The 958,963-nt window shown below is 44.1% G+C and overlaps 3 protein-coding genes, 3 long non-coding RNA genes, 1 other non-coding gene and 1 pseudogene across 20 annotated transcripts; 3 read left to right on the top strand and 5 right to left on the bottom strand.

The window, feature by feature from the left end:
• Positions 1–305,577: 305,577 nt before the first annotated feature.
• LOC138430420 (uncharacterized) lies at positions 305,578–307,915 on the bottom strand. The gene is made up of 2 exons (XR_011253162.1): positions 306,680–307,915; positions 305,578–306,258 (listed from the first exon to the last, which is right to left on the bottom strand). It is a non-coding gene; the product is annotated as an uncharacterized lncRNA (long non-coding RNA).
• Positions 307,916–314,116: 6,201 nt separating this feature from the next.
• LOC138430428 (protein C1orf43 homolog) lies at positions 314,117–316,782 on the bottom strand. 2 transcript variants are annotated; one of them, XM_069572636.1, is made up of 2 exons: positions 315,161–315,393; positions 314,117–315,058 (listed from the first exon to the last, which is right to left on the bottom strand). In XM_069572636.1, the coding sequence occupies exons 1-2, from the start codon at positions 315,224–315,226 to the stop codon at positions 314,465–314,467; spliced, it is 660 nt and encodes a 219-aa protein (XP_069428737.1). In that variant the 5' UTR covers positions 315,227–315,393; the 3' UTR covers positions 314,117–314,464. The 2 variants fall into 2 exon arrangements, with proteins under 2 accessions (XP_069428737.1, XP_069428736.1); XM_069572635.1 differs by having other exon boundaries at positions 314,117–316,782.
• Positions 316,783–330,701: 13,919 nt separating this feature from the next.
• Positions 330,702–819,659, bottom strand: DISC1 (DISC1 scaffold protein). 10 transcript variants are annotated; one of them, XM_069572613.1, is made up of 15 exons: positions 819,526–819,659; positions 818,981–819,031; positions 677,866–678,842; positions 665,808–665,877; positions 618,315–618,462; positions 603,175–603,304; positions 599,303–599,529; positions 573,260–573,314; positions 568,264–568,366; positions 554,784–554,972; positions 426,170–426,230; positions 364,103–364,376; positions 344,284–344,400; positions 335,566–335,724; positions 330,702–333,277 (listed from the first exon to the last, which is right to left on the bottom strand). In XM_069572613.1, exons 2-14 carry the CDS (start codon positions 818,988–818,990, stop codon positions 335,584–335,586), a joined length of 2,502 nt encoding a protein of 833 aa, XP_069428714.1. In that variant the 5' UTR covers positions 818,991–819,031; positions 819,526–819,659; the 3' UTR covers positions 330,702–333,277; positions 335,566–335,583. The 10 variants fall into 10 exon arrangements, 8 of the variants coding, with proteins under 8 accessions (XP_069428714.1, XP_069428716.1, XP_069428715.1 ...); XM_069572615.1 differs by having other exon boundaries at positions 819,533–819,655; XM_069572614.1 differs by lacking the exon at positions 819,526–819,659 and adding an exon at positions 819,162–819,343.
• On the top strand, positions 711,502–711,913 carry LOC138430443 (small ribosomal subunit protein eS24-like; annotated as a pseudogene).
• Positions 778,504–778,577, top strand: LOC138430654 (small nucleolar RNA SNORD65). The gene has a single exon (XR_011253335.1). It is a non-coding gene; the product is annotated as a small nucleolar RNA SNORD65 (small nucleolar RNA).
• LOC138430419 (uncharacterized) lies at positions 806,088–811,876 on the bottom strand. Its single transcript, XR_011253161.1, has 3 exons — positions 811,140–811,876; positions 810,780–811,056; positions 806,088–807,356 (listed from the first exon to the last, which is right to left on the bottom strand). It is a non-coding gene; the product is annotated as an uncharacterized lncRNA (long non-coding RNA).
• Positions 819,660–840,800: 21,141 nt separating the features above from the next.
• TSNAX (translin associated factor X) lies at positions 840,801–875,510 on the bottom strand. Of its 4 annotated transcripts, XR_011253157.1 has the most exons (7): positions 874,888–875,510; positions 874,346–874,450; positions 871,148–871,262; positions 863,976–864,106; positions 846,155–846,282; positions 843,353–843,517; positions 840,801–842,462 (listed from the first exon to the last, which is right to left on the bottom strand). XR_011253157.1 is itself a non-coding variant. In XM_069572607.1 (6 exons), the coding sequence occupies exons 1-6, from the start codon at positions 874,901–874,903 to the stop codon at positions 842,085–842,087; spliced, it is 873 nt and encodes a 290-aa protein (XP_069428708.1). In that variant the 5' UTR covers positions 874,904–875,108; the 3' UTR covers positions 840,801–842,084. The 4 variants fall into 4 exon arrangements, 3 of the variants coding, with proteins under 3 accessions (XP_069428708.1, XP_069428710.1, XP_069428711.1); XM_069572607.1 differs by lacking the exon at positions 843,353–843,517 and having other exon boundaries at positions 874,888–875,108; XM_069572609.1 differs by lacking the exon at positions 843,353–843,517 and having other exon boundaries at positions 874,693–875,024.
• Positions 875,382–885,399, top strand: LOC138430417 (uncharacterized). The gene is made up of 3 exons (XR_011253158.1): positions 875,382–875,501; positions 877,183–877,238; positions 883,151–885,399. It is a non-coding gene; the product is annotated as an uncharacterized lncRNA (long non-coding RNA).
• The last annotated feature ends 73,564 nt before the right edge of the window (positions 885,400–958,963 follow it).

Raw genomic sequence — 958,963 nt, 5'->3', positions numbered from 1 at the left:
CTCTTCCTGCCTTCAATCTTTTCCAGCATCAGGGTCTTTTCGAATCAGTCAGTTCTTTGCATCTGGTGGCCAAAATATTGGAGTTTCAGCTTCAGCATCAGTCCTTCCAATGAATATTCAGGACTGATTTCCTTTAGAATGGACTGGTTGGATCTCCTTGCAGTCCAAGGGACTCTCAAGAGTCTTCTCCAACACCACGGTTCAAAAGCATCAATTCTTTGGCACTCAACTTTCTTTATAGTCCAACTCTCACATCCATACCCTGACTGCCAATAATAAGACTTACACAAAAGCTTAAGCCCAAAGAAAGTCTTCTAATGAATTTTATAAAAGGTTTAAATGAGCATCACTTCCAAAAGTGACATTCTGACATTTTAACTTTTAAGATTCAGGAACTGTTACTTAAAATATATATATTTTTTAAGTTCCCTCTAGTTCATCTTAATATTAGAAAATTCAACTATTCAATTATCAGACTCTGAAACATACCACCCTCTGTTTTCCATCCCTAATATCCGACCTACCGAAAATTTGCAGAGCAGCTTGGTTTTTCACAAGTGCAGATAAAATCATCAACCCCTTTGACATGCAAATACCATTTGGCCGCTTATTAGAGAACAGGATTAAGGGTTAGACTATCCATGTCTTGGCCATCAGCATCCATCAATCAGTCCGATGAGTGCTGATGTAAAGGAACTTTTGTTGTTTCAATATCAGCTCCTCCCCTAGCCTTTCCCTGTGCATTGAAATGGGGAGGAAGGCCATGTACAGAAGGGGATTCGGAGTCATAGCCTTTCAGTAAATCCTCTGCCTCGCCTAAATTGGTGCTGGCTTGGAGAAAATGGCTGTAAATACACATCTGCAGCTGGAGATGTCAGCCGCTGGCAGAGCTTCTCCATCGTTGTGCAGAGCGTCAGTGGGGCCTGGGCATCTGGATCCTCGCCTCTCTTCCCCATGACCGTAATCATCGATCGCAAACCAAGTGGGATCTCGCTGAATGCTCCATTAAACCGGAATAATTAAACATGGCAGTCATGGACTCTTCTAGGATCCGATTAAACACCTTGCAGAAGTCATTACTGAACCCCATCTGGGCTGCGGGCTTGCCAAACAGCAGGCTAAAACCCACAATTCCCGTTGCCATGAATAGGGAATTCTGAGACTGGGCTTTTTGTATCCCTGTAAATTAAGCCCTTGAGAACTCAGCACTGTTCAGGGGGAAAAGGGACCCTCTCTGACAGCAGAGCTCAGGGGTCTGAGGGTTTAACTCCTCAACTCCTTCTTGAATCTTTTTTATCACTACTATGACTATTCAAAGACCACCATTCAGTCAACATCACCCTAAAACCATTTCATCTCTTGAGTTGCTGAGCTCTAAATAGAAGGAGGCATGGTGGTAACCTAGTTAAAGAGAATAGCATATGGGGGACATGCTGCTTATACTAACTTCATTGTGGAGATGAACTCTGAAATCCAGTGTTTCTTCCTAACTGAACAGGTTCTTGTTCTATTCTTTCAAAGCAGGAGCCTCTTAAGAGATTTGTCCTGAAATGTAAAATTTAACTAAATTTGGCTACCTTAATGGTCTGGTGTCTCATTGTCTGTATGAGGATTATTCCTGTCATTGACACTGATTTCCAAATGAGAAATTATGTTGTTTAAATGTTTTCTAATAATGTAGCCATGTGCAGAAAGATGCCTAAAAAAATCCCACCTTCACGCGTTCAAAGAACAGCTTGGGTGAATGAGCTTAGTTCTACCATATAAATACATCACATTAATGGATGCTAACATCTAACTTCTAGATGCACATTTTATTTATAAAAATATTTGCCGATATATATGACCATTTTCAATACCTTGTTTGGAAATCTTGACACTGCCAGGCCTTTTGCGATAACCATTGCCTCTTACAGAAACCTGTTACCTTTATTCTTCTCTGAGATTTCATCATGCATGGCCTTGTCTCCTCTTGAGTTATGCGCTGTGATGAATTGTATCATAAAGGAAAAGGATAGGGCTGGGACAAGGGTTGGCAAGGCTGTGGAGACCCTGGAACCCTGGTGCATAGTTGATGGGAATGTAAAGTGTTGCAGCCACTATGGAAAACTGAATGAGGGTTCCTCAGAAAATTAAACAGAGATACCATGTGATCCAGCAACTCCACTCTGGTCACTACTCCCCGAAAATGGAAAGCAGCAACTCGGATATTTACAGATTCATGTTCACAGTAGCCCAGATTCACCGGAACCAAAAGGAGGAAGCAATCCAAGTGCCCATTGATGGGTGAAGGGATAAACAATGCGGTTTATACCAACTAAGGAACTTTATTCAACCTAAAAAATGAATGACTTTCTGGCGCAGGGTACAGCATGGATGAACCTGAGGACATCACACTAAATGAAATAAGCCAGAAAAAAAAGGACAACCTCCACCTACAGGAGGTACCCAGAGTAGTTAGGTTCATAGACACAGAAAGTAGCATGATGGTTGCCAGAGGCTGGGGGAGGAGAACGAGGTGTTGCTCATGGACATGGACTTTCGCTTTGGGAAGGTGTGGATAACGGACGGTAGTGATTGCACAGAATGTGAATGCGTTCAGTACCAATGCACTCAGCACTTTATAATGGTGAAAATGGCCAAGTTGATGTGTAATTCATCACAATTAAGAAGAAATTGTTTATTAAAAAGTTGGGAGTGGGAACCGGAATGAGTTCGTTTGTGGGGACTTGAGATGGACAAGTATAGAGACACCAGAAAGTTCCATCTTACCTCAAAGGCTTGTTGGAACAAATGCAAGGAAATATGCCACCACCAATGTGCTCTCCGGATGTCAGAGAGCAGCCAGACTTTGATCGATGGCCATCTATTCAGACAGACGTCATTCCAAGAAGCTGAGTTCTGGAGGCCCGCAGGAGAAGCAATGGGGGAAGAAGCCCTCTCTCCAAAGAGTGATTAATTTGGTAATTAATGCAAAGCAGAGGAAGAGCGATTCTGAAATGTTTGCTCCAGGCCCTAAATTTTCACAGTTAGCTCGGCAGTTGTAGCATCTGGTAGGACAGAGAGATTGGATGAGCTAAAGGGTGAGATCAGATGCCAGGGCAGCAGGGAAAGGACTAAAGATGAATAGCTTCAGGGGTGCTTGAGGATTCTCAAGCCTGGAAGCCATGCTTCAAAGGAAGGAAAAACAAAGAGAAGGCCCTGGTACTGATTGGAAGGAAGAGGCCTAGAGCTCGAAGGGACCAACCCCTTCACTTTATATAAAAAAGGACTCTGTGCTGGATGGATGGACTGAGGGCTGGGAAGCCAGGCAAGGCCAGGTGTGTAACACGGTCTGCGATAAGGTGGTTCTTCAGTCACAGGGAAGGAAGTGCTGTGTTTGTGAATTTCATACACTGTTTGCGTTCTGGGTAAGGATACCTGTACCCAAGATTTTTTAAATATCATTTTCATTTATTTATTTGGGTGCGCTGGGTTTCAGCTGTAGCACGAGGGACCTTTGATCTTCACTGTGGCATGTGGTTTATCTTTTAGTTGCACCTCGAGAACTCTGCCTTGTGGCATGTGGGATCTAGTTCCCTACCAGAGATGGAATCCAGGCCCCTGCATTTGGGAGTGCAGAGTCGTAGCCACTGGACCACCAGGGAAGTCCCGGTACCCAAGATTTGATTAATGTCAGTCAAGTTAGAACAAGACCGAGAAGTGAAACTAAGGAAGCATCACTGGATACCTTTGAGATGAGGAATCTTTGTGTGAGCCCTAATATTTCAACACTGCCTGAAATCATAAACTCTACTGTATTGAACCTGCTGATAGCCTGGCTCCCACAGTAATTTCCTCCCTGGCCATTGAATCCTTGAGCAAAATCAAGGCACAGCTGCAGAGCAGGTCAGATTCAAGACTCCAAGGCCACACGTCACCACTGCAGAGGTGCTAGGAGGACTGACCAGTTTCTCGTTCCTCAAAAAGGAGAAATATACAGCCCAGCCCTGCACCCAAGCTGACGGAGTCCATCCAGAAAGGCAGGTGGACGGCAAATGTGCTCGTGGAGGGCACGGGGTCAGGGCTCCCCACTTCCACTCAGAACCTCTGGGGCTTCCTATTGATCCGTCATGGCGCCTTTACCTGGAGAGGTCATGGTTGGCCAGTGCCTTCGGCAGTTATCAAAGGGCTAGTCAGGTGGTCTTTGTTTTCACAGAACTGCTGTGGGCAGTTAGAGGCCTTGGGAGCTGGGAAACAACCCTTTGTGCCCTTGGCTATTACATAAGCAGAGGACAGAGTTTTAACATGCACGCCCCCAAATTCTGCTTCCTTTCTGCTCGCCAGTCTTGGCAGGAAGAGGAAGAGTGCTGAGTGTTCACATGCCCTTGGCTGACCCCTCTGCTTAGAGTGTGACTCAGCTCTGCAGTTAAGAGGTAAATTCTCTTAAATAGTTGCCCGGACAGGATACGTCACCCCACAGTGTCTCACCCCGCTGTCCTTCACCAGGAACACCCCCCACGCTGGGTTCCGGAGAAGGGGCAGAGCCTGCCTGAGAAGGCGGAGACTGTCAGTGAGTTCTTATTCAAGACGTTCCCTGCAGGGACTTCCCTGGTGATCCAGTGGCTAAGAATCCGCCTGCCAATGCAGGGGACGTGGGTTCAACCCCTGGTCCGGGAACTAAGATCCCATATGACGAGGAGCAACGAAGCCCACGCTCCACAACTAGAATTTGAGCTCTAGAACCCTCCACCAGCAACTACTGGGCTCACACGCCGCAACTACTGATGCTTTGCATTCTAGAGCCTGTGCTTCACAACTATTATGGTAAGAAGCCTGAGCACCGCAATGAGAAAAATGCCGTGTGCAGAGACAAAAAGCCCTTGTGCCACAATGAAGAGTGACTGCAGCCAAAATACTAATTTAAAAAAAAAAAAGGAGAGAGAGAGAGAGATGCTCTCTGCCCATTTTCCGCCTGCAGGAACCAGGTGGCCACAGTCTGTGCTTTTTAAGGGGGATCGCTGGGGGCATCCCTGGTGGCTCAGTGGTAAAGAGTCTGCCTGCCAATGCAGGAGACCCAGGTTCAATCCCTGATCCAGGATGATCCCACATGTCGAGGAGCTTCTAAGCTCATGTGCTTCAGCTGTTGAGCCAGCGCTCTGGAGCTGAGGAGCCACTGCTGAGCCCGCGTGCCCTGGAGGCTGTGCTCTGCAAGAGAGGGCGCCGCAGTGAGAAGCCTGCAAACCTCTAGCAGAGAGCAGCCTCTCACCACTAGAGAAAAGCTCACGCTGTAGTGCAGACCGAGCGCAGTCAAAAATAAAAAATAATTTAAAAAAAAGGGATAGTTGGGTCAAATTTCTCAAATATCAGGAAACCCTGGAAGAACCATCTCATATCAGGACCTTTTTTCCTTAGCAGAATCTAGGATCTAGATAATTTATGGATAATATTCTCATGTACGATGTTAGTACTTTGGGGAGTTTTGTCCTGTAAACGGATAATCAACGGATCACCTCCCACTGACACATAACTCCTAACCACCCCCAATGACATGCTCTTTCTTTGCCCAGCCCCTTCCTCCCCTGACCCAGACTATTTGCACTATCTGCTGTGGGGCAGACACCAGGGTGGGCGTTGAGCAGACAGCCTGAGTCTCCAAGGGAAAGATGCTGTGGGAAAGATGACTTTATGACCAGACAACACAATTTGCTGTGGAGTCTGTAACAACACAAGGACCAACCAAGCAATATGGGGTGGGGGGTGGGCGGACAGGGGAAGGGCTGCTAGGAGGATGGTCCCAGGACCACACCCCACAACTCATCCGGTCTTCATTCCATCTCCCACTTGTTGCTGAGAGAAGCACAGTGATAGACTCTCTTCCCAGGCATCATAAGAAAACATCTTACACCCTGGGCACCAGAAATTAAATTTGAGGTTAACTTCACAAAGTCCTTTTTTCCCCATTTTGACAATTTCTTTGTCAAAGAGAATGATCAAGGATATTTAAAGTAATAGAATCAACATTTTTTTTGAGGTCCTCAAAGTTGAGAATTCTTGAAATCATCCTATGACATGACATAATTCAACTGTTTTAGATCATTTCTGTCCTCCAGACCCATATGGTTGGCAATACATAGAAGAATGTACCAAAATATCATTGACAGTCTTTAAGAAATAAATAAAAAAGCATGAGTGATACTTAGGATAAAAATCAATCTTGCAGCAATTATTTTTAGAAAAGAAAGAAAATGCATCTTATATACCAGTGCTGTCCAATAGGAATACATACATATATTTTTAATTGAAGTGTAGTTGCTGTAAAGTCACTTTCTTTTCCTGCCAGTGTGCACCACTATGATGGACTATTTTCTCAGTTCAAACCCACAAACACCTATATAGGGGATGGCTGCTTTCAAGCTGGGCAGTGCTGGTGGAAACTGCATGCTCAGGCAGACAGTGTGAACCAGCTCGTGTGTGTGTTCGTGTGTGTGTATGTTGTCTTCCGAGACTTGATGGGCATCAGTGGCAGAAACCCAATGGGATAACAGAAGAAGGCAGGACCTACCATGGAGTTGGGAACTCCCAGGCAGCCCAGGTGCCCAGGGTGAAGGAGCCACATTACTGCCCCGATGGCAGGTGAGACTCACCTGGGCCACCCCAGAGCATCAGCTCTAAGCAGCGGCAGCCCCTTCCTGGTCTGGGTCACTCAGGGACAGATTAGAAGAAGGAGGCTGAGCCTGGAAGGAGGCACAGGGAAGTCCCAGATGGCTGACTGGTCATCCGTCTCTGCATAGAAAACTTAGGACATGGAAGGAGACCTGGCTCCTAGGTCTCAGCTCCAGGCTCCCCTCGAATCTCACCAGGGCAGAGTGTGCTGGGGCACCCTGGGCTGTGAACAGAGCTGCAAAGAGACCTAATAATGCATTTTCCCAGTGAGGGCCAACTCATTTTAAGGAATGCCAGCCTGTCTCCCGTGCCAAAGTAAACTCCTGCAGTGAAAGCATTTCCCACCCTCCTCCCAAGTTTTACATTTTTAAACCTGGCAAAACAAAAGCGATCTGAGCTTGTGCCTGGCTCCAGCAGATGTCCAGAACTGGTTTCCCTGGGCGGGAGTCCCTGCAGGGACCCAGGAACAACCTGCAGGCTGTTTCCTGTTTGTGCTGCTTCACACAAGACTGCTGCCTAACCTCCACACTGCTGGGGATTGCTCCAACCAGATCAGCCCCATGCCCCGCGCTGCAGCTCAGCCAGCTCTTCTGCAGGGGAGGTTTCCAAGCTTCTCCCACGGAATTGCATGAAAGATGGAGACAACATTGTCAGCACATGGTGAGTCCGTGCTCAGGTGAACGGCAGAGCGGGTATCTGGATGTTGGGAGGCACTGAGATGGACTTCCCTTCTTGAGTCTGGGATCCTGGTTTCCCCCTCCGGATGAGATCTAACATGTCAGCTAGGCTGGGTGCAAAGTACACTTGGCTTTGGGGTCAAAGCTCCAGATTTTGGAAGGAGAACAGGAAGCAGGGGTCTGGAGCAGGTCGAGGCTTGACCAGGGCTTGCTGCTCGCACAGCCAGCAGGGACCCTTCCAGGAACCCTGCTGTGGGGCCAGGTGAAAAGCCACCTGTGGTTAAAGGGAGCACAGGAGCTCTGGTTGGTGGGGATGGGAACCAGCAGGCCTGGACCACTTTCCTCTCCTTCTCCTACCTCAGTCTGTCTGCTGGGGGCTAGAAACCCGGACCACAGTGCCTGTGCAGTGGACTGTACCTCTGAGGGGCTAAGAATTCTCCAGGCAAGAATACTGGAGTGGGTTGCCATACCCTTCACCAGGGGATCTTCCCAACCCAGGGACAGGTTGGGAAGACACCAGGGAAGCCCACCCAGGTGGCGCTGGTGGTAAAGAACCTGCCTGCCAAAGCAGGAGATGTAAGAGGTGTGGGTTCCCTCTCTGGGTCGGGAAGATCCCCTGGAGGAGAGCATGGCAACCCGCTCCAGTATTCTTACCTGGAAAATCCCATGAACAGAGGAGCCTGGCTGGCTACCATCCATGGGGTCCCAAAGTGTTAGTCGTGACTGAAGTGATTTAGCACGTATGCAGGAAGCAGGTAAGAGGTGAGATGGGGCAGGAGCGCGTAGCCGGAGGGGGGATGGCCTTTGTGCGTGTGGGCCTTGGTTGGGTGCACACAGGACGGCCTTTGCTTCCTGGGGAGTTGTCACCCACTGCGAAGGCCACACCTGGGCGTGCCTGCTGCTCCTTTGAAATTGTGAGTTCTGACACCCCGTTCTGGCCACAGCCTCCAGGCTTTGCCTCCGTGTCTCTCTGCCATCCTGAGACCCCTTCACCTGCTCCCTTCCTGCCCATCTTCCTCCTCTGCCATCCCGGAAGGCAAGCAGTCCTGCTCCTCCCAGGCTCTCTCCCAGTCTCTTCCTCCTCTCTTAAGGGCACTGTCCATCCCTGCCTCCCTCTCATATTCCCACCCTCTTTTTCGCTACAGTCTCCTTCCACGAAGCTTGCAGATGTCACTTGCCTTCTCTTCTCTTGAAAAACCCCTTTGCTAACAGCTTCCTTTCTTCTCTCCTTGTCTGACCTGTGTTTGATGACAAGGGGTTCTCCCCACTTGTCTGCAGGTTCACCCGAGATGCCCCAGAATCGACCTCCATGTCCACTGCTGCCCTCCATCCTGACGGCTCTCGTGAGGGCCACCAGTGGTGGCCAAAACAGATAGCCATTTCATCTTCCCAAGTAGAGTCACCTTTCACTACAGATTTTCCACATGCCAGCCACTGGCACAGGGCGATTCAGTAGCTTCTCAGGGTTTCCAGACCTTTCCCAGGAGACTGGCCATGGTGTTTGGCTAATCACTGCTGCCCCACTGCCTTCCCTTCAGGCTCCCCTGGCCAGTCCTGCAGGAGCCATCCCCGCTCCATCCTACTCCTACCGGCCTTGGTGGTTTCAAAGCCTATGAACCACCCTCTGCTTGCGAGGGCTCACTGGCTCCTCTCACCTGGAACAGAATCTTTGCTCATTGTGCCTCCTTCTCTACGTCAATTCCCTCTCCAAGCTTGAGATTCCCCAACCAGGCATCTGCTCTTCTATGTCAATTAGGATGCTTTCAATTATAATTAACAGAAACCCAATTCTAACAGACTTGAACCCTAGGGGAATTTCTGGCTCACAGAACAGGGAATCAAGGTTGAACAGGCTTCTGAAGGGCTTTCATCTAGTGGCACAGGCATGCTCCCCAGGCCCTGGCTCCTGTCTGTGTGTCTGTCTAGCTCCGCAGGTCCACCTCCTTGTAACACTGACTCTTCTGCTGCTGCCAGGGTAGCTACCCCAGCCTCCCAGGGCGACCTGTTTTTTTCCTTGCTTCCAGAAAGAAAGAGAGAAGGAGACTCAGAAGGAGAAAGAGAAGGAAAAGTCACATGTCAGCACCAAGGATTCAGCAAGACTCAGAAGGTTCACTTCAGCTGGGCAACCTGGGGCTGCATCCTCATCTCAGAGCTCATCACAGCAGGCAGGGTTGAGTTAAGACTTTCAGAGCCCACTAGAACTGACACAGAACCCAGCTGGCCAGAGCCAACTTCCAGCAAAGCCCATGAAGCCTAGGGAAGGAGTGACTATCCAGGCTTGAGTCAGAGAACAGTCTTGCAGGGAGGAGAGAGTCATCACTAGGCATCATCACCGACCCCCACCACCTCCCCAGACAGCTCCTGCCCTGCATCCCCATCTCCATCTCAGTGGGTGATGGCGTCCGCCTCATACCCAGGCCGGGAGTCTGGGAGTCAGCCTAGGTCACCCTGCCTCTTCACTGGCTATATCTAATCCATCATCAAGATACACTTCAAAGGGGTTGCTGCTGATTTAAAGTCCCGACCCAGAAAATGTGTCCTCGAGTTTCCGTACTCTCTCCCAAGCAACACTGTTGCTACTGCCTACCTGGAATTTGGCACCTAACTCCTGAGTGGTCCCCTGGGCTCTCCCCACTCTGTCCTCCACGTGACCCCAATATCATGCTGCAGGAAGGAGGGTATTGTGAGACATCCTTCTTGCCTTGCCCAGCTCTTAGTGCTGTGCTTAGTTGCTCAGTCATGTCCGACTCTTTGCAACCCCATGAACTGTAGCCCATGGGGATTCTCCAGGCAAGAATACTGGAGTGGGTTGCCATGCCCTCCTCCAGGGGATCTTCCCAACCCAGGGGTCAAACCCAGGTCTCCTACATTTCAGGCAGATTCTTTACCTTCTTAGGCACCATGGAAGCCCAAGAATACTGGAGTGGGTAGCCTATCCCTTCTTTGGGGTAATCTTCCCACCCCAGGAATCACACTGGGGTCTCCTGCATTACAGTGGATTCTTTACCAGCTGAGCCACCAGGCAAGCCCCCGGCCCCTGGGCTTCAGCATGAAACCCAGCCTCCCAGCCCTGAATTTTCTGGCCAGCACCTCTGTGCCCACCTGCATCCTTACACACCCACTGGCTTCTTAGACCCACCACACCATCTGGCTTCTACCTCATTCAGGTGTCTCCTCCCGTCTTCTCTGCCTAATGGTCTCACGCTCTTCCTTCAAATCCACACCCAGGAACAACTTTGCTTGTGAGTTCCCCTGATGCGTTCCTCTCTAGACACCTCCAGTCACATGCCCTTCTTGATTTCACTGCCTTTGAGCCATCATATGGACCATGATGATGTCACTCACCTGCCTGACCCACCTAAAAAAGAGACATCAAATGAATGGACTCATCTTGTCAATTACTCTCTTAATCATCATTCATTCAACAGACACTTAGTAAGTGCCTCCCGCTCACTTGACAGCACTTTTCTTTAATCCCTTACATCGTCTGACCCAGAGTAGGTGCCTAGCTCACATCTGTTGCTCCAAAAACTGAGATTATAGGATGCCCACAGGGGAGCTTTGTGGGCTGCCGTCTATGGGGTCGCACAGAGTCGGACACGACGGAAGCGACTTAGCAGCAGCAGCAGCATCACATCAGCGCATGCTAAAATGTGTCCTGGGTGTCGCTTTGCGTTGCTGCTGCTGCCAGGAGGACACTTGAATTCCGAGAACAGTGCATGTTCGCCCCTGGGCTCCTTCAGCACGGGTCTCTTCTGAGGGGCCGCACCACAGGGCACCGACCATGTGTGCTGTCTATGCACGCTCAGTCGCTGCAGTCGTGTCCGACTCTGTGACCCTGTGGCCTGTAGCCCGCCAGGATTCTCTCACCATGGGAGTCTCCAGGCAAGAACACTGGAGTGGGTTGCCATTTCCTTCTCCAGGGGATCTTCCCGACTCAGGGATCTAACCCACATCTCTTATGCTTCCTGCATTGGCAGGCGGGTTGTTTACTACGAGCACCCCCTGGGAAGCCCATGGCACCATACTGCCTGAGTTCAAATCCAGGATACTGACACTTACGAGCTGTGTGACCTTGAACCAGCCACATGGCTTCATTGAGCCTCAGTTTCCCCACATATGAAAGAAGGATGGAGACTTCCCTGGTGGTCCAGAGGTTAAGAATCTGCCTTGCCATGCAGGGGATGCAGGTTTGATCCCTGGTCAGGGAATTAAAATCCCACCTGCCATGGAGCAACTAAGCCTGCAAGCTACCACCACTGAGCTTGCGTGCCACAACTCAAGACTGCACTGCAATGAAAGATCACCCACAGCACAACAAAGAGCCCACCCGCGGCAACCAAGGCCCGATGCAGCCAAATGAGCAAATAAATAAAAAGAAGGACGGTAATATTGGGTTCAGCCAACGAACAAGCGCAGACAAGCAAAGCACTTAGAAAAGTTTCTGTCACATAAGGAACCACTCAATAAAAGCTAGCTCTAAATATCATGACACAGCCCTTCCAGATGGAGAGCCCCTGCCCCATCCTCTGTCCTGATTCCTATACTCCTGCCTGGCATATGCCAGGGGCCTGGCAAATGCACATTGACAGTGACAGCACACTCGGCCATCACACTTATCAGATTGTATTTTCACGTGCCACTGTCTGCAACTGGCACATGAGTTTCTTATTCAAATGGTTGCTTGTTTCTTAGCATCCAGTCACCAGGTATCAGGTGCTCGGTGGATGCCTGTGGGAAGGATCAAGGAAGCTGGAGTCCGACTCAGAATGGCCACAGAAAGTGCGTGACATCCCAGCTGAGACCCCTTGAGCCCCTGGAGTTCTGGTACTATCAGTTATACAGTTCCTTGCCGGCCTCCTTTGTGAGACTGAATGCAGAGTCTGGAGCCACTGCAGGTAAGCAGATCCCAATGGCTGTATCCTCAAAAAATGAGAGGATCTGAAATGGGGAGTGACAAGCCAGCCTGTGCCAGACACAGGGCAGCCCTCCAGGCTCACAGCTAGTGCAGGCCCTATGTGTCTGTGTGTGAAGAGGAGACCAGTAGGCCAGGCATTGCTGGGCTTCACATCAAGTGCTCAGCACATCAGAGGATGACAGAGTATAAGACAAGGGACAGAGACCTGGTTACAAAGGAAGCTTAGGATAAAAGGGAATCCTACCTGGGAATGCTTAGCTTGTGTAGGGATGCTCCAGGAACATATAATTGCCACATTCTAGGCTATTACAGCTCTTCACCAGTGTGGGAAGACAGCAAATGGGCCAAGATGGCATGTTCAGGCTCTTGCCCCACATTTTATAAATAATGACTATGTAACAGCTGAGACATCCTGGAATGTGAAGTCAAGTGGGCCTTAGGAAACATCGCTACGAACAAAGCTAGTGGAGGTGATGGAATTCCAGTTGAGCTATTTCAAATCCTAAAAGATGATGCTGTGAAAGTGCTGCACTCAATATGCTAGCAAATTTGGAAAACTCAGCAGTGGCCACAGGACTAGAAAAGGTCGGTTTTCATTCCAATCCCAAAGAAAGGCAATGCCAAAGAATGTTGAAACTACTGCACAATTGCACTCATCTCACATGCTAGTAAAGTAATGCTCAAAATTCTCCAAGCCAGGCTTCAGCAATACATGAACCATTCACTTCCAGATATTCAAGCTGGTTTTAGGAAAGGCAGAGGAACCAGAGATCAAATTGCCAACAACTTCTGGATGATCCAAAAAACAAGAAAATTCCAAAATAGCATCTACTTCTGCTTTAGTGACTATGCCAAAGTCTGACTGTGTGGATCACAAGAAACTGTGGAAAAATCTGAAAGAGATGGGAATACCAGACCACCTGACCTGCCTCTTGAGAAACCTGTATGCAGGCCAGGAAGTGACAGTTGGAACTGGACATGGAACAACAAACTGTTTCCAAATCAGGAAAGGAGTACGTCAAGGCTGTATATTGTCACCCTGCTTATTTAATTTATATGCAGAGTACATCATGAGAAATGCTGGGCTGGATGAAACACAAGCTGGAATCAAGATTGCCGGGAGAAATATCAATAACCTCAGATAAGCAGATGACACCACCCTTATGGCAGAAAGTAAACAAGAACTAAAAAGCTTCTTGATGAAAGTGAAAGAGGAGAGTGAAAAAGTTGGCATAAAACTCAACATTTAGAAAACAAAGATCATGACACTTGGTCCCATCACTTCATGGCAAATAGATGGGGAAACAGTGGAAACAACGTCAGACTTAATTTTTTTGGGCTCCAAAATCGCTGCAGATGGTGACTGCAGCCATGAAATTAAAAGACACGTACTCCTTGGAAGGAAAGTTATGACCAACCTAGATAGCATGTTCAAAAGCAGAGACATTACTTTGCCAAGAAATGTCCGTCTAGTCAAGGCTCTGGTTTTTCCTGTGGTCATGTATGGATGTGAGAGTTGGACTGTGAAGAAAGCTGAGCGCCGAAGAATTGATGCTTTTAAACTGCGGTGTTGGAGAAGACTCCTGAGAGTCCCTTGGACTGCAAGGAGGTCCAACCAGTCCATTCTAAAGGAGATCAGTCCTGGGTGTTCATTGCTGAAGCTGAGACTCCAGTACTTTGGCCACCTCATGCGAAGAGCTGACTCAGTGGAAAAGACTCTGAAGCTGGGAGGGATTGGGGGCAGGAGGAGAAGGGGACGACAGAGGATGAGATGGCTGGATGGCATCAGAGTGAACTCTGAGAGTTGGTGATGGACAGGGAGGCCTGGCATGCTGCAGTTCATGGGGTCGCAAAGAGTCGGACAAGACTGAGCAACGGAAATGAACTGAACTGAACTGAACTGAACTACTCTATATAAAACAGATAAACAATGGGGATGTACTATATAGCACAGCTACTCAATATTTTATAATAACTTAGGATGAAAAAAACCTGAAAAAATATGTATGCATGTGTTAAATACATATATATGTGTGTGTGTGTGTATATATATGTATACATACAATTTGAATTATTTTGCTGTATACCTAAAACTATAACATTATAAATCAACTATACTTTAACAACAACAAAATATATATTGAAAAAATGGAAAGTCAAGATTTCCACGTCTGGGATCTGAGACCAAAAGGAAAAAAAAGGAGATGGCTGAAAATATTATCGGGATAAGTTCTATGCATATTCTATAATGTATAAATGTTGGTATTTAGAATATATAATGGAGAAGGCAATGGCACCCCACTCCAGTACTCCTGCCTGGAAAATCTCATGGACGGAGGAGCCTGATGCACTGCAGTCCATGGGGTCGCTAAGAGTTGGACACAACTGAGCGACTTCCCTTTCACTTTTCACTTTCATGCATTGGAGAAGGAACACTCCAGTGTTCTTGGCTGGAGAATCCCAGGGACAGCGGAGCCTGGTGGGCTGCATAGTCCAGACTGTGGGGTCGCGTAGAGTCGGACGTGACTGAAGCGACTTAGCAGCAGCAGCAGCAGCAGAATATGGAAAGAACTCCGGCAAATTAGCCAGGGAAGAACATAACTAGAATAGAAAACCAGGCAACGTACCTGAGTGGGCAAGTCACAGCTGGGGAAACCCTAACTAACAAGGATATAAAGAGGTTCTCAGCCTCGCCAGTGATCAGAGCCAGACAAATGGAAATCACAGAGAAATACAAATCATCCATGCTGGCTCAAAAGCTGGGTGGTAGGAATTGGTTATGAGGGACAACCGGGGTCCTTGTGCACAGTGGGCTGGAGTGGGGCCTGCTGTGGCCCCTGGGGAAGCAGCCAGGCAGTGGGCATCTGCTGAAATGGAGCAGGGAAATAGCATTGTTTGCGTGTGTGCTAAGTTGCTTCAGCTGTGCCTAACTCTGCAACTCCATGGACTGAAGCCCACCAGGCTCCTCTGTCCATGGGATTCTTCTGGCAAGAATACTGGAGTGGGTTGCCTTTTTTTCCTCCAGGGAATCTTCCCGACCCAGGGCTCAAACCCGCATCTCTTATGTCTCCTGCATTGCCAGGCAGATTCTTTACCACTAGTGCCACTTGAGAGGCCCATACTATACAGGCTCAAAAAAAAGTATGCACATTTGTGTACAAGGGAACATGTCCAAGGAAAGTCATCATGGTGCTGCTTGTGACAGTAACATTTTTGGCAGCTTTGGTGTCTATCACTAGGAAAAGAGAAGGTCAGGCCTGATGCTGTTCACATGGGACATCCCTGGCAGCAACCAGAGGGCATCAACTAGGTCCGCAGGACCAAGAATCGGTCCTCAAAGGCACAAGAGTGAGTGCAGAACAGAGGAAAAAGGAAGGGCATTATAGCACAATACCACCTGGATAAAATTTGCAATAAATAGTAGAAAATGACTAAGGATTTTTGTACGCTTGTTCGCAGATATAAATGAGAATCTCCCTGGTGGTCCAGTGGTTAAGACTCTGTGCTTCCAATGCAGGGGCCATGGGTTTGATCCCTGATTGGGGAACTAAGATCCCAAAAGCTGTATGGTGCAGCCAGGAGTTTGTTTTGTTTTGTTTTGTTTTAAGTATCAATTAACGAGGAGAGAATGGATTGGATGGACCTCTGTGACTCTCGTGAAGGTGGATGCAAAGTGCAGATGGGAGATGGAGGTGAATGAAAATAAAAGGCCAACAAAGGGTTTTCCATGATGGAGTCAGCCTTGAACTTAGGAGTGTGATGACACAGTCCTGGCCTAATAAATTCTGTTCTTCCCTGGCTGATCAGGGCCAGAGACGGGTGCTTACCAGGGCCATCTTTCTAAGCAGGCCCGGGGCACCGTGGAAATGTAGAGCTCCTTGTCCAAACAGCAGGGAGACAGTACTGTTGACACTAAAATGGAAAGGTGTTCTTCTCTATTCTCTCCTTCTCTCGCTACCTGCCATGTTGTTTTGTATTCATTATGTAGAATCATGCCCTTGGAAACAGGAATATTCCCTGGGTGAGTGCAGACCCTTAGAGGCTCCTGGGGTCTCCACTCTGGGGCTCAGCTGGGCCAGACACAGTGAGGGACCCTGGGCCAGCTCTCAGCAGCTCCTAAGGAACTACAGACTCAAAAACCAAGACACGCTTGGTACCTGGATCAGGGCGAGCAAGGGGCTCACCTTCATGGCCCCCTGCTGTCACGACCGCCCAGCCTGGCATTCCCCAGTGCTGCACTCAGATCGCCACTGTGGGAGGGTGGCAGTGGTTGCTGAGGGAGGCCCAGGGGAGGCCGGCTGGGATCTGAGATGCAGGGTGTGAGGGGGGTCCGGCATCTGAGGACCTCTCCAAGGAACACTCGACCTGCAGCCAAACCATGCATGGGACAGGCTTCGTTCATACCCCAAAGACTTCATTTATATAACACGAATTAAAAACTTAGTTATTAAGAATTTTCAAGCAATGACCACAGAGTAATAAACCTCTGTGCCATTCATGGTTGCATAGCCATAGAGCTGACCTTAACACACACCACAACCAATGGATTTCCTCCTCAGGATCAAACTCTGAATCTCACTGCAATGCCCTGGGCACTTCCTTGCCTCCTGCAAGCCAGTTGATACATTTAGGGAAGTTTGCAAGATGGTTGTTACACCATCAGGGGCTTGAGATGGGCCGTAATGGGAGCATCTACATCATGCATGGATAAATCAGGGCTTTGCATTTCTAGGAAAGCTGGTTTTCCAGAACATTCTGAGCGTTCTTCCAAATTTTCTTCCCTCCATACAGCCATCCTAAATAAACATCATGATGAAGTTGGAGGGACTGCAGCTTAAGATACAGCCCCTTCTCCCTCTTTGATCCCAGGAGGAGAGGGATGGTAGAGTCACCACTGTCAGTGGGAGGCTCCCCAAGCTCAAATTCTAGGGCTAATTTGTCCCACCCAAGGTGCCCCCTTGGCCTGAGTCCTTCATTTTACAAGCAGGAAGCTGGAAGCAGATGAATGAGTGATTCATCCAAGTGATGCCCAGTAAACATCAGAATTCGGCTGACCTCTCAATGGGCTCATCAGAGTCACAGTTTCATGACATATAAAAACACGTTGTTGTTGTTGAGTAGCTAAGTCATGTCCAACTCTTTGTGACCCTATGGACTGCAGCACTCCAGGCTTCCCTGTCCTTCACTACCTCCTGGTGTTTGCTCAGACTCATATCCATTGAATCTGTGATGCCATCTAACTATCTCATTCTCTGTCAATTGTTTGCCAGTTTTATTTCAATTCCATGGTGGAATGATCATATTGTTGGATATGTTTGGTTAACAATATAAATCATTAAAGTGAATTTTATCTGTCCCTTTTCGTGTTTAATGTGCGTGCTAGAAAGTTTTAACTGGCGTAGCTGGCTTGCATCCTGTTTCTATTGGAGAGGTTAGTCTACAGATTACACAGGCCCATGGACCCAATAGGACCCGTTTGTGTGTGTGTGTGTGTGTGTGTGTGTGCGCACATGCGCACAGAGGTGCATGGATGTGTGTGTCCACCTGCTCGGTGCAGGGATGTGAAGAGCAGGGTACTTCCCCTGCACCCTGCTGAGAGAGGCAGCCCTCTTCAGTCCTCCAATGTCCAAGAAAAGCTGATAACCAGCTATTTACTGAGTCTCCCTCTCATCCCATAAAGCTGATGGTGCCCACAGAGTCCAGGCTCCCGGGGTCTGCCACGGGTCCTCCCCCCTTCACCTCTGCCTGCATCTCTCTACACCCCCTTTCTCATCCAACCCCCTCCCAAAATCATGCTACTATTTTGTTCTGCATCTTTTCTGGTTCGAAGACATTTAACTAGGTTCAAATTTTCACAGCCTGGACTCCTGTCTGCTGGTCAATGGCAAGTTAGCCCCAGCTTAGCCCAGGATTGCATGCAGGGTGAACTTCCTGGGGAATCACATAGCAACTGGAATCTTGGCTCCATAAAACTGTTTGACAGCTGCCCCGAGGGCTCTTCCCAGTGTAACCCTGTGAATCAGAATACTGGCTCCGGGTTCCTTCTCCATTGTCCACCCCACTGCACAAACCGGACCCGTTGCTATTTGTTCTGCAAAGTGAGTCCCTGGGTAAATCTTGGAACCATGCTGTTACCCAGGACCAGCCCTAGCTGGGGGCACAGGGTGGTGCGGGAGGAGGAGGGAGCGTGAGCACTGTCTGCCCTCCGTCACTCAGCTCTGTGCGGAGCTGGAGCCCAGGCAGCTCTGAGAGCTGTGCACACGGCCCAGCAAGCTCCTTCACTTCCGGCTGAGCTTCTGTCTTCAGGCCCCAGTCCGTGGGCACTGGCCGTGGCCTTGGAGAGGCAATGGGTGCCCTCCTGACACAGCAGGGCTGGAAAAGTCTGCCTTTGTAATCCTGGGCTGTGAACCACTAGTGATGGGAGAACTTCCAGAGGCCATTTGCTTGATCATGCGTTTGCTAACACTCATAAAATTATATCACTTCCACTCAGATGATCTTTCTTTGCTGCAAAATTGTTTTAAGGGTAGAGATTGTGTCTTATTTATCACTGGAACCTCAGTGCCTAGCATTATGCTAAATGTTCAAGAAAAGGTTTATTGTGAACTGAAAAAATGATGGTATATGGGAAAAGGAAAAAAAAAAGAAATATTTGGGTTTGGCATAAAAACTGAGTTTCAATTCTGCTGTATATCTTTAGAGAAATCAGTTACCCTCTCTGAGCAGTTGGGTTTCCCTGGTGGCTCAGATGGTAAAGAATCTGCCTGCAATGCTAGAGACCTGGCTTCGAGCCCTGGGTCAGTGAGATGCCCTGGAGAAAGGAATGGCAAACCACTCAAGTATTCTTGCCTGGAGAATCCCAAGGACAGAGAAACCTGGTGGGCCACTGTTCCTGGAGTGGCAAAGGAGTTGGACGCAACTGAGTGACTAACACTTTCTCTGAGTTGTTGGTCCCTCAATGGAATAGTGAGTATAGTAACAGGAAATGCATCGTCCTGCGGGGGAGCTTAAATGATAAGCTGTCTTTAAGACATCCGACAAGCAGTAGGCGCTCATTGAGTAGAACTTCCCAACAGGCTCAGGTGTGTGGCTAGAGTCTCTTACGATTATCACATTATCATTCTTTTTTGTGTGTGTTGGAGGGCGGGGGTGGTCAGTCCCCCAACTCAGTCCCTTTCCATCTGGCTGGGAGGACCACTGAATCCCCAGGGAAGCTCAAGGCCAGATGGAAGTGGTGAGAATTCTCAAGCCTTCTCTTCCGAGGCCTGGGCTGGATATTTCAGAGGACATAGAGGCAGCTAGTTCATGAGCGTGCTGGGCAGGTAAGGCTTATGCATAAGTAACTGGAGGCTTTAGCATGAGAGGCAGAGGGGTCATAGCTCAGAATTTGAGCCCTTCAGGAGGCCCCTTAGGATGGGACATTTAGGGAGGGACTCCTGCCCAGCACAGGTCTTCGAGGCCCCTTCTCACTCTGAGGTTTCTGACTTGTACCCTAGGAGACATCTGTGTGTGTCTTGGGGTGGAAGCAGGGGCAGAGGCGACGCCTCGGGGAATGTCCTCTGGTGGACACACCTACTCCCAAGGCTGCCCCTGGCCTCTGAGGCATCTTGGTATGAATTAGGAAGGGTGTCCCTCGGGAAGGCCCTTCTTCAGATCAGACTCACAGTGAGGCCCGAAGCACCAGGGCTGGATTCCAGGGCCCTCTCACCATAGTCCCAAACTGCATCACACACGGTGGGAGGGTCAGTCTGCGTCCCGGACGCCAGCATAGTGGTCAGTTCTGTCCACAGGCAGGGTTTAGCCCGCCCACATGGCCCCGGCGTCCATCCTCAGGCCCCGGTGACCATTCCTGACTCCAAGCCTTGGCCTCTGGCTTTGGACCCTGACCTTAACTGTTGGTTCTCACTTGACCGTGCCAGCTCCTCTGTGGGCCCTGGCCTGTCCCCTATTCTCTCTCCTGACCCTGCCTCCCATCTTGGATCCTCTGGGTGATAGAACCAGCTCTTCTGTGATTCGACCTGTGTGCCCTCGAGTCATGGACGGCACCCCTCTGATCCAAGGATTGACATGGGGCTAGATCGGCTGCAACGCCATCTGTGTAAGGACTCGACTGATGTGGCAGGGGCCTTCCCTCCCTTACCCCTGGTCTCCACTGTGGCTCCACTTCCTGTCCGCTGCGTGCAGTTCTGACCTCTGACATTTGCAGGCCGGGCAGCACCTTCCTAATCTGGCAGGTGCTGCTGCTGCTGCTGGAGGCCATTTTTATGCCTGGCATTAGAATGACACAGTTGAAACCACCAGTGGCTGATACTAAAAGAAAGCAGGATTGACAGAGGGCACTCTGTAACCTAATGAGAGCGAAACTGCCGCGTGGGGTCTTGAAGAAAGTCACCGCCCAGCCGTGTCCTGGCAGGAGGGCAGGCTCCCGTCTGCAGGGTTAACAAGGGGATGTGTGCATGCAGCCGTGGGATGCTCACGCATCTGTGGCCATGGACAGGGGCAGCCCCAAGTCCTGCACAGACTGATCCCACTGCATTTTTAGACCTTTGCTGGTCTCAGGGCAAAAAAAGCTAAACCTGCAGCATCACATCCCCTCTCTGCCAGCTACTGGTGTGTTCTCTGGGCCTCAGTTTCCAGATCACTAAATTGGGATAATAATCATCTAATTCACAGAAACACTATGGGAACTGAGAGGATATATTTTGGTGCTCTGAACAGCATCATGTGTTAGTAGCTCAGTCGTGCCCGACTCTTTGCAACCCCATGGACTGCAGCCCACCAGGCTCCTCAGTCCATAGGATTTTCCAGGCAAGGATACTGGAGTGGTTTGCCATTTCCTTCTCCAACATAGGAGAACAGCATAATAGGGAAGAACAAATCTGACTCCAACTTGTTGCTACAAGTTAAGAATGTTGCCTACAGCCTGAATATGGAGGATAGCTCATCCTCAAGTCTCTGATCTTTAAAGGTATAATACTTTTCCATTTAAAATTTTATTTAGTTTTTAATTTTTGGTTGTGCTGAGTCTTCACTGCTGTGCACCGGCTTTCTCTAGTTTTGGAAAGCGGCGGCAATTCTCTTGGGGTTCTGAGCTTCTCATTGCGTGACTTCTCTTGCTGCAGAGCATGGGCTCTAGGCATGAAGGCCTCAGTAGTTGCAGCCCGAGGCCTCAGCAGTTGCAGTACATAGGGTTACTCATCCTGCGGCATGTGGCATCTTCCCAGACCAGGGATAGAACCCGTGTTTCCCCTGCATTGGCAGGCAGACTCCCAACCACTGGACCACCAGGGAACTCCTACTTTTCTGTTTATATAGCGATAAAGAGTTGCTGAACAGAGAACATCATTTGTCTTGTTGGGGGTTTATAGAAACATCATGACCTGATTTACACTGACAGCTGCAAGAACAAACGATTCGACATCTCAAAGTTTGCAACAAACAACCAGACTTCCTCTCCTTTGGGTGTAAAAGAAATCTGAATTCTAACTCAGGTAGGATGATTCTTTGGGAGACTAGCCCACCATCTTCTCAGTCTGCTGACCTTTCAAATAAAGTGTCTATTCCTTGCCCCAACAACTCATCTCTTGATTAATAAGTCTGTCATGCACCAAGCAGTCTGAGCCTGGACTTGATAACTACAGAAAGTATTACCTGTTTCCTCCTGGAGTTAGTTCTGGCCCCGTGACTAAACTCTGGTTGATGAGACACAAGTGGAAAGATGGAGGATGTGGGAGGAAGAGGCCCTTCTTCCCACCTGGAGCACATGCTCAGATGGATGAGCAAAGAGTTGAAGTGGGACCCCCACTGTCTGCACAACCACCAGGATTCCTTATCATGGGAGGGTTTTTGGAGCTTATTTAGGTCTTTCTGTCACCCTGATCAATTCTATAAGTGATATTCAAGTAGGCAGTGCGAGACCAGGAAAAAAGAACCTGTGTGCTGACAGAGAAGACTGAAGATGGAATGAGGAAGGCAAGATCTGCCTACTTGTGCAAGGGCTGGCCCCATGAAAACATCCTGCTTTCACATCCTTATACCTTTTTTGCACAGAGTGGCCAATTGCAAGATCTCCTTGTACTGGGAGGAGCTCTCCCTACCAGGATCCTGGAGTCTCTGGGCTGCTGGCCTCACACACCTGGCTATTGTCTCTGCACTGATGTTTTCAACTTAGGTCTGAATTTGGCAATAAGGAGTCATGATCTGAGCCACAGTCAGCTCCTGGTCTTATTTTTGCTGACTGTATAGAGCTTCTCCATCTTTGGCTGCAAAGAATATAATCAATCTGATCTTGCTGTTGACCATCTGGTGATGTCCATGTGTAGAGTCTTCTCTTGCGTTGTTGGAAGAGAGTGTTTGCTATGACCAGTGTGTTCTCTTGGCAAAACTCTATTCACCTGTGCTCTGCTTCATTCTGTACTCCAAGACCAAATTTGCCTGTTACTCCAGGTGATTCTTGACTTTCTACTTTTGCATTCCAGTCCCCTATAATGAAAAGGACATCTTTTTGGGGTGTTAGTTCTAGAAGGTCTTGTAGGTCTTCACAGAACCATTCAACTTCAGCTTCTTCAGCATTACTGGTCGGGGCAGACTTGGATTACTGTGATATTGAATGGTTTGCCTTGGAAAAGAACAGAGATCATTCTGTCGTTTTTGAGATTGCATCCAAGTACTGCTTTCGGATTCTTTTGTTGACTGTGATGGCTACTCGATTTCTTCTAAGGGATTCTTGCCCAGAGTACTTGATATAATGGTCAACTGAGTTAAATTCACCCAAGCTGGATTTAGAAAAGGCAGAGGAACCACAGGTCAAATTGCCAACATCTGTTGGATCATTGAAAAAACAAGAGAGTTCCAGAAAAACATCTACTTCTGCTTCATTGACTATGCCAAAGTCTTTGATTGTGTGGATCACAACAAACTCTGGAAAATTCTTAAGAGATGGGAATACAAGACCACCTGACCTGACCTGCCTCTTGAGAAATCTGTCTGCAGGGCAAGAAGCAACAGTTAGAACTGGACATGGAACAACAGACTGGTTCCAAATCAGGAAAGAATTACATCAAGGCTGTATATTGTCACCCTGCTTATTTACCTTATATACAGAATACATCATGAGAAACGCTGGGCAGGATAAAGCACGAGCTGGAATCAAGATTGCCGGGAGAAATATCAATAACCTCAGATATACAGATATCACCACTCTTATGGCAGAAAGTGAAGAAGAACTAAAAAGCCTCTTAATGAAAGTGAAAGAGGAGAGTGGAAAAGCTGGCTTAAAACTCAACATTCAGAAAACTAATATCATGGCATCTGGTCCCATCACTTCAGCAAATAGATGGAGAAACAATGGAAACAGTGAGAGACTTTATCTTTGTGGGCTCCAAAATCATTCCAGATGGTGACTGCAGCCATGAAATTAAAACATGCTTGCTCCTTGGAAGAAAAGCTATGACCAGCCTAGACTAACCCATATCAATAAGCAAAGACATTAATTTGCCAACAAAGGTCCATCTAGTCAAAGCTATGGTTTTTCCAGTAGTCATGTATGGATGTAAGAGTTGGAGTATAAAGAAAGCTGAGCACTGAAGAATTGATGCTTTTAAACTGTGATGTAGGAGAAGACTCTTGAGAGTCCCTTGGACTACAAGGAGATCCAACCAGTCCATCCTAAAGGAAATCAGTCCTGAATCTTCATTGGAAGGACTGATGCTGAAGCTGAAACTCTAATCCTTTGGCCACCTGATGTGAAGAACTGACTCACTGGAAAAGACCCTAGGAAAAGACCCATTGTAAAAGATGCTGGGAAAGATTGAAGGCAGGAGGAGAAGGGGATGACAGGATAAGATGGTTGGATGGCATCCCTGACTCGATGGACATGAATTTGAGTAAACTCTGGGAGCTGATGATCAACAGGGAAGCCTGGCATGCTGCAGTCCATGAAGTCACAAAGAGTCGAATACGACTGAGCAACTGACCTGAACTGGTGTTTTCATCTTCAGGTAACTTGCAAAATCCCTGCATGAGCTGCTCATCACCATTGCTGGGCCTTCTAGACGAAGGGAAGCGGGTTTGGGGGAACAGACATGCAGCATGGCTTCGGTAACATTGTTCCTCCTGAGAATGGTGTCTTGGGTTGCAAATGCTGACCTGAAAACCCCATGGTAGAACTGGACCTTTGTGAGATGGAAATTGCTAAAATAATGGGTGTTTCACTGCGCTTCATGCTGGCCTTCTCTGTAGAGTGCTGGGACTGTGTACACCACAAACATGTCTGCCAGAGTTCCCTGAAGACACATGACCTCCATGGCATGTTCTGAGTCGACTGGCTCTGAAGGGGGAGGTTTTATTCCAAACTTTCTCTGCCCTCCCCTCTGAAAGCCACACTTGGGGAGTGTGATAAAGGGTACTTCTTTGGACGGTGGGAATAGCTATGATTCTGGGACATCTCGGTCTGAGAAATCACATATTGCAATCAGTCCCCAGAGTTTTCTTTCTTGGAATGTGTGAAATCAGCCTTGAAGAGGGTTCTTGAAGATACACATGTTAAATGATGAAATCTGCACAGGACTGAGCTATGTACAATCAACTGCAAGAAGCTGAAAGGCTATTATGCCGAAGAGTGTGGTCTGTGGCCTAATTAGATGTATCATTGTACCTAAACAAGGACCACATCCTTCAGAACATGGTCAGGACAGGTATAGAAAGTCAGAAAATGCAAAGTCATAGAGACAGATGTTGGCAGTGCCCATCTGAGCACTATCAGAGAGCATGCTCAACTGGGTGAAGGCAAGTCTCAGCTGGGTGTATCCTTATTTTCTTATTTTGCATACTCACTGAGCTTCTAGAGACAGATGCTAAACAACAAGCTCAAACAAGGCAGGGGTAATATGTACAACTTATCCATAGTAGGCAATGTTAGGGCAATAAATTTACTGACTCTATTAAACATTCAAATCATTCACAAACATATATAAGAAGATTATATACTATATCAATCATGCCTTTTTATTCTATTATTCTATAATCTTAGCTTTGCTCTCGTGGGGCCTTAGTAACCCTGGATGGAGTGCTTTTCCATCCTCTCCCAGGGTTTAACTCATTTCTAAGGAAGATGATCAAGATGGTCGATAGTCAGTTTTCAATACTGAAATCAGATAGATTATATTCTTTGCAGCCAAAGATGGAGAAGCTCTATACAGCCAACAAAAACAAGACTGGGAGCTGACTATGGCTCAGATCATGAATTGCTTATTGCCAAATTCAGACTTAAATTGAAGAAAGTAGGGAAAACTGCTAGACCATTCAGGTATGACCTAAATCAAATCCCTTATGACTATACAGCGGAAGTGAGAAATAGATTCAAGGAATTAGATCTGATAGACAGAGTGCCTGAAGAACTATGGATGGAGGTTTGTGACATTGCACAGGAGACAGGGATCAAGGCCATCCCCAAGAAAAAGAAATGCAAAAAAGCAAAATGGCTGTCTGAGGAGGCCTTAAAAATAGCTGTGAAAAGAAGAGAAATGAAAAGCAAAGGAAAAAAGGAAAGATAAAAGCATCTGAATGCAGAGTTCCAAAGAATAGCAAGGAGAGATTAAGAAAGCCTTCCTCAGTGATCAGTGCAAAGAAATAAAGGAAAACAATAGAATGGGACAGACTAGAGATCTCTTTAAGAAAATTAGAGATACCAAGGGAACATTTCATGCAAAGATGGGCTCAATAAAGTACAGAAATGGTATGGACTGAACAGAAGCAGAAGATATTAAGAAGAGGTGGCAAGAATACACAGAAGAACTGTACAAAAAAGATCTTCATGACCCAGATAATCACGATGGCTCACCTAGAGCAGACATCCTGAAATGCAAGTCAAGGGGGCCTTAGGAAGCATCACTACGAACAAAGCTAGTGGAGGTGATGGAATTCCAGTTGAGCTATTTCAAATCCTAAAAGACGATGCTGTGAAAGTGCTGCACTCAATATGCCAACAAATTTGGAAAACTCAGCAGGGGCCACAGGACTGGAAAAGGTCCATTTTCATTCCAGTCCCAAAGAAAGGCAATGCCAAAGAATGCTCAAACTACTGCACAATTGCACTCATCTCATACTAGCAGAGTGATGCCCAAAATTCTCCAAACAGGCTTCAACAGTACATGAACCATGAAATTCCAGATGTCCAAGCTAGATTTAGAAAAGATAGAGGATCAAATTGCCAACATCTGTTGGATTATCAAAAAAGCAAGAGAGTTCCAGAAATACATCTATTTCTGCTTTATTGACTATGCCAAAGCCTTTGATTGTGTGGATCACAATAAACTGTGGAAAATTCTTAAAGAAATGGGAATACAAGACCACCTGACCTGTCTCTTGAGAAATCTGTATGCAGGTCAGGAAGCAACAGTTGGAACTGGACATGGAAAAACAGACTGGTTCCAAATCAGGAAAGAAGTACGTCAAGGCTGTATATTGTCACCTTGCTTATTTACCTTACATGCAGAACACATCATGAGAAACGCCAGGCTGGATGAAGCACAAGCTGCCGGGGAAAATATCAATAACCTCAAATATGCAGATGACACCACTCTTACGGCAGAAAGTGAAGAAAACGAAAAAGCCTCTTGATGAAAGTGAAAGAGGAAAGTGAAAAAGCTGGCTTAAAACTCAACATTCAGAAAACGAAGATCATGGCATCTGGTCCCATCCCTTCATGGCAAATAGGTGGGGAAACAGTGGAAACAGTAACAGACATTATTTTTCTGGGCTCCAAAATCACTGCAGATGGTGACTGCAGCCATGAAATTAAAAGATGCTCGCTCCTTGGAAGAAAAGCTATGACCAACCTAGATAGCATATCAATAAGCAGAGACATTACTTTGTCAACAAAGGTCCATCTAGTCAAAGCTATAGTTTTTCCAGTAGTCATGTATGGATGTGAGAGTTGGAGTATAAAGAAAGCTGAGCACTGAAGAATTGATGCTTTAGAACTGTGGTGTTGGAGAAGACTCTTGAGAGTCCCTTGGCCTGCAAGGAGATCCAACCGTTCCATCCTAAAGGAAATCAGTCCCAAATCTTCATTGGAAGGACTGATGCTGAAGCTGAAACTCTAATCCTTTGGCCACCTGATGTGAAGAACTGACTCATTTGAAAAGACCCTGATGCTGGGAAAGATTGAAGGTGGGAGGAGGAGGGGTCGACAGAGGATGAGATGGTTGGATGGCATCGCTGACTCAATGGACATGAGTTTGAATAAACTCCAGGAGTTGGCGATGGACAGGGAGGCCTGGTGTGCTGCAGTCCATGGGTTAACAAAGCGTCAAACACCACTGAGAGACTGAACTGAACTGAACTGAACTGAGGCAAGATGAACAACTCACCTGGAAATGTACCTTTCGTTTCAATGAATCTAGAGCCCACGTCCCAACCACCTTCTCTATTAGGCTGTAACCCTAACCGTATCCATCTGCCCTAATCATCCCAGGGCCAGAGGGCCAGGCACAGACAACTAGGGCAGCCCCTCTGCCCCAGAAACTGCTGAGAATTAGCAAACTAGCCAAATCTGAGGTGCTGACCCTGCCTCACCTGTTCCTTCCCATGGAAATCACTTTAAGCCTCTTGCTCCCATTTCCCCTGTTCCCTTTGCCTCCTGACCAGCCCTGGTCTTTCTCTCCATGTCATGCTGTGGCTCCTGTTTCTAGGGATCTGTGAGCTCTGTACTCACAGTTTTTATCACTTCTTCCTTCATTCCTTCATGAGAGGCATTTTTCTCTGTGTGTGCTATCATACCTGTTTGTATATATATACTCTATTCTCACCAAATATCATTTTCATATTTCACTTCTCATATAGCTTGCCCACAGGGAGAGAAAAGTGTTAGCAGGCAGACCAGCGTGAACATCTGGTCTACCTGACAGTTCACTTTCTCATTCTAAAATTAAAAACAGACATTCTGGTTGTATACTTAATTTTCTAGTGAGTTTTGTGAGAATGAGTACACCTACCCAGACCAAATGCTTCTCAGACCCTAAAGGAACAAGATGGAGGTCACAGTGAGCATGGTGATTAATTCCCTAAACCCAAAGCTACTTTGAGAAAACAGATCTGCATGGTCATCTGCCCGCCTCAATAACATCCATGCTGCCTGGGTGTGGCCTTTCCTCTACACCCTGTTCTGAGCCGGTTGATGTATAAAAGCCAGCACCATTCTTGTTGGCCCAATCACATGTCCAGAAATACATATGCTTACTAAGAGCCCTGCCTGCGGTCAGCCTCTTGGACCTGTAAATCGCTCTGGTGGTTGTTGTTTAATCTCTAAGTTACAGTGTCTGACTCAATGTAACCCCATGGACTGTAACCTGCCAGTGTCCTCTGCCCATAGGATTTCCCAGGCAAGAATACTAGAGGGGGTTGCTGGTTTCTTCTCCAGGGCATCTTCCTGACCCAGGGCCCACAACTCCTACTTGGCAGGTGGGTTCTTTACCGCTGAGTCACTTGGGAAACCAAGTTGCTCTGGGTGAAACATCAAATGAAAGGAAGTCTGAGCAATGAGGAAAACCTTAGACTTGTGAAGTCATCTGAATGGTGGTTCCAGAGAGGAGCAGTGAGGACCAGACAGCCCAGCCAGGACAGGAGTGGACCAGCCTTCCTCCCCATCCTTGTCTCAGCCGCAGGCCCTTTGTTTCCTGGCCACTGGGTCAAGGTCAATCCCAGAGCCAGAGGCAAATGTGCCCTACCCAGCTGCCTGGAAACACCTCCCCCCACCCTCTCCTGGGCTGTTTCTGAAGTGCATCTAAACTGAAGCCTCCAAACAGAAGCTGCTTTGTTTCTGTGATGCTGTCACTGAAGAACAGTGTTGGAGCCACTGAGCAGCTTCATGCAGCATCAGAGGACAGGCAGCTCTCCAAGTAATCAAGGGAGGGAGCCCTCTGCCCTGCACAACCTGGCCCTCAATTCAGTTCAGTCCCTCTGTCCTGTCTGACTCTTTGCGACCCTATGGACTGCAGCACGTCAGGTTTCCCTGTCTATCACCAACTCTTGGAGATTGCTCAAACTCATGTCCATTGAGTCAGTGATCCCATTCAACTATCTCATCCTCTGTCATCCCCTTCTCCTGCCTTCAATCTTTCCCAGCATCGGGGTCTTTTCCAGTGAGTCAGTTCTTTGCATAAAGGTGGCCAAAGCGTTGAAGCTTCAGCTTCAGCATCAGTCCTTCCAATGAATATTCAGGACTGATTTCCTTTAGCATTGACTGGTTTGATCTACTTGCTGTTCAAGGGACTCTCAACAGTCTTCTCTAACACTACAGTTCCAAAGCACAGCCCTCCCCCATCTGTGGGCAGGTTTCCATCATCACTCCTCCTTTTGCTGGCTGGTAGCCTTGGGAACCACCCTTCCGAGTCTCAGGGGCCCTTGTGAAGCTGGGCTATGGCAAAGACCGCTGGGGCCCAGGGCTCCAGGTCTGTTTGTGCACAAATAAAGACCCAGCCACTGAGAAGCTGCTCATCTCACAATGGGGCTGCCAGAGCCTGGGTGGGAATGAACAGAGATTTCTCTGGGCCAAGGACCTTCTGAACAAATAATTAACAGGATGGGTGGGGGCTAAGGGTGCAGGGGGACAGGAGGAAGCATGACAGCTCATCTAAGCCTTGGAGGCCAGTCCCAGTTAACATCCCGAGGGAAGAAAACAGACATGCCCAAGGCAAGCCTGCAAGTCTGAGTCCCCCGCCTGGGGATCCCTGTTAGTTATTGTAAATACAAAATACTGGACACACCCAGGTAGGATCTGCATCAGCCTTAGGCAGCTCTAAGATCTCTGAGACAGGCTGTGTCAACTACCCTTCATTTGTGGGCTTGGATGAGATGAGAGAGGAGCAGTGTGGTACAAACTGAACGGTCTGGAATCCAGGGGCCTGCCCCTGCCCCCTCTGTCCCTCTGCCCTGCCTTGGAGAGCTTTGGGCTCACCCTACAGGCATGCAGCTCCAAGGACCACCCTCATATTGGGCTGCAGCTCTGAGCAGATGGGTTTTGATCAGCTGTTTTTGAAGGTGTCACTATTCATTATCAAAGTCGTGCTCTCAGGCATCAGGATTCCTACACTGGGTTCTAATTAGAAATCGGTCCCGCTGACGCTGTCACAGAACCACCACCTACTCCCCCCAGGAGGCCTGAGAGCCCAGAAAGTCATCCCATGGACAAATTACAACCAACAAAGAGGAGAGGGAGGAGGAGAGTGTAATAAAATGGGAGCTTCGCAGAAACATGGTGGCTGGATTTCGAAACAGTCTCATTTCCCCCAAACGCCAAAGAGAAACATATTTACTCGAGACGTGTTATTCACAAAATGATTGTTTGCATTTTGATTGTTCCGCATTTATAAACCAGTGAAGAATTATACTATCTGCTGGAATCTCAGTGAGCTAGGGTTTGCTCTTCAGCAATACAGTAAAAGCTGCCCACAGAATTCTAGATAGAATTACTACAGACTTCAACTTAGACCTCTTTTTTCCATTTAGAATTTTGGCATCTGTATTTGGAGGTTTCCCAAGCATCTCTTACATATTGGGGCCCACACTGAATTTATGAGACATCCACACTCTTACTGTTCTTTGACTCAATAAACATGACTCACCCCTCTCCCTCCCCTTCCAATCACAAAGTCCTCCACCTTCAAAATTTACTTAAAATCTACTGAATTTGACGTTGTTCCAACTCTACTGTCCCTCCTACTCCCCACCCGCCTGCTCCTAGTAGCTCTCGTCTGGTGATCCAGGGTACCTCCCACCTGCCCTTCTCCTGCCCACTCTGCCTTCTCTCTAATTTACTCTGCTCAGCAGATAGGGTGAGCTTGTAAAAATAAAACAAATACAGCCACTCCATTGCCTGCTTGGGGTGTGGCAGCAGCCCTCCCCGTTCCTCTGGCTGTGCCCCGTTAGCTTTGCCGGCAGCCTCCCCGCCCCCCACCTCCCTCTCACTCGCTAACCTCCAGGCAGACTGGCCCCTTCCTCCTGCCTCAAGTTGGTCAAACTCCCGCTGCTTCTGGGCCTGCGCAGGCTCCTCTCTGTCCCAAGAGGCCTCGCTTCCCACTGTAAATTATCCTGCCTGCTACTGTCCACCAGGACTTCCCTGGAGGCTCAGACGGTAAAGCATCTGCCTGCAGCTCGGGAGACCTGGGTTCAATCCTTGGGTTGGGAAGATGCCCTGCAGAAGGAAATGGCAACCCACTCCAGTACTGTTGCCTGGAAAAGTCCATGGACAGAGGAGCCTTGTAGGCTACAGTCCATGGGGTCGCAAAGAGTCGGACACGACTGAGTGACCTCACTCCACTGTCCTTAACCTGGGCCCCACTTCCTGAGAAGAGACGTTCTGATCACCCTGACCCAGCTGGTCCCTCTCTGCTACCATCTCCCAGTTCCTAGTTTCTCTTTCACAGTTCTTTCATCCTGTGAATGAGATGTACAGTTCTTTTTCTTTTCTTTTTTTGACGTATACTCAATTTACAACGTTTCTGGTCTACAGCAAAGTGATTCAGTTTCACACACACATAAACATATATGCACTTTTTCAGATTCCTTTTCATTACAGGTTATTACAAGACATTGAGTGATATTCCCTGTGCTGTGTCCATTTTATATATACAAGTGTGCACCTGTCAATCCCAAAGACCTAATTTATCTCCCCCTCCCCGAGGCCTGCTGTGCTGCAGGCTGTGGGATCGCAAAGTGTCGGACACGACCGGGCGACTGGAAAGCATTCCCCGTTGGTAACCGTAAGTTTGATTTCAAGATCTGTGAGTCTGCTTCTGCTTCGCAACAAAGTTCATTTGTACCATCTTTGGAGTTTTTATTTATGTAGTATTTTTGGCTGTGCTGAGTCTTCGCTGCTGAGTGTGGGCTTCGTCTAGTTGAAGTGAGTGGGGGCCACTCTCCAGCGGCAGGCCGTGGCCTTCTGTTTGCAGTGGTTAATCTTGTTGCGGAGCGCACGTCCTAGGTGTCGGGCTTCAGTAGTTGTGGCGTATGGGCTTAGCTGCCCTGTGGCATGTGGGATCTTCCGGGATCAGGAATGGAAAAAGTGTCCACTGCTTTGGCAGGCAGATTCTTAACCGCTGGACCACCAAGGACGTCTTGCATCTTTTTTCTATTAGATTCCACATATAAGTGACATCATATGGTATTTGTCTTCTCTGTCTGACTCACTTCACTTAGTTTGATAATCTCTAGGACCATCCATGTTGCTGCAAATGGCATTATTTTATTCTTGTCATGGCTGAGTAGTATCTCATCTTCTTTATCCATCCCTCTGTTGGTAGACATTGTGCAGTTTTCTTTCTAACACCCTTCTCTTCATGAGGGCAGAGATATGTTCCTCGGTCAAACTGTGTGCCTGGTGCCTGCCACAGTACTGGCCACATACTGCTGTGCTGTGCTTCGTAGCTCAGGCATGTCCGATTGTTTGCGACCCCATGGACTGTAGCCCACCCAGCTCCTCTGTCCATGGGGATTCTCCAGGCAAGAATTCTGGAGTGGCTTGCCATGCCCTCCTCCAGGGGATCTTTCTGACCCAGGAATCAAACCAGTGTTTCCTACTTTGCAGGTGGATTCTTTACCAGCTCAGCTACCAGGGAAGCCACGAAGTAGACGTGCAGTAAATATTTGCTGAATGAATGATTGTATGCCTGTGGGAATTAATGAATTCCAGTTCAGCAACTAGGCCAACAGTCCACCAAGTGGACTGAGTGTCAGGATAAAGGGGTGTAAGAACTGCCTAGACAGAAGGGGTGCTTTTCTTCACTGATTTCACACTGATTTGTGGAAATAGAACTTTCAGGCACATGCTCCTACAAAGTCTTCCAAGAACGGACGGTCATAACTCTCAGGAGTTGGCGTGACTCCCACAAAGAACATAGAGTAGAAGGCTGGCGGGCGTACAGAAGGAGGGTTCAGAGTCAGTATCAGGACTCTAGTCCTGGTCAGTGTTGCTTTAAACTGAGATTAGCTGCAGCAAGGAGCCCCTCCCCTCCCGCCCCCCCTCCCTCCCCAAACATTCTGGCAGACACAAATGTGAGGAAGGTCACGTAGGGGACCCTAGGGAGGAAGCTGGGTTATTCTGAGTGCCCTTTCAATCCAAGACTCTATCGTGTGGACTGATCCAGCCCTTTTCTAACAATGGCCTTCCTCCCAGAGACTCTGAGCCCAGGCTGCCCACAGCTCTTGCTGCCTGCCTCTCTCTTGCTTCCTTACTGCTCAGATGAAGAGCAATTTCTGGGACCTACTGAGGCCCAGTTCCTAAGCTGGTCTGAGACAGCCAGATCTTTCACTTCTGATTTAGAATTCGGATATCAAAGGCTGAAGTCACGGTGCTTATCTGAAATAAATGGTTATTATGGGCTTCTGAAAGCAGAAGAAGCCCACTGATTGATTGAGAGAAAGAGAGAGTCAGACAGATGGATGGACAGAGAGAAGGCAGGAAGAAGGAAAGATGGAAAGAAGAAGGAATATTTGGTCCTTCAGAAGTGTTAAGAGCTGTGTGTGTGTGTGTGTGTGTGTGTGTGTGTGTGTGTGTGTGTGTAAGAGACAGAGAGACAGAGAGGAGAGGAAGGGGTGGGGAAGGCCCAGTTGTTCCCAACTCCTCACCTTCGTATTCCAGTTTTATTCTGTATGTGGCCCAGATATAATTTTGCATTTTGTATGTTGAAGTGTGAAATGAAAGCTTGAGAGTTTTTCTGTTCTTTGCCATCAGTTTCCTAACCAAGATGGTCTACGTATGTCATGGGTCTAAGGCCTCGCTTAGATTTCTGGTGATACTGCCTGAGTCTACCTTAGACGCAGCTGATGCTATCGGATGGGATGGCTGCCCTGCTTTCTCTTGCTAATCCATGTGTCCTCTGGAGCAGGGGCTGAAGGGCAGGTGGGAAGGGTCAACAGCACCCCCATCCCCCTGTCCGCAATTTCCTCTTTGGTACGTGTGTGTCCAGTTTCCCACAGCGGATACAGCTAGAGAAAAGCAAAGCGAGCACTCTCTCCAGCCTCCAGGCACCCCATTGTGGGCCATCTCCTGGGTCATGCCATCAGACACAGCTTACTGTCAAAGATAAGCCTACTGTCTCGCAGTCTGACCTACAACCAGATGTGTTTACTCTGGAAGGTGTCGGTTAAAGCAAAATTGCTAAACCTGTGTATTTTATCAGATTGGAGGTAGCTTCGAGTCACAAAGTCTAGAGCTGGCAAGGTTCTCTTGTCTGCCTCTGTCAAGGTGAAGGTAGATTGAGGCAGCAGCCACAGATGCTTCTATGGATTCATAGAGTAGGAGAACTGTAAAGAAACTGAAAATTGATCTAAACTGTGTCCCTTATTAAGCAGTTGAAATAAATTAAATTATACATAAATATAGCTTCATTGAAAACAAGTAAAAATAAGAGAAACTTTTCCTTATATCACATGCCCCACAGTAGTTGTGTTAAACACTGCAAATCATTTTGTATATTTACCTAGTTATTTTATATAAATGGAATCTTTCCATGCTTATTGTTTTGAGATTTGCTTTTCATTCCTTAAGAATTTATCTTAGATGTCTTTCCATTCAGTATACATTACTCTAACAATTGCAAAATATTCCATGGTAGGGATGTACCTTAGTTTATGCAATAATTCCCCAGCAATATAGTCCTTTAGTTTGTTTCCAATATTTTATTATTATGAACAGTGTTGCAATTTTATTTACTTATAATTTTGTGCATCTGCACAAGCATTTTTTCAAGGCTAGATTTTTAAATTGGAACTACCATGATGGCATAAATAAAAAATGAGATATATATGGCCAAATTGTGATCCCTCAAAGATTAACAATTTATCTCCTAGGAATATTGAATGAGAGTGAACATTTTATCACCAAAATTAGGTATTTCCAGTCTTTTTAATTTTTGCCAATCACACAAGTAAAAAAAAATTGTTGTTTATATTAACTTCTATGCATACATTTCAGGTGTTTATTGGCCTTATAAACAAATAATATATATATAATTATATATAGTATAAATTTATGTTAGTTAATTATCTGCTCTTATCTTTTCTAAAATTTATTTCTATTTATTGATTTGTAAGAACTCTTTCTCTATATTATTCATTAAATATTTGTCCATTGCCATATTTTTAATAGTCTTGCTTATTTTTAAAATTTTTCTCATTTTTTGTCATAAATTGTTTAATTTCCAAGTATTCAGAATTGCTTGCCTTTTTCTTTAGAACACTCAGTTCTATGTCTTGTTTAGAAAGGCCTTCTACATGACAAATTCTTTGCCTATTTTTTAAACACTTGTGTATCATTTTGTCCATTTACCTCTAAACTCATTTGGAATTTGTTTTTATATTGATACTGTGAGCATAGTATCTAACTTTATTCTTCTTTCACAGGCCACTTTCTTTGCATAATTTACTGAATAATTAATAAAATAATTTCATTATTTCACCACTGATTTGGAGTGCAAATTTTATCACATATTGAGTTTATGGCATATTTCTTGCCTCTTTTTTCATCCATTGATTTCTTGTTCTAATTAGCTAGTCTAGGCTATTAACATTCTGAGTTTCTTCTGGGCTATGTCTGTTTCTTCTATAATGGTTTTTGTTGAGATACAATTCACATACTGCATAACTCACCCATTCCAAGTGTGCGATTTAATGACCTTTAGTATCATCATGTGTGCTTAGTCTCTCAGTCGCGTCCGAGTCTTTGCAACCCCTGGACTGCAGTCCGCAGGCTCCTCTCTCCATGGCATTCTTCAGGCAGGAATACTGGAGTGGGTAGCCATGCCCTTCTCCCGGTGATCTTTCTGACCCAGGAATCTAACCTGGGTTTCCGGCATTGTAGGCAGATACTCTAATATCCGAGCCAGCTATCATAAGCTTGTGCAATTCTCAGCAGAATTAATTTTAGAACATTTTCATTACCCCCCCAAATTCCCACACTGATAACAATCACTCTCCATTTCCCCTGAGCTCCCCAGTCCTAGGCAGTAATTGTTTTGCTTTCTGCCTCCATAGATTTGCCTGCTCTGGGCATTTCATAGAAAAGAAATCATACAATTCAAGGTCTTTTATGCCTCTTTTTTCACTTAGTATAACATTTTTAATTCTCACCCATATCATACACAGCATGCGTCAGTACTGCATTTTTCTTCTTTTAACTTCATTTCATCACCAAATAATATTGCATGATATGAATATACCACATGCTATTTAACCATTCATCAGTTGATGAAATGCTGCGGTTATTTCCAGATTTGGCTATTATGAATATGCTGTGTGCTTAGTTGCTCACTTGTGTCCGACTCTTTGCAACCCCATGGCTGTAACCCACCAGGCTCCTCTGTCCATAGGGATTTTCCAGGCAAAAATACCTGAATGGGTTGCCACGCCCTCCTCCAGGGTATCTTCCCAACCCAGGGATCAGACTCAGGTCTCCCACACTGCAGGCCAATTCTGTACCATCTGAGCCACCAGGGAAGCCCAAGAATACTGGAGTGGGTAGCCTATCCCTTCTCCAGGGGAACTTCCTGACTCAGGAATCAAACCAGGGTCTCCTGCATTGCAGGCAGATTCTTTACCAGCTGAATACTGCTGCTAATTTAAATTTTATTATTTTTTTAACACCAAAAACATTTTGTATTGGGGTACAACTGATTAACAATGTTGTGATAGTTTCAGGTGAGCAGCAAAGGGGCTCAGCCATACATATACATGTATTTTCATTTTTTCTTGAGTATATTACTAAAAGTGAAATTTCTGAGTCATATGGTAATGCCATATTTAACCTTTTTGAGGCACTTCCAGACTGTTTTTCTTTAGCACTGTACCATTATCTCCAAGTGACATGGGGGTAAAGAATCTGCCACCCAGTGCAGGAGATGCAGGAGACTTGAGTTTGATCCTTGGGTCAGGAAGATCCCCTGGAGGAGAAAATGGTAACCCACTCCAGCGTCAGACATAACTGCACACTCACCCAAGCACAGTTTTACCGTTCTACCGGTAGCGTATGAGGCTCCCATTCCTTCACATCCTGGCCAGCATTTGCTGTGGTCTTTTTCATCAGAGACGTTCTCGTGGTCATGAAGTAGTATCTCACATGGCTTTGACTTGGGCTAATGCTGTTGAGCATCTTCCCATGTGCTGATTGAATGGATGGCAGAGCACACATTGGCTGAAAGAAGACACACCCAGCAGACTGGAGACGCACAGCCGAGACGCGTGGTGACTTTCATAACTGTCTGACAATAGCAGCATTTACATGTGCTTGAAAAAAAAATAATGACATCTATTTCCAAGTCAGGCTAGTTCTTAGTCTTCAAGGTCATAATATATTTGTGGGCCTTTGTAGATACTCTGTGATCTAAATAATTGAAAATATTGACTTAAATCATTTGATTCATTTTTACTTCCTATTCCTTCCCTCTCAATTTGCAGAGAAGAACTAGGATTCTGGTTTTGCAGCAGCAACTTGCCCATGACACTGGATTATCCAGGAAGAAAGACGTGGCCAATGTTAGAATTAAAAAATTTTTTTGGCCATTTAATGTCTTACATATACTTACAAGATCAATACACTTGTCCAGTCCAGCAAACTTCAAGTGAGTAGTTTCACCATTTTGGAACTATATTTTTAAGATCAACACTGCAAATAACTTGATAAAGGAGGTGGCATTCACTAAAATTAATTTTCGGGTATACTTATAAACTACCCATTTATGTCATTAACTGTTCTTCATCCAAGGGTTTTTTTCCCTCTTCTTTTGTATTAGAATACAGTTTACAGCCATCTGTGGATAGTTGCTGAGGGTTAATCCCCCTTAATACTTTGCAAATTCTCTTACACAAACACTAGGTGCCCAGGGCAAAGAGTTGGCACCTCAATATGAGGGTGCCGAGTGCTGAAGGCTTGGTGGGCATTTAGGCAGGTCTCTTCCCAGCACTGGTCTTTCTTTTCCCACCAGAAGAGAGTCTCTATCCTAGCTGACACTGAGTCACCTCATGACCACAGTGATAAATTTCTACTGCCTCAGATTGCTGAGTTTGGCAAATCTCTTCAACACAGTAACAGTTGCTAAGCATCTTGCCCAGCTGTGGCCTTTTTTTTTTTTTTTTTTGCTTCTGGAGCAATACAGTGGGCATTATTCATCCCTTAGAAAAAGGCTATTAAAACATCCCACAAGACAGTCAATTACATGAAGCAGGTGCCTGCAGGAGAAGACTAAACATTCCACAGCCAAATATGATGATCTGCTACTAACGCCTGTTTCCTGAAAGCGTAATTTATTTCTCATCTCTCAATTAAAGTGAAGCTTTGAGCAAAAAGTGATGTTATCCTGGCTGGGCTTAGTGTTCCAATCCCAGGGATGTTACTCTCACTTTCTCTGCTGAGTTTGGTTGGGGCAATTTTAGTAATTAACCATAAAATTCTTCTCAAAGTCTCAATTATCATATAGCTTTTTAGTATTTTACCTCCAAGATTTAACATCATAGACAGAGATGCTAGGAGGAATTCTAAGATCATGTAGCAAAAAGATTTGCTAAAGAGAGTAAAACTGGAGTCAGGCATCTCTGTCTGGTTGAGTCTGAAATGTTCCCCATTACCTATTTATCATATTTGTCTTCCAGACAAGATGATATTCATTGGGAACCCTGTCTACCTTTTGCACCCCTGGCAGACATTGTTAATCCATCACAGATTTCTCTATTGTCATAGAATCCTTCTCTCCATTTAGGCCCAGACAGCCACTATAAATTGGTCAAATCTGTCATGCTCTGTGAAACTTATATGCTTTGGGGGACATACATTCTTTTGTTTTTTGATGGAAGTATTCTAGGTGTTAAAAAAAAGTGTAAAACCACTGTTCTATTAAAATTCTCTTATTTTAGACATTAAAAAGAAATCTCAGGTCAAGAACACACAAGTTTATGGCCAGAATAAAAATTTGAGCTATGGCCTCAGACTAGGACATTTTATCTTGCCTCTTGTCTGAAGCCTCACTACATCTTTATGGTTGTCTACAAATGATTATCTCTTTGGAATGATCTGCCCAGTGCATAGAATGCTTTTACCTGCATGGACAGTTGGCCCTCCACATCCAAAGCCTCCACATCAGTGGGCTTAGCCAACATGGATTAAAAACATTGAAAAAAAATTCCAGAAAGTTTCAAAGAGCAAAACTTGAATTTGCAGCATGCTGGCAACTATTTACATAGTGTTCACATTGTGTTTTTCAACTACTTACATAGCATTTATACTGTAACCCAGAGGGGATTTAAAGACTACAAGAGGATGTCCATAGGTTATACACAAATACTGCAACATGCTATATAAAGAATTTGAGCATCTGCAGATTTAACTTATATCCAGAGTATATCATGAGAAACACTGGGCTGGAAGAAGCACAAGCTGGAATCAAGATTGCTGGGAGAAATATCAGTAACCTCAGTTATGCAGATAACACTTCCCTGGTGGCTCAGACAGTAAAGCGTCTGTCTACAATGTGGGAGACCCTGGTTTGATCCTTGGGTTGGGAAGAGCCCCTGGAGAAGGAAGTGGAAATCCACTCCAGGACTATTACCAGGGAAATCCCATGGACAGAGGAGCCTGGTAGGCTACAGTCCATGGGGTAGCAAAGAGTTGGACATGACTGAGCGACTTCATTATACACTATATCCACCCTTATGGCAGAAAGTGAAGAGGAACTAAAAAGCTTCTTGATGAAAGTGAAAGAGGAGAGTGAAAAAGTTGGCTTTAAAACTCAACATTCAGAAAACGAAGATCATGGCATCCGGTCCCATCACTTCATGGGAAATAGGTGGGAAACAGTGGGAACAGTGTCAGACGTTATTTTTCTGGGCTCCAAAATCACTGCAGATGATGATTGCAGCCATGAAATTAAAAGACGGTTACTCCTTGGAAGGAAAGTTATGACCAACCTAGATAGCATATTCAAAAGCAGAGACATTACTTTGCCAAGAAAGGTCCATCTAGTCAAGGCTATGGTTTTTCCAGTGGTCATGTATGGATATGAGAGTTGGACTGTGAAGAAAGCTGAGCACCAAAGAATTGATGCTTTTGAACTGTGGTGTTGGCGAAGACTCTTGAGAGTCCCTTGGACTGCAAGGAGATCCAACCAGTCCATTCTGAAGGAGATCAGCCCTGGGATTTCTTTGGAAGGAATGATGCTAAAGCTGAAACTCCAGTACTTTGGCCACCTCATGCGAACAGTTGACTCATTGGAAAAGATTCTGATGCTGGGAGGGATTGGGGGCAGGAGGAGAACGGGACGACAGACGATGAGATGGCTGGATGGCATCACTGACTCAATGGACGCGAGTCTGAATGAACTCCAGGAGTTGGTGATGGACAGGGAGGCCTGGCATGCTGCGATTCATGGGGTCGCAAAGAGTCAGACACGACTGAGTGACTGCACTGAACTGAGATTTGGGGATCCATGAAAGAATCCCTTGCAGAGTCCAGGGGTCAACTGCGAATGGCTCATCTTTGACTAAGAGTGGTCAGTGACACAGCTAACGGTGGTTCTCCTCTTGCAGCTCCACCAGTTCAGGACGCACATTTGGTACCACAGCCCTCACACCCAGCTGACAAGAGGAAGGCGTGGTGGGGGAGTGGAGAGAAGGAGGGGACGACCTCACTGAACGTGGTATGTCCAGTATTGTACATGTGTTGCTTCACCAGACTCTGACATAACTCCGACAGAAACTGAATGACCGCACGGGGAGACCAATATCCCATTTAATAGAGAAGGGAACACGTGGTCATACAAAGAAACATGCCTAAGATCACATAGCTAGTAAGACCTTTGTCTAGATTTAAACCCCAAATGATTACCGCAAAGCCTGTGCTTTTGCAAATTTAAGTAACGTACAAATTTGCTTTCAGAAAAATAATTTACCGTAGTTTTGAGTATAAACTCACGAATCTCCTGGTTTCTGTAGAGCCCAACTTGAGAAACCCCACATAGGAAGTGACATGCTATTAGCTGGTAGGGCAAAATAGGAAAGCAGTTAGGAGCTACTAGCTCTGAGGTCAAATGGCCACCTGCGTCCAGCTCCAGCTTACCTCGGGGCAGGGCACATAGCATCTCTGTGCCTGTTTCCTTCTCTGTGAAAAGCAAGTGACAATAGCCATCCTGCAGGGTTTCTGTGAAGATAAAACCAGCACCTACATTGAAAGTTACGAAGAAAGATGCCTAGTGTGCTGTGCTGGGCTTAGTCGTGCTCGACTCTTTGCGACCCCATGGACTGTAGCCCACCAGGCTCTCCTGTCCATGGTGATTCTCCAGGTCAGAATACTGGAGTGGGTTGCCATGCCCTCCTCCAGGGGGTCAGGTTTGTCTTTTTTTTTTTTTTTTTTTTTTTACCATCTGAGCCACCAGGAAAGCCCAAGAACACTGGGGTGTGTAGCCTATCCCTTCTTTGGGGAATCTTCCTGACCCAGGAATCGAACTTGGGTCTCCTGCACTGCAGGTGGATTCTTTACCAGCTGAGCTACCAGGGAGGCCCATCTAGTGTACCATTAGGGAAACAAATGTGTGCAGTGCAAATGTCTACCTGGGACCAAATGAAGCACAGAAACCAGGCTGGAGTCATGAGCTGATGATCAGAAAGCACATAGGGATTGCTGTTAATAGTATTAGGGAAATGGTTACACAATTTAAAAAAAAGTAAAGTATGGGAGAATTGTGACAAATGAGACAGTCTCAAGCATTCTGCTTGATTCTGATTGCTGAGAACATATCTTCCTAGCCTAATTTGAGAAATATTGCAAAGAATTTATTTGTTAAAATATTGAGCTAAACTTAGCTCCCACCCATTAAACAGGAGGCTTGCACAATTCACATCCCCCTGCTTATGACTGTGAAAGAATTCTGAAGAGACAAGTTCAGCCCTAGAAATGAGGCTAGTCTGCAACAAACAAAAGCATAGAACTCTAACTAGTGAGCTGATTGTGAAATGTGGCCTATTTGCAGACATGGGCTCAAGCCCAGCATTGACAGAATCCAGAGCCTGAGGGAAAGGTCTGGATCTTAGGACACTCACACCAGTCATGGTGTTGGATGCAGACTCCAAGTTCCTTGCCCCTCTCTCAGTCCTGGATCCTGGAGTCTACCTGCAAGTTTTCCAGTTCTTTGTCACCCAAGAGATACAGAAAATTTTATGTTATGCCAGCTCTATGGCTCTGATTGGAAGCAGAAACCATTTCACATACAATTGATAATTATACAGCAAAGAAAAAATGCAAGAGGCAGGATAGTGGGCACTCAGTTACCCAGTGACCAGCATCATTGGCCTCTTCTTCAGCACTCAGCCATCTCGGTTCATACTTATTTCAAAGTGCACTTGCATCTAGAAAACAGTTTGAGAGCATCAGGAATTTTCGCAGGAATAAGCAGCTTGCTGATGGCAGTGGGCAGAGTTGGAGAAAGTTTTGAGCACACAATAGCGTGTGGAAATCAATGAGGTGGAAATGAAAGCTTCCCCATCATTTCAATCGGGTCATTCCATTCACTGAACTAGCTGGTCATGATGTAGGAAGGACCCCAGAAAATACACCAGTGCAATTGGTATTTGAGAAGGTGTGATACAAACAGCTAACATCATCCCCCAAGGCTAAGGCCAAATACTTGTTTCTAACAGCCAGGAATAAAGGGCATGGCTCTTTACATCTTCCCTCACAAGTCGAGGGTTATTTGCCTCCTCTGCCTTCCCTACAAGGCCTCTTGTTAAAAATTCAGGAATGATGCCAGCTACCAAGGTAGACAGATCTGGAGCAGATGACAAATAAAGTAATCTAGCACTATTACACACTGCAGACATGCTGCTTCTAGGCTACTTTATGGCTCATTTTCAAAGCATCATCCATATCCAAAAAAGGGAAAGGTGGTTCTTATGTCTAGGGTAGTTACAATGGTATGCAGTGAATGGGGTTCCTGTGACAAAGCAATCAACTTTTCCATGGTTGGCAGGTGAGTAAATTGGGTTTTACTAGGAGTTATTAAATATGGTTTTTGACTGATTTACTACCTTCTGGGTTTCCATGGGAGTCAAGCATATAAATACAGCCGGCCAGCAGCGTTAATCTTTTGCTCTTAATTCATTGTCATTTCCAAAGTGCAGACAGACAGGGAGCAGCCATGATGATGAGACGGAGATGCGGAATGTTGGGGCTGCCCCTTTAACACAGACCAGAGCATCTGTGGGCGGCAGGCGTCGCCCCAGCTCTTGCAGTCATAGCAGAGCTGGTCCAGTCTTCCTCTTATCGAGATGCACAGTGGTGCAGGGCTTCCCTAGACGGGGACATCCTGGGATCTTCTGGCTGACCCCTGCATCGGCGGTCCCCACTCTGGGCCCTTGTACTCCCTGCCCCCTGAAAAGTCTGTGCTGACGTTTCAGCCCAGTTGTCCCGATAAGACGGCCCCATGCCTGTGTTAGGGAGGTTTACTCTCCTTCTTCTGGTCAGGCCACCATGCCCTTTCCCCTCGGCAGCCCTCCCATCTCCAACTTTCCTTCCTCATCTCTGCAGAAAGACCAATGCCAGGAGTAAGATAAAATTAGAGCTGATGTTTCATCCACTCTTGATCCCAACTGACCTTCAGCTCTCTTTGCCACGGTTGCTGTAAGAACCTGAGCTGCACTGTCCCACCGTGGCTGGGCCATTCCCCTATCTGACTCAGGCCCCCAGACATCTGACACCCAAGCCCTGCCCTCTGGAGCTCAGGGCCAGGCAGCAGCAACCCCTTAAACCTCCACTTCCTGTTGGACATTCCTCTATCATCCAGTTAAAGCAGATCCGGCCCTGTCCCAAGGACCAAAGGTGCAAGTGTTCCTCTGTCTTCCCCCACAATCACTCATGTCATCAGCCCCAGAGACGACACACATACTTCATCCAATGTCCTTGTCCCTGATAAAGATCTTGTAATGAATATTTTCCAATAAACAGTCATGGAAAAGAAGTCAGTGGTCGGTTGAAAGGACAAAGTAGATGTCTCATGGCTGGAATTTGTTTAATTAGTTTTAATAATAATAATAATAATAATAATAATAATTAGAATTGTGCCAAGCACTTTACCTTTATATTTATTCCTTCTAAAAGCAAGATGGCTGCTGTTATCAGGCCTGTTTAACAGACGAGGGAATAAAAGCACAGAGAGGCTGAAGACCTTGCCCAGGATCACCTGGCGGGTCCACGGCAGAGCTGTTTCGGACCGCAGGCAAGCCAACTTCAAAGTTCATAACCATGTGTTAGGAGGGTCACAAGTGTAACACTTCATGGATATTCACAGCCGTGGATTTTTCTGTCTTCTCCATGAATGAAACCTCCTGAGAGCAGGGACTTCAGAGGATACTTGTTCACGGTACCACTTGCTGACTCAGCCCCACCCACGGGGCTACTGCCTGAACGCCTGCAGGTGGAGCTGCTCCCTGGGTTTGGGCCAACAAGAGCCCGGCCCAGGGCCCTGCAGGAGCCAGCCATGCCCTCTCCAGGGCCTCAGACCAGCTTGCGGGCCCCGGCTCCAGGCCTCTTGCCTGGGCCACTGGTTTAAGTAAGTGTTCGCCTTCCCCTGCATCCTCAGTGCTTGGTCCCCTCTCACAACCATTCTGGCACCAGAACACCTGTGTCTGCAAACCAATCGGTCAGCCTAATGATCGGACTCCCTCATCCCCCAGACCCAGTGGCCCCCTTTTGAGACAGGCTGGGACTTGGAACCTGGAATCCTTTGCTGCCTGGTTGCACCTGGACAAACATCTCCTTGAGCTACAACAATACAAAGCAACTATATGGGACTAAAGACAGCTGAGTGTGCACACAGTTGAGACAAATTGTGGACAAGATACAAAAAGACTGAAAATCAGCTGCACTTCTGAGAGCTGGGAGCCAAAGCAAGGTACTGAGCATGCCCCCTGCACACAGCGCCACCAAAGGGGTGGGCAAACCACCAAGCTACCCCTCTGGCCTGACCCCTGGACACACCCCTACCCTCACTGCATACAAGGAATCAGCTGGCCTCTCCCCTCAGCAAGCCAGCCAGGGAACCTGCTGTTTGTTCTCGTTCCCTGCTGCTGTGATAAAGCCTTGCTTGAATTTCTTGTCTAGCCTCTGATAAATTTCTATCAATTAAGGAAGCTGGTAACACTTTTCTGAAAGTCCCAAATGCTCTCCTCCTGGAAAGGTCCATATTTGCCCATGAACCTCGTTCTGGATTGTCCTTGAGTTATTGTTGTTGTTATTAATATTATTGCAGCGAATGAATTACCCTGTGAGACAGACTCTATTATCATTTTAATTTTATCAAGGAGAAATCTGGGGGTTTGGAGCGGTTAAGTAAATTACCCCAGGTCACAAATGTGGCACGTAGCAGTGGTGGGGTTCAAATCCAGGCAGTCTGGCTCCAAAGCCACTACTCTGCTTCTCGAATCTTCATTATTAGGTGATAGACCAAGGGTTCCCTACTAAAGAATGATCAACCACCCCCACTGCCCCAAGAGGTTCTCCAGAAGCCTTACCCAACACCTACCCAAACTTAGCCAGTGCTTGGGTCTGGGTGGGGTAGGGACCTCCAACCTGCCGTGGATCCAGGGCAGCTCCATGACTGTCTGGCCCCTGCCACCGGGTGGCCTCTTTGCCCTGAGGCCAGCTGATGGTTTAACTTTGTTTCCTCCATAGCATTTGATATCTGGTACGTGCTGAAGAAATTTCGTTGAGTGGAGGGAAAGTTACTTGTTGTAAAACAAACTTTGGAAAGGTGAAAGCATGACTAAGTACTTTTCTCACTCCTAGTAAGAGAAAAAGTGAGAAAAACTATTTAAGCAAACTGAGAGAAAGTTGGAAGAATATGGGAAAAAGACAAAAAGCATAAAGAAACCCCATAAATCACAGCAGCATTATTTTTACCTACTTTGTCCTTCTTTTGTCCTTGGCACCAAACAATTGATCATTCCTGTTTCATGCTTAGTGTTCAAAAATAGCACCTGGCCCAAAGTTTGAATGGGAGATGGTTTAGAAAGAATAGCAAAGTACTGAACCATCTGAAAATTCCCAGCTTTTCTGCAGTGGCCCCGCCCTCATCCCCACCTGGCGCCACTGCCCTGCACTGATAGAAATAGACAAGAGTAACAAAAGTGGGGACTTCCCTCGTGGCTCAGTGGTAAAGACTCCACCTCTCAGTGCAGGAGATGCAGCTTCGATCCCTGGATCGGGAAGATCCCCTGGAGGAGAAAACGGCAACCCACTCTAGTAGTCATGCCTGAGAAATCCCATGGAGCCTGGCTGGTTACTGTTCATGGGATCACAAAGGGTCAGACACGACTTAGTCACTAAACAGCAACAATAACAACCACAGAAGTGCGAGGGCACATTGTTCTGATATTTGGTGAGAAAGCTGAGTGTGGGTTAGTGTCTGTTTCACTTTCCTCTATTTCTGTCCTGCACAAGGCACCGTAGCCAGAAAACCGAGGACCAGATTCCCGCTCTGTTGTAGTGTGTGTGTGTGTGTGTGTGTGTGTGTGCGCGCGCGTGCGCATGCGCGTGTGTGTGTGTGTGTGTGTGTGTATGGCAGTGAGTAGGTGGTGGTGTCAGCTGCTCTCAGTGCTGAGCTGAGGGAAGGGAAGGAGAAGGTGGCAACACAGGCGTGGCACTGAAAAGCCAAATACTTTGAGAAGAAAGTCTTTGTGAGTAATGCCCATGGTACAACACCCACCTCACACCCAAGTCTTTTCAGAAACTCATCAAATGACTATAGATGCTTAGCTTTTCATTTGGAAATGAGCACTTGGAAAGCATTCTCCAAATTAGATGCTTTAAAATCTATCCCCAGAGCCTTATTGATACCATTGTGTGTGCATGCTAAGTCACTTCTGCTGCTACTGCTGCTGCTAAGTCACTTCAGTCGTGTCCGACTCTTTGAGACCCTATGGACCATAGCCCACCAGGCTCCTCTGTCCATGGAATTCTCCAGGTGAGAATACTGGAGGGGGTTTCCATGCCCTCCTCCAGGGGATCTTCCTGACCCAGAGATCAAACCCACATCTCTCATGTCTCTTGCACTAGCAGGAAGGTTCTTTTTACCACTAGAGTCAACTGGGAAGCCCACTGATACTATTAATCTGTACTAAATCAAAGAAAGGATTGGTTTTCCCTTGGAAAGGAAACTTCCCTATCAATAAGCAATTAAGCTCCACTTATAATTTATAGTTTCAAATAGAAGACTCTGATTTTAAGATTACCTCTGTGGTTCTTTTTAAGATATATTTATATTATTTCAGGCATTCTAATGGCATGAATGCCTATGTCCTCCCAAAGTTTATATGTTGAAATCCTAATGCACAGTGTGAAGAAATTAGAGGTGGGGGTTTTAGAGGCAGTCATGTCCCTGAGGTGGGGCCTTCAAGAGTGGGATTAGTGCCCTTATAAAACAGACCCAGAGAGCTCCCTAGCCACTTCTACCCTGTGAGGGCACAGTGAGAACTCAGCTGTCTACGAACCAGGAAGCAAGGTCTCACCAGACATGGAATTTGCCAGAGACTTGATCTTGGACTTCCCAGCCTTCAGAAATGTAAGAAACAAATTTCTGTCATGTATAAACAGAATATATTATAGCATTCTGTTACAGCAGCCCAGACTAAGGCAGGCATCCACTGAGGGAACCAGGAAGATGAATCCCAGGGAGAGTGCTATCAGGATGCCTGGCATCTTGAGAACTTTGGAACCAAAGACTGAGGTCCTGAGTCATCAGTCAAGTAGGCTACAGAGGTCAACTCAGTCATGGAGCAGAAAAGTGGCGCTTTCAGAAGGCTGTGGGTAGCAAGTGAGTTAGATCTGAGGGAAGTCTGAGTCAGTGCCACCAGCCCAATCCGCAGACTCTCAAGCTAAGCAAGCCCTCCTGAGACCACGGGACCTTTTCCCTCCCAGGACTCTGGTGGCTCCACTCCTTACTCTTAGGCTGTGGCACTTTGCTCTATGCTCCAGGCCACCTCTTATTTTACCATTTGCTCTTTGCACCCATGCCTGTATCACTCATATTTTCCAGTGATCACATAAAGTACAAGAGAATCCAAACAGTCTCCAAGGCATAGCTTTTCGCCCATGTAGGTGGGTTGGTGGAGTGGACACAGATGCCTAAACTTCCCAATTCCTGCTCCAGTCCACTCACTTCTTGCCAAACAGGTGTCATTGTCATGGCATCTCATCCTTCCTTGGCGTGAATCCCATTTTCTGTTGTCCATTGATGCCGAAAGGCAGGAGTTAGATGGGCCTAATGCCAGAGCTGCTCATTGCAAAGCACCGACCAAAGTTTTATGAGACAAGTGAAAGTCACTCAATCATGTCTGACTCTTTGTGACCCTGTGGACTATACAGTCCATGGAATTCTCTAGACTAGAATGTTGGTGTGGGTAGCCTTTCCCTTCTCCAGGGAATCTTCCCAACTAAGGGATCAAACACAGGTTTCCTGCACTGCAGGTAGCTTCTTTACCACTGAACCACAAGGGAAGCCCAAGAATACTGGATTGGGTAGCCTATCCCTTCTCCGGTGGGTCTTCCTGACCCCGGAATTTAACTGGGGTCTCCTGCATTGAAGGCAGATTCTTTACCAGCTGAGCTACCAGGGAAGCCCTTTTATGCTGCCAAGGCCTGTCGAATTCACCCACAGAAACAAAATCATCAGACTGGAGGTGGTGAAACCCAGTCATTGATCCTCAGCCAGGCCTTGAGAACGCACTTTCTGTGCCTGGTGCTTTTCTGCATAGGAATCGATACCAGATCCCTGGTCGTTCCGACGATAAGTGCAGGAGACCCAGGTTTGACCCCTGGGTTGGAACGATCCCCTAGAGAAGAAAATGGCAACCCAGTCTAGTATTCTTACCTGGAAAATCCCATGGGCAGAGGAGACTGACAGGCTACAGGCCATGGGGTTGCAAAGAGTCGAATACAACTGAGCAACTAACACTTTGATTTTCGTTCAGCACAAGGAGAGATTTTAATTCAGCTGCGTTTGGCCCGTGTAAACAATTACTCAGTTTTAGAGTCCAAGATTCTCTTATGAAGACAGGATTAACATTTTAAAGATTGCCTCCTCTCTCCCCTTATTCTTTGATTATGAAGGATTTATTGCTAGGAGATGGCAAGCACAAACTAGAGGAAACAAAGTAAGGGTTGATGGTGCCGGGTCACTGCCACTGATGCTGGCCTCCAGGGACTGCCCGGCTAGAAGCCAATTTACACTCTGAAAGCTCAGAGAAACTTAAACTCTGCCAGGTGAGAAGTTAAAAGTGGGAAGAAATGCAGAACACTGTGTGTACTGTGTAAGGGGGCCTAGCTCCCTGCGCTTTAATTAGAGTTAGAAGATGTCCTCTCCCCTTATCCCCCTTTGCAAAGTATGGCCCCATGCCCTGTCTCTCCACTTGCAAAGCAGGCCATCTATAAGACCAGATAATAAGCCATGGCAGTAAAGAGCTAACTATCTTAGATTCATGATTCACATAATCTGCCCCGGCCACAGAGTCTAGTCCATCAACAAGTTCATTTTCTTCCCACGTAAGCACAAACTTCTAGTCTTTTCTGATTGCTGCTAATTGCCCTTCAGATTATATGTATAGATTTCTTCCTAGTTTTTTCCCAGCAGTATTAGCATTCTACAGGTGCCAAAGTAGCTCAGAAAGTATAAAACTACTGCCTCAAGGCAGCAGTCCATAAGGGCAGAGAATAGATGTCTTCCTTAAGACCAGTAAACAGAGACTGAAGCTTGTCTGTCTCCATGCACACAAGACTCTAAAGTGCTTCTCAGCACTGAGGGTATTTGTCCAGTAGCCATTACCAAGACTTAACATGAAAAGTGCCCTGTATAATTTACAAAGTCCTGGGTGGACATCTATTATCTGTCCATCCACCACCTTCTGATTCTACTACTCCATCTTCTGGGATTTTTCTAACCTCATCTCCTCCATGAGGTTCCTGTAGGAAAACCCATGTTTCACAGACCATGTCCCCCTGCCTGCAATTGATTGAGTGAGGGTTGGTCAGCTGACCTTAGGGGAGCCAAACAGAGTCCTTCCTTGTAATTCTGGGGAGCAGAGTCAATTCTCTGTTGGTAAAACAATAGATGTGAAAGTTGGGGTTGTCACTGACTTTGGGTTCTAACATACGCAGGAAATTAATCTCTCGGGAAATCTCCAGACAGGCAAAGAGTAAAGAGAAAGTTCTGGGAGCATTTCAGCCCCTGGTTCTAGGAGCTCTTGGGTGTAGCTCTCCTGTCTTCATTCAGTTACAGTGAGTGAGATCTTCCAGCATTCTTTTAAAAATTCCCCATTTTGCCTAAAAATGGAAGTTTTGCATTTTGAAACCAAAATAGCTTTGATGGTGTCTCATTTTAGTCTCCCAACAGTCCTGTCCAGCATGTATTAATTTTGGAAATAATAAACACAAGGCCCAGAGAGGTCAAGTTTGCATGGAAAGTCATGTAGCTCGTACAAGGCAAAAGCAAGACCAAACCTGGTCTAGACATTTCAGGCCCAGTGTTTCTCTCTTTCCTTCCAGCTGTGTCCCGAGAAGCCCTCTGCCTGCTGCCTGCAGCGCAATGCCCTTGGTTCTCCCATCCTTGGCAGCCTATAGGCTTGGACAGCAGTGCCTCTGAGAGCAGTGCAATATAAAAGGAGGCTCTATTCCCTCAGCATGCTCTCCCGTCAGCCTCATTTGCAAGGTTCTCTCCAGCTCCTGCCACCGTCACTTAGATTTCCATTCATCAGCTCAGCTGCAGATGGTGTCATCCGCTGGGATGTTGCTGGTTATTAACTATCTCCAGTATTCTCACCTGGGAACATGCACCAGCTGACTTAGACTTTGGATGAATTATACATCCACCCAGCACCATTTCTCGGGGCCAGATCTTTCCCAAGACCCCATAGATGCAGGCCCATTCCAGTGCCCATGTACCCTGACTTGGGGCTTCTAATTCGACTGGAAGTTCTCTGTGTTGTCCTCTCTTCCAAAGAAACTGCAGGCTTGTCCAAGGAGAGCTGATGCCGGTAGCTACCTGGGCTCCAGCTGTTTGGGCACAGCCTGTCTTGCCCTGCAGCCCCTCCCATCTGTCCAGGCCACTCCCATCTTCCCTGGTCCCTCCTGCTGCTCTGGGCCCCTTCAACCTGTCCTGGCCTCTCCTGTCTACCTTGGCCCTTTGCGCCCTCCAAGGAGTGACAATCACATCAGCAGCCAGGGAACAACACAGCTTTGCCCTCATCACAGCTCATTAGGAACTGAAGAGAAACACCTTGGAAATGGTGGCTTTGAGGGATCAAGTCTGAACCTGTAGGCCATGAGCCCATTAGAAAGAGCCTGTCCTATCCTTGGCTCCTCACTCTCTTTCCTCTTTCTTTCTGGTTGGGAATCTGGCTGAGACCCAGGAAGGGGCTGGCCAGACTCGCTATTTCTGGCCTGTGAAGGCCAGGAATTAGGACTAGTATGGTTCAGCCGAGGGGAATGAAAATTAGGATATTTTGTGGATACTTTTTCTCTTTTTCAAAGCTCTACGCTGGGAGAGAAACAAGGATTAACCATACGCTTTCAAGCAAAGAAGATCATTTTGTAAAAGAAAAAAAAAAAAACCCCATGTAGTTACTCTTTCTCTGTTTTACTTTCTCTATGGAGATCCTCTTTCTTGATCCTCTATACATCCACACTGGTGAAGCAGTATGACTTCAGTTGTCCAAGTGTGTCCTCCAGGACTTACCTCCAGAGCGAGTCAGCAGTGAAGGAGGAGAAGCCATGCCCCTCAGTCAAGGCCTCTGGCCCATTTGTAAATGTGCCTGGCAGCCTTCAAACACAGGTCTAGGCCACATGTCCAGCCCACCAGTAAGATGATTGTCCTTTCTTTGGACACAATCTCAAGTGTTCCCTCATAGTCATACAGTTCCACAAGTTATAATTGTCCATCAGATAACTTGTTAGGGAAATTAAAATGGAGGCAGTCTTGTTCAGGCTTCAGAAGTAGGAAAGCAGGCCTCTGAGCAACTTCTGACCTTGCCTGGACCCTACCTGGAAGACATGCCTGCCTGCAAGCACACCAGTTGTTACCAGCAAGTCAAGCAGCGCCTTAGACACGAAAGAGAGTGGGTCCTGGAATCTCTTAAGCTCCCTAGGTCCTGCCCAGTGCCCCGGGGTTTAAGAAGTCTTATGATTCACACGGTGAAGCAAGAAGCATTGTAAAAGTTAAAACCAGAGCTGCACTTTTGCAGGTAAACTGATGATGATACCACTCTGAAGCCTGGAATTATAAGCAGGAGCCCCCTAAACTGCGATTTGAAGTCTCACTTGTGAGACGGATGCACCACCCAGGACCCTTTCCCAGCTGGGACTCCAGGTTGCTGTCATTCTGGCCTTTGCAGCAATGTTCAAGTTTGGAGGTAAGTTGGCACAGTTTGGTGTTGCGTACACTGTTACTTCTGTCTATTTCTATTTCTTTTCTTTTAATGACTGTATATGGAAATTAAGTCAAATAATCTTCTTTTGTTGAAATTGCTTGTTTGTGTGTTATGAGTGGTTTCCTTTGTTAATGAATCCTTTCAACCTAAAAGGAAAGCTAAACTTTCGAAAAAAAACAGAGCTGAGCCTTGAATTCTAGCTCTACCCAAAAGGAACTGAAGCACCAGCTGGTGCCAAAATACAGCTTAAAATGACAAAGTCACGCTGCTTCAAGACAGGACGTCCAGAAGACAGAACACCATATTTCATGGTGATATTTGGAGAAAGGAGATCATTCACAGCCCTGTGATCTTCAGGAAGTCCAAGAACCAAAGACCCATGTTCTTTGGTTCAAACAAAGGACAGTCACTGTTCTGAGCAGCTTCCAAAGGTCCCACCGAGCTCTCCTTTCATAGCTCTTAGGGTATCAGAGATGTGACTTCCCCTCCAAACTTCCATCTTAGACATTCCTGGAAGAATGATCTGAGCCCAAACTGCTAATGTTTGCACGCCCCTCACTTAGATAATGCACAGTCAAACCTCAGTCGCATGGAAATACGAAATAGGGAGATTAGGCAAGCAGTTTGTTACAAGAAGGCTACAAGTCAGAAGCAGCAATAATGATACTAGTTAAACTTACTGAGTGCTCACTTTATGCCTTACGACTTCCCTGGTGGCTCAGACAGTAAAGCGTCTGCCTACCATGCGGGAGACCCGGGTCCAATCCGTGGGTAGGGAAGATCTCCTGGAGAAGGAGATGGCAACTCACTCCAGTATTCTTCCCTGGAAAATCCCATGGACGAGGCAGCCTGGTGGGCTACAAATCCAAGGGGTCGCAAAGAGTCGGACACGACTGAGCGATTTCACTTTCACTTTATGCCAGGCTATCTATTGTGCCAAGCAGTTAACATGCAGAATTTATGTAGTCTTCTCTGTAACTGTATAAGGTAAGTACTATTACCATTTACAAATTGCAGGCAAGGAATTAGACGGCAGGTTTGAAATTGGATTTGTTTTGTAGAAAACAAATTCTTAAAGTTGAGTTTCAAATAAGTATGATACTCAATGGGTACTGAAAGAAGCAAAGTCAAGTGAATTTTGAGTCAAGACTACATACCCTGGGAGTTTCAAAGGAGGAACAGACAGGAGGTCTGCCCTTAGAACACACAACTCTGGGGATTAACTATGCAGACCCTTTTAGAAGAGTCCTGTAGACAGATTTCATTGATTTAAAAAGAATTTGTGTAGATATTTATCCAGGCCCTGCTCAGTGTTTGCTTCTCAGTTATAGATATTAAAACAGACAGAAAATAAGTCAAAGCCTTCAAGGCAGCCCATAATTAAGTTCTGCAATGGGTGATACAGAGCATGGGTGTGCGTGGAGAGACGCATAGTGCGTGATGCCAGAGAAGCCTAGAGGGGGATGTGGGAGGAGAATGGACTTCCTTCAGGCCCTAATAGATGGACAGGAGGTGAGGACCAGGATGCTCAGAGACAGGGAGTAGAAACGTCATGCAAAGATGCAGGGAGGTGGGAAAGGACCCTACCAGAGCATGGAGAGGGTGACACTGAGCTGGAAGTGGGTGGTTAGGGAGGCCGGGACTGAGGAGGGACTGCCTCTGTCACTCCCCAGCACCCAACTTCCACATTCCTCTAGAAATAAATACAGGAGAAAGACAGCTGGTCAATATCAAGTAGTCAGGCAGGCAGGCTCTGCCTCCTGACATGGTTTCTTTGGAGCATTTCCTTCAGGGCTGTGACTAGATGAGACTAATACCAGCTCCCTCCATCTTTGCAAGGAACAGCTGATCCCTTAAAGAGATGAATTGGAATTCTCTTGCTTCTTGGAAAGAAACTTGGTTGAAAGGTATAGTTGAAAGAAGGAGGAAGAGAGGCTAGAATAAGAATCAACCCAAACAAGCAACACACACATAATAATTTCAAACATTAAAATACTGAGAGAAAGTTGCAAGCTCCTTCAGGTCAGTTCAGTTGCTCAGTTGTGTCTGACTCTTTGCAACCCCATGGACTGCAGCATGCCAGGCCTCCCTTTCCATCACCAACTGCTAGAATTTACTAGAACTCATGTCCATTGAATCAGTGATGCCATCCAACCATCTCATCCTCTGTCATTTCCTTCTCCTCCTGCCTTCAACCTTTCCCAGCATCAGGGTCTTTTCAAATGAGTCAGTTCTTCGCAGCAGGTGGCCAAAGTATTGGAGTTTCAGCTTCAACATCAGTCCTTCCAGTGAATATTCAGGACTGATTTCCTTTAGGATGGACTGGTTGGATCTCCTTGCAGTCCAAGGGACTCACAAGAGTCTTCTCCAACACCACAGTTCAAAAGCATCAATTCTTCAGCACTCAGCTTTCTATATAGTCCAACTCTCATATCCATACATGACTACTGGAAAAACCATGGCCTTAGCTAGAGGCTAGTCATATTTATTTGCTTATCTCGCCTGTGCTGGGTCTTCACTGCTGCTGGTAGGTTTCTCCTGGTTGTGGCAAGTGGGGCTACTCTTTGCTGCAGTGTGCAGGCTCCTCCTCACAGTGGCTTCTCTCACGTGGAGCACCAGCTCTTGGTAAGAGGCTCAGCAGTTGCAGCATGTGGGCTCAGTAGTTGTGGCACATGGGTGCAGTTGCACCCTGGCATGTGGGACCTTCCCAGACCAGAAATTGAACCTGTGTCCCCAGCATTGGCAGGCAGACCCTTTTCCACTGGAGCACAGGGAAGTCCTAGTCATATTGATTTTTAATGATGCCTTCTGCCCACACCAGCTGCCCTGCTGATGCCTTGATATCTAATACATCCGCCCTGCCTCATTTCTACTGTAGACTAGTACAGGATGTATCTACTACATCCTGGCATCACGCAGACTTCGATTAGGAACTCAGAAAGGAGGAAACAGTCATACCTGAGAGAGTGGCCCACATCACACAGGTCATTTCTCTGACACTGCCCTGCTTTGCCCACTACTGCATGCTGAGGGGAGCCACTGAGTGCTCCAGACACCTCCCATTCAAGAGATGCGTCTCTTGTGTTGAGTCACACCCCAGGAGGGGTGGGACTGCGGGAGCACTTGGTGTGTTCTGGGCAGTCAGGTGACTGGGGACAAGGACCAGAGGTAAAAGTGGGCAGAAAGCCAAGTGGGGTGGCTGCGTACATTCCACTAGAGAAAGAAAGGTGCCCCTGGATATCAGGGGGAGGCCAGGGGGAGAGGAAGTCAGCACACTGATGACATCTGTAAACCACTCAAGTGGGACCCTGCCCACTCCCCCTCAAATCCTGTAATTTGCGGGGTACAGTTATTACTGGGACAATGGATGGGTTTGGAGACAGCTTCTTAGTATAATCCCCACGAAGAGTATCTGAAGACTGGAGAGACAGAAGCTGGGCACATAGGAAGTGAGTCACTTTTGGTTTTAGGGAGACTTTTGTTTCCTGGGAATATTATCAATAAATATGTATATTCGTTTCTAGGGGAATCTGCAGAGCTTCGCAGACATCTTATAGGATGATTCACAACTTGTGTCAGAGAAATGTGCACCAAACTGATATTCTGAGTCAAATTTTATATTAGAGATGCTGGGGTTATAAAAATTTATGAGGAAATACGTGACAAAACAAAGAGACAGGCTCATACTTTCTGTGTCTCTGTCTAATATGATTGCCTCAATGAGTGTTTTTACATTATGTTTTAAATTTCATAAACATTCTCTTTCACATAAAAGCACGTGTATATATATATATACGCATACACTCAGACCCTTGTACACACATATACTTCTTGGGCTTTCCTGAGAGTAGCACCTTTTGTTAGAGGCACATCATTTCCTGTTTGTGTATCATTTCATGATAGAGACAGTGGGGAAAAACAAATAGTGTGTAGTGTTCGTTTCAAGTACAATATCTTCTTAAAGGTCATGTGTAAGCACAGCTTTTATAAATCTCTTCACATTTTCAATTGACTTGTAGATTTAGCTACTTAAGGATGGCTTTCCTGAAATACATAACACCTCTTAATTACCAATTGGATAAGCTCTTACCTCTGTATGCTGAAATAATCAAAGAGGGAGGCTGTGCCATCCCTGGAGCTGGAAGAGTCTGATGGCTCTCCTTGCCCCTCCCCTAGGTCTCCCCAGCTTCTCAGGCTTTTCCCCCACTGGGGGTGTCTCGACATCCCTGGGGAAAGGAATAAACAAGCGTGGGCTCCAGAAGGCTGATGCTCAGTGTGAACACTTCCTGCTGCTGAGCTGGAATGAGTACCTGTTAACTGGCTGTAGATTTGGGGCTGTGGAGCCAGATTTACCAATCTACACATCCCCTGGGACAAACGTGGCAAGGGAAGCAAGAAGGTGCTGATCCCACCAGGGGACGCCTCACCTCACCGGCTCACCCCACCAACACCAACACCTCCAGCTGGGAGGGCAGTGTGAACTCTTGGCGTGGGATCCACACAAAGAAACCTGCTCAGCTGCTGCGCACCCCGCCTTCTCTTTGTGTGACACTGCTGCAAAGGTTTGTTCCCTTAAAAACAAAGGAATCTGGGGGAGAAGTTTCTACTTTAAAGTCCCAGCTCAACCACATGGACTACCATCATAGGATATATATAACATGACAAGGCTTCCCTGAAACTCTTCTTGGACTTTTTAAAAAAATTCAAATGTATCTATCGTCTTGCTGCTTTCCAAACAAGCCTTGAGACAAGCATTCCTACTCTTAGCATCTTAAAATACATCATGATGAGATATAGATCTTACTTTGCTCACCTGACACATTACCCAGGTGACAGGCCTTCTCCTCTGGAGCATCTCAGATCAGAGATGCTTTCAGTGACTTGCTCTAAAGGTTGAAGGCACAGGGTACAATGCCTCTTGTCTGCAAACCCCTCCCTGGATAGTTAAAACTTACCTGCTAACCTTGCCCATCCTAGGAGCACCCCCTTGATCACTGGGTCAACAGAAGGCACTTCTCTGAGAAGCCCCAGAAGGAAGGACAGAGAAGTAGGGGGCTGAGCATGGCCAGCGCCTTGCCCTGCCTCCCAGCGTGCTATGAGTTCACTCCCAGGACACCCTGACGAGAGAAGTGTGTATAGCCTCCCCCAACACCCACCCACCAAGGAGAAGCCGCTCCAAAGAGGCGAGCGACTTGGCCAGGGTCATGGCTGTGATCCCAGAACTGGAGCCGGCTGGGCACCTTCACTGACCCTCACTGGTCCTCTGGCATGGGGAGGCTTCCTGGACTCCAGGTCCTGCCTCGGGCAGTTCCTCTCTCCACCCAGAGATGCATTTAGCTATGATCTGACAAGGCTTCCAGCAATATCGTCAGCAGAGACAAGAGCAGGCCCGGCTCTCCTTTCCGTCCATGAGCATGTGGGCAGAGCAGGGCAGGGCTTCAGCTGTCCTTTTGTCAGGCAAGTCGAGCATGTTAGAGGCTTCTCCCCAATTAAGCTTGGCTCAGAGTCAAGGGGAAGCACTCACCCTTTCTTAGAGCCCATCCTCAAAGGCCCGAGGCCCAGAACACATTGCTCATCTTTCCCTGGGTGGGCGGACTTCAGAGATGTGGGCCTGGAGCCCAGTGCGAAGCGTGTGTGTGACTGCAGCAGGGAGGATCAGACCAGCAGGGCAGGCTCCAGCCCAGAGGGATGGATGGAGGAGGGACACAGGGGCCAGGAGGAGGACGGGGGTCTAGAGGGGAGAAGAAGTACAGGCAGGGTTAGAGGGTGGAGAGGAGAGGGGAGGGGGAGAAGAAGGGGAAGGGGGCGGAGAACAAGATCCAGAGCAAGCACCTGAGAAGTGGCCAGGAAGAAAGGATCGGGAAGACAGATGCCCTGGCCACTCGCGGGGGTGGTGACACTTCCGGGAGAACAAATTTGGAACAGCCTGCCCTCTGTTCCTACATCATCATTCCCTCTTCCCTTTGCCGTTTTTAATTCTGTTCCAAGGAAAGGTACCAGCTCTGTTCAGAGTAGACTGGGTCACACAAACTCTCCGAGGGAAAGAGAAAGATACACCCGTCAGACCTCAGCTTAGCTTCTGGGTAGAAAACAGACCATCTGTTCCCAGTTTTGCTGTGCCCTGCTGAGTCAGGGTCTGTGCTCAGAGTGCCCGTGGATTAGTGATTAGGTTTTTAAGAGCTTGTAAAGTTTTTTCTTTCACCCTGACCAGCAAAGCGTGAGTCAAAAGAAACCTGCCTAATGGTCCCCTCCTTTTTCCTGACCTCCCCCTTTCCATCTTAACAAGCCTCAGGGGACTGAGGTTCTTTCCTCTGGGAACTGCCTCTTGCCTGCCCCACCCCACCCCCAACCCTGCACATTGAAACGTTCTCCCTTCCTCTGTCATTTGCATCTTAATGTTCTGAACCTACAATCAAGAAGCCTTGTGTGAAAAATAAAGAGGGAGTTAGAGAAATCTGGGCTAATTCTTAACCTTGATGAATTATACCTAACTATAGAAGCTTCGTGATGAGGCTTTGGAAAAGATACCGAAATCAGTTTACCACCCAGAAAGGTGCCAGATAGAAGCAGAAACGGAGTCCTGATGTCTTTAGCCACAGTGGAGACGTTACAGTGTGTGTGTGTCTGTGTGTGTGTGTGTGTGTGTGTGTGTGTTGGGGGGTGGGGATTATAAAACCCTGCCTGATACAGAATCTTTGTTTCAGATTTGGGTTTGGGTTGGATTTGTGTGTGTGTGCATGTGTGTGTTGCAAAAGCAAGAGATTTTATTGGGAAATGGCGCCCAGACAGAGAGCAGGAGGGTAAGGGAACCCGGGAGAACTGCTCTGTTACATGGCTCTCAGTCTCGGGTTTTATGGTGATGGCATTAGTTTCCAGGTTGTCTTTAGCCAATCATTCCGACTCAGAGTTCTTCCTGGTGGTGCATGTCTTGTTCAGCCAAGATGGATGCTAGCGAGAAGCGTTCTGGGAGGTGGTTGTAAGGTATAGTTCGGGCCCAGGCAGAAAAAAGAAAGATTACCTCAACAGAAGTCAGTCAGTTCAGTTCAGTCGCTCAGTCGTGTCCGACTCTCCGTGACCCCATGAATCGCAGCACGCCAGGCCTCCCTGTCCATCACCATTTCCCGGAGTTCACTCAGACTCACATCCATCGAGTCCGTGATGCCATCCAGTCATCTCATCCTGGGTCGTCCCCTTCTCCTCCCGCCCCCAATCCCTCCCAGCATCAGAATCTTTTCCAATGAGTCAACTCTTCTCATGAGGTGTCCAAAGTACTGGAGCTTCAGCTTTAGCATCATTCCTTCCAAAGAAATCCCAGGGCTGATCTCCTTCAGAATGGACTGGGTGGATCTCCTTGCAGTCCAAGGGACCCTCAAGAGTCTTCTCCAACACCACAGTTCAAAAGCATCAATTCTTTGGCACTCAGCCTTCTTCACGGTCCAACTCTCACATCCACACATGACCACAGGAAAAACCATAGCCTTGACTAGATGGACCTTAGTCGGCAAAGTAATGTCTCTGCTTTGGAATATGCTATCTAGGTTGGTCATAACTTTTCTTCCAAGGAGTAAGTGTCTTTTAATTTCATGGCTGCAGTTACCATCTGCAGTGATTTTGGAGCCCAAAAAGATAAAGTCTGACACTGTTTCCACTGTTTCCCATCTATTTCCCATGAAGCGAGGGGACCAGATGCCATGATCTTCATTTTCTGAATGTTGAGCTTTAAGCCAACTTTTTCGCTCTCCTCTTTCACTTTCAATCAAGAGGCTTTTTAGCTCCTCTTCACTTTCTGCCATAAGAAGTAGGTTACCTTTATTCAGGCAAGGAGGGGCGACAGTCGGCCTAATGACCAGGTTGAGTTCGGAGAGGGATCAGGCGGCTCCATATTTATAGGGAGGTTTGTGGAAGCGATAAGGGAAACATTAATCAAGCGGGATGTTTTGGGTATTCTTTAGTTGAGATGGCATGTGTAGTTGGGCAGGGGGTGATAAGTCTTTTGGGCTCATGTAGCTGATGGAAGGTTTCTGGACAGGGAGTGGTAAGTCCCAGATAGATGCAACTGGCCTGGAGCATCAGAGTGGGACCTAAAGTTCTGTTTCGTTTTCTCCAAAGTTAGATGATTCAGCAAGGGCCTTTGAGACTGTTGTTTTCTTTCTAGGCCCAAAGACTCCTTCAGTGGTCCAATATGTGGTGTCTCCTTGTGACCTTTCCCGAACTTCTCCAGTTGGTGGTAGCTTATTAGCTCTATGTTCCTTACCAGGACATAAAACATAAAACAACTCATGCAAATGGTTACTATGCCTGGCCAAGGTGGGCAGTCTCAGTCAGTGTGCTTCCCCTAACATGTGCAGCAAAGTTTTATTAAAGTATAAAAAGGACAGAGAAAGCTTCTGACAAAGATATCAGAAAGGGGAAAGAAAGTGCCCTCATTGCTAGTCTTATTAAGGCCTTGTATATTTTTATCAGACCCATTCCCACAACATACATCTTAAATTAATAAGATTAGAACTAACAAGAGAAAGGTCTTACCAAACCCTCAGATAATGAACTCCTTATTGCCAACTTCTGACTGAAATTGAAGAAAGCAGGGAAAACCACTAGACCATTCCAGTATGACATAAATCAAATCCCTTACGATTATACAATAGAAGTGACAAGTAGATTCAAGTTATTAGACCTGATAGAGTGCCTGAAGAACTATGGATGGAGGTTCGTGACATTGCACAGGAGGCAGTGATCAAGACCATCGCAAAGAAAAAAAATCCAAAAAGTCAAAATAGTTGCCTGAGGAGGACTTACAAACAGCTGAGAAAAGAAGAGAAGCTAAAGGCAAAGAAGAAAAGGAAAGGTATATGCATTTGAATGCAGAGTTCTAAAGAAGAGCAAGGAGAGATAAGAAAGCCTTTCTCAGTGATCAATGCAAAGAAATAGAGGAAAACAATAGAATGGGAAAGACTAGAGATCTCCAAGAAAATCAGAGATATCAAGTGAAACTTTCATGCAAAACGATGGGCACAATAAAGGACAGAAACAATATGGATCTAACAGGAGCAGAAAATATTAAGAAGAGGTGGCAAGAATACACGGAAGAACTATACAAAGAAGATCTTCATGACCTAGATAACCATGATGGTGTGATCACTCACCTAGAGCCAGACATCTGGAATGCAAAGTCAAGTGGGCCTTAGGAAGCATCACTACGAACAAAGCTAGTGGAGGTGATGGAATTCCAGTTGAGCTATTTCAAATCCTAAAAGATGATGCTGTGAAAGTGCTGCACTCAATATGCCAGCAGATTTGGAAAACTCAGCAGGGGCCACAGGACTGGAAAAGGTCAGTTTTCATTTCAATCCCCAAGAAAGGCAATGACAAAGAATGCTCAAACTACCACACAATTGCACCCACCTCAGTAAAGTGCAGTTCAGTTCAGTCACTCAGGCGTGTCTGACTATTTGTAAACCATGGACTTTAGCACGCCAGACTTCACTGTCCTTCACCAAGTCCCGAAGCCTACTCAAACTCATGTCCATTGAGTCGGTGATGCCATCCAACCATCCCATCCTCTGTTGTCCCCTTCTCCTCCTGCCCTCAATCTTTCCCAGCATCGGGGTCTTTTCCAATGAGTCAGTTCTTCACATCAGGTGGCCAAAATATTGGAGTTTCAGCTTCAACATCAGTCCCTCCAATGAATACCCAGGACTGATCTCCTTTAGGATGGACTGGTTGGATCTCCTTGCAGTCCAAGGGACTCTCAAGAGTCTTCTCCAGACCACAGTTCAAAAGCATCAATTCTTCGGCACTCAGCTTTCTTTATAGTTCAACTCTCACATTCATACATGACTACTGGAGAAACCACAGCTTTGACTAGATGGACCTTTGTTGGCAAAATAATGTCTCTGCTTTTTAATATGCTGTCTAGGTTGGTCATAACTTTCCTGCCAAGGAGTAAGCATCTTTCAATTTCATGGCTGCAATCACCATCTGCAGTGATTTTTGGAGCCCCCCAAAATAAAATCTGACACTGTTTCCACATCTATTTGCCAGAAGTGATGGGACCAGATGCCATGATCTGACTTTTCTGAATGTTGAGCTCTAAGCCAACATTTTCACTTTCCTCTTTCACTTTCATCAAGAGGTTCTTTAGTTCTTCACTTTCTACCATAAGCGTGGTGTCATCTGCATATCTGAGGTTATTGATATTTCTCCCGGCCATCTTGATTTCAGCTTGTGCTTCATCCAGCCCAGCATTTTGGTTGATGTACTCTGTATGTAAGTTAAATAAGCAGGGTGACAATATATAGCCTTGACGTACTCCTTTACCTATTTGGAACTAGCCTGTTGTTCCATGTCCAGTTCTAAGTGTTGCTTCTTGACCTGCACACAGATTTCTCAGGAGGCAGATCAGGTGGTCTGGTATTCCCATCCATTGAAGAATTTACCCCAGTTTGTTGTGATCCACACAGTCAAAGGCTTTGGCTTAGTCAATACAGCAGAAGTAGATGTTTTCTGGAACTCTCTTGCTTTTTTGGTGATCCAGCAGATGTTGGGAGTTTGATCTCTGGTTCCTTTGCCTTTTCTAAAGCCAGTTTGAACATCTGGAAGTTCACAGCTCACTTTGAAGCCTGGCTTGGAGAGTTTTGAGCATCACTTTGCTAGTGGCAGCTGCATGGTACTGGAGCAGCGAGCAGCTGAGAGGAGATTCCCCCATGTCCAAGGTCAGGAGCCCTGGCTGTGCTTTGCTGAACTGGCCATGAGGAGATACCCCAGGTCCAAGGTTAGAGAAACCCCAGTAATATGGTAGGTGCTGGAGCAGCTGGGCAGAGATACCCCATGTCCTATGTCAAAGAATAAGCACCAGCAAGATGGTAGGAGGGGCAAATTTGTGTTTAGAATCAAACCCCATTCAAACCAGAGACACTCAGAGGGCTCAAACAAACATTGTATGCACCAGGGACCAGGGACCCCACAGAGACTGAGACAGAAATGTGTCTGAGCATCTCCTGTGGAGCTAAGGGTCAGCAGTGGAGTGCCGCAGGGACAGGGGCTCTGGGTGCAGCAGACTTGGGTATGGCATAAGCCCTCTTGGAGAAGGTCGCCACTAACCCCACCATAGTGCTACCAGAACTTACACAGGACTGGGAAACAGACTCTTGGAGGGCACAAACAGAACCTGTGTGCACCAGGACCCAGGGGAAAGAAGCAGTGAACCCACGAGAGACTGACCCAGACTTGTCTGGGAGTGTCCAGGAGTCTCCAGCGGAGGCGTGGGTTGGTGGAGGCCTACTGCAGGGTTGAGGGCACTGAGTGTAGCAGAACACGCATGGGACCTTTTGAAGGAGATTGCCTTTATATTAATTATCTCCACCATAGTTTAGCCCCAGGTAAATAGCAGGGAGGGAACCCAGCTCCACCCATCAACAGAAAATTGGATTAAAGATTTACCAAGCATGGCCCTGCCCATCAGAACAAGATCCAGTTTCCCCTTCATTCAGTCTCTTTCATCAGGAAGCTTCCATAAGCTTCTTATGGATGTCTTCTCCATCAGAGAGCAGACAGACTGAAAACCACAATCACAGAAAAATAACCAATCTAATCACATCGACCAGTCAGCCTTGTCTAACTCGATGAAACTATGAGCCAAGCAGTGTAGGCCACCCAAGACGGATGGGTCATGGTGGAGAGTTCTGACAAAACGTGGTCCACCAGAGAAAAGAATGGCAAACCACTTCAGTATTCTTGCCTTGAGAACCCCATGAACAGTATGAAAAGGCAAAAAGATAGGACACTGAAAGATGAACTACCCAGGTTGGTAGGTGCCCAATATGCTGCTGGAGATCAATGGAGAAATAACTCCAGAAAGAATGAAGAGATGGAGCCAAAGCAAAACCAACAGCCAGTTATGGATGGAACTGGTGATGGAAGAAAGGCCCAATGCTATAAAGAGCAATATTGCATAGGAACCCGGAATGTTAAATCCATGAATCAAGGCAAATTGGAAGTGGCCAAACAGGAGATGGCAAGAGTGAATGTCGACATTCTAGGAATCAGCAAACTAAAATGGACTGGAATGGATGAATTTAACTCAGATGACCATTAAATCTATACTGTGGGCAAGAATCCCTTAGAATAAATGGAGTAGTCATCATAGTCAACAAAAGAGTCTGAAATGCAGTACTTGGATGCAATCTCAAAAATGACAGAATGATCTCTGTTTGTTTCCAAGGCAAACAATTCAATATCATGGTGATCCAAGTCTATACCCTGACCAATACTGCTGAACAAGCTGAAGCTGAATGATGCTATGAAGACCTACAAGACCTTCTAGAAATAACACCCCCAAAATGTGTCTTTTTCATTATAGGGGACTGGAAAGCAAAAGTAGGAAGTCAAGAAACACCTGGAGTAACAGGCAAATTTGGCCTTGGAGTACAAAATGAAGCAGGGCAAGGAATAATAGAGTTTTGCCAAGAGAACACACTGGTCATAGCAAACACCCTCTTCCAACAACACAAGAAAAGACTCTACACATGGACATCACCAGATGGTCAATAGTAAGATCAGATGATCATTCTTTGCAGCCAAAGATGAAGAAGCTCTATACAGTCAGCAAAAACAAGACCAGGAGCTGACTGTGGCTCAGATCATGAACTCCTTATTGCCAAATTCAGGCTTAACTTGAAGAAAATAGGGAAAACCACTAGAACATTCAGGTATTCAAATCCCTTATGATTTAAACCCCTTACAGTTATACAGTGGAAGTAAGAAATAGATTTAAGGGGCTAGAGCTGATAGACAGAATACCTGATGAACTATGGACAGAAGTTCATGACATTGTACAGGAGACAGAGATCAAGACCATCCCCAAGAAAAAGAAATGCAAAAGAGCAAAATGGCTGTCTGAGGAGGCCTTACAAATAGCTATGAAAAGAAGAGAAGTGAAAAGCAAAGGACAAAAGGAAAGATATACCAATCTGAATGCAGAGTTCCAAAGAATAGCAAGAAGAGATAAGAAAGCCTTCCTCAGTGATCAGTGCAAAGAACTAGAGGAAGACAATAGAATGGGAAAGATTAGAGATCTCTTCAAGAATATTAGAGATACCAAAGGAACATTTCATGCAAAGATGGGCACAATAAAGGACAGAAATCATATGGACATAACAGAAGCAGAAGATATTAAGAAGTGGTGTCAAGAATACACAGAAGAAGGAAAAAAAAAGAATACACAGAACTGTACAAAAAAGATCTTCATGACTGAGATAATCGCAGTGGTGTGATCACTTGCCTAGAGCCAGACATCCTGGAATGCAAAGTCAAGGGGGCTTTAGGAAGCATCATTTGAACAAAACTAGTGGAGATGATGGGATTCCGGGGGTGCTATTTCAAATCCTAAAAGATGATGCTGTGAAAGTGCTGCACTCAATATGCCAGCAAATTTGGAAAACTCAGCAGGGGCCACAGGACTGGAAAAGTTCAGTTTTCATTTCAATCCCAAAGAAAGGCAATGCCAAATTTGCTCAAATTACCGCACAATTGCACTCATTTCACACACTAGTAAATAATGCTCAAATATTCTCCAAGCCAGGCTTCAGCAATACGTGAACCGTGAACTTCCAGATGTTCAAGTTGGTTTTAGAAAAGGCCGAGGAACCAAAGATCAAGTTGCCAGCTTCCACTGGATCACTGAAAAGCAGGAGAGTTCCAGAAAATAATCTATTTATGCTTTATTGACTATGCCAAAGTCTTTGACTATGTGGACCACAATAAAGTGTGGAAAATTCTGAAAGAGATGGGAATACCAAACCACCTGAGCTGCCTCCTGAGGAATCTGTAAACAGGTCAGAAAACAACAGTTTGAACTGGACATGAAACAACAGACTGGTTCCAAATATAAAAATTATTACATCAAGGCTGTATATTGTCACCCTGCATATATGCAGAGTACATCATGAGAAACGCTGGGCTGGATGAAGCACAAACTGGAATCAAGATTGCCGGGAGAAATATCAATAACCTCAGATATGCAGATGACACCACCCTTATGGCAGAAAGTGAAGAGGAAATAAAAAGCCTCTTGATGAAAGTGAAAGAGGAGAGTGAAAAAGTTGGCCTAAAGCTCAACATTCAGAAAATGAAGATCATGGCATCTGGTCCCAGCTGTTCATGGCAAATAGATGGGGAAACAACAGAAACAGGGTCAGACTTTATTTTGAGGGGCTCCAAAAATCACTGCAGATGTTGACTGCAGGTATGAATTTAAAAGATGCTTACTCCTTGGAAGAAAACTTATGAGCAACCTAGACAGCATATTAAAAAGCAGAGACATTACTTTGTCAACAAAGGTCCATCTAGTCAAGGCTATGGCTTTTCCAGTGGTCATGTATGGATGTGAGAGTTGGACTATAAAGAAAGCTGAAGAATTGATGCTTTTGAACTGTGGTGTTGGAGAAGACTCTTGAGAGTCCCTTGGACAGCAAGGAGATCCAACAATTTCATCCTAAAAGAAATTAGATGTTAATCTTCATTGGAAGGACCGATGCTAAAGCTGAAACTCCAATAATCTGGCCACCTAATGTGAAGAATTGACTCATTTGAAAAGACCCTGATGCTGTGGAAGATTGAAGTCAGAAAGAGATGGGGACAACAGAGGATGAGATGGTTGGATGGGATCACTAACTCAATGGACATGAGTTTGAGTAAGCTCCGGGAGTTGGTGATGGACCGGGAGGCCTGGTGTGCTGCAGTCCATGGGGTCACAAAGAGTCAGACATGACTGAGCCACTGAACTGACTGAACCAGACCCACTCCCGCAACACGTCTTAATACCGAAAGATTAGTCAGAAGTTCTTGTTAAGGAGAGACATGTCCTGGAGCAAGATACATTGTTAAACTGACAAAGACAAAGTGCTGTAGGAAAAAAAAAAAAAAACAAAACACGTTTATTCTTTGATCCTCCTTGAGAGCTTCAGATCCCTTTCTCCTCCACAAGAGCCCTGGACCTCTTCCACCTTGAGGGCCCTGGACTCCTTATCAACCTACCTAACAATTTCCTCTCTCATTCTCCCCTTTTTCTTGTAGGAGAATTATGTTGCCAAGGGAAAGGGGTGGCATTTTTATTCCATAATTACTTCCTGCTGTTGAGGGGCATTGTCCCTAAATTGTTGAGGAAACATATTCTCCTAACCCTCATATTGAGGGTCTGTGATCCAGGGGCCCCAAGTAATAGTCGGAGGAAGCTGTGGCACTTGTGAGAGCTTGGATAGCTGATTGTAATCTAAAAGCTTTCACAGTTGGTGATGGACAGGGAAGCCTGGCATGCTGCAGTCCATGGGGTCGCAAAGAGTTGGACATGACTGAACAACTGAACTGAGTTCAAGATTCATGAATAATAAATGAGACTGTGGTTACAGATGTAAGGCAGATGTGGGCTTCCCTGGTGGCTCAGAAGGAAAAGCATATGCCCACAATACAGGAGACCTGGGTTCAATCCCTGGGTCGGGAAGATCCCCTGGAGAAGGAAATGGAAACCCACTCCAGTACTCTTGCCTGGAAAATTCCATGGGTGGAGGAGCCTGGTAGGCTCCAGTCTCAGATTGCAAAGAGTCACATATGATTGAGCAACTTCACTTCTCATGTATGGCAGAATAGTCATTAAACCAAGTTAAAACATAACCAAAATTGAAAGTCACATTATGTCTATAGTTAAGGTACAATGTGTTATATCAGTCCATATTAGATGTCATCAGATCAAGAAGAGGCATCACATATGATTGTTGTTGGTGAAGGTATTTGCAGAGTCGAAGAAAGTATTTTTCTTGAAGTGGAGAAATCTACCATGCAAAGCCTTCAACTGATGAGGAGGTTGAAAAGCTGAAAGCTGAGTCCCATAGTTAGTTAATTCTAAGGATTCATTTACTTTCTCTGGAAGGAAAGTTCAGTTCAGTTCAGTTGCTCAGTCGTGTCTGACTCTTTGCGACCCCCGGAACCTCAGCATGCCAGGCCTCCCTGTCTATCACCAACTCCTGGAGTCCACCAAAACCAATGTCCATTGAGTCGGTAATGCCATCCAACCATCTCATTCTCTGTCATCCCCTTCTCCTCCTGCCCTCAATCTTTCCCAGCATCAGGGTCTTTTCAAATGAGTCAGCTCTTCACATCAGGTGGCCAAAGTATTGGAGTTTCAGCTTCAACATCAGTCCCTCCAATGAATACCCAGGACTGATCTCCTTTAAGATGGACTGGTTGGATCTTCTTGCAGTCCAAGGGACTCTCAAGAGTCTTCTCCAACACCACAGTTTGAAAGCATCAATTCTTCGGTGCTCAGCTTTCTTTATATTTCTACTCTCATATCCATACATGACCACTGGAAAAACCATAGCCTTGACTAGGTGGACCTTTGTTGACAAAGTAATGTCTCTGCTTTTTAATATGCTATCTAGGTTGGTCATAACTTTCCTTTCAAGGAGTAAGCATCTTTTAATTTCTTGGCTGCAGATTGGTAGGGTTTAAGTTTCCACAAACTCTAAGTTTAGTTATTGGTCCCTCCAGTAACAGCTATTGATATTTAAGAAGTTGACTATCTGATTGACTCATTTAGAAATTTCGTACAATAACGTATAAGGATGAGACACCACGGGATGTAAAGGAACCACAGCCTCATTTATTATTCATAAATCTTGAACTCAGTTCGGTTGCTCAGTCGTGTCTGACTCTTTGCGACCCCATGGACTGCAACACGCCAGGCCTCCCTGTCCATCACCAACTCCCAGAGTTTACTCAGATTCATGTCCATTGAGTTGGTGATGCCATCCAGCCATCTCATCCTCTGTCATCCCCTTCTTTTCCAGTCACAATCTTTTCCAGCATCAGGGTATTTTCCAATGAATCATTTGTTCGCATCAGGTGGCCAAAGTATTGGAGTTTCAGCTTCAGCATCAGTCCTTCCAATGAAGTTCAGGACTGATTTCCTTTAGGATGAACTGGTTGGATCTCCTTGCTGTCCAAGGGACTCTCAAGAGTCTTCTCCAACACCACAGTTTGAAAGCATCAATTCTTCAGCGCTCAGCTTTCTTTATAGTTCTACTCTCATATCCATACATGACCACTGGAAAAACCATAGCCTTGATTAGGTGGACCTTTGTTGACAAAGTAATGTCTCTGCTTTTTAATATGCTGTCTAGGTTGGTCATAATATTTCTTCCAAGGAACAAGCGTCTTTTAATTTCATGCCTGCAGTCAACATCTGCAGCGATTTTTGGAGCCCCCCAAAATAAAGTCTGTCACTGTTACTATTGTTTCCCCATCTATTTTCCATGAAGTGATGGGACCAGATGCCATGATCTTAGTTGTCTGAATGCTGAGTTTTAAGCCAAATTTTTCACTTTTCTCTTTCAGTTTCATCAAGAGGCTCTTTAGTTTGTTTTCACTTTCTGCCATAAGGGTGGTATCATCTACATATCTGAGATTATTGATATTTCTCCTGGAAATCTTGATTCCAGCTTGTGCTTCCTCCAGCCCAGCATTTCTCATGATGTACTCTGCATATAAGTTAAATATACAGCCTTGATGTACTCCTTTCCCAATTTGGAAACAATCTTTTATTCCATGTCCAGTTCTAACTTTGCTTCTTGACCTGCAAGAACTTGAACAAGTTTCCATTTATCATTTGACTTTTTCACACCCAAAATAGGAGTGCAGTATGGACTGTTACAGGGAATTAATAGTTCTTCTTCCTTTAAATTTTCAATGATAGGCTTTAACCCTTCCTTAACCTCAGGCTTCAGTGAGTACTGCTTTTGATTAGGAAATAGATGAGGGTCTTCGAGCTTGATAATGACAGGAACAGCATTTTGTGCACAACCCACAGTTTTTCCATCAGCCCGCAGTCTAGGATTTACATTTTGTTCAGTTATAAAGAGTGGGCTCTATAGTCATGAAAAAAGAGGCCTGGACCTTGCTCAGTACATCCCTCCCCGGAATGGGTAAGGGAGACACTGGCGCAATTAGAAACTCATGAGAAAGCAGCACAGAGTCTCAGTTGCAGCTTAAAGGATGACTGAATTAGTAGCATTTCGCTCATCCAAGCAGCCCCAACATTGTAGTGGATTGGGAGGAAAGCAGACCAGGGACTTCAGTTAGCACAGAGAAAGTTGCCCCCAGTGTCCAAAAGGAAATCGACTGATTGGTCCTTACAGTTATTAATACCTGGGGTTCCTCAGGTGTAACTAGAATGGTAGCTTGTGTGGGGACCCCTGGGCACCTTCTGTCCTGAGGGTTGGCTTTTTATACCTGCTGTGTGAACACTGAAAAACCTCACATTCATTCACCCATCCTCTGAGTACCCACTGTGTGTGAGGCCCGGACCCTCCCCAGTGATTTGTTCCTGGACATCACATCCAGTTCAGCCAGGCGTCACCTCTGCCTTCAGGGTCATCCGCTGGTCATCCCAGGTCTTCCCAGCCTCTGGCACTGTGCTCTACTGGAGCCACCATACCTGATGGCCGTCACCACCTGTGACTGGAGCCCCTGTGTCTAATGGCCGTCACCACTTGTCTTGGGAGCCACAGCCCATCCTCCGCGAGCAAAGGGCTTTGCAGGCTCCCCTCTCAGTTGGGCCGCTTGGCTTCTGCCAGCCCCAACGGACCCTAGCCTGCAGCCAGGACTGCCCTGGAGCCCACACCGTGCCACAGCTGCCGGAGGGCATAGTCAGTCCTGGTGACTCTGGGGAAGACATCTGTCTTCTTTGATTTTTTTCTCTGTAAGAAGGGTCCCCAAGTTGTACTTGTGTCCTGATGTTTTATTTTTTTGGTGGGGATGGGGGGTGGGTGGATTTGGATTTGTTCCCATCTATTAATATTATTAACTTCCCAGCTCTCAGGCTTTGGGGTGGCGGCCAAGTGGAGAGCCCTGCAGTCCTCAGAACTGCCCCTCTCCTCCTCTCCTGAAGTATGGGTTCCCTGCTGGGCCCAGCTCCTCTTATCTTTCTTCTCCCCTTAAAATGAGATCTTTCCACTATAAATAGACACAGGGCTTGTCCCCCAGTTCACTGGTTCAGCAATTTCAAGGTTTGTTCAAGGACAAGAATGTCTTTGAAAACCCCCTTCCTCCAGCTGCAGAGGGGGCCCTGCTGGCTTTAGAAGCAGAGAGGCCCTCGTAGCCAAGGTCAGGCATGATCAGTTGGTAGCTAGAATCACCGTGGACCAGGTTTGGCTGCCCTCCCTCCCAAAATAGGCCTCTCTGGCCTTACACCTTGTATTTAATGGCTGATTTGTTTTGAACTGCTTTGAAAACAAATCCTGGACATGGGCCACCTGCATGACTCTGTTTCATTCCTCAGATGAAAGGATGGAGCACAGCCTCGTTAGATGATGCAACACTCTGAGGGGAGACACTTGGGACAGGCAGTCTCCAAAGCTCTAAGTGTAGACCGTCTTCCAAGCAGAGCTGCCAGACTTCACAAAGACAAAACCAATGCAGAACTCCCAATTGAATTTGAATTTCAGATAAACTGATGATTTGAGTATACTGCTGCTTTTAGTCGTTTTCTTGTATCTGACTCTTTGCAACCCCATGGACCATAGCCCACCAGGTTCCTCGGTCCATGGGATTCTCCAGGCAAAATACTACAATGGGCTGCCACTGGCTTCTCCAACTTTTGTATGAAAGTTTCTGTATGAGTATGTCCCAAATTTTGCATGGAACATACTTATATTAACATTAAATATGTTGTTGTGTGTCTGAAATTCGAATCTGGGCATCCAAAATCCACGTGGCAACACTTCTGCCAAGGACAAGTCTTATTCTCCCATCTCTTGATAAAATCACCATCTTCCACTGAGTTTTACTTCTGCATGTTATGAAACCAATGAACTTTAGGAGATGAATTTTGCTTTTTAAAATTGGAGAAAGAGGGATTTCTTCGGCATTCCAGTGGTTAGAACTCAGCTCTTCCACTTCAGGGAGTACGGGTTCAATCTCTGGTCAGGGAACTAAGATCCTGCATGCCACATGGCATGGCCAAAAAATAAATAAATTAGGAGAAATAAAAGCCACATGTGTTTAATGTTGTTGTTTAGCTGGTAAGTCATGCCAGACTCTGTGACCCCAGGCTCCTCTGTCTGTGGGATTCTCCAGGCAAGAATACAGGAGTGGGTTACCATTTCCTCCTCCAGGGATCTTCCTGACCCAGGGATTGAACCTGTGCTTCCTGCCTTGGCAGGTGATTCTTTAGCACTGAGCCGACAGTGAAGACCCATGTTTTTGATACTGATGTATAAATTTTCCCTTTGACTTTTTTAACCCCTGGAAGTATCTTTTGGCCTGTCCTTCCCACCCACCCCTCCATCTCTCCTGGGTCTGGCAATAGAATCAGTTTCCAGGAAGGAACTAGCAATGAACTTGATTCTCCTCCACCCAGAGGTATTCAAAGAGAGGAAATACTCACGCTGGCAAGAGCGCATCTTCACCATCAGAGAGAAGTCAGTGTATCGGGTCTAAGCCCACTGTTCCAACATCTCTAGTCAGAGATCCCCCCCAGCACATGAAGCTTTGACTTGGGAACAGACGGGGTTGTTGTTGTCTGGTCAAACTTCCCTAGATTCAGACTTGTTAATGACAGTCTTCCATTGAGTGGAACAAGTCTCCAGGGACTAGGGATGTGTCAGCCTCACCAGCTGGCACAGGCTGTCAGTCCCTGGGAGCTCACTCCTGTTGGAGAAGACACCCACACATAGCCTGGTCGAACCCAGGCCCATCCCTGAAGCATACCTCTTGCTGGCCCAATGGGAGATACTGCTGATTTGAAAACAGGGACCCCACAGCAAGATGCGCACTAAATGCGCTCTGACAGCGCTCCCAGCAGGGGCGTCAGCCTTCCAGAGTGGCACACATGAGATGCAGGAGGTCATCTCTGCAGCTTCTTGGAGGAGTGGCTTTAGAAGGACCACGAGATGCTCTGACCACCTGCATCACTTGATCCTGCCTTCCTGCCTGGGGTTCCCTGTGCCCTGAGGTGTTCAGCACGCTCACATCTCCCCCAGGTGTCTGCAGTGATCCTAGCTCTGCCACATTGCTGGGCAAGCTGAGCAAATCCTCCCTCAATTCATTTTCTGTTGGAGCTCTGATCCCCCCTGGAGTCCCTGCAGGGAGAGGGTGGCTGAGAGGCTGAGAGCCCTCCGCCCTGGTCCAGGGGTCCTGCCCATTCCCACTCAACACCTGTGTTGGCCCTGAGTTGCCCAGAGACGGCAGAGGGGGGCATCTGACAATTTCCCTGTTGCCAGGCAGAGGTGGTCAGCGCAACAGACCCTTCACTCAGACTATTCATCCACCCTCAGGCTTCTTCCACAAGATTGCTCCTCTTTTAGTATCTATTAAGCGTTTACTCCTTGAAGAAAAGTTATGACCAACCTAGACAGCATATTCAAAAGCAGAGACATTACTTTGCCGACTAAGGTCTGTCTAGTCAAGGCTATGGTTTTTCCAGTAGTCATGTATGGATGTGAGAGTTGGACTGTGAAGAAGGCTGAGCGCTGAAGAATTGATGCATTTGAACTGTGGTGTTGGAGAAGACTCTTGAGAGTCCCTTGGACTGCAAGGAGATCCAACCAGTCCATTCTGAAGGAGATCAGCCCTGGGATTTCTTTGAAAGGAATGATGCTAAAGCTGAAACTCCAGTACTTTGGCCACCTCATGCAAGAGTTGACTCACTGGAAAAGACTCTGATGCTGGGAGGGATTGGGGGCAGGAGGAGAAGGAGACGACAGAGGATGAGATGGCTAGATGACATCACTGACTCAATGGACGTGAGTCTAAATGAACTCCGGGAGATGGTGATGGACAGGGAGGTCTGGCATGCTGTGATTCATAGGGTCGCAAAGAGTCGGACACGACTGAGTGACTGAACTGAACTGAAGCGTTTACTAGGGCTTCCCTTGTGACTCAGTGGAAAAGAACCCACCTATGATGCAGGAGACGCAGGAGACACGAGTTCAATCCCTGGGTCAGGAAATTCCCCTGGAGGAGGGCATGGCAACCCACTCTAGTATTCTTGCCCGAGAGTCCCATGGACAGAGAAGACTGCCAGGCTACAGTCCATAGGGTCACAAAGAGTCAGACGTGACTTAGTGACTGAGCATGTACACAAGCATTTACTATCCTCTCTCAGTGCTGTTTGGAATGACCTAGACCTTTGCCACAAATGGCTATAGACAGACCCTTTTAGAAAGGCTGCACAGGCATGTGGTCCTGCTGATTTGGGCCTGAGGTGTTGCTTAGTGCATCCCTCTTAGGCCAGATACAGTCCTGGACCTAATAAGGTTAATAGCCTCATGTCTATTTGTGACCATAGGGATGAAGAGAAGGTCATGTCCCCCAGGACCAGAGAGGAGAGCCTTCCCAGTTCTGTGGATGGAGTCAAGTCTGCAACAGGTCTGCTAATCCCCACCCTAGCCTGATTCTCATAGACTGGAGATATTTTCTGCATTTGATTGACTAGGCTGACATTTACAAGCCAAATGATAAATCTTATCTCAATTGGACTCTTATGACTGGAAAACGCCCCCCGTAAGCTCTGGGGGTATATTTGCAGAAGTGAGTACAATGAAGAAAAAGAGATGAACATCCTCACGTGAGCCTGATTTACTGAACTGCGGGTTCAGGTAATGGCCTTGTGTTATCTGCAGGAGCGCTTCCCTGGGGTGATGGTTAAGCCACCTGAACCATCTTCCCCAAGTGGTCCATGAGACACAGCTGACTGCTGAGATGCACACTCCTCCCAGGGGATGTGGGACTCACGGGAACCTGTTAGACTCCAGTCCTGGCCCGATAGAAGTGTGGGCAGGGCAGGCAGCTTACTGACCAGGACAGCATCTCTCTGATATGTCTGTACCATCTACCTACACCTTGTTTCTAGGCTGAGAGATAGTCAGCTCTGGGGCGCTGAGGGGGACTAGCACACACGCTTCTTTAGGTCACTCTAAGTCATTGAGCCCAAAGATGGGCCACACATGGTGCAGATACTGAGCTGAACTATTTCTGAAGGATTCAGGGCCACACCCTTAGCAATGTGCAGAAATACAGAGGGCAGGGGGATTTGGAGCAGCCAGTCACAAACACTTGTATTTTTGTTTTCTTGCAATGCGTATTACTGAGGATCCTGGAAAATTTGACCCAGAGAGCAGTGAGTCTGGGCACCTTGAAGGGGGCCGGCCACAGTTCAGCATCAGAGCTGTGTACTGAGCAAGGGCTTGGAGAACCAGGGGGAGTGAGGGGGTGGTGGGAAAAACACACATTATCTGTGTCTTATTAACTTTCTTGATGATAAATTTATACCTTTTACTTTTAGATTGTCAGAAGAAAAAAAAAAACCCACAAAACCCAAGCCCAGATAGATCTAAGATTTATTATTTGCAATTTACACAGTTGAGTTCATGTACTTTGAGGACTTCTGTCCTCTTTCTGACAGTTAAAAGTGTTCTCCCCTTGGAAATTTGGAAGGGCAGATCCTCTGTCCTCCAGGCAGTAATTGGAAGCACAGAATGTAATTGGAAGCACATTATATAATTGGGTGGAGAAAGCAACTCTTCCCGGAAGCAAAAGCCTACTTTGAACGTTGGACGGTGTAGGGGCCTTTTGTGTCCTGCCTGACTATATTTCCAGAGAGCTGGAAAGGCTGGCCCCCCATGTCTCCTGTAGCGTTTATTTAATGGAACCCCCAAATTCCATCATTCTGTATGCTCCCCGTCGTCCCTTGCGTTGTGGCAGGGTCCTTTCTAACATGCACATACTTCTGGGACGCCCAATACAATTCTGCATTTGGAGAGAACGTTTCTGCCTGCATTACCACCTTCAGACTCTTCTTTCTCAGATGGCATCTGCAGAACAAAACCAGAAAACTATGGATTGCTACTGGTGTTCTTTAACTTCACCATCATGAGTGAGTTTGGCAGGTCATTCTGCCTTGTTGCCCTGGTGACCTTTCCCTGCTTTCTCTGCTTTATCCCATGCAGGTACCCGGGCACAAACTCATGCAGCAGCACTGTGCCAGACAAGTGATTAATGGGCATTCTTGTCTTGTGAGTAAGTGTGTGTGAGTGTTCAGTTGCTCAGCTGTGTCCTACTCTTGTGACCACATGGACTGTGGCCTGCCAGGCTTCTCTGTCCTTGGAATTTCCAAGGCAAGAATACTGGAGCAGGTTGCCATTTCCTACTTTAGAGGATCTTCCCAACCAAGGGATTGAACCTGCATCTCTTGTGTCTTTTGCATTGAAGATGGATTCTTTACCATTGAGTCACCAAGGAAGCCCCTCGTGAGTAAGTGAATTAGGTTAAAGACAAAAAGGAAGTGGCACCAGCCCAGTGCAACAATATCCATGCTATGGTGATTTCCAGCGTAATTCCACTATGGGTTGAATTTTGTCTACCAAAAATGATATGTTGAAATATATATTAACCCCCAGCACCTGAGAAGGTCACCTTGTTTGGAAATAGGATTGCTGCAGATGTAATTGGTTAAGATAAGTCATACCAGAGTAGGGTGGGCCCATAATCTAACCTAACTGGCATCCTTATAAAAAGGAAAAATTTAGACATAGAGACTCACACACAGCGAAATTGCCTTATGAATGTGAAGATGGCCATGGGCAAGCTGAGGAGAGGGGTCCTGGCAGACCCTTCCCTCACAGCCCTTGGAAGGAACCAGCCCTGCAGATACCCTGATCTTGAACTTCCCGGACTGTGAGCCTTCCAGACTAACAGTGCACTTGGTTGCAGCAGCTCCAGCAAATGCACCTGACTTCTAAGCCTTAGTTGCTCTGTGACTTCACAGGCTAAGGGCTTCCCTAATAGCTCAGTTGGTAAAGAATCTGCCTGCAATGCAGGAGACCTACTTTGATCCCTGGGTTGGGAAGATCCGCTGGAGAAGGGATAGGCTACCCACTCCAGTATTCTTGGGCTTCCCTTGTGGCTCAGCTGGTAAAGAATCTATCTGCAATGCAGGAGACCTGGGTCCATTTCCCTGGGTTGGGAAGATTGCCTGGGGAAGGGAAGAGCTACTCACTCCAGTATTCTGGCCTGGAGAATTCCATGAACTCGATAGTCCATGGGGTCAAAAAGAGTCAGGCCTGACTGAGTGACTTTCACTTTCCATTCACTTTCTTTCACAGGTTCTTCTGTGAAAACTGAGCACTGTTGAAATTAAGTTGATGATTTTCAGGAGGAACATGACTAAAAAGGTGAATAAAACAAATAAAAGACAGCTCAAGCGATTGTTCCAGAGCGCAGGTCTGCAGGAGCAGAACATTGCCTGGCCTCAGAGTGGGGCTGCAGGCACCAGTCTGCTAGTGAGGTGAATTTGTGAGAGCCTTTTGGAGCCTCAAAATGTTGAATTTTTTTCCCTCTTTTTTAAAAATTGAAGTATAGCTGATTTACAATAGTGTGTTAATTTTCAAGTATACAGCAAAGTAATTCAGTTATACATTATATATATATATGTGTATATATACATCTGTTATTTCTCAGATTCTTTTCCATTATAGGACCTTGTTGGTTATCTATTTTATATATAGTAATGTGCATATTTTAATACCAAACTCCTTACTTATTCCCCTTCTTTCCCCTTTGGTAACTAAAAGTCTGTTCTCTATGTCTGTGAGTCTGTTTCTGTTTTATAAAAAAGTTCATTTGTACCATTTTTTTTTTTAGATTACACATAAAGCAATATCACGTGGCATTTATCCTTCTCTTTCTAACTTACTTACTATTACAATCTCTAGTTCCATCCACGCTGCTATAAATGGCATTACTTTGTTTTTTCTTTTTTTGGCTAAGTTATATTTCATTATATATATATATATATATATGTGTGTGTGTGTGTGTGTGTGTGTGTGTGTGTGTGTGCGTGTGTGTGTGTAGATATATACACACCACTCATCTGTCTATGGACATTTAGGTCAATTTTTAAAATTTTGTAAAATAGAGTTAAAATATTCCAAAACACAGACTTGTAAAACTTACATGTTTTTACAGACTGTCAAGTGCTAACAGGGCTTCTTATGTGGCACTAGTGCTGAGAACCCGCCTGTCAGTGCAGGAGACGTGAGAGGTGTGGGTTCGATCCCTGGGTCAGGAAGATCCCCAGGAAGAGGACATGGCTACCCACTCCAGTATCTTTGCCTGGGAATCACAAGGACAGAGGAGCCTGGTGGGCTACAGTCCAGGGAAGTCGAGAATTGGACATGACTGAAACGCCTTAGCTTGCATGTACGCACTAAGAATGTACAGAGAGTTTTCCTCATCCTCTTTCTACACCTGGAGGGTAGAGTTTGGCCTAGACCGCCCAGGAGACCGTGGTTCTTTCCTGTGAAGTGTCAGAGCGCACATCTGAACCTGGTGTTAACACTCAGGCTCTCAACTCTCTCCCTGTCCCCAAATCCTTGAGTGAAAGGGTCATTAACTAATTTTCTATAAATTAGTTAGTTCAGCTTAAAGTCACCTTACACCAGAGGATCTTATTTTTGACCATGTGTCAGAGTCCTCTGGGCTTGTGACAGCCCCCCCCTAAAGCTGGGTCCATTCACAGGGTTTCTGATTCATGAGGTATGAATGTGGCCCCAGGATCTGCATTTCTAACAAGTCCTCAAAGATGCTCAGGCCACAGTCTGAGAATCATCATCTTGGTCTGACACTACCAGATTTTTTTTTTTTTTGCAAAGTTTTCTTATTATTATCACAATCATTATTATCATTCTAGCATTTTCCAAACGTGTATGACATAAACAATCTTCATTGACCCTTAAAAAACCAGACAGTAGGAGGAAGTATTTGCAAAAAAATGGATTAACACTGGAAAGCTCTTTATTGTTTTCCATGAAACTTCTTCAGCACCCCAGAACAGACATTGAGAAGAGCTTGGCTTCTCCTTATTGGTCCTGCAGTTCCCTGGAAGGCCGATGAGATGGGCCTCCAACTCCTGCCTCTGGGCCAAGGATACTGCTGGACTCTGCCCTCCTGGGAATGGCCAGACAATGTCTGAAGTCCTGCCGGTCCAAGGCTTTCCTGATTTTTTTCCTTGCTAGGATGGTATGGGAGTTAGGGTAGAGATGTGTCCAAGTGTGCATGAATTCCAAATGAAACGAGTTATTTAAAAGTTCTAAATGTTGGGAATGATCCTGTTTGTACAGTGAAATCTTCCTCTCCTTCTACGTCTAAAGGGGCTGCTGGCCCTGTCAAGTGCTGGGTACAGGGTGGCAGTACTATATAGACACAGATGTAGTTATATATATGGATAAAACAGTATCAGTGTAAGACAGTTATATATGTAATGTAGTTCTATATAACGCCCATATATGTGTATATTAATGTACACACACATATATATGCATATACACACATATATATAATGCCTTTATGTATACACACACACGCACACACACACACACATATATTTGCATTTTTGGAGAACTCATTGTTTTAGGTCCCTAGATATCCCATTATTACCTGTGCCTGGCTTCTCTGGAACTTACTTTCTGGGTGGTTATTAAATGCTGGGATGCAGTTCATCTTCATCTGTTGTTCCTGGTTAACCCCCAGGCCAGTCTTCAGCATAAATAAGACACTATCTCTGATGAAACTGTGCCTTGTCTCATTTCAAATGCCCACCATCCCAGAGGAGCTGGTCTTCAGTCCTGGCTCCCAGATGGCTCAGGTTATTTTCCAGGAATAGGGGATTAATTTAACCTCATGCTGTTCTTTAAAAAACTTAAACTAGAGCTACCATAGGACCCTGTGTATATCCAGAGAAAAACATGATCTGAAGGGATACACGCACCCCCATGCTCACTGCAGCACTGTTTACAAGAGCCAAGACATGGAGGGAAGCTAAATGTCCATAGACAGAGGGATAGATAAAGAAGAGGTACGTATATACAATGGAATATTACTCAGCCATTGAAAAGAATGAAATAATGCCATTCACAGCAACATGGACGGACCTGGAGAGTGTCACACTGAGTGAAGCAAGTCAGAGAAGGAGAAAGATCGTGCGACATCCCTTACACCTGGAATCTAAAAAGAAATGATACAAAAGAACTCACCTACAAAACAGAAAGAGACCCACAGACTTAGAAAGTGAACTTATGGTTGCTTGGGGGATGGGATAGTTAGGGACTTTGGGGTGGTCATGTAAAACACTGCTGTATTCAAGACGGCTAACCAACAAGGACCTTTGCATAGCTCATGGAACTCTGCTCAATGTTACATTCCAACCTGGATGCGAGAGGGGTTTGGGGGAGAATGGATACATGTGTATGTATGGCTGAGTCCCTTCACTGTTCACTTGAAAATACCACACCGTCGTCAATTGGATATACCCCCACTACAAAATGAAAAGTTTAAAGTCTAAAAAAAAAAAATAAGAAAAATTCAACCTCAGGCTCCGTAGAGATGTGGCTATGAGGGACCCCTCTTCATCCAAGTGTTATCTGCTACAGCAATTCCAGAGGCATCATGAGATAAAGGTGTAATTATTTCAAGGCTACATTTCAAAGTCCTGTAAACAGATAGTAAAGTACAGTGTACAGGATGAAAGGAGGCGTTTTCTCTTAAGAAGGGTTATAGACTGAGTGGATGCTGACAGCCATGTGCCCCTGTCTTTATCCCTCAGTGACAGCTGGGGGCCTCCTACTCCTACCAGCCTTTCATGGACCACCAGGAACAGGGGAGATTAAGAAAGGGAGATGAAGGGAAGTTGTAACAGAAAGAATGACCTCAGTAGAAGAGTCTCACACAAGAAGAGGGCACGAGGGACACAGCCTCTGAAAGGCTGCTTATCTTTCTGATTTCACTTCATCGCACACAAAGTCCAGGTGAATGTGTCCCTCTGATGTCTAGTTGCTTCTGTACCTGTGTCACTTTCCCAACTGAGGGTCCACTTGGCAAAACAGCTGGATGCCCTGGACGCAGGAGAGGACTTTGACTCAGAAGCAGTCTTTCCTTTCCCTGTAGGCAGAGAGTTACTGAATCCATTCTTAGCAGAGGACTGGATACCAGCTGCCCCTTCTCATGCATACAATTTCCCACTCTCTCCTTCTAGACTCCCGTGTATGGTGGACTTTGTGCTTGCTAGGGAAACAAAATAAATAGCCTTATTTAGGCTTCAGAGACAAAGCAGAGCAGGCCTCTGACTTTGCTTTCACCTGCCTGGACGCTGTCCTGATGGTGAGTGACCGCAAGACTTGCAGCACCATAGATAAGATGGCCGCCAAATCTTGAGACTGTTGAGCCCCAGGAGGGGGGTTGGCCAATCAAGCCCCAGACTTAACAACATTCCAAGTTGTATGCATTAACATGAAACCAGAGCTGCTATTTCCTCACAGATTGATGAAGATATCAGTTTGCCTCTGTCTTGGGATTACAGGCAGGAACTCAAGTTGCAATCTTTGAAGTCTCACCCATGGAGCCGATGAGCTGCTTCGGACCTTTTCCCCACTGGGACTCCGGACGTGCTGTGATCTGGGACTTCCCAGTGCTGTTGAGTCTTGATGCTGGTCAAAACCCAGTTGGTGATGCATTCTCTGTTGCTTCTCTTTCTCTTTTCTTTTAATGTTAGTGTATTGAAAGCAAGCTAGATAATTCAATGTTGGTGACTAATTTTGTTAACAAATCCTTTGAACCCAAGATGAAAGTGAAAACTTTCAGCAAAATAGGACTTTACAAATTTTATTAAATAGGCTTAGTTTTGGTTAAAAAGTGTGTGTTTCTATGGGAAGGAAATTTGTACCTAGTTTTGCTCTTCAGAGCCATGAGAATAAGAAGACTCCCACCTCACTACCCCACTCCAATGGCCCCTCCTCTGTTGACACAGCTTCTGGTTCCTGTTCAGTCTCATCTTCTCCAGGCAAACATCTCTAGTAGTTTCAATCTTTCCTTCTTCGTCAGTATCAAGAGGGTTTTTTACCACCCTGAGCACTATTTTCTACCAGGGCATTAAAGAGGTGCATTTTCCAAAGTCATACTTAAGACCCTAAACCCAGAGTCACACGTTATGCTCCTGATGTGGACACACCAGCCCAGAGTGAGCCCGTGTTGGCAGTGGTACATCGGTGCAGGCTGAAATCTCACTGGGTGTGCCCTTGGGAAGGCAAGGGAAAGTTCATCAGGGGTCATGCTGAGCCCCTTGTCCTCTCCTGCTCTTTGTATTTTTTTCATGATGTTCAGTCGGACGTTGGCCACAAGAGGGGACATGAGGGAGGGGTGCAGACAACAAAAGTTATTATACTCAGATCTGTGCTGTAAGCAGGCTACGGGGGTGAGAGTGAGCAAGAAAGCAGGCATACCCAAGCAGATGGGGAGCTGAGAAAGTGAGGACCCGTGGGCAAGTGGGGGCAGGATGGAGAGTACAGCCACAGGCGTGAGGGCATTTCACTACTGTGTTTGAATGTAAACACTAGGTCACTGTTAGGGGAGGGTAAGAAGGGGAACTTGTGACAGGCACCAGCCGTGTCACCCGAGTGCACCCAGTCATCTGGGTGGGATGCTCCGAGCCTGTTTGTGGGGCTGTTGAGGCATCAGAAAATATGAAGTTTGGGAATTTACAACACCCTAACCCAAGGTTGATGCCACCAAAGTGTTGCATTCAATATGTCAGCAAATCTGTAAGACCCAAGAGTGGCCACAGGACTAGAAAAGGGCAGTCCTCATCCCAATTCCCAAGAAGGGTAGCATTGAAGAATGTTCTAACCATCAGACAGTTGCACTCATCTCCCATGCTGGTAAGGTCATGTTTAAAATCTTGCATGCTAGGCTTCAACAGTATGTGAGCCAAGAGCTTTCAGATGTCCAAGCTGGGTTTAGAAAAGGCAGAGGAACCAGAGATCAAATTGCCAATACTTGCTGGATCATAGATAAAGCAAGAAAATTCCGGAAAAACATTTACCTCTGTTTCATTGGCTATGCTGAAGCCTCTTGTGGATCATAACAAACTGTGGAAAGCTCTTAAAGAGATGGAAATACGAGACCCCCTTACCTGTCTCCTGAGAAACCTGTATATGGGTCAAGAAGCAACAGTTAGAACCCTGTATGGAGCGGCTGATTGGTTCAAGATTGAGAAAGGAGTGCGACCGGGTGGTCTGCTGTCTATGACCTGTTCGTTTAACCTGTATGCTGAGCACATCATGAGAAATGCTGGCTGGGTGAGTTGCTGGGTGAGTTATAAGCTGGAATCAAGAAAGGTGGAAGAAACATCAGCAACCTCAGATATGCCGATGATACCACCCTAATGGCAGAAAACGAAGAGGGACTAATGAGCCTCCCGATGAGGGTACAGGAGGAGACTGAAAGAGCTGGATTAAAACTAAATATCAAAAAAACAAAAACAAAGATCATGGTAGCTGGCCCATTACTTCATGGCAAATAGAAGGAGAAAAGGTGGGAGCAGTGAGAGATTTCCTCTTCTTGGCTCTGTAATCACTGCGGATGGTGACTGCAGCCATGAAATCAGAAGATGATTGCTTCTTTGCAGGAAAACTATGACGGACCTAGGCAGTGTGTTGAAAAGCAGAGACGTCATTCTGCCAACAAACGTCCATATAATCAAGGCTGTGGTCTTCCCAGTGGTCACGTACAGTTATGAGAGCAGGACCATAAAGAAGGCAGAAGGCCAAAGAATTGATGCCTTTGAACTGTGGTGTTGGAGAAGACTCCTGAGAGTCCCTGGGACTGCAAGGAGATCAAACCAGTCAATTGTAAGGGAAATCAACCCTGAATACTCATTGGAAGAACTGATGTTGAAGCTGAAGCTCCAGTATTTTGGTCATCTGATGGTTAACAGCCTACTGACTACAAAAGTCTCTGATGCTGAGAAAGATTGAGGGCAAAAGGAGACGAGGACGTCAGAGGATGAAATGGCTTGATAGCATCACTGACACAATGGACATGAACTTGGGCAAACTTCGGGAGATGGTGAGGGACAGGGAGGCCTGGCATGCTGCAGTCCATGGGGGTCACAAAAAGTTGGACACGACTGGGTGACTGAACAAATAAACCTAAGTTTACACCATGAGCCTGCTGGGGCATCTCTTCCAACTCTAGGCGCATGGTGTCAAGATTTTCTAGATATTTCAGGGTGGGGTGTGTGGCATGCATGTCAGCTTAACTAGGTCTTGTTGCCCATTGACTTGACAGGTAGCTGGACCTGCCTGATTTTCCAGCCCTGGGATGCAAGCAAAGGCTTGATTTACCTGGGCCAGAATGCTTTGTAAAGAATTTGTCTCCAAATTCCTTTAAAGGTCATTGTTATAGGCTTGGCCTAAGTAGTCAAGAGCCATGTTACTGTCATAAGGAGAGCTGCCAGCAAAAAAAAAAACACATTCCAATAGCCATTCAGAGGCAGGGACAGAGGAAAGAAACATCAGGCTCCCAAAGGAATTGAGGTGATAAAATTTCAGTGTCTAGGGACTTCCCTGGTGGTCCAGGGGCTAGGACTCTGCACTGCCAATGAAGACAACTCTGGTTTGATCCCTGGTCAGGGAGCTAGATCCCGCAGGTCACAAATAAAAATCCCACATGCCGCAATGAAGAGCAAAGATGCCGCTTGTCACAACTAATACCCAGCACAGCTAAATAAATGAACAAAAATACAATTACTTAATTAATAAAAAAAAAAAAAGATTCCGTGTCTGGAATTCATTTCTCTTTAAATTTCACACTGTCAAATGCTCACCATCATCAGGAAGGCTGAATTAACTCATTGCATTTTTCCAGGGTTCTCTTTATCTCTATCTCCATTCAACCAAGATTTGAAGAAGAATGATATGAAAGAGAAGCATTTTATTTCTGACAGAGAAGCTTGTATATCCGGCTCCTTTGGGTGAAGATACAATTCAACAGCTAATCTCCATTAATTGTGTAACTAATTCTATAGTTTGCTTTGTACAAGTCACTTTATTTTTGCGGGCTGGTTTCTCAGCTGTAAAATAAAACCGTTAAACTGAAACAATTCTAGGCTCCCCTTTAGCTCTTGGGTGTCAGGCATGTTCTCGGGCCCCATGGTTTGAGTTTCTGTGGGCCACTGTCACAGATGTTGGAAGACCCTAGCCCCTCTGTCTGTACTTGCTCCCGTGTGGGGAGGGCCTGGGTCCCCACCTCTTTTCCCTGTCACTACAATGACTTTAACTGGAGGGATTAATTACAGAGCATAACCCTTCAGTTACTCTGGTCGCAGGGACCTACTTGAAGGTCATTGGTCATTGCTGGGGGTCAGGAAATGAACACCTGCCCTACGCACGGTTCATAGCTCTTCCTCCTTCAGTGAATGGAGGACCTAACACAGGCCGGCCGTGGCAGACAGTCACACAGAGATTGCACTTTGTGTGTGCTTTCTGTTTGGCCTGGCTGGGCCGGGATTTCCCCAGAGGTGACGGTCACACTGCTCGGTTCCACGCACCGTATCTGCCCCCTTCCAGGGGCTCCAAGTCCAAGAAGATTCTGCAAATGCTTCTTCTCTGGTTCACCTGCCTGATGGCCTCAGAAGTTTCTCTGAGTGCCAAGGACCACCGGAACGGCAAGGACAGAGAAAGAGACAAAGGCCCTGGGGTGGGGGTGGCTGAGCTGTGGGTCCTGCAGCTGGCTTAGTGCTCTGGTGATATTAGGATGTCACGGGGCCTTAGCCAGCCTCCCCTGGGACCTTCCATATGAACACCAACATGTGTGTGGTGGGGCCATGGTATATGAGCCCATCACTTGATATTTCTGTGGAAATCACAGAGTTTATTTTTATTTTCAGGAGAAGCGTGATGAAGAATGCTCAGATGGTTGACCCCAAAGCCACTTTCAATTACTCTCCTATTAGGTTTTCTGCCATAGATTCACTTTTAATACATTATAATTCTGTGAATATGGATTATCCGCAAATGGTAAACTACAAACAGTGTTCCGTAGCCCGCCTACATTGGGATCTTCTGGATGTTCGTTAAAAAGCAGATTTCAGTTCCCAATCTTCGGCCTTTGGAACTGGAATGTTTAAGGTCCTGGCACAGAAATCTGTATTTAGAAACTCCCCTGTGATGTTTACACCGTCAAGTTTGAGAATCGAGACTCATTAACATTTCTATGTGGCCCCCCATTATTGACTTTGTGAATAATGAAGGATCTACTCTGCCGGGAATGCAATGAGCTTATCACATAAAAAGCCTTTTAAACAGATGAATCATAAAAACTCTTCTTCTCAAAGCCCCCAAATGGAGGATAAACTGACTTTTTGAAAACATTTATTATGTGGATTCCTTCATCACTAGCCATTGGTTGAGAATCACTTTAACTGGTCCTTCTTTTGGGTCCCTCAAATTTCTTGATCAAGCCAGCCCCACTCACCTCCTAAATCTGAAGTTTGTAGCAGCTGGGGGTGTTGGGGCGCCCGTCGGGGTGAGGGTGCTGGAGACGTGCGCATGTAGTAAAGGGGCCAGTCGGCAGCTGGGCGTGGCCTGCAGAATCCCAGCTGGAAAGGCGGGGACAGGAGACTGCAGTGGGAGGAGGGCTGTCTAGCTGGGAAGCACTGGTCATTCCCCACCCCAGTATCGCTCTTTTATTCTGCTGCCAAACCCAAGGGTGACCAGGTGAGGAATCTGATACAAACTTGAGTTTTTTGAGGTCAAAGATGATTTCCATCAGATAGGTCTCTTGTGGGGAAAAGAACAAACAGACAAACAAAAAACAGCTGCTGAATTTTGTGCCTCATCCATCTGACGAATCAATCACAATGGAATCTGAAGTTTGAGGCCAAGGAGTTAGCATTTTGTCTTTTTATAGTTGATAGACAGTGACCCTTGCCAAGACTCCCAGGCACATGAAGGTAATACCACAACCCATTAAATTTATTATGGGACTGGGAGGTGGCAAAACTGCCCATAGGGTCAAAGCCTCATAAAGAAGAACAGAGCTCTGCTTTAGGTCTGAAATCCCACACAATGTCAGCACCGCGTCGGAGGCCGGGAGGTTAGGAGGTTGCTTTGAAATCCAGAACTGCTAAGTAAACCAGCCTGTTCATATCTTTCTGTGTTCTTTCTTGCTTCTGAGGAGGGTTCTGAACAATTCATAGTGTAGGTCGGGGTTGCAGAGGATCTTAGCTGGGCTGTATTCAACCATGTGTCCTTTCCAGCAGAAGCTTTGGTGTTCAGTATGTAAGAGAAGAGACAGAAATTGCCCCTAGCTGGGCTGAAATAGCAGTGAGAGGTCAGAAGAGCTGGGAGAAGGGTGCTAGGCTTCACCAGTTTAGGGATCAGTCCTAGTACCTCCAGGTTCCTAAGCCAGTTTGTGCCCAGGGTTTGTGCCTAGCCCCCATCACTGTATGCATCATCTTTTGGGAGTGGCCTATAGGAGGGAAGGAGCAGAGAGAGCTGTCCTCTTGCACAACACCCCTGCCACCCGTCAGGGACAAGGTCCTCCCTCAACTCTTCTGTCTTATCATCCTCAGGACAGAGAAATCTTCAAACTGGGGCCACCATCAGGTTTGTTGGTGCCAGCAGGGCAAGGAAGAGCTTCCTTTCAGACAGGGGATTAATCTCAGCTCTTCAGTCTGAGATGAAGAAAAAGAAAAAATAAAACAGGCCCGTCATCCTCTGCTGGGCCCTCAGTGCATCAGAGTTGCAGCAGGAGTTTGACCTTCCCCAGCTGACTCGCCCATGACCCGACTTGGCAGGCCCCCTGCCCTGCCCGCTGTCTCTCACTTGTCGCTAGGTGAGCCTGGCCACTGTCAGTTCATGAGGTTCCTGTGGAAACAGGTGCTCATGACTCCCCAGTCTGTCAAAAATCTGAAGAGCCGGGGGCAAAATTTGCTTCATGCAGACTGCTATTTAGAGGGTGTGATGGAGCCTTCTCGGCAGAGTGTGTGTCCAGAGAGGGCTGTTCCCCAGACTCCCATGAGCTGTTAGCAGACACCTGCTCCTTGCGTATTAGTAACTCAGAGTGGCCAGTTTCACTTTTTTTTAACTTGTTATTCTGTGGTGGGGTATAGCTGATAAACAATGTTGTGATAGTTTCAGGTGAACAGCCAAGGGACTCAGCCATACATATACATGTATCCATTCTCCCCCAAACTCCCGGATGGCTGGGTTTAAAATTGGGTCTGCAGTGGGGTAAAGTTTGTGCCTTTCCTCTGCACAAAACCACTGAGTTCATTCTCAAACCTTCTCCTTTTATGAATCTAGGAACGAATCCAGGAAAGAGCTGCTATGGGGATGAAACAAGGAAGGGATCAAATGAGCTCGCCCTTTTCCTAATAGACCCACACCAGCCTTGGTCCTTGTTCTCTAGTAAATTACCATTATGAATATTTTACCACATGCAAATGAGAAGCCTGTGTCATCTGATTCATTTAAAATCTGTAGCCCAGAGATCAGAAGATCCTTCCCAATCAAACCACTTGGTGTAAAGCAAGGGGAGGGCTTCCCAGGTGGTGTTAGTGGTAAAGAACCCATTTGACAAGGCAGAGGATTAAGAGAGGAGGGTTTGATCCCTGGGTCGACGAAGATCCCCTGGAGGAGGGCATAGCAACCCACTCCAATATTCTTACCTGGAGAATCCCATAGACAGAAAAGCCTGGCAGGCCACAGTCCATAGGCTCACAAGGAGTCAGACACGACTGAAGCGATTTAGCACAACACAGCACAGCAAGGGAAGCAGCTGGGATTTGGTAACATTTTTTTCCTTTGCACTCAAACATTGAATGCTTTGCCTGTGAGACGGAGAAAGCCTCAGTGCCCTTGGAATCTGAGGTATAGGACATGGTTTTGCACTGCATCCATCTGGATGTCAAGTTGCACCCAAATCTTCTTAGCAGTTAGCAACTCTGGCCTCACTGAACTACAGTGTGCAAGCTCCAAGCCCTCCAACCACTCGGATCTGCCTTCCGACCAGAGCAGGCTCTGGGGGCCCTTCTAGTTAGACGGGCTCCCACCCAGCCCCAACTTTGCTGACTTCCAGTCTGCTCTCCCACAATCTGTACACTGAGGCTGACCCTCCACGCACCCCCGGACCACCCTGGAGTTGAAAGGCTGGAGAAAGATGGCAAAATGCACGTATTCCCCTCAACAAAGGACTGCTGAACTCCTCACTCCCTCGCCATCTCTGATCCACCCCCCATCAGTGCCCTCAAGCCCACCCCAGTCAGAGCTCTTCCCCAATGACCCCCTCCCATCCGCCAGGGTCATCACCCCTGCCGCTGGTCTTCAAGAGCTGACTCCGTCTCCCATTTATGGTCTCTCCATCCTCTGACCTCAGTCCTTTTCTGTGTAAATCTCTCTGCCCATTTGCTTTTGAGTCTCAAAGTCTCAAAAGTACTCTCCCTTTATGAAGGTAGTGACTTTATGCAAAGGTTTTTCAGTAAATGGAATCCTTTTATTTTTTTTAAACAGAATTTTCCACAGAGTCCAATTTGTGAAGCAGATAAAAGGAGACTTTCCCTGGCTTGACCTCACCTCACCTGTGCACCTCTTCTTTTCACAAAATCTTGAGTCTCTTACATGTCATTGATTCTTTTCCATTATGTCTCAGCTTTTTAAAAGCACCTAAGTAGTCATGTATGGATGTGAGAGTTGGACTGTGAAGAAGGCTGAGCGCCAAAGAATTGATGCTTTTGAACTGTGGTGTTGGAGAAGACTCCTGAGAGTCCCTTGGACTGCAAGGAGATCCAACCAGTCCATTCTAAAGGAGATCAGCCCTGGGATTTCTTTGGAAGGAATGATGCTAAAGCTGAAGCTCCAGTACCCTGGCCACCTCATGCGAAGAGTTGACTCATTGGAAAAGACTCTGATGCTGGGAGGGATTGCGGGCAGGAGGAGAAGGGGATGACAGAGGATGAGATGGCTGGACGGCATCACTGACTCGATGGACATGAGTCTGAGTGAACTCCGGGAGTTGGTGATGGACAGGGAGGCCTGGCGTGCTGCGATTCATGGGGTCGCAAAGAGTCGGACACGACTGAGGGACTGAACTGAACTGAACTGAAGTAAGAAATAAACTCATCTTTGGCCCTCCTGATCACTGTAGCTTCCATTTAATTTTTATCAGTTCTTTTAATGCATTTCTCAGAGAGGTCATTTATATGTACACTACCATGGCTCCACTCAGGGTCTGTGGGTGGTGAAATGTGGCCCAAAGTTCCTCCCATCCCTATCTAAATGCCTCTTTGCAACGTGACTACCATGATTATTTATGTGACCTTGCCATTCTTCCCATTTCCCTAAATCTGGGCATGGCAGTGTGGCTTTAGCCCATGGTACATAAACAAGTGTGATGTGATCCACAATCAGAGGCTTGGAAAGTGCTTGTGCACTGGGGCTTTGCCTCTTTTTCTGCTAGAAACCCTTGCCTCCACATGAATAAGACCAAGAAAACCTGAAGAACAACGAGAGACATGGAGTTCAGCTGGCACCAATGGACAGCCAGCCCTTCTGGCCAGATATTCAAGTCAGTCATCTTAGACAAAGCACCAGCCAGCTCCAAGGCTGACTGCAGAGCTGCTCAGGGAACCACAGACTTGGGAACAATAGTAAGAATGTTAAATCTTTATATTTGGGGCAAAGTGTTACACAGCAAAAACTAACTGATACACCCGCAATGACTGGGTTTATATCAATATCATCCTCGTGCTCAGTTGCTAAGTCTTGTCCAGCTCTTTGCAACCCAGTGTACTATAGCCCCAGGCTCCTTAGTCTATGGAATTCTCCAGGCAAGAAGACTGGAGTGGGCTGCCATTTCCTCCTCCAGGGTATCTTCTTGATCCAGGGAATGAACCTGAGTCTCCTGACTGGCAGGCAGATTCTTTACACTGAGCCACCAGGAAATTCCGCCCCTATCAATATAGGGACTTATCGTTTTTTGCCTCAATATCTCTGTCCCATTTGAGGTCACCTGCTTTGCTGGAGGTCTTTAAAATGGATGCATATAGGGTGTTCAGGTATCACATTGCTTCAAGTAAGAGTTAAGTGTCTCCTGAGAGATCTTAATTTACATAGGTAACTCTGTTGACATGGCAGTTAAAACAAACAAACAAAAAAGACAGGGTAATTCAGGAAAATGGTCTTAGAATATGATTTCTGTGCCTGCTTTTCAGTTGTGGACAAACCTTGATATCAGCAGTGACTCAGTAGTGGACAATAAGCCCAGCCGATCAATGGTTTATAATTGCAAATTAGACCCTACCTATTCGCATTAGTCAGGGTTCTACAGAGAAACAGAACCAATAGTGTGTGGTGTGCGCGCGTGTGTGTGTGTGTGTGCATGTGTGTGTATAGACAGAGAGTAATTTATCTTAAGAGAACGACTCATGCAATTTTGAGGGCTGATATGTCCAAAATCTGGAGAGCAGGTGGACAGGCTAGAGATCCAGGGAGGAGTTCAGGCTGTCATTCACGTTCATAAGGCTATCTGGAGGCATAATTCCCTGTTCCTCAGGGGATCTTAGTCTTTTTTCTACTATGGCTTCCACTGATCTGGTGAGGCCCCCCATATTATGGAAGGCAATCTGCTTTACTCAAAGCCCACTGATTTAAGTGTAAATCACATCTAAGATGCCTTCACCAAAACATCTGCCATGATGTTTGACCAAATATCTGTTTACTGTGGCCCAGTCAAGTTGACACAGAAGATTAATCATCTCACTAATCCTGTTGCTGACTGACTCCCCAGACAAAGTCATCATGCCTAAGAAAGTCACTGTTGTCCTTGACCATATAGAACTGTCTAGACTAAGAGGCTGGATACAGCAGATTTCTGCATGGCTATGATCTGGACCGTGTGCATTGTTTATGACTAATGGATCATACCAAACATTCCCTCCATTTGCTTCCCTCCTTAATTTTTACTGATGAATTCTGGAGGAGGGAAGCTATGCATCTGAGTAGTCATCTAAATGAATAGAAATTTAGGAAATGAAAAATACACGGAATTCCACTTTGACAGAATAGTATTAGGGACTGCAGGGGTGGAGTTTCCACTTTTTTTTTTTTTAATTTGGTTGGAATTACAATGATGTGACCAAAGAGTAGTAAATGTGTCAAAGATAGAAAGTGTGATTTCACAATCCTTTGTTTACAGGCTTTAAAAGTCTTTGTCAGTTTATGCAAAAAGCTTCTGAAAGTAGAAGGATTAAAGCCACAGGATATAAAGCTGGGACCAAACAAATGAATGTGGTTAATAACAGATATGGAGGCTCTCAAGGATATTAACATAAATAAAAATTCATCATGAGAAATAATTACATTCCCCATTTTGGCCCACCCTCTAATTCTCCTGGGCATGGGAAAATAATGGGAAGGTTAACATATTTCTCACATTTCTAAGCATGTTATTATTTCTTGCTTACACAAAAATTACATAAAAGCAATCACTTGGAATCTGAGAGTGGATGACATATACTAGACTCGGATAAAAGCTTAACCAAAATAGAAAAGCAATCTGGTATTGCTGACAATATTGTCACAAAAACGTTACATTTTATGAAGGGGATTTCTCGGAATTCAATAACAACATGTTTAGCAGTTAAATTGAGTCATTTGCATATAGTGGCAAAGTGAAAATGCAATAATCTCATTTTTGCTGCCTAATAGGATTTCCTGGGGCTGGATTGCTGGGGACACACTCATCGCCTTGCTTTCTGCCCATCATATCCTTCCCTCCATGTTTTTTCCTCTCCATCAAGCTTTTTCTCTCTTTTTGCTCTACCTTTATTTGCATTCTTCTTCTCCATCCCACACTCTCTTTGTTTCTCCCTTTTCTATCAGTTTCTTATTCACTAAAAGTGACCCCCACTGACTGCTATTAACCCATTCCTGGGTATGAACAGAGAAAATGAATCATCATTTCTCATCTCTCTTCTTATGCAAACTTTTCCCGCCAAGTCTGGCTTATTACTGCTATTATTATTGTTTCTATCCTGGCAACGTTTTCTAGACCAGGTCAAAAGAATTGCTGGACTTGACTGTTCACTAGAAGATGCAGATAAAATCCCACAAAATCTGGAAAAGGAGGATTATATGCTTATTGAAGGTATGCGTGTGTGTATGTATACAAACATTCACAAATGTTTTGATTCTTTCTTTCTTTTCCGTATAAATTATTTGGATAAACTTTAAGCCATCAGGACCAGAAAGGCATGGTGATTAAGAGGGAGGGCTCTGACATTAGATTTAGACGCACACATTTGGGGGTTTTCACTTGGAGTCTCTTTGAGATTCTGAGGCTACATGTGAGTCAGACACTGATGGTGACCCCTAGTCCTTGTCATCTGCTCGCCCAAGTTCCTGCTGGGGTGTCCATTGCTCTTCCACCAGAGGCTCTCCAAGGTAAGTGCCTCTTTGGACATGGAACTTAGGGAGAACCTGGGAGCCACTGCCCTGTGATCTCAGGTTTGCCCTTCCTTCTGGGAGCTTGCTGTGCTTCTGGAGGCAGTGTGGGCACCCGTCGTTCCATCACGCACCTGTCTCACTCCTCCTCCCCAGTCCTGGGAAATTCTCTGTCTCTTTCTCTCTCCCCTTCTTTTCTTTTACATCAAGTGCCTCTTTGCCTCTAACTTCTTCCAAGTCCCTCTGCTTCTTTCAGCCAAGCCCTGGCTCTCTTCTACTGCCTCTGGGAATCCTTCTTCTCCTCTGAGCTTGCCCAGGACATCTCACAGGCACATTTCCCTGAAGCAATGGCGTGCAGGACTTTCTTCCATTTGAATGGCTTGGGGAGGAGAGCAGCCAATGTGCAATGGGGAAAAAAGAGAAAATATAGGAGGAAAAACTTTCAAATTAATTTCAAAACATTGTCTAGCTGCATAAAAATTACACATTAGGATTTATTTTTCACCTTGCTGAAACTGAACACTTTTTAATAACTTTTCTCAGCCCTACCTTACGTGCTTTCATTCTTGAGACAATCTCATCTGTGACTTGGCCATCTCCCAGTTTCCTCATATTTCTCTTCTAAGACCTTTCTCCATAGTTCGTTTGAACTGCTAACACAGAGCACCATGGACCAGGTGGCTTAGAAACAACACAAATTTATTTCTCACAGATGCAAAAGCTGGGAAGTCCAAGGTCAAAGTACTAGCAGTCTAGTATCTGGTGAGAAGCCACTTCCTGATTCATGGACAGCCAGCTTCTCACTGGGCGCTCACAGGAGAGCAGAAAGCCAGCTTTCATATCTCTTCTTAGAAGGTAACTGCTCTGTTTTGTGAGGGCCCTGCCCTTATGATCTAATCATTTTCAAAAGCCCCTACCTCGTAATATTATCACATAGGAGGTCAGGATTTTTTTATTAAAATATAGTTGGTTTACAATGTTATGTTCATTTCTGCTGTACATCACAGTGATTCAGATACACACACATACACACGTTCTTTTTGGGGCTTCCCTGGTGGCTCAGCGGTAAAGAATCTCCTTGCAATGCAGGAGGTATGGGCTCTATCGCTGAGTCGGGAAGATGCTTGGAGAAGGCAATGGCAACCCACTCCAGTATTCTTGCCTGGAATATCCCATGGACAGAGGAGCCTTGCAGGTTACAGTCCATGGGGTCACAAAGAGTTGGACACGACTTAGCAAGTAAACCACCACCATGGCATTCTTTTTTATATATAGTTATATATGTATTTTATATATTTATATATATATATTCTTTCTCATATTATGTTCCATATGGTTTATCAAAGGATATTGAATATACTGCGGTGTTGAAGAAGACTCTTGAGGTCCCTCGGGCTGCAAGGAGATCAAACCAGTCAATCCTAAAAGAAATCAGTCCTGAATATTCATTGGGAGGACTGATGCTGAAGCTGAAGCCCCAGTACTTTGGTCACCTGATGCAAAGAACTGACTCATTTGAAAAGACCCTGATGCTGGGAAAGATTGAAGGCAGGAGGAGAAGGGGACGAGAGAGGATGAGATGGTTGCATGGCATCACTGACTCAATGGACATGAGTTTGAGCAGCTCTGGAGATTGGTGATGGACAGGGAAGCCTGGAGTGCTGCAGTCCACGGGGTCACAAAGAGTCGCACACGACAGAGGGACTGAACTGAACTGAACTGATTGAATATAATTTCATGGGGATTAGACCATTCAGGTATGACCTAAATCAAATCCCTTATGATTATACAGTGGAAGTGAGAAATAGATTGAAGGGCCTAGATCTGATAGATAGAGTGCCTGATGAACTATGAAGTGAGGTTCGTGACATTGTACAGGAGACAGGGATCAAGACCATCCCCATGGAAAAGAAATGCAAAAAAGCAAAATGGCTGTCTGGGGAGGCCTTACAAATAGCTGTGAAAAAGAGAGAGGCAAAAAGCAAAGGAGAAAAGGAAAGATATAAGCATCTGAATGCAGAGTTCCAAAGAATAGCAAGAACAGATAAAAAAGCCTCCTTCAGTGATCAATGCAAAGAAATAGAGGAACACAACAGAATGGGAAAGACTAGAGATCTCTTCAAGAAAATTAGAGATACCAAGGGAACATTTCATGGAACGATGGGCTTGATAAAGGACAGAAATGGTCTGGACCTAGCAGAAGCAGAAGATACTAAAAAGAGGTGGCAAGAATACACGGAAGAACTGTACAAAAAAGATCTTCAAGACCAAGATAATCATGATGATGTGATCACTAATCTAGAGCCAGACATCCTGGAATATGAAGTCAAGTGGGCCTTAAAAAGCATCACTATGAACAAAGCTAGTGGAGGTGATGGAATTCCGGTTGAGCTATTTCAAATCCTCAAAGATGATGCTGTGAAAGTGCTGCACTCAATATGCCAGCAAATTTGGAAAACTCAGCAGTGGCCAGAGGACTGGAAAAGGTCACTTTTCATTCCAATCCCAAAGAAAGACAATGCCAAAGAATGCTCAAACTATTGCACAATTGCACTCATCTCACATGCTAGTAAAGTAATGCTCAAAATTCTCCAAGCCAGGCTTCAGCAATACTTGAACCATGAATTTCCTGATGTTCAAGCTGGTTTTAGAAAAGGCAGAGGAACCAGAGATCAAATTGCCAACATCCGCTGGATTATGGAAAAAGCAAGAGAGTTCCAGAAAAACATCTATTTCTGCTTTATTGACTATGCCAAAGCCTTTGACTGTGTGGATCACAATAAACTGTGGAAAATTCTGAAAGAGATGGGAATACCAGAACACCTGACCTGCCTCTTGAGAAATCTGTATGCAGGTCAGGAAGCCACAGTTAGAACTGGACATGGAACAACAGACTGGTTCCAAATAGGAAAAGGAGTACATCAAGGCTGTATATTGTCACCCTGCTTATTTAACTTCTATGCAGAGTACATCATGAGAAATGCTGGACTGGAAGAAACACAAGCTGGAATCAAGATTGCCGGGAGAAATATCAATAACCTCAGATATGCAGATGACACCACCCTTATGGCAGAAAGTGAAGAGGAACTAAAAAGCCTCTTGATGAAAGTGAAAGTAGAGAGTGAAAAAGTTGGCTTAAAGCTCAACATTCACAAAACGAAGATCATGGCATCCGGTCCCATCACTTCATGGGAAATAGATGGGGAAACAGTGGAAACAGTGTCAGACTTTATTCTTTTGGGCTCGAAAATCACCACTGATGGTGACTGCAGCCATGAAATTAATAGACGCTTACTCCTTGGAAGGAAAGTCATGATCAACCTAGATAGCATATTCAAAAGCAGGGACATTACTTTGCCGACTAAGGTCCATCTAGTCAAGGCTATGGTTTTTCCTGTGGTCATGTATGGATGTGAGAGTTGGACTGTGAAGAAGGCTGAGCGCCGAAGAATTGATGCTTTTCAACTGTTGTGTTGGAGAAGACTCTTGAGAGTCCCCTAGACTGCAAGGAGATCCAACCAGTCCATTCTGAAGGAGATCAACCCTGGGATTGCTTTGGAAGGAATGATGCTGAAGCTGAAACTCCAGTACTTTGGCCACCTCATGTGAAGAGCTGACTCATTGGAAAAGACTCTGATGCTGGGAGGAATTGGGGGCAGGAGGAGTAGGGGATGACCGAGGATGGGATGGCTAGATGGCATCACTGACTCCATGGATGTGAGTCTGAGTGAACTCCGGGAGTTGGTGATGGACAGGGAGGCCTGGCGTGCTGCGATTCATGGGGTTGCAAAGAGTCGGACACGACTGAGCGACTGAACTGAACTGAACTGAACAGAACTGAGGGTTTAAAATATAAATTCTGAGTGGCCACAAAGTTTCAGTCTATAGCATCACTTGTTACCTTGTTTGGTTCCTTCTTGATGTAATAATGTTGACTGAGTGATTACCATGCGTCAGCCCTGGGTCTACATTGGTCAGATGAAGTTGTCCCTCTGGCCCCCTTGATTGTTCCCTCTCTAGCCTTGTGTTATAATAATTTCTACAGCTAATAGTAGTACAAGTACAAATTACAAGTTTAGCAAACTCTCCCAGTACACTAGGTCTTAAATTCATCTTTGTAGTTTCCAGAGCACACAAGTAGGAATACAATAAATATTTGATGAATTAATAAATGATAAATGATAATGCTATAAGACATTCAAATCAATTTGTAGTGATAAAATTTTATCAAAATATTACTAAAAACACTATGTTTGCTGTTAATAGTTTCATACCTGGGGATGAAATACAGCTCAAGGTCTCTGAAGTTAATTAGCAAGTGAAAAGTGAATATTCGTCACTCAGTAATGTCCAACTCTTTTTGATCCCATGGACTGTAGCCCAACAGGCTTCTCTGTCCATGGGATTCTCTAGGCAAGAACACTGGAGGGGGTTGCCATTCCCTTCTAAGGGGAACTTCCTGACCCAGGGCTTGAATCCAGTTCTCTTGCATTGCAGGCAGATTCTTTACTGTCTGAGCCACTAAGGAAGTCCCACTCGCTAGTGAACTAGTACAAATTTCATTAGAGGAAAGAGACAGGTATGGATGACACCCAGCAAACACATTGCTGCTGCTGCTGCTAAGTCGCTTCAGTCGTGTCCGACTCTGTGCGACCCCATAGACGGCAGCCCACCAGGCTCCCCCGTCCCTGGGATTCTCCAGGCAAGAACACTGGAGTGGGTTGCCATTTCCTTCTCCAATGCATGAGAGTGAAAAGTGAAAGTGAAGTCACTCAGTCATGCCTGACTCTTAGCGACCCCATGGACTGCAGCCTACCAGGCTCCTCTGTCCATGGGATTTTCCAGGCAAAAGCACTGGAGTGGGTTGCTATTGCCTTCTCTGCAGCACGCACATTACCTTGCCCTACTTTTCCTCCTGAAAATTCACTGATTATTTGTGTGTGTGTGTGTGATTTGTTTTGGGGAAGGTTTAGCTCTCCTGACCCAAAGCCGTTCCTAGTATTGATTCAGCGGTGCATGCTGATGCCTGTCTTCTCCTTATCGAGCCACAGGCTGATGTTTGAGATTTCATTGTCAGAAAGGACTTCGTCCTGTAAAGCTTTGATCTGTGTTAAATGAAAATACTCATTGAGTGGAGCACAAGGTGAGAACCAGGGCTCTGGAGGGAAAAGTTTTCAAAGAGAATGTTCACGTTTATAGAAACTTTCTTTGGGGGGCTTCCCAGGTGGTGCTAAGTGAAAGAGGAGAATGAAAAAGCTGGCTTACAACTCAACATGCAAGAAATAAAGGTCATGGCATCCAGTCCCATCACTTCATGGCAAATAGATGGGGAAACAATGGAAACAGTGACAGACTTTATTTTCTTGGGCTCCAAAATAACCGCAGATGGTGACTGCAACCATGAAATTAAAAGATGCTTGCTCCTTGGAAGAAAAGCTATGACCAATCTAGACAATGTATTAAAAAGCAGAGACAAAGTCCCTAGCCAAAGCTATGGTTTTTCCAGTAGTCATGAATGGTTGTGAGAGTTGGACCATAAAGAAGCCTGAGTACTGATGGGTTGATGCTTTTGAACTGTGGTGCTGGAGACGACTCGAGAGTCCCTTAGACACCAAGGAGATCAAACCAGTTAATCCTAAAGGAATCAGTCCTGAATCTTCATTGGAAGGACTGTTGCTGAAGCTGAAGCTGTCATACTTTGGCCACCTGATGTGAAGAGTCGACTCACTGGAAAAGACCCTGATGCTGGGAAAGATTGAGGGCAGGAGGAGAAGCGGGTACCAGAGGACAAGATGGTTGAATGCCATCAAAGACTCAGTAGACATGAGTTTAAGCAAACTCCAGGAGATGGTGAAGGGCAGGGAAGCCTGGTGTGCTGCAGTCCACGGGGTTGCAAAGAGTCAGACACGACGGAGCCACTGAACAACAACAACCACATCCAGGTGGCGCTAGTGGTAAATAGCCCACTTGCCAATGCAGGAGACAGAAGAGACGTGGGTTTGATTCCTGGGCTGGGAAGATCCCCTGTAGGAGGGCCTGGCAACCCACTCCAGTATTCTTGAAGGAGAATCCCCAAGGACAGAGGAGTCTGGTAGGCTACAGTCCATAGGGTTGTGAAGAGTTGGACATGACTAAAGCAACTTAGCACACACTTCCTTTGGGAGTTTAACTGAGTCTTCCTTAGAAGGCTGAGATGTTTGGTGGAGAGATGCTTTACCAAAAAAAGCCATTCTAACTGAACTTAACTGGACATTAAAATACTTGTTTTTCAATTTGTGTCTGTGAATAGAGTTCTAAAAAAATTGTCCTAAAGAATTAGAGAGCTTGAAAAAGTTACAATAACCAGTTTCTGTTTTTAGAATTGAATTTTGCAGCAGGTTCCCTATTTCTGGCTAATCAGTTTTGGCTTATTAAACTCAAATTTCTTTGCATCTTCCCCCAAATAGATTTTTTTCTTCCTGGCATTCTATGTGCATAGGAAACTTTCAGGGTTTCTGTTCCTTTGACATTTATGGATATGAGGGCATTAAAAGAAAATTGACTGGTTTTTCCTCCACCTCATCTTCCTTTGACTTGTTTGCTCCTATTTCCATTCCATTTATTATTGATAGAGTGTTTATTTTCAGAACTTTGGTGCATTTTATAAAACCAATCCACAGCTCTTGTTCCTGAACAGAAGGAAGGTGGCAGTTGCTATTAAACCAGTGGCCACTCACTTTTCCTTGGGTACCACAGCCTGTGTGCTCTTGGTGTCTCTGGGATATGGGGTAGGGCATGGTCTCCTGAGGGGTTGGAACAGGGGGTGGTCCCCTTGAGTGCCAGGCTAGAGGGTGGTCTCCAGTCATTCAAGGTGACTCACCAACCCTGAGAGTGGTGCCATTTCCAGGGTCACAACCTTCTCCGGTTGACTTGAGGGCATTTGATCACATCTCCTGGGAACCCTTACTTTGCAAGCTCTTTTGTTTCCTTGAAGAAAGGTCTGGCAGCTTGCCCTGTCTAGGCCCTGGAGAACTGGAAAGAAGTTTCTATTTTCCTCTAAGTGGGTAATGAACAAAGAGTAACAAAATCACTCACTGGGAACAGACAGGATGTCCCAAACCATTCATGCCTACAGATTTTCAGTAATGCTTGCTGTCCCACCCACATGGCTGCCTTCCCAACAGTTAGTAGGGGTGACTGCCTGACAGGCAAAGGCATAAATGTGCCCTGGTGCCCCGGCTCTGCGCCCCCACTGTGGTGGTCTGGAGTGACTGAGGGCTCGGGCTCCTTCCTCATGGACAAGAGATCTGAGGGTCTCCCTGGGAATCTTAGCGGCCAGGCACCTCCCACTTCCCTCGGGTTAGAGGCCCCTGCCCCACCACCCAGCTGCTTTGCCCTTTGGCCCATGCTGCTGCTGTTGCTGCTGCTAAGTCGCTTCAGTTGTGTCTGACTCTGTGTGACCCCATAGACAGCATGAGGTCAATACAAATAGTCCTCCCTCCCATGCCCGCCCCTGCAGTGGCACCTGGAAACTCCCTTCCTTGGGCTGACCGCCAAATGGCCTGCTGGACTGCCTGGCCACCAAGTGGGAGCAAACACAGGATGCTGTTTTTGTTCTCAGGAGACCAAGTTCACAATCACGGCACAGAGTGTGGGAAGGGAGGTGGGGGTGCCTCCCTCCTATCTGGCCATCAAATGTCTTCTCCGTGGGAGTATCATTTCCCAAATAGGAGTCAAGGAACTGAGCCTGGGCACTAGGGTCCTACTGGGACCTCTGAATGAGAGAACCAGCCCTGGGAGATGTCAGGAAGTGTGTTTGGTTCAAGGAGATGCTGAGGCCCACAGGCTCAGCTTGCCTTAGGCCTGTGCCCTCGGGGCGAGACAGGCAACACCCAAGAGCCCCAGTTCAGTTCAGTTTAGTTGCTCAGTCCTGTCCAACTCTTTGCGACCCCATGAATCGCAGCACTCCAGGCCTACCTGTCCATCACCATCTCCCAGAGTTCAATCAGACTCACGTCCATCGAGTCCGTGATGCCATCCAGCCATCTCATCCTGAGTCGTCCTCTTCTCCTCCTGCCCTCAATCTCTCCCAGCATCAGAGACTTTTCCAATGAGTCAACTCTTCGCATGAGGTGGCCAAAGTACTGGAGCTTCAGCTTTAGCATCATTCCTTCCAAAGAAATCCCAGGGTTGATCTCCTTCAGAATGGACTGGTTGGATCTCCTTGCAGTCCAAGGGACCCTCAAGAGTCTTCTCCACACCACAGTTCAAAACCATCAATTCTTTGGCACTCAGCCTTCTTCACAGTCCAACTCTCACATCCATACATGACCACAGGAAAAACCATAGCCTTGACTAGACGGACCTTAGTCAGCAAAGTAATGTCTCTGCTTTGGAATATGCTATCTAGGTTGGTCATAACTTTTCTTCCAAAGAGTAAGCGTCTTTTAATTTCATGGCTGCAGTCACCATCTGCAGTGATTTTGGAGCCCAAAAAAATAAAGTCTGACACTGTTTCTACTGTTTCCCCATCTATTTCCCATGAAGTGATGGGACCAGATGCCATGATCTTCGTTTTGTGAATGTTGGGCTTTAAGCCAACTTTTTCACTCTCCACTTTGACTTTCATCAAGAGGCTTTTTAGCTCCTCTTCACTGTCTGCCATAAGAGTGGTGTCATCTGCATATCTGAGGTTATTGATATTTCTCCCAGCAATCTTGATTCCAGCTTGTGCTTCTTCCAGTCCAGCATTTCTCATGATGTACTCTGCATATAAGTTAAATAAGCAGGGTGACAATATACAGCCTTGATGTACTCCTTTTCCTATTTGGAACCAGTCTGTTGTTCCATGTCCAGTTCTAACTGTGGCTTCCTGACCTGCATACAGATTTCTCAAGAGGCAGGTTAGGTGGTCTGGTATTCCCATCTCTTTCAGAATTTTCCACAGTTTATTGTGATCCACACAGTCAAAGGCTTTGGCATAGTCAAGAAATCAGAAATAGATGTTTTAGAAATAGCTCCAGTGGAATTCCATCACCTCCACTAGCTTTGTTTATAGTGATGCTTTCTAAGGCCCACTTGACTTCACATTCCAAGATGTCTGGCTCTAGATTAGTGATCACATCATCATGATTATCTTGGTCTTGAAGATCTTTTTTGTACAGTTCTTCCGTGTATTCTTGCCACCTCTGCTTAATATCTTCTGCTTCTGTTAGGTCCAGACCATTTCTGTCTTTTATCAAGCCCATCTTTGCATGAAATGTTCCCTTGGTATCTCTAATTTTCTTGAAGAGATCTCTAGTCTTTCCCATTCTGTTCTTTTCCTCTATTTCTTTGCATTGATCACTGAAGAAGGCTTTCTTATCTCTTCTAGCTATTCTTTGGAACTCTGCATTCAGATGCTTATATCTTTCCTTTTCTCCTTTGCTTTTGGCCTCTTTTCTTTTCGCAGCTATTTGTAAGGCCTCCTCAGACAGCCATTTTGCTTTTTTGCATTTCTTTACCATGGGGATGGTCTTGATCCCTGTCTCCTGTACAATGTCATGAACCTCAGTGCATAGTTCATCAGACACTCTATTAGATCTAGACCCTTAAATCTATTTCTCACTTCCACTGTATAATCATAAGGGATTTGATTTAGGTCATACCTGAATGGTCTAGCGGTTTTCCCTACTTTCTTCAATTTAGGTCTGAATTTGGCAATAAGGAGTTCATGATCTGAGTCACAGTCAGCTCCTGGTCTTGTTTTTGTTGACTGTATAGAGCTTCTCCATCTTTGGCTGCAAACAATATAATCAATCTGATTTTGGTGTTGACCATCTGGTGATGTCCACGTGTAGAGTCTTCTTTTGTGTTGTTAGAAGAGGGTGTTTGCTATGACCAGTGCATTTTCTTGGCAAAACTCTATTAGTCTTTGCCCTGCTTCATTCTGCATTCCAAGGCCAAATTTGCCTGTTACTGCAGGTGTTTCTTGACTTCCTACTTTTGCATTCCAGTCCCCTATAATGAAAAGGACATCTTTTTTGGGTGTTAGTTCTAAAAGATCTATAGGTCTTCATAAAACCATTCAACTTCAGTTTCTCCAGCATTATTGGTTGGGGCATAGACTTGGATAACTGTGATATTGAATGGTTTGCCTTGGAGACGAACAGAGATGATTCTGTCATTTTTGAGATTGCATCCAAGTACTGCATTTTGGACTCTTTTGTTGACCATGATGGCTACTCCATTTCTTCTGGGGGATTCCTGCCTTCAGTAGTAGATGTAATGGTCATCTGAGTTAAAGTCACCCATTCCAGTCCATTTTAGTTCGCTGATTCCTAGAATGTCGACGTTCACCCTTGCCATCTCTTGTTTGACCACTTCCAATTTGCCTTGAGTCATGGACCTGACATTCCAGGTTCCTATGCAATATTGCTGTTTACAGCATCGGATCTTGCTTCTATCACCAGTCACATCCACAACTGGGTATTGTTTTTGCTTTGGGTCCATCCCTTCATTCTTTCTGGGGTTATTTCTCCATTGATCTCCAGAAGCATATTGGGCACCTAATGACCTGGGGAGTTAGTCTTTTGGTATCCTATCATTTTGCCTTTTCCTACTGTTCATGGGTTTCTCAAGGCAAGAATACTGAAGTGGCTTGCCATTCCCTTCTCCAGTGGACCACATTCTGTCAGACCTCTCCACTATGACCCACCCGTCTTGGGTGGCCCCACGGGCATGGCTTGGTTTCATTGAGTTAGACAAGGCTGTGGTCCTAGTGTGATTAGACTGACTAGTTTTCTGTGAGCATGGTTTCAGTGTGTCTGCCCGCTGATGCCCTCTTGCAACACCTCCCATCTTACTTGGGTTTCTCTTACCTTGGGCGTGGGGTATCTCTTCACGGCTGCTCCAGCAAAGCACTGCCCCTGTTCCTTACCTTGGACGAGGGGTATCTCCTTACCACTACTGTTCCTGACCTTCAACGTGGGATAGCTCCTCTAGGCCCTCCTGTGCCTGCTCAGCCACCACTCCTCGGGTTGCTCCTCCCTGGCCTCGGGCATGGGTGGCTCCTCCCAGCTGCCGCCCCTGGCCTCAGGCTCCGGGTGGCTTCTCAAGGTCACCGCCCCTGGCCTCGGGCATGGGTGGCTCCTCCTGGCCGCTGCCCTGACCTTGGACGCGGGGTGTCTTCTCCCGGCTACCCCTGACGTGGGGTAGCTCCTCTCAGCCGTGCTTAGGCTAAGTGAGCTTGCAGCTGCCCAGCACCAAGACTGGGAAATCCCCGACAACACAAACAGGCACACCTGGAAATGAATTCTCATTGGTAGCCGGCTCAGTGAGAGGTGAAACTCACCTGGGAAAAAGTTTTCAAGATATCTGCTAGAAGAGAAAGTCAAGGAAGCTTCTAGAACACTGGGGCTGAAGGGGAGAATCAGGCAGGGCCCAGCCTCAGGTCCAGATGAAGATTTTTGGTCAATATTCTAGGGTTTATTTATTTATTTATCTTATTTATGTTTGGCTATATTAGGTCTCCATTGCAGCACGCGTGTTTTCTCTCGCTGTGGCCAGTGTGGCCTAATCTCTAGCTTGCACGCCTGGGCTTCTCATTGCATTGACTCCTCTTGCTGCAGAGCACAGGCGCTAGAGTATGGGCTCAGCAGTTCTGATATCAGCCTTAGTTGCCCCATGGCATGCGGGATCTTCACGGACCAGGGATGGAACCTGCGTCCTTCGCACTGGCAGGTGGATTCTCAACCACTGGACCACCAGGGAAATTCCCTAGGATTTATTTTTGACCCTGATTGACTTCATCCAGAAGCAGCAAGCTAGTTGGCAGGAGATGGGCATGGGGGTGGGGTACAGGGCTGGAGAGCTACCAGCCCACTTGCCCTCTCCGGTTATTGGACTAGGGGAAATTCAGCTTCATCCTTCCCCCAACAAGTCTGTATAGAGCACCTCTGTGTGCTGGGTTCACTGAGGGAATGAAAAAGTGAAAGGACATAAAGTCCCTGACCCAGAGGGTTTACTCTCTGGGAGAGGAAAGACAATAAACAGGTAACAAATAAATAAAACACTTTAGAGAGCAAGGCACATCCTGAGGAGCTTGAAGAGAGCAGGTTGTGGGGCAGAGCCATGTGTGGGTGGCTTTTGAGGACACCAGGTGATGATGAGAAGGTGCCAGGTACACAGGGGCCTGAGGAAGAGCATCAGGAAGAGGGAGGAACAAGTTCAAAGGCCCAATTCAGAACTAGGGGGCACAGACCAAGCCTCCCCTCTCTCCTCATCTACACAGTGGCTTCACCAAGCTTCCAAGAAAGAGCCAAGCACATTATGGGCTGTCAGGCGTAAGTCCTTGAGCTTGGCTGACAGCACAGTCCAGGCAAGGACCTAACCTCTGGTGGCTTTTGATTTCGACAGCACAGACCACCTCCGACTCCCCACTGCTATTTCAGCCCAGTTCCCCACGCGCCCCTCCTGCACAAACCTCCCTGTGTCCTCTTCTCACCAGCTCATTAGGTTAAGAGACCTCACAAGGGGCTGCCTGCACGGAGCTCCCTGAGCACAGAGTGATGTGAATGGGTGTGTGTGTGTGTTCACCCTGGTTGACTTTCTGTTCTGAGCATATATCATACTAATGCACAGGACATCTTTGGGATCCTGACTTCTAGAAAACCATGGAATCATGAACTGAAGAAATCCTCAGAAATCCTTTGGCCCCGGCCCCCGTTTTGTAACAGATCAGCTACTAAGCATGAGCATCATTCCCGCATTTAAAGGTCTCCTTGAACAGTATCCCAGATCCCTGGACTGATGTCCTCCTAGGCTCTGTTCGCCTTCTGAGCAGGAAGCTCTTCCTTTCGCTGATGCGCCCTCCTCCTGCACGTCATCCCTGTTTCTGGTCCCTGTGGGAAGAGCATGGCTAGGCTTCCTTAAGATGCTTTTCTCCAGCTGAACAACCCCAACTTAATCTTCCTGGGGGGCTCTAAGGAGCAGTGGGAGGAGGTGCCCATAGTTCTAGCTGCAGAGATGGGAGCCAGAGAGGCAACTCACTGAGCCCTGCTGTCATCTCCTCAGGTCACACGGGTTCGGCCTTTGTAAACAAGTCAGAACAGCAGGCAGTGCTCATCCAGCTGTACCTCTGGGCTGGGCTCGTGGCAAGTGTCATTTCATGCCCACTGCTGTCGTGCAGTGGGCACTGTGGCTCCCACTCAGCCAGTGAGTGAGCTGACATTGGAAAAGAAAGCATGATTTTCCCAGGACTCATCCTGCAGCTGAAACTTGAACTCAGCTTTGATGCCTAAGTCAATTGCCATAATGTAACATTTTAAAATCATGATGAGCTATTTAGAAAGAGCTTCCCTACTCCTCCTCCCTCCCTCTGCCTTCCCAATCCTGTATATTGAGCAACTTTTGATAAGGAGGGCTTCCCTAGTGGCTCAGATGGTAAAAAATCTACCTGAAATTCAGGAGACACAGGTTTGATCACTGGGTTGGAAAGATCCCCTGGAAAAAGGGGATGGCTACCCACTCCAGTATTCTTGCCCAGAGAATTCCATGGACAGAGGAGGTTGGTGAGCTACAGTCCATAGGGTCACAAAGAGTCGGACACGACTGGACAACTAACATTTTTGATAAGGAGGGAAGTGTAAATTTCACCCAAGTATAAAATTTAAGTATGAAGAGAAATAACTCCAGAATAAGGAGAATTGCTACCATTGACAGAGAATCTCTTTAGGGCCAAGCCCTTTATCTTTAGTTTGTCATTTAGTATTCATAATGTCCTTGCAAGATAGACATTGCTGCCCCCAGAGTAAAGACAAGGAAATCAAGGATCCTATTGGTTAAGTAACTTGCCAAGTTGAAGGGCTGTCATGGTAACTCTGGAGGGTCTGCCTTTGAAATTCTCCATCTCGACATATATTGACTCTGAAGGTCAATTCAGATGGAAATGGGGGGCCCAACCCCATTCTGCAATCATAGACCATATGGTACAAGTCCAGCTGATAAAGTCTTGCTCATCGTGCATCAGCCATACACATAAAGGGGAGAAAAAAGTCAGGACTTGACTTTTTCTGGCAGTGCAGACTGCAAATAAAAGGAACAAGAGGAATCACAGCTTTCAACCTCTGCCTCCTCCCTGAAAGTTAAGAAACAAGATCTGTAATCGAGCCAGGGAACTTGCTATTTGACGTTGGCATTACATATGCAGCCTAACCCTACCACACAGAGAGCTGAAAGTCTGGCTTGAATCCTGGTTCTGACACTGACTGTACAAGCATGAGTAAGTTGTATCACTTCACTGAGCTCTAGTTTCCTCTTGGATGAGACTGATGTAATGCTAATATCATGCCACCCTATTAAGTATGTCATATTATTGCGTAATGGGCTTCCCAAGTGGCGCTAGTGGTGAAGAACACGCCTGTCAAGTAGAGAGATGAGGGTTTGATCCCTGGGTCGGGAAGATACCCAGAGGAGGGCATGGCAACCTGCTCCAGTATTCTTGCCTGGAGAATCATATGGACAGAGGAGCCTGGCAAGCCACATTCTATACAGTTGCAAAGAGTCGGACGTGATTGAGGCAACTTAGCACACACTCACATTATTGTATAATAATAATACATAATGTTATCTGCCTTGACTGCCTCACAGGTTATTATGAAGATCGAATAAAGTCACACATGTGAAAACATTAAAAGCTTTAAACAGATGTATGACTATGAGGCTGGTGATGACTGCCGTTTGGAGACTTGTCACAGCTTCGGTCCCACTGTTGCCACTCCCAGAAGACAGCCCCAAGAGCCTGTGAAATCAAGGCAGTTTTCTCTGGAATCTCAGCAGAGTTGGGAAGAAGGCCCCAGACAGCAAACATTGTCAAGAGTAGGGCCTGAAATGGGACCCATGTGTTGCATGGCCTGGAGCGGTTCTGGATCAACTGCCCTTTGAAGTTAAGTGCATCTTCTCGTTAGATATCTACTGTGTGGGCACTTTGGATGGTTTCTAATGCATCTGCCCTCAGTCAAAATCAAACACTAATCAAATAATTTATTCCACTTGGGGCTTGGCCTTCTTTTTGTTTTTCCTATTCCCTCTTTCCCACCTCCCCCACATTTTTCCTTCCACACGTTGGTCCATCTGTTTAGACAGGATGTGCCTGGCAGTCAGGGAGTGCATTTATTTCAGCTTTCTGGCACAAGTGCCTGGAGCCATGAGAGAAGGTGAAAACGGTCAGGTCCAGAATAGACTGCAGGGATCGCCTTTGACACCATAGCCGTAACTTACCTGTTGTGTGTGTGACATTGTGCTTTGCAGACTGGTCGCAGATGGACCTTGGGTATAGACATGCATGTTCCTGCTACAGAGAACAGTGACAGTCTTGGAGCCAGAGAGACCTGGGCTACAATCCTGTCCTGCCGCAGACCAGCTGTGTGACTTAGTTGCTTGACTTAGTCACAGTGTGACTTAGTTACTCCTCTCTGGGTGAGGAAAGCAGGCTTGTCTGGTTGATAACAGTGAGACCTGAAACGCAAAGAGCCTGGTGGCCACTGCTTCTCAAAGACACTTGCCTTTTAAGCCCATTCAAACGATGCTGCTCTTGGACCGTCTGAGTGGACCTTCTGTGCCTCTATACTTCTGATGAAGTCAGCTATGACCTATCACACTCGTGGATGAACACGTAGCAGGGATTGGATGCAGGCATCGGCAGACTTGCATGGCAGGCATAGGTTTGGAGGGTGATCTGAAGAGATTTTCCCACTTCCCCACAAACCTCTTCTGTGACGAATGTGAAGGAGCACTTCGCCGGCCGGCCAGCGCTTGGCAGTTGTGGAAGGACAGCTTTCAGAGGGTGGGTGGGACTGGCCGGGGACCAGGGGGTGGGTGGGGCGTGACTGGCGGTGTGCAGGCCGAGACCACCACATAGTACAAGGGAGGAGGGGTGGGTCCCCGCCCTCCCAGCCCTAGAGGCCAGCAAGAGCTTTGCAGAATGTGCGGATCGGTCATCACTGCTGCTAACTCTCGTTTAGTCCATGCTTACTGCTGCTGTAACTCAGCCCTGTTGGGAGGGCAGTTTGGGGCTTTCTTTTTATTTTTGAGAAGAGGACTTTTGCTTTGCTCCTTCTTAAGCGCTCTATTCCTTTATTCCGTCCCCACTCCCTGGATGCTCCAGCCCCAGGGGAGTATTTTAACCCCAAGCCCCGGCACCTGCCCATCTGGGAGGTAAGTGCCCTGCCTGCCTGAGGCTTTGATCTGAAGATTGGTGGACAACCTGCTGCAGCTTCCCTTTTTCTTCCTTGATTCTTTTCCAACACCAGGTTTTCTGTCCACTCCAGTTTAATCTCATTGAAACCAAGTCCTGCCTTCAGGGTGTCCTCCTGGGGGAAGCACAGAACCAGAACGTGGGCAGTCCTGGAAGGACTCGCTTCCCTCCCCTTGATCACCTGTGCCTTCTTTCTGAGGCTCAGCCACAGCCGTGCTGTGCAAAACACAGACTGCTCTATAAGCACCATTCAGCAAGCTGGTGTTCTGCTCCGCTGGGCCTTAGCTGCAAAGGATGGGAGGAGAAACACCCGGGAAGCTACAAAGATCACTCAGTCTTCTTCTCTAATGTGATCGTTTCCCGCTTATTGCTGAGGCAGCCTCAGTACACTGTTGACTAAGTGAAACAATATGTTGATGTGGTGTGTTGACTCTGATTTGCACCCACCTAAGGGACTGCAAGGAAATCCAACCAGTCCATCTTAAAGGAAGTAAGTCCTAAATATTCGTTGGAAAGACTGATTCTGAAGCTGAAACTCCAATACTTTGGCCGCCTGATGCAAAGAACTGACTCATTTGAAAAAACCCTAATTCTGGGAAAGAATGAAGGTGGGAGGAGAAGGGAACAACAGAGGATGAGATGGTTGGATGGCATCACTGACTCGATGGACTCGAGTTTGGGTAAGCCTCAGGAGCTGGTGATGGACAGGGAGGCCTGGCGTGCTGCATTTCATGGGGTCACAAAGAGTTGGACATGACTGAACGACTGAATTGAACTGAAGGAACTAGTTTGAGGAAGAGGCAGATGGTATTTCATTCTTTCTCTTTGGAAGGAATGTGGCCAAACTTTACAGTACAACACAGAGGGACAAAACAAGGAGCATCAAAACCCTTTAGAGACTGTTGCAATCACTCAGGCTAGAGATCATGGCATCTGAACTGAAGAACCCAAGGTGAAGAAAGAGATAATAGATGGATCAGAGTAATGTTTAAGAAGCAGGATCCCGTAGTTCTGTGACTGAAAGGCAGTGGGAGATGAAGGCCCTGGAGGGAAGGATGTGTGTGTTAGTCACTCAGCCATGTCTGACTCTTCGTGACTCCATGGGCTTTAACCTGCCAGGATCCTCTTCCATGGGATTCTCCAGGCAAGAAGACTGGAGTGGTTTGCCATTCCCTTCTCCAGGGGATCTACGCAATACAAGGATCTAACTCGGGTCTCCTGCACTGCAGACAGATTCTTTCCTGTCTGAGGCACCGAGGAATAACATGGAGGAAAGGATAGTGGTGCCTTTTTGAGATAAGAGACATTCAAGTGGAAAGCTCCATACAGGGATCTGTTCTGTTTGAGATGGCTGTGAGACACAGAGTTGGGAAATGCATGGTTGACAGACAGTTTCGAAAGCCCCAGAGAAGTCTGGGCTAGAAGTCTGGGAGTGTGTGTGTGTGTGTGTGTGTGTGTGTGTGTGTCTGTGTGTGTGTGTGTGTCTGTGTGTGTGTGTCTGTGTATTTGCATGCTCAGTTGTGTCCGACTCTTTGTGACCCCATGGACTGTAGTTGGCCAGGCTCCTCTGTCTGTGGGATTCTCCAGGCAAGAATAGAGGAGTGGGTTGCCATTTCCTTCTCCAGAGATCTGGGAGACTTCCCCACAAAGACCATGAAAAAGTGGTCATAGTTAAACCCACCTGGAGGAATATGCCCTCTATGAGCTGGGAGGAGAGGTGAGGGGAGATGAGATGAAGACAGGGGTGTGCTGAGGCAGAAATAGAAGGAATAAGTGACGAAATGACTAATGATAAACATCCAACAAAAAAAGATGGGAATAAATTCAGAGTTTAGTAATAATTAGTGCTTAGGGCAAGTTTGGTGTGTAAATATGTTTTCTCTACAACAGCTTTATGTTGATCTCATAATATTTGCATCAGTAACTGTCATCGGAGTTTTGTTTATTTTGTGTAGATATTTTAATAAGGGGGCATCTGAGAAATCCACATGATGCTAGGTGACTGGCTTCTACTTCAGATGTGCCAGCTTGAAGTCTGGATTGACTTGCACGCTCTTGCCCTCCCTGGTAGCCACAGGTATCCTAGGGAGAACCTAGGTGGGGCTTGGGAAACGAGTCCGAAAAATCTGCCTTGTCTCAGTGACTCCTCGTGTTCCCTGCCTCTCTCCTCTCTCACTGCAACGACTTCTGAGTGTCCGGGTCTCTAAATGCCTGACCTCCGTGGAGGACACCTAGCACATACAGGTGTGCTTGGAGAGCTCATGCACAATCAGGCTTGGCAGGTACACAGGGCATGTGTGGGAAAGTGACTCAGTGAGGACGAAATGGTAGCAGGAGCCAGGACTTAAAAGGTGGCAAACAAAACGCTTTATGCGCTAGAGAGACACGGCTTAGACGTGTGCTTAGCAAGATAACTCAGGGGATTTCCCTGGTGGTCCAGCAATTCAGACTCTGTGCTCCTAGTGAAGGGGGCCTGGATTCAATCCCTGGTCAGGGAATTAGATTCTGCATGCCATAACTAAGACTCAGATCAGCCAAAAAAAAAAAAAAAAAGATACCTCAAGTCATAGAGTGGAGGATGAATTGTTGAGATGTGAGACGGAGGGAGGAGCCCTAATCAGAAAGATGTTAAACAATCCAGTACCAGAGAGTGAGAGCCGTATTAGAATCGGGGCAGTGGTAAGGAAACCAGTTTATTAGGATCTAGAACGTGGATTCCAGCCATGTAGGAGTTACAGTGACGGAATGGGTACCTGACTGACTTGCATAATAAGGATAACAGAATTGTTGGAGAGTGTTCCTGCTGAAGTCATTCATTGAATGTAACACCCTTACCTTAAAAAAAATGGAAAAATAATAACTATAATTTCTAATATTTGTGTCTACACTTAGAAAGGATTTTCCTCTGTTGTGTGCCCTTGCCTTTCTCCTACTCTCCATGAAAGCTGCCGTCATCATAGGTTATTTCTGCAGCCATTGCCCAGCCTCAGCAAACTCACTTTCCATCCCATGTAACCCAGCAATGGGTCTTAGACTCCTGACTTTGGGAAGAGTCACACATACTTTATTGGTGGTGATGAGGCCAATACAACAGAAAACCAATGGAGTGCTTCCTAGTTCCTACCATTATTTTTGTAGAATGTGCAATAAGTTCACGCTGCTTAAATGCAGCAGTGAGATGCTTCATGACTGACAGCCTCAGCAATGCTCCCCATGCTCCACACAGGTGCTCTGGAGGACATTCTCATCTGAATACCCAAAGGCTGTTACAAAATTCATGTTTTATTGCCTCTTTTTGTCTAGGCTAACAGTCAAATAGATGTGACGAAATCGTATCTCTGACTCTCTGTCTCTCCTGTCTCCTCTCAGCAGATGGGTCTGGACAAGTGTGACTCAGGGCACACAGTCATCTCAGAGGCAGTTTGTAAAGTCACAGCTGACGTGCAGTCTCCTGTCCAGCACACGCGTCATTTTATCTGCTCTTTCAAACAACCCTCAAGGTTAAGTAGGGCGAGTTATTTCTGTTATTCCTGTTATTCCTCAGACTTAAAACTGAGGCCCAGTGTCAAACAACTGTACTGTTAATAGTGCCTGGAGTGGATTGGGGGTTGGGCAGAAAGATTTAGTTCTAGACATGCTGAGATTGAGGTGCTTTTCCAGATGAAGACAGCAGATAGGCAAATAAATATTGGTATAAAGCTCAGGATGTAGACTGTGATGGAAGATACAGAATCAGGAATTACCAGTTTATTAGGATAGTTATGCAGAAAGATAGGAGCAAACACTTTGAAATGAGATGATTTACCAAACTTGGGTTTTCATCTAAAGTAGAGATAGAAAACAGGTGACCTATAGGTCAATTTCACCATATAGATATGGCTTTAGGGATGGAACTAGGACAGGCTGTAAAAATTGAGAATCACCACATAGACACTTGATTTCCAGCACTTCCTTTAAACGTAGTAACTGTAGCATCCCAGGGTCCGTGGTCTCACTCCTTGACAACATCAAGGAGTCGAGATGCCTTCATTCCCTTTAGACAGGTCATTCTCTTCCGGTTTGCCACAGGCCCCACTACTCCTCATTGTATTCTTGACTTACATCATTAATTGACCTTTCTCCTCTACCACCTTTTGAGCTTGTGACCATCATCAATTTGGCCAGATTGACCAACATCTGGCTAAGTTCCTTCCTACAGTATATGCCAAAACCAGGCAGCTTCAGAGACACATCTCCAACTGAAGAAACCTTCAGAAATGACTCAAACCCTTCAGTATCCTCATCTGACCCTTGGGAAAACTGCCTTAGTACTGCAATGATCTCAGTTTTATAGCTTATCTCTCTTACCAGGCTCAGAGCTCTATGAGAGAGGTACTACACCAATCACACCTCGACGTGTCCAGTATTAACAGGGCGCCCCACACAGAGCAGACATTCAAAGCCGCTGTAGGTCATTGTTCAGTCACTAAACTCTGTCCAGCTCTTTCTGACCCCATGAACTGAACCACGCCAGGATTCCCTGTCCTTCACTCTCTCCCAGAGCTAGCTCAAACTCATGTCCATTGAGTCGGTGATGCCATCCAACCATCTCATTCTCTGCCACCTCTTTCTCCTCCTTCCCCCAGTCTTTTCTGGCATCACAGTCTTCTCCAATGAGTCAGTTCTTCTCATAAAATGGCCAAAGTATTGGAGCTTCATGTTGAGCATCAGTCTTCCAATGAATATTCAGGGTTGATTTCCTTTAGAATTGACTGATTTGAACTCCTTGCTGTCCAAGGGACTCTAAAGAAACTGCTGATGTGTAAAATCAGTGTCTTCAATTCACAGTTGACAAACTCACCTAAACTCATTTCTCCTCAAAGAGCCCAATTGACCTACCTCCTAATTGGAAAGCCATCTTTCCAGCCAAGTGTGTAGAGTCCTGAGGGGTTCTTACAACCTTCCAGCTTGCTCTGTGGAACCTCCAGAAGTCACTCATGGACCACAGCAGACTTGAAGTTAGAATACTCTGCCTATTGGGTACCAGGGTAACCTCAGGATAACTGATTAAAAGTGTCAGAGATCGCTTCTGATGCCTTTGAGAAAGGAAAGAATTCAGTTCAACAAATATTTACTGGGGGCCGACCATGCTCTGGGGACAATTGGCCTAGGGTTACAGCAGCGCAGAAACAATAGACAGAGTCGTGGAAAAACCTAACTGCAGAATCAGGAATGCTACAAAAGCAAAACCGCAAAGGACATTTGATGTAGTTGAGAGTGTTTCCCCTGGGAAGCCCCGTTAGGAGAATTGATACTTAGTTTAAAGGTGAGTAGGAGATAGCTAGTGAAGGGTATGGAGGATGTGGAAGAAAAGGATTCCTGGCCGAGGGAGCAGTGTGTACAAATGCCTCACATCAGGGACATATTATTGGAGGAACTGAAAGAATCTCAATATAACAACAGTAAAAGCGTGAGAACGAGAGGAAGGCAGAAGCCAGATCGATGATCATGGGAACCATGAGGAATGCCCTGGGTTTCATTGTGAGAACTCTGCGTTCTGAAAGGGTTTTAAGCAAAGGGGGTGGGGACACTGTCAGATATTAATCTTTAAAATAGCTTTCTGATGGCTGTGAGAAAAATAGATCGGAGAATCATGGGCCCTAGGTTGTTAGAATCAACCCTTCCAATGAAAGCACTCAAAAACGTTAGATAAATATAAATAGATCTTAAATGGCATCAAAAATCTGGCAAGATAATAAAGAATTATCAAGCCAAGCTTTGAGATGAAGCAAGATAAACAGAGCTTCAAACCACTTTTGCCCTGAGGCAATTTATCAGCCCAAGGGGGCTTGAAACTTGATTTTGATGCCCTCACAGAGGAGACCAGATAGAATTTAAAACTCAGAACTTCAGAATGAAGGAGGTTTTCTCAGACAAGCTCCTCGTGAAAGCAGAGCCAGGGCAGCTCTAAGGTGATTTAAGAGGTGCAGGCCCAGGCCAGTGAAAGTGAGGAAAGTGAGATAAGAAAAGGCACATTCCATGTTGGTTACAGCATCATAACGAGCTGGTACTAGGCACAGCTGGCTACACAGAAGATGTGTTTAGGTAGTATGTGGGACTCCTGGAAAGGGTCATGAGAATGACCCACTTCTTGGAATTGTCCAAGTAAAAGAGAAATTTACCTGTGTGCCTTCTTCCCATCCTCTATTACAAGGAGGGTCAAGTCTCGTCTCATCAGGAAGAAACATCCTACACATCTGGGCTGCATCTGTCCTTCAGAGGCCAACCAGAAAACAATCCTGCCCTTTGCACGTGGTGGTCATGCAGATTCAACAGAGAGGACAGCCCAGAGTGGATAGAATGCTAACTGAGAGGGAAGGAAGAGGAGCTGCGATTATAAGAAAGTGCACTAAAGTGCTGTCCAATGCTGGAATCTAACAGAGGAATCTCCTCCCATAAAACCAAGAACCCAAAATGCTACATAACTAGGATCAGGGTGAGCCAACATCTCCTGCACTACCACAGCGTGTATGTGTGTGCTCAGTTGCTTCAGTTGTGTTGATTCTTTGTGACCCCATGGACTGTAGCCCGCCAGGTTCCTCTGTCCATGGGATTCTCCAGGCAAGAATACTGGAGTGTGTTGTCATGCCCTCCTCTAGGGGATCTTCTCGACCCAGGGATCCAACTCACATCCCTTATGTTTCCTGCATTGGGAGGCAGGTTCTTAACCACTACTGACAGCTGCCTGCACCCAAAGCCTAAAGGAAAGCATCCTTGGCACTGAGCAAAGCCGGAACCAACAACATAAGTCTTTGGGAAGTTGTAGCTATAAGCCATCCTTCTTGTGTATTCCCAAACCCTAATCATACCATGTATGTTATCTCCAAACCCTCAAGCTGTGATTTTAATTTAAAATACTTTTAGACAAATAAAGAGACTTGGCAACTGGCAAAGAAAATGCAAACTCCTTTTGAAGAAAGGTGCTTTTATTTGATATCCACGGATTTCAAATGTAGTTTTCCATAAAACTGAGCAGCTTACAATAACAAGTGACTATATATCATGAGACTCAACAGAAACAGATGAATAAAGATTTCGTATAATAGAACAATGCAAGTTATAGAAACTCTAAAGCAACCACATTTAACACAGTGAAAGAAAAGCTTTAAAATATATGGAAGAAATAAGGAAATTTTTGAAAAGACTTAACAGGACTAAAATGATAGAGCTTTCAGGAAAATTTTAATAATTGAAAGTTTAAGAACAATAGATGTGTATAAAAACATATTAAACCCAGATAAAGAGAAGTTTTGTATACTGAAAGTTAGAATAAATTAGCCAGAGTTCAGCACACAGACACACACACACACAAAGTAAGATTTTTCTTTAATGAGAAGATAAGAAATAAGGAGAAAAGAGAAGGTCTAACATACATCAACTCAGACTTCCAGAAGGAAAAGTGAGAGAAAATAGGGCCCAAAATCTATATTTATGAAAATAACATCTGAGGACTTCCCAGAACTGGTTAAAGACACCAGCCCACAAATTCAAGTATGCCAGTTAATTTCCAGCAAGACAAATAAAAGGAAAGACAATCGTAGGCACATTTTCATGGAAATGCAGAATCCCAAAATATAGAGGATCTCAAAAGCAGCCAGCAAAAAAAGCATTATTTTCAAAGGAATCATAATAAATCAGATTTATACCTGATTTATACCAGAAGTCATAAATGACTTTTCGACTGTTACAATGAAAGACAGAAAACAATGGGATTATATCTTCAATGTGCTGAAAGAAAAGTGAAAGTCACTCAGTCATCTCCGATTCTTTCAGACCCCGGGGACTATACAGTCCATGGGATTCTCCAGGCCAGAATACTGGGGTGGGTAGCTGTTGCCTTCTCCAGGGGATCTTCCCAACCCAGGGATCAAACACAGGTCTCCCACATTGCAGGTAGATTCTTTACCAGCTGAGCCACAAGGGAGGCCTTGTACTGAAAGAAGCATCTTATAATTCTATACAATACATTTTGTTAAAAATAGCAAAGTAACGACAGATAAGCAGAAATTGGGTTTGCCACCCATGGACACTCACTAAGAAAATCCTAAAAGATACATCCTAGTTAGAAGGTCTGTAATAGGAGAGAATGAAAAGCAAATAAAATGTAAATATATAGGTAGCCCAAAAAGGCTGAGAAGTGGAGATTAGAGGAAGGGAAAGAATCTTTGGGGAAGAAATGGTGGTTCTGAGAACAGAAAGATGGTGGAGTATTTTATTTTGTTTTGGAGGCAGTATTTTACAGGTGGCTATTGGACCTAAGTAAACCCTAAGGAATAAGGAAGATAACCAATCAACTGTAAAGAGGAAGCTACCTTGCAAGTGGGTTTTTTTTCTTTAGATAGATTCCTGCCTCTGCTGTTTTTTCAATAATTTTGTCACACTTTACAGACTTTCCCTAGCCATTAAACTAGTCATTCCTAAAGGAAACTACCCTGAATATTCATTGGAAGGATTGATGCTAAGCTGAAGCTCCAGTACTTTGGCCACCCGATGCAAAGAGCTGACTTGTGGGAAAAGACCCTGATGCTGGGAAAGATGGAGGGTAGGAGGAGAAAGGGGGCAACAGAGGAGGAGATGGTTGGATGGCATCACTGACTCAATGGACATGAGTTTGAGCAAAATCTGGAAAATAGTAAAGGACAGGGAAACCCAGTGTGCTGCAATCCTTGGGGACATGAAGACTGAGACACAACTCAGAGCTGAATAACAACAAAAACAACAGCAAGCATTCTTTGGAGATGTTTGGTCAATGTCTTGGGTGTGTGATGGGGGAGGAGAAATATTGGCTGAAATATTTGCTCAGTTGGCTTAACTTCCGGCTTCATTTTACTAGGGAAAAAAAAAAAAAATCATGTGCATCTTAGTGCCGCAGCCCACAGCAGGAGGCCTGGTGCCCAAGGACTGGCTGAAACTTACCATCAGTCTCATATCCCAGCATGGAGGGTGGAAGGAAAGCATCAGCACATCAGCCTTATGTTGCGATGGTTGCTGTTGGCAGCCTCTCATCCCAGATTTTACGTGTTTCAGCTCATGCTTGGGAGGTCAGTGAAGAGCAAAAGGAAGGTGAAGGATTTGCATCTACCAAACAAACCTTCTGCTTGAGTTTGGGTCAACTTCTAGCTACTTCTCTCTGGGTGAAGCTGAATTATTGGAAGATGTTCAGCTCTGATCCAGTGGATCCTCAAGAAACCCTGAGAGGGGATGGCTCTATCCCAGACTTTTGTGGTGCTTTGATTTTAATGATGCTGTCTCCAAATCACGGGTCTCTTAAATAGAAAAAGTGACTAGAAAAAGTGGCTCCTTGTAAATTTTTTTTCAGTGACGGGGGAGATAAAGAGTGAAGAAACACAGAAGGGAAGGGTTAGGGAATAGGCATGTAAGCAACTGCAGAACAGAGCTGAGGCTGCCTGCAAGAGAAACTTAGATTAATTAGCAAAGAAAAGGGGAACAGTTTGGAAGTGGAGGGATTAATTCTGTTTGGGAAGATAAAAGAAGAAAGGGCAGCAAGCTTAGGAGGTTAGTTCCTCTCAAACTGAGTATATGCCAGTAACACTAAGCTGACTGTCAGAAAGAAGCAGCTTTGGCTGGGGAATGGGCAAAATGGGTAAAGAGGGTCAAAAGGCATATATCCCCAGTTATAAAATGAGTAGATGCTGGAGATGTAGTGTGCAGCATGGCAACTATAGTTAATAATACTATGTTGTATTTTGAGAGTTACCAAGAGAATAGATCCTAAAAGCTGTCATCATAAGAAAAATTTTGAAACTATTGTGAGAATATTTCACAATACATGCAAATATCAAGTCATAATGTTGTACATCTGAAACAAATACAATGTTATATGTCAATTATATCTCAATAAAAAAGAAAAAAGAAGACAATAGTTCTTTTTAATATTAACATGCATGTGCAAAATTTATCAAAAATAGTTTTGTCTATAAGCATTTTGCCCACCAAGAGGGTTCTCTCTTAACACACATGCATGGAACAATGGGCATTTGTATTACATATTCTACGTGCTAAGATTACAATGCAAATTTCTATATAAACTATGTTGAAGTTCAAATGTGGGGAGAGATAGTATCCTCCAAGTGAGTGAAGAAAATACAGCAGAGATTCAGTATGAGCCATTTCTTAATTAAATGATCAGCAATTAAGTGACTCACAAAGATGCAAATGAAAAGTAAAATGATTTGTGTACATAAACTGCATCTCTAACCAACCAATACAATATTGTAAAGTAAATAATAATAAAATGAGTTAAAAAATAATAATAATACAAAGCAACAACATCTCACCTTCCCCTTAGAGTGAAAGAGTGTTTTGCTTTAGTGGCAGCTACACTTATAAGTCCATTTAATTTGTCTCCTTTTGCCAGCTGCCTCAGTTCATATATTGCAGCCTCCATAAATCCTTTCAGAAACTCTTAAAGCGTTTGTGATCCTGACCATGGGATATGCTTGCACATTCAAATTTAAGACACTTTCTCAAGCATCCCGAAGGAAGGGCCTTAAGGTAAGAGAAAGCAATGAGTCAAAATCTGGTTTTATTTTAATCTTTTTTTTTTTTTGGTATTGTGAAGGAGGATTTATTTATTGTAGAAGCAAAAGCATTCGGACACATTGAAGAAAAATGGTGGATAGGATAAGCCTGACCTGTTTCTGATTGATGGAAGCCTGATTGATGGAATTTGAGCTAATAAGTTTAGCATAAAAACAAAGTCCTCTGAATTTTGAAGGCCACCCATGAGCTTGACTATTGCTGCTGTTCAGTTGCTAAGTCATGTCCGACTGTTTGTGATGCACGGGCTGCGGCACACCGGGCTTCCCTGTCCTCCACTATCTCCCAGAGTTTGCTCAAGTTCATGTCCATTGAATCAGTGAGGCTATCTAGCCATCTCATCCTCTGTTGCCCTCTTCTCCCTTTGCCTTCAGTCTTTCCCAGCATCAGGGTCTTTTCCAGTGAGTCGGCTCTTTGCATCAGGTGGCCAAAAAGTATTGGAGCTTCAGCTTCAGCACCAGTCCTTCCAATGAATATTCAGGGTGGATTTCCTTTAGGATGGACTAGTTTGGTCTCTGAATTTCAAAGGCTACTTGTTAGCTGGACTATCAGGACCATAATGCAAGTTGAAAGAAAATGAGCTCATATTTCTATGTATTTTCTCTAATAAAAGTACCCTCAGTTTGAAGGAGAGGAGGGAAGGGGATGGCTGTGCACCAGCACTCATAGCTAGGCCGCCCTGAACGCTGAGATTAAGATTCCAAGAAGGGCAGAAAGACAATGGGCTGAATTTAAATTGAGTAAATCATTCTCTAATTTGGTTCTCTTGCAGTAATGTAAGATGTTATGATGCCTTTTCACCTTGTGGTTAAGTCAAATGAGTGCCAAACTCAATAAAAAGGACACTGCTCTATGTTTGAGTTGCCTTGAGATATTTCTTAGGTCTTTTTTTTACTTTCAGTTTTACTGAGATATAATCCACACACAGCACTAGGCAAGCTTAAGGTATGTGGCAAAATGTCCTTACTTACCTACATTGTGAAATGATCATCACAGTAAGCTTCAGTTCAGTTCACTCGCTCAGTTGTGTCCGACTATTTGCAACCCCATGAATCGCAGCACGCCAGACCTCCCTGTCCATCACCAACTCCCGGAGTTTAACCAAACTCATGTCCATCGAGTCAGTGATGCCATCCAGCCATCTCATCCTCTGTCGTCCCCTTCTCTTCCTGCCCCCAATCCCTCCCAGCATCAGGGACTTCTCCAATGAGTCAACTCTTCACATAAGGTGACCAAATATTGGAGTTTCAGCTTCAGCCATCAGTCCTTCCAGTGAACACCCAGGACTGATCTCCTTTAGAATGGACTGGTTGGATCTCCTTACAGTCCAAGGGACTCTCAAGAGTCTTCTCCAACACCACAGTACTAAAGCATCAATTCTCCAGCGCTCAGCTTTCTTCACAGTCCAACTCTCACATCCATACATGACTACAGGAAAAACCATAGCCTTGACTAGATGGACCTTTATTGGCAAAGTAATGTCTCTGCTTTTGAATATGCTATCTAGGTTGGTCATAACTTTCCTTCCAAGGAGTAAGTGTCTTTTAATTTCATGGCTGCAATCACCATCTCCAGTGATTTTGGACTCCCAAAAAATAGTCAGCCACTGTTTCCCCATCTATTTCCCATGAAGTGATAGGACCAGATGCCATGATCTTCGTTTTGTGAATGTTGAGCTTTAAGCCAAATTTTCACTCTCCTCTTTCACTTTGATCAAGAGGCTTTTTAGCTCCTCTTCACTTTCTGCCATAAGGGTGGTATCATCTGCATATCTGAGGTTATTGAGATTTCTCCTGGCAATCTTGATTCCAGCTTGTGCTTCTTCCAGTCCAGCGTTTCTCATGATGTATTCTGCATAGAAGTTAAATAAGCAGGGTGACAATATACAGCCTTGACGTACTCCTTTTCCTATTTGGAACCAGTCTGTTGTTCCATGTTCTGTTCTAACTGTTGCTTCCTGACCTGCATACAGGTTTCTCAGGAGGCAGGTCAGGTGGTCTGGTATTCCCATCTCTTTCAGACTTTTCCACAGTTTATTGTGATCCATACAGTCAAAGGCTTTGGCATTGTCAATAAAGCAGAAATAGATATTTTTCTGGAACTCTCTTGCTCTTTTGATGATCCAGCAGATGTTGGCAATTTGATCTCTGGTTGCTCTGCCTTTTCTAAAACCAGCTTGAACATCTGGAATTTCACTGTTCACATATTGCTGAAGCCTGGCTTAGAGAATTTTGAGCGTTACTTTACTAGCGTTTGAGATGACTGCAATTGTGTGGTTGTTTGAGCATTCTTTGGCATTGCCTTTCTTAGGGATTGGAATGAAAACTGACCTTTTCCAGTCCTCTGGCCACTGCTGAGTTTTCAAAATTTGCTGGCATATTGGGTGCAGCACTTTCACAGCATCATCTTTCAGGATCTGAAATAGCTCCACTGGAATGCCATCACCTCCACTAGCTTTGTTCATAGTGATGCTTTCTAAGTCCGATAAGCTTAATTAACATCTATTTCCATTTCTATATACACAAAACAAGAGAAAAGAATACAGATATTATACTATACGTTGAAATCCAAAAGTGTAACGTCTCTTGCTTTCTTCTTCAGCACTGCTTTGGCTATTCAAAGCTTTTTTTTTTTTTTTTTTTCAATTCAGTACAAACTTTAAGATTATTTTTTCTACTTCTGTAAAAATGTCATTGGAATCTTAATAGGGATTGTATTGAATCTATAGATGGCTTTGAATAGTATGGACATTTTAACAATATTAATCTTTCCAGTCCATAAACATGGTATCTTTCTGCTTATTTCTGTCTTTTCTTTCTTGCATAAATATCTTGTAGTTTTCAATGCGGAGATTTTCCCCTGCCTTGATTAAGTTTATTCCTAAATGATTTATTGTTTTTGATGCTATTATAAATAGGATTGTTCTCATTATTTCCATTTCAGATAACTTATATTGGAGTATAGAAAGGCTACTAATTTTTATATGTTAATTGTGTATGCTGAAACTTTACTGAGTTTGTTGATTAGATCTGACTGTTAGTTAATGGAGTCTTTCATATTTTCTGTATATACAAAATCATGTCATTGGAAAATAGAGACAATTTCACTTCTTTTCCAGTTCTGATTTCTTTTATTTCTTTTTCTTATCTGATTATTCTGGCTAGAACTTCCAGTACAATCTTGAATAACACTGTTGAGAATGGACTATCTTGTTTTATTCCAAGGAATAAAAGCCTTCAGCCTTTCACCATTGAGTAGAATGTTAGTGGTCATATATGGCCCCTTTGACATATATTTCATACATGGCCTTTATTGCTTTGACATACATTCTTTCCATACCTAATATGCTAAATGTTATTTTTTTAAATCACAAATGGATATCAAATGCTGTCAAATCCTTTTCTGCATCTTTAGAGACCATCCTGTGATTTTTACTTTCATTATTTTAACGTTATATATCACATTTATTGACTTGAGTGTGTTGAACCATCCTTGCATCCCAGGGATAAATCCCACTTGATCATGGTGAATGATCCTTTTAATGTGCCACTGAATTTGGTTTGTCAGTATTTTATTGAGTTTTTGGCACTATATTCTTCAGGAATATTGTTCTACAGTTTTCTTATAGTGTTTTTATTTGGCTTTGATGTCAGGGTCTTGGAAAATGAGTTTGGAAGTGTTTCTTGTGTCATTTTGAAATCCACATGAACCCATCTGAACAAAGTGACAGCAGCAAGCTAGGAAGTGCGGTGCTAACACAGCAGCACAAGGGAGGATGACCGAGCCTGCCTTCTGCCTTCTCCCACTTACCTAGGGGTTGACGCACGCGTCTCTGAACCAGCCGCGCACAGAGACAGAGAGAGCACCGTAGTGATTAGGGACTCAGGCTTTGAGTCTAACAGAGCTGCTTTCAGTTCTGGTTACACTACTAAGCAGCAAGTGACTGGCATGACTTTTTAAAGTGCAGTCATACATGAGCAGAGCTTAGCAGACAGAGTGCCTGGCGCACAGAGTGGGGAATGAAAATAAGGCGAGGCAGGCATGCTCTCTGTAACTAGGGTCACAGTGCAGACATTGGTGTTCATTTTACACATTTACACATGCGTGCCAAACTTGACAATGTGTGCCACGAGGTGTGTGGGAGGTTCTGAAAAGGGGGTTGGGGAGAACTTTCATGCATATCACGGTGCAGGGGCCCACATGGCACAGTCCTTTTCAACTAGACGATTGTCCAGAGGTCAATCACATGGATGTGAGGTTTACAGGATGGACCTGGCCGCTGACCTCACCCAGTCCCTGGGTGGAGCCAAGGTCTGTGCACACCCTCCACCTTCCTTTGGAAGAAGAGGGCTTGTTTTTCCAACAGAAAGTGCAAGCCATCTTCAGTCTGGCTGGAGCTACCCTTCGACAACTAAAAGTCCAAAGATTGAGACCTTTAAAGGTAGCATCTCATGGTTTAAAAGCCTGCGGCACTGAGGGCATTTTCTCACTCAGTCATTCTCATACCATGGAAATGCTGAAGAAGACGATTATATAAATGTTCTCCTAGTTAAATTGGACTTGAGGCTGTGGGACTCTTACCAAGTGCAGAGCGTCCTCCTTTTCATCACCCACAGTCTCTAGCCATTCTCAGCAAATTTAAGTAAACACTGAAGAGTCATCCTGAGGAGAGCTGCTCAGAAAGTTTTATTAGTTTGGATGGATTTTTCCTTTCTTACTTTTTTGGGCTTTGTTTTTGTTGTTAAAAATTGAACACATATTTCCTGTCCTGATGTAGTCTTGTTATTTTCCACTGGGCAATAAAAGAGAACCTCTTGCAATGCACATGTTGCTTGAATGATCTGTTTTCCAATGATTTAAACACTTGATCATCAGAAATCCAAGGTCCAATGACTCTGCAGTTGTCTTATCAGGGTACAACTGTACCCAGTCACCTTGGGTCTCTGGGCCTCAGTTTCTGGATCTGTAAAATGGAATCAGAATTATACTCTCCTTGCTTTCACTTCTACAGAAAGTGTTAAACAGGGATTTAAAGATTATCTTTCGTGAGCTGTTTGGAGACTGGGGCTGCAGAAATGCAATCAACTGTTACCATTTCTTCTGAGGAATTTAGGTTTGAAGATTCCTAATTCATCTTTACCAAATGCCTGCAAGGCATATAAACAAGAGCGTCACTCAGGGAGAGAGCCTCAGCTTGATTTTTAGTTTGAAATTTAGGAAGATGCTCGTGCCACATGGAGGAGAGGTAGGCATTTGTGACTGCAGTGTCTTGTAGGTCCTCCTGGAACTGGAGAGGAGGGTGTGGATGGTGCTGAACTAAAGCTAGAACCATCCCATCCCTGTTTGTTCCATGACTGTTTGTATCGAGCAGGGGGTCAGTCCTCTTTCCTACCAGTCCCCCATTGGTTCTCTTCCTGCTCCATGGACTACCTTTTGAGTCTCTGTCATGGGATCCCCTCCCACAGAGTTCTGACTCCAGATGCTTTCCTCACTGGTATCTCAAAGCTTAATGCCACTTTGTCTTATACAGAGACAGCGGGAAATGGAATATGATGTTAGAACACACAGCTGAGATAGATTCATAGGCTGTTAGAGGAACCAGCCGAGTTTAAGACTCTGGGTCACACAAATGGACTTCCCAGGTGGCACTAGTAGTGAAGAACCTTCCTGCCAATACAGGAGATGCAAGAGACGTGGGTTCGATCCCTGGGTTGGGAAGATCCCCTGGAGGAGGGCACTGTAAGCCACCCCAGTATTCTTGCCTGGAGAATCCCGTGGGCAGAGGAGCCTGGCGGGCTGCAGTCCGTGGAGGCGCAGAGTTGGGCACGACTGAAGCGGCTTTTTGCATGCGTGCACGTCACACAAATAGTTAGAGGTGGCTCGCAGGCCCGACCGTGGTTTCTGGTGCCTAACTTGCTTCTGTTGCTCCCATCTACCTTGATCAGAAGTGACATTCAGGTTGCTGATTGGTGGTGATTTAGTTGCTAGGTCGTGTCTGACTCTTTGCGACCACATGGACTGTGGCCCGCCAGGCTCCTCTGTCCATGGGATTTCTGAGGCAAGAATACTGGAGTGGGTTGCCATGTCCTTCTCCAGGGGATCTTCCTGACACAGGGATCAAACCCATGTCTTCTGCACCACAAGCAGACTCTTGACCACAGAGCCATCAGGGAAGCCCCAGGCTGCCGATTATGTAGTCTCAAATCTGACATCCTGAGGGGTGCTGGGAGCTGCTCTTTGCTAAGAATTGGCAGTGACCAGGGAAGAGCAAGTCACATTTCAGCACGGTGGTGAGACCTGAGCCGGGCCGGCAGTGAGTGCCAGACAGGGGACCATGTCACGCCAACTAACTGGGGTCAGCCCTGGGCTCACCATCCCAGCAAAGAGCAAGCACTTCAGAATGCCAGCTGGGGCAACATGCACTGACTGGTGGACACGTGCTTCATGTTAGCAAGAGGAAACTCCTGCAGGCTTGAAGATGGATGGAACACCCATGCTTATGTCCTTCATGTATGGAGATCCTGTCCCTCCTGGATTTCACCTCCATTGATTAAACCCCACTCGTACCTCACAGCTCATCCACTCACATTCCCTTCATGCAGCTCTGTCATCTACCCGATCCAACTCCTTACCCTTCTCGATTGTGGTGATGGTGTCGACTCAGTCATCTGTGGCTCTTGTGACCCATGGACTGTAGCCCGCCAGATTCCTCTGTCCATGGGATTCTCCAGGCAAGAATACGGGAGGGGGTTTGCCTCCAGTATTCTCCTTCTCCAGGAGAAGAGGACCCTCCTCCAGGGGATCTTCCCAACCCAGGGATCAAGCCAGCATCTTCTACGTCTCCTGCATTGGCCGAGTGCCTCCTGGGAAGCCCCCCGGGGCCCCACACCACCCTGGGAATTTAAAACATCCAGATTTCTTGTGCATGCTTGGTTGCTTAGTCATGTCCAACTCTTTGGAACCCCTTGGACTGTAGCCTGCCCGACTCCTCTGTCCATGGGATTCTCCAGGCAAGAGTACTGGAGTGGGTTGCCATTTCCTTCACAGGGGCTCTTTCTGACCCAGGGATCGAACCCATATCTCTGGCAGGTGAATTCTTAACCTTTTGTCATCTGGCCTCCCCGCTGCCCCGAAAATGAAAGCCCAGCTGTTAATCATTCTTCTCTTTCAGGAAAATGCTTCTTTTCAAGAAGCTCTCCTTTTATTTCTGATTTCTTGTCATCAGGACAGAACAAAGCGGCTCCTCTAGCTGGCAGACAGAGACAAATGCTCTCTCCCTGCCTCTTTCCATCGCATCCTCAGCTCACTCTGATGCTTTTGGTCCTCACCTTTCAGGCCTTGGTTCATTTTCCATTTTTAAAATGACCTCCCCCAAGGAGACTCCTTTTATGTCTTCTCTCAGATGGGAGTCGGGGAATCCTTAGAGGGTCACTGGGGTGTAGACGGCAGGAAGTGGCCCCACCGTGCTTGGCAGTTATCACCTCCCTTTCGTCCTGCTTCCTGCGGGAGGGCATTTCTGAGTCATGAATAATGGATGCGGCGACTGAGCCTGCATTTCGGGCTGATTAGCATGCACCTTGTCAGAAATTGCTTTTCCCAGCGCCATGGAGGCCGATTTGCCAACTCTGCTTTCCCAGGTGTGCAGTGGGGGCAGGGGTGAGGGGCTGGGGGGGGGGGGACACTTTGATGTTGGTTTTGCATTCTTTCTTTCCATCTCTTGCTGTCCCCTTGTCTCCTCCCGTTGTGGCTGCCTGCCTCATTCTGCTGTCATTTCCTCTGGGGAGTCTTTCTTTTTGTCTAAGCTTTTCTTTCTTTTTTTCCTCTCTAGTCTCCTTATCTTTGAAGAGATTTTAATCTGTCTTGGTGATGTAGAACTTTTTTTTTTTTCATTCAGAAAATGCTAATGATGGAAATTATTAAGACTTTTCCTGTCCTGTTTTTGTTTGGTTGTTTTCCTCATTCTGGATTCCTTTTTCTGTCTTTATGAACTCTTCCTTCTGGAGTTCTAGAGATACGTAGAGTCACCTTCTTATTCATAGTGCTTTTTCCTTAGTCACATGGTTTCTAATCAATAAATCCCTTTCTGCCAGAAAATGCTATGCCTTATCCAGACTTGAAAGAAATGCCCAAATCTGAGCCTACAGTGCAGTCTTACAATTCAACGTAACTAACAGGGAGGCCTGGCGTGCTGCAATTCATGGGGTCTCAAAGAGTTGGATACGACTGAGCGACTGAACTGAGCTGAACACTTCACAGGCTGCCATCGCTTATCTCCAAGATTTAGATGAACCGGATTCTAACACTAGCTATGCTTCTGATTAGTTATGTCACCTGTGAAGTGTGACATAACTCCTCAGCACATGACATAGTTACGTCATCTGTGAAAATAAAGCAGATTTTTCAGGTCTGTTTCCTTATCTTCAAAATGTCAGGGGCTGGATTAAATAATTGCCCCAGGTGGCTCAGATGGTAAAGAATCTGCCTGCAGTGCAGGAGACCTGGGTTCGATCCCTGGGTCAGGAAGATCCCCTGGAGAAGGGAATGGTTACCCACTCCGGTATTCCTGCCTGGAGAATCCCACAGAGAGAGGAGCCTGGCCGGCTTACAGTCCACAGGGTCGCAAAAAAGTCAGACACGATGTGAAACTGAGCCACTTTCAGTTCACCTCAAGTTCTCTTAGTATTTCAAACTGCTAATTTCCTGTTGTTTCTTGGCATTGTAGTACTTTAAAAATTTTTTGTGTTGTTGAAGTATAGTTGATTTACTATACTGTGTTAATCTTTGCTGTATGGCAATGTGATTCAGTTATACATATGTGTGTGTGTGTGTGTGTGTGTGTGTGCACGCATACCACGATTAGTCGTGTCTGACTCTTTGCGACCCTATGGACTGTAGCCGGCCTAACCGTGGTGCAAAACTCTCCTGAGAGCAGCCTTGGTACCAACCAGCATGCAGGTCCAAAGGGATCTAGAAAGCCTTATCAAGGAATTTTCTCAGGGAAAGACAGCTCCTTTCCCAAGAGGAATTCTGGTGCCAGCTATTTGGATCATAAAATGTTGCCAACTTGTTACATAAAAGTAAGAGCTAATGTTGTTTACAGCTCTTTGGTTTTTTTTTCTTTTATCCCCCATTTTGAGCCTCTTCCCAGTGAAGTAGGTTGATCAAACAAATGAGAAAAACTTCAGACAGAAGACCTTATTAATCAAAGAAGTTATGGGAACTCCCACCTAACTTGTAGGTTAGAGGGGTAAGCCTCAGACAGAGGGCTCTGATGCTCTACTGCAGTTAAAGCAAGACCATCAAAGCGATTGCTCTAAATGATCTTCCTGGGCCTTGTCTGATTTTCTGTAAGTCAGACTGTGACTCTTTGTGTAGGTCAAGAGTTGGCAAGCTTTCAAGGGCAGAGCCTTACAAGTAAGTCTGATCTGAACCCCACAAGTCTATGATGGGGAGCCCACAATGAAAGTTGACCCTGGGTGATCAGACAGAGGTCTCCAAAGTGCAGAAGAGCCTGACAGTGGCCCTCTCCTAAAGAGATGCTCTGCCTTCCTTAGCACTGAAGGCTGGATGTTCATCACAGACATCACATGGGCTCTGCGTATACTCATCCCCTGGTGCATTAATTTCCTAGGGCTGCTGTAACAGAAACCCACAAATGAGAGGCTTCAAACATCAGAAGTTTATTCTTACATAGTTCTAGAGATTAGAATTCTGAAATCAAAATGTTGGCAGGGCCACACTCGTTCTGAAGGCTCTAGGGGCGAATCTTTCCTTATCTTCTCCTCGTGTCTGGTGGTTGTCAGCATCCGTGGTATTCCCTGGCACTGGCAGTCACTCCCTTCTTCATCTCATGGCCTTCTTCTGTCTGTCGCCTCTGTATCTCCAAATTGTCTTCTCTTTATAAGGACACCAGCCATTGGATTTACAGTCTACTTTAATCTAGAATGACCTCATCTTTTTACTTACATTGCAAAGACCCTATTCCCAAACAAAGTCTCCTTCAGAGGGTCCCAGGTGGACATGCATTTTGGGGACACCGTTCAGCCCAGTAGAGTGGGTATTTATCTGTGTAGGTATATAGGGTAGCAATATCAAAAATGAATTCAGAAGTCTCCGGATTTTACATTTTAATGAGGAACTCTTGTCTTGGGACTGGTTTTCCTAAATAGCATTTAAGAGTCTACATCTACTGACTCTCTGGGCATCAAGCCAGGCTTATCCTCTTAGGGTTTGAATTTGGCCTGAATTATTAACTCCAAACATTTACATTTGGCTTAGGAAAGAAATATCTCTTACTCAGCAACACTGAGACAAGGTTATTAACCTCAATATTAGATTTAAATTTTAGTGGGGCTTCCAAAGAAGTTCTAGAAGGTTGGAAGGCAACATTCCATTTTTCTCCTATCAAATACCCACAGGGAGTTTGCTTACATTTAATTTTTATTACAAAAGCAGAAGCAATGAAATATGCTATGCTAACCACATGTTACTAACCACAGTCAATAAAAAACTTTTATTCTGTAAAACTTAAATTCTATGAACATATGTCATGGTATGAAGTGAATATGAGAAAAATGTTTACAAATAATCACTTGCTAAACTTCCTTTCTCCGAATGTATCAACCAAAATCATGGCTGAAACCTGAAAAATGGGGAGACTCAACTTGAGCCCCTACAATCCTCAGGGACTCCCATGCTGTCTTTTTTAGCTCTCTGTGGGGATATTCTGCTTTTCCTTGTCTTTTTCTTTGCTCTTATGTTATTTCTCACTCCATCCCTACCCCTCTGAGCGTTTGAAGAGGTGAGGAGGAGAGTCTGTCTTTACTGAACCTCAAGTGTTCTGTCCTCTCCTGAGAAATTCATAGCTTTGAATAGTCAGAAGGATCCAGATGTTGGACGAAGCACAGGCTATAACTTCCCTTTCTCCTCGACACGTATTAAAAAAACCTTTTTTTAAAATGTATTTATAAGCACATGAAAAAAAAAAAACAGAAAAGACAAGAAACAAAGCAGTCACTTTAAATGACAGAGGCAGAAGGAACCTCACAATTGTGAGTATGGGTTGCCCCATATTCATAACAGGGACCAGGTCTGGAGCACGGCACACACATAGGGCAGCAGATGGGTCTCTATACCAGCAGGCGTCATCCGGGAGAGGCTGGGGGTCACAACTATTAATATATGCCCACCCTTTGTCTGGGCCTGGCAGCAAACCACTCCCATGTGTCTGGGCTGGAGCCCAACTTCTGGGTGTGGGAACCCAGACACCCAGTCCTGCCAGAGCCCAGGCTGAAGCCACAGTGAGAATAAGATCATCTCTCCAGAAACCCTCAGACCCTACATGAGTAAAGAAGAGGCCCCTGGAAGAAGTAGAGCAGCGTGAAAGACAGGCAGGAAGTGCCCACAAGGACCAGCTTACAACTGAAGGAAGTATGGTTGCGTTTTCAGGGAGGAGAGAGTGAAAAACAGTTCCCCTGGGAATGACTGGTTGCAGAAAAAATAAGTTAGAAAGTTTGGAAATGAGGTATAGAATTACTGAACAAAAACCCAAGAGGTGAGCAGAAGCTGAGTACAGCTCAAGAGTGAATTTATGAAAGAAAGGTGAAACTGAAGGAAGCTTCTAGAATGGATCACACAGAAGCAAAGACTGAGAAGACAGGCTAAGGGGCGTGCAGGGCTAATCTAGAAATCCCCATATTTATCTGCTGAGTTCTCAAGATGGAAGACAGAGAGGATCTTTGAGGGGCAACATTTGAAGAGTGTTGCCTGGAAGTTTTCCAGAAAAGAGAGAGGCCTGAGGCCTTAGAAAAAACATACCTCACAATGTGCTAAGTAGAATACATGTTTTCAAAAATCCATACTTTGACACATTTTAGTATAAGTTTGGGACATAAAAGGGTAGAGAAAAATTCTTAAAGTCTATGAGAGCAAGAAAGAGATGGTTACATGTACTCACACAAAACTCATAAAATTTCCTCCAGACATGCAAATTTAGAGAGTAAACAGTCCCTTTGCCTCAAAGTTGGATCTTTCAGGGAAACATTTTGCAATTTTAACTATCATCTTTCTTAGTTTCTGGGTCTCAGTGGGAGCAAGGGGCCACCAGCCAATTCTAGGACTTTGCTTCTCTGTGAATTGCTTGCTCATGTGTTAGACCCCTGCCTCCCTTTCCCCACCAACCTCAGGAGACAACACATTGCTCTGTTCAGGGTTTCAGTCCCGGAGGTCATCTTCTGAAACTGGGCAAATAAACAAATAAATATTTCTTGAATCAGTTTTATTAAAAACTTTCCCCCTCCAAATTCCCAAGACCTTTCTCTTCCCTTTTCTGTCTTATGGAGATGCTTGAGTATATTTTTGAAGAAAATCTTCTCCCAAAAAGCATTTTTGGAAAGGTTTCCTCTTACTTTTTCTTGCTTTTTCTCCCCATAGCATAGTATGGCACAACTCAAGTAAACGCAAATTTAATAATATTTAAGTAAAGATTTAAAATGTTTTTTTCTTCTCTAATTCTATGAACATTTGTCATAATTGTTATATCTAAAATGATGAAAAAAATAAAAAATAAAATAAAATGATGGATGTGTTATTAGAGAAATAAAAAAAATTTTCAAAACATGAAACAAACAAGATTTTATGTACAATACTGAGGGGTGTTGTGCAATACTTAGGGAAACTTTCAAGGAGACAAACTTTGTAATGAGACCATTGGGTATATTTGTTTCATCTTCCAACAATGGACTGGGTTCAGGAAAGCAGTAGTAATGTGAATCAGCAAAAGCAATGACTTCCTAAGCTCAGCTATTTAAAGAGTCCCTTCCTCCACTGTATCACACTTCTTGGGATCCATGAGGCAACATCATGGATGAGTGATCATGGTCTTGGGGAGGTCACTCTGGGAGGAACCAGGATCCGGTATCCACAGATATTCTCCAACCTCAACACGCTCCTCCTGGCTGATGTCCAGGTGGTACTATTTCCCCCGTAGCTGGCAGGGGTGTCTGGCAGACCTGCTGGGAAGCCCTACAGAGTTTTTGGATGGTGGCTGGAGGAACTCATTCATGCCCAGAGGGACGTTGTTCAGCAGGAACAAAGCATCCAGACACAAACTCTGCAAGGTGACAATTCTGTTATCGAATAAACAGATGGTTTTACGTGCAGCCTCATGCCTGCCTTACATTGGGTGCCCTACAAATACTTGCGGAATAAGTTCTTCAGTCAGTGACGTTAGGGCAAGTATCAGGGAGTGAGAACCTCCAAGCTGTCAACTGGAAACCAACATGCACAACATGGGAGCTGTACGTTTTATCTGGAGCAAAGTGAGGACTCTAATCTGGAGACAGCACTTCGGACAGCTCTGAGCAACTGCTCCAAAGAGGTAGTGGGAAAGGTCCATGCCATATATGAGTCTAGTGAAACGGGGTGCCTATAGTCACACATACGTTTTGGCAGTCTTGCTGCTAGTCACGAGGAGCAGATGCCACTATTACTGAGTTTAGGGCTTTTCTGGATATGAGAACATGCAATAATCCGGTTCATAAAATCTTCTCCTGAAAACATCTAACTATCTAAAGACCTACTCTGCCAGTTTTTCCCCGAGCACTGAGTGCCTCATTCCTGATCTTCACCCTGAACTCCTTCCAGGGGGTGTTGAAGGCCAGGAGCTTCAGCACTGATGACTGGATACTTATAGAAGTAGATGGCAAGCATCCATCCATAGTTGGCAAAGTCTAACTGAAGAGCATATTTGGGCAACAGTCTCTGAGTCATTGGAAAAATACAGCAGGTGTGGCAACGTGATGCTGGGGTTAGAAAGAGATTCTTCCCATTTTAACAGACGTTCCCACTGTGCTGCCATATTGAGGGAACCAAAGGCTGGAGGGTCCCTACAGAAGAGTTCCAGCAGAGCATCGGTTGGCACCTTCAGTGCCCTTCAGTTTCCAACAGCAGTGAAGGCAGCAAAGGGCCTTCATGGGCATTGGACATCTTAGCAGTAGCGGTCATTACAAGGAGCAGGAGGAGAAGAAAACTTGGGAACTATGACCATCATCACCTGGGAAGTGAGATGCTATGACTACAGGCAGACATGACCTATTGGTTGGGACTTCCATATCTGATTAGTCCTGGAGAGAAGGAGTGCATATCAGTCAGAGTTCAAGTGCATGAAAGTGAAAATATCTTAGCTACTTTCAGCGCAAAAAGTATTCCGTATTAGACAGAAAACAACACAATTCTGTAAAGCAATTATCCTTCAATTAAAAAATAAATAAATTAAAAAAGAAGTCTATAGAATCCTTGGGAGATTTAAAAAGTAGGATGGCTCCCAGAAAAACAAAACCAAATTGGCCCACGGGAAAAAATGAATACCTCTGCTAAAGAAGTGGGGATCAAGAGACCAGCACTGAAGCAGCAGGGTTCAAGAACATGTCACCTGTTGCTGCCTAGCAGTTGGGAACCACAGTGTCTTTTCTGCACCCCTGGAGCAGGTGGCTGAGCCCTGGGTGTTGAGTCAGGCAGCCCAGTATTACCAGGACTGCCACTCCCAGGAGCTGTGGCTAAAATCACAGACAGGTAGTTCCTACCTTACCTCCGCCTTCCAAATCATGAGAGCTCATCATAATGAACTATCCAGGCCCTTGCATGCAGAGTCTGTAAAGTGGATATTCTGTCTTTCCAGCCCACATCATTCAGGAAGACATACAAAAGGTAAGATAGAAGGGACACTGTGCTGCTGGGGTACTAGGCATGGACGTGAATTTTAAATTATAGAATAGATGGGGGTAAAAACAGGAACATCTAAGGTGTTAATTTATTAACTGCTTAGTATTGCAGACTGCGTCTTTTTTTAGACTCTATGGTGTGAGCTATGAATGTGGAGATGGTACCTGCTTTACAAGAGTGTTTTGAAGATTTGTTAATTTACTGAGATGAAAAAGTGAAAAGTACAACTATTATGCAAGGACAATAATTTGAAGTGAGAAAAAAAGCCCTCTTTCCTCTAATGAGTCAGAAATAAATCCTACTGAGCAAACTGACAAGAACCTCTAGGAGTTTAGCAGCAGTTAGGACTTGGCATTTACGATGATGAACATTCCCAGTAAAATGTGAGTACTTGCCCCCAACTTCCACCATCCAGGAAGATTTAATTAACTTTTAGCAACATCTCTGATGTACAGCCCCAGTCTGCTCCTTTGTCTGACAGCTGGCATCAACCCCTGTCATGACCTGGAGAAAGGAACCATGAACCCCTAGATCACCCCCAGTGGAGAGTCTGCTCTGGATGTCCGCTAAGAACCATCCCTCCTCCAAATCCATCCCCATTCAAACGCTCCTACTTCTGAGGTTGCTCTGAACTGCCACCCTCCAGTCCCCACCTCTATCCCTAGCCAAAAGCAGCTATCAGCTATTGAATTGTCTCAAGGTTTCTACAGAGAGAAATGTTTAATTATGTTAATTTACTAATATAACGAATTACTCTCTCAGTTTTAGGATAGCTATGACACAGCCCTGAACACCAATCTTAGAATTCATCTCTAGCAGGATTTTATATGTTAAAAATGTGCTTAAAATAAGGGGGAAAGGGAGGAAGAGGGGAGAAAAGGAGAGAATAAGAAAGACAAAAGAGGAAAAGAGCTTGATTCAGTTCTTATGCTTTTTATTTAAAGACATGTCAGCCCAGAGTGGGAAGCAGAGCGAGCCTGTTTGGACAGATTTAGTTTAGATTTACCATGGGGAGCTCGCTCTACCGGACACATCTTGATTCAGAGCCAGTTTCTCTGCCATCAGTCACAGCTTGGTTTACCCTCGGCTTTTGGGGTTGAACTGGAGCACCGTCCTCTGCTCTGATCACAAAGGATCAGTGAAAATAAGAGTGAAGTGCATCCCTACTGAGCCCAGGGCTGGGGTTGCCAGGGTCTCGAGCCCAAACCATTCCCAGTAGACACCACAGCCCCCCCCTCCCCAGTCTCATTTATGAAACTGTCCCTGGGGTTTTATACAAACGATCAGCTTGGCTAGTGGGGCAGAATGTCCCAGAGCCTGATCTATGCGTGGGGCTGCCGGTTCAAGACAGCAGAGTAGCAGGACATACGTTCATCTCCTCCTGGGAGAGCCCAAAATCGCAACTAGCTATTAAGCAACCACTGACAGAAGGCTGCTGGAACCCACCAGAAGAAGATACCACACATCCAAAGAAGAAGAGGTAGTGAGATGGCACGTTTGAGGGGTGCAATCACGATAAAATCAAATCCTATACCCACCGGGTGGGTGACCCACAGACTGGAGAACAATACCAAAGAGGTTCTCCCACTTTTGTGAAGGTTCTGAACCCCATGTCAGGCTTCCCAGCCTGAGGATCCAGCAAAGGGACTGGGAATCCCCAGGGAATCTGACATTGAAGGCCAGCGGGATTTGATTACAAAGCTTTTCACAGGATTGGGGAAACAGAGACTCCAGTCTTGGAAGACACAGAGGCTGATCTGTGTGTGGAAGAGAACCTGGAGGGATGTGATGGCCACCTCCTCCCACAAACCCTGAAAATTTGACTGGGTTTAGCTCTTTACGCAGTGGGGCTCCATCCTGGGTAATTTTGAAGGCACTTTCCTCGTGCAGAACAGTTTTGCTGACCAGCCCACCTTCCTAACAACAGCATGAAGCACCTCAATAGCACTTTGTGGTGCAGTGTTTTTCCCTATTTTCATTTTACTTGCAAGCACACTGATTTGGAGAGGCGGTGAGTCATTCAACAGAAGTCCTGCCACCCATCAGTTGCTGAGTGTGGTTCTGCCATTCAGTGATTCAGCCCTACAACAGAGCAGATGCAGCGGCATGAGCCCAGCATGAGGCCAGGGAAACAGACAGACCAAAGGCAGGTGCCCCGCAGGGGGACAGAAAACACTTTCTTGTCTGTTTTGCCAGGGATGGCAGACGTATCACATGTGAGTGTGTTTTGTTATCCTCCACTGAAAGTTTTCCAGATATTTACTATAGGAGAGACAATACTGGCCTTTATCCCATCACAAAATGAGGCTGATATGGTGGTATGGAAAGTCAGCATCATTTAGAACCTCACAGCGAATGGTCAAAGGCAAGTCCAGCTGCATGCAGCCTGTCTTTCTGCTGCAAGACATGGGGAGGTAGTTTCACCTCCCTGAGCCCCGGTTTCCTCATCATTAGAAATACTCCCACATAGCGTTAAGAAGCAGTGGGATAGTGTTTACGAAGTATCTTAAACAGTAAAGCTGTATTGTTGTTCAGTCGCAAAGTCCTGTCTAACTCCTGAAGTGCATGACGTGACTCTTGAAGTGACCCCATGAAGTGCAGCACACCAGGCTTTCCTGTCCTTCACCGTCTCCCAGCATTTGTGCAAATTCATGTCCATTGAGTCAATGATGCCATCCAACCATCTCATCCTCTGTCACCTCCATCTCTCCTAGCCCTCAATCTTCCCCAGCATCAGGGTCTTTTCCAATGATCTGGCTCTTTGCATCAGGTGGCCAAAATATTGGAGCTTCAGCTTCAGCATCAATCCTTCCAGTGAATATTCAGGGTTGATTTCCTTGAGGACTGACTGGTTATAAAACTATAAATAGTTGTTACTCTTAAACTGGTTCAGAAAAAGAGCAAAAGTCACCCAAACAGACATTTCAGTGACTGTGAAAATCCAACACGAAATCATTAAATTTTCTCCTAGTGATACCCCTGAACTTTAAGGAAATTGTAAAGATAACATCGTGGCATTGAAGAGAGGGTGTTATTGATTCAAACAACAGGCCCTTCCCCCACAGCACTGTTTAACTCTGAGTAAGTCTTGTTCTGTGAAATGGCCAGAGTTTTTACACAGGCTTATAGGGCAGTCACCTGTGCTTAGTGTTACCTGTGTTCAAGGAAGCCTGCTCTGAACGCCAAGGATGTCATGTGGGAAACTCCACTTTGCTGTTTCATGGTTCTTCTTTATTTTGACACGTAAGCCTGCATTCAGTTTCCTAGGTGTTTCCCTCTCTCAGACTAGCTGGTGTGTGTGTTCTGTTGCTTCCAGGTGAGGCCCTTGTCCCCTGGGGCCCCATCTCCCAGGATCAATGCAATTGTAGGTGTCCTTTTTTTAGCTGATTTTTAAATTTTAATTAATTAACGAATTATGGCTGTGCTGGGTCTTCATCGTTGCACTCCAGCTTTTTCCAGTTGTGGCAAGTAGGGGCTACTCTGTTGCTCCGCGAGGGCTTCTCACTGAAGTGGCTTCTTCTTGCTGTGGACTATGGGCTCTGGGTGAGTGGGCTTCAGTAGTTGTGGTATATGAGCTAAATTGCTCCAAGGCATGTGGGATCTTCTCTGACCAGGGGTCAAACCTGTGTCTCCTGCACTGGCAGGCAGATTCTTAACCACTGGACCCCCAGGGAAGTCCAGAGAGTAATCATCTTGATGACAGCATCCAGGGGCTCTTGCTCTGCAAACTCAGAGCCTGGCTTTGCTGACATCGCAGTCATGGAGATTCTTCTCCTGATGCTCACTTCAGTCGTGTTGACTCTTTGTGACCCTATGGATGGTAGCCTGCCAGGCTCCTCTGACCAAGAGATTCTCCAGGCAAAAGACTACTGGAGTGGGCTACCAAGCCCTCCTCTAGGGGATCTACCCCACCCAGGGATTGAACCTGCATCTCTCGCATCTTTTATGCCTCCTGTATTGGCAGGCAGGATCTTTACCACTAGCGCCACCTGGGAAGCCCCAATTGTTCTCCTAGTTCTTTGCAACTTCTCTCCCATTAGAGCAAAGGAGTGATGAGATTAAAAAAACAGGGAAAATAGGCTTCTGATGGATGGATGATAGATGAGGATGGAAACCAGTGCTTACGTGCAAGCAGCCCAGCCCATTAGAGCACCCCTACCTCAGCTTTCCTTGAAGCAGTGAATATTATTCAAACTCAGAGGTCACTGCCCATCCAGGAAAGCAAATAGGACTTTTAATACGAACATTTCCTGCCTCAGCTGGAGACTTTTCTGTTTTATTTTATTTTCCTCTGGACATAAAACAGGAAGTGGAACTCAAAAATGCACAAGACGTTCAGGCAAATAACAGATCCAACTTCAGCCTCCGTCATGCTGAATTCTCTTATTCCTATGCTTAGATCAAATGTTAGAGACCACTTCAATTTCTGTTGGAGAGATTCTGTCGTCTGAGCCATATTGGTCTGAAACAGCACCCTTTCCAAGAGCCCATGCGTTTCATCAACAGGTACCCACTAGATACTCCTTCTAGCTTCTGCTTAACAGATGGAGAAAGATTACTTACCCTAAAGGATACCTAACTTCACTGAGAGGTATGAAGGTCACTGAGTATGGGTATGAAATTATATCAAGGCCATAAAGAAGGCTGAGTGCTGAAGAATTGATGCTTTCAAACTGTGATGCTGGAAGAGACTCTTGAGAGCCCCTTGACCCCAAGGAAATCAAACCAGTCAATCCTAAAGGAAATTAACCCTGAATTTTCATTGGAAGGACTGATGCTGAAGCTGAAGCTCCAATATTTTGGCCCCTTGATGTGAAGAGCCAACTCATTGAAAAGAGTTTGGAAAGCATCTTTCCCTGATGCTGGGAAAGATTGAGGATAGGAGGAGAAGGGGACAACAGAGGATGAGATGGTTGGATGGCATCATGGACTCAATGGACATAAGTTTGAGCCAATTCCAGAATATAGTGAAGGACAGGGAAGCCTGGTGTGCTGCAGTCCATGAGGCTGCAAAGAGTAGGACACAACTTAGCAACTGAACAACAACAAGCACCAAGTCTGGCTTTAAAAACCAGAGAATCAGAAGATTCTCAATCAGACTGTGTGGCCACTATCGCGTATGAAATGCCTATTATAGTCGAGGTCCTGCAGAGACTGTCAAGAAGATGAATTAAGTCCCTTCAAGGATTTACCATCTTGTTAAAGAATCAGCAGACTCACTCGCATCGGATCCTCTCAATATCCTCTTGTATTAATTAGTGTTGCAAGAACTGAATCCATTCTAGGTTGGTTAAGCAGAAAAAGGTATTTAGGAACAGATACCAAAAGACTCATGGAATTTCACAAGATTTGAACTTGGAGTTTTCACACTCTTCCTAGCAGGTTACTCCAACAGAGACCCTGAGTAGCCACTTTTGAACACAAATCAAGGTCACCTTGTGGTGACCCACGAGGTGGTCCACGAGGACCTCTGTCCTACAGTCTCTGAAATCATGGGACCACTCTGCTATACTCTATTACCTTGTCAGGAAATGACATGTTCCTTCTCTTTTAAATGGATGCCAGATTAGCCAAGTGCAAGTCAGGCTGAACCTCAGATGTGAAGGAGAGAGGAAAGATTTCACTAACATTGAAGATTTTAGGCTAAGCACTAAGATTAGGAAAGCACTAAAATTAAAGAACTCCTTATTGCAAAATTCATTCTTAAATTGGAGAAACTAAGGAAAGCCACTAGGCCATTCAGGTATGACCCAAATCAAATCCTTTATGATTACACAGTGGAAGTAACAAATAGATTCAAGGTATTAGATCTGATAGACAGAGTGCCTGATGGACTATGGACAGAGGTTCACGACACTGTACAGGAGGCAAGGATCACGACCATCCCCAAGGAAAACAAATGCAAAAAGACAAAATAGTTGTTTGAGGAGGCCTTACAAATAGCAGAGAAAAGAAGAGAAGCTAAAGGCAAAGGAGAGAAGGAAAGATATACCCATCTGAATGCAGAGTTCCAAAGAATAGCAAGGAGAGATAAGAAAGCCTTCTTCAGTGTGAAAAAATAGAGGAAAACAATAAAATGGGAAAGTCTAGAGATCTCTTCAAGAAAATTAGAGATACCAAAGGAACATTTCATGCAAAGATGGGCACAGTAAAGGACAGAAATGGTATGGACCTAACAGAAGCAGAGAGATTAAGAAAAGGTGGCCAGAATACACAGAGAACTATACCAAAAAGATCTTAATGACCCAGACAACCACAATGGTGTGATCACTCACCCAGAGCCAGTCAATTCCAAGGAAAATCAACCTGAATATTCATTGGAAGGACTGATGTTGAAGCTGAAGCTCCAGTTTTTTTGGACACCTGATATGAAGAACTGACTCACTGGAAAAGCCCCTGATGTTGGGAAATATTGAGGGCAGGAGGAGAAGGGGACGACAGAGGATGAGATGGTTGGATGGCATCACTGACTCAATGGACATGAGTTTGCACAAACGCTGGGAGATAGTGAAGGACAGGGAAGCCTGGTGTGCTGCAGTCCATGGGGTGGCAAAGAGTCAGACATGGCTGAGGGAATGAATACCAATAATATTCTCAGCACAGCAGGGCCCAAGAAGGAAAATCTTGTTAACCAGTCAAAAGAAGAAGGTCTCCCTCTTTATGAGGGGGCTTCATCTTGGGGAGGCTCCACACTGTTACCTTCTCAGCCCAGTTTTGAACTGAGGAGGTTCAAACATATTCTTTGGTCAAGCATATTTTTTCAATATGTTTGACTTATTTAGGTGAAACATATTTTTTCCAAGATAGAGGCAAACTGGACAGAGAAACATGAGACTGGCTGTCCCTGAGTGAGTGATCCTATGTTTTCTTTAAATGACCATTCAGGATCTCAGGTATAGTTTGAATGACTCTTCAACTGATTTCATTCATCTTTTTTTTTTCCAATAAGAGAGAAGCTGTAGCTTATAATCACTCAGCCTTTATGCGATTTGGTTTCTCCTGTCTGATAGTGAGGCCAGAGTATGTTTTCTTATTTTCCACCCACTTTCTTGGCCTCTCAAATTCTGCCTTCACGATGGAAAGCCCAGTGATCTCAGGTGCACAAGAATATTCATGCTGTGTTGTAGAAGGACCAGGGGGAGCTAATTTGGTGATCCTGTGTGTACATCAGAGGCAGAGCTGGACTGGCAGCCAGGCCCTGAGCCTTCAGGGTACTTCTCCCTCTTGGTGCTCAGTGCAGCTGCTTTGCTGCAAGAGAAAATGAGAAGATGCCTGTTCAGTCTGGGCTGGTCAGACTAACCCTGCTCTGCTGCTCCTTCACATGAAGCATGATGGGATGGAAAAGATGCTCCAGAAACTCAGCCCTCCATCTTCATTAGGGTCCTCATCCATTCATCTCTTACCTGCCTGCCAGACACTGGAATAAAGAGGGGAAATGCAAAAATGCTGAAGCTTGTGGAAGAGGAGCTTGACCTGCAGGCAAAGTGCTTGTTCATGTGCTGAGTCACTTCAGTCGTGTCCAACTCTGTGCGACCCAATGGACAGTAGCCTGCAGGCTCCTCTGTCCGTAGGATTCTCCAGGCAAGAATACTAGAGTGAGTGGCCGCGCCCTCCTCTAGAGGCTCGTCTCAACACAGGGATCTAACCCACATTTCTTAGGTCTCCTGCATTGGCAGATGGGTTTTTTACTACTAGCACCGCCTGGGAAACCCATGTGGACGTGTTTGGTGGTAATGAAAGGGCAAAGCCATCGCAACCTTCTAGGTAAAAATAATAAAATAAAAAAGAATGAAAAGACCCCAAACAGAAACCTGTTGCCTTTCTCCAAAACAGTTTTGATCATTCTCCTTCCAATTGCCCACCCCTCACTAACAGACAGACTCTCACAGGCTCTCACACATACCTCCTGTCCACCACTGGGCTCAGAATTTCACAGGGACAGGGATGGGGCAGGGAAGGAGGAAGAAGAAGAGAAAAGAAGGAGACAAAGCCTCTCCTCAGCTTCGTGTAGGGCTCACAACCCTGCAGGAGGGGAGACACCGTTGCACCCACGCCACCCCACCCCTCCTCTTGCTTCTCCCTTCTCGCACTCAAAAGTGCTTCTGACCCGGGAAGAACCACAGACCCCCTGCCTTCACCTCAGCTTACACGAGACCGTGTCACACTGTTCCTGAAAGGTGTGGGCTGTGCTACTCGCCACCCAAAAGCCAATAAACAGGCCTGGTTGGTAGAAAGGAGCGTTTGCTTTATTTCATGCCAGCAACTGGTGGGGAAGGTGAGCATCTGTCCAAAGGCCACCCCCACCCCCCCTCCCTGCCCCCACCACTGCTGGCGACCAGTGGGGCAGGAGCTTTTATAGACAAAACGAGGCACCACATGCAGAAACAGCACAGTCAGCTCTGACAGTCAGTCAGCTTCAAGGTGATCGTTGGTGGGCTGGCCATCGTCATCTTCATTGTTTTAGGCACAATTAATCTTCAGTTCGGAGAAGGCGATGGCACCCCACTCCAGTACTCTTGCCTGGAAAATCCCATGGGCGGAGGAGCCTGGTGAGCTGCAGTCCATGGGGTCGCGAAGAGTCAGACACGACTGAGCGACTTCACTTTCACTTTTCCCTTTCATGCACTGGAGAAGGAAATGGCAACCCACCCCAGTGTTCTTGCCTGGAGAATCCCAGGGGCGGGGGAGCCTGGTGGGCTGCTGTCTATGGGGTCGCACAGAGCTGGACACGCCTGAAGCGATGTAGCAGCAGCAGCAATCTTCAGTTCAGGGGTCTGTTTGTTCCCATTTCGGTGAGGCCAGTTCTCAGAATTGTGGCAGCTTATGTCGGTATGACAAAGCCTTTGGCTGTGCGGATCACAACAAACTGTGGAAAATTCTTAAAGAGATGGGAATACCAGACCACCTGACCTGTCTCCTGAGAATGTATGCAGGTAAAGAAGTAACAGTTGGAACCAAACATGGAACAACAGACAGGTTCCAAATTGGGAAAGGAGCACATCAAGGCTGTATATTGTCACCCTGCTTATTTAACTTATATATAGAGTACATCATGTGAAATGTCAGGTTGGATGAACCGCAAGCTGGAATCAAGATTTCCAGGAGAAATATCAACAACCTCAGTTACGCAGATGACACCATCCTTATGGCAGAAAGTGAAGAGGAACTGAAAGTGAAAGATAAGAGTGAAAAAGTTGGCTTAAAACTCAACATTCAAAAAAAGAAGATCATGGCATCCAGTTCCATCACTTCATGGCAAATATATGGGGAAACAATGGAAACAATGACAGACTTCATTTTGGGGGCTCCAAAATCACTGCTGATGGTGACTGCAGCTTGCTCCTTGGAAGAAAAGCTGTGACAAACCTAGACAACATATTAAAAAGAAGAGACATTACTTTGCTGACAAAGGTCCATCTAGTCGAAGCTATGGTTTTGCCAATAGTCATGTATGGTTGTGAGAGCTGGACCGTAAAGAAAGCTGAGCACTGAAGAATTGGTGTTTCTGAACTGTGGTGTTGGAGAAGACTCTTGAGAGTCTCTGGGACTGCAAGGAGATCCAACCAGTCAATCCTAAAGGAAATTAGTCCTGAATATTCATTAGAAGGACTGATGCTGAAGCTGAAGCTCCAATAGTTTGGCCACCTGATGGGAAGAGCTGATTCATTGGAAAAGACCCTGATGCTGGGAAAAATTGAAGGCTGGGAAAAGAGAAGGGGATGACAGAGGATGAGATGGTTGGATGGCACCGCCGACTCAATGGACATGAGTTTGAGCAAGCTCCAGGAGTTGTTGGTGGACAGAGAAGCCTGGTGTGCTGCAATTCATGGGGCTGCAAAGATTCGGACATGACTGAGTGGCTGAAGTGAACTGATGTCATAGCTACAGTGCGGTCATCATGTAGTTAGCTTCTTTTACTTGGTGTTTCAGTATCTATAAGTCAGCTCACAGGATATGGCTCAGAATATTATCTGTAGCCCTTGAGAAAGAACTAGAGCATGGACTGATTAACTATGCTTAATGAGTACATTATTACTTGGTCTCCTTTGACTTTTCCTTTGTTTTCCATTGTTCTAATTTTTCTGATTAAACTTACTCTTTGACTAAACTTTTCCACAGACCACAGGCAGGCTGAGGATATGGGGGTGTGTGCAGTAAAGACCACGGGGTCCTGCTCCATTTTAACACGCCCCACCCCAGGCTGCTGGCAGGGACATCTTCTTCTCCCATTGCCCTAAAGCTGGAGCTTCCTTGTAAGTGGCTAGAAGAGTAACTGGTGCAAAAGAGATTCCTGGATTTGACGTGCTGTCCTTGTCTCCTCATAGTTCCCCTTTGGGGACATTATCCCATCTGAGGTTATACTAGAAGAACAAGTCAGGAAAAAACATGGAGAGGGAAGTCTCTAGTCACCCAGAAATGCTTGCTAATGTTACCCCAATGGTCCCCAGCTAAGTGCACGTGCATTCAGGGATCTCTACCATGATTTCTAAAGCAGGCCTGCCCCAAACCCTTGAATCCACGTGGGTGATGCGGAGGGACTCTGGGCAGGCCTTTCAGCTGCTATCTGCCTGATTCTGAAGGGTATGTGTCTGGCCGTGAGGGAGAAATGAAGACTGGGAATATCCAGTTTGTATAAAGTATCCCCATTTTCTGATTCTAGACCTTGCCCATTCTTGCCCTCTTTACATCAAGAAATCGACGTCTTTCCCATCTCATCCTGGTTGCTAGGAAAAGGACTTGTGGGATCATTTACCTGCTGGGTCCTTTCTCCCAGACTTTGGCCTTTGTGCAGGTGAAGCGTGCATGTTCTTTGTCTTGGCCACAATCCCCAGAAGCTGGACATCCTGAGGCAGACAAGAGGCAGTTCTTTGGGACAGACTAGAGGTACAGGTTGTTTGGAATAGAGAGAGAAGCATGGGTTGTTTGGAGAAGAGGGTTGAGAAAAGGAAGGAAGGGAACAGAGGGGGGAATCTGTGTGTATAGGCTACAGTCCAACCCAAGAAAGCAGCCCCCTGCCTTCTATCCCAGGATTAAACTGCAACGAAATAATTGTGACTATAAAAGTATTCAGTTCTCCTTTCCTCCTTCACTACTTCCCGGGACACAATTTACCTGTGATTTCTAATATGTGATTTTACGTATTTGAAGGAAACATTCTTTAGAGTTCAAAATCTTAATCGTACATAGATTTCATCTTACAGTTTTCCTCCTAGACTTGAAAGTAAAAATTCATGGCATTAATTTCTATATTATGTAGAAAACAGTCTGTCCCATAAGAGCAATATCAGGCTATCATTTTAAAAATAAACTTACTGCCTACTTCAAAATCAATACACAGTTTTTGAAAGCACTTAATATGTTGGCGATATCTCCAACCTTTCCTTCATTGTCTTAAATATCTGCTTGGTTGTCTCCCTGCAGACATCCACTAAATATATGGTTTATTTTGGGTAACTGATTATAGGAAACTTTTTCATATATCCACCAAATGGCATGTTTAATCACATCTTCTTTTCAACTTTAAAGAACCAAATAATTTCCTTATCTTGACATGATTTATCATTTGAGCACGAGCCAGAGACCTCAGAGGAGGTTATCTATGGCTCCTACACATGAAGGGCCCTTATCAAGCAAGCAAAGTTTACAATCGCAGCAAGAGCATAGAAGGAAAACAAATGGTCTGGTCAATAGTTCTCCATGTGAGACTTTTTCAAAGGATCTTATCTAGAAGCCTTTTTCCAAAAAGCTCACAGCAGATGAGATTTTTCATTAACTGCAGAGCTATGTGATGGGTGTAATGTTTTGAATGCTTTTCTCTTTTCACTGGCTATCAGCTAAGACTCTTATTTTATTTCTTTTTGGATATAAGTTAAAATTTTCTCCCATGACCTCCAAGCCTTTGCTGCTCAAGACTTTTTCTCATTACTGATGGTTTTGATTAGAAACTGAAAAACTGTGATGAAAAAGTCACCTTCTCTACCTTCCTTCCTGCTTCCCTGGCATTTGATGACCAGCCAGAGGGTATCCCACACACAGTCTTTTCCCTATGGGGAAACTGATGTGGAAAGATTCCACGAAGGATCTGTTAGTGGAGGCATAGCATTGACCAGAAGCAAGGCTAGCAGAACATGGTGCCCTGAGAGTAGCTAGATTTTTCTTTGCATAGAAAAGTAAATTTCAAATAATCTAATATCTTTCATGTACAGTTTCACTGTCAAGGCACCCAGGAAAGGAGTTAAATTCAGTTTCAATCAAAATGTTAAGAACTTTTATTAATATTTAAACTGTGGTACAACCTAGATTTAGAAAAGTGCAAAAATTATACATTCAGAGCTTGCTGGATTACTACAAAGTAAAGACAGCCGTGTGACCACTTCCTAGTTCAATAAATTGAAAGCTACTGAACCCCAGAAAGACCCTTACTCTCCTTCCCAAAATTATACTATACTCCTTCCACTACTCTGATCTCTAACACAAGAGGTTGTCTGTTTTTGAGCTTTGTATAAATGGATTGGGCTTCCCTTGTACCTTGGATGGTAAAGAGCCTGCTTGCAGTGCAGGAGACCCAGGTTTGATCCCTGAGTCAAGAAGGTCCCCTGGAGAAGGAAATGGCAGCCCACTCCAGTGTTCCTGCCTGGATAATCCATGGGCAGGGGAGCCTGGTAGACTACCGTCCATGGGGTGGCAAAGAGTTGGACATGACTGAGTGACTAACACACACATGAATGGATCATATGGTATGTATTTTCTTGTGTCTTCTATGGCTCAATACATTTGCAACTTTTATCCAAATTGTTGCATGAAACAGTTCAATCATTTTAGTTGCTGTGTGGTATTCCATCCTATTGATGTACCAAGTTTATCCATTCTACCACTGCTAAGTATCTGGATTGCTTGCAGTTTTGGGTGATTATGAACAGTGCTGCTGTGAATATTCTTGTACATATTTCTTGCAGGTAGGTATTTAGGAGTGCAGCAGCCAGAATACAAGGTGTGTATATGTAGTGTATACTGTCAACGTTTACTAAAACGGTTAACCAAAATACACCAATATGTACTAATAGACTCTGGATTTCTATGAGAGGTCCTATTGTCCCATAGGTTTGTCAGTTCTTAACATTTTCAGATTTAAATTTTGGCCCTTCTGGGAATTCCCTGGTGGTCCAGTGGTTAGGACTCAAAGCTTCCGCTGCAGTGAGTAGTGGTTCTATCCCTGGCCGGCAAACTAAGATCCCACATGCTGTTTGGCATGGCCAAAAAATAAAATGAATAAATAAATAAATGTTAGCCTGTCTAGTGAGTGTGGTGGTTACCATTGTGGTTTAAGTGTTCTTGATTGCTAATGAAATTGAGCACCTCTTCATACATCTTGTGGACATTTAGATACCATTTTTTGCAGTGCCTGTCCAAACGTCTTGCCCATTTTGCAGAAGAGCATCTGACACTTTCTTTGTGATTTATATATTCTTTACATACTCTGGAATATGCATTTTTTTCAGACAAATGTGTTGCGTATGTCTTTTTCCTCTTACATCTTGATATTTTAAATGGCCTTAATAGTATATCTGATGGGCAGTTTTTAATTTTCATCTAGCCTAATTTATCAGACAAATAGCTATTAAAGTAAAAATTGTTTGTAGAGACAGAAATAATACATCATGAAAAAATGTTCAACAAACAAAATATTCGGTTTCCCAATTTGTTGCAACTAATAATGTAATTTCAAAAGATGAAAAGGAAAAAAGAAAACAAAAAAACAAAAGCAGAATTAAAAGGGAACTTTAGAAAACCTATAGCCTTTTCCCAGTAACTGTACTGAAACACAAAAACTCACTGTGCACTGCTTGTAAGAGACACAATTTAGATATAACCATACTGAAAGGGACTTTTGCGAATCCCCTGGGCAGCCAGCAAATCAAACCAGTCCATCCTAAAGGAAATCAACCCTGAATATTCATTGGAAGGACTGATGCTGAAGCTGAAGCTCCAGTACTTTGGCCACTTGATGCAAAGAGCTGATACACTGGAAAAGACTAATGCTGGGAAAGATTGAGGGCAGGAGGAGAAGGGGATGACAGAGGATGAGACGGTTGGATGGCATGATTGACTCAATTGATAAAAGTCTGAGCAAACTCTGAGAGATAGTGAAGGACAGGAAAGCCTTGCATGCTGCAGTGCACGGGATCTCAAAGAGTAGGACACGACCGAGCGGCTGAGCAACAACAAGTGAAAGTTTAAAAATAAAAGGATGAAAAAGGTATATAATTCAAACACTAATCCAAAGAAAGCTGGATTTTAAATATTGAATCAGTCTGGCAATCCAGAGATAAAATCCAACTTGTCATGGTACATTTTCTTTTTTACAAATTAATGTATTCAATTCACTAAAGTTTTGTTAAAGTTTTTCTTTTTAATCTATGTTTAGGAGAGATATCTGTCTATAATTTTTTTTTCTTGTAATTATTTTGTTAGGTTTTAGTATCAGGACAACATTAATCTTACAAAATAGCAGGGAGAGTTTTATTCCTCTTTAATTTTTTAGAAAATTTTATGATACATTGGTAATATTACTTTCTTAAATATTTAGCAGAATTCACCAGTGATAGCATCTGGGCCTGGAGTTTTCTTTGTGGGAAGTTTTTAACCAATAATCAGTTTATTTAACAGATAAAGAGGCAGGCTAGCTATTGTTCTTTGGGTGGGATTTGATAGTTTGTGGCTTTTATAAAATGTGTCTGCTTCATCTAAATTATGAATATTATCAATGTAAAATATTTTATAATAGTATTGATTATAATTTCCTGTCTGTAGGGTCTGTAGGGATAGTCTTTTTTTTTTCTTTCTGCAATTGGCAATCTGTGCTTTCTATCTCTCTTCCCTATCAGTCTAAAGAAATTATCGATTTTATTTTCTGATTCTTTCAAAGAACTAGATTTTGCATTAATTGTTTTATCTATTATTTTCTGCTTCTTTTACTGATTTATGCTTTTGTTCTATATATAACTAGAAATTAAGAATTCTACTACTTTGTTATTTGTTCAGTATGGAAAACCTAACTCTTGTGATTTCTTATAGATCATGGGAGACACAAAATTTAGTGCAAAGTCTCAACATCATCAATTGGAGAATGAAAATTTCACTTAACAAAGGAAATGAGTAACACATCATCATAATTTATAATTTGATCTGCTGATGTGATAAGTTAATATATACAGTGCTATTAGGTTTAGTTAACTTAAAACATACATATCACTTTTTAATCTCCCTAAAACTTTACAAAGTAATATCATTTTTCCTATTTTATGGACAAGAAAGAGAAAAATCAGACCAGTTTATAATGTGTCCTCACCAATCACACATTAGAAAGGAGCAGATTGAGTTGTGAACCAGTGCTCTTAAATACTATTTTTTACCACTTATAAACCAAAATCACTTGCGGTCTAAGGTAACCCAAACAATTAAGGGACTCTGTTCTTTTCAAGCCTGTATGACAGCACATCTGCTAACAACATGGTTACTGAATATTTTAAGCCCCGTGTTGAGACCTACCACTCAGAATAATAGATCCCTTTCGAAATATTACTGCTCATTGATAATGCTTCTGGTCACCCAAGAGCTCTGATGGAAACGCAGGAGATTCGTGATGTTCTCGTGTCTGCTGACACAGCCTCTGTCCTGCAGCCCATGGATCAAGGACTAATCTCAGCTTTCAAGTCTTTCACTTAAGAAATGCATTTCATGAGGCTGCCATACATAGTGATTCTTCTGATTAATGTGGGCAAAGTAAATTAAAAATATTCTGGAAAGGATTCACCATCCTAGAGCTATTAAGAACATTCTCAATTCATGGGAAGAGGCAAAAATATCAATATTAACGGGAGTTTGGAAGAAATTGATCCCAGCCCTCATGGATGACTTTGAGGGGTTCAAGGCTTCAGTAGAGGAGGTAACTGTGGCTGTCGTGGAAACAGCAAGAGAAGTAGGCGTGGAGCTTTAAGGTGTCACTGAATTCTCAAAATCTTGGGATGAAAATTGAATAGGTGAGGAGTTGCTTCATATGGGTGAGCCAAGAAAGAGGTTTCTTGAGATGGAATCTACTCCTGGTGAAGATGATATGATGATTGTTGAAATGACAGCAAAGGATTCAGAATATGACATAAACTTAGTTGATTTGAGAGGATTGACTCTAATTTTGAAAGAAGTTCTACAGTTAGTAAAACACTATAAAAAGCATTGCATTATAGATAAACTCTTGATCATCTGAGACACCAGGGAAGCCCCACTTTCGCTTTTCACTTTCTACTGTGGGTAAAACACTATCAAAAAGCAATGCGTACTACAGAGAAATTGTGAAAAAAAGCTTTAATAGGTGTAGCAAGCTTTACTGTTGTCTTACTTTAAGGAATCATTATAGTCACCCCAGTCTTCAGCAACCACCACCCTAATTAGTTAGCAGCCATCAATATTGAGGCAAGGTCTTCCATCAGCAAAAAGATTATGACTCACCAAAGTCTCAGTTGGTAGTAAGCATTTTTTGTAGCAATAAGTACTTCTAAAAAATTATGTACCTTTTTTAGACATAATGCCATTGGACTACAGAATAGTATAAGCACAACATTTATATGCACTGCAAAGCCAAAAATTCATGTAACAAATTTTATTACAGTGTTCACTTTATTGGGATGGTCTGGAACCAAACCCACAACATCCCCAAGGGAAGCTTGAATATCTTAAAAGTTTCATCAGAAGAAAAAGAAAAAAAAAACAAAAAACTGTAATTTTGTATGGTGATGAGTGTTAATTAAACTCATTTTAGTGACCATCTGTCAGCATATACAAATATTGAATCATGATGTATACCTGCAACTAACATTATGTTGTAAGACTATTATACCTCAATTTAAAAAACAGTTCTTCTCTCTTCTATAACTACATCAGGCTTTCCCCTCCTCTCAGATATATCACTACGTTTTCCTTTTTGTTCTTCACCTGGTAGCCACCAGAAGCTATTTCTAGGTAAGATATCTTGGCATGTCTTCTTTTTCAAACTGTGTTAAAATAATCCTCAATTCAATTTTTTAACAAATTGTTGAAAATCTTTTGGACCAGTTAAAACATACTTATTGACAAATTTCTCTTACTGGTTTACTTTTGAAATTTAAATTGAGTTGAACTGGATTATGATACAAATAAATCTAGTAATGTAATAGTCCATTTTCTATTCTTCGACTTTCTCCATTGACTTTAATATGTGCATATATACAGCATTATGTGTAATATAACATGTATTGCATGTATGCCGCTGCTGCTTAATTGCTCAGTCATGTCTGACTCTTTGTGGCCCCATGGACTGTAGCTGCCCAGGCTCCTCTGTCCATGGGGATTCTCCAGGCAAGAATGCTGGAGTGGGTGCCCTGCCCTCCTCCAGGGGATCTTCCCAACCCAGGTCTCCTGCACTGCAGGCAGGTTTTTTACCTTCTGAGCCACCAGGGAAGCCCAAGAATACTGGCGTGGGTAGCTTATCCCTTCTCCAGGGAATCTTCTTGACCAAGGAATCGAACCAGGGTCTCTTGCATTACAGGTGGATTCTTTACCAGCTGAGCTACCAGGGAAGCCCCATCATGTATGTGTGTGTGTGTGTGTGTGTGTGTGTGTGTGTGTGTGTATAAAATCAAATATATATATATATATATATATATCAATTTGAGAATACATATTTTTGGTAACTAAGAATATATCTACAGTCTTTGTTTTTTAATCTCCAAGGATTAGTGGATCCAGGACAGAAGATGGAAGACATCTTAGTTATTTATTGTAATTTTATCTACTGTTTGTTATTTTGTATTTTCTTTATACCTGGATAACTATGTGGCCTGAAAATCTTTACTTTACATTGAAGATGATAATCTGATTTCTATGCATTGGGGAGATTTAAAATGCCTGTGTTCTGTGCTTGGTCACTCAGTCCTCTCCAACTCTTTGCGACCCCATGGACTGTAGCCTACCAGGCTCCTATGTCCATGGGATTCTCCTGGCAACAATACTGGAGTGGATCCCATGCCCTCCTCCAGGGAATCTTCTCCACCCAGGGATAGAACCCATGTCTCCTACACTGCAGGCAAATTCTTTGCCTTCTGAGCCACCAGGGAAGCCCATGAATACTGGAGTGGGTAGCCTATCACTTCTCCAGGGTATCTTCTCAACCCAGGAATCGAACTGGGGTCGCTTGCATTGCAGGTGGGTTCTTCACCAGCTGAGCTACCAGGGAAGCCCTCAAAATGTCTACCCCACCCCGCTACCTATTGATTGTGTTCCTGTGTTGAATATGTATGTTAGATGGTCTTTCCCTGTGCCAAGACTCGCCTGGGGAAACGGGACTTAGGAGGAGGTGGGTCTCCTGCATTGCAGGCAGACGCTTTACTGTCTGAGCCACCAGGGAATCCCAGGAATGCAGTAGCTGTGTGAAATTCAGGGATTTAACCTCTTAAGCTACCAAATACACCCTCCATTCCTACATAAGCCTTTTAGCTCTGACACAGCCCAGTGTTTCCTTGTTTGGTCTCTGGTCTGTATTAACCCCTGTCATCACCCCTCTCCCACAGGCGATTCTGCGAAGGGCCCTGGGCCGTCTTTGCATCTCGGCTGCAAGGAGGACACTGCCCCCAGCCTCTAAAGCTGGCAGGTCAAATACGAGAACCACAGAGACTCGGTTACTCCTCCAGGGAAGAGGTTTCTCATGATGTCAGGCACAGCTGCCTCCCAGAAGCCCTTGTAAACAGTCAACCCATTTTGTTATATTAGTCCTGCCACAGCGCTGAGGATGTGCCAGGGGTACAATCGCATCTGACAGAATGCAGCTGCTAGAACACTCGGTCTGGCAGTTTTAAGAAGGGACTCTCCCGATTAAAACCCTCCTTCTCGGGACAGCCTCTAAGATGCCACCTACATGCTCTGCCTGAGGGAGTCCCCAAGCGTCTATCCATCCTCCTTTTCCCTTCCTTTGTTAGCTGTGAAGAAAGAGCCAAGATGAGTGAGTCAGATGCAGAGAGAAATTATCACATGTATCAGCGTGTGTACCTTTCTGAGAACAAACATAAGAAAAATTAACCTGTTGTTTGGCTATGCAAGTTATATTATTAATCAGTTCCCTACAATGTGTTTTAGCTAAAAAGTAATAACTCATCATTAGGGTGCTACCCGAGGGTATTAAGCTACCATGGAAACAGCCTGTAATATGAGACAATCTTTCATTTTCCCTCAGAGGTAGCATTTCATCAGATGCCTTAACAGAACATTCAGCATTTGGACAGAAAAAGAAATAAATTTTTGCATCTATACTTACATGTATGGGTGTATATATATATACTGTCAGAGGGGGATATCTATATCTATATTTCTAAATCTATATCTATATGGCACAGTTAACAAGCTTTCTCTAATAAAGCATCTGCCCATCAGATGCCTTTCTCTAGGCAAGCTCCTCTGTATCCTGTCTTCCTACAGCAAAGGGACAATCCTCAAATGTCTGCCTTACCAAGTATGTTAGTCATTCAGTCATGTCTGACTCTTTGAGACCTTATGGACTGTAGCCTGTCAGGCTCCTCTGTCCATGGGATTCTCCAGGCAAGAATGCTGGAGTGGGTTGCCATGCCCTCCTCCAGGGGATCTCCCTGACCCAGGGGTCAAATCTGGATCTCCTGTATTGCAGGCAGATTCTTACCATTTGAGCCATCAGGGAAGCCCTCTTCACCACTCTCGTAAAATGATTGATGATTAAGACTAGCTCCACACCCAAGAACCCAACAGATGGAGGCTCGCCCCAATTTAAAATGGAAGGGAATGCGGAAGATGCAGGTCCCTCCCTGCCTCTGACCCTCTGGCATTTGGCAGCAGGAGCCCCAGATGGGTTGGCAGCTGGCGCCTGCGACTAAGGTGTGGGCAGTGTGGTGTGAGCAGGGTAGTGTCTTGCTCAGAGGCAGTGAACACAGAGCAGCACAGAGGTGGAGCTGATGGAAGCCCCATGATTCCATACAAGAGATTCATGAATTCAGGGTCTCCTTCAAGATATTATCTTCTTGGTGATTCCCTGGTCAAGGGAGCAAAAACCGGATTTGCTAACCCACTTTGCAAGAGCTAACCTCAAGAAATTCTAGGCATTGTAGCAATAAAACCAATATTGTAGCAATAAAACCAATATTGTCAGACTTCCAGCAGGCAGCTGGCAGAGTAGGAAAAAGGTCTCCCTCGTCTCTCAAATAATGCATTCATCTACGTAATCTTGAGCTTGAAATAGATGGATTCAAAATCTTCAATCAAAAAACATAAATGTCGGCAATCAGGTTCTTTCCCTGTGTGATGATACCCCGAGGGGTCAACGTGATCAACCTCATTGTACTAGCTTGTGTGCTTAGGCACTCAGTCATGTCCGATTCTGTGAGACCCTTTGGACTGTAGCCCGCCAGGTTCATCTGTCCATGGAATTTTTCTGGCAAGAATACTGGAGTGGGTTGCCATTTCCTCCTCCAAGGGAAGGGATCTTCCGGACCCAGGGACTGAACCCTCATCTCCTGTGTCTCCTGCATTGCTGGCAGATTTGTTAACGCTGAGCCATCATGGAAAACCCCATCATAGTAGTTTAAGTAATCACAAGTGTTGAGCAGTGACCTCAGAATCAAAAGTTTGGATATTTTATTCCAACCCCAATCAATTGTCCCCAGAACAGGGACAGATGCGTGTCCATGTCTCAAGGCTTTAGCCTTAGATATAGTCTGTGACGATCGTTTATAAGCTGCCCAGCGCAAAGTCCTCGCTCCCTTTCTTTGAAGCCCCCGTATATCTGATCACTAGTATTCATTTGGCCTTCATCAAATGTGCCGCCACTGTGACAGTGGGCGGAGGTGCAGGGGGAGACTGAGTGGTCAGAGAAAATCTCTCTAAAGAAATGAATTTTTGAACAGAGCCTAAAAAAAGAGTCAGCAGGGCAAAAAGTATTTCAGGAAGATATTCTGTTCTCTCTTTAGAGAGAAGATCTCTCTAAAGAGATCCCCCTCTTATCAGGGGGAGCAGAAAGGCAAAGGTTTTGAGGTGGGGGTAATCTCAGTTCCCAAGGAAACAAAGTCAGCGTGGCTAGAGGGAGGTGGGTAAGGGAAAGAGTGAAATGCGGGCCTGCTTGTACAGGGCCCTGGGGTCTTCCATCAGTGGCCTGGATTTGTTCTAAATGGAAGCATTTGGGGGGAGAGGTTATTAGGTAAGAGAAAGGCTGATCTGATTTACATTTCTTTAAGGTCTCATTAAATGCTGGAAGTGACCCCTGCTCAGGACTCACTGCCATCCTCTCTTAGATCCCTTGCACATTATCTCTGCTTCGTAAGTCCTGGCCATAGCAAGTGGTCAGCATGTCCTAGAGACAGAAACCAAGGTCAGCTGCAGAATTAAAAAGCACCACTTCTATCCATGGCTTGTTGCATTGCCAAGATAATGAAACAGTAATACATAGGACTGATGTTGAAGCTGAAACTCCAATACTTTGGCCACCTGATGTGGAGAGCTGACTCATTTGAAAAGACTCTGATGCTGGAAAAGATTGAGGGCAGGAGGAGAAGGGGACGACAGAGGATAAGATGGCTGGATGGCATCACTGACACAATGGGCATGGGTTTGGGTGGACTCCGGGAGTTGGTGATGGACAGGGAGGCCTGGCATGCTGCAGTTCATGGGGTCACAAAGAGTAGGACATGACTGAGCAACTGAACTGAATACATAGTATATATCTTACAGAAGAAAACTACCTCAGCCTTCCTTTTTAAACTTTTTTCTTAATTTTGAACTTAAAGAAACATTTCTGCTACAATTACCAATGCTTTTTTCTTCTTAATATAAGTACGTTATAATTAAGAAAGTATATCAAACATAAAAAGACATTAGATCAAAACATGCATGCCATCTGAGCTTACTTGGAATGGAAACAATTTTAATTGATGCAATTTGCAGCCATTTAAATATTTCATATTTGGTTATTAACACTGCAGGGAGAGAGCGGGTCTTCATGCTGATAGATCAACAGAAAAGGAAACGCTAGCTTTGTAACTTTCATTTTCTCAAGCCTAATTTGCCTTGGAGTTCACCGGGACTTGTGTAGGTTAGTGAACACCCTTAAAGAGCAGAGGACGCAAAAATGATTTTTCATATTTAAACCAAACTATTAGCATCAGGAAAGAGCTAGAGCTTTGTTAAGGTAAAGGCCGCTTCTGTCTTAGAACTGTGTGAAAAATCTTTCCAATAGAGTCCCGACGATTAGTGCTTGGATTTTATGATACGCACCATAGGAGATGTGGGTGAATATATTCAATCAGCTGTTTAATTAGAGGACCCCAACCAGCAAAGAGAGGGCTTGTTGAGCTAAGCATTTTATGATTTCATTTTCTTGTTTCCAGCTCACAGTGGAGTCTGTGGTGCTTTCTGATTTGCATCTGTCTAAATTTTGCCTTTGGGGAATAAGAGAGAAAGGTAGACGAGGAATAAAGGAGGAGGGAAAAATGAATTGCTTTTTCACAGCCACTATGGATGACTGTTTTTTTTTAATAGTTCAGACAAGAGCGGGAGAGGTTCTGGATTGATACTGGGCAGCACTTTCTGTGTGCCACAAACAGTCCGGAGGGCTGTGGGGTCTTCCTGGGCAATCTTGACAGTGCCTCTCTCCCTCTCTCTCTACATGGAAAAGTTAAAGATCAGGAAGTGGACAAGAAGACCATTCGGACTCGTTATATAGGAATTTTCAAAAAACCCCCATGTAGAAATAGTATTTGCCAGGCCTGCAAAATTTGCTTGAGCCCCATGTCCATTTATCTTTTCTTACAGCCCCTTTCTCACTAGGAGGAAACGCAAGCAGCTGCCTGCAACAGAAGCAGACAGAACTTCCTTATAAACACACATCCTCATCAGAGCAGGAATGAAGCGGAGAGCTAAGTGGGTAGCTCTGTCTTTCTCATTAGGTCCTGTGCCTATAAGCGCTTTTGTCCCGTGGTTGTCCAGGTCATTGGATCCTCAAAGATCTAACATCTAGTTTGTTCTAGCCCCAACTGGTCAGGGCAGAGAAAAGCTCCTAGCATAGCTAAGCCACTGCTCACGACTTCTGCCTAGAATCCCAGCGGACTTGGAGCCCCAGGCATTCTGCAGAAATGATATTCTCAATGCCTTTCTTCCAAATCCCATGGCTGAAGGTTTCCGGGGAGAAGTCAGGAGAAATACTTTGGGTTTTCTAGTAGAAGACAGTAGTTGTATCTGGAACAAAAATGAAAAGATAGTCTATGGAAGATAGTTTCTTTCACCAGCTCAGTGAATCCCCAAGAAAGCAAGCAGACACCCCCACACCCCACCTTAATGTTTTCCAGTTTGCTCATAAGCCAAGGGCACTGTTACATCTAATTCCAGCCCCTCTCCTGGTATTCACTCCAGTTTACGCAGTTAAGCAATGGTTGAAACTTTGGGGGATAAGCCGTCCATCACTGGTGCCAGAGATGATGCAGGCCAGCTTTGAGCATAGGAGGTTGACAGAACCTGTGCCTGGGGAGGTGCCCTACATGTTCCATTCCTACATCTGGACTTCTTTCGAGGAATAGTTGGAGGTTGTAATTTACTAAAGTTTTTCCCCTCAATATCTTATTCAATTAAAGCTCTAAGGACATTATTTTTACTTTTTAAATAGTAAACTCTTTCCCGCTTATTTCACACACACAATTTCCTATATGTTATTTTTCCACCTCTATTTAGGGAATATATGAAAATTCTCATTTTATCTTAGTAAATGTGCTGAACTGGAGTCATTATTATTATTATTTTTATTTATTTATTTATTTTTTGGAGCTACCTAGAATCACTCCAAATGTTGTGGAATGCTCTCAAAGGGGAGTGTCTAGATGTCGCAGGTGGGACTTTTAGGGACTACCTGGTCTCATGACACTCCCCCACCCCCCTCTCCTGCCAACTCACACACACACAAATTCACACATCAGGGACGACCAGAGCCTGGACTTTTACAGGATCATTGCTGGAGGGCAAGTGAAAAAAGAACCAGAGTTATTGGATGGTGGCTTGTTAGGTAACCCCAAGGGGTAAACATTAGACTAAGAACCTTCTCTACGGCTGAAGGTACTTATCGAACACTTCCTGACTTTTATCTAGACCCAGTGTGTGTGTGTGTGTGTGTGTGTGTGTGTGCACGTGCACACGCGCCTAGTCACTCAGTCATGTCCAACTCCTGGCGACCCCATGGACTGTAGCACACCAGGCTCCTCTGTCCATGGGAATCTCCAGGGGAAAATACTGGAGTGGGTTGCCATTTTCTCCAGGGGATCTTCCCGACCCAGGGGTCAAACCTGTGTCTCCTATGTCTCCTGCCTTGCAGGCAGATTTTTTTTACCCGCTGAGCACTGGGGAAGCCCCTCCTCTATAGTATTTTGCTCCAAAGCCAGGATAAAGAAGCAAGTAAGTTCTCTGTATTCCTGGAAACTCTGTCCCTCCTGTGGTTTGGGGTTTGACGAGATGGGCCATTGCCAGAGACTCTCACAGCTTACGCTCATCTTCCGGTTTAAGTCAGTTCCCTTTACCCTGACCCGACGAGATGGTAGCAGGTAGATGGCACTGTGCTGGTGAGAGACTCAGAGAAGACCCTTGCATTGAGTGATCCTATGCAAGTCTGGGACATGATAAAAAGCGGCAGCTCACTCCAGTGTTCTTGCCTGGAAAATTCCATGGGTAGAGGAACCTGGCGAGCTGTAGCCCATGGGATGCAAAGAGTCAGACATGACTGAGCACAAGATACAGGAGGGGGAGGGAGGGGCTATGAAATAATAGAAGGCATAATCAGTCGTGTATCTTATTTCATCCTCATGCGTTGCCTGTGACATCACTGCACACCATTATACAGATAAAGAAAAGGAGAAGCAGAGAATCTAACCCTCCCAAGGTCATATGCCTATGAAGTTTCAGAAGTGATCTGAATCTGGGTCTATCTGATCAGCACTTAAGTTCATCACCTCTGAGTCACTGAGCTACGCGCCTGATGGGCCTGAATAGAGGAAGGTGACCTCTGAGGGAATCCACCCAGAGCTCTGGGTGGAGGGTTCTGGAAGTTGCCTTAATCAGGATAGGTTATGACATTCCTTGGTAACAAACTCTCAAGAGCTTACTACAACTAAAGTTTATTTTTGGTTTGTGCAAAGTTAGATGCCAGCCAGGTGACTCTCCAGGGGATCTGTCTGTGATGATCTATCTGGTGTTTCTGTCATCTCAGCCTGCAGCCTCCCACTCTGGGAAAAAGAAGAAACACAGAAAACTCACACCTACTCTCGACTGTCTCCGGAAATGACTCGCTTCACTTCTGCTCAGAGTCCACGGGTGTGACTAATTACACGGCCCCGCACAGCTGTCAGGAGTGATGGCAAGTGTTCTGATGTGCCCAGCAAGATGAGCAGGAAAGGACGGGGTGACCGCTAGCAAGTCTGCTCCCTCCTGCTCAGCTTGGAGTGGCCTGGGGGCTGGGAGACACCGGGGCTGCTCCCTTTCCTCCTTTTCTGGGTCACAGATACACTCAGTCACTGTTGCCAAGGAGCACACTCGCTCTCAGCACCTTATGGGTACCAGCCAAGTGAAACTGGGAGTTAACCTAATAATCTAAATAATAAAGACCAAAGATTTGATACTTTCACTGACACAATCAGAGAATTGAGGCAAAGTAGTAAACATTCCGGAGAAGGCAATGGCACCCCACTCCAGCACTCTTGCCTGGAAAATCCCATGGATGGAGGAGCCTGGTAGGCTGCAGTCCATGGGGTTGCTAAGAGTCGGACACGACTGAGCGACTTCACTTTCACTTTTCACTTTCATGCATTGGAGAAGGAAATGGCAACCCACTCCAGTGTTCTTGCCTGGAGAATCCCGGGGATGGTGGAGCCTGGTGGGCTGCCATCTATGGGGTCACACAGAGTCGGACACGACTGAAGCGACTTAGCAGCAGCAGCAGCAGCAGCAGCGGTAAACATTCAGTTTCCTGGATTACTACTTAAATTAGATGCTTCTCTTAACTAGTATAGCCTGGCCTCTCCATCAGCCAAAATAGTTCACCTATTTAGTCAGCCCCCCGAGACCACCCACTCTGGTACCAGACACTAGGGCTGCAAGCTGGATTGGATATGGATGTTGTGTCCGTGGCCCTTGCCATATACTGGAGAAGATATGATGAATACACAAAGCGCTACCAACAAGGAGGCCGTGAGCAGTACCAGGAGGTCCAGCTGTAACAGGATGGCTGTCCTGGACGTGCTGGTCTAGGTGGCATGCCCACAGCTGATTGGACCAGGGGTGGAGACCTGACCTGAACGCTGCAAGTGCTGTGAATCACAGCCCAGCTAGAAAAGAGGAGCAGGGCCAGGGAGAAGGTGCCCTTGGCAGTCTGGAATTCGGAACCTCAGAGATGGGCTAGCAGGAGGGCATGCCCAGGGGAGCTGGAATCACCACTGTGTTCCACGGGCACCTGGAAGTTAGAAGCCGGGAGCAAGGGCTAGAGGCTGCGAGAGAAGCAGACACTACAAGAGAGATCTGCTTCCCCCTGAAATTCAGCAAATGCCCCTCGGTTTTTGTTCCCAAGGGACAAACCGTCCTGCTGTCTGCTTTCCTGGAAGAGCACAACACAAAGGTTATGAGCCCAGGCTCTGAGGTCGGACAGGTCCAAGTTCACATCTCAGCTTGGCACAGTGCTGGCTGTGACTGTACTCGCCTGACCTGTCTATGCCTCTGGCCCCTCATCAGTAAAATCATCACACAGCCTGTGACGATTAAACATGGCACATAGAAAGCAGTACCAGGCTGTTTCCAGCATCGCTGTCATTTCCATGCGCTTTCCCATCACCCCACATCTGTGTTTGTAAAAACATGCCCTCCTCCCCCGGCTCTCTTCTGGGGGGAACTGAAGGAGTCTTTGCGTCTTGTGACCCAAAGATCCTCAAGCAGCCCTTTGGTTTGGGTTGAAAGAGTTTCTGAGGAGGCTGGGTTGCAGGGGGATCTGAGTTTCACATTCAGGTCCTGATCTTACCAGTTGTGGATATTTTTGTAAATTCTTAAGCTTTTCATGAGTTAGAGCACCAGGTAGATAGGTGATCTGAAAGATTTCTTCCAGGTTTAGCATTCTATGATGCTAAACAAACTTCCGTTAGTATATTATCTCTGTTACATGCTAAAAAAGACTTCTTACAGGGATATTTTGAAAACCCAGCAGTGTAAGGAGTAACGAGACCATTATAGAGCCCTGAATCATTTACAAATAATCTTATATATGTTTGATTACATCGAACTGAGGTTCAACAACTCTACAAAGGAAGAAAGATACTCTTCTCATCTTAATTTTCCTGATCAAAAAAACAAGGGTTCACACAATGTCTGTGATGTTTCAAAAGTCACAGGTTAAGATGTAACAAATTATTAGCTTAAAATCCCAGTTTTCTGATTCCTAGATGTACCCACTCACATAGGCTCGGCTCTCCTGCCTCCTAGTCTGCAAACTCAGAGTGTGGCTGAGGCCCTGGGGCTACGAGATGGGCAGAAAGAGTGGGCAGTGCTTTGGGGGCTTCAGTATGCCAATAGAGGTGCTGTTTTTTTTTTTTTTTAATATTTATTTATTTGATGCATCAGGTCGAAGAAATAACTTGCAACATGCCAGGTCTTCACTGCGTCCTGCAGGACCTTTCCTGGGGGAGCAGGGCTCTCTGGTTGTGGCGCGTTGCCTCAGTAGTTGTGGAGCTTGGGCTCCAGAGCACACGGGCTCAGCAACTGTGGCTTAGTTGCTCCGTGGAATATGGGATCTGAGTTCCCTGACCAGAAATCAAACTCGAGTCCCCTGCAGTGGAAGCGTGGTGTCTTAACCTCTGGGCTTCCAAGGAAGCCCCTAGACACACTGTTAATGGGGATTTCATGCACAATGAAGAGTCACATGGAAGAGGGCATCTACTTTTTTGGTTGGGGGAGTGTTCCTCTTCAGCCACGCAAGGAAAGCCTATTCCATCTGTTTGCAGAAAGACCAGGCAGAGAACGGCAGGGGAGGGGAGGAATGGGGGAAGGAAGAAGAAGGGGAAAGGTGGAGTGGGGGAGGGGAGCAGAGGAGGCAACTGGGGTGAACAAAAAAAACCCCAAAAAAACCCAGGATGTAGCCACGATGGCTGGTTAATGTTCCACAACTGTCTTCCAAAAAGCAACACTCACACACACACTGGCCCTGATACCTAGCATCTGCTCATCTCTGTTGCAAGAGCACTCTCGCCATGGCCAAGTCCAAACCAGCACTCTGCCGTCACTGACTCTGGAGCTGGGCAGAGACGGACGGGGGCACAGGTCACACAGCCCCGCCGCACAGGGACCACTGCCCCGCAGGACACGGACAACAGCAAAATGAGGAAAGGAAGAATTTTGAGCATTTGATGTGGCCTTTTAATATAGTTCATTAATTGTGAGTTTATGTGAGTCTGTCTTTAATCAAGGCTGTGTTGAACAACAGGCTCACAAAATCCCTGCAAATTTAATGTTCCCCTCTCACAAGCTGATGAATGCCGTCCCCAGCCCAGCAGCAGGGCAAGATATGTGTCTCCATCCTTGCTGCGACAGGCACAGAGTCAGTCCTTGCCTCTTCCTGTCCAGCCGCAGCGGCGGGATTAATGAAGTGGCAGTTACAGAGATAAGACCCTATCCATCCTCCTCCCCGCCCACCCATGCCCCCTCCACCCCCCTGAGTTGTTATGGAAAAGAAAGGGCAGTTTTCCATTGATCTTTGCCTTCCTGGTGTAGGTTCAAACACCCAACATGGGGTTCAGCTTCTCTAACCGCTGATACCGGGTTTATTTTGATACCTGGAGCAGAAGGCAGCTTCTCTCAGGCACTAGATGCTGAGAATACACTTCTGGTCTTGTCTGGTTGGAATCATGCAGACCTCGTGAATATAGGCTTATAAATTTTACAGCACCCATGAAATATCGCTCTTGGAGTAAAAACATTACAGAGATGGTTAAACCAGACCCCTAATTCCCTCAAGCACTCTTTGTATAGCTATTAATCTCAGTATCAGAAACAACTTACAGTCATAATAGCCATCTCTTTGCCAGCATATGCATACATAAACAAAACCAGCATAGAAGAGAAGGTATTTAGACACGATTAAAGCAACTGATTCCTATGCACACTTAGGACACAAAACATAGGTGACTCAAAAATTATTACCTTTTGTATAGTTTTCACTTCACTAAATTTTGGAAATAGTCTTTTGAAAGCAGCAATCACAGATTCCCCAAAGGAAAAAGCATTGCAGTCGGTTGGCTAAAATGAGTATTCTGAGAATCTCTTTTAAGTGCCAGAAGGCACAGCCCTCCAGGACGTTTGTGGGCCTTGGGGAGTTCATGTACTGCTGCTAAATAAAACATAAAATGTTATAGTATGTATATTCTACTGTCTACATTGTTTCTTCCATATAAAAGTTTATTGATACCTTCAGGGACTCAGACAAATGTTTCAAAAGCTCACATTCCACTGTCTGTGCAGGAAATCAGCTATATTTGAAAGCTCCTAATGTTCTCAATATTGGTTTATTGGGCCGTAGATTCTCCTATTTCTATTTGGGGACATACGAATAATTTCACAACCTAGTATATGAGTCAGGTTATAGTGACACCATCATTTTAAAAAATGAGATGTTGCAGTGCCTAGCACTGGCCTTGCAAATAGCAAGTATCCAATCAGAGTTTGCAAGAGGGGAGGCAGGAGGGAGGGAGGGAAGAGGGCCAGAGAGACACAGTTGTCTGAGAAAAGGCTGGTTCATTGGCGTTCTTTGTTTCCCCTCCATGTATCCCTCAGAGTCCAAGCCCCAAGATTGTTTCCGTCTTTTTTGAAATCCAGTATGACAGTCAAGGTCATAGCCCACGGAGGCTCTGTCTGTACATCGATTCATTCTGGAACCATATGCCACTCCTGGAAGAAAACCAGCCTTTGCATTATGCCCATGCTTGGGCTTCCGTATATTTTGATTTAGAGCTGATGAGCTGAGCAGGAAAAACCTTCCATTTCCTGTCCATGTGCTTGCCCTGTGGCTACATAGGTGTTTAGATGTTCTAATTCCATCTTCCAAAACAGGAGAGGTCTCCCCTCTTACTCGTCTCTGAGACTTCTCACTCCCTGCAACCCCATAAGGCTCTCTTACTATGATGCCCATTCTAGTGACTATTCCACAAAGTTGTGTATCATTCTGATACACGTCAGCGGCACTCTTGCAGCTCACTAGTTGGGTGACTTTGAGCAAATTTCTTAAGCTCTCTGAATCTTGTTTTCATTATATTCCACCTTTGAGGAGTTTTGTGAGGAGTAAATGAGATAATATTTATGAAGTGTTTAACCCAGTTCCTGGTATTTGTTGTTTTTCAAGAAAGTCAGCTGTTATTATGACGGTGGTAATTAAAAAAAAAATTAAATATACTCATAGAAAATTGAGTGCAGCTATGAAATCAGCACCCCATATTAAGATATATAGTACTATTAACACTCCAGGGGACCCCTTCCCTTCCTAGTCACTAACTACCCCTTCCCAAGAGAAATCATTATTCTTCCCTTCAGTATCATGGATTAATTTCTGAACTTTATGAAAATAGAATCAAACTGTGTGTTCTTTCTTTACTCAGTACTGTTTGTAAGACACGTCCAGATGGACGCCTGTAGTTGAAGTTTGTTCATTCTCAGTGCCATACACTATTTTATGGTATGATCGACAATGATTTATTTATCCCTCCTATTCCATGGACACTTAGATTGCTTACAGTTTTGAAATATCACTTTGTTCTGCCGAGAAGACCTCGTATGTGCATCTTAGGGAACATGTATAACACGTATACTGAGAGGAGAAATGCCTAGGTCACTGGGCCATTCAATGGGCTGTTAATGGCCATTATTAAAAAGTCTATAAATAACAAATGCTGGAGAGGATGTGGAGACAGGAACTCTCCCATGCAATTAGTGGGAATATAAATTGGTACAGACACTGAAAACAGTATGGAGGTTCTTCAAAAACTAAGCAGAGAGTTGCCATAGGCTCCAGCAATCCCACTCCTAGGGATCTATCTGGAGAAAACTATAATTCAAAAAGATACATGTACACCTATGTTTACAGCAGCACTATTTACAATAGCCAAGATGTGGAGCAACCTAGACGCCCATCAGTGGATGAATGGATAAAGGAGGTGTGATGCGTTTATACGGTGGAATACTACTCAGCCATAAAAAGAAAGAAACAATGCCAGCTGCAGCAATATGGTTGGACCCAGAGGTTATCACACTAGAAGTGAGTCGGAAAGAGAAAGATGAATATCTATGATGTCACTTATATGTGGAACCTAAAATATGATGCAAATGAACTTGTTTACAAACTAGAAACAAGCTCACGGACAGGGGAGGGTGGAGTGGGAGCTTGGGATCAACAGATACAAACTTCTATATATAGATTAACAGTCAGCAGGATCCTGCTGTGTAGACAAGGAACTATATTCAGCATCCTGTAATAAACTGTAATGGGAGGGAATACGAAAAGGGATGTGTGTGTGTGCGCTCAGTTACTTGGTCGTCTCTGGCTCTTTGTGACACTGTGGGCTGTGCCCCTCTGTCCGTCGGATTATCCCAGCAAGAATACTGAAGCAGGTTGCCATGCGCTCCTCCGGGGGATCTTCCTGACCCAGGGGTTGGATCTGTGTCTCCTGCAGCTCCTGCATTGGCACGTGGATTCGTTACCACTGAGCCACCTGGGAAGCTACATTTATAGAATAACTGAATCACTTCGCTGTATAACAGAAACTAACATTGTACAACAATCATATTTCAATTAAAAGTTAAAGAGTAATGTGCGGTTACTATTTGCGGGCAGAAAACATGTTCCATTTCTCATGCAGCCATCACTTCCAACAAGGATATTGAGCAATTATAAATTGATCCAGATACCAGAAAGAAATGTATATTTCAGAAGCTAAGGGAAGAATCATTTCAAAATGGTTTGACTAGAAAATAAAACATTTTCTTAATCACAAAGTGAATGCTTTACTCTGAAGCCACTTTATCTTTTGGAGATAATTTTATTTATTTTTGGCTGTGCTGGGCCTTGTTGCTGCTCTGACTGTTTTCCAGTTGCGGCAAGCGGGGGCTCCTCTCTAGCTGGACTGCATGTGCTTCTCATGGGGGAGGCTTCTCTTGCCGCGGAGCCTGGGCTCTAGGGCACGCAGACTTCATAGCTGCGGCTCCCGGGCTCTAGGGCACAGGCTCAGGAGTTGTGGAGCACAAGCTTAGTTGCCCCAAGGCATGAGGGATCCTCCTAGCTCAGGGATCAAACCCACGCCTCTTACCTTGGCAGGTGGACTCTTTACCACTGCACCACCTGGGAAGCCCTCTGAAGCCACTTTAGAGGATGAAGTAGGAAAGGGTGCAGTAAGACCGGGGAGCCCAATGTGACATCCTCGCCTCTTTGTAAATAAAGTTTTACTGGAACACAGCCACACCTATTCAACTGAGCCTATGGTTGCTTTTGTGCTTCAGCCGTAGAGCTAAGCATTGTAATGGAGATAATGCAAGCCACAAAGACTAAATTATTTACTATCTGGCTATTTAAAGAAAATGTTTGCTGAAGCCTGAAGGAAAGAATATTTAAAGGGAGGACGAAGATAATCCTAAGCTTTCCTGATGTCCTGGACCATGTCCTCAATTCTATCCACACAGACTTTTCCTCACTGTGACAGAAGTAGTCCCTGCCACCATAGACCAGAGGTGATCTCTAGGTCGTGGGGAGCCTTTCCTTTGTCCAAAGGTCTTACAATGACCATATGTCTTTGATCGAACAAAGCAGTTAAATAGGATCAAAATACTGTTCTAGGAAAGAACACAGCGCCTAAAATATGGCAGGTAGAAAAAAGGTAGCTGGCGAGTCAAGAAGGTGCAGGAAAACGAGAATGAGAGGTCCCTTTTGACCAGGTGCCTCCATCCTCACTCAAGGGAGCGGGCAGCATGGTCCAGGGGCACAGGTGGCCCATCTGCAGGTGGCATGCCCATCAGGGAGAGGGTCAGACTGTCTCAGGTCTGTGACATCAGCATTTCAAATCATCCAACCCTCCCCAGCTCCTCAGAGTCCACACTCAAGAGGAAAAATTCTGATTTTAATTTGGTTTCCCTGTAAGTTTGCCTAGAGGGATAGAATAAACTGAAAACCAAACTCGAGTCTCCAATCTGCTTGATGGTTTTCTCATTATGAACGAAGAAATCGATGCTCTGTTTTCTACAAAGTCATTGCATATTCTAATGCGCGCGTTTGTCCCTGTTTAACATTCAGTGAGATCGGGGTTAAAACAGAACAAACAAAACACATACCCACTTTCTTCTGGACTAAACTAACCTGATTAATTTGCATGTGTGTGTGTGTGTTTGTGCACATGCTTAAGAAATGAGGCGTCATTGCCATCAGCTTATATAGAAACCGTTTACTCTTCCACGCCATCATGCTCTTTCTCTCCTTCTGTCTAGTGAATTTAAATCTTAAACAATCACCTTATCAAAAACTTAAGTTTCTAAGTTGTACTGTAACCAAAATACATGCTCACTGCATTGGCCATTGCCATTTCTTCTGACTAGCATGGTGAAAGGACAGCCTCTAGTCATAAGGTTCCAAATCTAGGCTCTGGTAGTATTGTTACGAAATTGATGGGCTGGACCTGCGCTGAGGTCCTAGCCCGGGTGGAGACCCCTTGTCTCCATCAGGAAGTTTCTTTTCCTGATCATATTCCTGCAGCCAATGATGAAACCAATCCTGAGGCTGGAGCAGGACAAGCTTGTCAACATCCAAAGAATAGAGAAGGGGGAACCTAGGTCACAAATCAACTTCTCAACTAAATTTGGGTGGAGACACCAAATATATAGGAGGGTCGAGGTAAAATGGAGGGAACTGAAAAAAGTGGGAGGAATATTCATGACTTACCCAGCAATCAGGATGTGGACCTGGAACTGATGCAGTTCCTCTTTTCAGTCCTTGTATGGGTTTTTCCGGCTGTTGTCTTGGCAGATATCAACTGTCACAGCAGTGGTGAATGTGTCATTTAATATGCTAATATATTATAATTAGCATATAATGAGGTTCAGAAGTCTGCTGGAAGTTGTCTTCCACCATCTTGAACCTAGTTGGTTCTGACCAGTTCTTGGTTAACTGTATCTTCTTTACAGCTTTTTCCTGAAACTTGTATGAGAGTCATTGGTTTCCAGTCATGGGAAGGACAGTGCTATGATTCTGCGGCAACAAGCTTGGTATCAGTATCACATAGCCCTTTTTACCTCTGGAATATATCTTGGGTATAAGTTAGGCACAGGAAAGAAAAAACAAAGTTTATTGTTTCTCACAGCTTATTAGTGAAAATGCCTTCTGTACTTTTCTAAAGAGGGTCACCTGAGTCCAGGTGTTGACATATAACTTCTTGTTCACGTGAATCACTCAGGTCCTTCAGCAGGGATTCAGGTGCCCGTGGCTTCCCGACGCTGCGCTATCTGGGGAGGGACGGAGGATGCGCCAGAGGCGGAGGAAGATGTTAAGCAAGGGTTTGGTCTCACCTGGAGCCTGTCACCAGCCTGATTCCATGAGGCGCTCTGGAGTAGAAACTGCGCCGTAAACCTGGTCCCACCTTAAGCAAGGGGGTCAGCCTCCTGTGCCCTGAGCCTCCATTGGTCCATTGTCTCCTGCGGGACCTTTTTTTGGAGAAGGGACAGCTTTGAGCCATTAGCAAGCAAAGGTCAGAGCGGATGTGGGGTGAACACAGCAAACAGATGAATATGCATGGGGCAGAAACAGCTTCCCCTGCAAAGGGGTGCCACAATCTACCCAAGTCAATGTGGGCCGACGTTTCGCTAGTAACATTTTGGAGGTCATACTTTCAGACTATCTTGGACTACAAAATAGAGACCAGCAACAGCAAAAGTGCATTATCTCTGCGAGGCTTTTGTTCGCTTATTTTAATTTTATATTGACGTATACTTGATTTATACTTCAATACAAAATTAAGGGCTTCCTAGGTGAGGCTAGTGTTAAAGAACTCGCCTGCTAGGAGATGTAAGAGACACGATTTCAATCCTTGGGTCAGGAAGATCCTCTGGAGGAGGGTGGGCACCTCACTCCAGTATTCTTGCTTGGAGAATCCTGTGGTCAGAGAAGTCCAGTGATATACAAAGAGACATGACTGACGTGTCTTAACATGCATATATATCCCATATTTGTTCCATTATGGTTTATCATAAGATACTGAATATAGTTCCCTGCGGTATACAGTTGGACCTTGTTGTTTATCCATCCTATATATAAAAACTTGCTTCTAGCAGAACTGAGAACTAATTGGCCACAACCTGGATTGTATCTTCCAGAATGGAAAGAGACGTCTTTCAGGAAAGCAATATATAAGTATGTACCTATATGTGTGTGTATGTAAAAGCAAATTCAAAGCCAGAGAAATATCTCTCCTTAGCCATATTTAAATTTCTTAATATAAATTTCCCTGTTTTTCCATAAAATGTGGCTTTTGTAGACATGAGAACTTTTGACATCTAAGATACTGTACTGAAAAGGAATTAGGAGACATTAAATTTTACTTTGATTCTACTATTCAATATTGGGAGACATTATTGAAGACAGGAAGCCTGGCCCAAAGCCTACTCTTATTACTATTAAGAGACTATTTTCTCTCTTGGAGGGTCCTTGAGAATCATACATGAGAAGAGGCTTTTGAGAGGCTTTTAAAAAATCAGAAAATGTATCCAAAAATGAGTTATTAATAACTCAGGAGTGCCAATTAGTCCCATGTCAAATCTGTGTTGGGTGACAAGCCTTTCCTCCTGAGAGCCACCCAACCCCTGACGGCTGAGCCGTCTCCCAGCCGCCCAGCCTCCGCCTCCAGGGAAGGGCTTAGGTTCCATGCGAAGGTTCTGCCTCGTTTGACTGAATGCTCGTTAAGTGACATTCTCTTCGTTCTGAAAGATCCTACCTGTGTAAACTCAATAGAAGAGAAAAAGGCAGGGTCTCCAACAGGATCTTTCCAAAAGTTGGCCAGGAATTGAAAAGCTGAGATTGAAAGAGTGAAACAGAATTCTCTTGGGAAACCCTGAAAGCTCAGAAAATATTCTAATCCAGCTCTCCATTAGCAAAATGGCAAATGCAGAAGGTACTCCTTGTGGGGCAATTCCAGTAATAATCTTGCTTTATTTCTTTCAAATACATTAATGAGGGTTGCTTGGACGGCTGCCTTGGCCCCTAGTTCTAAATTAAGAAATTACCCACAGAGTTCTCCAGCCCACACCTACTCCATTCCACCCTGAATAACTCAAAGAGAAAAGACAGTTATAGTCATCAGACTCTGATCTTTTATCTTAAAAAAATATGTTCTGGAGGGTAAGATAATCACAAATGTGAATATGTATATATACTTAAATATGCTCAGTGGGTGGAGCTGTTTTTAGCTTTCATGGACAGCGATTTCCTTTGAGATGGAGAAAAAAAATCACATTTGAGTTTTCTGGTAGAGACGACAGTCACTCTGTCTCCAAAGTGGGTCCCTAGAGAAGGAGGGGAGTCCAGCATCATGCTTGCTTCCTCCCCCATCCCTCCTACCAAAGCTAAGCCTGACCATCAGGTACACAGGGGTTCCTAGTCTGCTTAAAAACACAAAACCACCTCTAGTCACAGATGTGTGACAGCTTCGTAAGGAGAGGGGCTTGTGCCCACCTGCTGTACTTCGTTTCAGAACCGGACCCAGGGCTTTCATTGAAAAGACAAAACCTGACTAACTTTTCATCTGTGAGCCTTATTGCATCAAATGCCACCCAGACTGCAAATGTTTCCCTTGAGTAGGGAGCAAAACCAAGGGAGGAGGCTTCCATCCCAGAAATGCCATCTCCATCTGGGAAGGAGGGAGGTCACTGGCAGGCCATTCAGAATGGCAGGGGTGCGGGGTCAGGCCAGGAAGGCAGATTTCTTAAATGGCTTTAGACCCCAGACTCCTGGTGAAGCCGCTGCTTAAGAACCCCAGAGGGAGCACAGCCATCATCCTGCATCAGTCCTAAGACAAATGACTCAATAAGGAATTCAAGCTCTTAGGAAATCAGTGGGGTTCAAGTGAAAATTCAAATGAGACAAATGGAGGGAGGGGTGTTAAAAATAGTTTTTGACATGAAAAAGCTAACCAGGAACCAAGAGACTGAAATGACGGGCACCAGGCTCACATAGAAGCCACCTCCTACTGAGCGTGTAGAATCTGGAATCATAGGACTGGGAACAGTGTGCCCTGGAGTTTACAGAGATCCTCTGGTTAATGGAACTGGCTACAGCAGGTCCAAAGGAAAAGACAGGGCATTCAGAGCAACTGTAACCCTTTCTTTCCGATTTCACTGTTTCCACCTTAGTCTCCACCACTCTCTCCCATATGAATTATTAAAACCACCTGCAAATGGACGTCCCTGCCTCTAATCTGTCTTGTTCCCTCCCTTCCTCCTCATCCCGTCCCTCCTTCCATCTACTCACTCATGACTCATTCCACATACATTATTGAGCTACTACGTATCAGGCATCACATTTACTAAAATCATCTACATCTATTGTAGATCAAGCATTATTCTAGGTCCTGGGAAATAACTTGGATTGGAATTCTTAGTGCCAACATTTTAGTAAGGGAGAAAGACTATAAACAAGATAAAGAAAAAAGATATAGACTGTGTAGGATGATGATAAGTGAAATAAGGGAAGGATATAACGCAGGATACATACACAGGAGAGAGAAGGACAGGCGGGCAGCCTGGTGTGCTGCAGGCCATGCGGTTGCAGAGCTGGACAGGACTGAGCAACTGAACAGCAGCAATAGTACAGAATGAGGTCAGATTGATTATGCAAGTTGGTACAGGCACACTGCCTAGATCGTGGATGGATGTCCTCTGTGCGAGGACATGGCTTGGCCTGTGTGCCCAGCTCAGCTCGCTTACTCTGGGGATGGGGCCCAGGGGACTGGGACCCAGCAAGGGGAATGGGGAGTGGACTTCAGAACCTGCCCGCCCCTCCATCCCCACCACGACGCAGCAGTTATCAGATGGACGGTGCGCGGGGGAACATGCGGGTGCCCAGGCTTGTGTGATTCTGTGCAATGAGGCCAAGGCAGCCCTCCTGGGGAGGTGGCATCACGTGGTGACCGGAAAGAGTGAGGGGGCAGGAAGGGGTAGGTGTAGGTCCTGAGCGGGGAGCCTGCCAGGAGGGGTGCAGAAGGGAGAGGGGGAAATACGAGGGGAAGGGCACGTAGGGGTCTGGGCCACGAGAGGACACCTGGCCTGACTGGCTGTGCCAGGGGCTCTCTGGCTGCAAACTGGGGGGGGGCACCCAGCAAGGTGCAGATCAATACAGGTGCTATCATCCAAGCACGAGGCAAGCCACTGCGGGACTGCTCTCATTCCTCTTCTGCTGAGGCCAGCATACTCTTACAGAAAACTAATCTGATTTGAGTCTTGGTGTAAAAAAAAAAAAGGCCTGCACTGGCTCCAGAGTGCCTGTCAAATGACGTCTCCTGATGGGATAATGAGCTTCCAGCTCAGCCACATGGCCTGGCCTCTTTCCCCCACCTCAACTCCCTCCTTGACCACCCACCCCCCCCCCCCACCACCCCTACTCTTCCCACACTCTAGCTCAAAGTTCTCAAACAGATGGACCGAAGGCCACCTCTGGAATCCTTGATGTCTCGCTGACAGGTTAGGTTCAACAGCTGTAGTACCTGGGACCTGGCTTGGACGCATCAGGAAACAGCTGTGATGGGGAGAGAAAGAAACATTGCAAAGAGGAGAAGGTGGGATGCAGGGATAAGTGGAGAGAGAGGCTGGGAAGGGGAAAGCTGGCCAAAACTGTGAGGAGCTGGGGGGTGGGGCTCTGGATGGGTACAACAGCAGCCACTGCAGTTGGCCTGACAGTGCTTTTTAAAAATTGGTTGCCAAGAATTAAGGAGGCTTCCCTGATGTCTCAGCAGGTAAAGAATTCACCTGCAGTGCAAGAGCTGCAGGAGACGTGGGTCTGATCCCTGGGTCAGGAAGGCCCCCTGGAAGAGGAAATGGCAAGCCATTCCAGTATTCTTGCTGGGAAATTGCATGAACGGAGGAGCCTGGAGAGCTACAGTCACAAGGAGTCAGAAATGACTGAGCATGCACCACGACGGCCAATGATTAAAATTCAGGAAATCTGGAAAATCTGCAGCACTGACATCTTTCGGAAGTTCACAGATGCACCCGCTCTGACCTGCTTTCCTGCACGGTGACATTAGCTGTCCCCTCCACACAGGCCTCTGCTTGGAAATTTCCTCTCTGGCCTCCTTCACTCTCTCACCTTGCCCGACACACACAGCACCCAGCACCACCCACTTGTTTGTGTGCCCTCATGTCTTGCATCTTTGGAAACTCTGCCCCACCTGGGAATGTACCTGGGGCTCCCACCTGGCAATGTGGTCTGAACGTGTGCTCCATACCCACACCCTGCCCAAGTTCTTATGTTGAAACCTTGATGCTAGTGCTGAGGTCCTGAGGGTAGAGCTCTCACAAATAGATTTAGTATCTTGTAAAAGAGGCCCCCAGAACTCCCAGCCCCTTCTGCCGTATGAGGACACAGAGAGGATGAGATGGCTGGGGCCAGGAAGAGGGTCATCCCTCAGTCCTGCTGGGGCCTTGATCTGGGGCTTCCAGCCTCTGGAACTGTGAGGAATCAATTTCTGTAGTTTATAAACTTCCCAACTGGAGGTAGTTCATTACAACTGCTGGAAGGGGCTAAGACACCGAGCAAAATACATATTCTTTAAGACTGTGCTCAAAGACCTTCTCCTTGGGGGCACCTCCTGGGACACACTTATGGAACTGACTCCTCCTCTGGAAACCCTTCTGAAAGGTCTGTGAGAGCCTGAGGCACAGCTGTGTCCTATCCGCATTTGAGCATCTAGTTTCTAGCACAGCATCTGACTCCTTGCGGGGACACCATGACTAACCGTTTAGCTGAAACTGACATAAATTAGGTGAATAAAAAGCTTACAGACTTACAAAATTTACAGTATCTCATTGGAAAGAGACTCGAGTTGCCAGACGTTTTCTAGATTTAGAAATAAGGGAATTCAGCCCGCTTCCATCATCCTCGTTTTCCCCCAGGTGAGCCGGTGGCCCCCAACACCAGACAGTTCAGCCAGCAGGTGGCCCATACAAGTGAGTGAAAACATTCCTGGGATTGAAGAGCTGCCCAGTTCCGATCAACATGTACGTTTGGTTTTGCTTCAACTCAGTGTACCCACTGTCTCTATAATGTCCATCCAGGGGCACTGAGGGAATGGGCATCGAGTGGAGGGGTGGAGGTGAACTTGAGAGGGAGACGTAAGAGTCCCAGCACCAGCCAGGGACACAGCCACACGATGCTTCGGTTGCAGCAAGTGGCCTCAAAACTGTAGGAGAGGGTGGGCAGGGCGGTGAAAGATACATCTCACACGAGGATAGGGAGGCTGACCCGGCCGGTGGTCAGACCACACATGCTTTACAGACAGTGAGACACCGCCAACTGTGCAGTAATTGATCTACGATCACCATTCACTGTTTCAGTGTTGTGTGAGCCTTTAATCCCTTAAGTGGGTACGCATTTTTCATATTCAAAGGTGAACTACAAACAGAGCAGTTGAAGATGAATGTATCGGAGGATCACATCACTGCTCTAATACGTATTTATAGTTTGCTATTGGCAAAAGCTCTCTGTATGCTCATTTGTCACCACAACAGCCCTGCTTAGAGCAGAAAAGGTAATGCAATTTGCTCAAGGTCCCATGACTAAGATGTCGCTGGTTTGAACTCCTGTCTTATGACCCCAGGGTTGGCTATCTTTTCATGGTGCTCACCACATGTACTGGGGCAGATCTAAAGTGGGCAGGCAGGGCATCCGGGAGTGGCTGGAGCAGTCACTATGCTTCCTGCCTGCCTCTGTGCTCCTTGGGCCCTGCTAACAATTGGCACAAGGCTGGTGCTGGCTGGCAGGCCCTTTGTCCAGCTCTGCCATCTGGCATCAGGCCCTTCCTGCTCACCAGCCTCTCTTCTGCCTGGGTGCCTGTGCCTGCTGCTCCTGTCTGGCAGGACCTGAGTGGCAGAGGGTAGGCTGCAAGGTCCTGGTCATTGGCTTCCGGTGAGGTTGCAGTGAATCAATCCTCCTGGAAGTCTGTTCTCCTCAGCCTTTGGCCCAAGGCTCCCATAGTCTGTTGCCAACTCCTGCCACCATTGATGAAATGGGCTCCTGCTGCCCAGAGAAAAAAAGTCTGGGGCTTCAGTCCTTTCTGTGTTCAGCATCCTGTCCTGGAAACCCTGCTTGACCCATACATGCCCTGTGCTATTCTGGAGTTCATTCTGGAAAGCAGGGCTGTGTTAGCAGAGAGGTCTTTCCTGAGCATGCATCCAATCCTATACATGTAAATGGCCATCTAAATTCCAAGGACTCTACCTAAGATCTTCAAAACCCCTTGGAAATCTCATTTCCCAGATTTTCTTTTTCGCTTTTTGGTTAACCTATTGCTTGTTACAACTGTTATCCACTGCCTCAGGCAACCGAGATACTAAAAAATTGCCTCTGATTGTTTTTAACAAATGCTCCCACCCTCACTCCCACCCTGGGAAAAACTGCGCTAGGCAAACCAAGTCAGGTCAAATAGAAACAGTCTTCCAGAGAACTACAAGACAGGCCAAATAATAACATTTACCTGGGAATGAAACTTTAAGCTTTGCTTAATTCTTCATTACTTTCAGGAGAAAATGCAAGTTCAATAACAGACTATGCAAATTCTTTTAGAATCTTATCTCTGCCCAAATCTCCAGCTGCATCTGCTAACAAGCTATTCACTTAATCTCTAAACTTCTCCCCCTTCCTCGCCACTGCCCCACCCCTCACCCCCACCTCCACCCCCACCCCCGCCAGCAGCTGCCTGGTTTCTGGTTTTCACCCAACTTCGGGCTTTTGGTTTCAACACTATTGTGGAGCCCTGCAGAGGCAATGGGATAAGGACAACTTAAAGTGACACAAAGCTGTTCTTATTGAGATCTAGCAGTTTTCCCTGAAAAATGCTTCCTGGATTGTTGCAAGTGTTTAGTTAAGTTTGATACTTCTGAAAATGGTCATTTCTTACCATTTTTTTTTTCCAGTGTTCTCATTGAGCTTATGGAGAAGAGAGTTTTCAGAGGACCTTACTTTGCCATTTTCACTGATATCCAAACTAAGCCTGAAAGAGTGAGTAGAGGAAAAGCTTATTAATGCAGAAATGATAGCTTGGGCAAAGAAAAAAGATGGGAGAAACAGTTGACATATTGCAGCGGAGCTGCAAGCAAGATGGTCTTAGTGGAGCATAAAGCCGTGACTAAAGAATGGAAGGAAAAAGGCTGAGGAAGAAGGCAGTGGCCTGTGTGCTACATTAACAGATATTTAAACTTCTTTTCCCCCCGTCAGCAGTTTTACTCCCAGACCCAATTTCAAATCTCAGCTACTACAGGAACACCGACATAGCCACTCAGGCCCATGAGTTTTGAATTCGCTGATACTAGTAACCTTCTTCCACCACCTAAACATTGTTTTCCTACTGTCCATACTTCTATTTAATTATATTTTAAATCTTCCAAATGCATTCTTCACTGATCCTAGCTAACAATCTTAATTGCAGCTCTTCTTCACCTTATAACTGTAAAAGCTAATACAGTGTCTGGGACATTATAGGAGCTCAGTACATAAGGGTAAAGAGAAGGAACTTTTTAAGAGATAACAATCTGTCCTGAAAGACTTTTGCTTGTTTTAAACTGGGTTCCTTGGAAAAACAGATTCTGCCTAGGGATTTGCATAAAAGGAGTTTACTGGGGAGTATCCTTCATTTGGGTGGTTCTGGGGAACTGAGGAAAGCAGAACTGTGGAGAGGGAAGAACTGATCCCCAGTGCGGTCACAAGAGGCCCCAGCCAATCCTCGGGGACCTAGATGAACTTTCAGCGTAGTCCTGCCTTGGAACCATGGGTTCAGTGTTTTATGCCCTCCTGATCAAGCAGTGTCTTGGGAGGAGGCATGACCTTGGCGAAACAGTCTGGCCATCAGCCTCCAGCTGCCCAACAGATCAGGAGGGGGATGAGCACCTCGGTCCTTGCGAGAGATGTGGGCACCGCAACGTTCGTGACACTGCTCAGTCCTGACATGGTCTGGCCCACAGTGCTGCGTCAGCGCTGGCTCCCCTAAAGGAGGCGTGAACGGAGTCAAAGCCTGCGGTCACACCATTCGACTTCCGCTGAGGCTCCTTCCCGCTGACTGCATTGCTCAGGTCAGGCTTTATCTTCTCTCAAAGGGTTTCTCCTCCCATGGCAAGTGGTATTCCTTCTTAAACGCTGAGCAAGTGGCAGATATGCTGAGATAACACAGGCACAGGCTCAGAGCTGCATGAACTATGACCAGAAAAGAGATACCTAGCTACGACTGCCTGCAAGGGCAGCCACACTGCGCTTCCTCCTCCTCAGTCACTCAGGATCTCCCACATCATTGCTGGAAGAGTACAGAAGAGGTCTAGAGGCATCACTACAGTACTGAGAAACTGATCAACCGTTTTGAGATAGTTGGACCCTGATAAGGATTTTGCATGAGGTAGATGCTTGGATTCCTTTTCCTGACAGTGGTCAGTGAGAAATCATAGTGGAAGAAAATGATGTCAGTCTTTATCCTGTATCAAACTGTACATGGCTTAGTGACTTTTGAGGAAGAAAAAAAATTAGTCCATAATGGTAGATTACTCTGAGTGCCGTAGAGAAATCTGAGAGTCAGAGGTGTAAAGGATTCTTGAGTGATATAATTCCAACCTCGACTTTCGAGCAAATGGCTTCTCAAAGAGGGAGCTGGAGAGGAAAACTATAGTCTGAAAAAGCGTATTGTGCTTTGTCCCCATAAGGTTTTATACAAAATTCTTTTCTGTTGCAGATACGCCAAAAATAGCTTGAGGGAGTGTTTTAGGAGGATGAAGTTTGGGGAAAAAATTTTAAAAAAACAGCTGAGAACTAGCTTTCAGGAAAATGGCTGTTTGATGTCAAAATTACTTGTCAGAAGTTTATATCTCTAACAGCTATATTTGGCTTAAAATTACACACTTTTTTTTTTTACACAAAGCCTTAAGTGAAGGGATGGAGTTACCCCCTGCTAGAAATGAGAGTTCCAACCACTGATGGGGGGAACCTCTGAAAACTAAGGAAGACAAAATGATAACAGACTCCGAAGAATGTTTGAAGCTTGCTCTCAAGTTAAAATCACCGGGATTTTTGGACAGCTTTCATTGGATATGAATGTATCACTGGAGAAGATGACGACTTGTCATGTCTGAGACTCCAGTGATGTCCAAGCTTTCCCTTCAGGCCTAGAGTAAAGAGTTGAACAAATATCGCCTTTCAGAAGGACAGGCTGGTTCCCCCAGGTAGGTAAGGAGATAGTATCACCATCCTTCCTCAGACAGTGATCTGATGTTTCTGTGATCCAGTTAGTTTCACCCAGGATATCAGTTGCTCTGACTGACAGCCCCAACAATGCCAGAGCTCACATTCCTGTGAGCTGCGTGGTGAAGGCAATCTGCAGATGAAAGCAAATTTACTCAAATTTCAGCAGCAGCATTTCTCAAGGTTTGTCAGATTAGAATAGGAATATAGTCTGTTTCTGTGGTGTCAGCAGCAGCAAGAAGTGTGGCTTTTAGGAGCAATTAATGGTCTATAGGTTAATGCTTTGCTTATGGAAAAGGAATACTAAAATGACTTCCATTATTGTTTATTTATTCAATGAATATCAATATAATATACATATAATAGTTATACATTACATATATTAAATTTATATAAACTATATATATATATATAGAATATATGTAAAATCTCTTAATAAAATGTTTCTCCACTTACGAAATGCTTCTTGTTAATTTTTGGAAAAACTACCCAAATGAGTTTAATGCTACAAAACGCACATTAAGATATTCATAACCAACTTTAATATCCCAGGTTTTCTTTCCAAAAGGTGGGCTAATAAGTTGCCAGGTTCATGTCAGGGCATTTATAGCCTGCAGTCCCCGACCTGTTCTTGCATGGCCTGTGTACATTTTGCAATGGTTGAAGAAAAACCAAGGAACAATATTAGTTCATGACATAAGACAACTGTCTGAAATGCAACTCTCAGCTTCCATACATACAGTTTTATTGGACACAGCCACACCATTTCTTTACAGATTATCTTTGTCTGCCTTCCTGTTGAAAGAACAGAGCTGAGCAGTTGTAACACAGACCATTACAGCTCAAAAGCCAAAGTAACTTACTCTGACTCTACAGAAAACAAATTGTCAACCCTGGCTTAGAACATTTCTCTATTTGTTGCTAGCTGTTTTAGGTAGGGATGATTGACAGTTAGGCTTCCCAGGCGCCACAAGTGGTAAAGAATCTGCCTGCCAGTGCTGGAGATAGAAGAGACGTGGTTTCAATCCCTGGGTTGGGAAGATGCCCTGGAGAAGAAAATGGCAAACCACTCCAGTTTTCTTGCCTGGAGAATCCCCATGGACAGAGGGGCCCGGTGGGTTACAGACCATGGGGTTGCAAAGAGTTGGACACAACTGAAGTCGCTCAGTCATGTCAGACTCTTTGTAACCCCATGAATCGCAGCACGCCAGGCTTCCCTGTCCATCACCAACTCCCAGAGTTCACTCAGACTCACGTCCATCGAGTCCGTGATGCCATCCAGCCATCTCATCCTCGGTCGTCCCCTTCTCCTCCTGCCCCCAAGCCCTCCCAGCATCAGAGTCTTTTCCAATGAGTCAACTCTTCGCATGAGGTGGCCAAAGTATTGGAGTTTCAGCTTTAGCATCATTCCTTCCAAAGAAATCCCAGGGCTGATCTCCTTCAGAATGGACTGGTTGGATCTCCTTGCAGTCCAAGGGACGAGCGACTGAACTGAACTGAAGTGACTTAGCATGCATGCGCAAAGGACGGTTAGGTTACTGCTCTGCTAGAGATGAGAGGGTTGCAGTCGCAGAGATCTTGCACAGTGGCCCCTGGAGAGTACCTCTATTAATATAACTCAGGTCTACCTAACTCCACACAACACACATCTGCGGGTAAATAGCACTTTGCTGATTACATTTTACTTTTTTAAAATCATTGTTTAATTTTTAAAAATTGGTTAATTTCATTTTTGGTTGCGCTGAGTCTTTGTCGCTGAGTGGGCTTTCTCTGCTTGCAGCCAGGAGGGGCTGTTCTTCAGCTGCGGTGCGTGGGCTTCTCAATGCCTTGGTTTCTGTAGTTGCAGAGAACAGGTTCTAGACATACAGGCTTCCGTAGCTACAGTACACATTCTCAGCAGTTGTGACACATGGGCTTAGTTGCCCTGCAGCATGTAGAAAGCAAAGAAATAGAGAAAAGCAGGAGAATGGGAAAGACTATGATCTTTTCAAGAAAATTAGCAATATCAAGGGAACATTTCATCAAAGATGGGCACAATAAAGGACAAAAATGATATGGACCTAACAGAAGCAGAAGGTATTAAACCATGATGGTGTGGTCACTCAGCTAGAGCCAGACATCCTGGAGTGTGAAGTTAAGTGGGCCCTAGAAGGCACTACTGCAAACTAAGCTAGTGGAAGTGATGGAATTCCAGCTGAGCTATTTCAAATCCTAGAAGGTGATACTATTAAAGTGCTGCACTCAATGTACCAGCAAATTTGGAAAACTCAGCAGTGGCCACAGGACTGGAAAAGGTCAAATTTCATTCCAATCCCAAAGAAGTGAAATGCCAAAGAATGCTCACACTACCACACAACTGCATTCATTTCACATGCTAGCAAGGTAATATTCAAAATCCTTTAAGCTAGGCTTCAATAGTAAGTGAATCGAAAACTTCTGGATGTACAAGCTGGATATAGCAAAGGCCAAGGAACCATAGATCAAATTGCCAACATCCATTGGATCATTGAAAAGGCAAGGGAATTCCAGAAAAGCATCTATTTCTGTTTCCTTAACTATGCTAAAGTCTTTGACTGTGTGGATTGCAGCAAACTGTGGAACGTTCTTAAAACTGTGGGAATACCAGACCACCTTACCTGCCTCCTGAGAAACCTGTATGTAGGTCAAGAAGCAACAGTAAGAACCAAACATGAAAAAGCAGATTGGCTCAAAATTAGAAAAGGGTTACGACAAGGCTGTATATTATCACCCTGCTTATTTAACTTCCATACAGAGTACATAGTGGGAAATGCTGAGCTGGATGGATCACAAGCTGGAATCAAGGTTGCCAGGGAAAATATCAATAACCTCAGATATGCAGAAGACACAACCCAAATGGCAGAAATCAAAGAGGAACTAAAGAGCCTCATGATGAATGTGAAAGAGGAGAGTGAAAAGGTTGGCATAGAATTCAACATTAAAAAAATGAAGATTATGGCATCCAGTCCCATCACTTCATGGCAAATAGATGGGAAAAAATGGAAACAGTGACAGACTTTATTTTATTGGGCTCCAAAATCACTGTGGATGGTGACTGCAGACTTGAAATTAAAAGACACTTGCTCCTTGGAAGAAAAGCTATGACAAACCTAGGCAGTGTATTAAAAAGCAGAGACATCACTTTGCCAACAAAGGTCCATATCGTCAAAGCAATGACTTTTCCAATAATCATGTACGGTTGGGAGAGTCGGACCATAAAGAAGGCTAAGCTTTGAGGAACTGATGCTTTCAATTTGTGGTTCTGGAAAAGACTCTTGAGAGTCCCTTGGACAGCAACGAGATCAAACCAGTTAATCCTAAAGGAAATCAACGCTGAATATTCATTGGAAGGACTGATGCTGAAGCTGAAGCTCCAATACTATGGCTACCTGATGCGAAGAGCCAACTCATTGGAAAAAATCCCTGATGCTGGGAAAGATTGAGGGCAGGAGAAGAAGGGGTTAACAGAGGATGAGATGGTTGGATGGCATCATCAACTCAATGAACATGAGTTTGAGCAAACTCTGGGAGATGGTGAAGGACAGAGAAGCCTGGTGTGCTGCAGTCCATGGGATCACGAAAAGTCTGATATGACTGAGTAACTGAATAACAACATGTGGAATCTCCCCAGGCCTGGAATCAAACCCATATCCCTTACATTAGCAGGTGGATTCTTATCCATTGTGCCACCAGGGAAGTCCTGTTAATCACAGTTAATCATGCTGTTTATAACAAAAACTGTTGAATTCTCTTGAGAAGACTCCTCACCACAATTGTTTTTTTAGGACAATTGGAAGACTCCTCACCACAATTGTTTTTTTAGGACAATTGGAATAGTATATAACAGATTTGTTTAAAGAAATATTATAACTACTATCAGCAGAAAAAAAATGCTTTCTTCTAAAGGTTAAAAATTATCCTTCAAATCATAAGTTAGTTGTAGAAAACAAAACAAGAAATGATGCTAACTGTAGTGTTCCATTTAAATGTAAGATATTGTTGGGCCTGACAGACAGGGAAGGCCTTCAGTTAATGGAAAGGGCACGAATGATTTTATCACATAAACCTGAGAAAGGCACAAACCCTTACATGACAAAATTAAAATGTATCTTATTTTTCATTTTAACTCTGTAACGTTTAGTGGGAAGGAGATTACTGGAAGGAGGAGGGACAAAGGCCCTCAACCAGGGCAAGGAACTGTCAAAGAGCAAATGAAAGAGTTCTTTTAATGCTTTAAAAAAAATACTCACTTAAATATAGTCAAATGGTGAATTCAGTTGAACTTTTTATTTTGAGAACACTAGATTTATATCCGGTTGTAAGAAATAATACAGAAAGATCATATGTATTCTTCACCCATTTTCCCCAAATGGATGTTTTTTAGTCGCTAAGTCATGTCCGACTCTTTTGCTACCCCATGGACTGTAGCCTGCCAGGCTCCTCTGTTCATGGAATTTCCCAGGCAAGAATACTGGGGTGGGTCGCCGCTTCCTTCTCCAGGGGTTCTTCCCAACCCAAGGATCAAACCCACATCTCCTGCCCTGTTCCCCAATGATAACATCTTACAAAGCCATAGAATATCACAACTAGGGTATTAATATTAGCACAGTTGGCTACTCTTATTCAGATTTCCCATTTTACTTGCACGTGTGTGTTTCTATGTAGCTTTATCACATGTAGGCTTGTGTGTCTAGCACCGTAGGCAAGTTGCCGCATGGCTCCCTCCCGTTGCCTGGTTATAATCACACCTACCATTGATCATATACATCTTTCTACCACCCTATCACCCACATCCCTAACCCGTGACAAACACTATCCTGGTCTCCATTTCTAGAATTTTGTCATGTAAAGAACGTTATATTAGTGGCATCACGCAGTGTGTAACCTTGTGAGATTGTTTTTTGTCACTCAGCATCCTTCTCTGGAGATTCAGCCACATTGTTGTGTATATCCATAGCTCTCTCTTTTTAACTGTTGAGTAGTATTCACGACTGAGCGACCTCACTTTCGCTTTTCACTTTCATGCACTGGAGAAGGAAATGGCAACCCACTCCAGTGTTCTTGCCTGGAGGATCCCGTCTATGGGGTCGCACAGAGTCGGACACGATTGAAGTGACTTAGCAGCAGCAGCAGTATCAGCTAGTATGGGTTTTTAACTTTTTATTTTAAGTTGGAGTATAGTTGACTTACAGCATTGTGTTAGTTTCAGGTGTACAGCAAAGTGATTAATTTAAAGATATATGCATATCTATTCTGTTCTATGCATATATATACGTATATCTATCCTGTTTCAAATTCTTTTCCCATTTAGGCCATTACAGTATAGCAAGTGGCGTTCCCTATGCTTGCTATGCAGTAGGTCCTTGTCCACTATCTATTCTGTGTATAGTAGTGTATATATGTTAATCCCAAACTCCTGATTTACACCCTCCCGCACACACACCACTTTTCCCCTTTGGTAACCAAGTTTGTTTTCTAAGTCTGTGAGTCTATTATTGTTTTGTAAATAAGTCCACTTGTATATTGTTTTTAGATTTCATATATAAGGGGTATCATACGACACTTATCTTCCTCTGACTTACTTCACTTAGTGTGATAGTCTCCATCCACGCTGCTGCAAATGGCACCATCTCATTCTTCTCTATGGCTCAGGAGTATTCCTTGGTCTCTGTGGACCACATCTTCTTTATCCATTCATCTGTTGATGGACATTTAGGTTGCTTCCGTGTCTTGACTATTGCAAATAGTGCTGCAAGGAACATTGGGGTGCATGTATATTTTCAAATTATGGTTTTCTTCCGCTAAATGCCCCAAAATGGGATTGCTGGATCATATGGTAGCTCTGTTTTTAAAATCCACTCCCCTAATCTCTGTTCTTTTTTTTGTTTACTTTTTCATTTCCTTTTAACATAATTATTGATGGAACTGACACGTCATCATTTATTTCCTCTAAAGCTCATTTTTCTGTTTCTCTTTGCTAAAGCTCTTGTATGCTTTGGATATTTTGAAGGATTTCATTTTGCTCCATTTATAGTGTCTTTAAGTCTCACTGTTTGTGTGGTTTCCTTAGAGGCGTCTCTGGATGTTATAATATGCGTGTGTAGCCAGTGTCTGCTAGTCTACTGGTGTCAGGACTTCATCACTCTGAGTGAAGGACAAGAATCCTACTTCTAGTAAGGCACATTTACCTACCCCTCTTTTAATATCATTGCTGTTAGTATCAGATGGTGTTAGAATGTTTGCTTCAGTCATCACAAACGGTTTGAAAGCTCAAGAGAAGGATAGTCCGGTGTATGCCCCCCATTTGCGTCCTTTTCATTGTTTTTTCTTCCTTCCTCATGCTCCAAGATTTCTTCTTTCACCGCTTCTCGTGTTTGACGAACTTTCGTTAGCCATTGTCTGATCAGTTCAGTTCAGTTCAGTCTCTCAGTCGTGTCTGACTCTTTGTGACCCCAAGAACCGCAGCACTCCAGGCCTCCCTGTCCATCACCAACTCCCGGAGTCCACCCAAACCCATGTCCATTGAGTCGGTGATGCCATCCAACTATCTCATCCTCTGTCGTCCCCTTCTCCTCCTGCCCTCAATCTTTCCCAGCATCAGGGTCTTTTCCAATGAGTCAGCTCTTTGCATCAGATGGCCAGAGTCAGCTCTTCGCATCAGGTGGCCAAAGTATTGGAGTTTCAGCTTAAATATTGCCCAATATTGGGTAACTAACAAATTCTTTCCATTTTCTTTCATTTGAGAATATATTTATTTTCCATTTATTCCTGAAGAATAGTTTGACCAGATATAGAATTTTTGCTTCATTACTTGGAATGAAGTTTGTCCCCACAGTTTCAGATGGGAAATTCACTGTCTCTTGAACTGATCTCCTTCTATGGGCTTGCGTTTTTTCTCTCTGGATGCTTTCAAGGCTTATTTTCCTTGTCAGAATTTTAATTACGATGTGTCCCCCCAGTGGATATCTCTGGGTTTGTCATATTTGGGGTTTTACCAGCTTCTTGATTCTTCAGGTTCACACTTTTCACCAAATTGAAAAGTTTTCTTTAAAAACTATTATCTGTGAATACTTTTTCACTCACACCACTCTCTCTTCTCTCTTCCTAGGAAACCGGTGATACGCATGTTGACTTTTCCCTTTTGTCCCACATGTTCCTGGGAATCTGTTTACTTTCTTTTTTCCAGTTTATTTTCTCTCTGTTGTTCAGATTGAATAAACACTATTGGTCTGTCCTCAAATACAGTAATCCCATCTTCCCTCACCTCTACTGTTGAGTCTGTCCAATGAGTTCTAAAAACCTCTTACTCTATTTTTCAGTTGTGCAATTTACATGTTTTTTTTAATATAGGCGGCACTAGTAGTAAAGAATCTGCCTGCAATGCAGGAGACCTGAGTTCGATCCCTGGGTTGGGAAGATCCCCTGGAGAAGGGAATGGCAACCCACTCCAGTGTTCTTGCCTGGAGAATTTCATGGACAGAGGAGCCTGGTGGGCTCCAGTCCATGGAGTTGCAAAGAGTCAGGCACGACTGAGTGACTAACACTTTCACTTTTCACCTTCTATTTCTTCACTGAGACGTCTTTTTTTTTTTTTTTTTCATTTGTTTCAAGAGAATTTGCAATTGCTGTGGAAGCATTTTTATGATAGCTGCCCTAAAATCCTTACTGGATAATCCCAACGTCTGATTCACCTTGCTGTTGGTATCTGTTGATTGGCTTTTCTCAATCAAGTTGTGATTTCCTGGTTTTTATTTTGATGGGTGATTTTTTATTGTATCCGTGTCATTTTGGCTATTATGTTAGGAGATTCTGAGTCCTATTGAAACATTTCATTTTAGGATGCAGTCACCCTGTGTAAGTTTAGCACACAATTTCTGACCTATTTCATAGGCTGTGATGCATTTTGGTTTGAGATGGCTCCCACTTTTCCCTGCTGTTACTACTTGAGGCTATAAGGAGCTTCCCCAACAGCAATCCATTTGGTGTCTCTGGGTAGGGGAATGGATTTTCTGTTCCCAGATTCCAGCCAAGATGAAGAATTCTACCAACTAACTCAGGTGAGCCTAGCAGCATCAGGAGGTAGGATCCACCGAGGGCCCAGGGACTACAAGCACCAAGGGAAAGAGCTCTCCCTTTCTGCTGGTCTCACCCAGAGACATCAGACAGCTAGGCATCATCAGCCAGGGCTTCTCACACAACAGAAGCCTCATCCAGAAAGTGCTTGTTGTCTCTATAAGCTTCAGACTTCCCTTCAAATGCACAGCCGTGGGATCCAGTGCACACCAACAGTCCAGGAAGTGTTCCCTTCCCCCAGAAGCCTAGCCCCCTGGATGTAAATTGAAGGTAAAGTTTTTGAAAAGATAAACTCTCAGCTCTCTTGCATGATCTCCTTCAAATTCATATAGAAGCTTAGAAAATATACAAGATTCGACTTGAACTACTTCTACTTTGCCCACTGAGTCATTCAAATTCTTTCCCTTTTCTCTCTTTGTCTGCCCCAGGTCCCTGCCCTGATCATTTATTTCTAAATGCTTGCCTGCCCTCCTCCACAAGTGCTTGCTTCCTTCCCCTCACAATGGTCCCCGAAGAACGATGCCCAATCTTCTGGTTGTCTCAGAGACCATTACCTCCGTGGCTCTCTTCTGCTCGGTCCCCCTAAGGTCTCAGCAGTTGGGAGAAGCTGACTCTTGCTGCTTCCCTCCCTCTCAGCCTGGTCTTGTGTGGCATATGGGTTTGGTCCCACTCACAACTTACCTCCTTGGACCTTTCCTATGTGGGGTCTCTGACAGTGTGACATGGCGGCTTCAAGTCCCAGCTCAATCACTTAGCACCTGAGAGATCTCAGGCAGGCCACTTAACTCTGCCAACTCCAGTTTCTTCATCCAAAAAGGTGTATATGATTACATACTGCTAGATTTAAGATGGGTTACCAACAAGGACCTACTGGGGCACAAAAGACTATTTTGAGTGTGATTCAGTGCAGGGGAATCTCTGTGGGCAGTGGGCACAGCACAGGGAACTCTGCTCAATCCTATGTAACAACATAAAAAGGAAAAGAATGTGAAAAAGAATAGACAGATGTATATGTATAACTGAATCACTTTGCTGTACACCTGAAATTAACACAACATTGTTAAGAAACTGTGCTCCAATATAAAATTGAAAATTAAAAAATATAAACAATTAATAATTTTAAAAAGAGCACATATGAATAGCATATACCTATAGGGCTGCTGTGAAAATTCAATAATCAACTACGTAAATGTTACTTACTATTATCATCACTCTCTCCTCTAGCTAGTTGTCTCATCATCTTCTTTACAGCCTAGTCTGGTCTGCATATAGTCTCATAAGGTGTCCAGAACCTCTTTCACCTTCCTTGGTAATACCACAATTATCATCCTCAATTTCAGCTCAATTTTGGATCTCCCTCCTCTAAGAATAAATCTTCTACACAGCAAACAGGGAGTAGTCATTTTAGCTGCGAGCCTTATTCATATTTTTAAGACATTGGTCAGACTTGTACTCTCTGAGCTGCTCAGATTTGGAGACAAAGGCTGTACCCAGGCTTATCTATGCTTCTCAGTTCCCTAGCAGTGGTCCGAGGTACCCGGTGGCGCGTCCTCACAGTCTTAGCTTCACAGCATATTCGCCAGTAGTCTTTTGTTATATCCCGATTAGACGGCCTAGTCAATAGTCAGGATGGATCACACGGGGGACTCTCTAGTGTGTAACTGTGTGACTGTATGATGGGATTGGGAAGCAAAAGAGGAATACTGTCCGCAGTGAGGAGTCCCATCAGAAGAGTCTATCATTCCAAGTAAACGAAACAAACCCATCTTAAGCTGGTTCCTAGCGTCCGAAATTCCAGGCACTTTGCCAGAAATCTTTACGGATCAAAGTGAAGTAGGGAAATTTAATAAAGCCACAACCTCAGGTGTGATTATTCTCAAAGTACTGTATTCACATCAGTTCAGCAGAATTTCTCCTTTAGGCCACAGTGTTTCAAAAATTTAGGTCTTTAGTCAGGGAGATAATATTTTTTTGGCAGCCTATCAGTTCTTTTCGTTTTTAGGTGTATTTTTTCTGCAGCCGTGCCAGACCAAGAATGTTAACAGGCCATCAGATTAACTTGGATTTCGTAAAATGTGAATAAAGTGGTGGCGGGCTGTGGCACGTTTGCCAGCGGGCAGCTGTTAAGCAGGTTGAGAAAAGATTTGAATAAGGCAGGGACTCACTCTGCAATGAAATTACAGGAATTTGCTCTGCCGGAGCTGTGATTCATGCAGAGATCTGAGAGGCAAGCTAAAGACTAATGAAACTGCCTTTCTTTAAGCTCCAACCTAAGGAGCTAACAAGCCCTCTTCGCTTTGCTGATGATGTCAGAATTTTTCCAGCTCTCATCACAGAGGTGTCTGTGATGACTGTGTCTAGAATATTCCATGTTGATGGAGAACCTTCATTTTCCATGTATCCACATGGCGATAGCATATGTACATGCCCCTTAGGGACTTTTAATAGCAATAAACTGCAAAGACTTCCTTAGGCCCTTGCTGGAGGAATTGCTACCAGGAAGTGCTGTAGCTTAACTGAGGTGCCCTGTGGGACTCCACACTTGTTGGCAGAATCGCCAAGTTCCAAGACTACTGTCTCAATCCGGAAGACACAGCACTTAGCAGTCAAGAGGGCCCAACACTTTTGATATTAAAGGACAAATTTATTGGCTTACATTGGATAGATCAGTTTAGGACCTGATATTGGCCATTTACCTGAGACATCACTGATTTTTCAGGTGGGATACCCAAGAGACAGATAAAATTATGGATCAAAATTGGTAGTGTGTACAAAAGATGAAAAATGCTTGGAAATTGCTGAAGGATATTTGTTCCACCCAGAATTCTCCGAGACACACTGTGTCACCGTTATCCACTGACGCCACCATCTTTCTTGTCATATTGCTTTCTTATTTTTCTATTTTATTTAAGTATAAATAAATAGTTGCATTTTCTGCCCCTTTAATTGTTTTCATGGGTTTGTGTGTGTGTGTGTGTTGTTGTTGTTGTTGTTTTATTTTTATTTACTTATTTTTTTTTAGGCCATGCCATGTGGCATGCAGGATCTTAGTTCCCTGACCAGGAATGGAACCCACGCCTCCTACGGTGGAAGCACGGAGTCCTATTATTATTATCAGCAGTATTATTATTATTATGCTATTATTATTAGCAGTATTATTATCTCCTAAGCTCAAAGTCTGGGTATTACTCAGTTTTGTGTCCCTCGTACTTAAAACAGAGTAAACACTCACTAAAGGCTTACTGAATACATACTAGATTAAAACAAGAAGCTTTTGTTTTTGACCTTGAACAGTAAGTCAGTTTTAGGCAGTGAAATTATTCTGTATGATGCTATAATGGTGGACACATGGCATTATGGCCCATAGAACATACAACTGCCAGTGTGTACCCTAATGTAAACTATGGCCTCTTCATGTTAAAGATGTTTTAGCATAGGTTCACCTGTTGTAACCAATGTCCCACTCTGGGTGGTGTTGATAATAGGGAAAGCTGTGCGGGTGGTGTAAGGGAAGAGTAGGTATATGCGAATGCTCTGTACTTCTCACTCAATTTTTCTTTGAAATTAAACTGCTCTAAAAATAAAGCATATTTAAGAAAATGAGTTGGATTTCAACATGATGTGATATTGAATGAAGTTATTCAAAGCAGAAAAAACAGCAGAAGTAAAAATATTGAGGTGGCGGTCCCAGGTGGTGTGGGGGATTGGAAGTATGGTCTCTGGAAAATCAGCGACAATTCTGTTTGGTTTGAGAAAACTCTACACATAAAGCAAACATAAAAGAAATAAGAACAAAAAATAATTGAAAGAGAGTGAGGGTCTTATATAACAAATAAAAAGTTTCAACTTAATTAAGTAGGCAATGGGAAGCCACAAAAAGTATCTTGGGTTGTCTTGGTGAGGATTAAAGATGCAGCTAAATCAAGGTCAAATGATCAAGTTCCTTAATCCCTTCTATTAGAGATCTCCAAGTGGACACAATCAGTTCCCTCCCCCACAAACAATAGAAGTATCCCAAATGCAGGTGCCTGGAGTCACAGTGACTTGTGACTCTGCACCAGATGTTTTCAAAAGGAAATCTTATCTTGACTACATCCTGTGTCTATCTATTACCTTCTCCCACTTTTCAATAAAGACAATACTCATCTAAGATCTCCTGCCCGAGGCAGACCATGAGAACAAAGGAAGAAGAAGGGATTTGGTTAGAGCAGGTGGGGCAGGGGCAAATGGCATAATGCCCAGGAGAGCACAAAACGCACTCCCCTAAAAAGTTCCCAAAGCCCACCCTGCAGATCCCACTGCAGGGAAGTGTAGGAGGGTATAGCCTCCTGAAGTCAGCGATGAGAGGCGCTCACGCTGTGTAGACAGCCTTTACCTGGGAGGAGAACTCTGACCCCACTGTGCTGCGATTATGGGAAACAGCAGCTCCATCTGTGGGAGCGCTGCTGACATGGACCATGACGGGCACGATTCCCCCCGGGTAGGATCCTCTTACTGGGCTTCTGGGAAAGCCTACGTTATGGAGAATCGCTCCTGACGGGAGAAATACCAGTGATGGTGTGTTGGGATGGTCTGGAATACTGAGATGCTAGGAAAGAAAGTTAATGGTGTGTAACACTGATCCAGAAGCACAAAGGAAAGATGGTGAAGGAAATCAGATGTTGGGTCAGTAGGTGACGGGTGACTGACAGCTCCCCCCACAGCTTCCCCCGGGACGGCTGCTTTCTCTCTCCGGGATTCTAGCAGTTGTGGGGACCAGCAGGAAGAGAAGGAGAGGTTAGGACAAAGTTTACCAGGTCATGAAGAGTCCTGAGGAGACCAAAGTTTGACATGATGTTAATATAATGGCTAAGATATAAGGAGATCTAAAGGCCAATTCTAATTCTAAGGGCTTTACCTGGACCACATCTTCACACTTCACAAATGCTTCAAGGCAGATGTCAATGTTAAGTCCCTTTTAGAGATGAGGGCATGAGGTTAAGGAACTCACTGATTTTACAAAGTAAGTAAATGGTGGACTCTGCCTCCAAAAATCATGCCATACTGCCAATTTATGCCACACTGCCCATAAGTCATGCCAATTTATTCATACTGCTTGGGAAAGAGGTGGGAGGAAAAGAAAGGATGGAAACATGGAGAAACCTAGGTTGTCTTCAGTTCAGTCTCTCAGTCGTGTCCTACTCTTTGGGATCTCATGGACTGCAGCACGCCAGGCCTCCCTGTCCATCACCAACTCCCGGAGTTTACTCACTCATGTCCATCGAGTTGGTGATGCCATCCACTCATCTCATCCTCTGCTGTCCCCTTCTCTTCTTGCCTCCAATCTTTCCCAGCACTGCGGTCTTTTCAAATGCGTCAGGTGGCCAGAGTATTGGAGTTTCAGCCTCAACAGCAGTCCTTCCAATGAATATTCAGGACTGATTTCCTTTAGGATGGACAGGTTGGATTTCCTTGCAGTCCAACAGACTCTCAAGAGTTTTCTCCAACACCACCGTTCAAAAGAATCAGTTCTTCGGTGCTCAGCTTTCTTTATAGTCCAATTCTCTTATCCATATGTGACTAGTGGAAAAGCCATAGCCTTGACTAGTTGGACCTTTGTTGGCTAAGTAATGTCTCTATTTTTTAATATGCTGTCTAGGTTAGTCATAACTTTTCTTCCAAGGAGCAAATGTCTTTTAATTTCATGGCTGCAATCACCATCTGCAGTGATTTTGGAGCCCTAGAAAATAAAATCTGTCACTGTTTCCACTGTTTCCCCATCTATTTTCCATGAAGTGATGGGACCAGATGCCATGCCCTTAGCCCTTGCACTTAGGAGGTAGAATTCACAATGGATTCTCATCTCAGGTGGGCAGCCAGCCAGAATAAGGATGGGGAACGTGGCAGAGCACCAGGTATGGCTCACAAGGAGAAGAGCTGAGATGAGTCACAAGCAGACGGGTTCACAGAGCTGGACACCTGCGGCTGCTGTCATCTCCCACCCTCTGCCAGGACCACGTGTCCTGGAAAGAAACATGGAACCCGGAAGATGCAAAGCCTGGCTTGCCTCTCCCAAGAATAGCACAGAGCGTGCTCCATCTTGAAGCAGCATAGTTCCCTTGCTACATCCTAAGGCTGCCCGGGTCTGGGCATTGGAACCCCATTTTTGTAGGGGAGTCCTGATTGAGAAACTGCCATCTTTTCAAGTGTTAGGACCATTAGGGATATTCATTTAAGGAAAAACCAACATTTCGAAGCTGATAGGGCCCAGCAGAGTTGTGGAAGGAGGTATTCCACACAATGATGTCTGAGCATCACCGAGATGTGGCTGGGGAGCAGGTGAAGCCTCTTCTGAAGATTTAGACGAAATCAGCTCAAAGCCCCCTTCAATCCCCCACAGAGACCTGCTTGCCTTCCTATGATTCGTGTGACTTCTCCGGAATTTTCCTCCGCAGACACCTCTGGCCCTGGAAGCGTGTCTCCCCTGAGTGCCAACCATCCCCTTTGTGTCATTTAGCTCATACCCTGGTGTCAGCAAGAGTATGGAGCTTTCCTAGATCCTTTCCTGGATTCAAAGGCCTCAGGCAGTGCCTTCGTGTGGAAAGTGAATTCACCCAGTAGGGTTTCAGGAGCCACAACGTAAGGAATTTAAAATGAAACACTAGGGACTTCCCTTGTGGTCCCGCGGTTAAAGCTCCCCTCTTCCATGGAAGGGCGCTTGGGTTTCATTCCTGGTCAGGGAACTAAGATCCTGCATGCCCCACAGAGTACCCATAAAGACCTTAAAACTTTTTAAAAATAAAATGAAACACTGGGCCTCAGGAGGCTGAACACAGCTTAGCTAGCCATCTCTGCCACCTCCAGTGCCTCCTGGCCCTCTCCAGGGCCCCCTTCCTTTTGGCAACATTCACAGTTCTGCCTGGACCCCAGACCCTCTTTGTGGCTTCGAGGACTCGGATCCGCTTGAGCTTGGAATTGGCTGCTCATGAGGTAAGGATGGAGTTTCCAAACCAGCCGCCTCCTCCTTCTCAGGCTGGGACTGAGAATCTGGAGAAGTCACTTCTTTCCCAGTAGCTTGAGACGGATAAAACTTTCTGTCTCTCAGAGCCTTAAGCCCCATTGGAAACCCATCTAATCATGAGCAGAGCAGCTCAGAAAGGGGACTGAGGCAGGGCCAGGAATGTGGAGCCCACCTCCCGGCTCCACCCCGACAAGCTGGGTCACCTTGAACTAGTTACTACCCCTTAGACCCTCTGCTGAGGAACGCAGATCACACGAGGTGATGCGGGGAGTTGTTACGGGTATAATGTGACATGTTTCACATGACTAACTCTGTGCTCACATTGCGAGGGCAGTCATAGATGCTAGAGATCCTTTATTAATTCTTCAGTGACTGCATAGCATAGACACCTATTAGGTGTTAGTTACCCTCGTAAGATCATGTTAGGGCTGAAAAGAGGCATAGCAGTGTATTGATGTTGGGTAGACCACAGTGAATATAGAACAGTTCTTTCTCTTCAGTGTCCCTCCACTTCATTTAAAAGGTCTCCAAAATAAAACAAGAAATGCCTTCCATGGAAGGGCTCCAAGGCAAGATAGGTGCCCTCATCTCCCCATCAGGCCAGCAAGTTAAGTGAGTTCTTCTGTGACTAGTAGTGACTCTGTGTCCAAGGATCACAGTCACGTGAATATTTGTGAACAGTTTATTCAAAGGAAACACAGTCCAGGACACAAGGAGGATGAGGGGAAACATGGGGGTCTCCCGCCTTCTACTCTCTCCTCCCTGCTCCCACCCTGATATTTCTTTCCTTCACAAAGTCTTGCTTTTTGGTTAAGCCACAACGCTGCCAGTTTCCTAACCAAGAGTCCTGACTGTGAAACTTCAAACCAGTTCAGAAGCCAAATGAGAATCCGACGGGCTTTGATTCTGTCAGATCTAGGCCTCAGCCTGGCTGGTGAGGAGGGGCTAGGACCTGTCTAGCTGGGCCAGCAGGCACCCCCGGGCAGGGAGATGGCGGGAGGAGAGGCAGGCAGGCTGCGGGCTCCAGACCAGAGGTTCCGCTGGGGTCTCCCCCGGAGGGGTCGCCTCAGTGACAGGATCAGTCAGCGGACAAGAGGTAGCTCCGCTGCCCCTCCCTGACAGGAAGTCTCAGAAACCAGGAGGATAAACTCCCAGCTTTGGGAAACAAAGGCAGGAGCAGATTTTCAAGAAATAAGCTCGGGAATAGGAAAAAAAAAAGTGAGAGAGACCCACTTGCTCGAGTCCCAGGATGGGGCTTGGTCATGGAGATGGGAGCGGAGTCATTGGCTGAACTAAGACCAGGTCAGAACAGGCCTTTCTAGAGGCAAAACAGAGGTGGGGTGTGTCACCCAAATCTCAGAGCCCCTCCGGCCCCCGGGCACACACAGTTTTAGAGGGCCACAGAAGCAGGATGTCTGGGTGGTTCCAGGACACACCCACCACATCTCTCAGCCCCTGCAGGGGTGGAACTGCCGCAGACCCAAACCCAGAAGTGTCTGTGACCTGCCCGTCACCTCTAATTGTGACGAGCAGGCCGAGAAGGCGCCCATGTGCGACGGTTGGTTGCAGGTATGGGGTCCCGATTTGCAGCTAGAAAGGCAGGGGCCACGTGCATCCTACCCTTCTCCTGCTCCAGTTAGAGAAGCAAAGGGATCATAACCTGAACTGTGGACATAGAAACTAGACGTTTGAACTGGTCTCTCGTTCTAGCCTAGCTCTTGAGGACAGGGAGAACAGAATGGCTCTCCCCGCTCCTCCGAGTGCGACCGTGGAAAGTGCCATCGGCATCACCAGGGCCCTGGACTGAACTGGAAGCTCCGGGATTGGGAGGGCGTGATGAGAGGGATTTAACGCTCCTCTGCCCCCCAGGACTGGGGGGCTCTGCCTGGGGAGCAGGTAAGCTGAGCCGCGGTCCAGGTGTGGGTCTCCGTCTTCTGCTCATCCTTCCAGGCTGGGGCCGCACAGAGGCAAGTGCCCTGCTGAGAGTGGGTATTCTGAATTTTGTTTCCTGCTCCAGCTGCCAAGTGTGCGCCATCCCAGGGAGCCTGTGAAGCTCTCACCTCAAGCTCTTCCCCCCAGAAAGAAGGGAAGCAGTTACCGCCCTTTAGGTCTGCATGAAGTGGAGCTCACAAAATATTTCGCCTAGATTCGCCCACTTAAGGGAGAAGCATAGGAATAAACGCTGTTGTTGCCACTTCCACCCACTCTCCAGCTCACGTCCTACTTGAGGAAGGATGCTGGAGCTACGAATGGGGTCACTGAAGCAGGAACACAGATGGCAGTTGAGGAAAGGGAAGTGACTCTGCTATTTCCTCTCTCAAGCAACTTAAATGAGCCTTGAGAGAAGCATGTGGGTGACTTGAGTGTAATCCCGTGTCTCGTCCCTGCGTCCCAAGGTGGTCCTGATAAACACACTGGGTGAAAGAGGAAGGAGTTGGGTCAGAATCTCATGACTATACAGGTAAGATGTAGGTTATAAGGCTAACTGTCCCACCCCATCCAGGGTCCCTGGACACGAGAAATGTTCCTGCCAGCTAATCTCCAAGGGGATTTATTGGAGCCAGGAAGAGGCTCACAGAACCCACGGGCAGGGCACAAGCAGAGCTGGCATCTGGGGACTGGAGACCAGAGGTTTCCTGCCCACATTCTCCAGGGCTGCTCCACCATTTCTGCATACTACCACGCCTCTCTTCTCTCTGTTTCTCCTCCTTCCTCGACATGTGGGTCAGACACGGCTCAGTGTTAAATCACCTCTTATTTCAAGATCACAGAGGGAATTCTGAGTGTCTTCTGGCCCTGATTCCAAATTCAGGGAAAGAAGATGCAGTAGGTCCATCTTAGTGGAGGTAGGGGGTGTGGAGTCCAGCTGGCGGCGACAGGTTCCCTTTTCCCTCTGTCCACCTGGCTGGGCTGCAAAGGGCTCCCTGAACAGGGCAGCGGTGGGTTCTGTGAGGAGGGGAGAAGCAGTTAGAGGCGGCACCTGCTGGGAAAGTGCACGCTGTCTCCCCGTCATTCACGTCGGGAAGTGACTCTCAGGGGAGCCCACTCGGGCCCGGGTTGTCCCAGCACACTCCACAGAGGGCCCTTCACTACAGGACTCACAGATGTCAGGACCGTTCGTAGAATCCAGTGTCTTGTCATATCCCTCTTTCCTGCATCCCGCCCCTGTCCCATAGGACTGATGGGCTACTCCAAGATCCTTTGCGTGGTCAGAAGGAAGGTCTGTACCTTTTTTTATGCGCAATGATTTTTCAGAGTTATAGCAAGCAGCTCTAGTACAAAGGTTTATCAGCCATCCTTTCCCATTTTATGCTTATAAATATATATTGATCTGCATGCATGCTCAGTCGTGTCTGACTCTTTGTGACCCTATGGACTACAGCTTGCCAGGCTCCTCTGTCCGTAGATTTCCTCAGGCAAGAACACCGGAGTAGGTTGCTGTGTCCTCCTCCAGGGGATCTTCCTGACCTGGAGATCAAACCCATGTCTTGAATCTCCTGCAGTGGCAGGTGGATTCTTTACCACTAGCGCCACCTTCCTCAGTGATCAATGCAAAGAAATAGAGGAAAACAATACAATGGAAAAGACTAGAGTTCTCTTCAAGAAAATTAGAGATACCAAGGGAACATTTAAAGCAAAAATGGGCTCAATTAATGGCAGAAATGGTATGGACCTAACAGAAGCAGAAGATATTAAGAAGACGTGGCAAGAATACACAGAACTGTACAAAAAGGATCTTCACAGGCCAGATAATCACGATGGTGTGATCACTCACCTAGAGCCACTCATCCTGGAATGTGAAGTCAAGTGGGCCTTAGGAAGCATCACTATGAACAAAGCTAGTGGAGGTGATGGAATTCCAGTTAAGCTATTTCAAATCCTAAAAGATGACGCTGTGAAAGTGCTGTACTCAACATGCCAGCAAATTTGGAAAACTCAGCAGTGGCCACAGGACTAGAAAAGGTCCCTAAGAAAATCTCTAAGAAAGGCAATGCCAAAGAACGTTCAAACTACCACACAGTTGCACTCACTAGTAAATTGCACTCATCTCACATGCTAGTAAATTAAAGCTCAAAATTCTTCAAGCCAGGCTGCAACAGTACGTGAACCGTGAACTTCCAAATGTTCAAGTCGATTTTAGAAAAGGCAGAGGAAACAGAGATCAAATTGCCAACATCTGCTAGATCATCAAAAAAGCACGAGTGTTCCAGAAAAACATCTATTTCTGCTTTATTGACTATGCCAAAGCCTTTGACTGTGTGGATCACAACAAACTATGGAAAATTCTGAAAGAGATGGGAATTCCAGACCGCCTGACTTGCCTCTTGAGAAATCTGTATGCAGGTCAGGAAGCAATAGTTAGAACCGGACATGGAACAACAGACGGGTTCCAAATAGGAAAGGAAGTTTGTCAAGGCTGTGTAGTGTCACCATGCTTATTTAACTTATACATAGAGTACATCATGAGAAATGCTGGGCTGGAAGAAACACAAGCTGGAATCAAGATTGCCAGGAGAAATATCAATAACCTCAGATATGCAGATGACACCACCCTTATGGCAGAAAGTGAAGAATTAAAGAGCCTCTTGATGAAAGTGAGAGGCGAGTGAAAAGGTTGGCTTAAATCTTAACATTCAAAAAACGAAGATCATGGCATCCAATCCCATCACTTCATAGCAAATATATGGGAAAAAAGTGGAAACAATGTCAGACTTTATTTTTTGGGGCTCCAGAATCACTGCAGATGGTGACTACAGCCATGAAATTAAAAGGCACTTACTCCTTGGTAGGAAAGTTATGACCAACCTAGATAGTATATTCAAGAGCTGAGACATTACTTCACCAACAAAGGTCTGTCTAATCAAGGCTATGGTTTTTCCAGTAGTCATGTATGGATATGAGAGTTGGACTATAAAGATAACTGAGTGCCAAAGAATTGATGCTTTTGAACTGTGGTGTTGGAAAAGACTCTTGAGAGTCCCTTGGACTGCAAGGAGATCCAACCAGTCCATCCTAAAGGAAATCAGTCCTGAATATTCATTGGAAGGACTGGTGTTGAAGCTGAAACTTCAATGCTTTGACCACCTGATGTGAAGAACTGACTCATTTGAAAAAACCTTGATGCTGGGAAAGACTGAGGGCAGGAGGAAAAGGGGACGACAGAGGATGAGATGGTTGGATGGCATCACCGACTGAATGGACATAAGTTTCAGTAAACTCCAGAAGTTGATGATGGACAGGCAGGCCTGGTGAGCTGCAGCCCATGGGGTCGCAAAGAGTGGGACATGACTGAGTGACTGAACTGAACTGAGCACCACCTGGGAAATACACACACACACACACACAGACACACACACACACAGACACACACACACACATATATAAAAGTAAGAAAGTGGAAAAACATTTTACAAGTGCCTGTGATACCCTTACAAAGTGACCATCCACAACCAATAAGTGCTTGCTTCTGCTAATTCCCAGAACCATCAGGCTGGCTCTCCTGGCCTGAGTTCACACCCCAAGACCCCAGGAAGTGCAGGCCCTGAGCCAGACAAGAGTCAGGAATGAATGGGGGTAGGGTTCCGTCACAGGCTCCCCTGCACATAACCTGCCGTGGCCATTTGGTGTGTGCCCTGCACCCTCGCTGTTTCAATATTTTATGAATGACACCGTCCAAGATGGGCTGGCCCAGGCTGGGATGCCTGCCGTGCTGACATCCTGATGTGCTCCAGGGAAGAGGCCGTGCCTGCTGAGAAGGTGCAGATGGCACTGGCTAGCCTCCATCAGCACCAGCTCCTTGCCAAGCTAGACAACTGCAGGTTCTGGACCTCTTGGAAGTAGGGTGATCAGGGCCTTTTTCTCCCCCTGTGGAACATTTACCTGGTCTCCCACTGGGCTGTCTCCACCTTTGGCTGACAGAGCGCTAACCAGAGCCCCTGGGGTCTCCCGATTTTAGTCACCGCCTCCACCTCTCAGCCCAGTCTGGACATTTTTGCAGAAAAAGGGAGCTTTCTATTGGTCTGAAGCCTTTGAAACCACAGTAGCTGTCTCTCGTGATGAAGATGACACTGGGGAAAGATGGTCACTCAGAGCTCTCCCCTCTTCCCGAATGTCCTGGATCTGCTTCTAGAGCAGAGATGCCCATCGGGAAAAAGATCCTGTCCCTGGAGCATACCTGGCCTGGCATCCACAGGCAATCTACAGCATGAGCCAGACCATGTTTCTAAATGGAGCATGCCCATCCTTGGGGGGACAGGACTATCCACCAAAGGAGGGGAGAAAGAGAGAAATCATCCATTTTTCCTGTCTCAAGATATAGAAAATGAATCACACTTCACTGATGCTGATGTACACAGTGACTATGCTTGTTGCTGTTGTTCAGTCATTAAGTCATGTCCAACCCTTTGTGACCCCATGGCCCGCAGCACTCCAGGCTTCCCTGTCCTTCACCATCACCCAGAGTTTGCTAAACCTCATGTCCATTGAGTCAGTGATGACATCCAACCATCTCATCTTCTGCCACCCTCTTCTCCTTTTGTCTTCAATCTTTCCCAGCATCAGGGTCTTTTCCAATGAGTCAGCTCTTCACAGGCATGGCAGCTTCGACAGTGCATAGGCATGGCCAAGAGGAGCTAGCCCAGGCCTGAGGTCAAGGGGTGGTGGCTGAGAGGAGCTACCCCACATCAGAGGTAAGGAGCGGTGGCTGCGTTTTGCTGGAGCAGCTGTGAAGAGATACCCCACGTCCAAGGTAAGAGAAACCCAAGTAAGATGGTAGGCAGTAAGAGACGCCATCAGTGGGCAGATAGACTGAAACCACAATCACAGACATCAGGCCAATCTGATCACATGGACCCCAGCCTTGTCTAACTCAATGAAACTAAGCCATGCCATGTGGGGCCACCCAAGATGGATGGGTCATGGTGGAGAGGTCTGACAGAATGTGGTCCACTGGAGAAGGGAATGGCAAACCACTTCAGTATTCTTGCCTTGAGAACCCCATGAACAGTAGGAAAAGGCAAAAAGATAGGACACTGAAAGATGAACTCCCCAGGTTGGTAGGTGCCCAATATGCTACTGGAGATCAGTGGAGAAATAACTCCAGAAAGAATGAAGAGATGGAGCCAAAGCAAAAACAACAGCCAGTTGTGGATGGGACTGGTGATAGAAGCAAGGTCCAATATTGCATAGGAACCTGGAATGTTAGGTCCATGAATCAAGGCAAATTGGAAGTGGTCAAACAAGAGATGGCAAGGGTGAACGTCGACATTCTAGGAATCAGTGAACTAAGATGGACTGAAATGGGTGAATTTAAGTCAGATGACTATTATATCTACTACTGTGGGCAGGAATCCCTTAGAAGAAATAGAGTAGCCACCATGGTCAACAAAAGAGTCCAAAATGCAGTACTTGGATGCAATCTCAAAAATGACAGAATGATCTCAGTTCGTTTCCAAGGCAAACCATTCAATATAATGGTAATTCAAGTCTATGCCCTGACCAGTAACACTGAAGAAGCTGAAGTTGAACAGTTCTATGAAGATCTACAAGACCATCTAGATCTAACACCAAAAAGAGATGTCCTTTTCATTATAGGGGACTGGAATGCAAAAGTAGGAAGTCAAGAAACACCTGGGGTAACAGGCAAATTTGTCCTTGGAGTACAGAATGAAGCAGGGCAAAGACTAATAGAATTCTGCCAAGAGAATGTACTGGTCATAGCAAACACCCTCTTCCAACAGCACAAGAGAAGACTCTACACATGGACATCACCAGATGGTCAACACTGAAATCAGATTGATTATATTCTTTGCAGCCAAAGATGGAGAAGCTCTATACAGTCAGCAAAAACAAGACCAGGAGCTGACTGTGGCTCAGATCATGAACTCTTTATTGCCAAATTCAGGCTTAAATTGAAGAAAGTGGAGAAAACTACTAGACCATTCAGATATGACCTAAATCAAATCCCTTGTGATTATACAGTGGAAGTGAGAAATAGATTTAAGGGACTAGATCTGATAGATAGAGTGCCTGATGAACTATGGATGAAGGTTTGTGACATTGTACAGGAGACAGGAATCAAGACCATCCCAAAGAAAAAGAAATGCAAAAAAGCAAAATGGCGGTCTGAGGAGGCCTTACAAATAGCTATAAAAGAAGGGAAGTGAAAAGCAAAGGAGAAAAGGAAAGATATACCCATTTGAATGAAGAATTCCAAAGAATAGCAAGGAAAGATAAGAAAGCCTTTCTCAGCGATCAATGCAAAGAAATAGAGGAAAACAATAGAATGGGAATGTTTAGAGATCTCTTCAAGAAAATTAAAGATACCAAGGGAACATTTCATGCAAAGATGGGCTCAATAAAGGACAGAAATTGTAGGGAACTAACAAAAGCAGGAGATATTAAGAAGAGGTGGCAAGAATACACGGAAGAACTATACAGAAAAGATCTTCATGATCCAGATAATCATGATGGTGTGATCACTCACCTAGAGCCAGACATCCTGGAATATGAAGTCAAGTGGACCTTAGGAAGCATCACGACAAACAAAGCTAATGGAGGTGACGGAATTCCAGTTGAGCTATTTCAACTCCTGAAAGATGATGCTGTGAAAGTGCTGCTCTCATTATGCCAGCAAATTTGGAAAACTCAACAGTGGCCACAAGAGTGGAAAAGGTCAGTTTTCATTCCACTCTCAAAGAAAGACAATGCCAAAGAATGCTCAAACTACTGCACAATTGCACTCACTAATAAATTGCACTCATCTCACATGCTAGTAAAGTAATGCTCAAAATTCTCCAATCCAGGCTTCAGCAATATGTGAACCGTGAACTTCCAGCTGTTCAAGCTGGTTTTAGAAAAGGCAGAGGAACCAGAGATCAAATTGCCACCAACTGCTGGATCATCAAAAACCAAGAGAGTTCCAGAAAAACATCTATTTCTGCTTTATTGACTATCCCAAAGCCTTTGACTGTGTGGATCACAATCAACTGTGGAAAATTCTGAAAGAGATGGGAATACCAGACCACCTGACCTGCCTCTTGAGAAACCTATATGCCGGTCAGGAAGCAACAGGTAAAACTGGACATGGAACAACAGACTGCTTCCAAATAAGAAAAGGAGTACGTCAAGGCTGTATATTGTCACCCTGCTTATTTAACTTATATGCAGAGTACATCATGAGAAACACTGGGCTGGAGGAAGCACAAGCTGGAGTCAAGATTTCCAGGGGAAATATCAATAACCTCAGATATGCAGATGACACCACCCTTATGGCAGAAAGTGAAGAACTAAAGAGGCTGTTGATGAAAGTGAAAGAGGAGAGTGAAGAAGTTGGCTTAAAGCTCAACATTCAGAAAACGAAGATCATGGCATCTGGTCCCATCACTTCATGGGAAATAGATGGGGAAACAGTGGAAACAGTGTCTGACTTTATTTTTCTGGGCTCCAAAATCACTGCAGATGGTAATTGCAGCCATGAAATTAAAAGACGCTTACTCTTTGGAATGATAGTTATGCCCAACCTAGATAGCATATTCCAAAGCAGAGACATTACTTTGCCAACAAAGGTCTGTCTAGTCAAGGCTATGGTTTTTCCAGTAGTCATGTATGGATGTGAGAGTTGGACTGCAAAGAAAGCTGAGTGCTGAAGAATTGATGCTTTTGAACTGTGCTATTTGAGAAGACTCTTGAGAGCCCCTTGGACTGCATGGAGATCCAACCAGTCCATCCTAAAGGAGATCAGTCCTGGGTGTTCATTAGAAGGACTGATGTTGAAGCTGAAATTCCAATACTTTGGCCATCTGGTGTGAACAGCTGACTCATTTGAAAAGACCCTGATGCTGGGAAAGATTGAGGGCAGGAGCAGAAGGGGACAACAGAGGATGAGATGGTTGGATGGCATCACCAACTCAATGGACATGGGTTTGGGTGGACTCCAGGAGTTGGTGATGGACAGGGAGGCCTGGCGTGCTGCGATTCATGGGGTCACAAAGAGTGGGACACAACTGAGCGACTGAACTGAACTTCACACTAGGTGGCCAAAGTATTGGAGCTTCAGCATCAGTCCTTCCAATGAATATTCAAGGTTGATCTCCTTTAGACTTGACTTGTTTGATCTCTTTACATTCCAAGGGACTCTCAAGAGTCTTTTCCAACTCCGCAATTCAAAAGCATCAAATCTTCAATGCTCAGCCTTCTTTACAGTCCAACTCTCACATCCGTACATGACTACTGGAAAAACCATAGCTTTGACTACATGGGCCTTTGTCGTCAATGTAATGTATGAAATGCATTTAAAAACTGGCTTGTGTTTTATCTTTCTTTGATGGAGTACACAATCCAGAACATCTGGGGACCAGTGATTCAGAGCAGGAATCTTGGTCAGAGAGTCACTGTGAGTCCTGGCTCTGCCGCTCTCAGCTTGTGTGACCCTGGGTCAGTGTTTAGCCTCTCAACACCCCTGTTTCGTCACTTACAGCATACACTTGACGGAAGACCCTCACGCGTAAGACTGAACATGAAATGAGCAAGCGCACCACCTGAATGAGAATATTTATTCTTGTCTCTGTCACTGTTCACATCTGTATTTGGCAAAAGCAAAAGTGGAAGCGCCTGGATGGCCCAAGCTCAGCTGAGCCTCCAGCCCCCGAGTGGACTGCCCAGATGCAGGAGTTATCCTGTGTCCATTCCGTGGCTCAGCCAGATCTCTCCTGACATGAATATAAGTACTGGGTGTGGAGATACGGAAGCGGAGCCTGTGTGGGCAGAGGGAGCAGGAGCCCTAAATGGAACCTGTTTTGAAAGGAAAGACACCTGAATGTTCCAGGTAGAGCTGAGTTTATTGCCCATCTTCCCACTCCCTGTGTGACCTTGGCTTAGTGACTCCCCTTCTCTGTTCTAGTTGAAATAATACTAGCTGCTGCGTAGCATATAAATGTCAACATTGAAGGAGCTGTGCATGGTAGAAGTTCACTCTTCGTTTACGTCTGCACTCCACGGCAACGCTCCTAACTGGAGCAAGGCTGCCCTCCACACTCTGACTCAGGGACCCCATCTCCTTCTGACTTGCAGCCCCATCGTCCCCTCAGAATTGTCAGTGTCCAGAAAGTATGGGAGAAAATGGAGAAGTGCATTTTGTTGCAAGGAGAGTTGGGAAATATCCTTAGCTGGGCAGCCAAATCTCAGCAGCCACTGAAAGGCGATGACGGAAGGGGAGGACAGGCTGGTGTGGACGGTTCCCTGTCTGCCACACTCTCTGTGCTACAGAGTCTTCTTCAGTGAGCTGGGGATGATAATAGTCATACCTGGCTCTTACCGTCGGCATGAAAGTTCAAGGGTAATCACACAATAATCAAGAGCTGCTATTGTGACTGCTAAGAACTAGACCTTGCTATCATTTACCAAAGTTGAAAGGCTGCGGCACAAAAGTGAATCCCGATACATGCGGGGGCTGGGTTCTAGGGGTTTAAGAAGCAATTCAGGCACGAAGGCCCATGCAGAGAAGTTATTTCTGAATGTAGGTCCTTCACCTGGCTGCCCTACGCGCCTGCCGGTTTTCACTCACGTGTGCCTTGGATGTTTGGCACGTCTTCGTCCCCATGGCTGCCCCCTCTCCACACACAGTCTTGCCTCCCCCATCTCTGTCCCCTCTGGCTGTCTAGCCCACGGGACTGCCCTCTGGTTTCTGGCTTTGTGTTCGCCGCTATAGGGTCCCAGCCCTCCCCGCTTTACCTTTAAGTCTATCCAAACCGGCAAAGCTCTGCCCCTGAGCGCCAGACCCTTTGTGACCCTTTGTGACTGATGTATTGAACTGTCTGAATCCAGTATGAATTCAAATGGGAAGTGATTTGTATGTTCTTTAATTAGTCACTTCCTGCAACTACACCCTTTTCCATCACCTAGCGACATTTGGTGCAGATTCCATAGCTTTCCAGGCACTTTCAGGGACCCAGACAATGCAGTCTCGCTCCACATGTCAATTTCACATGTAGTTTAATGATGAATTCCTTCCTCCTGTCCTGCCCACCACCACTCTCCAGCTGTGGGACTGGAATGGGGAGGGAACCAGGCTTCTCACCTTCCTCCCCTGTCTTCTGAGTGTCTCTGCTGTAGAATATGTTCAGGAAGGAGGAGGGACTGGGGAAAAGATCCACAGCCCTTAGTTGTCAGGCAGGTGCCACCTTGTGCAGCCTTGGGGCCCGAGAGGCCCGCACACTTGTGCCATACCCATCTGTGGGAGCACTGCCTGCCCCTCCTCTCTGCCCTGTGCCCTCGGCCCCCTTCTCCTTGTCACCCGCTCAGCTAGCAAATCTGCCACCCACGCAGATATTCATTTGGCTAAGGAGACCTGCATGTCCTTATCTGCCATGCCCACCTCCGCTGGGTGCCCCTCCCTTCTTGGAGACTCAGTGTCGCAAAGGACATGGTTCCATTAGCCCAGGGCAGGGCTATCTGGGAACACTCAGATCTGTCCTGGAAAAGTGACAGAGGCTATGAATGAGACTCCATCTTGGCCTTCCAAGCCTCTAGAATAGATTTGGCTGTTGCCTGGCCTCCAGCTTGGTCCAGTGCTGACCTTTTCTGACCTTCCCTCTATCCTCCCAGCCAGATTTGCAGTGCTGGCTCCAGGTCCTATCTGAAACTAGGGCCAGACAGGCATGTGGGCACCCTAGGCAGGCTTGTAACTTGGCACACCTTCAAGATAATGCACTTTAAATATTTGTTCGATAAAAATTTAGTAGGGCCAAGGAGAAACTGATTTTCTATTAATGACTAGAGAAAAACCAATTCCTTTTATCATTTGTTTCTACTAGCTGAGGAATTGATGCTTTAAAAAATAAAAAGCTAGATTTCTGGTAAAATATGTCTGACTGTTTTCTGTTCATTCTCCTCTTTTCAGTAACTTCTCAAAGGAAGTAGCTTCTTAGGGGGTATAAACAAGAGTTTAAAATTTAAATAACGGAATGCATTCTTAATACCAGCACCAAAGTACGCTTTGTTTGTTCACCAAATTCAAACTGACTGACGGTTTTTAGCTGCCATGAGAGCTCACGAACATGGTGCACCCGCAGAGGATGGGAGTCTTCCTGGGTGAGCAAGGTGCTTCCTTCCTTCTTACCCTTTCTTGGATTTTTCATGTTTTCTCATTGCTGTTTTATTAGCTTGTTTATTTGCAGTGTCCACTCCAGCTTAACCTACTCTGTCGGAGTTCATGCCCAACATAGTTAGGTGAGGCGGATATGGGGCCAGGATCAGCCAGGTTTATTCCAGAGATAGTTTTGTGCCCTTGTGAGCTACCCAGGGGCACATCTCTGCTCTGTCTACTTGACGGGGACCCTCCTGTTCCAGTGAGCACCTCCATCTCTCGCTCTCCTAGCCTCACCCCCATCCCAAGTTTCCGCTTCTTTCCTGCAGTTCTCAGGCAACTACGTGGTCCACGTGTTTCTCAGGGTGAATTCAGAATCAAATCCTGGCACTTTAATAACTACAGCAGGGAGAAAATACTCACCCATTCAAAGCACGCATGCATGCTTAAGAGCTTCAGTTGTGTCTGAGTCTGTGAGGTCCTATAGACTGCAGTCTGCCAGGCTCCTCTGTCCATGGGATCCTCCAGGTAAGAACACTGGAGTGGGTTGCCATGCCCTCCTTGAGGGGTTCTTTCCCACCCAGGGATCGAGTTCGCGTCTCCTGCAGCTCCTGCATCGCAGGCAGATTCTTCACCTCTGAGCCACTCATCTAAATGGGAAGCCCCATCTCAACTCGTCTGGCCCAAGTCCAGGCCCAGCCCCTTACTAGTTGCATGGCTTTGCAAGAAATTCAGCCTCTCTGAACCTAGGCTTTGTTAGTTGGAGGAGGATGGGGCAATGGGCCCCACCTCTCTAAATTCTCCAGAGGATCCCAGTCAGCACGTGCGCAGTGAGGCCCCAGGAGGCTTGCGGTGCAAGGCTCCTACCCCTTCTAGAGTCACTAGCTCCACAGCTCACTTCCTTGCAAGTGATACCAAAGTTCCCCACCTTTCATGCAAAGATCTTGGGCTGCTAACTTAACGTCTGTGATTGGAAGGCCACCTACACATCAGTTCTGATCTCCCCCTTCCAGGCGTCGATCCCTTTAGGTGGAGTTAGTACTAAATGACTCTGGTCAGAGTGGGCTTGTTGGTGGGGACCCAGTCCTGCCCACACCAGCCAGACCCATCTCCTTCTAGTGGTGACATCACACCAAAACATGCCAAAGGAAAGCACATCCCAAACCTTGGACACACACATTCCTGAGTGCTAAGCAACGGCTTAGCTACTCTTTACCAGCTGATCCATCTCGGCAAACCTGAAGAGTGCCTCTTCGTGTCTGAGCTGTGTGAGGACTGAGTCAGGTGATGGGTCTGGGGTTCTCAGCATGTGTCCACAGGAATAATTACTTCCCTCTCTGCTCCTCCAGCCAATCTGGCCTGTTGCTGATGCTCGATTTATTTCTTTAAACTTATTTAAGTAAATGAAGAGGCCACTATGTGTGCACAGCTATTCTGGAGAAGGAAAGGGGCTCAGGACAGTGTGATTCCTCTAAGAAGCAGAGCCATTAGACAGCATCACTGGGGACTTGTCAATCTCTTGAGAAGCAGCTGAGCCCAGCTCCATCTGCTGCCTCCAAGCAGTGCGGAGCAAAACAGGGACAGTCCCTGAAGGTATGCATTCCTGGGAGAGCAGACCTGGTCATGATGTGCTTGTGGAAGGTCGTAAGGCACTCTGGGACCAAACCAAGATGCTGAACCCCTGTGAGCTAGAAATGCTCCAAGAGGAAAGAGGGAAGGCCGGTAGTGGAATCTGTCTACCCTTGTCTCAGCTTTGCCTTAGGGATACCTGAAGTGAAACTGGATCCTCATAACGGGCAGACAAGTGCCCATACTGCCTGGGTCTTGTCTGTCTCAGAGTTGGAAGGCAGAGGATCTGTAGTGACAGAACAGGGCTGGCTGCTCGGGCAGAGGGCAGACTCTCAGGCTCAGCTCTCTAACAACAGACACCGATCAGAAGCATGTACGCAGCACCTTGCAAACAAGCAAAGAAAGCAACCCCCGCCTGTCATAGAAGACCAAACTGTCTATTGGAGTAATTAATATCAGAAAACCACAACTCCACTAAGGAGAGAAAAAAATAAAGAACATTGAAAGGCCCTGTTGTGATTTGAAGAACAATTCTGTACGGATTTCCTGGTCAGGAAAAGCCATGCAGAGAATTAGAGGGAGAGAAAAGAAAGATGAACAGAATCATATCATGTGTGACTGGCAGGAAGGTTGTAAAGATAATGCTAGTAAAAAGGGTTAAAGGCATAGGAGGGTTTTTTACTAATGCATCAGGGAAAAGAGATACTGAAGTGAGAATAGGTCTGCTAATAAATCAGGCTGGGCATGAAATTAATGACGGGTCTGAAATGGCCAAGATATTGAACTCATTCTTCAAAACTGTCTTTAGCAACAGAAATAAAAAGGAAAATACAGACAATGATGGGGCAATAGAATCTTTTTGAAAATAACTACTGGCAGAAGCAGATATTAGATCCTTGGAACATTAAAGGACCACACAGGAGCATAGGAGTAAATGTGTTTCTTGGGGATTATGGGAAATTGATTAGTATCTACTGGATCAATTTAAACAGCGGTTAAAAATGGCTTTGTCATCATTATTGTTATTCTAAATGAGTAAAGTTAGAGGAGGTTCTGAAAGAAAATGTCCAAAATTCTGGGTGGAAACATTAAAATGACGTAGTCCAAAGGAACAGTGATCCTGTTTGGAGAACCTGGTGGGAATTACCAGGGAAACTGTGACACCACATTGTGTGTGTATGCTCAGCTGTGCCTGACTCTTTACCCTCCAGTGGCACCCCACTCCAGTACTCTTGCCTGGAAAATCCCATGGATGGAGGAGCCTGGTGGGCTACAGTCCATGGGGTCGCTGAGTCGGGCACGACTGAGTGACTTCACTTTCATGCATTGGAGAAGGAAATGGCAACCCACTCCAGTGTTCTTGCCTGGAGAATCCTGGGGACGGGGGAGCCTGGTGGGCTGCCGTCTATGGGGTCGCACAGAGTCGGACACGACTGCAGCGACTTAGTAGCAGCAGCAGCAGCAGCAGCAGGCTGTAGCCCTCCAGTCTCGTCTGCCTATGGCATTTCCCAGGCAAGAAAACTGCAGTGGGTTGCCATTTCCTCCTCCAGGGGATCTTCCTGACCCAGGGTTGAACCCATGTTTCCTGCATTGGCAGGTGGATTCTTTACCACTAAGCCACTGGGGAAACCCCAACACCACATTCAGGATCACCTAAAAGTTCAGTAGGCGAAACAACCATTACATTTATTTGAATCAAGTTGTCTTTTAAAAAGTAGTTTAATGTCTCCTGCCCCCACACCCCCAAAGGCCAAGCTGGTGAAGAAAAGGCTGCTAACTGGGCCTATTGGCATTTTCGGCATCTCTGTATCGATACGGTCCACAGGACATGGCATGGGGAGAATATACCAGAAGGGCCCATGCACTCCCATGGGAAAGCCAGGAAAGGAATCCCCCTCTGCTGACTCATTGTTGTCACGGCCACCTCCACGTCCTGGACGGCAGGGCCGTACAGAGCTCCTGTCACCTCCCCTACCTCTTCCCATCCTCCCCCACGTGCGGGCACGTGGTTGCTCTGGCCATGTCCCCCCTCCAGTGATGGCCTCAGTGCTGTCTTCACGCTCCTGTCTGGCACTCCAAACTGGGCCTTTCCCCAATCTTAGGACCTCACTTGCTATGGGGTGACAAAGAAAGTTATGCTAAATACTGAGTGGGTCGGTGTGCCAGTGTTAGGAAAGCCCTTTGCCAGAGTGCATGCTCTCACTTCAGTCATGTCCAGCTCTTTGTGACCCCATGGACTGTAGCCCGCCAGGCTCCTCTGTCCATGGGATTCTCCAAGCAAGAGTACTGGAGTGAGTTGCCATGCCCTCCTCCGGGGGATCGTCCCGACCCAGAGATCTCTTATATCTTCTGCACTGGCAGGCAGGTTTTATACCACTAGTGCCACCTGGGAAGCCCAGGAAGATCCTTTAATTGATACAAAAATTTTTTTTAATTAAAGGAAGCCAGTGAATATAGCACTTTTCTGAAGGGAAAGTGCAAAAATCTGAGCTTTTTTTTCTTCCTTTATTTATTTCTGGTCGTGTTGCACGTGGGATCCTAGTTCCCCGACCAGGGATCAAACCTGGCAACCTGCACTGGGAGCCAGGATTCCCAGCCACTGGACCATCTGGCAGTTTCCTAACTGATAAAGTTTTAGTTCAGAGAAATAACTCCTGGTGCTGATTCAGGCTCTAGGGTGAGGTCATGGAGAGGGTTAGGGACAGAGAGTGTGAGAGTTGTCTCTTAATTCCCACTGGAGACAGGTGCCCAGGACCAGAGTTGGTCCTACTGGGAGGACAGAAGTTACTCATGAGGGACCCAGGAGCAGGACTGTGGTTTCTGAGTCAGGGGCCCCATGTACCTACATTAGTGACACAGGGAGGCCTGCTGAATATGCCTGTTAAGTCCTACGTAGGAGGTCAGTGATCTCACAGCCGATCTTCAGAGAAAGAAGCGGCAGTGACATAATCTCATGTGTGTGACTCTCTGCATGTCATCACAAAAATTGTGTTATATAATTCACTTATTTGGCTATCACTTATGAAATTAATTTTGCTAAGACATCATTAGGTGTTAGTGTAAAATCTATACATACACAGGAGCTTATGTACTGATGAAAAAATTCTCTGAAACATATGTGGTCTTGACAAGTCATATGTAAATATTAACGTGCACCACTTTAAAATGCACTAAGGGAAAGAATTCTGCTATTTAAAGAAAGCCTATAAAGACACCTATTTAAACATAAGGGCCCTTTATAAAATGATTCATCACCCCTAAATTTAGAATCTTTAGGCTGCTATTTATAGTACAGTCTACTCAAACACACAGTTACATACCATGGGTCTGTGTGCTCAGTAATGCACGTGGACTCTTTATGACCCCATGGACTGCAGTCCATCAGGTTCCTCTGTCCATGGAATTTTCCAGGCAAGAATCCTGGAGTGGGTTGCCATTTCATACTCCAGGGGGCTTCCCGACCCAGGGATCCATCCCACATCTCTTGCTGTTCCTGCACAGGCAGGCAGCTTCTTTATGACTGGACCACGTGGGAAGCCCCTTATGGTACACATATGCATGCATCTGTGGGCATATGCAATATGTACTAGGGACATATACTTAAACCAATGGTAATTTTCTCCCCAAAGTCTTGCATCTTTTTGGATTTCACCCTGGTCTGCAGCCATGACCAGTTTAGATCCTACGAAAAGCCAGTATAGTTGCCCCTGGAACTTCTATAGAAAGAATGTTCCCTGGAGACTCAACTATGCAAACATATCAGTATTTCTGCCCACGGTGGGTAATTATTTTTAAAAAATAGGAGCTTCTATTTCTGAGAAAGATTCAACAAACTGAGTCTTTTTGTTATAGCAATTCCTTTCCTGCAAATTATTTTTCTTTCTTTTTTTCCCTGATTTTGCGTGGGACTAGGGAGCCCTGAGTGGACCATTTCAGATGGAAATGTTGCTGGTTCAGCTTGGCTGGGATGAGGGAGGACCATAACCTTATAGATTTGACGGCAATTTCCTGCCCAGCTTCCTGAACAGGCCTTTTAGCCCTGTTATTTATTATCTGGGCTTGCTGGTTTTGTAGGTCACTGACTGTTACTTTGTGCTATTGCTAGTTTAATGAGCAAGTCCAAGAGCTTCCAGTCTTAAAAATATGAAGCACTTACATCTGTGATTTCTGGGCCAGCAGTAAGTGCTGTATAAGAAAATGTTTTAGGAACACTCTTAACATAGAATTAAGATGTTTAATTCACAGAATATACTATGAGACACTGCGGCAGTCAGTAGGGGAAGGGAGAGAAATGGCTGATTCTTAATTATCATATCATGGACTAGGGGTTTTTTAGGCCCTTGAAAGATGATCTCTTGCCATTAAATTAAGCAAAAAACTTCCCCCCATGCTATTTCTCATTCAGTATCACAGAAGGTCATCCTTGGTGGGGTCAACCATCTCCTCAAACATCTTCCAGCTCTTTCTTGTCCACTGACATAGGCCCCTATATTGGTCCTCACAGCTTCTAACAGCCCATTCCTTATGCCAGTGGTACGAAACTCAGGAAGCTTTTCTTTTATATACCCTGATTCAAGATTTGGAAAGTCTGATCACAATATTCATCAGCAGAGATGCTCAAAGTTACAAGGGAAGTAGTAGAAGCAGAGGCCCACCCAGGGAAGAGACGCATAGCCACACAAAATGATGTAGAGGGAGGTTAACTTACTCTGCACCTGAGCCTGTGACTACACCAGAGAAAGAGCACCAATGGCCAGCTCTAACTTACCCCCTGAAAGCAACACAAGGAGCAAGCCTGGGGTTCCATAATCCACAGAGCAGGAAGAGAGATGCTTCCCCTTATCACTCAAGCATCCAGAAAGATCACCCGAGGCTTCTACTGTGGTATTCTGAATATGAGAGTAGGAAAGTTAATCAGATTTTTGTTCATAAATTGTCGAATTGGTGCCTTTATTTGTAAGGAGAGAGTTAAGATGTTAATGTTATTCAACATGGATCACAGTGGAGGGCATCTAATTAATTTATAAATTCCCTCATCTATATTTCATAGGCATTGAATTTGACCCTTTCTTCCCAACAGTCTCTCCTCAATCTAAAATACCTAAGATGTAATACCAGTGGAGAATCCTAGCAACGCCACTGATGTTTCCTTTTTTAGGCATATGTATTGATTGTACCCTAATGTGTGCTGGTTTCTTTATGCGATGGGTGAGTCTAATGAAGTAGGAGCGCTGGGTCATAACAGTGGCACTTAGACGTTTGTACAGCATCGCCTGCTGGATCAGCTAAGTTCTTGAACCAAAAAGACAGTTCAGAATATGGACTATGACAGAGACTCAGAAAGAAAACTGAATTAAGGGACCAGAGTCCCAGGTCGGAATCCCAGCTCTACCATTAAGTAGCTCTGTGACCCTGGACAAGGTCATTTCAGTTTCCTCATTTGGCAAATGAGGGGATAGCACCCCTTTGGGCCTCCAAAACACTTCACAGCTCTAACAGTGTATGCGCCTGTAACCTGGAGGTTCTAACAGTCTAGGAAGTAGAGAAATTGGTCGTGGCAAATGTCACTGAGCTCCTTGTGTGCGATCAGAAGAGCTGAGTAAGAGAGCCATCTGGCCACAGCAGGAGCATCTTGGGGACAAGCTAAATCAGGAAGACTGGCAAAAAGGGGAAAACCAGAATTATTGTCAAGGGGAGCCAAGGTTCTGATGAGAAAATCGGCACTCAAGCAAACCAAAACTTGTGATTCAAGGGCAAACCTGGGCCATAGGTCAGTAATTGGAGCCTCCAAGCAGAAGACTTCAGGCTTGAGAAAGGACCCAGGAGTCCAGATCAGAACCGAGACTGCAAGTGATGGGTGTGTCCTGGGTTTCCCCTTTAAGCCATTCCAGGCTGGTTGTTTTGGAATGGGCATCACTTATTAGAATTGCAGATGTTGTATAGTAATTTCTTCTTCTTCTTTTTCTTTTTTTAGTAATTTCTTATTATTTGAAATCCAAATGACAAGGCCAGCCAGTGGTTTTGAGGGCTATTTTCAGAGCAGTATTTCAGCCTCAGTGGCTAACTGAGCCAAGCTCCTCATGTCACTCGATTCTCCTTGATGAAGGAGACACATCTAGCAATTAATCTTTCGGGGGGCAAGATAGATTATTCTCTAAGTGATCTGAAGATTCAGGAGAGAAAGAGTCAAGCATTTAGATAAAAAATTAGATTCCCTACTTCATATCCTATGCCAAAAGAAATTCCAAAAGCATTAAATATTTAAGTGAAAAAAAATGGCAAACTGGAAGAAAACTTTTGAGCTATTTTTGGAGACAAAGTTTAATATCTTTAACATACAAATTCTCTTATAAATAAATTAATAAGACAGGAATTTCTAAAGAAAAAGGAAATGTCAAACAGAAGAAGTCAACTCATAAACTGAGACGTAAAATTGACCAGTAAACAGATGAAAGCATGTTCAGCTTCATAAAGAGGTCCAAGAAAAAAAAAAAAAAAAGAGGTCCAAGAAAATGCAAACTAGAACATTTGAAATGCCTCTTTAGCCTGTCAAAGACTTAACTTTAAATGGTATTCAGTGTCTGGGAAGACTTGAGTGAAGTATGAATCCACTGTCTATGGGTTGTGTATTGCTCGCGGGGTGTTAAGTCCCCTGGGGAGAGTTCCTACAGATCATACTGGTCCCATGGTATGGGGACTAGCCAGCTGTTTGCCAAACCAGTTTCCCTTTCTTCTGGGTTTCAGCTGGACTACATTTCCCAGCCGCCTTTGAAAAGAGGTGTGGCCATACAATGAAATGTTGGCCAAAGGAACGTGGGCAGCAGTGAAGCCCACGCCTTCCAGGCCTGCCCATGGATGCCAGGCAGGTGAGACTGTTTGCTGCTTTCTGCCTGGCTGCTGACCAGAGGCAGAGGACCCAGGAGAGGACCCGGAGGTCCTAGGAAGCCACCAGACAGAAACAGCCTGAGTGCAACAAGCGCCCGCTCACCAACCTGCTGCCATTTTGTTCTTCATGGACAAGGAGTAAAATTCTTCTGTGCTAAACCACTAAGGATGGAGGTCTATAGTAATATTAGCCAATGAGCGCTGCTGTCAGAGATCTTTTTGAAAATGCTGGAAGCCAGCTGCCATAATGAGAAGCTTTAATATAGCAAGAGCTTAGTGACTGAGTGACAGGTAGAGAAGAAAATCGATGGAGCAGGCTGGATGGTTAGCAAGCTCTGTACATGCGGCAAATATTTGGTAAATCTGTTGCCTTTAATGTTTTGGAAGGGTGACCTCGAGCTATGTGCCCTTGAGCCAGTTACTGGATTACTCTGCCTGTTTTCTCCCCCATACAGTAAGTATTCTCATAGTATCTAGTTCAGAGGGTTGTGGGGATGATTAAGTGAGTTAATCTTTATAAAGATTTTAGAGCAGAGCTAAGCTTCAAGGTACTAGAGATTAACTTTCATTTGAGCTTACAATCTCACTACTGGTATTACGCTAAGCTTGAAACCATCGCTTTTTAAAATTATTCAACAAATACTAGGGACCTCTGACCATCTGATAGGCGCTAGTAAACAATAGTGAAAAACGGACGTGACCAAGGATTTGTAAATAAGAATTTCATCGTTACACTGTTTGTGCAAAGAAAGATCTGAGAGCAACTTCAGTTCAGTTCAGTTCAGTCACTCAGTCGTGTCCGGCTCTTTGCAACCCCATGAATCGCAGCACGCCAGGCCTCCCTGTCCATTAGATGTCCCCAAATAAGAGACTATTAAATAAATGATGCTTTGTCCATGCAGGGGGGGTACAGTGTGATACTAATGGATTAAACAGAAAAGCTTCCCAATGCATAGAAATATTAAAAGATCCACAATATAATGCCTGCACCAAGGCCACTGTACGTGTTCCTCTTTCTGTTTAGAAAACCCAAAACATAGAAACTGCTCAATAAATAATTGTGCATGAATGAATGAAGTGAAAAAGACAAATTACAAACAATACATACTGTATAATCATATTTTTTAAACCAAAATATGATCCCTGGTCAGTTGATAGGATGTGGGTGATTTGGGTTTTATTCTTTTTGCCAGTCTATATTTTCAAAATTTTCTCTAACAACCATGTATTTTTTTAATTTAAAAAAACAATGTACTTTAAAAATAGGAGTCTAAATATAAAGGACCTCATGTAGTTCACCTTTTGAGGAAAAATAATAACAATAACACAACCCCCAGAACAATAATAGAAGCTGATTTTATCAAGTACTGCATGTGCCCCAGCCAGTGTGCCTCACATGCATACCCCCATCACCAGTCTCCTGGGGCGGGCACAGTTATCATCCAGCAGGGTCTGGCAGCAAGCATCCTGAGATCCCTGTGCTGGAATAATTGATCCTCCCCAGAACTACACTGATTTGATCTTAGTCCACGGCCCAGCAATTTTTGACATCTTTTTCTTTACTGTAGCAAGAAATACCTAACATGAAATCTACAATTTAACCATTTTTAAGTTTAAGATTCAAGGGCTTCCCAGGGAGTGAAGAATCCGCCTGCCAATGCAGGAGATGCAAGAGATGAGGGTTTGATCCCTGGGTCGGGAAGATCCCCTGGAGTAAGAAATGGCAACCCACTCCAGTATTCTTGCCTGGAGAATCTCATGGACAGAGGAGCCTGGTGGGCTATAGCTCATGCGGTTGCAAAGAGTCAGACAAAGCTGAGCATACACACACACAAGTATGAGATTCAGTGGTATTAAATGCATTCATATTTTTGTGCAACCATCCCCACCTTCCATCTCCATAACCTTCTGTTCCTCCCAAACTGAAACTCTGTCCGCTTTTGAATCTTAACTCTCCTCCCCCTCCCCCCATCCCTGGTACCCACCATTCTACTTTCTGTCTCATAAATGATGAGTTTATGCTAAGACTTTCATATAAGTGGAATCATAGAGTTTGCCCTTTCGTCTGGCTTATTTAACTTGGCATAATGTCTTCAGTTTAGATCCACGTGCCAGAATTTATTTCTTTCTGAAGGCTAAGTAAATAGCTCATTGTGTGTCTATACGTATATACATGAATATATATACATACATGAATCCTCCTGGTGGCTCAGATGGTAAAGCGTCCGTCTGTAATCCGGGAGACCTGGGTTCGACCCCTGGGTCGGGAAGATTCCCCCTGGAGGAGGAAATGGCAACCCACTCCAGTATTCTTGCCTGGAGAATCCCATGGACATAGGAGCCTGGTAGGCTACAGTCCATGGGGTTGCAATGAGTCAGACATGACTAAGTGACTTCTCTTTCTTTTCTTATATACATACGTGTGTGTGTGTGTGTGTGTGTATCCATTCACCTGCTGATGGAGTTGCCTCCACCTTTTGGCTATTGTGAATAATGCTGCTTTGATCATGGATGTGGAATGTAAGTTAGACTCCCTGCTTTCTATTATTTTCTGACTATATGCAGAAGAGGAATTCCTGGATCATTGGTAACACTAAGCCTAACTTTTTGAGGAGCAGCTGTACTGTTTTCCACAGTTGTTGAACTGTGACTTTGAGTTCCAAAGCCTTGGAACTCAAAGAAAGCCAGTCTGGTGCCATTTTCCCTGGTGTTTCTTCTTTCTTCCTTGGTCTCTCAATACTCCTTGTCTTACTTTTTATCAATCCACTGCTCTCCTTTGCCCTTGGAGAGGGTTACAAAGGGAAAAAAAGGTAAGTTCTTGCAAAAACTCAATGCCAAGTTCAAGGTGAGATGTTTTTGCAATCATTTTCTTCCTGCATAAGGAAGCTAAGACTTCGTGGGTCCTTCAGTTGTGTGAAGATGGCAGTCAGGCTGGGGGTCTCACCCTGAATTCACAGATTGCTAACTGGAGGCAGCCCCGGGAAAAGTCAGGAGCTCAGTTTCCTCCTCTGTAAAGTGCCTTATCTTTCCGGTTCTCAGAACTGGACTCTGGTGGCTGACACTAGACATAAGTTCTTGCTTCCACAAGAACAAAATGTTTCGCAGAAATATTTCAGTCTTGATGAAATGCTACTCTGAGCAAGGAGTACCATCTCACTGTTGGGGTAATAGTCCTGGACACAGATTTTCTCCATCAGGGTCACTTGGGTGGTGCCACCCCTGGCCCTTTCATCCTGGTGCCACTGGCACAGGGGACTCCATGCACCACGAATGCCTTCTCTCCCTCCGTAGGAGGGCTGTCTCTCTCTACCACACATCATCAGACTTTTTTATGCTTAAAAGATTAAATCTTAGAGGTGACATTTGCAAAGTAGCTGAGTCAGAAAAACAATGATAGCAGCAGCAACAGCAAAGGCCCTGGGAACCAGAAGGAAAATACTGTCTCCTTTGTATCTAAGGGAAGCCGGGTTTTTTGATGGTCCCTGTATCTCTTCTCTTTTCTTCTCTCCCCCAAGAGATGGTTTCCACTTCCCCACCCAGTTCAGTTCAGTTCAGTTCAGTTCAGTCGCTCAGTCATGTCCAACTCTTTGCAACCCCATGAGTCGCAGCATGCCAGGCCTCCCTGTCCATCACCAACTCCCGGAGTTCACCCAAACTCACGTCCATCGAGTTGGTGATGCCCAGGAACTTACCATATCAGTCATGTGAGCATCCAAGGCCCCCTCCCTGGCCCCCTGCATTGACAGGGATTGATGGATTTGCATGAGGATAAGGGAGGGGCCTTATCCAAATGACCTCAAACACGAACCCAGGAGATTTCCCACCCACTGCCCCAGCTACCCTGGAGGGATACAGCTCGGTTTATGATTTCTCTTGCTGATGTTTATTTTTCAGATTTACTGAAATTGATCTCTGGTATGTGCAGCTGCCTGAGCGGTGCACACCTTCAAAGCTGGATGTAAACCAGACAGGCTGCCTAATCCGTCACCTCGGATCTACACGAACAATCACACAGACCCAGAAGCAGCAGCAGCTCCTCTGTCCTACAGCCCTTCCTGCCATTGTTAGGGTTTCATGCCTTTGCAATCAATTGCAGGCCTACACTTCCCCACTCCCAGCCTTCTTCTGCTCCAGGAACAGAGAAGGAGAGGATCTGTGGCGGATGGAAGCTGATGACCCAGCAACCTGGCATTTCTGGTTATCTACCTCTAAAACTGCACTCCATTGCTAAAAATGTTCACTGGTGCCTGATCTTCATAGATGATAATGTCCTAATGACTGACCTTGGATTTGAGGCATTGTTACATTTTGGTCTTGATTTACATTTTTTCTCTTTTTTAAAAAATATAAATTTATTTATTTTAATTGGAGGTTGGTTAGTATTGGTTTTGCCATACATCAACATGAATCTGCCATGGATATACACGTGTTCCCCATCCTGAACCCCCCTCCCACCTCCCTCCCCGTACCAGCCCTCTGGGTCATCCCAGTGCACCAGCCCCAAGCATCCTCTATCATGCATCGAAGTTTTAACCTCCTTACCCCACCCTCAGATCACTTTCCTATTCAACTTGAGCTCCTCTTACTCTTCTTTATAGCACATAATAGATGGCAAGAGAGTGGTTGTTCAACAGGAAAGAAGTGAAGCCCCCATAATCTCATATTCAGTGCACAGTGACTTTTGGAGACAGCCTGGAAGTCCACTGTCCTTGGAATGGCAAGTGGGGACTTAAGAAATCAGATCCATCCTGCTGACCCTGAGCTCCCCCTAAGTTCTAGTATCTGGAAGGGAAACCTATGCTCTCAGGCTGGATTTCCCCACATTAGTCTGTTGGTCATTCTTCCACAAATTCAGAAGCTCTTGCTAATCTTATCAAACTCAGCCTCAAGCCTCACAGCAACCAGAGCTCCCAGCTTGGGCAGGTGGTCTCTCTGTGCGCTGAAATCCCACCTAACCATCTCTGTCTCCCAGCTTAAGAAAATGCCACTAACATCCTTGCTTTTCATGCTTTATAGTGCTAACGCCACTGTATGTCATATACCTCATAAAACAAATACATTTACTGGTGATAATGCATTCATTTAATTTAGATGCCAAATAAAAAATGAGTAATGTCATAAACATAGTTATGACTGATGGAAATGAACCCTTTATTTCTCACAATTGTTCCAGAAGGATATTGAAGGAAAGAAAACATTAATGGTTTTTATAATGAGGACTTCACTTGGGGTAAGCAGAAACTCACTTTTTTCTCCCAGGATCTCATTTATCCCAGTTCAATCCAATTAATTAAGTTAGAGGTCCCGGTGCCATTTAAAAGCCATTCTTCCACCCAGTTTTAGCACATGGACAATATCTTTATGCTTTCACATGGACTCATGGAATTTTAGAACCAGAAATAAGCATTGAAGTCCTATAGTCCAATAGTTATTACAGACAGGGAAACAGAAGCTCCATCTGCTAATGCCCCTGTCCATGGTCCCATAGGTAACAGTCCCATAGGTAACAGCAGCAAGGTGGCACATTTTCGGGGAAAATGTCTGGAGAGAGGTTTTCTCCACTAGAGCATATGTCATTGAAAGACTCTGACAATCATGAAAACCATGTTTTCTCTGGGCTAACTAGTCTTTAGCCAAATAAAGCCTTCAACGCAATGCGAAATGCAGTGCTTCTCTCTTGCTTGCCCCTCCCAGGCTCATCTCTTCACCAAAAGTACCGGGTCTTTGACACCATCCAAGAGTGGAGAACTAAGGCTGGGGTTGCAGACTTTGGGGAGAGGGTTCATCGGGGAGGAGATCAGGAGGTCCCTGGGGGGCTGCCTCCCAGTTTCTTTCACCTCTTTCATGTCGTGTACTGGACACACAGTGTCCTATGATGCTGATGAAGAAGCTTCTGGCTGGAGGCAACTGGGGATCCAGTTGCCCCAGAGTCTACCTGGCAACCCCGAGGACTCAGAGGATCAATACCTCAGCACACCTGAAGGACTGTTTGGAGAACTGGAGTTTTGGTGAGGGCCAGCCCAAAACTGCATCCTAGCACCCGAGACCCAGTTTTGAAGGGTCACAGAGCCCCAGCTCCTTGAGGCTTGTGTGTTGTAAATTATTTCCTGTTCCCTCTGCATTCACATTCAGCTCAGTTCCGTTCAGTTCAGTCGCTCAGTCATGTCCGACTCTTTGTGACCCCATGAATCGCAGCATGCCAGGCCTCCCTGTCCATCACCAACTCCTGGAGTTCAACTCCTGGAGTTCAGACTCACGTCTATCGAGTCGGTGATGCCATCCAGCCATCTCATCCTCTGTCGTCCCCTTCTCCTCCTGCCTCCAATCCCTCCCAGCATCAGAGTCTTTTCCAGTGAGTCAACTCTTCGCATGAGGTGGCCAAAGTACTGGAGTTTCAGCTTAGCATCATTCCTTCCAAAGAAATCCCAGGGCTGATCTCCTTTAGAATGGACTGGTTGGATCTCCTTGCAGTCCAAGGGACTCTCAAGAGTCTTCTCCAACACCACAGTTCAAAAGCATCAATTCTTCGGTGCTCAGCTTTCTTCATAGTCCAGCTCTCACATCCATACATGACCACTGGAAAAACCATAGCCTTGACTAGACGGACTTTTGTTGGCAAAGTATTGTCTCTGCTTTTCAATATGCTATCTAGGTTGGTCATAACTTTCCTTCCAAGGAGTAAGCGTCTTTTAATTTCATGGCTGCAGTCACCATCTGCAGTGATTTTGGAGCCCAAAAAATAAAGTCTGACACTGTTTCCACTGTTTCCCCATCTATTTCACATGAAGTGATGGGACCAGATGCCATGATCTTCATTTTCTGAATGTTGAGCTTCAGGCCAACTTTTTCACTCTCCTCTTTCACTTTGATCAAGAGGCTTTTTAGCTCCTCTTCACTTTCTGCCATAAGGGTGGTGTCATCTGCATTTCTGAGGTTATTGATATTTCTCCCGGCAATCTTGATTCCAGCTTGTGTTTCTTCCAGCCCAGCATTTCTCATGATATACTCTGCATATAAGTTAAATAAGCAGGGTGACAATATACAGCCTTGACATACTCCTTTTCCTATTTGGAACCTGTCTGTTGTTCCATGTCCAGTTCTAACTGTTGCTTCCTGACCTGCATATAGGTTTCTCAAGAGGCAGGTCAGGTGGTCTGGTATTCCCATCTCTTTCAGAATTTTCCACAGTTTTTGATCCACACAGTCAAAGGCTTTGGCATAGTCAATAAAGCAGAAATAGATGTTTTTCTGGAACTTTCTTGCTTTTTTGATGATCCAGCAGTTGGTGGCAATTTGATCTCTTGTTCCTCGGCCTTGTCTAAGACCAACTTGAACAGCTGGAAGTTCACGGTTCACGTATTGCTAAAGCCTGGCTTGGAGAATTTTGAGCATTACTTTACTAGCATGTGAGATGAGTGCAATTGTGCAGTAGTTTGAGCATTCTTTGGCATTGCCTTTCTTTGGGATTGGAATGAAAACTGACCTTTTCCAGTCCGGGGGCCACTGCTGACTTTTCCAAATTTGCTGGCATATTGAGTGCAGCACTTTCACAGCATCATCTTTCAGGATTTGAAATAGCTCCACTGGAATTCCATCACCTCCACTAGCTTTGTTCATAGTGATGCTTTTAAGGCCCACTTGACTTCACATTCCAGGATGTCTGGCTCTAAGTGAGTGATCACACCATTGTGATTATCTTGGTTTTGAAGATCTTTTTTGTACAGCTCTTCTGTGTATTCTTGCCACCTCTTCTTAATATCTTCTGCTTCTGTTAGGTCCATACCATTTCTGTCCTTTATTGAGCCCATCTTTGCATGAAATGTTCCCTTGGTATCTCTAATTTTCTTGAAGGGATCACTAGTCTTTCCCATTCTGTTGTTTTCCTCTATTTCTTTGCATTGATCACTGAGGAAGGCTTTCTTATCTTTTCTTGCTATTCTTTGGAACTCTGCATTCAAATGGGAATATCTTTCCTTTTCTCCTTTGTTTTTCACTTCTTTTTTCACAGCTATTTGTAAGGCCTCCCCAGACAGCCATTTTGCTTTTTTGCATTTCTTTTCCATTCACATTAGTGATCAGAAATTGAATTCAGGCTTCGGTGTAATCTTTACTTAACCATAGCCAAGCAGGTGAGCACCCTGTGAGGTCATGTACAGAATATCATTCTGAGGTTGAGTGGATCTCGATATTTCGTCATGTGCAGTGACCTTGGGAATCTCCAAATAACAACCAGGTGGGAGCACAAACAATCTAACCGTGCAAGAGCAGAGCTGGATCGGGAGATGCTGCTGAAAGGCGTGTGTTTCATCGATCTCCTGGTTCCTCTGGTGAGATATATCTTTAAGCACTTTCATAGCTGAATCTAGCCAAAAAAGACTGGTGAGATATTGGGGATATCATCTGACCTGTCCTAAAAGAGACACCATATGTAAAATACCCACCATGATGCCTAACCTCTAACAGGCACTCTCTAAATGCAGCTTTCCTACCTTCCTCTCTGTCTGGCACTTTATATAGCTTTTGTTTGTTTTCAGGAAAAAAATGCAATTTTTGTCTTAGAATCCTCAGTGGTATGAAGAGGTATGTAGCAGTGAAATAGTCAAGTCAACCAAGAAGGAAAAACAGTACTTATAAAATCTTAGAAAAAAATTTTTTTTAATTTTAGTAAAGAAAAGAAAAAGAAGAAAAATTTAAAACTTCTAGAGGACTTTCTACATGCTGGCCACTCTTCTGGAATGGGCATGTTGGAGGAGCTCCATCTGCCTTTCTTACTTGAAGCATCAGAAGCAGCTTTCTTCCAGTGCTGTCAAGAAGATCCACATGCCTGGAATTCAGATATTTTATCACTAAAGCTATGGCTACTGAAAACATAAATCAGTGAGACGTCATTTAAAAGCATATAAAAGTTACTTTTTATATCTATTGGATTCTTATTAAGGGCTGCAACTGGTTGTTTCTTATTTTTTCCAGATGGTTTCAGATCTGGCCATTAGGAGTGCATTCAGGTTGGGGTCATCCTTGCACTTTCTTTTGTTTTGCTTTTATGGGAGTATAGTTGCTTTACAATGTTTTGTTAGTTTCTGCTGCACAGCAAAGTGAAATAGCTGTATATTTGCATATGTCCCTGTTTTTTTTGTTGTTGTTTTTTTTGTGTGTGTGTGTGTTTTTTTTTTAAATTTCCTTCCCATTTAGGTCACCGCAGAGCATTGAGTAGAACTGAGTAGAGGTCCTTCTTCTATGGGCTTTTCAGGTGGCACAGTGATAAGGATCTGCCCACCAATGCAGGAGCTGAAGAGACTCGGGTTTGTTCCCTGGATTGGGAAGATCCCTTGGAGTAGGAAATGGCAACCCACTCCAGTATTGTTGTCTGGAAAATTGCATGGACAGAGGAGCCTGGTGGGCTACAGTCTAGGGGGTCGCAAAGAATCAGACACGACTGAGCACACACACACCAGCACACACACACCTTGTAGTATACAGTAGGCTCTCATTAGTTCTCTGTTTTACAAATAGTATCAACAGTGTACTACTTTTGATACATTCTCATGATTTTTTGAGATCTTCCTTACTTCCTGTCACCTTAAGACGCCCAAGGCTTCTCTAGTACTTCGTTTGGCCCTGACCTGGAATCAGAATGGGGTAGAAGTTTGGACACCAGGCGAGTTTATTGGTATCGATCGGGTGCCATTGCTCCTAGACCCCCTCAGTGAACAGAACTAGGAGCATATTCACCTTTCCATACTGATATAAATATGTAATTGAGTAAAGAAATCAGTAAAGGGATGGGGAGCTCTTTGCTCAGTAGGAAACATATAAAATCACCATTTGGCAAATACCACAGAGATCACTGGGCTTCCCAGGTGACGCAGTGGTAAAGAATCCCTCTGCCAATGCAGGAGTCCCCAGGCTTGGTTTTGATCCTTGGGTCGAGAAGGGCCCCTGGAGTAGAAAATGGCAATGCACTCCAGTATTAAATACCATAGACAAAGAAGCCTCGCAGCCTACAATTCATGGGTCACAAAGAGTTGGACATGACTGAGTGACTGAGCACACACACGTGCACACAAGCACGCACGCACACACACACACACACAAACACACAGATTCCAAGCGAGAATCATCAATGGAGGCTAAATTTAAAGGGCGAAATTGCGGTGAGAAATAGGATACTTACATGGTCTCAAGGTACCTCTCACTAGAGGCTTATTACCCACAGAGAGAAAAGTCATCAATTTACAGAAGGAAACTGGGTGAGCGATCAGAGTTACCATTGCCAGGAGTGGGACAGGCCAGATGAGGCTAGATGACCCTTTGCGTGAGGCACTGAGACACACACAGGACTTCTGTGGTGTGTCTGCCCAAGATGTGTAATCTGAATCTAAGTACGAGTACACAGCAGACAAACCCACACTGAGGAACACAATCCAAAGTACCTGGCCAGGATTCTTGAAAAGTGCTAAGGAGAAAAGAAAGACCACAAGATGATTCCAGAGTAACAACTACAGAAAGCATGATGACTAAAGGCCATGTGTGATCCTGAATTGGGTCCTGGCTTAGAAAAGCTCATAGGATAATTGGTGAGATTTGAATGAGGGCTGTAGATCAGGTAAGAGCCCTTTCAGAAGACCAAAGAAAGGAGGTTTCTTACGTATCCCAAGGGTACCCTACGGAATATTATGTTAGAAAAGAGAGTATTTTTGGGTTTGAAATATATTTTTAGTTTTATACTTAAAAATTTTAATACCATCTCCCAGAAAACCATTCTTGACATTATGTATTTTGTAGTTATATTGAAATGCACTATCAATACAGCTATTTTGATGAGCTCTCAGTTGTTCAATTTTAAATTTTGCAACTTGGTTGTGATGGTTCGAAGAGTTGGAATATATCAATAATATCCAGAGTACGGGATATTTATCAATAGAAATCTGGCATAGCTTAGAAGAATAAGCACATTAAGAAGAATAAGCACTATTTTTTGAGGCATGAGAAAATGTTTTCTGGGTTCAAGCACTCAACAATAAAATACAAAATTAGTGAAATGATAATATTTTGATCCTATCCTTGAGGGAAGGGACTCTGAAGACATACTTTGCCCATGCTATCTTGTATAGCAGTCAACTCGTCATAGGTTCTCAAGCAGATTTCTAAATGATTTAATACTGTTGATCCTCAAAGCTCGTTTATTTTGGAACATTTGCCTGTACATTGACCACTCATATATTTCTTTTGTTTCCTTTCTGCCTTGGTTTGTATTCTCCCTATTGGAACAGATATCTGGTCATCAGGAGAAACTCATCTTCTTTGAAAAATAGCCTCTTTTTGATTTTAAGAAACCTGCAGTCTTGTTTTTCTCTTGATAACACTCAATTACTGCAGCCTCCAAGGAGGGACCGCTGGGGAGGTCTTGCCTCTCTGGCCTCTCCTTGAACTCTCCTGGATGGGGCCACGGTTGCAGACTCTACTTTTTCTCCACTATGTCCAAACATATGTACATATGTACACTATCATTTTTTACCTTGTAAAAAGGAGCCCTCTGCCACATTGAACATACTTAAGCAAGGTCTGCAAACCAACTGTTCATCTGCAAGATATACACAGGATGTTCAAGATATTTTACTATGTCATAAACTACATAGTAGATATACCACTTGCATGTACTCACGCATAGGTACATTGTGTGTGCAGTTCTCAGTGTTTCTATGCAACTAGGAATAAAGTGACTGAAGTTTGCACAGATGAAATAGACACTTTGCTGAAAGCATAGTGTCTTAGATAATAATATGAGTAGGAAAATCCCCAACGCTCACAAAAGCTTCAGTTAGAACAAATATGTATAATATATTCAGATGACTGATACGTTTTAAACGTTGGAGATCAGCACTGTGGAATAGTGGAGGGAATATTGAACTTGAATTTACAATATACACATTCTAATCCAAACTCCGCTCCTTTTCAAAAGTGTCATTTAACTTGTTTGAGTCTCAGCTTTCTTTATTTATCAAATGAAGTAAATATGCCTATCTTCCAAGTTTGAGCAGTTTAAATAGGAAATGAATGCAGTCACTCTGTAAATATTAAGCAGCTCAGGCATTCCTCAAATATGTACTGAGGGCCTCTGCATTGCATTCTAGGCACACAGTCGTGAATAAGAAGTTATCCTACACTGATGACTCTACCTTTGGTATACCTTGGCCCATTTTTAAACGCAGCTCCATGGCACCATGGAGAGCACAGAGTAGTTTAAATAGGGAGAGACACAGGTTCAAAACTTCACTTAGTGAGATGGACAGTGAGCAATAAGCCTTTTGCTTCAAGGCCTCAACTGGCCAGGTCCAGGGAATCAGAGGAAGCTTTCTTAGGCATATGCAGGCTGAGCTGCGTAGGAATTAGAGGTGGAAGTGGAAGGAGTGAGGAAAGCATTCTAAGTAAGGGAGGCAGTGTGTCCAAGGGCCCAGGGCCCTGTCCCCCAGAGTAATGACAAAGAAGATGCATTCGTCTCTAGTGTGGTGGGAAGACATCCAGAGTTCTTGTCATTGTCGTTGTTTTCATAGGTTTATTTTTTTAGAGCATCTTCAGGTTCACAGCAAATATGAGCAGAAAGTACAGAGTTCCAAATACCTTCCACAACATATACACTCAGACTTCCCCCAAATATTGGCATTCCCCACCAGAGGGGTACATTGGTTACAATGGATGAGCCTACATTGGCACATCACCGGCCCCCAGAGTCCATAGTTTTCATCAGGATTCACTCTTGGTGTTGAGCAGTCTATGGGTTTTGGCAAATGTAGGACTTACATCCATCATTATGGTATCAGACAAAGTTTCACTGTCCTAAGAGGTTTTTTTCTAATTTTTAAAAGTATAAAACTTAATGGTTTGTAGCTTATTCATAAAGATGTGCAACTGACACTACAATTTAACAAAATTTTCATCTCCCTGAAAAGAAATCCTATACCCATTAGCAGTTACTACCTGTGTCTCCCAACCTCCTCTCCCAGCACCACACGCCATGACAGCAGCCTTCTGTCTCTGTAGATTTGCTCATTTCGGATATTTCATCTAAATATAATCGTACAATACCTGGTCTTTGAGATTGATTTTATTCACTTTTTATAGAGAGTTTTCAAGTTTCATCCGTGTTGTAAACTGTATCAATATGTTATTCCTTTTCATAGCTGAATAATATTCCATTGTGTGGACAAACCACTTTAGTTCAGCCATTCATCCATTGGTGGACATTTAGGCTGTTTCCACTTTTCGCCTATTATGAATATACTTATATACCTAGTATTCATAGACTTGATGGGTCATATGGTCATTGTATGTGTAATATTTTTAAGAACTGCCAAACTGTTTTTCAGTGCATCCCAGGTGCCACTAGACATAAAGAACCTGCCCGCCAAAGCAGGAGATGTAAAAGACTCGGGTTCAACCCCTGGATTGGGAAGGTCCCCTGGAGGAGGAAATGGCAACCACTCCAGAATTCTCGCCTGGAGAATCCCATGGACAGGGAAGCCTGGCAAGCTACAGTCCATGGGGTCTCAAAGAGTCAGACAACTAAGCGATGAACATACAGAGACACACACAAACTGTTTTTCAAAGTAGCTACATCATTTAACATTTCCATCAACAGTGAGCAAGGGTTCCAATATTCCCACATCTGTGTGAAAACTTCTTATTGCTTTTTGATTATAGCTGCACTATTGGATGTGAATTGGTATTTCACTGGGAATTTATTTTCATTTACATAGTGGCTGAGAGTGAAAAAGTTGGCTTAAAACTCAACATTCAGAAAACTAAGATCATGGCATCATGGCAAATAGATGGGGAAACAATGGAAACAGTGGCAGAATTTATTTTCTTGGGCTCCAAAATGACTACAGATGGTGGCTGCAGCCATGAAATTAAAAGACACTTGCTGCTTGGAAGAAAAGCTATGACCAACCTAGACAGCATATTAAAAAGCAGAGACATGACTTTGCCGACAAAGGTCTTTCTAGTCAAAGCTATGGTTTTCCAGTAGTCATGTGTGGATGTGAGAGTTGGAGTATAAAGAGAGCTGAGTGCTAAAGAATTGATGCTTTTGAGGTGTGGTGTTGGAGAAGACTTTTGAGAGTCCCTTGGACTGCAAGGAGATCCAACCAGTCCATCCTGAAGGAGATCAGTCCTAAATATTCATTGGAAGGACTGATGCTGAAGCTGAAGCTCCAAACCTTTGGCCACTTGATGCAAAGAACTGACTCATTTGAGAAGACCCTGATGCTGGGAAAGAGTGAAGGCAGGAGGAGAAGGGGATGACAGAGGATGAGATGCTTGGATGGCATCACTGACTCGATGGACATGAGTCTGAGTAAACTCTGGGAGTTGGTGATGGACAGGGAAGCCATGGGGTCGCAAAGAGTCGGACATGACTGACAACTAAACTGACTGACTGGACTTCCCTGGTGGTTCAGATGGTGAAGAATTTGCCCTTGGAAGAGGGCATTGCAGCCCACTCCAGTATTCTTGCCTGGAGATCCCCATGGACAGAAGAGCCTGGCAGGCTACAGTCCTTAGGGTTGCAAAGAGTTGGCCACGACTGAAGCAACTGAGCACATACGCATGCATGCACAGAGTGGCTAATGGTGTTGAGCTTATTTTCATACACTTGTTCTTTAACTTTTTTGGAGAGATGTCTATTCAGATCCTTGGCCCTTTTTCAGAGGTGGACCCATGGCACAATAGATAGCACTGCTGCTGCTGCTAAGTCACTTCAGTCGTGTCTGACTCTGTGCGACCCCATAGACGGCAGCCGAGCAGGCTCCCCCATCCCTGGGATTCTCCAGCCAAGAACACTGGAGTGGGTTGCCATTTCCTTCTCCAGTGCAGGAAAGTGAAAAGTGAAAGTGAAGTTGCTCAGTCATGTCCGACTCTTAGCAACCCCATGGACTGCAGCCCACAAGGCTCCTCCATTCATGGGATTTTCCAGGCAAGAGTACTGGAGTGGGGTGCCATTGCCTTCTCCGAAATAAAGGGAGATACAGGTTCAAAACTGCATTTAGTAAGATCTGTTAATGCAGCATGGAAACTGGACTGAAAATGGCCAAGAGTCAGTGTAGGAAGATAAGATTAAGGGGGACAAGATAAATGAGAGTAAAGCAGAGAAAGAGCCAGCACATGATAACAGGAAGTGGGCTATAGCACAAAGTCAGCAGGAGCTCCCAGACAGAGCAAGGTGCTGCCCCAACCAGAAGTTTCCTGAGCACTGCCTTCAGTTCAGTTCAGCTGCTCAGTCATGTCTCACTCTTTGCGACCCCATGGACCACAGCATGCCAGGCCTTCCTGTCCATCACCAGCTCCCAGAATTCACCCAAACTCATGCCCATTGAGTCGGTGATGCTATCCAGCCATCTCATCCTCTGTCGTCCCCTGCTCCTCCAGTCTTCACTCTTTCTCAGCATCAGGGTCTTTTCCAGTAAGTCAGTTCTTTGCATCAAGTAGCCAAAGGATTGGAGTTTCAGCTTCAACATCAGTCCTTTCAATGAATATTCAGGACTGATTTCCTTTAGGATGGACTGGATGGATCTCCTTCTGATCCAAGGGACTCAAGAGAGTCTTCTCCAACACCACACCTCAAAAGCATCAACTCTTCAGCATTTAGCAATCTTTATAGTCCAATTCTCACTTCCATACATGACTACTGGAAAACCCATAGCTTTGACTAGATGGACCTTTGTTGGCAAAGTAATGTCTCTGCTTTTTAATATGCTGTCTAGGTTGGTCATAGCTTTTCTATGCTATGGAGACCAAGGAGTAAGCATCCTTTAATTTCATGGCTGCAGTCACCACCTGCAGTGATTTTAGAGCCCCCCAAAATAAAGTCCACCACTGTTTCCACTGTTTCCCCATCTATTTTCCATGAAGCAATTCATGGGGTCACAAAGAGTCGGACACGACTGAGTGACTGAACTGAACTGAATGGGACCGGATGCCATGATCTTAGTTTTTTGAATGTTAAGCTTTAAGGCAGCTTTTTCACTCTCCTTTTTCACTTTCATCAAGAAGCTCGTTAGTTCTTCTTCTCTTTCTGCCATAAGGGTGGTGTCATCTACGTATCTGAGGTTATTGATATTTCTCCCAGCAATCTTGATTCCAGCTTGTGCTTCCTCCAGCCCAGCATGTCTCATGATGTACTCTGCATAGAAGTTAAATAAGCAGGGTGACAATGCACAACCTTGACGTATTCCTTTCCCTATTTGGACCCAGTCTGTTGTTCTATGTCCAGTTCTTACTGTTGCTTCCTAACCTGCATACAGATTTCTCAAGAGGCAGGTCAGGTGGTCTGGTATTCCCATCTCTTTCAGAATTTTTCACAGTTTATTGTGATCCACAGTCAAAGGCTTTGGCATAGTCAATAAAGCAGAAATAGATGTTTTTCTGGAACTCTCTTGCTTTTTCGATGATCCAACAAATGTTGTCAATTTGACCTGTGATTCCTCTGCCTTTTCTAAAACCAGCTTGAACATCTGGAAGTTCACAGTTCACGTACTGTTTCAGCCTGGCTTGGAGAATTTTGAGCATTACTTTACTAGCACATGAGATGAGTGCAATTGTGCAGTAGTTTGAGCAGTCTTTGGCATTGTCTTTCTTTGGGATTGGAATGAAAACTGACCTTTTCCAGTCCTGTGGCCACTGCTGAGTCTTCCAAATTTGCTGGCATATTGAGTGCAGCACTTTCACAGCATCATCTTTCAGGATTTGACATAGCTCAACTGGAATTCCATCACCCCCACTGGCTTTGTTCGTAGTGATACTTCCTACAATCCACTTGACTTCACATTCCAGGACGTCTGGCTCTAGGTGAGTGATCATACTGTCATGATTATCTGGGTCAGGGAGACCTCTTTTGTATAATTCTTTGGTGTATTCTTGCCATCTCTTCTTGATATCTTCTGCTCCTGTTAGGTCCATACCATTTCTGTCCTTTATTGTATTGAGCCCATCTTTGTGTGAAATGTTCCCTTGGTATCTCTAATTTTCTTGAAGAGATCTCTAGTATTTGCCATTCTATTGTTTTCCTCTATTTCTTTGCACTGATCACTGAGGAAGGCTTTTTTTTATCTCTCCTTGCTATTCTTTGGAACTCTGCATTCAAATGGGTATATCTTCCCTTTTCTCCTTTGCTTTTCACTTCTCTTTGTTTCACAGCTATTGTAAGGCCTCCTCAGACTGCCATTTTGCTTTTTTGTGTTTCTTTTTCTTGGGGATGGTCTTGATCCCCTGTCTCCTGTACAATGTCATGGAATTCTGTCCATAGTTCATCAGGCACTCTGTCTATCGGATCTAGACCCTTAAATCTATTTCTCCCTTCCACTGTATAATACTAAGGGATCTGAGTTAGGTTATACCTGAATGGTCTAGTGGTTTTCTCCACTTTCTTCAATTTCAGTCTGAATTTGGCAATAAAGAGTTCATGATCTGAGCCACAGTCCACTCCCAGTCTTGTTTTTGCTGGCTCTGTAGAACTTCTCCATCTTTGGCTGCAAAGATTTCGATATTGACCATCTGATGTTGTTCATGTGTAGAGTCTTCTCTGGTGTTGTTGGAAGAGGGTGTTTGCTATGACCAGTGTGTTGTCTCGGCAAAACTCTATTAGCCTCTGCCCTGCTTTGTTCTGTACTCCAAGGCTAAATTTGCCTGTTACTCCAGGTGTTTTTTGACTTCCTACTTTTACATTTCAGTCCCTATAATGAAAAAGACATCTTTTGGGGGTGTTAGTTCTAGAAGCTTTACAGAAGCTCAAACCAGGTGCCTAGCTCACAGAACTTTTTAAGCTAGTGGCCTGTGTGTCCACGCACTGGCACATCTGTGAGCCTTCATGTCATCACAACTTGCTTAATAATAGCACTGCTTCTCACAGACAGTGCCAGGATCTCATGAGCTCTCTCCACCTAATCAGCATCAGTCCTTGCTTACTTTCCAAGGCTCCAACTTGAGGAGGAGACCCTGTGTTATATTCATCATAGGCAGATGAAGCAAGGTTCATTCCAAATCAGAGACACTGAAAATAGTGAGTCAATATTTTTGGAATAAAAAAATTTTTTGGAATAAAATTTGATACAGGATATTGGAAAAAAAGAACCCTCAAAGTCTTCAAATTGTGAGAACTGTGTTCTTACACTGTTTTAATTACAACTCAGGGGATAGGTTCGGGTCACATTATTTTCTGTGTGTAGAACTTACAGAGACTTAAGCTGGCCCTAAGGAGGATGAAAAGAATGCCAGAACAAAAAGAGGGGCAGAGCTGATGATGGCCAAGGTGTGAGTGAATACTTAGGAGCCGATTGTTGCTCCAAAAGGCACTGAGCATGCTCTGTACATCACATCTAATGGGAAGATCCCCACAGAAAGTAGTCTGGATGATATTAGGAGCTGGGTCCTCTAAAGGCTCGACGTCTATCAAGATCACTCCATCTTCCTCTGTAGCCTCTCCAGGAAGCTGCTCTTCCACCCGCAGGTATATGGCAGGTGAGAAGTTCTTCCCTTCCCCTGCCCCCAACCAGAAATGAGTGTATTTCCAAGCACACGGTCTAAAGCAATGGACTTTTGACTTTTCTGATAGCAAAGCCCTATGAGTGAAAAACATTGGAGCATGGGCTTCCTATGTATTATTACAAATATAAACAAATATATTACATTATCCACACTTGCTCAAAAACAGAAAATGTAACCATGGGAAAAGATAAAATGAACTAGTTTAACTCCTGCAGCTTCTGGGTTATGTCCTTTCTCAGATGTAGGCAGAGACTTCCAGGGAGAGGCCTGAGGACAGCCACACGCTTGGGGAGAGCCATGGGGCTGGACCAGGATTCTGCTGCGGCTCCCACATGCTGGGTGAGGCTGTCTGAGGTTTGGCATTTGGCCCCTGGGGTAGGAGGGATAGCAGGTAGGTTGGGAATGAGGGCAGGTGGCTGCCAGGCTCTCCACAGGGCAGGGCCGAGAGGGAGTGCTGATGTAATGAGCTGGGTCTTGTATCAACACAGATAGTAGGGTTTGGGAGAGTAAAGATACATCATTTTTGGAAAAATGAATGGCCACTGGAAATATTTGCAGACTGCTCTCTCCACAGCACGAGATGCTTCTGAGACGCCTCCCATCTCCCTGTTAACTTGTCGCCTCTGTGCTGTGTGTTGTGTATGGGCGTGTGCTCTTCCTGGATGCATGTTCTGTCTGGTTTTTAAAAACATCCTACCGACAATGATGTCATCACCAAACAGTCTCCAAATTTGGGACATTTGGTTTTTTGTAAATGAAAACCCTCTAATTCGCCTAATTTAATTCATTCTAATTTAAACTTCACTCTAGTTTATTTGCCCTGGGATTAAGAGGTATGAATTATTTTCATGGTCATTCCCTCATATTATTACAAAATTTTACAATGACTCTCTTTTCTAAGATAACATCTACAGGACTATTGACAAAGGGTCCCTCCCTGCTCAAACTCTAGCCAGGCTTCTCTGAGCTCAATGATCATTTATGTCTATAAAGACTTGAAGAAAAACATACTTTCTAACAGCTCAAGGTCACATCCATAGAGTGACCCACACACACCTCCTTAAAGAGTCTGCTCAAGACTGCCAAAGAATTTACTACTTGTTCCAGCCAGTACCTGAAGATAGAGCTCATATCGTCCAGCTCTGTGGGAGGGTAGGAGCTTAACTTGCTAATGCCAGTTAGCAAACCAGGATGGTTTCATATGGATCCACCCTCTCCTTCCGGTATTTTGTAATTTTCCTCTCCCTGACTACACCTGTTCCCTCATTTGCCCTTTAGGAGACCCAGTCACATCTGTACAAACCAAAGTTGAGTTCAGTTTCCTTTTACAATAGTATGTTACTGATTAAAACCTGTCCTTACCACATTAGTGTCCAGCTTTATTTATATTTGACACTATTTAAGCCAAAAATTGGTTCACTGCAGTAGATCACAGCTTAGACAAAATAAACAAACATGAGACCTTGCTGTTGTTAACCCTGAGGCCATGTGGAATTTCCAGGGAAGGGCAATTGCCCCACACAGACTTAATCAAGATGCCAGAGTAAATCTCCATATTAAGTAATGTTTAAATTTTTTCTTTTTTTTCATTAGTGCATGATCAGTCATGTCTGACTCTTTGTGGCCCCATGGACAGTAACCCCCCAGACTCCTCTACCCATGGAATTTTCCAGGCAAGAATACTGGAGTAGGGTGCCATTTCCTACTCCAGGGGTTTTTCATTAGACCAAAAAAAAAAAAAAATGTTGATTGACCATCTAGTATCTTCTTTCTGTATTCCAGTGGACCATCTTACCCATGCCCTGATACAAACATCATAGTTTTAGGACCCCTGATCTGAAAAGCGTACTTCTAGGCAGGGAAGCCGAGTTAAAATTCATGCCCCACGGTCCTAACTCCATAAGAGGTGGATTCCAGGCAGTGTGACTCAGACTCTACCCTAGCCACCCCAGCCCAGAAATGCCAGGATCTCTCCCAGACTTGGCATCACGGGCACAGATGGCATTCCCATCGGACAAACAAGGCTTTCTTGGACCCACTGGCACTATGCCCAAGGAGATGAAAAACACAAGCAGGACAGACTCAAGCCACTCTTGTCTTCTTAAAATAAGCAATTCATTTTTTAGAGAGTGAGAGCTATTTTTAAGAGCATGAGTTACTTGGCAGCTGTTTCCAAAATGGCTTCCACAATTCTAAGAAGCTGTGATTCAGCCTTTGGCTTGGCAGGATCCTGGGTGCATGGAAATTCCAGCGGGAGTTATAAATGTCACTTTTCATGCTCAGGGGTTCACAAAGCCCTCTGTGAGGCCAGGAACCAGAGTCCGCAAATTCCACAACAATGGCAAACAAGAGCTTGTTTTCAACTGGCTGTTGGTCAAACACTCTTGTGTTTCCCAGGCTTCACAGACACAAGCACAGGAAACCACTGAGGGTTTTGAGTCTGTTCCCTGGGCATTTGGAAGAAATCACTTCCTCACACGTTGTTTTCTGGCAGTTCCTTGTCCTCGCATTTATTTGTATTACTTTTTTCTTTTATTTTCATTATGCAAATATATTAAGAAAATAAATGTATTTGTAAATTTATTTTGATTTTTGAACACTTCAATTATTTTTACTTGCTCTTCATAAAATAAAGTATAAAAAACTAAGCAATATAAAAGCATGGAAAATGAAAAATCAAGTCCCAAAGCCGACAACACTTTCCTCACATTAATCACTGTTTGGGTTTTCTAATTTTCCTTTTTATGTGAGTTTCTTAGGCCATATTTAAGACTGGTGAGGTAACCACTATTACCATTTTGTGAGATATGTTTTGAGAAATTTTCCAAGCATACACATATATATAACATATATTTACATTTTTATTATATTTATTTTTGTTTTCCTCTTCTTAGTGAAATCATACTATGCTCACTGATCTGCATTCTCTATTTTACACGTTTAACTTTGCATTTCTTTCCATACTGACACAACTGCCCTTATAATGGTTGCATAGTCTTTCTTTCATAGAAGCACTGTAATTTATTTAATTGCCTTGCATTAATGGAAATTTGAGTTGCTACAGGTTTTTACTGTGACAATATGAACCATTCACACACTTAGCAATCTCAGCAAATTGGTAAATTTCTAGTCATGGGATCATTAATATGTGAATTGTAGATTGGCTAAACATCACCCAAACACACTTGGAGAAAATTTCACCTTAATAATCCCATTCACATCAGCACTGAAAATGATGTTTAATGGACTTTAAAATTTTTTAAATTGTATTTAAATACACATAACCTGAAATTTACCATCTTAACTGTTTTTATATGTACTATTCAATGGTATCACGTACATTCACGTTGTTGAGTGAATGTGCTCACCACCAGCCATCCTCCGAGTTCTTTTCATCTTGTAAAATTCAAACTGTACCTATTAAATAACAACTCCCCATTCTGCCTGCCCACAAGACCTAGCAAACACCCTTCTATTTGCTGTCTCTATGAATTTATTTCCTCTAGGTACATCATATGAGTGGAATCATATATCTGTCCTTTAGTGACTGGCTTATTTTCAGCATCATGTCCTCAAGTTTCAGCCATGTGGAGGCAGGTGTCAGAATCCCCTTCTTTTTGAAGGCTGAATAATATTCATTTGTATGGATATGTGACATTTTGTGTATCCATTCAACCACCCATGGGCACTTATTTAAGGTATTTTAATATCCATTTCATCATAAATCTCTGACACTTCAATAATCTCATTTCGAATGGAGAAGTTTAAGGAACACATACTCTGTAGTCATGTGTGTGTAGTCCCCTGCTTCCCCTCAGAGATGAGGAGGTAGTTGTGCTTTGCCCTTTTGCTTTACAAATATCTTGAAAAATCCCTTCATAGGGAAGGTGCTGTCACCACCCTCCTCACTGAACTAGAGGATTCCACTTTCAACCACAGCCCTAGTGGTGAGTACCACCCCTGTCACCCAGTTAGAGGAATGCACTGGGGCCATTGTTAATACTCAGAAGAGAGCATTGAATGGCATGATTCTTCTGGTATCATACTTTTGTGCATTTCTTTCTTAATTTTCATGAAACTTTGCAGAGAGATTTAAGAACTGCAGTCAAAGTATCTGCAATGAAATTTCCAGCCAATTGTCTGTATTCAGAGAGATTCTGTAAGTTTAAACTGCCCCTTGACCTGGGTTTTCCTGGTGGCTCAGGTGGTAAATAATCTCCCAGTGTGGGAGATCCAGGTTTGATCCCTGGCTGGGGGAGATCCCCTGGAGTAAGGGCATGGCAACCCACTCCAGTATTCTTGCCTGGAGAATTCCATCACAGAGGAGTCTGGCGGGTATACAGTCTTTGGGGTCACAAAGAGCTGGACACAACTGAGCAACTAACACTTCCATGACTTCTTCAGGTTAATTTTGGAATTCATTTTGTCAAAATCCCAATGGAATTTTTATCTGACTTAGTCGTGTTGATTTTTTAAAAATTAAACTTTCCTCCCATATAGAACATGAAATATTTTCTTAAATCGGAGTATAATTGCTTTACAATGTAGTTTCTGTGGTACAACAACATGAATCAACCATAAGTATACATCCCCTCACTCTTGAGTCTCCCTCCCACCACCCCCATCCCACCCTTCTAGGTGATCACAGAGCACTGAGCTGAGCTCCTCAGGCTATACAGCAGCTTCCCATCTCTATTTATTTCACTCATGGTAGTGTCTATACATTAATGCTGCTCTCTTAATTTGCCGCACCCTCTGCTTTCCCCTGGTGTCCACAAGCCCACTCTCTACATTTGTTGCAGCACTGTTGACACGGAAGCAACATAAATGTCCATCGACGGATGAATGGATAAAGAACATATGGAACGCAGAATCATGACCCCTTCTTACTGCCCCCAAACTCCCAATTCCATCTCATGGTCAGACTAATAACTGACAAAGGTGAGATGGAAAGCAAAGTACAAATGTATTCCAGCTGCTGCTTAAAGAAACCAATAAATCTAACTTTCAAATAAAGCAAATTATTTGTAGCAATAACTGAATAGAAATAGGGTACTATTGATGTTATTTTTGTTGCCCTTAAATTTCAAACTTTCTCATAAGTCTTTTTAGAGGCACCTGGAAATAGACAAGGTACATTAGGCTGAGTGAACAATTGAGGCTGTGAGTCACTCGTAGCACAGAGCAGGCAGGTACCAGATAACCATTTGCTGAAGAAAGGGATGAAATGCCTAACAAGCTGTGTTACAAACCATAAAAGTTATTTATTCTGACACTGTGTAAGAATCTCCATATTTAAAGCCACAGGCTTTCCTCCAAGGACTTTTTGTCAAAACAGAATACTTTAAAGGAGTTACAATATTTCACTAAAACCAATCTATAAAGGATGTGGATAGAAAAGAACCTCCCAGCACATTACTTCATGTAGTTTAGTTACAAGTTTGGTGTTTTGCTTTTTTTTTTTTCTTTCTTTCAGAAACATATCTGGTGCCAAACACAGTATACAGTTATATCGCATTTCCTCACAGATGGTTTCCTGTTCTTTAAAAAAAATTTTTTTCTAGTTACCATTTTAGTCTATTATACAAAGTTTTCTTAGAAGAGATGGTGGCCATTCTTCCAGGAAAATGAACAAAGAATGACTTTGGTGAAGGGTATGGGCTAAAGGAAATTAATAACTTCCTAGATGAAATTAGAAGTTTTTATTTAGAACTTCAGTAGAAAAGACATCTAGAAAGTAAGAAGAAAATGGTTTTCAAGGTCCGCAAGCGTTCTGAGGTTGCCCAGCTTATGTTAGGCAGGTAGTAGACAGAACAGCTGGGTATGCATCTGCCAAGCACCACAAAAAAAGTAGCCTTAGTAGAGCCCCTTCTCCCTCAGCTAGGTCTGTGCAGGTACTCACTCTCCCCTTGTGACTTGGATATTGGGGAGGATTCTGTAAAGTACTCGAGAGAGCAGCCTTGAATTACTGATGGCCTTGCATCACTGAACCAAGGCAGGATTGAGGGGCAGGCAGATTTCAGGGAGCAGAGCCCAGGATTCTGTGGAATTGCTCCTGCAAGCCAGGTGCCCAAAACAGAACTTTTGGGGGCAACCCACTCTGTTGCAGTCCAACCAGTTGGGTTTGGATGTCAGCTGGCACATCCTCACAGCAATGACATGAAAGAGAAATAGAAAAGGCTCTGGAAGTTTTGTGGACTTCCCAGGTGGCTCTGCTGGTAAAGCGTCTGCCTACAATGTGGGAGATCCGGGTTCAATCCCTGGGTTGGGAAGATCTCCTGGAGAAGGAAATGGCAACCCACTCCAGTATTCGAGCCTGTACCCATTTATCTTTGCTCCACTTCAGAGCAACTCACATTTTCCCAAGTAAACAGCTAAGGACAATTTGGAAAAGTTGACTTGCAGACTTGCCACCTGATGTACAGAGCTGACTTATTGGAAAAGACCCTGCTGCTGGGAAAGATTGAGGGCAAGAATGGAGGGGAGTGACAGAGGATGAGATGGTTGGATGGCACCATCAACTCAATGGACATGAGTTTGAGCAAACTCTGGGAGACAGTGAAGGACGGGGAACCTGGCATGCTACAGTCCATGTGGCCTCAAAGAGTTGGACATGAGTGAGTGACTAAATCACACCAGCAAGTATCATTTCTTTAATGTTGGGCTGGCTAAAAAGTTTGCTCTGGTTTTTCTGGAAGATGTTATGAAAACCCAAACTAACTCACCCAGTAGATCACGGGTGGATCAAGGTATTATTCAGGACCCAAAAAGAAGTCAGATGACATGTCATGAAAAGGAACTTGATGAAATTAATTTAAAGAAATTAGTGAAATTTTAATTGAAAGTGAAAGTGGCTCAGCCATGTCCAATTCCTTGTCACCCCAAGGACTATACAGTCCACGGAATTCTCCAAGCCAGAAAAGTGGAGTGGGTAGCCTTTCCCTTCTCCAGGGATCTTCCCAACCCAGGGATCCAACCAGGGTCTCCTGCATTGCAGGCAGATTCTTTACCAGCTGAGCCATAAGAGAAGGCCAAGAATACCAGAGTGGGTGGCCTATCCCTTCTCCAGCAGGGAGATTTTTCCCATCCAGGAATCAAACTGGGGTCTCCTGCATTGCAGGTGGATTATTTACCAACTAAGGTATGAGGGAATGGAATTAAATAAAGTGAAATTAAATAGTCAGGTCTTTTATCTCCATAGCAACAATCTTTAGGAAACCATAATCCACAAAGAAACTCGTAATGTCTTACTGAAAGCTGAACAGAAGGGCTATGAGTGGTCAGCCATGTTTACTGCAGATCAAAAGATGCATGTGAAAGCGCTTGTCTCACTTTATGGACCCTTCACTGCTGTAGCTTTAACTTGATACTCTCTCTCCTATTCCTTTAATGGGAGGACTGCAGCTACATCCCAGCAAGAAGGAAGAAGTGTTTGTTTTCTCAAGCCCTCCCGCGTCCTGGGCCTGCTTATGCTTGGACGTGGGTTTTGCCTTGCTCTTTCATCGCTAGACTTTGCTTAGGATTTATGCTCACCAGGAGACAGAGGAACAAGAGAACCAAACAAAAGCCCTCTCCCCTCCAGGCTGGCACGGGGGAAAAATAAACATGGTAGCACTTCTGTGCAGCTTTTGATCAAATCACAATAATTAGGCACTGCTCTTTGTGGCCAGAGCTGAAAATAGCAGGTTTGGGAGGCAAGAGCCCACATGAGAGGGAGCCAGGTGGGCCTCAGCGAGCAGCATGGCCCCCCAGGGACCATAATCAGGGAGAACTTCCTTGGAGGGAGACAGACTGATGTAGGTGGCTGGTACAGCAAGCCATCTACCTGCCTCTCCATCCTCCCTTTTCTCCCAAAATAATGGAGTGATTTTATTCAACATCATTAACACAGCCCAGCGCTGGCCTCTGCTTTCTCACAGACACTTGCCAGCCAACAGGACTTGGGTTTGGCTAAACAGGAGGAATGAAGCCTTGGCCACGATGGCGTTTCAGCTCCTGAGAGTTCATCTCCCACTGCAGACCAGCAGACCGCAGGTCCTCCTGGGATGACTGACACTGAGGCCAGTGGGACCCCAGGCCCCAGAAACCGATTCCATAAGATGCACAGGTGCCAGGCGAGGTAACAGAGACCTTGTTAATGGTGGTCATCATTTTCTTAAGTTTTATATTGTATTAGCAATTTTTTATATTCCAGTGATTTGACATCTGGGGCCTTGCTGACCTGTCCAGGGTTAGTGAGTTCCTGGAGAAGGTGAACAACTGCTCTTGGAGCACAAAATATCTACTCCCTGACCACCTCCTCCATGGGGGTCTCACACTCAGGATCACTATTCTCTCCACCCTAGTGGCCCCCGGGGTCGGACCTAAAATCCAGGGATAGCCCTTACACCTGGAGTCCACTGAAATGATTCAAACTGGCCAGTACTGAGCCTGCTGACACTCCCTCACCCCAGAAGCCACAGTAAAGACCCCCTTCTGTGTTCCCCTCCCCCTGCCTCCTGACTACCCTGGTGCTTCCCTTGTGCCCTGGGTAGTATAGCTGCCCCTCCTCTTGGGAGCCAAGGGTAACAAACTCTCTTTTCATTGGAGGCTGTCTCCTGATCTGTTGGCCTTACTATGTTGTTGTTTAGTTGATAAGTCATGTCTGATTCTTTGCAACCCCATGGAGTGTAGCCCACCAGGCTCCTCTTTCCATGGAATTCTTCAGGCAAGAATACTAGAGTGGGTTGCCATTTCCTTTTCCAGGGGATCTTCCCAACCCAGAGACTGAACCCGAGTCTCCTACTTGGCATGAAGATTCTTTACCACTGAGCCACCAGAAAAGCCCAAGCCTTATTATACTTTTTTTTAATTAATACATTACATTTTGGAATAAATATCAGTCCAGGTGTGTCCCTAAGGATCATGGTGGTGTTTCCACAAGAACTGAGTCTAGTCTCAGCATGAGGCACCAAGAGGGTTAGCGCTGGGACAAGGAAACCAGGGCCAGTCATCAGGGTTTCATTTCCATGGGAGGTTGGGGAGGGGCTGGGCCAGCTAGCCTGCACTTCAGCATCCAGCCCCAGAGGGTTGTGTGGTTTCTGCTGCAAGAGCTTTGCTTCTTTATTTGTTTGTTTTTAAAATATTTTTGGTGGTGGACCATTTTTGAAGTCTTTATTGAATTTGTTACAATATTGCTTCTGCTTTATGCTTTGGGTTGGTGGTTTTTTTTTTTTTTTTTTTGGCCCAGAGGCATGGAAAATCCTAGCTCCCTGACCAGGGATCAAACCCACACCCCCTTCATTGGGAGGCAGAGTCCCAACCTTGGACCACTAGGGAAGTTCCAGGATCCCTGTTTAATTCATGAGGCCCAACCTGTTCTTGATGGCCCTGGGCTTCCAAGCAAACTATTCCAAAAGTCTTTCATTATTAATAAAAAGACTTGTCATGATTTTTTAAATTCATTTATGTGAGTTTGCTGTTTGGTCCATTACTGTTGCTTTGGGTGTTTTTCAATATACTCAGGCAACCCTGTGATACCTGCCACGACCTCCCTTATTTGAGCTTCAGGTTTACAAAGCCAGCTCTACAGAGGTCATCTTCTTTCCTCCCTCCTTCCTTTACATTTTCTATCCTTCTAATATTCTTAATTTTAAAAAACTCAAAAGTTTTTAGAAAAGTCAAGAAAATCCTGAAATACACATCTGTGTCTCCTTTCCAGATTAGCAATCCTCATTCATTATGTTTGCTTTGTCTTTTTTTTTTTAATAAATAAAATGAAACATGACAAGTAAAACTATAGATTCCTTCCTCTCCTATTCCAGGCTAGTCATCTGCCTTTTTCCTAAAACTAACTACTGTTATCAATCTGATATGTGTTTCCTAGCCCACATTTTATAACTTGGCATTGTGTATACATGAGTCCCTGGGCGAGAAAAGCATCGTGCTTTAAACTTTTGCATAGACGGCTTCATACTGTGAGCAGAAACCTGAACATTGTTTAGTTTTTAAAGCTCTGTTAATATCATCTCTTTCAGTCTTTTTTTTAATGATTATATTGTATTCCATCATATGAATTGCCACACTTATTTAGACAATTTCCTACTATTTCTGCAATGAAAATTCTTCTGTGTGTCTCTCAGGCAGATACGCCAGACTTCTCTTGGTATAGTCATGAAGCAAGAGTTGGCTGGGCCTGAAATTATGCACAAATAAAATTTACATAACTACTGTCAAATTTCTCTCTGAAGGGGTGGTGCTGGTTATTTTCTTTTCCATGAACTCTCTGCAGGGTCAGTGTCTATTCACGGCAGCCTGTTAGACGTCCAGAATTTTTGGAAAAGTAAGAAAGAAATGCACGTGAGTTTGTGAAACTCCAAAGTTCTACTAAATAATGATTGGAAACATTACCAAGCTAACTACTACCTTTTATTACCTAAATTTCTGACAAGATGCAGTGTCTACACATTTGAAACCGTACAACGTTTGATACCCAGGCTGTTACTTCCAACTCTTACCCACAACTGTGTCGCTAATACTTGTCTTTCCATCCTCTCTGTTTTAAGAAAACTTCCTTACCTCTCCCCTCTCTCTGTCACAGCTAACACTTCAGGACCTGGATCTTATAGCTACGCACAGCTCTTCAGAGAGTCGCTTCTAGGGTGTCTGTCAATGTCTCATCCCGCAGCTGCAGCCACACCACCCGCTGGGCTTTGAGACACTAGTCTTCCCAGCTCTCAGACTGCACGGCTTGATCCATGTCTCATCCTTGCCCATAAATGGCCCTTTCACATATTCTAGTTTATTCTTATCCTTCTGGTTTAAGCAAATTTGAAGAAAAAATATCTTTAGCTTTAAATATATAAATATATATATATATATATTAATCCCAAAGATACTCTCTTCCCAATCAGAATAAAAACAAAAACACACGATGGGACTCTTACCTGCTAATCACTCACTCAGCTCTACTTGGAACAAATAATTAATGTTAGAAAATAATAAATATAGTAAACATACATGGCTTACTTTTTTCACATGTAGTCACCATATTTTTTTTCTTCAGTTTTTAGCCCCGCAGCGTGTGGGATTTTCTAAGACTAGGGATCAAACCCATGTCCCCTGTATTGCAGGTAGATTCTTATCCACAGGATCACCAGGAAAGTCCTACAAAATGTACACATTTTAAAAACCACTTTTAAATTTTTCTAGCATTTTCTTAACAGACCATAGTTTACCCACCTTTAATCTTAATTTGTACTTTTTTTTCATTAAATGATCAATGAAGACCTTAGATAAAAAGAAATCCCAAGAAAAAATGAATAGATTTGAAATTCTTCGAGTGCTTACATGTATTGTTTAGGAAATCCACCAAGCATTCTGACATGTACACTTCTCACAGCAGGCTCAAATGCGTGTTGAAAAATGCCATGGGTATGATATGCCCTGACCAAGAAAGGGCATTCCAAAGGCTATAGCACTGATTATTTTAGCTCCAGGCCACTCAAGGAAATAGGTATAATATTTGTAGTGAATCAGACTTCAGTTGCTATGTCTACATCAACTAGATTCAGCCAGAAAGCTTTTATTTAAAAAGCAGGATATTCATAAGCAGGGTCAGAGGCCTTTGATCTGTAGGTCTGTATCTCTTTTTAATATTTTTCTTTAAATGTCTTGACAAGCCAGGTGACCAACTTTCCTGGTTTGCCTGAAACTGAAGAGGTTCCCAGGACATAGGATTTCCAGTTTTAGAACTGTGAATCTTCCAAGGAAATCAGAATGAGTTGCCTACTCTATTTTTGTGATTTCAAATATAATTAGTTTGCTGCCAAGATCAGAGAAAGCTCAAATAGGTGAGGATAGAAGACAGTTAGCTGATTTGGGGGAATCTCAAGAGGCCACTCAGCTGTGAGTGATGTCAACAGATTGCAAGTCTAAAGCAAGACCAGAAAGTTTGGGGCATGATTAGTCAAGATGGAGAGGGAATGAGAGTCAAGGTCAGACATGGGCCAGGCGTGCCTAAGACGTCAGAGACCCCGCAGTCAGAGATAGCGTTACACACTTCCACATCAAGGCTCCTCCTTGGCTTCTCCTTGTTTCCTCCCTTACTCACGGACATTCTATCAAACAGCCTGAATGGGGCCACCAGGGGCTGGGCCATTATGTACTAGAGCTAGGCTGATGGAATACATTACATAGAGTCATCCTTGCAAAATGAGAACTTATTTCTTGTTTTTTGTAAGACTCAGTCCAGTCTTTCAAGATCTCAGACTCATTATGGTTGGTACAGTCAAGGGCTTTAAAAACAAATGGTAATAAGCTTAGACTTGCTTAATACTTTAAACTTCTCAAAGCACTTCACATCTGTTTTCTTTTATTATTTGCTCTATAGCTCCAGGAAGTACATAGAGAATTATCAGTACCTCTTTTTTGTAGGTGAAGAAAATGAAGACAGAATGGTGATAAACATGATTAAAATTCCAGGGCTGTAAACAGAAGAGCCAGTCTATGTATTCTAATTTCTAATCCTCTCCTAAATTAGGCTATGCCCTTAGTAGAATGCAGAAAAGATTTTTGTATCTGAAAAAATCCTGGAGATTATCTAATTCTATGGTTTTAGGCTTTTCAAATTGAAGAATCGTATTGTCAAATAAAACCTTACGTAGAACTCAGATTGGAAAGAGAGCCTAGAAATCTCTCCAGTACCCCTTTCCCCTATGAACCTCTTCCAGCCTCTTTGGAACTCAGTTTGGAAACTAACGATGAGGTCCATCCCATTCATTTGCCAGGAGAGGACAGGCCATAGAGAGGTCACTAGGATGTGCCTCAGTTACCCTACTGGTTAAAGGTAAAACTGAAATGAGGCCCTGTGGCTCTGAACTCTCAGTTCATAGCTAACTAGTCATCATTACTTGAGTTTTTTATACTCTCCCACATCTAAGCAACTATCATAAGCTGTGTTCTTTTTATTTTTAGAGTGTTTATTTATATTAATCCTTTTTCTTAAAAAACCCTTATTTTGTATTGGGATATATAGCCAATTAACAATGTGATAGTTTCAGGTAAACATTGAAGGGACTCAGATATAGATATAAAATGTATCCATTCTCCCCCAAAGTCCCTTCCCATCCAGGTTGCCACCTAACATTGAGCAGAGTTCCATGTGCTAAACTGTACGTCCTTTTTGGTTATCCACTTTAAATATAGCAATGTGTACATATCCATCCCAAACTCCCTAACTATCCCTTCCCCCATCCTTCCCCCTTCATAAGCTATGTTCTTATTTAAATTCTTTTATTCCCCTGACTTCATCTGTGATTGCTTATTTTTCGTAGAGCAAAGTTGAAATTGTAAACAAGCGAATTGCTTCACACTTGACTCCTTTAGTTTGTTTTTAATTTAGTGGAATACTTTCCAAGCATTTCAGCAATCACATGGGTAGGTTACCATAGACAGTCTAAAATATTACACTTGGCAATTGAGGCCTAGCAATGTCAACACACAGAACAGAGAAAAAAATTATCAAGAAAAAATCAGAGTGGTATCAGCAAAATGGGAGAGTAGGTAGCTCCGAACTTGCATCCTTCCACAGAAACGTTAGAACAACAAGCAGAACTGCCAGAACCAGTACTGACAGGACTCTGGAAGACCGTCAAAGGCTTATAGAAGCAAGTAAATGCTGAGTCAAGAAAAGACAAGTTAAAAACAGAAGGAAAGCTCTGTGGTATTTTTACTCGCCCTTGCTCCGCTAGTTCAGTAGAGGTCTTGAGAATGGCAACTTGCTTTCCCAGTGTGGGAACCTAGTTTCTGCTTTTGGAGATAACCAAGCAGATATTTTTTTAAAAAGCTATTGTGTCTGTCTCTTATATTCTGTATGGAGGCTACTTGAAGAACTGATACAAGCTGTTCATCGTTTTTTCGCCTGTCTCTGTTTTGGAACTCACTCAGGACTGCCCTGATGGCTCAGACTGTATAGAATTTGCCTGCAATGTGGGAGACCCAGGTTTAATCCATGGGTCAGGAGTTTCCCCTGGGGAAGGGAATGGCCGCCCACTCCAGTATTCTTGCCTAGAGAATCCCGTGGACAGAGGAGCCCAGCAGGCTATAGCCCATGGGGTTGCAAAGAGTCAGACACAGCTGAGCGACTAATGCTTTCACTTCTGGGGGCTGAAAAGCAGCAGGCATTGCTCAACAATATGGTAAAGTGAATGGAAAACTTGCAGCTGCAAAAGACTGTAGTTGGGACAAAAACATAGAACACGTACATTATGGTAGACTTCCCTTGTAGCTCAGTCGGTAAAGAATCTGCCTGCAATGCAGGAGACCCAGGTTCAATTCCTGAATCAGGAAAATCCCCTGGAAAAAGAAATGGCAACCCATTCTATTATTCTTGCCTGGAAAATCCCATGGACAGAGGAACTTGGCAGGCTACAGTCCATGGGGTCACAACAGTCGGACACAATTTGGTGACTAAACCACCACCAACTTTTGGAAGGAAAAACTGTGGAGAGAGTTTCTTTTAGGCTATTGGTCATTCAAAAGCAGTTATGTACACTGAGAAATCTAGAAAGCCACATGCATGCCAAAGGAAGGACATATGCTCAGAAAAGACTTGGGGCAATCCTAAACTTTCAACTTCAGTTTATTTTTAGGCTCAGCAGAACCAGGAAATGAAAGTTGAGGCAGAGTTGTAAGACCCTTATTAAGTGTTGAAAAAGTTTATCAACACAGAGCCATCTGCAAGCCAGGAAAAGTGTGCTTGGGTTTTGTTTTGGTTTTGTTTAGTTTTTGCTTTTTTTTTTAGTTCTTGATATTAAAGGAAATCATAGTCAAAACCTTAGCTGAGCTCAAGCTAAAGGAATTTCAAGGACTGTACACAACATAGAATACAGTTTTGGTTAAAGGAGCTTGAAAGTGCCACTAAAGAAACAAATGTCTGTTGCCTCCAATAATCCAAAGAGTAAATCCTGGAGAAGGGAAAGAATCGGATCTTAAGGGTTATAATAATATAATGTTCAAATTTTCAGGTTTCAACAAAAAATTGAAAAGCATATAAAGAAACAGAAAAGTATGGCTCATTTGAAAAATAAAACATGAAGAGAAACATTCTCTGAGGAAGAGGAAGCTCAGTCATTGGACTTAGTACACAAAGACTTTAAATCAAGTATCTTGATTATTTTAAAAGAGTTATAGGAAATCTTTAATAAGAGCTAAAGAAGAATATGAAAACAGTGTAGAAGAAAAGTGAAGATATTTTTTAAATGCATAGAAATCAAAAAAATTGGTCATCAATCAGAAATTCTAGAGCTGAAAAGTCAAATAAGTAAAATGAAAAATCCACTAGAGTTTTTATTAGTCGGGATTTTTCAGTTTGCATAAGATGATGCATTTTGTATACATATATATAGCAAATATTGACGTAATTGTAGGCAAGAATACAAAGTTTTACAATAATGGCTGGAGACTTCAATATAACAATTTCAGTAAAGGGTAGAGCAGAGACAGGAGATAATAAGGCAAAAGAGCACTTTTAAAACATTCTAACCCGACAACCCGGCGGCTCATAGTAAAGAATCTGCCTACAGTGCAGGAGACCCAGGTTCTATCCCTGGATCAGGAAGTCCCCTGAAGTCCCCACTCCAGTATTCTTGCCTAGAGAATTCCATGGACAGAGGAGCCTGCCAGCCTACAGTCCATGGATTCATAAGAGTCAGACACACTGATGACTAACACACACAACGCAACCAACAGATATATATTTATATGAGACTATATCCAGCAATAGCAGCAGATGAATTCTTCTGCAGTACAAATGGAAAATTCTTCTGCAGTGATTTTGGAGCCCAGGAAAATAAAACCTGCCATTATTTCCACTTTTTTCCCATCTATTAGCCATGAAGTGATGGGACCAAATGCCATGATCTTTGTTCTTTGAATGTTGAGTTTTAAGCTAGCTTTTTCACTCTCCTATTTTGCCCTCATCAAGAGACTCTTTAGTTCCTCTTCACTTTCTCCATGCAACTACAAAATATAGCTGAAAATTAAGAAAATCCAAATTAATGGAAAGACATCCTGTGCTCATAGAAGACTTAATATTTTTTAAAAACCATTATTATCCAAAGGAATCTACACAATGCAATGAATCTGTACAAACCCCAAGCACTCTATACAAAGCAGCCAAAGTAACCCTATCAAACTTACAGCTGCATTTTTCACAGAAATGGAAAAGATGATCCTCAAATTCATATGGAAATGTAAGATATTTGGAATAATCAAAATAATCTTGAAAAAGAAAAACAAAGTTGAAGGGTTTACATTTGCTGGTTTTCAAACTTCCGGCAAAGCTACAGTCATCGAAAGAGTGTGGCAATAATGTAAGGATAGACATGTGGGCCAATTAAATAGAATTAAGAGTCCAGGAATAACCTATAAACCTACGACCATTTGATTTTCAACAAGTGTGGCAAAACCATTTAATGGAAAAAGAATTGTCTCTTCAACAAATGATGCTTGGATAGCTTCTTATCCACATGCTAGGGAGTGAATTTGAACTTCTGCCTTTGGCCATACACAAATTTTAACTCTGTCTAGTCAAAGCTATGGTTTTTCCAGTTGTCTTGTATGGATGTGAGAGTTGAACCAGAAAGAAAGCTGAGCGCCCAAGAATTGATGCTTTTGGACTGTGGTGTTGGAGAAGACTCTTGAGAGTCCCTTGGACTGCAAGGAGTTCAAGCCAGTCAATCCTAAAGGAAATCAGTCTTGAATATTCATTAGAAGTCCTGATGTTGAAGTTGAACCTCCAATATTTGGGCCACCTGATGCAAAGAACCGACTCACTAGAAAAGATCATGATGCTGGGAAATATTGAAGACAGGAGGAGAAGGGGACAACAGAGAATGAGATGGTTGAATAGCATCACTGACTAAGTGGACATGAGTTTGAGCAAGCTCCAGGAGTCAGCGATGCACAGGGAAGCCTGGCGTGCTGCAATCCGTGGGATCACAAACAGTCAGATACAACTGAGTGACTGAACTGATTTGAACTGAAATTTTAACTCAAATTGGGTCTATGACCTGAATATAAAAGCTAGAACCATAAAGCTCTTAGAAGAAAACTAGGTTAAGTACCCATGATCTTTGATTTGACAATGGATTCTTAAGCACGACATCCAAACCACAAGCTACAACAACAACACAGCAAAACTAGATAAATTGGACCTCATCAAAATAAAATAAAAAACCTTTTATGACATTAAGAAAGTGAAAAGACATCCTGCAGAAGAGGAGGAAATATTTGCAAATCATTTATCTGGTGTACTTAATATTTAGAATGTTCAAAGAACTCCTACAACTCAACAGCAAAGGACAACCCAATTGGAAAATGGGCAATGGACTTAAGGAGACATTTCTCTGAAGAAGACACACAAATGGAAAATAAGTGCACATAAAAAGTACTCAACATCGTAAGTTGGGTATACAACTCAGAATTACAGTGGATTACCTTCACACCAACTAAGATGGTTATAATAAATTTAAAGGAATAGAGAGGGGGAGGGAAACAAATATTGGTAAGAATGTGGAGACATGGCATTCTAATATGTTGCTAGTGCAAACGTAAAATAGTGCAGTTGCTGTGGAAAATAGCCTACAAAAGGAAATCAATGATTTCACAGTAAGCTGGCTAATGTCAACTAATTGGGCTTTCCTCAAAAATTTAAATATAGAGTTATCATATAAACTATTTTCCACTCTTATGCATATCAGTACAATTCAATCAGTCAATCGTGTTTCACTCTTTGCGACCCCATGGACGGCAGCAGCCAGGTCTCCCAGTCCATCACCAACTCCTAGAGTTTTCTCATACTCATGTCCATTGACATCCAACCATCTCATCCTCTGTTGTCCCTTTCTCCCACCTTCAACCTTTCCCAGCATCAGGGTCTTTTCAAATGAGTCAGTTCTTCGCATCAAGTGGCCAAAGAATTGGAGTTTCAGCCTCAGCATCAGTTCTTCCAATGAATATTCAGGACTGATTTCCTTTAGGATGGACTGGTTGGATCTCCTTGCAGTCCAAGGGACTCTCAAGAGTCTTCTCCAACACCACAGTTCAAAAGCATCAGTTCTTCAGTGTTCCGCTTTCTTTATAGTCCAACTCTCACATCCATTCATGACTACTGTAAAAACAATAGCTTTGACTAGATGGACCTTTGTTGGCAAAGTAATGTCTCTGCTTTTGAATATGCTGTCTAGGTTGGTCATAACTTTCCTTCCAAGGAGTAAACGTCTTTTCATGGCTGTAGTCACCATCTGCAGTGATTTTGGAGTCCCCAAAAATAAAGTCTGACACTGTTTCCACTGTTTCCCCATCTATTTGCCATGAAGTGATGGGACCGGATGCCATGACCTTAGTTTTCTAAATGTTGAGCTTTAAGCCAACTTTTTCACTCTCTTCTTTCACTTTCATCAAGAGGCTCTTTAGTTCTTCACTTTCTGCCATAAGGGTGGTGTCATCTGCATATCTGAGGTTATGGATATTTCTCCTGGCAATCGTGATTCCAGCTTGTGCTTCATCCAGCCCAGTGTTTCTTATGATGCATTCTGCATATAAGTTAAATAAGCAAAGTAACCATATACAGCCTTGACATACTCCTTTCCCTATTTGGGACCAGTCTGTTGTTCCATGTTCAGTTCTGTTACTTCTTGACCTGCATACAGATTTCTCAAGAGGCAGGTCAGGTGATCTGGTATTCCCATCTCTTTCAGGATTTTCCAGTTTGTAGCGATCCACACAGTCAAAGGCTTTGGCATAGTCAATAAAGCAGAAATAAATGTTTATCTGGAACTCTCTTGCTTTTTCAATGATCCAGTAGATGTTAGCAATTTGATCTCTGGTTCCTCTGCCTTTTCTAAAACCAGCTTGAACATCAGGAAGTTCACGGTTCATGTATTGCTGAAGCCTGGCTTGGAGAATTTTGAGCATTACTTTATTAGCACATGAGATGAGTGCAATTGTGCGGTAGTTTGAGCATTCTTTGGCATTGCCTTTCTTTGGGATTGGAATGAAAACTGACCTTTTCCAGTCCTGTGGCCACTGCTGAGTTTTCCAAATGTGCTGGCATATTGAGTGCAGCACTTTCACAGCATCATCTTTTAGGATCTGAAATAGCTCCACTGAAATTCCATCACCTCCACTAGCTTTGTTCATAATGATGCTTCCTAAGGCCCACTTGACTTCACATTCCAGGATGTCTGGCTTTAGGTGAGTGAGCACACCATCATGATTATCTGGGTCATGAAGATCTTTTTTGTACAGTTCTTCTGTGTATTCTTTCCACCTCTTCTTAATATCTTCTGCTTCTGTTAGATCCATACCATTTCTGTCCTTTATCGAGCCCATCTTTGCATGAAATATTCCCTTGGTATCTCTCATTTTCTTGAAGAGATCTCTAGTCTTTCCCATTCTGTTGTTTTCCTCTATTTCTTTGCACTGATCGCTGAGGAAGGCTTTCTTATCTCTCCTTGCTATTCTTTGGAACTCTGCATTCAAATGGATATATCTTTCCTTTTCTCCTTTGCTTTTTGCTTCTTTTCTTTTCACAGCTATTTGTAAGGCCTCCTTTGACAGCAATTTTGCCTTTTTGCATTTCTTTTCTTGGGGATGGTCTTGATCCCTGTCTCCTGTACAATGTCACAAACCTCTGTCTATAGTTCATCAGGCACTCTGTCTATCAGATCTAATCCCTTGAATCTATTTCTCACTTCCACTGTATAATCATAAGGGATTTGAGTTAAGTCATACCTGAATGGCCTATTGATTTTCCCTACTTTCTTCAATTTAAGTCTGAATTTGGCAATAAGGAGTTCATGATCTGAGCCAAAGTCAGCTCCCAGTCTTGTTTTTGCTAACTGTATAGAGCTTCTCCATCTTTGGCTGCAAAGAATATAACCAATCTAATTTAGGAATTGACCATCTGGTGATGTCCATATGTAGAATCTTCTCTTGTATGTTGGCAAAGGGTGTTTGCTATGACCAGTGTGTTCTCTTGGCAAAACTCTATTAGCCTTTGCCCTGCTTCATTCTGTATTCCTAGGCCAAATTTGCCTGTTACTCCAGGTGTTTCTTGACTTTCTACTTTTGCATTCCAATCTCTATACTGAAAGGACATCTTTTTTGGGTGTTAGTTCTAGAAGGTCCTGTAGGTCTTCATAGAACCATTCAACTTCAGCTTCTTCATCATTATTGGTTTGGGCATAGACTTGGATTATTGTGATATTGAATGGTTTGCCTTAGAAACCAACAGAGATCATTCTGTCATTTTTGAGATTGCATCCAAGTACTGCATTTCGGACTCTTTTGTTGACTATAATGGCTACTCCATTTCTTCTAAGGGATTCTTGCCCACAGTAATAGATACAGTGCATAGATCTCATGTATAATGTAGATCTTATGCATATACTCCCAAATAATTGAAAATGAGTCAATGAGGACATTATCTGTTTATTTGGGGAATGTATTTTTCCTGATATTATTTGAAACTCTAGTTAGTAATTTTGATTAATAACCAGATAACCCTGATCTTAGCCAAATCTTGCCATTAATCAAGTTCCCATATGTAATGGATTTTGCTGATACTTACAGTGGTTCCACAATGCTGTTTAGACAGGGGCTGTCCCATCATGTTCTTTATTTAATTCATAATCCACTAGGCCTAGATCAGGCACAGAATAAGCATAATCTTTAAGTCAAAATAATTATCCTAAACTAGACAAATGCACTGCTGCTGCTGCTAAGTCGCTTCAGTCGTGTCCAACTCTGTGCGACCCCAGAGACGGCAGCCCACGAGGCTCCCCCGTCCCTGGGATTCTCCAGGCAAGAACACTGGAGTGGGTTGCCATTTCCTTCTCCAATGCATGAAAGTGAAAAGTGAAGGTGAAGTCATTCAGTCGTGTCCGACTCTTCGTGACCCCCTGGACTGCAGCCTACCAGGCCCCTCCATCCATGGGATTTTCCAGGCAAGAGTACTGGAGTAGGGTGACATCCCCTTCTCTGAGACAAACGCACTAACCACATGCTTTTTCATTTCTACTGAGTTCTTTTGTGAATTCAGCTCTTGTGTCCATCTTCTTGTATGTGCTCTTTCAATTTTATTGTACTAACTTATGTGCTTGTTACTCATTGTCAACAGAGAGCTATATGAACTTTATTGTAACTGGTATGATGTAAAGTTGAATGAGTTGCAGGGGGAAGACCTTGCATGCTCAAATGAATACTCAAATCTTTGGTATAATGTCAACTTGTTCTGAACCTACTCTGCTATGTGTATTGAGAGCTGAATTAATGCTGTTGCCAAGCAAGGTATGAATTAGATCTTTTTAAGTGATAGCTTTTAATCTCTTTATAAACCAAGTCTCCTCTAATTGTTCCTTTATTAAATGCCATAATCAAATTCAATATGCTGGAAAAAATTGACTTGGTAGCCAAGATGCTAAGTTCAAATTGTTTTATTTATATACTGCAAGTATTACATCAGGAGTTGAAAGTGATTACTCAGAAGATGGTGATGAATAAAAGCACTCAGCAAATTGCCTGATCTCATAACCTTGGGTTAGAACATCTGGTGGTAGACAATAATAACAGTAATGACCATGTATTAATGTCTTCCTATGTGCTAGGCCCTGTGCTAAGTGATTTACTCTATATAATTTTACTTTAAAAAGAAACAAATAGAAAGCCTAAATATTCTACTTTTATGTGGTACTTTTATCTGAACCTAGATCTGACTGCTAAACTATCATCAATTTTCTAGAGCCTTTTACACCATAATGTTTCTCTTAACCCCAAGAGAACACACAAAAAATCAAGTGAGATTTTCTCTTTGGCTAATTTCAATTTGATTTAATGAAGGATTGTTAGGAGCTTAAAGTTTGCTTTGTGCAACTGGCTAAAATTTTTTTTTTAATATCTCTAAGAACAGACTGGTTCCAAATAGGAAAAGGAGTATGTCAAGGCTGTATACTGTCACCCTGCTTATTTAACTTATAGGCAGAGTACATCATGAGAAACACTGGGCTGGAAGAAGCACAAGCTGGAATCAAGATTGCTAGGAGAAATATCAATAACCTCAGATATGCAGATGACACCACCCTTATGGCAGAAAGTGAAGAGGAAATAAAAAGCCTCTTGATGAAAGTGAAAGAAGAGAGTTGGCAAGGTTGGCTTAAAGCTCAACATTCAGAAAATAAAGATCATGGCATCTGGTCCCATCACTTCATGGCAAATAGATGGGGAAACAGCAGAAACAGTGTCAGACTTTATTTTTGGGGACTCCAAAATCACTGCAGATGGTGACTGCAGCCATGAAATTAAAAGACCCTTACTCCTTGGAAGAAAAGTTATGACCAACCTAGACAGCATATTCAAAAGCAGAGACATTACTTTGCCAACAAAGGTCCATCTAGACAAGGCTATGGTTTTTCCAGTGGTCATGTATGGATGTGAGAGTTGGACTGTGAAGAAAGCTGAGCGCCAAAGAATTGATGCTTTTGAACTGTGGTGTTGGAGAAGACTCTTGAGAGTCCCTGGGACTTCAAGCAGATCCAACCAGTCCATTCTGAAGGAGACCAGCCCTGGGATTTCTTTGGAAGGAATGATGCTAAAGCTGAAACTCCAGTACTTTGGCCACCTCATGTGAAGAGTTGACTCATTGGAAAAGACTCTGATGCTGGGAGGGATTAGGGGCAGGAGGAGAAGGGGACAACAGAGGATGAGATGGCTGGATGGCATCACTGACTCGATGGATGTGAGTCTGAATGAACTCCGGGAGTTGGTGATGGACAGGGAGGCCTGGCGTGCTGCAATTCATGGGGTCGCAAAAGTTGGAGACGACTGAGCGACTGAACTGAACTGAAGATTCCTCACCAAGATCCTAACAATGTACGTATAAAGGAAAAGACAAAATCTTTAACATACACTGTTGATTGAGTCTCACGTTTATCAGGTGTTTGGGTTTAAAATGTCCACAGTCCTTATTTGCAGTCACTTTTGAACTACTACCTGCCAGTTTGGGATCAATGGCTTTATGTTGGTTGAAAAGAGAAAGATTCACTTGAGTTTTGGGTTTTAGGTACAGCTCAAAGTCATCTCTCTCTCTGGCCTTACTCCCACCAGGTAAAGAACAGTTTCAACATCAACATATCACTTTAACATTCTAGAAGCTAGAAGCCACTGAGAAGGGGAATCTAATTGTCAATTCAATTTGACTCCATTCCAATTCAATCCAATTCAGGAAACATCCACTGGTTCCTTTGACATCACATGGGACATAGACAGATGCAGAATGCCCCTGCCCCCAAAGAAATCACAGGGTAGTGTCCAAGACAGAGTCAGTTCCGCTCTGGGAGATGGTCTGAGGCTGTTGATTCAATCACAAAAAAAAGGAGGGATCCCCAGAGAAGGCCCTCGCCAACTGAGTTTTGTGGGATAAATCAGACAAGGAAACAATGGTCATCAGAGGGAGTACAAGGGCCCATTGTGAAAGCGTAGCAGGGCTGTCAGGAGACTATAAGCAATTCTGGCAAGGATCCTGTCCTCATCGTCCTCACCCATTGATTTCCATCTACCTTCTGTCACATCTGTGTCTCTACCTATCCACAGTCCCTCCTTGGCAAGCTACCCACAGCCATTCATACCCACTCATGGCTTAGGAGTGGACTAGTAAACACCCAGGGTTCCCACCGTGGGGCTGGAGAGACTGGGAAAAGCTTTACGTTCTATTTTTTCTGCCTAAGCTAAGATAAAAAGTCTTTCCCAGCAAGATACTATTATTATTCTTGGACTGTTCTCTATTTTTGAAATTTGGGCCAGATCATGCCTTTTTCTTTGGAGTTAGGTCAACTAGGATCATTCTCCTTCCCAGCCCACTTTATTTTTAAAATCTCTGCCTGCATTGAATTTGAACTTGAGCAGGATCTGTTTCTGAGATTATCTTGTCACAGCTGACAGAGCTCTGGTGCCCTCTTGCTTTATACAGGTTGGCTTATAGGGTTTACTGGTCGGTTTAAAGTCAACTTTCGAGAATTTTCATCTTTCCATGTTCTTGTAACAGAAACTCAGGGCAAAGAGAGGTTTTAAAAAGGGGGAGTTCTGGAGAGGAAAAAAAGTGAACAGGTTATTCTTTCAAAAAAAAGTGAACAGTGTCCAGAAAGACATCACTTGGAGTAAGGGGAAGAATTGCACTGTAAACAGAAACATCTCAGCCATCTGTACAAAGCTCTTCCAACATAATTACATCACACTGCAGCTGATGGCTGGCTGTTGATCCACATATTTGGCAGAGAGGGTGATACCCTCCTGGGATGTCACAGCCATCTACAGCTTCCTTCCTCATTACCATTTAACCAGTTTGATATTGACAATTAGGATTAGTATAGAGTCCAAAGCTTTTATTGGGAAAAAAAGTCTCTGACTTGTAAGTTAATTTAGCAATGGAGTTTTGATTTGCATTTCTCTAATACTTTGCCGACTAAGGTCCGTCTAGTCAAGGCTATGGTTTTTCCTGTGGTCATGTATGGATGTGAGAGTTGGACTGTGAAGAAGGCCGAGCACCGAAGAATTGATGCTTTTGAACTGTGGTGTTGGAGAAGACTCTTGAGAGTCCCTGGGACTTCAAGCAGATCCAACCAGTCCATTCTGAAGGAGATCAGCCCTGGGATTTCTTTGGAGGGAATGATGCTGAAGCTGAAACTCCAGTACTTTGGACACCTCATGTGAAGAGTTGACTCATTGGAAAAGCCTCTGATGCTGGGAGAGATTGGGGGCAGGAGGAGAAGGGGACGACAGAGGATGAGATGGCTGGATGGCATCACTGACTCAATGGACGCGAGTCTGAGTGAACTCCGGGAGTTGGTGATGGACAGGGAGGCCTGGCGTGCTGCGATTCATGGGGTCGCAAAAAGTTGGACACGACTGAGCGACTGAACTGAACTGAAATGAATAATGAGCAATGTTGACATCTGAGCATCTTTTCATGTGTCTGTTAGTCATTTGTATGTCTTCTTTGGAGAAATGACTGTTTATGTCTTTTCCCCACTTTTTGATTGAGTTGTTTGTTTTTCTGGTATTGAGTTGTATGGTGGTGGTTTAGTTGCTAAGTCATGTCCAACTCTTGCGACCCCATGGACTGTAGCCTGCCAGGCTCCTCTGTTCATGAGATTTTCCAAGCAAGAATCCTGGAGTGGGCTGCCATTTCCTTCTCTAGGGGATCTTCCCAACCGAGGAATCAAACCCTGGTCTTCTGCATTGCAGGCAGGTTCTTTACTGACTGAGCTGAGAAGGAAGCCACTGAGTTGTATGAGCTGCTTGTATATTTCGGAAATTAATCCTTTGTCAGTTGTTTTACTTGCTATATTTTCTCCCATTCTGAGGATTGTCTTTTCACTGTACTTATAGCTTCCTTTGCTGTGGAAAACCTTTTGAGTTTAATCAGCTCCCACTTGCTTACTTTTGTTTTTATTTCCATTACTCTAGGAGGTGGGTCATAGAGGATCTTGCTTTGATTGATGTTCTGCGTATGTTTTCCTCTAAGAGTTTTATAGTTTCTGGTCTTACATTTAGGTCTTTAATCCATTTTGAGTTTATCTTTGTGTATGGTGTTAGGAAGTGTTCTAATTTCATTCTTTTACATGTAGCTGTCCAGTTTTCTCAGCACCATTTATTAAAGAGGTTGTCTTTGCCCCATTGTATATTCTTCCCCCCTTTGTCAAAAATAAGGTACCGTAGGTGTGTGGGTTTACTCCTGGGCTTTCTATCTTGTTCCATTGGTCTATATTTCTATTTTTGTGCCAGAACCATACTGTCTTGATGACTGTAGCTTTGTAGTATAATCTAAAGTCAGGAAAGTTGATTCCCTCAGCTCCATTCTTTCTCAAGACTGCTTTGGCTATTCAGGATCTTTTGTGTTTCCATATGAATTATGAAATATTTTGTTCTAGTTCTATGAAAAACACCATTGGTAATTTGATAGGGATCACATTGAATCTGTAGATTGCATTTGGTAGTATAATCATTTTCACAGTATTGATTTTTCCTACCCAGGTATATAGAATGTCTCTCCATCTGTTTATGTCATCTTTGATTTCTTTCATTCAGTTCAGTTCAGTTCAGTTCAGTCGCTTAGTCGTGTCCGACTCTTTGTGACCTTATGAACTGCAGCATGCCAGGCCTCCCTGTCCATCACCAACTCCCAGAGTCCACCCAAACCCACATCCATTGAGTTGGTGATGCCATCCAACCATCTTATTCTCTGTCGTCCCCTTCTGCTCCTGCCCTCAATCTTTCCCAGCATCAGGGTCTTTTCAAATGAGTCAACTCTTTGCATCAGGTGGCTAAAGTGTTGGAGTTTCAGCCTCAACATCAATCCTTCCAATGAACACTCAGGACTGATCTCCTTTAGGATGGACTGGTTGGATCTCCTTGTAGTCCAAGGGACTCTCAAGAGTCTTCTCCAACACCACAGTTCAAAAGCATCAATTCTTCAGCACTCAGCTTTCTTTATAGTGTTTTATAATTTTCTGTGTACAGTTCTTTTGCCTCCTTATGTAAGTTTATTTCTAGATATTTAGTTCTTTTTGTTGCAATGGTGAACAGGATTGACTCCTTAATTTCCCTTTCTGATTTTTCATTGTTAGTATATAGACATGTAAGTAAGTTCTGTATATTGATTTTTTATCCTGAAACTTTGCTAAATTCGCTGATTAGCTCTAGTAATTTTCTGATATTATCTTTAGGGTTTTCTATGTACAGTGTCATGTCATCTGCTAACAGTGAGCACCTTACTTCTTTTCTGATCTGGATTCCTTTTATTTATATCACCTCACACCAGTCAGAATGGCCATCATAAAAATGTCTGCAAACAATAAATGCTAAAGAGGGCGTGGAGAAAAGGGAACACTCTTGCACTGTTGGTGGGAATGTAAATTAATATAGCCACTATGGAAGACAGTATGGAGATTCATTAAAAATAACTAGGGAAAAACCCACCATATGACCCAGTAATCCCACTCCTAGGCATACCCTGAGGAAACCAAAATTTAAAAAGACACATGTATCCCATTGTTCACTGCAGCACTATTTACAATAGCTGGAACATGGAAGCAACCTAGATGTCCATCAACAGATGAACGGATAAAGAAGCTATGGTACATATACACTGTGCAATATTACTCAGTCATAAAAAGGAACTCATTTGAATCAGTTCTAATAAGGTGGATGAACCTAGAACCTATTATACAGAGTGAAGCAAGTCAGAAAGAGAAAGATAAATATCATATTCTAGCACATATATATGAAATCTAGAAAATGGTACTGAAGAATTTATTTGCAAGGCAGCAATGGAGAAACAGACATAGAGAATAGACTTATGGGCATGGGGAGAGGGGAAGAGAGGGTGAGATGTATGGAAAGAGTAACATGGAAACTTACATTACTGTATGTAAAACAGATAGCCAACAGGAATTTGCTGTATGTCTCAGGAAATCCAAAGAGGGATGCTGTATCAGCCTAGAGAGGTGGGGTGAGGAGGGAGACGGGAGGGAGGTTCAAAAGGAAGGAGATATATGTATGCCTGTGGCTGATTCCTGTTGAGGTTTGACAGAAAACAAAGTTCTTTAAAGCCATTATCCTTCAATTAAAAAATACATTTTAAAAAATTAGCAATGAACAATGTCTGAGACAAGTGGCCTGCGTGTTTTTAAAATTTCTTTCTTACGGTAACAGAAACAAATTCAATCTGAAACAAAGTGCCCGGGAAAACTTTAGAAGCATCTTTCCTGATCACCAATCATCAAACTCAAGTGTTTACGTATGGCACCCTCAGTTGACCTCCTTGTTTTGTTAACAGTTCAAGGTCCTTTCTGATTCTTCTCCATTGTAGGTTATTACAAGATACTGAATATAACTCCCTGCGCTGTTTAGATCCTTTTGTTTGTCTATTTTATATATAGTAGTGTGTATCTGTTGGTCTCATATTCTTAATCTATCCCTCTCCACACATCCCCTTTGGTAACCATATATTTGTCTTCTATGTCTGTTGAGTCTATTTCTGTTTTGTAAATAAGATCATTTATATTATTTTTATATATTTTAATATAAAGAGCATGATATTTGTCTTTTTTCTGTGTGACTTCACTTAGATGTGTGTGTGTATATATATATATATATGGTACGCATGCTGCTGCTACTGCTGCTAAGTCGCTTCAGTTGTATCCAACTCTGTGCGACCCCATAGACAGTAGCCCACCAGGCTCCCCTGTCCCTGGGATTCTCCAGGCAAGAACACTGGAGTGGGTTGCCATTTCCTTCTCCAATGCATCAAAGTGAAAACCGAAAGTGAAGTTGCTCAGTTGTGCCTGACTCCTAGCGACCCCATGGACTGCAGCCCACCAGGCTCCTCCGTCCATGGGATTTTCCAGGCAAGAGTGCTGGAGTGGGGTGCCATTGCCTTCTCCGATATGATATGCGTAATCTACCTTACATTGCATAAGATGTTACAGAAAAACTTAAACGAACATTTTGGACAACCTTATATATGTATGTATATATATATGTGTGTATATATATATTTGTATCCACATACACATGCACACACACAAACACACACATATATACACACACATATAGCAGAATCACTTCACTGTATACCTGCAACTAACATCATATTGTAAACTTCAATAAAAAACAAGATTAAAAATTTTTTTCAAGTTCTTTCCCTCAAGTCTGCCTGGAAAAAGGAGTTTGAGTTTTAAGTTATATAGATTTAAGTCAAAGTTAAGACAGGAAGAGGGCCAGCCTCTTAGCATATTCCCTTTGCAAGTGAACTCCACCTTTCTAATCACCTTCCAAAGTCTCTGATGATCCTTTTTACCTTCTGGATAGTCTACTGGGCTAAATGTGCCCCAGAAACATGACAACAAAAGAAGTCAGGCCTTAACCACCCCTGATTCGTCTGCCTCCATAATTATCATTCAATTCAGCCTGACCTCCTAGCAGAGCAGTTGGGTTAAGTATTTGTCATTTCACCTCTCGATTGCCAGATGAACTTATCTGAAGGGTTTCTCCTAGGTCACATTTCTTGCACTGTGTGAACAAGAGGCAGGGGGCAGAATTTCAGTGCCTTCAAAAGCACCAAAGCCCAAACCATTAGGTCAGTCTGGGTACTGCTGTTTATCCCACCCCATCCCCCAACCTGCCCTTTTTATAAACACAGACTCAGTGTGGTGTGGAGTCGATGACAGTATCTTTCCTTTCTCACCCCCCTACCAGGTTTCTGGCTTTGTATCCAGAGAGACAAGAGGGATTCACAGCTGGGGTCTGAGGTTACAAATTGCTCAGATGGCCAGGAGGCAAAAGGGCAGGGCAGTGTTGGGGGAGTGGTTCCCAGATGTCCACATCCCATGCCCCTCCCCCTGTTTTGCCTCTCTGGGGTCTCACGCCAATACTGAACTCCACTGGTGATTGTGGGAGACAGAGTAAACAGTCACTGAGGATGGATGACCATGCAGACCACCTGGCCAGAGGTACAGCTGTCAGAGAGCAGATGGTTGGTGGTGGGGAAGAGTATTGGAGTTGTTGCCTTTCGAAGGGAGATGGGATGGCACCTGAGGGAAGAGATCACAGCTGTGGGTCTGATTGTCTTCAGCTCAGTTCAGTTGCTCAGTCATGTCCAATTCTTTGTGACCCCATGGACCGCAGCACACCAGGCTTCCTCGTCCATCACCAGCTCCCGGAGCTTACTCCAACTTATGTCCATAGAGTCAGTGATGCCATCCAACCATCTCATGTTCTGTCACCCCCTTCTCCTACCTTCAATCTTTCCCAAAATCTTTTCCAATGAATCTTTTCCCAGGGTCTTTTCCAATGAGTCAGGTCTTCACATCAGGTGGCCAAAGTATTGGAGTTGCAGCTTCAGCATCAGTCCTTCCGATGCATATCCAGGATTGATTTCCTTTAGGATGGACTGGTTGGCTGATTCTCTTACTCAAGCTAAGTTAGTGACTGGGGGCAATGGTGAGTCTTATTCAGTCTTAGGGTCAAGTTGTTTCCTTTTCTGATTGCATCTCGTATTGCTAGACCTGAACTGTGGGCAGCATTGTTTCATCCCATATGGGATCCAGATGTATATGGCCAAAGGGAATTTCTTTTTTTCTGGAGATTTCGGGTGGGTAGGAAAATGACTGCAGACCCCAGTTGGTTATTTACATGCATTCTTTAGCACTCCATGCTCTTGTGTCGGGTGCCCTGGGAGTTGGGAAAAGAGTTCATAAGGGAGCTGAGGTTACTCAAGTCAAACCGTGAAGAAAAAAGAAAAAGGCCAAAGGAATTCTAAGGGCTTGACACAGGGTAGACAAAGAGCAGTAGGGAAGAATCCAGGGCTGAAATTGCTAAGACCCTTGAGTTGGCCAATTGCTAATATGATCGACTCAACAAGAAGGTGGGAAGAAAAATAATTTTAATTGACTAACAATCCCTCTGTAAGCATGACCAGCAGATGAGTCTCCTCCTCCCCTCTGTGGACAATGGCAACTACAGTAACCTAAGAGGTAAGGCAGTAATCTTCATTTTCTTGAGATCCTCCACTGAGTCCCTGGTGGCTCAGAAGGTAAAGTGTCTGCCTACAATGTGGGAGACCTCGGTTTGATCCCTGTGTCAGGAAGACCCCCTGGAGAAGGCAATGGCACCCCACTCCAGCACTCTTGCCTGGAAAATCCCATGGACAGAGGAGCCTGGTAGGCTGCAGTCCATGGGGTCGCAAAGAGTCGGACACGACTGAGCGACTTCACATTCACATTCATTTCATTTTCTTAGAACTCCTACTTCCAAGGCCTTTCCTTCTTGTTTCTATACACCCACCATCTTCAGTCCCCCATCTCTAGCCCAGGGGTCAGAAACATCTGAGGGCTTGTAGAAAAGGCACAGAAGGCAAAGGCGGAGAGTCAAAACTTTGTCCAGATCTCCACTTTGTCAGGTGCTACCCGTGTGATTTAGGGCCGATTACTTAATCCTGACTATCCTCAGTTTTCTCATCTATGAAATGGGAGAAAACAATGTGTACCCCACATTTTTGCTCAAGGGCTTAAAAGGAGCATGAATTAACACTCAACAAATGGTACCTATTAGTTTCTAACTCATTTTTACTCAAAAGGAAGTTTATCTAATGTCACTTACAACTCTGTGTCAAAGTTGCTTATTGAAACCTGCGGTCCCAAAGCTCGCAAACTAAAACAAAAATGTGTTCAAAGAAACACTGAAATAAGAGGCCACGATGGCGTGGAATGAGGGGACTCTGGTTTGTCCTAGCTGTTCAAGCATTTAAAGAATTAATGGAGAGAATTCACTTAAGTACTAAACATGTGGTCTGCTACAGGTTCTTTCCTTCTTGTTCCACACTAAGTTGGGCAGAAATCTTGTTGGCTCTAACACTGACACACATACACACACTAACTCTTCTCGGGCTTCCCTCGTGGCTCAATGGTAAAGAACCCCCCTGGAAAAGCAGGAGGTGTGGATTCAACCCCTGATTCGGGAAGGTCCCCTGGAGAAGAGAATAGCAACCCACTCCAGTATTCTTGCCTGTGATAACCCATGGACAGCGGAGCCTGCCGGGTTGCAGTCCACGAGGTGGCAAAGAGATGGACGCAACTGATCGAATAAACACCTCCTTCTCACCACTCCCCCTGCCGTTGACTGATCTGAGATGTACCATCTCTGGCTTGGACTGCTGACTGTAGCCTCCTAACCAGGCTTCCTGTTTGTTCCCTGATCTCCTATTGTTTATACATAGCAGCCAGCATAACACTTTTGATGAATGATCAATTTTTGAAAGACTTTTGAAAGTCTCAGCCATTGAGAGTTTGTAATTCTCCTTTTTCACACCCTTGTTTGTTGTTGTTTCTGGTCAGTCACTGAGTCGTGTCTGACCTTTTGCAACCCTGTGGACTGTAGCCTGCCAGGCTTTTCTGTCCATGGGTTATCCCAGGCAAGAATACTGGAGTAGCTATCTCCTGGAGTTTGCTCAGACTCATGTCCATTGATTCAATGATGCTATCTAACACATGTGTTGGGGGGTGGGGGTGGGGGATAAAACAGATGGCCTTAAAAATGTCTTTTAGCTCTGGAATTCAATTAAAATCCATTCATGCATTCATTCATTCATTTGTTAAAGAAATATTTGTTCAGCACTTACTAAATGCTGGGGATGCAAAAAGGGGGCAGTGGGTAAATGCAATAGATTCTCTAATATCAAGAAATTCCTAGTTAAGGGAATTACCTAGTTGTCCCATGGTCAAGACTAGATGCTTAGACATAAAGAATGGACTTGTGGACATGGTGGGGTGGAGAAGCTGGAACAGATCAAGATAGTAGTAGTCACATATATGCAATACCATTGTGTAAAATAGCTCGTGGGAAGCTGCTGTATAGGAGTTTAAACAGGAGTTTAGCTCGATGTTCTGTGATGATCTAGAGGGGTGGGAGGCAGGGGTGAGAGGGAGGCTCAAGAGGAAGGGGCTATATGTGTAGTTATAGCTGAGTCACATTGCTGTACAACAGAAACTAACACAACATTGTAAAGCAACTATACTGGAGCATAATAAATAAATTAGTTTAAAAAAAAAAAGAAGACTCCACACTTGCACTGCAGGGAGTTAGAATTTGATCGCTGGTCAGGAAATGAAGGTCCCGTGTGTGATGAGGCCGAAAAACAAGATTGATTTAATCTTTAGGACCATAGCGCTAAACAATGGCTTAAATACAACAAATAAATAATTTACATTAAAAAAGATCCAGAGAGATGTTGTGGGGAGGGAGGTGGGAGGGGGGGTCATGTTTGGGGATGCATGTAAGAATTAAAGATTTTAAAATTTAAAAAATTAAAAAAAAAAAAGAAATACCTATTTAAAAGAATGAAGCAGATTTGTAACCCCATAAGTGAAGGACTCTGAGGTAGGTGTTTAGAGAGAAGTGTGTGTGGATTCAGAGAAATGAATCCCTCAGTCTTCCGGGGTGAGGTGTGGGTGTTGGAGGCTTCGCCAGTGGCTCAGCGGGTAAAGAATCCGCCTGCAGTGCAGGAGACACAGGGTTCACAGGTTTGACTCCTGGGTCAGGAAGATCCCCTGGAGAAGGAGATGGCAACCCCCTCCAGTATTCTTGCCTGAAGAATCCCCGGGACAGAAGAGCCTGGAGGGCCACAGTCCATGGGGCCACAAAGAGTCAGACATGACTAAACCCATGGGTGCTGGAAGGCTGGGAACGGGAGTAGACAGAAGATCAACCTGAGAAGACTTCAGACAGGAAATTTACCAGCTGAAACTGGGCAGATGGGTGCAAATCCACAGACTGACAAGGAAGGACGACACTACAAGGAAAGGCATAGAACTCTGCGAAGGAGTGAGGAAGTGTGGGAGGGGGAAGCGGAGGCAGAGAAGGAGCTAAGGCCACTCGCGGGAACCTCTGATTTGACTTAAAGCTGGGCAGTAATGTGATCCCACTCACACTTCCAATAAACTACATGTCAGGGGAAGTTGGAGGTGTGGGAATGAAGATGCACACTACTGCAAAGGTCTGGTCCTCTGCTCAACGTCATGTGTCAGCCTGAATGGGAAGGGGGTTTGCGGGAGAATGGATGCTGCATTTGTATGACTGAGTCCCTTCACTGTTCACCTCAAACTACCAGAACACTGCTAATCGGCTATACCCCAATACCTCAAAAATTCCAAAATTTGGAAAACTCAGCAATGGCCACAGGATTGGAAAAGGTCAGTTTTCCTTCCAATCCCAAAGAAAGACAGTGCCAAAGAATGCTCAAACTACCGCATAATTGCACGCATCTCACACGCTAGTAAAGTAATGCTCAAAATTCTCCAAGCCAGGCTTCAGCAATACGTGAACCGTGAACTTCCAGATGCTCAAGCTGGTTTTAGAAAAGGCAGAGGAACCAGAGATCAAATTGCCAACATCCGCTGGATCATGGAGAAAGCAAGAGAGTTCCAGAAAAACATCTATTTCTGCTTTATTGACTATGCTAAAGCTTTTGATAGTGTGGATCACAATAAACTGTGGAAAATTCTGAAAGAGACGGGAATACCAGACCACCTGACCTGACCTGCCTCTTGACAAACCTGTATGCAGGTTAGGAAGCAACAGTTAGAACTGGACATGGAACAACAGACTGGTTCCAAATAGGAAAAGGTGTACATCAAGGCTGTATATTGTCACCCTGCTTATTTAACTTCTATGCAGAGTCAGTCAGTTCAGTCAGTTTAGTTGCTCAGTCGTGTCTGACTCTTTGCGACCCCGTGAATCGCAGCACGCCAGGCCTCCCTGTCCATCACCATCTCCCGGAGTTCACGCAGACTCACGTCCATCGAGTCTGTGATGCCATCCAGCCATCTCATCCTCTGTCGTCCCCTTCTCCTCCTGCCCCCAATCTCTCCCAGCATCAGAGTCTTTTCCAATGAGTCAACTCTTCACATGAGGTGTCCAAAGTACTGGAGCTTCAGCTTTAGCATCATTCCTTCCAAAGAAATCCCAGGGTTGATCTCCTTCTGAATGGACTGATTGGATCTCCTTGCAGTCTAAGGGACCCTCAAGAGTCTTCTCCAACACCACAGTTCAAAAGCATCAATTCTTCGGCGCTCAGCCGTCTTCACAGTCCAACTCTCACATCCATACATGACCACAGGAAAAACCATAGTACATCATGAGAAACGCTGGGCTGGAAGAAGCACTAGCTGGAATCAAGATTGCCGGGATATACAGATGACACCACCTTTATGGCAGAAAGTAAAGAACTAAAGGGCTTATTGATGAAAGTGAAAGAGGAGAGTGAAAAAGCTGCCTTAAAACTCAACATTCAGAAAACTAAGATCATGGCATCCGCTTCCATCACGTCATGGCAAATAGCTGAGGAAACAGTGGAAACAGTGGCTGACTTTATTTTTCTGGGCTCCAAAATCACCGCAGATGGTGATTGCAGCATGAAATTAAAAGACGCTTACTCCTTGGAAGGAAAGTTATGACCAACCTAGATAGCATATTCAAAAGCAGAGACATTACTTTGTCAACAAAGGTCCATCTAGTCAAGGCTATGGTTTTTCCAGTGGTCACTTATGGATGTGAGAGTTGGACTATAAAAAAAGCTGAGCACCGAAGAACTGATGTCTTTGAACTGTGGTGTTAGAGAAGACTCTTGAGAGTCCCTTGGACTGCAAGGAGATCCAACCAGTCCATCCTAAAGGCAGTCAGTCCTGGGTGTTCACTGATGTTGAAGCTGAAACTCCAATCCTTTGGCCACTTCATGCGAAGAGCTGACTCATTTGAAAAAACCCTGATGCTGGGAAAGGTTGAGGGCAGGAGGAGAAGGGGATAACAGAGGATGAGATGTTTGGGTGGCATCACCGACTCAATGGACATGGGTTTGGATAAACTCCGGGAGTTGGTGATGGACAGGGAGGCCTGGTGTGCTGCGGTTCAGGGGGTCACAAAGAGTCAGACATGACTGAGCAACTGAACTGAACTGAACCCCAATACAAAATGTAAAGTTTGAAAGAAAAAAAAGTATTGTTTTGCAACCTACTTTAATTTCAGTTAGTGTGTTATAAACATTTTTATGTCAAACTATATAGATAAACCCCATTTTCACCCTTAATGAGGGCACTATTCCATTTTCTGGTATACCTAATATATTTAATAGGTCTCCTAAATCACATTCAGGTATCATGATTTTTTTAAAAGCATTTCTACCTATATGTATCATTTTGACTATAAATGTATAAGATTGCAATCTGAGATAGCCTTAACTAATTTCAACACATAGCAACTTTATAATAATTCATTGTGGTAGATACCCTCATTTTATTTAATAGATGTGGAAACTAAGGTTTAGGGGACTAATCCCCTTGCTTAAAGTAATGGAGCTACAAATAACCGAACAGATTCCAATCCAACATATGCACGACCTTTCAAACTCAACCCGCTGCATTAACAGTCTTTATAAGTAATCATGAAATCCTGTAGCTGGAAAATAATTTATAATCATATAATTCACTCCAACCCCAAAGTTCTATTAGGTGTGCAAGCTTCTTTATAAGCAAGGATTCAAACCTTTTGTATCTTGCCCTCCTGTGTAGAGCAAATTTACCCTGAATTAGGCAGTCAGTGACCAGCCTACAGCCCAGTCTCTCCTAAGCCTCCATCAATTTGAGCTCCAACCTGCAAAATGTTTGAAAATCTCATAAATTCCCTTCAGCATTTTTGCTACAGTTTTGCCTGCTACACAGATATGTGCCTAAAAGTAGTTCAAACTGGCTGTCTGGAGCAGAAGCCAAGAACTGGATGCTATTTTTAGAAGGAAATAGACTTTCTTCACAGCTGAACCCCTGTGACCTTGATCCTCTGGCCTGGGATAATGAGTACAGGGCAAGTCTTAGCAGGCACACTTGCTCAACTGTTGACCATTTCCTTGGAGCATCTTCTCCATGGTGCCTGGCACCCAGGACTGGACACTCCACTTGTCCAATCTCCCTTACCACCCACAACATGCAGATCAATTACTCCATTTGATCTTAGGTGAAATTGTGGATTTGAAAACAGTTAGCTATATGGCATCATAACTACAAATGGGAGAGAGGAAAGGTTGATGTTCAGCTACTAAATGTCAAGCAACCAGCTTGACTGTTTTCAGTGACTTGACCAGATTGGTAGGCTGTTTGGTTATCTTGTTGGATTAATTGAATCGGTGCAGTTTGATTTGGAGGGAAGAAGGCATTAAACATTAAAGCGGCAAGCATCCCAGTGTCTGTTGTGTGTCCTGTGGTTCTTGAGCACCATCAGAATCCCTTCCATCCTTACCCTGACTCTGTGAGGTAGGTGCTCTGCTTATACCCATCTTACATGTGAGGAAACTGACATTGCCCAAGATCACCCAGGTGATGGCAGGGCCAGAATAGGAGGCTTGTGTGCAGTCATTATACCTACTGCTATTGTAAATGGCTAGAACGATGCTCCAGGACTCAGCTCTCAGTGGAGACACATGGCTGCGTAGCCCCACCTACCCTCCAGAAGGAGTCAGAAATCTTCCTGGCCACCCATCAACAGCACCGTTCCTTAGACCGAGTTTCCTATGCCATCATAGCGCTTTCTTTTGTTACCAGTGACAAAAGAGTTCTGGGAGTCAGACACAAAGCGAGAGAGAGTTTATTTACTTGGATTTTCATGGTTCAAGGTCTGGAGGTTGGAGGTGAGGAATAGAAAAGCTTAAGCCCCGGAAAACTCACCCTGCTGGGCACCTCTTGTGCCCGGCTCTGCCGGATGTGTGTGTTTGTAGATATTTATTTCCCTGCCTGTGTCAGCATCATATGAGGCCCTGTGCTTTGTACTTGAAAGGATCTTCAAAGGGCAACATCCCCTCAGATGTCTAGACTTCAAGCTTCTTTTCGCCTGCTCTTTCTGTGGTTAAGATCACGGAGGGTTTAGATGGATTATCTCTTCTCTCCCTGATTGGGGCCTCACTTTCTTGCAGCCCCAGACAGACTTAGTGTTCAGTGCCTGCCCCCAGGCCAAGTGTCCCCATGTCTGCTGGGCTGCAGCAGAAGGAAAGAAAAACAGTGCCGAAATTTCAAGTCTTATGAAATCTTTTGTTTATCCTGTTGCTTCCCTGATGGCTCAGATGGTAAAGAATCTGACTGTAATGCAGGAAACCCTGGTTCGATCACCAGGCCTGGGAGATCCCTTGGAGAAGGGAATGGCAACCCACTCCAGTATTGCCTGGAGAATCCCATAGACAGAGGAGCCTGGTGGGCTATCATCCATGAGTTCACAGAGTTGGACACAACTGAGCAACTAACACTTTCCCTTTGGCTTTCTGTTCCTTGTTTTGCCTGGCAGAGAGGGTTTCTGATGCCCCCACATTAGCTGTCTTTCTTCCATCCCTCACACATTTGAGGAGGAGGAGAGAAGGAAAAGAAGCTTAAAGAAACAATTTTTCCAGTAAAAACAGAGTTCTAATGCTCTTTTTGCTAGTTGGGACATTCAGTGACAGCATATTTGCATGTATACATGCTCAGGCATGTCCGACTCTTTACGACCTCATGGACTGTAGCTCACCAGTCTCCTTTATCTATGAGATTTTCCAGGCAAAAATACTGGAGTGGGTTGCCACTTCCTACTTCAGAGGGCCTTCCTGACTCAGAGATCGAACCCACATCTCTTGGGTCTCCTGAATTGGCAGGTGGATTCTTTGCCAGCTGAGCTATCAGGGAAGTCCTCAGCGACAGAGGGCAACACGTTTTACAAAAGGACAGTCACCTAAAGTCTGGGGAGACTGCCTGCAGGAAGCCGGCTTGGATTATTGTGATGGACGAAGGAAAGGCAAGCAAGCCACCTTTGTGGAAAACATCACAAAGGGTCACAAAGAACAGTGACCAGAAATAATGAAGGGTATGCCAGTTGTGGACGGCAGGAGGGGGTGGATTGCAGTAGGTATGGTATGGACCAAGAGACAAAATAACTGGGTCTCAGTTAATGTCAGCAGTCCCTGTGTTGGCTAAATGCGTCTGCAAAGCAAAACTCATTCAAAGACGGTTAAGAGCCTGACTGTTAAAATCTCAAAAAATAAAAGAAAGTTAACACCAGTGGAAAAAACTAAAATTGCATTGCACTTCTTCATATTTATTTTATGGTTATGCATTGCATTGATGTTTACTTGTGGTCTGGGGAGTGGAGTGCTAATAGGTCACACTCAAACCTTTTGATGTCTGAGACATCTAAAGGTCAGACTTTCTCCTGGAATCTGCCACCATCTGTGACTCTGGGCAAGTCCACACATCTCTTTGAGGCTCTATTTTCTTTTATGTTGGGCAAGTTATGCTGGAGTTTGGGGGATGAGGTGGGATAGATGAGCTTTAAACTTAGGAAGTATGGGATACCAAATAATGCTGACTCTCATCTACTTCCCTCAAGACAGAAAGATTTTTTAATTTAGTTTCTTTATTTTATATTGAAATGTACTTAAGTTACGATGTTATGTTAGTCTTAGGTGTACAGCAAAGTGACTCAGTTATACATACATCTATTCTTTTTCAAATTCTTTTCCCATTTAGCTTATTACAGAATACTGAGCAGAGTTTCATGTGTTGTATAATAGGTTCTTCTTATTTATCCATTTTATATATAGTACTGTATATATGTTAATCCCAAACTTCTAATTTATGTCTCCTGTTCCTCTTTAGTCACCATAAATTTATTTTTGAAGTCTGGGAGCCTGTTCCTGTTTTGGTCATTTGTATCATTTTCTAAGAAGATTGTTGATAAAACTATAGGCTGGTTGAAAGAAGAGCCATATTCCAGGGGACCAGCTGATTGAAAAGTTTTCTTGTGAAAACAGTGAACCATCACAGCATTGGATAAGGGGCTCTATGGAATTTGAACTCTGCCAAAGCATCAGAAGGGAGTGGACTGTATCTAACTCCAGGAACTGCACCCAGGAATCTCTTGCCATCTGTTAGAGATGTAGAATGGTATTTAAATATTGCCAGAGGTAACTTCATTGCAGTTTCAAGTCTAGAAAACAAAAGAATGCTTGAAAAGAAAACAGAGACCCACAGTTAATTTTCTAAGCAACACTGTCCTTGACCAGCAATGACCCAGGGCAGCCGGCTTATCCCTTGCTTCAGCCACCAGATTGGAGGGACTCCCAGTTACACAATGTATGACTACCAAAAGCCACGTCCCAGGAGAACATGCTCCTCCTCAGATAACTTATGTTAAAGACTTAAATCTTTATTCCTCTAGTATATAATTTTCACAATTTTGCACACAAGAGAAAATAGTTTATGACAACCCATTTCTTCCTGGATACTTAGCCCTGGAGAAAACGCACCCCTCCTACTCACATCTGTCAAACTACCTAAGAGTCCAATAGCCATCAAGAATCCACCAAAGAGGCCATGGGAAATGTTTGCTCTCCTTTTATTAATATTTAAAAAGCTAGCTGACATAAAGTAAAGCAATAACAGTTGCCACCACTTGACATAATATGACCTTCACTGTTGAAGCAGTGATAAAACCATGGCCTCTCTAGACCTGCTGTCTTTACTCACTGTCTCCCTCCAAATTGAACACTCCATCTTGAACCGTTTGTTTACTTGTTTCATAAGAGTAAATGTCAAAGTCCCAAAGGCATGATTATGTTCTTGATTCCAGGAACTGCCTCTTGTTCTTCTTTCGATTGCCTCAAAAAGGCATGCTGGATGCTTGGTACATAACAAATATCAGTTGAGATGAAGACATCTTTTAGAGCTGGCAATGAGACAGCCTTTTCACATTTTTAAATTTTATATTGGATTATAATTGATTTACAATGTTGTGTTAGTTTTATGTGTACAGCAAAGTGACTCTTTTTCTGGTATGGACCTCTTTTTAAAGTCTTAATTTAATTTGCTGCCATCCTTCTGTTTCTTATGTTCTGATTGTGTGTCTGGAAGGTATGTGAGATCTTAACTCTCGGCATGATTGCTCTGTCGTGCCCACCTCTTTGTGACTCCATGGACTGCAGCACGTCAGGCCTCCCTGTCCTTCACTATCTCCCAGAGTTTGCTCAAAGTTATGCCGTTGAATCAGTGATGTCATCCAACCATCTCATCCCCTGTCACCCCCTTCTTCTCCTGTCTTCGTCTTTCCCCGCATCAGGGCCTTTTCCAATGAGCTGGCTTTTCACATCAGGTGGACAAAGTATTGGAGTTTCAGCATCGGTCTTTCCGATGAATCTGCATGAGGGTAGACATTCTCCCTGTTCTTTGAGGTCCACCTTTCTAGGTCTAGTCTACATACACATAAGTACCTAATAAATACTTTAAAAGAAAGTCCTTCATCCCAGTACCCTAGCCTTCCCATGGAAATGCTCCTGTTGTATTCTGGTAACTTAGGCAAGCCCTGTGAATTTACCGGCTCAAAGAAAATGCAATCGGCATCTGCTTCAAATACAGCTCGAAACTCTGCCACTAACCCATCTCCGCTCAGCGACTCTGTACCCCACAACTGCATTCCCTTTGGGTCCTCTACTAAAGTCACAGCCCAGTTTGAAATAACTGTGAGTGTGCCATGGCAAATAGCATGTGAGGGAATTGATGAATGAGAGAAACCAGAATTCAAGGATGTAAACACAGATGTGACTATCCTCTTTACAATGTGTTTGGCATTATAACTACAATCTAAACCGAAGAGCAGGATACAAATCCTCGTCTACAATGAAACCTTCATTCCCACGTCCCAGGCAAGAGGCTGAAACCCACTCCGGAACTCTCCTCTGAAAAATACCAAGGAGAAGAGTTGATGTCTTTCCATTTCAGGAATATTTACTACCATGCTAGTCCATTCTAGGGCAGTGTGCTTTGATCCTCTCATGTTTCATAAAGTGGGCATTATTTATCCATTGTCTGGCCCACAGGCACAGCCCAGTTTATAGTCTGACACCACACAGTAGGGAACCCAGAAACTGACCTAAACACACAATGAAACATGACTGAGCATAGAGGCAGCATTGTAATTTACAGGTGAGGAATAACATTTTCCATAAAGGTGCCGTGGCAACTGATTATCCACATGGACTAAAATAAATTTAGATTTCCTATCTCATACTATGCAATTCTAGATATATTAAAGATCAGATATGAAACATGGAACTTGAATCTTTTGAAGAAAAGTTACATTAGGGCTCAGTCTTGGTGCCACATAATCTATGAGTTTGAACAAACGAGTAATGACGTCTATCCACCAGTTTAGTCTCCTACAGAGTAGTTTCATGGCTCCAAAAAGCCTCTGAGCTCTGCTTACCATTCGTACTTCCACTCCTAACCCCTGGCAGCCACTGATCCTTTTACTGTCTCCACTGTCTTGCATTTTCCATAACATCACAAAGTTGTAATCACACAGTATGTAGCCTTTTCCAATTGGCTTTTTTCACTTAGTAACACACATCTCAGCTTCCTCCATGTCTTTTCATGGCTTGATATACACGCGTGCATGCTCAGACGCGTCCGTCATGTCCGACTCTTTGCGACCCCGTGGACTGTAGCCCACCAGACTCCTCTGTCCATGGGATTCTCCAGACAAGAACACTGGAGTGAGTAGCCATTCCGTTCTCCAGGGGATCTTCCCGCCCCAGGAATCAAACCCAGATCTCCTGCACTGCAGGCAGATTCTTTACCGTCTGAACCAACAAACAATAAAAACAAAAACCTGACTTGGACTTCCCCAGTGGCTCAGATGGTAATGAATCTTCCCACAATGTGGGAGACCTGAGTTCAATCCCTGGGTCAGGAAGATTCCCTGGGGAAGGAAATGGCTACCCACTCCAATATTCTTGTCTGAGGAATTCCATGGGCAGAGGAGCCTGGCAAGCTACAGTCCATGGGGTGGCAAAGAGTCGGACACGACTGAGTGACTCACATTTTCACTTCATTTTCACTTGGAAGAAATAGGCTAATTTCTGTAGAGAACAGAAAATAACTTCAAAATAAATGTAATTCTTGGAGATTCAATTAAGTTACGGCATCCACAAACTGAGTAGGTCTCTTCCACTTTTAGTCTGCGAAGAAATTTATGATAAATGAGCTTTGAATTTCATCTCATATACTTGAGATAATGATATTGTTTGTCTCCTTTAATCCACTAGAGTAGGGATTTTGACTTGTTCACCAACCAACACTTATTAATAGCACTGGCACATAGTAGATGCTCAATAAATGCTGGTTGGCTAAATGAGTAAAACCCATGAAAACCTATATTCTCATGACTGACAATGGAGAGAGACTGTCCCTGGGGGGAGGAGCAGGTGAATTGTGCTTCTCTTTCTAACTGACATACACTTAGCCCCCTGACCTCTCGCTCATTATCCTCTTCACCATCCTGATGGCCTCAGAGAGGGCCAGCTTTAATGTTGTTCCCTAATAGCTGAACCCAGAGGAGAGGAGAGCAGCCCTTTGTGTTAGCTCTCAGCACCAGCATAAGATACATAGCACCCTTAACTCCCTCCAGTATGACTACCATTAGAGCTTAACCCCTGCCAGGTGCCCACAGAAGGGAACAGTAGTGTCAGGAGAGACTTACAGTCACAGCCCCGACTCTGCCTCCTCCTTGAGCCCTGTTGTGACAGGCGACTGTCCCTGGAACCTCAGCCTGGGCTTCTGAATGGCACTTGCTTGGTGAAATAGTTCGCACAGTTTTATTTTACACACATCTCCTCCTCTCCAATGTCCACTTCTAGTGTCAACAGTATTCGAAAGGAGCTTCTTTCCCTACTAGTCATGATTTGCTGAAAATTACACCATGTTTAGGCCCTATATTACATATACAGTTGGTTATCATTTCTTTCCTGTAGTTTTTTCATGCCAATCTTGATTCTGGGCAGTCTCTTATAGCAAATGTCAACTTGATTCTCATTTCTCTTCAATCCATCTATAAGAATATATCCTTTTTTTTTTTTTTTTTGGTCTTCTCTCTTTTTCGAGGCTTTTATGATCTTATCTTTATTCTTTGTGTCCTGGGAATTTGCAGTGATGTTTCTAGATGTGAGTCTTTTTCATTTATATAACTTTCAATTGGGAAATATGGTCTCTCTTCTGCTTAGGGGTTTTCTTGTGTTATTTCCCTGATAATGTATCTGTTTTCTTTGTTATCTCTTTCTGGAAATGTTAGTAGTGGAATGCTGAGCCATCTCCAAATCTCTTAATCTTTTATTTGTCTCATCTCTTGATATTTGTGTCTATATTCTGGGAGATTACTTTGACTTTATCTCCCAAACTTTGTACTGAATTTCTCTTATTTTAGCAATCAATTTTTGTTAAGCCCTCTGTAAATTTTTTGGAATCCTTCTCCCTCTCATTTTGTGGGTGCAGTAACTTATTTAATCTCTAGGAACAACATTTATGTTGAAGCTACTTTATATTCCCTATAGAAATTAACCTATTTCTTTCAAGGTCAAGCTTTTGTTGTTATTGTTGTTTGATTCTTTTGATCTTCTTATTATCATATGTAAGATGATGAAATATTATCCAGCAATGAAAATGAATAAGTAGGAGTTAAAGATGTAAACATGGGTAACTCCAAAAAGATAATGCTGAATGTAAAGATAGTTACAAAATGCCAAACATTTTATGATGCCATTTATGTAAAGTTCAAATTCAAGTAAAATTTTCCAAGTTATTTTTGACACCTTTGTATGTAATAATAACACAAAAACTGAATGGAAATAACAAATACAAAATTCTATTTCCTCCAAGGAAAAAGATAGGACATGAAATCTGCAACAATGTTTATAATATTTTATTACTTAAAAAAAGTAATACCCTGAAGTAAAAATGACAGATAACGTTGGAAGGCGGTTATAAGGTTTTCATTGAATTATTTTCTATAGATTTATATGCAATAAAACCAATTCCTTACACTCTTACACAATAATGTCAGTGTCCCCATTACTATTGCTATCCCCCAAATAATTTTATGATGATCACAGATTCTGTGGGCCAAAAATACAGGCAAGGCACAGCTAAGATATCTTGTCTCTGCACCATGACGTCTAGGATCTCACTGTGGAAGACTAGAAGGCTGGGGTTGTTAAAAGTCTGGAGCTGAAATCCACAGAAGCTGTCTTCACTCACATGTCTGTGGCTTGGGTTTCTGTGCTCCGCAGTGTTCCTCAGGTTTTAAAAGTGTGTGTCCCAAGAGAAGTACACAGAAGTTTCAGGGTTTCTTCAAACCGAGTCTGTTTCATAGCATCACTTAACACGGTGTCCACTTGGTACCAACTAGTTCTGCCTAGATTTAAGGAAAAGAGACATAGATCCCTCCTCTGCCGCAGCAGGGAGTGCCCCAAAATTTGGAAATATGCAAACCAGCAAAATCCACTCCTGGACAGTAATTATATAATTCCTCCCAAGTGCAAAAGATACTTCCTCTTTCTAAAATCAGAAGGTCTCATCAATTTGACACCAGGTTCAGGTTTGAGGTCCTATTCCTTTTGCAAATGAGGTTTCTCAAGTTATATTTCCTTCAGTTGAGCTGCCTGAATTTAGTTCCCCTCAATCTGAAGACATGTGAACTAGAGAAAAGCTGACATACAAAGACTGGAGAGGGAGAGGGTACCCGTCAGATACCTTTGTTCAAAAACATGGGAAAAGGGAAAGACATGGAGTCAACTGCCCATCACAGTTCTGAAACCTGCTGGATTCAGTTGTCAGTCCCTTTGATCTGTGTACATGCATGCTTAGTCATGTCCGACTCGTTGCAATCCCATCAACAGCAGCCCGCCAGGCTCCTCTTTCCATGGAATTTTCCAGGCAAGAATACTGAAGTGGGCTGCCATTTCCTACTCCAGGCGATCTTCCAACCTAGGGGTCAAATTCACATCTGCATCTCCTGCACTGAAGGCAGATTCTTTACCACTAGCACCACCTGGGAAGCCGACCTTTGACCTGGGGACTTTCCTTAATTTGCAAATTCTTCTGGCTGAAAGGACAGATCTGGGCTTTTAATATTTTCTCTAAATTTTATTAAAAACTGATTGATTCATTCTTTAATTCATCTCTCTCATCTCTCATTTTACTATAGGCAGTTTGAAAACACAAGTCATTAACAGAGGTGTTTGTAAGACTTTTGAGAACTTTGCTTCAGTGGAAATAAGAAGACAAAGTAATTAGCCTGTCTCGGGTTTGTATAGGGATTTCTAAAACTTTGATCTCCTAATGGATGGATATATTTCTTAAACGTATTAATATTTTATGTTTAACACTGTTCTTCAAGTTGCAACTAGGATTTTGCTAGAATTATTTCATTTCTAGACATAATAACTGGTGTAGAACCAGTGCAATGCAATGACCTAATATAGGAATAAAGATGGTTATTAAAATGTGAGACTATTCCATTAATTTACACCTACTTTTTCTGAAATCAAGCAATGCTAGGTCCTTATTGGAAGTCTAGGGCTTATAGAGGGGATTGAAACAAAAAGAGGGGATGGAGATTATGAAGGAAATTGGAAATAAGATTAAGTGAAAATGGAGGGAAAGAGAATTAGAGAGGAAAAATAGGATACAATGAAAGAATAGAGCAAATGGTGAGAGAAGAGAGAGAGATGGAAGGAGAAGCAGATAATCGAAAACTGATGATAAAGGTGTCAAATTGTCTCTGGTGTTAGGGTCTTGATCTGTCTCCACGTGCCAGAATGCACTTTTCAGAATGCCCTTTGTATTAAAACTAAAATATGACATATGTCACTGTGATACCCCATCAAAAATATTCCTTGGAGGTAACAGTTTATTGGACTAAACTCCGCTAATCCCCTCACATCCACAAATCATCTGGTGAAAAATAGCCTCAGAAGACAGTCAACAATCTCATATTTTTATATTAGGTCCATGAAAAGAGAGTCTCTCAATTAGGAATTACACGTGTGTTACTGCAGGTCGTATTCACAGGATGGAAGTGATTACAATGCAGCTTAGGTCCCTTCAAGCCAAATGATCTGCTCTTTTTAGTTGCTGGTATCAGAAAAAATAGCAAGACTGTCCAACAGATAATCCCCAAATCATGACAAGTCATAAATCTGCCTGCTGAAAAATCTTTAAGAAAACTTCCTCTGAGGAAAAGGAAGACGTGGGAGGTAAAACCACATGTGCAGAGTTGCTGATATCAAAATTGTAATATTGCTCCCAGCTCAAATTTCATATTTTATCCTTGTTAAAATACGAGACAGGACAATGCTGTGAAGCCCTCTTTATAGAACTTGAATTTTTAATGCAGTGTGGCCTGTGAACCAGACTGAAAGAAAACAGCTGGAAACCAGTACATTCCTGGCAATTGTTATTTTTGAAAAATGGTGGAAGTAATAAGACATCAAAATGGTCTTTTAAATCTTGTCTTCAGCATGAAGCTTCTACCCTGGGGTGGAGAAATGTAAAACTCCAACTGACTTTGTTGATTAATGGAAATTTACAAGCATACAATGTCATCCCTTAGGAAGAATGGGTGTCACTCTACAGACAGCAAAAATGGGAGCTCAGGGACCAGATGGAGCTTCCTGGTCCTTATTTCTGGTGGTGGGAAGGGGGGCAGAGTCCCACGATAAGGAGACAGGGGTGCTGGTTTATGGATGTAAAACATGAATCCCTACCCTTCTGTGGTTCCACGTCTTGAAACAAATTTGGCGTTGGATAGGGAAAATGGAAGAGGGCACTATGCATTATTTGATCTTCTGGGATCTACTTGTGAATCAAAGTATCCCATGAGGTCCTACAGGTAATTCTTACATGTTTTCCTTTCTTAAATGGGTTTCCCAGGTGGCACTAGTGGTAAAGAACCTGCCTGCCAATGCAGGAGACATAAGAGATGCTGGTTTTATCCTTGGAGGAGGCCACAGCAATCCATTCCATTCTTGCCTGGAGGATCCCATGGACAGAGGAGCCTGGGACTCTAGTCCATAGGGTGGCAAAGAGTCAACATGACTGAAGGGACTTAGCACGTGCATGCCTTCTTAAATAGTGCTTACTTTCCTAAATGTATGTAGAGTAAGTCTACAGTTCTGTCCACACTAATCCGCAAGTCTCAGACTTCAGAGGAAAAAACCTCAAACTCTCCTGTCCGTCATTTAAATCCGAACCCCAACCCTCACAACCACCCCTGCCCTCCAACCTCTCTTAAATACCCCAAACCCAGGGGTTCTCTGTAAACCCTCCCCTCAACTTTTACACTGTAAACCTCCTCATGGGGGGTAGCCTAAAGAGGCAGCTGCCACAGCTTTGGTATGCTTTATGTATGCACAAAATTTAAACCTTCCCCTCATGCTTTGAGCAAAATGGAACCCCCAGAAGGCTGTAACTGTATCCAACCTGCTCATCTGATTTTCCCAGACACACCTTCATGTCTACTACAGCTGGAAAACTACAGATTTGATCATCCTTTGTTCTCAGTTCAGTTCAATTTAGTCCCTCAGTCACGTCCAACTCTTTGCAACCCCATGGACTGCAGGATGCCAGGCATCCCTGTCCTTCACCAATCCCCAGAGCTTACTCAGACTCATGTCCATTGAGTCGGTGATGCCACCCAACCTCTTACCCTTTGTTGTCCCCTTCTCCCGCCTTCAATCTTCCCCAGCATCAGGGTCTTTTCCAGTGAGTCAGTTCTTCGCATCAGGTGGCCAAAGGTTTGGAGTTTCAGCTTCAGCATTAGTCCTTCCAATGAATATTCAGGACTGATTTCCTTTAGGATGGGACTGGTTGAATCCCCTTGCAGTCCAAGGGACTTTCAAGAGTCTTCTCCAACACCACAGTTTAAAAGCATCAATTCTTTGGCACTCAGCTTTTTTTGTAGTCCAACTCTCACATCCGTACACGACTACTGGAAAAACTAAAGCTTTGACTAGACAGACCTTTGTTGTAAAAGTAATGTCTCTGCCTTTTAATATTCTGTTTAGGTTGGTCATAGCTTTTCTTCCATGGAGCAGGCATCTTTTAATTCCATGGCTGCAGTCACCATCTGCAGTGATTTTGAAGCGCAAAAGAATAAAGTCTGTTACTGTTTCCATTGTTTCCCCATTTATTTGCCATGAAGTGACGGGACCAGATGCCATGATCTTAGTTTTCTGAATGTTGAGTTTTAAGCCATCCTTTTTGCTAAACAGTGCTAAAAGAGAATTAGACTAAAATCCCTAACAATCAGAATTTCCTGAATTCTCTGTAAAACTCAGGTAAATAGACATTCCTTAAAAGAGTGAAATTAGATTATTCAGTATATACGTGCTCAGTCGTGTCCGACTCTTTGCAACCCTATGGACTGTAGCCTGCTAGGTTCCCCTGTCCATGGAATTTCCCAAGCAAGAATTCTGGAGTAGCTTGCCATTTCCTCCTCCAGCGGATCTTCCTGACCCGGGGATTGAACCCATGTCTCCTGCATTTCCTGCACTGGCAGGCAGATTCTTTACCATGTAGCCACCCAGGAGCTTGGGATTACCCAGAGTTTATAAACATTCTGAGAACAGTAGTGTGTCCAGACTCATCCTAGCAAACACTCACTCTTAACCCCAGACATATGGGTCTCAAGAGTGAGGCAAACTCCTCACTGCAGGAAAACAGGAGGAAGGTATTGTGGTTTTTTTTTTTTAATTTTATAATGTTCATTCATTCAGTAGTATCTATTGTGCCTCAGTTATTTGCCAGGTACAAAAAGTTCTTATTTTTCCAAAAAAGTATTACAAGCATTTTCTCATTTATTGAGAAAAGTCTTGCAAATGTAAATGAATTTGCCAATTATTTTTATACACAACATGAAAGGCAGTATGAAAATTAAAGCCATGCCATTGTATTATGGACCTCCCCTCCCCTGCACACACATACACATGCGCACACATCCATTTTCTTCTGTTATTCTCTTTTACGGGAAAAGACGAGGAAGGTGAGATCCTTATCAACTGCATGTCAAGGTCAGGGATCTAGAGCTTACGCTCTAGGTGATCTCTCCTGGGAAGGAGCCATGGAGCCACCTCGGCTGGGGAGAGAGGGAAAAGGAAACGCGTGTCTACACCAGGTAGGTAGCAGGAATCCCTGCACCTTTCACACTTTTGCTCTCAGAAGGTGTTCCGTGTGGTTGAAGAGTCAGCACAGACCCTGTAGGGCTTGCTTGGATGGGAGAGTAGGTGACACTAGGTATCTTTGGTGCCCAGTTGAGCAATGCAGGGATGGACCCCCTCAGAAGTCACAGCTTGCAGACAGCATCTTGTCTAGCATCCAGGTTCAGGAGGAAAGGAAGACCCTCTGGAAGCCCAGCTGTACTGTGGCCCTTCTGCTTTGGCCCAGCACCTACCTTCCTGCAGGTTTCCCTGTGGGGCTGGGCACGCCCACTAGAGCCCACCTAAAATGGGTCAGCTGAAGCTGAACTAAAGCTGAAGGATGCAAGTTAGGAATCAAAAAGAACTTCCTGGTTCAAAAGGTGAAAAGGCATTAAAAATGGTTCTGGAGTAAAGGGAATCCTCCTACACTGTTGGTGGAAATGCAAATTGGTACAGCCACTATGGAGAATAGAATAGAGATTCCTTAAAAAACTAAATACAGAGTTACCGTATGATCCAGAAATCCATATATCTGGAGAAAACTAATTTGAAAAGATACAAGCACCTGAGGGTTCATAGCAACACTATTTACAATAATCAAGACATGGAAGCAACCTAAATGTCCATTGACAGAGGAATGGGTAAAAAAAAGATGTGGTGTACAAAGGAATCCTGCTCAGTCACGAAAAGGAATGAAATGATGCCATTTGCAGCAACATGGATGGGCCTGGAGATTAGCATACTGAGTGAAGCAAGTCAGACACAGACAGGCATGTGACATTGCTTACATGTAGAGCTAAAAACTGACACAAACGAACCTATTTACAAAGTAGCAGACTCACAAACACAGAAAACAAACTTATGGTTACCAAAGGGGAAAGGTGGTGGTGGGGGACAGGTAAATTCAAAATGTGGAAGTAACATATATACACTGCTGCTGCTGCTGCTGCTAAGTCGCTTCAGTCGTGTCCGACTCTGTGCGACCCCATAGACGGCAGCCCACCAGGCTCCCTTGTCCCTGGGATTCTCCAGGGAAGAACACTGGAGTGGGTTGCCATTTCCTTCTCCAATGCATGAAAGTGAAAAGTGAAAGTGAAGTCACTCAGTCGTGTCCGATTCGTAGCGACCCCATGGGCTGCAGCCCACCAGGCTCCTCCATCCATGGGATTTTCCAGGCAAGAGTACTGGAGTGGGGCGCCATTGCCTTCTCCATATACACACTACTATATATAAAACAGAGAAGGACCTACTGTATAGCACAAGGAACTGCAGTCAGTATTCTGTTATATCCTATATGGGAAAAGAATCTGAAAAAGATATATGTATATCACTTTGCTGTACAGCTGAAACTAACACAATATTGTAAATCAACTAAAAAAATAAATTAGTTCAATTAAAAAAAATAGTTTTTTAAAAGTGGTTTTGAAGTGCTCTTGTAAGGAAAAAAGGTGTAGCAAGTTTAAGCTGAGGAATAGTACAAGCTGCAATACAGCCCTAAATATTGGGAATGTATTTAAAATTTCTTCCACTATTTGTCTCTACCCTCACTATCTCACCCAGAGGTACATAAAAACAAATCTGAGGCTGTCTAGGGCTCTGCTCCCCATTCTGAAGACTACTTTTATTTTTTAGGAAGCACTGAATTTCTACTGTTTAAAAATTAAAAGGATTCTCTTTTATCATAAATTATGGTACAATAAAGTGTTAATCACAGAAATTCTACAGGTTTGGAGTGCTCTGAAAGAGAAGAAATGTAGGATATGAGTTGAAGAGGATTTGGGCTAGAGTAAGAGGGCCATGGTCAGGGCTTTGAACTTGAAACAAACAGAGTCCAAGGGGTCATGAGTGCTTTGGACCAGTGTGGCCACCAGGAGATACAGAGAAGAGGCTGGATTTGAGAGGAGTTGAGCAGCTGATGGACTGGGTATGAGAAGTGAGGGGAAGAAGGAACTAGGGGTGACCTTGGGGTCTTTATAAAGCAGCAGTGTGGTTGTCATGGCATTTATTGAGACAGGGAAGGCAAAGGGGAAAACAGGCTTGCTCTGTGCGTGGTGTATCAGAGTTGAATAGACAAATCCAAGGAGATGTCAAATCTGAATCGTATTTTCTTACCTGACACTAAGGGGGAAAATTGGGCTAGAGCCAAGGCTGAGAGTACCTTCAGCTTATTTAGCATCGTTGAAACACAAGGAATTCTGTGAAGTTGCCCAAGTAGGGACAGAGGAATGAGAAAAGAATTGTGGGGAGGGGTTGATCTAAATCATAACTGAAATACTGAATATATGAAGGATGGTAGAAGAGTTTGTATGATCTTAAGGCGTGCTCAAAGTAGGAGAAAGAAAGTCAAGAAAATATGATAACATATGGGCAAAAGTAGGAGAGTGTTGAGAAAGAGCCATGATCGCATATTAGGACATTGGGAAGAGTTAAGCAAGAAGAGCCCAGAGGAGCGATCATGACCTTGGAAAGCTGCCTCAGAGAAACACGGTGGGGAAGCTGTGCTGCATGGGGAGAGGAGGTGTGCAGACACACAGAAACGGTGTTGGCTGTGAAAGGACAGAGGGCAGCCCTCTGAGGGGTGTTTAGAAGTGTCAGCTGCACACAGTCAAGGCGAGGAGAGCCTGAGCTAAGAGATTGGAGAAATTTCCCTCTAAGAAGCCTGGGCCTTGAGCAATGGCTGGGATTAAACCAGCTGGAGGAAGCGGAGAGATTTTTCCTGTGGGGAATGAGCCTGAACAAAGGTCAAGATCTACACTGCACAATATGGTAGCTACAGGCCCTAAGGGAGCCAAATACAGGAGCCACAGAAGGTTATTAGGTTCTTTATATATGTGCCTAGTTAAAACTGAGATGCACACTGAGTTTCAAAGCAGAGAATGTGAAAAAGAGTGTGAAAGAATGTGACAATTCTCATTAACAATTTCATATGATTACATCTTGAAAAGATAATATATTGGACGCTGCTGCTGTTCTTTAGTCACCTAGTTGTGTCCGACTCTTTTGCAACCCCACGGATTGGGATTACCCAGGCAAGAATCCTGGAGTGGGTTGCCATGTCCTTTCTCCAGGGCATCTTCCTGACTCAAGGATGGAACCCACGTCTCCTGCATTGCAGGCAGATTCTTTGCCACTGAGCCACATGGGAAGCCCAATACAGTGGATCCTTCTTGTCATTCAGTCACTAAGTCGTGTCTGACTCTTTGTGACCCCGTGAACTGCAGCACACCAGGCTTCCTTGGCCTTCACTGTCTCCTGGAATTTGCTCAAACTCACATCCATTGAATCGTTGATACCATCCAACCATCCCATCCTCTGTGCCCCCTTCTCCTCTTACCCTCAAGACCCTCAGCCTCAGGGTCTTTTTCAATGAATTGGCTCATCCCATCAGGTTGCCAAAATATTGGAGCTTCACGTTCAGCATCAGTCTTACCAATGAATATTCAGGATTGATATCCTTTAGGATTGACTGGTTTGATCTCCTTGCTGTCCAAGGGACTCTCAAGAGTCTTCTCCAGTACCACAGTTTGAAAGCATCGATTCTTCAGTGCTCAATCTTTTTCTATGGTCCAATTTTCATATCTGTACATGACTATTGGAAAAACCATATCTATTGGATATACTGGGCTAAATAAAAGAGATTCTTACAATTACTTTCATCCATTTCTTTTTTTCCTCGAGTTTTATTGGGATGTAATTGACATGCTGGTGTACATGCATGCTAAGATGCTTCTGTCGTGTCCAACTCTGTGCAACCCTATGGACTGTAGCCTACCAGCCTCCCCTGTCCATGCGATTCTCCAGGCAAGAACACTGGGGTGGGTTTCCCTGCCCTCATCCAGGAGATCTTCCCAACCCTGATATCAAACCTGAGTCTCTAATGTCTCCTGAATTAGGAAGGCAGATTGTTTACCAGTAGCCCCACCTGGGAAGCCCCTATAGTGACATACAATACTGAGTACCTTCAAGGTGTACAGCATGCTTAAACTTAATATACACCATCCATTTCTCTTTATTTTCTTTAAATGTGGCTATTGGAAAATTTTAAATTACAGCTTGCTGCTTGTTCCATCAGCAGTGCTTGTCTAGAGCTGAAAGAAGAATGAAGGATTTAGGGACCACTGGGGGATCAAATAGGAAAAGGAATACGTCAAGGCTGTATATTGTCACCCTGCTTATTTAACTTATATGCAGAGCACATCATGAGAAACGCTGGACTGGAAGAAACACAAGCTGGAATCAAGATTGCTGGGAGAAATATCAATAACCTCAGATATGCAGATGACACCACCCTTATGGCAGAAAGTGAAGAGGAACTAAAAAGCCTCCTGATGAAAGTAAAAGAGGAGAGTGAAAAAGTTAGCTTAAAGCTCAACATTCAGAAAACAAAGATCGTGGCATCTGGTCCCATCACTTCATGGGAAATAGATGGAGAAACAGTGGAAACAGTGTCAGACTTTATTTTCTTGGGCTCCAAAATCACTGCAGATGGTGACTGCAGCCATGAAATTAAAAGACGCTTACTCCTTGGAAGGAAAGTTATGACCAACCTAGACAGCATATTCAAAAGCAGAGACATTACCTTGCTGACTAAGGTCCGTCTAGTCAAGGCTATGGTTTTTCCAGTAGTCATGTATGGATGTGAGAGTTGGACTGTGAAGAAGCCTGAGCACCGAAGAATTGATGCTTTTGAACTGTGGTGTTGGAGAAGACTCTTGAGAGTCCCTTGGACTGCAAGGAGATCCAACCAGTCCATTCTGAAGGAGATCAGCCCTGGGATTTCTTTGGAAGGAATGATACTAAAGCTGAAACTCCAGTACTCTGGCCACCTCATGTGAAGAGTTGACTCATTGGAAAAGACTTTGATGCTGGGAGGGATTGGGGGCAGGAGGAGAAGCAGACAACCAAGGATGAGATGGCTGGATGGCATCACTGACTCAATGGACGCGAGTCTGAATGAACTCCGGGAGTTGGTGATGGACAGGGAGGCCTGGAGTGCTGCGATTCATGGGGTTGCAAAGAGTTGGACATAACTGAGCGACTGAACTGAACTGGGGGACTGGTGTGTGCGCCAATGGGAAAGGGGGTGAGTTTGGATCATTTCAGAAGAGTCTAAGTGAAAGGAACTTCCAAATCAAGCAGAGAAGTACGAGCACAGAGCTATGAGATTTCCCAAGCAGGAGAAAGACAAATCTATAAGGAAATTTAGGCATGAGGAAATCTGTGTTTTTAAATGGTTAGAAAACTATCCTCTTAATAATTAACTAAGGACGGCTCGATCATTTGTGGAAGGGTGACAGGATGGGAAAGGAGCAGCCAGTGGTCCCATGAGACTTCCTTCCAGTGTCCTGTCCCTCCAGCATCTCAGTCAGCAGATAACCCATCCAAAGTCGGGTCCCGTTGTCAGAGCTATGGTTTTTCCAGTAGTCAAATACAGATGTGAGAGTCAGATCATAAAGAAGGGTGAGCATCCAAGAATTGATGCTTTTGAATTATGGTGCTAGAGAAGACTCTCGAGAGTCCCTCGAACAGCAAGGAGGTCAAACCAGTCAATCAGAAAGGAGATCAACCCTGAATATTCATTGGAAGGACTGATGCTGAAGGTTGGCTCCAGCAAAGAGTCAATTAGTTGGAAAAGATCATGATGCTGGGAAAGATTGAAGGCAGGGTTAGAAGGGAGTGACAGAGGATGAGGTAATTGAATGGCATCACAGACTCAATGGACATGAGTTTGAGCAAACTCCGGGAGATAGCCTAAGACAAAGGACCTAGGCGTGCTGCAGTTCATGGGGTCACAAGCAGTCAGACACAACTTGGCAACTGAACAATAAAAGCAGCTAACGGTTACTTAAAAGAGAATGGATACTGGATGGGCATAGTCTGAGGAAAATAATAACCTGAAATATGGGGATTCAAGATTGTTGAGAGGAGTATAACAGAGGCAACAGAGGTGCAAGAAGCCTCAGCCTTTTACCTCCACCACTTCTGCAGAAAAGTTTTGGCCCATGATTCTGAGTTGAGCTAATCTTAACACTTAAATAATGACCCACGTTTGCTCATAAAATAGTTATGACAAGCTATTTCATGTAAGCACAGGGTACTTAAATCCAGAACTAATACAAACTTACAAATTTTCCTTCATGGTCTATATCACTCTGTAAATGGCCAAGTTGTTTATCTTATGCTGTAGAAAACTTGATATTGTGCATTAATGCTAATCCCGCTCATTGATTATTTGGCCTATTTTCTCCAGGATCCTTTTTCTGCCTGGAACTTTGTAATATTGCTCATAATCGTACAAACTGTTAAACGGCACTGCTCTCTAGAGCCCTTATTGGAAGCAATTGAAGGGAATGATTAAATAATTCCAGTGGACTACTCTAAAGCCATAGAAAAGGATGATGCAGATCTTTATGTATTCACATGGAAAGTAAACCATAGCATGCCAAAGAATTGGTGCTTTCAAACTGCAGTGCTGGAGAAGACTCTTGAGAGTCCCTTAAATCGCAAGAAGATCGAACCAGTTAATCTTAAAGGAAATTAACCCTGAAGAAGGTAATGGCAACACACTCCAGTGTTCTTGCCTGGAGAATCCCAGGGATGGGGGAGCCTGGCGGGCTGCCATCTATGGTGTCACACAGAGTCGGACACGACTGAAGTAACTAAGAAAATTCATTGGAAGGACTGATGCTGAAGGTGAAGCTCCAATACTTTGGCCACTTTATGTCAAGAGCTGACTCACTGGAAGAGACTCTAATGCTGGAAATATTGAGGGCAGGAGGAGAAGGGGATGACAGAGGATGAGATGGTTGGATGGCATCACCAACTCAATGGACATGAGTTTGATCAAACTCTGGGAGATAGCGAAAGCTAGGGAAGCCTGGAGCACTGCAGTCCTTGGGGCCACAAAGAGGGGACATGACTCTGTGACTAAACAACAATAAATTATAGAGCAACATGTACCTGTGGGGTTTCCCCGGTAGCTCCATTGGTAAAGAATCTGCCTGTAGTAGAGGAGACCCTGGTTTGATTCCTGGGTTGAGAAGATTCCCTGGAGAAGGGATAAGCTACCCTTCCAGTATTCTTGGGCTTCCCTGGTGGCTCAGATAGTAAAGACTCTGCCTGCGGTGCGGGAGACCTGGGTTTGATCCCTGGGTTGAAAAGATCCTCTGGAGGAGGGCATGGCAACCCTCTCCAGTTTTCTTGCCTGGAGAATCCCCATGGACAGAGGAGCCTGGCAGGCTGCAGTCCATGGGGTCACAAGGAGTTGGACACAACTGAGTGACTAAGCACATGTGCGTGTGGATATGGGGATTTTTTATTTAAATCATATATCACTGAACAAATCTTGCTAATGCTGTTCCCCTGATTTCACGGTCCTATGAATGGATTTCTTCCAGCTCTGCCTTCCTCTGAGGTTATCTCAGCCACGTTTTCTCCTTGGTCCCTCGCTGGTTTCAACTCAACCTATTAAGTCTTTATAACTACTTTCTGATGTGTTTCCCTTTTACTTACATCCCATTTTGAATTATGAGTTTTAAAAATAAGTAAACAAACACAACACCAACAACATAGCTCCATACATAAGTTTGACTCGTCCTGAATGAATTCAGGTTTGGTACTACTCCTGCTCTCTACCTGGTGTTTGTCCTTCTCAAGTCTCCTAAGCTTTAATGACCCATCCTCAAATCTTCATATGATTTATTCTTATGAATGAAATTTTGTAGTTCCTCCTTTTTATTTACTTACCTGACAATGTTCCTGGAAATTCAGAACCCTGATTCCCTTTGGTGTTAAACCCAGCTGTTCACTAAACCCTGCTGTTCACTAAACCCCATATCAAAGTGATACAGAAAAAAAATCTGTTCATGTTAATAAAATATTTGAGCTTAGATGAGAGAAAAATCTAACCCCCACCACCTTATGATAGTGACTTAAATTTATATAACTTTTCATATGTAGATATCTTTAGATTAATAATTATAGTTATAGGAACAAATAGTATTCCTCTTTTCATCTGTTATTATGTTAAAATTTCTGTTTTATTTCAAAATTTGCAAAATCATAATTTGTAATGACCATGTAATATTCCATTAAGCTAGTTAATCATAATTTATATAAATACTCCTATATTTTAGTTATTTGGGTTTCTCATAATTTTTTATATGCTATTAGCTATGCTATAAAAATATCTTGATGCATGTATATTTTTATGTGTTTGGATGATTTATTTCAGTTACATTCTTAGAATTAATATTTTATTGGTTTGGAAGAGAAGAATACATTGTAGTTTTTGATAGACATTGCAAAACTTTTCTAAAAAGATTTTACCATAAATCATGCTGAGAAACTAATATGAGACTATCTTCCTCTGCCATTTATAAATCTGCAACTGAAAAAATATATTAAATTCCTGTTTTTGGAGACTGGACCGCAGGCAGCACAGGCCTGTGATTTCTATAGAAAGGAAAAACTGAGGAAAACCTCATAATTACTCAAACTTTCTTATGGGAAGCACTTTCCAGATGGTGATAAAGCAGACCACAGTGATTTCACTGAGCGGAGAAGACAGACATTGGAGTTTGGGGTACCGAATCAGCTGGAATTTTCAGAACAGGTTTCAAGAGAGAATTGTAAAAAGAAAGCTGCACTAGAGCACTCGTGAGGCATTGGTCAAATACTAAGCTTTCATATAAAGAGCAAGAAATCACTAATTCTAGCAAATAACAACAACTGGATACAAAACAAGTACTAGGAAAAAGAACATTTCCTGGAAGCTATTAAAAATTTGTACAAGTAGGAAGACACTTCAGACATCATTGAATATGCTGAGCTTTCAGCAAAGACTCCAGCAAGACAAGGCCATAAGAACAGGATATTCCAGCCACAGAGAAAAAATTATTTTACATGCTTCCAAACAAAACTTTTAAAAATACTTCTTTCTTTTAATTAATTTATTTATTTTAATTGGAGGCTAATTACTTCATAATATTGTAGTGGTTTTTGCCATACATTGACATGAATCAGCCATGGGTGTACATGTGTCCCCCATTCAGAAGCCCCACCCATCCCATCCCTCCCTCCCCATCCCATCCCTCAGGGTCATCCCAGCACACCAGCCCTGAGCACCCTGTCTCATGCGTCGAACTTGAACTGGTGATCTATTTCACATATGGTAATATACATGTTTCAATGCTATTCTCTCAAATCATATGACCCTCAGCTTCTCCCACAGAGTCTAAAAGTCTGTTCTTTACATCTGTGTCTCTTTTGCTGTCTTGCACATAGGGTCATCATTACCATATTTCTAAATTCCATATATATGCGTTAATATACTGTATTGGTGTTTTTCTTTCTGACTTATTTCACTCTGTATAATAGGCTCCAGTTTCATCCACCTCATTAGAACTGATGCAAATACATTCTTTTTAATGGCTGAGTAATACTCCATTGTGTATATGTACCACAGCTTTCTTATCCATTCATTGCCAATGGATAGGTTGCTTCCATGTCCTGGCTATTGTAAACAGTGAGCAATGAACATTGGGGCACATGTGTCTCTTTCAATTCTGGTTTCCTCTGTGTATATGCCCAGCAGTGGGATTGCTGGGTCATATGGCAGTTCTATTTCCAGTTTTTTAAGGAATCTCCGCGCTGTTCTCCATAGTGGCTGTACTAGTTTGCATTCCCACTGACAGTGTAAGAGGATTCCCCTTTCTCCACACCCTCTCCAGCATTTATTGTTTGTAGACTTTATGATAGACCTATTCTGACGGGCTTGAGGTGGTACCTCATTGTGGTTTTGATTTGCATTTCTCTGATAATGAGTGATGTTGAGCATCTTTTCATGTGCTTGTTAGCCATCTGTATGTCTTCTTTAGAGAAATGTCTGTTTAGCTCTTTGGCCCATTTTTTGACTGGGTCGTTTGTTTTTCTGGTATTGAGCTGCATGAGCTGCTTGTATATTTTTGAGATTAATTCTTTGTCAGTTACCTCATTTGTTAGTATTTTCTCCCATTCAGAAGGCTGTCTTTTCACCTTGCTTATAGTTTCCTTCATTGTGCAAAAGCTTTTAAGTTTAATTAGGTCCTATTTGTTTATTTTTGCTTTTATTTCCTATATTCTGGGAGGTGGGTCATAGAGAATCCTTCTGTGTTTTATGTCAGAGTGTTTTCCCTATGTCTTCCTCTAGGAGTTTTATAGTTTCTGGTCTTACATTTAGATCTTTAATCCATTTTGAGTTTATTGTTGTGTATGGTGTTAGAAAGTGTTCTAGTTTCATTCTTTTACAAGTGGTTGACCAGTTTTCCTAGCACCACTTGTTAAAGAGATTGTCTTTTCTCCATTGTATATTCTTGCCTCCTTTGTCAAAGATAAAGTGTCCGTAAGAGTGTGGATTTATCTCTGGGCTTTCTATTTTGTACCATTGATCTACATTTCTGTCTTTGTGCCAGTACCACACTGTCTTGACTGTAGCTTTGTAGTAGAGCTTGAAGTCAGGCAGGTTGATTCCTCCAGTTCCATTCTTCTTTCTCAAGATAGCTTTGGCTATTCGAGTTTTTTTGTATTTCCATACAAATTCTGAAATTATTTGCTCTAGTTCTGTGAAAAATACTGTTGATAGCTTGATAGAGATTGCATTGAATCTATAGATTGCTTTGGGCAATATATTCATTTTCATTATAATGATTCTTCTGATCCATTAACATGGTATATTTCTCCATCTATTTGTGTCATTTTTTATTTCTTTCATCAGCGATTTATAGTTTGCTATATATAGGTCTTTTGTGTGGCTCAGCTGGTAAAGAATCTGCCTGCAATGTGGGACACCTGAGTTCAATCCCTGGGTTGGGAAGATCCCCTGGAGAAGGGAAAGGCTACCCACTCCAGTATTCTGGCCTGGAGAATTCCCTGGACTGTATGGGGATTGCAAAGAGTTGGACATGTCTGAGCGACTTTCACTTTCACTTTTGTTTCTTTAGGTAGATTTATTCCTAAGTATTTTATTCTTTTCATTTTAATGGTGAATGGAATATTTTCCTTAATTTCTCTTTCTGTTTTCTCATTGTATAGGAATGCAAGGGATTTCTGTGTGCTAATTTTATATCCTGCAACTTTACTGTATTCATTGATTCACTCTAGCAATTTTCTGGTGGTGTCTTTAGGGTTTTCCATGTAGAAGATCATGTCATCTGCAGTGAGAGTTTTACGTCTTTTCCAATCTGGATTCCTTTTATTTCTTTTTCTTCTCTGATTGTTGTGGCTAGAACTTCCAAAACTACATTAAATAGTAGTGATGAGAGTGGGCACCCTTGTCTTGTTCCTGACTTTAGGAAAAATGCTTTCAGTTTTTTTACCACTGACAATAATATTTGCTATGGGTTTATCATATATGGCTTTTTATTATATTGAGGTATGTTCTTTCTATGCCTGCTTTCTGGAGAGTTTTTGTCCTAAATGAATGCTGAATTTTGTCAAAGAATTTCTCTGCATCTATTGAGATAATCATATGGTTTTTATCTTTCAATTTGTTAATGTGGTGTATCACATTGATTGATTTGAAAATATTGAAAAAATCCTTGCATCCCTGAGATAAAGCCCACTTGGTCATGATGCATGATGTTTTTAATGTGTTTTTGGATTCTGTTTGCTAGATCACATCCTGGGCCATAAATCTAGCCTTGGTAAATTTAAAAAAATTAAAATCATTTCAAGAATCTTTTCTGAACACAATGCAGTAAGATTAGATGTCAACTACAGGAAAAAAAAAACTGTTAAAAGTACAAACATATGGAAGCTAAACAACATGCTTCTGAATAACTAACAAATCACAAAAGAAATCAAAATATGCATAGAAATGAATGAAAATGAAACCACAACAACCCAAAACCTATGGGATTCAGTAAAAGCAGTGTTAAGGGGAAGATTCATAGCAATACAAGCTTACCTCAAGAAACAGGAGAAAAGTCAAATAAATAACCTAAGTTCACACCTAAAACAACTAGAAAAAGAAGAAATTAAGAACCCCAATGAAGAAGGAAAGAAATAATAAAAAAAAAGTTAGGGCAGAAATAAATGAAAAAGAAACAAAGGAGAACCGGTTCTTTGAGAAGATAAATAAATAGACAAACCATTAGCCAGACTCATCAAGGAAAAAAGGGAGAAGAATCAAATCAACAAAACCAGAAATGAAAATGGAGAAATCACAGCAGATAACAGAGAAATACAAAGATCATAAGAGACTACTATCAGCAACTATAGGCCAATAAAATGGACAACTTGGAAGAAATGGACGAATTCTTAGAAAAGAATAACCTTCCAACACTGAATTAGGAAGAAATAGAAAATCTTAACAGGCCCATCACAACCACAGAAATCAGAACCATAATCAAAAATCTTAGAACAAACAGAAGCCCAGGACCAGATGGCTTCACAGGTAAATTCCACCAAAAATTTAGAGAAGAGCTGACACCTATCCTATTCAAACTCTTCCAGAAAATCGCAGAGGAAGATAAACTCCCAAACTCATTCTATGAGGCCACCATCACCCTAATACCAAAACCAGACAAAGATGCCACAAAAAAAGAAAACTACAGGCCAATATCGCTGATGAACATAGATGCAAAAATCCTCAACAGAATTCTAGCAAACAGAATCTAACAACATGTTAAAAACATTCCTTAATGGGTTGAAGCTTGTGACTAAATTAACAACCTTTCAGAATAAAGACTGACACACAATTGGGGAAAAAAACTAAACAACACAGTATTTATGATACTTAGAATACAACAACGATGACCAAACAAACAGAGACAAATATTAAAAATAATCAGAGTTCTATATCTCAACAGGCTGTGTAATACAGGGGAGTGTATGGTTTGTCAGAAATCATTAACCATTACATATATGTCATCATATGAATTAAACCCCAATAAAATAATAAAATCACAAAAAGGAAATTCAACACTCTCTACACAGAGAGCAAACAAAACAATGATGTATCAAAGTTAATAAAAGTAAACTTTTTCAAAGAAAAAGTGATTAGAAGATATGAAAAATCAATTCACAAAGGGAGAAATACAATATCCCTATGGTGAACTGACTGTCTCAAAGCCACACATGGATTTAGTTGTAAAACAAGGACTAAAATTTAGACCTCTTGACTTCTTTTCTATTATATCAAAGGAGTGATGCCTGATGTGAACAAATGTGGGTGGAAAACATTTAAGAGCAGGAGGCAACCAAGTACTACAATAATAACAATTGTTTCCAAATGAATTGCAGTTATATACTATTAATGGGCTTCTCAAGTGGCACAAGCGGTAAAGAACCCACCTGCCAAAAAGAGAAGACATGAGAGACACGGGTTCGATCCCTGGGTCAGAAAGATCCCTTGGAGGAGGCCACGGCAACCTATTCCAGTATGCTTGCCTGAAGAATGCCACAGACAGAAGAGTCTGGCAGGCTACAGTCCATAGGGTTGCAAAGAATTGGACACAACTGAAGCGACTTAGCATGCGTGCATGCTATCAATTTTCTTCTTGCATCACAAACAAGTAATTCTGAATTTTATCAGAACAATCAGTACGAAAGAATATAGACACAAACATAGAAAATGGACTTGTGGGACAGAGAGGGTGGGACATGTTGAGGCAGTAGTGTTGACATATATACATTATTGTATAAAACAGGTAACTAGTTGGAAGCTTCTATATAACACAGGAAGCCCACCTTGTGCTCTGTGACCACCTAGAGGGGTGGAATGGGAGCGGGGAGGGAAGCTCAAGAGAGAGGGGATTATATGTGTGTATATATATATATACATATATATATATATATTCATAACTAATTCATGTTGTAAGGCATAAACCAACACAAAATTGTAAAGCAATCATCCTCCATTAAAAATTTTTTTTAAAAGAATATAGACACAATTCTGGGAGAAAAAATTTTAAACTGGCAAATGACAGTGAGTTACAAATATATCACAATCTAACTATAATTAAAATGTATTGGTGCAAGAATATAGAATTAAGTCACTGGAACAGAATATACACTTTCTTTGTATTCAGAATTGTCAAAAGGAAGGAGACTATTAATTAGTAAATTGCATTTGGATAATAAGCAAGTAATTTTGGGGAAAATGTATTCAGTTTAGTTTAGTCACTAGTCATTTCTGAGTCTTTGTGATCCCCATGGAATGCAGAACACCAGGCATCCCTGTCCATCACCAACTCCCGGAGCTTACTTAAACTTATGTCCATCAAGTCAGTGATGCCATCCAACTATTTCATTTTCTGTTGTCCCATTCTCCTCCTACCTTCAATCTTCCCAGCATCAGGGTCTTTTCAAATGAGTCAGTTCTTCATATCAGGTGGCCAAAGTGTTGGAGTTTCAACGTCAGCATCAGTCCTTTCAATGAATATTCAGGACTGATTTCCTTTAGGATGTATTAGAGTCTCAGTATACCATGTGAGAAAATGTATTAAATTCTCACTATACCAGGGGGTGGCTCAGACGGTAAAGAATACACTCGCAATGCAGGAGACCTGGATTTAATCCCTGGTTGGGGAAGATCCGCTGGAGGAGAGCATGGCAACCTACTCCAGTATTCTCGCCTGGAAAATCCCACAGACAGAAAAGCCTGGAGGGCTGTGGTTCATTGGGTTGCAAACAGTCAGATATGACTGTAGCGATTGAGCATGAGCATACTATAATATACCATAAACTACACCATATAAATGTTTGATATGAATATTTAAAAGTAAAGAATGGTAAAAGAACATAGTATCTAAGATAAATAAAATACCTGGAGTTAACATTGTAGGCACAGAAGTAATTGAAAAAGCTTTCAAGGAAATGTATGATGGGGTTCTGCCAATTGCTCAGAAATTCAAAGATGAGAATGAAAGGGAGGTTTTGCCAAGAATAATTATTTTTATTCATATAAAATATTATTATAAATAATAATAAATGATATTATTATAAATTATAATATTATTATGATGATGATACATGATTATTATTATATGTAATTTTAATGAAGTATTTTATTTAAACAGAAAAGTGTTAATGTGGAGTCATTAATCTCTACTTAAAGGCAACCTATATTTCAACTTCTAATACCATAGGTTTGACTATTTTTTAACTTTACATACATAGAATTACATAGCATATATTATTTTGTGAATGACTTGTTTCAGTGAACATTATATTTGTGAAATTCCTCCATGTTACTGAATGTAGCAGTAATTTATTCATTTCCATGGCTGCATAATATTCATGCTACTATTTGCATCCCTGATGTAATAGAAACAATGCTGCTATAAACATTGCCATACACATCTTTTGGTACACATATGTGTTCAGTTTTACTGGTAGACATCTAAGGTAGAAAGGCTGGTTTGTAGGAATATATATGATCTGCTCAGGTATATGCAGCAAAGAGGAGATCCAAGTCCTCACTCTTGCATACTGTATACTTGGTATTTCTGACACCACTTTTCTTGGTATTTCTGGTATTTCTGCCCAAGGATGAAGGGGAGGGAGGGTTTGGGGGTGTTGCAGTACCTTGTGTTTTACCTTTTTTATTTCCTCAATTAATAATGATTTTGAGCTGCTTGGTATCATCTGCTATGAAATACCCATTAAAGTTTTTCACCCCTTTTTAATTGGTTGCCTAATTCTTTCTTAATGGCTTTTAGGAGTTTTAAAAATATTCTGCATTGAGTCCTATGTCAGTTAAATATATTGTTAATATCTTTCACTTCGTAGATTTCTTTTTCACTCCTTTATTCATATCTTTTGATCAACAAATGCTCTAAATACTAATGAGACCCAATTTGTCAGCCTTCTATACTGTTTTTGTATGTGTGTTCTTTAAAAAAAATTTTTGGTTTCTCAGGGTCTAAACTGTCTTCTCAGAGAAGGCAATGGCACCCCACTCCAGTACTCTTGCCTGGAAAGTCCCATGGATGCAGGAGCCTGCTGGGCTGCAGTCCATGGGGTCGTGAAGAGTCAGACACGACTGAGCGACTTCACTTTCACTTTTCACTTTCCTGCATTGGAGAAGGAAATGGCAACCCACTCCAGTGTTCTTGCCTGGAGAATCCCAGGGACCGGAGAGCCTGATGGGCTGCCGTCTATGAGGTCGCACAGAATTGGACACAACTGAAGCGACTTAGCAGCAGCAGCAGCGGCAAACTGTCTTCTAGAAATTTTCTGTTTATCTTGCCCATTTAGATGCACAATTCACTTAGAATTAGTAACAGTTTTGTGTGTTGTGTGAGGTAGGACTTGAGTTTTTTAATGCAGATATTCATTTTACATTCCCCTCTTCCACACGTGAATATTTATTGAAAAGACCGCCCTCTCCCCTCGCATAGCAGGAGCATCTTTGTCAAAAATCAAGGGCCCACACAAGTACAGGTTTGCTGAGACTCACTCAATCTGTCTACTTTGAGTTGAAGTAATGAACCAGTTAGAAATCACCACTGAACTGGTTAGAAATCACCACGAATGAGTTTAATGAGGTATTATTAGATGTCATTTGCTCGTGTCCTATTTTTGTTTACACTGGAATGCAAAGTGTGTCAAAAGTTGAAAGCTGCAAACTTCTGGCATTGTCTATTGTTTCTGTTTCCCTGAAACATAAATTAATCACCTGTTTTGAAAAAAGAATTGCCTAAGAAAAAGCACTTTTTGTGTGATGGAGATAATGAAATGAGGAGTGGAGAAGAGAATACTTTAGAATTTGAGAATTGTAAATCTCTAGATACAGTTAGATTAACAATTTTATAACTGAATTCTCAAGTTACTTAAAATTGCAAGTGACTTTTCTTACCTCCTATTTATAGCCAATAAATGTTTCATTGGCTATAGTCCAATGTAGTCACTGGCTTAAGCCCAATTGCTATTTTGCTGAGGCTGAATGTGATACTTTGAGCCCACCTAAATGCTCTAACTTTGTATCAGTTCATTTAATCTTCTCAGCACTGGAATACAACTCTTTCATCTGTCCATTCCCTATTCATTTTATAAACAAAGAATGGTAAAATGCAAAATAAATAAATAACTGCATGAGCCACGACCAAGAAGCAAAGATGGCAAAGTTCCTCAGATGGAGCCATTGGCGGGCAGAAGCAAGCTCACAACACCACCCCTGGAGAAGTCGATTGGGCAATATTTGAAGTCCCTTTGTAATTAAATGCATGCTATGCATGCTAAGTCACTTCAGCCACGACTAACCTTTTGTGACCCTCTGGATGGTAGCCTGCCAAGCTCCTCTGTCCATGGGCTTTTCCAGGCAAAATTACTAGAATGAGTTGCCATTTCCTCCTCCAGGGGATCTTCTCCACCCAGAGATCGAACCTGAATCTCCTGAATTACAGGCAGATTCTTTACCACTAAGCCACCTGGGAAGTCCCTGTTACTTGGAAGCAAGTAATTACACGCTTACTTTCAAACACGTCCATCTTCATTTGAAGTATTTACAAACAGGAGAGGCGTGGGAAGCCAAAATATCATGCCCGGTTGAAAAAGAAATAATCAGTAGGGGGGAATATCTTGAGGTGAAGACGGAAGACAGAGGGGTGCTGGAAACTGATTTTAAGGTTCCCTGGAGGAAGGAGGCCTTCAACTCTGATTTAAAAGTGGGAAAGATTTTGGTTTTAGTAAACAGTGTCTATAGAGTTGTACATAGATATATGTACATATGAATGAGTGAGTGAGTGAAGTCGCTCAGTCGTGTCCGACTCTGCGACCCCGTGGACTGTAGCCCACCAGGCCTCTTCATCCATGGGATTCTCCAGGCAAGAATACTGGAGTGGGTTGCCATTTCCTTCTCCAGGGGATCTTCCCAACTCAGGGATCGAACCCAGGTCTCCCACATTGCAGGCAGAAGCTTTAACCTCTGACACCAGGGAAGCCATAAAATTATGGTTAAATGGGTACATGTATACACAAACACACACTCACACACACAGGGGTTCCCTGGTGGCTCAGCTGGTAAAGAACCCGCCTGCCAAGGCAGGAGACTCAAGTTCAGTATCTGGATTGGGAAGATCTCCTGGAGAAGGAAATGGCAACCAGCTCCAATATTCTTGCCTGGAAAATTCCATGGCGGAGGAGCATGGTAGGCTACAATCCATGGAGTCCCAAAGAGTCAGACACAACTGAGTGACTTCACTTTCACTTTATTTGGAGTATATTTGCTAGTATGTAAGTAATAGTAAGATTGTACCTGTAGGGTATCATTTTTTTTTTAACTGAAGTGTAGTTAATTTACAATATTGTATTAGTTTCATGTCTACAGCAAAGTAATTTAATTTCAATGTATATATATATGTATAACTTTTAGGGTTCTTTCCCACTGTAGGTTACTACAAGATACGAGTATAGTCCCCTGTGCTATAAGCAGGTCCTTGTTGTTTATCTATTTTATATATAGTGATGTATATCTGTTAATCTCTAACTTATAATTTATCCCTCTGGTGCCCTTTCCCCTTTGGAAATCATTGTTTGTTTTCATTGTCTGTGAATCGATTTCTATTTTGTAAATAAGGCCTTTTGTAGCACATTTTTTAGATTCCACATATAAGTAATATATGATATTTTTCTCTAATTTGCTTAATATGATCATCTCTAGGTCCATTCATGTTGCAGCAAATGGTATTATTTCATTTTTTCTCTATGGCTTCTTTCTACATCTATGTACCAAAACATTAACAGTATACCTGAATAGTAGGAATTCAAGTGTGGGTTTTTTTTTTTTTCCTCTGAGTTTTCTAAACTATCTACAAAGAACAAGTATTACTTTAAAAGGAAGAACATCTAAATCAAATTTAAAATTATTGATTGGAAAAATAAATCTTCAGAGAATGTTGTATTTTTCAAGTAGAAAGACTCTGTTTAGGAGTAAAGAGACTTCTTCTCTGTAGGGAGAGACCCTAGATCTCTACAGGAAAAAGCCTTTACATAGAAAAGCTTGGTTATCACAAAGCCCCCAAAGCTCCACTCAGCACGTCATGTTCTGTTTTTTCATTTTTGAAATAAATTATATCTGGCTCTAAGGCTTCAAAAAGATGCAGTCATTTTCAGGGAGTCCTCCTTTCTTTTGGCCTTCTTGGAGTTTTTTAAAAGCCTCGTGGCTAATGCGGCCTGGGACAATGGAGCAGGCCTTCCAGGTTTCAGCCTTTGGAGACTGCATTCCAGAACTCTGGCTGCTGGGTGACATGGGGCTGGGAGGGAGACCCCCACGTGTGCCCTTCCCCCCTCTCCCCATCAGACCCTGCCATGGGACCTTATTACTTCCTGCTCCCTAGAGCAACTATCCACCCACCTTGAAGATCTCCACCATGAGACTTCCAACATTTCCAAGAGAAGTCAGATATCTATAATTTATGGGACAGTCTCCCCAGTATTCTAAGGTTGGCAACAAAATAAACTTTTTCTGGTGACTCAGATGGTAAAGAATCTGCCTGCAAAGCAGGAGACCTGAATTCAATCTCTGCATTGGAAAGATGCCCCGGAGAAGGGAATGGCTACCCCCTTCAGTATTCTTGCCTGGAGAATCCCATGGACAGAGGATCCTGGTGGGCTACAGTCTATGGGGAGGCAAAAGAGTCGGACATGACTGAGCAACTAACCCTCACACTTTTCAGAGAAGTCAGCCTGCCCAGAGGGTGAATTAGCCAGAATCCAGATCCTGGTGGCCCAGTGATCCCTCCTATGAGGGTTCAGTAGGCAATTCTGTATTTTCTCTTCTTTGCTGCTAAGTCCAAAGATCAAAACTGATAGCATTATTGTTAATTCTTCAGTAATTCACCCTGTCATAAAAGGGAGTATAGGAGCTAGTCTTCTATGTTTAAGGTTCCAGAGACACCTATATCATTATGTCTCAAATGGGGCTCATAAAGCCTTTGCCTTCCAGACTTTACAAGGCTTCAGGGAAGATCAAATGAGCTAAGAGCTGCTCTCAATACATAAACACACTGCATAAAATTGGGGTAATGCCCGGTGGGAGAAGAGAACAGACAGGGACTGGAGCAGCTGGGTGAGTGCTTTCTGGCCTGGCTACAGGCGCTGTCTTGGTTGGAACCACCCTTATTTTCTTCATACTTCAAATGACAGTTTGGGACAGGACACACAGCTAGACCATGAGGCTGGACAGGAAGAGGACCGTCCCTCTGGAAAAGCTGGAAGAATTTAGAAGGGTTCCATGTACACAGACACAGATCGCGGGAAGCATCACCCAGAAAGAATGAAGTCACAGTCTTAGCAGCATCGTTCTTTATGCATGAGGGCATAGTCATAGCTAATACCCTCATCTCAGTGTGGGAAGGTCAGCCAGGCAGGGCGCGTCCATTCTAGGGTGTGCAGAAGTATAGCATCATATCCATCACTTAGCCTTCTGGTCCTCAGACAGGTAAATGGGACGGAAGTGAAGCAACTAGAAATTCTGAGTATCATGTGCACAGATGCTTTCTGCTTGCTCCTTCTTTGTTGCTCATTAGCATTTCTTATTCATGATAACAGGCCACTAAACTGTGTGAGGAAGATATGACTGTTGTATGTGTGTGTGAGTGTGTGTAATTGTACATGAATTATAGATAGGGGTCTATAAAGGCTTCACAAGTCACACTCCACAAGTATTTTACATGTTTTACAAAGACTGAAAATTTTCAAAGCACTTTATTCTGAGTTCTTTCATAAATGATGTATTTTGATGAACATCAAAGTTTATGGGGTGGAACAAGGGGTCCCCCACGTATCAGAGGTCCAGGTCACAAATGCTGGCAAAAGGAGTCAAGTCTCTCTTGAAAGGGCAATTGGACCCAAGCACTTTGTCTTTTTCATGCCGCCCCTTGTACTTATTCATTGCAACCTATACCTTCCCACTCTTTGGGAAGGGCTGCTTGGGATGGAACAGCATTTCAAAGGATGTGGGGAGAACAGAGCAGCCGGGAGGAAGCCAAAGCCGTCAGCAGAGGCACAAAGAAGGCTGTCTGGAACAAGCTCCCAGGCTATGCTGGCAGGAGGCTACCCCCCACCTCCTGCAGGAAGCAGTGTGAATGACCCTGTTTGGAAATGCGCAGAAACATCTCTCCTGTGAAGCAGGTGGGCTGGAGCCACTTTACACCTTCCTTTTCACCCCATCCCCTTCCACAAACACTCCCAGACACACATAGGTACATTCATAGATACACACTTGCAAATACTTTCAAGTCCGGTGTCCTCCCAAAGATTCACCTGGTGTGGACAGCTGGCTGGCTCTCAGGAGGGAGAGTTAGAATAGAACTGAGCAGATGCTAGCCACAGGGAAATGCTGAAGGAGAAACACAGGACACACCAAGCTGGAGAGGGAGGAAGAAGATGCTTTAGAAATTGCAGTAGCAATCATGAAGTGTTACCTAAATATGTGTTATATATACCAGCTCCCAGCCAGAGATCTGAGGGCTTTACAAGCATCTCTAGAAGAGAGCTGTCACTTCCATTTTGACTGAGGAAATCCACTAAGGGAAATGATGCACTTGACCAAGGGCAACGAGTCATCCTGCTGGGACAAATGCTCAGGGTCCTTGCCCTGCACTATCTCCATTAGGTTGGTTCAAATGGCTGGGAGTCCAGCATGCATAGTGACCTCAAGCATCCCTACCCTGGAACCCTTCACCATTTATAGTGAACCACATGTCACAGGACGGGAGGTCTCTAATCAAGGGCTTTATCTTCAGCCCCACCCTGCTAAACATTTCTAACAATTTTTGTAAAACCAACCTGATTATCAAATTTGCAGCTGTCCGAAGTTTGAGGAGATGGCTCATTTCTTAGATGACAGAACTGCACTGTGACGAGAGAAAAAAAAAAAAAGCTGGAATGATAGATCCCAAAACTAACATGATAAAATTTTTAAGGAATCAATGTGAAGTCCTTAACTCAGGTTCAGAGTGTCAGCCTCACCTGTACATAATATAAGACACCAATGATAGGAATGTCTATGAAAAGGACCTTGAGCAAAAACTAAAACAGCATTGTAAATCAACTATACTTCAATTTAAAAAACAAAACAAAACAAAACAAAACAGAACTTGAGTGTTTAGTTGGCTCCAATGCTTATAGAAAAACTTCCAAGAAAACTAATTCAACCAAAGTCAAGTCCACTGATATGTATGGTGACATAATCATAGAAAAGTATGACTGTAGGTGACATTAGAGGTCACCTGCCCCAGCTTTACCATTACACGAAGTCTTTAGTGGTTGCATAGACTAGTAGGTAGGAAGGATATGAATTGGGTTCCACCTTGGATATCAACTCTAATTGATGAGAGGTCCCGGCCTGGAGAATTGATTTTGAGAAGGAAGTTATCTTTAGCACCTGCACCCCTTTGAAGGGAGTATTCGGAGTTCTCCCAAAATTGGCTCAGTCCCAGGGCACTGAACTGCCCAGAGGGTCTTCCTGACTGGATGCCTTCCTTGTCTGTCTGGCCTCCACCCTCCCTACCAGGGCTTCCTGGAATCGACTCAACAATAAGCCACTTGCACTCAAATCCTCTCTCAGAATCTGCTTCTGAGAGAGCTGACCAAAGCTACACAGTTGCCATCTCGACAGAACAAAGGAAACAGTCATCAACCCAGTGCTGGTCAGGTGACCCAATAGAGCGTTGTTCACCAGATCATTGTCGGACCACTAAAAACCCGAGGGCAGAGAGCAGGACTGTGAAAGGGTCCGTGTCCCTCAGGCAAGAAGGCAGGGCTCATATCCAAAAGGACACTAGGTCTGGAAAATAGAGAGGGTGGATCTTCAATGAGATGGAGGTAGTTTAGCCCTGACTTTGGTCCCACCATCCTTGGTATACAGGTCAGATCTGCCACTTGCCGGATGTGTGGTCTGAATCAGTCTATCCCTTCCTGTGACTTTGTGAATTAAAAGTGATAAATGCCCGAGTAAGCACAAAATCAGCACAAGCTATACATAAGAAAAATGACATCTTTAATCTTTTTTTTTTTTTAACTCTCGAAGGCTTAATTAGAGACATTGTTTTCATACAGCAGGCAGTCAGATTCAGGTGTAATTAGTCAGGTGTGGGCATCACATTTAACTGATACTGATAGTGTTCTCTGGTCATGAGACTGGCTTCCTTAGGCGTGACCCAGAGGAGAGGAGGGTTGGCAGCGGGTGGGGTTGGGATCGATGACCTCTATTGACAATGATTCTAATTGCCCCTCTGTCTGCCTCCAGCCCCTTCTGCCAGCTTTCTTCCTACAGCCCTCATTTCCCACCAGAGGCCCCAGACTGTTTAAACCCCCCGGGGAATCCTTTGTTTTCTCTCCTTAGAAGCATGTGCCCTGCAATTCTGATCTCAAGAGGCTAATTGGGCGGCATCCAGAAAGAGCACATCCGGCACTTCAGAGATGCATTCACAGGGAACCTCGAAGCACGATGTTGGCAGCACAGTTGCAGGGGAACATATGGAAGAGGGAAGCCACCCATGGGAATCCCGGAGACGAGCTGGGAGAGGACTTTCTGCACTGAGCCGGGCTGCGAACAAGTTTCAAGCAGCAGCTCCAACAAAACCAGCGTCAGGCTTCATCTGGAAGTGGGACCCTGCCCGTAAGGACTGGGCAACTCAGACTGGCTGGACTCTAAAAGCAAGAAGTTGCCACGCTCCCTTCCCCTCCATGAAGGCTACCTTCACTGCCTCTCCACATCCCACACTATATCCTGAGGCTCTTTAGAGGGAACACAAACATAGCGTGGTGGCTCAGTGGTAAAGATTTCCAATGCAGGAGACCTGGGTTCAATCCCTAGGTCAGGAAGATGCCCTGGAAGAGGAAATGGCAACCCACTCCAGTGTTCTTGCCTGGAAAATCCCAGGGACAGAGGTGCTTGGCGGATTACTGTCCATAGGGTCTCAAAAAGATCTGGACACAACTTAGCAACTAAACAACAACACACAACTGTTACTTTATCAAAATACCTAAAATATGAAAAAATGCACTTAAAATACTTTCAACCATATCAAAATTAACATAGGATTGTTCATATAACATTACATCTATCCATTACACATTAAATTATTACTCGTAAATACACTGCATTTGAAAATAATTTGTTGGTTAGAATTTCTAATTCACAAATTTCTGAGTAAGCTCATGTTTGGATGAGACACAGCCGACAATAAATTGAAGGTACTATTTATTGTTGCTGCTGCGGCTGCTAAGTTGCTTCAGTCGTGTCCGACTCTGTGCAACCCCATAGACGGCAGCCCACTAGGCTTCCCCGTCCCTGGAATTCTCCAGGCAAGAACCCTAGAGTGGGTTGCCATTTCCTTCTCCAATGCATGAAAGTGAAGTCGCTCAGTCGTGTCCGACTCTTCACTACCCCATGGACTGCAGCCTACCAGGCTCCTCTGTCCATGGGATTTTCCAAGCAAGAGTACTGGAGTGGGGTGCTATTGCCTTCTCCAGGTATTATTTGCAATCATTCTTTATTCTATAAGGACTGATTGATTGTCTTTATATCAGGCACGGTTTTAGGTTCTGGAGATTCAACCTTGAATAGACCCCAGCAGCCCTGGCTGCTGACTTGATCATCTTGTATGTTGTTAATTCATAACTACAGAATTTGATGAAGTATGAAGGGAATGTCCCATTGTGTGGAGATATTGTTTTCATATGAGGCTACCTAAAGAAAAGAGCAGAGACCAGTAAGCCATAATTCAAGGTTACATTTTAATTATTTTTATATCTCAATATCACAGAACTCAATAAATGACTATGAAACTGAAAACCCTAAAATATAAGGCTGGTGTCACAGCTGTTTTGTTTTTTATTCTTAGGACTTTATTGTTGAATGTTGCTTAACGTACTGGCCTATGTAAATTCCTTGATTGTGATTACCCGGAAAATATTCTTACACACAGTGAGGCATTTCTTATTTCTGTAGCTTAATTATTCCTCATTTTACCCTTTTAAGACTTACGTTTACGTGCAAGAGAAGCAGACTCCATAGTGAAAAATATCAACAAAAATAAACAAACAAACAAAATTTCCCCTGCCACCCAGTAATAAATAGTATAGACATTTTGGTGAATCTGCCGATTTATCTTTTGTGATCTGTAACTGGAGGATCAAGAAGTCCCTGACTCAGGGTAAACGGGGTGTTGTTGTTTAGTTGCTAAGTTGTGTCTGACTCTTTTGCGACCCCATGTACTGTAGCCCATCAGGCTCCTCTGTCCATGGGATTTCCCTGGCAGGAATACTGGAGTGGGTTGCCATTTCCTTCTCCAGGGGATCGTCCCAACCCAGGGATTGACCCTGGGTCTCTTGCTTGGCAGGTGGATTCTTTACCACTGAGCCTAGATGGAAGTCCATAGATAATGTATATAGATGATATGGATATTGACATAATAGGTATTCCCTTACCAGGAATAAGAGATTATATATCTTTATGCTGGTTATTGTCCATTTACTGAAGCAAGTGAGGGACTCTCTCCTGTCAAACATTAATCAAGCCCAGGGTCATTGCAAAGTTTAGCCCTATTTGTGTGTGGCCCAAGATGGGCCACTGAAGGTAGATGGCTCTGTTGTTAGAAAAGGCAAGGCACTGGATCCTGTTTCTTGTGCGTCAGAAGAGATTTGTCAGAGCCTGAAAGCAGGAGGCTGAACAAGGGGGAACTATATTCCTCTGCTGGAACATTACCTCTAGTGCAGACAAGGCAACTTTTGGAGATTATGTGGCATTGAAGAAAACCTATCTCTTCCTTTCTGTTGATTTAAATTGTGAATTCTGAGATGCAAGCCTGTACATTTCACCTAGCAGATGGCCACTGGAGGGTCCCAGGAAGAACAAGGTGTGTGTCCACCTCACAGCAAATAAGAGACCTCTTTGGGACACAATGCTGGATTTGAGGTGACAAAACCCAAGTGTTTTTCTCTCTGACTTATTTTAGTCGTGTGATAGTCTCTAGGTTCATCCACAGCTCTGTAAATGGCACAATCCCGTTCCTTTTCATGGCTGAGCAATATTCCATTGTATGTATGTACCACACCTTGAATCCAGAAAAAATGATATGGATGAACTTCCTTGCAAAGCAGAAATAGAGGACAAGTGTATGGATACCAAGTGGGGAAGGAGGGATGGAATGGATTGGAAGATTGGGATTAACACGCATACACTATTGATATTATGAATAAAATAGACAACTAATGAGAATCTACTGCATAGCACAAGAGAGCCCTGCTCATTGCTCTGTGGTGACCTAAATGGGAAGGAAATCCAAAAAAAAGACAGGATTTATGTGTATGTATAACTGATTCACTTTGCTGTACAGCAGGAACTAACACAACATTGTAAAGCAACTATACCCCAATAATTTTTAAAAAGTGTTTCTCAACCCAGGGATTGAGAGTTTGCCATCTCTACTCACTTCCCAGGGCAGCAGCTTCACTGACTAGCTCAGAATTTGGGAGTAGAGTGCGTTATTGCCCTGATGGTAGAAGGCAGTAGGATTCTAACCCTGTGAGAAGGCAGTGGGATTTTTCCAAAAGAGAAGGCAGTGGGATTTTCCCAAAAGAAGAAGGTAGTTTGTACTATTTAAAATAGAAGTGAGTGGCTGTCCTTCCAAGGAAAGAGAGAGGACAGATTTCAATACAGGGAGTGCCTCTATAAAATGTTAATTTCTTCTTTAGACTTCAGGAAGAGTCATATTTAGCATCCAGGATAACTTTTAGCTCTTGATCCCATTTATTATTCCTGCCCCTACACTTACACATGTGCATACTTGCACAGGTGAAGTCACAGGTCTTGATGAAAGGCCATAAAGGAAATGTATCCACCAATAGCACCACCCCCCGAGCACCAGTGATGCTGAGTCTTTCTATCCAAAGTACATATGCTTTTCCATGTGTCTGATTCTATCTTCACGGCTTTCAGGAGTGTTTCCAAGCTTTCTTACATGTTAAGATGTGCCTAAGTATTTTTTTATGCCTCATCAATATTGCAGATGAAATCTTTGTTTTCATCTTCTAATTGGTGTTCTACATTTTTATGTTCTATTTCTCTGTGTAGAGACTATTAGGCACGTGCATGTTAAACTGTTGACTAATATTTCAAAAGGGACGTCCCTGATGGCCCTGTGGTTGTGAATCTGCCTTGCCATGCAAAGGACATGGGTTCCATCTCTGGTCGGAGAGCTAAGATCCCACATGCTGCAGGGCACTGATGCTTGCCTTGATGCTGGGAAAGGCGGAGGACAGGAGGAGAAGGGGGTGACAGAGAATGAAATGGTTGGATGGCATCACTGATTCAATGCACGTGAGTCTGAGCAAGCTCTGGGAAACAGTGAAGGACAGGGAAGCCTGACATGCTGCAGTCTATGGGGTTGCAAAGAGTCGGACACGACTGAGCAACTGAACGACAACAATATTTCAAAGACAATGAGAAATAGTGACTTTACTATTCCTGATTTTAGCAAGGATGCCAGAGTATCCTCATCAAACAAGATGCTAGTTTGGGAGCTGAGATAAATATAGAGATCTATAGAGATAGATATACCAGATATAGTATACCTGTATACTTTTTATGTTTAGGAAGTATCTTGACTTCTATTTTTTTCCAGGGTTTTTCAGCATTGATGGAGAAGATCACGTGACTTGCCCTGTGATTCAGTAGTATTTTGAATTACATTAAAGGATTTAAATATATTTAATTATCCTTGTATTCTTGGAATAGATCCCACTTGCTAATAATATATTATTATATATTCTTGGAACTATTTTATTGTTATATATTTTTCTGGGAACAGACATTAAATAAAGTTTTACTATGTTAATTTATCCATAACACTAAAACAAAAACGGAAAAAGTAATTAAATGATAATGCACAATATTTTTCACTGTTTATATGCTGTGCTATGTGCTCAGTCACTAAGTTATGTTCAATTCTTTGCAACCCAATGGACTGTAGCCCGCCAGGCTCCTCTGTCCATGAGGTTTTCCAAGCAAGAATAGTGGAGTACACTGCCATCTCCTTCTCCAGGGGATCATCCCGACCCAGGGATTGAACCCACATTTCTTGCATCCCCTGCATTGGCAGGCAGACTCTTTGCCACTGAGCCACCTGGGAAGCCCCTTTATGAGCCAGTCCTTTGTAATTTTCTAAAGATTACTTTGTGACTCCCAGATAATTCAGGATTTAATTATTAGGTTTTTTCAGATTTTAACATATTCCATTAATCTGAGCAATTTGAAACTATTTCCTTCCCTGATCCAGTGTGTGTGGTGGCAACACAGTTGTTTGACATGACTGTGTCCATATTATTTGATCTCCAAGGGGGCAGTCTCTGGAAATTTCTGTATTTTCAGTTGCAAAATTACTTCTTTCCTTTTTAGTTAAGAGAAGTCTTTCCATTCAACCTTGCCCTGAATCTAATAAACAGACCAATATGTTTCTCTTTCCTTTTATGGCTCTTGGAAAATGCATTTTACTTTCCAATTTTGTTGTTATTAAGTTGGCTCTTTGTCTAGTTTGTTTCCCTGTCCTCTTTTTCCTTTTTCATAAGCTATGGTAGATTATTTTGTTTTTTCCAAATATTTACTTTCCCCTATGCTGTACTGCCCACAGTTATAGGACGTTTGTACCTGCAATGAGTGGGGAATTGCTCGCACTCTACTGAGGTTGGACTTGGGCCCTGTGATGTGCTTCCATCAGTTGAAAGCAAACAGAGACGGTAGATGCCGTGTTTTAGCAGGAATTTTGAGTCACTGAAAATTTCATAATTTATACAACCACCAAAATGGTCTTGATTCTTTTTTTTTTTTTTTGAGGAATGAATCATATGCTTTATTTTTTAATTGTTCACTAAATGGTTTATAAAGTCAGATCAAGATATTGGTCTATTCCTTCACAGTATCCCACAAATAAGGAGTGATGGGATTATATCAGATGTTAAAACATTCCTGTTTCAATTTACTCATGACAGTATACAATGAAAGTGGAAGGCCGATCCTCGCATGTTAGAGAAGTTGTGTTAATGTTCCCGTTAACATCCTGGTTTAAGTGGAGCACCAGAGTAAGTTGTTCTAGGTAGCACTCATGGACTCCACCAATTTCCCCAGCATTCTGTATACCATTTCCACCAATCAACTCTTAGATGTTTCAAACCAAAAGGCTCCCATTCAGCTGTGTACAGAAGACAAGACACTAAGCCTGGTCACCCTTGGGATAATTTATAGTCTGGAAAATGACAGATGAACCATGATCAAAAAACCAAGTGAGGATTTTTAAGGAAGTTTTGACAGAAATATTGAGAAAAACATCTAATTCAACTCCAGAGAAAAGTGATACCAAGGGAAAATAAAGTCTTAACTGATGTTCTGAAACTGGCCATAAGAACGGGTGGGAGAATGATCCTCTAGGCATGAAATCTTAAGAGCTCTGAACACAACCAGGGCTTCAGCTGATCCAGAGCTGGGCTGACCCAGATGACCTGAGTGAGGCCACCCGGCAAGCACACTGCAGTCTGTGTGGCTCCTTCAACAGTGAGAGGCCTTCAGCTCCATCACAGAGTACTTTCCAGTGTGTTATAGTTGTCCTTAAAGCTCTTCAATTCGAGGAAGTGCTTGGCACGTTTACTCTTCTGACTGGAGGGGAGGTATGTCACCTGGATGGTTGTTGGGGAGACTTCAGGAGACTGGGTTAGGTCTTTGGCTGCTGACTGGTGTTGTCGCTGAGAGCTCCCACTTCGTGCTTTGACCGCTGTGGCCAGCTCACTCAGGGCCTCCTGATAGCGCAGGTACTCACTCAGGCCAAAGACCCCTGTCCCATAGTGGGCTGTCTCATAGCCATCCAACAGGGTATCAATGAGGGCCTTGCGCACACCCTTGAAAGGAGTACTAGTGTTTCGAAGATCTAGCAGGTAGGAGCGGAAATTCTTGCCCATTAAGGAATGGGGATGCCGGCCTTCAGCATGAAATGGGATCTCAGAGGCACGGATAGCATCCAGAGCTTTCATCCTGTATAGGTAGTTGTAGCAATTTTGATTTCCCTGGGTTTCCAGCTGTAGCAGCCTTGCATCATCATCTGCGAGAAGCTGAGGTTCATACTTGATATCCTGAACCCTGGACAGTCGGATATCAATCTCCTCTTTTAAGTCCTTGGGGGCATTGTGTCCCACAGGGACATGAGGTCCTCTTCGGGATTTCATTGCAAAGCGCATGATTTGCCTCTTCACAAAAATAAATAGCAGTACAAACACCAGGCTCCCGTAGGCCATCACCAGCACGACATTCACGCCAGACAGCCAGTTACTGCCGGACGCCATGGCCTCCCCACCCCGCGCGGAACTGCTCCGGTTTAACCCGCTGCCCTGCCTCGTCAGCCCGGGCTCCGCTGAAGCAACGGCGCCTGGGTTTCCTGAAACTCCCCGGCCATTTCCTTACGGGGACAGACCAAGGCTGACCGGGCCTGAAAACATGGCGGATGGGGGGGGCTTGGTCTTGATTCTTTGGGAAGCTTTTAAACTTTTTATCTAGTGTTACTGTCATAATGCAAAACATTTTTGAAACTTCAGTTTCGAAACTGTCTTCAGAGTCAGTTTTGGAAAACTTTAAGTGTGCCAGATCTTCTTCTTTGAAGGCATACATTGTTCTTTGAAAACAACCTGAAGTTAATCACAGTCAAACATAGCCAAGTACATTGTACCAGTTAAGAGTATGAGCTTAGATTAAGGTAAATTGAAAGCAAAAGTGGCTCAGTCATGTCCGACTCTTTGCGACCCCATGGATTGTAGTCCATGGAATTCTTCAGGCCAAAATACTAGAGTGGGTAGCCTTTCCCTTCTCCAAGGGACCTTCCAACCCAGGGACCATACCCAGGTCTCCCACATTTCAGGCAGATTCTTTAGCAGCTGAGCCATGGGAAGTCCAAGAGTACTGGAGCGGGTAGCCTATCCCTTCTCCAGGGGATCTTCCCGACCCAGGAATTGAACCGGGGTCTCCTGCACTGCAGGCAGATTCTTTACCAACTGAGCTATCAGGGAAGTCCTAATTACGGTAAACCTGTATTCAGATCACAGCTCTCCCCTTCAGTTTCCATGACAGTTTTCTCAGAGTAACAGATGTGAGCAGTAGTCGTGCTAGATGTTTTCAGGAACCAGTATCCATTCTCACTCCCTTCTCACCTCTTCACTGTATCCCAAGAAAGAACTAGATTACTCAGACAACCTTGCTGCCAATCATTTGAATGGAAGGAGAGAACCCCTTGCGAAACTGGGACATGGTGGCCAAATTCACGTCACTTCTCTGGACGAGGGCAAGCGTGCACAGGCTTGTGTGCCCAGGGCGGTGAGGTGTAGAAATTGGATCTGAAGACAATTCAAAAAGAAGAATTAGACTCATTAAAGTAAGACTATATCATCTCCTGGAAAGCCTACCTTTTAAGCATTAGTCCCTTGAATGGATAAGCTTTGGTCTATTGGCTGTTATATACTTTACTAATTTTTAATCGTTCTTCGGCGTATTCTGCTCAGATCTTCCTTCTGTGCTAGGGAACATAAGGATTGTTAATCGGAAAGAAAGAAATATCTCCTACCACTACCATTTCAATTTTTTCTCCTTCTCAAATCCCAGGAACAGGGAAGAATTTACTTGACCAGCTGCTTCTTATATTTTTCATGACTATTGTCCTGTGATTCAATAACACCAGGCAAAGTCCAACTATCACTTGCACATTGGGAAGTTGTTGTTTAGTCAGTCAGCCGTGTCTCTTTGTGACCCCATGGAGTGCAGCGTGGCTGGCTTCCCTGTCCTACACTATCCCCCTGATTTGCTCAAACTCATGTCCATTGAGTCGAAGATGCCATGCTACTATTTCATCCTCTGTTGCCCTCTTCTCCTCCTGCCCTCAATCCTTCCCAGCATCAGGGTCTTTTCAGGGAGTCAGCTCTTCACAACACGTGGCCAAAGAAATGGAGTTTCAGCCTCAGCATCAGTTCTTCCCATGAATATTCAGGGTTGATTTCCTTTAGTATTGACTGATTTGATCTCCTTGGAGTCTAAGGGACTCTCAAGAGTCTTCTCCAGCACCACATATTGAAAGCATCAATCTTTCAGTGCTCAGCATTCTTTATGGTCCAACTGTCACATCCCTACATGACTACTGGAAAAACCATAGCTTTGACTAGTCAGACCTTTGCTGGCAAAGTGATGTCTCTGCTTTTAATACGATGTGTAGGTCTGTCAGAGCTTTTCTTCCAAGGAAGAAGCATCTTTTAATTTCATGGCTGCAGTCACCATCTGCAGTGATTTTGGAGCCCCCAGAAATAAAGTCTGAAACTGTTTCCATTCCCCCCCGCCAACCCCACCACTATTTGCCATGAAGTGATGGGATTGGATGCCATGATCTTCATTTTTTGAATGTTGAGTTTTAGGCCAGGCTTTTCACTCTCCCCTTTCACTTTCATCAAAAGGCTCTTTATTCCCTCTTTGCTTTCTATCATTAGGGTGGTATCATTTGCATATCTGAGGTTACTGATATTTCTCCCGGCAATCTTGATTCCAGCTTGTGCTTCATCCAGGTCAGCATTTTGAATGATGTCCTCTGTATATTAGTTAGATAAGCAGGGTGACAGTATACAGCCTTAATATACTCTTTTCCCAATTTTGAACCAGTCCATTCTTCAATGTTCAGTTCTAACTGCCACTTCTTGATCTGCATACCGGTTTCTCAGGAGATAGGTAAGGTAGTCTGGTATTCCCATTTCTTTCAGAATTTTCAAGTTTGTTGTGATCCACACAGTCAAAGGCTTTAGCCTAGTCAATGAAGCAGATATTTTTCTGAAATTCCCTTGCTTTTTCTAAGATTCAACAGATGTTAGCAATTTGATCTCTGGTTCCTCTGCCTTTTCTAAATCCAATTTGAACATCTGGAAGTTCTCAATTCATGTACTGTTGAAGCCTGGCTTGGAGAATTTTGAGCCTAGCTTGAAAGATTTTGAGCATGACCTTGCTAGCATGTGAAGTGAGTGCATTTGTGTGGTAGTTTGAACATTCTTTGGCATTGCCCTTCTTGGAGATTGAAATGAAAAGTGACTTTTTCCAGCCCTGTGTCCACTGCGGAGTTTTCCAAATTTGCTGGCATATTGAGTGCAGCACTTTAACAGCACTGTCTTTTAGGACTTGAAATAGCTCAGCTGGAATTCCATCACCTCCACTAGCTTTTTCTGAAGTGATGTTTCCTATGGCCCACTTGACTTCACACTCCAGGATGTCTGGCTCTAGGTGAGTGATCACATCATTGTGGTTATCTGGGTCATGAAGATCTTTTTTGTACAGTTCTTCTGTGTATTCCTGCCACTTCTTCTTAATATCCTCTGCTTCTTTTAGGTTCATACTGTTTCTGTCCTTTATTGTGCCCATCTTTGCATGAAATGTTCCCTTGGTATCTTCAATTTTCTAGAAGAGATCTCTAGTTGTTTCCCATTCTATCATTTTCCTCTATTTCTTTGCATTGATCACTGAGGAAGGCTTTCTTATCTCTCCTTTCTATTCTTTGGAGCTCTGCATTCAGATGGGTATATCTTTCCTTTTCTCCTTTGCCTTTCATTTCTCTTCTTTTCTCAGTTATTTGTAAGGCCTCCTCAGAAAATCATTTGCCTCTTGCACCTCTTTCCTTTTGGGATGGTTTTGATCACCGCCTTCTATACAATGTTATGAACATCCATCCATAGTTCTTCAGGCATTCTATCAGATCTAATCCCTTTAATCTATTTGTCACTTACACTGTATAATCACGAGGGATTTAATTTAGGCCATAGCTGAATGACTTAGTGGTTTTCCCTACTTTCTTCAGTTTAAGTCTGAATTTTGCAGTAAGTAGTTCATGATCTGAGCCACAGTCAGCTACTGGTCAGTTTTGTTGACTGTATAGAGCATCTCCATCTTCAGTTGCAAAGAATAAAATCAATCTGATTTCAGTATTGACCATCTAGTGATGTCCAAGTGTAGAGTCATCTCTCATGTTGCTGGAAGAGGATTGCTTGCTATGATCAGTGCATTCTCTTGGCAAAATTCTGTTAGCCTTTTTCCTCTTTTATTTTGTACTCCAACGCCAAACTTGCCTGTTACTCAAGGTATCTCTTGACTCTCCTATGATGAAAAGGACACCTTTTATTGGTGTCCTTTGAAGGTCTCATAGGTCTTCATTAGAACCATTCAACTTCATCTTCTTCGCCATTAGTAGTTGGGGCATAGATCTGGATTACTCTGATATTGAATGGTTTGCCTTAAAAATGAACTGAAATCATTCTGTAATTTATGAGATTGCACCCAAGTACTGCATTTCAGATTCTTTTGTTAACTATGAGGTCTACTCCATTCCTTCTAAGGGGTTCTAGCCCACAGTAGTTGATATAACGGTCATCTGAATGAAATTCCCCCATTCCCATCCATTTTAGTTCACCAGTTCCTAAAAGGTGATGTTCACTCTTGCCATCTCCTCTTTGACCGCTTCCAATTTGCCTTGACTCATGGTCCTGACACTCCAGGTTCCTGTGCCATGTTGTTCCTTACAGCATCGGACTTTACTCTCACCACCAGACGCACCTACAACCGGGCATCATTTCCGCTTTGGCTCAGCCTCTTCATTCCTTCTGGCGCTATTTCTCCACTCTTCTCCAGTAGCATATCAGACACCTCCCGACCTGGGAGGTTCATCTTTCATTGTCATATCTTTTTGCCTTTCATACTATTCATGGGGTTCTCAAGGCAAGAATGCTACAGTGATTTGCCATTCCTTTCTCCAGTGGCCCATGTTTCAGAGGGTAGACAGAATGAAAACTTCAATTGCAGAAGACCTGGGGAAGGGACTTACCTTATTCACACGTCAGGTTGGTGTCCAGGCTTCCAAGGGAAGGAGTAGGGGACCAGAGCTGGTCTCAAGAAGGGCAGATCAGACCATCATATATGCATAAGTCTGGAGTGCCAGAGATGTCTGACTGTATCAAAGAGCCAAGTACTTTGAGGAACAGAAGTTCCTAAAAAGGAGGAAAATGATGTAGAAAGAAGGAGGACCCTAATTATAAACTTTAAGTAAGTTGCAATCATATTGAAGATGAACTCTGCTGCCAGGTTCCAATTAAACAGTTTACCAAGAAACAGTGGGTGCTCACCAGCTCCTCCATTCTCAAGGGTTACCTAAGATAAACTGGTCATACATATTACAAGAGGTCCCCAAGTGGCTCAGTGGTAAAGAATCCCCCAGGGAATGCAGCAGACACAGGTTCAGCCCCTCAGCTGGTAAAATCCCGTGGAGAAGGAAATGGCAACCTATCCCAGTATCCCTGCCTGGAAAATTCCATGGACAGCGGAGCCTGGCGGGTTACAGTCCACGGGGTCGCTAGAGTGGGACGAGACTTAGCGACTAAACAACAACATGTGTCACAAGCCATTGATATATTAGTTCAGCGACACCTAAATACTGCGCAAGACTCCATAAGAAGAGAAGCGAACCAGCCAGTGCGATAGCTAAAAGTCACTGTATTTTAATCATAAGACAGCATGAAAATGGAATCAAGGTGTTTCTATTTCCTGGTAACATTGCTCTTTTCGGTTTTTGGACTGAGGCAATCCAATACATCCTCCTTATAGGTAGTGATCATAAGTTTAAGTTTCCGTATCTGTAGAAGAGGGATAACCGTTAACTACCTGTGGGGTTGTTGTTATAATTAAGATTATTCATGCAAATCCCTTGGAAGTTCTCTGCTGAATTTGGAATCATGTTTCTGCTCTTCTTCACATTAAAACTCTCAAGGATTTTGTTAACTCTTATAATCTCCTGTGACTTTCTTTCCTTTTCTCCACTTGCACTTCTCTCTGTTTTAAGTATCCCTCTCTTCCTACTTGTTCCACACGTTCTATGGCTTTAAGCACTATCTATATGGCATTATCATTTAAGCACCATCTCCAGCTCTGGAAGATGGTGATGGACAGAGAAGCCTGGCATGCTGAAGTCCATGGGGTCACAAAGAGTCGGACACAATTTAGCGACAACACAACAGGACATGACTCCCTGGTCCAGTTTAAATATATGCTGCCTACTCAATATTCTGGCTGGCAATTTCCATTCCCTGCACCCTTCTTCCAACACACACACACACTCACCCTCTTCCTCAAGCTCTTCTCTACCTCCATAATGATATCACTATTTACTCACTTGCTCAGATCCCAAACCCAGGGCTTCACTGCTTTTCTTCCCTCACACTCTGGACAAATGATCATGAAGTGAAATATGTGAAACCCAAGAATCAAGGCTGTGAGCACAACCATGAGCAAAGGCTGGTATGGAAACAGGTGAGAATTTGAGGAATAGTGAGTAACCCAGAGTAACTGGGAGGAGGTTGCTTAAGATGGGTTTGGAAGGATAGTCTGGTTACAGACAATGATCACCCTTGAATAAAAATTTTATTTTCTGGGCAACAACAAATCACCGAAAGATTTTGAGCCTGATCTAACCATTGGTTTAGGAAGATAACTTTGACCACGAATTTGAATGATGAGACATGCAAGACAAAGAAACCAATTAGAAACCTATAGCAATAGTTCAAGTAAGTATGATGAGAAACTGGACAAGATAGTAAATAGAGAAAATAAGAGAGATATAAAACCCGAAATGCTAAAAGCATTAAGACTTTCCTGTTTGGATTTGGGATGAGGAAGAACGAGTATAAGGTAATAGTGAAGGTTCTTGTCTGTTTCCCAGAAGATAAATATGCCAGGAACTATGGTCGAGGACAGCTGAATGATAGACAGATTTTTAGAAGGAAGAGCAAAGTGAAATTGGCTTTAGACATGTTGAATTTGGGAAGGTGTAGTGACAGGAATCTCCAGCAGAATCTAAAGCTTGAAAAGAAGACAAAATCTGAGAGTGATAGGAAAATACTGAGCCACATATAGTTTCCCTGGTAGCTCAGATGGTAAAGAGTCTGCCTGCAGTATGGGAGACCCGGGTTCAATTCCTGGGTCAGGAGCCACACACAGTTTGGAATCTGGGACCCAGCACCTAAAAATGGCAACCCACTCCAGTTTTCTTGCCTGGGAGATCCCACGGACAGAGAAGCCTGGCAGGCTACAGTCTTTGGCGTCACAAAAGAGATGCAACAACAGCACTTAGTGACTCAACAACAACCACTTAACATATAGGGGTGCTCAATAAACAGTTTCAATTGTCTCATAACTTTGGGAATGATCTCTAGAAAGATAATGTTAAAATTGTTGGAGCAGATGAAATTACCCAGTGAGAAAGGAGATCTGAGGACAGAGGCTCAGGGTATCGATCTTTGAAGCAGGAGAAGGAATAAGCCAGCAGGAATATTGATGCAGGATGAGACCTCGAGGGGTGTAGAGTCCTAGAACCCCAGAGGGGAGAGAGAGATTCAATGAAGAATAGATTTGTTTCAACACTGGACTTAGCTACCAAAGTGGAATGAAGACTGAAAAAATGCTATGGGATTTGGCAGGCCATACACAAAAAGAGTTTTAATGAGGTGGGGGAGACAAGAGTCACCCCCTGGGGACTACAGAGTGAGCGTGGGATCTGAGAGCCCAAGGCTGCCGCAGTAACTTCTAGTACTGAATCTTTATCCCAGATGCTTCCGTACTCAAGCTTCCCAGTTCTCTGGTAGTTGCCTGGGCATGAATGAATATTTTAGCCCTTCAGTCCACGCAGGTAACTATTTCTGATGAGCCCAGGAAACATGCCCATTCTGGCAATTCTATTTAACTTCCCATCATGGTTCTAAACCAAAATACAACTTTTATCCCAACAACGCCACTAGGCTGACTTGTGGGAATCACATGCCTACCTCTGGAAATGTCTGGGGGATAAAAGGTTTCATTTTGTGTGCCTTTATGAATTTTTCCCCCTAATTGGGGAAGTCTTTCAGTAGTTCAAGAAAATCCTTCACTTCCTCTATGGGAGAGAGGCGTCTCTTTATGATTCAGGGAAAAGCATTATGGCAGAGTGAGTCATAGTGTCTTGATAACATAACAAAGGGAAAAATAAGAACTAGGCAATTTGAGAGCAATTATTGCAATCTTCTTAGTGGCTATGATTTCAGATTTGCCATACCATCACCAATGAATAGCTGATTTAACAAGAAAGTGGTTTAACAAGAGAGAGAAAGGGAGAAAGGGTGGGCTGCGGTGGGAAGAGCAAGGAAATGATTCAGTGTTGGTTCTCAACCTCCCCAACTGAGTCAGTCTCAGTTCCCGACGTGGATGAGCTGGTGTCATCCCTGAGGATACTTGCTTTGGGTCAATCTTCCACTGGCCTGTCCGCTGACTGCCTTTAGAATTCCACTCTGGGCATCTAGCAGGGCACAGCCTCCCAGGACAAGGTCCAGACCTGACGCCATGCACCTCAAGTACTGCTTGTTCATGGGAAAGAAACACGGAACCAAAGAAACCCTTTGTCTGTGAATTCGAGGTCTAGAATCTTCCTTACATCTGAGACCTACCATGGTTCATTGGCCTCACAATGGCAAAGGGCCCAGGGTCTTCCAAGCACAAAATATCCAGACAGGGAGCTCCCTGTTAGTCCAGTGGTTAAGACTCTGCGCTCCCAACGCAGGGGCGTCAGTTTCCATCCTTGGTCAGGGAACTAAGATACCTCATGCCACAACCAAGAGTTCGCATGCTGTGACTGAAGATTCCTCATGCTGCAACTAAGACCCAGTGCAGCCCAGTACATAAAATACTTTACAAATACCCAGACACTTTAATTCACTTCAAACCCCTGGAGGTTAAGTGTCTCCCTGGTGACTGCCCGCTCTCCAAGCTCAGAAGAGATGCCTATGTCACTTGCCCTTAAAAGTCAAAACTCCACTCAGCAAGATCCCACTCGGCTTGTGCCCTCTGTGCATCTGATTTTCCTTGTGTGACAAATAATAAATCAGAGATTTCCTGCACTTTGTGAGGGACCTGCCATTGCACACAAGTCTTTTACATGTTCATTCCCCACCCCCCCAAATTTACAACGTATCTTTTGCCTCCCTCTGGCCTCATTAGTTCAGTTCAGTCGCTCAGTCGTGTCCGACTCTTTGCGACCCCGTGAATCGCAGCACGCCAGGCCTCCCTGTCCATCACCAACTCCCGGAGTTCACTCAGACTCGAGTCCATCGAGTCAGTGATGCCATCCAGCCTATTACTTTCTTATTTTCTCCCATCTTTCTTAAGAGTGCATGTTTTATTGACATCTTCATTTTTAAAAACACCCTTCAGCAGTGTCTTTGCCCACAGCAGGGATTATCAAAGTCTCTCTGAGTCCCCTCATGTTCTGTCAAGGAATTCTTACTCACTCTGCTTGTAAAGAATGGAACTCTGGCAGACACAAAGCATCAGACACTTCCATCCCGGTGAAGAAAGCCTTGGTGCAGGTTCCTACTTATAAAGACTCCTACGGAAGCAGAGTCTCCATTCCCAGCAGCTCCAGCTGTGTGGTTGTTACAGATGCTCTTATCCTGCTGAGAGCAGGAGTCCCCACTGAAGGCAAGGTAAATGCCAGAGCCCCAGCCAGAGTCCCTTCAAGGTTAATAAATGAAGTGGGTGCTTTCGAACCACAGAGTTCATCCTGGAGCTCTCAAGTCATCAGGAACTGTACTTTTCCTTTCCCCTCTAAAGAGGAAAAGCAAATAAATTAGGTAGGAAAAAGAGATGGAAATCATCAAAGCGCTAAGAGGGAAGGATCAGTAAATGTTAGGAAATTAGGTGATTGAAGTGGGGTGGAGATAAAAAGGATGGTGCGTCAAGGGACAGGGTACTGAAATACACCTTTGGAAGGAGACCAGGAGCTGGGGTAACTCACAGGGGCCTGGAATCTGCATTGCTGCATTGCTCAGGGGCTAAGGATGGGAAATGTCTGGGGGCCAGGTAGGGGGAGAGTTCTGGCTCTGGTCCTTCAAAGCCAAGCTCTAGTTCATATGCAAGTCTGCAGGTTGGGGAGGATGCTTTAGAAAGAGCCATGGGTGCTTATGATCATTTACCCCTCAGCTAGGCTGGACTGAGTCGGTTAAACAGACGTTCCCCAGGGCACTTTCTATTTGAACCTTTCATGTTCTCTTGAGCATCTGAGGCCACCCTGGGAGCTGGGAGAAGGGGCGATTGAAGGCGCAAATGCGGAAGGAGTGTTTTAATTGAACAAGAAAGGATCTCTTTATAAGCATATGTACCTGATTCTCCAGAAAAACCAAGACGATTTCAAGGAACATCTGAGAAATACCAATCCATAACAAGTTCGAGCAAAATTTATATATAAACAATGTACAAAGTAAAAGGAAAATGTTATGCAAACACATTTACATTATTAACACAATGTAATAAGAAAATATATTAATATTATAATTGTATAATATACTATAAAAACTATAAGATTAAATTTTTAAATCAGAATACTAAAATACAGAGTTAAAGAACAAGTCGAAATAGAAAACTCCACGTACAACTCAAGTGATTCCCTTTGGGGTGCACACAGTGGTCTTGACTGGGTTGCATTCACACTTAAATTGATTCTGTTCACTTTCTATACTAGAAAATGTCCTCATTTTAAAAGCATATATATGTTGATTTATCTTTCAGTTCTTTCATTTATATTGATCTTTTTGAGCCTTTCCACCATGCCAAATGGCAGGGTTTATTATTATCAGTTTCATTTTGCAGATATTCAAACAAAGGATCAAGAAGACAACTGGCAAGTGGGAAATGACTTCAGGCCAGGTCTTTGTTCTTCTAAATCCTGGATGCTTGTGGGACCCCACACACTCACCTGGAGAGAATACGGACCTTCAAGAGGCAGCGCACAGACCCACAAGAAGGCAGCATCGGTGAGGAGAGGAGTGGAATGCCGCTGCCGAGCTGAAGCTGCTCATTTTAACGGCAGAAATTGCCCAGCTGTGATTTGCCTGCTGTGGTAATTGTGGATATATCCGTGACAAGAGGAAGCACCACAAAATCAATGAAACCAATCAATACCTGGTCGGGAATCCCCTCAGCAGAGGAGGAATGCTTGCAGCCTGGTTGCTGTCGTCAATTTGTCCCCTAATTTAAGCTTAATTTCAAATGCGTCACTCTTTCTTACCTTTTACTCCAGAATTCTCATTCCTGGGAATTCCTCCCAGGAACAAAATTCAAAGGAAAGGAAGGTCTATATGCATGAAAATATTGTTGCAGCTTTGGCCATAACAGCAAAATATTGGAAAGATTTCATACCCAATGACATAGGAAAGAAATTGAGGAAAATAATAAAATGGGAAAGATTAGAGATCTCTTCAAGAAAATTAGAGATACCAAGGGAACATTTCATGCAAAGATGGGCTCAATAAAGGACAGAAATGGCATGGACCTAATGGAAGCAGAAGATATGGCAAGAAGAGGGGGCAAGAACACAGAAGAACTATACAAAAAAGATCGTCATGACCCAGATAAACACCATGTGTGTAATCACTCACCTAGAGTCAGACATCCTGGAATTTGAAGTCAAGCGGGCCTTAGGAAGCATCACTACAAACAAACCTAGTGGGGGTGATGGCATTCCAGTGGAGCTATTTCAAATCCTAAAAGATAATGCTGTGAAAGTGCTGCACTCAATATGCCAGCAAATTTGGAAAACTTGGGAGTGGACACAGGATTGGAAAAGGTCAGTTTTCATTCCAATCCCAAAGAAAGGCAATGCCAAAGAATGTTCAAATTACTGCACAACTGCACGCATCTCACATGCAAGCAAACTGATGCTCACAATTCTCCAAGCCAAGCTTCAGCAATATATGAACTATGAATGTCCAGATGTTCAAGCTGGATTTGAAAAAGGCAGAGGAACCAGAGATCAAATTGCCAACATCCTTTGGATCATAGAAAAAGCAACAGAGTTCCAGAAAAACATCTATTTCTGCTTTATTGACCATGCTAAAGCCTTTGACTGCGTGGATCACAATAAACTGAAAAATTCTTCAAGAGATGGGAATACCAGACCACCTGACTTGCCTCCTGAGAAACCTGTATGCAGGTCAGGAAGCAACAGTTAGAACTGGACATGGAACCACAGACTGGTTCCAAATAGTAAAAGGAGTACATCAAGGCTATATATTGTCACCCTGCTTCTTTAACTTACATGCAGAGTGCATCATGAGAAACGCTGGGCTGGAAGAAGCACAAGCTGGAATCAAGATTGCCGGGAGAAATATCAATAACTTCAGATATGCAGATGACACCACCCTTATGGCAGAAAGAGAAGAAGAACTAAAGAGTTCTTGATGAAAGTGAAAGAGAAGAGGGACAAAGTTGGCTTAAAGCTCAACATTCAGAAAATGAAGATCATGGCACCTGGCCCCATCACTTCATTGCAAATATATGGGAAAACAGTGGAAACAGTGACAGACTATTTTCTTGGGCCCCAAAACCATGGCAGCCATGAAATTAAAAGATGCTTGCTCTTGGAAGAAAAGCTATGACCAACCTAGACAACATATTAAAAAGCAGAGATATTACTTTGTTGACAAAGGTCTGTCTAGTCCAAGCTATGGTTTTTCCAGTGGTCATGTGTGGATGTGAGAGTTGGACTATAAAGAAAGCTGAGTGCCAAAGAATTGATGCTTTTGAACTGCGGTGTTGGAGAAGACTCTTGAGAGTCCGTTGGACTGCAAGGAGATCCAGCGAGCCCATCCTAAAGGAAATCAGTCCTGAATATTCACTGGAAGGACTGATGCTGAAGCTGAAGCCCCAATACTTTGGCCACCTGATGTGAAGAGCTGACTCATTTGAAACAAAACCCTCATGGTGGGAAAAAGATTGGTGGGAGGACAATGGGATGACAGAGAATGAGATGGTTGGATGGCATCACCGACTTGATGGACATGAGTTTAAGTAAGCTCCGGGAGTTGCTGATGGACAGGGAGGCCTGGCGTGCTGCAGTGCATGGGGTCGCAAAGAGTCGGACACGACTGAGCGACTGAACTGAACTGAACTGACACAGGAATACGGACTTCCCAGGTAGTGCTAGTGGTAAAGACCCCATCTGCTGGGTCAGGACACCTAACAGACACTGGTTCCATCCCTGGGTCAGGAAGATCCCCTGACGGAGGGCATGGCAACCCATCCCAGTATTTTTGCCTGGAGAATCCCACGGACAGAGGAGCCTGAGAGTCGCAAAGAGTCAGAGAAAACTGAAGTGACTGAGGACAGACGGATGGACATAGGAATATCTAAGCTACAGCAGATCAACTTGATAGAACAGTATACGCAACAAAGACAAAGATTACCGTGATTACGTAGCAAAATGGAAACTACCATCATCTTAAACATAAAAAGCAGAATAAAAAATAGACCAGCTGCAATTTAATGAAAATATATTTTTGTGTAGATGAATAGAAAAATGAACATTAGTGGTTTATACATGAATCTTTTAAAACAATTTTTAATGTTGTTCTTATAAATAAAATAATATAGGAAACAAAATAATGAGTGACTCTTGCTTAATATGAAGTTAACTGCTATTGGGTGTCTTTCTGTGTGTGCATTGTCTTACAATTTATCATGTAGATATAAAACCAAGGGTTCTGAGAAACTGCATATTTTCATTACTGGCTGAATGATTTTCACTAAGATTTTAACCTCTGTAAATTTATAAATAGTCACAAATTTATCCATCATAGGAAGAACAATTTTTATCATAAGAATTCAATAAATGTTTCTGGAGTGAATAAATGAGACAATGGGAAGAGATCTAATCCCTGTCATGCACTTGAGCTGTTTCCAATAGAAGCTTCAAACTCTTGAAAACAGAAGAGTAAAATCAATCAGTTCTTATGTGTTATTTTAATAATGAGAAGAGATATTTTCTGGACTATTCTTCACTCTGATGTCTGTCAGAATCTCCTTTCTCCAGGGTGAATGTATATGTGGTAGGTACCTTTAAAAGCATACCTATTTGAATAAAACACTCATTGCACAAGTAACTCCTAAGAAGCAATGGGGGAGAGATGTAACTCCACTCCCCCGGCCCCACTCTGTCTTCACAGCCAACTACAGCTCTCTTAGATCTCTTAGACTTGTGTTCCAAGGAAGGAGGCTTTGCCCAACTCCCTAACCCAGGACCAGAACTGGAATTACAGAAGGGATTGAATTTTTTGTACTTTACCACCTGACATCATTGTTCAAGTGTCAAAACAAAATTCATCCCTTGTCTTTAAAATGGTAATATTTATAATATTTTATAATTTGTATTATTTGTAATTATAAATATTATTAGTTACTTCCTTCAGATCATTTGATCATAATATCTGACAGTTGTCTTTTTATCACCAATATGTGGCACACTCCCCAGTATGGTGCTAGGTACACAGTGGGTGCTTACGAGGGGGTAAATTCTGAGGCAGTGCTGGGGGGCCTGGGCCCAAGTGCCCTGCCCTACCCAAGGGCCCACTTCCAGTCTCTGTGATCCTGGCTTTTTTCTTAAAGAATTTATTTTTTGAATAAATAAGCAGAAGCACTTGGTACAAATTTTTAAAAGAACAGCACACAGAAAAAGTAAATCTCCTTCCAACCCTCTGCCCCAAGTTAAGTGGGCCCCTTTGCAGTGATATTTCTGCAGACGCAGCCAGACATGTATAGAAAGACCTTTTAGCAACTTCAAAGCATTCCATAGTGTGGCTGTGCCATAATTTATTTAAAAACAGTTTGCTATGGATGAAAATTTAGCTTGTTTCCAATTTTCTCTCTTACAAACCATAGGGCTGTTAAAAAATATACTGAGGCATTTTAAACTTTTTAAGAGTGTTTTTGAGCAAAAATCAATCGGAATCAGGCGGTGCCAAACCAGAAGTAACTGGGAGACACCACCAACAGGAGGAAGAGAAAGTTTCACAGAGAAAACGTGGAAGCAAGGGGAGGACTGACTGGCTATAGTCCAAAGCCTAATTGGCTGTTTGTGACTGGTCATCCTCAGGCTTCCATTTCATAACCTTGAAGCATTTACAGGAATAGATGTGGGTTTGCTGGTATAGGTGCCAGGGCATTGGAGCTCCCTCAGGCTGATGGATTCCTTGTTTAACTGCTTTAATAGTAAGATGCATATGGCAACTCTGCTCATGTGTGAGCACATTTGCAGTTTAAGCACCTGAATGAGGAATTGCTAGAAAGGATGAAGCAGAGAATGGCTGCTGAGAATATCTAGACATTTGTGACTCTGTTGGGATCAGGTAACATTTATGAATTTTTTTTACAGAGGTCTGACAATTTATGATGACTTTCTACCCAAAATTTAATGTCATTCTCTGTATTCAATTCTCCCTCTTGTGTTCTTCATCTTAAAATTTCCTTCAGAAAAAGGCTTACGTGTTTCTTATTTAAATTTGTTCCTGGCTGTTTTCTTTTCTTGCTGCTATTGAAAGTAGGTCTTTTCTTATACTTTATGTTCTGATTATTATTTGTATATGTAAAGCATATTGATTTTGGTAAGCTGATTGTGTTGTTATTTGTGTAAATAAATTTTGTGTTTGTTAACACTCTTAGGTTGTCTGGCTTACAATGACATCACCTGTCACTATTAATGTATCTCCCCCTTTCCAGATCGTAACTCTCATTTGTTTTTCTTGTCTAAGCCAGTATCTCCAGTAAAATATTTCAGTGTGGTTAGTGGGCACTCTGTCCTATTCCCCATTTAATAGTAATGTTATTTTCAATATCTTCAAAGGGTCTGGAATATAAAATTCCATCATTTTCTGACTGGTTAATATCTGAAAGTAAACACATACACACTTTTAAAGCATTGCTTTATTAGAAACATTTTGTGCAATGTAAATACATGACTCATCCCAAAACAGAAAGATGAGACAAGTAAAGCTGATACATTTTTCTATCCTCCATACTCCAGAAGATAAAAAAGAAAGTTCAAGGTGCACCAATGACTTGGGCAACATTTTTAGTTTAACACATAAAAAGTAAATTTCATGAAGTAATAGATTACATGACAAAATTCAAAGATTAGATAAGATAAGGGTATTCAAAATTAGAGCATCAAATTATTTCTTAATGTAAGCCATTAAACAGTGAGTGTAAAGCTGCTTTCTCTAATGTTTTCTGAAAAACACCGATTAGATGGACGTTTTCAAGAAAATCTGCCTATTGTCGCAGAGTAGGTGGCTGTTCCTGGCATGACTTTACAGGGAATGGGGAATGAACGGTGGATTAGGACAGCGGTGGGTGGTGGGTCCCGGAAGCCTGTCCGAGCCTAGACTTCATGGTCAGAGTGCAGTGAGGCTCATCTCGGGGTGTGAGGAGCCAGGGTTTCCCTAGGTCCAGTTCTCTGAGTCTCAAGCAGGAATTCCAAGATGACCATCTGTTCTCAAGGGAACAAGGGAGCTCTAGGGCTCGCAGTCCCCCAAAGACACTGAAAGCACTTTAGTAAGAACACCGGTAAGAGTGGTCTACCTGTCTTCAGCGGTCTAACTGTTGCTCCTGGTCCCCTACTCACCTGCTCTGTGCTGTGGGTAATGTTCATCAGTCTCCCGAGGTTCAGTTTCATCAACTACAAACACCTGCCCATTACGGCTGGAGTAAGAACTAAGATGATAACGATTATAAAGGTGTTGGAACGGTCCCAACACACATATGTGAGCATTTCCACACTCCTGTGCTGGGGAACCCACCCCTGCTACATAGGAAGACTGCTGCTACTGCTGCTGAGTCGCTCCAGTCGTGTCCGACTCTGTGCGACCCCATAGACGGCAGCCCACCAGGCTCCCCCATCCCTGGGATTCTCCAGGCAAGAACACTAGAGTGGGTTGCCATTTCCTTCTCCAGTGCATGAAGAGTAGTTTCTAATATTACACGTTCATCTGATTTGAGGAAGATCATTTTGATGTTGAAATTTCAAGAAGTTAGGAGGAACCGGGAATGTCACTGACTGAGAACATGCCACAGCTCAGGCTGGTGGAAGACGAATGTCTGGCATTCAGGTGCCAGCAGCTCAGTGCAGACTACCATGTAATCTATCATCGCTTCTCTTGCGTGGTGCCATGGAACCAGATCCAAAGTCATCATTTTCCATCTGCACTTGTGCTTGTGGTCCTGACTGTCTCCATAAAAGCTTAGTTTTTTTTTTTTTATTGTTATTGCTTTGTGGCTTTTAAATCCAAGCTCTAATCTCCTCTTATGTTGCCCTAACAGAAACTGTCCTATATTATGGTTTCAGATACAAAGCCCTGGGTTTTGGGGGGTCACAGTGGCTGAAGAGGGGCGTGAGAAGGTCGTGTGGGCAGAAGAAACACCCTGGCCTTGTGCAGGCATCCTGGCTGCCTCTGACGCCAGCACAGACTAGGGATGAGCTGCTGCTGCTGCTGCTGCTGCTGAGTTACTTCAGTCGTGTCCGACTCTGTGTGACCCCATTGACGGCAGCCCGCCAGGCTCCCCAGTCCCTGGGATTCTCCAAGCAAGAACACTGGAGTAGGTTGCCATTTCCTTCTCCAATGCATGAAAGTGAAAAGTGAAAGCGAAGTCGCTCAGTCGTGTCCAACTCTTAGCAACCCCATGGACTGCAGCCTACCAGGCTCCTCCATCCATGGGATTTTCTAGGCAAGAGCACTGGAGTGGGGTGCCATCGCCTGCTCCGGGGATGAGCTGTAGCAGGTGGTTAAAGCATCATTCACCCACCTTGATCTGGCATCTCAACAAGGAGATGGATATGCTGCCCCCTAGGGCACTGGAGAACACCTATTTTGGGGCACACTCAGCTAGTCATTGGCTTCCAGAATTTTCAGATACATCATAACCTCACAGAATTATTCATGATGGTACCTGAGTAATATAAAACCCTTGAGTTAGGTGACTGCTAAAATGTCTCGTGGGGTTTCTTAAGATGACACTTCTCAGCGTAGGGATTTGTTAGAGACAGTTCTGACTCTACAAGTTTCGCTTCACTGAAATTAATTCAAGGACTGAGGAATTCCATGTGCCATGTGACTAGTACATAATATTGCTTAGACATGATAAATAATTCAGGAATTTGCTCCATCACTGAAAAACATTGAAAAGCATTCCTAGAACAAACTAATTATATTATTACTAAAATATGCATAGTATATATTTTTTAAGTGCTCACCAGAAAATTGTAGAAAATACAATCAGAAAATTCATGTGTTGTGCTTTTGCTGGTTCCCTGGGCTGTGGCCACCTGCTGGCTTAAACAGGGCCATCTCCTGACGGAAGCACTGCACAGCACGGAAGGCTGAGCAAAGCACCAGCTGCCTTTGGAAATGGCAGTGAGACTTCAGGAAATGACAAAGATTGTCTACTGTCCATGGATCCGAATGAAGACGGGAGCGTCACTACTCCTGTAAGCATCAAGAGACAGAAATACAAAAACACCAGTTAGTCAATTACACTTACAAACTGTGGCCAGTCCTCACTAACTCAACACTGCAAAAATCTGGGGCTTTACCGGTAGCTCAGTCAGTAAAGAATCTGCCTGCAATGTGGGAAACCTGGATTCAATCCCTGGTTGGGAAGATCCCTTGGAGGAGGGCAGGGCAACCCACTCCAGTATTCTTGCCTGGAGAATCCCATGGACAGAGGAGCCTGGTGGACTACAGTCCATGGGGTCACAGAGTCGGACACGACTGGGCGGCTAAGCACAGCACAGCAAAGGTTTTGAGTTTCATCTCTAATGCATACGTGAGTGACATAAACCAGCATTTGGATCATGACACCCCCAGAGAATGCAGTAGACGGATGGAACATTAATAGAATTTAAATTTAAAATCTATGATCCATTAAACTTGGGGAGTTTGGGGTGAGACAGAATCAAGAATCAAGAGGGTTTTCTTACTTGAAGCACTCTCAAAGGCTAATATGCTGATTGCACCATTGCTCTCCGGCAGAAATAATGGCATAGGACACTTCCCAAACATGCCAAAGGAGAGTGGTGTGTCTGCAGAGCATCTCTCAAGGCTGCCCTCCTCAATGCACCTTGAGAAGCGCTTTTGGGTGAGTTCAGCCTATTCTACAGCCACCTCACCAGGGAGGGGCCTTCAGTGCCCCACATTACTATTACTGACTACAGCCCTGCCTCACTGAGTACAGCACTGGTTAACTGAGCTCAGCACTGCCTCACTGAATACAACACTGCATGACTGAGTACAGCACTGATTAACCAAGCACAGCAGAGATTAACTCAGTATAGCACTGATTATCTGAGTACAGCCCTGCCTCACTGAGTACATTACTGGTTAACTGAGTTCAGTACTGCCTCACTGAGTGCAGCACTGATTAACTGAGTTCAGCACTGCCTCACTGAATACAACACTGCATGACTGAGTACAGCACTGATTAACCAAGCACAGCAGTGATTAACTCAGTATAGCACTGATTATCTGAGTACAGCCCTGCCTCACTGAGTACATTACTGGTTAACTGAGTTCAGTACTGCCTCACTGAGTGCAGCACTGATTAACTGAGTTCAGCACTGCCTCACTGAATACAACACTGCATGACTGAGTACAGCACTGATTAACCAAGCACAGCAGTGATTAACTCAGTATAGCACTGATTATCTGAGTACAGCCCTGCCTCACTGAGCACTATACTGCCCTGAAGCTTTCCATTTCCATGTCCTGCCTGATCCTGGGTGAGACTGGTTCAGGGGAATATACGAGAGGCTTAAACATTTAAATAAGTTCCCAACCCACTTATGGCCCCTACTCCTTTTCTGCTCTAGTTGTCAGTGAATTTCAGCAAGTCCTGATGAAACATCAGGGACCATCCTATAAAGATAGGCATTGCCACAACAGGAAAACCAGAGGGCTGGGGCTCATGATAGGCTGTCTCTTTAAAAATACCTTCTGAAATTTTTGATCTTAATTCTCCTGAGATGATAGAGAATCACAGGAGAAGTTAAGGTGAAAACCTGTTATTTCCAGATTCTAGGGTTAATTAGCTCCCTTATACATGCGCCTGTAGGAAAGTGTAGCAGGTATGATGAGAGAGACATGTATGCTTTCCTTTTTTATAAGTTCTTAAATCAGGAGCTATTTTAAGTGCAGCAGAAAGCAAGATAATGCAGGGAAAGATACATCTTTCTAGCAGAATTCACCCCAACTTCTGTCTAATGAGGTTTCCTTGGTGGTTCAGATGGTAAGGAATCTGCCTGCAATGCAGGAGACCCAGGTTTGATCCCAAGGTTGGGAAGATTCCCTGGAGAAGGGAATGGCAACCCATCCCAGCATTCTTGCCTGGAAAATTCCATGGACAGAGGAGCCTGAGGGGCTACAGTTCATGGGGTCGCAAAGAGTTGGACACAAACCGAGCAACTAACAGTTTCACTGTCTGTCTAATGCGGTCTGTAACGGAGAGATTTTTTTCAAATCCTCTGCAGGATGCTCTTGTTAATGACACAGTAAAAGTGTCTCAGACTGACAGAAGGAAATCAGCAGATCACCTCCCCCCCCACCCCCCGCCCTGCATATTCCAATCTGCAAACTCCCCTGAACTCAGCCCCAGGAGAGAGGACCACCTTCGGCTGGGCATCCAGGCTGCACATCTCCATAATGGGTTCAGGCACACTGGTTATGCACAAGGGATGGGAGAGGCCCCCAGCACTCATGCTGATAACACTGTCACTCACCCTCCGTCCTGTCAGGCCTCAGGACTGTGCTTCCCGGACGCCAGCTGTCACACAGGAAGCTGCAGCCTCCCTCTCCCCCGCCTCCTTTGCTGGCTGGAGCTGCAGGGCCATGGCCTGGAGAGTTTCCTTCACCATCTGGAGCTCCCCCTTGAGAGACTGTGCGCACGTTGTTAAGGAACACACGTGAAGGTGATGGGCGGCCCCTGCAGCCTCCCAGGGATCTGCTAAGAGCCACGTGCCTGCTGAAAGCAGATGGGCACTGCCCTCTAATTGCAGTTTCAAGTTCCTCCAAATTGGACCAATTAAATATTAATACAAATGTTACACTTCTTTTAAGAGCAACTGCAGTTCCTACAAGGCCCGAGGTCATTGACTGTCTCAAGGAAGGTTTCCAACAGGAAAAGGAAGAGTCAGCTTTTAGGCTGAGACAGATGGCAAGCTAGGATGCTCCACAGAATATGGTCTGCGTGACTGTACTCCTGCTAAGCCCCCTACTGGGGTGGGGGCCCCTGGCACATCCAAGTGCTCTGACAGTGGAGAGGAAACAAGCCTGGAAACCAGAGTCTCCTGGAGAAAGCCAGGACTGGGCGCCAGCACGGGTCCACACTCAGTCATGAGTTACAGTGCCTGTCGGCCACTGGCCAGCCTTGTCACCTTGTGTAAATCATTTTGAATCTCAGTTTTCTCCTGAAACGATGACTTCAAAACCCCTTGGGTTCTAATCTGCTGTCGTGTGTTATTATGCTCTAGGGTACTTGTAAAATAGCCATTCAGGGCACTAGAGATTTGACAGAAGGCAGGGAACTTGCATTCTCTGAGTTGGCTAGTTGGTTGATACATTTTTCTTTAAACTGTTGGGCTCTTAGTTTCCTAACCTGTAAAGTTGTTTCTCCTGTAGATAAAGCAATCACAGAGAATTTAGCAAATAATCCTATGGAATAAATAATATGACTACCATCCTTTAAAGAGATGAGCTCTCTTCTAGGTGTTTAAGCTCAGGAACATTTAACCAATGGCTGTCTTCCTGTCTGTCCACAGCTTTTCCTGGCGGACCTGCAGTCAGAACAATTCTAAGACAAATACAGAATGAGTGGTGGATCAGAGTCTCTTAATTTAATAAGCAAACTAATTTAACTTCATCCACCAGGAGCTTAAGAAACACAGACACATGTAGACGCCACTTACATGCTATTAAGTCCTCACAAAAGCTCAGATGACTTAGATGTCACTAGATCAGATATGCAGAAAACAGAAAGCTCTAGGCTAAGCAGCTTGCAGAAATCTTCCCACTCAAACTGCCTACATCTACTACAATGTTGTTTTATCCAAATACGATGTTGATGCAGTGTCAAGAGATCGAGATACCTTTAGGTTATGACTATAGGAAGCTTTCTGTTTTCTTTTTTAAATAAGGAATTCCAAAGGATCCTGGGAATTATGCAAATGAACCTCACCTAAGCAAAAATCGCTGAGCCACCCTGACAAGGCTCTGGCAGTTATTTTTGCTCTTGAAGCCTCACTAGACTTCATTGTTTACCTAATTTACATACATCTACTATGATGATTCACTCCTTGCACTTGAACTTGAGGGTGGGGGGGAACGAGGGTGGAGTTGAGATCCAAGAGAAGAAAGCATCCAATACTTGTCTTTTTCCTTTTTTAAAAGACTTCATTTTCTTCTATTTCTCTGAACAGCTCTGTTAATCTTTAGCGAAAACACATATGACTTTACACAAGCAAGAACATAAGTGGTCCCAGACCAAATACCAAGCTGCCAATTAATCACAAAGTTAAGCTACGTTTATAAAGAATGAACGTAGAGCTTAAGCAGTTTATGAATCCTGACAAACTCCTGAGACATCATTACCTCTGATAGGCAGTCTGGGACGACAGGCCCCACTCTTGTGATATGCTGAATGACAACCAAGGTTTTTAGAGAGAGAAACTGAACCAAAATCAACTGCCTCTTAAAGAAGTCATAAAATGTCTCGTCATAAAATGTCCAGCACTGGGAGAACACACTGAAAACGGGTTTTGAAAAGAAAGTGAGGGAGAAGCCACAAAAGAAAAAGACTGTTATACAACGAAAATAACACTCAGACAATAATCTCAGACAGTCTCAGCCCCTCAGACAATGGTCTCCAGGGACACAGGGAGGAATGAGAAGATGGAGATTTGAGGATGTGCCCATCAGCTCTGGGAAGCTGGCAAACCATCCAATGCTTTCATTATCTTACTTATAAAATGCAGATTTTCCTGACTGCTCCCCCAATAAGTTCATAGTTAAAGCCGACTGATATTTGACCACGTGTTTTGTGAAAGTTCTGAGGAAACAGAGTAAAACTTCAGTGCTGGAATTTATGTATACGTGACAGAGGTGCTCGTTACATCTAGGTGCAAGAAGATGTCTACAAGGGGTTAAATGATTCTCAGTATGTCTGTGCTCTAGCAGCCTCTCAGCCAAGTGGGTATTTCATTCTCTGTAACAGATAAGCCCCCAAAGACCTGTGTGCAGCTGAGAAAATCAGCACATAAGTTTCAACAATGGCACAAGGACTGCCATACCAGTATCTTTAAAAACCCCTTTGAACCCGAGACCGCCTTGCTATAGACTACAGGTGTGTTAGGCAAGAGTATTACTTCTTTAAAAAATATTTTTACAATTAAAAAATGTTTTTAAAAATTTTGGCTGTGCTGGGTCTTCGCTGCAGCACATGTGCTTGTGAGTTTTGCCACATGGGCTTGGCTGCCTGGAAGCAAGAGAGATCTTTGCTCCTTGGCTAGGGATTGAATCCACCTCCCCTGCATTGAAAGGCGGATTCTTAACTAGTGCACCAGCAGGGAAGTGCCAAGAATGTTACTTGTTGATAGTAAAATTGTGCAGACTGTGTTCGCAATGAATAAAGGCACGTTTCACACGTGTCTTTCGGTGCTAAGACAACACTGCCCTTTAGGGCAGCCGTGTCCAAAGATCCTCAGATTTTTTTCAAAGGGGTCTTTTGTTTATACACCAAAAACAATTGAGTATTTTACTGCCGATTGTGATTCTAAGCGATCATTTTATTAGCTGGGTCAAACGATGGTCTTCAGTTCATCTGATCCCCTTTGCTTCCAAAAGAAGTAAGTTACTCATTTGCTAAATTATTTTTTCCTTATCAACAGTGATCCCTTTGCAGGCCCTGTGGCCACAGTCCTGAGAACTTTCCTTCATTCCCAAAGCTAAAAGTGAGGGGCCCAATTGTTGACGAGCAAAGAGGAAAGCCCCGCCCACAGGCAGCAGCCTCAAAGGGTGTGAAGACTGCGCAGGCGCACTTCCTGCGGTGCCGCCCAGGGCCAAGTTCACCCGTGCTACGCCTGCAGTAGGAGCCGGGTGTCCACACCTCTCCTGGGCTCCCGCGCCTCCTCTTCCCATTCCACTCCTTTTCGTGGGGACCAGAGGGAAGAACCGCGGCCCCCATATTCGCATCAGACTAGTGGCACACAACGGTCAAACTGCAGTGTCTTAGGGTCTCAGTTCTTTCATCTATGATCCCGTGATGACCACAATCCCTCTTCCAGCTCTTCAGTTCTAGAGGATGAAAGCATTTGCAAGGAGGCAGGAGCAAGTCCCCCAAACTCCCATTTCCTTTGTCAGTTACAGCTGCATGTTTTAAAGCTGAACCAAGCAAGGGCTCTTAAGCTCATGTGGCATTTTGCACGTATCTGGATGTATTTAGAGTGTTTGCATGCCATCAAGCACCACCAAGACTAATGGATTGGGCACCACGCATTCCAAGTAAAGAGAAAGAACAGAAATCCAGGAGGGTTTCCTGGACATGAATGCAAATGGAACCACAGATAGAATCAGTCTGTGCCGTCTCATCTAGGATTCAGAGGCGGGCAGAACTACCCTGGGGGCTCTGAGATAGGCTCAGTGTCCCACTCCTAGGCGTCCTTCTTTCCTTCTGAAAGTGTGTTGTACAAGATGAAGGAGAAAGAGAAAAACCGCTGCTAAAACATCCACCTAACCTAGACGGTTTTCGGTTAAAGCACTATGTACGTGGAAGAATGATTCCATCCCCTCAACATGTTTTTTTCAAAACACAACTGCTAATTAGGATCCAAAGTGACTGTGAAATTATACTACAGACTCAGACAAACACTCCTGGAAATCCCGGCTTGAGTGGCAGTGAAGTCGCACCTCCCGTCCTCGCCTTAGATGCCAGGCGTGAGTCACCTCTGTGGCGCCGGCTCTTCCAATTAACGCTGCAGACTCTTCTCAGATGCTTGCCGTGTGCTTCCTGATGGGTTGGTGCTGTTACTCGGTGTGATTTAGTGAGCCTGTCAGGAGGATGAAGAGACACGGCCTGTCTTCTCCCCTTCCTCCACTCTGTCAATCCAGGGACTTCTTCATAAAAACGAGAGACTGCAAGTCAGCATCCATGGCCTTGATGTTAAATCAGGATGCCCAGAGGTTCTGCTGGGAAGGTCAGCCCCACTGCTTGTGACTGGCCCACCCTCTCCTGATGCTGCAGCCCAGGGCTTTCTCGCACTCGTGGCTTATGCAAAGTTCCGGGCCTCTGCATCTGGAGTGTCCAAGGCTTGAATCTTCTGGACATGGACATTGATGTGGGCTCGAATTAATCATGTTCGCTCTGCAGCCTACACACAGGAGGATCTGGCAGAGTCCTTAATGGAATCAAACAAAAATACTACGCTCGCTGGGAAATTCTTTCCTGTTGTTGACGGCAAGCTGTTTCTTTCAACCGCACTCAGCTCTGTCTCTTTGATCAAGAATGGAAACACAAACCAGTCGGAGCCTGGCTGGAGGATTTCAGCAGCCTCTTTGAATCGAGATAAGCTCTCATTTGAAACAAGAGCTTCGGTTTGTGTAAGAAGCTTCAGCAGTGCCTTGTAAATGTGTCCTTCTCTCTCAAGGCACCGAGATCCAGTAAGCGCCACTGTTTGAATTCAAAGATACCTTCTTTGTATTTACTCTCAATCAGTGACACAGAACAAAGCCAGAGGTGCAGAGGAAAGTCTGCATTGAAGTCCATATTGTGGTGTAAATTTTATTGGTGGAGGGTGACTTCAGTACCTAAACCAGTGTTTCCCAACCCTGGTTTGACATGTTGCCTCTACGTTTCCATTTATTTCAGCAAGGACCAGCAAAATTCTCAATAAATATATCTTCACTAAACACCTCTTATTAAAGCTTAACATTTTGATAGTAATTGTGTGTTCCACAGAATAAGCCTGTCCAGCTACTTACAGGCCTCCTGATTGGCCATGAAGGACCATGGGTTGGTGGATGGATGCTTTGCCATTCGTCAGAAATGATCTTGGACAGTCATGCAATTTCTAAGCCTCAGTCTTCTCAACTATCAAGTAGAAATAATAATCCCTATCTGTCCATAGAAATTTTATCAGAATGAAATGACTTTTCATATAAGTCACTGTAGGGTTACCAATAAGTTCTCTCAAGGATTTGTTACAAAATGACTGAATCAGTCTATCTTGAAACCTCATATAAAAATGGGATGTGGTGTGATCTTGTGACACTGACAATGAAAATGTTTTTCTACCTAAAACCAAGCACTTAGCCATGACTTCCCAGGTGGCTCAGACGGTAAAGCCTGTCTACAGTGTGGGAGACCCAGGTTCAATCCTTGGGTCGGGAAGATCCGCTGGAGAAGGAAATGGCCATCCACTCCAGTACTATTGCCTGGAAAATCCCATGGACAGAGGAGCCTGGTAGGCTACAGTCCATGGGGTCACAAAGAGTCGGACACGACCGAGAAACTTCACTTACTTATAAGAACTGTGTTCAGCACATCTCCTGAATATTACCCATTTAACTCAAATGAAAACCTTAGTGAGTGCATGCTCAGTCACTTCAGTTGTGTCCGACTCTTTGTAATCCTAAGGACTGAAGCCGCCAGGCTCCTCTGTCCATGGGATTCTCCAGGGGAAGGATACTGGAGTGGGTGATCGTGCCCCGCCCCCCCAGAGGCTCTTTCTGACTCGGGTCGAATCCACGTCTCTTACATCTCCTGCACTGGCGGGCAGGTTCCTCACTTGCGGCACCTGGGAACCTACAGGTACATGTTGTTATCTGACGTTAGAGATGCTTATAGAGGCATCTCTAAACCTATAGAGACCTGTATGCAGGTCAGGAAGCAACAGTTAGAACTGGACATGGAACAACAGACTGGTTCCAAATAGGGAAAGGAGTACGTCAAGACTGTATATTGTCACCCTGCTTATTTAACTTCTACACAGAGTACATCATGAGAAACGCTGGACTGGAAGAATCACAAGCTGGAATCAAGATTGCTGGGAGAAATATCAATAACCTCAGATATGCAGATGACACCACCCTTATGGCAGAAAGTGAAGAGGAGCTAAAAAGCCTCTTGATGAAAGTGAAAGAGGAGAGTGAAGAAGTTGGCTTAAAGCTCAACATTCAGAAAACGAAGATCAGGGCATCTGGTCCCATCATTTCATGGCAAATAGATGGGGAAACCTTGGAAACAGTGTCAGACTTTATTTTGTTGGGCTCCAAAATCACTGCAGATGGTGACTGCAGCCATGAAATTAAAAGACACTGACTCCTTGGAAGGAAAGTTAGAACCAACCTAGATAGTATATTGAAAAGCAGAGACATTACTTTGCCAACAAAAGTCTGTCTAGTCAAGGCTATGGTTTTTCCATTGGTCACGTATGGATGTGAGAGTTGGACTGTGAAGAAAGTTGAGCACTGAAGAAGTCATGCTTTTGAACTGTGGTGTTGGAGATGACTCTTGAGAGTCCCTTGGACTGTAAGGAGATCCAACCAGTCCATTCTAAAGGACATCAGTCCTGGGTGTCCATTGGAAGGACTGATGCTAAAGCTGAAACTCCAGTACTTTGGCCACCCCATGTGAAGAGTTGATTCACTGGAAAAGACCCTGATGCTGGGAGGGATTGGGGGCAGGAGGAGAAGGGGACGACAGAGGATGAGATGGCTGGATGGCATCACTGACTCGATGGATGTGAGTCTGAGTGAACTCTGGGAGTTGGTGATGGACAGGAAGGCCTGGCGTGCTGTGATTCATGGGGTCACAAAGAGTCAGACCCGACTGAGCGACTGAAATGAACTGAACTGAACTGATAGAGGCATTATCCACTGTCCATGATCCCATTGCTCCTGAATCTGGCTTGGGAACACTAAAAGCATCCTATTTATACACATCTCTGTCCCCTCTCAGCCTCTTTCCTACTACCCATATCTATTAAGGAGAAAACCCAATTCTCCAGAATCAAACTAACATTTTTGAAAATTTCTAAATGAGAAGCTAACACAGACCTCAAATGCAGCTGTCAGAACTGCTACCTGAGCCCACCAGAAGCTGGGGGGTTTTCCCACCGAGGAATAAGCCCACCTGCTGGCCAGGAGCCGTTCGGTGTGCACTGGCCCTTGGCAGGACCCTGCTCCCAGATGCCCAGCTGCAGACTGTCACTTGTCCATCTGCTGGAGGCCACACTCCCCTAACAACTGCTCAAATCTGTGGGATCCATGAACATGAAATAAACAAAAGTGAAAGGCAAAGATACTGCTACTCTTTCTTTGGCCAGCTTTTTAATGAGAGCTTAAATAACAGTCTATTAGGGGCAGGGAGTTACAAAAAAACAGAATGTCTGCTTTTAAAAATGTACCTTGAGCAATTGGAAATAATCACTGATTAAGCTGAAAAAATTTTTCCTGCTAAATTCAATAAGCAAGGTGAAAGATTTCAGGTTATAAGGAGAAAGGAAACAGAACGCTGAATCCATCATTAGACTGTGGATCTGAATACTTGTGATTATGGTTAATGCTTGACCATTCAAATCTCTTTAAACACACATACATATTCCAGATAAAGTCTGATAAGAACTCGAATTCTGAAAAGACAGCAATGAGAAATAAAGTTCAAAATGGCCACATTTCTCACAAATACATCTAATAAAAGTCATACTACTGAACGGAAAGGATAAATGAACAAAGAAGTACTTTCATCTAGAGAAGTTTCAACTTATGAGTAAATACCTTAAAAAAAAATACAGGACCAAGCTGTATACGCCTTCATCCATCCTGCGCGCACTCATCTGCCCTCCGAAGAGCTAACCAGGGACAAACCATACACTGATTAATATGAGATTCAGTGCTTCACGTGAACAAACACCTCAGCCAGTAGTTTCTTGTGCCATCTTGCTCACTGGCAACTAGTTTTGATAAAGGGATTTGCGGATGTGACAGGGAATACATGGAATCTTGTATGAGAAAAAACTGGAAGGGAGCGATATGAAGTCCCACTAATGTGATACAAGAGGAAGCTGAAGATGGATTTGGGTTTCTCGGTATTCAGAAAGCCCCTAGAAAACCGAGGCAGTCAGACTCACAACCATCTGAGCCCCACAAACCCAGCTGCACAGCCCCAAAACTACATTTTTCTTTGGCCTAATTTTGTGCATGTCTGAATTTCTTTGGTAATTTTTAGCAGTCAGGTTTAGTCATCAAAAATGCCAACTTACCAAAACCTAGAGAGAAAACATCGCATACTGAATAATCTCAGAGACCAGAGGTGTGTTGAACTCTAAATACCAGGAGTATCTATTGGTTTCCATCTGCTGAGGCATAGGAAAACTGTGCAATTTTTTAAGACTTTCTTTTACAAAGTAACCTAACAGGTGCTCCACCTGCAGGATTAAAAGGATATGAATGAGATCTTCATCATGACTGTGGATTGCCATGTGCAGCTGATCTTCTAAGTACAACAGCTTCTTGCCTATGGTTTCACATTTTTCTCCAAGTTCCGCTGAAAAGATGTAAGATTCCTGGCCAGGGAAAAAGAAAAATATATCATTAGTAAACTACAGGTATTTTCAGGGCTATGAACACATCTGTGATTTATCCAAGGGTCCACAAAGGGAAGACTCCCCAACACAGCTCTGCTACCTTCTGCATCCCATTGGAATCATGCCAGAAACTTTGTCTTCCCTGGAGGTCATTCTTGAGAATGGCAATTTCAGGTTATTACTGAATGATAAGCTGTATCTACATGACTCCACAGTTTATCTCCTGCATCTGGTCATTTCTAAGACTTCTACCCAGTATACCAACTCCTAAAGTGCATTTATCAAAGGGGAAGCCTAGGTCTTTGAACTGCATTCATGGGCAAACTCACACTGGAATAGGAATGCTAACCAAAGAGATGCTGACCTGTAAGAACAGAGAGATGTTCCTTCAGGGGCACAGGGCTCTAATAGGGCACTGAACATGTATCTGTACACTAGTCACAGTCCCTGAAAGCTACAATATTAAGAAGACTTTTTAATGATTTTTAAAAACTTTTATTTATTTTTTAATTGAAGGATAATTGTTTTACAGAATTTTGTGTTTTCTGTCAGACTTCAACATGAATCAGCCACAGGTACACCCATGCCCCCTCCTTCCTGAGCCTCCCTCTCATCTCCCTCCCCATCCCACCCCAGCCCCTGTTTGGGTTTCCTGAGCCATACAGCAAATTCACGTTGGCTATCTATTTTACATATGGTAATGTAAGGTTTTCCAGTGGTCATGTATGGATGTGAGAGTTGGACTATAAAGAAAGCTGAGTGCCGAAGAATTGACGCTTTTGAACTGTGGTGTTGGAGAAGACTCTTGAGAGTCCCTTGGACTGCAAGGAGATACAACCAGTCCATCCTAAAGGAAATCAGTCCTGAATGTTCATTGGAAGGACTGATGCTGAAGCGGAAACTCCAATACTCTGGCCACCTGATACCAAGAGCTGACTCATTGGAAAAGACCCTGATGCTGGGAAAGATTGAGGGCAGGAGGAGAAGGGGATGACAGAGGATGAGATGGTTGGTTGGCATCACCGACTCAGTGGACATGAGTTTGGGTGAACTCTGGGAGTTGGTGATGGACAGGGAGGCCTGGCGTGCTGTGGTTCATGGGGTCGCAAAGAGTTGGATATGACTGAGCGACTGAACTGAACTGAACTAAGTTTCCATGTTACTCTTTCCATGCATCTCACCCTCTCCTCCCCTCTCCCCATGTCCATAAGTCTATTCTCTATGTCTGTTTCTCCACTGCTGCCCTGCAAATAAATTCTTCAGTACCATTTTTCTAGATTCTGTATGTATGCATGAGTGGGACTTCCCTGGTGGCTCAGACGGTAAAGCGTCTGTCTACAATGCAGGAGACCTGGGTTCGAGCCCTGGGTTGGGAAGATCCCCTGGAGAAGGAAATGGCAATCCACTCCAGGACTATTGCCTGGAAAATCCCATGGACAGAGGAGCCTGGTAGGCTACAGTCCATGGGGTCGCAAAGAGTCGGACACGACTGAGCGATGTCACTCACTCACACGATATTTCTCTTTCTCTTTCTGACTTGCTTCAGTCTGCATAATAGGCTCTAGGTTCATCCACCTCATTAGAACTGATTCAGATGCATTCCCTTTTACGGCTGAGTAATATCCCACTGTGTGTGTGCACCACAACTTCTTTATCCATTCATCTGTCGATGGACATCGAGGTTGCTTCCATGATCCAGCTACTGTAAACAGTGCTGCAGTGAACACTGGGATACATGTGTCTTTCTCAATTTTGGTTTCCTCAGGGTATATCCCTAGGAGTGGGGTTGCTGGGTCATATGGTGGTTTTATTCCTCGTTTTTTAAGGCATCTCCATACCTTCTTCCATAGTGGCTGTATCAATTTACATTCCCACCAACAGTGCAAGAGCACTCCCAAGAGACTTTAAATGCCAGAAGACCTGTATTATATGTACGGTTGCTATCACCACCAGTGCAAGGACTCTTTTCCCTCTCTCACACCAGGGTGTAAGCCCCATAAAAGAAGGGACAAGTCATGCCAGGCCCCATAAGAGCTCGGACGATGATGGCTTGCTTGCTGCTAGGCTCAGAGCTCCTGGCACATGGTAGGCACATGGCAGGCACATGGCATTCATTGTTTCCATGAATGAATAGCCAAGTCTGGGACCTCCCGCCTTCTGGAATGTTTCCCCTTCACACTTGTATATAGTACATGAACCAGAAGAGCCCTCTTTATGTCACTTTTCTGTATAAAACCACCATGTGGAGAGTAATAATGAAGGTTACTTAAAAAATGAAAAACAGAGCTGCTGTATGAACCAGCCATCATACTCCTGAATGTATATCCAAAGAAAACCGTAATTCAAAAAGATGCATGCACCCCAGTGTTCATAGCAGCACTATTCACAATATCTAAGACATGGGAGCAACCTAAATGTTCATCAACAGATGAATGGATAAAGAGGAAGTGGTCCATATATACACAATGGAATATTACTCAGCCATAGAAAGGACAAAATAATGCCATCTGCTGTATGACTGGACCTAGAATCTTTACTATACTAAGTAAGTCAGACAGAGAAAGACAAATGTCATATGATGTTGTTTATATGTGGAATCTAAGAAAATGATACAAATGAGCTTATCATAAAACAGAATCAGACTCACAGACATAGAAAAAAGACTTATGGTTACCAAAGGGGAAAGGGGGAGGAGGGATAAATTAGGAGATTGGGATTAACGTATATATACTACTATACATAAAAATGGATAAACAAGGACCTACTGTGTAGCATAGGGAACTATATTCAATATCTTGTAATAACCTGCATCATATAAAAACAATGTACATTTCAAGTTACACAGTGTTATATGTCAATTATATCTCAATAAAACATAATAAGTAAATAAATAAGCAGCAAAAAGAGAGCTCAGAATTTAAAAGTAACCAAAAGTAAAACTAATATTTTTCCAACTAATGGTGAAAGTCCTAGAAGGTATATAAAAATAATTTTGCCTAGGGAAAAGAATTGAGATATCTATTCAGATTAAATTGCAGTTACTGAAAAAGCTATAATTAATGGCTAGAAAAGAAACAACAAAATGCCCAGGTGTGACAATATTTTAAAAGTCCTTAGAGTTCACAAGTTGTATAATAGTATAATTGGAGTCCAAAAATAACCATTTAATCAAGATATGTAATTTAACATTCACTATATCAACTCCAGAATTCCCTAAAGTTGATATCCCAAATGGTCAACTACATTAGAAGAAAACAGTGCAGATGAAGTACCCATAACTACCGTAAATACTGAAGACATCTAATATATTATAAATTAATATATGTACAGAAAACTTAGTGACAACATACAATTTTGCAGACAAATGGACACGATTATACAAGAAAGCATGTGAAGCATAAGTGAAGGTTTGTTCCTAACTGAGCATAGAAGTGATGAGGAGAAAACAGTAAATATGTAAAAATCACATATGCATGTATATTTTACTGCTCTAAAAGTGGTAACATTGTCATTCAAAGACGTAGAATTACGGAGTAGACAAATTACATGGAAGCTGAGACAACGGGCAGTGAGTAATGGCACAGTCATGCCTGAACTAAATGAGACACCAAGAGAAAGAACATCTGGAGAAAAGTGATTGACAGCAGTGAAACCGCAAGCCATACGCGACGGAGAAAAATACAGTGTGAGTGGGGAAATATATACGACGGAGATTACGCTTTAAAGAGGCACAAAAGCAAAGAATCAGAACATGAAGCTAAGGAATTTAAAACACTCTTTGATGGAATCAAATGATTCAATTTTCATCTTAGGGCTAAAACAAATAGAAATCAAAGCTAAATTAAGTCCATTTAAAATATGGCTTTACATATTCCCCCAAATACATAATTCCTGCCTGTTTTTATTTTTAAATTATGTACAGATTGATAGTGATTGTGTGAATTTGGAAAAGTGATTTAAGACCATATAGAAAAACTTTGGGCTTTCCTGATAATGCTAGTGGTAAAGAACCTGCCTGCCAATGCAGGAGATGCAGGTTCGATCTCCAGGTCAGGAAGATCCCCTGGAGAAGAAAATGACAACCCACTCCAGTATTCTTGTCTGGAAAATTCCATGGACAGAGGAGGCTGGCAGGCTACAGTCCATGGGGTCGCAACAGAGTCAGACACAACTTAGCGACTCAACAACAACAGCAAAACTTTAAATTATTTATAGTCTATGATTCAAAAGCCCCTTTATTGGAATTTATCAAAAAGAAAATTTATATATTTAAGTTTTTCAAAAATTTATTAAGCATTTTAATAAATATAGAAAATCTCTACCATATGTGTTAAATAAAAATTTATTATTATTTTAGTAATACAAAAGTAATTGCATTAAGAGTACAAGAAAGAGGAAATAACATGTGTCCAACAATAAAGGGAGTGGTTAAAATAAGTCCTGGTATATTCAATTTGTACTTAGCCATTAAAATCATTTTAATATAAGAATATTTAATAATGAGGAAATACTCAAATATTAACAATTATTTGGAGGGCCAGCATTATAGTACATTTTTATTTTCTTCTCAATGTTTTGTTGTATTTTCCACATCTCTGAAAAGAAAAAAGTCACTAAGAACATTAATTCAGGCCATAATGAAAAAGTACGGAAGACATACAACTGAATATTTTTTAAAAAATGATTTTAAAGCTTAAAAAACACAAGAAATAGAAAACAGACATATGGTTACTAAAGGGGAAAGGCAGGGGATAAATTAGGAGTATGCAGTTAACAGATACAAACTACTCCAGATAAAATAGATAACCGACAAGGACCAACTGTATAGTATAGGGAACTATTTTTAATACCTTGTAATGACCTATAATGGAAAATGTAACAACTGAATCATTTTGCTATACATCTGAAACACAACTTGTAAATCAATTATACTTTAATAATTGAAAAAAAAAAGATTAAAAGGCATAAAGAGGCACAGGGAAACGAACTCAGTGAGATCAAGGTTCTCTGATCAGTAACAGAAGAGCTGACTGGCATTCTCTCATGGGACTGCCTCTTCAAGTTACAGAATCTCCACCACACTCCTGCACAAATCACTACTGACAGATTCTGATCCTGTACTGAAAGGACACTAAATGTGACCTGGGCGTTAGTTGAATGGTTTATGGCTTTACCATAATGCTCTCATATGGAAGCATGAGAATGGAATTAGTTTAAGACCTAAACTGAGAAGGGACAGCTAATGAGAGGGAAGATTTACATATTTTATCAATCTGATAAAAAATTCTCCATCATTCAAAGAAATTCCATCTGTCCACAGACGGCCAGATGGACCCAGAGTCGTGCGCATCAGTCAGACAAAGCTGTGGACGTCCTGCCTAGGGACCACAGCCTGGAGGGGCCGGGTACAACCCCCTTGCTGTTCCCCTGCTGAGCCTAGGCAAGGCGGAATGTGTGGGTGGCCACAGCAGTATGGCCTTCCAGAACCTTACCTGTGCTGCCAGGAGACAGACTATTATTAATACTTCTCCTCCTTGAACCTGGCTGGTCCTTTAAGGATCCTCTGGAGCTGACATGCCTGACTTCCAGGTCAACATCCTAAGAGGTGCTATGTCTTCTCAGATCACTTGCCCTGGAACCCAGGGTCCATGTCGTGAGGAAGCCCAAGTCACTTGGATTGGCCAGGTGTAGGTGTCAGGCTGAATGCCCCAGCAAAAGGCCCAGTCAATAGCCAGGTACGAGCGGGACTGAGCCTTCAGACAACTTAAGGACCTGCCTTCAAGTGATTCATTAAACACCCAGACGATGTGGGGCAAAGACAGTCCTCCTCACAGGTCCATGCATATATGAAGTTTTTTTTAATCACTAAGCTGAGCGTTATGTGTTAAGGATCATAGTAGCTAAAACATGGGTATATACCACATGGGAGCCTGCATGAATGGACAGGACCCTTGCACAACATTAGCAGGAGGTATCCCCTTCTGGTCCCCAGACCAATCAGATCTTGAAGTGCACTAAAGTGCTAACACCCAGACTTGTCTCAGGGTTGGGAGCACCTAGCTGTGCTGGGAACTGGAGCCATGAGCCTGAGAAGAATAAGGAAAAGATCTCAATGAGTGGTCACTGCTGTTGGCCACTGGTCCCCAGATCCCCGAATTCTGGTCAAATATGCAGGTGCATAGTCTGAATAGCATTATTTGCTCAGGATGTAACCAATGGGAGCTAGTTTCCCTCTAGCTTTGGGGAAAATGACTCTTTAGTGGATATGGTACAGCAAGATGCTTCCTCGAGAGGCAGAAGTGTACTAGATGAATGGATTCCTGTCTCTAGATCTCACAGCCCCCTTGGGGACACACTCACTTCCTAGGATGAAGAACAAAATCGCCATCCTATGTAAATCCCCAAGGATTACCTCCTCCTAGGAACATAAGTGTGTGTGTGCTCCACTGGCCCAGGGTGGCACGGTGTTGGCGGGAGGCATCAGGCCTGTTACCACTGTATCTCTCTTGCTTTGAGAACACTTTTCTCAAGTACGTCCTTTTTAAGTCATTGGTTTTTAGGCTCACTATACAGAGGTCCCCTGGCAGGAGAGCAGGGGGATTCACTGTCAACTTTACCCTAGTCTCTAATTTTACCCATAGTATTTGCCTAACCTGTGATGGAATAGGGAGGGACACCAAAAGGGATTTGGGTAGGGTTGATCTAGGGCAGGACTGAGAGGTCTACAAAGTGATAAAAGAAAGAAATCAGAGAAGCAAACAGCACCAGAAGCTGTCTCTTGTCTTCCTTGCTGCTGCTGCTGCTGCTAAGTCGCTTCAGTCGTGTCTGACTCTGTGTGACCCCATAGACGGCAGCCCACCAGGCTCCCCCGTCCCTGGGATCCTCCAGGCAAGAATACTGGAGTGGGTTGCCATTTCCTTCTCCGATGCATGAAAGTAAAAAGTGAAAGTGAAGTTGCTCAGTCGTGTCTGACTCTTAGCGACCCCATGGACTGCAGCCCACCAGGCTCCTCCATCCATGGGATTTTCCAGGCAAGAGTACTGGAGTGGCGTGCCATCGCCTTCTCCGCTTCCTTACTGTGGCTGATTCACATTCATGTATGGCAGAAACCAACATAATATTATATAGCGATTATCATAATAATCGATTAAAAAAATCAAATAAAAAGGTAAAGGAAATAGGAGCCATAGAAGGGCTTTTGTTTGCTTGTTAGTCTTAACAGAAAGGGAACATTTTTTCAAAGCAGTTTGTCTTTCAACAGCTCTTTGGCAATGCTGGCATCTCTCTTTAAGCCAAAACAAGTGCATTCTTTAAGCAGTGCACTGCTCCTGAGGCCCCAGCTTGGGATGTACCTGCAAGAAAGTGGAGTCCCTCATTTTCACTCTTGCCTGTTTCCCAGGACATCACATGCAAGCGTGCACAAAGGGCCACCACAGTCAGGGCTGCTAAGAATGTCACAGGTGCCTCCCCAAGCATCTTCATGCCTAAGCAGAGAGAATTGGAGCTGGTAGGCTTAGGAACTTAAGTCTCATCTAATTCAGTTCCTCCTTATACACACATCAGAAGCATCTCTAAGAGTCTTGTGACTTGCTGAAGGTCACACAAAGAGAAAGTGGTGGGTTGGAGTCCAAGACAGAGGTCTTCCCACGTCTAGCCAGCTCTTTCCTCTGGATCTGGACTTAACCATGATGCAAGGAGGTGGGGTGAGGGACACAGAAAGGGATTTGTGCAGGGCTGACCCATGGCAGGACTGAGGGGGCTACAAGGGATGACAGAAAGAATCAGAGAAGCAAACAGCACCAGAAGCTGTCTCTTCTCTTCCTTCCTCCCTCAAAGCTTGGCAAAGTCTGTTCTGTTTCCCAGAGGGCTCAGCCTCACCCAAAGAGGTACCCCCTCCATGACTTGCATACACATCACCTAGATGTTGGTGATGATGGCAACCAGGACAATCTGGGATGCAGTGGTGAGCGAGGGATCTTTGGTCTCCAAGGCCATGAAACCCAAGGCTGGAGGCAGAGGACAGCAGGTGAGTCACATGGGAAGGATGGCCAGTTTTCCTTTCTGAATAAGAACATGTATCTGCGTGTTCAGTTGCTCAGTCATGTCTGATTCTTTGTGACCCCATGGACTGTAGCTGGCCAGGCTCCTCTCTCCATAGAATTTTCCAGGCATGAATACTGGAGTGGGTTTCCATTTCCTACTCCAAGGGACTTGCTGACCTAGGGATGGAACCCACATTCTTTACCACTACCCCTCTGGGATTTGAGAGCCTTAACTGCCCATCTTTCCCATCTACTTGCCAGATTCCCAGTGAACATTTTCTGAACCACATTCAATAGTTCTTCATGCACTGGGCTCCTCTCAGTGTGAAACTGGTAACATTTGCCCCCACTTAGTTATTAAATTAAAAGTGGCCCCCAAAATGTTACATGACTATATGACTGATACTTGAAAATTAAAATATCCCCTACTACAAAATCATTGGTATTCCTGGCTGAAATGGAGCTCTGTAGTATTTGCAATTCTGAACAGATAAAGTACAGGTTGTTTGGCATTTCAAAGTGGCTTTGAAAACTCTCTAGTAATTTGTCCCATCAGGCAGTCTTTTCAGCCATTCAAATTATTATTTTTTTCTTTCTACACATTTATTCCATCATTTAGCCCTAGGAGTACCTATTTTCACCACAGGCCGGAATGAAAAAAGCTATAGCAGGAATAGGGCCTCTTACTGAGCTTTTCCCTTCTCTGCCTGGCGGATGCCCTCTCTCCTCTTAGAAGCCCTGCAGACCCCACTTCCTCCAGGCATGCTCCTGAATCGCTGAATCTCTTACCACTCAACTCCAGGCTAGGGTGTTCCTCCTGTACCATGGACAGAACTTCTCTCACATGTATGCACCTGCCTATCTCTCCAACTAGATGGGGGTAGAATGGGGTCCTGCCATCCCTGGAATTCCAGTGCAACTTGCCTAGCTCTCAAAAGATGCTCAGGACACATTTGTTGAAGCAAGGAATGGAGACTTCTTTTTTGGCAGGTCTTAAGGAAGCCATGCGGTTTCTCAGCCTGCCATGGCCAAGGCCGCCTCTCGCCACCAAGTGTGTGAGATGTCTCTAGATTCAGTCCCTCCCCTGGATGCAGCCAAGAGCAGCTCGCCTGGGATGATCTCCTGCCTCTAGGGCAGCGAGCGGGTCTTGTGTGTCTGTCCCCGCCCTTCCACACACTCTTGCCTTTTATCAGCCTCGAGAAGAGCCCTAAATCTTCCCTCTGTCCTTCCACACATGTCTGATTCGGTAGCCCTAACTTGGTCAGGCAATATTTCAAAGAGAATTTGCGTAACTCACCTCATGATCAAAACCCGTACACTTGAGTGTTCAGGCAAAAATTTCCAGCTGTGTTGAATTAGGGCTGATGTCAAATTTCTGTCCTACTCACTAAACTGGGGAAGCATGATTTAAAACAGAAAAAAGGATTTCCTTTGTTGGGCAGGATTTTCTCATTAAAATGACTTTCTAAAAACATTTATCTAGAAAGGTTTATACTTGGATCCAAAAACGCATTCAGTTGCTAGCCTGAGCAGATGCCTGCACCCCACACACTGCTGAAAACCACACTCACAGACTCCATGGTCAGGCTCTCCAAGGACTTTATTACTTAGTGAATTTCCCATAAAGAAGACTATGTCCTTGCCTATGAAATTTGGAAGATATAAATATTTAAAGTTTTAAAACTGGAGCTCATATTGAAAGGGAAGAGGGGGACTTCCCTGGAGGTCTAGTGGTTAAGACTTTGCCTTCCAATGCAGCGGGCGCAGGTTCGACCCCTTTTTGGGAAGCTAAGATCCCACACGCCTCATAGCCAAAAGCCAAAACATAAAACAGAAACAATATTGTAACAAATTCAATAAAGACTTTGAAAATGGTCTTCATAAAAAGTACTAAAAAAAAGGGTAAGGATTAAATTATATTATAACAATAACTGCTTTGATAAGAACAGGTATCTGGTAACATCTCATCTGGCTACATCTAAAGTGATGAGAGAATCATATGTATCACACACACACACACACACACACACACACATTATTTCCTGAATAAAAATGTATTTGGAATAGAAACTGTTTAGGTTACATTGTTAGTTAGGTAAGTACTGCTGTAGCTACCAACTTTCCTTATGCAAGACTGCCACACCTAATATGCTTTCAGAAATGTTATCCATCAGTGGCGACCTGCTGCAGACTTGAGCAGACCGGCTCCACCTTGGGTTAAGTCACTGGATAAAGAACATTGAAATAGCTGATGTTTTAAAACGCTGACAAAAGTGGTTCTAAAGGGCAAGGCAGTATGATGTCTGAAATGATAACAAGTAGCAGGACAAAAGAAACCTGATAACTGAGGTAAGAAGCCTTGCTGTGATTTAAAAATTAAGCTGAGGAAATCAACAAGTACCCTTCAGGACCATATCCCATGTGAGAAACACATTATGCTGGGCGATGTGCTTAAGGAACTCATCAGTATGAATGAATGGACAAAGAAGACATGAGCACATATATATATTCCATTACATATGTAACGGGGCACTACTCAGCCACGAAAAAGAATGACGTAATGCCATTTGCAGAAACACGGATGGACCTAGAGATTATCATACCGAGTGAAGTAAGCCAAAGACAAATACCTTATGACATCACTTATACCTGGAATCTAAAAGAAGATGCCAATGAACTTCTGTACAAAACAGACTCACAGACATAGAGAACAGACTTACGGTTACAAAAGGGGAAAGAGAAAGGAATAAATGAGGCATTTCGGATTAACAGGGCTTCCCTTGTGCGGGTAAAGAATCCACCTGCAATGCGGGAGACCTGGGTTCAATCCCTGAGTTGGGAAGATCCCCTGGAGAAGGGAAAGGCTACCCACTCTAGTATTCTGGCCTGGAGAATCCCATGGACTGTATAGACCATGGGGTCGCAAACAGTCAAGACACGACTGAGCGACCTTTACTTTCACTTTGGGATTAACATATATACACTACTATATACAAGATGCACAATAAGGACCTAATGTATAGCACAGGGAACCATATTCATATTTATATTCTTGTAATGATTTATAATGGAAAAGAACCTGAAAAAACATATGTATCTAATGGAATCGCTTTTTAAACTGGCCTATAATTGTTTTACAATGTTACGTTAGTTTCTGCTGTATAAAACATGAATTATACATATGTATGCGTATATCCCCTCCCTCTTGAGCCTCCTTCCCATGCACCCCATCCCACCCCTTTAGTTCATCACAGAGCGCGGACCTGAGCCCCCTGTGTTATTCAGCATCTTCCCACTGGCCATCTGTCTTACACACAGTAGTGTTACCTATTGACTGAAACACTTTAAATCAGCTATACTTCAATTTAGAAAAAAAGAAAAAATTAGCCATCAATATTTCCCACAGTTCGTGGCCAGGACCTGTGCTAACAGGGAAGGCCTCTGACTTGGACAGCCCCCTCTCTGCCCTACCAGCCTACTCAGATCCCTACTTTCCCTGGCATGTAGTAAGGCAACAGCAATAGAGGCCTACCCATAAAAATATCTAATTCCTGCGGTGAAAGTCACAGGCTACATCACAAAGAAAGGACAGGTGACAGAGTACCTGCATTTATGGACTGCTGAGCCACAGCAGTACTTATGTTTCAGAATCAATTAAAAATCCTGCCCTGCACACATGCATCCTTACAAACCAAGATGGATCTTGAGCCTCATGATGTTTGTTCCGTTCTTAAGTTTCATCCCTTCTCCTATAGCTTGAGGTAAACCAGATGTGATTACCACCATCCATGAGCTTAGCTGATGCATTAAAGCATTTCCTTAGTTCAGTATTAAAATCACAGCCTTAAATATGTTCCTTTGGGCTGTTTTCCAAAATACAAGCTTGGCAAATACATTCCAGAAATGCTATATGGTTTTCCTTTTTCTATTGATCACGTAAAGAATATTTACCTCGAACTGCTGTCCAATACCACAAAGGATATCTTTCACAATCTATTTGAAATCGATTTTGTAAGTATTTGTGTTTTCACATAAATGCTGAGTTCTGCAGTCGTTATGTAATGCCAGCAAGCAGAGAGGCTCATGGTATGTCACTAACGGTACATCGTTACTACTCCATAAGACACATGTATTCACCCAAATATACAGACTATATGGTTACACCTTGAGCAAGTGGGTATTTCTTTTAAAAGCATCCAGATATTGTTGGTGGTAAGGAAAGCATCTGAAATATTTAGATGTCTGTCTTTAGGTCAGAACAACAGAGAAGGCAATGGCACCCCACTCCAGGACGCTTGCCTGGAAAATCCCATGGATGGAGGAGCCTGGTGGGCTGCAGTCCATGGGGTCACTAAGAGTCGGACACGACTGAGTGACTTCACTTTCACTTTTCACTTTCATGCATTGGAGAAGGAAATGGCAACCCACTCCAGTATTCTTGCCTGGAGAATCCCAGGGACGGGGGAGCCTGGTGGGCTGCCGTCTATGGGGTCGCACAGAGTCGGACACGAATGAAGCAACTTAGCAGCAGCAGCAGCAGCAGATCAGAACGAGCTGAATCGTCAATTAATTGTCTTCAAGTATCTGCACACTGAGTCGGGGGAATATCCCCTGGAGAAGGAAATGGCAACCCACTCCAGTATTCTTGCCTGGAGAATCCCATGGACAGAGGAGCCTGGTGGGCTATAGTCCATGGGGTCACAAAAGAGTCAGACACGACTTAGCAACCAAAGCAATGAAATGACAAATCTGCATGCTTATTTCAAAGAAGACACTAAGAAATGAGTTCCAAATAGAACCATTAATAGAACAAAAGATATGGCTGAAAGAAGAAGTGGCCTGGTAATTCATGTATGCTCATTGGCCTGTGGTTTCTAGCTCACATGAAAGGCAAGCTTTAGAAAGCCCTATTTCCTACTCTGGTCTGCTTCCTTTGACACACCAATGTTGCATAAGGCCAAACTGTACTGGAACCTTTGGAGGAAAAATCTATTTGTAAATGAGATTGATAGCATCAGTGAATACCTAAACAATCTGGTTAACACAAGACCAGATTCTGGTGATGGCAGCATAACCTCTAAGGTCCTTCTGCGTGAGAAAATGAAGACAGAACACCTGTGGGGGGATTGCCTTTCAGGGGATGTGTCCTGCGTGTGTGTGCGTGTACGTGCGTGCTTGGTCATGTCCAGCCCTTTGGGACCCCATGGACTGTAACCTTCCAGGCTCCGCTGCCCATGGGATTTCCCAGGTAAGAATACTGGAGTGGGTTACCATTTCCTTCTCCAGGGACTCTTCCCACCCGGGGAATCAAGCCTGTGTCTCCTGCATTGGCAGGTGGGTTCTTTGCCAACTGCATCACCTGGGAAGCCCTGCCAGCCGCCTGTCGCTAAGAAGTACTGAAATACAAGGAGCTCAGACTCAAATGCCAGCTTCCATTTGTGTTCATCTTAGATTAAAATTGTTTTGAATTTCTAAATGTTTTTCTGTGGGTTATGCAACTATGACATGACTAGAATCACTGCTTTGAACAGAGCATTAGTACACTTTGCAGAGATGTAAAAGCCTGGATTCAAAATCTCTCAGTTTCTCAAAGGAAACTGTGTACAAGCGTACCCGTCCTCACCACCCAGCCTGTGACCGGCCTCTCTCAACCCCTCAAGTGTTCATCAGTCAGTGACAAGGAATTTCCAAGGTGAAGGAGGCTCCGAAGGCCCCGAGGTAGTTTTCCTCAGAAGCACAGAACTATTTTTAATTAGTAGAAGAGGCGCCACAGTTAGGCCCTGGAGCGAAGAGAGTGGTTCCGTAATTTTCCAAAAGCAGGGAGAGCAGGCAGATCAGAGGCATCCACTTCCTCTCCTTGGGCAGGAGGCTGGCAGGCAAATAACATCAATTAACTGAGAGAAGCGGCAGGAACCGGTTAAATGGTGGCCTAGAAGCCCCCTCCTCCCACCTGACAGGTGTCTGGGGCTCGGCGCCCTCCCCTGAAGCCAGGGGCCAAGGCCAGGGCCAGGGTGGTGCCGGTCAGCCTGCCAACTTCCCATCCTACTGACGGAGTTTCTTCTAAACCTTTCGGTGCCAGCCGTACTTAAAATTCTAATGACATAATTTAAATAAATACTATGTAAAGCAATGAAATATTAGTGGGAAAGAAGAGGAGTTCCTGTCTCCCATCTAAACCATGTTGCAAATCTTGGGAAAACTCAATAATATTTAAGCAGGGAGGGACTGAGGACTGTTTTGTAAGTGTTCTAGAAATTTCCAAGCCTCTTTAAAGAAACACTAACTGGAAATTTGTTGATGATGCATTATTGGTGAGGTTTCTCAAGAAGAGCCATGGGAAAATCCAGTCAGGAAAACCTGTACAAACGTGTGCCAAGCCTTGGTCTTATAAGTAGTAAAAATTAGTAGATAAACTTAAAAATTTCAATGCACATATATCATTTTTTACAATTCTCTGGCTCTTAAATCAATCAATCAATTACCAATCCTCATGGCAACCTAATTGCTTCTACTGCTCTCCTCTTGGAGGTAAGGAGGTTGGGTTTGCAACACAAAATACTAAATTGCCAAGTTTTCTGCTTTCTCCTCAAAGGCCTTAACAGAAAGAGAAAAAGCAGCTAACGATTAAGTAAGCATTCTACCCGGGGGGTTGTCTCACAAATTTCAAGTGAGAGGAGCTACCAAGTGCATGTGAACGGATAAAGAAGTTGTACATATGTGAACGGATAAAGAAGTTGTACATATATACAATGGACTGTTACATAAAAAAGAACGCATTTGAGTCTGTTCTAAGTGAGGTGGATGCTAGAGCCGGTTATACAAAGTAAGTCAAAAAAGAAAGACAACTATTGTATATTAATGCATATATATGGGATGTAGAAAGATGGTACTGCTGAAGCTATTTGCAGGGCAGGAATAGAGACACTGACATAGAGAACACACTTGACCCAGTGGAGGCAGGAGAGGCTGGGGCGAGTGGAGAGAGAGGCACTGAGACATCTGCATCACCATGTGTAAAGCAGAGCCAGTGGGAAGTTGCTGCATAACACAGGGAGCTCAACCAGCTGCTCTGGGACAGCGTGGAGGGGTGAGATGGGGTGCGGGGTGGGAGGGAGGTTCAAAGACGAGGAGACGTATGTAACGTATGGCTGATTCATGGCGATGTATGGCAGAAACCATACAATGCTTTACAACATTGTAAAGCAATTATTCTCCAATTAAAAATACAAATACAAAAAAAGAGGACATGTAGTTCAGGCCCTGCTCTGTTTACCTTGCTTCACTGGTGAGGCTGCTGCCCTACTGAGAGCTCAGGGGAGCCAGGAAGTGATGGGAAAGACAGAGAAGCAAAGTTGCATCTGCCAGGACTGGAGAATAAGCCCTTCAACCACCACAGATGTTTCTAGAATTATAAATCAGTTTAAGATGGTGAGGACACACTTCACCACATATTGGTTTCTTCAGCTTTCCTTTCATGTGAAATGGAATAAAATGACATTGGGAGACATTGGCAATCATTTTTGGAGACCTATACGATAACGAAAGGGCTTCCCTGGTGGGTTAGATGGTGAAGAATCCACTGCAATGCAAGAGACCTGCTGGGTTCCATCTGTGGGTTGGGAAGATCCCCTGGAGGAGCGCATGGCAACCCACTCCAGTTTTCTTGCCTGAGAAATCCCATGGACAGAGGAGCCTGGCGGGCTACAGTCCATGGTGTCACAAAGAGTCGGCTACAACTTGGAGACTAAACCACAACCACAACAATAATAACGAAAACTGTAAGCCAACTAGATTTCAATCACAAAACAGAAACTAACAGCATAAAGTTACCCTGTATCTTACTGCTAATGCCCTTTACTGCAGACATCTTAACACCCTGGCTACTCAAATCCTGTGTGAGATGCTCAAAGCTGCTGGGCCTTTTTTAGCCTCTTTGAGCCTGTTTGAGCAGCTCCTGGCTGGGAAAGGAAGCAGCTGGAGGCAAAAGGCAGGGAGAGTGATGCTGTCCAGGGGAACTCGCAGGAGGGAAGCCCACTTTGTAGTAAAAACAGAAAGCACCCCAGCAGGACAGGCTGCAGACAGGAAAGAGAATTACGCAGGTATAATGGCCAGAACAACAAGTACAAAAGAGCAACTTCAGAGTGGAGGAAGCTGGCTCACTGATTTCCCCAGCTTCTGTCTGGCCCCCATGCAATTTCTGTAATGTCTATAAAGCAGGGCCAACAGCAGCTGATTGTTTCCAGAGGCTGAGGCAACACTTGCAGGAGAGCTGTCATGAAGCTGAAAAAGAAGAGGGCTCTTACCATCGAGGAAGCGCAAGTGAAAATTGGCCCTTCGCCCTGTGGCCAACTTCCTAGGTAACAAAGCCCAGAGCAAATTACTGTGCCTTAATGGGCCCAGTTGTAAAATGGGGGAAATGGTGCTGAGAAGCCCGGTGGGACCCTAAACACAGCAAAATCTCTAATTAATGACAAAGTACTTGTGAGAACCGGTGCAACCGAAATGCACGTACCCACGTGGGGCAGATAAGCACAGGGAAGGCTTTGAAAATCCATCTCCCTGTGGACCTCCAGAAGAAGTCAGCAATTTTTCATGGGAGATTTAGGTTAGAAAGTAATTGACTGCCTTCAGGGCACCAGGTTTCAAGAGAGAAGCCAGGGGTGGCCAGACCCAGCCATCCAGCAGGGAGTTCCACAGCAAAAGCAACTCAGTGCTGCCAAGCAAACAGACACCATGGCCTCAGGATAAATACACGAGAAGCCAGAATCCAGTGAGTCCCTGGAGACCAAGGCAGGAAAAAAAAGCACCTTCCTCTGAATGAGACCCTTGGTTATTGTTCCAACTTTCAGGAGCTTAGAAGCCTTCATCCAAATACAAACAAGACTGTCCCTTTACTAAACCTTTCTTACTGGAATATCTTCTACGGATTCATTGCTCTCTTTTCTGTCAATAAAAGAAGCAGAGTATACTATTTTAAAAAGGTCTTAGAGATTGTGGTGACTGCCATAAAGAGTGATACACACACACACAACTATGAGTTAAGCCTGTACCACGTGTCAAGGCTTCCCTGCTGGCTCAGATGGTAAAGAACCTGCCTGCAATGCAGGAGACACAGGTTCAGTCCCTGGGTCAGGAAGGTCCCCTGGAGAAGGGAATGGCTACCCACTCCAGCATTCTTGCCTGGAGAATCCCACGGACAGAGGAGCCTGGTGGGCTGCAGTCCACGGGGCTGCAAAGAGTCAGACACGACTCAGCAACTACACTGTCTCCACCGTGTATGTGTCACTCACGCTTAGATGCATTATTTTATTTAAATCTTCACAACCTTCTTTCACAAGATATTTTTCATTGTCCTCAGTTTTTGTTTTTTTAACAGATGAGGAAATGCAGTCTGTATTCAGCCCAGCGGCCTCGGCTCTGCTCATCTGCTATACTGCCTTCCAATAGCCTTGAGACAAACTCAACCAAATCGAACAGCGAAAGCCTCACTTTTAAAATAGGGAGATATTATTTTTTAAATTACAGTCACTTTTGTAACATTACATGCAGTAAAAATTTTGGTGTAAAATTATAAATTTAGACATAGGCACTCAGTTATGCAGAGACGTCCCAGGTGAGGCAAGTGGTAAAGAACCTGCCTACCAGTGCAGAAGATGTAAGAGACGCAGTTCAATCCCCATGTTGGGAAGATCCCCTGGAGGAGGGTGTGAAAACCCACTCCAGTATGCTTGCCTGGAGAATCCCATGGCCAGAGGAGCCTGGAGGGCGACAGCCCATAGCACTGCAAAGAGCCAGACACGATCGACGTGACTTAGCATGTGCGCGTGCACACAGCTGCATAGCCGCTACTACACTCAAGATGCAGAGTAGTTGTCTCACTGCCGCCCCAGCCCCAACGCTTTCATGTTGCTGTTTGTGACCGGTGCCCCTCCCCCCACCCCCACCAACCCCTCATCCCCACCCCTCCGCACCAGTCCCCGGCAACAACTGTTCAGTTTTCTGTTTCTATAATTTTGTCCTTTCCTGAAAGGAAGCTCAAGCGTTCCAAAGATGCTCACCTTCCTCTCGGACTAAATCCCAGAAAGCAATGCAGGGACAGTACATGGAACATGAAGGACACAGAACTGGAGATGACCAGGCAGCGTGCCCCTTGCATCAGAATATTCTTCGAAGCTGATCCACTGAGACAGGCCACAGGTTTTCAACAATGCTAACCAAAAGCAAGGCAGCCAGGCTTTTCAGGGGATTCCACCTGCAGGGCCTCGGCTAACAAAGGAGTTGAGATCATCCACAGCTCGGTGTAGAGGCTCCTTGTGTGAGGCCAGCAGGATTCCAGACAATGACAGCGGCTTGCTTTCTCATAAGGTTGCTCAATGAAAATATGTGATCGAGTATCAATTATCCAGGCAAGTCCAGAAGGCGTTGACTGTAAGCACAGCTCATCAGAGGGTGTGTGCTCTTAACAACCAGGGTCCTGCAGCCAGGACAGGGGCGGGGTACCCACATGGACATGTTCCCTGGTGAGCAGTGGCAAAGACCCAGTGGCACACCTAATGTCAACTGTGAGACATGGACATGGAATGACACGTTCCTCCAGATCTGGGTGTGCGTTCTCAGTCGCTCAGTCGTGTCCAACTCTTTGTGACCCCATGGACTGCAGCTTGCCAGGCTCCTTTGCCCATGGAATTTTCCAGGCAAGAACACTGGAGTGGATTGCCATTTCCTCCTCCGGGGGATCCTCCCCACCCAGGGATCGAACCCATGTCTCTTGTATCTCCTGCACTGGCAGGTGGATTCTTTACTACTACACCACCTGGGAAGCCCCTCCTCCAGCTTCACCAAGGTTTTATTTTCTTTTAATATTCAGAACACCTGGGAATCTGGCCAGAAAAGTGCTCTGAAGCCTCCTGTCATGGCACTGAAACTGGAAAGAAATTCCTAGAGCCCTTTTGTTGAAAGGATCTTATTAAGGCTAGAAGGGAAAGTGAGCAAGGAGAAGGGAGAGAAAGGAGAAATGAAGCAGGGAGGGGAGGGGTGGGGAACTTAGATCTCTGTGAATCTAGGTCAGCCCTGGGGTAAAGCAATGAATAAATCTACACTTTAATTTTTAATGCATATATCACAGGCCATATCTTAGGTTTTTTAAATGAAAAGAGCAAATTCTAACATTCATTATGATCTTGCTTTGGCAAAAACAGTTAATGGAATATATACATATATTTGTTTGATTCTAATGAATAAATATTGTAGGATATATATGTATTCTAAATATAGAATTAAATATAGATAACATATATAATATGTATACAGACAACAGCTACATGTGATATATGATATGTAGACTGTGGGCTATATATATACGGTAATTATATATTAGTTTATATATTCTGACTGGAGCCATGAAATTAGAATAAAAATAGAACTAAATATGCCAAAAGTTTTTTTTCATTCTCCTATATATTAAACAACTTCTGTAAAATTTCTACACCATTTTGAAATCATGTTAGGAGTTGTTAAAACTTTAAAGAGTTTGGGTGGTTCAGTGGGAAGCCCACCCAGGATTAACTGCTCTCATTTGGAGTGTGGTCCCAAAGCCCCCCTCAGAGTAAGAATCCTTAATCCTATGAGGATGGACAGACCTCTTTCTGTTCACTGCTAGCACTGTGAGGAGAGGGGGTCAGGTGCACCGTCCACTCTTCAAAGGCTTGCAAAGGGGTCTTCCTTTCCTCTTCAGGGTGGGACCTCGGGGGGCTGGCCAGAGCCATTGTATAAGTACCTCCCCCTAAGTCATCCGTCTGTCTCTCATCTGCAAACAGGCTGCCCCTGGCCTCCTGGAGCTGCAAGCTCTGGATAAGCAACCGACAAGCTTCCAAGTCAGCTTCCCACACTTTTCCAAGCAGCGGACACTTGCAGCTATAAGGCAGAGAGGAAACAAAGGCATAAAGATTAATTCAGTGCTGTTTCATCATACCAAACCAATAGCTTTTCCACCTGGCTAAGAAGTTAGAGTGAACAACTTACTTTTACATAATGATGGATTATTTCAACCAGAGGATTCAGAGGGGCCAAATTTGTATACCATCAAGCAACAGTGAAATAAGTATAGTCCTTCTTAGCTACTTGGTCTGTAAGGATATTCAAGATCCTAAATATTTTTCAAGACTCAGTGGTTCAATACAACAACCCTACTCACGTTTGTCCTCTTGTCTTGCTGCCTTCATTTGAGTCCCTAGACTTGCCCAGCTCCCTCAGGGCAAGTACTTTTTCATCTGCTACTTCATCTGCCTTGGACTATAAGAAGATTCAACCAGTCCATCCTAAAGGAGATCAGTCCTGGGTGTTCAACGGAAGGACTGATGTTGAAGCTGAAACTCCAATACTTTGGCCACCTCATGCAAAGAGTTGACTCATTGGAAAAGACCCTGATGCTGGGAAGGATTGGGGGCAGGAGGAGAAGGGGATGACAGAGGATGAGATGCCTGGATGGCATCACCTACTCAATGGACATGGGTCTGGGTGGACTCCAGGAGCTGGTGATGGACGAGGAGGCCTGGTGTGCTGCAATTCATGGGGTCGCAAAGAGTCAGACATGACTGAGCGACTGAACTGAACTGAACTGAATTTCATCTGCCTAGCTTGTCCCTCCCCGACCTTTTCCCCTTACCAACCCATGTTCATCCAGGTAACGTAAATGAGTGAAGCAGTGCAAGGGTAAAAAAAACCAAAATAGCAGTCAGCCTGCCTCAGTAACGAATGTAGTAAGAGAGACGTGTACTCTTGCTAGTAGGAGGGACACATCCCTTTACAGGAAGCCCTTTCATCAGCTCAGACCAGATAAAGCTATGAGGAGTGTAGACTCAATGCTCACAAAAATTTGATTTCAATGGAAAGCCAAAAGCCCCAAATTTTAAATGAAAGCATATTTTTCATCATCCATTTAGCTCTAGACTGAACACTTTCTATACAACTATCTTCCACTTATTAATCCTTCCTTCCACTGTGTCTAATCTGCTTTTCAAATTTCTTGTGTTCTAAATTTTGGTTATTTTATCAGTTCTATAATTTCTGTTGACTGTTTTTTTTTTTTTTTTTACATTTCAGTTCTCTTCTGAAATTATCCACCATGTCCTCTTATCTTCCTAAATATATGGATCATCATTATTTTAAAGCCTGTAACTATAAATGATGTATACAAAAGTAAGTAAGGAAAAATGAGACAGAAGCTATATATTAGAAGAGCAACTGATGAGAATTTTCAGGTGATTGACAAGGGACATCAAACTACACATTCAGATACAATCTCAAAGACTGGAGAAGCAAACTAAAAAACACACCCAGGTTCATCTTAGTCAAACTGCTGAACAACAAAGACAGATCAGATCTCTTAAAAACAGATGGAGGGAAAAAAAGACCTTCACTTCAAGGAAGCGATAACATGCGTGACAGAAATGGTGTATGTATGCCAGGAGGTAATAAAGCAACATCTTAAAAACAGTGGGGAAAAGGTAACATCCTGTAAATTATACGATTATTTTAATTTCACTCAAAAATAAAAGTTTAAAAAGGTATCCTCAAATAAATAAAAATGGACAGAATTCCCTGCAGTATATGCACAGTAAAGGAAATGATCCCAGCTGGAAGCAAGGACATGCATTATTGTTGTTATTTAGTTGCTAAGTCACGTCCAGATCTTTTATGACCCCATGGACTATAGTCTGCCAGGCTCCTCTACCCGTGGGATTTTCCAGGCAAGAATGCTGGAGTCGGTTGCCATTTTCTTCTCCAGGGAATCTTCCCAAACCAGGGACTGAACCCACAACTTCTGCATTAGCCGGTGATTCTTTATCACTGAGCCTCCGAGAAAGCCCAAGGACACACATAAAGAAATGAAAACAATGGAAGAGTAAATATGTGGCTAAATTTAAGTGACAGTGATATAAAAAACAGCAATGATTTCTTTGGTGATCTAAAATATATGAAGACTTAAAATACATGACAAAGAGGGAATGAAAGGCATGAAAATAGTTTCAGGTCCTTGAGTTTCCAGAAAGTAGCAAAGTGCTCAATGTATTAAATTTTAAAAACTCATGGATTCATATCAAACTCCTTACGGTAATCATAAAGCAGAGAGATTTAAAGAACATCTAACTAACGAGCCAAGATGTGAGAGCTTTAAAATTAAAATATACTACAGTATTGGTTTAATGAAAGCAATAAAGATAGGAATGAATGTGATATAGATAGGGAAGATGGCAGCATTGAACTATTCATCCCTAATATATGAGGAATTACATTAAATATAAATAGATAGATGCAGTATTTAAAAGTCAAAGATTTTAGACTAGAATAAAAAAAATCAAAATCCAGTTCCATGTTGCTTATAAGACACATACATCATTAGATAGAAGGATACAAACAGGTTGCAGACAAAAGAATGGAAATATGTCATGAAGGCATAAGAAATACAGTGTAATGGGTAAAGGACAACCTGTTCAATATACTCATGTCAACTGGATTAATATCACTATACGAATGGGCTTCCCAGGTTGTTCAGTTCAGTTCAGTCACTCAGTTGTGTCCGGCTCTTTGCGACCCCATGAATCGCAGCACGCCAGGCCTCCCTGTCCATCACCAACTCCCGGAGTTCACCCAGACTCACGTCCATCGAGTCCGTGATGCCATCCAGCCATCTCATCCTGGGTCATCCCCTTCTCCTCCTGCCCCCAATCCCTCCCAGCATCACAGTCTTTTCAAATGAGTCAACTCTTCGCATGAGGTGGCCAAAGTACTGGAGCTTCAGCTTTAGCATCATTCCTTCCAAAGAAATCCCAGGGTTGATCTCCTTCAGAATGGACTGGTTGTATCTCCTGGCAGTCCAAGGGACTCTCAAGAGTCTTCTCCAACACCATAGTTCAAAAGCATCAATTCTTCGGCGCTCAGCCTTCTTCACAGTCCAACTCTCACATCCATACATGACCACAGGAAAAACCATACCCTTGACTAGGCGGACTTTAGTTGGCAAAGTAATGTCTCTGCTTTTGAATATGCTATCTAGGTTGGTCATAACTTTTCTTCCAAAGAGTAAGCGTCTTTTAATTTCATGGCTGCAGTCACAATCTGCAGTGATTTTGGAGCCCAAAAAAATAAAGTCTGACACTGTTTCTACTGTTTCCCCATCTATTTCCCATGAAGTGATGATTTTCACTTTCAATCAGATGCCATGATTTTCATTTTGTGAATGTTGAGCTTTAAGCCAACTTTTTCACTCTCCTCTTTCACTTTCATCAAGAGGCTTTTGAGTTCCTCTTCACTTTCTGCCATAAGGGTGGTGTCATCTACATATCTGAGGTTATTGAGATTTCTCCCGGCAGTCTTGATTCCAGCTTGTGTTTCTCCCAGGTTGTGCTAGTGGTAAAGAACCTGCCTATGAATGCAGGAGACGTTAAGAGACCTGGGTTCAATTCTTGAGTTGGGAAGATCCCCCAGAGGAGGGCACGACAACCCACTCCAGTATTCTTGCCTAGAGAATCCCAAAGACAGAGGAGTCTGCTGGGCTACAGTCCATAGTGTCGCAAAGAAGTGGACACAACTGAAGCAACTCAGCACGCACACACCATAGGGAAAAAAAATCTAATTCATGATTATTGGCCCACACTAAGCAAACATCAATTTCAGGTGGATTGCAGATCAAAATGTGAAAAAGGAATAAAACTTCTAGTATCTTGCTTTACTATGCTTCATTTTATTTTACTTCACAGATAGTGCACTTTTTTTTGCAAATTGAAGGTTTATGGCAACCCTGAGTCAAGCAAGTCTATCAGCACCATTATCTTTTCTTAAAAAAAAAAAAACTATTTATTTTTAATTGAAGGACAATTGCTTTACAGAATTTTGTTGTTTTCTGTCAAACATTAACAAGGATAAGCCATAGATACACCCATGTCCCCTCCCTCCTAAACCTCCCTCCCATCTCCCCCCCAGTCCCACCCCTCTGGGTTGATACAGAGCCCCTGTTTGAGTTCCGTCAACAGTAAATTCCCATTGGCTATCTATTTTACGTAAGGCATTGTAAGTTCCTATACTCTCTCCATCATCTCACCCTCTCCCTCTCCAAATCCCACTGTGTCCGATAATCTGTTCTCTAGGTCTGTTTCTCCATTGCTGCCCTGCACATAAATTCATCAGTACCATCTTTCTAGATTCCATAAATGCATTAGATTATGATATTTATATTTCTCTTTCTGACTGACTTCACTCTGTACGATAGGCTCTAGTTTCATCTACCTCATCAGAACTGACTCAAATGTGTTCCTTTTTACAGCTGAGTAGTATTCCACTGTGCATTATATATATATCACAGCTTCTTTACCCATTCATCTGTTGATGGACATCTAGGTTGCTTCCATGTTCTAGCCATTGTAAATAGAGTTGCAGTTAACATTGGGGTACATGTGTCTTTTTCAATTTTGGTTTCCTCAGGGTATATGCCTAGTAATGGGATTGCTGGGTCATATAGTGGTTTTATTCCTAGCATTTTTGTTTTTTTTTTAATAAGGACTCTCTCAGAGATAGTGCAGGTTTGGTTCTAGACCATGACCGTAAGCCTACAATGTCTCTGAGGTGTATCTGAATAGGATAATATCTTTATGACTTTGCGGTAAGCAAAGATCTCTCAAACTGGATATAAAAACTACTAGCTATAAAGAAAACAAGTAAGAAATTTGACTGTAAATATTAAGAACTTACATTCATCAAAAAACAAAGCCATTGAGAGAATGAAATGATAAGCCACAAAGTGGAAGAAGTTATTTGTAATACATACAACCAACAAAAAACTGCTTCCTGACTATAAACAGGACTCCCACAAAACAAGAAAGAGACAGACAACCCAATTTTGGCCAAAGACTGGAAAAGATATTTCACAAAAGAGGGGATCTAAATGGCCAATGAGTACTTTATGAAAAGATGTACAACAACATCAGTCATCAGGAAAGTCCACACTAAACTACAGAGCGAGACCCAACTGAGAGAATCAGGCATGACTGAGGGCACTCACGTGCATGCGACACCTGGGACCCCAGAGATGACTGGTCCTCCCCTATACTGCTGGTGGGAGGGCGCATGAAGGCAGTGCCTTGAAATCTCACAGACAGATGTACTAATGATGAAAGCATGTCAATCACAGGACCCAGCACCACAACTCTTAGGAATACGTACATTTCACGAGTATATATTTAGGACGTGTGTTAATTCACAGTAGTCATTTCTACAGTCACTATGAGCACTAAATTGGCAGATGCTGAACCACTGCTCTCAGAGGAAATGCAGGGCTAGCTTCCTGTCAGCCTTTGGTTACAACATTATCATGGGCTTCCAGGTGGCTCAGTGGGTAAAGAATCTGCCTGCAATGCAGGAGACACAGGAGACATGGGTTCAATTCCTGGGTCAGGAAGATCCCCCGGAAGAGGGCACAGCAACCCACTCCAGTATTCTTGCCTGGAGAATCCCAGGCACAAAAGGAGTCTGGTGGGCTACAGTCCACAATCACAAAGAATCAGACACAACTGAGCACACCTGCAATCTTTTTTTATGTGTGTTCCTGTTTTAAATATAGTGTTGATTCATCAACACTAGTCCCATACAGAGCACTATAACTCATGCCCGAGCAAAGCTCACCAACACATATGTCCTCCGTAAGGCACATTACAGTTTTCCTGCCTTTAGGACCATCAGACAGCCCTTCATCACTATGCTGGGGAGGGAGCCATCTGAACAGCAAAATCACCAAGAAAAAGCACAAAGATGTGAAAACCATGGCACTAAAAAGTCAGCAAAAAGGGGATGTCTCGACAGTATGACAACTGTAACCAGAAAGCAGGGCACTGTCTTGTTCAGCCTCAGCTGGAATCGTGCACATCAAGTGACTCAGACTTTTAGCCACTCTGGGCATGTCCTTGAATAACAGGGAGAACTCTGATTTATATTGATTGGGGGGCTACAAGTAAATTTCTGTAAGTAGACAAACTCACAAATTCAAAATCCACTGATAAGGAAGACCAACTGTACATATGATCAGACAACATTATTTGTAACAGCCAAAACCTGGGAGGGAAAACTGATGTCCATAAATAGAAGAATGCATTAATTGTGGAATGTCCAGTCACTGGAATTTTTGCAAAGATGAACAAATTAATACAACCTGCAAGAATATGGATGAATCTCAAAAACATAAGCTTAGACAAAAAGGCAAAGAGGAGGTACTATGATTCTATTTGTTTTTTTTTAAATTTAAATTTATTTATTTTAATTGGAGGCTAATTACTTTACAATATTATACTGGTTCTGCCACACATCAACATGAATCTGCCACGGGTATACTCGTGTTCCCCATCCCGATCCCCCCTCCCACCTCCCTCCCCGTACCATCCATCTGGGTCATCTCAGTGCACCAGCCTCAAGGATCCTGTATCGAACCTGGACTGGCGATTCATTTCTTATATGATATTATACATGTTTCCATGGCAGTCTCCCAAATCACCCCACCCTCTCCCTCTCCCACAGAGTCCAAAAGACTGTTCTATACATCTGTGTCTCTTTCACTGTCTCGCATACAGGGTTATCGTTACCATCTTTCTAAATTCCATATATATGCATTAGTATACTGTATTGGTGTTTTGTTTTATATTTTTAAATGTGAAAAATTAATCCATGGTATTAGAGATCAAGATGGTGGCTTCTTTCGAAAGAAGAGAAGTAATGACAGCGAGAGGCATCAGGAGGCCTGCTGGTATGTTAGAAGTGTTTTTTATTTGTCAATGGTGCTGGTGATGGGTATGTTCATTTTGTGAATATTCATCAAGCAGTATGTTCACAATGTGTGTACTTTCTCATTGTGTTATATGCAGTCTAAAATAATAAAAAGAGGTGGTCCAGTAGTTAGGGATCCAAGTTTCTACTTCAGGGACAAGGTTCCATCCCTGGTTCTGGGAACTAAGATCCCACGTGCTGCATGACGCATCCAAAAAAATTTTTTTAAGAGATAAAATAATAAAAAGAGAAAAGACACAGATTTCCTTAGCCACATCCTGGATCAAGAGAGCAGGAATAGGGTCTTGTACACATGAGAAGAGATCATCCTTATTAGAAACACTAGACTCTATTTTCCAACTTCCTGATTGTAGCCAATCTGATATGTGACAAGTAGTATCTTGAAGTTGAGCTTCTCCACTACAGTCGCTTATTAGACACTCAGATTTTCTCCTGTGATATATCTCTCCTGATCCATTGTCAGTTTATTCCTTTTCTGGGTTCCCGGTCCTTCTCCTAAGGTTTTCATTGAAAGTGTGAACAGTGTTAGCCACTCAGTTGTGTCCGACTCTTTGCAACGACATGGACTGTAGCCCGCCAGGCTCCTCTGTCCATGGAACTCTCCAGGCAAGAATACTGGAATGTATTGCCCTTTTCTTCTCCAGGGGATCTTCCTGACCCAAGGATTGAACCTGGGTCTCCCAGTTGCAGGCAAATTCTTTACTGACTGAGCCATGTGAAAGGAAGCATTTTATTGCCAGTTGAACATCTTTTAATTTTTAGAGTCTACTCAGTTTTCCTTTTCCTAGTGTCTAGTTTAACATTTGGAGAAGCAATGGCACCCCACTCCAGTACTCTTGCCTGGAAAATCCCATGGGCGGAGGAGCCTGGTGGGCTGCAGTCCATGGGGTCGCGGAGAGTCGGACACAACTGAGCAACTTCACTTTCACTTTTCACTTTCATGCATTGCAGAAGGAAATGGCAACCCACTCGTGTTCTTGCCTGGAGAATCCCAGGGATGAGGGAGCCTGGTGGGCTGCTGTCTATGGGGTCACACGGAGTCAGACACGACTGAAGCCACTTAGCAGCAGCAGCAGCAGCAGCAGTTTAACATTAACACTGCACCTTTTATAGAAGTCAATCCACTTTCTCACAGATTTCATATGCATTATAATGTTTGTTCATAAATTTTAAAATCACTTTTCTCCATAGACATTTTTCCTTTTCATTCTGTATTTTATTTAAACATTTACCTCTTTTCTGACAAATCTTGTTCAGTGTTATCAGAGTCTTGCTAGCTTACTAACCTTCGCAAAGAACACTTTGCTTTGTTCATCTTTGATACTGATTTTTGTTCTCTATTTTCTTGATTTATGATCTTATCTTTATTTTTCTCATTCTTTAGATTTATCATCTTTTTTTTAGCTTCTGTTGTCACATGCTTGTTTTATTTTCTCTCTATTTTAATTTTCTAATACAAGTATTTAAAGCTCTAAACTTTCATCTAATACCTTGCTGCTGCTGCTGCTGCTAAGTCGCTTCAGTCGTGTCTGACTCTGTGCGACCCCATAGACAGCAGCTCATCAGACTCCCCCATCCCTGGGATTCTCCAGGCAAGAACACTGGAGTGGGTTGCCATTTCCTTCTCCAATGCAGCAAAGTGAAAAGGAAAAGTGAAGTTGCTCAGTCGTGTCCGACTCTTCGCGACCCCATGGACTGCAGCCTACCAGGCTCCTCCGTTCATGGGATTTTCCAGGCAAGAGTACTGGAGTGGGGTGCCATTGCCTTCTCCATCTAATACCTTAATCATCTCCAATATTTTTGTTTTTTATTATAAAATGTTTTTTACTATTAAAACTATTAAATATTTTAAATATATAGAAAAACATGAAAAATAGTTTAAAAGACACTTGCATACCTACCATCAAACTTCCTGATTTTTCATATTTTTCTGTAATTGAATTTGACTTACTTCTAATTTATGACATTATTGCCCCCCAAATTTTACATATACTGTTATTTTTTCTAATATTATAATTATTACTCCGACTCTCTTTTAGTTCAATTTTTCCTTTTACCACACTTTATGTTCACATTGTTTTTAAATTTTTCCTTTTTTTAATTTGTTTTTAACTGGAGGATAATTGGTTAACAATGCTGTGTTGTCTTCTATGTACAACAATGTGAATCAGTCATAGGTATACATATGTCCCCTCCTTCTTGAACCTGCCCCAGTCCCCCCACCCCATCCCACCCATTTTTATTTTTCCAGAAATGAATGCAGTACAACACATTTGGCTGAATTTTACAAAAATCCATTCTGGAATTTAATCTTTGGGATTGGTGGATTTCACCTATGTGTTCAGAATTACTATAATTACTGTTTAATAATTATGGCTGTTTTTCTGATTTGTTACAACCAAGATTCTTAATTTTTACGTCTTTGTTTGTTCCTATCTTCCTTTTCCTTTTTATTAATTTACATAAAATCATGAAAAGGAATACAGAGAGATCCATGAATCCTTTACCCTCTTCCGACAATGGTAACATTTTGCAAAAATATAGTACAATATCACAACCAGGCAACTGCCACTGATGCAATCCACTGATCTTATTCAGATGTCCTCGCTTGTGTGCGTGTGTGTGTACGTGGCTACATAATTTTACCCCTTGTGCAAGCTCATGTATGCACCACCACATTCAAGGTACCGAGCATCCAATGCCCTTTGCTATAACCACATCACTACTTCCCGCCTTGACTGCCATCTCTAGTGTCTGGAAACCACTACATCCATTCTCCATTTCCAGATTTTATCGCTTCAAAAATATTAGAGAGATGGAATCATAAATTTTGCAACTTTGGGATTGGCTTTTTTCATTCAACATAGCTCCCTGGAGATTCACACACCAACAGTTCATTTCTTTCTATTGCTGCGTAGTGTTCCACGCTGTCTGAACCAGTTTATTCAAATATTCACCCACTGAAGGACATCTGTGATGTTCTTCCCAGCTTGGGATTATTATAAATAAAGCTCCTAGGAACATTTGCGCACAGGTTTCGGTGTGAAATTAAATGTTCATTTGTTGTCTGAGAGGCTCCCACTGGATCATGGAAGGAATGAGCCTGCCTGGTGGCCTCTTAGCAAACTTCCACCACCCCTTCATTCTGTTCTCATTCTACCTCAAAGGGGATACACCTGGAGGTGTTCTGAGGCCGGATTTCAGTTTCATACATGTCTTGTTTTCTTTGTAAGTTCTCTATCTCATCAACAGTAAAATTTACTAAAGTTTTTTTCAATTCTCTCTCATGTAACTCACACTGCCCTCCTGAACTTATTGTTTGTATTGCTGAAATATTTCCTCGCAAAACACTTCAAAGAAAATGTGTTTTGTAAATCTTTTAAGGACCTACAGGTCTGAGAACATCTTTATTTCATACTCAAACTCTAAATAATGGTTAGGTTTAATATTCTGCCCTCTTGCCTTCTATGATGTTATTGAAAAGTCTGAGATCAGCCTAATTCTTACCCCTTTCTAGATGATCTGCCCTTAGACAATTTCTTTTTATCTTTGTTTTATATGAAGTTTAATTGCAACCTATTGATCCCCTCATCCTTTCCTATTCTGTTAGAGTTATTAAGCCCGTCAGTAAAAGGTCTTATATCTTTCCCTTTTTTTCTGGGAAATTCTCAGTCATTAGTCTCTCAAATATTTCCTCTCTCTCCTCTATTAATTGTTTTCTTTTCTTTGGGGATTTTTTTTTTCATATGAACACTGATCAAATAACTCTATTCCGTACATTGCTTAGCTTTTTTTTTTTTTTTCCTTCTCTCTGTCTGCTCCTCAGGCCTTCAGAGTATTTGAATAGTTGTCTGGCTCACTAATTGGTTCTTTAACTGAATCCACTTGGCTATTCAACCCATTTACTGAGACTTTTTTCAACTTTTAAATTCTGTATTCTCTGAGTTTCCATTTGGGTTTATGGCTTCCTACTTTACCGCCTGTTTCCAATATTCTCCTTTACCTTGTGGAAGTGTACGATACAAGTATTGGACATCTTGTGTCTAATTATGCTTCATCAGGTAAGAGTCCATTATTGTTGCTCCTTTATAGCAGCTGCCCTCCTAAGAAGCCTCATGTATATTCCACTGAGTTCATGTTTGCTTAGGCATATTAACCACCTCAGCTGGTGATGGGTCTTTGGAGAAGGCGATAATGCCAAGGGCATAACTTGTGCCTGACCCATTAGGCGGGATGTCGTCTCTGATAGAATAATTTGTACCTCTGTGTTTGCAGAAATACACAAGACTCCCTCAATTATCTACCCTCCATGGAACAGAGAGGGCTGGAGGAGTGCTGAAGATCCAAGCCTTCCCAGGGCAGCTCCTCTGATTCACTGGCCTGCAGGCGCTTGTCTCTTTCCAGAAGCAACACGATGGGTACTGGTTTTCCCAGGCAATGTGGGAGAAAGAAAAGGGCATGTCCCCAAACCCCTCCTCCACTTTATCATCGTTTTCTTCCCCACATGGAAACCACACCACCTTCAGTTGCCTGGAGGGTCCTCAGTTATTTTTTATTATTAACTTGTCAGATCCCCTGGCATCTCTCTGGCTTCTTTCTATGGTGTGTGCAGGACTGGATTCACACCTGCTCCTAGGGGAAAGAGTTTGCTGAGTCTATAAACAATCTTCTACATTATAGAACTCTGTGTTCATTTCCTATTTAATAAGGTACATTATGTGTGGTCTTTGAGTGAAAATGAAAGACACTTATCCTGAAATACCTCTTAGAATGCATATGTCAAAGTTTGGAAATCAGTTTTAGAGACACAAACTGAACAGTAAGCAAATCATGTAGGTGTGAAATTACCGTGCTTCATTATAGTTCACGTAATAATTGCATGAAGGTTTAGATTTTTAAAATATCTTCTTATTGAATCCATTTGTAATGAAGCGTAGTGGCTAATTTCAGAGTCTCTCCCATGAAGGAGAATAATTAGGTCATTAGTAACAATCCCTTAAACAAATGACTTACAGCCATTTGAGCTATGTGAGATCTTTGGTGATGTTTTTGCAACTTATAATGAGACAATTTGAAGACACAGGTTCAGTGTTTCTGGGGAAGCTCTTGAATAGTGAATAGAGATTCATCATTCCTATTATTCCTCATTTGAAAGCTAAATGAAGTCCCAGAGAGATCATCAGATTGTGGCTTGAATCCTGCTGGAACTTAGGAATGAGTGCGCTATTTACAGAGCATGATGTTAAAAGAGGGGCTAGGCAGGAAATTTGTGGGCAAGTTTCTATTCATTTTAGAAATAGAAATAGTTCACAGTGACTTAGAATTCTAACACAGTGAGCGAATTCTAACACAATCCACAGTGAGAGAATTGTCTCTAACACAGACACTCACAATTTCATTTCGTCTTACTAAATTGTCTTTCCTGACCTATTACTGTTTTCAGTGATAGAGTATTAGCATTTTACCTCATTCTTTAGAAAACTTGAAAATAACCAGGTCTTTTCACAGAACCATAAAGGAGTCAACTATCAACCCCATATGTGAATGCCCAGTGGTACTAAGCCTTCAACTGCAAACTGCTTAGACGCCACCAGTCCTCATGTGTCTAAAATATTCTCATTCCTTGCACAACAAAGATTAAAGTTCCAACTTTCAGAAACTGATTTTCGTAGACATTTTTAAAGTTCATTCCTTTGTCTTCTATTTTCCAGGAAAGAAAGATTAATACAATCCTCCCCTAAGCAAAGACTTTTAGATAATTTAGCCTGCTTCCCAAAATGCCATCTGAAACTCTGACAAGAGGAAACGTAGTATATGAAAAAAGTGTTTGTCTAGGAAACTGTAGTGGATACTGTTATTTGATCAGTCAATGTCCCTTCCTCTTATCCCTCCTAACAGAACTCAGGGAGCATTCAGGTAAACAGCCCGCCTTTGTTGGGTCTTACTGGATGGTCTTCCCTGGGGGCTCAGCTGGTAAAGAATCCTCCCACAATGCAGGAGACCTGGGTTCAGCCCCTGAGCTGGGAAGATCCCCTGGAGAAGGGAAAAGCTACCCATTCAGTATTACGGCCTGGAGAATTCCATGGACTCTATAGTCCACGGGGTCACAAAGAGTCAGACAGGACGGAGCGACTTGCACCTTCCCTTCCCTTCACTGGACGATAAGCCTAGCTCCCCAGATAGACTGTGACTAGATGAGAACAGGTAACCTACGGCAGCTTATTGGGCACTCCTTCACAGTACAGGGGTCGGCAATCCAGAGAGCTAAAGCCAATCAGGCCAAGCTCTATGGCCCATGCTGAGACGCTGGTGGGTGGGGACTAGTTTTCACTTTCTCTCCCCAAACAGCAACGAACAAAGAAACCACTGCGTCTATCCTGTGACCTAATGGGGTCATCCTACAGGCAAAGCTGATGCATTGTGAATGGAAATGATTGCGGAAAAAAAGAAACGGGAAGAATCTTTGAGCTTTTGATGACAAGTCTGAGTTGCTAACTCAGCCAAGCCAGGTGTCCATCCTACTTTTGTTTAAGCCAGTTAGGATTTGTATCCCTACTAATTGTGGCTGAACACAGAGTTGATTCAGTCAAGATCAGATGACTTTGATCTGAATTTAGCCTCTGCTATAAAGTTTGGTGCGGAGAAGGCAGTGGCACCCCACTCCAGTACTCTGGCCTGGAAAATCCCATGGGCGGAGGAGCCTGGTGGGCTGCAGTCCATGGGGTCACGAAGAGTCGGACACGACTGAGCGACTTCACTTTCACTTTTCCCTTTCATGCACTGGAGAAGGCAATGGCACCCCACTCCAGTGTTCTTGCCTGGAGAACCCCAAGGACGGGGGAGCCTGGTGGGCTGCCGTCTATGGGGTCGCACAGAGTCAGACACGACTGAAGCGACTTAGCAGCAGCATAAAGTTTGGTGATCTTTGGGAAGTCCTTTCTCTCAGTTTGAGTTTCTGCCTTTGTAATATAATATCTCTTATTATTATCTCAGAGGATGGTTTATAAAAAAGAAAGATACAAAATGATATATACAATATATAAAAGAGCAACAGTAGTAGAGAAAGTACTGAAGTTCTCAAATCTTGAATAGTAGTAGGCACTAGTGAAATGAAAATCATTCTTAAATGTGCATGTATGATGGCCAGGATATGATAATCATGGGCCCTCGTTATTTTTCTCCTAGTATTATATAAAAAATATAAATTGGGTGAGACCACTAATTAATTCCACCCAAGATTTAACCTTCCAACAATATAACAGATGTTTTGCAGAAAGGTAGTACAGTTGTTCATCTTCATCATCCCCATCATCCCCATCACCTTCATCTCCATCATCTTCATCATCCCCATCATCCCCATCATCTTCATCATCCCCATCAACTTCACCTTCATCATCTTCATCCCCATCATCTCCATCATCCCCATCATCTTCATCTCCATCATCTTCATCACCTTCATCATCCCCATCATCCCCATCATCTCCATCACCTTCATCACCTTCATCATCTTCATCATCCCCATCATCCCCATCACCTTCATCCCCATCATCCCCATCATCTTCATCTCCATCATCTTCATCACCTTCATCATCCCCATCATCTCCATCAACTCCATCACCTTCATCATCTTCATCTTCATCACCTTCATCATCTTCATCATCCCCATCATCCCCATCATCCCCATCACCTTCATCTCCATCATCCCCATCATCCCCATCATCCCCATCAACTTCATCACCTTCATCATCCCCATCATCTTCATCATCCCCATCATCTTCATCATCCCCATCACCTTCATCTCCATCATCCCCATCATCTTCATCTCCATCATCTTCATCACCTTCATCTTCATCATCCCCATCATCCCCATCATCCCCATCAACCCCATCACCTTCATCATCTTCATCTCCATCTCCATCATCTCCATCAACTTCCCCATCTCCATCATCCCCAGCATCCATCTCCCATCACTACCACCACCCCCACCCTCATCATCACTTCTGTTAATTAACAGTGATTGGTCAGAAGTTGTTCTAAAAGTTGTTACCTCAAAATAACCTTATGAAGTAGTCAGGAGTGCAACACTGCGGAAGATTTAAATTACAATTCAAATTCTTTGACGTTCCTACAATCGAGAGGTGGAGTCTCGTCCTCTCCTCTCGATTCTGGACTGCCTTACTGACTTTCTTGTAACCAAGGGGTCCCAGAAAAGGCACTGCAGTTTCCACCAATTGTTCTGGGACACTTGCCCTGAGGGAAGCCAGCTGCCAATCAAGAAGTCTGTCCATCCTGAAATCAGCACACTGAGGGGACTACATGCAATTGGGGTCAATGCAAATTGGTCACTGACGCCAGCTACAGTCTCAGCTGATGGCTACTCTCCGCTGCCAGTCATGTGAGCACCTTGGCTGTCCAGCTGAGCTGGCGAGACAGCAACCTCAGCCTCATGACTACAGCCTCTAGTGAGAACTGCCCAGCCATGCACTTCCATCGAGTCGGTGATGCCATCCAGCCATCTCATCCTCTGTCGTCCCCTTCTCCTCCTGCCCCCAATCCCTCCCGGCATCGGAGTCTTTTCCAATGAATCAACTCTTCGCATGAGGGGGCCAAAGTACTGGAGTCTCAGCTTTAGCATCAGTCCTTCCAATGAACATGCAGGACTGATCTCCTTCAGGATGGACTGGTTGGATCTCCTTGCAGTCCAAGGGACTCACAAGAGTCTTCTCCAACACCACAGTTCAACACCACAGTTCACACTTCCTGAGTTATGACCCACAAAGTTGTGAGCAAAGTAAAATGGTCGTGCTGGGAGAGATCTCCATTGTACAGGTGAGAAAATTAAGGCATCCTCAAAAGCCAAAGATATAGTCTAACCATGAGTCTGCTCAATTCCCTCTCCTTTGCAGACAGGCCAATCAGCCACGAATTTTAGAAGAACTTGGCAGCTTCTTTCAAACTGTTACTCCTCTCAACCCTGCACCCCACCCCCCGCTGCCCACTGCCTCACCCAGCTGTAAACACCGAGACAAAAATGGGAAGAGAATACCACCAGAAATAGCTATTGATATATAGACAGATAATTATCCTGAACAATTGAACGCTCAGTTTTATAACATGAAACCCAGGTTATCAGGAGTCTCCGTCAACCCAGCTCCTCCTCTTAGCTTCTCCATTTATATTCACGCTCTCTTTCTTCCTGCCTCCTCTGGGCTTATTTGTTGCTTTCGCGCCATTAGAATTCCATCCTTGCAGAGCAGTAATCCTGTCTGCCATGCTGACTGCTGTTCCCAGCAGCCGGCACAATGTGACGTGTACTAAGACCCAACACCTGCGCCCCAACTGCCATGCAAATGCTGCTATATCTTAAACAGGCAACCAACACAGTACAGGGAATTCTACTCAATGTTATGTAACAACCTAAATAAGAAAATAATTTGAAACAGAATAGACACATGTATATGTATAACTGAACCACTCTGCTATACACCTGAAACTATCACCACGTTGTTACTCAGCTATACTCCAATATGAAATAAAAAGTTTAAGAAAGATTGAACCAATGAACACTACATTGTTAATCAACTACACTTCAATTAAAAAGAGGAGACGAGTGAACTGAATGAAGGCCAGACATTATGGTCACTTTCAACCTTTTTCTCTCCGTCATCAGACTGTGGATCGTAAACGGAGAACACCGTTCAGGTGTGTTCTTCCTTTTTGGACTCTACCTTGAATTAAGCAATTCATTCTGTCACCCCTGCAGTTAATTATGAGCCTTGCTGCCCTCAGACAGTCCTCCTTTCTAATCTACACATCTATCACTGCTCCAAAACCGTCAGTGGCCTTCACTGCTTGCCAGATGGGAGCCAGCTCTGCCAAGGCCCTTCCCAGTCGACCTCAGCCCTGCCCTGGACACCTCCCCACGGCTCCCCTGCGTGTTCCCAGATGACACCCAAGTGCATCACTCGCTCTTCCCAGGACAAATGCACAGGTTTCTAATTTCAGACGATTACTTCTCATGCTTTTTCTTTTCCGAAATCCCCACCTGTTAAGAAGCCAACCAATTCATCAAGCCCCATCTTAAATGTCACTTTGGTGAAGAGCTCTTCCCTCATCCCCTCACCGCGTATAGTCTCCATTCTCTGAACCCCTATGGCATTTGCTAGTACTCTTAATATAGCCATTATATTCTGCTTTGATGTCTGACTCTGATGTACATATACCTTCTACTGCAGGTGCCTAATGAAGTTTGAGAATAATTCATACTCTTTTTTAAAAAAAACCTGTGAATCATACAGTCTAGCAAGGTATTAACCATGATAAGAATTCAGTAAGTATTTAATTAACTGAATGAACTTTCGGGAAAGATACACTAAAAGAACTCCTCCAATTTGAAGCAGATAAAACAATTAAGTGAAAAAATATCCACCCTAATAAAGGTTAATAGGGGAAAAGCTTTCCTGATAAGCGATCCCAGTGGACTGACTACATTAAAAATTAAGGTCTCAATATGCCACTCAACCGTGCCAGCGCTGCATTGTTTTCTAAGCTGTTCAATGACTAAATGGAAATTTTAAATCATTTGACTACAAGTTTAAAGTGGGGAAGACACAAAAACTTGGAAGTCAAAAAAGGGACAAAAAGGGACAAATTCAGATACACGCAAATTTCAACTTCTAGATAGCAAAATGCCATAAATGAAAATCAAAATTCAAATGGCCTATTTAGGAAAAAATATTTCTAATACATTGCACAGTCCAAGAATCAAATTCCTTAACCTTCCAGAGTTCTGAAAATCAATAAGAAGAAAAACAAACATTCCAAGAAAAAAAAAAAGAATAAGCAGAGGAAGAAAAAGAAATGACCAATAAATACATAAAAAGGTGATCAGTAATATTTCAAGGTAAAGATGTGCAAATAAAGCATTACCCTTTTTTAGGAAAGTCATTTGGCAATGCTTGTTAAGATTAAAAAAGCATATGGTCTTTGATCTAGCTGCTCCACTTCGAAGCATGTACCCTACAGACATATTCAGACAAGAAAAAAAAAAAAAGCTGTGTGGAAAAGTACAGTAATTGCATCACAAGAAACAACTGGAAACAACCAAAGGGAAAAAACAAATCAACCAGATTTACTGTTGCACACAATGCAACCATTCACAACAGAAGGCTAGGCTATGTTTCTCAAAATAATGGAAAGGCTTCTAAAAAAATTAAATCAAAATAGGTGAAGCACAGAACAAACAGTATTCTGTTAAGATCTCATTTGAAGTTTAAAAAATAACAAAAGGACAGACATATGCATCCATATATGCTTATGCACAAGTACAATATTTCTGGAAGAATATACTTGAAACTGTTTCCTTATAGTTGGGAGAGGCATGGGGGATTACTGCTTTCTGCTGTATATCTTTTTTTTTTTTTTTTTTTGCATTCAAATAAACCATATGTATCCTTTATTTGTATAACAGAAAGGAAATCTAAATTTTTTAAAAAGTTTACCCACTGCTTTTCCTTTGGCCTTTTGGCCAAAATTTGCACAGTCCCCTTTGCAGAGAGACTGTCCTAGTTTGTGGGCACATGTGTGATCACTGCAAGCTGTCAGTTGAGGAAAGGGCTTCCTAATCAGAGCTTTTCAGAAGTAGGAGCTACACAGTCCTGAGAGCCATAGGATAAACAGAAACACATGCCTACGCCGAGGGCAGCCAAGGAATTTTAAAGGGAAACAGGAGCTAGACGGGAAGAGAGAGCTTCATAAATCACCCCCCAGCTCCTCTCCTGGGTACTGTCCAGTAGCTCAACTTGAAGAGAAAAGGAGCCAGATCCCGCCCTGTAGGTGAAGGCTGTGATGCTCCCCACCTCTCAGAGCAGGCGCCTTTCCACAGACAGCTCAGGGCTGGGATGGGAAGAGAGGCCTGCCAAAGGGCTCCCACTGAATGTTTCATGGGACAAACGATCAGTCAGAGTGTCAAAGAGGCAGAGATCCCTACAGCTCCATAGACATGCTCATCTGGCCTTATGGAAAAGAAGACAAAAATGTCCCCAGTCTGTGTTCTACGGAGAAGAGTACAAGCTACTTGGGAATGAGAGACGCCCCGAGCCCCAGCCCGGAGACGCTGCTGGCACAGTGTGAGAGCCTTGGAGATTCTGTGGGCCTGGAGCAGCGGAGGCCATCAGCGCATGCTGCCACCGTGAGAGCCTTAGGTGGGCTTTCCCTGGTGCTGGAGGGTTCAGTCCATAAGCCACAGGAAGCGTGACATGAGCTCCAAATAGACCACAGTCAAGGCTCCAGAGACAGCAAACAGCCAGGGCCGGAGCCTCTGACACAAAAGGGAGCCCAGCGGCCAGCTGCAGCCTCATCATGGCTGAGCCCCGATCCCCCAAACAAAAGACGTGATCAGTATATACCCCAAGCAAAAGGAGCTCACATGAGACTTTTTCACAAATGACAGACTGCAGGGGTGAAACAGGGGTGCTCCATGACAGCCCCACACAGGGGGGTGAGGCGCTGAGCTGCCGGAAGACAACGTTAGGAGCAGAGGGTGCACCACGTGAACATCCTTCGTTTATGGCCCTGCAGCCCACACTCCTGCTGTGACCTGTATCCTAGACTGTAATCATCCACATAGATTTGTTGCTGTTGTTGTAGATCAGTTGCTCAGTTGTATCTGACTCTGCGACACCATGGACTGCAGCACGCCAGGTTGCCATGTCCTTCACCATCTCCTGCAGTTTGCTTAAACTCATGTCCTTTGAGTCAGCGATACCATCTAACCATATATATTTGCTCCCTTCCAAAGCAAGGACAGGACTTCCCTGGTGGTTCAGACAATAGAGTCTGCCTGCAATGCAGGAGACCTGGGTTCTTTCCCTGGGTCAAGAAGATCCTCTGGAGAAGAGAACTACCTATTACAGTATTCTTGTCTGGAGAATTCCATGGACAGAGGAGACTGGTGGGCTACAGTCTATGGGGTCACAAAGAGTCAGACACGACTGAATGACTAACACTTTCACTTTCAAAGCAAGGACACCTTCGAGGTCAGAGTGTGCCTTTGATGAATCAGGGAGTGGACAGACTTCAGTGTTCAGTGTCCAGGGTGACGCTCAGTCTGTCTTGCACTGTCCTCAGGCCGCCATAAAGGCTGGAGGAGATCAAAGCCCAGAGTCCCCCTCGGGCCGGCAGAAAGGATGCTGTCAGCACAAAGAGCAGGAAGACCACGGAAACCTTCCTACCTCTCAGGAGCATGTGTGCTGCGCCTGGGCAAGGGCCTTGGCGCCTATGCCTCGCAGCTGCAGGTTATTCTAAGACCTTGGCTGCTGCTGCTGCTGCTGCTGCTGTTTAGTGGCTAAGTCATGTCTGACTCTGTGCCACCCCATGGACTGTAGCCCACCAGGCTCCTCTGCCCATGGGGTTATCCAGGCAAAAATACTGGAGCGGGTTGCCATTTCCTTCTCCAGGGGATCTTTCCAACCCAGACATCAAACCCACATCTCCTGCTTGGCAGGCAGATTCTTTACCACTAAGCCACCTGGGAAATCCAAGACCCTGGCTATAAGCCAACCAAGGAAAGAGAGAGCCAGAAAGCAGAGTCGCCACAAAAGGATCAGAACAATAGGGCTGGTAAACAAGAGTCTCAGGGTTGAAGGGGCTGGAGAGATGAGCAAAGACCTGCCCTGAGCTAGTTCTCCTTAAATGTATGAGATCAGGCATCACAGTGAAGGCTGATCCACAGGACAACCGAGTCGCAGCGCAGGGGGGGCCCATGGCATCGGGGGTCCCACCAGGTATGCACTCAGAGCTCCTGAGTGGCAGGTCTGACTGAAGTTCATGGGGGCTGCACTCTTTGAAATTACCTGCAAAATCTCATGTGAGAGTGCATGGGAATAGGAGCCATAGATTTCATGAGATTCTAATAAAGGCATGTGATTTTTTTTTTTAAAGAAAAGAAAAAGGGATTAATGTACACATGGATTATTTGGTGTTCTTGGTTCCCAAGCCAGGGCAGGCCTGAGACTCTGCCCTCCAGCCACATCTGGATGGTGCCCATGTTGCCAGTTTGCAGCCACACCTTGAACAGCAGGGTCTTACCTGCTGAAACCTACAGCCTCTGGGGCTCACACGGCCTGCACCCAACAGGGTTCAGCGCCATGCTGACCGGTCTAGATTTTAGCACACGTGACAAGAAACACCTGGCAGGAGGCAAGCTCAGACAAGTATCACTGGCACTTCCTAAATGCCTTTGGGGTTTACGACCAGCTCATCATTAATACGGAAGAGCTAGGAAGACTGGCTTCCATCACCGCTGAAGAAAGATAACCCAGAGTCCCAGGTGTCTGGGCGCTTCTTGTGAGTTCAGAAGGAAATCCAGCAAAGAGAGTAGTTTTTCCTCATTCTGGCTTTTATCTACCACCTCTGGGAAACTGACAGGAAAAACAAGGATGGTCAAGCAACTTCATTTTGTCAATGGAGAGTACGTGTGGTGCCGAATATCTATGCATATGAAAGATCAGATTAAGCCTTTCCAGGCAAAATGAAGCCTAAGTGGCTGCTGGCAGCAAATCCCACTGGCAAAGACTGTCGATACAGAGTGGGTCTTAGCCCTGTCAGGCTGGCTGGGCTTTTGGCCACCAAGGAGGGTCCCGAGGGCCAAGCAGTGCTGAGATGCGGTCCTGAGACAGGAGTCTACAGGGGCAAGTAGAAAGCCTAGCTCCTGACAGCCGCCGGATTGTGCATCTACAGCTCTATCCCCAGTACACAAAGTATCATAAAGGCTGAAATCCAAATTGAAGTCTAAAAATAGCAGGATGAAATTATTTCCTTCCTTCCCTTCACCAGAGAGCAAAGCGGCTGACATCAATATCCGCAGGGCACAACTGACTTCTCCGAGTTTGCGTGGAAAGAACGATTACACAACTGCCCTTTCTCACCAGCAGACCTACTGTCCCAGGAAATAAGGAAGGGAAAGCAATTACACTGTTGCTGAAAACCAATAATGGATATTTGATTACGATTATTAATGGGGAAAGAAAGCGATGGACCGCTGAGCTGCAACCAACCACTAAGTGAATCTGCAGGAGATTCCAAGAGGGGGATTAATTTTTTGTTTTCTTTTCATCTCTCAGCCAGTCATTGGAATGTGACACCAAACTTTAAGCATGGCCTGTCACATCCTTATCAATATTCAATGCCACGGCACTGTGGTCACATTATCTCCCCTGGATTCCCAAGTGACAGGCTCCTTGCTGTGGGGGCTTGTTTTCCCTTTGCCTCTAAATGGGAGGCGGATGTAGCTGAGAACTGACTTGTCAGGTGCAGGAAATTAACTAATTTTCAAGACATCAGAAAGACATTTTGTAGCAAATATTTACTTCTCTGTTTCTTTCCTACTGATATTGAACGTGCATTATCTAATCTGGAGGATGTGGGATTTATAATCTCTCTGAACTAAGGGATGTTATGGCTTTTTCTTAAAAAAAAAAAAATGCTGTCAATTCCTTCAGCCCCTGGTGGGAACGCTACTGCAGCATGGAGTACTTTTGTCTTAAAAGAATAGACCGTATGGTGATGCCTGCAGGGAGAGAAGAGAAGGAGAGATTTCTCTGACTTGATACGGCACCTGAAAACCCATTCCCCAGCACCGGCTACCTCACCATTGAATTTCCAATTACTGTCTGCCTCAAGGTCCAGATCAACATGGCAGCTTCACGTATTGGCCATTAGTCACTAGAGCTCCCCAGACGGGGAAGGCTGGGAACGGGGAGAGCTGAATTAGAGGGTGCAGGCTGAGAGGAGACCGGTACCCCCCTCACTGTGCCTGCCAGGGCTTTAGGCTCTTGTCACACGTTATTTCATTCTCTTGTAAGATTTCACTACCAAGGTGAGTATGTTGATGACGATGCTCTCAACTCTGTAGATCAGGGTGTGGACTCGAGGGTCTGGTATTTGCTCAGTTACCCAGCTAGCTAGTTGGTGGAGCTGAGATTGAATCCCATCCTGATGACAAAACCCATGACCCGATGGCATTAGGTTTTCACTCATTTTGTGAGAAATATTTAGTTTCCCTCTCCATCTGGGAAATGCAATTTCCTGTTCTATACTAAAACCAAACAAAACATGTAAGACCCATACAGTCACCCATACCTGGTAATTTTTTTGTGATAGATCTTGCTCATTTTTGTGCCAACATAGGAACATCTCTCTTGAGATGACAGAAATAACAGTAGTTGCTGTAAATGGTAACAGACAAAGCAGGCATTCATTATTATGTGCAAAACCAAGCATTTCCCTAGACTGCCTGTCACACACAAAAAAGGATTTCAAATGAAAACTATCTCAAAATTCTATTACATACACACACATACACACATATGCACATATGTTATGAAACACTTTTAAATCTAATCTTTCAGTTCAGTTCAGTCGCTCAGTCGTGTCCGACTCTGCGACCCCATGGATCGCAGCATGCCAGGCCTCCCTGTCCATCACCAACTCCCGGAGTTCACTCAGACTCACGTCCAACGAGTCAGTGATGCCATCCAGCCATCTCATCCTCGGTCGTCCCCTTAACACTCCTCAAACTCCAACATTCAGCCTTTTCCAATAATAATAGTAATCATCATCATAATAGCCTTTTCAATAATGATAGTAACAATCATAATTACTATTATAAATAATATTATTCTTGCAGATAATAATGGCAACAAACATTTACTGAACCTATCCATTATTGGTGAAAACAGGCCTGATGTATCTCATTTAATCTGCATAACAGCTTTGTGAGGGTTTCACTGTTATATTTCTTTTAAATAAACAGGAAAACTGAAACTTAGATTAAATAATTTTCCAGGTCACTTCCTGGAAAGTACTCAGACAGTAAAGAATCTGCCTGCAATGCAGGAGACCCTAGTTCAATTACTGGGTTGGGAAGATCCCCTGGAGAAAGAAATGACTATCCATTCCAGTATTCTTACCTGGGGAGCCCACAGACAGAAGAGCCTGGCTGTATATGGTGCTGCAGTCAAACATGACTGAGCGACTAAGTATGCATACCTGGTCACAAAACAGAGGCCAGGATCAGATGATCTGACCCAGGACCGTCTTCTGGACCCTGCATCACCCTTCTTCCCAAACCCTCATCCATCTAGGTCCTTGCCAGGCACTGGCCCCAAACCGACAATGCCTTGCTCTCTCCAGACATCCTGGCAACTCTCCTAGCTTGGGTGCTGTCTTTTCTTGCTACCTTCCCTTGACTATTGGCACTCTCACCGTGCCTTGCACTAATGAAGCAGCCACTTCTCAGCCCCCAGGCAGCAAGCTCCCCAAGATCAGGTCCCCCTTCCCCACCCACCCAGCTTGGGGTCTGGGGCACCACGAATCCTGCACAAAGAACTGCCCCCAGCCCCTCTGAGACCATGGTTCTGCCCCACTCCTCACATAAGGGTATGAGAAACACTTGTGAAGATCTTCTGAGTGACATCTCTTCATCCCTATAATGATAATTTTGAACTTTTCCCCTTTTCTGTTTTTGTTACTCTAAAGGAGCCCCCAGTCCATCAAACCATACTCAAAATTCTATTTTCTAGTATTTTAGTAGCACCAGTTGTCCAATTTCTTCACCTTCCCCACGTGTTCTAATCCACGTTCCCTGGTACATTTGTACCTTAAAGTAATGCCTGGTTTTATAAAATATATAAAGTAGAGGTGGCTGGTTTCATCACAAAATTGTGTGTGTGTGTGTGTATGTGTGTGTGTGCGCACGCACGCTCAGTTGTATTCAATTCTTGTGGCCCCATGGACTGTAGCCTGCCAGGCCCCTCTGTCTGTGGAATTCTCCAGGCAGGAATACCTGAAGTGGGTTGCCGTTTCCTACTCCAGGGGATCATCCCACCCCAGAGATCCAACCTGCGTCTCGTGTCTTCTGCATTGCCAGGCAGATTCTTCCCTGCTGCACGACCTTGGAAGCCTGATCACAAAAGGCATGACTGCAAAATTCTTTAAAGGACTTACATTGTCTGACAGATGTATCTGTTTGTTCCAAGCTCAGTAATGACTTGACAGAATCTGTCAGACAGACTCGGGATCAGACTGCTCACAGCTGAGTGCTGACTGCAGGCAAGCAACTTATCTGCTCTGTGCCTCAGTTACCTCATCTGCTGCTGCTGCTGCAGCTGCTAAGTCACTTCAGTTGTGTCTGACTCTGTGCGACCCCAGAGACGGCAGCCCACCAGGCTCCCCCGTCCCTGGGATTCTCCAGGCAAGAACACTGGAGTGGGTTGCCATTTCCTTCTCCAACGCATGAAAGTGAAAAGTGAAAGTGAAGTCGCTAAGTGGGGATAATGATAGCATCTCACTGGATTGTGACCACAGAATGAATTAAAATATGCAAAGCCCTGAGAACAAGGTCTGGATGCAATAGGCACCGCTCCCAATACTTCTGCCGTCGTCATCACTATCACCTCCATTACAAGGTCCTCCAAGTTCAGGGCCCTGGCTGTATGCCAGTTAAGAGTTCCCTGACTCAGCTCCAATCTCCCTCACTGCCTGCTGTGCAAACATTTAGATGGACCCTTTAAAACGTTTTCCTTTGCCAGCAGAGGGCGCTGGAGAGACCTTCTTAGAGGAGCGGGGTCCTGGTTTGGGCTTTTTTTCACGTGGTGCTACTAGTAAAGAACCCACCTGCCAATGAAAGAGACAAAAGAGACAGGGGTTCAATCCCTCGGTTGGGAAGACCCCCTGGAAGAGGACATGGCGACCCACTCCAGTGTTCCTTTCTGGAGAATCCCATGGACTGAGGAGCCTGGCAGGCTACAGTCCACAGGGTCACTCAGCACGATCCTGGCTCCTCTAGATCCAGCTCCCAGAGCACACAACAGCTGCTGCCGCGCCCAGGGCCCAAAGCACGCGTGGGAATCTCCCGGTTCCCAGCTCCTGCAGGGAGGGTGGTGTCCCCAGCGCTCGGTTTTATGGGCTCTGCAGCACCAGCTCATGCAGGCTCCTTCCCCAGCATCCAGCTCCTTTTTGTGACCAGCTTCTCCTGCACAAGCCCCGGAAGCAGGCACAGCTGCTCCAACACCAGCGTGTCAGCAGCTCCTGGAAGGCCACAGCTTCTCCGAGAACCTCCTCAAGCACTTTGTCAGCAGACTGCCTCTGGGGAGATAACTCCCTATGAACCATCTTCTTTGGATCCCTGGAAGGTAGCTCCCAGGAAGTTCCAGGTAGAGGCTGGCCCGCAGGTGCACTGCTATGGCCCCTCAGGCTTCCTGACTGGCATTGGTCATACCCCTTAGCTTGGGGGCCGGAGTTCCTGATCTCAGCCCTGAGATTAGCAGCTAAATGCTCTTTACTTCTTCTGTGGATCCCTCATTACCTCAATACTTTGTTATAATGAATAGTTCTTTGCCAGGTGGCACTAATGGTAAAGAACCCAGCTGCCAACACAGCAGACACAAGAGATGCAGTTCGATCCCTCTGTTGGGAGGATCCCCTGGAGGAGGGTGTGGCAACCCCCTCCAGTGTTCTTGCCTGGAGAATCCCATGGACAGAGGAGCCTGGTGGGCTACAGTCCATGGGGTCACAAAGAGTCAGACATGACGAAAGTGACTTAACATGCCCACATACTGTCCCTTGCCAACAAAGGTCCATCTAGCCAAGGCTATGGTTGTTCCAGTGGTCATGTATGGATGTGAGGTCTATAAAGAAAGCTGAGTGCCGAAGAATGGATGCTTTTGGACTGTGGTGTTGGAGAAGACTCTAGAGAGTCCCTTGGACTGCAACGGGATTCAACCAGTCCATCCTAAAGGAGATCAGTCCTGGGTGTTCACAGGAAGGACTGATGTTGAAGCTGAAACTCCAATACTTTGGCCACCTGATGCAAAGAACGGATTCATTCGAAAAGACCCTGATGCTGGGAAAGATTGATGGCGGGAAGAGAAGGGGACAACAGAGGATGAGATGGTTGGATGGCATCACGGACTCAATGGACATGAGTTTGAGTAAACTCTGGGAGTTGGTGATGGACAGGGAGGCCTGGCGTGCTGCAGTCCATGGGGTCGCAAAGAGCAACTGAAGCAACCGAACTGAACCAAATACTGTCCTTGTTCAAGTTACTTGTCTGAGTTCTGTCTCCTTATTAGACTTTGACTGAAATACTCTCTGCTCCCATTTCCTTCCCCTTATTAGGAACCATCCAGGGCCCTTAGCCTTCTTTTTGTTTCATACACTCCAAGCCTATTCTTTTTTTTTGGGGGGGGGGGGGGCGCGGGCTGTGCTGGGTCTTCGTTGTGGTGTGGGCTATTTTCTCTAGTTGTGGCAAGCAGAGGCTACTCTCTAGTTGCAATGCACAGGCTTCTCATCGTGGTGGCTTCCCTTGTCGCAGAACATGGGTGCTAGGGCTTTCGGTCTTCAGTAGTCGAGGCACGTGGCTCAGCAGTCGCGGCTCCCAGGCTCTACAGCGCAGGCTCAGTAGTAGCGGTCGTACACGGGCTTAGTTCCTCCGTGGCACGTGGGATCTTCCCTGACCAGAGATCGAACCCACGTCTCTTTCATTGGCAGCTGGACTCTACCACTGAGCCACCCGGGAAGCCCCACTCCAAGCCTTTTCTTGTCTTAAGAGATCTTTTTCATTTTCCAGAATGTCCTGAAATCCCACCAAGCCTTTCCACGACTGGCTCCTTGGGCATTTCCTCTAAGTCACTTTCCAGAGTTTCTACCTGCAAGAGCCCTCAGTCACCATCTAGCACATGGTCCTGTTTCCCCTTCTTCACAACACTTATCTCTGCATGAATTACCTTATTCTCTCCTCTGCCTCCTTCCCTAATTAAATGCAAGTTGTGACAGCAGAGACTGCGCCTGGATTGTTAGCTGCCGGGGCTACGGGGAAGAGGTGTCAGATGTGGGAGCACTTGATAAATAGTTGTATAAACGAGATGAGAAGAGAGAATAAGAAAGTTTTGTTTTGTTTTTAAAACGGAGGACTCTAGGTCCTTGTTGGAATGGCCTTTTCATTTAATGAATTACTTCTATTACCTGGTCTCCCAGTCACGGCTGCCTCAGATTCTGGAAGCACCAATATCGGTGACTTCCTACACTTGGTCACTAAGACCCACAGATTTTTTCAGTTAAATCTGCCCTTTCTTCTACTGTCTCATCTCCAGTTGTTCCATCCTTCTCCACACATCAGTCCTGCCTCTATGGACCCATGACTATACTATCTTAATAACTTGCATGCTCAGTCATTCAGTTGCGTCTGACTCTGTGAATCCATGAACTGTAGCCCGCCAGGCTCCTCTATCCATGGGATTTCCAGGCAAGAATACTGGAGCGGGTTGCCATTTCCTCCTTCAGGGAATCTTTTTGACCCAGGGATCAAACCCATGTTTCCTGAATCTCTTGCACTGGCAAACAGATTCTTTACCACTGAGCCACCTGGGAAGTCCAATAGCCTACTTACTGGCCTCTCTAATTCCAAGTTCTTACTCCTTTTAAATCTATTCTGAATAGTGTTGCCAATGAATTTTTCGAAAACCCTGCTTTTCTTTGAGCCCTTCCTCTCTTCTTTACAGACCAGATGTGACTTGTTTCATCCAGCCTAAACATACTGTCTCCCCCCTAAGGCCCCCTATGTTTGCTCCATGCTGCCTAGCAAGCTGTACTGTTCATCAAGGTGCGACAGCCCCTCTGCCTGTTCAGACCGGCTCTCCCCAGCCCCATGAGTGAGCCAGGCCACCCTCATCCCAGGGCCCATTCATAGGGGTTCTCCTTCACTGAGATTCTGGTAGGGGACAGCTCAAACTCCCTACAAACACTGGCAACCATGGGGTCACTAACACACTCCTCTGTCACCTCCAGGAAACAGCAGGAATCTTTTAGTAAACATGTATGTTGTTTTTCCTCATATTATCAAAAGGAATGCCTGAGCTCCTTAGTTCTCTGTGGCTTCCAGTAAGGTACTGAATGAGTACTGGGCAAGGGTGAATGAGGACAATTGATAGCCTTCTAGTTGAGGATCAATGTGAATTCTAGGGCCTGGAGAATCTGCCTTGGGGCAGTCTAAGATCTTGTTCTTCTGTTCTGTTCTGTTCAGTCGCTAAGTCATGTCTGACTCTTCTCAACCCCATGAACACTAGGCTTTCCTGTCCTGCACTATCTCCCAGAGTTTGCTCAAATTCATGTCCATCGAGTCAGTGATGCCATCCAACCATCTCATCCTCTATCATCCCCTTCTCCTCTTGTTCTCAGTCTTTCCCAGCATCAGGGTCCTTTACAATGAGGCAGCTTTTCACATCAGGTGTCCAAAGTTATTGGAGCTTCAGCTTCAGCAACAGTCCTTCCAATGAATATTCAGGACTGATTTCCTTTAGGATTGACTGGTTTGATCTCCTTGGAGTCCAAGGAACTCTCAAGAACCTTTTCCAACACCACAGTTCAAAAGCATCAATTCTTTGGCTCTTGGCCTTCTTTATGGTCCAACTCTCACATCTGGACATGACTACTGGAAAAACCATAGCCTTGACTATACAGACCTTTATGTAGTCGGCAAAGTGATGTCTCTGATTTTCAATATGCTGTCTAGGTTCCCCTAGAAGGCTCTAAGATAGTCATCTGGCCCAAGTCACAATCTTTCTCATTATTCCAATATTAAATCTAATATGACACACTTTGTATGTGCCTTATATAAAAAACTTCTTTGGAAAAAATCAGAAATGAGAATTTTCACAAGGGTGTTTGTTCTGTTTCCAGGTCCTCCTCCTGTCTATTTTCACCTGGTGTGTGTTTCACAGTTTTCTTCTTCTGAAATTTTAAGAAAAAAGACTTTTCGGGGACGAGCTACATCTTTCCTCATACTTCCACCCCTGGAAACAAGGACCTGAGGAAAGGACACAGGTGCCTATTAGTTAAATGGTGTTGGTCCTAACAGTTCAAAGGTTCAAGCCTCTTGAGCAAAGAGAAATTAATTTTTAAGTTTTCTATGTAACAAAAAATTGGAAAACAAAAAATGTCCTTCAATGAAATATGGTTAAGCAAATTGTAATATGTGTACTTACTGGAATGTTAATTACTCTGAAAATTGTGGTTATAATTGTCATGTGGTAACACAGAAAAATATTTTTGACAAACCACCTGGTTGGAAAAAAAACAGCATTTCCAAAATCAGTTTATACAATTAATTATAACTGTTGTGAGTCCTGGGAGATCTTGGAATACGAGAAGGAAAATAAAAATGTTAGCACAGAATGGGTCACAAACAGAGCTCTGCACAATTGAAATCTAAAGAAGATTCTGGCTCGCTGTTCTTTACGACTTGACCCCTTTCTGATTAAATGGACTGCCGGGTTTACAATACAAAGATGCTTAACAATTTGTGGGTTCTATGCCCTACTCTCAGGAAGGTTTACATTCACAAGTAATGCTGTCCGATGCAGGACAGCAGGTACAGTCCTGCACCTTTCATTTAAGAGAGGGTTATGAAAATATGTGGGTATGTTATTAAGTGGAAGGATAAACCAAAATTGAATTAAGATGGGTTCCTGTAAGAAAAAGCCAAGAAGAGGCTGAAGCAAGGGAAAGATAGTTATACTTCTCTGATTGCACCTTGTTTTGTACATTTAACTTTGAAAATAAATTTTGTGTTACATATTTCTAAAAGAAGCAACCACTAAAATAAAAGACAAAAAGGTTAGCCTACTGTGCATTGAGCTAACTATGCACTGAGTTGATGGTTGAATGACACCAAGGGGAATTAATTAAAGTGATTTTCAAACTCTGTAATTTAACTCTGCATCCCTAGTGGGATATATGCTAAGAACAAAAAGAACTGCAAAGAAGTCTTAGGATGTTTTCAGTTATTATATTGTTAATTAAAATGTTAGTGTTATTCTGAAGCCATACATAAAATGGTTACACCAAATATAATATAATATATACCTGTGTGCCACAGGAGCTGTCACTTCAGTAATGTCCAGCTCTTTGTGACCCTGTGGACTATAGCCCACCAGGCTTCTTTGCCCATGGGATTCTCCAGGCAAGAACACTAGAATTGGTTTCCATCCCTCCTCCACGGTCTCTTCCCAACCCAGGGATCAAACCCATGTCTCCTGAGTCTTGTGCATTGCATGTGGACTCATTACCACTGAGTCAGCAGGGAAACCCCAATAGAACATATATATATATATATATACACACACACACACATATAGATACACACACACACACATAATGCAATATACTGCATGAAAGTGAAAGTGAAGTCACTCACTCGTGTTTGACTCTTTGTGACACCATGGACTGTAGCCTACCAGCCTCCTCTGTCCATGGGATTTTCCAGGCAATAGTACTGGAGTGGATTGCCATTTCCTTCTTTGGGGGATCTTTCCAACCCAGGGATCTAACCCGGGTCTCCCACATTGCAGCCAGACGCTTTACTGTCTGAGCCACCAGGGAAGCCCTCATATACTGTATTTAATGTATTTAAATATACTTTATAACAAAGATAAATGAAGATAGATAGGTATACAAGTCTCTTAATGATATAAGGAATAAAATTTTTCAGCATAAGAGGAAAGAAATGCAAGTATAAAATCAAAGAAGTAAAACTATGCAAACATAAATTTGAACTAGAAATAACAGTGTGAATCTGTGATATAAAGTCTTTGAAAAAAATCCTAGCTCTGTCTCCTTGAAAGTTTAAAAATAACAATAATCCAGTACCTGTTAGCACCCCCTGGGCCCAGACTGTGGTCTCTAAATATCATTTCCTACTAAGAGTAATAAGAGCTCCTTGCAGAAAATACTGATTCTTGACTTGGGCCAGAAAATATTCAAAATGAGCCCAAAGCATCTCGTTACATCAGAAAACAAGGAAGCATTTTGGTTGATGTGAAATTCAGGAGCCAATCTGATGGGATCTCAGCCAATGATGGGAAAATTTGAAAAAGGATAATGTCTGCAAATAATTGAAACATAACAAATATGTTAAAAATCCATGACTTCATAATGCTATACACACAAGTGTGTTCAAACAAACTTTTTTGTTGACCTTTAGGAATTCTAGGAAACCAATCATTATTCTGAAACTGGTGCATAAGAAAAAGAATCAAGCATTTCCTTTCTTAAATTATAAATCAGAACAATCAAATAGACATTGAAGGAAATTTTGTTTTTAAACTCTGAGACATTTACTAACTTTCTCATACCACCAGTCATAAATCACCTTTCCTCCCTTCAGGAAAACAGCACTATTTTGTGGAGATGTCCTGAAGGGAGCTGTCGTCTCCGGTCATAGCTGTTTCCACATGCCCACAAACCCTCTTTGAAATGACCCAAAGAAACTTCTTTTTTACTGAAGAATTTTATGTAAAAAAAAAAATAAATGAAGACTATGATAGAAACAGAATGTTATTTTGCAGTCCAATAATGAAATAATAAACCCAGTCAATAATCACCAATTACTTTTTTTAGGCAAAAAGCTGATGGAAAATTTGTTACAAAGGGTGTTCAGTTCAGTTCAGTTCAGTTCAGTCGCTCAGTCATGTCCGACTATTTCAAACCCCATGAATCGCAGCACGCCAGGCCTCCCTGTCCATCACCAACTCCCTGAGTTCACTCAGACTCACGTCCAGTGAGTCAGTGATGCCATCCAGCCATCTCATTTTCTGTCGTCCCCTTCTCCTCCTGCCCCCAATCCCTCCCAGCATCAGGGTCTTTTCCAATGAGTCAACCCTTTGCATGAGGTTGCCAAAGTACTGGAGTTTCAGCTTTAACATCATTCTTTCCAAAGAACACCCAGGACTGATCTCCTTTAGAATGGACTGGTTGGATCTCCTTGCAGTCCAAGGGACTCTCAAGAGTCTTCTGCAACACCACAGTTCAAAAGCATCAATTCTTTGGCACTCAGCCTTCTCCACAGTCCAACTCTCACAGCCATACATGACTACTGGAAAAACCATAGCCTTGACTGCTTTGTTGGCAAAGTAATGTCTCTGCTTTTCAATATGCTATCTAGGCTGGTCATAACTTTCCTTCCAAGGAGTAAGCATCTTAATTTCATGGCTGCAGTCACCAACTGCAGTGATTTTGGAGTCCAAAAAGATAAAGTCTGACACTGTTTTCACTGTTTCCCCATCTATTTCCCATGAAGTGATGGGACCAGATGCCATGATCTTCGTTTTCTGAATGTTGAGCTTTAAGCCAAATTTTTCACGTGTGGCTCCCAAAACTTGAACCCAACAACCAATCTCAACACCACAAGAGATAAAAAACAGATAGTATTGTCTTCCTTATTTAGAAAATCACAACACTATCAATGAAACACTATAACAATAAAATCAAACCTCAATATAATCAAATCTGTAGATTTAGCTACCAGTTTATGGGAAATACATGGGAAAAAAGAAACGTGTTAATGACTACAAAGATACAAGTGGTGAAATTCTATAGAATAAAAATACTGGTGACTTCAGAAACAAGCACGTGAAGTGAAAAGGAGTAGGAACCTATATGATAAATGAGACCTAAGACTCATTTCTTAATTTGAATAAGCCACATGTCAAAATAAAGTTTTGGGAAAACTGTGTATCTGATGATATTTAAAAAGCCTTCTTAACGTTTTTAGGTGTGATAATGGTATTTTTAGGTGTGATATCAGTGTATGAACTGAGAACTTCCAGACGTTCAAACTGGATTTAGAAAAGGAATCAGAGATCAAATTTAGAAGAGGAACAAAGATCAAATTGCCAATATCCGTTGGATCATAGAAAAAACAAAAGAATTCCAGAAAAACATCTACTTCTGCTTCATTGGCTATGCTAAAGCCTTTGACTGTATGAATCACAACAAACTGTGGAAAATTCTTAAAGAGATGGGAATCCAGACCACCATACCTGTCTCCTGTGAAACAAGTATGCAAGTCAAGAAGCGACAGTTAGAACCAGACATAGAACAATGGACTGGTTCAAAATTGGGAAAGAAGTATGTCAAGGCTGTATATTGTCACCCTGCTTATTTAACTTATATACAGAGTGCATCATGAGAAACGCTGGGCTGCATGAAACACAAGCTGGAATTATTGCGGGAAGAAATATCAATAACCTCAGATATGCAGATGACACCACCCTTATGGCAGAAAGCAAAGAGGAACTAAAAAGCCTCCTGATGAAAGTGAAAGAGGAGAGTGAAAAAGCTGGCTTAACATACAACATTCAAAAAATGAAGATCCTGGTATCTGGTCCCAAAAGTTCAGTTCAGTCGCTCAGTCGTGTTTGACTCTTTGCAACCCCATGGATCGCACCACGCCAGGCCTCCCTGTCCATCACCAACTCCCGGAGTTCACTCAGACTCACGTCCAGTGAGTCAGTGATGCCATCCAGCCATCTCATCCTCTGTTGTCCCCTTCTCCTCCTGCCCCCAATCCCTTCCAGCATCAGAGTCATTTCCAATGAGTCAACTCTTCGCATGAGGTGGCCAAAGTACTGGAGTTTCAGCTTTAGCATCATTCCTTCCAAAGAAATCCCAGGGTTGATCTCCTTCAGTTGGACTGGGTGGATCTCCTTGCAGTCCAAGGGACTCTCAAGAGTCTTCTCCAACACCACAGTTCAAAAGCATCAATTCTTCGGCGCTCAGCCTTCTTCACAGTCCAACTCGCACATCCATACATGACCACTGGAAAAACCATAGTCTTGACTAGATGGACCTTAGTTGGCAAAGTAATGTCTCTGCTTTTCAATATGCTATCTAGGTTGGTCATAACTTTCCTTCCAAGGATTAAGAGTCTTTTAATTTCATGGCTGCAGTCACAATCTGCAGTGATTTGGAGCCCAAAAGAATAAAGTCTGACACTGTTTCCACTCTTTCCCCATCTATTTCCCATGAAGTGATGGGACCAGATGCCATGATCTTCGTTTTCTGAATGTTGAGCTTTAAGCCAACTTTTTCACTCTCCTCTTTCACTTTCATCAAAAGGCTTTTGAGTTCCTCTTCACTTTCTGCCATAAGGGTGGTGTCATCTGCATATCTGAGGTTATTGATATTTTTCCCAGCAATCTTGATTCCAGCTTGTGTTTCTTCCAGTCCAGCGTTTCTCATGATATACTCTGCACATAAGTTAAATAAGCAGGGTGACAATATACAGCCTTGACATACTCCTTTTCCTATTTGGAACCAGTCTGTTGTTCCATGTCCAGTTCTAACTGTTGCTTCCTGACCTGCATACAGATTTCTCAAGAGGCAAGTCAGGTGGTCTGGTATTCCCATCTCTCTCAGAATTTTCCACAGTTTATTGTGATCCACACAGTCAAAGGCTTTGGCAAAGTCAATAAAGCAGAAATAGATGTTTTTCTGGAACTCTCTTGCTTTTTCCATGATCCAGCGTATGTTGGCAATTTGATCTCTGGTTCCTCTGCCTTTTCTAAAACCAGCTTGAACATCAGGAAGTTCACAGTTCACGTATTGCTGAAGCCTGGCTTGGAGAATTTTGAGCATGACTTTACTAGCATGTGAGATGAGGGCAATTGTGCGGTAGTTTGAGCATTCTTTGGCATTGCCTTTCTTTGGGATTGGAATGAGAAGTGACCTTTTCCAGTCCTGTGGCCACTGCTATAGTGAGTAGTGAAGTCGCCCAGTCATGTCTGACTATTTTGCAACCCTATGGACTGTAGCCCACCAGGATCCTTGGTCCATGGGATTTTCCAGGCATGAATACTAGAGTGCGTTGCCATTTCCTTCTCCAGGGGATCTTCCTGACCCAGGGATCAAACCTAGGTCTCCCACATTGTAGGCAGACCCTTTACCGTCTGAGTGGCCACTGCTGAGTTTTCCAAATTTGCTGGCATATTGAGTGCAGCACTTTCACAGCATCATCTTCCAGGATTTGAAATAGCTCAGCTGGAATTCCATCACCTCCACTAGCTTTGTTCGTGGTGATGCTTTCTAAGGCCCACTTGACTTCACATTCCAGGATGTCTGGCTCTAGAGGAGTGATCACACCATCATGATTATCTGGGTCATGAAGATCTTTTTTGTACAGTTCTTCTGTATTCTTGCCACATCTTCTTAATATCTTCTGCTTCTGTTAGGTCTATACCATTTCTGTCCTTTATCGAGTCCATCTTTGCATGAAATTGTTCCCTTGGTATCTCTAATTTTCTTGAAGAGATCTCTAGTCTTTCCCATTGTGTTGTTTCCCTCTGTTTCTTTGCACTGATCGCTGAAGAAGGCTTTCTTATCTCTTCTTGCTATTCTTTGGAACTCTGCATTCAGATGCTTATATCTTTCCTTTTCTCCTTTGCTTTTCACCTCTCTTCTTTTCACAACTATTTGTAAGGCCTCCCCAGACAGCCATTTTGCTTTTTTGCATTTCTTTCCATGCTTCTGGTTCCAACACTTAATGGCAAATAGAAGAGGAAACAATAGAAACAGTGACAGACTTTATTTTCTTGGGCTCCAAAATCACTGCAGATGGTGACTGTAGCCATGAAATTAAAAGACATTTGCTCCTTGGAATAAAAGCTATGACAAGCCTAGACAGCATATTAAAAAGTAGAGACGTAACTTTGCTGACAAAGGTTTGTATAGTCAAAGCTATGCTTTTTCCAGTAGTCATGTATGGATGTGAGAGTTGGACCTTAAAAAAGGCTGAGAGCCAAAGAATTAATGCTTTTGAACTGTGGTTTTGGAGAAGACTCTTGAGAGTCCCTTGGGCTACAAGGAGATCAAACCAGTCAATCCGAAAGTAAATCAACCCTGAATATTCATTGCAGGGACTTATGCTGAGGCTGAAACTCCAATTTTTTGGACACCTGACGGGAAGAGCTGACTTACTGGAAAAGACCCTGATGCTGGGAAAGATTGAAGGCAGGAGGAGAAGGGAATGACAGAGGACAAGATGTTTGGATGGCATCATCAACTCAACGGACATGAATTTGAGCCAACTCCAGGAGACAGTGCAGGACAGGGGAGCCTGGCACACTGCAGACCATGGGGTCGCAAAGAGTCAGACATGACTGAGTGACTGAACGACAACAATGGTATTACTGTTTGTTCTTTACGTCTTTATCTTCCTGCAGATGTGTAGTGACATATTTAGGGCTTGCCAGCTGGTTCAGTGGTAAAGAATCCACCTGCCAATGCAGCAGGCACGGGAGACCTGGGTTCAGTCCTTGGGTTGGGAAGATCCCCTAGGGATGGAACTGGCAACCCACTCCAGTATTCTTGCCTGGGAAATCCCATGAACAGAGAAGCCTGGGTGGGCTATGGTCTATGGGGTCGCAAAAAGTCGGACACGACATAGTAACTGAGTGCTGAGCACTGATATATTTATGGGTTAAATAAAATGAGATTCCTTCAAAATACTCTTGTAGGAGGCTGGGTGGTATCGTAGGCTGAATAATGGCTCCCCAAAGGTGTTCAAGTCCTAAAATTCAGGACCCACGAATGTTAGCTTATATGGCAAAGGGGGACGTCACAGACATAAGTAAGTTAGGGATTTGGGGATGAGATTATGTTTGGCTCTCTGGTCAGTCTAATGACGTCATCTAGCGACTCTTGTAAGAGGCAGGCAGAGGGCGATACAATGGCAGAAGCAGAGGCTGGAGCGATGTGCTGTGAAGATGGAGGGAGGGTCACCAGTCAAGGACACAGGCGACCACTAGCAGCTGAAAAGGAGACGAAGCAGATCCTCCCCTGGAGCCTCCAGAAGAAACCAGCCCTGCCAACACCCTGACTGTAGCCCAGTGAGACCTACATCTGGGTTCCAGAACTGGGAGAGAGTCAGTTTGGGTTCTTTCACGTTGCTTAGTTCACGGTTATGTGTTTCAGCAGCTGTAGGAAACCAGGACAGTGGTGAAGTGGAGGGGAGGACAGTTGAAACCAGCTCAGCCACGTACTGAAAATGGTTGGATCTGTGAGATGTGCACAGGGGGCTTCTTTATAATTTCCCTAGCTTTGCATATGTTTGAAAATTTCCACAATAGTTGGGATTTTTAAATAAAGTCTTACTAAGGAAATTTAAACCAAATGGTTCATTTTTAAAGGGCTTTTCTTTATTTACTTTTGGCTACTCTAGTTCTACGGTGCCGCACGTGGGCTTTCTTGAATTGTGGTGCGTAGGTTTCTTGTTGCTGTGGCTTCTTGTTTCAAAGCACAAGCTCTGGGTGTGCAGGCTTTAGTAGCTGCGGCACAAAGGCTCAGTAGCTGTGGCTCCAGGCCTCCAGAGCACACGCTCAGTGGCACACGGGCTTAGTTGCCCCGTAGCACGTGGAATCTTCCCGGACCAGGGATCAAATCCATGTCCCCTGCACTGACGGGCATATTCTTATCTACTGGACCACCAGGGAAGTAAAAAAAAAAAAAAGTTCATTTTTAAGACACTGTTTCCAAGTTCCTTACCTCTGTCCCATACCCAACTCCAGAATGTTGTGCCAACATTAGCCTTGGAGAACAGAACTCTTAGGGGGTTTGAGACAGATTACACAGCCATAGTGTACACCCTGAGGCACCTGAAGCAAGGCGCTTAATCTCTGCTAGCCTCAGGTCCCTACATATTCAGATAATAACAGAGCCTGCAGCTCACCGGGTTGTTGGGAGGCTTCACTTAAATAATCTATCTCAAGTGTTTCATGGATTACCTTCACGCTGCTGCTGCTAAGTCACTTCAGTCGTGTCTGACTCTGAGCAACCCCATAGATGGCAGCCCACCAGGCTCCTCCATCCCTGGGGTTCTCCAGGCAAGAACACTGGAGTGGGTTGCCATTTCCTTCTCCAATGCAGGAAAGTGAAGTCACTCAGTCATGTCCGACTCTTAGCGACCCCATGGACTGCAGCCCACCAGGCTCCTCCATTCATGGGATTTTCCAGGCAAGAGTACTGGAGTGGGGTGCCACTGCCTTCTCCTATTACCTTCATACAATATCTCTTATTAAAGGTCAGCTGTTTACATAGATCATCATTGCATGTCATTTCCAGCTTTCCAGCAAATATTTGAATAATTTCTCCAGACAGTCTCAATCATAATGTTTTTATTTGAATTAATGAATCCTCTAAAATGTATTTGTGACACAAGTATTTAGGATCTATTTAAATCACCAATATTCTGTGCTTAAAAACTCTTGTGTCTGTTTGATTGTTTTCTTCTGATGGTCTCCTGCGATGATGAGCAATTCAAACCAAAGGTCCTGAGTGAGCCCAGCAGGGAAGCTGTCAAGAAATAAGCCACGTCCTGGGAAAATGACTGGCTGGTCTCTCAGGCTCCAAACATGCTATGGTCCTTCTGTCCTTCTGTCCTTGTGTCTGAGTCTTCACCATGGAACAGAGCATCACAACTCTTATCATCCTATGTAAACTGAAGAGGGAACTTCCTTTTCCTGTCCCAAAGATACTTCTCCTACAGCAGCTACAAGAAAGGTCAAACCAGTTCCTTCTTCATGAAGAAATTTTCAGTACCTCTCCTGGGGTCAGCTCCTTCTCAAAAGCACACTCCTCTCTGCTAACTGGTAGCAACAGGTGCCATTGTGTGTCAGGAAGCTGGAGTCCCTGCTGATGCCCAGAGGCTGTGAAATAATCAATAGTTTAAAAAACACCCCTCCCCCCACACTGTGCTGTCTCAACTTCATTTAGGGTTTGGAGTAACACACATAGTTGGAGATGGGACTTGAAGGCTCATTTGCACCAAAATAGTTAGGACATTAGCCCTGAGACACACTAGAGTGAAGGGGACCACAGTGTCCGCTGCAGCCTAGCCTCCCTCCTGTTTCAGAAGCCACAAGACTTAAGAATACACAGTGAGCCAAGAAGCACTCTTTAGACACTTAATAAATACACTAGTGAGCAAGGCCTAAAATATCTTTCAAATTATTCTGTAGGCTTTGACACTTCTTGGAGAAAATTACTACTCCGTAGGTTGGTATTATTGGTTCCTTTTATTATAATGCTAAACTAGATTTAAAAGAGTTACCATACCCCTGTGTTTACAGCAGCACTATTTACAACAACAGAAACGACCTAGAAGTCCATTGACAGATGGATGGATAAAGAAGATATGGTACACAGATACAATGGAATACTACTCAGCCATAAAAAGAATGAAGTAACGCCATTTGCAACCACCAGGATGGACCTAGAGATTATCATACTAAGCAAAGTAAGTCAAAAGACAAAAATATCACAGTGTATCACTTATATATGGGATCTAAAATCCAACAGAGATGAAATCATTTATGAACAGAAACAGACTCACAGACATCATGAACAGACTTGTGGTTGCCAAGGGGGTCACTGAGGAGGAAAGGATTGGGAGCTTGACATTTGCAGATGTAAACTATTATACATAGCATGGACACACAAGGTCCTACTGTACAGCATGGAGAACCGTATGCAATATCCTGTGATAAAACATAACAGAAGATAATATATGTACATAGGAGTAACTGAATTACTTTGCTGTACAGCCAAAATTAACACAACATTGTAAATCAATGTTCAATAAAATTTTTATATATTTCAGTAGTATTGCAGGGGGAAAAAAAGGTCACCACTAACTCAGAACCACAGAAACAGTCACGGGTTCAGAGAAAGAGAGTGTCAGCTTGCGGTGGGAATAAGGAAAGTCCTTCACCTCTTAAGTAGCCTGTCAATGATTAAAATGCTGATTTTCTAGCTTTTGACCTCTTCTATATGCAGGACAGGAAGCAACAGTTAGAACTGGACATGGAACAACAGACTGGTTCCAAATCGGGAAAGAAGTACGTCCAGGTTGTATATTGTCACCCTGCTTATTTTACTTATATGCTGAGTACATCATGAGAAACGCTGGGCTGGATGAAGCACAAGCTGGAATCAAGATTGCCAGGAGAAACATCAATAACCTCAGATATGCAGATGACACCACCCTTATGGCAGAAAGTGAAGAAGAACTAAAAAGCCTCTTGATGAAAATGAAAGAGGAGAATGAAAAAGTTGGCTGAAAACTAAGATCATGGCATCTGGTCTCATCACTTCATGGGAAATAGATGGGGAAACAGTGGAAACAGGGTCAGACTTTATTTTGGGGGGCTCCAAAATCACTGCAGATGGTGACTGCAGCCATGAAATTAAAAGATGCTTGCTCTTGGAAGGAAAGTTATGACCAACCTAGATAGCATATTGAAAAGCAGAGACATTACTTTGCTAACAAAAGTCCATCTAGTCAAAGCTATGGTTTTTCCAATAGTCATGTATGGATGTGAGAGTTGGACTATAAAGAAAGCTGACCACTGAAGAATTGATGCTTTTGAACTGTGGTGTTGGAGAAGACTGTTGAGAGTCCCTTGGACTACAAGGAGGTCCAACAAATCCATCCTAAAGGAAATCAGTCCTGAATATTCATTGGAAGGACTGATGTTGAAGCTGAAACTCCAATACTTTGGCCATCTGATGCAAAGAACTGACTCATTTGAAAAGACCCTGCTACTGGGAAAGATTGAAGGCAAGAGGAGAAGGGGATGACAGAGGATGAGATGGTTGGATGGCATCACCGACTCAATGGACATGAGTTTGAGTAAACTCCAGGAGTTGGCAATGGACAGGGAGGCCTGGCGTGCTGCAGTCCATGGGATCACAAAGAGTCAAACACAACTGAGTGACTGAACTGACTTTCTTCAGCCTTGAAAATATTGAGTACTGTATATAGTGGCTCATATTATTGTTACTAAAACAACTCTTTGTGTAAACAGATGCCTGGCTTCCAACCGGATTCTGCGTCTCCATTGGTAAGGAAATGTTAATTTCACTGTTAATTTCACCGTTGAGCAGCTGTTGGGCCAAGCCTGAGAGATGCCTGTGATTATACAGTTAACACAGATCCGGGACTTCCCTGATGGTCCAGTGGCCAAGACTCCATTCTCCCAATACAGGGGCCTGGGTTTTATCCCTTGTCCGGGAAGTAGATCCCACATGCTGCAACTAAAGCTCCCACATTAAAAAAAGAAAAGAGAGGCAATGGCAACAACAAAAACTCCACAATTCTGAACTTAGGACTTTGAGTGGAAGAGAAACTAACTGAGGCATTGAGGGATTGTAGATAATGTTTACAAATTACATCCTTAGAGATGCCTATTCCCGTGTGTGGGAACAAGATCCACAGTGTACTCATGGCCCACGTGATGTGGTGGCTTTGAAGCACCCTCATCAAAATTATCTTGAACCACAGTCCCCATCCCAGGAATTCTCATTTTTACACTTTTGAATAAAGTTGTGGCCTTCTCTCAAGTGCTTACTTATTCCTTAAAAGAGCAAGACACTTGCTGGAGCCGATTATACAGAGTGAAGTAAGCCAGAAAGAAAAACACCAATACACTATACTAACACATATATATGGAATTTATGAAAGATGGTTTAACGATAACCCTGTATGCGAGACAGCAAAAGAGACAGAGATGTATAGAACAGTCTTTTGGGCTCTGTGGGAGAGGGAGAGGGTGGGATGATTTGGGAGAATGGCATGGAAACATGTATAATATCATATAAGAAACGAATCGCCAGTCCAGGTTCAATGCAGGATACAGGATGCTTGGGGCTGGTGCACTGGGATGACCCAGAGAGATGGTATGGGGAGGGAGGTGAGAGGGGGGTTCAAGATTGGGAATACGTGTACACCCGTGGCAGATTCATGTTGATGTATGGCAAAACCAATACAGTATTGTAAAGTAAAATAAACAAATTTAAAAAAAGAGCAAGACACTGACCTGGTTAGCCGCACATTCCCCGAAGTTATAATGGGTCGGGCTCCATCAGACACCGTGGGCCAGACTGCTTAGGGTGTGTGTGGAAAAGGCAGAGGAGGAGGAGACAGAGTCCGAGCGGCAGGCCTCACATGGGACTCTGTCTTAGAAATGAAATATGGTCGTTGCTCTCAGGAGCAGCGTACTAGCCTTCCCCTAAACCTTATAGCTGGTTTCATTCCATCCTTTCTTACCCGGCAGCTCAGGTGACACTGATGCCTCAGCAGAGACTGTGGGAGCAACAGGCTGATACCTGCTTTCTTGATCTGCCTCCATAATCCTCCTGTCCCAAAGTATTGGGGCCGTCGTCAAGGGTCAGGCCTGCACAGGGAAGCACAGTCTGGGGCCACGCTGCTGGCTGGTTTGCTCTCATGAGTCCCTCTCTCAGGACGTGAGTCTCCAGACACTGCCCCACTGATCTCAGGGGAGAGGCCCTCCTGGATGGACTAACGTGCCTTGAGAAGTCACGGCTCCGTTATCACAGCTGCCACATAAGGGCCCACGTGCTGACAGCCCAGGAAATGGAGGTGGGACCAAATTCATTTGGAAGTTACTCAGACACACTGGAGTGGCTCCTTCTCACTGAAAGGACTTGTAGTCACTTACAGAGACACAGGATCAGATGAAACACTCCAGGTGAGACCCTGCCCCTCAGCAAGCAGGAGGGTGAGACCACCTGCACAAACGCATCCCCACTTCATGCTCCAGTAAGCCGCCCAGGCGAGCACGTGCGCACCGAAGCAACACTGAGAACCCTCTCCTCCCGGTAACCACAGAGGGCGGGCAACCCTCATCATCAAAACAAAAATAGCTTCCACCGAACGCTGTAAACCAAGAAAATTTAGAGACAAAGTGCCTGTGAAAAGAGACAGGTCTGAGTTCACTTACAGAGCGAAGTGATGCGGCACCATGACCAGCCTGCCCAGGTGGGACGTGCCTGGGGCAGAACCACAGCTCCTAACTGGGCCACCTCTCCCTGCTGCCCCAAACTCAGAATAACAGAGAAAAACACCCAGGCGGACTGCTTTGTGTAACTGTCACAAGTCTGTTTCCACATTGTTCACTAAATAATTTTATGATTTCTTTGGGAAACTTTTATTTTAAGAAGCACAACTAACAGCTTGGGAGTTTGGGATTAGCAGATGCAAACTAGTATATATAGGATGGATAAACAACAAGGTCCTACTGTATAGTACAGGGAATTATATTCAATATCCTGTGATAAACCACAATGGAAGAGAAAATGAAAAGAATATATATATATAGATAGATATATATAGATATATATATAAAAGACTGAGTCACTTTGCTATACAGCAGAAATTAACACAATATCTTAAAGATGTACTTCATCTTCATCAACTGTACTTAATAAAATTTAAAAAGCAAAAAAGAAGCATCACTAAAAGGCCTTGTTGGGTAATGAATGAGAGCTACAAAGTTATCTATTTAGGCTTAGCATATAATACCGTCAGGGCCCTTCCCAGGCGGTGCAGTGGTAAAGAATCCACCTGCCAGTTCAGGAGATTCAAGAGATGCAAGTTCGATCCTAGGTCAAGAAGATCCTCTGAAGGAGGACATGGCAACTCGCTCAGGTATTCTTGCTTGGGAAATCCCACGGATAGAGGAGCGTGACAGGCTACAGTCCACGGGGTCACAGGGAGTCGGACACAGCTGAGCAACTTAACACATATACACACGTATAGTATAATCACATACAATTCTTCCAGTTCAAGAAATGGCATCCTTATATCAATGCCACAGAAGGAAAAAGGCTAGTTCCCACCTGAGAAGGCTGTAATCGGGGATTTAGAACCCACCCTGGGGTGAACTCCTAGGTGGAAGGGGAGCAGGCCAGCACAGAGAGTGTCTGCAGCCTGCTCTGCAGCTAACGTTCACACAGCTGTTGTATGATAGGGGAGTGAGGAGGAAAACACAAGCAAAAATGAGCCACAATGTATGTGTACTATTTCGTCTAACCTACCTTTGCCAAGGTTACTGCAGAACTGTCACTTCACTACACATGAGATAGGAGCACTGAGCATACTCTAAAAATGATTGCACGCTGAAAGTGAGTGTCGGAGAAATTCCAGGAGGAGCGTCACTTGTATTAATCATGCGTCTGAAGCTAACAGGTTCATACCACGTTAGCAAATTAAACTATCACACAATCTTGACAATGCTTCCTTGAATCATTAAAAGTCTTCTCGTTTTAATTAATGACAAATTGGATATCTACCTACTGGGGTTTCCATCGATATAGCAATTAATTTTTCTTTAAGATTTCTCAGCTCCTTGCCAAAACGCATCAGGAACACTCAAGCTATAATGGTTTCTCTTGAGCTTGTAAAAATCATCTTAGTTTGGACATCCCTATTGATTAGCTGGAGTTCCAGCTTCAGCATCAGCCCTTCCAATGAATACCCAGGACTGATCTCCCTTAGGATGGACTGGTTGGATCTCCTTGTAGTCCAAGGGACTCTCAAGAGTCTTCTCCAACATCACAGTTCAAAAGCATCAATTCTTCGGTGCTCAGCTTTCTTATTATAATCAACTTTTAAAGAATGTGACAGGCCCCTTGAAACAGGCACAGAGTGGAGCACACTGGTGTATCCAGGGTCAAGGCACAGGGGCCCAGAGAGCACAATGAACATAACGTCCCCCCACTCCTGCCTGAAGTTCAGGTTCACACAGTGATGGCCATGGAATAGCTTGGTGCCACTGAAACTGAACAGAGTAAAGAAAGAGGATTCACTGGGCATCATGCCAAGCCTCAGGCCTCCTTAAATATTGACTGATTCCTTAATTGATCTCAGTGGGCAGAGTGAGCGCATCACTGATTTAAAACACACACTTTGGGTTGAACAGCACAAGCCACAGCGGAGTCTGTGAGCAGAGCCTTCTGTTTTAAGTAATAGTCAATCTCCTGTCCATTTCCTATTACACAAAATCACAGTCATCTTTTTTTTTTTTTCCATTTTTCAGGCCATCTCTTCAGAATAGCCCCGCGTCCAATGAAGGGCTGAAATATCAGGGGCAGAAAATGGTGACAGGCGACCAAGATCTTTGGTCCATGCTTTTAATTCTGATGCTACAGGCAAAGACCTGTCTTCTCATATATAAATGACCAACAGGCACATAAAGAGATGCTCAACATCACTAATCATTAGAGAAATGCAAATCAAAACTACAATGGTCAGAAAGTCTACAAATAATAAATGTTAGAGAGGGCATGGAGAAAACCCTCCTACACTGTTGGTGGGAGTGTAAAGTGGTGTAGCCACTGTGGATAACAGTATGGAGGTTTCTTACAAAACTAAAAATAGAGCTAAAAATGATCCAATAATCTAACTCTTGGGCACATATCTGGACAAAGTGAAGTCACTCAGTCGTGTCCAACTCTTTGCAACCCCGTGGACTGTAGCCTACCAGGCCTCTCCGTCCATGGGATTTTCCAGGCAAGAGTACTGGAGTGGGTTGCTATTTCCTTCTCTAGGGGATCTTTCTGACCCAGGGATCAAACACGGGTCGTCTGCACTGCGGGCAGATTCACTACCATCTGTGCCCCCAGAGAAGGTCTTCATCTGGACAAAACTATAAATCAAAAAGATGTGCAAACCCCGATGCTCATAGGAGCACTAGGTACAGCAGCCAAGCCAGGAAAGCAGCCTCAGTGTCCATCAGCAGAGGCGCGGGTAAAGATGACGTGGTTCATATTTACAACCGAATACGACTCAGCCACAAAAAAGAATGAAGTCATGCCCTTTGCAGCAACATGGATGGAACTAGAGATTATCACACTAAATGAGGTAAGTCAGACGGAGAAAGATAAATACAATATCACTTCCTTGCGGAATCTAAAAAAGGAATACAAATGAACTGATTGATGAAACAGAAACAGACTCACAGACATACCTAACAAACTTATGGTTACCGAAAGGGGAAAGGGTAAATTGGGAATTTGGGGTTAACAGATATACACTACTATAAATAGAATAGATAAACAACAAGGTCCTCCTGTACAGCAAAGGGAACTATTTCAATATCTTGTCATAACCTATAATGGAAACAAATCTGAAATATATATACATGTGTGTGTGTGTGTGTGTGTGTGTGAGAAACCTGAGAAGTCTGTGTGCAAGTCAAGAAGCAACACTTAGAACACGACATGGAACAATAGATTCGTTCAAAATTGGGCAAAAAGGATATCAAGGCTGTATGGTGTCACCCTGCTTATGTAACTTCTATGCAGAGTACATCATGCAAAATGCCGGGCTGAATGAATCACAAGCTTGAATCAAGTTTGCATAGAGAAATATCGACAACTTTAGATACACAGATGATACCTCCCTAATGGCAGAAAATGAAGAATGCGGGGCCCTAAATGGGAAACCTTGAAAAAAGAAGGGCTAGCTTTGCGGTTTAGAGCTAAGATGGCGCCTGGCGGAAGAGATGAGGGCGTGGCATAAGTTGTTTGTTAAAACTTTTGATTGGCTCTCTTGATTTCCATGCACTGGATGGCGCATGATCACCATAGACTGCTGTTACAATGAAGCGCATGATGACTTGACCTTTAACGTGATTGGTGCAACTATGGTATATTAAGATTTGACCTTTAGCGTGATTGGTACAACTATGGCATATTACAATTTGACCTTTAATGTGATTGGTGCAACTATGGCATATTACAATTTGACCTTTAATGTGATTGGTGCAACTATGGAAAGTCCCTCGCAAAACCCCCTTGCTTCCCTATATAAACCAAGAGCTTGCAACAATAAAGCAGAACTGCTTACATGGAAGCCCTGTCGCGTGTGGTTGTTTGTCATTCGACGAGGGGCTGGGTTGGCGGACAGAAGGCTCCCCTCTCCTCCGGACCCCTCAGCTTTGCTGAGGAAAGTTCCACTGCCTCTCTCTTTCTGTGGAGCGCCCCCCACAGAAGAACAACTAAAGAGCCTCTTGATGTGAACAATCAGTGGTTACATGTTAATGATTATGTAGACCTTTGTAGAATTAAGTGCTTTAAGATTTATCAGTTTGACTCTCAAAATAGCAAGGCATTTTATTTCATTTTTCCTAATAGGTATTTATTTAGCTTCCTTGGGTCTTAGTTGCAGCACACAGGACCCTTCCTTTGTCGCAGTGCAGATGCGCAATATAGACGTGGCATTTGGGTTTAGCTGTTTCTCAACACGTGGGATCTCAGTTCCCCAACCTGGGATCAAACCCATGTCCTCTGCACTGCAAGGTGGGTTTTTTAACCACTAGCAAAGTCCCCTCAAAATAGTAAGGTATTCTAGATCTTTGTCTCCCCTGGAAAATTAGATAGTATAACCAAATTGTTTCAATATTCAAAAGTGGGCAAAGCTAACAATGAATATTTCCATGAAGGCTTTAGTATCTATGCCATGTCAGATCAACCTATCTGGTTTTATAAGGAAGCATGGACTTGCTACAGTGTCTCTATCCACAGTGGATGGAGTCACAGCATCTTCTGGGTGCACAGACAGAGCCCCAAGTGGGCAACTGAGGTGAGAAGGCAGAACATGAACACAAAAGGAAGTTCATGACCCAAGACGGTACAGTCAAAGGACAGGCAAGAAACAGAACACAAGACAGGAGTCAGAGGATGAGAATCACCGTGGGCAACAGCTCCTTAGTACAGTCTGGAATGGATAGACAGGAGTCAGAGCAGCAGAGCGATGGCGAAACAGGCAGGAATGAAAGGGGTGATGTCTCTACTTCCTAGCCTCTGCACCTATGCGTCTCCTGCTAGTAAGGAGGCAGAGGCAGAGAGAGATAGGGAGAGGCAGAGAGAGACAGAGTGACAAAGAGACAGATAAAGCGACACAGAGAGAGAAACTAAGATCAAGTGTAGTATGCGAGCTTCCCAGGTGGCGCAGCGGGAAAGAATCTGCCTGACAAGGCAGGAGATGCGGGTTCGACTCCTAAGTTGGCTAGATCTCCTGGAGGAGGAAGCGACAACCCACTCCAGTGTTCCTGCCTAGAGAATTCCATGGACAGAGGAGCCTGGTGGGCTACAGTCCGTGAGGTCGCAAAGAGTCAGACATGACTGAGTGACGGGGCACAACAGAGAGGGAAGCAGAGCAAGAAACAGTGAGAGACAGAGGACGAAGAGACGGAGGAGCAGAGAGAGACGGAGGAGAGCAGAGAGACGAGGAGAGCAGAGAAAGACTAGGAGAGCAGAGAGAGAGGGAGGAGCGCAGAGAGAGACGGAGGAGAGCACAGAGACGAGAGCAGAGAGACGGAGGAGAGCACAGAGAGACGGAGGAGAGCAGAGAGAGACGAGGAGAGCAGAGAGAGACGGACGAGAGCAGAGAGAGACGGACGAGAGCAGAGAGAGACGGACGAGAGCAGAGAGAGACGGAGGAGAGCAGAGAGAGACGGAGGAGAGCAGAGAGACGGAGGAGAGCAGAGAGATGGAGGAGAGCAGAGAGATGGAGGAGAGCAGAGAGAGAGGGAGGAGAGCAGAGAGGGAGGAGAGCAGAGAGAGACGGAGGAGAGCAGAGAGAGACGGAGGAGAGCAGAGAGATGGAGGAGAGCAGAGAGGGAGGAGAGCAGAGAGAGACGGAGGAGAGCAGAGAGACGGAGGAGAGCAGAGAGATGGAGGAGAGCAGAGAGATGGAGGAGAGCAGAGAGATGGAGGAGAGCAGAGAGAGAGGGAGGAGAGCAGAGAGAGAGGGAGGAGAGCAGAGAGAGACGGAGGAGAGCAGAGAGATGGAGGAGAGCAGAGAGAGACGGAGGAGAGCAGAGAGAGACGGAGGAGAGCAGAGAGAGACGGAGGAGAGCAGAGAGAGACGGAGGAGAGCAGAGAGAGACGGAGGAGAGCAGAGAGAGAGGGAGGAGAGCAGAGAGAGACGGAGGAGAGCAGAGAGACGGAGGAGAGCAGAGAGAGACGGAGGAGAGCAGAGAGAGACGGAGGAGAGCAGAGAGATGGAGGAGAGCAGAGAGATGGAGGAGAGCAGAGAGAGGGAGGAGAGCAGAGAGAGACGGAGGAGAGCAGAGAGAGACGGAGGAGAGCAGAGAGATGGAGGCGAGCAGAGAGAGGGAGGAGAGCAGAGAGAGACGGAGGAGAGCAGAGAGATGGAGGAGAGCAGAGAGATGGAGGAGAGCAGAGAGAGACGGAGGAGAGCAGAGAGGGAGGAGAGCAGGGAGAGACGGAGGAGAGCAGAGAGAGACAGAGACACACACAGGGAGACGGACACAGACAGACAAAGAGGAGAGAAGTCGAGCTGACGCAAACACAAACAGCTCCCAACTGAGGACGGAGGTGAACACAGGAGGGGCACGGCAAACCGAGGCGGAAAAGAGAGGAGCTGAGACCCTGCCTTCCCGAGACTCAGGAGGAACAAAGGGCACGAGGCCGTGGAGAAGCAGTGAGGTCTGCGGAGAGAGGAACATGTCTGACGAGTGCCTGTCAAGAGGGGGAGGAGGAAGGCCAAGGTCAGAAGCAAAACAATAAAACCAGAGTGCAAGACGCAGATGCGGGCATCCAGCTCTCTCTCTCTTTGCACCTGGGGGGCAGGGGTTCCCGTGGCAGCCGGTCGCCTATCTGCTGGCTGCCACTTCTTACAGTCACTTCCCTCAACAGCCTTTGAAATAAGGTCAATGTGGGTTGAAAATGGATTGTTCCAGGTGCACAGAAACGTCAAAATCGCCTTGCATAATTCAGAATAAAGAACACTCTATGTGGAACCCCAAAGAATTCTATTCATTGTTAAACTCCTGTTGGGAAGCCGCTGAACGGCCGGAAGCAAGTGACGCTCAGTCGAGTGTGGACCACACTCCCCGGATAAGCGGCCGCCTGGGCTGTCAGCTATTATGCTCTTGAGGACCACACACCTGAACAAGGCTCCTGAATTCCTGCCTGACGTTACCAACAGCTCCACATTGAAATTCCCTCTCTCATGCTGTTTGTAATCCTGCCCTTTCTGTCCGCACGCCTCTGCCTCTTTCATCTTCTTTGTATCATCTGAGAGCTGGTTCTCCTCTTACAGAATTAACTCCTTTTTTCCTCTGCGGATGTGAAGACAAAGAGGGCTGCTGCATAGCATGGTCATATACTGAATGTGGCCTTGGACTCAGTATTGGAAAATAAGTGAACACTAATTCAGCACTGTCTCTGACTGTTTTTTATTATGCAGGCACTCATCAGTGAGAAAATGACAAACGCACTCACACATTGGATAAACTGTACGCAGGTACCACTATACACTGAAGCTCCAATACCCTGGCCACCTGATGCGAAGAGCAGACTCATTGGAAAAGACCCTGATGCGGGGAAAGATTAAACGTAAAAGAAGAAGAGGGCGGCAGGGGATGAGATGGTTAGATAGCATCACAGACTCAATGGGCATGAATTTGAGCAAACTCCAGGAGATAGTGAAAGACAGGGAAGCCTGGCGTGCTGCAGTCCATGGGGTTGCAAAGAGTCAGACACGACTGAGCAGCTGAAGAACAACCACCACCACCACTATACACATACAAAGCATGTTCAAAGACAAAACCCAAATGAGTGAAATGAAAAAGTGAAACAGAAATGCTAACGTGTTCTCCCCACATCCTACGGGACCGTCTCACACACAGCTGTCTAGGAAACAAGTGTTCTAGAGACCCCATCCTCAGCCCTAATTCCCATCTTCCTGAGACGGTGGGTACCTGGTCATCAACACTTGCTTTTAGCCTTGACTGATGGGCTCCTGGAGCCTTGGGTGAGGGGACAGACTTTAAACCCTGAGGTGCACGTGGACAGTGCTGCTCCCCGTCCAGATGGCACGCCCTGTGGGCAGAGAAATGATGCCTTAGTCTCCTGATGTCCTCCACATGGTACACTGTGTTGGCTTAGAACCCAGGACAGCTTTGCCCACAAAGGACTGGGCTGAAGGCAGAGCTGTCCAGACAGACAAGCTAGGAAGGTGGTGGGGTCCAGGCTGAACCCACTACGGAGCTCCTCTCTCTGCTAGCCACCAGGCAGAGTGAATTCCGAGCTACCGCTTCCCTGTAGGCTGAATATATTGAAATTGCAAGATAAACAAAGTAAACATTAATTTTAAAAAAAGAACCAAACCACCTTTGGAAAAATATATCAGTCTCTAAGTAAATTTCAGGTTAAGATCAAGGAGTGTTTGATTGTCCCTCTCATGCTAAGAAGGCCTATAAAAAAAAGTATCTAATTACTGCCATATTAAAAACAGACTTTAATGATTTTTCTGCTTTCTTCTCTGATTGTGAAAGTATGATGCATATTCAAAAAAAAAAAAAACTACTTGAGAAACACAGAAGAGTACAAGGAAACAACCTATAATCCACTAAACTGCACCTATACTTTGTGGCAGTTTTTAACATCTAACTTCGGGGAAAAAATGTAGAAAAAAGAGAAATTTTACTATCAGGCATGTATACAAGAGATTCCACAATTCTAAGCGGAGCCTTAGGGTGGAGGGCTTGGTGCCCATGAGCCACAGAGGTGAGCTGACCATTGGACAATGATAAATTACTTCCATACATGTTTAGATACAAGATAAAATTGGCAGAAATATCAATAACCTCAGATACACAGACGACACCACCCTTATGGCAGAAAGCGAAGAAGAACTAAAGAGCTTCTTGATGAAAGTGAAAGAGGAGAGTGAAAAAGATGGCTTAAAACTCAACATTCAAAAAACAAAGATCATGGCATCTGGTCCCATCACTTCATGGCAAATAGATGGGGAAACAATAAAAACAGTGACAGACTTTATTTTCTTGGGTTCCAAAATCACTGTAGATGGTGACTGCAGCCATGAAATTAAAAGACATTTGCTCCTTGGAGGGAAAGGTATGACCAACCTAGACAGCATATTCAAAAGCAAAGACATTACTTTGCCAACAAAGGTCCATCTAGTCAAAGCTATTGTTTTTCCAGTGGTCATGTATGGATGTGAGAGTTGGACTGTGAAGAAAGCTGAGCACTGAAGAATTGATGCTTTTGAACTGTGTTGTTGGAGAAGACTCTTGATAGCCCCTTGGACTGCAAGGAGATCAAACCAGTCAATCCTAAAGGGAATCAGTCCTGAATATTCATTGGAAGGACTGATGCCGAAGCTGAAGCTCCAATACTTTGGCCACCTGATGCGAAGAACTGACTCACTGGAAAAGACCCTGATGCTGGGAAAGATTGAAGACTGGGAAAGGAGAAGGGGAGGACAGAGGATGAGATGGTTGGATGGCATCATCGACTCGATGGACATGAGTTTGAGCAAGCTCCGGAAGTTGGTGATGGACAGGGAAGCCTGGCGTGCTGTGGTGCATGGGGTCACAAAGAGTTGGACACGACTGAGTGACTGAACTGAACTGAAAACATATAATCAATGAAAACGAAACTCATCTACAAGACCTCTGAATATTCCTTTTGCCTCTGTGAGAAAGACGGTTAAGAGAGAATATATAATATTTGAGAAAACACATACCACATCTTCTATATACAATAGAATATTACTCAGCCATTAAAAAAGAATGAAATTTGGCCATCTGCAACATGTATGGACTATGCCGGGGGGAGGTTGGGTTGGTATTATGCTTAGTGAAATAGGTCAGATGGAAAAGGACAAATTCTGTATGCTTTCACTTTTATGTGGAATCTAAAAAATAAAACAAATGAACAAATGGAACCCTCAAATAATAACAACTAAGAAAATAGAAATTCAAGCAAGATTCAGCTGTAAGTGAACGTGATTGAAGCCAAAATATCATGCTTAATTACTATCATACCTCTGTAAACCCAAGGAGTAAAAGAAGTGGAGAAGACTCGTTAAGAGTAGATTTTTTCCTTTTCTATTTCATCTCACTAAGATTTTATGGCAAGACAAATGGATTTCTGGAGCATTGCATCTTCTTAAGCTGCCTTGATTTTTTGAATTGAATAGCTGAAAATAACATTTTAAGATACAGTAGCTATTTATCTATCCACTCTTGCATTCTTAATTTTATTGAATATTTACCCCATGCCAAACAGCATGCCAGCCATTTGGAACACAAAGCAAGCTTGGCCTGGAACCCATTCATTCTCAAGGAGCTCACAGTCCAAGAGAATAAAACAGAAGTCAATGCAACAGATTGCTATAAGTGACTCCCACTGTGGGGACCTAGAAGGAGGCAAGAGGAGGCCAGAGAGGCTCTGGAGAGAAGGGGTACTGTGCTGAGTCTGGGGGTGAGGGTGCACCCAGGGGCTGGCATGGGGAGGACTCCCCAAAAAATGCTGCTGGGGGTGAACTGGGGAACTGAGCACAGGCTCCTCTGGAGCACTGAGCACCCAGTGAGGGTGGGGATCACAGTGACAAGGTGGACAGCAGGCTGAAGGCCCCTCATGGGGAGCCCTGGGGGCCTGGATGGGGATTATGGGCTTTATGCTGGATGCGAAAGAGCCTGGAAGGATTGTAAGCAGAGCAGTGACAAAGTCACTCTGGCTGCCGAGGCAGAGTGTACTAAACAGGAAGGTGGGGGGACAGGAGGAGGGAGGTATTACATGCTTTAATGAGCAGCAGCAGTGGGAGCAGACGGGAAATCCCAGAGGGAGTGGGTCTGTGAAATGACCACGACTCTGTAACTGACAGCAGCCACCCTCCTGGTTCCCTGGCTGTAGAGAAGGGGGAGGTGGGACACCTCTGAAACAGGTGGGGAAAATACACAAATCCCATCTCCTGTATAGAACAGGTGAAGAAGGCTGAGCGCCAAAGAATTGATGCTTTTGAACTGTGGTGTTGGAGAAGACTCTTGAGAGTCCCTGGGACTGCAAGGAGATCCAACCAGTCCACTCTGAAGGAGATCAGCCCTGGGATTTCTTTGGAAGGAATGATGCTAAGGCTGAAACTCCAGTACTTAGGCCACCTCATGCGAAGAGCTGACTCACTGGAAAAGACTGATGCTGGGAGGGATTGAGGGCAGGAGGAGAAGGGGACGACAGAGGATGAGATGGCTGGATGGCATCACTGACTCGATGGACGTGAGTCTGAGTGAACTCCAGGAGATGATGATGGACAGGGAGGCCTGGCATGCTGCGATTCATGGGGTTGCAAAGAGTCGGACACGACTGAGTGACTGAACTGAACTGAACTGAGCAGCAACATACATGCACCCAACTTGGAACTCAGATTTTTTTGTCATCAGTTCCTTTTCTTCTTGAGAACAGGTGTATTTGCCAGAGGTTTGTTGTTTCTCTGCCTTTCAGTGATAGAGAAATAATAAGCCAGATTCTCCCCAGCCTCCATGTCACTCCAAATCATAAGGTTTGATATAAAAGAAAGAATATCACCTGCTTCTTATCCATGAATTTTCACTCAGTGTCATGTTACTAAAAAGGAATTTTCCAAATAAACATAATAACTATGAAATGTTTTTCAAATGCAAGACTGTATGTTTGTGTAATGTGTATATAAACACACATATGTGTATATATCCCTGGAGGAGGAAATGGCAACCCACTCCAATATTGTTGCCTGAAAAATCCCATGGACAGAGGAGCCTGGCAAGCTACAGTCCATGGGCTTGCAAAGAGTTGGACGGGACGGAGAACCCACGTTATTTTCATGTATGTTACATGAAATAAAGAGTTTATGGGTGTAATTTACAAATAATGATTTTACTATTGACCTATTTACAATTATACTTGATGGAATAGATATCCTAAGCATATAAAATAACATAGTTGAGATAATTTTATGTGCATCAAATATCTGGCAGCGTTAACACTGATAGCAAATAAAATCAGTTTTAAAAATCAGATTTTTTTTCACAGAACTAGAACAAATAATTTCAAGATTTGTATGGAAACACAAAAAACCTCGAATAGCCAAAGCAATCTTGAGAAAGAAGATTGGAACTGGAGGAATCAACCTGCCTGACTTCAGGCTCTACTACAAAGCCACAGTCATCAAGACAGTATGGTACTGGCACCAAGACAGAAATATAGATCTATGGAACAAATAGAAAGCCCAGAGATAAATCCACACACATATGGACACCTTATCTTTGACAAAGGAGGCAAGAATAGACAATGGAGTAAAGACAATCTCTTTAACAAGTGGTGCTGGGAAAACTGGTCAACCACTTGTAAAAGAATGAAACTAGATCACTTTCTAACACCACACACAAAAATAAACTCAAAATGGATTAAAGATCTAAACGTAAGACCAGAAACTATAAAACTCCTAGAGGAGAACACAGGCAAAACACTCTCCAACATAAATCACAGCAGGATCCTCTATGACCCACCTCCCAGAATGCTGGAAATAAAAGCAAAAATAAACAAATGGGATCTAATTAAAATTAAAAGCTTCTGCACAACAAAGGGAACTATAAGCAAGGTGAAAAGACAGCCTTCGGAATGGGAGAAAACAATAGCAGATGAAGCAACTGACAAACATCTAATCTCAAAAATATACAAGCAACTTATGCAGCTCAAGTTCAGAAAAATAAACGACCCAATCAAAAAATGGGCCAAAGAACTAAATAGGCATTTCTCCAAAGAAGACATACAGATGGCTAACAAACACATGAAAAGATGCTCAACATCACTCATTATCAGAGAAATGCAAATAAAGACCACAATGAGGTACCATTTCACACCAGTCAGAATGGCTGCGATCCAAAAGTCTACAAGCAATAAATGCTGGAGAGGGTGTGGAGAAAAGGGAACCCTCCTACACTGTTGGTGGGAATGCAAACTAGTACAGCCAGTATGGAGAACAGTGTGGAGATTCCTTAAAAAATTGCAAATAGAACTACCTTATGACCCAGCAATCCCACTGCTGGGCATACTCACTGAGAAAACCAGAACTGAAAGAGACATGTGTACCCCAATGTGCATCGCAGCACTGTTTATAATGGCCATGACATGGAAACAACCTAGATGTCCATCAGCAGATGAATGGATAAGAAAGCTGTGGTACATATACGCAATGGAGTATTACTCAGCCAGTGAAAAGAATACATTTGAATCAGTTCTAATGAGATGGATGAAACTGGAGCCGATTATACAGAGTGAAGTAAGCCAGAAAGAAAAACACCAATTCAGTATACTAACACATATATATGGAATTTAGAAAGATGGTAACCATACCCTGTATGTGAGACAGGAAAAGAGACACAGATGTATAGAACAGACTTTTGGACTCTGAGGGAGAGGGAGAGGGTGGGATGATTGGGGAGAATGGCATTGAAACATGTATACTATCATGTAAGAAACGAAGTGCCAGTCTATGTTCGATACAGGATACAGGATGCTTGGGGCTGGTGCATGGGGATGATCCAGAGAGATGATACAGGGTGGGAGGTGGGAGGGGGGTTCATGATTGGGAACTCATGTACACCTGTGGTGGATTCATGTCAATATATGGCAAAACCAATACAGTATTGTAAAGTAAAATAAGGTAAAAATAAAAATAAAAAAATAAAAAATAAAGAAAATACAGAAACTTTTAAGAAAAAATAAAATTGACTATACTCTCATCAAGAAATAATACAATTATATTCAAAAAAATCAGATTTTTTAAAACCTTCTTAATGTTTTTACAAATATTCAAATTTAGAGGGAAATTCCATTTTTTATATAACTCAGATTATCAATAGGCAAATTATTTGTTTACTATATACTGTTGTTGCTGTTATGCTGTTAAGTCACTTCAGTCGTGTCCGACTCTGTGCGACCGCATAGATGGCAGCCCACCAGGCTTCCCCATCCCTGGGATTCTCCAGGCAAGAACACTGGAGTGGGTTGCCATTTCCTTCTCCAATGTGTGAAAGTGAAAAGTGAAAGTGAAGTTGCTCTGTCGTGTTCAACTCGTAGCGACCCCATGGGCTGCAGCCTACCAGGCTCCTCTGTCCATCGGATTTTTTAGGCAAGAGTACTGGAGTGGCTCGCCACTGCCTTCTCAATTACTATATACTAGAAACCCCTATTTAATATTTGCTCACTTTTTGTTCTGTACTGTGAGGAGATCCCTTTGGGCTGCTGACAGCATCCATTATTTCCTAATTTCTGATTCATTTGACTTTCTTGATAGGGAGAGGAACATTGAACCCACCCCAGTCTGTCTCAGTACCTGAGTGTCCAGGTCTCAACAAAGATGTTGTTGTCATTTAGGTGTGGCTCCAAAAGCATGACTGTGGTGGTTTAGTCGCCAAGTTGTATCCAACTCTTGCAACCCTATAGACTGTAGCCAGCCAGGTTCGTTTGTCCATGGGATTCTCCAGGCAAGAACACTGGAGTGGGTTGCCATTTCCTTCTCCAGGGAACCTTCCTGACTCGGAGATCAAATCCAGGTCTCCTGCACTGCAGGCAGATTCTTTACCAACTGAGCCACCAGGGAAACCCTGAAATCACGACTGGCCAGATCCAAATCTCGCGGTGACACTGATGGTAAAGCATGTCCTCAACAACTTTCGTCGGGAAATGAGCAGTTCATTCATTTATCAGCACTGTCCTTCTAAACCCCTGAATGTTCAAGAGACACTACAAACACTGCAAATCAATAACCAAGATTTTCATCGGCATCTATCACCTTGCTTTTGTCAACATCTTGCAATGTTAACTGAGCAGCCACCATGATGCAAACCATATCAAGGGCTAAAAACTGCTTTTGTGCTTTAAAACATTGATTCTCTTAGAAAGAACTGGCTGTAGCAGGATTGTGCAACTATCACTCATCAAGTCCGGTAGGGAGGGCGGTTCTGTGTTAGGAGGGAGAGGCCAACCATGACCACACTTCCATGGCCCCCAGGCTGGCCTCCTGCTTTGAGGCAGCAATAATTTGCCAGGATGCCCCTGGGGGCGTACCAGTTCCCAGCCTCTCTCTGCTCCTTTGTCCACTGCTCAGAGATCACAGACCCCACTGCCTTTTCTCCTGTCTCCTCGTGTGTTTCCACCACGACAGTTCAAACAAATGTGGGCCAGACCTCCTCAAAACTTGAAACAGTCATGGAGAGAGCCCTCAGGAAGTAGGCTAGAAGGTAGCCAGCCACCACCCTGGTCCCTGGAAACGGCTGACGGATCCCAAGTCACAAACGTCCGTCCGTCGTGAATTCACAAGGCTGAAGAGGTGACAGATAGGACACCGCGGTGTCTACAGATTGGCAGCATTCGCTCATTCGTCTGTTCAGTTATCCGCTCAGCAGATATTGTTTGGCACTCTAAACTGTTCCGACCTATCAAATCACTGAGGATACATGCAGAACAAGACACGTAATCTTCCATACCTGACATTAAGCACTTTGAAAATGAGACTAATTCAGTGCAAGCACATGGCTTGGTCCGGGGGAGTCATGGAGGGCTTCAAAGAGAAGATGTCTACAACGTGAAAGATGAACAAGGCTTATACAGATGGAGGGCTGGTGGGGTGGAGATAAGAGAGCCCCCCTGGAGCATATGCCAAAGAGGAGGTGAGAGTTCTCATGTCCACACATGGGCTGGTGCGTCATGGGGAAGCAGACTGGCCAGTCTCAGGCCGTAGCATCTGACCACTGCAGATGACTCCAGATCACTAGATATTTGGTTGAACCATAAGAAATTGTCATTTTCTAGGTCAAAATGGTCTAATATCAGTAATTTCACATGGTTCAGCCTAATTCTTCCCTGAACAAGGTCCCTTGACCATTTTCCATTCTGAATTATGTTCTCTCTAGAAAAACACCACAGTGGCATTAAGAAACAAGAGAATCAGCAGGCATGCAGTAGGGTGGTGACCAGTGATGATGGCTGATACTAAGCGACCTCCCACAGAGGCCACACGGAAGAATGGCAGGAGCCATGGGTGGGACATTTAACCTTTATCCTTAGGAGGAAGGGGATACATAAGGACCAGATCTGTATTTTAACATGCTCCCTCAAGATCGGCTGGAGAATGGGGTAGAAAGGGCAACAATGGATTCAGAAAACATGTAAAAAGTAGCTGTGAGAGTCATTCAGGGAGACCCACACTGGCGTGGTGAATGCAGGCAGGCAAGAGGATCCTACAGGGGCTGACGTGGCAGGACTGCGGACTGACTCCAAGGGGGAGAGGAGGGAAGGGGTAGTGAATGGAGGCCCTGGTTCCGCACAGGTGTTAGGTGGGACGGCCCGAGCAGCTGGGCGAGGGGCCGTTCCCTGACTGCATACGCAGCAGAGGGGCCCGGCTTGGAGGGGAAAAGATGCAGGCTGTGCATGACTGTTCAGCCAGTTTGACGATTAAGGCAAGGAAGGCCGGAAAGTAGCAAGAGGCGAAGGGAACGGACGTTTGTTGGCAGTTGACCATAAGAGAGCTTTATATTCAGTGAACAATAAAATGCACACTCCCAACCATCAGTTTTATAGATAAAGAAACTGAAGGTAGGTGAATGCTTCCCTGAGGTCAGGCAATTGGTAAGTGATAGAGCTGCAATTTAAAGGGGTGCTTTGCAGCATTGTTGCAACAGCCAGGACATGGAAGCAACCCAGATGCCCATCAGCAGATGAATGGATGAGGATGTGGCATGTACGTGTGATGGAATATCACTCAGTCATGAAGAGAGACGAATTTGAATCGGCTGCAGTGAGGTGCATGAACCTGGACCCTGTTATAGAGAATGAAGTAAGTCAGGAAAGCAAATATAGTATATTAACACATACACATGGAATCTAGAAAGACAGTCCTGATGAACCTATTTGCAGAAGAGGAATTGAGGTGCAGATATACAGAATGCACGTGTGGATACAGCAGGGGAAGGAGAGGACAGGGCACGTTGAGAGAGTAGAACCAACATGTATGTACTAGCGTGTGTGCAACAGATAGGTAGCGGGAAACTGCTAAAAAACAGGAAGGTGAGGTTGGCGTTCTGTGATGATCAAGGGGGTGGTATGGGGGGAGGGAGACTCAAGAAGGAGAGAATACGTATACTTATGACTGATTCACGGTGTTGTATGGCAGAAAGCAATCATCCTCCAATAAAAAAACAATAAAGGGGCACCCTCTAGCTATACCCACATCTTACAATCCCAACCTACCGTCCAGTCACCGAACGGAACACTTGGGGTGTGTGTGTGTTGTTTATGGCTAAAACATGATAACTAGAGTTAAGACCAAAAGGGATGTGCAGAAACCTTCCCCAGCAGAACACGTGGGAGAGCAAGTGCCAGGCAGGGCAGCACACCTGAGCCAGGTGAGCACCCTACTTTCTAAGGCGGAGAGACCTCGCCTCAGAGGATGCCTCTCACCTGCACACGCTCTCACCCCAGGCACACTACTGACTACCTTTGTCATAGTTCCTCCCCACCTCTAGGGCTGGAAGAACCTGCTTTCCACGCATTAGAATCCACCCTGCAGAGCAGAGCTCAGCAAGGCAGCTCCTCTTAACATCTTAAGGGAGAAGCAGTATTTTAGCCGACGGCATTACCCTGGCAGACAAAGGTTTAAGGCATAGCCTATTTAAAGAGTTATTTAACAATTTCCAAAATAGTAGCAAAACATTTTCCATAAAGCTAAATGAGTCCCAGGGAAGAAAGCACATATTACATTTTTGTATGTGTTTCCTTAATTAGGAACAGAGCCTGGTGGCTGGGGTTTATTTTCATTAGTACATATCCATAAACTCCAGAAACATCTTGACGTGCCGCAGCATCCCTAATGTTTCTCAAATCTGAATGCCTAATTGGGTTAAGAAAAAAAGGCACAAGAATTTTCACGCTGGTTTTGATTCAAGATTCAAAACAGAACCTAAGATGGGCATTTTTCTATGGTTCCAAAACACATATAAGCCAGGTCAGCATCCATAACACCCACTTCAGACATTTAAAAGAACAGGAAGACAGACCGAGGCATACATTCTGAATTTGACATACCAAGGAAGATTCTTCTTCTTCTTCTGAAACATGAAAACTCTCTTGTGATCTCCCTCAGACACTTTTCAACCTCTTAATCTACTTACATTTTATAAAAAGAAAAAAGTGCTAGGAGATGTTTGTATGACACCTGATTCTTCTGTTACAGGGTTCAAAGAACTCCTTTCTGTGTGTGTTTTACTTTGCTAATTTATGACGAACTGGCTAGCCTTTTTCGTTGCCTTCACTAAATTCTGTTATAATGAAGGATCCAGAGGCACCACTGAGGAAGAAATCACCCTCCTTACCTGTGCAGCTTCTCCTCAAGCATTTCCATGTACTTCATAGTATAGACCTTCACACTGGTTTCTGCAAAACAAGAATCCAGAATGAACGCAACTGGAGTCAAAGATTGAACAAAACCCAGAACCGCTCAACTAAAAGCCAAAACCCAAAGGGTCGCAGTCAAGGTGCCAGTGATAACATCCTATGTTTGGAAAACACCCAGAGCCATTGGAGGGGCTGTCTGGATGGATGCGCTGGAAAGGCTCTGAGGCCCCCAGGTGCCGCAGGAGCTGGAGTCAGGAGAAAAGGCGTGATGCCTTTCACCACGAGCTCTCAAAGGCAGCTCTTCACATGTCTGGCGTGGATCCCATTGTACTCTGTGCCCCTCCCACTGCGCACTTGGTAGCCAAGTGCTTGGTTGCAGAGTTTGGGAAAGAGCATAAGAGCGAGAACATCCCATCTCAGGGATGAATCAGAGAACTTCACCGGTGGTAGCTGAAGATTGCAGACCCTTTCATTGAAACTCAAATAGAAATCTGATCCAGCCAATAAGTTGGCATTAACTGCTCAGCTCCCAAGCTGTGAGGTCAGCTTCTCCTAGAGATAAACTCAGTGCCTCATTACACCAAATGCTGAAGGAATACATGACTCTTAAAGCTTCCCTGGTGCTCACACAGTAAAGAATCTGCCTGCAAGGCAGGAGCCCCAGGTCTAATCCTTAGGTGAGGAAGATCCCCTGGAGAAGGAAATGGCAACCCACTCCAGTATTCTTGTCTAGGAAATCCCATGGATGGAGGAGCCTGGTGGGCTACAGTCCATGGGGTCACAAAGAGTCAGACACCACCGAGAAACTACCACCCACACAAAGCTCAAAGGGCCAAAGAAGCACTTTACCAATGTAAAGGAGATATGGTGCAGTGGGGGGAAGCTCTGATACAGACTGAGGTACAGGGGCTTTACTGGAAACCGGAAAAAGTACCTTAAAATTCCTCATCAAGAAACCAAATATTTAGATGGGAATACAACAAAAGTTCTGGTTCATTAGTTGCTAACAGCTAATGGCTAAAACAGAAACACACAGAGCGAAATATATGTTGTTTAAGTTGGCCTCTTATTTTATTGACCTGTGCTGCCCCAACCTACAAGTTCAGTCAGTTCAGTTCAGTCAGTCAGTTATGTCTGACCCTTTGCGACCCCATGGATTGCAGCATGCCAGGCCTCCCTGTCCATCACCAACTCCCAGAGTTTAATCAAACTCATGTCCATTGAGTCCGTGATGCCATCCAACCATCTCATCCTCTGTCATCCCCTTCTCCTCCTGCCTTCAATCTTTCCCAGCATCAGGGTCTTTTCCAGTGAGTCAGTTCTTCCCATCAGGTGGCCAAAGCATTGGAGTTTCAGCTTCAACATCAGTCCTTCCAATGAATACTCAGGACTGATTTCCTTTAGAATGGACTGGTTGGATCTCCTTGCAGTCCAAGGGACTCTCAAGAGTCTTCTCCAACACCACAGTTCAAAAGCACAATTCTTTGGTGCTCAGCTTTTTCAGTAGTCCAACTCTCATATCCATACATGACCACTGGAAAAATTTTAGCCTTGACTAGAAGGACCTTTGTTGGCAAAGTAATGTCTCTGCTTTTTAATATGCTATCTAGGTTGATCATAACTTTTCTTCCAAGGAGTAAGTGTCTTTTAATTTTAATGGCTACAGTCACCATCTGCAGTGATTTTGAAGCCCCCCAAAATAAAGTCTATCACTGTTTCTACTGTTTCCCCACCTATTTGCCATGAAATGATGGAGCTGGATGCCATGATCTTAGTCTTCTGAATGCTGAGCTTTATGTCAACTTTTTCACTCTCCTCTCTCATTTTCATCAAGAGGCTCTTTAGTTCTCCTTTGCTTTCTGCCATGAGGGTGGTGTCATCCACATATCTGAGGTTATTGATATTTCTCCTGGCAATCTTGATTCCAGCTTGTGCTTCTTCCAGCCCAGCATTTCTCATGATGTACTCTGCATATAAGTTAAATAAGCAGGGTGACAATATACAGTCTTGATGTACTCCTTTCTCTATTTGGAACCAGTCTGTGGTTCCATGTCCAGTTCTAACTGTTGCTTCCTGACCTGCATACAGATTTCTCAAGAGGCAGGTCAGGTGGTCTGGTATTCCCATCTCTTTCAGAATTTCCCACAGTTTGTGGTGATCCACACAAAGGCTTTGGCATAGTCAATAAAGCAGAAATAGATGTTTTTCTGGAACTCTCTTGCTTTTTTGATAATCCAATGGATGTTGGCAATTTGATCTCTGGTTCCCTTGCCTTTTCTAAATCCAGCTTGAGCATCTGGAAGTTCATGGTTCACATATTGCTGAAGCCTGGCTTAAAGAATTTTGAGAATTACTTTACTGGCATGTGAGATGAGTATAACTGTGTGGTAGTTTGAGCTTTCTTTGGCATTGCCTTTCTTTGGGATTGGAATGAAAACTGACCGTTTCCAGTCCTGTGGCCACTGCTGACATATTTGTCAAATTTGCTGGCATATTGAGTGCAGCACTTTCACAGCATCATCTTTCAGGATTTGAAAGAGCTCAACTGGAATTCCATCACCTCCACTAGCTGTTCATAGTGATGCTTCCTAAGGCCCACTTGACTCCACATTCCAGGACGTCTGGCTCTAGGTGAGTGATCATATCATCGTGATTATCTGGGTCATGAAGATCTTTTTTGTACAGTTCTTCTGTGTATTCTTGCCACCTCTTCTTAATATCTTCTGCTTCTGTTAGGTCCACATCATTTCTGTCCTTTATTGAGCCCATCTCTGCATGAAATGTTCCCTTGGTATCTCTAGCTTTCTTGAAGAGATCTTTAGTCTTCCCCATTCTATTATTTTCCTCTATTTCTTTGCACTGATAAATGGCTGTCTGAGGAGGCCTTACAAATAGCTGTGAAAAGAAGAGAAGAGAAAAGCAAAGGAGAAAAGGAAAGATACACCTGTTTGAATGCAGAGTTCCAAAGAATAGCAAGGAGAGATAAGAAAGCCTTCCTCAATGATCATAGAAAGAAATAGAATATTTCTTTCCTCAAAGAAATAGAAGAAAACCTACAAGTTAAGTTGTGCTAAATTTTTCTCCAAATAAATTAGTTAAATATTTGTTTTCAGTTTCTACTACGTATCAGCTTGTGTGCCAACCTGGGGATTCGGTCGTGGTGATGCGGTTCCTCAGAGCAGAGATCTCACCGGTTCATTGGGAATAAGTGCCTATTCAGAATATTCCAACCAGAAATTCTCTGTTTCACATCCTATATGTGTTTATGTGCCACACACTGTTCTAAGCCCTGAGTATAAAGCAGTGAACAGGATCAGTAAAGATGCCCGGGTCTTTCATTCTAGAGGGTAATAATCAGTATATAACATTCCATAGACGACTAGGGGGTGGTCAGTATTACAAAGCAAGAGAAGGAGATCGGAGTGCGGCTACAAGATGGTCAGGGTAGTCCCTGCTGAGAAGCTGACATTTGAATAAAAGCATGAAGATGGTGGGGGGAGTACATGAGTGGGCAAAGTGGGGAGGGAAAAGCCGCAGAGGGCCAGCGGAGTCTGCCTGAGTGCCCCAGCCACACGTGGCTTGAGCAGAAGGTTTCCCAGGGCGAAGCAATGCAGACAGAGAAAGAGCCCAGGTCCAGTCACAGGCTACTGCGGCAGACTCTACTTCCAAACACAGCCACAGCGATTTTTCTGGCCCCCACATGCTTCTAGAGCTTGGCCACTCTCCACTAAGGAAGGAAAATCTATTTCCTTTCCCTTGACTCGAACAGGCTAAGACTGTTCCCACCGTTGAGTGTGACAGGAAGGATGCTATTTAGCTTCTGAGATTAGGGGCCCAGTCCAAGTTTCTCCTCCTCCTAGGAACCCAACCACCATGCTGTGAGGAAGACCAAGCCACACAGAAAAGCCATGCAGAATTGTTCAGGCTGAAAGCCAGGCAAAGATCTCAGCCTACAGCCTGCATCACTCACCAGATGTGTGAATGAGTGAGCTTCCAGATATTTGGGTCTTTCAGTCTGGGGAAGCAACCTAGACTTCATGGAACAGAGACAAACCATCTCCATTGCTCCCTGTCTAAATTCCTCACTCACAGAATTTGTGCATGTAAGACATAGTTGGTAGTAAATTGGGGCAAAATTTGTTCCACAGCTCTAGTAACTGGAAAGCGCATGTCAGGATTTGGGGTCTTCTGAGAGAAATGGCAAAGCACTGCAAAAGAATGGCAATAAATTGGCTCCTGGTTGCTGTGCCAAGAACAGATCGTGGCAGCAGGTGAGAGAATCAGAGCAACACAGGGAGGTCAGCTGATGGGAACTGAGACCAGGGCATCGGCAGGAGATGGTGCTAAGGGGCAGACTTTAGGTATACTTTAGAGACAATGGGAGTTCTTGATGGACTGGATTTGCATGTGTGAAAAACCGACTTGTCAAGAATGACTATAGTACAAGATTTTTGCCCTGAGCTCCTGAAATAAAAACAGGGTTAGCATCAACCAAGATGGGAAGATCTCAGGTGAAACCAATCTGCAGAGACAAGCAAGAGTTAAGTTTGGATTGAAATTTGCTAAGAAAGTAGAACTTAAGTGTTTTCATCAAAGGAAAAAAAAAGGTAAATATGCAAGGTGATGGATGTGTTAATTAACTTGATGAGGGGAAATTCTTGCACAATGCATATCACATACCACATTCTACACTTTAAATATCTCATGTTGTCAATTATACCTCAGTAAAGCTGGAAAAAATCAAAGCAATTGAAAAACTTTAAAAAAAAAGAGTTCAAGTTTAGATATGATAAATTTAGGTTTATTAGATATCCAGCTGGGCTGTCAAGTATGAAGTTGGATTATGAGCCTTGGAGAAGGTCTAAACTACAGATGGACACTTGGAAGACCCTGGCAACTGAAGCAAGGAGGAGAGATGTCATCACACTGGGATTAAGAGTAACTTAAGAAGACCCTGATGATTCCATATAACTATGATTATACTGTGATAGCACCTTTTATCCAAGGGACAAAAATTCATAGCACCTCCCTTGAGGACAAGAAAGCCATATTCTCCAGTTCAAAATAATCCAGAGGTACACCCTATAAATGATTTTGCTAAGAAATCAGACAGTAAATACTTGAGTCATCTCACCACTTGAAGCTCTAGTTAGTGACCTGCTGGACCCACAGGAACATCTTGTCCACTTGCCCTGAGGCTGCCGTCTGCAGAGGATGTTGTGTTGATTGCTTTTGCTGGATCCTGACTCATCACCCAGGCCCGCCTTGCTCACTCATTCCTGGGTTGACTCACCACCTTCCAGAGAGGCCCAGATTGCAGATGGGGAGTTTAGGTTTTTAACTTCCTAACAGATGCCTGCAGACACACTGACTGGGAACAGAGCTCATTTTCTCTTCTCTCTCCCTCTTCCTCCTTCCTTTCCCTAGCATCTTAGAGCAGGGACACAGAGAACAGTAATGGCGGTGAGACAAGGTCCCAAGAACCAAAGACGATGCTGAAACAGGAAGGAAGGGAGCAGGGCACTTCTGAAAGAATGATACAGCCCAAGCACACAGCATAAGCCAGTTACAATCAAATGGGCCTGCACTGTCTCTGGAGTGTGTTTTTTCTCTGGATAAATCCACTTCTCACCTATCACGTTGTCTGTCACTGAATGCTTCTGTGATGAGACATAAAGAATCTGAGCTTCATTAGATCCTGAAACCGGGTCTGTGATCTCAGAAGACCCTGGGTTAAGACTGGGTTTGAATCCTGCCACATGGGTTCAAGTCCCAACCTGAGGCAAATGGTTTCAGCACCAAGGGAAGCTGAGTACCAAAGGGAAAAGGAGACCAGGGGTCACCAGGCATCCTGATGGGGAAGAGACAGGAATACTTCCTCCTCCTCACATGCTAAGGGAATCTGAGATCCAGAATCAGGCCAAAACATCAGAATGAAATCGTTTTAGGAATCCAATTAAACAAGAACCAATTGATCATTAAACACAGAACATCTGCAAAAACATTTATCAGAGTGCATGGCACAAACACAAAGCAATGTTACAGGAATGGAATTTGGGTCCTGCTTCATGCAATACACTAGCCTGCTGCGGCTGCTGCTGCTGCTGCTGCTGCTGCTAAGTCCCTTCAGTTGTGTCTGACTCTGTGCGACCCCACAGACAGCCTCCTACCAGGCTCCTCTGTCCCTGGGATTTTCCAGGCAAGAGTACTGGAGTGGGGTGCCATTACTTTCTCCAAACACACTAGCCTAGGCACTGTTTACGCATAAAAGAGACATGGCCTCGAGGGCCAGAGAGCAAGGTGGAGTCAGATACTAACATTGACAACACCCTGGGGGGCATAGCAACATTTTCTGTAAATCTTCATCATAACTGATGATCCAAAAATATCCCTACGAGTCTAATGGAAAAAAAACAAAACAAAAAAACAAGCTACCAGCAATATCCTTTTCAGGATAAGATAGGAGAATGTCAAGTGGAAAAAGGTCTAACTGAGTCTCATTGTATTAGATCCTTTGTGTAGCAGAAGGACAGGAGGAGTCATCATGGGAAATGAGTAACACCTGCCATGAGATTGAAGGAAGCAGTGGTTCCGAAGAGCTTCAGCCCCAGCACCCCAGTTAATAAGGACAGCGTCGTGAGATAAGTACCATATGACCTCAAAGTTGAAAGTGGAAGCAAAGGGACCTCATCAGTTTAGCGTCAATCACAAATTTTCTCTAACATTACCCATTTTATTGACATTTTCTAAAATAACATAAGTTACATGTGAGATAGGACCTCAATTTATAAAAATAAATCATCAGATTTCAAAGATCATTATTCAAGGACAAATTTAGATAAGATGAACTCTCATTAGTGAAATCTTCCAGAAGGAAGATGTGAAAGACAGAGGAGGAATCTTAGAATTCTGAGAAACTTCTGACCATCTGAAGTGCCATTCTTCCGCATGAGTTAATGGAAGCACTTCCGTTTACTTGGGTGATTAAACCACACACGGAGATGAAATAGTGAAGTGGCACCAACCAAAATCCAGGGAGGGAGCAACAGGAAGAAACGGACGTGCAGTTGGACTGAAGCGACTTAGCAGCAGCAGCAGCCCTTATCATCCTCATTTTGCACGCAGAGAACGAAGGGACCCAAGTCACACAGCTAGTGAAGGACAGTTCCAGAGCCCACTGTTACAAATCACAAGCTCAGTTTCAAACAACACAATGGGAGTAAGGAAATGCACACGGAATAAACGCGTGTGAAATTTCTGCTGCCAACAAAGCGACGGCGTTCAAACATATTAAATTCAGGAGAGGCCAAAGACTGCTGTAAAAAGTCAGAGTTACAAAGAGCACTAGCAATCACAAAACACAGCCATCAAAAGATGGAAACCTAATTGTACATCAACTGTGGGGAAGAAGACTACTAATATATCAGAGTAAAATACATTACCATTGTATTACCACTGTGTGTCTTTTACATATATATATCACATATATACACTTAGTATATATACATGTATATATGATATATATGCATGTGTGTACATTATATATACATATATATATTTATATAGTATAGGCCAAGGAGTAAGACAAAGTAGTTATTGGTGGTGTCCAACTTTTGCAACCCCATGGACTGTAGCCCTCCAGGCTCCTCTGTCCACAGGATTTCTCAGGCAAGAACACTGGAGTGAGTAGCCATTCCCTTCTCCAGGGGATCATCCCAACCTGGGGTCTGAACCTGGATCTCCATTGCAGATGGATTCTTTACCAACTGAGCCACAAGGGAAGCCCTCAAAGTAGTTTGCAATGAGAAAATGATTAATGAATGATCACTTAATTTTCCAAGTCTTATATTCAGCTTGAGTCACTCCTCCCACAATGTCATATTCATGCGGTTTTACAAGAAGATTTTATTTGCCTCTATAGATAATTTTTACTGCATTTTTCTGCCATCACTGCGTGTGGTAGTCATTTACACAGAACTCTCAAGAGAGAGATCCCAAGTTAAATAGGATATAATTCTTGCTAGACTTCAGACTGGTCTATCAGTTTTCAGAACTGGAGTATCATAATATGATTCAGCTGTCCATGAAGAGTAAAAGCTGTGCTGATGCGCACATCCTCTAGGGTTGGAACCAAAGAAACATCATCACTAATTTAGCAATGGGCTCACTTCTCATCAGCAGGACATCATTCAGTGTGCTGCTGTTAATTTTCTCTGATGTTGATACCGGATTTCCAGAGAGAAGAAAAGTGATCAGATACGGGTCCTACCAAATTAACAGATGCTAACAAAGAGCAGGCCTCTCTTTGGGGTTCCATCTGACTCTCATTCTTCTATCCATCTAACATTTCTGAAATGCCCACTGCGTGCCAGGTTGTATCCACTGCGGCTACAGAACTGAATGTGGCGCTGCTCTCAGCCTAGAGAAAATCAGGTTTGGAGATAAAGACAGACAAACAGATAGCTAATAAAAGCAACAAATTTGGTCCAGTGATAGAAAGGTAAAGCATCTGTCACTCGGGGAGCACCGTGGAAGGAGATTCAGCCCAGGCGGAAGGGGTAAACATGACTCCGGGTGGAAGCGACTGAGTAGAGATCTTAAAGGCTTTTCCACACTGGCTGAAGCCGGAGGAGGCGAGCATAATCCAAACCATCAGGTGCACATAAAATAAGATTTGTGTTTTAGAGTATCAGGCATTTAATGCCAGATCACCTTATCTTCCCAATAATTTCTGAATCACTTTTCCCTGAGCTTACAGCTAGGTCACGCAGTGCAGCGCACGAGCTGGCGACAGGAGATAGGCAGGTCCGAAGGTCCGAAAGCACAGGCTCTGAGCCTCCATCGCCTGTCTTGGCCACTCCCAGAAGTGGATGTAAGGATTAGCTGCTTCATCCAGATTTTCTCCTTTGGGCGATATGAGTCAAGCTATTATGGTAACTTCAAAGGCAGGCAGAGAGTGGGAAAGCCTTTTCAGGACTGGAGCATCATAATATGATTCAGTTGTCCGTGAAGAAAGTAAAAGCAGTTATTCTGAGCTGTGTTGATGTGTATGTTTCCGCCTCCACAGTCCAGCGCGGTGTGATGCCCCAGGAGAAGCCCTGTCACCCTTGAACCCAGAGCGCATCTCAGGGACTTAGTCCGGATACTCATGTCAGTAGAAACTGTGACTGCTTAGATGGGAAGAGAGCCTGGGCAGGAGGAAAGGGGAGAGAATGAGTAGGGAAGCTCCCCCAGGTTTAAAAACAGTTAACTATACAGCAAACACTCACTCTACATAACAGATAAAGCCCCGGTTCCAATTTCACCTGCTGTGCTTGTCACCAGTTAATTGGGTATCATCTGATACAGTAATTCTCACTTTCCCTGTTCAGACTTGCTCCTACATGCAATCTCTCCGTGCCCTTGAAGCACACGGCCTAATAAATCAGCACCACTCAGTGACAAAAAGAAAACCAAGCACTCCCGGTATGAAAAGCAAGACAGAAAAATGCGATCGCTGTCAGTTCTGCCCACGTTAGCCACCCCCACTCACATACCCGACAATCAAGCCCTCCCACCGACTCCCTAGCTCTCCCTGCTGACAGAAGGGCTTGGGTTTGCTTTCGTCCTTCCTAGTGCATATCCTTGGAAGAGCTGTGGTCTGACATCCATTGACAATATTGTGTAAGTTGCTTAAAAAGTCTATTTACTAGTTTTGCCTGGGACTGTCCATTCGAGACTCTACACTCCAGTCTGATTCTTTCTCCTTTCTTCCCTCAAACACGGCACACACCCCACTGACACCCACAGGATTTAGTTTTCTTCATTCTTTTCTAAAGGCAGACAAGGAATAGAATCGGGGACTTTGTTTTTAAAGTGCAACACTGTATTCTTAAACAATGAGTGTTAAAAAACTTTAAGCCCAAATCCACACCTGATCTTAATTTTATTTTTTTATTTTATACTGGAACATAGTTGATTTAAAACATTGTGTTCATTTCAGGTATGCAGCCAAGTGATTCAGTTATACGTGCTAAGTCACTTCAGTTTATGAACTGTAGCCCGCTAGGCTCCTCTGTCCAAGAACACTGGAGTGGGATGCCGTGCCCTCCTCCAGGGGATCTTCCTGACCCAGGGATCAAACCCACATCTCCTGTGGTTCCTGCATTGTAGGCAGATTCTTTACTGCTGAGCCAACAGGGAAGCCCGATTCAGTTTATATATATATTCTTTCTCAGATTCTTTTCCCATTTAGGTTACAGAATATTGAGTCAAATTTCCTGTGTCATACAGTAGGTCCTTGCTGGTTATCTATTTTATATATAATAGTGTGTGTATATGTTAATCCCAGACTCCCAATCTATTACCTTGATCTTCTTAAGCTAAGGAGAGTGAGCTCACACTAGATGCTGGTGTGGGGCTTTACTTTTGTGCGTTATTGCCTTTAATTTTCACAGTAACTCTCTAAATCCCTTATGAGGGTAAGGAGCCTGACCTGAAGAAAATTCATTTAAACATAAATAAAAATAATTTGTTCGACCTAATTCCAGAGTCTACTTTTTTCAAATACGCAATACTGCTGCTCATTTATTATGGAACATAACTTATGAACCTCACTGAAGGACTTCTGTATTTCACAGAAAGTATTTACTTTTCCCTCTAGAGCTGAGGCTTAACATCTATTAAAGGTTTGAAACTGGACTCTCTCTATTTGACCACAGAAGGATTGTAGGATTGAGGGTCTGTCTGAGCTATAGCCCTTGGAAAAGAGACCCCAGCATGCTGGCTGGAAAACTCAGAACATGGCGAGGAAATCCAGGGCAAGGATTGGCCCATGTGAAGCTGATGGAGGTACTCCGCTGCACCGTCTTGGGAAGTAACTTGCACCCAGATTTTGGCAGTGTGGTGATAGGGAGGGGGAGGGCAAGATTTTAACATCAACCCCTGTGCTTACAGCCCCATGGAGTATCACACCCATGACCACCTCCTCGGGGAGAGGGTCTCCCTGCACCACACCTTTCTTTTTGAGCTCGAATAATCATCAAGCTTCCCTGGTGGCTCAGATGGCAAAGAATCCACCTGCAATGCAGGAGACCCTGGATCGGGAAGACCCCCAGGAGGAGGAAATGGCAACACGCTCCAGTAGTCTTGCCTGGAGAATGCCATGGACAGAGGAGCCTGGTGGGCTACAGTCCATGGAGTCTCAAAGAGCTGGACACAGCTGAGTGACTAACACTTTCATCACTAACGCTTTCATCAGCTTCATCATCAGCCTAGCCCCCTGCCAGCAGGTCCTAGCCCCCACCACTCTCTCAGCAGAGTCTGCCCTCCAGTGAGGGGCCATCAGGCTCCTACGCCAGTGTTTCCAAACCGTGTTAAGTGAAGAGGCCCTTGCCTCCCCCGGCTCACGCTGAAGAATGAGGGCTGCAGCCACGGTGGCCAGCTTTAGTCATGGCAGGCAGGTGGAGGGAACACTCAGAGAGAGGTCAGCAGAGGAGGGAGGGAGTCCTCACAGCTCCCGCGGCCCCACCCCTTGCCCCGCAGCCTCCAGGGGACCGATCTGGGACTCTCCTGCTGTTCCCTTGGCCTGGAATACCCTCCCCAAATGTTTCTGCTCTCTTGCCCTGCAGCCCCTCTTCCCACGTGCTCTCTCCCTCTCTGGGGTCCTGCAGTCCTTTACAACCAGCCTAGAGACACTGAGGTCACTTTGGGCATTCCCAGCTCTCTGCCAGAGCCATGGATGCTATGTCCTTTGAACCCTTAGAGCCCAGTACAGTCCTGGGCTCAGAAAAGGTGCCTAGCACCTCATGCCCCTCCCCCCAGGGGCAATGCTGTGCTGGTCACAGGGGAAGCCACCGTGAGGAAGACACATGAATAGTCTCAAGGAACAGGCAGCCTGATAAAAACAGAAGTCAGAACAGATTCTCAGGATGCTGAGCAACTGAGGTCATCGAACAGGGAATTACTGGAGGGTGGTGCATGCGGGTGCTCGTCCGTGGGGTGGAGACACAGAGCTGGACATGCGCACCCTGTGCGTGTGTTAGGGGTGGAATCTCAGAGCCAGCCGAGAGCCCACTTCTTCTGTAAAAGGCTTGAGAAAATAAGGCAGTGGAAAAACCCTACAGTTTTCCAAAGTGCATGTATTAATAGAAGATTAAAAAAGAAATGAAAGTGTTAGTCGCTCAGTCATGTCCCACTCTTTGTGACCCCATGGACTGTAGCTTCTCTGTCCGTGGGGTTCTCCCGCAAGGATACTGGAGTGGGTTGCCATGCCCTCCTCCAGGGGATCTTCCCGACCCAGGGATCAACCCTGCATCTCCTGTGTCTCCTGCACTGGCAGGCAGGTTCTTTCCCAGTGCCACCTAGGAAGCCTGACTGGAGGGTGGAGGACACACAAATGCAGCCCAGCCTGAGAAGGAGAGAGGGGGCCATGCAGGCTACTGAACACAGAATACAGAATCCTGGAGCTGAGAAGGCCGTGAGCACAGGGCACGCTTCAGTCTCTCGTACAAAGCAAAACATATGAAAGAAGACACAGGCTTGTGACAGGAGTGAAATAAAGAGGGATGATTTCAAAGCCCGCATCTTAGGCACTAATCCATCCACAGGGCCACCCGCACCACAGACCACTGGCATCCCGCTCATCTCTGCTCCAGGTGCTGGCCTGCCAGGTACCCAAACAGTGCAAACCCACCCTTTCATGTGGGCCACACAGATGTTCCCAACCTCTTACAGGCTGTGTGTGTGTGTTAAGTCAGTCATGTCTGACTCTTTGCAACCCTATGAACTGTAGCCTGCCAGGCTCCTCTGTCCATGGGATTCTCCAGGCAAGAATACTGGAGTGGGTCACCATGCGCTTTTCCAGGGGATCTTCCCCACCCAGGGATCTAACCCACATCTCTTATGCCTCCTGCATTGGCAGGAGGGTTCTTAACCACTAGCACCACCTGGGAAGCTCTTACAGGCTGTGACAAAGTCCACAAGTGAACTGGCTTTTTATTTCCTACAGGCCAGACAGGGACCAGCACTACACGAGGTGGGAAGCCCGAGGTTCTGGGCGAGGAGTGTGCCTGTCCAATCAGAGCATGTCACTCACCTCCCAGGCACGAGCACAGCCTACTCAGCCCCGGGGTCCAGCTCACAGTACCCCACCTCTCCTCACGAGATCAGACACCTCAGCAAGACACCCCTGAGAAGACCAGATGGAAACTCCAAGTCATGGTGGAATGCAATGATTATCCTGGTACATCTTCTATTAATACACGCACTTTGGAAAAACATTACAGTGTTTTCATTGCCTTATTTTCTTAAGCCTTTTACAGAAGAAGTGGGTTTTCAGTTGGCTCTTAAGTTCCACCCTGAACACACACACAGGGTACCCACATCCAGGTTCGTGCATCAAAACCAAGCAGCCCCACGACCAGTCCACACCTGCTGGGCACTTCTTGTTTATGGACCAAATCTTGTCAGAAGCCCAACGCCAAACCAACATGCCTGTCCTTTCCTTCAATGCTCAGATGATGCATGGGTGATAAAACAAATAGGTTTACAAAATTAACAGGAAAAATATGAATCTTTGCATATCTGCTTCATCAGGACAAACACAAGCCAGGTGTGGAGGGACCGAGCATTATAATAATAATTATAATAATAAATGACATAATATATTATATTCCTGTAATATAAAATCTTATAGGAAACCAGCCTGGATGGAATCCCTTGCTTCTGCCCTGAAGCAACTCATCCTCCCAAGTTCTTGATTCCAAGATTGCATTACAACGAGTACAAGACGGCCCTGTGCCCACAGTATGCCCAGAGTCCAGAGGAAACCCCCTCTCCTTCCAGAAGGGGGCTCAGGCCACGCAGAGGAGTGGCCAGAGCTAGGACATGCAAGCTGGCTCTCCAACACCCGTATGGGAGGTGCTTGTGGTGACAGATGATGGAGACGGGCAAGGATGGGGAGGCCAGGGGCTGTGGCCAGCTCTCTCCCTCACCTCTACTTTCCAGCACAGAATCCACGGGGTCCAAGAATTCTAAATCCCTGGTCTCCTACCCGTTAAAGAGCTACATTTGTCGAGGGCATCAACCATGTTTTTTATTTTCTTTACTTGGGGATGCTTTGCCCTTGGGGTCTTCCTGACCCTAGCAGGTCTGCCCCTCCCATGTGCACGTGTGTGTGCTTGCCATGTCCATCTCTTTGCGAGCCCATGGACTGAAGCCCTCCAGGCTCTTCTGTTCATGGAATTTTCCAGGCAAGAATACTGGAGCAGGTTGCCATTTCCTTCTTCCAGGGATCTTTCCAACCCAGGGATCAAAACCACACCTCTCCTAGCTTGTCCCCTAGCCATTAAAGAGTTATATTTGTCAGGTCTATTAATCACATTTTCTACTTTCTTTATTTTAGGATGCTTTGACATCTGGTTCTTCCTGGTTCTGGAAGAACTGCCCCTTCCAGGGCTGGCCAGTTCCTAGAGAGGGAAAATACCTTACCTGAGGGCAGGCCTTTCACAGCAAAGCAACCAACCGCCTCACAGCCTGCACCCAACAACCTCCTCTGTAGGCTCTCCACACCCCACACCAACCCTGATCACCCAGGGCCAGGTACCAGACAGAAAGGGACAGCCCCTACACTCCAGAGCCTTGAATTAATTCAGACTGGCCCGTCCTGCTCTACTGACCCTGCCTCACCTGTTCCTCCCCCCACAACCCTCAGTAAAGCCCCCTTGCCCAAGTTTCCCCTTTCTCTGCCTCCTCCTACCACCCCGGTGCATCTCCTGGGACTCTGCATAGCTTGACTGTCCCTCCTCTTGGGAGCCGTGAGTAACAAACTCTCTTTTCAATGGCAGTCATCTGAGTTACTGGCCCCACCACACGTGAGTAATAACAAAACCTACATTTTAAAGCTCAGTTTAAGACAACAGGACAAGCTGCATTTAGCCACTGACTAGACTGATTCACAACTTTAAATATCCACATCTACAGTCTGTGCGCTGTATCTCTGCCCCCAGCCTCGTGCGTATTACTGATGAGCCTGTTCTCACCAACATTTGCAGTTAATTCTATAATGGACAAGGGGGAAGAAAGAGACAGGCCTTATCAGCTAGGAACACGACATTGTGAAAGAGCTGGATTTCAGCCTTATCAAGACAGCCGACAGGGAACATAATCCTTGATCTATCAGAGCCCAGCAAGAACGTGTTATGAGACATCCAGCTGGGACCTTCCCGGAGGCAGCATCTGGGACGCAGGAAGGCAGTGCTGGGGGTTCGGCACAGGGGCAGAGAGCTGGGGGCTGGGAATGCCCACCCTGGCTGGGCTTCTGTGGCCCCAACACGACGCCCTGAACCAAGGTTTGTCACATGTGGCTGCTGCATTTTCCATTTCCTCCCAGCAGCAGAGCTGAGAGGCAGAGAAGGCTGAGTGCAGAGCTCAGGTGGAGATCACGAGTTCTCCCTCCTCCAGGCCATTTTGCTGGACCCCGACTCCCCCTCCTCACAGGGTCCTTCTCGTTGGAGAGAGAGCCCACAAAAACTGCTTAACACCCTGCACTGGCTTCCCTTTGACCTTGGAACAATACCGAGGCCCTCCACGATGCCTGCAGGTCTCCCCTTCCGCGTCTCGTCCACCCGTCCCCTCTACCCACGTCTGGCCTCACTGACACACCGGGTTCTTCCCCATCCTCGCCTGGCAGGCTCCTCCCTGCACCCCCTGCAGGGGTGGTTTTCTTATCCTTTAAGCTTTAGCTTAAATGTCTCCTCCTTAGAGGGCGCTTCCCCTAGAGCCACTGACTGTCACTCAGTTATTTTCTTTCTGATCCCTGACTCTTGACTCTGGAGGTCTTAGAGCATCTTGTAATTATTTTATCTATGGGTTCATTTACACGGGCTTCCCAGATGGCGCCAGTGGTAAAGAACTCACCCGTCAATGCAGGAGACATAAGAGACCTGGGTTCAATCCCTGGGTCAGGAAGATCCCCTGGAGGAGAGCATGGCGACCCACTCCAGTATTCTTGCCTGGAAGATCCCACGGACAGAGGAGCCTGGCGGGCTACATACAGTCCCTGGGGTCACAGAGTCAGACAGGACTGAGGCGACTTAGCATGCGTATTGTTTTCTACTTTTACTTTTCCGTCCCTCCCATTAGAATTCAAGTTTCAGGAGGCCAGCCCCCCATAGTGGTTCTCCGTGTGTGTCCGTTAGCTAGCTTGTGTAGCCGCTCTGTTACAAAGTGCGTCTGATTTCATGGCCTGGCCTCCCCGGTGCTGAGCCCCACTCCTGCTCTGCAAAGCACATGTGAAAACGGCCTGGTCATGAGCACAAGCACTGGGCATTCGGCATCCCTGGAAAGCTGGCTGTGTTACTGGCTTTAGGAGACACTGGTGCCTTCCACAGTCAACTTCAGTGTCAACACGCAGCACCGCCCACCTGCAAGAAGCCTCAAACTCACACCCAGATGAGCCAAGCGTCTCCAGGTAGAAACTGATGTGAAATCAGAAGGTTTGACACCAACTCCTAATCCGAGAGCAGGGACTCAGGACTGTTGGTGAAGAGAACACCCCCGTCTGTTTACAGGGACGGCTGTGAGAGCACTGTTTGTAAGTGGGTGGCTGGCAGCCCCTGCGAACACTCACATCTTCATCTGCTCCCATCCTGTGTCTGCAGGGGGCACAGGACAGACAGGGCGACATGTGGGCTTGTAAGCAGAAGACAGAAGGTCAGTACTCACTCCCCCAGAACTCAGGGGCAAGCTGGCCACAGCCCCTTGTCACAGTGGACAACAAAAATGCAGCATGTGTTGAGGCTGACTCTGATTTTCAGGCTTTGACTCCGGACACTGTATTTGAGATAACGCCAGTGTGAAAACTGAAGGTATTACAACAGAGTGCAGTAACATCTCCAGCAGCTTCCGGTGCCCTGTCTCTGCTCCCTCTCCCACACCCTGATGAGCACACGATCCGTGAGAATTTAAAAATAGCCCAACATGGGTTTTAAGCAGAGTGAACTAAACGAGTCCAATTTTCTATGCCTTTCATTTTAAATTATGCGCTGACTGTCTAGCAGCAGAAAATTCGAGTGAGGAGGATGGGACATTTAAAATCTAATTTTCAAAAATTGGGTCCTAAGGCAGAACAGAGAAAATGCATTTACGCATATAATTGCACTTGTAAATCAATCCTGGCAGAGCAAGTGGCCCTTTGGCTGGCAAGAGCGCCTGGCCTGGGCTCACCCGGCCCCAAGAAGCCAAGTCACAGGCTCGCGGGTACTTTCTGAGCCCCCGCTAGGTGCCAGCTGGGGTACGAGGTGCTGAAGGAGACGCTGCTCACCAGCCCAGTGCCTCAAGAACCTTGTGAACTCATGAGGGTATCGCCCATGTAAAGGAGTTTTTACAGCATGCTGGCAGAGGCCAGGATGGGCTAGCTGGTTAGGCATTTCCCATGGTGGAGATGGATGGAGGCCACGGAGGCGTCAGGGGAGGGGAACAGCCAGGGAGAAACAGGAGGGATGAGCAGGGAGCAGGGCAGGTAGCAAGAGGGAAGGGGGCAAGAAGCCATGTGCAAAGACTTGGAAGTAAGGAGAGAAAGTGCATATTTGGGAAACCGGAAGCTGAGACCACAGATGATTAAAGTGTAAGGAAGGAGGGGAGGGTGGGAAACAAAGATGGAGAAAGCATGACAAGAAGGGCCATTCAGGGACTTCCTTGGCGGTGCAGCGGTTAAGACTCCAAGCTCCCAATGCAGGGGGCATGGGTTCAAATCCCTGGTCAGGGAACTAAGATCCCACATGCCGCACAGTGCGGTCAAAAACTAAAATTTAAAAAAAGAAGGGGCATGCAAAGGTCTACCAGGAAGCATCACAGACCCGGTCTCCTGGTCATTAGTTTCTCTGCAGTGTACAGAACGGATTGTAAGGGGGTGAGATGAGACACAGTCGGATCAGCGGAACACTGCTACTGTGATGAGGGAGGCCCGGAACCAGAAAGTGCCTGCGGGTGAATAAAGGCAGGTTGATATCAGAACTATTAAGGAAACAGAATTGACAGGATTTTGTGTTGGGTTGAATTTATTCACTCAACTACTGCACACCTAGCAGCCACTCTGTACTGGGCACTATCAGAGAAGAATGAGAAATCAGTGGGTATTTATAAAAATGTTCCAGGCAGTACCTGCTATTTGAGAACTATTGGGTTATTGGTTAAATAGAATGAATAAAATAGAACAGACATGGAGCTTGTGGGGAGAGACAGAAGCCAAGAAGTAGGTACAATATGCCAGCTGCTGTGAGTGGAAAGGGACCGCGTGTGTATTGCGTGCAGCCGCTGTGAATACGCTGGTCAGAGGAGCCCTTAACACGGTGACAATCCAACAAACACCCAGCAGAGGTGAGGCCACATGAGAAGCAACTGAGAGGAAAGGGCAAGCCTGATGGCAGCGGTGTCACCAGAAAAGAAAGATTTGGGAGGACAGAAACTGAGCTCACTTCCTAACAGGCAGACTTGGGCATGACCTTAAGATATCCAAGTGGAGCTGACCCATAAAAGGTGGTCAGGAGGGGAAGGGATTCATGAGGCGGAGAATAGGGACCCCGCCGGGGGTGGGGTTCAGCTTCCAGAAGCTGCCCACATGCCTTGGCCCAGGGCCCCCTCTTTCCAGCTTCAAAGCCAGCAATCCCGTGTCAAGTCATTTCCCACCTCAGATCTCTCCAACCCTCATCTCTCCTCTGCTTCCAGCCTAGAAAGTCCTCTGCTCTCAAAAGCTCGTAGGATTAGATTGGGCTGTTTATAACCCAGCACGTTCTCCCCGCCTCAAGATCCTCAACCTCAATTATATCTGCAGAGCTCTTTTTTTTTTTCACTTTTATTTATTATTATTATTATTATTATTATTTTACTTTACAATATTGTATTGGTTTTGCCACACATCAACATGAATCCGCCATGGGTGTCCATGTGTTCCCAATCCCGAACCCCCCTCCCACCTCCCACCCAACACCATCCCTCCGGGTCACCCCAGCACACCAGCCCCAAGCATCCTGCACCCTGCATCTAACCTAGACTGATGATTCGTTTCTTTTATGATATTATACATGTTTCAATGCCATTGTAACGTCACCTAGTCACAGATTCTGGGGACCAGGGCATGGCTACTTGGGGGCCATTATTGACTTGATGGACGCGAGTCTGAGTGAACTCTGGGAGTTGGTGATGGACAGGGAAGCCTGGCGTGCTGCAGTTCATGGGGTTGCAAAGAGTCGGACATGACCGAGTGACTGAACTGAGCTGATTCACCTAATGTGCCAGCCATGTAGCATGGCAAGAAAAAGTGGCTGGGGACAGAATCCCAAAAGGAGCAAAACCTTAAAATGATGAGCAGAGAAGGAGGAGCTGGCAAAGATGACAGAGGTGGGGTGATCAGAGAAGTAGCAGGATCCCCAGAGGGGCAGGGGCCACAGAAAAGCTAATGAAAGGCGAAACATGTCCAGGTGTCAGCAGGGTTAGACAGTGACCAGAGAGCTAGAAAGGGTCACCTGGGTTCACAATAGAAGGCGATCTGCAGCTGCCCCCCCACCCCCATCAAACACTCACACACTCACACACTCAGAAATCCCTCCTCCACATCACTTCCTACCAGGCTGCTGTTCCTCAGGATGCCACGTCCCCCAGACCCACCCAGGATCGGCCGGCAGAGCTGCACGGAGGGGACATGGCTCCACACAGGCTGGGCGCCAGGACCTCATCAAAGAGACACGAGCCTGGTTTTGAAAGAATCAGCCTGACTTCCATCCCACACGCTCACTCTCCCTCCCGTGGAACAAAATGAAGGCTCCGTGTGCAGGGGGCGGGGAGAGGAGGGAGCCCTTTCTTACTAAATCCGCTGAGATTGATCCCTTGATATGGGAAACTCTAAATGCCAACGGAAAATCTATTCTCCCATCCCCACGGTTTCCTGGCATTTGTTTTAGGTATTTAAAATGCATTTGCTTTGACTCTAGAACGGTTAATAAGTTAATGTCCTAGATATTTAGGAGGAGGCAGGTATAAAATCATTGGCTTAAAATGATCCCAGTGAAACCATTTCTTCTGACAAGATCATAAAATGCACTTTCCCAGTGAGTCATCCATAACTGGCTCCACTGTGTAATAAAGTAGGGCTGCAGGTTTAATGGAAGACAGAACCTGCTCCACCACAGATTAAAGTGTCATTTTCCTCACGCGTCTCCATGTGGCTGAGGGATTGCAGTGTCTTTTTTCTGATACTCTTTCTATCATCGGACCCGGAGATAAGCAAGCAGTTTCTCCTTATCACAGGGTCATGTTATAAATATGTGAGTTGGATGGTGACCCTTTGACCAAAATGAAAAAGAAAAAATAGGAAGTCATAGCTGACTTTTTGATTTTACAGACAACACCAGATGGCCCTGTTATCACCTCAAGATCCCATTAAACTTTTAACAGGGAATTAGTTTTTCATTTGGGGGTATTTTCTTTTTTTAGGTTTTTTTTTAATGTGGGCCATTTTTAAAGTCTTTATTGAGTTTGTTACAATATTGCTTCTGTTTACGTCTTGGTTCTTTGGCCCTGAAGCATGTGAGATCTTAGCTCCCTGACCAGGGATCGAACCCACACCCTTTGCATCGGAAGGTGAAGTCTTAACCACTGGACCACCAGGGAAGTCCAACAGGGAGTAAGCCTTCAAGTTATGAAAGCAGATTTATTTTGTTTAAAAATCAGGAAATATGGGGTGGGAGGTAGGAGGGAGGGGACATATGTATGCCCATGGCTAACTCATGCTGCTACATGACAGAAACCAACACCATATTGCAAAGCACTTATCCTCCAATTAAAAATAAATAAATTTAAATTAAAAAATAAAAGTCAGGAAATAGAATAGATGAAACTTCTATGGACATTTTCTTTTCTTTAATTTATTGAAGTATACTTGATTTACAATATCGTACTAGTTTCGGATGTACGACAAAGTGATTCAGTTATACATATATATGTGTATATATATGGGGCTTCGCTGCTGGCTCACATGGTGAAGAATCCATCTGCAATGCAGGAGATCTGGGTCTGATCCCTGAATTGGGAAGATCTCCTGGAGATGGGAATAGCAACCCACTCCAGTATTCTTGCCCGGAGAATTCCAAGGACAGAGGAGCCTGGTGGGCTACAGTCCACGGGGTCGCAAAGAGCTGGACACGACTGAGTGACTAACACTTTCACTTTTCAGGTGCATATATATATATATATATATATATATATTCCTTTTTTTTCCCCCCCATTCTTTTCCATCACAGCCTATTACAAGATACTGAATATACATCCCTGTTGGGCTTGTTCTTAATTATAGGTATTGAGATCCAGAGACATTAAGTGGCCTTGGCCTCTGTTATGACAGCTGCCATTTTGACAGCTGAATTTTTTGAGACAGGTTCCTCCACCTTTTCATAAACTGAGCCCCACCAGTTTCACACCTATCCTATTTTAATTATGTAATTCTTTTTACTATCTACCTTCCACCAATAAAAACCTTAAGAAACTCACTTAAAACAAAGACTGCAATGTTGTCGCTGCTTTCCGTGATGTGGGCAAAGGGACCGGAGAGGGACAAGGACCACCCCGCATAATCGCACATGGCTGCCTGGTGCCCAGAAACACATGGCTGACTCCTGGACAGAGTGTATTGCTTTGTCCTCTGTGACATGCCCACCTCTAGGCCCTCTGGGCTAGAGAGACAACAGTGCCCAGAGATCTGCTCTGAGGGGTTGCAGAATTGGGCCCAGATGGCGCTGGATGCTAGGTGAGCACAGCAGGATGCAAACAGCTAGTTTGTGTGAGACAGAGCAGAGGGCAGCTGGGCTGGGTTCAAGGTGCTGTCAGTAAGTTCCAAGCATTCAGCTAGGTGGGTTCTGTGTAACTGTGTAATGCACTAAAAATACTGGAAAATCCTACTTTGCATGACTTTTCCATTAAATATTATACATGGTACATTTGTGCTGTGCTAAGTCGCTTCAGTTGTGTCTGACTCTTTACAACGCTATGGATTGTAGCCCACCAGGTTCCTCTGTCCACGGGATTCTCCAGGCAAGACTACTGGAGTGGGTTGCCATTGTCTTCTCCAGGGGAGCTTACGTGTTGTACATTTATATATACTCAAATCAGGGAGTACATATACACATATATATATAAGTTTATATACTTTATTTCATGGGCAACTTAAGAGATTTTCAGGGGCAATTTTAAATGTGCTTTTGGTTTTGTTTTTGTGCATCTTGTGGGTTCTAAGCTCCCTGACCAAGGACTGAACTCGGGCCACTGAAAGTACTGAGCCCTAACTACTGGACTGCCAGGAAGTCCCTACAGGTAATTAATAACTGCCTTAAGTGTTACCTTTAAAACTCAACCCATGGACTTTCCTGGTGGCCCAGTGCTTAAGACTCCACACTTCCACTTCCGGGAACATGGGCTCAATCCCTGGATGGAGAACTAAGACCCCCACATGCCCCACGGCACACCGAAAAAGAAACCTAGCCCCCGCATAAGGTGACTGTCTCTCTACCAACTGGCCTGAGTTTGAAGGCTGACCAGTTAACACTTGGATTAGACAGGGATGCAAAGTGTTTGAAGGATGTTTTCATGGCTTTCCTCGTAAAAGACTTTACGCTGATGTGTTCTGTGAAGCCAGCTCTCATTGAGCCATTCCGTATTGTACCTGTGCAATTCAGGAACCCCACCTTCAATCTAAACTTTACTGCTCTGGAAAATCCAGGATCTGAATTTTGAGAATCATTTTAATAAAATGTAGCACTTTCTCCCCACCCCTTTTGTGGATTTATTTCCCTTGTATTCATGAGGTTGGGAAAAAAAAAAAAATCTTGTGTTTAAAAAGTAAGGACCCAGCCACCGTTGTTCCCAAGTGGCTTAGCCTCCCTTAGTCATCGCGCCATTTGCGCATTAAACTCTCATTCTCAGGATGGGCCCCAGGCCCGGAGGCTCAGCTCTGGGCTCTCCATAAAGCCCAGGGCACAGCGCGGATCATCCTGCTTTACTCAGATGTCCTGCACTCTCTTTACCACAATCCTTCCTTGTCCCATTTTGGCAAATGCTCTCTCTGAATGTGAGCACACAAGTGCTGTGTCATTTATCTCTCTGGCTCAGACCCAACCAGGAGTTAATCCCTGCAGGCTGTGCAAACAAGAGCAAGAGGCTCAGAGATAAACCCTTTCCTGGATCTACCAAGCCTCTCTTTAAACCACCTCCAGTGGGAGACACCAGTCCAGAGTCAGCTCTGCCCTCCAGTGGGGGAGACCTAGACACCCCCTTCACTGTCCAGAACCTTCCAATCACCTCCTTGGAAATGGAACTCAAGCTTGGATTATGAAATCTACCCATTTCCCATACAAATAAGAATATGTGTGTATAAATGAGTCACTTTGCTGTATAACAGAAATCTACACATTGTAAATCAAATATCCTTCAATAGAATTTTTCAAAAATTAAAAAAATAAGGAACTACGCATTTTCTGTAACTTCATCAAACAAATCATTCACATAAGACACCTAACAATAATTCATTTAACCGTTTTTGTCCAATTAAGTGACAACATACAAAGTATACATCTTACAATTTCAAAGGAGTGTGATATGAGATTCCACCTTCCAAGTTTAATATTTCCACCTGGATTTGTGTTGCTTAAAAAAGACCATTCCTTTTTTTCTTTCATTTACCTGTACTAAGGTGACGTCCACTCACACCCAGAACAGATACTCTAAGAACCCCCATCCTTGACTACAGGTACTGTTTCCCAAGCATGGCCATGAAGTAAGTGATAGGTCCACTGAAACTGAAAACTACTCCATAGAACCAAAAGGAGAGAAGGGGGCGGGCATGGAAGCGGCGTCCCTTGGGCAGAAGGTATGCCCCCTGAGACCGGGGCCCTCCCAGCCGCTGCTGCGCGTGCCTCTCCGCGGCGGTTCCTCCCTCTCCATTCCCTCCTCTGTCTCTTTCCTCCATCCTCCCTTCCAGAGACATCGTGGGGTAAGCCTCGGGTGGGGTGAAGGCGGAACAGGTAGGTTAACATTGGCTTTCTGCTTTCCACTTCCTTCTCAATCTCATTTTCACACCAGAATTTTCTGGGGTCTGGATAGCAGAGCCTGCAGAGGGAGGGAAGGACGGCTCTTTCGCGTCCTAGGGGAGGTTCTCGGTGACCCACAGCTACGCAGATCTGGGGAGGTGGGAGGCCCAGCCAAGGGGAGGACTCTGGCCAGCGGACATACTGCTTGATTTTGTCCCAAACGTTTGGGTTGTAAGTATATCCCTATTGAATTTAGAACACCAAGTCTTCCCCACTGTCTCAGTTCATTCAGGCTACAATAACAAAAATACCATAGACTGGGTAGTTTATAAACAATAAAAAATTTATTTCTTATGGTCTGGAAGTTGGGAAGTACAAGATCAAGGTACTACAAGGTTTGGCACCTGATTAAGTAAGTGCTAGTTGCTCAGTCATATCCGACTCTTTGTGACCCCCTGGATGACAGCCCTCCAGGCTCCTCTGTCCCTGGGACTCTCCAGGCAAGAATACCAGAGTGCATAGCCATTGCCTTCTCCAGGGGATCTTCCTGACCCAGGGGTTGAACCTGGGTCTCCTGCATTGCAGGCAGATTCTTTACCATCTGAGCCACCAAGGAAGCCCTTGGTGTCTGATTAGAGATATTTTTCTGGTCATTTCATTGTGTCCTCACCTCCCAAAGGTGCCACCTCCAAATACCATTATTTTGGGCATTAAGATTTAACATATGTATTTTGGGGGAACATATATTCAGTCTATAATATTCATCAACATGCTTGATGAAATACATTCAATTTTGAAAGAAGTCAGGTTAAAATGAGCTTTTGAATTTTTTTTTTTTTTTTGGAAATTCACATTTTACCCTACAAAAATCAGATATCATGACATGTCACAAAACTAGGGATAAGTATAAATGTTTGAAGAAGATGCAACTGGTGTGTCTTAATCAAAAGGTTGTGTGTTTTAGCCAGAATTGCTTTAGAGGTGGCAATAGGTGGCTGGATGATTTATTTTGTGCATATTTGGGGGTTTATTATTACAGTACTAACTTGTGTTTGCTTTCAGAGTCTGAACCTCTTCTTATAATTGAGAGACAGTATAAGTGGTTAAAAGTAAGACTCTGCACTCACACTAACCTGGGTTAGCTTTGTGAGTTATCAGTTCAGTCAACTTGGGCAAGTACATCATTTATTCATCTAAAAATCAGGACAAACTTGTACCTCCCTCATAAGAAATGCTCAGTAACTGTTAACTTTGATCATTTCTGCTGCTGTCATTATCTTCAATTTCACTGTTGCCATCGCAACAATGTTGTGGTGGCAGAGGAACAGTAGATAGCCTCCATTTCACATATCTCTATGCTGGGTTTTTCTAACATGAGCCCAAATTTATAAGGGAAATCTACAACTTGGCCGGAGCTCTCCAGGGCTCCAATCAGAGGCTGAGAGCCAGAGGCATGATACAATTTTTCACAGTTTGCAAGAAGAATACAAGCTTTTAATTATAGTATGTTAATACTAGATACATTTTAAATGTATCTAGTAGAGGATACACTAGTATGCATTTTAGGATTATTGCATAGCTTCACTCACTCACTGAACTTAGAATACTGAACCAAATAAGAGACCAGCTCCTGACGGGTAGGAGTGAGGATGGAAAGGACAGCTGCATGTTGCAGCGTGCACAGGGCCTCTCATGCAGATAATGAACCTGGAGTTAGGTGGCACCGCTGAAGGTCAGAGGAAGACCAGACTTTGAGGTCAGACAAAACAGGATTCAAACCCAGCCGCTGACATGAATCAGGCATGTTACTGGACTTTAGCTATACTTCCTAATATGTAAAATGAGAAAAATTATTCCTATGTGTTAGGTTACTCTCAGAATTAGAAACTTAATTCAAACCATTTAGCCAGACAGTCCTAAATACACAGTCCTAAGAGAAGACAGGGCTTCCCTGGCGGCTCAGGGGTAAAGAAACTGCCTGTAATGCAGGAGATGTGAGCTCAGTCCCTAGATCAGGAAGATCCTCTGGAGGAGGGCATGCAACCCACTCCAGCTGGGGAGTGCCATTGACAGAGGAGCCCAGCAGGCTGCATAAGGTCACAGACTCAGACATGACTGAAGCAACTTAGCATGCACACAAGCAAGAGAAGACAAGCGGCTCATTGTCATTCTGGTAGATTATTTTGCAAGGTTACATCTTCCCAGGTAGGGCTACCACATAACTCCAAGGGGATAATTTCACGGAATACCATGACTTAACACTTTTGTTGTTGTTGTTCAGTTGCTCAGTCATGTCCAACACTTTGCAATCCCATGGACTGCAGCACACCAGGGTTCCCTGTCCTTCACTATCTCCCAGAGTTTGCTAAAGCTCATGTCCATCGAGTCAGTGATGCTATCCAACCATCTCACCCTCTGTCATCCCTTTCTCCTCCTGTCTTCAATCTTTCCTAGCATCAGAGTCTTCTCCAATGAGTAGGCTCTTCACATCAGATGGCCAAAATACTGGAGCTTCAGCTTCAGCATCAGTCCTTCCAATGAATATTCAGGGTTGATTTCCTTTAGGATTGACTGGTTTGATCTCCTTGCTGTCCAAGGGACTCTCAAGAGTCTTCTCTAGCACCACACTGCCGTTGATTTAATAGGCACTGTGCCTGCAATTAAGGACACTGCCACTAGGTGTCAATATGGAGAAATAACCACATGGTACGAAGAGTCTGGCTCCCCAAAGCCAGGAGCAATACACAAATCAATGCTGAGGTACACAGCAGGTACCACAACTAACTGTGCGTCAGAACAGTGCAGACTTCCTATTGCTCTAGAAACACTTATTAGCCTAATTTGGTTCATTCACTTACTGACTCAACAATTATTTATGAACCCTGCTAGGAACCGCTGAGTCAAGTCAAAGGTTTGTAAGTGAACCCACGCCTGGTTACTACATTATAAGCTAGTCCCTAGGGCATCTTCTGTAGATCCACAGGCCCACAAGTGCATTGTAACAGGGAGGAGCTGTACAAACTCACCCACTCCTCCATCTGCGATTAGCGTGACTTCTGTTAAGGGCTCTGAACATCTCGTGCCCAGGTTGGTTCTGGCTTCTTTTCAGGCGAGGGACCATCAGGAAATCAGGACCACATTAAAGCGGGCAGGGGTGGTCTGGGTCCAGTCTGGGCAACCAAGAGGAAGACTAGCCAAGGCAGGTCTCTAAAGCACAGCCTAGTTTGGGAAACAATATTCACAAGTGGGCCAAAAGCAGAATGACCAAAAGGGCAGCAACTTGGCCAGCCTTGAGTCTGTCCAGTGAGACACAGGAAATGTGGCATTGGCTACTGAAGCAGCAATGGGGAAGCGAGAGCTAAACCAACGGTTTCCAGGTCTCCATCCAGCCCTCTGCTCACCCGTGGGCCCCTGAAGCTAGACTTGCATCAGGCTGGCAATCTCCCCTGCTCAGTTCCCAAGACGTCAGCACCTAATATGACACCATTCTTTCTGCCAAACAGCTGCAGCCAGCAACAGCCCTGAGTCCCCAGGCCCCCTGGTACCTGTCTGTGCTGATGGGCATCTTCTCTCTCAGGACCCAGAACATGCTTCCCAAGGGACGGGATGTTATAAATGGTGGTCAGGATCTCAGATTACCTATCAAAAGGCGAAGTGGGCCATGCAGGGTAGTGCCCAGGGCACAGCTCCCAAGGCGCACCGCCCAGCTGGAATCCCACTGTCACTTCCTGGCCATGGGACGCTGGCCTACAGATTGAACCCTGCTATGTATGTCTTGGCTCATTGTCTAAAAGTGGATCAGAAGTACTGCAGCCACCTCACACTGTTATGGTGAAGACTCAGTGTGTTTGCTTTAAGTCACTTAGAAGGATGCTGGGAAAGAAACACTCAAAAGTGTTTGAGTGAGAGAATACTGGACCGGCAGCCAAAAGACCCACACGTGGCTCTGGGCTCCCTGTAAACTCGAGACTCGAAGCTTCCACTAAAACTTGCCTGACCTCACGTGCCTGATCTGTACGTTGCAGGAGATAAAACACCCGATCTCTGCGGTCTTTCCAATTCAAACCCCAAAGGAAAATGCTAATGGGAACGCTTTGTCAATTTGTTTTCTGAAATTCTTTGTTTAAATTTTCCTTTTCTTTTCCAGTGATATTCATAGTGAGGGCCTGCTTGATAGTGAAGGTCAGGCTCCCTGTCTTGTCCTGGGTCCCAGAGGCTTTGGGTAACCTCTCACTCCAAGCTGGAGGTCCTCAGCCTAGGGGGCTGGCTTCACAGACCCCTCTGGCATCCAGACACCTGGCCCCACACTTCAGTCAGGCTCAAGCAGCCACTGCCCTGAGCACGCCCTCCACAAATGCCCTTAAATACAAGACTCAGGGACAGTCAAGAGTGGTTCTCCCTCAAGGAAGCAAAAAGGGGGGATGCCTTCTTATAAAGTGCCTTTCTCTCGCAGTCTCCAAAGAAAATCAGGCTTCCCCTGCATTTATTTCTTTCTTCCATCTGGTTTTAAGCCACCAAAAGCTCTCTTCTGCCCACTGAAGCCTGAGCCACCCTGGGCTTCCCAACCCAGACCTGCTGCACAGAGTCTGCACGACACACCTGCTCCCAGGTCCCGAGCACCCTCCGCCCCCGGCTGTTCCGAGCAGGCTGACGCCCGCGCTGGAACCCGGCGGTCCGTCTGGGCCCGGAGCCGGCCGTCTGCTCTGGGCAGCAGGGCTCGGAGGCTCATTGCGGATGGGAAACATAACCACCCAGCAGCAGACTAACAGACGACGGCAGGGATGATTTAAGCCATTTTCGAAGTCTCGGGGTTAAAAATACATGCTTTTGGCTGTGAGATGGTGCATTGTGATCACGGCTGCTCGGGGACAGGATTTCCATATTTTGTCAGGAGCGGGGGAGGCGAGCAGGGGAGGGAGGATGGCGAGAACAATAGCATGGCCCCGTGGACGGCTTGCCCGGTGCAAGCCCGGGAGGGCACGGCCTTCACCCTGAGTACACCCCGCCGGCAGGCAGGCAGAGGCCGTCTCCACAGGCCACCTCCATGCTCACAGCAACACTGTCCGCAGCAGCCAGGATGTGGAAGCAACCTAAGCGTCCATCCACAGATAAACATTAAAAAAGATGTGTGTGTGTTCAGGTGCTTCTGACTCTCTGTGGCCACCAGGCTCCTCCGCCCATGGAGTTTTCCAAACAAAGAATACTAGAGTGGGGTACTATTTCCTACTCCAGGGGATCTTCCCGACCCGGGGATCAAACCCACGTCTCTGTCTCTCTTGCATTAGCAGGCAGATTTTTTTTTTAATTTTAATTGAAGGCTAATTACTTTACAATATTGTAGTGGCTTTGCCATACGTTGACATCAATCAGCCATGGGTGTACATGTGTCCCCCATCCTGAACCCCCTTCCCACCTCCCTCCCCATCCCATCCCTCAGGGTCATCCCAGCGCACCAGCCCTGAGCACCCTGTCTCATGCATCAAACCTGGACTGGCGATCTGTTTCACATATGATAATATACATGTTTCAATGCTATTATCTCAAATGACCCCACCCTCGTCTTCTCCCACAGAGTCCCAAAGCCTGTTCTTGATATCTGTGTCTCTTTTGCTGCTCGCATATAGGGTCATCGTTACCATCTTCCTAAATTCCAATATATATGCGTTAATATACTATATTGGTGTTTTTCTTCCTGACTTACTTCACTTTGTATAATAGGCTCCAGTTTCATCGACCTCATTAGAACTGATTCAAATGCATTATCTTTTAATAGCTGAGTAATATTCCATCGTGTATTCTTTAGCACTGGCGCCACCTGGGAGTCCCTAAAGAAGACGAGCATATATACATATACAATACTGCTCAGCCATAACAGAGAGGAGGCAACAGGGATAGACCTAGAGAGTTCTATGCTGGGTGAAACGTCAAGACAGAGGAAGACAAACACTCTACAGTATCACTTAAATGTGACATGTAAAAAGCAAAGCGAAGGCGTATAACAAAACAGACTTACAGAGAACAAACTGTGGTTGCCAGCGAGGAGAGGAAAGCAGGGAGGGACAAGATGGGGGGAGGAGATCACGAGATACAAACAACTGCGTGAAAACCAGACGACCAACAAGATTCAGCACAGAAAAATACAGCCATCATCGTGTAACAGCTTTAAATGGAGCAGAGTCGATGAAAAGATGGAATCACTGCGTGGTACACCTAAAACTAAGGCAACATTGTAAATCGTCCATACTCCAATAAAAATAAATAAGAAACCTGATGATCGTGTTTTAGTGCTCCTAGTCGTGAAGTGTGCACGCATGCCTCATGCTTGGGAGCACGGCGGGTCTTGGACTCAGACAGATCCCATGACCCAGATGCAGGAGGGTGGAGTCTAGACAGAGAATGAGGATGCTAAACCTTCCCGTCTTCTGTCTCAGAGAAAGGGGGATTCTCCTCCCAGCGGGAGGACACAGAGCTGGAAGGACAATCCCGGGTGCTCTCAGTGGTCCCCAGGGCTCCGTGACTAGGGTATGGACACGTGTGCCATCCTCAGTGTGGGTGAAAACACCACTTTGGGCTAAGTGGATTCTAAGTGAAAATTCCAGGAAACCAATGGACTTCTGAGCAAAGCACACGAAGCGATGAAGACAATGCATCATACCCCTTGGGAAAGACTCGTTTTTCAAAGCTGGCCTTTCTTCAAGGAGGTCAGGAAGGGCGCGTGAGGACTGAATTCGCATTTGAGCCCTCTCCCCACTCCACTCTCGGTCCTTAGATTTGGTGGAAGATAAATCCCTGCCTCTGACTTTCAATCCAAGGAGCGGCCTCTTTCTTTGTCCCTTTGGCTTTCCTCCCACTATGTGTAAAAGTGTTATTACACCCCCAACTCCCCTTGAGCCTGACCTCTTGACTTTCAGACTCAAAGGCGGCCACTGAAACTGGGTCAAATAGAGATATGAGAGCCTGAGACGGATCATCAAACTTATAAACATCGCAACAGCTCAATCTCCAGATCCAACTGTCCCAGGCCAGAAGGACAGACAGCTGTTGAAATGTGTAGGTAAGATAGACACCCACGAACAGCCCTCACCTCCACACAAACTGATGTTGTCACACTGGGTCTGAATTTGGACCTGGACTTCCCTGAACTTTGCATGCGATACTCAGGGAGATAACACACCATTGTTTTATACACATCTACTTTTGATATGGGTCTGGACTGTAGAGACATTCTACTGATAAATACCAATAATAAATCTGGGCTTCCCAGGTGGCACTAGTAATTAAGAACCCGCCTGTGAATGCAGGAGGTATGAGATGCTGGTTTGATCAGTCCCTGGGTCGGGAAGATCCCCTGGAGGAGGGCATGGCAACCCACTCCAGTATTCTTGCCTGGAGAATCCCATGGACAGAGGAGCCTGGTGGGCTACAGTCCATGGGTCACAAAGAGGCAGAGACAACTGAAGTGACTTACCACATAACCACCACAATGATAACACTACTGATAATCCCCAAAAAAGCAATCCTGCTCTCTGAAATGTGTTCACCAACAGGGGATGTCGAAGAGGTTAGCTGACAACAACAATCTGAGGTCAGGAAGACTCTCGGAAGTGGAATAACTAATTCTCTGCAGGAACACACTGTCCTCCTGGGGCCAGGAGTCACCAGAGCGGCGTCTTCATAGCTGACGTTCATGGGGCGCTTATTATGGGTCAGGAATTGAATTCGTTTCCTGAGGTTGCTGTAACAATGTACACGAACTGGGTGGCTGAAAATAACAGAAATCTATTGTCTCACAGTTCCATCAACCAGAAGACCAAAATCAGTGTGACAGGGTTGGCACCTTCCGGTGGCTCAGTCCCAGGCCTCTCTCCCAGCTCCTGGTGGTGACCAGCAACCCTCAGCATCCTGATTACAGATGCAGCCCTTCAACCTCTGCCTGCATCTCCACGTGGCTTCCCCTCTGTGGTCTCCATGCCTCAAACCTCCCTCTCCTTTTTCTTAAAAGAACACCAGCCATTGGATTCAGGGTCCACCCTAAATCCAGGATAATTCCATCCCAAGATGCTGAAATTAGTTATGTTTTCAAAGATTCTATTTCTGAGCAAGTTCACATTCACAGGTATCAGGGGTCAGAACTTGGACTTGTCTTTCGGGAGGGGGTACAATTCACCCCTGTTACGGGTTTCATAAGGGGGACTCTGTGTTATCTCACTGGTGGAGGAAACCTCTGAAGTCATCCTGCCCCCACGTCCATGGCTGTGAACATTCTCTGCTATGACCCCTGACAGCAGCCAGTCAGCTGTCCCTGGACCAGTCCAGCACCAGGGAAGTCTCAGCTCTGAAGGAAGCCTTGGCCACGTCAGACAGCTCTGGGGCTCCTAAAGACTGTCCTGGGTGCACAACTTCCCCATGGGGTTGCTAATCCTATTATCCTCAACTTTCAGATGAAGAAACTGAGGCCAGAGTAGACTCCTGCAGCAAGTACAGGGGAGGGGGTAAGTCTCTAGATGAGTTCTCAAGTCTCCTCCCAACTCTAGATGCGTTCTCAAGGTGCCAGAATTATCTGGCATTTATAAGACCACCCCAACCTCACCTTGTTCATAAGACTGACAAATGCTGAGCTGACTGGTGCCAGGCCAATAATCAGAGCAAGAGAATCATATTTTTTTTCTTTGAGTTGCAGATACCCTTCCATTTTCTCAACAGAGCGGTTGTGTCCCCCTTATGCTTGGCTGAGGATACAGAGCATCTCTTTAAGCAGAATCAGGGTTCCCAGGATCATGCCTCCTCCCCTTTCCCCGCATCATTCACATGGCCACATTATCCTCATATCAGCCATGTGCATGTATCCCCCCCACACACCCTCTGCTGAACACTGAAAGTATTTTAGTAGATTTTCCAGGAGAGTATTTTTGCCCCATATGCAGCCCTGGAGCTCAGTATGCCTCCTTTGACGAGACTCCCTGATCCAATCATGAGCAGACACACACCATCCCTGGTAGGTGCAGCTGAGTGAGCCCCAAGGCTCTGGGGGCTCGGGTCCGGGCCACCTCCAGGACAGAGGAACAGGGCTTTCCTGCTGCTCTCCTTGGACTGATGGTCAGCTGCCTTACTCACTGGGGGAAACATTCACCTTTTTCCCTCTACATGTGTTTCTATGACAAGCTCCTCGAATTCTGTCATTAAGTCTACTAAGCTTTCAGGGAAAATAAAGCCAAATTTATTCAGGGAAATGAGCCACTTTGAAGCCCTTAATACAGGAGAGAACAAGAAAAGGGACACAGCAGGACTTGCCCGATGAACTCAAACAAGCGCTCGCTTTTGTAACTTCAGAAACACACAGCCCTGAGCCCTCATCAGGCCTCCTCTCCGGGTTACAGTGCTGCAGCCAGAAACTGAAGCTGTTCAGAGCAGAATTCCTGCTTTTAGTTCCCAGGCAGCTCCAGATTTCACCGTCGGATGCCCTGTGTGAAGCTGTCATGGACGGATCTCGAAAACCATACGACTAACTGCCAACATCCTTCCTGCACGGTGTGTGTTAACACATGGGCCAAACTCACCCCCAGCAGCCATGCTCTCTGGGCAGAAGCCCTAAAAAGTAGTCTGGATGTGCACCGCACAGGTACGTCTCAAAGTGTGCATGTGGGTGTGAAGTTTCTCAGTGAAGAAAACCACCCCCGGTGAGGTGAGGTCTAATCTGCAGCAGTCAGTGAGTGAAGGTTCCTTTCCAGGCCCCAAAGTAAAACATCACAGAATTTTAAAAAAGAGAGAGAGAGAGGCCACATTTTCCACCAACAGTTTAAACTGTCAGCACTTGGGAACACCTGCTGAATGGGTGGCTTGGGAGGCAGGGTCCCCAGGAGAGCAAGTGTGTGGAACCCCGGGAGCCCGAGACCACGGAGAGCTAAGTGATAACTGACTGACTTCTTATTTGGGTCAGTGTAGAAAAATCAGAACCATTTTGGTTTTTGTAAAAATAAGCATTGCATTTTCTCAAGCTGAGCATTGGTGGCTTGAATCCTGACTGCCAGGCGGAAGACATTTTGCCAGAATCAGAAGGAGGCTCTGAGCAGGGTGGGAACACAAAAGTTGTTTTAGAAACAACATCCTGGGGCTTCCCTGGTTTCCCAGGGGTTAAGACTTCACCTTCCATTGCAGGGGGTGCAGGTTCAGTTCCTAGTCAGGGAGTTAAGATCATAAATGCCTTGTGGCCAAAAACCAAAGCATAAAACAGAAGCAATATTGCAATAAATTCAATAAAGACTTAAGAAAACAGTCCACAAAAATCTAAAAAGAAATGATACAAATGAACTTACGTACAAAACAGAAAGAGACTCACAGACTTAGAAAACAAACCTACGGTTGCCGGGGGTTCAGGATAGTTGAGGACTTTGGGAAGGTCATGGACACACTGCTGCACCAAAATGCATAACCAACGAAAACCTTCTGCAGAGCACAGAGAACGCATCATGCTATGTGCCAGCCTGGATGGGATAGGACTTTGCAGGGGAACGGAAACAGGTGTATATACGCCTGAGTCCCTTCGCTGTTCACTTGAAACCATCGCAATAGTGTTAACTGGCTATACCCCAACACAAAATGGTTTCGGTATTAAAATAAGATTTTAGAATGGTCCACACACAAAAAAGAGCAACCTTCCTGTGACTGGACGTGAGGGGCTGCAATGGTATCTTTTCTGGAGTCTGAGGGGGACCCCTGGGCTCAGTGCTGCCCACATGGCTCATTTCTGCTCCCTGCGTTCCTTCCAGGTAGCTCAGTGTAGCCGAGTATTTAGGACAACTATTCAGTCCAGATGCCTGATGCTCCAAGGCCAACCCCAGCTCCCCCACTCACTGTCTGTGAAGTAAACTTCCCTGGGCTCCAGTTCTTTATCTGTAAAAGGGAATTACAGTGGTCCAAGCCTCATGGAGCTTCCCAAGGAGCTCAGTGGTAAGAATCCACCAGCAAGGCAGGAGACCCAGGTTCGATTCCTGGGTCGGAACGATCCCCTGGGGAAGGAAACAGCAACCCACTCCAGTATTCTTGCCTGGAGAGTCCCATGGACAGAGGAGCCTGGCTGACTACAGTCCATGGGGTCGCACAGAGTCAGACACGACTGAAGCTACTCAGCACTCACGCAAGCCTCTTGGCCTCCACGTAAGGATTAAAAGCAACAAAGCATCCAAAGACTTTAGGCTTTTACGTAGAACACAGTAAACACTTCATAAGTGTTAGCAATTACTGCTGTCTTTCTGCCACCAAAACCTCACCCCAGCTCCACAGCTGAGTGGAGCTGAACACCCGCAGGTACTCGATATTCCCACAGTCAGACCTGGATCTGAATGATCTCCTCTATCCCCCTGGGGACCTTACTAAGGACAGCATTCCCATCATTACTTTTATCCTAATGAGAAAACTGAAGCTGAGGATGCAGAGACAGGATCCACCCAAGTCCCTGTGCCTCAGAGGCAAAATTCTAGGTGGTCACACACGACTGTCCTCAATCACATAGAAATAATCCATTAAGTGGCTTCTCTGGGTGGTAGAAAAAGAAAAATGGGAAAAGAAAAATGATCTGAACTGGAGATGAGTAGCCAGTGATGATCTCAACTTGTAATTAAATTGACTTTTTAAAAAATCCAATTGTGATACTATTTATTCTATAAGCACCTCGGGGCATGCTAAGTCACGTCAGTCATGTTCTACTCTTTGACCCTGTCGACTGTAGCCCGCCAGGTTCCTCTGTCCATGGGATTCTCCAGGCAAAAATACTGGAGTGGGTTGCCATGACTTCTTCCAGGGGGTCTTCTCGACCCAGGGATCTGACCTGTGTCTTCTGTGTCTCCTGCATTGGCAGGCGGGTTCTTTACCACTAGCACCACCTGGGAAGTCCTTAATAAATATTACTTTGCCAGAACCACTGTGGGTGAAAATTAGAGCAAAACAGTAGGTCAACACCTCCATCACCTTTCCCAGATTGAGAGCAAATGGACTCACGAGGTTTAAGATGCTTAACAGCGTTCACATTGTTCTGCATGCACTGAGCTTGCTGGGGACCTTGGAATATCCCAGATTTTACCTGAAAGTATGCACATGACACCACCCTTATGGCAGAAAGTGAAGAGGAACTAAAAAGCCTCTTGATGAAACTGAAAGTGGAGAGTGAAAAAGCTGGCTTAAAGCTCAACATTCAGAAAACGAAGATCATGGCATCTGGTCCCATCACTTCATGGGAAATAGATGGGGAAACAGTGGAAACAGTGTCAGACTTTATTTTGCGGGGCTCCAAAATCAGTGCAGATAATGATTGCAGCCATGAAATTAAAAGACACTTACTCATTGGAAGAAAAGTTATGACCAACCTAGATAGCATATTGAAAAGCAGAGACATTACTTTGCCAACAAAGGTCTGTCTAGTCAAGGCTATGGTTTTTCCAGTAGTCATGTATGGATGTGAGAGTTGGACTGTGAAGAAAGCTGAGCACCGAAGAGTTGATGCGTTTCAGCTGCGGTGTTGGAGAAGACTCTTGAGAGTCCCTTGGACTCCACGGAGATCCAACGAGTCCATTCTGAAGGAGATCAGCCCTGGGATTTCTTTGGAGGGAATGATGCTGAAGCTGAAACTCCAGTACTTTGGCCCCCTCATGCGAAGAGTTGACTCATTGGAAAAGACTCTGATGCTGGGAGGGATTGAGGGCAGGAGGAGAAGGGGACGACCGAGGATGAGATGGCTGGATGGCATCACGGACTTGATGGACGTGGGTCTGAGTGAACTCCGGGAGTTGGTGATGGACAGGGAGGGCTGGCGTGCTGCGATTCATGGGGTCGCAAAGAGTCGGACACGACTGAGCGACTGAACTGAACTGAATATATGACAATCACAGGGATCATAGCTGTCCATACAGCCCCAAGCCAGGCCCAAGGAAGGGGCTATGGCCACGGTTCTCCACTCAGTAGGATCACCCGACAAAAGCAAATGCAGGATGGCCAGTTAGTGTGAGTAGCGGGCTAGCAGTGCATCTGTCCAAGTGCGAGCACGCTCCGAAGCTGCACGTGGCACACTTCACTAGCAGACCCGGAGCAGCAGTGCTCAGAGCAGCACCGTCCCCAACAGCTGAGTGTGGGAGCAACTCAAGTGCCCATCAGCAGATGAACGGGTTAGCAACCTGTGCTGTAGTCATTCAGTTCAGCTCAGCTCAGCCGCTCAGTCCTGTCCGACTCTTTGCGACCCCATGAATCGCAGCACGCCAGGCCTCCCTGTCCATCACCAACTCCCGGAGTTCACTCAGACTCACGTACATCGAGTCAGTGATGCCATCCACCCATCTCATCCTCTGTCCTCCCCTTCTCCTCCTGCCCCCAATCCCTCCCACCAAGTCATTTCCAATGAGTCAACTCTTCGCATGAGGGGGCCAAAGTACTGGAGTTTCAGCTTTAGCATCATTCCTTCCAAAGAAATCCCAGGGCTGATCTCCTTCAGAATGGACTGGTTGGATCTCCTTGCAGTCCAAGGGACTCTCAAGAGTCTTCTCCAACACCACAGTTCAAAAGCATCAATTCTTCGGCGCTCAGCCTTCTTCACAGTCCAACTCTCACATCCATACATGACCACTGGAAAAACCATAGCCTTGACTAGACGGACCTTAGTCGGCAAAGTAATGTCTCTGCTTTTGAATATGCTATCTAGGTTGGTCATAACTTTTCTTCCAAGGAGTAAGCGTCTTTTAATTTCATGGCTGCAGTCACCATCTGCAGTGATTTTGGAGCCCCAAAAAATAAAGTCTGACACTGTTTCCACTGTTTCCCCATCTATTTCCCATGAAGTGATGGGACTGGATGCCATGATCTTCGTTTTCTGAATGTTGAGCTTTGAGCCAACTTTTTCACTCTCCACTTTCACTTTCATCAAGAGGCTTTTTAGCTCCTCTTCACTTTCTGCCATAAGGGTGGTGTCATTTGCATATCTGAGGTTATTGATATTTCTCCTGGCAATCTTGATTCCAGCTTGTGTTTCTTCCAGTACAGCATTTCATAACTCGGAATGTTATGACCAAACTGAAGCCAGGACAGGCTCTAGGGGGCAGGCTAGGCCTGAGGTTTAGTCTCTAGGAAAGCTGAGGCACTGGGAACTCCCGCAGATAGTGTAGCTCGACTAATCAGAAAAAATCCCCGTAGCCCCGCCCGCCCCCGCCCCCGCCCCCCGCCCCCGCCCCCCGCCCCCCGCCCCCCGCCCGCCCCCCGCCCCCCGCCCCCCGCCCGCCCCCCGCCCCCCGCCCCCCGCCCGCCCCCGCCCCCGCCCCCGCCCCCGCCCCCGCCCCCCGCCCGCCCCCGCCCCCCGCCGCCCCCGCCCCCGCCCCCGCCCCCCGCCCCGCGCCCGACCCCCCCACCCCCCCCCCCACTGCGCCCCACCGCGCTAGACCTGAGCCAATCCAGATAGGGATGCGAGATTAAAAGTCCAGCGCGCGCATACGGTTTAACCAATCAGCTATGCTGTTACAGGAACAAAGAACCTTCTGTATAAAAGTATATGTGATTCAGAGCTCGGGGCTCTGGCCTTATTCCACTGTGTTGGATGGAGCCAGGGCCCTGGCTCGAGCTAGTAATAAACCCCTTTATGCTTTTGCATTGCTGTGGATGTCTTATTCTCTCAGTTTTGGGGACTTGGACTCTGGGCATAACAGGAATATTATCCAGTCTCAAAAAAAGAAAGGAAATTCTATTGCATGCTACAACATCAATGAAGCTGGGAGGATATTATGCTAAGGAAAATAAACCAAACGCAGAAGGACAAATATCGTATGATTCCACTTCTATGAGGAACCTAAACTAGTCAGATTCACACAGAAAGTAGAACAATGGTTGCCTGGGGCAATGTAATGGGGATAGAATTTCAGTTTGGGATGATGGAAAGAGTTCTGGAGATGGACGGTGGTGATGGCTGCGCAACAAGGAAATGAATTTAATGCCCCTGAACTTTTCACTTAAAATGGTTCAAATGGTCATTTTTGTGTTATGGATATGTAACCACAATAAAAAATGTTTACAGTTTATCTGAAATTCAAATTTAACTGGGTGTCCCAAGTTTTTATTTGCTAATTCTGGTAGCCCCAAGCCTCAAGGACAGTGGCATAGTCTGGAGACATTTTTGATTGTCACAACTGAGGAGGAGGTGCTACTGGCATCTAATACGCAGAGGCCGCTATCCATCTTCAATGCACTCCTTGGAGAGCCTCTGTAACCAGGGGCTACAAATGTGAAGAGGCTACGAATCCCTGCCCTAGAGGGATGCAGGGAAACCCTCAGGAGATTTTGTCCTGGACCTGGGAATGTAAACTTCACCACTGATCACAAACAATAGGTTCCCACAGGAAAATGAAAGTGCACAAATCCTAGTTGTATCAAGGCACACCTAAAAACTATTTTTAATCACTCTGCACATTATTTTTACATACAAAATTCTGTTTGTCAGAGACCGTGATAGCTATTACTCATAGCCAAAAAATAGACACCCTAACAGAATTTGTTTTGACTCCTTCCAATAAAGATTAAGAATTTATCAAAAAAAAGATCTTTCTGTCCAATCTCAGCAGCAATATGTCTGGTAAAGCACTTCAGCCACAAAAGTAAAGTTAGGAGATTGCCTAAGGATGGATTTAACCCCAAGCCCCACAGCAGATTTCCATGCAGTATCCAGAAAGACATGCACTTCGGCCACTGGGACAAAAACACTTCAGTGGCAAGTCTGTGTGCCAAGGAGAAGCTTAGCTGTTCCCATGTGACCTCTCATTCACTCCCTAAACCTTTTAAGCATCGAAGAAAAGAAAATCCATCAAGAACCTGAGAACAAGCACAGCAAAGTTTGAATCACATTTTTTTTCACTGTTAATCAAGGATAACACAAATGGATGCTTTATCACTGATGAATTAAGAATCAAAGACAAAGTAGCGGCTTATTGTCAAAGCTGTCTTAAGAAAAACAGCCAAACAAGATGAGTGCCACTGAACTATGTATACATTATACTCATGATCCATCAAGAAAATCCATCAGTGAGGAGAGAAAACGGTATTTCTGTGGCTTAAAAACCATTGATTCACTCATCAGCAAAAGTTTTTTAGTGCAACCAGAAAATCTGAGAGAAAATAGATGTTGGCAAGTTAAATCCTAGGAAAAGCACATTTTTCTGTTTAACTGAGGGCCTTTGTAGAAAGTTATGGGCTTCCTAGGTGGCACCAGTGGTAAAGAACCCGCCTGCCAATGCAACAGAAGCAAGAGACGCAGGTTCAGTATGTGGGTGGGGAAGATGCCCTAGAGGAGGAAATGTCTCCAGCATTCTTGCCTGGAAAATTCCATGGACGGAGGAGCCCGCTGGGTTACAGTCCATGGGGCCGCAGAGAGTCAGATATGACTTAGTAACTGAGCACGCATAAAAAGCTGAAGAAGGAAAAAACTCTATAGAGAATGGAATGTAGAAAACATGTAAATAAGAAAGGAAATCTATAGCCAAAATTAGGTCACAATGGGACAGCTGCTTTCCAGGTCTTGGAGGCAGGCACTGTGTACAATGCCTCCGGGTGTGGAAATCTGCATTCATTTCCTCTGGCTGCTCCCATCTCCTGCCTTCCTTCCCCAACTGTCTCTTCCTTCCTGCTGGCCTAGGGTCTCATAACCCTTGTAAGCATTCAAAGAGCGCTTTAAAAATATCCAGGAACCCTCAGAACAAGACAGATCTATTTCTCCTAACCAGCGGTCCTACAGGATCACTGCAGGTAAAATGCACACTTTAAAACCATCCTTGGATTTTACAAATATTCTGTTACCAAATACCTGCTCTGCACCAGTTATCTACAGTCGCTCAGGTAACACACAAGCGCCCACAGGCAGGGTGAGGGCTGTGACCACACGCGTGCGCGCATGCTCAGTTCAGTTCAGTTCAGCCGCTCAGTCGTGTCCGACTCTTTGCGACCCCATGGACTGTAGCCTCCTCTGTCCACGGGATTTTCCAGGCATAGATCCTGGAACATGTTGACATTTCCTTCTCCAGGGGTTCTTCCCAACCCAGGGTTTGAACCCGTATCTCCTGTGTCTCCTGCACTGGCAGGCAGACTCTTTACCACCAAGCCACCTGGAAATCCTGTGCTTAATTGGGACGTGACACAACAAACTCCACAGCTGGGACACAACCCAGAACCAGACATCAAATTGAGGGTGGGATGACTTGAGAGAATAGCGCTGAAACATGTATATTACCATATGTGAAACAGATCGCCAGTCCAGGTTCGATACATGAGATAGGGTGCTCAGGGTTGGTGCACTGGGATGACCCAGAGGGATGGGATGGGGAGGGACGTGGGAGGGGGGGTTCAGGTTGGGGAACACATGTACACCCATGGCTGATTCATGTCAATGTATGGCAAAATCACTACAATATGGTAGTTATTAGTCTCCAACTAAAATAAATTAATTTACAAAACTAAAATAAAATAATAAAATCTGAATAGTCACCCAGGAGTCTACAAGGAGGTCACTCGCTGCATTTGTGAACTTTGTGGACAGTCTACCCTCAGCCCAGTCTGTCCTCCTTACCACACTTAGAGTTCTAAATGGTCTTGGTTTTCTCCTTTCAAGAGATCCCATGAGATGAAAAGAAACAAAATAGCAAAGAGGTGAAACAGACAGGAACATCTCTCTCACAAATATAGCTCAGAGCCTGGATGAGAGGAAAGCAGAAACATAGGTCACAAAGGTGCTCACAACTCAAAGCACAGCAGCCCCATGGCCCTCAGTGATGGGCCCCGCCACACAGCACTCCACAGACCACGACGTGACCACCGTGCCAACAAAGCCGTGAACCTGGAGTCAGGTGTTGCTCTTCCAATTCTAATTTTTGCTGTTCACAAACACAGATAGTTTAGCCTCTTGGAACCTCAGCTTTAATCACAAAATGAAGATAATCAGCCTGGCGCTTCTCACCACCACGTTGAGTATGAAAACGGTCTTCGAAATAAAGTGTGATCATATAAACAATCAAGGAATATTACTTAGCTGATAATTAGTATGTGTTTGCGTGCAAGTGTTAGTCACTCAGTCCTGTCCAACTCTTTGTTACCCCATGGACTGTAAGCTTACCAGGCTCAGGTTGCCATTTCCTTCTCCAGGGGATTTTCCTGACACAGAGATTGAACCCCGCAATGTCTCTGGCGTTGCAGGCAGGTTCTTCACCATCTGAGTCATCAGCGAAGCCCCTAATAATTAGTGTGTGGTACGCTTAGTCACTCAGTCATGTCTGACTCTTTGTGACCCCATGGACTTTAGCCAACCAGGCTCCTCTGTCCATGGGGATTCTCCAGGCAAGAATATTGGAGTGGGGATCTTCCCAACCCAGACCTCCTGCATCTCACGCGGATTCTTCACTGTCTACTCCCCATAGCCTGGTTCAGGCTTATCAGGACAAGGATGAAAACCCCCTGAGAAAGCCTGTGCGCACGAAAATCTAGCCAATTAGTAGATGCTAAGGAACCGTTGCAACCAATCCGCCCCTGCCAACTCCCTGTCTTTGTCTTAACCCTATAAATACTGCTGTAATTCAGGGCTCGGGGCCCTTGTTCCACTCCACTGCGTTGGATGAAACTTGGGCCCTAGCTCGAGCTAGCAATAAATTCCCTTTTTGTGTTTGCATTGCTGTGGATGTCTTGTTCTCTCAGTTCTGGGGATTGGGACCTTGGGCATAACACCCCACTTCCCCTTAGCTCAGAACAGCATGTAAGTCTCACTTGCCTGACTATCCTCTTATTTCTTATGGAGCCCTTGTATGTATGCAAATAATTTTCTTTTCTCCTGTTAATGTCTCATGTCAATTTAAGTATTAAGCCAGCCAGAAGAACCTAGAAGAACAGAGGAAAAGTGTTCCTTCCAAATAGCTCATCTCTCTAGGGCCAGCCACTGTGCTCTCTCCACCCTAACTGCTGACCCATCCTGGTTTCCTCTAGCTTGTAGTATCCAGAGGGGAAAGACACAGGAGGAGGGAGGGGAAAAACAAGATCATTCCTGCGAAACCTCAGGAAAGCCAACAGAGCTCTTACCCTGAATTTTCCTCATTATAAAAATGCCTGTCTCTGTGATTCTTAACAGTACATTATCTTACTTGGAGCCCACAGTACTACATAAAGCATCCTGGAAGCCTTAACACACTCCCCAGACCACGGTAATTCATATCATCAAGGCATCAGGCATCAACACACACCTGTATTTTCTTTACAGAAAGTGAGATGTATTCATTCAGTGAGAATGAAATACACTCCCTCTCAAATTTGATTTCTTCTCAGTAGAACAGAAGCCTTTCAAACAATTAGATTTGTCCAGTAAAGCTGCAGGGGAAAAGATGGGATGATCCTTTATTAAGCATATTTGAGAGAGGTAGCCTCCATTATGTGCAAGGATCTTGTAAACCCTGATGTTTCCAACTCTGGGAGTTTTAAAAGTCTTTGTTCTTAATGATTAAATGACAAAGTATTTGCATTTTAACATTATGATGATTCCCTACAGCGTTTCCATTTCCATGTCACATCCCTAAAGAGTGTGGATGACCCAACTGGTCACTGAGAAAAGGCACTTCTGCCACAATGGAATCCATATAAAAAAGGCAAATCCGGAGACGATATGGTTTATGACTCTTGCAGAAAGCCGGTACACAGATGCCCGCCTCACCTGCTAGGTGTCTCCCAGTAATCAACTTGTCTGACAATGCTCGGCCACTAGAGCCAAAATGAATTCATCTTCTCAAGGAGAATAAATCCATCATCCACGATATTTGCATCATTAACAGGAGCAGTGGGTTAAATATAGCTCTGGCAGCTCTGCTGGCCACAGCTTAAGACTGTGGATGTTCAAAGAAAAGAAAAATGTATCGTCAAATAAGAGGTCTCTGGTCAAACGAACTGTGCCTCTGGTCACAGTGGGCATGCTGTGGCGTGCAAATCCTATGCAGGAGAAATCGCAGATTTGAGATCTAAGAACTCAGAATCCGTCTAAGAAATTTTGACCTACACAATCTGATGCTATGATGCCTCCTTGGAGAATTCAGTTAGGTGACTTCCATGTGAAAACTTTCTTCTACTCTTTTCTATCTCAGCTAAAAATTAGTGGAACTTCATTTTTTAATTTTATTGAAGTATAGTTGATTTACAATGCTGTGTTAATTTCTGCTGTACCTTAAAGTGACCCAGTTACACATATATATACAGTCTTCTTCATATTCTTTTCCTATATGGTTCATCACAGGTTATTAAATATAGTTCCCCTGGCTACCCAGTAGGACCTTGTGTTTTATCAATCTTACACATAACGATTTGCATCTGCTAATCCCAAACTCCCAGTCCTTCCCTCCCCGATTCCCTCTTCCACAGCCACAAGTCTGCTCTCTCTGTCCGCGGGTCTGTTTCTGTTTTGTAGACGTGTTCCTGTGTGTCACGCTTTAGCTTCCACACGTAAGTGATCTCATGCGGTATTTATCTTTCTCTGTCTTACTTCACAAAGTGGGATAATGTCTAGGTCCACATTGCAAATGGCATTGTCTCATTCTTCTTCATGACTAATATTCCATTATAAATATATAGTGTTTAGACATATATATAATGTGTGTGTATGATATACATACACACATGCATCCGGTCCCATCACTTCATGGCAGATAGATAGGGAAACAGAGGAAACAGTGACAGACTTTATTTGCTTGGGCTCCAAAATCACTACAGACGGTGACTGCAGCCATGAACTTAAAAGACACTTGCTCCTTGGAAGAAAAACTATGACAAACCTAGACAGCATATTAAAAAGCAGAGACATTACTTTGCCGACAAAGGTCTCTCTAGTCAAGGTATGGTTTTTTCAGTGGTCATGTATGGATATGAGTGTTGCACCATCAAGAAAGCTGAGCACCAAAGAACTGATGCTTTTGAACTGTGGTGTTGGAGAAGACTCTTGAGAGTCCCTTGGACTGCAACGAGATCCAACCAGTCCATCCTAAAGGAAATCAGTCCTGAATATTCATTGGAAGGACTGATGCTGAAGCTAAAACTCCAATACTTGGGCCACCTGATGTGAAGAACTGACTCCTTAGAAAAGATGCTGCTGCTGGGAAAGATTGAAGGTGGGAAGAGAAGGGGACAGAGGATGAGATGGTTGGATGGCATCACCGACTCGATGGACATGAGTTTGAGCATGCTCCAGGAGTTGGTGATGGACAGGGAAGCCTGGCGTGCTGCAGTCCATGAGGTCACAAAGAGTCAGACATGACAAGTGACTGAAATATGAACCGAAATATATATACATCCAGTGTGTGTATATGTGTGTGTGTATGTATATATACACACATGTATATATACACACACACACACCACATCTTCTTTACCCATTTGTTTGTTGATAGACATTTAGGTTGTTGCCACGTCTTAGCTACTGTAAGTAGCGCTGCAATGAACATTGGGGTGCATGTATCTTTTTTGAATCAGAGTTTTGTCCAGATGTGTGCCCAGGAACGGCACGTAAAACTTCCTATGGCTGCTGAGATTCTAAGTTGTTCCATGAAGAACTGCTTTTCTTTATAACCCTGTAAATGTTGCTGTTGATGCGCCCCAGGCTGTTTGCAAAGATACAGTCCAACCCTCTCAGAGGAAACACCCATGGGCTGATGAGAGGGGCAAGTACAGACTCCTGCCACCCAGGTCCCCCTGTACATTTTCTGCCTCAAATATAAGTTTCTTTCCATCTAGACAGGCCTCTCTTTTTGTCTTTGTTAATATATATTAACCAATCAGATCTTTCTAAATTCAGGACGGCAGTGTCTGCACCCATAGTCACCTGTTTGCCTGTCATTCTCCCATCCTCAGGGAAGCCACCCCTCCCCATGTGTAAGGCACAGATGACCACAGGGATGGACATGTCACCCACAAGGAACCAGAGTCCTCCCTGAGACTGACACACAGGAAGCAAAAGAAAAGGTTTCCTTTCTGCGGTAGGGATGATAAGGCGGGGTTGCAAGGTGGAGCCTGCCAAAGGCCACTTTGATGGCTCTTCTCCCTGTCTCATGCATTGACATGTTTGCAAAAGGGGCCAAGCAGAACTGTGATAAAACTCCCAGTTTTCTACCCAATAGCTATTCCCCTCATCATAACCAGACTCTTACTGGGGATTGCAATATGCTTAGCTAACAGTAAGTAAACTAAAACAAAACAAAATTTAAAAAAAAAAAAAAACAGCAACAACTAGATTACAGCTTCTCTTGCAGTTAGGGTTCCTGAAGGACACAGTGGGATGGAAGCATGAGCTATAGGCTGGGCTTGTGAGAAATCTGCTTATTAGGGAAGTAGACTCCTCTGGCATGCACCTTTGGCCCCTTGTCTGCTCTCTGCCTGGAATGCAGATGTAATGCTGGAGAAGAGACAGTCATATTGTGAACATAAGGGGGGGATAAGCAACAGTAGGGACGGCTCAGTGGAAAGACAGAAGGGTCCTAGGTCTCAGGAAGTCACCACGCCCACCTTGGGCCGCCTGCTTCCAGGATTCTCATTACAAGAGAAAAGAAAATTTTCAAAAGAAAAGAAAATCCTCATCAGCACTATATGGAGGCTTCTGTCACTGATTCCTCACTGATACAGAATTTGTTACCTGCAAGTAGGATGCCACGAGAAACAGAACCAAAGTGAGAACTTGGCCAAAGAGAGAAGAGAGAGCTTTGAGCATGTGGATGGAAATCTGGTATCTTGTGTGATGGGGAAAACGTGAGGAAACTGTCACCGACTGTACCCTGGAAATGCTGCTTGCCAAGAGAAGCTGTGACATCAGAAAGCATGGCGGGGAAAACTCAGATCACTGGCATCCGCTGGATGCTTCTTTTTAAAATATGGGTTGGGGGGCTATTCTGGGTCTTCATTGTGGTACGGGGGATCTTTGTTTCAACATAGTAGGATATTTTCTGTTGTGGCGAGTGGGCTCAGTAGCCCCAGGGCATATGGGATCTTAGTTCCCAGATCAGGGATCGAACCTGAGTCTCCTGCATTGGACAGCGGATTCTTAACCACCAAGGAAGTCCCCTGCTGGTTGCTTCCTGGCAAAATGAAGATGAACCCAGATGGTCATGAGGGACCAAGACAAAGCAGTGAGGTGCCTGTGTGCATGCTAAGCCACTTCAGTCATGTCTGACTCTGTGCGACCCTATGGACTGTATCCCATCGGGCTCCTATGTCTGTGGGATTCTCCAGGCAAGAATGCTAACATGAATTGCCATGCCCTCCTCCAGGCAATCTTCCTGACCCAGGGATCGAACCTGCATCTCTTACGTCTCCTGCGTTAGCAGGTGGGTTCTTTACCACTAGCTTCCCCTGGGCCGACAGTACATTTAAGAAGGCACTCACCCTGCCCACGCACAGCCCTGAGAGTTGAATTCCATGTACTGGTGCCTCTGTGCACCCCAGGCCCAGCCTTGCCCTGCCTCAAGCAGAGAGGAAGGGAAAGAAGTACAGTCCTTCTAGAAGAGGCCTCTGCCTGAAGCTGGCAGGAGAAGCTAACCCAGAGTCATCATTTGAAGCCTTTAGTGCTGGAAAGGCCAATTTCTTCTCTATCCTAGAGTGAAGCATTAATAAGCATTAGCCATCAAATGACAGCCTTAACAAGAGATAAAACTGGGGCCCACCAGCCAGAGGGGGTGAGCTTGCAGGCCAACATGGGATTATGGATGTCCCCCTGGAGAGGGACAAAGCACAGAAGTAAAAGACAAGGCTCTTCAGCTTAAAAAATTACATCCTGACAAAATGTTTGAATGCAGTTATTCACTCATAGGACTGACTGGAAGGAAATAAAAACAAATCCGCTAAGCACAAAGCTTCCTTCTATTTGTGTATAGAAACCTACTGGGTACAAACACAAATAGACAGAATAGACAAACACAAATAGAAATTACGTATGCTGCTCATGTTTTGCCTCAGAAGAGAGTTAACAAGCACACACACAGTATCCGCCCAGAAGCACAGTCAAGGCACCATCTAACCTGAGCAGATTTGGACAACCTACAGCATCTACTGGGCCTCCCGGATGGCTCAGTGGTAAATAATCCGCAGGCAATGCAGGAGATGTGGCAAGAGCCAACGGTGTGATCCTGGGGTCAGGAAGAGAACCGGGAGAAGGAAACGGCAATTCACACCAGTATTCTTGCTAGAGAGTCCCATGGACAGCGGAGCCTGGCAGGCTGCATCCACTGGGTCACAAAGAGTTGGACTTGACTCAGCAACTAAACAACAACAGCAGCGTCTAATACAGAGTGCAGCGCGGCTCTGACAGCTACCAGGTGGGCTACAGTCAGCATTTGTCTTGTTTCACTTTGTTTTTATTTTCACCCAACACTGTGCTATCCGGAGGAAGGACATATATTCCCCCTGGACTCACCCCACCTCCCACTTGCAGGAAGCACCAGGAATATATTATGATCTCTAAAGACATGCGAGAGGATTTTGTGGGTGTAGAGTGCTAACCTCAAGAACAACCCCCCCAAAAAATTGTGCGTATGTCTCCCCTGATTCATGGATCAAAATGCATGCCCTCAGTGGATTTACCTTAAACAATCACAAGTTTCAGAAGAGCTGCAGATACAATATGAAGAACTTTTCTTCCTCTGAATTATTGGAGAGTTGACCCTATGTCCCTTCATTCCGGAATACTTCAGTGTGCACTTCCTACAAACAAGTACATAACCTACTTAAGCAGGAAAGTGAAAGTGAAGTCGCTCAGTCGTGTCCGACTCTTTGTGACCCCATGGGCTGTAGCCTACCAGGCTCCTCTGTCCATGGGATTTTCTAGGCAATAGTCCTGGAGTGGATTGCCATTTCCTTCTCCAGGGGATCTTTCCAAACCAGGGATCGAACCCGGGTCTCCCGCATTGTAGACAGACACTTCACCATCTGAGCCAGGAGAAACCACCAAAGACTACCACCAAATTCTCAGGTTTCATTGATAATTTTTAAATGTCCCAATACTCTTTTGTAAACTGCCAGCCCCTTCAGAACCCACGCTAAGTGCAGTTTTCCTCTCTCTTCAGCTTCCTTCAGTATGGGATGGCCCTCTCGTCTTCCCTTAACCTCTATAACTTTGGCACTTTGGAAGATTACAGGTCAGTTACTATATAGAATTTCCTCCCATTTGAGTTTGTTGGGTATTTTCTCATAATTATGTTCAGGTTTCTGTTTGGGGTAGAAATATCTCAGCTTTATATATATCTTGGGGCTTCCCTGGTGGCTCAGGTGATAAAGAATTTGCCTGTGATGTGGAAGACCCAGGTTCAGTCTCTGGGTCGGGAAGATCCCCTAGAGCAGGAAATGGCAACCCACTCCAGTATTCTTACCTGGGAAATATCAGAGGAGCCTGGCGGGCTACAGCCATGGGGTCACAAAGAATCGGACATGACTGAGCTTTGGAGGTTTATTTATTTATTTATTTGGCTACATTGCACAGGATGCAGGATCAAGTCCCCCAACCAAGCATCGATCCCAAGCCCCCTGCAATGGAAGGGTGGAATCTTGTCCACTGGATCACCAGGGAAGTCCCTTTATTGATGTATAATTGATTTACAACATTGTGTTAGTTTTAGGTGTACATCAAAATGATTCAGTTATACATATTTGCATATAATGTACAGATAATTTTCAGATAATTTTCCATTATAGAATACTGTTGTTTTTGTTTAGTTGCTAAGTCGTGTTTGACTCTTTGTGACCCCATGGACTGTAGTCCGCCAGGTTCCTCTGTTCATGGGATTTCTCAGGTAAGAATACTGGAGTGGGTTGCCATTCCTTCTCCTGGGGATCTTACTGACCCAAGGATCGAATCTGCGTCTCCTGGATTGGTAGGTGGATTCTTTACCACTGAGCCACCTGGGAAGCCCACAGGGCATTCAGTTGAGTTCAGTTCAGTCGCTCAGTCGTGCCCGACTCTTTGTGACCCCATGAATCGCAGCACGCCAGGCCTCCCTGTCCATCACCAGCTCCTGGAGTTCACTCAGACTCATGTCCGTCGAGTTGTGATGCCATCCAGCCATCTCATCCTCTGTCGTCCCCTTCTCCTCCTGCCCCCAATCCCTCCCAGCATCAGAGTCTTTTCTAATGAGTCAACTCTTCGCATGAGGTGGCCAAAGTACTGGAGTTTCAGCTTTAGCATCATTCCTTCCAAAGAACACCCAGGACTGATCTCCTTTAGAATGGACTGGTTGGATCTCCTTGCAGTCCAAGGGACTCTCAAGAGTCTTCTCCAACACCACAGGGCATTACCAGATATTAAATATAGTTCCTTGTGCTATACAGTAGGTCCTTGTTGTTCATCTATGTTCTATATAATAGTTTGTACCTGCTAATCCCAAACTCCTAATTTATCCCTCCCCTACCCTCTCTCCTCTTTGGTAACCATAGATCTGTTCCCTATGTGAGCTTGTTTCTGTTTTGTAAATATGTTCATTTGCATCATATTTTGGAGCCCATATGTAAGTGATATACGGTATTTGTCTTTTTCTGTCTGACAACTTCACTTACTATGATCATCTCTAGGTCTGCACATGTTGCTGCAAATGGCATTATTTCACTCTTTTTGTGACTGAGCAGTATTCCATTGTTTATATATACCGCATCTCACACCCTATCTGGGGAATCAGAAACTCTGTTTTAAATGTATCCACCAGGTGAATGTGATACACACTATAGTTTGCGAACAACTGCCCCAGAGATTTAAGTAGGGAGCCTAAATTAGAATTCTACTCTTTTCCTGCCTTGGAAACTAGTATGAAAATTCTCAGGATGGACAATCAGTTTGTGACTGACAGATTAGGGAAACCACACTGTATTCTGGAAATCTTCTGGTATTATTTGTTGCCTGGTTGTCCCAGCTGGTCTAATTATTTATTGATGGAAGTAGTTAGCAACTATTTTCAGCTCTAGGGCTCTGCGGTAAAGAATCTGCCTGCCCATGCAGGTGACGTGCGTTGGATTCCTGGGTCAGGAAGACCCCCTGGAGACGGAAATGGCAACCAGTCCTTGCCTGGGAAATCCCGTGGACAGAGAAGCCTGGCAGGCTACAGTCCATGAGGCCACAAAGAGCTGGACGCCACAGTGACTAAACCGCAACAAAGTGTCAACTTTACTTGCTGACTTTCAGCATCAATTTCCAAATTCCATTTTGTTTTAAGGTCTTCAATTGACTCTAGAAATTTCCATGGTGAAGGGATAAAAGTACAAGCTGTTATCCTCTTTGCCTCCCTTGCAATTCAGTTAGAGGAAATCTTTATTCAGTCAAAATATCCATCCCTCCACTCCCCTGCCCAGCATAGATCCCAGCCACTCCTGGTGAGCACCCCTTGTCTTCTAGACATCTGTCCTCCTGAGCGGCCTGCCATTCCCCATTCCCCCTCAACACTGAAACAATGGAAAAGAAAGAATGTGAATTCTTTCTTCTGAGAGTCAGTGTGTTACTGTTTTGCTTTAAGATCTGTTATGTTTTAAGACCCTAAGTATACACACACGCACGTGGTTGGAAAATTATGTGCGGTTGTATGAAATCTTATTATTACCATTATTTAATGTTTGCTGGAGGTCCAAGTCATGACTGACCTAGATCAAGTGGACGCAGACTTGGCTCTTTCTCAGCTCACACTTCTGTGTACAGTTTATACTGCTTTAACTCACTCAATTACATCCTGCTATGTTGTCTAATATTAATATCTAACATTTTAATATAATTCTTCGTGACTCTACGTTCCTTGAGGGCCACAACCAAATCTCCAACTCCTTGTGAAGTAGAAATATTCTTGTAATGAGATTCAAAACATATTTACTTGCATATATTGAATCAAGTACCTTCTCCATCCTCCTTGCTCTAGGAATGAGCCTCTAAAATCCTACTTTGGTGATTCACCGCTTGAAACTAGATTTTTCTCTGATTTAAAAAAAAAAAAAGCAAAAGTTAGGACAGCCCTGGCTTAAGCTAACCCTAAAGAAAAAACTGACAGGGAAAGTGCTATGTGTTCCTGAATATGCCAGTGAGCAGGTGTGAAATAAAGTGTTAAATGCACCACGGGGCCTGGGTGTTACACCAGCGCATGCAGACCAGCTCAAAATCAGCCACGTAACTTTGCTATCCGGCCCCGACGGCAGCCCAAGGCAGTCGACTCAACAGTAAATGACCGCAAAATGTCACCGCAAAGGAGTTCTTCAGATGTTACAAATAGGCTGACGGTCATTGTGGAAGAAGGGAAAGAAAAGGACAATTTAGTCAGTGGTGTGTGTGAAAGAAATCTTTTGGCCTTGTCTCATTAAGTGATAACTGAAATGCTATCTGGACCAGTCTATTTATCAGGGGAAAATAAAGCAATGTGCCACTGTAACCCAGAAAGGAGAAAAACAAGGATAAAAGGTCAAAAAGCCCCATTCGTTTCAAAGAACAGACACAGTAACAAAGAAATGACAGCAAGGTGGACTATTAATCCAAGACCCCCTGCGATTCCAGCAGAAGCTTGCCCGAGTCAGTTCACCAAGGTCTGACTGCAACCCGCCCTCCCTCTATTCCAAATGCCCTGCCCACATCATCTATCTGATGAAATTTCAACCTTCCTTCAACGTTTACCTCGACTGCCACTTCCTCTCTGAAGTCTTGCAAAACCCTGCCAGGCAAAATGAATCACCTGCCCCTTCCTGCTCCCAGCTCCCGCTGCTCTGCCCGTATAGCCCTGTGGGGTCACATGCCTGGTCCTGTGTGATTCTCATCCATACCAGCCAGTGATGCTGGGGATCATTTTTCAATCACCTTTTGTTCACCCACAGAACCTGACAGAAGGTTTGGTGGCTCGCGAGTCAGTACTCAAAAATACCTTCCACTGAACTGTTAGAATGAATTACAGACAGTGCTTCAGTCCCCAGTGATGGCAACTTTACTGGGTGCACACTTTAATTCCTCAGGCCAGTCCTGTGAGGGCACTGGTGAGGAGACACAGCACTGAGCTCTGAGTCGAGTCCGGCCCTGGGGCCTATTTTGCAGCCTTGCTCGGTCACATGTGTTGGGGGGCCATTTACACACCCTGTGTGAGCCTCAATGTCCTCCTTGATAAAACTGGAATGACTACCTTTTAGTGCATTAGCCCACTCCCCACAAGGGCACCAGGAAGGTTAAGGAACCCCACCATTTACTGATGAAGGGAGAACAGAGAAGAGCATAAACTAAAATGGAAAAAAAAAATGTGGCACTTGACCTATTTCTTTTCCAAAAGTTTCAGAAATGGCACCTTGCCTGCATCTCCAGAAGGACTAGTTCTCAGTACAAGTTATATCTTGGAGGGTTGTCTAGAACTCGATGAAGAGGCAATCTTTTTTGGACAGACTTTTGCACCAATTATTTAAACGCTATCTATACGCCTATTGTAACAGGCTGCCCTGGACCCCAAATTCAGGGAAAATACAGAGAGTGTCAGGTCACTGCTTTTGCACTGCCATACCCCTGACCATTCCCTGAATATCCCCATATAACCAGGCTCCAGATCACAGCATACAAGTAATTGCATGAAAAATGACGGTGGGGCAGCAGCTATTAATACCATCATTGATACAACTGAAACTCCACAAGAAGAGGGAATATGGCGATAGAGAATCTGTTGTGATCCAGTACTGGTCTTTTGGCCAGATGATGTCAATGCAGCTAATGTTGTGTAGAGAAACCCCAGAAAACAAATAGATACTTAGTTACTATCAAGGGATGTGTATTTTAGAAGAATCACTGCACTGTGGGAAATAGTGTTGGGAGCAGAAGTATATGTCAAAACGAGGGAATGGGTAGAGACCAGCTCTCAAATTGCTGCAGCAGCCCAGATGGACGGAGACCTGGGAAGAGAACACGAGGACACTTGCCCAGTCACTTTACAAACCTAATATAGCCTCGGTGCCAAGACTGGTAAAAGACAGTGTGAAGAGACAACATTGTATTTAATTTAATTTACCAATATGGATGCAGAGATAAATTAGTAAAAATCCAGCATGGTATTGAAAATAAGTTTATCCCAGAAAAAGGAACAATAATGTAATTTTGAAAGTCTTATTGATTTGTGTTTATAATACATATATATATATATAGAGAGAGATAAGTAAAAGAATGACAGCAAAAAATAAAAGGAAGGGAAAATAAAAGTATATAGTTGCAAAATTCTTACTATGTTTGATAAAAATTTCCTGGTGGCTCATGTGGTAAAGAACCCACCTGCAATGTGGGAGACCTGGGTTTGCTCCCTGGAGAAGGGAATGGCTATGACTCCAGTATTCTTGCCGGGAGAATCCCATGGACAGAGGAGTCTGGCGGGCTACAGTCCATGGGGTCGCCAAGAATCAGACGCGACTGAGCGACTTCCACTTTCACCTGTCACACATCACTTTAGATTAATTATATCTGTAATATATATGGTATAACACTGCTTGAATACAGATTGTGATAAATTAAAGGTGCACAATGTGAACCATAGAGCAGACACTGTAGAAAGCAAAACAAAGTGGAATAGTAGTAATCAGAGAGAAGTGATAAAATGTGCTGAAAAAGACTCAATTGTAAATGAAGACAGAAAAAGAATTTAAAAAAATACACACAGAAAAAATAGAAAACCAACAGCGAAACAGTAGACTTACACTCAAACATCGTAATCACATTAAATATAAACGGATTAATGATTGCTGTTAAAGGAGAAAATTGCCAGTCTGGACAAAAAAGCAAATATCAAACTATAGTATATTTCCAAGAAACCCACTTTAAATATAAAGACACAGATAGGTTAAAAGCAAATAAGTGGAAAAAGATACATCAAGTTCACACTAATCATAAGAAACCTGAAATAACTATATTCAAACCAGATAAAGTAGACTTCAGAAAAAGGAGTATTGACAGAGGTAAAAGAATATTTCAAAACAATAAAGTGGACACTGTGTCAGGAACTCTTAACGATCCCAACTGTGTATGTTTTTAACAGAGCATCAAAATACTTGAAGCATCAAAACGCTTCAATAATACAGCATTGAAATATATTGTTTCATAGAACTAAAAAGGAAACAGACAGAATCACAGACGGAGATTCCAACATACTCCTCCCAACAGCTGATAGATCAAGGAGACGTTAAGGAGTAAGAATAGAGAGCCTTTGAACACTATCAATCAATATAACTTCCTTGACATTATAGAACATATACCCAATAACTGCAGAAATTACATTGTTTTCATGTGCACAGAGAATATTACCCAAGATAAACAGTATGTTACCTGTAAAACAAGTCTCAATAACTTCAAAAAAGGTTAAAATCATACCAAAAATGTTTTTTGAACACAACATAATTTAATTAGAAAGCAATAACAAAAAGATATCTAGGAAGTCCCCAAGTGTTTAGGAATTAAGCAAATCTATTTTCAAATAATGTTACACCATATATACTGTAAATATAATTAGATGAAACAAAATTTTCTCAAGAGTGCAAACTGTTGCTGTTTAGTCACTAAGTTGTATCCAAGTCTTTTGTGACCCCATAGGCTGTGGTTTTTCCAGGCTCCTCTGTCCATGGGATTTCCCAGGCAAAAACACTGGAGTAGGTTGCCATTTCCTTTTCCAGGGGATCTTCTTTACTCAGAGATCAAACCTATATTTACCACTGAGCCACCAGGGAAGCCCAAGAATGCAAATTACATCCTCCCCAAAAAAAGACAAGAATTAGAATACTTAATCTGAAAACCCTATATTTATTTAAACAAGTTGAATTTGTAATCTTGAGCCTTATTCAAATAATTCCAAAGTCAGGTAGCTTTACTGTTAGATATAATCAAATATTTAAGAGGGGGGAGATACCAATTTTACACAAACTTTCAGAAGGGAATACTTCTCAATTTTATGAGGGCAGCATAACCCTGACCTAAATATAAACCAATTACTCTCATGAACATAGGCAAAGAATCCTTAATCAAACAGTAGCAAATCAAATCCAACAATATGTAAAAAGCATAATATTTCATGACCAAGTAGGGTTTGTGCGGGAAGCAACATTATTTAATGTGTGGAAATCAATCAATGTACCATAACAGAGGTAGTAAAGAAATTTCATAGAAATCTGGGAGAGGTATAAAATAGATTTCAACAAAATTAGAAATTTTTAGTCATCAAATGACACCATTAAGAAATAGACAGGAAAGTCCCCAGAGCAGGAGAAAATAGCTGGAATAAATATACATGGCCAAAGACTCGATTTCAAAATACATAAATAGCTTCCTTGAAAAGTTAACAGTTAACAGAAAACCCAAAAAAACCCTGGGCAAAAGGTTTAGACAGGCACTGCTGCTAAGTCACTTCAGTCGTGTCCGACTCTGTGCGATCCCACAGACGGCAGCCCACCAGGCTCCCCCGTCCCTGGGATTCTCCAGGCAAGAACACTGGAGTGGCTTGCCATAGACAGGCACTTCACACACACAAATATATGTATATACATACATATATATATAAATGATTAATAAACACATGAAAAATTGCTCAATACCAATAGTCACCAGTACATCGCGAATGAATAGCTATTTAGGATGGCTAAAATGAAAGGGACAGATGACATCTCATGTTAGTAATGACGCAGAACAATTATAATTCTCCGGCCATATTGATAGAAATATAAAATGGTACAATTTTGGAAGTTTATGATTAAATTAAACATGTGCCTGCATTATGACCCAGTAACTACACTTTTAAGTAAAATGAAAACAGGAAAGATGTATATAATAATGTCCACAGAAGCTTTAGGCACATTAGTCAAAAACTAGAAACAATCTTCAATGTCCATTAGCAGGAAAATGAATAAATAAATTACACTCATATAAAGGAAAATAACTCAGCACTAAAAAAAGAGTAAACTACTGATACCCACAAAACGTGGATGAACCTCAAAAATATGCTAAATAAAAGATGACAGGCAGAAGTGAAAGTATGTTATCTGATTCCACATATCAGTTATTAGCATGTAAAGCTTTCAAGACTATGGAATTCTACCAGCCACACACATACACACGACCCAAGTTCTTCTGAATCTGGGTTTGAGTTTTCACTCTAAGCTTACGACCTGCTGTTAACCTCCCCCAATCTGCCACATGTTGTGCTTTTAATTCTGGAGTATGTCATCCTAAAACACTGACCAGGCTTCACAGCTATTTACATGGGCTATTCCCTACTCGGAGAATTGTCTTCCCTTTGTTTGTATGTCCATTAATACTTAAATAAAGTGTCTTTTTACATATGTGACTTGTCTACCCTGATAAGCCCAGAAAGTGAGGTGACCCCCTCCTTTATGCTCCAAATAAGAAAACTCACCAATTGTTCTCCAGTTGCCTGTTTTTATATTCATTTCCCCCAGTGGACTCCATGAGAATGGAGACCGCATCTCACATGCCTTAATACCTAGCAGAGATGAATGGTAAAGTACCATAATCACCATGCTCTTTAACATGTATAGCTCTGATCTTTCTATCAGTGTGTTCTTCAGTCCTTACAAGAATCCTATGAGCTTTGTATTATCATCTTTATTTTACACATAGGATACCTAGGCACTGCGTGGTTCAGCAGTTCACCTGAGAACACAGACCGTGAGCGAGGGGAGCCGCTGACAGGCCATCGGACGCCACACCCCATGCCTTTGACCATCATATATGCTGCCTCTCATGCAAACATTCCTGAATGAATAAACGAGCTGAGAATTTCTTGTGCTGTGCTAATGGAGTCAATGCTCTTGAAGGGTCGTTATGGAGGACAAGGCGTTACTTCTGTGAAACCTGCTTCTGGTTTCTCATGCCCACTTCACCCATTTGAGGCCTGAACACTCTTCACCTTTGGGTGGTCATTCCTAGCAGGGTAACTATGCTGTCAAGCTTTTTCTCTGTGTAGAGCAGCTAAGCCCAGAAGAGGCTCTGAGGTGAGGGATCTCCATTTGTGACGTATTTGGAACCCCTATCCTGAAACATTCATGGCATTGGGCCAAACAACCCCCCTGGGCCAGTCAGTGCAGGGAAACACATCTCTCTTGAGCTGGGGCGGCAGTCAGCCTTGAGAAAGGGGTGGCCACAGGTTACCGCCACCGCTCAAACACGGATGCTCGAGTCCACACGGAGTGGTGCTATAACACCCAGAAACGCTTCCTTTCTACTGGGAAGAGATGGCCTGGTGGATGGAACACAGCTTTTAACAACATTCCCTTGACTCAGTTTTGAGGTCCTGGCTAAAGGCTGGTCAATTCCCCTTTGAGCAACCAAGAAAGTCCACACCCTCCCAGCACACCCTCTGTGGGGCATTCAGCTCCCCACCTCACCACTGCCTAGTCACCTGGGGCTAGGAGTCAGACAACCAGGGAAACCCCTACATCAGAGCCCTTAAATGATCCAAAGTCTGAGCCCACTGGCCCTGCCTCTCCTGTTCCTTCTCATGGAAACCACAGTGAAGGCTCTTACCCTTTCCCCCTCCCTCTGCCTCCTGATCGACAGCATCATGGAAACCACAGTGAAGGCTCTCACCCTCTCCCCTCCCTCTGCCTCCTGATTGACCGCAGAGCTTCCCCATGTGGTCCCCATGGCATGGCTGCCTCTCCTCTTGGAATCTGTGATACTAAATAACAGACTACCTTGTCAGTGGCAGTTGCCTCCTGATCTGTTGCTCTATCTCTATCTCAAATTTTCTGTTTCAGTTCAGTTCAGTCGCTCAGTTGTGTCCGACTCTTTGCGACCCCATGAATCGCAGCATGCCAGGCCTCCCTGTCCATCACCGACTCCCAGAGTTCACTCAGACTCAGGTCCATTGAGTCCGTGATGCCATCCAGCCATCTCATCCTCTGTCCTCCCCTTCTCCTCCTGCCCCCAATCCCTCCCAGCATCAGGGTCTTTTCCAATGAGTCAACTCTTCGCATGAGGTGGCCAAAGTACTGGAGTTTCAGCTTTAGCATCATTCCTTCCAAAGAAATCCCAGGGCTGATCTCCTTCAGAATGGACTCGTTGGATCTCCTTGCAGTCCAAGGGACTCTCAAGAGTCTTCTCCAACACCACAGTTCAAAAGCATCAATTGTTTGGCGCTCAGCCTTCTTCACAGTCCAACTCTCACATCCATACACAACCACTGGGAAAACCATAGCCTTGACTAGACGGACCTTAGTTAGCAAAGTAATGTCTCTGCTTTTGAATATGCTGTCTAGGTTGATCATAACTTTTCTTCCAAGGAGTAAGTGTCTTTTAATTTCATAGCTGCAGTTTTTTTAACACAGTGGAGGCCAAGCCAGTGGGCAAGGAAGCAGTAGGATAAGATAACTCCATGTGAGTAACTCCACCTTCCAATCCCATGAGGCTTCAGGGCTGCTGTCAAACAGATGGTGAGAGACGAACACCTGATTCCCACTCTTTGTCATGGGAGGAAAACATGAGCATAGCTCTAGCTATTAAAATAATCTAAAATGCTGAACAGGACACTCAAAGGAAAAGAAACAAAATGCATTCAATATCCAGGAAGAACACATGCTCAGGTTTATCAGTAAATGGGGAATTTGTCAAAATTATCAGGATATAGTGTCTGTTTTTAAATTGTGGTAAAATACACATAACATAAAATTTAGCATTTTATCCATTTTCAAGTGTATGATTTAATAGCACTAAGTTATGTTCACATGGTTGTACAGCCATCACCACCACCCATCTCTGAAGCATTCTTAATCACCCCAAACTGAAACTCTGTCTCCATTAAACACTAACTCCCCATACCCCCTCCCCCAGCCCCTGGCATCCTTCTTCCACATTTGTCTATAAGAATTTGCCAACTGTAGGTACTTTATATAAGTGGAATCACAGAGAGAATTATTTAAAGGGATTCCAAACACTCTGTGATGTTATTTTAAAAATAAAAATAAATATATAGCAGATGTGCCTTCTCTGTTTGACTTTTATTTTTTGCTTTGTGAAGGTAAATTTGTGCACAATGAATGCTGTGTAGAGAGTTTGCTATTTTGTGTATGCACAGCACTAATTTCATGGGAACTTTACTGCGGATTCCCATGGGAAGGAAAAAGAGATTTCCTTCCGTCTGTTTGATCAGTCACTATGCTTTTCGCTTACACAAGACTGGAGCCATCAAAGGCAGAGATCACTCCCATGTATACATGGGAGTTAAATATGCATGGTTTACAGTAAAGTTTGGTACAATGGAGAGCAACTACCAACTTATGGCACACCTTGAAAAATCCATGAGAGGAAATCAAATTTCAGCAAATCAAGGAGAAAAACACTCTCTAAGCAAATTCTGGAGTTAAGGAGAAACAATTCCTTGTAACAACAGTTCCAAAATCCCCCAAAATAATAGAACCACAAATGTGGGACAAACCACAGCTCCTTTTAGTATTAACTGATTTCAGTCTTTTGAACACAACCTGAATTATGAACTACACATGATATGAGCAACATTGCTCTTCTAAAAACCTTTTGAAAAAGTAATTCTCAAAGGGAGCAGTTAATATTTCTCATAATCAAAGCCAATGAGGTATCACCTCACACCAGTCAGAATGGCCATCATTAAGTCTACAAACAATAATACTGGAGCAGAGAAAAGGGAACCTCCTATACTGTTTGCAGGCGTGTGACTTGGTGCAGCCACTATGGAGAACAGTATGGAGGTGCCTTGCTGCTAAGTCACTTCAGTCATGTCCAACTCTGTGCAACCCCAGAGATGGCAGCCCACCAGGCTCCCCTGTCCCTGGGATTCTCCAGGCAAGAACACTGGAGTGGGTGGCCATTTCCTTCTTCAATGCATGAAAGTAAAAAGTGAAAGTGAAGTCGCTCAGTCGTGTCCGACTCTTAGCGACCCCATGGACTGCAGCCCACCAGGCTCCTCCATCCAAGGGATTTTCCAGGCAAGAGTACTGGAGTGGGGTGCCACCACCTCCGATGGAAGTGCCTTAGAAAACTAAAAATAGAACTACCATATGATGCTGCAATCCAATTGCTGGGCATATATGAGGTCAAAATTATAATTCAAAAGGACACATGCAGCTCTATGTTCACAGCAGCACTATTTAAAATAACCAAGCCCTGACTCAATGGACATGAGTTTAAGCAAACTCTAGGAGGTGGTAAAGGACAGGGAAGTCCGGAGTGCTTCAGTCCGCAAAGTCACAAAGAGGTGGACACAACTTGGCGACTAAGCAACAACAACAAAGGTATGAAAGCAATCTAAAGGTCCACCAAAAGATGAGCAGATAAAGAAGATGGGGGTATATATATATACACACAATGGAATATTAGCCATAAAGCATGAAATAATGTGGTTCGCAGCACCATGGATGGACTTGGAGATGATCACACTAAGTGAAGTCAGACAGAGAAAGACAAACACCACAGGATATCACTCATGTGGAATCTAAAATGCAACACGAACTTCTTTACAGAGCAGAAAAAAGCTTACAGACACAGGAGACAAGCATACAGTTACCAAGGGGGACGGAGGGGAGGGCTCAACTAGGGGTTTGGGGTTAACAGGTACAAACTGCTCTATGTAAAATAGATAAACAACAAGGACCTACTGTACAGCAAACGGAACTATTCAACATATGTAATAAAACACAATGGAAAAGAATGTGGAGAAGGTTGCATCTCTATATATATGTGATTCACTGTTCTTGTACAACAGAAACTAACACAACATTGTAAGTCAACTATACTTCAATTTAAAAAAAAAAAAAAAAGTCCATTGTCTACATGTATTTCCCAGGTGGCGCTAGTGGTAGAGAGCCCGCCTGCCAACGTAAGACTCAGTCCCTGGGTAGGGAAGATCCCCTGGAGAAGGGGATGGGTACCCACTCCAGTATTCTTGCCTGGAGAATTCCAAGGACAGAGGGGCCTGGCGGGCTACAGTCTATAGGTTGCAAAGAGTCAGACACGACTAAGTGACTTAGCATGCCTCGTCTACATGGGGGAAAAAGTAGATGGAAAGAAAAAAGAAAAAGAGGCAGGACTGCACAGAGGGAAGCATGTGTGTGTGGTGTGAAGGGGCAGAGGGGCAGAGGGACGGGAAGCCCTCTGAAGGGCTTTTGGTGGCGCTGACCCCTCTTCTGGGGGCGTAACCCTACTATCTGCCCCAGAGGGGGCAGTTTTAGGTGCTTACTGTTCCCACACATGGATTTATGCTCTTCCTCCATATGCACGTGTCTTTTAACATAGTAAAACGTTGTTTTGCACATTTCTAAATAATTGGTGTTGCACTGCATATGTTTTTTGGGAACTTGTTTTTCTCACTGAGATTATGTACGTGGAACTCATCCATGTTGCTACGTGTAGCTATAGTCTATTCACTTTCATAATTGTACAGGATTTTGTTTACTTGTTCATAAAAGAAATACTCCAACTATACAGCAACGGTTCTGGATAGAAAATCGATGTGAGGAAGTAAGGTAAAGTGTCCTAACGTTCAAAGGACACAGATAACAGTTGTCAACCCCCGCTTTATTTTCCTTCCTCTCTCTTATACCGATTTGATATCTGTAATTAATATAAATGCTAGGTTTGTTTCTAGAGTTATTACTTACAAATAATTCCATGCGTTAAAGAACAGAAATAGGTACGTATAGTAGAACACAGGAAAATGGACTAATGGCCAGGTAACCACCACCTGGTCCCATCGATTTAACGGCCTAACTCACAACGTACACATCTGGGAGAAAAGCTAGGGGAGGGCTACACACTCTCTAAGGGAGGTACCGGGGCTCAGACGCTGCACAAAGGGAATGGATGCTTATGGAGACAGAACAGATCCATCTGGCGATGAACACAATAATCCAGCCTGGCACCGTATGTTCATCTTCCCAATGCTAAATGGAAAATAAAAAGTCAACTCTAGACAACTGCTTAGTGCCAGGAGAACAGAGGTTGGCATGGGAAGAGGCTGGGGCACTGAGCGGGTTGGGAAAATGGCGTCATGGAAGCAGCCAAGACTTTGAGAAAACGGTTGGTCCATCTGTCGTCACGAGTTGCTTCAAGAAGGAACCAGCTGTCTGATATTGGGGAGAGCAGAGCAATAACTTGCATTTAAAATAAAATTATATTCGAAAGAAGACAGGTCTGTTCTGTTTTACTTGTTTCCGAGTCATGTCCAATGCCTTCATCCCATTTTAGTGCCTTTCAGAGCCGAGCACTGGGTGGTTTAAATCATTTTGCAAAATTTAGCTAAGGGGAATAAATTGCTAGAAGACTTGAGAAATCCGTATTACTCGTGTTCCATAAGACACACATCTGGAAACAAAGATGGCAGCTGGACTGACCCAGATACGGCATCCAGCACCCAGGGGAAGGGAGGGAGAGAAATGAACATTTTGGTTGTCCTCACGTGTGTGCTCTTTCCTTAAAAACTCAGATACATCTTTCCTTCAAGAACATTATTTCCTCAATGATCAAACTTACCTGGAACTTGTAACCCACAGAAACTACCCAAGGGTTCTGAAGACATCCCATGAGCAAACAATAAAGAGGGAGACTTGCTAATAATGTTTGATAAGCAAAATCACCATAAGGTTATTCCTCATTGTTATAAGGAGTATGACAGCCGAGGGAGAATAATACTGTCATAATCTCAGCTCCTTTTATCTTAGCTGCAGGCTCCCAGGGCTGTCTCTCCTTCCTCTTCCCCCCTCCCCCTCCGTCTCTTCCTCCCCTCCTGCCCTCCTCCCGATCCTCCTCCTCCCCCTCCTCCCGATCCCCCTCCTCCCCCTCTTCCCCCTCCTCCTCTCCCACTGTCACCACAGCAGGATTAGGGAGAAAATTCTTCAGAACCTCATGTATTCATAGAATGCATATCCACAAGATGGACACATAAACTTATTTGATCTGGAAAGACCCAGAAAACGGTAACACCATCCACACACAAGAGTAGGAGAAGTCATTGTCTTAAGGTTTTGAAAGATGGACTCCTGGACTTCAGCCGATGGTCTTCAGCTAAGGCTTTGGTTCCCCGACAGCTTGCTGTGGACAAGCTAAATCAGGTTTGAATATCTCGCCTCACACTTTCACGCAGACAATAATTATCACAGAAGTGGGGCAAGAACTTACTCCCCCACTGCACTCCTTCCCTCCATCTTAGCTCAATAGTTCAGAAACACTAAAAATATAAACTATGATTCAGCTTTTAGAACTTCTGTGGTCCTGTCATAATAACAGCAGGCTAGATGCAAGGGGGCAGGAGAGAAAACCCAATTACTCCTTCCTCCCTGGGCAAGCAATCTTAGCAGATATTTCCCTTTAGCCCCAGCAAAAGTTTTGCATGAAAGATTCCACCTGTCAGTTTCTCGTCTGTTGCAGTCCAAAATCTCTGAGGCAGCATTTTTATTTTAAATCAGAGGTAAGTTTTATTAAAAATGCCTTTTACAGCCAGCTGGTGTCAAACTGTTTGCCTGCTAACCAGGCGTCAACTGAAGAGTCGGTAATTCTCTGTTCCATGAAGATAAGCACTGTGATCTATTAATAACAAGTTCTAAAGCCAGTCTGCCCCAAGCCTTAGACACCACAGATGGTGGGAGATACTGGTGGAGAGAGGAGGGAGGAGGATGGAAAGAGGGGGGACCCTCCCTCTACGCCCCTCCAAGTCACACGCTAAGTCGCTTCAGTCACGTCCAGCTCTTTGCCACCCTATGGACTGTAGCCCACCAGGAGCCTCTGTGGGATTCTCCAGGCAAGAATACTGGAGTGGGTTGCCACATGCCCTCCTCCAGAGGACCTTCCAGCCTAGGAATCAAACGCACATCACTTAGGTCTCTTGCATTGGCAGGCAGGGATTTTACCACTAGCATCACCCGGGAAGCCCTCTAAGTCAGATACTCCTGTCTTAAGTCATTCTTTCTCCCATCCTGGACTGACTCCTTCCAAAAAACTGGATCATACAAAGACACATTGCAGATTCCCACCCCAAGTTTCCTGTTATATTTATTATATTAGCATAACATATGGTGCTCCTTGGAAGGAATGTTATGACCAACGTAGATAGCATATTAAAAAGCAGAGACATTACTTTGCTGACAAAGGTCCGTCTAGTCAAAGCTATGGTTTTTCCAGTAGTCATGTATGGATGTGAGAGCTGGTATATAAAGAAAACTGAGCTCCAAAGAATTGATGCTTTTGAACTGTGGTGCTGGAGAAGACTCTTGAGAGTCCCTTGGGCTGCAAGGAGATCCAACTAGTCCCTCCTAAAGGAAATCAGTCCTGAATAATCATTGGAAGGACTGATGCTGAAGCTGAAACTCCAATACTTTGGTCACCTGATGCGAAGAACTGACTCATTTGAAAAGACCCTGATGCTGGGAAAGATTCAAGGCAGGAGGAGAAGGGGATGACAGGTGAGATGGTTGGATGAAATCACCAGCTCAACGGATATGAGTTTGAGTACACTCCGGGAGTTGGTGATGGACAGGGAGGCCTGGCGAGCTGCAGTCCATGGGGTCACAGAGTTGGACACAACTGAGCGACGGAACTGAACTGATAACACATCAACAACATACGTGTCAGACACAAAATGCCATTGTCACCCACAGCAAGGGCATTTTCACAGGCAAAAACATCTCAGAAGAGAGAACTTATCCACCAGACACGGGTGGGCACTGGCTGAGTGGCTGGGATGGTGGATGCAGAGAGGCAGAAATCCAGACCTGCCCCTACCTCACCACCCTCCCTAGATCCCTAGACACCAGGACCTCACCTTAGGACACCAGGAGCTGCCATTCAGTTGGCTGACCCCCTGCCATGGGGGTGGGAACTGGCATCACCTAACTTTCCATCCAGGGGGTTCAGGCAGCCCTGGAAAAAAACCTGGGGGATTTTAGTGGAAAAGCACTAGATCTGGTGTCACTCACCCAGGCACATCCTCTGGGTCCCCACACTCTGCTTTTTAACCAGCGCCAGCCTTGGTTTCCTTTCCCCACCATGAAGGTGTTAACAGTCCCTCCAACAAACAGTCCCTGCTTCACCGAGGACATGTGACATCTTTGAGGAATAATACATTCGGGAAGCAAATCTCCACAAATGCCAGTAAGACCTCATCCTTCTGATGCACTCCCGCGTGAAGCATGAGGAATTCCGTAATTTACAAGTGAGATGGCCAACTCTGAACTGAGCACAATTTCTGAGACCTGACCCTTTTCATCCGTCCCATCCTTCAGTGGACGGTGTCATGACTCAGCGGAAAGCTAGAACTCTGGAGGTTCTTCCAGAATCCTCACCCCTACGCTCCCCAGCACTGCCCCACCATGGAATCGTTGTCCTCTTGCCCCCAGGCCCACTGTGTGTGTCCACAGGTACCTTCCCCTCCTAAGGTCCTGAGTGGGCTCTGCCTGAGCCCTGCCCTCTCCATCCTGCACACCTCTGCCAAGCTCTCCAAATCCAACCTCGGGACCCTCATGGAAACCAGCAGGGCTCCTCGTGGCCTTCAAAAGACAGTTTCTGCTCCCTGGCTTGGTATCCAGACACTTTCCTGGGGGCCTGGTGTTGACCCTGCCTGCCTCCCTCTGAAAGTGAAAGCGAAAGTCACTCAGTTATGTCACGACTCTTTGTGACCCCATGGACTATAGCTTGGCAGGCTCCTCTGTCCATGGGATTCTCCAGGCCAGAATACTGGAGTCGGTAGCCATTCCCTTCTCCAGGGGATCTTCCCAACCCAGGAATCAAACCTGGGTTTCCTGCATTGCAGGCAGATTCTTTACCATCCAAGCCACCAGGGAAGCTTCCCTCTGACTGCCCCATATCCACTGGATTGTTCAAACCTCACTCTAAAGCCTGTGCCGTTCTCAGCTCCAGGCCCACCCTTCCCACCTGGCTGCCTGACCACCCTGTGCCTACAAGGACGTGAGCTTCCCGAGGGCAGACAGGGCATGGCTTTTTTGCTCATTGCTCTATTTTCTGCACCGAGAACAGGGTCTGGAGTCCCATTTGTTGTCCTCCCTTCGTGTCTCTTTCTGCCTGCGGCAGCCTGCAGGTACCTGTTTGTGTAGCATCTGTTGCTCCGCATATTGACTGCTCAGCTTCCTGCGTGTCTTCAGCGCTATGCTAGAGGCCTCTGGAAAAAGGAACGGCCTTGCTCTGCTCTTGTGTTCTCTGTTTCCATCCCCCTCTCCTGCTTTCCTCCCTCTCGCCCCACTCCCCCTTCTCCTGCATATCTGATACAAACAGGAAGGTACCCAGCTGTGCACCCTGAATGCTGCAAGCATCTCTGCAGGCCTAACATTAAGCACAATGATGAACACGCTGTGGGCTGGCCATACATTTTAAGCCATTCCACATTCACATCTGGAAAAGGGATCTTTTCTCTGAGCTAACTCATGGGCCTAATGCTATCAAGGACACATTCAAATACACATCAACCATTCGGTTCCATGAGGCAAATCTGATGAGGGACAGTGATTGAAGCTTCTCAACAGAAACATAAAACCACCTCATTGTACAGACAACGGATAATATACAAACGGCACAGGTACCACAGCGAGACAGGACATGAGGAACAAGGCATTTCCTATTTAATATGCTTTGCTTATTCAAGTGACGCCTGAAGGATTTGTGTGAGAAGAAAGTCAGGCAGACAGATGAGAACAGCACAGAATAAACTGCTGTGAGGTGTAGAACTGAAAACTCAAAAACACATTTTCTCCCAGAGATTTCCAAATCTAATTCCAGTCAGGTTTATTTCTCTCTTTTTCATGAATGGATGAGACAGGATGTGGGGAACGCTGGAGACTGCTCAGTGTGAGATGATGGGGAGCGTGTGCCACCGTGAAACGTGCTTCTTTATCTGGTGTTTCTCATGGTTCTGGGGAGTATTAAAGATAATCTCTTCCGTAGCTGTCAGAGCCCTGACTACAAGCCCTGCAAGTAAATCAGCCTGAATTGGGAAAAACAGAACATTCACCCAAAAGAGAAGGCAATGGCACCCCACTCCAGGACTCTTGCCTGGAAAATCCCATGGACGGAGGAGCCTGGTAGGCTGCAGTCCATGGGGTCGCTAAGAGTGGGACATGACTTGAGTGACTTCACTTTCACTTTTCACTTTTATGCATTGGAGAAGGAAATGGCCACCCACTCCAGTGTTCTTGCCTGGAGAATCCCAGGGACCAGGGAGCCTGGTGGGCTGCTATGGGGTCGCACAGAGTCGGACACGACCGATGTGACTTAGCAGCAGCAGCAGCACCCAAAAGATAACTATTAAAAATCACTGTGCCAACATTTGCTCCTTCCAATTAAACTGTGTTTTCAAAACGTGAGAGAGGAGCCAGGTCCTGGTGCGTCCCTCGTGGCCCAAGCCCGCAGCAGGATGGAGAGGGGTGGCAGGCAGGCCTGGACAGACGCCTCATCTCTACTGACCAAGCATGTGACCCACATCACAAGTTGCTCATCAATTCGATGAAGCGGGAAATAATACCTCCTCCACAGAGTCAGGGGAAGAGGGGCAGGTGGAGGGCAGGGGCTAGATGTGAATTTGAAAAGAAACAAGTTAAAGAAACAAGTGAAACAAGTTAAAGGCACACATTCAAGGTCTGTGGTCATGATTATTATGGCTTTGCTTCAAATTTTCTGGTTGCTTGGAAGCCTTGTATGATAAGACAATTTTTTCTGACTCTAGAAATTCTAACTGCCTAGCTTGGTTGCCAGTGAGACACAAAGTAGGGACAAGTTAGAGTTTCCTGAATGTGCAGGGTGAAGGACAGGTGAGCTCTGGTCCAAATGCAGGACTTTGACTGAGAGGGTACCATAGGAAAAGGCAGATTCCTCTGGGAAAGATACATTGGGGTCCTTAAGCCCTAGGACCTGAGTGTGAGGTTACCAGGAGACAGGGTTCTGAAAGAGGGAAGAGAGTTATCAGGCTGGACCCTGATCCACTGACTGATGTCCTTGTAAGAAGAGAAGATTGAGACAGAGGGAAGCACAGACAGGACCATGTGAGGACGTGCAGAGAAGACCGATCGACAAGTCAGCGAGAAAGGCTTCAGGAGGAGCCAACCCTACCGACACCATGATTGCGCGCTTCCAGCCTCTGCAACCGTGAGGACACAAAATGCTGATGGAGCCCCCAGTGTGTGGTATTTTGTTAAGACAGCCCAAGAAATTAAGACAGAGATACTCTGCCCCCAGCCCTGTGGTGTCCTACAGCAAATACAGACACACTTCCCACTTACCCACTCATGTCCCCACCACATACACAGTAGCCTAATGATCTTCAACTTGAAATAAAATAATTGTTTTCCTTTAAAATGTGTTCAAAAGTTACATTAGGAAAAACTGCTCTGAAACTAGGAAGTCATGGGACTGGATTGGCTGCTCTCCTCCCAGGTGACCTCCTCTCATCAGCGTTCCTGTGAAAACCAATACCACAGGCCCACCAGCCCTCCTGCCCTCCTGAGTCGGATGCCTCTGTCTCACTGCCTCCTTGATTCCCACTTGAACAGTCCTGATGACCCTCAAGCCAACAGGCCCAAACTAGAATCAGGATCCACGCCTGCCCACGCCTGGCCCATCACCAGAGTTCGGACAAACACCACCACCTAACCGGTCATCATGGCGGTAAGAGGTGAGCACGGCAGTGAGAGGTCCTTCTTGTCACCTCTGGGTGACAGCTCATCCCCTGGGGCCATTGGCATTGCCCCGCCAGTCTCTCCTGCATCCGTGCACTTCTCTCCACCCACCTGGCTTCACCCGCCGCATCCCCACCCGTCGTCCTTTACCCACCAGGACAGCCCCCAGGTCCCTCCATGCACACTGTGCTCTACCATCCACTCTCCTCCTAGTGGCCCACATGGTCTTTGAAAACACAGGTCTGATCAAAGCACTGTTTGCAGAAAAACCTGTGAGAACTTTCGCACACTGTGGGTGGAGGAGAAAGTCAGAACAGACACCTTAGAAAATGGCTTGTCAGGATGCACTACAGTTTAACACACATACAGACAACCCCAGACAGGACAGCTGGGTTTTTCAGCTTTACAACACTGCAACAATGATATACACTCCGTAGAAACCCTACTTTGATTTTTGAATTGTGCTCTTTTCCCAGGCTAGTGATACGTGTTTAGATCCCTTCTTGTGAGGCTGGGCAGTGAGCAGCAGCTCCCAGCCAGATCTGAGATCGCAAAGGCAAACAAGTGATACGCCTACAACCACACTAGACCCAAGACAAGCATTCTGCATTCCACTTTCAGTATAGCATTTAATCAATTACATGAGATATTCAGCACTTTATTATAAGACAGACTCGTGTTAGATGACTTTGCCCAACTGCAGGCTAATGGAAGTGCTCTGAGCATGCTTAAGATGGCTGGGCTAAAATTCATGATGTTGACTAGGTCAGGTGTATTCAATGTTTTCAACTTACAATGGGCTTATAGGGAAGTAACCTCGTCATAAGTCAAGGAAGAGTTACACCTTAAGTTCCAGAAGTTCCAGTCTTAGAAAAACAGCCAATAGAAAAGCCAATAGAAATAGAATCACCGAGTATTTCACAGTAGCGCTATTCCAGAGAGCCAGACCCAGGAAACAGTCCAAATGTCTGTCCATCAGTAGTAGAACTGATCAATTATGTTATATTCACATACTAAGCTATTGCTGCAAACAGCGAGTGGATGCATCTCATACTGCTGAGTAAGAGAAGCTAAACCAAGAATACGGGGTATGCCTCCGTTTATGTGAAAGCTCAGAATTGGTCAGTCTGTGGCATTACCAGCCAGGAAAGGGTTTCCTTGGAGCATGCTAGTGACTGGGCAGGTGCTGTGGTGCTCATCATGCTCTGTGTATTGGCCTGGGTACTGGTTACACGATCAATGTATGCCCTGTGTAAACTGATAGGCTGACCTGTACCGGCACTTTTCTGTAGGCATGATTGTGGACTTAATGTTTGTGTCCCTCCCGAGATTGTATTTGAAACTCTATTCCCCCAAAGTGATACTATTAGGAGGAGAATGAGGCCCTTGAGGGGTGATTAGGATGAAACAAGGTCCCAAGGACTCTACACACAGGTTGAATTAGTGCCCCTGTAAGAGTCGAGGGAAAACCCCCCGCTCTTTGCTCCCCACCAGGTGAGGACACAAGGAGAACAATCTCATCTGCAACCTGTTAGCAAGTCCTCACTGGAATTCCACCATGCTGGCCTCCCGGGCTCAGTATTCCAGCCTCAGGAACTGTGAGAAGTGAATTGATGCCGTTTATAAGGCACTGGGTCTGTGTAATTCTTCACAGCAGGTCGAATGGACTGACAGCTTGTCATACTTCAGTTTACAAAAAATAAAGGGAAAAACAAACAACATTGATGATTCCATTGCTCTTTATAGAAAGATCAAGGTCCTTAACTTGCTTCAAAAGCTTCTTGGTTGGGTCCTGGTTTACATTTTGAACACAGGGCTCCCCACACTCCTCTCCCCATCCTGGGCTCCAGCTACACTGGCCTCACTGTTCTCTCCATCCCCTGAAGCCACAGCTTCCTCTGACCCCTGGTCCTTGCACAGACTGCTTGCTCAGCCGGCCTGAGCTTCATGTCCTACTCCATCCACCTGTTACTTTCTATTCATCCTTCAGACCTCAACTCAACCCTCACCTCCTCGGAGAGGTCTTCCTCTGCCTCCTGGCCCTAGGCTGCGTACCCATTTTATACTCTTGGACTTCCCTTCATGATAATCATCACAGCTTATAATTACCTGCTTGTGTCTTAGCCTAATACCTGTGTCCCCCACTAGACATCAAAGCTGTGTGGTCAGAGTGCAGATCTGTCTGTTCTACAGACTGGATCTACAGTGCCAAGCCCAGCACCTGCCTGGTAGCATGTATTCACTCCATAAATATTCATGGGCTAAGACAGTGATCCACCCTAAGACAGTGGCTTCATTTTTTTCCGTCAGACATCTCCAAAGTTAGGAAGCTTCCTTCCTGATGTCTAACTCCTTTCTGCTGCAATTTGAGTTCCTTTATCCCCATCTTGCCCTCAGTGAATATGAATTGAGACACCACGGAATTTCCATTTTCCATGCTTTCTGTGTATATTTGAAGTCAGCTATTAAGTCACTTTTGATCTACATGTGTTCAGTAGAAAGAAGCTGATTCATGCAGATCAGTCATTCATGCCTGTTCTCTAGTTGTGTTTTGTGTAAATGTAAACTCAGAATGCAAAGTTACTTGGAGGAAAAAGAACCAAACCATAGGTCTGAACATCTACGTTTCACCAGGGTTGTAGACTGCATCATTCAGCCTCACAGCTTACTTGCTTAGTGCTCAGTTGTGTTTGACTCTTTGTAAACCTTTGAACTGCAGCCTGCCAGGCTCCTCTGTCCATGGGATTTTTCAGGCAAGAATACTAGAGTGCGTTTCCATTTTCCTCCTCCAAGGGATCTTTCTGACCCAGGGATCAAACCCATGTCTCCGGTATTTCCTGCATTGCAGGATGATTCTTTACCTGCTGAGCCACTGGTGTTTTTCACAGCCTCACAGAGTGTAGCTAAACTGAGGGTACCTAAAGTAATACTGACACCCAACCTCCACTGAACCCCACTCTGACCAGGAGCCAGTAACTCAGTAAGTTTTGAGTAACCCAGCTCCTAAACTCGAGTCAGGACGAGGGCACAGAAGCCTAGAGTCAGCCATCCAGATCTTTATCCAGTGAGAATATACAAATACTTCTTCCTTTCCCTCCACCAGTAAATGAGCTACAAAAATAACAAAACTTTGTGTTCATACTTCACCTTATTACTTTCAATGTTGTAAATATACTTTTTAAAGATGGATTACTTGAATGTTTATGACATGTGACTTGTAAAAAAAACTAGAATCATTAAATTGTGTCCCTGTGTTATCAAAAAATAAATAAATACAAAACTTTGGATGCCTGTGTCTTGACTTTTCTTTAAACTGTAATGGAGATAAGTTTTAGTCCCAGTATACACTGAATTTAGCTACTAGATTCATGACGGGTCACTAAGTGGAACATGATCTTATCCCCTTAGTGTTCAGAGTCTAACATAATTTGCCTATTACCTGGATCAGGAATATTATAAACGAAAATGACATATGGGATCATCCAATTAATTCTCCTGGCTGTTCAGGTTTGGGCTCTGCAGTCAGACTCTTCTATAGCACAGCCAGAATGGTGGGTGTCATAACATCCTATAGACCTCTTGATGGAAAAGGACATCCTTGTATTAAACCAAATGCCCCCTTTCTCATTTCATCCAATGTTCATGGGGGAGATTTCCGTGTGACCCCTAGTCTAGTTTCCCTCCAGAGTGCTCCTTTAGCTGGATATAAAATCAGCACATGCAGTATGGCTGCTATTGAAACTGTTCTCCATCCAGACAGAACCATCTTTCCCAAGCTGTGGGCTTCCCTGATGGCTCAGTGGGTCAAGAATCCACTTGCAATGCAGGAGACACACATTCGATCCCTGGGTCAAAAAGATCCCCTGGAGGTGCGCATGGCAACCCATCCAGTATTCTTGCAGGGATAATCCCATGGACAGAGCTACAGTCCAGAGAGTCGCAAAGAGTCAGACATGACTAAGAATGCGCCCAAGACTCCTAAGCTGTGGGCATGTTGTTCGTACCCCACATTCCCCCAAGCTCCACACTTCACCACTACCAAGGAGGGGACCAAGTGAGGTGGGAGGACAAAAGAGGTCCACATCCCAGCCCCTAACATCATCAGACAGACGAGAACCACAGAGCTCCGATTCGCCACAGTGCCCTGCATATCTCTGCTATGCCTCCAAAAAACCAGAAGCCCTCCAGATGCTCATTTGCTGCACAGAGTTCTGGATTCTGATACACTTAAATCAGTGGAGATGTTCAGACCTGAAGTTTAAAATACAGAATGCAGCTGCTGTGGGTCAGTGATACCCAGCCCATTTCTGCAAAAGATATGACTGCCCTTCATGACTGCTAGGAGAGTTAGGTGCTGCCACTGTTGCTAACCAGAGTTAGAAACTTAACTAAAAGAAATATGACATGGGGTAAGGTCTTCAGGTTACACCACTATGTGCCAGGGCTCTCAGACCTTTTTTGGCCTGCATTCCACATCATTTCCCACCAGGAACCAGCGCAGAAGCATGTTTGGGAAACAGTTAACAGGCAACAAAATGGTCTCAACGTGACCTGGCCATTCACATACCTTCTGGTACGGTTTGCTCTATTCTATAGAACCCCCTTGGTTCTATTTACTGGGGACTCGTGAGCTCTCTAAATCCTCCACGATGGATCTCAGGAGAAAGGTGGATGGGAGGAGAAGAGCAGGGCCATGCAGCCCTTGCTGCTGCAAAGATGGCTGGCCATGGGGTCTTTCTGTTTTGCCATTTAGAGCGAGAACAATTCAGTGACACCAAACCAATATGTTCAGATAAGACAGACCCAGATGAGCTAGAGGGGAATTAATGGATTATTTCAGCCATTCAGCTTATTTACAAAAGAAGAAACGTGAGCTCAAAACCAGGAAAGTGAACTGCCTGCCCTCAAGTTGTCAGTCGTGCTGAAAGCGTCAACGTTGTGGCTTTGTTCTGTAGCTGGCCGTCCCCACAGCAGGTGACACGCAATCAGCGCACCCAGTTTCCAATAAGGGGGGGGTCCCATGGTGGCTCAGACAGTAAGGAACCTGTCTGCAGTGCAGGAGACCTGAGTTTGATCCCTGGGTCGGGAAGATCCCCTGGAGGAGGGCTTGACAACCCATTCCAGTATTGTTGCCTGGAGAATCCCATGGACAGAGGAGCCTGGCAGGCTACAGTCTATGGGGTAGCACAGAGTCAGACACGACTGAATGACTAACACTTACTTGCTTACTTAAGGCAGCCAACACCCAACAATGGTGGCCTCATTCACCTAGGCCCAAAGCTGGCTGAGGCTGGTTTCCCCACATATTCAGCTAGCAGACAGCTTCTCCTTCTAACTAACAGCACCCCAGGTCATCGCCTCCAAATACTACAGTTGTAAGTATCTGATCACAGGCTTAATGAAAATTCACTTTGCCACCAGGCAGGGCAGATTGATTTCTCTCTCAGTGTTTATATCCATATATTAGACAAGTCTGAGGTCAGACTGGGGTCAGACAGAGCTGGTCTCCTACGATCACATCCAGAGGATGCTTGGAACAGACCCTGCGGGCTTCTAATGCCCGCACCCCGGATTCTGCTGGAAATAGCTTTAGTGCCTTCATGAGTATCTCAGTTAGAACTACGATATTCTGAATAATTTAGATGACTGCTAAAGGGATGCACTGTGTTTTATTTTCTCAAAATGGAAGGCTATGAACGAAAAAATTTTCAAGTGAAAAAGACAAAAGTCATGAAAATGTGTTAGCCTCTAAGTCTTTGGCCAGACCTACATTTGAGCACTATTTAAGATTATTCAAGATGCCCTCCTCCTCATTGTGAAATTGGAATTTGAGCATTTCAATTACATTTCCCCCCAGAACCCCACTTCTGACTTTCTGTTCTGGGAGTCTCCCATATAGAGAGGATCTCTATAGGAAAGATCTGATTGCGGGGTTGATTTTTCCTTAATAGCTTGAAATTTATTGCGTGAATGTTCCTTGATGGGTTGCCTCAGATGATTTATCATTAGCACACCTGTGCTTATAATCCTAAACCCTTCCCTCTCAATTCCTTACCTGCTGGTTCTGTTACATTCTATGAGTACTGCCTTCACTCCATTTTTCACATCATTAGTGGGTTGCTGTGAAAGTCCAGGGCTTCCCTGGTGGCCCAGACAGTAAAGAATCTGCCTGCAATGCGGGAGACCCTGCAGGTTCTATCCCTGGGTTGGGAAGATCCCCTGGAGGGGGACATGGCAACCCACTCCAGTATTCTTGCCTGGAGAATTCCATGGACAGAGGAGCCTGGCGGGCTATGGTCCATGGGGTCTCAAAGATTGAGACACAACTGAGGGACTAACACTGAGTCTCACAGCTCTGGGGTGCTAAAGAAGGATGCAGGGTGGGCTCTTGGCCAAAGGTTGAGACATAGCCCTGGGACGGCTCACCACACTGACCTTAGTGCTGCTTCTGATGTGTTGCCCTATTAGAAATCCCTAACGTGGTCTCAGCTCAAGAATCATAAGCAGACACTAAGCAGGTCATTCTACCCCTGTCTCTTCCTCATTTCTCATCAGGCCTTGATGAGAAAGGATGTCCGTATCTTTTGTGGTGACACAATTACTAGTTCATAAGGTCTTCCTCCTCAGGGCTCCTTAAAATGGTAATGTGTGCAGGAGATCTTTTAGAGTCTGGGGACAAAGAGGACTGAGTGGACCCAGGTGGAGTCCCTTTCACAGCCACAAGTAGAGGGCACTGGGGCTCCTCTGTCAACCTTCCACAGCCACGTCTGCAGGAAGCAAACGGAAGCTCCCGAGAGGATCCCTGGAAGACATCTTTATATGTGGCAGCAGGAAATTACATGAAACGGGAGATTATTTTAGAATGTAAAAGGAAACATTAAAACCGAAAGCATATGTCAAAATCAATTTCTTAAACAATTGCTTATCTGGGGTGAAGGAAGCTGCCTCAGAAACACGCACTTGTCTCGAGATACGCAGAAAACCTGGTGATAGAGTGTAGACGGACCTGCGCTGAGTGAGTAGATGAGTGATTTAATGAGAACGTTCTTCTCCTGGTTCCCAAGGCACTGTCAGGACTGCTCCTGTCATCTGGATTGGTTTAAAATAAAACTCACTTGGTTTGTTGGGGTTTTTTTAAAGAGCAGATGGAAATAAGGACATAAAGGCGAAAGTATGCAAACAGCAGCCAGATTTCAAACAGTAGTGGGTAAAGGAACGGAAAATAAACAGAAGTCTAGGAAACAGCTACAGCTTCAGTCCTAGAATGACATGCTGGAAGCTAGCCTGCAGACACTCTTGAGATAAAGAACCTCTGTTATTCTGTCTTCAGCCAATATCAGACTGGGGGTCTGTTACAGACTTACACACAGGGGGACCCAGGGAGCAGAATCGGGTGTGAGGAGCTTTTCCAGGAGTTAAATCAAAGGGGCTGGGAGTGGTAAGACAGAGTCTTCAGGCAAATGGGGAGAAATAACCTTACAGCAAGAACCAGCATGACACAGACATTTTTTTCCATCACTAAGATGAGGAATTTTTTAAGAGAATGAAAGCAAGCCAGTGTTAAAGGGAGTACAGTGCCTACATAACTCAATAGAGTCGATGATCAAGCACCAAGGCGAAAGTCCTCATTTCTGAGACACGGGAACTGACCCGCCCAGACAGTAACATCTGCATGGACTGCATCAAACAGGCTCTCTGCACGCTGCAGAGCAGGGGGCAGGGAGGCTTCCCACGCTCCGTCCACAGGTCCGCCCACCGCGTGCAGGGCGCGCAGCGCTGCTCTGTGGTGGGGAGATGGCGCGTCTGGAACCTCCAAAAGTGAATCCAGCACTCACACACAGCGGCTTTCCCAATGGATTACATCAGGCCATGGAGAGGAGGGAGACATGAGGGGCAATGGCAGCCACCCTGTGCCACCACTAGGCCCTGGAAGCAGTTCCCCAGCGCCCTCCCTGTCCTGACTCCACCGCCCACACATGCCACACACACACACAGCACACACCACACACACACACACACATACATACACACCACACACATCACACACACACAGACACCCCACGCACACCACACACACACACACATACACACCACACACATCACACACACACAGACACCCCATGCACACCACACACACACACACATACATACAAACCACACACATCACACACACACAGACACCCCATGCACACCACACACACACACACACACATACACACCACACACATCACACACACACAGACACCCCATGCACACCACACACACACACACACATACACACCACACACATCACACACACACACACCACACACATCACACACACACAGACACCCCATGCACACCACACACACACACACACACATACACACCACACACATCACACACACACAGACACCCCATGCACACCACACACACACACACATACATGCAAACCACATACATCACACACACACAGACACGCCACGCACACCACACACATGCCTACACACATCACACACACGCACAAACTTCATCCTCTCCTCCAGTTCTGATTATCTTCACACTGCCTCTGCTCTTTCCCTCTCCTGTCGCGCCTCCTGTCTCCCCACCCAAGTGGGCATCCAGCCTGCAGGCGACCCTCGCGGGCACCATGACATCGGGTCCTGGCAATGTCACTCAGGTTTGCGGATGAGTCGAATCCTGCCCCCGATACAAACCCGTGTCTCTAGAGGGAGCTGTGCGGATGTCTCAGCCTGGGAGCATCGTGGGCTCAGGCCCCTCCAGACACCCCAGCCCCATCCCCAGTGACATCTAGGAATCCAGGCTGCTCAGCCCTGTCTCAAAGGGAGATGAAACCCTCAAGGCTCTGCCTGGCTACAATAATAAGATAAAATGATGAATGGAGGTTCATGAAGATCAGATCACTTTTTTAAGATGAACAGGAGAGGTCATGAGTGATGTAGAAATCGTATTCATGGAACTGCTCATGTTCCATGTTCACATAGTTGTTACCTGAAAACCTGCTTTTAGGAAGAGGCTGGTGGAAGAGGGGCACTTTGTGAACTCGGCTGGCCACTGGATACAGGAAGTCTCTGTGACTACATCCTAACTGCTATTTCCTGACTGAAAGCTGGCAGGCAGGCCAGGTGTGGTGCAGGTGACTGCAGGTCTCACCCCCAGCAACCCTTAATTTCAAGTTTAAAGTTGTGTTCTCTATATCAGGGCCAGTAAAGTTAGTATCAACGTAGCTGTCTGTTCTTACAAGGGCAGGGCTGGCACCAACTGGGTCAGGGTACCGGGGTCAGAGGTCAAATAGGTCTGACTTAATGCTATAGAAGAGGTTGGGGACAGGGAGAGTCAGTCCCTGCAGGAGGGGTTCTGGACAGGCAGATTAGAAATCAGGGCCCCTGTCAGGGAGGGTAAAGGCTGAGGGATCGACTGCAAAGCTGGGCCGAGGGGTGAGTTTTGTCCTCTCTTGCCCCCTTGACCAGCTAGCTTAGTAGTAAAGAATCTGCCTACAAATGTAGGAGACACAAGAAACGTGGGTTCGATCCCTGGATGGGGAAGATCCCCTGGAGTGCGTGCGTGTGCGTGCTCAGTCGTGTCCGACTCTTTGGGACCCCATGGGTCGTATGCAGCCCACTAGGCTCCTCTGTCCCTGGAATTCCAGGTAAGAATACTGAAGTGGGCTGCCATTTCCTTTTCCGGGCATCATCCTGACCTAGATCAAACCCGTGCCTCCTGCGTCTCCTGTGTTAGGAGGTGGAGTCTTTACCACTAAGCCACCAGGGAAGCCTCTCTGGGAGGATGGAATGACAACCCACTCCAGTATTCTTCCCTGGGAAAAGCCCATGGACAGAGGAGCCTGGCAGGCTACAGCCCATGGGGTTGCAGAGAGTCAGACATGACTGAGTTACTGAGAACACAACACACAACTCCCCCTTGACAGTGACTGCCCAGCACCCTGGGGGATGACTTTTCTTGTTCAGGAGACCCAGACATAATGCAGGGCTTGCCCACTCCTGGGAGCAAGCGATTGGGCCCACCAAACCGGGGAAATGGATAGAAAATCACCCTTCCATGTGAGAGGCTGCTAATCTAGAGGTCAGTGCTGAGTTAGGCCTCTCAGTTCCCCCAAGCACAGGACCCCAGAAATAAGGCTATTTCAGATCCTGTCCCAGAATAGCCAGGCCCATCACACTGCCTCGGGGCCAGACCAGAAGGACCCTGCAGCAGCCATGGGCAGGCTGCGAAGGACTGACCTCAGAGGGAACACTCCATTGGCACGACATCACAATCTGAAGACTATTGTGGGCTGTTTTTCCAGATCAAAAGATTTCGAACCAATGTGCCTGCAGAAACTCAGCATCACTGTCTACATGTTTCAGGGAGTACCTAACCCACAGCATTTTCATCAGCAACCGAGTCAGTGTTCAACCTGAAAGAAAAAGGACTCAGAAATGAAAACAGGCAGGGCACCCGTGGGGAGACGGGCAGAAGGAGGCGAGTCCCTGGGGACGTGTCAATGTGGCATCTTGGTGCGGCACTGGTGTATGACCCTTGGTGTGCAAACATTCAATCTGAACTCAGCAATGCTATGCCTGGGTGACCTAAAAGCAAACTTCATCATTAAAAGGAAGAAGAAAATGTAAGAGATGCCCTTCGATCATGTGGCTCCTAAAATGCATTCTATCCCACAATCTAAAGTAAAGCCAGTCTAAGGGAAGAAACTGTTCACAGCCATGAGTCAAAACAAGGGCTGGAGGCGAGGAGTTATACTGGACCCGAGAAAGAGATGGAAGATGCCAGCAAGCAGGTTCAAACCTGACTTCAGACCCCGAGGCTGCAGGAATTCACTCCCCAGCAGAAGGGTATGCCTACAAAGGTTGAAGTTTGGGTTTTAAGTCAGAAATGAGGCTTTCCAGGTGAAGCAGCTGGTAAAGAATCGAATGCTGGAGATGCAAGAGACGTGAGTTCAATCCCTGGGTTGGGAAGATCCCTCAGAGTAGGAAATGGCAACCCACTCCAGTATTCTTGCCCAGAAAATTCCATGGACAAAGGAGCTTAGCAGGAGCTATACAGTCCAGGGGGCCCCAGAGAGCTGGACACCACTGTGCACACACTGGCTGTCTGGCTGGAGGCAGTTCAACAAGAAAAGAAGTGGAGATGAAAAGAGAGTCAGTGCATCGAGGTAGAACCCACCGACAGAAAGGTGAAACTAGCTATAGATGCTCTGAACGTAACTTTTCTCCTCCGCCAAAGGTGTGATCCTGGTCAGCACCGCCTCACACCTGGGATAAGAGTCCGTGTCACAGTCGGCACCACCCTGACCAAATGCACGAAGTGGAACAAGGGGGCTTGTGCCCATCCAGTGACTATTCCCACACCCTTACCTCCGCCCAAAGGGGCTTCTTCTCTCCACAAATGCTCCTCTCTTACCCCTGCCAAGCGCTGCCCTCAGTTCAGTTCACTCAGTCGTGTCCGACTCTTTGCGACCCCATGAATTGCAGCACGCCAGGCCTCACTGTCCATCACCAGCTCCTGGAGTTCACCCAAACTCACATTCATCAAGTTGGTGATAACATCCAGCCATCTCATACTCTGTCGTCCCCTTCTCCTCCTGCCCACAATCCCTCCCAGCATCAGAGTCTTTTCCAACGAGTCAACTCTTCACATGAGGTGGCCAGAGTACTGGAGTTTCAGCTTTAGCATCATTCCTTCCAAAGAAATCCCAGGGTTGATCTCCTTCAGAATGGACTGGTTGGATCTCCTTGCAGTTCAAGGGACTCTCAAGAGTCTTCTCCAACACCACACTTCAAAAGCATCAATTCTTTGGTGCTCAGCTTTCTTCACAGTCCAACTCTCACATCCATTATTGACTACTGGAAAAACCATAGCCTTGACTAGACAGACCTTAGTCGGCAAAGCAATATCTCTGCTTTTGAATATGCTATCTAGGTTGGTCATAACTTTTCTTCCAAGGAGTAAGCATCTTTTAATTTCATGGCTGCAATCACCATCTGCAGTGATTTTGGAGCCCCCAAAAATAAAGTCTGACCCTGTTTCCACTGTTTCCCCATCTATTTCTCATGAAGTGATGTTTAGGTCCATACTATTTCTGTCCTTTATTGAGCCCATCTTTGCATGAAATGTTCCCTTGGTATCTCTAATTTTCTTGAAGAGAATGCAAAAGTAGGAAGTCAAGAAACAGCTGGAGTAACAGGCAAATTTTGCCTTGGAATACGGTATGAAGCAGGACAAAGGCTAATAGGGTTTTGCCAAGAGAACGTACTGGTCATAGCAAACACCCCTTCCAACAACACAAGGGAAGACTCTACACGTGGACATCACCAGATGGTCAACACCGAAATCAGATTGATTATATTCTTTGCAGCCAAAGATGGAGAAGCTCTATACAGTCAGCAAAAACAAGACCAGGAGCTGACTGTGGCTCAAATCATGAACTCCTTATTGCCAAATTCAGACTTAAATTGAAGAAAGTAGGGAAAACCACTAGACCATTCAGGTATGACCTAAATCAAATCCTTATGATTATACAGTGGAAGTGAGAAATAGATTTAAGTGCTGCCCTCAGAACCCAGCAAAACCCTGAGGAGACAATGACAGCTAAGGGGAAGCCTCTGCACAGTGTACGGAGCCCAGTCCAGGAGTAGTCTGTGAGCCCAAACTTCCAGGCACCAAGCCAGTAAGACAGGGAAGACGGCAGGGCTCCAGGCTGCTACATACGTGGGTGAGGTCTGTTCTGAAGGCCCTGGAAGGTTTCAGTGAGCTGGTCTATCCCACTTCCAACAGCAACAAGAAGAAAAATGCTGGAAACTCATCACAAAAGACAAGATGGATATAATTTTATCCTCAGAAACTATATTCCTAGGGCAAAATTAAAGTCACAATATTCCATAAATAACTTTAAGAAAAATATTCATTTTTTAAAACATCTGAATTGATGTTCAAAATTCACTACTTATAAATACCACCAGGAATGCATCAGTTTAGAAAGGTAGGAAACAATTTTGGGGGTGGGGGAAAGGTTAACTGTTAATCTCTAAAAGCAGAGTCTATAGTAACTTACCATGATGGGAAGAGGGAAATCAAGCCCAGCATTCGTGTTTGACCTCATTAACAGGTTTTGGTGGCCCTTCTAGGCTGCTGCCAATGGCCACTCCTCATTGAGCTTGCCAGGTGGGGACAGAGGGCGTCACTGCCGACCACACACCCGTGTCCGGTAGCCTTCATGGCACAGGCTCAGGGTGTCCCAGCCAGCTGTGCCAGCCCTGAGGGCAGGTCCCAAGAGACTGCAGGGCTGGCCACCTGCTGAGCACACCCGGGTGAGAAGTGTGCAAACCCACCACCTGGAGGTCATCAGACCCACTCAGGGGGAAGGAGGGAAGGCGCGCATCAATCATTAGGACTTGCTGCCTCGCTGGTCTAAGGGTGTTGCCCTTGTAACTGTTTCTTCATGTTGTATTCCAAGCATTTCACAGGCTGGCTCCTCTGGCCCCTGAGAGCTAGAAGGCCAGTTCTGCTCCCTAGTGGATGGAGCTGAGGTCGCTGCTACTTTGATGTGCTGCCCTGGAAAGGATGATCCCATAAAGTTCTCCCAGTTGTCAGGCAAAGAGTCACCAGTTGCTCAAACCTCACCAGGGTGCCTCCTTCATTCTCCTCTGCCTCCCCATACCCCCGCAGAGACCCACCGTGCCCAAGCTCCCAGGACCTCCAGACTCCTTCCCCCTGGGCTCGTGGACTCCAGAAGTGCCCCCTAGAGGTGGTTTCTTTTCTAGCTTCTTCCTACTGGAAGTTCAGCCTTGGGTTCGGCTCCTCAGATGCCAGCTCTCCTCTAGGGACCAAGGACCTAAGAGCTTTCACCCAGACAACTGAGCAAGGCAAGACCTCTCCCAGGAAAGAACCACTGAGTGATGAGGATTCCCCTGGTGACTCAGACGGTAAAGAATCTGCCTGCAGTGCAGGAGACCCAGGTTCAATCCCTGGGTCGGGAAGATCCCCTCGAAAAGGGAATGGCTTCCTACTCCAGCATTCTTGCCTGGAGAATTCCAAGGACAGAGGAGCCTGGAGAATTCCAAGGACAGATTGATGCAGTTGCGAAGAATCGGACATGACTAAGGGACTAACATGAACACTTCTTCTCAGGAAACAAGGCCCAAACTGTTTCATCTCAAGATCTTCAGGGGGAGACTCTGACCCTGAAAACTTCGGGCTGATGGTCACCTGATCTTTGTCAGGGCCCAAGCTGACCTCTTTCACTCCGCATCAACCATCACAGTTGCGCTTCTGAGTGCAGCATGTCTGTAAAAACAGGTCCAGCCATCCGCTTACTTCTCTGCCTGCCCCTCACTCGCCCCCTCCCTGCTCACTCTCTTCAGAAACCTGATGTTTTTGAGTATTTTCCCCCTGGACTACATCTCCTGAAGGTCAGCACTCCCTCTCCTAAGCTGAAGAACCTCCCATTCTGGGTCCAGCCATATCCCCTCTTCCTTCCATTCAGGGACCACCTACCCCAGCTCTTGTCCTAATTAATACCAGTCCCCTGACAGCAATCCCCATTACTAATTTCGAGAAAAATACAACTACCGACCCTTTCTGAAGGTGCTGGGTTGGATTTCATGCTGTTATCTTCTTCACGTGTGCGTGCATGCTAAGTCCTTTCAGTCATGTCCGACTCTTCGCGACCCCATGGACTCTAGCCCACCAGGCTCCCATGCCCATGGGATTCTCTAGGCAAGAACACTGGGGTGGGTTACCATGCCCTCCTCCAGGGGATCTTCCCAACCCAGGGATCGAACCTGCATCTCTTATGTCCCATTCATTGGCAGCTGGGTTCTTCACCACAAGCCCCACCTGGGAAGCCCCTATTATCTGTTTCACTGCTCTCACAAAAAGAACAGAATCAGCATGTTTGGGCTAATGGCTGTCTTGAGGATGCTCGGCTAGAGGGGTCCAAACCTAGCCCGGAAGCCAGCAGGGGCCTCAGACCAGTCCTGCCCAACCCCGAGAAGGAGTAACGAGAGAGATGAAAAAAGAAACAGGAGGAGAAGAAAAGGGATCGACCGGGAAACAAGGAGTAGAGGATTGAGTGGGAAGGCAGGGGAGGAAAGAGGTAGACAAGAGACAGACAAGAAAGGGCAGCGGAAGGCGGCTCCCCTCAGGGAAACGCGGAGAGTTTGGGGCCAGGTACCAACTCCAGCTGCACACAAGTGGCTTTTTCAACAGCAGAAATAACTGTTTGTTTTTTTATTCCCCCAGAGACAAGTGTCCTCTGAGGTTTCTGTTTTATGTGTGTTTTTGTTTGGGTTTGGGTTTCTGCCTTGCCAGCTAAGCAGGAGTTTTCACATTCGCTCAGCACCAACACACACTCATTGCAAAACAAATGGGGTGTTATCAGAGGGAAGCTAAGGGCCTGAGAGGCTTTTCTTCCCTTCCCAGGAGCGGGGCTTCAAGTGTTCTGCTTACTTGCTAGAGATGATCTTAACCACATGAACAATTCACAGCTCAGTAGATGAAAAAGACTATCCTTGTGTTAAGCCAAACACAGTGCTGAGCCTAAACAGGCTTTCTAGGGCTTCTGTTTAGCATCATATACAAGGACTTAACATCTTTTCCTAACTTAACACAACTGTATGTCAAGATCTATTTTACATATGGACACAGTAAGAGAGGTAACAGGATGATAACACGGGGGCCACAGGGCTGCACAACGACCTCCTCCTGTCCTGAACACTCAGGAGAGTTTCCCAGGAGACTAACAGTGAAAAGCATCTCTGTATCTCACAGGACTCTCTGCGGCTCTCTTAGGCATCGTTGCTTCTCCTGGTTCCCTCCACTATTATTTTTTAAAAATCTTTTGGCTATGCCTAGAGGCATGTGGGAATCTCAGTTCCCTGACCAGGGATCGAACCTGCGACCCCTGCATTAGCAGCTCACAGGCTTAACCAGTGGTCTGCCAGGGAAGGCCCCCTCTACTATTATTTTTAAACACAGTTCCAAACGGCTCCTTAGTACCTAAGATCCAGCCACAGGGAGTTTCTGTGAGGCAGCCGCAGTTCTTTAGTGCTGTCTGCTCTTGTCTGAAGCACAATAGGTATATCTGTTGAATATTAAACAATTACTTTCTTCAAATCTGTCTCATTTCCCATCACATGGAATGGCAGTGTGATCGCAAACCATACATGTGAATAAGTAATGAAAGATAAAGAGTGGATTTAAATAAAATATCCCTCATTATCATGCTTAAGTCTATCTGCTGCTAGGAATATGGCCATCTGGAGCACTGTACTAAGGTGAGCTGTGAGAAGGCACACATCACTCGAAACACAGCACAGAACCAGGGGCTTGAAGTCAGGCCTGAAGAACGCTCTGATGTTATCAAGGAAGGGTGTGGCTGTGTTGATTTATGTCTTTTTCTATTTTGAATTTTACAGGAAGCAAAACTGGCTGACTCACGTTGATGGGTGAAGTCCTAGAAATGCCATATTTCTTTTGAAGTTGGTCCGGGGAAGTTGCACTCTCCTAAGACAGAGGATGTGCAGACAGTAAGCTTTGCCAGGGCGCCCTCTAGCGTCCAGAGAGCCACAGGGACGTCATTCCCTAACTACCCTCCCTGTCTAAGAAATCCCATTATTACTTTAATTACAGATTAATTACACCCTTTCATCAGGGTTAGAAGGATCCATACAAAGCATGATTGCTAGAGAGCAGAAGCTGTGCTTTTTGCTTTTTTCTTCTTATTGTGACGTCATTTCTCTTCAACGCTCTTTCAATTCAATGCTACTATAGGTGAGACCTGGCTTCTGGAGTCAGACTCTGTCTTCCAGGCACAGTGCTCTGGCCTGCAGGCTGTCCTTAGGCAAGTTACTAATTCTCTGCGTCCAGTACCTCTTTCCTAAGGTAGCTGTGAAGGTGAATGCAAAGTGATTTTGAAAGTGCCTAAGTTTCGTAGTGCATGTCAGCTGGTGGTCATCGTGGTTGTTGTTCCTTTAAACTTTATTTACTAATCCGATTTTGGTTGTGCTCGGTTTTCATTGCTTTGTGCAGGTTTGCTCTAGTGGCGGCGAGCAGGGGCCACTCTTGGCTGTGGTGTGCAGGCTTCCCGTTTCGGTGGCCTCTCTGGCTGCAGAGCACACGCTCTGGGCACGAGGGCTTCAGCAGCTGCTGCGCTTTGGCTCAGCAGGGGCAGCGCGGGGGCTCCGGAGCTTGGGCTCAGCAGTTGTGGTGCATGGGCTCAGCTGCTCTGCAGCATGGGTGATTGCCTGGATCAGGGATCGAACCTGTGTCCCCTGCATTTGGGAGGCGGACTCTTATCCACTGCGGCACCAAGTCTTTGTTGTCTGTTTAATCATGAGAAAACTGCTACATATGCACTGAAGGGACTTTGGAGATAATCAAGTCCAAGCGCCTCACATTACAGGTGGGAAATCTCCAGTTTGAAGGAACAAAGTAACAGTCACCCAGACATGCCGCAGCAGAGCTGAAGTGAGAATTCAGTTCTCCTGGCTCGGCGAGATCCAAGCCCTCCACACCCGCCGCTCTGAGTGAGTGGCTTGTGGACAACTGGTGCACGGCCATGGGTGTGAGGGGCGCGTGGGACCAGGGCAGAGCCTCCTAGCCAGAGGTCCGGTCACAGGCGTATGGTCAGCCCTTCCATTATCTGCTAGGGTAGTGTCAGGGTGGCGACACCTGTTACCGAAGACTGAGAACGGGACGACGTGAAGCACAGCAGGCCTAGAAGGACTGACCTCTCACCCTTTCAGGAGGCCGAAGATAACTACATACGGGCGCAGCGAACATCTCAGGCTTGTAAATGTGCTGGCAGAGTAAACTCCCACATCTTCCGAGATGTGGATTCCAGAGGCCACGTAGTCTATGGAACTGACTTCTCCCATGGAAAGGTTCGGTTCATCTTGCTTTCAGAGACAGCATTCTTGCCTGGAAAATCCCATGGACAGAGGAGGCTGGTGGGCTACAGTCCATGGGGTGGCAAAGAGTCGGACATGACTGAGCGACTATACACGCACGCACACACCACAGATGGACAACTGTGCGAGGATCCCGTTTATACAGCGTCGCTACAACAGACCAGTCCTTAGAGACAGAAAGTAGAACAGGGGTGACCAGAGGTCGGGGACGGGGCGACGGAGCGTTACTGTTTTGTGGATCTGGCCAGTAGCACCAAGGAAATATATGCCAGTCTGCAGACTGCTTAGTTCTTAGACTTTTAAATCTCAGCCTAATGTTGATTTTACTGGGCTACAGAGTATTTTACCATGGATTAAGACTCATATACAACCAAGACAACGAGGCAACACATTACCAGAACTTCTCAAATCAACCTCTGGGATTTCTTAACCTCCTTTGATTTCCTGACAGCACCTAATACTGACCTGTCAACAAACAGGGGGAAACACAGTTACTGCTCCATGTATTTGCAGTGTTAGTTGCTCAGTCATGTCTGACTTTTTACAATTCCATGGACTGTAGCCCGCTAGGCTCCTCTGTCCATGCATTTGGTGGTGTTGGGCAAATATGAAGATGGGCCATGAATGAATGGTACAAAACTCCCTTCCAAAGCAGACACAAAGACGTGGACCTCAAATATGAAATATTTGGACTGTCCTGGCAGTCCAGTAGTTAAAACTCCACGCTTCCAATGCAGGGGACACAGGTTTGATCCCTGGCTAGGGAACTAAGATCCACATGTCTCACGGTGGAGTCAAAAAATAAAAATAAACAAGATAAATTTTAAAAAAAGAAATTTCAAAAAAGTATGAAATATCAGCACATGGTAATACTAGATTCATCAAGTCAGCATGTTTGTATGAAAAGAGCTCCAGCACAGAGATGGGAAGACGGGTTCTTGTCACAGCTCAGCCACTCATGAGCCATAGGACCCCGGCTAGCGGCATGAATGCTCAGGCTTGTTCCTCTGTACAACAGATTCACCAGGGGATCTCTGAAGGCTGTCAATCATCATAATGTGATCTGAGCCCAAAAGGTACTATCCCCAGCTACAAAACTGAAAAACTACCAAAAAAGATTTCAACTGTACTAAGCTTACAATACCAGGCCACCTGACCTGCCTCTTGAGAAACCTATATGCAGGTCAGGAAGAAACAGTTAGAACTGGACATGGAACAACATACTGGTTCCAAATAGGAAAAGGAGTACGTCAAGGCTGTATACTGTCACCCTGCTTATTTAACTTATATGCAGAATACATCATGAGAAACATTGGGCTGGAAGAAGAACAAGCTGGAATCAAGATTGCCGGGACAAATACCAATAACCTCAGATATGCAGATGACGCCACCGTTATGGCAGAAAGTGAAAAAGAACTAAAGAGCCTCTTGATGAAAGTGAAAGAGGAGAGTGAAAAAGTTGACTTAAAGCTCAACATTCAGAAAACGAAGATCATGGCATCCAGTCCTTTCATTTCATGGCAAATAGATGGGGAAACAGTGGCTGACTTTATTTTGAGGGGCTCCAAAATCACTGCAGATGGTAACTGTAGCCATGAAATTAAAAGATGCTTACTCCTTGGAAGGAAAGTTGTGACCAACCTACACAACATATTAAAAAGCAGAGACATTACTTTGTCAACAAAGGTCCATCTAGTCAAGGCTATGGCTTTTCCAGTAGTCATGTATGGATGTGAGAGTTGGACTATAAAAAAAGCTGAGCGCCAAAGAATTGATGCTTTTGAACTGTGGTGTTAGAGAAGACTCTCGAGAGTTCTTTGGACTGCAAGGAGATCCAACCAGTTCATCCTAAAGGAGATCAGTCTTGGGTGTTCATTGGAAGGACTGATACTGAAGCTGAAACTCCAATACTTTGGCCACCTAATGTGAGGATCTGACTCATTTGAAAAGACCCTGATGCTGGGAAAGATTGAGGGCAGGAGGAGAAGGGGACAACAGAGGATGAGATGGTTGGATGGCATCACCAACTCGATGGACATGAGTTTGGGTAAACTCCAGGAGTTGGTGATGGACAGGGAGGCCTGGTGTGCTGCGGTTCATGGGGTCCCAAAGAGTCGGACACGACTGAGCGACTGAACTGAACTGAACTGAAGGTTACAGTGTCCTTGCATGCTAAGGAGCTTCAGTCATGTCCGAATCTTTGTGATCCTATAGACTGTAGGCTACCAGGCTCCTCTGTCCACTCGGATTTTCCAAGCAAGAATACTGGAGTGGATTGCCATGCCCTCCTCCAGAGGATCTTCTTGACCCAGGCATCAAACCTGCAATCTCCTGTGACTCCTGCGTCTCAAGTAGAATTTTTCGCCACTGAGCCACCAGGGAAGCCCCCGCCAAATCTTTCTAATTCTCTCTTCCCTTCGTGGAATCATCTGCAAATGCAGAATGAAAAACTGAACATAGGACATCACAAATCCAAACAAAAAGAAAGTTGTAGGAACAACATACAAGAATTTTAAGATATTCTTCTTACCACCCATACTTTTTAAACACCTCATATATGCAGTGCAGTCATGAAAAAAATTGTCATATCCCTTACTCAGGTTTAATGAGAACCCCATTGCGTACAAAATAGAGGCAACTTTGATGAGTCGTATAAATGGAAGATCGAGTCTTTCTTAACATCCATAGAAGACACATGAGAACATGACATGGGGCAGGAGATGAATACTTCTAAAATTTCTTTCTGCTTTCATCTGAAAATTTCCCCTCAGAAATGAGAGTAGTGAAAACTTATGAGCATCACTGTATAAGAAGGATGAGTCTTGCATGTTTTATATTGTTAATCTTGCACAGCTAAAGCTATGTTGAAGCTCAGAAGCTCTTATATTGCTAGTGGTCTATACTCTACAAAAGGATGTATGAAAAAGATGTTCATTAAAAAACATCCACCGTGTCAGCCATTACAGTCCTTTCATCTGAAGCGGCACAAAAACACAATTCCCCTGTGCAAGATTTGCAAGGGGTATTTTTCTCTTTAGGGGCACAGTGATTTCCCCCAAGAAAGGGAAGAACTCAATATCCTCTTTATTCTGAGTTTCCTCTCGTGGACTTCTGATCTAGCTGGTTCTTTCCCTCCCCACTGCGCCTCAGGGGACTGGGAATAAACTAGACATTGGCAAAGCCTCCTTTTCTTTTTACAGAGACTAGAAACAAGGGACTCATTACCCTACTTTCTTAAAAGTTCAGGACAAAGAAAGAAACGAACTAGTCCAAAGATGCGGGTGTTGGAAAGAAGTTGTGATCTGTCTCTTGACAGTTTTATGACTTTAATCTACACAAAGCGTCTGAAAGAAACCACACTGTCTTATTAAAAGTCATCGTTCAAATTTATCTGAATTTGACATGAAACTATACTTTCGTTAAAAGAACGTTTCATAAACGATGTCAATCATAACTGAATTTTTATTAATCCAATATTTTTGTAGCAGTGAGGCTGCACACCCCAAGGCGGCATCATTATGAAGTTTTTTATGTGCAGCCCTGGGTGCTGACCCAGAAACTGATGAAGGCATGTTTGTTGCTTATTACCCCTTATCAAAATGGGGTGACCACTGACCATATGAAAACCTTTTAGAGCAAGCCTTTCAGAGCCCAGCAAAATTGACTCAAATACCAGCTCTGCCACTTATTTGCTATGTGAATACGGGCAGATTTCACCTACACAGCAGACTGAAAACATCAGTGTTTACCTTCAAGGTGACAAACGAAGTAAAATCTATCCAGTCCTTCCAGCTGTGCCAGACACGCTGGAGACCTCCAGCTCCGTTCTGCACTGGGAGTCGTTTTGGGATGATCACACTCATCATGTGAAAATACTGCCAAACAACAAGGACCTACCATATAGCACAGGGAGCTATACTCAAGGTCTTACAACAACCTCCTACGGAAAAGAATCTTTAAAGAAAAATCGATACAGGGAATTCCTGGTGGTCCAGTGGTTGGGACACCATGTCTTCACTGCCAAGGGACTGAGTTCAATCCCTGGTTTGAGAACTAAAATCCCCCAAGCCCACAGTGCAGCCAAGAAAAAGAAGAATATATATATATATATCTATATATACACACACATATAACTAACTGAACCACTTCTGCTGTACGCCTAAAACCTACCCAACATTGTAAATCAACCATATTTCAATAAAATATTTAATAAAGATCTACCAAAATATGAAGACAAGTTAAAAGACAGAGAAGTCCTGGGAGAGAATGGATATGTGTCTATGTATGGCTGAGTCCCTTAGCTGTTCACCTGAAAGTACCACATCATTGTTAATTGGCTATACCGCAATACAAAACAAAAAGCTTAAAGTTTCCTCTGTTTCCCTACAATAGCCTCTGTATTTTGTATAACTTACCTATCTTTTTTTTCCCCTGAACATTTTCAGGAAAAAATTTAAGAAGACAAGAGTGGACATTCTTCCCCTTCCTGGTGCAAGTCATAAGGTATTTGCCCACTGAAGACACTCTACTTCAGACCTACTATTACCAAGCATTTCATCCTCTCATTCCACATTTTTGCTATCTTTACGTGCCTTATTAAACTTATATGTGTGGGCACAGTCAGTTGGGTGTGACACTATGCGACCCCATGGTCTATAGCCCACCAGGCTCCTCTGCCCATGGTATTTTCCAGGCCAGAATACTGGCGTGGGTTGCCACTTCCTGCTCCAGGGGATCTTCCCAACCCAGGGATTAACCTGCATCGTTGTATCTCCTGTTGGCTCACAGATTCTTTACGGCTAGTGCCACCTGGGAAGCCTCTATTAATCGAGAAGGACCCATAAAAACGGAAAAACTGACGTTTGGCCTGAATGCAACTCATTTCTCTCCCCCCACGTCACTGCCTAACCCACTTCTTAGATGGGTGCAGATCTTTCCAGCTGTAGCCAGTTTCCCACCACGTCACACAGACGGCGGGTCACTTGGGCCAGGTGAAGAGCCAGGCGCACCAGGGCAATCACAGGAATTCCTCTTGACTGAAGTGATTCTAAAGCTGCCTTTCCCCACACACATGGGCACATACACACCTCACAGAGACATAACTGATATTATGCTGAATGTGTCTTCGGCTTAGAGTACTCAGCTTTTCATAAACCAGAAAAAATCAACCAGAGACCAGACTCTTTAAAATTTTAGTAGCATTACAGATTAATTGATAATAAGCCTTAAAAAATATCAAATTAATTTTGTTTATAAATAAGAAATAGTCTGAATGTAACAGACACCACTACCTTTCTTAATGTAAGCACTTAACATTTTTTAAGCTTTTATTATTTGTTTATTTGGCCGGGTCTTCATTGCTGCACACAGGTTTTTTTCCAGTTGCAGCAAGCAGGGGCTAGTCTTTAGATGCAACAGCTTCTCTAGTTGTGGCGCACGGGCTTGGCTGTCCTGTAGCATGTGGGATCCTCCCAGATCAGGGATTGAATCTGTGTCCCTGACTTGGCAGGCAGATTTGAACCAACAGGGAAATACCACCAAGCACTTATATTTTTAAGATCGTTAACGATCTTTCCTGTCTTCATTTTTTGACAATTTTTTTAAAGATACCCACACATTTCACCCTTAGATTTCCAGATGTCTGTGGTATAGGTGTCAATCCTCCACCCAAAGCCAGGTTGAAGCGCTAGATTCAGCCTCCTCCTTCACTAAGCCCTTTACAGGCTGTGAAAGCACACAGTCACCTCGCCATGTGAGCTCACGTGTGGGCAGAGGTAGGAAGGATAGGAAGGACCTCCCCACAAGGAGCTTGGCTGGGCCCTCTCTGGATCCTCAGTCTTTGACTAACTCAGAACTGGCAAGAGAGCCCCAGCTTTCTGACTCCTCGATGCTCAGGGCACCCCATCATCTGATGGCATCTTCTGCATTTTGAAGGCTTTCCCTGGAGACCACTGACCCATCAACATCGCTTTCAAGGTCACAGGCAATGCATCAGTGTCTGACATCCATGGCCCTTTTCTGAGATTTCCACGTTCCCAGACATCCAGCACAAAGACATCTAAGGAGCCAAGCCAGAGGCATCATAGTACCAAAGAGGCCAAAAGCACTGGCCCAGGGGAACCCTACAATGCTCCAGAGAAAGCCAGCACAGGGAAGGAAGTCTGACCTCACAACACCTTTTGAAGGTCAGCAGAGGGTTTCCCTGGTGGTCCAGGGGTTGGGAGTCTGCCTTGCAATGCAGGGGACATCAGTTCAATCCCTGATCCAGGAAGATCCCACATGCCTCAGGGCAACTAAGCCAGTGAACCACCACTATCGAAGCGTGCGCCCTATAGCCCGTGCTCTGCAAGAGAAGCCCGCACACCACAACCAGAGAAAGCCCACGTATAGCAGCGAACACTCAGCATAGTCAAAAATTAAATATAAATAAATAAATTAAATGTAGGGGGAAAAATCAACAGAAAAAGGGAAACTACAGGGATTGACTCCAAATTATAAGCTGCAACTGAACAACAAAAGTACTCCAGAATGGTGAGCAAAGAGCAGGAAGGCAGGGTGCAGAGAAACCAGAGCAGAGGCAGCTCTGTCTCAGCCAGGGGCCAGTAGTGCACGAAACTTCAGACGTTCAAAACAAGACCTCTTTCAAAACAAGACCTTGTTCAAAACAAGGCTCTCTTTGAAAGACAGCCATAAGAGCCAGCTGGTTTTACCTATCTGAAGTCTGGTAATCAGTTATAAAGACTTCCCAGGTAGAGCTAGTGGTAAAGAACCCGCAGGCAAATGCAGGAGACATGAGACAGGAGGGTTTAATCCCTGGGTCAGGAAGATCCTCTAGAGGAGGGCAGGGCAACCCACTCCAGGATTCTTGCCTAGAGAACCCCATGGACAGAGGAGCCCGACGGTCCATAGGGTTACAAAGAGTCAGACACGACTGAAGCAGCTTAGCACACAGGCAATCAGTTATAAATTAATTATAAGCTGACTAAACATTACAGTCGGAGAAGGAGATGGCACCCCACTCCAGTACTCTTGCCTGGAAAATCCCATGGACCGAGGAGCCTGGTAGGCTGCAGTCCATGGGGTCCTGAAGAGTTGGTCACGACTGAGCGACTTCACTTTCACTTTTTACTTTCATGCATTGGAGAAGGAAATGGCAACCCTCTCCAGTGTTCTTGCCTGGAGAATCCCAGGGATGGGGGAGCCTGGTGGGCCGCCATCTATGGGATTGCACAGAGTCAGACACGATTGAAGCGACTTAGCAGCAGCAGCAGCAAACATTACAGTCACCTGGAGCCCTGACATAAATACCTCTCACTCCACCCCTAACCCCACAGACTTATGACCAGAAGGTGGCTCTGAGTGCAGCCGGGGAGAAAAGCCCAGCTACAAAGCAGTGCCCACTTACAGCCTCCGAGAACACCGCAGGGACCTCAGCTAGGCTCTATTTCATGGGCACCTGAACCATTGATTTAGTAAAATCGGCCTTACCTTTTCTGTTGAAACAACGGAATTAGCACAGATGGCTGCTTGTTTGGATGTCCTGCCGGCTCAACCTAAGACGGTCCTAGCGCAGCGGGCCCAGGAATGAACTCCCCTGGGAGGTGGCCTGGGGGCAGAGCTGAGCGAAGCTCCTCCCTCTGCTCAGCGTGGGAGGCACGTGACTTCAGCCCGGGGCAACGACGGGTGTCGGGCACCTGGTGTCTCTTCGGACAAGGTTAGAGGGTGTTTGGAAAACACAGCTACAGAAAGCAAGTGACACTGAATCTGGCAGGGGACCTCCCCTCCCGACGGCCCTGCCCCAGCGATGTCCACGTGGCCCATCCAGTTCTGACGATAGGAAACCGTGGCTGCATTTGGGCCTGAAGAGCGACTACAGCTAACTTCAGGATTCTAGCCAGCAAGGCTGATTATTGTTTTCCTGTGTTAGTTTTAAATTCACAGCATCACCAAAAAACACTGCAAAGCCCTTGCAGAGTTATCTGGTGCAGACCCTTACTTTTGCTGTCAGGAGGCCAAGGCCTGGTGTGTTCATGGCGCATGCCCAGCGCCATCAACTGATCAAAGACCGTGGCTCCCCGGCCTGGTTCCTCCCCACCAGCCAGGGGACCTGACACCTCATGTTCCCCTTTCCTGAAAGTGGGTTCAGGGGCAGTAATCCAGGTAAAGTGAATATAAAGTTTTTTAATCAGTTAAATAGATGAGTGTTCCTGTGCTTCATGGGCCATGCTATCTAGCCTAGACACTTGAAGCAAAACTTTTTGTTGCATTTTGCTAGAAATCTGTTCAAGCCCATTCTTGGTTTCAGACATCTTACTCTTCTCCTCATGTAATTTCATGCATACATATATGAGTGAGTATATATTATATATGTGTGTGTATAGTCACATATTTCCCAATTATTGATATATATGGTTGCTTTGGGGTCTTTCCCAGTGATTCAGCAGCAAGAATCCACCTGCAGTGCAGGAGTGGTGAGATGCCAGTTAGATTCCTGGGTCAGGAAGATCCCCTGGAGGAGGGCATGGCCACTCACTCCAGTATTCCTGCCTGGAGAATCCCATGGACAGAGGAGCCTGGAGGGCTGCAGTGCCTCGGGTCGCAAAGTCGGACACAGCTGAAGCAACTGAGCATGCACGCATGCACGCATGGTTGTCTTGGTTTTATTTTTGCTTTTTTGTCTCTTTCAAAAAAAAAAAACACCTATAATTTCTAACCAAAATAATAACAATCATAGATTGACTCCCCACGGCTGGGCTACATGAAGACCCACAGTCTGCGTGGGGCAGGGGCTTCAACCAGAAGTCCTACCCTGAGCTCAGCAGAATCCACCTGAGCAGGAAGGGGAGGAAAACGACGCACAGGCCTGCAGTAGCTAAAAGAACACACAAGCAAATTCAGTATTAAAGCCACTAGGACAGATTCCTACACAGATGTTTGACCAAATTTGATTTTGAAGCAGCTTCTGCATTACCTACCACATTTTAATCAGTAACCCCAAGAAGCAGAGGGGACACCCCAAAGAACAGGGAAATGGGGTGTTTACTGTCCTAGACTCCCAGACTTGCCACCGTCTTCCTCTCCCTTCAGGTCACAGATTCATTAAATTCTAATACACTCTGACACATAAATATGCAATCCAGCTAAGAGCTCATAAAGGTCACCCTCCAAATTGGGTGACCCATCTCCCACCCCATAACTCTAGCAGCTAATGAACTGTTCAGGCTCACAGCTTGACAAACATTGGTAGGAATTCATGTTCTCTGAAGCTGTCAGCATGAGCACCAAGCCAAAAACAAAGCTGTAAGTGCAGGGGCCTCCAGCACAAGCCCTCGCATTCTCAGGGCAATTTTAGGATTTGAATTTAAACAGTAGGGTGGCTATTTAATTTGCGTACTTTATCAAGCAGACCCTGTGATGAGAAGCCCTTTTTAGAATATGCACGTGAACACGTCCCGTGAAGACAGATGTATCCAGGCTTTGAATCAAGTTCTAAATTGGAGGCTCACTGTTGTTGACTGTGAAATGGATCAGCTGAAGAAAAGGGAGGAGGAGGGGCACTTCTCTTTGGAAATAATCATCCATAAAATAGTCTCATGATTGGCAAAACAAACCATACTTAGGAAACGGAGAGCAGACAAGAGTTTGGCTTTAAGGATATGAGTAACACCCCAGTTTTATTCCTCTCCCCAGTCCCTGCCCTCCAGTGTGTGTGGTGTGAGTTGTATGTTGTAAATACAAGGGGAATTATGCTTTAAAAAGAGAGGGCAAAAAAGTAGAATGTCAAGATTTGGAGGGAAGATTGGATGAAAATCAAGCTTAATTGCATTTTATCACTGTGGGTAAGGTGACAAGATAGAAAGGTATTATATAAACACAAGACACTATTATATGAGTCTTTATATTATAGTGTAAAATTAAGGATTAAACCTAGAATAAGGTATCAGGTTTCAGAAGTGTCATTTACAAATTCAATAATTTGTGGAGGGAAACTGCACTGACATCGAAAACCACAATTACCTCCATTTTAAAAACCTACTCAATAAACCTCTTTCCTTATCTAAAAGTTTCCTTAGATTCTTATATCATCTCCTGCCAAGTATATAGTAATAAAGTATGTGGCGCATGGAATCATAGAAAGAGCTTTGAAGTCTCGGATGTAAAGCTGAACATTTTCAGTATATAACAAATTTAGGGCACTCCTGTAAAGATTTGCAAAAGGATGAAAAGCTAAGGAAGGGTACATGAGATTTCATAATTGCAGCCAGGTATTTGATTAGAAATTTTATATATACTGCTCTATATGTTAGATAAGAGAATTACATGTGTTAGTATATGTAGTATGCAGATGTAATATTGCATGTACATTACACATAGGAGTAGTACACGTAATATTAGGAGTTGCCAGGAGTTGGACACACATCTTACAACTATGGCATTTTACTAAAAGTTTTCTACATTTTGTACTATCACATTTATGATCTTTTATATTATCATATATGTCGCCTTATCTATCCCTCATGATGGCTATAATAGGATTTACCCCCATTTTATAGGTGGGAAATCTGAGGCTCAGCGAGAAAGAAGTTTCATGACTTACACACAGTTAACACCAGTGAGAGGTTAATCAGGATTAAAACCCGGCTTCACCCAATCAACAAAGCCCATGCAGAAGCTGGTCTCATTTGGCAAGGTTGTTCGTCTGTGCATTGGCTTCAGCCCCAGGGTGATGATCTCCCGTGAGGCCCGGTGTCTCTGTGTCAGGCACTGCCGCCCTAGGCCTGCCATCCTGCCGTCCCCAGCTTGGCTCTTTGTCTGCGGTGATGCCAAGCTTACCGCGATCATTTGCAATAGCCAGCAGGCTACACTGTCAATTTACTCTCTCTAGTCCCATCGGGGTCACTAGGCTCCTCAGGCTTTAAGCACAACCACAAACTCTGGGTTGCAGGCAGGGAAGACGCAGAGCCGACTCCAGGCTGGATCCTGGCGCTGGATCCAGCCTAGAGCCTGTCTGCAGCCTGTGTTTAGCACCCCCCAGTCACCCTTAAGACCAGAAGCCCCGCCTGCTCCGCTTCTTCTCCACCCTGTCATTTCTTAAGTGTCTCAAGACTAAGGCTTGATTTGCTTTAAGATGAGTTGTTCTGTTTTGGCCATGCCACTAGGCATGTGGGATACTAGTCCCCTCACCGGCGATCGAACCCACACCCTCTGCGTTGTAAGCCCAGAGTCGGAACCACTGGACCGCCAGGGACGTCGCAAGCTTGGATTATTTTGTTTCTCTCCAGTCCTTTTCCAAGGACAGTAGCATTTTATTAAAGAAGTCTAACCACTTCCAGAAAGAATGATAAAGGCAAGTATCAGCGAAGCTGTCTGGCACCGCTTTCACGTATCCCCAAGCCGTGTTGCTCTTAAAAGCAGAGAAGAGTGGAATTCATCTGGTTCTGTTTAAAAATCAAGTCCGGGGGGCATTCTCCACTCAACTACAGTCTAATCTTCTAGAGAGTTGCTCTAAGGTCAAATATTGGGCCCAAATCCAAAACTATCTGGCATAATCCCCAGTAGTTTAAGATGGGATTAGCACAGTGGAGAAACTGAAAGTTAGTTACAATTCTATTTCCCGTTCACACCGGAAAAAAAAACCAGCCCTGCCTTTTTCCTTCTCATTATCACTGAGAATCTGACAAGCGCGTCTCCCTGATAATCTTCACTCCTGCGTGCGTGCGTACGCGCGTGCTCAGTCATGTCTGACTTTCTGCGGCCCTGTGGACTGTAGTCCATCAGGCTCCTCTGTCCATGTGATTTTTCAAGCAAGAACATTGGAGTGGGGTGCCATTTCCTACTCCAGGGGATCTGCCTGACCCAAGAATCAAACCCGCATCTCACACGTCTCCTGCATTGGCAGGCGGGTTCTTTACCACCGTGCCGCCTGGGAAGCCCTCCTCACTCCTGACTTCACCCCACATAGGAAGGGAATTGGTGGCTGTCCTCATTGTGACCAAGCTGTTGGTCAGGCTGACACAGCCAATGACTCTAGTGCCACATTAGGCAGAGAGCAAGTCTAAACTGATAACAAATACGACTGAGTTAACTTGGAAGCTGAGGACATGGAAGCAGCAGCCACTCTTGCCAAACGGACCCCTGATTCAAACAAGACCAGGCGCATATATTGTAGCTTCTCCCAACGCCAGCATTTGAATACTTACAAAATATTAGAAAAACTAATCATGAGACGGACTTTTTTGGGGATAAAGCTGACGTATATATGGAAGACACATATAAAAGCAAAAGCAACTGTGTTTATATCCTTCAAACCCTTGTGGTGTTCTTTCCTGTGCATAGGTCACTTTCTTTGCTTATTCAAAAACGGGACACCAATCCATAGGTTTTAGAGCCTTCCAAATCCAAAACCTGAGATGAATAAAGCTCAGACATAAAGATTCAGAGTGATTGAAGAAGTGATCAGTTCTAAAAGCAACCTTCAAATACTGCAACATAAGATAGCCCTGGACCATTGTAGAAGAGCTAAAACAATTTTGAATTTTTTGTCAGTCCTGTTCTGGAGGTTCCATCACTTACTAGCTGTCTGAGCTTAAGCTGACACTGAACCTTCTCTTTTTTAATTTTAATTGGAGGATGATTGCTGTACAGCGTTGTTAGTTTCTGGTGTCCAACAACGTGAGTCAGCTGTAAGTATCCATATACCCCCTCCCTCCTGAGCCTTCCTGCGCCCCTACCCCAGCCCTGCCCTCTCGATCATCGCAGAGCCCTGAGCTGAGCTCCTTGTGCTACATGGCAGCTTCCTGCTAGCTGTCTGTCTAATACATGTAGCGTATATCCGCCAGTGTTACTCTCTCGGTCCATCCCGTCCTCTCCTCCCCTCTACGCTGTGTCCGGAAGTCTGTTCTCTATGTCTGTGCCTCTATTACTGCCCTGCAAATAGGTTCATCGGAACCATTTCTCTAGATCCCATATATCCATGTTAATATACGATATTTGTTTTCCTCTCTCTGACTTACTTCACTCTGTATGACAAACTCCAGGTCCATCCACCTCACTAGAGCTGACTCAGATTCATTGCAACCACCGTCCTGACGGTGCTACTATGGCCGTGCACAGAAAAGTCCCAGGCAGGCACGCCCCTTGGAGGAGAGACCTCCCGCTAAGCACCTTTTTCCATCAGGAGGACACGTCAGCCCCTGCTGGTCCCTTCACTTACCCGCCAAAGGCGCCCTTGTTCAGTCTTCTCCTGGGTGGACATTTTGCCTCTCCCTCTCCAAATACAACGTTCCGATTTTATATTATAAGCCTTTGGTAAAATAGGGGCTCAGAAGACTAGGGGACTCCACTCGCCTCGGACGATGGTCTGAAGGGGCGTGCGCTGCCCTCCCACCACTAACCTGCATTCCCACTCCTCCCCTTTACCGCCCTGCTCTTCCATCGGCTCCCTCATCCCAGGCCGTTAGAGTCCTGTACCACAGACATAACTGCACTGGGGGGATTCTCCGCTCCTTTCAGGTTCGCAGTTGCACTGGAAGCATAGAATGGTCACGTTCCCACTCACTTTGAACTTGCGCGAAGGTCCACCCGTATGGTCTGGCTGGCGAGGGGCTCCGTTCTGTTGCTGCTGCTCAGGGCTGCCTCCGTTTTACACCAGGTCTTACAGCCGATACCTTGCCCCAGCTCTGCTTCCTGTGATAGGAGCTCAGCTGGTCAGGGGAGTCATCTCTGCGCTCACAGTTTCTCAAAAGGATAGAATGTTGAGAAAAAGAAGTGCTCTCCCTAAAGGTAGATGCCACCAACATACAAGTGAGTTCTTCTGAACTTGAAACTCTCCTAGACAAATTCAGCTTGGAAATGTACTCAGAGGCTCTTGTAATGCGAAAGACCACAAACATGTAAGGATATTTACAGCAATAAGGACTAAATGTGTGTATTTAAATGCAGGTATTAAAATGTACAGAAGGTGTAGAAGAGGCAAGTCTTACTCTATGGAAAGTCAGGGGCCTTATCAGACCCAGACCTCACCAGACACGTGCTCCCAGGCACACTGTTGCCCTTGCTCTGACCTTCACACACACCTGATGCCAGCCTCCCTTTAAGGGTGCCTGAGATGACTAGGTGAGAGCCCAGGGAAATTTAAAGTTAAAACAATGAGCTATTTGTGGCTCCCACTCTTCCTGATGACTGGCTGAAACAGAGCAAAAAGCCAGGGCCTCAAAGCTTCCTAAAAGGAAAGAATATCAAAGCAATTCAAGATAAAAAGTAAACCAAACATGCTCCCATAAAATAGTCCACACTTTTGGCATTTTTCAAACAATTCTGATATATTACGCTTTTGCAACTTCATAAAAGACAGAGAAAACCCTTTTTTCCCTTAGTGCATTTGTTAATAGAGTGACAATCCACTTACCATTCGTCTAGTACTAGTATCTCTAGCATTGATCTTTTTTCAACCTGTAACTGTCCACATAGTTAATTCAGAATATCCCCTGTCAGGATCAAAGGAGAGAGTCTATTTTGTGCTCTGTACAACTCTGGAAGACTTTCATCATCCCAAAGACACATGAGAGACATTTCTGGTTTGCTGGAATTTTAAACAACTCAAGCCCAAGCTTGTTTGAGACATCATTTCACAAACAGGCAAGTCTCTTAAGAGGCAGCAGATTTACTTGATGGTAAAGTTTGCCATCATCCCTCACTCCCTAAGGGCTTTCAGCCGCAGGATCACGCTTTATGCCCACTTTGTCCTGACTTAGCCATCCAAGATGCCAGCAGGGACAGAACAAACACAGCTGGCGGTTGTTCCTGGATCCTTCCTGCCTCCCTCTGTGCCCTGCCCAGGGCACAGAGCATGCACCAACCCAGTCTGGCTGACTCCTGTTATTAGCAAACCACCTCAGCCCTCTCCATGTTGAACCTGGCCCTCCAGCAGGAAATTTCTTTTCACTGAAAAATATCATAAATCAGAATTGATCAAGACAGAGAAACCTCAAGCATCCCCAGGTTTGGTGGTATTTTTATACCATAGTGAGTACTGGGGCTCAGTGGCAAAGGATCAGCCTGCCAATGCAAGAGACACAGGTTCCATCCCTGGGTTGGGAAGATCCGCTGGAGTAGGAAGTGACAACCCACTCCAGTATTCTTGCCTGGGAAATCCCGAGGACAGAGAATCCTGGTAGTCTACAGTCCATGGAGGCACAAAACAGTGAGACATGACTTAGTGACTAAACAACAACAAAGCTCTTTTAGGTCCTGCCCCATGCTCCCCAAATCCTATTCAGCTCAAGCTACACCAAAAAAAGTAATGACTGAGTACTGGAGGGAATACAGTGGGAAGCAAAACCCAGTCCCTGCTCTTAATAGTCTTCAGCCTACAGCAGAAAACTGGGCATGTGCCCACAAGAGCACAAAATTCATACAAGATCAAGGGCTATGGTGGTTAAAAGACGAAGATGGCACTGGGGATCGAAAACGCATCTGAGCTTTCTTGCAAGTTGACAGATGTCTACAATCTGTCTTTTACTTAAAAGCACATACCTGCATAGAACCTAAATGATTACTTGACGAGCACAGTGACACCACACACACACATACAAACACACACACACACAGACGCACATGCACACACACACACACACACATGCACACATACAGGCATCTTCAGAACCCTGTAGTATGCTGTCCTGGGCAAACTGGGCATATTGTTCAACCTCTCTGAGCAGCAGTTCCCTGTTCTGTAAAATCAGGATAATGGTTCCACACTGGAGGACTGTTGTGATGAGTAACACATAGCCTTTCCCTTCTCCAGGAGATCCTCCCCACCCAGGGATCGAAGCTAGGTCTCCTGCATTGAAGGCAAATGCTTTACCATCTGAACCACCATCTATACCGCCCAACATGTACAAGGAGCTCTACAAGCAGTATCTGCTCAATAAATAATACCTGTTGATACCTGCATTCCTCAGACATGAGAGCTGAAGGTTTAGAGAGGCTAAGGAACCTGTTGAAAGTCCTACGGGACATACACGTCACTTATAATGAGTGTCACCACTTCCCCGGTGGCTCAGAGGTTAAAGCGTCTGCCTCCAATGCAGGAGATCTGGGTTCGATCCCTGGGTCGGGAAGATCCCCTGGAGAAGGAAATGGCAACCCACTCCAGTATTCTTGCCTGGAGAATCCCATGGACGGAGGAGCCTGGCGGGCTACAGTCCATGGGGTCGCAAAGAGTCAGACACGACTGAGCGACTTTGCCACCTCACCACCTATAATGAAAAAGATATGAGTCTTGCACTTATGATAATGTCCAAGCACCTTAATTAGCAAGCAAGCCTGACTGGCCTGCCTGACCCTAGAGGTTAAGCTCCCCCTGCCCCATCCCACGGAGAAATCGGACACACTGAGCTTCTGTGTGCTTGTGTGTGTCACTTGTGTGTAGGTCACTTCAGTTTGGTCCAACTCTTTGTAGCCCGCCAGGCTCCTCTGTCCATGGGATTCTCCAGGCAAGAATACTGGAGTGGGTTGTCATGCCCTCCTCCAGGGGATCTTCCTGACCCAGGAATTGAACCAGCATCTCATGTCTCCTTCATTAGCAGGTGGGTTCTTTACCACTAGCGCCACCTGGAAGCCCACTGAACTTCTTACAGCTGCTAAATGAAGACCATTCCTTCTCACCTTCAAGCCCAGCTTTCTCCTGCCCCTAATGTACTTCCCATACTTTTCTGTTTCAGCTTTTCCATGTCCTAAGTCACAGCTTCAGTTCAGTTCAGTTCAGTTCAGTTCAGTTCAGTTCATTTCAGTTCAGTCCTCAGTTGTGTCCGACTCTTTGCGATCCCGTGAATCACAGCACGCCAGGCCTCCCTGTCCATCACCAACTCCGGGAGTTCATTCAGACTCACGTCTATCGAGTCAGTGATGCCATCCAGCCATCTCATCCTCTGTCCTCCCCTTCTCCTCCTGCCCCCAATCCCTCCCAGCATCAGAGTTTTTCCAATGAGTCAACTCTTCACATGAGGTGGCCAAAGTACTGGAGTTTCAGCTTTAGCATCATTCCCTCCAAAGAAATCCCAGGGCTGATCTCCTTCAGAATGGGTGTCCTTTATTCCAGAGTTCTTCCCTGGCACCCTGCGCTTCTCCATCAGAGCATTTCTCACACTTTACTGCAATGATCTCTTTTCTGCTGGCATCTCCCAGAGTTTTCCCATCTCTGAAGGCTGGACTCTCAGTGGCTGCTACAAAAAATTAATTGAAACCAAGGGCAAATTTTCCATGAATCTAATGATACATACAACTCAGGGCCCCTCACCTTCAGTGGGTCCCTTCTAAGCCCTGTAACTAATTTTGATTCATAATTTTATGTGTATAGTTTTTCTTATGGCTCAGCTGGTAAAAAAAAAAATCTGCCTGCCATGCAGCAGACCTGGGTTTGCTCCCTGGATTGGGAAGATCCCCTGGAGAAAAGAAAGGCTACCCACTCTAGTATTATTGTCTGGAGAATTACATGGACTGTACAGTCCATGGAGTCTCAAAGAGTCAGACATGACTGAGCAAGTTTTTCTTAAATAAGACACACCTACAAATTGCATGTCTTAGGGCCCATTAAGACCTGGATCTGCTGCTGGTTACATGAGTAAACAAGGCAGAGACTGAGGGTCACGGAAGTTAAACAGCTACCCCATCTCATGTCCCACTTCATAACTTGAATTTGCATGTGCATCCGCACAGCCCCAACTCTTCCAGGACCCACACTCAGAAAATCAGTTCATCATGCACGGCCTCAGTTTCATCATATGGGGAAAAGAATACAGCCTTCACAGGACTCATGAGGGATAATTCCTCTATCACCTCCAGAAGTAGCTACACAGGACTTGGCACAAGAATGATTCTGAATATAGGAATGCCTGGCGAATGATACTTCAAAATACCTCACATCACAAATTCTATTCAGTTCTCAAATTCAGCATCCACCTAATTTATCCAGGCTTCACTAAACCCATATTCTATATGCGGAGCATAGACCTGGGGGCGGTGTGTGTGGGTGGGGAGGAATGATGACCTCAAAGAGCTGCCACAGAGGCTGGGAAAACAGGTGTTTAAACAAAAAACTAAAATCTGCAAAGAGTTCTTCTTCATCTTCTTCATCTTTTTTTTTTTTCCTGTTCCTCTTTATTTAATACTTTGCTTTTTTTTCTCTAAGGAGGTATCTCCCCAGCCTCCGTTCTACAGCTGACTATGTTGGTAAATTACCAGCTCTGCTCAGCCATGTGGCTGTCTTGGGTTACAACCTGAGTGATACTTAAGGGGCCTAAGAGAAACCTCTGAACTGACCAACAAATGAACAAGATTTTCAAGGTGTCACCATAAACACCCTCTAGGGAAGTTGCAGTTCCTTGAAAAGAAGCCAAACTGAACTTAGCCAACAGCATAAGTTAAGAAGTTGGGGATGAAACAGTAAGTAGCCAATCCCTCTCTGAGACTAAGCACTTACAAAAACATTTCAAGCTTTCTCGCATTTGTAAAATTTGAACCAGCAGGATGCACAGTGCAACAGGCACTGACCATCAGCTGGATAGCTAGTGTGCAGCCTGACTCTTAGGCCAAGAAATGTGGCTTCTGCCCCTCTCCACCTCCTTGAGGGCCAGGGAGCAATCCTGAAAGTTGTTGCTGAACCACAAAAGATACTGGTATTCTTGGCCTCCAGAGGAGAAGAATTCAATCCAGGGCCAGAGACGAGGCTTGATTGCTCAGAGCTTTTGTGTAATAAAGTTTTATTTAAGTATAAAAGGGATAGAGAAAGCTTCTGACATAGACGTCAGAAGGGGGCAGAAAGAGTGCTCCCTTCGCTAGTGTTAGCAAGGGGGTTAAATACTTTTTAATTAGTTATTACAATGAATCAAAAGAATGTCTAGAGGTTGTAAAGATCTCACTAGACCCACTCCTATAATTTACATTTTAAGATGACAAGATTAGCCAGAAGGTTTTCAGGAAGGAGAAACTGTCCTTAAGCAGGATACATTGTTGTTGTCTAATCCTTAGCACAGAGTTTAAACTGAGTTGTCTGTTGTGTAATCATCAGTTCAAGACTTAAAAACATTTTATGTGACTAAGAGTAAGGAATGTAAAGGGGAAAAAAAGTTTGTCCTTTCCTCCTACTTGAGAATTCCAGACCCCTCTCTCCTTGGAGGAGATACCCCTCATCCAAGGTAAAGAGCAGCGGCTGTGCTTTGCTGGAGCAGCCGTGAAGAGATACCCCACGCCCAAGGTAAGAGAAACCCAAGTAAGACGGTAGGTGTTGCAAGAGGGCTTCAGAGGGCAGACACACTGAAACCATACTCACAGAAATCTAGTCAATCTAATCACGCAAGGACCACAGCCTTGTCTAACTCAATGAAACTAAGCCATGCCCGTGGGGCAACCCAAGACGGGCGGGGCATGGTGGAGAGGTCTGACAGAATGTGGTCCACTGGAGAAGGGAATGGCAAGCCACTTCAGTATTCTTGCCTTGAGAACCCCATGAACAGTATGAAAAGGCAAAATGATAGGATACTGAAAGAGGAACTCCACAGGTCAGTAGGTGCCCAATATGCTACTGGAGGTCAGTGGAGAAATAACTCCAGAAAGATTGAAGGGATGGAGCCAAAGCAAAAACAATACCCAGCTGTGGATGTGACTGTTGTTAGAAGCAAGGTCCGATGCTGTAAAGAGCAATATTGCATAGGAACCTGGAATGTCAGGTCTATGAATCAACACAAATTGGAAGTGGTCAAACAGGAGATAGCAAGGGTAAACGTCGACATTCTAGGAATCAGCAAACTAAAATGGACTGGAATGGGTGAATTTAACTCAGATGACCATTGTATCTACTACTGCGGGCAGGAATCCCTCAGAAGAAATGGAGTAGCCATCGTGGTCAACAGAAGAGTCTGAAATGCAGTACTTGGATGCAATCTCAAAAATGACAGATGATCTCTGTTCGTTTCCAAGCCAAACCATTCAATATCATGGTAATCCAAGTCTATGCCCCAACCAGGAACGCTGAAGAAGCTGAAGTTGAATGGTTCTATGAAGACTTACAAGACCTTTCAGAACTAACACCGAAAAAAGATGTCCTTTTCATTATAGGGGACTGGAATGCAAAAGTAGGAAGTCAAGAAACACCTGGAGTAACAGGCAAATTTGGCCTTGGAATGCAGAATGAAGCAGGGCAAAGGCTAATAGTGTTTTGCCAAGATAATGCACTGGTCATAGCAAACACCCTCTTCCAACAACATAAGAGAAGACTCTACACATGGACATCACCAGATGGTCAACACCGAAATCAGATTGATTATATTCTCTGCAGCCAAAGATGGAGAAGATCTATACAGTCAACAAAAACAAGACCAGGAGCTGACTGTGGCTCAGATCATGAACTCCTTATTACCAAATTCAGACTTAAATTGAAGAAAGCAGGGAAAACCGCTGGACCATTCAGGTATGACCTAAATTAAATTCCTTATGATTATACAGTGGAAGTGAGAAATAGATTTAAGGGCCTAGACCTGATAGATAGAGTGCCTGATGAACTATGGAATGAGGTTCGTGACATTGTACAGGAGACAGGGATCAAGACCATCCCCATGGAAAAGAAATGCAAAAAAGCAAAATGGCTGTCTGGGGAAGCCTTACACATAGCTGTGAAAAGAAGAGAGGCGAAAAGCAAAGGAGAAAAGGAAAGATATAAGCATCTGAATGCAGAGTTCCAGAGAATAGCAAGAAGAGATAAGAAAGCCTTCTTCTGCGATCAATGCAAAGAAATAGAGGAAAACAACAGAATGGGAAAGACTAGAGATCTCTTCAAGAAAATTAGAGATACCAAGGGAACATTTCATGCAAAGATGGGCTCGATAAAGGACAGAAATGGTATGGATCTAACAGAAGCAGAAGATATTAAGAAAAGATGGCAAGAATACACAGAAGAACTGCACAAAAAGGATCTTTATGACCCGGATAATCATGATGGTCTGATCACTCATCTAGATCCAGACATCTTGGAATGTGAAGTCAAGTTGGCCTTAGAAAGCATCACTACGAACAAAGCTAGTGGAGGTGATGGAATTCCAGTAGAGCTATTTCAAATCCTGAAAGATGATGCTGTGAAAGTGCTGCACTCAATATGCCAGCAAATTTGGAAAACTCAGCAGTGGCCACAGGACTGGAAAAGGTCAGTTTTCATCCTAATCCCAAAGAAAGGCAATGCCAAAGAATGCTCAAACTACTGAACAATTGCACTCATCTCACACGCTAGTAAAGTAATGCTCCAAATTCTCCAAGTTAGGCTTCAGCAATACATGAACCGTGAACTTCCTGATGTTCAAGCTGGTTTTAGAAAAGGCAGAGGAACCAGAGATCAAATTGCCAGCATCCACTGGCTCATGGAAGAAGCAAGAGAGTTCCAGAAAAACATCTATTTCTGCTTTATTGACTATGCCAAAGCCTTTGACTGTGTGGATCACAATAAACTGTGGAAAATTCTGAAAGAGATGGGAATACCAGACCACCTGACCTGCCTCGTGAGAAATCTGTATGCAGGTCAGGAAGCAACAGTTAGAAATGGACATGGAACAACAGACTGGTTCCAAATAGGAAAAGGAGTATGTCAAGGCTGTATATTGTCACCCTGCTTATTTAACTTATATGCAGAGTACATCATGAGAAACGCTGGACTGGAAGAAACACAAGCTGGAATCAAGATTGCCAGAAGAAATATCAATAACCTCAGATATGTAGATGACACCACCCTTAAGGCAGAAAATGAAGAGGAACTAAAAAGCCTCTTGATGAAAGTGAAAGAGGAGAGTGAAAAAGGTGGCTTAAAGCTCAACATTCAGAAAACGAAGATCATGGCATCTGGTCCCATCACTCCATGGGAAATAGATGGGGAAACAGTGGAAACAGTGTCAGACTTTATTTTTTTGGGCTCCAAAATCACTGCAGATGGTGACTGCAGCCGTGAAATTAAAAGACGTTTACTCCTTGGAAGGAAAGTTATGACCAACCTAGATAGCATATTCAAAAGCAGAGATATTACTTTGCCGACTAAGGTCCGTCTAGTCAAGGCTATGGTTTTACCAGTGGTCGTGTATGGATGTGAGAGTTGGACTGTCAAGAAGGCTGAGACCCGAAGAATTGATGCTTTTGAACTGTGGTGTTGGAGAAGACTCTTGAGAGTCCCTTGGACTGCAAGGAGATCCAACCAGTCCATTCTGAAGGAGATCAACCCTGGGATTTCTTTGGAAGGAATGATGCTAAAGCTGAAACTCCAGTACTTTGGCCACCTCATGCGAAGGGTTGACTCACTGGAAAAGACTTCAATTCTCAGAGGGATAGGGGGCAGGAGGAGAAGGGGACAACCGAGGATGAGATGGCTGGATGGCATCACCGACTTGATGGACATGAGTCTGAGTGAACTCTGGGAGTTGGTGATGACAGGGAGGCCTGGCGTGCTGCGATTCATGGGGTCACAAAGAGTCGGACACAACTGAGCGACTGAACTAGCTAACTAACTAACTCTCCTTGGGGATCCCTGGACTTCCTATCCACCTGCCTGGGAACTGACTCAGCTCCGTGGGCCTAACGAGGGAGACAGACTTGGCTCGTGCCGGGCTCTGCTGTCTGGAGGGTTATGACCTTGGGCCAAGCCTTGGGAAGCCTCAGCTACACCAACAGCAATAATATTAGTAGGTAATGGTGGAGAACCATTTTTCCAGCATCAGCTCCCGTGACCACTCCTCCAGTTGCATGCTCAGGTTCCTAAGAATTACCTGCTTTAATCCTACTGCATCTTTGTCCCTCCACAAGCTCCGAAAGAAGCCCCATCACCACCTCTCTCCTTCTCCTCACCCTGTCATCCAAGTTCATATATGGAGAATTAAATATAATATTGTTACCATACTGTTAAGAAAGGCAGAAAATCCACTTTTAAGAAACAAACTATTGTCTTGCTGTCAAATTCCTCTACCCAAAGTTTGAGAAGCCTCATCACCATCATGCTTCAAGGAAGGAAAAATAACCTCATATAATTTAGTCACAGAGAGCACAAAAGGGGATTTGCTTTAGATGTTTCCATCTCTGGGTCCACATATCATCTAAGGCCAAACAACAGGCATGTTTCGTGTTTGTAATTAGATGAAAACAGCAATACTTTCTTATAAGAAGCATCTTATCTTCCCCGTATATATGTGCACACACTCACAGCCAGGAGCTGGGTGATGTATCTAACACAGCCTGGCAAGACAAGATGACCTTTCTAATTGTCATGATGAGAAGCACAATTGCAAGTGACTTTGAAACATATGGTAAACTTCATTATGCTAAAATATAATAGCTTCTTCTTTGGGGCTCATGATGAATATTAATGTCAGGGCTCCTGAGGAAAATGTGCTCTAAATTTTATATTGTATAAAACCCTTTCAATACCAAAGAGAGCATTTATTTATAGTCTTCAGCCTTCTTCATAGATGCTGTTAAATATTCCATTAAACATGGCAAAATGGAATGAATAATCATGGAACATTGGAGAGGGGTGGGGACAATGATCCCCTCCAGAGTATCAAGCCAAGCTCCAGGCAGGGCCAGAAGAAAAAGTCAAGGGATAGAAATACAAGGTCAAGGAGGACACAGAGTATACAGAGAGGTAAGTCGGTGGGTTCTGCTGCTGGAGGGCATCCTCACAGAGACCTCAGAGCAGCTGGTTCTGGAGAGGTGTGGGAGTGCATCATATAAGGTATCCAGAGCATGCAGAGACCATGGGAAATTTAGCAGGTCAAAGGAGTTGTCCAGGTGATACCCAGAACAGAGATAGGGAGTGTGCACTTGGGTGGATGAGGGTGTGGGAATATCTGAAAGATGGAGGAGAGAAACCCACAGCAAAAAGCTGTAGGAAGATGTGGTTGCGGGGGCGGGGGGTAGAGAATCTGATACCCAACAGTGGCAACTGGCAAGGACGTGCCTTCGTAAACCCCAATCATAGCAATTTACAGTGATGACACATGGTCCACAGAAAAGGACCTTTGACTTAATACCCTGCACTGGTTATTATCTGTGGAGAGAAGGAGCAGGAGCTGTTACAGACCCAGATCCTCTCCATGAAAGGCTGGTGACAGTCTAAAAGGTCATCCCGTCCATCCCTCTTCCCACCCGGCCACCATCCATCACCAAGTCCTGTGACTCCCACAGCTGCAGCCTCAGCAGCTCCAGGCACCAACAGACACTCTCCTATAGGCCCTGAAATAACAGCATGCTTGTCAAGAAAAAAAATCATATTGGCAGGAGCTGTTTTTCTAATGGATCCATGTAAGAAAACAGCATATTTTTGTAAAAGGCCAAATATGGTGAAGTACTCAATGTGAGATGTGGGATACAGAAAAAGTAAAGCAATGGATATGAAACTGCACATTTCTCTCAGCTTCTTTATTTTAATGGTTGTGAAAACGTAAAAAGGATGCCTTCCACAGATTTATTATAAAAATGAGATTGGTTTATTATGGTCCCAGTTACAGCTGTTCCCTCGATAGTGCATTAGCTTTAAAGGCCAGGCCCAGTGAATATTAATGCATGGAGTGGAAACAGAATGCATTTTCCCGAGAAAACCTATGTTGTTTGTTAAATCTATTGCATCCTAAGCCTTAAGAAGTTTCAAAATTCACTCTAAACTGCTACTTCAACATGTTATCATTGCTTTAAAAAATTTCTCTTTTCATTCCATTATTAATCATGATAATGGGTTAACTTCACACATATACACACAGCATACAAACAAGAAAAATGATAATAACCACATTATATAAAGATAAGGAAACCATCAAATTTCCTCCTGCCCCCGCTCCAAAAATAAACAACGGATATGAACAACACACAATAGAAAAAAGTATAAAGGCACCAAAAAAGCAAGTTCAACTTCATTATTAGTCAAATAGATTCCAAAATAAAGCCTGAATTAAAAACAATTTTTTATTGTTATTATACTACATAATTTCTTAAGAAATAACAGTGTAGAAAGGATGAATGGGAGTCTAAACTAAACTGGTATAATCCTTTTGAAAGTCTTTGTAGGATGTATCAAGTCACAAAATGATTTTGCTCTTGGGCCCAGAACTCCCAATCTCACTTTATCTTCAGAAAGAAATTTATAAAATGATTGCTAGAAACATCAAAATAAGGAGAAAGTTAAGTAGGTCATGGTATACTGATTCTCGGAATGTTATTAAGGTTCTAGAAACTAACCTAGAACTCTGTGTTACAAGGAAATCTAACTCCGTGCTGAGTCTGACTCTGGAGCCGCACAGATCTAAGCCATGTTCCAGCTCTCTGCATCCATCTACAGCCCTCCTAGCTCACTAAGCCTCAGTTTCAGCATCGGTAGAATGGGATGATACATTTTTCTGAATGTATAGCAATGAGGAGTGAGTCATGTAATGCTTTCATTTTTGCCACATAAGGCTATAAAGGTATGATGGTGCCCACTCTCTCAGTACACATGTGTAAAAGGTCTCCATGTACTCTAGGCATTGGCAGCAGTGGTGGGGAGGGGAGGGACACCAAAAATGCACCCAGGGACCCTAGCTCTGCTATGGAAGTTATGTGGTGGACATTTTTCATTCAATTTTTAAAACGTTTTTTATTCTATGATATTCTGTGAAATAAATTAAAAATTGAAAAAAAATCACACTAGAGAAACTCTAGGAATTTCAGAAGCTTCAACTTCAGAGGATTCTTGTATAATCCACTGGGGAAATTACTTCACCTCCAAAGCTTACTACATTCTCAGGATTCTAGATATAGGGGGATCTCAGTATTGGGTGGCCTTCTTAGGGCAGACCTGGAGTTTGGTATTCAGTCCCCCACTGTTCCTCAACCTCTGAAAAAAAAATGCAGGGTTGTATGGAGGGCACATAGACATTCACCAAACTCTAATTTATCTGTTACACTGATACAATGGGGACCTGACGACCAAAGTCAAATGCTGGGTCAAATATGAAGTTAACAAGAAGCTCAAGACTCCAGTCACCTTGCTCCAGCAAGACCAGGCTTCCTTTCATTAATCACACCCCGGTGTCATAATATATTTGCATTAGATTCTTTTGTGGGAAGGGTAATATAATATTTAGAAATATATACAGTGTAAAACAGCTTTAGTAACACAGAGGAAAAGAGAGCTGATCAAAACAAGCTAAAATAACCAAAATTCTAACATCACATTGGCAAATTAAAAGAGAAAAACAAGTCTGGTTATCAGTAAACCTAAAGCAAAGCATGCAATCAGTTCTTAATGAGTTATAAAAACTTCAGAGAGTTTCATGTCAAAAGACAAATAAAATTACCTTCTGTAACTAAGGAGCATGTGAGCTATGAGTATACCTGGTTTATACATTTTTGATGTCAAGTCAGTAGACCTTTAAGCAGCCCTTGATGGTTTCTGCCATGTCATAAATATTAAATGGCAGTGCATTGGCTTAGAATTATCTATCCGGATGGCATCACTGACTCGATGGACGTGAGTCTGAGTGAACTCCGGGAGTTGGTGATGGACAGGGAGGCCTGGTGTGCTGCAGTTCATGGGGTCGCAAAGAGTCAGACACGACTGAGCGACTGAACTGAACTGAACTGAACTGAACAGGATCCAAAGTTGGCTTAAAACTCAAACATTCAGAAAACTAAGATTATGGCATCAGGTCCCATCATTTCACAGCAAATAGATGGGAAAACGATGGAAACAGTGACACTGTTTTCTTGGGCTCCAAATCACTGTAGATGGTGACTGCAGCCATGAAATTAAATGACGCTTGCTCCTTGGAAGAAAAGCTATGACAAACTTAGACAGCATATTAAAAAGCAGAGACATTACTGTGCCAACAAAGGTCTATCTAGTCAAAGCTACAACTTTTCCAGTGGTCATGTATGGATGTGAGAGTTGGACTATAAAGAAAGCTGAACACCAAGGAATTGATGCTTTTGAACTGTGGTGTTGGAGAAGACTCTTGAGAGTCCTTTGGACTACAAAGAAATAAAACCAGTCAATTCTAAAGGAAATCAGTCCTGAATATTCATTGGAAGGACTGATGCTGAAGATGAAACTCCAATACTTTGGCCACCTGATGCGAAGAGCTGACTCACTGGAAAAGACTCTGATGGTGGGAAAGACTGAAGGCAAGAGGAGAAGGGGATGACAGAGGATGAGATGGTTGGATGGTATCACCGATTTGATGGACATGCGTTTGAGCAAGCTCTGGGAGTTGGTGATGGACAGGGAAGCCTTGAGAGCTGCAGTCCATGGGGTCGCAAAGAGTCGGACATGGCTGAGCGACTGAACTGAACAGGATCCAACCCTCGTCAATTCCATAAAAGTCTGAAAGTAAAGTAAATGAGGCAGGATGGCCATCACCCAAAGTCTGGTGGGCACAGGGCAACAAAATTTGGTGCAACAATGCAATGAGGGCAGAAAACACTTATCATGAAACCCTGTCTTCTTTACAAGAGCTAAGAGAACCTGAAAAGCCAAATTAGCTACAAATAATGACCTCTCAAAAACAATTCTCTTTCTTGGGTTACAAAACATATGGCAGCTTCAAAGAAGAAGAACAAAGAGAAAATGGCAGGAGGTCATAACTCATGACAAAGTCAAAGAGGAAAACAAGACATTTCCTATTAGATTAAGCACTAAAAATACTATGATAGTATAAAATACGTCATGTGTCCGACTCTGTGTGACACCATAGACAGCAGCCCACCAGGCTCCCCAGTCCCTGGGATTCTCTAGGCAAGAACACTGGAGTGGGTTCCCATTTCCTTCTCCAAAATACATCATAGTTAGCAGGAAAAACATTTAACCCTGCAAAAATTCACAAAATTGGACTCAGAAAAAAAAATTGGACTCAGAAAAAAAAAAGAATCAGTCTTAATCTCTCAAAGCCTTGAATTATAGAATATTGTACATGTTGCTTATTTAAAGTTCAAAAGCTCACTCAAAAGAAACTCACAACAATGGCCATCAAATTTTGCAAGTTAATTCCTTATTATTTATTGGATGATATATCAGTAAATTCTACAGGCAAATAGGGGTTTGAAAGAAAAGTTAATGTGTTAGTCGCTCAGTCATGTCTGACTCTTTGGGACCCCCATGGACTATAGCCTGCCAGGCTCCTCTATCCATGGGATTTCCCAGGCAAGAATACTGGAGTGGGTTGCCATTCCCTTCTCCAAAGGATATTCCCAGCCTACAGATTGAACCTGGGTCTTCTGCACTGCAGGCAGATTCTTTACCATCTGAGCCACACTTTCGCAACTTAATTCCTCATAACCAATTGGATGGCATGTTAGTAAATTCTTAAAGGCAAACGGGGTTTCTCCCCCAAAAACTCTGACTGGGATATCAATATACTATCAATGCCTGATCTTACAGGACTACGAAGGAAAACACTGACATTTAAGCATTTTTGAACAGGAAGCAGAACTAGCCATAGTTCTTTGAAAATAAAATATCCAAAAGCGGTTTGAAGTTCCCATATTTGTATCCAACTAAATTGCTATAATTCAACTTTTTTCTCATTTGTGGCAGTAATGGTAAGTCCCTATTAGTTATCCTCCCAAAATAAAGAATTTGGGTTTTAATACAAAATATGAGTATTACATGGCTGATAACCTAGAGAACCTCCTGTCAAGTTCCATGATGCAATGAGTGTAGGGAGATTGCAGACAGCAGGTCGTCATTTGGGGCATTCAATATAGAATGTGTACTTAGAAATTTCAAACATGAAAACAGCCTCTCTTTTCAGGACACTCAACATCATTTCAAGAGATGATGTTAGTGGACTTTTGTTCCATACTCTCAACTCTGAGTGCAGTATGGAGGTGGCTGGTAATAAGGGTAGTAAGCCCGTGGTAAGGGAGGGTGGAAAGACCTCATGTCAGGAATCAGGTTCATAAAGAATATAAATCTACATAAAAGGTGAAATCACAATATGCTGCTGCTACTGCTGCTGCTAAGTCGCTTCAGTCATGTCCAACTCTGTGTGACCCCATAGATGGCAGCCCACCGGGCTCCCCTGTCCCTGGGATTCTCCAGGCAAGAACACTGGAGTGGGTTGCCATTTCCTTCTCCAGTGCATGAAAGTGAAAAGTCAAAGTGAAGTCGCTCAGTCATGTCTGACTCTTAGCAACCCCATGGACTGCAGCCCATCAGGCTCCTCCATCCATGGGATTTTCCAGGCAAGAGTACTGGAGTGGGGTGCCATGGATTCAAATCCTAGCCCTGACCTCTCCCATCCATGTGACTTCAGACAAGACTCCCATCCTTCCTGAGTCTTATCATCTTCATCTGTGAAACAGATGGAGCTGGGCCAGCTGCACAAGTGTCCAGAGGATCAGACAACCAAATGCATGTGCAGCCTTAGCCCAAAAGAAGAGAGACCAACATTTGTTACTGAAGAGAAAGTGACACCATACAGGGAATCATTCCTTCCTTTCAAAGAACATATCAAATCCATTAAAGCTATAGCTAATCTGTACACACAGCAAGGGATCTAATAAACACATGCTAAATACATACAATAAAGACCACAGAAGGAGAAATCCCAAACAAATTCATTTTTAAATCTATAAGGTTCTACATTAAGGATAATATTTAGAGAATTAAATTCCCCTAATTTCAATTAAGTTCTAATAATCACAACAATAATATTCTATTTTCAGATCATAACATAATGCTGAAGTTGTTCAGGTTACTGAGGGTGGTACCACTCCCACTCAGTTCAGTTCAGTCGTGTCTGACTCTTTGTGACCCCACGGACTGCAGCACACCAGGCCTCCCTGTTTTACTCAAAACTCACGTCCATTGAGTTGGTGATGCCATCCAACCCTCGCATCCTCTGTCATCCCCTTCTCTGGCCTTCAAACTTTCCCAGCATCAGGTTCTTCAATCTTTTCACATCAGGTGGCCAAAGTATTGGAGCCTCAGCTTCAGCATCAGTCCTTTCAATGAATATTAAAGACTGATTCCTTTAGGATGGACTGGTTGGATCTCCTTGCATCCAAGGGACTCTCAAGAGTCTTCTCCAACACCACATTCCCAAAGCATCAATTCTTCGGTGCTCAGCTTTCTTTATAGTCCAACTCTCACATCCATACATGACTACTGGAAACTCCCACCCAAGAACATTTAAAACCAGGTGTGGGAGGAAGCGATGCACAAAAGACAATGTGAAGGATGAGAAACATTCTGCGAGTCAGGGTACAGCCCCATGAAATGAATAACCCCTCCTGCAACCCTGGCCAAGGGGCTTTCTGCCAGGAACTGTGGCATCCCGCTTACCACCATTTTCAGCTTAATTTTCAGGAGGGTGTGTATGAGTGTGCATGTGTGTGCACACACTAAGGTCATCAAAAGCCCTGAGTCCAAGTGAAATGTAGACAGAGACTAACATAGGCGCTGGTTGACAAGAATGTTCCAGAAAGAAAGCAGAACACTTGTCAAGTACTTAAGATTCACATGGACCCACCTTATAACATAGAACCAACTTCCTGCTCCAAACAAATCAGCATGTCAAAAAACTACCTGCTGCAATTGGGTATGAAATACTATTAAAATTGTCACTCTATTCCCACCTAGGGGCTCTGTTGAGGAAATATTGTTATAGGAGTATAAAAAACAAATGGAGGGGCTTTCCTGGTGATCCAGCGGTTAAGAATCTGCCTTGCAATGCAAGGGATACTGGTTTGATTCCTGGTCCAGGAAGATCCCACATGCCTTGGAGCAACTAAGCCCATTTGCCACAACTACTTAGCCTGCTTCAGTGCTGCAACTACTGAAGCCCCAGCACTCTAGAGCACTTGCTCCTCAACAAGCCACCACTGTGAGAAGCCGGGGTACCACAACTAGAAAACAGACCCCCTTCACTGCAACTAGAGAAAGCCTGCATGTACAGCGACGAAACCCCACCACAGCCAAAAATAAACAAATAAATCTCTGGGGAAAAAAGCAAATGGAGATACATGTAGAAAAAGGAGTAGCATCAGTGAGGATTTCTAAAACTAACTGCATGGATAAAAATGGAAAAAAGAAATCAGAAGTGGACACTAGGTCAAGACAAATACTGTTTGATTCCACTTACATGAGACACATAGAATAGTCAAATTCATAGAATCAGAAAGTACATTGGCAGATGTCAGGGGCCAAAGTGCAGGGAACAGGTATGAGGAGTTAGTGTTTAATGGGAGGACAGGGGGTTTCAGTTTAGGAAGGTAAGAAATTCAAGAGTCTGATGATGAAAAGTTGTACAACAATGTGAATAAATGTAGTGCCGCTGAATGGTACAGTTAAATATGGTTGGAACAGTACACTTCATAGTATGTGACTTTTACCACAATTTAAAAAAATATTTGAGAGTCAATTAAAAAAAAAAAAAGGAACAAAATTGGAAGGAATCATGGGAATTCAAGACCAGAATGGACTAGAGTAACCAGTGATTTCACCTCTTGCAGGAACTGTCTGAGTCATTCTGGAACACAGAGGCTTTACTAGGGGCTTCCCTGACAGCTCAGCTGGTAAAGAATCTGCCTGCAATGAAGGAGACCCCGGTTCGATTCCTGGGTTGGGGAAATCCCCTGGAGAAGGGATAGGCCACCTACTCCAGTATTCTTGGGCTTCCCTGGTGGTTCAGATGGTAAAGAATCCACTTGCAATGCGGGAGACCTGAGTTTGATCCCTGAGTTGGCAAGATCCTCTGCAGAAGGGAAAAGCTACCCACTCCAGTATTCTGGCCTGGAGAATTCCATGGCCTGTATAGTCCATGGGGTTGCAAAGAGTCAGACACAACTAAGCAACTTTCACTTTCACTTTCTTTTCAAATGATACTGGAGATTATCATACTAAGTGAAGTTCAGACAGAGAAAGACAAATCCCATTTAATATCACTTACGTGTAAAATCTGAAACAGGACATAAACTTCCCTGTAAAACAGAAACATGATCATGGACTTAGAGAACAGATTGTGGTTGACAAGGGGGATGGGTCGGGAGAGGGATGGAGGGGGAGGTTAGGGTTAGCAGAGGTAAGGTTCTATGTATCGAATGGATAAACGACAGGTCCTACTGTATAGCTTGGTGACTATATTCAACATTCTACGATAAACCATAATGGACAGATATAAAAAAGAATACATATATGCGTAACTGGGTCACTTGCTATATAGCAAAAATTAATACAACATTGTAAATCAACTATACTTAAATAACAGAATTTAAATGATGGAGGGGTGGAGAGAAATGAAACAGACACCTGGCTTTGCCGTGACTTACATCAAACACCTGGGAAGCAGAAAGAATTTATTCATCCAACCTCACACTGTGATGCCACACGTGCCAGATGAGACACAGATGATGGAGAAGCAACAGAACTGAACTGAGGCCACCCACAAACTAACACAGGCTTCTTGCACTGTTGTGGAGAAGCCTCCCAAAGGACTTATCATGATTATTTAATAAAAGAGGAAGGAAATTAATCACGAATTTCAAGCTTAGAATTTTACAGCAAGAGAGTCTGAAGGGAAATAACCATACTCACAGTGATGTAAGAATAAACTGGAAAGAAGAAAAGTATGGAGAGAAACTAAAAAATGAAAATGTGTATTTAACTGGGATTCTGATAACTTAATAAGATGATTAGAGATGTGAAAGTTCAGCTCACAGAAAAACCTGGGAAAAGAAATTTTCAAATTTTAAAGAAAGTTTTTCTCCAAAATATTCATATTATACATAGATTCAATCTAAACAAATAAAGATTTCCAGTTAGAGAGGCAGACATTAATAAAATACTTGCCATATAACAAACTAAGTTCCTTCACCTTGAAATACTGCAACACTCATCTGGTTCCCAGACAAATAGCTCAGGCTGCTCAGTCATGTCTGACTCTCTGCTACCTCATGGACTGTAGCCCACTAGGCTCCTCTGTTCATGGAATTTTCCAGGCAAGAGTACTGGAGTGGGTTGCCATGTCCTTCTCTAGGGGATCTTTCCTGACCCAGGGATTGAATTCACATCGGTTGCGCCTCCTGCACGGGAAGGTGGATTCTTTACCACTCCGGCCACCTAGAAATCCCTGTGATGCATCTACAGAAAGGGGTCTCTAACCACCCCTTCCAGAGAAGGCAATGGCACCCCACTCCAGTACTGTTGCCTGGAAAATCCCATGGACGGAGGAGCCTGGTGGGCTGCAGTCCATGGGGTCGCTGTGGGTCGGACATGACTGAGCGGCTTCACTTTCACTTTTCACTTTCATGCATTGGAGAAGGAAATGGCAACCCACTCCAGTGGTCTTGCCTGGAGAATCCCAGGGACAGGGGAGCCTGGTGGGCTGCCATCTATGGGGTCACACAGAGTCAGACACGACTGAAGTGACTTAGCAGCAGCAGCAACCACCCCTTCAGGTTCCAGGGACTTAGAACCACTGATGTCAGATCACCGGAAGATCCTATATTTAAACTCAATTAGCCTGAGGCCTTCCTAATTGACTTCCATCTAATTATACGTTAACAGTTTCTTAACATTTGGAGGAACTTAAAATTTGAAGGAAATTTTGACTCCCTCAAAAATCTGCTGAGTAACTGGATCTTTTTGTGGAAAACAATGTACAGACTCGCAGATCTGAAGTCTGTGCACAGGTTCACAGGCTTCCCACGGACTACTGCTTTCATCTGTTTTTTTTTTTTTTTGTCAGAAATGGTTGGTAGCAGCTTTTTCATTTGCTATAAATCTACTCATGAAGACTTTCCATTACACTCTCAAAAAAAATCACCTTTAAGGATTTAACACCACTCCATATTCCTGAAAACTTCATGCTTTAAGCTACTTTTGAGGAGGACAGATGATGTTTTATTGGTCTTTTTTGCTCTGGCTTCTAGGAAGTTCATGATCACATCATATTCTCAACCGAAATAATTAACACTCATCACTTACATTTTCTTCTGTCTCAAATTTTCCATTATATTTCCATTATATTTGTTAATTTTTTGTGTCCATCTTTGATGTATATTTATATAAATTCCAATTTTCCATTTCTTCCCCAACCCCTTCCCCAAAAAGACAGACTTTATTCCCTGTTCTAATTTTTCTTGAAAATTTCACCTAAATATAGATAATAAATGTGGAAAAGGAGTGACTGCCTATATATGCAAAGCCTGTTAAATCACATGATCTATAAACCAAAAACTTTTTCTTTTTTTTTATAATTTAATTATTTTTTTATTTTTTTTTTAAATTTTAAAATCTTTAATTCTTACATGCGTTCAAAAGCTTTTTCTTAAAGTGATTTACAAAAGATGTTTCACCAGTGGACTAAAGAGTTAAAAAAACTGGTATCTCACTAAACGGCATCAAACTTCCTTTTATTACCTATTTTAGGAGGTAGTCCAAGAAGAAGGGTAGGATTATGTGAATGTGGCCTTTCTAGCCTAAAGGAAAAAGTAGATATTAGACCCAAACCATAATTGAAAAGTTGAGCCAAGTCCACTTTATCACCTTTAAAAACTGCCCCTTATCTGACTTCCTCTTCCTCCATACTCACTGAAAGGCCAACAGATGAGTTTAGTCTGGACACAGCCAGCCATCACTCCCAGAAAAAAAACACCATTTGACACCCGCACTGAGAATTCTTTCACGCATTTCACAGATCCTACGTGGACTCCTGACAGCTCACTGGGCCACAGGCGCTGCCGGATTTTTGAGCTACATCTGTAGCATCTTTTCTACTCGGGCAGCTGGCATAAAGTGGGAAAATTCATTACCATGCTAATGATGTCCTATTTAAAATTCTGGCCCTGATTATTCTGTGATTAAATCTCTCCCCTTGACATCTGCTTCCTTTATATCCAAGTTACAGTATGAAATCAACAATATTAATAAAGGACAATACAGATTACCAACTTATACACAAGAGAGAGAAACACGGTTCTGTAAATCCCAGGGTTGTCTTTTTTTCTGAAAAACAGACGTAGCAAACTTAAAAATGTTACTGATTCTTTTTCATACCACTCTCCCTTAAAAAAAGAAAACACTGAAATCCACAATAATTAAAGGTCTATAGTTAATTTCCACAAGTATTCAAAGGTTGAAAGACAGATTTAATCTATTTACTGCCCCTAAAACTGCTCAGACTTCATATGCGTTCTCCTGAAGTCTTAGGAACCACTGATTGGGTATAAGCACCCAGGGTATTCCTCCCCTCTTTAAACAGACTCTGTGTCACTGTCTCCCTGCCCCCAAGTACTTTGGCCTACTTCAGTCCTTCTCATCACATTGTTCCGTCTGCTGCCACCCCAATCTGTACATCCAACTCGGACAACTCAAGCATCTTCCATGAAAAACTTTAAAAAACTTTATCACTGCCTTAATTAGACTGGGAGATGAATTTTAAACATTTGAAAAAAAAGAAGATCCAAGGTCTGGGTCTGTGAGTCAAAACAAGGGAAGAAAGGACTAACGTTTCTTGTCAGCATCTGGCCCCAGTAAGTGAACAAATATTTATGGCCTATTTACTGTTTTTAATGACATCATGGGATACTGCCAACAACAAAAATGAAACCTAAAGACCGTGCTTTCACCTCAGTGGGCTCACAGTTGAACCAGAGACACGAGATGTAATGACATTGTAAGTGATGTAGCAAAGCAAGTTCATCTGCGATGCGCCATCACATACACTCTCCCCATCATTAAGAACCCTCTGAATGACAGAGATTGTTGATTATTCGCTAAGACTGCAGCTCTCCCCTTCCGCTACAGACACAGAACCCCCCGACTGGATGTGGACACACACATGGCTGGGTGAGCCTACCTAGAGCCGACATCACAGAGCCTGGGTCCCTGACTGTTGCGACCACTAGCATGCACACATGCATGGAATCTAGAAAAGTGGTACTGATGACCCTATTCACAGGGCAGGAACAGAGACGCAGACACAGGGAACAGACGTGAACACAGTAGGGGAAGGAGAGGGCAGGACAGATTAAGAGAGTGGCCCTGACATGTACACACTGCTGCTAAGTCACTTCAGTCGTGTCTGACTCTTCGCGAGCCCGTGGACTGAAGCCTACCAGGCTCCTCCGTCCATGGCGTTTTCCAGGCAGGAGTGCTGGAGTGGGGTGCCATCGCCTTCTCCATATATGCACTACCATGTGTGAAACCGGCAGCTAGTGGGAAGCTGCAGTGCGGCGCAGGGAGCTCAGCTCAGTGCTCCGTGACACCTCAAGGGGCAGGGTGGGGGTGGGTGGGATAGGGTGAGGCTCACGAGGGAGGGGATACATGTATTCTTATGGCTGATTCACGCTGTAGGGCAGAAAAAACACAACATTGCAAAGCCATTTCTACAAACAATTAATGCTGGAGAGGATGTGGAGAAAAGGGACCCCTACTCCACAGCTGGTGGGAATGTAGACTTATGCAGCCATTATGGAGAACAGTATGGAGATTCTCTAAAACACTAGGAATGAAGCTACCATATGACCCAGCAACCCCACCACTGGGCATATACCCTGAGGAAACCACAATCCTATAGGACACATATACCCCCAGGGTTCACTGCAGCTCTATTTACGATAGCCAGAAAATGACGCGACCGAGATGTCCATCAACAGATGAATGGATAAAGGTGTGGCTCATACATACAGTGGAATATCACTCAGCCGTAAAAGAACAAAGTTGAGCCAGTTTGACATATGGAATCTAGAAGAATAGTACTGATGAACCAATCTGCAGGGAAGGAACAGAGACGCAGACGTAGTAAATGGACTTGTGCACACAGTGGGGGAGGGAGATAGTGGGAAGAATGGGGAAAGTAGCACCAACATATATGCACACTGTCATGTGTGAAACAGCCAGCTGGTTAAGACTGGCTGTGTAACACAGGGAGCCCAGCCTGGCGCTCTGTGATGACCTACAGGGCTGGGGTGACGGAGGGGAGGGAGGCTCAAAGGTGGGGGACGCAGGTGTAATTATGGTTGATTGTTATATGGCAGAAACCAACACACTTGTAAAAAAAATGTTTTTTAATAAAAAAGAAATAAAATAGGAAATAACATATAGAAAAAAATTTTAATATATAAAAAATCTGTTTTTAAGAACACTACACATTGCTCATTTTTTAATAGTCTTACTTTAAGATGTTTTATCTAAGATTAATGGCATTGAAACATGTATAATATCATATAAGAAATGAATCGCCAGTCTAGGTTTGATGTGGGATACAGGATGCTTGGGGCTGGGGCACTGGGATGACCCAGAGGGATGGTATGGGGAGGGAGGTGGGAGGGGGATTCAGGATTGGGAACACGTGTACACCCGTGGCAGATTCATGTTGAGGTATGGCAAAACCAATACAATATTGTAAAGTAAATAAATAATAAAATAAACTAAAAAAAAGAGTCAGCTCACGGTAATACCTGCAGTAGCACATTGGTTAAGTCAGTTCAGTCGCTCAGTCGTGTCCAGCTCTTTGCGACCTCAGTCGTGTCCAGCTCTTTGCGACCTCAGTCGTGTCCAGCTCTTTGCGACCTCAGTCGTGTCCAGCTTTTTGCGACCTCAGTCGTGTCCAGCTCTTTGCGACCTCAGTCGTGTCCAGCTCTTTGCGACCTCACGGACTACAGTACATCAGGCTGCCCTATCCGTCACCAACTCCCGGAGTCTGCTCAAACTCATGTCCATTTAGTCGGTGATGCAATCCAACCATCTCAGTAATGTGCAGAAGCACATTACTTCTTTGTATTTGCTCTACATTTAAACTTGAGCACAGAGCTCACTCCAGATTTTTAACTCTCAAACCCAACAAAGAATATGGACATTGGTCTAGTTTAACATCATATCAATGGATAAAAGCTTCACTTTACTAAGAATTTATTTCTTTGTCTCTTACACTCTCACCAACCAAAGATTATTAATTTGGTTCACCTAACGCCAAGTCACCTTAGATTGCTTAAAAATTAGCTTTAGCCTGTAAAGCACAAGGAAGGGCTACCCAGGTGGCTCAGTGGTAAAGAATCCACCTGCCAAAGCAGCAGCTGCAGAAGATGCAGTTTCTGTTCCTGGGTGGGGAAAACATCCTGGAGGAGGAAATGGCAACCCCCTGCAGTATTCTTGCCTGGAAAATCCCATGGACAGAGGAGCCAGGTGGCTACAGTCCACAGGGTCTCAAAGAGCCGAATATAACTCAGTGTGCGCACGCACACACAAACACGAAGCACAGGGAAAGGGTAGCTGATTCAGCAAAATCCAAGGATAAAACATAAAGAATGCCTTCACAGTAATGAGCCATCTGCAATTTAGAATCATCCACGGTAACAATCTCTCATTCCATTTGTTTATGTTTTATTCATCATTTTGAAAATACTTAGTCAAGTGACAATGATGAGATTCAAAAAGTACCGCACAGCTTTTTTTTTTCTTAAAAAAAGAGATATTAATGGCTTTCAAGAGCTTAACTGTTCAAATGAAAATATTGCTGCATCCTATTATGTATAGGATAGATAAAAAGATCCTACTGTATAGCACAGAGAACTATATTTAATATCCTGTGACAACCATAATGGAAAGGAATATGAAAAAATGTACATATATATATATATATATGAGTCACTTTGCTGTATAGCAGAAATTAACACAACACTGTAAATTAACTATTCCTCAATAAAGTTTTTTTTAAAAAAAGAAAATATTGCTGAACTAAATTTGTCCAAATTTGTTTTCATCTTTTCTCTGAGATATAAATTTCCTGTTTTGCGCCAAAAGTCTTAGGATGGTAACATAAGACATCTCATAGTTTTCCTTGTTTATATTTTTAAAATTTTAAAACAAATTTATAAAAATTTATAGCAAAATTTATTTAACTACAAAATTAGACCTACAATAACATAATAAACTGCAGCATTACATCTTGGAGGAACACATTGCCATTTCTCAGAACTATAGTTATATACTAAGGCTCAAATGCACAGTGTCTAATTTACATATTTGGCAAAACACAAAGCTCTGACCTGCAAAAGTGAAAAAAAGATAAGGCTAACTTAGAGGTGTCCACTGCTGAGAGGACACAACAGTGGCTGACAGCAGCACCTGTCGTTCAGATAACTACAAAGGAACCTCTCTCTGCAAAAGTTAGCAAGCCTTTAAAACAAAACGTATTAGCAGTGAAATGACACACCTATTTCTATTAGCTGATTTCATATTTGTTTGGTTTTAAATACTAATCTTCATTTACTTCAATTTGTGGAGTATTTTCAAATAAGCGTGTTAAAAGCGTTAGTCACTCAGTCACATCTGATTCTGCAACCCCATGGACTATACCCAATGAGGCCCCTCTGTCCAGGGAATTCTCCAGGTAAAAATGTTGGAGCAGGTAGCCATTCCCTCCTCCATAGGGACCATCCCAACCCAGGGATCAAACTCAGGTCTTCTGCATTGCAGGTGGAATCTTTACTGTGTGAGCCCCCAGGGTGAACCTATTTCAAATCTGGCTACCTAATACCTTCATCCTTATTTCTTTTTATTTTAAAAAAGTTTTTATTTTTACTTTATTTTGCTTTATAATACTGTATTGGTTTTGCCATACATTGACATGAATCAGCCACGGGTGTACATGAGTTCCCAATCCTGAACCCCCCTCCCACCTCCCTCCCCATATCATCTCTCTGGATCATCCCCGTGCACCAGCCCCAAACATCCTGTATCCTGTATCGAACATATACTGGTGATTCGTTTCTTACATGATAGTATAGATGTTTCAATGCCATTCTCTCAAATCATCCCACCCTCTCCCTCACCCACAGAGTCCAAAAGTCCATTCTAAACATCTGTGTCTCTTGCTGTCTCACATACAGGGTTATCATTACCATCTTTCTAAATTCCATATATATGTGTTAGTATACTGTACTGGTGTTTTTCTTTCTGGCTTACTTCACTCTGTATAATAGGCTCCAGTTTCATCCACCTCATTAGAAATTTTTTAAACAAGTATACTTTATAAATATAGTTCTTTATTAGTATGAATGTCATTCATTTATCTAGTAAACATTTATTTAGGAAATATGATTTACTAGTATGAACTTTGCCTTCCAACAACCTCTAGTTCCCAAGGGAAGGGCAAAGGTGTATGCACACACACACAATCTCAGGATCTTAATAAATTAATGCAATTAATCTGTATCACTTAACCAGCTTATGAGATGGATAATCTATCATCTCATTTTATTGGTGAAGAAATGGGTTTCAGCATCTATTGTATTTTAAATTTTCTCCCTATGATTTCATTCTGTATATTAGAAACTGAATCATCAGAAACTCTTTACTACTTTTTTTTTTAAAGAAACAGGTTTGACTTTATTAATTTGGGCTAAACCACAATCTGCTGAAACTATCCCTCAGAGTGAAACTTCAAGGTGACCTCATTTACTGATAACAACTAGACAAGAAGAGACCACAAGAACAGTTTAACTCTTCCAACAAGCAGATACTTTGGCCAAGGCAATGTCTTCTGCATCTGCCCCTTCTTTGTGGGCAGCTCTCAGAAAAGCCCACAGAGAAGAGGCACTCCATGGTCTCTCCTTGGTTTTCCCAGAGCCAGCCTGCTTTCGTGTACGACTGTGCAAGCCAGAAGGCCGAGCCAAGGAACAAAAGGGAGATAATTGTCAGCCAGAAAATTCTCAAGACCTGTGCCAAGGGGGAGATTGCCTCAAGCAATCACAAGGCCATTAGCAAACATAGAGTAGAGGAGGAGGAAAGACAGGAAATGAAAAGGCATCAGATTGATAGCAAAACAAACGCTGAAGAAATTGTGCCCTATTTTCTAGGGCTCCTGGCAACAATATCCTGTGTGGCTCCAGGACAGCCTTCACAGTGAAGGGTACATGTGAACCAGTACAATAACGGCACACATACTGCATCGGGCAACCATGCGACCACTTACCATAGGCAGCTCTCCCCTGGTCCAATTCTTGCCTGAGTCTGCTGTAATCTTCTTTCACACTTTCCAGCTTTTGGACGTTCCTGGAACTCAGTACCAACAGCTTGTGGAGAAGCCCCTCCAGCCCTTCCCTCTCCAGCGTTAATGATCTGATCTCCTCCGTGAGCTCCTTGGCTGTACAGAAATGGTTTCCTGCAGCGCATTGTGGGAGAGAAGGAGGGGAAAAAGCATTAGAGCATCCCTACACACAGAAGACTCAGCCATGGCAAACAGGTACTAACAGTGACAGTCCCGTGGACTGCAAGGAGAGCAAACCTGTCCGTCCTAAAGGAAATCAACCCCGAATACTCATTGGAAGGACTGACGCTGAAGCTGAAGCTCCAATACTTTGGCCACCTGATGTGAAGAACTGACTCATTGGAAAAGACCCTGATACTGGGAAAGACTGAGGGCAAGAGGGGAGGGGGCGACAGAGGATGAGATGGTTAGATAGCATCACCAACTCAATGGACACGCGTTTGAGCAAACTCCAGGACACAGTGAAAGACAGGGAAGCCTGGCATGCTGCAGTCCGTGGGGTCGCTAAGAGTCGGGCATGACTGAGCAACTCAACAACAACAACCATGTGAGGCAAGGAAACTGGAATTTGCAGCTGTGTGAAGGAAATGGCAGCCCACTCCAGTGTTCTTGCCTGGAGAATCCCAGGGACGGACGAGCCTGGTGGGCTGCCATCTATGGGGTCGCATAGAGTCGGACACGACTGAAGCGACTTAGCAGCAGCAGCAGCTGCTGCTGCTGCATGAACGGCCTCTGTGGAGGAATCGGGAAGCACGCTGACAGTCCTTTTTAAACTGGAGAAACCTCTAGTCACTTTTCCACCTTTTCTCGTGGTATTTTGTTTCAGAGGTTCCATTGATTAATTCATGTCCTTCTGAAACACAATGACACAAAAATGTCCCCATGAAACCCAGGGAAGCTACATGGTATCACTCCATTCAAACATCTAAATGTCAAAGAGGTGAAATATTACAGTCGGGTGGAAAGGGATTGGGCCTTGGAGTCAAACTAGACTGAAATTCAAACCATACTCCCCTGGTAACTCAAACTGTATGACCTGGAGCAAAAAAGTTAGCATATGGAATTTCAGGGCAAACTTCTTACAGAATATGATTGTGCTAATATCAATAACCTCAGATATGCAGATGACACCACCCTTATGGCAGAAAGTGAAGAGGAGCTAAAAAGCCTCTTGATGAAAATGAAAGTGGAGAGTGAAAAAGTTGGCTTAAATCTCAACATTCAGAAAACGAAGATCATGGCATCTGGTCCCATCACTTCATGGGAAATAGATGGGGAAACGGTGGAAACAGTGTCAGACTTCATTTGGGGGGGCTCCAAAATCACTGCAGATGGTGATTGCAGCCATGAAATTAAAAGACACTTACTCCTTGGAAGAAAAGTTATGACCAGCCTAGATAGCATATTCAAAAGCAGAGATATTACTTTGCCAACTAAGGTCTGTCTAGTCAAAGCTATGGTTTTTCCTGTGGTCATGTATGGATGTGAGAGTTGGACTGTGAAGAAGGCTGAGCGCTGAAGAATTGATGCTTTTGAACTGTGGTGTTGGAGAAGACTCTTGAGAGTCCCTTGGACTGCAAGGAGATCCAACCAGTCCATTCTGAAGGAGATCAACCCTGGGATTTCTTCAGAAGAAATGACGCTAAAGCTGAAACTCCAATACTTTGGTGACCTCATGCAAAAAGTTGACTCATTGGAAAAGACTTTGATGCTGGGAGGGACTGGGGGCAGGAGGGGAAGGGGACGACCGAGGATGAGATGGTTGGATGGCATCAACGACTCAATGGACGTGAGTCTGAGTGAACTCCGGGAGTTGGTGATGGACAGGGAGGCCTCGCATGCTGCGATTCATGGGGTCACAAAGAGTCAGACACGACTGAGTGACTGAACTGAACTGAATACCTGCATTAGAGATGACTGCAAGAATAAACCTGAAATTCTATAAAATTTAAGTGAAATATATGGCACATTGAGTTTATCAGGGGTGAAAGAATCCAGGTCAATACAATCCAGGTCAATACATGGAAATTAACTGTATTTCTAAATACCAGCAGCAAACAATTTAAAATACTATGTATATTTTAAAACTCAAAACTTGGGGATAAATTTAAAGAAACATGAGAAAACTTCGACACAGAAAACCATTTTGAAGCTTCTGAGAGATCTAAGGAAGACTTAAATAATTAGACAGACACCATATATACATATATTAAAACTGAATTTTGTTATGATTTTCATTTTCCCCAAATTGATCTATTGATTCAATATAATTTCAATCAAAAGCTCATATGAGTCTTTTGTAGAACTTATTCTAAAAATGTACAAGAAAATGCTAAACCAAAACAATCATTAAAAGGTAGAACGGAGTTAGAGGGCATCTGCTACCTGATTTCTTATTAACAATGAAGTTACAGTAGATGCAGACAGCATGGTACCGGCGTAGAGACAGACAAACAGCTCTATGGAACCGAACAGACAGTCTAGAAGTGGACCCACACTCACAGAGCTAAGTGATTCTCAACCGAAGTGTCAAAGCAAGTCAATGAGGAAAAAGGAGTGCTTTCAGTGAAATACTGGAACAAGTAGCTACCTACCCGGGAAAAACAGTAACCCTAATACACACCTCAAACCATACACAGAATTTAATTAGAGATGGACCACAATCCTAAATGAAGAAGTGAAAGCTGTAAAGCTTCTAGAAGATATAGAAGAATATTTATCTAACTTTGGAGTCAGCAAAAGTTTTATAAAGGATGCAGAAATATTAATTATAAAAGAAAAATGGATAAATGGACTTCATCAAAATTAAAAACCTCTACTTCTCAAAATAAATATTAATTTATTTTGCAGAAAATATTAATTATAAAAGAAAAAATGGATAAATGGACTTCATCAAAATTAAAAACCTCTACTTCTCAAAAAATACCATTAAGAAGATGCATAGGCAAGCCACAAACAGGGAGAAAATATTTACAATACATATATCTGAGGAAGGACTTGAGTCCTGCAACTCAATAATTAAATCACAAATAACCTGACTGGAAAGTGGACAAATGATGCCACAGACACATTACAAAGATATACACACGGCCAAGAGGCATATGAAAAAGCGTTGCCAGGAAAATGCACATTAAAGCGGTGGAGATTCCACTGCAAAACCAATCAGATGGCTCAGATTAATTGGACTGAAACCAGTTAACAAGGACAACCCGCTACTGGAACTGTCCCACATGGTGGAGATTGAAATGTACAACCACTTGGAGAAGGGTTCTGCCAGCTTCTTATAACTTTAACATACACCTATCCTGTGATCCAACAATTCCGCTGCTAAGTATTTACCCAAGAGAAATGAAACACATAAGCAAAAATTCTGGACTCGGATCCTCCCAGTCACCTTACTCACAACCCCAAACTGAAGACAACAGACATCCATCAGCTGGAGAACGCAGAAAAAGCGATACATCTACACACGGGAAGGCCACTCTCCAAGAAAAGGCATGAACTCTTTATACATGCAGTGACACGGAAGCAAATCAAAAAAGACACGAGAGGGTACCCTACAGGGTTCTGATGATATTACATTCTAGAATGTGCTCAGTCTCTCAGCTGCGTCTGACTCTTTGCAACCCCATCGACAGCAGTCAGGCTCCTCTGTCCTCCACTGTCTCATGGAGTTTGCTCAAATTAACATTCACTGAGTTTTGATGCTATCTAACCATCCTATTCTCTGCCAACCCCTCTCCTTCTGCCCTCAATCTTTCCCAGAATCAGGGTCTTTTCCAGTGAGTCAGCTCTTAGCATAAAGTAACCAAAATATTGAAGCTTCAGCTTTAGCCCTTCCAGTGAATACTCAGGGTTGATTTCCTTTTGGATTGACTAGTTTGATTGCCTTGCAGTCCAAGGGATTCTCAAGACTCCTCTCCAGCACCACAGTTCAAAAGCATCAATTATTTGGTGCTCAGCCTTCGTTATGGTCCACCTCTCACAGCAAGGACCATTTGAGTCCTAACTGTTGATATAGATTTGTAAGATCAGGAAAGCACCAGCATTTAAAACTTGAAGAATGGTGTAAGCAGCTTGGCAGAAAATCCTATAGAAAACAGTTCACTCTTGGAGGAAAAAAGTTACATCACCAATAGCCCAGGCAGAGGATGATAATGTATGGAGAAACAGGAGTCTTGACTTGAGTCAAACTGTGTATCAGGACACTCAGTCTGAATATGAAACATTTTAGAAAAACCTTAACCAATTCATTGCCCTTACATTTTTCTTTTTAAAGAGTGATATGTGAATTTTCAAAAGCTTAAGTACATCTCAAAGAGCTATTTCAGTAAGTATAAAATAAAAAGTCTAAGCCACAGAAAGCATTGCATCATTGTTTAATTGACAGCAATTTTTCTTTCTTAGTACTATATAAAATAATGGCTCATTTTATGTTCACTAAAATACATGTTGTTATCTCTGCTTTACAGTGGAGAAAAGTGAAATCTAGAGAATTAAATATCTTGCTGAAGGTTCCATAGCAGTAAAATGCAGGGCAAGTTTCCAACTCAAATACAGCTCCAGAAGTCTCCAGAATAATAGACTGTGCTATTTATTTCTTCATTTTGATTATTTAGTAGGCAGATTTCAATATTATATAAATATGGAAAAGGTTACAAAAATTTTTTCCATGTTAGGGCATTCTGAATACCCAAAAAATATCATTTCTGTTACTGAAATCCAATTTCCAGTTCCATGACTGGATAAATATCTTTTGAGACTATTTATTGTCTATCACTGTGTGGGCGTATACAGAAAGGAACAGGCGCAGTCCCTGCTCTCCAGGAAATTATCTTGAATAAAGGGGATAAATTGGGGAATTCCCTGGTGGTCCAGTGGTTGAAGCTTTACCTTCCAGTGCAGGCGGTGTGGGTTCAGTCCCTGGTGGGAAGTTAAGATCCCACATGCCTCATGGCTGAAAAACCAAAACATTAAAAAAAAAAAAAGAAGAAGAAGCAATATTGTAACAAATCCAATAAAGACTTTAAAAATGGTACATATCAAAAAAAAGGAGGGGGGGGGATAAGATGTATGGTTAAAATATATATATATATATATATATATATATATATATGCAAATATTCACTAGAAGGGTTCTTGGAAAGGAGATAATTCCAGAAAGGGAGATGCAGGCAGGTTCTCCAGAAAAGAACGCAAGGTTTCCAAAGAAGAAATGGGAACCTGGTTAAGCAAAGAGCCTCATCTTTGGTGGGAGGCATATGACTGAGGTGGAGCCTAGCGCAGCCAAGAAGTTGGTGGAAGCCCCCAAAGTCAAGCCAGTGGGTTCAGACCACTTAGGAAAACCAAAGTCCTGATAAGCAGAGCAGGCTGGACTCCACAAGCTTTGAGCTGTAAATGGAAACACAATTGAAACTTTTCTGGATCCATGACTTCTGTCTGAAAAATGGCCAGCGAGGGCCGCTGCTGGTGAAACCCCCAGAAGGGCCCCAAAGAAGCCAAAGGACCTGCCCCAGAGGTGTGGTTGCCGATGCACAACGCAGTCCCAGCACATGCGGCACCTTCAAGTTCCCTTCTCAGCCTGGGCTGAGGGAGCCCCCACCAATACCCCAGACCTAACCCTCACCCTCACTCTCATCCTGCAGGGCCATATTCTCAAGGCTACAGAGTTAATAAAATGTGGGGTAAGCACCAACTGGGCCCCAGAGACTTCAGGCAGAAGGTGCCAAGTGTGCAACTTCCTCCCGAGAATAGTTCAGAGACAAGACCTCTCAAAACAAACAGGAAGAGACTACAGAGATGGAGTGAGTGCCAGTATGGAAGGGGCCCTGCAAATACATCATCAGGCCCTCCTGCAACTCATCACCAGCTCTAGAGACCAAGGCCTCAATAAAACATGAGAGCAATCACTAATTAGGAACCTTCCTTGATCTGAAGGGGTAAGGCTTGGGAAAATACAGAGTGATGTGGAAGTTTCATATACGCAGAAAGAGAGTGAATTCCCAAAGAGACAGTCAATATCAAAACCCATGCCATGAGAAAGCATGACAGTGCCCTCGATAATATTTCATAAGCATTTTGGCTTCAGATCCAAGCCCAGGAGGTGAATCTGGCTTGAGGCAGCCCTCTCTGATTGCTGAAACTGGCCAGAGTGTTTAGATGAAAATTGAAAAAAAGAAATGTTAATCCGTGAAAGAAGTTCCATCAGTGACCCAGTAACCCCAGTCTCCATTACCCTGATGGGCCTTCCCTAAAGCCAAGGGGAATCTGTGTGCTGCGTGCTTAGTCACTTAAGCTGTGTCTGACTTTGCAACCCCATGGACTGTAGCCCACCAGGCTCCTCTGTCCATGGGATTCTCCAGGCAAGGATACTGGAAGGGGTTGCCATGCTCTCCTCCAAGGGATTTTCCCAACCCAGGTATCGAACCTGGATCGCCTGCACCTCCTGCACTGCACGTGGGTTCTTTTACCACCGAGCCATGGGGAAAGCCTGGAATCTTAGGGGTGCGTATATGCTTGGGCATCAAGTTGCACACATGCCCACCTGCTCTGCCCCAAGGGAACCGCACATAGGCCTTCAAGTAGGTTTTTTTAAAGCACCTGTCAAAATATTTTATTCTACAAATAACACAACTAAAAACTTCTAGGGGTATGCCAAAGCTAAAACTGATGTCATCCATTCTGTTCTCTCTAACTATATCCTGAGTGTCTCTGAATTCAAATATTTACTCTTCTCTGCTTCATGATATCTGCAAGTTACTTTCTGAGGTCATTACTTGAGTCTCATAGATTATAGAGCTCATAGATAAATTCTCCTTTTGCTAAGTCACTTCAGTCATGTCCGACTCTGTGTGACCCCATAGATAGCAGCCCACCAGGCTCCGCTGTCCCTGGGATTCTCCAGGCAAGAACACTGGAGTGGGTTACCATTTCCTTCTCCAATGCATGAAGTGAAAAGTGAAAGTGAAGTTGCTCAGTCGTGTCCGACTCGTAGTGACCCCATGGACTGCAGCCTACCAGGCTCCTCCATCCATGGGATTTTCCAGGCAAGAGTACTGGAGTGGGGCGCCATCGCCTTCTGCTTTAGTCTTCCCAAAAATCCAAGAAGGGGCTCTTGTAATCATTGTCTCTGCTTTCTAGTTGAAGAAACGGAGATCCAGAGAGTGACCCTCCCAATGTCACAAAGCTTTGGAATTTGAAGATGTCACATTAGATTAGTTAACTTGAACTTGGTTCTTCCAACCTCATGGTAGGTGCTCATTCTACCAAATACAGTTCAGTAAGGGACTTGGTAAGCACACGGCCACAAGTCATTCACACAGGGAGGGAACCACAAGAAGGCGAGTTGAATCTTGTGCTCAGACGGGCTGTTTCACTTGGTCAGTGCCCAGGCCTCACAATGACGTCCGCCCACGGGGACGTGCACACGCATGGTACTCGCTGGGCCAAGTGTGTTTCCATTTGTGATGATTCTCCTAAAATTATCCTCTTCAGTTCAGTTCAGTTCACTCAGTGGTGTCCGACTCTTTCTGACCCCATGGACTGCAGCACGCCAGGCTTCTCTGTCTTCCCATCCTCTTCTGCCTACCCAAATTTGAGCTATACTTGACTAGGGAAAAAGAAAGAAAGCCAGTGTTGAACATAAACCCCTAACTAATAGAATTCTGCATCTCTTCTCTGGTGTGACACCAGATTTTTTGAGGAATTCCAAGTTCAAGTCCACACCCTCTGCCTTCTAGGCACCGCCCTCAGCAACGTCAAGGCCACAATCAAGCACCAGCCAACTGCACCCATCCCCCTATCCGTGGTAGCTCCTTCAGCTAGAATCTGCTATTTTCTGCTGGTTTTGTTTCTTTCTTCCAGCCACCATGATTTCCTGAGACACTGAAAAACATCTTCTGTGAGCCAAGTTCCGTGACTGGTTCTGCACATCAAACATTTTGGCCATATTGCATAGAGGAGATGCGGGGAACAGAACGCTGTAACACAGGATTTTATTAATACATAAAACATAGACTGCTTCAACTAGCTTGAGAAAATGAGCTGCCTGGAGAGAGACAAAGTATACAGACAGACAGTGGCCAGATCATACGTAGAACAGAACCCAGCCTACAGCAGTGCACCAAGGAAACACTGCCCTGAGCACAGCAACCAGCAGAGGAGGCCAGCCAGCTGCAAGGCAGACTTGTAGGCAGGCAGATGCTTTCTCTATCCACAGCCCACAAAGCTAAACAACAGCTTCTGTAACAACTGGCCCTACATAGCCAGCACTTGATTGATAACAGCTTCCCTAACCTTTGTCCCTGCTTCCAGCTTAGGACCAATCAGAGAAAGCCAAATATGCTCCCCTAAGCAATCACACTGGCTGCTCTAGTTACCTCACCCCTAGCTTCCCCGAGGCCAACAGCTTCCAGTCCTTGCTGGAACCTCCTTTTTTTTCCACTGCAAAGCTTTCCCACTCCTCTGTCTGCCTTGGAGCTTCTGCCACAGCGTAAGTGATGGTGGTTGACTCCCTTGCTATTAAGGTTTCAACAATACCCTTTCCTTCTCATTTGGCAGGTCTCTAGTTCCACCTTGGATAAACATCATCTTTGAAAAACCTTTACTGAGTCTATCAGATCCCCCGGCCATTGATCAAAACCATGAACTTTTTAGAGAGAAGCAAATATTTTGTATTACCTAGAAAAACGAATTTTATTTCTAAGAATGTTCCTATTTCCCTCCAAATCACACAGTGGTACAGGATCTGCCTGCCAATACAGGAGACGCGGGCTCAACCCCTGGGTCAGGAAGATCCCCTGAAGAAGGAAATGGCATTCTTGCCTAGGAAATCTCATGGATAGAGGAGTTTGGCGGGCTACAGTCCTGGGATTGCAAAGAGTGGGACACAACCGAGCAACTAAGCAAGCATACACACACACATAAATCAAACAGGATTTCAGGCTGCTGTTGTACCTAACCAATGCATTTTTATTATTCCCCCTGTCTGCAGAGGGCAGATGATTCCTAAATCAAGAGGATATCCTCAGTCCGTTGATCAAAACCAGGATGGGAGATCTAGACGCTTTCAGACCAACAAAAGGCCCTCTAAGAACCTAAGGGTATCCCATAAGGTCCTCTCGTTCAGTAGGGCTTCTAAGAATCTCTGAGCATTGTCCTAGCATCCTCACAGAGATCCTAAAATAGAGAAAGGCCTCTCTTGGAGATGTTTGTGCTTTTGTCTAACAGAGTGAGGGTTTGCTATTCTGACTATACAAAAACAGACCTGCCAGAATCCTAAAGAGAGTACCTCTTCCCACCTTGACCCTCCCTGCTGTGAAGCACAGCTCAGAAGGAAATAGAAACTGCATCACGTACAGAAGTTAAGGGGCTTCCCTGGTGGCTCAGCGGTAAAGAACCTGCCCGCCAGCACAGGAGATACAAGAGACGTGGGTTTGATCCCTGGGTCAGGAAGATCGCTGGAAGAAATGTCAGTCCGCGCCAGTATTCTTGCCGGGAAAATCCCATGGACAGAGGAGCATGGTGGGCTACAGTCCACAGCGTTGCAAAGAGTGGGACTTAGTGACTAAACCAACACCACCACAGAAGCTGATGGTGATCATCTGTCACCAATCCAACCCACAGGGCGGTCCATGGACTGAAAGGGCTGTTCACCACGGGGCTCAAGAGTGTCCGGGAAATAGGACGTGGGGGGTGTGTTCCCACCCCAGTTAACTCGGGGAACCCCTCATCCAATCAGTTCTCACCAGTTTCTCAGCTGATCTAAAAACTACACAGAAAACTCAGGCCTTCTGTGCAAGATACCATCTTAAGAATTTTCCTGGGATCCTAAACAGGAGATAATTCACATTTGAAAGAGGGTTTCTCTGTTGCCCAAATGATACATCTCCTCCCCTGGGCTTAATAGAGACACATCCACCTGCATTCCTGAGAAAGACACATTGATCAAGAAAGGCAAAAACCCTAATTCAGAAGCAAGACTGTATTCAATCTTTTTTCCTCTTAGCAAATGGGGCCATAATTCGAAGGAAATGGAATGTGAAGCTGTCGAGAGCCGAGCCCCACACGCGCGCCCGCGTGTTCTACGGGCCGTAAATAATACGCGTGACTGCGCCAGGCACCAAATTGCTCGTTAGCTGCCAACATTAGTTGTTTAATGATCTGAAGAGCAGAAGCTGCCAATTATTGTATTCCTTCTTAAAATGCCATTTAAAACCCATACATGTAATTATTATACCTTTTCATTAAATTTTTATGATTCTTCTGGAGTTGATGAGCTATGGATTCATTCAACTTATAAAGCAGGCTGTCATTGCATAACTGGGTTAAAAATCCATGCATCACACCTGGACACTAGCCCTGATCTAGCAGCATGCCGTTAATGGGGTTAACTGGACCACAGGACACGTTCCAGGGCCTCAACCTCTCCCTCTCTTCCTCAGGATCACAGTGTTTCTCCCTCCTACCTGATAGAGCTGATGTGGAAAAATAATAACAAACGCAGAGGAATGCTCAAAAGCAGTGTTCAGGGGCTTCCCTGGTGGTCCAGTGGTTAAGAATGCAGGGAACACCAGTTTAATCCCTCGTCCAGGAAGATTCCACATGCCTCGGGGCAACTAAGCCTGTGGGCTACAACTACCCAGCCCATGGTCCACAATAAGAAGCCACCACAACGAGAAAACTGCACAGCGCATCTAGAGAAAGCCCACGTACAGCAACAAAGACCCACAGCCAATAAATTAAATAAATCTTTTCTTTAAGTGCTATTCAAATGATAGAGTAAGATCCTATTTTCAGACACTCGACTTTTCAGCCTACTGATTAATGGAAAAGTATATCCCTTTATAACTACCAAATTAAGGAAGGATAATGATCCACTGAAAATCCTCCAGAAATCTCTTATCTATGACTAGGTTGTTACTCTGAATACATTAGTTTGTCTCCTGTTACCACTCTTTCCCCTACAGGAAGCGGCTGATCACACCCTCACTAAGCATCTCCAGATACATACATCTGTAGAAACCCTGGCTAGAATTACATGGCATCCAGAGTACATCTCATCTCTAAACTCTGAAACAGAAACTGGAAATGCAAACTACACAAATAGCTATTTAATATAATGTGTGCTCCTGCATTTTTAAGAGTCCTATAAGATATAAGCATCTGAATGCAGAGTTCCAAAGAATAGCAAGAAGAGATAAGAAAGCCTTCTTCTGCGATCAATGCAAAGAAATAGAGGAAAACAACAGAATGGGAAAGAGTAGACATCTCTTCAAGAAAATTAGAGATACCAAGGGAACATTTCATGCAAAGATGGGCTCAATAAAGGACAGAAATGGTATGGACCTAACAGAAGCAGAAGATATTAAGAAGAGGTGGCAAGAATACACAGGAGAACTGTACAAAAAAGATCTTCACGACCTGGATAATCACAATGGTGTGATCACTCACCTAGAGCCAGACATCCTGGAATGTGAAGTCAAGTGGGCCTTAGAAAGCATCACTACGAACAAAGCTAGTGGAGGTGACAGAATTCCAGTGGAGCTATTTCAAATCCTGAAAGATGATGCTGTGAAAGTGCTGCATTCAATATGCCAGCACATTTGGAAAACTCAGCAGTGGCCACAGGACTGGAAAAGGTCAGTTTTCATTCCAATCCCAAAGAAAGGCAATGCCAAAGAATGCTCAAACTACCGAACAATTGCACTCATCTCACACGCTAGTAAAATAATGCTCAAAATTCTCCAAGCCAGACTTCAACAATATGTGAACCATGAAGTTCCTGATGTTCAAGCTGGTTTTAGAAAAGGCAGAGGAACCAGAGATCAAATTGCCAACATCCGCTGGATCATGGAAGAAGCAAGAGAGTTCCAGAAAAACATCTATTTCTGCTTTATTGACTATGCCAAAGCCTTTGACTGTGTGGATCACAATAAACTGTGGAAAATTCTGAAAGAGATGGGAATACCAGACCACCTGACCTGCCTCTTGAGAAATCTGTATGCAGGCCAGGAAGCCACACTTAGAACTGGACATGGAACAACAGACTGGTTCCAAATAGGAAAAGGAGTATGTCAAGGCTGTATATTGTCACCCTGCTTATTTAACTTATATGCAGAGTACATCATGAGAAACGCTGGACTGGAAGAAACACAAGCTGGAATCAAGATTGCCAGGAGAAATATCAATAATCTCAGATATGCAGATGACACCACCCTTATGGCAGAAAGTGAAGAGGAGCCAAAAAGCCTCTTGATGAAAGTGAAAGTGGAGAGTGAAAAAGGTGGCTTAAAGCTCAACATTCAGAAAACGAAGATCATGGCATCTGGTCCCATCACTCCATGGGAAATAGACGGAGAAACAGTGGAAACAGTGTCAGACTTTATTTTCTTGGGCTCCAAAATCATTGCAGATGGTGATTGCAGCCATGAAATTAAAAGACGCTTACTCCTTGGAAGGAAAGTTATGACCAACCTAGACAGCATATTCAAAAGCAGAGACATTACTTTGCCAACTAAGGTCCATCTGCCTAGTCAAGGCTATGGTTTTTCCTGTGGTCATGTATGGATGTGAGAGTTGGACTGTGAAGAAGGCTGAGTGCCAAAGAATAGATGCTTTTGAACTGTGGTGTTGGAGAAGACTCTTGAGAGTCCCTTGGACTGCAAGGAGATCCAACCAGTCCATTCTGAAGGAGCCCTGGGTGTTCTATGGAAGGAATGATGCTAAAGCTGAAACTCCAGTACTTTGGCCACCTCATGTGAAGAGTTGACTCGTTGGAAAAGACTTTGATGCTGGGAGGGATAGGGGGCAGGAGGAGAAGGGGACAACAGAGGATGAGATGGCTGGATGGCATCACTGACTCGATGGATGTGAGCCTGAGTGAACTCTGGGAGTTGGCGATGGACAGGGAGGCCTGGCGTGCTGCGATTCATGGGGTTGCAAAGAGTCGGACATGACTGAGCAACTGAGCTGAACTGATGCATCCCTTATAGGAGTACCCTGGTGGCTCAGTGGTAAAACCTCCGCCTGCAATGCAGGAGATGCAGGTTCAATCCCTGAGTCGGGAAGATCCTCTGGAGAAAGACACAGTAATCCACTCCAGTATTCTTGCCTGGAAAATCCCATGTACAGAGGAGCCTGCAGGCTACAGTCTATGGGGTCACAAGAGTTGGACCCGACTTAGCAAGTAAAAAATAGCAACCCATCCCTTATAAAGAAGCCACGCTGCCCATCTATTCCATGAGTTTCAGTGAGACTCCCTGGGAAGGCTCTGAGTTGTCAAGTGACAGGTAGAATGCTACACAACGTTCAGGCACAGGAAGAATGTCAATCCAGGACGAGAAAGGGGTGCGGCATTTGTCATCACTCACTCCAGCTATCTCCACGTCCCCTCTGTCCCAGGTACCTGAGATGGCAAGCATTTTGGCTTCAAACAGTGCTGGCAGTTGGGTTTCAATATCGTTAACCTTCTTTCTCAGGGCACTGCAGAGTCTTTCACTCATACACACCTAGAAAGAGAGAGGCAGCCATGACTCAGAATTTACTCAGGTAAAGATCAGAGGGTGACAGAGCACCAGCCAGATTCCCAGGTTTGTAAGTGGTAAAGGGGCAATACAGAATAACCGCAGGCAATTTCTTAAAAAACAAGCAACACACAAAGGAAGGAAGGATGGAAGGAAGAAAGAAGAGAGGGAGGGAGGGAAGGAGGGAGGAGGAGGAGAGGAGGGAGGAGGGAGAGAAGAGGAGGGAGGAGAGAGAGGAGAGAGAGGAGGGAGAGAGCAGGGAGGGAGGAGGGAGGAGGGAGGGGGAGGAGGGAGGAGAGAGAGGAGAGAGGAGGGAGGAGGGAGCAGGGAGAAGCAGGGAGGAGAGAGGGAAGAGGGAGAGAGCAGGGAGGAGGGAGGGAGGAGGGAGAGAGCAGGGAGGGAGGAGGGAGAAGGGAGAGACCAGGGAGGGAGGAGGGAGAAGGGAGAGAGCAGGGAGGAGGGAGGGAGGAGGGAAAGAGCAGGGAGGGAGGAGACAGGGAGGAGGGAGAGGAAGGAGGGAGGGAAAGGAGGAAGAGAGCAGGGAGGGAGGAGAGAGGGAGAGGAGGGAGGAGCGAACAGAGAGGGAGGAGGGATGGAGGAGAGGAGGGAGAGAACAGGGAGGGAGGAGGGAGGGAGGAGAGGAGGGAGAGAACAGGGAGGGAGGAGGGAGGGAGGAGAGGAGGGAGAGAACAGGGAGAGAGGAGGGAGACGGGAGAGAGCATGGAGGAGGGAGGGAGGAGAGAAAGAGCAGGGAGAGAGGAGGGAGCAGGGAGGAGGGAAAGAGCAGGGACAGAGAAGGGAGCAGGGAGGAGGGAGCAGGGAGGAGGGAGGGAGGAGGGAAAGAGCAGGAGGGAGGAGGGAGCAGGGAGGAGGGAGGGAGGAGGGAAAGAGCAGGGAGGGAGCAGGGAGGAGGGAGGGAGCAGGGAAGAGGGAGGGAAGAAACTGAGATGAGCTCGCACAAGTGGATACAACCACAAGTAAATAACTGGAGCCCTCTCCCTGCTCCCTCCCCAGGGCCTCTGCATGCTGGCATCCTCCTCTGAGTGGCTCGGCTTGTCCCTGGTGGCACAGCCCACAGGGTTTGCCTTGGGAGGAAGGGCCGTGTGGATCACCCACAGAACATAAGCACCCCCCAGCCCTTCCTCCCCTCCACCTGCCCCTGCAGGTTGTCTGTCCATAACGCCCTCTCCAACGGACACACTGCTGCCATTCTCCTTCGTTTTCCTCTTGCCTCTCTGGGGAGGACACACGCTATGGGAGTGGGGATTTCATTCTGTGTCTGGCACATAGTAGGCAGGAAAGAACGGTGCACAGATGTTGCGATCAAGGGCAGAGAGTTCCTAGTGGACGCTGTCTAATAAAACTTGAGGGTAAATACTTGCTGGGAAGCCAGATTTGAAAAATAGACAAGTAGATCTCAGGAAAGTTTGCAGGTTTTAGCATTTCACTTCCTACATCTTTCTTGATCTTTAAAATATAGCAAAAATCTTAAATCTCAGTTTGTTTTTCCAGATGTCTTAGGCTATTTTGTATTTGTTTGAAGCTAAAACATGACATTTTGTTTCTTTTATTTAGAGCAAAAACCTTGTATTCAATTGCTACCTATACTGAGATTAATGAACTACCTAAAAAAACCTCCAGTTCAGCGAGTGCAGAGAGCACAGTTGAATAACAATGAATACATATGTGAAGACATCTGGGGAATCCACAAAGGATGTTACTTAGAAGCACCTTTCTTTCCTCACCAAAAACCCAACATTCCATTCAAGAAATAAAAACCCAGGTGGGTTCACAGAGCCCAGAGAAAACATAAAATTTAATCTCCCCAGAAGTTTCCAGCTCCTGCTAGACATTATCACCTTGAAGTGCTTTGCTGACCTCAGACTTCAACAGAGATTCTTTCTAAAATCAACACAGACCTCGCCCACCCTGCCTAAAACAGTACGCCTTCACCCCCATGGCCTTAAGCTTGTTCCTTTCTATTAAGCAGCTGTAATCTCCCAAATCGCTTTATAAAACTCTTCTTATAAATCTCTTCATAAAAATCTCTGAATGAAGGGACAGTGTAAAGGCTTCTACCCCAAAGCTCGCACCAGCAGAGCTGAGCAACCACTGTCCAAAGCCATCAATTTGGAGACACCCTCTCAGTGGCCCTGAGATTCGTCCCAGGGGCGGGACCAGAAGGTAAAGGAAGCTGCTGTTACATCCGCCCAAGCAGTCTCATGGGCCCCATGCTGATGACAGGAACATGCCCTCCCCTTGGGCAAAAGCGTGTCACCAGAGGTCCCAGGACATTTCTGTCCACTCCATCACCCTGTTCATGGTTGTTGCACCTCATCCGGGTACATCCAGCGTTTCTGATTTTAGCTCACAGTCTCTCTTAACCACAATTGGGTCAGTTTCTCTTTTATTGAGCGAGCTGTCACTATTAATATAAAACAACCTCTAAATCTTCTTATTAAATTGCAACGTACATTCTTTCCGGCACTGCTGAATGTAATCTAATATCTACCAACCTCCAGACACCCCATTTATTTCCAACACTTTCTTCCAACTCCTTTATCCCCTCATTACCTTTGGTTTGGGTAACCCATAAGAGTCAAAAAATGTAATGAGTGGAAGGGAGGTGCCAGCTCTCTTTGAGAAAGGAGTTGAAAGAATATCAGATTATTGTGTCTAATACACCGAAGAAAGAAGGCTGGGCCAAGCTGTGACTTTTACTTCAAGGTCACCGGTCAATCAAGTTCAGAGTAGAGAGAAAGTTGTTGTGTGCGACTGAGCAGTTTTAACTCTCTATAGACTAATATATGGCCTGATACACACACATTCATGTACGTGCACATATGCACACCCACCTATACACACAAACACACATGCCTGCGGGCGTGCACGACCCAGAAAACCTGCATCTCCGTTTTTATTCCCAAATAAACTTAGACCCTAAGGAACTCATTATCAAATGGAGCTTTTCCATTTACATTTTAAAATCGTAGGCATGCATTTGTTAATTTTATGGAAAAGCAAGGGAATTGCAATTTTTTGTGTGAATGTTTTAGAGAAAAGATACAAACAAAGCAAAAGGCTTTTGGCCTTTGGGCAAATCATAGCAGCTGGAGGCGACCAGCGAACCCCAGTGCCGTGCACAGATGTGTACCTGTGTGCGTACATGAGATAAGATGTCGTAGAGAACGCACACGCACAAACACCATCTGTGTTACAGATTAGGCACACCGACACCCTCGCTGTTGGGATCCAGACTCATTCGTGTTACACGCACAGTATATGTGTTTGTCTGATGCCCAATAAACCCAAACCCAAGAGTCCTTTCACGTTTTAATTCTACACAGAAATTAGGATGCACTTATACATGGCATAAGAAATTAGGATGCACTTATACACGGCATAAATTCTAGTAGGAAGGGCAAGAGGTGCTTCTACCACCTCCCCATCCAGGAAGCTTTGGCCCCACCTCACCTCCCCAGTGGCTGCCCTGGAGGTCACAGAGTGCGTGGGACAGGAATGTCCATGGGGACATCACCGTCACGGATAAGGCGGAAATCCAGGTGTGCTGTCGAGCATCTGCTCTTGCCTCCTATAACAGAACCGGTAAACCAAGCCAGTGTTGGCACTGGCTCCAGTGTCTCCAGTTGGGCAGGAGACAAGGCATCAGCCACACAGCCTGGGAGCCTGAAATAAAGCTCTTTCCCAAGTTCTGCATGTGGATTCAGGTCCCCACACGGCCGCCTGAGTCTCATCCCGCCCTCCTGCTCTGGGTGAGTGCTCTGTGGTGGTTCTTTGGGAAGGCAGGGCAGCTGGACTTCGAGCGTTCTGGGGTCCGAGGCTCAGTCTCACAGGAAGCTCTTTTTCGGTGCAGAGCAGAACTGCCCATCAAACTGCTGTTGTGCAGTTTTTAGCAAAATCATATGAAATTTTTTTCAAAAGTGAACGAGACACAAAAACCAGGAAAAGGACCAGAGCCACTGTGGACATTTTTTGCCAAGAATACATCCACTGTCTTGGCTCTGCTGGGGTCTACAAACCCCCCACGGGTCTTCCTGTTCTCCGCCCTGGGGACGGAGAACAAGATCTTCCCTCCAGCCGGTGGACTCTTGGCTGCTTTGCTCCCTGCTCAGAATCCTGACCTTTACTTATTTCAACCATGTTATAACCACCCTGGTTCCCAGACCCAACACAAATCATTAATGATTCAGACCTAGCTCTCTCCCTGCCTCCCCTCTAATAATAATTTACAGGGTAATTGATCCTGCTTCATAGGATAACTTGGTGGGGAGTAACTATCTCTGTGGAGGAGGGTTTTGTTTCGTAAACTGTGATTATCCTCACTAGCTGCACACTGACTATTTACGTGAATTGACTATGTGCTCCCAGGGAATAATGTTGAGTCCTCTATCTCTATGCAAAGCAAGGTGCTGATATGAAGTATAAATGGTAGGTAAGATAGGCAAAATGATTTCAAAGTCAACTTATTAAAAAAAAAAAAAAACAAGCACCTACTGTACCATTTCCATCTGTTTGTGAAAAACCTGAACCCAGCTCTTCAGGAAGGGAATGTACTCAACCTGTCAGATTACGCCCATCCTAGAAGGCTTTTTAAGCAAAGACATTTGATTCTGCACAGCTGTAATCGTGTTTCCCTCCCCGAAGGCCAAGCCCGTCGATGCCTGGGGACCACAGCCAGAACATCCACCAGAGGAGCCGCCCTCGGCCCTGGCTCGTGGGCTGGCCCATCACTTAGCCTGTAGAATGGTTTTGCCAAGTTTATATTTTGTCCAGAGCCCAGGTGATCTGTGACATGAAATTATATCAAAAGAAAACTTCAGCAACTTCTTTAGAAAGTGGGCATAGAAAGGTACTTACCTTAGCAGTGATTTCTTTAAGTGACAAGCTGAGGGACTTTATCCTTTCCTGGAGGCTAGAAGAATTGAAAAGAGGACATTGGTCTTGGTAAAACGCTCAGTCCTACCACGTGTTTATAAGATGGCAAAACAGTGAAGCTTCTATCAGCCCAACGGCTGAAGAAGAACAGTAGGAAAGAAGATCCCAAATTGGTTCTGTTTGACTGGAAAAGGAAATGGCAACCCACTCCAGTATTCTTGCCTGGAGAATCCCATGGACAGAGGAGTCTGGTGGGCTACAGTCCACGGGGTCGCAAAGAGTTGGACACAACTGAGCGGCTTCACTCACTCACTCCCTCACTCACTCACTCACTCAGGAAGCTGAGTTTTCCCTCCCTAATCACACTCTACCTAGGCTAGTATTGAAATCTGTTAGCATTCCCATAAGCACATCCACTGGCAGACTGAACAACTCAGATGTGTTTCTGGCAGCAAAATATCAAATTACATTCCTACAAGCACCTTTCAAGAAGGACGGTCTATCCAGGGTAGTCTCACAGTCAGGTGATCCAATATAATCTATTTGGGTTAATAATTCACTCAATATGTTCCGAGCATCTTCTGGGTTTAGCAGGGAGGTGCAGCAGAGAGAAGACACATATATTTAAAGTATCTAAAATAGAATTCTCTGCTCTTTAGGCTTTTCCCTGCTTCTTTTTTTCTCCTTAGCACTATGCATCTTGACATATTTATTTACTCATGTAATTTCTTTCTCCCCTCTTTGGAATAAGAGTTCCACAATTGGAGCAACTGCCTGCATCCTCGTGTGTCCATTCCTGTGTCCTTGGTGTGCAAGGTAATTCCTGGAGCTTACAGGTGGGGACTCAGTCAATATCTACAGAATGACCAAGTGAATGAATGAAACGAACTCTCAGACTTGATTTCCATCACTGCCATCACTGCTATCACTGCCATCACTGCCATCACTGTCTTATCACGGGCATCACGGTCATCAGTTATCACTGCCATCACTGCCATCACTGTTTTATCACTGTCACCACGGTCATCAGTTATCACTGGCACCACTGTTATCTATGGGAGAAAAAGTACAAAGGAGCCACAAAGAGTCAGACACGACCGAGAGCACACACACGTGATAACCAACGGAGAAAGACGGGGAGGAAGGGCCAGTTATGGATTTGGGATTAACACATACACACTAGTGTATATAAAATAGACAAACAAGGACCTACTGTATAGCATCGCGAACTATACTCAGCATCTCAATACACGGGAAAAGGATTTGAAAAATATACATGTAAGCATGCACATTTCAGATCACCAGCAGTAATGTAGCAGATGGGTGGATTTCTGGTTTAGAGAGGATTGCCAGGTATTGTACTCTCACAGGTTCTTGGGAAATTTTGTGGAATGTTTAAGAGTTACTGAAATTCATTTATGGAATATTTTCATGGAGAAGGAAATGGCAACCCACTCCAGTGTTCTTGCCTGGAGAATCCCAGGGATGGGGGAGCCTGGTGGGCTGCCGTCTATGGGGTCGCACAGAGTCAGACACAACTGAAGTGACTTAGCTTAGCTATATGCGTGAATGTGTGTGCACCTCATTCAGTCGTGTCTGACCCTTTGCAATCCCGTGGACTGTAGCCCACCAGGCCCCTCTGTCCACAGGATTCTCCAGGCAAGAATACTAGAGTCGGTTGCCGTGCCCTCCTACGGGGATCCTCCCAAACCAGGATCAAACCTGCATCTCTTACATCTTCTGTGTTTGCAGGAGGGTTCTTTACCACTAGCACCACCTGGGAAGTCATATATACATACATAACTGGGTCACTCTGCTGTACCCCTGAAACTAATGCATTGTATAATCAATTTTTTAAATGAATTAATTAAAAGTAATAATAATAGTATCTTATAAATAGGTTTTCCCAGCCACATACAGACTAGTTCATGTATCAACAATTAAGACAGAATTTAGCTGACCAAAATGTCAGTGCCTTTAGCTCGTGCCCAGCAGGTCAAGCACCATCCTTCCAGGGATTGACATGTTCATGGGTCTTGGCCCAGTCCCAGAAAGAAGATTAGTCTCCTCTCAAATACTGATGTAAAAGCAGGGAGGCAGAGAGGCAGATAATTGAATGCATTGTTTTATATTTGATTTGATTTATATTTAATTTATTTAATTTATGCTATATTACTTTTCACAGTAGATTCACCTCCCTAATTATGTTTTGCTCAGGCTAATATTAGCATTAGTTGCATCCCTGGGGTACACACAGAATGGAAGCAATGGGGGGGCAGAAGAATATAAATCATCTATACCCCACGTGAGTGATTTTCAAGCTATTTTTAGTAGTAGAGCTCTTTCAAATGAACTTTTACTCAGAATAGTAATATATACAATAGATAATAGGGGATCTACTCTGACTGAGGTGGGATGTCTGGCATGGGGTACAGATGAGGTCACACGGACCTGCACACTGAATATTACCACCGTCACCCAGGCCTGTCACTCACTCAGTCACGTCTAGCTCTGCAGCCCCATGGACTGTAGCCCACCAGGCTCCTCTGTCCATGGGATTCTCCAGGCAAGAATCCTGGAGTGGGTTGCCATTTCCTCTCCCAGGGGATCTTCCAGGGGTCCCCAAATCATGATTCCAGGAGCAGGAATACAAATTGAAAACCACCAAATTAGAGGAGTTAAATGTTTATAAATATGAGTTACATGTACTTCAGTGATTAAAATGAATCCCCACGTTTCTTTGAAGCCTGCATATGGTTAATGACAAGTAAACTGCTCTCTCAGATCAAATTATGCGGTACCCTGGAAACACACATTGTCTCCACAAATTAACACATAATGTTTTAACAAACACACCAGGCCTAATTTACTCAAATGAGTGTCTTCCTGCAAAGCAGCCACCCTAGGAATAACAGTGTCAAACATTTATTGAGCACTCACTGTGTGCCAGGCACTCTCCCTTGTATTCCTTACATGGATTAGCCTTTTAAATTCACATAACTCTATGAAGTAGGTACCTAATATCTACATCTTCAGACAAGAAAACTCCAAGAGAGATTTCAGTAATTTTCTCAGGGTCAGCTAGCTGGTAAATGGGAGAATGATAACCCAGGCGGTTTAGCTGTCTGTTCTTCTAACCACTAAATTATGCTAGCTCTTCCGGAAGATGTGTAATCATTTGAGGTATACTGTCACTGTATACACTGGGGTTTTTTTTTACCTTTTTATTTTTTTATTTTTATTTTTACTTTATTTTACTTTACAATACTGTATAGGTTTTGCCATACATTGACATGAATCCAGCATGGGTGTATATGCGTTCCCAAACATGAACCCTCCTCCCACCTCCCTCCCCATAACATGTCTCTGGGTCATCACCATGTACCAGCCCCAAGCATGCTGTATCCTGCGTTGGACATAGACTAGCGATTAGATTCTTATATGATAGTATACATGTTACAATGCCATTCTCCCAAATCATCCCACCCTCTCCCTCTCCCTCTGAGTCCAAAAGTCCGTTATACACATCTGTGTCTTTTTTGCTGTCTTGCATACAAGGTCGTCATTGCCATCTTTCTAAATTCCATATATATGTGTTAGTATACTGTATTGGTGTTTTTCTTTCTGGCTTACTTCACTCTGAATAATCGGCTCCAGTTTCATCCATCTCATCAGAACTGATTCAAATGTATTCTTTTTAACGGCTGAGTAATACTCCATTGTGTATATGTACCACAGCTTTCTTATCCATTCACCTGCTGATGGACATCTAGGTTGTTTCCATGCCCTGGCTATTATAAACAGTGCTGCGATGAACATTGGGGTACATGTGTCTCTTTCAATTCTGGTTTCCTCGGTGTGTATGCCCAGAAGTGGGATTGCTGGGTCATAAGGTAGTTCTATTTGCAATTTTTTAAGGACTCTCCACATTGTTCTCCAAAGTGGCTGTACTAGTTTGCATTCCCACCAACAGTGTAGGAGGGTTCCCTTTTCTCCACACCCTCTCCAGCATTTATTGCTTGCAGATTTTTGGATCGCAGACATTCTGACTGGTGTGAAGTGGTACCTCACTGTGGTTTTGATTTTCATTTCTCTGATAATGAGTGATGTTGAGCATCTTTTCATGTGTTTGTTAGCCATCCGTATGTCTTCTTTGGAGAAATGTCTATTTAGTTCTTTGGCCCATTTTTTGATTGGGTCATTTATTTTTCTGGAATTGAGCTGCAGAAGTTGCTTGTATATTTTTGAGATTAGTTGTTTGTCAGTTGCTTCATTTGCTATTATTACACTGGTTTTTATTTTTATTTTTTTTTATTATTTTATTTTATTTTATTTTATTTTATTTTTTTTAATTTTTAGTTTTTTATTTTTTAAATTTTAAAATCTTTAATTCTTACATGCATTCCCAAACATGAACCCCCCTCCCACCTCCCTCCCCAGAACATCTTTCTGGGTCATCCCCATGCACCAGCCCCAAGCATGCTGCATCCTGCGTCAGACATAGACTGGCGATTCAATTCACATGATAGTATACATGTTAGAATGTCATTCTCCCAAATCATCCCACCCTCTCCCTCTCCCTCTGAGTCCAAAAGTCCGTTATACACATCTGTGTCTCTTTCCCTGTCTTGCATACAGGGTCGTCCTATTGTAGAATGGTGTTGAGTTTACTCAGTCACATCTGACTCTCTGCAACCCCATGGACTGTGGCCCGCCAGGCTCCTCTGCCCATGGGATTTCTCAGTCAAGAATACAGAAGTGGGCTGCCATTTCCTTCCCAGGGGATCTTCCCGACCCAGTGACTGAACCCAGGTTTCTTGTGTTGCAGGCGGATTCTTCACTGTCTGAGCCACCAGGGAGGCCCTGAATTTACAACACAAAATCGTTATTTGTAAATGGACATTATCCTCTACTCACAAATGGTACTTAAATCATTTGACTGAAATTCACCCTCAACACATAAAGCCTCAGAAAAAGTTGAGACTATTAAGAAGAATGTGCTATACAGAAAAGTACAATAGGGGCAGCTGGGCTTGAGGCTGGTGGTGGCGAAAGGAAATTGAGTATACAGGGGTCTATTACGGGTTGAGAGTGTGCCCCCAACCCCAATTCATTATGTCAGTGTCCTCAGAAGGGCACCTTATTTGGCGATAGTGTCTTTACAGAGGTGATCAATTAAAACGAGGTCATCTGGGTGACCCTAATCCAATATAACTGGTGTCCTTATGAAAAAAGGAAATTCGAACACAGAGAGAGACACACACGGGGAAGACCACAGACAGGAACACGGGGAGAAGGCAGTCACCCGCGAGCTGAGGAGAGAGCCTGGCACAGACTCTCGCCGCACAGCCCTAGAAGGAGCCAGCAGCGCCCACACCTGATCCTGGACTTCCCGCCTCCAGCACTGTGTTTAATTTAAGCCCCTTGGTCTGTGGGAGTCTGTCATGTCATAGCTCTAGCAAACTAACATATGTGAAATCTCCATTTTTAACAGTATGATTAATTACATGTGTTATTAAGATCCTATACACTGGTGCTCCAGTTCAGTTCAGTTCAATCGCTCAGTCATGTCCAACTCTTTGTGATCCCATGTACTGCAGCATGCCAGGCTTCCCTGTCCATCACAAACTCCTGGAGCTTGCTCAGACTCAAGCCCATCAGGTCGGTGATACCATCCAACCATCTCATCCTCTGTCCCCTTCTCCTCCTGCCTTCAATCTTTCCCAGCAACAGGGTCTTTACAAATGAGTCGTTCTTTGCATCAGTGGCCAAAATATTGGAGTTTCAGCTTCAATATCAGTCCCTCCAATGAATATTCAGGACTGATCTCCTTTAGAATGGACTGGTTGGATCTCCTTGCAGTCCAAGGGACTCTCAAGAGTCTTCTCCACACCACAGTTCAAAAGCATCAATTCTTTGGTGCTCAGCTTTCTTTATAGTCCAGCTCTCACATCTATACATGACTACTGGAAAAACCATAACTTTGACTAGATGGACCTTTGTTGACAAAGTAATGTCTCTGCTTTTTAATGTTGTCTAGGTTGGGCATAGCTTTTCTTCCAAGAAGCAAATGTCTTTTAATTTCATGGCTGCAGTCACCACCTGCAGTGATTTTGGAGCGCAAGAAAATAAAATCTGTTTCCATTGTTTCCCCATCTGTTTGCCATGAAGTGATGGGAACGGATGCCATGATCTTAGTTTTCTGAGTGTTGAGTTTTAAGCCAACTTTTTCACTTTCCTCCTTCACTTTCATCAAAAGGCTCTTTAGTTCTTCACTTTCTGCCATAAGGGTAGTGTCATCTGCATATCTGAGGTTATTGATATTTTTCCTGGCAGTCTTGATTCCAGCTTGCTCCAGGGTCCAAAGAAAAAAGTCTACTCCATGTGGTCACGATGGCCCTTCTGCTTGTTTCAGACTAATAGATGATTTCATTTTCAACTCACCCAAGTGGGAAGCAGAAAACCTCTCCCACAATAGATTGTAAACATTCTTGCCTTGTAGTGTAGGCTCTAAGGACAGGTGGCTATTAAAAAATTGCATGTGACAATGTCTTTGAGTTTTTAAAAACTGATTATGGGGCCTTTGAAGTGGAAGTGGTAGTCTCACAGTCACGTCCTACCCTTTGTGACCCCATGGACTGTAGCCCGCCAGGCTCCTCTGTCCATGGGATTCTCCAGGCAGGAATACTGGAGTGGGTTGCCATTTCCTTCTCCAAGGTCTTCCCAACCCAGGGATTGAACCTGGGTCTCCTGCACTGCAGGCAGAGTCTTTACTATCTGAGCCACCGAGGAAGCCTCTGGGTTAGTATAAAAGCACACAAATGCCTTAGCTTCAGGTTAGGGGTGAAAAGGGGCTCCTTCAATCCCCTGGAGAAGGGAATAGCTTCCCACTCCAGTATTCCTGCCTTGAGAATTCCGTGGAAGAGAAGCCTGGCGGGCTACAGTCCTTGGAAGCAGACATGACTGACCAACTCACACTTTCACTTTTTCACAGTAACGAATCTAAACAGAGAAACCTATATGAAGGTCAGGAAGCAACAGTTAGAACTGGACATGGAACAACAGACTGCTTCCAAATAGGAAAAGGAGTATGTCAAGGCTGTATATTGTCACCCTGCTTATTTAACTTATATGCAGAGTACATCATGAGAAACGCTGGGCTGAAAGAAGCACAAGCTGGAGTCAAGATTGCCAGGAGAAATATCAATAACCTCACATATCCAGATGACACCACCCTTATGGCAGAAAGTGAAGAGGAACTAAAAAGCCTCTTGATGAAAGTGAAAGAGGAGAGTGAAAAAGTTGGCTTAAAGCTCAACATTCAGAAAACTAAGATCATGGCATCTGGTCCCATTACTTCATGGGAAATAGATGGGGAAACAGTGGAAACAGTGTCAGACTTTATTTTTGGGGGCTCCAAAATCACTGCAGATGGTGACTGCAGCCATGAAATTAAAAGACGCTTACTCCTTGAAAGGAAAGTTATGACCAAACTAGATAGCATATTCAAAAGCAGAGACATTACTTTGCCAACAAAGGTCTGTCTAGTCAAGGCTATGGTTTTTCCAGTAGTTATGTATGGATGTGAGAGATGGACTGTGAAAAAAGCTGAAGAATTAATGCTTTTGAACTGTGGTGTTGGAGAAGACTCTTGAGAGTCCCTTGGACTGCAAGGAGATCCAACCAGTCCATTCTGAAAGAGATCAGCCCTGGGTGTTCTATGGAAGGAATGATGCTAAAGCTGAAACTCCAGTACTTTGGCCACCTTGTGCGAAGAGCTGACTCATTGGAAAAGACTCTGATGCTGGGAGGGATTGGGAGCAGGAGGAGAAGGGGACGACAGAGGATGAGGTAGCTGGATGGCATCACCGACTCGATGGACGTGAGTTTGAGTGAACTCCGGGAGTTGGTGATGGACAGGGAGGCCTGGCGTGCTGCAATTCATGGGGTCGCAAAGAGTCGGACACGACTGAGCGACTGAACTGAACTGAACTGAATCTAAACAGTAGAAGCCAAGACATGGTTAAGGGCCAGAATAAGACATTTTTAGGGGAAAATATCAGCCAGGCAATTCGGGTTCAGTGACTCAGGATGAAATACAGTTTGAAGGAAGAGTCCAAGTATGCTGCGACCACTGACTCATACCATGGACTTCCTCCCCCGAAACGCTGCAGTGGGCTCTGAAGTGGTCCCCTGCTTTTGTCCTCACCCCCTACTGTCTATTCTTAATCCTATATCCAGAGTGAGCCTTCTCAGGCACTGCATGAAACCCATAAACCCATAAACCCATTCTCTAATGCACTCAGGTAAAGCCCATCCACAAGGACCAGCATGGCCCTCTCCCATAACCTCTCTGACCTTCTCTCCTACAACAACCTCCTTCACTTTCTCTGCCTGGCCACAGAGGCCTCCTGATGCTCCTCAAATCCACTGATGCAGACCCCTCTGGCTGGTGCTCTCCTTCCAAGACACACACCAGACCAGTCCCTCCTACCTTCCAGTCCCTACTCTGGTCTAAGCACTCCACACCCCCAGGGAGCCCAAACTGATTGCTGCCTATAAACCTGCACACTTAACATCTCGTCCTTTGTCTTCCCCCATAGCATTCACTGCCTCCTAACCAACGATGTGATTTACTTATTAATTGTGCTTACTGCTTATTTCTATTTATTGTTTATATCTGCTTTCTTCTCGCACTAGTAGGAAAGCTCCGCAAGGCCAAGGCTCTTCCATGTAGAAATACCTGGAGCATAGTGGGTGGTGAGTGAATGAGCACTCTCTTGTCTTCTTTCTAAGGACCAGGTGTGGCATTGTGGGAACATCCCCATCTCTATCAGACATGCCCTCAAACCACAGGATGGTGAGAGGCTCCCTCTCTGCTCCACACCCCTACTGCCCCAGCACAAGTGGGGATTAAGGATGGGCTTCCCTGGTGGCTCAGACGGTAAAGCGTCTGCCTGCAACGCGGGAGACTTTGGTTCGATCCCTGGGTCGGGAAGATCCCCTGGAGAAGGAAATGGCAATCCACTCCAGCACTCTTGCCTGGAAAAACCCATGGACGGAGGAGCCTGATAGGCTACAGTCCATGGGGTCGCAAAGAGTCGGACACGACTGAGTGACTTCACTTCACTTCCCAGGTGGCACTAGTGGTAAAGAATTCACCTGCCAGTGCAGGAAACATAAGAGACATGGATTCAGTCCCTGGGCTGGGAAGATCCCCTGGAGGAGGCCATGGCAACCCACACCAGTATTCTTGCCTGGAGAATCCCATGCACAGAGGAGACTGGTGGGTTACAGTCCATGGGTCACAAAGAGTTGGACACAATTGAAGCAACTTAGCATGCACGCAGGCATGCATGAATGCAATATTGATTAAGAAATAGTGCAGGACAGTAATGAAATCAGTGAACTCCAGCTCAGGCAGGAAGGTCAGAAAGATCTAATTCATTCAATATAGTCTCTTGAAAAACAGGCCAGGCTACTAAGAGTTCCATGCACATCCAGTTCTTTCCTGTGCCACCCTTCCTCCTCACTGGCATTTGAGGACACTGGAGCTTTCCTTTCATTGTTTCAAGGATAGGGACCCCCGCCCCCCGCCCGCAGTGGTGCAGAGGTAAAGAATCCATCTGCAGTGTAGGAGACGCAGAGGATAAGGGTGCAATCCCAGGCCAGCAGATCCCCTGCAGGAAGATATGGCAACCCAGTCCAGTATTCTTGCCTGGAAAATCTCATGAACAGGGGAGCTTGGCAGACTCCGCACACACACTGCTCCTCACCAGCCTGCTGTGGGTGGAGGTTTATGTGAGAGGAAGAAGAGGTTAAAGACATGGTGTCCACTAAAGAAGACCCCCTCTCCTTCTAAATCCCAGCTCCTAGAAGTCCTGCTCTCTCTGACTTGTCTCTTTTGGATGGCTCCTTTTCATAGAACATGTAGGGGTTGAATTGTGTCCCCCTAAAACTCATATATTAAAGTCCTAATCCCCCATGTCTCAGCATGTCACTTTAATGGCGATAAGGTCACTGCAAATGCAATTGGTTAAGATGAGGCTGCTAGGGTGGGCCCCACTCCTATTTAACTGGTGGAGAAATTTTTACTCGGAAACACACATGGACAGAAAACAGTGTAAAAAGATGCTGGGAGAAGACGGTCTTCTACAAGCTGAGGAGAAGCTTGGAACAGATCCTACCTCAAAGCTCCAGAAGGAACCAACCTCTTCCCCACCATCACCTTGATCTTGGGCCTCTAACCACAATAAATGTCTGTGTGTAAGCCACCCATGTTCAGTACTTTGTTACTTAGCTGTGTCTGACTCTTTGTGACCCCATGGACTGTAGCCCACCAGGCTCCTCTGTCCATTGGATTCATCAGGCAAGAATACTGGAGTGGGTTTCCATGGCCTCCTCCAGGGAATCTTCCCAACCCAGGGATTGAACCTGGGTTTCCTGGATTGCAGGCAGATTTTTTAGCATCTGAGCCACCAGGGCAGCACAGAGTACCTTGCTAATCATCCTTGCTAACACCTAGAGCTGTATCTGGCATCTATCTGGTTACAGAATCCCATGCCCTGCTCAACTAGCAACCAACTATTTACTCCCTGTTTCTCCAGATGCTATCACTTTGGGAGGCATAACTCAAAAGACTCATCAGAAACTTGAATCTGTGCCCTCTCACAGTAATGCTTTCCACACCTTTCATGGATCCAGGCATTAGAGGGCTCTGCCCTTATTCTCCTTACTCCCGGAAGAAAATATCTATGGGGCCAAAGGTATTAATACATGCCAATACAGAAGCTGGTGAAGGCAGCTGAGACCAGAAGAGCCTTCCCAGAGAGCAATGAACCTGCTCTCTGCCTGGGCCCCTTTTTAAGGTCTTCCTCCCAAGGGTGGACCACACTGCAGGGATCAAGCAGTGACTACCTGGAAGGCGTGGCTCGTTCTTAGACATGCAGGCCAAGGGTCCCATCATAGTGCAGAACAGACCACAGGATGGGGATACGAGCCAGGTCCCTCCTGTTTCCACTGGCCTCCTGTTTCCACTGGCCTCCTGTTTCCACTGGCCTCCTGCTCTGGGCCACATGAGAGGCAGCCTGGAGGACGCCTCTGTGTTCCTGTTCTAGAGAAACCACCTCACACGCATTTTTTCTTCCTCCATTAGTGATGCTTTCTCTCACCTCCAGGAAGCCAGCCATGACTACCCTCAGCACCAGCCTTGGCCATCAGCATTAAACTCACACCCAGGATGCCAAGCATACATCTGCCAGTGGAGGGGTGTGGATTCAATCCCAGGTCGGGAGTGAAGACCCCACATGACTCACAGTCAAAAAAACAGAACTTTAACAACAGAAGCAATATTGTAACAAAGTCAATAAAGACTTTAAAAGATGGTCCACATTAAAAAAAAAAAAACATTTTTAACACATCAGTTATGCAAAGTGCCAGAGAGCATTAATGACAGAGGCAGAAATAGGAGGCCATTTTTACTAAGCAAGACATGAGTGTTCCTGCCCTCAGAACAGAACTGTGCAAAGAGTCTGCTGTCTGCTGGCCACTGAGCACCCAACTTTCTGCCCGTGCAGGTCTGACCGTGTGCCAGAAGCCGCAGGAGCAGGAGCGCCAGCTCAGCTTCCAGTCTCCTCCCTGCCCCCGTCCCCACCCCCAGCTCCATCCCTTGTCTTGTTTCGTAAAAACGAGTTTAAGAAGGAGAGACTGTTACTGAAGCAAACGAGAAGTGACATAAAGGGCAAGGAGACAGCTGGCCTAGCACAGGCACTACTTGGTGGTGAATTAAAATATATATACAGATACAGGAATCCTTGACATTAACAACCTTGCCAATTACTGCTCAGGCCTCCAACCTTCTGTCAGGGGCAAGTGGTGAAGAAAATGACAGCAAAAACAGCTTTAGGAAATGCAGGACTTCATCCACTTGGCTTTTTCCCTTCCTTGGACCCTTCTCTCCTCACAGCTGATAATGTCACATGTCACCAGTGGGACATAGATGGAGCACAGACAACAAAAATGCCAAGAATTCCTCCAGGCTTCAGATGATCTCATAAAGGCACAACGGGACACATAGTCATCAGAGGTAAGCCACTCTCGCGGCTGTAAAAGCGAGGAAGCGGGTCGCCTGAGACACTTACTCTGAGCAAAGGCTGCATGCAGTGAAGAGAGATATATGCCAATCTCTATGCCACTGCAGCGGAGAAGTCAATGGCACCCCACTCCAGTACTCTTGCGTGGAAAATCCCATGGATGGCGGAGCCTGGTAGGCTGCAGTCCGTGGGGTCTCAAACAGTTGGACACGACTGAGTGACTTCACTTTCACTTTCCACTTTCATGCATTAGAGAAGGAAATGGCAACCCACTCCAGTGTTCTTGCCTGGAGAATCCCAAGGACGGGGGAGCCTGGTGGGCTGCCGTCTATGGGGTCGCACAGAGTTGGACACGACTGAGGCGACTTAGCAGCAGCAGCAGCAGGGCACTGCAGGCCATCCTTGTCACCTTGGGCACAGCACAGAATCCCTGTCCAGCAGAGGACGGAGCCACACACAGGACTGACTCAAAACGCTAGCTCATGTGTGGGGGACATGGGCCAGAATGAAGTATAGAAAGATTTTTTTAAAATAAATCATTTCTACAAATAGCCATGCCTATATCAGAGTAAGAAATATTTACAAGTAATCTGACAAAAATTGGGCACGTGCATTTTTAACTAATACGTTTGACGTTTTTCTCTCTAGCCCAAGCAGAAGAGGTTAAATAAAAGAACCAAAGCGAAATTGGCCAGAGAAATATTTGGACTTTTGGTCTGTTGATTATTTCTCTAAATGTGGATCACATTAGTGACTCATATCCTTACCAAATATTTCTCTGAACTTCAGGGATCTTAGTCTAAACTTGAATAAGGATAATTCATTCTATCGCTCTTGAATCTTTGTGGTAAAGTCCAAATTCTCCAACTGACTCAGCAAACTCACGCTGAGATGTCAAATGTTATTAGGGCATGCACTCTTTTTAATAAAAGATGTCTGTCACTCATACGAAAGTGAAAAGAGTGAAAGTGTTAGTTGCTCAGTCACGTCTGACTCTTTGTGGCCCCATGGACTGTAGCCTGCCAGGCTCTCTCCATGGAATTCTCCAGGCAGCAATATTGGAATGGGGAGCCATTCCGTTCTCCAGGGGATTTTCTCAACCCAGGGATCAAACCTGGGTCTCTTGGATTGCAGGCAGATTCTTTACCATCTGAACCACCAAGAAACTCATATAAGCACTCCTAAAAGGGATCTAAGAGAAAAAGACAGAATAAACACAAGAATTTCCAATTTCTTTAAAAAAAAAAAAAAAACACTTCCTGGGGTCTAGGTGCTGATGGAAACATGCTGAGCAGAGGAAAGAGTTTAATAATGAATTTACTGGATATATAGAATTTCCCAAATCAGTTGATATGAATAAAACGGTGCACATAGGCAAGCACACACACACACACGCACACATGCATACACACACAGCCTGGCCCCTGCCATCTCTTGCCAGTTTCCAGCTCCACTGACAAACTGCCTGACTTTACAGAGTCACATTTTGCATCGAAGCCCATTTCTGTCAAGAATCACAGCTTTCTTTTGGCTGCACCATGCAGCGTGTAGGATCTTAGTTCTCTGACCAGGGATCGAACCTGTGTCCCCTGCATTGGAAGCAGAGAATCTTACCCACTGGACCACCGGGGAAGTCTCAACCACAGCTTGGTTTCAACTGACAAATCTGTTACCTGGCTTATCCAAATATTCCAAGTGTTATTCCAACCAACTCTTCCTGCTGCCTCTCAAACAATTATATTCCAAAATGAAATTATAATGCATGTGCCAAAAACACTTTGACTTAGAGGCATTTGTCTGCAAGAGATTTTAGTTGCCCAATAAAGAAAAAAATGAACGGCGTCACAAAAATGAAGGACCCTATGTCTAGATCATAACTACTCTCCTTTCCACCTCTTCCTCCCAAGTTATTTTAAAGATATCTTTTTATATACAGTAAGAAAATACATTACTGGCCTCTTATTTTCTGAAGACTAGTAACCAAGATGGTGTCAGATTTCAACTACTGTCATAACCCAAATGTATTTAAACATTCAAAAAGATTTCTATTCTTGGGCCTCTAGAGCTTTTTGCCACAAAATTCCTGTGAGTTCAATCCTTCAAACCCTACAATTTGATCCTGGGGAATATGATCCTGCCTCTGGGTTTATTCTGTTAAAGGATCCAAAGGTAACATCCAATTTCCATTTCACTGTCCCCCTAATTCTGACTAGTTAATAAGTAATATCCCATTGCTTTCAGGGTTTTTAAAGAAATGTTTGCATTTCCACTTAATCCAAATATTTTTTTTTAATGTATGTTGTTTCTCCTAAATTTCTAAACATGTATACTTTCTATAACTCTAAGGTTTACCCAAAAGGTTTTACTTTCTGTTTTGAGTTTAAAAAGCAAAGGAGTTCCAGAAAACATCTATTTCTGCTTTATTGACTATGCCAAAGCCTTTGACTGTTGTGGATCACAACAAACTGAGGAAAATTCTTCAAGAGATGGGAATACCAGACCATCTGACCTGCCTCTTGAGGAATCTGTATGCAGATCAAGAAGCAACAGTTAGAACTGGACATGGAACAGACTGGTTCCAAACCAGGAAAGGAGTACGTCAAGGCTATATATTGTCACCCTGTTTATTTAACTTAAATGCAGGATACATTACATGAAATGCCAGGATGGATGAAGCACAAGCTGGAATCAAGATTGCTGGGAGCAATATCAGCAACCTCAGATACCCAGATGACAGCACTATCATGGCAGAAAGGGAAGAACTAAAGAGCCTCTTGATGAAAGTGAAAGAGGAGAGTGAAAAAGTTGGCTTAAAACTCAACATTCAGAAAACTAAGATCATGGCATCTGGTCCCATCACTTCACGGCAAACAGATGGGAAACAATGGGAACAGTGAGAGATTTTATTTTCTTGGACTCCAAAATCACTGCAGATGGTGACTGCAGCCATGAAATTAAAAGACGCTTGCTCCTTGGAAGAAAACCTATGACCAACCTAGACAACATATTAAAAAGTAGAGACATTACTTTGCCGACAAAGGTCCGTCTAGTCAAAGTTATGGTTTTTCCGTTAGTCATGTATGGATGTGAGAGTTGGACTCTAAAGAAAGCTGAGCACCAGAGAATTGATACTTTTGAACTGTGGTGTTAAAGAAGACACTTGAGAGTCCTTTGGGCTGCAAGGAGATCCAACCAGTCAACTCTAAAGGAAATCAGTCCTAAATAGTCATTGGAAGGACTGATGCTGAAGCTGAACTCCAATATTTTGGCCACCTAATGTGAAGAACTGACTCATTGGAAAAGACCCTGATGCTGGGAAAGATTAAGGCAGAAGGAGCAGGGGACAGAGGATGGCATCATCGACTCAATGGACATGAGTTTGAGCAAGCTCTGGGAGTTGGTGATGGACAGGGAGGCCCAGCGTGCTGCAGTCCATGGGGTCACAAAGAGTCAGACATGATTGAGTGACTAAACTGAACTGATGCTCTTCTGATTCATCTTTAACCATCTGCCATCTGGCCAGGAACAAGCATATGCAAATAAAGCTGCAGACACGGCTTAAACCTTACATTTCTCTCAGGCTCTTTCAAAACTCGCTGACAAAGCAACACATCAGATTCCTGAAACTGGGGAATACTATAAATTTCATTTCCTAAAATGCTTCCTTGAGTAAGCTAAAGATTTACACATTTTATTGGATAAAAGATTGCAAAAATAGACTGCTCATGAGCAAAATGAATAAAGAGCAGGAAAAAAATCTAGCTGACTAAACAAATAATTGAATAAATAATCAAATACCAACATCAATACCACTCAAAGAGGAAGCTGAGGGAATTTGTTCAAAAGGATGTACAAAGTAATTTTGATAACGGTGGCCCAGGATGAGCACAGTAAGAAACAAATGACCTCCATGTATAAGGCACCAGGCCTCCCTGCCCGTGTGTAAAGGAAACCTAGAGGTCCTGGTACATGACTTCCCAGCAGCCTAGGAATCAGTGCAGGGCAGGGCAGGCCTTGAGCAGCTTGGGAAAATGGAAGTGTTAGTTGCTCAGTCGTGTCCAACTTATTGTGACCCTCTGGACGGTAGACCGCTAGGCTGCTCTGCACATAGAATTCTCCAAGCAAGAATACTGGAGAGGGTAGCTATTCTCTTCTCTCTCCTGACCCAGGGATCAAACCCAGGTCTCCTGCATCTCAGGCAGATTCTTTACCATCTGAACCACTAGGGAAGCCCAGGTGCAGCTTGGAAAAGACGTGCTAATAACCGACTGAAGTCCCAGCCAGTAAGGAGCAGGTGTTCCAGACCTGGGGACATTTGCTGCAGTCCCTGGGAAAGGGTCTCTCAGCAGAACTCAATCACTTCTGCTGGAAGAGCTTTAAACCTTCAGCTCAAAGTATGAAGAACAGTTTAGTTGGGCGTATTCTTTAACATCTGAAAAGTTAAAGCAGGAACCAAAAACCTACAGCCTGAAGACACGATAACACGTTCAGGATTTATCAGGAATAAGAAAATTTGATGAAGGGGGATGGAGGATTGTGGAAGACACACAAGTTACATAGAAATTAAGCATAGGACAATTCTCAAGTTGACAATAATGAAAAATTAAAATTGAAATTGACCAGAGTAAAAACTATTAGAAGAGGCCACAGGCATTCACCTAGGCTGAGAGCTGACTCACAGTCATAGCACCCAGAGAACCAGCTACAGTCATTTCAGTCTCTGAGAATCCATGTGGCTCGAGTCGAAAATAGTTTATCAGATACCTAAGCTATAAAAGAAGAATGGATAAGTCCATATATTACAAGTTTCCCAAAATAACTACCTAAATAATAATAAATGTTGTAAATTCCTTGAAGAAAACAAAGCACGGAGAATTTATAAAATATGAAAATGCAGCATTTAAAAATAAATAGCCACAGGAACTTCCCTGGTGGTCCAATAGCTAAGATTCTGTGCTCACAATGCAAGGGGGCCCAGGTTTCCCTGGGGGCTCAGATGGTAAAGCGTCTGCCTACAATGCGGGAGACCTAGGTTCAATCCCTGGGTCGGGAAGATCTTCCGGAGAAGGCGATGGCAACCCACTCCAGTACTCTTGCCTGGAAAATCCCATGGACGGAGGAGCCTGGTAGGCTACAGTCCATGGGGTGGCAAAGAGTCGAACACAACTGAGCGACTTCACTTTCTTTTGGAGATTTCATGCCCACACCACAACTGGCACAATGGGCATGAACTTGGGCAAACTTTGGGAAACAGGAACCGCGAGGAACAGGGAGGCCTGGCGTGCTGTAGTCTATGGGCTGCTGCAAAGGAGGCCTGGCACACTGCAAAGTCAGACATGACTGGGCGAGTGAGCATCCACAGGCAAATGAATCAGTACATACTTCCAAATAAATAAATAACAGTAAAATATATAGCCACTTTTTCATCCTCCCCTGCTCTTTTTTAAATCTTCCTTTGTTTTACATTTTTTCAGTCCTAATAAATTTACTTTAGCACAAAATAAAGTTGTTGGTGTTGTTATTTTAATCTGTAAGTAAGATAAGAGTCCTCCTTGGGATTTCTCAAATGTACTAAACAAAATACAGAAGTCAGGGTCCTGTTTCCTCCAAGTAAGTGGCATCCACACATGCCCAGACAGGTGGTAGTTTCAAGTCTTTTCCTTCTTTTCTAAGCCTTTCCTTCTTTTCCAAGGTGTGGCCCTATAAAAACTTTCCATTGCCTGTGATGATGACTTTCCAAAGGAAACGGGAGGACACGACCGTCATTCCCAACTCTAAACAGTGGCCACTGGGAGACCAACTCCGTCCTCATCCAGTGGACCTCCCTGGTGGCTCAGTTGGTAAAGAATCCACCTGAGACCACGCAAGAGATCCGAGTTCCATCCCTGGGTCGGGAAGATCCCCTGGAGAAGGAAATGGCAACCCACTCCAGTATTCTTGCCCAGGAAATCCCAGGGACAGAGGAGCCTGGTGGGCTACAGTCCATGTAGTCCCGAAGAGCTGGACACGACTGACCAAATAAGCCACCTGCTCACCATCAGCAGTGACTCATCTGGAAAAGAGCCAGCCTGAGCGCTGCAGCTCTGGGTGGTTGTCACCTGCCTAGGGAACAGTACAGGGGAACATATTTGGGGGCTACGAGGAACAGAATGACCGATTTTTTGAAGCCATTTATTTTAACCTATTTTACAAAGTCTGAAAGTGCAAAGTGTTCGAGACCTGGACAGGACCTCCAGCGTTATCCAGTTCAAACCTCCACTGATAAACAAGACTTCCTGTTCTGCGGGCGCCCAGCAGCTCCTCTCCCCCCGCGGCTCCTCTCCTGCACTCCTGTCTTTGAAACTGCTCCCACCCCTCCGACCTAGTCAGTTGCCTGGTGGCCTCCCCAGGCTGCCTGTGTTTGGAGGCCTGTTTGCTCTGATCCCTCTCAGGTGCCACCTTGTGATCCGTTGGGCTCAGAGAGAACTTGCTGGCCTGAAAGGGCAGCATTCTCTCTTGCTTGGATCAGCTGCACACCTTTCCACTGCCCGTCAGGTGCACCTGCTCCAAGCCCCGCCCTCTTCCAGACCATCCATGCTAACCACCTCTCTCCCCTCCATTTCCAAACCTGGCCAAAGGCCTCAGGACCCCACTGCAGTGTGAATCTGGACCCTCAGCAGCCTCATCTACAAAACACATTGCAAAAACCAGTGTGTTGCCCAGCATACCTTATAGGGTTGTGAGCAGAAATGAACTTTTGTAAATAATTTGTTATTGTTTAGTCATTAAGTCACATCCAACTCTTTTGAGACCCCCATGGGCTATGTAGCCCATCAGGCTCCTCCATCTGTGATACTTTCCTGACAAGAATACTGGAGTGTGTTGCCATTTCCTTTTCCAGGGGATCTTCCCGACTGAGGGATTGAATCTGTATCTCCTGCGCTATAGGCAGATTCTTTACCACTGAGCCACAGGGAAGCATATAGTGATATTTAAATTAATGCATTGAAAGTGAAAGTGAAGTCGCTCAGTCGTGTCCGACTCTTTGCGATCCCATGGACTGTAGCCCACCAGGCTCATCCATCCATGGGATTTTTCCAGGCAAGAGTACTGGAGTGGATTTACATTTCCTTCTCCAGGGGATCTTCCCAACCCAGGAATTGAACCCAGGTCTCCTGCATTGCAGGCAGATGCTTTACCATCTGAGCCACCAGGGAAGCCCAAAGTGAGGGCCTTAATGTATTATTATATTGCAAATCAAAATAAGAAAGACGAATGATAAACGTGAGAGCTGTCTTGAACACTGAGGACGCCGTCTAATCAAGGAAGACTTCCTGCAAGAAGTGTCGGTCTCATGCTGCTTATACGTTGCAACCTCACTGCATTCATTGAGTCTCTGGGCAAAGATTTGCCTGCCTCATGAACCCGTGGGGAAACCAAGGTGTCTGTTTTAAAAATAAAGGAAGAAAAGTCAGAATCTCACCGCAAAACCTAGCAGTTTTAGCAACACAAAGCAGTTCCCCTCCTCCAGATAAGTCCTCGTAGTTTCAGTCCCATCAAGCCCCGTCTTGACAAACCAACTAGATGAAGGACAAAGGCGAGAAAGAAGCAAAGCAAAGACCAGAAGTAGAGACTGAAGCACACGATCACAGCAAGTGGAGAAGAGGCGTGGAGATCAGGAGCATTTCTTCTGAACTCGGCACTGTCCCGACGTGGTGCCATCCCCCAGGCGCATCGCCAGGACACACACAGCTGCTTCCCCTACCCCTGAACACACCCTTTGAGAATCAGCTATGCTCGTCCCGCATCCTGGAGTCTGTTTTCTGATTCAGGCCTTGCTGTTTCACTGTGACTTTTAACTATAAGATAAGTATCTGAGAGGAAAGCGGGACTATTGATGTTTCTTTCCCAGTCAATTGTGAACTGTGCTGAATTTCATTATTTCAAATCTCACTTAAACAGAGTTGTGACATCAGCCTGGCTGCTCATTGTGGGCTGAGGGTAGGTACGACGGGAGGCTTGAGCACTTCCAAGAACTGGTCAGCCATGCCAAGGGGCCCTAGGAGGGTAAGTCACGAGGCCCAGGGAACAGGCCCGGCTCTCCATCCACACCCCCAGCAACTCAGACACACCTACCAAGGTCCAACCAGTCTCGCAGTAACCAGAGCTTGGGTTTGTTTTGCAGTTTGTCCCAATGGTTTGTAAAAAGATGTGACATGTTTCTTCCAACTGTACAACCAGAGACGACTCATCCATGAGCTGCCAGAATACATTTCATTTGAAGCATGAAAAATTCCAGGAGCCAAGGAATGAAGAATTCAACCACAGACTAATGCAAAGCAGCCAAGCATCTCTAAAGAATGTTAGCAAATAATGGAGCCGTCACTCGGCTCTGTCAGTTACTAGTACATTCCTACCTGGCTTTGCAGTCAGCCAGGGTCACAGCCGGCCCTGCCTCTACTGATGCTCAAGGCTCCCAGAGCAACAAGAGGGGCTGAGCTGACCGCCCTGGAGGCAGATGAGCTGCAAATCACAGCCCTCCTCTATGTATGGAAATAAACAGACGGACATTCACATCCCTCAGGAAAACCCCAGAAACTGTCACCTCCTCCCTCCCTCTGTCCCCATTCTTCCCACCCCCTACTCCACCCCTCAATCCCACTACAGAGAAGGGAAGGGTAGGTTCCCAAGGGAGAGTGAATCGGGCTTACCAGAAAAATAGCTGTCCTTCTAGACCTCTCCCATCACAGGAAGACTTGCAGGAAGAGACAAGGAGTTTGTTCTAAAGCCAAAGGACTGGAATCCCAGGGATGAGGGAAATTGCAATGAACATTCGTCTTCTGAGTGGCTCCTGTCCCTCACCCATCCCTACCCTGTAAGCTTTCATATTGCAAATTGTCTAATACCCAAGTAGTTAAAAACATTCTCCTCTTGTATGGAGGAAGAAATCTACTCTCTTTGGCTCCATCAGAAGGCAACTCGGATATTTGAGAAGGCAGCTCTTCATTCCATCCTGATAAATTATTTGATCCTGGGCTTCCCTGGTGGCTCAGACTGTAAAGAATCTGCCTGCAATGGAGAAGACCAGGGTTCAAGCCCTGGCTCAGGAAGATCCCCTGGAGAAGGGAATGGCAACCCACTCCAGTATTCAGACTGTAAAGAATCGGCCTGCAATGGAGAAGACCAGGGTTCAAGCCCTGCATCAGGAAGATCCCCTGGAGAAGGGAATGGCAACCCACTCCGGTATTCATGCTAGGAGAACTCCATGGACAGAGGAGCCTGGCGGGCTACAGTCCGTGAGGTCGCAGAGTCGGACATGACTGAGCAACTAATACAACATACACATGTTATTTTATCCAAGACACAGACATCAGAAAATTCAAACTGCTGAATTTGATTTCTACCAAAACACCCAAATATAAAGCCACCGGGCCTCTCATCCCCAGCACGTGGCCTTCTACTTTTTCTTTCTCAAACATCGGCCCAAGGATTCCCCAGCAAGCTACAGTCAGAACGTGGCACCTACATAAGCAGAGTCTCCAGCAGCAGTTATCTCAGGAATGCCCAGTGCTCTTAGGAAGCTCCTCCCCAAACCAGTGTGTGGTTTATCCAGGCAAAGAAGCAGAGCCTCCCCTTGAACTTGCACACTGTTGATAGAGTCGATCAGAAGCAGCTCCTCCCCAGACAGCATCCTAAGCTGATAGCTGGCCTCTGTGAAAAACCTTCATGGATGATGACAAAGACGGTTAGGATGTTGAATGGTCTGTTTCTCCAGCTTTCTCTAACCTCTCTTCCTAAGACCAAGATTTTCCTGTTTCACAATGTGTCCCGATCTCTCCAACGGGTCTGAGAAGAAACTACAGTCGACCCTCGAACAATGCAGGTTTGAACTGCAAGAGTTCACCTATACACAGCTATTTTTCAATACTAAATACTGTTGGTGGTTGGTTGTTGGTGGAATCTGGGGATGCAGAGAAACCACGGATACAGAGCCAGCTATAAGCCACAGAGGGGCTGAAAGTGAAAGTCGCTCAGTTGTGTCTGACTCCTGGCAACCCCACAGACTGTAACCCACCAGGCTCCTCTGGCCAAGGAGTTCTCCAGACAAGAACACTGGAGTGGGTTGCTATTCCCTTCTCTAGGGGATCTTCCCAAGCCAGGGATTGAACCCAGGACCCCTGCATTGAGAGTGTAACATCTTAGCCATTGGATCAGCAGGTAAGTTTCCCATGTTGATCTCTACCTTTAATGATCCTGGGATCTTCCCTCCTACCCTCATTGGGCAACTGCTAGTCCTTTTATTCCTAAGACTCTCGCTCCTACACAGAGCCCTGCTGGGTTCAGGTCACTGAGATGCCCAGGTGTTCCCACAGGCAGAGAGGCACAAAAAGTGACAGACTGCTCTTGACCTGAACTCTGTAACCTCCCTGGGCACAGGTGGACTCGGGGATGATGGGTCCTCCCGAGGAGCCCCCAGCCAGCACCGCAGCACATTTAAGAGCCAGCCTTGCATCCGATTTCCCTAAGAATGTTGTAGAATCGGATTGCCACACACCTTGAAAGGTCTTTCAAGAGCCTGTTCAGTTGATTAGAGCACTGGATGACTTAGCAAAAGTCACACTTTTATTTCGACTGCATCTCATCCTGATTAAAAAGGTAAAGCTGGAGCACATGGGCATCATAACAGACTTGAGATGGTAAGATCTGAGTTCAGGAGCCAAGCTCCATCAGCCACCATACTCGGAGTCTCTTGTTTTAGACTGAGGCCTCTAAGTGGAAACTGTTTCATTGGTTCAGACCCAGAGGCACCTATAGGTGGATATAAGTAGTCTCTAACTATCTGCATCCCCTGGAAACTTTGAGCTTTTATTTCTTCAATCATTAAATAGAATAACAAGCCCAGCCTGCCCACCACGCGGGTTGCTCTGCGAGCCGTGAGTTGATGAATGAGGAAGCAGCCTCTGCCCGGGGCATCTCTGTGCAGGGATGGGCACACCTGCAGGGACGCTGCCCAGGGATTCAGCTCAAAGCACAGAGGCATTGTGAATCCTGCAGCAGGGTCAAAGGTAAGCACACCCCAGTTTTTCCCCTCGAAGAGCTTGTGAGTGACATAAAAGGAGTCAAACCAGCCTCTCTGCTGCTCAAAGTGAAAGGAGAAATAAGTAGGACACATCTGGACAGAGGGGCAGAAGAGGCTCACTTTCAGCCTCGGGTGTAAATTGCATTTATAGAAACAAATGTATATGTATAGCTCATGTCATATATGTATTCCTTATATATTAATGTGTGTGTGTGTGTGCTTAGTCACTCAGTCCTGCAGCCCGCCAGGCTCCTCTGTCCCGGCAAGAATACTGGAGTGGGCTGCCATTCCCTTCTGCAGGGGATCTTTCCAATCCAGGAATGGAACCCATGTCTCCTGCATTGCAGGAGGATTCTTTACCATCTGAGCCAGCAGGGAAGCCCATATGTCAGCACATTCGTCTACCACCATGCATACATCACATGCATGATTACACATGACACGTAACATCATGTGTGCGTGTCTACATGCATGTGTGTGTTGTCTGTGTGTGTGCATGTGTGCATATATGTGTGTGTGGGCTTCCCTGCTGGCTCAGATGGTAAAGAATCTGCCTGCAACGCAGGAGACCCGGGTTCAACCTCTGGGTTAGGAAGATCCCCTGGGGAAGGGAATGGCAGCCCACTCCAATATTCTTGCCTGGAGAATTTCATGGAAAAAGAAGCCTGGCACGATCCATGGGATCGCAAAGAGTCAGACACAACTGAGAAACTAACAGTTTCACACTTTCACATGTGTGTGCACATGTGTAAGTGTGCGTGTGTATGTGTGTGTGTGCATGCATACGTGTGTGCTTGTGTGTGCATCTTTGTGCGCATGTGTGTGTGCGTGTGTGTGTGCTTGTATATGCATGTGTGTGTGCGTGCGTGTGTGTGTGCATGTGTGTGTATCTGTGTGCTTGTATATGCATGTTTGTGTGCATGCATGTGTGTGCTTGTATATGCATGTGTGTGTGTGCGTGTGTGTGTGTGTGTGTGTGTGTGTAGAAAGACTTCCACAGGAGGGATATGGGAAGTGGGAGTTGGAAAGGTCCCCAGAGGCCAAGGCTGTAGAGTGGGGGTGAGGGAGAAAGGGCACAGGCAGGCTCGATGGTCAGCTTCCTTTGACTAAAATCTGGCAACAACACAGGTCCTCCCCTTCCCTGTGGATGGAGCCCAGGGTTAAAGCTCTGCAGGGAAATATCAGGGCTGGGACGGGGAGGGGAGGACATGGTGAGCATCTTCCTGGACGAGCATCCCAGCTGATACCACCGAGTGTGGCATGTGTAAGAGGGCAGATACTTGCTAAACAGTCTAAGACACATTTGGACGGCAGTTAGAAGGCTTCTGAAGATGGAAATCCCTGTGATGAAAAGGACAGGCACCATTATATGACCGTAAAGGGGCGTGCTGCCACCCAGGCACCATCATATGACCCTTATATTGATACATTTTAACCCAGTTCATCCGAGTAACAGCCCCACGATAATAAGTGGTTCCAACTAATATGTGGATGAGTAGATAGCAAGAGTCCCTATTCTCAACCGCTACAGGTGGTAAGGTTTTCTTAAGTGTTTCCTGCAGCATAATTGAGCAGCACATTCATTCCCCTCGTTGCTGCACCCGCTGCACCCTCAAGCCTCACCACCAGCTCGACTTCTGTCTAATAGGAGTAAGGGCAGGTTCCATCTTTGGCCAGAATAAGGTAATGACCTCCCAGAAGGTCAGAGGTCCACACGTATTTCTTGTGTCTTCCTCAACAGAGAACACAGGGAAGGTTCTCCCTCCACAAGTGGGTAAGAAACTAGGCTTTGATGTAACAAACACGAATTTTAGTATCAGTTTTGTCTCTTATCAATTGAGACTTTGGCAAACTATTTGATCTTCCTAAGCTCTCTTAACCTCATCTGTGAAATGGATATAACAATAGACACCACTCATAGCGTAAAGCTTAGCACAGCGCCTGACACATAGTAAGACTCAATAAATGTTGGTTGTCATGAATGATCATTTCTTCTTCCTTGTCACTGATTGAGTCTCCCCTCTTAGTAGCTCATTCCCTCCTTTGTCTCCAGGCTTCCCTGGCGGCTCTGATGATAAAGAGTCTGCCTGCCATGCAGGAGACCCAGGTTCGATCCCTGAGTCAGGAAGATTCCCCTGGAGAAGGAAATGGCAGCCCACTCCAGTATTCTAGCAAGGAGAATTCCATGGACAGAGGAGTCTGGTGGGCTACAGTCCATGGGTCGCAAGGAGTCAGACACAACTGAGCGACTAACACTCTCTAACACTCCCCTTGTCTCCAGACGATTGTCCTCAGTAAAGGTTGGCATCAGACTCTCCAACCGATCAAACTCCAATAGATCCCAAAGAGAGAGAAGGCGCCCGGGGGGCGTTAGGAAATGGGGAAGGTGCTGAGCAGAATGGAGAGAAAGAGGCATTTAGCAGGCTGGGTGCATCCTGCTCAGTCGCGTCTGACTCTTTGCAACCGCTCCTCTGTCCATGGGATTCTCCAGGCAAAAATACTGGAGTGGGTTGCCATGGCCTCCTCCAGGGGATCTTCCTGACCCCGGGATCGATTCGTATCTGCCTGTGTCTCCTGCAGTGCAGACGGGTTCTTTACCCACTGAACCACCTAGGGAGCCCAATAGGCTGGGTAGCCACGGTGTAGAGCATCCTGCAGTGGACAGGGCTGCCCCCACAAAGAAGGGCCTTGACCCTCAAAATGCCGGGAGTACTTTGCCTTGAAAATACACAGCACTGCTTGGAAAATACTGAGTTGACGGAAAAGTTCCTTGGCCAACCCAACGTTTACATATGTAGGACCGCAGACTAAATCAACCCCATAAACAGATCGACAAGGCGAGAGATCCAAAATCACTTAGGAAATCACCAGTACCTCTGGATGGCTTCAGGTGGCTCTGCACGGAGGGGAATCTGCTCGGCCAAGGCCAGGGTGTCCTGCAAGGTCTTGGTGACCTCCTGCAGCTCGCCCAGGGACAATCCTCCCACAAGGTCGCAGCCCTGCCACGGGAGAAGCCGCTCCTGCTCCTCAATTTCCCGTCTCAGCTGTTGATCTTTTGCTTCCAGAACAGACATCCTGGCTTGGAGGGTCTCAATTTCTTTCTGCAGAGAATGGAGAGAGCAGGTTTTGTAAATTAACCCCATTCATGGTCGACTACACTGCTGAGAACTCTTTCTTTACAGCAGAGTTCGCCACCTGCATGAGGGCCGTGAAGCTCCCCTTGAAGGCGGGCAGATTTTTGGAGGTTTGCTGAACTGGAAAAATCATGTCAGCTTTGTATTTCTGATTAGCTGGCATAAGGAAAAAGCTTCCCTCCCAAGCATTAAATAACTGCGGGTGGTGAGCCAAGAATTAGACTTGGAAGAATCCAGCAAATATGTAAACCACTTACTTCATTTCAGGTGATAGAGCCAGAACAGAGTGCAACAAACTTCAGGGACTTGAGAGGCCAGCAAAGCAGCTAACACGACCAAAAAAGGAAAAGCAAACAAGCCTTGGCTGGTCTGCCCCCAAGCATGCAGATACAGCATGCAGAGAAAGACTAGAAGCCATAGTTTCCTAAGTCTAAGGATTGAAAGAACAGTGAGATGCCACAGATAGGGTTATGCAGCCTAAGGTTCATAAGAATATTAAATAAATTTAATTTCCACTAATATGACAACCCAAATCCCAAGAATTGAGTATCATCCAATCTTGAGGTCAATGAACCAAACAAGCAGCAGGTAATTGAATGCCCGCTGTGCACACAGCGTTATGGCAGATAATCATCTCAGTGCCCGTAGCATCCTGAATCTCCAATGAGACTCTTTTAATCAACATACGCCCATGGTTCCTGCGCTGGCCACCAGCTGATAAGAGCACAGCTCTAATACTGGCTATCTCCCCATCTCACCCATGTCCTCGCAACCCCAAGATGCCGACCACCCTACCTGATCTACCTGCTGACCCCTCCTCCAGTAGGGGCGGGAAGAGACACAGGAGGAGGTATTGAAGATCCACGGCTAAGACATGCTGAGAAGACAACAGCGTGTATCCCAGTGGTCCAAGATCATGGTGTCACTGACAGGGTCTCCCACCACATCTCCCTACTTCCTGCCTTTGAATTCCCATCCCTATTCTTTCTGTTTTTGTTTGTTTGGGTTTTTTCCACTGTAGTAAAATACAAGTAATAGAAAACTTACCATCTTAACCATCCATCTCCAGGATTCTTTTCATCCTGCCAAACTGAACTCTGACCCCCCTCTCCCCCTGCATTCAGCCTTGGAAGCCATCTTTCTACTTTATTTCTCTGTGACTCTGACTCCTCCGGGTGTCTACGTGGAATCATACAGTATTTGTCCTTTCATGGCTGGCTCATTTCACTTAGAATAATGTCCTCAGGGTCCATCCATGCTGTAGTGTGTGTCGGAATTTTCTTCCTTTTAAAGGCTGAATTTAAATGCTTCATTGTATTTATATACCACATTTTGTTTACCCAGGCATCCCCGGTAGCTAAGCTGGTAAAGAATCTGCCTGCAACGCAGGAGACCCTGGTTCAATTCCTGGGTCGAGAAGATCCCCTGGAGAAGGGATAGGCTACTCACTCGAGTATTCTGATCTGGAGAATTCCATTGACAGAGGAGCCTGGCAGGCCACAGTCCATGGGGTTGCAAAGAGTCAGAGAGGACTGAGCAATGTGCACTTTGCTTATCCATTCATCTGTTGATAGGCACTTGGGTTGTTGCTTCCACCTTTTGACTATTGTGAATAATGCTTCTGTGAACACATCTTTGAGTCTCTGCTTTCAATTCTTTGCAGTCTTATACCCAGAAGTGAAACTGCTGAATCACATGGTAACTCGACTTTTAATTTTTTAAAGAACCACCATACTGTTTTCCACAGTGGCCCTCCACCCTATTCTCACACAGAAGTCAAAATGCCTTTTTGAAATGTGGTCAATTACATCACTTCACTGGTTAACCAACCCCACTCCATGGCTCGCATTCCAGTCAGAAAAAACCCCAAGACTTCACAAAGGCCTGCCAGGCCCCACGCCCCCATCACTAATTTTCTCCTCTTCTCCCCCAGCACTGTGCCAAGAATGCTTCCTTCAAACACTCAGTATATGCATGTGCGCTAAGTCACTCCAGTCATATCCAACTTCACAAGCCTCTGGACCGTAATCTGCTAGGCTCCTCTGATGGGATTCTCCAGGCAGGAATACTGGAGTGGGTTGCCATGCCCTCCTCCAGGGGATCTTCCCAACCCAGGGATCAAACCCACATCTCTTATGTCTCCTGCGTTGGCAGACAGGTTCTTTACCACGAAGCCCTCAAACACTAGGTAGCCTGGGCTAAAAGTATGTTCTGTGCACTCTGACATCATCAGGAATATTCACCTCAAGCTGGTGAATATTATTCAGAATCAAAAATCAGACTTCACATTTTCAGCTACCTGAACTTGCTCAACAAGTGTGCTCAACGTGGTGAGCTCAAGAGTGTGAAAGCACCAGTTTACTGGAAAATATTTTCAGACTGGAGAAGGAAATGGCCACCAGTATTCTTGCCTAGAAAATTCCATGGACAGAGGTATCTGGTGGGCTACATGTAGTCCATGGAGTTGCAGAGTCAGACATGACTTAGCAATTAAAAAACAACATTTTCAAACCTCGTGGCTCAGAGGGTAAAGAATCTGCCTGCAATGTGGCAGACCTGAGTTCAATCCCTGGGTCAGGAAGATCCCCTGAAGAAGAAAATGGAAACCCACTCCAATATTCTTGCCTGGAAAATCCCATGGACAGAGGAGCCTGGGGGGCTACAGGGCTATAGTCCATAGGGTCGCAAAGAGTCGGACACGACTGAGCGATTTCACTTCACTTTTTTCAAATTGCAATGATGTTTGCCTCCCTTTGCTGCCTTGCTATCATATGGAATTGGAAGGGTGAAATCATAACAAGAAGACTCTGCATGGAGTGGGGGTTTCTAGTAACCTCTCCAAGACCCATTCTCTTGTCTAAGGTCACTCGGCCTTAGAGGCTAAGCCACACTGTGGACGCACGTGTTAAAGAGCTCTGCATTTTCCAGAAGTCCGTGTTCCTTCACTGTTCCCCAGTCAGGCTTCAAGTCCTCTAGGCTTTGGAAGGCGTGGACAGAACTTCAAGGCTCCTTGCTTCTGGGGGGCCTGTCAGCTTCCAGAGGCCCTGGTCACCTTCTGGCTATAACTCAGAGTTGCACCAAGATTTCCAGCCCCCCATGATTCTCAGCCAACTTGCATCCACTGCTCCGGGACAACCCAGAGCTCCCACGAAGCCCAGTCATTCCCAGTCTTTCCCAGTTCCGCCCACCTTGCCCAGTCCCCACTCACGGCTCTGCCTCCTGACAGTCGCTACCCACAGTCCAATCTGATAGCAGTTTCCATAAAGGATTGCCTCAGCTCAGATTTTTTTTTTCCCTGCCTTCCGAAAGAAACTTCTCAAGGACAAAATGATAAGAGGTGACAAATTGGCCTGGCACACAAGGAAAGCATATTCAAAAGGTAAAGTACTAGCAAAAACAAGCACAAACACTGCTGAACTTCCAACCCCTTGTTTGTAAAGAGACTCCAACAAGCCCTCCAGCCGTCTCCACCCCTCGCTCTGCCTCGTGGCTCCTGGGTGCACTGCCAACTCTCTAAGGACTGCATTCAAGCAAAGACCCACTTTGCTGCATTTGGCTCACATGTGTTAGAAAAATGCTGTCTTGCTTCATAAAGAGTCTTCACCTGCTCACCTGTAGCTGCTGCTTTTCTCGGAGAAGCCAGTCTCGCCTGGTGATGGACACTCGCAAACTGTCCTGAGCAGCGGCTTCCAACGTCTTTGGATCCATTCTCAGCCGGGCCTGGGGGTCGTCACTGCCAGCTCTTAAAACACACACACACACACATATATAGGCACAGATATGAGTGACCTGAAATCTTCAGATCTACATGTATGTTAATGCAAAGAAGACTCACAAAGTGGCTCCCAGCTGCCCTCGTCCTTAGAAGGGTCATGGGGAAGAGGTCCCTAGTGTATGTGTTTGTTTGAATGATAATCTGCTGGGGCTTTAGCAGTTGCCTAGAGTCACCTTGCTTTATTGGACTGGGCACCGTCCGGCTCCATAACTATGCGTGTAGCTATCTGTACTGAAAGCGTAAAATACACATCAGATTGTAAACAGTATGAAAACAAAGAATGCCAAATATCTCATTAATGATATTTTCACATTCATTACATGTTGGGATGACATTTTTGATACACTGGGTTAATGAAATGTATTTCTTAAATTAATTTCACTTATTTTTTTTTCTTACATTTAAAAAATATGGAGAGTAGGGACTTCCCTGGAGCTAAAGTGGCTAAGAATCTGCCTGCCAGTTCAGGGGACATGGGTTCGATCCCGGCTCCAGGAAGATCCCACATGCCAAGGGGCAACTAAGCCCGCCCTCTAGAGCCTGTGAGCCACCAGTACTGAGCCCACGTGCTGCAACTACTGAAGCCCACACACCCAGAGCCCATGCTTTGCAACCAGAGAAGTCAGGCAATGAGAAGCCCCTGCACGGCAAGTAGAGAGTAGCCTCTGCTCACTGCATCTAGAAAGTCCAGCAACAAAGACCCAGCACAGCCAAAACTAAATAAAAAATCTTACTGTGGCTACCATATTATTTAAAATCATGCATGTGGTCTGCATTATACATCATTGGACAGCCCTGCCTGGACCCATCCAGAGCCAAATTCCGGGGCAGATCTTGGCTGTGGACATGACAGAGAGGGATGGCTTATTTGAAGATGTTTGGGTCAGAACTTCTCGGAAAAAGTGTGCTAGAAGACTATCAAAAAACCACTTAAAATCTGTTTGGCTCTTTCTCCTATGCTCACAGGAGTTGGCATATTTGGTTGAAGCAACACTGGTGAGGATGTGGCTCAGGCTGCCACCTTACGCGGGTAAGCTGGCCTTGCAGAAAACTTGCAGGTGTTTCTCCTCAAAGGATGACAAATCAACTCCTAACTGAATGCAGTAGGATGGGGAAAAAGTCTACCCTAAGCAAAACTATGCCAACAATCCAAGGAAACAGTGTCTGTGAAAGCACCGCTGACCACAGTTAAAAGGCAAACAACAAGTTGGGGAAAAGGAAATATTGCTAATGTCAAGAGTGCCAGCAACAGAAGAAGAAAAAGATGAGTACATCTATCAGAAACTCAAAAAAAGAGAATTATGACGGTTTATCATCAAAAATGGTTTTAAAAGCAAATTCAAACAACATAAAATATCATTTTTCATATAACAACTGACAAAGGCTTTTGGAAACCATACTTCCTTGGTGAGCGCAGGGAATAAAAATTATAGATCCAAAACATGCCTTTGGATCCTCTTGTCCAGGTTTTAAAAATTAATCATATGTAAATTGCCCCTATTCATGGGGTTCTGACCATCCTTATGGCAGAAAGTGAAGAAGAACTAAAGAACCTCCTGATGAAAGTGAAGGAGGAAAGTGAAAAAGTTGGCTTAAAACTCAACATTTAGAAAACTAAGATCATGGCATTCGGTCCTATCACTTCATGGCAAATAGATGGGGGAACAATGGAAACAGTGACAGACTTTATTTTCTTGGGCTCCAAATCACTGCAGACATGGTGACTGCAGCCATGAAATTAAAAGACACTTGCTCCTTGGAAGAAAACCTATGACCAACCTAGACAGCATACTAAAAGCATAGATATTACTTTACCCACAAAGGTCTGTCTAGTCAAAGCTATGGTTTTTCCAGTAGTCATGTATGGATGTGAGAGTTGGACTCTAAAGAAAGCTGAGTGCCAAAGAATTGATGCTTTTGAACTGTGGTGTTGGAGAAGACTCTTGAGAGTCCCCTGGATCCAACCAGTCCATCCTAAAGGAAACCAGTCCTGAATATTCATTGGAAGAACTGATGCTGAAGCTGAAACTCCAATACTGTGGCCACCTGATAAGAAAAACTGACTCATTGGAAAAGACCCTGATGCTGGGAAAGATTGAAGGCAGGAGGATAAGGGGACAATAGAGGATGAGATGGTTGAATGGTATCACCGACTCGATGGACATGAGTTTGAACAAGCTTTGGGAGTGGGTGATGGACAGGAAAGCCTGGCATGCTGCAGTTCATGGGGTCACAAAGAGTCGGACACAACTGAGTGACTGAACTGAATTGAATATGTAAATAATTATCTGCCTGCCATGCAGGAGACTCAGGTTCAATCCCTGGGTCAGGAAGATCGCCTGGAGAAGGCAACCCACTCTAGGATTCTTGCCCAGAAAATCCCATGGACAGAGGAGCCTGGTGGGCTAGAGTCCATGGGGTCCCAAAAGACAGAGACAACTTAGCAACTAAACAACAACAACAATAATCATAGGGACGCATAGAGAATAGCTACAGAAAAAAATACCACACTCCTTAGTAGCCCAAACCAAAAACACTGCACCTGTGGCCCCGAGTTAGGACCAGAGCAGTAAACCATGGTACATCCACCCAGAGGAGGGCTCTGCAGCCATTAAAATTAGGTCACCAAAGAAGATTAAATTGCATGGAAAAAGTTCACTATTTATAGCTATTTTTTAAAGCAGGTATTTGGTAATCCATATAGCATGGAACAACTATTCTAAAAATAACATATATTAAGTGAAAGATGAGAAAACATCTGCCAACATGTTATCAGCTTTTACCTCTGTGTGATGGAATTACTTCTTTTGGCCAATCTTTTATTTTCTAATTTTTCTATAATGAGCAAATGTTATTTTTTATAACTATAAAATACAAACAATAAAATGAAAGAAAAACAATAAGATAATAAAAATGTCTTCTACCACATACACAAGTAGTTGTTTTATTAAACATTCTAACATATCCAACCTGTTCCAGGTCTTGGACAAAAGAGATACGTATGCATCAGAAATAAATCCTATCCATACATTAACAATCAAGGGTGTCTTCCCGGCAGAGAAGCAGGTCCCGCTGATGGGTGTGAGGCATGAACCACCCTGTCCACTCTTCACTGGGACTTCCTTCCACACACCCTGAGCGTGGCTGCCGTGTTGACCTCAGGGTCCCTCACGCTGAAGTGGGAGAGGTGTGTGTTTTGATTTGTACATTCATGCAGGATCACACAACCTCCATATTTCTTAGGAAAGAAAGTGAGTAGCTAATCCAAATATGTGTGGTTATTTTGTCCATTTCTTTTCACTCCTATCAATTTGATGTACTGATTCATTCATTCAGAAAAAGAAGAACCATTCTTAAGCCCATTTACTATGTGCCATGAACTGTGCTGGGAGCCACAGACACAGCAATAAACAAGATGTGGTTTCTGCACAGAGCAGAGGTGATGGATAAACCAAAGCCATGGACAGACATTCCTGCCAAGGCTCAGACAGACTGCAGAAGTGGAAAGGCAGAAGCCGTGCTCCCACTTCCTACATCTTAATGTGGCCCTTACAAAACAAGGAGGCCAGCCAAGCCCTGCAGTGAGGCAACCCTGATATTCTTAGAGACAGCGGTGGAAAATATGTCACCTAGGCTTTCCTAAGTTAAAAACCAGCAGCCTCAGAAAAGGGAGCCTTGCTTGCCTTTCTGGGCCTGACACAGATTCAGACTCTGAATAATCTCGAAAGCTGCTTACTTATTGCAACATACCACGCAATTTAGAAGCTTATTTTAAGACTTGCTACTCTCTATTTCATCTGTGCAAAGGCAAATTACAATGGTAGTAGTAGTAATGAAAAAATTTAACTGGTAATAACAAAATAATTCCGTATGAATTGAGAATTTACTGTACACCAAGTGTTATCAGTTTTGCCAACAAGGAAAGAGAGCATCAGAGAGACTTGAACAACTTGCTCAGGGGGCCCGATGGGGGCCTTTCCAGAACAGGACTCCCCCTGCCATGTCCTTCACTCACCACTTATCTGCAGAAAAAACTTTAGTCAAAGAATAAATTCAATTGGAAAAAAATGCAGAAAGAAAGAAAAACAGTCAAGCAAAATAATAATGGCTTAGCCACTAAACTAAGTCAAGAAACTTTAGTTCCTCTTCCAGAGCTATAGTTAATTCTCTCAGCCATGTCCTTTGAGACATTCTGCAGATACTGAAGCCTCCATCAGGCGGAAGAAGTTAACTGTATGATGCCCACAAGCATGTAGACCCCAGACCAGTTGGAACCAGAAGGTTGATGATGTTGACTCCTAACTACCTCACCACTAACCAATAAGAAGAATGTCCATGAGCTGATCACACAACCCATAACTCCCCCTTCCTCACCCTGTGTTTAAAAACCTTTCAAAGTCTTTAGCGAGTTCAGGGACCTTTCAAGCTCTAGCTGCCTGGACTCCTTGCTTGGTGCCTGCAATAAACACTGCATTTTCCTCCACCACCACTAGGTGTCAGTAGACTGGCCTTACTGCCAGGGGCGAGAAGACCCAATGCCACCCTTTTCTAGCCGTGTGTCCTTGAAGTTACTCACCCTAACCCTACCAAACCTCCCTGAAGCTCACCTCCCTCGTTTACAAAATGAAGATGATGGTGGTAATCCTGATGTTGATACCTTCCCTGTACAGCAGATTACAGGGACCAAATCTATTCAGCAAACAACCATTGAGTGTCTACAGTGCGCAGACTCTGCCCTCCCCTTGCGACGTCTGTTCTCTGTCCTCAGGGAGCTGGCTGCACCCGCTCCCTGCCCACATCAATGTTTGCATCAGGAGAGTGAATGCTGTGCTCACATCCAGTGGACACACTGTCCTTTTTAATGACGAGTAAAGAAGAGGCGTTTCTGACAACCTTTCCAGGTGTCAGAAGAGGGGGTCCCTGGAAGGAAACCACATCAGCGATTGTGCAAGTGAAACCCACTTCCTCCCCTGGACCCCAGGGTCTTGGCCTGTCCACCCAGCCTCTCGCTCGGAAGGGTGAACCTCAGCCCATCCCGTGCTGTTATCTCCAGGGTCCAGCACTGGGTAGGACTTCACAGATTGACTTCATGAGTCCCTGGCCTAGAAAAATGCAGAAGCCATTTATATTCAGCTTTCTATTGCATGAGATCATTGCTTCACACTAATTTATTTCTCAATTTGCTCTGCTTATGCAAATATTAAGAGTTTCCTGAATTTCCTAAATAGATGCCATCTGGGTTGGGACAGGAGTTCTTGAAGGAAATCAACACAGAATTGAAAATGAGCTGCGGGGGAGCGACAGGTGAGTGAGTGGGAATTCTCCCATCTATCGTTAATCACATTCATCACTTAATCCTTAAGAAAACCCTTGTGATTCCACCCAAACTCTTCTTTATGTCTCTCAGATTTTGGCTCTGGGTGAAGAAAGCTGGGCACAGACGGCTGTGCCCCAGGACACATGGCAGTTCAGTAATGAAGCCGGGGATGGGTTTGCATCTCAGCTCTCCAGCGCTCAGAGCCAGGCAACCCTGCTACAGCATTCCACAGTGTTGTTCCCTTCATTCTAATAAACCTTAATGTGTAATCCCGAATGTCACTGCAAATTAGCTGTGCTGCTATAAACTAATCAGTATGGAAAATGAGCAAACCCCTCAGGAGCAAGAATTAAAAACATGTGGGTTGCAATGTTAGCACAGCACTCACTGCCCACAGGGAATCGGGGTATCTAGGAACCCACCTTCAGCCCTGAGTTTCAGGCCCTCAGCTGCCCAGTGCTGGCTAATCCCTGGCCTTTCTACTTTTGTCTTTTCCACTAATCACTTAAAGAAGGATAAAAAAGCCATTGGTAAAATAAGCTCCTACACCCCTGAAAACAGCATAGCTCCAAATTACACAGGAGAGCATTCTTCATCCCAGGGAAAACATCTGCCACCTGACTTTTGTGAGTGCAGGGTTCAGTAATATTGAGCAAAGGATGAAGCCTTCCAATGCACTGCCTTTGATCAAAGGACCACCTTCGGGAATGTCCAGAGTGACAGGGCCGAGGGGAGTCCAGACATTCCACCTGCTAGGACACCCGGTGCCAGAACGGCTCATGGCAACTGTGTGGTTTATATAGTTGTACGTGTAACACAGAGGGTCTGTTTCCAGGCAGAAATGACAGTCACACGATGCTGCTTTGCTGCCACTGCTGGAATCATAGAGGCTTTTTAATGTAACTATTCACTTATTTCTGGCTGACCTGGGTCTTGGTTGCCGTGAGGGCCTTTCTCTGGCTGCAGTGTGCGGGCTTCTCGCTGCGGCGGCTTCTCTTGTTGAGGAGCACCAGCTCTAGGTGCCCAGGCTCCAGCAGCTGCGGCTCACGGACTCAGCAGTTGCAGCTCCCAGGCTCCAGAGCGCAGGCTCAGTAGTTGTAGCGCACGTGCGCTGCTGCCCCGTGGCATGTGGGATCTTCCCAGATCAGGGATCGAACCCGTGTCTCCTGCATTGGCAGGATTCTTTACCACTGAGCCATCTCGGAAGCCCCATGGAATCATAGTTTTAATTGAGCAAAGAACCAAAACTGATGCCCTCATTTCCACAGTGAGGAAAACTTCAGCTCCAATGACCACTTCCGAAAACAAGACTTGAGCAAGACTTTCTGAACACCTTTGCCAACTGCTGCTTGTATCCGTCACGATTCTATCAAATTTATGTCATCTGATGTATATGTTTCCATCTCCCCCATGCTGGGAAGATGGTGATAAGGAAGTGGTTTGGGCCAGTCACTGAAGTGTGCTTTAAATCTGGAAATAGGTTCCTCGGCCAACAAACAATGTCCATAAATGACAGAGGCCACTCTGATGGCACAATCAAACATTGTAAAACTGTCAGAGATGATGCAGGCAGCTTTACGGTTCTGCCTTATATATCTGATTGGGGTCTAAAAGTAAGGAGAGCAGAGTAAAATTCATACCCCTTAGGAAAGTGGGCACTATTGGTTTCTAAATTGGAAAAGACTCTGATGCTGGGAGGGACTGGGGGCAGGAGGAGAAGGGGACGACAGAGGATGAGATGACTGGATGGCATCACTGACTCGATGGACGTGAGTCTGAGTGAACTCCAGGAGTTGGTGATGGACAGGGAGGCCTGGCGTGCTGCGATTCATGGGCTCACAAAGAGTTGGACATGACTGAGCAACTGGACTGAACTGAAACATAGAGATGACAGCCCTGCAGGAGGGCACGTCCACTTGGGTTTATAGGAACCAAGTCCAATAAAACAGGCTTCAGACAGACTTCAGATAAGTTGGAGCCGAGAGGATGGAAGGTCTGTATTTGGAAGCATTTATTTATAATCCACTGATTTTAAAACAAATTTCAGGAAGTCTTCTGTGATTCCCATCAACTGGCTTTTCTCCTCTTTTCCTTCCTCCCTTATCTCCTCATGATGACGAGGGGTTGGAGGTGGGTCCTCTCGGGGGGACAGGTGATACTAGTCCTCATTTGGCCCAAGCCGTGATTAGGGTTCTGAAATGTCCCCTGGCATATTGGGGAGAGTGATCATTTTATGCCACCTCATTTTGCATCTTGAGTAGAATGTGTCTGTGTGAGTTATTTCCTAGCCTCTAGCGGTATATCTCCATTCCAGACTGTGAACTTAGAGCTGATGGTCACTAAATGCTATGGCCCCAACATGACAGTTAAGTGGAAATAAAGAATCATTTTTCAAAGGGGAGAGACAGAGACCTGGTCAGAGGAAAAAGGGCTCGGTCCAGAAGCGCCAGAAGCTACACGACATTCATCTCTTCCATTACCGTCAGAAAGAAGAGATGTGAGCAGGAAATATTGGGCCTTGATAAGCCACGTTGGAAAACCTCGGCATATCTTTGCTTTTAAACCTCTGTTGTACTTTGTTTACTTGTGTTTTAAGTTATTTATTGGTAAAAGGTCTTTGATAAAGGGCATTTTACACACATGCACACACACACACACACACACACACAGGTGAAGCTGTAAATCTGACCAGTTTTCATGTATGCATTGGTGGAGGTCCCATGGGAAAACACATAGGCTGTAGTCAGAGAAATGCAAAGTATTAATGAGAAAACTATCAGTTATATGTGCACAGTAGACCAAGCCTCTGTCTTAGGAGAAAGGAAAATGCAACCTTCTTTGGACTAGATGGACACAGCAAGAATAGATGCCTCTCTGCTCTCTTCCTATCATTGCAGTGAGAGGATATTCAGGTGGAAGTTTCTGGTTGCTCCAGACTTAGAAGCAAATGCTGAAGGACACAGGCCTGAAGCCCTCTACCCTCAGCTGGGAACATGAGGGGAGGTGCCCACCCCAGGCTGCACACAGCATCACCACCTTCCACCCCAGCACCCTCCACACACGCACACCGGCTGGCCATGCAGGAGACGGAGGCTTGATGAGGGATGCTCCCAGCCCCACCTCCAGCCCCACCCAGGAGGCAGCAAACTCTCCCACTGAGATCAGGTGAAAGAAAAGCCCCTGGACCAGACCCTCTCCTCCAGCTGGGAGCGCCCCGTAACGGAGGCCGAGGTCTGTATCTCCCACGTGAACCTCCGTCTGCCTCTCTTCCTCTTCAGAGCCAAGTCCCAGACGAGGAGCTGAGTTTGGCTGGTTTTAGGAGAAGCAGTTCTCAAGGAATTAGAGCGAAGTAGTGAGAAGGAGGAAAAGTCAGTGAACAGTGAGCTGCTGAGCTGATCACCACCCAGGCCACTGGAGTGCCAACCAACTAGGAACCTTCTGGGGAAAATGTGTGGGATGCTCCTCAGAGCCATCCCCCTGGGGGGTGGGGCAGCAAAGGCGTTAAGCCCCCAGCTCCCACCCGGGGGCTAAGGGCTGCCTTCAGGGGCAGTAGTCATGCCCCTTCCTCACAGGCGTCAGAGACAGCCCCATGACGGAGAAGCCTGCTGGGTGCTGAGGTGCAGAGCAGTCACTGGGCATGAAGGCGTCCACGGCTGGAGAGGGAACGGTGGGCGCCGTGTCTCTGCCGCAAGGCCCGCCCACACACCAACTTTGTGAGCAGGGATGGCATCTCTCTCTCTCTACCTTTGGTTCCGCGCTGCTCCATAATTTAAGTGCTTCAGTGGGGTGTTACCACAGCTACAGGGGGGTTACAACAGCTCAGTGGCTGCCTGTCAAGCAGGGATGAAGGAACGGGAGAACCGTGGCAAAGCATTGGGAATCACCCCCACACCCTCACCCCAGCCGCTGCAAGACCACCGCTCAGCGTGACAGTACATGTGAGCCTCCCAGGAATCAAGTGGACACGACAAAAGGGATCCGCCCAACCAGTGTGCCTACTGGGCAAGGGGGCTCACAGGAAGAGGCTGAAAGTGAAAGAGAAGTCACTCAGTCGTGTCTGACTCTTTGTGACCCCGCGGACTATAGCCCACCAGGCTCCTCCGTCCATGGGATTCTCCAGGCAAGAGTACTGGAGTGGGTTGCCATTTCCTTCTCCAGGGGATCTTCCCAACCCAGGTATCAAACCCGGGTCTCCCGCATTGGAGGCAAAAGCTTTAACGTCTGAGCCACCAGGCTGGGTGACGTGTAAAAAGCAGTGATTGCCCCCATGGAGTGGAGAGACTGCATCACGTCAAGATCAGGGAGGCGCTGCAGTGGCCTCTGGGGACCCCACACCTGAGTTCCCCAAGAGGGAACATGCAGGCTCACGATCACGGGGGTGTGAAAGGCTGTGTTGGCCAGGGGAGCAGTGATGGCCCACAAAGAGAGGATTCCAAGCACTGGACAAGGAAAGACTTGAATTGGACATACAACTGGCATTTCAAACTGGACTGACAGGATGAGCATCAGTAACTGAAAATGCCCCGGACATCTGTTATGATCTGCCCAAGATACCACAGAGAAATGGGAAAGATGTGTTCAACAGAGCACAGCAGAGCAGAGAATAGGCAAACCGCGATGACTTTGTACCCCTGCTGAGCAGAGACACCCCAGTGAACCAGTTATAGTACAGAGCGGTGTGGAACCAAAGCCAGAAAGAGACAGATGCTAAACCATCTGAGGACCCTATCTGCTTTAGAGGAGCCCAGTTAACCCCTGCGGTGACAGCTAACACTCTCTGGGATTCTGGAAGGAGCTGGACAAACAGAGTGTGACTCAGGATGAAAAGCTCAGGGAATTAAACATACCTTTTTAAAAAGTTGAATTAAGCAGGGAAAACTAAGATATGAAGTAGCTGGGTGTACTTGGGTACATTTCCTCAGATCTTATTCCTAAACCAAATTTTCTTAACTAGAGACCCAAAACTCCTCCTCCCACAGAGGAAAAAGCTGAAAAGATCTGCACGCAACTGTCTGTATGCAACCGTCCATACGTTTGTACATACGTGGTTTTGTGATGAAAGAAACCCATCGTTTTCATTAGCTCCTCTAGGAAATCCTTGATCTCAACAAGGTGAAGAGGCACTTATTTGTGTTACTAATCAGTATTGAAATTTTTCCATGTCAATACCACTGTTTTATTTCTTCAGGAAATAATTGGAAAGCATTCTGCTTTCCCCTGGGCTCACAGAGCCCCTGGCCTGTGGCTGCGCAAGCTCCAGCCGGAGGGCACATCCTCCTGGTGGCCTCTGTGAGAACTGCAACCAAAGCCCCTGGTTCAGAGAAAACCTGCCAGGTCCAGATAATCCTGCCGCTGACAAATGTCACAGGCTGCATGTGCAGTCGGCACACTGAGACACAATTTCTTAAACTATTAATGACTATGTAATTTTGTTAACATGCAATAGAAAATGGAGAAGGCAATGGCACCCCACTCTAGTACTCTTGCTGGAAAATCCCATGGACGGAGGAGCCTGGTGGGCTGCAGTCCATGGGGTCGCTAAGAGTCAGACACGACTGAGTGACTTCACTTTCACTTTCCACTTTCATGCATTGGAGAAAGAAATGGCAACCCACTCCAGTGTTCTTCCCTGGAGAGTCCCAGGGACGGGGGAGCCTGGTGGGCTGCTGTCTACGGGGTCGCACAGAGTCGGACACAACTGAAGCGACTTAGCAGCAGCAGCAGCAGCAATAGAAGAAGATAAGAAAGGAGTTGGCTTTGAGGCATTATCTTCTAACAATAGGACAGGTGGATTGAGCACAAGAAAAGCCAAGATAATACTTGAATAACTGGTTTGGGAAACAGTGATCTAATTAACCCCTCCCCTCTTTTCTGATGAGGGGAGTGAAGTGCGGAGAAGGTGGGAAACCACATCAGGTCACACAGAGCTTGTTAGTGGAAAAGACAGGATCAGACTCAGGTTTCCAGAACTCTAGTCCAAGGTTCTTCAAGGCACTGTGGACCTCCTCCTTGCCAGGTGGTAGGGCTACAGATAGAGATCGAATCCCAGTGGGCTCCAAAAGTGAACACAAACTAAAAACACAGCATCCAGGTAGCTTACTGAGCAAAGGCAACAGGGTTAACAAGGTACACCAAGGGTTTCTATGAGCTTCACAAATGGTTAATAGTATCTTTTTGGACTTCCCTGGTGGCTCAGAAAGTAAAGCATCTGCTTACAATGTAGGAGACCTGGGTTCGATCCCTGGGTCAGGAAGATCCTCTGGAGAAGGGAACCCACTCCAGTACTCTTGCCTGGAAAATCCCATGGACGGAGGAGTGTGGTGGCTACAGTCCATGGGGTCGCAAAGAGTTGGACACGACTGAGCGACTTCACTATAATATACATCTTTTTATAAAGGACATATTAAGTTGAGCGACATGAACATACTATCTTTATGGGTCACAAACAATTAAATATGAGAAATGCCAGGAGATATAACCTGATAATGTAGGGCACTGCCTTTTAGTTCACAGTGCCCTATGAGATACTCATAGGGGACAATGGAGTTAGTGCGGTTTTTTAATTGAAGTATAGTTTATTTACAATGCTTTGTTAGTTTCTGGTGTACAGCAAAGTGACTCGGATGCTGTGTTAGTTTCTGGTGTAGAGCAAAGTGCTCCTGATAAATATTTATATATATACACGGATATATTCTTTTTCGTATTCTTTTCCATTATGGTTCATTACAAGATATCAAATATAATTCCCTGTGCTATATATTAGGACATTGTTGCTTACCTGTTCTATACATAGAGGTGTGTTTCTGCTAATCCCAGACTCCTAACGTACCCCTCTCCCCACCTTCCCCGTTAATAGCCTTAAGTTTGTCTTCTAACCGGTGTGTCTGTTTCTGTGTTGGAAATAGGTTCATCTGTAGCATATTTTAGATTCCGAGACCACAGCCAAGCAACGCTCTCCATCCACGTCCTGTGCAGATAAAGAGATGACCACTGGCGAGCAGGGCCCGGCTCCGACTTAGAGCCCACAGGGAGCGAGTTCCCAACTGGGCCTCAGGCCGAATGCCAGGCTTGTGCCCGGGCTCCGTACACACACACGGGGGTCTGGCACAAGCCCCCAAAGCCCTCCTGTGCCTGGTCCCCTCAGCTCTAAGTACAGACACTGATGCAGGTGACGGTGTAGGTCTCCGTATTGATAGCAATATACAAACTCCACTACCGCCTACAATTGTCTTGAGGATTCAGTAAATCACTTCCTGTTCATCAAAAGATGAATAGATAGGCAAACTGCGGTACATGATGCAATGGAACATGATTCAACCTCCAAAAGGAAGGAAATTCTGACACCTGCCACAACATACACGAATCCTGGCTCCGTGAAATAAGCCATCATAGAAGGACGAATACCGCATGATTCCAACTATGTGAGGTACCCAAACTAGCCAAACTCACAGAGACAGAAAGCAGAATGGTGGTTGCCAGGGGCTAGGGGAGAGGGGACAATGGAGTGAGGGGGTTTTTTTTTAATTGAAGTATAGTTTATTTACAATGCTATGTTAGTTTCCGATGTACAGCGAAGTGATTCAGTTGCTGTGTTAGCATCTGGTGTATAGCAAAGTGATTCAGATATATATAGATAGAGATTCTTTTTCATATTCTTTTCCATTATAGTCCATTATAAGATATTTTATATAGTTCCCTGTGCTGTGCAGTAGGGCCTTGTTGTTTATTTTATATAGTGGTGTGTATCTGCGAATCCCAGACTCCTCATTTATCCCTCTCCCCACCTTCCCCTTTGGTAACTGTAAGTGTGTCTTCTAAGTCTGTGAGTCTGTTTCTGTTTTGGAAATAAGTTTATTTGCATCATCTATTAGATTCCACATGTAAGTGATACTATATGATATTTGTCATTCTCTGCCTTTATCTGACTTACTTCACTTGGTACGACACTCTCTAGGCCCATTTACGTTGCTTAAATGGCATCATTCCATTCTTTTCATGGCTGAGTAGTATTTCATTGTGTGTATATATACAGCCCAGCTTCTTTACCCACTCATCTGTTGATGGACACTTGGGCTGCCTCCCTGTCTTGGCCACTGTGAACAGTGCTGCTATGAACTGGGTGCTTGTATCTTTTTGAATTAGAGTTTTCTTCAGATATATGCCCAGGAGTGGGACTGCAGGATCCTACCTGCAGTTAGCTTAGCTCCAGCTTCAGTTTTTTAAGGAGCCTCCACGCTATTTTCCACAGTGGCTGCACCAATTTACACTCCTACCAACAGTGTAAGAGGATAGGGTGTCAGTGTTTAATGAGGACAGGGGTTCATTTTGAGAAGATGAAGAAGTTCTGGAGATGGATAGTAGAAGGTACTTAATGCCACTAAGCTGTATACTCACAAATGGTTACAATAGCAAATTTTATGCTATGTTCATTTTATCACAAAGGAAATTTAAAAACTGAGTTACTTTTTAACACACTCAATAACTCTTACACAAGTGTTTTTTAAATGAATAGAAACACAATACATTGGCAGAGGCTACAAATGGCCCATGACTGGGGCGCAGGACCAGAAATAACCCCAAGGATCAAAAGAAAGAATTAAGTAGAAAGTCAGGTTGGGACAGTCCCATGTGAGAAAGGGACAGGAAACAAGCTGATACCTCAATGGCAGACGAAAATAAAAATAGAAACAGGAGGTGAGGTTCACCTGTCCCTTAAGAGGTAGAAGTTCACTCAACAAGGATGTATAAGGAAGCAGCTACCAGCAACCACACACACTGCCCTATGCTTCCTGCAAAACTGCAGGACAAGCAAGCGAGAAAATAACCAGCCTCACTGCAAGGCAGGCTGTAGGGAGCCGCTAAGATCAACCGAACGTGAGTGAGAACTAGGTCACGCAGGCGTGTAACTGCACTCAGTAACTGAGTGCAGAGCCAAGCGGAAGCTGGAAATAAAATGTAATTGCCGTGGCCATGTTTGTACCCGAGCAGAAGCAGACCTGTGCTGTGACTCGGCTAATCACATTCATCACCACCCTTTCCGCCTAAGTCTTTAAAACCCGAAGAGAGAGGTCACCCGCAGACAGAGGAGAACAACCACTCACAGACATTCCAACAGGCCAACACCTGGGACCCAGCCCCAGACAGCCGGACTTAGCTGCTCTAGGGTAGGAGCTGGACATTTAAAAACTCTCCAGGTGACTCAGACGGGCAGGCGGGCCTGAGATCCACCGAATTCGAAATAGCAGCTGCGCTCCATCTAGTCCTGGTCCTGGGAGACCCTTGGGTAGAGGAAACAGCGGAAGATGCCCTAGGCGGACTCAGGAGGAGGATGCATTTTCATCCCTCAGTCAGAGGGGACCGTCTGCGATCTTACAGCTGCCCTTGACCCAAGGAAATCCACCCCACCTGCTCAGGAGGTGGGCTCCCCCGGGGAACTTAGCGCCCAGCCGGGCCCGTGCAGGTTAAGGGGCTCTCCTGCCACTGATCAGAAGGGCTTCTCGGGGCGTGTGACCCACAGAGGTCTCGCCCTCTGGAAGGAACACCACTCCACCCCACCCCCGCCCAACCAACAGAAGGGAGGGTCTCCTGGGCTTGACTCCTACTTGTTCTTCCTCACTCGGGAGTGGGGAGAAGGGAAGAGGACCCCGGGAGAGCGCTTACCGCTGAGCTGCCCAGCGCAGGGAAGCCTGGGCCTGGGCCCCCAGGTGGCCCAGGAGGCCGCTGAGGGCGGGCTGTTGAGAAGGAAGCTGAAAGTGCAGGCTGCTTCTCTCCTTCTCCAGGGCTTCTAATCTTTGTTGGATCATCTCGGCTGGAAACCCAAAAGGATGAGAGAGAAATAAAGAAACATATGACTCAAAATAGACAACCCGGGGTCCCTGGCTCCACCCCCAGCCCATGGTGGCCTCAGCAACGTAACAGAAAGGTCACGCGCTCTAGGTCAGCACTCTTCATCTCTAGGTTGACGTTTTTTAAGTATCTCCTGTCTCTTTATTGAAAAGGCGGCCCCCTTAGCTTTCATTCTTCTAGGTCTCAGAGGTTGCAGTCCATGTATTTATACGATGATCGTCACTGTGACCATCACACAGGAGGATGCCTCATCCTGAGCTCGTTCAGCCAGTCGTGTCTGACCCTTTGTGACCCCAGGGACTGTAACCCGCCAGGCTCCTCTGTCCATGGGATTCTCCAGGCAAGAATACTGGAGTGCGTTGTCATTTCCTACTCCAAGGGATCTTCCCAACACAGGGATCGAATCTGCATCTTACAACTCCTGCGTTGGCAGGTAGGTTCTTTACCACTGCACCACCTGGGAAGCCCATACCTCACACGAATTATTTCTAACACCATGATGATCACTTAGGAGAAGACCTGCTAATTCTGATGAGTTCTGTACAACCAGTTGAAAAAGATCAGTGCCCAAGTGTTGATTTTGAGAATGTTTCCTTAGACACTGTTCATCGAGAGAGACTTACTCACAGTTACTAAGTCACCGAAGTGATGCTCAAACTCTGTCGTGCTACAGATGAGCAGAGATCCACTTCTGCTCAGAGGATGGCTCCTATTATTTTTTTCAAAGACATTTAATCTCCTAAGAGAAGGCATACACAGTGATCACTGCCAGACATTTTTTCTTCAAAGAAAATAAGCTGCAGAAATTGGAATCCCATCAACTAAGAACTTACCCTCATAATCAAACCCTCAAGAACTGGAAAGTTTCCCATAAAGCTACTTTTTTTAGAAATGCAAGGACTGGAGTTAAAAATATATCAGTCAGAGATTCCCTCCTGTTGGTCCTTGACAGGTGGGAAGGATGGTGATCCCCTCTGCTCCCTGGTAGTAGCTGGGCTCTGCGGCCCCGGAGATCCCAGGCAGCCACCTCCAGCCACGAGCACCACCTGCTGACCCCGGTGTGCAACGCAAATACTACCCTTTACTATCGGGGCTTCCCAGGGGGCACAAGTGGTAAAGAACCCGCCTGCCAAATCAGGAGACGTAAGAGACACGGGCTCAAACCTTGGAGGAGGAAATGGCGACCCACTCCAATATTCTTGCCCAGAGAACCCTATGGACAGAGGAGCCTGGCGGGCTACAGCCCATAGGGTTGAACAAAGTCGGACACGACTTTGCAAACACAGATCCTTTACTATGTGTGCCATGAGAGGATGTTCCAGAGGCTCTGGCCTAGATTACAGAGTGTGCTAAGTCGCTCAGTCGTGTCCGACTCTCTGTGGCCCCGTGGACTATAGCCCCAAAGGCTCCTCTGTCCATGGAATTTTTCAAGCAAGAATATTAGAGTGGGTTACCATTTCCTACTGCAGGACATCTTCCCAACCCAGAGGTTGAAGCTGGGTCTCTTTCATCTCCTGCATGGGCAGGAGGATTCTTTACCACTAGCACCACCTGAGAAGCCCCAAAATTTAAAGGGAAGCTCTTTAAAGACACTCTTTTCCTGTGGTCGCTGTTGTTTAGTTGCTCAGTTGCGTCCGACTCTTTGTGACCCCATGAGCCTATCCCTCCAGGCTCCTCTGTCCATGGGATTCTCCAGGCCAGAACACTAGAGTGGGCAGCCCTTTCCCTCTCCAGGGGATCATCCCAACCCAGGGACTGAACCCACACCTCCCGCATTGGCAGGTGGATTCTTTATCACTGAGCCACCAGTCCCTAGCTCACAATATACGTTCACATTTCCACGGCCCTACAGTTCATTTTCCAAGTGAGCCATTTCCATAAGACTCAGTTTTAAGTGGAAATGCTATTTCAACAAGCTTGTTATTTTGAAAGCTCTTTGAGCACACTTTTTATGCTACACCAGCAGAGGTCAGTGCTGATCACAGGGCACCCCTCTCGGGCAGCAGCACGTACTTGGAGGAGATGAGGGCCCAGGTGTCATGGGAAGCGGCCCCAGGTCTCTGGGAGTGTCAGTGGCAAGATCTTCCCATCAATTTGCTGCAGACCTTGGCGCTAATAGCCAGAAGCTTGCTGAGAGAATTTGCCAAGAATTCATTCTAGCGACACCGGAAAAGGTCATCTACGTCCTGTTGGAGATCAAGTACAGGTACTGCCAGGGCTCTTAGTCTGTGCCACCTTCTTCAGAAGGACGGTGGAACCAATTCAGGCACCACACTTACAACACACGGTGGAGTCTGGCTGACAGGTCTACTAGGGTTGCGCCCACAGTTACCCGACCCAACCCGTTCTCTAACACCAGGCTTCATGCTTTTAAAATACTTTATTTTAACTAATGTTTACATTTTTATTAATTTACTTGCTTTATTATTTAGTTATTGACTTACTTCTTGCTGTATAAGTGAGACGGCAATGGCACCCCACTCCAGTACTCTTGCCTGGAAAATCCCATGGACGGAGGAGCCTGGTAGGCTGCAGTCCATGGGGTCGCTAAGAGTCGGACATGACTGAGCGACTTCACTTTCACTTTTCACTTTCATGCATTGGAGAAGGAAATGGCAACCCCCTCCAGTGTTCTTGCCTGGAGAATCCCAGGGACGGCGGAGCCTGGTGGACTGCAGTCTCTGGGGTTGCACAGAGTTGGAGACAACTAAAGCGACTTAGCAGCAGCAGCAGCTTGCTGTATAAAACCAAAACTTCAGTGAAAAGCAAGCGCGAAATACCTTATATGCTTTAAAATAGCATACTGATGCAATCCTGATACAGTGATAAAGATGTGTCAAGATGTTATTACACAGAGATTGGTAGGAAACTGAGTTGACACCTCAGCTCTGCCATTTCTAGCTGCGTGACCTTCAAATAACTTAACCTTTCTAAGCTTCCATTTCCTAATCTGCAGAAACAGGCCTAATAATAGTCTACACATGACAAGGTCGTCTGAGGATTAAATGAGATAATCCACACAAAGCCTTTAGCACCGCGCCTGGTGCCTGGCATGTGTCCAGAAGGACTGGCTATTACTAGTTACACCACTGCGTGCTGGCCCTCAAGAGTCTGCGAGAAAGTTAGAGACCCAGGCCGGGCCCCCTCCACTGGGCACTGCACTGTAAATGGCACCTTCCGCTGCCACAGGAGAAGTCCGCAGAGAACCCTAGCTGGCCTAGCAGCAGCAAACACTAAAAATGGGAAACTGGCTGCCAAAAATCAGATTCACAATAAACGCCAAAGGAAAAGTCATTGTGGTTATCCCAGGAGACAACTGTGATTAGCTGTGTTCAATGCCACCACTTACTTTACATTATTTCTATTTTATGACTTTAGAAAGCGCACTAGATCATCTCACACCGGTCAGAATGGCCATCATCAAAAAGTCTACAACAATAAACGCTGGAGAGGGTGTGGGGAAAAGGGAACCCTCCTACACTGTTGGTACAAATGTAAATGGATGCAGCTACTATGGAAAACAGTATTGAGGTTTTTAAAAACTAAAAATAGAGCTACCACATGATCCAGAAATCCCCCTCCTAGGTGTATATCCAAAAGAAACCATAATTCAAAAAGATACATGCACCCCTGTGTTCACAGCAGCACTATTAACAGTAGCCAAGACGGAAGCAACCTGAATGTCCATCCGCAGATGATGGATAAAGAAGAGCGGTCCATATATACAGTGGAATATTGCTCAGCCACAGAAAAGGATGAATAATGTCATTTGCGGCAACATGGGTGGATCTAAAGATTAGCATACTAATTTATTGTCAGACAGAGAAAGACAAATATCATTATGATGTCATTTATACATGGAAACCAAAAGAAAAAAAAGTTGTTGCTGTTTAATTGCTAAGTCCTGTCTGACTCTTGGAACCCCATGGACAGAGGTCATGGACTGCAACCTGCCAGGCTCCTCTGTCCATGGGGTTCTCCAGGCAAGAAGACTGGAGTGGGTTGCCATGCTCTACTCCAGGGGAACTTCCTGACCCAGGGATCGAATCACATCTCCTGTCTCTTGCATTGGCAGGCAGGTTCTCTACCACTAGCACTACCAGGGAAGCTCTCTTTTGCAGCTGGATGAGTATAAAAACCTAACACTCATCAAATCTAAAGTCTACTGCCTACCTCGCAAGACTCTGCTCCTCCTTCCAAAGGCACCATCTGGGCCTGCAGTTGTGCATTCTCTGACTTGGCTTCTTCCTGTAACTCCAGGTTCTGGTGATCCTGGTGATCCTCCCTGTGGCTTCCCCACACTCCACCTTCTCCATTTGCTCTGCGTCTGGTCCAGCTCAAGTCTCACCACTTCTGCAGCTGAGTTACTTTCCACCCAGGAGCTCACAGCTCCACCGTTTCATCTCTGCACATCATGACACTTGGGTGTGAGCAGCTCACGAGCCAGTGAACGGACACAGGAATTCAGAGACTGTCACACGTTATCACAAGAAGATCTCCGAATCCCGGAGGACTTGCCTGGCCTCCAGGACAGAAGCCAAATGTCTATGCCTGGTGTTGGGGACCACAGGCACGCTGTCTAGCCTAGCTCACTCCTCCCCCATTGCACTCTGCCCCAGAGTGATGCAGTGGCAACAACTCTTGAAAAGAACACAGAATCTAAACACTGAGACTCAGGGCACCAAGCTGGCATAATCATTTTGGAAAACTATCTGGCAGTAGCTGCTAATATACACTATATCCCATGATCCAGTAATTCTACTCCTAGGGATATGTCCAAAACACTTCCATCAAACAAGACATAGGACAACAGTCATACATTTATTTATAATGGTTCAAAACTCAAAATAACTCAAAAGGACCACAGATAAATAAACTACACAGCAGTAAAAACTGAACTGACTACTACTTCGTGCACAACAGCGTGGATGACTCTCACACACACCGCACAACTCCATTTATAGAAAGCTCAGAAACAGGCAAAACCAAACTATGCTGATAGGGGTCAGAATAATGCTTATCGTGGGGGAGGTAGAGATAGCGTCTGGGAAACGGGGATGAGGGAGTCTCACTGAGTGTTGGAAATATGCTGTATCCCGTTCTAGGTGGTGGTTACAGAGGGCACACACACACAAAAAGCTCTGAATCCTGGAGGACTTGCCTGGCCTCCAGGCAGATTTGCACTGTACAATACAGCTTTATGCACCTTATTACATTCTTGGCCTTCCCAGGTGGCACTAATGGTAAAGAACCCACCTGCCAATGCAGGAGACATAAGAAACGTGGGTTCAGTCGATGGGTCAGGAACATTGGCTGGAGGACAGCATCGCAACCTACTCCAGTATTCTTGCCTGGAGAATCCCGTGGACAGAAAAGCCTGGTGGGCTACAGTCCACGGGGTCACAAAGAGCTGGACACGACTGAACCAACTTAGCATGCGTCTTATTACATTATTCTCTATTTTACCTCAGTTAAAAAATTTTAGTGCATAAAAAATAAGAAGCACCTGAATTCCATCACCAGCTTCAACACTGGTGGTTTTCAGTGTCCGACAGGTCACTTCCCCATTTAAGTCTCAGAGTTTCATCCACTAAATGGGAAGAAGGTCTCCTCAGGGGTCTAAAGAAGTCGCAATTGGGATTAAACAGCAAAGAGATGTTTAAGAGATGGTGGGCAGCTCACAACAGACGTGTTCTGTCAGCTCTGAGGCTGGAGGTCTGGCATCACCGAGGCCACATCGGGCCCTGTGAGGGCCTCTCCTGGGGTGGGGGTGGGGGGGCGGGCAGACTGGCACCATGCCCGACCTCACAGGTCTGAAAGAGAGCGTCTTCCTGCAAGGGCACTGACCCATGCACGGGGCTCCATCCTCATGATCTGATCACCCCAAAGGCCCCAGCTCCTAACGCCACCACTTCGGGATTTAGGGTTTCAACATGTGGATCCAGGGGACGCAAACAATCAGTCCGTCATATGCTTCACAGTGGGGAGGGGACGCTTCAGCCAGAGTGGCCCGTTTCATCTACCCATGCGGATGGTGTGTTTGAAAATGACTGGAAATAGCATTTTTCACTTTCTAAATAACATGCTTATTCATTATTTCATGTATTCCATCCATTAACAAATATTCTGGTAACTGAACTTTGTTTGGCTGTAGGGTTGCCAGGATGAGCAAGACACAGTCCTGGTTGTTCAGGGACCCGGTGACTGGGGACAGGGGGTCAAAACTACAAACAGGCCTTGTCTTGTCTGCCCGTGAGGAGGGGGAGCCAGCTGTCCCACTGGGAGAGGGGGCGTGTGAAGGAGCACATAGCCGTGTATGTCACTGCCAGCACTAGGGTGCAGGCGGCAGGGCCTTGGGAAGCCACGTGGAGGCCTGGGGGGCCAGCTGGTAAAGCACCCACCAGTGCCTGAGGGCAGAGCATATTGCAGGGACAGCCAGATGGGCGGGAGGCAGGCCACACTGAGAAATAAACTGATGGAACAAGTAAGTGAACGCATGGAGGGTAAAGAGAGCCAGATGTTTCCTTATTAGAGGATATTCTTCCAATTATGGAAAGAGATTAGGGCAGAAAGAACTTAGGATTGTTACATTAGAATTGGAAGAACTGATGTGTGTATGTGTGCGCGCCCAGTGCTCTCAAGCCATGTCTGACTCTTTGCAATCCCATGGACTGTGGCCCACCAGGCTGTTCTGTCCATCGAATTCTCCAGGCAAGAACACTGGAGTAAGTTGCCATTTCCTTCTCCAGAGGATCTTCCCGACCCAGGGGCTGAACCCGCATCGCTTCTATCTCCTGCATCGGCAGGTGCGTTCTTTACCACTAGCACCATCTTTAACACAGACATAGATAATTATGGAAATACAGATTTATATGTGACTGTGTCTACAGATATTTTCTATCTTTATCCACTGAGAAAGCCTAGACACAACAATACCCCAGGAGCAGTGGGCAGACAGGTTCTGGTTTCTAAACACCACCCTCCTTGAAAGGAACTGGAGCCCTTGTAAGACGGGCTGACTCTAAGTCTGAGGCAGGGCCGGTTCAAAATGAGTCTGGAATATCTTGTTGTACAAATAATAAGGACAAGCTAAAGACTGATGGGGATGTATCAAGAACTACCTTGAATGAGCTCCCATAAGTGGCGCTTGGAGGTAAAGAACCCGCCTGCGAATGCAGGGGACAGAAGAGATGCAGGTTCCATCCCTGGGTTGGGAAAATCCCCTGAAAAAGGAAATGGCAACCCATTCCAGTATTCTTGCCTGGAGAATTCCATGGCCAGAGGAGTCTGGTGGGCAGTGGTCCATGGGGTCACAAAGGGTCGGACACGAGTAAAGCACCTTAGCACACACACACACAGCACAAGCCAAATCTGGAATAGTTCGTGAATCAAATAACGCCCTGAATGAAGTGCCACCCACTGAAGAGAACAGGAGTCTTGCAGTTGCATCCATGCCAACAGAGTGCCAACTGATAAAAAGGAATGGCTCTTTGGTAAGGTGCAGGGCAGAAGTGTAATCTTAGCATTTAATCAGTTTCTAGAGGACAAACGGTAAACGCATGCTGAGGAGCCTGGGAGCCGCGGGTATAACCAGATGGTCAAGGCTGCCATCAGCGGTGGCCAGAGTCGTCTGCCTACTGAGATAGCTGCTAAGATGCACCAAGGAGCGCACAGTCCCTGACCCGCGTTTCCATCACGTCTCTGTCGGGGCTGCACCGCCTGAGTCCGGTCACAAGGAAACTGGAGGTCATCCGACAAAACGTAAGGTCTGCATGCCTTAAAACTCTCAAGGACATAGGACCGAGTACTGCGGAATGGTTCCAAACAGGAGGGGACTGAGGGAACATGACGACCACGTGCAACACGTGTTCCGGTCCAGGGAGGATGAACGCCCAGCGCTGGATCCCGGTTGGCGATGTGAGAACAGTCTGAGGGCCGGACAGGAACGGTGGGTCAGTGTTGACTCCTCGACTGACTGAGACAGTTTCAGGGTGGGGGCATGTGACAGGATCTTTGTTTGGGGATGTGTGTGGGGTACGTAGGGCTGCCGAGGTATTGCGTCCGCGGTTGACTCTCAAGCAAGTGATACACGCATCCAGCGGGGGACCCAGAGGGAGGGAGAGATGCGAGCTCTTTGTACTGAACTTGCAACTTCTGTAAGTGGGGAATTATTTCCAAATAAATTCTAAGACTTATAAACAGCGACTTCCCTGGTGGTCCAGTATCTCAGACTTCATGCTCCCAATGCAGGGGGCCTAGGTTTGATCCCTGGTCAGGAAACTAAGATCCAACGTACCTGCAACTATAGATCTCACATGTGGCGATGGAGATCAAAGATCCCACAGGCTGCAACTAAAGTACAGCACGATCAAATAAGTAACTTTTGTTTAAAATGTTTAATTTAAAAAGTAAATAAAAAATAAAACTTACAAGTAGACAACTGCAGCATAACTAAATCCGGTATTTGTGACTTGACATCATTTGTCTGAATTCTGCTCTGTCTTTACGAAAATCCCTTCTATCATTCTATCTGGCCAGTGTTTGAGGAAACATAACTCACTGTCTCCGGCTTTTCTTTCTTGTACACCTCTGCAAGCTTTCTGCACATATTGTTCACCTGATTTCAGTTTGAAGCTCAAGTCTGAAAGCCAGAGTTTTAGAGAGTATTGCATATAGCAGGTGCTGAGGAAATGTGGTTGACTGTCAGAACAGTCCCAACATTAGAATCTGGGGTTGCATTTTGTAAAATGCAAAAACAAATAAACTCAAAGTTAACCAGGAAAGATATCACCAAGCAGTAAGCAAAATGATGTATAATATGTTCTCAGTGATACTAGGTATTTAATTTATGAATCTAATACACTATTTATGGGACCTCAGCAGTGAAAATGCTAACCAACATCTCATTCCAATTTGGATCAAGCAAATGCTTTTTCTGATGTTGCTACAACATATTTATTAATGTTTAATTGAGGGGCAGCACTCGTCTGTTATTTCTTGGCACATTAGCCCTAAGCACCTGTTTCTTGGGCTACAAGATGGAAACAGAATGAAAGAAAAGTAATTTCTACATCTATGAATAAATAAGCAAACAACCATTTACAGAGCAATAAGAAATCTTCACACCTAAAGGCATCCTGCTAAACAGCCTCAATTCCTACTGCCTTGTTCCATCTATGGGATGACAGAATAGATGGTGTAAACCCCTTTCTTGGCCGCGTAGCCATTCTACATTCTAAGGGGGCCCTTTAAAGTTAAGAAGCAATCAATGTCTTCCTAAGTCACTCTGCCTTGGTTTTTACATAATAGCCAAGAAATGCTATTCATTGAGAGCTGAATAGTGTAACAATTCCACATTACCATACACACCATGTGAGATGACCAGTTTACAAAGCATAAGACTGCGATAAAACGTATTTCAGACTGACCGGAGACAGCCTCTGACATTTCAGTGTGTTGGAATCTGCTGGATTCATTATCATAAAAATCAGCTACTCTTGGGGCACTGAAGCCTTCAAGCATAATAATCCTTTCTGAGCATCTATTACAGACCCGGCACCATATATACATTATTTCTGAGCTTCATGGGACTTCTACAGCAGGAATTCAATTGCAGAACCTAAGATGCAGAGAATTTAAGTCATTTGCACAAGACCTGGGCTTCCCTTGTGGCTCAGCTGGTAAAAAATCCACCTGCAGTATGGAGACCTGGGTCCAATCCCTGGGTTGGGAAGATCCCCCAGAGAAGGGAAAGGCTACCCACACCAGTATTCTGGCCTGGAGAATTCCATGGGCTGTATAGTCCATGGGGTCACAAAGAGTCAGACACGACTGAGTGACTTTCACTTTCAGTTTTCAGAATGTGAACCTTGACTCTTTTGGTGGCAAACTCTAGGCTTTTGCTATTAGACTTCCCAAGAGCCACCCCCAAAACTGTGCCAGCACCCACAGTTTCCCCCATCACACAGAGATGCTGTCTGTCTATTCATCTGTGTGGGCCCCTAGAGGCAGTGGCACCCTATGGGCAGAGCTGAGTCCTAGTCATCTCTGCCAATACCCAGTTCAGCACTAGGCTCACAGTGGGTACTAGACAAAGGTACTAGGTATTTATTCATTCATAAATAAATGAGTGTCTACATTTGCATGAAGAATGCTGTAGTCATGGAAAAACAACAACCAGTCTATGCACACTGTTAGTGCCAAGTGCCTTGCTAGCCTCACAGCAACCGCATGAGGGGGCCGTGGTTGTTCCCATTTTGTAGATCAAAAGACTGAAGCTCATGGAAAGTTTAAGAGATTTTTTTCTGGGTTAGTTGTACCACTATGTGGATTTAGAAATAAAACCAAGGTCTGTCTGACTCCAAAACCTGTTCTACAGGGAAGATCACATCCTACAGTGTAGACCATATCCTGAAATACACACCAGGATGTGTTATACAGGATGCTTCCCTGGTGGTTCAGATGGTGAAGAATCTGCCTGCAATGTAGGAGACCTGGGTGTGATCCCTGGGTTGGGAAGACCCCCTAGAGAAGGGAACAGCTACCTTCTCCAGTATTTAAGCCTATGGGGTGGCAAAGAGTCAAACACAACTGAACAATTAACACATATCCATACGTCATGCAAACGCAAACTGCTCTATTAACTCATCTTTCGTCTGACCCACTTTTCTCACAGGAAGCATTCAGGAGCCAAAACAAACCAAAAACAAAAAAAAAGAACTGGCACAAGTAGAAACAGACTCAGATCCAGTTCTAGGGGGATGTTTAAATAAATTATGGTATTTAGCCACTCATATGGAATGCTATGTAGAAACACAATTAGAAAATCTGCAAGGGAGCACTTTAATATTACACAAGAAAAACAAGATACAATATTACAAGCACGGGGCTTCCCAGGCGGCACTAGTGGTAAAGAACCCACCTGCCAGTGCAGGAGCCATTAAGAGACACGGGTTTGATTCCTGGGTCAGGAGGATCCCCTGGAAGAGAGCATGGCAACCCACTCCAGTATTCTTACCTGGAAAATCCCATGGACAGAGGAGCCTGAGGGGCTACAGTCCATGGAGTTGCAAAGAGTTGGACATGACTGAAGCAACTTAGCACGACACAGCACAGGGTCCATAATTATTTATAAATATGTTTTTTTTTTAATCTGGGAGGAACTAAGAATTTTGGCAATCAGTCATGCAATTGCAGGGGACCTTTTCTCAATTTCACTTCTCATAAAATCAGCTGTGAAATCTTGAGCTGTTTAGTATTTAGGAAAGTATTCTATTTTTTGAAAGCCTACTGGTTTCTTATCCCACTCTTTGATTTCTGCATAAAAAATGGAAATTGGCTTCCTCCAATTCTTAATGCTAAACTGCTTAAGGTAAGCCTGGTCTCCCTGGGTCATAGATCTTTTCAGTGTATCCCAAAGAGGATTTCCAGAAATGTTATATTTTTAAGCTCACCAACGTGTGGAAAAAAGACTAAGAAATTACCTTGGTTGTGGTATAAAAGGAAAAACAAACATTTGGGGTAGATACAAAAATTGCAGAAGACAAGCAATGATTTAATCATGGTATTTGCTCACTCAGCATTTAGCCTATCACCTTGCTCTTAACAAATATTTGTCGATTCTCTCTGAAGTATTTGCATAGAATATTTGGTTTGAAGCATCTGTTCTTCCTCAGTAAGAATTTACCAGACAAAATCAATTGTGAGCGATCAAAACAGCAAAGGTAATGAAACTTCCAGGTTCTTCCCCAGGTCTGGGACGTGTCATTAGACTAGCAAATATGTGTGTGTGTGTGTGTGTGTGTGTGTGTGTGTGTATAGGAGTGTGCACACAAATGCTGTCCTTTGGCCTGCAGACCATGCTTCAAGTCGCAATATTCAGACACAACACAAAACATTAAGAATTCCTCAGGATCGTGCGTTTGCCAAAGGAAGGCTTGGTTATGGGTCCCTCCAAAATACTCTTTGCCTCAGCTCTCAAAACTAAATTCACAAGAAAATATTTCTTTCACCAAATGTCAATTACCAAATGCCGTGGGCAAGTAACTGACCAACTGAATTTTGGTTACTTTTTATAAAAGCCCGAGATATTCATAATTATAAAAACTGTCTCTGAAGTATGTTTCCACAGATGCTGCTGAAAACTGGACCACTGCATCTGTGTGCTCCGAGCTCGTCATTCAGAATTCGCGGTGCCTGGATTTCTACTGGCAACTGTTGTCCGTATCTCTGTAAGAGCCAGGCCCCCCCAGGATTCCAACCACTTCCAGCACCTCTGCTGCCACTGCCTCCACTCCCACCATCACCACCTGCCCAGCCGCCACTGCCTACTGTCCTGCCCCCCCTAACACACCAGCTACTTATTACAAGACAGGGGCTGAAAGCATTTCCAAGATGGAAGAACATTCATTTCCAAATAGCTGCAAAGCAGAGAGCCCAAAAGAAGTGACAAGAGAAGAAAGACAGGACAATGGAAAAGGTGAAGAGAGCACACCCCAGAATATTAAGAGTGGATGGCTGTCTGTGCCTCGTGAGAATAAAGATGATGTTTAAATTTATATTTCTGAACTTACTAAATGATCATGTATTGCTTTAAATATAAACTAATGGGAAATAGATGGGGAAACAGTGTCAGACTTTATTTTTTGGGCTCCAAAATCACTGCAGATAGTGACTGCAGCCGTGAAATTAAAAGACGCTTACTCCTTGGAAGGAAAGTTATGACCAACCTAGACAGCATATTCAAAAGCAGAGACATTACTTTGCCAACAAAGCATTGCAAGCCCATGAATCGTAGCACACCAGGCCTCCCTGTCCATCACCATCTCCCAGAGTGCACTCAGACTCACGTCCATCGAGTCAGTGACGCCATCCAGCCATCTCATTCTCTGCCATCCCCTCTTCCTCCTGCCCCCAATCCCTCCCAGCATCAGAGTCTTTTCCAATGAGTCAACTCTTGTTGACTCAAAGTCTAGTCAAGGCTATGGTTTTTCCAGTAGTCATGTATGGATGTGAGAGTTGGACTGTGAAGAAGGCTGAGCACCGAAGAATTGATGCTTTTGAACTGTGTTGTTGGAGAAGACTCTTGAGAGTCCCTTGGACTGCAAGGAGGTCCAACCAGTCCATTCTAAAGGAGATCAGCCCTGGGTGTTCTATGGAAGGAATGATACTAAAGCTGAAACTCCAGTACTTTGGCCACCTCATCCGAAGAGGTGACTCATTGGAAAAGACTCTGATGCTGGAAGGGATTGGGGGCTGGAGGAGAAGGGGACGACAGAGGATGAGATGGCTGGATGGCATCAGTGACTCAATGGACATGGGTCTGAGTGAACTCCGGGAGTTGGTGATGGACCGGGAAGCCTAGCGTGCTGCGATTCATGGGGTCACAAAGAGTCGGACACGACTGAGCAAATGAACTGAACTGAACTGAATTATGTTTAAAATTTCACTTTTATATGAAAGCATCTAAACACCCCCAGTTGGGCTTCCCCGGTGGCTCAGTGGTAAAGATGCAGCTGACACAGGAGACCCTGGTTTGACCCCTGGGTTGGGAAGATGCTCTGAAGTAGGAGATGACATCCTGCTCCAGGATTCTTGCCTAGAAAATCCCATGTACAGAGAAGCCTGGCAGGCTACAGTCCATGGGTTCACAAAAGAGTCAGACATGACTTAGCAACTCCACAAGAAATACCCCAATTAAAAGGTAGATATAAATTGGGTAAAAGACCAAGATTCAGTTATATGCTACCTAAAAGGATCCAGTCCAGCTTTGCTTGGATTAGTATTAGGATGATACATGTTTACGTGATATTACTTTAAACCCTTTTATGTCTTTATACAGAGAGTGTATTTCTTAACAAGTCCCTACTATAGCCTATGGAACTACACTCAACATTTTATAATAACCTATAAGGGAAAACAGGCTTCCCTTGTGGCTCAGCTGGTAAAGAATCTGCCTGTAAGGCGGGAGACCTGGGTTCGCTCCCTGGGTTGGGAAGATCCCCTGGAGAAGGGAAAGGCTACCCACTCCAGTATTCTGGCCTGGAGAATTCCATGGACTGTACAGTCCTTGGGGTCACAAAGAGTCGGACACAACTGAGCAACTTTCACTTTCACTTCACATAAGGGAAAACAATCTGAAAAAGAATATATTGGGTTGGCCAAAATGTTCATTTGAGTTTTTCTGTTTGCATGCTTGTGTGTGTGTGTGCGCGCGCACTTAGTTGCTTTAACTGTGTCTGACTCTTTGCTCACCCCATGGACTGTAACCCGCCAGGCTCCTCTGTTCATGGGATTCTCCAGGCAAGAATACTGGAGTGGGTTGTCATGCCCTCCTCCAGGGGATCTTCCCGACCCAGGGATCAAACCTGGGTCTCCTGCATCTCCTGCATTGGCAGGCAGGTTCTTTACCACTAATGCCATTGGGAAGGCCATAAAGTGATGCAGAGACACACACACACAGATTTATATATATATATATATATATATCACTGTGCCATACACCTGAAACTAACACAACATTGCAAATCAACTATTCTTCAACAAATAAATATGAATTTTGATAGATAAATTCCACTTTTGAAAAGGTAATTATCAGCTGGTTCATTCAGGTGACAGCAAGTAGGGTGCCTACCTGGGGTCAACTAGCACTAAGTATGAAGTAACCACAGTTGGGCGTGTCTTTTCCCAGCCATTTGAAACTGTATAACTGTGAAAGAGGAACTCTTGTTTAAAATATAATGGCAAAATATATATATATATATATATATATATATATATATAATGGCAGATCTTCCTACGTGAAACAACTTTTTACGACATGTTCCTCATTTTAACTGAATTTCGATATATGATCAGTCATTACCAAAATGGCTCAATCGCTTAGGCAATTACTAACTCACTCAGTCAGTTACTAACTCACTTAGCAATCTAGGCACACGGCTGATAAATGGAACACCTCTGTAGACTGAATACTGGAGGTTTATTAGGATGAAAAGGACAAAGCTTTTCAGCAGACTGACCACAGCTGCAAGGCTATGGGCATTGCTGGAAACCAGTGGCACAGCTTAAAGATGCAGCCACTGATTCCTGGACCTCCTGCAGAATGACGTTATTGCAAATCCAAGTGGTCTCTTCTGAGCTTCTCCTTCACGGGCTCCTTTACCTTTCTCCACATCTGTCCAAGGGTCTGGGACTGAGGTGATGTGTCTCTCGGCCCTGTGAACCTTCCATTGGCCCCAAGGCTGTTTTTAGAAGTCAGCCGAGTGGGAGAGTTCAAATGCCTGTTCATCATCTCTTGCCACTGGTTTTGGCTGTGCTCCATTTTCACTATTAAACTGGACATGGCATTCAATTAGTTCCTATGAACAGACTTTTCATGAGTAATTTGCTCTGCTGGTGTTTCCATACAGAATTAGTTGGACACATCTGCTTGTCACCACTCAAAAACCACACGCTCTCTCATCCTTTTGACAGTAATCATCACAACCTGTAATCTTTTCGGACTTCATTTTTTTTAATAGAACATCTTTCAATATATCCATCTCTAATGGAATTCAGAATATTAGGAGTGCACTGTTAACCAACCACTGTCATTTTAAAAATATAATGCAAACCACATTGATGTGCCTGTCCCGTTCAACAATGGACAAATAGAATACTCCAAACGCGATGCCTCATGCCAAAGGATTCTCCTAAACTGATCTCTGGCTAATGGCATGGCAACATAAACAGCTTAAATTCTTTGAGTGGCACAAAGGGATAGAGATAAAATGGCATATTCAAAAAAAAAACTAAGAAGATTAAATAAATTCTTTCCCCCAGCCAGAGCCATTCCAATTAGGCTGAAATCCAATCAGGAGGAATCAAGCTAGCTAGAATATTAGTTCCTTGGAACAAAATAGAACTAAGCTGTTTTCTTTTGGCTGAAGCACCACAACAAATAAAACTGTGACCTTCACTTCAAAGGCGATGTTAATAGAGAGAAATTACAAAACAGCAGCCAGTGATCAGAATTGCTACTAAACAGCAACCCTTTCAGCTGTGAGCCTGCACTTGTACTGGTTTCATGCAATGCCCCTATAAATAGTAAGGAGAAGCTACTGGGACTTAAAAGGCTCTCTAGTTTTAGACCTAGAGTCCTCAGGTACCTTGAAGATTTTAGGGAAAAAAAAAAAACTGGAGTGAGTAGGAATATTTTCCTAGAGCAGGAATGCAACAGTAACTGAAAGAAGATACAAGAAACACGTCAAGGTTTCCGCTTCAAGATGGCGGAGTAGAAGGGCTTGCACTCATGTCTTCCTGCAAAAGCACAAAAATTGCAACTACCTATTGGACAACCATTGAAAAATACCCCACCTCCAAAGACAAAGAAGAAGCTGCAGTGAGATGGTAGGAGGGGTGCAATCACAATAAAATTAAATCTCATACCCACTGGGTGGGTGACCCACAGACTGGAGGACAATACTACCAAAGAAATTCTCGTACTGCTGTGAATTTTCTGAACCCCATGTCAGGATTCCCAGTCTGGGGACACAGCAGAGGGACTGGAAATCTGGCCTTCAGGGTTGGCAGGATTTGATTATAGGCCTTCCAGAGGACTGAGGGAAACAGAGGCTCCAGTCTTGGAGGGCACAAACAAAATTTTGCACGTACCAAGACTCAGAGGAGTGGAGCAGTGACTCCACAGGAGGCTGAACCTAAACTACCTGCTAGTGTTGGGGGGCCTCCTGTGGAGGTGCGGGTCAGCAGGGGCTCACCACAGGGACGGGGGCACTGGAAGTTCCCCTTTGGAGTAAACTCTCTCTGAGTTTGCCATTAACCCTACTACAGAGCCTGCAGACCCCAGGGCTGGGTCCCCTCAGGCCAAACAACTATCAGGGAGGGAGTGCAACCCCACCCATGAGCAGATAATTAGATTAATGCTTTACGGAGCAAGGCCCTGCCCACCAGAGCAAGACCCAGCTTTCCCCATCACCAGTCCCTCCCATCAAGAAGCTTATACAAGCCTCTTAGTTTCATTCATCAGAGGGCAGACAGAGGAAGCACAGTATCACAGCAGCTAAAACAAAAACCAAATTACACAAAGTTAATCATGGTGAAAAAGCAGAAAGTTAGGTCCCGGGTGAGGGGACAAGATAAAACCCCAGACAAACAACTAAATGAAGTGGAGATAGGCAACCTTCCGTAAAGGTAATTCAGAATAATGATAGTGAAGATGATTCAGGGCCTCCGAAAAAAAAAATGGAAACAAAGACTGAGAAGATGCAAGAAAAGTTCACCAAAGACCTAGAAGAACTAAAGAACAAAAAAAAACAGAGACGAATAACACTAGAAGGAGTCGATAGCAGAATAACTTAGGCAGAAGCATGGATAAATGACTTGGAGGACAGAATGGTGGAAATCACTGCCACAGAACAGAATACAGAAAGTAAAAGAATGAAAAGAAATATAGACAGCCTAAGAGACCTCTGTAACAACATTAAAAGCACCAACATTTGCAGTATAGGAGTCCCAGAAGGAGAACAGAGAGAGAAAGGGCCTGACAAAATATTTGAAGCAATAATGGCTGAAAAAGTCCTGAACATGGGAAAGGAAATAGCCAAACAAGTCCAGGAATCACAGAGTCCCAGGAAGGATAAACCCAAGGAGGAACACACCAAGACATATAGTAATCAAACTGACAAAAGCAAAGACAGATAAAATATTAAAAGCAACAAGGAAAAAACAAATAACATATAACATAACATATTTGTCATAATAAAAGTGGCAAATAACACACAAGGGAACTCCCATCAGGCCATCAGCTGATACTCTACAAGCCAGAAGGGAGCATGATTATATTTAAAGTGATGAAAGGGAAAAACCTACAACCAAGAACACTCTACCCAGCAAGACTCTCCTTCAGATATGATGGAGACATTAAAAGCTTTCCAGATAAGCAAACGTTAAGAGAATTCAGCACCACCAAACCAGCGTTACAACAAATGCTAAAGGAACTTCTCTAGGCAGGAAACACAAGGGAAGGAAAAGACCTACAGTAAATAAACCCAAAACAATTAAGAAAATGGTAATATACCTATCAATAATTACCTTAAATGTAAATGGATTAAATGCACCAACCAAAAGGTGTAGACTGGCTGGGTGGATGAAAACGTGCGCCTGTATGCACTTCCACCACCACATCACTCTGTTCGACTCCCCCTCCCAAATTTATGTTAACTGTTTTATATTGTTGTTAATCATGTGCCCATTATAGCTTGCAATTGTGATTATCTTTTATTTTTTGTCTGGCTATTGATTGTGAAAACTGATAAACATTTTTCATTATTGTGATTATGTACCTATTCGTCATTTAACACCATTGTATCACGATTGGTCAACAGAAAAATAATAGAACTCTATCACCAAAACTAGGATCTAATAGGAAAACCTGTAATCGCTTTTGAAAATCCAAATGCATATCAGAATTATCTTGAGTTTTTTTGAAAAATACGAATGCTCAGGTACTGCTTTTTTTCTCCAGAGCTCCAGATATGTTTCTAAGGAGCAGTCATGTTTAAAAACAACTGGAGTATATGATGATCTTTTACTTTTATCTTGTTTAACTTTTTGTGTTTCATATTCAGTGCTCCCATTTCATTCAGTTTATACTCTCCAATTTTTCCATCTCTTCTTTTTTCTGGTGTTCTATCTCAAGCCTTTATCAAGTGTAGTAGGAATGCTTCTGTATACATATATACATATATAATATTTTAGAAAACCTGTGTATTTTTTCCCACCTAAAAAGTTATGACATTTTTATTCCACTTGTTTGACTTAGGATGAATAGAATGCTAGATTTCTAATTTAAAAATAGATATGCAACAAGCAACAAAGGTTTAATGTATAGCATAGGGAACCATAGTCAATATCTTATAATAACCTATAATGGAAAATAATTTTAAAAATAATATATGTGCATTTGTATAATTGAATCATCTTGCTGTCTACCTGAAACATTGTAGGTCAACTATACTTCAATCATATATACATATATTTAAAACAGAGAAAGAAAAACCTCAAGTCCTTTGTACTGATTATTGCTGTCCAGTCACTAAGTCGTTTCCAACTCTTTGTGACCCCATGGACTACAATATGCCAGGCTCCCCTGTCCTTCACTATCTCCCAGAGTTTGCTCAAGCTCACGTCCATTGAGTCAGTGATGCCATCCAACCATCGTATTCCCTGTTGCCTCCTTCTCCTCCTACTCTCAGTCTTTGCCAGCATCAAGGTCTTTGCCAGTGAGTCAGCTCATCACATCAGGTGGCCAAAGTATTGGAGCTTCAGCTTCAGTCCTTCCAATGAATGCTGCTGCTGCTGCTAGGTCACTTCAGTCGTGTCCAACTCTGTGCGACCCCATGGACGGCAGCCCACCAGGTTCCGCCGTCCCTGGGATTCTCTCAGGTAAGAACACTGGAGTGGGTTGCCATTTCCTTCTCCAATTTCCAATGAATAGTCAGGGTTGATTTCCTTTAGGATTGACTTTAGATGGCTTGATCTCCTTGCTGTGAGAGGAACTCTCAAAAGTCTTCTCCAGCACCACAATTCAAAAGAATCAATTCTTCAGTACTCAGCCTTCTGTATGGTCCAGCTCTCACATCCATACATAACTAATGGAAAAACCATAGCTTTGACTATACAGACCTTTGTCAGCAAAGTGATGTCTCTGCTTTTTAATACACTGTCTAGTTTTGTCATAGTGTTTCCTCCAAGGAGCAAATGTCTTTTTATTGACAGAACCAAACAAATTCCCCACGTGGTTCCATGTGGCATATAGTCATGGTCCCTGGCCATCAGGCCCTTCATTAGTTAAGCATGACTCCAAGAGCAGAGCTTCCAAGCCCCTGAGTTAAAAAAATAAGAGAAGGTGGAGGATCAATAACTCTTACTTGGTGGAGAAGTCCAACTGCTGGACCCAGATGGGGACTCCCAGCCTTACTGCCCAGGAGTGGGAGGACTGAGCTCCTATAGGTGGAAGACAATGTTGCCTTGTGGACGGCTTTCTGCCTAGCATCTAACCCAGTCAATATTTATGGAGTGAGTGAAGAGGGCTATATGCACACTCTCAGAAAAAACCTTGGCATTGTAATCCTAAAAACTAGAATCTTAAAGATGAGTGCCACAGGTTGTATGTTATCCTAAAGATAAGTATCTAAAGATGTATAAAATTATAAGGTAAATATTTTAAAATGGAGTGGTGTGATTCCTTTCTCTCTGATGAAAATCCTGTAAGATGAAAAGAAAATCAAAAATTTTAAATGATTTCTTTGCTTACGGATCAGAAGACCCAGATTTTTGTCCTGGATTCACTGGGACCAACTTTGTGATATTCAGTTCAGTTCAGTTCAGTCGCTCAGTCATGTCTGACTCTTTGCGACCCCATGAATTGCCACATGCCAGGCCTCCCTGTCCATCACCAACTCCCGGAGTTCACTCAGACTCACGTCCAGCGAGTCAGTGATGCCATCCAGCCATCTCATCCTCTGTTGTCCCCTTCTCCTCCTGCCCCCAATCCCTCCCAGCATCAGAGTCTTTTCCAATGAGTCAACTCTTCACATGAGGTGGCCAAAGTACTGGAGTTTCAGTTTCATTCCTTCCAAAGAAATCCCAGGGCTGATCTCCTTCAGAATGGACTGGTTGGATCTCCTTGCAGTCCAAGGGACTCTCAAGAGTCTTCTCCAACACCACAGTTCAAAAGCATCAATTCTTCAGCACTCAGCCTTCTTCACAGTCCAACTCTCACGTCCATACATGACCACAGGAAAAACCATAGCCTTGACTAGACGGACCTTAGTCGGCAAAGTAATATCTCTGCTTTTGAATATACTGTCTAGGTTGGTCATAACTTTTCTTCCAAGGAGTAAGCGTCTTTTAATTTCATGGCTGCAATCACCATCTGCAGTGATTTGGGGGTTATTTAATTTTTGTATACTGAGTTTCCTCATCTGAAGATACCTGAATAATCAACTTGTGCCAGTGTCTAATTCTGAAATGGCAAAAAAAGAATACCTGTGAACAGTTTAAAAAAAAAAAAACAAGTGGCAGAGTTGTTACAAAAAAGTAAAAATGATTCAAAGAGATTGTTGTGAGGGCCCAACTTGTTGATTCAGATTTAATTCAACTCAGATGACATCTATGTAAAATTCAGCATACATTCCATGTGGCCCAGCACCTGGAGGATTGTCAGCTATGGAGGCGTTTATGCCAAGTCTTGCTGTGTGCGTCCTTTATCATAATGTAAACAGTGCATCAGCTTCCTGGCCCTCCTTCTCCTTCCCAGCCCATCCTCCATTCACACATGTAGGTAGCATGGGCTTCAGCTTCCGGGGTACCAGTGGTTCAGAGCCATCTGGAAGTCAGGAAGTCCTTCAAGGCCCACCATGACACACCAACACAAAATTCCATCATTTTCATTCGCAGAAATACCCATAGGTGTGCCATATAAAATTATAATGAGCATCATTGGTGTCCATGAAGAAAAGAGAGAAAAAAGCACCCGTAGGACTAAGCTAGACAAAGACTTCCTGAGTTTTTCACTGCTTGTCTTTTGCCACATGTCCACCCACTTTATTATCTTGCAAACACCAGCACTGGTATCAGGCACTAATGCACTGGTTTTCTAAGAAAAAACCTGTAATAATATTCATGACCAAGTACTGATGGCATTAACTTGACAACTCTACAACTAGGTTGATCTGTCAAGCACAAAGTCCTCTCTGAATGAACATTCCTGAATTGTTGCACACCAGACTCCTGCAGGGAGCTAAACTCTCACCACTGACCCTCACCTATCAAAGCCTAAAAAGGAATGCGCGCGTTTCCAGAAGGATCGTGCAGTAAGCGCATCCATGTCTTTTCTCTTGGATTCTCTAGGACAGAGCAGCAGAGCCACGTGATTTGGGACCACAATGTACTGGCCACCTCAGAATCAATTTTCCCTAAATGCATTTTGGGGTGATACTATCCACCTGTAAGAACTGGCCCCTACTAAGTCAACTAATTTGGGGATATTGTCTTTGACATCATGTAGGGAGGAAATGGGTTTTCCTGGAGGCTCAGACGGTAAAGAATCTGCCTGCAATGCAGGAGGCTTAGGTTCAGTCCCTCGGTTGGGAAGATCTCCTGGAGGAGGAAATGGTTACCCACTCCAGTATTTTTGCCTGAAGAATCCCATGGACAAAGGAGCCTAATAGACTACAGTCCATGGAGTCTCAAAGAGTGGGACACAAATGAGAGACTAACACACACACACGCACACACACATGCACACACGCACACGCACACACACATGCACACACATGCACACACGCACGCACGCACACGCGCATGCGCGCACGCACGCACACGCACACACGCACACCTGCACACGCACACACACTCGCACGCACGCACACGCACACACACAGGCGCACACACATGCACACACACACGCACACGCACACACGCACGCATGCACACACCCGCACACACATGCACACACGCGCACACACGTGCACACACTGACACACACGCATGCACACACGCATGCACACGCGCGCGCGCGCACCCGCACGCACGCACACACCCGCACGCACGCACACGCACACACACATGCACACGCGCGCGCGCACACATGCACACACGCACACACGCACACGCATGCACACATGCACACGTGCACACACACGCACACACCCGCACACACGTGTACACATGCACACACACGCACGCACACACGCACGCACACACGCGCGCGCACCCGCACGCACACACCCGCACGCACACACACACGCACACACACGGAGGAAATGGGGCTTCCCTGGTGGCTCAGACAAGAGAGAATCCGCCTGCAATGCAGGAGACCTGGATTTGATCCCTGGGTTGAGAAGATCCCCTGGAGCAGGGAATGGCAACCCACTCCAGTATTCTTGCCTGGAGAATTCCATGGACAGGGGAGCTTGGCAGGCGGGCTACAGTCCAGGGGCTTAAAAAGAGTCAGACGTGACTGAGCGACTAACAGGACTGTGGTCACTATATCATGGCAATGACCTCATGGCTATCATGCCTCCCCACTGCTCCCCAGGCATCCACCGGGAGGGCTTTCCCTGTTTCTCCAGCTCTTACACCTGCCCAGGGACAAGGAGAGGAGCTCTGTCCTGCAGGGGCTGGAACTTAGTGGAACACCCACCCTTGTGGCTGTCAGAGGGTCCAGTCAGGCTCTGCTAGAGAGGGAGGCTGTGAGGCCAGAGGAGGAACAGACTTACTGCTGCCCGCCTGCCTGCATGGACGTCCTGACCCTGCCCACGACACCCTGGCAATGCCAGGGCAAGCGTCCAGTACAGGGGCTGCGGCTGACTCTGGGGTGCCGTTTATCCAAAACTCAGAGGCCAGCCTTGCCCCCTGGTGGCTTGGGTCACCCCCTGGTGGCTGGGACCACCCCCTCAGCGTGTGGGCACAGGGACTGACTCAGGCAGGACAAACTTGACTTTCCCAGCATGTGGTAAAAACAGCACCATTATGCCAGGATGTGCCTCATGGGTGTAAAGTATGAGAATCATTAAACTCAGTAACCAAGGGAGAACTCAGTCCCCTTTGATCATGGCCTCTCCATGGAGCCTGACCACTGGGGACCTCCTTGTGGTTAGTGGGGACCTGGGCTGATGCCCATGTCCGCTTCTACACTCCTGTAGCCCTCTTTGTGATCTCTCAGGACCAAGACTGGCAGCAACTCGGGTGGAGGGCCTGGAGCCAAAACAGGCCACTAGGGACCCAACTCTCTGCTTCTAGAAACACACAGGAACCCCATAGCCTGGAGAACCCACCCATGGTGAAGTGAAAGTGAAAGTGAAGTCGCTCAGTCGTGTCCAACTGTTTGCGACCCGTGGACTGTAGCCTCCCAAGCGCCTCCGTCCATGGCAAGAATACTGGAGTGGGTTGCCATTTAAGGGGACAGCAAAGAACAGGAGTGGACAAAAACCCAACCCTGCAGAGAAGACAGTGTATCTGGTCAAGTGGCGGTTGGCATATTGTTTGTTAACAGCAAAACTGTGCCGGGCACTAGGTAATCATGGTCACCTGGACGATGAGCCTCACTGAGCCAGAGTGAGAATCGAGAAGGCAAAATAACCATTGTGAACCTGCCTTCCTGGGAAGAGGTGGAACTGTTTCAGTGATGTTGGGATTACAATGGACAAGGGCCATGGTTCAGAACAGAAGATGACAAGGTGCCTCATCCTCAAGTCCGGGCTCTGGATCCACCTGTCATATCACAGACCACTGAGGAGGAATTCCAGGATGAGTCTGCCCTGTGTGTGCGCACAGAAGCCAAGGAGAAAAGGCCGTCGGGGGCGGGGAGAACAGAGCCCATGACACCAAGTAAAGTCCTGCAGGCAGGGATTACTGTTTCTCTCCCCAAGGTCAAAGGCCTTAGGAAAACCATCCTCAAGTCCGGGGGTGTCTGAAAGAAGGGTAAAGCGCATCTCACTTGTGGCTTAAGGTTGGCAGAGTTCAGAACCCACAGGCCACTCTGGTGCCACCTTCAAATATGGTGAGAAGTCCTTGGAGAGAAAGCAGAGTGGGGGAGTCGGGAAAAGGCAAAAGTCCCTCCTGGAGCCCTGCTGTTTCCTGAGGAGAGGGGGTTTCCAGGTTTCCTGAAGACCAAGGCAGAACAGGGGCCCTTAAGTGTCCCTGGAGACAGCCCAGAGGAGCAGAACTGCCCCAGCCCCAGGTAGGGGGTGTGAGTCATCTGAGGGACCAGAGTGAAAGAAAGAAAGTGTTAGTCGCTCAGTCGTGTCTGACTCTTTGCGACCCCATGGACTGTATCCCGCCAGGTTCCCCTGTCCATGGAACTCTCCAGGCAAAAATACTGCAGTGGGTTGCCATTCCCTTCTCCAGGGGATCTGCCTGACCCAGCAATTGAACCTGGGCCTCCTGCACTGCAGGCAGATCCTTTACTGTCCTTTACTGATCCACCAAGGAAGCTCCAAGGGACCAGACAGTATTTTTCAAAATGCTGGCCCACCCACTAGTGGCTGCTGATATCAATTTAAAGGGTGGAGACCAGCATTCATTTTTCCTGAGCTAACCAGAACAAACACAGTGTGGAGGGGGCTGTGTTTTTGTCCATGTATGTGTAGGATCAGGTGTATTTCTTTCTGTGGGTCACTGCCAAAAGCTGAGAAAGCCACTGATCTGGAGAATTAACTGTCCAGACAGCTGCACGCTTGCCCCAGACACTCCTCAGGTGAGCAGATGAGCCCCACAACCCCCAAGAGAGGGAAGAAGAAGGGAGGGAGCAGGTGAACCTCTCCCTGGGTGAACCTCTTCTGGGGGCTCCTCATCCCAATAGCTGGCATCAATAGCAGAGGTGTCTGCAGGAAGTGGGGTGCAGGAGCTAGGAGGCTGAGTCTGAGGACAACACTGAATTGAGGAGAACGCTGAGGGGGTAAAGGGATAATAGCCCAATCAATGGCACAAAAGTCTCCAGAGCAGACTCTAAACTGTAAGTTATAAACCAGAGTCGGACCAATATTTTAAAAAGTCTGCTCTGGGCTTTGGAGAAGTCTGATGTGCTCGTCGTGTTATAAGAAATCTAACCTTTGATATGTGTGTAATAAGGAAGGACTGTCACTACACCTGGACCAGAAATAAGCTCTATCAAAAGAGTAAGCCCACTGTCAGGGTATCTGACCTCATAGCAACACTTCTGGAAGAGAGGAGTGACTGTCATCACCTTACAGAGTAGGCAGAGCAAGTGACTTCCTGCCCAAACGTTCTGCCTGCAATTAATACATGCTGCCACCAGGGGGAGGAGGAGTGCTCAGCTATGGTCCTCAGTTCAGTTCAGTTCAGTCGCTCAGTCCTGTGCAACGCTTTGCGACCCAGTGAATCGCAGCACGCCAGGCCTCCCTGTCCATCACCAACTCCTGGAGTTCACTCAAACTCATGTCCATCGAGTCGGTGATGCCATCAAGCCATCTCATCCTCTGTCGTCCCCTTCTCCTCCAGCCCCCAATCCCTCCCAGCATCAGGGTTTTTCCAATGAGTCAGCTCTTCACATGAGGTGGCCAAAGTATTGGAGTTTCAGCTTTAGCATCAGTCCTTCCAATGAACACCCAGGACTGATCTCCTTTAGGATGGACTGGTTGGATCTCCTTGCAGTCTAAAGGACTCTCAAGAGTCTCCTCCAACACCACAGTTCAAAACCATCAGTTCTTCGGTGCTCAGCTTTCTTCACAGTCCAACTCTCACATCCATACAATGACCACTGGAAAAACCATAGCCTTGACTAGACAGACCTTTGTTGGCAAAGTAATGTCTCTGCTTTTGAATATGCTATCTAGGTTAGTCATAACTTTCCTTCCAAGGAGTAAGCGTCTTTTAATTTCATGGCTGCAGGCACCATCTGCAGTGATTTTGGAGTAAAAAAAAAAAAAAGTCTGACACTGTTTCCACTGTTTCCCCATCTATTTCCCATGAAGTGATGGGACCAGAAGCCATGATCTTCATTTTCTGAATGCTGAGCTTTAAGCCAACTTTTTCACTCTCCTCTTTCACTTTCATCAAGAGGCTTTTTAGTTGCTCTTCACTTTCTGCCATAAGGGTGGTGTCATCTGCATATCTGAGGTTATTGATATTTCTCCCAGCAATCTTGATTCCAGCTTGTGCTTCTTCCAGCCCAGCGTTTCTCATGATGTACTGGCCCCAAAAGTTCAGTTCCCATAAATGACATTAATCATGGTATATTTTTCTATTCACTTTTGGATGGGAACTTTTCCCTATAGCAATCTAATTGTCCAAACACTGACGTTGAACAATAGTGGTTTTTCACACCATAATAGGGGACCAGGACATTAGTGGGAAAAGTCTTGGGGTGGGAAGAAATGACGAGCTGATATTCTCAGTCCCATGGCCAGCATCCAAACAGCTGCTATCCTGAAAGACAGAGACACAGAGAGAGAGACAGAGAGGAACAGGATACTTCCTTGATCTTGAATGAGCATATCCTTCCATCCAAATCTTCTTTTTCTTTTGTCTAAAGGGGTAATGGTGAGCTCTGTGTATCTGTTTGTTTTGTTTAAAATTTGGGAAGTTTCATTAATAGGAGTTTGGTTTAGGATGTGAAGGTTTGCATGGTGGATCCAAAGCAATTGGTTCCACCTGCCAAGTAGAAAATGAATCCCTCTAAGTGGAATGGACACGGAATAACATCCTTGACCAGGACAAATGGCACTGGAAGCACACTGCTGTTTATGCTGAAAAACGACCCTTGTATGAGCTCATAGGAAGTACTCATGTCCCATGGGTAACTAGAAGGATTTGTTTCAGTATTATTGGCAAACCACACTTGCCAATCCTGTACTTACTATTCAGAACCTCATTAGACTCAAGCACCATCATCCTTCCAGGCTGAATCCCTCTGAGGTATACTGTTTTTAGACACTCAAAGGTGAAACTTTCATTAGATATGAAAAAGAAGCCTGGAGACAGAAGGGATATCTCTTCTTTCCTCTCTACAAAGTTTCAGGGTTTCCAAGCTATCATCTTTAGGTTCTTATCATGATACTTCTCAATATTTTTGCTTACTTTTTTTTTTTTTTGGCTTGTTTTGCTTTGCTTTTTTAGCAATGGAACCCATTTGGTGATGACCCTTACAGGAGTGTTAAGAACAGACAAAGCCCAGAGGCTCCGGTGCTCTGGATGGTCCCCTCCTCCAGCCTGGGACCCCTCAGAGCACAGCCTGAAAATCACAGCCTTCTGGCATTCTGAAGAAAATGCATAGACACAGCAGTGTTGAAGAGCTGTAAATACTGCCTTTCCTGGTGGCTCAGACGGTAAAGATCGGAGAAGGAAATGGCAACCCACCCCAGTGTTCTTGCCTGGAGAATCCCAGGGACTGCAGAGCCTGATGGGCTGCCGTCGGTGGGGTCGCACAGAGTCAGACACGACTGAAGTGACTCAGCAGCAGCAGATGGTAAAAAATCTACCTGCGAGGCAGGAGACCCAGTTTTGAGCCCTGGGTAGGAGATGGCAACCCACTGCAGTGTTCTTGTCTGAAGAATTCCATGGCAGAGGAGCCTGGCGGGCTACAGTCCGTGGGGTGGCAAAAGAGTCGGACATGACTTGATTAACGTAAGTTGCCAAGTTTTTGTGAATCTGCCTCAAATTGACAGGATGTAAGTGAGCATTTCATGCTATGAGTCAAGAAAAACAAAGGTTTACATCTTCACGCACTGTTTTGATAGACAGAAATTCTTATTTAAACAATGTGAGTGAATTTCTGATTCCATAGATATGTATAAAATATTAATCTCAGCAAGATTCACTCATCTGAAACAAGAGGCTAAGTTCCAAGCTGTGGTACTGAGGGTTTTTATCAGATTTCTAACTTTCCAAAGCATGTTATTTTCCCTCCTAAAAACTTTTCTCTCCTTCTGCTTTTTTTTTTTTTTTTTTGTAATGTAGAAAGGATTAACAGAGACCATTATCCACAACATCCCAACCAGAGACAGGCCCTGTTAACATTTTGGCAAAGTTCTTTGAATCAGCCCACTTTCTGCATCCATTGCTGTCTTTGTTCAGTCGCTATGTCCAGCTCTTTGCAAATTCGTGGCAGAATGCTAGGCTTCCGTGTCCTTCACTATCTCCCTGAGTTTGCTCAAACTCATGTCTGTTGAGTCGGTGAGGCCATCCAACCATCTCATCTGCTTTCATCCCCTTCTCCTCCTGCCTTCAAGCTTGCCCAGCATCAGGGTCTTTTCCAATGAGTCAGTTCTTTGCATCAGGGGGCCATGGTACTGGGGTTTCAGCTTCAGCGCCAGCAGTTCCAGGAAATATTCAGGCCTGACTTCCTTTTAGATTCACTGGTTCGATCTCCTTGATGAGATCCCATGATCCTTGCTATCCAAGGGACTCTCGAGAGTCTTCTCCAGCATCACAGTTGGAAAGTACCCATTATTCTCTTTGTTTCTCACGTGGTGCAGGGGAGTAAACAGGGCAAACGCAAACTGCACTCATTTAGTGGGTGAAGTGCTCTCTCACAGCAAGCAGATCTGGCCCTGGAAGAAGTCACAGAGGAACACATGCGTTTCCCATTTTTAATTTTCCTGATCAGGACTGCCTGTGGCCCTCACTCCAGACAAAACCGTGATCCTCCCACGGGCTTCCTAAAGCGATGACGTGGATTACCTGCAGTCATCCATGCAGTTGGCACCAGAACCAGGGAGACAACCCAAGTGGACCTGTTCCCGGCAGCACATCCCTCCACCACAGCCACCAGGCTGAACCTCCACACACTCCCTCTGCTTCCCAGAACCGTCTGGAGAAGGAGCAAACTTGCAAAGTTCACAGACAGCCCTCGTGAAGAGTCGCTCAATGGTAGAAAACTAAAGGGAAGTGGTAAAGTGGAGGGAAATGCAAACATGAAGCTGCAAGAAACAGTGAGCAGAAAACATCCTGTGACGCTCTGGCAAGGAGAGGAAGAGAGCTAACAAAGACGGAAAGTCACACGAACACAGAGTGATCAAGTCCACGGCAGTAAAAATTCATTATGAACAAACCTCAGTGAAAAACAAACTCCCAGAGGAGCTAATTACATGAGATGCTCTGGCAGTGACTCAGGCAGCAGGCATTCATTCACAGCCACCCCAGGGACATGCAAGTCACCACATCCCAGAGCTAACGGGCTGCCTCAGTGCCCGCCTCCTCCCAAACAATAAGCTTCCATCAGGTTAGCATTCTCTCAAGCCTGTCAATTGTAACCCAGTTTGTGTTAGGAGACGAGTTGGCACATTGTATAAAGGTCAAGTGGAAAACTGTCCCTTCTGCTACATCACTGTCATCAACTGATAAAGGTCATCCCACCCAATACACTGCCGTGACGGAAAATAACTTTGTTTGTCTACTGTGAAATATTCAAGAGTCCCTCTGCTCTAGGCTTTCTGGTTTCTCTCTGCTCTAGGAAGCTACTAAATTTGTCACTCCAAGGTATTTCAGCTACTACTATGACAAAATCTTATTTGCAAACAAATTTAAATAGAAAAACACAAAGACAGTAAGTTTAAAACGTTATCTACGTAGACTCATAATATCTAAATATTTAATTGTGATTTTAATTACAGTAACTGACATTCATTCAGTGCTATATATAACCCATATATTTAGTCTATACCGTATCATTTAGGTCTCAAAACAACTCTATTATCCCATTTTACAGATGGGAAAACAGCAGCTTGCAAGGATTAGGTAATCTGTCCAAGTTCATACAGCTGGGAAGTGGCAGAACTTGACTTTGTGACCTGAAAGGCACTAATAGTTTATGATTCAATTGTTAGTAGAATTGTCAACTATTAATAACATGATAATAGTGATCATCATCATTTATTGATAAGATGTATCTTAAACATTCACTAGCTCATCCAACAACCATTTCTTGAGAGTCTACCTTGACCAGGCATGATGCTAGGTGCGGAGGACAAAGGCTGAAATTAGGGAGACTCTGCCTCTCCCAGAAGGCAGCTTACAGTTCAGCCAAGGCCACAGCAAACAGCTATATTAACACATGCTGTACATGAGGCTGGGGAAACCTACAGAGCACTCAACAGAAGGGACCCTGAAACCAAGTCATGATGGCTCGTAGGATCTAAGATGGAAAGGGAGCAGTGCATGCAGGCAAAGGCGAAGTGCCATGTGGGAAAGGCAGCCACCTCCAGGGACCGTGAAGGGCTGAAGAGGGGGTCACATGGGGGAAAGGAGTGGCAAGAAATGAAATCAGCAGGCCTGACAGTGGACAGGGCGAGAAGGTGTTGCTATAGACCAAGTTTAACATTTATCCTGAGGATGTTAACCATGGACAGTGGTGAAAGAGAAGGTGGTCCCCCAGGCAGTGGAGAAGGGCAGCTGGCAGTCGTGAGAGCCGAATTGGAGGAGAGTGGGAATGGAAGCGGGGACCCTGGAGAGACCAGTGCATGAGAACAGGCAAACCCTGATAGATCTAAGGACAGAAGAAAGATATTCAGGAGATGAAATCCAAGCGACGCAGTGGCTCAGTGTCTAGGGAAAGGGGAGGATCTAGCACGACCCCCAGTTTTTCTAGCCTGACTTGCCATTCAGTGCAGGAGGAAATGCAGTCAGAGAAGCTGGGTTGAGACCTAACAGAGCCCAGGACTCGATCCTGCCAGGGTGGGATGGCAGGGAAAGTGCCGTCTTTGGGTCTTAGGCCGGACATTCCACACAGTTACACTGGAGCGGGAAGATGTCACAAATTGGCCAGTTTCTTATTATTTCAGAGACATTTGACTGCCCAAAAACAAACATACAATGAAAACAATTCTCAGGCTAGGACCAGTGGGCAGATGAAACTGGGAGGTGGCAGAATTATCTGATGAATGTGCTGAGAGAACACAACAGAAAGTTGTTCAGTTTCTGGGCTTGGAGACTAGATGGCTGAGGTCGTCTCTCTCTTCACTGATGAACTTTACAACCCACTCAGTTCTTGTTCCAAATGCATGCCTTGCCGCCTTGATTCACTTGGTCTGCCTTCCTCCTTGACAAACAGGACAAAAAGGCCAAAGCAGGACCCACACCAGTGACTCAGTCAGGCAGAGGCAGCAGTGAGGGCTGCTTAAAAACCTTGTCAAGACTCCAGATTGTTTTGACCAGCAACCACTGCCAAAGCAGAAGCGAACAACTCTTTCCATAACTTTCCACCCGCAACCAAGGAGATCTCCTTTCCTTCTCCAGAGCATCTGCCTCCATCCAACTGAAGACCTGGGTAAATCTCCAAGCATTTATATACCATAAAGGTTTTTGTACCCAAATCTTACAGAAAGCTTATGCAAATTTTCCTAGATAACTTTTCTTCAGTGGGCCATAATTAGTCTCCCAAAGACAATTCCAGCTCCAGAGCAGCTACACCATGCTTCCAGTCCTCATGGGTTTGGGAGCTGGAGCCATGGGCAGAGAGAACAGCAGACGATGTCCGCAGAGCTTGTGAAAACGGAAGGGAATAGCCAGTCATTTTCCCCTGGTGTGTCTCTGTCATCTACAATATGCTACTGGTATGCTTACTGTCAATTTCTTTATTAGAGGGGATGCAAGATTTAAGTAAGTGTCTGGACAGTTTATTAAAAAAAAAAAAAAAGAGTATCTGTCCAGTGACACACCACCCCATGCAAGAAGCCCCGTGAAGGAGCAGGGGCACTGTACCGTTGCCGTTATGCAGAAGAAATGGACGCCATGTCTAAAGTGAGCATGTTAAATGGATTAGATCATCATCTTGGACCTGCATCTTCACTCTCTCTGCCCACAAGGGTACAGGTCACAAGACAGCAGAGACCCACAGAAAACTGACCAGAACAGAGGACCAATCTCTCGTTGATCTCTTCTTTGTCCTTGTCTTTAGTCCTCCATTTATGTCTCATTTTCTTCCTTTTTCATGTTTTTTCCAACTACCCTCAAAACCAGGGAAACCAATTCTTTCAAGCCCAAGCAGTCTTTCAACTTCATTTTCGCAATGTCATCCAATGTCATTCAACAGAAAATGAGGCAGAGAACAAGAAACTCAAGGTCATGAAATTTAGACCGCAGAGAAGAAAAGTAGTTTGCCAGGAAAATGTGAAGAGCAGTCAGACTCTAAATGCCTCATTATAATCTGCATGTTTTAGTATATATTGCTTTACCTCATTTCCAAAATTTTGCAGCTTGAAAGAAATCAGGTTATGTGCAAATAAGCTGCTTATTGCCAAATAGAAAATAAGAAGCCAAACCATTCTATCTTATTTTCTGCCTGCTATCGATGCTAAGTGCTGGCAAAGAGATGATTCAGAAGCAGCCCCACTCTGCACTGCGTTTTCTAACCTGTGGTACCCAGGGATGTGGGATAAGGGTGAGGAGTGGGCAGGGAAAGGAGAACAAGCAATCCATCAATATCTGTGCACCAGGCACCTCACACACACCATTATCATGGTTAACCTTCCAGCCACACGGCACCACAGGGATTATTATCCCCAGTTTATCCAGGAGCGAACTGGTGCTCAAGGACAGATGACAAGATGAAAGGACACTGTCACACTGACCCTAGGTCGCCTCACCCAATCCTGGGAGTGTGCACTCTGCATGCTGAGCTGGTTACCAAACACTTCACAGCTCCTAGTAGGTAAATTACACCTCAACTGAAAATATACAGAATTAAAACTAAATATGTAAATAAACACTGGGTGAATTTTTCACAGCTCCTAAAGGTGTTTTTAACTACAGACTCCCCCAGGTTGAATAAGAGTAAATTATTTCTAATTGTCATCTTTCTCTCTCCTTTTGACTCCCCCCTTTTATCCTCCTGGCCACCTCTGTCTCCTTCCTCCCTCTTCTCTTCTCTGTATAACTCCATGAACATCTCTGAGCAGTCCAGTTGTGGAGCGCACATAAGGAAGTGATTACTGGCTAGCTTGTTCTCTCCTCTATTGATTCCACCTCATCTCATTCGGGTCATCTCTAACTCCTTCCTCCCTTTTCTCTTCTCCATGTAACTCTGTGAATCTCTCCGGGTTTCCCTCACTGTGGAGAAACTTATCATCTTTAACCTGGATCTTTTATCAACGGTGCTATATAGAAGGAGAAGTCTTGAGACTACTGTAAAAATAAGACTGAAAACCAGAAGCAGGAGGCTTAAGTCCAAATCCTGAGAACATCAGAGAACTCCTGACTTCAGGGAACATTAATTGACAGGAGCTTATCAAATGCCTCCATACCTACCCTGAAACCAAGCACCACCCAAGGGCCAACAAGTTCCAGAGCAAGATATACCATGCAAATTCTCCAGCAACACAGGAACACAGCCCTGAGCTTCAATATACAGGCTGCCCAAAGTCACTCCAAACCCACTGACATCTCATAACTCATTACTGGACACTTCATTGCACTCCAGAGAGAAGAAACCCAGCTCCACCCACCAGAACACCGACACAAGCTTCCCTAACCCACGTAGAAATAGGAGAGTTGATTCTGCCAATTGATTTCAACCATCCTTCAATTCAGTGACAGGAGATGTGGGCCAATCAGCACCATATTATATACATGTACATAACAACCTGCTGATGGACTGACTTTATGAGATGAACTCACAAAGCCGCCCAAGAGGCTACCACAGTCAGAGACAAATCAAAGATTACCTTGCTTCCTTGGGGGGACTAGGACAAACGTCTCTGGAAAATCTCTAATAAGAGGCAATTTTCAATCCAATCTGTGAGAGCAGGTTTGGGGAGGGACTGTGTGTAATCCACCACACTCCCCACCATCCTGCAGTGCTTGGACACCTAAATGAATGGACTCTGGAGAGTGTTTTCATCCTAATCTTCTTGAATATTGTTAACATCCGTCATTTTGAAATTCACATGTTGCTCTCATTATTATTTTTTAATTTTTATTTTTACTTTATTTTACTTTACAATACTGTATCGGTTTTGCCATACATTGACATGAATCCACCATGGGTATACATGTGTTCCCAAACATGGACCCCCCCCCCACCTCCCTCCCCATAACATCTCTCTGGGTCATCCCCGTGCACCAGCCCCAAGCATGCTGTATCCTGCATCGGCCGGAGACTGGTGATTCTAATTTAACTTTTATTTTATATTGGAGTATATTTGATTTACAATGTTGTATTAGTTTCACTAGACAGCAAAGTGACTCAGTTATACATATACATGGATCCATTCTTTTTTAGATTCTTTTCCAACATAGGTTATTACAGAGTTGATTTTTTATCAGCCATTCTTCTCACAATAGACGATCTCACCTCATCACAGACACAAGTAAACACATTTTTCTACCTGCCGTACCTTTAGCTGCAGTAATTGGTCCCCCAAAAGTCATCACCTGATGCAAGCTCTCCGTGAAAGCTTTCATACTGGAGCCAAGAAGAGAGGTTCCTTTTTCTTCCCACCCTCCCCAGTACTTATTATTCATAGACTTTTTGGTGATGGCCATTCTGACCAGTGTGAGGTGGTACCTCATTGTAAATGAACTTATTTACAAAACAAAGACAGACTTGCAGACATAAAAAAAAACAATCTTACAGTTACCAAAGGGGAAATGTGGGGTGAGGATAAATGAGGAGTTTGGGATTAATAGATGCAGACTACTATATATAAAATCAACAAGAATGATCTAGTGCACAGCATGGGGAAATGTACTTAATGTCTTACAATAACCTAAAATGGAAAATATTCTGAAAAAGAATATATATAAATATATACAACTGAATCACTTTGCTGTGTGCAGCAAAGTAACACAGCATTGAAAGTCAACTATACTTCAATTTTAAAATTTTTTTAAAAGATGATAGAACTCCCTTCAGCTTCCTCTCTCCCTCTCTTCCAATGCCCCTTCTCTCTCCCCCCTACATTAAACATCACACTGCGAGTAATTCAAGCAGCCTCATGAGCTGCAGACCCTGCTGAGACCCAGTTTACAGCCAGCACCACTGCCCAATGTCAAATCGAGCATGACCGTGTGTCCCAGTTAATGTCAAATGGAGTGAAGAAGGGCTTTCTCTCCTGAGATTTCCCCAAGTTATAGAATTTTTTAGCAAAATAATTGTTGTTATTTTCATAAGCCACTAAACTTGGAGTTGTTTGTTACACAGCAGCAGGTAACCAGGAACAGATTTTGGTGCCACGTTGGTGCTGCCATAACAAAGAATCAAACATGTGGTCATAGATATGGGGCTGCGGAGCTGCACGGAAGCTGGAAGAGCCCTAAGGAGAAGTATGATTGATCTTGAAGAGGCTATTGGTAAGGAAGTAAAGAAAGAAAAATGTTAGTGGAAGCTGGAAGGCTATTTAGCAATATTTTTATTTGAAAACTTTCAACTTCTAGGTTTTGAAGTCAAACTTCCAAGGGACTACCGGAATTGCTTCTCTATCCCCATAGTACAATGTGAGAGAAGAGAATAAGCCAAAGAAATAACTGTTACTATAAAGGAACCAGGATGTATAGGGCTTGAAATTCAAATTATTTCTTATTCCTAGCTTCTCCAGACAACAAATGATGCTAAGATTTAGAAACAGCTTCCAGGCAAAGAATCAAATTCAGAGTTCTGCCAGGAAAATACGGTCAAAAGATGAGGCCAAGGCTATATACTGTAAAGTCCTTTTTAAGATCCCAGAAAGATTTAAGGGTCATCACCAACCCTTTCAAACAGTCGAACAGCCCCTTCAGACTCTGAAGAGTGTTAACCCCTGCCCCTCCAAGCCTTACAGGAAGCCTGAGAAAAGAGGCTTCTCTTGAAGAGACTTGTGGATATAGCTTTTGTCTGATGGAGCAGGTTATAAATGGATTCACATAAAACCCAAAACGTTTTAAAAAGAATTATGCCAAGCTGAAAAATTAAAGAGAAAGTACAAACTGAAGAAAAGGCATCTGGATCCCCAAACCTGTATGAGTGGAAAGCAGGCTATACACTCAGACTACTTCTTATGGAAAAGGAAGCATGGTTCAGAGTGTAGAACCGAGAGCCCAGAGGTCAGAGACATAGAAAATAATTCCTAGGCAGTAGGGCTAAATCTTAATCAAGGAACAGACAACAGGTGGACTTCAGAATTGCTCAGCACCAGTCGCTGCTGCAGGCCTCCCACTTACCCCTTTTGAACAAGTATCTTTAGCAGTTACCCTATCCGTCCCACCATCATAGGCTGGGTTTGTAGGGGTTGATTCCCTCATAGCTCAGTTGGCAAAGAACCTGCCTGCAACACAGGAGACTCAGATTTGATTCATGGGTTGGGAAGATTCCCCTGGAGAAGGAAATGGCAACTCACTCCAGTATTCTTGCCGGGGAAATCCCACAGGCAGAGAAGGCTGGTAGGCAATAGTCCATGAGGTCCCAAGAGTCAGACACAACTTAGCGACTAAAACTGACCAACAGCCTGCTCGTTAGTGCACAGGTGTTCAGATCATCCAGAGAAACCGTAACCCAGACGCTGTGTTCAAGAAATCACCCCTGAGAAGCCTCCTCGGCGCCTGCATCTGAGTTAGATGTGGAAACGGGGACATCAAGTCTGAGCCTGATGCCTTAACATATGAGAGCTTTAAGGGGTCTTGAGAGAGAATGAGTATGTTTCACACATGGAGAAAATGTGAAAGCATCTGAGAAGAGAGGGCTGTCTGTTGTGGTTTAACAAGATGCCCGCAAATTCTTTAGACCTTCCTCCCATCAACAGATGGAGTCTACTGACTCTGTGCTTGAGGAGGGGGTCACACTTGGTGATCTACTTTTAAGGAATAGAATGCAGCAGTAGTAGCAGTAGTACCACTACCTGATTTCCAAGGTTAATCCCTAATAAGTGATTGTTTTTGCCTATCTCTCTCCCTCAGGATGCCATCACCATATGAGGAAGCCAAGCAGTCACATGGAAAGGCTACAGATAAGTGCTCCAGCCATGGCCCCCGTCAGGCACCAGCAGACAGCACCAGCCACCAGACACGCGACTGAGCATGGTCCCCTCCTCTAGCCTTCAAACTGCCCAGTGAATGCCTAGAGCAGAGATGAGCTCTACCCATTTTGCCCTGACCAGTTGTAGGTTCATGAGGAAGGTAAGTTTTGTCACCATTTTTCTTAAACAGTTTTATTGAGTGTGATCTACATACCATACAATTCACCTATTTAAAGTGTACAATTCAACCAGTTTTGGTACATTACTTTTTTAAATTGTAGAAGGTATGGCAACCCACTCCAGTATTCTTGCCTGGAGAATTCCATGGACAGACAGAGCCTGGCAGGCTATATATAGTCCATAGGATCACAGAGTTGGACAGAGCTGAAGCCACTTAGCATGCACGCATATATATATATTTAACAAAATGTGCCATTTTAACCACTGTTAAGTATACAAATTCCAGGGAGTAAGTGTGCCTCCCTTTTACAGGAGGGCTTCCCAGGTGGCTCAGTGGTAAAGAACCTGCCTGCCAATGCAGGAGACACAGGAGATGCGGGTTCGATCGCTGCGTTGGGAAGACCCCCTGGAGGAGGAACTGGCAACCCATTCCAGTATTCTTGCCTGGAAAATTCCATGGACAGAGGAGCCTGGCAGGGTTGCGAAAGGTCCATGGGGTTGCAAAAGAGTTGGACATGGCCGAGCATGCATGCACGCGTTATTTTAGAGCCAGCCGTGTTTCAGCCTACCGCAATAGCAACCAGGTGAAACAAGTGGTTTGAGAGAACAAGTCAACCCACAGACAGAAAAGTGAGCGTCTTGACCCCCTCGACCCCCTGACCCCAGACTCCCATCAGTAAGTCCTCTTCTCTTCCAGCACTAGTTTAAGTTGATTCTTTTCCTCTTGAAAGTAGACAGTCCTCGTGCCAAAAAAAAAAAAAATATCAATTCTAATGTTAACTGAAATTTTACCTACTTGTATAATTATTGCTTACCTCAAATAAGCTCAGAGAAAACATTCCTTGAGGGGAGGTCACCTCTCACACATGTGTTGGTTTACCACAGCCTGGTAAGCCTGACAAATATTCCTCAAATAGCTGTTCATATGAAAGAGTGAGGTACGGTATGATGTACTGGCTTAAGAGCCAGGCTCTGCTCCTAACTGCGGCATTTTGGACAAAACAAGATGCCCGTGACAGCCAGCTTCATCTGCAGACAGGGAAAGGAGTAGTCAACCCATTTACTCAAAGTCACAAAAGTCTGCCTTTTTTTTTTTTTTTACTTTTCTATCAAATGTCTACACATGACCACAGAATGGTCCAACAAGTATCCACCTTTGTGCAGATGCCTGGATGTGTTCAGTACTCAGCTCTGCTCTGAGCCCATTAGGCCTCTCATTATGGGTTTAATTGTGCGCCCCAAATCCTATCCTCCAAGACTTCAGAATGCGGCTGTATTTAGAGACAGAGTCTTTAAAGGGTTGTTACATAAAATGAAGTCCTTCGGGTGCACCTTAATCCAACAAGACTGGCGTCCTTAGAAGAGAAAGATTAGGACACAGACATGAGGACCCAGGCAGAAGACGGCGTCTACACCCTCAGGAGCGCTCAGGAGCAGCCAACCCTGCTGGCAGCTTGACCTTGGACTTTCAGCCAGAACTACGAGAAATCAGTGGCTCGTGTTTAAGCCACCCAGTCTTGTCGTGCTTTGCTATAGCAGCCTGAGGAATTAGCACATTCCTCCTATTAAAGGAAAGTCATCCATTTGTGCTTAAAACAGAGAGAGGTTGGACCTGAAATGGCTGTAGTGGGAAGATTCAGTCCTGTTCCGGCTTTTGCCCCTGGTCACAGACACATCCCTTCTAGGTGTGTTTACTACTTCGCAGTCTGCAGACAGAGGGGAAATGCCCCTTGAAAACAAATGAAATTTCTATTTCACTTGAAAAGGTAAAGTTGCTGACGTTTCTATAGTCTGGAATGCCTATCAAGGGGAGTGAGTCTCAGGCAGATGCACAAAGAGATCAAGACACGTTTACTGTCACTGTACTGTAGTACTGTTACTACACAACCACCTACTAATACCAGTTTTAAAAGCGCTACACTAGTTACAACAACCAGGACATGGACGCAATCTAGATGTCCGTCAGCAGCTTAATGGATAAGTAAGCTGCGGTACATATACACAAAGGAATATTACTCGGCTATAAAAAGGGACACATTTCAGTCAGTTCTAAAGAGGTGGATGAAACTGGAGCCTATTATACAGAGTGAAGTAAGTCAGAAAGAGAAACACCAATACTGTATATTACACACATAGAGAATTTAGAAAGATGGCAATGACGGTCCTACATGCAGGGCCCCAAAAGAGACACAGATGTAAAGAACAGACTTTTGGACTGACTATGTGGGAGGAGGCAAGGGTGGGGTGTTTTGAGAGAACAGCATTGAAAATGAATATTATCATGTGTAAAACATATGACCAGGGCAAGTTTGATGGATGAAGCCAGGCACTCACAGTCAGTGCTCTGGGACAAGCTGGAAGGATGGGGTGGGGAGGGAGGTGGGAGGAGGCTTCAGGATGGGGGACACATGTGCACCCTGGCTGATTCAGGTCAATGTATGGCAAAAACTATCACAATATTGTAAAGTAATTATCCCTCAATTACAATAAATAAATTATTTTTTTTAAGACCTACTGACCCAAAATATAAAATAAAAAGTGCTGCAGTTCAGCGGGTAGGAAAGTGTGACCAAGTTCCAACTAATCAGGGAGAAGAGCTGGGGGGAAAAAAAGATTTTTTTGTTTGTCTTGGTGTTTTGTACTCAAAAGCATATAAAAACTTGGAGCTGTCAGGTTCCATCATGAGTAATGGCTGTGGCCACACCTCATGTGGTCCTTGAAGGGCAGGCCAATTTCCTCACAATCAGGGAAGCAAAGCAGAAGCCATCTGGGAACCCGTGACGTGGCCATGAAGAGGGACATTCACTCCCATGAGCTTCTACCCCCAGAGTGACGGCGGAGGCAGGAGGTTAATATTCCACGCTTAACACCAAGACACCCAGCTGGAACGTGGGGGAGAAAAGGCATCATGCTGAAATGTATGTTTTAATCTGCTACAAATGAAAGGGATGCATATCCTATGCAGACAAAGGTCTGTGCACAAAGCTCCAATCCCAAGTAGGTGTTACACAGCTGACTATGCCCTCAGCACACTGAAAAACGCCAGCACACAAACCTGCCAAAAAACACAGTGATGCTGAAAGCCGCCATCAGCTGAGATCTCTGCCCTTAGTTCACAAATCAGAAACTCGTCTATAACCAGGACAAGAACCTGAGACAATGTAATCAAGAGAAGCGAATGGCATTTTACATATATTCTTTTTCTGCAGCATTTGTCTATATGCATCACTTATCTCCCAATTTTTCAGTTTTTACCTAAAATAGGAGGCAGACACAGGAGCTTCCACTCTTGTGAGAATGATGCTAAAGATTAACACTGAATCAATGCAAGTGCTCAGTTCCTAACAGCCTAATGTTTTTAGATAAGATCATGGGCCATTTTCCTGATGCATCCCCAGCATGAAGCCCTCATTTGCTCCTCCCTCAGCGGTCACATAAATGAGTTGCCAGAATCCACAATCTTCCTAGCTGGGTTTTGTCCCCACAACTGCTACAAAGCTGTTTTTCACATTGGGATGCAAGATGCTCTGGATCCTGCCAGGTCGGAGCACATGCTGGTCCTCTCTGAGCAGCACCCAGGGCCTCGCCCAAGAAAGGGGTTGGTGACAGTGCCTCCTGGGAACTGGCCAAGATCCCAGCTGATGGTGACTTGGCTGGTTCGTGTGCTGGCATTTTTCATGAGTGCAAAGGCTGCAATCTCCTGATGGCTCAGCCATAAAGAATCCACCTGCCAATACATGAGACACAAGAGATGTGGGTTCAATCCCTTGGTCAGGAAGATCCCTTGAAGCAGGAAATGGCATCCTGCTCCAGTATTCTTGCCTAAAAAGTTCCATGGACAGAGGAGCTTGGCCAGCATGGGGTGGCAAAGAGTTGGACACAACTGAGCAACTGAGCTCAAAGCACGCAAGGATGCAGTCAGTCGAGTAACACCTACTTGAGATTTGAGCTTTTGTTTTTGTGCTTTTTAATGGAAGCCTCACTATCCCAGGACCAGGGGAGACACTCAAGGGCCACAGGGGGTGAGCCCTCTGCATAACGGGTCAGAAGGATGCTGTTTCCAGGCTGGGGTGCAGGGAGAGGAGGCAAGGGTGTGGGCAGGGGGCTGCAGACAGAAGCTGCACCCACATTCACACGGGGGTTCCGGGTGCATGCTAAGTTGCTTCAGTCGTGTGACTCTGTGTGACCCTGTGGACTGTAGCCCACCAGTCTCTGTCCATGGGATTCTCCAGGCAAGAATACTGGAGTGGACTGCCATGCTCTCCACCAGGGGATCTTCCTGACCCAGGGAAAACCTGCATCTCTTGAGAAGCCCTGGGGTTCAGTGTAGCTCTTTCCAAGGCAGAGCATGAAACAGCACAGGCTGCCAAGAATCACATTTTTGTTCTGGGGTAGCCAGGATGGGGTCCACCTCCCGTTGACTCTGCTGTCCTATGGATATAAAAAAATGACCAGATTCTACTCAGTCTTGTTTTTTGCTTTCTAGACTCAAATGAAATACAGTGAAAAGGAACCCGTGGGTTTTCACTGTGTTCAGTCACATTTGTAGTCCCAAGACAAGAATGCATTAGATTCCAGAAGCCATGGGTGGATGTTTAGAGTGGGCCCCTGGGAAAGAAATGGCTGTCAGCTTGGATGATCTGCACACTATCACCAAGGATCCACTGTGGATGGAGGAAGCTTGCTAAGGAAAGAACTCAGGAAAAAAGAAGATGACTGCAGTTTAGACAAGAGCTGGCCATTTTCATGGTTTCATGTTTGGCCTCTGCTTGGATCACCTTTCTCTGAATGCCTCACATTTTATTGTGCTAGAATTTTGTCGCAGTGACTACTGGTTGAGACACAAGGAGAGAGAAAGGAATTCAGTGCTGGCCACTCTCCACTGCAAGAAAGAAAGTCTAGGCAAGCAGGAAAGCCAGCTTGCTCCATGGCACAGCAATGTGGGCCACTGAAGAGCTGAAGTCACCACCTCACGGCCTCCTCGTGGATGTGTGATGTAGTCACCCATGGACACGCATGGCCAGAGGATGTTAGAGGCCACAAATCCACACAGCAACCACTAGGGCAGTAACCATGTCAAACACCACGGTCCACACTCTCCTTTTCTGCCTCCCAGCATGTCGCAGACCCGGGCCTCTCACCCCTAGTCCCTGGATGGCAGGCTCTCCCCCGTGGGACTCCCAGGTCTCAGCCTCGCCCCTCAGCTGACATAGCACAAGCGGTCAAGTGAGGAAACCAAGGAGTACATGGAGTCTCTACGAGAGAGACCCCAAGAAAATACCAAACAGCAACCTCTTTTTCACCTCAGTCCTCCCAGCTTTCTGCAAGAATATGAGAATATAGCAACCTTCCTTCCCTAGCGAGGGAGAGATGTCATTAGAGATCTGAGAAGGTTCCTCACTGGGCATCACAGGTGAAGCTTCAGCACGTTAATGAGATAACAAAACATGGACCTTTCTATTCTGCGCTCATGGCTCATTTCCCTGGAACACAAAGTTGTCATTACAAATGAAACTAGAAAGAAAGAGAGAAAAGCAAAAACACAAAACAAAACAAAGGGGGATAAGATCACCCTCCACGTGCTCCTGGCAAGCCTTGTGGACATCAGCAGACCCGCTCCCTAGAGACAGTGCACAGCAGCAGAGCAGCTCCTCTCAGAACAAGGAGAGAGTCCACACAAAGACTAAAGACTGAGTGGCAAGGACATCTCAGCAACCCTGAGAATGTTTATTAGTAACTCTGGATGAACTATCATAGGTGAGAAAGGAAGCTTTATTCAGCTCTTGTGTCAACACATTTCATGACCACAACTCTCCACCTCAACTTCCCTAATTACTTGGCAATTAGTTTCAGTTCAGTTCAATTCAGTTCAGTTCAGTTGCTCAGTCATATCTGACCCTTTGTGACCACATGGACTGCAGCTCGCCAGGTCTCCCTGTCCATCACAAACTCCCAGAGTTCACTCAGACTCATGCCCATTGAGTCAGTGATGTCATCCAACCATCTCATCCTCTGTCTTCCCCTTCTCCTCCTGCCTTCAATCTTTCTCAGCATCAGGGTCTTTTCAAATGAGTCAGTTCTTCACATCAGGTGGCCAAAGGATTGGAGTTTCAGCTTCAACATCAGTCCTTCCAATGAATATTCAGGACTGATTTCCTTTAGGATAGATTGGTTGGATCTCCTTGCAGTCCAAGGGACTCTCAAGAGTCTTCTCCAACACCACAGTTCAAAAGCATCAATTTTTCGGCGCTCAGCTTTCTTTACAGTCCAACTCTCACATCCATACATGACTACTGGAAAAACCATAGCTTTGACTAGACAGACCTTTGTTGGCAAAGTAATGTCTCTGCTTCTTAATATGTTGTCTAGGTTGGTCATAACTTTTCTTCCAAGGAGTAAGCGTCTTTTAATTTCATGGCTGCAGTCACCATCTACAATGATTTTGGAGCCCCCCAAAATAAAGTCTGACACTGTTTCCACTGTTTCCCCATATATTTGCCATGAAGTGATGGGACCAGATGCCATGATCTTAGTTTTCTGAATGGCAAGTAGTTTATGACAACTTATTCAGCACCTGCTATGTGCCAGTCCATGCTCTGGGCCCTGCAGAGATCCATTTCAGATGCCATGTGCTATGTGCTAAGGGCTTCCCAGGTGGCGCTAGTGGTAAAGAAAAGTGAAAGTAAAAGTCCCTCAGTCGTGTCGGACTCTGCGACTCCATGGACTGTAGTCCGTGGAATTCTCCAGGCCGGAATACTGGAGTGGGTAGCCTTTCCCTTCTCCAGGGGCAATTCTTTACCATCTGAGCCACCAGGGGAGAGCCCACCTGCCAGTGCAGAAGACCATGAGAAACAGGCTCGATCCCTGGGTCAGGACGCTCCCCTGGAGGAGGGCATGGCAACCCACTCCAGTATTCTGGCCTGGAGAATCCCAGGGACAGAGGAGCCTGGCAGGCTGCAGCCCATAGGGTGACAAAGGTGACAAAGAGTCGGACACAACTGAAGTAACTTAGCACACACACACACACACACACACACACACACACACACACACAGGGTCTTCCCTGGTGCCTCAGCTGGTAAAGGGCCTGCCTGCAGTGAGGGAGACCAAGGTTCAATCTCTGGGTTGGGAAGATCCTCTGGAGAAGAAAATGGCAACCCACTTCAGTATTCTTGCCTGGAGAATTCCATGGACAGAGGGGCCTGGTGGGTTACTGTCCACGGGGTCACAAAGAATCAGACATGACTGAATGTACTTCACAGCCACACACACAACAAACACACACAAGCTAAGTGGCTTCAGGCACATCCAACTCTTTGCAATCCCATGGACTGTAGCCTGCCAATGTCCTCTGTCCATGGGATTCTCCAGGCAAGAATACCAGAGTGAGTTGCCATACCCTCCTCCAGGGCATCTTCCTGACCCAGGGATCGAACCCCCATCTCCTGCGTTGTAGGCAGATTGTCTACCACTGAGCAACGAAGGAAGCCCTTAGATAAGAGAGCTGGTTTCAAATCTCCTTTCAAGGCAATCAGACTCTGGGATGGCGGCTCGTAAGCAATGGTGGCTCTTCCAGTTCTTTGCCCTTCCAGTATATCCTACTCACCCCTCAGGGCCCAGTCATCTTCACCAGGAGGGACATGGCCCATGGACTGAGCCTCACTGGCTAGACTCAGCTGCCGCTGTACCACAGGCCTGATTTTCCAAGGAAGAAAGTCCTACACCGTGTTTTCCCGGGCATCAGCACGCACCTCAATCACCTGGAAGGCTTGAGGATACACAGAATGCTGGCCTACCCCCAAACATCTCCTTCGGGGGACAGCGACATACAAACAAGGAAACTAAACAGGCAGAAACACTGAATAAAGTCACCTTTATTCTTTCAGCCTCCCTGTGAGGTGTGTCCTATTCAACTTCTCCCCTGCAGTGTTTCAGAGACATTTGGAGAAAGGACTAAAGAAGTAAGACCTTCACTTAATGAAGCCCATTGAGAGCACTGCATCCAGAAAAGTTGAGGTTTTTCTTGATCAGAAAAAGAGGGTGTGGTTTTTCACCTGTGTCTGAAGCTTTGTGTGTTACAGAGAGAGCTGTGTTGTCAAAGGAACCAAGGCACAGCCCTTGGAAGAGAAAATAAAACCTGTGCCATAGTGGGAGTGTCAAAACCTAGGTGTCTCCCACTGACAAAAGTCCCCAGGGACACCTGGGTCTGGGAATAGCTCATCTGCTCCTCTTTCACATACATCATCCTCCGCCAGGCATCATTCTGAAATCAAAATGTCCCGTCAAAGTGGAGTGGCAGAGTTTAAAGAGCTCCATCCCCAAATTCCTCTCCTTCCTCCCAAAGCCAGTGGTGAACAAGGACACCAGACAGCATCAGCTCTGCTCCGTGTGTTTCCTAGAATAGGATTTGCACCCTCCTTTTGGGAGTCACTTGCCCCATTCCTGTAGCACCCAAGTTCCTAATGGTCAGTGATGTACTCTCTGGGAAACCAGAATATGGCCCCATGAGGTTGAAGACCAAGCCTCAGAGCTAACCAGCTTCCAGAGGAGCCTTAAATCTAAAACATCTCCAGGCCAATCCTCGCTGTGCTAAGCTTGGTTATCACCAGCATAGTTCTGAAGTTCATCAGTGCCTGGTGGAACAAGAAGTCCTCTAAGGCCCTCTCTTATCCCCAAGACCCAGCAGAAATGAGTGTGAGATCTTGCAATTGGTACCCAGGTCCTTAAGATCCTTCCCAATCCAAACAGACCTGCAACTTTTCTTTGACATAGTCAACCCAGTGTCCACTTGGCAGCCATGATACCTTCGTCCACTTTGGCCTGACTCCTATTTGGGTGCCTCACTCTGGTTTGGGTTTTTTTGCTTCTGAACAACTCTTCCATCTTCATGTCATGACTTCTTTCAAGCCATCTACACGGGAATTCAATACATCCGAGCCCACTCATAGAGACTGGCGTCATCTCTTAAGCTCATTCCAACTCCTACACCTGGTCCCCAAGCATGTGAAGTCAGAAAGCTCCACAAGGGCTCATACTCACAGGAATCCCAAGGCCAGAAACTGTATTCTCTTACTCCCCTATCCCTGCCACAGTGCTGGCCACATAGTAGGTGTTCACCAGTGTTTTTTGATGAGTCAATAAAGTATAGCTACATCACAAATTGGAGCTTCCCTGAGTGGCTCAATGATAAAGAGTCCACTGGCCAGCGCAGGAGATGTGGGTTCAGTCCCTGGGTCAGGAAGATCCTCTGGAGAGGGCATGGCAACCCACTCCAGTATTCTTGCCTGGAGAATCCCATGGACAGAGGAGCCTGGTGGGCTACGGTCCATGGGATTGCTAAGAGTCAGACACAACTTAGCAAGTAAACATCAACAACAACATCACACCTTAGACAGGTAGATGATGACTTAATATAACTCTTATTGTGCAAGTACTCAGAGTGCTTCTGGAAAATCAATAAGGTTATACCTATGACCCAAAGGATTATTCCTCCCAAACTGCTTTGAAATTCAGAAAACAACAGTGCTGTAAAATAGTCAACTGTTACTGAGTGCAGGTGATCAGGGAACAGATTACACAATTCATTTGCAGTGTGGAGGATACAGGTGAATAAGGAGGGAAAGCGAAATTGCACGTTATGGGAAGAGAAGAAAGAATCAATAAACAAAGCAAAACTCACCCTTATCATAATCATCATCTTCAATCGCTTTATCTTGAAGTTTCTGAAGCTTTAATCTTAAGGATTTTACCTATGTTGGTTTGAAAGGCAAAAAAATGAAAAATGAATTACAATCTTGTTCACACAAACTAATTTTGTTACAGTTAAGAACACTTAGAAACTATTTTGAAGCTGAACCACACTATTCTCCTTTAAAAAAAGAACCACAAATGTACATTTTTCCAATGCCATATGCATTCATTTCTCAAAAAAAAGTTACATAAAGAAAAAGCGTAATTTGAGCATAAAACCAAAAAAAGAGTTGGAATGTCATTTTTAAACAAAAACATCACATTGTACCCTTATCTGTGTGAAAAATGCATAATAAAAGGAATACAGATTTCCTGACCTGACCAAGTGTCTTCTGTTCAAAAGCATCATATTAAATTTATGAAAATAAACACACCAACATTAGAGCAGAAACCAGGAAAAGAAAGCAATGAACTTCAACTCAGCAGGCTGTCCTGAGGGCTGGGTGAGAATGAAAGACTTCATCAAAGAAGTCCTAAGGATCTTTCCATTATAGAAATGGGCACCGTCTTACTTAATCCACGTGTGGACTCAAGGATGGGCTTCCCCAGTGGCGCAGCAGTAAAGAATCTGCCTGCCACGCAGGAGCTGCAGGAGACGTGGGTTCGATCCCTGGGTCGAGAAGATCCCCTGGAGAAGGAAATGGCAACCCACCGCAGTATTCCTACTTGGAGAATCTCATGGACAGAGGAGACTGGAGGGCTACGGTCCATGGAGTCACAAAGAGTCAGACTTAGCAACTGAGCATGAGAACGAGATTCATCAATCCCATCACTTGTCTGAGAATTACCAACACATTCATTTCTCATTATTTCTCGTCTCAACAGGAAGCTCTGGGGTTTTCTGCAGGGACATTCTTGGTCCATCGATAAATGGATTTAATCTTGCTCCCTGGAAACCAGCTTCTTGCCATCCTTTGCCAGTTTACACCTGCCTCTCCTTCCACACCTCTTTCAGGAGTCGCCCCCTCCAGTCCACGTTAGATGTCCTGCTTCTCTACTGACAACCTCACCTGTGCTCATGATCTAAACCATTTTGCAAATATTCACTCTTAAGTGTCAGGCACTGTTTGAGGGGTTACAGATACAGCACAAAATTCTTAGCCCTCTAGCCTTATCCATTTTGTGTAAGAAGACAAAAATAAACATAATAAGTAAGTTTTACAAGGCCTTAGAAAAGGATTAGTGCTAGGACAGTGGAAAAAAAAGCAGAACCATGTAAGGGGGGTCAGGAAGGCTGGTAGACAGTTGGGTTGCAATTTTAAGTAATATCTCATTGAGAAGATGATATATGAGCAAAGATATATGAGTGGTAGGGCTTCCCTGGTGGCTCAGTGGTAAAGAACCCGCCTGCCAATGCAGGAGACACGGGTTCGATCCCTGGGTCGGGAAAATCCCCTGGAGAAGGAAATGGCAACCCACTCCAGTACTCTTGCCTGGAGAATCCCAACCCTGAGGCTGTCTGGGAGACACATGTTCCAGCAGAAGGCAGAACTGCCACAGAGGCTGCAGGCAGCAACTCCCCAGGCACTGTAGAGTTAACAGGAGCCAGCCGTGCCTAAAGAGTCTTGGTTAAAGGGGGAAAGTGTAGCAGAGGAGGTCAGAAAGGTCATGAGGAACATGGGATGATGACATTTAAGAGTTCTGATTTCTGGGACTTCTCTGCCAGTCCAGTGGTTAAAACTTAGCCTTCCACTGTCAAGGGCACAGGTTCGACTCCTGGTCAGATAACTAAGACCCCACATGCTGCTTGGGTGTGGTCAAAATAAGTTCTGATTCCACTCTGGAGGGCTTGGGAAACTACTTGGGGACTCTGAATAACAGAATTCATGATTCAATATATGTCTGACGTTTCCTCCTGACAGCTGTGGGTAAGGGCAGAAGTCAGGCGGCCAGGGAGGAGGGCATGGAAATAACCCAGGAAGGAGATAGTGGTAGCCTGGATTCTAGCAGGAGCAGTGAAGATGGGGAGGAGTGATGTGATTGTGGACATACCGAGAAGACAGTTGGGGGAAGACAGAACCACCAGATTTCACCAACAGATCCTGTGTTGGGAGGACAAAGCCAGGAGGATGCCAAGCTTTTGGTGTGAGCCACAGAAGGATGGAGCTGCAAGTTTCTTAGTACCTATCACACCAGGCAACAGCTATTGCTGTGTGATGTGTGGGGTGTGGTGCCATGTGGTATGGTGTGGTGTGGTAGGGGTGGTGTAGCGTGGTGTCATGTGGTGTGGTGTTGTGTCATGTGGTAAGGTGTGGTGTGGTACGCTGTGGTATGGTGTGAGTAGTGTGGTGTGGTGTGGTGTGGTGTGTCGTGTGGTGTGGTATGGTGTGGTATGGTGTGAGTGGTGTGGTGTGGTATGAGTAGTGTGGTGTGGCGTGGTGTGGTGTGGGTGGTGTAGTGTGAGTGGTGTGGTGTGATGTCATGTGGTGTGGTGTGGTGTGGGTGGTGTGAGTGGTGTGGTGTGTTATGGGTGGTGTTGTGTGGTGTGGGTGGTGTCAAGTGTGGTGGGGTGTTGTGTGGTATGGTATGGGTGATGTCGTGTGGTGTGGTGTGGTGTCATGTGGTGTGGTGTTGTGTGGTGTGGTGGTGTGTGGTGTGGTGGTGTGTGGTATGGTATGGGTGATGTCATGTGGTGTGGTGGGGTGTCGTGTGGTGTGGTGGGGTGGGGTGTTGTGTGGTGTGGTGTGGTGGGGTGTTGTGTGGTGTGGTGGGGTGGGGTATTGTGTGGTATGATGTCATGTGGTGTGGTGTGGTGGAGTGGGATGTTGTGTGGTGTGGTGGGGTGGGGTGTTGTGTGGTATGGTGTGGTGTGGTGGGGTGTTGTATGGTGTGGGTGGTGGTGGTATGGGTTGTGGGGTGTTGTGTGCTGTGGTGTGGTGTGGTGTTGTGTGGTGTGGTGTGGTGTGGTTGGTGTCATGTGGTGTGGTGTGGTGTGATGTGGTATTGTGTGGTGTGGTATCGTGTGGTATAGCGCCGTGTGTCGTGTGGTGTGGTGTGGTGTGGTTGGTGTCATGTGGTGTGGTGTGGTGTGATGTGGTATCGTGTGGTGTGGTGTTGTGTGGGTGGTGTCATGTGGTGTGGTGTGGTGTGGTGTGGTTGGTGTCATGTGGTGTGGTGTGGTGTGGTGTGGTATCGTGTGGTGTGGTATTGTGTGGTATAGCGCCGTGTGTTGTGTGCTGTGGTGTGGTGTATTGTGGAGTCATGCTGGGGTGTGGTGTGGTGTGGTGTGGTATCGTGTGGTGTGGTATCGTGTGGTATAGCGCCGTGTGTCGTGTGGTGTGGTGTGGTGTATTGTGGAGTCATGCTGGGGTGTGGTGTGGTGTGGTGTGTGTGGTGTGGTGTTGTGTGGTGTGGTGTGGTTGGTGTCATGTGGTGTGGTGTGGTGTGGTGTGGTATCGTGTGGTGTGGTATCGTGTGGTATAGCGCCGTGTGTCGTGTGCTGTGGTGTGGTGTATTGTGGAGTCATGCTGGGGTGTGGTGTGGTGTGATGTGGTATTGTGTGGTGTGGTATCGTGTGGTATAGCGCCGTGTGTCGTGTGCTGTGGTGTGGTGTATTGTGGAGTCATGCTGGGGTGTGGTGTGGTGTGGTGTGGTATCGTGTGGTGTGGTATCGTGTGGTATAGCGCCGTGTGTCGTGTGGTGTGGTGTGGTGTATTGTGGAGTCATGCTGGGGTGTGGTGTGGTGTGGTGTGTGTGGTGTGGTGTTGTGTGGTGTGGTGTGGTTGGTGTCATGTGGTGTGGTGTGGTGTGGTGTGGTATCGTGTGGTGTGGTATTGTGTGGTATAGCACCGTGTGTCGTGTGCTGTGGTGTGGTGTATTGTGGAGTCATGCTGGGGTGTGGTGTGGTGTGGTGTGGTATCGTGTGGTGTGGTATCGTGTGGTATAGCGCCGTGTGTCGTGTGGTGTGGTGTGGTGTATTGTGGAGTCATGCTGGGGTGTGGTGTGGTGTGGTGTGTGTGGTGTGGTGTTGTGTGGTGTGGTGTGGTTGGTGTCATGTGGTGTGGTGTGGTGTGGTGTGGTATCGTGTGGTGTGGTATTGTGTGGTATAGCACCGTGTGTCGTGTGCTGTGGTGTGGTGTATTGTGGAGTCATGCTGGGGTGTGGTGTGGTGTGGTGTGGTATCGTGTGGTGTGGTATCGTGTGGTATAGCGCCGTGTGTCGTGTGGTGTGGTGTGGTGTATTGTGGAGTCATGCTGGGGTGTGGTGTGGTGTGGTGTGTGTGGTGTGGTGTTGTGTGGTGTGGTGTGGTTGGTGTCATGTGGTGTGGTGTGGTGTGGTGTGGTATCGTGTGGTGTGGTATTGTGTGGTAAAGCACCGTGTGTCGTGTGCTGTGGTGTGGTGTATTGTGGAGTCATGCTGGGGTGTGGTGTGGTGTGGTGTGTGTGATGTGGTGTGATGTGGTGTGATGTGGTGTGGTGTGGTGTCTGAGCACTCCATCCAACCTAGAGCACCTAGAGTGCAAGAGCCTCTTCGTGTCCACGTAGAAGACGACAGCGCTCACCGAGTTGGTTCTCCACTGCTCTGGGCTCATGGGGGCATCACACTGCCCTCCTGTCCTTGTTCTGCTTCACGGGGTGTGCGTGGAGGAGACAGAGGTGGCTTGTGCTCTGAATTGCTTTTGCGGATCCCTCAGCCTTCTCCTCCTCGTCTCAGGGACTGTGACCTGAGTGGTCACCACACCACACCACACCACACCCCTCAACAGCACACCAGTCTATGCACTCAGGGGCAGAGCAGGGCCCCCAACCACCCCTGTGGAACATGACTCGTAGGCTAGGAACACAGCTGTGTTATGTGAAGCCTCTCGTGTCGCGCTGCTGTCTGTTACTAACCTACTCCAACCAACACAGCCTCCAAGCCAGTCATGAGGTGTACTCTTAGCAGCAGGCACGTGATTTCCAAGTTAATGACAGAACGAATGAATGAATGATCACATTTATCGCTGAGCTGGTCCACATGACAAGTGCATATTTTACCAGGAACTGAATCTTAAATGGGCTTCCCTTGTGGCTCGGATGGTAAAGTGTCTGCCTCCAATGCGGGAGACCCAGGTTCGATCCCTGGGTTAGGAAGACCCCCTGGAAAATGGAATGGCAACCCACTCCAGTACTCTTGCCTGGAAAATCCCTTGGACAGAGAATCCTGGTAGGCTAAAGTCCATGGGGTCACAAAGAGTCGGACACGACTGAGCGACTTCATTTACTTACTTACTTAGTCTTAAATAGCCAGGATGGAAGGCAGGCTGAATGCCCAGCTCAATTGCCATGCAAAGTTATAGCATCACCACAACCACATGAGTTGATGCAAAAAAAACACAGGAAAGAAGGTCAAAGAAAAATTTGCAGCCAGTGCCCACTTCACTTTACCCCTTCATCCAACTATCCCTGTAGGACCCTGAGTTGCTGCCCTGCGATATGTCTGAATGTCCATCTTGGCTGGAAGCACAGCCACTAATGGGCATGTCTTATCCAGCCACACCACCCATGTGAGGCAGGCCCTTTGTCTCCTCTTCCTCCAGCTCCACAACCTCAGGTGGGACCCAGCACTCGGGGTCCTCCCACTTATTTCCCTCCTCTGCACCCCAGCTAGCATTTCCTTGCACCACAATTTTCTCAGTTCAGTTCAGTTGAGTTGCTCATTCATGTTTGACTCTGCGACCCCATGGACTGCAGCACGCCAGGCTTCCCTGTCCATCACCAACTCCCAGAGTTTACTCAAACTCATGTCCAGTGAATCAGAGATACCATCCAACCATCTCATCCTCTGTCGTCCCCTTCTCCTCCTGCCTTCAATCTTTCCCAACATCAGGGTCTTTTCAAATGAGTCAGTTCTTTGTATCAAGTGGCCAAAGCATTGGAGCTTCAGCTTCAGCATCAGTCCTTCCAATGAGTGTTCAGGACTGATTTCCTTTAGGATTGACTGGTTAGATCTCCATGCAGTCCAAAGGACTCTCAAGAGTCTTCTCCAACACCACAGTTCAAAAGCATCAATTCTTCGGTGCTCAGCTTTCTTTATGGTCCAACTCTCACATCCATACATGACTACTGGAAAACTATAGCTTTGACTAGACGGACCTTTGTCAGTAAAGTAATGTCTCTGCTTTTAATATGCTGTCAAGGTTTGTCATAGCTTTTCTTCCAATGAATAAGCACTTTTTCCCAACCCCTGGTAATGTCCCTGGGTGGCTATTTCTAAACAATATAAAATACACAGTCAAGTCTCATATGTGGTCGTTAAGTTCCATAGAATCACTGGGAAAGCTCAGTTAGCAAATAGTGAACCATTGTTTCCAGGGGGAAAAATAGGGTTAGGTCACAATATTTTTGTCAACTGATCAATATATAACCTTGTTTTATGTGTGTTTCAGTTTAAAGATACTGTCTGTGTATGCTAAGTAGCTTCATTTGTATCTGGCTCTTTGTGACCCTATGGACCATAGCCTGCCAGGCTCCTCTGTCCATGGGATTCTCCAGGCAAGAATACTAGAATGGGTTGCCATGCCCTCTTCCAGGGGATCTTTCTGACCCAGGGATCAAACTCAAATCTCTTATGTCTCCTTCATTGGCAGGCAGGTTCTTTACCACAAGCGCCACCTGGGAAGCCCTTAAAGATTCTGTATTTAATATTTATCTCTGCTTCATTAACATTCAGCTCACAACTCACACCTGAAAGAGGCTGATCTAACACACGTACTTTCTCCACTTAGGCACACAGCAGCCTTCTTGTGCTTACAAGTGCCAGACGGCACTGCCAGTCCTGTGCTTGGGAACCAGCTTAAACAGTGACCTCACCAACAAAAAACAAATCAAACATGGGAAAAGCATGGCATTAAAATTTAACTGAATCACTTTGCTGTACATCTGAAACTAACACAACATCGTAAATCAACTATACTTCAGTAAAAACAAACAAATTTGTTTTAAAAAAAACTGTATATCAAATTAAAAAAAAAAGAAAAATTTTTTTATAAAAACAGGCCACGATGGCACCCCATTCCAGTACTCTTGCCTGGAAAATCCCATGGACAGAGGAGCCTGGTAGGCTGCAGTCCATGGGGTCGCGAAGAGTCGGACATGACTGAGTGACTTCCCTTTCACTTTTCACTTTCATGCATTGGAGAAGGACATGGCAACCCACTCCAGTGTTCTTGCCTGGAGAATCCCAGGGACGGCGGAGCCTGGTGGGCTGCCATCTATGGGGTCACACAGAGTCAGACACGACTGAAATGACTTAGCAGCAGCAGCAGCAGCAAAGTACACTAGTTTACAGTCTGAGCTGAAACAAGACCTCAGCTAGAACATGCGTGTTGGGTGGCCCAGACTTTCAGTCATTCTGTGCATGTCCATGAGGGATTCCCTGATGGCTCAGCAGGTAAAGAAACTGCTTGCAATGCAGGAGACAAAGGACACTTGAGTTTGACTCCTGGATCAAGAAAATCCCCTGGAGGAGGAAATGGAAGCCCACTCCAGTATTCTTGTCTGGAAAATCCCAAGGACAGAGAAGCCTGAGGGGCTACAGTCCAAAGGGTCCCTAAGAGTCAGACAAGACTGAGTGACTGCATGCACGTCCACAAAAGACCAGGAAAGCACTGTGAGCCCTGACCTTGGACTTCAGTAAGGTTTAACAAGAGAGTGAATTCCCGAATACAGAATCTGCGGATACGAAGGATGGACTGCATTTAACAGGAGCTAAAATTCAAATTCCTGAGATTTTCATTTTCCTTAAGGGGAGAGAAGAGGGGTTAAGGAATTGGAATAAAACATTTTAAAAAGCACCAGAACACTAAAATCCCAATCTTTGAAGGGATCTTTTTGAAGATCCATAGCTCAACCCTTCCCCAGTTCTTCAGCCCAAATGGGCAGTCTGAGGTTTCTGCACAAACATGGTGGAAAAAGCAAGGCCTCCCTCATCAAGCACAACTCTACTGTCGGGAGCCTCTTCCTCCATCTGAAGCAAAATCTGCACTCCTGTAAGACCTTCACCCTGGACAGAGTTCCTTTGGTCACTCCACGACCCTGAATAAAGGTCATCCCTCTTCCACGCAACAGACATGCAAATCACTGGAGAGCATCATGTTACTCACTATCCAGGTGCTGGATAAACAAAGGAAGTTACACTACAGATCACCTGTGTCCGGATCCTATCATTTGAGACAAGATGTGAGCTTAATTTGAACTGCAGGGTGAGAAATGGAATATTCCCTGCCGTATCAGTAAACATGGATGTCACAGTCATCACTGATTGCAGCCTTCCAATGTGAGCCGGTGAGCCCCGAGGGAACTCAGGAAGGAAAAGAATATCTGTCATCTCGCAGCCACCAGACTGCAGCCACTCCCTACGGTGAGCCCCGAGGAAGCTCAGAATGTGGAAAGCACAGCATATCGGCCCCAGATAGCTGAGGTGAGTATCAAAGGCATGATTTCAGTGAGCCCAGACTCTTGCATCTTCCCATACACAGAAAAGTGCTGAACTACTTAACCTGGGATATCTGGCTTTTGTTAATTAACAATAATCTTTTGATGTTCCGACTACCTTCCCTTTGTTGCAAAACTTCTATATAACCTGGCTCCCCCTCTTGCCTCCTTGGAGCATCTCTCAAGGTCACTTGAGATACTATCTCCTGGGCTTAAGTCCTAAAAATTTCCACCAAATAAAACATAACTCTCAACTTTTAGGTTGTGAATTTTCTTTTAAAGGTTGGGAATATTTTTTTAAGTCAACAAGGAAGAAGAGTGAATTCCCCGTTTGACTCAAATTCTCTTCGCCTGAGCCATTTCTCTAATGAGCAATACTCTATAACAATGAGCAATATTCTGTGTTCTCGCTGGGCATCAGAACCAATCTGAAGCACTGCACGTGGACCAGCACTTTTCATCCTCACGACAATCTATGAGGTGGGGACTGCAGTTACCTCCAACTACTACCAGAGCATCTTGAGGCACAGAACAATGAAGGAAATGACTTCAGGTCACACAACAAGGAAGTGAAAGCAGCAGGCTACCAGTCAGGCAGTCCCGCCAGCATGCCAGGAGTACAAGCCCCCAGGAGATCTTCCAGAAACCAAGACCCCATAAAACAACTCTCCAGTGGCTTATAACTAATTATAAGAAGAGATATAGCTAGGGTGTGTTTTATTTCTTTTTAAAACTAAAGATCATAGACTCTAAAAGGTGAGCCAAGGTGGTTTTCTGCAACCACAGCCCCTAGAATTCCAGCTCCCAGGTACCCCAATGTCCTGGTAGTTCAGAGACTGGCATGGTGAGTCTGTGGCCCCCAGAAAGCATATCTGCTCAGGGTTTCACAAACTCCAAAGTATCAAAAAATCTAGGCCAGGACTAGATATCCTGGTCTATATCTAGATACATGCATGCATGCTAAGTCACTTCAGTCATGGCCAACTCTTTGCGACGCTATGGACTGTAACCCACCAGGCTCCTCTGTCCATGGAATTCTCCAGGCAAGAATACTGGAGTGGGCTGCCATGCTCTCCTCCAGGCGATCTTCTCGACCCAGGGATCAAACCCAGATCTCCTGTGTCTCCTGCATGGGTAGGTGGGTTCTATACCACTAGCGCCACCTGGGAAGACCCCTATATCTTGGTAAGAGGACTTAAAAGGAAAGGAAAAACTGTTGGTTCTACCAAACCTCAGTGACTGGATATTGTGGACTGACTACAGCAGACCCACTGCCAAGTGATTTTCTGCTTGGTTATCTAGGAGGAAGGAAAGCTGGTCTTTATAACCACTTTGTACTTCTGCTTGACCTGTGTCAAAACTTGGATTTTTGAAATGCAGATATGTTGCTGAGATTTTTCTTAAAATATTTTGGAAATAAAGTGTTGAAAACTGGCACTCAGAGTCCAGAAATCACGATGGTGCAAACCTCCACTGAGTGTTTGGCTCCTTGTGTGTGTACCTCTCAGCATCTCTCCTTATGCCTCAGACATTCAATCCAAGAAGTCTATCAATTAGATTCCTGCAGCCCATCTTACCAAGATAAATTATTTCACTAAAACCACAATTTTAATCAAGCACCAGGCAGTATGCCAGGCATCAGGCATCCAAAAATGGCTAAGAGAAGTGAGCTGGAGATAAAGAGCTCGTGGTCAAGTGAGGAACTTGGACCGCGAACAACTGATTATTAAAGTGACAAGTGCTGTCACAGAGCACATCCAAAGGGCTGTGGGAAGGGATGGAGGGAGGGATTCATTCGGTCTCGGGGCGGGGGGAAGGGAGGAGAGGTCTCACAAGGAAGTGGCTTTGGAGCCACACTGAAAGGAATAAGAAGAGCTTAGCAGGTGGCACAAGGCAGGAAGCTCACTCCAGGCAGAGGCCCAAGACACAGGAAGAGAGAGCAGCCGAGCCAGAGGCACTGGGCAGCTGCAGCAGGTCGGGAAAGGTCTCCATTGTCAGGATGAGGGGTTTGGAGACCATCCTAAGGGAAGTAAGAAGCCACCAAATGTTTTAAGCCAAGGAATAACAGCATCCCAGCAGTATTCCCAAAGACAATGCTGCTGACCTCGTAGAGGAGGAATTGGGGAAGAGAGACTCTGGAGGAAAGTATGTCAGGACCCCTTACCAAACTCGGGTGAAACATAAGGATTTGAACCAGGCAGGGACCATGGCCGTGGCCGTGAGAGTAGGTTAGCAGCAGGACTGAGGGCACTTAAAGACGGAGCAGAGGTTGGGAGGGCAGCGGGGAGGGTGCTGGAGAACCTGCAGCTCCTCTAAGGAGCTGGGTGCATTCTATTGGCTCAAATCAGCAGTTACAGATCAACAGTGACACCTGTTAGGACCGGTTTAACGGGTAAGACAGTGGTGTCAGTTTTGGACGTGCCTGACTCAGATTCCACGCCTCGCCTGGGAACACTGCGCACTGCACTGTTGCTTGCACACTGGCCCGGCTGCTCTCTCTCCCTGGGGGATAAATCTGATGGCCAGTCTGGGACAGGGCAAACAGGGAGGTGGCTAGGACTTTAGGCCACAGACGAGGGGCTGAGAGCAGAGGAGATCAGTCCCTCGGAATGAACGTGAGCCTCACATTTTCAGGTCCTCCTTCCAATCCTGATGAGAGAGGCTCGACTTCCCTACTTACATGTACCTACGCCACACACACACGCATACACATATGCACACACATGCACATGTGTACACACATCCACATATATGCGCACGTGCACATACGTGCACATAGATATACATGTGTGCGTATTCCTGCATGCACACCCCAGAAGGAAAACAGTCTTTCAACAGGACGAGTCAGTGGGTCACCACAAAGCACCTCTGCCCGGGTTTCCCTGGGAACTTTCTAGGGTAGAACAACCTCGCCTACTCCAAGGTGGACCCACCCCTCAGGTAACTGGGTGGCCAGCAATATTGCAGTGTCAGGACTTACAGTCCATCCCAATTTCCAAAGCACTTACATTCCCACCAGACCACGGAATAACCCTGCGTGGTGTTATCATCTCTAAACAAGGAAACTAAGGGGCTGAGAGGTTTAGGAACCAGAAACAGAGCCCCTGATTCCATGTGGGGAGCTCCCGGAGCTGCAGTGGGAGATGAGCTGAAAATGCAAAAGCGACTCTGGATCGCCCCAGTGTGGAGCATCACCACCTCTATATCACTCATCCGTCCACACACCAGCCAGCTCCAGGTCCCCTGTTCCGTGGTCCTGACCTCCCGCTTCAAAGAAGAGTTACACTGAGCCAACCCGAAGTCACCCATGCCAGAAACTGCAGAGGAGCCTGTGGCCCAACAAACAACAAGCCTGAGCGCCCAAGGGACAGAGAAAACGAGGACAGATTTGAGTTCAGGCTGAAAGAGAAGAAGCAGAGATGGAGCAACATCTTTTGGCAGCCAACCACCAAAGGTGCTGCCATATTTTCCAGTGGGAAATCGGTCAAGCCCAGAAGCGTCGTTTCTGGCCCTCTGCCTAGAACTAATCTGAGCCATGACCATCCCGTGCCCGAAGGCTGGGAAGACACCCACCTCCAGACGCCTCCGCTGGCCCTGCAGGCAGTGCAGCAGCGCTGGCTCACATCTGCTGAGCAGTGGGTCCCACTGGTGAGCATCTGAAGAGCTGCTAGCTTCAAACCACAAGGGATCCAGGGAGCAGGAGGAGGCAGCATCCGTGTCCAACAACGGAAGAGTCTGGCCCTCCAGACTGGGGCTGCCCCCCAAGGTCTGGGCAGCGTCTGCCAGGCCCTGAGAAGCCTTGAGAGTGAAGGGGAGAGAGAGGAGCCGAGGGTGATCGTGGGGTCCACCCGAGCTGGCAGCCTTGGCCTCCTTCTCCTCCAGGCTCTGATGAGGGCCCTCAGCCTCTCTGGAGGGTGGGCAGCCTTCTGCTTCTCCCCGTTCCCCAGCAGAGCCCAAGGAGAGGCGAATGAAACTAAAGCTGGAGGTAAAGACGTCCTGAGAGCTGGCAGGGACGGAGGGTGCCTGGGGGCCACTTCCGAGGCTGCAGCTGGTGTCACTCATGTCCTCCGGGGATGGACAGCCTTTGTTCCAGGCTTCCCGGCAAGGACTCAGGGCCTCGCGAGTGTCCATGGACGGCAGCTCCCCGCGACAGCCAGTGGCCCTGGGGCCACTCAGCTTGCTGAGCCTATTGGGCAGGGCAGTGCCAGCTCGGGGCTGAGCCCCAAGGAGCCCTGGGCTTCCTCTCACGGCCGTCAGAGCCGATCCTCGGTGCCCCAGGGTCAGAGCCGAGGCGGCCGTGCTCCTGGGAATGAGGCTCCCAACTGAGCGACCTCGCCACTGGCCTCCAGGGTCAAGGCCACACGGGCCAGCCCTGGACTCAGGGTGGTGAGACTCCTCGCCACATGCCCCTCCCTGGGCCCGGAACGGAGCGCCCACTGGCGGGGAGAGGAACCCGATCCTGGGCCCAGCTGCGCTTCTCATGTAGCCCGGCCTACGTGCCAGCCGCCTCCTCCGAAAAGACGCTGCAGGTGGTGAGCAATCTTGGCTTCCTGGAGAGAGAGAGAAAACATCATCATAGACACACACACACACACACACACACACACACATCTCTCTGGCTCAGATGGGAAACAACCCCAGGCTCAGAGGTCATCCCTTGGGCATCTGTCAAACAGAGATGCTGGCTCAGTGGTCACCAGGCCAGCCTGGCAAAGAAACTGATGATCCTCCGGAAGCGACCCCGGGGATGTGTAGACACAGCCCAGTGTCCCAGCTCCTCTGCTCAGCAGAGCAGCTGGCACAGCTATTATGCTAACATGTCTCAAGCACAACATCGGCAGTTCCTTCTGAGCCTCCAGCATCCTGCCTGTTGATCGTTTAAGTGCATCAGCGCTTTCATCCTGGAGTGGCCTGGGAAGCAAATGAGCTGAAGCCGAATGCCAGCACACTCCTCAGAATGAGAGCCAGTCACCTACTCTGGCTGCTCTTAAGATATACGTATGGTTTGGTTACCTGAGTTTTCCACGGCTTTGCTGCCTGTGGACCGTGGAGAGCTGACTGAGACCCTACGCCCATCAATTCATCTCACAATGAATTATAGGAGGCCCTGTTTGCTGTGTTCTCCAAACCAAGGGCTGTGTTCCCCTCCCAGCTATGCGAGAAGGATAGAGACAATGAAACTGCTGATGCCTCTCAGAGGCATGATGCTATAGCAGCTGACAGCATAAGTCTCAGCACCTCATTGCCTGGTTCAAACCACATTGTGCCATTTCTTGCTGTGTGACATTTCGGAAGTGACTTAGCCTCTCTGTGCCTCAGTATGCTAATCAGTAAAATGGAGATATCAACAGTACTTCTCTCCTAGGATGGTGGTGAGCATTAAACGAAATGAGTTACTACAGGCAGACCCCTCAGAACAGTGCCTGGCACTCAGAATAACTGTGATTAAAATGTTATTAACAGTTACTATTTTGATATTTTGTAGCACCTCGTTACTCATCATGTGTCCTCATTTGCATTAATTTCCATAGCTCCCTACCAAAGTCATGTGAATCAACCAGGAACTGTAACATTTCTTTCAGTTAAGGAAACAGGCTCAGAGAAATCAAACCCCTGCAAGTGGCTGAGTCTTGGGGCCCTGCCACAACTCGAATCAGACTGGATGGAAGATGCAAGAGCAGACAACGTGAGGCATAGCTGTGTATCGGGCAGCCTGTGCTGAGAAGTGGAGCGCAGCTCCCCACCCCTACTGGGTCCACACATCTTGCCCTGCCCTACCTCCCAGAATACAGATGGTCTCAGATTCTTCATCAGGTAAACAGAGTGCCAGGCATCCAGGATCCCACTGTGTTATGACCATGCCCTGCATTTAAGTTGCTTGATAAATGGTGGATAAATTAATGGATGTGAGGCTAAATGGAAGGAAAGTGGAATGGATGGATGGATGGACTGGGGCCCATCTGACCCCAAATCACATGCTTTTTCTATATCCTTTTCCTCTAAGCACATCACTTAGGATGACAACTTGCAATGACAAGAAGTCAAAGAAAGGTTTTATCTTTCTTTTTTCTTCTTTATTTTTTTTCTTCCATCAAAGTTTGAATTGGTGGAAAAGAACATGGCAAAAACGTGCAGAAAATGTACAGAAGGAATCATTAATACATCATTTTGGACCACTCACTAGGATAGCTACTATTAAACACACACACAGAAAATAACAAGTGTTGATGATGATGTGGAAAAATTGAAACCAGTGTGCTCTATAGAAATGTGCACTTATGGAAATGTAAAATGGTATAGCTGAAAAGAGTATAGAAATTCCTCAAAAAATTAAAAATAGAATTACTACATGGTCCAGCAATTCCACTTTTTAGTATATACCCAAAAGAATTGAAATCAGGTTTCAAAGAGATAACTGTACCCCTGTGTTCACAGCGACATTATTCACTATAGACAAAGTGGAAACAACCCAAGAGTGCCTTGACAAATGGATGGGTCACACATGGTCTATCCACACGATGGGAAATCACTCAGCCTTATTTTAAAAAGGGAAGTTCTGACTCCTGTTCCAACATGAATGAACCTCAGTCTTGAGGACATGACACTCAGTGAAATAAGATAGTCACAAAGGGACAAATATTGTTTGATTCCACTTATATGAGATACCTTGAGGAGTCAAATTTATAGAGACAGACAGCAGAAAGATGGTTGCCAGGGGCTATAGGAAGGCAGACGGCTGGAGGTAGGAGAATGTTGCGAGCTAGTGCTCAGGGGGGATGGAGCTTCAGTCTGGGAAGATAACAAAGTTCTGGAGATGGACAGCGGTAACAGAAACAAAACAATGTCAATGTCCTTAATGACACTGAACCGTACACTTAAAAATGGTTACAAGGATAATTCTGTGTTATACGTGTTTCACCTCAATAAAAAAAAATTTTTTTAATAGACCAAACTAGGTCACTATGCTCTGTGATCCCAAGGAGACCCATCCTTTCCCTCATTGCTCTCGCCATCTGAGGCTGCCCCCTGCACCCGGAGGTGGTCAGCACAGGGCTGCAGGAGCTCAGGATGGGGCAGAAGGATGCCAAGAAGAACTAACTCTCCTCTGCCTGTGAAACTGGCAAAATATTTTTTGAAGAACAATGAATCCAGAAGGAAGCAGAGAGAACGCTGAGTTCTGGCTTCAATTACCAAAGGAAAACTATTCAGCAATTTCATACCTTCAAAATGGAGTCCCGTGAAATCTGTATTGTCTTTTGGCTTAAAGAGACTTTAAGCTAATTTTTTTATGCAAGTCCAATCACACAAATAACTCTTCTGAAGTTAAAGGAGCAACGTTAAGTAGAAAATAATTTGTTTGAAATTTCACTTTTTTTCAAACGCCTGTAGAACCTCCATAAAGCTACTCAACCAAGGGTCTAAAACCTCCCCAGGCCTGGCCCAGCTGCCATCCAAGCAGTTCCCCAATGGGAGCCTGAGTTCCTGGGGGGAATGGAGGGGCCGGTAAGATGCTGTCAGGCCACACTGTTCATCAAATGAGGGGCTGAGAGGTAGGGCTGGGGAATGGGGGTAGCCCAGCCCCTGAATCCTCCTGTACACCAGACATCCCCCCAGGTGTGAGCTTTCCCAGAATGTGACCCCAGAAACAGAGATTGTCACACGGTATCAATCCTAAGCCTCCAGAGAGGGCAGAGGAGCTGACAGCGTTGGATCTGGAGGGCACCTGTGGAATGAGCTAGAAGGAGAATAAGAAACCCATACGGAGCACATGGCTGCTCTGAAACCTTTCTCCACTTATTTTTTAATTGTTTATTTGAGGACATCTATGATGTCCCTCTGGAGAAGGAGATGGCAACTCACTCCAGTATTCTTGCCTGGAGAATCCCCATGGACTGAAGAACCTGGGAGGCTGCAGTCCGTGGGGTCGCAAAAAGTCAGACACGACTGAACAACTTAACACACACACACTCACTTGATGTCCCTCTGTGCGTGCATGCTAAGTCCCTTCAGCCATGTCTGACTCTTTGTGACCCTATGGACTGTACCCTACCAGACTCCCCTGTCCATGGGGCTCTCCAGGGAAGAATACTGGAGTGAGTTGCCATGCCCTCCTCCAGGGGATCTTCCCAACAACCCAGGGATCGAATCCTCATCTCTTAAGTCTCCTGCATTGGCAGGCAGGTTCCCAACTGGGAAGCCCCGTCCCTCTGACCAGAAACCAACTGTTACTTATCTATCCTGCCTGAAATCCACCCTGACATCCAAGCCCAGCCTTTACATCCTGCGGTAAGGAAGGCTTCTAATGCATTCAGCCCTTGGAGAGAAAGAGTCCTTCTGGCTCCCTGCTGCAGTCAGCTCTGGAAACACAGGTTCAAGTGGGCAGGAAGTCGACTATGGCAAGATGAGGGCAGGACCTGAAGCCAGCCGTGCCCTCTGTTCCATGTAAACCCAGAGAGGGCTCCAGTCTGCCCAGCTGGCCCCAGACAGGCTAAGGCGGAGGCAGGGCCACAGCAGCTGTCTCCTTCCCTGGCAGCCTCACACTCCACAGCAGCTCCAGGGGAGGGGAGCACAGTCCTCACCTCTCCACGGCACAGACCGGCAGGTCCCTGCTTATGTGGGATCCCATCTCCACCCGCATCCACCCAGTGAGCTCTGAGACTGAAGGGAGTGAAAGACGAGGGCTGCAACTCGGCCCAGATGTCACGGGGCTCCCACACACAGCCCAGCCCAGATAAGATACCCAGGAGCATCGGCTTACATAATTTACACAGAAAATGGGAGAAACCAATGTTTCCAGCCAGGTCGGCAAGGATCCTGCCTGCCCCACCTCTAAGGCTCTCCCTTGATCCGTCAGCTACCTTGTCCAGATCCCCCAGCTCACAGGCCTTCACCAAGAGTCCACATTTATTAAGAGTCCCTATTAATTAACACCCAGCTCTGTCAGTTATTGTCGCTGGTGCATATAAACTGTCCTCAACTTATGCTATAAATAAGCTCCATGCGATCCTTACAACAGCTCCCCGCCAAACCCTAGTATACAGAGACGGCGTCTAAGATACATTGACCAGATCATATTCATTTTTGACTAGGAAATCTAAACTACTCAATTAACATACTCATGAATTTACTTGGAAGACCTTAAAGCCAATACCCAAGTTAAAATCTACACAGAATGCTCGTGTGGGTTTGGGAAAGGTGCTTGGTGATGCTAAGGCCCCATGGGGAAAGCACTTCTGCCTCGTGAAGGGGAAACACAGGGACTCGGAGGCACTGCTGAGGATGTGTAGAATAGTGAGAGACATATAAGCACATGATGACTACGAAACATGACCTGTGTATCAATATACAGTGGAAACATAAGTGAATATACTCTTCATGGAAGGAATTTCAATCCTATTTTTCATGGTCAAGGCATAGACTTTTATAAAATGTTCAGGTTAACCAGAGGCTCTGGATCATAAAGAAACCAACATCCCTGAGGATTAACTTGTTTTCCAAGAACCAGAATCCAGTCATATACATTAAGCACAAACACTCAACTGAGCACAACTTCATCTTTCTCAGACAGTTCAGAGAGCACCTGGGGGTTCGGAAGTGCCTCGGGATCACTGTAATAAGAATCTGGTGAGCGAGACAAGTGCTGGAGAGAAATAAATCAAGCTTTCCTGCATTTCCATTTTAATTGTGCGATCCACGCCAACAAAACCAGTCCTCACTGAACACAGGATTCTGGATGAGGATGTATCCCCACCCCCAGACTGCTTATAATCCAGCACGGGATGTCAGTCATGTACAAAAACCATCCCAAGATGGAATGACTAATCAACCACAGAGAATGGAGAATTCCATGTGAAGTTAGCTAGTGGAGTTACCAGAGAAGGCAATGGCATCCCACTCCAGTGTTCTTGCCTGGAGAATCCCAGGGACGGGGAAGCCTGCTGGGCTGCCGTCTAGGGTCGCACAGAGTCAGACACGACTGAAGCGACTTAGCAGCAGCAGCAGCAGCAGCAGCAGCAGCAGTGGAGTTCCCTGGGGCTTCCAGGTGGCACCAGTGGTAAGGAACCCACTTGCCAATGCAGGAGACATGAATTCGATCCCTAGGTCGGGAAGATCCCCTGGAGGAGGGCATGGTAACCCACTCCAGGATTCTTGCCTGGAGAGCCGCAAGGACAGAGGAGCCTGGCAGGCTACAGTCCACAGGGTCACACAGAGTCGGGCACGGCTGAAGCGACTGTGCCCACACGCAGTGGAGTTGCCTAGCTGGCTCAGTTGTTTAACCTGACAGCAAAGCAGAGGGCTCTCTGAGCTCCAGAGTACTCCTCACTGTATGTGCTACCCCAAAACTCACCTCCTGGAGTTAAAGGGAAGGGTGGCTCAGAGGTTAAGGCATCTTCCTGCAATGCAGGGGACCTTGGTTCGATCCCTGGGTCGGGAAGATCCCCTGGAGAAGGAAATGGCAACCCACTCCAGTATTCTTGCCTGGAGAATCCCATGGATGGAGGAGCCTGGTGGGCTACAGTCCACAGGGTTGCAAAGAGTCGGACACGACTTCACTTTCACTTTCACTTTCAAAGTGAACACAGACCGTTCCAGGGGAGACAGGACAACTCTTATAAACAACCTGCACCCAAGAGTCCCCCCGTCAGCCTGACCAGAGCCTCCTGGTCTGTGAGACTTGCTCCTTCCCTGTCTTCCTGGCAGGCTCCCCTGCCCCCTCCTTTATCCTCAGGGGCACCTCCCTAAACCTCTCCCACATCCCTCCCCTCCAAGCACCTGCCTCTCAGAGGACACAGACCCTGTCCTTGAGGGAGCATGGTGAGCTCTCAGGGCCCCTGCCCTCCTGGGAGGGGCAGTGGCGATCACGCAAGCACACGGAGGAACAGAGACGGGGAGGGTGATGGGCAGACTGGCAGTGCCCAGGCACAGGTGACAGAGCCCTGGTTTTGGTCAGCAGGGTCTTGAGATCTGACGAGTGAGCGGGAGGCAGGGAGGCCACGGGGGAGGCTGCTGGGAAGATCCTGAGAGAGGAAGGGACGGAGCTGCAAGGGCAGATGGGGGACCCTGGTGACAGGCAGGTGGCAGGATGGAGCCAGCCGCTGCACCCAGCTGCACCGGGATGGCTCTCTGTCCTGAGAGTGATCTCTGGAATGAGGCGGAATCTGATCTGCATGTTTTACGAGATTCTCTCTGTGGAGAGAGACCAGGCAGGAACAAGAAAGGACACAGGGACAGCAGTTAGGAGGCACCAAACCCAGGGCAAAGGAAGCCCGCAGCTTCCCACACACAGCAGGGGGCACCAAGCCAGGAAGAGCCATCCCCCTGATATCTGCGTCCTTCTCTGCACCACAGCCACCCCAGGACTCCTCGTAACAACGGCCAGGGAGTACACTTTCTTCTGAGCATTTTGGGCACGCTGCCCACCCTCCACCACCCTCTGACGACATTTAATTTTTTAATATTTGGTTTTGGGGCTGTGCCAGGTCTTAGCTGTGGCACATGGGATCTTCATTAGGTCATGAAGGACTTTTCACTGTGGCGCTTGGACTCTCCAGCTGCAGCACGGGCTGGCGCAGCACACAGGCTTAGTTGCTCCGTGGCTGTGAGATCTTAGCTCCATGACCGGGGAGCGCACCCACACCCCCCGCATTGCAAGGCAGATTCTTAACCGCTAGACCATGAGGTACGTCCCCAAGAAACACTTAGGCAAAGAAACACTTCAGGGCCAGAAAAATGAGATTCTCAATCTTTCTGTAAAGAACCCCTTCAGAATCATCCTAACTAGTTTACCAAGATGCCTACATTTTTAAAAACATCCATTAGGCCAAAAATGTCTTTATTTTTCCTTGTCAGCTTCTACCATTATACACATATCCATATAAAACTCCCCATACCTAAAACAAGCCAGCCGCATCCTCAAGAACCTTAAATCGCTTAAGCTTAAAGCTTAAATCGGGGGCTAAAATCAGAAGTCCAACAGGAAGCACATTTTCAACAGCGTCATCAATGGGCAGGGAGGACCAGGCTGTGTGTGTGTGTGTGTGTGTGTGTGTGTGCGCGCGCATGCACATACATGCATACTCAGGGGTTCACACATGCCAGAGTATAATAAAAAGACACATGCAAGTGTGTATGTACATACACAGATATTTATGGGAATGTAGATTATATATATACATGAGCTTCCCTGGTGGCTCAGTCAGTAAAGAATCTGCAGGTAGAGGGAACAGCAAGTATACAGGGATGGCACGATTCTTTCTCAGGATCACTGAGAGTAGGCAGGGCAAGGCCACAGGGCAAGAAGGGACGGCAGGCTGTGGGCAAGCCTGGAGGGCTTCCAGGTGGACGCAGTACGAGGCAGGGACCTGTGCTGGAGAGAAGAAGAATGGATGAGAAAAGAAGAGCCTGGAGAAAGGACAGTGCCAGTTAAGGAGGAATTCTGGCAGAAGGGGCGGGCTCAGGAGAGAAAGAACCAAAAGGAAACCACTGGTGATTCCAGAAGGTGTTGAGTGAGGGACACCATTACACCAACGCAGCCTGTGTGTCCAGCTGCTGTCACCGCTGTCCTTGGCTTTAGCTCTGCAGCTGAAATGCTGAGATTCTGGATCAGTGGTTCCCAAACAAGGCTGCACATTAGAGTCACTTTGAAATGTCATCTTTTAAAAATCCCACAGTCCAGGCCACAACCCAGGCTGATGACATCACAGAGTTGGGGAGAGGGCCTGAGTCCTTTGGAGGCTCCCTAAGTGACCCTGTAGGCAGTAGGGCTGGGAGCCTCTGCTCTACAGAGGAGTCCTGAATAACCTCCTGGAACACTTGGGGGTTCAAACCTATCCTAAACTTATTCACAGCACTGTAGATCATGTTTCTTCGCAGAATCTTCCTCTTTTGTTTCTTGGAATGCAGCTATAGTTGTTGCCCACTACATGCGGACCAAGTGTGATCTGGTATTTAAAACTTGCCCCCATGCATCTGTTCTAAATCTTCTCCCCCACATAGGGTTTCCACTTTCTATAAGACAATGGGAGGCCTGGGCACCGCCCACCCCCGCCGCTGCCCCCGCCCCCGACATGACCACCCATGAGGAAGGCCCAGGAGGCCAGCAGCTTTCTCACTTCCCCAAACCCCCGCTCCACCCACCGTCTGCAGTCAGGACAGCAGGACCCAAACACGGTTCAGCATTCAGCCCACTTTGGTGTTCAAGGGTCAAACCCACGCATGCACCATGCAGTGTGGGATCCTGGATCGGATCTGGGAACAATGAAAGGATATTCATGGAGAGTTGGTGAAACTCAAATAAAAGCTGTAGGTTAGCTCATTGTACCAATGTTAATTTTTTAGTTTTAATTATCCTACCATGATACAGGGCTTCCCAGGTGGGACAGTGGTAAAGAATTCATATACCAATGCAGGAGACCCAGGAGATGCAGGTTCGATCCCTGCATTGGGAAGATCCCCTGGAGGAGGAAACGGCAACCTAGTCCAGTGTTCTTGCCTGGAAAACTCCATGGACAGAGGAGCCTGGTGGACTGCAGTCCATGGGGTCACAAAGAGTCAGACATACATAACTTAGCAACTGGACAACAAATATATAATATATATTATAACATATTATATATGTTAGCATACGGAAACCTGGGTGAAGGAAACTATTATCCTTCCTGCTGCTGCTGCTGCTAAGCTGCTTCAGTCATGTCCGACTCTGTGCGACCCCATAGACAGCAGCCCACCTGGGATTCTCCAGGCAAGAACACTGGAGTTGGTTGCCATTTCCTTCTCCAATGCATGAAAGTGAAAAGTGAAAGTGAAGTCACTCAGTTGTGTCTGACTCTTAGCGACCCCATGGACTGCAGCCTTCCAGGCTCCCCCATCCCTCGGATCCTCCAGGCAAGAACTGGAGTGGGTTGCCTTGTCCTTCTCCAATGCATGAAAGTGAAAAGTGAAAATGAAGTCACTCAGTAGTGTCCGACTCTTAGTCCGACTCTTAGCGACCCCATGGACTGCAGCCCACCAGGCTCCTCCGTCCCTGGGATTTTCCAGGCAAGAGCACTGGAGTAGGGTGCCGTTGCCTTCTCTGTATCATCCTTCCTACTTTTCTATAAATCCATAAATATTCCTAAATAAAAAGTTTATTTAAAACGCATCTACATACCCTCACACAAATTATGGACCTGTGTTTTTCAGTAGGAAATGGTACGGGCTCTGGAGACAGATGACCTGCATTTACAGTCTCTCTCTGCCACTTCCAAATGAGTGCTGCTGGGTGACTTGCGACTCTGCCACTTGCGTTATCTGGTCTGTCGCCTGGGACTCCACCTCACGGCATTGCTGAGACACTAGAGAAGGCTACGAGTTTCACTGCCCTCTGCCAAGCCTGGCACACAGTAATCATTCAAAAGCTATTTTTACTTGCAAGTCAGGAATAGAGCAAAAGTATCATCTGAAAGCCAAGGCACCTAGACCTGGCCCCCTGCAGGCAGTGAAAATGAACGTGTTAGTCGCTCAGTCATGTCTCTTTTCAACCCCATGGACTGCAGCCTGCCAGGCTCCTCTGTCCATGGAATTTTCCAGGCAAGAATACTGGAGTGGGCAGCCAATTCCCTTTGCCAGGGGATCTTCCCGACTCAGGGATTGAACCCGGGTCTCCTGCACTATAGGCAAATTCTTCACCATCTGAGCCACCAGGGAAGCCTTGTAGACCGAACTTAAGGTAAAGATAAACCAGAGCAGGAGGAGGCTCTTGGAGGCCAACACACACGGCACCTAGCATGGTGTCCCTGGACACTTAACCCACCCACTCTCGTCGGCCAATACCTGCCCAACTCTCTGATCCAATGTCCTGAGTTCTCTTTTCTTTCCCTTTTACCCCTGGATCTCCTTCCTCCAGGTGAAGCAAGTGGTAGAGGAAGTTAGCAACTAGAGACTCATAAAACCCGTAAAAGGGTTTGCTCTGAAATCACTGAGCAGCCTCCACAGTACTATTAATTCTCATAAACGATTGTCTTTTTTCTTTCCATGTAAAGTGCTACTCAAAAATCTGATCACCATCTGAACCCTCTCAAGAGTGCTGTTAGCTCCAGATGGGTGTCGCTAATGAATTTTTTAACTGCTACCCTAATAAAATATGGATGAACCAGAAGGAGCCCTCTCTGTAGCTGTTACTTCAAAACAAGTTTCTGCTCTTATTTTTGCAGCAAAGAACCGTAAGCTCTCACATCCACCCTAACAAAAGAGAGCTTTGCTCAGGCTTGTCCATCTGTAAAGTTCACAGTTAACCTTTTTCATGCTGTATTTTATGCACTGGCTTATTTTCATGGCTTTCTAAATGCCCCTCTTTGCATGCCAAATTTGAGAGGTGTTTATTAAAAAATGCTCTTAAGTTGTCAGCACTTCACACATAAGTAGTAGCCTGTCTTTCAAGGAAATCTCTACTTTGCACTAAATTTTTATAATACTCAGAATTTAAGCCCATATCAAAGGTAGGTGCCACTTTACATGCCTGTCCTTAAAAATGATACAAGCACCAAATGTCTGCTGTATGGTCCTACTAGAAAACAAGAGGAAATTTGCTATTTTTTTCCACACTCCAATATTGGAGTGTGGAAATACTTGATGCCCAGGTGTGAAGAAATGAAATGATTCCTATGTTATAAAGATTCTCTAAGCCACTGTGAGCATCAGGGAGGGTGCTGAGTGTGACCTGTCACTTAACTGGGTCTTAGATGTAAGGAAATATTTTATAACAGAATATGATTGTCTTTCTTCTGCACTTGAGGATTCTTCTTTCATAAAACTTTTCTAGTCTCACTTCATATTGAGATACTATATATAGCATCCAAGAGGCCATCTCTCCATCCAGGAAACTCAAATCTTTCTGATTGATTCAAACGCCATTACCATTTGGAGTGGATGAAAACCAGGCAGGGGCTGGACTGGAGTTAACCTCTGCACCACCTGCAAAGAAGGGGTTTGTTTAAACAGTCCTACTTTCTGGAAGACAGCAGTGGGGAATACTTAGGATGTTTAAGAGAGCAAACTGTTTTCAAGTATCCATTTACATTCACATAGCACAGACTCATTATACAGAATCCTTGTGTCTTCTTGCCTTTGGAGTGCCTCTTCACACTGGAATCAATGCGAACAAAGCAATACATTTTACTCTTAAGAATAAATCTCCACGGATGCTTTGATGCTGAAATATCTCAAGTGTGCTTTGGTTATATCAATATGTTTCCATACCGTAGAAAGCAACTAAACATCACACAACTCCTTTTGAAAGCTTTTGTTCTCAAAATGAGGTATTTTGTGATTTTTTTTTTTTAATAAAGATGAGATTCTATTGTCTCCACCAGTCACTACTATCAGGGAGGGTATCACAGAAAATTCTCAGATCAGGACCATCTGCCAAGGGGGTGCAAAGAGCCAGAGATGCTGGCTGCTCCCCTGGAGGCTGGTGTTCAGAGCATGGTGATGACACCCCCAGATATCACAGCCAGGCCAGGCCAGCACAAGCCACATCACCCAGGGAATCATTCCTGCAGTCCAGGCTTCCAAGAGAGATGCGTGTGCATCAAGGGATGCTATGGCCCAGCAGACACACACAGGAGTTCAAGCCACCCATGGGACCAGGCCCCACAATCAATCATCCACGAGGCTCAGCATCCCAGGAATGACAAGACTTGCAAAAGGAAGAATGACATTCTCAAGAGAGTCTGGGACTTCCCTGGGGGTACAGTGGATAAGAATCTGCCTGGCAATGCAGGGGACATGGGTTCAATCCCTGGTCCTAGAAGATTCCACATGCCGTAGAGCAACTAAGCCCACAGGCCACGACTGCTGAGTCCGTGCTCTAGAGCCGGGGAGCTGCAACTACTGAGATTGCCTGCCACAGCTTCTGAAGCCCGCGCACTCTAGAGCCCGCGCTCTGCGACAGAAGAAGCCACTGCGATGAGAAGCCCGAGCACCGCAACTACAGAGTCGCCCCCACTCCCGGAAACCAGAGAAAGCCCACGTGTAGCCACAAAGACCGAGCACAGCCAAAAATAAATAAAATAAGTACTTTTTAAAAAAAAAAAAAAAAAAGAGAGAGAGTCTGAATCTACCTCACGCCCCTCCTTGGCGTGTCAACGTAAACCGTCTTTGAACTTGGTTTTCTCACCTGGGGACTGTTAACAATCTCCTCACAATGGAGAGGCCCTAGAGAGCTTTGCTCTGAGCCACATCTGGCCACACATGGACCACAATGTGGAGCTGCCTGTCTGTCCTGCAGACAGGAAGGTTCCCACCAATCCCCACCCTCTCCCCCAGCCCAGAAGGGTGAAAAGAGTGCTTTTGTCCTCTGTCCTCCTAGTCAGTGTTCCCTACTCCCCCGCCAGGGAGCGTCTCTGTGTTAGCATCTTTCTCCAGATTAGACCCACACGGTGTGTAAGACGTCAATTTTGTATTTATGAGCGCACTTCAGTCCTGCCTTCCGGGCATTGCAGCCATGTCACCTTGGAGCCACGATGTCTACAGACAAGCCCTGTGTTTCCTCCGAGGACGACTAACCTCATCTGTCAAGTATGAGGTTCCCAGTTCAAGACTCAGAGAGAGGATCTGGCTGCACAAACAAGAGCTGGATTCTGTCAGCTCCCATCTACGTGACGTGAGAAAGAGACTCAGCCCACCTACACCTCAGTTTGTTTGTGTATAAAACAGGCATAGGGACTTCCCTGTGGCCCTGTGCTTAAGAATCCACCTGCCAATGCAGGGGACATGGGTTTGATCCCTGATCTGGGAAGATCCCACACACTGCAGGGCAACTAAGCCCATGAGACCCAGTTACTAAGTCCACGCACACTATAGTCCATGCTCCTCAACAAGAGAAGCCCCTGCAATGAGAACCCTGTGCACCACAGCTAGAAAGTGGCCCTCAGGGAGCGAAAGAGACCCAGCACAGCCGAAAATAAAGAAAGAAAGGCCATAATCCCCACATCTTGAAGGACTGTTCCGAAGATACGATAAAATCACTGACATGTATTTCCAAAAGCCCATCAGAGTTTGTGATTAGTGGTGACACAGGCTCAAAAAATTAGCTTCTTTCCTCAAGTTCTTGGGCACTGGAAGACATCATTGTATCCTAATAGCATCTTACAATTTTCCTGAACTGTGTTATTTCTGTTATTCCGTGTTTCCAACAGTCCGCTGCTTCAGACTTAGTTTTGTGCTGTTGTGTTTTTTTTTTTTTTCCTCTTCTTATCTTCTTAATAAGGTAGAAGACAGCAGAGAGAAAATAAATGGGCAACTATAAAAGCACAGAAGTCCATGGAAACTCCCAAATTATTAGAAAGATATCAGACGTCTGTAAGCAATTTCTGACAAATGTAAGAAACGCCTGAAGATTTTAATTGATCTATATTTTCCCCTAGAGGTACAGAAATCCTTGCCATGTGCATGCCTCGACCAGCCACTGCTCTGAAAACTTTCTCATGTTTTAAGGGAACTATTAAGGGAAAGAATCACATTTCACACTTTTTTCAGAACACTCAGAATCAAGGGTTTTGTCCCTCTCTCTCTTCATTTACCTTTTCAGTCTTTGGGCTATTTTTCTCAACTTCCATTGATATCCAAAGGCCGACTCCTTTTTTAAAAACATGTTTAATAGCAAAAACAAACTAGATGAGTCTGTTTTTCTCTAGAATGGGTTTTAAAACTTGAGTTAACTCTCACTAAGGGAATAGAGCTTCCTCTGTACACAGGCTATTTTGAAACAAATGAGGCAATCCTGGGTAATAAATTGGCTTTAATTCACTTATTAACTGAAGGAATGTGAAAATGAGATCAGAGGATTGCTGAGGTGTTCTTTAAGCAATCTGGGAGAACAGGAGACACTCCAACAGACTGGAAACACAAAAGCACCCTCCCAGGTTCTAAAAAGGGAAATAGATCCTTCCTGCAAATTGAAGCCTAGCAACTGCAAATCAATGTGCAGGACACAGACACCAGATAAGCTGCCAAAGGTTAATCACAGGGATGTTATATGAACACTTACAAATGGAGGACGCCTACACGGTTTATTCAAAGTAAGTCGTGTCTGGACTCCCCCTGTGGTCCAGTGGTTAAGAATCCACCTTGCAATGCAGGGGACATGGGTTCCATCCCTGGTCAGGGGATGTGGGAACTAAGATCCCACATGCCAGGGAACAACTATGCCCATGAGTTGCTACTAGAGAGTCTGCATCGCAACAAAAGATCCCACATGCCACAGCTAAGGCTCGATGCAGCCAAATAAATAAATGCTTTATTAAAAAAGTGAATCGTGTCCAACTAACTTTACTTCAGCAAGAACTAATAAAAAGAAAAAGACAGTAGAGAGAGATCAATCAAGATAGCAGAGTAGAAGAACCCTGAGCTTACCTCCTCTCATGGGCACACCAAATCACAACTGTATTTATGGGACAATCAGCAATGAAAAATACCTCCCACAGCTAAAAGACATAAAGAAGGAAATACCACAAGATAGCTAAGGAGGGATGGACTCGTAACATAGTCAAGTCCCTCCTCCCATCCTGGGTGGGTAACACACAAGCTGGAGAAGTTTGTGATCACAACTGCAGAGGTTCTTCCAAAGGAGTGAGGGGTCTGAGCCCCACATCAGGCTCCCTCATCCGAGGGTCCTGCCTGGGAAGAGACGCCCCCAGAGCATTTGACTTTGAAAGACCAGCAGGGCATACTTTCAGGAGTCTCAGAGGGCTGGGGAAACAGAGACTCCACTTTTAAAGGGTTCACACAAAATCACATATGTTCTGGGTCCTGGGGAAGAAGCAGTGATTTCATGGGAGCCTGGGTCAGACCTACCTGCTGATTCTCAGAGGGTCGCCTAAAGAGGCAGGAGGCAACTGCAGCTCAGCCTGGGGACACAGACTCTGGTGGCAGGTGTTTGGGGTGAGCTCTTTCTTATACCATGTGGACACCAGTGCCACCGAGAGCCACTGTGGAACCCTCCCTCTAGCTCATTAGCCCCAGGACCCAGCCCTTCCCTAGCCCAACAGCCTACAGGCACCAGAGCTGAGATGCCTCAAGCCAAGCCACTAACTGGGCAGGGACACAGTCTCACTCACCAGTGAACAAGGTGCCTTAAGACTCCTTGAGCCACAGACACCTCTGGACACGGCCCTGTCCCCTGGAGGGCCCAGGACCCAGATCCACCTACCAGTGGGCAGGCACCAGTCCCTGGGCCCCATCCTAGCCCTCCAAGGAGCCTGCTCTAGCCTCCAGACCAGCCTAACCCACCAGGGGACAGACACCAAACACAAGAAAATCACAGTCTCAGGGCCTGTGGAACCAACCTGCCCACTGGGACAGACTGGACTCTGGCCCCACCCACTAGCAGGACACCCCAGATCCTGTACCCAACTATGTCTAGTTATTGACCCCCACACACCAACAATCCAACACCACTTCAGCGAGTCCTGGGCCCTACAGCCAGACTCAAGACAAGCTCTGCCCACCAGTAGACCCAGCACTAACCCCAGGACTGGCTTCACCCACCAACAAAGTGGCAATTGCCCCAGAGTCTCCTAGACCATGACTCCACCCATCAGTGAGCCAGCAGCGGCCCTGGGGCCCTCCTGGGTTGGGCAGTCAGTCAGCCCATGACCTGGCCCTTGCCAACAAGTGGCCTGCAGCCTTCATACAAGGCAGATCCTGGCAGCCAATCAAACTGGGAGCCAACCAAGCCTACCAGACTACCCACATAGTCAGCCCCCCACAACAGAAGACCTAAGCTGCCCTCATAGAAGGAACCCCTAGAGCATACTGCTTGGGTAACAAGAGGGCAATGCACTGCTGGGACACAGAACGTCTCCTACAGCAGGCCACTTCTCCAAGGTTGGGAAACACAACCACCAGATACATAAAAACAAAAGCAGCAAGTTAGGGGAAAAGGTGAAAGAGGAACATGTTCCATAAAGGAGGGAAGCCCAGAAGAAGAATGAAATGAAGTGGAGATAGGCAGGCTACCAAGTAACAGGCTCAAGGTAATGATCCTCAGTGCATGCCAAGTCACTTCACTCGTGTGCAACTCTGTGCAACCCTATGGACTGAGGCCTTGCAGGCTCCTCTCTCCATACCTTCCAGGCGACAGTACTGGAGTGGGCTGCCATGCCTCTTCCAAGAATAATCATAAAGATGACCAAAGAACCTGGGAGAAGAATGGGTGCACAGAACAGGAAGTTAGAAGCTTTTAACAGAGTCAGAAGGTACAAAGAACAACCAGACAGAGATGAAGAATACCATAAGGGAAATGAAAAGTAAACTAGAAAGAATCAACAGGACACCAAAACATACAGAACAATGGATCAGTGGTCTGGAAGACAAGAGTAGAGGAAATTACTGAAGCCGAACAGAAAAAAGAAAGAAAGGAAATGAGGACAGTTTAAGAGACCTCTGGGACAACATCAAGCATACCAACATTCACAATATAGAAGTCTCAGAAGGAGGAAAGAGAGAGAGGACCTGAGAAAATATTTGAAGACATTATAGCTGAAATACTCCCTAATGTGGGAAAGGAAAAAGTCACCCAAGTCCAGAAAGCACAGAGACTTCTATTCAGGATGAGGTCAAAGAAAAACATACCAAACACACTGTAACTTAAATGGTAAAAATTAAAGAGAGAATATTAAAAATGGACTGGAATGGAAAAGCAACAAATAATATACAAGGAAACTCCCATAAAGCTATTAGCTTATTTTTCAGCAGAATCTCTGCAGATCAAAAGGGAATGGCATGATATATTTAAAGTAATAAAAGGGGAAAATCTATAACAAAAAATACTCTATCCACAAGGTTCCAATTCAGATTTGATGGAGAAATCAAAATCTTTACAGACAAACAAAAGCTGAAAGAATTCACCACCACCAAACCAGCTTTACAAAAAATGCTAAAGGAACCTCTTTAAAGTTAAAAAGAAAAAGCTAAAACTAGAAACATGAACATTACAAAAGAGAGGGCTCATCAGTAAAGGCAAACATATAGTAAAGGTACAAAACTATCCATACACAAAGCTAGTAGGAAGGTTAAAAGACAAAAGTAGTAAAATCATCCATATCCACAATAAGCAGCTAAGGGATACAAAAAACAATTTGATGTAAGACATGATATTAAAAACAGTAATTGTGATGGGAGGAGAGTACAAATGCAGGGTTATGAAAAAGAATTTGAAATTAACAGATTTTATGTTAAAGAATGAAATGAGAACACTCTCTAACATCATATACAAAAACAAACTCAAAATGGATTAAAGACCTACATGTAAGACCAAAACCATAAAACTCCTAGAAGAAAATAAAGGCAGAACACTCTTTGACATAAATCGTAGCAATATTTTTGGGGAACTGTCCCCTAAAGCAAAGGAAATAAAAGCATAACTAAACAAAAGGGACCTAATTAAGCTTAAGAGCTTCTGCACAGCAAAGGAAATCATCAATGATATGAAAAAACAACTACTGAATAGGAGAAGATATTTGCAAATGATATGACTGGTAAGAAGTTAATATCCAAAATATATAAATAGCTAATGTAACTCAACATCAAAATATATATATATATATATATATATATATATATATATATATATATAAATGGGCATAAGGTCTGAATAGACATTTTTTTCCAAAGAAGACAAACAGATGGTCACCAGGCACATGGAAAGATGCTTAGCATTGTTAATCATCAGAGAAATGCTAATTAAAACCACAATGAGGTATCACCTTACACCTATTAGAATGGCTATCATCAAAAGGAACACAACAAACTTGGTGAGGATGTGTAGGAAAAGGAACTCTCAAACACTGTGGGTGGCGATGTAAATTTCTGCAGCCACTATGAAAAACAGTTTACAGATTCCTCAAAAAACTAAAAATAGAACATCCATTCAGTTCAGTTCAGTTCAGTCGCTCAGTCGTGTCCGACTCTTTGCGACCTCATGAATCGCAGCACGCCAGGCCTCCCTGTCCTCCACCAACTCCCGGAGTTCACTCAAACTCATGTCCATCGAGTCGGTGATGCCTTCCAGCCATCTCATCCTCTGTCGTCCCCTTCTCCTCCTGCCCTCAATCCCTCCCAGCATCAGAGTCTTTTCCAATGAGTCAACTCTTCACATGAGGTGGCCAAAGTATTGGAGTTTCAGCTTCAACATCAATCCTTCCAAAGAAATCCCAGGGCTGATCTCCTTCAGAATGGACTTGCTGGATCTCCTTGCAGTCCAAGGGACTCTCAAGAATCTTCTCCAACACCACAGTTCAAAAGCATCAATTCTTCGGCGGTCAGCTTTCTTCACAGTCCAAATCTCACATCCATACATGACCACTGGGAAAACCATAGCCTTGACTAGATGGACCTTTGTTGGCAAAGTAATGTCTCTGCTTTTTAATATGCTATCTAGGTTGGTCATAACTTTCTTCCAAGGAGTAAGTGTCTTTTAATTTCATGGCTGCAATCACCATCTGCAGTGATTTTGGAGCCCCTCAAAAGAAAGTCTGACACTGTTTCCACTGCTTCCCCACCTATTTCCCATGAAGTGATGGGATCAGATGCCATGATCTTCATTTTCTGAATGTTGAGCTTTAAGTCAACTTTTTCACTCTCCTCTTTCACTTTGATCAAGAGGCTTTTTAGTTCCTCTTCACTTTCTGCCAAAGGGTGGTGTCATCTGCATATCTGAGGTTATTGAGATTTCTCCTGGCAATCTTGATTTCAGCTTGTGCTTCTTCCAGCCCAGCATTTCTCATTAGGTACTCTGCATATATGTTAAATAAGCAGGGTGACAGTATGCAGCCTTGACATACTCCTTTTCCTATTTGGAACCAGTCTGTTGTTCCATGTCCAGTTCTAACTACTGCTTCCTGACCTGCATATAAGTTTCTCAAGAGGCAGGTCAGGTGGTCTGGTATTCCCGTCTCTTGAAGAATTTTCCACAGTTTATTGTGATCCACATAGTCAAAGGCTTTGGCATAGTCAATAAAGCAGAAATAGATGTTTTTCTGGAACTCTCTTGCTTTTTCCATGATCCAGTGGATGTTAGCAATTTGATCTCTGGCTCCTCTGCCTTTTCTAAAACCAGCTTGAACATCTGGAAGTTCACAGTTCACGTATTGCTGAAGCCTGGCTTGGAGAATTCTAAGTATTACTTTACTAGCCTGTGAGATGAGTGCAATTGTGTGGTAGTTTGAGCATTCTTTGGCATTGCCTTTCTTTGGGATTGGAATGAAAACAGATCTTTTCCAGTCTTGTGGCCACTGCTGAGTTTTCCAAATTTGCATATGACCCAGCAATTCCCCTACTGGGTATCTATCTAAAAAAAACAAAAGCGCTAATTAAAAACATAGAGCACCCCAATGCTCATAGCATTGTTTACAAATTTCCAAGATGTGAAAGCAACGTAAGTGTCCATCAACAGGCTAATGAATAAAGAAGTGGTACATATATACAACAGAATCCTATTCAGCTATTTTAAAAAAAGAATGAAATAATGCCATTTACAACAATTACAATGCCATTTGGATGTGGAGGGTCCACACTAGTGGTTACCAGTAGGGCGAGGGAAGAGGTAGAGGCAAGATAGGAGAAAGGGATTAAGAGGTATAAACTACTATGTATAAAATAAATAAGCTACAAAGATACATACAACACAGGGAATATAACCAATCATTTATAATGACTTTAATGGAGTGTCCATATAGTCAAAGGTATGTTTTTCCCAGTAGTCATGTGTGGATGTGAGAGTTGGACCATAAAGAAAGCTGAGCAGTGAAGAACTGATGCTTTTGAACCGTGGTGTTGGAGAAGACTCTTGAGAGTCCCTTGGACTTTAGCGAGATCAAACCAGTCAGTCCTAAAGGAAATCAGTCCTGAATATTCATTGGAAGGACTGATGCTGAAGCTGAAGCTCCAATACTCTGGCCACCTGATGCGAAGAACTGACTCACTGGAAAAGACCCTGATGCTGGGAAAGACTGAAGGCAGGAGGAGAAGGGGACGACAGAGGATGAGATGGTTGGATGGCACCACCGACTCAATGGACAAGAGTTTGAGCAAACTCCAGAAGATGGTGAAGGAGTGGGAAGCCTGGCGTGCTGCAGTCCATGAGGTTGTAAAGAGTCAGATACGACTGAGTGACTGAACAACAACAAGTCAAGTACAGTAAACCAGGGGAAAGGTGGTAGACATATATCTCTGGATTTCATCCAAGAGATCTGAAAAAGACTCCCCCAATTTCCCTGTTTACAAGTAGAGCCTGGAAGTAGGACCAGTAGGAGAGGCAAGTGGGTTCATAGCTGGTGAGTGACAGGTCCAGGCAAAAGGGCCCTGAGTCTTGGATGAGCAGCTGGCTAGTGGGAGGGTCCCAGCTCCCTGATTCAGGACTATTTCCTTTGCCCTATCCTCTCCAGGATGATGGATTAGAGTTAATTAAGACCGGAAAAGGTTTCAAAAGGGAGGAGACTCATATAACTGCTCTATGCTATGAGAAAGAAAAATAATTCAACTAAATAATGGGAGGGGAAGGGAGAGGAGTCTAATATACCTGCCATATGCTCACAACTACCAGTGTAACCAAGAAGGACCCTATGGAGCCCTCCCAGGGACAGACCCCCTCCCGCCCCGTACCATTTATCCTCTGCTGTAGTTTCTCTTTGCAGTACCCAGATAACAGTATCTCATGCATATTTTCTGAGTTTTTAAGATACTAAAAACCACCACCAAATGGAAGAAATTGCTACTTGATGATCATGAGCACATAGCCCCCAGACCTTCTGGCACCAAATGACTGACCACCATCAACCAATCAGATAATTGAACAGGAGCTGATCACATACCCTGAAACACCCCTCTCTCACCTGGCCTTTAAAAATGCTTTGGGGAGTTCAGGATTTTAGAGCACAAGCCACCCATCCTCCTTGTATTGGCACCTTACGATAAACACTGTTCTTTCCTTCACCACAACCCAGTGTCAGTAGATCAGCTTTATGGAGTGTCAGTGAGTAAACCCAAGTTTGGTTCAGTAACACCAGGACAAGGGAAATCCAGCTTATGGGGAAAAGATGTCACCCAGGGCGGCAATGGAACAAAGAAGGACCCTGAAGGTTGGAAGACAAGACAAGGACAGGGTAAACCCTCCACCAGAAAGCCACTGAAGGGTGCACAGCAATGGTGCACACGGGCCTCTAACATTCCCCATCGTGGCAGTATCCATAGGATGTAGGCAGTGCCACACAGGTGCTTCTAGGAATGCTCAGCCACCCCCAAGTGACCTGTTAGCTAAGGAAACTTTGACAGTAAACATGTGTATGAAGGAAAAGTTTATAGAATTATATAGACGTATATAGGGGAGATCCCCTGGAGAAGGGCATGGCAACCCACTCCAGTATTCTTGCCTGGAGATCCCATGGACAGAGGAGCCTGGCGGGCTATAAAGTCCATAGGGTCACAAAGAGTCAGATAGACTAAAGACTGAGCATCCATGCATGCATACACATATATACACTTATATATAATTACAGAACAGACCATTTTCTTGGAGTCAAATATCAACCTGCAACTGTTTTCACATGAAATCTTGCTTCACACCTAGATTCTTATCTCAGAATGCACACTCTCAACTAGAGAGGCCCCAGAGCAAGGAAACTCTGAGAAGTGTGCTAGGGTAGGGTTGGGGCACAGGCAGGGAGAGGAACCCCAGGGCCCAGTGCTCAGCCCAACGGAAAACAGATGTGCTGTTTCTTCAAAACACCAACACAGTGTCACACTGTGCGGTTAGGAGGAGCCTAGCTCGAGAGCAGGACACACAGAGGATGTGTGTGAAACCATACAAAGGCCACACGAGCTGTGTGCAGAGCATTGAGGGTCTCCGCTTTTCATTATCAATAACATATTTCAAAGAGAGATGTTCTTTGCATACACTTACAATTGGAACTCTCTAATCAGCTTTGGTTTAAATCCACCAATCCAGAGATTATGTTTGTGGGCACATTTTCAATTATACAACTAATCCTGGGAGAGGGCCAGACAGGATCAAAATCAGGGGCGAGTCTGGATGGGGGTGGGGTGGAAACAAAGGGTCATCAGGAACACCACACAAACCCTCACTCCATGTAGGAGATGAAGTTCAAGGTTATTTTCATCAGGCTTTGTCATTACATTGGCTATGCGTGCGTGCTCAGTCGCTTCATTAGTGTCCCACTCTTTGAGATCCTATGGACGGTAGCCCACCAGGCTACTCCCGTGCCCGGGACTTTCCAGGCAAGAATACTGGAGTGGGAGGGGGCGGTCCTAAGATGGCGGAGGAATAGGACGGGGAGACCACTTTCTCCCCCACAAATTCATCAAAAGAACATTTAAATGCTTAGTAAATGCCACAAAACAACTTCTGAATGCTGGCAGAGGACATCAGGCACCCAGAAAAGCAGCCCATTGTCTTCAAAAAGAGGTAGGGAAAAATATAAAAGAGAAAAAAAAGAGACACAAGAGGTAGGGACGGAGCTCCGTTCCGGGAAGGGAGTCTTAAAAAGCAAGAAGTTTCCAAACACCAAGAAACACTCTCACTGCCGAGTATGTGGTGAGCCTTGGAAGCACAGAGGGCAACATAACAGGGAGGAAAAATAAATAAATAATTAAAACCCACAGATAATGAGCCCAATGGTAACTCCCCCAGCGGAGAAGCAGCACAGATGCCTGCATCCGCCACTAGCAAGCGGGGGCTGGGCAGGGAGGTGCGGGCTGCATGGCTTTTTAAGGATCGAGCCTGAATGCTCCGAATGCCCCGAGTGTAACCAGAGTGAACTAACTTGGGCTAGCAAACCAGACAGTGGGACAGCTACCACGCAAAAAGCTCTAACACAAGACACCGCCAAGACCTGGCACAGAACAAAGGATGGAACAGAATTAGCCGGCTGCAGACCATCCCCCTCCGGTGACAGGCAGCCAGAGCAGGAAGGGCCGGAAGGGGGCAATGGCAGCCCCAGAGAGATATTATTTACCAAACTGCAAACAGGCTTCTTTGCTAACTAAGACTTCTTGGGGTTCTGGACAGTCAGTCATCATCCGCCTGAGAAGGTGTGCCAGTTGTACACCCAGAGAACCAAGCAGCAGGGACAGGAGAGGCGATAAGTCACACTGACCACATTCGCCAAACACCTGAGCTACTTGGACCCGGGAAAGGCACAATGTGCAGGCCCAACCAAGTGTGCGCCTCTGAGGACTACCCACGTGCCTGAGCCTGAGTGGCTTAGACCTGGGAGGTGCATGCAGCCCAGGGCCCGCCTCGGAAGGTTCCCCGCGGAGCAACCTAGAGCCTGAGCTGTGCGCGCTGTGAGCGGGGGCAGGCCCAGTGTGGCTAAGTCACTGTGAGCATACGCCAGTGTTATTTGTTTGCAGCGTCCCTCCCTCCCCACAGCGCGACTGAGCAAGTGAGCCTAAAAAAAACTGTCCACCACCACCCACCTTGTGTCAGGCTGAAAATCAGACACTGAAGAGACCAGCAAACAGAAGAAGCGAAAACAAAGGGAACCGCCTTGGAAGTGACAGGCGCAATAGATTAAAACCCTGTCATTACTACCGACTACAGAGGAAGGGGCCTATAGATCTTGAGAAATATACGCCAGACCAAGGAAGTATCCAAAAATGAACTGACCCCACACTGCCCACAACAACACCAGAGAAAGTCCTAGGTATATCTTTACTATTTTTACGATCATTCTTTTTTTTTCTTCTTTTTTTTAACTTTTTTAAATTTTAAAGTTCTCTATTACACCTTTAATTTTCATTTTTATAACCTACTATTATTTTTTTTAAAAAGACCCTATTTTAAAAGCGAACTTCATATATATATATTTTAATATTTTTTGTGACTTTGTTGTTTTCTTCTTCTTCTTTTCTTTAATAGTGTATTTTTGAAAATCCAACCTCTACTCTAGATTTTTAATTTTTGCTTTTTCGTATTTGTTATCAATTTTGTACCTGTAAAAACCCAATCTTCAGTACTCATTTTTACTTGGGAGCGAGATTACTGGCTTGACTGCTTGCTCCTCCTTTGGACCCTCCTTTTTCTCCACCAGATTGTCTCTGTCTCCTCCCTCCTCCTTCTCTTCTCTACCCAACTCTGTGAATCTCTGTGTGTTCCAGACGGTGGAGAACACTTAGGGAACTGGTTACTGGCTGGATCTGTTTCTCTCCTTTTCATTTCCCTTTTTTATCCTCCTGGCCACCTCTGCCTCCTTCCTCCCTCTACTCTTCTCTGTATAACTCTGTGAACATCTCTGAGCAGTCCAGACTGTGGAGCACACATAAGGAAGTGATTACTGGCTAGCTTGCTCTCTCCTCTTTTGATTCCACCTCATCTCATTCGAGTCACCTCTAACTCCCTCCTCCCTCTTCTCTTCTCCATGTAACTCTGTGAACCTCTCTGGGTTTCCCTCACTGTGGAGAAACTTTTCAACTCTAACCTAGATGTTTTATCAATGGTGCTGTATAGAAGGAGAAGTCTTCAGACTGGAAACAAGAAGCAGGAGGCTTAGGCGCAAATTCTGAGAACATCAGAGAACTCCTGACTCCAGGGAACATTAATCGATAGGAGCTCATCAAATGCCTCCATACCTACACTGAAACCAAGCACCACCCAAGGGCCAACAAGTTCCAGACCAAGACATACCACGCAAATTATCCAGCAACACAGGAACACAGCCCTGAGCTTCAATATACAGGCTGCCCAAAGTTACCCCAAAACCACTGACATCTCATAAATCACTACTGGACACTTCATTGCACTCCAGAGAGAAGAAATCCAGCTCCACCCACCAGAACACCAACACAAGCTTCCCTAACCAAGAAACCTTGGCAAGACACTTGACAAGCCAAACCTTGACAACCCCACCCACAGCAAGGAAACTCCGCAATAAAGAGAATTCCACAAACTGCCAGAATACAGAAAGGCCACCCCAAACGCAGCAATATAACCAAGATGAAGAGACAGAGGAATACCCAGCAGGTAAAGGAACAGGTTAAATGCCCACCAAACCAAACAAAAGAGGGAGAGATAGGGAATCTACCTGAGAAAGAATTCCAAATAATGATACTGAAAATGATCCAAAATCTTGAAATCAAAATGGAATCACAGATAAATAGCCTGGAGACAAGGATTGAGAAGATGCAAGAAAGGTTTAACAAGGACCTACAAGAAATAAAAAAGAGTCAATATATAATGAATAATGCAATAAATGAGCTCAAAAACACTCTGGAGGCAACAAATAGTAGAATAACTGAGGCAGAAGATAGGATTAGTGAAGTAGAAGATAGAATGGTAGAAATAAATGAATCAGAGAGGAAAAAAGAAAAACTAATTAAAAGAAATGAGGACAATCTCAGAGACCTCCAGGACAATATTAAATACTCCAACATTAGAATCATAGGCGTCCCAGAAGAAGAAGACAAAAAGAAAGACCATGAGAAAATACTTGAGGAGATAATAGTTGAAAACTTCCCTAAAATGGGGAAGGAAATAATCACCCAAGTCCAAGAAACCCAGAGAGTCCCACACAGGATAAACCCAAGGTGAAACACCCCAAGACACATATTAATCAAATCAACAAAGATCAAACACAAAGAACAAATATTAAAAGCAGCAAGGGAAAAACAACAAATAACACACAAGGGGATTCCCATAAGGATAACAGCTGATCTCTCAATAGAAACTCTTCAAGCCAGGAGGGAATGGCGAGACATACTTAAAGTGATGAAAGAAAATAACCTACAGCCCAGATTACTGTATCCACCAAGGATCTCATTCAAATATGAAGGAGAAATCAAAAGCTTTACATACAAGAAAAGCTGAGAGAATTCAGCACCACCAAACCAGCTCTCCAACAAATGCTAAAGGATACTCTCTAGACAGGAAACACAAAAAGGGTGTATAAACCCGAACCCAAAACAACAAAGTAAATAGCAATGGAATCAAACTTATCAATAATTACCTTAAACATAAATGTGTTGAATGCCCCAACCAAAAGACAAAGACTGGCTGAATGGAGACAAAAAGAAGACCCCTATATATGTTGTCTACAAGAGACCCACCTTGAAACAAGGGACACATACAGACTGAAAGTGAAGGGCTGGAAAAAGATATTCCACGCAAATAGAGACCAAAAGAAAGCAGAAGTACCAATACTCATATCCAATAAAATAGACTTTAAAACAAAGGCTGTGAAAAGAGACAAAGAAGGCCACTACATAATGATCAAAGGATCAATCCAAGAAGAAGATATAACAATTGTAAATATATATGCACCCAACATAGGAGTACCACAATATATAAGACAAATGCTAACAAGTATGAAAGGGGAAATTAACAATAACACAATAATAGTGGGAGACTTTAACACCCCAGTCACACCTATGGATAGATCTACTAAACAGAAAATTAACAAGAAAATGCAAACTTTAAATGATACAATAGACCAGTTAGACCTAATTGATATCTATAGGACATTTCACCACAAAACAATGAATTTCACCTTTTTCTCAAGAGCACATGGAACATTCTCCAGGATAGATCACATCCTGAGCCATAAATCTAGCCTTGGTAAATTCAAAAAAATTGAAATTATTCCAAACATCTTTTCTGACCATAATGCAGTAAGATTAGATTTCAATTACAGGAGAAAAACTATTAAAAATTCCAACATATGGAGGCTGAACAACACTCTTCTGAATAACCAACAAATCACAAAAGAAATCAAAATATGCATAGAAACAAATGAAAATGAAAACACAACAACCCAAAATCTGTGGGACACTGTAAAAGCAGTGCTAAGGTGAAAGTTCATAGCAATACAGGCATACCTCAAGAAACAAGAAAAAAGTCAAATAAATAACCTAACTCTACACCTAAAGCAACTAGAAGAGGAAGAAATGGAGAACCCCAGGGTTAGTAGAAGGAAAGAAATCTTAAAAATTAGGGCAGAAATAAATGCAAAAGAGACAAAAGAGACCGTAGCAAAAATCAACAAAGCCAAAAGCTGGTTCTTTGAAAGGATAAATAAAATTGACAAACAATTAGCCAGACTCATCAAGAAACAAAGGGAGAAAAATCAAATCAATAAAGTTAGAAATGAAAATGGAGACATCACAAAAGACAACACAGAAATACAAAGAATCATGAGAGATTATTATCAGCAATTATATGCCAATAAAATGGACAACGTGGAAGAAATGGACAAGTTCTTAGAAAAGTACAACTTTCCAAAACTGAACCGGAAAAGATAGAAAATCTTAACAGACCCATCACAAGCATGGAAATTGAAACTGTAATCAGAAATCTTCCAGCAAACAAAAGCCCACATCCAGACTGCTTCACAGCTGAATTATACCAAAAATTTAGAGAAGAGCTAACACCTATCCTACTCAAACTCTTCCAGAAAATTGCAGAGGAAGGTAAACTTCCAAACTCATTCTATGAGGCCACCATCACCCTAATACCAAAACCTGACAAAGATGCCACAAAAAAAGAAAACTACAGGCCAATATCACTGATGAACATAGATGCAAAAATCCTTAACAAAATTCTAGCAATCAGAATCCAACCACACATTAAAAAGATCATACATCATGACCAAGTGGGCTTTATCCCAGGGATGCAAGGATTCTTCAATATCTGCAAATCAATCAATGTAATTCACCACATTAACAAATTGAAAAATAAAAGCCATATGATTATCTCAATAGATGCAGAGAAAGCCTTTGACAAAATTCAACATCCATTTATGATAAAAAAAACTCTTCAGAAAGCAGAAATAGAAGGAACATACCTCAACATAATAAAAGCTATATATGACAAACCCACAGCAAACATTATCCTCAATGGTGAAAAATTGAAAGCATTTCCCCTAAAGTCAGGAACAAGACAAAGGTGCCCACTTTCACCACTACTATTCAACATAGTTCTGGAAGTTTTGGCCACAGCAATCAGAGCAGAAAAAGAAATAAAAGGAATCCAAATTGGAAAAGAAGTAAAACTCTCACTGTTTGCAGATGACATGATCCTCTGCATAGAAAACCCTAAAGACTCTACCAGAAAATTACTAGAGCTAATCAATGAATATAGTAAAGTTGCAGGATATAAAATCAACACACAGAAATCCCTTGCATTCCTATAGAGTAATAATGAGAAAGTAGAAAAAGAAATTAAGGAAACAATTCCATTCACCATTGCAACGAAAAGAATAAAATACTTAGGAATATATCTACCTAAAGAAACTAAAGACCTATATATAGAAAACTATAAAACACTGATGAAAGAAATCAAAGAGGACACTAATAGATGGAGAAATATACCATGTTCATGGATCGGCAGAATCAATATAGTGAAAATGAGTATACTACCCAAAGCAATCTACAGATTCAATGCAATCCCTATCAAGCTACCAGCGGTATTTTTCACAGAGCTAGAACAAATAATTTCACAATTTGTATGGAAATACGAAAAACCTCGAATAGCCAAAGCAATCTTGAGAAAGACGATTGGAACTGGAGGAATCAACCTGCCTGACTTCAGGCTCTACTACAAAGCCACAGTCATCAAGACAGTATGGTACTGGCACAAAGACAGAAATATAGGTCAATGGAACAAAATAGAAAGCCCAGAGATAAATCCACACACCTATGGACACCTTATCTTTGACAAAGGAGGCAAGAATATACAATGGATTAAAGACAATCTCTTTAACAAGTGGTGCTGGGAAAACCGGTCAACCACTTGTAAAAGAATGAAACTAGATCGCTTTCTAACACCATACACAAAAATAAACTCAAAATGGATTAAAGATCTAAATGTAAGACCAGAAACTATAAAACTCCTAAAGGAGAACATAGACAAAACACTCTCCGACATAAATCACAGCAGGATCCTCTATCACCCACCTCCCAGAATACTGGAAATAAAAGCAAAAATAAACAAATGGGACCTAATTAAAGTTAAAAGCTTCTGCACAACAAAGGAAACTATAAGCAAGGTGAAAAGACAGCCTTTGGAATGGGAGAAAATAATAGCAAAGAAGCAACTGACAAACAACTAATCTCAAAAATATACAAGCAACTCCTGCAGCTCAATTCCAGAAAAATAAATGACCCAATCAAAAAATGGGCCAAAGAACTAAATAGACATGTCTCCAAAGAAGACATACGGATAGCTAACAAACACATGAAAAGATGATCAACATCACTCATTATCAGAGAAATACAAATCAAAACCACAATTATGTACCATTTCACACCAGTCAGAATGGCTGCGATCCAAAAGTCTACAAGCAATAAATGCTGGAGAGGGTGTGGAGAAAAGGGAACCCTCTTACACTGCTCGTGGGAATGCAAACTACTACAGCCACTATGGAGAACAGTGTGGAGATTCCTTAAAAAACTGGAAATAGAACTGCCTTATGACCCAGCAATCCCACTTCTGGGCATACACACCGAGGAAACCAGAACTGAAAGAGACACGTGTAGCCCAATGTTCATCCCAGCACTATTTATAATAGCCAGGTCAGGGAAGCAACCTAGATGTCCATCAGCAGACGAATGGCAAGAAAGCTGTGGTACATATACACAATGGAGTATTACTCAGCCATTAAAAAGAATTCATTTGAATCAGTTCTAATGAGGTGGGTTAAACTGGAGCCTATTATACAGAGTGAAGTAAGCCAGAAAGAAAAACACCAATACAGTATACTAACACATATATATAGAACTTAGAAAAATGGTAATGATAACCCTGTATGCGAGACAGCAAAAGAGACACAGATGTATAGAACAGTCTTTTGGATTCTGTGGGAGAGGGAGAGGGTGGGATGATTTGGGAGAATGGCATTGAAACATGTATACTATCATGTAAGAAATGAATCACCAGTCTATGTTCAATACAGGATACAGGATGCTTGGGGCTGGTGCATTGGGATGACCCAGAGAGATGATATGGGGAGGGTGGTGGGAGGCGGATTCAAGATTGGGAACTCATGTACACCCGTGGCGGATTCATGTCAATGTACGGCAAAACCAATACAGTATTATAAAGTAAAAGAATAAAAAAGAAAGATGTGGTACATATACACAATGGAATATTACTCAGCCATTAAAAAGAATACATTTGAATCATTTCTAATGAGGTGGATGAAACTTAGCCGATTATACAGAGTGAAGTAAGCCAGAAAGAAAAACACCAATACAGTATACTAACGCATATATATGGAATTTAGAAAGATGGTAATGATAACCCTGTATGCAAGACAGCAAAAGAGACACAGATGTACAGAACAGTCTTTTGGACTCTGTGGGAGAGGGAGAGGGTGAGATGATTTGGGAGGATGGCATTGAAACATGTATACTATCATACTGCAGGATACAGGATGCCTGGGGCTGGTGCACTGGGATGACCCAGAGGGATGGTATGGGGAGGGAGGTGGGAGCGTGGTTCAGGATTTGGAACATGGGTACACCCATGGCGGATTCATGTTGAAGTATGGCAAAACCAATACAATATTGTAAAGTAAAAAATAAACAATTAAATAAATAAAAGACTACTGGAGTAGGTTGCCATGCCCTCCTCCAGGGGATCTTCTCAACTCAGGGATCAAACCAGCATCTCCTGCATTACAGGCAGATTCTATACCACTGAGGCACTGGGGAAGCCTTATATTGGCTGTTCAGTTCAGTTCAGTCGCTCAGTCGTGTCTGACTCTTTGCAGCCCCATGAACCACAGCACGCCAGGCATCCCTGTGCATCACCAACTCCCTGAGTTTACCCAAACTCATGTCCATTGAGTCGGTAATGCCATTTAACCATCTCATCCTCTGTTGTCCCTTTCTCCCCCTGCCTTCGATCTTTCCCAACATCAGGGTCTTTTCAAATGAGTCAGCTCTTCACATCATGTGGCCAAAATATTGGAGTTTCAGCTTCAACATCAGTCCTTCCAGTGAACATCCAGGACTGATCTTCTTTAGAATGGACTGGTTGGATCTCCTTGCAGTCCAAGGGACTCTCAAGAGTCTTCTCCAACACCACAGTTCAAAAGCATCAATTCTTTGGCGCTCAGCTTTCTTTATAGTCCAACTCTCACATCCATACATGACTACTGGGAAAACCATAGCCTTGACTAGACGGACCTTTGTTGGCAAAGTTATGTCTCTGCTTTTGAATATGCTGTCTAGGTTGGTCATAACTTTCCTGCCAAGGAGTAAGCGTCTTTTAACTTCATGGCTGTAATCACCATCTGCAGTGATTTTGGAGCCCAGAAAATAAAGTCAGCCACTGTTTCCACTGTTTCCCCATCTATTTTCCAAGAAGTGATGGGACTGGATGCCATGATCTTCATTTTCAGAATGTTGAGCTTTAAGTCAATTTTTTCACTCTCTTCTTTCACTTTCATCAAGAGGCTCTTTATACACGTGTTCCCCATCCTGAACCCCCCCCCCATGTTGATATATGGCAAAACCAATACAATACTGTAAAGTAAACATTAAAATTAAAATAAATTTACATTTAAAATAAAATGTTTAAAAAGAGGCTCTTTAGTTCTTCTTCACTTTCTGCCATAAGAGTGGTGTCATCTGCATATCTGAGGTTATTGATATTCCTCATATTGTTCCATTCCTTATGATGGAACATAAAGAAAAACCATTTTCCCATGCACTTAAGTTTCTGTTTAAATGAGAGCCCACAAGTTTCCTCTATCCATGGGATTCTCCAGGCAAGAATACTGGAGTGGGTTGCCATTTCCTACTCCAGGGGATCTTCCCCACCAAGGGATCGAACCCAAGCCTCTTTTATCTTCTGCACTGGCAGGTGGATTCTTTACCACTAGTGCCACCTGGGAGACCTTTAAATGAAATAGGACATGAGAAAACACATTTAAGCTATAAAGTGTTATAGAAATGAAAAGTTTTCCTAATGCTATTTTCTAAGAGTGATGGCCCAGTTTTATCCCAGTAGCTTATGAATCAAACACTGTTATCGCAACAGTCTGGTTACTTCCCATGACACTGCTTCCCACGTCCACCTTCCCCTCCATATCATCAAGCATTGTGGCACACCCAACAGATGTGATCTCGAAAACAACTCAGAATGCAAACCATGAAAATAACAGCAAAAACCGGCTTGATTTTCCCATCCTGGTTGCTTGAAGGTCAACAGCCATCATGAGCGACACAGTAACTACCTGGACCAGGAAGTTTGCGACCAATCAACTACTTCAGCAGACACAAATAGTCATCAGTGTCCTTCACCCTGGGAAGGCAACAGTACCTAAGACAGAAACTTGGGGAAAACTAGCCAAAATGTACAAGATAACACCAGCTGTATCTTTGTATTTGGAGTCAGAATCCATTTTGGTGGGGGCAAGGCAACTGGCTTTGGCGTGATTTACGATTCCTTTATGATCACGCAAAGAAGAATGAGCCCAAACACAGGCTTGCAAGACATGAATTGTGTGAAAAGGAAAGCACCTCAAGGAAACAGTGAGAGGGATGCAAGAACAGAATGAAGAAAGACAGGTGGAGTGCAAAGGTCACGCCGGTGCTGCAGAAAGAAGGAGCAAAGATTCTGCAGTGACTGTATCTGTGGTGATTGTGCAGATTTTTCATGAGAGGATTAATAAACTTAGACCTTTTACAAAAAAAAAAAAAAAGCTTGATGAACTTGACATCACTATATGTGCACTGACTCCTTCGACATTCACTGAGCCAAGAGCCAAGGACATTCTAACCTCTGCATGTTTACGTCATTTTATGCTCACCAAAACCTAATAAAGTCAGGATTATTATCACCTCATTTCAAAAACAAGGTCACTGAGGCTTATGGAAGAGAAAAAAATTTGTCCAAAGTCACACCGCTACTTAATGCTGGAGCCAGGACTGGGAAGCCTGGCCTCCACTCAACCTCAACCCTGTCCTGCAGGTAACAGACCCTGATGCTGGAATGAGAGTCTGGGGTACAAACAGATCTCTTAGAGCTGAGACTGTATCTCAAGGAGTATATAAGGCCTGTATGACCTTTGCAAATACTCAATGATTACATGTAAAATATTCCAGAACAAGGAGGTTGCTAACATCACTAAGTTGGACCATAGTGAAGGCTGAGTGCCAAAGAATTGACGTTTTTGAACTGTGGTGCTAGAGAAGACTCTTGGGAGTCCCTTGGACTGCAAGGAGATCCAACCAGTCAATCCTAAAGGAAATCAGTCCTGACTATTCATTGGAAGGACTGATGCTGAAGCTCTAATACTTGGCTACCTGATGCAAAGAGACGACTCATTGGAAAAGACCCTGAAGCTGGGAAAGATTGAAGGCAAAAAGAAAAGAGGGCAACAGAGGGTGATCTGGGTTAGATAGCATCACCAACGCAACAGACATGAATTTGAGCAAACTCTGGGAGGTAATGAAGGACAGGCAAAACTGGCATGCTACAGTCCATGGGGTTGCAAAGAGTCAGACATGACTTAGTGACTGCACAACAACAACTCTAAGAAAAACAGCACCCAGGATAATGTCCAAATGTAACTGCCTGGAAAGATTTATAAAGTCCTTTATACAAAAGTTTCCAAGCTGAAAATATGCCAGAGTCAGTTCAGCTTCAAGCAGAGGCTCTTAAGGTAAGGTCCTCCCCAGGGAACATCAGGAGTCATCTGACAGCCACCCAAAAAGTATCAGTTACACAAAAGCGAAGGGGTGCCCAGGTCAAGCTGGAGTTAGAAACTGCCCCAAAAGGAGGCTCAGAGATGGGTAGGGAGAGTGAGGCACTAAAACTGTGAGTTATTTAATTTGTTATAGTTGGAATATACTCAAGTCCATGTTACTCTCTCTCATACTCTATTATCTTTCTTGAATGGGAATGGAAGGGACAAGATTAAAGTTGTCAAGCCAGAAGCAGGTACCTGATCCTGCAGTCAGCCCCCCAGAGAATCTCACTCATGAGTCACCTTCACTCATGGCTTGAAGGAGGAAAGAGAACAAACACTTTTACTCCAAAGCAGCTAGAGTTGAGTGTGGTCCCTGGATTACTTGCATCTACCCACTCCAGTGTTCTTGCCTGGAGAATCCCATGGAAGGGGGAGCCTGGTGGGCTGCCATCTATGGGGTCACACAGAGTCGGACACGATTGAAGCAACGCAGCAGCAGCAGCAGACACCCAGGAGCCCTGTGAAAATGCAGGAAGTGTTTGAGGGGCAGTTCTAGTCCCTAGTCCCCACCAACTAGAATACCTAAAGCAGGAAATCTAGGAATATGTGCTTTTCACAATGCCCAATCACTTAACTAGCATAATAACCCCAATGCAGCATCTACAAGAACTTCAGAGATTGAAGGGAGGCTTTCCAAGAGGCAGAAATTTTCAAAGGGAAAAAATAAACAGATGGGAAATAACATGAAAAGTACAAAGGGGTCATGAAGCAATAAGAAAAATGTCAAAAGACTAAAAGGCTAGAAGGAGTTATTCCTTCTGTAAATATGCTAAAAGCAGCGGGGGGCGGGGGGCGGGGGGCAGGGGGGAGTGCGCTTCAAATCAACCAACCAACCAGCCAACCAACAAACCAGGATAAGAAAGTCATGCTACCAGGGACAAGCCCACTAGTTACAGCACAAAGGAAACAAATAAGAGAAGACAGGAGAGAATCACACAGCTCTAAGCTTCAACCTCATTTCTACTAAAAGTGACCTTCAGACTGGAAAGAATGGTGGTAGCATAATTTAGGAGGAACTGAAGCTCGAGAGGCAAAATGATAGAGAACACCCAGCCACTTCAAATGAGTTCATATCCTCAAATGAGGTCAGATAAACTATTATCCACACTAAAGAAATTCAATCCTAAAGTAAATCAACTCTGAATACTTACTGGGAGGACTGATGCTGAAGTTGAAGCTCCAATACTTTGGCCACCTAATACAAAGAGCCGACTCATTGGAAAAGAGCCTGATGCTGGGAAAGACTGAAGGCAAAAGGAAAAGGGGGTGGCAGAGGATGAGATAGTTAGATAGTGACACCAACTCAATGGACATGAATCTGAGCAAACACCAAGAGACAGTGAAGGACAGGGGAGCCTGGCATGCTGTAGTCCAAGGTATCACAAAGAGTTGGACATGACTGGACAACTGAACACATATGCACACACCTACCATGGACCAAGACTGGCAAGTGTGCTGGTTCCAAGAAGGAAAAAAGTAGAATCTAAGAGTTATAGGTTGAACACAATATTGTAAATCAATTACACTTCAATTAAAAATAGACTTAAAAATAAAAAAGTAAAAAGTTATAGGTTGGTCAGCTGGATACATACACTAGATACAATTCTAAATGAATGCTTAAACAAACATTTATGAGCAAACAAATCCAGAAAGAGAATGAAATAAAAGCAAGTTAACTGAACCTCTGTGAAGTCCACTGAAATAGACAAACTGTAAGAAGTTGGGGAGAAAACTTTATTGGCAATGCACGATCATATGCCATATCCATTTAATAGGCCCTTATAAGGTGCTTATTTGTTACGTATGCCAGGCATTGTTATCTACATTTTACAAACATTAATTCATTTCATTCTTTTAACAGCCCTACTCCAGCCTCTTTTCACAGATGAGGAAAACAAGTAATTTGCCCAGCCTCAGAAAGCTGGTAGCTGTCAAGATAGGAATTAAAACACAAGCAGAGTGCTCCAGAGCCATGCTGCTTCTCAAAGCTCTGAGGAACATTCTCCAAACACTGTGAAATATGGATGAAATTAATAGCAGACACCCAAATCAATACCTTCCTCTTCAGTTCTTGAGGAGGAAAGAAGTGTTTTTCCTGAGCTGCTGCACTCAGAAGAATGAAGAGGGCAGGCATGAGATGAGAAGAAGGCAGCTGGCGGCCAGTTGTTAATTTGAGAAACAGTAGTAACAGTACAATTTTTAGAAAACAATACCTAGGATTTACCCTAGGCCAGTGGATGCCTGCCTGGGTGTTCTGTTCAGTTCAGTTATAAAATGAAGCCATCTTGAGGTAGGAGGTAGACACATTGCTAAAACCTTGCTTTCCTGTCTACCAATGCCAAATAGAAATACAGAGTAGAATTTGAAGGAAATAGAAAAAAGAGTAATTTTACTCTTCTTGCCAAGCAAAAGGGAAACACAGGAGGCTGGTGCCTCAAGAACTGTGCCCCCTTTCTATCAGGAATAGGGAGAGGTTTTCTATCTTTGTGAAGGTCCTACACTTTTTTTCTTTTGCAAAGTTTCAAAATGGCCACAGTTAGCATCAGGCAACTCAGCAACCTGGTCTGATGTCCCTGAAGTTATCGGCCCATGACCTTTGTGAAATGCAGAATGCTACAAGAGAGTGTAAGGGGAGAAGAAATGCCAAGTACAGGTTACTACTCATATGAAGTCAGCTTTGTTTCGCTTTGTGAAGGACAAAGCTAGCTACAAGTGTTTACTAGCAGTAACAGCTAAGGAATAACCAAGATTGCTTAACTCTTTCAGAACTGTTTGCCTGGTATGTGCCAAAGGCCGTTCACTTATTTCTTGTTTTGCTGCAACAGATGGGCCCTTGGGGTGAGTAGCTGGAGTTTGTCAAGCAGAGTAAACTGAAGCTTTGCTTTCCCTGGAAACTCCAAGGACCAAGTTTATGGCAGGAACTGAGCTCTGCTGGAGCAAAGAGATAAGATGACCACATCTACCACTCCTGAGGTCAAGGAAACCTCCCTGACTGCACATGCACAAGCATGCTCCTCAGGGGTATCACTCCATAACTGATGTTGTCAAAGCTCCCACAGGCCTCTGCACTGGAATCCACTTTGGCAAAAAGATGTAAATGCATAGGTTCCCAGGGCAGATCAGATGTGAGAAAAGAAGCAAGGTGATTGGCCAAAGGTAAACAAAGACTGGGAAGACCTGCCCTATATAAACGATCTAACTGCCCCTTTACTGCACTTCTCCTCATTAGGGATGCCCACACTCTTCCTCTCCAGGTGTGTATTTCTGCCTTGCTTCTGTCTTAAATAAACTGCTTCTCTGTGTGCTCTCCCACACGATGTGCTATGTCTCTAATAATAAAATTTGTACCTGTTTCTACAGTTTTTGCCTCCTTGAAACATTCATGCTTTCAAACAGGGCAAGAGTCAGGGCAACTTTGCTTTTACCCTCTATCCACTGATGGACCTGGAGCTAGGATTCCTGGTTCTCATCCAGAATACCCAGGTCTAATTCCTGGTCAGGGAAATAAGACCCGGCTCCAAGACTGCTCACTGCTGTCTCTCAAAGAACAATCTCAGAAGCAGCAAGAAGTATAGTTTCAGCTGAAAAGAGAGTCAACAACTTAGAATGCCAGCTTAAAATAATGAAAAAATGCAGGAGAAAAGGTAAGGAGAAAATCATTATAGAGAAGATGATATATATACAGAGCAACAAATATATGAATGATTGGTGTCCCTTGAGAAGAAAAAAGACAGAGGGAACCAAAGATATAATAGAAGAAAACACCTGTGGAATAAAAATCTAAATCTGTAGATAAAAGGTATACACAGCATCCAGGAAATATTATGACCAACACCTGCATATATGGTAAAATCACCTAACTCCAAAGAAGAAGTATGAACCCTGTGTAAACCTTGGAGAAAACTCAAGCTATGCATATAAAGGGCTTTCAAAGTAACATTCAATGCCAAGTGACATTGTCTATACAGTTTGGGGGTTGGTGTGGGGACAGTCAAGAATTTTATACCCAGCCAACTTGTCAAACACTATAAAAACAACAAAAAGTCATTATTCAATATGCATTAATGCTGGGCACTGGCACAGTCACGGACTTTCTTGATGAAAATCTCTGGATGGTGAAATTCAGACAACCAAGCAATAAATCATAGTGCAGGACTCAGGAATGGTAGGATCCTTTTAAGAAAGACTACCAGCAAGCACCAGATCCTTTTAAATAAAGCACTAAGGCTAGACAACGATGAAAAGTACAGATACAGAATAGAATGTAAATGTTATAATGCAGACAATATAAAGTAATAATACAACTCATGAAAGAACGATCATTTTGACATGTGTATGGCATACCTCAGGGATCCCAGGTGGCTCAGTGGGTAAATAATCCACCTGCAACACAGGAGATGCATGAGATTCCAATTCGATCCCTGGGTTGAGAAGAGCCCTTGAAGGCGGTCATGATAACCCACTGTAGTGGCTTTCTTGGAGAATCCCATGGACAAAGGAGCCTGGCAGCCTATAGGCCATAAGGTCACAAAGAGAAGGACATGACTGAACCAACTGAGCATGCATGCACACATATGCATAGCATACTCCAACCAATCAAAGCATTCTCCATGCAACCCCCTCATTTAATCAATGAAACAATCTTAGTGATGAGAAATCTTTAATAGAGCTCAGAGAGGCAAGCTGCAAAGATATTCTCACAGACTTTCTAACCCAAATCCTAAAGAGTTTGCACATTTTTTCCCTGACGTAAATATTTCAATTTCATTTTGCTTACAGTCACTATTTTGTGCATCGATATAAAGACATTTGAGGACATAAGTATCACTCCTGAATCTGTACCCAGTTGTTCCTCCTGACAATCCTCAGGTATCCTCCCCACTGTGATTTTTCTTTCCATATCATCCCTGTGAGCAAGGAGATCAAACCAGTCAATCCTAAAGGAAATCAACCCTGAATATTCATTGGAAGGATGGTTGTGGAAGCTGAAGCTCCAATTATTTGGCCACCTAATGCAAAGAGTCGACTCACTGGGAAAGACTCTGATGCTGGGAAAGATTGAGGTCAGAAGGAAAACGGAGTGACAGAGGATGAGAAGGTTGGATGGCATGACTAAATCAATGGACTTGAACTTGGGCAAACTCTGGGAGATGATGAGAGACAGAGAAGCCTGGCATGCTGCAGTCCACGGGGCTGCATGCTGCAGTCACAAAGAGTCGGACACATTTTGGCAACTGAACAACAACATATAAATAAAGACAATGCAAACAAACTAGCCTTTTGGAGGAGGAGGAGGAACAGAAGCCTGCTCAGCTCTGACTTTATTACAAAGGGAAATTAGTTTTAAAGAAGGTGAGCACACACACACCAAGGACACACTAGCAGCAAACTGAGAATTCTCCTTGGCAGCAAGAGAACATGAGAAGGTGAGCCAATGGCATTCCATGTCACATCCTGTGACTCTGGAAACCATCTCTTGTACCTCTGGGGGCACATCGCTCACCTGTATAGTGGATAAGAATCTGCCCGTCAGTGCAGGAGACACAGGTTCAATCCCTGGTCCAGGAAGACTCCACATGCCACAGGGCAACTAAGCCTGTGCATCATAATTACTGAAGTATAGGAATGAGTGTGTGAGGGGGAAAATGTTATTAAGTAATTTTAAAGTTATTTACTCTTATTCACAAAAAGAATAGGAATTCAAGATGAAAATGCACATTATAATAAATAAAGCTGGCAACAATGGAAAGGCATCTTTACAAATGCTAATAATCAATAGTTGTTGATCAACTATACTTCAGTTTAAAAAAATAGTTAATATCTGTTAAGTCTTCTAAAATTTACAAAGCGTTTTCACTTACATCATTACATGTGATCTAGTTAAAGTAATGACTATTCCGTCCCTGGTTGCTCAGATGGTAAAAAATCTGCCTGCAACGCAGGATACCTGGGTTCAATCCCTGGGCTGGGAAGATTCCCTGGAGAAGGAAATGGCAACCCACTCCAGTTTTCTTTCCTGGAGAATTCCATGAACAGAGGAGCCTAGCGGACTAGAATTCATGGGGTTGCAATAAGTCAGACATAACTGAGCGACTTAACACTTTCACTTTTTCATTCTGTCCCCCAAAAAGCTCCATAAAGCATCCCTTACAATAGATGACAACTAAGGCCCCTTCCAACACCAACAGTCTCAGGATCTGAGCTGCCTTACAAACCTTGCAATTTGAAGGGCTAATTTTTAAAAGAAAAGGAATTTTAAATTAAAAATTTAACCAATGATCAGTTAGAAATCTGGATTGAATTTACTGAAGTAGAAAGCAATTCGATCTTAACTCAGTGAGGATGAAGTACATCCAGGGGACATTAAAATGGCAACCTCTCTGCGTGTGTTAACACAACATAGATCACACAGGCAGAATAACTTCCCTATAGCGATCAGGATAGAGGGCTAAGGAAAGGTCACCAAAGCTGAGGACGCATTGAAGCCCTGCTTCTGCCACTTTAGAAGTAACCTCCAAAGGGGTCAGACAGACTGCAAAGTTCAAGTGTGCAAAGTAAAATTTTATTCCTATATCCCTTGACAACCTTTGGACTGCCTGAGATTTACCCAAAACAGACTTTTGTGGTACTCTTGGATACCTTAGAGTTGATGGAAACAATCTCACCAACTGCTTTTCTCTTTCTTCTGGGGGCACTATCTCCTAGGTGTTCTGTAAGAACTTCCTTCAGGACATGGGTTCCTGACCTGCCTTCTCTCTGCCAGGTTGTGCAAGGCAATCACAGATGGGGAGCCAACTACTTTACCTGTTTTGGAGGTATAGCACCTTAGCTGCGTTGTTTAAAATGTTTTCCTGGGAAATGCATAAACATTTAAACACAAAATTCTAGGAAGCCCAGAGGGTTCAGGGTACAGCCATTCTGAATTTTCAAGGAAAGAACTATTCCATCTCTGAGAATTCTCAATAACCTCAGCATCTTTCTTCTCTGAAGCTAGCCCTGAACTCTCCTCTCTGCATTCTCAAGTTTCTATTCATCCTCAGAGTCCATAATGGCCAGGCATGGATGAAATCCTTTTCCCTGAAAGCATTCTACCCTACTCTTCAAGCTGGTGGTGTCACAGGTGTATCACAGATTGAAATGGTTGGGAGATCTCATGCCCTCTGAAGAGTGGGGTGGGGGTGGGGGCATATAGAGAGTGGGCAAGCAGATATCCCATGTCTCTCTGCTTCTCTCAGCTTCTTTTGTATCATACCAATATTTGTTTAAAACAACCTTTCTATGTAAAGCTGAAAGAAATAATAATGAGATTAGATGTTTGCTGAGGGTTTCTTAGCTGACACTGATTGTTATATCTTATTTATGCAGCAATAAAAAGTGCATAAATAGCCCTTTAATTCGATTAGCTCTCATAGCCCTTTAATTCGATTAGCTCTAGAATTTGTTATATTTTCCCCAGAACTCCATCTGTCTTCCTTACTAGCCTGGTCTTTAAATCTTTCCCTGGAGAGATTAAATCAGTACATTTTCCCCCTCTTTGAGCCAAAAGCTACATGACTCGAGATGACAGACATTCTACAAGATACAAGAACAATTCATAATGTCTCTGGCTTTCATATGATCTGAAAAGCTTAGGGATTGCAGTTAACAATAAACTGAACTGAGCAGCCAGTGTGATGCCATGTGAAAGTGAAAGTTGCCCAGTTGTGTCTGACTCTTTGCAGACCCATGGACTATACAGCCCATGGAATTCTCTAGGCCAGAATACTGGAGGAGCAGCCTTTCCCTTCTCCAGGGGATCTTCCCAACCCAGGGATGGAACCCAGGTCCCCTCATTGCAGGCGGATTCTTCACCAGCTGAGCCACAGGAAGCACCAAAATTAAGCATGACAGTGGCAGGCACTGGAGAGACTCAAAAGTGAAAGTCTCTCAGTCATGTCCAACTCCTAGTGACCCCATGGACAATAGGCCACCAGGTTCCTCTCTCCATGAAATTCTCCAGGCAAGAACACTGGAATGGGTAACCATTCCCTTCTCCAGAGGATCTTCCTGACCCAGGGATCAAACCAGGTCTCCTGCATTGTAGATTCTTTACCATCTGAGCCTACTGGAGAGACTCAGCTTGCAGGTTAAAGGATATAGAAGACCTACTATTCCCTGTTCTGCTAAGACCACATATGGGCCATTCTTCTCTTTTCTTGGCACCACCTTTTAAGAGAAAACAGCGAGGAAGATAATTACCTTGGTGTGGCCTTTAGCAGAAGGGAGAATGTTTCCATGCACACAGAAAGTGATAACCCAGTTGGCAAAGAAGAGCCCTGGAACACCACTTAGAATGGGGACAGAGGAAAGAGATGTGACAGAAAAAAAGAGCAAAGAAAGCAGAAATACAACAGTATTAATTTCCTATTGCTGCCATAACAAATCACTGCAAATTTCATAGCTTAAAGGAGCACACATTATCATCTTAGAGTTCTGGAGGTCAGAAATCCAAAGTGGTTATCACTGGGCTAAAATCAAAGTGCCAGCAGGATTACTTTCCTTGTGGAGACTCTAGGGGGAAATCTATTTTCTTGACTTTTCCAGCTTTTAGAAGCTGCCTGAATTCCTCAGTTTGGGGCCCCTTCCTCCATCTTCAAAACCAGCAGCAGAGCATCTTCTAATCTCTCTCTGACTTTGACTCCTGCCTCCCTCTTCCACCTCGAAGGACCCTGTGAGCACATCAGGCACATCATGATAATCCAAGATGATCTACTCATCTCAAGTCTTGACTTAATCACATCCACGGTGTGACTGTAACACAACATATTCACAGGTTCCAAGGACTCCAATGACTACATCTTTGAAGGAGCATCATTCTGCCCACCACAGCTACCACTGGGAAAGGGGGGGGAGGGGTGGGATATAATGAAGGGCTTGAACTTAGATCACAGGCAAGATGAAGAAGTTAAAGAATTGGGACAGTGAGTCTTTGTGAGACCTGAAAATAAAAATAAGCAAAGGAGTTGTGGGATTGGGTTCAAGTTCCAGCTCTTCTATTTATGAGTTGGGTAACTTTGGTGAGTTACTGAACACCGCTGGGCCTCAGTTCTCTCAGCAGAAAAATGGGGATGAGAACAGCACCCATCTCCCTAGGCTGTTATGATGCTCAAGTAAGAGCACATGGCCCGATGTTAGTACATAGTAGAGGCAAAAAATGGACCCCCCCCCCCAGATTCAAAAGACAACTGATGTTCACAAATTTAAGCAGCTTAGCTCTGTCTGTCCACCTTCATATCTGAGATGTGTCCATTAGCTAATCATTAGGACTAAGATCATTGCTTGGGAATAAGTTTTCTCTGGTGGCTCAGACGATAAAGCATCTGGCTGCAATGTGGGAGACCCGGGTTTGATCCCTGGTTTGGGAAGATCTCTTGGAGAAGGAAATGCCAATCCACTCCAGTACTCTTGCCTGGAAAATTTCATGGATGGACAAGCCTGGTAGGCTACAGTCCATGGGGTCACAAAGAGTCGGACATGACTGAGCGACTTCACTTTCTTTCTTTTCTTTCTTTCTTTCCTTTCCTTTCTTTTGAAAAACATCTCCTGATTCAATTTTCAAAAATTAAAATTCTACATTCAGGTTACAAAGCTGAGTGCCAGTGACTTCAAGAAGCTTTAGACCCCAAGAAACTCAAGATCTATCAAACAAATAGACAAAATAGAAATACATGTGTCTGGCACGATGGGGAAAGGAGAGGGTGGGATGAATCGAGAGAGCAGCATGGAAACATTCATATTGCCATATGTAAAACAGACAGTGAGTGACAGTCAGTGAGAAGGCGCTGTATGACTCAGGGCGCTCAAACTCAGTGCTCTGTGACAGCCTAGAGGGGCAGGATGAGGTGGGAGGTGGGAGGGGAGTTCAAGAGGGAGGGGGCATATGTATACCTATGGCTTATTCGTATTGATGTATGGCAGAAATCAACACAATATTGTAAAGCAATTATCCTCCAACTAAAAATAAATAAATAATTTTTTGTAAAAGAAATACATGTGTCTAGGACTTCTCTAGCAGTCCAGTGGTCCAAGACTCCATACTCCCAATGCAGGGGGTCTGGGTTCAACCCCTGGGCAGGGAAGTAAGATCCCACATACTGCAGCATGGTCAACAACAACGACGAAAAGAATACTACTACACGTGATGTGCTAAATGAGGGGGTCAGACAATCTGTGCACCAGGTCGGGGTGCACTTGGATGAGAGTCATTAACCTGGGCTCATAAAAACCTTCCTAGAGGAGATGGAGTGTGGAGGAAAGAGAGGCTTTTCAGGGAGGAGGGTCAGAGGGGACACAACTAAGGCGGGGATGCGGATCACCAAGCTTTAGGGAACATATAGCCAAAGTCAGAATTCACGTGCAAGACAGAGACTCAAACGCCAATAGGCAGCAGGGAGCCACTGGAGACGCAGGGGTCCACCTCCAGCGGTGCGGGCACAGAGCAGAAGGCCGGCCTGCCCCCTGCACTGCACAGGCATGGGATCCTAGAGCTATTTCTGGGGTCCACCTCCAGCGGTGCGGGGACAGAGCGGAAGGCTGGCCTGCCCCCTGCACTCCACAGGCCTGGGATCCTAGAGCTATTTCTCCCCTCAGTTCTCTCAGTGTTCAGCCAGTTCAGTTCAGTCACTCAGTCGTGTCCAACTCTTTGCAACCCCATGGACAGCAACATCTCTCAGTGTTGGTGTCATATATTTTGGAGCTCTGATACTTGGTACATATATGTTTATAATTATCATATCTTCTTGGTGAATTGAGTCTTTCATCAGTATATAATATCTTATATACACTATTGCTACTATGTTAAGATAGATAACTAATGAGAACCTATTGCATACCACACAGAACTTAATGCTCTGCAGCGACCTAAACAGGAAGGAAATCCAAAAAAGAGTAAGTGTTAGTCACTCAGTCGTGTTCAACTCTTTGCAACCCCATGGATTGTAGCCTGCCAGGCTCCTCTGTCCACGGAATTCTCCAGCCAAGAATACTGGAATGCATTTACTATTCCCTTCCCCAGGGGATCTTCCTGACCCAGGGATCAAATTTGGGTCTCCTGCATTGCAGGCAGGTTCTTTACCTCTGAGCCACCAAGGAAGCCTGTATAGCTGATTCACTTTGTTCTATAGCAGAAACTAACAAAACATTGTAAAGCAACTATCATTGTGGTAGTGGTGGTCTAGTCACTAAGTGGCATCCGACTCTTTGCGACTCAATGGACTGTAGCCTGCCAGGCTCCTCTATCTGCAGGATTTCACAGACAAGAATACTGGGGGTGGGTTGTCATTTCCTTCTCCAGGGGATCTTCCTGACCGAGGGATTGAACCCATGTCTCCTGCATTGGCAGGTGGGTTCTTTACCACTGAGCCACCAAGGAAGCCCTAAAAAGCAACTATACTCCAAAAAATATTTCAAAATAAAATATATATATATACATATATATATGTATATGTATATACACATGAGCTTCCCAGGTGGCACTAGTGGTAAAGAACCTGCCTGACAGTACAGGAGATGTAAACAATGTGGGCTTGATCCCTGGGTCAGGAAGATCCCTTGGAGGAAAGCATGGCAACCCACTCCAGTATCCTTGCCTGGAGAATCCCACAAACAGAGGAGCCTGGTGGGTTATAATCCATAAGGTAACAAACAGTCACACAGGACTGAAGCAACTTAGCATGCACACACGCATATATATATATTGCCCTTCTTTGTTGCTTGTAACAGTTTTTTACTTTGTCTGATAATAGTATAGACATCCCAGCTCTCTTTTGGCTACAGTTTTGCAGGGAATTTCTTTCTCCACCACTTCAATTTCACTCTCTGTGTATCCTCAGACCTAAAGTAAGTCTCTTACAGACAGCAAGTAACTGGATCATGTTTTTATCCATCTGCCAATCTACGCCTTTTGATTAGAGAGTTTTTTATATTTAAGGTAATTACTGATCAGGAAAGACCTACTTTGGCCATTTTGCTATTTGTTTTCTGCTTGTCTGATGGCGTTTTTGTCCTTCATTTCCTCCTTTATTGCTTTCCTTTGTGTCTTGCGGGACACTTTGACTCCTTTCTCATTTCCTTTTGTGCATTTTCTATAGATGTTTTCTTTGTGGCAAAGAGGATATATGAGGATTACATATAACATCTTAAGTGATAATAATCTAATTTGAATTAATACCAACAACTTCAATAGGGAACAAAAACTCCATTTCCCACGGCTCCTCCCAACCCCCTTGCATTACTGATGTTATAAATTACACCTCTATAATTACATCATCCACATGGATTTATAATAATTCCTTATGTATTTATCCTTATGCAAGCTGCGGTCCATGGGGTCGCAAAGACTCAGACACGACTGGGCGGCTGAACAATAACTGTGCATTTAACACTTAAACTTTGTAGAACCTACCATTTTGAGGACTTCCCTGGAGGCTCGGATGGTAAAGAATCTGCCTGCAATGCAGGAGACCCAGGTTTGATCCTTAGGTCAGGAAAATCCCCTGGAGAAGGGAATGGCTACCACTCCAGTGTTCTTGCCTGGGAAATCCAATGGACAGAGGAGCCTAGCGCATGGGGTCCATGGGGTCGCAAAGAGTTGGACACGACTGAGTGACTAACATTTTCAGTTACCATTCTGAATGTGGCTCTTTCTGAATTGGGCATTCACTTACTTTCTCTGACCATTTTCCAAAGCTCCTGTAAAGTTGCTTGTTCTGGTCTCTAATTGTTGTTTGTTGTTTGTTTTTAAATTTCCAGGGAGGAAGAAGGATCTGGTGCTTCCTACCCCCACCCCCATTTTGCTGACATCATTACATTCAGGTACTGTAGGGCCTATGACTGAGAAGGCGGTGGCACCCCACTCCAGTACTCTTGCCTGGCAAATCCCGTGGACGGAGGAGCCTGGTAGGCTGCAGTCCATGGGGTCGCTAGGAGTCAGACACGACTGAGCGACTTCACTTTCACTCTTCACTTTCATGTATCAGAGAAGGAAATGGCAACCCACTCCAGTGTTCTTGCCTGGAGAATCCCAGGGACGGGGGAGGCTGGTGGGCTGCCGTCTATGGGGTCGCACAGAGTCGGACACGACTGAAGCGACTTAGTAGCAGCAGCAGGGCCTATGAAGAGAGGGAGACCCCAGACACCCTCCCTACCCACCAGCTCTCAGCCCTGAGAATGTCCACTGGGGACCCCAAATCACAGGCGCTAACTCAGATTGGAGCAATCTGAGAACAGGGTTTATGCCGATAACTTATTTTAACTGTTTCTGTGAATTCCTTCTAAAATTCCTCTATCTTGTAAGAGTTCATAATTTTCTATTATTTTAGTTTCATTTATCATTTTGCGGGTTTAGTTTAACCTTTCTCTTATTTTGCATACAGGAAATTCCTATTTTAATTGCTCTGAACGTTAGCTATATTGTGCCTCACCGAATATGGAGCCCTCAGTTTGCCTTTCTTAATACTTTAATCTTCATTTATTCAACTTGTTCTTTCCTTATTTAATACTTTTATTCTTTTGTGATATTTCACTATTTTTTCACTTCATCTTTGTGCTTTTTTTCAGTTGACAGGTATTTATAAGCACTTTTTCCCTAATTTCCAGTTTCTTTCATATTTAGCCATTGTGTTTTATTTATCACATTTTACCCTCATATTACATTGAAGGTTATGTATCAGTCTTTTAAGCTAGTATTCTTTGCTTATCAACTGTAGTATTTCTCTTTATTTCATGTAGTTTTTAAATTGATCACTTCTAATTCTCACTTTTAAATCTTTGAGTCTGTGGTCTTCCCTTTTATCCTTTTTTATAGTTTACTGTTAACTGTATTCTATGCTATCAATATAGATAGTGAATAAGGTCACAGACCAGACAAGGTCATCTGGATTCAAATCCTGTCTCCAACGCTGATTAGCTGGATGACCTTGGGGGAACTATTTAACTTCTCAGTGTCTCAAGTTCCCATCTGTTAAGTGAAGTTATCAACAATTTCTATCTCACAGAATAAAAAGAGTTCATACATGTAAGGTTTTTAGAAGAGTCTCTGCTACATAAGCATTCAGTCAGAAACTGATAATTACTCACCAGCACATTCCCCCTTTCTCTGGGACACACAGGTAAACTACATTTCCAGGTTCCCTTGAAATTATGTGTAGCCAGGTGACTGAATCCTCGCCAGTGAAACTGTGGACAGAAATGATGACCACCACTTTTCAGGCCTGGCTAATAAAAACCTTCTTTGTGGTCATTCCACAGCCCTTCTTCCTCTGTCTATGGATTAGGTGTTGATGTTCTGGGAGACTTTGGAAGCCAGATGTTGAAAATGGAGGTTCACTGGTTCACCTGACTCCCTAAATGACCACACAGAGTAGACTGATGTCCCCTAAAAAACACCACCACCATCACCCTTGCCTCAAAATATAGCTTATATCAGCAAGAAACAAACTTTGAAAATGATATGCTACTGAGAATTTAGGTTTTATATTACAACAGCAGGGGTTAACGAGTGTAAAAATTGGTGCCTTAAAGTAGACATCAATAAAATAAGTGGTACTGACTTAATCACCAGGAAGTGAATAGCAAGCAAACTGATATCAGAGCCTGGAAAAATGGAGATCCAAGTAATACAATGGCAGAATGTTTGGTAAAATCATCATCTGCAATAACTAAGAAAGCAGACCTAGGGCCAACCAAGCTTGCAGCTCCAGGGGGGATTTGAAAAGTAGAAAATTATTAACAAAATAAAAGTGATAGTAAAATAATATTAAAGTAATATTGAAGAAAAAATACACTCAGTCACAAATATGTTGGTTTGCAGGCATAAATGAAAGAGGATAGAATTCAGAAATTTGTGTGCTTAAAGGGTTGTAAAAACTGTCTGTTTCTAAGTCTCAAACAGTAAGAAATGAGATTGAAAAAGTTTATGAGTGACAAAGACCCAAAGACTCAAAGACTGTGGCAAAAAAACTGAGTAAGAGTGATGCCTTCCTGTCTGAGTCTGGGGACCTCAAGGTAACTGCCATTTAGTTGAGATGGAAGGGTATGGGGTGATAAAGTCACACAATAAATCAAGCTTCATGGGACTTCCCAGGTGGTCCAGTGGTTAAGAGTCCGCCTGCCAATGCAGGGGACAAAGGTTTGATCCCTGGGCCAGGAAGATTCCACGTGCTGTGGAGCAACTGAGCCTGCACACCACAACTAGCAAAAGCCAAGAGCCTAGAGCCCAAGCTGCTGCAACAAGAGAGGCCAGCACAATGAAAGCCTATGAACCACAACTGGAGAGGAGCCCCGCTCACCACAACTAGGGAAAGCCCAAGCACAGCAACGAAGATGCGGCACAGCCACCAACGAACACATAGATAAAAGCTCTTTAGTTAAGAGAAAGATGGCAGACTCCCCAGCAACCACTTCAGATGTCGCCATGGAAACTAAAGGCCAAGGATGAACCCGGCAGGACAGACCAGGGGCCATGGAGACAATCAACAAGAGATGTCCTCTCCGGACAGAATCAAGGGCCAGTGGAGGAAGCTCTCCCACCTCCCGGCTGGGTGCCTGCACCTTGCCTACCCACTGGCTTCTAGGATCTGCTTTGAGCCTGGAGATGTATGTGACTATGGTGGATCTCCTATTTTACCCAGTCCAAAGGGGAATTTTTATTGTTGTGTCATTTCTGTCTCTGCTCCACCACTAAAAACTGGGAGGGGCTAAGGATGAGGTAAATAAAATGTTTTCCCTTTTAGTTCGTAAGTCACGGACCCTCATTTTCTGAGGATCATTAAACCAGGGTCCTCATGAAGGAGAAAAGTCATCTGGAGTGACTGCATAGGCCTCAACATGTCTCTCCTGGGCGGGGTGCAGTCTAAGTTGCTTCAGTCGTGTCCAGCTCTGCAACTCTATGGACTGTAGCCCGCCAGGCTCCTCTGTCCAGGGGATTCTCCAGACAAGAAAACTGGAGTGGGTTCTCATGCTCCGCTCCAGGGAATCTTCCTGACCCAGGGATTGAACCCACATCTCTTATGTCTCCAGAATTGGCAGGTGGCTTCTTTACTACTAGCACCACAAGAACCAGGATTCAGTGACCACTAGAAGGAGCTGTTAGCCAAACCTAGGTTTTTTCCTCCTTCATATCCAGCTAAGTGCATTTCCCAGCCTCCCTTGCAGCTCCGTGTAGCCATGTGACTCACCTGGCTATCGCGATGTGGGCAGTAGTAGAGTCTGCCACTTCCAGTTCTGATGCTTATAAAGCCCCCATGAAATCTGCTCTCTCTTTTCTACTAACTCCTGGCTGGATGGCAAAGGACAGAACAACCTTGGAAACCACATGCTAAAGGCCTTTGTCAGCCTGAGCCCCTGGATGGCCATGGAAGGCAGTGCTTCCCGTCCACCTGAGCAGTGCTTCAGGATAACCACCGGTAAAGGGAGGAAGAAGTAAACGTCACAGGAAAGAAACACACTTCTGATGCTCTAAGCACTGGTACCTCAAAATACCTCTTAGAGCCTTAGCATCACCATAAGCACAGGAACTTAATACAAGCTAGCATGTTCTAAAGGGAGACAGCTGTAAACACTCCAGTTTAGTGTGGCTGGGTGAGTAATTTATGGTGCGAACATAGGATACTGTGCAGTCATTAGAAATAACGAAGTAAAGCAGTATCAGCTGACATGAAACTGTTTCTCTGCTATACTAATAAGTGGGAAGAATTAGATTAGAAAACAAGGTGACGTAGGGACTTCCTTGGCAGTCCAGGGGTTAAGACTTCAGGCCCCCAGTGCAGGAGGCATGGGTTCGATCCCTGGCCAGGGAACTAAGACTCCACATACCACAAGGCATGGCCACATCCCTGGTGGTTCAGTGGTGAAGAATTCGCCTGCCAATGAAGGGGACATGGGTTTGATCCCTGGTCCGGGAAGATCCCACAAGGCACAGGGCAACTTAGCCCATGTACCACAACTACTGAGACGGTGCTCCAGTACCCATGAGCCACAGCTGATGAACCTGTGCACCCTGGAGCCCATGCTCCACAACAGGAGAAGCCACAGCAATAAGAAGCTCAAGCACCACAACTAGAGAGCAGCCCCCACTTGCTGCAATGAAGCCTCAGTGCAGCCAATAAACAAATAAAAAATTTTTTAATAAAACAAGGTAACATAATCCCAGTTCTGTAAAATTGCATGTGTGTATAACACAGGCTTGAGAACCCTTCAGAAGGATGACCACTAAGGAATTTAGTGAGGAAGGAGGGCTTCAGTGGTCACGTCTTCCACCGTGTATTTTTCAGGTTTGTTTGACTTGTTATAATACCTCTGTTTTGTTTTTTATATGGAAACAGTAAAGCTATGTTTGAACATTAACTGTATTATTTTTCCTCCAGTTAACCCTATTATGTCCCTTTTATTTCCCTTAAGAGAGTCTTGCCAATCCCTTCGTTCTGGAATTTCCTAAAAACATTACTCCAAAGAAGTGAGGAAATCTGTCAGGGTAAGAAACACAGCCCCTGCTCCCAAGACAGTAACCTCTTATCTGGGCTCACAGCTCATCTGCACTTTTCACAGTACACTTATTTCCACCAGTTTATAAGAAGTATCATGGTCTAAACTTCCCAGTCTCTGTCCTCCCTAATCCCAGGACTTCGTGGGATCTGTGCACTGACGCTGTCTTCCGGGAGAGGAGGAGAGGCCAGTGCCGCCCAGGGCCCTGTCCTCAAAGCCCTGGTCTGGGCAGGTGCGGAGGAGGGAAGGAGATGCAGCAGGAGTTGGGGCCAGGGTCTGCAAGCTTCCTCACACCCACTGCTGGTGTGTCTGCCACTGGACTAACACACTGCCTCCAGCCAGGGCCGAAGAACGACCCTCTGACTACAGAGGTCTGTTGTTAGGATTGCAGAGGTGGTGTCCATAATTACGATTCTCGCCACTGTGGTTTAGGTCACAGATGACTATACCTTTATCAAATCACTGGAGAGTTCGAGTTTTGAGATGTGTGAGCCAGGTGAACTAAAGTTTTAGGACAATTAATCTGACTATTAAATGACACCATGATTAGGAAGAGGTTAAACTAAAAACCTATTGTAAAGGCTATGGCAATGAGGCCGACAGGCATGATGGAGATGGACACAGAAAGGAAGATATCCTGGGGAGTGGGCCCAGCCCCTAGGCACCCGACAGATCCACAGAGACTGCACACAGAGTGCAAGAAATCTAAGACCACTCCAGGCATGCCAAACAGGACATTTAGTATAGGGAGTTAGTCACAAAGGTATGGAAAGAACCGGAGGAGAAAAAAGGGAGATGAAAAGGAGAGTAGCTAGAGGTCAGGCACTGATGCTCTGGGCTGCATCCCTAGCCTGTTCAGTCTGCTGCGCTGTTGAAGAGGTTATGCCCACTGGTTCTAGAGCCTGGGGAAAGGGCTGGCAAGGGAGCCAGAAACGTGTCTGATTCTCGGCCCCAACAGAAAGGTGCAAAGCACAGAAGGACGGGTGGGGGACCACGAGCCAACAACCAGCATCCCACAGCTGCTCTCTCTCATTCTCTTCCAGCCTGTTAGCAAGTGTGCATTCCAGAGGACAGGGGCAAGGCAGTGGTGAGGAGGGGCCTTGGGAGGCAGATTATCGTCCTTGGCCTCAAGGAAAACTCTAGACAAAATTTAGAACTGAGGAAATAGCAAAATTGCTCCTCTGCCAGTGGTAATCGTATCTTTGGAATTAAAGTGAAATGAGCCGACTGGAGCCAGGCAAAGCATGCCTTGCGTGCCCTCTCTCCAGGAGGGTCTGTCCACTACACTAATAACAGCATCTTTCTTTTGTCAACAGGGCTGCAGCTAGCAGATATGGTGCCTGTGTGCAAAATTTTTAAAAGTTACCCACTCCAGGGTGATGAACTATAAAAATATGTTCCCTCTGGGCGGATAAATTAGAAAATGGTGACCCCTCTGAGATGATGAATTGGAAGCAGGCATGCCTTCCTTAGCACCATAGCCCAGGCTGGGGGTCGGCCCCACTCTCCCCTGGGCTCCACCTGTACTCCTGGAGGGACCTGGCCCGCACAGCTAGAGGTACAGCTCACCTATTTTAATAAGCTACTATTTTCTAAGCCCTCTGCATGTGTCTCAAAATCCACACAACAGGTCTATGAAATAAGCATTATTATCGCTCAGTTTACAGCGGAAGAGAAATTATTAATAAATGACTTATTCCTGGTCATATACCTAAGCAAGAGACAGAACTGCTGGTAGAAATTTGAAACCTGACACTTGCCCCTCAATAATAACATAGATGGCCTATGACAGGGCAGAGGCTGGGCTCATGACCTTACTCTTAAGACCACAGCTGATTCTCAGAACAGCATGAGCGGCCCCAGGGGAAGCCCCCACCTGCGTATTAGTGGGCCCAGCAGGAGTGCTCCACTCTGGCCACTGCAAGCAGCATCCTTTCATTTATTTGTTTTCTGTTCAAGTTACTGCCTCCCACAAAGGAGGCCAAAGTACAGCCAGCTCTGATGGGACAAGGAGACTGCAGAGGAATAGCTCAAGCTGAGACTTCCTGTAGGTTCTTCTCCTGGTAAAACAAAAAGTCCCTTTGACTCTGGCTCCCGTGGGCTTCCAGGGAACAAGCTGGCATTACCTTTGCACTGAAGGGTCTTTGCCTCCCACACTGACTGCACACAATGCTGAAAGAACACCCCAACAATTAGCCAATTGACTTGCCAAGTCCCCAGCCTCACAGAAAATAGTCACAATTCTCCCTCAGTGAAAGCAGTCCACAAGGAGCAGCTCCAGAAATGTACAGGGAGCCCGTGAGGTTTGGTGGCAGAGCAAGCAGCAGGCCCTTCTCTGTCCCCTCCAGCATTCAGGTTGGGTCCATTTCCATCACAGTCTTATTAAATACGTGTGGGCTGTGACGATTTCCTCCCCGCAGCCAAAACACCGGGGAAGCCGAGCTGACCCAGAGAGATGGGATGGAGAGGGAGGTGGGAGGGGGGTTCAGGATTGGGAACTCATGTACACCCATGGCGGATTCATGCTGATGTGTGGCAAAACCAATACAGTATTGTAAAGTAAAATAAAGTTAAAAAAAAAAAAAAGAGAGAGAGAGAGAGAGGCCAGACTCTGGGCTTAGAGAGAAAAGGCAGGTGCACTGCTAAGCTGAAGCTCTTCTAAGGTTAGAATGCCCTCTTTGGGTGTGAAATGATAGCAGCAAGAGCGGAGAATTTCTGCAACAGGAAAGGCAAACTATCCGAGGGGATGCTGAGAAACCAAAAGCCAAACAGTGAATTACAGAGTATACATTTCATATGGGTGAAAATTTTATAAGGACAAATGCAAATTAAATTACACCTTGAACCTAGAGGGGTGGGATGGGGGGGTTGGGAAGGGAGTTCAAGAGGGAGGGGATATATGCATGCGTGCTCATTTGCTAAGTCGTGTCTGACACTTTGTGACCCCATGGAGTGTAGCCCACCAGGCTCCTCCATCCATCAGATTTTCCAGGCAAAAATACTGGAGTGCGTTGCCATTTCCTCCTCCTGGATGTATGTACACTTACAGCTGATTCACGCTGTATGGCAGAAACCAACACAACACTGTAAAGCAATTATCCTCCAATTAAAAATGAATTTAAATATACACATATGTACATACAGTTTTAAAATTTTTAAAATGACACCTTGAACAAAGTGAAGATTGACTGGCTCTAGAACCAGAATTCCAGAATTTCCTCCCCAGAGCCAACCCACGTGTATTGTTACATCACCTTCACTCTCTGTGATCATTTGGTGTCAATCAGTCACGGGAAGCCTCCCTACCACAAGCAGCCCCCAAGCGCTCACAGCCCAAGACAGCAATATAAGAACCAAAGGAACTGCCCACGTTGACTTTCGGTGGTGGTGGGCATCTAAGGAGGCACCATAACAGCTCCACCCCTTTTCCTTCCAGCTTATCAATGATAGAAACTGTCCCAAACTCCCTCCAAGACAAGCAGGGGCTCCAGAGCCCAGGAAGAGTAGAAGGTAGGGTATCCTTTGCCCTCAGGCTGCAAAATGTGACCCCAAAGGATGAATCCAAGAGGCAGAAGCATTCAGAGAAGAGTTAAAGCCAGTGCAAGACAGTTTCCACAACCCAGCCCTCCTAAAGGGCCAGGCAAAGCCAGAGAATCCAGGTGTCAGACCAAGGACCAAAACCTGGAGAGGCCTGGTGAGCACACCATCTTGGAAGCTGAGCTTGAGAGCCCCCAACCCCCAGAGCAGACTGCCTGCCAGTGCTGCCTTGTGGAGGGGTCAGCCTGCCTTCCTGCTCTGGAAACCTGCTGAAACGCAACAGAACAACAACACCCTCCATGGGGTCCTGCTTCCCACCTCCTCTGGGACACGCCTCTGTCCCTCTGCTCACCCCAGATGCAAGCTGGCTTATGTCTCTCAACAAAGGCAGCATATCAAGGGCCCATTTCAGAAACAACAGAGATAATACAACTGCAACTGAGGCTAAGAACTGGAAATGGAGAGCGAGGAAACGAGGGAAAGGGGAGAAGAAGCAGAGCAAGTATAACAACCATTAAATACAAGCTCCTGATTAAGCACCTAAAATTCCCAACTCAGAAGTCCCTGTTGAGAACCACAGGCTTCCCTTCAAACAACCTGCAGGAGTCCACGCACCCTCACATGCACAGGTGTAAAGTGATGGACAGCTTATTTATCCCTCTGAGTTAAGGGCATAAGCATCGATTTTGCTGCAGAAATACTAATGAGATTCAGATAAGGGATCTGGGACCTGGATTAGGGTGCAAGGGAAAAGCTCTAAGGTGAAGTGAGATCACAGACAGGATTGCTGTTAGAGACAATGTCAGCAAGTTTACAATCAAGACGGTGCTTTACCCACAAATATTACAGATTATGATGCACCCATATAAATATTCTGTTAGACCTTTACCACAATTCTACATTGAGGGCTGATAAATTCATCCACAATTCCACAAGGAAGGATACTAGATCCAAAGATGTTAAAGGGTTTGCCCAGGGTCTTGACCCCCAATCCATCCGGCCACAAAGTCAGCCATGGTTAACCATGGTTTACCCACAATAAGGACAAGTAATTGATGACAATTTAAATAAAACTTGCCATGTACTTCTTTGTATCTGCACTTCCATTAAAAGATCCATTGGTCAATGTTTCAGAAATTCACAATACATCTTAATAAGTGATGAACATCCTGGGTAATAGGATGTTGGGGGAGGGGGAAAGAAGCAGTGTCAAAAGTCAGCCTGGGGTGCTCACCCCCTACATGCTTCCTCAGCCTTCCAAAAAAGGTACTCCAACTAAAATCATGATGACGTGCTTCAACATGGGCAGCCGACATTTTTATCTTGTGAAATATGTGAGTGCCAGAGCCTTTAGAAATTTGTGCTACTTGTACTGATCTTAAATATGCAGTCTAAGGACTTCCCTTAGACAGGATGATCAAAACCATCTTCAAGAAAAAGAAATGCAAAAAGGCAAAATGGTTGTCTGAGGAGGCCTTACAAATAGCTGAGAAAAGAAGAGAAGCTAAAGGCAAAGGAAAAACATATCCATCTGAATGCAGAGTGCAAAAGCAAGGAGAGATAAGAAAGCCTTCTTCAGCAATCAATCCAAAGAAATAGAGGAAAACAATAGAATGGGAAAGACTAGAGATCTCTTCAAGAAAATTAGAGATACCAAGGGAACATTTCATGCAAAGATGGGCACAACAGAGGACAGAAATGGTATGGACCTAACAGAAGCAGAAGATATTAAGAAGAGATGGCAAGAATACACAGAAAAACTATACAAGGAAAATCTCCATGACCCAGATAACCACAATGCTGTGATCACCCACCTAGAGCCAGACATCCTGGAATGCAAAATTAAGTGGGCCTTAGGAAGCATCACTACCAACAAAGCTAGTGGAGGTGATGGAATTCCAGCTGAGCTATTTCAAATCCTAAAAGACGGTGCTGTGAAAGTACTGCACTTGATATGCTAGCAAATTTGGAAAACTCAGCAGTGGCCACAGGACTGGAAAAGGTCAGTTTTCATTCCAATCCCAAAGAAAGGCAATGCAAAAGAATGTTTAAACTACTGTACAATTGCACTCATCTCACAAACTAGCAAAGTAATGCTCAAAACTCTTCAAGCTAGGCTTCAACAGTACATGAATAGAGAACTTTCAGATGTTCAAGCTGGATTTAGAAAAGGCAGAGGAACCAGAGATCAAATTTGATCAAATGATCAAACCAAAGATCACCAAAAAAGCAAGAGAGTTCCAGAAAAACATCTACTTCTGCTTTATTGACTACACCAAACCCTTTGACTGTGTGGATCACAAAAACTGTGGAAAATTCTTCAAGAGATGAGAATACCAGACCACCTGGACTGCCTTCTGAGAAATCCGTATACAGGTCAAGAAGCAACAGTTAGAACCAGACATGGAACAACAGACTGGTTCCAATTGGGAAAGGAGTACAACAAGGCTGTATACTGTCACTCTGCTTATTTAACTTCTCTGCAGAGTACATCATGTGAAATGCCAGACTGGATGAAGCACAAGCTGGAATCAAGATTGCAGGTAGAAATATCAATAACCTCAGGTATGCAGATTACACCACCCTTATGGCAGAAAGTGAAGAACTAAAGAGCCTCTTGATGAAAGTGAAAGAGGAGAGTGAAAAAGTTGACTTAAAACTTAACATTCAAAAAACTAAGGTGATGGCATCCAGTCCCATCTCTTCATTGCAAATAAATGGGAAAACGATGGAAATAGTGACAGACTTTATTTTCTTGGGCTCCAAAATCACTGCAGATGGTGACTGCAGCCATGAAATTAAAAGACGCTTGCTCCTTGGAAGAAAAGCTATGATCAACCTGGACAGCATACTAAAAAGCAGACACATTACTTTGCCAACAAAGGTCCATCTAGTCAAAGCTATGGTTTTATCAGTGGTCATGTATGGATGTGAGAGTTGGCCTATAAAGAAAGCTGAGGGCCGAAGAATTGATGCTTTTGAACTGCTTGGACTGCAAGGAGATCCAACCAGTCAATCCTAAAGGAAATCAGTCCTGAACATGCATTGGAAGGACTGATGCTAAAGCTGAAGCTCCAATACTTTGGCCACCTGATGTGAAGAACTGACTCACTGGAAAAGACCCTGATGCTGGGCAAGATTGAAGGCAGAAGAGAAAAGGGGACAACAGAGGATGAGATGGTTGGATAGCATCACTGACTTGATGGGCATGGGTTCAATTCCTGGTTGGGGAGATAAGATCCTACATGTTGCATACTGTGGTCAAAAAAAAAAAATGAACATGTTTATATAGTGTGTTTGCACGCAGAAGCAACTTTTTAAGACACATGCTGCATCCTGCCTTTTCTAACCCAGATGCTGCCTAACCCTCCCCCGGCTACATTTCTGGACCCACCACTGGTTGGAAAGCAATTCTCCTGCATGCCACAGTGGCCAAATTATGCATGTTAGCTTAAGCCAATGCAATTCAGTAAGTCTTTACTCCTACTACAATCTAACACAAATGATAAGAAGATAAATCAGACAAAGATATTCAGCCCAGACTAATGTTTCTCTCCTTCTGCTAAATTTCTGCTTGACTCACCCCTTCCTGGCTCTGTAATGGTGAATAATTAATCATTTTATTGGGAAAGGCAGTCTCCTAATTTGGATATGACATTGTTTTTTTCCCAGGTGGCTCAGCAGTAAAGAACCCACCTGCCAATGCAAGAGATGATGTTTTGATCCCTGGAGAAGGAAGATTCCCTGGAGAAGGAAATGACAACCCACTCCAGCATTCTCGCATGGGAAATTCCATGGACAGGAGGGCTACAGAAGCCTGGTGGGTTGTAGTCTATCAGGGGAGAAAGACCAGACACAACTGAGCAACTAAACAACAACAACTGTTTTGTTTAGTTTTTTCTTTAAGGATCATATACACCTTAAAAAGCAGAATACAATTTTAAAAGCAGAGTCCACTGGCTGTCCTAAGATGGTGGAGGAATAGGATGGGGAGACCACTTTCTCCCCCACAAATTCATCAAAAGATCATTTGAACACAGAGCAAATTCCACAAAACAACTTCTGAACACTGGCGGAGGACACCAGGCACCCAGAAAGGGAGCCCATTGTCTTCTAAAGGAGGTAGGACAAAATATAAAAGATAAAAAGAGAGACAAAAGAGTTAGGGACAGAGATCTGTCCCAGGGAGGGAGTCGTGAAAGAGGAGAAGTTTCCCAACACCAGGAAACCCCCTCACGGACGGGTCTGTGAGGAGTTTTGGAATCTCAGAGGGAAACATAACCAGGAGGAAAAAATAAATAAATAAAACCCACAGATTACGTGCTTAAGCGCAACTCCCAGCAGAGAAGTAGCCCAGGCACTCGCATCCACCACCAACAGGCCGGGGCTAACAGGGAGGCCCGCTGCTTTGCTCGGGGTAAGGACCGGGCCTGAATGCCCTGAGGGCAATCTGAGGGAGCTGACGTGAGACAGCAACCCAAACTGTGGGATAGCCCGAGAGAGGAAAAAAAGAGGAAAGAGAGAGAGAGAACTTTCCTGCGAAAAGCTCTAACCTAAGGCACTGCCAGACCCGCTCACAGAACAAAGGACTGAATGAATACCAGAGGAGGGCTAGCTGCGGACTGGCCCGTCCCCCGCTGGAGGCAGGGAGGCAGGCGGGCGACAGTCAGAGCCAGAAGGGGCAAACTCGGCCCCAGAGATGGCATCCTCTGCCAAACTGCCAGCAGGCTCCCAGTTGCTAGCCAACTCTTCCCGGGATCTTGGATGGTTGACACCCGCCAGGAGGGTCGCAGACAGATTAGCTCCCCAGAGGAGACACACAGCACACCTGAGACAGCACTCCCGAGTGGCTGGGACCGGAGAGACGATAAGACGCACCCCTACCTGGGGAGAGTGCGCTCGCCAAGCACCTGGTCGCCTGAGCTGCTCGGACCTCAGAAGGGCACAAAACGCAGGCCTGACCGAGTCTGTGCCCTTGCGGAGTACCCAAGAACCTGAACCTGAGCGGCTTATGCCTGGGAAGTGCATGCATCCCAGGGCCCACCTTAGACGGCGCTCCAGCAGAACAGCCTGGAGCCTGAGCAGTGTAGACCAGGAAAGCACAGCCGTGAGCAGGGGCAAACCCAGTGTGGCCCAGACACTGCAAGCACTCCCCACACACGCCAGTGATATTTGTTTGCAGTGTTCCTCCCTCCCCGCAGCACAACTGAACAAGTGAGCCTAAATAAACGACCACCTTCGCCCCCGTGTCAGGGCGGAAGTTAAACACTGAAGAGACTTGCAGAGAGAGGAGGCCAAAAGAAATGAAGAAGGGGGAGCCGCTTTGGAAGTGACAGGTGCAACAGACTAAAACCCTGTCAGCATTGGCTGCGGGGGAAGGCGATGGCACCCCACTCCAGTACTCTTGCCTGGGAAATCCCATGGACGGAGGAGCCTGGTGGGCTGCAGTCCAGGGGGTCATGAAGAGTCCGACACGACTGACAACTTCACTTTCACTTTTCACTTTCATGCATTGGAGAAGGAAAGGGCAACCCACTCTAGTGTTCTTGCCTGGAGAATCCCAGGGACGGGGGAGCCTGGTGGGCTGCCGGCTATGGGGTCGCACAGAGTCAGACACGACTGAAGTGACTTAGCAGCAGCAGCAGCAGCAGCAGCAGCATGGGCTACATTGGAAGGGGGCTGTAGACCTTGAGAAGAAGTACACACTGGAAATGAACTGACTCCACATTGCCCTCAACATCTCCAGAGAAATTCCTATATATTTTTTTCTATTAAAACTTAAAAAAACATTTAAGTTCTTTATCACTCCTTTAATTTTCATTTTTAAAATCTATTACCTTGCAAAAAAAAAGACACTATTTTTAAAGCAAATTTCATATTTTTTTATAACTTTGGCAACTTTTTTTTTAATATTATATTTTTGAGAGTCTAACCTCTACTCTAGATTTTTAATCTTTGCTTTTTTGGTATTTGTTATCAATTCTGTACCTTAAAGAATCTAATCTTCAGTACCCATTTTTACTTAGGAGTGTGATTACTGGCTTGAATGCTCTCTCCCCTTTTGACTCCTTTTTCTCCCCCAGGTCACCTCTATCTCCTCCCTCCCCCTTCTCTTCTCTACTTAACTCTTGTGAATCTCTTTGGGTGTCCCGAGCTGTGGAGAACACTTAGGGAACTGATCACAGGCTAGATTGGTCTCTCTCCTTTTCATTCCCCCTCTTCTCCTCCTGGTCACCTCTGTCTCCCTCCTCCCTCTTCTCTTCTCCATGTAACTCTGTGAACCTCTCTGGGTGTCCCTCACTGTTGAGAATCTTTTCACCATTAACCTAGATGTTTTATCATCTGTGCTGTATAGATAGAGAAGTCTTGAGGCTACTGTAAGAATAAGACTGAAAGAGAAAAACCTACAGCCCAGATTACTGTACCCAGCAAGGATCTCATTCAAATATGAAGGAGAATCAAAAGCTTTACAGACAAGCAAAAGCTGAGAGAATTCAGCACCACCAAACCAGCTCTCCAACAAATGCCAAAGGACCTTCTCTAGATAGGAAACACAGAAAAGGTTTATAAACTCAACCCAAAACAACAAAGTAAATGGCAACGGGATCATATCTATCAATAATTACCTTAAACGTAAATGGGTTGAATGCCCCAACCAAAAGACAAAGACTGGCTGAATGGATACAAAAATAAGACGCCTATATATGCTGTCTACAAGAGACCCACCTCAAAATAAGGGACACATACAGACTGAAAGTGAAGGGCTGGAAAAAAATATTTCATGCAAATGGAGACCAAAAGAAAGCAGGAGTACCAATACGCATATCAGATAAAATAGACTTTGAAATAAAGGCTGTGAAAAAAGACAAAGAAGGACACTACATAATGATCAAAGGATCAATCCAAGAAGATATAACAATTATAAACATATATGCACCCAACATAGGAGCACCGCAATATGTAAGACAAATGCTAACAAGTATGAAAGAGGAAATTAACAATAACAAAATAATAGTGGGAGACTTTAATACCCCACTCACACCTATGGATAGATCAACTAAACAGAAAATTAACAAGAAAACACAAACTTTAAACAATACAATAGACCAGTTAGACCTAATTTATATCTATAGGACATTTCACACGAAAACAATGAATTTCACCTTTTTCTTAACTGCACAGGGAACCTTCTCCAGGATAGGTCACATCCTGAGCCATAAATCTAGCCTTGGTAAATTCAAAAAAAACTGAAATCACCTCAAGCATCTTTTCTGATCACAATGCAGAAAGATTAGATGTTAACTACAGGGAAAAAAACTATTAAAAATACAAACATATGGAGGCTAAACAACACGCTTCTGAATAACCAACAAATCACAGAAGAAATAAAAAAAAGAAATCAAGATATGCATAGAAATTAATGAAAATGAAAACTCAACAACCCAAAACCTATGGGACTCAGTAAAAGCAGTGCTAAGGGGAAGGTTCATAGCAATACAAGCCTACCTCAAGAAACAGGAGAAAAATCAAATAAATAACCTAACTATACACCTAGAGCAACTAGAAAAAGAAGAAATGAAGTACTCCAGGGTTAGTAGAAGGAAAGAAATCATAAAAATTAGGGCAGAAATAAATGCAAAAGAAACAAAGGATACCATGGCCAAAATCAACAAAGCTAATAGCTGGTTCTTTGAGAAGATAAATAAAATAGACAAACCATTAGCCAGACTCATCAAGAAAAAAAAGGGAGAAGAATCAAATCAACAAAATTAGAAATGAAAATGGAGGAATCACAACAGAAAACACAGAAATACAAAGGATCATAAGAGACTACTATCAGCAACTATATGCCAATAAAATGGACAACTTGGAAGTTATACTTAGAAAAGTATAACTTTCCAAAATTGAACCAGGAAGAAATAGAAAATCTTAACAGACCCATCACAAGCATGGAAATTGAAACTGTAATCAGAAATCTTCCAGCAAACAAAAGCCCAGGACCAGATGGCTTCACAGCTGATTTCTACCAAAAATTTAGAGAAGAACTAACACCCATTCTACTCAAACTCTTCCAGAAAACTGCAGAGGAAGGTAAACTTCCAAACTCATTCTATGAGACCATCATCACCCTAATACCAAAACCTGACAAAGATGCCACAAAAAAAGAAAACTATAGGCCAATATCACTGATGAACATAGATGCAAAAATCCTTAACAAAATTCTAGCAAACAGAATCCAACAACATATTAAAAAGATCATACATCATGACCAAGTGGGCTTTATCCCAGGGATGCAAGGATTCTTCAATATCCACAAATCAATCAATGTAATATACCGCATTAACAAATTGAAAGATAAAAACCATATGATTATCTCAATAGATGCAGAGAAAGCCTTTGACAAAATTCAACATCCATTTATGATTTAAAAAAAAAAAAAACCCTCCAGAAAGCAGGCATAGAAGGAACATACCTCAAGCCATATGTGATGAACCCACAGCAAACATTATCCTCAATGGTGAAAAATTGAAAGCATTTCCCTTAAGTCAGGAACAAGACTAGGGTGCCCACTCTCACCACTACTATTCAACATAGTTTTGGAGGTTTTAGCCACAGCAATCAGGGAAGAAAAAGAAATAAAAGGAATCCAGATTGGAAAAGAAGAAGTAAAATTCTCACTGTTTGCAGGTGATGTGATCCTCTACATAGAAAACCCTAAAGACTCCACCAGAAAATTACTAGAGCTAATCAATGAATATAGTAAAGTTGCAGGATATAAAATTAACACAGAGAAATCCCTTGCATTCCTGTACACTAACAATGAGAAAACAGAAAGAGAAATTAAGAAAACAATTCCATTCACCATTGCAACAAAAAGAATAAAATACTTAGGAATAAATCTACCTAAAGAAACAAAAGAACTATATAGAGAATTCTATAAAACACCAATGAAAGAAATCAAAGATGACACAAATAGATGGAGAAATATACCATGTTCCTGGATCAAAAGAATCAATATAGTGAAAATGAGTACTGGAGAAGGAAATGGCAACCCACTCCAGCAATCTATAGATTCAGTGCAATCCTTATCAAGCTACCGACTGTATTTTTCAGAGAACTAGAACAAATAACTTCACAATTTGTATAGAAATACAAAAAACCTTGAATAGCCAAAGTAATCTTGAGAAGGAAGAATGGAACTGGAAAAATCAACCTGCCTGACTTCAGACTATACTACAAAGCTACAGTCATCAAGACAGTATGGTACTGGCACAAAGACAGAAACATAGATCAATGGAAAAAACAAAAACAAAAAACAGAAAGCCCAGAGATAAGTCCATGCACCTATGGACACCATTTCTTTGACAAAGGAGGCAAAAATATACAATGGAGAAAAGACAATCTCTTTAACAAGTGGTGCTGGGAAAACTGGTCAACCACTTGTAAAAGAATGAAACTAGAACACTTTCTAACACCATACACAAAAATAAACTCGAAATGGATTGAAGATCTAAATATGAGATCAGAAACTATGAAACTCATAGAGGAAAACATAGGCAAAACACTCTGACATAAATCACAGCAGGATCCTCTATGACACACCTCCCAGAGTAATGGAAATAAAAGCAAAAATAAACAAATGGGACCTAATTAAACTTAAAAGCTTTGGCACAACAAAGGAAACTATAAGTAAGATGAAAAGACAGCTTTCAGAATGGGAGAAAATAATAGCAAACAAAGTAACTAACAAAGAATTAATCTCAAAAATATACAAGCAGCTCCTGCAGCTCAATTCCAGAAAAATAAACGATCCAATCAAAAAATGGGCCAAATAACTAAACGGACGTTTGTCCAATGAAGACCTACAGATGGCTAACAAGCACATGAAAAGATGCTCAACATCACTCATTATCAGAGAAATGAAAATCAAAATCACAGTGAGGTACCATCTCACACCAGTCAAAATGGCTGCTATCAAAAAGTCTATAAACAATAAATGCTGGAGAAGGTGCAGAAAAAGGGAACCCTCTTACACTGTTGGTGGGAATGCAAACTAGTACAGCCACTATGGAGAACAGTGTGGAGATTCCTTAAAAAACTGGAAATAGAACTGTCATACGACCCAGCAATCCCACTGCTGGGCATACACACCAAGGAAACCAGAATTGAAAGAGACATGTAGCCCAATGTTCATCACAGCACTGTTTATAATAGCCAGGACACGGAAGCAACCTAGATGTCCATCAGCAGACGAATGGATAAGAAAGCTGTGGTACACAATGGAGTATTACTCAGCCATTAAAAAGAATACATTTGAATCCGTTCTAATGAGGTGGATGAAACCGGAGCCGATTATACAGAGTGAAGTAGTCAGAAAGAAAAACACCAATACAGTATACTAACACATGTATATATGGAATTTAGAAAGATGGTAATGATGACCCTATATGCAAGACAGCAAAAGAGACTTTTTGGTCTGTTTTGGTGGGAGAAGGCAAGGGTGGGATGATTTGAGAAAATAGCATTGAAACATGTAAATTATCATATGTGAAACAGATCACCAGTCCAGGTTCGATGCATGAGACAGGGTGCTCAGGGCTGGTACACTGGGATGACCCTGAGGGATGGGATGGGGAGGGAGGTTGGAGGTGGGATTCAGGATGGGGAACACATGTACAACCATGGTTGATTCATGTCAATGTATGGCAAAAACGACTGCAATATTGTAAAGTAATTAGCCTCCAATTAAAATAAATTAATTAATCTTTAATAAATAAATAAAAGCAGAGCCCATATAAATGTATCCCAAGATCAGCTGGAGGTCAGTAACCCCCTTGGGACATTTCATATTATTTTCACTGAGCCCTATTCCACCTCAGCAAAATGGAAAAAATGAGAGTGATATCATTAGCTCTCCTTGTATATCACCTTATGATTTTCAGAAAAGTGTCAAAAAACATTTTGATACAATAAATATCAGAATGAATGTACTTGAATAATCCCAAATCATAAAGTCAAGACAATATAACAGTTGGATTAAAATGACAGAATTTGCCCATTTTTCTGTTCAAATGACTATCTGAGCCAAATCGAGGCAGATGCACAAAAGCTGCACTGTGGGGAAATGGTTCACAACTCATCGTGCAATCCCCAGGGCCAATAAGGCAGCTGGGCAGAGGATGAGGTCATCAGTGTGGGATCAGCTTGAGACACTCTGCCTCCTGTCACCCCAGACAGCCGTGGGCCTCCTCTAGCCTGGGAAAGGTGTGCAACAGACATCACAGAGCCTCCTGAGAAGAGCACATCTGTGAAACTGAGCAAACGTAACACCACGGCCAGGAAATTGACACAGTTTCTATAGACGGAGAACTAATATCTCTCTTCCTAGAGAAAGAGCAGCCCATGTTATATATGTGTGTGTGGAAATCAATACGTAAGTAAACCGTCTTAAAAATTATAGCGGGGAAGGAAATGAGTGGGTCTAATGGAAAAAATTTAGCATCAACATATATACACTATCATGTGCAAAATGGATAGTTGGTGACAAGCTTCTGAATAACACAGGGAGCCCAGTCTGGTGCTCAGTGATGACCTAGATGGGTAGGATGTGGAGGAAAGGAAGGGGGCTTAATAGGGAGGGGATGTATGTAAAATTATGGCTGACCCAAGATGGATGGGTCATGGTAGAGAGGTCTGGCAGAATGCGGTCCACTGGAGAAGGGAATGGCAAACCACTTCAGTATTCTTGCCTTGAGAACCCCATGAACAGTATGAAATGGCAAAATGATAGGATACTGAAAGAGGAACTCCCCAGGTCGGTAGGTGCCCAATATGCTACGGGAGATCAGTGGAGAAATAACTCCAGAAAGAATGAAAGGATGGAGCCAAAGGAAAAACAATACCCAGTTGTGGATGTGACTGGTGATAGAAGCAAGGTCCAATGCCATAAAGAGCAATATTGCATAGGAACGTGGAATGTTAGGTCCATGAATCAAGGCAAATTGGAAGTGGTCAAACAGGAGACGGCAAGAGTGAAGGTCAACATTCTAGGAATCAGCAAACTAAAATGGACTGGAATGGGTGAATTTAACTCAGATGACCATTATATCTACTACTGTGGGCAAGAATCCCTTAGAAGAAACGGAGTAGCCATCATGGTCAACAAAAGAGTCCGAAATGCAGTACTTGGATGCAATCTCAAAAACAACAGAATGATCTCTGTTCATTTCCAAGGCAAACCATTCAATATCACGGTAATCCAAGCCTATACCCCAACCAGTAATGCTGAAGAAGCTCAAGTTGAATGGTTCTATGAAGACCTACAAGACCTTTTAGAAATAACACCCAACAAAGATGTCCTTTTCATTATAGGAGACTGGAATGCAAAAGTAGGAAGTCAAGAAACACCTGGAGTAACAGGCAAATTTGGCCTTGGAATACGGAATGAAGCAGGGCAAAGGCTAACAGAGTTTTGCCAAGAGAACGCACTGGTCATACCAAACACCCTCTTCCAACAACACAAGAGAAGACTCTACACATGGACATCACCAGATGGTCAACACTGAAATCAGATTGATTATATTCTCTGCAGCCAAAGATGTTGAAGCTCTATATAGTCAGCAAAAACAAGACCAGGAACTGACTGTGGCACAGATCATGAACTCCTTATTGTCAAATTCAGACTGAAATTGAAGAAAGTGGAGAAAACCACTAGACCATTCAGGTATGACCTAAATCAAATCCCTTATGATTATACAGTGAAAGTGACAAATAGATTTAAGGGACTAAATCTGATAGAGTGCCTGATGAACTATAAACGGAGGTTTGTGACATTGTACAGGAGACAGGGATCAAGACCATTTCCACGGAAAAGAAATACAAAAAAGCAAAATGGCTGTCTGCGGAGGCCTTACAAATAGCTGTGAAAAGAAGAGAAGTGAAAAGCAAAGGAGAAAAGGAAAGATACACCCATTTGAATGCAGAGTTCCAAAGAATAGCAAGGAGACATAAGAAAGCCTTCCTTAGCGATCATCGCAAAAAAATAGAGGAAAACAACAGAATGGGAAAGACTAGACATCTCTTCAAGAAAATTAGAGATACCAAAGGAACATTTCATGCAAAGCTGGGCTCAATAAAGGACAGAAATGGTATGGACCTAACAGAAGCAGAAGACATTAAGAAGATGTGGGATGAATAGAAGAACTGTACAAAAAAGATCTTCACAACCCAGATAATCATGATGGTGTGATCACTCATCTAGAGCCAGACATCCTGGAATGTGAAGTCAAGTGTGCCTTAGAAAGCATCACTACAAACAAAGCTAGTGGAGGTGATGGAATTCCAGTTGAGCTATTTCAAATCCTAAAAGATGATGCTGTGAAAGAGCTGCACTCAATATGCCAGCAAATTTGGAAAACTCATCAGTGGCCACAGGACTGGAAAAGGTCCGTTTTCATTCCAATCCCAAAGAAAGGCAATGCCAAAGAATGCTCAGACTACTGCACAATTGCACTCATCTCACACGCTAGTAAAGTAATGCTCAAAATTCTCCAAGCCAGGCTTCAGCAATACGTGAACCGTGAACTTCCAGATGTTCAAGCTGGTTTTAGAAAAGGCAGAGGAACCAGAGATCAAATTGCCAACATCCGCTGGATCATCAAAAATGCAAGAAAGTTCCAGAAAAACATCTATTTCTGCTTTAGTGACTATGCCAAAGCCTTTGACTGTGTGGATCACAATAAACTGTGGAAAATTCTGAAAGAGATGGGAATACCAGACCACCTGACCTGCCTCTTGAGAAACCTATATGCAGGTCAAGAAGCAAGTTAGAACTGGACATGGAACAACAGACTGGTTCCAAGTAAGAAAAGGAGTCAAGGCTGTATATCATCACACTCCTTAAACTTATATGCAGAGTACATAATGAGAAACGCTGGGCTGGAAGAAGCACAAGCTGGAATCAAGATTGCTGCTGCTGCTGCTGCTATGTCATTTCAGTCGTTTCCAACCCTGTGCAACCCCACAGACGGCAGCCCACCAGGCTCCGCCGTCCCTGGGATTCTCCAGGCAAGAACACTGGAGTGGGCCACCACCTCCTTCTCCAATGCATGAAAGTGAAAAGTTAAAGCAAAGTCACTGAGTCATGTCCAACTCTCAGCGACCCCATGGACTGCAGCCTACGAGGCTCCTCCGCCCATGGGATTTTCCAGGCAAGAGTACTGGAGTGGGGTGCCATTGCCTTCTCCGCAAGATTGCTAGGAGAAATATCAATAACCTCAAATATGCAGATGACACCACCCTTATGGCAGAAAGTGAAGAGGAAATAAAAACCCTCTTGTTGAAAGAGGACAGTAAAAAAGTTGGCTTAAAACTCAACATTCAGAAAACTAAGATCATGGCATCTGGTCCCATCAGTTCAGTTCGGTTCAGTTCAGTCTCTCAGTCGTGTGCAACTCTTTTCAGTTCAGTTCAGTCACTCAGTCGTGTCCGACTCTTTGCGACCCCATGAATCGCAGCATGCCAGGCCTCCCTGTCCATCACCAAATCCTGGAGTTCACTCAGACTCGCGTCCATCGAGTCAGTGATGCCATCCAGCCATCTCATCCTCTGTCGTCCCCTTCTCCTCCTGCCCCCAATCCCTCCCAGCATCAGAGTCTTTTCCAAGGAGTCAACTCTTCACATGAGGTGGCCAAAGTACTGGAGTTTCAGCTTTAGCATCATTCCCTCCAAAGAAATCCCAGGGCTGATCTCCTTTAGGGTGGATTGGTTGGATCTCCTTGCAGTCCAAGGGACTCTCAAGAGTCTTCTCCAACACCACAGTTCAAAAGCATCAATTCTTCAGCGCTCAGCCTTCTTCACAGTCCAACTCTCACATCCATACATGACCACTGGAAAAACCATAGCCTTGACTAGACGGACCTTAGTCGGCAAAGTAATGTCTCTGCTTTTGAATATGCTCTCTAGGTTGATCATGACTTTCCTTCCAAGGAGTAAGCGTCTTTTAATTTCATGGCTGCAGGCACCATCTGCAGTGATTTTGGAGCCCAAAAGAATAAAGTCTGACACTGTTTCCACTGTTTCCCCATCTATTTCCCATGAAGTGATGGGACCGGATGCCATGATCTCCGTTTTCTGAATGTTGAGCTTTAAGCCAACTTTTCCACTCTCCTCTTTCACTTTCATCAAGAGGCTTTTTAGTTCCTCCTCACTTTCTGCCATAAGAGTGGTGTCATCTGCATTTCTGAGGTTATTGATATTTCTCCCGGCAATCTTGATTCCAGCTTGTGTTTCTTCCAGTCCAGCGTTTCTCATGATGTACTCTGCATATAAGTTAAATAAGCAGGGTGACAATATACAGCCTTGACGGACCTCTTTTTCTATTTGGAACCAGTCTGTTGTTCCATGTCCAGTTCTAACTGTTGCTTCCTGCCATCCAGCCATCTCATCCTCTGTCATCCCCTTTTCCTCCTGCCCGCAATTCCTCCCAGCATCTGAGTCTTTTCCAATGAGTCAGCTCTTCACATGAGGTGGCCAAAGTACTGGACTTTCAGCTTTAGCATCATTCCTTCCAATGAACACCCAGGGCTGATCTCCTTTAGGATGAACTGGTTGGATTTCCTTGCAGTCACTTCATGGCAAATGGATGGGGAAACAGTGGAAACAGTGTCAGACTTTATTTTGGGGGGCTCCAAAATCACTGCAGATGGTGATTGCAGCCAGGAAATTAAAAGATGCTTACTCCTTGGAAGGAAAGTTATGACCAACCTAGATAGCATATTAAAAAGCAGATACATTACTTTGCAAAAAAAGGTCCATCTAGTCAAGGCTATGGTTTTTCCAGTAGTCATGTATGGATGTGAGAGTTGGACTGTGAAGTAAGCTGAGTGCCGAAGAATTGATGCTTTTGAACTGCGGTGTGGGGAAGACTCTTGAGAGTCCCTTGGACTGCAAGGAGATCCAACCAGTCCGTCCTAAAGGAGATCAGTCCTGGGTGTTCATTGGAGGACTGATGGTAAAGCTGAAACTCCAATACTTTGGCCACCTCATGCAAAGAGTTGACTCATTGGAAAAGACTCTGATGCTGGGAAGGATTGGGGGCAGGAGGAGAAGGGGATGACTGAGGATGAGATAGCTAGATGACATCATCGACTCAATGGACGTGAGTTTGAGTGAACTCTGGGAGTTGGTGATGGACAGGGAGGCCTGGCATGCTGCAATTCACGGGGTTGCAAAGTCAGACATGACTGAACGACTGAACTGAACTGAACTGATGGCCGACTCAGATTGTTGTATGGCAGAAACCAACACAACATTGTAAAAAATTTTTTAAATAATAAAAAAACACTATAATATCCAACACAATTATTATAATTAGCAATAAACACTGCAGTTGATAAATTCTAAATTAACAAATACCTTCTTTCTTTTTCCACTCACCTACCCAGCTATCCATCCATCCATCCTATAAAGTATTCACTGGACACCCATTAGCTGCTGGTCACTTCTTGATAATTTTGGTGTATCCCAATGGCCAATCATTCTGATGAAACAGCATCCAGAAATGCCAAAAAATGAATTCTCCTTTCTCCACTGCACTGTGACTTGTCAAGGGTATGAACAACAATCTATACAATTCTCTTTTTAATCGAAAGGCTACCGTGGTATCCAGCAATGTGATTTGTGCATTACAATAATCTTCTGAACTGAAATGAACTTCTGGAACTCTGGTTTCAAAATATATAAAAATTAACAGACTTGGTTAATCCACCCACTGGATTGCTCAATGTAAAATACAATAAGGCATTTAATTCAACTCAGAGTGTAGTAAACTGTGATGTACTACATACATGAGAGACAAGGAGATAACCCGAGAGCTTCCTTGAGCTGAAGGGGTTTACACTGGAGGCAGTAAGCAGGTTAAGAAACAAAATAACCTGCAACAGAACACAAGTGGCAAAGAGTAGACGATTCCAGAAGACCAGGGAAGGCTGGAAGTATTGAAATAGCGCAAGATGCTCTTTCTCCTCTCCCCTGCCCCCACCCCGTCCTCAGCCTGCCTTTGTCTGTGGAAAAACTTTAGCCAAAAAATAAGTTTGACCAGAAAAGTGAGAAAATGCATAAGCAAAGGAAAACAGTCCAACAATACTAAATAATATAGTTTAGACATTAAGTATAAAGACCTATAATTCCTTCTCAGGGGATATAGCTAATATTCTGAACCATGTACTATGAGCAGTCTTATAGATACTGAAGCCCCTACCAGGTGGAAGAAGTTAACCATGTGATGACCAGGCTGTAACCAAGACATAAGCCGAGAACTGGTCTCAAGGAAACAGGAACAAACTGACCCTAAAACTGAAGATTAACTGAAGATTAACAATCAAGATGATGCTGGTCAGACCACCGATGATCAATTTCAAGAGCTGACTGTCCTGTTTCTTCATGTAGCCCCCTACCTCTGTCTGTAAAATCTTGCCCCCTGATTGTTAATGGGGAGGAGGATTGATTTGGACAGGAGTCTGCTCTCCCCATCTTCCCTACAAGTTGCTGGCATCCAAAATAAAGCGAACTTTCCTTTCCACCGATCTTGCCTCTTTATTGGCTTTTGAGCGGTGAGCTGCCAGACCCCACTTTGGGATACAGTAAAATGAGGTGTGGAGACTTGGGACAAAGAGGGCAGATGCGATCATGTTCTTGGTAGGCAGAATCAAGTGAGCCAGAACATCTGTTTTAGGGATTTGGTGGACTGTTTATGGAGAAGGAAATGGCAACCGACTCTAGTATTCTTGCCTGGAGAATCCCATGGACAGAGGAGCTTGGTGGGCTATAGTCCACGGGTGGCTAAGAGTCAGACATGACTGAGCGATTTCAGTTTCACTTTATGGAAGGCCTGGAAAGGAATGCTAAGAATTTGCCTGCAGGACACTAATGAGTATTTGCACAAAGAAGAGTGATCTAATCAGATCTCTCCTTTGGAAAGATTATCCTGGCAGTAGTATCCAGGCCTGACTGTCAGGAGGGACTGAGCAGAGAAATACTGACACAAACTAGTGTCAGGACTGCAAAGGCACAGGAAGGTCTTTGGAAGACACAGATGCCTTTGGAAGAAGCATCCTAAGAATGACTGTGAAGCTCTGAGGGTTGCCTTAAATCACCTGGGAAGAATACCAGGCTTTGTTAGATCTTCGCTTTAGACCGGATGGTCCTTGTGGACAATCCAATGCATCTTTAAACACACTGCTATATACCACAGTGCCATGCAGACAGTAGATGCCAAATGAGTGTTCCTGGACAGATGAATAAATACAGTGGAATGAATAAATGGATAAGTTAGAGTCTTCAGAAGAGAATTCTATAACCAGAGAAAGGAAAACAAAAAAACTGATCAGAGTCAAGGTAATTTGAGGCCCCAAGTCTATTATTTGAATTGAATGCAGAATATCTATGCCCAAGGTCAGCCGTCTCGCATTTCACTATGCCTGGCCCATGGCTATAATGAAAAACACCAGGGAAATATTAATCATTGTACGGAGTCTATAAGAGAGTAGACATTAAAAGATCTCATCACAAGAAAAAGACTTTGTAACCATGTGAGGTGGCAAATGTAACTAGACTTACTGTGGAGATCATTTCACAATGTAAATACCAGATCACCATGTTGTACACCCAGTCTAATCTCATTCGTGTCAAATATATCTCAATTTAAAAAAAAAAGAATTGTACTAAGATGTGCAAAATTTTTTCATTTGAAGATCTGTAATCTCAAAGCGGCATTCACAAGTCTATGTTTCCAGTACATTAGAAACACAACCCCCATTGATCTATTTTTGACCACTGTGAAACAGTCCTTCTTTGGCTATCAGTATTTTCCTAAGATGAGACTTGCTTTATTTATAAATGCAAAACACCTTCTCCTGTGTCAAAAATAAAGCCTAATAATTATGCCAAATCATCTTACCAATCTACTTGCAAATTAAGAAACCACAGGTATGAAAAAGAAAAGTTACGTTGGTGTCTACGTCCCAAAACCAAATTTAAAGTCAGATTCTACATTCAAGACATAATTCAGTCATTAAATTTAGGTATTCCCCCTCTTCAACCTGTGAAAGCATTTAGTCTCCATGCAGGGCCACCTGTCAAATGCACATTTCTATTCCTGGTCGCTGTGTTTGCCTGAGTGAACATGATCGTGTTAATGATTAATATCAATCCTAGATACAGGTAACCCTGGGAAGGTCAAGTACCAATTGCATTCAGGCAGCTGACTGTGGGGAGCTGTCTGAGCCTCTTGAAATGCAACCATGTGGGTGGGGGGAGGAGGCAAAATGTGAAACCCCACAGAGCTGCTGCTGCTGCTGCTGCTAAGTCGCTTCAGTCGTGTCCAACTCTGTGAGACCCCATAGACGGCAGCCCATCAGGCTCTGCCATCCCTGGGATTCTCCAGGCAAGAACACTGGAGTGGGTTGCCATTTCCTTCTCCAATGCATGAAAGTGAAAAATGAAAGTGAAGTCGCTCAGTCATGTCCGACTCTTAGCAACCCCATGGACTGCAGCCCACCAGGCTCCTCTGTCCATGGGATTTTCCAGGCAAGAGTACTGGAGTGGTTGAGTACACAGAGCAGGGACTAGGAAATTCACACAGTCCCCCAAGTCCCAGACAATCCCAGTCTTCCAGGACAAAAGTCGCTGAATCCGAGAGCTGGAAGGGTCCCCACACATCATCCATTGCAGCCCCAACCTGACCCACATGCAGACTCCCCCGTATGGGCACCCCAGAATCAGCCAACACTAACTTAAATGTTTCTGGGGCAAAAAGCTAACACTTTTCAAGATGGCCTCTTCCACTGACAGACAACTTTTTAGCAAGTTTTTCTCTAGGTTAAGTTCAAGATCAGTCCTGGGTGTTCATTGGAAGGACTGATGGTGAAGCTGAAACTCCAATACTTTGGCCACCTGATGCGAAGAGCTGACTCATTTGAAAAGACCCTGATGCTGGGATTGAGGGCAGGAGGAGAGGAGGATGACAGAGGATGAGATGGCTGGATGGCATCACCGACTCAGTGGACATGGATTTGAGTAGGCTCCAGGAGTTGGTGATGGACAGGGAGGCCTGGTGTGCTGCAGTTCATGGGGTCGCACAGACACGACTGAGCGACTGAACTACACTGAAGTTCAAAATTGACATCCTACTCATGTGTGGCTCTATTTGTAATCCTGGGCCAAGAAGGCACTCTAAATTCCGACTGAATGACGAATGATTAGTGAACAGATGTGGCCTTACAGATCAATGACAATATTGGAAAAAGGAATCACTCACAAATTTAAGCATGATGGCTCAAAAATATATAAATAAGGATTTGGTTTGATTCACTTAATATTACTTAAGCAGAGGGGGATTATGCAGCACTATGGAATGAAGCATACTTAACGGAAACAGTCCTGCGTAAGGGGAGAGGACTCAGGTCCTAATATTCTGCTGCTCCCACCCACACTCCACACTTGTCAGCTAAGCCAGGCAGATCCCGAGATCTCCACCATCACTTAAGACTGTCAGGACTCTGATATGACTTATCCCCAAAGACTGTGGTGCCAAACCTCCAGGAATTTCTGTCTTAACTGCATTTCTCTGAGAGTTCAAACCCATCTGCAAATAAAGGGTAAAAGTCCTACCAAGGGGACTTCATTCATGGTCCAGTGGCTAACACTCTGCATTGCCAATGCAAGAGATTCATGTTCAATCCCTGGTTAGAGAACTAAGATCCCATATACTGCAACTAAAGATCCCATGGGCTGTAACTAAGACCTGGCACAGCCAAATGAATTTAAAAAAAAAAAAAAAAAAGTGGTCCTACCATGGAAGGCAAATGCAAGGGTTGAACAGGTAGAATTATATCCACCTGTTTTCAGGATGAGCACAAGGCAACATGGTTGAGAAATTTACCTGAAGTTGATTGGGAATGAGAACCTAGGGCTATTTATTTCAATTACCTAATGTGAGACCAGGCCTTCTACACTCATGTTTACCATTATAAGGACCAAATATATATTTCTCAGCCCTGCACTTGATAAATACACTTGTCCATGCCTCACCAGCCAGAACCCCAGAGGTTTGACCACTTGCTCTTTTGAGGCTTCATCCAGCAGTAAGTTCTGTGATTCTGTTATAAACACCAACCGACCCAAATGATCTCAGGAAGCTCCACATCTCTGTCACCCATTTCTGAGCCATGACTGGAGGCAAGTGGCCAAAAGGAAGGAGCACCGAGTAAAAGGAAGCAGACAGAAAATCATGTCATGTCAGCAACTGAGCACAGCACATGGGCCCCCACTGCCTTCCAAAGCCAGAGAGAAAGATTACGTCACTCACTGGTGAGCCACAGTTCTGCTTTCCCACTTCCACTTGGTATGAAAAATGGGAAGCTGATGGTGAAGTCTGTGCTCAAAGAAGCAGCTGGTAAACTGATTTCAAAAGAGAAAATGGATCAGAATGGTCCAGGTACCTGTGGCAGGTATTTTTAAAAGGGCATGACTGTTGCACGAAAGATATTTGCTAAGGAATTTTCACCACAGGCGTTCAAGTTGAGAATAGCAACAGAAGACTCCCAAGGGCTCAAAAACCTTACATGACTACATTCTGCTATCTGGAAAGTGCTTGGCCAAGGGCAGCACCAGCAGTGCCCAGCGGGGACCCTCTCCAGCCCCAGGGTGGCTGCCCAGGGCCTGCCTGGAAGCAGTATTCTCTTCTGGCTTTGCATGAGACCCTGGCATATAAGCTGAATTACTACTATCACTGCCAAAAAAAATTATTCTAATTCTGGTCTAATGATACTAATCTAAAAATTCTATGCTCAGAAACTGTCCTGTGCCTAGCTTCAGATATTATTTAAACATCACCGGGCTTCCCAGGTGGCGCTAGTGGTAAGACATAAGGCATGCAGATTCGATCCCTGGTTGAGAACTATGATCACACATGCCACAGCCAAAACAAGACCTCAAGTGATGAGCAGGTTTGTAAATGACTATGCTCCTTCAGCGGAGAAGGCAATGGCACCCCACTCCAGTACTCTTGCCTGGAAAATCCCATGGACGGAGGAGCCTGGTAGGCTGCAGTCCATGGGGTCGCTAGAGTCGGACACGACTGAGCGACTTCACTTTCACTTTTCACTTTCATGCATTGGAAAAGGAAATGGCAACCTACTCCGATGTTCTTGCCTGGAGAATCCCAGGGACGGGGGGCCTGGTGGGCTGCCGTCTATGGGGTCGCACAGAGTCGGACACAACTGAAGTGACTTAGCAGCAGCAGCATGCTCCTTCAGGGGCTTCCCAGGTGGCTCCAGAGGTAAAGAACCCACCTGCCAATGCAGGAGACACAAGAGACACGGGTTCAATCCCTGGGTCAGAGAGATCCCCTGGAGGAGGTCATGGCAGCCCACTCTACTATTCCTGCTTGGAGAATCCCCATGGACAGAGGAGCCTGACTGAGGTCCATAGGGTTGCAAAGAGTTAGACACTACTAAAGCAACTTGGCATGCACAAAGATCATCACTGTCTTCACTCTGAAGATCTTTCATAAACCTTTGACCAAAATCACGATAAAATTCAGACATTAATGATATAATCTCTAATCCTTCTTCAGTCAAAATTTCAAGAATTTTTTTTTTAAAAAAGGAAATGTTTTAATGAACATAATAAATTTGGACTTCTTTTTTTTCTAAACTAATACCTTAATGTTTGCACAATGAGCCAGTTATTATTTTTGTCATCTAACTAAACAATAATAGTTTGCAGGCAATGTTTTGGAAACATATAAATTAATGAACATGGTACAGAAATGGATTATAAGAACAGAGACACCAAACTATTGATCTGCATTGGTGGAATTACTGTGGTTTTCAATGTTCTTTTTCTCATTTGTAAGTTTCCTAACACCACCCTTATGGCAGAAAGAGAAGAGGAACTAAAAAGCCTCTTGATGAAAGTGAAAGTGGAGAGTGAAAAAGTTGGCTCAAAGCTCAACATTCAGAAAAAGAAGATCATGGCATCCGGTCCCATCACTTCATGGGAAATAGATGGGGAAACAGTGGAAACAGTGTCAGAATTTATTTTTGGGGGATCCAAAATCACTGCAGATGGTGATTGCAGCCATGAGATTAAAAGACGCTTACTCCTTGGAAGAAAAGTTATGACCAACCTAGAGAGCATATTCAAAAGCAGAGACATTACTTTGCCGACTAAGGCCCGTCTAGTCAAGGCTATGGTTTTTTCATTGGTCATGTATGGATGCAAGAGTTGGACTGTGAAGAAAACTGAGCACCAAAGAATTGATGCTTTTGAACTGTGGTGTTGGAGAAGACTCTTGAGAGTCCCTTGGACTGCAAGGAGATCCAACCAGTCCATTCTGAAGGAGATCAACCCTGGGATTTCTTTGGAGGGAATGATGCTAAAGCTGAAACTCCAGTACTTTGGCCACCTCATGCGAAGGGTTGACTCATTGGAAAAGACTCTGGTGCTGGGAGGGATTGCGGGCAGGAGGAGAAGGGGACGACCAAGGGTGAGATGGCTGGATGGCATCACTGACTCGATGGATGCGAGTCTGAGTGAACTCCGGGAGATGGTGATGGACAGGTAGGCCTGGCGTGCTGCGATTCATGGGGTCGCAAAGAGTTGGACATGACTGAGCGACTGAACTGAACTGAAGAGCACAAGTTACTTCTGGAAAAAGAAAAAAGAATAAGAGAAACAACGGAACAGGGAATTGGTTCTGCAGCACAGAAACCTGGCATTCACTCTCCCTCAGGTACACAGACTTTGCCTGAAAGCCCATTGCTGGGGGCATCTCAAGTGAGCAGTGAGGTCCCTGCAGAAATGTCCTGGGTCCCAGCCTTGCCAGGTAATCATAATCCCAAAAGCCTCAATCCCAGCTTACCCTTCTTGTGCCATCTTAAGGGTCCTGGCAAATATGTGTGTTAAAATAAAGCATTCATGCAAATTCCATTTAGTTTTGAGATTTCTGATGAGTTCTCTTTTTTGCTTTCTTTTTCTCAGAGCAATTATTTTTTAAAAGGAGATTTCTGATGATTTCTTGTGATATATTTTTACACGAAAATTTAATACTTTTTTCTCTGCAAATTTTCATTGTTTATTTTGGAAAGAAGATAGCTTAAAATGGCATTATTTTACATAGGGATGAAAACAAGATTATTTCAAAGTCTCTTCTTCCAGAGTTAACAATTCACCCATGTTTTAGAGTCTATAAATATGTAGGGTATATAGTTACCAGTGATCTAACATAGGGCTGCTCTGAACATCAGCTTGTCTCCATAACTTTAGTTCAGCCAGTGGTTGAGAATACAGTTGTGAGAGGCACCAACCCACAGTTCTAACCCTGGTTCTACATTTAACGGCTATGTGACGTGGAAATAAGAGGGGTGAATCTGCATCTCAGATTTGTATGGGGAAAATGAAAATTATAAGTAGCTACCTTAAAATGGTCTGGGGCAGATTTCATCACAGCAATTCCTGCTAGACAGCCTGGCATACTGCAAGCTCTAAAAAGCTGCAGACTTTCTTATTCCCTCCTGGTAGCACTGATATCTTCTATTTGCACAGTCAGTCATACGCCCCAAGGTACTCGTACCATTTACTTCACTGAATCCTCAGGCAGCCCTAACCCAGAAGTTACTGTCCCCGTCTTATCTTTTTTGTAAACAGTTGAGGAAACTGAGGATCAAGGACACACAGCTTAGAAAGAAGCTCCAGGCCTCTTTTTGCTCAGTGCCAGATTCTCAACTGGGCTTCCTAGTGGCTCAGATGGTAAAGAATCTGCCTGCAATGTGGGACATCCGGGTTTGATCCCTGGGTGGGAAGATTCCCTCAAAAGATTTGATGTACCACTTATGAACTTATTACAATTAAATTTCTTTTTAAATACTCTGCTATTCACAGTCAGCAGAAACAAGACAGGGAGCTGACTGTGGCTCAGATCATGAACTCCTTATTGCAAAATTCAGACTGAAATTGAAGAAAGTAAGGAAAACCACTGGACCATTCAGGTATGACCTAAATCAAATCCCTTAAGATTATACAGTGGAAGTGACCAATAGATTCTAGGGATTAGATCTGATAGACAGAGTGCCTGAAGAACTATGGAGGGAGGTTTGTGACATTGTAAAGGAGGCAGTGATCAAGACCATTCCCAAGAAAAAGAAATGCAAAAAGGCAAAATGGTTGTCTGAGGAGGCCTTACAAATAGCTGAGAAAAGAAGAGAAGCTAAAGGCAAAGGAGAAAAGGAAAGATACACCCATTTGAATGCAGAGTTCCAAAGAATAGCAAGGAGAGATAAGAAAGCCTTCCTCAGAGATCAATGCAAAGAAACAGAGGAAAACAATAGAATGGGAAAGACTAGAGATTTCTTCAAGAAAATGAGAGATACCAAGGGAACATCTCATGCAAAGCTGGGCTCGATAAAGGACAGAAACAGTATGGACCTAGTGGAAGCAGAAGATATTAAGAAGAGGTGGCAAGAATACACAGAAGAACTATACAAAACAGATCTTCTTGACCCAGATAACCACGATGGTGTGATCACTCACCAAAGAGCCAGACATCCTGGAATGCGAAGTCAAGTGGGCCTTAGGAAGCATCACTATGAACAAAGCAAGTGAAGGTGATGGAATTCCAGGTGAGCTATTTCAAATCCTAAAAGACAATGCTGTGAAAGTGCTACACTCAATATGCCAGCAAATTTGGAAAACTCAGCAGTGGCCACAGGACTGGAAAAGGTCAGTTTTCATTCCAATCTCAAAGAAAGGCAATGCCAAAAAATTTTCAAACTACCACACAATTGCACCCATCTCACACACCAGCAAAGTAATGCTCAAAATTCTCCAAGCCAGATTTCAACAGTACGTGAACTGTGAACTTCCAAATGTTCAAGCCGGATTTAGAAAAGGCAGAGGAACCAGAGATCAAATTGCCAACATCTGTTAGATCATCGAAAAAGCAAGAGAGTTCCAGAAAAACATCTACTTCTGCTTTACTGACTACACCAAAGCCTTTGACTGTCTGAATCACAAGAAACTGTGAAAAATTTTTCAAGAGATGGGAATACTGGAGCACCTGAACTGCCTCCTGAGAAATCTGTATGCAGGTCAAGAAGTAACAGTTAGAACTGGACATGGAACAACAGACTGGTTCCAAATCGGGAAAGGAGTACGTCAAGGCTGTATATTGTCACCCTACTTATTTAACTTCTATGCAGAGTACATCATGAGAAATGCTGGGCTGGAGGAAGCACAAGCTGGAATCAAGATTGCTGGAAGAAACATCAATAACCTCAGATATGCAGATGACACCACCCTTATGGCAGAAAGCAAAGAACTAAAGAGCCTCTTCATGAAAGTAAAAGAGGAAAGTGAAAAAGTTGTCTTAAAACTCAACATTCAGAAAACTAAGATCATGGCATCTGGTCCCATCTCTTCATGGCAAATAGGTGGGAAACAATGGAAACAGTGTCAGACTTTATTTTGGGGGGCTCCAAAATCACTGCAGATGGTGACTACAACCATGAAATTAAAAGCCACTTGCTCCGTGGGAGAAAAGCTATGACCAACCTAGACAGCATATTAAAAAGCAGAGATTACTTTGCCAACAAAGGTCCATCTTATCAAAGCTATGGTTTTTCCAGTAGTCATGTATGGAGGTGAGAGTTGGACCATAAAGAAAACTGAGTGCTGAAGAACTGATGCTTTTGAACTGTGGTATTGGAGAAGACTCTTGAGCGTCCCTTGAACTGCAAGGAGATCCAACCAGTCCATCCTAAAGGAAATCAGTCCTGAATATTCATTGGAAGGACTGATGCTGAAGCTGAAACTCCAATCCTTTGGCCACCTGATGTGAAGAACTGACACAATGGAAAAGACCTTGATGCTGGGAAAGATTGAAAGTGGGAGGAGAAGGGGACGACAGAGGATGAGATTGGATGGCATCACCGACTCGATGGACATGAGTTTCAGGAAGCTCTGGGAGTTGGTGATGGACAGGGAATCCAGGCGTGCTGCAGTCCATGGGGTTGCCAAGAGCTGGACACGACTGAACAACTGAACTGAACTGAGCTGATTCATACTTTACAAGAGATGTGGTTTTTCCAGATGGCACAGTGGTAAACAATCTGTTTGCAGATGCAGGAGACAAGGGTTCGATCCCTGAGTCAGGAAGATCCCCTGAAGAAGAAAATGGCAACCAACTCCAGTATTTTTGCCTGGAAAACCCATGGACAGAGGAGCCTGGTGGGCTAGAATCCATGGGGTTGCAAAGAGTCAGACACGACTGAACACACACACACACACACACACACACATTCATACTATAATCAAATCAAACTGGTGGTGGTTTTTTTTTTTACACCACTCCAAATTAACTGGGTTTTGCTTAGTGAAAAGAGCATCTGAGGCTCTTATTTAGAGCTTACTACGTATCTCAGCACCAGGTTGGGTGTTCACATCCATGGCCACAGTCAAACCCACAGCGACTCTATGAGGTCACTGTCACTGTCCCATTTCATAAATGGGGCAACTAAGACACAGTTAAGTGCAGGGTTGAGATGCAAGCTAACTGTCTCAACCTCCAGCTCTTAAGGCTCTGGTATTACCCAAATCGCATTTGCCTGCCCAACTGACCATACATTTTGCAAAGTGCTTTCACACACAGCAGATATCCAGACGAGATGGGGAGGGGGGAGGTTACCAGGTTCAGCGCTGCTAAAGTGAAAGTGAAATCGCTCAGTCGTGCCCGACTCTTTGCGACCAGGCTCCTCGGACCGTGGAATTCTCCAGGCAAGAGTACTGGAGTGGGGTGCCGCTTCCCTCTCCAGGAGATCTTCCCAACCCAGGGATCGAACCCGGGTCTCCCGCATTGCAGGCAGACGCTTTACCATCTGAGCCACCGGGGAAGACTCAAGGAACTGTCAAAGTTACCGGCCTCCTTCCAGTCCAGCAAGGACGCATAACTCCCTCACTCCAAATCTCATTCTCATCCCAAAGTCTCAAACTCCTTTGCACGTGTATTTTAAAAGCGAGATGGCAGGGGACATCCTGCCATTCCTGCAAAGCAGCTGTGCACTTCACGGCCTCAGTGTCAACGCTGAGCGCTGACAGCGTTGACAGCTTGACCGGGGCTCCCCGGCTCCAGCTCCGAGACAGCCGAGGGCATCACAGACGCGGAGGAAGTGGGAGGTGAAACTGCTCGCAGAGCAGCCCCTTGGGACGGTGCCAGCACCGCGTCCCCCATCCCACCCCAACCTCCTCCCTCCAGGTCCTCGAGTGCTGAAACCCGAGACTCTGCGAGGTGTCAGGACGCTGTTCCCGGACCAGGCGGCGGGGCGTCCCCTGTCCGGCGAGTGCGCAGGGGAGGGCGCGCGGAGCCCCGAGCCTCGGCTGGCTCAGTCCCCGGGCGCAGCGAAACCCAGCGGCGCGCTCAAACCGCCTTCCTCGGCCACCGGGACCCACGGGGGCGGGAACTGCGGCTCCCGGGATCTGAGCACCGTCTTCCGGGAGGACCTGGCCCGGCTCGGCGCTGGCGGGCAGCCCCAGGCCCGACAAAGACTTCAGCTCGGCACGCCACGCGCCCTGCCTCAGTTTCCCTCACCCCGCAAGAGTGCAGAAGCCCTAGATATTAACCGAGGCGCACCCCGGACCTAAACGATTTCCAGAGGACAGAGCTCACCCTCGCCGAGGAACCCTCGGCCCGACCCGCCGGGCGGCCGTGACAGCACCCCTACCTGCGCGGTGCCCCCTGCCGCCACCGGCCGGGGCGCCCTGGGGAGCCCCGCCCAGCATGCGCCCCGCCGGCTCCTCCCGATCCGCCTCCACCTTCTCCATCTCCGCTGCGGCCAGAGGGCTCTGTGCACCCGAGGCCCGCGTCCGGGAAGCTAAAGGCCGAGCCGGACGGGAAGTGGGGAGGGGGCTGGCGAGGAAGGGGAGGCTCCTTCCTCCTCCCGGGCTGGACCGGCTGTTTCCTCTCCAGCCTCGGGCCAGGCACGCGCGCGCGCGCGCGCACACACACACACACACACACACACAAGCGGACGGCTGCGGCGGGCGGGGCGCGCAAGCCCGCAGCCTGGGTCACAGACCTCGGAGAGCTTATTTTTCACTCTCCCTCGGTGTTGGACGAAAATGAGAGGGGAAGTGCGGTGGAGAGGACGGGTGTTCGGGAAGGGAGAGACTAGGAGGCCCTCCTTGGGGGACGGGAGGGTTCCTCCCAGACACTAATTAGGGAAGTGACCACAGGGTTGATGGAAGAGCTGGACGGAGTGAGAGGGACTCTTTTCGCTAGGAGCGGGGGGCGGGGGGAGGATGAGGGGAGACTGCAGCTCACGCTGGGAAAGAGAGCGGGGCGAGTAGTTCTACATGAAATGAGGATCCAACTGTTTGAATCTTCTGGCAGCACTGGGCTGGCCCCAGATCCGCCTCCCCACGTTGGGCAGCCAGCCCAGGACACAACTGCGATCCGTGCTGAGTTCCTAAGCCAGCCCACTCGCCTCCTCTTGTGTTCATGCAGGAGTCTCCTGGAGCATCTCTGAAGACGCACCTGCCAGAAATGGTTCTCGCCCTTAAGGAGCTTCCCCGGCCTCCTATGGGGAAGATAAACATGAGCGTGTAAAACTAAATCATGACGTACAGCAGAATATGCAAGAGCCAAAGTCTGTCATGAAACACTGTAGAAGTGGGAGGAGGGGCGGTAAGAGGCAGTGAAAGGTCGGAAAGGCTCCCTGGAGGAAGGGGAAGGATCGTCCTAGAACTGCAGGAGAGTCAAGGTCGTTCAAAAGATCAGAACCATGTGAGTGAAAACACCTATATATGCTTAGAAGTCGGAGTGTTGTGGGACAGAATGAATGTGAGCGTTAATATGAAGAGTGTGGGGAACCATCGGATGAGGCTGAATGTAATGACGGTCACCACCAAGCAGAGATCCGGATTCACCGCAGTTTGTGAGATTAGAACAAGCTGTTTGCTTAGCTAGTTGACAGAAATGGGAGGCAAGAGGTGACCAGCACTAAATGATGTGGAAATGCCAGAACTGCCTTGGTACACTGTAAAGGAATTATCTAAAGGCTTAGGGAGAGTGAAATATTAGCATAGACTTATCACATAAGACCCACTTACTGACTCCCAGGAGGTCCAGAGGACACTCTGAGAAATAACTCTGTGACCCAGCATGCCTGGTCAACTCTTCTCTGTAGATCAGAAATTACCGTGGAAACTGCACCACTGCAGCGTGGGTCCTTAAATGCAGTGAGAATAGTTGGATCCCAGCGTGGCTGGAGCCGAATGGTGGCAATGAATCACCCAAGGCAGGGTGGGCACGGTTTCTGTAATGGACAGCAAAGGCAAAGCAGCAACCAGAACAGTCTGCCCCCACAGACCTATGGCATTGATCAGTTAGTCATGGCAATCCAGGATGAGAATTCTACTGAATTCTTATGTGATCTGTATGAGCAGGAAAGTTCTTGGTCAAGCAAACAAAAGCCTAACTTAAATTACTAAAACAGAGAGACTCCATCAATTCCCAGACTTGAGTCAATTTGCAGACCCAAAACTCCTTGAACAAAGGGGATGTTTGTCTCCTACAAGATTCTGCAACATTGTCAAAAATACATACTATTACTCTTTCTTCGAGCCTTCCCCAAAGGGACATGTGGCCTTCTACTAGGGTGACTGTGCATTGGGGAAAAGGAAGTAATCAGACTTTTCAGGAATTACTGGACACTGGGTCTGAGCTGACACTGAGTCCAGAGCATCCAGAACATCACTGCGGTACTCCTCCAAGCAAAGGTTTGCAGAGGTCAGGTGATGAATGGAGTTTTAGCTCAGGTCCATCTCATAGGGGTCTCTGCACCCATACTGGGGTTATTTCTCCAGTTTGGGAATGCACTGTTGGAATAATTAGAATAATACTCAGCAACTGGCAGAATCCCTACATTGGCTCCACGACCCTTAAAGTGAGGGTTATTTTGTGAGAAAGAGCCAAGTGGAAGCCTCTACAGCTGCCTCTGCCTTGGATGAGCAAAGTGGTTGCGGCGGCAGTCCTGGAAGTTATCTGGCGGCTCAGCAATACAGGCTTGCACTCAGCAAAGCCAGTCTGACCATGGCCACCGCTGAGGGTCCAGTCCGCCAACAGCAGGACCAACAGTGCGGCAGCATTCCCCAGTTAATAACCAAAGGCAATACTGCCTACTTAGAGAGACTGCAGAGAGTAATGCCATCATCAAGGACTTGAAAGATGCACGGGTGATTTCTACCACCTCCCCGTTCAACACGTCCCTGTGGCCTGTGAAGACAGATGGAGCCTGAAGAACGGCACTGGGTCATCATAAACTAAACCAGATGGTGATTCCAATTGCAGCTGCCCTACCAACTGTAGCTTCACTGTTTAAGCAAAGTAACACATCCCCTAGTATCTGCTATGCAGCTTTGGTCTGGCAAAATGTTTCTTCTGCATACCTGTTAGTAAAGACCAACCACAGGGCAGCCTTTCTTCAGCTGGCAAAAACAGCAGTACAGTGAAGACTGCCCTCCCTCAAGGATAGGTCAGTTCTCCAGCCCTACATCCTAATTTGGTCAAGCAGGGACCCTCTTGCCTTTCTGCTCTGGAAGACCTCACACTGGTCCATAGCACTGATGATGTTATGCTGATTGGACCTAGTGTGTAGGAAAGAGTAGCTCTCCTAGGCTTATTGGTGAGACATTTGTATGTCCTGGGGTGGAAAGCAAATCTGACAAAAATTCTAGAGATTTCCTTCTCAGTGGGTTTTCAAGAGGTCTGGTAGTAGAGGCTATCCATTCTAAGGTGAAGGATAAGGACTTTCCTGGTGGTCCAGTGGTTAAGAATCAGCCTTCCAATGCAGAGGGTATGGGTTTGATTCCTGGATGAGGAACTGAGATCCCACACACCACAGGGCAACTAACCCACATGCCACAACCGCTGAGTCCGAGCAGCACAACGAGAGAGAAGCCGATGCACTGCAACAAAAATCCCACATGCCGCAACTAAGACTTGAACTTGATGGTCTCAAATAAATAAATATTTTTAATATTTATTAATTTTAATATTTATTAACATTAAAATTAATACATAAATAAGGTGAAGGATAAGTTGTTGTATTTGGCCCTTTATATGACCCTGGTGGCTCAGACAGTAAAGAATCTTCCTGCAATGCAGGAGACCTGGGTTTAGCCCCTGGGTCAGGAAGATTCCACTGGAGAAGGGAATGACTACCCACTCCAATATTCTTGCCTGGAGAATTCCTTGGACAGAGGAGCCTGGCGAGCTACAGTCCATGGGGTCGCAAAGAGTCAGACTGAGCGACTAATAATACTTTCATAACCAAAAAAGAGACACAGCACCTGATGGTCCTCTTTGGGTTTGGGACACAACATGCCCCTCACTCGGGAATGCTCCTCAAGTCCATTTACCAAGTGACCCAAAAAGCGGCTGATTTTGAGGGGGACCAAGAACAAGCGAAGTCCCTGCACCTCATCCAGGTTGCACTGTGAGCTGCCCTCTGCCGGCTGAGCCACGTGATCCAGCAGATGCAACAGTCAGTGGTAGATGCTGATGGAGGCTGGGTCAGAGCCCCGCAGGGAGTCACCTCACAGACACTTAAGATTACAGAGCAAGGCCCTGCCATCCTCCGTGGACTTTGAGAAACAGCCTTTTACTTACTACTGGGCCTAGTAATAACTGATCATTTAACCATGGGCCCACACATCACCATGCAAGCTGAGCTGCTTGCCATGAACTGGGTGCTGCCAGAACCTCGGGCATGAGTCCAGGTGTGCATCATCAGATGGAATGGACACATACGAGACTCAGCTCAAGTAGACCGAGAGGACGTGCTTAAGTCACATGAGGGAGTGGCCCACGCGCCCAAGGCCCCCGCCTCCCTCTCCCTCCCAGCCTGCACCTGTGGCCTCAGGGGGCTCCCTGTGATCAGCTGATTGAGGAAGAGAAGACTTAGGCCTGCCCAGTGTTCAGGCACCACCCGAAAGTTGACAGCAGCTGTACTACAGCCCCTTCTGGAACATCCCTGAAGGACAGTGGTGAATGCAAGTCTGCCCAGCTTGCTGACCTTTGAGCAGTCAACCTTGTTGTTCAGTCTGCTTCAAAAGAGAAATGCCCAGAAGTACAAGTAGACACCAGCTTATGGACTGTGACCAATGGTTTGGCTGGATGGTCAGGGATTTGAAAGGAACATGACTAGAAAATTGGTGACAAGGTAATCTGAGGAAGAGGTAGGTGGATAGACCTCTCTGAACAGCCAAAAACTCCAAGATACTGTGTCCCAGGTGAATGGTCTGATCTCAGCAGAGGAGGCTTGTAATCCTCAAGTGGCTAGGACATTGTTCTTTGGGTACCAGTCAGCCTCCTTCTCCAGCTACTTGACATTGCCCAATAGGCTGATGAACAAATCAATCATGGTGGCAGGGCTGGAAGTTATCCAGAGGCTCCACATTACAGACTTCCACTCACCAAGGCCAGCCTGACCATGGCCACCAATGAGGGTCCAATCTGCCAGCAGCAAGACCAACAATATGGCAGCATTCCCCAAAGCGATCAGTTCAGTTCAGTTTCTCAGTCTGAACTTTGCAACCTGACTCTTTGTCTGACTCTTTGAGACCTCATGGACTACAGCACGCCAGGCTTCCTTGTCCATCACCATCCTCTGGAGTTTGCTCAAACTCATATCCATTGAGTCGATGAGGCCATCCAACCATCTTATCCTTGGTCATCCCCTTCTCCTCCCACCTTCAATCTTTCCCATCATCAGGGTATTTTCTAAGGAGTCAGTTCTTTGCATCAGGTGGCCAAAGTATTGGAGTTTCAGCTTCAGTATCAATCCTTTCAATGAATATTCAAGACTGATTTCCTTTAGGATTGGCTGGTTGGATCTCCTTGCAGTCCAAGGGACTATCAAGAGTCTTCTCCAACATCACAGCTCAAAAGCATCCATTCTTCAGTGCTCAGCTTTCTTTATGGTCCAACTCTCACATCCATACATGATTACTGGAAAAACTATTGCTTTGACTGCTGCTGCTGCTGCTAAGTTGCTTCAGTCGTGTCCAACTCTGTGCGACCTGGTAGACGGCAGCCCGCCAGGCTCCCCCGTCTCTGGGATTCTCCAGGCAAGGACACTGGAGTGGGTTGCCATTTCCTTCTCCAATAGCTTTGACTAGATGGAACTTTGTCAGCAAAGTGATGTCTCTGCTTTTGAATATGCTGTCTAGGTTGGTCAAAGCTTTTCTTCCAAGGAGCAAGCGTCTTTTAATTTCATGGCTACAGTCACCATCTGCAGTGATTTTGGAGCCCAAGAAAATAAAGTCTGTCACTGTTTCCATTGTTTTCCCATATATTCGCTATGAAGAGATGAGCACAGATACCGTGATCTTAGTTTTTTTAACGTGATTCTGTTCTTACTGGAATTGATAATCACAGAGTACACTGAGTTTCTTTTCCTGCACACAGTGCTTCTGCCAAAACTACCATCCATAGGCTCATAGCACGCCTTACCCGCTACCGTTGCTTCTGATCAGGGAACTCACTTCGCAACAATTGGAATGTGGCAGTGGATTCACACTCACAGAATTCACTAGTCTTACCATGTCCCCTACCATCCTGAAGCAGCTAGCTGGGTAGAGAAATGGAATAGCCTTTCGAAGACTCAGTCACAGCATCAGCTAGATAGCAGTATCTTGCAGAGTTGGGCAAGATTCTCCAGGAAACTGTCTGTGGAGGCTCTGAATCAGGATCCAGTATATGATGCTGTTTCTCCCAAGACCAGATTCATGGGTCCAAGAATCCAGGGATGGAAATGGGCATGGCATCTCTCACCATTAGCCCCAGTGATGCCCTAGCACAAGGTTTGCCTTCTGTTCCCACAACCTTATGTTCAGCTGACCTGGTGGTATTAGTTCCAAAGGGAGGAATGTTTTCATGAAGAAACACAACAATGATTGCATTTAACTGGAAGTTAAGATTGCCACCTGGCTACTCTGGGTGGCTTGTGTCTCTGAATCAACAAAGAAGCGAGTTAGGGTGTTGGCTGGCATGACTGATTCTGACTACCAAGGGGATATTGGACTGCCTTTCCACAGTGGAGGTAAGGAAGCATATACATCTGGAATGTAGGAGACCCCTCAGGGAACCTCTTAGCGTTTCCATGCCCTCTGACTAAAGTCCATGGAAAACTATAACAACCCAGTTCAGGGAGGACTGCTAATGGCCCAGACCATTTAGGAGCGAAGGTTTGGGTCACCCCAGCAGGTAAACAACCAGGACCAGCTGAGGTGCTTCCCAAAGGTAAAGAGAATGATCAGTTGAAGCAGGTAGTTAGAAATAGCAGCTCCAACCAGCTAATACAACTAAGAACTTTGTTATGAACATTTCTTCCTTATTTTGTTATGACTATGTGTATACATGGATAAGAAAGGGAAAGAAACAAAGATATTTGATGTATTATTTTATAATTTACCTTTGTTTTCTTCTCTTCCTCACCCACTTATATAACATAGGATGTATTAATAACAATTAAATTTACAACACAGTATTTAGGTCCTAGGCATGAAGAGAAAGAGTAAACATCACCCAAGGACTATACATCTTCTTCTGGGGAGAAGGTTAGTGTGTTTACAGTTACACTTGGGGGACCTGTATCATGTTAAGCGGAAGTACTTGTTATTGTCTTTACTTGGAGACTAAGAATGGGCTTAAGGATGACTTCCCTGGCAATCTGGTGGTTAAGAATCTGCTTGCAGTGCAACGGGGCACTTATTTGATCTTGGTCCAGGATGATCCCACATGCCTTGGGGCAACTAAGCCCATGTACCACAACTACTGGGCCCATGAGCTGCAATTACTGAAGCCCATTAACCCAGAGCCTATTCTCCACAATGACAGAATCCACCACAATGAGAAGCCTGCTCACCACAATGAAGACCTACCACAGCTAACAAACAAAGTGAATAATTAAAAAAAAAAAAAAGAACAGCTTAAGGAGATGTGCATGGATGCCAAGTCAACAGGAGTGAACTGTAATGTAGGTCTTATATGTCAGCTGGGCCAGGCTAGGGTACCCAGCTGTTGAATCAAACTCTAGGCTAGGCGTTTCTGTAGACACACTTTTGTAATTGTGGTTATATCTACAGTCAGTTGACTTGAAGTAAAGGAGTAGGTGTAAGTAAGTAAATGTTAGTCGCTCAGTCATGCCCGACTCTTTGTGACACCATGGGCCTCACTAGGCTTCTCTGTCCATGAGATTTTCCAGGCAAGGATACTGGTGTGGCTTGCTATTTCCTTTTCCAGAGGATCTTCCCAACCCAGGGATCGAACCTGGGTCTCCTGCACTGCAGGCAGATTCTTTACCAACTGAGCTACAAGGGAAGCCTGTAAGTAAAGGGGATGACCCTTGATAACATGGGTATGCCTCATCCAATCAGTTGAAGTCCTTAAAGATAAAAAGTGAGGCTTTCAGAAGAAGAAAAACTCTCCCTCAAGACTAAAGCCTCAAATCCTGCCTCCAGGCTGTGACCTGCCCCACAGATTTCATAATTTCCAGCCGTAACAAATGCGTGCACCAGTTCCTTAAAATAAATCTCTCTTCTATTATCTTTCCATCTATATCTCTCCATCCATTCATCCCTGTCCTCCTCCCCTGCCTGCTCCTCCCTTTGGGCGTCCTCCTCTGGCTTCTCCTTTCTCCCCATTTATTCATTCGTCTTCCCCAGGATTGCATCCTCAGCCTTCCTTTCTTCTTGAGTATCCTTCACTCTGCATCTGACTATCTCATCTACTTTCAAGGTTTCAACTACCCTGATATAATTTCAGTTGGTATCTTTGACAGCAACCTCTCTCCCAAACTCAGTTCATATTTCCAACCTAGAGGCTCTGCTGGTATCTCAAGTGAAGTATCTCCAAAAGGACTCTCACTGCCCTCTCCTGCCCATTCCCCAAACTGCTGCTTTCCCAGCATCAGCTTTGTTCTGAAGGGAGAGCCCTCTCCCCTTGGCCCCTCCCCTCAGGATGGAAACTTGGAGACCATGCCGCAGACTCCTGCACCGCCTCCTTTTTGCTCACTGAATCCTGTCCCTTCTAGGTCAGCACTGTCCTTTGTGTCCATCCACTCTTCCCCATCCCGACGCCCCTCATTGCATTTTCAGCTGCTGCCAGAATATCACCACTTGGTTGTCTAAGAAACCATTCAAACCAATGAAGTTCAAAGCTGTTCTCAACTCCCCCTCAACTGTACACGCTCACCTGTGTTTCCCACCTCACCTGCTGGCCCTACCATCCCTCTAATCTGTCCAGCACCGCAGTTTGGAAGGCATCCCACCTGTGGTTAGGAGCACAAGCTCTGCCCTCAGATAACTGTGTGCATAGCTAACCCCAGTACTTTTTAGCTGTGAACCCTGGGGAGTTATTCAACTTTGCGAATCTTCAATGTGCTCATCTGCAAAACAGAACTAATGGTGGTGTGTACCACAGCAGGTTGTCATGAGAGGGTCTGATGTATGGCCTAGGGTGGGGTGTAAACACTGGGTGTTTTAAAGTCCCCGAGATGATTCTAAAGCGCAGTCAGGGTTCAGACTGCTACGTAATGGTAGTAAGATGGACCTGTGCAGAAAGGCCCGTTATGAAGAGACAAGAGTCCAGGTAGGATTCCATGAGCTTTTATGATGAGCATGCAGAGGAGGGGGCCCTGTTCAGGAGATACTTTAGGAAGCAAAATTATATAAACTTGGTGACTGGATGCTGAGGGAAGTTGAGAGGAAGGCAGCTAAGGTGACTCTGGTTTTTAACTTGGTTGACCAGGCTGAGCAGATGGTGACGCCATAAAGCGGTGGGTCCCAAATATGTTTGTTCACAAAAATCACTTAGAATTTTTTTTCCTAAGCTTATATCTTAGCTACTTTGTGGAATTGTATATCCCTAGCCAAACAAAGATTTGTACACAGGACTATTCTGTCATCAGCTTGATTATTCCAGGAACTCTGCTCTGCAGAATGCCCTTCCCTGGATAGTTACTGCTTACCCTGGCCAAAAGTGTGCTGTCTGGGAGGAGGCAGCGAAGCAACAGCCATCTCACATGAAAGGCCACTGCTGGTGAGAGGCAGTGGAGACAGACGCAGAGGTGCTGGCTGGTTCTAGCTTGTCCTTTCTCGTCCCAACTGACAATATCCAGGCTCACACATCCCTGAATGCTTCTCTGTGCACTCACAGGCAAAAAGAGGCATTAACTTCCCACAGACCTCCTGTAGCTCAGTGGTTAAAAAAAATCTGCCTGCCGATGCAGGAGACACAGGAGACAGGAAGACACCCTGGGTCGGAAAGTTTCCCTGGAGGAGGAAGTGGCAACCCACTCTAGTGTTCTTGCCTGGGAAATCCCATGGACAGAGGAGTCTGGCGGGCTACAATCCACTGGGTCACAGAGACTCAGACACGACTGAGGGCACGCATGCACACACACACACACACACACACACAGAGACTTCTCTATCAACCCCTCCCCAGCCCTGTCCTGACAGTCGGACTTGCACAATTTCCAAGTTTCCTGCACACCCCGACTCCTTTACCCACGCCAGAGCTGGTTAACAGCCTTTCTCCAGCCACTCTCACGATGGCTTTTGAGGTCTAATTTCTATAACATATTCCTTATTTCACAGCACTGATGGAAGTTCTGCTTCTTCAACTGAACTCTCACTTACAAACCCACTGATTCCAAATCTCTGGCACAGATATTGCAGGAATCTTCCTTAATTTCATGACAGCTTTATCATCCCCACACAATGCTGTATTAGTGTGGACTCTGTAACTACAACTAACCAAAACCAATATACTCTAAGTCAAAAGAAATTTCGTGAGGATACAGTGGGTATTTCACAGAATTCAAAGGCAGAATGAATCGGGTCCTCTGGAGAGATGAGAGCCAGCTTCTGGAAAACCAGCAGGACCCTGGCAATTTCCCTCCTGCCTTCTTTTTCCTGCACATCTGCTTCTATTCCTCCCGAGTCTCCATGTTCATTAGTCAGCCACATGGAAAGCCTGACCCTCATGGAGCCAGTTCTTTTTAAATTTTTTTTTTTTTCCGGGGGCGGGGGTGGGGTTGCTGTGGCGGGTCTTAGTTGCAGCATGCGGGATCGTTAGTTGTGGTCCAGGGACTTAGTTGCCCCATTGTATGTGGGATCTTAGTTCAATCCCTGGTCATGGAGTGAACCTGAATCCCCTGCATTGTAAGGCAGATTTTTAACCCCTGGACCACCAGGGAAGTCCCATGGAGCCAGTTCTAAATCTCTACAGATGAGATCCTGACTCACGTCCACAGTAGGTCAGGAGCCTCTCTTGCTGCCCAGGGTAGACAAGGAAGAGGGGTCACATACGAGTGTAGGATAAGCACGGTGCCTGCAAAGCACCTCTGAACACAGGGGGAAGGGAAGGACCACTGTGAGCTGGGCAGCAACCCAGAGTGTGTCTACTCTAAATGTTCCGAGAAGGCTCAGCACCAAGGATCCTACTGCTTACGAGTAAACAAGTGACACCTTTAGTCCAGGCTCCTCCACCCATGGGATTCTCCAGGCAAGAACACTGGAGTGGGTTGCCATTCCCTTCTCCACCACCATAGCTATTTCCCAGCAATGTCTGCCATGGATTTCAGTTCTGGGTATTGAGATATGTATACAGTGTTCTACAGAAAGAATAACTGAGAGAAAATAATGATGAGATAATTGTTCTAGCAATATTTTCTAATTTAAATTTTTGGAAAACTTTTCCTCGTAAATACTACCAAAATCTTCATTAGAGCAGAGATGGAGGGACATCACTATGCCGATGCAATCTAAAGCGATAGCCCGGGATTCTGGCCCCATCAAGATAGGAGCAGTGGTTCTGTTCTATTGAAACTGCGCGTATCTACAGACTGCACTGACATAGACAATGAGCATTAACCACTATAGGTGTAGTGTTAGTCACTTCAGTCGTGTCTGACTGTTTACCCCGTAGACTGTAGCCCGCCAGGCTCCTCTGTCCATGGGATTCCCCAGGCAAGAATACTGGAGTGGGTTGCCATTTCCTTCTCCAGGGAATCTTCCCAATACAGGGATTGAACCTGGGTCTCCTGTATTGCAGGCAGATTCTTTACCATCCGAGCCACCAGAGTAAATTTCATAGCAAAACACTAGGACGTCAGAGAGGAAAAATCGTATAGCTTTTTTGCCAAAACAGTGAACTTCAATATATGGGAGGCTTTTAGAAGTTGGCTAATAGTCGCTAATATTTACTGGGCACTTACTATCAGTGAGACACTGTTCTAAACAATTTAAACTTGTTAAATGTATTTCACCTTTGGAACAACCCCATTATCACACCCATTTTCAGACTAGACAACTGAGGCACAGAAACTTTAGAACGTGCCCAAATCACAAGCATAGTGAGTGGCAGAGAAGGGATTTGAACCTGGCAGCCTGGCAGAATAGTCAGCTTTCCTAACCGTGACGACACACTGCTGCTGCTGCTGCTGCTGCTGCTGCTAAGTCGCTTCAGTCGTGTCCAACTCTGTGCGACCCCATAGACAGCAGCCCACCAGGCTCCTCCGTCCCTGGGATTCTCCAGGCAAGAACACTGGAGTGGGTTGCCGTTTCCTTCTCCAATGCATGAAAGTGAAAAGTGAAAGTGAAGTCGCTCAGTCGTGTCCAACTCTTTGCGACCCCATGGACTGCAGACCACCAGGCTCCTCTGTGCATGGGATTTTCCAGGCAAGAGTACTGGAGTGGGGTGCCATTGCCTTCTCCGGTGACGACACACTATCACTCACTAAGCAAAAATGACAGTTTTTTGATGCCTCTGAACAATCACTCTCCTTTCATATAGTGAGATTTATATTTAGGTAATAAGACTTCAGACTGAGGCATTTTCATGCATAATTTCCCCCACCACCCCCCTTCCCTTAGTTTCACTCCCAGAGGAAAAAAGTCAGTGGAGCTAAGTTGTTTAGTCGCTCAGTCGTGTCCGACTCTTTTGTGACCCCAGGGACTGTAGCCCACCAGGCTCCTCTGTCCATAGGATTTCCCAGGCGAAAATACTGGAGTGGGTTGCCATTTCCTTCTCCAAGGGATCTTTCCAACCCAGGGATCAAACTCATATCTCCTGCATTGGAGGCAGATTCTTTACCACTGAGTCACTAGGGAAGCCCAGAGATAAGTTGGGACATGATAATTTCCTATATAAATAATGTCCCTTTGCATCACTCCTTTAAATTGTAAGCTCTTTGAAGGTAGATATCATCCTTGTTTTTCATTGGATCTTCCGGCCAGAGATTATTAGAATGAATGTTCTAAATTGGGATTCTGATACTCGACAGGCTAGTGGACTTATTTCTCCAATCTCCTGCAAATTATCTGAGCATGGCAGTGAAGGAGAGTCACAAGAATTCTCATCAAGTGACATAGCCGGAGTGAAATAGGAAATATTCTCATTGAGAACAATAACAAAGCTTAAACAATTCTGGGAAATTTTAATGTCTAAAGGAGATCTTTTCTTAAAAAAAACAAAACTTGAATGAATTGGAGAAAAAAAATCTATCTTCATGTCAGGAAATAACATTAGACAACATGAAGTCCCTCATTTGTTAATGCCTGGAAGCAGGAAGTTGGTTCAGTTTCAAATACCACCAGATAAAGGCCATGCCAAAGGATGTTATCATAGTTTTAGGCTAAATATAGACTATAAATAACCTTCCTTTCGCAATAGACATTGTCTAAACGCTCTAATAGTGAGAAAACACATGGGAAGTGTGGGTGTTCGTTCTAGACGCGCCATCCTGACCCCTCGCAGGCACATCTTCATCTTCCAGTGATCGGTGTCCACTAGAGAGCTGGCATTCAGAGTGGGTTTGTGTGTCAAATTAGAGCATTCAGAGAGGCTGCCTGATGTTATGCTGCACGAAGATCCATCAGCCAGTGTCTTTTTAACCCGTTCTTTTAAAAAAAACTTATTTTTTGTTAGGGTATAGAGGATTAGCAATGTTGTGATAGTTTGAGGTAAACAGCGAAGAGATTCAGTTATATATACGTGTATCCATTCTCGCCCAGACTCCCCTCCCATCCAGGCTGCCACATAACATTGAGCAGAGTTCCCTGTGCCATACAGTAGGACCTTAATGTTTTTAACCTGTTCTTGCCTCAGTTTCCCACATGAAATGTAGGAAGGACTAACAGGATCTCGCAGAGATTTATTCACAAGTAAATTCTTCATTGAGGTATGCTCTTCCCCTGGCTGCTCTCTTCCTCGAATAGACTTTGATCTCCAGTAGAAATACAGTTACTCAGCCATAAAAGGGAACGTATTTGAGGTGGATGAACCTGGAGCCTATTATACAGAGTGAACTAAGTCAGAAAGAGAAAAATAATATTGACTATTAGCACACACATACATATATATAACGGAATCTAGAAAAATGGTATTGAGGAACTTATTAGCAAGGCAGGAATAGGGACGCAGACATAGAAAAGAGACTTATGAACACAGTGGGGGAAGGAGAGGGAGGGGCCAATTCACAGCAAACATATACATTACCGTATGGAAAGTAGACAGACAGTGGGAATTTGCTGTATGATACAGGGAGCTCAAACTGATGCTCTGTGACAACCTAGAGGGGTGAGAGGTGGGAGGGAGGTTCAAGAGGGAGGGGACATATGTTACTCATGGCTGATTCACATTGTTGTACGACAGAAACCAACACAACTTTGTAAAGCAATTATCCTCCATTAAAAAAAAAAAAAGTTTTTTGTTTGTTTTTTTTTTAAGAAATTCCGTATCTACACCTATTTCAAGTTCCTCCAGGAGAGAGACACTGTTCCCCACTCCCTGCCTCTCATCAGTTGAGCAGTCTGGCCGCTTGGCCTTCCCACCAGCCGCTTCCTGCCAGCAGCTGCCAGCCGCCCAGGCCTCTTTGGGGCTGCCCGTCTCAAGCGTCGGACGCCGCTGCTGCCATCACAGTCCTCACATGCCAGGCACAGCCGTGGCCACCACAGTAATGCATGACAGCCTTACTGTTAGAAAGCTCGGCAACCTCAAGGCTTCTCTTTCCCGAGTTAATCTTCCCCGCCAGTGATTAGGAGAGCTTTGCCCACCCGCTCTGTAGCATGGTGCCTATTCCCTCACGGCTGACTTCCCATGTTGTCTGACCAGCACCCATTTCTGGCTCACCTTTCCCTAATGCAGGAAAAGCAACCCCCTCAAATGGATACACTCCACAGCCTACAGGAGCTTATAACGCCCCCATCAACAAAGCGCATTCATAGAGGACAGAGCTCAGCAAATCTCAGGAAGTCACCCAGCAGTCCCAGAGTCCAAAGTGAAGAGGTTGCCTCCTTCATCCAGTGCCTGAGTAGTGTGCTGCTGCTGCTGCTGAGTCGCTTCAGTCGTGTCCGACTCTGTGCGACCCCATAGACAGTAGCCCACCAGGCTCCCCCGTCCCTGGGGTTCTCCAGGCAAGAACACTGGAGTGGGTTACCATTTCCTTCTCCAATGCAGGAAAGTGAAAAGTGAAAGTGAAGTCGCTCAGTCGTGTCCGACTCTTAGGAACCCCATGGACTGCAGCCCACCAGGCTCCTCTGTCCATAGAATTCTTCAGGCAAGAGTCCTGGAGTGGGTGCCATTGCCTTCTCCAGCCTGAGTAGCGCGGCCACCCTCAAATGCCTTCCCAGCCAGCTCTTTGCCTGCATGTGCTTCATGGCTAAGTCCCTTCAGTCGTGTCCGACTCTGTGCGACCCCATAGACGGCAGCCCACCAGGCTCCCCCGTCCCTGGGGTTCTCCAGGCAAGAACACTGGAGTGGGTTGCCATTTCCTTCTCCAATGCATGAAAGTGGAAAGTGAAAGTGAAGTCGCTCAGTCGTGTCTGACCCTCAGCAACCCCATGGACTGCAGCCTTCCAGGCTCCCTTCATGGAGAGTTAAGTAAATGTGTTCTTTTTCGGGGGGTGGCTGCGCTGGGTCTTCGACGCTGCACAGGCTTTTCTCTAGTGACAAGCAGGGGCTGCTCTCCGTCTTGGTGCACAGGTTTCTCGTCGCAGTGGCCCCTCTTGTTGCAGAGCGTGGGCTCTAGGCTGCACAGGCTTCAGCAGCTGTGGTACATGCACTTAGCTGCTCCACAGCATATGAGATCTTCCCAGACCAGGGGTCAAACCAGTGACCCTGCACTGGCAGGCAGATTCTTTACGACTGAGCCACAAGGGAAGCCCCAGTAAATGTGTTCTCGAAACTTCTCTGGAAAACACTATCAACTATACATGTCTCTATAAAGCTGTTCCTGGGGAAGAAAGGCTCACACATTTAGCCAATCTGAAATTTGAATCCATCCAATGATGAAATCACCCTCAAAAAACTGGAATTACCGGCATATTGTGTAGTGATGAACCTACGATTTTCTGAAGAAAAGAAAAAAAGGGGGGGATGAAATTTGAATCCAAGAATCGACTGAGGATTCTTTCTCCAATTAAATTGGTGTGTTTGAGGGGCAAATTGTTTTATTTCCTAGTTCCTGTGTTTGCAAACAAGAGGGAAACCAGTTGAGTGGCTATCAGACTCTCAGAGTTTGCAAATGATCAGTAAAAGCTTAATTAATTAATTAATCTGGCTCCTTGACAATTTTGTGGAAATGTCATATCACACCTGAGTTGCCTTCTTTTGAATTTCTTTATGTGATAGAAAAAAAAATTGTTATCTTGTTTATGCTACTTACTTTAACTTTTTCTTATAAGAAGTCAAATCTAAATCTATACATTTTTAAATTATTTTTCAGCACTGTGTATATCATCCTTTTTTAATTTCTGTTTTTAGGGGTTTTATGAGTTAAAACGAACTTCCCCAGTGGCTCAGCAGTAAAGAAGCCACCTGCCAATGCAGGAGACATGAGATGCACATTCCATTCCTGGGTCAGGAAGATCCCTGGAGGAGGCCATGGCATCCCACTCCAGTATTCTTGCTGGGAGAATCCCATGGACAGAGGAGCATGAGGACAGAGGAGCTATAGTCCACAGGGTTGCAAAAAGTCAGACATGACTAAAGAAATGCACACATAATTTAAAATAATGTATTAAACTGATTTTGAGAGAAATATGAATTCACTGAGATTTTGTTTTTAATGATAAACAGAGTTTGGAGCCCACCAATATGGAACACAGAGCATGAGGGGCCACCTGGATTCCAGACTGTTCTTCAGGTGTGTGAGGCTCATCTACCCTGCACAGTGTAGGGGGAGGGCAGCTAAGAAACTGTTGCGCTGATCCTCTTGGTGGGATTTTGAGGACTTTTGATACCCGACCCTCGCTTCTCAGTAAGCTGGCATCTCAAAGTCTCTGGCATGAATATGCTGAGGATATGATTCCCAGAAGGAGGAGGCAGACTACAGAGCTGGTGGTGATCACTTGGGAATAGTTTCCAGTTTCACCAAGGATTTTTCCTGTTCCTCGACCACCCACTACCTCCCACCCACTAGGGTTTGCTTAGAGATTGACAGTCAACTTATATTGTTGTTCAGTCAATAAGTCCTGTCTGACTCTTTGCAACCTCATGGACTGCAGCACACCAGGCTTCCCTGTCCTTCACTATCTTCCAGAGTTTGCTTAAACTCAGGTCCATTGAATCAGTGGGACTATCTAACCATCTCATCCTCTGTCGTCTCCTTCTCCTTTTGCCTTCAGTCTTTCCCAGCATCAGGGTCTTTTCCAATAAGTCAGCTCTTCTCATCAGGTGGCTAAAATATTGGAGCTTCAGCTGTAGCATCAGTCAACTTTATGGCTACCCCAGTTTATGCGCAGTTGATAAATCTGCAGCTGCCTACCTTCTATGAAAGCAACTAAACATGAATTCTACAGCAAGTAGACATTTTGAAAAATGATCCGTGTAAAGGATTCCTCCCATTCATGCATGTTTACAGAACTGCTCTAATGATATGACGTATTTGATGTGGGTGATGTGTGATAGGGTCGATCATTGCTAGTTTCTGCCTTCACTATTGCTGTTCTGCTGTTACGCATTTCACTACCCCAGCTGAGAAAGAAGATGGTCCAGCAGCAGTTCACATGAAGTGCTAGAAGGAGATTTACCATCTTATTAGCAAGACAGTTCCATGCATTCATTCTTCAAAGGAAGTCATCCCCCCAAATCAGAATCAGCCTTTGTCATTACCTGACTTTCCGGGAAATGACACAGAATGAGCTAGTGGTGTCGGGAGGACGCTTGCTGAATTTCACTGCTGCTTTCGAAAGAGGCTTTTCTACAGTCTTGTCACATCTGCCAGGAGCCACCCAAGGATGCTGGGCACCTGCCAAAGCCCTTGCTGAACAATGTTCAGCTCACTGACAGCCCAGCTGCTCCTCTGGCCCAGGGCCAAAGCCGAGAGCTCCTCTGGCTGGTCTCCTCTGTGGGCCCTTTAGGCAGAAATGCAACACACCACACTCAGACCACAGCCCTTCCCAGGAGACACTGGTGAAAGCACTTTCTCCATCAAGAAGACATCATCCTATCTCAGGGATTTCCTACCTTTCTGCTCATAAAAAGCTGAGACTATTCTATGATTTGCTAGAAACTGTGGTTCCATAAGCAATGCCTGGGCACACAGGAGTGTATACTGATAGCCATGCAGACACTCAATCCAGGGTTTACTATTGCTGCTAACCAGCCAGTTCAGTCACTCAGTCCTGTCCGACTCTTTGCCATCCCATGGACTGCAGCATGCCAGGCTTGCCTGTCCATCACCAACTCCAAGAACTTGCTCAAACTCATGTCCATCGAGTCAGTGATGCCATCCAACCATCTCATCTTCTGTTGTCCCCTTCTCCTCCTGCCTTCAATCTTGCCCAGCATTAGGGTCTTTTCCAATGAGCCAGTTCTTCACATCAGGTGGCCAAAGTATTGGAGCTTCAGCATCAGTCCTTCCAATGAATATTCAGGACTGATTTCCTTTAGGATGGACTAGTTGGATCTCCTTGTAGTCCAAGGGACTCTCAAGAATCTTCTCCAACACCACAGCTCAAAAGCATCAATTTGGCAGGTTTCTTTATAGGCCAACTCTCACATCCATACATGACCACTGGAAAAACCATAGCCTTGACTAGACGGACCTTTGTCGGCAAAGTAATGTCAATGCTTTTTAATATGCTGTCTAGGCCAACCATAGCTTTTCTTCCAAGGAGCAAGTGTCTTTTAATTTCATGGCTGCAGTCACCATCTGCAGTGATTTTGGAGCCCAAAAATGTAAAGTCGCTCACTGTTTCTGTTGTTTCCCCATCTGTCTGCCATGAAGTGATAGGACCAGATGCCATGATCTTCGTTTTTTGAATGTTGAGTTTTGAACCAACTTCTTCACTCTCCTCTTTCACTTTCATCATGAGGCTCTTTAGTTCTTCACTTTCTGCCATAAGGGTGGTGTCATCTGCATATCTGAGGTTACTGATATTTCTCCTGGCAATCTTGATTCCAGCTTGTGCTTCATCCAGCCCAGCATTATGCATGATATACTCGATATATAATTTAAATAAGCAGGGTGACAATATACAACTTTGACCTACTCCTTTCCCTATTTGAAACCAGTCTGTTGTTCCTTGTCCAGTTCTAACTGATGCATCTTGACCTGCATATAGATTTCTCAGGAGGCAGGTCAGGTGGTCTGGTAGTCCCATCTCTTGAAGAATTTTCCACAGTTTGTTGTGATTCACACAGTCAAAGGCTTTGGTATAGTCAGTAAAGCAGAAGTAGGTGTTTTTCTGGAACTCTCTTGCTTTTTCAATGATCCAGGGGATGTTGGCAATTTGACCTCTGGTTTCTCTGCCTTTTCTAAGTCCAGCTTGAACATCTGGAAGTTCACGGTTCATGTACTGTTGCAGCCTGGCTTGGAGAATTTTGAGCATCACTTTACTACCATGTGAGATGAGCACAATTGTGTGGCAGTTTGAGCATTCTTTGGCATTGCCTTTCTTTGGGATTGGAATGAAAACTGACCTTTTCCAGTCCTGTGGCCACTGGTGAGTTTTCCAAATTTGCTGGCATGTTAAGTGCAGCTCTTTCAAAGCATCATATTTCAGGATTTGAAACAGCTCAACTGGAATTCCATCACCTCCACTAGCTTTGTTCGGAGTGATGTTTCTGAGGCCCATTTGACTTCTCATTCCAGGATGTCTGGCTCTAGGTGAGTGATCACGCCATCGTGGTTATCTGGGTCATGAAGATCTTCTTTGCATAGTTCTTCTGTGTATTCCTGCCCCCTCTTCTTAATATCTTCTGCTTCTGTTAGGTCCAGACCATTCCTGTCCTTTATTGTGCCTATGTTTGCATGAAATGTTCCCTTGGTATCTCTAAAGATCTCTAGTCTTTCCCATTCTATTGTTTTCCTCTATTTATTTGCATTGATCACTGAGGAAGGCTTTCTTATCTCTCCTTGCTATTTTTTGGAACTCTGCATTCAGATGGGTATATCTTTCCCTTTTTGCCTTCTCAGCTATTTGTAAGGCCTCCTCAGACAACCATTTTGCCTTTTGGCATTTCTTTTTCTTGGGGACGATCTTGATCACTGCCTCCTGTACAGTGTCACAAACCTCCACCATAGTTCTTCAGGCACTCTGTCAGATCTAATCACTTGAATCTATTTGTCCCTTCCACTGTATAGTTGTAAGGGTTTTGATTTATGTCATACCTAAATGGTCTAGTGGTTTTCCCTACTTTCTTTTCAGTTTAAGTCTGAATTTTGCAATAAGGAGTTAATGATCTGAAACACAGCCAGCTCCTGGTCTTGTTTTTGTTGACTGTGTAGAGCTTCTCCATCTTTGGCTGCAAAGAATGTAATCAATCTGATTTCAGTATTGACCATCTGGTGATGTCCATGTGTAGGGTCTTCTCTTGTGTAGTTGGAAGAGGGTGTTTGGTATGACCAGTGCGTTCTCTTGGCAATACTATTAGCCTTTGCCCTGCTTCATTTTGTACTCCAAGACCAAATCTCTTGACTTCCTACTTTTGCATTCCAGTCCCCTGTATTGAAAGAACATCTTTTTTGGGTGTTAGTTCTAGAAGGTCTTGTAAGTCTTCACAGAACTGTTCAAGATTAGTTTCTTCAGTATTACTGGTTGGGGCATAGACTTGGATTACTGTGATACTGAATGTGCGTGTAATTAGCACCTCCCTGTTAGGACAGAGAAACCCACAGGCAGCCAGGGGGTGGGGAGGGGATGGGGATGAATGGTTGGAGCGCAGGGGACTCCAGAGGACTCTGCACTGTGCGACACTGGCATGGTGGACGTACGTCACTATGTATTTAGCAAAACCCGTAAAATGGACAAGACAAAGACTGAACCCTAGTATTAACTAATCGCAACAACTGCAAGAGATTAATAATAGGTTAGGGACTTCCCTGGTGGTCCAGTGGTTAAGAATCCTCCTTCCAACGCAGGGGATGCTGGTTTGATCCCTGCTGGGGGAACTAAGATCCCACATACCTTGGCGCAACTAAGCTCCTGTACCACAACTAGAGAAGCCTTTGAGCCACAACAAAGAGCTGGCGTGCTCTGACAAAGACTCAGTACAGCTTAATTAATTAAAATTAAAATAATAGGGGAAATCATTTGGGCCGGGTGCAGCCTGGGGAGGAGTACATAAGAACTCTGGAGACTTCCCTGGTGATCAGTGGTTGATTTCGCCTTCCAATGAAGGGGGTGCATGTTTGATCCCCGGGCAGGGAGCTAAGATCACACACACCTTGTAGCCAAAAAACCAAAACATAAACAGGAGCAATAGTGTAACCAACTGATAGAGACTTTTTAAATGTTCCACATCAAAAAAAATTCTTTAAAAAGAAGAACTCTATACTTGCTACTCACTTTTTCTGCAAATTTAAAACTGCTCTTAAAAAAAAAAAAGCCCACCAAAATTTTAAAAATTTTAATAGGCTGCTAGATAGGCAAGATTGAGCCACAAAAAAATAAAGAGGGCACACAATAAGGCAGTAGGTGAGTACAACAGATCTGTAGCCCTGTGGTTCAGGCACCAAGTGCAATCATTTCCCTGGGTTGGGAAGATCCCCTGGAGAAGGGCATGGTAACCACTCCAGTGTTCTTGCCTGGAGAATTCTGTGGGCAGAGAAGACTGATGGGGTCCATGGGGTCCGTGGACAGAGGGGTCCATGGGGTCACAAATAGTTGGACATGACTGAGCAACAAATACACGAGTGTTACTTCGGAGAGAACCGGCTAAGAAAAGGAACAAGCCTATAAACTTGGCTAGAGAGCTATCAAGCACTGCACACATCGAAATAAAGTTAAATCATTGCATCCTTTTTAATCCTAACTCGAGGGAAATGGGGAGGAGGAAATGAGGGCCAAAGAGGGAGGCGAGAAGACCATGTTTGCCAGTTGAGAAAAGCCTTAGATGAAAATGACCATTTGGCAGTAGTGGCAAATAGAGGGAGCAGAGTCCAAATGCCCACATCCTGCTGGTTGGAAGATAGAAGATACGTGAGTGTCAGGGCCACACAGGGAGGAGAACCATCCTGTATCATCATCCTCAGGATGACAGAGATCCTGAGGTTCACGCCTGTGTCAGATGTGTGTTGTCAGCTTAGAATCTGAACCACGTCCTTGAGTGGGAGCCAGACGCCTTGACAGATGGCAGGAATCTGCCGTTCCCAGACACCCCGTCATCTGAGCAACTCGGCAGAAGGAGCGGGTGCCCTGTGCCCAGCTGTTAATCGTCTTATGTCCTGGAGCTTAAGGAGACGCAGCCCTTTGCAATTGTTCTTTCCAGGCAACACTTAAGCTGCACAGTCTGATTTAGTTCTGTTTAATAGCACAAACTTCCCAGGTGGCACAGTGATAAAGAATCCGCCTGCCAGTGCAGGGGATGAAGAGATTCGTGTTCAGCCCCTGGGTCAGGAAGCTCCCCTAAGAAGCAGGTGATAGTGGGAAAGGGACGTGGACATACAACAAATACAGGGCTCTGGAGTGATGTGGAAAGATAAAGAATAGCCAATATGTGTATGTCCCTGGAGTTTCAAAGCGTTTTCTCATACTTGCGCTCTTTCAGTGATGACAACAGCCACGTGAGAAGGCAGGAAAGACTCCTTCCATTTTTTTTTTTTTTAATAAGATGAAAGTGTCCATGACTGTGGTTAGTGAAAGGCAGCACATCCCAAACACTAACCTGGTCAAGTAAGATCCAGCGTCTGCATTCAGGGCTCTCAGTTCTTTGGAGAACATACATGGACATTTAAAAAAAAAAAAAAGTGAGGCGAGAACAAGATGGCAGAGGAGGAGGTGGACGTGGAGTAATCTCTCCACGGATACATCAGGAATACACCTTCAGACACAGAAGTGCATGGAGAACACCAGCTGAGAGCAGATGGGAGTACCTGACCAGCATAAAGAAAATATAGACCCACACAAAACTCGGTAGGAGGAAGGAACTGGGGGAGAAACAGGAGTGTTAGCAGGACCGGACCTGCCCTCAGCAGCTGGCAGAACTGAAGCAGGGGTCTGATCCCTGCAGCGGGGCAACTGTCTGAGTCAGAGGAAAAACATTTAAGGCCGAGAGTGAAACAGCTGATCTGAGGCAGCCTAAATCGAACGAGAATCAGACAGTCCTTGCTGCAGCCATACATACCCTGGACAGGGATGCAGGTCCCCTGGAAGGCACAAGGGCTGGGAGCTGGAGTTTAGGGATTGTGGAGCAATCCCCAGGCGAGGGCTGCTATTGACCTCGGAGAGACAGATAGAGGGGATGTGAGGGAGGAGACTGTGGTGGGAAATGCCAGTGGAGGAAAGCCAGGCAGCCACGGGAGCAAGGCGATACTGCTGAGTCACGTGTAGGGGGTGGAGCCATCACCATAGCCTCTCTCCCCACATGCCAGCATCTGCAGCTGAACAATAGAGAGGCTGGCCCATCAAACGCCTGACGCACTGAACTATGGAGCAGGACCCCACCAGGGTGCTCCTTTAAGTGACTGATGTGCCATTCTACAGAGTAGGACCCCAACCAGGGGGGCCCCTCTATGTGCCTGATGCCTGAACAAAAGAGAAGGACCCCAGGCAAGGGAGCCCTCTAAGTGCCTGAACTGGGAGAGGTACGAAGAAAGACTGGTCACCATCTACAAGAGGCTCAAAAAGACTCTGATAGGACCATAGCTCCTGCGGCAGAGGCAGTCCGTGTCCCTTCGCACTTGGCACCACCAGTGTCCAGCAAGCTAAGCAGCTGCGCCACCTTCATGCTCAACTCTCACTGGGGCAGAGCTGCCATAAGCAAAACAGTCTTGCATCTATGTGCACAGGGTCGCTTCAGTCGTGTCCAACTCTTTGCGACCCTGTAGACTGTGGCCTGCCAGGCTTCTCTGTCAGGGGAGATCTCCAGGCAAGAATACTGGAGCATCTTGGCCAATACTGGTTGCCATACCCTTCTAGAACACTATATTTCCTGCTGCCCTAGCCACCAACTCCCTGGAGTACTGGTGCTGCCCGAACTGCTGTGACCCAAGCAGCTGCACCACCTCCACATCTGGCCCCCACAGGGGCAAACCCAAGCCCTCCAGGTCAGCCTCAGGGGGTAAACCTCAGTGGATGACCCACAGGCACAGGTGGAAATAAAACCACAATTGAAACCAGGGGCACTGTGCTAAGGAAGAAGACCCAAAACCTTTCCAACCAGCTATACAAGCTGCAGATTAAATCCACACGACGAACTAGGCAGACTCTGGGTCTATTTAATATATAAAAGGCCATTGAGACTTACCACAAAAGAAAACACATTAGTTCTGATAGCTGTGGACATTGGAGGCAAGAACACACAGGAGTAGGACCAGACTAGAATCTGAGCTGCCCCCACAGCAGAGACCAGCACAGTGTTAGAGGGCATCCTAGGGAGGTGAGGTGGACTGGACTCCCAGCGAGGGGAAGGGCTCTGACAGCAGTGACTCAAGAAAAACATTTATTACTCCTGTTTTGCAGAGAAGGCAATGGCACCCCACTCCAGTACTCTTGCCTGGAAAATCCCATGGATGGAGGAGCCTGGTGGGCTGCAGTCCATGGGGTCGCTAAGAGCCAGACAGGACTGAGCGACTTCCCTTTCACTTTTCACTTTCATGCATTGGAGAAGGAAATGGCAACCCACTCCCGTGTTCTTGCCTGGAGAATCCCAGGGACGGGGGAGCCTGGAGGGCTGCCGTCTAGGGGTTGCACAGAGGCGGGCACGACTGAAGCGACTTAGCAGCGGCAGCAGCATTCCTGTTTTGACTTGTTCTATAGATTCTTTTGGACTTTTTTTCTTTTTGTCCCCCTTTTGCCCCCCTAATCTGTTGTAGTTGTCAATTTTATTGGCACTGTTTTAGTTGTTGATTTTATTGGCACTAAGAAATCCAATTAAGCTTTTGAGCTTTCTTTTTCCTCAGTCACATTTTTTATTGTTGCTATAAACCTCTGCCTCTACATTGGGCTTTTGTAGTTCGGTGGGGTTTTCCTTTTTTTCCTTTTTTTTTTCCTCTCTCTTTTTTAAATTTTAACTTTTAATTTTTAAAACCTATTATTATTTTTTCTACATTTATTCCTTTGTTTTCCTTTCCTATTGTTCTTCTCCCCTTTCAGTCAATCTTTAATATATATAAATATTCTTTATCTACCTCTATTTAACTTTACATATCTATTCTTTCTTTTCTTTCTCTCTTTCCCTCTCAACATATATGCTAGCTTTATTTTCACTGCTTCATTCCCCAGCTGCACCTAGCTTTAGGTGTTTTCCAGTTTGTGCTTTAGTTAGCTTTGTTCTGCTAGATATAATTTTTGGTTTCCTTTGTTCGCCAGGTCAGTCTATTGTACTTAATTTTTGTTGGACTGTTTTGATTTTGCTCTGGGTGTGTATGTATACCTGTATATTCAGTCACACTTTTTATTGTTTTTATGAACTTCTGCCTCTATGTTGGGCTTTTGCAGTTCTGCAGAGTTTTCTTTTTTTCTTTCTTCTTCTACTTTTTTTTTCTTTTTTATAATTTTAATTTTTTAAACATAATATTATTTTTTCTACATGTATTCCTTTGTTTCTTTCTTTCCTTTCCTCTCAACACATCTGCTAGCTTTATTTTCATTGCTTCATTCACCACTTGGCACCTTGTTTTAGTTTTGTTGTCCAGTTTGTGCTTTAGTTAGTTTTGTTCTTAACTGGTAAATATAATTTTTTATTTCCTTTGTTTGCTGGGTCAGTCTACTGTACTTTATTTTTGTTGGACTGTTTTGGCTTTGGTCATGGGTTTACATGTATAAGTGTATATTCCATTATTTTAATTATCATTTGCCTGATTTTGTAACTGCTACTTGTCTGGGGTTCATGGTTTCTCATTAGTGGATATTTGTTTTAATCTCACTTAATGCCATAACAAACCACTTGTGGAACCTTCGTTCCTGACCAGATATCCAGCCCTGAGCCTTTGGAGTGGGACCACTGACTTCAAGGCCCTAGACTACCAGACAACTAACCCCAGGAAGTATAAATAGTGAGAACCCAGACAAAGGAAACCACGTGAATAGAAGACCTGGCATCACCCAACCACCAGTAGCACCCTGAGCAGGACGCCTCATCTAAGCAACAAACAAAACAAAAATATAAACCCAATCATCACCAGACAGGATTACCACCTCACTCAGCCTTGCCCATCAGAGGAAAAACAAACAAAAACACCACAAATCTCACCCTATACAAAGCTTATGCAAACCACTGGACCAAACTTAGGAGGGCAGAAACAAAAGGAAGAAATAAGTCAATTTTCCTTGAAGCCTGGGAAAACACAATAAGTTAAACACAAATAAGTTAACACAATAAGTTAAAAAAAAGAATAATGAAAAGACAGAGAAATACTACACACATGATAGAACAAACTGGAAACACAGAAGTCCAAATAAATGAAGAGGAAATAGGCAAACTACCTGAAAAAGAATTCAGAATAAGGATAGTAAAGATGATCAAAAACCTTGAAAACAAAATGGAGAAAATGCAAGAATCAATTAACAAGGACCAGGAAAAATTAAAGAAGAAACATACAGAGACAAACAATACAATTACTGAAATTAAAAATACTCTAGAAGGAATCAATAGCAGAATATCTGAAGCAGAAGAATGAATCAGTGAGCTGGAAAATAAAGTGGTGGAAACAACTTCTGAAGAGCAGAATAAAGTAAAAAGAATGAAAATAGCTGAGGATAGTCTCAGAGACCTCTGAGTGAGTGAGTGAGTGAAAGTCGCTCAGTCGTGTCTGATTCTTTGAGACCCCATGGACAATACAGTCCATGGAATTCTCTAGGCCAGAATACTGGCATGGGTAGCCTTTGCCTTCTCCAGGAGATCTTCCCAACCCAGGGATCAAACCCAGGTCTCCCACATTGCAGGCAGATTCTTTACCAGCTGAGCCACAAGGGAAGCTCCAGAGACCTCTGGCACAATATCAAATGCACCAACATTCAAATTTACAGGGCCCTCATAAGAAGAGAAAAAGAAAAGGTATGAGAAGATTTTTGAAGAGATTATACTTGAAAATTTCCCCAACATGGAAAATGAAATAGTAAATCAAGTCCAAGAGGCACAAAGAGTCTCATACAGGATAAACACAAGGAGAAACATGCCAAGACACATACTAATCAAACTAACAAAGACAAAACACAAACAAAGAATATTAAAAGCAGCAAGGGAGAAGCAACAAGTAACATACAAGGGAAACCCCATATGCTTAACAACTGATCTTTCAGAAGAAGCTCTGCAGGCCAGAAGGGAATGGCAGGATATATTTAAAGTACTGAAAGGGAAAAATCTACAACCAAGATTACTGTACCTGGCAAGGATCTCATTCAAAATTGAATCAAAAGCTTTTCAGACAAGCAAAAGTTAAGAGAATTTAGTACCACCAAACCAGCTTCACAACAAATGTTAAAGCTTATATAGCAAAGACTTATATAGTCAAGAAATATAAGAGAAGAAAAAAGATCTATAAAATCAACCCCAAACAATTAAGAAAATGCGAAAAGGAACATATATATCAATAATTACTTTAAATGTAAATGGACTATATGCTCCAACCAAAAGACACAGACTGGCTGAACGGATACAAAAACAAGACCCATATATATGCTGTCTACAAAAAACCCACTTCAGACCTAAACACACATATAGACTGAAAGTGAGAGGATGGAAACATATATTCCATGCAAATAGGAAGTAAAAGAAAGCTGGAGTAGCGATCCTCATATCAGAGAAAACAGACCTTAAAATAAAGATTACAAGAGGTACGGATGGACACTACATAATGATCAAGGGCTCAATACAAGAGGAAGACATAACAATTGTAAATATCTATGCACCCAATGTAGGAGCACCTCAATACAAAAGATAAACACTAACAGACATAAAAGGAGAAATAGACAGTAACACATTAATAGTAGGAAACTTTAAAACCCCACTCATATCAAAGGACAGATCATCAATACAGAAAATTAATAAGGAAACACAAGTCTTAAATGATACATTAGATGACATGAACCTCATTGATATCTTCAGGACATTCCATCCAAATGCAGAAGAATACATCTTCTCAAGTGCACATGGAACATTGTCTGGGATAGACCACATCTTGGGTCACAAGTCACACTTCAGTAAATTTAAGAAAATTGAAATCATATCAAGCTTCTTCTCCAACCATAACGCTATGAGACTAGATATCAACTACAATGAAAAAATTGTAAGAAACACAAACACATGGAGAATAAACAACTTGATTCTAAATAACCTACAGGTTACTGAAGAAATCAAAAGGGAAATCAAAAAATTTCTAGAAACCAATGACAATGAAAACATGACAACTCAAAACCTATGGGATGCAGCAAAAGCAGCTCTAAGAGGGAAGTTTATAGCAATACAATCCTACCTCAAGAAACAAGAAAAACATCAAATAGACAACCTCACTTTACACCTAGAATAACTGGAGAAAAGAAAAAAAAATTAATAGAAGGAAAGAAATCATAAAGATCCGAGCAGAAATAAATGAAGAGATGAAAGAAACAATAGTAAAGATTAATAAAACTAAAAGCTAGTTCTTTGAGAAGAGAAACAAAATTGACAAACTTTAACCAGACTCATCAAGAAAAAAAGAGAGGAATCAAATCGACAAAATTAGAAATGAAAAAGGAGAGGTTACAATGGACAAAATGCAGAGATACAAAGGATTATAAGAGACTATTATGAACAACTATATGGCAATAATATAGACAATCTGGAAGAAATGGACACATTCTTAGAAAAGTTCAATCTTCCAAGACTGAACCAGGAAGAAACAGAGATTATGAACTACCCAATTACAAGCACTGAAATTGAAGCTGTGATAAAAAAATCTCCCAAAAGAGAAAAGCCCAGGGCCAGATGGCTTCTCAGGAGAATTCTATCAGCCATTTAGAGAAGAGCTAATGCCTATCCTTCTAAAACTCTTTCAAAAAACTGCAAAGGAAGGAACACTTCCAAACTCATTCTACTAGGCCACCATCACCCTGATACCAAAACCAGACAGAGACAACACAAAAAAAGAAAACTGCAGGCCAATATCACTGATGGACATAGGTGCAAACCTCAACAAAATTTTAGCAAACAGAATTCAGCAACACATCAAAAAGCTCATACACCATGATCGAGTTGGGTTTACTCCAGGGATGCAAGGATTTCTTCAATATATGCAAATCAATCAATGTGATACAACATATTAACAAACTGAAAGATAAAAAACCATATGATCATCTCAATAGATGCAGAAAAGGCCTTTGACAAAATTCAACACCCATTTATGATTAAAATAGAAGTAACCTACCTCAACATAGTAAAGGCCATATATGACAAGCCTACAGCAAACATTATTCTCAGTGGTGAAAAACTGAATGCATTCCCCCTAAGATCAGGAACAAGACAAGGGTGTCCACTTTTAGTATTATTTTATTACCACTATTATTCAAAATAGTTCTGGAAGTCCTAGCTATAGCAATAAGAGAAGAAATAAAAGGAATCCAGATCAGAAAAGAAGAAGTAAAGCTCTCACTGTTTACAGATGACATGATATTGTACATTAAAAAAAAAAACTTAAAAATAGTATCAGAAAATTACTAGAGCTAATCAGTGAATTTAGCAAAGTTTCAGGATACAAAATAAATACACAGAAATCACTTGCATTTCTATATACTAACAATAAAAAATCAGAAAGAGAAATTAAGGAATCAATCACATTCACCATTGCAACAAAAAGAATTAAATATCTAGGAATAAATTTACCTAAGGAGAAAAAAGAACTGAACACAGGAAATTATAAGACACTAATGAAAGAAATCAAAGACAACATAAACAGATGGAGAGATATTCCATGTTCCTGGATAGGAAAAGTCAATACTGTGAAAATGACTATATTACTAAACACAATCTATGGATTCAATGCGATCCCTATCAAATTACCAATGGCATTTTTTACAGAACTAGAACAAAAAATTTCACAATTCATATGAAAACACAAAAGACCCCGAATAGCCAAAGCAGTCTTGAGAAAGAAGAAAGGAGCTGGAGGAATCAACCTTCCTGACTTCAGATTATACTCCAAAGCTACAGTCATTAAGACACTATGGCACTGGCACAAAAACAAATATAGACCAATGGAACAAGATAGAAAGCCCAGAAACAAACCCATGCACCTATAGATACCTTATTTTTGACAAAGGAGGCAAGAATATACAATGGGGCAAAGACAGCCTCTTCAATAAATGGTGCTGGGAAAACTGGACTGGTACATGTAAAAGAATGAAATTAGAACACTTCCTAACACCATACACAAAGATAAACTCAAAATGGATTAAAGACCTAAATGCAAGGCCAGAAACTATAAAACTCTTACAGGAAAACATAGGCAGAACACTCGATGATATAAATCAAATCAAGATCCTCTATGACCCACCTCCTCTAACAGAAATAAAAACAAAAGTAAACAAGTGGGACCTGATTAAACTTAAAAGCTTTTGCACAATATATTGCAAAGGAAACTATAAGCAAGGTGAGAAAACAACCGTCAGAATGGGAGAAAATAATCAAATGAAACAACTGACAAAGGGTTAATTTCCAAAATACTCAAGTAGCTCATACAACTCAATACCAGAAAAACAAACAATCTAATCAAAAAGTGGGGAAGAGACCCAAACAGACATTTCTCCAAAGAAGATATACAGATAGCTAACAAATACATGAAAAGATGCTCAATATGTCTCATTATGAGAAATGCAAATCAAAACCACAATGAGATATCACCTCACACCAGTCAGAATGGCCACCATCAAAAAGTCTACAAACAATAAATGCCAGAGAGGGTGTGGAGAAAAGGGAACAGTCTTGCACTGTTAGTGGGAATGTAAATTGATACAGCCACTATGGAGACAGTATAGAGATTCCTTAAAAAAAAAACAAGGAAAAAAAAAAACACAGCATATGACCCAGCAATCCCACTCCTAGGCATATACCCTGAGGAAACCAAAATTGAAAGAGACACATGTATCACACTGTTCACTGCACTCTTTACAATAGCTAGAACGTGGAAGCAACCTGCTGTCCATCAGCAGATGAATGGATAAAGAAGCTGTGGAACATATACACAGTGGAATATTACTCATCCATGAAAAGGAACGGATTTGAGTCAGTTCTAATGAGGTGGATGAACCTAGAACCTATTATACAGAGTGACGTGAGTCAGAAAGAGAAAGATAAATATAGTATTCTAATGCATGTATACGGAATCTAGAAAAATGGTACTGAAGAATTTATGTACAGGGAGACAATGGAGAAACAGACATGGAGAACAAACTTATGGAGATGGGGGGAGAGGAGAAGGTGAGATGTATTGAAAGAGTAACATGGAAACTTACATTACTATATGTAACATAGATAGCCAACAGGAATTAGCTGTATGGCTCAGGAAGCAAACAGGGGCTCTGTACCAATCTAGACAGGTGGGATTGGGGTGGGGGGAGATTCAAAAGGGAGGGGATATATGTATACCTATGGCTGATTCATGTTAAGGTTTGACAGAAACCAGCACAATTCTGTAAAGCAATTATCCTTCAATAAAAAATAAATTAATTTTTTTTAAATGAGGTAAGAGTTCAGGGGAGGCAGAAAAGCCTGCGAGCTCAGGTGCCTGGAGAATCCTTCCTAAAAGAGATGGGGAGGAGACCTCCCAGGCAAGGGGAAGGGTGGGGCAAGGGTGCAGCTTGTCGACCCCACCCACTGGAGCTGAGAGCTCATCTCCATGAGGATTCAGAGGCGGCAACTTTAGAGATAGAGGTTACAGCCAGGTTGGGAAGGGCCTTGAATGCCAAGCCAAGGACTTTGGGTTTTATCCCCTGTTGGCTAGAAGGAGCCATTAAAGCTTTAGTAGCAGACAGTTATCTGAACAAAGCAGACTTTTGAAGATGGACCCAAGGGAGAAAAAAGAGGCAGCAGAGAGAGGAACACAGACAGGAGGTGGAAGGTGAAGGAGATGGTGGGGCCACAGGAACCAAAAAGGAAAAGCCAAAGTGGTTTTTTCAGTATAGCGTAAACATGCTTACGGGCTTCCCTGGCGGCTCAGCGGTAAAGGGTCTGCCTGCCAGTGTGGGAGGTGCGCCCCGTCTCTGGGTCGGGAAGGCCCCCTGGAGGAGGAAATGGCAGCCCACTCCAGTATTCTTGCCTGGGGAATCCCATGGACAGAGGAGCCTGGCGGGCTACAGTCCACGGGATCGCAACGGAGTCAGACACGACTTACTGACTGAACAACAAAACCTGCTTATAAGAAGGCAGCGAGGAAAGCAAGCAAGCAAAGAGTGACTACAGAGGGGAACAGGAAGATGGTGGAATGACTGCGGTGAGGCCCGGGAGGCTGGAGGTGAGAAGGGGCAGCAAGCGCAGGAGACCGGGAAGGCGTGCATCCTGGGCTCCTCCCACACAGGCTGAGGGCGGGGAGCGGGCGTCTTAGTCCCGGCTGTCTTTCCTCACGAATATCGCGGGGGCAACCGCAAAAGTCCGGAAAGGCCACGCTGAGAGGACGCTCTTCCTAAAAACAGCCTCCTGGAGAGCAACAAGTACAGGGAGGCAAATCAGAAAAGCTGACAGAAACGAGGAACTCACCTGTGATTTCATCATTATGCTAAGGGCTTTTCTGTGACATTTCGTTCCATTTTCATGACACCTCTGCAGATTAAGTGCTGACAAGGACTGTCACCCCCATTTTACAAACGTGCGACCTGAGGCTTTGAAGAGACTGAACGCCACGCCCACACACATAGTGTGGGCCACGCTTCCCAAGTAGTGCTCGTGGTAAAGAACGCCCGCCGATGCAGGAGACGTAAGAGATGCTGGTTCAAGCCCTGGGTTGGGAAGATCCCCAGGAGGAAGGCATGGCAACCCATTCCAGTATCCTTGGCTGGAGAATCCCTTGGACAGAGGAGCCTATAGCCCACTGGCAGGCTACAGTCCATAGGGTTGCATAGAGCCAGACTGAAGTGACTTAGCACATGATGGACACCATGGGACTCAGGAATCCATGCTGGTTTAATGCCTCAGAAGAGCTGGAGTGACCAGAGGAACTAGAACAAGACTGGTCAGTCAGAAAGCATTCCTCAGAGTGGCGGTTAGTGAGTCAGGACAGATCTCCAGGAAGAGGCTACCAGGGGTATCACCTTAAAGGGGAGTTACCTCTGCAACATGTAAGCAGTAGGATCGTGCAAGAGCTTTCTGAACCAGTATCGAAAGCCCCAGATTCTGTCATAGACGCCTCTCACTCTAAGAAAATCTGCCATTCCGTATCCAGACTTAAGAAGCAGAAACAACTTGCTCTCTGAGCCTCTACTGTGATCAGTGCCTGGGGTGTGCCTGGCATTGCATAGGAGCTTTCTAAACATGACCTCACAGTCACACAGTTCTGCAGCATGGGGATAGCCAACTATGCTCCTAGGTGTCATGGGCTGAATTGTGAAAGTGTTAGTCGCTCAATCATGCCCTACTCTTTGTGACTCCACGGACTGTAGCCCACCAATCTCCTCTGTCCATAGAATTCTCCAGGCAAGAATACTGGCTGCTAAGTCGCTTCAGTCGTGTCTGACTCTGTGCAACCCCATAGACGGCAGCCCACCAGGCACTGCTGTCCCTGGGATTCTCCAGGCAAGAACACTGGAGTGGGTTGCCATTTCCTTCTCCAACGCATGAAAGTGAAAAGTGAAAGTGAAGTTGCTCAGTTGTGTCTGAATCTTCTTGATCCCATGGACTGCAGCCTACCAGGGTCCTCCGTCCATAGGATTTTCCAGGCAAGAGTACCAGAGTGGGTTGCCCATTGCCTTACTGGAGTGGGTAGCCATTCCCTTCTCCTGGGGATCTTCCAACCCAAGGATCAAACCCAGGTCTCCTGCATTGCAGGCTGATTCTCTACCATCTGAGCCACCAGGGAAGCCTGAATTGTTGTGAGTGAAGTTGTTCAGTCACATCCAACTCTGCAATCCCATGGACTGTAGCCTGCCAAGCTCCTCCATCCATGGAATTTTCCTGGCAAAGATACTGGCATGGGTTGCCATTTCCTTCTCTGGGTGAATTGTTGTATACACCCTCCCAAAATTTGTATATTGAAACCCTCACTCTCAGCACCTCAGAATGTGACTGTATTTGGATATGGAGGTTTTAAGAGGTAATTAAGGTAAAATGAGGTCATTAGGGTGGGCACTAATCCCACATGACTGGTGTCCCTTTAAGAGGAGATTTGGACACAGATGCACACAGAGGGAAGATGGTGGCAAGAGACCCAAGGAAAAGGCAGCCACCAGCAAGCCAAGGCGAAGCCTCATAAGAAAGCAACCCTGCCGACTCCCTGGTCTTGGACTTCCAGCCTGCACGCCTGTGTAGAGATAAATGTCTGCTGTTTAAGCCACCTAGTCTGTGTTATGGCAACCCTAGCAAACTAATCCACCAGGAAATCAGGCCTGGGGAGCCTGTTTCTTGTCCTCAATCACAAAGATGGAGACAGAGCCAAGATGAGAACTTAGCCAGTAAGACACCAGAACCTACACAACAGAAGACCCTCTGTTGTACCTGAGGGTTTACTCCAGGCTTCCTCTGAGTATCACAAATACAACTCATTTTGCAAAAGCAGCTTGCTCTTCTGGCAACAAGTATTTCAAGCAAAGAAAATTCTACTGATTTCACTCGTGTTCTGCTTATAAACATGATGCTTCCAAATAGATGAGTTGTACAATTCTGATTCCACATCAGGAAATCCGGATTGATTCTTGTATTGATTAGATTAAAATGATGTTTGCTTGTGGATTAACTGAAGAAAAGAGCTGAGAATGTAAAACAACTATTAAAGAGGGGGAAGTGAAATGAATTTTTAAGTAATGTTTATTTTTCATGTTTTATACAGTTTATCTGACAAATAATCATTTTAAATGTTTTTCTTTTTAACCTTTTTCATATTCATATTTAGTACTTCTTTTGCCCCAATTGCCAAAATTTATTCTTCCTCAAAACGCCCCCTATTTATATATATTTATAAACTGGTTTCTTTTTTTCAGAGTAATTTTAGGTTCACAGAAGTTACCATATAATCATCCCCAGACGCATGCACAGCTTCCAGCATTATCAGCTCCCCCCGCCTGAGTGTTACATTTCTCACCATCAATGATAATCACCCAGAGTCCATAGTTTACACTAGGCTTCACTTTTGATGTTGGACTAGCACGTGCACATTGCTCTGGACAAATGTGTGATGCCATGCATCCATCATTACAGGATCCTGCAGAACAGTCTCACTGCCCTGAAAATCCCTTTTCTATTCATCTCCACCAGTAACAAGTGGTCTTTTACCTGTTTCCATAGTTTTGCCCTTTCCAGAATGTCATATAGCTAGAATCACACAGTATGTAGCATTTTCAGATTAAATGCTTCTCTCATTTAATAATGCTCATTGTAGGTTCTTCCATGTCTTTTCATGATTCGAGTCTTTGTATCACTAAATAGTATTCTGCTGTCTTGATGTACTACAGTTTGTTCATCCATTCACCTCCTGAAGGACATCTTGGTTCCTTCCAAAACTGGGCAGTTAATTAATAAGGCTGCTATATACAACCATGTGCAGGTCTTTATGTGAATAGTTTTCAACTCCTTAGCGTTTACCTACGGAGAAGGCAATGGCACCCCACTCCAGTACTCTTGCCTGGAAAATCCCATGGGTGGAGGATCCTGGTAGGCTGCAGTCCATGGGGTCACTAAGAGTCAGACACGACTGAGCGACTTCACTTTCATGCACTGGAGAAGGAAATGGCAACCCACTCCAGTGTTCTTGCCTGGAGAATCCCAGGGACGGGGGAGCCTGGTGGGCTGCCATCTATGGAGTCGCACAGAGTCAGACACAACTGAAGCGACTTAGCAGCAGCAGCAGCAGCATTTACCCAAGGCACGAATGCAAGTGCCGGATCCTACGGTAAGGCTGTATTCAGCTTTATAAGAAGCCACGGAACTGTCTCCCACAGCGGCTGCGTCGTCTCGCATTGTCACAGCAAAGAACAAGAGTTCCTCCTGCTCCACGTCCTCTTCGGCTTTTGGCGTTGTCACAGTTTTAAATTTTCACCATTCTAATAGGTACAATAGTATCTCATTGTTGTTTTAATTTGCATTTTCCACGTTTCGTGGAGTTATCTTTCATTCGCTTCTCTGCCATCTGTATATCATCTTTGGTAAGGTATCTGGTAAGACCTTTGGCCCTATTTGTTTACTTTGAAAATAACTTTACGTTTGGCTGTGCCGGGCTTTGTTGCTGCGCAGGCTCTTCTCTAGTTGCGGTGAGCAGGGGCTGCTCTCGAGTTTCGGTGTCCAGGCTTCTCACTGGGATGCCTTCTCCTGCTGCGGAGCCGAGCTCAGTAGTTGTGGCGCTTGGGCTCAGTTGCCTCAGGGCACGTGGGGTCTAACCAAGCCAGGTGTTGAACCCATGTCTTCTGCATTGGCAAGCAAATTCTTTACCACCGAGTACTAGGGATGCCCCTGACCCATTTTTAAATTGGGTTATTTGGCTTTTAATGTTGAGTTTTCCTATTTATATTTTCAACAAAACTTTTTTCAATTGAAAACTTAAATCACATATTATAAGTATCATATTACAAGACAACAAAAATCCAAATGGTATAGAAGGAACAGACTAAAACACCAGTGTGCCTGCCCCAAGGACCCTCTCAGAGCATCTGAGTGTTTATGCTTGTGATGGTTACTTCCGTTGTGCTACTGTGTTATTATGCTCTTAACATTATAAAAGAAAACACAGATGATGAGATAGGGATGTCAACATCAAAACTTTTTTAAAGTAAATAAAGTGGAAGAGAACGTCTCAGAAATGACCACTAGGGGGTGGAAGTCGACTAAAAAATGCGATGGGGCGCAACACCATCACGATTGCTCCGTAACATTTCTCCTTTAAGAAGCTCGTGTGAGAACTTTCTCAGGGTCTTCTCCTGCTATATCCAACTTCCCCCTCCTCCAGACCCCTTGATCAGGCTGCCTTGGGGCCATTTCAGACTCTGCCCAACGGATATGAGAGGACCACCCTCTCACCTAACCTGAGAGCTGGACAAGGCTGTGAAGGCAGATCTTTCAACGTGAAAGGATGAGATGGAGCGTTCCATCACACTCAGTGTGTCCACAGTTAGGTAAGGCGCCTTACAAATGCTGGCCTGGATCCCGCCCCTCCATCCTACTAAGGTGAAGGTGCCACCTCTCTCCCATAGGATGAGAAGAGAGAGACTGGCTCTCAGTGCAGGTCCACATCTGGCCCCAGAGGAAGGCACTGTCCCAACAACAGCCTTTGGATTAGTGCAGAGAGTGAGTTAATTCAAGTCAAAGCTCCAGAATCTCTTTTCCACTTTGCGTTCTCTTTAAATTCTCAATAAAGACCTGTCGCTTTGACTTGATCTCAAAACCACATTCCCAAGCACTGAAGGAGTAACCTTCCATTCACTGGATGCTCCTTAAGCTAACACAGGGGCTTCCCTGGAGGCTCAAGGGTAAAGAATCTGCCTGGAATGCAGGAGACCCAGGTTCGATCCCTGGGTTGGGAAGAGCTCCTGGAGAAGGGAATGGCTACCCACTCCACGATTCTTGCCTGGAGAATTCCACGGACAGAGGGTGAGCAATAGTTCATGGGGTTGCAAAGAGTCGGAGCAACTAACACTCTCAAACTAACACAAGTGCCTAAACAACAGGGGAAAAGTTCTTAAAGATAAATGAAATGAGAACATTCTGCATACTTTTCTTTATGACTCAAATATTTCATGATTCTAAAAACTTGAGAACAAAAACAGTTAAGTGTAAAAGAGAAAAAAATGTTTAAAGAAGAAAAATGAATAAATGTGAACAAACTTTCACCCAAGAAATTTACTCCCTGAAATTTACTGTAAGAAACTGTCAGTAGAAGCAAAATATTACAAAAGGAAAAGAAAAAATGTGAATACATAAATATCCAATGATTAATAGTTAATTATAACATATTAATTTTCTCAATTATTATTTATTGTGAAAGTCATTTGGAAGACATGAAAAATGATAAATCATGCATTGTAAGTTTACAGTTTTTGAACTGAATATATTAGGCTCAGTGAAAGGCAAAGCAGAATAAACAAGATGTTTCACCATTACAGTATGCCAATAGTAAGACCCAGAAGTTGACCAGACTGCTGTGTTTTGCTAACAGTTACTAAGAATTCAATCTCTCAACCCCAGTCTCCTGTTACCTACAAATGTGATAAGAGTGTCATAGTACGGATATCTTCTATTTGTTGTCTTTGTGCTTTATTGTTGCTAGAGCAGTAAAACTTATTTTAATGGAATTATTATACTTTCCTTTACTAAAGTATACTTAATTTAGGACTTCCCTAGTGGTACAGTGGATAAGAATCTGTCTGCCAGTGCAGGAGACATGGGTTCGATTCCTGAGTCAGGAAGATCCCCTGGAGAAGGAAATGGCAACCCACTCCAGTATTCTTGCCTGGGAAATCCCATGGACGGAGGAAGCTGGTGGGCTACATCTATGGGACTGCAAAGAGTTGACATAACAGCAACGAAACAACAATATAAATGTGCTTGCAACTCTGCTACCACAATGTTGACTTCATATTTGCAATCTGTAATAAAATGTTTATAAACATGTAAATGTCCTTCCTGGGCAAGATGAGGAGCTGGCTTAACCTCGGGAGGGTCCAGGTGTTTATGGCAGTCAGGCTAGAGCACAATCCCCCAAGGAGAAAATAAGTTACTTATGCCAATGTTTGTATAGGAGAATGAGTGACACTCAGATTCATACTTAAAAAAGAAAAGAAAACGTGGTACTCTCCACGTTGTTACTTGCATGTATTTTGGCAAGGAAACTGAGTTTCCCTGGACTAGGTCCAGACCTGCAATCTCAGGACCTACACAAGGACCAAAGGGCAGCAGAGGCTGATGAAGCCCCGCAGAAAGATCTACGCCCTGCTGCTTTACAGACACAGGCTTCTGACCCTGCAGAATTGCAGTGTGCAGAGAGTCGGAGAAATGGCGAGTTCTGCTGTTTCAAAGGAATTATACTGACCAGGGTTCTTGACCTTCTCCAATCAATAGAAATAGAATAGAAGCAAAATGGGCTTCCCTGGTGGCTCAGACAGTGAAGAATCTGCCTGCAGTGTAGGAGACTTGGGTTCAAACTGTGGTTCAGGAAGATCCCCTCCAGAAGGGAATGGCTACCCACTCCAGTATTCTTGCCTGGAGAATTCCATGAACTCCTCTGAGCCTGGCAGGCTACAATCCATGGGGTCACAAAAGAGTAGAACACAACTTAGCAACTAAATAGGCCAGACAAAAAATTCAGGCACGTCTTTACTGGGGCTCCTGTGGCTGCAGCAGGGAGAGAGAATAATAGATTCCCTTGCTCACTCCCCAAAGTGAGGCGAGCTGGTTCTTAATATCAGGTAAGGGTAGGACTGTGCCCAGGGGGTGGGCTAGAGGGATGGCTTAGGTGGTTTGCTCACCCTTTGGTGATGCTGTGTGCAAGAGGCATGAACAATACTCTGCTTTTGCTCCCTGCTCTTCAGAAGTGGCAGTTGGGTTTTTGGACTTTTTGTATCTTATTGTCGGTAACTTGCCCCAACAGTGCATGCAGGCTGTTATTTTTAGTCGCTTATAATTTCTTTGCATTCTGTTACTCGAGGAGATGTTTGTCCAGGTGCAAGCACTGCCGCAAAGGGCCCCAGGCCCTAGTCTGTCTCAGAATTAGCCAACAGTTCTAAAGAATCCCCGCACCTTTCCCATCAGAGCAGAGTGAGTGGGGGAACTGACAAGAGTCATCATCAGATCAGAAACTGGAAAGGGCCACCAAGATCCAATCTTTCACACAAGCCTGTTCATTTCCCCCTAAAAACTTTTTGCTCAAAAACATAGAAAAAGGTATATGAGTGTGGCTCAGTGGATTCCTTCATATACATGCCATATATTATAATACACATATATAAAGATTTCTCAAATATATGTGCATATTTATAAAAAAACAGTATGCTTTTAAAAATGACACTATCCATCAGAGGCTTTGTGATTACAACCGTGAGGTGGAATTGAGTCAATTTTGGTCTTCCAAGAAAATGGACCATCACTGATAACCTTAAAACTCATCTAAAATTACTCATTTTGCATCTTCATCCATATCAAAGTAACATATTTTAAATATAATGAAAAAGATAAGAGGGTAGAATTTATATCTATAGTAAGAATATGTGATCTAGACAGGAAATCAGAGTTCTTTAAAAAAAGCATTACTTTGGAGGGAAATATAAACTCAAAAAACATGTGCCATTATTAACTCACGTTTCCCTCTTACAATGCTTACAAATTTAATAAAGGAAATATATATATGTAGTGCATCGAAATATAATATATATATAATTTATATATATTAAAATATTATATATTTTTATATTTTTATATATTATATATTATTTATATATTATATATTTATATTTTATATATATCATTTTTATATATAGTGCATCGAAATATATTTTATATATTATCTATATTACATTATGTACTGTGCTGTGCTTAGTTGCTCATTCGTGTCCGACTCTTTGCAACCCCATGGACTGTAGCCCACCAGGCTCCTCTGTCCATGGGATTCTCCAGGCAAGAATACTGGAGTGGGTTGCCACGCCCTCCTCCAGGGAATCTTCCCAGGCCAGGGATGAACCCAGGTTTCTGGCATTGCAGGCAGATTCTTTACTGTCTGAGCCACCAGAGAAGTTCATATTACTATATTTTATATATAAGTAGGGCTGCCGTCTATGGGGTCGCACAGAGTCGGACACGACTGAAACGACTTAGCAGCCCAGCAGCAGCAGCAGTATATTAAAAGAGATATTTAGTACAGTACTTTAAAACTTATTTGAAACAGAAAATTCTTTGCAAATGGGAATCAGAAATCAGGTGACTATTCCAGGAAAGAGATGTCTGTATTGAAAGAAGCAAAGAACCTATGTGCAAATAAATAATCACCCATGTTAAAGGGTCAAAGACCAGCTTGGCAGCTGAAATAAAGAAAATTTGTCATCAAAACTCTCTGGCCTTTCTTTCCTAAAGTAAATTTGGAGCCAAGTAGCTTTCAAGACTTTTCCGGGATTTCTTCCACAGTGACAAGGCAAAGAAACACACTTGAGATTAAAAAACAGATGTTGACGTCCACTGGCCACTTGTTCATGCACATTATATATGTCACTGTTAAAGCTTGTTCGGCCACGGTCCAGACGCATCAGGGGAAATGGACTTTGTGGGTCTTATTCTAATTGTCACTCGACATTCGATGTATGAGAAACCAGTCTAACAAGCCTGGGTTCTTCCTGGGCTGGAATTCATCTCCTTACTGTTGGATGTCCCTTGCTGCAGTCGCCTCTGGGTACTCTGTAAAGTTTTCAAAAACTGCAGGGACCATAGAAGGTATATCCCACCTTACACTGCCCTCTCCCCACCTTCCTCACACCCTCTCTTTCCTGTTAAACCATGAATTTTGGTTACTCAATTCTTGGCTCTGTGAATGCGAGAAGAGGAAAATACAGTGAGAATTTCCCCACACGGGTGTTAGAGAAAACCAGGCAAGAGGTGAGATAAAGATAAGCAGGACACACCTAAAATCCCTGAGGACCTCTGTCTGATGTCCCAGGATCCTGATCCAGGCTTATCTTTGTTTACACAATGAAGTCTGTACCCCACGACAGCTAACAAACACTTTAGGATGTAACATCTCTATGCAGATAAGGGCCCTGGTCAGCAGTTGACTCCAGATCTCCAAATGCTACAGAAGTCCCTGAGGACCTGTGGCACAGAAAGAATGGGTAGAAATAAAATATTTCTGGGTGAAAGATACTGCAATAAGTAAATTTATATTTGAATAAATATATCCATTACAGGTTCCAGAACTTTCGTTACTGAAAATTTTGAATGAGATGTGACTAAAAGCATTGAAGGACAATTCTCCTATTTAATGATCTGTATCTCCAAGTTGGGGCTTCCCAGGTGTCTCAGTGGGTAAAGAATCCACCTGCAAATGCAGAAGACACAGGCAGGTGGGAGTTCGAGCCCCAGGTCAGAAAGAGCTTCTGGAGGAGGGCCTGGAAACCCATTTCAGCATTCTTGCCTAGAGAATCTCATGGACAGAGGAGCCTGGTGGGCTACAATCTATAGGGTTGCAAAGAGTCAGACACAACTGAGCGACTTAGCATGCCCGCTCCTCCAAGTTTATACACAAATAGTGCTTCCCTTCAAAAACTCGGTGGGCTTCTGCATCTTTCTCCACAGAATGTGACTTGCATATGGTGGAGTCATCTAAAGAGAGAGGTTTAAAAAAGTTTGCTCCAGCTTTCTGTCCTCCCATAAGAACGTATCTGGAGTTCTGAAATGCACAAGGTCTGAGAATTTAAAGTGAGTCTGATCTGCTGGCATCCGTTCTCCTCACAGTCTTCAGGGGGAAGTTCAGTAATTTCCTTCTGGAGTTTCTCTAAATGCTGCAGAGTGCTCACAGGTGATTCATCCTTGAGCATATGCCTCAGATGATAACTCACTTAAATACTACGTTTGTGGCCTATTTTTCTAAATTCAGGAAAAACAGAGAAATTGCAATCCTGTTTTGCTTTTGCAAATAGGAAGTTTGTTCACAAAGCCCCACGTGCAGGAGTTGATGGGGTTTTGGTGGATGAGCAGAAGCCTTCACTGGAGCCTCATTTCCAAGCAGCCCATGGGCAACATGGACCCAGCACAGGATCAGCTTTCTCCGGGCACCTCCCTACCTGCCTGCGGCTGAGCTCCTGGCAGTCCTGCCTGAGTTAAGGAACCTCCTTCCCTGACCCCACTCCTTTCTTTGGGAATATGGCATTGTGATTCTTCATGTGTCTCTGACTCTCAGATGGTTAGGGTGAAGCCAGCAAGGTCTGGGAGCCCCTAACAGCCTCCTTCTCCCAGAATCTCAGCATCAAGAACCCAGCTGTCCTTCCCCTGCCTTTTACATTTCTCTTTTTTGATTAAAATATGTCCAAATGGTTACTGATCCCCACCTTTTTCTTTTTTTTAATTACTGTAATATATATAACATAAATTTTACCATCTCTAGGTGTAAGATTCAATTGAATTGGGTACATTCAGATTGTTGGGCAACCATCATCATCTCCCATCTCCAAAATGTTTATCTTCCCAAACTGAAACTCTGTACCCTTTCACAATAACTCCTCCCCCTCCTTCTCTTCAAACTCCAGCACCCACCATTCTGTTTCTATGAATCTGACCAGTGTAGGTGTTACTGAAAGTGTGTGGGATCTCAGAAGCCAATAAACAGGCCAGGTTGGTAGAAGGAAAAGGTTGCTTTATTTCAGATGCTAGCAACTGTGGGGGGAGCATGGTGGACATCTGTCCAAAGGCCAACTCTCCTCCTACCCCTGACAAGCAGGGTATAAGAGCTTTTATGGACAGAATTGGTGTTACAAGCAGAAACAGCACAGTCATCTCTAATCGTCATCTTCAAATTGGTCATCAGTGGTTTTACCAGCATCGTCTTGGTTGTTTCAGGTATAGTTAATCTTCAGCTCCAGGGCCCATTTATTCCCATTTCTTTGCGGCCAGTTCTCAGAATTGTGGACGTTCATGTCCTGGGTACAGCCTGGTCATCACGCAGTTAACTTCTCCACCTGGTGTTCTGGTAGCTATAGGACTACTCACAGAATATGGCTCAGAAAAGCATGTACACCCCTGGGAAAGAACCAAAGGCCCTTGAGTATGCTTAATGACTTGTCATTATTAGTCTCCTTTTACTATTTTCCTTTGTTTCCGCATATCTCACTTCTCTGATTAAACTTATTCTTTGATTAAAGCTTTCCACAGACAAAAGACAGGCAGAGGACATGGTCAGATGGCAAGGACCACAGGGTCCTACTCCGTTTCAGAGGTACCTCTTGTAAGTAGAACCATGCAATATTTTTGTGTGGCTTATCTCTCTTAACTTCATGTCCTTCAGGTTCATCCATGTTGTAGCAGGTGTCAAAATTTCCTTCCTCCTGAAGGTTGACTAATACTCCGTTGTATGGATACACCACATTTTGTGCATCCATCCATCCATCCGTGGACAGCTGGGTTGTATCCACCTTTCAGCTATTGTGAATAATGCTGCTATGAACATGGGTGGGCAAATACTGTTCTGATTCCCCTTTTATAACTTTAAACTTTTAAAAAAATTTTGCTCATGTAGGTTTCAGTCTTATATTCATTTTGGTGTTTAATGCCCATTACATTAGTAGTCCAGTCAAAACTCAGACAGGAAGAAATTCATCTTAACATTCTGCTAAAATAAGACTCAAAGTTAACCTTAAGCTCTATGCAAAGTCCTGGAACCTTAGACATTATTCCAGACAGGCCTTGTCATCCAGAGAAAAGGAGCTTGAATGAAAAGGGCCTCCTTTTTTCTGGTGGAGGTTTCAGTACAGATTGGTCCCAGGCAGCTCCTCAAGATATAGAATCCAATGCTAAGGTAGAGTGCTTCCCAGGTAGCCCGGTGGTAAAGAATCAGCCTGCCGGTGCAGGGGGACATGGATTCAACCCCTGGTCCGGAAAGATCTCACATGCTGCAAAACGACCAAGTCCATGCTCCACAACAACTGAGCGAGAGCTCTGGAGCCTGGGAACCACAACTACTGAGCGCTGGCTGCAGCTACAGAAGCCTGTGTGCCCTGAGCCCACCGCAGTGAGAAATCCACTCACCACAGCGAAGAGTAGACCCCCTTCTCCTCAACTGCAGAAAAGACCTCACAGCAGTGAAAACCCATCAGAGTCAAAAGTAAATAAACAAATAAATGCTGACTCAGAGTTTGCACACAATCCAGCAATTCCACTTACACTCAGGAAAAGGAAAACATGTCCACACAAAACTTGTCAACAAACGTTCAAAACAGCGTAATTCAGAATATCTGAGAAGCGGAAAAAACTCAAATGTGCATCAGCTGACAAATGGACAAAATGTATTCTATCCAGTCAATGAACTCCTTAGTATTCCGAAATAAAGTCAATGAAGTATTGATACACCTTATGATATTGATGAATCTCAGAAATATTATACTAAGTGAAAGAAGCCAAACACAAAACTTGACATATTGTGTGACTCCATGTATATGAAATGTCCAGAAAAAGGAAATCCATTGGGACAAGAAGTTGATTAATGGTTGCCTACGGCTGGTTGGAAAGAGTGGGGAGTGACTTCAAAAGAACACAAATAGAAAGGGCTTTTTTTCTGCAGTGATGAAATGTTCTGAAACTGGATTGTTGTAATGATGACACAAATCTGTAATTTTACCAAGAATCATTTACTTTAAATGAGTGATTTTTATGGGATAATAGTCATACTTCAGTAAAGTTGTTTTAAAATAGAGCTCAAATATTTAACAAATATAGTTCATGACATTATCGAAACACAATCTTAATTATTACATAGAACTTTTTATGGCAAAATGTTCATAGTGATTATCTTTGGCAGTTAGACTGTAAGACTTTTCTTTTGGCTCATATGTATCTTACAAACTTTCTTCATTGAGTAGATGACTTTCCTAACAATTAAAGGTGTGTGAGTGTGTATGTGTGTGTGTCTTTTAAATAAAAGCCATGAGTGAATTGACTGACTGTAGTGGGGAAGGCTCTGCAAAATAAGACAGACAACCCACAAGTATAAAGGCACTCTGCCAAATCTGCCAGACAAAATGTTAACATTTCTTTGTTGTAAAACCAAACCAAAACAAAATCAATAGCTAAACACAAAGGTAGAACACAGAAGACAAACTGGGGAAAACATTTGCAGAACACAGTGATAGACAAAGGATAACTTCTTTCATTTACAAAGCCCAGCTGAATCAGTAAGAAAAATCCAAAGAATATGAACAAGAAATATACAGAAAAAGAAATACTGGCTGCTATTTTACATATAAAAAGATGTTCAACCTCATTCAAATTTTGGTAACAGTATAAATCTGTGCAACTTTGAAAAAGGACCATTTAACAAAATCTACCAATACCTTTTTAGTGTAGTTCTTTAAGACTTAGCATTTCCACTCCTAGGACGATTTTAGTTTTGTTTCCAAGCTTTAAGAGGGCCCTGTTTGGTAGCATTAAATTGAATAAAATGATTTCATGGAAACGTTTTGGTGGCACTTTTGTAAATGAATAGCTTCTAGATCACCACAAACCAAGCCTAAAACTCCCCAGCTGTGAATACTCAGATTTGCAGGTCCAGTTGCATTCTAGATCTGTGAGTTGCCTGACAAAGCATTTGAGAATTTCTTTATATTAGATGAAATATGGTACTTTACAAATGGAATTCCAAGCATCCTTAAAATAATTAGATTGAGATGTTCAAATGTGGAAATGTCCCTGAGAAGTATGAAGCGGGCAGGCAGGAAGAGCAGAAGAATGAACAGTTAAAAGTCCACATCGTATACATATTAAAAGGGTATGAATATATACATATATAAATACGTACATACTGTGGGGGCGGACATAATAATCATTCCCTTTGAAAAGAGGGATAGCTCGGAAGGACGGCCATTGATTTTTCATTTTAAAACTTTTATGCTGTTTTGCATGTTTTAAGCCCATGTCTGTCATTTCCTTAAAGACCAGAAAGGCATTCGCTAGGAGATATTTTTGCTTTCTTATTTTTAACTTTTCTAGATTTAAAAATAACTGACTGGATTTGTTAAACAGGTTATTTTCTGCTTGACCTCGGGTCACAGAGCTGCCAGATGTGGTGGAGGAGGAGTCCCCCGGCAGCCAGGGCACGGGACAAAGCGCACGTCCGAGCCGAGCCCCGAGCACCCAGCCCAGGCTCGGGTCGCGGGTCACACCGCGGGGAACCTGGGCTCCCGGCGACCCGGCAGTGTGCATGCGCAGAAGGACCGCCTACGCGCGCAGAGCTGCGGGGTAGGAGTCCCGGCGATCGCCTAGGGCCCGGGCGCTGTCCTGGCCCAGCTCCGGCAGGCGCCCCAGACGCCTTTCTAGCAGGCATTGCCTTCTCAAGCTGGGATTTCTTACCTAAGCCCACTCCCCGGCGGGCGCCCCCCGCCCCCAGATAGTCAGGATGCGGAGACAGTGGGCCCTCTTCACTTTTCTATACGTTCCAAAGTTTTCACAATGAGCCTGCGTTATTTTTATTATCGTAGAAATCTATTTTACAAAATGAGTCGTATATGTAAGTCTGTTCATATGAAGGCATCGTATCTACTGGATTCTACACGGCCGACCTCCTCTGCGTGGACTGAACCACGGGGTGGCTGAGGATTGTTTGACCTTTCCCGGGAGGAAGGGCTGGGCAGAGTGAGGACGCCAGGGGAGGCGAAGCACAGGCGGGGGAAAAAGAGAAGCGCTGAGGTGCACAGGCGGGGTGTGTGTGTGTGTGTGTGTGTGTGCGCGCGCGCGCGCGGGGGGGGGGGCACGGGGAAGAGCTGAGGTGCACATGCTGTGTGTGTGTGTGTGTGTGTGTGTGTGCGCGCGCGCGCGCCAGCACGCGGGGGGGGCGGGGAAGAGAAGAGCTGGGGTGCACATGCTGTGTGTGTGTGTGTGTCTGGGGTGTGTGACTGTGTCCGGGGTGTGTGTGTGTGTGTGTGTGTCCGGGGTGTGTGTGTGTGTCCGGGGTGTGTGTGTGTGTCCGGGGTGTGTGTGTGTCCGGGGTGTGTGTGTGTGTCCGGGGTGTGTGTGTGTGTGTGTCCGGAGGGCGGGGAAGAGAAGAGCTGGGGCGCACATGCTGTGTGTGTGTGTGTGTGTGTGTGTGTGTGCGCGCGCGCGCGCGTGCCCGCGCGCGCACTCATTCGCTAAGTTGTGTTGGACTCTGCGACCCCATGGACCGTAGCCCGCCAGGCTCTTCTCTCCAGGAATTTTCCAGGCAAGAATACTGGAGCGGGCTGCCATTTCCTCTTCCAGGGGATCTTACCCCTCAGGTCCACTTAACTGCATTCTCCCACTCGCCTCGATCTGTACAGAATTGGCCGTGAATCTGCTCTACTCACCTCCATCTGGCTGATTTTATAATGCTCTCACACTGAGTCTATATGCACACATTTACCCGGGAAGCCGGGATACATCGGCGTGGTGACCCCTCCTGCGAGGCGCTAGATGGCAGACGCGGCCAGGACATCTCTGTGGTCACAGCCTCAGGTCCCAAGACGCCCAAGGAGGGGACTCGTCCCACCCGACTCTGTAGCTGCACAGCGTGTCTAAAACCATGTCGCCGCGTCACTCTTCTCTCCAAGTTCTGCCTCTTGATGAAAGAGAAAGAACCTACAACTTTAAGTCAGAGTTGGCCTCATTAGGCTAACAGGTTCTTTTATAGAGACTATTCCCCCCGAGCGTTACCTGGGTGTTCTCACCTCTGCACTCTGGTGATCCTTTGGCTCTGCTCTCCTGGGCGGTATCTGCGTCTCCGCAGGATACACGCTGTGCATTTTAGTCCTGAGAATCAGAGCTTATTCAGGATGGAGGGTGTATACAAAGGAGGGGGAACTGGGGCACAAAGAGAGGAAACAGGTCCCCATTCTTTAACTTGCTCCCCCTTCCGGCCTCCTGTTAACACAAAGACAGGCGTTGCTGGCAGATGTCGGAGGGGACGCAAAGAGGTCTTACACTTCCGGACTTCAGGTTGACTCTGCGCGGCTTTGCCAGCGTGCCTGCAACAGCCTCCTGTGTCCTCAGTCTCTTGCCCTGGCCCATGCTCTTTCCGTGTGAGTCTCTACCTGCAGTGTCCCCAGCCCTGAATGTATCAGCCCCTCCTTCACCGCACAAGTCTCTCCTACACACACCACGGTGTGCCCATACAATCTGTTCTCGCAGGATCTCTCAGCCTTTCAACTGTCACCATCTCGGCTAACCCCCTCTAGGACAAGATTTTGCTTTGCTCATACCTTTGGAATGTAATGAACAAGTGGGGTTCCTTTGAATGCCACTACCTCATATGGCTCCAGGAAACTCTGTGCTTTCCCACCATTTGTTGTTACTCAGTAACCCCCTAAGTTCTAGCTGGGGGATTCAAAACTTGACTAGAAAGATTCTTGCTTTCAAAAACGACTAGCGCACACAACTAGCGAATAATTCAGAATGACACTTTAACACAATAATTTTTCAAGTTATTTTTTTAAAAGAAAGTGTAATGAAATGACCATGCTTGAAAAGACGACTATCCTGGTAGATCGTATCTAAAAACTGCACAGAGGGACTGTTAAAAGATGGGGATCCAAAGATGCCTTGAAAGTTTGGATGAAGCACTAGAATCTGATCATCAGTAAGAACAATGGCTGGGTTTCCAGGTCAATGAAAGGTATTTGAGTTTCATGAGAGCAAGGAGCTCATGGATCACTGGTTTACAGGTCACCAGTGTGGCACTGCCCAGAAAAGTCTCTGCGGGGCTTCATGCCTGAACAAGGTCTCCTGCTGTGGAGGAGAATGACCGGAAGCGCTCAAGGGGAGGGAGCACCAGGAGGAGAAAGGGAAAGACTCCTTCAGGGGCTTTGTGTAGGACAAGGCTGCTCTCATCCTGCTGCTTTCCTGTTCAAAATCACTGGCTTCTCATTGCCTAAAGCAGCATTTCCAAAGTGAAGTCCACAAGAATAATGGGTTAAACCAGCACTTCTCAAACTTTAATGAGCATATCCATCACCTTGGGATGTTGTTGAATGAAGTTTCTGACTCTGGAGTAGAGAGGAAGATTCTGCATTTTCTTTTTTAAAAAAATATTTACTTGACAGCACCCTGTCTCAGTTGCAGCCTTCGAACTCTTAGTTGCAGCATGTGAGATCTATTAGTAGTGCCCTGTCCAGGGATCAAACCTGGGCCCCCTATATTGGGAGTGTGCAGGTTTAGCCACTGCATCACCGAGGAAATCCGTCTGCATTTCCCAGCAAGCTCCCAGGTGGTACTGATGCTGCTGGTCTGCAGATCACATGCTGAGTGAGCAAAGGACCAAAACTTATTAAATAGATCCCTATTTTTTAAAACAGAATTTTGATGTCTTTATTGTGCTCATGTGCACTATAAATCTCCAGGAGGCGTGAACAGAGTCCGGCGTTTCCCACAGGCATCTGCTCTTGGAATCCTTTTATTCATGGAGCATCTCTGGTTTGGGGGAAAGGCTAATCTAAGTGATGGGAGGCAAGTTCTGGCATCCAGGGGAGTGTGATGCTCTCCTGCTTGCCCTGTTCTCCATCCTGCAGATTCCAAGCTCCTAACTAAAGGCTTGGAAAGTTGTACATTCACAATCAGTCCCCAAAGTCTCTCCTACATCACTCACTCCATGTCCGCATCTCCCCATTTCCTTTCCTGCCTCCGGCTTCCCATCCTCCTGGCTGCTCCTAAGTGCAGTACCTCCTAAACTTCAATGTGCACAAGAAATCCCCTACCTTCCAAGCTGGTTAAATGCAGATTCCTTGGCCCCACCTCCAGTGACCGCGACTTCATAAGTCTGGAGTGCAGCCTGTGAATCCGCCTTTCCAACAAGCTCCTGATGACACTGATGCCACCGTCCAAGGGCCACACTTGGAGACAGCATCTCCATCAACAGAGGGACCTCCTTTCCAACTCACCATGGAACTTGCCCAAATGTAGGGCACCGGATGATTGTTTACTTTTTCTTGGCTGTGTTTTATTCCCTGTAGATCTGTAAACCTCTTGAGTGAGGGGACCGTGACTTCTTCCCCTAGTTGTCTAGTTCAGTACTTTGAATGAACAGCAAACGAAGCCTGGCCTTTTGTGAGTCTGCTGTTGAGGCTGGGCTGGGGAGCATGCCACCCTTCCCTGCTCCAGCCATCCCTTCCTCCCCAGATTGGGGGGACTTCCTTCACAATGATGCAAGCTTTCTGGAAAAAGACAATGGGCTGGCTCATCATCAAACTCACCTCTTGGTTCTGACATCTGTGCTTGTGTTGTCCAGATCCTGGGGCTGACACAGACCCTGGCACAGATATTCTGCCCCTTGGTGCTGGTTACTGGTAATTGGTTTTTGTCTTCACACTCACTCCTCCCCTTCAAGTCCTACAGAATCTCTGTCCCCAGAACATTAGCATTAGGTTTCAGAATGCTCTTATAATCCTAATGCTTGTATCCACTACTCCTGAGGCATCCACCCATTCAGCCACTAACTCAGAGTCTTCCCTAGCTTTTTTTGAAAGTCATACTTGCTACTCTGTCTCTCTCTCTCCTGGCTGACACCATCAAGTGGCTATTACAGCCTGGATTGTCCACCTGTCTTTCAAATCCCAATCACTTTGTCCTGCCTTCAACAAGGGTACAAAAACTTAACTGCATGCATTCAGGTACACAGACTGTGTACCTGAAAAAACGAAGTTTTATTTTAATAAAATCCTGCCTGTTGCCATTTGGAGGTATAGCCTAACCTGGGGACCAGAGGCAGCCATAATGAAAACTATATAAGGCCCCTGACAAACCCATCCTCTATCCTTGGCACTTCCGGTTGTATGAAGATGAACCAGACCTGGAAGATCTTGCAGTCTGGGAGGAGAGTCAAGACTGTTAACAACACAGAATGTGATAGATTCCATGAACGAAATATAAATGAAGTGGGGAGAAAACTCAAAAGAAGCAATTTTATGGGTTGAATTGGGATCTCCAGAAAAATCCACATGTTGAGGTTCTCAGTCTTCTTACCTTAGAATATAGCCTTATTTAGAAATACGCTGTTGCAGGTGTCATTTGTTCAGATGGGGTAGAACTGGAGCAGAGTGGCCCCGGCCAATGTGTCTGATGTCCATAATTAAGTTGATATTTAGAGACAGACATGCACATAGGGATAGCACCACGTGAAGCCCAAGGTAGAGACTGGGGGGTGATGCCGCCAGAGGCCAAGAAATAAAAACCACCAGCAAAGCATCAGAAACTAGGGGAGGGGCCTGAAGGGCTCTCACAGCCCTCCTCACAGCCCCAGAAAGAGTTGATCCTGCTCTCAGGAGTATGAGATATGTTTCAATCATTTAAGCCTCTCCATCTGTGTTACTTTGTTAGAGTTTCCCTAGGAAACAGGGAGAGTTCGTGATGCAGGCTAGTAAGGAAGATTTCACCAAATTGGAGGAGGTAGAATCTGAGCTCAGTCTTAAAAGAGAAGGCATGCAAAGAGGAAGGAGCATTAGGAAAAACAGAAAACAGAAAAACACCAAACGTGCTTGGGAAGCTGACATTACCTTTAGAACCTACAGGCAGTCAGGGGAGCAGGCAGAGATAATTCGTTAGAGGCGTCACGGACGAGTATCTTAGGTTTGGAGAAATATATTTTGAATTGTGACATTATTTGTATAATTCTGCTTGTCTTACAAATAAAATCTCATATTTTCATCCGGACCTTAATGTCACTGCTGAACTCTAAACATTTCACTACTGACTTTTGAACTCGAACGTGCACAAGCCGCTAAAGGGAATTTATGATGTCAGAGTCAAAACTTGGGCCTTCAATTTTAAAAACGAGATGGCCTCAGAACAGTTTCCCTACTCACATATCAGTGATATTAATAACTTTTAATTCTGTTTGAAGGGCTTGTTAATTCCTAGTGTTCTACGAAATACAATACAAGGAGTCTGGGATAGATTTCAAAAGGCCTAGATTCAGGACTTCCCTGGTGGTCTGCTGCTTGAGACTCCAGACTCATCATGTAGAGGCCTGGTTCAGTTCCTGGACTGGGAACTAGATCCCGCATGCCACAACTAAAAGAAGGTTCCACACGCCACAATTACTAAAGACCCCATGTGCTGCAACTCAGACCCAGTGCAGCCAAAGAAATTAATATAAGTAAAAATTTTAAAGTCAATACACAAAGCTTCATTAAAAGAAAAAGTCTAAATTCAAGGAAAGAGCTCATTTCAGTGTAGACTTTTTAAAGTGGCAAAGACACTTGTCCCACCCCCCCACCCACACACACACAAGGCCTCACTTGTGTGTATAAAAATAGAGCAACATCTCCAGTTTTTACCTTTCAAAACTGCGGTGAGGGTACATGAGATGAGATTTTAAAAGATGCTTGTGCAGGGAAATAGATGTATTTTACTTGATTTCTTCATTTACTCAAGAAAAAGGGTAGATTGCACGGCCTCTAATATTCCTCCCACTATTAAATCCTAAGTTAACTGCATTCTTACAGAACAGGCTTAGAGCAACGGGAACTGCGTGTGTGTATGGGGTAGAGGGATGTATCTACAAAGACACAGCCTTGCTTCTCGTTGTGCCCTTAGATGGCCTGTTGTTTAGTCACTGAGTTGTGTCCAGCTCTTTTGCCACCCCATGGACTGCAGCCCTGCCAGGCTCCTCTGTCCATGGGATTTCCCAGGCAAGAACACTGGAGTGGGTAGCCATTTCCTTCTCCAGGGATCTTCCTGACCTGGGGATCGAACTCGGTCCTCCTGCACTGGCGGGAGGATTCTTTTATCGCTGCACCATCGGGGAACCTCTAGCTCTTAGATGGCAGCAGGTGGCTCATTCACAACAAAGCCCCCTTCAGCCAGCTTTCTCCCTTTGTCAGACAGGTTTCCCTTGGCTTTTTAACTCAAAGATTCAACAGGATAATCAATCAACCCCTCTCAATCTCTCTCTCCATGTCTCTCTTCTCTTCCTTGCCCTAAGAAACTACCTTTTTACTACATTTTGAAAACTATCAAATGTTCACAAAGTGAGAATAATACAACGGCCCCATAAAGTTCTGCCACGCTTGCTTCAACTATCCACCAATTCCTCTCCCCCTCCCTCCCTCCCACTCCATGGAATTTTAGAGCAAATTCCAGACTTCATGTGCTTTGATATGCATGTCTAAAATACATATGCATATTGGTTTTTTGGCCACGCTGCACGGCATGCAGGATCTTAGTGCTCTGCCCTTGGCAGTGAAAGCACAGAGCCCTAACCACTGGACTACCGGCGAATTCCCATGTGTATATTCTTCTACGGGCTTCCCTGTTGGCTCAGCAGTAAAGAATCTGCTTGTCAATGCAGAAGCTGAGGGTTTGATCTCTGGGTTGGGAATATCAAATGGCAACCCACCCCAGTATTCTCTTGCCTGGAAAATCCCATGGACAGAGAAGCCTGGTGGGCTGCAGTCCATGGGGTCACAAAAGAGTTGGACACAACTTAGTGTCTAAACAACAACATATTCTTTTATGACAAGATGCCATTATGAAACATAACAAAATTAATGATGATTTATTAGAGTCATATCATGCCGCCTTTCAATGTTTTTAAACAAGAATAAATGGCAAGATTTTACATAATCTACAATGTAACCAAAAGAATACTTTAGTAAAAGCCAGCTTGGAGCTTTCTGATGTAGCATTCTGTTACATAAATGACTTTAGAGGGAAGCACAGATGGACATATAGATTGGAAGACGTGAAGAATATTCTCTCACAGATTCGTTTGTCCATCTCTCATCACTGTTCTGCGCTTCAGTTCTAGTAACCTCAGAATGACGCTGTTACCTGACAGTACACTAACACGGATTAAAGAAATAGCATCTGTCGGGAAGATCCCTGGAGAAGGAACAGGCCATCCACTCCAGTATTCTTGGGCTTCCCTGGTAGCTCAGGCGGTATAGAATCCACCTGCAATGTGGGAGCCCTGGGTTTGATCCCTGGGTTGGGAAGATCCCTGGAGAAGGGAAAGGCTACTTACTCCAGCATTCTGGCCTGGAAAAGCCCCATGGACAGTGGAGCTTGGTGGGCTACAGTTCATGGGGTTGCAAAGAGTCAGACATGACTGAGCGACTAAGCACACGTGGGGCAGGTTGGGAGTTTGGGGTGGGCCAGTACACACTGTTATGTTTAAAACAGATAATCAACAAGGACCTAGTGTATAGCACAAGAAACTCTGCTCAGTGTTATGTGGCAGCCTGGACGGGAGGGGAGTTTGGGGGAGAATGGATACATTCTGATGGCTAAGTCCCTTAGCTGTCCACCCAAAACTATCGCAGCATTGTTAATCGGCTATACTCCAATACAAAATAAAAAGTATATTAAAAAAAGAAATAGCATCTGTTAATCTCATTAAGTTCATTGAAGCAGGATGGGGCTGGGTGCTGGTAAGTGGAGCAGATAAATGTGAGGCATATGTACTTTTTTTTCAGGTTGAAAAGTAATCATAGAGAACCCTTTCTCCTTCAGAGCACGTACTGATGCTTCAGAGCACGTGTGACGCATGGAATTCCTATTAACTCTGACAGGGTGGAGTTAGGTAGGAAAGACACGCCAGAAACTCACTCCCTAACCTTGGGAGAAAATGTTAGTGCTATGCCTACAGCTCTAGGAAGAGATACATATAAATTTATGTTCATGTCATTTCAATCTTCAATATCTGGTAAACAAGAATTTAGGAAAGGGAGTCTGGCTGATAATTGTCCCAGAAGAAAACAACTCAATTTGTCAGTAAATAACAAAAATATTCATATTACCCAGCTATTCTGCTTTCAGCAACTTATTCTAAATAAACAAAGATGCAGGCAAAGATGCACTTCTAAGGTCATTGTATCAGTGTTGCTTATAACCACAAACATTTTAAAAATGTCCAACAACACAATTGGTGGAATAAATTACATTACAGCATCATGATGGTATACCTTGTAGCCTTTAAAAAGCACCTAGTAGGAATATAGTGGTTAACATGTAAATATTTTGACATTATATTTAATTTTTGAAAATCATGTTATTAAATAGTACAATGAGGATAATTCCTCTTTAACCTAACAGTAATTTTATTAGTGTTTACACACCTGCACACATACATATACACATATGCACAAACAAGATTACAAAGATATAGAATCAATATAATGCTAATAGTAATAATCTCTTCAAGTAGAACATAATTTTTTGACTTTAGATTTTTCAACAATGTACATATAAAAATTAGGTAAAAAAATTTTTTCTTGCAAAAATTTAACTACCATATCTGGCAACATGGAAGAATGACCTGAAGTAGAATGCCATATACTATAAACCCACAGAAATAACACATAAAGGAACACAGAAAAAGAAAACAAGTCTCTGAGAAAGAGTGATCTGAAATGCAGGCTGAGATGCACATGAACTGACCACGCCCATGGTTGAAAACACACAGATATGTTGCTCCTAGGGGACCCAACAGTAGGTACTAAACACCAGGAGCCTGGATTTAACGACACACAAGGGCAGGAGATAAAACTTTAGGTTAAGTGAAAAATACATAATATACCTGAATACATGATCCCCACTGATCCACCAGGATTAGCCCCTCAAGGATAGTCTGAAAGATATTATGAAATAAGCATATTTAAAAATTAATTAGAGAGATTTTTAAAAGAAAGGAATAGAAAATCAAAGAATAGGCACTATGAAAACAGAACAGGAAGGATTGAAAAACAGATAAAACTTACAGAAATTAAAAATAGTTATTGAAACCAAAAAAATTTATTCTCTCCACCAACAAGTTTAATAGATGAATTAAATAGTAAATTAAGTTCCAAAGTAGAGATTATGAGAGATCTGCAAGCTAGCATTAAGAAAACTGCTGAATACTAACTAATTCCCTGACTGGATAGCAAGGCTCATTTGACTCAGAGGCTGCCAGGAAGAGCTAGCTAGCAATTGCTAGTCAGGAACTTGGAGAAGGGGGGCGAGGAGAACTGGGAAGTCTGTTTCCAAGCCCTGAATGAGCCCTTACATCTTGTGAGGTAAGTAAAGGAAAGATTAATAAAAATTTACAGGCCTATGATTATAAAAAGTTAAATGTATACTTACTCTGTACCTTGACATCATGAAGTCATCATGTTTTCCTATAATATTAATTTTAAATTGTTCGAGAGACTGTTGATTTGCAACTCTGCTACTGGGAACATGCTTGTAATGGGAAAGTCACAATATTTGCTGTAGAGAATGGATTACTTATTGTCATAACCTTTTTTTTTTTTTGTCATGGGGCTGTTGATTTTCCCTGCCGGCTTTGGTGATAATTAATTCACTGATTCCACATAACTCACTCTAACTCAACCATGACAAAGGAACAAAGTTAAAGACATTTTTCTCCTTATGAAAAGGTATATTTCAAGTGACAAGCAAATTCAGTTTAAAACACACTGCAAAATTCTATCCAGTACTGAAAGAAGTAATACAAGAACAGGAAGACAAATTTGAAGAAAAACAAGGCAAGAATAGTTGCCCTCTCATTTACCAACACTCAGTATAAACCGGCAGTGATCAGTAAGTGTGTTATTGGTGCAAGGACAGGCAAATAGACCAGTGGGCCATGAAAGATGGAGCCAAAAGAAACCCACATTTCTTAGAACTTAAGATAATGGAGACTGCATTGCAAACTGATGGGGAAAGGATAAAGTTTTCAATCCACATGGAAAAATAAGACCCCTTCTCTCATCCATATCACACACCATACCCTGGAATACCAAAAAAATTTCCACAATGATTCCAAACTAATGGAAAAAGCAAAACTTTTAAAGATTTATAGACAACCCAATCAAAAAAGGGACAGAAGACCTAAATAGACATTTCTCCAAAGACATACAGATGGACAGCAGGCACATGGAAAGATGCTCATCATAGCTAATTATTAGAGAAATGCAAATCAAAACCACAATGAGGTATCACTTCACATTGCTCAGAATGGCCAACATCAAAAAGTCTACAGGGGGTATCCTGGTTGTCCAGTGGTTAGAACTCTGCATTTTCACTGCCAAGGGCCCAGGTTCAATCCCTGGTTGGGGAACTAAGATCCCACAAGTCACACAAAGTAGGGGAAAAAAGCTACAAAAAATGAATGCTGAAGGGGATGTGGAGAAGAGGGAATCCTCCTACACTGTTGGTGGGAATGTAAATTGCAGCCACAATGGAGAACAGTGTGGAGGTGCCTTAAAAAACTAAAAACAGAATTACCATATGATCTAGCAATCCCACTCCTGGGCATATATCCGGAGAAAACTCTTAACTCGAAAAGATATATGCAACCCAATGTTCATAGCAGCACTACTTATAATAGCCAGGACATGGAAACAACCCAAGTGTCCATCAACAGAGGACTGGTTTAAGAAAGGGTATATAGATACAGATAGATATAGATATAGATATATGATGGATTATTACTCAGCCATAAAAAAAAGAATGAAATAATGCTATTTGTAGCAACATGGATGGACCTAGAGATTATCATGCTAAGCAAAGAAAGTCAGAAAGAGAAAGATAAATATCATATCAACTATGGTTTTCCCAGCAGTCACGTACAGATGTGAGTTGGACCATAAAGAAGGCTGAGCGCCAAAGAATTGATGCTTTTGAACTGTGGTGCTGGAGAAGACTCTTGAGAGTCTCTTGGACTGCAAGGAGATCAAACCAGGCAATCCTAAAGGAAATCAGTCCTGGGTGTTCACTGGAAGGACTGATGCTGAAGCTGAAGCTCCAATACTTTGGCTAGCTGATGAGAAGAGCCAACTCACTGAAAAAGACCCTGCTGCTGGGAAAGATTGAGGGCAAGAGAAAGGGATGACAGAGGATGAGATGGTTGGACAGCATCATCGACTCAATGGACATGAGTTTGAGCAAATTCCAGGAGAGTGAAGGACCGGGAAGCCTGGTGTGCTGCAATCCATGGGGTTGCAACGAATTGGACATGACTGAGCAACTGAACAATAACAACAACAGCAACAACAAAATCACTTATATGTGGAATCCAAAAGAAAAAGATACAAATGAACTTCTTTATCAAACAGAAACAGACTCACAAACAGAAAACAAACCTATGGTTACCAAAGGAGAAGAGGGAGAGATACATTTGGAATTTGTGATTAACAGATACACACTACTGTATACGAGATTGATAAACAAGGACTTATGGCGTATTATAGGGAATTATATTCAACATCTGTAATAACCTATAATGGAAAAGTCTGAAAAAATATGCATGTGGCTCAGAGGTTAAAGCATCTGCCTGGAATGCAGGAGACCTGGGTTCGATCCCTGGGTTGGGAAGATCCCCTGGAGAAGGAAATGGCAACCCACTCCAGTACTCTTGCCTGAAGAATCCCATGGAGTGAGGAGCCTGATAGGCTACAGTCCATGGGGTCGCAAAGAGTTGGACACGACTGAGCAACTTCACTTTTTTCATATATATGTATAACCGAATCACTTTGCTGTACACCTGAGACACTATACTTCAATATAAATTTAAAACATTTTAAATGATAGACCAAAATATACGATAGTATACTTATGACCTCAGGGTATGGTTGAAGTTCTTAAGACAATAACAGCACAAACCATAGAAGAATGGTAAATGTGCTGACATTAAAATCACACATATCTGTATGAGAAAACACACTCCCAACCATAGACCAGGAAAAGCTATTCATATAAAGAAGAATTTCAAAAATGGGGAAAGGCCATGAGGGGGTTGGGGGAAACAATATAACAGAAAAACGCTGAAATCATATGAACAAGTAATTTATAAAAGAAGAAATATGAATGGCAACGAGTTCATAATTGCAGAGACCGCCACTGTCAGATTAGACCCCGCTGAATTATCAGTATTCAACAGTTTCTGGCTCACAAAAAATGCAATTTCACATAGGTAAAACTAGTACAGCGAGGGACAAAATCATCTTAAAAGATACCATTTCAAAACCATCAGGCTGGGACTTCTCAGGCGGTTCAGTGGCTAAGGCTCTGCTGGGGAACTAGATCCCCCATGCCACGACTAAAGATCCTGTATGCTGCAGTGAGAATCAAAGACTCTGCGGGTCCCAACTAAGACGCGGTGCAGCCAAATAAATAAATATTTTAAAAATACATAAATAAATAAAAATAACCATCAGGTTGGTTATTAGGGTTGGCAAAATGATGTGGGAACACAAACTTTTACACAGTTGCAGAAAGAAATATAGATTAGTATAGTACTTTATAACATCTAGTAAAATTTAATGTCTACATTCTAAGACCAAGCAATTTCTCTCCCATATCATCTACCTAGAGAAATTGTTATATATGCTCACAAGGAGACAAGCTGAGAATATTGTATTAATCAGTTTTACAGAGAAACAGAACGAGAAGGGCACAGGTGTATGTAACTACCTATCGATAGGTAGGTAGACACATAGACACATACATACAATACACATATAGATATATATAAAGAGATTTATTATAAGGAATTGGCTCCTGCAATTATGGAGGCTGAAAAGCCCCAAGAACTGCAGCTGTCAAGCTGAAGGCCCGGGAGAGCCGAAGGTGTAAATTTCAGTTCAAAATCCAGCAGGCTCACTGACCAAGAAAAACTGATATTTCAGTCTGAGTTCAAAGGCCAGGAAAGATCAAAGTCTCAAGCAGTCAGGCAAGAAGAATTCCCTCCAGCCTTCTGTCCTATTCAGGGTTGGATGGGGTCCACCTGCATTAGGGAGGGCCAGAGGCTTTACGCAGTCTACAGATTCAAATGTCAATTTCATCCAAAAAATATCCTCACAGACATACCCAGAATAATGTGTGATGAAATGTCGGGGCATGTCTTAGCCCAGTCAGCTTGACACATAAAATTAATCATCACAGGTACTCACTACTCTATTACAAATATTATCTGTAATACCAAAGAACTGAAAACAATCTCCTTGTCTGTTCATTTCACAAGTATTCACTAAGTACCCATTATGTGTACCCATGGATTGTTCAATATGTCTGGGATACACCAGGGAGTACAAACATTCCTCTCCCTGGAGAGCTTACATATTAGTTAAGGGAGACAAATAGCAAGCATAACACTTTGGTTGGTTACATATTACGCATGTAAGAAGGGAATGGTACTTTCCACAGTGCCAAGGACACTGTTCGTACTGTGTTCCATGGAGAGGCCACCCTCTGAAAGTGCATTGGGAGTAGGTTGCAAATAGCGATTAAATTAGATCGTGGTAGGCCTTATTTGGAAGGTGGCTTGTTAGCACAAACTTAAAAGTGATGAGAAAATAGTGCACAGATATCTGAATAAAAAAAAGAGACAAGAAACAGACCTTGGTAAAACAACAAACACGCTGGAGGCCAGTGAAGCTGGAGGGCAGTAAGTCAAAGGGAGTGTGTGGTGTGTGTATGTGTGTGCGTGTGTGTGTGTGCGGGCGCGTGCAGTCATGTCTGACTTTTGCAACCCTATGGACCATAGCCCACCAGGTTCCTCCATGCACGGGATTTCCCAGGCAAAAATACTGGAGTGGGTTGTCATCTTCTCCTCCAAGGGGTCTTCCCAATCCAGGGATCGAAGCCGAGTCTCCTGAATCTCTTGCATTGGCAAGCAGATTCTTTACCACTGAGCAACCACGAGGGAAGCCCGGAGGGAGAATATTAGGCTGAAATAAGAGGAGGCAGGCAGATGGTATAGAGCTGGGGTCGCCAGCCTCTGGGATCTAATGCCTGATGATCTGAGCTGAAGCTGATGCAATAATAGAAATAAAGTTCAGAATAAGTGTAATGCGCTTGAGTCATCCCCAAACCGTCCTCCCCACTCCCCAGGTCTGTGAAAAAACTGCCTTCCACGAAACCAGTCCCTGGTACCACAAAGGTCAAGGACCTTTAGTGCAGAGTCCTGTGGCCATATCAAGGGCTTGGGCATTTTAGTCTGAATGAAACAGTAGCCACTGCAAGGATTTCAAAAGACAGGCAAGCTGGCCTGACTGCAGGTTAATGGACCACTCTCCCTACTCGGGAGGGGACAAGGATGGAAGAAGGAAGCTGCAGCAGTAACCCAAATGAAAGGCGGTGACAGCGTGGACCAGGATGATAAAAGATGCTGGGTATATTTTAAATATAGACCTATAGAATTCCTGACAGATTAAATACGGAATGTGAGCCAAAGTGAGGAACTGAGATGACTATCAGCAGGCCTGATCGTTTGCCAGGATGAAGTCACCATCAATTGAGAAGAAGCAGATAACAGTGGGAGAAGGTTTGACAGGAGAAACAAGCTAACTTCTGGACCTGTTAACTTGGATGCATCCATCAGACACTCAAGTGGAGATTTTGAATTGGGAATTGACACGTATAACTTGGAGGCTTCCCAAGTGACACAAAGAATCTGCCTGCCAATGCAGGAGATGTAAGAGATGTGGGTTCCATCCCTGGGTTGGGAAGATATCCTGGAGAAAGAATGGCAACCCATTCCAGTATCCTTGCCTGAAAACTCCCATGGACAGAGGAGCCGGGCAGCCTACAGTCCATGGGGTTGCAGAGTAGAACACGACTGACTGAGAACACACATGTACATGTGGAGTTCAAAAGAGATGCCGACACAGAAATATAAAACTGTCAGCATGTAGATGGCATATACATCCATCAATCAGTTCAGTTCAGTCGCTCAGTCGTGTCCGACTCTTTGCGACCCCATGAATCGCAGCACACCACGCCTCTCTGTCCATCACCAACTCCCGGAGTTCACTCAGACTCATGTCCACCGAGTCGGTGATGCCATCCAGCCATCTCATCCTCTGTTGTCCCCTTCTCTTCCTGCCCCCAATCCCTCCCAGCATCAGAGTCTTTTCCAATGAGTCAACTCTTCGCATGAGGTAGCCCAAGTACTGGAGTTTCAGCTTTAGCATCAGTCCTTCCAATGAACACCCAGGACTGATTTCCTTTAGGATGGACTGGTTGGATCTCCTTGCAGTTCAAGGGATGCTCAAGAGTCTTCTCCAACACCACAGTTCAAAAGCATTAATTCTTCGGCGCTCAGCTTTCTTCAACGTCCAACTCTCACATCCATACATGACCACTGGAAAAACAATAGCCTTGACTAGACGGAACTTTGTTGGCAAGGTAATATTTCTGCTTTTCAATATGCTATCTAGGTTGGTCATAACTTTCCTTCCAAGGAGTAAGTGTCTTCCAATTTCACAGCTACAATCACCATCTGCAGTGATTTTGGAGCCCCCCAAAATAGTCTGACACTGTTTCCACTGTTTCCCCATCTATTTCCCATGAAGTGATGGAACCAGATGCCATAATCTTCGTTTTCTGAATGTTGAGCTTTAAGCCAACTTTTTCACTCTCTTTTCTCACTTTCATCAAGAGGCTTATTTCCTTTTCACTTTCTGCCATTAGGGTGGTGTCATCTGCATATCTGAGGTTATTGATATTTCTCCCAGCAATCTTGATTCCAGCTTGTGCTTCTTCCAGCCCAGCGTTTCTCATGATGTACTCTGCATATAAATAAGCAGGGTGACAGTATACAGCCTTGAGATACTCCTTTTCCTATTTGGAACCAGTCTGTTGTTCCATGTCCAGTTAGAACTGTTGCTTCCTGACCTGCACATAGGTTTCTCAGGAGGCAGGTCAGGTGGTCTGGTATTCCCATCTCTTTCAGAATTTTCCACAGTTTATTGTGATCCACACAGTCAAAGGCTTTGGCATAGTCGATAAAGCAGAAATAGATGTTTTTCTGGAACTCTCTTGCTTTTTCCATGATCCAGACGATGTTGACAATTTGATCTCTGGTTCCTCTGCCTTTTCTAAAACCAGCTTGAACATCAGGAAGTTCACGGTTCATGGATTGCTGAAGCCTGGCTTGGAGAATTTTGAGCATTACTTTACTAGCGTGTGAGATGAGTGCAACTGTGCAGTAGTCTGAGCATTCTTTGGCATTGCCTTTCTTTGGGATTGGAATGAAAACTGACCTTTTCCATTCCTGTGGCCACTGCTGAGTTTTCCAAATTTGCTGGCATATTGAGTGCAGCACTTTCACAGCATCATCTTTCAGGATTTGAAATAGCTCAACTGGGATTCCATCACCTCCACTAGCTTTGTTCGTAGTGATGCTTTCTAAGGCCCACTTGACTTCACATTCCAGGATGTCTGGCTCTAGGTGAGTGATCACACCATCATGATTATCTGGGTTGTGAAGCTCTTTTTCGTACAGTTCTTCTGTGTATTCTTGTCACCTCTTCTTAATATCTTCTGCTTCTATTAGGTCCATACCATTTCTGTCCTTTATTGAGCCCATCTTTGCATGAAATATTCCCTTGGTATCTCTAATTTTCTTGAAGAGATCTCTAGTCTTTCCCATTCTGGTGTTTTCCTCTATTTCTTTCCTTGATTGCTGAGGAAGGCTTTCTTATCTCTCCTTGCTATTCTTTGGAACTCTGCATTCAGATGCTTATATCTTTCCTTTTTTCCTTTGCTTTTCCCTTCTCTTCTTTTCATAGCTATTTGTAAGGCCTCCTCAGACAGCCATTTTGCTTTTTGCATTTCTTTTCCATGAGGATGGTCTTGATCCCTGTCTCCTGTACAATGTCACGAACCTCCATCCATAGTTCATCAGGCACTCTATCAGATCTAGTCCCTTAAATCTATTTCTCACTTCCACTGTATAATCATAAGGGATTTGATTTAGGTCATATTTGAATGGTCTAGTGGTTTTCCCCACTTTCTTCAATTTCAGTCTGAATTTGGCAATAAGAAGTTCATGATCTGAACCACAGTCAGCTCCTGGTCTTGTTTTTGTTGACTGTATAGAACTTCTCCATCTTTGGCTGCAAAGAATATAATCAATCTGATTTCAGTGTTAACCATCTCTGGTGATGTTCATGTGTAGAGTCTTCTCTTGTGCTGTTGGAAGAGGGTGTTTGCTATGACCAGTGTGTTCTCTTGGCAAAATTCTATTAGCCTTTGCGCTGCTTCATTCCATATTCCAAGGCCAAATTTGCCTGTTACTCCAGGTGTTTCTTGACTTCCTACTTTTGCATTCCAGTCTCCTATAATGAAAAGGACATCTTTTTGGGGTGTTAGTTCTAAAAGATCTTGTAGGTCTTCATAGAACCGTTCAACTTCGGCTTCTTCAGCATTACTGGCTGCGGCTTAGGCTTGGATTACTGTGAAATTGAATGGTTTGCCATGGAAACGAAGAGAGATCATTCTGTTGTTTTTGAGACTGCATCCAAGTACTGCATTTCGGACTCTTCTGTTGACCATGATGGCTACTCCATTTCTTCTAAGTGATTCCTGCCCGCAGTAATAGATATAATGGTCATCTGAGTTAAATTCACCCATTCCAGTCCATTTTAGTTCGCTGATTCCTGGAATGTCGATGTTCACTCTTGCCAGCTCCTGTTTGACCACTTCCAATTTGCCTTGATTCATGGACCTGACAATTCAGGTTCCTATGCAATATTGCTCTTTACAGCATCGGACCTTGCTTCTATCACCAGTCACATCCACAACTGATATTGTTTTTACTTTGGCTCCATCCCTTCATTCTTTCTGGAGTTATTTCTCCACTGATCTCCAGTATCATATTGAGCACCTACTGTCCCGGGGAATTCCCTTTTCTGTATCCTATCATTTTGCCTTTTCCTACTGTTCATGGGGTTCTCAAGGCAAGAATACTGAAGTGGTTTGCCATTCCCTTCTCCGGTGGACCGCATTCTGTCAGACCTCTCCACCATGACCTGCCCATCTTGGGTGGCCCCACATGGCATGGCTTAGTTTCACTGAGTAGACATCCCCTTAATGGTTTTATACATCCATAAGACTGCATAAAACCATTAAGGGGATGAATGTAATTAGAGAAGACATCCAAGGATTGAGCCTCAGGTCCTCTAAGGTGAGGTCAGGGTGATAAGAAGGAATCAACAAAGGAGGCTGAGAAGCAGCCAGAGAAACAGGAGGAAGACCAAGAAAGGGGTGTCTGGAAGTAAGTGGAAAGAGCATCCAAGGAGAAGGTCCTGGACAGGTTCATCACCACCTGTCAAATGCTGCTGCAGGTTGAGTAAGACAGACAGTTATATATTAAACCAAACAAAACAAAAGACATACGCAAGGAGGGATAGGAGGAGGCTCAAGAGGGAGCAGATACATGTACACTTAGAGCTGACTCATGTTGTTGTATAGCAGACATACATTGTACATATTGTGTACCAACATAACATTGTAAAGCAATTATCTTCCAATTAAAAATAAATTTTTAAAGAAAGAAAAAAAAATCCCAACATTTGGAAAAGAGCTGAAGTTCAGGTGAATTGTTGGGGACAAGTCTGAGTGGATCCCAGAGATTATGGGAGAAGAATTAGATTCAGAAAGTATACACATCTCTTTCAGGAAGTTTTTAAAGATATGTTTGTATGTTGGTGGGAAATTCCAGTAGAAAGGGAATAAAATCAATCATTCAGGAAGGAGAGAGGTGAGACTTGCTGGAGTAGCCACTGAACAGAGGAGAGTGGACCCAGGACACAAGTGGAGAGGCTGGCCTTAGAGAAAACACAGAGAGCAGGAGGCAGGGAGGCAGAGGAGGCGAAGCCAAATGCTGGTTGGTAAGTGTGATGAGATTGCGGAAATTCTCCTCTGTCGTCCTCAGTCTTCCTAGTCCTTGGCCAAATGGGAGGCCGAAGAGGAGACATAGGAGACAGTGTGAAATGTCACTGATGAGAGAGGAAGAATGAATGGACTGAGGGAAAGCAGCATGGCTGCCAGGCAGCATGAGCCCAACACGATGCTCACGGTCACAGAGGGAGACCAGTCAGTGTGGTCATCTACTGCTCCTGTGTTTGCTTCAGCACCACAGGGGCATGTGTAAAGGAGTTAGAGAGATGCACTTAATCTGGGATTTAGTTTCCACCAATGAGTAAGATGAAGTAAGAGAAAGCAGGAGAGCTGAAGGTGTATGCAAAGGAAAGGGAATTATCAGCAAGGACATTAAAGCTGGGAGATAAAGGGAAGGAGGCTACTCAGAGGTTAATGAGCAGTGGAAAGGTCAATGAATTGAAGGGTCCAGTGGGATCTAAGAACTGTTAGAGTTGGGATACTAGAAAGGTGTAAACTGATCTTTCAACATGGTAGTAAACAGGACTTCCCCGGTGGTCCAGTATGTTAGAAGAATTATCTTCATGTATCTTGAACTTGCCATTGAATTAAAAAGGGTCTGATATAGAAAGAATGAGCATAAACCAGGAGCTAAATAAATTAATAAACCTAAATTAATAAACCAGGAGGGTGGTCTGGGGTACAGCTATAGTCTAGGGGAAATGGATAAACTGGTTAAGCCCTAAAAGTAGAATACTATGTAGCAGCTAAGACGAATTAACTGGAATTTACATATATCCATGTGAGTAAATTTCAAAATTTTAAGTATTAAGTGAAATTAAATGAAAAACACTAAATGAAAAAAGTCTAGTTGCAAAAAGATTTGTATACTATGACAGTATTTACAAAATTTTAAAATGCATACAGATGGCTAACAAACACATGAAAAGATGTTCAACATCACTCATTATCAGAGAAATGAAAATCAAAACCACAGTGAGGTACCATTTCATGCCAGTCGGAATGGCTGCTATCCAAAACTCTACAAGCAATAAATGCTGGAGAGGGTGTGGAGAAAAGGGAACCCTCTTATACTGTTGGTGGGAATGCAGACTAGTACAGCCACTATGGAGAATAGTGTGGAGATTCCTTAAAAAACGGGAAATAGAACTGCCATACAACCCAGCAATCCCACTGCTGGGCATACACATCGAGGAAACCAGAATTGAAAGAGACACGTGTACCCCAATGTTCATCGCAGCACTGTTTATAATAGCCAGGACATGGAAGCAACCTAGATGTCCATCAGCAGATGAATGGATAAGAAAGCTGTGGTACATATACACAATGGAGTATTACTCAGCCATTAAAAAGAAAACATTTGAATTGGTTCTAATGAGGTGGATGAAACTGGAGCCTATTATACAGAGTGAAGTAAGCCAGAAAGAAAAACACTAATACAGTATACTAATGCATATATATGGAATTTAGAAAGATGGTAACAATAACCCTGTATGCGAGACAGCAAAAGAGAGACAGATGTATAGAACAGTCTTTTGGACTCTGTGGGAGAGGGAGAGGGTGAGATGATTTGGGAGAATGGCATTGAAACATGTATAATATCATATAAGAAACAAATCGCCAGTCCAGGTTCGATGCATGATACTGGATGCTTGGGGCTGGTGCACTGGGATGACCCAGAGGGATGGTACAGGGAGGGATGAGGGATGGCGGTTCCGGATGGGGAACACGTGTATACCTGTGGTGGATTCATGTTGATGTATGGCAAAACCAATACAATATTGTAAAGTAATTAACCTCCAATTAAAATAAATAAATTTATATTTAAAAAATAAAATTCATTCATATAAAAAAATAAAATAAAATGCAAACAAAACAGAAGTGTTTGTGGACTAATACATAAGCAGTAAAAACAGAAAATAAGTATCAATAGAGTATGTATTCCAATCTTGTGGTTGGTAACTGCCTCTGGGGATGGTGGAGGTGGTGTGAAAACTCTGTAACATCTTAATTCTTTGGAAAGAAGTCTGGAGCAAATGTGGTTTTAAAAAGTTTTACAGAACTCCTCTGTCCACGGGATTCTCCAGGAGAGAATACTGGAGTGGGGTGCTATGCCCTCCTCCAGGAGATCCTCCTGACCCAGGGATCGAACCCTTGTCTCACTGTGTCTCCAGTATTGGCAGGCAGGTTCTTTACCACTAGTGCCACCTGGGAAGCCCTTCTCTGGTCTACTTGCCCCCAAAGCACATCTTTTTAAATCTCAAATCTTCCTAAGAGATGACAAAGTTAATAAAAATAAAAAACAATAATAGTTCCAATATCATCCTTGGTTTCAAACTCTTTACATCACAGAAAGCCTACGAATGTGCCACCAATTTTTCTCCCTTGCTTACCCATTCATGTGTGAAAGGAGGGCAGCTAACAATCACCCTTGTCATTTTGTGTGCATTCTTCTAGAAATAATCTGCACGTTAACAAAAGCATATCATTTTAACCTTTGCACGGTAGTGGCATATCTACATTTTTCTAGTTTCAGTTAAAATAAAATGAATACCTTTCCGTAACAGAATATGCAGACCTGCCTCATTGTTTTCAATGGCTTTACAGCATCTAATCATATGGTTGCACCATAAGTGATTTAATTTGTCCTTCATAGAAGGACACTCACATTTCAAACATTTCAGTATTTCAAAACAATGCTATAATAAGTATGTTTTGAAGATGTGATTCACAAATGTATGAATAAACTTGATAGATATTACCAAAATACCCCTTGTAGGGATCAATGTCAATTTCATAGCATGTATGCTAAGTCGCTTCAGTCGTGTCCGACTCTTCGTGACTCCACGGACTATAGCCCTCCAGGCTTCTCTCTCTGTGGGAGTCTCCAGGCAAGAATACTGGAGTGGGTTGCCATTTCCTTCTCCAGGGGATCTTCCTGACCCAGGAACTGAATCCATGTCTCCTGTGACTTCTGCATTGGCAGGCAGGTTCTTTACCACTAGGACCACCTGGGAATCACCAATTTCATAGATTAATGTCAATTTCCATTTTTTACAGCAGCGTGGAAGCCAACTTCCACCACATCAACATACTGCTACCAGTCGTCCACTGTTTATCCAGCTGATAGGTGAAAAGGGCCAACTTGTAGTTTTAACTTGCATTTTTCTTGCAAAAGAGAACAGGCACCTCTTCTTATGCTTGTTCCCTGGTAGTCAGCATTCAGTCAGGAAAAGAGAAAGCACTCGAGGTATCACACAGGACAGGATTTAACACAGGTGCTTCCAAAACCTTGGAAGGGCTGGGTGAAAGGAAGTTCAGGGAAAGCTGCCAGTGAATTCAGGAAATCAAGAAGTCACAGGAACTGCAGGAAACCACGGCTGATGAGCTCAGCTGCTGGCAGCACTGAAGCAGGTGATTAGTAGAGCGCAGAAGCTCCTGCAAAACCTCACGTAAGCCCTCTGAGCAAGCCCGGCTCTCTGCTTCCAATGCTGCAAAGCAATTACGGCTTCTGTTTCTCTTGTTCTTCAAATATTACATGTACCTCTCATTGGAAGATGGCAAATAAACCCTCTTAGCAAGGAAATCAAGGAAGTGTGGCTTCTAAGCTTCCACCTCCAACAGTACAGTGAGAATTCAGAAGGCAGCCCTGGTACCAAGACTGTGTGTGTGCCCTCAGTCATGTGCAACTCTTCGTAACCCCACGGACTACAGCCCACCAGATTCCTCTGTCCAAGGAGTGTTCCAGGCAAGAATACTGGGTTGCCATTTTCTACTCCAGGGGAGCTTCCTGACTCAGGAATTGAACCCGTGTCTCTTGCATCTCCTGCACTGGCAGGTGGATTCCGTACCACGGCACCAACTGGGAAGACCCTAGTACCAAGTATCAATAGGCAATGCTCAGCATGGCCCACTCCTCTGGCTCGCGGCACTCACACCCTTCCAGCTAGCTTTGAACCTTCAAACCACTTTATGCTTCCATCCAATGTAAGGTAATGATCCTTCATGCAACCAAAGCGGTTCACTGTCTTCCCTTAGGAAGTCCCATCAGTCTCTACCCGTCTCTGGTCTCCGTTCCTCTTTTGGTTCAATACGACTTGTTTCTGCAACTGCTCCCACGGTGAGAGCTGATATTTATAATTTTCTTCTTCTACACCTCCTTCTATGCTTCCTATGCCTTCAGTCAGAACCTCAGTTAATCGAGATGCTTTACCTGGAAGGTGCCTCAAATCGTAATTGCTAAAGATCAGTACCATTAGGGTTCTGCCTCTGGTGTTGCCAAAGCCTTCTATCCGTTCTCCCTCCACGCAGGGATGTACTAAGAGGTGTTCGGAGTACTGTGGCGGCGTTTGAGCGTGCAGGCTCACATGTGTACTTGTGGGTACTATTAGGTAGACAAGGAGTTTTGGAGGCTTTTATTTGTATTATGAATACGGAAAAAAGTGCTGGACTTTTGAGTCTTGAGTTCTTATACTTCCTAGATGCTGTTTCGTCTTGTTTCTTAAGCAAGACTTGCGATTTGGCATGTGTAACTGCTTACTAGTCAAAAGATCGTTGAAATGGGCTATAAATAGGACTTTCCTCCCAAATTGTAGACCAGTAAAAAAAGTACTTTTGATGGTAAGGCACAGCAACGAAAGCAAAATCACTTACGGCTGATTTGCATTGTTGTACAGCAGAAATCAACATAATGTTGTAAAGTAATTATCATCCAATTAAAAATTCTACAATTAAGGGGGACAACATCAAACTAAGAAGCTTCTACTCATCAAAAGAAACAATCAAACCATCAACAAAATGAAAAAGCAACCTACTAAATGGGAGAAAATATCTGCAAGTCATATAACCAAAAATGGTTAATATTCAAAATATACAAAGAATTCACACAACTCAATAACAAAAAAACTATTGATATAACAAACATTAAAAATGAGCTGAGGAACTGGACAGTTTTCCAAAGAAGACAAACAAATGGCAACAGATACTTGAAAGGATGCTCAACGTCATTAACGAATAGGGAGATGCAAATCAAAACCACAATGTTACCTCACGCCCATTAGAAAATGCTATTTATTATCAGAAAGACAAGAGATAACAAATGCAGGAAGGGTGGGGAAAAAACAGAACCCTAGTGCATTGCTGGTGGGAATGCAAATTGGTGCAGCCATTATAATGGAGAGCAGTATGGGGTTTCATGAAAAAATTAAACACAGAATTATATGATCCAGCAATCCCACTTCTAAGTATACATTCAAAGGAAATGAAAACAGCATATCAAAAAGATATCTGCACTTTCCTGTTTACAGCAGCATTATTCACAATAGCCAAGGTATGGAAACAACTTAGGAGTCCATCAATGGATAAATGGATAAAGATGTGGCATAACCGGCTTCTCCTGCAGATACCGGAACTCATGGATATTCAAGCCTCTTAAATAAAATAACACAGTACTTCTACATAACCCATACATATCCTCCCAAATATTTTAAGTCACCTTTAAATTATTTACAATACCTAATACAATGTAAATGTTATACAAATAGTTACAGTGTAAACAGTTGCCTGTACACAGCAAATTCAAGTTTTACTTTTTAGAACTTTCTGGAATTTTTTTCCCTGATATTTTTTGATCTGTAGTTGGTTGAATCCATGGATGCAAAACCTAAAGATAAAAAAGGGCTGACTGTATGCAGTGGACTATTATTCAGCCATGAGAACTTTCATTAGGGGACAAGGGAAGCAATAACTGGAACATTCTTCAACAGAACTTCACTTATGGTTTAACAAACAAAAGAACCAAAGAAAATCTCACTACTTCATAAATCCTAGAAACTGCTTCATCTAGTTAGGATCTTTGGATTTATAGTCTTTTATGATACATGGTAACATAAGAAAACATCTAGACCAGTAATTCTTGGCTTTTTAAGGTCAAAGACCCATTTGAGAATGACATGAAAATCACAGGCATTTCTCATTAGAGAAACTCTCTAATATAATATCAGCATTTCACTCACACAACAAAATTGAATATCTGCCCCTTTTGGAATACCACAATGGAAACTGCATGCTTATGCAACTGTAAAATGTGAAAGACACTTTTGCTGCTGCTGCTGCTAAGTCGCTTCAGTCGTGTCCGACTCTGTGCGACCCCATAGATGGCAGCCCACCAGGCTCCTCTGTCCCTGGGATTCTCCAGGCAAGAATACCGGAGTGGGTTGCCATTTCCTTCTCCAATGCATGAAAGTGAAAAGTGAAAGTGAAGTCGCGCAGTCGTGCCCAACTCTTAGCGACCCCATGGACTGCAGCCTACCACGCTCCTCCATCCATGGGATTTTGCAGGCAAGAGTACTGGAGTGGGGTGCCATTGCCTTCTCCCGAAAGACACTTTTAAATTGCTCCAACAACAATGTCTTCTGGTACTTCGCTGGTGGTCCTCCAGTGGTTAAGAATCTGCTTTCCAATGCAGGGGATGCAGATTTGATACCTGGTTGGGGAACTAAGACTCTTGTCAGTGGCAACTGAGCCCGCACGCCACAACTAGAGAGCCCACGTGCTGCCACAAAGACACAGCACAGCCAGACCAGACAGAAACAAGGCCTCTCAATCCGGGGCCAAGGGACTTAGTTTTAGAGCATCCACAGATGGACTTCTGAAGGCGTAAGCATCTCCTTAAATTACAGGCAAAATTTTGCAGATATAGACTATTCAAGAAGTGACAGTCCTGGGTTCATGCCCTGAAAACCATTTCCACATAGATTATACTGTCCAGTCATAAAAACACCTGAGAAGAGTAAGCTGGCATTATTTGACAATAAAACTAAGGTTCAGAAAGACTAAGGCTCGAGGTAAACTTGCTCAAGGTCACATGTAGTAATAAGAACCAGAAAAAGTGGTGCACCATTGCAGAAAGGCTGTCACCTAAGTTTCATTAGACATGGTTTCTAATCCCAAATCTTTGTCTAGGGTAGTAGGTAACCTTGAGCAAGCTACTTAACCTCTCTCTAGGTCTTAGTTACACTACTTATATATTTAATTATGTATAAAGGGGGTATCGAGGAGTGAATATTACCATGTCCTGCCTACATCAGAGCTCTAAGAATCAACTGAATTTATATAAATGCACTTGTAGACAAAAGGTAGTAAGTCCTATTGTCCTACTGTTAACCCATGGGTTGGAATTTAAAGTACAAATCATTTAAAACCTTCCAAGTCTTAACAGCAAAAAAGATTATGAGTTGCAAATGTGACACCTATTGACTTGAACAAATTATTTACCATGAGGTACTTTCTTGACTTCTGGGTCCAAGTATATCTAGGTTCACTTAGCAGAGTTTTCCAGGCTCATCCATGATGCAAGTACCAGCATTTCATCTCTTATGGCTGAGTAAATATTTCATGGCAGGAGTATGATCAGTTGATGGACATTTGGGTTGTTCCCATTTTTGGCTGTTGGTAACACTGTTGGAAATATTCATACACAAGCCTCCCTCTCCGTTGTTTTTTTTTTTTTTTTACTTCCCTCCCTTCCTTTCCTTCTCTCTCCTTCTTTCATTATATAGAAGGCATAAAAAATATATATGTAGTGAATATACAGTGGTACTTTATGATTTTGATTTGCATTTCCCTCCGCTCCAGTATTCTTGCCCAGAAAATTCCAGGGACAGTGGAGCCTGGCAGGCTACAGTCCATGGGGTCGCAGAGTCCGACACAACTAGGCAACTGAGCACACACACATGCAGTGGTTAATGCTGTTTAACATCTTTTCCTGTGCTCCCGGGCCATCTGCATGTCACTTTTACAAAACTATCTTTACAATTTGTTTGCCTACTGTTAAATGAGGTTGTCACTTAATATTAAGAGTTCCTTATATATTTTAGATACATTTACCTATTATCATTGTACCATTATCAGATTATGATGGGCAAACATTTTCTCCCATTCAGTGGGCTGCCTTTTCACTTTCTTGACAGTGTCTTTAAGTTTTACTTTTGATGGATGTTTCAATTTGTTTTTTTTTCTTTTGATGCTTGTGCTTTTGATGTCAGACCTAAGAAACCATTACCTGATCTAGGGTCAAGAAAATGTACACCTGTTTCTAAGGATTTCATAGTTTTAGTTTTTATATTTGTCCTTGCTCTATTTTAAATTTTTTAAAAATTTTGTTTATTTTGGTTGTGCTGGGTCTTGTTGATGAGAGGGCTTTTTCTCCAGTGGCAGCAGGTGGGGCCGCTCCCTAGGTGCAGTGTCCAGGCGTCTCATTGCAATAGCTTCTCCTGTTGTGAAGCACAGGCTGCAGAATATGCAGGCTTTGGCAGCTGCAGCTCCCAGGCTCTGGAGCACAAGCTCAATACTTGTGGGTCATGGGCTGACTTGCTCCTAGGCATGTGGGATCTTCCCAGACCAGGGACAGAACCCGTGTCTCCTGCACCGGCAGGAAGATTCTTTACCACTGAGTCACCAGGAAAGCCCGTAAATTTTGTAGAATTTGAAGACTCTAACTTCATTCAAGGGATGCTCAGATGTCCCAGCACCAGACTATTCTTCCCCCATAGAATAGTCTTGACACCTTTGTCAAGAATCTATTGACTTATTCAAACCTACAGAATGTGCACCACCAGAAGTGAACTGTATTATAAACTATGGGCCTTGGGCAATTATGACAAGTCAATGTAGTCACATTCATTGTTAACAAATGCACCAACCACTCTGCTGGGGGATGACAGGAGAGGTACATGTGGGTCAGGGGATGTATGGAAAATATCTGTACCTTCCTCTCAATTTTACTGTGAAGTTAAAACTGCTCCAGAGAAATAAAATCTTTAATTAAAATTTCAATTCACCATAGATATATGGATTTCTTTCTAGAATTTGAATTTTATTGCACTGATCTATGTATCTATTCTTACACCAATGCTACACTATCTTGATTATTGTACCTTTAAGATTCAAAATTTTAAAAATGTGAATCCTTCAACTTTGTTTTTTGTTTCAAAGACTTTGTTGTCTATTCTGTGTCCTTTGAATTTTCAAATGAATTTTAGGATCAGATCTCTATTTCTGCAAAGTGAAATTGCAATTTTGATAAGGAATGCATTGAGCCTACAGATCAATTTGCAGAGTATTGCTATCTTAACAATATTAAATCTACAATTCCAAGAACACAGGGTGCCTTTTTCTTCTGCAACGTTTTATAGCTTTCAGTGTACAATTTGCTGCTGCCGCTGCTGCTAAGTCCTTCAGTCGTGTCCGACTCTGTGCGACCCCATAGACAGCAGCCCACCAGGCTCCGCCGACCCTGGGATTCTCCAGGCAAGAACACTAGAGTGGGTTGCCATTTCCTTCTCCAATGCATTAAAGTGAAAAGTGAAAGTGAAGTCGCTCAGTCGTGCCCGACTCTTAGCGACCCCATGGACTGCAGCCTACCAGGCTCATTCGTCCATGGGATTTTCCAGGCAAGAGTACTGGAGTGTGTTGCCATTGCCTTCTCCAACAATTTGCACTTAGGGTCAATTTATTTCTATATATTTTATTCTTTGTAATGCCATGGGGTCACAAAGAACTTAGTCACAACTTAGTGACTAAACAACAAAAAATACTATTGTAAATGCAATTGTCTTGATTTTCAGATTTCTAATTGCTACTGTATATAAACACCACTGATTTTTATATACTGATCTTATATCCTTCAACCTTAATTTGTTAATTAGTCCTAATGGTCTGAGTGGTTTCAAGGATTCTTTATAGAGGTTTTCCACATATAATATCATGTTATCTCCAAACTGAGATAATTTTACCTCTTTCTTTACAATCTGCCCCTCTTTTTCTTGCTTAATTGCCTTAGCTAGAACCTCCAGTACAATGTTGGACATCCTTGCTTTGTTCCCTATCTTAGAGGGAAAACTTTCAGTTCTTCCACCATTACAATGTTGTGTGCTTTACAGATGCTCTTTACCAGGAGCTTCCCTGGTGGCTCAGATGGTAGAGTCCGCTTGCAAGGTAGGAAACCTGAGTTTGATCCCTGGGTTGGGAAGATCCCCTGGAGAAGTTGCCTGGAGAATCCCATGGACAGAGGAGCTTGGCAGGCTATATACGTCCATGGGGTTGCAAAGCGTTGGACGTGACTGAGCGTGCATGCATGCATTTATTTACCAAGATGAGAAATTTCCCTTCTACTGTTAGTTGAGTATTTATGTCATGAAAGAGTGTCCAGTTTTGTTAAATGGTTTTCCTGTTTCTACTGACATGCGGCATGTTTCTTCCTCTTCATGCTCTTAATACAGCTTATGCACTGATTTTCATGTTGAACCAATCTTGCATTCCTGAGATGGAATTCCACAGTGTTGGCCATGGTACACAGTCACAGCGCTGGCTCTGGTTTGGCTTACTTGTTCAAGTCCTCTGTTTCCTTACTGATCTGTCTTATCTGCCCATCCATTATAGGAAGCTGGGTATTAAATTATCCAACTATTACTGCTGAACTATTTCTCCCTTCAATTATCTCAGATTTCGCTTCATGTATTTTGGGACTCTGTTGTTTTATATATATATATGTATTTGTGATCGCTGTATATTCCCAATGGATTGAGCCTTTTACCATTCCACGCTGTTCTTTGTCTCTAGCCAAAAGAAGTGCTGAAGTCTATTTGTTTAGCTCTCTTGGTTACTGTTTCCATGGAAGGTCTTTTCCCATTCTTTTAATCTATTTGTGTGTCTCAATCTAAAGTGAGTCTTTTGTAGTTGGCAGAGAGTTTGGATTAAGTTTTTTAATCCATTTCACCAATCTTTCATTTAAATAACACCTTTCTTTGAGGCACCTTCAAAAAGCCCTAGGGTTCTGCAATCTTTATTATGGAAAAAACACTGATTTAATACATGCAGTAATTACTTATGAGAGAAATAACCCAATTTTATTTTAGAATTTTTCAGGAACTTGCCATGTTACCTAGAACCAGCTTCTTTTTATAATAAAAATGAAAAACATTATCACAGGTGATGGTATCAGAGCAACCATTTTAAAACTGAGAGACATTCAGGATATATTTAGAGATCCTCTACCATCCAGGCCTAACACCTACTGTGTTAGTATAGCATGTAATGTAGAAATGCATCAATAGCCATGGCACCAACCCACCTGTAGCAGATAGTGCTGACTATGAACCCAAAGGCCACTGCCCCTTCCCCGATGATGGTAACACCCTAATTCAGTTTCTTGTGTTCACTCTTCTCTCAGATAATGGACACTTTGATACATTAAGGTGATCTCATCTTCCTTTCCACTAGCTGGTTTAAAGGGATATGCATGCTCAGTCACGTCCAACGCTTCGCAACCCCATGGACATATATAGCCTGCCAAGCTCCTCTGTCCATGGGATTCTCCAGTTTGGGTCAATGAGAGGTGAAAGGATGTCTTTCCTGAAACTCTCACTACCTCTGGACCCATTGTAAGAAATCATAAATCTCTATATTAAGCAAGTCTGTATCAAGTTTCCTGTTAAGGCTAAAAATTCTTAACAGTTTGATGAAGTATTTCTCAACTGATAAAAAAATAAGCTAAACTATTACATTTTAATACTTTATTCAAAGAGTTCAATTTTAAACATCTCTAAGATATTCATCAACTTCAAGTGGCAAAAGAAACAAAAATATGTAATAAAACTATTTCAGTATCTTTGAATAGGGAAACCAAAAATACATACTACCACCAGAATAAACAACAAACAAACCTAGTCTATTAGGCATGTATATATTTTATTTTCCTTTAGGTGATAATTTTTGGAAAATTACACTTAAGAATAAGCCCTTGCAAACAGAGCTGCTAATCTTTCCAAAAATAAAACCCAATATCCAGACTCTCAAAACTCACAAAACCAAAAGGAAATGTCTAGTTGTCAGCCAACAGTGCCATGCTCAAGTCAGTTTCACACCACAGGGAATAATCTATAATTAATTTTAGTAGGCAAATTCCAATTCTAAATATTACTAGTGAGGCTACTTCTATTACTAGTGATACTACTTGTTATTCCCAACTGTGTTGACAATTGTCTTATTGCTGAATTGTATGTGATAAATCTTCTTTGGCAACTTTTTATGTATCAATTAACACAAATGGACAACTATAAACATTTGGGTTAACTTAAAATTTCAAAGATTTCAAAACTTCATTATGATTATTTAGATGTAATTTCTTATAGATGTTAGAATAGGAAAGCCTCCAAACATGCCTAATGAAATATAATAACAAGAAAAATTACTAAATAATCACTAGCTTTTCAGTTGTGTGTGCAATTATATAATTCAACTCAAACATTAGTGACAATATTACAATGTTAGTGCCAATTCTCTATCAGACTTTCTGTGATAAAGGACAAAAATTCAATGTAGAAACTAACATCTGGGTGCCTGTCAATTTTTCTGGAAGGCTGTTTCATATGGATTCAAAATGACCTAAAATTAGCCAGAATATAGTATGAATTCTCACTACAATACCTCATAGAATTAAAGTACATTAATAATAATTTTAATTCTAATTCTATGGAATAAACCTATTTTGGAGGCTTGGCACAATATTACCAAGAAATTTAAACAGGAAACTCAGGTCCAGATGTGTAACTAAGAAATCTTTCTATATATTAAAAAGATCACCAACTTAAACTATAAATGTCTTCCACGAAATATTACCACTCCAAAATTCACACAAAGTAAATTAAAACAGGTATGGCAGAAAGTGCACTCTGAAGCATGTTCACATTTAACAAAGATAAATGACAAAGTTTAGCCAACAAAAATTCAAATAGGCATATATGCAAACACATCTGTATGCAAATTTTCATGAGTAAGATATAAGAAATGATTCATTTTGGTAATTTTACGTACAGCCTGTATACAATTTAAAACAAGTACAACTGAAAACATTTCTAAAGCCACAATAAAGTCAAATGATATACTAAATAACAGTCTTACAAATTGGTCTCTCTTAGGAGTTCTTAAGAGAAAAACAACTGAGTAATGTTATCCTAAGAAATGCCTTCCTCTTGATCAATCATTTCTGTCTTAACTGAAAAGACATCTGCCAGCATATGTTTTGGAATTTCTGAACCTCTGACTTTCAAGGCATAACAAGCATTCTCCACTTTGGCCAGACTTTGTTTCAAAGTATACAGCTTCTTCGAAACCTCATAAGGTCCAGTATTGCCAATGAATGAAAACCCATCATACACCTGACGTAAAAACTGGCTCACTTCAAAGGGAGTGTCAATGTCCCCATTCCCGACACTGTTAATACACATTCGCATCAACTCTCCAGTTAAATCAGCCACTCCCAGAAGGTAATCAACAGGCGTGATTTTCAGTCTCCAAGTACCGCACTGCTTATCCTGTGCATCAGAGGAAGGCTGGTAAAAAAAAAAAATAAACACACACACACACAAAGAAAATACACTGTGAAAAAGAGTGACTATGTATACATGTAAGGTACAAAATCAACAGCAAGTCAATCATACTAATCTTCTCTAAATAAAATGATCCATTTTGTTAAATGACCATTCAAGATGTTATAAGAAGAACTCATGCCCTCAGCAAGGAGTTGAATTTACGACTTCAAGATAATTCTGAAATCTAATATTGTATCATTATAAAATCAACCATTGCCAACTTCACTTGACATATAAAATAAAGATATTCTTAAGGCCCAGTGACTTCATCCCATGACAATGACTTACATATTTAAATGGCAAATCATAAAGCCCTCCAGGTTTATGATCCAGTCATGATTTTCTCAGTCACTTAGTCCCTTTCTGGCCTCTCCGTCCCCGCTCAGCACTGACCATCATGATTTAACACTCTCTTGCTATATCCTCCTCAGTTTCCTCAGACTCCTATCTTTCTACTGCACCTGCCCAGCAAAAACACACCCTGAATCAGTATTAAAAACTATTCTTGTTAGTTCTTTATTCAAGTACTGAGTACCACGAGGCTAAAAAATAATAATAATGATCACAACTGTATAGCGTTTGTACCACTACAAATTACTCACCAATCCTTTCACTTATTTCTTAGATGGCTCTCGCCCGTCTCTTTGGACACTATTTCAAACCTTCACTACTTTTCTCCTCAGCCCCTTACTCAATCCCAAACCTCTTCACTCTCAGTAAACAATCTTGCCTCCTTTCACTGGCTTGGTTATTTGCCAGATCCCCTGGCATAAGCTCTCTTAATTACCTTATCCCTAAAAACAAAACGAAACAAAACAAAAAAACTTATTTATGTCCACATCCATCTTTACCTTCTATCCTTCAGTCTCAGATGATGAGTTGTCCCTCCTCTTGTTTGAGGTTAACTCTTCCAAATGACCTTGACCCATCTCCTCCCACCTCTTCCAGGACCTTGCTTCATAAGGTGTATGCCCTTGGGCAAGTTATTTCATCTCTCTAAACCTCAGTTTCCTCATCTGTAAAATGGGATAACAGTACCTACCTCAGAGGTTTATTTTTAAGGATGAGATAACATTTACCAAGTTCTTGGCATAGTGCCCAACACAAAGTAAATACTCAATAAATGTTAGCTGCTATCACCATTACCGTCACCACACCAATCTCCTCTCTCCACATCAACTTCTCTCTAACGGATTCTTTCTGAAAGAGGAGATGTCTGAACTGTTATTGAAAGTCTGATGAGACTTAGGTGGGCTGCAATTACACTGAAGGACATTTCAGGCAGAAGGAACTGCAACAGAATGCAGATGAGAATCGTGCTGTGTACTTGAGGAACTAGTGCGGTATTTCTTTAGAGTAAAATTTCAAGTAAGAAGTAGTATGGGATGAGTCTAGAAAGCCAGAACAAGGGATAGAGCAAGGGGAGAAAGCCACAGTAAGAAACTGGAACTTTACCTACAGGTAATAGAGACATTGAGAATTAAGTGAGCAAATGACAGAGTCAAATTTAGGTCTTATAGATGATCTGGTGGCTTTGTATCCGGGACATGACTCCTAACACTGTTGGACTTTTCAGAGACCATATGTTCCAATCTTCTCAATATGGAATATGAGAAATGAGGTCCCAGAAACACTGCAGGTAGTATCACTAGTTAATGGTTAGAACTTGGTAAGTATCCAAAGTCAGCTCCCCAATTAGCCTGACCTGCTATATTTCATTTCTATTAACTGTTAAGAGAACTGACATCTTTTTGGAAAGAATAGATTATGGTGGGAGTGGTGGGGGGGGGGGGGGAAGTGGCTGGTGTATTTATAAGTCATTTATACAAATAATTTTTGCTTAAGAAAACATTACTGTTCTTTGTTTCCATCATTAGAAGGAGTTCCCTGAATATAACTACAAAGTTATTTTGAAGAAAAAAGCATGTTAAAAAAATCAACAAACTGTCAAGGAAATAAATTCTGCTTTACTGATAATATATATTAGAAACCAGGGAAAATAAAATTACTTAAAATGCAATTTTTCACAATGGACTTGAAGTATTTAGGGGAAAACTATCAGGATACCTATAAACTAATTGAGCAAAAAACATTTAGATGAAGCAAATAAGACAAAATATTAACAATTATTGACTCCAGATCATGTATTACTATTCTCTCCACTTTTCTTGTGCATTTGAATTTTTCCGAATAAGTTTTAAAGAATTAAATGGTTTGACACTACTCTCAATATGCAAGTCAGAGCAAAATACCTTTCCCTATTGGATTTCCAGAATTTTTAGCACCAAGATGAATCTCTAGCACTGAAAGGAAATATTATTTATGAATGTGGTCTTAACATTTTGAGAAGACACATGTGTATGATTATGACATCCTAATCTTAGAATAATTTACTACATAAATCCTCAGAACAGAGCATTTACTCCCATTTCTCTTTACTTTCTTGCCCTTGATACTTCCATTCTGAATTACAGAGAATCGAAAGGAAAGTATCATAATTTGCCTAATATATTTAAGAAGCAGGGTCACATAGGCGCCCCTTACTTCTTTCTGTAATTCAATCTTTACTAAATGAACTAAAAATATGAAAGAATTTTACTTCTCAAGATGAATTTCCTCAATAAAATTCACTTAATTTTTAAAATTGAGAAAATATATGGTTTCCTTGACGTAAGCTACACCTGTCATGCCAACTTATCTCACTTTTTAGTATTAATATTTTATTAACATTCAAGAAAATATGATTTCCATACCTTCTTCCACTTTCTGCCTACCTGATTTTTTAAAATAATAATGAAAGAGAAACTGGTGAAAAATAAAGAAAAGAAAAAAAACTGTTTAACTGTACCTTTAAGTGTATTAATATCTTAGGAGACTATCTAATACTCAAAATTTTATCTCATGGCCTGAATATTATATCTTGAAACTCAGGGGAAAAAAACAGTACTTGTTTAAAAGTTGAATTACACTATTTCAGATACAAGCATTATGAACTCAGTGATTAAATCAACATCTCTCACTGTATCATATTACATTGGCCCTTATAATGACTGCTAACTACTGAGCACCTATGTGGCATGTGCTGTATGCTACCTAATTTAAAGTCTCTAACTCAAATCCTTTAAAACACCCCTTTGAGGTAGATGCCTGGCACAGGGCCCCGTGGCCCATGGCGAGAAACACTGGGAGAGTGGCGAGGGCGCTCCTGGCTTTGGGTTCAGGACACCTGGCTCCCAAGTCAGCTGCACACGTGCGTGACTAGGGCTTGAAAAGTCACTTGGACTCTGTAAAAGCCGTATGTGAAATGAGGGTAGTAATTCTTACCTCGTAAGTTTAATAAAAGGATTGAATGAGACAGTATTTATACAGGGCACTGGCAGATACACAGGAAACTAAGAGTGGGCTTACACAATGGCCGCTCCACAATGCTCACATAAACGGGTGCTGCTCCCCCCACCTACCCACAGGTGTTGAGCCACTAACTAATGCATTTAGAAAGACCATTTCCCTAGTTGGGAATCTATGAAATCACACTTTAGAAAGAACATTTTCATCTCAATATTCTTTGCATTATAAGCCAATGAATCTCCTACAATCATCACGCTGCTGTGTAAACTATGTAATAAATGTGAAATATGATTTTAAATTCTTACAGTCTTATTTTCTTTCCCATTGTCTTCTGTTGAAAAAATCAACTGTTTATTAATTTCATCCATACTGATAAGTGATCGTGTTTTGATGAAGTGTTGAAAAGAGACAGCCTCCACATATTCCTGCAGTCCTGAAAAACCAACAGGAAAATTACTCAGGAACAACCACTAAATTAGTAAGAATGTCACAGTAATGAACTTCAAACTAATCATCATCTAGCTCAACAAAAGCTTGACGGTTATCTATTCCATCAGCCCTAGATTCGACTCTGAGAACACACCACCTGGGGATAGCTGGTGGGGACTGGCACTGCACACAGCAAACATTCCTGTGACTGAACTTAAGATGGCTCACACAGAAATGTGTTCAGAGTCTTCCTTGTATTTCATGAGTCCATTAGTCTTAAAAATCTATCCTCTCCTATAGAGAAATGGCAAAGATTTTCAGAAAAATACTTTTTCTAAAGAATTTAAGAAAGGGCTATTACCAAAATTCTGGTAGGTTTTAACAGAATTTATACAGGTTAGTTTTTGTTCCCTTAAGCAGCAAAAATAGACAATCATATGAGATAAAATTAAAAGATAATTTGGCTCTTCCTTAAAATGTTCCTAGGTCAAAAACCCAAGACACTGTAAATAATGAAGTGTCAAAATTCAAAATAACATTTTCCTCATACTTCAAATTAAATCCTTTCTGCTTCAGTAGTTGAATTTTTTTTTTTAAAGCTAATGAGTAATAATACCAGTTGCATCGGATGTAAATCCTACAGAGTCCACTCTGAATTAGAGGTCAGTAAAGGTCAAAAATACTGCTATACTTTTTCAAGTGTTTTAAAACAACCAAATTCTATACCCATACTTTTCAGCATTATTTTATTATGTCTTCATCTATAAGGTAATACAGGGAAAAAAGTGTTTCTTAAAATTATTATCATTACTGTCAGTTTAAGAAACTTGGTCTTCTTTTTGAAGGCTTTATTGTAAAAAATAGGAAGAGGAAAATAAGTTCAGAAATAAAAGTCGGACACAACTTAGCGACTGAACAACAATGCACTTTCTGTTTCCTGTTTGGACACTGATGACTACAATAGGAACTTAAGAAAAATAAATACTGGTACTCTATCTCCTTCACCCCTAGTACTCCTATAGACAGGTGTTCCATCGTGACAGGCCAGCCAAGGTGCCTGTCCTCAGGATCAAGATGCAGTCCTAGCAGGACCCTTAACACAGATGCTTCCTTCCTTATTTGAGGTTTTCCACTTGACATTCTTTACTGGATGCCGTCAACATTTACACTCACTCAGATCTCTCCCATCCACAGGCCATATCTTTCCTCCCAACTATTGCCCGATATCTCTACTCCCCTCCACGGTTAAATTTCTTAAAGTAGCTTCTTAATAACCACATCTCACACTTCTCAGCCTACTTCATCCCAGCTTGAGCACATCTCTAGGCCAAAACAGCTCTAACTTAAAAATTATGCCAGTCAATGAATCTAATGGACATTTTTTCAGTCTTAATTATGTAGCAGCACTCAGCACTTTGACCACTTTTCCCCTCGCTTAAACAAGCTTCCCGTTGGCCCCTTCTACGGCATCTTTTCCTAGTTCCCCTTTTTTCTACCTCTCTAGCCATGTCTTCTTAGTCTCTGCCAGTCCTAGGCTCTCAAATTACCTATGCTAAGTCACTTCAGTCGTGTCTGTCTCTATGTGACCCCACAGACAGCAGCCCACCAGGCTCTGCCGTCCCTGGGATTCTCCAGGCAAGAACACTAGAGAGGGTTGCCATTTCCTTCTCCAACAAATTACCTATACTTGGCTTCAATTAATGCTGCCATCTCCCAACTTTACATCTCTGGTTTAGAACCACATATATCCAAACGCATATTTGACAATTCCATCAGAGGGACTTCAAAAATCAACATAATCAACAATGAATTCACAATATTCCTTCTAAACCTAGCCATCTTTGTTTTGCCAATTCTAAGAGGATCCTGGCCTTACCGTCATCTATTTTTCCCCCTTTCTCATCCATTCTCACACCACAGACTTTTTAATAGTCTTGTAAATAGTCTTTTTTTTGCCTATTTAATAACTATAATTAATACCAGTTTAATAATAATGACCACATCACCACCCTGCTTAAAGCCTAAATAGCTTTCCATGGCTCTTAGAATACAGAGGAAAATCATTAACATGGTTGATAAGCACCTGCTTAATTTCAACCCCCATTTACATCAACTCATGCTATGGGCAGGTAGTTATACATTTATATAGCATATAACTATACTCATGTAGTTATACATTTCAAAGATGGATATGTAAATCCATACAAATCCTTTAACAAAAGTACACTGTTTGAGTAACACTCTCTGAATTTTCCTACTTCTTCAGTATTTCTAGGCATAATCTTGCCCCCAAATTCCTAAAGTTGGCTTACATTTCAGGGCCATGTTGAACAAAATAGTATTTTAAATGCTGCAAATAACAAGCAGCAAAGTTCTTGTCATGTAAGATTCTATCAGTTGAAGGTGGTGCAAGCAAGCTTCCTTGGGGCTTTATGCTTAAGGCTCAATGATTTCATCAAGCAGGTGTTATCTCAGTTTAATGGGTATAAGCCAGTGTAAGCCGAAGGATGACTTTATCTACACACCTATAATCTCAAGCTGATTTGACAGACAGGGTACAAATTCCAGTGTGTAGTTCAAGGTAGAGGAAATCAGTCAGAAGAGAGGTTATCACTTACACTGAACCAGTCTCTTCTCTGCTCTCTCACGGTAACACTATGGTCATCTGGTGCTCAGGCCAAACACCTGTTAAATGTGGGTGTGAAAGTACTCTCAAGATGTGATTAACATTTAAATCAAGACTCTGGGTAAAGCAGATAACCCTCCAAAATGGTGAGGGGTGGCGGTGGAGGGAACACCCATCCAACCAGCTGAAGACCTTAAGAACAAAGCATGAGGATTGCCAACTAAGTAATTCTGCCCAAAACTATGGTAGAGAAATGCTGCCGAAGTTTCCAGCTCGCAGATTTCAGATTCAAGACTGCAGCATCAACTCTTTAAAAAAATTCCAGCCTGCTGGCCTGCTCTACAAATTTCATAATTGCTAGCCCCCAAATCATGAGAGTCAAGCGCTTAAAATAAATTACTACCTACCTGCCCCATCCCCCTACCTCATGAGTCCTATTGATTCTGCTTCCCTGGAGACTTTCGGGAACGGTGTGTCCGGTGAGATAGAATGCTCACATAACCAAGTGTGCACATAACTTACACACATATTTCTGTCGTCTCTCCTGGACTCTGTGCTCGACTTTTTTCAGTTCCTCGCCCACACTATACCCTCTCTGACTTCAGGGGATTTTGTATGCTGCTCCCTCAGCCTTCATTCCACACTCTCCTCTTTTTCAACCCCATGTACTAATCCTTCCACGTTCCACCAAATAGCACCTCTGAAGAACCTGCCTGACGCCACCACATTCTAAGCCACGGCCTTGTTATGTGCTGTCCTGGTGCCATGAGCCCTTCCTCTGGGGCACTAGTCAGGGCTGTGACATTTAAATAATGTGACAATCTGTGACAAATGTCCACTCCCATCCCTTGCTAGAAGGGCAATACCATGACTACCTTGTTCACTACTTCCCCTCTGTGCCTGATATAACAGGTACAAAAAGAGAGTTAAGTGAGGTAGATCCATTTTTGAAAACCTATTCCATAATTTAAAATTTAAAATGTTTTACAGGGACAGTTAATAAATAGGAAAATGTGCATGTCAGAAAAGAGCACAAAATACAATAAATAAATAAAAATTAAAACACAATATATACACTATGATTATAAAGACAGACGGAAACAGGAAAAACTTGTAACTTAACATCACAAGAACTCTCACCACCTTGGCTCTCTAAGTAAGGTGGTTTAAATCATCCTAGAGGAAATACTGTTACACTGAGATAGTCTGTTTATAGAGATCACTGGGGGAAAATTATGTCCAGGAATTTGATTCTGTTCAAGGAAAGACTGAAATTCCAGGACCTATCTACCACAATGCTTAAGAAGGGCATCCCAGAGTAAATGTCCTTGCAGGAGTGTTTGGATGTGCAAGGGGAGAAGTGGAGCTCAATTTAGGGCAAGAACCATGGAGGTGAAATGGCCTGCATAACTGAAGAGAAATAATTTCAAGTTTCAAAGTTCAGCAGTGGGAGAGGAATAAGAATTTTTAAAAAGAAAAGAAAACAAGCGTGAAAAAGCAAATTAATATTTTTAATACCATTCCTAATACTGAATGAACTTTAAAAAAGATACTAACTACAGGAGAACATATTGGTAGAACATCACTTCTTTATGAATAGAAAACAGTATCTGGCTGAATTCATTAGTTGTAGAATTATTTTATCCACGAGCCAACTCAAATCATGGAAAATTATTTTAATGAATGTATTTTAAAAAATGATTTGTAGTTAATAAAATCAACGAAGTACAACCAACTTCCAGGACTATGTCTCAACTATAAAACAAAAGTACTAGATACCATGATCTTCGTGGTACTTCTCAAATTTAGACTGGTATGAACTATTCTTCCTATTGAAATATCAAAAAGAATTCATCTTAGTGAAACCAAATTATGTGGCAACTGAACAGGAATGCCATTTGCTTCTGGAACAAAGCACTTCCCTGAATGATGTTGCTAAAATTTTGCAATTTTATGAAAAAATGCACATAAAAAATATAATTCACCAAACAGGGTAAAGAACATAAAATTAAACATTTCAACCATTTTTAAGTGTACAGGTGTGCTGCATTAAGTGCACTGACTTTGCTCTGCAACCAATTCCCACTACTAGGCATTCCCTGGAGGTCCAGTGGTCAGGATTCCATGTTTTCACTGCTGAGGGCTCAGGTTCGACCTCTGGTCAATGAATTAAGAGCCCACAAAGTCACATGGTTTGGACTCTCGAAATACACACACACAAACAAAAACAAAAAAACTGAATCTCTATGCCCATTAAATGACTTCTCATTCCCTCTCCTTCAGCCTCTAACAACCAGTACTCTACTTTGTCTCTATGAATTCAGCTCCTCTGGGCACCTCATATAAATGGAATCATATGGTATTTGTCGGACTTCCCTGGTGGCTCAGTAGTAAACAATCTGCCTGCCAAGGCAGGAGACGTAGATTTGATCCCTGGGTCAGGAAGATCCCCTGGAGAAGGAAATGGCTACCTACATTAGTATTCTTGCCTGGGAAATCCTATGGACGGAGGAGCCTGGCAGGCTACAGTTTATGGGGTCGCAACAGAGTTGGATGTGCCTGAGCAACTAGCCAACAAATGGCATTTGTCCCTTTGAGACTGGCTCATCTCACGGAGCATCTACCCGCGTTGTAGCTTGTGTCAGAATGCCCTTCCTTTCCAATTTATAAGGCCAAACCATACTCCACTGCACAAATACACCGAATTTTATCTATTCACCCATCGATGGACACCTGGGTTGCTTCCGCCTTTCAGGTATGGTGACTAACACTGCTATGATGATGAGTGTACAAATATCTGCTTGATTCCCACTTCCAATTCTTTTGGGTATATACTCAGGAGTCTCCAACAAAAATTTTTTTAAATATATTAAAAAAATATTGGTAGTGTCTAAGTCGAGTGTCAATGTAAGATAATGCATCTGGTAGTTGACACATCCAGCTTTTCAGAGCTCACTGTAACTTTACATGGCTGTATTACTATCCTTACTTTATGGATGAACAAACTGTGGCTAGAAATTCACTCAGACCACTGAAGAAGTAAATTCAAGCCCTTCTCACTTTACCTTATTCAACTCCATGTTAAAACATACTCATTTTTTCTCATTTTCCCCACTAAACCCCTAGGTCAGTTTTTCTCCAAGCTTCGTTTACCTGTATTCTTTCACAATTCTGTGCTAGTCTGTGCCAATGTTGCTCTCTCTCAAATCTTTTTCTACCTGTAAAGAGTTTAAATGTTCTGATACATTCTAATCAAGGTAGCACTCATTTCTTCAAACCTACTACATAAAGCTTATACTTCAATTAAATGCTTCAGTAGGCTTTGCATGATCACCTATTTTACACCCTAGAACTATGAAGGCAAGAATCATCCCTTTGATACAACTCTGCTCCCTTCTCCATTCCCCAAGACAGTACTTCATATACAAAACTGACTCAAATGCTTAGTAAACTGCTTCTAATGCAATTTATAATAGGACTGTTCCTCCTCAATAGCTTTATGAAACTCAAGTGTTTTGACAAAAATATTGGTATTTGGTATCCAAATGTTCAGAACTATCTAATTGTCCTTTATCTATAGTACTTTGGATTTAAGTCCACTAAGAAAGACACATTCTTACAAACTTATAGAGTTTAAACCAATGAAGTTCAGAATTACAGGGCTTATCTGATTTATTTTCATACAGGAAAAAAAGGATATGGAATAAGAGCCCTAAAAATTCATCTGTGGTATTAATCTCTATTAAGGTGGGTGGCTGTCAAATATTACATTTTCAAGTTTATCTAAAGTCATTATTTAAGTTGTTCTTGTGGTGTGTTTGATTAAGTCACCTCAGAGATAAGGGGACCAACTTCTGCTCCATAGAAATTAGGTTTCAATATATACCATAGAGAAAGTTCAAGGACATCTGGCCCCAAACACTGAAAGCATTTTTGGTCACATCTAGGTAAAAGGATGTTTAAACAAGTTATGTTTCAACTTGATGAAAAGGACATCCGCTATTTCCAGTGAATAATCCCCAAGGTGAAAATTTTCAATCTACTGCCATATTCTATCAAACAATGCCTTCCCCTTCTGCTTCTGCCTTGGATGAAATCCAATTAGAATTATTTACAAAATCAGCTGTAAGAGAGAAGTCTGTAGGTTGCTTTTATGTAATTTGTTATTTTCCATCTTTTTCTATGAGAACATGTACAAGGAAACCCAATGAAAGGCTTTGATTATTTTATTTATTCTTATAATATTTAAGCAATATACATTCCACCCAAATCTCCATCAAAACTCACACAGTGATTTCAGCATAACTCAAACTGCAAATCTCAACTTTCTTTCCAAGCTTCTAGTGTTATAGAACACTGTCTGACATTTGACCCAGCAATTCCTCTTAGTATATACCCAAGAGAACGGAAAGCACGTGTTCACACAAAGACTTGTATGAACATTCATAACAGTATCATTAACAATAATCATAAGCAGAAACAACCCAAATGTCCAAAAACTAATGAATGGATAGACAAAATGTAGTATATATGCACAATGAAATACTATTCAGCTATAAAAAAGAGAGTGCTGATAGAAGCAATGATATAGATTAACCCTGAAACATTATGCTAAGTGAGGAATTCAGACACAGAAGGCCACACACTGTATGATTCTGTTTCTATGAGATGTCTAGAACAGGCAAATCCATGTAGACAGAAAGCAGATTAGCGCTTGTCTTGGGGTGAGGGAAGGGAGATGGGGAATGACTGCCAATGGGTAAGGGGTGTCCTTTAGGGATGATGAAAATATTCTGGTATTAGCTAGTGGTGATAGCTGCACAACCTTGTGGTTATATGCTAAAGATCACTGAGCTGTACAATTTTAAAAGGTTAATTTTATGATACATAAATTATATCTCAATCTTTAAAATGGCATTTATAGCTATTTTAAAGAATACCACCTGAATTTTTTCAGAAGTTACCTTTACCAGATTACTGAAACATTAAAATCACATCTAGGTTTGATTCACAGGCCACTCTGCTAAAAAAAATGTATTCTTAAACATGTAACTTGTATACAGATAATAAATATGTACTACCAACAGTAAAACAAATGCAAATCCACTAACTGGGATTTTTGTCTATCTGAGCAAGGCTTTTACTTTAGCACTGAACAGTGTAAGTTAGGCAAATCGGTATTACTGAGTTTTTACCTAAAATGAAAATAAATTTTAAGATTTAGCATACTATTACAGATTAATTCTGCTAAATTCCACGGGGAAGAGAAACAACTTTTGTTAACAGTTATGTCCCAGAGTAAGAAATGCTTTCCATGAACATATACCATTTAATTTTCAAAGCACCCCATGCAGCAGCTGTGACAGCTCCCCAACAAAGCAGCCCAGGTCTGTTTCCCAGCAAAGTCTCTTTCTCTGCTTCACCTCACTGAGTAAAGTTTATCTGTTAAAAGCAAACCTGAATGAGCAGAAAAGTTAACAGCAATCTGGAGAGCCTCTGAATCCCCTAGAGCTGACTCTGGGACCCTGGGAAAGGATCACACTCTTCTCCTATTGCAATCGCTATAATACTCCCTGAAACAATACTTGTCAGCACTTTCAACTCACTTGTCCCTTGGAGTGATAGTCAAAATATTTTAACAGGAATATAAATTATTACCAATCAATATAAACCTAGAATTTTAAATGTATTCTTTTATTCCCTTAAAATATTAAAATACACGTATTATAAAACCTGCTTCCCAAGTGATTTAAGATACATCATAAACAATCCATCAAACCATCCTGATAATTCTTCAGTCATTTCTTGATTTTCAGATGTTGCTGGCATGATCTTTCATTTGACTTGTCTTTCAGCTAAATGAGCCATGACTAATACTGGGAACATCACCAAACTTTTCCCATGACTTCTTCCACTAAAATGATGGTCACTAGGCGACTGGGGATCCTGCCCATGTGGGACTTTACAGGCCTGCCTCCATGTCCGCGTCCACCTCTCCCTACTGGTCATCAAACCTCTGCTCCGTTCTCATCACTCACCCTCTTTAACCACTGGAGGATGAAGAGAGCAGAGGAGAAAAGGAAGGAAGCACATGATGTCACTTGGGTGTGTGTGTCCTTTGGTTGTCTGCTAGGACCCAGGGCAGAGTCCCCTCCCCAGACCCCTTCCTCTGTGTGGAAACAGCTGCTCCCCTCTCCTGAATGTGTCTCCCACAAACCAAGGTTCCCTGAACTGACCTCACAACCTGTTACTGCAACCTGAGGAGACAGGTTTCTGCTACTGGGACCCTAGCCCATCAAATATTCCATTCTATTTCCTTCAGCTAAGATTCCATAGGTATGCAGTCTTTGGCTTTCTTCTCTCTCTATGCTTACTCTGGACCATTCCATCCTTGTCTGTACATTCAACTACAGCTTATAAGTGATGCCTCCAGGGCTGTAACTGTGCCCCGAGTCTCTACACCCACTAGGGAACTGCTCGGGTGCCACATTAACCACATCCAAACCCCAATCTGTCTTCCATCTCTTAATAAATAACATCCGTGCTTAACCAGCTGGCCAAACCAGAAACCTAAAGGTTTTCCTAGTTTATTCCCTTTTCTTTGCACTTTTTAAAAAGGCCATATTCCAAGAACATGCCCGTTCCTCTTCCTCCCCACTGCTTAGACAAAATGGAGACACCTTAACTCCACACCAGGAATGACTGCCAGAGCCTCCTGACTCACCTCCCTGCCTCCAGCCTTCCTCCCAAATAAATATGATAAAATCATAAGGGAAAGCAGACTTGAAGTGAGGATATCTGAGGTCCAGAAGTCAGACCGGTCTCTTACTAGGTGTATAAACTAAGGGAAGTCTATTAAGTTGCTGCACTTCAATTTCCTCATTTGTAAAATACAAACATCTACCTACATTGTAGGTTTTATATGAAATAATACGTCAGTGTCTGGTACAAGAGCCCTCTGTAACTACTGAATTAAACTGCAGTGGGAATTACTAAAATAAGAATGCTGGGCATTAACTTTTGTTGGAACAGTATTCTGTTGTTGCTGCTACCGTTCAGTCTCTAAGTCGTGTCTGACTCTGTGACCTCGTGGACTGCAGCCCGCCAGGCTCCTCTTTCCTCCACTCTCTCTCAGAGTTTGCTCAAATTCATGTCCACTGAGTCGATGACGCTATCCGACTATTTCATCCTCTACCGTCCCCTCCCCCTTTTTCCTTCAATCTTTCTCAGTATCAGGCTCTTTTGGAGCTTCAGCTTCAGGAGTGAGTGTTCAGGGTAGATTTTCTTTAGGACTGACAGGTTTGATCTTCTTGCTGACAATGGGACTCTCAAGTCCTCTCCAGTACCACAATTCAAACGCATCAAGTCTTTGATGCTCAGCCTTCTTCATGCCCCAGCTCTCACGTCCATACATGACTAGCGGAAAGACCATTCCTGTGACTATACAGACCTCCATCAGCAAAGTGATGTCTCCGTTTTTTAACAGGCTGTCTAGGCTTGTCGCAGCTATCCTTCCCAGCAGCAAGCGTCTTTTAATTTCCTGGCTGCAGTCGCCATCTGCAGTGATTCTGGAGCCCAAGAAAATGAAGTCTGTCACCATTCCTACTTCTCCCCTATCTGTTTGCCATTAAGTGATGGGCTGGATACCATGATCTTAGCCTTTTGAATGTTGTTTTAAGCCAGCTTTTTCACTCTCTTCTTTCACCTTCATCAAGGGGCTCTTTAGTTCCTTTCCACTCTCTCCCACGCTCCGTCATTAGGGTGGTATCATCTGCATATCTGAGGTTGTTGATATTTCTGCTGGCAATCTTGATTCCAGCTTGCAATTCACCCAGACTGGCATTTCACATGCTGCACTCTGTGCATAAAAGTTAAATAAGCAGGGAGACAATATACAGCCTTAATGCACCCCTTTCCCAGTTTGGAACCAGTCAGCTGTTCCATGTTCGATTCTCAATGATGCTTCTTGACCCACATACAGGCTGCTCAGTGGACAGGTGGGGCGGTCTGGCACTCTCGTCTCTTAATGAATTCGCCACAGTGGGCGGTGACCCACACGGTCAAAGGCTTCAGTCAATGAAGGAGATGTTTTCCTGCAACTCCCTTTTTCTCTCCATGATCCAATGCATGTTGGCAATTTGATCTCTGGTTCCTCTGCCTCTTCAAAAACTCAGCTTGTACATCTGAGGTTCTTGGCTTATGAACTGTTGAAGTCTAGCCTGAAGGATTTTGAGCATAACCTTACTAGCATGTGGAATGAGTGCAACTGTACAGTAGTTTTAACATTCCTTAGCATTGCCCTTCTTTGGGACTAGAATGAAAACTGACGTTTTCCATTCTGCGGCCACTGCTGGGTTTTCCAAATTTGATGATACCTCGAGTGCAGCACTTTAAGGATCATCTTTTAGGATTTAAATAGGTCAGCTAGAATTCCATCACCTCCACTAGGTTTGCTCATGGTAATGCTTCCTTGGGCCCACTTGCCTTCACATACTCCATGATGTCCAGCTCTAGATGAGTGAGCACACATTAGGGTCATTAATACTTTTTTTGTATAGTTCTGTGTATTCTTGCCATCTCTTCTTAATCTCTTATGCTTTTGTTAGATCCTTACTATTTCTGGCCTTTACCATGCCCATCCTTGCATGAAATATTCCCTTGTTATCTCCAATTTTCTTGAAGAGATCTCTAGTCTTTTCCATTCTATTGTTTTCTTCTATTTCTATGCATTGTTCATTTAAGGCGGCCTTCTTAGGGAGGGGGGTTCAGGAACACGTGTACACCCGAGGCGGATTCATGTTGATGTATGGCAAAACCAATACAATATTGTAAAGTAATTAAAAATTAAATTAAATTAAATTTTAAAAAGAAGGCCTTCTTATCTCTCCATGCTATTCTCTAGAACTTCGCATTCAGCTGGGTGTATTTCTTCCTTTTTCCCTTGCCTTCTGCTTCTCTTCTTTCCTCAGTTATGTGTAAAGCCTCCTCAGACAACCACTTTGCTTTCTCACATTTCTTTCACTTAGGGATGGTTCTGGTCACTGCCTCCTGTACAATGTTATGAACCTCCATCTACAGTTCTTTAGGCACTCTTTGTTTACCAGATCTAATCCCTTGAATCTGTTTGTCACCTCCACCGTATAATCATGAGGGAGTTGATTTAAGTCATTCCTGAATCGTCCAGTGGTTTTTCCTACTTTCTTCAATTTAAGCCTGAGTTTTGCAATAAGGAGCTCATAATCTGAGCCACAGTCAGCTCCAAGTCTTGCTTTTGCTGACTATATAAGACAATATTTAAAACTTCCTTAAACAAAGCAATGGTTTTTTTGGTCTTCTTTCCAATAGTTTAGAGGCCATTATTCTTCCAAAATGTCACCCTAGCTCAATGTGCCTGATCATATTAGGAAGTGATAATAAACTACTTTAAGGGACACTATTGTTAGAATAAGGACCTCTCTGACTTGGTGCATGTACGTTCAAACTGAGTAGGAAGCTCTCTCACCCATGCTTCCTACTTAGCATTCCCACCCCAAGCCTTACCAACTGACAGATGTCAAGAGTAACTTGATGAAACAGGATTTCAGAAAAACAGTAAGAATGTTCAGAGATAAAAAGAGAAACTGGGTGAAAAGACCTGCCTACACTTGGGACAGTCTAAGTAGTGTGTATCCAACATTTACCTTAAAAGAATGGTCATAAACACTCTCTGTGACCCAGAAAATGCCTATGACAGATTTTCTCACGGTTACAGGATTCACCACGAAAGTTTGTAATATGATATTAACAATTAATTGCAATCAAAGCAGTCACAAAAAATGTACCCTGAATCATCTCATGTTTAAATGCAAATTTAAACTATGTATTTTAAATCTGTGTAATTAAAATATTTTATTAAATAAATTTAATAAAATTTATTGATATTTTATTAAGTAAATTTAATAAAATTTGTTAATATTTTATTAAAATATTTTATCTATGTAAAACAAAAGGAAGTGAGAGTCTTCAACCAGATACAGGATCTAAGATCATCAAATGAAAGCGGCTGGCTTTGCAGAAAACAATTACAGTGTAAAATACCAAATACTAACTAGCAAAGTGAGTTAATAGAAAACATTTATCAGGGTAGATAAACAAGTCAGATTCCAATTCCAATACCACCTCTAAGCTCACTTACAAAATGAGGTGGTAGCACAAGATGTCTTCCAACATCTCTTTCAGTTTTAAAATTATTTTCACATCAGGCAAATGAATGCTTTCAAAGCAAATTAAAATACATGCAGAAAAAAACATAAACCTATCAACATGCATATGCCTGGATTTCCCACTAAACCAAATGGACATCAAATTATTGAACTGGGCAGAGAAAAATTAACTATCCATCAAACATATTTCCCTGCCTTTGGCACAGAGACCATATTTCCCATTCTTCCTTGAAGTTAGGTGTGGACATGTAACTGGCCAATAAAATGTGGGCAGTAGTGATGGATGCCATTTCAAGAGCTGGCCCATAAAAACCTCAGGCATGACTCTGTACTTATCCTTTCCACAACCTGCCAGCTGTATGTTGATATCCTGGCTCATCTTGGAAACCACAAACTGGTAATGTCAGAGCCCCAAGATCCTGGGTCTATGAATGACTAAGTAGGCAGAGCACACTCAAACCACCATCACAAAGCCTGGACTTCAAATGAGAAAGAAATGATTCCTATTTTGTTAAGCCACCAAAATATCATAAGTTTATTCATTTGTTTCCTGTGAATGAATGGGAAGCTTCATTCCCATTAGTTCCGGTAAAGCACCTGAACTAACATCTCTGTGTACAAAATCTCACAAAAAGAAAAATTCAATGTTTAGCTATATCTTTTTCCCTTCACTAAATTCTTCCTTTATTTATTCCAAAGGCTTGCAGATCTTTATGTCTTCATGTTCACTTTTTCACTAAGCTGTCTCAACTGTGCTAATATACTGAAATGATGTCAAATTTTTCTATACTGATATGAGCTTTATAATGTCTGTAAAGATTAATATTGATCCTATTTTTGTATTATATCTAAGCAACAGCCCCTGGAAACATGTTTCCTTTTGGAAGCAACAAAAAACAGTCAAACAAAAATCTGCAAAAGCAAATCATTAGATAAAAGATTTGGCTGAACAACAAGAACAAAAAAGCCCTTTTAAAATACTTTTGCTCTTCATTCTGTCAACATTTATCAAATAGCTATTAAGTGTCTAGGATACACCAGTTAACAATAACAGAAAACTTTCTGTAGAGACTTAACAGAGGCCACATTCTAGTAGAGGAAGAGAAACAATAAAGAAACATAATCAATAAGGAGATTAGAGATTATGTCAAAGTTGCTAAGTGCTATGGAGAAAAAAAAGAGCAACACAAGAGTTATAATGTGTCCTGAATTATTTAAGAAAAACCTTCATATTTGGGCAAAGAGAAATTTAAGCAATATAAAGCCTTTAGTTAGGGTAAGGTTCTAAAGTTCAACAGGTAAATTAAATCCACACAATAAGCAAGCAGTGGTACCACTTACTAGCTTATAACCTTGAACAAGTTGCCTAACTCTTGTAAGTCTCAATTTCCCCACTTAAAAAGTGGTAAAAATATTTATGTCTCAGGGATACTGCCAAGGTCACACAAACATAAATATTTAATATATAAAGAACAACAGTTTTAAAAAATATCTGTAGCTGGCCCAAAACACTCACTCAACCCATCATTCACATTCTCGGATAAGAGAATTAAAATATTAGTTAGTGTCTGAACTTCAGTTTTCTGCACTAGGAGGTCTCAAAATTAAATGACAATTTTCAATATTATCACAATGATATAAATTAAACCAAAAATATATTTTTTTCTTTGAGATGGAGGGCATTTCCCCCAATTGTTAATTTTTCAACAAGAGGAAAAAAAAAACAAACTAAAAATATGATAGGGCACCAAAAAGTTTTAAGTGATATTTCAAGTAACTAATTATTTGTCATTTGTTTAACAAACCCTTGGGACAATCTGCAATGTACTCTGATAAGAAATGTGTAGAAAACAGACCTAACTTTTTGTTGTTGTTCAATTATTAGTAGGATACTCAATGTTTGAGCTAACACAAGTATCCCTTAGGGAAATGCTCTGCGTGCCATTAGCACTATTCTTAATGAGGAAAAGCACGGAACTCCTTTAGTTCAATGCCAGAATTGTTTTATCTTCAAGTCAAAAGAACAACTATTTGGAGTAACACCAAAACAAGCATTTAACAATTACAAGCAGCAAGCTATTCATAAGCATCACATTGTTACTGCTACTCTAATTATAAATAAACTTATTTTATCAAGTAAAATATCTATGAGCAAATTTTTAAGTCCCAGACGCTTCTCTTGACTGTTTTATTCCTTAACTTTAAGGAAATAAATCTCTATTGCATCAATTTAAAGAACCTCATTTTATTTTAAAGACTTCCTAAATAAAAGTGAGATACAAAGAATCCTCAAATATTTAATTCATGAGTAATCTCAAAATGTACAAATCTAAACAAACGTCTTAAATGGAATATGTACTTAAGTCACTCAGTCGTGTCTGAGTCTTTGTGACCCCATGAACTGTGGCCCACCAGACTCCTCTATCCACGGGATTCTCCAAGAAAGAATACTGGAGGAAGTTGCCATGCCCTCCTCCAGGGAATCTTCCCAACCCAGGGACTGAACCCAGGTCTCCCACATTGTGGGCAGCCACTAGGGAAGCCCTAAATGAAATACAGTGCTTATAAGCACTAATCCTCATACAATTCATAATCCTATGACTATGATTTAATAATTCATAATCCTCAGTGATAGTGAAGTGGGAACATCTGAAGAAAGATTCCTTCCATCTCACTAATGCCCTAACTAAACTTTTTCCAAGAGTTAGTGCTTCCTTCCTGATTTAAGAAACACTCTACTGATTCAATGAAATGTCCCCTTTGCCTTTCTTCCCCATTCCTCGGTTTTGTTCTAAAAGCCAAGCATGGCTTCTTAAGTAACATTCTGTGTGTCACTATCCATATGGTCCTCGCTCTTATTTAAAGCCTTTCCTTACACTTTACTCATTGATAAACGAAGGACCTACCACATAACCTACTGGGCCAAATGAAGCAAATCAACATCTCTAGATTAATTATGCCTCTTTCTGAACTTCACATAAATGGAATTATACAGTTAGATACCCTTTTGTGTCTGCTTATTTTGTCCAACAGAATGAGAAATTCGTATTTGATGCTGCACACCTTTACCCTTTTCTAATGCTACATGGTACTACATTGGACAACTACACCACAATGTACCTACCCACTGACCTGCTGATCTTTTACTTTGGGGATATTATGATTATTGCTGTTCTGAGGTCTCCTGCACATGTTTTTTGGTGATATACTCCTCACTTTTCTCGGGTATGTAGCCACAAGCAATCACATGGTAGATGCAGGTTTTCGGCTAGATGCTGCCAAACCGTTTTTTTAATGGCGTGGTCAGTATTTACAATTTAGTTATGCTGGTGACTGAATGGTACCTCATTTGGTTTCACTCTACACTACTCTAGTGAATAATGATGCTGAGCACTTTTTCATGAATATTCATAGTCATCTGAATATTCTCATTCTGAGGACCCTATTCAACTTTTTTGTCCATTTTTAAAACTGACTTCTTATTGATTTGTAGGAATTCTCCACATATTCTACATGAGTTCTCTATCTAAAGTATATATTTAAACATCATCTCTCAGACTTCAATTTGCCTTTTTGCTTCCTTAATGATGTCTTTTGATAAAGACAATTTCTTAATTTTAACAAAATTCAATTGATCCAATTTTCCTTTAATAGTTAATACTTTCTTCTATCACTTAAAAAATAAATCTTTCCTACTACAAGGTCATAAAGACAGTCTCACATGTTTTCTTCTAGAGACTTGTTTAACTCTCACTTTAACTTTCTTCCTATCATTACCTCTGATCTTCTCTCCCAATCCTCCCAAATTTGTCATATGCAAGGCTGTGCGGCCTGACAACATAAACGGAATTCATAAAGCCTTTTTAGTTATGTGTGCTATTAATTTAAAAATCAAATAAATCCCTGATAGTAAATAATAAATTATGAGGATAGAAATGTATCTCCTTTCAGAAGATACCATAATGACTCTTCATAAAACTATTCTATCACTTTAGCTTATAACAACGTTATCTTCAACTTTAACTGATATATGCAGGCACTTTCTCTTACTAATTATTAAGACATTTCAACAACCACAAGTTGACATTTCTGAAAAACAAGTGCTGAAACGATAAATATTCAGACTAAAACTGAACATATATTGAACAGATACCAAATGAACTCATTTCTTACTACTGAACTGACCTGAGCTCAATGGAATCAGCTCTTTGACAGAAAGCAACTTCCACTTACTTCTACAAATATGAATCAAACTTTGACTTTGTCTTTCCGCTAATTTTAGAGTATGTCTGAATTATACAGTTCTCTCTCCTATCAGTGAACTCACAACAAGAAAAGGATGAAGAGGATCAGATCAAGCACTTTAAACGTTTGTGCAACTGATTTATAAATGGTGATAATCACCAAGATCCAATACTCCATGAAACTTTTTAAATGAATATATAAAACCGAGTATTATCCTAGAATTCCCAGTATGGAGTCGCACTATGAGATGCTTTGGTCCATCTGGCTAGGTGATACCTCCTCTTTTTATGAACCTACTGTGACTGAAACTTAGAGCCACAAGTGAAATATATACTCAGTGGGGAATGACATACACCCTGTCTGAATACACTCTACTCATTCAAGAATAGTTTCTCTATTAAGAGTGTCTCCTCAATTACTTTATCAAAATCTATCAATAATTATCACTACACAGGAAAATAAAGCCAAGTAAGAAATTACTTTATATTACTACTCGGAAGTCCCAATTTTTTAAAGCCAATAATATTTCACTAAGTGTTCATTGTAATTCATGCAATGCATACATAAATCATTTAACATACTATTTTCTTTTAAACATTACCACTAAAGTACACCTAGACTCACCTGTAGTAATGGCTCTGTGGAACTGATGCATGTCTTCTACTGAGAGCTCTTGGGCTACCTGCAGTATCTTTTGTCTGACACCATCCAATTTAACTTCTGATTCAGTCAATATTTCTTCCATATCAGGAGCACTACAATCAAGATATTGGGAACTTTTAAAATATCAGCCAGATGTTTTGATAGTGAAAAACTGAAATAAAATACATATCAACTAATGCACAGCTAAATAAATATCCTATGTATCCTGAAACTTCTAACTCAAAAATACAACTATAATTTTATTAAAAATAGGTAAAAAAAAATGGAAAATGCTTTAACGTAATATTCAGTATAGAAGTATAAGCAGCTGTATTTATAACATATCCATAACTACAAGAGAAATTATGTTCATAAAAATATATATGGATAAAGAAGTTGTGGTACATATACACAGTGGAATATTACTTAGCCATAAGAAGGAATGAAATTAGGTTGTTTGCAGCGATGTGGATGGACCTAGACTCTGTCATACAGAGTGAAGTAAGCCAAAAAGAGAAAAATAAATATTGTCTATTAATGCATGTACATGGAATCTAGAAAAGTGGTACTGATGAACCTATCTACGGGGCAAGAACAGAGATGCAGATGTAGAGAACAGACTGTGGACACTGCAGGGGAAGGAAATGGTGGGACAAACTGAGAGAGTAGCATTAACATACATAGTTCACATCAGTTGCTCAGTCGTGTCCAACTCTTTGGGACCACACAGACTACAGCGTGCCAGGCTTCCCTGTCCATCACCAACTCCCGGAGCTTGCTGAAACTCATGCCCATTGAGTTGGTAACCATCTCATCCCCTGTCATCCCATTCTCCTGCCTTCAATCTTTCCCAACATCACAGTCTTTTCCAATGAGTCAGTTCTTCGCATCAAGTGGCCAAACTATCGGAGCTTCAGCTTCAGCACCACTCCTTCCAATGAGTATTCAGGACTGATCTCCTTTCATGTGTAAAAGAGATAACTAACGGGAAGCTACTATATAGCACAGAGAGCTCAGCTTGGTGCTCTGTGATGACCTAGCCAGGTGGGATGGGGTTGGGAGTGAGGCTCAAGAGTGAGGGGACATATGTAAACTCACAGCTGATTCACGCTATTGCACAGCAGAAACTAACACAACATTGTGAAGCAATTATCCTCAACAACAACAAGACATCTAGAGAGGTCTACTTTTAGTCAGATGGAATAACATGAACAGGATTTGTCATCCCACCATAAACAACTAAAGAGAAACAAACATATAAAAAATAAATAAATAAAAAGGTTTTCAGACACTGTGAAACAAGCAGCATAGGACAGCATGAGAGTGAAAAAAAGGACATGTGCCCTGTGACTATTCCTGACTGCCTGAAGAGTTTCCAAGTGACAATGTAGGCATGAGAAACTTAGGTGGCCCCTAGGAGTCTTCCGCAATAGAGGTGGAGGAGATGGGCGTTCACAGTGGTCAAGATGGCTAAAACTTGCAAGGCAAAGAAACAAAGGAGAAAATACATGCAGAGAGTTTCAGAGATCTACAGAGGGAACTACTCATGTCTTCAGTTGAATTTTGATTAGTGGAAACTTGTGAGGCTGAAAAAAGGCCCACTCTAAGTGAACACACAAAATAATCTCAAGAGCCCATACAAGACCAGAAATAGTTGATTCATCACTGGCACACGGGCACTACAAAACATATTAAAGGAAGTTCTTCAGGCAAAAGAAAAATGATGCCAGATGAAAACACGGTTCTATTAACAAAGGAATAAGGGACGCCAGAAATGGTAAATATATGGGAAAAGATAACTTTAATTTAAAAAATCATATTGTTTAAAAATAATAATGTATTATGGGGATTAGTACTTTTATTTAAAGTACTAATTTTTAAATTTTAAGTAAAAATAATAATCCCCAAAATAATAATTATTTTTACTTAAACAATATGACTTTTTAATTAAAAATTTATCTTTTTCCATATATTTACCATTTCTGGTATATTATGGGGATTATAGGCTAGGCCTATATCTTCCCTGATGGCTCAGAGGTTAAAGCATCTGCCTTCAATGCAGGAGACCCGGGTTCAATCCCTGGGTCAGGAATATCCCCTGGAGAAGGGAATGGTAACCCACTCCAGTATTCTTGCCTGGAGAATCTCATGGATGGAGAAGCCTGGTAGGCTACAGTCCACGGGGTGGCAAAGAATCGGACACGACTGAGCAGCTTAACTTACTTATAGGCTAAGCCAGGTGGCACTGTATTACTTGAATCTGCCTGCCAATGCAGGAGTGCAGGTTCCACCCCTGAGTTGGGAAAATCCCTCTGAGTAGGAAATGGCAACTTGCTCCAGTATTCTTGCTTGGAAAATTCCATGCACAGAGGAGCCTGGAGGGCTACAGTCCATAGAGCCACAAAGAGTCAGACATGACTGAGTATACACCCATAGGGATTATAAATAAGATAGAAGTAGCATGTATTTCAGAAGTAGTACAAAGGCCAGCCAAGCTTGCAGAAGTGAAATGGAAAAGAAAGAATAGAATTGTAGGGTTCATATATTATAGGCAAAGTGATATGCAAGCCGTCCTTACTCTGCACAGTATCATGTTAACTGAAATCTGTGCATATCAACACTGTGACCTCTATTTACAAAGTAACTATTACCACAGAACCATGCAAAGAAAGACAAGATTCTGAAATGCACAAGTTTCAGTTAACATGGTATTGTACAAAGTACGGACAGCAGGCTGTGACAAGTCATATATTACAAACCATAAAACCACCACGACAAAAACAAAAAAAAGTACAGCTAATAAGCCAACAAATAAGATAAAAAATGGAATTATAAAAAATACTCAATCCAAAATAAGGCAAAAAAAAAAAAAAGGAAAATGGATCACAGGTTGAATTCCAACCATGTCAATAATCACATTAAATGTAAATGGTGTAAACACCTATGTAAAAGGCAGAGATTAGATAAAATTGATAAATGGATTAAAAACCAAAAAAGATAAGAAAGCCTTTTTGAATATATACAGTGTTAAAGTGTTAGCCACTCAATCATGCCTGATTCTGTGACCCCATGGACTGTAGCCACAAGGCTCTTCTGTCCATGGAATTCTCCAGACAAGACTACTGGAGTGGGTTGCCATTCCCTTCTCCAAGGGACCTTCTTGACCTTGGGATTGAACCCACTCTCCATCATTGCAGGCAGATTCTTTACTGTCTGAGTCACCAGGGAAGTCCAGACATAAATAGATTAAAAATAAAAGGATGAATAAAGATATACCCTGTTAACACTAATCAAAAGAAAATGAGAATAGTTATCAATATAATGACAAAACAGATTTCCAAACAAAGAATATTTCCAGGGATAAAATCATGATAATAATGGGTCAATTCATCAAGTCAACAGAACAATCCTAAATGTCATTTAATACATCAAATGAAAGAACTTAAATACATCAAGCAAAAACTGATAGAACTGCAAAAAGAAATAGACAAATTCACAATTATAGTCAAAGATTTCAACATTTCTCAATAATTGACAGAACAAGTATATGTTAATAAAAATCAGAAACGTCATGGATGATTGAACAATATCATCAACCAACTTGACTTAGCTGACACGATAGAACACTACACTCAACAGCAGCAGAGTACATATACTTTTCAAGTGTACAAGGTCCAGAGAGACCATATTCTGGGTCAAAACCAAGTTTCAGTAAATTTAAAAGAATTCAAATCATAAAAAACATGCTTGGAAAATTCCCAAGTATTTGGAAACCAAACAACATCTAAACAACCCAAGATGAAATCAAAGATGAAAATGAAAATTAGAAAGTATTTTAAACTGAATGAAAATGAAAAACAAAATATCAAAATTTGTGGAAAGTGGCTAAAATGTACTTAGAGGTGTAAAAGGGAAACAGATAGCACTGTGTTAGAAAAGAAGAAATGATCTCAGTTTCTTCTTTGATCCCAGCTTCCACCTTAAGAAATTCTTCAGAAAAGGAACAAATGAATCCAAAGTAAACAGAAAGAAGGAAATAGCAGAAATCAATATGTCAGAAAACCATACAGAATATCAATGAAATCAACAGTAGTCCTTTAAGATCAATAAAATTGATAAACCTCTAGCCAGACAGATCAAGAAAAAGAGAGGATACGAATTACCAACTTCAGGAATGAGAGAGAGGATATTACAACAGATTCTACAGAAATAAAAGAACATTATGAAACAAAATGGATAAATTTTTTAAAAGATCAAACTACCAAAGCTCACTGGTAAAGAGATATTACCCTTATCTATTTATTTTAACCTTTATCTATTAAAGAAAATGAAAGTATAGTTAAAATATGAAAAGTGCTCATTAGGAGTAGTTATCTTTATGTACTCTGATTTCTTTCATTAAGTGTTTTACTTTCTCTAGTTTATAATTTTTCTGAAGTTTACTATTAGTTTACTAATCAAAAAACATTAGGGACAATATGGAAACAATTAGGACAAAAAAAGCGTAACATATGACATCTGCTTACTGATAATGGCTGTCAGTGTATTTCATTCACTGACTTCTTTCACTCAGCACCTTAACGTCTCTGTCATTTTTAATATTTCTAAAGATTATTATTTTCTAAGTTTACTATAATGAATATTTATTATTTTTTGGTAGACAACCATAAGATGATGTTACACAGTAACATGGTTTTCTCCAAAATATGAAATTCTCCTGTTGCAGTTTTACTATTTCTTTAAACTGCTCAATATTGACAATTGTTTTAGAACTGAAATTTCTATTGAAAAAGGTGTTCATAATTTACCAGATCAGTGTTGCTTTTTTTCATAATACAAGCTCAAGGGTGTATAAGCTACCTGAAAACTGGTTCAAAAAACAAGCAAAAAACTAATTTTAGAACCAAGTATAAAAAAGAAAATGTTAATAGTGCCACATTCCACTAATCTACATATGACAAATTGTTTCCACTTAATGGAATAAAAATTAAAGTATTTCAGAGTTATCTTAAAAGCTGTGCGTGAATAGAATACTTCAATACTACTTTAATAATAAAAAGCTCAAAAATTACACTTGGACTTGCTTAAATACTTTGTCAGACACACAGTGGGGAGCCAATCCTCACTAGCTTCTGGAGGCATTTGGAATTGCCAATGTAACAAAAATCTCTCTTTGTGAGCTACAGGGTGGATGATTTCTACCTCAATGCAGAACAGAAAAGCAAAGAAAGCTAGTCAAATACAAAACAAAGGTGAGAAAATGGAAATACCCAGCCGCATTCATAAAATATTCTACTTCCCTCCTCTTAATCTAGGCTAGTTTAAGTTCGCTTTTTTTATTTGCAACAAAGAAATCTATCAAATATACAGAGCTCCCTAGAAAAACAGTAAAGACCTACAGAAAGAATGTCACAGAGCTGAAGGTGGGGGAACTTGCAAACAATTAAGCTTCCCTGGTGGCGTCTTAGACGGTAAAGAATCTGCCTGTAATGCAGGAGACCAGGGTTTGATCCCTGAGTCGGAAAGATCCCCTGGAAGAGGACTCGGCAACCCACTCCAGTATTCTTGACTGGGGAGCCTGGTGGGTTAAAGTCCATGGGGTCGCAAAGAGCCAAACAGGACTGAGCAATTAATACTTTCACCTAGAAAAACAGTCAAGTCATAGTGTAAGAATATCACAGAGCTGAAGGTGGAAGAACTTCAGAATTCCCCCAAAGAATTAAACAGTCAACACTATCACATGCTGCAAAAATGTAAATAAGAAAACAGTACAAGAGTATATATTAGATTTATCAATATGAGTGAACAAAGGCAATTTCAATTTCAATTTGGTGAGGCAGAAAGCCCAATGTCCAATGAATTGAAAAATGAATGGGAAGATAAGTAGAATGCAGTGTTTACCTAATACTAAAATTATTGCACATATCATCCAAGAAAAGCTTTAATGTTAATAGGCTCTAATAAATGATTAAAGTTTAAATATGTAGGAAAAGGAGTACGTCAAGGCTGTATATTGTCACCCTGCTTATTTAACTTATATGAAGAGTACATCATGAGAAACGCTGGGCTGGAAGAAATGCAAGCTGGAATCAAGATTGCCGGGAGAAATATCAATCACCTCAGATATGCAGATGACACCATCCTTATGGCAGAAAGTGAAGAGGAACTAAAAAGCCTCTTGATGAAAGTGAAAATGGAGAGTGAGAAAGTTGGCTTAAAGCTCAACATTCAGAAAATGAAGATCATGGCATCTGGTCCCATCACTTCATGGCAAACAGATGGGGAAACAGTGGAAACAGTGTCAGACTTTATTTTTGGGGGCTCCGAAATCACTGCAGATGGTGACTGCAGCCATGAAACTAAAAGATGCTTACTCCTTGGAAGATAAGTTATGACCAACCTAGATATAATATATTCAAAAGCAGAGACATTACTTTGCCAACTAAAGTCCATCTAGTCAAGGCTATGGTTTTTCCAGTAGTCATGTATGGATGTGAGAGTTGGACTGTGAAGAAGGCTGAGCACTGAAGAATTGATGGTTTTAAACTGTGGTGTTGGAGAAGACTCTTGAGAGTCCCTTGGACTGCAAGGAGATCCAACCAGTCCATTCTGAAGATCAGCCCTGGGATTTCTTTGGAAGGAATGATGCTAAAGCTGAAACTCCAGTACTTTGGCCACCTCATGCGAAGAGTTGACTCACTGGGAAAAGAGTCTGATGCTGGGAGGGATTGGGGGCAGGAGAAGGGGACGACAGAGGATGAGATGGCTGAATGGCATCACTGACTTGATGGACCTGAGTCTGAGAGAACTCCGGGAGTTGGTGATGGACAGGGAGGCCTGGCGTGCTGCTATTCGCGGGGTCGCAAAGAGTCAGACACGACTGAGCGACTGAACTGAACTGATGTTCATAAACAATAGTTCTATCTCTGTGAATGATCTTAATAAGACACAAATCCTTAGCTGTTCTGAAAATAAGAAAATTTCCTATTTTTTAAAAAAATATTTATTGTTAAAATAAAATCTACCTGCTAATAACAGACTCTTGATCCTGGTGTTTAAAAAAAGTCAGCTAGTTACTGCCCACTGACTTACTGATAAATATAAAATACATACCAACCTGTATCCAACTGTAACAAATGTAGATACTGACTTACCTTGTAATTCTATGGAGGAGAAAAATCGTCCTTTTGCTTTCAACAGTTATATCTCGACTCAGTTTCACAAGTCTCTCGTATTTGTCATGTCTTGCATCAAGTTCCTGCTGAAATGCTAGAAACACATTATTATGACCATAAGCATGCTTGCTCTACATTTGAAAGTATAATGAAACAATATTGTCAGTATACAGGAGAAATCAACTTATTTACTTTTAAAATAGCTGGAAATCAAAAACTCTGCTACTAACCAAGATATTCTGAATTTCTTTAAATACAGGTATGCCTTAACTAGATTTGACCACCCAGTGCCTCCAATGAGATGTATATATTGTAACAAATTATCTGTTCTAATAAAGAGATTGTTATCACAAAATTACCATATATAACTACTTATAAAAATTACTTTCAACTACTTCACTAAATTATGTAAAGTTATTTTTAATTACCTTACCATGCACAACATAAATATCCACAAAAAATAAACCAGAATTTTCAAATTATGCTTTAAACCTTAATAACATCAACTTTCTGAATTCTCAAGCCCTAGGTGTTGAAATACCCATAAAGCACTTACTTACTTAATAACCACTCTATTTTAGAAGAATTATCATTCCAAAGAACTAGCAAGTTGCCTGGCAGTCCACAGTCATACTTTGAACCTGAATACAAGTGTATTCAGAACTTGAATATTAACCAAATTAGCAGCTAACAAAGGCCTAAATACATCCGGTCTTTTATTACTGAGATAATAATTAGGCTAGGATTTTGCCTAACATTTGAAGACAATCAAATGCATTCACATTTTGACTACATTAATCACCACTGTGAAGTAGATACTATGAATAAAAAGTTAAACAAGGCAGTTTCTATCCTCAAGCTCAGTCCAGTATGAGACAGATGCAAAGAATTGAATGTGATCATGTTATAACAATATATAAAAAAGGCTCAGTAAAGCAGGAATTATGTTTTTCTTGTTCACTATCAACATATGCGAAAACACAGTATTAGGAGTGTTCAGTCACTCAGTCCTGACTCTTTGAGACCCCACGGACTGTAGCCCCACAGGATCTTCTGTCCATGGGATTTTACAGGAAAGAACACCTGAGCAGGTTGCCATTTCCTACTCCAGGGAATCTTCCCAACCCAGGGATCAAACCTATGTCTCTTGTATCTCCTGCATAGGCTGGCAGATTCTTTACCACTAGCACCACCTGGGAAGCCCTTGCTAGAACACAGATGTTCAATAAATACGTCTTGACTAAATGGATGGATGTTCAATGAAGGCAATGTCTGTCACCAAATTTGCTTGGGAGGAAAATCAGAAAAAGATCAGAAAAGTAGGAAGACGCTACTTGGAATGGGTCTTTAAAAAAATTACAAAACATCAGTGGGGCAATGGCACATCAAGCTAGAAGCTGCTGCTGCTGCTAAGTCGCTTCAGTCGTGTCCGACTCTGTGCGACCCCATAGACGGCAGCCCACCAGGCTCCCCCGTCCCTGGGATCCTCCAGGCAAGAACACTGGAATGGGTTGCCATTTCATTCTCCAATGCACGAAAGTGAAAAGTTAAAGTGAAGTCACTCAGTGGTATCCGACTCCTAGCGACCCCATGGACTGCAGCCTACCAGGCTCCTGTGTCCATGGGATTTGCCAGGCAAGAATACTAGAGTGGGGTGCCATTGCCTTCTCCAAGCTAGAAGCTATTCCAGGCCTAAAGAGCAGTATCTCAGGGGGGCAATGGGGCACCAAGGTAGAAGCTATTCCAGGCCTAATGAGCTACGAAGACAAAGGCAGGAAGAAACATAAGACAGCAAAACATGCTTGGAAACAAGCAATGGCGTGCGTGAGCCCGTAACGACAGGGAGCACATGACCCAGTGCAGCTTCTCCACTGCGCATATAGCTCTATCAGTACGCTCTTTCCTCAGTCACAAGTAGTTGTCTTACACCACTGAAGATCACAGTTATGCGCTGTGACAATCTTCGAATATGTCCACAATTTACTTAATACTCCTCCTCTCAAAACGTAGCACTAAATTCCCTTTTTCTCAAACATGAGGCTGAGTTTTAAACTGCCTCATTTCTAACTAATAAACTATAGCAAAAGTGACATGTATGATATCCAAGATTAGGACATAAGAGAACTGTGGTCTTCTCCCTCCCTCTATCTGGGGAAGCCAAATGCTGTAACACAAGTTCACTCTAGTACTATGGAGGGGTCCACATGGGCCACACAGAGCTGACTGCTAGCAGAAGGCCTAAGTGACTGATAGTTGTGGATCCTCCAACTCAATTCAAGGTGACTCCAAGTTATCTGAACCAACAGCTAAGCCTGTCTTGGATTCTGAACTACAGAAACTATAAAGAATAGGATGCTGGGGGAATTCTGTGCTGGTCCAGCGGCTAGGTCTCTGCAATTTCACTGCAGAGGAACATGGATTCAATCCCAGGTAGGGGAACTAAGATCTTGCCTCCCACACATTGTGTACAAAAAAAATAGGATGCTGGACAGAAGACAAGAGTTACATGAATTTTGTTTTATACTTTGTTTTGCAAAGAGGAATTTTCCCAAGTTAATATACTGAGAAAAGAGAATCTGGGACTAAATATACCCATATAATTTACATGCACTTGAGTACCCACTCTCTGCGAAAAGATATAGTGAAAACAAAAATACAGCATTTCCCTGCTGGTTCAGTGGTTGAGACTTCACCATTCAATGAAGAGGGTGTGAGGTCGATGCCTGGTCGGGGATCCCACATGCCTCATTGTCAAAAAATCAAAACATAAAATAGAAGCAGTTATTATAACAAATTCAACAAAAACTTTTAAAATGTTCCACATCAAAAAAATCTTAAAAAAAATAAATAAATAAGTCTCCAAAAGCCTAGCGGAGAAAACAAAACCAATACACGTTTAAAATTATCCGTACATATATAGCTGATATGTATGCTTGTGTATCAGGTGCACAGTAATTTCCAGTTATGTGGCAGGTGATGTTAATTAATGTTTACCTGTGAAACTTAAAAGGGGGAAATAAAGTCAAGACTTTTGTAATCTCAATTTTCATGACAGACCGAGCACCACTGGAAAACCTCCAGGAAAATACTGAGACTGAAGCATAACATAGTTAAGTGATCCTTTTTACAACCTCTTTCGTTCCTTCCCTTCACCAGTGTTCACGACAGAGAACTTACATTTGAAGGCCAACATCACAGGTGAAGATGAATTAACATCCTTCCCTTCTCTTCTCTGGTTATGTGGGAAATTGTCATGCTTCCTTTTCCTGAACCCTCCTGATCCTTACATAGAGAAGGAAAAAAAGGTTGGACAGGGCTCTCCCATCGCCAGGACTTGACAACACATAACAGAGGTAAACCCCCTTCTTCCTTAAAACCAGACCTCCCCTGGGCCGTCATCGCAGAGACTTTCTCAGCAAACCGACAAAAAGCAGCACTACCTTCCCCCACCACCTCCCAAACCTTAAGCTCATCCAAACCTCCCACAGTGGGTTCCCTGATCTGGAACAAGGTGGGGCAATTACCGAACTAAGATAAAAATGCCTCGAGGATTAAGGAAAAGAGGTAAATACGGCCAATGTGGCCGGGGAAATCACCAGGGCCGCCGCCCCCCGAGTCTGCGCGGGCAGAAAGCATCTTTCAAGGGTGGGAAGTGGAAAATGCGACAAAAAGGCTGGATTAAATAAATAAATCACGCCCAAAGCTTTTGAGGATGCCACCTTCTTTGCTGCTCATGTCGTCACGGCCTACGGCAAGAAGAGAGGAGACTAAGAGCCTCGGGGCGAGCAGGGTACGAGCGGCGGCGGCCGAAGAGCCCTCAGCGGCGCCCTGTACAGCCGGCCGACGTCAGCGCACTAGCCGGAAGCGCGCACCAGCAACCACTCAGGTTTCTCTCTCCGCCTAAGCACACTTCCGGCCGCGTCCCCGCCCCGCCTCCGCTGGCTCTGCCCCGCGCGTGGCCGAGGACCTCGCGCCCGGGCGCTGTTGTCGCAGCTGCCCTCTGTTGTGCCTGAAAACAGAAGCGACCTTACACGCTTTTCCGTATTAGCTGTTCATAAAAAAGACGACCGCATCCCTCTGAGAGTAAGAACAGTGTGAAGGCTGGAGAGCGACAGAAGATGTATACTTTTTTTCTTTTTCTCAAGGCGCCTGTGGAACACCCTCGCGTGCGCCCCCCGCATGGGCCCCTGGCCCCCGCGCGGTGCATAGTGGGGGTTGTAGTTCGCCGCTGAAGGCGGCCCTGCGACGCCGGGGAACCTGCGGGTGAGAAAGGGAGCTTCCACGCGTCTCCTGTGCGATGGTTTTCTTGTTATCGAGGCTGAACCTTACAGAGGTAGAAGTCTTTTCCGTTCCTGGCGGTGACGCCAGCAGCTAAAGTGATGAGAATATGCATATCAATCAGTGCAAGACAGTCCTGGTTATTTCTCCCCTGTGTGTCCCCCTCCCGCCTCCCCGTCTCCCCTTTTCCCTCCCTCTTCTTGTGTCCTCCGTTGTGCTCCTCTCCGGAATGCCTGCTTTCGCTGTGGCCCCCGTCGCTGAGTGACGGTGTGACCTTAAGGAAGTAATTCATCTCTAGCTCAATTTCTTCATCTGAGAAATAGGGTTAAATTTGGACCCGCCTCGTAGGATTATTTGACCATTAAATGTGTTACCACTAAGAAGCGCAGAAGAGTTTTTCACATAGTAAAGTCTCAGTTAAAGATTAGCTTTGATACCCTTCTCCCACCGTCGCTTTCCAAAAGGAACATGCGCTACAGCATTCTCTAGGGTAGAACTCAGGCTGAGGCTGGACGGCCTGGGGCTGGTTGGGAAGACACAAGTACTGTATTTTAGTACGTTTCCCCTAAATAACCTCTTTATTGTAGGCACTTTATATACGCAGTCTTTCCTCCTTGTTTATTTAGTAACAAAGGAACAGTGATTGAAATGAAATAACTTGGCAGTGATTTCAAGCGCCTGACAGACCTGTGTCATAGGAAGGTTTTCTATTCTAGCTAGTCTCTGGGGTCTCTTCAGCTCTGGAGCAAGACGCTTGGGAAACACCACCCATTTCGTCTCTGCAGCTTTGAACACATGTATCAATTAGCCAGATTCCTTGTGGATAAAGTAGGCTCCTGAAGACCTGGACTGAACTGCTTTGCTTATATACTGAACAGCTTTGCTGATGATGTTGGTCGTAAAATTCCGAGTTTGTGTGAAGTCTGATCCTACTGACCCTTATCTACCAGTGGTCTTCTACTTGACCATGACAAAAAAAGGAGAGAGAGAGAGAACTTTCATACAATTGTAATCATTTTAACGTGACTCCTTCTACATGTGAGGAAGCCAGTTATTTACAACATTATTAGAGTCAGCGCTTACTTGAAGTATATAGTGGGAAAAGGGTATTTTTCCCCACTCCACTGGTATAGCAGTTCACAAGACCTCAACTTTCCAAAACCTGGATCCATCATAATGTCCTTTTCTTTCTCCAACCACCACTCCTGTTCATCTGTTCAAATACAACAGTGTTTCACTGAACTGCTTTTCACTTCTTTCTCATTAGAAACTTAGTTTCTAACCTATAATGTTTCATAACCTATAATGATGCCTCAAAGTATAATACTTAATGGAGGTGAATCCCAGGAATACTTTCCCAGTATTCATTTGCATATGTCATTACCCCAGGTGTTGCAACCATAGCTACTTCTTTGTCAGGAAATGCCTCTCAACCTGTGTGGCACCTGCAGAAGGCATCTCCACCCTGTCTCCTTGTTTTATTGCTTCAAATGCATAAACATAGTTTTGGTACTTAGTGGGACATATTTTCTTTTGTTTTTAAGGGAAAGCTACCACCCTAAGTTGGGACAAGGAAGGTAAAAGATTTTCAGTAAGATTCCACTTCTGGAACGGTGTGCTTTCCTCCTCATATTGCATTCTATCTGGCCACATTTGACTCTGAATAAAGTCCTACCCCTTTTAAATGCACCTGTTTTTATTCAGTCCATAAATCCTCACATTTGTCACCTTTACAGGAAAAAGTACCGCATGCAAAAACTGGTTTTGGTTACTTAAGAAAGCACAAAGTCAGGTAAGAGACTAAACGCAGGCCAGCACAAGAGTCTGTGCTTCCGTGATTACCTTATTGTGTGCTTATTACATAAAGCACAGGGGCACGGGGGCAGGGAGCTAGGTGGGTCAGGCCTGCACAAGGGTCTGCGCTTCGGTGTTTGCCTTATTGTGTGCTTATTACATAAAGGAAGGGGGCTGGGGGCCAGGGAGCTAGGGAGCTAAGTGGGACAGGCCAGGACAAGGGTCTGCACTTCAGAGTTTACCTTATTGTGTGCTTACTACATAAAGCACGGGAGGTGGGGGGGTGGGGGGGGCGGGGGTCAGGGAGCTAGGTGGGGCAGGGAGCTATGAGAAACTGCCAGAAACTTGAGTGACCATTTATAAAATGATAACTGTAATATTTAAAAGATACCTGTAGGATCTAAAGTGGTATCATGAAGTGTACACATACCATTTCACAGATATATTTTTCAAGCAGTGCTAGAAAGTAATAGGAAATTAATGTTCTAGATCTTTACTGAAGAAGGAAGTTGGTATTTCAGGGAGTAACAGGGATGGGCAAAACCACAATGAGATACCACTTCACATCCCACTAGGCTGACTATAATCAAAAAAATTACAGAAAATAACAAGTATTAGTGGGAATACAGAGAAATTAGAAGTCTCGTATGTTGGTAGGAACGATGTAAAAAGGTGCAATCCCTGTAGAAGGCATTTGGCAGTCTCAAAACTTAAACATGGAGTTGGCATATGACCCAAATAATTCTACTTCTAGGAGTGTACCTTGTGCACAAATGATCATAACAGCACTCTTCATAATAAGCAAAAGGTGGAAACTACCCAGATTTACATCAGCAGATGACTGGAGGAACAAAATATGGTATATCAGTACAATGGAGTTAAAGATACCAAGGGAAAATGTCATACAAGGGTGGGCACAGTAAAGGACAGAAGCAGCAAGAACCTAACAGAAGCAGAAGAGATTAAGAAGAAATGGTAAGAATACAGAAGAAATATGCAAAAAAGGTCTTAATGACCCTGATAACTGAGATGGTGTGGTCATTCACCTACAGCCAGACATTCTGGAGTGTGAAGTCAAGTGGGGCTTAGGAAGCATTACTACAAACAAAGCTAGTGGAGATGATGGAATTTCAGCTGAGCTATTTCAAATCCTAAAAGATAATGCTGTTAAAGTGCTGCACTCAAGATGTCAGCAAACACAGGATTGGCCACAGAACTGGAAAAGGTTAGTTTGGTTTTTATTTATTTATTTATTTTTTAATTTTTATTTTGACTAAATTTTACCTTACAATACTGTATTGGTTTTGCCATACATTGACATGAATCCACCACAGGTGTACATGCAATCCCAAACATGAACCCCCCCCCCCCCCCACATCCCTCCCCACAACATCCCTCTGGGTAAAAATTTAGTTTTCATTCCAGTCCCAAAGAAGGACAATGCCAAAGAATGTTCAGACTACTGGACAATTGCACTCATTTCACATGCCTAGCAAGCTAATGCTCAAAACATACAAGTTAGGCTTCAATAGTACATGAACTGAGAAATTCCAGATGTACAAGCTGGATTTGGAAAAGGTAGAGGAACCAGAAACCAAATTGCCAACATCTGCTGGATTATCGAAAAAGCAAAGTAGTTCCAGAAAAACATCTACTTCTGCTGCGTTGACTATGCTAAAGCCTTTAACTGCGTGGATCACAACAAACTGTGGAAAATTCTTCAAGAGATGGGAATACCAGACCAGCTTACTTGTCTCCAGAGAAACCTGTATGCAGGACAAGAAGCAACAGTTTGAACTGGACCTGGAACAACAGACTGGTTCCAAAATGGGAAAGGAGTACATTAAGGCTGTATATTGTCATCCTGCTTATTTAACTGATATGCAGAGTACATCATGAAAATGCTGGGCTGGATGAATTACAAGCTGGAATCAAGATTGCTGGAAGAAATAAGAAGCCTCAGATATGCAGATGCACTCCAGTGGCAGAAAGTGAAGAGGATCTAAAGTCTCTTGATGATGGTGAAGGAAGAGAGTGAAAAAGCTGGCTTAAAACTCAACATTCAAAAAACTAAGATCGTGGTATCTGGTCCCATCACTTCATAACAAATAGATGGGGGAAAAGGGGAAACAGTGACAGACTATTTTCTTGGGCCCCAAAATCACTGCAGACTGTGACTGCAGCCATGAAGTTAAAAGACACTTGCTCCTTGGAAGGAAAGCTATGACAAACCTAGACAGTGTATTAAAAAGCAGAGACATAACTTTGCCAATAAAGGTCCATGTAGTCAAAGCTATGGTTTTTCCAGTAGTCATGTAGGGATGTGAGAATTGGACTGTAAAGAAGGCTGAGCACCAAAGAATTGAGCTTTTGAATTGTGGTATTGGAGAAGGCTCTTGAGAGTCCCTTGGACAGCAAGCAGATCAAGTCAGTCAATCCTAAAGAAAATCAACCCTGAATATTCATTGGAAGGATGCTGAAGCTGAAGCTCAAATACAATGGCCACCTGATGCAAAGAGCTGACTCATTAGAAAAGACCCTGATGCTGGGAAAGATTGAAGGCAGGAGGAAAAGGGGGTAACAGAATAAGATGGTTGGATGGCATCACTGACTCAATGGACATGAGTTTGAGCAAACTCTTGGAAATAATGTTTCATAACCTATAACTTCAGCTTCAGCAACTGAACTTCCAATGAATATTCAGGGTTGATTTCCTTTAGGACTGACTGTTCTGATCGCCTTGCTGTCCAGGGACTCTCTCAAGAGTCTTCTCCAACACCACAGTTATAATTATAATAAAATATATGTAAAATATTTTTCCTTTACGGATCAGGTAATCTTCAACAAATATTTCTGTGCATGGTTTATGCCTGGCAATATGATTTGTGCCACTAAGGACACAAGTATTTTCTTATTTATTTAACAAGTATTTGTTGAGCACCTACCATGTTATATTAGGTTGGTGCGAACATAATTGTGGTTTTGGATCATGAATTTTGAATCATTATGACTAGGCTCAAACACATCTTCCTTATATCAAAATAGGACCCTATTTCAATATATTGTTGCCAATGAGAAATAAGTCTGCTTATCCCTATAGCATAAAAATCCATGATTCAGGATTCAACAAACACTTGGAAAGCATTTTTCTGCCTCCTGCTGTTTATGAAAACATTTTCCCTGCAAAATATTGTCAAGATGCTTGAAGAAGTGGTAGTTGGTTGGCCAGAGGTCAGGTGAATACAGTGGATGAAGCAAAACCTTACTGTTCCACTTTTGAAGTCTTGGTTGTTCAGTGTGGAGTCAGGCACTGCTGTGGAGAATCGGGCCCCTCTGTTGACCAGTGCTGGCTGCAGGCATAGTTTTCAGTGCATCTCGACAATTTGCTGAGCACACTTCTCAGATGCGATGGCTTTACCGGGGTTCAGCAGGCTGTGGTGGACCACCAGCAGTGGATCAGCAGCAGACCACCAAAGAGTGGCCATGATCGTTTGGTGTAAGTCTGGCTTTGGGAAGTGCTTTGGAGCTGCTTCTCAGTCCAGGAACTGAGCTGGTCATCTCTGGTTGTCATACACAATCTACTTTTTGTCACATATCACAATCTGATCCAGAAATGGCTCATTGTATTGTGTTGAATAAGGAAAGATGACACTTCACAATGATTTTTTTTTTTTAATTTCTGGTCAGCTCATGAGGCACCCAATTATGGAACTTTTTAAACTTTCCAATTTGCTTCAAATACTGAACAACTGTAAAGTGGTTGATGTTGAGTTCTTCCGCAACTTCTCATGTAGTTGTAAGAGGATCATCTTCGATGATGGCTCTCAATTGTCATTGTCAACTTCCAATGGCCAGCCACCGTGTGCTTCAACTTCAAGGCTCTCGTCTCCTTTGCAAAACTTGAACCACCACTGCACTGTATGTTCCTTAGCAGTTCCTGGGTGAAATGCATAGTCGATATTGCAAGCTGTCTCTGCTGCTTTACGACCCATTTTGAACTCAAATCAGAAAATTGCTTGAATTTGCTTTTTGTCTAACAACCTTTCCATAATCTAAAATAAATATAAACAGCAAATAATAAGTCATTAGCGCAAAAACATAAAGTGAGAAATGCACATTAAAATGATGTATATCATAATCAAATTTATACAGAATGTATTCCAATATCAAATGGCAAATTTCAACAATGCAAAAACCGCAATTACTTTTGCACCAACCTACTAGATGCTGTTCTAAGTACTGGTGATCCCTGGTCTTATAAAGTTTATTTTCTAGTGAAAAGAGACAAGTGAAGGACAAATAAATAAAATATTTGGCACTAGGAAGTGATAACAGCTATAAAGAAAAGTGAAGAAAAGAAGAGATGAAGGTTTCCTGGGATGGGATTAAAAGTTGCAGTTGCAAGAGAATGGTCAGGAAAGGCCTTCCTGGGAAGGGGACATGTGCCATTGATCTGAAGGAGCAGAACAAATGGACCATGCAAATACGTGGGGTATTTGCCCTGCCCTGTGTGCCAGGACTTCTTCCCTTTCTCTCCTATATACACTTCTTATTTGTTTTCTCCTGCATCATCCCCACCACCAGACAAGCTTGCTGTCATGTAGCATCTGGTACAGCATGCACATTCAATATTTTTTGAAAGAATGAGCAAATGATCTGCAGCTACATGGTCCCCATCTGTAGATCATCTTTTAGTTTTGTTACAGTAACTAGTTGAAAAGAAGCTTTAAATTGTAATGTAGTCAAACTTATCAATTTTTTCTTTTGTATTTGTGTATTGGAGGCCTTGTTTAATAATGTCTTTCCTATATCAGGGTGGGGGCTTCCCTGGTGGCTCAGATAGTAAAGAAGCCAAACAGGAGACTTGGGTTCGATCCCTGGGTGAAGAAGATCCTCTGGAGAAGGAAATGGCTACCCACTCCAGGTATTCTTGCCTGGAGAATTCCATGGACAGAGGAGCCTAGTAGGCCACAGTCCATGTGGTCACAAAGACCTGGACACAATTGAGTGGCTAACACTTTCACTTTCCACATTAGGTTATGAAAATATCACCCTATATTTTCTTATAAGAGTATAAAACTTGCATTTCCATTTATGTTTTTAATCTACCTGAAATAAGTGTATATATTGATAAATTATCTCATGACCACATATTGATGTTTTATTGTTTCTCCCCTGATTTAGAGCAACACAGAGGTCATCAATATTGCATACATGCTTGGCTCTGAGTTTCTTATTCTGTCCCGCTGGTCTGTTTGTTTATATACCAGTAACACATTTGCAGTCATTTCCCATCCTCCCTCTTCAGCCCCTGGAAAGCACTAATCTACTTTCTGTCTCTGTGGAGTTGCCTATTCTGGATATTTCATACACATGGAATCATACAATATGCGCCTTTTTGTGTCTAGCTTCTTTCTCACAGCAAAATGTTTACAAATTCATCTACCTCATACCATATATCAGTACTTCAATCTGTTCATGGCTGAATAATATTCATTTGTAAAGATGTGTATATGTAATATATGTATGTGCTATGGTTTGTTTATCTGTTTATCAGTTAATAGATATTTGGGTTGTTTCCACTTTTTGGCTATTATGAGTAATACTGCTGTGAACATTTGCCTGCAAGTCTGTACGTGAACATACACTTTCAGGTCTCTTGGGTATGCACCTAGGTATAGAACTGCTAGATCATATGGTTCCTACTTATTTTGAAACCGGCTTTCCAAGGTCTATGAAAAACCTTGCCAATCTATTAACTAAAATGCACTGGGTATATAGAGAAATTGGGGGAGAATTTATGGCAATGAGTTAACTCTATTAACTATGGTAATTTCTCCTGATTTATTTCTTTTTTTAAAGTCCTTCATTGATTGAGTTTTGCTTAACTTTGATTATATTTATTACTAGGTTCATTATATTTTTATTAGCTTTATGCTATGTGAAAAATTCTTAAAGAGATGGGAATACCAGACCACCTGATCTGCCTCCTGAGAAATCTGTATGCAGGTCAAGAAGCAAAGTTAGAACTCGACATGAAACAACAGACTAGTTCCAAACAGGGAAAGGAGTATGTCAAGTTTGTATATTATCACCCTGCTTATTTAACTTATATGCAGAGTATGTCATGCAAAATGCTGGGCTGGATGAAGCACAAGCTGGAATCAAGATTGCTGGTAGAAATATCAATAACCGCAGATATGCAGATGACACTACCCTTACGGCAGAAAGCAAAGAACTAAAGAACCTCTTGAAAGTGAAAGAGGAGAGTGAAAAATTTGGCTTAAAACTCAGCACTCAGAAAACTAAGATCATGGCATCTTGTCCCATCACTTCATGGCAAATAGATGGGGAAACAATGGAAACAGTGAGAGACTTTTTATTTTATGGAGCTCCAAAATCACTACAGATGGGGACTACAGCCATGAAATTTAAAAAAAAAAAAAAAAAACGCTTGCTCCTTGGAAGAAAAGCTGTGACCAATTTAGACAGCATATTAAAAAGCAGAGACATTACTTTGCCAACAAAGGACCATCTAGTCAAAGCTATGGTTTTTCCAGTAGTCATGTATGGATGTGAGAGTTGGACTATAAAGAAGGCTGAGTACCGAAGAATTGATGCTTTTGAACTGTGGTGTTGGAGAAGACTCTTGAGAGTCCCTTGGACTGCAAGGAGATCAAACCAATCAATGATAAGGAAATCAACCCTGAATATTCATTGGAAGGACTGATGTTGAAATTGAAACCACAATACTTTGGCCACCTGATGCAAAGAACTGACTCATTGGGAAAGAACCTGATGCTGGGAAAGATTGAAGGCAGGAGGAGAAGGGGATGACAGAGGATGAGATGGTTGGATGGCTTCGCTGACTTGATGGACATGAGTTTGAGCAAGCTCCAGGAGTTGGTGATGGACAGGGAAGCCTGGTGTGCTGCAGTCCATGGGGTCACAAAGAGTCAGACACGACTGAGTGAGTGAGCTGATGAACTTTACAGTTTTGAAGTGCTATGAGTGGGATTTTTTTTTTTTACATGTTAAACTGGTTTTCTGACTAGTAGGTAGACATTATTCTGAGTCAGCAAAGCTTGAATACCAAGTCTGTGTAGTTATCTTGTGCAGTATCAAGGGTAGTGTTATGCATAAAGGTACACTTTTAAGATGTTTAAGATATTTATAACTGCATTATAACAGAGGGGGAAATGAGTGTCTAATAATAAATGAATGACTAAAGTGGGTATTTGAAAATGATATTAAGGTATTGTAACAGAGAAGTGTAGGATTAGTTAAGTGAAAAAAAAGTTGAAGTTGAATTTAGTTTGATCACAACTAGTATTTAAAAATACACAGAAAAACATGTTAATGTATTTTGCTCACATGTGTATAATGATTTGGAGACAAAGTTAACGAGAATACATTTTGGAGAAACTCTTCTAGAAAGCACTTTGGCAATTTGTACTAAGACTTTTTAAAGTGATGTGAAGCCCGCATGCACTCTTAGTGGGAATGTAAATTGGAGAAGCCACTGTGTAAAACAATAAACACAGCCCTCAGAAAAAACTATAAATAGAATGACCTTATGATCCAGCAATTTCATTCCTCAGTATATACCCAAAGAAAACAAAAACACCAGTTCAAAAAGATACATGCGCCCTGGCATTCATAGCAGCATTATCTACAATAGCCTAGATATGGAAGCAACCCAAGTGTCCATCAACACAGAAAACAGATGAATGGATAAAGAAGATGCGATATAATGAAATACACTCAACGAAAGAATGAAAGTTAGCTTTTTGCAACAACATGGATGGACTTGGAAGGTATTATGCTAAGCGAAATAAATCATACAGAGTATGTTGTCGCATATGTGGAATCTAAAAGAGAAATCAATACAATGAAACAGCAACAGACATATAAAGAACAGAATATTTAACTGAATCACTTTGCTGTACACTTGAAACTAACACAACATTGTTAATTCACTATTCCTCAATTTAAAAAGAATTATTGGTTACCAATAGGGAGAGAGTCAGAAGGAGGGGCAAGATGCTGCAGGGGATTAAAATATACTGTGTATAAAATAAATATATTGTACAGCACAGAGAAATATACAAATTAATTTGTAATAACTTTAAATGAAGTATAATCCATAAACATTGAATTACTATGTTGTACACCTGAGCTACTTGGAGAAGGCAATGGCACCCCACTCCAGTTCTCTTGGCTGGAAAATCCCATGGACAGAGGAGCCTGGAAGGTTGCGGTTCATGGGGTTGCTGAGGGTCAGACACAACTGAGCGACTTCACTTTCACTTTTCACTTCCATGCATTGGAGAAGGAAATGGCAACCCACTCCAAGTTCTTGCCTGGAGAATCCCAGGGACAGGGGAGCCTGGTGGGCTGCCATCCAGGGGGTCGCACAGAGTTGGACATGACTGAAGTGACTTAGCAGCAGCAGCAGCAGCACACCTGAACTACTATAATGTTGTAAATCAACAATTCTTCAATTTAAAAAAAGACTTTTAAAAATGTTTATACCAGTTGACCTAAGCAATTACACTTTTTAAAATTTATCCTAGGCAGCTACTCAGAAATGTAAACAAAGACTTAGATATGGATTCAACATACTAGAGACTAGCTAAATTTGGAAACAATTTTCTGTGTAAGAATAAGCAAGGGAAAGTTGTATAAATTATGATGGATCCATCGGAATGGTAATTATGTAGCCAGTATAAACACGTTTGACAAAAACACTTTGTGTTTTTATCACAGTTATAATATAATACTTTTGTCAAGATATGAAATTTTACCTTCAGTTCAGTTGCTCAGTCGTGTCCGACTCTTTGCGACCCCATGAATCGCAGCACACCAGGCCTCCCTGTCCATCACCAACTCCTGGAGTTCACTCAAACTCATGTCCATCGAGTCCATGATGCCATCCAGCCATCTCATCCTCTGTCGTCCCCTTCTCCTCCTGCCCCCAATCCGTCCCAACATCAGAGTCTTTTCCAATGAGTCAACTCTTCACATGAGGTGGCCAAAGTACGGGAATTTCAGCTTTAGCATCATTCCTTCCAAATAACACCCAGGGCTGATCTCCTTTAGAATGGACTGGTTGGATCTCCTTGCAGTCTGAGGGACTCTCAAGAGTCTTCTCCTACACCACAGTTCAAAAGCATCAATTCTTTGGCACTCAGCTTTCTTCATAGTTCAACTCTCACATCCATACCTGACCACTGGAAAAACCATAGCCTTGACTAGATGGACCTTTGTTGACAAAGTAATGTCTCTGCCTTTGAATATGCTATCTAGGTTGGTCATAACTTTCCTTCCAAGAAGTAAGCATCTTTTAATTTCATGGCTGCAATCACCATCTGCAGTGATTTTGGACCCCCCAAAAATAAAGTCTGACACTGTTTCCACTGTTTCCCCATCTGTTTGCCATGAAGTGATGGGACCAGATGCCATGATCTTAGTTTTCTGAATGTTGAGCTTTAAGCCAACTTTTTCACTCTCCTCTTTCACTTTGATCAAGAGGCTTTTTAGTTCTTCAGTTTCTGCCATAAGGGTGGTGTCATCTGCATATCTGAGGTTATTGATATTTCTCCCAGCAGTCTTGATTCCAGCTTGTGCTTCCAGCCCAGCGTTTCTCATGATGTACTCTGCATATAAGTTAAATAAGCAAGGTGACAATATACAGGCTTGATGTACTCCTTTTCCTATTTGGAACCAGTCTGTTGTTCCATGTCCAGTTCCAACTGTTGCTTCCTGACCTGCATATAGGTTTCTCAAGAGGCAGGTCAGGTGGTCTGGTATTCCTATCTCTTTCAGATTTTTTCACAATTTATTGTGATCCCACACAGTCAAAGGCTTTGTCATAGTCAGTAAAGCAGAAATAGATGTTTTTCTGGAGCTCTCTTTCTTTTTCCATGATCCAGCGGATGTTGGCAATTTGATCTCTGGTTCCTCTGCCTTTTTTAAAACTAGCTTGAACATCTTCAAGTTCATGGTTCACAAATTGCTGAAGCCTGGCTTGGAGAATTTTGAGCATTACTTTACTAGAATGTGAGATGAGGGCAATTGTGTGGTAGTTTGAGCATTCTTTGGCATTGGCTTTCTTTGGGATTGGAATGAAAACTGATGTTTTCCACTCCTGCGGCCACTGCTGAGTTTTCAAATTTGCTGGCATATTGAGTGCAGCACTTCACAGCATCATCTTTCAGGATTTGAAATAGCTCCACTGGAATTCCATCACCTCCACTAGATTTGTTCATAGTGATGCTTCCTAAGGCCCACTTGACTTCACATTGCAGGATGTCTGGCTCTAGATGAGTGATCACACCATCATGATTATCTTGGTCATGAAGATCTTTTTTGTACAGTTCTTCTGTGTATTCTTGCCACCTCTTCTTAATATCTTCTGCTGCTGTTAGGTCCATACCATTTCTGTCCTTGATTGAGCCCATCTTTGCATGAAATATTCCCTTGGTATCTCTAATTTTCTTGAAGAGATCTCTAGTCTTTCCCATTCTGTTGTTTTCCTCTATTTCTTTGCATTGATTGATGAGGAAGGCTTTCTTATCTCTTTTTGCTGTTCTCTGGAACTCTGCGTTCAGATGCTTATATCTTTCCTATTCTTTGCTTTTACCTTACTTATAAGCTAATAAGTTGTTGTTGTTGTTCAGTTGCTAAACCGTGTCTAACTCTTTGTGACCCTATGAACTGCAGCACGCCAGGCTTCCCTGTCCTTCACTATCTCCCAGTTTGCTCAAACTCGTGTCCACTGAGTCAGTGATGCCATCCAACCAACTCATCCTCTGTCAACCCCTTCTCCTCTTGCCCTCTATCTTTCCCAGCATCAGGGTCTTTTCCAATGAGTCGGCTCTTCACATCAGGTGGCCAAATTATTGGAGCTTTAGCTTCAGCATTAGTCCTTCCAGTGAATATTCACAGTTGATTTCATTTAGGATTCACTGGTCTCCTTGCTATCCAAGGGACTTTCAAGAGTCTTCTCCAACACCACAATTTGAAAGCATCAATTCTTTGGCTTTTAGCCTTTTTTCTGGCCCAACTCTCACATTGTACTTGACTACTGGAAAAACCATAGCTTTGACTTTGTCATCAAAGTGATGTCTTGCTTTTCAATTCATGTTTAGCTTTGTCATAGCTTTCCTTCCAAGGAGCAAGCATCTTTTAATTTTGTGGCTGCAGTCATCATCCGCAGTGATTTTGGAGCCCAAGAAAATAGTCTGCCACTGTTTCCACATTTTCCCCATCTATTTGCCATGAAATGATGTGACCGGATGCCATGATATTAGTTTTTCGAATTTTGAGTTTTAGGCCAGCTTTTTCACTGACCTCTTTCACCCTCTTCCAGAGGCTCTTTTATTCCTCTTCGCTTTCTGCCATTAGAGTGTTATCACCTGCATATCTGAGGTAGTTGATATTTCTCCCAGCATCTTGATTCCGGCTAGTGATTCATCCAGCCTGGCATTTCGCATGGTGTACTCTGCATAGAAATCAAATAAGCAGGGTGACAATAAACAGCCTTGACACACTCCTTTCCTGATCTTGAGCCAGTCCATTGTTCCATGTCTGGTCTGTTTCTCCTTGTCCTGCATACAGGTTTCTCAGGAGACAGGTGAGATGGTCTGCTGCACTCATCTCTGGATGAGTTTTCCATAGTTTGTTGTAATCCACACAGTCAAAGGCTTTAGTGTAGTCAAGAAAACAAAAGCAAATGTTTTTCTGGAATTCCCTTGCTTTTTCTATGATCCAGCTTCTGCTGCTGCTGCTAAGTCACTTCAGTCGTGTCCGACTCTGTGTGATCCCATAGACGGCAGCCCCCAAGGCTCCCCCGTCCCTGAGAGTCTCCAGGCAAGAACACTGGAGTGGGTTGCCATTTCCTTCTCCAGTGCACAAAAGTGAAAAGTGAAAGTGAAGTTGCTCAGTCATGTCCGACTCTTAGCGACCCCATGGCCTGCAGCCTACCAGGCTCCTCCGTCCATGGGGTTTTCCAGGCAAGAGAACTGGAATGGGTTGCCATTGCCTTCTCTGTATGATCCAACAGATGTTGGCAATTTGATCTTATTCCTCTGCCTTTCCTAAATCCAGCTTTTACATCTGGAATTTCTCAGTTCTAGTACTGTTGCAGCCTAGCTTAGAGGATTTTGAGTATTACCTCGCTAGGCATGTGAAATGAGTGCAATTGTACAGGACTTTGAGCATTCTTTGGCATTGCCTTTCTTTGGAATTGGAATGAAAACACCTTTTTCAGTCCTGTGGTCACTAACTGAGTTTTCCAAATTTACTGGCATATTGAGCGTAGCATTTTAACAACATTAGCCTTTTACCATTTCACAGATGCTAGCAGAGAAGGTTAGAATCATGGGTCAGAGATAAAAAACTGAATTGCTCACAACAAGCAATGTATCATGTAGCATTGGTTTCCTTTGTTTCCTAATTTCTACAGGAGAAATACAGAGGAGCCCAGATGAATTCTGTGCACATAGCAAATTTTTGTCACAGCTGAAGGACACTGAGCTAGAGGCTCCACTGCTTTTATAGTAAGCAGTAAGTAGTTTTGACAGAGAAGGCAACGGCACCCCACTCCAGTACTCTTGCCTGGAAAATCCTATGGACAGAGGAGCCTGGAAGGCTGCAGTCCATGGGGTCGCTGAGGGTCAGACACGACTGAGTGGCTTCACTTTCACTTTTCACTTTCATGCATTGAAGAAGAAAATGGCAACCCATTCCAGTGTTCTTGCCTGGAGAATCCCAGGGACAGCGGAGCCTGGTGGGCTGCCATCTATGGGGTCACACAGAGTTGGACACGACTGAAGTGACTTAGCAGTTTTGACACACTAAGTGTTTGGGCCTTCCCTGATGACTCAGACGGTAAAGAATCCTGTCTGCAGGAGATTTAATCCCTGGGTTCAATCTGTGGGTCAGGAAGAGCCCCTGGAGAAGGGAATGGCTACCTACTCCAGTATTCTTACCTGGAGAATTCAATGGACTGAGGAGTCTGCCAGGCTACAGTCCATGGGGTTGAAAGAGTGGGACATGACTAACACATTAACTTACTTTCAGGCTTGCTTTATTCTTAGAGATGTTACATCATCTCTCAAGTTTACTCACTGCAAACACAACCCAGAAAAACAGGTGACTGATGTAATATGTTTTTATGTTTATAAATGCTAGTTAAGAAGCACCAGGATTTGTGCAAATATATGTGTGTGTGTGCACATGTACACATGCATACATGCAGGATGCTCCTGGCATCACTGTTTATAGTATGTTAAAATAGGAAGGGGAAGGGGTGTATAGGGGCAGGATATAAAGAGGTACAAACCTCATATATTATGTATAAAATAAGTCATAAAGATATAATGTACAACTGCAACTGCTACTGCTAAGTCGCTTCAGTCGTGTCCGACTCTGTGCGACCCCATAGACGGCAGCCCACCAGGCTCCCCGGTCCCTGGGATTCTCCAGGCAAGAACACTGGAGTGGGTTGCCATTTCCTTCTCCAATGCAGGAAAGTGAAAAGTGAAAGTGAAGTCGCTTAGTCGTGTCCGACCCTCAGCGACCCCATGGACTGCAGCCTTCCAGGCTACTCCATCCATGGGATTTTCCAGGCAAGAGTACTGGAGTGGGGTGCCATTGCCTTCTCCAATAATGTACAACACAAGGGATATAACCAATATTCATTTTCAAAAAAAACTATAAATGGAGTATAACCTTTAAAAATTGTGAATCACTATATTATACATCTGTAACATATAGTATTAAACATCAACTATACTTCAATTTAAAAAAATAACTCAGTTGGTAACAAATCCTCCTGCAATGCAGGAGACCCCAGTTCAGTTCCTTGGTGGAAGATCTGCTGGAGAACAGATAGGCTACACACTCCAGTATTCTTGGGCTTCCCTCGTGGCTCAGGTGGTAAAGAATCCACCTGCAATGTGGGAGGCCTGGGTTCAATTCCTGGATTGGGAAGATCCCCTGGAGAAAGGAACTGCTACCCACTCCAGTATTCTGACCTGGAGAATTCCATGGACTGTATAGTCCATGGGGTCACAAAGAGTTGGACATGACTGAGCAACTTTCACTCATACTTCAGTAAAAAATAAAATAAAATAAATTGGAAATTAATGTCCACTAGGCTGCCGTCTGTGGGGTTACACAGAGTCAGACATGACTGAAGCGACTTAGCAGTAGCAGCAGCAGTACATTCATTAGCTAAATTTGTATGCACTTATTCAACAGAATACTATATTGACTTTTAAAAGAATAAGATGTTATTTACATTAACAGATAGTCAAAATATATCATTTGGTTAAAAAGGCAAGTTACAAAACAGTACTTAGAGTGAGATCTTATTTCATAATTTTTTAAAAATGTAATTTATGTTACCATATAGGAAAAAAATATGAGAAGGAATATTCCATATGTTAACAGTGGTTACATCTGGAGTCAGAAATATGGAGAACTTTCACTCTCTAAAGTATAAATTCCTATAATCCTTAGATGTTATAAAAGAAAATATAGGTTTTAAATTTTGTTATAAACACTGAAGCAAATATATTTCAGTGTTAAATGTGAAGTTTTTCTCTGAATGATATGATTATGGGAAGTTTCATTTTCATTTTTCAAACTCTCTATGGCAACTCTACATTGTATTTATAATAAGGGAGGATGTTATTTCTAAAATATTAATAGTACTTGGCTTCAAATGTTGGTATAAGGAGATTTTTTTCCCTCTTCCCTCTGTATGTTTAAAATTTTCTGTAACAAGGTCATTGCTTAATGTAAAATGAATGCGGTGAACTTGTATCCCTTTGTTCTGCCCAGCACCCTTTGCGCACATTACCCCTTTACTCTAGTGGTAAATTGCCCTCCAGCTCTGCCAGTGTGGCTGCTATTTGGAGATCTTCACATTCCAAGTATAGATTTTGCTGGTCCAGCAGTGGTAGTCACCAGAGAACACTCTCAGAGGGAGACTCTGGTCATCACTAAGGCTGAGACTCTCCCCTGTCCCTTTGGGATTCTTCAAACAACTGAACCAATGGTTCTCAATAAAAGATGATTTTCCTCCTAAGGAACATTTGACAATGTCTGGAGACTTTCTGGTTGTCACACCTGGGACGGTGGGAGTAGGGTTATTACTGGCAACTAGTGGGTAGAGGCCAGGGATGCTGCTAAACCTTTTCCAATACACAGAACAGCTCCCCATAACAAAGAATTATCCGGTCTAAACTGTCAATAGCACAGAGGTTGAGAAACTCAGCACTAAACAAACAGGTGCAGGGGGAAGTTAGGAGGGGCACTAACTGACTGACCTTGACTATGGAAAGGAAACAAGGTTGCTCTTTCACAATAGATGCTGGGAAAGTGCAGCTGCAACACAGGAGATCCCAGGGGTCCTTTACTGTATACCGTGTGCAAGGGTCAGAATTATCAGCAGACTAAATTTACAGGCGGGACCACTAGGAACTTAAGCCCCACAGAAATGAAGGTTTTGGTTGCCCCATTTGGCAGAGAACTTTAGCCAACTATGGTGTGAGCCAAAGACAGGAAAATCATGGATTCAGAGGTATGACCGAGTCAAAGCTTGCTCTGCTCGCCATACAACAGGCCACTAAATCCGAGAGACAAGGTGTTGGGGCAAGGAATACAACTTTATTCAGAAAACCAGCTGATCTAGAAGATGGCAGACTAATATCTCAAAGTAACCATCTTATTGCAGGGTCTGGATGCCAGGTTCTTTTATAAAACAGAGTAGGGATAGGTAAGGAAAAGAAGTTAAAAGGCCATTAATTTTGCAAATACCTTCTTGAATGGCTAGCCTCAGGGAGGAGATGTGTTAATTTCTTCCTTCCTGTAGCCACCCTCAGGTGGACAGGGTCCTGAACAAAGGCATTTTGGTTTAATATTTAGGTAGAAGGGCAGGGTTCCCCCAGGCAGCTCATTATGTATAAACAGTATTTTTTAGTGAACAAAAGCAAGAGGAAGTGGAGGTTAAAGTAAAAAATAACAGATCCAACATGGAGTCATAGTTGACTCTTCCTGTAACAGTGGCAGGGGAGGAAAATGCCAGTTACAGCCTGAAGATGAGCAGAAACAAGAACTACAGGTTCTACCTCTATCTCCTGGTTGCTGTAATTATATAAAAAATATTTTCTTTCCTTTCCTTTACCCATGCCATCACATCTATGGTGTAATGGTGATTGCATTTACCATTTTTCCACATGTATGGAGAAGGAATTGACCACAAACTATGGTAGAAATGAACTGTAGGAGGACTCTGAACTTAAAGAACAGTGGCCCACAGTGTCACATGATATATTTTTTATTTCTGGTCTAATAAAATTAGAGATACCAAGGGAACATTTCATGCAAATATGGGCTCTATAAAGGACAGAAATGGTATGGACCTAACAGAAGCAGAAGACATTAAGAAGAGGTATCAAGAATACACAGAAGAACTATACAAAAAAGATCTTCATGACCCAGATAATCATGATGGTGTGATCACTCACACTCACCTAGAGGCAGACATGAGAAGTGAAGACATTCCAGACATGGAATGTGAAGTCAAATGGGCCTTAGAAAACATCACTACGAACAAAGCTAGTGGAAGTGGAGGTGATGGAATGCCAGTTGAGCTATTTAAAATCCTAAAAGATGATGCTATGAAAGTACCACATTCAATATGCCAGCAAATTTGAAAACTCATCAGTGGCCACAGGACTGGAAAAGGTCAGTTTTCATTCCAATGCCAAAGAATGCTCAAACTAACGTGCAATTACACTCATCTCACACACTAGTAAAGTAATGCTCCAAGCCAGGCTTCAGCTACATGAACCATGAACTTCCAGATGTTCAAGCTGGTTTTAGAAAAGGCAGAGGAACCGGAGATCAAAAAGGCAGAGGAACTAGAGATTAAATTGCCAACATCCGCTGGATCATCAAAAAAGCAAGAGAGTTCCAGAAAAACATCTATTTCTGCTTTATTGACTATGCCAAAACCTTTGACTATGTGGAATCACAATAAACTGTAAAAATTCTGAGAGAGATGGGATACAAGACCACCTGACCTGCCTCTTGAGAAACCTATATGCAGGTCAGGAAGCAACAGTTAGAACTGGACATGGAACGACAGACTGGCTCCAAATCAGAAAAGGAGTACATTAAGGCTGTATATTGTCACCATGCTTATTTAACTTATATGCAGAGTACATCATGAAAAATGCTGGGCTGAAGGAAGCATAAGCTGGAATCAAGATTGCCAGGAGAAATATCAATAACATCAGATATGCAGATGACATCATCCTTATGGCAGAAAATGAAGAAGAACTAAAGAGCGTCTTGATGAAAGTGAAAGAGGAGAGTGAAAAAGTTGGCTTAAAGCTCAACATTCAGAAAATGAAGATCATGGCATCCGGTCCCATCACTTCATGGCAAATAGATGGGGAAACAGTGGAAACAGAGGCTGACTTTATTTTTCTGGGCTCCAAAATCACTGCAGATGGTGATTGCAGCCATGAAATTAAAAGACTCTTACTTCTTGGAAGGAAAGTTATGACCAACCTAGACAACATATTAAAAAGCAGAGACATTACTTTGTCAACAAAGGTCCGTCTAGTCAAGGCTATGGTCTTTCTAGTGGTCATGTATGGATGTGAGAGTTGGACTATAAAGAAAGCTGAACACTGAAGAATTGATGCTTTTGAACTGTGGTGTAGGAGAAGACTCTTGAGAGTCCCTCAGACTGCAAGGAGATCCAACCAGTCCATCCTAAAGGAAATCAGCCCTGGGTATTCTTTGCAAGGACTGATGTTGAAGCTGAAACTCCAATACTTTGACCACCTGATGTGAAGAGCTGACTCATTTGAAAAGACCCTGATGCTGGGAAAGGTTGAGGGCAGGAGGAGAAGGGGACAAGAGAGGATGAGATGGTTGGATGGCGTCACCAACTCAATGGACATGGGTTTGGGTAGATTCCAGGAGTTGGTGATGGGCAGGGAGGCCTGGCAAACTGCAGTTCATGGGGTTGCGAAAAGTCGGACACTACTGAGCAACCAAAGTGAACTGAACTGGTCTTATAAGTGTCACAGAAATTAAATTCAAATAAGAATTTCCCGAGAAGTTGAATCTCTCTAAGTGCTTAAGAATAGAAATCACAAACTTTGGCTGGAATAGAGGACAAAAAATTCCCTGGTGGCCTGGTGGTTAGGACTCTGCAGGGAAAAGAAAAAAGAACAGAAAATATAAAAAATAATATCTGCAGGTCGATAAACACAGAGAATTAAGAATCTCATTGATAACTTTCACAAAAAAAAATTGTTAATAAAGCCCAAATCAGGCAGGAGTATTTTACACTTACAGAAAATTGTTAATGAAGAATAGACTTTATGTCATAGATGCATTTTGCAATGTTTGGAGCAAACAGGAAGATGATGACAGGCCCAAGATAAAATTCTTGACTAAGAGTAGAGAACCAGGAGCTGTCTTTGTGCTATGAGCACTTTTAGGTACTGAGGTAGCATGAAATCAGGATCAAAATTTGATTCTGTTGTGGAGTCCTACACCAAAGTCATAGGTGTAAAGCCTTGTACCAAGGCCACAGATGTGGAGTCCTGTAACAAGGCTACCTCCAGAACTGACTCAGCCCCATAGCAACTGTTCCCCTGAGCCCCCCTGACTTGAACCAACCAGCTCACTGACCCCATGTTAGGTAACATGCCCATCTTTCAGCATCCTAACCAATCATCTAATGCCACCCTTCCAGCAGAAGTTTTCTTTGTCTGGAGACTATAGAAACTGGCTTATGAAAGGGGTCCACCCTATCTTGAGCCAGCCTGCTGTTCTAACAGTGTCTCCCACTCTAATAAACTCCATTCTCCTCTTGTTCTGCCTCACATTTGGAAATTCTTTTCCAACCTGCACCAAGGACCAAGACACCTGTGATATGCAACAAGGGTAGCAACTGGGTAGCATATATATATATACACATGGATGTATATATACACACACACACTTGAATCACATTGCTGTACACCAGAAACCAACACAACATTGTACCTCAACAAAATAACTTTTTAAAATCTTGAACCTGTGGATTGCAAAATTGCAAAGTTCAGTTGTATTTACAGCATCAGCAGACTGCATGCAAAATTAAGGCATTAACTGAGATAGAATGGAAGACTCCAATAACTGAAACGGGAAAGCAGGGGAGTATTGGGGTAACTTAGGCTACTCCACACTTCACTGAGCATTTCTTGCAAGGAGACATGCAATCTCCCACCCCACATATCTGATGGAGATGTTCCTGCTTTACCTGGAAACTTTTTAATGATCTTGCCTTTAAGGGTCACCATGTAAGAGGTGGCCAAATTCCCTTATTCTTCCTTTTCATGGCTTCTCATTTACCCTGTGTCTATTAACAGGGTCAAATCCAAGCAGGCGTCCAGAAGCCAGTTACAAAGCCAAACTTGAATGGAGAAGCCCTCACACAACAAAAACTTTTGTTCATTTACATGGTAAAAACCTAAAGAATATAATGACAATGCATTTGGTAAGTCTTAGGCTAGGGCAAGAGGATTACTTTTAGGTAGAAACAAATTTATTGAAAGGTACTCAAGCAGATTTTTCCAATAGTCGTGTACAGATTGGAGAGCTGGACTGTAAAGAAGGCTGAGTGCTAAAGAACTGATCCTTTCAAATTTTGGTGCTGGGAAAACTCTTGAAAGTCCCTTGGACAAGAAGGAGATCAAACAAATCAATCCTAAAGGATATCAACCCTAAATATTCATTGGAAGGACAGTTGCTGAAGCTGAAGCTCCAAGAGCTGACTCATTGGAAAAGACCCTGATGCAGGGAAAGACTGAAAGCAATAGGAGAAGGGGGCAACAGAGGATGAGATGGTTAGAGAGCATCACTGACTAAGGGGATGTGAATTTGAGCAAATTCCGGGAGATAGTGAAGGACAAGGGGGCATGGCTTGCTGCAGTGCATGGAGTTGCAGAGTCAGACACAACTTAGAGACTGAACAACAACTCAGGCAGATGAGAGGGATTCTAACAGTTTGTTTACTTACTTGTGATGCTGATAAAGACTGAAGGCAGGAGAAGAAGGGGATGACAGAGGATGAGATGGTTGGATAGCATCACCAACTCAATGGGCATGAGTTTAAGTAAATTCCGGGAGTTGGTGATGGACAGGGAGGCCTAGCGTGCTGCAGTCCATGGGATCGCAAAGAGTTGGACATGACTGAGCAACTGAACTGAACTGAACTAAACTTGGACTCAATGGTTGCCAGCACTACATGGAATAAAATTGCAAGAAATTCCTTTTTATAAAATAGAGGAGGGGAGACGGGAATGCTAGAATGGATTTATTTCCATCTACTCACTCACGCTTTCCTTATTTCTAGTAACAAGACTTTGAATACACTCTCTTCATTACAGCTTGAGAAGTACAATGGTGAAGGATGTATCATATTTTCAAAGTGCTCTACTAACTGTTTTCAATAATCTGGGGATGCAGGTAGGTGATTCTGCCATTGAAATGGGCTTTTTAATTTCGACAAGGTTAATGGGATCCTAGGCAGTGGCCAGAAGAAACACTTAAAAATCAAAGTGGTGGGTGGCGGCAGGGGAGGAGAGGCTTCCTTGGTGGTCCAGTGAGTCCACCTTGCAAGGCAAGGGACCCTGGTTCGATCCCTGGTCAAGGAAGATCCCACACACTGCCAAGCAGCTGAGCCCATGAGCCACAACTGCTGAGCCCATACTCTAGAGCCCTTGAGCCAGAGCTGCTAAACCCATGTGCCTGAGTCTGTGTTCCATCACAAGAGGGGCCAACTCAACGAGAAGCCTACAAGAGAACAACTAAAGAGTAGCCCCCACTTAACACAGCTAGAAAAAGCCCCAAAGCAGAGACAAAGACCCACCACAGCCGAAACTAAAACTTAAAAAAAATCGGTCTTTAAAAAGTCAAAGTGGCATGATTACTATAATAGACAGCACTGTAGGGTCAATAATCAGAATGGCTGTAGGTCACACAGACCCCAGAACCAAACTGCCCACTAAATTCCCTGCAAATAAGGCCTTACTCAAGTGTCCGTGATCAAATATCACTGCCGCTCACCCAGTTCCCATAGAGTAAGTTTATTGACTTAGAATGTCTTGGAGAAAAGGGGAAGTGAGATACTCTGGAAGAAGACACCAGCAATAACATCACCAATACATTCTATAAATTAACCCCCTAGTCTTCCCTAAGGGACTTGTGTTCACTTACTGGGATAATTATGGCAAAGACTAGCTAGAAACCAGAGGGCTACTGTGGTCTACTGATAAGTGTGGGGGTTTATTGACACTAGATGATTAATAAAGCTTTTATCTGAGTCATGCTCGTGGTCGGTTCAAGGGGATTCCTAGCCCATTCCATAGTTGTTTCTTGAATAAAAAAGTGGATAGTTGGAATACAAATACTGAAATCTGGAAGAATTTTCACACTGACCTTCTGATCTATGAAGTATATACTAAGGCTATAGGAAGGGCCAAGTGGAAGTCTGAAGATTTTCCTACCAAAAGACAAAGCCAGAGCAACACCACATTTCTAGGGAAATCAGAGACTGTGTCACCATCAGAGACCTGATTATTCTTAGCACAACCCTATTTAACTTCCCTCTTTTTCAAGAGCAAAATGAGTCTTGGGTAATTAGAGTGGATTATCCTAAGTGTAATTAGGTAGTGACTCAAATTGCAGCTGCTATTTCAAACAGCAGCTCTCTTTTCTAAGACAGATCAAAACCACTTCCAGAATCTGAAATTATACCCATTGATCTGACTATTTACTTTCGCCTCACAGGGACACCAGAGCACACTTTCTTTCTTACTTCAAGGTCGCGTCTGTGCAAGAATCCAGTCTGTAGAGATCTTGCTCATCTCACTGTCCCACATAGGACGTGGCTCTGGTCTGCTCTTTGAGAAAATCATCATGCCAGTGGGACCTAAATAACATTTTTAAATGATTTCAGTCAAGAGTGTTCTAGTCTCATTCTTTTACAAGTGGTTGACCAGTTTTCCCAGCACCACTTGTTAAAGAGATTGTCTTTAATCCATTGTATATTCTTGCCTCCTTTGTCAAAGATAAGGTGTCCATAGGTGCGTGGATTTATCTCTGGGCTTTCTATTTGTTCCATTGATCTATATTTCTGTCTTTGTGCCAGTACCATACTGTCTTGATGACTGTGGCTTTGTAGTAGAGCCTGAAGTCAGGCAGGTTGATTCCTCCAGGTCCATTCTTCTTTCTCAAGATTGAAACTAGAACACTTTCTAACACCATACACAAAAATAAACTCAAAATGGACTAAAGATCTGAACATAAGACCAGAAACTATAAAACTCCTAGAGGAGAACATAGGCAAAACACTCTAACATAAATCACAGCAGGATCCTCTATGACCCACCTCCCAGAATATTGGAAATAAAAGTATGAATAAACAAATGGGACCTAATTAAAATTAAAGGCTTCTCAGAAAGAAAAACACCAATACAGTATACTAACACATATATATGGAATTTAGAAAGATGGCCATGATGACCCTGTATGCAAGACAGCAAAAAAGACACAGATGTGTAGAGCGGACTCTTGGACTCAGAGGGAGAGGGAGAGGGTGGGATGATTTGGGAGAATGGCATTGAAACATGTATACTATCATGTAAGAAACGAATCACCAGTCTATGTCCGATGCAGGATACAGCATACTTGGGGCTGGTGCAAGGGGATGACCCAGAGAGATGTTATGGGGAGGGACGTGGGAGGGGGGTTCATGTTTGGGAATGCATGTACACCCGTGGTGGATTCATGTCAATGTATGGCAAAAACAATACAGTATTGTAAAGTAAAGTAAAAAAAAAAAAGTCTTCTGCACAACAAAGGAAACTATAAGCAAGGTGAAAAGACAGCCTTCAGAATGGGAGAAAATAATAGCAAATGAAGCAACTGACGAACTAATCTCAAAAACATACAAGCAACTCCTAATGCTCAATTCCAGAAAAATAAACAACCCAATCCAAAAATGGGCCAAAGAACTAAACAGACATTTCTCCAAAGAAGACATACAAATGGCTAACAAACACATGAAAAGATGCTCAACATCACTCATCAGAGAAATGCAAATCAAAACCACAATGAGGTACCACTTCACACCAGTCAGAATGGCTGCTATCAAAAAGTCTACAAGCAATAAATGCTGGAGAGGGTGTGGAGAAAAGGGAACCTTCTTATACTGTTGGTGGGAATGCAAACTAGTGCAGCCACTATGGAGAACAGTGTGGAGATTCCTTAAAAAACGGGAAATAGAACTGCCATATGACCCAGCAATCCCACTGCTGGGCATACACATTGAGGAAACCAGAATTGAAAGAGACACATGTACCCCAATGTTCATCGCAGCACTGTTTATAATAGCCAGGACATGGAAGCAACCTAGATGTCCATCAGCAGACGAATGGATAAGAAAGCTGTGGTACATATACACAATGGAGTATTACTCAGCCATTAAAAAGAATACATTTGAATTAGTTCTAATGAGGTGGATGAAACTGGAGCCTATAATACAGAGTGAAGTAAGCCAGAAAGAAAAACACCAATACAGTATACTAACGTATATATATGGAATTTAGAAAGATGGTAACGATAACCCTGTATGCGAGGCAGCAAAAGAGAGACAGATGTATAGAACAGTCTTTTGGACTCTGTGGGAGAGGGAGAGGGTGGGATGATTTGGGAGAATGGCATTGAAACATGTATAATATATATGAAATGAATCGCCAGTCCAGGTTCGATGCATGGTACAGGATGCTCGGGGCTGGTGCACTGGGACGACCCAGAGGGATGGTATGGGGAGGAAGGTGGGAGGGGGGTTCAGAATGGGGAACATGTACACCCGTGGTGGATTCATGTTGATGTATGGCAAAACCATTACAGATTGTAATTAACCTCCAATTAAAATAAATAAATTTATATTAAAAAATAAAAATAAAAAACAACTTTCATTAAAAAAATAAATAAAACTACAGATATTGACAATACACTTTAAGAAACATTCTGTAATTTCATAGTAAATAGGAGCTGAGAGAAAAAAAAAAGAGTAAGTCAAGAAATTGTCAAAATATCCAACAACAAGGGCATAAACCAAACCATGCTTCACTTATGTAATATATTATGAAAAGAAATTTACCAAGAGTTTGAAATGCCTTGGTCAGTTGTTTATACTAAGTGAATAAATGATACAATGTAACTATGCACAGAAAAAGTTATTAACAATACAGTCAATGGTTCGGTTCAGTTCAGTCGTGTCTGACTCTTTGCAACCCCATGAATCACAGCACGCCAGGCCTCCCTGTCCATCACCATCTCCTAGAGTTCACTCAAACTCACGTCCATCGAGTCGGTGATGCCATCCAGCCATCTCATCCTCTGTCGTCCCCTTCTCCTCCTGCCCGCAATCCCTCCCAGCATCAGAGTCTTTTCCGATCCATCAACTCTTCGCATGAGGTGGTCAAAGTATTGGAGTTTCAGCTTTAGCATCATTCCTTCCAAAGAACATCCAGGGCTGATCTCTTTTAGAATGGACTGGTTGGATCTCCTTGCAGTCCAAGGGACTCAAGAGTCTTCTCCAACACCACATGGCTAAGAGTCCAGTAATCCTAGTCATATTGTTGATGTAACTTCCACAACTCTTTGAAAAAATAATTTGTCAATATACATCAATAACCTTAAATAATGTTCATATTATTTGTTCCAATTCCAGGAATATCCCCTAAAATTATTCAGAAATGCAACTAAAGCTTTAGAAACACAAATGTTCAATGAAGAATTATTTCTATTACCCCCAACCTTGGAAACAAATTAAAACTCTAAAATATAGGAACCATTACATTAATTAAATTATGACACTTGTATGAAATGGAATTTTACATAAAGATTACATTTAGCTCACATTTTGATACTGTTTGAAGAATCAGTGATATGCTGACTAACAAAGCTTGATATACATTTACATATACTATTAATATGATGTCAATCTATTAAATATGTGTGTTTCTATAGAAAAACTGACTCAGAAACCTGAGTCAGCATAGGTCAAGGATTTTTACAATGAAGTCTATTTGCAATAGTAAAATATCTGAAAAGACTTAAATGTTTATCAATAGGATTAGTTCAATAAATTATGGTATATCCATTTAATAGAATAATATAGGGCTGTTTAATGAGGTTACAGTAAATGTACTAACATGGAAATACTTTACAAGATACAGAGTTGAGTGGCATTTAATGAAATGTTTAATGACAAGATTTAGCAAAAAGAAACAACAGAATTCAATTTTCATTAAATTAATATATGCACATGTAAAAATAATGAGGAAAAATCTCAAACTTTTAACAGTGATTATCTCAGGGTGTCAGAATTATAGGAGACATTTGTTTCACCTTGCATAATTTCTGGAATGTAACCAGCATGTATTATGTTTCTAATTTAAAAAAATCTTTTGACTTTAAAATTTTTAATGAATACCATCAAAATATAATGTTGTATTTGTATGTTTATTGGCAATTTTAATGTGTTGTATACATTTGAATTATTTCAAATTATTTATAGTGTTTTTCCTACTCTATTAAAGAAAATAATAGTTAGAAAAATAATAACTGTGAATATCTTTGGTTATTGAAGCATGGTAGGTTCCCATGCCTTGATTTCCTACATTTTTCATACTTCCAAAAATGGGCTTGGATTTGAATGTATTGTTATGTTATTATATTATGGTACTATATAACATGTTGCTTTTGCCCTGCCCAATATCACTTCCTTTATGCATTTGTTCTTCTCTATGACATATAATCCAAAATAAATCTATTCTCTCTCCCAGAATTTGACTTTCAAACAGACACACCCTAGGAGGATACATGATTTTAGCTGAGTCATTTGCAGGTCCAGGACTTCCCAAGAATACGATCCCTGAAACTGCTCTGATTCCTATTCTCCCCAAAGAGCCATTGTCCATCTTTTCTTTCGATGCTGGTTGTTCTCCAGAATCTGAAATAAATTCTTTCATCTTGTTTAAATTATAGTTAGCTTGCATTGCTTGCCACATTAAAAACTTTAACTGATTCAAAGGTCATAACCACAGCCCAGATTGCAGGAACCTGTGGGGAACGCAGTACTGGTTATAGGGTAAGAAGCAGCAGAAGAGAATCATACTTTACGCTGCAGGATGGGAAGGCAGCAGCTCACAGTACACCATGGTGAAATATTATTGCTTGGGGCCATCTGGGACTGTGTGCCCTCTGACCTCAGAGTTCTAGGGGACCACGTAGGTACCGCAATGAGCCAATTCAAAGGAAATGTAGAAGTAGGAATCATGAAAGGTAGTTTGGTTGTTTTCAATGGTTGTAAATAACTTAAAAATAACAGTAGAAGAATTTGCTTGCATGGTTTTTCCAGTGGTCATGTATGGATGTGAGAGTTGGACTGTGAAGAAAGCTGAATGCTGAAGGGTTGATGCTTTTGAACCTGTGGTGTTGGAGAAGACTCTTGAGAGTCCCTTGGACTGCAAGGAGATCCAACCAGTCCATTCTGAAGGAGATCAGCCCTGGGATTTCTTTGGAAGGAATGATGCTAAAGCTGAAACTCCAGTACTTTGGCCACCTCATGTGAAGAGTTGACTCATTGGAAAAGACTCTGATGCTGGGAGGGATTGGGGGCAGGAGGAGAAGGGGACGACCGAGGATGAGATGGCTGGATGGCATCACCGACTCGATGCACATGAGTTTGGGTGAACTCTAGGAGTTAGCAATGGACAGGGAGGCCTGGCGTGCTGCGATTCATGGGGTCGCAGAGTCAGACACGACTGAACGCCTGAACTGAACTGAACTGAACTGAACCGACATGGACAGCAATACACCTCTACTATCCTGGCTCAAGATAGTAGCTCTTGTTCATTGCCACATGTGACTCACTGACTGCCTTATTCTTCTTCAAGATAGAACAGTAATTCACTGCACTGAGGAAAGCATGCCATTAGGATCCAGACAGCTAAAAATAGCAGGACCTGAGACGCAGTGCATGACGCATATTTACAGGATTTGAAAACAAAAATCCATGAAAATACAAGATTCTGCTACATCATAGAAATTGCACCTTTAGTAGGTTAGAATGTGTCAAGCTATTTTCACCCATGTCACAAAAAGATATTCTACTCTAATATCTTTCACTCACAACCACAAGGAAGGTGGTACAATATTCGCTCGACCTCTTTTTAAAAAATATGTATTTCTTTAGGTTGCACCAGGTCTCGGTTGCGGAACTCAGGCTCTTTCCTTGCGGCGCACAGACCCTCTAGCTGTGGCACATGGGCTTAATTGCTTCAAGGCATGTGGGATCTTAGTTCCCCACCCAGGGATCGAACCCAGGTCCCCTGCATTGCCAGGTGGATTCTTAACCATTGAACCACCAGTGAAGTCCCGTTGCTGAGCCTCTTGGAATTCTGGAGGCAGCATTTATAATTTCCTGTTTTCCCGCTTCAATACATTTACCAAGTGACTAAGAAAGCTGCCAGGTTTGATTTCTCTACCTCTCCAGACTACAATACAAATAATTCTGGTACTTGTGCCTTTTGCCTCAGCAGATGTACTGCTTCTCAAAGAACTGAGTTGACTTCAATGCTCTTAAGAAGTTGTTGAAACTCACAACAGGAAAGTCACAGTGCTGGGTCTGAAAATCAAACTTCATTCAACAAGTGACCCTTTTTTTCTTTTTCAAAGAAACCACCTGTTTAGTTCACAAAAATTCAGCGTCACTTCTTTTACAATGTTTTGAATTCAATGAATCATGTGTCCTGCTAAACATCACTTTAGTTGCCTCCCCCAAATTTCACTGTAATTTTTCATTTCTTTCAGTTGATGCAGTTTAAATTTCCAGTGTGATTTCTTTTTTGACCTGCAAGTTATTTATTTGAAAAGCACTTTTAAATTTCCAAATGTATGCTCTCTTTTGTGGGTTCTAACTACCTTTTGATATTACTTTATAAATTTAACTGCATTCTGGTCAGAAAAGGTGGTCTTTTTCATACCAAATCTAAAATTTGTTGAGATATATTTTATAATTAGTATATCTTCTGTTTTTATAAATGTTTTACACCTTTTACAACTGTTGGGTGAGGGTTCTACAGGGTTCATTATAGTTAACTTGTTAACCGTCTTGTTCAACTCTTCTGTACTTTGTGTGTGTACGCTCAGTTGTGTCCAGCTCTTCGAGACCCCATGGACTGTCGACTACCAGGCTTCTCTGTACATGGAACTTTCCAGGCAAGAATACTGGAGCAGTTGCCACTTCCTACTCCAAGGGATCTTCCTGACCCAGGGATCAAACCCTCCTCTCTTGCATCTCTTGCACTGGCAGGCAGATTCTTTACCACTACTGCCACCTTACTTACTGCTTGTTTGATTACTTGACCTTTGCATTACTGGGGAAAGTGTGTGAAAATCTTCTCCTGTAATGATAGATATATCACTTTTTCATTTGTGCACTTTTGACAAAACGTATTTTCTTGATTTTTTTAGAGATACATCATTGAGTATGGAAAAAATTGGAATTGTTATGTCCTCTTGGTAAATTGCCTTTTGTAATTATCTAATATATATTAAATTATTATATAAATACTCTTTATATAAGCATTTAAATGACCTTGATGCTAGGAAAGATAGAAGGCAGGAGGAGAAGGGGATGACAGAGGACCAGATGGTTGGACGGCATCACCAACTCAATGGACATGAGTTTGAACAAACTTCCGGAGATAGTGATACACAGGGAAGCCTGGCGTGCTGCAGTCCATGGGGCCACAAAGACTTGGACACGACTGAGTAGCTGAACAACGAACAACAAAATTATATAAATGCTCCTTATACCTAGTTATCCTTTTTGCCTTAAACTCTACTTGCCAAAAATTAAGAGAGTTCATCATCTTTCTTTTGATTCACTTGGAATATTCTTTTCGTCATTCAGTTTTCATCATTTTTCCTGCACTACATTTTAGAAGCATCTCCTATAAACAACAAGGAATTCTAATTTTTGAATCTACTCTAATAACATGCATTTTAACTGGGCAATTAAATACATTGACATTGATTATGATTACTGATGATTTATTTCCACCAAAGTGTTTTGTTTTCTATTTTCCTAACTTTTTCTAATCTTCTGTCTTTACTTCCATTATTAAAAAATTGATTGTGGGTTTTATTTCTCATTGAACCTTTCTTTCCCACTGGATTGGAAAATATATATGTCTATATCTGGTGGTCTTCCTTGAAATTGTAATATTTATACTTAACAATACCAAAAAAGTGTATCCTTCATCTGTAAGAAATCAGTTCAGTTCAGTCCAGTCGCTCAGTCGTGTCCGACTCTTTGCAACCCCATGAATCGCAGCACTCCAGGCCTCCCTGTCCATCACCAACTCCTGGAGTTCACTCAGAATCATATCCATCGAGTCCGTGATCCCATCCAGCCATCTCATCCTCGGTCGTCCCCTTCTCCTCCTGCCCCCAATCCCTCCCAGCATCAGAGTCTTTTCCAATGAGTCAACTCTTCACATGAGGTGACCAAAGTACTGGAGTTTCTGCTTTAGCATCATTTCTTCCAAAGAATTCCCAGGGCTGATCTCCTTCAGAATGGACTGGTTGGAGCTCCTTGCAGTCCAAGGGACTCTCAAGGGTCTTCTCCAACACCACAGTTCAAAAGCATCAATTCTTCGGCGCTCAGCCTTCTTCACAGTCCAACTCTCACATCCATACATGACCACAGGAAAAACCATGGCCTTAACTAGACGGACCTTAGTCGGCAAAGTAATGTCTCTGCTTTACATTATATTAATCCCAATTCTTTCTTCCAGATGTACATGCCTTGTATTGTATTTTGTTGAGTTACATTACATTGTGTTACATACGTTGTCTACTATTTTTCTAACACCTACAATCTAGACTCTTCTTATATACCATCAATTTATTCATTGTTCGTTACCACTTTCTTTCTCTTCATATCTTCCTTAATCTTAGATTTTCCTTGTGAGATCATTTTCTTCCTTCAAAAAACACTCTTTTAAATTGCAAAATATAACTCACATACAGAGGAAAATACACAAAATATGATGCATTCGCCATGAATCCACTGTAGCGTCCTGTATAACATCCGGTGTAATATCCATTCAATGTAACACCGATTCAGTCTGGCAATAGAGCATCACCAGCACCTCAGAAGCCCTCCCTGCTGCTTGCTCCCAGTCACCGTCTTTCCTCTCAAATGTAAACACTTAACTGACTCACATGTTTCTAGCTTAGTTTTGGTGTTTCAAACTTTCTATTAAACAATATTTATTCTTTTATGTATGGCTTTGTTTCATTCAACGTTATAGTTGTGAAATTCATCCATACTGATGAAAGTAGCCGTAGGTTGTTCATTTTCATTGCTGAGAATTTGCTTATCCAGTCTATTGTTCATGAAAATTTGAGTCCTTGTCAAACTTTGGTTACTGAAAATAATGCTTCTATGAACATTCTTATATAAACCTCTTGGTGCATGAATGTACCAAGTGCAAAATTTCTGGGTAATAAAGTATGCATAGATCTAACCTCCCCAAAAATGTCAAAATGTTTAACAAATTCTTGGATTAATTCATATTCCTACCAGCAGTGTATGAGAGTTTCGTTTATTTCACATACTTACAGACCCCTTTATTTACATTTTTACCATCTTGCAAAGTGTGTAACGATATTCCATTGTGATTTAAACCTGCATTTTCTAGTGACGACTGATGAAATAAGTCTCCAGACGTTCAGTGGTCATTTGGATGTCCACATGAAGCACTCTCACTCTCCTCCTTCACACTTATCAAGCTGTTCTTCAGTCACCATTTTAAAATTGGATTTTTTATTGTTTTATTGTTGTTGTTCAGTCACCCAGTCATGTCTGACTCTTCGTGACCCCACGGGCTGCAGCACACCAGACCTCCCTGTCCCTCACCGTCTCCCAAAGTTTGCCCAAGTTTATGTCCATTGCATCAGTGATGTCACCCGGCCATCTTATTCTCTGTTGCCAGCTTCTCCTTCTGCCCTCAATCTTTCTCAGCATCAGGGGCTTTTCCAAAGTCAGCTATTAGCATTAAGTGACCAAAATATTGGAGCTTCAGTTTCAGTCTTTCCAATGAGTATTCAGGGCTGGTTTCCTTTAAGATTGACTGGTTTGATCTCCTTGCAGTCCAAGGGACTCTCAGGAGTCTTCTCCAACACCACAGTTAGAAGGCATCAGTTCTTTGGTGCTCTGCCTTCTTTACAGTCCGACTCTCACAACCATACATGACCACTGGAAGGGCCTTGACTGCACGGACCTTTGTCAGCAGAGTGATGTCTCTGCTTTTCAACACACAGTCTAGGTTTGTCATAGCTTTCCTGCCAAGAAACAATCATCTTCTGATTTCATGGCGGCAGTCACCGTCCGCAGTGATTTTGGAGCCAAGAAGAGGAAATCTGTCACTGCTTCCACCTGTTTCCCTTCTATTTGCCATGAAGTAACAGGACCGGATGCCATGATCTTAGTTTTTTTAATATTTAGTTTTAAGCCGGCTCTTTCACTCTCCTCCACGATCATTAAGAGGTTCTTCAGTTCCTCTTGGCTTTCTGCCATTAGAATGGTATCTTCTCCATATCTGAGGTTGCTGCTTTCTCCCACCTATCTTGAGTCCAGCTTTTACCCTCTGTACTACCAGGGAAGGCCTATATGAACTCACCCAGCCTGGCATGTCTCATGATGTGCTCAGCGTATAGGTTAAACAAAGGATGACAGCAGACAGCCCTGTTGTACTCCTTGCTTTCTCAATCTTGAACCAATCAATTGTTCCATACAGGGTTCTAACTGTTGCCTCTTGATCTACATACAGGTTTCTCAGGAGACAGGGAAGGTGGTCTGGTATTCCCAACTCCTTAAGAGCCTTCCAAAGTTTGTCATGATTCCGCACAGTCAAAGGCTTTAGTGTGAAGCCTTTGTTTTCTCGATGAAACAGACCTAGATGTTTTTCTGGAATTCCCTTGCATTCTCTGTGATTCAACAAATGTTATCTATTTGATCTCTCTGGTTCCTCTGCCTTTTCTAAACCCAGCTTGGAAGTCTGGAAGTTCTTGGTTTGCATAATGCTTGTACTTTTTTATTACTCTGTAGAATTTTTTTTTTTTGGGGGGGGGGAGGTGTTTCTGCCCACAAATTCTTTGCCAGTTATATATATTAAGGTACTTTCTTCAAGTCTTGGACTGAATTTTTACTCTCTCAATTGTGTCTTTTAAAGAATAAAGTCTTTATTTTTAAAGTCTCTTTTTCTATGGCAAAGATTTTTTTCACCTTTAAGAAGTGTTTCCCTATACCAAAGTAATGAAGATATTTTCCTATATCAACTATTAGAAGCTTTATTATTCTGCCTTTCAACTTAAAGCTACAATCCACTTAGAACTGATTACTGAGCATAATGTAAGAGTCAAATTTCATTTTCTATCCAATTAAGTATAATTTGTTAAAAATTCATTTTCCCTACCGCTCTACAGTGTCACCTTTGTTGTAAATTATGTGCTGCTGCTGCTGCTGCTAAGTTGCTTCAGTCGTGTCTGACTCTATGTGACCCCATAGACGGCAGCCCACCGGGCTTCACCATCCCTGGGATTCTCCAGGCAAGAATACTGGAGTGGGTTGCCATTTCCTTCTCTACATAACCATCCATATACTACCCTGTCTAAATTATCATAACTACACATGAAGTTTTAAGATTCTTGTTTATTTACTTGGGCTGTCCTGAGTCTTTGTTGCTGCATCCTGGCTTCTCCTAGTTGCAGCAAGCAGGGGCTGCTCTTTGTTGCAGGGCATGGGTTTCTCATATCAGTGGCTTCTCTTGCTGTGGAGCACGGGCTCTAGGCACACAGGCTTCAGTAGTTGTGGCTACGGGCTTAGTTGCTCCAGCATGTGGAGTCCTCCCAGATCAGGAATTGAACCCGTGTCTCTTGCATTGGCAAGAGGATTTTTATCCACTATACTACCAGGGAAGCCCTATATGAAGTCTTACTATTTAGTATGTATGTGTATGTTCAGTTGCTCAATTGTGACTCTTTGCAACTCCATGGACTCTAGCCTACCAGGCTCCTCTGCCCATGGAATTTTCCAGCCAAGAACATTGGAGTAGGTTGCCATTTCCCCCTCCAGGGGATCTTACAACCCAGGGACCAAATCCACATCTCTTGCCTCTTCCGCATTGGCAGGTGGATTCTGTACCATTGTGCCACCTAGGAAGCTATGTGTGTGCATGTGTGCTAAGACACTTCAATCATGTCTGACTCTTTACAACCCAAAGGGCCATAGCCTGCCAGGCATCTCTGTCCACAGGATTCTCCAGGCAAGAATACTGGAGTAGGTCGCTATGCCCTCCTCCAGGAGATCGTCCCAACTCACCCAAATCCCTTATATCTGCTTAGTTAGCAGGCAGGTTCTTTACCACTAGCGCCACCTGGAAAGCCCCTAGGAAGCTATAACAAATGTCAGACCAAGCTCTCACTACAAAGTTAAGTACAAGTTTACTGGAATTCATTATCCTTTTAGACAAAGCTGAATTTTGTTTGCTATTGTTTTGTTTAGGATTTTCACATCTATCTTTATGAGAAAGATTGTCCTTCAACTTTTTTTTTTTATGACATCCTTGTTAGGTTTTGGTATCAAGATGATGCTCTCTTCATAAAACAAAATTAGGAAGTGGTTCTTCTCCTGTTTTATTTCTCTGAAAGAATTCACTTAATAATGGCATGATTTATTCTCTAAATATTAGAATTTACACTGAAATAATTAGTCCATGAGTTCCGTGTTTGCTTGTGTGTGTATGTGAAGGTTTTAAATTTTGGATCAAATTTCTTTAATAATTATGAAGTGGTAAAGAATCCACCCGCATTGCAGGAGACACAGGTTCAATCTCTGGGTTGGGAGGATCCCCTGGAGGAGGAAATGGCAACCCACTCCAGTATTCTTGCTTGGAAAATTTCTTGGACAAAGGAGCCTGGTGGGCTACGATCCAGGGGGGTCACAAAGAGTTGAACACGACTGAGCAACTGAACACACATTAGAATTTTTGCTTCATCTTGTGTTTTTGAATAGAAACCGTGTGCTATAATTGTTAAGTACAATGATCTGTAACGTAAATTAAGCCGTTTGTTCATTATATTGATCAAATCTTCTATATATCCTTACTGATTTTTTAGAATCCATTTATTTCATCAGTTACTGATAAAAGTGTATGAAAATCTGTCTAATATTATGGAGTTGGCCATTTCTCCTTATAATTCTGTTAATTTTATATAGAAAGGCAGTCATGTACACACAGTCTGCCAGCTCCAGCTCAGCTGCCTAAGAATGGCCTGTGGTCCCGGAACACTTCCTCACTGGGAGATAAAAGCCCTCACAGCCTGTTTTGGGCTCTCAGCCCTGGGAGGGAATGCATATTCCTGTCCTGGGCTTGATGTGTAGGTACTCCTTTGTTCTGCTTAAGCACTGTGTCAGTGGCCCCAGGCACGCCTCCAGCTTTCTGTATTTAGATCCTGGGTGGGACGGGTGGGGGCCCTTCCACGGCAGCTTGAAGTGGGAGGATGCATTCCCCTGGCTGGTTGCAGAATAGATCCACTGGTCATGGGGACCAAGGCATTGACAGAGGCTCTCACATTTTATCACCCTCTCTTCTTGCCATAAGTAAACACTGGGCCACTTGAGCCTGGCGTTTGTGTTTTCTCTTCTCAGCGACCTTGAATCTTGCACTGATTTCCTCCCTGGGTGGCACTTATCTGCCTTTTAGCCTTGACCACACTTCTGGTAACATAACATTCCATCCTGTGGCACAGCTTGACCACCCAGTGAGCAGTGAAACAATGTATATATATAGTTCCATAAATTATATTCCTCCTAATTATTAGTTCCACACAAATCTTGTGATTCACATGCAAATTATATACGTATGTGTGTGTGGTGTATTCCTGTTAAATTGAAAGTTTGGTTTAACATTTGCTCTTTTTCTTTAAGAAGTGAAACTCTTTAGTAGGAGTGTTTGCTTTAAAACCAACGTTTTAAATGTATTAATACAGAAGCAACCGGTTTTCTCTTGGTTAGAATTTGCATAGTATTTTTTTCCATATCCTTTCATTTCAATTGAACCAGTTAGTCTGATTACACTGAATGTATTTACTGGTACATTCAGCTTAAACCTATCACCTCTTTATTTGCTCTTTATTTGTTTCATCTCTTTTGTGTCCTTCCTTGCTTGCATTCTCTTAGATTGACTTAACTTTTTATGTTCTTTTTCTCCAGCCCTTCTCCCATTTCTCAGCCTTGTGTTGGTGATGGTGGTGGGTGGTGGTGGTGGTTTAGTCACTCAGTAATGTCACTCTCTGAGCCCATAGACAGGCTCCTCTGTCCATGGGATTTTCCAGGCAAGAATACTGGAGTGAGTTGCCATTCCCATCTCCAGACTAATCTGTTAGGGATTTCCTAAAGATTGTGCATGCAATCCTAGACTTATCAAAACCTAATGTCATTCAGTACTTTTACCCACCTCCTAAGCAACAGAAGTACCATTTTCCTCCTTTTGATATATGTGCTATTGTTGTCATGTTTTAAATTTTTCTATTTTAAATTCAGTAAGACATAATAATAATAATAATTAGTAGTCAATCCAATATTAACTCAAACGTTTACCATTTTCATTGTTCTTTATTGCTTCTTGCATTTCCGGTCTTCCAGCTGGGAGTATATTTTCATCTGCCTGAATAATACCGTTTAGTATGTCCTTCAGTGCAAATCTATTTCATGGTCAATTTTCTCTATTTTTCTTGGTCTAAAAATATTTTCTTTTTTCTCTTTATTAGTTGAAGGATATTTTGTAAGCTGGTACTTGTTTTCTTTCAGCTGTTAAAAAAAATTGCATTGTATTCTGGCTTGCACTGCTCGCTGTATGGTTGTCAGTCAGTTTAATTGCGGCCCTCTGTTATCTTTATTAACAAATATTTTTAGAGTCCATTTATTTTGCTTTGGTCTTTTGGAACAGATAATAGAAAAATGGAATAACAAGTATGTTTATTTACCAGCCCCTCTGTGAGCCACTGATTTATGCTGATAACAGGGTTTGGGGAAAAGAAAGCAGGGAAAACACGTTTTCAAACTGTTAGGAGCTATTTTTCAAATGTATTGCTTATTTTTTGTTATTTAAAATTGCCTTCAAATTACACACAGTAGATACAGTTTGTTGAGCAGACTAGTTTTATTTAGACTGGTTATATTTTAGGGGCTATAAGGTGTTTTGTTTATTTGTAAAACTTTATTATTTTTTTAAACACAGAACACAGTTTGCGGTTGTTTATTTGTTGAAGAACCGGATTATTTGTGCAATGGAGTTTTCTGTAATCTCAGTTTCTGATTGCACCTCTGTGGTGTGGTTCAATGTGTTCCTCTTTTCCTCATATATTCTATGCTTTGGTTGTATCTGAGATTCAGGTTTAATTTTTTGGCAAGACTTTTTCAAAGATTTTTTATATTTTATGTTTTTCCAGCAGGAGGTACATAATATTAGATTGTTTTCTCTGTGTAGTGTTAGCAGCTCTTGATTATCAATGGTAAGATCCATTCATTTATTGCAAATGGATTATATTCAACTATTTTTTCTTTGTTTTTTATCCAAAATGCTCTAAAAATAACTTCCTTTCATCTGACAACCATACAGAGAGCAGTGCAAGCCAGAATACAATGCAATAATATTTTTAAACAGCTGAAAGAAAACAGGGGCTTCCCTTATAGCTCAGTTGGGAAAGAATCTGCCTGCAGTTCAGGAGACCCGGGTTTGATTCCTGGGTGGGGAAGATCCCCTGGAGAAGGAAATGGCAACCCACTCCAGTATTCTTGCCTGGAGAATCTCATGGACAGAGGAGCCTGGCGGGCTACAGTCCATGGGGTCGCAAGAGTCGGACACGACTTAGTGACTAAACCAACCAAAGTGAAGTGAACCTGCATCTCCTGCATTGTAGGCAGACGCTTTACCATCTACTATTTAGTTACTCTGTAGCAGAGTATGTGTAGGAAAGGGAGAATAAATGCCTGATTCAGTTCAGTTCAGTTCAGTTCAGTTCAGTCACTCAGTCACGTTCAACTCTTTGTGACCCCATGAATCACAGCACGCCAGGCCTCCCTGTCCATCACCAACTCCCGGAGTTCACTCAGACTCACTTCCATCGAGTCAGTGATGCCATCCAGCCATCTCATCCTCTGTCGTCCTCTTCTCCTCCTGCCCCCAATCCCTCCCAGCATTAGTCTTTTCCAATGAGTCAACTCTTCGCATGAGGTGGCCAAAGTATTACTTTCCCTTTATTTACCAGTTTTTCTAAACGAAGTATTGCTGTATCGGCATTGTCTAACAGTGACCTATAAGGGCTATTTTTTAGGGGGGAGAGGCGTGTAAATAGGAACTTGTGGACTTAAATATATTTGATGTGTTTCAATCTATTGCAGTTATCTTTGTTCTCAAATTGTCCCAATGTTGTCATTTTTCTGAACATTCTATTCTTTCTTAGCTATCACTTTTCCACTAGCACCAGACAGAAAGCAGTTCAAGCTTTCTGAATGTATCTTTAAACCCAGGTATTTCCTCAGAGAGATTCTTATTCTGTGTCTTGGTTTTATAAAATATTGAGTTGCTTCTTTGATCGCCTAGTTAAATCTGACATCTTTTTAAACATTTCTTTTATTTCTTTCTAATTATTTTAAAACTCTGTTGTTCTGTTCTGTATGCTGCTGCTGCTAAGTCGCTTCAGTCGTGTCTGACTCTGCGCGACCCCATAGACGACAGCCCGCCAGACTCCTCCGTCCACAGGATTCTCCAGGCAAGAATACTGGAGTGGGTTGCCATTTCCTTCTGTATAGAAAAGGACATTCCCCAAAGAAAATGGAAAATGAACCAGTTCTAAACAAGACAGCATAAATCCAAGCATTTCATTAAAATCTTGCGGTTAAGGTCCTCATCCACTTAAGCGTATGTACTGAGCCCAAGCAGTTCTGTGTTTAAGAGTCTGTCTGTAATGCAGGAGACACAGAAGACACGGGTTCAATCCCTGGGTCAGGAAGATCCCCTGGAGGAGGGCATGGCAGCCCACTCCAGTATTCTTGCCTGGAAAATCCCATGGACAGGGGAGCCTGGCGGCCTATGGTCATGGGTCACAAAGAGCTGGACACCAGTGAGCGACTAAGCACACCCACACTTAAGTAGATGCTACCTAAGTAGCGTCTATATATTTTTTTTCATGAACTCTTTAATTCTAAGAACACCTGTCCTCACAGCTATGAGATTTAGTGACTGCACTGTATTTCTTTTCAGCTGGTTTTCCCTGCCTAGTGGTGTGTCTTCTGTTGGAGTTATCCTTGCAGCAAAAGTTTTGGCAGTATTCACTTTTTTGGATACTTCTATGATGAGCAGGCCAGCCCAAAGACCCTGGTGTTCTCACAGAGATCCCAAGAACCTACATCTTTCAATATGTCTATACCTTCTTCAGAGATTTTCATTCTCAACTACTTTTTCCATCTCTGGATGCTTTTTTTCTTCTTCCTCAAAACTTCCTCAGAGAAGTGGTCTGTATTTACTCATCTATGTTTAACTTCAGTTTTATTTATTATTGCCCACACAGCTCACGAAACTTTTATTTACTGTTCCATTAGCAGCTGCTAGGTACTTTCCTCCATTGAAGATTGTCTGTGCAGAAGAAAACAGCAGACTGTGACCATCACACAGCAGAGCAGCCCTCTTCTTTTTTAATATTTAATTATGTTTTTTATTAAAATAGTTTACAATGCTGTGTTAGCTTCAGGTGTACAACAAAGTGATTCAGTTATACATATACATATACGTATGTACATATATACCTTTTCAGATTCTTTTCCGTTATAGGTTATTACAAGATAGTGAATATGGTTCTCTGTGCTACACAGTAGGTCATTATTGTTTCTCTATTTTATATAGGTAATGTATATTAATCCCAAGTTCCTAATTTGCTCTGCTCCTTTTTTCTCATTTGGTAACGCTAAATTTGTTTCCTATGTCTGTGAGTCTATTTCTGTTTTGTTAAATAAGTTCGTTTGTATCATATTTTAGGTTCCATGTATAAGTGATATCATATGGTATTTGTCTTTGTCTGGCTTATTATTTGTGAATAGTTTTCATTTACCACATTTGAATTTTAGCCACCTAAGGGTGAAACCTTGTCACATCTAGCAAGTGTAACTTCCCAAAAGGAAAGCCTGACCGGGATGCAATCAGGTCTCCTATTGTGCCAGCTTTAGCTTTGATCCTGTGCTGTGCAATGTGGATTTTGTCTGAAAGATATGCTGGGCTCTGAACTATTTCTTAAGTATGTCTTTTTGTACAACTACACAGTTATCTCCATCCACACATCTTGTGGAATCTGAAGGATCAAGTTATCTTCAGGTTGCTCAGTCCTAGATTTTTTTTCTGAAAGTCTTCACAATCTTGGGAAATTCTTCTACCATAAGTTTCTTTTTGTTTTGTATAATGTCTCCTGTTTCATTCTTCAAAACTCTTTAGAAAGTCTTTAAAATGAATATGTTGATTATTAAGGAAGTATACAAATGAGAGGGCTTCCCAGGAGGCGCTGGTGGTAAAGAACCCTCCTGCCAAAGCAGGAGACAGTAGAGACGTGGGTTCAATCCCTGGGTCGAGAAGATCCCCTGGAGGAGGGCACGGCAACCCACTCCAGTATCCTTGCCTGGATAATCCCATGGACAGAGGAGCCTGGCAGGCTAAAGTCTACCAGGTTGCAGAGCTGGACACGACTGAATCAACTTAGCACACACACAAAGTCCCTTTAAATATATGATTTCAATCTCATTCTTGTTTCCTTGAAGAGGACTGACTCTAGAGTTTTTTAATGTTATTATTGTCTTGGCTATTCTTAAATTTTACTATAGTATTTCTAGATATAGAGTTTTCCATACCCGTCATCTGTGGCCTTGTCTGGACTCTTTAATGTTCAGTCTTTCATCTTTCATTTCGTGGAATTTATCACCGTTCAGTTCAGATATTTCCTCTCCTCAATTTGGTTTTCCTTCACTTCACAGGCCCTTTTATTCAGATATTGGCACTGCTTCTCTTCATTCACTTACCTTTATCCTCTGCTCCTTCTATTTGATCTTGTTCGTGAAGCTCTGCTTTCAGAATATCCCTCACTATTAGTTTCATGGAGCCAGGATATCTGTGTTTATATCCTGGCTCCACCTCAGGGAATTTACTTAACCTCTTTATGCCTTGATTTCTTCATCTGTCAAGTAGGGGCAATACTAGTTCCTAACTCCCAGAGTTACTGTAGAAACTAACTGTGTTAACATGAAAGAGTGTTGCTCTGTATATATTATTACAGAGTAAATAATATACACATTCTGTTATTATTATTATTAATTCTTCTTTATTATGTCTTCATACCTGTCATTTCTACTTATCCCTTTTGACCTTTTGTATCTGCATCATATTATTTGTGTCTTCAAGAGGATATTTGTCACTCATCTTAAATTCATGGTTCATCAGTAACAATAATTCTACTTTCAGAATTCATGAGGCCTGCGTTCTTCAGTTCTGTTGTTTTTCTGTTTGGTTGTACATTTTCACGAGGAATCAATGCCCAGGCCTGGTTTTTCTTCTCGGGGACTTTAATAGAGAAAATGGTCCTTGAAGGGGAGAGCCCTGGGTACCGTGCAGCAGCAGCCCACAGCCCTGCTTTCCGCCATCACACTGGCAAACACCTCTGGTCAGGAATTTGCTCTTAAAAGTCTTATTGAGATGCTGCTGTGCTGGAAAGAAAGAATCCAAGAGCGTGACGCAGGGGGTCCTACAGTTTGGAGTGAGCGTGGGTGCAGGTGTCCGTGGTCAGCACCTGTTCCATCGATGCCTCACCTCACCCCGCCCCAGCAGGGCTTCTGGGTCACCCTGAATTATCCTGAGACACCAGCTGGCCTGGCTACCGCTTCAGTGATGGTCCTCCCATGGCGATGGTGGGGAGAAGCCGAGCTAGAATTTAAAACTCGGGTCTGGCATCCTTGGCCCCTGGGGAGGTTCTCTTGCCCAGGCTGAGGCCTCCTTCTGGCAATCCCCCTACTCACAGCAGTCTTTGAGTCCTCGTATCTACACCAGGTTTCTCCTGATCTTCATGCGGGGCCCTCAGATCCTTGCTCAGCTCTCACTTCTGATTTGGGGAGATAGAACAAGCAGCCTATGCTGGTGGCCTTCTTATCAGAAGCCAGGAGTCTCCTCTTCCCAGAAAATTTCTAGGCCTTTTTCTCTTTGATTTCAAAGATAAACTTGACGGTAAAACATTATGAGTTTCTTGAAAGACCCTATTCACTCTTAAGGGCACCATTGACCTGGGCTCTTTGAAATGAGGATTCATGGAAAGACCACACACTCCCTACCCCCACCCCCATGCTATTTTTCTTTCTCTTTCATTTGATTTGCTTTGCTTTGCTTCTGCTTCTCCTTCTTCTCCCCCTCCTTTCCCTCCTCCTCCTCCTTTTCTTCCACAGAACTTTGCACATAATTGCCTCTTGAGAAATACATGCCGACTGGACTAGGCTCTATATCTAAGCCCTGTCATGCAATGTTTTCAAATGAACTGATGAGACCATCTATAATAAAAAGAGCCTGCCTTTCTTTTCTTAATTTTCAGTCTGAGTAACTGAAAATTCTAATGAAGGGTGTGTGCAAGGATGTAACAAATTCTTCATGTGATTAGTCAAGCTACCTGACTTCAGACAAGCTTTTGTTTTTGTCTCTATTACTGGTAAACTGCGTGGCCTACTTCTGCTTGGCTCAGATCAAGTTTGATCAATGTGTTTGGCATGTAAATGAGTAAATTCCTAGATAAATCAACCTGTTTGGGCAAAACACATGAATCTACTATGACAAGAGCCAAGTAGAAACCCCCCGCGACTTGCCCACGAATATGACACACGTTCCATGTCCGCAGCTTTCGCCTGCCACCACTGGGAGCAGAGCTGTTGCCTGCCTCGCTGCACGTTCCAAGGCACACTGCCTGTGTCACAGTGGTGCTTTGACCCAGAACTGAGTGATGGCAGATTAAGCTTAGCTGGAGAGCTTCAGATCTTAATCTCAAAACTGCCTCTGGTTTCGGTGCAACTGTTGAGAACTCAAGAAGGAAAATAGAAAAGTTCTCTCATCTGGCATGCGAGAGACAGATGATTAATTGTGCTTTAATCTAACAGGGCTCTTTTGAAAGTGCCTACATAAGCTCATGGAAGTAGGAGTTTCTGCCATGCCTATTGCTTTCAACTCTACTGAAAATACAGAGTCTCTCACTTGGTGTTTCGCAGTGAATTACTGTATCTTGTTTCTCAGTGATGAATGGCTACCTGCCTAACAAGAAAATTTGTGGGTCTTCATGGGTCACACACGACCTCAGAAATTCTATGCTCAGTTATGTATATTTCAGATGATCACTGGGAGTCAAAGTATATTTGTGGATTGCAGCAGGGCTTATTTTAGAGGCAGCACTGAGGAGCAAAATAACATAGTCTTAGGGATGAGACAGATATCTGTTTGAGCCCTGGCTCTGTCACCAAGTTAAAGCTCCAGATATGCAACTTAATCTTCCTGTGCCTAAGTTTCCTCATCTGCCTATAATGGTAATTAAGTGAGATGATACACGGAGAGTCGCCTAATACAGAAGACATGTTTAAATGAGCCACTAAAGCTGTAACATTCACCTAATAAGCATGTATTTATTCACATTGTGTGTTAATTTCCAGGAAAGGATAAAACACATATGTTTTCTGTCTTTCAAAATGTAGGTCTCAATATACAGAAAATTTATGTCATATATGTACATACTAGATTCATGCTAATGAATAAATATGTCTGCATAATTGTGCTCATTTCACATGCTAGCAAGATAATGCTCAAAATCTTTCAAGCTAGCCTTCAACGGTATGTGAACTGAGAACTTTCAGGTGTATAAGCTGGATTTAGAAAAGGGAGAGGAGCCAGAGATCAAATTGCCAACACCCAGTGGATCAAGGAAAAAGCAAGGAATTCCATAAAAATGTCGATTTCTGCTTCATTGACTACGCTAAAGCCTTTGACTGTGTGGATCACAACAAACTGTAGAAAATTCTTAAAGATATGGGAATATTAGAACACCTTGCCTGCCTCCTGAGAAAGCTGTATGCAGATCAAGAAGCAGCAGTTCAAACCAAACATGGAACAACTGGTTCAAAATTGGAAAAGAAATACTTCAAGCCTGTATATTGTCACCATGCTTATTTAACTTACATGCAGAGGACATCATGAGAAATGCTGGGCTGGATGAATCACAAGCTGGAATCAAGATTGCTGGGAGAAATATCAATAACTTCAGAAATGCAGATGACGCCACCCTTATGGCAGAAAGTGAAGAGGAACTAAAAGAGCCTCTTGATGAAGTTGAAAGAGAAGAGTAAAAAAGCTGACCTAAAGCTCAGCATTCAAAAAACTAAGATAATGGCATCTGGTCCCATCATTTCATGCAAATAGATGGGGAAATAATGGAACTTTTTTCTTGAGCTCCAAACTCACTGTGGATGGTGACTGCAGCCATGAATTAAAAGAGGTTTATTCCTTGGAAGAAAAGCTATGACAAACCTACAGCAAAGACATCACTTTGCCAACAAAGGTCCGTCCAGTCAAAGCTATGGTTTTTCCAGTAGTCATGTATAGATGTGAGCGTTAGACCATAAAGAAGGCTGAGCGCCAAAGAATTGATGCTTTCAAACTGTGGTGCTGGAGAAGACTCTTGAGAGTCCTTCAAACCAATCAATCCTAAAGGAAATCCATCCTGAATATTCATTAGAAGGAGTGATGCTGAGCTGAAACTCCAATATTTTGGCCACCTGATACACAGGATGGACTCACTGGGAAAGACCCTGATGCTGGGAAAGATTGAAGCCAGGAGGAGAAGGGGGTGGCAGAAGATGAGATGGTTGGATGGCATCATCGACTCAATGGACATGAGTTTGGGTAAACTCTGGCACATAGTGAAGGACAGGGAAGCCTGGCACGCTGCATGCAGCCCACGGGGTCACAAAGAGTCAGAGACGGCTGAGCAACTAAACAAAAACAACCCCCCACATAACTGTGAAGATTAGAGAATCAGTGGAACATAATAAAATAATTCATAAATATCAGGCAGAGTTCATCAGAAGAGCATAAGAGTGGTGCAAAATTGAGAACTCTATAAATGCAGTTCTCTGTGTTAGTATATAAAAAGCATATGATCTGTGGTGGGTTTGTAATGGTGTCAGCTGTCTAGGCTGAATCAAGTTCCTTCCTTTAATTACAGAATAAGTCAGTTGAAGTGATGAAAATGTTAACAGCTATGAACAATTCGTGTATTATAAACAATGACAATGTCCTTAAACTGAACAAAAGCAGTCATAAAGTATTATCGATTTTAAGACATATTCTGATTTCAGAGGTTTTAAAATGTCAAAAAGATGTGTACCTAATAACCAATGAAATATGGCATTTCAAGTTGTTGAGGAAAAGATGGTATTGTTCATTACAATGAAAATTGTTGACAAAAACATACACAAGTCATAAAGCAAATGCCAAATTTTAACAGTTATTTTTAAAACATGATGGGGGAAAAGCATGACAAAAGGTTAATTACCTTACTATGAAAAGAATTCTTATAAATTAATAAGAAAATGATCAACAGTTAAGAAAAATTGGGGTAAGCAGAGCAAATCTGCAAAAGCGAGATATAGACAAGAAATCAGTGACAGTGTGCTCAGCTTCACTCTTAATTTGAAATGCAAATTCAAACAAAATACTATTTACACTTATCAGATTGGTGAAAGTTTTAAATTAAAGCTTGATAACACCCAGTGTTGCTAAGAGTAAAGGGAAAATAAACACATCTATATATTATTACTCGTGGAAGCACACACGGCACGTCTTTTTTTGAGATAAATTGTCATCATATATAAATTCAAAATTTTGTCCCTGGCTTTATAGAAATTGCATCAGTGATTTGTAAAGTTCTCTAAAACAGAGTATTTGAACACAAATTTATCAACCATGTGATTTGTAATCAAACTAATTTAGATAAAGTCTAGGCCCTAAGATTTGATGTAGAGAAGGAAGGAAGTCGGACTACTGGTAACCCTAAGTCTATATACTTCAGGGTTATATTACTGTCTGTTCACAACTCCATGTAAGTGTTTGTATACATGGTTCTGCAAGTCATGAGGAAAATGCCTGTAATGCTGCTTGGGGCTGGGCAGACCTGTGGGCGCCTCTCATTTCTAGCTCTTACTTGCCACGGGACTTGGGTAAGACGTTTTCATTAAGACTCGGAAAACAGGTAGAACAATATCTCCTTCCCAGAACTGTGATGAGGAAGGAATGAGATACTTATACAAAGCTTTTATGATGTCACCTAACACATTATTTTAATTAAATATATATTATAGACATATTATTTGTAATTACTATTTAATATATAATAATTATTATGTAATATATAATAATTGGTGGCTCAGACAGTAAAGAATCCTTCTGCAATGCGGGAGGCCTGGGTTCGATCCCTGGATTGGGAAGATCCCCTGGAAGAGGGCATGGCAAGGCACTCCGGTATTCTTGCCTGGAGAATCCTCATGGACAGAGGAGCCTGGCGGGCTGCAGTCCATGGCATCACAAAGAGTTGGACATGACTGGGTGGCTAAGCACAGCACAGCACAGCTATATGTAATAATTATTATCAGATATTATTATATCTGATAATAATTATTATTTTATTATAAGCTCACAATCTGGGCTTCTGACCCATCTTATTTTTTACTTTTTGTTTTGTTTTTTAGTTTTTACAATGTTGTGTTAGTTTCTGCCGTGCAACAGCGTGAATCAGCCATAAGTATACACACACCCCCTCCTTCCCAAGTCTTCCTCCCCTTCCCCATTCCGCCCCTCCAGGTCCTCACAGAGCTCCAGACTGGGCTCCCTGTTCTACACAGCAACTTCTCACCAGTTATCCAATGCATACCTGATAGTGTATGTATATTTCTCCATTGCCCCACTCTCTCCCTCCCCCACTGTGTCCCTGAGTCCATTCTCTATGTCTGTGTCCATTCCTTCCCTGCAAATAGGTTCAGCAGTACTATTTTTCTACATTTCATATGTATATGCATTCAAACACTATACTTGTTTTTCTCTTTCTGACTTACCGCTATTGACCCATTTTATTTATTTTTTTAACTTACTTATTCTAATTGGAGGCTAATTATTTTACAATACTGTAGTGGTTTTTGCCATACATTGACATGAATCAGCCATGGGTGTACACGTGTTCCCCATCCTGAGCCATTTTTAAATGTTGTCTTGTGCTTCCTTTAATAGGGTTCTGGAAAAAAAGGAAGGTTTTCGGGTTCGGCACTTACTCTGAATGCTTTTCTTCTTGTAGATATCCACGTGCTGTTTGTCGTTTCTGTTTTAATCCACCTCACATCTTTGGTCAACACTCACGTACTGCTTCAGGTGTTTCCTCTGTCTTAAGATGACTTCAGTTCAGGACAGTCATGTGCAAAAATATCCTGCGTTTCATAATGGTTCCACCTCTCTGCAGAAGCCAAGCTGGCTGAAGGGACAGCAAAACCCAAACAATGTCACAATTTGCTGTCTGGAATCTGTAGTTGGAACTCTGGTTGCATCTATTCATAGCAGTCCCACGATGACATCACATTTGTGTTTGGGAAACTCTCTGAGGAAAAGCCACTTAGTACTCTTCCAGAACTGAAAACACTCCAGGTGAAAATCAGCTACAGTGAAATATATATGTATATATATTTTATATATTTTTAAAATTTATATATAATATATATATATATTTGTTAATCAAATATATCTTCCTTTAAAAGCCAGATATGGAGACTTGAGTTAATTGAATAAAGATCTTAGGTGGAACCAAGGAGTAAAACGTGAAGTGATCACATCCCATTGCCCCTGGAATGTGATTGTGTCAGTTAACACAGGCACCTATTCTGTTATAGGAGAGAGTGACAACCAAACTATAAACACATGCATTGGGTTAATTATATGAAGTTGTCTTAACCATGGAACGTATTTAAGCTCTCAAGCAGAAAGAAAAAGTTAATTATTGCTGAGTTTTAATAATCCCCAAACTGCTCTGGAAGCATTGGTGTTAATATATCTAAATTGAGAAGACAGGGATCAGAAGAGGATGGTGAGCATCAGAAAGTGAGACGTCAGGAGGGCACGTGGCGTGGTGTGGCATGCGTACTCAGTCAAGGCCGACTCTTTGAGACCCCGTGGGACTGTAGCCCGCCAGGCTCCTCTGGCCATGGGATTTTCCAGGCAAGGATACCGGAGCAGGTTGCCATTTCCTTCTCCAGGCAATCTTACCCACCCGGGAATCCCAGCCTCATCTCTTGTCTCTCGCCTCTCGCCTGCATTGGCAGGGGGATTCTTTACCGACTGAGCCACTAGGAAACCCCCCAGGAGGGCACACCCAGCTCTACAAGGTCGAAATATTTGAGTCCCATAACTCACACCTTTTGTTTTGAGAGTATGTACCTGGAAGATGCTCTTGGCTGCAAATAAGAGAAATCTCAGACTGTTCTCGCTGTGAAGGAAAGGGATTATTTCACGGAACAGGGAGTCTAAATGCAGCAGAACGAAGCCTCTGGCTCTGTTTCTTGTTGCTCTGCCCGGGTGTCTAGCTGTGTCCTCAGTTAGATGCTACTCCACTGCTTCTCCAAGAGGATGGAAAGCAAGGGGAGGAGAGGAGTACAGAGAGGAGAGGGCTTTCCTTCCATCTCACTCAGCTAGCAGCCCGCAGGTGCCCACTATCGCATCGAATACTGTTCCCATGGATATGTTATGTGCTGGTTGGCTTAAACGCCGTCCCTGAGTCAATTACTTGAAAAGAGGATGGAATTAATGTTGTTGGCTTAGACCAGATGCAGACTTCAAATCCCCCAGTTTGAGGATGGGGCCAGATTCTCCTTTTTCACACAAGCTGCATATGAACACAGTTTGGACCTCTGTCAGGGAGAACATGTCGGGGGCCAGGTAGGAATGCATGCCTGGTAGGCAGCTAGCAGATTATACTACATACACTGATCAAGCAACCTTCTCACCAGGAATCAAAGGTTTAAAATTCACTGTCCTTAGGGCATAAAAGACTGATCAATTTGCCAGTTATATTTCTTACAAGTCCATTCTAAAGGAGACCAGCCCTGGGTGTTCTTTGGAAGGATTGATGCTAAAGCTGAAACTCCAATACTTTGGTCACCTCGTGCGAAGGGTTGACTCATTGGAAAAAGACTCTGATGCTAGGAGGGATTGGGGGCAGGAGGAGAAGAGGACGACGAGGATGAGATGGCTGGATGGCATCACTGACTCGATGGACGTGAGTCTGAGTGAACTCCGGGAGTCGGTGATGGACAGGGAGGCCTGGCGTGCTGTGATTCAAGGGGTCGCAAAGAGTCGGACATGACTGAGCGACTGAACTGAACTGAACTGAATATGTTGGCATCTGGGCTTATATAATTCTCTCTTCAGATCGTCACAGGACTAAAGTATTCTTTTTCTTTCTTTCTTTCCTTGTGTTTTGACTGTGCTGTGTCTTCTCTGCCATGCATGGGCTTTCTCTAGCTGTGGTTCAGAGGTTCCTCTTGTTGTGAGCATGGGCTTTAGACTATGAGGGCCTCAGTAGCCGTGGTGTGCAGGCTTAGTTGCCCTTCAGCATATGGGACCTCAGTTCTCCTACCAGGGATTGAACCTGTGTTCCCCTGCATTGAAAGGCAGATTCTTAACCACTGGACTACCAAGGAAGTCCCAGGACTCACCCCTTCATGATGTGTTAACAAAACAGGTGTCTGTGCCTGCATTTCTGAGGACCAACCACACACCACAGAATATAGTTATTTCACCAAGGTAACACTACCCTATGGGTCTTCAGTTGGCATTCATTGATGACCTCCTTCTTGTCATATTTCATCATTCATATTTTACATTTCATCAACTTTCAGTATATAATTGTTCTAAACACATCAGTGGGAGCACTCTGAGTCTGGGTTATAGCCTCAATCCAGTGCAAATACAAGTCCAAACAATTTCCTCTCCTCTCCATTTATTATGCTCTTTTGATTCTTTCAGGTTTATATAGATATATACATTTATTTATATATTTATTTATACATTTATTTGGACTTCTCTGGTGGCTCAGACAATAAAGAATCTGCCTGCAATGCGGGAGACCCCGATTCAATTCCTGCATCAGGAAGATCTGCTAGAGAAGGGATAGGCTACCCACTCCTGTTTTCTTGGACTTCCCTGGTGACTCAGGCGGTAAAGAATCTGCCTGCAATGCAGGAGATCTGGGTTTAATCCCTGGGTTGGGGAGATCCCCTGGAAAAGGGTATGGCACCCACTCCAGTATTCTTTCCTAGAGAATTCCCCATGGACAGAGGAGCCTGGCGGGCTACATTCAGTGGGGTCGCAAAGAGTCAGACATGACTGAGCAACTAAGCGCAGCACGTACATTTATTTAAAAGTGCAACACATTTTTGTTTATTATCTGTCACCTCCACTAAACTAAGAGAAATGAGGACAAAGGCTCTGTCTGTTTATTCACTGCTTATTTATTCGGGCCTTACGGTAGGCCCTGCCAGGCACGTAGTCGGCCTTCAGTAAATTCCAAGCAGTCCTTTCTTTGCACAGCCAGTGTGAGAACGTGAAGTGCTGTGTACAGCATTCTTACTAACCAATGGACAAAGTTAACAATTGTTCTGTGATCATTAAAAATTTGTGTCAAAACATTAAAAACTCTAATGTTAGTTATAAATGCATCATCATCATCTTCAGCACATCATGTAGTCACTCAGTCACGTCTGACTGTTTGCAGTCTCACGGTCAGCCAGGCTCCTCCGTCCATGGGATTCTCCAGGCAAGAATACTGGAGCGAGTTGCCAGTTCTTTCTCCAGGGGATCTTTGCGACCCAAGGATCAAACCCAAACCTCCCACATTGCAGGCAGATTCTTTATCATGTGAGCCATCAGGGAAGCCCTATAAATCCATAGCAAAATGAAAAAAAAGAGTGAAACTATTTATTTAGTAGACTGTAGTTTAAAAATTGGAAACATTGGAAAAAATAAAGTGTTTTATATCTTTGCAAAAATTGTATTGAGTGGTTTGCTTCTATTTGCCTATCCTCTCTTCCATTAATGTCTGTTTCTACATTCAATATTTTCACCCTGTGCTTTCTTTTGTTTTATACTATTCTTTCCTAGCTTTCTGAGTTGCAATTTTAAAAAATTATCGGGGTATAGTTAATTTACAATGTTTTTATCTTCAGATGTGCAACAAAGTGAATCAATTACACATAGATGTATATGCACTCTTTTTCAGTTTTTTTCCCCATATAGACCATTACAGAGTATTGAGCAGAGTTTCAGTGCTACACAATAGGTTCTTATTAGTTATCTAATTTATATATAGTAGTATATATCAGTCCTGTAGACAGTGCGAGCTCAGTCATGTCTGACTCTTTGCAACCCCATGGACCCATCAGGCTACTCTGTCCATGGACAGAATACTAGAGTGGATTGCCATTTCCTCCTTCAGGGGATCTTCCTGATCCAGGGATCCAACCCGAGTCTCTTGCGTCTCTTGCGTTGGCTGCTGCTGCTGCTAAGTTACTTCAATCGTGTCCAACTCTGTGCGACCCCATAGACGGCAGCCCACCAGGCTCCCCCGTCCCTGGGATTCTCCAGGCAAGAACACCGGAGTGGGTTGCCATTTCCTTCTCCATTGCATGAAAGTGGAAGTTAAGTCACTCAGTCGTGTCCGACTCTTCGTGACCCCATGGACTGCAGCCCACCAGGCTCCTCCGTCCATGGGATTTGCCAGGCAAGAGTACTGGAGTGGGGTGCCATCGCCTTCTCCGCTTGCGTTGGCAGGCGGATTCTTTACCGCTGCGCCACCTGGAAAGCCCATGTGTCAGTCCTGGTCTCCCAATCTATCCCTCAGAAGGTTTATAGTTTTCTTTTAGTGGGTACTTTTGTACTTATACCTTTTCAGATGTTCTTGGTCTCGTTTTGTTAATTAACATTTTATTATCTGGCTTATCAAGGGTTTTCATTTTTAAGTACCTTTTAAAACCCAGCTAATAAAAACTAACAATCAGTTTTTCTACTCTCCTTTCCCTTGCTTTCCTTACCCTCCCATTTTAAACTTCATTATTTCTACTCTGTTATAATACATGATATTTATGTTCCCAGGTGTTATGTTTACTCCCACCTCTGTGTAAGTCTTATGTGTACATGTACAGATTGTTAAATGCTTACTTTCAGTCCTTTTATTCAAGTTCCTCCAGCCATTCACATGGTTGGATGAAGTTCATTCTCTAGTAAAATTCTCAAGGACTTTTTGATGAAGAATTCTCTGTTTGTATAGCTTGAAGCTGGTTTTCTATGGCCTTGATATTTGAACAGTTAGATTGAATATGCAATCTTTGATTCGTGTTTTCTTTGCCTGAGTGCTTTAAAAATGTTCCTCATTCGTTATCTTGTTTTGCATACTGATTTTGAAAAGTTTGATGCTACTCCAATTCTTTTGCCTCTTCATACACGGTAGTTTTACCTGGAGACCTTGAGAATTTTACTTTATCTTTGAATCTTACGATTTTACTAGGAATGCCTGAGTTTGATCCCTGGGTCAGGAAGATTCCCTGGAGGCAGGCATGGCAACCCACTCCAGTATTCTTGCCTGGAGGATCCCATGGACAGAGGAGCCTGGCGGACTACAGTCCATAGAGTTGCAAAGAGTCAGACACAACTGAAGCAACTTAGGACACATGCGTGCATGTCTCAGAACTGATCACCCTGGGCTCACTTCCTCAGGTACCCAGTGAGCCCTTTCTATGTATTCAGCTCTTTTTGTGTTTCTGGAAATTTTTTTTTTCTTTATTTCTAATCGGAAGGCTTTCTTGAATGATAGCTAAAATATTAGCTCTTTTCCATTATTTTGTTTTCTTCTTCAGGAACTCTGATAGCACAAATACTATAAAATTTCTGCCTGCCTTCTCGTTCTAGTCCTTTACTTTTTTCTTTGATCCTTTTTACAGAAAAGTTTGCCTTTTGCAAAATAGCATAGTAAAAATGATAGACACAGAAAAAAATAGGATAAAAATATCAGCACAATTAAAAGACATTTTAAATTCCTGAAAATAGAAACTATGATAAACTTCAAAGCAAAACACACCAAAGTGACGATAGAGACATTTTATGATATTGCTGGCTTGTAGTCTTCAAAAATATCTAGGTCATGAACCTCCAAGGAAGGCTGAGGAGCTGGTCCAGATGGTTTAGGAGACAAAAGAACAATGACAAAGAAACATGAAAACAGAAATCATTCAAAGATGTGGATGAACCTCTGATGCATATGGCTTAAGTATAAGCCAGCTTGAAAAGGCTAAATACTGGATGGGAGAGAGGGATGAACAGGTCAGAGAGGATTTTTAGGAAGTGAATCTGTTCTATATTATTGTGGCAGATACTTGTCAAACCCACAGAGTGCAAAACACAAAAAGTGAACTCTAATATAAACTGTGGGTTTCAATTAACAGTATCCATTTTCATTCCATTTTCCTTCATCAGTCCAGCAAACACACCACACCAGTGCAGGATGTTAATCACAGAGGAAGCTGTGGAGGGGAGGAGGGAGGGGAAGGCTTGTGGGAACTGTCTGTCCCGCCCACTCATTTTTATGTAAATTTAACACTGCCCTGGCGGTCCAATGGCTAGGACTCGTGCTTTCACTGCCAAGTCCCAGGTTTAATCCCTTTTCACTTTGGCCACCTCATGCGAAGAGTGGACTCATTGGAAAAGACTCTGATGCTGGGAGGGATTGGGGGCAGGAGGAGAAGGGGACAACAGAGGATGAGATGGCTGGATGGCATCACGGACTCGATGGACGTGAGTCTGAGTGAACTCCGGGAGATGGTGACGGACAGGGAGGCCTGGCGTGCTGCAATTCATGGGGTCGCAAAGAGTCGGACACGACTGAGCGACTGAACTGAACTGAACTGAAGATACTTCAAGTGTGTTGTGTGGCCTAAATAAATAAAACTGCTCTAAAAATAATAAAAGTCTATTAATTAAACACGCACACGAACACACATGGCAGCCAAATGCTGCACATGATTCTGAACCGGAAAAACCAATTTTTCCCCTTTATGTAAAAGACATCACTGGGACAATTAGCTAAATATGAATAAGGACTTTAGCTTGCATAACATTATGTCGATCTACATCTCCTGATTTTGATCATTGTACTGTTAGTTGTGTAAGAGCATGTTCTTGTTTTTAAGAAATACACAGTTAGGATGATAGGGGTATTGTGTACAACTCACACAGCCCAGAAAGAGACAATGCTATAGATGAATGGACGGATGGATGGAGCAAATGTGGTAAAACATTAACAATTAGGGAATCTTAGTAAAAGACATATAGGAACTTTCTGTATTATTACTGAAAATTTTGAGTCAGCCCATCTGAAATTATTTCAAAATAAGATGTTGAGGAATGAAGCCAACTTTATGGAAAAGGATGTAAGGAAAGGATTGTTGATTTATGGAGGCAAGGTAAAAAAACACACAAACATCAGGCATAACTACACACTCAGTTCAGTTCAGTTCAGTCGCTCAGTCGTGTCCGACTCTTCGCGACCCCATGAATCGCAGCACGCCAGGCCTCCCTGTCCATCACCATCTCCCGGAGTTCACTCAGACTCACGTCCATCGAGTCAGTGATGCCATCCAGCCATCTCATCCTCTGTCGTCCCCTTCTCCTTCTGCCCCCAATCCCTCCCATCATCAGAGTCTTTTCCAATGAGTCAACTCTTCGCGTGAGGTGGCCAAAGTACTGGAGTTTCAGCTTTAGCATCATTCCTTCCAAAGAAATCCCAGGGCTGATCTCCTTCAGGATGGACTGGTTGGATCTCCTTGCAGTCCAAGGGACTCTCAACAGTCTTCTCCAACACCACAGTTCAAAAGCATCAATTCTTCAGCGCTCAGCTTTCTTCACAGTCCAACTCTCACATCCATACATGACCACTGGAAAAACTACACACTAAGCAACTCTAAAACAACATGTCGTGAGTGGAGCCCAGAGAAAGCACGTGCGGGTGAAGGTGCCGGCTGACCCAGCACCACTTGTGGACGCTGCTTGCCTTCAGCCGTCCTCAGGTGGTGGTGTTAAAAGGATGTGGCCCAAAGCACTCACGGATAGCATTTCCTTGGTACTAATTGCATATGGGCTAATCCAATTTAGAGAAACAGATACGGAGTAGAACAGACTGTGTTTTTATTCCCATTTCACAGATCCCAAACTAAGGCTTAGAAAAGATGAGAAACCTAGCTAAGCCATGCAATGATAAGTTGTGAAGGCAATTGTGGAAAAGATGACAAGCTGTTCACCACAGACCCATGTCCTTCCCACGGTGTAGAGCGTTCCTGGACAGTAACTGCTTCTCCAGAAACCGCGTATGCCGGGTCCCTCCGATTCTCCCGTGTCTCCCGCGTCTCCTGCATCTCCGGCATCTCCCTAGGCAAACGTCTGCCAGACAGGCCTGCATCATCCTCCGCCTACTCGCTCCTTCCTAATCCACTGTCTGAACGGGGAGAACACGAGGCCCAGAGGGAGGATGGGAGCCAGGATTTGCTAGAGCAGGGTCTCCAGTGACTGCTTTCTGTGCTGGTTAGGCAGCTCCTAACCAGGAACACTAGACTGTAAAGTCAGAATCAAACAAGTTTTACGGTCACAAAGCCTCTGAGAAATGGAGATTTATCTGCAATTGCAGCTAAAACCCTGGCGGTGGTCCTCGAAGCTGTTTCAGACCAGCAGAGGACCATACTTTCAGCTACAGTCCTGTACTATTCCCAACAGTAAAAACCAATAAAGTTAATGGGTGGGCGGGCAGGGGGCAGGGGATGATCTGGTTCACTTAGACAGAAGGTTGTCCAGCAGCAGGCTTCACATTTCAGTTCCCAGTCCTCCCTGGGGAAGGCTGACCGCCTGCGTGTGAACGTCCCCTGCCTCCTCTGTAAGGTAAGATGGAACTGTAGGCCCCTGAGAGTCCGTGAGAAACTACCCTGCTGCTCACATTTGATCCTGTGGTTCAAGTCTCACTCCTAGGACATCCCTGGAGGTACAGTGGGTAGGAGTGTGCCTGACAGTGCAGGGGACACAGGTTTGACCCCTGGTGCAGAGGATTCCACATGCCCCGGAGCAAGTAAGCCCCTGGGCCCCAACTACTGAGCCCAGCTCTAGAACCTGGAGAGCCGAACCACGAGAGCCCACCCACCCAGAGCCCCTTGCTCAGCAGCAAGAGAAGCCACCGCAGTGAGAAGCCCCTGCTCCGAAACTAGAGAGAGTCCGCCTGCAGCAACCAAGACCCAGTGTAACCAAAAACAAACAATAAAAAACAATTCCTTGTGATTTGTATGAAAACTAATAATAGTAACAAAACAAACCTAAACAAAACAAAAAGCCATGACTGTTAGACTCCAGCTTTACACCATTTTCCCTGGACATTCTGGGCAAAAAGCCATGAAGAAGATGCTATGAGAATCCCAAGTGCCTGCTCACTGCCATTCAGGCCCCACAAGCAGTCATCTAAGTAATAGCTGGTTGGCAATGCCAGGATAATCACATTTCCTGAGCCATACTTTTGAGCCATCCTCTACGAACCTACCCTTTCAGATGCTATAACAAGGACTGTTCCAGAAGGGGACAACAGAGGATGAGATGGTTGGATGGCATCACTGACTCAATGAACCTGAATTTGAGCAAGCTCCAGGAGATAGCGAAGGACGGGGAAACCTGGCATGCTTCAGTCCACGGGATTGCAGAGTTGGACACAGCTTAACGACTGAAGAACAACAAATAGACACTACCGTAATGCGTAAAATAGAGAGCAAGTGGGAAGCAGCGGTAAGGCACTGAAGACTCAGTCGGTGCTCTGGGAAGACCTAAATGGGTGAGGTTGGGGGATGGTGGGAAGGGGACTCAAGAGGGAGAGGATATATGTATACTTATGGCTGATTCACGTTATTGTACAGCAGAAACCAACACAACATTGTAAAGCAATTATCCTCCAATTAAAAAAAAAGAGAGAGAGAGAAGGAAATGGCAACCCACTCCAGTGTTCTTGCCTGGAGAATCCCATGGACACAGGGGCCTGGTGGGCTACAATCTATGGGGTTGCAGAGTTGGACACAACTAAGCAACTATCACACACACACACACACACAAGCTCTCCAGCTTTGTCCCACTTACTAAATTAAAAGTAAAATCCAAATATTGATAATGAGGGTTGCTGTAACATATTATTTCCAGCGAATCCATGTTCCCCATCGTTTTCCTGTTCATCTGCTTTATTTGCATTAACTCTCACATTCCAAGAAGTGGAAATCATACAGAGTGCTGGGAAAGGCACCAGCCAGCAGTCAGACCTTCTGCCCTTTGATCTTGTTTTTGCTCTAAACAGTCATGTGACTGTTTAGCTGAATCACTAAAGCTGCAGATTCCTGACCTGAAAACCAAGGCTGAATAAGTTCTCTCTAATATCAAGTGGCAAGGAAGCTAAAACAGGAGACTCTGGTAAGTGTAAAGCGCACCATTTTGGCCTAGGGCAACACAAGGGCAAGCCTCTTTTGGTTGCCCTGCCCATCATTGCTCATGGCACAATGCAGATTAGAAAACATTTGGTTAAGTGAATAAAATAATCCACAAAGACTCCTCAGTTTATGACTACATTCTAAACTTTTTTACTGTTTTGCTTTGGGTTTTTTTTTTGGCTGCACTCTGTGGCATTCAGGATCTTAAATTCCGTGACCTGTGCCCCTTTGCCTTGGAAGCACAGTCTTGACCATTGGAAGGCCAGGAAAGTTCTCCAACTTTTATAAATGCCTGGTATTTCTTTTCCTGGGACAGTATAGCATAGGAAGGAACCAGCTATCTAAATTTGTAGAACCTAGTTCCAAATGGAAATGTAGGGTCCCATGTTCAAGAAGTATTTAAAAATTTAAGATGGCAACAGCAGAGCATTAAACTAAGTGTGGGGTGCTGTGTGACCACAGAGTCCCATGCGCATAGAGCTGGTCCTGAGCTGAATTAAGAGAACTGACTCTAGAGCTACATTGCTCGATTTCAAATTCCAGCCCTCCTGCTTTTTTAGCTGATGATTTTGTGCAAGTTACTTAACTACTCTCTGCCTGAGTTTCCTAATCTGCTAGAAAATAATCAAAACACCCACCTCATAAGGTTATTGTGAAGTTAAATGAATTACTTTCATAAAATGTTCTAAATTGGCACATGGGGGCACTCAATAACTGGTAACAATGTTACCATTATTTCTATTTTTGTTCTGAGGCCTATGAGGTGGGGCCTCTCAGGTGGCTCAGTGGTTAAGAATCCATCAACCATTGCAGGAAATGCAGAATAGATCCCTGAGTTGGGAAGATCCCCTGGAGGAGGAAATGGCAACCCACTTTAGTATTCTTGCCTGGAAAATTCCATGGACACAGGAGCCTGGCAGCCTGCAGTCCATAGAGTTATAGAGTCGGACACGACTGAAATAGCTGAGCATGCATGAACACCTATGAGATGGCTGTCACAGTTGTTCACCTGGAGACTAGGGACCATAAGTGTTTTGCTTGCTAATGTGTCCCCAGGACCCAGCCCAGGAGCTGGTGCTTTTTTCGTATTACACCACTGAAAATTTGTGGTTAGTTTGTCATGGCAACCCACTTACCTCAGTATACCAGTGCTGGTATGTGAAATTGTGGCAAAGCTAATTCATTCTCTAAACTAATATGCCATTCTCTTTCCAACATTAAAAACTCAAGGTAAAAGGTTATGGAAAAAATGTATGTAAATCACTTAGGCAAGAAGACTCTCCGGTGGCAGGCTTAACCATTCCGTGTACCCCGCCCTGGGAAGCGTGCACGTCCGCACAGTCCCCCGCTGTCCCTGGCACTGGGACTCTACACGCTTCAGTTTGCCTAAGAAAAAGTGACTTCACCCAAGACTTTCCTGTTCACAGTAAACCTTCACCCCCGTTGGTTAAGTAAATACATGAATCCTCCTTTTACTTCCGAGGAAACTAAAGTTTGGAAAGGCTCAGTAGCCTGCCTGAGTTCACATGATGAGTCAACCCAGGATCTGAACTTAGATGTCTCAGGTTTTGTAATCTTTCTGCTCTATTATACAGCCTCCCAGACATATTCTCTCCCTTCCACTGCTTCCTCCACAGGCCAAAAGCTTGCGGACTGTAGCTAAAGCGTAATTCAGGGCTTGGAGATACGGCCAGTTTCTAGCCTTCTCTTCTCCGCTTCCACCACATTCAGCTCCATATGACTATTATCAGATGGAGAACTTGGATAATTACTTTGGAAGTGGTTTAAAAAAAAAAAGAAAGGACACTATGCATGGCTCGCTCTTTGTTTGGAGACCTCGATTGTCAGAGTAATTCAATCTGACTCTTTGACAACAGTATTGAATCATTTTAAATAGCCACTTTCACAAAGATCCAAATCATAGTTTTGGAAAAAGCTGGCAGAATCCCAGTGGAATTTTCCACAGGGAAAAAAAAATCTTTTTACCTTTTGCCTATAGAATGCATGTTCTGGAAACTTCTCTGACCCTATAATAGAGATGGCAGTTCTCACAGCTTTGTCCATAAAGTTACAAGTCTAGCATAATAAGAGCTACTTCATATTTATAAAAGCTTGTGACACTTCTTACTAGTTTTTTTTTTTTTAATTATCAGAGTATAGTTGCTTTACGATGTTGTGGCGGTTTCTGCTGTACGGCAAAGTGAATCAGCTCTATGTATACATATAGCCCCTCTCTTTTTGGATTTCCTTCCCATTTAGGTTACCACGGAGCACTGAGTAGAGTTTCCTGTTGCTATCCTGTAGATCCTTATGAGTTATCTATTTCATACAGAGTATCAACAGTGTATATATGTCCATCCCAAACCCAAATTTATGAGCAGAGAGACTATGGGAATATCTAGTTTCTTAATTTTACTAGTTTGATAAAATTTGACAGTATGACAAAATTAATCCTATTGCTGTGTAAGACTGCTTTCCGTGGAAAACCTGATGTAGGTAGTCAGCAGCAAGCCAGTCAGTTCTGATGGGGCCCATGGGCGGTAGGATGGTTGTTGTGAATAGCTCTTCTTAAGAAAGCAATGTTGACATAATCTCCTTCCCATACCTAAGTGTATATGTCTTATATGATGAAGCAACAAATAATTCACCAACTTCAGAATGCTTTGAAATTAGATTCAGAATATTAGATTTTTGTTAACCGGCCACTTGAATAAACACAAAATCATACCTGCTTAAAAACAGTAAATATAAGGTAAACTTTACCCTGAAATTTTCTTTTCTCTTAAAATATACTGAAAAGATTTTATGATTTATTTTCCAAGGAAACATTGTGCATTTTATTGGTGTGACAAAAGTCACAACTGGTCATCAATGATGTGTTCAGAGTTACTGTCAAATTAATTTTGACTGAACTGTGGAAAAGAACCCAATACTCTTTTTTTGTTGTTTGATTCACAATCCACAAGCCACACTGAACTATGAGGTATCATTAATCAGTTATAAGAATATATGACTCTTCTACATCAAAATTACAAACTTCTGCTTATCAAAGGACACAATCAACAGAGTCAAAGGGCAACCTATAGAATGGAAGAAAATATTTGCAAATCATATATTTGATATGAGGTTAATATCCAGAGTATATTAAGGACTCCCATAGCTCAACAGAAAACAACCGACTTAAGAGCAGGCAAAGAACTTGAAAGGACATTTCCCCAAAGAAGCTGCTGCTGCTGCTGCTGCTGCTAAGTCGCTTCAGTCATGTCCGACTCTGTGCAACCTCACAGATGGAAGCCCACCAGGCTCCTCCGTCCCTGGGATTCTCCAGGCAAGAACACTGGAGTGGGTTGCCATTTCCTTCTCCAATGCATGAAAGTGAAAAGTGAAAGTGAAGTCGTTCAGTTGTGTCCAACTCTTAGCGACCCCATGGACTGCAGCCCACCAGGCTCCTCTGTCCATGGGATTTTCCAGGCAAGAGTACTGGAGTGGGGTGCCATTGCCTTCTCCCCAAAGAAGCTACGATGCCAAAAGCTCAGCTTCTCTGTGCGCTGGTGCTGAATTGAATCTTGGAGACAGAGTTTTGGGTAAAGTAGGAAAGGATAGCTTTATTGCTTTGCCAGGCAATCAGGGACATAGCAGGCTCCTGCCTTAAAAAACTATGTGTCCCCACTTGGAGAAGATAGTGAGAAGTTTTATACCAACGGTTCAAAGAAAGTGCGATCAGCTCATGGACATTCTTCTGATGGGTTGGTGGTGAGGTAAGTAGGAGTCAGCATCATCATCCTTCAGGTTCCACTTGTCTGGGGTCTACATACTTGTGGGATGCATACCATGGTAACTTTTTGTTAACTTCTCCCACCTGGAGGGGGTTTCAGTATCTGCAAAATAACTTAAAGGTGATGTGTGTATCCGTGGATGAGGAAACAGGACCTTGCCCCAAGGCTGCTCTTGACTGTCTGTTTCAACCTGGTCTGGTGTGCCTTCCCTTCCCTGATTAACAACTGCTTGAATCTGCCCATTGGAACTCGGGGAAGGTCATGGAGGACCAATGAACGCTGTTTCCTACAAAGAAATGGGGGACATAGAAAGTCTCTGTGCCCAGGAGCCGACAGAGCCCTGCCTGGTATCAACTACACAAATTACCAATAAACACATGAAAAGGTGTTTAATATGACTAATCATTAAGGCTATGCAAATCAAAACCATAACAAGATGCCACCTCTTACTTATTAGGATAGCTACTATGAAAAAAATAGAAAATGGCAAAAGTTGTGTGGCTATGGAGATTTTGAAATCTTTGCTCATTGTTGGTGCTCAGCAGCCACTGAGGAAAAGAGTGGTTTATCTTGAAGAGATAAAGCTAAGTGAAATGTTAGTCCAAAGGAACAAATGATTCTATTTATAGAGAGGTACCTACGTAGAGCTGGGACTGGGGAAGAAGGAATGGGAGAGTGATTGATTAACGAAGACAGAGTCTCAGTTTTGCAAAATCAAAGTGTTCTGGAGATGGATGGTGGTGATGGCACAACAAAGTAAATGTATTTATTGCTACTGAATTGTACACTAAAAAATGGCTAAAAATGGCAAATTTTATGTTGTGTGTATTTTAACACCATTTGCAAAATAAAACAATGCATGATTTTTATTAAAGCAGTTTATATATGTTCATTGCAATTAACTCCATATCCAATTAACCTTAATTCTTTTGAAAATAAACCTATTTTTTTCTTTTGCATTTGTGACCTTGGATTGAAACTCTCAATTCTATTTTAAAACAATCCACAAGAGAATTACCATCTGAGCCACCAGAGAACAACACGCAAGAGAATTAATTAAATGTGAGATGACTCAGCAGCGGTAGACACAGCTGATCACCCCCTTCTAAAAACACTCTCCACTCTCAACTTCCAAGGAGTGACACTCTTCCTGTTCTCCTTCTCCCTTACTGATGACTATTTTTCCATCTCTGCTGGTGTCCCTTCTCTACTTGATCAGTAGAATTTCTAGCTCATTTCGAATCCTGGACTCCTGTTCCTCTCTGTATGCACTCCCTCCTTAAGTAATCACATCCATTCCATGGCTTTAGATCCCACTGAGAAATCCTGAAAGGGAAGTGATACGGCTGTAACATGCAGATAGGAGGAGACTGGAGAATGTTATCGGGATAGCAAGCCAGATACATGCCACAGCTAAGCTCACTTATGCTGGAGAGTTTATGGTGATGGAGAATCCATAATCAACTGAAACTGTTTTTTCTGTGTGTATGTGGGTGTGGGTGTGGGTGTGTGTGTGTGTGCTCAATAGTGTCCAACTATTTGCAACCCCATGGACTGTAGCCCACCAGGCTTCTCTGTCCATAGAATTTATTCAGCAAAAATACTAGAGTGGGTTGCAATTTCCTTCTCTAGCGAATCTTCCTGACTCAGAGATTGAACCAGGATCTCCTGCATTGGCAGGGAGATTCTTTACCACTGGGCAACCTGGGAAGCCTGCTCAGACCGACTTCTTTCTAGCTGCTACATAATTATTTTACAAAACAAAAAATCAGCAACAAAATTCACTGTTTTCAGACTATGTTATGTTTTCCTTTTCCCTCCCTCCCTCCCTCCCTTCTTTCTTTCTTAACATCAACAGCTGATCACTGTTTCCCTCACATTAATTTTTCTAAGGTCATATACCTCCTACTATTTCTCAAAGCAGTCTAGATTAAACCTGTCTTCTGAGCTCCACTCATGTACCGAGGCCCCAAGGAAGCCTCGGTAACTTGATGTCATGGAATGCTGGTGTCATGACTTGGGAACCTGACTCCCCCAGCACCGCCAAGCCTCTCCCTCCTCATTCCTACCCAGTTGTTCAACAGAAGCCAGGGAAGCACCCTTAAGCCTTGTTTTCAATCCCTTGTTCCATCTCCCGCAACAGAAAACGCTTTGCTGATAAATGAATGAAATGAACCAATGAGTGATTTACTGCAAAGGAACACATTTTGCAGTTGGGCTTAATGGGGAAATATATGATTGATATTTTGCACTGGTTAATTGATTCATGTAAATAACCAACCTTAATCTACTGTGAACATAGAACCAATAGAATAAATAAATACAGTACACACCCTAATACAACATGCTAGCTAAGTAAAATAAGACAGTAGGTAAGAAATTCATTGAAAATGAATTAGCCTAAACTTCACTCAAGGCTGTGGAATTCAGGAGAAACAGTTGAACTCCAAGGCAAGAAGGAAATTTTATGAAGGAGATAGCGGTAGATACAGCTGCCTATAAAGAGGCCACTTGCTGGATGGCTTTACTGGTTCGTTGAGAGTTTTATATCTGTCCCAGTCTTACCAGGGAGACATTGGAATTTATTGCTTATGCAAGTGACTTGACATCTTAGAGTGAGTTCATAGGCAACCTGACACAAGTTCATGAAGAATATCCGCAATAATAGCTTTCTATTTTTAGATATTTTAGATTCTTTGCCAGCTTGAAATTAAATAATTTTGTGGCTCTCTTACACTGAAAAAGATTAATTAACATTTGTGCTGTGTCCACTCACACTCCCCAACTTTAATGTTTCTTAAAGTTGCTACAAAGATAGGCTTTTTGTTTTGGACTGATAAAGGTAGGAAGAACGCTTTGTTTCTAGACGCCTGGGTGGAGACACAAAGTTAGGAGAGGGTGTGAGAGAAGCCGACTCACGTACGCTGACAGAACAGTGGAGAGCAGACAGGAGGCAGGGCTGACGGGAGCTTTAGCGTATCGCTGAAACCACCAGCAGGAAGCTGGAGCAGTGAGACATGGGGGCTTGTTTCTGAACACACGCCAGACACACTCAGACACTCAGCTCCTACAGGCGGGGTGTAGAGAGGCAGCAAATGCATATATTAATGTCAATATTGTCCCAGCTAAACCCATGGGCTGATGAGAGAAGGCTTCCACACCCAGGGCTTCTCTTCTTAAACAGAGACCTAAAGGAGGTTGAAGGAGGAGCCATGTGAATATCTGGGGAAGAGAATTCCAAGCAGAGCCTAGAGTCAGGGTGAAGGCTAGGGGCAGGGGTTCCTACTTTTATCAGGGGTTGGCTTGCTTAACATAGTCAAGGATCAACAAGGAATCAGTATGATCCTGTAACACCAAGGAGGCTAGGAACGTTGGGAAATGAGATCCAGAGGTGGGGGTTGAGAAAGCAGGTCTCTGTAAACCCTTGAGGCCTTGGGAAATGTTCAGATTTTTATATTTCTGAAGGTTAAGGGGGTTTCAGGAAAAGAAGTAACAAGATCTAAGGACACTATGGAATGGATCTTTTGGGCTGATAGGGAAGAGCGTAGGTCTGGAGAAGGGAACGGCAACCCACTCCAGTATTCTTGCCTGAGTGCTAAGAGAATCTCACAGACAGAGGAGCCTGGCGGGCTAGAGTCCATAGGCTGGCAAAGAGTTGGGCACAGCTGAAGCACACACATGTGCATAGAGCTTAACTGGGTTTCCCAGGTGGTACTAGTGGCAAAGAAGCCACCTGGCAATGCGGGATATGTAAGAGATGCTGGTTTGATCCCTAGGTTGGGAAGATCCCCTGGAGGAGGACATGAAACCCACTCCAGTATTCTTGCATGGAGAATCTCATGCACAGAGGAGCCTGGTGAGCTGGAGCCCACAGGCTGGCAAAGAGTCGGACACGACTGAAGTGACTTAGCATGCGTGCACGCATAGAGCGTAGGCAACTGGGGATTAAAGTAGAGACAGGAAGACCAGTGAGGATGTGGTATGATGGTCTTAGCAGCAGGTAAATGTACAACACCTGGCACCATTTTCTTAGCAGTGGAGAGAAGTGTTGGATTAGCTGAACTACAATTCCAAAGTAAGGTTGAGAGAATATACTTGTAGCCCAAGTGTAACATGTGACACCAGGTTATTATCAGTCTCAGTAACTAGAAGAATGGAGTTACAGTTGACAAGATGAGAAAGAGAGGGGCACGCTGGAGGGAGGTGGGATAGGGATTTTATTTTTAAACATATTACATTTGAGGTGCCTGCTAGATGGCTAAGCAGAAATGGAGAGTGAGGTGTTGGATATAGGAGACTGAAGTTCAAGAGGAAGACTCACGCTGCAGCACAATTCTGGGGAGAATCAGTTTGTCAAGGGTGTTTAAAGGCTTGGAACTAGGAGAGATCCTCCAGGCAATGAGAGACAGTGGAGAATGGCTGGCCACTTGCTGGACTAGTAGGTAACATTCTATTCAGTTCAGTTCAGTCACTCAGTCGTGTCTGACTCTTTGTGACCCCATGAACCACAGCACACCAGGCCTCCGTGTCCATCACCAACTCCCGGAGTTCACCCAAACCCATGTCCATTGAGTCAGTGATGCCACCCAACCATCTCATCCTCTGTTGCCCGCTTCTCCTCCTGCCCTCAATCCTTCCCAGCATCAGGGTCTTTTCAAAAAGTCAGCTCTTCCCATCAGGTGGCCAAAGTATTGGAGTTTCAGCTTCAACATCAGTCCTTCCAATGAACACACAGGACTGATCTCCTTTAGGATGGACTGGGTGCATCTCCTTGCAGTCTAAGGGACTCTCAAGAGTCTTCTCCAACATCACAGTTCAAAACCATCAATTCTTTGGTGCTCAGCTTTCTTTATAGTCCAACTCTCACATTCATACATGACCACTGGAAAAACCATAGCCTTGACTAGACAGACTTTTGTTGGCAAAGTAATGTCTCTGCTTTTGAATATGCTGTCTAGGTTGGTCAGAACTTTCCTTCCAAGAAGTAAGAGTCTTCGAATTTCATGGCTGCAATCACCATCTGCAGTGATTCTGGAGCCCAGAAAAATAACGTCAGCCTCTGTTTCCACTGTTTCTCCATCTAATTCCCATGAAGTGATGAGACAGGATACCATGATCTTAGTTTCCTGAATGTTGAGCTTTAAGCCAACTTTTTCACTCTCCTCTTTCACTTTCATCAAGAGGCTTTTTAGTTCCTCTTCACTTTCTGCCATAGGGGTGGTGTCATCTGCATATCTGAAGTTATTGATATTTCTCCCGGCAATCTTGATTCCAGCTTGTGCTTCTTCCAGCCCAGTGTTTCTCATGATGTACTCTGCATATAAGTTAAATAAGCAGGGTGACAATATACAGCCTTGATGTACTCCTTTTCCTATTTGGAACCAGTCTGTTGTTCGATGTCCAGTTCTAACTGCTGCTTCCTGAGCAGCATATAAGTTTCTCAAGAGGCAGGTCAGGTGGTCTGGTATTCCCATCTCTCTCAGAATTTTCCACAGTTTATTGTGATCCACACAGTCAAAGGCTTTGGCATAGTCAAGAAAGCAGAAATAGATGTATTTCTGGAACTCTCTTGCTTTTTCGATGATCCAGAAGATATTGGCAGTTTGATCTCTGGTTCCTCTGCCTTTTCTAAAACCAGCTTGAACATCTGGAAGTTCATGGTTCATGTATTGCTGAAGCCTGGTTTGGAGAATTTTGAGCATTACTTTACTAGCAAGTGAGATGAGTGCAATTGTGCGGTAGTTTGAGCATTCTTTGACATTGCCTTTCTTTGGGATTGGAATGAAAACTGATATTTTCCAGTCCTGTGGCCACTGCTGAGTTTTCAAATTTGCTGGCATATTGAGTGCAGCACTTTCACAGCATCATCTTTCAGGATTTGAAATAGCTCAATTGGAATTCCATCACCTCCACTAGCTTTGTTCATAGTGATGTTTTCTACGGCCCACTTGACTTCACATTCCAGTTTGTCTGGCTCTAGGTAAGTGATCATACCATTGTAATCATCTGGGTCATGAAGATCTTTTTCTTGAAGAGATCTCTAGTCTTTCCCATTCTATTGTTTTCCTCTATTTCTTTGCATTGATCACTGAGGAAGGCTTTCTTATCTCTCCTTGCTATTCTTTGGAACTCTGCATTCAAATGGTATATCTTTCCTTTTCTCCTTTGCTTTTCACTTCCCTTCTTTTCACAGCTATTTGTAAGGCCTTCTCAGACAGCCATTTTGCTTTTTTGCATTTCTTTTTCTTTGGGATGGTCTTGATTCCTGTCTCCTGTACAATGTCACGAACCTCCATCCAGAGTTCATCAGGCACTCTGTCTATCAGGTCTAGTCCCTTAAATCTATTTCTTACTTCCACTGTATAATCATAAGGGATTTGATTTAGGTCATACCTGAATGGTCTAGTGGTTTTCTCCACTTTCTTCAATTTCAGTCTGAATTTGGCAATAAGGAGTTCATGATCTGAGCCACAGTCAGCTCCCAGTCTTGTTTTTGCTGACTGTATAGTGCTTCTCCATCTTTGGCTGCGAAGAATATAATCAACCTGATTTTGGTGTCGACCATCTGGTGACGTCCATGTGTAGAGTCTTCTCTTGTGTTGTTGGAAGGGGGTGTTTGCTATGACCAATGCATTCTCTTGGCAGAACTCTATTAGCCTTTGCCCTGCTTCATTCTTGTGTAACTCAGTGCAACTAAGCCATGCCGTGTGGAGCCACCCAAGATAGATGGGTCATGGTAGAGAGGTCTGACAGAATGTGGTCCACTGGAGAAGGGAATGGCACATCACTTCAGTATTCTTGCCTTGAGAACCCCATGAAAAGCATGAAAAGGCAAAAAGATAGGGCACTAAAAGATGAACACCCTGGTTGGTAGGTGCCCAATATGCTCCTGGAGATCAGTGGAGAAATAACTCCAGAAAGAATGAAGGGATGGAGCCAAAGCAAAAACAATACCCAGTTGTGGATGTGACTGGTGATAGAAGCAAGGTTTGATGCTATAAAGAGCAATATTGCATAGGAACCTGGAATGTTAGGTCCATGAATCAAGGCAAATTGGAAGTGGTCAAACAGGAGATGACAAGAGTGAACATCGACATTCTAGGAATCAGCAAACTAAAATGGACTGGAATGGGTGAACTTAACTCAGATGACCATTATGTCTAGTACTGCAGGCAGGAATTCCTCAGAAGAAATGGAGTAGCCATCATGGTCAACAAGAGAATCCGAAATGCAGTACTTGGATGCAATCTCAAAAACAAAGAGATTGTTCGTTTCCAAGGCAAACCATTCAAAATCCCGGGAATCCAAGTCTATGCCCCAACCAGTAACACTGAAGAGGCTGAATTTGAACAGTTCTATGAAGACCTACAAGACCTTCTAGAACTAACACCCCAAAAAGGTGTCCTTTTCATTATAGGGGACTGGAATGCAAAAGTAGGAAGTCAAGAAACATTCTATTACAGTCACAAATTTCTGCTCCCACCAGAGCAGAAATATACTTGTAAGTATTGTAGAATTTGCAATTATTTGCAACTCTTGCAAATATACCAGGAATCATGTAGTTGAATTTGTTCCCAAACCTAGTATCCCAGTTGATTTATCTCTATGACATTTAAGTGAGCTTTAGAAAAACTAATTAATACTTGTCTAATATAAGAACTATTTCTTTGAAAACAAATTTGAAGACTTTAGTATACTCAAGAATGGCAGATTAATTTAAAATTTTTCTTTAATTAAAAAATAAATTCTGTAAAATTCAATTTGAGTATGACAACTATTAAGAAATGGGGTAAAAAATAAAAAATCTGGATAAATTCTGCACTCTTCACAGTGCAGAATTTATCTGCACTGCACTGCACTGCAAAAATGCATCTCTTCACAGTGTCTGTTGCCTTTTGCTGTAATTTAAGGAATTAAAACTGGAAATAAAACATGATAAATTATGTACATAGCTTGCACAAGAAAGATGATAGGAAATTCTAATCAGTGGACCTATATTCAAAGGTAGGGCCTTTACCTTATATCAATTCCTTAAATGTTAGTGTATCCACTGCTTTCCTATGAGGAAAAGAAAGCTAATAGCAAACTACTGGGAATTGTCATACAACCCTCCTTACCTACTTGCTGGATAATGAAGAGCAAAATCTAGGACAATGTTAATGCCACTTAAAAATCCAGTGTCTTATAGAAAGCAGACTTATGGACATGGGGAGCAGTGGGGAAGAGAGGGTGAGATGTACAAAGAGAGTAATATGGAAACTTACTTTACCATATGTAAAATAGATAGCCCATGGGAATTTGCTGTATGACTCAGGGAACTCAAACAGGGGCGCTGTATCAACCTAGAGGGGTGGGATTGGGAGGAAGATGGGAGGGAGTTTCAAGAGGGAAGGGACATATATATACCTATGGCTGATTCATGTTGATGTTTGACAGAAAACAACAAAATTCTGTAAAGCAATTATCCTTCAGTTAAAAATTAAACTAATTTTTTAAAAAACAATCCAGTCTTACAGATGAATGAATAAAGAAGATGTGGTACGTGTATATGATGGAGTATTACTAAGCCATTAAAAAATGAAATGGTGCCATTTGCAGCAACGTGGATGAACCTAGAGACTGTCATGCAAAATAAAGAAAGTCAGACCAAGGAGAAGAAATACTGTATGACATCCCTTATATAAGGAATCTAAACAGAAATGATACAAATGAACTTATTTACAGAACAGAAGCAGACACAGACTCAGAGAACGAACTTACGGTTGCAGGCAGGGGCGAGAACGGAGGCAAGAGGTAGTTGGGGAGTTTGGGATGGATATGTACACTCTGCTATATTTCAAATGGATAACCAACAGGTATTACCATGTAGCACAGGGAACTCTGCTCAGTGTTTTGTGGCAGCCTGGATAGGAGCGGAGTCTGAGGGAGAACGGGTACATGCATGTGTCTGGCTGAGTCCCTTCGCTGTTCACCTGAGATGGTCACAGTGTTGTTTGTTAATCGACTATACTCCAATATAAAATTAAAATCTTTTAAAAAATCCAGCATCTTGTAATAGCAGAGATGACTCAGGAGTTCGCTGGAGGGATGGGATGGCACAGTCAGGTGTTCAGAAGTTCTGCCCCCGCTGCTGTTATCTCAGAAGGTGCCTGGTGCCCCGGACCCTAGGGGATCATGAGCGGAGGCAGGGTGAAACACCCGGCCCTGAGCTCTCAGAGAAAGGCTGAGGGCAGCAGGTGTGAGCAGCCCACAGCTCAACATTCACAGGCAGGGATATATCTTTTACTTTGGCTTGTCTGTGAATACAGGCTTTAGTATAGTTTATTTAAAATTTTTATTAGTCCTCAAGCTCACCTCAGCATGCCTGTAACACTATGTCAAAAAATTCAGAATACCATATTTAGGCATCAGTTATAAATAGTGTCTCCTAACAACCTCACTGGAAACCCCCAGGGTGTTCATTTACACTCATGATTTTATTATGAAATAAACCCTACGATCACCTACTCAGGACCATTTGAGGAATCAAGATTACTACCAAACTCTTGCAAAATCCCTTCATGTTTCTTCTGTTGTTATAACTTTTCTAACTGTGGCAAAATACACATAACATAAAATGCATCATTTTAACCACTTTTAAGTGTATACAGTTCATTGTCACGCAACTAATCTCAGAAACTTTTTCATACCTATTAAACACTCTCCACTCTCCCTCCCTCCAGCCCCTGACAGCCACCATTTTAATTTCTGTCTCTACGAAGCTGACAACACTAGGGACCTCGAATAAGTGGAAACATACAGTATTTGTCCTTTTGTGACTGGACTATTTCACTTAGCATTAGGTCCTCAAGGTTCATCCATGGGGTAGCATGGGTCAGAATTCCCTACAGGGAACTCTGCTCAGTGTTATGTGGCAGCCTGGATAGGAGCGGAGTCTGAGGGAGAACGGGTACATGCATGTGTCTGGCTGAGTCCCTTCGCTGTTCACCTGAGACGGTCACAGTGTTGTTGGTTAATCGAAGATACTCCAATATAAAATTAAAAGCTTAAAAAAAATCCAGCATCTTGTTACAGCAGAGATGACAGACTACCTTTTGTTTATCTTTCCATCTATTAATAGACACTTGGGTTTCTTCCATGTTTTGGCTTTTGTGAATAATGCTGCTGTGAACATGAAATATAAACATCTCTTCCTGTGCCTGTTGTCAACTATTTGCATATATGCTGTTGTTATAATTCTGATACAATTTTAAAGTTTGTAATTTTTTCATCCCATTACTATTTTCCATATTATTTTGCGTAATTTTGAACAATAGATTTGTGAGGAAATTTACACATGACCTGACCCAACTCTCTCATTTTTCAGCTGAAGAAGCCAGTCCCCAGTAGGCTTTAGTAGATAAAGTCTCACAATTATTTTGTGTCAGAATTGAGACTAGAACCCAAGCCTCTGGACTCGTCATCCAGAGAGTTTGCTGTCATACAGGCTACCTGCTAGTCATATCCACCTCCCTCTCCCGCTTGAATTTAAAAGTTGTCAAAGGCAATATTATATGCTCTCATATACTTGAAATCTTGAGAAACTGGGAAAGTCATACCACCTGTACCTACATTAGTAACTTTTATCTCTGGAAGAGAATTAACTATTAACTAGCAATGTGTATATGCCCCCTTAAGACTAGCATCAAAATCAAGATTCCTAAAAGACAGACATGCTACAACAAACAGCTTTGTGACTGAGTAATTGTCATGGAAAATGCTCAAGGAGGAAAAATTAAATTCTAAACTCTCTGGCTTCTCCAGGCTTGCAAGAACCGATTATGTACATCTCTTTCCAATTCAAAGTTCAGTGACGTCACATTGGCAGCTTGAAATCTGCTACGGTTGATTCATTGACGCCACAGAAACCAGCAGATGCTACAAACTGTGCCCCATATTCACACTGAGAGCCGGTTGTTGAGTGTTTATCAGCACAGTGCTATTGCCAGGGATTGCTCTCAGAGTTATGGGCAGGGGTGGTGGTGGCAATATTATTTAGCTAAGTTTATAATTGATAAGCTTTAGTCATTTAGTCATATTAAGCCAATCATTTATTCTTACTCTACTAGTTATATTTGTTTCCTCAGATGTAAAAAAGCAACAAAAATAGCATCTATCTCCAGGAATGTTGTATTAGGGTAACTTCAAGCAAGGATCCAAAGGAAGAATTAACGTGTGTACTTGCCTGGCACCTCAGATCCAATCTGTGGAAGTGCAAGAATCTTAGAAAAACAAGAAGCCAACAACTGTAGAATGTGGAGAACAGAAAACTTACCCCAAGGAGAACAAAATTTACGTACCTAGGGCACAGGTTGATTACTGAGGCAAGGGATATTTGGGGGGTGTGATATTGTCATCACACCCCCTCCTAAAAAGCCACAGAGACACCATGGGGAACTTAAGAACGTGGCCACGGTTCCTCAGAGTCTGATAGAGTCATTACAATCCCGGTGCAGACAGGACTCGACGGGGGTTGTGGGAGGAGTGGCCGGCCAGTGTGCAGACTAAGGTAAGCCTCTTTAGATGGAACAGACAGCAACAGATTCTACCCTTCTGGGGGTAAAACACCAAGAAAATGCAAATGGAAACAACCAGAACTTACAGATTACTTGGGCCACAACACGGTGTCTACATTAGTCACAGGTCCCGGAGACCCTGATGGATACGGAGTCTGAACCAAGTGTGGTTTTTGCTAACTGTGAAGTTGTGACCTATCTATTTGTTACTTGGGGTGGGTGGTTTAGAAAACCAAGGGTAATAACAGTTCAAGGAGAGGATAAAGGACAATCTTTCTACAATATATACCACATTTGATGTCCAGGTGCAAGAACAGAAGTGTCCTTTCTCCTCACCTTCAGTACTCCTAAGTCCCTTGATCATCTCTTAAATACAGTGCCTGAAATATAGTTGGTCCCTACTTTATTGCTTGTTTAATAAACAAATTAATGGATCCCAATCTTTCCATTCCCAGGACAGCTGACTAAGATCAGGCATAAAGTATGTGGAATCTACAAGGAAATGATATAAATAAAATGGTAGTTAAAGTTACATAAGATCATTAGGATGGATCCTAAAAAAAAAAAGATCAGGCATAAATTAACACACCCTTAGTACCTCTGATGTTCAGGGACTGTGCTAGAGATGAAAATACAAAGGTAAAATCCTTCTCCTCAAAGACTTAAGGTCGGTAAAAGGCAATGGGTCTTCCCTGGTTGGCCAGTGGTTAAAAATCCACCTGGCAATACAGGGGACATGGGTTCAGTCCCTGGTCCAGGAAGATTCCACGTGCCATGGGGCAACCAAGCCCACGAGCCATGCGCCACAAGGACTGACGCCCTTGCTCTGCAGCTAGAGAGTAGCCCCCACTCACTGCGACTAGAGAAAGCCCACATGCAGCACTGAAGGGCCAGAAAAGCCAAAAGTACACAAATCAATTTTTTTAAAGAATATAAAAAAATAAATAAAAGGAAATGAGCATGCTACAGCAATTACCCTAAGATTGGTCTCTGTTTCCTTGGTCTGCTCCTGCTCCTCCCCACAGTGGACACACTAGTGTTAAAAGTTTCATTGTCATTTCAAAGACCCCTTTGATCATGTAACCCAACCTGTTATCTCTATGACACTCGAGTTGGTAACATACAGTCCAAATTCCTCAGATTGGCAACAGAAGCTGGGCTACCCCAGGTCAGCTTCTGTCTGAAGCTCCCTGATGTTGCCCACGACTGGTACCCAACATTCCTGAACCAGTCACACTAATTTCATCATGGTCCACTGAATGTGCCCTGTGTCTCTTCTATGCCTTTAAAACACGCCTCTGCCTCTCAAATGTCATCCCTATTCATTTTTCATATCCAAATTCCTTCTGCCTTTCAAAATCTTATTCAAATTAAACTTTATCTGTAGAGTCTTGTCTCCACCTTAGACATGAGGCTTATTCTTTCATTCAACAAGACAAATGAGTTGAGTCTTTAGTGGGTGTGAAGAACTGTACTTAGTGCTAGAGATTTACAGTACCTGGGAAAAGGTCTTAACAGGTAATAAATTCTTCAATAACTATTAACTTGTTGTCAGTTAGACTGACAACTTGATTTCAAATAACCTGACGTCGAGTTAATGGTCCTATTTAATCTTGTCTTACCAATGAATGTCTAGAAACCTATTAAAAATTTGTGAAGGGATTGAAAAGGGATTTGTGAAGGGGTGGTCCAGTGGCTAAAACTCCTTGCTCCCAATGCAGGGGGGTCCCAGTTGGATCCCTGGTCAGGGAACTAGACCCCACATGCCACAGCTAAGAGCGTGCATGCTGCGACTAAGACCTGGTGAAACCAGATAGACAAATAAATATTCTTTAAAGATTATTATGATATATCTGCCTTGTTTTGACAATTCAAGGAAGATTATTTATAATTTCTACAGAAATAAGTGATATCTGCTTTTCTGTCAAAGTGAACAAAGCATTCTTCCAGGTAAAAAAGTCTGTCCTTGTCCTCACAGTGGCCAGTGTGAAGTCCTTCAAGCATGAGATTTTAGCCCTTGCTCTAACTTGTTCCACTATTAAATACTGCCTTGTGTGTTGTGAGTCCTGCATTCTACAAGATGCGTTAAAAATGAGTTTGCTTTATTTCTTTTCAGAGTTTACTTCCTTGCTTTGAAAACAAATGTACTGTGAAACTTTGAAAGTGTTACTATACATGTACAGAGGGGATCTGTACATTTCATTCACACTGCAACTCACATGAACAGAAAAAAATGTTCGTTTTTCTGGTCTTCCTCATAAAGACCTATGGTTTGAGTAGCATGAAATAAACGTAAAATTTTTGCCTCATATGGTAAACTTCGCTGCAGTGATTTATATCTTCGTAAATCTTCACGTCTTTAACAACCATCAGTCTCAGACTTCCTCTCTACCCCTCCCTTACATCTCTCCAAGAAAGGAAAGGGTGTGGCTTGCTGGGCCTTGTGGTCATAACAGAAAATCTTCCTCAGAAACGTGCTCTCTCCTGTGGCCTCTGCAGTGAAGACAGCGTCCTCCTGTCACACGGCCCTGCCGTAGCCTGGGCTGACACGCAGCCAGAGGGGTGTGCAGGCGAGGCTCTCAGCTGGGCGAGGCCCGCGGAGATCCCTGTGTAACCTCCTCAGTGATAAAGATGATGCTTTCTGCATTCTTTTTTTTTTAAATATTAATTCATTTTTGAAATTTATTTAACACCAAAAATATTTTGTATTGGCGTATAGCCAGTTAACAATGATGTATAGTTTCAGGTGAACAGTGAAAGGATTCAGCCATACATAGACATGTATTCATTCTCCCCCAGACACCCACATCCAGGCTGGTGCGATGCTTTGAGCAGAGTTCCATGTGCTAGACAATAGGTTTTTGTTGGTTATCCATTGTAAATATAGCAGTGTGTACATCATCTTCCCAAAGTCTTTAACTGTCCCTTCCTTGTTTGTCTTCCTTTATGTTTTCTGGCCCGGGTGGTCCTCCACTCAGTTATGGCGATTTTCTGAATATTAAGCCCTGGGTTCCTCCCAGCTCAGATATGTGCCAGATACTTTATTAAGAGCTTGCAGGAACTCATGGGCCAGCCCAAGCCACAGAAGAACTGAAAACAGCTCAGGAAAGGAAAAGTTCCCACACCTGTCAGAATAGTGAGCATTAAAAAGACCACAGTGCTGGTGAAGATTTGGGGGAAAAGAGAACTCTCCTACACTGTTAGTGGGGATGTTAGTGGATGCAGTCACCATGGAAAAGAGTACAGTACGTTACTAAGAATATTAAAAATAGAACTACCATATGGTCCAGCAGTTCTGCTTCTAAGAATTTACTGAAGGAAATGAAACCCCCAACTGAAATGATATTGGTACTTCCATGTTCATAGCAGCCTTACTCACAATAGCCCAAACACGGAAACAACAAAGGTATCCACCAAAGGACGAATGGATAAAGAAAATGTTAAGTAGATGTGTGTGTGTGTGTGTGTGTGTGTGTATTATACATGCCATGGAATATTAGTCAGCCATAAAAAATTAGGAAATTCTGCCATTTCTATATTTGAGAGTCACAACGTAGGTTGACTCTGAAGGTATTGACTCTGAGAAATATCAAGGGAACATTTCATGCAAAGATGGGCACAATTAAGGACAGAAATGGTATGGACTTAACAGAAGCAGAAGGTATTAAGAAGAGGTGGCAAGAATACACAGAAGAACTAACAGAAAAGATCTTGAGACAGATAACCATGATGATGTGATCACTCACTTAGAGCCAGACTTCCTGGATCGCAAAGTCAAGTGGGTCTTAGGAAGCATCTCTATGAATGAAGCTAGAGGAGGTGAAAATGAAGATCATGGCATCTGGTCCCATCACTTCATGGCAAATAGGTGGGGAAACAGTGGAAACAGTGTCAGACTTTATTTCTGGGGGCCCCCAAATCACTGCAGATGGTGACTGCAGCCATGAAATTAAAAGACGCTTACTCCTGGGAAGGAAAGTTATGACCAACCTAGATAGCATATTGAAAAGCAGAGATATTACTTTGCCAACAAAGATCCGTCTAGTCAAGGCTATGGTTTTTCCAGTGGTCATGTATGGATGTGAGAATTGGACTGTGAAGAACGCTGAGCGCCGAAGAATTGATGCTTTTGAAGTGTGGTGTTGGAGAAGACTCTTGAGAGTCCCTTGGACTGCAAGGAGATCCAACCAGTCCATTCTGAAGGAGATCAGCCCTGGGATTTCTTTGGAGGGAATGATGCTAAAGCTGAAACTCCAATACTTTGGCCACCTCATGCGAAGAGTTGACTCATTGGAAAAGACTCTGAGCTGGGAGGGATTGGGGGCAGGAGGAGAAGGGGACGACAGAGAATGAGATGGCTGGATGGCATCACTGACTCAATGGACGTGAGTCTGAGTGAACTCCGGGAGATGGGGATGGACAGGGAGGCCTGGCGTGCTGTCATTCATGGGGTCGCAAAGAGTCGGACACGACTGAGCAACTGAACTGAACTGAGTGGAGGTGATGGAATACCAGTTGAGCTATTTCGAATTCTAAAAGATGATGCTGTGAAAGTGTTGTACTCAATATGCCAGCAAGTTTGGAAAACTCAGCAGTGGCCACAGGACCAGAAGTGATCAGTTTTCAAAATCCCAAAGAAAGGCAATGCCAAAGAATGTTCAAACTACTGCACAATTGCACTTATCTCACACGCTAGCAAAGTAATGCTCAAAATTCTCCAAGCCAAGCTTCAGCAATACCTGAACTATGAAATTCCACATGTTAAAGCTGGATTTAGGAAAGGCAGAGGAACCAGAGATCAAATTGCCAACATTTGTTGGATCATCGAAAAAGCAAGAGAGATCCAGAAAAACATCTACATCTGCTTTATTGACTATGCCACAGCCTTTGACTGTGTGGATCACGACAAACTGTGGGAAATTCTTCAAGAGATGGAAATACCAGACCACTTTGCCTGCCTCCTGAGAAATCTGTAGGAAGGTCAGGAAGCAACAGTTAGAACTGGACATGGAACAACAGACTGGTTCCAAATAGGAAAAGGAGTACATCAAGGCTGTATATTGCCTCCCTGCTTATTTAACTTATATACAGAGTATATCATGTGAAATACCAGGCTGGATAAAGCACAAGTTGGAATCAAGATTGCAGGGAGAAATATCAATAACCTCAGATATTCAGATGCTGCTGCTGCTGCGAAGTCACTTCAGTCGTGTCTGACTCTGGGTGACCCTATAGATGGCAGCCCACCAGGCTCTTCCATCCCTGGGATTCTCCAGGCAAGAACACTGGAGTGGGTTGCCATTTCCTTCTCCAATATTCAGATGACACTACCCTTAGAGCAGAAAATGAAGAAGAGCCTCTTGATGAAAGTGAAAGAAGAGAGTGAAAAAGTTGGCTTAAAACTCAATATTCAGAAAACTAAGATCATGGCATCCAGTCCCATCACTTCCTGGCAAATAGATGGGGAAATAATGGAAACAGTAACAGACTTTATTTTGGGGGGCTCCAAAATCACTGCAGATGGTGACTGAAGCCATCAGTTCAGTTCAGTTCAGTTCAGTAGCTCAGTCATGTCCGACTCTTTGCAACCCCATGAATGACAGCACGCCAGGCCTCCCTGTCCATCACCATCTCCCGGAGTTCACTTAGACTCACGTCCATCGAGTCAGTGATGCCATCCAGCCATCTCATCCTCTGTCATCCCCTTCTCCTCCTGCCCCCAACCCCTCCCAGCATCAGAGTCTTTTCCAATGAGTCAACTCTTCACATGAGGTGGCCAAAGTATTGGAGTTTCAGCTTTAGCATCAGTCCTTCCAAAGAACACCCAGGGCTGATCTCCTTCAGAATGGACTGGTTGGATCTCCTTGCAGTCCAAGGGACTCTCAAGAGTCTTCTCCAACACCGCACTTCAAAAGCATCAATTCTTCGGCACTCAGCTTTCTTCACAGTCCAACTCTCACATCCATACCTGATCACTGGAAACACCATAGCCTTAACTAGACGGACCTTAGTCGGCAAAGTAATGTCTCTGCTTTTGACTATACTATCTAGGTTGGTCATAACTTTTCTTCCAAGGAGTAAGCATCCATAAAAGAAAGCAAAAGAAGCTTGCTCCTTGGAAGGAAAGCTGTGACCAACTTAGACAGCATATTAAAAAGCAGAGACATTACTTTGCCAACAAAGTTCCGTCTAGTCAAGGTAATGGTTTTTCCAGTGGTCATGTATGGATGTGAGAGTTGGACTATAAAGAAAGCTGAGCACCGAAGAATTGATGCTTTTGAACTGTGGTGTTGAAGAAGACTCTTCAGAGTCCCTTGGACTGCAAGGAGATCCAACCAGTCAATCCTAAAGGAAATCAGTCCTGAATATTCATTGGAAGGACTGATGCTGAAGTTGAAACTCAAATACTTTGGCCACCTGATGTGAAGAACTGACTCACTAGAAAAGACCCTGATGCTGGGAAAGATTGAAGGTGGGAGGAGAAGGGGATGACAGAGGATGAGATGGTTGGATGGCATCACTGACTTGACGGACATGAGTTTGAGTGAGTTCTGGGAGTTGGTGATGGACAGGGAAGCCTGGCATGCTGCAGTCCATGAGGTCACAAAGAGTCAGATACAACTGAGCAACTGAACTGAACTGAGGGTGTTATACTAAGTGAAATATGTCAGAAAGAAAAAGACAATGCTGATGATCTTAGTTATATGTGATGTCTTAAGGACATAAACAAGCTCATAGATAGAACAGATTAGTCATTTCCAGAGTTGGGGGTTTGGGCTATGGGCAAATGGGTGAAGTGGATCTAAAGATACAAATGTCCATTTATAAAACAGATAAGTTCTTGGGATTTAGTGTAAAGTACAGTGACTATAGTTAGTAATACTGTATAGTGCACTTGAAAGTTGCTGAAAGAGTGGATCTTGGGACTTCCCATAACAAAGGAAAAAAGTTTGTAACTCCATGTGCTGATAGACGTTGACTAGATTTGTTGCGGTCCTCATTTAACAATACACACATATTACAAATCATTGTGTTGTACACCTGGAACTAACATAATGTTATATGTCAATTATCATTCAACTTAAAAAAAGGATTCAGTTCAGTCCAGTAGTTCAGTCATGTCTGACTCTTTGCAACCCCATGAATCACAGCACGCCAGGCCTCCCTGTCCATCACCAACTCCCGGAGTTCACTCAGACTCACTTCCATCGAGTCAGTGATGCCATCCAGCCATCTCATCCTCTGTCGTCCCCTTCTCCTCCTGCTCCCAATCCCTCCTAGCATCGGAGTCTTTTCCAATGAGTCAACTCTTCACATGAGGTGGCCAAAGTACTGGAGTTTCAGCTTTAGCATCATTCCTTCCAAAGAAATCTCAGGGCTGATTTCTTGATTGTTAAGCTGACCTTGACTTTAGCCCATTCAATTTTGTACTTCCTCCTTGAGTACATTGTATATTCTCATCCCTAAACTGCTTTTAATATTCCAGTTGAGGACTTTTTACAAATGAATACTTTGATTCAAAAGTTGTTGGAGCCATTCCCAACCAACAGTTCCATTTTGCAATTTCTTAACTTAGTTGTGTAACAGCTAAGTTGTATAATTATTTAAATATTTAGCTTGCATATTGTTCTATTTCATAAGAATGTGAGAAAATGAAAAGATGAAAATGCAGATTCTAGAGCTAAACTGAGGCTCACACGCTTAATATAACTTGAGAAAAATGTGGAAATCAGGAACACAGTTGGTCATAATTTTATAAATGTTTCGCAGATCTCTTTCAAGAGCAAAAATTAGGTCCAAAAATGATAGAGATGAAATTTGTCTCTTAGAAAGTAAAATGATTTTACTTTCTTACAGCTGTAACTTGTACACTTTAAGGCAAATTTTACATGTGGCTTATGTATTAGTTTTCCAGAGTTGTTATACCAAAGGACCTCAGACACAAAACAGAAGCATTCATCTTCTTACCGCTTTGGAGGCCAGAGTCCAAACTCAAGGTGTCAGCAGGGCCATGCTCCCTCTGAAGGCTCGAGGGAACGAGGGGAGACTCCTTCCTTGCCTCTTTCCTTGCTTCGGGTGCCTGCCCGTAATCCTTGGTTCCTTGCCTTGAAGCTGTATCATGCCCATCTGTTTCCATAATTATCTGGCCTTTATCCCAGCATGTCTTCACGTCATCTTCTGCTGCCCAGGTGTCTCTGTAGTAAAAAATCCGGCTGCAATACAGGAGATGTGGGTTTGATCCCTGGGTCAGGAAATTCCCTGAAGAAGGAATGGCAACCCACTCCAGTGTTCTTGCCTGGAAAATCCCATGGAGAGGGGAGCCTGGCAGGCTGCAGTCCATGGGGTTGCAAAGAGTCGGACATGACTTAGCAACTGAGCACAGCACACACACAGACATACACACACACACATATTTTGGAATTACAGCCCAAGCCCACCCTAATCCAAAATGATTTCATTTTAACTAATTACATGTACAAAGACCATGCTTCTAAGTAAGGTCACATTTTGAGGTTCTAAGTGGGGAACAAAAGAAAATTCTAGAATAAAGTAATGCATGAAGTAATTCTGTTTAGTTATAAGAGGCTTATTTCATCTAACATTTAAATGTCTTCACATGCTTCCCAAGATGTTATCTGGTTTCTAAAATTGTATATAATTGCATGTATTTTCTTCCCATCACACTAAACAAATAAAAATTCGTAAACAACAATAGATAGGCAATACTTAACTACTCAATAATTGAAAAGCTGGATGGGGAGAAAATTATTAGTTTGAGACCCTCACATTTCTTAATATAGTCCTAGGAAGAACCAATGGGCCATGGAGCCTGAGCATATGGAAGCAGGAAAAGAGAAAAAAAGACACAGAAGGTGAGAGATAATTTACCTTGATTGCATAGGTCTGTAAAGCTGTTGATGACGGGAAGCATCCCAACCTAGGCTGCTACTTCCTGTTGTCTTCTTAATAAAGTAGAATATGTTCTACACTTTCAGTGCTGACATTTACTTCCATTATTTTCAAGTGTCTGATACACCTACTCTGTTAAGACACTGGCAAGGTCTTACCTTCCTTTTAAATACGGAAACTCTATGGCAGGTCTTCTTCATTACATTAGGGTCATGGACCTCTTTGATAATAGATAATTTGATAATTAATGCATATCATGGAGTTTTCCCCAAGAAACAAATGAAAATACACTTACATTGTGTGTGCTGTTGTAGGTTATTTATGAACTATCTGAAACCCACTCATGGGTTGCAGGTTAAATTCCATCCTGTTATTTTTTTATTCCTTGGAAATTCAATCCTGACAGATTTTTGCAATGTAACATTATGCAACAAAATGCAACATTTTTGCAGATGTAATGTATTTGTCCACCAACCATCCTTCTCCTTCTTCTGGTATATTTATGTAACACTTTATAGTTTAAAAACATGCTTATAAAGTTAATAAAATCTATAATGTGCTTTGTAAGCATCATCATGAATATTTTTACTCAGGGAAGCTTTGATAA

This window comes from Ovis canadensis, chromosome 25, assembly GCF_042477335.2.
Source record: "Ovis canadensis isolate MfBH-ARS-UI-01 breed Bighorn chromosome 25, ARS-UI_OviCan_v2, whole genome shotgun sequence".
Taxonomy (NCBI): domain Eukaryota; kingdom Metazoa; phylum Chordata; class Mammalia; order Artiodactyla; family Bovidae; genus Ovis; species Ovis canadensis.
This window is presented reverse-complemented; position numbering and strand designations above follow the sequence as displayed.

Coding starts and splice junctions, on each gene's coding strand:
- LOC138430428 (XM_069572635.1), bottom strand. CDS start 315,226: ATGGCGTCCGGCAGTAACTGGCTGTCTGGCGTGAATGTCGTGCTGGTG.
- DISC1 (XM_069572611.1), bottom strand. CDS start 762,974: ATGGAGAAGGTGGAGGCGGATCGGGAGGAGCCGGCGGGGCGCATGCTG. Junction 618,463..665,807: donor AGATGATGATTATGATAAGG/GTGAGTTTTGCT, acceptor TTGGGTTTCCAG/CCGAGATGATCCAACAAAGA. Junction 573,315..599,302: donor CCACCTGAAGCCATCCAGAG/GTACTGGTGATT, acceptor CAATTCTTCTAG/CCTCCAGGAAAGGATAAAGT.
- TSNAX (XM_069572607.1), bottom strand. Junction 871,263..874,345: donor TGTGATGTTGGCCTTCAAAT/GTAAGTTCTCTG, acceptor ATGTGTTTCTAG/CATTTCAGCAGGAACTTGAT. Junction 864,107..871,147: donor CTCCTCCATAGAATTACAAG/GTAAGTCAGTAT, acceptor TCTTGATTGTAG/TGCTCCTGATATGGAAGAAA.